This window comes from Hemiscyllium ocellatum, chromosome 18 (genome assembly GCF_020745735.1).
Source record: "Hemiscyllium ocellatum isolate sHemOce1 chromosome 18, sHemOce1.pat.X.cur, whole genome shotgun sequence".
In the NCBI taxonomy this organism is placed as follows: domain Eukaryota; kingdom Metazoa; phylum Chordata; class Chondrichthyes; order Orectolobiformes; family Hemiscylliidae; genus Hemiscyllium; species Hemiscyllium ocellatum.
The window spans coordinates 22,921,020-23,895,405 of record NC_083418.1 but is presented as its reverse complement, the minus strand read 5'-3'; the positions used below and the strand labels follow the sequence as shown (position 1 = coordinate 23,895,405).

Below are 974,386 nucleotides of genomic sequence, written 5' to 3'. Positions count from 1 at the left end.
ATAGGTTTAGGGTGAGAGGGAAAAGATATAAAAGAGACCGAAGGGTCATCTTTTTCATGCAAAATGTGGTATGTGTACGGAATGAGCTGCCAGGGAGCTTCGGAGGCTGAGGGGTGAATTTATAGATGTTGACAAAATTGAGTGGCATGGATAGGATAAATGGACAAAGTGTTTTTCCTGGGGTGTGGAAGTCCAGAACTAGAGGGCATAGGTTTAGGGTGAGTGGGGAAGATCTAAAAGGGACCTGAAGGGCAACATTTTCATGCAGAGTGTGATCTGTGTATGGAATGAGCTGCCAGAGGAAGTGGTGGAGGCTGGTACAATTGCAACATTTAAAAGACATTTGGATGGGTATATGAATAGCTGAAAATGTGTTGCTGGTTAAAGCGCAGCAGGTCAGGCAGCATCCAAGGAACAGGAAACTCGACGTTTCGGGCACAAGCCCTTCATCAGGAACCATTCCTGATGAAGGGCTTGTGCCCAAACGTCAAATATCCTGTTCCTTGGATGCTGCCTGACTTGCTGCACTTTAACCAGCAACACATTTTCAGCTCTGATCTCCAGCATTTGCAGACCTCACTTTTTACTTGGGTAAAGGAATAGGAAGGGTTTGGAGGGTTATGGCCAGGTGCTGGCAGGTGGGTCTAGATTGGGTTGGGGTATCTGGCCGGCATGGACAGTTTGGACCATAGGGTCCATTTCCATACTGTACACCTCTGTGACTCTAAGTTAAACTAGAATTTTGACACTGTAGCAGTGAAGGAAGTGATATGGTCCCAAAGCAGAATGGTTTGTTATTCAAAGGTAAACTGTTAGTTGGTGCTGCTCCAGGTGATAGAGGTTGCAAGTGTTGTTGAAAGAGCCTTGGTGAGTTGTTACAGTGCATCTCACAGAGTGTACGCACTTCTGTGCCATCCACTCAAGGCAAGAAAAAACGTTTAAAGTGTATGAGGTGTCAATCAAGCAGGCTGCTCTATCTTGGCTGGTGTAGAGCTTCAAGCTGCCCTTACCCAGGTCAGTGGGGAGTATTGCATCTCACTCCTGACTTGTGCATTATAAGTGGTGGACAGAGTTTGAGGTGTGAGGGGATGGGCTACGAGGATATTGTCTGAAAAGAATGAATAGTGGTTATCCTGTTGAATGACAAAGGGAGATTATTAAATTTTCTCTTGTTGGAGATGGTTAATGCTTGATATTTGATGTGGATGTAACTTGCTATTGATCAGTCCAAGCCTGAATATTGTCCAGTTTTTGCTGCGTAGGGGGCACAGTCTGCTTCATTATCTGGGGAAGTGTGAATGGGATAGAACACTGGAAATAGCAGTAAGCATCCTCACCCCTGATCTTTATGATAGAGGAAAGGCCAATGAAGCAATTAAAGATGGTTGGTTCTGGACACTGCATCAAGGAACTCTTGAAGTTATGAGATTGAGACTATTGCCTTCGAATCTTATCACCTTCCTTTTGATCAGGTAAGTGTGGAGCTTTTCTGCTCTTGGTGCACATGACATACCTGGCCAATCTTCCACATTGTTGGGCAGATGCTAAATGCCAGGCTGACACAGCTAGACCTGGGAGCAGCTGTTACAGCTGAGATCTTATTGATGCTTAAACTCTTTGCTGTAGTCTCATGCAATCAGACATTTCTTGGTATCACATGGCTGATGACTGATATCTGTGTGATTTGGGCACCTTAGGAGGTAATTATGGTTGAAGAAATGAGAAAACACTTCAGCTTTGTCTTCCAGGGTAACAATGTTATCCAGGGCTTCCCCATTACTATAAATGGAATGAACATGGACATACTCCTTGATTAGTTGGTAAATTGATCACTGCCATTCATAACTAGATACATCAGGATGGCAAAGATTTGATCTGATTCATTGCTTGCAGGATTGCTTGACTTTGATATTGTATGTTTGTAATTCCATATTGAAACTTCACTAAGTCTGTATTTTATTTTAAGGTATGCCTTGTCGTTCTTGTGCTATCTCCTCCAACACAGTTTACTGAGCAATGGTTGATCCTATTACCGTGGGTTATGCTAGATTATAAAGTTACAGATTGTGATCGAATATTACTCTGCTGGTGATGATGATCCATTGCTCCTCAAGAGTGCCTTGTTTTGAGCTACAAAATCAGTTCTGAATCTAGCCCATTTTACACAATGGTAGTGTTACACAAGTTGATGGTTGGTTTCCTCAATACGAAGATGGGATTTCATCAAAATCATGGCAGTGTGACATGACAATGTTTCTTCACTTCTGTGGGTTTGGATGGTGCTGTAAATTGTTGACAATAATTGCTCTGAGTAATGACTTCAGTTTTGTCCTTAGGACTTTCTAGAATCTATCTTTGATTTAAGTGACGAGCCATTTGGAACTTGCCAAATCATAGTCTGCCAAGTATTACATATACATTTACGTTTTAATACTGCTGCAATCACTCTTCATCTACTTGGACTAGAAATATTGATGTTCTCACTCAATGAATATTATACATGTGCTCCTATCTTATCTGCCATCATGACTTGCACCAAATGTTGTTCATCCATCACTCCTCTGGTGACCTATAAGGGTTCCTGGTCTGCCAATGCCTCAAAAATCATATTCTCAGCCGAGTTCTCAAACTCCTCATCCAGTTCCACAACTCCTGAGATCTCTGATCCTCAATTCTAGCCTCATGCAAATTCTCAATTTTTAATTCCATTAGAGGAGTTTGAGCCTGTAACTGCATACTCCCTAACCCTCTATCCCTCTCTGTAAACGTCTGGCCCTCTCTCTACAAGACCATAAGAAATACAAACAAGAATCAGCCATTTTGCCCCACCATTCAACAGGATTGTGGTTGATCCAACATTCCTCGTGTCACTTTCTTGCATTTTCCCCATAACCCTTAATTTCTAACTGATCATGAAACTGTCTATCTCAGTTTTAAATATATTTAAGCACTCAGCTCTCAATGGCAAGGAGTTCCAAAGACACACAACCCTCCAAGAGAAGAAATTCCTCTTCATTTTAGTCTTAAATTGCCATTTTATTCTGAGGCGATGCCCTCTGGTCCTAGACTCTCCCATGAGGGGAAACATCCTCTCAGTCATTAACCTGTCAAGCCCATTACGAATTCAATATGTTTTAATGAGATCACCTCTCATTCTTCTAAACCCCAATGAGTAGAGTCCTAACTTGTTTAGATTTTGCTCACAAGACAATCCACTGAAACCAAGGAACATTCTAGAGAGCTTTTCAGAACTGCCTCCAATGAAATCATAGATAATTTCCTCAACAAGGGGACCAGAATTGCTCAGAGTACTTCAGATGTGGTCTCACCAGCACCTTGTGCAGTAAGACTTCCCTACTTTTATATTCCAAACCCCTTGAAATAAACACCAATATTCCGTTAACCTTCCTGATTACCTGCTGCACCTGCATGCTAGCTTTGTGTTTTGTGCGCAAGTCCCTTTGTGTTGCAGCTTTCTGTAGTGTTTGTTCATTTAAATAATAGTTTGTTCTCCCTTCCAAAATACACATCCTTGCATTTTACCACGTTATATTCCATTTGCCAATTTTGTGCCCATTTACTTTACCCATCAATGTCTCTCTCTAATTTGGTTGTATCCCTTTTGCCAATTGCCTCTCCACCTCTTTTTGTGTCATCTGCAAATTTGGCTACAGTACATTCACTTCCTTCCTCCAAGTCATTAACATATATTGTAACCAGTTGCAATCCCAACACTTTGCTCTGTGGAGCCCCATTGGTGATCGGTTGCCAAACTGAAAAAGGACCCTTTACCTCCACTCGCTGTTTCCTTCCCGATGAGCCAATTCTCTATCCACACTAATGTACTATCTCCAGCAGCATAGGCTCTTACATTATGACTTAGTCTTTTGTGAGGGATCTTGTCAAAAGCCTTCTGGAAGTCCAAATGCAATACATCTACTGGTTCTTCTTTATTCACTCTGGTTGAGATTTGCTTGAAAAACTCTAATATATTAGTCCGATGCAATTTCTTTTTCATGAAGCCATGCTGACTCTGCTTGGTTAGCTTATAATTTCCCAAATGTGTTTCATTAATAATTGGTTCAAACATTTATCCAACAATAGGTGTTAGGCTAATTGGCCAAGAGTTACCTGCTTTTTGCCTCCCTCCCTTTTTGAATAGGGATGTCACATTAGTTTTCCAATCCTATGATACCTCTCCCAAATCGAATGATTTTTGGTAAATTGCAACCAATCTATCTCTATATCTACTTAGTTTACGATCCCAAGATGCAAGCCATCAGGGCCAGGGGTCTTACCTGCCTTTAGCTCTATTAGTTGTCCAATATTACCTCTCTAGTAATGGCGATGGTATTTAATTCCCCCCAATATTCTTTAAGGTTAAATGGGATATTTGAAGTATCTTCTAATCTAAAGAGTGATGCAAAATATCTTTTGATCTCCCCTGATATTACCTTATTCCCATAACTATCCTCCTCGATCTATTTCCTAAGAGACTGATGTTCTCTTTGGCCTCTTCCTTCCTTTTTAAATATATTTAAAGGAGCTCTAATTGTTGGTTTGTTTGTATCTTCCTTACTAGTTTGCCCTTGCAGTTATTTCGCCCTGTTAAGTTTTTATTCCTCATTTGTTGAATTTTGAATTTATATCAGTTTGAGGTTATCACTGACTTTTTACCATCCTTATGTGGTTTTTCTTTCAACTTTATATTCCCCTTAACTTCCTTGGCTAGCCATGGCTGGTTTATCCCTCTTTTAGAAACGTTCCATCTTACTGGAATGTATTTTTGCTGCCATGAATTACCTCCTTAAATGTCTACCACTGCTGGCTCACTGTCACTCCTGCTAATCTATCTGCCCAGTTCACTTCAGCCTACTCTATCCTCATTTCTTTGTAATTCTTTTTATACAGTCGTGGGTTGTAGGTTTCACTGGCTGGGCCAGCATTTATTGCCCATCCCTTGTTGACCATGAGGAGGTGCAGGTGAGCTGCCATCTTGAACCGCTGCAGTCCATGTGATGTGAGTAGATCCATCAGTGAGGAAATTTCAGGAGTTTGACCCAGCGACACTGAAAGAATGGGGATATGTTTGCAAGTCAGGATGACTTGGAGGGGAACTTGCAGGTGGTGGTGTCCCCATGTCCCTGTTGCACTTGTCTTTCTTGATGAAAGTAGTCGTTGATTTGGAAGATGCTGTCTGAAGATCGGGGATGGGAATGGGATGTGAACAGATGTGCTAGTCGAGCCAGCTGCTTTGTCCTGGATGGTGTCAAGCTTCTTAAATGTTGTTAGAGTTGAATCCATCCAGCCAGGTGGGGAGTATTCCACCAAACCTCTGACTTGTGCCTTGTCAATGGTGGACAGGCTTTGTGGAGTCAGGGGGTGAGTTTCTCATCGTATTATTCCTATTCCCTTTAAGTTAAACACAATCCATGTTTCTCACACAACTCAAATGTTCTATCATGTTATGTTCACTACTTCCCGGGGCATCTTTTACTCTGAGGTCATTTATTCAACTTGCCTCATTATCCGATACTGGATCCAGCAAACCCTGTTTCCTGGTTATCTCTCTGAATCTGTCTCGCGGTCTCTAAACCTCTGTCTTTGTCTGTTTGTTTCTCTCTTTCTCTCCCTCTAAACCTCTGTCTCTTTCTACCCATCTCTCCTTTAGGGCACCCCATAGAAACCTACCTCTGACCATGCTGTTAGCCATCTGCTCTAATATATCCTTACGTGAATTAATGTCAAGGTTTGTTTGACAATGTCCCTGTGAAGTGTCATAAAGATGTGGGTTATGGTGTACTGAAGAGTGCAGCACACTTTTATGACAGCATTCAGTGTCTACATATGCACATTACAATCGCAAGCACTAGTGCCTGGCTTCTCATTGCATTCAGTTCCCCTTATTCAGACAAATCTTGTTCCAGAACTGGTGCACATATTTTCAGCTACTTAATCCTCTCATTCTTACTTTGTTTTTGAGCAGATCATATTCCATAGATGACTAGCTTTTTAAGCTGCTTTTGTGTTTGCTCCTGAAGAATCCTTCCCCTGTCCTGCCAATATAGCTTGTTGCAATATAATCTATTTCAACTAGCACAAAAAAAAATCTGCTTTGCTCCAGGTGAATTCCAAGGGCTGAGGTTTCACTCCCAAGCACAAAGTTGGGCCAATTCCCAAACCTGACTGACCAGAACATGTCCTGACAGTCTTTTCTTTGATCAAAGGGGCTGGGTGTTAACTGGAGTTGGACTATCTTTGTAAACAGTCCTTAAACCTTCAACGTTCACTCTTCCTCACTCACCTACACACTCCCTACTTCCCAACTTATGCCAGCCACACACTTCCTGCCATATCTTTAATGCCAATACATGTACCTCTAGACACGTCTTGGTGCCTCATTTCTTCCATACCAACTTATGACCGTCCACTCATACCCATACATTTGTCCTTTATATCCCTTATGCAGCTTAGATATTTCTGGTATGTTGATATGACTTTACACTAAAACCAGATAGTTTTTCTGACAATCCATTATTAGTTTCATGATCACCATTACACCCTTAACTCCAGATTTGTTTTTTGAATTCAAATTCGACCATTTGGAACAAGGGGAGCATAGCCTCAAAATAAGGGGGAACAGATTTAGGAATGAGTTGAGGAGGAACTTCTTCACCCAAAGGTTTGTGAATCTGTAGAATTCCCCACCCAGTGAAGAAGATGAAGCTACCTTGTTGAATGTGTTTAAGGCAAAGATAGACAGTTTTTCGAACTGTAAAGGAATTAAGGGTTTTGATGAGCGGGCGGGTAAGTGGAGCTGAGTGCATGCAAAAGATAAACCAAGATTTTATTGAATGGCAGGGCAGGCTAAATGGGCCAAAGGGCCTATTTCTACTCCTATCTCATCTTCTTACGTTCATCTACCACGGATTCTGTAATAATAGATTAGCAATAATACACTGGGCTACTACCTCACCTCTGCTTTATCATTTACAGGCTTCCATGGAGTAAGCTTTAGTTTTATTGATTGTCCCACTCCTATCACCTTTTGCCTTGCTCTGGCACCTCTTCTGTTACTTAATTGGTCCTGTCCACCACAATCACTGAACTTCCCTTGTGTTCTTTCATCCTGTCCTCCTTGTCTAACACCGGCAAACCATGCTCCCAATCATTCCCTTCACTGACCCCATCCCCGGCTCTGTACTTGCTTAAAATTTGTTTAAATCTCTAGCTTATTCCAGTTCTGAGGAAGCATCATTTGCCTGAACCATCAACATTGTCAGCCTCATCACAGATGCTGCCAAGACCAGCTGAATATTTATAGCATTTTCTATTTTTAGTTTTGATTGCTTAACGTGTTTGATGAGCCAAGTTGCTCTATCTTATTTGGTACTACCTTATGTTCTTATTCCTGAATGATCTGAGGGTGGAAATATTTGCTGATTGGGACAGCCCCTGCCATTGCTTCTACAAGACTCTGAGGACAGTTCCTTTACATCAAAGGGAACCTTCTTTGGAGACAAACTTCAAGAAGCTCAATTTTAAAAGGAGCTCTGCATCCCACTCGGATATTTGATCAGGTTTTCCAACACAGCATAGCAGTGGATACGGTCGAGCATTCACAATGAATCGATTAGATAAATCAAGCGAAAGGACCAAATTTGTCTGTTGCCTCATACCACACAACGGTCGCAAGCAGCTCACAAATTGTGAATTCCAGCAGCCACCTAACCAACACATGCCAAGTTTTGCCCCTACATAAAAAACTGTGGGTGAAACAAAAGCAGAAATTACTGGTGAAACTCAGTAGGTCTGGCAGCATCTGTGGAGAGAAAGCAGTGTTAGCCTTTCTGAAAGAAGGGTCACTGGGCTTGAAATGTAAACTCTGATTTCTCCACATAAATGCTGGCAGACCTACTGAGTTTGGGGTTGAAAATGTGTTGCTGGTTAAAGCACAGCAGGTTAGGCAGCATCCAAGGAATAGGAAATTCGACGTTTCGGGCATAAGCCCTTCATCAGGATTCCTGATGTGCTTTAACCAGCAACACATTTTCAACTGTGATCTCCAGCATCTGCAGACCTCATTTTTTACCCAAAGACCTACTGAGTTTTTCTCCACCAATTTCTGTTTCTGCTTTCATTTTCACCCCTGTTGTTTCTGGAGCAGTGTGAGCAGGATCATAGTAAAGTGGTGTCACTTGACTTAAGGCAAGCAAGAACCAGGTTTTCCCTGTTTAATCCTAGGTATTGAGGTTGAGTAGTGACACAGTGGTACTACAGTGGAGGGCTGTGTTCAAGTGTCTTCTACTCCAGAGCTGAAATCACAATACAGCTTAACAGTCTGAATGGAAACAGATTTGGCCTCTCAAAGGTTATATGGATCAATCTCAATGATAAGATGTCGGAAATACAGAAAACTTGTGTCGTCTGTGGAAATTGTGAGAAAATGAAAATGTTTTGGAAAGAATTCAAAACCTCACCTGGGAAATAATTGGGAAGCCAGAACTCATGAGCTGCTCCCTTATAATGATAGGTAAATTGATATGACTCAGTTTGCCATACATCTGGGTCAACTGGATTATACTCTTGAGACTTTGAAACAAATTAGTCTTCAGGCACAATGATACCCACCCACTCCTAAGGAAGGTACTTCACCAATATCAAGATATATCAATTTAGGATAGTCATGGTTAATTCACAATCACGTTTTCTGATTCATTCATGGCTCGGGCAGCTTTTGTGGCCATCACTAACTGCCTTCAAGAAGGAGGTGGTGAGCTGTCTTCTTGAGATCTTACAGTTTACAGTACGTACACTCACAGTGCAGTTACAGAGGGAGTTGCAGGATGTAAACCCAGTGACAATGAAGGAATGGTAATACATTTCCAAGTCAGGACGATGTGAAGCTTGAAGGGGGAGCTTGCAGGAAGTGATGTCCCTAAACCACTTCTATCCTTCCAGGTGACAGACGTTACAGTTTGTAAACTGCTGTTGAAGGGGTTTATTGGTGAATTATTGATGAGGTGTTTTGGAGATGAGACACACTTAGAGTCTTAGAGTCATAGAAATGGGCATCACGGAAACAGATCCTTCAGGCCAACTTGTCCATGCTGACCAGATAGCCTAACCTAACCTAGTCCCATTGGCCAGCACTTGACCCATAGCCCTCTCAACCCTTCCTATTCATATACCCATCGAAATGCCTTTTAAATGCTGTAATTATACCAGCCTCCGCTACTTCCTCTGGCAGCTCATTTCATACACAGACCACCCTCTGTGTGAAAAAGCTGCCCTATAGGTCCCTTTTAAATTTTTCCCCCCTCACCCTTAACCTATGTCGTGTAGTTGAGGACTCCTCCACCCCATGGAAAGGACCTTGTCTATTTATCTGATCCATGCCCCTCATGATTTTATAAACCTCTATAAGGTTTATAAACACTCCAGGGAAAACAGCCCCAGCCTATTTAGTCTCTCCGCATAGCTCAAACCCTCCAATCCTGGCAACATCCTTGTAATTCGTTTCTGAACCCTTTCCAGTTTCACAACATCTTTCCAGTTGGAAGGAGACCAGAACCAATGTCCTGTACAGCTACAACATGACCTGCCAACTACTATACTCAATGTTCTGACCAATAAAGGAAAGCAAACCAAATGTCTTCTTCAATATCCTATCTACCTGCGACTTTACTTTCAAGGAGCTGAACCTGCACTCCAAGGTCTCTTTGTTCAGCAACTCTCCCCAGGACCTTACCATTCAGTAGATAAGTCTTGCTCTGATTTGTCTTCCCAAAATGCACCTCTGCCACCTGAGCTAGAAGTAGGGGGAACAGGAATTTGATGTGGTTGATGGGATGCCCATCAGGCTGATTACTTTGTCCTGGATAGTGTTGAGTTTCATGAATATTGTTGTCAGTGCAATCACCCAGGCACACAGCTGGCTTGTGCATTGGAGTTAGTGGTCAGGTTTTGGGAGTCAGTTGATTTTTTTTTGTGCAGAACTTCCAGATTTTGTTCTACTTTTAGAGGACCTATATTTATTTGACTGGCTGGCTTGCCTAGTACAGCTTCTGGAGAAAATGGTAATCCCCAAGAGGTTGATAGTGGAGGATTGGAGATGCTGTGGCCATAGAGAGTCAAACAAAGATGGATAGATTCACGTTTGTTGGAAATGTGTTCATTTCCTGGCACTTGTGTGACATAAATGTCACTTTCCACTTATCAGCCCAATCCTGAATGGCTGTCTTCCAACATTTAGACACAAGATGATAAGTTAGATGGATTTGCCATGGGAAATGCAGTGTTACAGGGAAAGGATCATGGGATGGGTCTGCGTTAAATGCTTTTCGGAGGGTTGGTTTGGACTCGATGGGTCGAATGGCCTGTTTCGTCACTACAGATTCTATGATTCCAAAAGTAGGAGCAGGATTCAAGCCCATTAGGTCTGCTCCAGATTGCTTCAGTATCTGAGGAGTCATGTATGGTGGTGAGCATCACCACTTCTGATCTTTTAATGGTGGATAGATCATTGATGAAGCGGCTGAATATTTATTGGCCTCAGAAACTATGCTGAGGAACTCATGCAGTGATAATGTGGAACTCAATTTATTGGCTTTCTACAATCGCAATGATCTTCCTTCGTGCTCACAATCAACAATCAGCAGATTTTTTGTCAGCAGATTTCTTTTCCCCACGATTCACACTGACTTCAATTTTTTTCAGTCTCCTTGGTGCTAGACCCAGTCGAATGTGCCTTGTGTAATGTTCAGCCATTATCATCTCTCCTGTTTGAGCTCTTATGTACATGTATTGAAGGATGCTATACCCAGGCCTGGAGCGCCACTGATCTTGGTGGAACAGTAAAGCAAACTTAGTGAGCAAGTAGTTGTTGAGCAAAGGTCACTAGATTGTACTGTCCATGACACTGTTCATCATTGTGCTAATGGCCCAGAGTAGCCTGACTATCTCATAATTACTATTTCTCAGAGGGCTTATGTTTTGAAGGTATGTGGACAATAAAAAAAACACCAGTTTTGTGGAAATATATTGAGTAGTTTCTTTAAGAAATGATGATTGAAATGTCACTGTGGAAATTATTTTTAATAAAGTCTCCTAGAAACCACATGACTGGTACAGTTAGTAAGTTTGCATATGACACTAAAATTGGAGGAGTTGTGGACAGCAAAGAGGGTTACCTCAGATTACGACATGATCTTGACCAGATGGGCCAATGGGCTGAGAAGTGACAAATGGAGTTTAATTCAGATAAATGCGAGATGCTGCATTTTGAGAAAGCAAATCTTAGCAGGACTTATACACTTAATAGTAAGGTCCTAGGGAGTGTTGCTGAACAAAGAGACCTTGGAGTGCAGGTTCATAGCTCCTTGAAAGTGGAGTCGCAGGTAGATAGGAGAGTGAAGAAGGCATTTGGTATGCTCTCTTTTATTGGTCAGAGCATTGGGTACTGGAGTTGGGAGTCATATTGCGGCCGTACAGAAAATTGGTTAGGCCACTGTTGGAATATTGTGTGCAATTCTGGTCTCATTCCTATCGGAAAGATGTTGTGAAACTCGAAAGGGTTCAGAAAGGAGTTACAAGGATTTTGCCAGGATTGGAGGATTTGAGTTTTAGGGAGAGATTGAACAGGCTGGGCTGTTTTCCCTGGAGCGTCGGAGGCTGAGGGGTGACCTTATAGAGATTTACAAAATTGTGAGGGGAAGAAATAGGGCAAATAGGCAAAGTCTTTTCCCTGGGGTCGGGGAGTCCAGAACTAGAGAGCATAGGTTTAGGGTGAGAGGGGAAAGATATAAAAGAGACCTAAGGGGCAACTTTTTCACACAGAGGGTGGAACATGTATGGAATGAGCTGCCAGAGGAAGTGGTGGAAGCTGGTACAATTGCAACATTTAAGAGGCATCTGGATGGGTATATGAATAGGAAGGGTTTGGAGGGATATGGGTCGGGTGCTGGCAGATGGGACTAGATTGGGTTAGGATATCTGGTTTGCATGGACAGGTTGGACTGAAGGGCCTGTTTCCATGCTGTACGTCTCTATGATTCTATGACTCTATGACTGCTTGCTTTGCTATTGACCCTGCTGAGGCTGTTTAAATAGTGTCTTGGTGGAAAGTTCTTATTTTTATCTAATGTTTAACTGAGGGGGCGGTGGTAGGTGGGGACAAGAAGTCTGCAATGAAGGCCAACCCAATTGATCTCTCCCATTTCTGAAAAGAAAATTCTCTTAGAGCCATAGAGTATGTACAGCACAGAAACAGACCCTTCAATCCAACTCGGCCATGTCGACCAGAAAACCCAGCCCATCACCTAGTCCCATCTGCCAGAACCTGGCCCATATCCCTCCAAACCCTTGAATTCATATACCCATCCAGATGCTTTTTAAATGTTGCAATTGAACCAGTCTCCACCACTTCCTCTGGCAACTCATTCCATACATGTACCACCCTCTGCATGAAAATGTTGCCCCTTAAATCTCTTTTATATCTTTCCCCTCTTGGTCTAAACCTATACATTCTAGTTCTGGACTCCCCCACCCCAGGAAAAGACCAGGGTAAAAGTCTAAACCCATGCCCCTCATGATTTTATAAACCTCTATAGGGTCAGCCCTCAGCCTCCAAAGATTGAGGGAAAACAGCCCCAGCCTGTTCAACCTTTCCCTATAGCTCAAATCCTCCAACTCTGGCAACATCCTTGTAAATCTTTTTTTGAACCTTTCCAGGTTTCACAACATCTTTCCAATAGGAAGGAGACCAGAATTGCATGCAATATTCCAACAGTGGTCTAACCAATGTTGTGTACAGCCACAAAATGACCTCCCAATTTCTGTACCCAATATTCCAACCAATAAAGGAAACACCTTCTTCACTATCCTATCTACCTGCAACTCTTCTTTCAAGGAGCTATGAACCTGCACTCACTTTGTTCAGCAACACTCCCTTGGACCTTCCCATTAAGTGTATAAGTCCTGCTAAGATTTGCTTTCTCAAAATGCAGCACCTCACATTTATCTGAATTAAACTCCATCTGCCACTTCTCAGCTCATTGGCCCCTCTGATCAAGAACTTGTTTATTCTGAGGTAACCTTCATTTTCAGTTCTGTGTGAAACCTTTATGTTCCTCTGAATTAATGAGTGCAGGAACTTCTCAATATTGAATATCTGAGCAAGCTGTGTCTGCAAAGATGGAAAAGGCATTCCTGTGCAATTAGTTGCTTGTCTATACCTGCCAGAATATCTCAGCAATAGACTCCACCACATTCTACACTTTATCCTTTTGCCTTCAAGAATACCCATTTGCCAAAACACTTTTATTGGAATGACATTCTTTATCATGGAATTCATTACTTTTCTCTATTTCACTGAAGAGAATGTGTGCGTGTGTGTTCTAGCGATATTAAGAGGGATACATTTTCACACTTCTATACTGCTTACTGTTGATAATAACCAATATTTATTGAATATGTTTTGTTTTGATAATAAACCCATAATTGTGCCTTTTTAAGAAACCTGGTTTCAATATAAATAAAATTTTAATTGGTCTTCTAACTGGAAGTACAATCTTTTTATGTTGTGACTAGCATTCTATCTAATTTTCTTTCTGGCTGCATGGACCACCAAAAGCCACATGTGACAGAGACTTCGGAACCAGATGTCAGGTGCTGCAATTGGTGTATCAATGCTGACTGCTATATGTGGAACATTTGAGTGGCTGTATCTGTACATACGATGCAGCTTAGAGGGAGTCTTGGCTGTTCCCTGAAGAATTGTGGGATTAGAATGATTGTGTACCCTTTGGGTGGTAACAGTGGTAATTGACCAGATTTGATCTGTCCTATTTTTTAGAGACGGAACGCACCGGGCAGTTCTCCACATTGTCAGGTTATAGTAACCCACCTCATTCCTCACTGGATCAATCCATTCAATTCAGTGTTTCATAGCATGAAATCATTCTAGAAACACATTTTTCTCTTTTTTAATGGATCAGGCAGGGTTTGGCATTTAATTTGAGCGAAATTACATTTCCTTGCCCTTTGTGTGTGATATCCTTCCATATATTACTCATGAAGCTGTTAATATGAATCGTTGCAATTTAGTTCCTGGAAGTGATCACCCCAAAGTACATCTTGCAGTCAGTCATCATTTAAAAGATCATTAAGATTTAAAGACCTGTCCTTTTACGCCATACAGCCTACATCCATGCTCTGTCCCTCACACAATACTATGTGCATCTTTAGTTTCATGAAAGGAATATAGCCCATTCTATACCACATGCTGTTCCCTGACTCATTAATCAATGTACTGTAACTCTGTACTTTCATTCAGAACTGATGCTTGTTTATACAGCTGACATCTGGCATCATTTTGTATCTAGTCTCATTAAAATCTATACCTCAGCACCATTTACCATCAACTCCTATGCATGGTAGCAGTACACAATTTTCACTGTTTGTTATTTGAATATATATGACAATAAATGATGCAGTTCAATCCAACTCCTCTGCTTCAGTCCTGCCTGGATCAATCTACCATTGAGCATTGTGTCTCTTCACACCTTACATTATTACACCTCACCACCATACACTGTCAATTATCATTTTATTGCCTATATTCCATTGGCAACCTGGCCCTCCAGTGCTGTCAGCCTACATCCAATCAACATTCAATGGATTGTTCTTTTAGAGGATGTGGAGGTGCCAGTATTGGACTGAGGTGGACAAAGTCACAAGTCATGCGACACCGGGTTGTAGTCCAACAGGTTTATTTGGAAGTACAAGCTTTCGGAGCGCTGCTCCTTCATCAGGTGGAATAAGATCATAGGACACAGAATCTATAGCAAAAATCATGGCGTCATACATTGATGCGATATATTGAGCAAACTGAGATTGCTGTTAAGTCTCTCATCTTTTAGAATGGATTGCAGGTTTTGATTCATTAATATGTAAATCCCAGAAGTTCTTTCAAGTCACATTCCTGAGTTAATTTAAGATTTAATTTAAGAAAGGTGAAATCTCAGCTCAAACAATGCATTAAAGGTGTGGGGTTAGAGTCTATATATATTCCAGTCTTGAGTCAGTCTAGATCTATTTCCAAAGTAGGGATTTCTACAACATCACATTGATTATAAAAAAGATTGTCTGCCTATAGGTTGTGTGCTTTTTGAACAAAATAGAATGTATCTGCAAATACAATTCTGAAAATGCAAATTCGCCCCATAGACTTATATGTGTGTATGCGGGCATGTGAGGGAGAGGGAGAGAGAGAGAGAGTGTGTCTTTGGGTGACCATGCTCCAAGGCAGACTTCAGGATATGTAACAACGCAGAGTGGCCAAACAGAGGTTGATAGCCAAGCTTGGTACCCATGAGGATGGCCTCAACTAGGACCTTGGATTCATGTCGCATTACAGATGACCCCACAATATATACACACACACACACACACACACACACACACACACACACACACACACACACACACACACACACACACACACACACACACACACACACCATACTCACATCCATGCGCACACCTTCTCACAGGCATATTCTCCATCACACTCACGCACACACACTCACACTCTCTCTATCCCTCACATGCACACACACGCACCTACATGTCTAGGGGGTGAATTTGCATTTGCAAAATTGTATTTGCATATGCATTCTATTTTGTTCAAAAAGCACACAATCTGTAGCAATCTTTTTTTTATAATCCGTGTGATATTTTAGAAATTACTACTTTGAAAATTTAATCAGTTTGACTTAAGATTGGAATACAGACAGACTAACCTCACACCTTTAATTCACTGTCTGAGTTGAGGTGTCACCTTTTTTTTATAAAACCTTAAATTATCTCGAGAATGTGACTTGAAGGAACTTCTGGGAATTACATATTAATGAATTGAAACTTGCAACTCAATCTAAAAGATGAAAGACTTAACAGCAATCTATGTTTGTTCTATATATCGCATCAGTGTATGACACAAGAAAATTCTGTAACCTATGATCCTGCTGCACTAGCTACCTGACGAAGGAGCAGCGCTCTGAAAGCTTGTACTCCAAATAAACCTGTTGGATTATGACATGGTGTTATGTAATTTTTATCTTTTAGAGGAGACAGTCTAAATCCGATATGTAATCATTTAGCTGTCATTTACATGGTATACGGAAGCTGGCCAAATCTTGTCAATGGTTTCCTGCAGCCTAACACTCCGCCCTCAATCTCATCATTGACTGTCTGACATCCCATTCATGTGGTGCCCTCCCCTTCTCACTGACTGGAAAGCAAACAGATTTTGTTTTGCAGGATTGCTTACTTGACAGTCACAAAATAGCGAATCCGTTCATTATCAGCTGTGGATCAGTACCAGCACTCTTGCTTCCATGTTAAATGACTGTTGATTTAAGTCCATCAGACGTTGCTCCAACACATGAGTGGACTATTGCTTTGGATGAGATCCTAACTACCCTTGCAGGTGGATGTAAAAGATCCATGTTATTACTTGAAAATTCTCCCTATGGTTAAACAGGTGATCTGGCCAGTCCTTTATTGTGAAAGCTGTGATACCTTGCTAGGCCCAAATTGTCCACTGTCTTTTTGACATTGAAAAGGCCCCAGGAAAATTACTCATTGTAACGGAGGCCACTTTTCAAATCACATAGGACCAGAGCACAGAGAAAAGACCCTTCAGCCCATCAAGTCTGCACCAGTCAACATGATCACCAAACTATTCTAATCTAACTTCTGGCACAAGGCCCGTAAGCATATATACCTTGGCATTATTTGTACTTTTGATTTCACTGAATAGCCAGGTATCTGCAGGCCTTTTGGTCACATTAACATGGACTGATCTGCCTTTCTCACCTTGATAGCAGCTGCTTACACCCATGATTAATTTAATCCATGATTCTGCCAGTGATGTGTGATCTGGATTAAGTAGTGCAAATCTAGATAGCTTTGGCAAATAGAATTAAGGAGAATCCAAAGGGTTTTCACAAATACATTAAGGACAAAAGGTTAACTAGGGAGAGAGTAGAGACCCTCAAAAATCAGCAAGATGGCCTTTGTGTGGAGCCACAGGAGATGAGAGATATACTAAACAAGTATTTTGCATTAGTACTTACAGTGGAAAAGGACATGGAAGATATAGAATGCAGGTAAATAGACAATGACATCTTGAAACATGTTCATATTACAGAGGAGGAGGTGCTAGATGTCTTGAAATGCATAAAAGTGGATAAATCTCTAGGACCTGATCAGGTGTACCCTAGACCTCTGTGGGAAGCTCAGGAAGTGATTACTGGGCCTCTTACTGCGATATTTGGATCATCAATAGTCACAGGTAAAGTGCTGGAAGACTAGAGGTTGGCTAACGTGGTGTCACTGTTTCAGAAGGGTGGTAATGACAAGCCAGGGAACTATAGACCAGTGAGCCTGACATCAGTGGTGAGCAAGTTGTTGGAGGGAATTCTGAGGGACAGGATGTACATGTATTTGGAAAGGCAAGGACTGATTAGGGATAGTTAACATGGTTTTGTGCGTGGGAATTCATGTCTCACAAACTTGATTGAGTTTTTTAAAGAAGTAGCAAAGAGGATTGATGAGGGCAGAGTGGTGGATGTGATCTATATGGACTTCAGTAAGGCATTTGACAAGGTTCCCCATGGGAGACTGGTTAGCAAGATTAGATCTCATGGGATACAAGGAGAATTAGCCATTTGGATACAGAACTGGCTCAAAGGTAAAAGACAGAGGGTGGTGGTGGAGGGTTGTTTTTCAGACTGGAGGCCTGTGACCAGTGGAGTGCCACAGGATTAGTGCTGGGTGCACTGCATTTCATCATTTATATAAATGATTTGGATGTGAGCATAGGAGGCATAGTTAGTAAGTTTGCAGATGACACCAAAATTGGAGGTGTTGTGGACAGCGAAGAAGGTTACCTCAGATTACAACGGGATCTTGATGAGGTGGGCCAATGGGCTGAGAAGTAGCAGATGAAGTTTAATTTAGATAAATGTGAGGTACTGCGTTTTGGGAAATTGGAAGTGTTGCTGAACAAAGAGACCTTGGAGTGCAGGTTCATAGCTCCTTGAAAGTGGAGTCACAGGTAGATAGGATAGTGAAGAAGGCGTTTAGTATGCTTTCCTTTATTGGTCAGAGTATTGAGTACAGGAGTTGGGAGGTCATGTTGCGGCTGTACAGGACATTGGTTAGGCCACTGTTGGAATATTGTGTGCAATTCTGATCTTCCTATTGGAAAGATATTGTGAAACTTGAAACAATTCAGAAAAGATTTATAAGGATATTGCTAGGGTTGGAAGATTTGAGCTATAGGGAGAGGGTGAACAGGCTGGGGCTGTTTTTCCTGGAGCGTCAGAGGCTGAGGGGTGACCTTATAGTGATTTATAAAATCATGAGCGGCATGGATAGGATAAATAGACAAAGTGGGGGAGTCCAGAACTGAAGGGTATAGGTTAAGGGTGAGAGGGAAAAGATATAAAAGAGACCTAAGGGTCATCTTTTTCACACAGAATGTGGTATGTGTAGGGAATGAGCTGCCAGAGGAAGTGGTGGAGGCTGGTACAATTGCAGCATTTAAGAGGCATTTGGATAGATATATGAATAGGAAGGGTTTGGAGGGATATGGGCCGGGTGCTGGCAGGTGAGACTAGATTGGGTTGGGATATCTGGTTGGCATGGATGAGTTGGACTATAGGGTCTGTTTCTCTATGACACTTATGACTCTATGAGGTTATGTTGCTCTTATTAATATGAGGCAAAAGAACATTAAAGTAATAGTAACAGAGGGGTTTGTTTGTGGGTTTTAGCTTAAAGGGGCACATTTCAAAAATGTTATAATTTGGAGGAGCCAGTGTTAGATTGTGGTGGATAAAGTTAAAAATTACACAATACCAGGTTATAGTCATAGAGAAATAGAGATGTACACCATGGAAACAGATCCAACCCTCCATGAGCCAGTACTGTATCCAAATGGCTAGTTCTCCCTGTATTCCATGAGATCTAACCTTGCTAATCAGTCTCCCATGGGGAACCATGTCGAATGCCTTACTGAAGTCCATATAGATCACATCTACTGCTCTGCCCTCATCAATCCTCTTTGTTACTTCTTCAGAAAGCTCAATCAAGTTTGTGAGACATGATTTTCCCATGCACAAAGCCATGTTAACTATCCCTAATCAATCCTTGCCTTTCCAAATACATGTACGTCCTGTCCCTCAGGATTCCCTCCAACAACTTACCCACCACTGAGGTCAGGTTCACTGGTCTATAGTTCCCTGGCTTGTCTTTACCGCCCTTCTTAAACAGTGGCACTATGTTTGCCAACCTCCAGTCTTCCAGCACCTCACCTGTGATTATCCATAATACGAATATCTCAGCCAGAGGCCCAGCAATCACTTCTGTAGCTTCCCACAGAGTTCTCGGGTACATCTGACCAGGACCTTTACCCGTTTCAAGACATCCAGCACTTCCTCCTCTGTAATCTGGACATTTTGCAAGATGTCACCATCTATTTCCCTACAGTCTATATCCTTTTCCACAGTCTATATCATTTTCCGGTATCCTTTTCCACAGTAAATACTGATGCAAAATACACATTTAGTATCTCCCCCATTTTCTGCAGCTCCACACAAAGGCCACCTTGCTGATCTTTGAGGGGCCCTATTCTCTCCCTAGTTACCTTTTTGTCCTTAATGTATTTGTAAAAACCTTTTGGATTCTCCTTAATTCTATTTGCCAAAGCTATCTCATGTCCCCGTTTTGCCCTCCTGATTTCCCTCTTCAGTATACTCCTACTTCCTTTATACTCTTCTAAGGATTCACTCGATCTATCCTGTCTATACCTGACATATGCTTCCTTCTTTTTCTTAACCAAACCCTCAATTCCTTTAGTCATCCAGCATTCCCTATACCTACCAGCCTTCCCTTTCACCCTAACAGGAATATACTTATTCTGGATTCTCATTACCTCATTTTCTGAAGGCTTCCCATTTTCCAGCCATCCCTTTATCTGCGAATATCTGCCCCCAATCAGCTTTCGAAAGTTCTTGCCTAATACCATCAAAATTAGCCTTTCTCCAATTTAGAACTTCAACTTTTAGAATTGATCTATCCTTTTCCATTACTATTTTAAATCTAATAGAATTATGGTCGCTAGACCCAAAGTGCTCCCCCACTGACACCTCAGTCACCTGCCCTGCCTTATTTCCCAAGAGTAGGTCAAATTTTGCATCGTCTCTAGTAGGTACATCCACATACTGAATCAAAAAATTGTCTTGTATGCACTTAACAAATTCCTCTCCATCTAAACCTTTAACACTATGGCAGTCTCAGTCTATGTTTGGAAAGTTAAAATCCCCTACCCTAACCACCCTATTATTCTTACAGATAGCTGAGATCTCCTTACAAGTTTGTTTCTCAATTTCCCTCTGACTATTGGGGGGTCTATAATACAATCCCAATAAGGTGATCTGACCTTTCTTATTTCTCAGTTCCAACAGGTTTATTTGGAAGCACTAGCTTTCAAAGCACTCCTTCTTCATCAGGTGGTTGTGAAGCAGGACCATAAGACACAGAACTTATAGCAAAAGATTACTGTGATACAATAATACATTGAACAAACCTGCATTGTTAAGTCTTTCATCTTTTGGAATGAATTTGCTGGTTTTGATTCTTTAATATGTAAATCCTAGAACTTCTTCTAGGTCACATTCTCAAGATAATTTAAGGTTTTATAACAAAAGGTGACATCTCAGCTCAGACAATGCCTTTAAGTGGGTTAGAGACTGTCTGTAGCTCAGTCTTGAGTCAGACTGGTTCTATTTCCAAAGTGGAATTTACAAATATTACATGGATTGACTGCCTGCAGATTCTGCATTTTTTGAGCAAAACAGAACGAATCTGCAAATATAATTCTGCAAATACAAATTCATCTCATAAATTTATCTGGGTGTGCAGGAGAGAGAGAGAGAGAGAGACACACACACACACAGAGTGAGTGTGTGTGTGTGTGTGTGTGAGTGTTAGTACACATGAGAGTGTGTGTTTGCGTGTGTGCAAGCTTGGTAATGTGTGTGTGTGTGTGTGTGTGAGATGGGGTATAAGCCTGTGAGGGGGGGCACGCGAGGAGGTGAGTGTGGGAGGTATATGTGTGTGCTTATGAGAGAAAGCTTGTGTATGAGAGGGTCTGCATGAGTGTGTGAGTACATAAGAGTGTGTGTATGTGTGGGAGAGAGTGTATAGTGCAGTGGAGTCAACTGTAGCATGACATAAACCCAAGCTCCCTGTTGAAGCCACGCCTATGGGTACTGAACTTGGCTATCAGCCTCTGCTTAGCCACTCTGCGTTGTTGCCTGTCCCAAAGTCTGCCTTTAAAGATGGTCACCCGAAGGTCCGACGTCGAATGTCCCTGACCACTGAAGTGTTTCCTGACTGAGAGGAAACACTCCTGCCTGGTGATTGTTGTGTGGTGTCCATTCATCTGTTGTCATAGCATCTGCTTGGTCTTGCCAATGTACCATGCTTCAGGGCATTCTTGCCTGAGATAGACAACATAGGCCAGGTCACATGAGCACATGTCACATACCACCCACAATGTCTGCAGCAGGTATTCATGTGACTCAGCCTATGTTGTCTATCTTATTCGCTGCAAGCAAGGATGCCCCAAGGCACAGTACATTGATGTGACCGAGCAGACGCTATGACAACAGACAAATGGACACTGCACAACAATCACCAGGCAGGAGTATTCCCTCCCAGTCAGATAACATTTCAGCAGCCCGGAACATTCAGCCTCGGACCTTCAGGTGACCATCCTCCAAGGTGGACTTCGGGACAGGCAACAACACAAAGTGGCCGAGCAGAGGCTGATAGCCAAGCTCAGTACCCATGCGGATGGCCTCAACTGGAACCTTGGGTACATGTCACCGTACAGGTGACCCTACTGCACTTTCCCCTCTCTCACACACACTCTTACATACTCACACTCACGCAGACCCTCTCTCATACACAAGCTCTCTCTCATATGCACACACATACACTTCCCACACTCACACCCTCTCACAGCTCTCTCTCATACTCACACACACACTTTAGCAAGCTTGCACACATGCAAACACATACTCTCTCATGTGTACTAACACTCACATGCAGACACTCACTCTGTCTCTCTCTCTCTCTCTCCTGCACATGTGCACACATATAAGTTTGTGGGTGAATTTGTATTTGTAGAATTATATTTGCAGATTCACTCTATTTTGCTCAAAAATGAAAAATCTGGAAGCAGTCAATGCAGGCAGTCAATCCATTTAGTACTTGTAAATTCCACTTTGGAAATAGATCCAGTGTGACTCAAGACTGAGGTACAGACAGTCTCTAACCCACGCCTTTAAGGCATTGTTTGAGTTGGGATGTCACCTTTTGTCATAACACCTTAAATTATCTCTAGAATGTGACGTGGAAGAAGTTCTGGGATTTACCTGATAAAGAACGCAAACAAGCAAATCCATTCTAAAAGATGAAAGACTCAATAATCTAGATCTTTGGCTATAAATTCTGTGTCTCATGATCCTGCTCCACAGCTACCTGATGAAGGAGCAGCGCTCTGAAAGGTAGTGCTTGCAAATAAATCTGTTGGGACTATAACCTGGTGTTGTGTGATTTTTTTTAACTAAAAAATGTTATATTGAGTTCCATCTCCAAATATTGAGCATCAAATCATTTGTAAAGAGTTATTGCAGGGGGATCCAAGATGGTGGCAACCCAGCAAGTCTGAGTCTATAGTGCCCCTCTCAAGACTTGGGCAAAGTGGATCACCCATCTCCACCACACTTACCAAATAATTCAAAATAGGTTTTACTTAATGAAATTAGTTGCTCAGTACTAAATTTAAACAGTCTAGTCTCCTGTAAAAATGACCAGGGGGAAAGGAGCCCGCAGTTCTCAGCAGGCAGGAGGCCCTCCCCCACCCTCTCCAGCTGCAGCAGAGGCATCCGCAGCTGCCCCGGGGGACTTACCTACGGTGGCGAGTCTTGTGGAAATAATCTCTAAACTCGGTGTGAAGATCGACGCCTTCATTGAAGAGTCCCGGAGCAGATGGGACTCACTCTCGGCCGCACTGCAAAAGCACGACCAAGACATTAAGGAAATTGAGTGCCGAGTCGGAGGGATGGAGCTAAAGGCCGCGACTTCTGACACTATAGCAGAATCGGCAGTGGATCGGGTCTGGACTCTTGAACAGCGAGTCCGGACCTTAGAGAATCACAGCGACGACCTCGATTCTCGAGGCCGTCGAAAAAATATTCGTTTGCTGGGCCTTCCCGAACAGGAAGAGGAAGGGCAGCTTACAGTGTTCCTTGAGCAGTGGCTTCCACAGCTGTTAAATCTGGAGGCTGGATCAGAATGGGTAAGGGTGGAATGGGCCTACCGGGTTGCAATACGCAGGCCTGGCTCGAACCAACGCCCACGCCCGGTCCTGTTCCGGCTGCAGAGCTATAAGGAGAGGCAGATGCTATTAGAAGCTTCCAGAAATCTTGGGAAAGATCCCCAAACCATGATTTATAAAGGATCCAAGATTATGTTATTCTTGGACTTTTCCCCAGCTTTGGTCCGAAAGAGGAAGGTGTTTCGATGAAGCGAAGAAGCGACCCAGCGACGCTATGCTTTAACCATGAAGGGTCCTTGTCTAACTTTGGATAGCCGGAAAAGGCCAAGGAATTTTTAGACTCTCTTAGATAAATTTTAAGAGTAAATTGATGTTGTTTTGCTCTCCCCCCAGTCCAGTTTACATCCCCCTCTTTTTTATATTAATCCCTTTTTTTAACCTTACTGTTTAATATTATCTTCAGGGGGTGGGGACAGGGATTTATTTATTTGTTCTCTACTTAGCGATTTTCTCCCCCTTTTTTATAGACGGAGGGGTCTAGTTAATGTAGGTGGGGGGATGTCGTTACCTTATCTTATTTTATTTCAGTCTTTAGGAGCGGGGTTGTATTCCCCTGTTATTTTGTATTATTATATTTAATTATTACTTGTTGAGCTGTAATTTTATAGTTATATATGTTTATACATGGTATTAACATTACTAAATATATCCAGGTATTGGTGTGGGTGGGTGGGGGTGGGGGGTAGGGTGCTCACTGTTAACTCTAGTTCTGTGGTATATTTGAATTTTCTCCATCCTATTGAGGGGTGCCTGGGTTAAGGGTGGGGCACTGGTTGGGAAAGGATATGATGGACTTTTGGAAAGGAAGTGATACCCCATGGGAACAAGGGGTAAAATCTCTACTTAAATACATTTTTTTAATTTAGAGCTAGTTTTTTTATTATATTTATGTGAGTGTATTAAAGAGCCTTTATTTTTGTGAATTTTATATGCTCTATGTTCAGGATGTCCTGGATAGGGTTTCCCCTCCTGAGGGGTCTCAGACTTGCCTGGACGATTATGGTTGATCAGTCGGTTAAGTGGTGCACCTGGAATGTCAAGGGGAGTAATTCGCCAGTCAAAAGGAAGAAAATATTATCAAACCTCAAGAAAGAAAGGGTTGATATAGCTCTCCTACAGGAGACACACTTATTAGATAAAGAACACTTGAAATTACAATAGGCCTTTTACTCTTCTTTCAGCTCAAAAAGCAGGGGAGTTGTTATTCTTATTCAGAAGAATTTCCCTTTCAAAATCCTAAATCAGATAAAAGATGAATATGGACAATATATTCCGATTAAAGCCCCTATAAATGGAGAGGAATATGGGATCTTAAATTTGTATTGCCCCCCAGCATATCCTTTTAAATTTATAATGGAAGCCTTCTCAAAATTGATGGCTCTTGGTGCCCGTCATACATTAATAGGGGGAGACTTTAATTGTATTATGGATCCGGAAATAGATAGGATTCCCAAGAGTACTGCAGGAGTATCTCCCAGATCTTGACAATTGGTGGATTTGAACAAAGAATTAGGATTAGTAGATGTGTGGAGATGCCTTCATCCACAGGGCAGAGATTTTTCTTTTTACTCCAATCCACATAAATGTCATACCCGAATCAATATGTTTTTTGCCCCCTCGATTTTTTAAAATTCCATATCATCCTGTAAAATAGGCAGTATAGCAATTTCCAATCATGCTGCTGTGTATATGGAAATCAAGGCGAGGAACAATGAGACATCCCCCCGATATTGGCGTCTTGACTCCTTCCTGATGAAAGACAGTAAATTTGTAAAGTACTTCTCTCAAGAATTTAAAACTTTTTTAGAAATTAATTCAGGTACGGCTAGCAACCCATCAATGATGTGGGAGACCTTCAAAGCTTACACGCAAGGTTTGATCATCTCATACTCAGCGACCCAGAAAAACTTAAAGGGAGAACACCACAGTCTGCTCGAAGCTCGCTTTAAAGCGGCTGAAACAGCATACGCTGACAGACCTTCTATTATCAAATTACAAAGGATTACGGCCCTTAGGACAGCTCTAAACACCACGCTTACCCAAACAGCTCAGAGGGAAATATTATTTGCAAAACAAAAGTTATATAAATTTGGCAATAAGCCTGGTAGATACTTAGTATTTCTCGCAAAGAAAAAGAAGGCCCCTCAAAATTTAACGTCTATCAAGGAAAGTGCAGGTATTCTGACTCATGATCATAAAAGGATTAACACAATCTTTAGAAAATTTTATTCTGATTTATATAAATCGCAGGATTGCAAAGACAGGACTAGGAGGATGCAGTCATTTTTTAAAAACCTGACCTTTCCAGACCTAACTCCGGAACAGGTATTGGTCTTGAATGTTCCCCTAACAATCTAAAAAATACTTGACGCAATCAGGCAACTTCAGAGCAGTAAGGCGTCTGGCCCAGATGGCTTTCAAGCTGAATTCTATAAAGAATTTACAGGAATATTGGCTGGTCCGCTTACGGACATGTATAACTATTCATACAGTCAGGGATGTCTCCCGTCTTTGCTGAAAGAGGCGAATATCTCTCTTATCCTCAAAAAAGGAAAGGACCCAGAAGATTGCGCTGGAAACCAGATTCTGGATTAGTGGTGCTGGAAGAGCACAGCAGTTCAGGCAGCTGCTCCTCGGATGCTGAGTGAAATGCAGCGCTCTTCCAGCACCACTAATCCAGAACCAGAAGATTGCGCGTCATACAGACCAATATCCTTACTAAATGCAGATTTTAAAATCCTTTCTAAAACGTTAGCGTTGAGGCTAGAAAGGGTATTGCCACATAAAGGAGGATCAGACAGGGTTGATTAAGGGCCATAGATCATCCAATAATGTTATAAGGGTTTTGAATGTGATTCAAACCTGCCATCAGGGAAAGATACCAGGAGTAGCAGTCTCATTAGATACGGAAAAGGCATTCAATGCGGTTGAATGGTCATATTTGTTTTACAGCTGCAAATGTGTTGCTGGTCAAAGCACAGCAGGTTAGGCAGCATCTCAGGAATAGAGAATTCAACGTTTCGAGCATAAGCCCTTCATCAGGAATAAGAGAGAGAGAGCCAAGCAGGCTGAGATAAAAGGTAGGGAGGAGGGACTAGGGGGAGGGGCGATGGAGGTGGGATAGGTGGAAGGAGGTCAAGGTGAGGGTGATCGGCCGGAGTGGGGTGGGGGCGGAGAGGTCAGGAAGAGGATTGCAGGTTAGGAGGGTGGTGCTGAGTTGAGGGAACCGACTGAGACAAGGTGGGGGGAGGGGAAATGAGGAAGCTGGAGAAATCTGAATTCATACCTTGTGGTTGGAGGGTTCCCAGGCGGAAGATGAGGCGCTCCTCCTCCAGCCGTCGTGTAGTTGTGTTCTGCCGGTGGAGGAGTCCAAGGACCTGCATGTCCTCGGTGGAGTGGGAGGGGGAGTTAAAGTGTTGAGCCACGGGGTGATTGGGTTGGTTGGTTCGGGCGGCCCAGAGGTGTTCTCTGAAGCGTTCCGCAAGTAAGCGGCCTGTCTCACCAATATAGAGGAGGCCACATCGGGTGCAGCGGATGCAATAGATGATGTGTGTGGAGGTACAGGTGAACTTGTGGCGGATATGGAAGGATCCCTTGGGGCCTTGGAGGGAAGTGAGTGTGGAGGTGTGGGCGCAAGTTTTACATTTCCTGCGGTTGCAGGGGAAGGTGCCGGGGGTGGAGGTTGGGTTGGTGGGGGGTGTGGATCTGACAAGGGAGTCACGAAGGGAGTGGTCCTTGCGGAACGCTGATAGGGGAGGGGAGGGAAATATATCCTTGGTGGTGGGGTCCGTTTGGAGGTGGCGGAAATGGCGGCGGATAATACGTTGTATGCGCAGGTTGGTGGGGTGGTAGGTGAGAACCAGTGGGGTTCTGTCTTGGTGGCGGTTGGAGGAGCGGGGCTCAAGGGCGGAGGAGCGGGAAGTGGAGGAGATGCGGTGGAGGGCATCGTCGATCACGTCTGGGGGGAATCTGCGGTCCTTGAAGAAGGAGGCCATCTGGGTTGTGCGGTGTTGGAATTGGTCCTCCTGGGAGCAGATGCGGCGGAGACGAAGGAATTGGGAATATGGGATGGCGTTTTTACAGGGGGCAGGGTGGGAGGAGGTGTAGACAGGGGGCAGGGTGGGAGGAGGTGTAGACAGGGGGCAGGGTGGGAGGAGGTGTAGTATAAATGCGAACACATTGGAAAGGTTTAGCGTTGGAAAGGTGTTTACCAAATGGGTCTCAACACTGTATAGTGATCCCAAAGCAGTTGTAATTACCAATGGATTAGACTCGGATAGCTTCAGTGTGGATAGGGGCTGCCGTCAGGGATGTCCTCTTTCGCCATTGCTATTTCCGCTAATAATTGAGCCACTAGCAGAAGCTATACGGACTGATCCTAATATAACGGCCCCGAGGATTGGTACAGGTAAACATAAAATGACCCTTTATGCAGATGATGTTCTTCTATTTCTCAGTAATCCTTTGATGTCCGTGCCTCATTTAATCCAAGTTATTAATACATTTAGTGTATTTTCAGGCTATAAAATTAATTTCTCAAAATCGGAGGCTATGCCAATGGGTGGCCTTGCTGGTATATCCCACTTAGTGGACAGATCTCACTTTCCCTTTTGGTGGTCCCTGGAGGGTTTCTTATATTTAGGCATTTTTATTACTCCAGTATTTGGTCACTTATTCAAGGCTAACTTTGTGCATTTACTGGAAAGGATAAGGCAGGACCTTCAGCGATGGGGAGACCTTCCAATTTCCTGGCTGGGTAGAATAGCACTAATTAAAATGAATGTCCTGCCCCGTCTCCTATACCCTGTGAGAATGCTTCTGGTGATGCTGCCGAGGGTGGCTCTACGTAAATTATATGGCTGGTTGGGTTCCTTTATCTGGAATCATAGACGGCCCTCATTAAGCTGAAGAAGCTACAGCTTCCACAGGCAAGGGAAGGATTGGATTTCCCAGATTTCAGGAAATATCAGTTAAGTTCCTTACTGGGTTACATAGTCGATTGGGTCTTGTCTGACCCGCAATCAATCTGGCTGGACATCGAGGCTTCTCAACTAAAATGCCCACTTATTAACCTCTTATTTTCAGACAAGAGGAAATCCATCACGGATCACTGTAAAAACCCTATAATACTAAACACAATTAAAGCTTGGAATATAATGCGGCAAAATGAGGGCAACTCACATAAAACATCCCCCTATGCTCCGATAGTGGGAGCATGGGGGTTTCAACCGGGGCTTACTGATGCCACTTTCAAACTCTGGAGATCCAGGGGTATCTCATGTTTAGGGGATCTGTTTAAAGAAAGGGTCCTGATGTCTTTTGAATAGCTGCATCAGAAATTTGGATTACCCAATGGGAGACTTCTTTCGATACTTCCAAATTCGAGATTACACACAGAAGAAGACTACGTTATTAGCTAGTCTTTATAAATCAGATAGGGAATGTAGAGTGCTATGGCCAATGGGGGTACCTTCAGTCAGCACTATTTATCATTTATTACATGATGAAGTATTGGGAGATATGGACAATCTGCTTAAAACATGGGATCAGGATTTGGGACTGGAAATCTCTATAGATTCGTGGAATGACATTTGGGAAAATGCCAGAAGAACCACCATCTGCAATAGGACTCAGGCCATTCAGTTGAAGATTCTTCATAGGGCCCATATAGCACTGGACCGATTGGCAAAATTTAAGGCAGGAGCATCTCCAATGTGTCCCAAATGTAAAATAGAGGTGGACACTTTTGTACATTGCCTATGGACCTGTCATAAAATCCGTAGATATTGGACTAAAGTTGCAAGTGCTCTGACAGAAATCTGAGGAACGGAAATTAGAGTGGGCCCTGTATGTCTCCTTTTGGGCTTTTCGAACTTACCCTCCCTGGTTATCACGGGAAGACATTATTTTCTATTCTCTCTTTCTGTGCAAAGAAAAATATTTTGGTGAACTGGGTGGCTGAGGGCCCCCCGGACTTTTGAATTGGCGCAGATTAATGATGGAATGTATTCCCCTTGACTTCCTTAAAAATATGGTGCAGCCAAAGACCACATTATTGCATAAAAAATGGCAGCCCTTCTTGAAATACATACGGATATTTCGGCCATCCTAACAAGGGCTTTTATTTAATTGAGATGGTGAACCTGGCTGTTCCGGGGCCCCTTGGGAGAGGAATCTCGCACGAGTAGGGATTTTATGATTTGATGTTAATACATTCCGAGCATGTATCTCACTACCCAAGTTCTGTGTTGTCCATCAGGTTTTTTTTCTCTCTTCTTTGAATAATGTAAGAGACTTAATTATACATTGCGGTTGGCTGTAGGTTAGATTAGTAGTTAGTTGAATTTTGCTTTTTTTCTCTATCTTTTTTTGTTTGATTAAATTTTGGTTATTATTTATTTAAGATTTAATTGTATATCAATGTTTATACTTGGTTTTTTAAAATTTGTAAACTTGTAAAAATGTTAAATTTTCAATAAAAATATCTATTTAAAAAGTTATTGCATAACACGGTAAAGCCTGACTTTTGTGACTGATCAGTGTTTATCAGTGTTGACTTCAGACATACCCAGACTTGCTCGATCGTGTAACACTGAATGTTGCCTGCCACTCCCACGGCTACTAGAATAACCCTGCATCTGTTTGCCATCAAGCTGACACTCCCTTTTCGTTGCCATGGTCTCCAACCCCATGCCCCGAGGGCTGAAATTCATACAAATTCTTCACGTTTTACGTGAAGGGAGTTTTGCAACTTACTCAGATTGAAAGAAAAGTGTTCACTCCCAGTCTCACAGCGGGAGCGGGGAAACATCTGTATATTGAACAGATTGTTCACTTTCATTTTGTGAAATAAACGATAAGGTGTATGCGCCTGGCTTTCATTATTCTCATTTCATTACATGATTCACACTTTGGAGGATGAACTTAAAATGCCTGTTCTATAGACTGATTGTTTCCTCAATGGTGAAGTTCAGTTCACTTCACTTATTTCTTGAAGAACTGATAATAGACAAAACTCTTGCCCACCCAGAGCAAGTCTTCACCGTTTCTGTGCCCTGTCCCCGTAAAATGATAATACTGAGGACAGAATTAAAATCCACACAGGAACATCTGTTTCGAGTTCAATTATTAACTATAACAGGAGCTCCACCCAATGAGAATGCAGATGTCCCAGGCTTTCGAAGGGAAAATGTTTGTTGTGTTTTAACTGGCTGTGTGAGCTCAGCATAGTTACCGTTGCCAACTTATGTTTCAAATTCAAGTAAATTCACGAACAAGTTGTCGCCAGGGTAACGCACTTTGTTCAGCAGTTTATTGTATTTGCATGTAGAGGGCACTGCAATTTCGCAACTGCTGATTCACCGATATCACAGCCTTGGGTGTAATGCAGAATAATTATTGTGGTTTTTCAATAAGTACCGAGGAAGCAAAGTGGAAACACGTTTGTAAAAGTGCCACTTGTACTTGTAAGTTCTCCCAGAAGCCACGTTTAGCAATCTCTCGTGATGTTCTGCTTTCCAATAAACCTGTAGACATCGAACGTGACAAACGACTGCCACTATACACTGCAACTCCACAACCCAGCTGGGCTCTGACTCCAATCTCATCTGCCCCATCTGCAGAAAATAAACAGGACTGAAATTCTACAGTCTTACAACCCTGTGTCCGTGAGTCTCAGCCATTGAGGCGCAGAGACCGAAGAACCACTGATAACATCTCCCACTACCACGTATTTCTGCTTGAAAACTAATAGAAAGTGAAAATAAAATGGGCAGTTTCAACTGCTAAAGGCAATTAAAAGCGAATTTGCCGCTAATTTAATTAGAATTATGAATTCGAAGAGGTTCCCTGCTCTTGTTGACATAATCAACTTTTTTTTATTGGAGATGCCGGTGTTGCACTGGGGTGGACAAAATTAAAAATCACAAAACACCAGGTTAAAGTCCAACAGGTTTATTTGGAGGCACCAATTTTCGGAGCATCGCTCCTTCATCAGGTGGTTGGCATATCTTGTACATCAGTGATTCTATTTCAAAAGCACTTTATTGAGTATGACGAACGATGTAATGTCTCGAGTATGTGAGAGGCGCTGAGGCAATTAATCTTTCTTAAATATCTGCTTTCTGAGTTTCACATTCACTTTGGGCATCATATATTTGAATCAGGTGTATTTTTGGTCTGTACGAGTCTATGTTTGGAATTTCTTATTACTATAAGATGTAGGAGAAGTAGACTATTCTGCCCATCAAATCTGTTTCACCATTTGTTGAGATTGTGGCTGATCTGATTACTGTTATTTGTAAACACATACTAGCTGTTAATGATAGTTTCTAAGGGCTTCCACTTGAAGGTGGAAAAGACAGATTTTGCTCAGGTTGACAATATCAATTAATGTGGCTTTTAGTTTGACTCTTAGTCATTGAATAATGACTCTATGACTGAGCATATGATATCTTAACTGGTTCAATGTTTAAACCTGCATTTTGAACCATAAAAGGATTTCAGGTCAGTTCTTCAAATATTGAAACAAAACGCTGGAAATACTCAACAGATCAGGCAGCATCTGTGGATGGAAAATCAAAAAGGTTTGGAACATTCAGGAGAGATGGTTAGATGCTCCTGCTCTGAGGCCTTTTGTACCTGCCTGAACGTTGCATGGATTTTGGTCAGATCTTGTTGCACATGGACACAGACTGCTTCAGTATCTGAGGAGTGGTGCTGAACATCCCCACTTCTGACCTTATGACAGGGGGAGGGTCAGTAATGAAGCAGCTGCAAATGACTGGGCCTAGAACACTTGCCTGAGGGTCTCCTGCAGAGATGTTCTGGGAATGAGTAGATTAACCTCCAACAACAATAACCTTCATCTTCTGCCTGGTAGGATGCCAAACAGTGAAGAGTTTCCCCCTGATTCCCATTGACACTAGTTTTGCAATGGGTTCCTTGACACCACATTCAATCAAATGATTTGACAAAGCCAGACACTCTAACCTTACCTCTGGCATTCAACTCTTTGTCCATGTTTGAACCAAGACTGTACTGAGGGCAGAAACTGAATGGCTGTAGCAGAACCCAAATTGAGCATCAGTGAGCTGTTTAATGCTGAAAAGCTGCCACTTAGTAACAACCCCTTCCTTCACTTTACTGAAGATTGAGTGTAGACTTGATAGGGTGATACTTGACCGAATTATATTTGTCCTGCTTTTTGTGCACAGGAGTTATCCTATTGTCAGGTAAACACCAGTATCATAACTGCACTGGGATGGTTTGTTTAAGGGTATGGCTTGTTCTGGAGCACAAATGCTGTCATTGGACCTGTAGTCTTTGCAATATCTAGAGCCTTTAGCTGCTTATGGATAAATCACATGGTATTTAATTGCCAGCCTTCAGCAAATTCAGTTGCGATGCTGGTGAACTCGGGAGGGGACTGAGATGGATTTCCACTTGACATTTCTAGTGGGAGAGAAATGCAAATGTTCCAGCTTTACCTTTTTGTATACTAATGTGCTGGTTCCCCTATTATTGAGCTTGCAGACATTTATGGAGCAGCCTCTTCCTGTTAGTTATTTAATTATCTTTCACCATTAATAACTGTGGCAGGATTGCCAACCTTAGGTCTGGTCCAATGGTTATGGGCTCATTAAGCTCGGTCTGTCCCATGCTGTTTTTATTGTTTGGTGTGCATGTAGGTTAAGCAGATTGAAATCCCATTTTTAATATACATGACACTGCTCTTGGCATCTTCACTGAACCGGCGCAGGTTTTGTGGCTTGATGGTAATGAGGGGGGAGGAGTGGTGTGGTGTGGGGGTTGGGGGAGTGTGGGAGGTGGTGGAGGATGTTTGCCATGCCATGAGTTTGCAAACTTTGGTTGAATACAATTCTGCTAATGGCCCGCAACACCTCATGTTGCATAGTTTTAAGTTGCTAGATCTGTTTGAAATCTGTGATTGAACCACACAACATGATGGATAATACTGTCAATGTCAAGATGGGATTTTGTCTCCACAAGGTGGTTACTCCTAATCATACTGCCATTGACAGCTACATGAATGAGGACAAGTCAAGTCAGCTCTTCCCTCTTGTAGGCCTAGTCTAGCAGCTATTTCCTTGAACACTCAGCCAACTCAGTCACTCTTGGTTACCAAGCTGCTCTTGACCATAAGTAATGAACAGTGAAGTGCCCCCTCAGGGTGCATTCTTCTCTTGCCACCCTTGGTGCATCTTCCACTTGGTATTCAACATGGAGCAGTGCTAATTCATCATCAGAAGGAGGGGGTAGATGGTAATCATCAGACCACAAGATGTAGGAGCAGAAGTAGTCTGTTCAGCTTTTCAAGTTCATTCCTCCATTCAGTGAGATTATGGCTGATCTAATTGTCCTTCACTGCATTTCTGTTTTATCCCCATACTCCGATTCCCTAAGCAATTAAAAATGTATTTTAGCCTCTGACTTGATGTAGTGAGACTTCATGGACTTTGCAATAATTATTGAGGACTCCCAGGGCAACTCCCTCCAGACTTTATATCACTGTATTGCCATCTCCCATGTCTGTGTACTGCTAGTAGAACAGGACATATCCAGAGATAGTGATGTATATTCATGTGTTATGTTACTTAACACTTAATGATTCTTGTACTAGATTGTTAAAGACCATTGGTTATTTATTATTTTTGAAATAAAGTTTACACTGACCTTTTTGGGGGCAACATTAACTATTCTGAAGTTTGCTCACTTCTACCTCCCCCCAGCCCAACCTCAGGTAAGAACATTGGAAATCTGCCCACTCCCCAGGCAAAATGGTTGAGCTCCACTAGTTTAGATTTGAGAAGAATTGGATGCCTAGTTTAAGGAGCTTAGTAATAGTTCCACAAAAGCATTGTTGATTAGATTAGATTCCCTGCAGTGTGGAAACAGGCCCTTCAGCTCAACAAGTCCACACCAACTCTCTGAAGAGTGACCCATCCAGACTCATTTCCCTACATTTACCCCTGACTAATGCACCTAACACTATGGGCAATTTAGCATGGTCAATTCACCTGGCCTGCACATCTTTTTGAAATGTGGTAGGAATCCAGAGCAAACACACTGGAGAAAGTGCAAAGTCCACACCGACAGACGTCCAAGGCTGGGATCGAACCCAGGTCCTTGGTGCAGTGAGACATCAGTGCTAACCACTGTGCCACTTTAAAACCTGGAAGAGGTTATTCAGGTCTGAGAAAACTTTGAGTTTCATTACAGAAAACCTGCAAATTCTCCAGACTGGGAGCTGAAATCCCAGTTAAGTCTGGTAATAGGGAAAGAGTTTCCCTGGTGTGTGTGTGTGTGTGTGTATATCATAAAAGGATGCTTTTGGCATTTTGTAAAGGGATGTATGGGATACATTTTTTTTACCATGTTTTAAATATAAATAATTTGGTTAATTCATTTTATCTTATTTTACTTCTGCATGATAAACTTCTGTTTTATTGCTAAAACCTTGTTGAGATCAAAAGGAAAATATGATCTATCAAGTCAGATTTCAGTCAGGGGTCTGACCTGTCGACTCTCTGTGTAATATTGTTGCTCCACAACGTCCACAGCCTCCAAGCCTTCTGTGGCAATGAATTCCATAAATTCACTACCCTCTGGCTTCTTACAGTTGCTGAACCCTCAAATGCACACTTTCCCTTTTTGGTAGCCTTCAACCCCAAGTCTCCACTAATCCAGCTACCTGAATCTTCATTTTCCCACTTTACCTCCTCAGCCCCAGGCACATGGAGTTAACATGCCAAATCAAGTTGTGCTCTGTACCCCATCAAAGGAGGGGTGCTACTCATTGTTGATGACCACCCGTCTCACATTTATTTGCTGACCTGCCTTAAACTTTGAATTGCCCCCTTCTCAATTACAATCCCCTCTGCATTGCAGTGTGCTGCCTCCAATCCCCATTATTAGCTTCCCCAGCTCCAGCAGAAATGGCCCCTAATAATCCCTTCTTGACTTTCAGTGGATGGACATGCAAGACTGATGATAGGCCACCCTCTTGAGAGAGTTTGGCCTGAACGATGAGTGAGCAGAGCCCTGATTGATCTCTGGTCTGTCTTCCCATGACTCCCTGCATTGGTTGCACTGAACCCACAGAACAGACTGTGACCCAGTCCTTGCACGGTCGAGGTATGGAACCCCTTACCACCTAAGCATTCAACTGACTGTGCCCAAACTGACATCCGATGCTGACTTTTACTTTCTCTGTTGGAAGCCTCTGACTGAAAGGTGTCCCCTTCAGATTGACTGAGGACTATCCATAGGCTTTGTGATGTGGCCACTATATCCCAATCTTGAACCATACTGATTCTATTTCCAAAGTAGAAATTTATAAAATGTTCCATGGATTAAATGCTTTCATTCACTGCCTGCAGATTGTGTACTTTTTGAACAAAATAGATACAGAGAGAGTCTAAGCTCACACCTTTAATGCATTGTTTGAGCTGAGATGTCACTTTTTTAATATAAAACCTTAAGTTATTTCGAGAATGTGACTTAAAAGAAGTTCTGGGATTTACATATTAATGAACCAAAACCTGCAACCCATTCTAAAAGATGAAAGACTTAACAGCAATCTTGATTTGTTCAATATATTGTTTCAGTTGCATCATACTGAGATCTTTTGTAATAAATTCTGTATTTTATTATCCTGCTGTACAGCTACCTGATGAAGGAGCAGTGGTCTGAAGGTTAGTACTTCCAAATAAACCTCTTGGACCATAACCTGGTGCTGTGTGATTTTTAACTGTTCATCAAATTTACTAACACCTTCCATCCCGACCTCAAATTCACCTGGACTGTCTCAGACTCCTCTCTCCCCTTCCTAGACCTTTCCATTTCTATCTCAGGCGACCGACTCAACACAGACATCTACTATAAACCGACTGACTCCCACAGCTATCTGGACTACACCTCCTCCCACCCTGCCCCCTGTAAAAACTCCATCCCATATTCCCAATTCCTTCGTCTCCGCCGCATCTGCTCCCAGGAGGACCAGTTCCAACACCGCACAGCCCAGATGGCCTCTTTCTTCAAGGACCGCAGATTCCCCCCAAACGTGATCGACGATGCCCTCCACCGCATCTCCTCCACTTCTCACTCCTCTGCCCTTGAGCCCCGCTCCTCCAACCGCCACCAAGACAGAACCCCACTGGTTCTCACCTACCACCCCACCAACCTCCGTATACAACGTATCATCCGCCGTCATTTCCGCCACCTCCAAACGGACCCCACCACCAAGGATATATTTCCCTCCCCTCCCCTATCAGCGTTCCGCAAAGACCACTCCCTTCGTGACTCCCTCGTCAGGTCCACACCCCCCACCAACCCAACCTCCACTCCCGGCACCTTCCCCTGCAACCGCAGGAAATGTAAAACTTGCGCCCACACCTCCTCTCTCACTTCCCTCCAAGGCCCCAAGGGATCCTTCCATATCCGCCACAAGTTCACCTGTACCTCCACACACATCATCTATTGCATCCGCTGCACCCGATGTGGCCTCCTCTACATTGGGGAGACGGGCCGCCTACTTGCGGAACGCTTCAGAGAACACCTCAGGGACGCCCGGACCAACCAACCCAACCACCCCGTGGCTCAACACTTTAACTCTCCCTCCCACTCCACCGAGGACATGCAGGTCCTTGGACTCCTCCACCGGCAAAACATAACAACACGACGGTTGGAGGAAGAGCGCCTCATCTTCCGCCTGGGAACCCTCCAACCACAAGGGATGAACTCAGATTTTTCCAGTTTCCTCAATTCCCCTCCCCCCACCTTGTCTCAGTCGGTTCCCTCAACTCAGCACCGCCCTCCTAACCTGCAATCTTCTTCCTAACCTCTCCGCCCCCACCCCACTCCGGCCTATCACCCTCACCTTGACCTCCTTCCACCTATCACATCTCCATCGCCCCTCCCCCAAGTCCCTCCTCCCTACCTTTTATCTTAGCCTGCCTGGCACCCTCTCCTCATTCCTGATGAAGGGCTTATGCCCGAAACGTCGAATTTCCTGTTCCTTGGATGCTGCCTGACCTGCTATGCTTTAACCAGCAACACATGTTCAACTGATTTTTAACGGTGTCCACCCCAGTCCGACACCGGCACCTCCAGATCATTTTATTCCATTATTTCAAACAACAGGCGTCCTTCATCACTTTAATCTTCAGACAACTGAATTTGACCTGAAATCTATTAAATACAGCAAATTTAAATGGATATTATTCTAACATGCTTTTTTAAAAAAGGAAGAAACTGCATTTATCTTTCTTAATGCATCAGCCATTCTAAAGGATATCACAACCAATGGATTAGATTAGATTAGGGAATGGTCACTCATCGTTCAGGCCAAACTCTCTCAAGAGGGTGGTCTATCATCAGTATGGAAACAGGCCCTTCGGCCTAACAAGTCCATACTGACCCTCCATAGAGCACCCCACCCAGACCCATTCTCCGACATTTACCCCTAACACTACGGGCAATTTAGCATGGCTAATTCACTTAACCTGCACATCTTTGGACTGTGGGAGGAAACCGGAGCACCCGGAGGAAACCAACGCAGACACGGGGACAATGTGCAAACGCCACACAGTCACCTGTGGCTGGAATTGAACCTGGGACCTTGGTGCTGTGAGGCAGCAGTGCTAACCACTGAGCCACCAAAAACATTGCGGGTGCTGGAAATAAGAACCAAAAAATGAAAATTACAGGAAAACGTCAGGTCTGACAGGTTACTTTTATAGTTTAATCCCACTGATTGTTTTATATGTTATTGTGCAAACAGTGACTGACCATATCATAGATTTTGGGTTGTTTGAAACTGTTGGTAGGCATAGAATCTTGTTATTTGCCTTTGAATAATTTCAGGAAAGTTTGTTGCCAAGAAATGTTCCTGGTTTAACATAACTTCTGACAATGCATGTGACTCTTGGTAGTTTAATGATTCTGATGAAGTATGGCCTCAGGCCTATTATGCAATCTAAACAAGCTAACCCCTGGTTTACAGGGGGAAAAAACCTGATATAACTTGATAAACTTGTTTCTCCTAAGTTGAAATGTTTGACTTGTTTCTGCTGTCTAAATTATCCTTTTTTCCTAAAAGAAAGGGTTTAAAATGGAAAGAAATCAATTAATAAAGCCTCACATGAGTAGGTGACATTCCGTGTGTTTTATGCCTCATAGAAGTTGCACAGTCAAATGTAATTGTGAGAGATGTACATTTGATTTGCATTATCCCTGGTTAAACCTATATGTCTGACAATCTTATTCCAGTGCATTAGTCCTTCTAAGGTCATTAAGATAGCAACTGAAGACACTGGAAGTGCATCAGAGCCTGTACGATTTATATTAAACCATAAAATACAGGAACAAGAGTAGGCCGTCAGTCCCTCAAGCATTCTCTGCCATTCGATAGGGCCATAGCTGATTTGGAGCTCTTCATATTCACTGCCCTGCATATGCCTCAAAACCCGTGAGTCTACAATTGATCGAGAATCTATCTCATTCTTAAGTCGGCCCCACAGCTCATTATGGTAAGGAGCTGCAAAGACTCTCAACCCTCTGAGAGAAGAAATTCCTTATGCTCATCTTAAATTAGCACCATTTTTATTCTGAGACTATGCCCTCTGGTCCTAGATTCTTCCACAAGGGGAAACATCCTCTCAGTATTTAACCCGTCAAACCCTTTAAGAATCCTATATATTTCAATGACATCATCACCTCTCATTCATCTAAATTCCACTGAGTAGAGTCCCAACCTGTTTACCCTTTGCTCATAAGGCAATCCCTCCATACCAGAGATCATCCTAATGAATCTTCTCTGAACTGCCTCCAATGAAATAATATCTTCCCTTAAATATGGAGACCAAAACTGCTCACAGTACTCCAGATGTGGTCTCACCAATACCTTGTACAGTTACAGTAAGACTTCCCTACTCTCTACTCCAACCCCCCTTGAAATAAGAGCCACCATTCCACTCATCTTCCTGACTACCTGCTACAACTGTATGCTCACTTTCTGTGTTTCATGTATAGATACCCTCAAGTCCCTTTGTATTGCAGCTTTCTGCAGTTTTTCTTCCATTATAAACAATCTGATTATAGTTCTTCCTTCCAAAATGAAAATTTTTGTGTTTTCCCATATTATACTCCATCTGCCAACTTTTTGTTGTAAACGATTTATAACCCCCTTGCATTACCGACTGTAAACGATTTATAACCCCCTTGCATTACCGACTCTTACCAGGTTTAACATTATTAAGACAGTCAGAAAATAGATATGGTGTCTCATAAAGCTTTTAGATTCTGCAAAATACTGTACACTGCTGTATTGGCTGCTGTTGCTGTTTTTTTTCTTCTAACAGATTTATTTTAGAGTAGGTCTTCTTTGAAAATCCAGGCATTTGCAGGCAAATTCTTGATATTTCCATGATTTGGAGATGAGGTGTTGGACTGGGGTGTACAAAGTTAAAAATCACACACCAGGTTATAGTCCAACAGGTTTAATTGGAAGCACACTAGCTTTTGGAGCGATGCTCCATCAGGTGATAGTCACCTGACTATCACCTGATGAAGGAGCGTCGCTCCAAAAGCTAGTGTGCTTCCAATTAAACCTGTTGGACTATAACCTGGTGTTGTGTGATTTTTAACTTTGATATTTCCAGCAAGTTATATATAGCCCAATGGGTTATCTTCAAAGTAAAATTGTTATTATACAGAGGGAGGACATCTTGGAACATATCAAATCAGGGCTCATTTCCTTCCATGAGAAGGAACACTAAAGAAATTTCTGAGTAATATCCAAAACCATGAACACCCTCATGACATTCCCTCACACAGCAATGATGACTCTTGCTCTGGTTGGATCCAGTGGTAACTGTTCCAGTCAACCAGTGAGGGGAATATCAGGATCAGAACAGGTTCTCAGTAATGTGAGCAGTTAGTATCCAAGTTATACTGAAAGGACAGTTTAGTGAAGTCCTCCATGCAATGGGATGAGGGGTGATCACTACATGTCCAATGTGTACAGTACAAATCATATTGTGCAAACGGGGTAGGAAATCACAAGTTAGTACAATCTTGTTTCCCCCACTCCTTCCGACACCCACATCACCTAATAAAGGCAGCATTACATATAAGAGCATGTTGGCAAAGACTTTCTGCTCAAGTTGAGAGGACATCAACATCCTGCCTTTGTGCAGCCTATGGGACTTTAGATTGTCATTGTGAATTGTGACCTGCAGCTGATGTTTTTCAAGCTGCCTGGGATCATCTCTGCTTCACAGAGATGACTGCCCTTCATCTGTAACGAGCAATCACATTAAGATTGCTTGTGACCAGGATTTAAGTTTCGCTGAGATGGATGCGGCATGCGTTTCACCTTTAGCGCAGTTCCCACCTCCATTGCACGTTTGCATTTTGGCTGAGAATCCAGTCAAAGTCAGGATGGGTGTGACCTTGGATAATATCCCCTCCTGAGTAGCCTGTGTCCCATTGGGCACTATCATCTCCCAGCCTTAAATATTGAGTGTATTCCTCTCTTCATGGACGTTCTCACCTCTGTATCCTAGCATGCTGCCTTCAAGCCCTACAGTTGACGTCCAAAGCTTCTCTACTATGGCGGTGGCTCCTTACTTTCACTGAACAGAACCTCAGTACAGAACAAGATCCACTCCACTCTCTGCCTTTTGAGTGACAGCCCTGAATGAGTGACTAGATTACTGATCCCTGTGCAGCTCTTTGACTGACTAACTTCAAATGCCCAGACTAGCAGCAATGGAATTGCAGGGCTGACTGTGGCCCACTGCCTGAACATGTAATGATGTAGACCCTCTGACCCCGAACACCTCAAGTTGCCAACTGACTGTGATGAGATTAGATGCTGCTCTTGACTGATTGTGTCAGGACCCCCATCCGATGATAGTCTTAATCAAGAATTACTTCACTTAGGCTTTGAGACATGGCTACTTGGTTGAAGCACATGCAGCGTGTTTACTGTGTAAGTGTCTGGCACATGCTGCAGGTGTGACATTAACATAGTATGGTGACGTATAACATTTTTATCCCTTTCACCAAAAGGCCAGGCAGGGTGGAGATGCTGTGAGCTTCCAAATAGGGGTAGAGTGAGTGCTCACTAAAAAAGCATGCTAAGAGCCCTGAGGTACACCTTGTTCTAATGATTGGTGGTGTCTGTCCCTGTACAAAACATGACCTGACAGTCAATTACAATACAAGGTGTCCACGCATTCTCAAGTGCAGTATGGAAGTGGCTATCTGTACTTGCTGTGAGTGAGTTGGAGATTAGATTAGATTCCCTACAGTGTGAAAACAGGCCCTTCGGCCCAACCAGTCCACACTGACGCTCTGAAGAGTAACCCACTCAGACCCACTTCCCTCTGATTAGTGCACCTAACACTATGGACAATTTAGCATGGTCAATTTATCTAACCTGCATATCTTTAGACTGTGGGAGGAAACCAGAGCACCCAGAAGAAACCTACATAGACACGGGGACAAGGTACAAACTCCGCACAGACAGTTGCCCAAGGCTGGAATTGAACCCAGGTCCCTGGTGTTGTGAGGCTGCAGTGCTAACCACTGAGCCACCATGCCACCCTGAGTCATGATAATGTAGTGAAGCTCAGGTGTGTGGACAGGGACTGCAGGCAGAAGCTCCCCATAGAGTGTGCCCTGAGATGTTGGGGAGAATGAAGACCTAGTAGAGCAAGCATCAGACTAGACTTTCCTCCTGGGAATCGTCTAGTTTCTGTAGGAAATTGCATATGCATGAGGTGAGATTAGATATCAGTGTAAGTTTCATGCAAATAGCCCTGGCACTGCCCATGAGCAAGATTCTCATTTGCAGAGGGTGGAAAAGTAGACTTTTCATTTCTCGATGTCGAGAATCTAATTTTTCCAACCTTGCCATATTCTTCCGATCGACTCACCATTCCCCTTGTCATTCAGGAGACATTTCACCCTTCCGTTTGTACTGTTTGTTTGTGGGCGATGAACCACTGTACATCTCTTCAGGCATGTTTAGGGTTTCTGGTCTGACCTTTCAGCTGGCTTCTGCTGAGGTGAATGTCCTTAGCGTTGTGTGTAATACCTGGAATTCCAATGCTGCAGTCTTACCATTGCATTGGGCTCTCAAACTGAACTGTCCTCTTAGAGTGACGATCATTCCATTGCAGAGATTCAGCTTTATCTTTGAAGATTTGACTTTTGGATAATTCTACACAGGTCTGCGAAGTTTATAATGCTGCAGGAAGCAGTGATGTAAAGTGCCAATTATACATTCTTCTAATGCTCTTGCTCAGTTGTCTTGCTTGCATAGTTACAAGCCATTTTAACTCCTTTAGACATTGACAACCTGCTCAAGCTTGTAGAAGATATCATCCAAATCTTCATCGGACACCTTTAGTACCACTGGTGCATTTATCAAGATTGGCAATTGTTTCTATAGACAGTATAGGCTTTTTATTCGCCTTCCATGTTAAACATAGTATGAAAAATCATTCAGCTTCTTACAGTTAAAACACTTTCTCCCCCATGTTAGAGTTGTTTTCTTTAGTTTTACGTGATAATTTTTAGCAATATTCGGAACTTATCCTTCAACGTGGATCTTTGCTCAGCCCAGAAATCAAAATGAATCATTAATTTCATTCAGAAGAGTGGGAAGTGAAAAACAAAGCCTTTATCCACTGTGTAGAGAGAATAGACAAATAAGGAACATGATAATATTGGTGCATTTTGCTAAAGGTCAACATTCTCACAAACATTACAAGGTAATTTTTGGTTGGTGGCAATATTCTAGGTCAACAGTGTTCAAAGGGACAAAGCCAACATTTGAGTATGTATCTCTACCTTTTGGTCTGCATCTGAAGGAAGATGCAATGCGAACAATCAAATGGCAGTCTGCTCTCTTGCCAATGGAAAGAAGAAAATGCATTTCAAGACAACAATTCTATAGAACAAAAGAATGTGTTAAGAAAGATCTTTGAGATGTTGGAGAGAAGGGTACATGATCAAATATTTGGACAATTTCTGGTACGATTCAGCCCAAAGTCTTGTCTTTGATGAGTTTCATGGAAGCTTTCAATCTGTGAGCAAATTAAGGACCAGTTCCACCACAGAACACACCAGATGGCCTCCTTCTTTAGAGACCGCAATTTCCCTTCCCACACATCTCGTCCACATCCCGCACCTCCGCCCTCAGACCCCACCCCTCCAACCGTAACAAGGACAGAATGTCCCTGGTGCTCACCTTCCACCCTGCCAACCTTCACATAAACCAAATCATCCGCTGACATTTCCGCCACCTCAAAAAGACCCCACCACCAGGGATATATTTCCCTCCCCACCCCTTTCCGCCTTCCGCAAAGACCGTCCCCTCCGTGACTACCGGGTCAGATCCACGCTCCACTACAACCTACCCTCCCATCCTGGCACCTTCCCCTGCCACCGCAGGAACTGCAAAACCTGCGCCCACACCTCCTTCCTCACCTCCATCCAAGGCCATAAAGGAGACTTCCACATCCATCAAAGTTTAACCTGCATGTCCACTAATATCATTTATTGTATCCGTTGCTCCCGATGCGGTCTCCACTACATTGGGGAGACTGGCCGCCTCCGAGCAGAGCGCTTTAGGGAAGTTCTCTGGGACACCCGCACCAATCAACCACACCGCCCTGTGGCCCAACATTTCAACTCCCCCTCCCACTCTGCCGAGGACATGGAGGTCCTGGGCCTCCTTCACCACCACTCCCTTACCACCAGATGCCTGGAGGAAGAAAGCCTCATCTTCTGCCTCAGAACACTTCAACCCCAGGGCATCAATGTGGACTTCCACAGTTTCCTCATTTCCCCTTCCCCCACCTCACCGCAGTTCCAAACTTCCAGCTCAGCACTGTCCCTATGACTTATCCTACCTGCCTATCTTCTTTTCCACCTATCCACTCCACCCTCCCCCCTACCTCCCTGACCTATCACCTCCATCCCCTCCCCCACTCACCTATTGAACTCTATGCTACTTTCTCCCCACACCCACTCTCCTCTAGCTTATCTATCCACACTTCAGGCTCTCTGCCTGTCTTCCTGATGAAGGGCTTTTGCCCGAAACGTCGATTTTACTGCTCCTCGGATGCTGCCTGAACTGCTGTGCTCTTCCAGCACCACTAATCCAACCACTGTCTGGTTTCTATCCAGTGAGTGAGAGATTGGGTAACTAGACATCAATGAAGTGAGATGATGTAATAATGATGATGTAAATGCAAAGAGGCCTCTCACTGCTCCCCAACATCTCAGCATCTCAACTCGCCATTCAATATTAGTTAGAAAATAGGACTTTGTGAAAGGACACTCCTCCCTGCTAACCTTACACAATTCTCCCAGCTTTCTTGCCAATACCTATCATCCAGTGCCTGGGAAAATGTATCAATGGTACTTTAAAATCTTCATTTTTATTACATGCTTTTAACACACTGCATTGCTTCTCCAGAGCTCTGTTGACTGAAAAATAGAGACCAATGATTATACATAATATATACATTATGTTGAAATATGTAGATATCGCAGCTTAATGGATAGTCACATTATTCATCTCTTTTCCTTGATCACAATAACAATTTGCAATTACTTATTGTCTTTCACATGAAGGAATGTCACAGAGTACTTCACAAAAATGTATTCAGACGAACACTGACCAGATATCAAAGAAAGTTGGAGGCAAAAATAGCACTTCAGGAGTATCTTAAAAAGGGTAAGAACAGGGAGATGAAGGGTTTAAGAACAATATTCCAGAATTGGAAGTCTGCGCAGCTGAAGTTGCCTTTGGATGAAAGAAGTTAAGGAGGGCAGATTTGGAGCAATGCACATTTCACATTGCAACTTGTGTTTCTACCATTATATCCTGGAGTCCCTATTAGTTACAGCCCTATCAGGGTGACATCAACAGCGTGGGTTCAATTCTGCCCGGCTAAGGTTATCATGAAAGACCTTCCTTTTGCCTAAGTCATGATGACCCTCAGGTTAAACCACCCCAGTTGTCTTTCTGTAATGAGAGAGCAGCCCTACAATCTGGTTGGATTAGGGTGATTTTACCCCTAAAGACCTGCACAGTCTTGTTTTCTATTTCTCTACCTCTGAACAGAATTTGGTGCCGTGACATACTTGATGTTTATCTATGTGACATTCCATGAATCTAAGTTAACGAATAGTTTTATAGAACTGCTGTGTTTCTGATACTTTCAAGATGTTATGCAAATGAAGATGAGCTCTGAGCCGGTGACAATATCCACAGGTTGATATATTCAGGTCTCAGGAATAGAAAATATCTTTGAGAGGACAGAAAATATTTCCTACTGCTTTTGAGGGATCCCCAACAGTAACCTGTGTCAAATTTAAGACTGTAAATTTGAGGTTAGTAATTTTGAAGATTGATGTCTGTTTTACAGCTGTATCACGGAGTCCAGACCTAGAAGACATAGATTTAGGGTGAGTGGGGAAAGATTTAAAAGGGACCTAAGGGGCAATCTTTTCACACAAAGCGTGCATGTATGGAATGAGTTGCCAGAGGAAGTGGTGAAAGTTGGTACAATTACAACATTTAAGAAGCATCTGGATTGGTATATGAATAGGAAGAATTTAGAGGGATATGGGCCAAGTGCTGGCAAAGGGACTAGATTAATTTAGGATATCTGGTCGGCATGGACGAGTTGGACCGAAGAGTTTGTTTCCGTTCTGTACATCTCGATGACTCGAAAGCTTGGCAATTAATTACCTTCTAAATAAACTAATTTCTCATGAGCAATTTATATAAAATGTATGTTTTTTTTTAAATCGTTGTTAGAATATAGACATTAGTAAAGACAGCATTTGTTGTCCCTTCCTTATTGCCCTTCAGAAAGTAGTCGTGAGCGTTCTCTTGAAGCCCTGGTGTTCTTGGGGTGATGTGTAAATAGTGCAAAGACTTAAATGAGAGAAGCAAATTATGTCCACATAGAATTTTTTAGATTAGACTTACAGTGTGGAAACAGGCCCTTCGGCCCAACAAGTCCACACCGACCCGCCGAAGCGAAACCCACCCATACCCCTACATTACCCCTTACCTAACACTATGGGCAATTTAGCATGGCCAATTCACCTGACCCGCACATCTTTGGACTGTGGGAGGAAACCGGAGCACCCGGAGGAAACCCACGCAGACACGGGGAGAACGTGCAAACTCCACACAGTCAGTCGCCTGAGTCGGGAATTGAACCCGGGTCTTCAGGCGCTGTGAGGCAGCAGTGCTAACCACTGTGCCACCGTGCCGCCCAAATGTGCAGCTTGGAGAGAAGGCAAGAGATAGTAATGTTCCCAAACATTTGCTGCTCTTGAGTTGAAGTTAGGAGTTTGCGAGGTATTTCACATTGCCACACTTTGAGGTCCTTTTCGTATCTGTGAAAGGCAATCTCTGGTTTGAACCATGATTCACCTTTAGTGAATTAATCTACACAAAGAAGCCATCATGAAAGCCACACCTACAAACTGTCACACAAGATCGTTTTACCTATGCCCTGTTTAAAGTTGTGACGATAGTGTTAGTCACTGCTAAACCCACCCTCGTGAGTCACTTATTCACAAATGCAATCATTTCTGGTGCAAAGTTTGGCTTCAAACTGTTAAATTTGCCAAACCATGTTGTATTCTATAACGCTTTTTGATAGGTCATCAACTGGGTCAAAAAGACAATTTTAACATGAAACTTTTAGAGGAAGCCTTCGTCTTTTTGGCTGCTTTTAAAAATCCAGTTGACCATGGAATCATAGAAAGATGTTGTGCAGAAGGAAAGCATTGAGCCCATCATGCAGTGCTCTTTGATAGAGCTATCTAATGAGTCCCAATCTCCTGATAGGACATATACTCTTCCCATCCCTCCACCCCCAAAAGATCCAAATTTAAAAGTTATTACTGAATCTGCTTCTACTGCCTTTCAGAAAGATTATTTCAAATCACCATAACTATTTGTGTGTAAAAAAAAGTTTCCTTGTATTGCCTCTGGTTCTATTGTCATATATCTGTCTCCTCTCTTGCCAACCTTTGTCACTTATTCACTCTATCAAGCTTTCACTGTTGTTATTGAGGCCCTGCACTTGTTTGAAATCCCTAATCACTGGCATCATTCTGGCAAGTCTCTTCTCCATTGTCTATAGTCTTGATGTCCTTTTTCAAATATAATCCCCACAAAATTAAACACACTGCTTCAGCTGAATCCTATTCCTATTTTAGAAAGGTTCACAATAACCGACCTTGCTCTTGCGCTTTATGCCTTTTTGTTTTCATCCCACAACAAGGATCACATTAATTTCTAACAGCCTTATCCTTGTCCTGCTGCCTTGGAAGATTCCTGCACACATACTCCCTCTCTGTTCTTTCCTTTAGAATTGTGTCATTTAGTTTCCATCTGATTTTCTTGCTTTGTTTTTAGCTGAGAAGATCACGTGGAGGGAATTGAACAAATATCAGCATATTCGCAGCTAATTAGCAAAAAAAAATTGTCTTTACTTGGACTGTCAGAACAAAACTAAGAACACATAGAACTGTCGAATTTAAACTCGGAAATATGTAGATAATTTTTTTGGGCATCATTAGCAGCTCCAGGGTTTGGAGTGGAAAATGTGTTTTTTGTAAAAAAAATAGAGTTCAAATGGAGAAAAATGTTTGACTTTGAAAAAACAGTTACTTAAACATTTATTTAATAACATAACAATAGAGGAAATGGAGGAGGCTATTTACTCTTTGGAGTCTGTTACACCATTCCACCCTTTGGTCAGATTGTTACTGATTTCTGACTGATATCCACATACCCATTTTTGTCCTAAATTCTCTTTGGACATCTTAAAGTCAACAATTGATCAAGTATCAATTTGCTATTTGAAGAAGGAAGTTCCGGCCTTGTGTGTGGAAGTGTGGTCTAATTTGACTCCTGATCCTAATCTTAATGGTCTGCTCCAGATCCTGAACAGATCGATAATTTGTCAATGAGTTTCAACTTTAGTTAGCAGACCGACATGGTGGACTTTGCCAAGTGCACTCTGAATAAAAATATTAATGGAAGGAGAAGAGCACCGGCTTCTAGGAACATCACCACCTGCAGTGTCCTCTCCAAGTCGCAAAGTCATCCTGATTTGGAACTGTATCACTAGTCCTTTGCTCTCGCAGTATAACATCCTGGAGCTCACTTCCTAAGAGTGCCCTTACACAGCAGCAGTTTTTAGGTTCTTCTCCCAAGGTTTCACACACGATATGCAATTCGCACTCACCAACTTCTGCAAACAGGTAACGTTTATTAAAGCTTGTACAAGCTAGGTGACCCCCTTTGACCCTCTTCTTTGACCCCGGCATGCGAAGTCGAGTCAAAGAGACATTGAACAAAGAGAACATCCCCTTTGTACAGATCAGTTGTTCATGCTCACAGATACTGAGCTGAAAATGTGTTGCTGGTTAAAGCACAGCAGGTTAGGCAGCATCCAAGGAACAGGAAATTCGACGTTTCGGGCCAGAGACCTTCATCAGGAATACTCACAGATACTCTGGCCACTTCCCCACAGTCACATGCCACTCAAGACAACTCCCAGCCACTCCCTCACATCACATGTTACCCCAGGTACAATGGTAGGATGAGATCATCCTCAGAGATAATGCAAATGTAAATGCCATAATCCTGGGGAATCGTTATGCAAACAACCCTGACTCAGTTATTCCCCAAGACAATGCAGGTGCGACATACCTAGCTTCAGTGGATGGCTAGGAAGCATTTCTGAATGGAAGAGATTGAATGATAGTTTGATTTGATAATAATACATATAATATAGAACAATAAAGCGCAGAACAGGCCCTTCAGCCCTCGATGTTGCACCAACCTGTGAACTAATCTAAGCCCATCCCCCTACACTATCCCATCATCATCCATATGCTTACCTAAGGATTGTTTAAATTTCACTAATGTGGCTGAGTTAACTACATTGGCAGGTAGGACATTCCACACCCTTACCACTCTCTGAGTAAAGAACCTGCCTCTGACACCTGTCTTAAATTTATCACCCCTCAATTTGTAGCTATGCCCCCTCGTACAAGCTGACGTCATCATCCTAGGAAAAAGACTTTCACCGTCTACCCTGTCTAATCCTCTGATCATCTTGTATGTCTCTATCAAATCCCCTCTTAGGCTTCTTCTTTCCAATGAGAACAGACCCAAATCACTGAGCCTTTCCTCATAAGACCTTCGGTCTAGACCAGGCAACATCCTGGTAAATCTCCTTTGCTACTTTTCCAATGCTTCCACATCCTTTCCTATAATGGGGCGACCAGAATTGTACACAATATTCCAAGTGTGACTGCACTAGCATTTTGTATAGTTGCAGTATGACATTACGGCTCCGGAACTCAATCCCTCTACTAATAAAACCGAACAGACTGTATGCCTTCTTAACAGCACTATCAACCTGGGTGGCAACTTTCAGGGATCTATGTATATGGACTCCAAGACCCCTCTGCACATCCACACTACAAAGAATCTTTCCATTGACCCAACATTCTGCCCTGTTATTCTTCCCAAAGTGAATCACCTCACATTTATCTGCATTGAACTCCATTTGCCACCTCTCAGCCCAATTCTGCAGTTTATCCAAATCCCTGGCAACCTGCAACATTCTTCCACACTGTCCACTACTCCACCGAATTTAGTGTCATTTGCAAACATACCAACCCATCCACCTATGTCTGCGTCTAAGTCATTCATAAAAATGATAAATAGCAGTGGTCCCAAAACAGACCCTTGTGGCACACTACTAGTAACTGGACTCCAGGCTGAATATTTTCCATCAACCACCACTTTCTGCCTTCTTTTGGAAAGCAGTTTCTAATCCAAACTGCTAAGTCACTCTCAATTCCATGCCTCTGCAATTTCTCCAACAGCCTACCATGTGGAACCTTATCAAAGGCCTTATGAAGTCCATGTACACTATGTCAACTGCCCTACCCACATCTACATGCTTGGTCAAATTCTCAAAACACTCAATGAGGTTTGTGAGATGTGACCTGCCCTTAACGAAACCATGTTGACTATCTGCAATCAAATTGTTGCTTGCTAGATGATCATAAATCCTATCTCTCATAATCATTTCCAAAACTTTTCATACAACAGACGTAAGGCTCACTGGTCTATAATTACCTGTGTCATCTCTATTCCCCTTCTTGGACAAGGGCACATTTGCAATCCTCCAGTCCTCTGGTACTAAACCTGTGGATAATGACGACTCAAGCATCAAAGCCAAACACCTCCCTGGCTTCCCTAGGAATTCTTGGATAAATTCCCTCTGGCCCAGGGCACTTGTCCACTTTCATTCCTCCTAGAATTGATAATACCTCTTCCTTACTAACCTCAATCCTTTCTGGTCTAATATCTCGTATCTCATTCTTCTCCTCTACAACATTTTCCTTTTCCTGAGTGAAAACCGATAAGAAATATTTGCTTAGTACCTGTCCGATCTCCACAGGGTCCATACACAACTTCCTACTTCTGTCTTTGACTGGCCCTATTCCTACCCATGTCATCCTTTTATTCCTCACATATCTATAGGAAGCTTTACGGTTCTGCTTTGTTCTACCTGCTAAAGACTGCTCATTTCCTCTCTTTGCTCTTCTTAAGTAGGATGGGTAGTAGCAAATGATTGTCTAAATGGGGTGGGAGTCATCCGCATTCCTGCATGAATGTCATCCCCACCCATTTCCAGAATGTTCACTCAGTGCAGTTTAACTCTTTAATATTATATTAATGTCCAGAGAGATATTTCCATTTCATCTTTTATCATTACAAGTTTATCACTACTCTCTCTGGGGCAATGCAGGTTGAGCATAAATTCAGGCTTAGCCAGTGATGCCTAAATTCATAGAAAGACAAAAACAAAATTGGCAATATCACCAGTTTGGAAAAACATCAAATTTGTTTTGACCAGTGGAGGAATGGGACCAGAACCAACCTTCTTTGTAACACTAGGGATGACACCTGTCAATGGAGTGGAGATTTTCCCTGGTTCCCATCGATTCCAGCATTGCTAGGGCTTCTTATTGTCACACTTTGTCAAATGTGGCCTTGATGTCAAGGGCCATTAGCTCTAACCTCACCTTTATAGTTCAGTTGCTTTGTCCATGCTTCATCCAATTTTGCATTAAATGCAGGAACTGATCAACCCTGGTGAAACACAAAGTGAGTGGCAGGGTATTGATGAGTGTATGCCATTTGATTGCTTTATTGATGACCCCTTCCATGAATTAGTTTTCTGCTGGTCGATAATAGACTGATGCTATGATAATTGGCTGAGTTGGATTTGCCCAGCTTCTTGTGATGAGGACATACTTGGAGAATTTTCCACATTGCTTGTGTAATGCCAGTGCTGTGGCTGTACTGGACTGGCTAGACTAGGAGGACTCTATGCTACTTTCGCCCCACCCCCACCCTCCTCTCACTTATCTCTCCACCCTTCAGGCTCTTTGCCTGTATTCCTAATGAAGGGCATTTGCCCGAAATGTCAATTTTACTGCTCCTTGAATGCCACCTGAACTGCTGTGCTTTTCCAGCATCACTCTAATCTAGACTCTGGTTTCCAGCATCTGCAGTCATTGTTTTTACCTAGACTAGGAGGACAGCTATTCCTGGAGAACAAATCATCAGTACAGTTGCCAGAGTGTTGTTGGAACCAAAAAAGTGCAGCTGCTGGAATCCAAGGTAGACAAGCAGGAGGCTGGAAGAGCACAGCAAGCCATGCAGCATCAGGAGGGGGTGAAGTCAACATTTCAAGTGTAATCCTTCTTCAGGACTGGGGGTGGGTGTAAGGGGGAGCTGAAGTTAAAGGGTGGTGTGGGTGGTAGAGGGGCAGGATTGAGGTGGGGATAGGTGAACACAAGTAGAAGGTACATCCTGATTGGTTGATGGGAGGAATGAATCCGGTTGGTAGTTGGAAGGAAGAGTCAGTAGGAAGAATGGAAGTGGGGGAGGGGCTGGGAAGGGAGTCGGCGATGAGAAGGGAGGTCATTTGAAATTGGAGAACTCAATGTTGAGTCCTCCGGACTGCAGGCTGCCCAGGCAGAAGATAAGGTGTTCCTCCAATTTGCGGTCTGATTCACTGTAGCATTGGAGAAGGCAAAGGATGGTCATATGAGAAAGGGAGTGGGAAGAGGAATTACAACGGGCGGTGACTGAGAGTTGGTCAGACCCTGTGGGCCCAGCTGGGATGCTCGGTGAAACGTGCCCTGAGTTTACGTTTGGTCTCATTGATGTAGAGAGAGGATGAAACCATACTTGGATAATTTTTCACATTGCCTGTATAATGCCAATGCTGTAGCTGTAACGGACTGGGTAGGTTAGGAGGATGGCTATTTCTGGGGCGTCAATGCGATCATCGGAATGTTGTCAGAGGCAAAAAAACACTGCCGATGCTGGAATCCAAGATCGACAAGTACGAGGCTAGAAGAATGCAGTAAGCCAGGCAGCATTAGGAGGTGGAGAAGTCGATGTTTCAGGTGTAACCCTTCTTCAGGACTGGGGGGTGAGTGTAAAGGATGTTGTCAGGGCCCGTTGCCTTCAATGTTTCTTGATATCACATGGAGTGAATCAAATTGGTTAAATGTTGGCATTTAGATGCTTGGTTTCTGAGGGGGAGGCCATGATGCTTCATCTACTCACCAGAGCTCAGGTGTGATCCATTGGCTATGGAATTGCTTTGCTCTGTCTATCACATTCTCCTTCCTCTACTTGACAGAGTCATAGAGTCATAGAGATGTACAGCATAGAAACAGACCCTTCGATCCAACCTGTCCATGCAGACCAGATATCCCAACCCAATGTAGTCCCACCTGCCAGCACCCGGCCCATATCCCTCCAAACCCCTTCCTATTCATATACCCATACAAATGCCTCTTAAATGTTGCAATTGTACCAGCCTCCACCACTTCCTCTGGCAGCTCATTCCATACACGTACCACCCTCTGCATGAAAAGGTTGCCCCTTAGATCTCTTTTATATCTTTTCCCTCTCACCCTAAACCTATGCCCTCTAGTTCTGGACTCCCTAACCCCAGGAAAAACACTTTGCCTATTTATCCTATCCATGCCCTCACAATTTTGTAAACCTCTATAAGGTCACCCCTCAGCCTCCGACACTCCAGGGAAAACAGCCCCAGCCTGTTCAGCCTCTCCCTGTAGCTCAAATCCTCCAACCCTGGCAACATCCTTGTAAACCTTTTCTAAACCCTCTCAGGTTTCACAACATCGTTCCGATAGGAAGGAGACCAGAATTGCACTCAATATTCCAACAGTGGCCTAACCAATGTCCTGTTCAGCTGCAACATGACCTCCCAACTCCTGCACTCAATATTCTGACCAATAAAGGAAAGCATACCAAACGCCTTCTTCACTATCCTATCTACCTGCGACTCCACTTTCAAGGAGCTATGAATCTGCACTCCAAGGTCTCTTTGTTCAGCAACACTCCCTAGGACCTTACCATTAATTGTATAAGTCCAGCTAAGATTTGTTTTCCCAAAATGCAGCCCCTCACATTTATCTGAATTAAACTCCATCTGCCACTTCTCAGCCCATTGGCCCATCTGGTACAGGTCCTGTTGTAATCTGAGGTAACCCTCTTCACTGTCCACTACACCTCCAATTTTGGTGTCATCTGCAAACTTACTAACTGCACCTCTTATGCTCACATCCAAATCGTTTATGTAAATGTCAAAAAGTAGAGGGCCCAGCACCGGTCCTTGTGGCACTCCACTGGTCACAGGTCTCCAATCTGAAAAACAACCTTCCAGCACCACCCTCTGTTTTGAGCCAGTTCAGCATCCTGCAATTAAATTGACAGTGCCATTATTTTCAGGGGCCCCACTTTATTGCTGACCATCCTCTCTAATATAACCTTAAAAATATTGTGTTGACTTTAATATTTCTTTTCTAGAATCCCTGCAGCATGGGAACAAGTCCACAGTCACTCATTCCCCATTTACCCACACAACACTATGGGCAAATTTGCATGGCCAATTCACCTAACCTAGACACATTTGGATTGTGCGAGGAACCCCATGCAGACATGGGGAAAACATACAAATTCCACACAGTTACCCAAGGCTGGAATTGAACCTGGGTCCCTGGTACCATGAGGCCACAGTGCTAACTACTGAGCCACCATGCTAGTAGTTCTGAATGTGGTTTGTCACCCTTTTGGTGATTCTAACTTTCCAATTTGCCTGGATCCATGCTTTATTTTGCACTTTTCTATTTTTCTTTGTGTTGAGTAATGTTTACTTCATATACCCATCCTATATGAACATAATGGTTAATTTTACTTTTTGTTTTAAAGAACTGTAGCAGAATGGGAATTGACAAAACTGTGTCCAGGGATCAGGTGACTTATTTTATGGATTCTACAAAGGTGGGGGCTGGCTCACATCTGCATTTATCTCTGGAAAGTAAACTAAACATAAATGACCTTTTGAAACATCTTCCAGTAAAGAAATATTAGGATCCAGCAGATGACTGGCAGAAAATATGATGTACTCAAATACAATGGTTACCACATATTTGCAAACTTGAAGTCCAAAGAAAGGGATATGAAGAAGCCTTTTTATTACAAGGAAGTGTGAATGGAGGTCATTAATTTCCATTGGGGGAATTTTGCTTTTGGACATAGATTATGTGGTCACATGACAGAGATGAAACCTGAAAATGTGTTGTTGGAAAAGCGCAGCAGGTCAGGCAGCATCCAAGGAGCAGGAGAGTCGACGTTTCGGGCATAAGCCCTTCTTCAGGAATGAGGAAAGTGTGTCCAGCAGGCTAAGATAAAAGGTAGGGAGGAGGGACTTGGGGAGGGGCATTGGAAATGCGATAGGTGGAAGGAGGTCAAGGTGAGGATGATAGGCCGGAGTGGGGGTGGGGACGGAGAGGTCAGGAAGAAGATTGCAGGTTAGGAGGGCGGTGCTGAGTTCGAGGGATTTGACTGAGACAAGGTGGGAGGAGGGGAATTGAGGAAACTGGAGAAATCTGAGTTCATCCCTTGTGATTGGAGGGTTCCTAGACAGAAGATGAGGCGCTCTTCCTCCAGCCCTCATGTTGCTATGGTCTGGCGATGGAGGAGTCTGAGAACTTGCATGTCCTTGGTGGAGTGGGAGGGGGAGTTGAAGTGTTGAGCTACGGGGTGGTTGGGTTGGTTGGTCCGGGTGTCCCAGAGGTGTTCTCTGAAACGTTCCGCAAGTAGGCGGTCTGTCTCCCCAATATAGAGGAGGCCACATCGAGTGCAGCGGATGCAGTAAATGATGTGTGTGGAGGTGCAGGTGAATTTGTGGTGGATATGGAAGGATCCCTTGGGGCCTTGGAGGGAAGTAAGGGGGGAGGTGTGGGCGCAAGTTTTGCATTTCTTGCGGTTGCAGGGGAAGGTGCCGGGAGTGGAGGTTGGGTTGGTGGGGGGTGTGGACCTGACGAGGGGGTCACGGAGGGAGTGGTCTTTTCGGAACCCTGATAGGGGAGGGGAAGGAAATATCTTTTCAGAACGCTGATAGGGGAGGGGAGGGAAATGACAGAGACCCCCACCTGTGAGAGCTGAGTTTCTTTATTCTAAGAACAGCCCAGAAAATTCAAAGTGTGCTGTGAAGATTGGCGGGAACATGAAATAGAAAAGAACTCTGTCCCAAAAAAATGTGAGGTAGGTGGAGGAGCATAGCTTGGCATGGTGAGTATGGGTAAAATCTTTTGTACTTGCCTTTCAAAAGCTTCTGTCACCCACACTATAGTTCATGATATACCTAAGGGGCAGCAATCATGATTCCCTGAAAAATCGGCCTGACTCCATGAAAATTACAGGCGACTAGGATGCGCTTAACCCCCACAGTGGAGTTAACGCAAGTCAGAAGTTCAGAACTCTTGGATTCAAGTCTTGGCTGTGGGCAGCACGATGGCGTAGTGGTGAGCACTGCTGTCTCACCTATGTAGAATCCATAAAGTAAGTCACCTGATCCCTGGACACAGTTTTGTCAATTTCCATTCTGCTACAGTTCTTTAAAACAAAAAGTTCGATTGGGTTCGATTCCAGCCTTGGGCCACTGTCTCAGCGGAGTTTGCACATTATTTTCTGTGCCTCTGAGTGCTCTGGTTTCCTCCCACATTCCAGAGCTGTGAAGATTAGGTGAATTGGCCATGCTCAATTGTCCTGGAGTGTCCAGGGATGTGCAGGCTAAATGGATTAGCCATGGGAAATGCAGAGTTATAGGGGTAGGGTAGTGGGGGGGGGGGGGCTTACGTCTCGGTGAGATGCTGCTCAAAAGTGTAGTGTGAACTCAATGGACTGAACGGCCTGCTTCCACACTTGTAGGGATTTTATGATTCTATGGAGTCTCTTCAACTTTGTGAAAATCTTGCATTGGATGGTCTTGTGTTGTTTCTCTGCTGTTTTTGCCATTGCTATGAGGATTTTAAAAAATCGCCATGGTGATTTTATCCCTGAATCTATACATTTAAAACAAATCATATTGATAAAACACAACAGAATTTGTCAGTATTTAGAAAACAAATACTTGTTAACAATTTTGGCTGAAGTTCCCTTGGGCTTCCAATAATTTTATTTAAATTGTCGATTTTCAGCATTTGTATGTTCTTTTCTGGTTTGAAACTCTTCCTTTTCAGCATTGTGCATAAGCCAAATCTCAGAAGGGCTCCAGTTGCTGAACCGAAGTGGAATTGCTAATTCTTGAGTTGATTTGAAGATAAGTTCACATTTCTGCTCTACATTTGGGGTAACTGTCTGATGTAAGATTCTGCACTCTGAGATAGCCCCTCCCTACATCACAGAGTAAATTGTTTTCCTCCACCTTGTCGCAAATTATTTTAAAGACATCATTCCCAGTACCTTCGTTCTGCGATTATCAAGAAGCATGAGAAGATCAAGTTGGCATTAAAATTAGTAGAGAATGCAAACAGGCTGTCACTAAAGGCTTAGAATATTGACAATCTGCATAACTCATAGGTAGTTGACGTTTGTTCAGTTTCTCCTATCTTGCTTAGCAAGCAATTATGTAAGTCAGAACAGTGACTGCATTTGTACATAATAGAAGCATGAGGAAGGCAATCCAGTTCTTTCCAGCCTGCTTGGTCATTTGATAAGAATGTGGCTGATCTGACTGAGGTTTCGACTCAACTTTCCCATCCGTGCCTTTAACACCCTTGTTTGTCAAGAACCTATCTGCTGCTGCTTTAAAAGTATTCATTGCTCCTGCCTTCATTACTCTCTTGTGAAGAGAGTTCAAAGTCTCAAGACTCTCTCAGAGAAAAGCGTTCTGCTGATTTCTGTCTTGAATGGATGAACCCTTCATTTTGATTGGTTCTAATCTCTCCCACTGGGTCTTTCAGGATCTGCCCTGTCAATACCTCTCAGGATCATATACATTTCAATAGGATCACTATTCATTTTTCTAAATATCAGATGGCTATTGGCCCAGCACTCAATTTTAAGTCCAGAAGGTTGCAAAGTGCTTAGTGTTTTGGCTCATCATATTTTCACCCGTTCCCTGAGCATTTCGACCTTGTGCTTTTTCCCTGTAACCCTGAATACTTTCTATTTAAATAACCACCTCACACTCTCTTGAATACTTCAGCTGAACCTGCCTCCACCACAAGCAGTGCATTCTGTATCGCAAAGGCTTGCTTTGTAAAAAGCTTCTACTCGCCTTGCATTTCCTTCTTTTGCAAAAAATTTAAAGTCTCTTCCCCCAAACCTTCACCTCTCCAAGGTAAATAGTTGTTAATTTCTCCAATCTATCCACAAACTCCAGTTTCTTATCCCTAGAACCATTCTTGTAAACCTCTTCTACACCGTCTTCAGTGTATTCACTTTGCTTTGCCTTCTGGTGCTCAGTAATGCATGCAAGGCTCCAGTTGAGGTTTAACTAATGCATCCTTAATAAGTTCAGCAAAACATGCAAGCTCTCATACCCAATTCCCCTACTGATGAAGCCTAGAACACCATATGCTATTTTAACAGATCTGTTTACGTATCCTCCTAGCTTTAATGAACTATGCACGTAGAACACCCAGGTCTCTGCTCCTGCTCACCTTTAAGAATAGTACCTTTTATTTATACCGACTGTCCATGTTCTTTGCATTGAAATGTCCTATATCTCTATTCTCTGCATAGAACTCTCTGCGTTTATCTCTCAGCCCCCTTGACACCAAACCCCTCCCCCCCAACACACACACACACACACACACACACACACACACACACACACACACACACACACACACACACACACACACACACACACTGATGAAGGGCTTTTGCCCAAAGCATTGACATTGCTCTCAATGTGGTCTCCTCTACATTGTCTACATTGGGGAGACAGGACACCAAATTGCGGAACATTTCAGAGAACATCTCTGGGACACACGCATCAAACAACCCAACTGCCCCGTGTGGCCTACCACTTCAACTCCCTCTCCCACTCCACCAAGGACATGCAAGTCCTGGGCCTCCTCCACCACTAAATCCTAGCCACCTGACGCCTGGAGGAAGAACGCCTCATCTTCCAACTTCGGAGCCTCCAACCACATGGCATCAATGTTGATGTCACCAGTTTACTCATCTCTCCTCCCCCCACTTCATCCCAGTTCCAACCCTCCAACTCAGCAGCGTCCTCTTGAACTGTCTTACCTGTCCATCTTCCTTCCTACATATCCATTGCATCTTCCGCTCTGACCTACCACCATCAACCCCCACCTTCACCTACCTATCGCCTTCCAAGCTACCTTGCCCACAGCCCCACCCTCCTATTTATCTCTCAGCCCCCTTTGGGCCTGTTTCCACACTGTAGGGTTTCTATACAATACCTTTTATTTATCAATTGAACAAAGAACCATACAGCACAGAAACAGACTATTCGGTCCGACAAGATTGCGTTGACACATGGAGACTTTCTAAACTTAAAAATCTTTCGCCTTTACACTGTCTATAACCCTCTACTTGTTGCCTGTTCGTGGATCTGTTAAGATGCCTCTTAAACATTGCTATTGATTCTGCTTCTATTGCCTCCTTTGGCAATGCATTCCAGGCACTTATACTCGCTATGTAAACAAAAAAAGCCTTGCCTCTTGCATCTCCTTTAAACTTTCCTCTTTTATCTTAAATCTCTGTCCCTCATAACTGACATTTCTACCCTGAAAAATGAATCCGACTATCTATGCCTCTCAAACTTAATGAACTTCTGTTGGGTCACCACTCAGCCTCTACTGTTCAAACGAAAACAAACCAAATTCTTCCCGTCTCTCCTTATAGCTAATATGTTGCAATCCAGGCAACATCCTAGTATACCTTTTCAGTACCCTCTCGGAAGCCTCCACATTCTTCTGGTAGTGTGGCGACTGGAACTGTACACAATATTCCAAATGTGTCCTAAATAAGGTTTTATACAGCTGCATGATGGCTTGCCATGTACCCCAATGATGAAGGCAAGTATACTATATGCCTTTTTGATCACCTCATTCACTTGTGTTAACACTTGGAATACTGTGAACCTATATGCCTAGATCCCTCTGTATGTTAATGCTTCTAAGGGTTCTGCCATTTACTGTATACTTCCCTTCAGCGTTAGACCTTCCAAAATCTAAAGACAAGTATACAGTTGCAAATCCTTCTAGTGACTGAGTTTCCCTCCCCTTCGCCCATGGACTGTGCGGTATCTGCCTCACAGATAAAGGCTTTCCTAATCACCTCATGCCAACTTTTAAATGATTCATTTACCAGGGAGCTCTGATTTATCTGCATCTCCGAGTTCTGCCATCGCTTTCCATTTAAATAACATGCTGATGTTTTTTATTCTTCCTGTCAATTTGGATAATTTCACATTTTCTGAATGTGAGCCTATCTTGACACATCCATAGTAAAGTGCTATATAATAACAAACTTTTTTATAAGAAGGATAAGATTTCACAATTTTCATACTGTGGAACGAGTGCATATATAGCTGAGTTGGAATCCCTCATTCATCTCTGTCAAGTTACCTGTCACTAAACACTGCAGGTTAATTCAGGAATAATTTTCACTTTTACCTCAGTTTTAAAGCCTCAGCAGTCACTACATCAGGAGAGATGGAAAGAAATTGTCTACGTAATGAATCTGAAACTTCAAGTAGGCAGTGGGCAATGTCCAAGAGTGAAGTGAATTACAGCCTTGCTAGTTTTAACCCTTTAATATTTTTTAAACTCGGGTTGATCTTTTCCCTGGAACTAGAAAGCCTGTCTTCCGAATATGTGCAGGGCGGATTAGGTTGGAATTTAACCAGACTGCAAAATTGCACAATGTGTCTTTCCCTACAATGCCTGTCTTCCTTTTGATATGAAGATAACATTTGAGTTAACTTGCTCTCTACACTGTTACTATGAGTGAAAGTGACCTCAAATGATGGTTTCCCTTGTCATTGTGTTGATGGGAAAAACATAAGCAGTAAAGCACATCTTCAAGTTGGTCTGAAGAGATTCAGAAACAATTTTCAGCTACACTGTAATGAGTAGACCCTTTTCATCTTGCCGAGATTGATCTCTGATCTGGGAACAGAAACCATCATGCCTGTACAGCACCTCTGAATATTTGATTTGGGTTTGGTGTCTGTTATGTAACAGAGGCTGTGAACCGTCACAAGCTTGGTGCTCCCTCTGTAAAGTAATTCAGCTCTTTCATCACTCTCAGAGCAGAAACAGAGTGTCTATTGCCATGCTCGCGATAATGGTCTGAGCAATCACTCATCAGGGTTTATTTAAACCATTACAAGTTATGATGTAGACATTACAGCAAAGCACCAGATTTCTATCTGTGCAGCTTGCAAACGCAAAGCAGAGTAACTGGTAGGCTCAACTGCAGCACTGTGTACACAATGCACAAAGAGCCCTTAGAAAGAGACCCTTAAAGGTGAGGTATGCATACATTATCTATTACACAGTTAAAAATCACACAGCACCAGGTTATAGTCCAACAGGTTTAATTGGAAGCACACTAGCTTTCGGAGCGACGCTCCTTCATCAGGTGATAGTGGAGGGCTCGATTGTAACACAGAATTTATAGCAAAAATTTGCCGTGTGATGTAACTGAAATTATACATTGAAAAATTGATTGCCTGTTAAGCCTTTCATCTGTTAGAATGCAGTCATAGTTTCACTTCTTTCATGTGTAAATCACAAAACCCTTCTTTTTAAAGATGCATTCTCGGGTTAGCTGTTAACAATGGTGATAGCTAGACAATATTTTGAAGGTGTTAGCCCCCTGTGTTCTCTGTCTATGACCTGATGTTTAGATTGATTCTAATCTAAAAAGTGAGATAACAGTGTTTTACATAAATTCACGTAGTTTTTGAGCTCAGAGTTCTACATGAATGTATGCAGTTTTTGAGCAAAGTGCAATGTAACTCTGCAATAAAAATTCACCACATAAAATATATGTATGCATGTGGGTCTTTGTCTGTCTGTGGGTCTTTGTCTGTCTGTCTGGGGTGGGGGATGTGAGTGTGAGAGTGTGTGTGTGTGTGTAGGAATATCTGTGTGTGTGTGTAGTGCAATGGTGATCACCTGTAATGTGACATGAATCCAACGTCCCGGTTGAGGCCCTCCTTATGGGTGTCAACATGGACGCCACCGGAGGGCCGCTGCCCTGGGCTTGACATGTATGCCAGCATCTCCAATTCTTATCTAATACAGAAAGAGACACGAAGTGAATTGCTTGTTGGGATAGCTGGTACAGCACTGATAGGACAAATGGACTCTTTTTCATTCTATGAATACACCACATACATCTGCACCATTATAGAAAAAAATCTTGTTGTAGTCTACAGATCACATATATTAACATTTCATGAAATTCAAGTCGTCACCATAGTCTTACCATGGCTACAGTCTCATTGGAGAGAGATGATGGGGGATGGTTTAGTCTGAGGGGCCACAGGCGAGGGGAGAGGTTGAGAAGGAGAGCCCTTTACGGTGACCTCAGCCACTGTGAGAATTGAACCTGCAATACCGGCATCACATTGCTCTGCAAACCAGCCCTCCAGCAATCAATTGAACTATTAGACCCCAATTAGTTTGGGAACAGGGGAAGGCAATTTCTGGGAAAATTAACTCCCATTGAAGTAATGCATGAAACAAGATTTTAATGCATAAGAAACCTCCAGTCCATCCCCTCTTGGACTAAATGGAATTGGCTTTTAATTCCTTCCAAACAAAATCTAAAAATGCAATGACCCAAATCTTCCAATCGATATCAAAACAATTTGTTTATTATTCATTCATGTGGGTGTTGTGAGCTGTGCCTGTATTTATTGTCCATTCCTAGTTCCCTTAAGAAGATGGTGGTGAGCTGCCATCTTGAACCATATTTGTTGTAGGTACACCTGGAAAGTCATTAGGGAGGGACTCGAGTCACTCTGGGTGGTGGACATGGAAATCCTCCACCCAGAGGATATTCTAGATGTTTGTCACCCTCTGTATTTTCTATAAGTGGTGCTCAACATGGAGGCATACTGACTTATTTAGCTGAGGGAGCATGGTATGTGGTAATCAGCAGGAGGTTTCCTTGCCTGTGTTTCACCTGATGACATCAAACCTCATGGGGATGAGAGGCAATGCTGAAGACTCTTGGGGCAACTCCCTCCTGACTGTATATCATTGTGTATAGTCAGTGGGACAGGACTTACTCAGAGATATGGATTGATGTTGTTTGCAAAATTTGAGTGTAAAGATGTGACTTGCTGAGGATGGACATGTCAGGCTGTTGCTTTGTAAAACAGCTGCAATTCTAGCACTCGCCCCCAGATGGCAGTAGGAGTACTTCACAAGGCCAAGGGGGCTGTTGTCATTCCCAGTGCCTTGGTCAGTGTCAGCTGTTCATCCGGCTTAAGTTTTATTTTGAGACTTTATAACAATTAATGCAACTGTGTGATTTGCTTGACCATCTCAGAGGGCAATTCAGCGTCACCTGTATTGCTGTATGTTTTCAGTCACATGTAGGTCAGAAAAACTAAAGACAGTGGGGGGAAGAGGGAGAAAGAGCAAATGGGCAGGTGTGGAGGAAGAGACACTGAGACAGCAGCATGGTTAGAACAGAGAGAATGGCTGGGAAACCAGAGCACGCAACAGAAATGGGAAGAAAGAGCAAACTCCACACAGACAGTTGCCTGAGGTTGGAATCAAACCCAGGTCCCTGGTGTTGTGAGGCAGCAATGCTAGCCACTGAACTACTGCACTGCCAGCCAAAAAGAATTAAAAGTGTTTGTTGTGACTGACCCAGGAGGTTGCAACAAGGGGAGGTGCAATTCACCTCTCCTCACCCGGTCATAACAAATTATTCAGAATAAACTGTCTGAGTGTTGTCGTAATTACGCGTAACCATGAATTTCACAACTCCTGACAAATCCATTTGGAACAGATGGATAAATATCTGCATTGGAAGCAGAACAAGAATGCTTTGATAGATCAGTACATTCATATGTCACAGCATACAAATCCACATTTTTGTATATCTGCTTAATATGGTTATGTTGCATGATTAATAATATGCAAAGCATAAACACTTGGGCAACCAGCAAGATTTTAGTCAATGGCATGAAGTTTATCGTGTAGAATGGGTGGAGCAGGAGGCTCATCTGATTGATCCTCTGCCAACAGTTCTGATTGTACATTTTCGGTTGCACGTCAGAGTGACAATTTCTGTGACTTCTTGCTTTTTGTGTCTCTCCTTCCTCCCAGCCATCCCTAGTGTGTCTATTACGAAACAACTGGATTGTTGCTGGCCACTCCCAGAAACTAGCTGGGAAGACTTGTCAATGTGCTGTTCTGTGCAATGCTGCCTTTCTTGCAGGTGTGGAGAGTAGGTGAGCAGGTAGCAGTGATCATTCATCACATATAATCTCCCGCTTGACTTGCATGACAGGGCTTGCACTGCATCCATCAGAGTAAGTTTCCCATGTCAGCAATTCACATAGAGGCATCTTGTCAGAGTTCTTCAAGTCTCATTGTTTGGAGGATTACACTGAACCTTCTGGGGCTGGATGCCTAATGAGGATGGGTTATGAGGAGACATTGGGGCCAGTTAGATCAGTTAGCTGGATGGCTGGTGTGCGATGCAGAGTTCAATTCTACTACTGGCTGAGATCAATTTGAGGGTCTTGTCTCCACTTGCCTGAGGTATGGCGACCCTCATGTTAAACCACCATCAGTCACCTTTCTTTCTAATGAGAGAGCAGCCCTATGGGACTATGGTGACTGCTTCATTGGGTCAACACAGTGGGTCAGTGTCTAGTTTTGAACTCCCCTACTGTGGGGAAAGGACCTTGTCTATTTACCCTAACCATGCCCTTCATGATTTTATAAACCTCTATAAGAGCACCCCTCAGCCTCCAATGCTCCAGGGAAAACAGCCCCAGCCTTATCAGCATCTCCCTTTTGCTCAAACCCTCCAACCCTGGCAACATCCTTGCAAATCTTTTCTGAACCCTTTCAAGTTTAACAACATCTTTCCTATAGAGGGAGAGCAGAATTGAATGCAGTATTTCAAAAGTGGCCTAACTCATGTCCTGTACATCCCAACTCCTGTACTCTGTGCACTGACCAATAAAGGCAAGCATGCCAAATGCTGCCTTCACCATCTGCGATGGAGCATTTTGTCTATGAGGAGAGAATTGATTAGCAGCCCAGTGGTCCTCTGGGAGTATGGTGTCTGTACTTACTAAGATGCAAGGACTACCTTCTGTGATCTTTGTTGATGAACTCCATTACACAATCCTCTGACTGAGGCTGAGTGTAGGGACATTGTGAGAGTGTTGGTTTAGCTCAGCTGGCTGGATTGTGATGCAGAGTGAAGCCAACAGTGTGGGCTCAATCTCTTCCTCTCCCGTTCACCTGAGGTTTGGTGACCTTCAGCTGAAACCACCAGCAGTTGTGTGTCTCTCTCTCTCTCTCTCTCTCTCCCCAGGAGAGAGCAGCACAATGAACTAGTTACTTTGCTTTAGACACATTGCTATCCATCCTTCCACCAGGGCCATTTGGAGCCAACAGTCAGAAGGTGAGGATAACGCTTGGATCTGGGGGAGCCTTGCAGTACACATAGAGTGCTACATAACTAGCATGTGGACCTGGAGCAGGCAACAAGAGGAGGTAATGGACAGGTAGAGCTGGGAGAGCAACAGCAGCCTTCTGAGGAGGAGATAAGGGCATTTATCAGCAGGAGAACCACCTTCTGCATGAGAAAGCATCACAGCATCAAGCCTGGCTGGATTTAACTGGCACACAGTAGATGAGAGCTGAGTGCAGTGGTCATTTGATAACATTAGATTTGTTGTTGTTTGAAAGATGGTCAGTTTCTGTCTCTTCCCAGAGGCAAAGCAAGTTCTTGTTGTTTGTCGTCCACTTTGGCTGAATAAAGGTGAGTATTTTCCAATGTTTGAAGGCTTCCCAAACTGCCATTGCTTCATTAAACAAGGCGAAAGTGTTGAGCACCACTGAGCACCATTGAGGAAGGAGCAGCACTCCCTTCAACACGGTTCTAAGCTGGAATGAGGTCACCTGTGTAGCTTGGTTCTCAAATAGTAATATATTTACAAATGTGCATTGTAATTGCAATAAAGTGTCTGCTGGACCACATCCAGACAGAAGATAGAGCTGGAATAAGCATGGTGCCACAGGGGTGTGGTGCATAAGGTTAGTTGAAAAATAGTGTGAGAAATCTCGTTCAGCCTCAAACAAAGAGGAAGCCCTCTCTGAACCCTGACAAAATTGGATACGTAGACAATTTCTGGGTGAAATCCAGCCTTGGTGGTCTTATCTTTTTGAGATGCAGTCATTCCTACAATGCAGGGAAATGGCACAGCAATGAACTTCCACACACATTTACCACTAACCATACAGTCTAACTTTAACTTTGTCGGTCCAGAGAGAAGTTTTGGTCAGGAAATTGAGAAAAACTTTTGCACACATTCATGGGAACTTTGGCCTGTACGCTCAAAGCAAACGGGGACATGACAAAATGTTTCTTTCAAAACCCGACACCTCTGGCAATGCAACAATTCCCTCGGCAGTAAGGTGTCAGCCCAATCCTGTGGTCAATATACACTGGAGTGTGATCACAGACCTGGAGTTACAGTTCTGTCACACACAGGGTCCGAAACATTGTCATGGAGCTACCTCAGGCATTGCAGTGTAACCACACCTTCCCTTCCCACTCTGCCATCATCTCAGTTGATGGGGCATAATTACTTCCCAAGTGTCCTATCACTCCGACAGATCCCGGGATCTAATTACCATCCTACGGACAGCTTGGATACCATGCCAGAACTGCAACCTGCCACCATCGTGGGTTCTGGATAATACTCCCTCAGATAATAGAGCATAACCACAGCTCCATTCCCTGCTAAGACATTGGGTCTAGGTCGAGGTTTAATTCTTCTACCGTGTAAAATAGCAGATCGAGTGTGCCAGCCCATCACCATGTAGGATTGTCATCTCCTCAAGGTGCTACTGCACAGAGCTTTGACAAAGACTCAGTTAGACTCGAAACATCAGCTCTTCTCTCTCCTTACAAATGCTGCCAGACCTGCTGAGATTTTCCAGCATTTTCTCTCTTGGGGGAAAAATACAACCTGTTTTCAAAAAAAGCAAGTAACAGCTAGAAATGATCATACTGATCCTTATTTTTGAAGTATACAAAACAAGTAGGTCCTTTGTGTCTCGTTCGCCAGTTTTACTGGGGGTTTTCAAACAGCCTTAGAAATCAACAGTGGTGTGAGCAATGACGATAACGTCATGACAGTATTGTTGTTGCTTCCTTTTAATGATACACATTCTATATATTCGGGCTGAGATTTGATCTTCTGACCAACACTAATCCCATAATAAATCACATTGTCTGATATTATCTCACTCCTGCTCGTGGGCGATTGTACAGTGCGAAGTGGCTGCTGCATTTACTTGGCGCCGCATGAAAGACCGCTTCATCAACTGTAAAGCATCTTGCGACTTCCTGAGCTTGTGAGAGCTGCTCTATAAACATAAATCAACTTCTGAAAAAAATTCCCTTCGCCACAAGTGCAAGAGTGAACTCTGCCTGGCAATCAGTCAGCTGCAGTTTTAGTTTGAGGTGGAGTTCCATCTCAGCAATTCAGTCAGCTTGAACCATTGCTGACAGAATTGACTCATTGTGCTCAATCATAATGGAAAAAGCATTGTATTTACCTGCGGGCTTATGCTAATCCTTGGGAGTGTCACATAGTGCAGCACAGTACTCAATTGTTGGATAATTGTATGCCTCTTAGATTCAGTGATCTGATATGTTAGTGTGAATCTGAGGAGCACAGTGCTTTAATGTAGAAACCAGAAGCACTCCCCTCCAACTCACTGAGAGCCCCTTTTCTTATCCAAACCATGTAAAGAAATTGCTTTTGCAGCAATTGTTTCTTCTTTTCTCAATAACTGGCAATTCTGGAGCCAACGGTGTTACAGCGGCAGCAACATTACAAAAATAGCAGCAGATTTTGTTAGAATCCTATTTCTGAGTCAGCAATAAATGACTACATTGTGAGAACAAATTTAAAAAGTACTTACACCATTTACTTCAGCAAGTTGATGTGTTTTTGACCCCCTTGACAATACTGATCCTCAAATGCCACACTCTCTGATACACCATCCTTCAAAAGCAACTTCTAGAGTATTCAACTATGGGGCACACCTGTACTGAGTCCCACGCTATCCTTGCCACTTACCAACAGATGGACAGCAGTCCAGCCAGAAATGTAATAAACTCAATTGGAGCATCAATTATTTCAGCACATCGTAGGAATTGAACAAAGAAAAGTACAAGCACAGGACCAGACCCTTTGGCCCATTGAGACCATGCTGATATGTAATGCCTCATCTGGCACAGTCACTTCATTTACCAGGGGCTGGTGGCAGTAGGAGGGAAATGGTGGAAAGGTACAGGATCATATAAATGGGTTGTCTGGGGATTCAGGGTGTTGTGAAGCCTGTGGGGGATTATTGGAAGAGCTATTCAGAAGAGAATCTGGCTATTTGGAGGCTCATCATTAAAACCCTCTTGTCGCTGCCCAGTCCATATCCCTCTATTCCCTGACTATTCATGGATCTGTCACAATGCCTCTAAAATGCTGCTATTGTATCTGCCAACACCTCTGGCAACCCATTCCAGGCACTCACTGCTTTCTGTGTCAACAAACAAACTTGCCTTGTCACATCTCCTTTAAACTTACCTCATTTCACTTTAAACCTATCTCCCCAGTAATTGACACCTGGGAAAAAGACTCCAACTATACATTCTATACCTGCCTCTCATCATTTTGTAAACTCTTTAAGTAAATTCCCCTATACTGTAGAAACAGGCCATTCGGCCCAACAAGTTCACACCAACCCTCTGAAGTGAAACCCATTCCCCCACCCTGTTACTCTACATTTATCCCTGACTAATACACCTAACCTGCACACCTTTGGACTGTGGGAGGAAACCCACCCAGATACAGTGAGAATGTGCAAACTCCACACAGGCGGGACTCAAAGCTGGATCCCTGGTACTGTGAGGTAGCAGTGCTAACCACTGAGCCACTGTGCCGCCCCAAACCAGGTCACCCTTCATCTGTCATTCAAGTGAAATCAAGTCAGGTTTGTCCAATCTTTCCTCCTAGTTTCCTCCCCCCTTCAATCCAGGCCACATCCTGGAAAACCTTTTCTGTACCCTCTCTGATGCCTCCGAATCCTTCTGATTGTGTAGTGACCAGAAATGTACACGATATTCCAAATGTGGCCTAACTAAAGTTCTATACGGCTGCAAAATGGCTTGCCAACTTTTATACTCTGTCCCAACAGAGGAAAGCAAGCATGCTGTACGCCATCTTGACCACCTTATCCACTTGTGTTGCCACAAGGTCCTTACTCACTTCCTCCAGCTCCATGCATAAATTCCCTCCATTGTCCTTGATTCAACCTACCCTTTACCTTAGCTACTGTCCTTATATAGATATGAAAAGCCTTAGCATTTTCCTTGATCCTATTTGCCAAAGATTCTTTCTGGCCCCTTTTAGCCTGCCTAATTCCTTGCTTGAGTTCCTTCCTGCTCTCTTTGTATTCTTCGATAGCTCTGTCTGTCATCAGTTTCCCAAGACTTACATATGCCTAATCTTCCTTTTTGACTGAGCTCTCAAATTCTCTTGTCTTGCTATCCTTATCCTTCATTTTGATAGGAACATGCTGGTTTTGAACTCCTTATCAACTGGCCTTTAGAAGATTCCCATGGGCCAGATGTGGATTTAGCCTCAAGCAGCTCCTTAATCTACATTCTCCAGTTCCTGCTTAATATTGTGGTGGGTATCCTTTCCCCAGTTTAGTGTTTTCACCCAAAAGCTACTCTTAACCTTATTCATAAGAAACTTAAAGCTCACAGGATTATGGTCACTGTTGCCGAGATGTTCCCCAACTGAAACTTCTAACGCCTGGCGGAGTTCATTCTCCAATACCAGGTCTAGTATGGCACCCATACTGAAGCTCAGTCTTCCTGCTCTGGAAGGTTCAGTAGCCAGTGTCTTTACTAACTGTGCCTTTGGTGAGCTGAACTTGTTTAAACAATGGTTGTGGAGTCAGACTTTAATTATTTCACTCTTATAAGTGTCACATTTTTCCACAGTCACAGAATTGTCATGCTGAGAAAAATTAATTGAAAATAAACCATTTGTGGAAGAGAAGGTTGATTGATTATGTAACAGTGGTCCATCAAGAGAAGAAACTGAACTGAACCTTAGCGATGCCAGGTTAAAATTGGAGGCAGTGGTGATGTGCTAAGGTTAGTGAACTCGCAATCTAGAGCCCCAGGTTAATGTTCTGAGCGTGTGGGTTCAAATCTTACCATGGCAGGTGGTGAACTTTGAAGTCAATTTATAAGCAAACTCTGTAATAAAAAGTTAGCTATTGACAAGCATGTAACCATTATCAATTGTTGAAATGAACCAAATGGGCTTCTCATGCTCTTCTCAGGGAGGGAAATCAGCCAATCTTACCTGGTCCAACCTCTATGTAACTATCCACAATGATGTTTGATTGACTCTTAACTATCCTTGGGCAATAAGGGTTGGGCAATAAATTCTGGTCTAGCCAGTGATACCCAAATCTTGTGAATGAACACAATAATTAGGTTCTCTCAGACTAAGCCCCACTCTCTGCAACTAGATCCTCAGTTTCCTGACCCACAGGCCACAATCAGTGAAGATTGGGGATAATATTTCATCATCACTAACACTCAACACTGGAGCACCTCAGGAGTGTGTACTCAGCCCCCTACTGTACTCATTGTCTACCCATGACTGCATCGCCAAATACCAGACTAACGCCATTTACACTTTTGCTGATGACACCACCATAGTCAGTCGAATCTCAGATGGTGAAGAAACAGACCATAGATGGAAGGTGGAGGATCTGGAAAAATGGTGCACTGAGAATAACCTAGCTCTCAATGCCAGCAAAACCAAGGAACAAATTATTGACTTCCGGCAGGATGTTACTCATGCTCCCCCTACACATTAACAGCACAGAGGTGGAACGAGTGGAGAATGTCAAGCTCCCAGGAGTGGTCATCTACAACAAGCTTTTTTGAACTCTTAATGTGGACGCACTGGTTACAAATGCCCAACCAGGTCTCTTCTTCCTCATGCAGCTGAGGAAATTTGGCATGACAGCAAATACCCTTGCCAACTTTTATAGGTGCGCCATCGAGAGTATTCTGTCTGGATATATCACTACCTGATATGGCAACTGTACTATTCAAGATCAAAGATGGTTACAGAGAGTGGTGAACTCAGCCCAGACAATCACATAAGCCAACCTCCCATCTATAGAATCCATCTTTCAGGCCCGCTGTCAAGGAAAGGCCGCCAGCATTCTCAAAGGTCCATCCCACCTGGGCAATGTTTTTCTACAACCTCTATCATCGGGGTACAGAAGCCTGAATGCTTTTTAAATGTTGCAATTGTACCAGCCTCCACCACTTCCTCTGGCAGCTCCTTCCATACATGTACTACCCTTTGCGTGAAAATGTTGCCACTTGGGTCCCTTTTATATCTTTCCCCTCTCACCCTAAACCTATGCCCTCTAGTTCTGGACTTCCCCACCCCAGGGAAAAGACTTGGTCTATTTACCCCATCCCTGCCCCTCATAATTTTGTAAACCTCTATAAGGTTAGCATCAGCCTCCGACGCTCCAGGGGAAACAGCCCCAGCCTGTTCAGTCTCTCCCTGCAGCTCAAATCCTCCAATCCTGGCAACATCCTTGTAAATTTTTTCTGAACCGTTTCAAGTTTCACAACATCTTTCCGATAGGAAGGAGACCAGAGTTGCACGCAATATTCCAACAGTGGCCTAACCAATGTCCTGTACAGCCGCAACATGACCTCCCAAGTCCTGTACTCAATACTCTGACCAACAAAAGTAAGCATGCCGAACGCCTTGTTCACTATCCTATCTACCTGCGACTCCAACTTTCAAGGAGCTATGAACATGCACTCCAACGTCTCTTTGTTCAGCAACACTCCCTAGGACCTTATCATTAAGTGTATAAGTCCTGCTAAGATTTGCTTTCCCAAAATGCAGCACCTCGCATTTATTTGACTTAAACTCCATCTGCCACTTCTCAGCCCATTGGCCCATCTGATCAAGAGCCTATAGTAATCTAAGGTAACCTTCTTCGCTATCCACTACGCCTCCAATTTTGGTGTCATCTGCAAACTTACTACATGGACCTCTTATGCTCACATCCAAATCATTTATGTAAATGACAAAAAGTAGAGGACCCAGCACCGATCCTTGTGGTACTCCACTCGTCTCAGGCCCTCAGTCTGAAAAACAACCCTCCACCATCACCACCCTCTGTCTTCTACCTTTGATCCAGTTCTGTATCCAAATAGCTAGTTCCCCTTTTATTCCATGAGATCTAACCTTGCTAACCAGTCTCCCGTAGGGAAACTTGTCGAACGCCTTATAGAAGTCCATATAGATCACATCTACCACTCTGCCCTCATCAATCCTCTTTGTTACTCCTTCAAAAAACTCAGTCAAGTTTGTGAGACATGATTTTCCCACCCACAAAGCCGTGTTGACTATCCCTAATCGATCTTTGCCTTTCCAAATACATGTGCATCCTGTCCCTCAGGATTCCCTCCAACAACTTGCCCACCACCGAGGTCAGGCTCACTGGTCTGTAGTTCCCTGGCTTGTCCTTACCACCCTTCTTCAACAGTGGCACCACGTTAACCAACCTCCAGTCTTCCAGTACCTCACCTGTGACTATTGATGATACAAATATCTCAGCAAGAGGCCCAGCAATCACTTCCCTATCTTCCAACAGTGCTCTAGGGTACACCGGATCAGGACCTGGGGATATATCCACCTTTGTGCATTTCAAGATGTCCAGCACTTCCTCTTCTGTAATCTGGACATTTTGCAAGATGTCACCATCTATTTTGCTTCTTTCTATATCTTCCATATCATTTGCCACAGTAAATACTGATGCAAAATACTTGTTTAGTATCTCCCCCATTTTCTCCACACAAAGGCCGCTTTGCGGATCTTTGAGGGATCCTTTTCTCTCTCTAGTTATCATTTTGTCCTTAATGTATTTGTAAAAACCCTTTGGATTCTCCTTAACTCTATTTGCCAAAGCTATTTCATGTCCCCTTTTTGCCCTCCTGATTTCCCTCTTACGTATACTCCTACTGCCTTTATACTCTTCTAAGGATTCACTTGATCTATCCTTTCTATATCTTACACATGCTTCCTTCTTTTTCTTAACTAAACCCTCAATTTCTTTAGTCATCCCGCATTCCCTATACCTACCAGCCTTTCCTTTCACCTGAACAGGAATATACCGTCTCTGGATTCTCATTGTCTCATTTCTGAAGGCTTCTCATTTTCCAGCCGTCCCTTTACCTGCGAACATCTGCCCCCAATTAGCTTTTGAAAGTTCTTGCCTAATACCATCAAAATTGGCCTTTCTCCAATTTAGAACTTCAACTTTTAGATCTGGTCTATCCTTTTCCATCACTATTTTAAACCTAACAGAATTATGGTGCTGGCCATAAAGTGCTCCCCCACTGACACCTCAGTCAGCTGCCCTGCCTTATTTCCCAAGAGTAGGTCAAGTTTTGCACCTTCTCTAGTAGATACATCCACATACTGGATCAGAAAATTTTCTTGTACACACTTAACAAATTCCTCTCCATCTAAACCCTTAACACCATGGCAGTCCCAGTCTATGTTTGTAATGTTAAAACCACCTACCATAACCACCCTATTATTCTTACAGGTAGCTGAGATCTCCTTACAAGTTTGTTTTTCAATTTCCTTCTGACTATTAGGAGGTCTATAATACAAGCCCAATAAGGTGATCATCCCTTTCTTATTTCTCAGTTTCACCCAAATAACTTCCCTGGATGTATTTCCAGGAATAACCTCCCGCAGCACAGCTATAATGCTATCCCTTATCAAAAATGCCACTCCCCCTCCTCTCTTGCCTCCCTTTCTATCCTTCCTTTAGCATTTGTATCCTGGAACATTAAGCTGCCAGTCCTGCCCATCCCTGAGCCATGTTTCTGTAATTGCTATGATATCCCAGCCTTGAGTTCATCTGTCTTCCCTATTAGGCCCCTTGCATTGAAATAAATGCAGTTTAATTTATTAGTCCTACCTTGTCCCTGCCTGCCCTGACTGTTTGACTCACTTCTGTTCTCATCTGTACCAATCTCTGATTGATCTCTTTCCTCACTATATCCTTGCTCCCCCACTCACCTCCACCTTACTAGTTTAAATCCTCCGAGTAGCTCTAGCAAATCTCCCTGCCAGTATATTAGTCCTTTTCTATTTTAGGTACAATCCATCCTTCTTGTACAGGTCACTCCTACCCCAAAAGACATTCCAATGATCCAGAAATGTGAATCCTTTTCCCATACACCAGCTCCTCAGCCATGCATTCATCTACTCTATCCCCTATTCCTGCCCTCACTAGCTTATAGCACCGGGAGTAATCCAGATATTACTACTCTCGAGAACCTCCTTTTTAAATTCCTGCGTAACTCTCTGTAATCTCCCTTCAGAATCTCAACCTTTTTCTTTCCTATGTCATTGGTTTTGATGTGGACAATGACCTCCTGCTGGCCCCTCTTCCCCGTGAGAACACTCTGCACCCTCTCTGAGACATCCTTGATCCTGGCACCAGGGAAGCCACACCATTCTGCTTTGTCGCTGCTGGCCACAGAAACATCTATCTGTACGTCGAACTAGACAGTCCCCTAACACAATTGATCTCTTGGAACCCGACGTACCCCTCATTCCATTAGAGCCAGTCTCAATACCAGAAATGTGGTTGTTTGTGTTACATTCCCCTGAGAATCCATCACCCCCTAAATTTTCCAAAACTGCATTCTTGTTTGAAATGAGTATAGCCACAGCAGGCTCCTGCACTAGCTGCCTACCTCTTTTACCTTTCCTGGAGTTAACCCATCTATGTGACTGTTTCTGAGATCTTCCCCTCTTCCTGTAACTGCCATCCATCACATACTGTTGCTGTTGCACATTCCTCATTGATTCTAACATCTCTCCAACTGATCCATTCAATCTGATAAGATTCGTAACCAACAGCATTTATTGCAGATATAATCCACAGTAACCTTAAACTCTCTTTAAACTCCCACACCTGACAAGGATCGCATATCACTCTGTTGAAGGCCATTTTCGCTCCTTCACAGTCTACAGATCCAGAAAATAACACTGTCTTATTCCTCTACAAAACACTGCCCCAGGTTAAATTAATAGTTATGACTTATATTTTAAGTGGTTGAGAAGGAGTATCCTTCATGGTAATTCAGATGGACTGAGGGTATGGTTGGTAATATGGGACTGGGATATCATAGCATTGGAGTATTGCATACAGTTCTGGTCACCACATTATAGGAAAGATGTGGAAGCTTTGGAAAGGGTTCAGAGTAGATTAACTAGGACATTGCCTGGTATGGAGACAAAGTCTGATCAGGAAAGTTTGAGGGACTTGAGGCTGTTTTTGTTAGAGAGAAGGAGGTTGGGAGGTACTGTAATTGAAACATATAAAATAATCAGATGGTTAGATCGGATGGACAGCGAGAGCCATTTTCCTAGGATGGTGATGGCTAGCACGAGGGGGCATAGCTTCAAATTGAGGGGTGAAAGATACAGGACTGATATCAGAGATAGTTTCTTTACTCAGAGAGTAATAGAGGCAGACTCGCAACTTTATGGGCATTTAAATGGTTATTAGGTAGGCATATGAACGAGAATGGAATAGTGTAGGTTAGTTGGGCTTCAGATTGGTTACACGGGGTGGCATAACATCAAGGGTTGAAGGGCCTGTACCGTGCTGTAATGTTCTATTTTCTATTTTTCAGCCAGTGTGGGGATGGAACCCATTCTGTTGACTTCACCCTTAAGTGTATAAGTCCTGCTCTGATTTGTTTTTCCAAAATACAGCATCTCACATTTATCTAAATTAATCTTGATGAGAAGGACTTTCCATGGTAGTGCAGCAGACTCTCTGTACCATATTGAGTGCCAACCTAATTATTGTGTTCATTCACAGGTTTTGGGCATCACTGGCTAGACCAGAATTTATTGCCTAACTCTTATTTCCCAAAGGACAGTTAAGAATCAATCAAACATTGATGTGGATAGTCACATAGAGGTTGCACCAGGTAAGAATGGCTGATTTCCCTCTCTGCAGTGCATGAGAAACCCTTTTGGCTTTGCAAACCAACTATCCAGCCAACTGAGCTAAACCCACCCCTGCTGCCAGGTATATCAAGCTGGTGTCCAAGTAAGTCCCTGGGGGTGGCGAGACTGGCATCCTTTATGTCCCCATCTCGGTCCAATGAAAGACCATCTGCCAATAATGGACTGCAGGAACATGAAGGGGACTCACCAGCTCCTTTTCAAGGGTAACTCAGGATGTGCAGTAGCTGCAGGTTCATAAGTAATGGCTGCATGTCACACAAAACGTGAAAGAAGATGGTGTTGTCTCTCAGAGGAGAGGTTAATCCTGCACTCTCAGGTGAATGCCTATATTCTCATGGTGCCATTTTGAGAAAGGAGCTGGAAATTGACCTGTTTGTTCCAATCTCAATTAGTTGGATGGCTGCTTTGCGATACACAGTTTTGTTAACAACACGGATTCAATTCCCATCCAGCCTTCTCAACGTTGTCCCTCATCTGAGGCATGGTGACCCCCAAGTTAAACTCCCAACCGGTTGTCTTTCTCAGATTACAGCAGCTTTTATGACTTTACCTTTAGCCCTTACTAAACACCAGATCATTTGTTGTTATTTGTTGCTGTTTACAGATTGGCTCATAATTGCCCTTCCATTGCAGAAGTGGCAAAACTTAATATCTTTAAAGAACAAGCCTGTTTGGAAAGTGCTTTGAGATTTAAGGTTGCGCAAGGTGCTGTTAGTCTTACTCTGTTAATATCTTGAGGTGTGTAGGTGTGTTCGTGGACTAGAGAGAGCATGGGTTTGTGAAGGGCAAGTCTTGCTTTTCCATGTGTAAATGAGCAGATAGATAAAGAGTCCATAAATGACATGGTGTCTGTGGATTTTCAGTCAGCATTTGATAAGGAGAAATGGTAGAAAATTTCAGGAATATGATAGAAGACGAGTGTAAAAGATATCCCGAGGATATAGATACATTATTAAAATGGGCTGATGGCTGGTGATTCAATTTCATTTGAGGTAATATATTTTATGAGTGAAATAAGTGATGGGAATTTATACTTAATGGAAAGACACTGAAGAGAATGAATGATTTGGAGATGCCAGTGTTGGACTAGGGTGTACAACGTTACACATCACACAACACCAGGTTATAGTCGAACAGGTTTAATTGGAAACACTAGCTTCCGGAGCGCCGCTCCTTCATCAGGTAGTTGTGGAGGACACAAATGTAAGACACCAAATTTAAAGCAAAAGTTTACAGTGTGATGTAACTGAAATCATACTTTGAAAAATACCTCGATTGTTTGTTAAATCTCTCAACTGTTAGAACGACCATGATAGTTTCACTTCTTTCATATGTAACTCACAAAACTTTTTTAAAAGGTTAACTGTAATAGATATAAATGTAACAATGATATCAATTTACAGTTAACCTGAGAATGTAACTTTTAAAAAAAGTTTTGTGATTTCCATACAAGAGAAGTGAAATTATCATGGTACAATTGTGTCCTCCACAACCACCCGATGAAGGAGTGGTGCTCCGAAAGCTAGAGCTTCCAATTAAAGCTGTTCAACTATAACCTGGTGTTGTGTGATTTGTAACTCCAAATATGTTGGTTGAGTATATTAGCAGCAAGAGGATAAATTGATTAAAGGTGAATGGCCAAAGTGGCAAATTATGTTTGGAGCTGGAAGGTGAGGATGATTTGAAGGATTTACATCTGTAATCATGATAAGGAAGAACAATGTAGATATAGAAATCAGGGAAAGGGACTGGTAATATGTTTGAGCCAATTATAATTGAGAGGAGGAGGAATAAGCAAGCTTAAAATTGGATAAGTCCCCAGGCCTTGCTCAGATGTATCCAAGCTATTGTAGGAGGCAAAGGAAGAGATTTCAGGGACCTGATGTTAATTTTCAAATCTTCACTGGATGCAGGAGAGGTGCCAGAGAACTGGAGACAGCTAAGGTGGTACCATTATTCAAGAAGGGTGGTTGGGATGAACCAGGGAACTACAGGCCAATAAGTCCACCATCAGTGGGAGGAAAATAATTGGAAAAAGTTCCACAGGGGTAACAGAATTAATTTCTGCTTCGAGAGGGAAGGATTAATCAAAGATAGTCAGCGTGATTTTTCCCAGGGGAGATCATGTTTGACAGGTTTGATGGAGTTTTTTGAGGATGGGTGAATTAGGGTGGTGTAGTGATTGTAGTCTATATGGACTTCAGTAAGACATTTGAAAAGGTTTTGCACGTGAGCCTGGTCAAGAAGGTAAGAAGCTGAAAATGTGTTGCTGGTTAAAGCACAGCAGGTTAGGCAGCATCTCAGGAATAGGGAATTCGACGTTTTGAGCATAAGCCCTTTATCAGGAATGATGAAGGGCTTATGCTCGAAACGTCGAATTCCCTATTCCTGAGATGCTGCCTAACTTGCTGTGCTTTAACCAGCAACACATTTTCAGCTGTGATCTCCAGCATCTGCAGACCTCATTTTTTACTCCAAGAAGGTAAGAACCCATGGGATGCAGGGCAATCTGGAAAATTGGATCCAAAATTGGCCTAGCAGCAGAGGGTGAAAGGTTTTTTTGTGTTTAGGAGCTTGCCTGGTGGTGTACCTCAGGGTTTGGTGCTGAGTTCATCACTGTTTGTCTTGTGCATTCAATGACCTCAGCCTGAATGTAGGAGGTCTGTTCAGTAATTTCACAGATGACATGAAAGCTGGTGATGTGTGCGAAGAGTTAAAAGGGAAGCATTGGACTACAATGCGATAATGACGGGCCGATCAAATGGCCAGAACTCTGGTGAGTAGAACTTAATCCTGAAAAGATCCATTTTGGGAAGACTAACAAGGCAACTGAGTGTACGATGAATGAACAAGAACAAAGAACAATCCAGTACCGGAACAGGCCCGTCGGCCCACCAAGCCTGCACCAACACCTTCTGTCTTTCCATACTAAAACTGTCTTTGCTTACAGGATCTGTATCCCTCTATTCTCATCCTGTTCATGTATTTGACCAGGTATTTGTTGAATGCTGCAATTGTGTCTGCTTCCACCATCTCCTCTGGCAGCCTGTTCCAGGCACTCACTGCTTTTTGTCAAAAAAAATGGCAGGACATTTGGAAGTATCCAAGAATCAGAGGGACCTTGGTCCATATGTTCATAAACCCTTGAAGGCAACAGAACAGATGGATAAGATGGGTAGGAAGGCATATGGGATTTGAGTTGAGACATTGACCATAGGAGAATATGATGAAGCTCTATAAGATGTTAGTTAGCCCAAAGCTGGAGTAGTATGTGCATGTCTGTTTGCCATGTGATAATAAGCATATAGAGAGGGTGCAGAGGAGGTTCATCAAGATGTTGCCTGGGCTGGAGCATTTCAGCTATGAAGACAGACTAGATGGACTGGGTCTAAAGGGCACTGAAGGCAAGTGTCACAGGTATACAAAATTCAAGGGCATAGGTAGGGTAGGTAGGAAGGAATGTTTCACTTCAGTAGAGGGACCAGGTCACACAGCTTTAAGATACATGGCAGGAGGTTCAGAGGGCATTTAAGACACTTTTTTTTCACCAGAGGGTGGTGGTCATCTGGAACTTGCTGCCTAATAGGGTAGTAAAGACAGGAACCATCACAACATTTGAGAAGTATTTAAACTGATCCCTTGCAGCACAATAGCTTGCAAGATAATGGACCACGTTCTGGAAAATGGGATGAGAGTAGACAGGTGCTTGATTATTGACTTGGAATAGATGGGCCAGAGCGCTCCTTTCTATACTGCAAAACGTGAAGACTGTACGTGCTCTGAGCTTGTAGAGAGTGAATAGTCTATGCCTGCTCCTACATCTAATGCTCTAATCAACAGTACGTAAATGAGAGGAAGAGATGTTTACGTCCACAGTGTTGGAGAGGTAGTGCGGACCTGTGCATTGTTTTGATAAGCTGCTCGGTCTGATCCACTGTGTCAAAAAGCAGCCTAAACCGTTCAAGCACATCAGGTGGAGAAAAATAACAGGAATCCACAGGAAGGCCAGTAAGATAAGTAAGGCCAAAGGGCAAGTTGCAAATATTTCAGAAGTCAGCAAATAAAACAAAAAAAACATATTCAGCATGGGGTAAGCAATGTTTTAGAAAGGATAAGAAAAATTATTTCTTGCAAATGTTTAGCCAGGATGAAGACAAACAAGCCTATAAAGGCTACCCAGATAATTGTTGATGCAAGGATATTGGACAGTGAATGTGACAAATCAAGCCTGGAACTTGGTAGATATGGGAAGATTCAGATAATTTACCGTGTAGCTGTTTGCAATATCAAATCTAAAGGAGAAAAGTGTTTGCAATGAAGGCTTCAGAAGATACCCGAACTAATTAGCCATGTGCCGATGTGTCCTGAAACATCAAGAGCTTTGCAGATCTTCAAGTTATACCAGACAGCAAAGCAAACTCTCAAAGGTACAGGTGAGGCTCTGGGATGGAAAGATTCTCATCCCAAGTTGAAAAAAGTACCCTGGAAGCCCACGGTTATGACAAGAAAGAAGACTTTATGAATCTAATCCCTTCTTACCTGGCCTGGCCTCAATGTGAGTATAAATGTTATACTCACATGACTTCATAAGTCATGAAGACTTAGAGTTTCAAATGTTACTCAAAGCCCAAAAGCATCTTGTCTCAGCAGAAACCAGTTGAAAGCTCAGGGTAGAAATTCTAAATGTGAATCTCTTCAGAAACAACATTCAGCATACCACATCGACTGACAAACAAAACAGCATCGGACAAAGAGAATCCGACTGCAGGACAGCAAAAGAAAACTTGACTAAAATAAAACCAAGGACTATGGATGCTGGGGATCTGAAACAGAAATAGAAGTTGCTGGAGAAATTCAACAGGTCTGGCAGCATTTGTGGGAAGAAAGTAGAGTGCATGTTTCAATTCGAGTGACTCTTTATCAGAGCACTTGATGTTGCAATCATGTACCAAAAATATTGTCTTGCCAGGCACACTTAATCCAGTGAAGGAAGTCAGCAGAGGGAAGACTTTGAAATGGAGCCAGAGAGCACATCATTCAAATCAGCATTCATGGACTAAAAAGCCAATAACCTATATGTGTACCATCACAAGGTACAAACACTAGTAAGGCAATCAGTGCAGAGGCTGATGAGAATAACAAACTGTGAATGTATGAAAACAGTGTGCACAGCAGGTAATCTGAGGAATTCTCAATGGAGATGATAATGCATGCAGTTTTCTTGTATAAAAACAGGAATGTCTGGTGTGGAAATGCAATACTGTATTCATCAGTAGTCATTGAGAGCTCTGCCGTGAGGCACACTCACTGCAGGCATGCATCTTACAAGCAGTTCAATAAAGACACAGTACAAGCAATATCACACCTAATTAAACTTGTAACAGCAGTTATTCTGCCCCCACTGAGGTGCCTTTAAGTAGAAATCCACTCATTGACAGGAGTGGCTTGCCACCATACCTGCATTCTGTACCTGGGAAACCCAGAAGCTAGATGGTATTGACATTAGTGATGATAAGCCAAACATCGAGGGAAGTCTGCATCTCTAACAATGGCTGCCTGCCAATTCAGGCTGTGAGCAGTTTGCTTTGGTCAAATCTCTGGTCTAGATTAAGTGTCATCATCTGTTGACTAAGAGAAGCAAGTTCAGGATCTGTTGTCTAACCTTAATTACCCTTGAGCTTAGTGGTTTCCAAGACAGCAGTTAAGAGTCATCTGCATTTGGATTAGATTAGATTCCCTATCGTGTGAAAACAGGTCCTTCAGCCCAATCAGTCCACACTGACCCTCTGGAGGGTAACCCACCCAGACCCACTTCCCTCTGACTAATGCACCTAACACTATGGGCAATTTAGCGTGGCTAATTCACCTGACCTGCACATCTTTGGACTGTGGGAGGAAACCGGAGTGCCCAGAGGAAACCCACGCAGACACGGGGAGAATGTGCAAACTCCACACAGACAGTCACCCGAGGCTGGAATCAAGCCAAGGACCCTGGCGCTGTGAGGCAGCAGTGCTAACCACTGAGCTACCATGCCACCCTGTGTGTTTATACTCACATTGAGGCCAGGCCAGGTAAGAAGGGATTAGATTCATAAAATCATTTCCTTCTTTAATGGATATCAGTGAATTAGATTGTTTACAATAATTGAAGATAGTCATCATAACTGAGACTAGCTTCACATTCCAGATTTATTTGTGAATTTATGTTTCATCATAAACCAAAGTCATCAGAGCTAGACATCTGGGTTATTAGTCCAGTTAAGTTACCATTATATCACTATCTCCCACATTAGATTTCAAAAACATTCTTTTAAGTCTGTAATATTTTAGTTAATATATATTCCACATTAATTGGTTGTACGAAGTGCCACAGTGCCTCAAAATAGGACAAGTACTTTCTTGCAAATAAAATCAGATTTATCCCTCAGAAACTTCCCAAAAGCCCTTTTCTTTCCCTTTCTCTGGTCTCGATAGCTGAATTGCTAACTGTGGCTGGCGATGTCCTTTTGACTCTCCTGAGAATTTCAAGAATTTCTACTATTTTTATTGGATGGGCAAGAGACATACTGAACTACATGGGCAATCTGTAAAATATCATGCGTAAAAGATAACTGTAGGGCCCTGTTCCAGAAGGGGATTAGTTGTGCTGTTGTGGTTAAGCTTATGGACAGACTGCACTGGCCCCTTAAGGAAGAAAATTATCTTGTGAATATTTCCTTTCATTGCTTTGTTATTAGATTTTAAGGCATCCATCTTATCCAAGTAGCAATAGTCGCTGATCAGTTAACTGATCGTCAGTGTGAAAAGCTCCTTTGCTGTAACATTCACATTTTGCAAAGGACGCTAAGGCTGAGTTATTCGCTTTTCTCTTGCCAGTGTGTTCTCAAGTGAGAATTTGTGGCAACTGTTCATCATGACCCCTGCGCCTTTGCAGTCTCCCGCTCTTCATCTCATTAATTTTGCAACAGTCCTCTTCAGCACTTCTCTCATGAAGTCACACGGCAGGAGAGGGAGAAATGTTCTCTGCTGCCGGATCTTTGTGACGTTCACACCGTGGGTACCATATTCGAACCCCTTCCGGCTCTGTGAGTCAGGAGCTAATCCTTCACACTATGGTCTGCATGCCATTCTGAAAGATGATGGCCCATTGGTTGCTCCTTGGTTTACTGGAGGTGCTGATGATTGGAGTGGTAGAGAAGAGGGCTGTGTTTTGTCCAGGTGACTTTCCAAGGAGGACTGGCTACCAAACTCATCCTGACTGGAATACCAGCTCAGGTCAGCGCAGTGTCCCAGTAAAATGCACCAGCATTGCGGAGAAAGGTTTAATGATCCTCTCAAGAGTAAAGGCCAGCATCTTTTCTTTGCGATCTCACCCACACAAGTTCAGCAATCACTCTATAACTCTGTCACTGTGCATATCTCTCACCAAGGCTCATGGACTACAACTGCATCACATCCATTCAACAGCGCTCTCTCTCTCTCTCTCTCACCTCGTCTGTCCAAATACTACTTGCCTTTTGCACTTCCTCAGGATGTTCATCAGCATAACCACAGCATCACAGTTAATCCCCTTCTGGAGCAGGGCCCTAGAGTTCTCTTTCATGCTTGATGTTTTACAGATTGCCCTTGTAATGCTTGACATCTCTTGTCCGCCCAATAAAAACAGTAGAAATTCTTCAAATTCTCATCAGAGTCAAAAGGATGTCACGCCACAGTTAGCCATTCTGTCACAGGGATTGAAGGAAAGGGAAGAAAATGGATTTTGGATAGTTTTTGAGGTACAGCTTATTACCTGACCTATTCCTACATCCCCCATCTACAGCCATCACACTCAGTCCCTACCTTTGTCTGAAGAAGTGACCCACCAGCCAGACGGGGGTCTCCACAGCATTCCGACTGACTTCCCTGTAATCCCCTGACAGGTTACACTTGACCTTCTGGACTAGAATTGGACAAGGCCTCTTCTTGGCTGTGGTGGTAACTCCTGGTTAACCATAGTCTCTCTTTGATGCCTCTAAGGACATGTCCTGATTGATGTTCCCACACGGCTGTTTGGCTGAAACACATGCGTGTGTTTTCTATACAAGTTGTTGGCACAAGTTGGTGTGATACAATAAGCTTCAATCTGCAATTTGAGAGGGAGAGGATACAATCGGAAGTGACAATTTTTCAGTTGAATAAAGGGAACTATGGAGCTATGGGGGAAGAGCTGGCCAAAGTTCAATGGTGCAATACTTTAGCAGGGATGACAGTGAAGGAACAATGGCGGATATTTCTGTGTATAATGCAGAAGTTGCAGGATCAGTTCATTCCAAAAAGGAAGAAAGATCCTAGGAGGAGGTGTAGGTGGCCATGGCTGATGAGGGAAGTTAAGAAACATATAAAGTTAAAAGAGAAAAAGTATAACATAGCAAAGATAAGTGGGAAAACGGAGGACTGGGAAGCTCTTAAAGAACAACAGAGGATTACAAAGAAGGAAATATGCAGAGAAAAAATGAGGTGCAAAGGTAAACTGGCCAATAATATAAAGGAGGATAGTAAAAGTTTTTTTAGGTATGTGAAAGGCAAAAAAATGGTTAAGACTAAAATTGGGCCCTTGAAGATTACGGAGAACAAAGAAATGGCAGAAGAACTGAATTGGTACTTCAGATCTGTGTTCACTGGGGAAGACACAAGCAATCTCCCTGAGGTAACAGTGGCTGAAGGACCTGAACTGAAGGGAATTTATATTTGCCAGGAATTGGTGTTGGAGAGACTGTTAGGTCTAAAGGTTGATAAGTCCCCGGGGCCTGATCATCTACATCCCAGGGTACTGAAGGAGGTGGCTCAAAAAATCGTGAATGCGTTGGTGATTATTTTCCAGAGTTCGATAGATTCGGGATCAGTTCCTGCAGATTGGTGGGTGGCTAATGTTATGCCACTTTTTAAGAAAGGTGGAGAGAGAAATCAGGAAATTATAGACCAGTTAGTCTGACCTCAGTGGTGAGAAAGATGCTGGAGTCTATTATAAAGGATGAAATTATGACACATCTGGATAGTAGTAACAGGATAGGTCAGAGTCAGCATGGATTTATGAAGGGGAAATCATGCTTGACTAATCTTCTGGAATTTTTTGAGGATGTAACTCTGAAGATGGATGAGGGAGATCCAGTAGATGTAGTGTACCTGGACTTTCAGAAAGCTTTTGATAAAGTCCCACATAGGAGGTTAGTGAGCAAAATTAGGTTGCATGGTATTGGGGGCAAAGTACTAACTTGGATTGAAAGTTGGTTGGCTGATAGGAAACAAAGAGTAGTGATAAATGGCTCCATTTCGGAATGGCAGGCAGTGACCAGTGGGGCACCGCAGGGATCAGTACCGCAACTGTAGCTTTTTACAATATATGTTAATGATATAGAAGATGGTATTAGTAATAACATTAGCAAATTTGCTGATGATACTAAGCTGGGTGGCAGGGTGAAATGTGATGAGGATGTTAGGAGATTACAGGGTGGCCTGGACAAGTTAGGTGAGTGGTCAGATGCATGGCAGATGCAGTTTAATGTGGATAAATGTATGGTTATCCACTTTGGTGGCAAGAACAGGAAGGCAGATTACTACCTAAATGGAATCAATTTAGGTAAAGGGGCAGTACAGAGAGATCTGGGTGTTCTTGCACACCAGTCAATGAAGGTAAGCATGCAGGTACAGCAGGTAGTGAAGAAGGCTAATAGCATGCTCGCCTTCATAACAAGAGGGATTGAGTATAGAAGCTGTACAGGGCCCTGCTGAGACCACACCTGGAGTACTGTGTGCAGTTCTGGACTCCAAATTTGAGGAAAGACATCTGGCTATTGAGGGAGTGCAGCGTATGTTCACGAGGTCAATTCCTGGAATGGCGGGATTACCTTATACTGAAAGACTGGAGCGACTGGGCTTGTGTTTAGAAGACTGAGAGGGGATCTGATTGAGACATATAAGATTATTAAAGGATTGGACACTCTGGAGGCAGGCAACATGTTTCCGCTGATGGGTGAGTGCTGAACCAGAGGACACAGCTTAAAAATACGGGGTAGACCATTTAGGACAGAGATGAGGAGAAACTTCTTCATCCAGAGAGTGGTGGCTGTGTGGAATGCTCTGTCCCAGAGGGCAGTGGAGGCCCAGTCTCTGGATTCATTTAAGAAAGAGTTGGATAGAGCTCTCAAGGATTGTGGAATCAAGGGTTATGGAGATAAGGCAGGAACAGGATACTGATTAAGGATAATCAGCCATGATCATATTGAATGGTGGTGCAGGCTCGAAGGGCAGAATGGCCTACTCCTGCACCTATTGTCTATTGTCTATTGATGTTGACAAATCACAATACCACAAAACAATTTGTCCACTCCCTTGACTGCTGAGTGCACTGAACTGTGGACTTTCTCAGTGTGCTTAAAAAAATGCATTAGCAGAGGCTGGAGGCCTACCAATGACCACAAAGTCAGTGAATGCTAAGAAACTAAGAGCCGTAAGAGCATCCTGTACAGATGCATAGGACACATGTATGGCCCAACCTTTAAAGCATTTAGGAGAGGTATGCAAGTTGTATGTGTCTCTGAGCTAAAACATCAAACCCTGAAGGTCTGAAATGGTGGGAATTGATGTGAGAGCAGGTGTAATGATCTGGCAAGCCTGGTGATTTGCCATTGCTGACTTGCCTGGACAGAGGGCCCACTGGGGAGGATGCAGTGTCTGGAGGATGCAGGGACATTGCAATGAGGACACAGTTCCTGAAGGCACAGAGAGGCAAGCAGCAAGCTGCAGCCACCCAGATAACCACTGACTATGAGATTTGGAACCAGCTTTGTCTGGGGAGGGAGGAGAATCACTGGACTGCATAGAAATGAAACAAGTTGAGCTACTGATGAGAATGCAAAAGCATGGTAGTTGCTGCTCAGTAGTGAAATTCTGAACTCACTGTTTCAACATTAAGGGGAAAATTGGAAACTTCTGTTTTGTGTCGAAATTCTTCATTTTTCATATTTGCCCACATTTCCAGCCATTGTCCATCCTTCTCAAGGGAGTGGAAAATTCCACGCAGTATGTGACCATGTAAGTCACTTTGCAACATCGGTGCATGCTGGTGAAAATGCTTCCCGCATTGTCTCATTCCCACGAAAAGATTCTCATACAAAGTCAGAGAAACCATTCTGGATGTTATTATTAACCATTTAACTAATTGGAGTGAAATTTGCCATAACACAATGTTATGAACCCATTTATTTTTAAGAAGTCCCTTCATGTGACAGCAATGATATAATGTAAGCACTCTTGTCCCTGAATCAAAAGGCTGAGGAATCCTTGTAAAAGAAACATCAATGAGAGGGCATAAGTGTGAAATGCAAGGGATGCGGGGGATAAAAATCTTTTTCACGAAATGGAATGCAATGCGTGGAAATATGGTGGAAGCAGGTTCAAGAAGATATTGGATAGTTACTTGGATTGGAATGGAATGCAAGGATAAGGGGAAAAGGCAGGAGACTGACAACCAGTAATAGAACCAGAACTAGCACAATGGGCTGAATCACCTAAATCTGCAGCATAATAATGAATAATAATTTCACTCCAGAGACTTATAATTGCTGCAAGGATTGAAGTGCTGTCAGTGGCTAAACCCAAAACCCATTTACTTGCTAAGGTATATGCAAAAAAAGTCTCAAGCAATATCAGAAGAAGGATATGGGACTTTGCCTGGTAGCCTGGACAATTGTTATTGACTGTCATGCTGTTCTGTAATATAGCAAAAGTTTCAAAAATAATTGGTGTACCAAGTCGATGCGATGGGCAAGTTTTTTTCCAATCATCAAGCAGGATCCTTTTCAATCCCAGCTACCTCACCAGGCTTTGAGCAACATTCAGCTAGTATTAAAGAATCTTTGCAAAGGGTCAAAGCTGACTGTTGGAAATCCCTGACTTGCGACTAACCAAAATGGCAAAGCTCATTTGAGAAAGCATCAGCACGTACAGAGACATAGGAAGGACAAGTATCGTCAGAGTCCAACCATCTAACAGAATGTGGAAGCCTCCAAATACTTCACCTACCCAACCCCCTCCAGCTCCATGTCCACATTTGGAAGAGTCTGGAATTCCAAACCCATCAACCCGGAGTGGTAGCAATTCATCTTGCATACTGACTGAAAAGACGAAGTTCTCTGGGAATTGACCACTTTCGAGAAATCTTTCTCAAAGTGAATTTTAAATTAGACTGTTAACAGCTGAATTACATGTTCACATTGGATACTACAGTTCAGAAGCTTATTATCTCACTCTGGCTGCCAACCTCACTCCTGGAATCTTCTCTGCATTTGGACGGTCAAAAATTGCACTTGGTGCACACTGGTAAATCTCAAGAGACCTTCTGTGGTCTATTATATCCCAGAACTTTGTGGGAAGTTAGGGAGGAAATTGTGGGGCTCCTTGTAGAAATATTTGTATTGTCTACAAATATGGGTGAGATGCTGAATGACTGGAAATTGGCTAATGTTGTGCCTTTTGGTTAAGAAGGGATGTAAGGAGTAGCCTGAGAACTATAGGCCTGTGAGTCTGACTTTGGTGGTGGCTAGGTTGTTGAAAGTGATTCTGAAAGGTAGAACTTATATGCATTTGGTGAGGCAAGGAATGATTAGGGATAGTTAGCATGGTTTTGTGTGCCGGAAAACAAACTTGATTGAGTTTTCTCAGAAAGTAGCCAAGGATTGATGAAAGTAGAATGGTAGACATTGTTTATTTGGCCTTTAGTGAAGCCTTTGACAAGGTTCCAAGTGGTGGACTAATAAGTAAAGTTAGATCATGTGCGATTTAAGGTTAGCTTGCCAATTTGATACTCAATTGGCTTAAAGGCAGGAAACGAAGGGTGATGGTGGAGAATTGTTTCTCAGATGGAGGCTTGTGATCAATGGTGTTCCACAGGGATTGGTGCTGACTCCACTCCATGGGAATATAGGAGGTATGGTTAGTAAGTTTGTGGATGACACCAAAATTGGTGGCATAGTGGACAGTGACGAAGGTTATCTGGGAATACAGTGAGATCTTGATCAATTGGGTCAATGAGCTGAGGAGTGGCAAATGGTGTTTCATTTGGATAAATGTGAAGTATTATATTTTGGTAAAACAAACAAAGACAAGACTCATACAATAAAAGGTGTTGTAGTGTTGGGCAGTGTTGTAGAACAGAGAGACCTAGGGGTTCAGGTACATAATTCTTTGACACTTGCAGCACATTTAAATAGGGTGTTTAAAAAGGTGTTTAGCATACTTGCCTTTATTACTCAGATCTTTGAGTATAGGAGTTGGGATGTTACGTTGAGGTAGTACAGCATGTTGGTGCAGCCTCTTCTGGAGTACCGTGTCCAGTTCTGGTCGCCCCATTATAGGAAAGATATTATTAAGCTGGAGAGTGTTCAGAAAAGATCTACCAGGATGTTGCCATAAACGCAAGGTTTGAATTATATGCAGAGGTGAGGAGTTTTTTTCCTGGAGCACAAGAGGTTGAGGGGTGATTTTATAGACTTTATAAAGTCATCAGGGGTACAGAAAGGTGACTGGCAGGTGTCTTTTCCCTAGGGTGGGGGATTTCAATACAAGGGGGAAAATTTGTAAGGTGAGAGGAGAAAGATTTAAAAAGACATGATGGGCATTTTGTTACAGAGTAGTTCATGTGTGGAATGAACCTCCTGAAGAAGTGATGGATACAGGTACAGTTACCACATTTAAAAGATGTTTAAGTAAGTACATGAATAGGAAAGGTTTGGAGTGATATGGGCCAGGAGCAGGCAGGTGGGACTAGTTTAGTTTGTGCTTATGTTCGACATGGTCTGTTTGAACTGAAGGGTGTATTTTTGTTCTGTATGACTCTGATGTTATGGCTCTATGCACAATGGACTAGACTGGGAAGTGGAGACAGAATAATATTTTTCAGTTTTATAAGTTTACTAAGCTCTGGTTTCTTATTTGGTGTGCTGTCTGGAAACGGGTGTTGTTTAGTTTTGATTTCTAAAAAAAGAAGGCACTCACTGCTCCCAAAACTGGGCTTGATTAAAACCACCGGACAACAGCTCACCGGTTATTAATTTGAACCTGCTGACATTGCACTGAGTTGCTTCAGAAGAAAACATGGTTGTGTTTGGCTTGGCAGCTGCTGTTGGTGAGCCTGCACTCTTTACACTACAACTTCCTGAACACACACAGTGAGACAAACTTGCTGTAACACTCTCTACAGATCAAACCCATACCTTCCAGTTTGCAACTATTGGGTTAAGATCAGCCGAGGCCGACAGTGGGGAGGTAGCAGTACTTTTGTTTTTACTTGAAAAGCTGGTTTACGTTCTCTCCTGGAGAGTCCTGCCACACAACCAGCAAACATCCCATGCCCAAAATATGGGGCACATTGTTTCAGGACACCATTGTTCACCGGACAGAGATTTTCAGTGCTTTTTTACTACCACATTTAGCTACAGTAGCTAATATTGCAGACTGTAGATTAATATTCCCCACCAATCTTTCAAATGTTCTGGTTCCTAATGCAGACACTGGCCACTGACATGTCCTCCCTTGAATGGTCATTCATGACAAGTAGAGCCATTTCATTAGCATTGAGACTGTCCCTGTGGACTGTTTAATTGTCTACTTCTCTCCTCACCCATGCATTTGTTGGGGATAGCAGTCCTCACTGGTAATTTCCCTGGAGAAGCCTATTTCCTATAGAGAACAGCTAATACCGCAGGGTCCAAATGCTGAATTTGTCATCATTATGCATACCGTATTAAACATGTACAGGGCTAATGTGGGGGGTTGGGAGAGGGAGATTGGCGAGGGAGGAAGGAAATGTGTCTTTAACACTAGCCACCCAGTTCAGCCACAGTGACTGACAAATGATATTGTTGCTTACAGTGGGCAGTGGCACCGGGCCAAGGGTCTAGCAGCATCAAGGAAGGCCACAGATGTTTTGACAGGAAGTGTGTCTGCCTAGAAACCCGTCAGGTTAAATAACAACATGCTTCAACTTTAACGCAGTGAAAGGAGGCAGTCGGGATAACGGCATTATTAAACATTTAAAGAAAATGAGAAAACTTTATGAGGATGCTCTCACAAGGCTCACTATGGGCTGCAGTGCCTCTGGGCCCCACGAATTGTTCAGTCTGACCTGGAGGCACGTTTCACACATTGCATTCCAATCAGAATCTGTGTATGTAAACATCAACAACATTGTGGCGTATTCTCCAATTCTACCCCAAATGCTGCCAAGTCTCTTCATTCACACTTCTACTAGGTTAGTACTCGAAAATGTCCTCCTTTTGACAGTCTCCCATAAACTCAAATATATCTAACCCCCAGCTGAGGCAACGGGCCAACAAAAGCACTCCCACTCCCTCCTCCACCCCATTCCCCTCCACAGAATGAAAGGCCAGAGAAGGTGAACAAAAAACTTGGAAATAAACATACTGGCTCTCCATTCTCAAATATGTGAGTGGGCAAGTCTATCAAATGGCTGGCACGGTGGCTCAGTGGCGAACACTGCTGCTGCACAGTGCTAGGGACCTGGGTTTGATTCCAGCCTCAGACGACAGTCTGTGTGGAGTTTGTACTTTCTCCTCGTGTCTGCGTGGATTCCCTCCCACAGTCCAAACATGTGCAGGTTAGGTGGAATGGCCATGCTAAAGTGTTCAGAGATGTGCAGGTTAGGGGTAAATTAGATTAGATTACTTACAGTGTGGAAACAGGCCCTTCGGCCCAACAAGTCCACAACGACCCTTTTAAGCGCACCCACCCAGACCCATTCCCCTACATTGATCCCTGCACCTAACAGTACAGGCAATTTAGCATGGCCAATTCACCTAACCTGCACATTTTTGGATTGTGGGAGGAAACCGGAGCACCCGGAGGAAACCCACGCAGACATGGGGAGAATGTGCAAACTCCACACAGTCAGTCACCTGACGTGGGAATTGAACCCGGGTCTCTGGCGCTGTGAGGCAGCAGTGCTAACCACTGTGCCACCGTGCCACCCACAAATGTAGGGGAATGGGTCTGGGTGGGTTATTCTTTGGAGAGTTTGTATGGACTTGTTGGGCCAATCATACTTGTTTCCACACTGTAGGTATTCTATGATCAAATGTTATACTTTGTTCTGTTCCTACTGGGCCATCACCTCTTTTTGAAAAGGTTAGTTACATTAAGTGGCACTTAGGCACTGAACTGGATGCTGGTCAGAGCGCCTCTGAATCAGTAAGCCCTGAGGCAGATATCCTGTCAATCGAGAGTTGGCAGAGGTCAGTCAAAGTCCAGCAGTTGTACTGGATGGCACTAACGTGGTGGCTGCAGCGAGGGTGATCCCACCTCTTCCCCTTATTCCTCTCACATCATTTCTCTCCTTCACCACAACCATGGTGTGGGAGAATCGAGAGAGAGAGAGAGAGAGAGAGAGAGGCAAAAGAGGAAACTGTGCGCTGAAAATATCTGAATCGAGAAAGTGAGGCCAGAACAAAGGAGGAAAATATGTAAATGTAGAGAGAGGGGGGAAAGAAAGAAACAAATGAACAGCAAAGGAAATGAACATAAATGAAGGAGTTTCTGTTTTTGAAATGGACTCTTTCAGTTCCTAACCTACAATGGCCAGAGGGACTAAATTTTTGAGAATGGAGCTCAGCTCAATATATTCCGCAAACACTGATCAGGATGATCCCAGAGGAGAGGTTGGGGTTTGGGAGAACTGGGGAAGTCTTCACATAGAAGACTCTTTTTTTACAGGTGGCCAACAGGCTTGATTAGGGATGTCTCTAGTGATATTGCCTGGAGGAGGCGCTGTAGAGTAGGCAGGTGGGGGTGGGGGAAGGTTGCTATGGGTGGGATTTCCACCCTTCCCTCAGAGGCCTGACTGTTTTGCAGCTTCAACAGCACCACAGAGGACAGTGGGCAACAGGGAAAACAGGAGCAGGAGGTTTGCATTTTGGGTCTGCATCATGGGGCGAGGTGACAGAGAGCTCTTCCCTTTGCTATGGTCAAGCAGATAGGTCCCGTCCAAAGAGTGACAGCCTTTGCCAAGGGGTTCAGGTTCCAATACTTCTGCCACTCCACAGGAGTCCACAAGGGGGTGCTGTCTCCCCACAGCTGACACCTGAGTCTGGGGCCTGTGGAGGCAGCTGGCAGGCCCAGGAAAATGGTCCTTCATTTGGTCTTTCCATTGCCTATCTTGGTCATCTATCTCCAGGAGATTTGTAAGTGGACCTCTACCATTCCCATCATTTGGAAACTTCCCTGGTGGAATGCAGTAGGGTCCAAATAGCTGACAATGCACCAGGTCATAGAGTCATACAGCATGGAATCAGACCAACCAGTCTGTGCCGTGCATACTCCCAAACTAAATTAGTCCCACTTGCCTGCTCTTGGCCCAAATCCCTCCAAACCTTCCTTATTCATGTACTTATCCAAATGTCTTTTAAACATTGTACCTGTACCCACATCCACCACTTCCTGAGGAAGTTCATTCCATATGTGAACCACCCTCTGTGGAAAAAGTTTACCCCTTGTCTTTTTTAAATCTGTCTCTGCTCACCTTTTAATTGTGTCCCATCCTAGGGAAAAGACAGCTACCATTATCTTTCCCCTTCATTATTTTATAAACTTCTATAAAGTTGTCTCTCAACCCCCTACACTCCAGTGAAAAAGGACGCAGCCTATCCCGCCTTTCTTTATAACTCAAACCTCCCATACCCAGCAATGTCCTGACAAACCTCTTCTGAACCCTCTCTAGCTTGATATCCTTCCTATAACTGGGCAACCAAAACTGGACACAATACTCCAGAGCAGGCCTCACCAATGTCCTGTATGACCTCAACATGACTTCTCAACTGCTATACTCAAAGGTCTGAGCAATGAAGGCAAGTGTGTGAAATGCTTTTTAACCACCCTGCCTATAAGAGGCCCAACCTTCAAGGAATTATGTACCTGAACCCCGAGGTCCCTCTGTTCTATAGCACTACCCAGGGCCCTACCGCTAATTATATAAGCACTGTCCCTGTTTCTTGTATCAAAATGCAATACCTCGCATTTATCCAGATTGAACTCCATCTGCTATTTTTCAGCTCATTGACCCATTTAACGAACATCCCTTTGAAATCTTGGAAAACCTTCTTCACTGTCTACTACACACACCAATTTTGCTGTCATCCGCCAACTTACTAACCATGCCTTCTATACTCTCATCCAAATAATTTCTATAAATGCCAAACGAAAGAGGACCCTGTGGAACACTGCTGGTCACAGGCCTTCAGTCTGAAAAACAACTCTCCACTACCTCTCTGTCGCCTTCCATTAAGCCAGTTATGCATCCAAATGGCAAGCTCACCCTGAATTCCTTGTGACCAAACTTTATTAATCAGTTTACTATGTGGAACCTTGTTGAAGGTCTTACTAAAGTCCTGGTATGGGTGGAACCCACAAAAAAAAAGCCTCCTGGACTAACAGGGAGACACTACATCATCCCTCTCTCCCCCTTCCTCCCTCCTCTCTTAAATAGTGGGGTTACATTTGCAGCTTTCAATCTGCAGAAACATTCTGTAGAATTTTGAGTGATTGCCTATTGTCTCTAGCTACTTTTTTACAACCCTCTGGGATGTGGATGAGTTCCTGGAGATTTGGCAGGAGGTGGGGTTTGCAGGGACTGTTGTTCAAGGTAAGAAAATGAGGGTCCCAGGGTTCTGTGTAAAGATGGGCCCATCTCAGAGAACCAGCTGGCAAATTGCTTACAGGGCTTGAGATCATCTACACCATTTGGATGGATCTCCACCGATCTCCAACAATGCCCGTTACAGTGCATAGGAGCAAGGAATTTCCTCATGGCATTGGGGGCCAACCTGCAGCACGTGGACTGTTGTGGTTTTAGGCAGAGCTCACTACCACCTTCTCAATGGCAACTAGGGACAGGCAGTAAATACTAGCCCAGCCACCAACACCTATGTTCCATGAATATAAAAACAAGGAAACAGGTTCAGCCATATCCCATAGGGTGGTGAACATTTTTATTCATTCACAGGATGTGGGCACCATAGAGCCATACAGCACGGAAACAGATCCTTCGGTCCAACTCGCCTGTGCCGATCAGACATCTTGAATTGGTCCAGTCCTATGTGCCAGCACTTGGCCCATATCCATCTCAACCCTTCCTATTCATGCACCCATTCAGTTGCCTTTTAAATGTAATTGTACTCACCTCTACCACTTCATCTTCCGTATACACACCACTCTCTGTGTGAAAAGGTTTCCCCTCAGGTCTCTTTTTTAAAACTTTCCCCTCTCACCTTAAACCTATTGCCCTCTAGTTTTGGACTCCCCTCCCCTGGGAAAATGACCTTGGTTATTCACCCTATTCATGCCCCTCATGATTTTATAAACCTCTCTGAGGTCATCCCTCAGCCTCTGACTATGAGAGTGAAACGATGTTTCATGAACCTGCTAGTGATTTTCCAGGATGTTACTAGATTAAGAGGAACCAGTGACACGGTGTATTTGGATTTTCTGAGTGCTTTCTATAGGGCCTGAACTTTGGAGATTGCTAAGTAAAATTTAGAATGCGTGGGACAGGTGGAAATACATTGGGATGGATTAGGGATTGGCTCATGGAAGAAAATTGAGAATCAAAATAAATGGATCGTTTTCAGGTTGGGGCACTGCAAGGCTGCTTCTGAGCTTGGCTCCTTGCCCATCTCTGACCTGGGCACAGTAGCTTGGGCAACCACCCCCTCCTCCCACAACCTAATCTGAACACTGGGGTCCTGCCCCTCACCTGATCACAATGGACATGCATCTGCCCTTTGACCTGAGCATTGTGGCACTTCCCCTGACCAAATGGGTCCTTTGAGCCCCAGGCCCTGATGTATAGCTCCCCCGTTCCTGGCCTTGTTTGGGGCCCAACTATTCTCCGTCCTCATGGGATTGATGTAAACAGACGTCCTGGGAGTTTGGATGGGCTGAATGCAGGGTCAAGAACAGTTGGCCTAGAATGTGGTTAACAGTGAGATTGACAACATTGGTCGGAGGAACTGAAGTACAGAGTGTTAAGAGATTAGGATTGACGTGCAAAAGCACTTGGGTGCCTTGTTCAAATCTTGCTAAAGCTAACATGCACAGTGCAGTCAGAAGTTAAGAAGGAAAACAGCATTTTGGCCTTTATGACAAGACTATTGGAGTTTAAGAGCAAAGACATCTCGCTTCAGTTGTACAGAGCCTTGATGAAACCACACCTGGAGCGTCGTGTGCAGTTTTCATCCCTTTATCCAAGAAAGGAAAGATTTTCTGTGGACAGGAGGGAGGTCAGAATGGTAATTTCGGGTATTTTGAAACTGTCTGATGAGAACAGATTGAGGAGACTCGGCCTGTATTCAATAAAGGCGAAAGTGAGGACTGCAGATGCCGGAGATCAGAGTCTAGATTAGAGTGGTGCTGGTAAAGCACAGCAGGTCAGGCAGCATCTGAGGAGCAGGAAAATCAACGTTTTGGGCAGAAGAATTCCTGATAAAGGGCTTTTGCCCAAAACGTCAATTTTCCTGCTCCTTGACCTGCAGTGCTTTACCAGCACCACTATAATCTAGACTGTATTCAATAAAGCCCAGAAGAAGAGGTGATTGCATTGTAACTTGCAAACTTCTTAAAAGGCTAGACTCAGGATGTTTCCCTGCACTCGAGAGGGAGTGGGGAGAAGGGGTGTTTTAAAGCCAGGGAACACAGTCTTAAGAAGCAAGTCATTTAGGAAGGGAGTGAAGAGAAATCTCTTCAAACAGAGATTACTGAATCAATGGATTCATTGGATTGAATCTTTATCTCAAAGAACTGTGGAAGTTGAGTCACGCAGTATGTTCAAGACAGAGATTGAGAGATCTTTAGCTATTAATGGTATCAAAGAATATGGGGTTAGCAGAAGATAGGATCTTTTGAGATAGATGGTCAACCATCATCATGGAGGGAATGTGAAGTCGTAGTGGTGTTATCACTGGACTGTTCATCCAGAGACTCAGGTTCATCCAGAGACCCATCATGGCAGATGGTAGAATTTGAATTCAGTAAAAAAAAAACCTGGCATTAAGTGTCTTATGATGACAATGCAACCATTGTTGGGAAAAAACCCCACCTGGTTCACTAATGCCCTTTATGGAAAGGAACTGCCAAGCTTACCTGGTCGGAGCTACATGTGACTCCAGACCGACAGCAATCTGGTTGATTCTCAAACTGCCCTCTGGGCAGTGAGGGATGGGCCATAGATGCTGGCTCAGCCAGTGACACCAACATCCCATGAACGAATAATAGCGGAGGTTGTTGAATAGTCAACTCTTGCTCCTATGGTCTTAGTTGCCTGGTTTTTCTTTAGATTAGACGACCTACAGTGTGGAAACAGGCCCTTAGGCCCAACAAGTCCACACCGACCCTCCGAAAGTAATCCACCCAGACCCATTTCCCTCTGACCTGTGTACCTAGCACTACGGGCAATTTAGCATTGCCAATTCGCCTAAGCTGCACACCTTTAGACTGTGGGAGGAAACCAGAGCACCCAGAGGAAACCCACGCAGACACGGGGAGAATGTGCAAACTCCACACAGACAGTCGCCTGAGGCTGGAATCAAACCTGGGTCCCCTGGTGCTGTGAGGCAGCAGTGCTAACCACTGAGCCACCGTGCCACCCCTGTCACCTTTTCGATATTATAAGTGTGAATCCATCGTGGGATAATCATGTCACAAAACAGCTGACTGAAATTCATCTCCTGCCTGATTAAGTTAGCCTAACTCCATAAAATTCCAACACCCACCCCCCTCCCTCCCCCACCCCCACACCTTTCCCCAAATGTGGCATTTTACTGTCCCTTCCCACCTCCTCACCATCTAACCACAAACCGGTAACATTTAAACTCATGACAATTTGTTCAAATGTATTATTTTAAATGTGAGTTGACTCAAGTGAGGCACAGACGTCTGGCCATGTTGTGAACTTTGCTGGTCTCTGCAGGGGACAGGACAGTGTGATTAGTGCACCTACCCTGGACTACGTACGTTACACCAACATCTCTGATATGAACACAGAGTGCTGGTGCCACATGCTGGCCAGGTCAGGTATGTGCAACTTTTAAAGAGAGATTCTGAGACTGCTCTACCAAATTGTCAAAGAATGTGATAATCGTGGCTAAGAATTTATATCATGTAGGAGTATAGTTACACTAATGTGATAGGTAAGTAAACAGACCAAAAATTCTGAGAATTTAAGTCAAATCACATCACAGGCCATTTGGTGTAAATAGCAAATATATTGAGGGGATTCTGACAGACAGGATCTACATGCATTTGGAAAGGCAAGGACTCCTTTGCAATAGTCAGCATAGCTTTGTGCATGGGAAAGCATGTCTTATGAATTTGATTGATCTTTTTGAAGGGTATCAAGAAAGTAAATGAGGACAGTGCAGTAGACATTGTCTACATAGACTTCAGCAAGGTCTTTGACAAGATATTGCAAAGTTAAATCTCATGGGATCCAGGGAGAGCTAGCCAATTGGAATCAGTGTGGAATCCACTATTATTCGTCATTTATATAAATGATTTGGATGAGAATTTGGGGGCTGTGGTTAGCAAGTTTGCAGATGGCACCAAGATTGACAGTGAAGAAGGCTATCTGGGAATACAACGAGATCTTGATCAACTGGGCCAGTGGGCTGAGGAATGGCAGACGGAGTTTAATTTAGATAAATGAGAGGTGTTGATTTTGGTAGGTCAGACCATGGCGGGACTTACACAGTCAATGGTAAGACTTGGGGAGTGTGAAAGATCAAAGAGATTTAGGAGTACAGGTTCATAGCTCCATGCAAATGGAGTCACAGGTAGACAGGGCGGTGAAGAAGGCTTTCAGCATGCTCGCTCTCATCAGTTGGAGCACTGAGTATGGGAGTTGGGATGTCTTGTACAAGACCTTGGTGAGGCCACATTTGGAGTACTGTGTGCAGTTCTGATCACAATATTATTAATCTAGAAAGAGAGCAGAAAAGCTTTGCTAGGATGCTACGTGGACTGGAAGGTTTGAGTTATAAGGAGAGGTTGGATAGACTGTGACTTATTTCCCTGGAGCATAAGAGACTGAGGGGAATACTTATAGAGATCTACAAAACCATGAGAGGCATAGATCATCAACAGCCTTTCACCATGGTAGGGAAGTCTCAAACTAGAGGGCACAGGGCAGAGAGGAGAGATACAAAAGGATCCAGAGGGCAAGTTTTTTCATGCAGAGCATGAGAATGGGCACCCAGAGGTAATGGTGGAGATGAATATAATTCCGTCATTTAAGAAACATTTGGGCAGGTACATGGATGGGATAGGTATGGAGGGATATGGACCAGTTTAATTGTGAAAACTGGGCACCATGGACAAGTTGGGCTGAAGGACCTGTTTCTGTATTGTAAACCTCTCTGATTCTAAGAACTATAAGTAATAAATGTTCCAGGAGCAGTTGAATTTAGCATAAAGTTTCAAAGGACGATAACATAACATCGTTATTCAGGTTAGTCCAAATGTGACTCAAATACAACATCGAAATCCCAACAGCACTTAACTGGTCTGGATTTTGTGGGGCTAGAGAGTTCTTGTTCACCATTTGGAGAATTGGCAGGGAGCCACTGCCACATCTATGGGAGAGAATCAAAAGGCACATAAGTGGTCACCTTTGACTCTTTCCCCTGCGATTGAGGACCCCTAAAGCAAATGCCCCAACCCCTGAGGGCTGGTGGCGATGCATTTAGTGTCACCATCAGTGGGGGTGGAAGCTGAGGGCAGCCCCTGTATCCATCAGCAATGTCATTCGCACTCAGAGCGAACGAGGACAGACCGGGATAATGATGAGAATGTCAGGGATCAGGGGGCACATGGGTAGGAGACCAGGGCAGGATTCAGCATTTGGCAATCCTCCCTCTCATTTTTGCTGGTTCCGCTGGTGAAGCACAGAATACCTAATAACAGTCCCACCCAGGAGGCATTTTGGTCAGACAGACCAGGACAGGACTTGCAGTTAATGGTAGGCCCAGAGGAGTGGTGTCGAACTGAGAGACCTAGGGGTGCAGGTACATAGTTGCTTGAAAGTGGTGTCACAGATAGACAGGGTGGATTAAGTTACATTTGGCACATCTACCTTTACTGATCAGATCAGTGAGTACAGGGGTTGGAATGTCATGTTACAGCCGTACTGGACACTGGTAAAACCACAGTTGCAGTACTGTATACAATTCTGGTCACCCTGCTACAGGAAGGATGTTATTAAACTGGACAGGGTTCAATAAAGATTTGCAAGGATATTACCGAGACGAGAAGGTTTGCGTTACAAGGAGAGAGTGGATAGGCTAGGATATTTTTTCCTGAAGCGTAGGAGGGTGAGAGATTACTTTACAGAGTTTTATAAAATCATGAGGGGCACACAAAAGCTGCATGGGAAAGGTCTTTTCCTCAGGGGAGTGGAGTACAAAACCAGAGGACATAAGTTTAAGGTGAGAGGGGAAAGATTGAAAAGGTTCTCAAGGGACAACTTTTTCATGCAGTGGGTGGTGCATGTATGGAAATGAGCTGCCAGAGGAAGTGGTGGAAGCGGGTACAATTACAGCATTTGGTCAGGTTCATGAATAGGAAAGGTTTAGCCGGATATGGGCCAAACACAGTCAAATGGCACTAGTTCAATTGAGGAATCCTGGTTGGCATGGAGAAGTTGGACCGAAGGGCCTGCTTCCATGCTGGATGACTCTGAGTTGTATTCAGAGAGCTGACTTTGGGTCTGAGTTTGCAACATATGTAGCTGTGCCATCTCAAAGCTCCCTTGACCCCATGGAGGATGGTCAACAATTGACTTTCTGAACGGGAATGAAGACAGACGGCAAGTTCGTAAAAGGCATGTTTACTTTTCAATTTTATTCAAAACTAGTTCCACATACACAGGCCAATTTTAGTGTCCTATCAACACCTGACTATAATCAGCACCTAGGAGCATCAAGCTCAACATCCAGATGCATGGGGAAGCCCAACAATCTTTCTTAAGACTAGCTGTCAGCCATTTAAAAACAAAGACTAAAAAGAGACTTCTTTCAAATTCAACATTGTCAATTATGTAATCCGATTACAATTTGTCACTGACTATTTGCCAGTGACAACAGACAGAGATATTTTACCAATTCAATTGGAGGACTGTTATCTGAATAAATAATGTTTTTAATAAAAAAATCCTTCATCCAGAATACTTAATAACAAAAGCAATTCTGCTGCCTGGAGTATTTTTGTAAACAATAAATCCTCCTGATGATGATGATGATATCAAACAGCAACATTCCTAACTAGCAGTGTGGATTAAAACTGATTTTCCATTTTATAAGTTCAGAACACATCATTCTAAGAACATCCTAAAAGGTACCATCAATTCTCAACGCAACTAGTGTAACATTTAGTCTCAACGATTCGGTTTAAATATTAATTAAGATTCAATTCCATAAATTAGTTCCGAAAACTTCAAATTCCCCTCAACACCCTGTACCTCTACTCCATGTTTGATTTTCAAGGTGTTTTTAAAAAAAAATGAGACAAAGTTGCTTTCTGTAAGATTGGTCATAATCAAGTGAGATGGTTTTTCACAGAAGAAGCTGTGATACTGTCTTTAAAATCACCGTGCAGAACTGATCTAGCTTTTGACACAAAAAGTCCTTGGCATCAGTCTTATGCTTGAGTTTACTCTTTCCTTGCATGTCATGGCAGATAACAGCTCAGTGGGTATAATTACCAATACATATGTTCAGTAACATGTATGTGTACCCTTGTTGGGGACTGATGATTCAGCTTGGCTTTTGTAATAACCAAAATGGGGATCCCTCTCCAGACCAGGGGCATCCCTCAGAATAAGGCTTCATTAGGTCAGACCTGAAGTGGCTAGCTTACTGAGTACATGCACTACCTTCTGAAGGTCAGATAAACCAACTGGCAATGCATCTGAATGGGATCCAGAAAGCCGAGGACAGTTTGTGTCACTGTTGCTTGAGTGAACATTCCCAACAAGCTTGGTCCAAGAAGTAATGATGTGTGAGAGTGAGCATGTGGCGTGTGTGTATTCTTTTTATGGTGAGCATGTGCTCAAAGGCCAGTGATGGTTCCCTTGAGCTGGAGAGGGATGTCATTTGCTCAGAGAAGGAACCAGCTGCATACACTTGTAATCCAATATATTATGCACCAAAAGGAAACCCTGGATAGACAAACCAATATTCTGGTGCTTGTGACCAATGGTAAAAAAACAGCAACAACTGACTGGATCACAGAGCTGGATCAAGAGGATCAAACTTGCAACAAGGAGGCATACCACGATGTCTAAGGATATGTCCCAATTCAAAAAGATTCCAATATACAAACTCCTAATCCTTGCCTCTATTCTTCCTGGCTTCTGTCCAGTTCTTTACTGGTTGTGGAATAACCAAAACACAAGACTTCTGGGAACGCCGAGAAGAGAAAACAAACAGCGGGGTTCGGAGAGAGAAATTCCATGTGGGATCAAAAAGGAGAAACACGGTCTTCAATAGGGAATGCTCCTACATGGCTCAGTAATTGGCTGGTTTGCCTATGGAGCATACGTCTGCTGGTTTATGTCCTTTTTCTTAAAGTGCATAGACAAAGTTTCAACCCTCGTTCAGTTCCTTTGTGGTTTTCTTGGCCTGAGAATCCCACATCCCTCGCTTGGAGTGAAAATAATGGTAGAAGTTCCTGAGGCGCAATCGTTCAACCTCCAGGCCGCTCTGAAGAACCCTGGGAGATGGAAACACAAAGGGTTTCATTATGTCTTTGGAATTAATCTGTCTCATTGTCGCCCATTTGCAGACAATGAATGATGGTGCCTAAGAATTCTTTTAAATCGCACTGCTCCCTAAAATGCTGTCACCATTGCCTCAGTTTTAAAATGTCCTATCTTAGTGCATTATCTTGAGATTATACTCTCTAGATTCCTTTCCTTTGGTGAAGGGTCTACTCACATGCTCCATCTTCTGCAGCCTCTGCTCATGCTCTCTCCTCCCATTGTTTGTAGTTTTACGCTCTTCTGCTGCCTTCCTCCCTGCCTTGGTCACTATTCTTCCCTCTTGTCTCATATTTGCTTTCAGTCTCAGAGTCAATCCTGACCCTCATACACACACACTCTCAGCCACATTTAAAACATATTCTCTCTTGCTGCACCAATGCTGATGCCCACTCTTGCTCACTGTTACTCTGGACCTTTGCTGGCCCACAATTCTTGACCTAGGCCAATGTCATTGGCTTCATTCTCTCCATGTGTGTCTCTTCCCAGATGCTGTTAGTTCTTTATCCCTCTGTGGACAGTACTGCCCCCTTTCCATGTTTTAATGCCAATACGTATCCTCCAAACAAAACACTTTCTCTCTAGGCACTACTTATCCACCCTCCCTCTCTCTTCCGATGCTGCTAGCATACACGCTCTCTTTCTCCCTCTGGAGAATGATGCTTCTCTTGTTGCTTCTGCCGACGGGCTCAAGTCGCCGAGTAACAAAACAAATCATCATAGGAACAGTGAGAAAGGAGATGACTATTTATCTCTTCAATGACGATGAGATCCTGGCTGACCTGTGAGCTCATTCCCTACACTTGCCTTGGCCCCATGGCCCTTTGAAATCTTTGAACAAAAATCTAGCCATCTCAGATATAAAATTACCTATCACTGCAAAATCAACTTCCACTTGCATATGAAAATTCCAATCTTATCCCAAAGTTTTCATGAGAAACAGCTTCTCGGTTTCAGACCTGAATGACTTGGCTCTCACCATACAGCTATGTACCATAATGCTCGAGTGCCCAATCAGTAGAAATAGGTTACTCTAAACTGTTTTATTAGTTTCTCTTAATATCTTGAAACACTGATCAGGTCACCTCTCTAATTCCCGATGAATGTAACCTGTTTTATACACTTGTTGTGAATTTGCAGTCCTCGTGACTTTGCCTCTGGTAAATCTATAGTACATTCCTTCTGATGCCAGTATATCCTTTTATAAGAGTTGCGCCCCAGAACTCAACACTGTGTTCTAGTTTAAGGGCTTTGCAGATCTGTAGTATTATATCTAACCTGTTGTGTTCTAATTTCTAGATTAAAAAAAGGTCAACATTCCATAATGTATCCCTAAATTTCTGCAGTTCTCCACTTTTACTAGCTCTTTGCCACTATAAATATCCCATTGGATCACTTGTTTAGGTCTGTATATGCCCTCCCACTTACTGTCATACAGTATAGAAACAGACCTTTTGTTTGTGCTGACCAGATGTCCCAATCTGACCTATTCCCATTTGCCAGCACTTGGCCCACGTCCCTTTCCTTTCCAAAATCCAAACCTTTTCTATTCATATACCCCTCCAGATGCCCTTTAAATGCTGTAATTGTACCAGCCTCCATCACTTCCTAAGGCAGCTCATTCCATACATGCACCACCCTCTGCATGAAAAAAATAACCCCTCAGGTTCCTTTTATGTCCTTTCCCCTCTCACCCTAAATCTATGCCCTCGAGTTCTGGAATCCCCCACCCCAGGGAAAAGACCTTGTCTTTTCACCCTATCACCCTCATGATTTTATAAACCTCTACAAGGTCACCCCTCAGCCTCTGATGCTCTGGGGTAAAAAAGTGCCAGTCTATTTGGCCTCTCCCTATAATTCAAGCCCTCCAATCCCAGAAACATCCTTGCAAATCTTTTCTGCCCCTGATAAGTTTCACAACATCTTTCCAGTAGAATGATGACCATAATTGTATGCAGTATTCTAAAGGTGGCCTCCCCAATGTCCAGTGCTGCCGCAACAAGACCTCCCACATTTGCCTGAGTTAAAAGTTTATTGCCATAAATTATCCCATTCACTTAATTTATCATTTTTTTTGTAATTGTAATACTTCCATCTACACTGTCACCATTTATTGCAATATTGCCAAACTTGGATATGTGGCTTTATCTAAGCAGTTAATAAATATTGTGAAAAGTTGAGACAGATGTTGTTGGACAGTTCTAATCACCCTCCAATCAGTTAGAGTGTCTGCCCATTATCCCAACTCTGGTTCCCGCCTCTCAGTTAGTTTCTTAATGAGGTCAATAATATTTCTTCAAATGAGAGTTTCACCTTTAGCAAACTTTATTGAATGCCCTCTGAAAGTCCACTTAATATCCACGTGCATTCTCCTGCCCACTACTTTATGACTGTGAAAATGCCTGTCTCAATCATGGTGAAGCTATGGAAGATTATTCTTGGCTTCCTTGGCTTTAGAGTTAGATCCCTAGAAAGGGACAATTTGTTCTATTGAATTCGAACAACAATGACACAAACCAATAAAAAGTGAAAAATATCAAATCTCAGCACAATATGGAAGAAGCAAACCCATTTTCTCCTCCAATGTTACCTGTCCAGTAGCTCCCAATCCTCTCCACCCCATCGATCTCGGAACTCCTCAGTGTTCATTCCTCCGATCTTGTCGAAATCACTTTTAAAGATACCAAACAGCCCAAATCCATTTACTTCCCAGTACCCTTGAGGATGTATTGGAAGAAAAGAAAGAGTCAGTGTATGGGACACTCACCTTTGTAAACACAAACTGCTCAAAGAAAACCCATGAACCCATAACTATAACTAGTACACTATCAGCAGAGGACTTCAGGCCTGGCTGATCCTAGTCCGCCAGTGCCCTCGGTCAACCAGGTGGCAACAAGTGAGCAATAAAAGCTCTTTCCTATATTCAATCATGGGACGTGGGTATCCCTGGATGGCCAGCATTTATTGCCCAACCTAGTTGTGCTAAAAGGTGGTGGCGAACTGCCTTCTTGTACCATTGCTGTTCCTGTTATCCCTATTTGTCAAGTAGACCTTCTATTTTTGTTTATTCCGTTGAAGGTTTAGACAACAATAAAGATTCTATAAATGCCTTTAGTCCCATGATGCCTCACTCATCCTGTGTGGAAACCAAGACCAAAGTGATCCTGCCCTACCCCAGTATCCACATAAGCATCTTTAAACAGAAGTCATTGGATGGCCATCAACACGGGTACCTTCAATCATCACCACCCGCCCCCCCCACCACCAATATAGATGAGGAAACCATAGTAGGATCCACTACATTTTGTTGGGCTGGCTGTCACATCAGGCCTTTCCCATTGGGTTACGGCTGGATAAACATTCTCAAAGCTCATTGCCGGAGACTTCATTTCAAGCTTTGAAAATAACTGAACTCATGCCATTCCCCCTTACATCTTTAGTCATTACCACAGGCATAAAGGTTAGATGATACCAAATGGAGATCACGAGGCAACACAGCAATGAAATCATTAAGTTAATTGGAAAAGTGCGTGAAGGCATTCTTCCCCACGACTGTGTCTAATCCTGTGACACTGAAAGAGCTTCAGAAAAGTGGGCCTTTTACTTTAGCAATGTCTTCTGCCAACCAGCAATTAAAGCCATGAGACCCCTGATCTGTCTATTAATTCGAGAGTTGCAGGGCGCAACAGGAAGGTGGGAAAGTGTAGGGCAATAATCAGTGATCCTGTAAAACTGTTGCCTCACTGTAATGTGTAATGTAACAATTCTGCAGCTGGAATAAACACTACGTTACAAAGTGGCAGATCAAAGGATCATCAATCAACTATATCAACTTCTGTCGCTGGTGAACAATACTCTTGCTTTAGCAGAAATATTCCAAATTTGAAACATTACACTCAATCTAATAGGTGGGCTTAATGTGTCCTTGGGCTAATTTCCAGCATCATCCCTCAATTGTGGCATGACCAGTAAGCTAGGCCAGCTCTGTTTTCCACACATTCAGTTCCTATGGAGACAAGATGTCTAATTACAGCAAGAACACAAACACATTCATGTATTATTATGGGTTGGTAAAAGGATGACCGTAAGGGCTGTTATGATCACTAGGCCATGTAATAAGTTGAGTCATGGAGGATTTCCACCAGCCAGGTCCTGATTGACTGTGAATGTGGTCACCACAATCAGTCTCAGAAAATATGGCATGGCTGGGATATTGTAAGAGTAAAACTAAGTCTCTTGATAGGAGCAAGTGGAAGACTGCAGCTGCTGGAGATCAGAGTTAAGAGTGTAGTACTGGAAAAGCACCGCAGGTTAGGCAGCATCCGAGGAGCAGGAGGATTGACGTTTCGTGCATAAGCTCTTCTTCAGGATGGTTGGAGTTTGATGAAGGGCTTTTGCCTGAAATGTTGACTCTCTTGCTTCTTGGATGCTGCCTGACCTGCTGTGCTTTTCCAGCACTACACTTTCAACTAAGTCTCTTGATAGGCCCTGAACTGGTCAAACTTTCTGCTAGGGAAACTGTTTTAAGAAATGTTCTCCAGTGTAATTCAAGTAGAGATCACAGGACCTTCCACACCTAATTGCTTCTTAAATAAGTCCAGAATTTTAATCTGTACTGGCCTACCCATGATTCTGAAGCAAAATATGCTCAGTGTCCAAATTAAAGGAAAATGTGTTCTCCAACCGTAACTTAATAACCACGTACTGCTTAAGATTGAAGGAGGGCTACTTGCCAGGTTATCACTTACCATCAGGCTCAACAGGGGAGCTGCCACAGCCCAGTCTCATCACAATAGGGGCATATGCCAGTTTCCCTTCTATACAATGCTTTCTAATATTGTCAATGATACTGATAGGGAAATGGATGTGCAGGTCACACAGGAAGAGAATTGTGTGGCTGTCCTGAAATTAGGAAACAGAAACAATGGTCACATTAATTATAAGAAAGTAGAAATAAGACGAAAGTATGAAATACCGTAAATTCTTCCTTGGCTAAAAGCAGTAATTTATCCCTAACACGGCTGACAAAATGACAGCTTCAGCAGCTTCTGGTATGTGGAATAAAGAGCAAAGCCACAGCTCAGTGGCTGGGACGCTCATTTTGGAGTTAAAGGATTGAGACCTGAGCACAAAATCCAGACTGAAACCACAGTGCAATTCTGGGGGAATTGATGCACTGTTGAAGGCTTGTCCCCATTACCCAATTCAACGTCTAGCCTTCACACCCTAAAACGGATGATCTGGTAGTTTATTGCATGGTTACTTGTGGGAGTTTGCTATGCAGAAACAGACTGCTGTGTTTCCAACACTACTTAACTTCACACTTAACTTAATTGGCTGAAAAGTGATTTGGAACACCCTTAAGTTATGAAGAGTGCTACAAAAATGCAGGTCTTTCCTTCTTTAAAGTAAGGCAAAAGATGAGGCATGTATTCAATTATGGTAAAAATGAAAACTGCTTTAGAAGATAAATCTTATTTCATGTCAGAATGAAATTATGAAACGTCTCCTGTTTTTTCTTAAAACCTCATATGTTGTGAACTCCTCGCTCACCAAAGACCTACAATTTTGTTTTGGCTCTGCCACCTTAAACCATAAAACCATAAGATTTAGGAGCAAAAGTAGGCCATTCAGCCCACTGAATGAGACTATACCTAATCTGATAATCCTCAACTCCATTTTCCTGCCTTTTGCCCAGAAACCCCTACTAATAAAAATCACTTTATCTCAACCTCTGATATTACTGAAGAATCCAGCCTTGACAGTCTTCTGCAGTAAAGATTCACTCCTCTCAAAGAAGAAATTCCTCTTCATTTCTGATTTAACTAGGTGACCCTCACTCTGTGACTATGCCCTCTGGACCTAGACTTTCCCAGAAAGGGAAACAACTTCTCTGCATCTACCCTGTCAAGCCCCTTGAGGGTCTTATCTTTCAATAAGTCTCTTCTCATTTTTCTAAGTACTCCAGTGAGTACAAGCCAAACCTACTCAACCTCTCCTCATTAGAAAATACCTCCAAACCAAGGTTAACATTGTGAACCTTCTCCAGACTGTCTCCAATGCCAGAATATCTTTCCTTTAAAAAGGTTATGAAAAGCTGTTCACAGTATTCCATATGTGGTCTAACTTGTGCCTAGTATAGTTTTTAGTAAGGCATCCCTATTTTTAGACTCCAATCCCTTTGAAATCATAGAGTCATACAGAACAGAAACAGACCCTTCAGCCAAACCAGTCCATGCCGACAATAATCACAAACTAAACTAGTCCCACTTAGCCCATATCCTTCCAAACATTTCTTATTGATATACTTATCTAAATGTCTTTTAAATGTTGTAACTGTATCCACATCCACCACTTCTTCTGGATGTTCCTCATAACTCCTTGAATGTGATGAGGGTGACTCCATAGGATGGTAATGCATTATTTACAAGTATACGTCAAAGCAGGTAGTCAACAGACTACTTAGCTGTACAGAAGGTCCTTGAAATATTGGACATATCCTCAGTGAACATTCACACATTTATTTTCTATCAGGGTCACTGGTGCACTAATCGAGGAGAGCAGACCAAATTGATCCTCTCTCCCCCTCCCTTCCATATCTAATTGTTTCTTAAATAAGTCCAGAGTTCTTCTAGCATGTACTGGCCTACCCAGTATTTTGAAGGAGTGCATCCTCAGTGTCCAAATTAAAGTAAAATATGATCTCCAACCATATGATGATAATCATTAACTGCTGTGAAGTCTTAAGATGGAAAGAGGGCTATCAGCCAGACTATCACTTCCCAGCAGAAGTCACACAGCATCAGGTTATAGTTCAACACGTCTATTGAAATGACAAACTTTCAGAGCGTTGCTCCTCCATTGTGATTTCAAATAAACCTGTTAGACTATAACCTGGGTGTTGTGTGACTTCTGACTTAGTCCACCCCAGTCCAACACCAGCACCTTCACACCAAGATTTCCCAACAGGTTCAAAAAGGGAGGTGCCACAGCACAGTCTGTTGCATAGCTGGTTTTAATACCCACTGCTAACTCATCATAATGCAGGAATTGAATGTGATAACGTTTGATATTATATGGTGCAGTTGATGCAATATTTTTGACTTTTATTAAACAAGTCCTATTGAGCTACAATGAATGATAAATATCAATTGGCTAATTCCAGCCCATCCATCTAGAGTTAATCTGCAGTGCTCCCATCACAACTTTCAACTTTTTCTTAACTACTTGTGTCCATCAACTTCAAAGTACATTTTACATACTTTCCAAAGTGAAGACTTCGGTGTCTGTCTTTTGTCCGAACCTGTCATTCGTAATCTGAAGTAGCTGTTCAGGTTTATGTTCTCTACTCTATGTATCTCTACAAGGTTATCTCCGCTCCAGACCAAAATAGAGAGCACACAAAGCTCCAACTATGCACAAAGGCTGCAGTATTATCAAAAGGCACCGTTTCCTGAAGGTTGAAATGGTAAAGAAGTTTGTGAAAACCATTGAGAATTGACATTTGCCCATCATTTTGCAGTGTGTATTTTCCCCTTTAAGAGAGAGAGAAAAGGCACATGGATGTAGAGAGTGGTATAGTTAACCTTTTTAGTTCATTTCCTGAATCACAGATTTTTGAAATATTTTTGCTGTTATAGACATTATAAATTAGAGATCACAAATGGATACGTGAATAAATGCACACTATTCTTTGCAGACTAAATCGATGGAAAGAGGATATTGAATAATTTTCCAGTGGTAACAGAAGAAGCAATGGTTTATAACACAATACAGGAGCATTTGTGCTCACTGTCATTGGATAGACACGCTCAGTTTATAACAATTATTACTCACAACTAAACAACACCTTGTGAACTGTAAAGGTCCGATAAAAACTTGTTAATCTAGTCAAATCAAAGCAAAAAAAATGAAAATAATGCATTTTAGTATTCTGAAAAGTCTCAAAGGTTTGATGTTGATTTTGTGCTTTAAGATAGAGAATATTACAGTGACTGCAATCCAGAAGTTTTATGTACTTATCAAAATGAAGATTTTAAAACTAAAGGAGAAAGTAGCAGAATAACAGGCAGCATAGTGGCTCAGTGGTTAGCACTGCTGCCTCACAGCACCAGGGCCACAGGTTTGATTCCAGCCTTGGGCAACTGTCTGTGTGGAGTTTGCACATTCTCCCCGTGTCTGCGTGGGTTTCCTCCGGGTACTCCGGTTTCCTCCCACAATCCAAAGAAGTGCAAGTCAGGTAAAAATTGGCCATGCTAAATTGCCCATAGTGTTAGGTGCATTAGTCAGAGGGAAATGGGACTAGGTGGGTTACTCTTTGGAGGGTGAGTGTGGACTTGTTGGGCCGAAGGGCCTATTTCCACCCTGTAGGGAATCTAATCTACAAAAATATGCATCTGCAATGCTATTCTGTGTGAGGACTCTGGTTGTACAGTTAGTCTACAACTGAAAGACTCAGTAGAGAATCAGTGCTGAGGTGTAGAAACTGTGTACAAAATCATCCCTGGTTGGGGAGACTAACTTCAGTTTTAGGTGAAGTAGATCTATAGAACTATTTGATAGTGATGACAGTTACAGTATTTTCCCAGATGACCACTTGTGACAACTTGTAGCTTTTACTGCCTCTCTTAAAACTTTGCAGTACTGGAAGAAGATAGTTTGAGGCAGTTCACTGTCATTAATCTTCCTTTGCCTTGGGCCATCTCATGACTGGTGGTAAAGGATATACCACCATAGAGTATCTAAAACAGAAACGGTATTCTTAAGACAACAAGTAGGTGTATTGCATGATAAAATAATATGGCTCCATTTAGTCAAATATAATTACTAGGACTCTTCAGAGCTGATGCAAATATATTGTTCTTTCTTAAAGGTAAGGTGGAACTCCTTAGGCAGAATCTTCCCAGGCCTGAAGGCTGTGGACATTGGTGAGAAAGTTGGGAAAATTGTGTGAGATGACCAGAGAGCAAAAGCTCTACTTTCCAACCAAGTGTTGAACAGCGAGATGAGAGTCTCACTGGTGAGTGACGAGTGGCCCATTTGCATGTATTAGCCTCTCACTATTGCCATGTCTCCCCTCATTACTCCCCGATTGCCCATTCTCCCATCTTCTGGATAGAAACATGATAGTGATAATTGCCAAAATGAAAAGCAGAGAGGTAATCTGGTGACTCCAGTCAGTCAGTTGGGGAGCTGCACAGAGATTAGTCAGGAGTCCAAATCACTCATCAATTGGGACTGTTTCTCCAAATTGGTCACAGAATAGGTCGTGGTCAGTTCTAGCTCATTGAAATTCAATGGGGGCTATCGAGGGACCTCTTGAAAATTTAAATTGGGAAATCAGTGGTAGCGAGCTGGGATGCAGAAGAGACCAAATTTATGAATAGGGGATGGCTGGCACATAATGTGTGGAAATGAGAGTGCATTGGAGAACATGGGTCATTGTGGGCAAGAGAGATGACTGATAGATACCACCACTCTGATCTGAATGGGAGACTCTGCAGTATGGCATTGGGCATGACTGAACTGCAAGGCTTCGACTCAGATAATGTTGAGATTTGAACACAAGTCCAAATGGCATGTGGGAACATGCCAAGAAATCATGGAGGCTCTGGCGGGAGGGGTGGGGGGTGGGGAGCTTCTTGAATACCAGGCTGACCCTGAGACTTACTGCACCTGGGACAACCTTTATCGGTTTGTGGTTATTTTCCTACTATGTGCATGAACAACTCTGGACTGCCAATGCTTGACCAGGGCACCAGAGTTTTTGGAATAATCCAGCAGCAGTGGGTATTTCATATGTGAATATGATAGGCAGGTGGCATGGGGTGTGGTTCTTAAGCAACTTTGGGACGATAGGCTTCACATTGAGAAAGCTTCCATTAAAATCACACCAAAAAAAAGTGGCCAGTTTCTGGAAAGATTCAGCCCCCTATCTCCATCCATAGACTGTGTATTATTTGGTGGAAACAATGTAACATAAACCCATTCAGAATACATTAGCTTGGGACTTGGAAGAATAGTAGTTTTCTGGCTTGACGAAAATTAACCTCAGCAGAGAGCTGGGAGTCATTTCTCTGCTGGAAGAGTTTTTATTCCTCAGACAGCCTTCAGAACGTACATCTTTTTTTTGTCGGTGTTGGTCCATTGACTCATCTGAAGGAACTGTAATTTCATCAGTTTCCTTCCTGGAAGGCAGCTGCTCTGTTGAATCAATGCTTTCTTCCTTGTAGTGACCTGAATTCCTAGACCAGGCAATTATTTCCTCATTGAAAGAGGTAGACTCTTATGGGGCAGTACCTTGGATGCCTAGACTAAGTATTCTCTTCTCCTTGACTCTGTTCTGGATCTGAGGATGGTGGACTAATTCCCATTGAGTCATATGCAGGTCATCTCTCTCAAGCTGTTGATCATATCACTTCTAAATTCTGGGAATAGAACTTGTTTTCTTACAATTTAACTTCTGAGAGTCGAAACATCAACTGTCGGATGTCAAGGCTGTATTAGTCCTCTTAGGCCTATATATTCTCCTCACAAGGCATGGTGGTGCCAGGAATACTTCAGGAATAGACAAACCTTCCAACACTCCTGATGCATTTTGATTGCCATACTCTGCACTAGGAATCAATGTTCAGGCATTGTCAGAAATTTGCAGGAACCCAACATGTTTCTCATTATCATAATTCTGCATGATCAATCATTTAGTTATCTCAGGTGACAAAATGTCAACTAAGAATAGAATGAACCACCAAACAGGAAAATCATAATATTTCTCATTGGACTTCTAAATGACAGCACACCCAACCACTGTTCCAAGTTTTTCCAGCACAATAGTTGTATTGTAATATGTCATTAAAGTTGAAGTATGAGATGGCATTCCCATGTTAAAAGTCATTGTCGATACTTAAAACTCCAATGGAAAAGTCGTCATCAATGGAATGTGATAATTCACCGCACAGCCATGGTAATGTGGGGAACAGATTATCTGTTCTGAACTCTGCCTGCTTTAATTTAGAGAATTATAGACAGACTACCTCAGGGGAATGGTGGGGTCTCTTGTGGCACAGAGGTAGAGTTCATACCTCTGGACCAGGAGGCCTGGATTAAAGTTGTACCTGCTCCAGAGGCATGTAATAAAATCGCTGAATAGGCTGATAAGAAAATATTTACTTCATGAGAATGGTCAGCTCACTGGCAAGCCTTTCAAAATAGTAGTTGTGATTCCAAATCTGGTCATTGAATCTGCTGAATTATTAATTAGTTACAACCATACCCACATCATTCCCAGTGATCTGCAAGAGAAGTCATAGAGTCATACAGCACAGAAAAAGACCCTTCAGTCCAACTGGTCCATGCCGAACATAATCCCAAACTAAACTAGTCCCATCTGCCTGCTCATGGCCCAAATCCCTCCAAATATTTCCTTTTCATGGACCTATCCAAGTGTATTTTAAATGTTGTAACTGTACCCACAGCCATCACTTTCTCTGGAAGTTCATTCCACCCATGAACCATTCTCTGTGTCAAGAATTTGCCCCCATGTCTTTTTTTAAATCGTTCTGCCCTCACCTTAAAAATATGCCCCCTAGTCTTGAAATCCCCCATCCTAGGGAAAAGACACCTGTCGTTAACCCCATCAAAACCCCTCTTCTATAAACTTCTATCAGGCCACTTCGCAATGTCCTCCACTCGAGTGAGAAAAGTCCCAGTCTATCAAATCGTTCTTTATAACTTAAACCTTCCATACCCTTCTGGTAAATCATTCCTGAACCCTCTCCAGCTTAATAATGTCCTTAATAGAACAGGGTGACCAGAATCTTTGCGAATAAAATGTTGTTGGACAGCCTTTTCATGAGAAGAACATCATGGGACATTTTGATGATGGTGCATCATAACTGCATCACCTTCAGAATGAAAACGTACTAATCACAGCTAAAGCAGAAGATTAAACAAAGAGCTAAACTTTGTAATATTTACCAGAAGTTATATTTATCTGAAACTGAAAAATCAAGAAAAAAGCCCAGGTTTGAATCTCGGATTAGCAGTATCGCAAAAATCAGAATCTTGCCAAATTGAGCTTTAAATGCTTTTAAATTGTAGAAAGATAATAACTAAGGGCGTTTTATGAGTCTGAGAGAGAAAGAATTACAATAGGAGGCTTGTTTCAATCACTTTTTCCATTTAAACATTTCTGATTAAAGCTCAAATGGTTTGGAAAAAAAATTCTGATTAATTAAGTACATCTTCAGTTGCTACCTCTCTGTCTAGATTAGATTAGATTACTTACAGTGTGGAAACAGGCCCTTTGGCCCAACAAGTCCACACTGACCCGCCGAAGCTCAACCCACCCAGACCCATTCCCCTACATTTACCCCTTCACCTACCACTATGGGCAATTTATCTATTTCTGTTAGGTTTTTTAAAGTATTTTTGTTTTAATTGATGTAATTAATCTCATTGGGAGCCTGATTCGAGTTACTCAGTCAAAGAAATATGTCGGAGTTGAATTAATATCAGTACTAATCGTCTGAGCCACTTCAGTTAGCAGAATTAGTAATCTTTATATAACAGGCCACTGACTGCATGTTAGCGCCCAGGGTAAACATTTATCAGTAGCAATGAGGGGCTTCTGATTTATTTTCACATCAATATTACATGCACATGATGAAACACTGCAATTTGGGAATTGTGCAATTTTTCACTAAGCTACCAGAGGAAGCACTTTTCAATGACTCAATTTCAAGTTTGAAAAACACATCAAGCTGGTCACCTTCTTCCTCTCCAGTTAAAGCTGATTTATATCTATCAACTTGTGATATCAAAATATGGAAAGGTAATGATATATTTCACTGTCTTTGAAGTTGTTTGCATACACTTTTCAAGGCTCTCTGTTCCTTTCTCTCAGTTTCATCCAATTTCATGCTCACACTGCCTCACGATTGAATCAAATTACTTTCCACCTTCTCTCAAGGTGAGATGGAATTTAGATTTATATTTGGCAGTGGAGCTTAATTCACCCTTGCCACCAGCGACAATAGCTGTGTAAGTTTGCGACACTTTCTAAAGCTGAACTAGACTGTTCCCATCTGGCCCTCAGCTGAGTTTGTGATCTCTTCTCCTGCCTCAACTCTTCCACACCTTTCTTCTCTCCACACTTGACTACTCTTCTGCTGGCCTCTGTGAACCTCAACATCTCCAAACTTCTGTGGCCTTTAACTTTGCCGACAAAAAGAAATGTACATTTCACTTTAAAATGCTCATCCTTATTTTCACATTCAATCTCTTTAATCTGTTCTAGCGCTAACCCTCCAAGTTGTCTCTCTGCATCTTTAATTATTCTTCTGGTGGCTTCTTCCAAGATGGCAGTGGAGTAGGACTCGTGAGCTATTTTGCTCTGTCTGTTTCTTCCTAGATCTTTCATTTCACTTTCCTTTCTTGTTTTATCTCCCATCCTCGAGCAGCATCGGAGATGTCTGGGGTGAAAACCAGCGTGGACCCAGACCCCCGGCCCCAGCGTGGACTCAGACCCACCACATCAGCGCGGACCCAGACCCCTGACATCAGTGTGGTCCCAGACCCCTGGCCTCAGTGCGGACCCAGACCACTGACAACAGTACGGACCCAGACCCCTGGTCTCAGCGTGGATCCGGACCCCAGACCTCAGTGCGGACCCAGACCCCCGGCCTCAGCGTGGACCCAGATCCCCGACAGCAGCGTGGACCCAGACCCCAACCTCAGTGTGGACCCGGACCCCGGCCTCAGTACGGACCCGGACCCCTGGCCTCAGCATGGTCCTGGACCCCAGCGACAGTGCGGACCTGGATCGCCAGCATCAGTGCGGACCCAGGCCTCCAGGCTCAGCATGGACCCAGACCCCCGGCCTCAGCGCGGACCCGGACCCCCATCCTCACTGCGGACCCAGACCCCTGGCCTCAGCGCGGACCCAGAACCCCGACCTTAGTGCAGACCCAGACCCCTGGCCTCAGTGCGGACCCAGACCCCCGAAATCAGCGTGGACCCAGACCCTGGCCTCAGTACGGACCCGGACCCTGGACTCAGCATGGACCCGGACCCCGGCCTCAGCATGGTCCCGGACCCCAGCGACAGTGCGGACCCAGATCCCCAGCATCAATGCAGACCCAGACCCCCGGCCTCAGCGCGGACCCAGAACCCCGGCCTCAGTGCGGACCCAGACCCCGGTCATCAGCAAGGACCCAGACCCCTGGCCACAGTGTGGACCCAGACCCCCAGCCTCAGTACGGACCCGGACCCTGGACTCAGCATGGACCCGGACCCCGCCCTCAGCGTGGTCCCGGACCCCAGCATCAGTGCAGACCCAGATCCCCAGCATCAATGCTGACCCAGATCCCCGGCCTCAGTGTGGTCCTGGACCCCAGTGTCAGTGGGGACCCGGACCCCCGGCCTCAGCGCGGACCCAGACCCCCGACATCAGCACGGACCCAGACCCCTGGCCACAGTGGGGACCCGGATCCCCAGGCCTCAGTGTGGTCCTGGACCCCAGTGTCAGTATGGTCCCAGACCCCAGCGTCAGTGCGGACCCGGACCCCCAGCCTCAATGCAGATGCAAACCCCTGGAGACAGTGTGGACCTAGACTCCCGGCCTCAGGGTAGACATTGACTCCTGGCCTCAGCATGGACCTGGACCCCGCGGCCTCAGCATGGACCCAGACTCCCAGCCTCAGCATGGACCCAGACTCCCGGTCTCAGCGTTGACCCAGACTCCCGGTCTCAGCGTTGACCCAGACTCCCCGGCCTCAGAGTGGACTCAGACCCCTGGCCTCAGCATGGCCCTGGAAGCTCAGTCTCAGGGTGGACCTGAACTTCTAGGCCTTGAGGCGGAGTATGGTGCATTCTGGGTTGGGAGGACTGTTGTTCTGAACTCTTATTCCTCTGTGTTTTCTAATATTTTGCTTGACTATTTTTTTTTCTACTTTTTTCTCCCTAAGAATTTGTACTTAATAATCTGTACCTCGATACCTAAGATGGTGCCGTAAGGGGCGACTTGTAAATATTTCATTGTACCTGTGAGTACATGTGACAAAAAAGCTCTTTCTAAATTCTGCCCTCTTGTGCATCTCCAGTTTTGATCAATCCATCTTGAGTTCACAATGGTTTATTCATGAAGCGATGTTGTCTCGTTGAGCGACTTTAGCAGTAACATAAAAACTACTGCACATACGCAACAAAAAAAGAGCAGTCCAGGCAGTTATAACCTCAGCATTTCAAACTCATGTCTTTCTCTATAATTTTTGTTACTCAGCAACATTGCTATATTTAGACAATGGTCACTAGTGTTTAACTGCAGCACTGGTTGACCTATAAAAACATCTTACTGGTTTAGAGCTAGGCAAGGAATGGGCTGATGAAAGAGCTTGTATTTGTACAGGAAGCTCAGGATAAAAATGTTGTAACTCACAAAGCACTTCTGAAATATATCTGCTGTTTAAATATTAGGCAATGCATTCACAGCAATGTGGTACTAGGGAAATAATCTGCTGTAATGACATAGGTTGAGAGGTAATCATTCAAAGATTCTCCTGCTCTGCAAATAGTGCTGCAGGATCTTTTACAGTCACTTGAGAAGACAAAATTCCCTTAGTACCTGCTTGGATTGTGTGCTGAAGGACTGGAATGGGATTAAACCCACAATCTGTTGGCTCAGAACTAACAACTGAGTCACAGCTCACACTGGAGCAATGTAAGACGTTTGCTCCTGCCCTGGGTTGGACTAAGTCCAGGGCAAACCAAACACACAGAAGCCTCTCTCTCTGCTGTGTGTGACAGGCTGGAAGTGGAATATGTTTGCGGGGTTTCAACTAAAATGCGAGTGCTCCATTCTCGTTACAGAAAACATTTTTCAATTCAGTGAAGAACATACACGTGTGCAAGTGCAGTGTGAAAGAGCATGTTTTAAAAAATTCTTTAATAGGATGTGGGCATTACCAGCAAGGTCACCATTTGCTGCCCACCACTAACTGCCCTCAGGCAGCCCGTCAGTGTAGGTATATTGAGAGCGCTGCAGGAAAAGGATTGCCAGGAACTTGTTCCTTCAAAAGAGACAGTGATGTATTTCTAATTTCAACTTCCACTCTCAGTCACTTGGATGGCAAGTGGCTTAGAGCGGAACTTGTAGGTGGTGGTCGTCTCACATATCTGCTGCTTTTGTTCCTTCCAGGTGTTGGATATTGCAGGTTTAGAATGCACTGTCGAACGAATCATGGTGAGCTGCAACGGTGTATCTTGTAGGTGTTACATATTTACATGCTAATCTAAGTTGGTGTTTATCAAATGCATTCTGAAAGTCCAAGTAAACCACATCCACTGGCTCCCCCTTATCAACTCTACCAGTTACATATTTGAAATAAATCTAGTAAAATTTATCAAGTAGTTTTTCCCCTTTTTATATTTTTGCTGACACTGACTTCCTTTGCATTAACTTCTCTCCCTCGCAGCTTCATGCTGTCTGTAAGTTTTGAAATGATGCTCCTGATTGCTGATTCCAACTGATTTTGAGTGAATGGTGAACAATTACGGTCCCAGCACTGAGTTTTGTTTTGCAACATCACCTCCTACCATTTTGGTTATCTCTATGACTTAGCCTTGTCATCTATATAACTCATTCCCTGATTCAACACACTCTGACCTTAATCATGATTCTACAATGTGGTGCCTTTATCAAAATCCTTTGAAAATCCAAGTACATTACATTGACTGTATCTCCTTTTTTACTGATTTATGCACAACACCATGATTCATGCACAACACCATGATTCTGCCAGCTATATCGCATGCTTCACCTGCACCACTAAGCTTCGGTAGTGGAGGAAGTAAATGTTTGTGGATGTGTGGCCAATCAAGTGCTTTGTGCTGGATGCTGCTGAGCCCCTTGAACCTTGTCGAAGTTGTACTCATCCATGCCAGTGCGGAGTATTCCAAGACTCTCCTGAATTGTGCGTTGTGGATGGCTTTGGGGAGTGAGGTGATAAGATAGTTGCTGCGAAATTCACACCTGTTGTTGTAGCCACTGTAGCTATATGGTCAGTCCAGTTCAGTTCCAGGTCAACGGTAACCCCAAGGATGTTGACAGTCAGGGATTCAGTGATAGTAATGCCACTGAACGTCAAAGGGCAATGGCTAGATTTCCTCTCTGAGATAGTCATTACCTGGCACTTTGTGGTTCGTATGTGACTAGCTGTTTATCAGTTCAGGCCTGATTACTAACCAGGAGGAAGTGAGGACTACAGATGCTGGTGATCAGAGTTGAGAGAGTGCTGCTGGAAAAGCACAGCAGTTCAGGCAGTATCCAAGGGCATAGAAGAATTGACGTTTCAGGCATAAGCCCTTCATCAGGAATGATGAAGGGCTTATGGCCGAAATGTTGATTCTTCTGCTCCTTGGATGCTGCCTGAACTGCTGTGCTTTTCCAGCAGCACTGTCTTGACTCTGAATATTATCCAGGGCTTGTTGCAAATGAATGCTGACTACTTTTGTATTTGAGGAGTTGATAGTTGTAGTGGTGGTGAACATCAAGGAATCATTAGTGAATTCTGTAGTGAGACTGAAGATAAACAGCTCAGTTGGAGAGTGGTGAATCCTAAAGATACCTTTCCACCCCACAAAAACAAATCTGTCTTTAAGAATCCATTAGCAACTACTCTGGGATCCATTACATAATGTCATCCAATTGGAGTATATCTGCTTAGATAACATAAGTGACAGGTTAATGAATGACCGAATGTCAGTGAGGTGAGAGTTGGAAGGTCTTGCATGTCAGTTAGAGATACTCTTTAGATTAGACTTACAGTGTGGAAACAGGCCCTTCGGCCCAACAAGTCCACACCGACCCGCCGAAGCGAAACCCACCCATACCCCTACATTTACCCCTTACCTAACACTGCGGGCAATTTAGCATGGCCAATTCACCTGACCCGCACATCTTTGGACTGTGGGAGGAAACCGGAGCACCCGGAGGAAACCCACGCAGACACGGGGAGAACGTGCAAACTCCACACAGTCAGTCACCTGAGTCGGGAATTGAACCCGGGTCTCAGGTGCTGTGAGGCAGCAGTGCTAACCACTGTGCCACCGTGCCGCCCATAGGGGTTTGAACACAAGAAGTAGGTGCAGCATTAGTCAGTTGGCAGAAACAGCATCACAATGGTGCAAATGAAGGCCTGAGATATAGCTGGCAGAATCATGGTGTAGTGCATAACTCAATAAAAAGGGAGATAAAGTCGATGTAATGTACTTGGATTTTCAAAGGCCTTTGATAAAGGCTCTACACTGTAGAATCATGATTAAGTTCAGAATGTATTGAATCAGGGAATGAGTTGTGTAGATGGCAAGGCCAAGTCATGGGGATAACCAATAGTGATGCAGACTAACAAAAACGATAGGGGAGGCGGTGTTGCAAAACAAAACTCAGTGCTGGGACCGTAATTGTTCACCATTCACTCAAAATCAGTTGGAATCAGCAATCAAGAGCATCATTACAAAACTTACAGACAGCATGAAGCTGAGAGGGCAAGTAGTTAATGCTAAGGAAGTCAGAGTCAGCAGAAATTTATGAAGGGGAAATACTGCCTAATAAATTTACTGGATTTCTTTCAAATATGTAACTGGTAGAATTGATAAGGGGGAGCCAGTGGATGTGGTTTACTTGGACTTTCAGAATGCATTTGATAAAGACCAACATAGATTAGCATGTAAATTGCATAGGATTGAGGGTAGTATACTAACATGGATGGAGAACTGGTTGACAGATAGGGAACAGACAGTAGGAATAAATGAGTTTGTTTCCAAGTCACAGGCAGTGACTAGTGGGGTACTGCTGGATCAGTGCTAAGTATTAATGATTTAATTGAGGGAACTACATGTAATATCTGTAAATTTGCATTCATTGGGTGGTAGGGTGAACTGCAAGGAGGATGCAGAGATGCTTCAGTGTTTGCGACTTTTAAGAAGATTCATAGCTCAGATTGAGGTTTAGGTTGTAAGTTTGCTCGCTGAGCAGGTAGGTTTGTTCTCAGACGTTTTGTCACCATATTAGCTAACATCATCAGTGAGCCTCCAGTGAAGCGCTGGTGTTCTGTCCCGCTTTCTATTTGTGTGTCTTTGTCTGTTAAGATGGGTGATATCATTTCCAGTTCTTTTTCTCAGAGGTTGGTAAATGGGGTCCAAATCAATGTGTTTATTGATGGAGTTCTGGTTTGGATGCCAGGCCTCTGGGAATTCCCGTGTGTGTCTCTGTTTAGCTTGTCCTAGGATGGATGTGTTGTCCCAGCCAAAGTGGTGTCTTTCTTTGTCTGTATGTACGGATACTAGTGATAGTAGGTCATGTCGTTTGGTGGCCAGTTGGTATTCGTGTATCCTGGTGGGACAGAACACCAACGCTTCACCAGAGGCTCACTGATGATGTTACTTAGCATGGTAATAAAACGTCTGAAAATGAATCTTCCAGTTCAGTGAGCAAACTTACAACTGTGCTTCAGTGTGATTTGGCGGCTGAGTGAGTAAGCAAGTGCATGAGAAATTAAATATTATGTGCATAAATGTAAGCACATCAGCAAAAACAGGAAGGCAGATTATTACCTGAATGGTGATAGATTGGGAAAGGGGGAGCTGCAATAAGATCCGAGAGTCCTTGTATACCAATTGCTGAAAGTAAGCATGCAGGTACAGCAGACACTGAAGAAAGCAAGCATATGACAGCCTTCCTCTTAAAAGGATTCATGTGCAAGACTGTGAATGTCTTTACTGCATTTGCACAGGGATTTGATGCCACCATACCTGGAATCATGTGTGCAGCTTTTGTGTCCTTATCTGAGGGAAGGTGTTCCGGCTATGGAGTGAGTGCAATAAACCTTTACCAGACTGATGTCGGAGCAAATTACTGCAGATGCTGGAATCTGCACTGAAAACAACAAATGCTGGAGATCACAGCGGGTCCATGGAAAAAGAGCAAGTTAATGTTTTGAGTTCAGATGGCTCTTCATCAGACCTTACCAGAATGATTCGTGGGATGCAGGACTGACACATGTAAAGTGATTGGATCAGGTAGAAACATATTTCATGAAGTTTAGAAGAATACAGAGAATCTTATAGAAACTAACTAATAATTCAAAGTTTGTGCGAAGATTTGTAGCTCGGGTGCTCGTTGTTGTGGTTCTGTTCGCCGAGCTGGAAGTTCTTGTTGCAAACGTTTCGTCCCCTGGCTAGGTGACATCATCAGTGCTCTGGAGCCTCCTGCGAAGCACTTCTTTGATGTTTCTTCCGGTATTTATAGTGGTCTGTCCTTGCCGCTTCCGGGTGTCAGTTTCAGCTGTCCGCTGTAGTGGTTGGTATATTGGGTCCAGGTCGATATGTTTGTTGATGGAGTTTGTGGATGAATGCCATGCCTCTAGGAATTCCCTGGCTGTTCTCTGTCTGGCTTGCCCTATGATAGTAGTGTTTTCCCAGTCGAATTCATGTTGCTTGTTGTCTGTGTGTGTGGCTACTAGGGATAGCTGGTCGTGTCGTTTCGTGGCTAGTTGATGTTCATGTATGCGGATTGTTAGCTGTCTTCCTGTTTGTCCTATAGAGTGTTTTGTGCAGTCCTTGCATGGTATTTTGTAAACTACGTTAGTTTTGCTCATGTTGAGTATCGGGTCCTTTGTTCTAGTGAGTTGTTGTCTGAGCGTGGCTGTTGGTTTGTGTGCCGTTATGAGTCCTAAGGGTCGCAGTAGTCTGGCTGTCAGTTCTGAAACGCTCCTGATGTATGGTAGTGTGGCTAGTCCTTTTGTGGCATGTCCTCGTTCCGTGGTCTGTCTCTTGGGCATCTGTTGATAAAGTTGCGCGGGTATCCGTTTTTGGCGAATATCTTGTATAGGTGTTCCTCTTCCTCTTTTTGCAGTTCTGGTGTACTGCAGTGTGTTGTGGCTCTTTTGAATAGTGTTCTGATGCAGCTTCGTTTGTGTGTGTTGGGTTGGTTACTTTCATAGTTTAGGACTTGGTCTGTGTGTGTTGTTTTCCTGTGTACCCTTGTGGTGAATTCTCCGTTCGGTGTTCTCTGTACTGTCACGTCTAGGAATGGGAGTTGGCTATCCTTTTCTTCTTCTCTTGTGAATTGGATTCCTGTGAGTGTGGCGTTGATGATCCGGTGTGTTTTTTCTATTTCCGTGTTTTTGATGATTACGAACGTGTCATCGACATATCTGACCCAGAGTTTGGGTTGAATTTGTGGTAGGGCTGTTTGTTCTAACCTTTGCATAACTGTCTCTGCTATGAGTCCCGAGATTGGTGATCCCATGGGTGTTCCATTGATTTGTTCGTATATCTGATTGTTGAATGTAAAGTGTGTAGTGAGGCACAAGTCCAGTAGTTTAAGTATGCCGTCTTTGTTGATAGGTTCCGCCTCCTGTTTTCTGTTCTGTATGTCCAGTAGGTTGGCTATTGTTTCTCTGGCTAGGGTTTTGTCAATCGAAGTGAACAGTGCCGACACGTCGAATGAGATCCTGGTTTCTTCTTTGTCTATGTGTGTATTCCTGATGACGTCCAAGAATTCCAAATGAAGGATTCTGACCCCACACCACAACTCACCAATAGAATAAATAACACACTAAGGAATCTACAAAAAAACGGACAGATAACCAAAGCTGACCTACAAAGAATGAAACCGGAAAGCAACAACACCCCCAGATTCTATGGACTACACAAAGTACACAAACCAGACATCCCACTCAGACCCATTGTATCACTACCAGGGACACCAGCATACAAACTGGCCAAAGAACTACAACAGAAACTGAAACACCTGGTCAGCGGATCCAAACACTCCATACAATCAACACAGGAATTCTTGGACATTTTGCAATGTTTCCGCACCACACCGGACCCCCATCCCCAACCCTGACCTCCAAACCTGGGTTATCCCAGCCCTCTGAAATAGTGCGCTGATGGAAGACAGGAAAGTATGACGAAGAAGCTGGAAGAATGAAAAAATAGGAAGGAAGCAAAGACTCCGAAAGGAAGCACTAATACCAAAAAAAGCAAGAGGCATTACTGTCAAGAGCACGTGCCATATACTAAAGAAATACAAATAAATGATCTAGAAAATACAAGGGAAACTGACAAATACAAGGACAGATGGATCACCATCTGTGAACACTTTTCCATTATTCATTGATGAACAAAGGAAATTTTCAGCCATTCAAGCTGTACAGCTAGTGCTGGGAACAAATCTACTATGCAGAAGGGAGTGATCTGCATTTCATTGAGTGTTTGATCTGGTTAGTTCTTTGTTTAAAGATCCTAATTTTGTAATCTTAAATATTTCTAGATGAATTGGATAAGATGGACTGAACGGCTGAGGTTACAACTTTAGTGGTAGACTTGATGGCTGAAGGGCCTCTTCTGTACTGTACTGAGTTTATGAACTTGCTGTTATAGATACATATCATACTGATTCTAGAATGTTTCTGATAGACTACAAATGGAAATTATGGTTTTGTCCTTGGCTCATGAGTATATCCAGCTCTTAATGCAAAGTAATAATAGAACACCCCATTTTCCCTCAAGTCAGATTACTAAGTGTTAAACCTATAAACAAGAATTTAAAATATTTGAGAGTTTAAGAGTCTGTATTATGTACTGGTGGTACCAGAATCCCTTCAGAACCTGTTATCTTCAGAGGTTTGGACTTCACACTCGGATGTTTTGAACTTGTAGATGTGATAGAATTTTTCCTGTTGTTAGCAGGTTGACTGTCTGTCTGGAGTTCTGTATCTTAATTTTCCAAGCTTCATTCAATGAATATTTTGTGCACAGTGGAAATATTGTACAATTCCTTGAGTTGGCTCCTATTTCTCCTCAATAATGTTCCATTGGATGTTGTGAATTCGTAGGATTTAGTCTCATTTTGGAAATGTGTAAGATATATTATTCTGACCTCCTGTCCTATAGACAGGGTTTGAGGAAAGGCAGGATAGGACGGGATGTTTTTCACTGGAGCATAGGAGATTGAGGGGTAACCTTACAGAGGTTTATACAATCACAAGGGGTATACATGAGGTGAATAGTAAAGGTCTTTTCCCTAAGGTAAGGAAGTTCAAAACAAAGGGACAAAATTTTAAAGTGAGAGGAGAAAGATTTAAAAAGGACATAAGGGGCAATTTTTTCACACAGACAGTGGTTTGTATGTGGAATGAACTTCCAAGGAAGTGGTAGATGGCAGGTACAGTTACAACATTTAAAAGATATTTGGACAGGTACATGAATGGGAAAGGTTTAGAGGGATATGAGCCAAAAGCAGACAAATGGGACTAGTTTAGTTTGTGAAAATTGGTCAGCACGGATGAGTTGGACTGCAGAATCTGTTCCCAAACTGTATGAATTACAACGAGGAACTTTGAAGCTGAACACAATAGGTGACTGAGCAGAATTTCCACATCCAGCCTGTTACGTGTAGACGACAGCAATCAGTCAAAGAAGTGATTCACTCAGTCATGGCTTGGGGCTGACGTGGCTGAGAGTGCAAGGAGCAAATCATCTTTAAGGGGCACAACCTTGATGAGAAATAGCTTTGGGGATGGAGAAGGAGCAGGTGAATCATACAGCACTCAGCACAAGAATAGCATGCGCAAGTGTCACATGGTGGCTCATGATGTTTTGTGTACACAACCTCATAAAGGCAAGTATCCCAAATGCTAAAATGTAAGTAGTTCCAAAAGGAGAACAAACTGTGGTAACTAGCCTCGATTCCCAAGTTCTCATGGTCTGCTTTGAATAAAACTCTTTACATCACTTTCTCTCTTACTCTTCAAATGGCAGCAAAGTTTTTAATTGCTCTCCCATGCTCACTGGATCAGCCCCTCATGTGACAGATCACCACCCTCCCTCCCTTGCTGCTTTTCCAAACTCAGATTCTCTCAGTGTAGAGGCTGGAGCAGTGAGCATGGGTGTGGTGAATCTGAACTGTTCAGTTCTGAAGACTCAAAACATTAACTCTACTTTCTCTCCACAGATGCTGCCAGACCTGCAGAGTTTTTCCAGCAACTTCTGTCTTTGGTTTAGACTTCCTGCATTCACAATTCTTTGCATTTGTTTTTGGTTAGAGGCAGTGAGTAGGGGACAGGTTGAATGTGATTGGAGGAGCAGAAAAAAAGAAAGAATGTGATTGGAGGAGCAGTAAAGAGAAAGAATATGATTGGAAGACCAATGAGCAGGGAGAGACAGAAGGTGATTGGAGGAGCAGTGAGCAGGGGAGAGACAGAAGTTGATTGGAGGAGCAGTGAGCAGGGGAGAGACAGAAGATGGTGGGAGGAGCAGTGAGTTGGGGGGGGAGGTGAGAGACAGAAGGTGATTGGAGGAGCAGTGAGTGGGGGAGAGACAGAAGATGGTGGGAGGAGCAGTGAGTTGGGGGGGAGGTGAGAGACAGAAGGTGATTGGAGGAGCAGTGAGTGGGGGAGAGACAGAAGGTGATTGGAGGAGCAGTGAGCAGGGGAGAGACAGAAGGTGATTGGAAGAGCAGTGAGCAGGGGAGAGACAGAAGGTGATTGAAGGAGCAGTGAGCTGGGGAGAGACAGAAGATGGTGGGAGGAGCAGTGAGTTGGGGGGGAGGGGGAAGAGACAGAAGGTGATTGGAGCAGCAGTGAGAGACAGAAGGTGATTGGAACACCAGTGAGTAGGGGGAAGAGACAGAAGGTGATTGGAGCAGCAGTGAGTATGGGATTCTATCTTGCTCATTCTTACCCAATCAAACTTTGCATTCCTCCTGTCCACAACATACGCAGCTGCATGTGTGCAGGCCTATTTGTGTCACGAAGGAGCTATGATGTAAAGTGATATTGTACGGTGAACTTTATTGAAATGTTGTCCCTTTGTCGTTTTGTGAGTCATTTGAAACATTTTCAGAGTGAGTTTGCCCATCGCCACTGTCTATTTTAACTCAGCTTGACATACTTACCTAATACCCGATTCCATGGAAGGCCCGCTGGCAGCCTACTGATTGCCTGATAAGCTCACTATTCCCCAAGGAGCTGGAGCTGATGGCCAAGATTCTCTCATTGCCTCCCTGAAACTCCACCTCAAATGCCACACGTTTATCTTCATGGGTTACCACCAGTTTTATCAGAAAGCCCACTTTGGTGCCACAACAATAAGGATCAATGATGTAACTGCTTGGCCTACCCATCAAATCCATCCTTGGTTATCATTATTTCCTCTGATCCAACTACCTCTTAAATGCACCTGATATTTTGCCTGTAAGACACATGAGCACTTTGGCTATCACTCAGTCTGGAGGTATAGTTGGTATCAGTCCTGAAGTCACAGTTTAACAGTTTGATAACTTGTCCCTTTCTCCTGATACATAGCTTACTGCTCAGATTCACTTTCTCTATTTGCTTCCGTATCCTTATGGAACTGACAGGTTCTTTCTTTCATGAGGAATCTCTGCATTGTACACAACACAATATGAAATTTTAGGTCTATCATATGTTTGACAGCTATATACCATTTTATCAGGTGACACATACTATGTAAGTTGAAGAAAAACCAACCTACATTTGCAAACAATATGTTAGATATCTAATGTAAACCGCAGTTTGTCAATGGGGAAAGAAACACTGACAACTGACAAGAGGCTTCTGATGGCCAGTGTATTTCCATTGAAGACTAGGATGCCTGGTCAAGATAATGCATGGAGAAGTGTAAGACATCTAGTTCATTGAATCTTGTTCTTAGTTAAATGTGTGCACTCACCTCGATAGCGTCTGCTCCTGCCTGAAGTCCCGCTGAGCGTTCAAAACTCCCTATTCGTTTCAAAAACTGATACCTAAAAAGTAGTTCAGAAACAAAGATTGTAAGGTAATTTATTTACATTAAGGGATCCCCTTCACTTGAAAACCCTCTTATGCCTTTCAACTTTACAGACTCACAGGTTGAATTTTACTTGGATTTATCTGGTAAACCTGATGAACCAAAGTAACTAACTTTAACTGAACAAACCGGGCTAAATATCACTTTTGTTTTGGCTGTGTGCCAGTTTCTCACCATGACATCTCATGAGATACTTACCAAACTGTCTTCACTAACTACCTACTCCATCCCTACCTTGTCCCTCGTGCCTAAGTCTAGCCCCGGCTTACCCATGTGCCATCCTGAGTACAGGTTATCACTGTTGGAATTGACTGACGTCCCTGTCACTGGCACAATCTTTCAAAGGCTGTTATATACCGTGCACTGTATGGTTCCTGACATTTGGCCTCCTCATGGGAAAGTTGGTGTTCTGCTTTGCGGACAGGGATCTGCAGGTCTTGATGGTTAGGATGGTGCAGACAAAGGACTTCTTCTCCACCCACACACAGATCCCCCTCAAAAAAACCAGCAATGGAGGCCATGACACTAGACCATGCCAATCTTGACTGGGTGTCCCACCCATGTAAGTGCCACCTGGGCTGATTGGAGGGATGCTGAACACCACACAACAAAGGTTAATGGCATTCTTCACTTCGCTAATGTAAGTGCAACCATCTTCCCTCTGATTATCGCACCTCCACTCTCTCTCTGCTCCTGCACCCACCTCACGTCCAACCCCACTCTCACTATTACCTGCAACATCTTTCCTCACATGCTTTCATGCACCCAAGCCCTGACAGCACCAACGCTGCATGCCCTTTGCACTGCCTACTCACTTGCTTGGGATACTTACCCACTTGCACCAACAGTCATAGCTGTACCACCCACTTTCATTGCTCTTGATACTTGCCTCTATAACATTGGAGTCAAGACAGCTGAGGGGCTGTCTGATACTTGGCTTCAAACCCGTCATGGGAATAGCATTCTGACTCTACCTGAACTGAGTGGCTGACTGACCATGTCCTTGCCCGTAGACTGGTATCAGAGGCTGCTCGTGACTTACTATGCCATCATCCTGAGTGGTAGCTATCCCACTTGATTGAGGTTTGTGTCTGTGCTAACCAGCACAGTAATGTGAGTCTAGTGTCTCTGGCAAATCTCTAAAAGCCAATGCAAGGAAGGGTTGCCATGACTATCTGGGTAGGCTCAGAGTGAGTCAGCATTTGTAAAAGCAAGCGAAGAGCCCAGAGATGCAGCCTGGCCCAGCCCATGAGCTGCGTGCATATCCCTGAGTTCACAGTGTCCTTGCTGCAGCATTCCAATGATAGTTGCTATTGGGTTTTCTCACCAATCAGCTCTGCAATATGGAAAGCTTTATTAATCTTTACTGTAACATATAAAAGCTCCAACTATTTGCTGACCGAGTTTTTCAGAGAAGGAAGCAGAGCCTACACGCTGCCTTACATAAATTGATTGCACCGTCAAACGGATCATGTAGTAATTAGACTCCAAAATATATAAAATGTTATAGCATAAACTATTTGCAGATTCTTCAAATAACTGAGGAGTTACTTCTATTCTTCCGATTACTTGGGCAGCATGGTGGCTCAGTGGTTGGCACTACTGCTTCCCAGCACCAGGGACCTGGGTTCCATTCCACCCTTGGGTGACTGTCTGTGTGGAGTTTGTACATTCTCCCTGTGTCTATGTGGGTTCGCTCTGGTCTCCTCCCACAGTCCAAAGATGTGCAGGTTCGGTGGCTTGACTGTGCTAAATTGCCCATGATGTGCAGGCTGGGTGGATTAGCAATGGGAAATGTGGGGTGGGTCTTTGGGAGGGATGCTTTTTGGAGGGTCAGTGTGAACTCAATGGGGTGAATGGCCTGCTTCCACCCTGTAGGGATTCTACCAAATTCACATTGTCAAATAGGGACACTGATTTAGTATTAGTTTTAGTGCAGTGGTCATGGGCAGTAGAGCATCACAAATTACATTGAGAGAGGGTTTAGCAGCATAAGTGGGGCAACATTGACAACAGACTGACAAACCAACTAGAAGCACATAGTGGATGAAAAGCTAGTAATCTGCTAGGTTGAGTGATTCTTTTTGATTCAATGATTGCACTCAAATGTAGAAGGTGTCAGAAATCCTGTTATCTGCCATTATTATGTGTAATTTGTGGCTATTATTCCCTTAGAAGCTGACAAGAGTTATTAAAATGTACTCAGGCATTTTTAGACTGCTGGGGAAAGAGATATAAACCAAAGAGGTAAAGTAATAATCAAGCCACCTCTCTTAGACTGATGTCAATGTTTTGGAGCTGAATTTCAGATAAAACCAATTCATCATGCTCTAGCACCACACCACATTTTCTCACTGCCATGCTAACCTCAGTAATGCTCGCTCCATCCCTCCTGCAACACTTCAATTTCTTACACATATTGTCAACTGGGATTGTTTCGCTCAGTTGGCTGGATTGTTGGTGCAGAGCAGTGTGACGTCCACAGCATGGGTTCAATTCCCATCGCTGGTTTGAGGTTATTGTAAAGTATTCTCCTTCTCAACTGAAATCACCACCAGATGCTTCTCTTTCTAATAAGAGAGCAGCCCCTATGTGCTGGTAAGACTAAGGCAACACAACAACTATGATACCAAGTCTCTCCTCAATTCCTCTCCAAATGGTCTTTAATCCTTGAAGTCCAGCTGTTTCAAGAACCAAGCTAGATCTGATTAAGGCCCGATGATTGTTTGAAATCTTTAGCAATAATCTAAGCTACATTTAATCTTCTTGGTTTTAGGTACACGAACGTAAAGGCTGTTCAGTTGGATTGTTCCATTTTCTACTGTTGAATTTTAATTCCTTAAACGAAATATTATACACTAAAACACAAAAAGCATAAATTGGGTATTTGTAATTTTTCTAAATTATTTTTGTTTGTATGCTTGGCCACAAAGTTTCAAGATGTTCAAATGTTCATGCTCAAGTTAGCCTGGTGTCAACAAAGCAAAACTACCAAGACATTAGTAATTGTTAAGGCAGTCTCAAGTTGGAGAGACTTTAAAGGTTTTCCAAGGCTAGATCTTCAAAAGGAAAGAACTGGTGACCCACATTGTTACTTGTTTAGAATTGTGGAGTCATACAGCATGGAAACAGACCATCCAGTCCAACCAGTCCATGCTGAACATAATCCCAAACAAAACTCGTCCTACCTGCCTGCTCCTGGCTCATATCCCTCCAAACTTTTCCTAGTCATGTACTTATCCAAATGTCTTTTAAATGTTGTAATTGTACCCACATCCACTACTTCCTCAGGAAGTTCAATCCACACATGAACCACCCTCTGTGTAAAAATACTGCCCCTTGTCTTTTAAAAATCTCTCTCCTCTCACCTTAAAAATGTGCCCCTTAGTTTTGAAATCTCTAGAATAATTACTTTGTCTGTTCAGTAAAACTATTTGGTTATTATTGCTAATTTGTGTTTTGATCAAGTTTACAGAGTCATTTCTTTTGGCATTTCAATTAATCTCTGGAGTACTGATGCTTATTTTCATTCTTGGTTCTTAAATTATATTCTTAATAATGATTTGGAGGTGCCGGTGTTGGATTGGGGTATATGAAGTTAAAAATCGCACAACACCAGATTATAGTTCAACAGATTTATTTGGAAGCACTAGCTTTCAGAGCGCTGCTCCTTCATCAGGTGGTTGATGAACCACCTGATGAAGGAGCAGCGCTCTGAAAGCTAATGCTTCCAAATAAACCTGTTGGACTATAATTTGGTGTCGTTTGATTTGTAACTTTATTCTTGACAAGATTGTCTAATAAACCAGATCTAATAAAGTTCTGACATGTCCAGCATTCTCATAACTGAATTTATAACAGGACAGATTTCAGTCTAACAACAGAGCAGAGGACAACTTTAACAGTATCAATACATTCTGCTCCAATGTGTTTACTAATCATTGGTACAACACAAAACTCTGCATGATGCTATGTCCAAAAGCTAAATACAAAGCTGGCTGCTATCCCTCTGTTTTCATATGCAAATAATCACTTGGGAGCTTGTGGGACAAAATTTGTTTCACAACAATTGACCCAACTTTATGAAAAGTGTGTTTTCATTTCGGCATAGAATGAATAACCAATTATGTCTGTTTAATTGTGGTGGAATTAAATGACCTTAGCTCGAACCTAATGAGTATGATTTTTAATTTCCATCAAAATGAATAGTTCTCCTCTTAGAAGGTGCATACACGTCATGCTCCAGATTAGGTCCATGACAGCAACATGCAATATATGGGGTCCTTCACAAGTTGTTGGGAATGTTTCTGAATTGAGAGAATGACGAGTTTAATTTCTGACTCAATGTTAGCACTTGGATTTGACGTTCCAACATGTGGCACCATATATTCGAATGTTCAATTTTTTACATGACTAATTCCCAATAGTAGCATGCAACTGATAAATGCCAAACAACCACACACTGATCCTCTTCCAGGACTCAAATTCTCGGAATTCTAACTCCTAGCATCTTGCCTTCCTCTGACAAACACTTAAAAGCCCACCTGATTACAATGGTTCAATTTAACTCATTGCCTTTACAGCTCAATGGGCTTTCCCTGGATTGGTCAAGGTAAACACGTAACTCAGCAGATGAAAAAGACCAGGGAATCTCCTTGGCTCCAGATGATTGTTGCACAAAATCAGCAGACCTTGACAGACCTTGAGAGATAACATTGGAAAAGAAATTATGTATTTATTCTTCCTTTCCGTTGACAAGTAGATTGAATATTGGACTTGATCCGACTGCCATCCCCAGTTGAATTGGCTGAAGATGATTACAGCTGAAAATGTGTTGCTGGAAAAGCGCAGCAGGTCAGGCAGCAACCAAAGAGCAGGAGAATCGACGTTTCGGGCATGAGCCCTTCTTCAGGAAAAAGGGCTTATGCCCGAAACGTCGATTCTCCTGCTCTTTGGATGCTGCCTGACCTGCTGCGCTTTTCCAGCAACACATTTTCAGCTCTGATCTCCAGCATCTGCAGTCCTCACTTTCTCCTTGAAAATGATTACAGTTTAGGCTGAGACAGAAAGATAAAACTTCAATGAGCTACCTGAACAGACAGCTGGTACTTGGGGATACTTGAGTATCTCGAGTGTAGGAGGCTGAGGCATCACCTTATAGAGGTTTATAAAATCACTAGGGAACATGGATAGGGTGAATAGCCAAGGCCTTTTTTTTCCCCAGTGTAGGCAGGTTCAAAACTAGAGGGCATAGATTTAGGGTGAGAGAGGAAAGAGATCAAAGGGACCTAAAAGGTAACTTTTTCACGCAGTAGATGGTGCATATATGGAATGAACTGCCAGAAGAGGTGGTGGAGGCTGGTACAATTACGACATGTAAAAGGCATCTGGATGGATATATAAATAGGAAGCGTTTAGAGGGACATGGAACAAATGTTTGCAAATGGTGCTAGGTCAGATTAGGAGGTCTGGTTGCCACAGACGTGTTGGACTAAAGGGTCTATCTCCGTGCTGTATGACTCTAGGAGAGGAAATTGGTAGTAGAGGAGAATAAACAGGCAATTCATAAATTACTTCAACCTCATCAAAGTTCCTGCTCCAACTTTATATTTTTCTCTCTCACTCACAATCGTGCAATAAATCGATATCCTCATTACAAGCATTTCTGTGGTGTATTCAACAATTAAGCGTAAATGATAACTAAAAATAAGGACACTGAGTGAAAAAGATAGAATCATAGAACCTCAACAGTGCAGAAAGAGGCCATTTGGCCCATGGAGTCTGCACTGACCTAGATATGGGGAGAACATGCAAGCCACACGGTCAGTTACCCAAGGCTGGAACTGAATCCCTGACATTGTCAGACAGCAGTGCTAACCACTGTACCACCTCTTATAGGTTATGTCTAATCTAGGCTTGAAGGCTGTGATGGCAACTAGAATGTCTTTATACAATTTTCTCCAGCAACACATAGCAAACTTGCTCATGTAAGCAAACTCCAAAAGCCTTACACAACACAAAATCAACTTCAGATTAATGACAACTGATAGATGCTGAATGTACAAACATGGCAGAGTAATCTGCCTGATATGTAAACTGTCGTTTCCATTTTAAATCACAGTTAGGATCACAAAGGCAGACAATAGCTAATGATTAAGGTGAGAGACATCATTCCACATTGGAGCCTCAATAATACAATCAAATCAAACTCATTATCTTTGATGCTACTGCAGGGGAGAAAATTGAATTGCACTGATGGAGTTCCAATCACCCAGGCTTTAGTAACAACCCTGTAAGAACCGCTGTGCAGTACAAACATCTAAACCCTCAGATACATCCTGCTGAAAGAGTGCTGAAAATGACCAGCAAAATGTATATCATATTTGAGAAGGCTAAAGCTGCACTAAGGAGGTCATTACACATCAAGTTCATTTGATGAGAGGAAAAGCAATAACAGAAGATGAATACAGCACAAAATACTTCACAATGAGGTAATCAGATAAAAAAGGTTATTGTAAATTCAGGAATGGATAGCTACCATTAAGCTGCCAGAAATGAAGTAGAAAGGAATTTGGTAAACTAAAAAGTAACATGTTAAGAGTTACATTTCAGTGGTGGTTCTTGATCAGTGAAATGCCCTTATAATTGTTTACTCCTCTGTGCAGTTAAATGTATTCCAGATATTGCATCACCTGAATCAGGGACATACATAGATCCAAAGATCACACCTCCTATATTAAGAACTTATAATAACTATATCCCCAAAACAGCTTCATCAGTGACTATATCGCCATTTTATTTATGCACATCAGATATTACATCTTCCCCTTTTGATTAATATAATGGCCAATCATTCAACATATTGCATACATTTCCTTTATGTAGCAATGTTATTTAACAATCTTTCAGTGAAACCTATATGTAAACATTCATAATGGGGAAATCCCATGTCAACAATTTTTGGTCACTGTTGTCCAGTTTGCATATTATTGTGTTTTTAAATCCAATTTTTCTATTTTTGTTTTGTCAGTTTTCACTTGTTTTGTACTTCAATGATATCTTTATATCAGAGTCCTCCCAACTCACCCTGAGCTTTCAAATTCTTATGTTGGATCTTCCATTATGCCCTCCTTTTTCCCATCCTTCTTCCTTCCATTTCAAGGTAACAATCATTGAATCCTCACTGTGTGTAAGCAGGCCATTCAGCCCATCAAGTTCACACCAACCCATCAAAGAGCATCCCACTCAGGCCCAACCCTATCCCCATAAATTGAGAGTGTGGTGCTGGGAAAGCACAGCAAGTCAGGCAGCATCAGAGGAACAGGATAATTGATATTTCGGGCATCAGCCCTTCCTGCCTGGAACATCGATTCTCCTGCTTCTCGGATGCTGCCTGACCTGCTGTGCTTTTCCAGCACCACACTTATGACTCTGATCTCCAGCACCTGAAGTCCTCACTTTCTACCCCCAAAGCCATAACCCGATACTTCCCACGGCTAGCCCACTTATAATACACATCTCTGAACATGACAGGCAGTTTAGCATGGCCCAATCCACCTAACCTGCACATCTTTGGACTGTGGGAGGAAACCCACGCTGACACCGGGAGAATGTGCAAACTCCATCCAGACAGTCACCTGAAGGTGGAATCAAACCTGGGTCCCTGACCCTGTGAGGGAGCAGTGCTAACCACCGTGCCACCATGCATCCAAGTCAGCTAAATGAATAATCAATCTTAGGCCCCTGTCTAATATCTGCCCAACAAAATGGCATTGAAGTCAACACTTTCTTACTCTGAGATGAGGGGCAGTTTTGGATTTCATATTTTTGTTTGTAGTGCCCAGGCCTAGATGTTGCCAGTTTTGGTCCCACATCCCACTATGTTGCAATGCAACACCACAACTTTCCACACACCTTTTTATTTTCTACAACCCTCCCGTTGCAGACTAAACCACCAACAATTCTCAAGTATTTTTTGTGATTGTATGATGCAAATAAATCATTAAAACCATTGGTGTCAAATACAAAACAGACATCTCTTTTCACTTCAAGGTCCTCTTGATTGTGCAATGAAATTCAGCACAAGGGTCTACACACCTAAAGTGATTCTACAAAATCAGGATCATAACAACTAAAACAAATGGCTACATGAATACGAAGGGTTTAGAGGGATATGGGCCAAGTGCTGGCAAATGGGACTGGATTAGTTTAGGATATTTAATATATGGACTTCAGCAAGGCATTTAAAAGGGTTTCCCATAGTAGGCTCATTCATAAAGTCAGGAAGTATGGGATACAGGGAGATTTGGTTATCTGGATTCAGAACTGGTTGGCTCACAGGAGGCAGAGAATGGTTGTAGATGGAAAGTATTCAGCCTGGAGGTCAGTGTTGAGTGGGATCCCGCAGGGCTCGGTTCTTGGGCCTCTGCTCTTTGTAGGTTTTATAAATGACTTGGACGAGGAAGTTGAGGAGTGGGTTAGTACATTTTGCAGATGACACAAAGGTTGGAGGGGTCATCGATAGTATCGAGGGCTACTGCAGGCTGCAGCGCGACATGGACAGGGTACAGAGCTAGGCTGAGAAAAGGCAGATGAAGTTCAACCTAGATAAATGCGAAGTGATGCATTTTGGAAGGTTGAACTCGAATGCTGAATATAGGATTAAAGACAGGATTCGTGATAGTGTGGATGAACAGAGGGATCTGGGTGTGCAAGTACAAAGATACCTCAAAGTTGCCACCAAGTGGATAAGGTTGTTAAGAAAGCATGTGGTATTTTGGCTTTCATTAACAGGGGGATCGAGTTTAAGAGCCGTGAGATTTTGCTACAGCTCTACAAGTCCCTGGTAAGACCACACGTGGAATATTGTGTCCAGTTCTGGTCGCCCACTATAGGAATGATACAGAGATTTTGGAGAGGGTACAAAGAAGGTTTACCAGGATGCTGCCTGGACTGGAGGGCTTGCCTTATGAAGAAAGGTTGAAAAGGCTCAGACTTTTCTCTCTGGAGAGAAGGAGGAAGAGAGGAGACCTGATCGAGGTATACAAGATATTGAGAGGAATAGATAGAGTCAATAGCCAGAGTCTTTTCCCCAGGGCAGGATTGACAGGTGCGAGGGGGTCATAGTTTTAAGATATTAGGGGAAAGGTATAGAGGAGACGTCAGAGGTAGGTTCTTTACGCAGAGAGTTGTGAATGCGTGGAATGAGTTGCCTGCTGTGGTGGTGGAAGCAGAGTCATTAGGGACATTTAAGTGATTGCTGGACATGCACATGGATAGCAGTGAGTTGAGGGGTGCGTAGATTAAGTTATTATATTTTACATTAGGATTAAACCTCGCCACAACATCGTGGGCCAAAGGGCCTGTTCTGTGTGTACGCCTGAAGCGTGGAGAGATAAGCTAGAGGAGGGTCGGGGTGGGGAGAGAGTAGCATAGAGTACAATGGGTGCATGACATGGTTGAAGAGCTTCAGGGCAGAGGAAATGACCTGGGAGTTGCAGTGGGAGAGGGACTCCCTGAAATTCTCGTAGAGAGAGGAGGAAAACTTCTTCAAGGCAGGCATCCTTGCAAGAGGATTCACAGTAGGGTTAAAATCAACGAGGTAAAAACAATGACTGCAGATGCTGGAAACCAGATTCTTACCTCGTTGATTTTAACCCTATTATGAATCCTCTTGCAAGGATGCCTGCCTTGAAGAAGTTTTCCTCCTCTCTCTACGAGAATTTCAGGGAGTCCCTCTCCCACTGCAACTCCCAGGTCATTTCCTCTGCCCTGAAACTCTTCAACCGACCTGCCTAGCTCCTTTTCCACCTATCCACTCCACCCTCTCCTCCCTGACCTATCACCTTCACCCCCTCCCCCACTCACCCATTGTACTCTATGCTATTCTCTCCCCACCCCAACCCTCCCCTAGCTTATCTCTCCATGCTTCCGGCTCACTGCCTTTATTCCTGATGAAGGGCTTTTACCCGAAACGTTGATTTCGCTGCTCCTTGGATGCTGCCTGAACTGCTGTGCTCTTCCAGCACCACTGTTCCAGAACCCTTCAACCCTGCTGATGCAAGATTCTGTGAAATGAATCATGAATAGAACTGGCATTTTAACTTGCCATTCAAGTTAACTCAGTTACATCTGCCAAACATCTCAAGGCACATGGAAGCAATTGAAGTTTTTGTTTTAAAATTTATTGTGTGTTACTGAAACAAGTTTAAGGGCTGGGTTGCTTCACAACTGACACTCATGTCATAAGGCTGCAGCAATTAGATGGTTTATTATTAATGTGAAAGCCATTACACATTAATAAGTTCAGATAAACGATCAGCCATAATTTAACATGAATGGCAGAGTACGTTCAAAGGGCCAAATACCTACTCCTGCTCCTATTTCTTAAAGTTTTATGTTAGCTACCGAAAGGAAAAGGTAATTATCATGATTTTTGGAAATAAAGTATTAAATAAAATTGTAATTTCAATGGTTAAGGTTCAATGGCTTGAGTCCACCAGTGGTATACAATCTCACAATTATTACGCTATTTATTTTGAGTCAGCCAACAGAAGGCCTATTTTCCAAATCATTGCAGCAATTAAACTGACTAAATCAATGAGTGTAGAAGAAAAGTCAACATAACATGCACCCCAACCAACCCCAGCATGGCCTTGCACTGGTCACATGGCCATAGCATGTGCCAATATGTATTTCATTGTTCACCCCCTTGGTCATCATTAAACTTAGGAAGGATAACAGACAAAGTCCACTTTAATTCATAGGGCTGATCACTGGTGACTAGAGCTAAAGCTTATTTTGATATGGGTGCATGATTATCTCACAAAGTATCAGGCATTCCTGTTTAAGAGGTGATGCGTGTTTAATTTGTACAATGACGGAAACTGCTTCTATCAAATGCATCAGCAAGCTAGTTATCCAGGCTATTACTAAGGTTGAAATGACCCATGATTCCTAAGTGAAAAACCAACAACCGAGACAGTCCCGGTTGAATTCGCCAACGTGAATCTTACTGTACCGAGGCAGTTTGCTGTTCTTCAAAGTTTGTTCCACATCCATGTCACTACTGTCAAAGTCAATGATGATAATGTTGAAGCTTTCATCCCTTGTTGCGTGGTAGAGGTCTTCCATATCCATAATGAACTGCTGCACCCACCGAGCCTGGTTCTTTACTGTACAGTCAAAAAATAAAGAAAGAATGATTGTTGATCACTTGCCCAATTGGCAGATAGGACCTTTTCACTCCTCTCCGAAATCGTAAGTTATATCAAGTAAGGAATAGGCCAATTTTACCTGATTATTCCCAAAAAAGAGCCCTCCTACCTAAGTTTTATTTATGTTAAACTTCCCAGTGGTTTATTTAATGTTCTGATTACTTCATATGATCTTCTTTCCTACACTAATTCAATCTAAGCATCCTATTCAAATTTCAGTCAGCGTAAGGATTTTCTTCTCAATATTGTTTTATATATCGCACCATCAGAATACATCTTTTCAAGGTTAAGAAGAACCAGTTTCCCCAGTCATTACTCAGTTTGGTCACACTGGAAATGATCTCAATTCTTTAATCTATATAATTTCCATGAATTCAATATCCCCCCTTGTGTCTTTCACTGATGTATAAAAGAACTGGGAAGTTTAACACAAACAAAACTGTTCGGTATACAGTTAAACAGGCACAACTAATTGAGGGTTAGTATTCGTTTCCACCTGACCCAAGGATTTCCCGTAGTAGAAGCACCTTCTTCTAAAGAGTATGTGACAAATACTTGGAGGCGATGGTATTGTCCAGAAACTCAGCTTATGCTCTGGAGACCCAGGTTCAAATTCTCCATGGCAAATGATGGAATTTGAATTGAGTAAAGAATCTGGAATTAGATGTCTAAGGTGACCATAACACCATTGTTAATTGTCAGGAAAAACCCATCTGGTTCACTCATGTCCTTTAGGGAAGGAAATCTGCCATCCTTACCTGGTCTGGCCTACATGCAACTCCAAACCCATAGCACTGTAGTTGACTCTTAACTGGGATAAGGTGAGGGGAGGGGAGATCAGGAAACAGGTGAAATCCACATTGATCCCGTGTGGTCGGAAAGTCCCAAAAGAGAAGAGGAGGTGTTCTTCGTCCAGATGTCAGGTGTCTAGAATTTGGCAGAGGACACTGTGATTGGAGAGGTGGGGTTCAAAGGTGGAGGTATGGGAAAAGGAGGAGATATGCTGGAGGGCATTGTTGATCATGTGGGAAGTGAGACTGTGATCCTCAACCTGGACCCATACAAATCCTGGGCCTCCTCCACCACCAAATTCTAGCCACCCAACGCCTGGAGGAAGAACGTCTCATCTTCCGGCTTGGGACCCTCCAACCAGATGGGATCAATGTCAATTTCATCTGTTTCCTCATCCCAGATCCAACCCTCCGACTTGGCACTACCATTTTAAATGGTCCTACCTGTCCATCTTCCTTCCCACCTATCTGCTCCACCCTCCACTCTGATCTATCACCATTATCCCCTGCCTTCATCTATGTATCGCATTCCCAGCTACCTTCCCCCGTCACACCCCCTTCCCATTTATCTCTCTGCCCCCTGGCACCCTAGCACCTCCACCCCACATTCCTGATGAAGAGCTTATGTTTATGCTTGAAACATCGACTCGCCTGCTCCTTGGATGCTACCTGACCTGCTGTGCTTTTCCAGCACCGCATGTTTTGACTCTGATCTCCAGCATCTGCAGTCCTCACCTTCTCATCCACTGAACCATAACCCTCAAGCCTGTTTCAATGGAGAGTGTAGGAGGACATGGCAGGCACAGTATCCATCATACTTAAAAACAAGGTGTTTACCTGGTGAAACTGCCAAACAAGGGCTATTTACGACCCAGTCAGTCTGAATAAGAAGTGATAAACATCGATGCTACAATCAACAGATCAGTTCTAAGCACTGCAATTCTATCACATCCAGTTGTGAATGGTGGTGGAAAATTAAACACACATCAACTGTGCCTGGAGGATCATCAACTCAGTGAAGGACGCTCTCTGGGTGGTCCGAAACCTGTTGATCTTCCAGCTGAAGGAGTTGACCCTGACTGAGTGTTGCAGACTGGCACATTCCAAGGTCCAGGACTACGTGTTGAGGGACGCGCTGAAGCTTGGGGCAACTGCCGCCAAGGTGTGGTGGGGAAAGACCACCATGTAACATCTGCCTGCCTAAAGAAGAACAGGGGGGCCATGCAGTCATTTGGGCTCTGCTGATGCCTCAGCTAAATATATGGGCATATGATTGAAAAAATGTACAGACCTGTATAAAAATGATAAATTCTGATCTCTGTATGTAAATGTTGACATATGTATGGCATGACCAACTGTACAGACCATCAAATTATTTTATGAATAAAGTATATTTTTGAAATAAAAAAAATTAAACACAACAGGAGGAAACTCCACAAATATCCCCATCCTCAACAATGGGGGAGCTCAGCACATCAAAGTAAAAGATAAGGCTGAAGCACTTGCAACAATCTTCAGCCAGAAGTGCCGTATGGATGATCCATTTCAGCCTCTTCCAGATATCTTCAGCATCACAGATACCAGTCTTCTGCCAATTCAATTCATTCAATGTAATATCAAGGAATGTTTGGAGGCACCGGATACTGGGCCCCGACAACAGTTCGGGAATATCACTGAAGACTTGTGCTCCAGAACTTGTTGAGACCTGACCAGATGTCAACCTGAAAGTATGGGAACTTGTCCAGTTATGTCCTTCATATTAAAAGGAGAACAGAACCAACTCAGTTAATTACAATCCCACCAGTCTATTCTCAATTGTCATTAAAGTGTTGAAAATGTCATCAACAGCACCATCAGGCAGCAACTGCTTAGCAATAAACTGCTCACAGACTTCCAGTTTGGGTTTCTCCCTGATGACCCGGTGCTGTCTAATTAATGCTGGCCCAGCCAGTAATGTCAACATTGCCATAAATGAAGAGCAGTAGAGATCCTGGTGGGACCATCAGCTTGGACTACCATTGAGCCCTTTCTGGCAAACAGCAAGTTTGGCTTCAATGTGACTGAGCTCCCAGAACCTTGCAATCCTTTTGCAGTCCTCAATGCATTGCAGGCATTCACTGCTGGAACAGAAAATCTGGGTCATTACTTTTACTACTGAAGCCTAAGTTTTTCAGCACTGTACTATTGATAACTTGGCATGTTGTTCACTCAGAACTAAATACTCCCAACATAAAGTAACTTTAATGAAAACATGTTTTGTATTTTTACTTTAATAGTGGAGTACAGGAGATGATTTGGATTTTTACCCATAGCCTGATATGACAGGTTGTCAGGGAGGTTCAGAACTGAATCTGTCCAAACAGGAGAGAGATCATTGAGGAAGGTAGAGAGATTAGGGGCTGTGTTCCTTGGAGGGACAGAGCACAGGCTGAGGGTGTAATGAAACAAATAAACAATAAAAGAATAATTTGGTATTGGTGTATAGGCTTAAGGAGGACGTCAATGGCACCAATGGCTTCAAGGCCCTTTTGAAGTTGGGGCAGGTGAAGATGAAAGGAATTTTGAAATATGACCGAGAGATGTTTAATAAGAGAGCCCTGTCTAAGGCTGAGAGAGGCCTACAGACTGCTAGGTAAACATGCCAGATTTAGGTTCACACCAAGAAGGGAACTATAACATAGATTGCGAACTCACTGCAAAGAAGATAATGTAGTTCACCATTTTGCATCAGTATACAAATCCAGCAACTGAAATGCAAATGACCGTCGTACAGTCTAAACTTCCTCAACTGAATATTAAAGGCAGCTGTACAATCTATTTTTATCAAATTTCATACTATGTTATTACAATTACTCTGAATATATGTTTTCATAGTTAGAGGGTTGTTGTGATTCACAATATAAATGAAAAGGTAAAAAGATGTAAATGATCTCCATTTGCCTCACTGATTTAACTTTGATCCACCATATTGACTCCTGTTCTTGTGAAGCAGTATACTGATAACCTTATTGTACGACAGTTACTTAATGGTATTTGCCATTCCTGCTGCTTTTCTCATTGTACGTCAGATGGTATGCCGTTTTAATAGGACAAAGTGTTAGAACATGTAAAATGCATGTTTTTTCTCAGCTGTGAAGATGGACCTATGATACTTTAAGGCCACACCACCTGCATGTTCAGTACAGTCAGATCCACATTAATTAACAGTTACCTGCTGTGAGCAGAATGGAAATTGTGTATAAATGCTAGGCTTCAAGAGCTGGTTCTCTATTTTATAAAGAGGTTGTTTTTCAAGCAATGTTATGTCAGCAGACCAGCAGATGTGTACTAAAGGAAGGACTAATGTGTATTTATAAAATATATACACACATTATTATGGTGTTCGTCCATTTTTATGATATATGAAATTTTAGAGTAATTTGAAAATTGGATTCTGCAATTCTGTTAATTTATTTTATGCAAAATTCTATGGATGTGCTATCTCATATATGCTGTGAGTAATATGTGCTTCACTTTCGTTCTTTACTGCTGACAAATGGAGGATACGCTGTGCCAGTTATAGATAGCTATGTGGAGTTAAGCTGTCCTAGGGAGGAATGGGAATAGGAATATGATGTTTTAATTTTGCACTATACCTTAATGACTTTGTCCCCCAGAGGCATTAACAAACCCACAAAAATTCATTGAGAAAAAGCAGACAGAGATTCTCTTAAGAAATGGTTTGAATAAAGGAAGTCGCAGTCGAGAGACAGCTGAGAACTTGCAGTTGAAACAGCATTTGCCAATGACCACTAGGTGCCTCAAGATTGTTTTACACACACACAAATTGAACAGATGTCCCTCAGCCTGTTTCGCCATTGAATAAGATCAAAGCTGATCTGACTGTCACTCTACCCTGATAACTTCCCATAAAAAATGCATCCATTTTTGCCTTAAAAATATTCAAAGATTTTGCTTCCACCACCTTTAAAAAAAAGTTCCAAAGACTCATAAGCCCCCTGAGAAAATTGTACCTCATCCCTGTTGTAAACGGACAATCGCTGATTCTCAAACAGCAAACCCTACCTCTAGATTCTGCCGAAAGAGGAAATATCCTCTCCACATCAACCCAGTCAAGCTCTCTCAGCGTCTTGCATGTTTCAATCAAGTTACCATTTACTCTTCTTAACACCAGTGGACACAAGTTGAGCTTGTCCAACCTTTCCACCTAGGCCAGGCCTCGCATTCCAGGTATTAGTCTCGGAAATCTTTCCTGATGTGCTGTCAACACATTTACATCCATCCCTAAGAAAGGAAGTCAATGCTGTACACAGTACTCCAGATATGGCCTCACCAATGCCCTGTATAATTCATGTATAACCTCCATGGTTTTGCAGTTGGTTCCTCTCACAAAATATTCTAACATTCTATTAGCTTTCCTAATTACAGGCTGCACCTGCATAGTAACCTTTTGCCATCCATGCACTAGGACACTTAGATCTCTTTGCATTCTCTTTGTTTCCAGGGAATAAAGTGCAACAACTGTCGTAATATAGGAAACATTATTCCTCACCTGGAACTACAAAATGTACCATGACATCTGGTCTCACATGTAGACCTACAGGTTGGCAGAGGAGAGGCTTGTGGTATGGAACATTCAGCTGAGTGGGCTCCTTATCTTGCAATTGTGCAGTCGCTTCAATTCCATCATCTTGTTTGGTTCTGTGCAGCAAGAGGTAGATGTAATCTGTCAAACGGACCACTTTTCTGCCTTTCTCCATCAGCTCCAGTTCAATGAGGTATCTGTTCCCACGCGCTGAATCCCTTCGCTTCTCCACATTAACAATCCGCAGAAGTGTGTAAACTCTGTTGAAAGAGGAAGGAAGACCACATGACACAAGAGATTGGGGTTGTACAGGACATTGGTGAGGCCTCTTCTGGAGTACGGTGTCCAGTTCTGGTGACCCAGTTATAGGAAGGATATTATTAAGCTAGAGAAGGTTCAGAAGAGATTTGCCAGAATGTTACCGGTATGGAAGGTTTAGGTTATAAAGAAAGGCCAGATTGGCTGGGCTCTTTTTGACTGGAGCATAAAAAGTTGAGATTGAGAAGGTTGAGGCTCATGATTTTATAAATGTTATAGAGGCTTATAAAATCATGAGCCATATAAATAGGATTAATGGAGGTGTCTGTTCTCTCAGATGGGGATTTCAAGACTAGGGGCCATATTTTTAAGATGAGGAAGTGGTGGCTGTGGGCACAGGTACAATGTTTAAAAGACATTTAGGTAAGTATATGAATAGGAAGTGTATGGAGGGATATGAATCAGGAGCAGGTAGATGGGACTACATTGGGTTGGGATTATGTTCCACATGGAGTGGTTGGACTAAAGAGTCTGCGTCTGTGCCAAATGAGTCTATGTACAGAACATGTGGTATCCAAATCTGGTGCTTGCAAATGTAGAACAGTCACCAGTATTTCCAATGGGGAATTCAGGAGAATCTCCTTCACTCAAAGTGATCAGAATGTGGAACTGAAGTGAGGAGCATAGATGCAGTTAAGGGAAAGTTATAGAATTATGTGACAAAGTAAAGAAGAGAAAGGCATGCTGATAGGGTTAGGTAAGGTTGGGTTGGTGAATCTTGAGTGCAGTGTAAATGCCAGTATCAACCAGTAGGGCTGAATGGCCTGATACTGCATGATAAGTTCAATGCAATTCCATGTTTCATTTCAAATGAATTCGCCAAATTTATCAAAATATTTGCATCCAATTAGCTTTCAACTAGTGCCCAGTAGGGTGGGGCTTAAAGTAATAAAGTGAACTTTAAAAAAATGTTCCTGTATGTATAGCAGGTTTCTCCTTTAAATAAGAAACCCAAGTGAAACTTCAAGGTCTACAATGTTAGAGACGAGCAAGACAGGAAATTAAATGTGTCAAGAAGCAGATGATACATTGAAAGTAAGCAAAGAGTAAAGAAGGTTATGATCTACATAGTTTTGTGGCTCAGGAAAAGAATGTCAGAATGGAAAACAATGGGAGTCAATTTAACCTGATGTGATAGTGTAGAATTGGTGTGACTGCATCAAGTCCCAGTGTTATATGTTAATTACATATATTATTGTATAATTATATATAATGTACATTACATATATTAAGAAGGCATTTAGCATGCTTGCCTTCATTGCTCAGACCTTTGAGTAAAGGAGTTGGGATGTCATGTTGAGGTTGTACAGGACATTGGTGAGGCATCTTCTGGAATACTGCATACAGTTCTGGTTGCCCTGTTACAGAAAGAATATTCCTAAGCTGGACAAGGTTCAGAAGTGATTTACCAAGCTGTTGCTGGGAATGGAGGGTTTGGGCTGGAAGGAAAGGCTTGATAGACTCAGACTTTTGCAGAGATTGAGGGGTGAACTTATAGAGGTTTATAAACTAATGAGGGGTATAGATAAGGTGATTAGCAGGCATTTTCTTCTTTAGGGTGGGGAAGTTTCAAGATAAGGGGCTATATTTTGTGGATGAGAGGAGAGAAATTCGAAAAAGAAGTAAGGGACAGCTTTTTTACAGAGTGGTTTGTGTGTGGAATGAACTTCCAAAGAAAGCGATGGCTGCGGATACAGGTAAAATGTTTAAAAGACATTTAGATAAGTACATGAATAAGAAATGTTTGGAGGGATATGGTTCAAGCGCAGGCTGGTGGGTCTAGTTTAATTTGGGATATGGTCGGCATGGACGGGTTGGACCGTAGGGTCAATTTCTGTGCTGCATGAATCTAAGTGTCTGCTTTACCTCCCTTCTGATTTTTTTTCCCACTGAAGTCAATTCGTATTCCATGATGTCTACTGGAGCCAGCATCTCCAAATTCCTCACCATTAACACCCAGGGCTTTGGGGATGCAAACGTGGTGGCGCCAACAACAGAGCAGGGATTGAATGCGCAGCAACACACAGTTCACCTTAAGAATGCTAAAAGCCCCTCCTCTATCTACCATGCTCAAGCAGGAATGCAAAGGAGCATGCACTTGATTGGGTGCAGCTACAATGTTTAAGAAGTTCAACAGCATATAGAGTATGCTATTTCATTGCTGCTCTCAGGCTCAATATGCAGCTCTTCACCACTAGGGCACTGTATGTGCAAATGAGAAACTGCAACAAATTATCAACGTTACTTTGCCAGTGTGACAAAAGCTAGTCTCAGAAGAGGTTATGTTTAAAATGGTGTCTTTTCATCCAAGCTAGCCTAGAGTGATGAGAGGGGTATGTGACCTCCGACCAGTTACAATAAGCCCATGTAAAATGACTATCATGTGGATGAAGCCCAGATCAAACCTTATAAAAAAACAAGCTTCCAATTATTAATGTATAAAGGAATGGGCATGTGGTCTTAATACTGCCAGAATTCCTGACACACAGATGCTAGAGAGAGAGAGGGTTGCAGTAATAGAGAGGAAAAGGAGGTGAATGCAGGGGTTAGGGAGAGGAGACAGGAACATAGCTTTTGCTTTGGGCAGCAGAAGGAAAGCTATTTTCTCTTTGCCATTGGGCATGAGGTTGGTGGGAGCTCATTCTCTGGTTGAAGAATGGGGATCTGTCCGAGATGAAAGGATACTGGAGAATTAGTCCAGATGTGGCCTGGAGGGGACCTTGCAGCTAGAAGTTAGTTCAGGAATTCATCAGAAGATCAATGGAAACCACTTTCAACAGCCACTAGATGTTAGAATTTGGTGAAATGAGGAGAAACAAGCCTATTGGAAATTGGATGCAACTTTGGACTGGTTCCTGTGAAGTCTGATTCTGTGGAAATTCCAGCGTAATGTATAAATGTGGTATTTTAAATTGTGTTAGCAAGTATAGGAGGATGTCTTTTCTGTAGTTTAGTCAATGTTAATTTTAGTTTGTTACTGTTAAAGTCTTAAAATGTGAAAATTTTGTAATATGATCCTTTGAGTTGGTCACTGGGAATTCAATCGCTTTTTTATAAAAAGAGATCACTTCTTTGGGGATTATAATAAATTAGCTACTTAAGAGTCATAAAGCATGGGAACAGACTCTTTGGTCCAATTAGTCCACACTGACCATGTTCCCAAACTAACCTAGTCCCACTTGCCTGCATTTGGCCCACATCCCCCCAAACGTTTCCAATTCATGTACTTATCCAAATGTTTTTTTAAACGTTATAACTGTACCTGCATCCAATACTTCCTCTGGTAGTTTATTCCACGTACTAACCACGCTGTGTAAAGAAAGTTGCCCCTTATGTCCTTTGCAAAACTTCCTTCTCTTACCTTAAAACTATGCCCCCTAGTTTTGAACTCCCTTACCCCAGTGAAAAAAAAACTCTTGCTAATCACCTTATTTATGCCACTCACGACACTTGCCTGGATTGAAGTTAAAAGGCTAAAAACTAGTTGCAGAATTTGAATAAATTCAGAAATTGCTCCTGTCATATAATTTGAAAATTTGCATGGCTACTGCTGATGCTTAAGTGCTTCTGGAAAGATGTAACCTTTTGACAGATGCTTTCCAACAGTGTCACAACAGTAGCAGAGCAGTTAGGAGTGGATTTAAAAGTAGGGATAAAAATGCAGTAACTGTCAAGTGTTGCCAAACACCCGAACCTTGACAAAGAACAGAGTGATCTTAATGTCATTTGTGTTGAACTGGCCAGAATTCAACTGTATATGAGGCAGCTTGAACTGAAAAGAGAACACTTGAATTTGACTTCCAAAGACCAAATGAACAGAAAAATCTTTGAAACAAAAACAGGAAGTGCTAGAAAAACACAGCAGATCTGGCATCACCTGTGGTGGGAAAGTAGAGTTTCGGGTCCAATGAGGAAGAGAAAGAGAGTTGAGCAAACAGAAGGACTTCAAAGGCTTCAGGACTCAATTTTGGGGACTGAACACCTTCTTCCATGTCTTTCCAACTCCAACCCCACCCCCCCCCCCCCCCCCCACCCCCACTAAATACCCCAGACCTCAATGTTACATGGAACTGTTTTCAGCATAGCCAACTGTGGTCCCAAGTAACAGCTTTCCTCCTTTCCGATTGTCCATCACAAACAGAAGCATATTTAAAACTGAGATAGATAGGTTCTTAAGTATCAAGGTGATGAAGGGTTACGGGGAGAAAGTGGGTAAATGGGAATGAGCAAATTTACTAGCTGTAAGGGTGGTAGAGAGTGAAACCTTCATAATATTTAAGAAGTATTTATATGTGCACTTGCGATGCCAATGCATTCAAGTCAATGGACCAATCGCTGAACAATGATATTAGAGTAGTCAGGCGTTTATTCATTGACTGCATAGACTTCATGGGCCAAAGAGCCTTTTTCTGTGCTGTAGACCTCTATGATTCCAAGTGTAATTGTCTCTTTCTAACCTACAATCTAGTGCTTACCATATAGTGAAAACTGCTGTTCCTAATTCATATGTGTTAGTGTCAGATGCATACAGACAAAGGTTAAAAAAATCTAATGAGGAATAAGAACCAGACTTCAATGGAAAAGGAAATGATATGTTTTAGGTGGTGTAGGTCTACAAATAATACCCAGAGAGAGGTAATGTTTAGGCAAAGATGTCAAACAAAACCTCTTCAGGAGTAAGGACCACCTGGAAAACTATAAGGCTTCTAAGATGAAAAGTGGTTGTGATAATGTCTGATGCTATTTTTGTTTGCAAACCCTCATGGACAGGCATTAATAGAATATTGGTAATGATGAGTAAGTGTGGCTCTGCAGGGGTTGTTGTGTATATGAGTGAAAGAATTTGGCAGGAAGTGTAAAGAAATGAAAGGTACCCTAACACTCTGCTGTGTGATTTCCAGCCATGCCAATACAATGCTGTGTCCCCCCTCTCTGCTGGTGGCTTCATCTATTGATATCAGAGTTTGTAACCTGGCAGAATCTCCTTGTGTTCTTACACTATTCCTTCCTTTGAGGCAGCATAGGACAGTGCATACGATGAGAAAAACAAGCAGGGGGTGTGGGCAGAAAAGGGGAACATTGATTTCAGGAAAGCAACTGATTCTGTGTGTGCACTTCGAGAGATGGAAATGTTGACTGTCCTGTTGGAGAAGTTTGGAAATTGGCAGAATGGAAGGATTGATCCTGCTGTAGTGAAAATGTGCCAAAGCTGTACAGGAAAAGAGAGAGTTGTGCAATTATGTCTCAACTTGGAAGCTATGGAGTTGCCGCCAACTTTGCCAAACTCATTGTGAGAACACGTGCCTCCAATGACTGCATTATATCAAATAGCATTTTTCAATGGTGTTCGCTATTTGGCTCAGCATTGCTGCCTCACAGGTTCAATTCCAGCCTCGGGTGACTCTGTGGAGTTTGCACGTTCTCCCCGTGTCTATGTGGGTTTCCTCTCAGTGCTCCAGTTTCCTTCCACAGTCCAAAGATGTGCAGGTCAGGAGAATTGGCCATGCCAAATTGACCATAGTGTTAGGTGCATGAGGCAGAGGGAAATGGATCTGGGTGGGTTACTCTTCGGAGAGTTGGTGTGGACTGGTTGGGCTGAAGGGTCTGTTTCCACAATGTAGGGAATCTAGTCTAATCTCAAAACAAACTGAAACTATTTTTGTGCCTCTCTGATGTTCCTTCTGCGTTACTCGCAACATTAATCTTTAAATTCTGAAGATTCTGAGACAACCCAGGAGGAGGTTGGAAAGGTGGGGGGGGAGGGGGGGGGATGTGGAGTGGTTAGCCACCCTAAATACTCATGAAGTTTATTGTTTCTTTAAGTTCTTGCAGTGCACCTTAGTCCTTAGAATAACAGGTCTGGCATTGACCTGCTTGGTAGGACTCTGGCCATTGGCTACTAACATGCTATTGGATGACAGGAGGTAAAACACAACCATCCTGTTTATGAGCACCTGCAAAAGGGCAGTAGTATGTGTGGGAGAAGGATCTAGGTAACGGCATTTTGCCTCTTGCTTCAATACTTTTCATAGTCTTTTGCCCTTTGGAGAATAGCTTGGAATATTGAAAGGATTCACAACCTAATAGGCCACATCCTGATTGCAGTCACCTTTCAAGTCCTGTGGTGGAACCTGGACACAGAACCTTCTGGCTCAGAGGCAGGAGTGCTACCAACCGACGGCCAAAGTTTTTCACTGTCTTTGAATGTGTGCCTCCCATTTAAAGGAGGTCTTTCAGTGTCAATCACATTGGTTGAGATGCCACCTTTGCAATTGCCAAGTTGCATTCAAATGAAGTTTGAATATGAAAATTAAATGAGCCTCTGACCAATGTCACCGAGCAAGCAGAGCAGGCACCCTATCGACAGTCAGTACATCCATTTCCAGACATTGGCCCTTCAGAGTCTCTGTGCATCAGGCAATCACCTCTCTAAAGGAGAACACTTGGAGAATTGAATTTTCTCCCATTTTATCCTCCCAACTAATTGAATGATTTTACTTTTAATTTAGAGATGATTGTTGATGATATTTTCACTGGGAAACTGTACAGGTATGATTTGAAGGTATTACTGCCATTGAGTATTAGGAAGCTGAACAAACATACGTGGTTGATGTTGAAGAAGTTTCAAGGTTATGTATATGTATTTTCTGTTGATGCTGAAAAGAAATGCTCCAACAATTGTCTTATAATTGTCTCAATATTTCCTTGCTAAACTTAGGTTAGCATCAATCCACTATTAAACAGTATGACGCCACATTGTTTAGCATAAGGTAAACACATAAATTGATTTAACAAAAAAAAGATGATGGAAGTCAGAAATCGAAACAGAAATTGCTGGAGAAACTCAGCAGGTCTGGCAGCATTTATGGAGAAAACTCAAGAGTTAGTGTCTCGGGTCACGTGACCCTTTTTCAATTCTGTTACAAACATTTGTTTTATTGTTTTGTGTCAGTTTCTACAAAGGGCATGGCTCCCTTTACAGAAGTTGACCTTTCACACCTTGTTGCTAAAATGAGCATCCAACACAAAGGCATGAGAGTGTGTTTTCCAGGAGCTTTTCACCCTCTTTCTCTCCAATTTCCTCCACATCATTAATCCTCCAACACTCATTTTACTAGTACTCCAGGAGGATGGTGTATCCCTTGGTGACAGAGGTGGGGGAACAATGTTCAAAAGGGGACAAGTACTGATCCAGTTGGGGAATTCAAAGACAGAAGTTCATTTGCATCACCCTCTTACAGTCTAAGCACCAGGACAAAGTGCAGATCCATTACACTCCTACACTCTCCCATCCAGCCCAACAATAAATTGCAAAAATGGCCTTTCATCACTCTGACATGTAAGTAATACCAATTCGATTCCTAGTGCCTAGAACATCAATCCATGGCATACAATTTTCCTCAGTAGTAAGACCATTTGCATTGCTGCACTTGGAGATCAGAGAAAGGCAGGAAAATAAATTCCATCAGGATTAAGGTACATTGGGGTGGCACGGTGGTTCAGTGGTAAGCACTGCTGCCTCAGGGACCTGGGTTCAATTCCAGCCTTGGGTGCCTGTGTGGAGTTAGCACATTCTCCCCGTGTCTGCATGGGTTTCCTCTGGGAGCACTGGTTTTCTCCCACAGTCCAAAGATGTTCAGGTTAGGTGGATTAGCATGGGAAATGCAGGGTTATGGGGATGGGATGGGTATGGGTGGGATGCTCTTCAGAGGGTCAGCGCAGACGTGATGACCTGCTTCCATACTTTAGGGATTCTATGATTCTACATTTTTAGCAACAGAACTAGGATTATTATTTGGCAACCTTTAAGGAGACCATGGCAAGAAAGAACAAGACTTTCTAATACATAAGATGTACATCGGAGCAGTCTGAAAATATTTACCCGCCATTTTTCTCATTCAGCTTCTCCATGTACTGGGCGAGAACGTCCACCACCTCACTCTCGCTCAGTTGCAGGTTGCCTGAAACGTTGCACCGTAGATCATTCCAGTCCGACCGCAGGAGCTCAAAATCCATGGCGCTGACGCTGAACGTCCGTTGCCAGTTTATGGTCTCCTCTGTCCAGCCTCTCTGTGGCTCAGGATCCTCATAACTGTAATCTGACATTCCATCGTCGGTCATCTCAAACTGGTCGGTATAGGTTTGTTGTGGCTCACTCAGATCGTCAGGCTTCCAGTAGGGCGTCTCTTCAGCGCCGTCGCCAACAGCAACGCCGGTTGATTTGGGATCCTTTCCTTCATCATGAAGCGTGGCCTCTTCCTTGCCCAAGATCTCCTCACTCAGAAGGTGGATTTCGGGTGTTGCCACTACGCTGTCTCTGTTCCTGTCACCCTGAGGCTGCTCCAGATTTTCTTGCAGTGCCTTCCAGTTTCTCTTTTGGGTGGCTGAACTGCGGAGTGCGCCATTATTGGTATCTGGCACCTCCCTCTCCTCCTGCGAGGTGTTGCTATTGAACCAAAAGATTTTATTCCTGAGGTACGGTGTTGTTTTCCTCCCCCTTGACATCGAGACCATTTTCCTCTCCGTAGCTGTGTCTGGCAGTCCCACGATCTTTGTGCTGGGAAGAACGTTCATTCCGGGGAACAACTCCTTGGTCTTCTCAGCCTGTAGTGTCCTTTTCTTTTTCTCCTGGGGCCTGGTCACGTAGATTTTGTTCTGCAGCTTCTTGGGCTCGCCAAATCTTTTTTTATGGAGACCAGCATGAGCCGAGTTACTCAAAAACTGCTTGGTTTTGCTGGGGACGAAAGGGATAGAAATCTGGGGCTGCAAGTTGAGCACGCTCCCTTTCCCCAGCTTGGACAGAGCTGACTGGTTGGCCGGCTTCTTACTCAACTCTTCCGGGGTGAACTTCGCCCAGGTCAGGGACCTGCTCCGCCTGCTGCTTAGCTTGTGAAAGATGCCCGTTTCCTGACTGTCGTAGGCAGCCGCAGATGGGGGCACATTATCTCCCTGAGGAATTGGATTGAAGGCCTTCTTTTGCAATTGGACAGTATGATGCTCTCTGGACGTCGACCTTTTCTTATGGCCGAACGCGTCATCATCAAGGCCATTCCTGTTTTCCGCCGCCAACGGCAAAAGTTTCCTCTCAGCAGTCACTTGGTCCTGAGCGAGGCTGCCATTTTCACGATCTTTCACATTACTCTTGCTCCATGTTACCTGACTATCACTGAGTATGGATTCAGTGTCTATGCCTTCTGATTCTTCTGGGAAATCTACAGAACCCAAATTACAGAGAGAAAAAGAAAATGACTGTTTGGAAGTGATTGAGCAGTACCACAATATAAAAGAACTGGATTCAAAATTACATTTACATCCATTTCCAGACATCCAAGTCATGGATTGCAATTGCGCTGTCTCCTAATTTGAACAGTTTAAGTGAACAGCTCAGGGCAGCCTATGTTATGGGTTGACCAGACTCTCGACATGAAGCCTATCAGTGTTCTAAGGCACTGTCCAGTAAGTCCTCAGCTCCAAAAGGCAGTCTTTCTTTTTAAAGGGAAGCTGCACTGAAGGAAAGCCAGTGCTACCATTGGAAAAGGAGTTAATGAAACAGGGAGAGAAAGAGAGAGAGAGAGAGAGTTCCCCATTTTTCTTTCTTCTGTTATTCATTCATGGGATGAGGGCATCACTGGTTGGGCAAGCATTTATTGCCCATCCCTGATTGCCCAGAGAAGGTCAGTGACTGTGCATAGTGTTTGGGTGGGATGTCTGCCAGTGGAGGCAGTGAAAGTGAGGTGTGGGAACAGTAGAGTCTCTGAAACGCGGGGGTTTAGGGAAGGGAACTGCCATCCATACCCAGTCTGGCCTACATGTGACTCCAGGCCCACAGCAACCTTTCACTGCCTCCACGTACCGCTAGCAGACAAACATCCAAACACTATGCACAGTCACTGACCTTTTGTGGGCCTGGAGTCACATGTAGGCCAGACTGGGTAAGGATGGCAGTTCCTTTCCCTAAATGGCATTAGTCAACCAGATGGGTTTTTTAGACAATTGACAATGGATTCACGGTCATCACTAGACTCTGAATTCCAGATACTTACTGAATTCAAACTCCCCCAGCTGGACATTGTTTGGGTCTCTAGATGTGATTTTGCTGGCTTTAGTCATGCAGGGTGATGGTAGAAGAGAGGTCATGTTCTTGGAGGAAGCCAAAAATCTACAAAGGGGAACACCTTTCAAAGGGAGTGGAAATTGGCGCCGAAAGTGTAGAACCCCAGAAGTATGGACATGAGGATTAGGCTGCAAGGCTGGAAGAAATTTAATGATCTCCCCATAGTCAATGAATGCACCTTCAAAGGAAATTTCAAATCCACCCCACGACTGACTACCAGCTTGCTTAATTCACCACCATCCCCATCTGTCATTCACCAGCAGTTCGAAGCATTCAGGACTCACCTCCACATTTCAGAGACTCTACTGGTCCCACACCCCACACCCACCTTTCACTGCCTCCACGTACCACTGGCAGACACCTCACCCAAACACCATGCACAGTCATTGACCTTCTGCCCTCGCATGCGAGGAGAGGTGTCATAAGAACAAAGGTGCAATAGGTGGAGGCCAGGGACACAGTCAGCTTGACAGGAGACAGGTTTCTCCGTATAGCAGCTATGCTGTGGCACAGCTCTGATCATCCAGCAACACTGATATAACCCAGTGTAAGTTCCTGCAACTCAGTTTCCAGCTCAATCTCCCTGTTACCTGACGTGATGGGCTAGCTGTGCTGTGCCTCAGATTCTCTTGCCTTTCCCTGACGTCAACGTTTCCTGTCTGATTTTCTATTTTCAGGTTCACAAGAACTGCCTTGTGTGCAGCAGCAGGAGGATGAGGACAGAGAGCAGCGGCCCCTGAATGATGAAGGCCTAGTCTCATCACTTGCAGCTCCCAGTTCAGACAGCGGCTTTGCTGAACCTTTAGAAACTTGCGCAGAGTCCGGCCCTGCACATGATGGGTCACTACACCTGTACGGAATGGATAGTGAGCACATCAGCTCCCCAGGGAGAGAGGTTAGGGACAGCTCTGACTGAGACAGAGCCCAGGTGAGGACTCTGGTGGGACGGCCTATGTGGAGAATGCACAGCGAAACATTTGAGGCAGAAGCAAGACTGCCAGGCAGCTTTCTGTCAGTACAAGGAAAATGGAGGCATCTGGATCCATTGTGGCACATGGAATAGCTAGAGCTTGGAACTCATCCTTTCCTGCATAGACGTGATAGCCAACTCTGTACATAACTGGGCACAATGCAACAGCCCTAATGTATAGTGCAGCACAGCCAGAGGCCACCCAATGGCTCAGCACTGCAGCAGAAGGGCAGACTGGGGCCTCAGCTTCCACACTTACTGTCACCCACACTCAGGTTACTGCCACCAGCAGCCCTTTCTCTGGAGGGGCAGCATTTCTGCCAATAACCCTCTTGTTAACCAGTCAGCCCTGGCTGCAAATGCTGTCTGACTTACTGCTTACCTACTGAGGCAAAGTCCTCAGCACCCAGAGCTGGTCAAGGGCTCCTGCAAGGACATCTCAGTGAAAGTCAGTGGTCACGCTGAGAGAGTACTGTTTGAAAGCACTAGGACAGGCAGGATTACTCACAAAACAGGCACTAGGGAAATGTACTAGGAGAGTCATTCACTTCATTTGAACAAACGAACATGTTTTTGGATGTTACAGAGAGTTTGCTGCTGCCTGTCTTCATTGATGGTCTTGGCCAAGGGAGAGTCCCAGATTAATGGTGAGGGGAAGTGTAGAGGAACAATGAGGCTAAAAGAATCTAGTTTAATGGAAGTGGAGGTTGAGCAAGAGCCCCTAGCACACTGAATACAGCATATGTCACCACCGCCTCTTCCTTCGCCCAAGGTTGCTTCTGTGCTCCTGTGGTGATGGTTGCCCCTTCATGATGCAATGGGGTGAAGGACTAAGCAGTCTACCAGACACTTGGAGATATTGTCAGACACGTACTGCAGGGCTCCCTCAGAGCCATCCTGGCACCAGAAGTTGCTCAACAGCATGCAAATCAGCTGCATTAAGGTGTTTCTGATGGGTCTCAGTTTTGCCCATTGCGATTGGCTAGTAGAGGGAAAACATGAGCACTGTGCAGAGTGGGTTGGGATGGGAGGATAGGTGGGGTGGGAGGGAGGTTCTTATTATTCATCCTCAAGCAACTTGTTCTTGGAGAAGCCATGAGAGTGAGAACTGCAGACTTCCTCAGATTGAAGATATATTAGATGCCACTATTGTAGCAGTTATTCAGGATGTGGTGTACTGTGCATGACTGCATACCAACTACACATTAGTAGAGTGATAACCATTGAAGTTTCTATACCTCTACCCAAAGGAGCATGTCCATGTAATCAATGGTTCAGTCCACCATCAGCAATGTGGTAAATTCACATACAGTCATAGAGATGTACAGCATGGAAGCAAACTCTTCTTCCAACTCATCCAAGCTGACCAGATATCCTAAACAAATCCAGTGCCATTTGCCAGCACTTGACCCATTTCGCTCTAAACCCTTCCTATCCAAATACCCATTAAGATGCCTTTTAGATGTTATAATTCTACCAGCCTCCACCAATTCCTCTGGCAGCTCATTCCATAAATGCACCATCCTCTGCGTGGAAACGTTGCCCTTTAGGCCCTTTAAATCTTTGCCCTCTCACCCTACTTACATTGTGTCTCTCCTGTTGGCTCCTGGATATGTCAATAGGTGGGATACTTGGAGATGTTGCCCACTTCTCATCGACATGAAAGTTGTGATGGGTAAAGCTTTCTGTGGAGGGCGCTGCTCCTCTGCCCGATTTGCAGAGTATTCCCACTCTGTTGCTGTCGTGTTTGTAATGAGGTCAGCCAGGTGGACCTCATAAAACAGGAGTTCTCTGATTGGGGTAGTTAATTCTGTCCAATCAGGGAGCCTGGACTGACAGATATAAACAGGAGGGTCAGAAGTTTGGCTCACTCTGAGAGCTGGCTCTGAGGAAGCTGGATCAGTATCAAGGACTCTCCATGTGTAAATAAAGGGTGACAGGTTATTTTAGCTGCATTAGTTGGTCATCTTATAGACCCTGATGCTGCAACAACAATTCCCAAACACCTTGCAGACTACAGATGACAAACCCCTCTCTCCTTCCTGAATGGATGCATAAACTCATCGGCAAATCTCTGAAAACAATCTCCAGGACTTCCACCCCAACTTTCCAAGACCATAATTAAGGAGAGGGCACCTTGCTTGCATCTGGATAACTGGCCCTATAAAGAACGCCAGTCACAGGGATTGCACTTAAATGCATGCTCAGCCTTTCTGGATCAGCACAGGTATCCTTCATGAGCTGTAGTAAAAGTGGCTGGAAATCCATATTATTTTGCGGTTTCTATAGTGCTGTAATCAGTGATGGTATGGTGCCCACTTTGGTGGGGCATCTCTCTTTTGCATCCAGTTGTATGTAAAAACAGTGGGCATGATTTTACCATGGGTTTTGGGACCCCAGTAATGGTGGTAGATGGGGGATAATTCAGCCATTTTTTTTCTTGCCCATTTCAATGGCTGATCATTCTGGCAGAATAAGAAATGCTCTTTAAACAAGAAAACACTTTGAAATTATGTGAGTTCTGTGAATAAGTTAAACCATTATAAGTTTAACAGACTGAGTCACAAGGATATCAAGTAAGTTTTAGCTGGTTTATAAATACTGAAATGCTTGCTAACAAATGTTATCGAGGTTGCGTTATCACAACAATGCCAATTTGCCTTTCAGTATTTGCTTTTACGTTTTTTTTTGTTTACTTTTTCTTTCTGGTGGAGTTTGGATTTATTTGATTTTTTTTATCACTCAAAATGAACCATTTTCCAATCAGTCATCAAATGAGAGAGCAGCTACAATGCAGAAGAAGCATCTCACCCCATCCTATGTCTCTCTCTCCCTTTTCTTTGTAGTTTTTCACTCTTTGGGTATTTATCCAAGTTTCTTTCAAAGGCTGTAAATGAATCTGCCCCCATACTAATTTTTCTAGATTTTCCACATGTTGTGATGGCTATTTTGCCAATTATTTTAATTCAGTATATTATGGTTCACGTTTTCCCACGAACAGCAACAGTTTCTTCCTACCTACTCTGTTTAGAACTCTCAGGATTTTAAATGCCTGGATTAAATTTCCACCCAACCTTCCATTACCTAAAAAGGACAACCCAGCTTGTCCAATCGATCCATGTAGAGCAAGTCCTCATTCTCAAAACTGCAAACCCTTCAAAACTGCAGTGCACAGAATGGGACACAATACTTCAGCTGAAGTACATTCATAATTCCATTTATATTTAAGATAACTTCCTTGCTTTTAATTACATTCTATCTCTATTTGTAAATCCGAGATCCTGTTTCTCCCATTTATCTTGACCAGCTGTGACTCCTGAAGTTTTATTTTGAGGTTCTTCACAGATGACTGCATTGGAATTTGCAGATATCTCTCTATTGAAAGCATTTAAACTTTATATATGAATTATGTTGGGGGCATTACAGAGAGACTTCTATTCTGTATTTGATCTAGGCTCTGTGTAGTTTCATGCAAATGGTATATGATGCCACCAACAATGGACACATGTCAATTAATTCAAGAGCAGACCAAAGAAGCATATCCAGTATTCCTTGTATTTACTTTGACGTTACTCAAGAAGTACATTGCAGGAGAAAGGAATCCAAGAATTTGTGGATAGGAATTGAAGTGGGAGAATACTCATGTGAAGCATAAACATCAGCATTGACCTGTTGGCTGCCATACATTCTACTCAGTTCTGAATAACCACTGGCTTACCCTCTGGATTGTCAAACATGAATGGCTTGTCTTCCTCTTCATCCATCTTCATGTACTTGTAAAATCCAAATCTATTGGGAGAGAAAGGACAGAAGCTTTCAATCAAAGCGTAGAGTCATAGAGATGTACAGCATGGAAACAGACCCTTCAGTCCAACCTGTCCATGCCGACCAGATATCCCAACCCAATCTAGTCCCACCTGCCAGCACCCGGTCCATATCCCTCCAAATCCTTCCTATCCATATATCCATCCAAATGCCTCTTAAATGTTGCAATTGTACCAGCTGCCACCACTTCCTCTGACAGCTCATTCCATACATGTTCCACCTCTGTATGAAAAAGTTGCCCCTTAGGTCTCTTTTATATCTTCCCCTCTCACCCTAAACCTATGCCCTCTAGTTCTGGACTCCCTGACCCCAGGGAAAAGACTTTGTCTATTTATCCTATCCATGCCCCTCTATAAGGTCACCTCTCAACCTCCGAGGCTCCAGGGAAAATAGCCCTAGCCTCTTCAGCCTCTCCCTATAGCTCAAATCCTCCAAACCTGGCAACATTCTTGTAAATCTTTTCTGACCCCTTTCAAGTTTCACAACATCTTTCAGATAGGAATGAAACCAGAATTGCATGCAATATTCCAACGGTGGCCTAACCAATGTCCTGCACAGCCGCAACATGACCTCCCAACTCCTGTACTCAATACTCTGACCAATAAAGGAAAGCATACTAAATGCCTTCTTCACTATCCTATCTACCTGTGACTCCACTTTCAAGGAGCTATGAACTTGCACTCCAAGGTCTGAGTTACAAAGCTTCAGTGGCTTGTGATGCATATTCAATTGTGAAAAGAAATATATTTAAGGGATTAATCTCAAAAATATCAATATAACTGTGATGTGATGGATAAGACTGAAGGAAGCTCTCTCTTGCAACATACCTACAGAACTTCATTTACACTTAGATCCTGCCACTATTTCATATCAAAGTTGCTACCATGTTGTTGAGACGATGACAGACAACGAAGAGGAAATATATTTATGTACAGTAAATAAATTAATCCAGTGTTTCAAAATATAAATCCATACATCCATAATCTAATTAGCTATCCTAGCGCTGCTGATTATTGATAAGAAATCTGTAATGCAAGTCACAGACCAGTGAGAAAGCGAGAGATGTGCAAACAAATTTAATCATCACTCTGTCCAAGTGAAAATCTTACACATTTATAGCTAATTATAAAATTTAATCTTCACTATTTTAATTTGCAGAAATGTTCAATTACGTTATGAGTTTGAGTGCTTTTGTTTGCATTTTTAGCTGTAGGATTTGAAGCAAAGATGAGGTTTTGATATTACTTTACTCAGGCAATTGTTTGATGGGAACTCCAGAATATACTTGTTTATTTAATATACGCCAGTTTTAGTATAACATAGGAAAAACAGGTTGCAAAGTCTGATGGGGATAGGAGCACTCAGTAGAATATGGCTTGTGTGGCAATATTTGCTGTTGACACATCGCTGACACCATTACTAACCTAACACCCATACATCATAATTCAGAAAGGTTTCTGGGGAATGAAATGAACTTTTTTTTTTATTTAAAGAGAAACAGACAGGCCTTGGCTTTCCAAAATGCCCTCCGTCCTCTTGTTGGGCTGTCAGGCAGAGGAATAGATCATGGAATTATAGAATCCCTCCAGTGTAGAAGCAGGCTATTCGGCCCATTGAATCCACACTGACCCCCTGAAGTGCATTCCACACAGACCCATCCTATCCGTGTAACCCTGCATTTCTCATGACTAATCCACCTGTCCTGCACATCCCTGGACACTATGGGCAATTTAATGTGGCCCAATCCACCGAACCTGCACAACCGCAGACTGTGAGAGGAGTCAGGAGCACTCGGAGCAAACCCACGCAGACACAGGACAGTATGCAAAATCCACATAGACAGTCGCCCAGGCTGGAATTGAACCCGGGCCCCTGGTGCTGTGAGGCAGCAATGCTAACCACTGAGCCGCTCCCAAAACTGACTTCACCCCAGATGAGTACTAGGAAGTGTGGTCCAAGGCATCCCAGCCTTCCTGCCAATTTCTGAGGGCCAGTTTAGTGGGTATTAACTGCATGCAAATAAAGGAACCATGGCTTCTACCATATCTATTCTATTGACTCTTGTTTGTAACAGGCATCAGGGGTAGCTGAAGGAGTGGTTGTGGCTATAAGTTCACAACGCAGCTGCAGTTCTTTTTATACTGGTTAGGAGGCATCTTTAAAGATGGAGCTGCTCAGGAGTCGACCAAAGAAGTAGAAAGCACTTAGGCTGTGAAGTCGAGGTTACATTGGTTATATTTTAGAATTTACTCACAGCCCAATTAAATACAAAAAACTACTCCAAAAGAGGACAGTTAGCAACTCAAATTATAAGGCCCTTGGTGATTTTATTAAAGAGTATCAGATTAATTGACACAAGCAGCACAAATGCAGCAAAGACAGAATATTTTATGCATTTAAAGCAAAATAGAATGGGCTTGCGAACAACCTGAATTCCAGTTCAATGGATTAATCCTCAACTTTGCCTCAAAGCTAAATCATTCTGCCTATTCAATGCTTTATAAAATAAATACATGCTTTTCTGTTGCACTGTTGTTTCAATCTAATGCCTCTTGCATTCTCTTTTTTAAACTTCACTAATGGGTCCTTACTTTTCCAAATACAAAGGGCTCTCCCGGTAGAAACACTTATTCTCTGTTTCCATATGAGTGAGCCTGGTGAAGTCATTTGGATAGACATAGGACAAGTAGACCTGCAAGAGAACACAAACAACATGGTGAGGACTGTATTCATCCCTGGGATCGGTCTGGAAAACAATGTCTTCCAACTGCACACAATGGGAAAACATTCTGGCTGTGAAGTTCTGTGAAGGTCTGACTGCAGTAACTCGGGTAGAATCTTCCCTGGAAATGGTGGTAGATTTGATTATGTCAAGGCTCTGGTCGCCTTTCACCATTTCTATTATAAGAAGACTAGAACAGCCTCTGGGAAAGTATTGTTATAAATGGAGGGCTTTTCTAATTGATGTCACTGTCAGAATTCAAAGACTTTATATTTCAACTTCCCTGCCTGTGTTCACTATGACAACTTGCCTTTACACTGAAGAACAGAATGAATTTCTGTGGCTCATATTGTTGCTTCAGAATGTCCCAAAGCAAATAACGTTAGTGTTGAAGCCATTGAAGTAGGATAGGGATTAAGTGGCCAATTTGCTCACACCAAGGTTATATAAATAGCAAGGAATATTGACTAAATCTGGTTTTAGAGATGAGGGTTGAGGGATAAGTATCAGCTGGGACTCTGGGGAGAAATGTTTGTTCTTTTTTAAATAGTGCCATAGGGTCTTGCAAGATGGGGCTCAGTCTCATTCAAAAGATAGCCCCTCCAGCAGTGCTGTCAGTATTGCACTCCTCAGTACTCTACTGGGATACCAACCGAGATTACATGTTTAATTGGAAGCACACTAGCTTTCGGAGCGACACTCCTTCATCAGGTGATTGTGACAATCACCTGATAAAGGAGCAGTGCTTCGAAAGCTAACGTGCTTCCAATTAAACCTGTTGGACTATAACCTGGTGTTGTGTGATTTTTAACTTTGTACACCCCAGTCCAACACCGGCATCTCCAAATCGAGATGACATGTGTTAGTCTCGGGAGTGCAGCTTGAACACAGCTCTCTCAGTTAGCTGCAGGAATGCTACCATCAAGCCACGGCTGGCATCTTCCATTAAACCAACTGTGGAGGCTCAGCTCCGATTCCCCGAATATTTCCCGCTTGCTACTACACATAGCTTTTGAACCTGAAGGGTCGAAGTTCAATTTTTCATCGTTTTCACACCGATTGCCATTATTCTCAGGATGTGAGGACACACAGCTATAAAACGGTTCATTGAGAATTTAAAGCTATTCATTTTCAAATGAGCGAGCAAAATTGAGCTCTTCGAAGCCATGAAGGGTTATGATCAAGATGAATAGTAGTAGCTTATTTCCATTGGTCTGCGAGTCAGTATCATAGAACCATACGGTGCAGAAGAGATCCTTTGGCCTAGTGAGTCTGTACTGCCAAAATTGCACTACTTCTTACACTAGTCCTACTTTCCTGTATTTGGCTGATAACCTTGGATGTGCTCTTGAAGTGTCATCACATTCAAGTACTTATTAAAGTTTGTGAGATTTTCTACCTCAACGAACTTCCCAGGCTGTGCATTGCAGATTCCCACCATCCTCTGACTGGAAAAGATTTTTCATCTTAACATTACGCCCACTTGTTTTGACCTTTCACCTAAAGTGATTAGCTGCTTTCTATCAACTCTGCCCATGCCCGTTATAATCTTATACACCTCACTCAAGTCCTCCCTCAACCTTCTCTGCTCCAAAGAAAACAACCTGAGCTTATCCAAGCCTCTATTCATGGCTGAAACACTACGTCCCAGGCAACATCCTGGTCAATCTTCTCTGCAAACAGTCCAGTGTAATCACATTCTTCCTCCAGTACAGTGGCCAGAACTGCACATAGTACTCCAGCTGGGGCCTAACCGAAGTTCAGTATAGCTCCAACATGATCTCAGAGATAGCAAGGACTGTAGGTGCTGGAAGTCAGAGTTGACAAAACGTGGAGCTGGCAAAACACAGCAGGTTGTACAGCATCAGAGGAGCAGGAAAATCAATATTTCGGGGTCAGGACCCTTCACCAGGTAGGGTTCTGATCAAAAACCTCAACTTTCCTGCTCCTCCAATGCTGTCTGACCTGCTGCGTTTTTTCAGCTCAACATTTTATTGACTCCAACATGATCTCCCTGCTTTTATAATCTATGCCACAACTGATAACGGCAAATGTCCTAGATGCCTTCTTTACTACCCTACTAACCTATCCTGTCATGTTCAGGGATCTTTCGATAAGCACCCCAAGATGACTGTGTTCCTCTTAGCTTCGTAGTGTCTTGCCATTCATTGAGTATTCCCTTGTTGTGTTCCTTCTTCCAAAGTATCTTGCCCCACATTGCTCAGGATTAAATTCCATTTGCCACTGATCTGCCCACCTGACCAAGCCGTTTATATCTTGCTGTTACCTAACAGCTTCCTCCTCACTGACCACCACCCAGACAATCTTTGTGTCATCTGCAAACCAACTCATCATCACCCCCCACCAACATTCTCATCCACGTCATTTATGAATATCACAAACAATGAGAAACTCAATATTGTTCCCTGTGGTATGCCACTGCACACCGGGCTCCAATTACACAAACAGGAGTAATGTCACCATGGTTTTAAGAGACATCTCTCATTGGACCTCGCATGTTTAACCTGAGGGTCACCGCGCCTCAGGCAAGATCCAAGGTTGAAAAGGAGAGTCTCCCATAGTAACTTCAGTTGGTGTGGGAATTGAACCTACGCTGTTGGCATCACTCTGCATCACAAACCAGCTATTCAGCCAGCTAACCAATATCCTAATCAATTGAATATTAGTACATAATAAGTTAAACAGTTAGAAAAATATTGTATAAAAGATGGCTATTGTATTGCATTCCATTTCATAAACTAATGTTGCAACGGGCTCCATAACAACAAATTTGATGTATTCTCAACAAAGAAAAGCATGGAGGTTAGCAGCAGACTGGAATTTAGTTCACAAGAAAAAAGCTATCAGCACTGACTTGATGGACCAAATGGTCTCAGTATAATGGTTTACAATTCTTACTCACAAGAGATGTCCATTATAAAACTCTGATTTGGGTTTTATGGGGCTTGTCTCCACCAGTTGTTGACACACTGAGGATAGCCTTAACAGGCTGAGGGTCAGTTCTGTGCACCTCCAGCTAGGTTTGTCAGCCACTCTTGCAGTCCCAGTGTTGGCAGAACTCAATAGTGCCTGCTGCTGGAGCTTCTCGTAGTTGGACAAAGAAGTGTCACAGATATGACAGTCCTGTGCCTTTTTCATTGGGAGGGATTGGGCAGTTGAGGGCATGGGGGTATGGTCAGGGGAAATGTGCTACTGTCACATGCAGTACACCCCCCTAAGAGAACGTATCACCACTTTCTTCCCAGCCTTTCATCAACTAGAATGAGAAAATGTTCTTCGCATTCCACTGCTTGGAGTATTATGGCAATAGAAGCAGATTAAGGGCATTAAGTGGAGGACAGCTGGCCGCTTAATGGGCTTGAGGTGACTGGGAGCCTTACTCATCAGCCGCGCCTCATGGGGATTGGGTCGAGGTTTGCGGGAAGGTGATGGGCTTGCTACCTGAGCAAAAACTCACCTGGCAGTATACCGTAAACTCGAAATCTTTTTTTATTCAATTAATTTGTAAAAATAATTATCTTCGATGAATGACACAAACCAATGAAATTTGTCCACAGTGCTACATGCTTCTTAGCTGTGTAGAAATTGCCAACAAATAGCAGTGTCTCTATTGGCACCAGTTTATCAACTAATGAGCTGGAGGTGAAGCAAGATTTATGGCAGGGCTGAAACAAAGTCTATTTACTCAGCAAATAGAATCTATTTAAAGCAGTGCAAGGCCAGTAAACTGTCTAGACTGTCTGTCTATTTTAGAAGAGTTCCTGCAAAATGCAGCCAACAGAATCATAGCCAAAACTGCAGCACCTCGTTCAGACTAAAGCAAGTGAATTCTCCAGCAAAATGTCACAAATGATGGATGGATACATACAAGTTGCGTAATATGAAGAATGCCTCGAAGCTCTATATCAGTCACTCACAGATGTGCAGGAATGAGTAATTAAATCATCTCATTCTGTTTGGGAATCGTGCTGTCAGTGTTCTAGCATCCTTCAAAATAGGAAGAAAGGACACCCCCTTAGACTGATAATTAGATTGGGATGAATAGGAATAATCAACTACCAATAGGCAAGGCCTCTGCTCAGAAGGCATTTAAAACAGCTCACTTTGGGAGGTGTTGGGTGGAGTCATTATACATAGAACAAAGCTGCTACAAAATCCTGAATCATTGCACCTAGACCTTCTTAAGTTGGTCACTGTACAACTGACAGGATATAGAGGCAACAATGATCATTTAAGGCACCCAGGGATTTAAATTATGAGGACAAGTTAACATCGGAGTTGTATCCTTTGAAAACGAGTTGAGCTGGAAGCGAGCTCACTGAACCTTTCCAGACAATGATGGCAAATGCACAAAGTCAAGGCAGGCAAAATGTCAATTATATTTTACATGAATTACGCATGAGGAGATCGGGATGAAAAGGAAAGTCAGGTAAAAAGAGAGTATTGAAATCAATTAACTAAAGGACATTGAAGCTACAGGTATAAATGGATTGAGCGGTTAATTAGTCACTGTTAGTGTCTGGAGAAAGACATTTAAAGGGTAATGTAAAATGTCTCAAGGGGCTCTACAGGAATATAATCAGATAAAAATTGACACAGAGATGAGGAAAAAGCCAATGAAGGATGATTGAATATTGGTCATTATCCAAACGACTGGAATACAAAGGGTAGAAGCTCTATTACTGTTGCAGAACTCTGGTTAAATTCCACCAGTAGGACTATATTTGTTTGTACAGAGCACACCTCATGAAGGATACTATTAGCTTCAGACTGGATTCACTGAGTGATACCTGGGCGAAAGGGATTAGATGATGAGGACAGGTTGCACAGGCTAAGTTCATTTTTCTTTAATACAGAAGATCTAAAGGAGGCATTTAAATCTTTTGAGAAGTTAGAGAGAAAGAAATTCCATTTTTTGGTGGGAGAGTCTAGAATAAAGCGGGATTATGGGAAGCACATCATCATACAAAAGCAAATGGAAATCTGAGTCTTTCATCTCCAAAAAGTTTTGAGATTGGGTCATTAAAAAAAATTAGATATATGCTTCAGTTTTTGTTAGATAAAAGCTTTATAAATTTGGGATGAAGTCGCTAGATTGAGTCACAATGAAGGGCTATCATGATTAACTGAATGGCAGAACAGGTTTGGATGATTAATGACTCTTGTCTAATGTTTCTTCCTAGGTTCTAGCGGGAGGAATTACAATATGAGACTCTTGCAACAAGTAGATTTTTACCTGAAAGAAATGCAAACAGGAACGTTGAGGGAGGAATCTGAGAGTTTAGGGTTTTAATGGCTGAAGGATTGTCTGCCCGTCACTCAGCAAAGAAAGTGATTGATGCCCAAGAGGATGGAACTAGAAGAAATTCAATACTAATGGGGAAGGATGAAGATGCCAAATAGTATCTTTGCAATTGGGTCAGTTGTAATTTTTGCGTATCAAATGTTGGAAATTATTATTCGAAGCACATCAGAAACAATAATGGAAGAGAATATTCCACAATGAAATTTAATGCTTTTCTGAATTTTCTTTCCTTATTTTTCCTATGCAGCCAAAACAGCCTCTATTCTTCTTGCAACATCATTCTAATGAGAAAAAATATAATTGTACCATCGCCTTCCTAAAATCATTCCTTTCCAGACCCTTGCAAATTTAGGATTTCATCAGTCTTCTTAGACAATGACTTGCTTTCACTCTGGTTCAATTGATCCTGACTTGACTGCTAAGTCCAATTCACCGATCTGCAGACTTGCTGCATGCAGGGCAGGTGATATCTGTAGGGCCAGGTAGATGATACATTTGCAGGTTTGTGTGCTTTTTCCAGTACCTTCAGCTTTGCCTTTACGTGTTCCAAATTCCATCTCTTGATGTGCTCAGTGTCTTACTCCTATATTTCAGATGGTCACATGCCAAGGCCTTCTGTTGGTCAGTGGGACATGATTGAGAAATTCCCAGACCATCCCTACTGTTCCACTCATCCTCTTTCAATGAACTGATTGGTAAAGACAACACAACTAAGAATTCCCTGATTGAATGTTTCATTTATTTTTGAAAGCATTTTGGTGTCTATTTTACACTGCTGACATGGAGGTGAGCAGCTACTGTCACACTACAGTGTTACAGCAATCACTGTAAGAATTCAAAAGCCCTGGTCCAATCACTTCTAATGATTCAGCATTGTCACAATCTCAAAAAGGTTACTTTGATTATGTGGGATCATTTAGGCTTTATTGTACTTTTAACAGCTCACTGCCAGAGGGGGGCAGTAATGACTGTAACATGGAGAATAAATTAGTTATGGCTTTAATAGCAATGAATACTACACCAACTGCAGTGATTATTCCTCTATGCCCTGCAGTAAAACTCCAGCGCTGTCACTATTTAAAGTACAATAAAATCGTTAGTTAAATGGATGGAAAGAAAAGTTTGAATATATAACAAAAAGGTAGGTTCTGTTGGGAGAGCTTAGTGTCAAAACTGTAGGAAGGACAGGGATGTAACAATTCAGTAGATTCTATTCTTCTGGCGCCTGTATTTATCCAAAGAAACTGGCGTGACCTATGAGTGAAACATTTCAGCAAGGTCTGTTCATACTGCAATAAATCCAGAACAGTTAGATAATGCTTCCATTTTGTGCCAAAACCCATTTAATAGAACAGTTTCACGTAGATTAAAATTACTATTGTGATACAGAGTACTAGTTTCTCCCTATGGCAGTAATTTTTAAAGGACACAAACTTATATTAAAAATAAAAATTGGTATGGTTGGACAGTTCAAACAAAGGAATCCCGATTATCCGAATGACACGAGCCGGGAGTATTTTGTTCAGATTATCAAATGTTTGTATAATCGAATGCCGGATAACACTGCTGAGCCGAGTATCGGGACCTTGTGATCTTGTTTGAATAATTCGAAATTCAAATAATCGAATGCTGGATAATCGAAGTCCCTCTGTATATGACAGAAACATGAGCTGCATAGAATTTTACACATATAAAACAGCGGCGTATACATTTGGCAACACAGATTTTTTTTTTACAAATATGGACCTTTCAAAGTCAAATCTCCAGTGAAGTATTGAAGGAGTGCAACAGTCTCAGAGGTGCATTCCTTCAATTCTGTGACTTGGATCTCCAATGAAAGAGTAAGCTTTATTTGAAATGTACACTGTTCAGGAAAACGCGAATGTGCTACTTTTGGGCCCAATGGGGAGGGGGAGTGATGTAGACACCATATTAGTGGGTGTTTGGAATTTCAGTTGAATGGGACACATAGGCAGCTAAATTGATCCTGAAATAGCACACACTTTTATTTGCTCTTGTCAAACTGACATAGCCTCTCATTGACTGTGACTTATCAGCTGGTACAGTTGCTTTTGATGGTAGCCTGTGACTTTTATGGTCATAACCTTCCCCTTACACACTGCAGGTAGAGAAATACATTGTCTAATTTCCCTCTTATATCACTGCATTAAATGTAAACAAGCCTATGCATGAAAACTTTTACATTTTCATTATGAACTGGATGCTTGATCCACCTTTTATGTCATTGTTTTCTTGTCCGTCTTACTATTTTTCTCAGTAAACATGCATCTTTCCTTCTCCCCCATTTACACACACATGTAATTATACACAGAAGTGGTTACAATATCCTCTTTAAAATATTTTCTTATTAGTCAGCTACAAGGGTGGTTTCATCAAAACAAAAACAACAAGCTGTTTAGAAAATAAGTATTTGCCGAGGAATAACAAGTCACAGCTAACAGTGTGAAAGTATACATTCATCTTATCCTTCTCGCATTAACTAAAATACATAGACCAAGTCCATTTTTAAACCAGCAGTTTTAAGGATGCAAAATACAGGGTTAAATGTTAATATTTGAGGCTTTTTTCATGGATATCTATTTAAAATGTAATGTTTTAATCAAAAGGACAAATTGCAATTTATTTCAAGACCAGCATCTTATCTACAATATCAAAACCTTTACCATCTGTTGAGGTCCAGATGTTTATAATGGTAATTAAGAAATATAGAGCTGAGGAAAATACTTAATTAATTTATATCTTTCTATCTTGCTTTTCCAATAACTGACACCATATTTAAAGTTTCATAAAGGTTTCATTTATCTAAATACTTTCAAATTCTGCTCATCTATTCAGAACCACCGTCTGCTCTAAACTTCCATAATACAGAAGAACTTCTGCAATTTGTCCCACAGCTACATTTGATAAAGAAGAAAATGTTTCTTAAATGTGGTAATTTACATCGATCCCTTGTAAAGATTAGGTCAAATAGTATATGTTGTGTCCTGTTCTGGTGATGTTATACAAAACAAACAGTGAAAATTACGCTAAATGATTCCAAGTGGCGATCACTGGAATATTATTGGTATCCTGAAAATGGTTTAAAAGTGTTAATCATTGGAAAATTCTCAATATCGACAAAATATTCATACAATCATATATTTTGAATGAACATTTATTAGATCTTGAACAGTAGTGTACCTTAACATTTTCATTTTAGTTAATAAATGTATCACTGTCTTTAAACAGATATGGACAAGTCCATATTATAACAATCAGTTTTATGGATGCAAAATGCATTTTGCTCAAGTTGAATAATACATTGGATGCAGATTGATGCAATTAGATTCAAGCAGCTGAAGTTTCCCAACATTGCCAGGTTCAAGGATTGGCATCAATTCTGGGTATCAACCTCATGCAATGTCACTGCACAATGCCTGGCAGAATTTAGCAGGAGGCAAGCAATTAGTGTCTTACCTTTGGGATGAATATTCAATTAAGGAGAGTCAAGGCGATCAGAAGGCAGGAGCTTGTCAGTCAACGTGTTTGCATGCAGAGTGTATCATTACCAAGAGTGGACTCGTGAAGATCAACATCAAGGGCAGGCAGTCTGACAATTCAGCGCACCACCCTCCCAGGTTCTGTTGGAGTAGGTGAGTACCTGGAAGGTGGTGTTATTTCCACATGGTGGCAGTAAGAGGCCTGCCATTCCCTTGCGATAAATTGCCAGTGTGCCCATCTCCGAGACCAAATCCTACACATCATCTTTTTGATCACCAGCAGATTTAACTCAGAAATAAACATGATTTTCTTACTGTCCCCTCAATAGCTTTAAGACAATGTTTGCTCTGACTTTTGCAAGACTTAAGAAGTTCAGAGGCGAGTGATTCGATGGATTACCAAATTTATGGAAGTTGTACTGAAACTGGTTTTTCACAAGCAGGGAAAACATTGAAATGGAAGTTAGAAGGCTAAGAAAGGTTAAGTGCTTATTTTAACTATAACTGCAATGTATATTGCGGCTGATGGATTAATAGCTTGAGTACAGAGAAAGAGAGGGCACAGTATAATTGTGCAGGGAAAAAAACACATTTCTACAGCTCCTTATCATGTCCTTAGGCTGTCCCAAATTGCATCACAGCCAGTTAATTGCTTTATAAAGTGCAGCCAGTATTGTAATGAAGCAAACCCAGGAGACAATGTGGATATAGCAAAGTTTCGCAAACAGAATCTGTTTCTGATGGTGTTGATGTGGGTGGATGTAAATGATCCCATGGGTCTATTCTGGAAGATGAACAGACTGCTTATTCCTGAGGTCCTGGCCAACGTCTATCCTTCAACTGATGTCACAGAAAAAAACCCAGATTATCACAGTGATATTTAAGGTTAGGATTTGGTGCAGTGCTAATATTTTGGATGCAAGTTTGCTCGCTGAGCTGGAAGGTTTGTTTTCAGATCTTTCACCACCATACTAGGCAACATCATCAGTGAGCCTCTTGTGAAGCACTGGTGGCATGGCTGGCTTTTTATTTATGTGTTTAGGTTTCCTTGGTTTTGTGATGACATTTCCTGTTCTTTTGTTAAGAACAGGAAATTATACTATCACTGGAAATGACGTCACCAAAGGAAATGACATCACTAATCCGAAGAAACCTAAACACCATCAGTGCTTCACTGGAGGCTCACTGATGACGTTCGCTGAAAAATGTGTTGCTGGAAAAGCACAGCAGGTCAGGCAGCATCCAAGGAGCAGGAGAATCAACGTTTCGGGCATAAGCCCTTCTTCAGGAATTCCTGAAGAAGGGCTTATGCCCAAAATGTTGATTCTCCTGCTCCTTGGATGCTGCCTGACCTGCTGTGCTTTTCCAGCAACACGTTTTTCAGCTCTGATCTCCAGCATCTGCAGTCCTCACTTTCTCCTCACAGGTGATGTTGCCAATAACGATGATGAAACGTCTAAAAACAGACCTTCCAGCTCAGTGAGCAAACTTACATCCAGAACCCCAACCTGAGCTACAAATCTTCTCAAATCTTGGTAGTGCTAATGCCACTGGATAAGTAATTCAGTCAGGAGAAAGTGAGGACTGCAGACGCTGGAAATCAGAGTCGCAAAGGATGGTGCTGGAAAAGCACAGCAGGTCAGGCAGCATCCGAGCAGCAGGAGTAATTCAGAACCCTTGGTTTATGGTATATAGACATAGATTCAAATCCCAACACGGCCGATGGTGAAATTTGACTTCAACAAAATTTGTAATTAAAAGCTAAGTTTAGTAGTTACTATGTAATCACTGTCAAGTGTTGTTAAAAAAAAACCCAATGGGTTCACTAATGTCCTTTACCTTTACTATTACTTGGTCTACATGTGACTCCAGTTCTCGAAAAGTGTTGACTCCAGCTGCTGCCCTTTGAAGTGGGCGAGACAGTAAATCAGCTCAAAGGCAATTTGGGATAAGTAACAAATGCTGACCTTGCCACTGATGCCCATGGCTCACGTAAAAACAAAAACGAGTTGCGGAGAATTCTTTGTTTAAACAGTATCATGGGTTCTTACAGGTTCATCTGAGAGGCGAATCTGTGAACTTTGATTGGAGAGGCTTTGTCAAGGAAAATACACCAGATAATAACAATTGACAGTTAACTGTCAGGTCCGATGATATTCACTGCTAACAGGATACTACCGTCAAGCCGAAATGCCATTCCGCTTAACGTACAAAGGTTAAAAGGTGAATGAATTTCAGTGCTGGTGTGATCCCAGGTATATAGGCTGGATATCCCAAAGATTAACAGATCATATCAAACAGCATATCCCTCTAATTGTGCATAACAAGAAAGTTATTGACCATACCCAACCAGCCAATGCTCGCAAAATTCACAAAACAGTATTCAGTGTTAGTTGTGTTTCCACAATTAGACAACATTTTTTGGTTAATCCTGAATGTGCAAGCTGACAACCAATTTAGGATTGTGGAGTGGTGCACTGGTACCTAATGAAAGCTACATGGATCAATCCACAGAGTGCAGCTCTATGCAGATGGGTGATAACAAAGAGCAGTTCCGCATTGGAAAAGGCCCTTCGAGCCTGCACTGATATGACACCTATCGAAACTAAAACCCTTTTGTCTCTATGTGGTCCATATCCCTCCATTCCCTGCCAAGTTATGAAGCCTCTTAAACATTGCTATTGTATCTGCTTCTACCACCTCCTCAAGTAGCCCACTCCAGACACTTATAACTCTCGGTGTAAAAAAACTTGCCTCTCTCACCTTCTTTAAACTCATCCCTTTTTACTTTAAACCTATATCCCCTACCCTGGGAAAAAGAGTCTGACTATCCATTCTATTCATGTCTCTCATAATTTTGTAAATTTCTATCAGGTCACCCCTCAGCCTATAACCTTCAAGAGAGAAAAAAAAAAATCAAAGTTTTCTAATCTCTCCTCATAGTTAATACCTTCCAAACCAGGCAACATCCTTTTCTGTACCCCCTCCAAAGCCTCCACAATGTTATGCTACTGTGGTGACCAGAACTGTATGCAATTTTCCAAATGTGGCCCAACTAACATTCTAGACAGCTGCAACACAATTTCCCAATATTTATATTCTATGCCAAAATGAGTAGTGCTGGAAAAGCACAGCAGGCCAGGCAGCATCTGAGGAGCAGGAAAATCAATGTTTCAGGCATAAACCCCAACCAAAGAAGGCAAGCATGCCATACATCTTCTTGACCATCTTATCCATTTGTGTTGCCATTTTCAGGGAATTGTGGACCTGTATGCTTGCTACTTTTTGTATGCTTCCTTCTGGCCGGAGTCCTTCCAAAGTGCCTCATCTCACACTTGTCCCGATTAAATTCCATCTGCCATTTCTCAGTCTGAGTTTCCAGTCTATTTATATCCTACTCTAGCCACTGGCAATCTTCCTCATGATATACAGCTTTCTTAATCATTGTGTCATCTGCAAATGTACTAATCAGGCACTTACGTTCTCCTGTAAATTTTTTGTATATATATTACAAACAACAGGGGCTCCAGCGGAACACCACCGCTCATGAAACTTCAGTCAAAAAAACGTCTTTCTCCTGCTATGATCTTCTGTGACCAAGCCAGCTCTGTATCCATCTTACCAGCTCACTGCAGATCTCATGTGACTTCTCCTTTTGTATCTGCCTACCATGAGGGAGCTTGTCAAAGACCTTGCTAAAGTCCATAAAGACATAATCTACTGCATTGTCCTCATCAATCATCTTTGTCATTTCCTCAAAAAACTCAAAGTTTGTGAATCACGATCTTTCCCACACAAATCCATGTGACCCATCGCTAATAAGTCCATTTTTTTTTCCAAAGGTAAGGAAAAGAAAGTGCACATATTGCACCTGTTTCAACTCAACAAAACTGGTGACAGCATTATGCTGTACCATTTCTTTGGGCAATTACTTTTAACAAATTGGGGTCAACCTGCCTAGTTTAAAATTTGAACAAAGTTTGGTAGTTAATTGACAATGATCATTAACTGGTGCATTCTCTATGACAAAGCTTCCACCAATCAGATTCTACTTGCCAACCAATCATCAGTATCCCCTTACACCATAAACTGATCATAGAATCCCTACAGTGTGGAAACAGGCCCTTTGGCCCTACAAGTCCACACTGATCCTCTGAAGAGTAACCCTACCAGTTCCATTTCCCTACCCTATTACTCTACATTTACCCCTGACTAATGCACCTAACCTACACATCCCAGAACACTATGGGCAATTTATTATGGCCAATCCGACTAACCTGCACATCTTTGGATTGTGGGAGGAAACCGGAGCACCCGGAGGAAGACACAGACATGGGGAGAATGTGCAAAGCCCACACAGACAGTCATCTGAGGCTGGAATCGAACTCGTGTCCCTGGTGGCTGTGAGACAGCAGTGCTAACTATTGACCCACCGTGCCACCCTACATTATATAGTATTTCCCTCAAACTGGCATTCTTGTGAATTGTCCTGATTACTGCAAGATGAAAATTTTTGATAAAATCGAATCCTTTCAGGAATTATTTCACTGAAGGTGTACACATTTCCATTTCACACTCCAGCACCCAAATGAAAGCAGAGGTTGGTTTGCATCTTTACATACAACTCCATTGTTGCATCAGGCAAGTGTGAGCTAGGTTTAACTTCTGCCTGTTCCAATGCAGCTAATTTGGCTTGGTAGCCAGCGATAGCATTTGGTTAGGCTATTGTGAGAAGTTCAAAGGTGAGCTAGAGGTAAATCAAGAAAACTTTAGCCATTATTGGCAGATCCCACATTAACTCTCTGATGTTGATTGACATTCATGTGTGAGCCATGGCTCCAGTTGGTAGCAATAACCTCTGAGTCACAAAGTCACAGGCTCAAGTGACCTGGGGTGGGTGGGGGAATACAGGGGTGAGGAGAGTGTTTATAGGAGCACTGCACTGCTCCTGCTGCCATATTTTGGAGGCCCCATTTTCCTGTTCGGGTGGATGCCAAAGATTCCACGGCACTATTGCAAAGAAAAGCACGGGAGTTCTTCCTGGTGTCCTGGCCAATGTTTCGTTTACATTCAATCACTATTTTTAGGGGAAAAATATGGATTATCTTGTCACTATGACATTGCTGTTCGTGGGAGGTTTCTTTGTGAAAATTGGCTGCCATTTTCCCACATTTTGAAATACCTACACTTCAAACATAGTTCATTGGCTAGAAAGTGCAAGATACTCAAGATCATGAAATTAGCAAGGCAGACCGACAACAATGATCTCATGTTGTCCTTTATGTAACCTTTATCCTTGCTTTAATTTTTAGTTTCATCGCTTGTTACTGAAGTGACTTTCAGTGGTAGTATTTAATTCATGTTTTAATTTGTGTAATGACTGAAGCTTTTATTTTAAAGCATAAAGCTGTGCTGCTGCCTGTTTTTAAGAGTGAAATACTCAAAACTAAAAGCAGGCTACAAAGGAGCTTGCACAAGGAATCCTCTCTGGAAATGCCCAGTGTGATTGTGTTACTTTGTTCATTAGAGATTTGCTGCATAGTCATCATACTCCCTTCTTTAGACCGTTGAATGCATATAGCAAACAAATTGAACTGGAATCAATCTGTCTACTATACTGTATTGAGATTTCATGCACAATTAATCTTTCCTCAAACTATTTCACTGAAGATGTACACATCTCCATTTCACACTCCAGCACCCAAATGAAAGCAGCTTATAAAACAAACTTAAATGTTTTTTGAAGAATTTTCAGATATAAAGGATTCTTTATAGATGCCATTTATATTTATGATTTTTCTCTCCTTGCTCACTTGGTACCCTCTGCTCCACTTGCACTCCCCCATCTCCTTCAAAGTGTTTGACATTCGCCGCCTTCCCAAAACACTGTCAATAAAACCAGACAATGGAGTAGAAGTAGGCCATTCAACCCATCAAGTCTGCCACTTAATGATATCATGGCTGATCTGTTGATCCTCAACTCCATTTTCCTGCTTTTTCCCCATACTCTCCATTCCCTCACTGATTAAAAATGTGTCTGTCTCAGTCTTGAACATACTTAAAGCCTCAACCTTAACAGTCCTCTTCAATAAAGAATTCCAGAAATTCCGTACCCTCACAGAGAAGAAATTCCTCTTCATCTCTGTCCTAAATGTGCGACTCCTTATTGCTGGCATGAAATTGCAATTCGCACAATGCTTGGCCTCAGTATTGTTCAGGGTCTTCCAACCCATTCCTGCCATTTGGTAGCTGAAAATTTCAACCCCAGATGTCTACCTTAAACTGGCCTGGTCAAACTGGCTAGTTATTCTGAAGCTATCCCAGGTTAGGGACTCTGTCAATGGTCAACAGTAATGTGTTATTCAAGATTGAAAGCTTCCTTTAAGTTTGGTTTTACAGATTGCATCCTTTTCCATAAATTGAAGGGAATAATTAGGTCGATGTCTGTTGTAACTCAACAGTTTGCACATCCTATCATTCATTCAGTTACTGCTTAATAAATCAGCCCAATAGTTAACAATCTAATTGATCCTTTGATGGAGTGTTTACTTTATCTGTCAGTCCCAGTTAGCATCTGCATATTCACTATTCCAAAAGGCACAGGTTTGCTGGTTGATCTCTCAGCTCATTACAATCACAAAGAATTGGTGCAAACATGGATCTGCTCTGGTTCATTTTAAAAAAAAGCCTGAAACCAAGAAACAAATCTAGCCCAAAACTCCAAACATGGCATATGAGAAAAAAGAATGGGACATATAAATTTGACAATGTGGGTACAAGTAGGACAATCAGAGCCAAAAACCTGCAATTTCCTTTTTGCAAATAAATAGGAAGGATTGCAGAAATTGCTCCCAAAATCATAACACCACATACTATGTACTATAATAAAATGACTGATTCCATCATGATCAACATTCTGAGTGGTTATTTGTGAGCTCTTCCTATTCTGACATGATAGAGCCCTCAGAACCATTCTGAAAGAAGGGAAAAAATAATCCTCTGCGGGATTTTATGTCAGAGTTGACTTTGACTCCAACCTCTTGTCAGAACTAGTCTGAACCAATTGCATTTTTCACAACTGGATGTCTGTACCCAATTGCAGCAATGGCCTATATTTATATAGTAATATAAACTTTAAAACAAATCCCAAAGTAACTCATGGTATTGTAATAAGGCATCAATTCTATGCTTAGTAGATGAAGGAATGGCCAAAAGCCTCTTCTGAGACATGGACTTTTTGGAGCATCTTTGGGTGGCACTGTGGCTCAGTGGTTAGCACTGCTGCCTCACAGCACCAGGGACATGGGTTCAATTCCAGCCTTGGGCAACGGTCTGTTTGCAATTTGCACATTCTGTGTCTGTGTGGGTTTCCTCCAAGTGCTCCGGTTTCCAAAATATGCAGGTTAGGTGGATTGGCCCTGCTAAATTGCCCTATAGTACCGAGGGATGTGCAGGCTAGGTGGGTTAGCCATGCAGTGTTAAGGGGTAGGGTGGGGGTTCGGGATGCTTTAAGAGGGTTGGTATGCACTCAATGGACCGAATGGGATTCTATGAGTGTCTCTGAAGACAACAATATTTATGAGGAAATTCCAGAACATAGGCCCCAGAAGGCCGAAGACAAACCCATCAACTACAAAGGGAAGACCAGCATCGGAGGGAAACGGAGTTTTTCCAGAGTGGTGATTTGAAACAATTGGGAGGCAATCAGAAAAAGAGAAAAATATACCTGACAATGAAGTTATACTATCTTACTTCTGAGCTTCCCCAAGTGCCCTGGCCTAAATTCAGGATCAGCAGAGGGCCAGGAGAGCATCTGTCATCTTCCCCATAGTCCAGAACATGTGATGCTCAAGACAAATTTTAGATGGGCAGAGAGAAGTTGTTACAAAGATCTCAAAATCCAGTCTGTCACTCATGTCATACAACATGCTTTATTGTTTTGGCCATTTCTTGATTTCTGTGTATCGGCAAGTGAGTGTCAAAGGCTGTTCCTCATATTCACCATCACTCGCTTTTGCATTTGAAAGCAGCATTCTTATGGTATGACAGGTTACTTGAAATACACGAAGCAAACCTTTCCCGCTTGTCATTCACAAGACATACAGGTAAATCAATTACCTAAACAACTCATTAAATGATCCTGATTTTAAATTCACGTCATGTTATATTGTGCAAGTATTTATTCATCAGAATAATATAAATGCATTTCCTCCTGACAGCTCACACCACAGCGGCAGATCGATAAATGAAACAGGCATGGAGGTACTGGGTAGATAATGATTTAACATTTACAAATCAATACAGTGAGCACTGTAAGAAGAACCTGCAAATGGGCATTGATACCTTGAGATATCGTTAAACATTGTGGACAACTAGAGTATTTGGTCTGTTTTGTTACTGCTTGACCAAATCAAATTGTTCATCAGTCACAAGTTGACAAAATACTTTCATTTATCATTGCTTAACTGAGCAAAATTTATCCAAGTAAATAGCTATTAGACTGCCTGAATGTGCCTTTTAAGTGTTGACATTGTCATCAGCATTCTTGTGTCCTCACAGTTGTTATTAGTTTCCAGCCATCACTAACTTCAATAGAAACTAGAGAGATGTCAGTGCTGTGTATGTGTGACTAAAACAGTACATATATAAAATTGCCATCTTTGCACTAATGACCTTTGCTATAACCATTATTTACAGCACTGTTTCCATCCAGCTGAATGAAATTTATGGATCGCAGATCCCTGCTTTTCATGAAGGAACACTCTGAATGATCATCCTTGCCTCCGTTCAAGATCAAAGCCGCAAGATTTCAAGATAATAAACAGCAGTAACAGAAGCTAAATGGATGTGTTGTTGTTTCTGTATCATCATGCTCTTCCCTTAGGGAATAGTGTGAAGCAATAGAAGGGTTTGCAGGTTGATTAACAGTCTGATAGACTGTGACGTGCTCATTCTTCTTACAGGATTTGTGTGGTAGATAAGAAGTCATTCTTATCAACTGACAAACTATCGTGCCAGCCAAAGAGCGAAAAGATTCACAGCCTGATTAACAGACCATCACCTTCCATGGCCATAACCATCTTTATACCTGCTGATAGGTTAATCAGTCCTGTGTGGCAGCAACAGAGCATAAATCTCAGGAACGAATTCAAATTTTCCACACAGTCCTGGTCTAGCCCTGCTTACAGTTCCGTGCATAATCCTGTTCATTATGTTATGAGACCGAGTGAAAATGCAGCAAAAAGGCAACTAAGCTGAAAGTTGGGATTGGAAACCTAGGCACGGACAAGCTGTAGAAGTGGATATATTTAGTCCAAAGAAGAGAAACTTAGAGGATCACCTAATGGAAGTAGTCCTAAATGCTGATGATAAATGAAAGTATTTTGTCAACTTGTGACTGATGAACAATTTGATTTGGTCAAGCAGTAACAAAACAGACCAAATACTCTAATCGTCCACAATGTTTAATGATATCTCAAGGTATCAATGCCCATTTGCAGGTTCTTCTTACAGCGCTCACCTCTAAAGGGTGTCAATAAGATAAACACTGATAGGTTACTTATTATTAGAGATGCTACAGTAACACACTATAGGTTTCATATATAATTGAATGAATTTAATGACTTTGGAAATAAAATGATGAAGTATGGAATGGGCTAGCAGAAGAAGGCAGCCATTGTGTTAAATGATACGAAGTTGGATAAGTTCCTGGAGAAAAAATATTAGAGGGTTTGAGAGGCATCAAGAAATATGATGTTTTCTAGACACTGCGAGTGGCCTGATAAACTGTCACAAATGTTTCTGCCCTGCACATTCTTGAGAGAGAAATCTGAATATTTCTCAGGTATTATCTGAGAGATGGCTGCAATCACAAAATCAGGAGCAGCAGTTTGGAGAAACTGGAAGCTGGAGGGCATTGTGGCGATATCAGAATTAGTGTATTCAGAGAAACCAGGCAACAACATGGCATAAAGGAAGCAGGAACAGGAGGAGGCATGGACATGTGAAATAACAGAGTCTGTGGAAGGTTGTTTCATTATGAAAGATAATGGTGTCCAAGGAGAACACTGAAAATAAAATAAACTTTTCAAGTTGTTTCAGATTACAAGTTGTTTCAACCTCGGACGACTGTCTGTGTGGAGTTTGCACATCTGCCCTGTGTCTGCATGGGTTTCCTCCCATAATCCAAAGATGTGCAGGTTAAGTGAATTGGCCATGCTAAATTGCCCAGTGTTCAGGGATGTGCAGGTTAGGTGCCTGAGTCGGGGACAAATGTAGAGTAGTAGGGTAGGTGAATGGGTCTGGGTGGGTTACTTTTCAAAGGGTCAGTGTGGATTTGTTGGGCCAAATGGACTGTTTTCACACTGCACGGATTCTATGATGCTCCTAATATGGCTGATTCAACACCCCAGTGTTTACCTTTGACCAAAAATTCAAAGATCTAAAAGCCATAAGCATTAAAGCAGATCAGAGGCTTGATATTCTGTGGTCAGTGACTTCCAGTTTGTCTCCCCAAAGCCTCTTCAGCATCTACAAGGGACAAGTCAGTAGTGTGATAGAGTGTTCTACACGTGTACGGATAGTGCATTTGCAGCAATACTCAAAATAAAAGGGGCCGGTTATGGTTCTATGTTAATGCAAACTTACCAGTCTCACACTAGGACTGGTAAACTATTTGCAGGTTATACTTATTTGAAGAAATACTACAGAATTATTCAGCAGACAGATTCACTAAAAAGATTCAGCAAATACTATTACAGGAAATGAGGAGGAATTGCTTGCCCTGGGGTTAGGGAATCTGTGGAATTCTTCACCACAAAGGACTGTTGAGTTAGTGTCTTCAAGGTGAAGACAGATTTTCAATCAATAAGGGGATCAAGGGTTATAGAAACAAAGCAGGAAATTGGAGTTAAGGATTATCAGAGCAACTTTGATCTCACTGAATGGAAGGGCACACTTGATGGGCCAACTGGCTGACTTGTGTTCTGACATCTTAGGTTTCTTAGGTATCATACAGTCACAGAGATGTACAGCATGGAAACAGATCCTTCGGTCCAACCCATCCATGCCGACCAGATATCCCAACCCAAACTAGTCCCACCTGCCAGCACCCTGCCCATATCCCTCCAAACCTTTCCTATTCATACACCCATCTAAATGCCTCTTAAATGTTGCATCATGAGTCCTGTTTGCAGGAGGTACCCCTTACCTCCCAGCAGCCATCCCTATATGGCCCAAGAGCTGTGCACTTTGATGGAGTGGAAGGCTTCAGTGTTGACAAACACTGTGATGGGGCAGTCTCTAAGTAATATGGGTTGAGTTGAAAGTACTCTTGCCTATGAGGAAAGCCAATGATGGTGGAGAATCCCACTGCTCGATGTTCCTCCCGTGAGAGAAGGATATAAAAGAGCTGTGAGCTGGATAAAATGGCATTAGTTACATCCCAGAGTCAGTTATCTGTCAGGGATTGGGAGAAGCCATGCAAGTACCCAGTCTTTGTTCAATTCCATTTTTAAAAGTTATTTTTGAATAAATTAAAGACTTTTTTTTATTTTTGTGCTGTGAAATGGAAGAAAGAACTGTTTCAAAACAGGGTTGTAAAGGATTGCTGCCTGCTCTGAAAAGCAAGTAATCTGATCTTTGTGGCAAGTATCATGTGAACGAGGAATAATTAGAGTCATAGAGTCATATAGATGTACAGCACAGAAACAGACCATTCAGTCCAACTCGTCCATGCTGACCACATATCCTAATCTAATCTAGTCCCATTTGCCAGCACTTGGCTCATATCCCTCTAAACTCTTCCTATTCATATAATCACCCAGATACCTTTTAAATGCTATAATTGTACCAGCCTCCACCACTTCCTCTGGCAGCCCATTCCATACACGCACCACCCTCGGCGTGAGAAAGTTGCCCCTTAGGTCCCTTTTATATCTTTCCCCTCATCACTCTGAACCCATGCCCTCTAGTTCTGGATTCCCCACCCCAGGGAAAAGACTTCGTTCTTTCCATCCCCCTCATGATATTATAAACCTTGAATTGTGAAGAATTTCTTCTCTCATAAGGTCTTAAATGTTTGGAATTCTCTTCCACAGTGGATAATTGAAATGGTTCCAGATGAATTGGAGAGTTCTGTGTTTTGATGCAACTGGGTGGCAACAAGAAGTTCATTCTTCTATGGACTGCTGCAAGTTATCAATGACAAGAGTCTTTTGCCTGTCATAACGCATGATTAGTTCTCAAGTAACTGAAGAGCTTAGGTTAGGAACGTGATGGAGAAAAGTGTTTTGATCTCCATCACAGGAGCTGTCTCTTCATTTACTGCAGTCATAAACTATTTAAACCCAAAGAGAACTAGCTCACCTTTCCTTCATCACATGCTGTAAGCTAGAACTTTTAATTGATAAGTCAGTGACCTTATAGAACTGCCCAAACCACCCATGTCTCCTGCAAAGCACTGGAAGTTTCCAAAGAAAGATGACTGAGCAGCAACATACTAATCAGCCTAAGGATCACCTCAGCAACCTCTGAATAGGGACCAGTGAATTATCTTCCAAGTTTATCTTTGTTAATAACCTATTATTATGTGTGTATGTGTGTGTATTTATAAGGGAATTAGAGTTTTAATTTGAATGTCATATGCCAATGGTTTTTAATTGATTACCTGTAATAAATAGTAATTCTTGTAAGTATGGAAACCTGGTCTGTGCCTTCTATCAACCTGGATCTGGAAATCAGACTTGCCTCGTGTTCCCTGTGCCCTCCCATATGATATTAGCTCCTTATATTTGGTGTTGACCCCCTTCCCAGCTATTGTCCTCTTTGTGTCCCAACATACTGGCTCCAATCCCCTTACTTGAGTTTACCAATTATGCCAGCTCAGAATAGACTGTCTCCTAATAACCCCTCCCCATTCCACTCCCCACTGACATTTACAGACCAAAATCCCAGGATTGACTGTGGCCCACTCTTGGACTGATTTGTGAGGGCTGCCATGGCTGAGAACTGCCCAGCCTTGACCGATATGTGTGCAACTCCCTGATTTATTGGTAATCCCTGGACTGATAATGAATCGAAGTGCACAACTGACTGAGTTCCAAGCACCAAAATGGAGGGGCACAAATCCCCAAACCATGACTGAGCGTGGCACCCCACTTTGACCGCCCGCAGTCCCCCTTGACTCTTTGAAGGACTACTTTCCTCAGCCTTTCATGCGTGGTCATTTGGTTGAGTAATGCGGTGTGTTGGGTACAGAACATGTCTGCCCCCATGACTGTTTGTTGTTGGCATGTTAGCCAAGCTGCCTGGCTTTCTGTCTGTGCTAAAGGGCAAGGCCAAGGCAGGACTGTTGTCAGCTGATAAGTTGTACACAAAACGGTAATGAGTTAAAAGGCAAGCTGTCGGCAAATTAAGCACAAAGTGAATCAGTATGAAGAAAGCAAGCTAAGGGCTCTGATTCCGATGCATGAGATGGGCTTGTGCCCCTACACTGGCATCAGCATTGAAATGTAGGATGTCTAAGTGCAATGGTGAAGGGTTAAACTGTACTTAAAGCGACATCAAGATATGCCACAATGACGTGGTGAGGCTGGTGCTTTGCCAATGCCAATAACTGTGGATGCTGTCTTTTGGTGGTGGTGTTGACTGCTCATGGAGTGTGCCCTGAGATGTTCGGGAATAATGACCAACATCAAGAAGTGGAGAAGGTACCAGTTAGCTGCAGCACTCTGACTTTCAGTTTTTCACTGGCACCTGGGGGAACAACCACCTCCATTTAATGAGGCAGGATTAGCCAGAAGGGATGTGCAAACAAAGAAATAGGCTCCTCGCCACTTTTTCATGAGAGTCTCATGCACTGCTGAAACCTTAAGGGGCAAGTCAGACTTCTCAACCTGGAGAATCTCAATTTCTCATTCTCACCATATTTTCCCAAATTTTTCGTGATTCAAATGGTGGGAAAATTTCTGCCAAGGAATTCCCAATTGCCGAGACTGCAATCTGTCATCAACTTGAAATTTTATTTTTTCAGCTTCCCTATGAGTTGAAATGATTTTAAATTGTTATCCATAATAATTTATGGGCCATGTCCTCAGAAACCCACCTCCTCCTCCTCATTCACATCCCCACACTCCCTTCCCCCCCTGCCTATTCCACTCCACTTTGCCCCACTTCCCCATAACCCCTTGCTCCCCCAACCCACCCCAACGTTTACATGTGGGTCTTCTCCTGATATTGTGGTTGATGCTTTATGTGTCATTGAATCCCTATTTGTCCCAGGCATTCACACGTGAGGATCCTTTGGGCCTATGTTGCACAGCGTTGATGATACTTGTGCACCCATGCTTTAATTCAAGGCAGGATGTTGGATCCTTTTGGATGCAGTCAATCACACTAAGTGAAGTCTTGTGTCTACGGCTCTGTTACAGTGGTGTGACTTCTCCAGTGCTATCTTGGCTGTGGCAATACACACGCTGTTTCTTTTTAATAGCAGGCAAAATTACATGGGCCTTTATGAGTCCAAAGGAATGTGTTAGGTTGATAAACATGCTCCTCGGATGCTGCCTGACCTGCTGTGCTTTTCCAGCACTACACTCTTGACTCTAATCCACAGTCCTCACTTTCACTTAATAAACATCCTGTGCAGTGGTTTTTCGTATCTCGAGAGTTTGAGACATCCAAGGTGTAACAAGTTGCAAGACTGTATGTTCACTTTAAGACATGATTTGGAGATGCCAGTGTTGGACTGGGGTGTATAAACCTAAAAGTCACACAACAACAGGTTATAGTCTAACAGGTTTAATTGGAAGCACTAGCTTTCAGAGCACTGCTCCTTCATCAGGTAGTTGTGTTGAAGATGCCAAACAGACCGGCTAAGAGATGGGTTGGTCCAACATTGATACACGTAACAATTAGCTGTTAAATGGATACCTAAATTTTAGTTGCTGTTTTGACAACAATTCAAATTTAACCAATTAATTTAAATTATACACAGGATACTAAAAGCTGGTTTGAATTTACTGTATTGACAACATCGGACCAGTGAGAGGGTACAATGTTGCGGGTATAACACCAGGGCATTTTGAAAATTTGGTCAGAGCAACTGCCACTAAACCGTAGAACAACTGCCTTCAAGCCTGAGAGCTAACTGCCCATCTAACATCTTGCTTTCAAAGAAATAAGAAGGAACTCTCTATTGAAAGGTATCTTTTCCTGTAAAAATATTCACAGTAAATAGAAAGAAGATGACCCAACGGGATTAGCAGATGGAAGATTGAAGACAGCAGAGAAGACAGAGACTGTGTGGACTTGAGATAATGTAATGTTTAACAATTGTGTTATTGAAGCAGCATTTTTGTAGAGTTGGGGTCAAATAGTAATTAATTAAGAAAAGGGCAGCTTGGATTTGTTAATAGTTTTTGTATAGTTTTCACTATTAAAGTTAGAAAAATAATTTGTTATTTTTCTTTAAACAGTAGAAATTCAGAGTGCTCTTTCACTCACTCAGACTTTTAGCAGATTATGATTTGGAGATGCCGGTGTTGGACTGGGGTGTACAAAGTTAAAAATCTCACAAGAATCACAGAGCGACGCTCTGAAAGCTAGTGTGCTTCCAATTAAACCTGTTGGACTATAACCTGGTGTTGTGTGATTTTTAACTTTTAGCAGGTTAGGAGCTTTTATTGGCATTTGGCTTTAATTAATAGATGGATTCGATGTTTGTGTTGTAACAAAGATCTTTGTGTTTGGACGTGAGGCCATCACAATAGGATGGAATTGTTGATGGGAGCCATTCCACCTTTATCTAATACCCATTGAATTTCCATGCTTCTTGTATCCTACTGAAACCTGGAGGAGACAATTGGTCTGTAAACTCCATTGCTGGAGACTTTGATTCATCCTTAAACAATGAGTTGTATGAATTTCACAAGCGGCTGTGAGGCTCCTTCATTCAGGCATTGGCTACAGATTCTATAGTTTACAGCTCAGATGCTGGAAGTCACAGAGTCCAAAGCAGAAACTACTTCAGTTCCTCAATACAGATAAATATCTCAAATCTGGAATAGTCTGACACTTCTATAATATTCCATGCATCAATTTTAATTGCGCAGAACTAAAAATAATCTTACCTGAATAATTCAGGTCGTGTTCACCCATACTTATGGGTTTCATTGCTTTGCACACAGATCTCTCCTGCACTCCAAGCGACCCGTGAACTGAACTAAATGTAGCTCAAACTGTCAGATCCAAATTTGGCATGGCCTCAGTCCAGTGGTTGCTGATTTTGAGACACTGCCTGCATGTCTTTCTGTATAAAATTCCCTAATATGGCTAGGATGTTACTCCATTTTGTGAAAAAAGGGAATATTCACTAGTGCCCAAAAAAGGGCTGTGCCTGTGGTGTGAAACTGTTGCACAGAGTTGTTGCACCTCTCAGAAACATTCATCACACTAAAACATCATATTACTCTAAAATCGCTACAGAGAAAAACTGACCACAATTACTTGTTTGAAGTCAGGTCTTTTCCAATCGATGATGTGCAGTCCAAAGACAAATGTTGACAGAAAGAAAGTTTCCTTTTGGAGACTAAAAATGATTATTTGAAAGGTGAAGGCCTTTTTCTCAGTGATATAATTGATCTTTGCAATTAGAATTTAGATTACATGAACATAATAAGCAAGGTTTCAGTCACAAATTCCAGCCTGCACTATGGTCCATTTCTGGAGTTTCTTACTTTCTCTATTACAGGAACTGGATGTTAGGACTGGCAATCACAATTTCAATCTAAATTGATGTAAATCAGGATAAAATCTTAGTTGAATGTTTATTTTCTAAATATTTGTGCTTAAAAATAGCAACTTAATTTCTCTGAAGCCAATGCTGGAAAGCATCAGCCCAGTTTCAAAATTTCTTGGATGGATATAGAGGTGAAGAAAATAAATGCGAGTACAGTAGCACCTCGACTTACGAATTTAACCCATTCCGGGACCCGGTTCGCGAACTGAAAAGTTTGCGAACTGAATCAATTTTCCCATTGTTCAGATATTCAAAGCGCGCGTAGCAAAGCAGAACAATTACAATGAAACCACGGGTTTTTTGCGTTCGTACCTCTTCGTTCGTACCTTGAATTTCGTACGTACATTGAAACAAAATTTTACGCATAATCCTGTTTGTAAACCGATTTGTTCGTGAACGGGGTCATTCGTATGTCGAGACGCTACTGTATTTAGGTTACTAACTCATAGCCTAGACTGGAGCTCATCAAAGTGAGGGCCTGGACTCTACGTCTGCTCATGTTGAAAGTTTGGGCTCATTTTGAAATTTCTGCATCAGCAATGGCGATCTGACAATACTTACTCTCTAACAGACCTCCATATCCATCCCAACAAACGTTCACCTTGCCATCCCCATTCACTCAGTTCAGAGGAGTCATGGCAATTTTCAAGCCTTGGAATGGAGTCCAGTGGATTAAATATTTGATAGCAATGGCTGACACTGACACTTTAATATAGGGTTGATGTTCTGCGCTTAATTAGAAATGCCATTACTCAAACTTTGGGTGTGACATTTATTTTTGGAGGCATTACAACATGGACAACAGCAAACTGGAAATATTTTACTTTTCACAACAGAAAGTAATATTGACTGCAAGGTAATATTGACTGCAAGGTAACATGCTCAATTTTACCCTTTGGCATTCCCAAAAGACAAATACCACCTCCATGAAATGGAAGCCCTATATCCCTCCTCCAGTGACAAAAAGTTTGGAAAAGTGTGTAAATTATATGACAGTTAATGCTAAAATTCAGGAGGACATTGGCTGGTGGAATGGACAGAGGCACTATGGAAGAATGAGATGTTTAAACTGACTAGATAAGGAGAAACTGTTCCTTTTGCCACGATCCACAGAATACCACCAGTTTCCTCCCACAGTCCAAACATGTGCAGGTTAAGTGGGTTGGTCATGCTAAATTGGCTGATAGTGTCCAAGGATATGCAGTCTAGATGGATTAGCCACAGTAAAAACTACATGCAAGGTTACAGCAATGGTGTGGATCTGGATGGCTTGCTCTTTGGAGGGTCGGTGGAGACCTGATGGGCTGAATGGCCTCTTTCTGCACTGGAGGGATTCCATGATTATTATGGTTCTGTTCGCCGAGCTGGGAATTTGGGTTGCATCACAAATTCCCAGCTCAGCGAACAGAACCACAACAACGAGCACCCGAGCTACAAATCTTCTCTCAAACTTTGGAATCCATGATTCTATATTATTTTGAGGTGACTGGCAAAAGAACCAAAAATGACATCATAATGCTATTTTTTAACGTAGAGAGTGATTAGGATTGGGAATGCATGTCTGAGGCGGTGGGGGAGGAATAGTCAAAATAACATATAGCGCGTTCGGAAAGGGTGGGGAGTGGGTTGAGTTCAATCACTCTTGGAAAGAGCCAATGTGGATTTGCGGAACTGACTGGCTTATGTCTATGCTGGGATTATTTTGTGATTCTTGTTGGGGCTTTAAGGTTCTTTGAGGTTGTCTGTAGAGAAAGTGAGTCCTCCTAGGCTAATAACCCTCCTAAAATCTCTTTAACACCACCAAAAATAGGCAGATAGCTCCATCATGCTGTTACTTGTTGAACCTTGCTGTCTCAAAATGGCAGCTTCTTTCATCAGCAAAACAAGAATTCATTGCAGTTGGAAGCACAGCGTAGAATCATACAGCACAGAAACAGGCCCTTCAGCCCAACCCTTCCATGCTGACCAGGTTTCCTGAACTGCACTAGTCCCATATCCCTCTAAACTTTACCGATCCATGTACCTGAAATCAATGCAACTGAAGTTATAGACTCATAGAATCCCCAGAGAGTGGAAAGCGGCCATTCAGCCCATCGAATTTTCACTGACCCTCTGGAAGGCATGCCACCCAGACCCAACACCCTACCCTATCCTTGCAGCCTTGCATTTACCATGGTTAATCTACTTAATCTGTGCATCATTGAACTGTGGGAGCACCCAGAGGAAACCCACACAAACACAGGGAGAATGTGCAAACTCCACACAGACAGTCCCCGAGGATGGAATCAAAACCAGGTCCCTGGAGCTGTGAGGCAGTAGTGCTAACCACTGAGCCACTGTACCACCCAAAGCAAGACAATCAATCCATCATACTGACATACCTTCCATAACTGTAAATAGATGTGTGCATGAAAGAAGTTATACCAGGAAAAGTAAATTATGAATTTATGTTTCTCTAAAGCTTCATAAAAGGATTAGACTTTAAACAATGAAATGTGTTCTAAAATGCTTTTAGTTCAATTCAGTAAAGGAAGGGGCTAATGCTCACATGAGCCAGGACAGAGAAACAGAAAATGGACAAAAGACTTACAAACTGCAGTCCTTGATATCGGGCGATGGGAAAATCCTTCACAATGTAAGTTGGTGAGTATGCACAGGGCGGAAGGACATGTTGCACCCTCGATGGATCAATCGGTGGAGCTAGAGAGGGAAAGAAAGCCCCACCTAGATTAGAAAGCTCCGTAAATGAATAAAGAACAGCAACTACACAGCAGTGACAATAAATACTGTCTGATGTTGCTAATTGCATTTCTGATCAACAAATAAAAGAATGACGGAGCATGTGTTCTCAATCCATACATCACATGAAACTGCATATTTACTTTGGCCTAGTCATATAGACTGAAATGAATTATAATGTAGTTGAAGATGTCAGATATATTTAACTGTGGAAACTGCAGTTAATTGCGCAGAGCAGGGAACTGGCACATTGATCAGTTCAATCATTTGGAATAATCAATCCAAGCCAGTCAAAGTAAACAAGATGACCAATAATGGGTATCTTTAACAAACCACACAAAGGTAAAGGTCAGACAGCATCCAAATGCAGACTGAATGGAGAGCAGGCACAGGGCTGACATGACTCATCTGTGTCAATAATCTCAGTAAGTTGTCAGATAAAGTACACAACTAACAGACAAAAACTGAAAAGCCACACTAAGCTGCGTTGTTGCTGATAAATTTGTGGTTTGTGTAAAAAATTCAGAAGAAAGACTGCAAAGTGTTGCGCTGACTGGTGCTACACGCTAAGCAAATGTACAACTGAAGCACATTGACCCATTGTCTTGTATAACAGCATTTCCTACTAAACTGAGTGCACATTGCCAAATTCACACCTTTGGCTTGTGGACAGTTCCCAATGATGCTTCGCTGTCTTGGATAAGTAGTCCCCGCTGAGGTTTAGTGAGTCAATAGTAGGTTTGCTTTCCTTCAATCATTGGTGTAGCAGCAGTATAAATAAATGAGTGAAAAATAGACCCATATTGTTGAAACAGTTCATCTTGCACTCACCAGAACATTTCACAAAAATACAAATTCAAGGGAAAAAACATTTATATTGCATGAGAGGAGAGTAAAGGTTGATTAGCAAAGTGGACTCTGATTGGCTGAAGTGTTGCTATGTGGATAGGCACCCATTAATGCTAATTGACAGTTAAAAGCTGGGCTTATTGAATTAAATTTAAGTTAACAAAGCCTGGCAAAAAATAAAGTTTAGACAAAATGTACCTTCTTACAGCGATATTCAAGTCCTGTATGACCAAATGACTCAGTCAGGTAGAGTTGCCTTAGAACATGGAACATTACAATGCAGTACAGGCCCTTTGGCCCCTAATATAAGAAACCAATCTAAAAACCATCTAACCTACACTTTTCCATTCTCATCCATATGTCTATCCAATGACCATTTAAATGCCCTTAAAGTTGACAAGTCTACTACTGTCGCAGGCAGTGCATTCCATGTCCCTACTACTCTCTGAGTAAAGAAACTACCTCTGACATCTGTGCTATATCTATCACCCCTCAATTTAAAGCCGCTTCCCCATATGCTCGCCATCACCGTCTGAGGAAAAAGGCTCTCACTGTCCACCCTATCTAACCCTCTGATTATCTTATTTGTCTCAATTAGGTCACCTCTCAACCTCCTCTAACGAAAACAGCCTCAAGTCCCTCAGCCTTTCCTCATAAGATCTTCCCTCCACACCAGGCAACATCCTAGTAAATCTCTGAATCCTTTACAAAGCTTCCACATCCTTCTTATAATGCGGTGACCAGAACTGTACGCAATAAGTTCGGACAGTCAGTTTAATTAGATCAATTAAGTTTGTAAAGGAAGTCAGGTCTCCCACTGTCCTGTTCACGGCATAAATGAAGACAAAATTAACGCTAGTCCTACCAATGCAGGAGGGTTCTTGTGGGGCAGCAGTAGCATCCCCATCTCTGAACCATGGGTCCTGAGTTCAAGTCCACCTGTTCTTGAGGTAGGTGTAACAAAATCTATGAACAGGTTGATGAGAAAGTATCAGAACATTGAAAAGCCTACCTGGTCCCTCCAGAGGGTACTGCTGAACAGGTGTCACATATTAGCTAGATAGCTAGGCTAATACCCTAAAATGTAATACCACTGCATCCAGACAATCAAAATTCACTTCATTAACACGTTTGTAGAAGAGTTGCAAATGTTACACCCCTCTGTTTTAAAGAGGGGAGATGGATAAATCCTGTGATTACAACTCAACAGGACCACTGGAAAAAACAACTACAAACAGATTCTTATTGTTATGTCAAATGCCCCCAAGAGCAGGGCAGGTAGTGCCTGGACCTCCATTTCAAAGTGGGATGGCTGGCTACATGCAGTCAAAAGTTGTCCAGAGGTAGATGGGGGTGGGAGAGCAAGAGATTCATGTCCCTGCTGATGCCTCACAGCATTTGAGCCGGGGCACCATGTTTAAATGGCAGCTGGACAGGCAGACAGACAGACAGACACTCCTGCTAATTCGGCAGCATCAGACTGGCAGTGCGACCGGATGTATTGAAAGTTGTACTGCTGCACCACACAGCTGAGCTGATCCCTGAAAACTGTGGCCGCAACTGTCTGCTTTTTGTGAGGCATGTTTCAGAGTAAAGAGGAAGTAGTCACCTCATTATTTATGTCTCCCTGAAGGTTACCCTCGATGTCGTGGTGCCCAGCAATAGCAGCAAAAGGTGCTTCTACGTGACTAACGTGTCCAGGAGAGATATTTAAAAATTCATTCAGGGTGTGTGGCCTGGGCCAGCATTTATTGCCAATCCTTAATTGCCCTTGAAAGGGTGATGGTGAGTTGATTTCTTGAACAGCTGCAGTCCATTTCATGCAGTTCCTCCATAAGTGCTGTCAAGGAGGCTGCTTTGACCCAGCGATACTGTGATGTATTTCCAAGTCAGTATGGTAAGTGGCTTGGGAGAAAACTTGCAATTCATGGTGTTCCCATGTATCTGCTGTCCTTGTCCTTCAAGAGAGAAGTGGTCATGGGTTTGGAAGGTGCTGTCTGATGAGCCTTGGTGAATTTCTGCAGTACATCTTGTAGATGGTGCACACCGCTGCTACTGAGTATCAGTGGTGGAGGGAGTGAATGTTGTGGATATGATGCTTTGTCCTGGATGGTGTTAAGTTTCTTGAGTGTTGTTGGAGTTGCACCCATTCAAACAAGTGGGAAATATTCCATCACACTCCTGACTTAAGACTTGTAGGTGACAGCTGGCTTTGAGGAGTCATGAGAAAAGTTACTTACTGCCTACCTCTCACCTGCTTTTGTAGCGATAGGACTTATAAAACTTATCCCATGTAGTTTCCGGTCAATGATAACCCCCAGGATGTTGATAGTGAGGAACTCAACTATGTTAATGCCATTGAATATCAAGGAGTGATTGGTAGATTCTCTTTCGTTGGAGGTGGTCATAGCCTGGCATTTGTGTGGCATGAAAATTACTTGCTACTTGTCAGCCGAAGTCTGGATATTGCTCAAGTCTTGCTGCATTTGGTCATACACTGCTTCAATGTCTGAAGAGTTGCAAATGGTGCTGAACATTGTACAATCATTGGTGAACATCCTCACTTCTGACCTTATGATGGAGTGAAGGATCATTGATGTAGCAGCTGCAGGTAGTTCAGCCTCGGGCACTCCCCTGAGGAACTCCTGCAGAGATGGCTGAAGTTTATCATAAGATAGAACCCCGACAGTGTGGAAGCAGCAACTTGGCCCAACAAGTCCACACCAACCCAATTCCCCGACCCTATTTCTCTACATTTCCCCTTACTAATACCCCTAACCTACACATCCTTGAACACTGTGCGCAATTTAGCATGGTCAATTCACTTTATCTGTGCGGGAGGTAACCTACGCAGATATGAGAAAAATATGCAAACTCCACACAAACTGTCACCCGAGGCTGGAATCGAACCCAGGTCCCTGGTGCTCCACCTCTTTGCACCTCTGACCTCCACCTAATCCCTTGCGCTCTCCACTACAGGACCTCTCGGTCAACTCATCTGCCGCAGGTCTGAACTCCACCTCTCAGCTTGATGACTCAACACTTAGAATCATAGAATTATACAGTGAAGAGGCCCTGCAGCCCATCAAGTGTGTCCTGCTAAAACTATAATAAATTGACACAAGTCCAACTTTCCAGCCATTGTGTTGAACGTTATGACATTTCAAGTGCAAATCCATGCACTTGTTTTAAAGGTTGTGAGGTTTGCTACCTGAGCAATGCATTCCTGCATTCCAGCCTTCCAGGACAAAAGGGTTTCTTTCTCAAATCCCCTTGAAACCACTTGCCTTTCACTTTAAAATTGCACCCCCTCATTCAACTGAGGGGAACAGCTGCTGTCTATCCACCCTGCCTATGCCCCTCCTAATCTTAGGCACCTCTAGCAGGACCACCCTAAACATTTTCTGCTCCAAAGAAAACAACTCGAGCTTATCCAGCCTCTCTTTGTAGCTGAAATGCTCCATCCCAGGCAACATCTCTGTGAATCTCTTCCGCATCCTCTCCAGTGCAATCATATCCTTGAAGGACACATTCTCTACACACAGATAGTCAACTTGGTGGGAATAGTTTCACGATTAGGCTTGGGGTGACTATGTGGTGAACACGTCACAGCACTAACAGAGGATGTGACAGCCACGGTCCCTGGCAGTCTGAGTTTCACACCGATAACATGCCTCTGGAACTGGCCACGAGAAAAGCGATAGAAAGGCAAAGAGGTGCAGTGGAACATCTGTCACAAGCTCTGTGCGGTCTTAAACAAATAGTGGAGGAATTCATCGAAACTATGGGGCGGCATGGTGGCTCAGTGATTAGCACCAGGGTCCCAGGTTCGATTCTGGCCTCAGGTGGCTGTCTGTGTGGAGTTTGCACATTCTCCCCATGTCTGTGCGGGTTTCCTCTGGGTGCTCCAGTTTCCTCCGAGTCCAAAGATGCGCAGGTCAGGTGAATTGGCCATGCTAAATTGCCCATAGTGTTAGGTGCATTAGTCAGAGGGAAATGGGTCTGGGTGGGTTACTCTTTGGAGGGTTGGTGTATACTTGTTGGGCCGAAGGGCCTGTTTCCACACTGTAGAGAATCTAAACTATGGGGTCTTCCATGATCAGGTTGGCAACCGTTGCGGAGACTGAGGTCCAGCAGAACTTAGAGTGGCTGCTGGATGTCACTTAGATCGGTATCTTGTCACTTTAGCCTTGGATATTGTATGCCATTGGTGAAAGAGGTATATTCTACTCCTCATGTAGGAGAGGCGAGATCATGCAGCAACAGGGAGGGAAAGCAATCCAGTACGTGAAGCCAACAGGAGTACAAATAAATATGCTCAGGACACCCTTAAGCCGGCCCCTTACCGGCAAAGGACGTACCTGGAAATGGGGCGTAAGAGGCCCACCTCAGTTTTTGGTTTTGAGGTGGATAGGAGAGGCACCAAAGATATAGGAATAAAAAAAACTCCTTCCAAAGGCACTAATGTGGCACAGGTGCCAAATCACTCTGTGATATCAAGTTTTGGGCACTTTATTATTCTGTGCTGAATGATCGTATTATTGGGACTTTTGAAACCACATGATGGCTCTTAAGGGCTTGGTACCTCTTTTAAATAATTAATGTCTGGCACGTGGGTTATCGAGATCTTACCAACTGTGGAGCCTCAGATGTTGTGGCAAACTTGAGCTGCTTGGAATATGATGGTCTCCAAGTTTGTTGGCCATTATAAGCCGGTAGAATTGGAACAGTTAAAACAAGCATCTCTTCTCTCAGTGAGTCAAGAGTCTTTGGAACATTCTTTGTGAAAAGTTGGTGGAAGTAGAGTCCTTGAGTATTTTAAATGGAGATGTAGATTAGGTCTTCATAAGCAAGTGGGTGACAGATTGTTTAGGTTAGACAAGATGGGTAAAGAATGACAGATTTCCTCCTACTGATAACACCTTGAACGTATCTCTTTGAGACGTACTAGTATACTGGCCATGAGGCATAACACAATTCAAAAAATCATTTAAAATACAGATGGAGAAGGTGGTGGTGCTTTGGTAATGTTACCAGACTGGCAATCTAGACGCCCAGGCCAATGTTCTGGGGACATGCATTCAAACCCCACCATGACAGATGGTGAAATTTGAGTTCAATAAAATCTTCAATTAAAAGCAACAGCAATCACTTAACCGCTGTCATATAACAAAACATCGGCTCACTAATTTCTTTCTTCTAAAGGAGGAAATCTGTCATTCTTACTTGGTCTGGCCTACATCTGATTGTCCTCTGGGCAGTTAGGAATGGGCAATAAAGACTGGCCTCCTCAACCTTCCCTACACTCCAAAAACGAAGGAAGAGAAATGGAGGATCTTTGGCCTAGCAAAACCAAGTTGTCTTCAATTTTACCCCACTGTAAAGGGCAAAATATATTCTACATTGGAGAAAAAAAATCTTCTTCACTGCAATTTGAAATATGAGATGGTTATTTTATATTTTGGAGCACCTGCTTAGAGAAACCTGCTAATTATTTTTGATCAAAATTTTAGACAGTGAATGGTTGAAAGCAGATGTTTTAATGACAATGAGTCAAAGTTGCAATTACATTTAAATTATATGGCTCACTGACAGCTTTTAGTTTAGATATGTTTTTATTTTGATTCCTATTAAGTTATCCTCTGATGGTTCTATTGCATTTGAGTGTTAAATTAGCAGTGTAGGAGTTATTCAAGAGTGTTATACTGATCAATGCAAGACATTGTAGAGATGATTTAATGAATAATGTGGGAAATATTACTGTACGCTACAATTGAAAAGCTTTGATGAAATATTAAATGTGGCTAAATCTTAACACCAACAGTACTGAAATGGTTCATGTCATTTGTCTGGATATGGCAGATAAGGGGAAATGAATGCCCTGCTTTATGGACAAGGACCTTCAGGTCCTGCTGGATAGGGGGATGGAGAGTGACTGGCAGAGGAGACTACAAGTCACTTCCAAGTCATTGCGGTCAGAGCTACCTGGAGGAATGCCCAGCAGTGTAGGAAGAAGGTCAATAACCTTCTCCACCTCACTAGCAGAGGTCCTACCATCTCTCTGCTATTTCAAACTCACTTTCTTTCTCTCTCTGTTGCTGCGTACACCTTCCACCAAGCCTAATGCTCTACCACTCCCACTTTCACATGCAACATCTTCCCTCACTCCCTCTCACCCACTGAACTGTCCCAAACTGTTAACTCTGCATGGTCTCTGTGCTGCCCACTCCCCATTCACCCGGGACTCCTCACAACCTTCTTCCCACCTGTACTAGCATTCATAACTGTGCTTCTCACTCAATCCCTCCCTTTCTCTCATTCTGGGAGAAAACAGCCCACAGTGAGATGGAAAGAGCCAAGGAGGGTGATGGGATGTCTGACCTTTGCCTGACACCTCACCCCAATAAGGAGGATATCCTGACCTTGTGATGGATTAAGTGGGAAGCAAGTAAGCCAAGGGAATATAATAAGGGAAGATGCAACATTATTAATTTTGGAGGGGAGAACAGAATTTTATTTAAATGGAGAAACACTGCAGAAAGCTGCAAGACAAAGAAAAACGCAGAAAGCCATTGCACAGGGCCAGTAGCTACTCAGGAAGGCTAATGGAATGTTGACCCTTATGTCAAGTGGATTGGAGTATAAGAGTAGGAAAGTCTTACAGCAACTGTACAAGATGCCACTGAGACCACATCTGGAGTACTATGTACAGATTTGGTCCCTTTATTTAAGGCAAGATTTCATTTCATAAGAGGCTGTTCAGAGAACGTTGACTAGAGTGGTCCCTGGTATTGATGGATTGTCTTATGAGCAAAGGCTAAACAGCCTGGGACTCTACTCACTGGAGTTTAGCAGAATGAGAGGTGATCTCACTGAAACATATAGGATTCTTCAGGGTTTTGACAAGGTAAATGCTGAGAGGATGCTTCCCCTCATGGGAGAGTCTAGGACCAGATGGCAGCCTCTCAGCATAAAGGGGTACCAATTTAAGACTGAAATGAGGAGGAATTTATTTTCTTAGAGGGTTGAGTGTCTTTGGAACTCCTTGCCATTGAGAGTTGTGGCAAGGCTGAGTCCTTGTGTACATTTAAAGCTGAGGTTGATTCTTGCTCAGTAGGGAAATGAAGTCTTATGGGGAAAGGGCAGGAAAGAGGACATGAGCAGTGTTGGATCAACCAGGATCCTACAAAACGGTGGAGCAGGCTCAAAGGGCAGAACGGCCTACTTGCATTCCTACTCACTATGGTCTTGACTGACCTGAGTAGCTGAATGATCATGCACCGACCAATGGGCTGATATTGCTTTGATTGATTTACTGTGTCTGGACCCCCTGTCTGAAGTGTATCTCTGGATCTGACTGAGGACTACTCTCCTTAAACATTGAAACATGGCTATTTGCTTGAAGCACCACAGATGCCACCAGCTGGTGGTACAGGTCTGAGACTGATATAGCAGAGTGCCATACAACAATATACCTACCTCTCTGACTGATGACTGCTGAAAACCATGACATGCCTCCTAGCTTTGTGTATGCACTAAAAGGCAAGTCCAAGTTGGCAGAACTTGCCCTTGCTAGCTCTGGATAAGCACTGAAAGGGAAGGAAAAGCAAGGCAAGGCAGGGGTGCCATGAGCATCCTGATATATGGTAAGGAAGCAAGGAAGCAGCTGTGAGATGCAGTTTGTTCCAGTCTGTGAGCTGGGCATCCGTCCCTGTGCACAAAATGCCCTTACATTTCAGTAATGGTTGTCCTTGCACTCCAAAGTGCAAAACTGTCCTGTAAGTGGATCAGCCGTGGGTCGTGAAGGTGTGGAAAGGCTTGCACATATCAGATGCCAGGGTCCATGGATGGAGTGTGGCTGTGGCCATTGCTCATGACATATACCCTGAGACATCGGTGCCCAGTGTCCAAGATGGTAGTCTGGAGAATTAGTGGTTAAATAGAGTCTTTCATGTTGAGAGTACCCAGCATCTAGTTTCTCTCCAATGGATGGCAACATGTGAACGTACGTGTTGATGAGATGTGATTGGATAATAATGAGGGTGATGATGAGCATTAATCCCTGTTAATATGGCACTTGCTGCTCTCTAGCAAGAATCTTACCTCAACTTCTGGAATTTAGTTGGAAATGTCACTTGTTGCTCCCAATGTTGAGAAATGCCCTCGCTCGACACCTCACTCAATTTGACGAAAGTGGGTGCTGCAGATGCTGGAGATTAGACAATAGACAATAGGTGCAGGAGTAGGCCATTCAGCCCTTCGAGCCAGCACCACCATTCATTATGATCATGGCTGATCATCCACAATCCTGCCTTACCCCATAACCCTTGATTCCACTATCTCTAAGAGCTCTACCCATCTCTTTCTTGAATGTATCCAGAGACTTGGCCTCCAGTGCCTTCTGGGGCAGAGCATTCCATACACCCACCACTCTCTGGGTGAAGAAATTTCTCCTCAACTCTGTTCTAAGTGGCCTACCCCTTATTTTTAAACTGTGTCCTCTAGTTCTGGACTCACCCATCAGCAGAAACAAGCTTCCTGTCTCCAGAGTGTCCAATCCATTAATAATTTTATACATCTCAATCAAATACCCTCTCATCCTTCTAAACTCAAGTGTATACAAGCCCAGTCACTCCAATCTTTCCCACTATTCTGGGAATTGACCTCGTGAACCTATGCAGCACTCCCTCATTAGCCAGAACTGCACACAATACTCCAGGTGTGGTCTCACCAGGGCCCTGTACAGCTGCAGAAGGACCTCTTTGCTCCTATATTCAATTCTTCTTGTTATGAAGGCCAGCATGCCATTAGCTTTCATTACTGCCTGCTGTACCTGCATGCTTGCTTTCATTGACTGATGTATAAGAACACCTGGACTGATGTACACCTAGAACACCTTTACCTAACTTGACTCCATTTGGATAGTAATCTGCCTTCCTATTCTTGCCACCAAAATGGATAATCACACATTTATCCACATTAAACTGCATCTGCCATGCATCAGTCTACTCATCTAGCCTGCCCAAGTGACCCTGTATTCTCATAACATCCTCCTCACAATTTACCCTGCCACCCAGCTTTGTGTCATCAGAAATTTGCTAATATCACTTTCAATGCCTTCATCTATATAATTGATGTGTATTGTAAACAGCTGCGGTCCCAGCACTGAACCTTGTGGTACCCCACTCGTCACCACCTGCCATTTGGAAAGGGACCCGTTTATCACTACTCTTTGCTTCCTGTCAGTCAGCTAATTTTCAATCCAAGTCAAAACCTTGGCCCCAATATCATGTGCTCTAATTTTGCTCACTAACAACACGGGCTATGAAGTGTGACTACTCTTTGCTTCCTGTCAGTCAGCTAATTTTCAATCCAAGTCAAAACCTTGGCCCCAATATCATGTGCTCTAATTTTGCTCACTAACAACACGGGCTATGAAGTGTGAAGTGTGACCAAATTGAGTCAAGATTAGAGTAGTGCTGGAAAAGCACAGCAGGTCAGGCAGCATCTGAGGAGCAGGGAAATCAACGTTTCAGGCAAAAGCCCTTCATCAGGGTTTTTATCCAAAACATCCTCAGATGCTGCCTGACCTGTGCTTTTCCAGCACTACTCTAATCTCACTCAATTTGGCCACACTTGACACTTCATTGCAAGTGTTGTTCAGGGCCTGGGAAGATTCCACCCTCTCTTCTTCTCTCCTCAAAAGCCAGACTTGCTGAGGTTTTCCAGCATTTTCAGTTTTTATTTCCAATTTTCATCATTCATAGTATTCTGCTCTTGCTTATCCATTTTAGCGTGTAAGATGTATGACAGCGTTTTACACTGAACACTGTAACACTGAGTATTTCAATCAATAATTTGGATGTTATTAGTGAGTATTACAGTGAGCAGTGTAAGATGCATTAGAGAATGTTGGATGAGTTGTGTAAGATCCATTAAAAAATGTTACAGTGAGTAATGTCGGATATATTAGAGAGTGCTACTGAAGTGTACAATAAATATATTGTAGATTTTATAGTGAGCATTGTAGTACATGAGAGCATGCAGTAATCAGTATACAGGACAATCTTGGTTATCCAAACGTCAATTATCCGAATTTCAGATTATCCGAACAAGATCTCAAGGTTCCTGTAAAAACGTTATCCGTGATCCGAACAAAATACTCCCCGCCTGTCACATTCAGATAATCGAGGTTGTTCTATATTAGAGATTTAAGTGGGCAGTGTAAGGCTTATTAGAGAAAACTACAGCAAGGATGCAAGATACACTAGGCTGTGTTACAATGAGCATCAGCAGTAATGCAAACATTTAGTGCCCCATCCATAATTGTCCTGTAGGTGGTGGCGGCTGCCTTTTAAACTGCCATAGTACCTGGGCTCTAGGCACAACCATTGTGTTGTTAATGGGAGTAAGTTTAGGTTTTTGACCCACTGGGTACTAAGAATCAGTGATATTACTCCAGGTCAGAAAGGTGTCTGTGTGAGAAGGAGATTTACAAGTGGCAATGCTCCTATGTATCCGCTGTCCCTGTCCTAAGCCTGACCCTTCAAGGTATAAAGATTAGGGAGATTGGAAAGTATTATCAAAGAACAAGTTGCTGCACTGCATGATTGTAGATGGTACACACTACTGCTACCATGCATCCAGTAGTGGAGGAAATTCACCCCATGGACTTATTTATATATATATATATATATATATATGGGAGAGGAAATGTGTGCGCGTGGAGGAGTGGTGGGGCGAAGTGAGTGTGCGCGAGAGGTTGTGTGCTTGTGTACTTGTGGGGTCAGCTGTCATGTGACATGAACCCATGATCCCGGATGGCCTCAACCAGGATCTTGGGTTCTTGTTACACTACAGGTGACCCCATAAGTACAAATACAGACACACTCTCACACATGATCACACTCACATACTCCCTCTCTCATACACATGCTCTCTCTCTCTCTCACACACACACACACACACACACACACACACACACACACACACACACACACACACACACACACACACACACACACACACACACACACACACACACCATCTCATAGGCATATACTCTCTCACTTGCCCACAAACTCTATCAAGGATACAGTCACACATGCTCACACACACTCTTTCCCTCTCCCTCACACGCATACACACATATGCACATAACACAAGCAAGTCTATGGGGCGAATGAGCATTTGTAGATTTGTATTTGCAGATACATTCTATTTTGTTCAAAAAGCACCCAATCTGGAGACAGTCAGTCAATGTGATATTTTATAAATTCCTACTTTGGAAATAGAACCAATCTGACTCAAGGTTGGGATACAGACAGATTCTAACCTCACACCTTTAATGCATTGTCTGAACTGAGCGTCACTTTTTTCTATATACTGATAAAACCTTAAGTTATCTTGGGCTGTGACTCGAAAGAAATTCTCTGATTTACATATTAATCAACTGAAACTTGCTTTCTCATTCTAAGTGATTAGAGACTAAACAACAATCTAGGTTTGTTCAATACATTGCATCAGTTGTATGGCACTTTGATTTTTACAATACCCTGCCCCACTAGCTACCTGATAAAGGAGCAATGTGCCGAAAGCTTGTACTTTTGAATAAACCTGTTGGACTATAATCTGGTGTTGTGTGATTTTTAACTTTGTCCACCCCAGTCCAACACCAACACCTCCACATCCTGATAACAGAAAGTTAAATGACTTTGGAGAAAGGTTTCAGGTGGATCAGAGATGTTGTTTATGGCCCTCTGTTGATGAAAATCTTCAATTTGAAAAGACAATGGGGCCTCTGCATTGATTGCTCTGTTTCTGGCCTTGATTTTCTGTATCCACAGATTTAGATGGTCAGAAGGAAGAAAAATTGTGAGCATGGTCTGAGAGTGTTACAAAGAAGGACAAGGGTCTTTCAGTATTAGAGTGATCAGCACAAGGTATATCAGAGAGTGTAGTAGTGATCTGGCAGGGTATGTCAGAGAGTGCTGCAGTAAGCATGTATGATGTCTAACAGTGTGTTGATGGGATGATTCAGATTACATCAGGCAGTAACACAGAGAGGGGTGTGTGACATTCAGTGAACTGAGCAGTTGGTGCATTTTTAAACAAAGCACTCTAGCTGGAAGTGGAGACTCTTGTGTTATGACTCCTGTGTTACAGATTTTATGAGTTCTGTCTAGATCTTTTAATATACCTCTACAAATATAATATCACTGATTATATATTATTCATGAACTATTTTTAGCACCAGAGGACTTAATAGCTCTTATTTGAGCTATTTATGGCTGTGCTTGGTGTCATTATGCACAATACAAAGGAAGTCTTCGCTTGGCAGCAGTTATTTACTGTAATATCTTGATTAGATCCTCTCAATCTGCCATTTCTCATTAGAAACATGCTCAGGTTTCGACATCTAACAGATGTAAAGTAGTTTGTGATTTTAGTGGGTTCAAAGGACAACAGGCTACTGACGTAAGTATTTATCCATGATCAACAAAGGTATAATTTTTAAGACGGTGATCTCCTTCACTCAAAAGCACTTTCAATATGAGAATTCATTTCTTAACAACGAATAATCGCAAGCCTGTCCAAAATGATTTCAACAAAGACAACCGAACCTGCAGAATGCATGTTCAGGACTGTTCGCAAAACTTTCTTTTGCAGTCGCAGGACTGGTTAGCTCAGTTGGCTGGATGGCTGATTTGTAACGCAGTGTGCGTTCTATTCCTGCACTGTTTGAGGTTACAATGAAGGACTCTCCTTCTCAATCTCTCCCCTCACCTGAGGCATATTGACACTCACGTTAAACCACCACCAGCGCCTCTCCCTCTCTAATGAGAGAGCAGCCCTCTGGTCTAGTAAGTGCATAACAAACTTATGCTTGCCTTTATTAGCTCTGGGAAAATTGAACAATTTCTACTTTGCTGACGCCAGGTTAATGTCACCACTTTTGTTTCTTTGCACTAGACATATCGTTCTGTTCCCTGTCATCGGTCATATCCAATAGGCAACCTCATTCATCATGCTCTGGAGTGTGCTTTCTGTGGTCCAATAAGCAATAGTATTCTTGAGTGATGTGGGCAGCCCACCTTTGTTTTGTAGACTGGCTACTGATGCCACCTCATCATTTCAATTTTAGAAGACTCACTAAAAGCATGGAATGGAGATGATACACAACTTCAGCGAGTAATTAACTCGACACAGAATAAAGAAATGTAGGTCTCACAGTGAGAAACGCTAAATTGTTAAACTCTCCTGCAGTGGAAAGCAATAAATATGCAGCTTATAAAACCTCTGACTCATCTCCCCTCACTAAGCTCCTCAAACTAGCTCTCACACACATTCAGAACATAACAAATACAGCGACACCAACAACTTCTATTTACGTAGCACCTTTCATGCACTTCACAGGAGCATTACAAAGTAAGTTTGACACCAAATCGCTTCAGGAGATATTAGTGTAGATGAACAAAGCTACGTTTAAGAAGCTCTGACAGAGGAAAGTGAGGATGAGGATTATTGCATTGAGTCTTATGTAGAGAATACTAGATGTAAGGGCCTCAGAAGGCAGGACAACATAAATTACATCAGGGATTCTTCAGAGGTCAATATTAGAGAGCATAAATATCTTGGAGGGTTGTGAAGTTGGAGGTGATAACAGAGATAAGAAGAGTCAAAAGTCACTGTGGTTTCTGAATGGAAAAATTTAAACCAAAGCATTGCTTAAATGGAAGTCAGTGTAGATCAATGAGAATGGGGTAATATCAGAATGGGTCAGAACTGAATTAGGACAAGGTCTGCAGAGTTTTAGATAGTCTCAAGATTAAAGCAGTGGATTTGGGAGGGAACAGTACATGGAAGGGCAGTGGTGAAGAATGGGAGTTTGGCTGGAGCTAGAGGTACCTCTTGTCACCCAGCAGCCATCCACTATGAAGGTGTGGAGGCGTTCAGAATTAAGGCAGCTGAGGATGGCAGAGGATAACAGCATCGTGACAGCTCCATGGAAACTTCGCAGGATCCTCTTATGGTGGTTGCATACCAGCTGCAAGTCAAAGCAATTAGCAAATAGACTTGGCCAGTCCACAGGGACCTTGATCAGCAAATGGATCCAGTCATTCAATGCCCTAAACCTGAGGCAATCCAGTCATTAAAACAAAGCCTCCAGATTTCCAGGCTTGACTGGCTGCATCCTTTTTGACTTGATGGGATGTTCTTCAGTACAAAGCATTTGTGGCCCGGCTAATACAGCTGTGGGCTCCAAATGTCCACCATTTGGAGTAGTACAGCAGGCAGCTCGCTAACACATTCTCCTGGACAATTAGGGATGGACAATAAATGATGCTCATATCCTGTGAATGAATTTAAAAATAAAAGTTGTCTTCCATGAGGGTGCACACATTAGCGAATATCTGACCAACAAAATCTCCAAGATAACTGCTGCAAGAAGTTGCTGTCCTCAGCATTCGCCTCACCCTGTGACTGGCCCATTTACTGTCAGCTCTCCCTTTATACTATTACACCTCTAATGCTTGTTGAAAATTCACCCACTTTTCTGAAATAGTCTGAATTACTATGGTCAGGAGTAATCATTTTTAAATTCAGTCTTTAGCTAGCAAAACAGAGAGAAGTGAGGAAAAAAATGACAACTAATCATCAAAACCTATCAGAAAAGCAGTTTTAAAATGTCTAAATGGGTTCCAATCCATATCTAACGACACAGAAAATATAAACAGAACTCACTCAGAAAGAAGGTGTCCCTGGGATCTGGTTTGAGCATATCAGCCGCATGCAACTCTCGGCGTACTATCTTGTTACCTCCAGCATGACTTGCACGGGTTTGTGGGATATGATCAACACTGTTCATCTTCCGTGACGATTCATCTATGATTAAAAAATGAATTTGCACACTCAGTACGCACAGCTGGAAAAACAATATAGTATTAAGGGCATGGGAGGCAAAACCTATCTGCAATTTTAGCAAACACATAATTGTGCTGCAGACTTGTCAATCATAAAGAAATACTTCATTTTGATTTGATGTGATTTATTATTGCCACATGTACCAAGATTCAGTGAAAAGTGTTGTACTGCATGCTAACCAGACAAATCATATCTTACATAAGTACATCAGGGCAATAGAACAGAATGCAGAACGTAACATTACAGCTACAGAGAAAGTGCAGAGAGAGGTCAACTCTAATATATGAGAGATCCAGTGAGGAAGGAGCTGTTCTTGAATCTGTTGGTATGTGTTTTCAAACTTTTGTCTCTTTTTATTGTGGAAGGTGGCTGAGAGAGTATAACCAGGGTGGGAGGGGTGTTTGATTATGTTGGTTGCTTTCCCAAAGCAGTGGGAGGTGTAGATGGAGTCAATGGAAGGAGGTTTGGTTTTTGTGATGGACTTGGCTGCATTCACAACTTTCTGTAGCTTCTTGTGGTCTTGGGCAGAGCAGTTGCCAGACCAAGCTGTGATGCACCCGGATATGATGCTTTCTATGGTGCATCTATAAAAATTGGTAAGAGTTTTTGCGGACATGCTGAATTTACTGAGCCTTCTGAGGAAATCGAGGGGTTGGTGTGCTTTCTTGACTATACCGTCGACATGGGTGGACCAGGACAGACCGTTGGTGATATTTACTTATAGGAGTTTGAAGCTCTTGACCATCTCCACCTCAGCACCATTGACACAGACAGGGATGTGTCCTGCCGTCCTTCCTGCTTCCTGAAGTCGATGACCAGCTCCTTTCGTTTGCTGATATTGAGGGAGAAATTGGTCTTTGCACCAGACCACAAAGCAGTCTAGCTCCTTCCTGTACTCGGGTCTCCTCGCTGCTTCAGATCTGACTCACGAGGGTAATTTGTAAATGGAGTTAGAATTGGATTTGCTCATACAGCTGTGAGTACATAAGGAGTACAGTAAACATAAATCTGTCCTTTTGAGTGGCTACCATACATAGAGAAAGATCAAAGCTGTTTGCTATCATTAAAGGGTCTCTGCCTAACTTGTGAATAGAAAGCAGAAATCATTAGCAGTATTTCGTTCAGAGGCTCAGTGAAGATGTTACCTAGTATGCTGATGAAACATCTGAAAATGAACCTTCCAGCTCAGCGAACAAACCTACATCCAGTTCTGATCAGTGCTTAATTCTCTTTTCTCTTCTTTCCTGCTGGCAAGGATAGTGAGGTACAGTTCCACAGGCTTCTGCAGTTCTTTGTGAAATGGGTCAACAGCATCATGACTTGCTCACTCACACCCAATACTAATGCAGGAGGGCACCCTAACACAATCGATTCTGTGATCATTCAAAGCAAAACTGAGAGTGACTGAGAAGTTGTCAGGTGAGGGAATGGTGACTTCTATTCTGGTCAAGAACTCAGGCATTCATTGGGGTGATTGGCTGTTGTTTGGTGATTGGGATGGGTAGGCTTTGGATGGTAAAGAAATTTTAATTTTTATTCACTCACCAAACAACCAATCTGGTTTACCGATGTACATTTCGAATTATGTCAATGTGTAGATTAGATTACTTACAGTGTGGAAACAGGCCCTTCGGCCCAACAAGTGCACACCGACCCGCCGAAGCGCAACCCACCCATACCACTACATATACCCCTTACCTAACACTACGGGCAACTTAGCATGGCCAATTCACCTGACCAGCACGTCTTTGGACCGTGGGAGGAAACCGGAGCACCCGGAGGAAACCCACGCAGACATGGGGAGAACGTGCAAACTCCACACAGTCAGTCGCCTGAGGCAGGAATTGAACCCAGGTCTCTGGCGCTGTGAGGCAGCAGTGCTAACCACTGTGCCACCGTGCCACCGTGTAGTAGTTGGACGTTCAGAGCAGGCTGAAGGAATGAGAGTGCTTCAAGGAGGATGGTGAACATGCTGCAGACATGCTGACTGCTGGTGGTAAAGCATGGTTTGGCAGGAGATGTGTTGGTGTAAGCTGTGATTGAGATGGTCAGGTTGAAGTAGTCGGTGATCCTGGAAAGCCAGAGATTGAGGAGCTGGGGAGTTCACTACATTACTGGGTGTCTTGCAGGATAGCTAGTTTGGACCAGAGCAAAGACTCTTGCTACATAAGGCTCACAAACAATGCTCTAAAAAAATTACCCTACTGATCCCATACTCCTCACATCCTTTTACCTGCTTGACTTCCCAATTAAGGCCAGGAAATTCTGGACAACATCAGTTAAATATAGATAGCATGCTGAAGTGAAGAAACACAGCCCTCTTCGGATTTTTTCTTCGTGATCAACACACCATATCATGATCAACTGATAAACTCAGTTAAAACTGGAGGTGGGCTGATTTAATTACCAATTTTTCATTTGATGTTTTAAAAATGTTAACTTATCACACAATCCAAACCCCTCTGTTTCTGTGGTAAAAATTACTTTCCTTGGTTTTACAGCCCATGGACTAAGTATATTGTCCCCCTGAGATTATCCAGCCCCAGTGTAGAATTGAGACTGAAAGTTGGTGTCTTAATGGCTGCGCATCACATCATGCCATTCATTTTTATTCAGTTTACCATTGATAGAGTTTGATTGGCTTTTAGTGACAGCAAAAAATGGGATGCAACAGGAAAACATCTATCAGGGCTTTTTACTGAATTAATTAACAGATTATATTATTAACAGATGTAATGATGGACGGCACTTGAAATGTAATCTTTGGACATACACTAAGGCGGGAAAATGGTTCTTTTATGCCGGAGTCGCATTAATAACTCTGTTGAAATGTCAGCCTAGCTGTTGCCTGAGCTGCAGCCAGAGAGACGCAATGTGAGAGATTATATTTCCTGTTGGGACTAACTCATTTCTAAAGCAGAAACAGAATCCTCTCACGTACCTCCAAAAGTCTTTAACTTGGATTTCCTGATTTACCAGTGATAGGCCCATTATTCAATCAAGTGCAATGATATAAAATTTGACACAAATAAAACACAATACATGGTTTTAACTGTACATCTTTGCATGCAGTCGAGAGTGTGGTGCTGGAAAAGCACAGCAGGTCAGGCAGCATCCGAGGAGCAGGAGAATCAGGATTCCTGATGAAGGGCTTATGCCTGAAACGTCAATTCTCCTGCTCCTTGGATGCTGCCTGACCTGCTGTGCTTTCCCAGCACCACTCTAATCTTGACTCTGATCTCCAGCATCTGCAGTCCTCACTTTCTCCATCTTTACATATACCATGATTTAACACAATATGTGCAGTCAAAACCATCAAAGAATAAAATTCCTGTTTCTGTAAGTATAAAATAATAGCAAAAACATCAACTAATCATCCGGTAGACAAAAAAAAACTGATTTGAAAAGATATAACACATATGCATAAGGCAGTAAAAAGTACTGACAACACACAATTCGTCCTATCCAATTAATGTGATCCAATAAAAAAAGCATATTGATGTCGGGGGTCGGTTAGCTCAGTTGGCTGGACAGCTGGTGTTACCATTAGTGTAAGAAACTCAGCTCAATGTGACTGATGTGTAAATTTTAAACAGAATTCAGAAAAGAGAGACACAGTGATATCTTCCAAAAAATCAGAAGGTGAAGGGGAGAACTAGCGCCAATCTTTACATTCTTTTATAAGCATTTTATTTGCAGAGATAAACACACACGTGCACTGCTGAACAAAACAACCACACTTACAGTCTGTTTGTATCTGTAGGAGCACTCTGGCATCTTCAGTGAATGCTCACCACTTGCACATAATGAAACAAAATTAACGCATAATAATCAGATTTTCTTGTCCATCTTTAGTTCAAGACAACAATATATTAAACCAGTTATCAAAACAAAGAGCTCCATATTAAGTCCAAAATATTCTTTGTGAGATGTCCTTCCTCTTGCAACAATTTCTTCATACATGCATTTCCTGTTGCAAAAGCCACCCGTCAGTGCATGACTTACACCCTCTCAGATCACATTAGAAATTTTGGGCAGAATCTTATAAGGGTCAGAGGAATGTGTAGCACATTAGGCTAGGCCCATTTTGGAGGAGATCATCTCACTCTGTCTTCTATACTTTTGACAAGTGGGGTGGTAAGATTCTCATTAGGCAGGGAATTAATGCTTGTTAAACACAACTCGCCTCATTGGTATTCACAATCCCATTTTTCCAAACTCACCAAACAAGGTGGATGGTGGGAGAATTCAAGTCACAGGTAAGTATAGAATCCCTAGTGTGTGGAAGCAGGCCATTTGGCTCATCATGTCCACAGTGACCTTCCAAAGAGCATCCCACACAGAACCACCCACCTACTCTATTCCTGTAACCCTGCATTTCCCATGGCTAATCCACCTAACCTACACATCACTGGACACAATGGGTAGTTTAGCATGGCCAATTCACCTAATCTGCACATCTTTGGACTGTGGGAAGAAACTGGAGCACCCAGAAAACATTGGTGGAATGTGCAAACTCCACATAGACAGTCACCCGGGAATTGAACCCAGGTCACTGGCAGCAGTGCGAACCACTGAGCAACTGTGCCAATCAATGAAGGAAACCACAACATGTACCTGGTGAATCCAGTTCACTGTTTGCTCCAAATATTTCCATGTTGCCTCTGACCAAACTGCAGCACAGGGCTCAACCCATGGGCGCCAACCATCCCCCATGAACATCAGCACACACCATCTGGCAGCCCATTCCCTGTACTCCTGCTATTCACTGACAGTGTGACATGGAAGCATACGCTTGCATTGCAGGGAGCATCAGCAGTCTGCACTGAAAGGGTGCAGCAGAAATACCTTGCGCACAAGAAGAAGCCCTCAGTTCACCCCCTGGACTTGGCTGCATTTCAGACATGCTCGCTTGCTCTTTCAGCGCTTGCTCATGGAGCACCTATCAGATTGCTCGCAGAATTCCTGCCTTGCCTTGACACGTCAATTAGCACAGTCACACAACCAGACAGGTAACCTTGTTGCAATCCTTGGCCTAGAGGGTTTGCATCCTGTTATGTGACAGTGTGCTAAGTCAACCTCACACGTCCTCCATTTGCCAACTACGTACACAGCAAAGACAGCTTGTGTAAATTGTAAAACAAAGGGAAAGGGGTGCAGTCAAAGATCAGGAGCAGGATCACCCTGGCTTCGAGCAGCAGGAGCAGGCAGCGAATGACCAACCCAGACATGGTCACCTTGTAAGGCAGAGTTTGGCTGGGAAGCCTAGGCAGGTGGAGGTGGATGTCAGCCTTGGTGGAAGTGTGAACCCTATGGGGTTGACAGGTACATCTGCTAGGAAGGGGAGTGTAGATATTTGGGGATCAGCTGGGAACTGGGGGTTGGTGGGAATCGCTGATTGTTGCCTTCCATCGTGCTAGAAATTGAAAGTGCGCAGTGAGCCGCGGGGGGGGGGGTTAAGAAAATGGCTGTGACAATTCTCAGAGTGGGTGGGGTGAGTATCTCGGTGGGAGGATGGCTGCAACATGCACCTTTCATTGGGCTTTTAAAGGGGTCATGCAGAGGTCACAGGCAATCCCCATAGGTTCCAATCCTACTCCCTGGCAGTGTGACACATTGGCACCTCCCTGGTACAGCCACTGCTGGTGAACTCTTTGGCCACTACACCCAAGCACATAGAGGGAGCCAGACATGATGGATCATTACCCAGGAGGGTCCAAAGTGTTAGCAGCACACGGTGTTGTGTGGATGCATTGTTTGTCACTGTTGTAATCTGCTCTCGGTGTAAACCTCAATCCCTGAAGTCTCTTTGCGGCCGTGAACTGCTGCTGGATGGGGTGAGAATGGAATTAAGTGCCTGGCCAGAGAGACTCACAAGCAGATCAATGGAAGTTGATCTGGCGTGGCATTGTGGCTCTGTGGTTAGCCCTGCTGCCTCACAGCGCCGGGTACCTGGGTTTGATTCCAGCCTCGACTGTCTGTATGAGTTTGCACATTCTCCCTGCATCTGCGTGGGTTTCCTCCGGTTTTCTCCCACAGTCCAGGGGTGTGGAGATTAGGTGGATTGGCCATGCTAAATTGCCCATAGTGGTCAGGGACATGCAAGTGAGGTGGGTTAATTGTGGGAAATGGAGCATGACGGGGGCGAGTCTGGGTGGGATGCTCTTCAGAGAGTTGGTATGGACTTGTTGGGCCAGATGGCCTGTTCCCGCACGGTAGGAAAAATCTACAATGTGCGCTGAACAAGAAAGCCTTCTTCACCCGTGTCACCAAACTGCCCTCAACGAGTTTTCTTTTCTCTCCCCCTTACACTACATCTAAGTGCACTCCTGGTTCTGCAGCTGGCATTGATAGAGGCTTCTCTGGTGCAGAGGCCATTGACCATGGAGGTTTGGTTTGGTGACCCTGGGAGGGGGTGGCTTCAGACTGGATGAGCCAGGCATCCCCTGAGTCTTCTTGCCAGAAGCAAGTTGACCTTCCTCATTTTGGATTTCCAAAGGTCAGAGGTGGGCAGGCAGGGTGGAGTGTCCCGGGTGGCCAAGGGCCTTGTGCGTGATTTCTCCTCTGACTGGGTTCCTCCTGGCACCATCCTGTCTCCTTGTGAGGAGGGAGGGGTGGGGGCGCATGCCTGGTCTAGGGTCAAGGGCTTCCGTTCCCTTGTTGACATGCCAGTGGGTAGGGCAGTGGAGTAGGGATGTTGGGTATCTCCAGCAGCTGAGGGTACTGGCCCAGGCTTCCAATGCCAGCCACCAACTTGTCAACGGAGCAGACAGACTGTTGTTTGACATGTTGTGTTGATTCTCAGGAAGGAGGGCTTTTGCATTCCAAAGCTCCTTGCCGCTCCTTCTCGGCATTTGCCTGAAAACACTCAGGGGTGAGAGCACAGGGGCATCACTTGCCCAGTGCCTGGTCTGTGGCAATCCTGTGAGTGCCAGCGGTCTGGACTGTTTCTGCATTGGTCAGCTGTAGGCGAGTGGCAATGAGGCAGCACACCAGCTGCATACCCACACTCTCTAACTCAATAATTCCCACCGAAGGGTCAGGGTTGGAGCTGATGGGAGCTGCAGGGGGATCCCCTGACACCTCGGTACTCTCGTCCTCAGTGGGCCAGGAGGGCAGTTCTTCCATGGCCTGCCATTTCTTCACAGGGTGTGATAGCAATGCTTACAGAACCTGCTGGACAAATTCTGGCAGCCAGGGGTTAGAAGTGGTGTGCAATACTTGAGAGTGACAACGGGGTTTTAAAGGGGCAGTGAAAGTGCCATGCAGGACAGTACTCACTCATTAGACATGAGTGTTTCTGCCTGCCCACAAGAACAGGCCCAGTCTGCTCCTGAGAGGACCTGGATTTTCCAGAGCCCAAGGCACAGGAAGCTGATGCCAGTAACCCCCACCACTTCCTGTGACCATACTGTGGCTTCACGATATATATTTTTTCCTTTTCTTTAATGAAGAGAGGTTGAAACAGAGGTCATGTGCGGTCTGTTCAAAGCCAATGAACTAAACAGGCCTTGGGTTTTTTATTAATTAAAAATGTTGAAACAATAAAAGCAGCATAAATGGGTGGAGTCAGGCTCCCACAGAACTAGGATTTTAGTTTAGCTTTCAGCAGTTACTGGGTTCTTCAGGCTGGTTATCGAAGCTGCTACATATTTATCTCTGTTACAGCTAAAAAAGCTGGGGTTCTCTTCCTGCTGCCAGAATCACACGTGAGACAAACTATTTTGCTGACATTGTCTTTGCCAAGGGTGTGTTTATGGGATGTTACTACATTGAAACAGTTGCTTTTTAACAGTTAAATAATCTATTGTTCTGTTAAGTTTTGCAGTAGGATTAAGTTATTCCAATGCTTCCATCTTTTGACTGCATTTTAACTGTAGAGTAAAATAAAGTGTGTTTTGCTTAAAGTGTAACCAATCAAAATACATCTGGATTATAACACCTCACACCTGTCAGTTAGTAAGAAAAAGTTAGGGTCGAGGTGATCTCGATTTACTGAAAGGGGGTTTGGTCTGGTCCAAATCCACAAACATACAGGGTATCTCTCTCTTGACACAGGTATACAATGAGAAAAGGGGGTACAGTGATGGTGAAGGGAGTAAGATGACAGGTGGGTGCCACATTGGTTAGCACAGCTGCATGTGGGGCAAGGTGGTAAGGTGAAGTGGAGGACTAAGGAGGCAGCATTGAGGGCATGCAGAGCTATTGGTGTGGGAGGCTGCGTGGGGAGAGGGGCTATTGGAAGGTGTCTCAGGCAACATTGCGAGGGTTAGGGACTGACTCTTGGTGGAAGGTAGCAAAGATAGAGAGAATGTGACATGGCAAAGAGCAAGTATGGCATTTAGCAGAATGGAGGTAGTCATGGTCATTGTTGCAGCATTGTTGGCCATTCCACTACACTCTTGTACTGGCACTGACTTGGGAAGTGACCTTAGTCCAGGCTGCAGGATCTGGTGCTGTGGCCTCCTGTAGCAGTTTTCCAGAAACAGAAATCCTCTTCTCTGTACCACACCATCAACCAGAACCTCAGGGTCCCTGTCAAAGAATCGCGATGTATCATGTTGCAACTCTGTCCGTGACTAACCGGGTAGTTTAGGAATGCCAGCGCATGTCCTAGTGTACTGTGGCATAGTAAAGATAGCATGGGTGCAAAGGTATTTCAGTGATGAATCACTGAGCGCCAAGCTGTTCCAGGAGTGATGTGTGATAAGATGGGGCAGAGAACGGACATGCGAGGTGCCATCAGACTGACCATTCACACTTATTTAAACAAGCTGTACACTTTCCTGCATGGCCCACAAGATGTCTCATCCTTCCAGGATACATTACCCAGGAAGACTCATGCTGGTGTGTGGATGTGTCAGCTTTACTATGTGTGTCATAATCACTCGCACAATTTCTACCCAGTCCTTGATTTACCATATTCTTATCCTTAGGGCTTTCATCACAAAACAGACTAGCATTTGAGGTAAAAGATGTCTTGTTTATTTCTATCAGCTGCTCAGAGGACAAGAATTTGAAATTAAGTCCGATGATAAGGCAATGATTCTGAATGGCTTGACTGCCCATGTTTGACAATTACTGTCTTACCATCAGAGCCTTTTGCCGGACTAGAATTTGGCTGCCTTTTTATGATGCTCTCTTCTATAACATTTGCTACATCTGTTAAATTGAAGTCTCCCTCAAATGGTCTTATATAATACCTCAGTGCTTTCAAACTTTTCTCCAACTCTTCGGTCCCGATAGAAGGTTGCCGAATTGCACGCAATGATCAAATCTACAGAAAAATTGCAACAACCTCGAAAGCAGAAGTACCACACAGCACAGAAGCTACCTCGGACTTTGCTGTTTCACCTATTAAAGGGGCCATTCACACTAACATTCTGGAGTGAATCATTAGCATGCAGCTCTGATGCCAGGGTTGGTAACTTGCAGTCTGAAGCTGCTCAACTGAAGTTTTATGCAGTCTTCCACTGGTCACATGATTTCTTCCACAGAGTCCACTGCAAGCAAAGAGCTTTCAGCAGCCGTGGTCATGACCATGATGTTTCCACAGATATCTCTGAACTAAAGCGTTGGACAATTCCCCTCCATAATCAACCACTAACTTAGTTGACATCCCACATTCAGTCACTATCCAGTTCTCTGTGAATTTTGAGATCCTTTTGAGCTTACTACATATTACAGTAGAAAAGCTAAATCTGTTGTCAGGTCTTTGAAATGTAGACAGAATATATTTCCACCTTTGTCCCATATTGTAAACTCATTAAAATCACTCAAATGCTTGCCGGAGAAGATGGTGGCATCATCAGACACTATTTTACAGATTGGACAATTCTCATTGATCTATTTTATAAGCCTCATATACTTTTCATCCACGAAAACTGCATCATTTATTTGCCATATTTGACCACTAACTATAAAGTTGAGTAAATTTTCCATGTAGCTTTAACAGAACTGTTTTTCTTTCTCTCACACACATTCTTATTATCTGTGAAACACATGAGATTTTGTTAAGTGGATGCAATACCATCCTGACTGAGTAAACTCCAGATGAAAATGCTCTAAATCACGTTTCATTTGTACCTGTTTATTGATTTACTCAACAGCATAGGCATCTCAGTGGAGACTACATCGATAAGTATTGTTAACACTTATAAAATGGCTTAGGTCAAGTGTCATATCTGTGTGTTGTCATTGCCAAATCTAAAGCAGACTAATATTTATTCCTGAACCTTGCAATGACCTACAATGCTTAGACAGTCAAGATAATATTGTAACTAATCAGTCCAATGTATGAAAGAAGTGGAAGCATTATTGAGTTGTGCACAATCCAAGGACTCTTTGATTAAAATAATCATCATAGCAATAAAACTTATTGTGATGAGTATAATAGTCATTGCTATCATCATCCTTTCCCTCAGACTGTCTTCAATATGAGATATTTGTAGGGGAGGATGAAATCAGTAAAATTTCTCTCCATCCCATTGAACCTAACTGAAGACACCATCCTCACAGGAAGATGATGTTTGAAATTTGTTATGTATCAGATTAACTTCTCTCAGCTGAGCAAATCTTTGCAGTCTGATTCAGAAGCAATCGGTGTATATGTTCAGCTGGTAATTTTAAAGAAATGTCAACAGAATGGCTATGTTAAATTATTTAATTATCGAATGAATCACCCCAAAATTTAAAGGCACAAACCTTGGTCGACTTGCAGCATGTTTGCCTCTGCAGTTGAAAACTGTAGCTTTAAGTCCCTCATTTGAGTCTAGAACGTGTGCAGCATTAAGGGCTTGACATAGTGCATTCGGACAAGTGATTGGCTGTAATGTTAAACTGAAGACCAGTTTGTCCTCTGGAGTGAACATAAAACTATTCCATGGTATTATGTGAAAAAGAGCAGGAGAGTTCTCCTGATGGTCTGGCACTATTTACTGTAAACAACCAAACCAAAAACATTCTGCTTCACGCACATTGGCAAATATTTTCAGTGTGACATGAGAACTTTTAGATTAGTGAAAATGAAATAGCTACAAGGCCTGATCCTTTCACTACACAATTAATCAGTGACTGGGAAGCATGTGGAGATCCACTGCTTTGATGGCTAACACATACTTATTCATGTGGAACCCTTTCCCATGAGAATTTATTGACTTCTTTTGATGTCTGCCCTATGACAGCTTAGGTGAAGGTCAGTCATCTAAATGATGTTATTAAATTTGCCACCAGATGGCAGCAACATGAAAAGCAAATAACATTTAAAAATAACCATTAAACTCATACATATCTAATAATTACTGTTTCAGGCATAATAGCCATTGCAAATTTGAGTCGACATCTCTTGCAATATGTATTTTGCTATTGTGCCAAGGGAAATTAAAAGCTTTGGTGAGGGGTTTGGTGGGCAGGAGCATCCAAAGGATATGCTTTACAAAGTAGTCAGTCGATCAAGTTAGGGTTAGCCTGGCAATGACACCAAAGGATAGCAAGCAACAGTACCCTCTGGTTAACGGCAGGACTAGAAAGATTGCTTTAACTCACTTCATTTCAGAAACATTGCCGGCTAGGTGATACAATGGCTCAGTGGTTAGCACTGCTACCTCACACCCTTGGATGTCTGTCTGTGTGAAGATTGCACATTCTCCCCCTGTCTGCGTGAGTTTCCTCCAGTTTCCTCCCACAATCCAAAGATGTCCAGATTAGGTGGACTGGCCATGCCAAACTGCCCATAGTGTCCAGGGATGTGCTGGCTAGGAAGGTCAGCCATGGGAAACGTGGGGTTATGGGGATGGGGTAGGGGGAAGGTCTGGGTGGGATGCTCTTTGGAGGATTAGTATGGTCACGATGGGCCAAATGGCCTGCTTCCACACTGTAGGAATTCTATGATTCTGATTTTCTGAACATGTTTGCAAGATACAATGAGAAAATCATCAGCAATAGCCAAGTCTTTTGCCCAAGACCCTTACATGGAGTGGGCAACAGGTGCAGAGTAAACCTGATACAAAGAATGGATTTGGATGTCTAGCATATCAAGACAGGTAGATGACATTACAAGCTATCTTGTGCAAGTTTTTCACTGCACTGAAAGCAGGTTGTGTCATATAGCTGATAGGAAACAGCCCATACTGTCCACCTAACTATAGTTTGGATCTGTGCGTAACCATTGTTTAATGGCTAACTCATGACAATCCTCCTTGTAGGCTGAGTATGATGGAGAATATTTTAGTTTTGTAAGAAGTGAAGAAATGTGTTGTTTTTCAAGGGGGTATATGAAAGGTCTAGGCAAGTATTAGGGAAATGCATCTTTATTTTTAATACAGATTAACAGTACTAACTTTAATGTAGAATTATTAAAGAAATGTTTAAAACAGTAATTTCAGCAATAACTAAGATTGCTGAAACGTATAAGCGAGGCACCAAAAAATACATTATTAAGATGTATGTTCAAGAATGGAATGTACCTATGAACAATGAAAGATGTTACAAAATAGAAGAAGGGAACATCAGGATCCTTATGTCAGTACGTACAAGGGGGAAAATTGCCAACTTGCAAAGAAGAGGCAATGGGTGTGGAGTATAGATGAGCAGAGATGGGATGGTAAGAAAGATTGGACAATGTAGGGATCGGAAGAGGTGACTTCACACAACTCAAAAAGTATAACTGTGTAGTACTTTGAAATCTCTTCACTTCAGTTGCTTTCTGAGCAATTGGAGTCCTTGCAAGTTCGTAATAAAATTGTCTTGTTTCTAGTTTTGGTGGTCTCATCTAAATTTTATTGAATTTTGTTTCTAACAGATTTGGGGGCTCGTTCCGGGATCCCAAGCTAAGGTCGCTCGGCATTCTTGGAGAAACGGAGAAGGTGCACCTCGCTGATTTCGGCGATCTCTAGTTTCCCCTCGTTGCCAAGGCGGCTTTGGGCGAGCGTGGTCCGGACTGGGAGACCCTGGAAACAAGACGGGCAGACGCGGTGGGTGCGGTCGGGTGACTCTTATGTGTACAAGACCTGGATAAGAAAGGTCTTAAAAGATTTATCCGGGCGACCGGGATAGGCAGCGGTATTTGCTGCCATTCAGATATATCCGGGGATCCGGGGAACCGGGGTGCTGGTGACTGGAATAGGCTAATCCAATCGGCCAGGGTGGGTAGCCTTTTACTGTTGCCAGGTGGATGTATCCAGGTGGTTGGCAGCGGTAGTTGCAGCTAGTTGGATATAGCCGGGGATCTGGGGAACCAGGGTTCCGGTCATTCGGGGTTGGTAGCGGTAGTTGCTGCCAGGTGGATACATCTGGGAGACTGGCAGCAGTATTTGCTGCCAGGTGTATGTGTCCACGTATCTGGGCGAGTGGGGTAGGTAGCGGTAGTTGCTGCCAGTTGGATATATCTGGGTAACTGGTGACCGGGGTAGGTAGCGGTGGTTGCTGCCAGGTTGATACATCCGGGAGACCGGCAGCGGTACTTGCTGCCAGGTGGATGTGTCCACTTATCCGGTGCCAGTTGGATATATCCAGGGATCCAGGAAACTGGGGTTCTGGGCGACTGGGTTAGGCGACCCGATTAACCAGGATGGGTAGCAGTTGTCACGGTTGCCAGGTGGATATATCCGGGATATTGCCACGGGATAAGGGCACACGAATTCGGCCAGGTAACTCTTGTGCACAGACCAAGGTAAGAAAAGGGACCTTTAAGTATTGTCTTGGTGGTCGGGGACATACGAGAAGTACAGGACGTACGAGAAATACGGGTAATTGGCAACTCTTAAATTAAAATGTTTAATTGGCTAATATTAATCTGATGAGTAAGGTGTCTACCTGATTCAATCACCCAGCCTTAGACTGGTTGTTAAGAGGGGAAATCCCCCACGTGAAGGTCAGGACCCTGAAGTGGGTGTGGAAGAAGGTGACACCAGACCTCAGTAAGGTTAACTAAATTACATAAAGAAATGGCTGATCATAGAAATGGGGAATAAAAATAGTGATTTAAGTTTAGAAGGAGACATGGGAGGGACGTCCGGGGACCACATCCCAACGGATAGTCCTTTAGGAAAAATGTTAAGAGATTGGAAGTACGTTTCTCAGACGCGAGGACAGGATAAAAAACAAATGATAAAATGTCAATGAAAAACAGCCTTACAGTCAGGAGGAATCAGATTATGCTTCGTGTCAGAAGGGCTAGTAGCTGAAGGGCTGCTGAGGGTGCACTTCGTAACTAACTTACGGCCAAACACCCAGAAAAATATTCAAAAGCTAGAGGAGTCTTTGCGGGAAACTCAACGTGTCTGTGAGACATTGTGTGTGTGTGTGTGTGTGTGTGTGTGTGTGTGTGTGTGTGTGTGTGTGTGTGTGTGTGTGTGTGTGTGTGAAAAAAGAGCTGTACAGTTAGTAGAAAGTTTAACCCTTTGTGACTCAGTCTGAATGCACATTTGTTTGTTGGTGATTGAATGTTCCCTGGAGCTTGAGATCCGGGACTGAATCTGATCTCTATTATGGAAATTTTAACATGATTTCTTTTAAGGTTAAGGATTTTGCAAGATTATGAAATAAAATGTTCTTTTTACAGGCCATGACTGCTTTACTCTCAGTTTCTAACTAATCTCTTTCATCCTTAATTAAAAGCGATTAATGGAGGACAGTTGAAGTTTTAACTTGAATAGACAAATCCTTTTAAGGCAGCTCTGGTTATTCACGAGCTGTAGCATTGTAATGGGGCAATGACTGGGCAGGACCACTTGGGAGGACTAGTTTTGGATTTGAATCAGGGGACTGGAACTGGGTGATTGTGGTGGATTTCAGAGTTGGGAACTGTGTGCATTTTGCATTTTGAATATTAAACACTGAATAAATTAATTTATAATATATATTTACAAGTAAGATTCCAAAATGTAGAGTTAGGAGCAGGTTTTAAAGAAAAGCAAGCATAAATTGATAAATTGTATTTGAGATTACAGGGAGCAAGAAATATTGCAATATTTCTTTAAAAATCAAGGTCTAAACAAAACATTGGGTGATGAGGAATGGCCATGAGGTTGCCCTAAAGCTGTTCAGTTGGTTAAATCAGCTCAGCAATCGATCTGGCAACGTAACATGAGAAGCAGGAACAGAAGGCAAAAATAATGATAGCCACGGTTAATGAGGTAATAAAGGAAAGGACAAAACTAAAAGGATAAGGAAACCGGAATGGTGGCGGGCAGCTTGTTGAAAATAAAGTGAGGAGAAAGGATTGGGGAGGAGATGTTAAGGGGTCTGGGAGACAGGAGCAAGGAGCAAAGTGGAAATCCCCACAGGCGGGATGTTATTACTGAGGGAAAGAAAGGACATTTTAAAAGACAATGTCCAAGGTTAAGACGACAAAGAGAAGCGGTATCATTGATGATTTCTGATGAAGATTAGGGGAGTCAGGGGTTCCCTCCTCCTGAGACCCACCAGGAACCCTTGATAAATTTAAAGGTGGGACCTGAAGGAGAGGAAACAGTGTTTTTAGTGGATACCGGAGCAGCACGATCATCCCTAAGCTTTAGACCTAGCGGTGTTACCTTAACTAACAAAGGTCTCAAGGTTTCTGGAGTAAAAGGCAAAGTATTCTTAAATCAGAAAGCAGGACAATGGCTCACAGACTTTAGGATCCTGAAATATGAGACAATCTTAATCGAACAGGATGACCTTGTGTTAGTCACAGACAGTTGTTTGAATCCAGCTGCATTTCTGTGGCAGAGAGAGGGGAGTGGCCTCTGGCAACCCAGAACATGGCTGTCTTGATATTACTGACTATCAGACTAAAGTGCGAATGAACTTAAGAGACATACCGTTGCATGCGAGAGCTCGGTTGTTTATCGACGGGTCCTTCCGGATGATTGAGGGTAAAAGGCACAATGAATATACTGTAGTAGATGGGATAGAGAGAAGGATTATCGAGGTTGAAAGACTGCCTAACGGCTGGTCAGAGTTCAATGATAAGTTTTTAAAGAACTATGTTGTGGCGCTCGGCTCTTCTTCGTCTATTCTTTGGAATAAAGGCCTGTTGGTACAGACACCACCACTCGAGTTTGCAGTAACACGAATACAACCGGGTGATTGAGTCCTGATCAAGACCTGGAAAGATATCAAACTGCACCCGAGCTGGGAGGGACCATCCCTAACCCTCCTAAGTAGTAAAACAGCTATTCGGACTGCTGAGAAAGGGTGGAGTCATCACACTCACGTTAAAGGTCCTGTGAACATCCCATTCGCGAAGTGGCATGCTCATCCTACAGACAACCCTCTGAAAGTTAAGCTGAGAAAAAATGAACTGAGACAGAAGACTCTTTGAACGTTTGCTGATATATATATATATATATGATATATATATAGTTATTGATTGTAAGGGCTGTGTGGACTCACCTCTCCCTGACATCTAAAAGGTTAAGACAGGACGGTAGGCAGGGTTCAGAGATGGGTAGATACTGGTATAGTATTGCAATGTTAGTAGTACTAACTATTCAAGGAAGCGGGAAAAATCACTTCACTACGCTGTGCCAGAATTATGCTTAACAAGAGGGACTTGCCGACTGTTGGGTGTGTGCAGAGGTCCCACACCATGGCGAATCTGGAATCCCCACCTCAGTAATACTGCTCACTAAAAAAGAAGGATACGATGTACAATAATTTGATGTGGGGTCAAATAATACAAAGTGGAGATCTGAAAGGAGCAAATATAACTTTGCGGGATGGTTCCCAAGGCCAGCCCCAAAAAATCAGGGTGCTATTGATAGCCTTAGAATTTCCCCACCGAAAGGAGCAGTGAATACCACCTGTTTCTGTAATCAGAATGACGCTGCACCTTTCCAACTAGGAAAGTCATCGTGTCCACACCAGTCAAGTCACTGCCACGACCACTCCCCGAATATTAAATGGAACACATTGGGTATGCGGATCTGAAGGCCTATCCATTTATTTCCGGAGAAAAATATGTTTGTGTGACCAGAAAGGTTGGAGTTGCTGCTGTTACCTCACTTATATAGTCCCTCATCTCTGAATAGAAAAGCAAGAGCCCAACCTGAGAAAGAAGGGGGGGATAAGACCTAAGACCTGAGAGGTCTCTGAAGGAGACCGTCTACTGTGGACACTACTCCCAAACTACGGCATTACAAGGGCAGGGGTGGAAATACAGAAACTGGCGGCCGCCCTTGAAAATTTAATTAATGATACCACCGGCGCAATGGGGGAGACTCAAACCCAAATATCGGCCATAACCACTGAAATGATTGCCACGAAACTAATAGCTTTACAAAATCAAATGGCTTTAGACTATCTTTTGGCCGAAAAAGGGGGAACCTGTGCTCTGATTGGTAAAGAATGTTGCACTTTCATCCCAGACACCTCTTCCAAAGTGGAAGATAAGGCAGAAATAGTAAAGCAAAAGATAAGCAATATAAGAGAAATTGGGGATGAACTCCGAAAAGATGAAGGATGGGGATGGGGCAACTGGGGACTGACTGGTTTGGGAAAATGGTTAGTGAATTTAGACATTTATGTGCTACTAATAATTGTAGGTTTACTGATAGGGTTTAATGTGTTAAAATGGATAATGACTAAGTTGGTAATGTCTTTGGGAGGACAACAACCAAAAATGGTCAATATAATAACTCAAGCGCAAGAAAGAGTGTGTGGTAGGCTACTCCAAGAGTTTGAGAAAAGGCAGACTTAGGAGGATAGAAATGACAAGATTGTGAACCTCGGCACTATAGGGTGAAAAGAGGGCAGAAAATAAAAATTTGAAAAGCAACAATTGTTTAAAAAAGAAATGAAGAAATGTGTTGTTTTTCAAGTGGGTATATGATAGATCTAGGCAAGTATTAGGGAAATGCATCTTTACTTTTAATGCGGATTAAAAGTACTAACTTTAATGTAGAATTATTAAAGAAATGTTTAAAACAGTAATTTCAGCAAAAAACTAAGATCGCTGAAACGTATAAGCGAGGCACTAAAAGATACACTGTTAAGATGTATGTTCAAGAATGGAATGTACCTATTAACAATGAAAGATGTTACAAAATAGAAGAAGGGAACATCAAAATCCTTATGCCAGCACGTACAAGGGGGAAAATTGCCAACTTGGAAAGAAGAGGCAATGGGTGTGGAGTATAGATGAGCAGAGATGGGATGGTAAGAAAGATTGGACAATGTAGGGATCGGAAGAGGTGACCTCATGTAACTCAAAAAGTATAACTGTGTAGTACTTTGAAATCTCTTCACTTCAGTTGCTTTCTGAGCAATTGGAGTCCTTACTTGCAAGTTCGTAATAAAATTGTCTTGTTTCCAGTTTTGATGGTTTCATCTAAATTTTATTGAATTTTGTTTCTAACAGATTTCAGGTGACTCCAGGAGGCCCATTTGGGAATGGAACTCTGGAACTGAATTGCAAATTCAATAGTAAACCACATTTGGTTTGCTGAACTCCAGCCAACATTCAAACTAATCTCCCATAGCAGCAGGATTTTGAAAGATAAAGCTGTCAGTGCACAGTATCAGAAAGTCAGAGAAGGCAATGCTGGAACACATTTAGCTTGTTAAACTCCAGCAGTATTAGGAAATTCCTAAATTATGATCCTGTCATCCCCATGTTTCTGTACATAGATAAGCAGAAGTGTCCTACTTGGCAGAATGTGTGTATTCCCTAACGTGAAAAAGAATGCTGTCATTTCACAATTATGTGGAATTCTCAATAGCTCAGTTTGTGGCAACTGACATCAGACAAAAAAATAAATCATGTCAAACTGTCTTTGTATAAACCAGTGCACTTCACCAATTTTGACATTGTTTCGCTTGGAGTTCAATTTTCTTTTGAGAGCACTGGAAAACCATCTGTAATATATCTTCACTTGTTTTCATTATTCATTCACAAAATGTGGGACTTGCTCACTGGGCCAGATTTATTGCCCACCCCTAATTGCCTTTAAGATTATGGTACTGAGCTGCCTGTTCCAGCTGTGATGTAGGGACACCCATAGTGCCATTACAGAGTGAGTTCCAAGATTTTGTTCAGCAACAATGAAGAAACGGTAATCCCTTTCCAGGTCAAGATGGTGAGTGACTTGTAACAAGTAGTGGTTTTCCCATGTATATGCTGCCCTTTTCCTTCGAGATAGTAAAAGTGAATCCCTGGTGAATTATTACTTCTGAGTGATAGGCCATTCTGCATCGGCGGTGGAAGGGGCAGATGCTGAAGGTGGCATTCCTGTTAAATGGCAGAATAGTCTTGGATGGTGTTGGACTTCTTGAGTGTTGTTGGAACTGTGCTTATCATGGAAAGTGGAGAGCATTCCTTCACACTTCTGACCTGAGCCTTGGAGATGGTGGAGAAGCACTGGTGGGGGGGGTCAGTCGGTGAGTCACCCATTACAGCATACCTGGCCTTTGACCTCCTCTTGTAGCCCCACAGTATTTATTTGTCTTGTCACAATTTACTTTCTGGTCCAAGACGTTAATAGTGGGGGATTCAGTGATGGCAGTGCTGTGTATGTTAAGGATTATCACTTGCTGAGGTAGTTAATGCCTACCATCTGTCTGGTACGAACATTAGCTGGCCTTATGATGGAGGATAGGTCAATGATGAAGCTGCTGAAGATAGATAGGTCTAAGACACTAGTAGTCTGAGGAACTCTAGCAGTAAGGTCCTGTGGCTGAGATGACTGACCTCCAACATGCAAAATCATTTTCCTTTGTGTCAGGTATGACTCCAACCAGCAGGGTTTTTCCCTGCCGTTCACAGTAGAGTTTCTAAGAGCAGTTGAAGTTGCAATTTGAAGGGGCCTGCGTTCGAGTGAGGTTGGGAACTTTGCTTTAGAAGTGGGCGGCACAGTGGCACAGTGGTTAGCATTGCTGCCTCACAACGCCAGAGACCCGGGTTCAATTCCCGCCTCAGGCGACTGACTGTGTGGAGTTTGCACATTCTCCCCGTGTCTATGTGGGTTTCCTCCAGGTGCTCCAGTTTCCTCCCACAGTCCAAAGATGTGCAGGTCAGGTGAATTGGCCATGCTAATTGCTCGTCGTGTTAGGTGACAATAGGATCCCTGCAGTGTGGAAACAGGCCCTTCAGCCCAACAAGTCCACACCAACCCTCCGAAGAGTAACCTACCCAGACCCATTCCCCTACTACTCTACCCCAGACTAATGCGCCTAACCGGCACATCTCTGAACACTACGGGCAATTTGGCATGGCCAATTCACCCAACCTGCACACCTTTGGATGGTGGGAAGAGAGCGGAGCTCCTGGAGGAAACCTACGCAGGCGCGGAGAGAATGTGCAAACCCCACACAGACAGTCGGCCAAGATTGGAATCAAGCCTGGGTCCCTGGCGCTGCGAGGCAGCAGTGCTCGCCACTCAACCACCATGTTGCTTGGTTCTGATTTGAATCCAATCCAAATTTATGGAGTGAAAGGCAACTCTCCATTACCTGATAGAATTGGACTTGAAATTAGATTGGGTCAGCATTAACTTGGTTTCAATGGTGTATGGCTCTATGGTATAGAACTGCCATAATTTAGGCCACAATTAGCAATCACTCTCAGTCACGTTATGAAGATGGATCATATAATGAATGTTATAAATGTCAGAGTGCTCTTTTAAGAATGCAGTGAATGATTCACTTTCCATCTGTGTGAGACCATATTTGCGTTTCATGCTAACCTGGCTACTGAGGTAAACAAAGCTTTTGATAATACTGAAGCCGATTCTCTTGGTGAGTGTAAAAATGAGGGGACAAAATGGCACAAAATACAATATAATGGCTCAATATTGGTGGAAGGTAATGCTTCTCTAATCAGAATGTTACCCCACAGAAGTCTCTCCATTAATAGTTCATCTTGAATTCGCCACACAGGAGCCATAAGAATGACCCAGATCACTAGAGAAAAGAACCAATAGGAACATTAGGAATTAGAAGAAAGAGACCATTTTGGGCCTGTTCCATCATTCAATTGTATTGTAACTGTTCTGTCTCATCACTATTTTCACACATTAGCCCTGTGATCTCATTAATATCCAGTAACCTATCAGTGTCAGCCTTGACCCATCCTTTCCGGTTGGATGTATTCCGGTTGCACCTCCCATCTTCAACAGCGCTACCCAATCAAATAGCATTTTTCCCACCCCCAGTACTTTAATAGCTAATAAGAAAGTATTTGATGAAAAGGAAACAACTGTTTGTTTTAGGTTCGTGTCTGTGTCCAATCTCTAATTTGAGCAAACTCCAATCCTGGAGGACTGATGACCCTAAGAATCCATGCCAAAAATTTCCAAGAAACATAGTGATCAATTTATCCAAAACTAACAAGACAGAAAGCTCTGCTCATTAATTTAAGCTCAATTACTATTTGAAAAAAAAGTCCAGCCTTAAGTATTCACTTGCATTGCTATTCCAGCATTGACTACATCTTCAGTTGTTTCTGTTTCGATTTTAGGTTTTGAACAATTGACATATTTTCTTCTAATCTGAAGGTTAATTGCTTCCACTCATCACCACAGCAACAGCTGTGATGTTGCATTGATTAAATAAGCAATTCTTGCATAACCCTCCAATATTGCTCCCAGGTTATCCCTCCCAAAGTTCATTAATTACAGAACAAGAATAGAGTCTAATCACAAAAGGTAATAAAAGACAGCCACCTTTCAAATAGCCACTAGGAGCTAACGGGTAGACTAGGCTTCCAAATCGTAAGGGTCCTCAATACAATGCTCTCACATATTTACCAGTAGGCAGCAAGTGTTTGTACTTAAATGTGTCTCCAGTGTTATTAGTCACAGGCTCCCTCTGGGATCAATAGCTTGCCCACTACATTTCTGCATGTACTTTCCCAGCCGTTATCAATAACGGACCGTGACACAAGGAGAGGATTGTTAATTACAAACATCTTGTCTATCGAGCGCCAATCTGAGAACTCGAAGTAAAACCTATTAATAATAACACCATCAGCTGCTGTGTTTAAGTTTTTGATCTATAATATCTATTAAAGCCTACAATATTAGAAAAGAGTGACATGTTAGACTGTCAAGATTCATAAGCCAACAATAAGTGGATGAAACATGATTTCCTACTTAGCAGTAAGTTCCTTCAACAAGGTCTCAATTCATCAAACATCACAACCACCTGATGAAGGAACAGCGTTCCGAAAGCTAGTGCTACCAAAAATACTTGTTGGACTATAACCTGGTTTTTAAATTCATCAAACATATAGCTTACATTTTTTTTTAATAAGTAAAGCTCTCCCAGTGTGCAATATATTTCCAACAGAGAGCCAACCCAGACAGATCAGCACAATTGCAAGTTCAGAACCAGGTCTGACTTCACTAATCTCAGGTGGGTTGTCAGTACAGGTACTTGTGTGAACCCCCATGGACAGATTTTCACGACAGACACAGGAAAAGAAATCTCCTGGCTCCTCTCAGACACAGCTCCGCAGAGATGGTTCCTGCATGGATGATTTTTGCTCCAAGGGGCCTGGGACATGATCGGGTCGGGCCTGTCACTTTAAGAGGAAAAAGTGAGGTCTGCAGATGCTGGGGATCAGAGCTGAAAATGTATTGCTGGAAAAGCGCAGCAGGTCAGGCAGCATCCAAGGAGCAAAAGAATTGACGTTTCGGGCATAAGCCCTTCTTCAGGAATGAGGAGGGTGTGCCAAGCAGGCTAAGATAAAAGGTAGGGAGGAGGAACTTGGGGGAGGGGCGTTGGGAATGCGATAGGTTAAAGGAGGTTAAGGTGAGGGTGATAGGCCGGAGAGGGGTTGGGGGCGGAGAGGTTGGGAAGAAGATTGCAGGTCAAGAAGGCGATGCTGAGTCCGAGGGTTGGGACTGAGATAAGGTGAGGGGAGGGGAAATGAGGAAGCTGGAGAAATCTGCATTCATCCCTTGTGGTTGGAGGGTTCCTAAGCGGAAGATGAGGCGCTCTTCCTCCAGGTGTCGTGTTGCCATGGTCTGGCAATGGAGGAGGCCAAGGACCTGCATGTCCTTGGCAGAGTGGGAGGGGGAGTTAAAGTCTTCAGCCATGGGGTGGTTGGGTTGGTTGGTGTGGGTGTCCCAGAGGGGTTATCTGAAACGTTCCGCAAGTAGGTGGCCTGTCTCCCCAATGTAGATGAGGCCACATCGGATGCAGCGGATGCAGTAAATAATGTGTGCGGAGGTGCAGGTGAATTTGTGATGGGATATGGAAGAATCCCTTGGGGCCTTAGAGGGAAGTGAGGCGGGAGGTGTGGGCGCAAGTTTTGCATTTCTTGCGGTTGCAGGGGAAGGTGCCGGGAGTGGAAGTTGGATTGGTGGGGGGTGTGGACCTGACGAGGGAGCCGCGGAGGGAGTGGTCTTTTCGGAATGCTGATAGGGGAGGGAAATATATCCTTGGTGGTGGGGTCTGTTTGGAGGTGGCGGAAATGACGAAGGATGATACGATGTATTGGGAGGTTGATGGGATGGTAGGTGAGGACCAGTGGGGTTCTGTCCTGGTGGCGATTGGTGTGGTGGGGTTCAAGGGCGGAGGAGCGGGAAGCAGAGGAGATGCGGTGGATAGCATCATCAATCATGTCTGAGGGGAAATTGCGGTCTTTGAAGAAGGAGGCCATCTCGGTTGTACGGTATTGGAATTGGTCCTCCTGGGAGCAGATACGGCAGAGGCGAAGGAATTGGGAATATTGGATGGTGTTTTTACTGGGGGCAGGGTGGGAGGAGGTGTAATCTAGGTAGCTGTGTGAATCAGTCGGTTTATGATAAACGTCCGTGTTGAGTCGGTCGTCCAAGATAGAAATGGAGGGGTGTAGGAAGGGGAGGGAGGAGTCTGAGATGGTCCAGGTAAATTTGAGGTCGGGATGGAAGGTGTTAGTAAAGTGGATGAACTGTTCAACCTCCTCATGGGAGCACGAGGTAGCGCTGATACAGTCATCGATGTAGCGGAGGAAAAGGTGGGGAGTGGTGCCAGTGTAGCTGCAGAAGATGGACTATTCCACACATCTGACGAAGAGGCAGGCATAGCTGGGGCCCATGCGGGTGCACATGGCTACTCCTTTGGTTTGGAGGAAGTGGGAGGATTGGAAAGAGAAGTTGTTCAGAGTGAGGACCAGTTTAGCCAGTCGAAGGAGGGTGTCAGTGGAAGGGTATTGGTTGGTTCGGCGGGAAAGGAAGAAGTGGAAGGACTTTGTGATGGGAGATGGAGGTGTACAGGGACTGGATGTCCATGGGTGAAAATAAGGCGTCGGGGGCTGGGGAAGAGAAAATCATGGAGGACGTGGAGGGCGTGGTTGATGTCCCGAACATAGATGGGGAGTTCTTGGAATAAGGGGGACAGGACTGTGTCGAGGTATGCAGAGATGAGTTCGGTGGGGCAGGAGCAGGCTGAGACAATGGGTCGGCTGGGGCAGTCGGGTTTGTGGATTTTAGGCAGGAGTAGAAACGGGCGGTGCGGGGTTGTGGGACTATGAGGTTGGAGATGGTGGATGGGAGATCCCCATAGGTGATGAGGTTATGGATGGTCTGGGACATGATGGTTTGGTGGTGGGAGGTGGGGTCATGGTTAAGGGGGCAGTAGGAGGAGGTAGCTGTGAGCTGGCGTTTAGCCTCAGCAATGTAAAGATCGGTGCGCCAAACTACCACTGCTCCTCCCTTGTCTGCCGGTTTGATAGTGAAGTTGGAGTTGGAGCGGAGGGAGTGGAGGGCTGCACGTTGTGAGGGTGAGGGTGAGAGGTTGGAGTGGGTGAGGGGGTGGACAGGTTGAGGCAGTCAATGTTGTGGTGGCAGTTGGCTATGAAGAGATCGAGGACAGGTAAGAGGCCAGCATGGGGTGTCCAGATGGAAGGGGTGTGTTAGAGGTGGGAGAAGGGGTCGTCAGAGGGTGGGCGTGAATCCTGGTTGGAGAAGTGCATGAAGGTGAAGGCGGCGGAAGAACTGTTCGATGGCTCGCCATGTATTGAACTCGTTAATCCGGGAGCATAGGGGGATGAAGATGAGGCCTCTGCTGAGGACTGATCTTTCATCCTCAGAGAGGGGGAGGTCTGGAGGGATGGTGAAAATACGGCAGGGGTGGGAGCTAGGACCTGGTGTGGGGCTGGAGCTGGGAGTGGGGGCAGGGTTAGGCACGGGGGCAGGGTTAGGTGTGGGACGGAGTTAGTCATGGGGGCTGAGATCGATGTGGGGGCGGGGTTAGGCGTGGGGGTGGAGATTGACGCAGGGGCGGGCATCGGCGTGGGGGCAGGGTTCGACGTGGGGACGGGGTTCGGCGCGGGGGCGGAGACGCATCTGGCGTCATCATTCTGCAGGTGAGTGATGTCACTGGGGGCGGAAGTAGATGCGGCGATGGCAACTCCGGGGGCAGAAGTGGCTGCGGCGAATGCAGAAATGGTGTTGATTCTGGTGGTTGTGGACCCCGCGGAGGCCGCAAATCTGTCGGCGATGGTCTTCCTGGCACTCGTGGACGCGTTTGTCTGAGCGGCGATCGCGGAGGCTGCATGTTCGGTGGGGGCTGAAGTAATGTCATCGTTCGCGGCGACGGTTGCTGCTGCGGCCGTGTGGTTAATGGCGCCCGAGCAGTTCCGGAGACTGATGGAAGATTCTGGAATGGTAGAGGAATTTGGAATGTGGGGGTAAGTACGTGAAAGTTTTTGGTACTTACTGTCTTTAACTTCCGATATGGCTAGGAATAACTGTTTGTTTAGTGTTAGGATTCTTCTGTGGATGAAGAACAGTTGAGGTCCTTTGCAAATCTGTGAGAGTGTTGTCCTGAGCTGGGGTAGGGCTGATTGCAGGGAATGTAGGTAGCGGTGCATGGCTGCAAGCGTGGATCGGAGGATCCGGAGGGAGGTCTGTTGTTGGAGGCTTTGGATTTGTTGTAACTACTGGTTGTCCTGGTTGGGTCCAAATTTTGTTGGTCTGAACATAGTCCGGAGTCCATGTGGGGTCAGTCGGTTCCGTAGGCAGGTGCTGAGGAAGGAGATGTGGCTGTGGGAGCGAGTCTGTTTGAGGATGTGGCTGAAGAGCTTCTGTGCAGAGGAGATGACCTGGGGGTGCAGTGAGAGAGGGACTCACTGAGATCCTTGTAGAGGGAGGAGGAGAGCTTCTTCAAGGAAGGTATCCTTGCAAAAGGATTCGCAGTAGGTTAAAATCAACTAGGAGAAAGTGAGGACTGCAGATGCTGGAGATCAGAGCTGAAAGACGTGTTGCTGGAAAAGCGCAGCAGGTCAGGCAGCATCAAAGGAGCAGGAGAATCGACGTTTCGGGCATAAGCCCTTCTTCAGGAATGACGAGGGTGTGCCAAGCAGGTTAAGATAAAAGGTAGGGAGGAGGGACTTGGGGGAGGGGCGTTGGGAATGCGATAGGTGGAAGGAGGTTAAGGTGAGGGTGATAGGCCGGAGAGGGGGTGGAGGCGGGGAGGTCGGGAAGAAGATTGCAGGTCAAGAAGGCAGTGCTAAGTCCGAGGGTTGGGACCGAGAAAAGGTGGAGGGAGGGGAAATGAGGAAGCTGGAGAAATCTGCAGCCTCTGCTATCGCCGCCCAGACAACCATCTCCAGGATCGGCAGGAAGACCATCGCCGACAGATTCGCGGCCTCTGCGGGGTCCACAACCACCGGGAACAACACTGTTTCTGCATTCGCTGCAGCCACTTCCACCCCCGGAGTTGCCATCGCCGCATCTATGTCCGCCCCCAGTGACATCACTCACCTGCACAACAACCACGCCACATGCGTCTCCACCCCTGTGCCGAACCCCGTCCCCACGCTGATCCCTGCCCACTTGCCGATCTCCGCCCTTGCGCCGATCTCCGCCCCCACGCCGAACCCTACCCCCACATCGATTCACCTGCTCCTTTGATGCTGCCTGACCTGTTGAGCATTTCCAGCAACACATTTTTCAGCTCTGTCACTTTAAGAGGCTGCCATAGAGATGGTTGCCAAGAGGAGCTGGTCAGAAGGCCTGCCTTGGTGGTCTGAGACCCTGGTGCAGTTTTAAAAAAAGCTGTCAGGCCCTCATTCCCCAGCTACACAACCTATTCTCTGTTTCTCCTCCACACCCACCCTCATATCCCCATGCTATCTGCATTTAATCTCCTACCACTTATACCATCTCTGTTGTCACTTAATTTGACCATGTCTTCTCCATTGTCACTCATCTGGTATCCACTGCAGGCAGACCACAGGAGACACATAGAGATGAAAAGAAACTAACCATCTAATAGAGATACACAACAAAAATAAATCACATTCATGAAACCCATTTTAGGTATTAAGAACCCTCAAGTTCTAAAACAAGCAAACCTCCAACTGATAACCGAATTAGTAACAGCTAATCCTTCAAAAACCTTTTAAGACTTTCAATTAGAAGGTGAATGAACTCAGCTTCCCCTGTCCCCCACCTTCATCCACGTTGTGAGATGTGCTTTGGAGATTTACTCAGTCAAATGGTCAAAAATCACTTAGCTTTAATAACAGCCATTGGTGCTGAAATTGTAGGAGCTGATGGTATTTTTAGAGTCATAGAGATGTACAGCGTGGAAACAGACCCCTTGCTCGAACTCGTCCATGCCGACCAGATATTCCAAACTAATCTAGCCCAAATACAGCTCAAGATTGTTGGAAGTAGTCACAGTCATGAAAATGTTAATAAGATTCTCACCTGATAAAATCCAGTTATTAACTAACACGTCAAGGCACTGCTCATTGGAGGGAGAGAATTTTTTTTCAATAATGTGTTAAGCTAAGTATGACATAAATGTAACACAAACCTTTCTTGAATGTGCTATAAACAGAGGCGGCAGGAGGTATTTGGCATTTCTTAAAAATTCAACTAACCTCATGGCATAAATTTGGTCACACAGATTTCAAAGATCGAGGAACAAGTCATCTAAATAATTTAGAAGTTCTGATGTATGCATTACTCAGAATTAATTTTCTTAGACTAATTCAATTACATATTACAAAAGAGACTTGATTTGGCAGGAAGATGCCTGGTTTTAGCACACTCGCAAGAAATGGGCAAATAGCCTTCTCCTTACATTCAAAATATAGAAGTATCAAATGCAAATAGATGATAAAATGAATGATAAATGTTATAAGTGGATTATTCTTTCATGCAGCCTATGCCTCACAACAGGTCTTTGGATCATTGTCTGCTAAGTTTGTCAGTGGTAGTTGGTCACTGCCTTTTTGATTCAGAGGCAGGGCAAGGAGGCAAGCATTCATTCACATCAGCCAGAATAGGAATCCAACCCATACCATTGGCACTATTCTAGACAACATGCTAGCCATGAAGCCAACTGAGTCAAGATTGTTGTGCTGGAAAAGCACAGCAGGTCAGACTGTGTCCGAGGAGCAGGGGAATCGATGTTTCGGGCAAAAGCCCTTCATCAGGAAAGAGGCTTGTGAGTCGAGGGGGTGGAGAGATAAATGGGAGGGGGTGGGGCTGGGGGGGAGGTAGCTGAGAGTGCGATAGGTAGAGGGAGGTAAGGGGAATGGTGACAGGTCGGAGGTGAGGGTGGAGCAAGCCAATTGAGCTTATTAGCCCCAGTATGAGGTAGGAGAAGAAAGATATTGACTTCAGATCCCTCCTCTCCGACCCCCCCCTCAAGCTCTGAATTATTTATATGGCTGTGGTGTTTACATTAGTCAACAGTGTCAGGTTTGCACCAATATGAGTCCAGCTGCATAGGCCAGAACTTGACACTGAAAAACATCTCATCGAACCAATACTTCAATAAATCAGGCATTCTCAAGCCATTAAAACTGTCAGAACACGCAGTTGAGAATCGCAATCGGGCATGCCCCAAGTAAAATTGTGGGAATTTTGGACACAGCTAGCCTCAGAAGAGGCAACATATTATTGAAAGCTGTAGTATTGAAGATTTTTGGGACATTAAGGGAAATACTGTACTCAAGTGCCAATTTTATTGTCTATATTAAAGTCTGTCATCAGAACATTACATAATGTAGTTTCAGAATATCCTTTAAAGAAATTCTGGCATATGAATTCTGACTGCATTGCAATGAGGCAATTGAAGCAGTGCCACTTTGCAAATCCGGGAGAGAAAAAATTATTTCACACATCTAAGGCAGCTCTACAGATTTGGTGCATGTTTCCAGTATCCTAGGATTCCTCAAACTGGGCGCAGAGCACAAGAGCAAGCAAGTTACACGTCTGTTTAAAAACTGATCCAGCCTCAACTGGACTACTGCATCGAATTCAAGGGGTCAATTCAAGAAAGACGTGAAAGCATTAGAGAGAATGCAATAAAGTTTTACCCGAAGGGTTTCAGAGATAAAGAAATTCAGTTACACTGAAATATTGGAGAAGTTATGAGTGCTTTTCTTGGAGAAAGTTGGAATGAATTTGTCAGAGGTATTCAAAATAACATGGCGTAGATGGGGGAGAACATCTGAAATATATTGCTTGCGTGCACAGTGGAAGCAGGTTGAGACATTCAAAATTAAATTATTAGCTAAAAAGTAAATATATGCAAATTTATAGGAGAAGGTGAGGGAATGGTACGAGATGAGCTGCTCATTTGGAGAGCCAGTGCAGCCAACATAGAAATGGCCTCCTTCAATGCTACAACAACTCTCTTATTCTGTTGCTTAAGATTCTGGAATTTCACATAAGTGCTGTTCATCTAATGTGAGACCCTCCTGCTTTACGATCTACACCAATTGATCAATACTAAGTCTTTAAAAACTCCAGATCATGATATTTAAGCTAATCTTATTCTGACCTTCAAGATTATTTATGTCTTCTCTACCAATTTTTGACTTGTGGTTCAAGGCCCTTGAAATTGCCAAAATTGAGTCTGTTTGAACTCACAACTTATTTCAAATGCTAACCTCTAGATCACACCTGATGTGATTCATACCTTGGCAGCCAAAATTTCATTTGCTAAAATGTGAAGGCAGGACTTCTGCACCTGCGATCTACCCCACTTCTTTCTTAATCTAAGGCCTCCGGAGTCAAATGGGCTTTACAAAAGCCCAGCCCATGCTTCCTGGACTGAGGAGGAAAGAAACATCAGGCAGGATTCATTACCATCAGCTAGTAGACCATCCTGCAAAGTACATGGGTAGACATCACATTCTAGGATGCGTGTCCTCTACAATTGATTACTATGCTAATATGCACTTCAACCAATATACTTGGCCTGAAGTGGGACTACCACAACTCCCCTATTGTTAAATCCACTTTCTAGAAACTTGGTTTCCCTTCTTAAGCCAATCACTTCCTTCTTTCACCCAGTAAGAAGCAATCTTTCAAAGTTCCCCTACTGCTCCTGATCTTTCTCATTACATTGTGATTTATCCATTTTAGCGAACAGTGCAATTCACTCATAAGATCTGCCTGAGCTGGAGACCTAAACATTACAACTGCATAGGAGAAAGTGAGGACTACAGATACTGGAGATCAGAGTCGAGAGGGTGGTGCTGGAAAAGAACAGCAGGTGCATCCAAGGAGCAGGAGAATCAACATCTCGGGCATAAGCCCTTCATCAGGAACAACTGACTAGTCCATTACATCATCTAGCCAACAACCTCCTTGACCCTTCTCAGTCATTAATTGTGATGGACAATTAAACAACTCACTGGAAGACGGTGCCACAAAACATTACATTCCTCAATGATGCAGGAGTCCAGAACATCAGCACAAATGTAAGGCTGAAGCACTTGCATAAATCTTCAGCCAGAAATGCAGAGTAAATGATTCAATTCAATCTCCCCCATAAGACCCATCACGAATGCCCATCTTCAGCCAATTCAATTCACTCCCTGTAATACCAATAATTGTCCAGAGGGACTGGATACTGCGATGGGTCTGACAACACTCCGGCAATACTGTGGGCGGCACGGTGGCTCAGAGGTTAGCACTGCTGCCTCACAGTGCCAGAGACCCGGGTTCAATTCCTGCCTCAGGCGACTGACTGTGTGGAGTTTGCACATTCTTCCCAGGTTTCCTCCAGGTGCTCTGGTTTCCTACCACAGTCCAAAAATGTGTAGGTGAGGTGAATTGGCCATGCTAAATTACCCGTAGTGTTAGGTGAATGGGTCTAGGTGGGTTGTGGGTCAGTGTGGACTTGTTGGGCCGAAGGGCCTGTTTCCCCACTATAAGCAATCTAATCTAATACTATTGGAGAAAAGCTCCACAACGGGTAGAATCTTATAGAGTCCCAAAAAATGTAGACTACAATGTGAAATTGCAGAATCACAGGAGAAGTGGGCACCAGAGTTCAGCAAAACTTGAGGTCCTCAGAAAGGGTATGGAGGAGTTTTATCTGGATGTTACAGCTGATGATGGATTCCAAACTGTGCCAAGAGGTTAAAAGTCTAGGTTTGATCTTTTTGCAATAGAGAGGATCGAGATGTAACCTAATAGAGATTTCACATTGAAAGATGTTGATAGAGTAAATGGAGATAAACCACCCCCACTTTCCAATGGTTAAAGATTAGAGAGTTAAAACAATAGCAAACTATTGAGCGGGGGAAATTATTTTAACTCAGACACTTGCTGAGGTCTGGTTTGAAAAGTGGTGGTAACTTGTTCCACGAGAACTTTCAGAAGGAAATTGTGTGGAGGTATTTAAGAAACAAAGTACGGATGAGTCAAGGCTAGACATGATGTTTCTTTCTAAGAGGTAGTTCAGACTTGTTGGGTTGAATGACCTCATCATTAGGGTGTAGGTTTGCTTGCTGAGCTGTAGGTTTGATATCCAGACGTTTCATTACCTGGCTAGGGAACATCATCAGTGGTGACCTCCAAGTGAAGCGAAGCTGTTGTCTCCTGCTTTCTATTTATATCTTTCTCCTGGATGGGGTTCCTGGGGTTTGTGGTGAGGTCATTTCCTGTTCATTTTCTGAGGGGTTGATAGATGGTTTCTAGATCAATGTGTTTGTTTATGACATTGTGGTTGGAGCGCCAGGCCTCTAGGAATTCTCTGGCATGTTTTTGCTTAGCCTGTCCCAGGATAGATGTGCTGCCCCAGTCGAATGGGTGGGTTTTTTTTCAGCCGTGTGTAGGGCTACGAGGGAGGGAGGGTCATGTCTTTTTGTGGCTAGCTGGTGTTCGTGTTTACTGGTGGCTAACATTCTTCCTGTTTTTGCTACGTAGTGTTTGTGGCAGTCCTTGCATGGAATTTTATAGATGACGTTGGTTTTGTCTATGGGTTGTACTGGGTCTTTTAAGTTTGTTAGTTTTTGTTTGAGAGTGTTGGTGGGTTTGTGTGCTACTAGGATTCCGAGGGGTCTTAGTAGTCTGGCTGTCATTTCTGAAACTTCTTTGATGTATGGTAAGGTGGTTAGGGTTTCTGGCTGTGTTTGGTCTGCTTGTTGTGGTTTGATCTTGAGGAATCTGCGCACTTTATTTTTTGAATATCGGTTCTTCTTGAATACGTTGTGTAGATGGTTCTCTTCTGTTTTCTGAAGTTCGTCTGTGCTGCAGTGTGTGGTGTCTCGTTGGAATAGTGTTCTGATACAGCTTTGTTTGTGTGTGTTGGGATGGTTGCTGGTGTAGTTAATTATTTGGTCAGTGTTTGTTGGTTTTCTGTATACGCAGGTTTGTAATTCTCTGTTGTTCCTTCTTTCATCATGTGCTTTAAGTTTCTATTTTTTAATGGTTCTATAGTATTGCATCTCCAGGAGTGTTTTATACAGATTTAGATGCCCCCTGAAGCTTTTTTTAAGAAAACAGCATATGACACACATAAACCCTTGCAGAGGGAACAGTCATATATCCACTCAGATGAGCCAACTCACAATGTGAGCAGCTAGGCAACATTCAGGCAAGGAAATCAAAATTAAATTGAATAAAGAAAATGTGAATAATTCAACAGGAGCAGTTTTTACCCCTGGGTTTAATTTGCCTCTACTACACACATATATCAACATATCTCAGTCATTTATGGCGCCTGCATTTGGTCTTTCATTCTGAAATTGCCCACTAGCCATTCAAATCAAATTCACCTGCACATTATTAAATTGTGCAAAATATGTATTTTGTTCTGGGAGAGAAGTGATGCGTGAAAACATTTCGTTTTTTTTTTAGTAATTTAGTTCAGGTTCACACTTCTGTGTAGGAGCCCTTGAGGCAGCAGTTACATTCACTCAAAGAGGTTTGTAAAGAGTTTAGGTTAAGGGTTCGCAAATTTACATTTCTCTCAAATTCTAGACAGCCATTTATCTTTTCAGTATGCAGGACCGTAAAGCTTCACAATAGCAATTAAGTGAAGCATTGACGCATTAATAAACTGATGGTCCCACTCCTGGAATGGACTGAAATTTGTACAGAATCCTTTAGAAATGCCAGTTGCTTTTATTTGCAGTGGTGGCTTTGAAATTATTTACATTTTCAAAGCCCCTTCAGATAGATGTCCTTTACACCAGCAATAAATACTGTACAGCCGAGCACTGCAATCCATTTGATAGAATTTTTAAAATTAAATAGAACCTGAGGTGAAAGAACTTCTTTTTTTAAAAAATGGTTAAATCTGAAGAACAAAGGCCGGTAGGTGGGGACGACATTATGGCTGAAAACAGCAGGCAAGAAGATTAAATAAATCCATCGATGCTAATTAGCTGATACCAAGCTTGGACCTTTGTTTTAAAAAGGGTACATGTAGAAACAAGGTAAGACTGGTGGAAATGCCATGAATTTCAGATTCTGGGGAGAACTGAGACATTCCTGAAACGTCAATTCTTCTGCTCCTTGGATGCTGCCTGGCCTGCTGTGCTTTTCCAGCACCACACCCTCAACTCCAGCATCTGCAGTGCTCACTTTCCCCAAGACTGAGATAGAGTCAATCCTCAGCTCGATACTGTCAGGAAGTGTGGAGAAGGATTTCGAAAGCAAACATCAATCCAGGAGACAATCATATTGCAAGGCATCCTCTGATATAACTTGACACTAGAATCTTCCATTGAGTATTCCAGTAAGTGACTCACACTGGTGTTCTGGACTGGGCAGTTATCAGCAAACAACAACTGAATGTATTTAAAATGAGGTGCCAAACTCTTCTTGTTGGCTGCAATGCAAAATTGCTTCCCAGGCTGCTCTGTGGATTAGGTGAGTGAGGAGGCTTGGTGGATGGCCCATTCCTGTTGAAGCTTTACTCCTCAACAGCATGAGCTGAGGATCCATACCTTGAGGTATGTCATCCGCTCAGCAACAGTCTCTGAATTAATGGTCCATTTGTAGACATTTTGAAAGCTTCCGTAAAATTTATTTTCCATCTTTTAATTAATTTATCATTAAACACACTTATCCTTGACTCCTTTCTCCCAAAGGAGAAGGTGTGACTGCAGGTTCTGGAAATCAGAGTGGAACAGGGTTGTGCTACAACAGGTCAGGCAGCATCTGAGGAGCAGGAGATTCGACATTTCAAGCATAAGCCCTTCATCAGGAATTAGCTTATTCCTGATGAATGGCTTTTGCCCGAAACACCGACTGCCCTGCTCCGCAGATGCTGCCTGACCTGCTGTGCTTTTCCAACATCACATTCTTGATTCCTTTCTCCCAAACCCTATTACCCTGGGCTTCCTCGCAACCCTCTCCTTCCCCTAACTCTGCACGCACCACCACAGTGTTAATCACAGCTTTACCCACAATCCTACCACCCCTGGCTCTCCACTTGAGATTGACCCCTCCCCTCCCACCCTGGCAAGCCAAACATCACACAATGTTCAGCATGATTTGCATCTCCTCAGATACTGAAGCACTCCATGTTCAAATGCAACAAGATCTGGATAATATCCAGGCTTGAGCTGACAAGAGGCAAATAACCTTCACACCACGCAAATGCCAGGCAATGAACATCTTTGGTAAGAGGCAATCTAACCACTGCCCTTTAACATTCAATGGTGTTATCATCACTGAATCATCCTCTATCAACATCCTGGAGTTTTCATTGACCAGAAACTCAACTGAATTCGCCAAATAATGTAGTGGCTGCAAAAGCAGGTTAGAGGCTAGACATACTGAGGCGAGTAACTCATCTCCTGAATCCTTAAAGCCTAATCATCATCTGCATGTCAGGAGTGTGATGGAATATTCCCCACTTGCCTGGATGAGTGCTTTTCCAACAAGAAGCTTAACACCATCCAGGACAAAGCAACCTGTTTGATTGACAACACATCCACAAGCAACCATTCCCTCCACCAGCTGCGCTCAGTAGTAGCAGTGTGTGCTATCTACAAAATGCACTGCAGAGATTCACCAAAGATCCTCAAACAGCACCTTCCAAACCCATGATCACTGCCATCTAGAAGGACAAGGGCAACGGAAACATGGGGACATCAGCTTCTACAAATTCCTCTCCAAGCCACTCACCATCCTGTCTTGGAGCCGTATCACTAGTCCTTCACTGTTGTTGGGTTAAAAACCTGAAATTCCCTCCCTAAAGGAATTGTGGGTCAACTTACAGCACATGGACTGCAGCAGTTCAAGAAGGCAGCTCAACACCACCGTCTCAAGGACAGCTAGGGATGGGCAATAAATGCTGGCCAGCCAGCAATACTAATGTCCAGGAGTTAAAAATAAATCTGATCAATTTGCAGCAAGTATCATGACTGAAAGCATTATTGATCTAATTTAGAAGTGCTTAGGATATATGCGTATAACACACTTATATACAGAGAGAAAGGTTTGGCAAACATGTTTTCTCAAAGGCAATATGGATAAATTTGATTCCTCACTGAAACAGGTGATGCTCAGGTCAGGTGGAAGTAAACATGTTAAATATTTAAGATGGAAGTAAACCAATCATTTCCAGTTTTGATGGAGAAAAGACAAGGGGCGAGTCACTATTCTACTCACAGGGGTAGGTTGGTTTATCGAGTTATTTTAAAGCGATTGCATGCCTTCATTTTATTAAAGTTTCCATGTTTGACAAGCAATGGCCAGTTTTTCTGGACCTCTGGAAAAGTGACATATATAAGGTGGAAAGAAATGTTGGATCAATGATGTGACTGCTTTCATAGCACTGCTTAGGGCCCAAAGGCAGCAGAGGAATTTTCTTCAGCCCAGGCAGCCTATCCTCACCATTACTATCTGGCTCCTCCAACCCTGGATCCCACATCACTAACTTTCTCTCCAAAAATCACCATCTCCTAAACCAAAGCTACCCGAACTAATCTACCTTCATGGCCTGTCACTTTTTTTTGACACTATCCATTTGCCCCCGGTTATTACCCCACTGCAAACCTTTCCTCTGCCATCTCTGTCCTGTGACTGCATTCTTTTGTGAAGTCTTCCCTATCCAACAGGCAGCCAAGCTTACAACTGAAGTTTCTGGGGAGCTAGAAAGAAAAGCATTGGGCACACGTCGGGGTTTAAACTTGACAACCTTCAGGGAAACGCACACTTCTGGGTTCCTCAAGCCTGATCCACACTGGATCCCAGCATCCGGCACTTTCTGAAACTCCTTAAAGAGGCCAAAGTTACATGTTTAAAAAAAAAGGGGCAAAACCAAAGGAAGGGGTGTTGGCAGCACACAACTTACATAGCAATGGAGTCACTGAGCGGATGATAATGGCAGTGTGGGCAGAGGTGAGCAGCAAGTGGAAACCTGCAGTGACAGTAAGAGATAGGCAGGGCAAGCAGGAAAGGGAAGGTTAACAAATACACTGCATCGAGCAAGGTGGAGACAATAGCACTGTATAAATATTTAGCATCTAGTCTATAAAAAGCTTTTAAATATGATCAATGCCAAATCCCTGACGAGTGATTATTTGTATTTGTAAAGCTATTTAGTTTCTTACAATGGAAAAACTGGCAACTTAAGAGAGTGTTCACCTCATCACAGCACCACATAACCGAAACTACCTTCAGCCTGCGTTGGAAGCCCCATAACCGAGGTCCTAACAATGCCAGAAAGGTAGGGCAAAGGAAGTTGCACTGACTTAGAATCATAGAGATGTACAGCATAGAGAAATAGACCCTTCAGTCCAATTTGTCCATGCTGACCAGATGTCCTAAAGTAATCTAGTCCCATTTGCCAGCATTTGGCCAATATCCCTCTAAACCCTTACTATTCATGTACCCATCAGATGCCTTTTAAATGTTGTAATTGTACCTTGTTCCACCACTTCCTCTGGCAGCTCATTCCATATTCATACCATCCTCTGCGTGAAAAGGCTGCCCTTTTATGTCCCATTTAAATTGAGCATATTTAAGACTGAGATAAAGAGGTTCTTGAGTATCAAGGGGATCAAGGCTTACAGGGAGAAAGGCGGGAGAATGGGATTGAGAAACTTATCAGCCATGATTGAATGGCAGAGCAGAATCAACGGGCTGAATGGTCTTACGGTCTAAATGTTTCTCCTCTCACCTTAAACCTATGCCCTCTAGTTCTGGACTCCCCTACCCTGAGGAAAAGACATTGACAATTCACCCTATCCATGCTCCTCATGATTTTATAAACATCGATAAGGCCATCCCTCAGCTTCCGAAATTCTGGGATAAGCAACCCCAGTGTATTCAGCCTCTCTCTATAGCTCAAATCCTCCAACCCCGACAATCCCATAAAAGCAAAATACCAGACGCTGAAAATCTGAAACAAACACAGAAAATGTTGGAGAAACTTAGCAACTTAGCATTTGTGGAGACAGAAACTGAGTTAACATTTTGAGTCTGCATGTCTTCTTCAGAACACTGATTACATACTTGGTTTTATATTAAGACCAATCAAAGCTGAAAATGATTCACATTCTGCGATGATTTGGATAGGCAGGAACAATAATTTTTCTTTCTGGTCTAATTGTTCATTGCCAGTATTTTGTGTGGCATTTACCAAATTTGCATAGTTACCTTTCAACCTTTCTCCATTGAATTTGGCTATATAACAGGAAGGAAAATACAACAGCCATGTTCCAGTAATCACCATGATAAGGATCTGAAAGCTTTTGGATGGAGCCATTGTTATTTAATAGCAACAAAAACAGAAACTGCTGGAAAAGCTCAGTAGGTCGGGCAGCATCTGTGAAGAGAAATCAGAGTTAACGTTTCGCATCTGGTGACCCTTCCTCAGAACCTTTCTCTCTTCACAGATCTGCTGAGCTTTTCCAGTAACTTCTGCTTTTGTTTCTGATTTACAACATCTGCAGTTCTTTTGGGTTGTATTTAGTACTTAGTTGCAATGTTGATGGTCACCAAAATCCACCTGGAATTCACGCACCAAGAATTTCAGGGAAATGAAACTGAATTGCAAAAGACTTACCGGTGTACAGTGAGATGTGTGGTGAACTGATAATCTCAAACTTCACGCCAGGGAAAAATGGCCGCCACTAGAACAGAAACATATAATCAGTGAGCAGGTATAGCTGGTGAGAGATTTTTTGCCAGTGAATCAATCCAAAGTGGGACCCCAGATGGTTACACAATTTATGATAGTGGAGGAAATTAATTCTCTCCGTAGAAGAAGTCAAAACACTTATTTTATAAGAAAAACTTTAATTGTTCTTTTATTTGTACTCTGCCATATAATTGACCTACTTTTTAAAAAGCATAATAAAGCCCCTTTGTCCCTTTCACCTGGACTCATCATGGGTTTAGAATAATTTCAGAAGTCCTCTGCTGTCTCATCCAGGAAGTTATTTTTCATGTGTGACCCTAGCCACTAGCGTGGCAACATTATTAATTTGTGGAGGACCCCAGGGTAATTCAACCCTTGTCTTTATCCAATATTCAGCTGCATGTGCTTTCTGTTAGGGGTTCAGAAGATAGTTAGCAGGAGTGGAACCCCTGCCTTAGAGCATGGAACCTGGCAGAAATGATTAACTCTGCCTACGTTCAGAGACCAAATGGTTAATCAAAACCTCAACACATTAGCCCATCAATCTCATCTACATACTACCAATCAGCCACAACTCAGATTAGCAATATTAGCAGGGTTAAAAATCAGATTTCTCACATCATACTTAGAGAGTAACTCTAGAAAATTGGCATGAGTCATTACAATTTGGAGAGATTATTTTGCAAATGTTATTACAAAATAGAATAAATAATTACATTTATACAGCATATCAACACATAAAATCCCAAGATGCTTCAAACACAATGAAGCACTTTCGAAGTGTATTAACTAGTGTTATGTGGGCAAACGCAGCAGTCTTTCACGTTAGTATCCCATTCACAAAAGTGAGATAAATTGATAGTTTTGGGGCTCTTTTGGTACACTGGTAGCATCCCTATCTCTGAGCTGGGAAGTCCAGGTTCAAGTCTCACGTGCTCCAGAGTCAGATATATTCTGGGGAGGGAGCTGACAGGGGTGGAATCTGGGGTAGGAAAGGCCAGAGATTGGGTAAGTGCCAAACTGGTAACACTTTGTTGTATGTCTTCAGTTGAGGTTCCTGATCCCAGCTTAAGCAACCATCAGCCCCTCTCAGTGAAACATGGAGGCTGGACACTTGGTGCTGACCTCTCACCATCAGAGAGAAGATCCCAAGAATGGTGGGAGGAATCCTTTAGAGTAGGCACCAATTTGCTCAAGGGTGGGCAGGCCAACCAATGCCATAAAAACGTAAGGTACAGGAGCACATTTAGACCATTCGGTCCACTGAGTTTGCTCCACGATTCAATCAGGCTGAAATGCCCGCACCAATACTGGATAGACTGTGCCAGGGAGGGCACAGGCATAACATCCATGTGTGCTGCAATTTTTAGAATCTTCCCCGCCTGCCAAACAGCTCCCCGAGACCATGACATTCAACCCATTGTCATGAAGCCATTAATGTTAATGGGTTATTTATACATGAGAGGTAATGTTGCAATGTATCCTTTAACCAGCACTGCTTTCAGTTTCTTTACACAGTCATGTCAAAAGAAATTAGTTGGTTCTACATTTCTTCGAAATATTATGTGGTCTTCAGAGGCATTTAATAATTGGGAAGTTTATATTCACCAATTTGCCTTCACTGGTGTTGCCAGAAACCAGAGAAATGTAAGTGGCTCAGTCTGGTAAACAAGCCCAGTTCAGCACACGGCCAATGTTTACCCATGACAGGAAACAGCCTGCCTGGCTCACCCACAATGGTGGGGCACTATCGATATTTGCTAAAACATGCCACCTTCCTTGGAATGTAGCACGCTGGTTTGCAATCAGCCTTCAGAACATCCTCTTTATAGCCGTAAACATATTCAAAGAGAAACAGAAGCTCAGTCCAACAGCAATAACAAATATTGCACCACTCATCCGACAGCCATTTCAATGAAGTCTCCCTTTGAAAGCCTGTTCATGCATTCCAACCAACAGTAAAGAAGTAGAGAACTTTACAAAGGCTTCCTTTGTGAAGAGAACGCAGTTTTGTAAACACTACAGTGCCAGACCTCATTTGATTTCCAAGTCCTTGCATTCTTCCTTCTGTATGATTTAAATGTGACAACTTTACTAGGGTACAACAGACTATCTGGAGCAGATTTCGAAGACAGTCTCTAGGGGCAATGCTATAAATCAACAGCAAACACACTGTATCACTGCCAAACAACCAGCTTTTAAAAGGTGCACTTGATTTCTGACAGGTAAACCTAAGAGCTGTATTGGAATTTGCCTTGACCCTTTATGGAAAAAGAAACATACTTTCAGGGGAGGAGCACAGCTGAATGCCCCAATGGGAGAATGTTGGTTTCAAATTAAATGTCTTCACCCTAGAGAGAATGAAGACATGTCTATGTGCTGTTTGTCTACAATTTTATTTCAGAAGATTTTCAGCAATTTTATTTGAAGCTTGTGCTTTTAATAATTTGGTTTGAACCATTTGAGATCAAAATACAGCAAGATCTAAGTACATGGAAAATGGCGCATATTTAGAATCCCTACAGAGTGACAGCAGGCCATTCAGCCTATCAAGTCCACGCCAACTCTCTGAAGAGCATCAAGGAAACTGGAGCACCTGGAGGAAACCCACGCAGACAGGGGGACAATCTACAAACTCCACACAGACAGTCGCCTGAGGATGGAATCGAACCTAGGCCCCTGGTGCTATAAGGCACCAGTGCTAACCACAGAGCCACCATGTCCTTAAATACTAAAAGGCAGTGAACTATTTCCTGCCGAATTTTGCAATCTTTTGCCAAACTTATTAAAGGCAGCACCCATTCAACTGGGTTATTATAAAATAATCCTGAGGTGTGTAAGTAGCAGGAGGGCCTCACAATATTTCCGAGAGATGATAGCAACACAATGGCCAGATTTTAACTCTGTAAGTAAATTAGTAAGTTAAATGTCTTAAGTTTTTTTAAAGTATCACACACGAGGTAAACCTGAGGTACAAAGTCAACTACTGCATTTACCTTACTCTACACACTAGCCTGATTTCTATAAAGACAGAAATGTTACATAGTTGCCATTTGAACACATTGCTAATTAAAGAGTGGATAGGAAACTAAACATTTATAACGTCAAACTGAGGCCCTCTCTTAATGTTTCAAGAGCAGAAGAAAAGCAAGGAAGCTACTGGTCAATTGGTCTTGACCAATCCCTCAACTAAGATTCACCAAAACAGATTATTTGGTGGTTTATCAAACTCCTCTTTGTGAAGCCTTGTGGCTACCACATTCTTTACATTATAGCAGTGGTACTGTGTAAGCACATAATTGTCTATGAAGTGCTTCTAGCTATCCTGTTCATCCTGATACATAATATAAACGCAAGTCTTTTTCAAAACTGTAGGTCAAAGGAATCAATTATGGAAAGCGGCAGGCAGGAAAAGCCACAAGCAGGTCAGCCATGAATGGTGGAATGGGCTTAATGAGTCCAATGGACTGTCCTGCTGCTTTTTCTTTTGTTGTATTTGCATGTGGAAATCAGGAAATGGCTACTGTGTGGCTTATTTTCTGAGTGAGCCTGTGCCAATCATATTGACATGAACATTGCCTTTGGTGGTGAAGGAACGTAGCTCGCTCTTCATTACCCTTACAGTTTCCTGGTCTTTGTATCAATTGTTGAGCGCACAGTCCATGATTATTACACACTCTGGAGTTCTGTGGTGTGCACGTATTAGAGTAAGTAGCTATGTATCTCTTCCAGCAGTCACATGGAAGAGTCCTCCCAGATACATTGTCCATTAAAATAGGCTCAGTACTTTGGATGATCTCAAATTTGTGCAGGTATGCACAAATTTTTATTGCAACTTACATTGTGTGTCATCCTGGTGCGGATGATGTCACTAACAATTGCCCTAAATGTGTTTCTCAAAATCCATGAATGTGATATATCAGCAAGGCAGATATATCCAAGTATACTCTCAATTAACCTGCTGGAATATGTCTTTGTGAACAGAAGGCCCAACTGATGACCATTGGACAGAATACTAACCGATGGCATCCTACATGTAATGAACAGACTAGTCTCCAAGCTTCAAAGTGAACTTGGAAAAGAATCTTGTGATAGAAAAAGGTAGTGTTTAATTCTTCTAGCAGTGATAATGTGCGTGTACATCTTTTAAAGGTTGAAGTGTCGTGGATGCAAGTATTCTCTTGTCGTAGTTACATTTCATATCAAGGTGAGATATAAACCAGTTCAGATTGCCCAAAGTACACAAAGGTCACAATATTCCTCTTGAAGTAAATTTGCATTTACTGAGGCCCACCACCTTTCACAAAGTCCAGAAATAAAGCAAACAGCCAGTATAATCTTTCCAGAAAAGCATTAGAATCCAATTCAGATAATCCAGCGATGTAATGCCTAATATCATCTGTAGAGTCCTGAAGCACTGGAGTGCTGGGCTTGCATTTTCGTCAGTGGGTTTTTGAAATCTATAAGTCCTGAATTTTATGAAGGCAAGGCAGGACTATATGATTACTGTTGGGCTCTAATGGATGATCCAGCACTCTGGGATTGCTGGTAGATTCTATCAATGAAGATCCAGCACTGGGATTAGTGCCGTCAGGATCCAGCACTGGGAATATTATTGCCCTGTGAATGACAGTCCAGCACTGGCACTATTGCTGGATTTTTCCAATAGAGAATTAACACTGACATTATTGCTGACTGCGATCAATAGAGACCCTGAATAGGAATACTGCTGGCCTTAAAGTGAGGACCTGGCGCTGGGAAGACTGCTTCCCTTTGAATGGGAAAAAAAGTACTCGGCATTGCTGGTCAGCTCTGTGCCATTAAAGCTACAAAGTTTCCCAGAACTTTGCCTTTAAGAAGTTGAGAATTCTGCATGCTGTTCCCATCCTGGCAGGCTGGACTTTGGATAAAGCTTAGACATTTCAGAAAGAGCTCATTCCATTCACACACATCATCAATCAAGAACAAAATCAGAACGGCCTTTTATTTCCTTCTACTGAGAATAAAAGTTCTGTAGTATATCACAGTGCAACACAACAAGGGTATGTGCAGGCTGAAAAGGAAAGAATCCCTGGTTGATTGTAAAATGCATTCTGCCTGAATACCTCACAGCATGGTTCAGTCTATAGATCATACTGAAAGGTGTAACAACTGCATGCAAAGTTCCTTTGCCAAATCCATATATCAAACATTTGTGCCTGCCATTCTCCAGGCACCAGAATTCAAACTCTGCACTTTAATGACACAGGGAAAAATTAGTCAATTTGCAATTACGTTCCTGACAACGATTTGCAGCAGCTTGTCAATTGAAAGAGAAACAGCACTGCCTCAACTGACCTCAGGATATCCTCATTGATAGAAATTGAATAGTCTGGTCTGAAACAGTCTCCTTTAGCAGCAGAGCATATTCTACATTATACTACACAATACTTTGATTCTCACAACACAGTGCACTCACTGATGAAAAAGACATGAGGGGCAACTATTTATTGCACAGAGAGTGGTTTGGGTATTGAATGAACTTCCAGAGGAAGTGGTGGAAGTGGGTACAGTTACAATGCTTAAAAGACATTTAGAAAAGTACATGATTAGAAGAAGGTTTAAAATCACACAACACCAGGTTACGGACCAACAGGTTTATTCAGAGGCAGCTAGCTTTTGAGGTGCAGCTTCTTCATCAGGTGGTTGTGCAGTGCTTTGAAAGCTCGTGCCTCCAATAAACCTGTTGGACTATAAGTTACTGTTGTGTGGTTTTTAACTTTGTCCACCCATCGGCACCTCCAAATCATGAATAGGAAAGGTTTGGAGGGATATGGGTCAAGCATAGGCAGGCGGCACTAATTTAGCTTGGCATTATGATTGACATGGACTGGTTGGACCGAAGGGTCTGTTTCCATACTGTATGAGTCACTGACTATGGTAATTTGCTAATGTATCTCCAAATTTTGTCATGTTCAGGGGAAGCTTTCAGAATGCATTTAATGGATTTGTTTCTCAAGCTCAGAAAAGGTCTCCAGCTTACTCAGAACAGCACAGAGTTGCAGTTCCAAAACTCCCACCCATGAACCCAGTGCCCACCATTTCTGTTAATGAGGTGGGGAGTGTGGTGAACAAACAAGGGTGCATCATAATTTACACATTTGATACTGACAGAGACAGCTGCAAATGTGAGAGTAGAGCTGCCTTCAAACTGAGTCAACTTTCATGACAGGATCCAAAACATGACATGGGTGGCTTCAGATATTTGACTAAACATATAAAGCTTCAAGAGAGTAGGGTAACCTTTAAGATAGGTCCAAGGCACCTTTTGGAGAACCAAGGTGCTCTCTGAGAATAATAAAGAGCCCTTTAGAAATCCTTTGATAAAAGTAGATATGAATGTATTTTTTTTAAGAAATGAATAGGCTATGTAGACCTGTCATGATTTTGAAGCATTTAAATCTCCTGCCATTTAAATCTAAAAAGACTATGGTTAAGAAAAAAAACATGCAATTTCACTGTCTGTTGCTATAAGTCTGAGTGTTATCATTGTATTAATTCTGCATGAGTTATCCAGTGGGGAATCTGTCACTGAACCTTTTGATTGTCAGCTGTAAGTAGTGATAAAGGTTATAATGTGTGGTATGATTACAAGACAGTGTCTTTCTAAAGTTTGTAGAGTTCTATAAAATGTTTGATCTTGTAAAGGATTAAAAGTAGTTGAAGGAATTTTCAGGCATTGAATGTGTCTTCGTGAATATTTAATTTACAAATATAATGTTTGCAATAGACACTTAGAACGTTGTTTCATTTCAAGCTCAGCTTGGCTCCTGAGATCCAGCCGTGAAGGAGTTGACATGCAAGATCTAAGGACAGTAAATTGTGGGTGTGGAACATGGGTTGGCATGAGTTGGCACTAATTTAGCATAGGGCTTATGAGGGTCATCGTTGGGTAGAGAAAAATTGGTTGGCACAGTGTGGATGAGGAACAATGAGGATTGAGTAAAGGAGTTTTGGTTGGCATGGAATATGTAGGGAAATGAGAGGAGTGTGGGTTGCATAACATGACAAGGATAGGGTATGGGCCGTAGACGTAGGGAAATGAGTGAGCTGAAATGATCTTAGTGTCGAAGAGTGAGTTTTTTGCTTTAGCTTTTTCTTATACATCCAGAGCATTGGGGTTGACATGTAGCTGCCTTCCACACTGTTTAGGGGTCTGGACAAACCAGATTCCTGGTCATAGAGTCATAGAGACGTACAGCATGGAAACAGACCCTTCGGTCCAACCTGTCCATGCTGACCAGATATCCCAACCCAATCTACTCAAACCTGCCAGCACTCAGCCCATATCCCTCCAAATCCTTCCTATTCATATACCCATCCAAATGCCTCTTAAATGTTGCAATTGTATCAGCCTCCACCACTTCCTCTGGCAGCTCATTCCATACACATACCACCTTCTGTGTGAAAAGGTTACCCTTAGGTCTCTTTTATATCTTTCCCTCTCATCCCAAACCTATGCCTTCTAGTTCTGGGCTCCCCAACCCCAGGGAAAAGACTTTGCTTATTTACCCTACATCCTCCTCAAATCAAAAATCAGATCACCCAGGTAGTTCCTCAGAAACAAGATTGGAGGAACCAGGAAAATACTGGACCCTGTGTTCTTCACTTGAGAGTAAAAATCTATGCCTTAATTCAATTTCTGCTCACACAAAAATTTCTACTACGGCTGCATCCAGTACACAAATGTCTGCCTGGTCATTTATCTAAGTTCCCAATGAGTTACCTGTCCTGTGTCCCCAATGATAATTGCTAGCTAAGTGCAACTACTGATCTGATTTAACAGACATTCTGTTATCATACAATTTGCCAGCCACATTTTATGATACTTTGCAAAACTGTGGAATCAGTAAGATAACTGAACAGACAAATGGTTTTCAAGAGAGGTTGAAGAGTATGAGAAACAGGAGCTGTGCTTGTGCTGTTAGGCTGGTGGCTAAGGATACAAACATTTACCTGACCTGCTGTGCTTTTCCAGCGCCACACTTTTTGACTATAAACATTCACCACCAACTCCCGAAAACTACCAACCTCCCATCTCAGGTACTTGGAGGCCAAGATATATGTTAGAATATTCAGAAGACATACAAATCATAAAGCATAGCTGCCCAAATCAGATCCACTGAATCCATAAATTAACAAGACCATATAGATGTGGCCATGCCTTCAAAATAAGGATGGCATTTGCTCTTGGCAAGAAACTGAGCAAGGAGTCTTTTATCATGTTGTTGCACTGCAGATACCACCTAGCTCTATCTGACCAGGAAGGTTTCTTACTTAATGCTCAGCACATTTAGTTGATTATCAACCTACTTGACCGAGATGTGACTCAAATTCTAATACCCCTCAAGCTGAAACCCAAGCTTTCAACCCAGAGGTAGGGCCATTACCACTGTAGCAAAGGACCTCCCTATTTGGTAAATGCATTCAATTGTTGGACTTACCTGATATCATCATAAAATCTTACACAACTCTTTGAAAGTGGTTGATTGTCACATCAAACTTCATTTAAATTACTGAATTGAATTGAATTTATTGTCACCTGAACTGAGGCATAGTGAAAAGCTTTGCCTTGCGAGCAATATAGGCAGATCACAGAGTTAAGTAGCATAGACAGTAAATAATAGGCAAATAATTGGCAAACAGTGGCAAAAACAAAAACACAGGTACAGGCGAATGCTAAGAGTTTGTGAGGCCATTCAGTATTCTAACAACAGTAGAGTAGAAACTGTTGCGTAACTGGCTGGTGCATGTGTTCAGGCTTCTGTACCTTCTCCCTGATGGTAGAGGTTGTGGAAAAACATTGCCAGGGTGGGATGGATCTTTGAGGCCTTTCCTTGACAACGGGCCTGATAGATGGATTCTATAGATGGAAGGTTGGCCTTTGTGATTGTCCGGGCAGAGTTCACCACTCTCTGTAACCGTCTCCGATCTTGAATGGGACAGTTGCCATACCAGGTAGTGATACATCCAGACAGAATGCTCTCAATGGCGCATCTATAAAGGTTGGCAAGGGTACTCACTGTCATGCCAAATTTCCTCAGCTCTCTGAGGAAGAAAAGATACTGTTGGGCCTTTGTAACCAGTGCATCCACATGAAGAGTCCAAGAAAGCTTGCTGTGGATGACCACTCCTTGGAGCTTGACGCTCTCCACTCGTTCCACCTCTGTGCTGTTAATGTGTGTGTGTGTGTGTGTGTGTGTATGTGGGGAGGGGGGGGGGGAGCGGAGTAACATCCCATCAGAAGTCAATAATGAGTTCCTTGTTTTGCTGGCATTGAGAGCTAGGTTGTTCTCAGTACACCATTTTTCCAGGTCTTCCACCTCCCATCTATATTCTGTTTTGTTGCCATCTGACATAGGACCGACTTTGTAAATGGCATTGGTCTGGTATTTGGCAATGCAGTTATGGATACATAGTGAGCACAGTAGGGAGCTGAGTATGCACCCCAGGGGAACTCCAGTGTTGAGTGTTAGTGACAATGAAATATTGTCCCCTATTTTCACTGATTGTGGCCTGTGAGTCAGGAAACTGAGGATCGAGTTGCAGAGAGTGAGGCTTAGTCCGAAATCACTAAGTTTAGTAATAAGCCTCGGGAGGATAATAATGTTAAAGGCTGAACTGTAGTCAATGAGTAGGATTATTATGTAGCTGTTCTAGGTGTCATGATGTTCCAAGGAGGAGTGAAGGGCAAGTGATATGGCATCTGACGTGGATTGGTTGGTCCAATAGGCAAATTGGAGGGGATCAAGAGTAATGGGGAGGCTGGAATTGCCTAATGCCATGACCAGCCTTTCAAAGTACTTCATGACCACTGGAGTTAGGGCCACTGGGCAGTAGCCATTGAGACAGGCTGCATGAGCCATCTTAAATACAGGGATGATGTTGGCCCTCTTGAAACAGGCAAGGACAGTGGCCTGCTGCAGGGAGAGGTTGAAGATGTCCGAGAAGATTTCTGCCAGTTGATCTGTGCATGCTCTGAGTACACGGCTTGGTACTCCGCCTGGTCCCATCGCTTTCCTTGGATTCACTCAAAGGAAAACTGATCTGACAGCTGATGCAGTGACTGTTGGGATAGGTTCGTCAGGACTTGTCTGAATAGGTGTTACCTCTCCGCTGAAATTGTGCTCAAAATGAGCAGAGAAGGCGTTGAGACAATCTGGGAGGGATATGTCATCGTCTGCTATCTTGCACTTTCTCTTTGTAGAACCCGTGATGTCATTCAGTCCTTGCCGGGAGTCTGTCTGGGTCTCTAGTTTGGATCGGTATTGGTCCTCGGCTGCCTTAATGGCTCTGCGAAGGTCATACTTGGATTCCTTCTATTTGAGTGCTTCTCCTGATCTGAAGGCCTCATGCCTGGTTTTTAGCAGGTTCTGTATGTCCTGATTCATCCAGGGTTTCCTGTTGGGGAACACACGGATTAGCTTGCTCGGTATGCAGTCCTCCACACACTTGCTGATAAAGTCTGTGATAGTGGAGGCGTACACATCCAAGGTACCTGAACCATGAATATGGCCCAATCAACCGATTCCAGACAGCACTGCAGTTGATCCTCTGCCTCTCCGACCAGCACTGGACTTGTATCCGCAAGGGGGTCTCCTGCTTGAGCTTTTGCTTGTAAGCTGGGAGAAGAAACATAGCATTGTGATCAGAGTTCCTGAAATGAGGGCAGGGGATGGAGCAGTAGGCATCCTTCACAGTGGTGTTGCAGTGGTCTATAATGTTTGAGCCCCTCGTGGGGCAGGTAATGTTCTGGTGGTACTTGGGCAACACCTTCTTAGATTGGCTCGATTGAAGTCACCAGTCACATTAAGCAGGACCTCGGGGTATTCCGTCTCCAGGGTGTTAGTGGTCAAGTACAGCACATCCAGAACTTCCTCGACATTTCCTTGTGGCGGTATGTACACAGCAGTTAGTATAGCAGTGGTAAATTCCCTTGGTAGATAGAAGGGGCATTTGATAGTGAGAAGTTCAAGGCTTGGGGAGCAATGACTGCCCAGGGTCACAATGACTGCCCAGAGTTGCAATGTCCGTGTGCCACAAGTTGTTGATTAAAAAGCAAACCCCTCCACCCTTTATCTTACCTGAGGACGCTGTACGGTCCATACGATGGATAGAAAAATCATCAGCCTGGTATTAAACAAATGTCAATGATAATACTATTGTATATTCATGGTAAAATGTTCATAACTTAATTCCTTCAGTTTAAATATTTCACCTTTCCATCTCAGCATTTCCAGAAAGAACAACAGCCTACTAGCATATTCCTGGGAGTTGAACCGCTTTGCAGACTGTGCACGACTTAGTCGGGTATAGGTATATGTCATATTTGAACAAACAGTCTTTATTTCTCTGCATCAGAGCAAGCAGAGTGTTGAAGATTAAATGCATTACCCCTCACCTCTCCCCTACTAATTCACCAAATAATCAATGCTCCTCTTGGTGTGAACACCATTATTTATTTAAAGGGCTGAGATCATCGATAAAGGTATTCCAACAGAGTCCTTGAAATATTCTGTTGAAGAAACATAATCTGCTTTGAATACCTTATCACAACTTAGACATATTAGATCCCATTAACCACTTCACTTTGCAGGAGTTCCTACACCTAATGGAACACAATGTTATTGAAACATTTCATCATTTGAAGACACAAGAAGAGTAAAATAATCTGAAAAAGACACCAGGTAGGCCAAAAGCTTAAAAATAAGAAATTGCTTTTGACTCTAGTTGCATATGATGCTTTTGAACGATACTATTGGAAAGAAAGAACTTGCATTCATGCAGCAAATTAGCATGTTCTCAGAATGACTGAAAAAAACAATGTGCAGCCAAAAATTAGTTTTTGAAAATTTGGCTTGGTAGGTAAATATAGCAGCTGTTTTACATGCAGCGGGACCCTGCCATCAATAAATAAGAACAAGTGACCAGCTCATTAATCTCAATGTTTTTGGTTGGGGGATGAATGTTGGTCGAGACACAATGTGAACTCCCTGCCATCTTTGAAAAATTCATTAAAACACAGATTAGGCCTCGGCTAAAGTGAAAAAAGGGAGTGTATTTATATTGTGCCTTTCATAATTTGAGGACAGCACAAGGAGAGAATTGCTTTGCCATGTTTTTACTGCTTTTTTTTCCCCTTTATTCATTCACAGGATAAGGGTGTCACTGGCTAGGCAGTGTCTTTCCCTAGTTGCCCAGAGAGAAAAGCTCAAGGCTGTGGGCCTGGAGTCGCACGTAGGCCGGATGAGGTAAGGATGGTAGCTTACTTCCCTGAAGGACATTAACGAACCAAAAGGTTTTTTTTTCTGACAAACAGCAATGGATTCATGGTCACTATTAAAGTCTTATTGCCAGATTTTTAAAACTTGAATTCTAATTCCATCATCTGTCATGGTGGCATTTGAATCTGGGTCCCCAGAACAATCATCTGGGTCTCTGGATTAACAATCCAGTGATAAAGCCACTAGACCTTCACGTTTCCTTTACGTTGCTGTATTGACAAACGGCAGTCACTTTGTGCACAGTGAACTGACACAAACAGCAAAGGAGATAAATGAGAAATTAATCTTGTTTGCTGGTTTCACTGAAACTTTCTGCTCTTCTTTAAACAGTGTCAAACATTCTTTTGCATGAAGCTGCACAGACAGGTGGTGCCTCCTCAACATACCGTGCAAAAGACAACGCTGATGCCAGCATTCCCTCTGATGTACTGAAAAACATTTGCCTGTAATTATCCAGCAAAATTAATAATTATATTACTTATAGTGTGGAAACAGGCCCTTCGGCCCAACAAGTCCATACCAACCCTCCGAAGAGCAACTCACCCACATCCATTCCCCTCCACCTAACACTACGGGCAATTTAGCATGGCCAATTCACCTAACCTACACATTTTTGGACTGTTGGAGGAAACCGGAGCAAACCCACGCAGACACTGGGAGAATGTGCAAACTCCACACAAACAGTTGCCTGAGGTGGGAATTGAACCCAGGTGCCTGGCGCTGTGAGGCAGCAGTGCTAACCACTGTGCCACCATGCCACCCAAATGAGAACATTTTCGATGGTATGGTTCCAATAAGTTTGTGATCAGACTGTGGGCTTGTTTCAGACATAAAGGAGGTAGTTTATATCCATGGAAGGTGTGAGGCAGGGAATGATGTAACTTGTGACATGAATTTTTTTAATGTAAGTTTGTAGCTTGATCGAAACACCCCAACATTATCTTTTGTAGCAATACCTCACACAACTGGCAGACAGTATGGTTAAAGACTGAGAAGGGTGGACCCCATACCAATATGGTTGGAGATGCCTGCTTTATAAGGCCACCACTTCTCTCGAGTGAAAAACCCAAACTTTCCCAGTGATACCTCAATCTCTTAAAATGTACAAAACCTCCACCTTAGAAAATACAGCTGCAGTGAATCATTTTCTGGAGTTCCTGTGAATTTTTTTCTTTCCACAGAATCAAAATCAACTTAACAATATGCTAATATATGATATGTTAACAACACCTTGAATGAGCTGCCTTGGGTGAAGTGCCACCATGTGATTGCAAAATACTTTGAGCCAATTAGTGCGAAATAAAGGTAAAAACGTTCCAAAAGCTGCTGATAAACTTAGCCACAAAGCAACACTTTACATAGTGACACACCAAAATAAAAAGCACAGGTTGACATTGCTTGGGGATAACTTACCACCACAGCAGCAACCTTGCTCATGATAATGAATTCTCAACCAAATTGCAAATCCTGAGACATATCAGGTGGTTTCCTAGCTGATTGACTGCAGTGACAAACACTAGACAAACAACCAAAATGTAACATCAGGTCAGTAGGGTGAGCTGCATGTAGCCTCTTACTGGACATGGTTGACAATGAGCCATACTGTCACTCAGTAGAAGTCCTACAGCCCATTAGCATAGAGTTATACAACAGAACCTTAGGACCAATTCATCCATGTCGACCAGATGTCCTAAGTTAATCTAGTCTCATTTGCCAGGATGTGGCTCATAACTCTCTGAATCCTTCCTGTTCCTATACCCATCTAAATGCCTTTTCAATATTGTAACTGTACCTGCCACGTCCTCTGGTAACTCATTCCAGACAAGCACCACCCTCTGCGTGAAATATTTTGCCACACAGGTCACTTTTAAATCTTTCCCCTCTCACCTTACAACCAATGCCCTCTAGTTTTGGACTCCTCTACCCTGGGAAAAATACTTTAGCTCTTCACCCTGTCCATGCAGTACCGTTCAAAGAATATTACAACTCAACTAAGCCAGACATTATCCGAGCTCATTCTGGGCAATTAGTGGGTAAGAAAGGTCAACCCTCTGACAACACCAAGTCTTCTACAGGGAAAAAATAAAATTGATATAATTTGCTGAGCACTTTGAGTTTTATACAGGCACACTGCAACACAGCCATAACACGCTGAGAATGGGTTGTATTGTCTAATTGTGACCCTTGCTGGGGAGGGACTCCCACATGCAGGAGCTGCATGGGCTCAGCAATGGGAACTGCCAGTACTGCAGGGAAGACAGCAGGTGTGAGGAAACTCCGGCTTTGGGTCTAGGGCGTTTGGAAAGTTCGGGAGCGGGAGAGGCAGGTCAGGGGATGGGTTTTTTGGAGCAGGTGGGTGGGAAGAAAGAGTGGGGGGATACCATTTTCAGAGCGGGTGCTCCTGACCCCTTTTATTCCTGCTATTTTATCAATTTTGTTACAAAAATAATCAGCTCGCTCTGACTCAGCTGCCAATGCCAACCGCAATTTGGCACGGGCAGTGTCTTTTTAGGGTCAATTGAGCTTTCAAACAAGATCTCGGTCATGAACCAGTTACATACATATGGAGTGCAGGCTGCCAATTTTGGCAGCCACCCATCTGTATTATTCGGATGAGCTAGAGGGTGTTGGGAAGATGGTGAGCTAGCCATCTTGTCTGGATTACATTATGTGTTCACCAACTGCAAACAGGCACATAATATCCAGCCCTATATTTTGTTAACTCTATAAGACTCTTCTCATCCAGTCAGAAGCTGGCTACTGTTGCACGCATTGGATCATATTAACCCCTAAGGAACCTACACACTTAAAAAACAATCTGATACACACCAAAAGGACTGCGGATGCTGGAAATCAGAAACAAGAACAGAATTTGCTGGAAAAGCTCAGCAACTCTGGCAGCATCTGCAGAGAGCCATCAGAGTTAACATTTTGAGTCCAGTGAAAAGTTCAGTCCGAGTTCGCTCAGCAGATGCTGTCAGACCTGCTGAATTTCTCCAGGAATTTCCATTTTTGTTTATACAAAAGCTCTCAGGCCAACTCCCACACACAACACTGGAGTGCTCCCTCATGCATCAAAAATGGCAGAGGCATCAAAGCACATGACTTCCTATTTTAACTGTAAATATCACAGAGAGATCATGTCAACACTAAAATATTATAAAAACTAGCATGAAATCCTATCAAATCTTATATCTCTTAGCACCATAAGTTTGGATTCTCTGTTTTTGAAACCCTCCATGGCCTTTCGCTATAAATGCTAGTATCTTCTTGTGAAGCAATGTACACCTCCTCTCTCGCTTCATTGTCCCACTGGTACCCATGTCACCAACTGCTTAGGGTTGCACTATTTGGGAATCCTTTTACTTCTCCATCACAACAGTAACTACATTTCAAAACATACTTCATTAGCTGTAGAGCCCCTTTGGGACATTTTGCGGCTGTGAAGAATACAATGTAAATGCAAGACGCCCTTGTTTTATTCTCACTTTGTTATCCCTGTTTAAAACGAATGCCTTCGAGTTGCATTCTGCTTCTGCAATGCTGGCAATTACTTTCCTTCTGCTTCTATGATGAGCTTTGTTACGGCAAAAACACAAGCCAGTGGACGTGAGAAATGTGCGATCAGCCACACTCCTTTTGATTGGCAGAATACACTTGAGGAGCCAAATGGTCTACTTCTGTTCCTATTTCTGACAGTATTATGGGACCCACTTAGTTGGAAAGGTGATACATAAGTGCAGTTTGTGGATTTTGTTAAAACCTGAAACAAACAACTGAGGAACAAACAAAGCAGTGGCAGTATGGTGGTGGAAAGGGTCTTGCAGACATCAGAAATCTTCCGTGCAACAGAGTGCAAATTTTCTGCATTAGTCAGCGATGCCCACTTATTCCATGAATAAATTTTAAAAAAACCAAGGTATGCCAATAAAAAAATTAAAATTGTGGATAGAGGCCCTTTGTAATTAAAATGTAAAAGACATCATATGAGAAATGGTACAGCTGTACAGAAAAGTGCAGAACTTTTGAAACCCAACTCTTTGGAATTTTTAATTGAAAGACCAATACTTCAATCTCCAGTTTCCAAGGATCAGGATGGATCTGGTTGCTTGATGAATGACTTAATATTCTAACTGAATCCTAAAAAAGTCTCCAAGGGATTGGATTTGAATTTTGAGTTTATTACAAAGTGAAATCAAACTGATTATTTGTTTCATTTTGCCTCCTCTGGTTGTGACTGTAATTGGTTGCCAGGAATGTTGCATTGCAAGCAGAAGTGAAACCTGCTGAAAATTCCACAATGAGGCTTTTGTGCATTTTTACTACCTACTGGTGAATACTTTAATTTCTGCCAAGACCTAGACTTAGCAGCCTAAAATATATCCTCATCTCAGACCACCAATTAAAAAGCAAGACAATGAGATCCTGAAGAAATTTGCTATGTGGACCTCTGCACACTCAAAATACTAGGTTAGATAAATTGGTCTTTTCAAATTTCCTTTCTTAAAAAAAGTCCTTATTTACGACTTATTCTTCTTTCAATATTTACTTCCTAAGCCCATCTTTCCAGAAACTTTTGACCTTGCAAATCTTACCCCCCAGGCCAGGATGCTGAAAAAGCCTATAAGAATTGCATTCAAAACAAAATATTTTAGGTTGATTGCTCAGGTCATCTCTATCCACTTTCCATTAAATCAGACAGGATGGCACTAATAGAATGTCTCAGAAATCAAGGCAAGAGTTGCAGCAAAGTCCAGCTCCCAGTGACATATCTGTTGATGCCAAATTGAAATGCTGTAAGGGAGAGTGATTGAAAGAACTGAACCAGCAAATGCAGTTGATAAAGCTATGTAAGAACACACATGTTTGGAATAGTAAAACAAACTCACATCACGAGTGCCTGGCATCCACCATGAGATTCCTTTGTGGCTTTATTTATCTGTCTTAAGAACCTGAGATTGCGCAGTTTTTGAGGTATCACAATATTCCTTTGGGCAAAAGATCTATAGCAGACAGGTTTGTTTGACCTGCCAGATATTAATATTTATTTTGTGGCTGCACATAGCACTCTTCTTAAATCATCAGGAACCTCAGCTAGGTGAAAGTAGGAATTACTGGCATTCAGTCAGACCCAAACACACGCCAAGTCCTTCACTGAGAAACAAATGCAATACTCAGAAACAAATAAGATTGCCTCGGCTTACAGATGGGCAGTAAATGCTAAGCTTGCCAATGATGCTCCTATTCCACAGATGAATAAAATACAAACATGCCAAATAGAATCTGCCTGCAATGGCAAAATTTGTCTTCAAAGTGAAAATGTCTTTGACAATGCTCCTTGATAGCAGCATGAAGGAATCATTTATTAATACATGACCACAGGGTAATATGTCACCACTGACACACAGTGGCAGCAGTGTTTACTATTTACAAGATGCATGGCAGTAATTCACCAAAGATTCTTCAACAGCATCTTCCAAGTCCGTCACCTCTATAACCTATCAGCTCAAGGACGGCAGATGCACAGGAGTGTTGCTACCGATAGGTTCCTCTCCAAACTGTACATGATCCTGACTGGGTCAAATCCTTAAACTCCCTTCCTAATGGTACAGTGGGTGTCCCTGCACCTCAAGGACTGCAGCAGTTCAACAGGTCAGCTCACCACCCCCTTCTCCAGAGTAGATGGGGATGGGCAATAAATGCTGTGGAGTCAATAATGCCCACATCTCATGACTAAATTTAAAAAAAGGGTACACCACCTATTACACTTAAAATGAATAGCTTTCAGAAAAATAAGTGAAGTTCCCAGATTTATAGTTCTCTACAGTGAGTACTCTCTTTTGTAACTAATGGGCGTCTGCTAGATTAAGACTTTAGCGGAATGACTTTAATGAGCAACATAGTCTTCGGGTTTGAGAATTGTAACATGTGTGATTTGAGGCAAACCAGTGAAGGAGGGTGCATTATTTGGGAAGGACTGGTCTCCTTAGAGTTCACTCTGCTATCTCATTAGAGATGCCTTCTGGGCATTACGATGAACAAACATTCTGAGTGTTGCATCTATTTTTAACTTAGAAATAATATAAAAAGACCCAGTGATCACCCTACAGCTGCATGCTGTTATTCCAACTATTTATTGTCACATTCAGTTTCCCCATCCAGCAACTGTTCCATTTTGATGATTAGATGACAAATGTAGCAGCTATTATTATTCAGGAGAATCTGAATGAGGAATATCAGAAAGAGAAAAGGCAAATTGGCCTCTCAAACCCTTCAACTGGCTCCAAATTAAAACACAATCTAACCATTATCTGTCTTTTTTTAAAATCCACGAACTAATGGTAATGATTTTTCATTATTTAGCTTTCAAGTTTTGATAATCTCCACCAAATTGTCCTTTAACTCTGCTCTGAAAACTTCAATTTTTCAGGTGTTTCTACAGGACTATGACATGACAATCCTGACAAAACTTGAGTGGATTCTCATTCCATCTAGTCAATGGCTTCCTTGTCATTCTGGCAGAAATTTGGGTCTTTTTGTCAAGGATTCTCTAATTATGACAGTCACCTCTGTGAGTGCATCTGATAGGATAAGTACACCTCTCATGATTCAACGACCCAGAGATGCAACAGCAAAACCTTGCTCCATCTGCCATATTCTGAATATCATACTGTGCCAAATGATGAAGACAACTTCTACCAAATGTTAGTCCAAGAGCTTGTTCATTTTACATAAATATTATGAATTATTTCACAATGTAAATGATTATTTCTTACTTTTATTTATGCAGCTAATAAAAGTAACAGCTCAAATATCTCTTCGAACACAGGTTAATCTTTTTCTGGATAAACTATTTTAAAGTGCAGAAGTCTTCTACGGGGTGCAGTGGATATCTCTGAGCCAAATGTTCTTGGATAAATGTATTTTGGAAAAATAAACAAGGGAGGTACTTACACAGTTAATGGTCAGGCCCATGGCAGTGTTGTAGATCACAGAGACCTAGGGGTTCAGGTGTATAGTTCTTTGAAAGTTTCATAATAGGCAGACAGAGTGGTTAAGAAGGCATTGAGCATGCTTGCCTTCATTGCTCAGACCACTGAGTCTGGGAGTCGAGAGTGTGGGGCTGGAAAAGCATCTAAGGAGCAGGAAAATCGATGTTGCAAGCTAAAGCTCTTCATCAGGAACCACTGAGTGTGGGAGTTGGGACTTGATGGTGAGAGTGTACAGGATGTTGGTGAGGCAACTTTTGGAGTACTGTGTCCAGTTCTGGTCACTCTGTTATAGGAAGGTAATATTAAATTGAAGAGAATTCAGAAGACATTTACCAGGATGTTGTTGGAACTGGGGGTTTTGAGGGCCATAGAAAGTATGGCCATGGTGCAGCCAAACAAGGTCTTTGTTAACCTGCAGATCTTTCTAACCGATCTACAGCAGGCAGTTAATGTAGCATAGACTTTGGTCAGCCACGCTTGATGCAGAGTGACGCCCTTCAAGCTATTGTCTCTGGCTTCACTCAACTGAGCTGCTCTAGGATAAGCAAGTTATGGAAACAGCTGTAGAGGCTTCTGCTATATGTGTCTCTATACGTGAGCAGTCTTCCAAGTCTATTCTAAACCTTTCTGGAGCCGAACAACTTGGATGCTGCTCATTGACTTTGTGAGTTACACGAGAGGCAGAGAGAATGTTTGTTCTTTATGTCACTGTGATGTGGTTTGGTCCACCAAATCAGCAATCCATGTCATCATTCTTATAAAATGCTTCCTCCTTTGTTCTGGGAATACAGAGCAACTAAATGGGTAGCACAGCTAAGGGTAGGGGACATGGGGGAGATAGCCAACAAGGAAAGATAACAGTGAAGGGGTATTTGGAAGTGGATTGGAAGGGAAGGGAGTGTGGAAGGCAGCTGATAAGAAGAGGGAAGGGAAAAGTATCAAGTACCTTAATGAGGAGAGACTTGGAAATGTATTGCCTCACAACCCTGATGGCTTTCATCAATGGAGTTGAAGGAGGAAGTAATTTGGTAGGGCAGACATTGAAGGAAGTACATCAGTGGAAGGGGCACTGCAAAATTATCTCTGGTCCTGAATGCCAAATTATATGCCACTTCTTCATATTTTGAGTAGTTAGGTAGATGCCCTCCCTTGGTAGATATCAACATAACTGAGAAGGAAGAGAAAGGCTTATCACAGCTCCATCTCTGGGTATATCGGGTAGTGCAGACAAAACCTTTTATAATAGAGTTTCCATAGAATCAGGTTGCTACTGTATCAGAGTTTTGAAAGCATTTTAAAATAGAATGCTATGGCCCACCTACGATTGATATAACATATAACAACTATTACCTTCTTTAATCTCTCTGCGGTTCATCAGTTTTGAGTACTTCATGGTCCATTGCTGATTAAGTTGTGCTTTTTAAATCCATGATTCCAATTGTCATTATATAACAGCTCAAAACATGGCAAAAGAAACTGTGTGGCCCATCTACTGACATAATAAATTGGTACTGAATAATGAGACATTGGAAAATCTAGCTCACTTATTAAATCTGGTATAAGCTCATTTTTCAACCCTCAGTTTGCTTGATTTATAATATAAATTTAATTGGTGCAGTCATAGTAATTTGACTTGAAATAGAAACTGCAGCTGAGATGATAACATTTAAGATATGATTAAATGTTCTTGGAGAGTTACCGTAAAGTCCATAATACAATTCAGAGAGAATGAACTTAAAGTGTGACTCACCACAAGTCAGACACCGTAAACCATTGCCCTCAGAGTAAATATTAATTAATATGAAGTTGTAGTTTCCGAAGATTTAATTAAATACAAGACATTTTACCTCTATTCATTTCACTTGAAGGTAGGTCATTGAATACTGATTAACTTCTGATCCACTCACTAGCATTGAGGTGATATTTTCATATTAAACATTAGACAATTTTCCTTGTATTTTTCTAGTAGAGACATGTGACTGGGTTTAGAAGCACATTATCCTGCCACCTCTATAAACTGGCATTAAATGCCCTCCTGATGGAATGGAAGTCTCTTCCCAGCAATGGACAGATTGTGCCCTGTCTGAATTGGGAAACTCCTGTGAAAACAAAGATGCACCAGGTCCAATATAAGTCTCTCCCACATTAATGAATGCAAACTTCACCTCCAAACATTAATTAAAAAATAAATGTCATCTTTTATGACATCATTTTCCAACAAAAAAAGTACTGCCTCTTAACAGAGAATAAGATGAAAATTGAACTTAGAGAAAGTAATTGCCACTGAATATGGATGGCTTCATACATTTTAATGAGATCACCTCTCATTCTACTGTGTTTAAAAAATATAGATCCAATTTATTCAGCGTCTATTCAGGAAACAGTGTGATGAATTCTTGCTGCAGTGCTTCCAATGCAAATTATGTTCTTCCTTAAATATGGACCAAAATTGCACATAGTACTCCAGATGTAGTCCCACTAAAGGTCCATATAATTATTATGTGATTTAATTTGTTCCTACTCCAATTGCCTTGCAACAATAGACAACAATCCATTTGCTTTCCTAACTGCTTGCTATACATGCATGCAAATCTCTCATGTTCCCAAGTACATCCATGTTTTCCAAACATCATTTAAAAGATTCATACCTTTTAAGATTATTTCATATTTGTATGGCCAAAGTGAATAAACTCACACACCTCCCCACATTATACTCCATCGGCATCCTTTTTGTCCACTCACTTAACCTGTCCATATCTCTTTCAACTCTTTGTGTCCTTCTCACAGCCTGCATTCCCACCCAGTTTTGTATCATCAGCAAATTTCAATAAATCTTTCTTCGTCTAAATCATGAAGCTAGATTGTAAATAGCTGAAAACCCAACACTGATCTTTGTGGTACTGCATTAATTATGGACAGCCAACTTTAAAGTACTCCAATTATCTCTACTGTCATGACTCTTGTCCACTAACAAATTCTCTAGCCAGCTCCTAAGATGCTGCCTGAACTGCTGTGCGCTTCCAGCACCACTAATCCAAAATCTGGTTTCCAGCATCTGCAGTCATTGTTTTTACTATACTAGTATATCACCCCTAATCTTACCTACTAACCTGTTGTGGTGTACGCAATTTGTTGAACGCAATTTGGAAATCCAGGTATACTTTAACTATTGGTTCAACTTTATCAACTCTACTAGCTATATGCTCAAAAATGGAAATAAATTTATCAAACACGTTTTTTTCTTTCATAAAATCGCATCAACTTGTTAAAATCATTCTGATATTTTCTTCTGAGTGCATTGTTAAGATTTCCTTAATAACAGATTTCCCAGCACCTTCCCAGCCCTGTTGTAAAACTAACTGACCTGTAGTTCTCTAAATTTTCTAACTTGTAAGCTATTGGATCAATTCAAGGATCAAGAGTATTCAAGAAAATCATAGGCAGCATCAAGTCTACATCCTTTAGGGTTCTAGCAAGTAGGGTATCAGATCCTAAACATTTGTTGGATTTACATCCCTTAGGTTTCTCCTGTTTGTCTTCACTGCTGATATTAATTACCTTAATTTCTTTAATCTTTAACAACCCCTAGTTGTCTCTATTTCTGATATGTACCTTGTTTTTCTACTGTGAAGACAGGAACAAAAAACTTGTTCAATTTATGCCTCATGTCCTTCACAATTTTCCAGTCTCTGCTTCAAAGCAATTGACACTTACTTTAGCTACTTTCTTCCTTTATATTTGTTTGTAAAAGCTCTTACAATCTATTTTCATATTCCTGACTACTCTCAAAGCATTTTTCCCCCTTTCTTTGGTGTTTGCAGGACCTTTATTGATTTCTAAAACATTGCCAATCCTTAGTCATACCACTGTTCTTTCCAACATTATACACCTCTTTGCTTAATCCAATACTTTTATTGTATTATAATATAGAATATTATATATTTTGTAAAGAAAGTCAATTTGTCTTTAAAATTGACATAGCCATAAAAATGGTTCCCAGAAGTCACATGACTAACTTTGTGGACCTCAGCTGCTGTCAAGAGCAGACAATGCTTATCTCAGGAAGAAATCACAAAAGACTATTTGAAATTCAATGAACACTTTTAAAATCACCTTCAAGTTCCCTTTCCAAGCCACACAGCATCCTGGCTCGGAAATATATCACCGTTCCTTGCAAAATATGGGAATTACCTTCCTCATGGTATTGTGGGTCAACCCACAGCAGGTGGACAGCAGCAGTTTGAGAAGGCAGCTCACCACCACCTTCTCAAGGGCAACTAGGGATGGGTAATAAATGTGGCCAACCAACGATGGCCCACATCCCACAAATGAAAACACTAAAAAATACCAGCAAGAGAAAACAGGAATTCTCTGTCAATAGTTCCCATGAATGTTTAATAACTCTCCCCAAGAGGGGTAGTGTGGTACAGGGGTTGTGTCTCTATCTCTCAGCCAGAAGATGCAGCTAGTGTTTTACCTCTGAACATGCTGCACTGAAAACATCTGCAGAAAAATAATGGCAAGTTAATGGAAAGGCACATACCACTCTCCTCATCACTGTAATGCAATGATGGAAGCCATCCAAGCTAATGGCTGAGATAGTTAAAAGTTAAACGTCCCATCTAAAAACAAGCCCTGCATGGGTCAACACCTGACTAGGAAGGATGATTTGTCAGTTTTAGCATAACAGACATTTTAAGTTGATCTGCATATCGTTGCCTACGAGTAATCATTTTACACAGCATTCCTGAAGACTGACTGACAGACATCCTCAAAGACAGAAATCTCAGATTAAGGTAGCAAAAGCAGAAGGGAGTTCAGAAAATCAACTCTTGGTCTGTTGAAAATGTCAACACAATCTGTATGACCAGAGAACAAAGCCTACTTTACCTACTGAAGCATGCTCCAACTATTCAGCTCCAAGGCCTTCACTGCTTCTGAAGTCCAGCTTCAAGTTTACAATCCCTTCATCTTTGCAAGAGAAATCAAGCAAATTAACCTTACACTGATGACAGAAGCTGATCCTATTTTCATTTCTACAATAATTTCTTTTTATCTATTTAATCTCTGTATGGATATTTTAGCGAACGACTGTAGTGTTTTCAATTAGAAACTCTTAGCCATAGTGTGTACCTAAACTAAACTTTATCGTGCTCAAAGTTATACTGCTAGTTCTTTTTAAAATGAAACACAAAAATGAAAAGGGAAAAAATGAGCTCTAAGATATTGTACTTAATGAACGACTCTGAAGAACAATCAGGTGTGCTCAGGACAATATACTTTACTTCGTTAGTAAGGCACCAATGGATCCTCCTGAATTTTGCCTGCATTTTCAAAATGTTATGGACCTTGGAATATATTTCGTTTACTCCACCTTGGTCACCTTGTAACTGTGTCTCTGTCATTGGCAGATAAACCTGAATCATTCATTTCTATTGGTGTTGCCAGTTTTTTTAATTATTGCAGATACTCCACACAGTCAGATAAATTGAGTTACATTTATAATTTTTAACGACTCTTCCCTACATGGGCTTTACTGTCTGATGCACTATTACCATTAAACCCCCTGTTCCTTTCTATTCCAGTTGACTTGTTGTTACCTACATCAGTGTAAAAAGTGAAGTAAATTTGCCATAATCGCAGGGAACACTGCAGCCAACTTAGAATAATAGACGTCCCTAAACATATTTCATCTTCATAATGAGATACATTTTCTAATATGCAAAGGCTCCTGGACTCAAAGGAAATCAGGTAAGACTCTAGGACAGGAGCAAATTACTGCAGATACTGGAATCTGCACTGAAAAAAACAAATGCCAGAGATCACAGTGGGTCAGGCAGCATCCATGGAGAAAGAACAAGCTAATGTTTCGAGTCCAGATGACTCATTTAGCAAAACGTTAGTTTGCAGTCTCTCCATGGATGCTGCCTGGCCTGCTGTGATCTCTGGCATTTGTTGCTTTCAAAACTCTGGGATATATCCTACTCTTAGTCTTAAAGTTTACTCTTCCAACTTATATGATGCAGTTCTGAACAACTTACAAATATTTTCGCAAACACTGCTAAATGAGAACTTAATGCTGAAGTATGTCTCCTACTTTACCCAGTACTGGTGCCACTATCCCATGAACCAAAACCCATTTCTCACACACCAATCTATTTGAGCTACATATTAAGGTCAAGTAATAATTCATAGATTGTTACCTCTGTGGGGATTCTGATCATTTACTTTATTTTCTAGTTGTTCACACTCCTTCAGCAGAATCTCTTTCTTAGTCCTACCCATACCTTAGGTATCTTGATAAATAGATCTTTCTGCTTACACTCCACCTTCCTCTCCAGCCTAGTGGAGATATCTGAAACCGTGGTAAAAGCCAGGCAACACAGCTTTCAGAGCCCATGTTCTTGACTCTAGAGAACTGTATACATCTCCTTTCAGGAACAGGTAACTTGAGGAAAATAAATCCAGACTTTGTAATAAGTGAAATAAAATCGGTCCATTGGATGCTATAGGGGATGCAAAGGATCTGCGTTTCAAACAAGCTACATTCAGTTCAAAGTAATCCCAGCAAACTTATTGCCCATTATTTATGCAAATGCTAATGCACAAAATTCAACTAAGGCTGAACCGCAAGACAAAACAAATGATAAGATTCAAAATTTCACAGAATGCTTTGACCTTTGGCACATGTGAGGAAAAAGAAACTATTCGTTAATGACTACTTAATGAAACTGAATCCAATTTTAGAAACCTAGGGAGAAATAAATAACTAATAATTTCATTCATCAAGCTTACATTAGGAATTTTTTGTATCCAATTTTAACGCATGAAAAGCTTTTCCAAAGCATTCCCTTTTTATGGCGTGCCGCAGTATGCTGCATTCATAAATTAATTTTCAGGCCTGTAATGTACATGTGCATTTTACTCAGGCCGTGGAGGCGAACTTTATCTGTGTAGTGACCTAGTATAAGTATTGGACGCTCTATTCAGTTAGAACACAAAGATACCTGGCAGATTGAAACTCTCCTTACAAAGGATTGTGTCCAATTTTGACTGATAGATATTCACTTCATAATTTTTAAAAATTCATTCAAGGATGAGGGCATCACTGGCCAGCATTTACTGCCCATCCATAATTGCCCAGAAGCAATGGGTGGCACAGTGGCACAATGGTTAGCACTGTTGCCTAACAGTGCCAGAGACCAGGGTTCAATTCCTGCCTCAGGCTACTGACTGTGTGGAGTTTGCACATCCTCCCTGTGTCTGCGTGGTTTCCTCCGGGTGCTTTGGTTTCCTCCCACAGTCCAAAGATGTGCAGGTTAGGTGGATTGGCCATGCTAAATTGCCTGTAGTGTTAGGTGAAGGGGTAAAAATGTTGGGAATGGGTTTGGGTGGGTTGCGCTTCAGTGGGTCGGTGTGGACTTGTTGCGCCTAAGGGCCTGTTTCCACACTAAGTAATCTAAACTAATCTATAAAGCAGTTACAAGTCAACCATATTGCTGTGGGTCTGATGTCATTTGTAGGCCAGAGCAGGTAAGGATGGCCACTTCCTTCCCTAAATGATATTAGTAAACCATAGGGGATTTTCCAACAATTGACAATGGGCTCATGGTAATCAGTAGACTCTAAATTCCAGATTTTTTATTGAATTCATATTCCATCATCTGCCATGATAGGACTCAAACTCAGGTGCCTAGAATGTTATTTGGGTCTCTGGATTAACAGTCCACTAGGCCATCTCCTCCCCCAGTGATGAAGCATCTAATCGAGTCATAGAGTCATAGAGATGTACAGCATGGAAACAGACTCTTTGGTCCGAACGCTTCCATGCCGACCAGATATGCCAACCTAATCTAGTCCCACCTGCCAGCACCCGGCCCATATCCCTCCAAATCCTTCCTATTCATACACCCATCAAAACGCTTCTTTACTGTTGCAATTGTGCCAGCCTCCACCACTTCCTCTGGCAGCTCATTCTATATATGTACCACCCTCTGTGTGAAAAAGTTGCCCCTTAGGTCTCTTTTATATCTTTCCCCTCTCACCCTAAACCTATGTCCTCTAATTCTGGACTCAGAAATCTAGGATCTATCCTACTCTTTACTCCTACAACTTATATCATGCAGTTTAGAACACCTGACAAAAATCTTTGCAAACACTGCTGAATGAGAATGCAATGCTGGAGTAAACGTCAGTTCAATGTCAAAAGTGACACACTCTGAACTTAGACTCACTCTTCACACCAGGGTAAAGCATTATAAGGTAGAATGTGGATGTTCATGCAGTACTGGACATCATTCATCCTTAAGTGAGTGTGCGCTTATGTGACACAAAGGTACAATGTACTTTTGCCCTCATAGAAATTCAGTCATGAATGACAACATAAAATGGCCATACATGTGGAATGTGAGTGAAGGAAAGGACTGATTAGAAGGTGCTCACATTAACTTTGATATTAGTAATCTCCTCCCAAGATACAAAGTCTTGGCTGCATCATGAACATAAAGTTTTGAACAATGTACAAAATTTGTTGCGATCCAGGATACGTCTCAGAGATGAGCATCTCTTGCTATTATAACTTTTACTCTCTTTGGCACGTGTCAACAGATTGCTTAACTCTGCACACATATTTTCAGATGCGCTATTTCATTTAACAATGCATTTATACCCAGGCCATCTACTGCCCCTCAAAGGACTTTCATTCTCTTTGCCTTCCCATTATGTCTAGGAGCATAGCACAAGTTGAAAGAGCATTATCAGCTGTGAATACTGGAAGATATTAATGGACGAGCCCTGGGTGTTTGTGGCTAGAGGGACCGGTCAGGCTGAGAGTCTCCTGCGCAGAGTCAGGCACACCCTTCCTGGCAGCAATGTCCCCAGGGTTGGGGCTTACAGGTAGTGGGGCCAGGCACCTCTGGTGTCTCCTGAGAATTCTGGAGGATCTTAATGTGGCTCATCCTCTACCTTGCTGACTAATAGCACCAGCCTGCTCTCTGGAGAAGAAAGGACAACTGCACTGAGGTCCGGGTCTCTTACCCTCTGATGCTGTTTCTCTGCAGCGTACTGCTGGACATAGCTCGCAATTACAACAGTTAATGGAGACAACCTTACACACGGACAATGGAGCCGACACTGGATTGGTAATGTTGGTGAACTCCTCAAACCTTCAATCCAGTTTGCTGAGTATCTCATTGCTGTCCCTGGACCTGACTGTACATTTACATGAGGTTATTAATCACCGGTGCCCACTGGGTCATCTTCTGCTGGGGCTTGAGCAGAGATGCCTGGTCTCCAGTCAAGTGGCCTTGGGTGCCTTTCAACCTTGGCCAGTTGCAGAGACTGGTCCAATCCAGAGAACGTTCCCATGGAGGTGAGTCTCAGAGCTGGTATAGGCCTACAAGAGAAAAACTTGCCAGTACACCCTTTGAGGGATCGTGACTTTCTCTCCAAAAGTCGCAGAGGAATTGATGACTGGGGAGGCAAGTCGCAGCAGGGTGGAGGCACTGTTGGTGCCTGCCTAATATAAGTGAGGGAATTAATTGTGCTACAGGGATAGAAGCTTGAAGAATAAGATCATGGTGGAGGTCATGGGAGAACAGCACAGTACAATGAGGCTTACTCGGTCACTTCAACATGGAGGTCTTAGCATCCCCACAGAAGCAGCCACAGCCGCTCCAATAAGTTCAAAAGTTCTCTCATTGAGGGGGATGAGGAAAAAAATGTCGACCACTCTAAACTCCACCCCTATATTTGCCTTCATGGCCTTCTTTTGGGCTTGTACTCCTGTAATGATACAAACAAAGATATTGAGTGAGATTCAAGCGGTTGGAAGAGCTTGTTGGTGGTAGCTCATGAGCAGGAGAGGCTGGGCAGTGCCCCAGTGAATGAGTCGGAAGGGCAGGAAGGCCTCATAGCTTGGAAAGGCAAGATAATGAAGGTCATTGATGTCTTATGGCAGCAGTTAAATTTCTTCCGTTCGTGGAAATAGCACTGACTCCTGGGTGGTTTCACTGACTAAGCTGGCAATGACTGGTACTGTGGTCTTATTGGTAGTTCTGAGGCCTTCCCCTCCGTCCATCAGAATCTCCACAGCTCCTTCAGTGAAACAGTGTGGTAGCTTTCCTTTCTCAACTCTTTTAGAATTGCATCAAGCAGCACACTTGCAATGGTATTTCCTGGCTGGCAGCATTTGAACTGGTCTGAAGCAGGAGTTTAGAAATGGTGGCAACACCTACAGCAAGGACGTCTGTCTCTGTGACAGGATGGCCAAACAATATGGGCATCACGGAGCCTGAATGCATGAATAATGAGGCGAGTTGTGGAGGTTTGCATGAGCAAAGTCTGGATTGCCCATTGTGGGAAACCCCTGCAAATCTCCACTTAGGCCAAAGTACAGCACAATTCAGCCCTCTGTTTGTTCAAGTATGAAATGAGGTCGGTGTGTTCACTAAGTCTTAACCTGTGCCCACTGTCCCTGTCAGAATCATCACCTGGTCAGTTGCTGAGCGAAGCTAGCAAGAGATCAGATGTCCTCCATCATGATGCACTTTCCTTTAAATTAAAATTAAAAGAGACAATCCAAACAATAATCTGTTTATAACAATGTTATGCTTCTAACATCTTTCCTTGAAAGATCTAAAATTATTAACTTTATTTTAAATTCACTCGTGAGATGTGGACATGGCTGCCTCACCAGTATTTATAGCCCGTCTGTGGTTGCCCTTCAGAAGGTGATGGTGAGCTGCTACCTAAAGCCATGTAGATGCACAATGTCCTTAGGGGGGACTTCTGGGATTTTGACCCAGAAACAGTGAATTAACAGCAATACATTTCCAAGACAGGATGGTGAGAGTGGCTTAGAGGGTAACTTGCAGATGGTGGTGCTCCCAAGTACCTGCTGCCCTTGTCCTTCTAGATGGAAGTGGTCATGGGTTTGGAAGGTTCTGTCTAAGGATCTTGGTAAAGTAGTGACTTCTACAACAATGTCTGAATGTAGCGCTGATAACATATTATGAACTAATTCACTCCATGTAGCACAAGTATCTCTCCCTTGTCATCACATTTCATCATTAAAAAGTCTGCCTTGACAGCATTATAAAACTCAATCCATGCAAATCTCAGTTGATAGTTAGAACTTGAAGTTCAATTTCTATGAATTTCAAGTTTCTCCCAAATTGAAGTGACTGAATTTTCCATTATTTTCATAGTTAGCACCCTTTCTTTCTCATTTACGGTGTATTTTACAGCTTTCCCACATTCTGGGTTAGAAAATTGGCTTGGTCAGGTTAACTTTGTCAAGAACTACATTTGCTGATCTTTGATAATGTCTTGGGTTTGGTGTGGCTGGCAGGTGTGAAGTGTAAACATAGAAGAAATTTTCTGAGATTGTATTTCTTACTCTCCGGATTCAGTCGCTTCCTTACTCCTCTTCAAAACCAGACACCATTTTATTATCAATCGTTATCTTTTAACATTAACTCTGAACAGGATGGTTCAATGACTAACTATGGATCTCTGTTCTCTTCCATGGCTGCGGGATTTTAATGACCAGGTCTGTGAAGGAACACTCACGTAGCCATGGGTTAGCCATGGGAATTATGTCCATAAACAGCAGAGGGTACTAACTGAGCTTTGTGTAGGACTAACAGCTGAGTTGTTCTCCACTTGTTTAAATGCAAGTTTACTGTTCTTCAGTAGTTAAAAATCACACAGCATCAGGTTATAGTTCAACAAGTTTATTTGGAAGCACTAACTTTCAGAGTGATGCTCCTTCATCAGGCAGTCTTCAGATGAAATGTGGTTGGGTTGCGGGGGGTGGTAATTTTTCTAAGACCATGTAATTAATTCCACTACAATGTTCCACACAAATAGTACAGTACTTTAAATAATATCCTGATTTATATTATTTCAAAATAAACCAGAAATCATAACAACTTGAGAAGAAGGTTTGTTTGGAGATTAGGCATGTTTCAGCACTGGTTCCTCAATTGCTGATACATGCCCTAGTGCACCACCATGGACAGGAGGCTTATAGGTATCATTTTACCGAATTTGGTTTATGTAGTTTCCACGATAAATGGTACAGAAAGTACAGTTTAGATCTCTGTGAGAAGTTCTGGGAATAGTGATAACACCACATCAGATGTATGACTTACTGATCCTAACGATTTTAGGTGTAAAATCTAAAGCCAGTTCAGAAACAACATAAACTAAGGAAATGTGTGGGCATTGCAAGAAGCTGGAATTATGTCCATAAACAGCAGAGGGTACTAACTGAGCTTTGTGTAGGACTAACAGAAATGATGGAGGAAATTTAGGCACCAGTCACTTATGTCTGAATTCCCTAAATTTTAAGACGAAAATTTGGTAGTTTTGACTTTAAGAATGTTCTGAACCATGAGGCTGAAGCCATTAAATAACCTTTTAAAATGGTGATCATGATCCAATTACAGGATTTCAGCCCCACTCCCAGCATTGGCAGTTTTGATGCTTCGAGCTGTTCTGACATCACCAGCCTCACTGCAAGACCCTGACCAATTGACATGAAGTGGGGCTAACCTTGTGATTTATGTCAGCTCAGTGGCATCATGAACCATTGGAGAAGTGCGCTCTTAAATCAGGAACCTTTTAATTTAGATAAATGTGAGGTTCTGCATTTTGCTAGGGCAGGACTTATACAGTTAATGATCACTCCTTGGAGAATGATGTTGAACAAAAGGACCTTGGGGAGTAGTTACTTGAAAGTGGAGTTGCAGGTAGACATGGTAGTGAAGATGACGTTTGGCACGCTTGCCTTCATTGGTCAGTGTATAAAGTATAGAAGTTGGGAGGTCATTTTGTGACTGTATGGACATTGGTGAGGCCACTTTCAGATTACTGTGTACAATTCTGGTCATCCATCAGTCGGAAGGATGTTGTTAAACTTGAGAAAAGAGTTACAAGGATGGTGCCAGGACTGGAGGGTTTGAGTTATAGGGAGAAGCTGAATAGGCTGGAATCTCTCTCCACCCCCATCCCGAGTGCCAGAGGCTGAGGGGGTGACCTTACAGAGGTTTCTCAAATCATGAGGGGCATGAATATGGTGTACATTCAAGGTCTTTTTCCATGCCTGAGGAATCCAAAACTGGAGGCCACAGTTTTAAGGTAAGAGGTAAAAGATATAAAAGGGACCTGAGGGGTAACTTTTTCATGCAGAACAAGCTGCCAGAGGAAATGGTAAAGGCTCATACAATTACAACATTTAAAAGACATCTGGATGGGCATATAAATAGCAAGGGATTAGAGGGATATGGGCCAAATGCTGACAAATGGGACTAAGTCAGATTGGGATGATTGGTTAGGACAGATGAGTTGGACAGAAGGATCTGTTTACAAGCTGTGTGACTCTATAGTTGTGATTTAGTAGCAAAATACAACTTTAAGGCATTGATGATAGTGCTTTTTTTTAGAACATAGCCCGTTAAATTAATGAGTATTTTGAAACCAGCGATGTTTTAAGATCGTATAGAGAACATTAATTCCTTGATACAGTGCTTCTTCACATTAAATGTTTGGCTGATCTCCACAACCACTAATGAATTCAGCTCAGCAGGGGTTATTGAAATAATTGTCAAGAAAACGATGAGTATATTCATATCAACAGCTTTATTAGTTTCTGAGAGTAATTTTTAAAAGGTAGTTTTTAATTCGCTATTATTTGAATGTTTTTTTAACTTCTTAATGAGGGTCTTTTGGCACACTGGTAGTGTCCATGCCTCCGGGTTAGAGCCTCTGGGTTCAAGTATCACCTTCCCCAGACATATATCATAATATGTCTGAATGAGTTGATCGGATTGGACATTCTGAAGTGAAATTAGAATTAATGTCTATTTTTTGACAGTTTCATGAGCATCTCAAACTTTTCAATGATGTATTAGGGCTCAGGAGCATGGAGATAAGGGGGGCATGGAGGACTTGGGTGAGCACAGGACTGAGGGAGACATGGGAGGATGGAGAGGGTATTGGGATTGGTGGCAACTGAGGAGTGTGAGGGAAGTGAGGACTGAGGGGTATGGGCCCTAACACTCATCACATTGAATGGAGCTAGGCCGTTGAGACAGCCATCTTTACTAACTGCCCAATCTTTTGGAGGCAGGACTCCTATCTCTGCCATCCCAACATGAAATCAGCCTGGGTTGACAGAGGGCAGCGTTATGACATTGGGGAATCTCCCAACTTCTGTTTCCTACCTCAAGGGGGACAAGCTGGCCTGGGACCTTACTGAGATTCAGTTATGTTGGGCCTTAAAGCAGCCCTCAATGTTTGATAGTCTTTTCAGCTGGATTAAAGTAAAATGTACACTGGCACAGAATCAGTTGTGGCAGCATAGTAAAACATACTGATCTGAAGGTGCCCAATAGACTATTAGCTCCTGCTAACACCAGCAGTGAGCAATCTCTCAATGAGCTGAAACTAAAAGGAATCTAAAATCTTGTCACAATAATTTTACTCGTTTCTTTAGCAGGTTTAACAATGATTCATGATTCAAAGTTATTCATAGAGATGCACAGCACAGAAAGAGACCCTTCGGTCCAACTTGCCCATGCCAACCAGAAATCTTAAAATAATCTAGTCCCATTTGCCAGCACCCAGCCCATATCCCCCTAAACCCTTCCTATTCATATACCCATCCAAAAGCCTTTTAAATGCTGTAATTGTACCAGCCTCCACCACTTCCTCTGGCAGCTCATTCCATACACGCAGCACCCTCTGTGTGTTAAAGTTGCCCCTAAAGTCTCTTTTAAATCTTTCCCCTCTCACTCTAAACCCATTCCCTCTAGTTCTTGGCTCCCCCACCCCAGAGAAATGACCTTCTCTATTTACCCTATCCATGCCCCTCATGATTTCATAAACTGCTATAAGGTCACCTCTCAGCCTCCAAAGCTCCAGAGAAAACAGCTCCAGCCTTTTCAACCTCTCCCTATTGCTTAAAGATGATAAATGAGCCCTGGTATGACACTGGGCTCTGAAAAGGTTAACAATGTCATAAACTCCAACCATTATCAGAAAATCATATGACTGTGGGCAGAAGAACTAAGGATGTTAAAGGAAGGAGACCTAACATCTGGTCTTCCTCAAAGACTCTGTAGAAGATCTGTCACATCAATGTAACCTGCAACTAGCTGCTGAAATGCAGCAAAATACATTTTGCTCACTACAAGAGACTAGTTAGGTCTGTTCAAACACACTAGACCAAATAAGTCTTGCAGTTTCTGCACTTAAAGAGGATAGTGCCGATAACTTGTGTGATGAATAGCTGCTCATACAGCATGGTGAGCTGACATATCCATACAACATCAGAGAGGGGGATAATCTTTAAGTGGATATTTTTGAACCAATGGAAGCGATAAAACAGGGGTTGCAGTTGAAAACTAATCAAGTTTTCAAAATATCAAAATAAATACAATGATGATAGAGACCAGGACAACTGGGATGACTGAGCTGAGAATTATACAAACTGCATGACAATAATAAAATGTATTAGAGGGTTTCAATTTGCCTGGTCACATTACAGCAACATCTTCAATGAACCATTAAGCTGTTCTCCTTGTTTATAAAACTAGAGTCAAATAGTGGTTTCCATATCTGCCAATTAATTAATTCTTGATGAGGCTTTTCTAAATGTTCTTTAAAGTTCTCATGCTTGCTTTTAGCTTCCACTATGGCCACCTTGTCTCTTGTAGATCTTTGTGCTATTGTCATGTACCTCTTGTATATTCCTGATTTTAATTGCTCCCCATTGGCAGTCATGGCCTCATCTGCCCAGAGACCAAATGCTGGGGTTCACTCTTTGCCTGCTAATCTCACTCTCTCCTCCTTTAAGATGTTGTTTGAAACATTTTCTTAATTTTAGTTCCTTGTGGCAATAACTCCTTATGTGACTTGCTGTCACATTTTGTTTGGCTTTCCTTCTGTGATGTACCATTTTACAACACTCAAGACAATATGTGAATGCAAACATCTGTTGTTTTAAAACAGTGGTCAACTGGAACTGAAATCCTTGGCTGAGGAAGCAAATTAGAAGTAGATATTTTACTTAATTTAATGTAAATTCTAATACATTTTCATTATCCAATTAAGTGCAAAGCTAATGCTACTTTCAAGTAATAATATAAGAATAAATGAGCAACGATATTGTAGTGGAGAAGTTAGGGCAGACAAATAGGGGCGGCACAGCACCAGGGTCCCAGGTTCGATTCCAGCCTCAGGTGACTATAAGACCATAAGACATAAGAGTGGAAGTAAGGCCATTCGGCCCATCGAGTCCACTCCGCCATTCAATCATGGCTGATGGGCATTTCAACTCTACTTACCCGCATTCTCCCCGTAGCCCTTAATTCCTCATGACATCAAGAATCTATCAATCTCTGCCTTGAAGACATTTTGCGTCCCGGCCTCCACTGCACTCTGCGGCAATGAATTCCACAGGCCCACCACTCGCTAGCTGAAGAAATGTCTCTGCATTTCTGTTCTGAATTGACCCCTTCTAATTTTAAGGCTGTGTCCACGGGTCCGAGTCTCCTCGCCTAACAGAAAAAATTCCTAGTGTCCACCTTTTCCAAGCCATGTATTATCTTGTAAGCTTCTATTAAGTCTCCCCTCAATCTTCTAAACTCCAACGAATACAATCCCAGGATCCTCAGCCGTTCCTCGTATGTTAGACCAACCATTCCAAGGATCATCCGTGTGAATCTCTGCTGGACACGTTCCAGTGCAGTATGTCCTTCCTGTGGTGTGGCGACCAAAACTGGACACAGTACTCCAAATGGGGCCTAACCAGAGCTTTATAAAGTCTCAGTAGCACAACGGTGCTTTTATATTCCAACTCTCTTGAGATAAGTGACAACATTGCATTCGCTTTCTTAATCACTGACTCAACCTGCATGTTTACCTTTAGAGAATCCTTGACTAACACTCCCAGATCCCTTTGTACTTTGGCTTTACGAATTTTCTCACCGTTTAGAAAGTAGTCTATGCTTTTATTCTTTTTGCCAAAGTGCAAGACCTCGCATTTGCTCACGTTGAATTCCATTAGCCATTTGCTGGACCACTTTCCCAAACTGTTTAGATCCTTCTGCAGCCTCCCCACTTCCTCAGTACTACCTGCCTGCCCACCTAACTTCATATCATCGACAAACTTCGCTAGAATGCCCCCAGTCCCTTCATCCAGATCATTAATATATAATGCGAACAGCTGTGGCCCCAACACTGAACCCTGCGGGACACCGCTTGTCACCGGCTGCCATTCCAAAAAAGAACCTTTTATCCCAACTCTCTGCCTTCTGTCAGACAGCCAATCCTCAATCCATCCCAGTAGCTCACCGCGAACACCATGGGCCCTCACCTTGCTCAGCAGCCTCCCGTGTGGCACCTTATCAAAGGCCTTTTGGAAGTCTAGATAGGCCACATCCACTGGGTTTCCCTGGTAACCTACTTGTCACCTCTTCAAAGAATTCCAACAGGTTTGTCAGGCATGACCTCCCCTTACTAAATCCATGTTGACTTGTTCTAATCAGACTCTGCTCTTCCAAGAATTTAGAAACCTCATCCTTAATGATGGATTCTAGAATTTTACCAACAACCAAGGTTAGGCTAATTGGCCTATAATTTTCCATCTTTTGTCTTGATCCTTTCTTGAACAAGGGAGTTATAACAGTGATCTTCCAATCATCCGGGACTTTCCCTGACTCCAGTGACTCCTGAAAGATGTCAATCAATGCCTCCACTATTTCCTCAGCCACCTCTCTCAGAACTCTAGGATGTATCCCATCGGGGCCAGGAGATTTATCAATTTTAAGACCTTTTAATTTTTCTAGCACTTTCTCTTTTGGAATGGCAACCATACTTAACTCAGCCCCCTGACTCCCTTTAATTGTTGGGATATTACTCATGTCTTTCACTGTGAAAACTGAAGCAAAGTACTTGTTAAGTTCTCCAGCTATTTCCTTATCTCCCATCACTAGGCTTCCAGCATCAGTTTGAAGTGGCCCAATGTCTACTTTTGCCTATCATTTGTTCCTTATATATTGAAAGAAACTTTTACTATCATTTCTAATATTACTGGCTAGCTTACCTTCATATTTGATCCTCTCCTTTCTTATTTCTCTCGTTGTTATCCTGTTTGTTTTTGTAGCCTTCCCAATCTTCTGATTTCCCACTGCTCTTGGCCATTTTATAGGATCTCTCTTAATACATTTCCTGACTTACTTTGTCAGCCATGGCTGTCTAATCCCTCCCCGGATAATCTTTCTTTTCTTGGGGATGAACCTCTGTACAGTGTCCTCAATTATACCCATAAACTCCTGCCATTTTTGCTCTACTGTCTTTCCCTCTAGGCTCTGCTTTCAGTCTATTTTCGTCAGTTCCTCTCTCATGCCCTCATAATTACCTTTATTTAACTGTAACACCATTAAATCCGATTTTGCCTTCTTCTTTCAAACTGCAGACTGAACTCTACCATATTATGATCGCTGCTTCCTAAGGGTTCCCTTACTTTATGATCTTTTATAAAGTCTGGTTCATTGCAAAGCACTAGGTCCAGAATAGCCTGCTCCCTTGTGGGCTCCATGACAAGCTGTTCCAAAAAGCCATCCTGTAAGCATTCCATGAATTCCTTTTCTTTGGATCCACTGGCAACATTATTTACCCGTAGTCCACCTGCATATTGAAGTCTCCCATGATCACCGTGACCTTGTCTTTCTGACATGCCTTCTCTATTTCCCGGTACATGTTGCGTCCCTGGTCCTGACTACTGTTAGGAGGTCTGTACACAACTCCAATTATGGTTTTTTTGCCTTTGTGGTTCCTTAATTCCACCCACACAGACTCCACATCATCCGACGCTATGTCATTTAGTGCCATAGGTTTAATTTTGTTCTTAACTAACAAGGCAACCCCACCCCCTCTGCTGACCTCCCTGTCTTTTCGATAAAGACTATCTGTGTAGCGTTTGTACACTCTCTCCGTATCTGCATGGGTTTCCAAAGATTGAATAGCCTCTTGTATCTTCGGCTCAGTGGTTAGCGCTGCTGCCTCAAATGCCAGGGACCTGGTTTTGATTCCTGCCAAGGGCAACTATCTGTGTGGAGTTTGCACATTCTCCCTGTGTCTGTGCAGGTTTCCTCTGGGTGCTTCAGTTTGCTCTCACAGTCCAAAGATGTGCAGGTCAGGTGAATTGGCCATGCTAAATTGCCCATAGTGTTAGGTGCATTAGTCGGAGGGAAAAGTGTCTGGGTGGGTCACTCTTCGGAGGGTCGGTGTGGACTAGTTGGGCCGAAGGGCCTGTTTCCACACTGTAGGGAATCTAATCTAATCTAAATAGAGCCCTTCATAATGCTGAGAGGAATAGTAGACACAGTAGCCTATGCGCCTCACTGAGCTTTCTCCAGCACTCAACAACATTATGACTGATCTAATTGTAGCCTGCCAGATCCCCATAACCTTTCACTCCATCGGTGGTCAAAATTCTGCCCCTTCCCACCCCTTGTGTAATTGTGTGAAACAGATAGTTGCATGATGGGAAAACTGGCCAACCCCTGATTGTAACATAACACAAGTTAAAACTATATCAAAGGTCAAAGCACTGCAGGACTTGAAGTAGGCTAAGTCCACATAAATTCTTTAACCTTGGTAGACCGCGGTGGAGCTTGATTTGGCTGGTTCCACATAAATTCGGGGATACTGACTAAGCCCAAATAAAGACATTCTGCAAAATTCTCTGAGCCCCCAACAAGGATGATATTGAGATTATGTATGTGGCACAAGGTTTTGGGAAGTCAATATGATAAACCTCGGAAGTAATAACACAGATCATAATTCAATGTCTAATGGATGACTAACCTCTCATGATAGCTATTGATTGCCATTGATAAGTTTCCTATTGCTAAGTATAAAGCTTCCTGCTATTCTCTCTGTAAGCATGAACTTTTGACAGAGACTCAGAGCTGCGATCAACTCTCTCTTTTCCAAGTTCAGCAACTCTGCCTGCCATTTCCTTGTTAATAAAGACAGATTGTTTTGTTGGACCAGGTTTTATTGAACTTTTGTTGAATTTGTTTAGCTCTCAGGGTCCTATAGTTATTTTTAATCCCTCCACCCCACTCTGACATTTCAAACTCAGTCTTGAATATGTCCCAATGACACGCCTCCACTGTAGAAGAGAATTCTAGACTAATGGTTCTCTGAAAGAACAAATTACTCCTCATCTTCATTTTAACAGACCCTATTTTAACCTGAGTGCCCTAGTTCTGAATTCCATTAGGAGGGGAAACATAATGTCAGCAATTACTCTAACAAACCCCATCAGAACTTTGTTTTCAATAAGGTCACATCTCATAATTCTAAACTCCCAGGGTAGGTGCTCAAATTTTCATCAAAGATACCCCTTTATCCCAGTAATCAGCAAAGTAAATCTGCTTTGAACTGCTTTCAAGACAAGTAAATCCCCAGCTAGGTAACGAGACAAAACAGTACAGAATACCAATGCCACATTTGTGGCAAGACACCTTTACTTGTACAGTCCACCCATCTTGTAGTAGAAACCAATATTCCTTGTGCCTTCTTAATTATTTACTGTGCCTTCATGTGAGCGTTTTGTGATTCATGTTCAACATACCCATATCTTTCTGCATTGCTACATTCTTGATATTAGAATTTAAATTGGATATGTATATTTTATACCTATTTGTTTTTTATGGTCCTCTAAACTACTCAAACCAATGACATTTTTGCTTTATTTTTTCTTATCTTCCTCCCCAGCTCCATCCCCAAATTGATACCTTTTGAAGATTACATTCCCTACAGTGTGGAAATAGGCCATTTGGCCTAACAAGTCCACACTGACCCATTTCCCTCTGACTAATGCACCTAACACTATAGGTAATTTTAGCATGGCCAATTCACCTGACACGCACATCTTTGGATTGTGGAAGGAAACTGGAGCACCCAGAAGAAACCCGCACAGACACGGGGAGAATGTGCAAACTCCACATCGATAGTTGCCCGTGGTGGGAATCAAAATGAGGTCCCTGGTGCTTGAGGCAGCAGTGCTAACCACTGAGCCATTGTGCCAAAGATACGAGAGGCTATGCAATCTTGTAGCTTTATTCTCTTAGTAAGTACTTGGGATCTCAACATTTGTCTACATTTAAAAAACTAACTGGTCCCTAGGCAAGCCATAAACATAAAGCCAGCGGCCTGGTCTGATATCATAATTAGGCTTCTGTAACTGCCATTATTTAAGTCCCTAGGTTTAGACTTACAATTCTCATCTGTGAAATACTACCTTGTTGTGAACTAAAACAGAAAGATAGAAATTGCGAGGGAAACTAAGCAGTTCTGGTGGCATCAGTGGAGAGACATCAGAGTCAAACTTTTGGGTTCAGTGACCCTTCTTCAGAACTGTAGCTAGACAAAGATCAGTTTATATATACTACTGAAGATGGGGTGGGCTAAGTAGAGGGTGCTAATGTAAAGGAGTAATTGTTGAATGGAACTAGAGCCCAGATGGAGAGAAAAAGTTAAGCAGACAAAGGGATTGTAAGCCAAGGAGAAAGAAGAGCTGATAGTGGACACAGTGAGTAGGGGAGAATTAATTCAGAATCTCACAGTCAATGGTCCTCTGGGTAAAAGTGATTATAACATGGAAATAAAACAAAGAACTGTGGATGCTGGAAATCTGAAGCAGTAACAGAAGTTGCTGGAGAAACTCAGCAGGCTTGACTGCATCTGAGTAGCATATGGTTGGCTGTGCTGAAAGCAAACCATACCATCATTGGGCCTGGTTTGTGAGGATGGGGAAAGGACTTGGAAGAAGCAGTCCAGGCCCAAAAATTATTGACCTTAATATTGAGTCCTGAAGGCTGCACGGTGCAAACAAGATTTAGTTCTTCCAGCCTGCATTGAACCTCGGTGCTGCAGGCCCGATATAGAAATGCTGGCATAGGAACACAGTGGTGCACTGACGGACAGGCAATTGGAAGCCAGGTCATTTTTATGGACAGAATGTAAATATTCTACAAAGCTGTCGCCCAGCCTCCCAAAGTAAAGAGCACATGGTGAGTGGCGAATCCAGAGGGCTAGATTGAGTTAAGAGCAGGTAAACAGCCTCCTCATCTGGAATGTGTGACAGGAGCCTTGGTGCCTGCTTTCTCTCCACAGATGCAGTCAGGCCTGCTGAGTTTCTCCAGCAACTTCTGTTACTGCTTCAGATTTCCAGCATCCACAGTTCTTTGTTTTATTTTCATGTTATAATCACTTTTACCTAGGGGGCCATTGACTGTGAGATTCTAAATTAATTCTTTACTGTTACACATTACTAACTGTTCCCTGGTTGGTTCAAGATGCGTTGTTCTGAGGAACTGTTCCAAATACACCTAAGAAAATTCTGCTTGAGGTTCTTTACTAATATTGCATAATCTATGAAGATGTAAATCACCATCAATCATTGCCATGCCTTTCATACAAATCCCAATTACTTCTTGATAGAAACAGCATCATGCAATGTAACTATCTATTGTTAGGGAATTTATAACCTACTTTCACAATTGACTTCTTTCATTTACAATTCCTTATCCATACCAAACTGATTCTATAACTTGGTTTTTTGTACCAAGATCAGATATCACTTATGGATTGATCTTATTTTTTTGTTCATAAAGTTAACCCAACACTCTTTCCTTCTTCCCTGTTGATCTAAAACATCAGATATCCATGAACAGTCAGGTCTCAGCCTTTTCTGAGACTTAGAATCCCTACAGTGTAGAAACGGGCCCTTCGGCCTAACAAGTGTGGACAAGTGTGTGGTGATACACTTTGGATGGAGTAATCGGAATGCAAAGTACTGGGCTAATGGTAAGATTCTTGGGAGTGCAGATGAGCAGAGAGATCTCGGTGTCCACGTACATAGATCCCTGAAAGTTGCCACCCAGATTGACAGGGTTGTTAAGAAGGCATACAGTGTTTTGGCCTTTATTAATAGAGGGATTGAGTTCCGGAACCAGGAGGTTATGCTGCAGCTGTACAAAGTTCTGGTATGGCCACACTTGGAGTATTGTGTACAGTTCTGGTCACCGCATTATAAGAAGGATGTGGAAGCTTTGGAATGGGTGCAGAGGAGAGTTACTAGGACATTGCCTGGTATGGAAGGAATGTCTTATGAGGAAAGGTTGAGGGCCTTGAGGCTGTCCTCGTTAGAGAGAAGAAGGTTGAGAGGTGACTTAATAGAGACATACAAGATAATCAGAGGGTTAGATAGGATGGACAGGGAGAGCCTTTTTCCAAGTATGGGGATGGCAAACACGAGGGGACACAACTTTAAAGTGAAGGGAGATAGGTATAAGACAGATGTCAGAGGTAGTTTCTTTACTCAGAGAGTAGGAAGGGTATGGAATGCTTTGCCTGCAACGGTAGTAGATTCGCCAAGTTTAAGTGCATTTAAGTTGTCATTGGACAGGCAAATGGACGTACATGAAATAGTGTAGGTGGGATGGGCTTCAGATTAGTATGACAGGGCGGTGCAACATCGAGGGCTGAAGGGCCTGTACTGCAGGGTAATATTCTATGTTCTATGTTCTAAGTCCACTGACCCTCCGAAGAGTAACCCACCCAGATCCATTCCCTTATTTCTCTACATTTCCTTTGACTAATGCCCCGAACACTATGGGCAATTTAGCATGGCCAACCCATTTAAGCTGCACATCTTTGGACTGTGGGAGGAAACCCACACAGACACAGGGAGAATATACAAACTTTACACAGCCAGTGGCCCGAGGCTGGAATCAAATCTGGGTCCCTGGTGCTGTGAGGCAGTAGTGCTGACCACTGAGCCACCATGTTGCCTGTCTCTGTGCCTGTGCCTGTCATGAATCACGTTGATGTCCTCAGTGCTGCCAGTGTGGCACTGTGTAGTTCTCAGAATTGACATTCCACTCTAACCTTCTTCTGGTTGACCCAGTATCTTGTTTCCATATTACTTTCTTTAAGTCAGCAAAAGTAAACTCTTCCTTCCACACCAGCCTTAAATTAGCAGAGCACTTTTCTTTGCTGCTACACAGTAATGTAGACAACAGATTGATAGTTACCATGTTGTCAAAAATATCCACAATGGAGTTGAAATGGGTGGTTAATCAGGCTATGATGAGCTGTGCGCTTGGTGAAAAGTCTGTATTTTTTTCATGTATGATGTCCCCTTTAAGGCTAAAGTGAAACAGGGGAGTATTCTGAAACAGGGTTAATTAGTTCCCTGATTATGACATTGCTAGTTTCCAACAAATGCACATTTTGTGAGAGTGAAAGATCATAAGAGTTAGAAACAGGAATAGGTCAACTGGCCCATTGAGCCTGAACTTGATCAAAATTTAAGCTACCAAAAGGTAATTAGCAAGGTAATTGCAAGATTGTCTGATCCCAGCTTGTCTGGTGACTGGCAGTTCAGAATTACATGTGAAAGGAAGTTCGTAACAAGATCATAAGATATATGAGTAAATGTGGGCCATTTCACTCATTGAGCCTGTTCTTTCATTCAGTAACATCATGGCTGATGCGGCTGTGGCCTTAACTCCTCTCCTGCACCTTCCCCATAACTTTTAACTTCTGTATCAATCAAAAATCTATCTAACCCAGTGCCTAGAGCTATTTGTGGAAGAGAGCTCAAAAGACTTAAACCGTTTGAGAGAAGATATTGCTCATCTAAATATTAAATGGAAGATTCTCTATTTTGATCTGTACTCCCCAGTTCTAGACTCCTCAAGATAGGAAGAATCCTTGAAGTTTCAACTCCGAGAAGCTTCCTTCCATGTTTCAAACAGATCACGTCTCACTTTTCCAACCCAATTAATCTTGCCTTATAAGTAAACCTCTTCAACCCAGGGTTAGGCCTCCTCTGAAATGCTTCCAAAGCAATTATATCATTCCTTATATAATGAGAACAAAACTGTACGCAATACTCAAAAATAAGTTGCAAAATTGCTCTGAACAGTTTCACAAAGCCTTCCTTACATTTATACTTCACCCTCCGCACAATTAAGGTCAACATTCTGCTTGCCTTCCTAACCACTGTAGAGTAACGAGACATCAGCAAAATGTATGAAATTAATTTAGTTTACTAATAATGTTAGTGCTCCATGTTGACATAGTTAGGACTGAAAGGCAACAAGTGTTTTACCAAAATATTAATAGAATATTTGTGTCAATTAAGCTGTAAATAAAGCTTTTTTTTAATGGAAAGCACTCAGGACTTAAAAGACCGCACTAGGAGTACTACCAATCCTATCACAGTTAAATCCTCTACACACAATAAAATGGCTGCTTGCTAACTTCCATGATTCAATAACTTCTATGAAGCAAGCAATGCTCGCCATGAATGGATCAGATAGGAGAAAGTGAGGACTGCAGATGCTAGAGATCAGAGTCGAACAGTATGGTGTTGGAAAAGCCCAGCCGGTCAGGCAGCATCCGAGGAGCAGGAGAGTCGACATTTCAGGTATAAGCCCTTCATCAGGAATAGATGTCTGTTTGATGACAAAGTTAAAAATCACACAAAATTAGGTTATAGTCCGACAGATTTAATTGGAAGCACTAGCTTTTGCAGTGCTGCTCCTTCATCAGGTAGTTGTGGTTGAAGAAGCAGAGCTCCGAAAGCTAGTACTTCCAATTAAACCTGTTGTACTATAGCCTGGTGTTGTGTGATTTTTAACTTTGTACACCCCAGTCCAACACCAGCATCTCCAAATCATTTTTGATGACAATATGACATGTCTCAGAATTGATCTCAGAATAGATCTTGGTACTGAAACAACTCTGGGTACTGTTGTTATGATCCCAGCTGATATTATTACCGGATAAATCAGATCCCAGACTGAAATCTGGTTTGATTGGCCATTTTTATTTCAGATTTACCAAGAGGATATCTCACTGAAACAAAGGCACACAGTACTATAGGTTAAATTCTGACGATAAAACTAAAAAAAATGAAATGAAGATAAAATAGAATAATCCAAACTATTTTCATATAACACAAACTTACAGATTTAGAAATGCAATAAGAAACAAGACAATTAATTCCAAAAAAAAGTACCTACAGAGATATGCACCTTCTCTGTCGCCTCTATGGGGCTTCAAAGGTGACTTCAACTTTTAGTCTCAAGAATCTGATAGCCTCTTCCTGGAGCCTTCCTACCTGGAGATTAAACTTTCTTAATTTCAGCGCTTTAGCCAATCACTTCTGGTTTGGAACTATTACTGTGCTCCTTATATTGAAGTAATGTATTGTTTAACAATTTTGAACAATCTTCTCCCTTTCTCATGACCAACTGCTTTGTACAATTTTTTTTCAGCCAAGAACCCTACAGAATTGCCTAAGCCAAAACAAAAACAGAAAGATTTCTCTCAAAGTTATGGATGTTCCCCCGAAACTAAACAAAAACTCCAAAATCTTTCACCTGAAAGCTTAATGTGCTTCACTGTACACTTTGTTTGCATGTAAACTCTCCCAATGTAAACAAAACTCCATTAGTTACTGGAGGCTGTTTTAAAATAAGTCACCTTGGCTGCAGAAATACTTCGAAGTTAATAGGCCCCTTCACTGAAAATAGGCCCCAATACACAGAAAATTCCATACGCTACTCATTCAAAACTTAAAAGTTCATCTGATAAATACACCACACTTCATACAACACTGTGCATATTATGAAGTTGGAAAGGACAGAGAGCTGAAGACAAGAAAACAGGGCTGTGGATTAGACAAGAACCACTTTGCTCTTCCAGTTTGTCCAGAGCCCATCAGGTCATTTAAAGGAATCAAAGAAATGGGACTCTGGGGTGAGTGGTATATGGCTCTTAGATGAACGCCTTTTTGGTGTGAACTGTGCCCGTGGACTTTGGATGGAATACGGTTACTGGTGAATGCAACTCAAGAGCTTAAACGATTGACTGAAAGTGAGAGATTCTACGTAGAGCAGGACAAGCGGAAAAATTGAGATTGCATTTCGTGCCATGTTTGTATGAGAAGGGATGCAATTGCTTGTGATAACATGAGGTGAACCTTTGATGTATCGCATGCTCAAAGTGAAAATACACATTCTTATTTGAAATAACTTTTGGCAGCTATTGAATGTTTGAATTATATTTTTTTTGTGTGGTTCATTTCAGTATAAGTTTTAAAATAAGAAAACTTGTCCATTGAATTTTATTTCATTGGTATCATGGGGATTGCTTTCTTATAAAGTTGTCAGTTTCTGTGAGGATCACATCATGAACTAATATCATTTCAAAACAAGTTATTAATACATTAGATTCTCCTGAAAAATGCTTCTCCATACATTTTATTTCAGTTCATTTGCCGCCGTTTTCGTTTAGTGTGCTGGTCTCATGTGCTTTGTTTGTATTCTCTTAGCAATATAGGAAGAATTCATGACTATACATCAATGCACTGTGTTATATCAATTGACATAGTTGCATAACACTACATGTTTTGAGAATAAAGTAGTTTGTCATTGGTGGGGGAAAGGAAACAAGTGATCAAAGTTATCTTTGATATTATATGTTTCCTTTGGACCTTTGAAACCAATATCCTTTATAAAATGCTAGTGCAGCCTCACTTGGAATATTGTGTACAGTTCTAGTCGCCCCATTACAGGAAGGATGTGGAAGCATTGGAAAAGGTGCAGAGGAGATTTACCAGGATGTTGCCTGGTCTGGAGGGAAGGTCTTATGAGGAAAGGCTGAGAGACTTGGATCTGTTCTCATTGGAAAGAAGAAGGCTAAGGCGGGATTTGATAGAGACATACAAGATGATCAGAGGCTTAGATAGGGTAGACAGTGAAAGGCTTTTTCCTAGGATGATGACATCAGCCTGTACGAGAGGGCATAACTACAAATTGAGGGGTGATAGATCTAAGACAGATGACAGAGGCAGGTTCTTCATGCAGAGAGTGGTAAGGGCTTGGAATGTCCGACCTGCTAATGTAGTCAACTCAGCCACATTAGGGAGATTGAAACAATCCTTAGATAAGCACATGGATGATTTTGGGATAGTGTAGGGGGACGAGCTGAGAACAGTTCACAGGTCAGCGCAGCATCGAGGGCCGAAGGGCCTGTTCTGCACTATATTATTCTATGTTCTATAACCTACTGATTCCTCAGTTGAATATGCTTCCACTCCCTTCATTTCTCATAAGAACTCTATTCAAATTTTCAAGTTGCTCCACCTCTACCTGTTCTAGAAATCCAATTTTCTAAACATGCAATGTTTTCCTTTGTCCTCAAACAAGAAACCTCCTCCACTATATATGGCAGGATCCTCAACTATATACATTCTATTTCCCATTCTCTGCTCTTAATCTTTCTTGCTTCTTCCAAGAATTACACTAGGGTTCCCCTTATCCTCACCTTTCACCCACCACATTCCATATTCAACAGATTACACTCTGCTATATCTGCCATCTCTAAAGTAATGCCACCGGCCCTTTGTTTTCCCTCTCCTCACTTTGGAGGTGTTAGCTTCTTCACAGTACTCTTGCAGAATCCTAAAGGACCACAACATCTCTCCCTTTGCATTGACATTTTCCCATAAATGTCCACCTCTCCCTTTGCAACACTCAAGGCTACTGCTTCAGATTCAACACTTATTGCAAACACAAGGCTTTATAAGTTGACGATGTTTTGGACTCATGGTATAGTGGAGGAATGAAGCACATCATGTGTTCTGCTTCCAACAACAAGCCCCTGTGGTTTGGTTACCGTGGGACAAATGGACTGAGGTGCGAGGCAATGAAAATTCATGCATCAGATCCTATATTGGAAAGAAATGGAATAGCAGCTGTTCTAATTGTAGCCATTCGGGTTATGAACAGAGAGAGAGATGGGAGGCTCTTACAGAGACAAAGACTGCAGTTGTTTGCCATAATGAGAAGGCCTGCAATCCTTTGCCAGCTATGAGGCTGAATGTGGGAGACAGGATGGTCCCTGATTGAAGAGATATCCTACGGCATTATAAAGACGAAGTTAGGAGAAGAAGGACCTTATTGCTGGGGGGTGATCAGTTTGAAAATCTTCCAAAAACAGAATGCGTTTTAGTGATCTCTTAACATTTTGACTTGTTAGACATGAACTATTTGGAAACTGGAGTGACTATGGATTATTTCCTATGATGACTTTAATCATAGGGAAGCATGCTGTAAAGCAAGTGTCAGTAGAATGGGTGCATTGGTCATATTAAAAAGGGTCACTTTTCTGTAATTTAAGTTGATAGCTGACTTTTGGGTGATGCTTAGTTGTTTTAGTCTATTTGCTATAGAATAATTCTTTACTTTGCAAATCACGTGCAGTTCTTTCAAGCTGATCATTGGGAATTCAAGTCTCTTTTTACAGGCCATTGGTTCCCACATGGACTGTAACTTACTGATCTGTGGGTACTACTTCCAATTTAATAAACCTGTGCTCCTCACTGAATGGTTTCTTCCATAATGGGGAGATAACACAGATTGTGGGACTGATGTGCGGACCACCTGCGTTTACACTGCAAGCTTCCAATCACTTGTCATTTTAATTCTCCGTCTCAGTCCAACATTGATGGCTCTATTATCAGTTTCCCAGTGTGTTCCAATGAATTTCAATATAAGTTTGAGGAACTGTCTCTTATCTTTCAGTTCAGACACCTTACTGCCTGACAGACTCAGAGCTGAGATTGACAATTCAGATCATAACATCTGCCTCCATTTGTGCAGGTGGCAACTGTTGGCATGGCCTCTGCTATTTCCCATTCATATTCCCTTTCAGTCATCTTTGTTACTTTATTTGTCCCATTACAATCACATTTTGTCTCACACCATCACCTCTTTCATCATTTAATCTCTCCTGCTTGCTACGCTGTTGTAGACCCTCCTTCTTTGTCCCGTATACCCAGCCATATTTTATCACTGTTTCTTTCCACTTATGGCAAATGATCACTGGTTAGCACTGCTGCCTCACAATGCCAGGGACTTGGGTTTGATTCCAGCCTCAGGCGACTATCTGTATGGAGTATGCACACTCTCTCTCCCCGCTCCCCCCCCCCCCCCCTCCCCCACCGTTTCTGCGTGGGTTTCCTCTGGGTGCTCCGTTTTCCTCCCACAGTCCAAAGATGTGCAGGTTAGGTGGATTGGCCATAGTGTTCAGGGATGTCATAGAGTCATAGAATCACAGAGATATACAGAATGGAAACACACCCTTTGGTCCAACCCGTCCATGCCGACCAGGTATCCCAGCCCAAGGGCAACTTTTTCACGCAGAGGGTGGTACGTGTATGGAATGATCTGCCAGAGGAAGTGGTGGAGGCAAGTACAATAGCAACATTTAAAAGGCATCTGGATGGGTATATTACTAGAGTCATAGAGATGTACAGCATGGAAACAGACTATCTGCATGGAGGTTGCACATTCTCCCCGTATCTGCCTGGGTTTCCTCTGGGTGCTCCGGTTTCCTCTCACAGTCCAAAGATGTTTGGTGAATTGGCCATTGTGTTCAGGGATGTCATAGAGTAATAGAATCAGAGAGACGTACAGCATGGAAACAGACCCTTCAGTCCAACCCGTCCATGCCGACCAGATATCCCAACCCTATCTAGTCCCACCTGCCAGCATCTGGCCCATATCCCTCCAAACCCTTCCTATTCATATACCCATCCAAATGCCTTTTAAATGTTGCAATTGTACCAGCCTCCACCACTTCCTCTGGCAACTCATTCCATACACATACCACCCTCTGTGTGAAAAAGTTGCCCCTTAGGTCTCTTATGTCTTTCCCTTCTCACCCTAAACCAATGCCCCCTAGTTCTGGACTCCAATACCCCAGGGAAAATACCTTGTCTATTTATTCTATCTATACCTCTCATCATTTTGTAAACCTCTATAAGGTCACCTCTCAGCCTCTGACACTCCAGGGAAAACAGCCCCAGCCTGTTCAGCTTCTCCCTACAGCTCAAATCCTCCAACCCTGGCAACATCCTTGTAAATTTTTTCTGAACCCTTTCAAGTTTCACAACATCTTTCCGATAGGAAGGAGACCAGAATTGCATGCAATATTTCAACAGAGGCTCAACCAATGTTCTGTACAGCCGTAACGTGACCTCCCAACTCCTGTACTCAATACTCTGACCAATAAAGGAAAGCATACCAAACGCCTTCTTCACGATCCTATCTACCTGCGACTCCACTTTCAAGGAGCTATGAACCTGCACTCCAAGGTATCTTTGTTCAGCAACATCTCCCTAAGACCTTACCATTAAGTGTATAAGCCTTGCAAAGATTTGCTTTTCCAAAATGCAGCACCTCACATTTATTTGAATTAAACTCCATCTGCCACTTCTCAGCCCATTGGCCAATCTGGTCCAGATCCTGTTGTAATCTGAGGTAATCTTCTTCACTGTCCACCACATCTCCAATTTTGGTGTCATCTGCAAACTTACTAACTATACATCATATGCTCACATCCAAATCATTTATATAAATGATGAAAGGTAGGGGACCCAGCACTGATCCTTGAGGCACTCCACTGGTCACAGACCTCCAGTCTGAAAAACAACCCTCTACCACCACTCTCTGTCATCTACCTTTGAGCCAGTACCTTGTCAAATACCTTACTGAAGTCCATACAGATCACATCTACTGCTCTGCCCTCATCAATCCTCTTCGTTACTTCTTCAAAAAACTCAATCAAGTTTGTGAGACATGATTTCCTTCTCTAGTAGGTACATCCATATACGGAATCAGAAAGTTTTCTTGTACACACTTAACAAATTCCTCTCCATCTAAACCTTTGACACTATGGCAGTCCCAGTCTATGTTTGGAAAGTTAAAATCCCCTACCATAACCACCCTACTATTCTTACAGATAGCTGAGATCTTCTTACAAGTTTGTTTCTCAAGTTCCCTCTGACTATTAGGGGGTCTACTATACAATCCCAATGAGTTGATCATCTCTTTCTTATTTCTCAGCTCCTCTCAAATAATTTCCCTGGACGTATTTCCAGGAATATTTTACATCAGCACAGCTGTAATGTTATCCTTTATCAAAAACGCCACTCCCCCTCCTCTCTTGCCTCCCTTTCTATCCTTCCTTTAGCATTTGTATCCTGGAACATTAAGCTGCCAGTCCTGCCCATTCCTGAGCCATGTTTCTGTAATTGCTATGATATCCCAGTCCCATGTTACTAACCATGCCCTGAGTTCATCTGCCTTCCCTGTTAGGCCCCTTGCATTGAAATAAATGCAGTTTAATTTATTAGTCCTACCTTGTCCCTGCCTGCCCTGACTGTTTGACTCCCTTCTGTTCTCAACTGTACCAGTCTCAAATTGATCTCTTTCCTCAGTATCTCCCTGGGTCCACCACCCCCCCCCCCAAACCTTACCAGTTTCAATCCTCCTGAGTAGCTCTTGCAAATCTCCCTGCCAGTATATTAGTCTCCTTCCATTTTAGGTGCAATCCGTCCTTCTTGTACAGGTCACTTCTAACCCAAAAGAGATTCCAATGATCCAAAAATGTGAACCCTTCTCCCATACACCAGCTCCTCAGCCATGCATTCATCTGCTATGTCCTCCTATTCCTGCCCTCACTAGCTTGTAGCACCAGGAGTAATCCAGACATTACTACTCTTGAGGACCTCCTTTTTAAATTCCTGCCTAACTCTCTAATCTCCCTTTAGGATCTCAACCTTTTCCCTTCCTAAGTCATTGTTTCCAATGTGGATAATGACCTCTTGCTGACCCCTTTCCCCCATGAGATCATTCTGCACCCTCTCTGAGACATCCTTGATCTTGATACCAGGGAAGCAACACCCTATTCTGATTTTCCGCTGCTGGCCACAGAAATGTCTGTCTGTACCTCGGACTAGAGAATCCCCTCACACAATTGATCTCTTGGAACCCAACGTACCCCTCGTTGCATTAGAGCCATGTGTAGGTTAAGTGCATTGGTCAGGGGAAATGTAAAGTAATAGGGTAGGGGAATGGGTTTGGATGGCGAATTCTTCAGAGGGTTGGTGGGACTTGTTGGGCCAAATGGCCTGTTTCCACACTGTAAGGATTCTATGATCAAGTTGAAATGCTGACTCTGACTCTGCGCAGAAGCCTGCTGAACATTTACTATTTTTTATTTCACGTTTCCAGCAACAGCAGTTATTTGTTTTTTCTCTTTTAATGATGTTGCAAATCAGTATTGCCCTTTGACCCACCTCAAGAAAGTGTGGATTTCTCTGAACATCTTCAGTTTGGCCATCTGTAGATGTGTTGTGATATGTATGTGAGGGCTGGCCACATTAAACCAGCTTCCAAGGATGAAGGTCCAGATTATTTTGTACTCTTCCAATCACAGAAGATGCTGTCACTTGTTCCAACTAGCAAATTAGATTAGATTACTTACAGTGTGGAAACAGGCCCTTCGGCCCAACAAGTCCACACTGACCTGTCGAAGCGCAACCCACCCATACCCCTACATTTACCCCTTACCTAACACTACGGGCAATTTAGCATGGCAAATTCACCTGACCCGCATATCTTTGGACTGTGGGAGGAAACCGGAGCACCCGGAGGAAACCCACGCAGACACAGGGATGGGACCCTTTATGGATATAACATGTGTTGTGGTAAATAGGACTTTGCCAAAAGAAGGCTCTCAGAAGCAAAGAAACCTGCATTTACTTCTTGACTCTTGAAAGTGACCCCAGTTGGCATAAGATCATAAGACCATAAGACATGGGGGTGGGAGTAGGGCCATCCGGCCCATCGAATCCACTCCGCCATTCAATCATGGCTGATGGGCATTTCAACTCCACTTACAGCATTCTCCCCGTAGCCCTTAATTTCTTGTGAATTAAGGGAATTACGGTAATGAAGTGTGGCCTGTGATGAAGTTACAATGATGTTAAGGTTGGTAGTGGCAATGGTTGACATCCTGGATGAGACATACCCAAATGCTCTAGCTTTATTCCCAGCCAGTCATGTCTTCTAACCTTGAAAGAAATCTGCAAATTCCAAACTTGGAACCAGTTCTGTGCTCAGCAATGGCTCTAACAACCTGTATTCTAACACTTGGTGATATGAACTGTTACCATGGCAATGCACTGAGCCATCTCACTTACTGATCTTCCTATCAATAATTGACTGGCAGTTCGCACATGTAAAGTAGTTAATGTATGAAGTGTGACACTAAAACCGCACAGAAAGATGAGACCATGTTAAAACAGGCATAAATTACTGACAAGCCTTGTCGCTCTCAGTTCTGTTTTAACTCATTCTAAAGGCCCTGCTCATTAGAACGAGTCACTCATTTCCAACATTGTCTTAAAAATCAATCTTAGCAATCCAACAATGAACTGACAATATTAATCTAAACAGATGCAATGAATTAATTTGGCTCATCACTAATTACCCTGCTGATGAGCTCCTCCTCAAGAGAGTTAGCAAGTTATTGCCACTTACCCCAACTTCAACATGGTCTGACCCCTTATCATCCTGCTTATGGAGTACCTCAAAGTAGTACCTTCTTGCAGAAATAACACTGTGGAGAAAGGAGAAGCATTGATGAGACAACATTTTAGAAGTATAAGCTGGATTTTCACTACTGAAGAGTAGCTAGCTCAGGTCACAGAAACTTCCTGATTGGGCTGTTCCAGCCCGGTTTAGAGACCTGACGAACTTTTCACTTGGGGGAAACTGGGCTGGGAAACCATCAGGCCTGCCAGAAGCAGAATATAAGCAACCACAGAGGTGGGCAAGTGCAGAGGCAGGGCTGTTTAGGAGGACTGCGTCAGTGTTCTCTCAGGTTCTTTAGACATCACCTCTCACAACGCCATATCTCCCACCCATCTCTAAGGCTGCTCCATACCCACACCCCACCCACGTGTTCCATCAGAATCCCTGGCCCCCTCATTTCGCTACACCACCTCCATATCCATGCATCCAGAATCTATTCTGGGCACAGCCATGTAGAAACAAAAGAAAACTTCTAATTTATGCACCTTTTACTCATGTGTGCCTGATAGTGAAAATCTCCCATTCATTAGACACATTCAAAGCTTTTCAGTTTCAGGTGGTTAACCTCTTATAAAAACAAATCCTTCTGAACCCCATACTGAGATAAGTGTAGCTTGTGAAACTTATTGAAGCATTCACAATGACATAATAACAGCCCTTTGGAAATGTCAATAAAGAATGTATCAAAACTGCATGAACAGATGGGAGTTTTTTTTTCCCTGACTGATACAACATGGCCAGTCATCATCCTCTGGCTCCTCCATTACCACCCAAACCCTGCTCCCCCGTCTTTATGTGCTGCTCCCCCTCCCCACAACCCCAATCCTGACGAAGGGTTACACCTGAAACGTTGACTTCTCCACCTCCTGATGCTGCCTGGCTTGCTGTGCTCTTCCAGCCTCCTGAGCACAGTGGTTAGCACTGCTGCCTCACAGCACCAGGGACCTGGGTTCAATTCCCGCCTCAGGCGACTGACTGTGTGGAGTTTGCACATTCTCCCCGTGTCTGCGTGAGTTTCCTCCGGGTGCTCCGGTTTCCTCCCACAGTCCAAAGATGTGCGGGTCAGGTGAATTGGCCATGCTAAATTGCCCATAGTGTTAGGTAAGGGGTATATGTAGGGGTATGGGTGGGTTGCGCTTCGGCAGGTCGGTGTGGACTTGTTGGGCCGAAGGGCCTGTTTCCACACTGTAAGTAATCTAATCTACAGCAACCCAGCAAAGGGTGTTTTTGTTTAAAACTCCGCTTGACAGTGTGAGCCCGTGTTAGTGGCCTGGATATTCTGAACAGTGACACTGTCATGCAGACTGCAACTCTGCCCTTCTTTAAACGAGAGGAGTGCACTCTGTATTTCCGACAGAAGATTCCACTCAGCGTTCCATAACTCCATTCTGATCATCCTTTGACAGAGCAGGACTGTCAGGGAAAGGCAAACCACACCCTGTTTTCACAACAACTCAGTTGTCGTATTTTGTAAACTTCCTGACTGCCACTTTGATAGCTGCTAGGAAAAGGGGAGTACATAAGTTAAAGTGTGACGTTAGGGTGCTAGAAGTGTGGGGTGCAGATGGGTAGGGGCTAGGGTACCAGGAAGTAGGATCCTAGCCAAGGTAGTGGTAGGGTAACAGAGGTAGCATGTCAGCTGGGTACGGGGCAGGGTGCTTGCTGAGAAGGGTGCCAGCTGGATAGTGAGGAAGAGGGCCAAAGGGGAAGGATACCACTTTGGTAGGATGTAGGGCACCAGGAGATAGGGTGTCAGCTGGTTAGGATGTCAAGTGGGAAGGGTTTAGTGAGCACCATGGGGAGCATGCTAGGATGTAAAGGTGGCCAGGGTGCTAAGTGTAGAATAGACTAGGTGCATGGAATAAATCAAGCAGTGGATGTTGTGTCCAGAAAGGCCAACTCTGGGGATGGGGAAAAGGTGATCAGGTGCAGAGCTGGGGCAGTGAAATTGTTGGGCATGTTTAGTGGCAGGGAAGTGGGGCAAGAGTGTCTAAGGGCAGGAGAAGGGGGTTGCGTACAGATCGGGGGTGGTCTAGTGCAGATTAGAGTAAGGCAAAGTGTGTCCATTGGTGGGGGAAGGAGGGTTAGGTAGGCAGTTAGTCAGGTGCTGAAAGGTGTCAGGTCATGGTCTGGGGTTGGGGGGGGGGGTGGGCAGCTGTAAATGGTCTGGGGGAGATGCATTTGGGCTGCGTATCGTCTAAGTACTGGGCAAGTTGAATAGTTACTGAGGAGTTTGTCTATGTATTCAATAGCTTAACTTTTACTGCAGCAGAAGCCTCCAAATTCTCCACTCAAAATGTAGACTTCCAGAAAGTTCCAGGCGTAGGAAAATTGCCCAGTTGAATTTTCACCTTGCTGGGCAATTTCTTCCGACCATGCTCTGATGGGAATTCCACAGGAATAACAAGTGTCAGGCCAACAGAAAACAAGGGCCATTAATATTTGAAGTGTGCAGGATATAACGTTAAAAATCACACAACACCAGGTTATAGTCTGACAGCTTTAATTGGAAGCACACTAGCTTTCGGAGTGTCGCTGCTTCATCAGGTGATTGTGTTGATGAAGGAGCAGCGCTTCGAAAGCTAGTGTGCTTCCAATTAAACCTGTTGGACTATAACCTGGTGTTGTGTGATTTTTAACTTTGTACTCCCCAGTCCAACACCGGCAGCTCCAAATCATGCAGGATATTAAATAGCTTCAGTCCAAGAAACTTAAACTATAAAGTGCTAACAACAACCCCATCTGTTGGTGACTTTTATACTGCGTGCCAAGGCCCTGGCAAAAGCTGAATGGTTTCAATGTCTCTGCAGGATTCGAGATTCCTCTCCTGTGAATCAGTCATCCTCCACCATCCTCCCATGCCAGCAAAACTAGACCTGTTCCAAAAAGACACACAACTTCCAGATCTGGGTTTGCTCAACCCCGTTTTAAAGGTTTGTAGAGTCAGGGAGACTCTGTGAAACTCCTGCCTTGCACCTCTGAGTTGCCTTTGAACACTGTGGTGCTGTTTCTTCAGGATGGTCTGATCCCAACTCTGATGGCTGCCCACTCATTACGTAGCAATGACTAGATTGTCTCTTCCTTCAACCTCGTGTGTTACTGCTGGGGTCTGTCACTGCTACTTTTACTGGCAACATGCCAAAAACAAAAAAAACCAAGAATAGCCCATTGAGGAAACTGGGAAGCAAGATTCTACTGAGTAGCCAGGCGTGGTTTCATGATCAAAACCATCGTCCACATGCTCACGGATCACTCTGTTTGAAAATGGATCTCTTCCACATTCCTTGCATGGCTCAGTGATCAATACATACCCCATGAAGGAAAAACAGGAGGAATTCTTACCCCGGGTCAGTTGTGCAGACACTGGGTGAGCTCAGCTATGTTATTAGCTGTATTTTCCTTCATGGCGGAGCAACCAGTTACAGGAAAAGCATTGCCACTTGGGTGAGGTACCAAATGAATGCCAGTAAGAGGTGTTATCATGATGGAGAGAAAACAACAAATCTACAGAACAAAGCATGGGACCGGTGAGGAGGAGAGGATTCATGAGCACAAGTAATTCCCAGAGCTTTTGAGTCAGATGTCACACAAGTTAACATCCCACACACAATAGCACAATATGTGTCTCGACCGCAATTCTGAAAACTTGAACTGCGAGCTTTGGTTTTACGCTGGAAAAATAACTTGAAATTTGAAAACCAATGGGACTGCTATGTGAATATAACCATAACCTTTAAGAACATGACATTTGAGACAAAATCGATTACAATTTGGATAACTGCAACAGCTGGCTGCACTGAAGTTTCTGCTGAGCTCTGATAATATTGGATTGTAGCTGTCAGCCAATCCATACTGCAATGTAGGCCTACCAGCGTCACGCGTTTAAACAGAAGGCCACTTTTGGAGCGGCAGCTTCTCGAAGACTAATCAACATCAAAGCAAGTTACTGATTGAAGTCTGAAGCCTACAGTCAATAAATCTGTTTCCCTAAGACGTCTAGCTGGCAGTGGGACAGGGCTGATTGCATCCGTGTTCTCTCTTTCATTCAGCTCTCTGCCAGTGCCTGCATCAACTTCAAGTTAAAAATTGCTTATTATGCGCATCAGTGCAAGTGAACTTGAATTAATAGCAGTGAGAGCCATTTGACTGGGAACATCTTAAAGTCCCTGGATGCTGTTCTTTAACTCTGGATTTAATTGCGTTTGATGGCGAGAGAAATTAAAGTGTAATAAACAGGTGTAGTTTAATCACTGCACAATGCCTCTTAAACCAGCCTTCCCATTAGAAAGAGACAAGACGTAAACGAACCAAGCTATAAAAACTATGCCCTGTGTCTTTTGGTGGAATTGTAACGCTGTGAAATAGCGTTCTATCTACCTTCTTCTGAAGCACAGACCAGGCTCATCGAAGAACGTAGGATACAAAATAACTTCAGTTCAGAAATTTAAATGGACCTTGTCTGCCCAAAAAGAGTGCTTTCATAAATAAAAGAAAGCTTGAAACTTGTGCTGGGAGACAATGACAGTTGTATAAAGTTTTTAAAACAAAAACACTGCTCTCAAATTGGGCTTTCCATAGTTCACTGGAGAAAAAGAAGGAGATTCGTTCTGTAGATGGGTTGTGAAATAATTGACCTGAACCTGAAAACTACCTGTTAAATTATGAGGACAGTTCGTGTAAAATTTGCTACTAATTGTTTAACTTTAGAAGGGCAATCTGATTGGTGATTTTAAAATATTAAATGGATTTGATAACATAGATACATGTCATATTCTTGTGCTCCTTAACACTCTTATACTGGATTAATAGTAGCATAGGTTCAATTTACTTGGAAATCATCATCATTTGGAGTTACAAAGTAATTTATGTGCATACCTTCTGTCTAGCCTGCTGCTTCCTGGAGTGTTCATGGATGCTGGTCAAGAGGTGTCATCCTAGTTCCTTGGTGACACAGTAACTCATTGGTTAGCCTGTGAATTTTGCATACTCTCCCTGTGTCTGCGTGGGTTTCCTCCCACAGTCCAAAGATGTGCATGTTAGGTGGAGTGGCTAGGTTAAAAGTTGCTGTGTAGTGCCTAGGGATGTGCAGGTTAGTTGGGCTTGCCATGGTAAAAACATCACGTGGGGTTGCTGGGTCTGAGTGAAATGCTCCTCGGAGAGTCGGTGCAGAATCAATGGGCTGAATGGCCTTTTTCTGCACTGTAGACATTCTATGATTATTAACATACTCCGCTCTTAATAGAGAACACATTTCCTCTGGTGGAGGAATCGAGAATGAGGGAACACGACATCCAAAATTACAGCTAGGCCATTGAGCAGGGAAATCACGTTCCCACGCAAGGAGTAGCAGTAATCTGGAAACCTCTCCCAAAAATGCCTGCTGAGACAACTAAAGTTCACGAGACTGAGATTGATGTATTTTTGGTAGATAAGGCGAACGTGAGGACTGCAGATGCTGAGATCAGAGTCAAGGTCAGAGTGCTGCTGGAAAAGCACAGCAGGTCAGGCAGCATCCGAGGAGCAGGAAAATCGACGTTTTGGGCTGGAGCCCTTCATCAGGAAGGTCTAATGAAGGGCTCCTGCCCAAAATGTTGACTTTCCTGCTCCTTGGATGCTGCCTGACCTGCTGTGCTTTTCCAGCACCACTCTAATCTTGATTTTTGGTAGATGTTGATATTCACTTTTTCTCCAAAAACGTACATCTGGTATTGTCCATGATAGTTGGCACAGATGTAAAACTCTCTCCTCAAAATGTGCCAAAGGTATCGAGCTGCACTCTTTATTACCAATCCCGATATATTTTATTAGGTGGAGGAAAGTGAAACTATTTTTTCAGCAATTTCTAAACTCAAGGATATAGAAAGTTAAAAGCTTCCCTGCACATTGAGACCCCCAAGCCTGAAGAATGCCGTACATCACAGTCTCACATAACCCTCCACATAAGAGTGTAAGAAACAGGAACATCTGGCCCCTGAAGCCCGCTCCACCATTAAAGAAGATCATGGCTAATCTTTCACTTGGACTCAGTTCCACTTACCCACCTGCTCACCAGAACCCTTAATTCCTTTACTGTTCAAAAATCTATCTTTTCCTTAAAAACATTCAACGAAGTAGCCTCAAGCACTTCACTGGGCAAGGGAATTCCACAGATTCACAACCCTTTGGGTGAAGCAGTTCCTCCTCAGCTCAGACCAAAATCTGCTCCCCCTTACTCTGAGGCTATGCCCCTAAGTTCTAGCTTCACCTGCCTGTGGAAACACACTCTATCATTTTGATTCTCTTCATAACTGTATATGTCTCTGTGTGATCCCCCCTCATTCTTCTAAATTCCAATTAGTATAGTCCCAGTCTGCTCAATCTCTCCACATAAGCCAACCCTCTCAACTCCGGCATCAGCGTAGTGAACCTCCTCTGCATCCCCTCCAGCGCCAGTGCATCCTTTCTCGAGTAAGGAGACCAAAACTGTATGCAGTACTACACTAAACATGGCTGTGATTGATTTAGCTCTATATTGTAGCAATATGTCGATGACAGAATTTATCACTGACACACTGTAGCTTTAAAAAGAATGAAGCTTTGCAAGTATCTTTCCTAATTGTTTTGAAGAAGGCACTTTAAGCACAAATAGTGTTTTTTTTAATGCTTTAAAACCTCTTATTCACAAGTTAATAACACTGCTGCTTTATACAACCACTGGGGGAGGGCTGTTTGTCGATGGGCTGGCAACAGGATCTGTTTACAAAGTGAGATTTTGCCCATAATAAGTTGCTGATTGGTTTGTGCAATTGTGACTAGTTGGGGATGCCAGTGGCCCTCAGCCTGATACTACTCTGATTAGCTTCTGAGTAAATTAGCTTCTGGGTGTGAATAACAGAGGCAGGATCCTTCAGACTGCTGTAAGGGTAGATGGCCTGTCTTTCTCTGCAGTGAAATACCTAAAGCCTGAAGAAAGCCAGTTTTTTCCCCCCCTCAGCATTTGCTGTAAGCAGTAGGAGAAAGTGAGGATTGTAGATACTGGAGATCAGTTGAGAGTGTAGTGCTGGAAAAGCACAGCAGGTCAGGCAGCATCTGAGGAGCAGGACAATCGACATTTCGGGCATAACCCCTTCCTGATGTGCTTTTCGAGCACCATATTGACTCCAATAGTGGTAGAGAAGAACTCCTTACATAGATATGGATCTGGGAATACTTTAGAATTCATCAGTCACATTCTTAATCCTGAAGCATTTTCCATCCTTCTTCTAGTTTAGTAACACAAAAGTGCAAAGGTCAATCACTGACTTCAAAATTTGGGAAAAGAGTTCACTCATAATTTGCCTGTGCCCAGAGATGAGCTCCATGTTATAGAAGCACTGACATTTATAAAGCTCTTTTGATACAATAAAACATCCCAAAGTGCTTGAACACTTGATCATTCTAAAGCAAAATTCGTCACGGAAGGTCATAACAAGTCGTTAGAACAGACAACCGAAAGCTTAATTAAACAGGAGGCTTCTAAGGGGCAACTTGATTGAAAAGAGAAACCGAGAAGCTCAGCCAAAAAAAAAATCTTGAGTTTAGGGCTCAGGAGGTGAAGGCGCGAGCATTAATAATGTTGAGTAAAACTGGGGTGCTCAAGAGACCAGAGGTCAATGGGGCGCAGATGTTTCCAATGACTGGACAGTACAGTGATAGAATGGAGTGAGATAATGGAGGAATTTGTAAACAAGCATGAGAATTTTAAAATTGAGGCATTGCCTAACAAGGGATCAGAGTTTCAGACGAGCTCAAGATTATGGACAGTGGGATATGAGAAACCAGCAGGAGTGCAATACAATGGTCCAATTAAGAGAGAACAAGGCCATGATTGAAAATGCTTGCAGCTATGAACTGAAGCAGGGGTGAAATTATGTAATGGGGCTCAATAATGGCATGAATGTGTGGGTGGAAGCTCATTTTTGATGGAGAAATTGAGGACTGCAGATGCTGGAGATCAGAGTTGAGAGCATGGCACTGGAAAAGCACAGCAGATCAGGAAGCATCCGAGGAGCAGGAGAATCAACGTTTTGAGTATAAGCTCTCCATTGCCAAACTCTTACCACCTGACGCCTGGAGGAAAAATGCCTCAGCTTTTGCCTAGGGATCCCCCAACCATGTGGGATCAATAAGGATTTCAGCAGTTTCCCCTCCCCTCTCCTTGTCCCAGATCCAACTTTCCAACTCAGCACCGCTTTCTTGAACTGTCCTAACTGTCCACCTTCCTTCTCGCCTATCCACTCCACCCTCCATCCGACCTATCACCATCATCCCCTTCATCTATCTATCGCATTGTCAGCGACCTTCCCCCCAGCCCCAGATCCCTTCCATTTATCTCTCAGCTCATTTATGAGGTCAAACATGACACCAAAGTTGTGAACAATTTGAATAGTTTTCTCCAGCTCTGAAGACAGTTTCCTGGAGTTGGGAGCTCAGACATGGAGTTTGCTGAAAAGGGTGGAAGGAAGTGGAAGAGTCTTCCCAGTTTTTTATTGGAGGAAATTTCTGCTCATCCAACATTGGATATTGGATAAACATTGGATAATTTTACAAAGTGGAAGAATTAAAGATGGGGGAAAGATTGAGTAGCTGTCCTGAGTGTGCGGGTAAATACTAATATTATACTTTCTTCTATCTATTGATCAGTGAGTGATTCAAGAAAGACATTTCATGTATACATTTTTTCTATACACGTTGGATAGAAATAACATTAAAACAATCAGTTCGGTGAAGTGGGTTGTGGAGAGGGCCACAGTGTTAACCAACTCAAACATACAAAACGTGTCACTTTCTCCTGTTAATTGTTTCAATCCAAAGTGAATTGGTTGTGGTGATCTTAACCCAATTTCATTGTGCAGTGGATAAAATGGAATTTGTTACTGAGTGCTCTCCTCCAACCTGTGGCTGTATCTTTGAAGTGAAAGGAACCTGGAGAAGAGAGCTTGGAGAATTGAAAATCCTAACAAGCAGAACTATTGTCTCAGAGAACCATTGAACTGCATTCCCTGTTGTCTACCTGTGGTTACAATCTGTTTATTTATTTGTAATAGAGAACTGTTCATGTTGAGTGCAGAAACCTGGTCCCAAGCGTTCTGTTAACCTGGATTGATCTGACCTGAAAATTGGGGGCTTTGCACACTTTGAGACTTTTTTTTTAATTTGTGTGATTTGCTTTCCAGTGCTTTACCCTGTGGCATAACAGCAAGCTGATGCCCATTCTATTTGGCTTTGTACACGACCTGTCTTTATTGCTGGTGCTCTATTCCTCCTGAATTTGGCCCCAAACCGTTTTCATCCATTCTATGCATCCAACCTGTCTGGTCACAATGTTGCTCAGTCACAACAGCCCCTGCACTCACTGTATGTAGCCCTGTGGCCCATTGACTGTCTTACACTGAATTCTCTCTATGCTCACAAAGTAGAATTGGAAACACATACACATTCACATTACAGTCCTGCTAAGTTCTGTTTCTGTGATTAGGATGGGAAGTCTTCATGCAAATTTATTTGTTTCAATGAGAATGCAATCTGGATGACATTTATCTGAAAGCATAGGATTCATGTGTAAATTTACAGGGATTATTTTTATTGACACGCTAATGGCTTTGGGAGTACACAATTTCTGCACCAGCATTCCAATATTTGTGGAAATGGATTTCAGTAATATTGATTTAATGAAATAGTTCTGGAGAAATTCAAATGCTTTCGAAACTAATAATCCATTTAAAGGAAGATATAATTTCTTGTAAGGGCTGATGGGAAATTACGTAATTTCCATGAAAAACGTGCATAATCTTGAGTGACATCTGTTGATGTTAAACTCTGAAAACATCTATCGGTCATTCACCTTGAGAGAAAGTCTAGGCAAACAGGAAACAGCAATAAAGCCAAGGTGTCAAGATCACTGAGAACACTTTTAAGAAAATGCGGACACAGTTTATAGAATCAGAGTTCATACAGCATGGAAAAGGACCCTTCAGTTCAGCCAGTCCACGCTGACCATGTTCCCAAGCTAAACTAGTCCCACCTTCCTGCGCTTGGCCCATATCCCTGCAAACCTTTCTTATCCATGTACTTACTCAAATGGCTTTTAAACATTGTAACTGTACCCACATCCACCACTCCGTCTGGAAGTTTATTCCACACATGAACCACTTGCTGTGTCAAAACGTTGCCCCTCATGTCCTTGTTAAATCTTTCACCTCTCACTTTAAATTTATGTCTCCCAGTCTTGAAATCCCCTACCTTAGGGAAAAGCCACCTGCCTTTCGCCTTATCTACACCACTCAGATTTTTATAAACCTCTGTAAGATTACGCTCCTACGCTCTAGTGAACAAAGTCCCAGCCTATCCAGCCTCTCCTAAGAAGTCAAACCCTTATAAGGCAACATTCTGGTAAATCTTTTCTGAACCCTCTCCAGCTTGATCATATCCTTCTTACAACAGGGCAACCAGAACTGGACACAGTACTCCAGGAGAGGCCTCACCAACATCCTCGGATAACCACAACATGATGTACCAACCTGTTTACTCAAAGGTCTGACCAATGAAGGCAAGCATGCCTGGTTCACCACTGCCCTTTAGGGAAGGAAATGTGCTGTGCTGACCTGATCTGGACTAGATCCACATATGAATCTTAACTGCCCTTTGAAATGATCCATCAAGCCATGCAGTTTGCCAAATGGAGTGAAAACCTCCAAGGAATATGACTGGACTAATCAGAAAAACAAACCCAGGCACCAGATTTGTACTTGGTTATACTTGCAGCAGTTCAATTATGCAACTATTCAAGTCCTTCTCAAAGGTAATTAACATGGGCAATAAATGATGGCCCAACTCTCAGTAAGGGATAAACAAAAGGTGTATATGACCACCTGACCCACTTCAATCCATCTGAGGAGTGAATGAATTGGTGACTGAAATAAAATAGCTCATATCCTGGAAATTGCTCATATTAGGAGCTGAATGGGAATGTCTGGGCAGGAAGTTGAAGTGCTAGTTCACTAAAGCTGGGAAGCATCAAGCTCACTGCATACAATGGAGAAACAATGGGGCATCAAGGCTTTAGGAGCAATAGGAGAACCAAGGGAGTACTGGTTAGGGTGGTAGGAAGGGAAATTGGCGAAGGCCAAACATATTTTCTTCAAGGAGAGGTAATTTCACACGACATCTGCCTATAAAGTGGGTGCAGGATAACACTGAGCACTGAGAGCTTGAATGGTTACCAACTCACACATTGATGAGCAGTAACACTTCCCGAAAGCAGCACAAGCCTGTTGAGCAAAACTCTTCTGAAACAAAAAATAAACTGATTTCTAGCACATATCAGCTAAAATCTAGAAATTTGAAATTTTATATTGAGTCCAGAGGGTGTAGAGTTCCCAAACGGAAAATCAGCTGCTGCTTCCCTCTCCCATCCAGAACTGGAAAAGTTTATCAATTTTGTTTCCAATTTTTATTCCAGCCTCACTTTCACCTGTTTCCATCTCTATTTCCATCTCTGGGGATAGGCTGGCTACCAATATCCATTAGAAACTCAACAACTCCCAGACTTACCTTGACTATACATCCTCACACCCTACTTCTTGTAAAGGCTCTATTCTATTCTCCCAGTTCCTCCATCTCCATTGCTTCAGTTCCCATGATGCCAACTTTGACAAGGGAACCTCCAAACTGTTCACTTTCTTCCTCAATCAAGGATTGCCCAGCACCATCGTTGACAGGGCCCTCAACCAGGTCTGACCCATCTCCCATACTCCAGCTCTCACCTCCTGTCTTCCCTCCCACAATAATGATAGGGTCCGCCTTGTCCTTACCTACCATCCCACCATCATGTACATCCAAATGATCGTTAGCTGCCAGTTCCGCCACCTCCAACTTATACACTTAATGGTAAGGTCCTAGCGAGTGCTGCTGAACAAAGAGACCTTTGAGTGCAGGATCATAGCTCCTTGAAAGTGAGGTCCCAGGTAGATAGGATAGTGAAGAAGGCTTTTGGCAATGCTTCTTTTTATTGGTCAGAGTATTGAGTACAGGAGTTGGGAGGACATGTTGCGGCTGTACAGGACATTGGTTAGGCCACTGTTGGAATATTGCATGCAATTCTGGTCTCCTTCCTATTGGAAAGATGCTGTGAAACTTGAAATGGTTCAGAAAAGATTTAGAAGGATGTTGCCAGGGTTGGAGGATTTGAGCTACAGGAAGAGGCTGAACAGGCTGGGGCTGTTTTCCCTGGAGTGTCGGAGGATGAGGAGTGACCTTATAGAGGTTTACAAAATTATGAGGGGCATGTATAGGGTAAATAGGCAAAGTCTTTTCCCTGGGATGGGGAAGTCCAGAACTAGAGGGCATAGGTTTAGGGTGAGAGGGGAAAGATATAAAAGAGACCTAAGGGGCAACGTTTTCACACAGAGGGTGGTACGCGTATGGAATGAGCTGCTAGAGGAAGTGGTGGAGGCTGGTACAATTGCAACATTTAAGAGGCATTTGGATGGGTGTGTGAATAGGAAGGGTTTGGAGGGATATGGGCCGGGTGCTGGCAGGTGGGAGTAGATCGGATTGGGATATCTGGTCAGCATGGACGGGTTGGACCGAAGGGTCTGTTTCCATGTTGTAGATCTCTATGACTCTAAGATGCTATGACCAGACCCATATTCCCCTCCTATCCCTTGTCTGCCTTCTGCAGGGACCATTCCCTCTGGGACATCCCACACCACTCCCACCACCAACCCGTGCACCACCCCCCCACCCCAACCCCCCCCACCCCCTCCACCCCGGCCCCCTGAAGCTGCAGGTGTAATATTGCCCGTTTACTTCCTCCCTTTTCAGTATCCGAGGGCCCAAACATACTTCCAGGTGAAGTAGCACTTTACCTGACATCACACAATCTAGTCCACCTTGTTCGCTGCTTACAATGTGGTCTCCTCCACATTGGGGAAATGAAATATAGACTGTGTAAGTACTTCACTGGACACCTACATCCTATCCGTGAAAAAAAAGACCCTGAGCTTCCTGTTGCCTACCAGTTTAACACTCCACCCTATTCCCTGGCCAACATCTCTATCTGAGGCTAGCTACAGTGCTCCAGTGAAGCTCAGCGCAGGCTGAAAGAACAGCACCTCATTTTCCATTGGGGATCCTGCAGCCCTCTGGTTTCAATCTTAAATTCAAACTTTAGGGCTTCAGCTCTCCCATGTCCTTACCCCAACCCTCACACCCCAGGCCTTATTATCACATGGTCTGCTATTACAAATAACCCATTGTTAGCCACCAACAGTCCCCATTAACAGCTATTCAACTTCCTAGCTGGATTGTTATCCACTCCTTTGTCTGTCCAACTGTTGTTCCCTCTCTTTGGGCTCTATCCCTACCTATTATTTACTCCTTACCCCCTCCTTTCACCTAATCTTCTGCATATAAACTGGCATTTTCCTAGCTACCATCAGTACTGAGGAAGAGTCACTTGACCTGAAACATTAACATTGATTTCTCTCCAGTTGCTGCCAGACCTATTGAGTTTTTTCAGCAATTGCAGTTTTTGTTTGTGTAAGGAATTAATAATGGTAATCCAGTGACAAGTAAAGCTGACTATGGGGACCTACTAATGGGCTGTGCTGAAAGCAAGCATTGCCATGGCAGGGCTTGGGGTGTGGGCGTGGGGAAAGCACATGGACGAAGCTGTTCAGGCCCAAAAAGTATTGAACTCTATATTGACTCCGGAAGACTGCAGCGTCCCCAGAACAGGAAACGTGTTGCTGTTCTTCCAGTCTCACTAAAGCACTGCAGCATGTCCCAGACAATGATGTTGGCAGGGAATATGGTGGCGTGTTGAAGTGACAGGGCGTTTTCTTGGACAGACATCAGTGTTCTGCAAAGAGGTTGTCCAGTCTGTGTTTTGGCTCCACAGTGTGGTTGAGACCACATTGTGATCAGTGGATGTAGCCAGCTAAATGGAGCGAGGTGCAGGTAAATTGCTGTATTGCCTGGAAAGTGTGCCTGGGACCTTGGAGAGTAAGGAGGGAGGACATAAATAGGCATGTATTGCACCTTCTGCCATTGCATGGGAAGGTGTCAAGGGGATGTGGGGAGGTATTGGGAATAGAGGAGTGGACCAGGATGTACTGGTGGGTATAGTCCCTGCTGAATGCTGTTGGTGGGCATCCCGCTGCAAGTGGCAGAAATGGTAACTAATCATCCTCTGGATGTTGGTACTGGTGGCATGATAAGTGAGGGCCAGGGAATACTATCACTGTTGTAGAAGGGATAGGAAGGGGTGATGGCCGAAGTGTGGGAGATGGGTCAGATATGGCTGGGGTCCCTGTCAACCACAGTGCAGGGGGTGGGGGGGGGGGATCCTCAGTTGAGGAGAAACATGTTCTGAGGCCCCCTCTGCAGAAGATAGCTGCAACAGAACAGGTGTGAAGGAGATGGAGAAACTGGGAGACGGGGATGAAGTCTGTACAGGAATCAGGGTGTCAGGATATATAGTCCAGGTAACCATGGGAGTCTGTAGGTTTGTAATGGATATTGGTGGCCAACCTATGGAATGGAATGGGAGATGTGGAGGAAGGGAAGGGAGGAGTGAGAGATGGACCAGGTGAAAGTGAGAGCAGGGTGGAAATTGGAAGCAAAATTGATAATCTTTTTTCAACTCTGAGTAAGAGAGGGAAACAGCACCGATGATGTCATTGATATACCAGAGAAAGAGCTGTGAGGAGTGGCCCTGTAAAGAAATGGAACAAGGAATGTTCCACGTACCTGACAAAGACAAGGCATAACTGAGGCCCACGTGGGTACCCATGGCCACACTTGATCTGACGAAAGTTAAAGGAGAAGTTGTTCACAATGGGGAAATGAAACACCGACTGGGTGACTGCTTTGATGAACACATATGATCTGCCCACAAAAATGACCCTGAGTTTGCAACTGCCTGCCACATCAACACACCACCCTGCTGCCTGGCCAACATCTCCGTCTCAGGTTTGCTGCAGTGCTCCGGTGAAGATCGGCGTAAGCTGGAAGAACAGCATCACATTTTCCGCTTGGGTATCCTGCAACTTTCTGAGCTCAATATCGAGTGCAATAACTTTAGAACCCGAACAGCTTCATCCATGTGCTTTCCCCATCCCATACCCCAGACCCTGTCATGGCATAGTTTGCTTTCAGCATTCCCACCTACTCCCCGTCCCTATTTCCAGCTCTTCTTTCTCCCTGGTTTACCATTATCAGTCCCTTTGACTGCCTAACTGCTGTTCTCTCCTTTAGGGCTCTGTCTGCACCTATCACTTACTCCTTTATCAGTCTCCGCCCCTTTCCTCAGCATCTTTTCATAGCTGCTATCAACTCTGAAGAAGGACCACTGGATCTGAAACGTTAACTCTGCTTTGTCTCCAAGGATGCTGCCAGACATGCTGAGTTTGTCCAACAATTTCTACTTTTCCTTCTGATTTTCAATATCTGCAGTTCTTTGTCTTTTATCATAAAGAAAATCAGTCTGACTGTTGCAGCAGTGCATATTGCATTATTCATGTCAATAAGGCAACAGCGAGAAATGAAACTGCAAACCTTTAGATAACATCAATACAACAGCAGTAGCTATAATTCTTGGGTACAGCAGCTGCTCCCAGGCACCAATAATGAAGTGAGGAATGCTACATGCCCTTTGTTGGTCTGAATGACAGCTGACATTAAAAGAAAGTTATTTTTCAAAAGAAAAGAAATTATATCAAGAGACAAGCGATGGCAGCTGCCACACTAGAAAGGCCAGTTTGCTCAGTCCTAGCTTTGAAATGCCGAAGATAGAGGAACAACTGATGAATACACCGCCTATTGAGAAATTAACTTTTGTTTCATTGAAGAATGTTAACCGCTGGCAGGGGAATTCAATTCTGTTTGAGGAGAAACACAAGAGTGAAGAAATTATCAACACCCAAACTGATTCTAGTGGATCAGGACAAAGGTCATTCAAACTTGCATGAATGGAAGAATATTGTGCAAGTTCTGCAAATGCGTCAACATTAAGGCTCTCCGTGAGCAGGTCTGATTGTGTCGGACAGAGACGCGTGTCATCAGCAATACGCAAAGGTCATGAACTGTCAAGCTAGTAAGCAGATTGGAATGAACTCTTGACTGGGACACATGGTCTCCGAGCTGTGCAAGCACAGATCAGACAGCCGATGGCTCCATTGTTAGTGATGACTCGAACAGCATGGTGCTCAAAGAAGGTGTATCAGTGGAGAGGCTAATGAATCTGCACACAGAGTTCAGCCGATTGCAACAAAATCTCTGCTGGCACTGCATCTCCTTCACTGAAACAATTCCTGATGAAGGACTCCTGCCCGAAAACGTCGATGTTCCGGCTCCTTGGAAGCTGCCTGATCTGCTGTGCATTTCCAACACCACTCCAATCTTGACTCTAATCTCCAGCATCTGCAGTCCTCACATTTGCCTCGAAATTGATACTTACAGAGGAAGAGTGATCTGAATGACTTGCTTGCTTACATAATGGACATGACACCTGCCATAAGTATAAAGGAGGTTATGGAGTCTGCTCTTGTAGGCAAAAGCAAAGCTGTCTGGTGTTCTTAGGAGGAGCAAGTGGCAACATGGAGATGATTGGCATCAGCAGGCATGTGAATCCTATTGAATAAAATCAAAACTTGGGCTCAGTGCCATATGGCTGCTTCATTAGGACATGACAGGATAGGCCGATGAGTTGTAGGTAATGTCTTTAAAAATACGGAGCTCTTCGTCATCTTATTTCCCTTACATGGCTCAGTGTTACATGGCTCGTTTTATATTGTTCCTAGAAAGGGTCTTGGCATGCTTCGTTACATTGAAGACCCTATACAACCGTAAACCGATCAAGTCTCGGTTCACAAAGAGGATATTGAACCATTCATTCATGAAAGTTCCCAATGGGCTTATAATGGGCACATTCATGTGGATGTTTTGGATGCTGAACTATTCACATCCTTACACTGAGTTCAGCTGGGAATGTTGGTGGTGGGAATGGAGTGGTGATTTTTGATGGGTGTCGTCTCTCTTCCTCTTCTCTCAGTGGAGTCCACGCTCCATAATATTTGACGATGCAATAATCCAGGATTCTGGATGGACTAAATGACGGGAACCACATTGTACGGCATTGCATAGATTTTAAAGCACAGAAAATACCATTCTGTTTGGCTGGTCCGTGCCAGTGGTTAGACTCCAAACAAGCCTCCCATTCTCTTTAAGTGAGTCCTATATACTAATCTATGTTAACAAAGAACAGTAGAGCACAGGAACAGGCCATTCAGCCCCATCATGACTGTACTGACACATGATGCCTTTCTAAACTAAAACATCTTTTGCCTCTGATTGGCCTGAATCCCTCTATTCGCTGCCTGTTCATATATCTACCAAGATGCCTCCACCACCTCCTCTAGCAGCACATTCCAATCACTTCCCACCCTCTATGTCAAAAAACCTGCCTCTCACATCTCCTTTAAATTTTCCTCCTTTTACTTGTCCCATAGTAATTGACATTTCTACACTGGGAAATCCATTCTATCCATGTCTTTCATAATTCTGTAAACTTCTATCAGGTTACCCCTTACTCTTTGATATTCAAGTGAAAACAAAGCAAGTTTGTCCAGTCTCTCCTCATGGGTTTTACCCTCCAAACCAGGCAATATCCTGTTTCTATACCCTCTCCAAATGTGGCTTAACTGAAGTTGACTACAGCTGCAGGATGACTTACAAATGTTTAAACTCCCTGCCCCAGCTGAAGAAGGCAAGCATGCTGTATGCCCTTTCTACCACTTTATCCACCTGTGTTGCCATTTTCAGGGAACTATGGACCTGTCAATGGAGATCCCTCTCTGTTAGAACTGCTAACAGTTCGGCCTTTGTCTGTATACCTCCCTCCTGTATTAGATCTTCCAAAATGCATCACCTCACATTTGTCTGGATTAAACTCTGTCTGTCATTTCTCAGCCCAAGTCTCGAGACTTTCTATAAACGCTGGCAAACCTTCACTCATTCTGTAGCTGCCCCAACCTTTTGTGTCATTCGCAAACTTACTAATCAGACCATTTGCATTCTCCTCCAAATCAATTATATATGTTCCAAACTACAGGGGTCCCAGCACTGCTCATAGATCTGCAGTCAGAAAACACCTTTCCACTGTTACTTTGTTTTTCTATGAGCAATCGAGTGTCATATCCATCCAAACAACTCATTGCGGATCCCATGTGACCTTCATCTTCTGAATCAGCCTGCCATGAAGTACCCCTGTCAAAGGCCTTGTTAAAGTCCATAAAGACAACATCTACCATCCTGTCCGGATCAATTAGTTTTGTTACTTCCTCAAAGAACATAAGGTTTGTGAGACATGACCTTCCCCGCACAATGCTGGGCTGCCTATCGCTATATTTTTCTAATTGTGAGTAAATCCTATCCCTAAGAATCTTCTCCAATAATTTACCTACCACTGACATAAGGCTCACTGGCCTGCCATTTCCCAAGATACCAAAGGAACAACACGGGCTGCCCTCCGGTCATCTCGGACTGCTTCTGTGACTAAAGAGGATTTAAAGATTTTGTACAAGGGCCCAGCAATTTCTTCGCTTGCTTCCCTCAGTATTCTGGGATAGATCTCATCAGGTCCTGAGGATTTGTCTACCTTAATGCTTTTCAAAACACCCAACACCACCTCCTTTCTTACATTGACATGCCCCAGAACATCAACATATCCCTGTTTAGACTCACCATTCGTCATATCCCTCTCCTTTGTGAACACAATGCAAAGAATCTGTTAATGATCCCATCCACTTCTCTGGCTCTATATATTAACTCCTTCCTTTATCCTTGAGTGGACCTACCCTTTCACCAGCCACCCTCTCGCTCCTTCTGTATAAAATGCTTTCGGATTTTCCTTAACCCGGTTTACCAAAGACATTTCATGGCTCCTTTAAACCCTCCTAATTCCTTGGAAGAGTTCTTTCCTGGTATCTTTGTATTAGTTGTGGACTCTGTCTGTCTTCAGTTTCCAAAACCTTGCTTCCTTTATCTTTCTGTCTGAGCTCTCAAATTCTCATCTTCTGAGGTTCCCGAATCTTGTCATCCTTATCTTTTATTTTCAAAGGAACACACTAGTACTGAACTCTAATCAACTGACCTTTAGAAGATTCCCATAGGCCAGATATGGATTTACCCTCGAACAGTTGCCCCCAATCTACATTCTCCAGTTCCTGTCTAATATTGTGGCAGGTAGCCTTCCCCCAATTTAGTGATTAACATTATAGATTAAAATTCATCTTCTAAGTATTTATGCGTGAAGGTGAGTCAACCAAAAGTGGAATATCACACGGTTAAACCTGTACTTTGCGAATATTTGATTGAGTCGGTCTGATATTGTGAGGCCAGGAAGGTGATGGCCTAGTGGTATTATCACTATACTATTAATTCAGAAACCAAGGTAATGTTCTGGGGACACAGGTTCAAATCCCATCACGGCAGCTGGAAACTGAAAAAGGGCTCATGCCCGAAACATTGATTATCCTGCTCCTTGGATGCTGCCTGACCTACTGCGCTTTCCCAGTAATGCATGTTCAGATGGAAACTGAATCCAATAAAAATCTGAAATTAAGAGGGTGATGATGACTGTGAAACAATTGTCAGGAACAACAAACTCACTCATGTCCTTTAGGGAAGGATATATGCCATCCTTATCTGGGCTGACCTACATGTGACTCCAGACCCAACCAACCTTTTTTGACACTTAGCCAGCCTCTGTGCCATTAGGGATGGACAATAAATGCTGGCAAGTCAGTGATGCCCTCATCACTTGAATGATTTTTTTAAAAAGTAGAGACTTTGGGCAACTTTCTAGGTCCTTGAAAACAGATAAAAGAGATAGACAGTGTTCAGAGGCATTACAACGGTCTGATAGGTAATTAAATGTCTTCTAATGAAGTTAAAAGTTGACCGAATTGCTCAGACTAGCTTGTCCACTTAATGTGCTATACATGACCCTGTTGGATTTGAATTGAGAAGTAATCAGGAATGATCTGTATCCTTCGTCTAATGATGGTCTGTACTAATGATAAACTGGGACATATTGTGGAAGTGATAGGATTGTAGTGGAACTAATTTTACCCATGAATTAAATCAAAATGTTTAAAGTTGAAACATTTTAAACTAATATGCCTCCATTCTCGGTTAATTAGCATTCACACTGACTTTGGCTGCATTAAAATCAAAGCACACAAGATTCATAGAGCACCATAAAGCCCATTATTTTTTAACCTCTCCACATAATTAATTTTTAATACGAGATATAAATGGAGTTCATTATAAAGAACTATGGGAACTGGCCTATACCCAAACCATAGTAATAATTCACAGATTACCGAGGTGTCAGGTCAAACCACTCTCAAGACAAAATACAGTTTATTGATCTTCACAATGTGGAGGCTATTAATTCCCCTACAATTGTAATCTATACTGTTAAATTATTTTCCTCATTTCACATTCCTGTGTATTAGACATTGTGGCATTGCATATTTCAGGAATTTAAAAGGAAACACTGCACACAAAAATGTAAATGGGACATCAGTTAAACAGCAAAATACTGGAACTATGTAATCTATGCTCTGTGTCCATCAGATTTCTACGAAACACACTCTGTTGTAAAGACCTTCACAGATAAATCACTAATTCCAGCATTTTGCTGTTTAACTGAAGTTCCATTTACATTTTTGTGTGCAGTGTTTCCTGTTAGATTCCAGAAATGTGACATTTCTTAAGAAACATAAGAAATAATCACAAAAGACTTTCCAATCCCTCAAGCCTGCTCCATTGTGTAATAAGATTGGACCTCAATCAGAAATCCATGGATTCCCAACATTCCCTCAGTTCTCTGAAAGTTCAAAAGTCTTAACCTTGGAAAGATTCAATGAGTGAGCACAGAATTTCAAAGATTCACAAGCCTTGAAATGAAGACATTTCATCCCATCTGACTCTGAAGTGGCTAGTCCCTGATAATCGTTCCTTCCAGACTCTTAAAACCAGAGGAAACAGCTTCCCAGCATTTATCCTGTCAAGGCCTCACAGAATCTGACATGTTTCAATGAAGTCCTCTTTATTTTTTTCAAACCAGGGTCTCATGGAGAACAAGCCTGGAAATCACTCTTGTTAGCCTTTGCTACATACTACCTTGAAGGAACATACATTCTCTGGTAGGTACAGATACTAGGTATTCCAATAACACCACACACAATTGCAGCAATAGGTTCTTACTCCAGTGTCCACACCATAAACTTTTATGTAGCACACACTTTCCTTTGGCAGCAATCCTTGTGGTGTAATGGTAGGGTCCCTACCTCTCAGCTGGAAGATCCAGGTTCAAGGCCCATCTGCCCTGTAGATGTTGGAATGTGCCCGAGCTGGTTGATTAAATGACAATTTGCTTTCTCAATTCTTCAACCTACCTACATGTTGAATTTCTCATGGATTGATTATCCCCAACAGCATTTAATGATGCCTCATCATCTCTAAACTAAAAACGCTTTGTTATTCTTCCTAACAAAGTGAATTATTTCCTATTTTCACACTTAATATTCTACCTAATGCCACTGTGCTGGCATTTGGGGTGGCGCGGTGGCTCAGCGGTTAGCTGCCTCACAGCGCCAGGGACTGGGCTTCAATTCCAGCCTCGGGTGACTGTCTGTGCAGAGTTTGCACATTCTCCCCGTGTCTGTGTGGGTTGCTTCTGGGTGCTCTGATTCTCTCCCACAGTCCAAAGATGTGCAGGTGAGGTGGATTGGCCATGCTAAATTGCCCATTGTGTTCAGGAATGTTATCCATGGGAAATGCAGGGTTGCAGGGACAGGGTGGGGTAGGTCTTGTGGGATGTACTTCAGAGGGTCGGTGTAGATTCAATGGGCTGAATGGCCTGCTTCCGCACTGTAGGGATTTTATGATGTTCTTGTTCTACCAAAATCTCTCTGCAATTCTTTGATCTGAATTTTTACCACTTGCCCACTACCTCCTATTACTCCCTCTTCTCATACCTTTTGCCCCCTACCATTATAGGTTGTCACTTTCCACACTTCACCCTCCTCAAGGCCCTCACCTCTTTGCAGAGTGAAGTGACAGAGACTGTAGCAGATCATGGAGACCTCGCACAGGAGGGAGATGCAGGGCAGCCCTTAATTGGTGCAGCCACCAGACATGTTACTCTGACCTGTGATGCCATGTCAGTTGTGAAACGGATGTGTCTGTCAAGCGCCTCAGTGAAGAGGCTGTCAAGGCAGGTCATGCATCTGTCGCCACCTTCTCTGGACACCTGGAAATTGAAGGCCTCGCTTGCCTCTGAATAGAAGACCCTCAGCATGTCTAGGCCGTCCAGACCAGACACCTCTTGGGGACACCCGACCAAATCTCCAGGACCAACGGGGTCCTCTGCCAAGCGAGCTCCTCTCACTTCCCAGTTACAGAACCAGGGACTACAGAGGAACCTCACTTATCCGAATGTCAATTATCCAAATTTCGGGTTATCCGAAGAAGATCTCAAGGTCCTGATGGAAACATTACATCAAAGAGGTGTTGCCAACTTTTTGTTTACAATTCGGCTTACTGCAGTGCTGCAAAGAACAGTCCTGGATATCGATGGGAGTCCAGGCACCATCTCCAAATGATTGATCTCCCGCTCTCTCTCTCTCTCTCTCTCCCCACACTTTCTCTGGAGTTCTACTCAGAGATGTACCCTAACCCTCTTCCTTCCCCAGATAATCTCTCCAACATTGTCCTGTACAGTGCAAAAGTGGAACCTGTCGAAAAAATGTGTGTGTGTGTCTGTGTGTGTGCGCGCGCATGTGTGTGTGTGCATGTCTGGATGTGTGTGTGGGTCTGTGCGTGTGGGTGTGGTGTGTCTGGGTGTGTGTGTGTACACGCACACATGTGCGCTATTTTGAGACTCACCCCCCTGAGGAAGCAGCAGTCTTGCTGTTGGTGTCCAGTCTGGCTGCCATCTCCATTCCAGGGGCGGGGGCATGCGGGTTGAGCAAGGAAAAAGGAAACTTCAGAGAACTCCGAGCCCCAGAGGAGAGGCATTGAATCAGTTATCCGAATAATCAATTATCCGAATGAAACACTGCCCGCCCATCTCATTCGGATAATCAAGGTTCCTCTGTACACTGAGACAGCATGGGAGGGAGGGAATGAAGAAAGCTATTGAGGGCATTTTGGGGATGCAGTGACAATGAACTATAAATGATTTCTCACGTTCGTATAAACATTGTTATTTTTCCCCAGTAACTGTTTGTTCAAGTCTCACTGTAACCCTGAATGTAAATGTGCCAGTGCAATGCCATGGGATTGTTGTCTGTGTTGAGATGCTGGTTCGTACGTTTGTAAATAACACCAAAATTGGAGGTGTGGTGGACAGAGAAGAAGGTTTCCTCAGAGTACAACAGGACTTTGATCAGTTGGACCAAGGAGTTTAATTTAGATAAGCTGCATTTTAGAAAGGCAAATCAACGCAGGACTTATACACTTAATGGTACCTGGGGAGTGTTGCCCAACAAAGAGACCTTGGAGTGTAGGTTCATAGTTCCTTGAAAGTGGAATCTAGATTGACAGAGTATTGATATATTTGGTACGCTTGGCTTTATTGGAGAGTGAATTGAGTAAAGGAGCTGGAAGGTCATGTTGCAGCTGTACAGGACATTGGTTTAGGGCGGCACGGTGGCACAGTGGTTAGCACTGCTGCCTCACAGCGCCAGGGACCTGGGTTCAATTCCCACCTCAGGTGACTGACTGTGTGGAGTTTGCACGTTCTCCCCGTGTCTGCGTGGGTTTCCTCCGGGTGCTCCGGTTTCCTCCCACAGTCCAAAGATGTGCGGGTCAGGTGAATTGGCCATGCTAAATTGCCCATAGTGTTAGGTAAGGGGTATATGTAGGGGTAGGGGTATGGGTGGGTTGCGCTTCGGCGGGTCAGTGTGGACTGGTTGGGCCGAAGGGCCTGTTTCCACACTGTAAGTAATCTAATCTCTGGTTGGCCACCAGGACAAAGTGAGGACTGCAGATGCTGGAGACCAGAGTCGAGAATGTGGTGCTGGGAAAGCTCATGCCCAAAATGTTGATTCTCCTGCTCCACAGACGCTGCCTGACCTGCTGTGCTTTTCCAGCACCACAATCTCGACATTGGTTAGGCCTCTAGCAGAATACTGTGTTCAATTCTGCTCTCCCTGCTATAGGAAGGATGTTGTAAAACTTGAAAGGGTTTAGAGAAGATTTACAAGGATGTTGCCAGGGTTGGAGGATTTAAGCTTAGGGAGAGGCTGAATAGGCTGGGGCTGTTTTCCCTGAAGCATTGGAGGCTGAGGGGGTGATCTTACAGAGGTTTACAAAATCACGGGGAGCATGTATAGGGTAAATAGACAAGGTCCTTTTTGCCTGGATTAAGGGAGTCCAAAACTAGACGGTATAGGTTTAAAATGAGGGGTGACTTAAAAGAGACCAAAGGAGGAACTTTTTTACGCAGAGGGTGGTACATGTGTAGAATGAGCTGCTAGAGGAGGTGGTGGAAGCTGATACAATAACAACATTTAAAAGGCATCTGAAAGGGTATATGAATAGGGAGAATTTATAGGGATATGGGCCAAGTGCTGGCAAATGGGACTAGATTGGGTTAGGATATCTGGTTGGCAAGGACATGTTGAACTGAAGGGTTTGTTTCCGTGCTTTACAGCTCTGTGACTCTGATTCTATGATGCAATGCTGCTGTAGCTTCTGGAAGCAAGAGGCCCAAGGTAATGTGTCTGACTAACACATCACCCCTCATCCCTTTACTTCCCTGGCTTTTCTATCCAAGAGTGCTGGTGTGAATGAATGAGTACTGATATCCAGAACAGGGAGGTGTACAGCACACAGTGAGTCAATGTATTAAGATCACCAGGGATTAGGGATCTGCAGGTCCATGTCCTGTACAATTCCCTGGTCTGTGTGTAATGTTGTATCCTTTTAACAGGCCTCACACTGTGGGTCGTGCAGTCCCATCCTTCACAGGTGAACACTTACCCCACCCACTCTGGGTGTGGACACAGCCATTTTCTTTCCCATTGCCTACTCTGACCTATCTGGACGATGGAAGGCAGCAGTGAGCATTGTTCTGGCAGTGAATTCCAGCCTCCACCAGTGTGTGTTAATAAGGCCCTGAACGTCCAGATTCCCTGTCCTGACTAATTTTCCCGTCAACCCAATTCCTTGCTCATTTCCCTGTCTTCCCAATCCTAGCATATGAGGTAACCCTTTCAGATGTGGTCATACCCTCAATTAAAGCCAGGGTGTTCCTGGCTGTGGATCCTGCCTGTACTTTACCCTATGGCCATTTACAAATACTGCCACTTCACTCACAACACACACACTCATGTACACACATGCACAGAAAGACACACTCACAGACACACACACACACACACACACACACACACACAGACGCACACTCTCGCACACACACAGAGACACTCGCACACACACAGAGACACTCATGCACGCATACACACACACTATTCCACTTGATATTGGCTTAATGCTTTGAGCAAACCAACTGGACAGCCCTGGAACTGACTTGCCCTGGCCCCTGACAGATGCTGATCCACCCTCCCACCATGTGATTCCTTCCTTTACCCAATCCCAACATCCTCCCCCTCCCCAACTCTGGACTGGCCACTTGGGGACACAGACCTGACTGTGACCCACTTCCTGGACTGCAGAGATGCAGAACCCCTGACAAAGATCACCCCCACCAGATGCCCGACCATGCCAATCCCAACTGGACTGATATCAGAAGCTGCCTTACTGGACTGCCGAGCAGCAAAACAAGCTCCCTCATCCACCCGATGCCTGGAGGAAGAACGTCTCACCTTCCGCCATGGGACCCTCCAAACACATGGGATCAATGTTGTTTTCACCAGTTTTCTCATCTCCCCTCCCCCCAACTGTATCCCAGATCCAACCCTCCAACTCGGCACAGCCCGCTTGAACTGTCCTACCTGTCCATCGTCCTTCCCACTATCCACTCCACTCTGACTTATCACTATCTCCCCCACCTTCATCTATCTATTTCCTTGCCAGCTACCTTCGCCCCCAGCCCCTTCAGCTCCTCCCAACATTCCTGATGAAAAGCTTATGCTTGAAATGTCGACTCTCCTGTTTCTTGGATGCTTCCTGACCAGTTGGGCTTTTCCAGCACCACCCTTTATGACTCAAGCTTCCTGGCTGTTTGAGTGTGCTACCTAGCGCAACACAGTAAAGCACTGATGGTGTGAGCAAGCCAGTAGGAGCTAAGTGAGTGAGGACGGAGGCAGCAAATGAGCAGCCCTGAGATGCAGCTAGGTTCATTCTGTGAGCTGGGGACCTGGCCGTCTAAGTAAAGTTTCCTCGCCCCAGCCTCCCAATAATAGTTGCTGGTGCACCCTTGCAGCCTGCAAGTAGATCAAGGAGGCGTCATAATGGTCATGAATGGTGGATGCCAATGTCTGTCGGTGAGGGGCATGCCCATGGATTGTGCCCTGAGATGCTACTTTCTGCTGAGCGACATGAAGGTTGGTCATAGTCGGCTGTAAGCTGAAGTCGACGGCACCTGTTCTGACTTTGTTATGGAGAATTCTTGACATCTAGCTTGTTCAAGACGCTTGACAAGATAGGAAACTGAGCATTAAAGAGACAAGTTGTTGTGTTAGTAAGGTCTTCAACAATCTCAATGGCAACTCACTGCTATCCAGCAAGAAACTCTCCTCATCACTTGGCAAAAGCATAAAAGATAATGAACTGCTCCAAATGTTGAGATAGACCTTGTTCAACTTCTTGTCCAATTTTACCACCAATCACTCAAGAGCTCACACCGGTCAACCTCCTATAAAGTTACACCCTCTGTTTTATGTCCTTTAAGAAATTTTCCATCCACATTATGATATTTTCACACTACAAGGGCCTTGGGCTTGTTCAAAAACATTCATGTGATCCCTGATCTAAAGTCTGTTGAAAATCCAAAAATGCACAACACCTCGTTGCTCCCTTTAATTACCCTTCCCAGTTATACCAAAAATGTTATAAGGAATTTCATAACAAAAATGCTGCTTTCACACATACATATGATGTGGACACTGCTGTAAATAATTTTGTCCAACCCTAATTTCCTTTGGCTAAATGGCAGTGGGCTGCCTTCGTGAACCACTGACCGGGGAGATGGTGGTGTAGTGGTAACATCACTGGACTATCCATCTAAAGTCCCAGGTTAGTGTTCTAAGGCATGCTTTCAAATCCCATCATGGCAGATGGTAAAACTTGAATTCAATTATCAAAAACTAATATTTAAAGCTAATGTAATAGTGACCATGTAACCATTGCTGATAGTTGTAAAGGGCTACTGGGCCCCTGAAAGCCCTTTAGGGTTAGGGAAGGAAATCTGCCTTTCCTATCAGCTCTGGCTTATATATGACTCCACACCCATAGCAATGTGGATAACTCTCAACTGTCCCCTGGGCAGTTAGGAAAAGGCAATAAATGCTGGCCAAGCTGATGATGCCTATACCCCATGAATGAGTGAGGAGTATATGCCTGTGTTGCCATTAGGGAGGGAATTCCAGGATTTTGATTCAGTAACAGCATTATAGTTCCAAGCTATGATGAGTGCATATTGAAGGGGAATTTACACATGGTGGTGTTCTCAAGTCTCCAACAACTTTGTGTTTTTTTAAAAGTGTTAGGGATCATGGGTTGGAAAGATACTGTCAAACAGCCTTAGTCAGTTGTTACAGTTTATGTCTTAGACACACTGCTGCCATTTTACACTAGTCATGAGGGATTGAATGTTGACTGCATTGTGTTCAGGTAATGCTTTATCCTGGATAGTTTTGGACATTGTGAGAACTGCATTCATCTATTCAAGTGCAGGGTATACCATCATACTATGACTTGTGCCTTGCACATGATTAACAGACTTTCTGTGAGCTGGGGGCCTGGCTGTCTAAGTAAAGTTTCCTTGCCCCAGCCTCCCAATAATAGTGTGATACCACAGGAGGTGTGATACCACAGAATTCTCAGTAGAATAGAACAAAATCCTTACAGTGTGGAAACAGGCCATTCAGCCCAAGAAGTACACACCGACTCTCCGAAGACCATCCTCCCCAGACTCACCCTCCCCCCCCTTAACCTATTCACCATGGCCAATCCACATAACCTCCACATCTTTGGTTTGTGGGAGGAAACGAGAGCACTCCTAAACAAACGCGGGAGGAATGCAAACTCCACACGGCCAGTCACCCGAGGCTGGAATCGAACCCGGGTCCCTGGCGCTGTCAGCAGTGAAGCCAAATCATTAATATGGCTGATCCAGTTTAATTTCTGGTCAACAACAACCTCCAGGATATTGATTTTGGGATAATCAGTGATGAAAATGCCAGTTGAAAGTTAAGGGCATAGTTAGAATTTCTCTTCTTGGAGGTGGTCATTGCCTTACATTTGTGTGATGTAAATATTACCCACTCAAGCTTGATAGTTCAGATCACACTGCATGTGGGCAAGGATCATTTCATTATCTGAGGAATTTAATCCATTTATAATTATCCAATTAATTTAACCTAAGGGCGGATTTAGAGTAATACACTGCCATCCAAACTGCACTCACAATTTGTTTCATATATTTAATCAAATATTTGTTTAACAGAAAGAAGGATTGACAAGCAATTTTTGGTATCAATTAAGATTGAGGGTAGTCTGTGAATTACAATATAGTAATATTTATAACGTACTGCCTCATGGTGAATATAAACATACAGACAAGGAATACTCAAGCTTATTCTGCCATTCCGTAAGATTGTGGTTGATCTGATTTTAACCTCAACTCTATATTCCTGCATATTCCTTTCATCCCCTTGATAATCAAGAATCTGTCCATCTCTGCTTGAAAAACATTTAACAATTCTGCATCTACTTCCTTTTGCAGAAGACAATTCCAAAGACATCAGATCCTTTAAGAGAAAAAGAACAATGTTCCTGCATCTCTGTCTTAAATGGGTGAGCCCTTATTTTTAAACTATGACCGCCAGTTCTAGGTTCTCCCACAAGAGGAAATCTTCTTTCCACATTCACCTGGTCTGTCCCCTCAGGATCTTATGTTACAAGTAAGTCATTTCGGATGCTTCAAGACTCCAGAGGATACAGTCCTAGCCTGGTCTTGCCTTTCCTTATAAGGCAATCTGCTCATTCCAGGTATTAGGAGGAAGTAAGGACTGCAGATGCTGGAGCATGTGGTGTTGGAAAAGCACAGCAGGTCAGGCAACATCCGAGGAGCAGTAGAATCAATGTTTCGGGCAAGGGCTTATGCCCGAAATTCTCTTATTCCAGGTATTAGTCGAGTAAAATTTTGTCTGAATGATTTCTAACATCCTTCCATAGATACAGTGACTAGCACTGTACACAGTGTTCCAGATGCAGTCTCACCAATGCCTTGTAGAACTGGCATATAATCTCCCTACACTTGTATTCAATTAAATAGATTATTTAACTGCTAAACAGCAACTGTTCCAATACAGTAACATCCACATAAACACACCCTTGGCAAAGGCAAATTCACCAAATAGATCATCACACTCTGTGTTATAGATTCCTCATTCACATGAAACTAAATACCGCAGAATCCTGCTGTCATAACTGTGCGCTTCACATTCAGTCTGCTTATTTGTTATTTAGTGGAAGGTATCACCTTGCACAAGGGTTGCTGTAACAAAAGTTTGCCTGATGATTACTGCAAGTATAATCCGCCTCTGAATAGCTTGATTTAGCAGACTGTAGGTTGCACGGAAAAATATGGTGCCCATTTTGATGATCTCATGCGATACATGCTTGCAAATTGTACAGGAAGCACTCTATTATTGGGCACTTTGTCAAACAAACTGCCTGAAAACAGCGATCATGCTGAGAAACAAATCACTTGTTAAACTGTCAATCCTGATCTAAAGGTGACATTTTACATTCAAAATAGGCACAGCCAAATCATACAGTTGAAATGAAAAGCTCCAGACAGAGGCCCTACAGTTGTATCACAAGAAACACTATGTGTCACTGCAAATAAAATCTTCCCAATGCCATTTAATAGATGAAATCAGTCTTAATGGTTTAACACCACAGCAAAACTCACTATGCTTGAAACTGTGATGGCGTTAACCATCGGACAAAAATCAGAGGATTTCCTGAATTTTAAAGAAGTATACAGAAAAAAAATCATTCAACAGTTACAAAACAGGAGCTGACCATTACATCATCTGTGTTGTGTTTGTTGATTTTTAACATTTACTAGCTAGTGTCATCAAATGCAATTTCAACCCGAAACAAGGTTTCTCAGCCTAATGCATTGTGAAGACTTTTTCCAGAGGTCAGTGAAATATGAGCCTGATCTATACGACAGCATTAAAACAATAACAGGACTGAGAAACTAACACAATGTGCTTATTGCATTTCTTCACACATATCCACCAGCCCAGATAGACAGCGAAATGGAACCTCCAGGCTCCAGAAAGTTTCTCTGCTATGCTACTCGAATGCCACAGGGAAATTTTAGATACCATATGTACTCATGTAAAAGTCAAATTTTTTAGACTATTTTTTAAGGTTAAATTTATGAGGTCGACTCAATTAGATTAGATTACCTACAACGTGAAAACAGACCATTCGGCCCAACAATGCCACACCGACCCTCCAAAGAGTAACCCATCCAGAACCATTCTCCACCCTACATTTACCCCTGACTAATGCACCTAACACAATGGGCAATTTAGCATGGCCAATTCACCTAACTTGCACATCTTTGGATTGTGGGAGGAAACCAGAGCATCCTGAGGAAACCCACACGGACATGGGGAGAATGTGCAAACTTCACAAAGACAGTCGCCTGAGGCTGGAATCAAACACTGGTCCCTGGCACTGTGAGGCAACAGTGCTAACCACTGAGCCACCGTGCTGACTATTACGTAGATACTACTTTTGAAGGGCTGGAATTCATGATACAGTCCGAAATACCATATTATTAGTAGAAACCTAATTGATTTCTAAACAAATCAAGAAATAAACCACAAAGGAAGGTTGTCTTCTGACTCTGACCTGATGTAATATAAACTTTCGCGCCAAATTCTTCCATTTCCCTCCATTTTCTCTCATTTACTGTTGTTTTAGTTTAACAAACCAACCAATTAACTGAAAAAATTAATTTCCATATCATAACATTTATGGACAGGATAATATCTTGACTCACAAATGTTGACCTGTTATCTGTGAAGACTTAGGGTCAACTTTTACACAAGGTATATGGAAAATTCCCAATTATTTTTATTGGAGTCTCAGGTCGAAGGATGGCTCACATCCCACCTGCTTCAGGCATGTATGATAACATTACTGACCAGATTGATTAAAAATATCTATTTCAAATCAATTTGGAGGGTGGGGAACAAACAGTTACTGTGTGCTTGACTGGAGAAACAAAAAAGGAATTATAGATCAGAATGAAAAGCACATTCAAAGGAGAAAGTTTTAAAGAAATGGAGAAAGGGGAATTAAGATGGCTAACAGTGAGCATAGTTCTCCCACCCTTTGTTGTGCTCCCAGAGGGAGTGGAAGGTGCAGGTACTGAAAAAAGGTAGAGGGTGCAGGTGCACAGCTGGGGGAGAGTGACATTTTAAAAAGGAATATAGATTCTTTAATGGAACATGGGCATCACTGTCAAGGTCAGAATCCATTGCCACCCCTAACTGCCACAGCTGAATAGTTTATTAAGCCGATTTCAGAAGGTCAGCTGTATTGGTGTGGACCTGGATTCACATGCAGGTCAGACCGACTAAGGATGGCAGATTGCGGTGATATGGTGGCTCAGTGGTTAGCACTGCCACCACACAGCACCAGGGACCTGGGTTCAATTCCACCCTCAAGCGACCGTCTGTGTGAAATTTGCACATTCACCCAGTGTCTGCGTGGGCTTCCTCCAGGTGCTCTGGATGTGCAGGTTAGGTGAATTTGCCATGCTAAATTGCTGATAGTGTGCAGGCTGGGTGGATTAGCCATGGTTAGTGCAGAGTTACAGGGACAGGTGTGGGTGGGATGCTCTTTGGATGGTCAGTGTGGATTCAATAGGCCAAATGGCCTGTTTCCACACTAGGGATTCTATGATTTCCTTCCCAACAACTGTATTCAGATTCCACCCCGCTGTGAAGGGATATGAACCTATGCTTCCACAGTATTGTTATCGACATCAGAATTTACAACACAATGTTATTACCAAAACAGAATTCCTGAAGAAGGGCTTATGCCCGAAACGTCGATTCTCCTGCTTCTTGGATGCTGCCTGACCTGCTGTGCTTTTCCAGCAACCCTTTTTTCAACTCTGATCTCCAGCATCTGCAGTCCTCACTTTCTCCTATTACCAAAACAGCACCACCTTGGCAAAATGGTGGGGGGAGCTTAGGAAGACTCAAAGCATGATGGGATATTGACAATATCCATGTTGGTAATGATACAGTGCGTACTGAATGGTAACGTTAAAGTGACCAGTCCTGATGCTGAAATCAGAACTGCGCATGTTTCCAACCGTTCAGTTTGTTGTGAGCAATGTGAGTTGTCAGTGAAATTAAGTATCTCTCACAAAAAGGTTGTTAATCTCAGCAATTTCAGTGGAAGAAACATTTTCAGTGAATACAACTCCAAGGAATTGCCTTCAGGTTGGGGCTTCCTGGGAAATACACATTAATCTCTGACTGCACTGTGTTAAATCAAAATTCAGGGATTATGTTCAAGCTAAACTATCAATCAGAGGGGATTTTACAGTACAGAGTAGTTTGTTTTTTCTGGGAGGACAAAATTGTGGCAGTGTACAAGAGCTGGGTAATCAGGGTTGGTTATGTCAACATAAAGTGAAAGAGCTGCAAATGTGTTGCTGGTCAAAGCACAGCAGGTTAGGCAGCATCTCAGGAATAGAGAATTCGACGTTTCGAGCATAAGCCCTTCATCAGGAATTTTTTACATAAAGTGAAAGAGTAAGGATAAAATGTTCACTGAAAGAGAAATGCGGTTTATGAAGAATTGGCTCTGGGAATAACAATAATCTGTCATTATTTATCAGGTTTATCCTTACTTTTAAACTACCATAGTTTTAGTGTTAAAGATCTAATTGCTTGAATATAGGTAGAGAATCTGTGGATTTTAATACTGGAACAATTGTATTTTACAGTCAAGATTAGAGTGGTGCTGGAAAAGCACAGTAGGTCAGGCCAAATCCGAAGAGCAGGAAATCGATGTTTTCCGGCAAGAGCCCTTCATCAGGAATGAGGCTGGGAGTCTCCAAAGTGGAGAGATATCTCTCCACCATGGGGGCTCCCAATCTCATTTCTGATGAAGTGCTCCTGCATGAAACATCGATTTTCCTGCTCCTCGGATGCTGCCTGACCTACTGTGCTTTTCCAGCACCTCTCTAATCTTGACTCTGATCTCCGGTATCTGCAATCCTCACTTTCGCCTAATTGTATTTTACAGCACATTCAGATAGCAACCTAAGCCTACCGTGCATACTCCAGCTGCAAGTATGATCTCATGTCTCTTTCTATTACTAAGATAGTTTGCACTGTTGAGAATGGAGCCCCATTGTTGATTATTTCATAGAAGTAACTGATTGAGTCTCCACACAATGAGTAGGAATTTAACAGAGCAATTAGGGAGCTCAGCACTATCTCTTTTTGAGAAGTTATATCTTTTGCCACTCAGGCATGAATAAGCTGGAAGTGAGCCTTCCTTGGGGATCAAGGACCCTCAGGGCAGAGGTCCTAGTTGGAAAAGGGACTGCAAGGTGAGGAACATGGACTGGAGAACAGGGAGGAGGACAAATTGGCAGTAAGATGAGGGGGAAAGCTTTCATCTCCCACTTCAGCCATATTTCTTGATGCCAAATCCCTCACTCAGGCACCGAATAACTTTGAACAAGGATCACCATTTAGGTGCCTATTAGCACTCAAGGGTCTGTTTATTATGCTCCATGTTTGAGCCCTATCCACCACCATATTAATACCATGGGCCTTCCTGCCACAAATCTGATTGGGTGGAGATGCCACCTTTCTAACTGATTGAATGCCTCCTTGGAGAGCATAAGTTCTGACCCAATAGCTCTGGAGATTGAGCTTGTCCTGAGTCTTAGTATTATCCTCAGGTCTCCATTTACAAATAAATGTGCTTTTATATATGGTTCTTTCACAGCTCTCAGTATAGAAGAGTGGCATCTGTTGCTGGTCTCCTGTGTTTTGAATATAAGATGTATTGCTGTACCCCAGCAATAGAATCATGTTCCCGCCAAAACCTGATTTTACAGATCCGTTGACAGGGTAAGGGAGATAGTTTCAGCAATGTGAACCTGTCAAGGCATTGCACAGAGTCACTCTCCAGTGACCAAAACTGTAGAACTAGCAAATATAAAAAGCATGGATTCAATTCTATCTCTTAATCAGCCTTAATTTGGCATGCCCACAAAAGAAGGTACACATTTTGGTCAATGTGTATAGCAACAGACAAATTGTGGGACAGAGTGTAACTTGTTAGGGATTAAATAAGATTAATTAATGAGGCTTATAAACCAGTTGTCAATCTCCATTGGTTTATATTTCAGAAAAAAATGCTCTTGAATTTTATTTTAAAAATACTTGCGTCTGAAGAGTTTCCTGATTTAGGAGATGCCTTGCTTAATGTGTCATTCAATGTATAGTCATAGGTAACAAGGTTAATTGAGTACTTGAGCAGGTTGGAAATTTGAGTCCATGTTAAAATGAGTTATTTTAACCCTGTATGAGACATTGACCAGGGCTGCCCATGCACAATGGTGTGCCTATAGTGACAGTCAGAGAAATTAATTGCAAGACTCAATACTGCAAGCCAAGAGAATAGGCTGACAGAATTGAACCTAGCTGCAGAAAATAACTCTGAGATTGCCCTTAAAAATGCTGAAATGTCACAGATGACATAGCCCCAGCTGCTTATTTGATTAAAATACATTTCTCGGTGTAGAAGTATGTAGTAAAAAATTAACAAGACTAAGATGAGACTAGAAATGAGAAAATTACCCTTCAGTGTGTCGCAGATATTTGGCAGAGATTCCCAGAAGAGCTCTGCATTACAAATAGACAGAAGGTCTTTGTATAGATCTGAACAAAATGCTCAGCAGTCACCCCACATACAGTTTTGAGAATTGCTTGCCATTAGCAGGCTGCTTCAAAGGGCCATTTAACTCAAGTTGAATAACTGCGACAATTCCTTTTATTGAATAGCAATATACAGATCTTCTTACAACCCGTCTAACAATGAATTACATAATTGCCTCTGCTTCCATATGCTTGCTTTTGCCATTCTTCGAATGACAATTTCTGTCTTGTGATGGAACTGCTTACCATTCCCTATCTGTTTACTCCAGCACTTAACTGCTCAGCTCTTGTCAATTTTTCTTCAGACTAAAGTAAAATATATACTTATCACCAACTCTTGTTTCACCTCCCAGAAATAGAAAACTTTGGCAATTACCCTAGAGGCATTGGTTCACTTCTCACCTGTATTACCATCTCACCTGGTTTGAGACCCACTTCCCAAAATCGAAGGGGTTTTCCAGTTAAAATGAGAAAGCTGACACCAAGTAGTTTGGTGTATCTGGGACACAGTGATCCTGGGATCCAGGGGTACTCCTGGGAAAGAGCAGGGCAGAGAAAATCGCCCAACATTTCTGCTTGGTCCTCAGTAACATGCTGATGTCAGACAACTAAACAAAACAGGCTGTCCATTGGTGAAAATCAGTTGTCCTGAAAGCTAGCTCTTTTAAAATTTTGGATTCAGACCTTCCACACAGAAGCAAACACAAAAATCAAAACTGATGCTCCAGTGCAGTGCTGAGAAACCTCTGTGGCATTCCAGTGAGATATTAAAGTGAAGACACTGTTGCTTGCATGAATTTAGGTTCACTAGATAACGGTGGGAGAGGAATGCACCCTCATTGCTGGTGCACATATTATGAGGCACTTATGGGCAACACAGAGGCTCAGTGGTTGGCACTGCTGCCTCACAGCACCAGGGGTCCACGTTTGATTCCAGCCTTGGGCAACTGCCTGTGTGGAGTTTGCACATTCTCTCCGTATCTATGTGGGTTTCCTCCTATAGTCCAAAGACATGCAGGTTAGGTAGACTGGCCATGCTAAATTAGTGTAAAGTGTCCAGGGAAGTATAGGTTAGATGAATTAATTGTGGTAAACGTTGGTCACAGGGAGATGCTTTTAGGAGGGTTGGTGAAGACTTGATGGACCGAATGGCCTCTCTCCACGCTGTAGGGATTCTATAACTATTGACAGCAGCCCTACCAATTGTACATTTTTATAATGTCTCAGCTTTTCAATAAATCGAAAACAGCATATAGATCGATTTCTGTTCTCCTCCATCTCCAATTGGCAGTTGGGTATGTAACTGATGCATTTGCCTATTTGTTGGCAACAAATGGTCCCATGCATTATTTCAAATAACAGAGAGTTATCCCAGGTCTCCTGACCAAAGTTAATCCCTCAATCAATGTGAGAAAGTGTAGACTCCCTGTCGTGATTGCATTGCTGCTTGCAAGTGTTTGCTCAGTGTTAGCCACTGTCTTTCCTGCATTAGAACAGTGACTACACTCTGAATTAAGTTAAAAATCACACAACGCCAAGTTATAATCCAACAGGTTTACTTGGAAGCACTGGCTTTTGGAGTGCTGCTCCTTCATCAGGTGGTTGTAGAGAATAAGACCATAAGACACAGAATTTATAGCAAAAGATTTCAGTGTATGTTGAAAGCATATGTTGAACAAACCTGGACTGTTGTTAAGTCTTTCATCTTTTAGAATAGGTTGCCGGTTTTGGATTATTCATATGCAAATCCCAGAACTTCTTTTAAGTCACCTTCCCGACATAATTTAAGGTTTTATAACAAAAGGTGACATCTCAGCTTAGACAATGCATTAAAGGTGGGAGGTTAGAGTCTGCCTGTATCGAATCTTGAGTCAGACTGGTGCTATTTCCAAAGTGGAATTTACAAAATATTCCAGGTTTTGACTGCCTGCAGATTGTGCATCTTTTGAGCAAAATATAATGTATCTGTATCATCCACTCTGAATATACTTCACTGGCTGAAAAGTGCATTGAGATATCCAGTGGCCATGTAAAGTGCTTATATAAATATTACTCTTTCTTTTCCTTTTTTTGCTGCTGGGAGCCAGGATAGTCAAAGTACGATTAAGGGGAAGATTCCCTGTTGAGCTCAGTGGGGGCATCCTGCTGCTGCCAAACCATAAGGAAACCCAGTTGGAAACAAAGTTCTTCTTGTAACTCTTGGTGTGGATCCTGAGAGTTCGACAGTGTTTATAAATAGCATCCAAGGCCAGATGATGTGATTGAAGCATTTTAAAGGTGGCTCTCTTCGCTTGCAAAACACTTTTAAAAAGCGATATTTTCTAAGCAAACTGTTCAGATATGTTCTGACATATCTTGGAACAGGTAGGACTTAAACCCAAGCTCCCTAGCTCAGAGGTAGGGACACTATCACTGCACCACATGAGGCCAAACAGAGCCATAAAGTTGCAGAGAGGTACAGCACAGAAACAGACCCTTCAGTCCCACTCATCCAAGCCGACCAGATATCCGAAATAAATCCAGTCCCATTTGCTATCACTTGGCCCATCACCCTCTAAACCTCTCCTATTCAAGTCCCCATCCAGATGCCATTTAAATGTTGTAATTGTACTAGCCCTCACCACTTCCACTGGCAGCTCATTCCACACACGCACGGCCCTCTGCGTGAAAATGTTGCCCTTTAGGTCCCTTTTAAATCTTTCCCCTCTCAACAACAGGGACTATGTTGCACACATGTTAACGCCATGACCCACATACAAACTAATTGCAATATACGGTCTAAACTTGTCCTGATCAGGGAAGAAATAAAGGTTGCGTTGCGCACCACCCCACCCACAACCAATATTGACTGCCTCTACTGCCTGATTTCTGTCAGGTGAACAGATGAGCATTCTGACATAGATTTTCTTTCAGAGAATAAAGAATTTCTAACTAATAGGTGAAGTAAGCCTTTCATGCTGCTACAACGCAAAAGTAACATGAGTGATATTGCCCTCTGACAGGATGCTACCATCAAGCCAATAAGAATTTCTGCTTATCACACATATGTACAATATGACCATCACTATTGGTGCATTGCCAAGTGGCACAGACCAATTGTAGGCAATGTCACATCCCTATTTCTGTTTGCAGAGGTAGTAGACTCATCATACTCGACAAACCCTCAACTCAGAACATTGCATCCGACATTAGATTTGATTCTGCCATTATACAGCATTTCCTGAAGAATCCCAAGTGTGCTAAAAATTGCAACAACAATCAATTTAAGATTCTCAGTTGGGGTGACTTCCGCTTGCTAGAAGTTGCATACACTGAAAATAGGGACCTGCCTTCTGTAGACAAAAACAACACAGATGTGCAGGATAGGTGGCCTGGCCATGGGAAATGCAAGGTTACAGGAATAGGGTGTTAATTGTTCTGGGTAGGATACTCTTCAGAGGGTCAGTGTGACTCGATGGGCTGATTAGCCTGCTTCCACATTGTAGGGATCTTATGATTCTATAACCTGTCCAGGCATTGTACCCTTATTGACTGTAACAAAAGTTTGGAGGCAATGCTTACCTAATTACTTGACTTGCCAACCAATTATTTAATATAAATTATAAATTATTCCTCCCTTTTAAATTTAGCATTTTGCATTTTTTTTTCCATGGGATTCCTTGGGTATCACTGGTCAGATCCTTGTTACGCGTTGCTAATTGCTCTTGAACTGAATGGCTTGCCAGGCCCATTTTGAAGGGCTTTTAAGAATCAATCACATGATGTAATAATGGAGTCACGTGTCAGCCAGATTAGGTAAGGATGGCAGAGCTCCCTCCCCGAAGGGCACAAGTGAACAAGATGGGCTTTTACAAACATCTATTATTGTTGTCATGGTCACCATTACTGAGATGGGCTTTACATTTCCAGACTTATTAAACTGATTTTAATTCCATCAACTGCTGCAGTGGGATTTGAACTCACAACCTCAAAGATGTAGCCAATGCCTATCAGATCATTAATTAAGTGATGCTACCGTTCTGCTATCACCTCCCTTAGTTAAGTGCAAGATGAAAAACTTTGCAGCAAGTCTGTCTTTTCAAAACTTTCAACACTTCTTTTTCATTCTAATTTTAACCTATTCTAATTATTTTTACAAGAACACAAAAGTGATAAAACATATTCTTGGGCCTGCCAAATCCTATTAGCAGAATCATTAACAGGGGAGCAGAAGGATTCCATTTTTCCCTCTGCTGGTTATAACCTTTACTCTTCACAGCTGAAGACAAAGCATAAACAATCCACTTCCAAAAGTCTTCTGCTCTTTGTCCCATCAAATGTCAGTGTATTACTGACAAGAAATTCTTTACACGCAGTTGCATAAATCGACACAAGCTCCATAAGTCACAGCCAAACAATGTCCTCAGGCTGAAGTTTGCGATTTCATTTTCTGATGTAGCAAAAGAACTTCCTGCAGCAATCCATTATCACATGTTTATGTCAGGCACCCAGTTAACACACAAGTCTGATGTTTTCAATAAACTCTTTTCCTTCTGGAAGACTGATTGCCCGTCAGCATGGAGATGAAGTGCTGAGAAAGCATTCAATACTGTCAGGTAATGTTTCGTCAGCTTAAACACAAGAACTTACCTGCTTGGACCAAATGATTTTCTCTTTACAAGCAACTTTTATATAGAATACTCCCATTGCTTGCAAATTATATACTGTACAGAGTTATTGTTGTTCTGTTGTCCGTTATTATATTCAAATCCCTTCAACAGAAATGTGACAATAAAATCTAAATCTCAACTTAAATCTAAACTCACAAATTCCAACCGCCTTCCAGCACATGAATTATAATTAATGACTTTGCATTCAATGACTGTTCCACCTTCAAGGAAAAAGACAGCCATTTGGTGCGTATGTAAGGTCCCATTACATCCATCTGAGTGTAAGTTTGGTGGGGGAATGTTGGCTTGTACACTGACTGCGCTCCTGCAATTGAGAAGCACCTTGGGATCTTTCAAATTCATCTCCCCAGCCCATGGAATCTTAATGAATGGCTCTTTGAAAGGACTAGACTTCAAGCAAAATACCAGCTTCTCTATACAGTCTTATACTAAAGTGCCTGGTTGATGGGTGCTTATGTCCTGGTGTGGGACCATGCCCCTATTATAACTCAATGGAATAATCCCTTGAGATCATCACTTGCTGTAACACTTGACATTTAAAAATACAATCCAGGCAAAAACACATTCCATGCCAATATGTAGATACTATAGAATTTTACACAACTAAAAGATGTGGAGCAGCCAATGTTGGATTGGGTTGGACAACGTTAAAAATCACACAACACCAGATTAGAGTCCAACAGATTTATTTGGAAGCACTAGCTTTCGGAACTGGACCATAAGACGTAAGTGAAAGAAATAATTCAGCTCATTGTGCTTTTGCCAGAGCCTGAAAGAGCTAAGCATTTATATTTACTCTGTCCCTGCTGTGATCCAAACCTTCCCTTTCCAAATCTATTTCCAATTCCCTCTTAAAATTAACTATTAATTTGCTTCTGGCACCCTTTCAGGAGAGGCATTCCAGATCATCACAATCCTTTGCATGCAATTAATGTTTTCCTCACCTCCCATCTGCTGCTGTGCCATTTACCTTAACTGTATGAGCCCGGATTGACAACTCACCTGTGAGTGTGAACAGTGTCTCCTGGCCTGCTCTATAAAAGCCCTGCTGTATGTTCAACTACCTCTATTAAATCTCACCTTAACTTTCTCTTCACAAAGGAGAACAACTCCAGCTTCTCGTCTTAACTGAACTTCTGCATTATGGGGCATGATTCTAGTCAATGCCCTCTACATTCCTTGGAGGATTTGTCTTTCTTTCCAAAACGGGCTTTGGATTTAATAAGATGCAGGGGGGTTGCCAAAGGAAATCACATGACCTCCCCAATGCCTAACACCAGTGTACACATCTAAAGCTGGCAGGATTCTGACATGGTGCAGGCAGCGATCAGGTAGGAGATCTTTGAGTGGTCATGTATTGGCCATTGGAGGGCTTCAGTTGTCCGAAGGTGGGAACAACCCATTGGCTCTATCAGCTCATGTATTATTGCAGGTTTAACGACGTAGACAGTGGATTCAGAGCCCACTTGATTTTTAAGTAGCCTCCCCACCTCCTCACTGGTGGGACAGTGAAACATCCAGCACCCAGGTTGGTGGGCACCTTCCAACAAGTAACCAACTGTAGTGCCCCATGAGAAATAACATTCTCCACTGACTACAACAACACCAGGCATTGAGAATCCACTCTAAGGCTAGAGATCAAGACTGGCAGATTTGTACCAGTGAGCCAACTATGGAACACATTCCATTTGAAAATAAATACGACTTCCTTCAGTCTGTTACAAAAGTGGTCCTGCAATTAAGACCTGGTATAAATGGGAACAGAATTTTGATGCTGGACTATGGAGACAAGGTGCTGGAGGACTTAAAAGCTTTGACACCACAGTGTCCTTGTTTTTTTCAGCAGTTTCCTCATCCATACACTGGCACATTGAGAGACTTTATGTGCTATCAACTAGAAAATAATCCCAAAGAAGAGACAGCCAGGAGGGGGAAATTAGGAAGTGGCTCACAACGAGTACAACATTTTTTGGAGGGTCAGTGGATGATTATTATGGCGACCAGATAGGGTGAGGGATAGAGTTAGGAAGGATACAGGGCAGCGATGGGAAGTGGTCATTGAAGCAGTCAAGAGTTCAGAGAAGAGGCATTGGTACCACTTTGAGTGAGGAACAGGTTTGACTGTAGGGAGCAAGGCTGGACAAAGCACTTTCCTGTCCATGTGTCTGAAGCGGTTCCCTTTCAATATTAAATTAAAGCTGGAAGGAAGTCATACCTGCCTCATTGAAATATTACATGATTCGTCTACTGGACTTTACTGAAGTTTGAAGTGGGTGGGTTGAAGCGGGCTGTATTTGAGTTGGAGATTTAAAAGATCCTGCCTAAATTTCAACAGAATTGAGGCTGGGGTGGTGGGTTGTACAGAAAGCACTTCCTGTTCTCAGCTCCTTTTCGTTCAATGAGGCTTCCTCACCCCAATGCATTACCAACGCAGCATTAATCATGGAATCTGGAAACTCACAAACAGACACCTTGCTGCAGAAACAGAATCCTCATTTGATTCGCTTCCAACTGAAATGGTCCGTGCAAATAGAACAAAGGAAAACTGCTAATGGGAGATGCTTGACAGACTGCCGCAAAGCGTGAAGAGACCCTCATTAGAACTCTTCGCTCAGACACAAGTGCATTTACCCCACAGCAGCTGACACATCAATCTAGGTTGTCCCTCTGCATCTCTACAGATGGTCGGTGCAATCTTCCTGTCACTGTAGCTATGGAAACAAGACTGATTTGGTGCCTCCCAAGGCTCTAGTGCCGCTTTGCTGCTGCTTCGGGGCTTAGTGAATATCCAAGTCATTTTAATTAGTACTGGAATTTGGAAAACTCGCAGTAAGTAATTCCTTCTGTGAACAAAGTAAGGAAAAGTTTTGCAGCAATGAAACATTTAAACCTTTAACAGTAACTAGTCATTCACTTAAAATGTACGCTGCTCAAACAAGAGAGGTGTTTTAGTCATCGTGCAGTCTATCCTAAGACATGGTGTCTTTTTTTTGACGACTGCCTGTCCCAAGGTTCTGCACTTCTGGACCAGCATCACATCATCCTGAGGCCATGTCTTTATTGGAGGGGTACCATCTCCATCTTGAGAACGGTATGTGTACACTCCATCTTTACACAGATTAATCTTACTAACTGAAGTAAGCTCTTTTCTGACAAATATCTAATCACATACTTGTTGCAAGTTTGAGGAAGAATGAAAAATTATCGTTAGTGCCCCTGCAATTGCCATTCACACTTCCATCAGTATTCTAGAAAGCTTCCCTCTTCGTGCCATTGTCTCCTCCTCAGCCTTTCCAATATTTCCTTCTTATCAAATTTAAACCTTCTAGCAACTCAATTCCCTCCTTTCTCACCAGGGCCTTATTACTTGGTAAAGACAGATACAACATATTGGCTTAATACCTCTGTCACACCTCGCCACGGTAGCCTTTCCTGGGGTTGTCACAGAAGTTAAAGACTTCATCAAAGCACGCAAAATTTCACAGTTTGCCTATCTTTTTAGACCCAGGTTGATACAAACCACGGGACAGTTTTCTGTCCTGAGGAAGAATGACCATTTACTAAGGGTTAAATAGATTCCAGCTTATAAATAAACGATTATGATTTGTCAAAATATAATTCTACTGGTTAAAATTCTAACCCCCTTATAAATTTTCCCTTACATACAGATAGACACAGACAAAAACATTGGTGTTATGGGTGGAGGTAAGAACTGGGAAGGCACTTCAATGGTCCCTGTCCACAAGGGTTCATTGAGATCATCCTCTTGGCTTGCCAGGACTTGCTACTCCTTGATCTCTCTTCCTCAGGGATTCATTTGCTTCCAGGAGGCACAGTGCTACTGATTCACAACTAATAAAGTCTCTCTATTTACTAACCAGAAACAACAAATCACATAGCACTGAGAACAAATATTCTAGTACCAAATTTGGAATAACTTTAAGTCTAGGGGCAGCTTTTGGCAAGTGGGTAATAGTGTGGTGAAACTTACTTGATGCTCAAAAGTTGGGACACATTGTATTCACTTCCTGTCTTTAGTGAAATCCCACTGCTCAATTTTACAGAAGACTGTAGCTAAGTGATACAATTGGCTGCACTGTTATCCATTGAAGCCTCTGCAAACAAATGGCAGATGAGGCTGGGGAATGATTATGGAGAATTAAGTATTCTTGCCTCACAAGAAAAAATTAACCAATTAAGAACATGCTTTCCAAGCTCCGTGTACCTCAATTCTTGTTTCAACAAAATGAGAGAGGAACTAACTCTCCTTCTGGCTCCCCACTCCCAAATTACCATAGGCTTGGAAGCATCCCCATTCCCACTCCTACAGGGTCAGCAGCTTCTCCCTGTGTCTGCTCTTACAGATATAGCAACAACTACTCATGCCATTAAGAGTTGCTGAATCAACTCTTAATTTAAGCCCTGAGAGTTGGTCACCCTTAGTACATGGCTAAGGTAACAACCACATGAAAATGGGAAAAGGGCTTTCCCCAAAAGTTTTCCAGTACAGGTGCACAATCCTTCCTCTGAACCAGCTGGTTTTCGGAATTCAGAATTTTTCAAATTTCAGAACAAGTGATAGTTTGATGGTGAAATTTTTAAAATTCTTACCGAGAAACAGACTTCCTGTGAGTAAAACGGGTCTTGATCAGAATTGAGGGCTGCCAGTGCTGGGCCACACGCACCAACGTCACATCTGAGTGACACACATGGAGTAGGTGTGGAGTTGCGTCAACTGTTTGCATGTTAAACAACCTTGTTAATAAGAAAAAAAACTTCACAAAAATCCTTTGAACTTTGGAACTTTTCGGATTTCGATAAAGGGTTGTCCACCTGTACTATGTTCAGCAGAAGGATGATCTCCTGGGAATCCACCATCAGGGAATTTTGCAGCTTATTGAGAATCCTTTGCTTTTCCAATACCTCTATTTCTAAAATATGAGTTCATCTAAGGAACTACAGGTCTACCAAAATACAACAGTTCTTACTTGTAGTCATGGTTTTTACTCTTCATCTGAGTCCAATCTTTGTGTATGTGATAATGCACATGAGATGTGGTTTAAACCTCTAGGCAAGTGAGTGATAATGAATAATCTTTATTTTTAAATTTAAAAAAAATACTGCTGCTAGCATAATTAAAATTGAGACAAACAATCATTTAGGGTGCACATTAATTTCACACATAAATCAACGTGTCAACAAAAACAATAAGGCACATGCCAAAAGTATCTTAGATATTTTATGATTCTGGAATAATATTGTTTCTGCTTTGATCTCTGCAGGTCTGCCACCAATATTAACCAATGCACATTATTTAACACAAGCGCACACATAAATACATTATGAAATAGCAGATGGTGACAGCATTATAGATACATATCTGCTCCAAGTCAGCTTGGACTAGACTATCAACAAAAGCTAGAGAAGTAGCCTCATATCTTGTACTTCATTGAAACTCCACAGTGTGGAAACAGGCTATTTGACCCATTGAGTCCACACTACCCTTCCAAAGAACATCCCACCCAGACCCACACCTCTACCCTATCACTGCACATCCCTGGACACTATGAAGCAATTTAATGTGGCCAGTCCACCTAACCTGCATCTGTCTGGATTGTGAGAGGAAACCAGAGCACCTGAAGGAAAACCATGCAGACACGGGGAGAATGTGCAAACTCCACACAGTCGTCCAAGGCTGGAGTCAAACCTGGGTCCATAGTGCTGTGAGGCAGTGGTGCTAACCATTGAACCACCATGCCTCCTAGCTGTACTTGCACACAAAAGATTTTGAGAGTGACCATACAAAGGTCACAATCTATCTACTGACTCAAACAATCCCATATTGAAAAACAATGAGAACACAAGCATTTTTTAATTCCAAAGAGTAATAAACTTCCAAGCGGTTGGTGGTGATGGCGGCAGAATTATCCACCAGAGTATGTTTGAGGTAGCCAAAGTGAAGTCTTAAATGGAAACAACAGTTTGTCTTAATATCATCTTGGTAAAGGAGTTGAAGCTTGTGCCAGGAACAGCTGACGAGGATCAAGGAGCAGCTCACTTATACTGAGTGTTTGAACTCATTAATGAGATTGTAGGTTTGACCTAACTAGTCCCTAAATTGACCCCAGTTAATACAGTGAGCAGCTGATGGGGAGTAAACTGTAACAGTGCCCACTGCATGATGATGTTTTCTCAGTGTGAGATGAGGTACCTCTGCCAGAACACCACCAACAAAAAAAAAGCAACTTCTGTTCTGTGAAGCCAATGCTTATTTTGAAACTTGTCTGAGGATTTCACCAAAAGGCACTAATTGCTGAAATATCCATCTTACCGGACACCTTATAGAAGTAACCAGAAGGAGAGAGAGTGATCAGAGGCAACTGGCTAATAGTCTCCAAACTGGAAGACTGAGAGGAGAACCAGGAAGAGGAGCATCAATGCTGCAGGAAAGAGGGACATCTACTTCCTGCTAATCCTGCCCTTATCATCCACTGTGGGCATAGGACATTACTCCGACACAGAATGTGCTCCTGAATGTCCTGTACTGCCTCTCACTCAGTCCCTGAGTCATCCCAAAACTGCCATTTTGCAACAGTTAATGCACAAACAACCTCAGTGCAAGTGGATGCGTGGATCCCATATACATTGCTCCGTAAAACTTGTGTCCAAACAGCACTGGAGTGCTGAAACTTTAGATGGCTGTTTCAGAGTGTGTGCAAAGACAAGTGATAGTAGCCTACAGTTCAGCTCCAATTTGTGTATTAAAATCAGACTTGCAAACAGACATGCCTCATTAGCACAGCGTAGCCAGCGACGGGATTTACTCTGCAGGCTTTTAACTCTGTTATCATGTTCAGAAGTATAGAAAATTTACAGCAGAGAAACAAGTCATTTGGCCCAACTGGTTAATGCTGATGTTTTAGTCTCCACACAAACCCCTCAGCACTTTACTTCATGTAAGCCTCTTAGTATTTCCTTTTATTCGTTTTTTCCCCTGGTACACCTACCTAGACTCCCCTTAAACACATCTCTACCATTCAATTGAAGCACTTGCTATAGTATCAGAAAGTGTTCAGAAAAGATTTACAAGGATGTTACCAGGGTTGGTGGGTTTGAGCATCACAGAGGTGAATAGGCTGGGGCTGCTTTCCCTGGAGCATCCCTGGAACATCAGAAACTGAGAGGTGACCTTAGTAGAAGTTTTTAAAATCATGAGGGGCATAGATAGGGTGAATAGCAAGGTCTTTTTCCCAGGGTAGCAGAGTCCAAAACTAGAGGGCGTAGGTTTAAGGTGAGAGGGGAAAGATTTAAAAGGGACCTAAGTGGCAATCTTTTCACACAGAGGGTGGTGCGTGTATGGAACGAGGTGCCAAAGGAAGTGGTGGAGGCTGGTGCAGTTACAACATTTAAAAGGGACCTGGATGGGTATGTGAATAGGAAAGGTTTAGAGGGATATGGGCCAAATGTTGTCAAATGGAACTAGATTAATTTAGGATATGTGGTTGGCATGGATGAGTTGGACTGGAGGGTTTGTTTTCGTGTTGTACATCTCTATGACTCTATAAGGAAAATTCTGAGATTGTTATTTGGATACATGCTGACTTCTCTGAGATTGACACAGAAACAGATAAAATCTCAGCAGATCTGGCGACATTTGTGGAGAGTAAGCAGAGTTAACTCTTTGGGTCTACTGACCCTTCTCCAGAAGGCTTTCAGGAACATTGATTCTCTCCCCACAGATGCTGCCAGACCAGCCGAAAGATTTCCAGCAATTTTTGATTTTATTTCGGATTTCCAGCATCTTTAGTTTCTCTGAGGGATCGTTGTTGAGGGAAAGCAAAATAAAGGCAGGAAAAAGTGAAGCACAGTCTATATATGCTGCACTGGCTATAATCTGAAGTGGCAAACTCGGATGACCGTGCTCTCTGATTTCTTGGTTAAAATGTTCAAGAATCTTCAATCTTTTTAAGATTTTTAAAAAAGTGAGTTCTGTTTGCTACAATCTGTTGACACCATCTGTCATCAAAAACGCTAGTACTTAAACATGTAAAATCACATGTAGTATCAAATGAATCTGAATCTCCTTTGTAAGGTAAGCCCCTGCCAACTGAATTTAACCATAAACTTTCCTGTAACTGTGCCAGCACAGTGTTACTGTTTGAATGTGATTCATTGCTATACTTTGGCTGCTAAGTCTACGGAGCTAACAAAGTGTGACCACCATCCTCAAATGTCTGAACAGTATATCAAACATTGTGAAACCAGAGCACTGTCCCTTTGACAAATCCAAAACCCTCGCTGCTACAAATTGTTTTGCAGAATGTGGCACACCGTGACCATTCTGGAGAGTTTGGTTAGTGCCACCTGAACAGCGCCTCCAGAGATGCCTCGGTATCTTAAGGATATCTTCCATGTGCCAGTGTTGGAATCTCACAACTGGTCAGATCGCATTCAGTGCAGTGCCGTTAAACATCATTGCCTGGCTAGTTTGACGTGGGTCTCTGTCATCTGCTAGCAGTCACCACTCAAGCATCCTTTTAGGTCTGAGAGTAACAAATAGGGAGTGTAGACTACCACTGGATGAATGCATTATGCCAACTCCCTGGCAATCTTGGGTACAGCACCAGAGCTTTGTTGATGTCTCCATATCAGATACAGATTAATGGATTGAGGAATGCTCTTGTGATTGAGGAATGCTTCTGGCTGAAAGGGGATGCATGGATAGCTGTATTAGTAAAAGCTGATGACACAGTGCACTGATGGATGCCTTCTACTTTTGCATTCCACTGACTGGGTGCTCTTGAACATATCTTTGACAGTGTTTTGAAGGATTCAGAGGCTAAGACATTGCTGGTAGTGGTCACTGCGTTGTCTCTGATGACAAGTGAGCACCATGCCTTGCAGCCTTCAGACGTCTGCCATCATCTAATGTTGTACAACCTGGAACCCTGGTCTTGCAATGTGCCAAGCAAATGCAGCCTCTGTACCCACATGCCCTCTTCTGAAAGCAGGACTTTTCTCCTGTTTAGCTCTATGTTGTCCAGTAACAGGTTTCTCATAAGTAGGCTGCTGCTGGTCCCCTCTCTGACTCACAGCTTTTGAACTGCAAGATACTCATGTTGTTTTTCATCCAAGGTCCAAAGTAAGACAGTCAAAATGTCTTGATGTTCATTGGAAAACCGACAAGGATAGAACTCTTTTGGCATAAGTACTGAGCCCATTGTCTCATAACAAGGAACAGACATAGACACTCACCCAGGTATATCCTGCACATCAAAATGCAGGACAAATCCAACCTGGCTAATTACTGCCTTGTCAGTCTCCTCTCAATCATCAGTAAAGTGATGGAAAGTGTCATCAACAGTGCTATCAAGCAGCACCTGCTCAGTGATGGCCAGTTTGGGTTCTATCAGGGCCACTCAGCTCCTGACCTCATTACAGCCTTAGTTCAAACATGGACAAAAGAGCTGAATTCCAGAGTGAGGTGAGAGTGGCAGCCCTTGACATCAAGGCAGCATCCGACCAAGCGTAGCTTCAGGGAGCCTGAGCAAAATTGAAATCAATGGGAATCGGAGGCAAACATTCTGCTGGTTGGAGTCATGCCTGGCACAAGGATAGATGGTTGTGGTTGCTGGAGGTCAGTCATCTCAGCTTCAGGACATCTCTACATCTCCACAGGACTTCTTAGGCCCAACCATCTTCAGCTGTTTCATCAATGACTCTCCCTCCAGCATAAGGTCAGAAGGGGGGATGTTCGCTGATGATTGCACAATGTTCAGCACCATTCACAACTCCTCAGGCACTCAAGCAGTTCATGTCCAAATGCAGCAAGGACTGGACAATGTCCAGGCTTGAGCTGAAGAGCTAAAAAGTGTGGTGCTGGAAACATATAGCAGGTCAGGTAACAGGAGTTGACTTTGAAGGGCTTATGCCCGAAGCGTTGACTCTCACATTCCTCGGATGCTGCCTGACCTGCTGTGCTTTTCCAGCGCCACACTTTTTGACCCTGACTCTCCAGCATCTGCAGTCCTTACTCTCTCTCCTTGTGTTAAAGAGTAACAAGTAATATTTGTGCCACACAAATGCCAGGCAATGACCATCACCAGTAGGAAACAAACTAGCCACCTGCCCTTTCACATTCATTAATGTCACCATCACTGAAACACCACAATCAACATCCTGAGGGTTACTATTGAACTGGAATTGTCATGTAAATACAGTAACTACAAAAGTAGGTCAAAGGCTAGGAATACCACAATGAGTAATACGCCTCCTGACACCTGTTCATCATCTTCAAGGCACAAGTCAGAAGTGTGATGAAATACTACTTCCCACTTGTCGGACGAGTGCAGATCTGACAACACTCAAAAAGCTTGACATCATCCAGGACAAAGTAGCCCACGTGACTGGCACCACATTCACAAACATTTACTCTCCAATTCTGACACTCATTGGCAACAGCATGTACCATCTGCAAGATGCACTGCAGAAATTCACTTGACATCCTTAGACAGCACCTTCTAAGCCCACTTCCACCTAGCTCACCAGCACCTTCTCAAGGACAATTAGGGACAAAAATTTTAAAAAAGAACTTAGTTAAAATCATTTCTGTCAGGGGGTTCAAATGTCTTTGGAACTTGCTTCATGAAAAGGTGTCAGAAAACAGAAACCTTGTATACTTTTAGGCAGAGGCACTTTGATACTTGATAAGAAAAGGGTTGATCAGGGCTAGGTGGGAATATGAATTTGGTGTTACAACCAATTCAGTCACTATCTTATTGAATGGTGGAGCAGGCTCAAGATTAAAAGAAATCTTCCTTCTAAACAAATTCAATTTTGGCAAATAAACTCTTTCAGTTTTCTCTGGAAATCTCAGGAAGGGAGCATGGTCAAAAATTCTTAAGCTTCATGACTGAGTCAAATTTTGAATAGAATTGGTAAAGATTGCCTGATTGGTTAAAAATGTATTTGTCCATGAAAAAGTCTTCCTTTTTTGGGATGAAAGTCATTCAACTCAAAACAACTGTATGTTTTTGATCCATTTTGTTGATATTTTGTGTCAATGGAAGCAAATAAGAAAGGTTAACTAAACTTTATTTAGGATCTAAGGGAGAAATAGAGGCATAGTGGTCACATCACTGGTCTTTTAGATAAACCAAAGGATAATGCTCTGTAACAAAGGTTCAGCTTCTACAATGGCAGTAACGGAATTTACGTTCGATCAAAAAAATGTGGAAATGAAAGCGAATTTTCTGTCACGATGAACATAAAGTTCTTTTTGTTTATCATCAAAACTCAACAACTGTCATATAGGGAAGTCTGTGTCATCCTTATATAGACTGCAGAGCAATATTGTTGAAACTTAACTGGCCTCTGAAATGGCCTTGCAAACTACCCAGTTCCAGGGCAATTAGGGTTGGACAATAAAAGGCAGGTATGCTCACATCATGCCATGAAAGAAATAAAAAGAACACTTCTTTCATTTGCACAATCTGAATAAAACAGATCATTAAATTTTACTACAGCCCTTTGGTGATTAAAGTATCATTTTGATTGATGACTGGGCCACTTGCCACACATGCGAACATCCCTCAAATAATGCCATGCAACTATCCGCAGTACTTTTTCAGATGAATTACATAATTCTCACCAGCGTGCCCTCTGAGAGCAAATCCAACTTTAATCTGGCTTATTTACAAACTGATTAGATTCAGTGTGGAAACAGGCCCTTCGGCCCAACAAGTCCACACTGACCCGAAACTCACCCATACCCCTACATTTGCCCCTTACCTAACACTACGGGCAATTTAGCATGGCCAATTCACCTGACCTGCACATCTTTGGATTGTGGGAGGAAACCGGAGCACCCGGAGGAAACCCACGCAGACACGGGGAGAACGTGCAAACTCCACACAGTCAGTCGCCTGAGGCGGGAATTGAACCCAGGTCTCTGGCGCTGTGAGGCAGCAGTGCTAACCACTGTGCCACCGTGCCACCCAGAAGAACTGCTCAGAAGATTAAACATACCCTTACAGGGTTACGCAGCCCACACCAGTGAGGACCTTCTGTTGGGTGTCAGAATTGTTTTCAAGCAGAACCTAATATGGGTATTCCACCTCCACAAATCCTCTTCCACCACCACATTCAGAATATGGCATTGCAAGAAGGTACTCCTAAACTGAGATCAGATTTATTTTGTCCCGCCACTGTGGATTTTTTTCCCCAAGTATCACTCGTGTTAGTCATTTCTCTGACCTTGTGGGATTTTGGTTTAATGCCCTCGACAAGTAAGCCTGCTGTTTCCTCATTTGTTTCTAAACAATCGTGTTCATAATCTGTCTTTACGTATTGGGTTGGTTAAATAACACAAGCACGCGGAGTTATCATGCTGAAGCTCAGAGGCTTCAGCTATCAATCTGTACGGAGAAATGCAAGCATTAAAAAATAATGTTTCTCCTGCATTTCCCAGGGACAATAACAGTGGCTTAAAGTATTGTTCCAAACTATAACACAAGAGAAAATCTTCCAATAATTAAATTCCACCATAAGTCTTAAAGATTCAAAATACCACATATATTTCAACTTTTGTCATCATTGTCTTTTTGGTTTTAATGAATCAAATTCCCTTAGCAATTTGAAATAAGATTTTCAGCACAAGCAGACCATAATCATTTTATTAATGCCCCTGACTCCCACATTATCTTTTAGTAGATGACATTAATGCATCTTAACTAGGCTGTGAATGCAGACAAAGGAATCTTCCTGAATGTGGCTTGAATATGTATATACACACACACACTCGTAAAGCTATTTTACATAGATGTATTGCAGTTCCATTACTGACAAAGAAAATAACAAAATCTTTTGTGAAGCCTATTAATCTATTGACATAATTGGCATATGAGTAAACATTGGGAAGGCTTAAACATTATCAAATTTACTCACTTAAGTCATAGAATCATAGAGAGGTACAGCACAGAAACAGATCCTTTGGTCTAACTTGTCCATGTTGACCAGATATCCCAACCCAATCAACTCCCATCTGCCAGCACCCGGCCCATATCCCCCAAAACCCTTCCCATTCATATACCCATCCAGATGCCTTTTAAATGTTGCAATTGTATGAGCCTCCACCACATCCTCTGACAGCTCATTCCATCCACATATCACCCTCTGTGTGAAAATGTTGCCCCTTAGGTCTCTTCTTTATCTTTCTCCTTTCACCCTAAACGTATGCCCTCTAGTTCTGAACTCCCCGACCCTAGGGAAAAGACTTTGTCTATTTACCTTATCCATGCCCCTCATGATTTTATAAACTTCTATAAGTTCACCCCTCAGCCTCCAACACTCCAGGGAAAAAAAGCCCCAGCCTTGCACAGTTACAATTGAGTCCATAAAGAACGTTAAAGATACACCATTTGTTTTTCCAGAATTCACACACACACCTAAATATCTATATATTATACACATACATTAAAAATACACAAACAAATTTTGTCCATGCTTTAGTTTTCACAATGCGATGGACTCTTTCTGATTATGTGACTATTAGCTATTCACTGAGTATAATATACCAGTCTTCAACTTGGTTTATGGAAGAAGACAGAAATATTACTGCATTAGTCATCCGGAAGCCAGGAATAATGCTTTGGGGGGGGGGGGGGGGGGGGGGGGGGTGCATAAGACCACTCAGCACCAATCCAGATACTACAAATATCAAAGATATTCCCTACCCAATCAACCCTGAAAACCTTTCCTCATTATTGTTTGATTTAACTTATACTTGATTGTCCATTCTGAAAATTCCATAAGAAAATTCATTTAGGGAATGTTGCATGTTTATTAAAGGATTTACACATAAGCAAATAATAACAAGAGAGGAAAAGTTACTCTCTCACAGAAATCTAACTTTAATTAAAATGTATATTAAATGTCTTTAGAGAAGGGCATAGAACTTTCCAGAACCAAATTGTTCTTCACCTAAGGGGTTATAGGCTTATCCCTGAACACATCCAGAAATAATTCTAACTCGAGGGGTGATCCATACTGTTTATGACTTCCTTCAAAACTCTTCAAGAATAGATACGAACAAGGGAAAGCAGCTCATCAATTTATTAAATACCTTTCTTGCCTGGTTTAGTAATCTCTGTACACTGAAAGAGTCTTGCTTTCCTAAGAACACCATACCAGGTAGGCTTCCTAAAATGATCATACTCTTCCTCAAGCTGCAGACAACAGTTTCGTTGTGCAGAATCAACCTGAAAAGAATTTTCTGAGACAGTATAATCATATATGGCCCTTGGCCATCACATCGATGATGCGCACTGTCCCTGACATTTGGGATTAATCTATCATCATCCCAGTTGCTAAAAAGATATAGCCTGCTGGACTGAATGATTAGTGACTAGTTGCTCTAACGCCAACAGTGGTGAAGTGCTTGCTGTGGATAGTAGAAGATACCATTTGGACTGCAACAATCTACGAATGCAGCTCACCACCGCCTTTTTAGGGGCAATTAGAGATAGTCAATAAATGCTGTCATTTTCAGTGGAGCCCATATCCACAGCTAAGCAGTAACAAATTTATTAATAAAGCAACTTTGATATAATAAAGCATCCTGAGGCAATTCTCTAAAACAAAGCATGATGCAAAACTACACAGGGAAATATTAGGTCAGGTGACCAAATATTTGGTCAAATGACATTGCTCTTAGGGAACGCCTTAAAGGGGGAAAGTGAGAGGGAGCAACATGACCTGGTGGCCTCCAGAATTTTAATTCTCTACTCTCACTCTGACATCTCTGTCCTTGATCTGCTGCACTGTTCCACTGAAGCTCAGTGTGAGCTTGAGGAACAAGAACTCCTCTTTCAATTGTGATGTGGAGGTGCCGGTGTTGGTTTGGAGTGGACAAAGTCAGAAGTCAGAAGTCATATCAATAGGATGAAAGAGTAGCTTTTCTCCAGCAGATTAACAGTTTGCAAAAACAAAATAAAATTGAACAGCAGGCCAACAATAGGAGATTTCTAAAGCAAGATCAATGAATGAAAAAGCTAATAGAGTGATTACACTGAATGCCAAAATGGACCGGTGAAACGCCCGAATGAAGCCCATGATGTCTGTGGCAATGACAGGCTCCCGAATTTGCCTGCAATTGCCCTGCTGATGGTACCACACTCTGTGTGCGGTGAACATCTGTACAATTAATCAATGATCGAATCAACTTGATGATCTCCAAGCCAGTTTATTGTTCTGACAGGGGTGGGCGCTACAAAACGTTTTAAGAATGGTTAAAATTTGCAGAAAAATTAGACACACATTTGGCAGACAAACACCAAATACTGGCAGTGTTTCACTCTGTTGCTGGGTAGTGGAGGTAATGCCAGGTATTGGAGTTCACAATAAATATAACCAAAAATTAAATGCTTTCCAATTAGAAGTACAATGCTTAATGGGTTGTACACAACAGACTTTTAAATATACTGTCACCACTTCCAGTAATCCTGAGATGTCGTGGCTGTGATGGGTTCTGACATTAGCGGAGGTTTGGAAAATAGGATGAGGGAGTGCCACAGGGGCAATTTAATGCTCATGGTGGCGAGTTTGGGACAATGGTGCAAGAAACACACTCGACCTCATGGAGAGAACACTCAATAAAACTCACTAATAATGACACTTAGATGATTTCTAGTTAAAAGCACTCCTTCATCTCTCTCTCTTTCTGACATTGATCACCCAGTTGCAGAATTTTTGGTTTTTATTTATGATTATGGAAGCAGTCAGCCAGAGGTTCACAGTAGTAAAGTCCCTGATAGTTAGCGTATGTTTAAACTCTTAACTCTGCTACCGGTGGTGAGAGTTGATGGAGATGAGGCAATAGCAAGAGGTAGTGCAGCCAGTGGAAAGGAATTTCCGGGGAAAGAACCAAGCGAGCGGTTAAAGTGTGTTTGCTTTAATGCAAGGAGTATCAGGAGAAAAAATGATGAGCTTAGAGCATGAATCAATACCTGGTGCTTTGATGTTGTAGCCATAACAGAGACATGGGTTTCTCAGGGGCAGGAATGATTGCTGGATGTTCCAGGGTTTAGAACATTTAAAAAGAATAAGGAGAAGGGAATAAAGAGGAGGGGGTGTAGCACTGCTAATCAGAGAGGGTATCACAGCTACAGAAGTTACAATTGTCGAGGAGGGTTTGCCTACTGAGTCAGTATGGGTGGAAATTAGGAACAGTAAGGGAGCAGTCACCTCATTAGGGGTTTACTGCAGGCCCCCCAACAGCAGCAGGGAGATTGAAGAAAGCATAGGTCGGCAGATTTTGGAAAAGTGTGAATGTAGTCGGGTTGTTGTAATGGATGACTTTAACTTTCCCAATATTGATTGGAACCTCCTTCGAGCAGATGGTTTGGAAGGAGCTGTTTTTGTAAGGTGTGTTCAGGAGGGTTTCCTAACTCGGTACGTTGACAAGCCAACGAGGGGAGAGGCCATTTTGGATTTGGTGCTCAGCAATGAGCCGGGGCAGGTGTCAGATCTTGCGGTGGGAGAGCATTTTGGTCACAGTGACCACGACTGCCTCACATTCTACATAGCTATGGAGAAGGAGAGAAGCAGGCACAATGGGAGGATATTTAATTGGGGAAAAGGAAACTATGATGCTATCAGACATGAGTTGGGAAGCATGGACTGGGAGCAATTGTTCCATGGAAAGGGCACTATAGACATGTGGAGACTGTTTAAGGAACAGTTGTTGCGAGTGATGCACAAATGTGTTCCTCTGAGACAGGCAAGAAGGGGTAAGATAAAGGAACCTTGGATGACGAGAGTGGAGGAGCTTCTTGTCAAAAGAAAGAAGGCAGCTTACGTAAGGTGGAGGAAGCAAGGGTCTTGCTCAGCTTTAGAGGATTACAGGCAGGTGAGGAAGGAGCTCAAAAATGGTCTGAGAAGAGCGAGTAGGGGGCACGAAAAGGCTTGGCAGGAAGGATTAGGGAGAATCCAAAGACATTTTACACGTATGGGAGGAATAAAAGAATGATCAAAGAAAGAGTAGGGCCAATCAAGGATAGCATAGGGAACTTGTGTATAGAGTCTGAGGAGGTAGGGGAAGCCCTAAATGAGTTTTTTGCTTCTGTCTTTACTAAAGAAAAGTGAATGAAACCATTGAGGAGCAGGTAAACATGCTGGAACGGACAGAGATTGAGGAAGGTGATGTGCTGAAAATTTTGACAATCATGAAGATTGACAAGTCCCCAGGGCCAGACCAGATTTGTCCTCGGCTGCTTTGGGAAATGTGATTGCTTCGCCCCTTGCGAAGATGTTTGCATCCTCGCTCTCCACTGGAGTCGTACCTGAGACTGGAGGGAGGCAAATGTAATTCCTCTCTTCAAGAAAGGAAATAGGGAAATCCCCAGCAATTACAGATCAGTCAGTCTCACGTCTGTCGTCTGCAAGGTGTTAGAAAGGATTCTGAGGGATAGGATTTATGACCATTTGGAAGAGCATGGCTTGATTAAATGCAGTCAACACGATTTTGTGAGGGGCAGGTCATGCCTTAAAAAGCTTATTAAGTTCTTTGAGGATGTTACTAGACAAGTAGATGAGGGTCGAGCGGTGGATGTGATGTATATGGACTTCAGCAAGGCATTTGATAAGGTTCCCCATGGTAGGCTCATTCAGAAGGTCAGGAGGAATGGGATATAGGGAAATTTAGCTGGATACAGAATTGGCTGGCCAACAGAAGATAGCGAGTGGTAGTAGAAGGAAAGTATTCTGCCTGGAAGTCAGTGATGAGTGTGTTCCACAGGGCTCTGTTCTTGGTAATCTACTCTTTGTAATTTTTATTAATGACTTGGATGAGGAGCTTGAAGGATGGGTTCGCAAGTTTGCAGATGACACAAAGGTTGGAGGTGTCGTTGATAGTATAGAGGACTGTTATAGGCTGCAGCGTGATATTGACAGGATGCAGAGATGGGCTGAGAGGTGGAAGATGGAGTTCAACCTGGATAAATGCGAAGTGATGCATTTTGGAAGGTCGAACTTGAAAGTTGAGTACGCGATTAAAGACAGGATTCTTGACAGTGTGGAAGAACAGCGGGATCTTGTTGTGCAGGTACCTAGATCCCTTAAAATGACCACCCAAGTGGAAGGATTGTTCAGAAAGCATATGGTGTTTTGGCTTTCATTAACAGGGGGATTGAGTTGAAGAGCCGTGAGATCTTATTGCAGCTCTATAAAACTTTGGTTAAACCGCACTTGGAATACTGTGTCCAGTTCTGGTCGCCCTATAATAGGAAAGATGTGGATCTTTGGAGAGGGTTCAGAGGAGGTTTACCAGGATGCTGCCTGAATTGGAGGGCTTATCTTATAAAGAGAGGTTGACTGAGCTCGGACTTTTTTCATTGGATAAAAGAAGGAAGAGAGGGGACCTAATTGAGGTGTGCAAGATAATGAGAGGCATAGATAGAATTGATAGCCAGAGACCTTTTCCCAGGGCAGAAATTGTTAACACGAGGGGTCATAGTTCTAAGCTGTTTGGCGGAAAGTATAGAGGGGATGTCAGAGGCGGGTTCTTTACACAGAGAGTTGTGAGAGCATGGAATGCATTGCCAGCAGCAGTTGTAGAAGCGAGGTCATTGGGAATATTTAAGAGACTGCTGGACATGCATATGGTCACAGAAATTTGAGGGTTCGTACATTAGGTTTACCTTACATGAGGATCAAATGTCGGCACAACATTGTGGGCTGAAGGGCCTGTTCTGTGCTGTACTGTTCTATGTTCTATGTCATGTTCTACCCACAATTCATAACCTCTGGCATGTTTCTGCCAGACAGAGTTGGATGACATTGTCACCACATAAAGCCTTCCATGATGCATGCTTTAACCTTACTCAGAGACAGAAGTCAAGGTCAGATGAGATTGAGCTGATCTGGATTAATTCACTTCACATAAGCTCTTCTTGCACTGATGACGCACTAGCTCAATCGTGGTTATTAGGTCAAACTCAAAGCAATCTGTAAACATATATGTTTGTGAAGAGAAGTAGTATTCCTTAAAATGAAACACTAATAAAAATGTAAACTGCAGACAATGAATCATACAGATATACAACGCAGGGAGCAGCACTCAGTCAGACGATAAGAAACGTGCAAATAGTTTCTGACAGATATACGTGGCTGACAATGCAATAGTAATCAGTAGAAACATATCACTGTTGATATGGTATTATTTTTACGTTTGTTAAAAAAATATTTTGCCAGGAGCTAAGGTTTGCTATGGTTCTCTCTCACTACGGAATTAATACGCTTACAAACCTATTGTACGACTCAAGCAAACTCGACTGAGCTGCTAAGGTGACGGGGTACTTAGAAACTGCTTGCGTTTGATCTCATATTTAAAGATGCTTTCCTCATCATCACTGAGTATGGCCTATTGTCACATTATGTGATCAATAGCCAATCCAGAAACTAAAAGACAGAGGTCAGCAACAGCACAAATAAATAAAAGAAGAATGAACCGAACTGGGACAGACACAGAAAAGCAGACCTAGTAATCTGGGGACACAAGTCCAAATCCCTAATCGCAGCTGAGGAATTTAAACTCGGTTAAACCGAGTACATCTACTAAAAGGGTATTTTGAGTAACAGCGCTTATAAAATGAAAAATAAACAATCTGGTTCACTAATACCTTTTGGTGAATTTAATCTGCTGTTCTTACCTAGTCAGATGTGAGACTCCAGACCCACAGCAATGTAGTTGACTCTAAACTGCCCTCTGGTATGGACCAATAAGCCATTCTGTTGTATGAAAATCACGACAGAGAACACTAATAAAACCAGACAGATAACCTACTATTGAGACAGGCATCAGTCTGGACATTACAAAGGCACAATTGGCCCAGTCTAAGAGTCCTCCTCACTAATGTCTGGACGCATATTCCAAAGTGAGGAGAGATATCCTCCAGACTAGTCAAGAAGCAGCCTGGCATATCGTACTATCAGGATTATATCTGTGAGCCAACATCCCAGCCTCCTCCATCACCATTCCTAGGTATATCCTGTCCCGCAGCAGGGCCCAGCAGAGTTTGCAGCACAGTTGCATACTGTCCCTACTGTTCAGGCGAGGGAATCAGTATTCCTCCAGGTTGAAGACCATTTGGATGAGGCATGGTGGGACAGCCAGGATAAGAATGCACTCTGGGTGTGTGGCTTGGTGGCACCTCCTACTGATCAATGTGGCTGAGCCTGAAAGAACACCATTGCCAGGAGCTGGGCCAGCAGCACCAAGTGGTGAGAGAATCAGACAAGGGAAACACCTACTTCACTTCATCCTCAACAAGCTACTGTCAAATGTGCAGTTAAATTCTGTCTTCACAGTAAAGCTATCTTCACTACCATTTACTGGTATAAACAGAAACAAAGATCCAGCAAAGCTTCTGGACCCTGACAGTACCTCAACTAGAGCGCTGACGATCTAGCAGATTTCTGGCCATTCTGTTCCAGTGCAACATTGCCCTGTCCCCAACAATGTGGAAGGTTGTCCAGGTAAATCCTGTCCACAAAGGGCAGAACAAATGCAATTCAATTGCTTCTTCAGTCAACTCTTAAACTTCAAGCAATCACTACTGTTTTCAAATAGCACTTGTAGAAACTCTTCCCCTTGCTCCTTCAGCCTGGCTGCTACCAGAAATACACACGTCAACAACTTAGATCAAATCAGAACAAAATCACTTAATTCTAGAGGTGCTGAGAGATAAAAGTGACTACATCTGAAATCAAGGTAGCACTTGGTCCAATGGAAACTGAAGTCCATGGCAATCAAATTCTCCACCAATTGGAGTCATAGTTAGCACAAAGGTAAATGGTTATGATGGAGAAGGCTAATCATTTCAGCTTCAGCTGGAGTGCCTCAACATAGTGTTCTCAGGCCTGCCAATCTCAGCTGCTTCCTTAAGTGCCTTTCCACCCTCATAAGGTTATAAGTGGGGAGGTTCACTAATTATTGCAGTGTTCAGTTGCATTCGCAACTCCTTAGATAATGAAGCACTACTTGACAACATTCAGACTTGGGATGATAAGTGCTAACTGATATTTATTCTGCACAAGGCAATGGCCATCTTCAACAAGACAGTGTCTATTTGCCTCCCCTTGACTTTCAACAACACTACCATTACAGAATTCTTCCATCATGATAGTCAACCTGTAATATAACTGGACCAGTGGTATATAAACTACATCTACAAGAGCTGGTCAAAAGTTAGGTGTTTTGTACAAGTAACTTGCCATCTCAGTCCTCAAAATCTTTCGGCTGCTTACAAGACAAGTCAGGATCCCGATGGAATACTCGCCACTTGTCTGCATCTCCAACAACACTCAATGAGCTCTATACCAATCAAGGTAAAGCAGTCCATTTGATTTCCATCCTATCCATCACCTTAAAATACAATCTTCAGCAGCACATAATGATGGCAATAATGTAAAATTCCCCAAGGATTCTTAGTGTTAAGACGGCATTTTTTATTTAGGGATTCTGTTCCCAAAAGGTAAAAATATACTATTACAAGCCAAGGAAAATGTGGAAGGAGTATCATACCATCGTATAGTACAGAAAAGGCCCTTTGGCCCATTGTGTCTACACTGATGAAAAAAGTGCTCTAGATCAACACCACGCCCTCTTTTGCTGAGCCCATAGCATTGAACATTACAGCTTTAATCAAGTGACTGAACAGACTGAATTATATTTACACTGTTCGCTTGTGGGATTCATTGCCTGTGTGCGTGTTCAATGTAGTTCTGCTCAGAGACAGCCTCTTGATGATTTTTCAATTGCATGGGTCAGGGGTCACCAGTATAACAATGACTCTCTGATTGGATCCCGGGTGGGTGGACAGCCTATGTGGGGGAAGACAGTCTTTAAAAAAAACAGCATCTCTCTCTATCTTTGCGGAGAAGTGAAGAAGAATTCAGGTAGCTAGCTGTTCAGTCACCATTTGCCGATTAGCTCGAGTCTCTAACCAGTGATTGACAGACTGAACAAGTTAGTGTGCCAACAGCCCAGTGTCTGCTGTAAGGAATTAAAAGGACTTGGAACAAAGAATGTCGGAGATCAGAAGGACTCAGAAGAAGCAAAAGGAAAATTCATTAAATCCTGTGGAATGGTCCTATTAAAATGTGTTTCCCTAATTCTTTTTTTCTCTACAACACTTGTCTGCATCTGCCTGTAAGTGCGTATAGGAGTTTAAGATGGGGTAGTGTTTAATTTAAAACTACAACTCGATAATTCAAATTTTGTCAGCCTGTAGTTATAATTGATTTACTGACAATTGTAGTTGTTTCTTGTCAAGTACAGACATCTTGTCAGTGTTTTCCCTTAATCTAAGCTCACCAGACTGGAAAATGGTGGACTTTAAGTAATTTGAATAAATCTTTGATTTCTGCAATGTCTCTGGGAGCAGTAGGTTCGAGCGTCTCTGCACTTCCCCAAGTGGGTGCCAATATTAACTTCTTAGAGAGCACTCTTTCAAATCCATGATCATGGTCACAGAGGGAAACAATGCCAGCCAGGAGATGGAAAGAGTGCGACCTGCAAGATCCCCATTCAAATCGTGCTTCATTCTGACTTCTCTTTTATTCACTCACGGAATGTGGGCGTCACTGGTAAGGCCAGCATTTATTACCCGTCTCTAATTGCCCAGAGGGCAGTTAAGAATCAACCAAATTGCAGTGGGTCTCGAGTCACATGTTGGCCAGACCAGGTAAGGACGACAGATTTCCTTCCCAACAGGACAGTAGTGAACCAGATGGGGTTTTCCAACAATTGGCAATGGTTTAATGGTCATCATTAGACTATTAATTCCAGATTCCTTATTGAATTTAAATTTCATTGTCTGCTGTGGCAAGTTTCAAATCTGGTTTCCCAGAACATCAGTTGAGTTTCTGGATTAATATTCTATTGATAATAGCACTAAGCCTTTGTCTTAGAAACATATCACCTGTATCCTCACTGCTGTTGGGATAAAATCTTGGAACCCGCTGCCTAACAATACTGTGGGTGCACATACCCCACATGGACTGCAGTGGGACAAAAAGGTGGTTACTCACATTCCTACCAGTAACCCCCCGAACCCCTCCTCACCCACCTGCGAGGACATTTAAAGATGGGCAGTGTTCAGGTCTTTCCAGCAATTATCTCATTCCATTAAGAAATTTAGTAAAACAGATATGATGTGCAGAGTACTGATACACCACAGAGCGTGTGTTTTGTATTGGTCCAGGCTGCTGTTTGGGAGAAAGGGCAGCTGATTCTGAATCGGTGCAGATGAGAATACCAGGGGGCTCAGCGGCGATGAGCCAATTAAATTTAAATTGACACTATTGAAAAGTGTTGAGTGATTTGCATATAACAAGTGCTCCACACTGAAAGTTTCAAGTTAAAAGAAAACTACCAATTATGCATCATATTTGGAACAGCAGTTCTTGGTTGGAAGCTGATCCCATTCATGCTGCTTTTCCATGAGCAGATTCTGGAATAAATACACTCAAACTTATTCATGGCTAAACCAATTTCAATTATCCTGGGAAATTAAAAGTTCCTTAAGCTGATATTTAGCCCCCAAAAACAACAAACATATAACATTTACTCCGCAAGATGGCTTTTTAACCACATGGAATGCTCTCCTGAGGCACTTAGGTATGGACACACATTCTTTGCTACGCCTTTTTAGCAGTTACAGGGGTTCCCCAATTTACAAACGTCCAGCATACAAATGCTTGTATTTACGAATGCAATCCATTACAGGGGTATAATTTTAAAGCTCAAACATACAACATTCTCATTTCTCACAAATGGCTATTTTAAAATATCCTGCATTGCGTTCCATTTTGTTTGTTTTACCAAAATACAATAGCTTGAATTTATCTTGGACAGATATGTTCTCCATCAATGTCAACAAAAACAGAAGTTGCTGGAAAAGCTCAGCAGGTCTGGCAGCATCTGTGGACAGAAATCAGAATTAACGTTTTGGGTCGAGTGACCATTCCCCAGAACGTGCTTCATCAAGCTGATGGTGTTTTGGAAGAATCACTCAATGTTCTAGAAAAAAATTACCAGGAGACGCAGAAAATTTTTCACGAACTTAAACTTTAATCTTGCAAAATCAGAGCTGTGACAGCCAGCAAAATGTCTTCCCTGACTGCCCCCAAGCTCTTCATCCTTCTGCAGTTTATACAGTTGTTGTTCCCACGCTTATCAGATAACATTAGCATAACCAATCATGCTGGCTTGCTTTGCCTTTCTAGACTAATCATTATCTGCCACACTGGTTCCCTCCATTACACTTAACCTATCACATTACAAAATCATCATCTTCAGTATTAGCTCATCTATCAGTGATTTAACTAGCCTATCACAGTGCATTACCATTATCTGTTACTGGAACGCTGGAATATGATCCCGGGCATGCATTACAACATTAAGTTAACTACATAACTGCCAGAATAACTTCCATAATGCCATTATCAATACAATACCAAAAGAAAATAGATATCTATTGTTGGGTATGGCATCATCACTTCTCCAAGTTTTAATTGTTTCGTCATTAGAAAAGCTAATAGAATGTGATAGTTTATTGTGAGTGGAACTGAATACCAAAGTGGGAAGGTTACACTTCAGTTATACAGGACACTGATGAAGCCATGTCTGGAGTACTGTGCACAGTATTGTCTACCTTATTTAAGGAAGAGTGTAAATGCATCAAAGGGATTTCAGAGAAAGTTTACTAAACTAATACTTGGAATGGGAAGGTTATCTTAAGAGGAAAGGCCAGACTAGGCTTCTAACCACTGAGGTTTAGAAGATTAAGATGCAGTATTATTAAAACATGTAAGATCTTGCAAGGTCTTGACAAGGCAGAGGGAGAGAGAATACTTCCTTTCATGAGAAAAGTCAGATCTAGCAGTCACTGTTTAAAAAGTCCGGCTTCAAAGCAGAGATGACACCATTTTTTACCCTCAGAATGTTGAATGTCTTTAGATTCCTATTGCTAAAAAGTTGTTGCAGCCTTAAACAGTTTTAAAGCAGAGGTAGATGGATTCTCACTGAGCAAGGAGTAAAAGGTCATCAGGGATTATTGGAAATGGAGACTGAGGTTGCAATTAGATCAGACATGATTCTATTGAAGAGCAGAGCAGAGCAAACTCAAGGGGCTGGATGGTCTACTCTTGCTCCTAATTTGTATTCTGCATGTTCTTGTTGCAAAATTTTGCCTTTCTCAAGCTTCAAGGTAATTAATTACTTAGCTACTGTACACCCCCTTCTTTAATACAATGACCGTTACAATCCATTAAATGTTCTTTAATGACAGGCAGAAAGAATCCATGTCTGGCTACCGTTGCTGTTACAGGCTTTCAACTCTAATATTTGAAAGGGGTACCTCCCACAGGTTTCAGCAGGAGGCCGTGACTTAACAGTGGAAGGGGAAAAGAAGACATCTACATCTGGGTTCAAACACATTAAATTCGAAGTGCTTTTATACCTGAGCAGTTCCGTGGAATATTTGATTCCAAAGGTGGACTTGCAAGTGATACTGACCCATATATCACTGTGGTAATGATGGCGAAATTGTCAACGGTTGCCATCATTATTCCAGCAACTGACAGCAACTTTGAAAGTGCAAGCATGGACAGAATATTGCAAAAACCTCTAAATTTCTGTCAGTGGAGTTATAACAGTCCTCTTGAAGAGTTGCAAAGATTCCCACATACTGCTATCTTCCCTCTATTCATGAAGTGACAAGAACTTCCATTCTAAAAACGGCTAGTCTCACTGCAAAATCCTGGAATAAGCTACAAGTTACAGATTTTTCAATGAGGTACAATCAAGTTTTTATCAAAAGACCATTATTGGTACACAGTTTGAATGAAACTGAAAAAACATTTCTTAGCAATGTTAAAACAACTCTACAAATATTAAATAACTTTCCTTTTTATTAATAAGTTTGTCTAGCTTTATTTCAGCTTCTACCTGATTACAGTCACACTGTCTGAAAACTTTAAGTTCTCCGTGAAGGATTGTAAGTACTTTAAACTTCTGGATTTACTGTCTGTGAACATTTAAATTTAACTGGTTGGCACATCTTTATTTGGCAGCAGAACGTAACTCCTCTAGGGAAAGGGAAATTTTCACCACAGAGATCACTAGATTTTTCTTCAAGATTGGCAGTGTCTAATATTGTTTTGTCATGAAATGCAAATAGGACATTAATTCCATAATTAGATTAGATTACCTACGGTATGGAAACAGGCCCTTCAGCCCAACAATCCACACCGACCCTCTGAAGAGCAACCCACCCAGACCCATTCCCCTATATTTACCCCTGACTAATCCACCTAACACTATGGGCAATTTAGCATGGCCTATTCACCTAACCTGCACATCTTTGGACTGTGGGAGGAAAACGGAGCACCCGGAGGAAACCCACGCAGACACAGAGAGAATGTGCAAACTCCACACAGACAGTCACCGGAGGTGGGAATTCAACCTGGGTCCCTGGCGCTGTAGGGCAGCAGTGCCAACCACTGAGCTACTGTGCCACCCATTATTAGAAACTAGTACAAAACTAAACTCGACTCACATTAACGTAAAAGTAAAAAGCCAGTAATTATACCAATAGCAAGATTTTCCCGCCAGCATAACACTGTCAACTTTGACCATCTCTATTTTCTCAGTTACAGAAATCTTCATTAAGCGCACCGGGAAAAAGCTATTCTCACATGCTAAAATGACAAAGTCGTTGATCTGAACCATTTTCCCAGCCCCGAATAATGTGCGGAACAGTGAGTCAGGTGGGAAAATATGGTGAGATTTAAAAAGAGAGGTTCTTGGATTTAAGAAAGCAGGTTGGATTTCACAATCAAGGTTTTAATGGTGAGGTGAGAATCACATTATTGAGCAACACAAGACCTATTTGCATGCATTATTCTTATTCATAATTTCCTGATCTTCCTGTAGATCTTATTTGCTATTGAACCAGGCAGTAGGGAGAATCTAGACAATTTCCGAAATGAAAATCTGAGCAGGTACCTGGCTGCTCCAGCCTGGACTGATCTGAATGAGTGCTTTTACTTTTGTCTGACCATACAGGCTCAATTGCAAGCGATGTAAAGTGCTTCAAAGGGCAAGTGCATTAATCAGGCACTTTTACAGTATGGGATGAAGGCATCTGTAATCACATTAGCCTGCATGTGGAATGCATGCAGTATCTCACTGTGTGGGACTTATATCTCGCCATAAGTAATATTGACCATGACCATTGGTCATGACATAGTGATCTCTATGAAGCAGAAGTAAACACAAGAGACTTTAAATATATCAACTGTGTGCCACAATCTGAGACAACTCAAGGATTCATAGAGTGCACATAGCGGCTGAATTCCTCTCACCTTACACTGTAAGCATTTGTCAATCAGCTCTAATACTGCTTTTCGTTGGGACTGGGAGAGAATGGGGCTGGACAGGAACAAGATTTCAGTAATCCTACCGAACTTACAATGCCTTGCTCTAGTAATATACGAGACTGTCATTTGGGGTGTCATCAGCCTGTGCAATCTTTCAGCGGACAATGCAGAACACTTTACAAGGTCTACCCTGGGTCGCTATTTATCTAGATGCCGTGCTAATAAGAAGCAAGACCAATAAGGAGCACTTAGAGAACTTGGACACAGTCCTTAAACATTTCTCCAATGTGGGCTTACACCTTACAGGGGAAAACCGTGTGTCCCAGGTACCCCAAGTGACCTACTTGGGTTACACAGTTGACATGGCTGGGTAACACCCATTGGAAGATAAAGTGAGGGCGATCAAAGGTGCCCCGGCTCCCACAACTGTATTGGAGCTTAGGTCTTTCCTTGGACTGGTGAATTATTATGCAAAGTTCATGCATAACCTGGCCTCCATCCTGGCACCTTTACGTCAACTCTTAAAACATGGTCAGCCTTGGAAATGGTCATGTAGCCAAGCCATAGCTTTCAGGGAATTGAAAAAGCAGCTATCATCCTCTAAAGTGTTAGCACACTATGATCCCAAGTGAGATCTGGTATTGACATGCAATGCTTCCCCGTTTGGCATCAGGGGAGTATTAGCTCATAGGTGGTCCAATGGAGAGGGATGCCCAATAACGTATGCATCCAGGACTTTTGCTAATACAGAGTGTAAATACACCCAGATAGAGAAGGAAAGTTTGGCAGTCATATTTGGAGGCAGGAAGCTCCACTAATATCTTTATGAATGTAAATATATAAAAATAATGGACCACAAACCTCTGCTAGGTCTACTTGAAGAGGACAAGGCTTCAGGCTGAATTCAGTGGTGGGCTCTCACACTAAGTGTGTATAAATCCTCGGGTAAAAATGAGGTCTGCAGATGCTGGAGATCACAGCTGAAAATGTGTTGCTGGTTAAAGCACAGCAGGTTAGGCAGCATCCAAGGAATAGGAAATTCAACGTTTCGGGCATAAGCCCTTCATGATGAAACGTCGAATTTCCTATTCCTTGGATGCTGCCTAACCTGCTGTGCTTTAACCAGCAACACATTTTCAGCTAAGTGTGTATAAATACAAGCTAGAACACCATCCAGGAGGTCAGGCAGCATCCAAGGAGCAGGGGAATTGACATTTCGAGCATAAGCCCTAAATCAGAAACAAGGCTTGTGGGCTGGAGGGGGTGCTGAGAGATAAAGGGGAAGGGGAGCTGGGGGAAAGGTAGCTGGGAATATGATAGTTTGATAGTTGGAGGGGAGGGTGGAGCTGATCAGTGGGAATGAAGGAAGATGAACAGATAGGACTGGTTAGGGGTTGGAGGCTTGGTTCTGGGATAAAGTTGGGAGGGGAAATAAGGAAACTGGTGAAGTCCACACTGATCCTGTGTGGTTGAGGGTCCCAAGGCGGAAGATGAGGTATTTTTCTTGTCAAGTGTTGGTGGTAAGGGTTTGGCGATGGAGGAGGCCCAGGACCTGCATGCCCTTGGTGGACTGGGAGGGGGAGTTAAAGTGATCAGCCATGGGGCGATGGGGTTGGTTGGTGCAGGTGTCCCAGAGATATTCTCCAAAACAATCCGCAAGTTGGCATCCAGTCTCCCCGATGTAGAGAAGACCACATCGGGTGCAACAGATATAGTAGATAACATATGTAGAAGTACAGGTACATTTCTGTAAATTTACCTGTACCTCCATACATGTTATCTGCTGTAATCATCCCAGGTTAAATCTGACCATCCTGGAGTGGGGGGAATGGGGGAAGCAAGTCAAATAGCATCAGGAAAACCAGTGACATATAAAGTTCGGATAAAAGCAAATTACTGCAGATGCTGGAATCTGAAACCAAAAGAGAAAATGCTGGAAAATCTCAGCAGGTCTGGCAGCATCTGTAAGGAGAGAAAAGAGCTTTGACAATGGGTCAGACACAAAATGTCAGCCCTTTTCTCTCCTTACAGATGCTGCCAGACCTGCTGAGATTTTCCGGCATTTTCTCTTTTGGTTACATATAAAGTTTGAGTAGGTGCAATGCTCCTGAAGATGTGGACCACATAAAAGCTGTAAACTTGCAAAATGCCTTTGCTGGCTGAAGATGGGAATTAATTTCATCTGAGACACACTAGGTGGAAGAGGCAATTTACTGTGGATTACACAGCTCCTGTATCTGAGGCAGAGTTGGTGGAACCCGACCCAGTGCTAAAATGCCCCAGGAGGAGCTACAACAAAAAAAAGCAACCTTCATCCCCCTCAGACACAAAGGGGGAGGGATGTAGTGATTGTAACAAGATCAACCAGATGTATCGCATAGAATTGGAGTTCCCTGATTGGGGCTGTTAATCTGGTGCAATCAGGGAGCCCTGGGTGAGCTATAAACGGAAATGTCAGACATCCTGCTCACTCTGAGGGACCTGGACTAGTGTCAAGGACTAACTAAATAAAGGGTGACTTAGTGACGGGATACCATTCTCTGTGGAGTTATTTCACTGCTGTGTTTGTGCAATGTGGCTAACCCTGCATTCATCGAAATAAGGACCACTATGTTGAAGGTGTAAGCACATGCATTCCAAAGCCCCCCTGGTGGAGTTATCCTTTCCTGCAGTAAGAAGTACTGGGCTATTCCATCATTTGGGTGTCATGTAAATACTGACTACTCCCATTACTAAGGAGCTGCTTTGCTTCTGACATTTCCCATGTACATTCAGAGGAAGCAAGAACAATGGGTCCAGCCAACAATAGGGTTACTTCCACTGCTACCACAATGCAATGAAGGTGCAGAGAAACAGAAGGGGAATGCATGCACCAGCAAAGCCAGGATCATCAGCGACCTCCAATGGCTGCTGAACAATCTCCACACAAAACACTCACCACTGAGGGGCCCCTCAGGAGAAGTCTATTGCCTGCTGCCACTTCCTTCAGATGACTGAGGCACAGCACTGCCACAGACTGGGATAGTGTCATAGAACTCTGTCATTTGCTGCAGCAGTTCTGGATCATTAAGGGATGGACAGCCATCTTATCCCCACTCACTGGTGTGACGATGCCATATTGTCCTGGTTTTACTTTTTGAAGAGTCTCTGTAAGGTAGACGCAACGAACTGTCTTTATGAGAGTAAACAATTTGTGAGGCCTCAGGGTTTTTTAAAAAAGTTGGAAGAATGGAAACAGTCTGAGTGCCAACCATCACATACCAGGCTTTCTAGTTTTATTTTTGTTTTTAGGTTTAGTTTTAAGCAAAAACCTTTGAGGTCTCAGAAGAGTTGGAAGCTTCAGTGAATAGCTCCTAACTGCTGCTGCTCTCTGAATTTCCTCTTGATTTTTTTTACTTCCTGGATTGGGGAGCTGCAGATAAGAACCATTGTCTGAATTTGCATTTTTGCCAAGGGGAGTGTTTATGGGATGTGAATATATCAGAACAGTTAATTAGTAATCGGCACTGTTATCTATTATTCGATTACGTTTTCCAATACAGTCATTTCTTCTGTAGTGCGGTAGCCGTGTTCCTGTGTGACCCCGTATACAAGAATCACACAATCCAAATAACACTTAAAGTGGTGGTGATGAGATTGTGCTATAACCAACACAAGTTTAAAAGTTAGTGCTTTAGAAACAGTGTCCCATATTCATCAATCATGTTACAACAAATTGGTGTTGACAGAATGTGCATTCTGGAAGAACGATCCATAGTTAAGTTATTCTAATTTCCTCTTTCTTTTAGAGTCATAGAGTCATAGAGATGTATAGCATGGAAACAGACCCTTCAGTCCAACCCGTCCATGCCGACCAGATATCCCAACCCAGTCTAGTCCCACCTGCCAGCACCCAGCCCATATCCCTCCAGACCCTTCCTATTCATATACCCATCCAAATGCCTCTGAAATGTTGCAATTGTACCAACCTCCACCACATCCTCTGGCAGCTCATTCCACACACGTACCACCCTCTGTGTGAAAAGTTGCCCCTTAAGTGTCTTTTATATCTTTCCCTTCTCACCCAAAACCTATGCCCTCTAGTTCTGGATTCCCCCACCTCAGGGCGAAGACTTTGCCTATTTACCCTATCCATGCCCCTCATAATTTTGTAAACCTTTATAAGGTCACCCTTCAACCTCCGACGCTCTAGGGAAAACAGCCCCAGCCTGTTCAGTCTCTCCCTGTAGCTCAGATCCTCCACCCCTAGCAACATCCTTGTAAATCTTTTCTGAACCCTTTCAAGTTTCACAACATCTTTCCGATAGGAAGAAGACCAGAATTGCACGCAATATTCCAAAAGTGGCCTAACCAATGTCCTGTACAGCCGCAACATGACCTTCCAACTCTTGTACTCAACACTCTGACCAATAAAGGAAAGCATACCAAACACCTTCTTCACTATCCTATCTACCTGTGACTCCACTTTCAAGGAGTTATGAACCTGCACTCCAAGGTCTCTTTGTTCAGCAACACTCCCTAAGATCTTACCACTAAGTGTATAAGTCCTGCTAAGATTTGATTTCCCAAAATGCAGCACCTCACATTATATGAATTAAACTACATCTGCCACTTCTCAGCCCATTGGCCCAAATCCTGTTGTAATCTGAGGTAACCCTCTTCACTGTCTACTACACCTCCAATTTTGGTGTCATCTCCAAACTCCAAATTCCACCATCTGTCCTGGTGCGATTCAAACCCAGGTCCCCAGAACATCACTTGGGCCTCTGGATTAACAGACTAGCAATAATACCATTAGACTATTGCCTTCTCTGGGTCATTGTGGAAGATGGCTTGGTTCATTCTTTGGTGGGATGCCTTGCAGTAAACCCCAGACAAGTGCGGCACATAATCCGCACCCTGTACAAGAGAAACAGGCAACGGAGGGATGTGATGGGTGCTGGAGAGCTGGGAGAATAGCAGCATTATCCCAAGGAGGAAGGTGAGGACATTGAATGGGAGACATACCAACTTCACCACAATACAGCAGTGCAATATCAGGCATTTTAAAAAAAGGCAGACAAGACTTATTTGACACCCAATTCCATCTGATGTAAGCTGGATGAGGTAATCCCTCACTGACTATAAATTTTGTAAATCTGTTGCCGCTCGAAAGGTGAGTGATCTCTGTCTATCCCCAGAGGCAACCTTTGTTTTCATAGAATCCCTATAACGTGGAAACAGGTCATTTGGCCCAATAACCCTCCAAAGTATATCCCACCCAGACCCATCCCCCTACGCTGTTACTCTACACTTACCCCTGACTAATACACCTAACCTACACATCCCTGAACACTATGGGCAATTTAGCATGGCCGATTCACCTAACCTGCACATCTTTGGATTGTGGGAGGAAACCTGAGCACCCGGAGAAAACCCACACAAATACAGGGAGAATGTGCAAACTCCACACAGATAGTCACCTGACGCTAGAATCGAACCCGGGTCCCTGGCACCATGAAGCAACAGCGCTAACCCTTGAGGCACTTTTGCTGTTCTTCAATAAAAGCTCATATTTTCAACTCCTTGAACACTGTGCAACAGGTAGTGCTCCCAACATTGCATAGTGATAAGATGTGATGCTACATTGGTTGCTAGGGAAAGAGCAACACTCCTTCAGACAAGTTTCTAATCTAAACTACGATTGAGGGTAGCTTCATTCTCTCAGCTGCAGTAACTATGACAGTCAATCAGACATGTGCGGATGTAAAGTGGCCATACATTTTTGACTGTGATCATCTATTTCCAATGAAGTATCACCTTTGACATCTATGTGCACTCAGAAGCTTTTCTTTTTCATTTCCCTCCCACTGTATGTACTTCAAAGGGCTATAACTAGCTGGCAGCATTTGATCGCTGGGTTTCAAATATGATGCTAGCATGGCTGGGACCTCTCAGCAACAAGTTCTGCCGCTGCTGGAGTGTGAAAGACAGTGACAGCATTGTGCTGTAGAGGTGCAGTGCATACGTAATGAGGTGAGCAGTGGGGTATTGTGCCAGATAGCTTGCCAGTGCTCACAGAATGCCACTCTCCAGGAAACGCCCCCATATTGACACGCAGCTAATGCTTGAATATTTCAGCCTATCAACTCATTTTCTCTCCACGGTTGCGAGTTTGTCGTAGTTTTTGTGCTTATTTCAGCCTTACAGAATCAGCAATATTTTGCTTTCTGAATAATGCAAGGCTTGTCTATTTGGGAGGGCACAGTGACTCAGTGGTTAGCACTGCTGCCTCACAATGCAAGGGACCTAGGTTCACTTCCATTGTCGGGAGACTGTGTGGAGTCTGCACGTTTTCCCCATGTCTGGGTGGGCTTCTTCCAGGTGCTCTGGTTTCTTCCCACAGTTCAAAGTTAGGTAGGTCGGCCATGCTAAATTGCCTATAGCGTTGGGTGATGTGTAGGTTAGGTGGATTGGCCATGGAAAATGCAGGGTAGAGTGGGATGCTCTTTGGAGGGTTGGTGCCAACTAGATGGGCTGAAAGGCCTTCTTCCCTGATGTCGAGATTTTATGATTTCTACGATCTCCAAGCCGACTCTTGTACATGCCCTCAGCACACGAGAATTTAATAGCAAGACAGTCTGACTTCAGCTGGCTGACAGAATATTTCCTCAAGTCAGCGAGCCCAATTTGGCTTTCTGTGCCTTAGTCAGGATTATTTGCGAGCAAGGTTTGCACACGAACAATCCGCATTGTTAAGAGCCAGGAGGAAAGGATTAACAGAGCTTGAAATAGCTTTGGAGTTCTTATTGCAGCAAGCAAATGTTTCCAAAGAAACCAGAGGTGAGAGAGAGAGAGAGAGAGAGGAGCTAGTCAGATTGGAAATGCACTGCAAGATTGTATGACTCCATGATCTATGAAAGTGAACCTGCCTCACATTCAGATACAAAATAACTCAAACTTCAAGACAAGGTCAAAAGGCTGACAGATAAATGATAAAAATGAATGAATGTGGTGCATACAGACTGAGGCATGCCGTGAGCGGCATATACTACAATGTACTGTCTAGCTAATAAACTCACAGCACACAACAGAATGCACCCTCTGCTATTAAAATATTGTAACTGTGTGAGTGGAAAAAGGTTTGTCACTAAACCAAAATGACGCCATTTCCTTTGGTTTCTGTAGCAGGTAGACATTTTGGAAACCCAGCTGAAAAATTTTTCCAAACTGATTGCTGATATGTTACTATATGCTACCTAAACTACTGTCACTGAGCGGATTACACACAAACGTCAGATTTTTTTTTTCCAAAATTTTAGCATTAGGAACCACAAATCTTAAATGTACCCACCCATAAATATTTCATTATTAACTAGATAATTCAAGTCTTTATTGCTTCATTCATGCATCTGCTGAATCAATAGTCGCATTGATTAAATCAAATTCTTAATGATTTCATCTTTATTAACAGAAAAATACCTCTGTCCCTTCAGGTTCCCATTCGGCTAACATTCATATTCTGTGTAAGTCCACCATCTTTCACTTGGACGCCATCAAAAATAATCACCTCACTGAGTAATAACGGATGGAATCTGCATCTCATGCTGATGGTGAGGTTGGAGGCAGGAGTTCACTTGGGATGGAGCTGGAGCATACCTGACCTGGCTTCCTGCCCATGTCCACTTTGCCACCAGTTAAGCAAGACTTAAAGACATACTTCCTGTTGTTCCTGATGTAAACCCAGCAGTGGGTGACCCTGTTGCCATGCAGTGTGCATCACAGCTGATATGCCACGGACAGCTTGTCACCTCTAGGGGTCTTGGCACTTTGATCAAAAGCACTCAAGGCTTCATCAAGGGACAGGAAACCCTCAGCCCTTACTGCTTAAATCCTTCACCTTTCAATGCATGAATCAATCTCGTAACCTTCCTGGCATTTCTGCGCTGTGGCCTGGCCCACATGGTGTTCTTTGCAAATGGGCTCCGCTTCCCCACACCACTGCTGAGCACAAGAGCTTTAAGCCTCTGCATGCTCCCAGGATCACTAATCCAAGGGAAAGCTTACCTTTGGTCTCACTACAGTCTGATTCGTGTTGTGAGATTGGGAGTCTGACCTGCAGCTGTAGAGTTCGACAGAGGCTGCTGCAAGACCCACAGAGCCATATGTCAATCAATGGCATGTGGCATAGAAACAATTTAACCAAGAGGTTGTATGTTACTAACCCCCCCCTCAATGCCCCTTCACAGGGCATGTTTCTGGCAGGCGAGCACATACAATATGATGTGTGCCCTGCCCACATCCTCCCCATCCGTCCACAACCTGGCAGCCATTTCATGGGTAAATCCCCCATCAGGCTGCCCGTTCTTAGTTCTACTGAGTTCTTTTAAATCAATTGACAATTAAACTACTGACATTGTCACAATATATTTGGCCAACTGCAGCTAGGCTAGATTACAAACATGATTTTTGAAGAGTTTTTTTTGTAGGAATTTTTCTAATCAACATGTTTAGAGATGTTATTACACACCTCTGGACTTGAACCCAAGGCCTCCTGGTTCAGAGGGAGGGACAGAGCTGAAAATGTGTTGCTGGTTAAAGCACAGCAGGTTAGGCAGCATCCAAGGAACAGGAAATTCGACGTTTCGGGCCAGAGCCCGAAGCCCTTCCTGACGAAGGGCTCTGGCCCGAAACGTCGAATTTCCTGTTCCTTGGATGCTGCCTAACCTGCTGTGCTTTAACCAGCAACACATTTTCAGCTCTGATCTCCAGCATCTGCAGACCTCACTTTTTACTCAGAGGGAGGGACACCACCACAAAGGAGGGGTAAAAAAGGGGGCACAACAATGAGATGTGGCAACACCCCAAAAAGTCACCTGAACCATCTCCCCACACTCCCCCACCCAACAAACTTCATTCCTTGCCATCTGCTCTCCGATACCTGGCCCCCACTATTTACCTTTCCCCAAGCTCTCCAATTTCTCCTCGTCATCAAATCAGAATCTAACTTTCTCTGGTCAAAATCACACTTTATGTGTGTCTTCCGACAGTCCCAGCAGTGCCCACCACAACGGTCTGACCTACTGGGACCACTGGCACTGTTGGTCAAACTCTTGAGGATAGGACATCTATTCACTGGGAGGCAGCGGACCCACCCTGTGTCAGTTTAGCCCTCCCTGCTAACACTGCAGGGGCGTTCTTTGAAAGCCTCTTAGGTTGGGACCAACTTGCCTTTGAAGGGGGGGTGCTAGGCCACGGGCAGATCTATCCCATTAAAATACAGTCATGGGCCGTGTTACAGGGCACCAGCAATTAACCTTTCGATCCTAAGCTTTGTTCATTGTGATTTAATTACAGTGTTCTTTAGGCTTTACAAATGGAATAAAGTGCTTACTGGACTGGATTGGAGACTTGGGATCTGAACTTGGTAAACTCGCCTGGAGCAGCCCATTCTGTTCCCAGCTGAAAGATAAGCATGGGAAGAGTTAGTCATTTTACTAACATGGTCCAGCTGTGATAGACTACAAATGATACATTTTAAAAAGAAGCCACATTAGCTTGCACAATTAAAAGAACACTTGCCAAACAATCCCAAGTGTGCTAGGAATTACACTACCCTCTAGTTTCAGTTCAACAGTCAGGTTTACAAAGAGGCTCAATTCTGTGGTTACATATCTTCACATGTAATTTCCTGTCCACAACAGGAAAGAGGAATGCGTGCAAATATTGTGTCTTTTATTGAATGAAACAAAGCATTGGTGTGTGGGGGGGATGGGAGCGAGAGTTTTCTGGTGCATTCCCCCTAGCAATACCTTGACCAATCAAATCAATTTGCAAACCAGATATTCCCATTTTCTTACTCGATAGAAATTGTTGCTCTCTAATATTTGACAGCCCTGTATCTCTCCCGGTGAGTGCAAGATGAAAAATGTCATTGGCAGGTAACTTTACAGCAACATGGATGGTCAGTACGGCCAATATGAATGGTTTTAAAATGGTACGATAAAGCTCATTAACACCTTACAGTAGATGTCTCCTAAGAGAAGAGTAATGAGTCAAGTGTTTTAAAAGAAACCTACATAACAGGATATGACATTGACTAGAATATGAAGGAATTCCGTTTTCATGCTTAAAATGCGGACACACAGATCACACCCATCAACAAAATAAAATTGGTCTGATCACTCAAGATGATGTTTCAGTGCCGCAGCAATGAAAAGCCCCAAATGTCTGTCAAACAAGATAAGTGAGACCCAATTAGAATTCTGTACCTTGCCTACGTGCATCAGGAGTCTGGCGTTTGCAGGACTTTCATCAGAACTGAGCCAAAACTCCGAATTATCATCTGATGCAATTGCAAACTGGAAATCACCTGGAGAAATAGAAATGAAGTAAATAAAGTTGGAAACGTATATAAATGATGATAATAATCTTCAGGACTATTCTGCCTTTAGACAGAGACTATACAATAACCAGGGAGAAAGGAAAGCAAATTTGGTAGTACTTTTAACACACGCCAGCCTGCAGTCAATCTACTGCCAAAATAATGCCAACATTCATGGTACATGGAAACCAAAACCTGCTGTCCGAGGTGAGTTTGAAAAATGATCAGCTTGTTAATCGATTCCCCTTTGAAAGGTATTGCAAGCTGTGTAATTGCCATGTTTGTTTGGTAGATGTGAATTACAGAAAGATAAGACTTTTCAGTCCGTGTATCTTCTTACTGACGTGGTAATTATAAATTATTGCAAAATAACCTCACTGGCGCAAAATATCAACAATTACAAACCTGAAACCTCATTCCTTTAGGTCTTTAATTGTAGTTGGAGATTTTAAGAATGTTAAAAACTAAGTTTTCTTTCTTTTCTCTTTTATAACCAAACCTTACTTTCCAATTCTTCATTCTCTTTCCCTACCTAATGTACCATTGAACACATTGACTTTAAACCAAAATTTCCTTTCAATCCTTGCTGCGTTAATTTCACAATCCTTCAGTCTGACTTGCTTCTCCTCTTCACGCAGGTCTCATCTACCTGGCTCCCTTTGCTACACCATTATCAGTTCACAACGTATCACTAAAGTTCCACACAACTTTCTTTTATTGCGCACTGCTAAATTGTGGGGGACATCAAATTCTCCCTGTGCAGTCACTTAAAAAGACCAAGGATGACCAAGAATTCCTGGGCCAAGCAACAACAACAAATGGAAAAACCTGTGCTATCAGGAGGCAGCTGGAGACAGTGGCAGTGAGCACCACAGGAAGAACGCTGAAAGAGAAATTTAACTGGAGAAAAACTGGATAGAAATTTTAAAGTGACTGACTCGTATTTGTGCTATGTGAGAACTTCAGGGCTGCCTAGAGGAAACCTTGCTTCTCATGCAACAAACAGAATCCAGCTTAAACTCGTCAAGGAAAATTCGCTAAATGATGGACAGAATTAGATACACTTTTGCTGGAAATTACAGTCTGTCATGTCAGATTACAAGGCCCATTTCAAGTACTTGCTGGATTACTTGTACAACACCTGAGAGAAAAGTGACAAGTAATAAAATTTTGCCCTGTGGTTTCTGAGCTTGGGGAAGATCTTTGACATGCTGCGCTCAAAGTTGAATCAAGTGCAAATTAAGACAAAATCTTCTACTGACCACCTGGGTAAAAATCCCAAAATTGTGAAACTCTGACAATTAATGGCCAGTGAAATGACAAAGTAAGCCACCCATTATGAACGGTATTATAGCTAAACAGTAAATGCAGCCTTGCCAATTTCACTCACATCCCCTGAATATATTCAAAATCACTATCCTTGATCATATCCTGCAGTTTGTCAGTCAACAGAGCTTTCAGTCTGGCTTTCATGGACAGAGTGGATAGTGCTCTTGGAAGGCAATTGAGATGGCAGCAGTCAGTACGCAAAAATGGTTCCAAGTTACAAATGTTACACCCCCATCACCAGCATATTTGAAGGTCGCCAGGTGTTCTTAAAATGCAAGTGTCTCCCATTTCGTGCACAGCAGAGGCACTGAGTGACCTTCCTGCTCTATTGGGGCCTTTGGTAAAAGGTCTTACCCCAAAGCCCAACCAGCATTCCCCAACCCCACCACTCCTTTTTATTTATCTATGGCAAGGCGATGCCCAAGTCAGGTAGGTAGCAAGGCTGGGCAAGCTGGTGTCAGGCAGGAGGATGCAGAGGGCAATGGCTTTGGAGGTCACCTGTGGCCTTCGGAGGCATCCATCCCATAATACCATATCTCCCCTTGACTTCTCCCCGTTCACACACCACCTACCTCCACCATTCCCGTTTCATTCACTCAGAGCTGTTAGTTAAGTTCCACTGATATCCCAAACATAGAAAAGAAGGCCATTGAGCTCTTTGAGCCTGTTCTGCCATTCAATGCAATCATGGCTGATCGTTCCAACACAGTATCCAGTTCCTGCATTCTCCCACTTGGATCCCTTTAGCTCCATGGACTATATCTAACTCCTTCGTGAAAACTTTCAACATTTTGGCCTCACCTGCTTTCTGTGGTGGAGAATTCCACAGGCTCACAACTCAATGGGTGAAGAAATGTCTCCTCACCTCAGTCCTAAATGGCCTTAGCATCTTTAGTCTGTGGCTGCATGGTTCTGGACTCCATGGTCATTGGGAACATCTTTTCTGCGTTTACCCTGCCTAGTCCTGTGAGAATTTGAGAGGTTTCTACACGATGTGCTTTCATTCTGCTCACCTCCAGTGAATATAATCCCAAATGATCCAGTGTCCCTTCGTAACCTTATTCAACACAGCATTGACAAAGCTGTCAGACAGGTTTGATGACCTGGCCAACTTTGCCTCACCTATATCATTGATTGCTCAAACCATGAGAAGCTCATCAAATATTGCAGTGATCTCAGAAACTCTCGAGATTCCAGCATTATTGTGATGGCTTCACAGGGCACCAGATTTAAAGCATCACAAAAATAAGTGACAACAAAATAAAAGTGCCCCAGTGACCTAATGGATAAGGTGCTGGCCCCCTAAGCCAGGGATTGTGGGTTCAAGTCCCATCTGGTGTGAAAGTTTACTTTAGGGTGGCTCAGTGGTTATCACTGCTGCCTCACAGTGCCAGGGACCCAGGTTCAATTCCTGCCTTGGGTAACTCTATGTGGAGTTTGCACATTCTCCCCGTGGCTGTGTGGGTTTCCTCCGGGTGCTTCGGTTTCCTCCCACAATCCAAAGATGTGCAGGTTAGGTGAATTTGCCATGGTAAAAAGCATGGTGCATTAGTTAGGAGTAAATACAAGGTAGGGAAATGGGTCTGGGTGAGTTACTGTTCAGAGGGTTGGTGTGGACTTGTTGGGCCGAAGGGTCTGTTTCATACTGTAGGGAATCTAATCTAAACTTGATATTCCACGAGACTTGGAATGCAATCTTGAACAAGGTCATGACTAATCTACACAATTCTCACAAAAGCAAATCCAATCTATTCTCATTATTCCGTCTGTCTCTAAGGTATCCAAAATGTGGCCAGCAACATTCCAATACAGCATCTTAATTACCCACTATCAAACTCAGACATAAAATAGTGAACTACTTCTTTCCTGATTATTTGAACAGATTTCGAAGGTGAGAGAAATCTAGCTGAGAGTTCACTTCAATTATTTTCACTGCAAAATATTCATTGTTTCACATTTCTTACAGAATATTACATATCTACTGTCATGATTGAAACCATCTCTGCAGGGAACTTTCAGGATTATCCATATATTTGGGCAGATCAGAAAGCAAAGCTCCTACCGAGTCGAATTTTGAATCTCTTTTTATACAATTTTCTGGTCCCTGCTGGATGCATCACAGTTCTGCATGTTATGTAGCTCCATCCCCTACCAACAAAATTGTCAAATGGTGATGAAAGACTTCAGCTCTGTTCACACCGTACTGTAGCTTCTCTATCATTGCTTGTCCCAAGCCATGGCTTGATCCGATAAAACCTTTGATGCATGCTGTGCAGTAACACTGCCACTTTACAGTGCCATAATCTCTTCGCTTCTACTTGCTTCTTCTGTGGGTCTGATTCATCGTAATTCTGACAACCAACTCTCACTTTGGCCCACATTGTCTACGTAACTTCTTTATGCACTTGTCCTTATGGTATGCTTAGTTCAACCCTGAAAGACATCTGCCTCCAATGTTTTCACTATTTGGACTGGGCTGTACAAAGTTAAAAACACACAATATCAGGTTATAGTCCAACAGGTTTATTTGGAAGCAGCGTTCTAAAAGCTAATGTTTCCAAATAAGCCCATTATACTATAACCTGGTGTTGTGTGATTTTTAACTCTGTTCTGACTATGATTGAAGCCATCACGCAACATTTAGAGGAATCGAATTGGATTACTGAGCGGTGTGGCAGCTGGAGTGGTGGCAGTGTGTGTGTGTGTGTGTGTGTGTGTGTGTGTGTGTGTGTGTGTGTGTGTGTGTGTGTGTGTGTGTGTGTGTGTGTGTGTGTGTGTGTGCATGTTGTGTCTCAGAGCATGGGGTCATTTCTGGTTCCTGGGTTGGTTAGGAGATTGGACAGGGTCCTGAGGGGATCAGGTCAAAGTCTGGGGAGGGTAAAAGATCTGGTATTAGGATTGTTTCGATGGAGACATAGAGTAATTGTCCAGGGTGCGCTAAGATGAGAATACCGTAGGTGCCCTTGTGCAACTCCAACTACGCTGGAATAATCACTACCTGGTAGCAGAAAATCTGCCCCAACAGGTGTATAGAACATACTGGACTAGAACCAAACTTGAAACCACACAACACGAGCTAGACATGGCAGGGAAAGAGTTGGTAATGTGATACAACCAGGTTGATGTTAAACAACATGATACAGGTGCTGCGATACAGGCATGGTGAGGTTGGTCAATGTGACACAAGCAGGGTGAGGTTGTGCAATATGTTACAGGTAGGGTGAGGTTGAAAGAAGTGATACAGCCAGGGTGAGGTTGGTCAATGTGATACACGCAGGGGGAGGTTGGCTAATGTGATATAGGTAGGGGAAGGTTGGTCAATGTAATTCAGGCAGGGTGAGGTTGTTCAATATGTTACAGGTAGGGTGAGGTTGAAAGAAGTGATACAGAAAGGGTGAGGTTGGTCAATGTGATACAGGTAGGAGGAGGTTGGTCAATGTGATACAGGCAGGGGGAGGTTGGTCAATGTGATATGGGCAGGGGGAGGTTGGTCGATGTGATACAGGCAGGGTGAGGTTGGTCAATGTGACATGGCTCACAATGAAGTAATGCAATCTGATTTGGGCAGTAGGGAGACTATGTAAAGTGGCACAGGCAGCAGAAATGTTTTATAAGCCAATAAAAGCAGGTACAAATTTATAGAGTTAGGAACAAGTCATTGGACCTGACTGGGTTAGGGGCTGTCGATAATACAGGCACATGAAGCATGTTAGGTCATTGAGTCATATAGCATGGAAACAGACCCTTCTATCCAACCAGTCCATGCCAACCATAATTCCAAACTAAATTATTCCCACCTGCCTGTGCTTGGCCCATATCCCTCCAAATGTTTCTTATTCATGGACTTATCAAAATGTCATTGAAACATTGTAACCCGCTCCCTTCAATGAATTGTGTACCTGAACCCTGAGGTCTCTCTGATCTATAATACTACCCCCAAGACCCTACTTTGAATTGTTTTAGTCCTGCCCTTGTTTGTTTTACCAAAATGCAATAACTTACATTTATCCAAATTAAACTCCATCAGCCACTCTTCAGCCCATGGACCCTCTGATCAAGATCTCTTTGTAATCTTAGATAGCCTTCTTCACTGTCCATTATACCACCGATTTCGGTGTCATATGCAAACTTACTAATCATGCCTTCTATATTCTGATCTAAATCATTTACATAAATGACAAACAAAAGTGAACCCAGGACCAATCCCTGTGGAACACTGCTGGGAGCAGGCCTCCAGTCCAGAGTCAACATCCCGCCACCACCCTCTGACTCTGACCATTAAGCCAATTTTGTATCCAATTGGCAAGGTCACTCTGAATCCCATGTAATCTGATACAAAAACAGAAACTGTTGGACAATCTCAGCAGGTCTGGCAGCATCTGTGGAATGAAATTAGAGTTAATGTTTTGAGTCACATGACCCTTCCTCAGAACTGATGGTAGCTCGGAGAATGTTGGTATTAATGCAGAGACTAGGGTGGAGCGAGAGGATAAGGAGTAAACAATAGGTGCGGCTAGAATCCAAAGAGAGAGAACAACAATTGGACAGACAAAGGAGTGGGTAACGATCCAGCTAGGAGGGTGAATAGCTGTTTATGGGGATGGTTAGTGGCTAACAATGGGTCGTGTGTAATAGCAGGCCATGTGATAACAAGGCCCGGGGTGTGGAGGCTGGGGTAAGGACATGGGAGAAACTCAAGCCCTAAAGTTATTGAACTCGATATGGAGTTCCAATTGTTGAATTCCCAAATGGAAAAAGAGCCGATCTTCCATGTTGTGCTAGTGCATGAGATAGATATGTTGGCCAGGGAACAAGGTGGCATGTTAAAGTGGCAGGAAACTGAAAACTCAGGGTCTTTCACCCCATATAATCTAACTTTACCAATTAGTCTACTGCTCTGGATATGATTCACGTCCCTGCTCTGGATCTAAGCCACTTCCCCATTCTGGATCCAATCTACTTGCCTGCTCTGGACCCAATCTATTTGCCTGCTCTGCACCCAATCTATTTGCCTGCTCTGGATTTGATCCTCTCGGCCCACTCTGCATCTGACCTGGCGTTCAACCCTGGAAGCCAATTCCTGCCCTTCCTCGAGTCCAGATAAGAGATCCCTTCATCCACGGGAGCCATTCCCTCCTTCACCTGCTCCTGACCCACTCCCCCATTCCCTCAGCCCCCCTCACACTTTCAGCTCCGAGCTGGCTCCTTCCGTCCCTGACAACCCCTCCCATTTATGCGCTCCAAACCCAATCGCTTCTACCCCCACATTGGACACACTCTTCATCCACCTAGGAATGAACTACCTCAGTCCCTGCCCATCCTTGAGACTCTAACCCCCGACTGCCACACTGTACCCAGTATGTAACTACCCATGACCTGATACCCACCCTCCTCTGTCCCACTGGAACGGATTTCTCCCATCCTCCCTGACCTACCCTAAACAATACATTGCTTCCTCAGCCCCTTCATGACATTGTACCTTTGAACCCTACCCTGCCCTCTGGCATCCAAACACACACAGACACACATAGAACTGCTTCCTTTCTTAAGAACAGAGAATGCCATAGAACAGAGTGGCATTCTGCATGGGACTGGTATGTATTAACTTATTCTGGGAAGGTTCTGTGCTCGTCAGAGGCTACGAAATGCACAACATCCCTGAATTTATCTGGATGAAGGAATCACCTGGAGTAGCCTATGAGCTCACTTGAATGCATCCCCAGTTTCATTCACTTCAGCCCACCACCATCTCGAATGAATGGAATATAAATGTTATGAATGCTAATTTTCATGCTTGAAAATTACCCTCCTGTAATATGAAAAGGCAAGTTGTGATTCCTCTCTTGAGATCCACCGAAAAGGTCGATGTGAGCAAAGTGATTAAACATGCAATCTGTTCTTTTATTTTATAGCTATGAAACTTGGTGCACATTCTGTCTTGTCTGGATAAACAGAACAGCTAGACTCCTCTTGTCTGTATAAGGTTACTTGCATTGGTGTGGCTGCAGCTTTGGCAGACATCTTATTTTTGTTTTTTAAAAAGAATCAGCTCTTGTTTGAGCATCTGGTGTCAGTAGTCTTCACCAGGATGATATGGCCTCACACTGCCCCTATCTGATTACATGACCTGTTCCTGTTGCATCAGAATACAAAACACAGGGAACAATGAATGAATAAAGGTATTGAGGTTCTAGTCAAGAATTAAGAAAAGAGTCATATATTAGATACAGGCAACTGTATATCTTGAACTACATAAAGACCGTAGGGGCATTCTTAAAGCAGAAGATCAGGAATGCAAAGAGGGAATATGAGATAGCCCTGGCAGATAAGGTAAAGGATAATCAAAAGAGATTCTGCCAGCACATTAAGAGCAAAGAAAGCAACTGGAGAGAGAGAGAGAGAGAGAGAGAGAGTAGGGCCCTTAAAGATCAAAGACTTCATCTTTGTGCTGAACCTCAGGAGATGGGAAGGGTACTAAGTGAATATTTTGTGTTAGTTTTTACTTGGGAGAAAGAAATGGGGGCTACAGAACATGGGGAGATAAATATTGATGTTTTGAAAACAGTTCACATTAAAGAAGAGGAATTGCTGGAAGTCTTAGAAAATATAAAAGCTGATACGACTTCTGGACCTGATCGAGTGTATCCCATGACACTGTGGGGCGTTAGGGTGGAAATTGTGGGACCCCTTGCAGAAATATTTGTATCATCTATAACTACAGGTGGGATGCCAAGTGAGTGGCTAATGATGTGTCTTTGCTTGGTAGGGATATAAAGAGAAGCCTGGGAACTGTAGGCCTCAGAGTCTGATTTCAGTGATGGGTAAGCTAAAGGAGGTGATTCAGAAAGGTAAGATTAATAAGCATTTGGAGAGGCAAGGAATGATTAGGGATAGTCAGCATGGCTTTGAGCAAGGGAAATCATGTTTCACAACTTTTAAGGAAGTAACTAAGAAGATTCAAGAGGACAGAGTGGTAGATGTCTGCGTGGATTTTAATAAAGCCTTTGACAATGTTCCACACGGTGGACTAGTTAGTAAAGTTAGATCACATGGGATTCAGGGTGAGCTTGCCAACTGGATACAAAATGGGCTTAATGGCAGGAGACAGAGAGTAATGATGGGGGGTTGTATTTTGGACTGAAGGCCTGTGACCAGTGTTCACACAGGGATTGGTTTTGGGTCCTCTTTTGTTTGCCATTTATATAAATGACTTGGATGAGAATATAGAAGGCACGGTTAGTAAGTTTGCAGATGACATTAAAACTGGTGGCATAGTGGACAGTAAAGGGGGTTATCTAAAATTACAAAGAGACCTTGATCAATTGGGTGAATGGGTTTAAGAGTGGCAGATGGAGTTTAATTTGGATAAATACGAGGTATTGCATTTTGGTAAACATGAAAAATGGCAGGACCTTTACAATGAAAAGAAGGGCTTTAGGTAGTATTGTAGAACAGAGAGACATTGGGATTCTTTGATGTTTGTATCACATACAGACCGAGTACTTAAGAAGGTATTTAGCATGCTTGTCTTCATTGGTCAGATGTCATGTTGAGGTTGTACAGGATGTTGGTGAGGCCTCTTCTACAGTGCTGTGTCCAGTTTGGGTCTCTCCGTTATTGGAAGTACATTATTAAGCTGGAGAACGTTCAGAAAGGATTTACCAGGCTGTTGCTGGGAAAGAAGGGTTTGAGTTATTAGGAGAGGCTGGATCTTTTTTCACTGAAGTGTACAAGGTGAGGGCTGACTTCAGAAGTTTATAAAATTACGAGGGGTATAGATAAGGTGAAAGGTAGGTGGGGAATTTCAAGACTAGGAGGTATATTTTTAAGACAAGAGAAGAGAAATTTAAAAAAAGACACGAGGGGCAATTTTTTTTTATAGAGTGTGTGGTTCATGTGTGGAATGAACTTCCTGAAGAAGTGATGGATGTCGGTACAGTTACAATGTTTAAATGACATTTAGATAAGTACGTGAATAAGAAACATTTGGAAGGATATGGGCCAAGCACAGATGAGTGGGACTATCTTAGTTTAGGATTCTGTAAGAGTTGAACCAAAGGATCTGTTTCCATGCTATAGGACTCTATGACTACCTACATCAGACCCAGAGTAGGGAAATAGATCAGATTCCAAACGAGGAAGTAGGTCAGATCCAGAGTGGAGAAATAGGTAAGATCTGGAGAGAGTGGTGAGGGAAGGGTTCCAAGCACATAGGAATTGCCCAGTGGAATCTTCAATTCCCAGGCGATTCCTATTGAGTGTGCTATGAAGGGGATACCACAAAGTCCCCATGTGCAACTCCCAACTGTGCTGAAATAATGGCTGTCTGACCAGTGGGTTGTTCCTTTGGCAGAATGAGGTCAATGGAAGGGTGGTGTTGTTGGGTTAGATGAGTAGATTGTGTGGGGTTAGGGCAGGCATCAAAACCTGCCCTGACTTTGCAAAATGACACTCAGGCAGGGATTTCCCTTTAGGTTTCAGAGCCTTAATATTTGCCTTAAAGGAATCTAGTATTGCATGTGGATCAGTCATTTCGCCGTGTTGGTCAATTAATAACCTCAGAGCAGGCTTGCTATCCAATTAGGGATGAAGGGCAGACTCTCAAAACTGGAGGACCAATTAGAAGCCCTCCAGAATCGAAGTGAAGTGCTTTCATGAGATATGGGTATTGATGGAAGGCTGGCATTTGCTGTCCATCCTACTAAAACTGATTCTCCATTTGTAGAGGGCAATTCAGAAACAACTTAACTGAAATGGGTCTGGAGTCACATGTAGGACAGACCAGGTAAGGTGGCAGATTTCTTTGCCAAAGGACATGAATGAACCAGATGGGTTTTTACAACAATCAACAATTGCTTATTATTCGACAAGATTTCAATTTCAAATTTCATTGAATTCAAAATTCACCACCTGCCATGCGATTTGAACCTGTGACTTCAGAACATTATTGAAAATGTGTTGCTGGAAAAGCGCAGCAGGTCAGGCAGCATCCAAGGATCAGGAGAATCGACGAATCGGGCATGAGTCCATTTTCAGGAATGAGGAAAGTGTGCCAAGCAGGCTAAGATAAAAGGTAAGGAGGAGGGACTTGGGGGACGGGCGTTGGAAATGCGATAGGTGGAAGGAGGTTAAGGTGAGGGTAATAGGCCGGAGTGGGGGTGGGAGCGGAGAGGTCATGAAGAAGATTGCAGGTTAGGAGGGCGGTGCTGAGTTCAAGGGTTGGGACTGAGACAAGGTGGGGGGAGGGGAAATGAGGAAACTGGAGAAATCTGAGTTCATCCCTTGTGGTTGGAGGGTTCCTAGGCGGAAGATGAGGCGCTCTTCCTCCAGCCATGGTGTTGCTGTGGTCTGGCGATGGAGGAGTCCAAGGACCTGCATGTCCTTGGTGGAGTGGGAGGGGGAGTTGAAGTGCTGAGCCACGGGGCGGTTGAGTTGGTTGGTCCGGGTGTCCCATAGGTGTTCTCTGAAATGTTCCGCAAGTAGGTGGCCTGTCTCCCCAATACAGAGGAGGCCACATCGGGTGCAGCGGATGCAGTAAATGATGTGTGTGGGGGTGCAGGTGAATTTGTGGCGGATATGGAAGGATCCCTTGGGACCTTGGAGGGGAGTAAGGGGGGGGGGGATGTGGACGCAAGATTTGCATTTCTTGTGGTTGCAGAAGAAGGTGCCGGGAGTGGAGGTTGGGTTGGTGGGGTTGTGGACCTGATGAGGGAGTCACGGAGGGAGTGGTCTTTTCAGAATGCTGATAGGAGAGGGGCGGGAAATATATCCCTGGTGGTGGGGTCTGTTTGGAGGTGGCGGAAATGTCGACGGATGATACGATGTATATGGAGGTTGGTGGGGTGGTAAGTGAGGACCAGTGGGGTTCTGTCCTGATGGCGATTGAATGGGTGGGGCTTAAAGGCGGATTTGAGGTCAAAGGTGGGGCTCAAAGGCTCAAATTGTGGTCTTTGAAGAAGGAGGCCATCTGGGTTGTTTGGTATTGGCACTGGCCCTCCTGGGAGCAGATGCGGCAGAGACGAAGGAATTGGGAATATGGGATGGTGTTTTAACAGGGGACAGGGTGGGAGGAGGTGTAGTCTAGATAGATGTGGGAGCCGGTTGGTTTATGGTAAATGTCCGTGTTGATTCGGTCGCCCAAGATAGAAATGGAGAGGTCTAGGAAGGGGAGGGAGGAGTCTGAGACTGTCCAGGTAAATTTGAGGTCGGGGTGGAAGGTGTTGGTAAAGTTGATGAACTGTTCAACCTCCTCATGGGAGCATGAGGCAGCACCGATACAGTCATCGATGTAGCGGAGGAAAAGATGAGGAGTGGTGCCAGTGTAGCTGCGGAAGATAGAGTGTTCCACATATCCTACGAAGGGGCAGGCATAGCTGGGGCCCATGCGGGTGCCCATGGCTCATCCTTTGGTTTGGAGGAAGTGGGAGGATTGCAAAGAGAAGTTGTTCAGGGTGAGGACCGGTTCAGTCAAATCTTCGATGATTGTATTGGCGCTGCATCGTGCTCCCATGAGGAGGTTGAACAGTTCATCCACTTTCCTAATACCTTCCTCCCCGACCTCAAATTCACCTGAACCGTCTCAGACTCCTCCCTCCCCTTCCTAGACCTCTCCATTTCTATCTTGGGCGACCAAATCAACACGGACATTTACTATAAACCGACCGACTCCCACAGCTCCCTAGACTACACATCCTCCCACCCCGCCCCCTGTAAAGACACCATCCCATATTCCCAATTCCTTTGTCTCCGCCACATCTGCTCCCAGGAGAACCAGTTCCAATAACAAACAACCCAGATGGCCTCCTTCTTCAAAGACCGCAATTTCCCCCCAGACATGGTCGACGAGACTCTCTACTGCATCTCCTCCACTTCCCGCTCCTCCGCCTTTGAGCCCCCCCCCCTCCAATTGCCACCAGGACAGAAGCCCATTGTTCCTCACCTACCACCCCACAATCTCCATATACATCGTATCATCCGCCGTCATTTCCGCCACCTCCAAACGGACTCCACCACCAGGGGTATATTTCCCTCCCCTCCCCTATCAGCATTTCGAAAAGACCATTCCCTCCGTGACTCCCTCGTCAGGTCCACAACCCCCACCAACCCAACCTCCACTCCCAGTACCTTCCCCTGCAACCGCAAGAAATGCAAATCTTGTGTCCACACCTCCCCCCTTACTTCCCTCCAAGGCCCCAAGGGATCCTTCCATATCCACCACAAATTCACCTGCACCTCCACACACATCATTTACTGCATCCGCTGCACCCAATGTAGTCTCATCTATATTGGGGAGACAGGCCGCCTACTTGCAGAATGTTTCAGAGAACACCTCTGGGACACCCGGACCAACCAAACCAACCACACCGTGCCTCAACACTTCAACTCCCCTTCCCACTCCACCAAGGACATGCAGGTCCTTGGACTCCTCCATCGCCAGACCACAGCAACACCATGGCTGGAGGAAGAGCGTCTCATCTTCCGCCTAGGAACCCTCCAACCACAAGGGATGAACTCAGATTTCTCCAGTTTCCTCATTTCCCCTCCCCCCACCTTGTCTCAGTCTCGACCCTCGAACTCAGCACCACCTTCCTAACCTGCAATCTTCTTCCTGACCTCTCCGCCCCCACCCCCACTCCGGCCTGTCACCCTCACCTTAACCTCCTTCCACCTATCGCATCTCCAACGCCCCTCCCCCAAGTCCCTCCTCCCTACCTTTTATCTTAGCCTGCTTGGCACACTTTCCTCATTCCTGAAGAAGGGCTCATGCCCGAAACGCCGAATTTCCTGTTCCTTGGATGCTGCCTGACCTGCTGTGCTTTTCCAGCAACACATTTTCAGCTCTGATCTCCAGCATCTGCAGTCCTCACTTTCTCCTACTTCAGAACATTAGCCTAGCATCCTATAATGAAAATGCAGTGACAAAGACACCAAAGTGATGGAGCAGATTCCCTAAAAGCAGAAAATTGATCCATGTGCAGCTTCTTTCAAGGTCAGTTAATGCCCGAGTCTGCATCCTGTCATCAAGCTTATTATTCAAGATTATATCAAGAAATTCAGCTTGTACACTCTGTTAACTGAGGAATTACCAAGCTGAAATTTGTTCATAACATGGATTAGTATTTAATGTCCAAAATTATTTGCGCCTAATTTCAGGCCACGGTTCTGCCTAATGCCCACAGTTTCAGTTGGAAATATCAGCCATACTTCCAGGGTATGTTCTCTATTAGATGTGTAGCATCTGCACTTCTTCACCCTGCACATGTAGCACTACACATGCAAAGAATGTTTTGCCTTCGCTTTGCAAATCAGATAATGAGGCAGAAAGGGACCAACGTAGTATAGCCTGTGTCTGCCGATTGGATTTTCATAATACCATACATAGCAGACTATTACACTGACATTCCACCGATGTACACACTGTGCAGAACTGATGAACCTAGCTAAGCATGTAAAATGAAGCTTGATTTAAACTTTTCACTGTACTCTTGTACTTCTGTACTTGAGTATATGTGACAATAAAGGATATTCTATTCAATTTGATAATCTGAGAGCCAACAGAATGTTGAAAGAACTGCACCCCAGAGACAAAATTGCTTGATTGACAACATTGGCTCTGCAATATATACCACAAATTGTATAGTGTATATTTACACATACAATGAGATATTAAGACCATAAGATATAGAAGCAGAAATTAGGCCAGTCAGCCCATCGAATCTGTTCTGCCATTCAATCATGGCGATAATGTTTTTCAACCCCATTCTCCCGCTTTCTCCCCATAATTTTTGATCCCTTTGATAATCAAGAATCTATCTCTAGCTTGAATATACTCAGTGACTTGGCCGCTACAGCCTTCTGTGGCAATGAATTCCACAGATTCATTATTCTCTGGCTGTAGGAGTTTCTTCTTATCTTCATTCTAAAGAGTCATCCCTTTACTCTGTACTGTAAACAGAAGAGCCTTGGGAAAAATTGATGAGCAGAGAGATCTGAAGGTGGCTGCACAGGTGGATATATTGGTCAAGAAGGCATTTGGTATGCTTGCCTTCATTGGACAGGTTATTGAGTATAAGAGCTGGCAGGTCATGTTAAAATTGTACAAGACTATGGTTCGACTGCATTTAAAATACCGTGTACAGTTCTGGTCGCCACATTATCATAAGGATGTGGACGCTTTGGAGAGAGTGCAAAAAAGGTTTACTTGGATGTTGCCTGGGATGGAAGGTGCTAGCTATGAAGAGAGGTTGAGTAGGTTAGGATTTTTCTCATTAGAGAAATGGATATTGAGGGGGAACCTGATTGAGGTCTACAAAATCGTGAAGGTTATAGACAGGCTGGATAGAGAGAACCTTTTTCCTAGGATGAGGGATTTAATAACAAGAGGTCACACGTTCAAGGTGAGGGGAGGAAAGTTTAAGGGGGATACAATTGGCAAGTACTTTACACAGAGGGTGGTAGGTGCCTGGAACGCATTGCCAACAGAGGTGGTAGAGGCAGACATGGTAGATTCATTTAAAGTGCATCTGGACAGATGTATGAGTAGGTGGGGAGCAGAGGGATACACATCCTTAGGAATTAAGCAATAGGTTTAGACAGTGGATTTGGATCAGCACAGGCTTGGAGGGCCGGAGGGCCTGTTCCTGGGCTGTAAAGTTTCTTTGTTCTTTGTGTTCCAAAGCTGTGCCCTCGGGTTTTAGTCTTTCCTACCAATGGAAATATCCACTCTGTCCAATCTTTTCAGTATTCTGTCAGTTTCAATCAGATCCCCCCTCATCCTTCTGAACTCCATCAAGTATAGTCCCAGAGTCCTTAAATATATTAAGTGCTTATAGTTTCTGCTATTATGACTTTAGAAGGTGCAGATGATCAAACCGTCAAAACAGCTGTATGGAATGCAGGTTTTTTTTAGGAAAATAGAAAGCTTCGAATGAATGACTTTTTCTAAAAACAAAAATCATTTACACACATTCTGTTGTTATCATAGCATTCAGGGTTCTCTACAGGATAGATGAATGGGAATTGAAATGTTAAAGCTTGACATGGAGGTTACAAGGGAATATGGGGAATTTCAAGAGGGCCTAGATAACAGCCCTTAACAATAGAGTGCCCCTACCTGCAATGGCTATGTGTTTATGGAGATGTAGGCTACAGTTTTCAACCTGCTCGCACACATTCTTTATGCACCTGTGAAAAGCAGCTTGAACAAGAAGTTAGAAGCAACTGATCTTGAAACAGGATATGGAAAAAGCCTTAATTTACTGTTGGACTCTCTTACACAGCTTATGATGTTAGTAAAGTAAGGTGGTGCTTACATTGGGAAGGACATTAAAAGGGACACATGAGTACGAGCCTTTGGTATTGTGGACACAGTCAGTCAGTTAGCCAGAGCTGAGGCGTTGAAAATGACAAGCTGATCAAGGACTGTAGATCCTGCAAAACTGTGGCAAGTCTCCAACATTAGCATCAAACTACAGCATAGGAAATCCACTGATAAGAACATTTCCTTTGGTCAAAGTGATTGACAAGCTTCGTACAGAGAAGATGTGGTTGATGAATCAAAGACATTTGATCAGTCAGGATGTCGGGGGAGTAAATGAAGTACAGATTGGTTGTGATCTAAATGAATTCCTGAAGAAGGGCTTATGCCCGAAACGTCGAATCTCCTGTTCCTTGGATGCTGCCTGACCTGCTGCGCCTTTCCAGCAACACATTTTCAGCTGTGATCTAAATGAACAAAGCATCAGGTTTGAAGGGCTGAACGATCTAGTCTGCCATTATATGTTCCTTTGCCTCCTTTATCGTTGACATGTGACTTGGCTATCCACTTCATAATAAATCGCCTTTCACGTTTGATACTGCCACTGTTCTGAAGAGTTCTGAACTGATCAATAAACGTTTATTGTTCATTGACTTCTAATTTATTTTTGTTCATTGTTTGCTCGTGTTTAGCTTTACTCAGAAGGCAGCTGTCATGTGTGATGGTGCATGAAAGTGGATTTGTACGGCATCACACAGAGAAATTAATTCTAGATTTATGCTCCATTAAGGGTGGGAAAGGTGTCAGTTGATTTAAGTGGCTGAATAATTCACCCTGAAGTAATTCCGATCTGATGAACTTCAGGCTCATTAGTTATAATGTCTAGAGTCAAGTCAGTGGACTATATTCCTTATCCCCGACGCATCAGTTTTGCAAGTGGACCGCCACTGAATGGAACTACAAAAGTGAAGCCAAAGTCATGAGTACCCATCTAGGTGTTCCAGTAAGACAGATTGCATCTGGATACAATTTCATCTGCATTCCCTGGACACAAATCATTGACTGGACAGATGTACAGGGAGAAAAATCAGAGGTAGTAACAGAGCCCACAGGACTGTTTGCTAATTGTACTCTGCTGTTGAAACAATATGAGGGCAAGTGGGAGAACTGAATTGAAAAACAGTGAGGTGGCAGTACATTAAAATTAAAATTCATTACAAGTTGCCAAGCAAATTAGTTTATGAAAACAAAAACAAAAGAAGACTATCTAACCTCTACAGCCTTTTCTACGCTTTAATAAAATGTGGCTGACCAATGCCGAAACCCTATTTATCCTTGCTCGATCCCCTTAACCAACACAAACCAATTGATTGCAGTCCTGAAAGCTTCAACTGACCCATCAACCGCAGGCTTTCTGAGGAGCGAAACAGCAATCCAAATCTGAAACTCTCGCAATCTCTGGCAGTTGCCACTGTTTGGTAACATGGCTGACATCATTTCGACTCTGGCTGTTAAAGAACAACTCAGGGAGACGTTGAGGAATCAGGCAAAGAAAAAGATGGACAGCTGTCCAATCAAATATCAATGCCACCGTCACACTCCTTCCTCCTCTCCCATTATATTTTCAGACAGACAGAATAAGTCCAGCGCAGTTAAGACAGAGAGGCTGGATACAATGGGCCAATGATGTCCCTGTCCACTACAATAGAAAGCGGCAGCCATTTTCACAGACTTCAACGGGATTGAATAGCAATTACTCATCTGTTGTTTGGGATTCGGTGACCTTAAAGTTGCAAAACCAACTCCACCACAATCCCCACCCCACACTCCCCCTCCCCAATACTCCTGCACTCCGTCAACCACCCCTCCCACCTTCCAACCCAAAGAGTTGCCAATCAGCCCCAGCCATTCCATGAGTTTACGTGTCCATAGCAGATACCACACCAGGCCCTGGAGATGCCACCACAGGAAAGACTCAGGGAGGTGAGGATCGTTCAACACAACCTGTTGAGCAGGAGCCAGCCCTACCCTGCACCCTCAGCCCAGCAGGTAGCAGAAGGGGGGTCGGGGTGATGTATGTACATCTCTGGCCCTTGGAGGACACCCTAGGAGAGGCTATCAGTTTTTGAGTGGGCAGCCTCCTAATCTGGTCAATGACAATCAGCATCCTCTCCTTCCCCCAGCTCACCCTGAATTTCCCATGGCTAACCCACCGAGCCTACACATCACTGGACATGATGGGCAGTTTAGCATGGCCAATCCACCTAACCTGCACATCTTTGGATTGTAGGAGGAAACCGGAGTACCTGGAAGAAACCCACGCATATTGGGGGGGAATGCGCAAACTCCACACAGACAGTAGCTTGAGACGGAATCGAACCTGGGTCCCTGGCGCTATGAGGCAGTAGTGTGAACCACTGAGTAAGCGTGCCACCCCAACTTTAACTTTAGAAGACTGAAAGTACAGGTTCTAACACTGGAAAAAGAACTGGGGAATACACTGTTAAAACTCAGGCCTGTTATTTCCCATTTCAACTTGCAATAAATCCCCACTCTATCCAGTTCTAACTCTTGCTGCGTTGGCCAGTGAGTCTGATCCACAGTTCACTCATGCACAAAAACAATGAACTGAATTTTCCGGTCGGTGTCAGAAATCTGGATAGTTTCCCAACCCTGATCCCATGATGCGAGCATGGGCAGGGGGAGGGGGTTTTGCTGGAGGTGGGCTTCTCGCCCAGTTTATGGCTCTGAGTGTCACCAGGAGATGGGAGCTCCCTGCCAGTGATAAAGCAGACAGCAGTTAAGAGGGGGCTCACTGTTGCCTTGCGAAGAAGAACAGGCAGCATCTTAGAGCATCAGCAGCCGCTCCGCATACACCATGGCCAAAATGCCAAATGTATTGCCATGCACAGGATCCTGCAGCCCCTGAAAACAGTCAACTCTTTTAAAAGAAAATAATTTAACAGCTTTGATAATTGCATCTTCACCCTCCCTGATCAGTTATAGGCAGGCAGGAGGCTGGAGGAACACAGCAAGCCAGGTAGCATCAGGATGTGGAGAAGTCGACATATCGACTGAGGACTGAGGGTGGGTATGGGGGAAGCTGCAGACAAAGGGGGAGGCGGAGACAGGGTGGTGAAGTGGGCATAGGTGAAGACAGTTAGAGGTTACGACCTGGTTGGTCAATGGGAGCAATGAATCCGGGTGGTGGCAGGGAGCAGTAGAAGGGAGGGGGAGGGGCTGGAAAGGGAGTCAGGGGATGAGAAGGGTGGTTATTTGAAATTGGAGGACACTATGTCGAGTCCTCTGGGCTGTAGGCTGCCCAGGCAGAAGAAGAGGTGTTCTTACTCCAATTTGGTGTGTGGTTCGTTGCAGCAATAGAGGAGGCTAAGGATGGTCAAGCTCCCAGACAGGTCGTTTACTTGGAGGTGAGTGGGTTGTAGTCCCACGGCATCAGGAGCTCCTTTAAGAACGCAGATCTTAAACTGTGCCTGAAAAACCACCCAGAGCCTGTTGGTAAATCCCAGCTCCCAACACTATCAGCAATTTATTTCACCAATATGAAAGAATCAATTTTTTTTTGTCACAAGTATTTTACAGTGGGAAAAACAGTAAAATACAGTGAAAAGCTTTTCCACTGCCATCAGGATCTGGCACCATCTTGAACAGCTTAAGAATCAGAGAAAAATTGAAAGATATAGCTTTAAGAGAATGCATCAGCCCTGAGCCAGTTTATCAGCAATGATGTCTGCACCATCATCCCTTTATTGATTCATTGATATTGCAATTCTATCACCAATGAGCAGGAACCAAAATGAAGCCAGTCCTTTCAGAACACTGAATACTGAGAATCTCCTCCAACCATACCATCTTTGTAGGGATGTATGTAGCCAAATATCCGCAGCCCATAATTCTTCCATTTTGGCGAAACAGCAATCTTATTCACTGAGGTACGCGTCTGAAAGAAAAAGACAACTTTTCAGTCCTCATATTTATCCACCGATCAGATGCAGGTACAGTAAAGCAAGACAACAGCCAATCATGCGACCCAAATTTCGAATGAACCTCAATGCCTTTATTCTTAAAACACAAAAATGTAGGAGATATATTTTGTTTACAATAGTGAGCGTTACTTAATTAACAAAAGACAAACAGCTATAATGTACATCCGTCCACCAACAAGCAAGACTGAAGCAAGAGAGCATGAGAAAATTCAGCAATTAGTCTTTGCATTGCCTACCCACATACTCCCAACATGGTTTATGGAGGGGGCCTGGAGACAATGGAGTGGCTTATTACTGTTCATTTTAGGGTTTCATCACACTGTTCTATAATAAGCTTTCAAATTCAATGATCAATTAACACATGAAGGCGGTGTTGTGGCTCATTGGTTAGAACTGATGCCTCATAGCACCAAGGACCCAGGTTTGATTCCTCTCATGCGACTGCCTGTGTCTGCATGGGTTTCCTCCCACAGTTGAAAGCTGTGCGTATTGGTCATGTTAAAATACCTAAAATGACCAGGGATCTGCAGGTTAGGTGGATTAACCATGGGAAATGCAAGGTTACAGGGATAAGGTATGGGATTTGGTAAGGGTAGGATGCTCTTCAGACAGTCAGTGTGGACTTGATGGGCTGAATGGTCTCCTCCCAGACTGTAGGGATTCTATGTATTCCAGCTCTGATGATGGGGAGGCCCATGGTCATTGGGACACTTGGCAACTTTAGGTGTCAGCACAAGGGAAGATGTGAATCTCCTTTGTGGATTTTCTGGATCCATCGGAGGCATGTATCTCTGAAGGTCATTTCTCCTCTTGGCCTCTCAAGCTCAGCTCTGCTCACTCACCTACCCACCACCGGCCCAACAGCCCCACTTCTCTCTCTGCACCCAGACATCTCAAGACTTAATCTGGGCTCCTTGACAGGAGGCGAACTTCCTGGAGTGCCAGGAATGGCCACCATGCCAAGTGATGCTCCTGGCACTACAGACCAGCTGGCATGTCTGAGAGATGGGCTTTCATGGAAGAGAAGGGCAAATCTTCGCCTCAAAACAACGAACACTGCTCGCAGTATTAAACCTCAGTGGCACTGTTGTCGCAACAGAGTGGGCACCCATAACCTTTCAGCCTGGCAGAGCTGGTAGGGATGTGGGATCCTGTGCCACCCTGTACATACCATCTGATTGCAATATAGGATTTTATGACAGACAAGTAGTTAATTTTGCCTATTGCACCAGTTCTCTAAAGAACTAATCTCTCAGTCCTGCACCTCTGGATGCTGCCTATATCCTTTATATTCTCATAAACATTCTTAAATGACTGATTTGCCCTTTGTGATCTTGGTTGAGAGATACATATTGGCTCACCTCTTTCTCTCCATAATAGTGGCACTGGACTTTTACAAGCCCCTTAAGATGGCTCTATTAGTGCTGTTTTTCAAAACGTCAATACCTCTGGCAGTGCAGAATTCTACTGCACTGGAACCTCAGGCTAAAGTCCAGGCCTTTCTGATCACTAGATAAGGTCACACCCAGTTACGAGGGGAACATGAGGAAAGTTGTGCCTTCTGCATAGAGTGGAAGGGAAAACGGAGCAAGTTACTCCGTGGTAATCCCGTCCACTTGCTGCAACCAGGCACAAACATCAGGTGCCGACAGAAACGTAGCAGTGAGTCAACTGCCTCCACTCGCGACTGGGGAATTGTACACAGTGCAGGAGATATTACAAGAGGACTAAAATAGCACAGCACATTGGAATGAGGTTGCCAAATCATTCAGAGAAGTTCAGTAATCCTCATGTTCTTACATTTTGAATTTTTGCCTCGAAACCATAAAGGAGATGGCATTGGTTGAAGGTCTGAATCTGCAGGTTACTTACATGAGGGTAAAGTGGAAAATGAATATTCTTCCGAAGCTGATAAATGGAAGAGCCACACCAATCCTCAAAAACATGAAGGTTCACTTTGCCTTTGTACTGCAAAATGAAAAGAAAGTCAACATTTATCATGGCATACCAGTCTGAATGATCAAACGTACATGAGCATAGACAGAACTACTACAGTACTGAGTTTTTTTTAATTCATTTGCGGGACTTGGGCGTTGCTGGCTCACCAGCATTGCTAGCCCGTCCTTATTTGCCCTTGAGATGGTGGTGGTGAGCTGCCTTCTTGAATTGCTGCAGTCCTCTTGCTGGGGGTTGACCCACAATTCTGGTAAGGAGGGAATTCCAGGATTTTGACCCAATGACTGTGAAAGAACGATGGTATATTTCCAAGTCAGGGTGGTGAATGGCTTGGAGGGGAACTTGCAGGTGGTGATGTTCCCAAGTACCCACTGCCCCAGTCCTTCGAGACAGAAGTGGTCGTAGGTTTGGAAGGTGCTGTCTAAGGATCTTTGGTGAATTTCCTTGTTGCTTTAGAGAATACCTAGGGAGCCACACTCTTTCTAAATTCGCTTTGCTGTGTGTGGCTGGGTTTCTTTTGAGATGGAAGGTGATGGTAATGTTACTGGCTGAGAAATACAGAGGCCCAGGTTCATGTTGTGCAGATAGATTCAAATTCAATCACAGTAGCTGGTAGAATGCAAATCAAATTGGAAGCTAGACTCAGGAATGCTGACTATGAAATCATTATCAATTATCATCAAAAAAAATCCCATCAGGTTCACAAATGTTCTTTGGCTAAGGAAATCTGCTGTCCACGTCACTTGAAATGGTGTGGAAACCAATCAGTTCAACAGCAATTAGGAGTAGGCAATTGGCATGCCATTTGATGGGGTTTCTTGAATCAACCACCAATGTACTACTGTCTGAGTATTTTCTTTGTGCTAGCTTATGTAATATATGTCACAAATGTAAGATTCTTGTTGAGTCAGATATCTTGAAGTTTATTAACAGCAGAGAGGTGGGAGCCTAGTAGTATCATCACTGAACTGTTCATCCAGGCAATGTTCTGGGGACCCAAGTTCAAACCCCATCATGGCAGATGGTGCAATTTGAATTCAATAAAAATACAAAATTAAAGGTCTAATGATGACCATGAATCCGTTGCTGATTGTCAAAAAAATCTATCTGGTTCACTAATGTCCTTCAGTGCCATCCTTACCTGGTTTGGCACACAAGTGACTCCAAACCCACTGCAATGTGGTTGACTCTTAATTGCCCTCTGAACAACTAGGGATGGGCAATAAATGCTGGCCTAGCTGGCCCATATCCTTCTAAACTTGTCCTATCCACATATTTGTCCAAATGCCTTTTAAATGTTGCTAATGTACTCACCTCAATCATTTCCGCTGGCAGCGTATTCCACATGCGTACCATCCTGTGTATAAAAATGTTGCCCCTCACGTTCCTTTTTATTCTTTCCCCTCTAACCTTAAGCTGGGAAAAAGACTGAGTGCATTCACCTGATCCATGTCTTTCATAATCTTACACACTTCTATAAGATCTCCCCTCAGTCTCCTATGCTCTAAAGCAAAAAGTCCTAGTTGGTCCAACCTCTCCCTATAACCCAAACCCTTGAGTCCTGGCAACATCCTTGTAAATTTCTTCTGCACTCTTTTCAATTTAGTAACATTCTTCCTCAAGCATGGTGACCAAAACTGAACACAATACTCTGAGAGCGGTCTCACCAACTTCCTGTATAACTGCAACATAACTTCCCAACTTCTATACTCAATGCCCTGACTGATGAAGACCAATGTGCCAAAAGCCTTCTTCACCTCCCTGTCTACCCGTGACTCTATTTTCAGAGAACCATGCACCTGAACTCCATGGTGCTTCTGTCCCATTACATTCCTTAAGGCCCTGCTATTCACCATGATTTGACCTTGAGTTGACTTTCCAAAATGCAAGAACTCACACTCACCTATATTAAACTCCATTTGCCATTTCTCGGCCCACTTCCCCAGCTGGTCAAAGTCCTGCTGCAGGTTCTGATAACCTTCTTCACTATCCACGATACCGCCTATTTTAGTGTCATCTGCAAACTTACTAATCATGCCTTGAACATTCTCATCCAAATCATTGATATAGATAACAAACGGCAATGGGCCCAGCAGCGACCCCTGAGGCACTCCACTAGTCACAGGCCTCCAGTTCGACAGACATCCTTCCACTATTACCCTCTGCTTCCTACATTAAGCCGAAGTGTATCTAATTTGCCAGCTCCCCCTAGATTCCATGCAGTCTAACCTTCCAGAGGAGCTTACCATCTGGAACCTTATCAAAGGCCTTACTGAAATCCATATAGACTACATCTACCACCATGTCCCCTTCAAGTTTCCTCATTATTTCATCAAAAAATGCTAACAAATTTGTGAGGCATGATCCCTCATGCACAAAGCCATGCTGACTATTCCTAATCAAATTCTGTATTTCCAAATGTATGTGTATATTGTTTCTAAGAATCTTCTCAAGTAACTTACCTATCACAGATGTTAAGCTTACTGGTCTATAGTTCCCAGGTTTTTCTTTATAGTCCTTCCTGTATAAGGGCACAATATTCTTTACCATCCAGTATTCCAGGACCTTACCCATGCCTAATGATGCTGCAAAAATATCAGCCAGGGCTCCACAATTTCTTCTCTAGCTTCTTGCAATGTTCTTGGATATATCTGGTCAGGACCAGGAGATTTATCCACCTTCATAATTCTAATACTTCCAACCCCTCCTCTCCTGTGATATGGACTGTCCCCAAGATATGACCACTAACTTCCCTAAGTTCCCAAGTTTTCATGTCTTTCTCCACAGTTAACATAGAGAAGAAATATTCATTGAGGACCTTGCCCATCTCCTGCGGTTTCACATACATACATATCCACTTTAGTCCTTGAAGGTTCCTATTGTCTCCCTAGTTGTTTTTTTTCCTTTAATATACTTAAAGAACCTCTTCGAATTCACCCTAATTTTCTCACCCAAGGCTATCTTGTGACCCCTTTTCTCCCTCCTGATTTCCTTCGTCAGTAAACTTCTTTATCCCTGATATATATAGAGGGATTCCCTTGATCCCAGCTGCCTGTACACGAACCATGCCTCCTTTTTATCTGGTCAAAGCTTCAATATCTCGTCATCCAGGGTTCCCTACTCCTGCCATCATTGCCTTTCACCTTCACAGGAACATACAGACCTTGAACTCTAGCTACCTCACCTATAAAGACCTCCCACTTGCCAGAGATCCCTATGCCTGCAGAAAAACTATTCCAATCAACCCTGAAAGCTCCTTACTAACTTCATCAAAATTCACCATGCCCCAGTTAAGAACTTGAACCTCTGGACCAGTTTTGTCCCTCTCCAGAACTATTTTAAAATTAATAGAACTATGATCACTGGTCCCAAAGCGCTCTCTCATTGTCACCTCAGTCACCTGTCCTGCCCTATTTCCTAAGAGTAGATCGGGTTTTGCCCCTGAGTAGGACCCTCTATATACTGCTTCAGGAAACTTTCCTGAAAACCCTTAACAAATTCCACCCCATCTAAACCCTAAGTCCCTGTCTATGGTAGGAAAATTAAAATACCCTACTATGACAACTCTATTGCTTCTGCATGTCTCCCCAGTCTCCCGTTTCTCTAATTCCCGTTGACTATTTGGGGGCCGATAGTACAAACCCAATAATCTCACCATCCCATTGTTATTGCTTAGCTCCACCCACAAAGCCTCACTAGATGATTCTTTAGTTATTTCATCTCTGATTACTACTGTGATATTTGCCTTAATTAAAAATACAACTCCCCTCCCTTTTTCCTATCACCTCTGTCCCACCTAAAGCACCTGTACCCTGGCACATTAAGCTGTCAGTCCTGTCCCTCCCTTCGCAATATTTCTATAATGGCTATAATATTCTAGTCCCATTTACCTATCCATGCCCTGAGTTGTTCGGCCTTACCTGAGAGCCCTCTTGCATTGAAATAGATGCAATTTAATCCGACACACATTCTTTGCTCCCTGTCGTGTTCCAGCCTGACCTATCTCTTCACCTTACTATTTCTGATTACCGTATCTCCTTTCAGCCTCACACTTGCCTCTCCACTGTTAAGGATCCCACCCTTGCCAATCTAGTTTAAATCCTCCCTTGTAGCACTAGCAAACCAGGCCACCAAGATATTGGTCCTCCTCCAGTTCAGATGTAACCCATCCCTTTTGAACAGGTCTCTTCTACCCCAGAAAAGATTCCAATGATCTAAAAATCTGAAGCCCTGCCCCCTGCACCTTTTCTTTAGCCATGCATTTATCTGCCATATCAGCCTGTTCTTACCCTCACTAGCACATGATACTGGATGTAATCCGGAAATTACCACCAATGAGGTCCTGGTTTTTAACTTTATTCCTACCTCTATATAATTACTCCACAGGACCCTATCCCATTTCTCTGAGTGAATAACAGAAAAACTATCACAGCTGTATGTATAGTCTGGTTTCTGTGTTCACTGTGTACAATGAATACACGTAATTGACGATTGAACACATCACACTGACTGAAAGAGTGTTTGTAAGCCTTTATACTGGAACCTGACAGAGCAGGATGCTATGTCATTGCCTTATTTGGAATCCATGCAGCAACACATTCCCCTTTTCCCTTTAAAGAATGGGACCACTTCTCCAATAAGCTGTACAAGGATATGTTTTGGTACACAGTCATTGCGTATTTAGATAACACTCTGTTGGAGCATGGAATGGCCAAATTTCACCCTTATACAGTTATCACACTTGATTGTGCAGATTCACTCTGCAGTGGGCCATCTGTCATAGGGGATGGGTGTATATCATAAGTCATGGACATGCTATTGTTTCCTGGCATGATATCTTCAGTACCTGAGTCATCATTTTGTGTGACAGGAAACTGATTATATGCAGTTCAGATATTTTGCCTATTTCTCCACTGGCCTTGACCATTGATCATTACAATGACATACAACTTCGGCTAGGTACAACAAAGCAAAACCATTCCATTAACCCTTGCTCTTGTTAAAATCTGAAACTCTAATATCTTGTCCCGATTCAAGCCTGGTTCTTTCCAACAGCATATCCTGTACATGTGGTGGGTGTGACAGTGTGGGAGGGAAGGACTGTGCGAATTTCTGCTCCACACTCTAGAGCTGCAAGGGTGAACCATTGTTTTAAGGAATACCCCTTGAATTTAACATAGTTTTCCAAAGGTTTTGACAAAACACTTTATAGTTGAGTATCAGGGGTTTGACTGTATGAATACTGCATTCTGTAAGATCACTCAACTGAAGGGAATGAGAAGAAGTGATAAATATACACCCCATTTATTATGCATGTATTGGAAGGGTGCACCAGAGTGCTGCAGACAGCTGTCAGCCACAATTTCTTGAGGAACATCAAACATTCCTAATATTGTTTGTTTATATATTTTTACTAATTCATGGGACACAGGTAATTATGGCTGGGCCAACATTTATTGCCTGTCCCCACATGCCCTTGAGAAGTGGTGGTGAGCTACCTTCCTGAACCACTGCAATCTACATGTTGTAGGTAGTCCCACAATGTCCTTAAGGTGGGAGTTCCAGGACTTTGACCCAGTGACATTGGATTCTGGGTAATCCAAGATGGAGGACTGGAAAAAAACTATGGCTGTGAGAGCTGCTGTTTTTTGAGGTATTTTAGATGTTGGAGGTGATTTCCTCGAATTCCAGGAGTGATAATTGCTGTTTTATATACTGTTGCATTGTTTTGGAACTTTGGGGGAGAAAAGATCAAAACAACGACACATTGAAAAGGAGGAAGAGAACAAAGACAGTGACCAAATGGTCAGGTAGAGAGAGGAAGAATCCTATTCTGCTGTCTGACGCAATAGTGGATCCCACTGCCTTTACTGTTTTGAGTTCAAGTATTTCAGGACATCAGAGTGTCTGGGAAAAGATTAACAAACAGTGAAATTCACAGCTGACCTTGGAGAAACCTGTGTAGGAGAGCTCACTGCACAGGAGCAGGTAAGTGCATGGTTTTTAATGTAACCTTGCTGTCTTCTTTTAATAGTGAGTAGAGTAAGTTGTTTTTGGTTATATATTTTATTGAGCTATGTCTCTTGATTAAAATTTAAAAATATAAAACATAGGTATTAAGTTAACCTGGAGCAGTGTCTTTTTTTTACAGCAATAAGACTGTGCTATTTTCTGTAGATTGTTAAGGTGCAAAGATGACCTTCAGGAAAGTGATATGCTCTTCCTGTCAGATGTGGGAGATTAGGGAGAATTTCCATGTTACTGATGATTATGTCTGCAGTGAGTATATTTGGTTGCAAATCTTATCGGATTGCATGGATTGGTTGGAGTGGCGGTCAGAGGCAATAAGGAATTTACAGGAGCTGAAGGGGATGGTTGATGGCAGTTATAGGGAGAGAGAACAACCATAGATACAGCCAGGTAGTTGGGACAGTGCCTGGAAAGGTAGGAGAGGGAGGCAGGAAGTGCAGGAGTCTCCTGTGGCTATCCCCATCTCAAACAAGTATGCTGTTTTGGAATATGTACGGGGTGATGGACTCTCAGGTAAATGTGCAGCACCAACAGCCAAGTTTCTGATGCCAAGACTGGCCCTAATGTAACGAGGGGTAGGTCAGGTTCCAAGTGATCGATTGCAATAGGGGACTCTCTGGTTAGAGGCACAGACACTCCTCTCTGTGGCAGACAGCGAGAAATCCGAATGGTGTGTTGCCTCCCTTGTATCAGGATCAAGGATAGCTCAGTGAGGGTGCAGAATGTTCTCAAAGGGGAGAGGGCCCAGCAGGAGGTCATTGTACACGTTGGAAAAAATGACGTAGGAAGAGAAAAGAAGGGAGAATATAGAAAGTTAGCAGGAATTTAAAAAGGAGGTCCTCAAGAGCAGTAATATCTGGATTATTCCCTGTGCTATGAGCCAGTGATGGTAGGAATAGGAGGATAGAGCAGATTTATGTGTGGCTGAGAAGGTGGTGCATGGGAGAAGGGTTCACCTTTCTGGATCACTGGAATGTCTTCTGGTGGTGAAGTAGCCTGTGTAAGGAGGAGAGATTGCACCTGAATTGGAAGGAAACTAATACACTGGCAGGGAGATTTGCTTGAGCTGCTCAGGAGGATTTAAACTAGTAAGGTGGGAGGGAAGTGGTGGGACTCAAGGCGTTAGTGAGGAAAGAGATCAATCTGAGACTGGTATAGTTGGGCAAAGAAGCGAGTCAAACAGTCAGGGCAGGCAGGAACAAAGCAGAGAATGAGGTAAGACTGATAAATTGAACTGCATTTATTTCAATGCAAGAGGCATAACAGAACAGGCAGATGAACTGAGGGCATGGTCAGGAACATGGGACTGGGATATCATAGCAATTACAGAAACATGGCTCAAAGATGGACAGGACTGGTTGTGTAATGTTCCAGGATACAAATGCTACAAGAAGGATAGAAAGCGGGGCAAGAGAGGAGGGTGAGGGGTGTTTTTGATAAGAGATAGCATTACAGCTGTACTGAGGGAGGATATTCCTGAGAATACATCCAGGGAATGTATTTGGGTGGAACTGAGAAATAACAAAGGGCTGATAACTTTATTTAGATTGTACTATAGACCACCACCCCTACCCCCCCAACCCATCCCCACCCCATCCCCTCACACACACAATAGCGGGAAACTGAGAAACAAATTTGTAAGGAGATCTCAGTTATTTGTAAGAATAATAGGGTGATTATGGTAGGGTATTTTAACATTCCAAACATAGACTGACACTGCCATATTGTTAAGATTTTAGATGGAGAGGAATTTGTTAAGTATGTACAAGAAAATGTCCTGATTCAGTATCTAATAGAGAAGGTGCAAGACTTGACCTACTCTTGGGAAATAAGGCAGCGCAAGTCACTGAGGTGACAGTGGGGGAGCACTTTGGGGTCAATAACCATAAGTTTATTAGTTTTAAAATACTGATGGAAAAGGATTAGCAGGATCTAAAAGTTGAAGTTCTAAATTGGGGAAAGGCCAATTCTGACAGTATTAGGTAAGAACTTTCAAAAGTTGATTGAGTACGGATGTTCACAGGTGAAAGGATGGCTGGAAAATGGGAAGCCTTAAAAATTGAGATAATGAGAGTTCAGAGACAGTATGATCCTGTCAGGGTGAAAGGAAAGTCTGGTAGGTGTAGAGAATGCCAGGTGATTAGAGAAATTGTGGTTTTGATCAAGAAAAAAAAGGAAGCATATGTCAGGTAAAGATAGCAGAGACTGTGTGAATCCATAGTAGAGTACAAAGGCAATAGGAGTATACTGAAGAGGGAAATCAGGAGGGCAAAAAAGGACATGAGTTAGCTTTGGCAAATAAGTTAAGGAAAATACAAAGGGATTTTATGAATACATTAAGGACAAAAGGGTAACTAGGGAGAGAATAGGTCCCCTCAAAGATCAGCAAGGCAGCCTATGTATGGACTTGCAGGAGATGGAGGAGATACTAAACAAGCACTTTGTATCAGTGTTCAATGTGGAGGAGGACATGGAAGGTACAGAATGTGGAGAACTAGATGATGACATCTTGAAAATGCCCATATTATAGAGGAGGAAGTGCTGGATGTCTTAAAACGGATAAAAGTGGATAAATCCCCAGGTCCTGATCAGGTGTACTGTAGAACTCTGTGGGAAACTAGGGAAGTGATTGCTGGGCACCTTGCTGAGATATTTAGATCACTGATAGTCATAGGCGAAGTGCTAGAAGACTGGAGGTTGACTAACGTGGTGCTACTATTTAAGAAAGGTGGTAAGAACATCCAGGGAACTATAGACCGGTGAGCCTGACATTGGTGGTGGGCAAGTCGTTGAAGGGAATCTTGAGGGACAGGATTTACATGTATTTGGAAAGGAAAGGCCTGAATAGGAATAGTCAACATGGCTTTGTGCGTGGGAAATCATGTCTCAGGAACTTAATTGAGGTTTTTGAAGAAGTAACAAAGAGGATTGATAAGGGCAGAGCAGTGAACGTGCTCTATATGGGCGTCAGTAAGACATTTGACAAGGTTTCTCATGGTAGACTGGTTAGCAAGAGTAGATCACATGGAATACAGGGAGAACTAGCCATTTGGATACAGAACTGGCTCAAAGGTAGAAGACAGAGGGTGGGAGTGGTGGTTATTTTTCAGATAGGAGGCCTGTGACCAGTGGAGTGCCACAAGGATCGGTGCTGCATCCACTGCTTTTCGTCATTTATATAAATCATTTGGATGTGAACATAGGAAGTATTATTAGTAAGTTTGCAGATGACACCAAAATTGGAGGTGTAGTGGACAGTGGAGAAGGTTACCTCTGATTACAATGGGATCTTGATCAGATGGGCCAATGAGCTGAGAAGTGGCAGATGGAGTTTAATTTAGATAAATGCGAGGTGCTGCATTTTGGAATTGCAAAGCAGTGCAGGACTTATACACTTAATGGTAAAGTCCTGGGGAGTGTTGCTAAAAAAAAGAGATCTTGGAGTGCAAATTCATAGCTCCTTGAAAATGGAGTCTCAGGTGGATAGGATAGTAAAAGTGACATTTAGTATGCTTTCCTTTGTTGGTTAGAGGACTGAGTATAGGAATTGGGAAGTCATGTTGCAGCTATACAGAACATTGGCTCAGCCACTTTTGGGATATTGTATGCAATTCCGGTCTCCCTCCTATAGGAAGGCTGTTGTGAAACTTGAAAGGGTTCAGAAAAGATTTACAAGGAGATTGACAGGGTTGGAGGGTTTGAGCTATAGGGAGAGGCTGAATAGGCTGGGGCTGTTTTCCTTGGAGCATCGGAGGCTGAGGGGTGACCTCATAGAGTTTTATAAAATCATGAGGGGCACAGATAGGGTAAGTATTCAAGGGTTTTTCCCTGGGGTGGGAATGTTCAGAGCTAGAGGGTATACGTTTAGGGTGAGAGGGGAAAGATTCAAAAGGAATGTAAGTGGCAACTTTTTCACACAGAGGGTGGTGCATGTCTGGAATGAGTTGCCAGAGAAAGTGGTGAAGGCTGGTACAAAAGACATCTGGATGGGTGCATGAATAAGAAAGGTTTGGAGGGATATGGGCCAAGTGCTGACAAATGGGATAAGATTACTTTAGGATATCTGGTCAGAATGGATGTGTTGGACGATCGGGTCTGTTTCAGAGCTGTACATCTCTATGACTCTATGACAGTGAAGGAATGGTGACACATTTCCAAGTCAGGATGGTGAGTGGCTGAGAGGGAAACTTGAAGTAGGTGGTGTTCCCATGTATCTGCTGCCATTGTCTTTCTAGATGGAAGTGGCCTTAAGTTTGGAAGGTGCTGTCTGAGGATCTTTTGGTGAATTTCTGCAGTGCATCTCGTAGATAATGCACACTGCTGCTATTGGCAGAGGGAGTGGATGCGTGTGGAAATGGTACCAATCAAGCAGGCTGTTTTGTCCTGGATGGTGTCAAACTTCTTGAGTGTGGTAGGGGAGGCACCCATCCAGGCAAATGGGAAGTATTCTGTCAAACTCCTGACTGGGCCTTTGTAAATGATGGACAGGCTCTGGGGAGGGAGGAGGTGAGTATTCCTAGCCTCTGACGTGCTGTTGTATACACTGTGTTTTTGTGGTAAGTCTAGTGGAGTTTATAGTTAATAATAATCCCTAGAATATTAATAGTGGGGAATTCCACATTGAATGTCAACAGGCGGTGGTTAGATTGTCTCTTATTGGAGATGATCATTGCCAGGCAATTATGTGGTGCGAATGTTACTTGCCACATGTCAGCTCAAGTCCGAATATTATCCAGATCTTGTTGCTTTTAATCATCGACTGCTTCAGTATCTGAGGAGTTGTGAATGGTGTTGAACATTGTCCAATCATTGTGAAAATACCTGGAGTACAGCTATCAAAGATCAGCAAGGCCTGGCAAGTAAAAAGGATCATCTGAGTGAACCCAGTGGACAAAGAACATTGAACTGCCTTTCCAGTCTTTCCCTCCCTCCAAAACACCAATTTTTTTGTGCATCTATGTCAGTTTGTGTATTAGTTCAGGGGAGTTTCACAAGAGGGTCAGAGTTATCTAGTAGAGGTACATGTTGACAGTCCCCGGTTGTTTATCTGAAGCAAGAATCTATTTACTTGTAATAAATAATAATTACTGTCATATGTAGAAGCCTGGTAAATGTTTTCTGTAACCAGAATCTAGACTGAAATGCACATTTGGGATTCTTTGGATAATTCATTAAAACCTTTAACATTTGTGACGGCTCCAGGAACAAGGAGGTTCAATTTCCAGTGCACTAACTCAGTTGGTTGGATTGTTAAAACATATTATTCTGGAATTCGAAGTCAGTTACTGTTTAACCTTTGGATTGAGAGCAGGCTTCAGGCTGCCTCAGGCACTCCATCTCTGCCTTCAAATTGCTGGATGGAATGCCTTTGATTGCAAACTCGGTATCTGCTATGCCCAGCTCACTGAGGAAGCTATTAATGGACAGTGACCATCCATTGACTCCATCTACACTTCTCAGAGGGCAGCCAACAAAGACTCCTCCCATTCCTGATATAATCTTGTCCAACCTCTTCTGTCGAGCAGAAGATACAAACGCTCAAACACATGCCCCAACAGCTTCTTCCTCACGATTATTAGACTGTTAATATTGATCTCGCTCTTTGTGCATCTTCTCTGTGGCCTTAACATGGTCTTCCTCACTCTGTTCTATCACCAGATGCAATTTGTTTGGTATTATCTGTCTATACTGCACACCAAACAAACCACTTCACAATAATAAATCTTATCAAAAAATCCAGGAACTCACTTGAACTCATATTTTACCAAAAACTGTAAGTTATAACCGATCACCTCTCTTTTCCGGTCTTCCTTAATTTCCTGAGTGCATGGATGCGTTCACATAGTAGGAAAGCAATGCCCTGCATTTTGACTGTTTTGTTAATAAACCCTATCTTTGAATTTATGTCAAAGATCTTTGAAATAACTCCCAATAAAGATTGGAATCCAAAAACGAGGGTTTGGGGAATATCTGTTGCACTCCGTCGGTGAACAAAGACTGAAGGGAGTAAATCAAACAATAAATAACTGTCTCACACCTAGGAGGGGAAAAGCAACTATTCTGTCCATCCCATTCCCACTTGGCCTGTGACATAAGGTACTTAAACATTCTGAACACCTTGGCTTGTTGCAATTCAATTTTAGTATGCATTATATTGCTGTGCTTTTATTGCCTTTAAATGAAACGTTACTATTTATGGTTCGCTTCAGCTTTTCTTCAGTTCTTCTGCAACACACTGATAAAGTTCTAACTTTCCCTGGCTTTCATCCCCCAAATCCCACCTTCAATTCAAAGACAATAAGTTTGGATCAGATATAAGTACAGTGGAATTCTTCCCAGTGACTGGGTCAATATTAAACTCTTTTCTGGCATCACTGAAAACTGAATTAGCTGGTCACTTATTACATTGCTGATTGTGAGATCTTGCTGTGTGCAAATTGGCTGTCACCTTTTTGACACATTATAACAGTGACTGCACTTCTAAGTGACTTTATGAGCTATGAAATGCTTGAATCACAGAATCCCCACAATGCGCAAGCAGACCTTTAGGCCTATCAAGACCTTCTGCAGAGCATCCCACTGAGACTCATCCACTAGCCCCCCACACACCATTCTATTCCTGTATATACCGTGCCTAACCCAGGTTGTCTCTACATCCCTGGTCACTATAGGGCAATTTAGCATGACCAATTCACCTGACCTGCACATGTTTGAATTGTGGGAGGAAACCCACGCAGACGTGGGAAGAATGTGCAAACTCTACACAGCCAATGGCTGGAGACTGGAATCAAACCTGGGTTTCTAGCACTGTGAGGCAGCTGTGCTAACCACTGAGCCACCATGCCCCCCCTTTGGATAGCCAAAGACACTGAATTGTGCTAATGTCGCCTCTCCATTTTGGGGTCCAGGTGGAAACAAACCAACTTTGTATAACCTGGGTTTATCTCGGAGGTTAGTGCAGATTTCTGAAGGTTTCACACCGACATATTATAAACAGCAACAAATACATGAGGTCAAAACACAAGAAATTTGAGAAACGTGCAGAACTGAGCCATTAAATGTCACCTGATGTAGCAGCAACATAACATGCATTAAAGAGAAGTGGATGAACAAGGGCCTATATCAGATGGCATTCAGTTCACCACTGAGCAGAAGGCAAACTAATAAATTAATGAGATTTGCAGAAGGCACAAGTCTTATACAGACGCTCTAGAGCATGTGCCTAATAATTTGAAGTCAATGGTGGCAGCACAGGCACAGCAGCATGGTGCACAGAGTGAGGTAATTACTATTAGAGCCCCAACTAAGAACACAGCAGCTATTATATTTGAATGCACCACCAAGAGCTAATTAATGTAGGCAGGCAAAGCAGAGAAGTGGACAATTCTATTTATATGAATAAGCAGGATGTGGCTCCAAATGAGTGAATCTGCTATTATATAAGATCCTTATGGTTTATTTTTGGTGACGGTTCAAGTTTTTCTTTGAAACAGTAAATGTCTACAGCTCCTGAAGTCACCTTAGTGGAGCCCACAAAACCTAGATATCATGTGTGGATGCCGGGATTAAATCTGCACCACCATGATTACTGGTCAGCCAGGTGGCTGATGTGCTTAGAAAGGCAACATAAGATGTTCCAAAGCAACCAACGCAGGAGTAGTAAAACCAGAAATTGCTGGAGTAACTCAAAAGGTCTGGCAGCATCTGTGGAGAGAGAGAGAGACAGAAAAGTTAATGTTGTGAGTTCAGTGACCCTTCTTCAGTACCCACAGTTCTTTGTTTTATTAATGCAGGAGTATCTTCTGTTCGCCTGCTATGCAGCACACTTTCTAACTTGGTGGATGGATTTTCCAAGGCGTGTCAGTCTACTCCACCTTTATGAAACAATTAAGCTCTGCATTTCTGACAGGAATTTCCAATCGGGGCTCCATCGGAAATGCACAGCCGAACTTCCACTCTGAGAGGCTCCTTATAGCAGGAACTCAGCAGGGTAGGGAAAGCCATTTCCCTCCTTCAAGCAGTCAGCTGCAGTATTCTGTAATTCAAAGGTCCAGCATCACAGAGAGTCACTGTGAGTGCTCCCGTGACAAGTGTGAAAGTAGAGTACTGGAAGGGATGGGTACCAGGTAAATAAGGAGGCAGAATGCCAGGGTGCCTGGTGGGCAAAGTACTAGGTAAGGATATAGTGCCAGCTAAATACATTTTCAGGTGGATCAGGTGGCAGGTACATAGGGTGATAAGTAGGTAGTATGGCAAGGTGGCAGCAGTAGGGTTCCAGGCCGCTCAATGGCAAAGAGGCCAGCTAAGTGATGGAGTAATTAGCAAGGATCGGAGTTGGTGGGAGATCCATGCTAATATGGATCCATTGGTGGGAGGATGCTGTTGAGTCCAGTCAGGGGTGCATCAAGTCCCACAGTTTGTGGGTGTTGGGGTGCGGGGAGCAAAAGGTAGTTGTCAGGTCCAGTGGCAGGGCATATTGGTACAGATTTGGCAGGTGGGGTCGTACTGGATCTGAAATAAAAAAAGCTGTCTTAAGGTGGCCACAGCCAATTGTGTTCAAAATCCATTTGGTTCCCTAATAGGCTTTAGGGAAGGTTATGTGCCATCCTTACCGGTCTGGCCTACATGTGAGTTCAGGGCCACAGTATTGCAATTAACTCTTAACTGCCCATTGGAATATTGGGGATGGCCATCTAGCCAGTGTTGCCCAGGTCCAAAAAAAAAACAATTTTTTTAAAAAAAGAAGCTGATGGAAAAGTCTAGTAGCATCTACAGAGAGAGAAATAGTTATTGTTTTAGGTCAACAACCTTTCTTCAGAACAGAGCAGACTAAGCTGACATCTGGGATAAAGCAGTTGCCTTAAAGGTTCAGCAGGTTGGACCTTTACTCACTGGAATTCAAATGAAAGGCAAGTGAGTTTATTGAAACAAAGAATTCTGAAGTAGTTTGTTAGGGTATTTGCTGTAAGATGATTTCCCTTCATGGCTACAGGTCTCCCATTTAAGAGCAGGATGAGAGGAATTCATTTTCTGAGGGCATCATATGTCTTTTGAATTTTCTATCCCAGAAAGCAGTGAAGGTTGGGTCATTTAAAATGTTCAAGGCTAAATGAGACAACATTTCAACCCACATGTTCATCAAGGGTTATGGGGAGCAAGTAGAAAAATTAAATTAAAGTTCCTCACAGATCAGCCATGATGAAGGACCAGGCTCAAGGGCCAAAGTTCTTCCTCCTATTGTTTAACTTTGCTACAAACTTATAGAAGACAGGAAACCCAACGAGAAAAGAGTTGGTGTTGCAGTATCAACATATATAAGAACACACCAGTTAGGAGCAGAAGGCAGCCATCGTGAATGGTAATGGGAAAGTCAAGAAGTATAAACTTGAGAAAGTGCAGAAATAGCAGGGTGATGGATGAAAAGCTGCAGTCTGAAAGCAAAACCACAAGAAAGAAAACCTGCAAATGGATGGGAAACAAAACAGAGGCAGAGGTTACGATCTGAAGTTGAACTGAAGACTGCGTCCAAAAGACTGTTAAGTGCCCAGTCAAAAGATATGGGACTATGCCTCAAGGTTACACAAACCTTCGCTGCTGTACGACAAGGCCAGAGAGGTAGTGTGAGGGTATGATGGAGAATTAAAATGACAGATGGTTGAAAGGTCAGGATGTCACTTGTGCTCTGAAAGACACTGTTTGCCAAATTATATTCTATCTCACCTTAGTACAGCAGACGTCATGAGAGCAGCTTACCAAACACAGAGTATCAAAGTAAACACTGCATGTAGAATATTGTTTCACATGGAAGGAGGCTTGTATTACCATTGAACATGGTGACTCTAATGTTAGGACTTTCCAGAGCTCCAGTAACAAGTTCACCTCTCCAAAATCTACAGGTCTGACCAAACAGTCCATCAGCCATATTACATACTGGGCCTCCTTTAACTCAGATAATGGGTAGGAAATTATCAACTGAAAAAGCTGGCAGGAATCAGGGCAGGCAGAATTTTGTATCAATGACCTTTCATTATCAGTACTGTTCTGGTCTAAGGTTATCGATTGGCCAGAATATTCTGTAGCTGGAGATGGCAGAAGCCCGAAGGTGGCATATCTAAAAACTAATGCCTTTGCACTTCCTCCAGAATTAAGTTCAGTTTGGAAAGGTCCACAGTTGTCCCTCCTGCCCACTTGGCACTCCATGGCATTGTCAAATGGTTCTGGTCTCCAGCTGAGGGCGGCTGTCACTGGGCGGAATCTCTGTTGATAGGGCCTTGATTCCAAGTGAGGGCCTTGCCACTGCCTGCTTGGAATTACATTTCATGCAAGGGTCAGTTTTAGTCTCTCATTGGCTCTCCAGCCAATGGGCAAGAACCCACTGCTTCAACAAGATTAACCTCGTCTTTCTTACCACAGATGCTGAACACCTGCAGCATTTTCGGCTTTTCACACACTTATAACTGACTGACTGTTACCTATTCACTACTACTGACCTACTTAAAGAGAACTTTTAAAGCAAGAAAAGAATGTTAAATTTCAGCTTAACAATACCCACTCTCACCAAATCCCAGATGCCTTTCTGCTCATAAGCCAATCTGATTAGTAGATACCGTCAGCTCCATGCAGAGATGACAGACTGAAAGCCTTGAAAAAAATCATGAAAGCCACCTAATTGACTTTCCCCTTAGCTTTACAATGTCTCAAAATTTCAGATAAAGCTACAATCAGTCCTATATATTTCACACAACCTTAAAATACATCTTGCTCCTTTTTGAATACTCCACCAGCAAGCATCCAATACGTGTACCTTAATAACTGAAAAAATCATGCACAGACTAATCAACGCCCCTCAACCTTAAAATCTGCATATACACCACCTTATGTAGGCATCTGTTCATAACAACAGTTCCAACACAACTTCCCCCAAATAATTACATTTTTATGACCAAGTCTAGATAATAAGTTCAATGAATAAACCCCATTTCTGTTCAACCCTACCACTGGTAAAAGAGGTTTTCAAACTTTTTAAAAGCTTGCAGGCCAGGTGCCTTTTGCAGCCATTTCATAACATAATGGATTGGATCATTTAAAGCTGTTTACTTTAAAAGAAAGTCCTAGGTTAACACTTTTTTCAATTTAATTAGAATCAACAACATCGAAAACTATGAAGAAACAAACAACGAGCCAGGTTTTTTTTGAGTGGAACAAAGTTAGTGTCATTGTAAGGAGTTCATGTCCAGTGAAGTATAAGACAAGCATATAAAATAAGCTGAAGGGTGAGGGGAGATGGAATGGGAACTAATTTACAGTTCTTAAGTAAAAGAATTATATTTTCAAGTTTTAGTTGCGCATGGAGTAGCTGGGAGCTGTGCATGGAGTCTCTGAGGAATCCCCATCCTGGAATATACTGAAGGAATAATCTGGGAAATTGAATTTTTCATCATGCAATTCTACTCTGCAAGCATTGCTTTGAAAATCTACAATTAAATCGGAGACTTTGTATGATACGGATGAAATTAAGAAAAATAATTACTCAGGGCAAATTAGACTATTACACATGTAGTTCAACTTCAGAGGAACTATTAAACAGGCCCCATACTTAGCTCACACACTCCAATTACAACTCTCCTACACTCTTGACACAATCCAGACACCAACCTGATCTCACCATCCACCCAGGGTTGAAATCCCTCCCCACCCAGACCCTGGACCTGACCATTCCTGTGACTTCCCTCACCTCAGACCTTCCCACTGAATCTCTGTCAAATACCCAGGACCTGATTCCATTTCTCCCCACAGGACCTGACTCCTCCCTCCCCTGTCCAAACCAAGACCTTCTTCACCCCCTGCTCCAATGCCTGATGAAGGGCTTTTGCCCGAAACATCGATTTTGCTGCTCCTCGGATGCTGCCTGAACTGCTGTGCACTTCCAGCACCACTGATCCAAAATCTGGTTTCCAGCATCTGCAGTCATTGTTTTTACCCAATGCCAATCCAAACCCACCGTTGGAACTGACTGCATCCCTGCCCTCCCTGTCTCTGGACTCAACCACCTGTCCACCACTGCCTCTCTGTCAGATCTGACTCAATCCCTGGCCCATCTCCTCGCCGCATCAGATCAGATCTATATACCTCTTGTCCCCACTCTCTTCACCTAACCAAATGTGACCTGATTCACACTCTCCACCCCCCATGACCTCACTTCCTAGGCCAGGCAGGACCTAAACCCAGCCCTTTGCCACGAGACCCTTCCCATTCCTCTCCCCCTCCACCCTCCAAAATTTAGCTGAAACCCCCCCCTCCTTCCTCACAACCAGAACCGAAACACCCCCAGAGACAACACCCACAGCCCCAGCCTCCTGCTGCCCATTCTGAAGGAATTCTGAATATTGCATCACTTACCAGGCCCCCTTGCCACCTGACCCCCCCCCCCCTTCCCATGTCACCCTACACAGCTCGCGCTCTGCCCACCCTACCCAGCTCGTGCTCTGTCCCTGTCAAGCTTGCAGGCCAGGTGCCTTTTGCAGCCATTTCATAGCAATTTGGCACCTTACTTATTTGGCAACTTACTTACCTAGCACAATACCCCTCACCAACCTGGCTATCTACCATGTGACACCCTATCCCTTTCCCAGCTAGCACCCTACTTACCTGGCATGCTAAAGCCCTAAGCACCTGGCACCCTATTCTCCCCGCACCCTAATGCCACACTTACCTTATATAGTCACCACTTGACAGCAGCTGTCAGGACTTAAAGGTGTCAGAACACATCAGCTGACTGCTGTGACAAGGGGATGCCTGGTTTACCTTCCCTGACAATTCCGTGCCACAATCAAGATGGGAGATTGGAATTGCAATTCCGCATTTCCCAGAGAGTCCCAAGCTGGATCACCCCTCAAACGCGGAGCACCCTTATTTCGCAAAAACAAAGTACCGAAGTGGCAAAGTGCCACTGCCCAGAAAATTCTCTCTGGACATCTCTTTTGTAATTCCCTGTACAGCTTACAGGTCAAAGTGGCTTTAGTAGCCATTTAAAAATCCAACGTACTAGACCATTTAACATTGTTAAAAGAAAGTCCCAAGTATTAAATCGGTCAATGGTACGAAAGGTGAGTAGTCTACATTATCATTTCATGACCACAGAAGTTATAAATGCGGGGTTTATGTACAAACCCAGAGCACTACAACTCATGGATAGGTTTATTCAAAACCTATAAAAGCCCAACATCTGTGTTGCTTTGCAGAGTGCCAGTCCCTGACACAGCAATGCTGCAGTGACCTATCTGCAGTTGCACTTGTGATGTCACACCAGCATAGTGTTACATTTTAAACTAATTGTAAGGTCCAGGAAAACACAGCGACAATTACAATCAGTCTATTTTCTGTAAATGTCTTTATGAATTACCACTTCAGATGATTGATGAACAACCTCTAGTTTACAATTTAACACTGTACTGCACCTGTGCAGAGATCAGATTATTTAACCACTCGGTTTAAAGTTGAGTTTAAGAAACAGATGCAGTCTGGAAACTTGTTTCCTGCTGGGAATGTATTTCGATGGAACAGACATGGTTGCTTTTGACAGTCAGAAGCACGTCTCAGCCTTCACACTCGGAGACCGTAAAACACTGAAATAGATGCAACCATCACTTTATGGTTTATATAATCTTAACATTGATTCCTCACTCTGTAACAAAACATTGCTATGACTTTAATGCATCTACTTAGCACCTGCAAACTTCTATGTTGTTCTTCAATGATACCATATACAGGTTCCCCAAACTACACATACAACTATATTCAGAAGCATACAGAATACAGAATGTATGTCTAATTTGTTGAAAAATTAATTCAATTTGCTGAACTAATTTGTAGGCATGAATTATTCACTGCATTACCCCTCTGGAAGTACTCTAGATGTATTGAGTCATACATTCCTATGGATTTCATCTGCTTTATCCAAAGTTTACTTTCTATTATTTCCTGAAGTGTCTCTCTCTCTCTCTCCCGTTTACGTTCACCAGCTTTATGACAGGTTCGGTTCTTTGATGAAAAACAAATGACTCTCTTCATTCAAATCAATCACTCAGATCCGTTCTGTTCCCTTCAATATTTTCACCTTTGAAGCATTAATTTGAATTACTTCATTTCAACTAGGACTGATGCTTTGAATGTGAATAACAGGGGTTTTATTGCTTCATCACTGTCGAGAGCTGTGGGTAAATTCCAACACATTCCTGACCAATCCTTTGACCTCTGATTCAGACAGCAAATTCGAATCCCCCCAAATCGATCCTTGAACCTGAACACTCATTTTATTAATACTGCCTCTTTAATCTGCAGTGGTTCTATCCATCAACTTCACTCATGTCATTCAATCTTGCAGCTGTCACACCCTGTTGAACGTGGGCCTTTCTTCGGTTGTAACAGCATAAGTTAACTCAACTGATTCCATACCCCAGACTTGTCCTCAATTCCAATTTGTTCCACAGCATACACTATGTATTAGCAGGCTTCAGCTCGCCAAATCAATTTACACTATTAATTCCTGATTTCTTTCCCAACTGCATTTGACAGGTTTAATTTATTATTTTTTGCGTGCAGTGTTTACCAATTACAGACGTTTAGCTTTGCGTAAACACCCCAACGGTTGTAGCTCACATATCTACTACTAATATTTAAGGAATGCGAGGGAGGCCATTTTGTACATTGCGGCCAGATCTCCATGGAGTTCAGCCAACTCCAAAGGCCTTTAAAAATGGCAGCCAGGACTTTCTCATTCCTAATGTTGGCTATTTTCACCAGTCTGGGATAAATATGCAAGCACGCAGTGTGTACTCCCAGTGTAGAAATATTCTATCTCTACGGTTTTGAAGCAGGCCACTCAGCCCATCGAGTCCATATCAACCCTCCAAAGAGCACCCCACCCAGACTCACCCCCACGCTATCCCTTTAACCCTGCATTTCCCATGGCTAATCCACCTAACCTGCACATCCCTGGACACTATGGGTAGTTGAGCATGGCCCAATCCACATAAGCTGCACACCTTTGGACTGTGGGAGAAAACTGGAGCACCGAGAGAATGTGTAAACTGCACACAGACAGTTGCCCGAGGGTGGAATTGAACCTGGGTTCCTGATGCTGTAAAGCAAAAATGCTAACCACTAAGCCACCATATATACTAGCATGGCTAGTTTTGTCATGGAAGTCAGCATCTCATACCCACTCACCCACAATATTAAGCAAGTCAACTCAATCTCTTGAGGATGTGTGGTTGAAGCTGTTGAGGGCACGTTTAAAAGGTCTCATCCCTGTCCCCTCCATTCTCCCTCTGTGTTCTCCAGACCAATTCACTACTGAACCAAATGAGCCATATAAATGATAGAATGTCTTGAATACTCTTATTAACAAAAAACTTATTCAAAAATCTTCAAAAAAAAGCACTGTTCTTACAACCCCATAAAAATGTCAGAGTCATTACTTCAATAATAAAAACTTTATTTTACTTGACAGTTTTTTAAACCTGGTCCATTCAAACACATACACATTAAAAGAAACCATTTATTATAAACTTATAATCATAGAGTCCTTACAGTGCAGAAAAAAGCCATTCGGCCTATCAAGTTGCACTGACCCTCCAAAGAGCATCCTTCCCAAACACAGCCACAACCCCAAAACCCTGAATTTCCCAAGCCGAACTCACCTAACCTGCATATCCCTGGACATTATGGACAATCTAGCATGGTCAGTCCACCTAACCTGCACATCTTTGGATTGTGGGAGGAAACCAGAGCAGCCAGAGGAAACCCACACTGACACGGGCACAATGTGCAAACTCCACATAGACTAAGGGTGGAATCGAATTTGAGTCCCTGGCTGTGAGGCAACAGTCAGATAAAGTAACAATAACAATAAATCAAATTAAACACTCCACTTCTGTGAATACTGTTCTCATGTTGAGCTAATCCATTAGTGAGTCTACTACATCAGCTAACTATTCATAATGATGCTATTTCGAGAAATAAATGTCTGCCATTGCTTCTGTTTATGAAGTTTACAAATGTCCTTGTTATGAATGCTTGGCTGAGCTCCAAGACTCACTTAGTGAATTAGCTCAGCAGTAGTTTGTTTTCACAAATTGGAGTAGACTGCTTACTTTGATGATAAAAATTACATAATCAATAAAATTATTTCCTGTGATAGAGTTCAAATCCAACTGTGGCAATCAGAATCCCATTCTAAAAAGTGGATATTAGTGCAAGTGTTGGATTTTCATGGGAAAACTAACTGGTTCACTTCTGACCTTTAAGTCTGGTGAGTTAGAAAGAAAAACAAAGTGCTTCTGACAGGTAAAAGACAGAAAATACAATTGAGAACCAAGGCAAATACTAAAGATTTAAAGGGGACGTGAAAAAGCAAATAGGAGAAACAAAAAGAATTGTGAGAAAATACTATCAGCTTACTAACAGAGAAAATACTAATATCTTCCAAAGACATATACAGAGTAGTTCAATAAGGAGTAGAGCCAGAGATCAAAAAGGGTATTTGCACATGGTGGTGGGGACCCATCTGAGATATTAATTGAACACTTTGCCACTCTTTTTACAGATGTGGAGGATGGTGCGAGGGTCAAGAGAAAACTAGCATTTGAAGGGTTCAAACTGAATAAAGGAAGCAATGTTTGCATTGACTGTTAATACTTAAAGCTGCCAAGGAACCAGTAACAGATGAGATAAATCCAAGGGTTCTGAAGGAAGTGAGAGTAGCAATTCACACACTGGCCTGAATCTATCAGTCCTTCCTGGAGTTGGGAGATGCCAGGGGATTGGAGAACTGGAAACATTACAGGCTTGGTCAAAGAAGATTTTCAGGACAAAACCAGCAATTACAGAGCTGTCAGTTTAACTGTGGCAGTGGCGAAGCACCTGGAAGCAATTATTTAGGATGAAATCAGTAGTCACATGAAAATATGCGGGTCAATGAGGAAATGTCGGCATGGATTTCTAAAAAAGGAAATTATGTTCATCTTACTGAATTGTTTTGATGAAATTATAAAGAGGCTCTATGAAGCTTATGCTGTTAATGTGATCTACATGGATTTGATAAAATGTTACAAAACACACATGTATAAAAGGGACAGGCGCGATGCGAATACAAAATTGGCTAAGTAACAGATAACAGTAAACTAATGGTCAATGGATATTTTTCGGGCTGGAGGGAGGTTTTGTAGTGGAATTCTCCAGAGATCAATGCTATGATCCTTGCTTTTCCTGAAACATATTAATGATTGAGATTTTGGCATGCGGGGACAACTTCAAAGCTTGCAGATGACACGAATTTTAGAAGACTGCAGCAGAGGAGGATGTGCAGAGCTCCATAAGAACATTGACAAGTTGGTGGAATTGTGGGTAGGTGGCAAATGAGGTAAGCCCAGCATAACAGACCTTGACATCAAGACTGCATTTAACCAAGGGTGGCATCAAGGAGCCCTCGCAAAACTGGAGTCAATAGAATCGGGGGGGAAGCTGCCCACTGGTTGGAGCTACACCTGGCATGCAGGAAGATGGCTGTTGGGGGTCTGTCATCTCAGTTCCAGGGCAACTCTGCAGGAGCTCCTCAGCCCAACCTAGGCCCAACCATCTTCATCAATGACCTTTCCTCCATCATGAAGTGTAAGTGGGAATGTTTGCTGATGATTTTACAATGTTCATCACTATTCATGATTCCTCAGATACTGAAGCAGTCCGTGTTCAACTGCAACAAGATCTGAACAATATCCAGGCTTGGGCTGACAAATGACAAGAAACATGCATGCAACACAAATGCCAGGCATGACCATCTCCAATAAGAGATGATCTAACCACCACTTCTTTTCATTGAATGGTGTCACCAGCACTAAAGTCCCCTACTATCAACATTCATCATATCCCAGGGGTAACCATTGACCAGATGCTCAAATGGACACACCATTTAAATGTTGTGGCTACAAGAGCAGGTCAGAGGCTAAGAATCCCGCAGCAAGTAGCTCACCTCCTGACTCCCCAAAGCCATTGACATTGCACAAGTTGGGCATGTGATGGAATACACCCCATTTGTCTGGATAAATCTCACAAGAAACTTGACACCAACCAGGACAAAGCAGCATGCTTAATTGGCACCACAGCCACAAGCATCACATGCTCCAGTACTCAGTATTTATAATAAGGCATACAGCACGGAAACAGGCCCTTCAGCCCAACTGACCGGGTTTCCTAAATTAAACTAGTCCCATTTGCCTGTGCTTGGCCCTATTCCCTCTAAACCCTGTCTATTCACGTATCCATCCAGATGCCTTTTAAATATTGCAATGGTACCTGTCTCTACCACTTCCTCTGAAACTTGTTCCACACATGCAACCCCCTCTTGCATGAGCAAGAAGCCCCTCAGGTCTCTTTTAAATCTTTCCCCTCTCATCTTAAACCTATACCTTCTAGTTTTGGACTCCCCTAGCCCAGGGAAAAGACCTTGGCTGTTCACCTTATCTATCTATGTCCCTCATGATTTTACAAACCTCTATAAAGTTACCCCTCAGCCTCCTACACTCCAGGGAAAAAAGTCCCAGCCTATCTAGCCTCTCCTTATAACTCAAATCATCCATTCTCAGAAGATACACTGCAGAAATTCACTAAGGATCCTCAGACAGCACCTTCCAAACCCACAACCACTTCCATCTAGCCAGACACAGTGATGCGGCGTAGTGGCTCAGTGGTTAGCACTGCTGCCTCACAGCACCTGGGACCTGGTTCAATTCTAATCTCAGGTGACTATCTGTGTGGACTTTGCACTTTCTCCCAATGTCAGCTTGGGTTTCCTCCAGGTGCTCTGGTTTCCTCCCACAGCACAAAGATGTGTTGGTTAGGTGAATTGGCCATGCTAAATTGCCCATTGTGTTCAAAGATGCATAGGTTGGGTGCATTAGTCAGGGCTAAATATACGATAATGGGGTAGGGGAGCAGGTCTGGGTGGATTACTCTTCAGAGTGTCGGTGTGGACTTGTTGGGCTGAAGGGCCTGTTTTCACACTGTAGGGATTTTATGACGAGCAGAGCAGATACATGGGAATACCATCAGCTGCAAGTTCCTCTCCAGGTCACTCACCATCCTGCCGTGGAAATATATTGCTGTTCCTTCACTGTCAGTGAGTCAAAATCCAATAATTCCCTCCCTAATAGCTTTGTGTGTCTACCTGGGGTACATGGACTGGAGTGGTTCAAAAAGACAGTTCATCACCACCTTTTCGGAGGTAACTAGGGATGGGCAATAACTGTTGGCCAGCCAGCGAAGCCCGCATCCAATGACAGAATAAATAAGATGCCAAGTGTGAGATGATACACTTTACTAGGAAGAACGTTGAATGACAATATAAAATAGGAAGTACAATTCGAAAGGGGTGCAGGAGTAGAGGGGCCAGCGTGGATATATGTATGCACAGATTATTGAAGGACTTATGGAGGGAGCAGTTAATAAAGCACCCAGTGTACTCAGTTTTAGTAAGAGGTATAGAGCACAAGAGCGAAGCAATGACATTTATCTTATAAAAGACACATGTTAGACCTCAGCTAGAGTTTTGTGTACAGCTGAATAGGAAAGATTTGTATGCCTTGGAGAGAGTGTGCAGAAATGATTTACAAAAACATCTCCATGACTGAGAAATGTCAGTTCTGAGGATAGATGGAAGAGGTTGGGACTGTTCTGCGTGGAGAGATGTAGACTGAAAGAAGATTTGGTAGTGGTGTTCAAAACCATGAGGGGGACTACATCGAAAAAGTCGGGAGGACCTGTTCCCATTCATAAAAGAAATGAGACTGAGAGGGCATAGAATTAAAATGAAGTGCAAAAGAGGCAAGGGCAATGTGAGAATAAACTATTAGTCGTTTAATTCGGAGATGGAATGCACTGCCTGGAAATGTTGTGGAGGCAGGTTCCAATGGGATGCTCAGGATGACACTGGATGATTATTTGGATGAAAGCGTCCAGGGAGAAAGCTGGAGATTGGCACTCGGTATGAGATTGGCTCGTTTGAAGAGGCAGAACAGGCACTATGATCCAAGTGGCCTCCCTCGGCGCCGTAACAATTCTGAGACTCTGTAATTCATTCAGTTTCATCCAATCCTCGGCAGTGGTTCAAGATGGCTCACCACAACCTTCTGATGTCAACTCAGAATACAGGCAAGAAATGCTTTGCCAGAGGCTGGAAGGACACAGCAAACGAGGCAGCATCAGGAGGTGGCGGCATCGACACTTCGGGTGTTTCTCTACCTCCTTATACTGCCCGGCTTGCTGTGTTCTTCCAGCCTCCTGCCTGTCTACTTTGGATTCCAGCATCCGCAGCTGTTTGGGTCTCTAACAAATGCCTCACTAGCAATGTCTGTAGTCTGATCATTATCTTTCATTTCCTAAATATACAAATCAAAACATGCTTCAAAAATAACTGCAATAAAATGAAAGCAGCTTAAACATTATTATTCTTCAAACACTGTTGCAACATTAGCCATGGTACAGAAGCTTTATTTCAGGTGCTAATCAAATTCTACCAGATAATAGATATGTCAGGCTTAGATAAGCAGCAAACAGATGCCTATGAAATGAGTCTATGAACTGGATGCATCATTCTTTCTTTGAGCAATCATTTCTGAAGCTTTTCAAACTATAACTATATAGGGCAAAGCAGCTTTGTCATAGCTGCAGTTCAGTATGGTTCAGTTAGTGCAACTGGCACGTAGACTCTGCGATTGAGGTTTATATCTTCAGTGCCTGAGCATAAAACCTTTCCCCACAGGGAGCACGGAGAGATAATTCAGGCATAAACTGACCACAATCTTCCACCCATTCAAATTAATGATGAAGAACTGTGCTCAATTTCTTTGTGACAGGTGCTCCGTTCAAATACCTGGATACTGAAGACAAAATTCTGGACCTCAGAGGTTGATTTGGATCAAAGGTTGATCACCAGCTTTGCATCAGGAAGTGTACAAACCGAATGTTTGCCCTAAGAGTACTGCAGATTCTTGAACTGTCTCAGAATTCAGACCATGAGATGGAGAAGAAGAAGCAAGGCGTTAATTCCATTTACTCTGCTCAGCCGCACAGTGGCCACAGTGGTTAGCACTTCTGCCTCACAGCGCCAGAGACCCGGGTTCAATTCCCGCCTCAGGCAACTGTCTGCGTGGAGTTTGCACATTCTCCCTGGATCTGTGTGGGTTTCCTCTGGGTGCTCCGGTTTCCTCCCACGGTCCAAAAAAAATGTGCAGGTTAGGTGAATTGGCCATGCTAAATTGCTCGTAGTTTTAGGTGAAGGGGTAAATGTAGGGGAATGGGTCTGGGTTGGTTGCCCTTCAGAGGGTTGGTGTGGACTTATTGGGCCGAAGGGCCTGCTTCCACACTGTAAGTAATCTAATCAGCCATTCAGTGAGATCATGGCTGATCTGACAATCCATGTTTTCCCCAGAACTCTTGATACCTTTACTGATGAAAAATCTGTCAATCTCAGCCAGGAATACCCTTGATGGCCTAGCCTCAATAGCTCTCTGTACTAAGGAATTTCACAAATAATTACCTCCTGAGACACAAGATTCCTCATCACTTCGTAACCTCTCACCCTGGAATTAAACGGTGTGGTCCGAGGCTCTCCCATAAGCGCCTGAGACCCGGCTTCAATTCCCGACTCAGGCAACTAACTGTGTGGAGTTTGCACGTTCTCCCCGTGTCTGCGTGGGTTTCCTCCCACAGTCCAAAGATGTGCGGGTCAGGTGAATTGGCCATGCTAAATTGCCCGTAGTGTTAGGTAAGGGGTAAATGTAGGGGTATGGGTGGGTTGCGCTTCAGCGAGTCGTTGTGGACTTGTTGGGCCGAAGGGCCTGTTTCCACACTGTAAGTAATCTGATCTAAGGGAAAACAATCGGTCCATATGTCAAATCCCCTAAGGATCTTACACGTTTCAATGAGCCTTCGTCTCATTCTTCTAAACTCCAATGAGTACAAGCCAAACCTACTCAACCTCTCCTCATAACAAAATCTCATCACACGATTTTAGAGAAAATTTGCAGTTCAGGTTGTGGATCAGGTTGTAAGTTTGCTCGCTGAGCTGTTGAGAAAGGCTCCCTCCCAGTTGTGATCAGTTATCCAGACTGTGTGCCCCGTTATCTCCCCTCAAATCTATGTGGTCCATTGTGTTTCTGGTATTTCCTTCTGAAAAAGTCAATTGGTTTCCCAATTGAGTCGGTGTGAATGAACTTACAACCTGAACAATCTCATCATTCCAGAATCAACTTAATGAACCTTCTCTGGATTGCCTCCAAAACCAGAATATCTTTCCTTAGATAAAGGGACCAAAATAGGTCACAACACTAAAGTTATGCTGTAACTAGTGCCTTTTGTGGTTTTAGCAAAACCTCCCTATTTTTAGACTCAAATCCTCTTTGAAGTAAAAGTCACCATTCCATTTGCTTGAATTGAATTGAATTGAATTTATTGTCACGTGCACCGAGGCACAGCAAAAATCTTTGTCTTGCGAGCAATACAGGCAGATCACATGACTTTCCCTGTTACCCACTGAACTTGGATACTGGTTTTTTTTATATTTGATTCATGCACAAATGCCTCTGTCCTGCAGCTCTCTGTAGTCTCTCCCCATTAAATAATATTCAGCTCCTCTATTCTTCCTGCCAAAGTGATTAATCGTCACTTTATATTTTCCCACATTATATTCCATCCACATTTTTTTGCCCACTCAGCTAACCTGCTCATATCCCTCTGTGGGCTCCTTATGTCATTTTCACTCCTCATCTTTCCACCTAGTTTTGTGTCATCTGCAAAACTGTTGATATTCCCTCCACTTCTGCCATCCATGTCATTAACATACATTCTAAATAATTATAGCCCCACCACTGATCTCCATGCACTCCACTAGTTACAGCTTGCAATTCTGAAAATGTCCCCATTATTCTAACTCTGACTTCCATTAATTCGTCAATTCTCCAACCATGCTAATAACAATCTCTAACATCATGAGTTCTTAGTTTCCTAGGTATTTTCATTTGCAGTGTTTTATCAACACCTTTTGGAAATCAAAATGTATTTCTTCTACAGGTTTCGCCTTTTCAATCTCACTTGTTACCTTAAAGAACTGTATTCAATTTGTCAGGCATGATTTTCCTTTCATGAAGCCATGCTGACCCTGCTTGTGTTATGAACTTTTGAAGAATCTGCTGTTAAACCCTTTGTAAATAAATTCTAACATTTTCCCAGAGACAAGCTGGCAGGATGGCTCAATGGTTAGCACTGATACCTCACAGTGCTGGGGACCTGGGTTCGATTCCAGCCTTGGGCGAGTGTCTATGTGGAGTTTGCACATTCTCCCATGTCTATGTGGGTTACCTCCACAGCCCAAAGATGGGCAGGTTAGGTGGATTGGTTGTATTAAATGGCCTGTAGTGTCTGAGTTAGCCATGGGAAATACAGGGATGGAGTGGAGTCTGGATGGGATCCTCTTTAGACAGTCTGTATGGACTTGTTGAGCCAAATGGCCTGTTTCCATGCTGTAATAATTCTATTCCATAAATGTTAACACTAATTGACCTACATTGCTTTTGGGCGTCACATGTAACTTGTGGAAAGTACACCACGAATGCTGGAATTATGTATGTTTTAATATTATCACTATTAAATAATGGTATAAATGGACTAGTTTGGAGAGGGCAATGTGACCTCGAGGCTAAACTTCAATCCCATGTGACTGGATTGTGATGGACCCAGAATCTCAAGTGAAAATGACTAGAAGGCACAAGTTCTAATACTTAAATAGGAGGTGGCTGGTCTTGTTATGTACAGACTCTCAAGACTCTACAGTCAGGTTGAAATATTTGAAATATGTGGCACTTTAACAACCAGAAGAAGCACGGTGGGTCAATGGTTAGGACTGCTGCCTCACAGTGCCAGGGACCCAGGTTCAATTCCCGCCCGCTCTGTGTGGAGCTTGCATATTCTCCCCGTGTCTGCGTGGGTTTCCTCCGGGTGCTCTGGTTTCCTCCCACAGTCCAAAGATGTGCAGGTTAGGTGAATTGGCCATGCTAAATTGCCCATAGTGTTAGGTGGATTAGTTAGGGGTAAATGTAGGGGAATGGGGTGGGTTGCTCTTTGGAGGGTCGGTGTGGACTTGTTGGGCCGAAGGACCTGTTTCCACACTGTAGGGAATCTAATCAAGAAAAGAACTGTTTATGGGTTAATCACCAAACAGAATGCTAGTGAGGAGAGATTGATCCCTTGTTTGAAGAAATGAAATTCAAGGAGAATTAATGACGAAGAAGTCACCAGAGTGTTCGTGGCCTTCATTTGAAAAGTACCCTGGAAGACTCACCCTGGTGGAGCAGGGAGAATGATCCTGTCAAAGTTGGGAAAAGCTTGACAATTTATACACAAGACTATATTTCTGTTGGGAGTATGGTGTGATTTATAAATGTGGCATTTACCTTGTATTAAAACTTTAATGGGATTATCTACTTTTTTTCTGCAGTGTAGTTTATTAGTTCTCTATTCTATTTAATAATATAATCAACAGTGATTTAAGTTTAGTCGTATTACTAAAATTTTTATAATGCAAAATCCTTTTGTATGTTGGTCACTTCAAAAGTTGTTTTTTTTATTGTCATCACGTTTTTGTGGAGATGGTAACAATATCATAGAATTCTTACAATATGGACACAGGCACTCAACCCATCAAGTTCACACCAACCCTCCGAAGAGCACCCCATCCAGATCACCCCCTATCCCATCCCGTAACCCTGCATTCCCCATGGCTAATCAACCTAGCCTGCCCATTATGGGCAATTTTACATGGCCAATCCACCTAACCTGCATGTTTTTGGACTGTGGGAGGAAAGCGGAGTACCCGGAGGAGAACGCGCAAACTCCACTCAGGCAATCGCCTGAGATTGGAATTGAACCAAGATCCCTAGCACTGTGAGGCAGCAGTGCTAACCACTGAACCACTGTGTTGCTGACATATGGTAGTTGATAATTGACTTTGAATAGCTTGCTGTAGAATAAACACCATAGAGACCTGCAGCACAGAAAAAGGCCCTTCTGCCCATCGTGATCACACCTATCTAAAACAACCACCTAAGTATTCTAATCCCATATTCCAGCATTCCATCCTGCCCAATATGTTAACATTGTGTGGCTCAATGCTGTTTGCACTTAGTAATGTGAATGTCCGCCTTGCTTTCTTTATATCTAACATCTTCAAAAAAAACCTGACTGATATTGTTTCATCCTTCAACACCTCCAGATTAATATCCTCAACTTCATTTTGAACAGTGTCACATCTTTTATCTACTCTGTATCCGAATCCTCCTGTACTTTGAACTTTCTTCTCCCCTGCCTTCAACTTCTCATGTAGCTGCCTCATTTTTTCTCCACTGTAAGCAACTGACTCTTGAGACATTGGGATGCTAGTTTCTGGAATTCCCTCAGTAATATCCTCTGCCAGCACATCCCCCTCCCTTTCATGAGCCCTCAGAATGTGTTGGTTCTTAACTAATTGTTCCTTCACTTGTTCACCTTTCAATGAAGTGCATTGAGTATTTTCTTTTGACACTAAGGCCTTTTCACTAGTCACACTTGTTCTGTAGGCATCATACATTTAATTACTTGTTAGGTTCAGCCTTAAGATAATGATCTGGTGTTTTGTAATTTACTCACTTTTAACTTTAACTCTTTGCTCTCCTTTAAGATGTCCTTTTGAATTTTGTTTGAAAATGCCCCTGAGATGCTATCTTATATTTCCCTACATTAAAGACACTGTATAAATATAAGTTGCTGCTATTGTTAAACAGCAGAGATTTGATTTTCATAGTCAAGTTCGTATAATTGCACAGAGAGTGGAAGGGCACAGTGGGCCTGTTTTCTATTCCATCTGCATCTTCTTAAGAAGATTTTGGAATGTCATCAACATCTGATGTAGGCTTCATTGATAGGGAATAATCCATACTCTCCATTGGATTATAATCCTTTCACATCTCCATGTAAACTTCTGCTCATTTATCCTAACCTTTCTCCTAACATACTGCAGGCTCCAATCTTCCATTACCTCTCTGCTCGCCAATCTACATTGACTCCAGCAACTACTCAAATTTAAAATTCTCATTCTGGTGTTCAAATGCTTCCCATTACCTTTTGTCTATAACCTCATGTAGTCCTGCAACCCTTTGAAATCTTTACAACCCTCTTAATGTGACCTTTACTCATCAACTTCCACCACCTAACCATCAGCAATCATGTCATCAGCTCCATAGATTCTTCAGTCCAGTGATCTTCAACACCTCTAATTCTTTGCTCTCCTTTAAGATGTCCTTTTGAATTTTGTTTGAAAATGCTCCTGAAATGCTATCATCCTATATTTCCCTACATTAAGGACACTGTATAAATATAAGTTGCTGCTATTGTTAAACAGCAGAGATTTTATATTCATAGCCAAGTTTGTGTGATTGCAAATTGAGTGGAGAGGCACAGTGGGCCAGTTTTCTATTCCATCTGCATTTTCTTAATGAAAATTTTGTTAATCTCATTAAATGTCTTTCATGCCATAATAATGAAGTCGAAGAGATCTTCTCCTATTTAATATGGCAGTGGAGAATGTTGTTGACGTGAGTGTCCTTTAGCTGAATACACTGATCCAGAAGCCTGGGCCAAACACAATGTGTTGTTCCATGGAAGGTTGGGTATTTAAACAAAGCCTTTTAGACCAGGGATCAGCAAACAATCAATAGGAGAAACATTGAGAATTCTGCATACTGCAATAGTGCATTCTAATTTCTAACACAGAATTAGAGAATTCAGTCACTATGTTGATGTTTATGTTCCATCTGAGCCTCCACCCATTCCGTTTACTTCATCTTATCTCATCAATGATTAACTTCTTTCTGCCTTACTCCTTTCTACCTGACATCCCCCTAGAATGCTAGTTATCACATTGTAGTCATCTCCACATTGCAACAACTCTCTAACTAAATAACAATCTCCTGAATTCCCTATTGGATTTACATTTATGACATTAGTTTTGGATTGTTGAGCAAAAATTATCTGCACATCCATAATGCCTTGCATTCCCAAGCACTTTCCAGCCAATATACTACATCTGGAGGGTATTCAATCTTGTGATGTACTGAATGTACCCAACTGAACGTATTAAGCACTAAAAAACAGCAATGTGATAATGGCCAGATACTCTGTTTCTCTGGTAATGAATAAGCAATAAATATTGGCCAAGGAATCAGAAATAATCATCCCTCTTCTTCATTGACATTATGTGATGAGATGCTTTACAACTAACTGAGAGAACAGACTGGGTATCGATTTAACATTTCATCTAAATGACTGTACCTTCAACTGTGCAGCAGCCTCTCAATACTACACTGGACTGCCATGTACCACGTTTGTGTTCAAGCCCAGAAGTCAGCTGTGAATTCATGGCCTTTTGACTCAAGGGCATAAGCGCTACAAAGTGACCCATGGTTTGCACAGTGGTTCTTTATGTCTCACAATCTCCTTCATAATTTTAAAAATGTCTACCATGTCAGTCCTCAGCCTTTTCGTTTGTGGCCTGCTTATAGGAATGGGTTTATTCATTCTACACAGCCTGCCACAAAGTTGTGGTAAATCACAAAGTTCCAAATGAGCAAGCTGGATCTTAGGGAGTCCCTCAGCATCTGGTGAAGGAGAAAACAGCAAGCTATAAATAGCATCGGTTTTATAGTTTTGAGACAGAATGAGAAAAGAGAAAATGGAAGAGAGATCAGAGTCTATAACTAATTAAAAGTTTATTTGATCCTTATGGTAGGCAAAACATAAACAGATTGAGAGAATAATTCCCCCAAACTACCAGCTATTGACTGGCTTCTATAATTCATGTACTAGTTGTTAGATACATTTAAACAGTGTCAGTAGCTTGCACACTTGCTTCTACTTCACAACTTTATGGAACAGCATTTACAACTACAGGCTGTAGATGATTGCAAGAGAAGATATGATATTAATTTCCAAGAAAAAAAATACTGCTTTGAATTTCACAGTTTATCTGACTGTACAAATTGTTGGAGGGTGGGACGGGGAGGCATTGAGGAAAATGTCTTATTTCAATTGAAGCGTCCCTTCAGAAGCAACTGAACTAGTCCTATGTGCTTTTCCTCTCTGATCCTCACCTCTGGTTTCCACAGCAAACACATCTGAGTCAAGTTCAAAGGCTGTCGGGATCCTCTTTGATAATCATCAGGCTCACCTTGCAAAGGTCCACCATATTTGTTTGGTGTGTCCAACTGTCAAACAAAACAGAATACAAGATTTACTACACCAGAGATCACAACAGAGCAAACATGCGACATGTTGTACTTTTGGACGCAATTTGGTAGTCATCATATTGTGCCACTCTTCTTTCATGCAAGTTAGGTGCTCCTGCCAATGCCAGTGTCTATCAACCATCCCAAACTGCCCAGAATACTTTTCTGGTTTTTAAAATCATCATTGCCTCCTCTTCTGGGTAATTTTGGATAGGCATCTGAAACTCAAAGTATGCAGATTACATAAGGTAAGAGTGTTTGGATTTATCCATGATTTGGGGGTGCCGGTGTTGGACCGGGATGTACAAAGTTAAAAATCACACAACACCAGTTTATAGTCCAACAGGTTTATTTGGAAGCACTAGCTTTCGGCGCGCCACTCCTTCATCAGGTGATTGTCATCAGGATTTATCCAAATAGCTGGGGTTGACTTTTAGACAGGTAAGGTCCCACTGTGAATCTGGACTGGAGATAAGCTGCCCCTTGGCGAAGATAAAGTACATTTTTTGGAAAGATCTGGCATCCTTTCTTATTGGTATAAGTAAACATGGTTGTGCGTAAAAATAGATAAATACATTGGGACTGTCAGCTATCAGAAAATTTTCAAAGCTGTCAAAGGGACCTGTCAATATGGTGAATGTATTCAAACCTCCAGCTGATTAATTGTTGGGGAACAGTATCTGAAGAGTTAAAAAAAAACCCTGCTTTCTATTTCCCTCCCTCTGTCGTGATGAGCCACCTCGTTATGAGAAGGAGACAGATGGCCGAACCAAATCAGCTTTTCTACTTCTGTATTCCCAACACAGTAAAATCCAAACCTTGGAAGACCCTCAATAGTTACCTCAATGGTTACTAACTAGACTTTTGAATAACCAACCCCAGACTTTGTGAACAATTAATTCAAGGCATTAGTCCTGTATCTTAATATAAAAGCCTTTAATACAAAATAACTTTAGCAGAAAAAAATTAAACAATGTGATATAATTAACGTCTATACTTTAAACTCAAAAGGTTTGTATCCAGCTCCCCTTCACACAAAAGACAGACAGACAGACAAACACGGTCATGGAATAAATAGAATAACGAAATTGGCCTGATTATTTAAATGGTTTTCACAATGTGTTGTTTCACAGGCATAGATAACAACCCCTTGGTTGCTTTTCTGAACACATCAATCATCTGGGTTACCTTTTCACTTCATTCAGGTACAGGTGATAATACTTCTGTTCTTTGAGCTTCTGAAAGCTGGTATGGAAGCTCGGCAAGGAACATTCAAAAACTTCATGCTGTGGCAGCAGCAGCCAAACTTATCTCCCAGAAAACACAATTCAGAAGAACAACTTCAACTCTGGTACTGCCTGGATGGACATTTCCTGAGGCCTTCCTTATCAGTTAACATCAGCTATCTGCTTGAACTAGGGTGCCTCCAAGATGTGCTGGAATCAATTCATAGATACTGACTTGGTTACTAGCCATGTTCGGCTGTCTGTTTAGAAAGAGTGCTCTTCCTGGGTTTGTAGTATCTGTAGCAACCTTTCTGATCAAGAATCAGCCTGCAATTAACCTCAAAACCAGTCTCACCAAATGATCTTTTCTCTGTACCCCTTTCCCAAAGGCCAAAGTCAGCTTCAGCTCCCAATTCTTAGTTCACAGCCTCAATTCAAAATTGATAATCAAAATAAGAATAATTAGCGAGTTTTCTTATACTCCTTTACTGGACTAGTGCTGCACAATTGACTTTATAACAGTCCATTATCATAGTGGTTGATATCCATTTCACAGTTTGATTATCAAGTGGTTTCTGATGCATACTATGAATTCCAAAACTTCTTGCATTTAAAATAAAATATATAGAGACAAAGAAACTCAAATATAAACATTGCTAATAAACAACATAAAGTTGAAACTTAACTCTATTTTCATCTTGAGCTCATTTGCATTGGCGCATAACAAATCGAATTTGGAAAGGGTTCACCAGATTCTCATACTGCATAATTTGGTGTTCCCTTTGCTAGTGCGATTTCTTTTGTGTCAGTCCCCATGAGGGCAAGAAGACAAAACTCAACATTGTGGCTCTTTTGAGCTTTTGATTCCTGTACTATTGGTCCCATGCTAAAAAGCAATTTAAACGTAATAAATATGATCTCATGAATGAGAATGATTTGTGTGTCTATGCCCCCTGCCAGCTGTGTTTTGGATAAACCGACACAATATTTGGAATACTGTGTGCAATTCTGGTCCCCTTCCTCTAGGAAGGATGTTGTGAAACTTGAAAAGGTTCAGAAAAGATTTACAAGCATGTTGCCAGGGTTGGAGGGTTTGAGTTATAGGGAGAGGCTGAATAGGCTGGGGTTGTTTTCCTGAGAGGTGACCTTATAGAGGTTTATATAATCATATGGGACATTTATAGGGTAAATGGACAAGGTCTTTCCTCTGGGATGGGGGAATCCAGAACTCGAGGGCATAGGTTTAAGGTGAAAGGGGAAAGATTTAAAAGGAACCTAAGGGACAATGTTTTCATGCAGAGGGTAGTGTGTGTATGGAATGAGCTGCCAGAGGAAGTGGTGGAGGCTTGGACAATTATAACATTTAAAAGGCATCTGGATGCTTTTATAAATAGGAAGGGTTTGGAGGGATATGGGCCATGAGCAGGCAAATGGGACAAAATTAATATTGGATATCTGGTTGGCATGGACGAGTTGGACTGAAGGGTCTGCTTCTGTGCTGTACATCTCTATGACTCTAATGTAGGAAAGGTGCCAAGCCGACAATGATCCCACTCATCTCAGGTCTCACAACCAAAATAGACAGGATTGGTAGCTGCCAAAACTGTCCATCATTTGTTGATAAATAACTAAATGACATTGGAGCTTGTTAAAAACCTAATTGACCAAATAGTATGCTGCCCAAAACATCAAGGTGGGCATTCAGGTGAAAGCAGAGCTGGCAGCATCCGAGGAGCAGGTAAATCGATGTTTCAGGCAAAAGCCCTTCATCAGAGAAGGGCTTTTGCCTGAAAAATTGCTTTGCCTGCTTCTCGGAATCTGCCTGACCTGCTATGCTTTTCCAGCACCACTCTAATCTCGACTCTGGTTTCCAGCATCTGCAGTCCTTGTTTTTACCTATTTAAGTGGGAGCAAGCAGACAACTGTTTTTAAGTGTAAGTAAAACAGAAGGAAGAAAGACGTAGGTGCTATCACTAGAACATGCCTCATGGTCATCAGGTTCACCCAACCCCACGCCGCTACATAAAAAAGCACCACCCCTTCCTTCCAGGTGTACTAGACCCTGCTTCCCAACCTCTCACATCTCTCTCCCACAGGTATAGAACCACCAGAACTGTTAGTCTTACCTTCCTCCAGCGTCACTAAGACTGGGCCAGGCAACAGTCCTGGCAGCACTCAATGCAGAACGCTGGCACTGCCAGGGCTGCTGGGGTTGCCAACTATTTAGATTAGTGGCTGCTTTCTCCAAGTGAGGGGCATATATCCCACAGGAGCTTTGTTTAGTCTGGCACAGCACTTAATGGCTGTGAGAGGATGACAACTGCCAACTTCTCTGTTGGATTGGAAGAGGGAGAGGCGATGGCCTAGTGGTATTATTGCTAGACTATTAATCTGGGAACCTGGGTTCAAATCTCATTAAAGATTTTGAATTCAATAAAAATCCGAACCAAAAATCTAACGACGACCATGAAACTATTGTCAATTGTCAGGGGATAACCTGATGCCTTTAGGGAAGGAAACTGCCATCCTTACTGGGTCTGGCCTACATGTGACTCCAGACAGACAGCTATGTGATCGACTCTCAACTGCCCTCTGGACAATTCATAGAATCCCTGCAGTGTGGAAACAGGCCATTTGGCCCATTGAGTCCACACTGATCCTCTGAAGAACTTCACACCCAGACCCACCCCACCCCATCCTGCATTTCCCACAGCTAATCTACCTAGCCTGGACACTATGGGCAATTTAGCATGGTCAACCCACCTAACCTGCACATCTTTGGACTGTGGGAGGAAACTGAATAATCCATGGGAAAAAAAAATTGACTGCATTTGCTATTTGATGTGCTCTGTGGGATGTTCAACTACAGTGAGTCTGTTACTGTTAGCTGATTTTTCATTTTGCTTTTATTTTTATCAGTTTTGGCTTGGAGCTGTGAATTGTGAGCTGAAGGTGACCCCTGGACTGTGAGCAGCAGCTTGCTTCAAAAAAAAAGAGAACAAACAAATGGATATTTGTTTATGAGGCCAGGTCTAGAAGTTAACTGCAGGTTGATTCCAAAATGCTGCAGATGTTTTGGTTTCAGAGATGCACTGTACTCCCACAGATGATGTATGGTATCAGAGGCCTCAGGGAGACAAACATTTGAACAAAGAGAAAGCAAAGTTTGAATTGACTTTTGAACTGTCAGAAGCCCATGAAAGCTACAGGATGGAGGTTTGAATGCTGCCTGGTCATCCTCTCATTGTCAACTGACTCAAAGTTCAGAGTGTAGCATTTTAGTTATAAGTGAATATTCCTCAGAGCCTACTGGAAGTGAGTTCCATTTATTGTTCATTTCAGAAACCAAGGGAGGTGCAAAATCTCATGTTGCTGTGATGTTACAGATCGTGGAGCAATGGCAAGCAGCAGAAAGGCTTGAAACTGCTCCTTCACTGATGCCCTCGGTTAGGTATATTTTGATCACTTGCTTCTTTTCAGGAGTTGTTGAAGGAACATGTGTACACTCCAGATTCAATCAAGAACTACAAATTACAATATTGTATCAGGCAGCTGTCAGCTCTTTTCTCCATTCCCAAAACACCCCACTCAAGGAAGAGCCTGTTGTTAGTTGTCGAATTTTGCAAAGGCTTTGGCTGTGTTCACAATAGGAATCCATACTCTCAATGAAATGTGCTTCCAAACACTCACTGTGCTTTTTTTATATTGTTGCAATGACTTTATCCTTCAAATTATTTAATTTCACTATTGCCCATTGTCTGAGCCTTGTAAAGAGCTTTCCTTTCTGCTCACTTGGCACTGACAGCCTTTGTGACTGAGAATTTGAAATGTTTGAGTCATCGAATACGGAAAAATGGAATGCAAATAACTTTTCATTTGAATCCTTGAAGTGATGCGATGCATTTGTGGTATCAATTCCTCCTAATAATTTGTCCTTGGTCCTGTATAATTCCCAGTTTACAGACTGATTCTTGTTTCAGAGCTTCCTCTGAGGAGATTTCTCTCTCTTTAAAGGCATCTATGTCTTTTCACTGTATTTGTATGATGAGAGTTTTTTTTTGCAAAGTCCAATCTGTGATAAACAATTGTTTCCTGCTCCAACATTTTAATGTTTTTTGGCTCATGTGCAAACTCTTGTCCAGCCGATGGTGACTCCATCTCGCCTGTCTGACCACTGCCTGTGGCTTAGTTAGACTGTTTTGTTAGTCGCTAAACTAAAGACCCAGTTGGTTACTCAAAAAACAGGGATTGTTCCTGGCTCCAAAGAGAAATAGCTGGGCACTGCCTTGTTACTGTATACGTTACTTAAAACACAAAAATTAACAGATGTAACATTCCTGCAGCCCTCACTCCTCACCCCCTTCACACTCAATGTCTCATCCTTACGAACCCATGCTACTGAATTCCCTATACAATAGTCCCTCCGTACCTGCGGGGCATACGTTCTAGAACCTACTGCAGATAGGAGCAATCCCATTCATTTCCATGGTAAACGTGCCTTCCCAGCAGCCTCCTGGTCCCTGCTTCTGAAATGTTCCTTTTGTATGTTCGGGCCATGGGCAAACGCGCAAAATGATTCCGCACATACGGCCATCACCCTGGTGTCCCAGGCTAGGGGAATCCAAACCTACAGGGCATAGGCTTAAGCTGAGGGAGAAAGATTTAAAAGGGACCTGAGGGGCAACTATTTCACGCAGAGAGTGGTGCGTGTGTGGAATGTGCTGCCAGAGGAAGTGGTGGAGGCTGGTACAATGACAGCATTTAAAAGGCATCTGGATGGGTATATGAGTAGAAAGGGTTTAGAAGGATATGGGCCAAATGCTGGCAAATGGGACGAGATTAATTTAGGATATGTGGTCGGCATGGACAAGTTGGACCGAACGCTCTGTTTCTCTGCTGTATGTTTCTATGACCTAGATCCAGCGTATATTCTGACACCCACCTTGACCCTTTGCATTCCCCATGTCAATTTAGTTGCAGTTCATGTTTCCCCCGACCCTAACGTTTCTCCTTTCACTTTCCAACCAACTCACCCTGTATCCTTAAATGGGCAGATGTCCTGATCCATACACTGATGATTCAAAACAAAGAGTAAAGACCCATTAAACAAAATAGATAAATTGCAAACAGAAATTTAACATTGGGATGGACACCTTTTTTTTTAATCCTTGAACTATTATGAATGACCCTGTTGAAAACCTTGCAACATGCCCCAACCCTGTTCCTAGGCAAAATTGAATGCAACAGATACTGGAGCGCCATACTCCCTGAATGTTACAATGTTCACAGATTGCTGGTTTCAGCAAAACAGATACAAAAAGAAATTGATTCCAACACAGAATTTAGAACCACGCGCTGTTCTCCTTTAATGAGTGAACTGTATAAAGTACTAATAATGGAGGCATAATCCTGAACATTTCAGTCGTACCAGAGTTGCCAGTGAATTAAATTGCCAGATGCATTGTCCCTCTTTTAAATTTCATGATATTCCCCGACACTGATTGATAAGGTCTGTAAGCAGGCAGTAGCAATGAATTGCTTCAATTAATTCCTGCTGATATAATCGTCAGGAGACTCACATATTTGTACGGGGAAGAAACTCTAAATTATTACCTGTGTTTCAAGGTTTCTATCAATCCTTCAATCATGTTATCTTTTCCATCAATGTTATGCAATGTTTTATCTCCGGTCCCTGAAACTCAGACATAATTTGTTTGGCTAAGGGTTGAGCCCAGTCAACAACGGCATTTCTTCGGCAATAGTAAGGCTCTGGGCAGAGAGCCAGATAACCAATGTTATTAAGCCTTTGAGACCAACAATGAACCGTACTTGCGACTAGATGCTGTTTTGCATACCAAATGCCTAACAGGCACAAAGCAAGTGTAAGAAAATAGTGTCAACAGAATTGAGAAAAGAAATGTTTTCCATTTATCAGCAACCTACAACTTAGACAAGGCTGCTACCAACAGACCAACCCAACTCACTTTCCACTTTCTGTCTCCAAATCACCTCGTCTACAGTCACAAGGAAGAGTCATCCAGAAATCTAAATACAACATTCAAGATAATTACTCAAAAAACACTTAAAATGTTGCACTGGCCACATGCTCCAACTCTGATATCAGGTAGATGTTAGACCTTGCCATAGAAACATGCAAAGTCAGAGCAAGAGTAGGCCATTCGACCCTTCAATCCCATTCAATATGTTCATGGCTGGTCATCCTACTCAGTACCCTGTTCCTGTTTTCTCCTTTTGTCTTCAGAAGTCTCTATCTAACTCTTTCTTGAACACAATCAATATTTTGCCCGCAACTGTTTTCTGTGGCACTGACTTCCATAGCCTCATCAGTCTCTGGGTGTGGAAATTTCTCATCCCAGATCTCTAAGTTGTGAAGTGATGAGATGAAACAGACGGTGGCACGGCGGTTAGCACTGCTGCCTCACAGCGCCAGAGACCCGGGTTCAATTCCTGCCTCAGGCAACTGACTGTGTGGAGTTTGCAAGTTCTCTGCGTGGGTTTCCTCCCACAGTCCAAACATATGCAGGTTAGGTGAATTGGCCATGCTAAATTGCTCATAGTGTTCAGTGTAGGGATATGGGTGGGTTGTGGGTCAATGTGGACTTGTTGGACCAAAGGGCCTGTTTCCACATTAAGTAATCTAAATACATGCAGCAGAGGACAACAGGCATTTACTATGCCTGCGCTGAGATATTTCTTCCCTGCACAGACAACATTGGAAAGCATCCTTGAATAAAATTCCAAGCGCACGTGCTAAGTTCGGAATTTCAACAACATAAACCTGTGATCCCATCATGATCCTCAATATTGGTTCCATCAGGAAACAACAGGAACCTCTGTTAGATGGGTGGTGGTGAGGTGATTTGGAAACTCAACTGTTGTTGAGGTCCAAGCTATTTTAAAACCCAGGCTTCACATAAATTCTACTGCCCAACTTGTGTGGTAATGAATTGGTCAAATCAAATGGAGCTTGCTGCTACAAAAGTGATTACAGTATTGAAATCTGCGTGTTTCTGTCATGGCCAGAGGGGGCTTTAAGCTTCTTACCTTCCTCTGAGGTAGATCTGGTTCACACTTGCTGCCTTCCTGATCACCATGAGAACAACATGTGGTGGTTCAGTGCCGTCTCACAGTGCCAGAGACCCAGGTTCAATCCCACCCTTGGGTAACTGCCAGTGTGGAGTTTGCACATTCTCCCTGTGTCTGTGTGGGTTTCCTCTGGGTGCTCCAGTTTCCTCCCATTGTCCAAAGATGTGCAGGCTAGGTGGATTGGCCGTGCCCAATTGCCCCATAGTGTCCAGGGATGTGTCTGCTCGATAGATTAGTCATGAGAAATATAGGGTAAGGGGGTGGGATGCCCTTTAGAGGGTCAGTGTGGGCCAAATGGCTTACTTCCACACTATAGGGATTCTATGTTTTATTAACCAAAACAAAATGACCGCTATGTTAATTTCAAATGGTTCCACCAGGCAAACTAGTTAATTATGTTGAAATGTCCTGGGGTGTTCTTCCAGTCTTCTGTCCCCTCAAGAGTTTTGAATTCTCAATCCTTTAAAAGAACCCATGTGTTGTCTCGGGGTTAATTACATTCTAAAAGCCTTCTTTGGTAAGTTCCTTGGGCTTTGATCTCCCCCAGTGGAACAGACAGTTGTCAGCTGTAACTTCCAACTTAAAAAGGACTTTTGAAACTTAATTTCGAGGAGATTCTTCAAGGCACAGATTTTCAAGCAGAAGTGTTCTTTGAACAGGTGATTTTTCGTATAAAAAAAAACCTGGCAATGTCAGAACTGCAGGGTCACGACAGGAGAACAACAAGCTGAAATAGTCTGTCTACTGGAGCCAGCAGTGTATTTTGGGATCAAGTTTGAAATACTCAATGAGAAGTAATGAAAGATCATCAGCCTGAAGCATTGCCCTGAATTTATGGTAAGACTGCAGGATTCTGGGTGCTCCTGTGCGAAACAGGACCTGACCCCATGAGCAACCCATTCGTCGAGCGCACCACTGTAAGGGATGTCTGTAGGCCCCACTTTTGATGACCTGATGCTGCTGGCCTTACGCTCTAAAGCCTCAGCAGTACGCTACTCCACCTCTAATCATACTCTTAAGCTATAAGACACACTCGATGGAGCAGGCAGCAGCTTTGAATCCACACTCCTAGGATCCCTACAGTATGGAAGCAGGCCATTCTGCCCATCGAGTCCACACCAATCCTCTGAAGGGTATTCCTAACCCTGTAACCTAGCATTTCCCAAGGCAAACCCACCTAACCTGCATATCCCTAGATACTATGGAAGGAATTTAGCATGGCCAATCCACCTAACATGCCTTTGGTAAATGTGTTTTTAATATATTTTTTCACAGGATATTGGTGCTGTTGCCCATTCATAACTGTTCTGCTGACCTATTTCAGAGGGCAGTTTAGAGTCAATCAAGAACCTGGTGGCTCAGAGGTTAGCACTGCTACCTCACAGCACCAGGGTCCCAGGTTCGATTCCAGCCTCGGGTGACTGTCTGTGTGGAGTTTGCACATTCTCTGTGGGTTTCCTCCTGCTGTCTAAAGATGTGCGGGTCAGGTGAATTGGCCATGCTAAATTGCCCGTAGTGTCAGGTACATTAGTCAGAGATTGGGATTGGGTGAATTACTCTTCAGAGGGTCAGTGTGGACTTGTTGGGCCGAAGGGCCTGTTTCCACACTGTAGGGAATCTAATCTAAAATTATAAAGCTTTTTAGACATGTCTCATGGCCATCATCACTGCAACCAGCGTTATATTCCAGATGTATTTGCCAAATTTAAATTTCCACCGGCAGCCATGGAGGGATTTGAACTCATGGCCCCAGACCATTAGACTGGACACCTGGATTATGAGCTCAGTGATGTTACCTATTGTCTTCATGAGACACTGGCCTTAGCTCCTTGTGTTTTTGGTGCTAAAAGTGATGAATGGATGGAAATGCAGCATTTTCTAGTCACTCCAAAGCCAGATCGAGCTGAACAAACCTTCTTCCTCAAAACAGGGGGTCTTCAAACCCAACCTCAACACTGTCCAACCATACCAGGAAGGTGCCATTTCTGTTTCCAATGCCAAACATCTGTTTCAATTCAATTCGGAGTAAATTTTGTGCCACTAGCAGCTGCATTCAGACAGCTCCAAGTTCACTTCCATCAGGTAACAGAGAGATCTTCATCACCAATCTGCAGTGGTTGGAAATTCATGTTCCTAATTAATAAAAGCCCAGTGTCTAACTGAATTGCCCCCTCCCCTTTACCTTACTGAATTGAAAAGTAGTCAAAGTCTGTTTGATACATTATTTACAGACAAGCAGATCCAAAATCACTTCTTATGTTTAGCTCAGTGCATTAATTGACAGGTCTCTCACTACATATATTTCAGAGTGCAAGTGTTATATAAATGCAGAAGGAAAGTCCTGCTCAAAATCACTCGTGCAACATGAATGTCACTGGCAAAGCCAACATTTTTCGCCGATCTTTGACCGACCTTGACAAAACACATCTCAGAGGACAGCCAGAGGAAGTTTGATGGACAAGGAATCATCGAGGTAGACCCACAATCATATTTAAAACATTAAGCTGTCACTCATTTTCGGGTGCTCACTGACTTGTAACTTTTATGGCTACACTTCTCTGGAAAAACATCATTATTCAGTGCAGAGGAAACATGTCCAATGCCTGCTCAAAATTAGATACATGTGGTGTTGAGACCAATTAATTGATTTCAGCAATTTCACCATTATTTGTAATTCCAGGTATGCAACGATTCCCGCCGCATACAACGGGATTCTCACACCAGGTCTCCGGATGACGATTAATCCACTTCTGGAATTTTGAATGAGGACTGGAGGAACATAACCTGGAGCAAAATTAAAATTTGGGATGTGAAGAATATTCCCTCATCCGCATACTGCTGTAGCTATTCACATCAGCTTGTCACTGCAATGTGAAATATGAGCATACTGGCCATACATTTGCAGATTACCATACACCCAGCCAAATCCATACTTTATAAGATGAGAAACGCCAATGTGACAGGAACGTCACACAGAAATAGGACTAAAAATGCAATTTAAAAATTCCTGGCTCTCCCAACAGATTTGCAACCAGACACTCCATCTCCTCTAGTCCAACTGTATATTTGCATCTCCACTGCAAAGTTATGAACGTGCTACACCTTTTTGACACTTCCGATCTGAATTTCCCTTGAATAGCCTTCAACCCACCAAAGGTTACAGCAAATCCAACTCAGAATTTTATGTGAACTTTTCTTCTATTGCTAGAATCCTCTTGAAATAAAACACTCCACACACCTTTCTCAGGAAATAAATAAGTTCTCATTAATAAGGAGCCATGGTGTGAAAAGCCTCTCAAATTCTTACATGATATTATAAGAATAGGTACCCAATGAACACAGTCCACCAATTTTTCAGTAGCAAACCCAAACAAAACATGTCCAGAAACCCTAGCCACTCTCCCCTACATCAAATACATCTCAGAAATGATTGCCAGACTACTCAGACCTCTTGGCATCATGGTAACCCACCAACACACTAAAACAGCAGCTAATGAACTTGAAAAACCCCATGCAGACAACAAGCAAAACTAATTCCAGTTATCAAATACCTTGCAAGGACTGTAACAAACACTACATTGGACAAACAGGCAGAAAACTATCCACCAGGATAAATGAACATCAACTAGTCACAAAAAGACATGACCCTCTCTCACTAGTACCCTCACATACAAATGAGGAAAGACACCACTTCGACCACATCCATCCTCGGACAAGCCAAACAGAGTCACACATGAGAATTCCTAGAAGTATGGCATATCAGCCAGAACTCTATCAATCAAACCCATTGACTTGGACCCCGTTTACCATCCCCTCAGAAAAAGAATAGGAAATGACATTACCACAGCAAATAACATCACCAACTCAAGGAAACCTAAAAATAATGAGAAAGCAAGTCACTAATACCAGTGCTTCAATGGAAGCTCACTGATTATGTTACCTAGTGTGGTGATGAAACGTCTGAAAATGAACCTTCCAGCTCAGCGAGCAAATCTACATTCTGACATTATAAGTTTATAATATGTGAACTTCAGTTCTTGCATAAGATGCATAGTGTCAAAGAGCTGAATCTTACCAAACATTGATTCAGTATCAACTTCAAAGAATTTCACAGAGGGTCTCTCTCTGGGAGCTCTAGGAAGTTTTCTCATGCTCTCTTTCCAAAGTGGTGACACTATCCATCTACCACAACTCCTATGGCACACCACTTGCTGCAGGTAGAAGTTACTAGGATATCCTGGCATCCCTGGCACGGGCATCACAGTTGAAAGAATTTGTTCACAGTCAGGATGAAACTGCCCTGTACAATTTGTGACAATTGCCGAACAAGAGAAAATCAGTGCACTGCTTTATGGACAGGGAACAAGAGGCCTTAGTCAATGGGGAAGTGCAGAGGAAGGATGTCCTCTTTCCCCAGGACTCCAGTTCAGAGCAGACTATATCCACCAGACTCTGCCAGAGCCTGGTTCGGACTTTGCCACCTGGGTCTGTGCTGTGTCCATGGTCTGAAGGAATACTTAAGTGTGCAGCCAAGAAAGGTCAATGACCTTCTCCACTTCACAAGGGTAAGTGCTCCTCCAAGCTACTCACCGTCCTGAAATACATCACCATTATTTCACTGTCACTGGGCTCAAAATCCTGGGATTCCCTCCCTAATGGCATTGTGGGTCAACCCACAGCAGGTGGACTGCAGCAGTTCAAGAAGGCAGCTCACCAACACCTCCTCAAGGGCAGCTAGGAATGGGCATTAAATGCTGGCCAGATAGCAATGCTCACAGCCCACAAATGAATAAAAAATAAGACTCATGGTCCTCCACGCTCAATATTGCATGCAACATCTTTGTGGGCTCGCTCTCTCCCACAAAGCCCATGACACAGGTTCTCTGCACTTGCTGCTCACTGACTGGGGACAGCTCACCCTTTTGCCCCACTTGCACCAGCACTAAGAGTCTTGCCAGCCACTCAGATCCCACTCAATCCCTCCCTTTGTCTCATTCCAGGAGGAAACAGCCCACAGTCGAGGTCAGATGGAGAGTGGTAAGACAGGTGATGCTCTACTCAACATTTGGCCCCTCACAGCCGACACTCACCAGAGAGGATCCTGGCCCTTGCCAATGAAGATGGAGGCCACTTATGGCAATGTTGATAAATTTATACACAGGCAACCAAGTGAGCAACTTTGACTCTCGCACTATTGCCACTGTGTACACATTCCAATACGCCAGAGCTTATCAACACTCGAACAAGGAAATTGAGGCGGCAACTCAATCCTCCCAGTATGCTATGGCTTGTAATAAGAGTATGGCTAATCGGATTTTAACGTCACCTCTACATGATGTGAATGCCTAGCCTGCAGTGCATTCTCTCTATTCTGCCTCCTACAGACACAAATGGCAACTGCATGGTCTTGGCATTCAAAAGGCCTGCACCACCATCTCTTCCTTCTCCCCCTCCAGCCCTCATGAAGAAGCCACAGATCCCTCAGAGGAAGCATTTGCAAAGCCCCCCCCCCCCCCCCCAGTATCCTCCACCAGTTCACATTCTGACCCCTCGGTGGGGATTTGCACTGCATTAGTGCAGGGAGTGAAAACATCACCACTACATAGTCACAGCTAATCGTGGGCAAGACACCCAAGTCACTGGCACTTGGAGGACTGCCAGGGACCTGGTACCACCTCAGCCTCAGGCAGGAGACCTCCGATGGTGTTGGCCATGAACAACTGTATTGAGCAGGCATTGGGGCAAATGGCAAGTTTGGCTGAGGCACTGGACAAATTGAATCAAAGGTCGCAGAATTGCACTAACGTTGATTGGACTATGTTGCTGAAATAATTGCACAGAGGCCAGTATCCTATCACCAAGTCACCCTTTATTTACATGTGCACTATATCCAGGCTTTGCCCAGCCAGCTTGGAGTCAGCCCCCGAAGTCAGGAGACTCTCTGAATCCCCAGTCTTTATTTGTCATCCAGGGCTCCTTGATTGACCCAGGTTAACAATCTCAATCAAGGATCTCACTGTCAATAAGATCCACCAGTTCCAATCACTACATCTGCCTTTGGAATGCGAGCATCTGGCTGTCATGGAGGGCCAGGTCTTACAAACTTGGTGTCTACTGGGTAACTGCAAGAACTAACACTGCATTGCTCCATCCATTGGGACTCAGCACCAACAGCAAGGTGACAGGTGGCATTGCCTTACACAATGACAGGCAGTGCCAGTAGGCACCCAGTTGGAGGGGAACCATATATGGGCACTGCCTCACTCCAGAACATTGCTCTGGGCATGCTCCAGAGGAAACTGGCCCTGCCAAAGTCCACCCCTCAGCCGCCCAGTGGAACTTCAGGTCCAGGAGGGTGCTCCTGCCTCTGGGCAGGACTTACTCAGCATCTGTGAGCCCTCTGCACACAAAGGCCACAGTGGTCACCCCATCAAAACTTTAAAGGTAACAGGTTCCACCGTACAGCAGGCTCACTGCACCCCAGCTGTGGAACCTAGGACTTACCCAGAACTATCAGGACGGTAAGGACGTAGCCTATGAGCGAACATAACTAGCACGGACAATTCATTCATTGTAAACACATTCTCACATTCACGTGTTCCCTTTCCATCATCAGCTGTGTGAGTGAATGGCCATCCAGCAGTAATCACAACATTCAAGATACAAAGCCTAGCCATCCTTAGGGCTACACAACATTTAACTTGAGGTGTGAAGCTTGAAGCTCCTGCCCAATAGCCAGGCTGTGGGAATTGGAAAGGTGACCGCTATTTTGGCAACCTGGGTCAAACTTTCCAGGCCACATTACATTATATGTGGATCACGGTCATGACTGGGAATGATCAGGAGATAATGTACTAGAGATGGTAGCGCGATGGCTGGTTTCCTGCATGAGTGATCCCAAGGCCCAGGATAATGCTCTGGGGAGATGGGTTCAAAGCCAAGGCAGCTGCTGGCATTTAGGGGAAGTGATGGCCAAGTGGTATTAATGCTGGACTATTAATTTAGAGATCTAGGTAATGTTCTGGGCACCTGAGTTCAAATCCTGCCATGGCAGATGGTGGAATTTGGATTTGATAAATGCCTGGAATTAAGAATCTAATGATGACCATAAGACATAGGAGCACAAATTAGGCCGTTCATCCCATCAAGTCTGCTCCATCATTCAATCATGGCTGATAAATTTCTCAACCCTATTCTCCCACTTTCTCCCCATAACCCTTGACACTCAAGAAACCATATATCTCAGTCTTAAATATACTCAATTATTGATCATCAGGAAAAACCCACTAAGGTCCTTTAGGGAAGGAAATGCCATCCTTTCCTGGACTGGACTGCATGTAACTCCACAATCACAGCAACACAGTTGACTCCTAACTGCCCTCTGGGGAATTAGGGGTGGGTAATAAATGCTGGCATAGCCAGTAATGCTCTCATCCCACGAAACAAAAAAAAATCCCTGCATGATATAGAAAGAAGTACTTTGAGCCAGGATTTATAGTCCACATAATATGCTGGCACCTTACAAGCGTGGTAGTTCAAAACCACCTTGCAAGTGAGTCACAGCAGAACTATGAAGATGTGGTAAGCCTGCTGCATGTTGGTTGCCAAGGTGATGCTGGAGGCCATTACCCGTGCAGTTTGAAAAAGGTGCGAATGAGGGGTGTCCAAGATGGAGGCCCAGTGGAGCGAGCAGAGAGCCGGAGCCACCAGGTACCTGCTCTGACTTTCATATCTAGAAATTGTCACCTTCCAGTTTCTATCTGACCGTTGGGAAACAGGGAAACTGCATATCAATGAGACATGCAGAGGTAATAATGAGATAGGAACTCACGTAATGCATGAAAATAGGCCTCTGACTGCTCAGTGGTGATAATTTCATCTCACTGCTCAACACTTGGTTAGAAAATGGGATTTTTTTTTACTCTCGATGTCATGAAAATCCTGACTGGACATCTCACATGATTTTCCCAAACTTTTCACCAATGTTCAGGTTGCTCAGTGCGTGGAGAAGGTTCAGCCCATATTTATGTATATTTCTAATACTGTAGTATATTCTGCATCAGTCACAGGGTATGATAACTCAATCTCAAGGGTCATCAGCAATTGGACAATGACAGCTACAATTCGAGTAGATGGTTCCATTGGCCAGAAAGCATCAGCAATAGAAAGTGGAATCCATTTAATTGCATCATATGGGATTATACAGGAGTCCCTTCATAACATTCAAGCCACACAAGTGCCAGGCAATGACCACCTCCAATAACACAGAATCTAACCATTGCCGTGATGTTCGATTGCATTACCATCATTAAATTTCCCGCAATCCACATCCTGGAGGATTACCATTGACCAGAAAGTAATTCACCTTCTGACTTTCCAGAGCCTGTCCATCATCTGCAAGGCACAAGTCAGAAGTGTGATAGAATGCCCTCCACTTCTCCGAAAGAGTGGAGTCCAACAACACTCAAGCATGTTGACACCATCCAGGACAAAGCAGCCACTTATTGGCACTACATCCAAAAACACCCACTCCCTCTACCACCAACACTCAGCAGCAGCTGTATATAGGCAAAAGTGAGGACTGCAGATGCTGGAAATCAGAGTCTAGATTAGAGTGGTGCTGGGAAAGCGCAGCAAGTCAGGCAGCATCTGAGGAGCAGGAAAATACCATCCTCAAAACATACTGCCAAAGTTCACCAGGGTTCCTTAGACACCTTCTTCCAAACCCACAACAACTATCATCTGGAAGGACAGGATAGCAGATAAATGGGAACATCTGAAAGTTCTCTTCTGAGTCATGCGCCATCCTAACTTGGAAATATAACACTGTGGTTGGGTCAAAATCTTGAAACTCACTCCCAACAGCATTGTGGATCTACCTTCACTAAATGTACTGCAGTGGTTCATGGAGGCAGCTCACAACCACCCTTGAGGGCAATGCAGCAGGCAGCGAGCCCAGCCGCTAGTGGCCACTTCTGAGGAGTGAATAAGATGGTTTTTGACCCCAAATTTCTGACAAGTGTGAAGCCTACTGCAGTCAGTAAAGAAACCAAAGAATTCTTCTCTCAAAGGGATTGAGGGAAAACAGCCTTTAAACATGGTGCAGCATCTTTAAACATCTACTCAAAATATTTCTGCTTATTGGGAACAAATTATTTACTTGGTCTCTCAACCAGAAAATAACCAAGATGTCACACAGGAGAGCACAAGAGAAAATAAAATGAAAATAGATTTTATGGTGAAATCATACGGAAAGCATTTTTATTAGGTACTACATGTGCTACACAGGCAAGTGATAACAGGAGGGGAGAAAGGATTTAAAGGATTAAGAGCATAATTGATCAGCTGGAGTCAGTAAGTCAAACAGTCGGGTGGACTGAAGTTTAGAAGGGTGCCGAGTGAGGATAATATGAGCAGACATAAGGGACTTGACTACAAACCCAACAACAAGAGAAGGGTTAAATATCTGCAATGTCACATCCAACGTAAGGATGACAATCAGAAGAAAATTGGAATTCAGCCGTGTTGCATTTTCCTTTTGACTGATGGACAGATGTTCACATATGACAAAGTGTAAAAGTCAAACACATTCTGAGCAATGTCTGATGACCAGATGTCACTTGAATATCAAGTCAATCAAAGATAAAGGTCACTCGCTGGGGATTGGATGGGAAAATGGAGGACAAAGGCTTTCGTCCTTTAAGTTAAAAAAATGTCACGCAGATACAGCTCCCTCCGAATCACTGTTCTGTAGTCACATATCAGCAAAAGCGCTGACCTTACAGATCAATTTACGAGAGATGAAAATAGATAAGCTCATTGCAACAGATTGCACTTTCATCTGTAAATATCAAATAAAATTGTCTACTTAGGTATTTTGCATCAATGCTTTGACTGTCTCCAATCTGCTTTCTTTTTGTTCCTAAGAATCTGTACATTGGTACCTTTGTACTTCAGTTGGCGCTATTACTGGCAACTGTTAAATGTTTCACTACACTCATGCGAGTACATATGACAATAAAGCTAATTAAATTTTCCATTTGTACTTCCTCTAGCAACGTGTCAGATCAAACTAAGTGCCACAGCCCTGAGTTGCTTACCTTCTCTCCAGGTGCACTGCTTCTACCCAGGCTAGACTTTTCCATTTTACCTTCCAAATACAGCTCTCTTCAAAAATTTCCAGCTTAAAACCACCCCACTCCAGCAACTGCCTGTTAATAATCCAGCAGCAGGAAGTCAACACACAATTGGAAGGGCTATGCCTCACACGAGTTATTAAACTGTCCATTCAAATGGACAAGAGAGAATATGTGGGACCATTCAAAGAAAATCAGGGAATTCTACTAATGCCCCAGTAAAACAGATTAAATAACCAGTTATATTCCTGGTGGACCTTGCTGTGTACAAACTCACTGCTGTGATTGCCTATATAACAAAGTTTCAATGTTATTCCTATGTTTCTGCATAGCTTCAGAACACGTCAAGGGTATTAAAGGTGCTAAATGAATGCAGGTTACTCCTTGTTATCTCAGTTCTTTGGTTTTGTCTATAAAGTGTGTTTGATTAAGGTTCCTGAATTTTTCAGTAAATTATTATTCACTTTTCAGGCCTCTGTTCCTCACCCAGGCAGACTTTAAGCGTACCATGTGAAGGACGTGAAAATGTCAGTGTTGTATATTAACATCTCCTTCTTTGAAGTTAAGAGCAAAAGCAATTTGTTGGATTTGAATGGAAAGAGCTTGCTGTCCATCCCAATCCCAAACAGAACTTGTGCACAGCATTTAAATTCAGTTAACTCTTCAGCACATTACTTCAGGACTGCTATGATGTCAGATGAGTTATTAAACCAGGGCACACCTGCTGGCAGTAATCAATGTTCTAGCCAATTTTTATTCCTCATAGGAAGAACATGGGAAAGTCAGGAGACCATTCAGCCCCTTGTGCCTGTTCCACCATCAATAAGATCATGGTTGATCTGTGATCTAACTCCATATACATGTCTTTGCCCCATACCTCTCAAATTTTTTTTGAGCAAAGGTATTATCTATCGGAGATTTAACATTAACAACTGATTCAGCATCTTCTGCTATTTGTGGAAGAGTATTCCAAATATCTACCACACTTTGTATCTAGTAGCAATGCTCGCTAACATCTCTCCTGAAGTCTGGTCCTAAATCTCAGACTATGCCTCCTAGTTCTGGAATCCCCAGCCAGTGGTAATAGTGCATCTTTATCTATCCTGTCTTTTCCTACTAGCACCTTGAAGGCTTTCATCAGATCACCCCTTGACCTTCTAATTTATACAGATAGCAGGTCTCATTTTTATAATCTCTCCTCATACACTCCCTCCAAGGACAACACATATTTCCTAAGGTATGGTGTCCAGATTTGCTCGCAGAACTCCAACTGGGGTCTAATCAGGGTTTTGCACTGCTCCAGTCTTCTAGAAATAAAAGCCAGCATTTCATTACCCTTCCTGATTAGTTTTTGCACCTGTTAGTGACACTTTAAAGAGCATTAGATTAGATTAGATTAGATTACTTACAGTGTGGAAACAGGCCCTTCGGCCCAACAAGTCCACACCGACCCGCCGAAGCGCAACCCACCCATACCCCTAAATATAGCCCTTACCTAACACTACGGGCAATTTAGCATGGCCAATTCACCTGACCCGCACATCTTTGGACTGTGGGAGGAAACCGGAGCACCCGGAGGAAACCCACGCAGACACGGGGAGAACGTGCAAACTCCACACAGTCTGGACATACACTATATTTTACTTCATGCCAAGTACAAACACTCCAATTTAACCTTTCTCAGTACAAAATGGATGACTTCACACTTGCTTGCGTAGAACTGCAGATGGAGTTTAATTTGGATAAATACGAGGTATTGCGTTTTGGTAAGACAAAGGAGGGCAGGACTTATACAATTAAAAGTAGGGCCTTGGGTAGTGTTGTAGAACAGAGAAACTTAGGGATTCGGGAACATAATTCTTTGAAGTTTTCACTGCATGTAAATGGAGCAGTTAAGAAGATGTTTAGCACGCTTGCCTTTATTGCTCCAGCTTTGAAGTACCTGTACAGGAGTTGGGCCATTATGTTGAGGTTGTACAGGATGTTGGTGAGGACTCTCCTGGTGGCCCTGTCATAGGAAAGCTGTTATTAAGCCTGGAGAGAATTCAGAAGAGATTTACCAGGATGTTGCCAGGAATGGAGGGTTTGAGTTATAAGGCGAGGCTGCATGTGCTGGGACTTTTTTTCACTGGTGCGTAGGAGGTTGAGAGGTGACCTTAGAACAGTTTATAAAACCATGAGGGGTCTAGATAAGGTGAATGGCAGGTGTCTTTTCTCTACGGTGGGGATTTAAAGACTAAGGGGCTTTTTTTTAGGTGAGAGGAGAAAGATTTAAAAAAGACATGAGGGGCAATTTTTTTTACACAAAGAGTGGTCCGAGTGTGGAATGAACTTCCTGAGGAGGTGGTGGATGCAAGTACAGTTGCGATATTTTAAAGACATAGGTACATGAATAGGAAAGGTTTGGAGGGATATGGGCCAAGCGCAGACAGGTGGGACTAGTTTAGTTTGGGATTATGGTTGGCATGGACTGGTTGGACCGAAGGGTCTGTTTCCAGGCTGTATGACTCTATCTGCCACAGTTTTGCCTGTTCAAGTAGTCTAGGAATTTCCCCTTGTAATTATATGCCCTCGATTAGCATTGCAGAATCAATTCAGATTATCTGGTCATGGTCACATTGATCATTTTGGGTGTTTGCTATTTTCCTCACTTACAACAATGTAAGTGAGGAAAAAAGCAAAAGAAATGTCTCAATGGCTAAAAAGCACTTTCGGATGACCAGAAAAGGCATGATAAAAATCTCTCTTTCTTTTGCCTTATTCTTTACCACGTTATATCTGAGAAGCAGTGATGCTCGGTTAAAACATAAAACAAAATGAGTCCTTTCCTTCTACTGGAGTGCACAAAATTTCTCAGAACACTCAAAATCAACATCACAGCAGAAAGCAGCTAATATGAGATGCTGGATTCAAGCAGACAATGTATGCAACAGCATGATGTGCTATTTGACAGAGGCAACCAAACAGAGTACTCAGGCATAGGATGAGAACCAATTTAACGCTGCCTCTATGTGTGTTCACAATCTGGAATTTATTAAATTTGCAGCATGGGAACACTGTTCAATTACTGTATTTATGAAACACATTGTTATCCGATGTGGGGTGATCAACAAGTGGGGTGGTGGAAGGGGAGATTAACCTCAACACTTCGAGGGAGAAATTCATTTCAAATATGGATAAGGTAATTCCAATGACAGGCACTAAAAGCATTTCAGTAGGCAGGATGCACCGCTGCGTGATAATCAGATATTCTATTGACCTGGCTTCTTTCTTAGCGAGGATTAGTACCTGCTGCACTGAAGGGACAAAAGAGGATCTAACAATGAAAATAGACAGGCAGGGCGATAATGTTCTGTGCTCAGCTTAAATTAGCAGTAATGAAGAGAAAGAATGAACTTCCATTTAATGTTGCTTGATATTCCATATTGTTCCTGTTCTACTCTTTCACTTCACATTGATATGATTATTTTGCAGCAAGCCACACCTCAGTTGGTTACACATTCAAAATAATTAGGAGTAGATCACTCAGTCCCTCGAGCTTGCATTCATTAGGATCTTACATGATCTGATTACTCCACCTTCCCACCTACCCCCAATTACTGTTCACCCCTTTGCTGGTCAACTATCTATCAATCTATCCATCCAGCACTTTAAAATACATAAAGTCTCAATGAGATCACCTCTCGCTCTTCACAGCTCTAAAGAATACAGACTCAGTTTGCTCAATATATCCTCACAGGACATTCTGACAGCATTCTTTTGATAGCAACAGCATCGTTGCTAAGATAAAGAGACCAAAAGTGCGCATGGTACATGAGTCCACATTTTCTGCAATAAGCTGTGATGTGGCACCTCATCAAATGCCATCTGGAAATGGAGGTACATCACATCCATCGGGGTCCCTTTTGTTCACAGCACATGTTGCTTCTTCAAAGAACTCCAATGAATTCGTCCTACATGATTTCCCTTTCACAAAGCATTTCTAAGTGGCCTGCAATAATGTCTTTCATAATAGCTTCCAACATCTTCCCAATGCTAACTGGCCTGTGATTTCCTGCTTTCTGTACCTTTCCTATTTGACTATCCATTCACTATCTTTCAATCTAATAGAACCATCTCAAATCTAAGGGATCTATATGGACTTCTATAAGGCGTTCGACGAGGTTCCCCATGGGAGACTGTTTAGCAAGGTTACATCTCATGGAATACAGGGAGAACTAGCCATTTGGATACAGAACTGGCTCAAAGGTAGAAGACAGAGGGTGGTTGTGGAGGGTTGTTTTTCAGGCTGGAGGCCTGTGACCAGTGGAGTGCCACAAGAATCGGTGCTGGGCCCTCTACTTTTTGTCATTTACACATATGATTTGGTTGCGAGCACAAGAGGTACAGTTAGTAAGTTTGCAGATGACACCAAAATTGGAGGTGTAGCGGATAGCGAAGAGGGTTACTTCAGATTACAACAGGATCTGGACCAGATGGGCCAATGGGCTGAGAAATGGCAGATGGAGTTTAATTTAGATAAATGCGAGGTGCTACATTTTGGAAAAGCAAATCTTAGCAGGACTTATACACTTAATGGTAAGGTCCAAGGGAGTATTGCTGAACAAAGACACCTTGCAGTGCAGGTTCATAGCTCCTTGAAAGTGGAGTTGCAGGTAGATAGGATAGGTGTTTGGTATGCTTTCCTTTATTGGTCAGACTATTGAGTATAGGAGGTGGGAGGTCATTATGCAGCTGTACAGGACATTGGTTAGGCCACTGTTGGAATGTTGCGTGCAATTCTGGTCTCCTTCTTATCGGAAAGATGTTGTGAAACTTGAAAGGGTTCAGAAAAGATTTGCAAGGATGTTGCCAGAGTTGGAGGATTTGAGCTATAGGGAGAGGCTGGTCAGACTGGGGCTGTTTTCCCTGGAGCGTCGGAGGCTGAGGGGTGACCATATAGAGGTTTACACAATTATGAGAAGCATGGATAGGATAAATAGGCAAAGTCTTTTCCCTGGGGTTGGGGAGTCCAGAATGAGAGGGCATAGGTTTAGGGTGAGAGAGGAAAGATATAAAAGAGACCTAAGGAGTAACATTTTCACTCAGAGGGTGGTACGTGTATGGAATGAGCTGCCAGATGAAGTGGTGGAGGCTGGTACAATTGCAACATTTAAGAGGCATTTGGATGGGTATATGAATAGGAAGGGTTTGGAGGGATATGGGCCAGGTGCTGGCAGGTGGGATTGATTGGGTTGGGGCATCTGGTCGGCATGGACGGGTTGGACTGAAGGGTCTGTTTTTATGTTGCATGTTTCTATGACTCTATGAGTGTGGAAAATTAAAACTATTGTATCAACTACCTCACAAGGCATGCCCTTTAAGACTCTAGGATGAAGTCTATCAGGATCTGGGCATTTATCAGCCTGCAACCCCAACAATTTATTGATTCCTACTTCTCCTGTGATGAGAATTTTCTGGAGTTTCTCCCTCCCTTCCAATTCCTGATTTACAGCAATTTCTGGGCTGTCACTTCATTACATCCATTACCACTCTCTTTCGCTGTTGCCTCTTCAGTTTTTTAAAATAATTTAATCTTCCCCAGTCTCCACAGATCACAGACTCCTGCGCCCTTCTGTTCTCTTCCCTTTCACTTCTGCTGTCTAAAAGAACACGTACATTTCTATTTTCTTTCAGTCCTGATGAAAGGCCATCGAGCTAAATCGTTAACTCTGCGCTGCCTGACCTGCTGAGATTTTCCAGCTCCTTTTGATCTCCTGTCAGGTTTTGAGCAGCCACGGTGGTTTTGTTTCATCTAATAGCATACCTTGAAGCATCTTAAGTTCTCAGCCAATTTTAAGATGCTGCCACTGTTGCTTGTGTCAGCATCAATTAGAAAGACATAAAAGAAACGTCGCATTTAACTGAGTCAATAAGAAAAAACAAGCATCAATACTGACAAAGGTCAATCGAGGTTGAAATGTTCTTAATGTGCTTCAGCTAATAATAACCATTAGCCATTATCATGAGTATTTAATGCCACATTGAAAGTAGGGTAAGTGTTTGGCACTGATGAATTCCCTCTGCCACCTCCATTATTGCATGAGTAACTGATGAATTATTAGTACAAATTGGTTTGTTAATTTAACCATATGGGTAATTGGGAACTTGCCTGCCAATTCTGCAGTGAGAAGCACCTCACCCTCGTTCCAAACTTCCAGCTCAGCACTGTCTCCATGACTTGTCCTACCTGCCTACCTTCTTTTCCACCTATCCACTCCACCCTCCTCCCCCGACCTATCACCTTCATCCCCTCCCCCACTCACCTATTGTACTCTATGCTACTTTCTCCCCACCCCCACCCTCCTCTAGCTTATCTCTCCACACTTCAGGGTCTCTCCCTTTATTCCTGATGAAGGGCTTTTGCCCGAAACGTCGATTTTAATGCTCCTCGGATGCTGCCTGAACTGCTGTGCTCTTTAGGAATTGGAAGGGAGGGAGAAACTCCAGAAAATTCTCATCACAGGAGAAGTAGGATTCAACAAATTGTTGGGGTTGCAGGCTGATAAGTGCCCAGGTCCTGATAGACTTCATCCTAGAGTCTTAAAGGGCATGCTTTGTGAGGTAGTTGATACAGTAATTTTAATTTTCCACACTCATAGAGCATAGAGATGTACAACATGGAAACAGACCATTCGGTCCATCCCGTCCATGCCAACCAGATACCCCAATCCAATCAATCCCACCTGCCAGCTAATCCAGACTAATCCAAAATCTGGTTTTCAGCATCTGTAGTCATTGTTTTTACCTCACACATTGGGAGAGTCCAGCTCTGCCAAACCTGAAAGGACTTAATATTGGCAAAGTAAACAAGGAAGGAAAAGAGTTGACACAAAATTGGTGCAGTAGGATATGCAATGATGATTGTGAGACTGATAATATTTGGAACTGGGAAAATAAGGGAGATGGAATTTCAGAGTGGCCCTAGCTACAACAGCACAGTAAGGAGACAGACAGTTCCCCGATGACTAAACTGGTTAAAGCAATGAGCTTGAGCCATTGGGTACTATGCAAAGAGTGAGTTTCAGTTGCTGGGCTGACCATAGTGGAGGTGCAGCAGAGGTGTTACAAAAAAACCTCGATTAAGAAGAGAGAAAGTGGAAAAAAAATACACAGGGTTTCTACTCTTTATCGACATATAGTGTGGGAGGTCATAATCAATTTGAAATGTCTATCAACACTAAAGACTGAATTTTCAGGACAACAGGGACAACACCAACGCCACGCCATCCCTCCAAAGCACCTTCCCATGTAACCGCAGAAGGTGCAACACCTGCACCTTCACCTTCTCCCTGCTCACCATCCAAGGGCTGAAACAGTCTTTCCAGGTGAAGCAGCATTTCACCTGTACCTCCCCCAATCCTGTGGATTGTATTCGCTGCATCCAATGTGGCCTACTGTACACTAGAGAAACCAAACGCAGACTGGGTGACCACTTTGAGGAACACCTCTGTTCTGCGTGCAAGAATGACACCGACCTTCCCATAGCCAGTCATTTTATCACAGCACCCTGCTCTCATGTCCATGTGTCTGTCCTCAGGACACTGCAGTGTTCCAGTGAATCACAATGCAAACTTCAGGAACAACATCTCAACTTCAGACTACACTTTACAGCCTTCTGGACTTAATATTGAATTCAATACCTTCAAACTGTGAAAACTTCTTTCCTTTCTGTTAGCTTGTTGTCATGTCACCTCCCCCCACCACTCCCCATCCCACTTACTGTGCATTCATATCTAGCAGGAGACACACACCATAGTTCTGCCATTCTCACATGCTGATCTCTTCATCTGAACTATCAACATCTTGCCTTCACTGCAACCCTACACCCACTAACACCAGCATCTCTCCCCTCCCCAAACTACTTTATAAATGCTGGCCCCTCTACACTTCAGCTCTAATGGAGAACTACTTAGACTCAAAATATTAGCTTGCTCTCTCTCCATGGATGCTGCCTGACCCATTGTGATACCAGCATTTGTTGTTTTCAGTGCAGATTTCACCAAGTGCAGGCATTTGCTCCTAGACATTGCTCCAGAAGTTGGGCAATTAGAGGTGTGAGAGAGCCAAAGCGTGAGAGAGCATGAGAGAGTGAGATCACGTCTCAAAACACCATATTTCTTGTATGATAGACAACTTGCAGAATTGGCTCCCAGAAGCCCACTTTCCTACTTTACTCCAATCACCTTTTAAGCCTGTCAGCTTGGTAGGGCTCTGTCAAAGTGCCTATATGTTGTCTGTCCTTCAAAAATATGAGCCCAGAAAGGACATTTAGCAGTGAACTTGTTGAACATTTAAAACATGAAATGTCATCATTTCAATAGCTTTTTCTCACAGGCAATGTCAGGGGTGTCCCCCATGTGGTCTGGGAACTGGTGTAAATATAGTCCCCTTTTGATGCTTCAAGTGTTTCAATTTAGCCAAAATATATCCCTTAAACAAAACAAAAGGTTAATCTACTTCCCAGCGATTGCTAAATATTGCTTAAATATGAAGTGACGAACATGTTAGCCAAAATACATTACAAATGTTTATCATAAGTAAGGATAAAAATTACAAAAGATGATTATGTGCTGCAGGCCTGGCTTGTTTGAAGATTTTCTTTCCAATAATAAAGAGCTTCACATCTGGAGACTAGTTCAGAGGGTGTGATGACATCTGTAGTCGAACAGTCAGCGTTTTCCTTTGAAGGTGGACTCAACAAGCAGAGCAGCTTTGGTAAGGTAAGGTCCATTTTCTTTATAGATTCTGCCAGCATGACACTTGAAAACTGCCTGGTCTTCAATGAAACATGAAGAAAGGAGTTATTTGCACTTTCCTCTGTAATTCAAGTATCAGAGGAAAAGAAAACAACTCTTTCATGCTCACAATTAGTACAACTGACAGTTATGGCTGCAGGAATCTTAACAGTTCTCTTGGGAATTCTGTACAAAATGGCTGCTCACAGCCAGACATTTATGCAGTTCAAAGCTTCAAAATGTCTGCTATCCTATACCATTGAAATATGCTTTCATATTATCTACCGGCTTAACCTAGGTCTGGACAATAGGCTTACCCATTGTACTTCAGCTGAAATAATTAACCTTTTGACTGTCTCAGCCATTGACGTGAATGGCTTTCATTCTTTCAGGCTTTTCAATAAGATGATATGAAGAGGTACTCACCCCTCTAAGGAAGCCATTGGCAATAAGATTGGGTTTACCATTGAAAATGTTCATCGAATGTCAAAGGTCTCTTATAGTCATACAGCACAGAAACAGACCTTGGGTCCAGCCAGTCAATGCCCTACATAATCCCAAACAAAGCCAGTCCCATCTACCTGCTCCTAACCTATATCCTTCCAAAGCTTTCCTGTTTAATCATCTATCCAAATGTCTTTTAAATGTTAGAATTTCACCTGCATCTACCACTTCCTCAGGAAGATTCTTCTCAAGATAAATATACTCTGGTTCTTAATGCAGTCAAATTCATAAGGGAAGACAAATGGCTTCTGGGAACCCTTTGTAAGACTGTTTCAACTTTAAAGATAGATTGACAGTCTTTACAAAATACATAACATCATAATTGCATATTAATTGCAGGTATAAACAACTAAACTGCTTTGTTCTGACAGCTTCCAGTCCCTCCTTCAAACTAATTTCATTGGTCACCAACACCCAATTATATAACAAAGAATTTTATTCTGTTACATGATGTAAACTGCTGTGGGTTGAAACAACCATTTCCATATGCAGCAAGACCTGGATAACATCTAGCTTTAGGTTGGCAACTGACAATATTCATTTGGGTCACACAAGTGTGAAGCAATTTCCAACAAGAGAGAATGTGATCATTGCCCTCAGACATTCAATGGCATTACCATCTCTGAATCCTCACTAACCATATCCTGAGGGTTATTATTGATTTGTAGCTGAACTAGACTGTCCCTATAAAAACCGGGGTTACAAGACTAAAGCAGAGACTAGAAATACTGCAGTGTGTAACTCACCTCCTGACTCCCCAAAGCCTAGCCACCATCTACAAGGCATAAATGATGAGTGTTATGTAACTCCCCATTTGCCTGGATGGGTGTAGCTCCAACAACACTCAAGAAGCTTGACACCATCCAAGACAAAGCAGCCCACTTGATTGAGACACTGTGCACCATCATCCAACATTCATTCTTTTTGTCCAGTGTACAGTGGCAAAAGTGTACCACCGTAAGATGAACTGCAGCATCTCATCAAGATTCTTGTGACAGTACCTTCCAAACCTGCAATTCCTAGAAGCAAAAGGGCAGCAGATGCATGGGAAAACCTCCAAATCACTCACTATCCTGACTTGGCAGCCACAGCTGCCAGTGAAAGGTCGGGCTGTTCCAATGTAACAATTGGCTATTAAAGGATACCTGAGTTTTGGTTGTTGTTTTGACAACAATTTGAGACTTAGACTTAGACTTAGACTTACAGTGTGGAAACAGGCCCTTCGGCCCAACAAGTCCACACCGACCCGCCGAAGCGAAACCCACCCATACCCCTACATTACCCCTTACCTAACACTACGGGCAATTTAGCATGGCCAATTCACCTGACCCGCACATCTTTGGACTGTGGGAGGAAACCGGAGCACCCGGAGGAAACCCACGCAGACTCAGGGAGAACGTGCAAACTCCACACAGTCAGTCGCCTGAGTCGGGAATTGAACCCGGGTCTTCAGGCGCTGTGAGGCAGCAGTGCTAACCACTGTGCCACCGTGCCGCCCAATTAGTTTAAATTATGTCCAGGATACCAGAAGCCAATGGAATTCGAATTTTATTGTTTTGACACCTGGAAACCAAAGAAATTATAAGAATTTGATGTGTCATAGGGGTATATAAACCCGGTATTTTGGAATGTTCGAGGGAGAGTAACTGCCATCGAACTACAGAGCAACTGCTGTAGAGCTGGAGAGCTAACTGCCCATCTAACATCTTGTTCTCAAAAAAATTAGAAAACACGCTATATCAAAGGTACCTTTTCATGTCAAACATACTCGCAGTAAAAGAAAGAGGACGACCCAGGCAGATCAGCAGACAGAAGACTGAAGACCTCAGAGAAGACAGAGACTGTGTAGTCTTGAGATTTAGTTGATAAGTGTGTTATTGGAAAAGCATATTTTTATAGAGCTTGAGACAGATAATAAGCAGTTAAGAAAAGAGGAGTTTAGAGTTGTGAATAGTTTTGTTTAGTGCTCATTGTTAGCGTTAGAAAAATAAATTGCTATTTTCTTTAAATAGTGGAAATTAGGAGTTCTCTGTCACTCACTCACAGTTTAACAGATTACAAGGCGAAGTGAGCTTTTCTGGGTGTTTGGTTTTATTTAACAGAGGGGTTCAACCTCCATGTCATAACAATTGCCATTTCTTCAGTCATTGGGTTAAAATCCTGAAACTCACTTCCTCAAGGCTTTGCAGATCCACCTTCACCCCAAAGACTGCAGCTCACCATCATCTTCTCTGCAGCAATTAGGGGTGGACAATAAATGCTGGTCTAGACAGCGGCACCCACAGGTGATGTGTGGACAAAAATAAAGTAACTCACTTTGAAAAACTGACAGGTATCTATGAGCCTGTTCACCCATTATGGGGAAAATATCATTAAAAGTAAAATCAAATACTACAACAGAAACAAAGCTATCGTTAAATTTATCCAAACAGTTTTCTTTTGAATTTGTGTTTGAAATATGTGCAATAATATTTTCTTTCAAAAAGCATGAAGCTGCAGTTCACAGATCCATTAGTTTAAATGAAGAGATAAAAAGAACCAGACAGCAGATTACAACCAGTGTACCAGAACCTCAGTTTGGACTGAGAGATCAGCATTGGGAGAAAAACACAAACTCAGAATTACTGCTTCAGCCTTACAAAAGACAAACCAATTAGAATTTATTTAATGCCTTCTCTTGAGGAGAGGTGAGGGCTAAGGGAGTATATAATCAGACCACATGGCACCCAGGAGGGACCATGCTGCCCTCTTGCCTCGATTGATCAAGATTAGGAACTACTGTGCATGGCCTGCCCACCCTGGTGCTAACTGAGTCTTCTCAGATCATGGCTTCAACCTATCATGCAGGTGAATTACCACACTGAGAAACCCAGGTGGCACAGTCACTCAGTGACTAACACTGCTGCCTCACAGCACCAGAGACCAAGGTTCGATTCCAACTTCAGCTGACCATCTGTGTGGAGTTTACACATTCTCCATGTGTCTGCGTGGGTTTCCTCCGGATGCTCCAGTTTCCTCCCACAATCCAAAGATGTGCGGGTTAGGGAGATTGGCTGTGCAACATTGCCGTAGTGTTCAGGGATGTGTCAGTGGGTGCATTAGCTACGGAAAATGCTGGGTTATAGGGATAGAGTAGGGGTGTAGTCTGAGTGGGATGCTCTTCAGAGAGTCGACGTGGAATTGTTGGACTGAATGGCCTGTTCCCACATTGTATGACTCAATGAGAAGCAAATGTAGTGCATGATCAAGGAGTCCAACAGGGTTCACAGAACCCCTCAACCTTTTGACCTGCATCCCTGCACCCCAACTGTCCTCACCACCCTCTATCTGCCCAACAATCAGTGGCCCCCTCCCCATGAATCCATCACAGCCTCACTCATCTCTAGCATGGGTTGTTCAATGATTCTGTATGCCTAGTGGATGCACTGTCAGCAATTAGCACCATTCCTTCCCAGAGACACTGGTGCCAATGAGGAGCTGTTGGCAGACCACTGCCTGCCAGCTTTGCAGGGAGTGATTCACAATGCTCATCACTTGAGTGCCCAAGAAGAACAGAAAATGGCAGACACCTCCACCCCACCAAATGACACAGGCTCTTGCCAACAAGCAAGATCTTCATTGCCTGTATTGAATTCTCCTCATTGCGTTGATGTACCAAAATGCATTCTAGAAAATGATCAGACTGCAAGATCCATGGGATTAGACAAATGGGCGGTGATTGTTCATTCTACAGCTGATACTGTGATAGATCCAGAGGAGTTTCAACTTGGACCCAAGGCCCCATGCTAATAAAATCTGGATTGTAATCATGATTATTTGTGAGTGAGTCCAAAGCTGGGCAGAGAAACATAAGATAGCTGTTAATAAATCAGAAAAAACATTCTCATGCAAAATGCAGTGGAAAACTGAAAGTCTCTCTTCAAAAGCGATAGACGCTATCTCACTTGAGTTTCAGAATGCATTAATCAACCTATACAGAGATGTTATGACACACCTCTGGAGCAAGGCTCCTGATTCCTGATGAAGGGCTTATGCTCGAAACGTCGAATTCTCTATTCCTGAGATGCTGCCTGGCCTGCTGTGCTTTGACCAGCAACACATTTGCAGCTCCTCAGCTGAGATGCAAGGACACTACCACTGGATCACAAGAGCCCTCCCAATGGAGTTTTAAACAATAATCAATGCATTTTGTTTCAGACAACAGTATGAAGAAAAATGGGGAGGTGGTTTCTGAAAGGATTTGATGAATAATCATGAAATAACTTGATGACAGCGCAACATTAAGGGACTGAATGACTTAAGAGTCGAAGAGATGTACAGCACAGAAACAGATCCTTCGGTCCAGCTCGGACAAGACAAACTAAATTAATTCAGTCCCATTTGCCAGCATTTGGCTCATATCCCTCCGAACCCTTCTTATTCCTGTTCAAGTGTCTTTTTTTTGTAGAAAAAGCTTGCCAATTAGAATGAACATCAGGATGACTAATTCTGTGTCTGTGTCTCCCCCTTTCCCCTTTCTCAAAAAGCTGGTCTAATACCCTTCAACTAAGCAATGATGTCTCTACTGTCACTTATGGTTCTAGGTCTGTCTATGCTTCAGCCCTAGAACATCAATTGTTCAAAGAATGCTCTACCTTATCTTTCCCACAACTTTACCACTTTCAGCTGCTCTCTATCAGATTACTGAGTTTGCTGCATTCCTACTTCAACTCAGCCTGTCCAACCCTCTCTCAATTTCAGCTCCAGCTTTTAAATGTTTTACTCCCTGATTCAACGTTTATTGTCCTCCTTGCTACAGTCTATTCCCTACCTTACAAATCCACTCCCCATCCTATCACTGGCTTCCTATTGTAATATGATAACAAAAACACTTTAATACCACTGTCTAATTTCTTTCCTGCCTCACAGCAGTCTCACAATCATCTGCCATATCCATTGATTGAGAAGGCATATTATCTATGAATTATTGCTATGCTACACCATGTAATATTATCAGTAGGAAAGGAGTGAGAAAAGACAATCAAAGGAACCTACTGGGCAAACTAAAGGGGATTAGTTTGGCTGGTAACTACAACGATGAAAAGACTTCTGTAAATGACAAAGAAAAGCCAATTATATTTGGACTACAGAAAGTCACAGAACAAATACCTATCTCACTGCGCAGCCTATAACTTATAGTGTCACATATTGATTGCTATTTGCTGACAAAGAAATGTGAACTGCCAAAAGGCTGTTAGTAATCAACAGGCCCACCTTACTTAATCCTCTCTGCAATTGGTAGTACACACTAGCTATACCATCTGCAAATAGTGCCTGATTGTTTACGAAGGAATGGGTGCAGATTTTGAAACAGGAGTTAATAATTGGCCCAGATTATGCTGAAGAAATAAACTGTGTGGCATCCTTAAGACTCAATTCTCCAGTAGCTATTGTAACAGCATCTCACCAAGTGACTGAGCACTGGAACACACTGAATGGTGGTATACCCAGCTAACATCATCAGGGCGGCACGGTGGCACAGTGGTTAGCACTGCTGCCTCACAGCGCCTGTAGACCCGGGTTCAATTCCCGACTCAGGCGACTGACTGTGTGGAGTTTGCACGTTCTCCCTGTGTCTGCGTGGGTTTCCTCCGGGTGCTCCGGTTTCCTCCCACAGTCACAAAGATGTGCGGGTCAGGTGAATTGGCCAAACTAAATTGCCCGTAGTGTTAGGTAAGGGGTAAATGTAGGGGTATGGGTGGGTTGCGCTTCGGCGGGTCGGTGTGGACTTGTTGGGCCGAAGGGCCTGTTTCCACACTGTAAGTCTAATCTAAAAAAAAACATTCGGGTGAGTCCAGTAAGAGTAAACTTGTAAGTCGTGATCACTGTTAAACTTTGGCACAAAAAATTAAAAGTATTCAATTGAATGTAGAGTCTAATTTCTTCAGATAAAAATTCTTGTTGGAGATCTAAAATAATAATTATTGCACTAACATACCTGATTTTACATTGAATTCGATATTGGCTGCATTGCTGATTAGCAATCTTCAAACTAACCTGCCAAAAAGACACAGCAAAACTTGTCCTACTCACAGTACCCTATCATGGGTACCACACTGGTTTTGACTTTGTAATTGACAGTGAAAAATGGTGTTTTCAGTCACTGCTGATGTGAGAGTCTGGCCCAATATTTCATATGACTGACCCAGCATTTTATTTTGTTTCCAAAAAAAGACTAGGATTGTTTTGGTTGAGAAGAGTATTGCAGAAGGGTGCGTTTCTGAGATAGCTTTACTACAAAGCATTCGTCACGCTCGCATGTTAACCCAGAAGACAGATGCTTTTTGCATTGCAGTGTTGATTTGTACTCTTTTGAGCATCATTTTGCAGCTGCACAGTCATGCAAGTATCCTCTTTGTACAGTAACACGGCAAAGAATCTTACAGGATACTTTACCGGAAAACTCTGCAGATACTGCCTGATTTACTTTGAGAAGTGCCCTTTCAATTCTGTTGAAAATTTACAATTCTTGATAACCTCAGCAAGCTATACTGTTCATCTTCACCCTGGGCACTCCCTCAGGATGGGGATGGCTTGCTTCCACACAGGTCCGATCGGTTCACAGACGACTGATCCATTCAATATATATAATCCGTGGATCTTGCCACATATGGATGCTTCGGGGTTCAGGTGGATGACTTGTCGGGAGGTTTATGTGCTGTCTCTGACAACGCAGAGTCACTTGCACGCAGTCTCAAAATGAAACTTCTTGTTCCCTTCCTAAATGAACTTTTTCCATTTCGATCGGCTATAAGCCGGGGACTCCCATAGTCAGTGGGGGATGTTTGACTCCGTCAGGGATGCATTGAGGCTGTCTATCTGCTCTTTCACATGGCAAAGCACTAAGTTCACAGAGTCTCAAGCTCTTTCAAGTCTCAAACTACCTTCAGGGTAGCCACTACAGCCAAGTGGAAATGAATCCAGTGAGGCTTCCACTTCAATCAGTAGATCTATCTTATGAGCTTGTCTTCCAGCCCCAGAGCTCATGCATGTTCAAAGTATCAATAACTCTTTGAGCACAAGGCCTGACATTTTAACAATAAAGCAGATAAACTTGTTCTTCAAGTTCCTTCCCTGGGCACCTCAATCCAATATTTTATCAGTGCAGCACAACACTGAAATACTTATTGCTACAAAGATCTGTTCTGCAAAGACTCTTCATCAAGACCTGCTGCCAGTCAGCTTAAACTCAAAACCTATGGAGGAAAACTTTCTTGACGACAGGCATTAATTGGACACGTCTAAGATAATTCATTACCTCCACAAAATCAAAAGACATGAGCAGATTTCCTGAAGATAGCCTCTTCATCTTGGCTCTTCTAGTTGATCATTATGCCTATTGCAAACGTAGAACTAAAAATACAATATTATCCACTAGTAAAGATGAAAACTACCATTTAACAAATGGCCAAATAGCTGCAAAAACATACAGTGCCATGCAGATATTCTTCCTTCTCTTCAACACAATCCAATCATCCAGTTTTGCACACACACAAGATACAGTCTGCATTTATACCGAGTGCTATTATATACCTACAATCTAATTTACATGTGAACATATCAAAACATTCTACAGCAGATCTATATACATCAGCATCATCAACAATAATATGTAACTTCCAGAGAAATGGATCAATATCATTTAGCATTCAAGGCAGTTGCTCACTCACTAAAATGAATCATATGTTCTTTCACTTTTTGATGAAATTAAACCTCTGCTTTTTAATGGCTCGTCTCCTCTCCTTGAACGATTGATTGCTGGCATTATTGCAGTCTCAGTCATGCAGTTATTCTTCAGACTTGGGTACCAGCAAGTTATGCCAACACAAGTTGAAAGCTATAGGTCAGTACTGTGATATCCAGGGTTAAATACTTTGGAAAGAAACAAAAACTTAGAGCTGAATCATCCCACATTTGAGCCAGGTGCCATTTCCTTTGAGCTCCATCAAGGGTTTTTCTCCATGAGGCATCTACACCAATGGAGCTGCGGTGGAGAGCGTCAAGTTCCTCGGGGTAATGATCACCAACAATCAGACCAGGACCACGCACATTGATGCGACGGTCAAGAAGGCACAAGGCGTCTTCCTCCGCAGGAGGCGAAGGAAATTCAGCGTACCCATAAGGATCCTGACCAACTTTTACACACGCACTCTAGAAAGCATTCTATCTGGGTGCATCACGGTTTGGTACAGCAACTGCTCTGCCCACGAATATATGAAACTACAGAGAGTCGTGAACACAGTTCAGACATCACACAGGCCAACCTTCCATCCATTGACTCCACCTCTACTTCCTGCTGCTGCCACAGAAAAGCAGCCAACATCAAAGACCCCTCCCATCCCAGTTATTATCTCTTCCAACATCTTCCGTCAGGCAGAAGACCCAAAAGCTTAAACATACGTATCAACAGATTCAAAACCAGCTTCTTCCCTGAAGTTAATTGACTTCTGAATGGACCTCTCAAATTTCAAGTCTAATGCTAATCTTGCTTTGTGTGCCCCTTCTTTGCAGCTGTAACTTTGTATTCCTCAATCTGTCCTATCACCCAATGATCTTTGTATGGTGTGGTCTGCCTGTACTGCATATAAAGCAAAAACCTTCTCACTGTACCTAAGCACATGTGACATAATAAATCAGATTGAAATGTTTTCTCATGAGATTGTCCCAAACTTATCTCAGTAACTACTTATCACATCCCTGTGGTGCCCTTCTCATCTGATTCCACATTCACACTGTCAGAATATCCTTGGTGCCATATCTAAAAGGCTATTGCACATGTGGAGAAGCACTGGCAATCCACAGCTGCCCTGCACGTGTGCAGACCAGGGATAACATTTTACGATAGGTCCTGATGGATGGGGTGGATGTACAAAAGGGGATGGCCTCATCCCTCGGGACTGACAGAAGAGGCCGTGACATCAAGCCTGGTCCAAACTCACTACCTTGATCATTGAGGCCTCCACAATGACCCACCCAGCAGCGAAGCAAGGAGGCAAATAAGCTTTTCTGCTCTATCGGGGGAAATACCAGCATCTGCTTTCTGCAATACCACTGCTTCTCCAATACCACAACCTCCTCCCACTCGGGCTCGGGTATTTCCATTCCCGTAACTGCATGCTACGCTGTCCTTTGTGTGCTCTTATACACACAAACCACCCCACCCCTCCTGTGTGCCCTCTGCACTGCCTACTCACTCAGGACAACTTGCCACCTTTCCCCAACCAGCACCAGCAAATGATACACATGCTTTAAGCTCACACAATCCCTCCCGTGACCAGAGAAAACAGCCCACAAAAATGGTCTAAAGAGCCAGGGTCGGTGGTAGAGTGCTGAGCATTCGCCTCCTGTATCCCACGAGAAGAACCTTTTGCCCTCAGTGGCAAGAATGTTAGCCTTAGAGGTTTCGAGTGCAGGAGCAGGGATGTGTTATACAGGGCCTTGGTGAGGCCACACCTTGATATTGTGTGCAGTTTAGGTCTTCTTTTCTGAGGAAGGTTCCTCTTGCTCTCGAGGGAGAGCAGTGAAGGTTTACCAGGCTGATTCTGGGGATTGCGGGACTGACTATGAGGAGAAATTGACTAGGTTAGGATTGTTTTCACTGGAGTTCAGATGAGTGAGGGGGATCTCATAAAGACTTATAAAATTCTGCCAGGACTAGACAGATTAGATGCAGGGAAGGTGTTCCCGATGGTGGGTGTGTCTAGAACCAGGGGTCACGGTCTGAGGATGCGGGTAGACTGTTTAGGATGGAGTCGCAGAGACATTTCTTCACCCAAAGAGCGGTGAGCCTGTGGAATTCATGACCACAGGAAGTAGTTGATGCTAAAACATTTAATTGCATTCGAGAGGCAGCTAGATATAGCCCTAGGGGCAAATGGGATCAAAGGTTATGGGGGAGAAAGCAGGATTAGGTTGTTGAGTTGAATGATCAACCATGATTGAGATGAATGGTGGAGTAGGCTCAAAGGGTCGAATGGCCTCCTCTTGTTTCTATGTTTCTATGAGAACCGAATTGGTCTCATGTGGTGATGAGGAAACCTTCGGTTGCCAGCCAATAAGAAAGAGCATTGCTCATCGTTGTGCTGCTCTCCCATTAGCCTGTGGTGAACTTGCTCACATGTCACAACCTCTAAACTTGGCTCACAATTCTCCCACCCTTTTGTCTTCTGCAGACACCAGAAGGATATCCACAGTGAATGTGGTCAAGATTGCTGAATCACAAGACATGCCCTCCGCCAACTCCATGATGGGCTGCATAGCTACCTCCTGTGTCCCTCACTAACTCAAGCACTGTACTTCATCTCGATTAGAGCTGGGAGCCCCTGGTGGTGAGCACATCACTGTCACAGACTCAGCGAACAACCTAGGCAGAAACAGCCCAGTGAAACCTGGAGGAATATTGCGTGCAGTTTTGGGCTCCATCACATAGGAAGGATGCTGTGAAACTTGAAAGAGTTCAGAAAAGATTTACAAGGAAGTTGCCAGGGTTGGAGGGTTTGAGCAATAAGGAGGGGCTGAATAGGCTGAGGTTATTTTCGCTGGATTGTCAGAGAATGAGGGGTGACCTTATAGTGGTTTATAAAATCATGAAGGGCATGGATAGAGTAAATAGGCAAGGACTTTTCACTGGGTTGGGGGAGTCCAGAACTAGAGGGCATAGGTTTAGGGTGTGAGGGGAAAGATAGAAAAGGGACCTAAGAGGCAACTTTTTCACGCAGTGAATGGTATATGTATGGAATGAGCTGCCAGAGGAAGTGGTGGAGAATGGTACAATTACAACATTTAAAAGGCATCTGGATGGGTATATGATTAGGAAGGGCTTAGAGGAATACAGGCCAAGTGCTGGCAAATGGGACTAGATTAGGTTGGGATATCTGGTCAGCATGGACGAGTTGGACCCAAGGGTCTGTTTCGCTGCTGTACATCTCAATGACTCTATGACTGACTGGAGACCAGGCACCAGCTGCCTTAGGCATATGACCAGCTGCCCATCTCCATAGCGTGGTGGCTGCCAGGCCCACAGCACCAATGGCACGGTGGCAGGTCAAGGAGACCTTGACCTCATTCCAACTGCCCTTTCCTCACCAGGAGACTGGGCGGTACCAGGAGGTTCCCAACCACACTCAGGCCCCCCATAAGTCCCCTGCAAGGTCACTCCACAGGTGTCTAACTTCCCACCTTCACTCTGCCTGTGACGCCCCTCGGCCCTGTGCGAGTTCAAGCCCAGGTGGGTGTGCCTCTTCTGGGCAGGAGACACTCCGCATGTTCGGATCTTCTAGACAGAAATGCCCCCGGGGTGGATTGATCAAACCTCTCAAATCAACAGGCACCATTGGAGGACAAGCTCCAGTGTAGGACAGGCTCCCTCCACCCTAACTGTGGAACTCAGGAATACAATTAGACAGAGTGAGTGGGAAATGCAGACTAAGATCTTCGAAGGCCACATGGTTGGAATGGGTGGTATATCAACGTAAATAAGTTTCCACTTTTAAAAATATATATTCACTTTTCACCATTAGCTGTATGTGCAAGTCTCTGTCTATCATAACTACCACAAAGATGTATAGCCCCCCTCCCCATCCTTAGCGTTACACAGTGGTCTGCAATGCAAAGTGAACTGCTCCTGCTCCTGTCAATGGGTATATCACACTTTATGATTGCTACTTTGGCGACTGGGCTCAATCTCTCTAAGTGCACAAACATAGCTACTGTATCACTGTAGTGGGATTCAGTCATTACTTTGCATGATGTGATCAGGAGCGACAAGGATATGGACTGCACACCATAGGTGAATGTCAAAGATTAAGAAAGCACTTATGGCTGGCTGCTCTGTTTCAGCTTCATAGTTCGAGTGTCTGGGTGATGCCATTACCCTCTGAGGGGCCTCACATGGTTTGAAATTGAAGTCCTCTCCCTCACAAAATGAAGCACTTCCCCCCCCCCCCCCCCCCCACACACACACACACACACACACACACACACACACACACACACACACACACACACCCCTCCACTCCAGCTGTGGTCACAACCATTTTCACTTCAATGGCGCCTTTGCCATTTCCAGTACGATGGAAGGCAACAGTGATAACTCCTTAAACAGCGAATCATAAGCTCAACCTCTTCAACTTGGTGAACCTTCAAACAAATATTCCCTTCCTGTCATTCCCCTTTAGCTTTTCACTTTCTCAAGTATTCACCCAACCCATCTAATTATATTGGATCATCTGGCCAACATGTCTGTCTCAGGCTTGCTGCAGTGCTCCAGCAAAGCTCAGTGCAAACTGGAAGAACAGCACCTCATTTTCTGCTTGGGGGTATGCAGCCTTCTTGCCTCAATATCGAGTTTAATAACTTTAAAGCCTGCACTCCACCATGTCCTAGCCTTTTATCACACACAGACTATCCTGTAGTCTGTCATTACATTTAGCCTATTGTTAGCCACTAACAGTCTCCATTAACAGCTATTCACCCTCCCAGCCAGATCATTATCCACTCTTTTGTCTGTCCAACTGTTCTTCTCTCTCTTTGGGCTCTATCCCGTTATTGTTTACTCCTTACCCCTTACTCCTCACCCTATCTTCTGTACATAAACTGACATTTTCCTAGCTATCATCAGTTCTGAGGAAGGGTCACCAGACCAGAAACATTACTTTGATTTCTCTTCACAGATGCTACCAGACCTGCTGAGCTTTTCCAGCATGCCCTGTTTTCCATTTAGTTATATCTTCACCTTCCCATTTTTACAACCCTCATCCAGGCACAGGCATATCAAGTAGACACAATTTCCTTTTCACTGAAACGCATCGCCTCTGTTAGATTCAGTGGAGCATTTGTCCAACGCTGGATGTTAGGCTAATTGGCCTACAGTTTCCTGCTTCCTGTCTCCCTCCCTTCTTCAACAGGGTGTCATATTAACAGTTTTCCAATCTGCAAGAAACCTCCTGGAACACAATGGAGTTCTGGAATATTTTGATCGATGCCTCCACCATCTCTGCAGCCACTTCCTTTAAAACCCTTGGATGCAGACCATCAGGTCCTGATGACACGCCTGCCTGAGGACTCATTAATTTGTCAAATACTTGGTGATGGAGACTTTACAAGAGCTTTCCAGCCACTTGCATCTGGCTTATCTGAAGAAGCTTCTCAAAATCTCTTAAATGTGCTTTTCGAGCAAATTTCATGTCTTCTTCAGTGTAATCACTGTGTGTTGTAGCAAATGTGGGAGTCAGTTTATGTACAACACAAGCAACTGAGATAGTGACCAGAAGTCTGGCTTTAGTGACGCTGGTCGAATGGTAAATATTGGACATAACAAGCATGCATTCTTATTGACTGTGGCCAGCTACAGCGCCTTGTGAATGCCTTCATTGAAAAGAAACTAATTTATGAAAGGAACAAGAAAATGTCTTCAAAATCAAAACATATACAGAAGTGAATAATTCAGATGAGAAAATAAACAATTCTTCAAAGAAAAAGGCAGGATTTATGCTCATTATTCTAACACTCACTGCTTATATGAGCAGCACAGGACAGGAAGAACAGTTGAGGACATTATTTTCAAACTGCAGAAGCAAGACTTGGCTGCATCAATCAGATCAGGGCAGAAATCCAATATCGGGATTCAGATAATATTAATAAAGCACTCGAGCATTGTGACTGGAGCTTATTTCCACAGAGTTACTTCCAACTGAATGACAGCTTAAAAGTTGACTGCCAGACATTTTTATCTGTGCTCAAATGAGAGTTTCACTGGTGAAGATACAGCCTAGGGGCTGGGCTGCATTGGATATTGTGCCCATTATTCTGAGACACTTGCCACTTGCTGGGAGCAAGGAATGTGGTTTTCAGCCCATCGTGCTGCTTTCAAGTCAGAAATAATCTGTTGCTCAAGATTATAAAAGAGCTGGGTAACAGGATCTCAGAAGCAGAAGTTTGAGTAATGCGAGAGAAGCAATTATCAGGGGACCACTCTGACGTGGGTTGGCTCAGGTTGGTCATGCATTATTCAGTTGCTATTAAAGTCTTTCCATCTCTCTTGCAGAGCTCTTCAAACCAATTCACTGCACAGGAAAACACATCTTTAGGATATTTTACAGGACAACAGTCTTTATTAAAAGGTTTTGTAAATATTCTGTTCGAAAGCCTTCCAGCGTTTACACTGTAGTAATACGCAGAACGGGAGATCAAAATGCTGCAGATGGTTTCCAAACAGTTACACTATTAACTGCAACTCTCCATTGTTCAGTTTGTACATAAATAAAACATAGCCTATTAATTTGGCACTCTACTCAGGGAATCAATTAAACCCATCACAGCACAGCATTACCTAACTATTTCTCATTCGGAATTGGCACTGGTTGAAATGTAAGCAGAACAGAAGAGAAAGATATGAATTTCTGAAAAACAGCTTCAATTCTAGTTGGGAACCTGATTCAATTATTGCAGAGCTTCCCAAAGTACAGGGCACGAATCCAAGTGGGGTCACTAGCGAAGATTTTAAGGTCACAAGCCAATAAGAGCAAGTTAGAGGCTAGGAATTCTGCAGCAAGTAGGCACTGTATTCATGTGGCTGGTTCAGTTCACTTTCTTGTGAATGGTAATCTCCAGGGATGTTGATAGGGGCGTATCAGCAATAGTGATGCCAACGAGGACAATGGTGATGTTCTCCTTTTTGTTTGGAAGTGGTCATTGCTGAGCATTTATCAGACAAAGCCTCAATGTTGCCCAGGTCTTGCTGTATATGCACACAGGGCAGCTTCATTCCCGTAGTATTGTGAATAGTGCTGAATATTGTGCAATCCTCAAACATCTCCAGTTTTGCCCACAAGATGGCAGGAAGGTCATTGATGAAATAACTGAAGATGGTTGTGTCCAGGACACTACCCTGAGGAATTCCTGCAGATATATCCTGGATGATTGATCTTCAACAATCACAACCCCTGATGTGTCAGCTCTAAATTGGAGAAAGGCTAGTTTTTGACAGTCTTAGGCAAGAACTTTTGAAAGCTGATTGGAGGTAGATGTTCGCAGGTAAAGGGATGGCTGGAAAATGGGAAGCCTTCAGAAATGAGATAACAAGAATCCAGAGAAAGTATATTCTTGTCAGGATGAAAGGGAAGGCTGGTAGGTATAGGGAATGTTGGATGACTAAAGAAATTGAGGGTTTGGTTAAGAAAAACAAGGAAGCACATAGACAGGATAGATCGAGTGAATCCTTAGAAGATTTTAAAGAAAGTAGGAGTATACCTAAGAGGGAAATCAGGAGGGCAAAACGGGGACATGAGGTAGCTTTGGCAAATAGAATTAAGGAGAATCCAAAGAGTTTTTACAAATATATTAAGGACAAAAGGGTAACTAGGGAGAGAAAAGGGCCCCTGAAAGATCAGCAAGGCAGCCTTTGTGTGGAACCACAGAAAATGGGGGAGATACTAAATGAATATTTTGCATCAATATTTACTGTGGAAAAGGATATGGAAGATATAGACTGCAGGGAAATAGATGGTGACATCTTGCAAAATGTTCAGATTACAGAGGAGGAAGTGATGGATGTCTTGAAATGGTTAAAGGTGGATAAATCCCCAGGACCTGATCAGGTGTACCCGAGAACTCTGTGGGAAGCTAGAGAAGTGATTGCTGGGCCTCTTGCTGAGATATTTGTATCATCTATAGTCAAAGATGAGGTGCCGGAAGACTGGAGGTTGGCAAATGTGGTGCCACTGTTTAAGAAGGGCGGTAAAGACAAGCCTGGGAACTATAGACCGGTCAGCCTAATCTCGGTGGTGGGCAAGTTGTTGAAGGGAATCCTGAGGGACAGGATGTAGATGTATTTGGAAAGGCAAGGACTGATTCAGGATAGTCAACATGGCTTTGTGCGTGGGAAATCATGTCTCACAAACTTGATTGAGTTTTTTGAAGAAGTAACAAAGAAGATTGATGAGGGCAGAGCAGTAGATGTGATTTATATGGACTTCAGCAAGACATTCGACAAAGTTCTCCATGGGAGACTGATTAGCAAGGTTAGACATCATGGAATACAAGGAGAACTAGCCATTTGGATACAGAACTGGTTCAAAGGTAGAAGACAGAGGATGGTAGTGGAGGGTTGTTTTTCAGACTGGAGGCCTGTGACCAGTGGAGTGCCACAAGGATCGGTACTGGGCCCTCTACTTTTTGTCATTTACATAAATGATTTGGATGCGAGCATAAGAGGTACAGTTAGTAAGTTTGCAGATGACACCAAAATTGGAGGTGTAGCGGACAGGTAAGAGGGTTACCTCAGATTACAACAGGATCTAGACCAAATGGGCCAATGGGGTGGCAAGTGGCAGATGGAGTTCAATTCAGATAAATGCGAGATGCTGCATTTTGGGAAAGCAAATCTTAGCAGGACTTATACACTTAATGGTAAGGTCCTAGGGAGTGTTGTTGAACAAAGAGACCTTGGAGTGCAGGTTCATAGCTCTTTGAAAGTGGAGTCACAGGTAGATAGGATAGTGAAGAAGGCGTTTGGTATGCTTTCCTTTATTGGTCAGAGTACTGAGTACAGGAGTTGGGAGGTCACGTTACGGCTATACAGGACATTGGTTAGGCCACTGTTGGAATATTGCGTGCAATTCTGTTCTCCTTCCTATCGGAAAGATGTTGTGAAACTTGAAAGGGTTCAGAAAAGATTTACAAGGATGTTGCCAGGGTTGGAGGATCTGAGCAACAGGGAGAGGCTGAACAGGCTGGGGCTGTTTTCCCTGGAGTGTCGGAGGCTGAGGGGTGACCTTATAGAGGTTTACAAAATTATGAGGGGCATGGATAGGATAAATAAGCAAACATCTTTTCCCTGGAGTCGGGAGTCCAGAACTAGAGGGCATAGGTTTAGGGTGAGAGGGGAAAGATATAAAAGAGACCTAAGGGGCAACTTTTTCATGTGTATGGAATGAACTGCCAGAGGATATGGTGGAGGCTAGTACAATTGCAACATTTAAGAGGCATTTGGATGTGTATATGAATAGGAAGGGTTTGGAGGGATATGGGCCAGGCGCTGGCAGGTGGGACTAGATTGAGTTGGGATATCTGGTCGGCATGGACAAGTTGGACCGAAGGGTCTGTTTCCATGCTGTACGTTTCTATGACTCTATGACTCCAACTAGTAGACAGACCACTGCCTTAACACATATGCAAGATGTCATTTGTTTTAGCTAGATCAGCAATAATTGATGGTAAGATATTCATTTGATAGCTTTTAAAATACAGGAATACAGAGTAAAACATGTTTCTGTCACTCCATGTAAAACTAACTTTTTTCCAAGACACCATAATTATTCACGAGGCTGATAACATTCGTACATTGGTAACAGATTTCAATCAGAAACAGTACAATGCAAATTTGGATTTTCCACATTTAATAGCAGAAGCATTCAGGCAGTAGAACTGAATCAGTGAGTGTGACATCAAGGAGCCCTGGCAAAACTGGAATTAATGCGTAGCAGGGAGCAAACTCTCTCCTGGTTAGAGTCATATCTGGCACATAGAAATATGATCAAGGTTGTTGAGGTCAGTCATCTCAGCTCCAAGACATCTCTGCAAAAGTCCCTCAGGTAGTGTCCTCGGCCCTATCATCTTCAGCTGCTTTATCAATGACCTTCCCTCTATCATGAGGTCAGAAGTGGGGATGTTCACTGATGATGGCACAATGGTCAGCACCATTTGTGATTCCTCAGATACTGAAGCAGTCCACGTTCAAATACAACAAGAACTAGAGAATCGCTGAAAAATGTGTTGCTGGAAAAGCGCAGCAGGTCAGGCAGCATCCAAGGAGCAGGAGAATTGATATTTCGGGCATAAGTCCTTCTTCAGGACTTATGCCCGAAACGTCGATTCTCCTGCTTAGATGCTGCCTGACCTGCTGCGCTTTTCCAGCAACACATTTTTCAGCTCTGATCTCCAGCATCTGCAGTCCTCACTTTCTCCAAGAACTGGAGATTATCCAGGATAGAGTAGACAAGTGGCAAGTAACAGTTGTACCACACAATGCCAGGTAGTGATCATCTCTAACAAGACACAATATAATCACCACTCCTTAACATTCAATAGTGTTACCAACACTGGATTCCCCCACTATCAACATCCTGAGAGTTATTATGGACCAGAAACTCAACTGGACTTGCCATATAAACACAGTGGCAATAAGAGCAGGTCAGAGGCTAGGAAAATTGTGGCAAGTAACTCACCTCCTGACCCCCCCAAGCCTGTCTACCATCTACAAGGCTTAAGTCAGGAGTGTGATGGAATACTCCCCACTTGCCTGAATAAGTATAGCTCCAACAACATTCAAGAAGCTTGACACCATTCAAGACAAAACAGCTCGCTTGATTGGCATGACATCCACAAACATCTGCTTTCTCCACCACTCAGTAGCAGCAGTGTGCACCATCTACAAGATGTACTGCAGAAATTGACCAAAAATCCTCAGGCAGCACCTTTCAACCCACGTCACTTCCAACTGGAAGGACAAGGGCAGCAGATAAATGGGAACACCACCACTTGCATGTTCCCCTCTAAGCCAATTATCATTGTGACTTGGAAATACATAAATCCTGCAATTTCCATGTCAAGGACATTGAGAGTCAGCCTACAGCATGTGGACTGCAGCCGTTCAAGAAGGCAGCTCACCACCACCTTTTCAAAGGCAGCTAGAGACAAGCAATAAATGCTGGCCCAGTCAGCGACACTCATGTCTGAGTGAATATCAAAACATCACCACACCAGAATTGCCCTGAGGGATGTTGTAACACTGATTCTCAAGCTAGTAGGTGTGACTAGAAACTACAACAGAAATCCAGAATGCTTGGAATTCAACATAGCAGAAATTTTGATTGTCCTGACAGGTTGTTGAATAAGGGTCAAGATTAGCATGGTGCTGGAAAAGCACAGCAGGTCAGGCAGCATACGAGGTGCAGGAAAATTGATGTTTTGGGCAGGAGCCTTTCATGGTGATGGGCTCCTGCCCAAAACGTCAACTCTCCTGTTCCTCAGATGCTGCCTGACCTGCTGTGCTTTTTCCAGCACCACGCTAATCTTGACTCTAATCTCTAGCATCTGCAGTCCTCACTTTCGCTAGGTTATTTAATAGGCAATGATAGGAAAGATGACCTGACTCCTCTCCTCAGTCCATCCCCAAGTTAGGGACAATAGAATTGGCATTGAAAAGAAAGACAATACTATGTATAACTCAAGAGAAAGAAATTAGCCAGCTAAGTCCCTTAAATTAACCAGTTAATTTATAAAACTCACTCAAAAAAATAAGTAGAAATGATCAGCTATAGAGGTTGAATAGGCTGGGGCTGTTTTCCCTGGAGTGTCGGAGTCTGAGGGTTAACCTTCTGGAGGTTTATAAAATCATGAGAGGCATGGATAGGATATGTTTGGAAATGCCGGTGTTGGACTGGAGTGTACAAAGTTAAAGATCACACAACACCAGGTTATAGTCCAACAGGTTTAATTGGAAGTACTAGCTTTTTGCAGCACTGCTCCTTCATTAGGTGATTGTGATAGGGTAAATAGACAAGGTCTTTTCCATGGAGTGTGGGAGTCCACCTTTAATGGCTCCATGTGCTGTGTGTAAACAATGTTGCGTCTCGGCCTGGCTGTGAGTCTGCCAGCTACAAGGTGGCTTGCTGTAATGTCCACTTCAAAACCTGTGATGGGTTTTCAGTTACCTAACCCACAAAGTTAATCAATTCCTGATGAGCAATTGTTCATTTGATCATTATCGTTAACATAACCAAAGTCAGGGAAGAAAATTGCTCTCAGGTTGTCCGAGAGCAATTTCCAACTGAAGGGCCATTTGCCTTACAGTAGCTGTTGGTACTGGAGTTTCTTATTGGAGGAGTTAGTCTGCAGTTTTGGCTGAAGTGGTTTATGTGTTCTTTCGGAGATAGCTAGAGTGGTTTCGGAATTCTCCTGAAAGAACTCCCTGCTTGCAACAATGAGAACTTCAAGTAGGCCTTATAAATCAGCAGTTCCGCTTTGGTGAGAGAGACTTTAAAGAGACTACGAGAGGGCACTCCCTTCCGTGCTGTGGCACTTTCTCTTTCTCTCTTGACGCATAGTTCAAACTCCTTTAGCCTTTATATTCTCCTCAGCCAGGTCATGTAACTCTCTGACAACTTCCCATCTCCCAAAAATCTATTAGTTTCCTTCACCAATGTGGAACATTCGTTACTGTCAGCAAGCGTCCCTTACTTTGAAAAATGATCCTTTCAAGAGTTTCACAATATCTAGATGTTGTCATTAAAATTCAATATTTCAGTTAACACATCTTCATAACAGCAACATGAACTTCTATAGTGTAATGGACCATGCTATGCAGAAAGGGAGCAACGACACACTTGAGAAATATCAGGACAACTATTAATTTTTAAGGTAGATGGTAGGGACGAGATAGAAGGGAAAGTGGTTGCCTGAGGTGAATCAATGAAAAGCAGGAAGGTATGGGAAAGGAGGGGTGTGTGCCACTAAGTTGGTACAAGTACAGTATTTCAGGAAGAAGAAACTGAGCTAACAGGAAGTAAAGATCAGAAGAGCAAATCTGTAATAGGATTGATATTTAAGTGCTAACAGAATAACTAATAAAAAACTAAGTTGGAGATCATTGTAGTTTCTTAATGTTACAACATAGTATGGAGATCAGAAACACAGCTAAAAGGCAGAAATATAGTACCAGAGGAGTATGGGTGGCATGGTGGCACAGTGGTTAGCACTGTTACCTCACAGCTCCAGAGACCCAGGTTCAATTCCTGCCTCAGGCAACTGTCTGTGTGGAGTTTGCACAGTGGCTAGCACTGTTACCTCATAGTGCCAGAGACCCAGGTTCAATTCCCACCTCAGGCAACTGTTTATGTGGAGTTTGCCCTGTGTACTCCGGTTTCCTCCCACAAATCCAAAAATGTGCAGATTCAGTGAATTTAGCATGCTAAATTGTCCATAGTGTTAGGTGGAGGGGTAAGTGTAGAGGAATGGGTCTGGGTGGGTTGTGCTTCGGCGGGTCGGTGTGGACTTGTTGGGCCGAAGGGCCTGTTTCTACACTGTAAGTAATCTAATCTTAAAAAAAAGTGCTGCTGTCTCATTAGAAAGAGAGATGACTAATGGGGATTTAACCTGAGGGTAATCGCACCTTAGCTGAGGGGAGAGGTTGAGAAGGAGAGTGCGTCATGGTAACCTCAGCTGGTGCAGGAATTGAACCCATGCCATCAAGTCAGTTGTCCAACTAACTGGATAGAATGAGCTGCCAGAGGTAGTGGTGGAGGCTGGTACAATTAAAATACAGCTGGATGGCTACAAGAATAGAAAGGGTTGAGAGGGATATGGGCCAAATGCTGGCTAATGGGAAGAGATTAATTTAGGATATCTGGTCAGCATGGACAAGTTAAACTCTGTTTCCGTGCTGTAACTGTAATAACGAATCACACAGCTGAAAGAACAAGGTACCAACAAATATACCAACGTTGAAGAGAGAGAGCTGACCAACAGTTTAAAAGTGGAAAGTTCCACCGACAGCAAGGTGATAAATGAACTGTCTGTTTTAGTATTGCTGCTTGGGATAAATATTGGCCAGGCACTGGAACACCACCCTCTTCTTCAAACACTGGTATAAGCTTTTATTGCCCTAGCAAAGAGGGTAGAATCACTGCTGGTTTATCATCTGACCTGAAAGATGGCAACTCTGACATTGCAGCGTTCTCTAAGTACTGAAATGTAACAACCTCGATTGTTCACTCAAATCTCTGGAATGAGACTTGAATCGACAACTCAAACCATTTCTGATGTGTGCATCCAGGCTCCCATCAGATTTATACAGGAGAACAGCAAAGCACCTGGACCTGATCTTCAAAAGCCTCACGATAATCAGAATGGATTGATCAGACAGTAGAGGTAAAGTTGATCAGACAGAACATATTGATCATGCCAAGGTACATCTATTGATTTAACAACATGATTTGTCAGTGATTGATGCTTCACTCTTGCTGGTTGCACTTTGCCATCAATCACCATCTTTTTTTCCTGTTTCACCACCTTCAGGCTACGCAGCCTTTCTGCAGAACTTCAAATTCCAGAAACTTCATCATCTTTGAAAAGTGAAACCACAGAACGAAAAGCAGCAACAGTTATTTATCAGCACCTTATTATAGAGGAGCACTTCCATGATTTGACGCCACATGCAAGTCTTAGCCCAGTCATGAGCACACTCGCTTCTGAATTAAAAAGCTTTGGATCCAAACCCTACTCCAAATACATCAGAGCATAGAATATAGGAACAGGATGCGGCCATTCAACCCTATGAGCCTATCCCAGTATTGATTAAGATAATGACTGATCTGTGGCCTAACTCCATATACCTGTCTTTAGCCCAAGTCCCTTAACTTGTCTGCTTAACAAAAAACGTTATATATCAGAGATTTAAAATTAACAACTGATCGAGCATCCACTGCCATTTTTGGGAGAGTTCCAAACCTCTACCACCCTTTATGTACCAGAGTGCTTCCTAACATCTCTCCTAAAAGATCTGTCCCTAATTCTCAGACTATAACCCCTAATTTTAGAATCCCCTATTAACATCTTGAAGACTTCCATCTGATCACCCTTTAAGCTTCTAAATTCCAGAGAAAACAGGCCTAATTTGTATAATCTAGTCTCAAAACATAACCCTGAAGAATCAGATATCATTCTTGTAAACCGATGTTGTACTCCCTCCAATGCCAATATATCCTTCCACAGGTGTTTTGCCCAGATCTTCTCACTGTACTCCAAGGGAGGTCCGAAGAACAATATTGACATCTTTCTTGAATGTCTTCAACGTTTTGGCCTCAACAGTTTCATATGGCAGAGAATTTCACAAGGTCACCACTCTCTAGCTGAAGAAATTTCTCCTCATCTGGGTCCTAAAAGTCCTTTACTATTTGCCTTCTTCACTGCCAGCTGCACCTGCCTGTTACTTTCAGGTATACAAGGACACTCAGGTCTCATTGCACCTTCTCTTTCCCCAATCAATTTCTGCTCAGAAACTGCTTTGACTATCAAAGTGGATAACCTCACATTTAGCCACATTATACTGCATCTGCCATGTATTTGCCCACTTACCTGACTGGTCCAAATTACATTGAAACTTCCTCACAGTATATCATCTGCAAACCTGGAGATATTACATTTAGTTCCTGCATCTAAATCATCGATATACACATTGTGAATAGGTGGGGTCTAAGCAATGAATTCTGCAGTACCCCACTGGTCACTGCCTGCCTCTTGGTAAAAGAACCTACAAGCAGTTCTCAAATCCACTTCAGTACACAATCCTCAATAACAGGTGCTTTAATTTTGCATGCTAGTCTTTTATGTGGGGCATTATCAAAATTATTTTGAAATTCCAAATAAACCACAGTCACCCACTGCATCCCATCCACTCTACTGGTTACATCCTCAAAAAATTCAGCAGATTTGTCAAGTTTGACTTCCCCTTCATAAATTCTTGCAGACTCTGAGAGATCCTGGCACTATCTTCGATCTACTTTGCCACAACATCTTTTCCCCCACTATTGATGTCAAACTAATCATTCTGTAATCCAATGTTACTCCTTGCCTTCCTTATTAAATAGTAGAATTATATTAGCTACCCTCCAGTCCATAGGAACGGTTCCAAAGTCTGCAGAATTTTAGAAAATGATGACTAGAATCTAAGTTAGACTGTGGGAATATTCTACGCCAAAGGTTTCATCCTATGAATGAGGCAGCAAACTGAAACACCCTCTAATCCATGGCTTTAATTGAGGATTTCCTCTGGCACCTTGCTCAACATTTATACACCAATCAGCATCACTAAGCAAAATATCTTATCACTTATTGCTGTTTGTAGGGCCTTGTTCTGGAAATTAGATTTTCTCCATATTACCTCATTGACTGTGGGGTATTTTCAGTATGCACAGAATGTATGAGATGCAAGTTCTTTATTTGTTTTCCCTTTCTGCCTCTTTCAGTCCTTCTATCTGTGTTCTGCTTCTGCTGCCATGTCACTCAGCACCACCACAAGTTACAGGTATTTCACTCCGTTGTTAGCCCTGGTTGTACATTTGTTGTACCAGTCGCTGGATATCACGAGTTTCTTTTCTTCCCATTATTCAAACAGCTTTTATAAAGGTCGAGGAATAAAGTATGCATGCACAACCTGTGTAAAAACTATCAATACGCTCATTTTCATTTATGGTAATTTTTCTCTTCCTGTTTGCCAAGCTCACAGCACCAAGTTCCATCTGGGGTAGCAGCTTACCCACACAATGTCAATGAAGCTACCCAATAGATTAAACTCATCTACAGGTTTGAGATTGCTGTACATGGAGAGTCTTCACTAATTAAAGTTGATTACTGGGGCCAAGAAAGAGAGAGAGAGCAATTTGGTCATGAGAAATCACCCACATAACAACAGCTTTGAACAATATTGATTCCAGATTTTTTTTAAAAACATGTTTGACGTAGAAACCGTGCAGTGAAGCTAGAGGCCATTCAGCCCACAGTGTCTGCGCCAACTCTTCGAAAAGCATCCCACCCAGGACCCCCCGCCCACCCTATCCCTGTAACCCTGCATTTCCTGTGGCCAATTCACCTGACCTGTACATCCCTGGACACTATGGAAAATTTGGAATGGCCAATCCACCTAACACGCACAATGTTTGGACTGTGAGGAAACCGGAGCATCTGGAGGAAACCCACACTGATACAGGGAGAATGTGCAATACAGACAGTCACCCAAGGATGGAATCGGACCAGAGTCCCTGCCGCTGTGAGGCAGCAATGCTAACCACTGAGTCACCATGTAGTCTGGTTCTTGAATATAAAATAACATTGGACATGAACCAGGATTCAGCATTGCTGTGAACTGATAGCCAGCGGCATGGGTTTGGAAAGGTCAACTGCAAGAGGACAAGTTGCATTATTTGGCAAATCAATTCCAGAGATTACATGACTAAGCCTTTGCTCAGCATTGAATTGAATGCCTTGGGCATATTTGCTGATGAGGTGCTAAGGTGTAATTGTTTTTCAGAGAAACAAAGACCAAATCAAAGTCGCAACCATACTTTCAGAACCAGATTCAATCTGACCCCATGAAATGTGAGGCAGGTAAGAGGCAGAAGGCTGGCCATTGACATGGGAGGACTGATGAGGACAAAGACCAAAATAATATTGTGAGATTCAGCCCAGATAGGTGACAAGTATGAAAGAACTTTATCGAGGAGGATAAGAGGATTGAAAATATTAATATGGAATGCTACTTTAAGGTAACCATGACAGTACGACGGTGTTTCAGCCTACAACCAGTGGGAAGCAGGTTTGGTAACAATACAAGCAGTTCTTCCCAACAGCGTGATTAAAACATAAATTTTACTCATGCCCTCCCAACCCCCCCCCCGCCCCCCACCGAAAATAAGTAAAGCCAACAAACAGTGTAACCCTTCTCCTCCCAAAGGGAAAAAAAGTGACATTGGTCCAAACACACTAAAATAAAAACAGCTTGAAAATAAGCTCACGACACGTTCAGAATGTATTAAATCAAACTTGGAATATTAACGAGTAGCACAACCTGTCGGAATTCCTTGATACAAATTGGGGCCATGGTAAATACACAGCGCTGGCATCATTCTTCCTGAGGGTAAAGAAGGACACCAACTTAAACAAAGCCGAGTTGACAATCAGAAAACAGTGTGAGTGTAAATCAGAGTTCAAGGGAAAACCAGACCATTTTTTTCACAACAACAGGACTCTTCAAATTATTTTACAATGAGGTATTCTTTCCATAATGGAAAAACAAACCCTGCAGCCAATAAGCACGCAGCAAGAGAAGTGATAATGACAATCAATCATTCCAACCATAGAATCATTGCAGTGTAGAAGTAGGCCATTCAGCCCCTGAACTCCACACCAACCCTCCAATGGGCATCCCACCCAGATCCACACCCCTCTCCTCTCTCTGTAACCCTGCATTTCCACCTAGCTTACTTGTCCCTGGACACTACGGGACAATTTAGCTTGGCCATTCCACCTAACCCACACATCATTAGACTGTGGGAGGAAACCAGTGTACCCGGAGGAAACCCACCCAGACACGGGGAGAATGTGCATAGTCCAGACAGACAGACACCTGAGGCTGGAATCGAACCCAGGTCCCTGGCGCTGTGAGGCAGCAGTGCTAATCACTGTGTTGCCCCAGTTTTTAGTAGTGTTGATTGAGAGATACCTGTTTGCCAGGATATCCAGGTTCACTTCCTGCTCATCTTCAAAATCGGGCACTGAAATATTTCACAGCCAACTGGCAGAGCAGACAGGGCCTAACTTTAAATCTCTTTCTGAAAGGCAGCACCTCTGGCAGTGCAGCACTCAATCGGTAGTGCATGAGACTGTCTGCTCAGATTCTTAGTGCCAGGTGCTAGGGTGGGATTTGGACCAACAGCCTTCCAACTTGGCGATGAGAGCAAGACGAACTGAGCTGTAGTTGGAACAATGACCTGGGCTACAGCAGAGAATTACGGCCATATAGGAGAAAGGAACAGTGGAGGGAAGAAGAGGGGTCAGCATGAACTTGATGGAGGGAGATAAAATTCAAAATTGACTGAACAGATAAAGATGCCAAACGTAAAGTAAGGAGGAGAGAAATGTAGCACAATAAATATAGAATAGACAAGAGGAGGAGAAAAAGATTACAATTGTGAAAATAGAAACAAATTGCTTCGCCAGTTTGGGGTTGGGTGACCAACACAGGACACATAAAATATCATCATTATCGGCAGTCTCTCACAGATGAGGATGACTCTCTCCAATCTCAGGCCGAGTCTGTAGTGGTTACACAGACAAACACAGCTATCACAGGCTCTGTTACAGTTGGAGCTGGCAGTGGTCATGGGAAAGGGTAGGTGGGGCATTGGTTAGCCGTACACTCCTCTTACTGCTTTCGCCTGGCTTTCATTTCTTTTCCACATGATGCCCTTCCCAGATTCTCCTCCTCCTTTAGGAAGGTGCTGTGGGAATGCTGCACTTCGCCAGTGAGGCCTTGAGGGAATCCCTGAATCAAATCCTCTGTCCACCTGGGGCTTGCCTGCCGTTTCGGAACTGGGAGTAGAGCTGCTGCTTGAGGAGTCTCATGTCGGTTATGTGGAAGATGTGTGCAGAATATTGCAGCCAATTAAGTGGGGGGGGGTGGGGGTGTCACCACCTCGATGCGAGGGATGTTGACCTGGTGGAGGATGCTGGTGTCTGTCTTTCCAGTGGATTCACAGGACCCTGAGCAGGCAGCATCGGTTGGACTGCTCTATAGCCTTGACTTGTCTGCTGCAGACAGCCCATGTCCCAGACCCATGTAGGAGGGCAGGAAATCATGATCCTGATATTAGATCTGATGCTGTTGTCCTCAAACCCCCAATATAAATCCACTGGCCAGCAAACTTTCTTCAAGATAAAAGGGAACGTTCCTAACATTTTACTTCCAGTTGTTTGGTATGGAAATTATTTTACCTCAGACTGACCTCCACTACACCACAAACCCTGCCTTTTTTTTATTGAGCAGCTAAAGATCTTTTCTTGGTTTTCCAACCTGGCATACAAAGGGCCAAATTATATAGATGTCTTTCTCCTTTTATCTCCCACTGTAACCTGTTGCATTTTATGTCAGCTATTCTGCCATTCTACGTCAAAGGAATACAGGCAGCTCTGAAGAAGCTCGAACAAAGGTTAAAAAAAAACTCGTCAAAAGAAAGAGCATAAATAAAATAAAGGCAGCAGGGAAAATAAATTTTAAATGTCTTGAATTCTCAAACATTATGTATAACACAAACTACATCAGCACCAGGTATGACACCAGAGAATCTGAACTCCATGAGAAGTCTGTGTGTGTTTCACAGAATGTAAAAAAAAATCAACTGACTGGTTACATTTTTTTTATTTTCTGCTTCAGATTCACAGAGATCCTGAATCTTTCTCCATAAGGCATGAACAGTCTGACTGCAGACTTTTAATTAATGGGGAAAACACGACAAAGCAGCAGTGGAAATTTACAATACGATTCACTTAAATGAAATGAAATTGCAATACTACCTCTCCACTGAGACCAATTCAGTTGCTTTTGCACTATGTTCTATTCTGATAAACATGTTCCAATCACCAGGAACGTTGCACACAGGAGGTGCGATGAATATAAATTTTTTAACAGCCCTGCCTCATGTAAGGAAATTTTGGGAAAACTGGCCGCATTACACTATCAGGGCAACGCTGGCAAATAATTCAAGAGCTTATAAAGTTATTTTAACTTTAATCGCTCAAGTAAAATCCAATTTTTCTTTCAACACACAATGTAGCTTTATTTGCAGAAATATATTTCAAACATTTCAGCGACAGATGAATAAAACAGCTAGGAAGCTGGAACAGCTTTTGAGTTACAAGACTCAAATTGAGGAGTGGATAAGAGGGAAATTGGGCTGAAGGGCAACTTTAAAATTTTCCCTAGCCTCCACTCTATCGTTGACCATTCATTTTATTCTTCCTACCTGTTTTTTCCTTTCACTTCATCAAAGCCTATTATATCTTTGTGCAGTGCCACCAGGCACATCCTATTATGCTGGAAAAGCCCAGCAGGTCAGGCAGCATCAGAGGAGCAGGAGAATCAGGATGCTGCCTGACCTGCTGGGCTTTTCCAGCACCGCACTCTTGACTCTGATCTCCAGCATCTGCAGTTCTCACTTTTCTCATTTCCTATGTATGCGTGGCATGGTGGCACAGTGGTTAGCCCTGCTGCCTCACAAGCACCAGAGACCTGGGTTCAATTCCCGACTCAGGCGACTGACTGAGTGGAGTTTGCACATTCTCCCCGTGTCTGCATGGGTTTCCTCCGGGTGCTCCGGTTTCCTCCCACAATCCAAAGATGTGCAGGTCAGGTGAATTAGCCATGCTAAATTGCCTGTAGTGTTAGGTAAAGGGGTAAATGTAGGGGAATGGGTGGGTGATGGGTCGGTGTGGACTTGTTGGGCCGAAGGGCCTGTTTCCACACTGTAAGTAATCTATTCATAGAATCCCTACAGTGTGGGAATAGGCCCTCTGGCCCAATAAGTCCACATTGACGCTCTGAAGAGAAACCCACCCACACCCATTCCCCTACTACCTTACATTTACCCCTGACTAATGCACCTAACCTACACATCTCTGAACACAATGAGCAATTTAGCGTGGCCAAACCACCTAACTTTCACAAGCTAAACCAGAACACCCGGAGGAATTCCACGCAGACACAGTGAGAATGCGCAAACTCTACTCAGACAGTTGTCCGAGGTGGGAATCAAACCCAGGCCCTGGCAATGTGAGGCAACAGTGCTAACCACTGAGCCACCGTGCCATCCCAAAGCCTATTCTTGGCTTCCATCTACTCAGTAGGTCAATAATTTACTCTTAATTCAATGAGCTCATTTCAGCACCAGTCTCTTATGAGAAATTTTAATCAAGTGCCATTTGGACGTCTAAATTACACCCATAGACATCCCACTGTGAACTGCATCTCACAAAAACATCTTTCAGGTTTGTCAACCATCCTTTAAACATTGATTTCTCTAATTGGCTGTCAATTTTCATGTTATTAAATCACGCTATCCATGATTGTAAATAAGCAATTTACTAATTTTATCTGCTAGGCTAATATGTTTATGAGTCCCTGGTTTGCCTCTGCTATTTTTCATAAGTAATGGAAGAATACCCACAGATTTCCAAAATGGAGGACCAGTTCCCAAATCAATTGGACTACGGAAGATTATAGATAAAGCAACTACAATTATTTCATAATCTAGAATAATTGGGGGATACTTTTGCAGTAGTTGTAGGCCATTTAGAAGCAAAATCAAGTACTTCCTCTCACAAACCTTGCAATCCAAGTTGTGGTTGGTAGAACAACGAGAGACCATTGGATTTTTGATAGGAATGTATATCAAGGTGTATGGGGCAATGGTGGAAAAATGGGGTTAAGGTATGATTAGATTACTCACAGTGTGGAAACAGGCCCTTCAGCCCAAACTGACCCTTTGAAGAACAACCCACCCATACCCATTCCCCTACATTTACCCCTTCACCTAACACTATGGGCAATTTAGCATGGCCAAGTCACCCAACCTGCACATTTTTTGGACTGCGGGAGGAAACCGGAGCACCCGGAGGAAACCCACACAGACACGGGGAGAAAGTGCAAACTCCACACAGACAGTTGCCTGAGGCTGGAATTGGACCTGGGTCCCTGGTGCTGTGAGGCAGCAGTGCTAACCACATCAGTTAAGATGTACATGAATTGTGGAACAAGGAACTGAATGGATACCCCCAATGCTTTCTTGAGTTGCTAATAGTCCAGTATAATCGCTGATATGCAATGAATTAGCTCAGTTCAGCCAGAGCAACAGCTGCAGTGGGAGCTTTTGTTTCCAGCATCTGGAAAATTGGGGGTTTTCAAGGAAGTGAAGGGGATGCCATTTGGAGGAAAGGTGGCTGCAATTCACAGTTGCTGCCCAGTGACTGTTGCTGAAGGAATGAGGACAGGATTCAACTTGGATGAAGCCTGCATTGAACATGACCTTCCAATCGAAGAGTGTGACCTGGGCCTCAACGCACGTGCAGACATTGCCCAGCAATCCCTTGAACAAATATGATACTTGGAAGATACATGATGGTGTGTGTGTGTGTGTGTGTGTGTGTGTGTGTGTGTGTGTGTGTGTGTGTATCGATTCATAAAATGACTCGTTAATCCTTTCATAATCTTCATACGCTATATCTAAATGCCATTTTTTTGATTATTCAGCTTAGAAAACTCAAAATCAAATGCAAATATAACAAGATGGATTAGCAAGGTTTGCAGGAAGGAATACTTAACACCACCAGTAATAACTGTTGTGGTTTTTAATGCCAACCATTTCAGAGTCAATAAAGCATCAATAGGTTAAGGGACACTTACAGCTCAATAAAGGAGACTGCAGGCTTCTATTTCTGAGTAGGTAAGTGGCATCCAATTTCCAAATCTGCTCAGAAGGGATGAAAATGATTTATGTGACGAGTTCCCTTACCTTGTTAGGATGCAACAGCATCAGCCAGTGAGAGCTTCTTGTCAGAATTAAATCAATTGTTTCTGAAACATATTTAGGCTAATAAACCATCTAGATTAAAACATCACAAACTCCAGTTGTCAAAAGGCCCTGGAGGTCTGCAAACGGCTGCACGCTCCAGCTCTCTTTCAATTTCCACCAGTTCAGGATTCTACTTCAGTACTGGAATCAGTGATATGGCTCCCTTTTCTCATGTGGTCTTTTATTTGACACTAAATAAATTTAATGTTCTTCATGATCCCTGCACGCTTTCACAAATGAACAATGAGCTAATCTTTCACAGCCACTGAGCGTCGTGGGGGATGGTGAGCCAGTCGGAAAAATGTGCTAAGTTTGGAAAAGGTAACATGCTTGACACGGAGAACAAATAGTCTGATTTTCCAACCTGGGTTTGAATGGGAAGGTGAGAAACTCTCTAATACAATGGGGAAAGGCCCATGTGTATGCATATACACCTCACCAGTCTCTGTTTCACCTCATTTATATTGAAGTTCTTCTTCACCGCCATGGCAGAGTGGGCCAGACAGCCACAATTCCTGATATGAAAGTCAGAGCAGACACCTGGTGGCTCCAGCTCACCACTTGGTTAGGCCTCCATTCTGCCCATCATTCCCCAACATCTCAGGGTAAACTGCCCCGTAGTGTCCCATGGATGTGTAGGCCGGGGGAATCGGCTATAATTAATGCCACATTACGGGGACAGGGTGGCGGAGTGGGCCTAGGTGGGATGCTCTACAGCGGGTCAACGCACACCCAGTGAGCCAAATAGCCTTGATTTAGGATCTGCAAGGATTCTACGGTACAGTTCATCAGCAGGAACCACCTGCACCTACCATCCACAGAGGTTGGCATCAGCAAAGCTCTGGCGTCACTCCGGCTTGTCACATGTTGCCCTTACTTGGAATAGTTTACACACACGGATGGGCACCCAGCTCATGCATTGGAGTAGGCTGCATCGCAGGGCTCTTTATTTCCTTTCTGAACAATCACTCCGGACGCTCACAGCATCTCTGTTTTGTCTCGTCTTTTTAACTCTCATTGAGAACTTAAAGACTCTCAGTATTTCTGTCTTGCTTTGCCATTTAGTGCAGGCACAAAGCCAGGCAGCTAGTCTTGGTTGTCATCAAAGATCAGTCACAAGAATGTATATGTTGCTGTACATCCCCTTCCCATGTCAACGTCACACCTACAGTATCTATTACCCAGTCAGCACACAGCATGGCCATGTCAGCCAAATGGCCATGTCTCACAGTCGAAGGGAAGTGCAGTCCTTGGTCAAATCAAGGGAGACTGTTGTCAGTCAGAGGCTGTCACCACAATCAGTCGAGGGCAGTGCCTGATCTCAGTCCAGCGGCTTGGACATCGTCAAGGACAGCTACATCAGACTCTAATTTATTGCCACAATTCAAACCAAACTCACCTCCAACTCCAAAACCTAGGTCTCTACTTGCATGTCTACAACTGGATCCTCGATCCCAATCCACAGAATGCATTCAGTAAGAACAGGCAACAACACCTCCTCCACAATAACCCTCAACACTGATGCCCTGCAAGGCACTGCGCTCAGCCCCTTACTATAATCCTTATACACTGTGTGGCCAAATTCTGCTCTAACTCCATTGCTGATGACACCACCGTAGCAAGTTGGATCTTAAACAGAAAGGAGATAGATTGCTGAGGGGTATCTCTCCCTCAATGTCAGCAAAGTGAAGGAGGTGGACACCAAGTAGAGGACAAGCCTCTGTGTGTATCACTGGTACTGAGGTGGAGATGGTTGAGGCCTTCCACCAATGCAAAGCACACCAATGTTTCTACTTCCTCAGAAGGGTAAGGAAATTCAGCATGTCCACAGAAGCTCTCACCAACTTTTATTGATGCATCACAGAAATCATCCTATTCGGATGCAACACAGTATGGTATGGCAACTGCTTTGTCCATGACTGCAAGAAATTACAGAAAACTGTGAACGCACCCCAGTCCATCACGCCAACCAGCCTTCCATGCATTGTCTCCATCTACACTTCCTGCTGCCTTGGGAAAGCATCCTAGATAATCAAAGACCCCTCCCCTTGATTGTACTCTTTACCACCCTCTTCCGTCAGTCATAAGATACAAATGTTTGAAAACATGTACCAACAGATTCAAGAACAGCTTCTTCCTCTATGTTATCAGATTTGTGAATGGACCTCTCATATATTAAAGTTGACCTTTCTCTGCACCTTCTCTGTAGCTGTAATACTATATTCTGCATTCTGTCCTATTACCTTGATGTACTTTGCATGGTATGATTTGTCTGGTTAGCACGTAATACAACGCTTTTCACAGTGACATTCCTGATGAAAAACTTATGCCCAAAACGTCGATTCTCCTGCTCCTCAGATGCTGCCTGACCTGCTGTGCTTTTCCAGCACCACACTGTCAACAGTGACATGTGACAATAATAAATCAAGTCAGTCAGCATTTGGGATGGTCAAGATCAGGGCTCTGCATCACTACAGGCAGGGGAGTGGACTACTGTCTGTCCACTGCAGCCAGTCGAGAGATTCATAGTTAGTCAGTTAGGATCTGCTCACTGAAAGGCAAGGGGGCAATCAGGGCTCATGAGCTAGTGACTCACTCTGTGCAGACCTCCAGTGCCTTCCCCCTGCTCATGGACCACTCCAATCCCTCATTCACAGCCATCTAATTCATCAGTGGCATTTCAACTGGGTGCTGCCTGGCCAAAGCCTTGGCATGGCTGTCTATGTTCTGCACCCTAGGACAAGGGGGAAGGAGCAGCCATTCAGGGGAGCAGTGAGTTGTTGCTTCCGGCAGTGGGGTGAGTGGAGTGTTTCACAGGGTAGTTGTCGCAGGGAAAAGACCCAGGAGGTTTTGAAGCCAGGACGCTCAGCTGACCTCTATGATGACAGTTTGGTGGCCATCGGATTCTGCTACCTCACCAAATCAATCAATCAATGCCTTCCCACCTCTTGGTCAGCCTTTGCCAGGTGAGGATTCAACCCACAGTCTCAATGTCATGAAACTATCATCATCACTGATGGTTGTCGTCAAAAGCCAACTTGTCCACTTTCCATCAGAAGGAGAAAATTTGCTGCTCTGCGTGACCCCAAGCCCACAACAACGTGGTTTGCTCTCAAGAACGGACCTAGCGAGCCACTCAGTTGTCCCAAACCATTACAGAATAGTCTTCCCTGAGCCTTCCAACAATGCTGCTTTCTCAGAGTGATGCGCTGAAGTGTCGGTCTAGCGGTCACATTCTGGTTGTACTGAAATATGCTGAGACCTAACGTGCTATTCTGCAAAGAAGGGCTCCAGTGACCTTTTTATTCATAGCTTTTTACAATTCTCCTAACATAATAATATATAATTACTTTGGTGCTTTTTATTGTGACTTTCTTCCAAATTCATGCAAACAGCAGAAAGCGATTTAACCCTCGGAGTGGGCAAACTGCCCCTTCTTCATTTCTTCTTCAATATTTTCAGATTAGTTCTGCAGCTGGTAATCAGTCAATCCCATGGGGGGGGGGGGGGGTTAAAGTTTTTTAAAAGTTTGTTTTGGGATGTGAGTGGCATTTATTGCCTTGTCCCTAAACATCTTTGAAAAGCTGGCGAAATGAGTGCAACTGAGTGGCTGGTTAGGCCTTTTCAGAGGGCAGGTAAGAGTCAGCCATATTGGTGTGAAACTGGAGTCGCATATAGGAAAGCCCAGGTTAAAAACAGTACAGCTTCTCCTCTGAAAGATATTCTTGATGGGCTCAGGACAACAATCCAGTGCTTTCCATGATCATTATTGACGAAACTAGCGTTGTGGTTCACATTTGTACATTCCTTTTCTAATTACGCCGACTGCTATGATGGGATTTGAACGCATATTTCTAAAGCACTGGTCCAGTTTCTGGCTTGCTAATCTAATTACACTACTGTTAGACTTTGCCAATATAATTCAGTGATAGCCTGGACAAATTAATTTATTTTTAGTCTGTGCTCTTACTGGCAATCACGTGCATTTAGTCATTGTTGACTAATACAATCACAGTGGTGTTTCCATCACTGCATACACCGGTGTGTGATGCTGCAAGATCACAGCCATGACATAACTGGGAACCACTGCTGTCACATCTGCAGATGTCAATGCAACGACCACAACCAAGTACCAGCAATCTCTTTCATGTACCCAGAACTGCTACCCTCTCCAAATGCCAAAACTGAAAGGAAAGGGACAATGAAGATTTACCCATGAAGGTGAGATGAGACTTTTGTCAATAAAGACATCTTGAAATTTTTCTCCCTTCCCTTTGTTTCCCAAAATCACTGGAAATGCATGGTCAAGTGCACTTCAGTGTTTGGCTCTCTCACACTCGAGCTGCACAGAAAGATTTCACATGTTCCTCTCAGCTTGGCTTCTTCCTGATCCAGAGTTCCATGTGTCCCACTTTCTCAAAAAGAATCTTTGTTTTGTCTAGATCAAGAATTGCCTAGCTCAAAGATGTTCCTACCTATTAAAGCATCATTAAGAAATCCTTTTCATTTTTCATAAAACTGAACTAGAGTTTTTACATTCCTAATGGCATCACTAAATAGGAATTGTTCAACATAAAGCTCAGAAACGATTTATAAGGATGTGGCCAGGGTTGGAGGAGTTGAGCTTTCAGGAGAGGTTGAACTTTTTCCCTATAGCTTCGGAGGCTGAGGCGTGACCTTATTGAGGTTTACAAAATCATGAGGGACATTACAAAGTATTTTCCCTGGGGTGTGGGAGTCCAGAACTGGAGGGCATCGGTTTAGGGTGAGAGTGGAAAAAGATATAAAAGAAACCTAAGGGACAACACTTTCACACGGAGGGTGGTACATGTAAGGAATGAGCTGCCAGAGGAAGTGGTGGAGGCTGATACAATTACAATAATTAAAATACATTTGGATGGGTATATGAATAGGAAGGGTTTGGAGGGATATGGGCCAGGTGCTGGCAAGTGGAACTAGATTGGGTTGGGATATCTAGTCGGCATGGACTAGTTGGACCAAAGGGTCTGTTTCCGTGCTGTCCATCTCCATGACTCTAAAGCATTTCCACCCTGTGATTGGACAAGTCAGAGACTCATAGGAAGTTCAGCAAACCCTGCACTGAATACATTGAATAACAAGATGCTTTAACTCTTGAGAAAGAAAAAAAAAATCTTGATTCTTCAGATTAAATTTCTTCTGACATCAGGGGAATTTGTAATTTTCTAAAAATACACTTGAACAAGCAGGAAGTATTTCAAGGTATCCATTATCTGTAACTTTAATAACTCTCCACAATGTTTGCACCAGGGGAAGCTAGAGTTTCAAAATTGTAAGCTCATAAATGATAACCTAGTCTCAAAACTCGATTAAATGTCATTCTTGGGAACACCTTCAAAGCAAATATTCTATCCTGTTTTTCTCCATAATTTTGCATCCGTCAAAGAGGTCTTAAAGGCCCTTTGGTCCATCGCATCTAGTGCTAGTCAAAAGAGATCACTTAACTAGTCTAATCCCATTTCCAGTACTTGGTCCATCACCTGGGCATCACAACTGCACATTTTAATACTTCTTCAATGTTATGAGGGTTTCTGCTTCACCTTTACATTGAGTTCCAGATTCCCACCACCCTCTGGGTGATGATATTTTCTTCACATCTCCTCTAAACCTCTAACCTTTACCTTAAATCTATAGCCATTGAAGTCTCCAAGGAGAAAAGTTCCTTCTTGTCCACCCTATCTATACTCCCCATAATTTTATACATCTCAATCATGTCCCCGCTCAATCTCCCCTGCTTGAAGGGAAACAAACCCCAGTCTGTCCAATCTCTCTTTATAACTGAAATTCTTCAGCCAAGGCAACATCCTGGCAAATCCCCTCTGTACCCTTTTCAGTGCTATGACATCCCTCCTCTTGCATTGTTTCCAGAACTGCATTCAATAATCTAGCTGTAGACTAACCAAAGTTTTATATGGTTTCAGCATAATCTCCCTGCTCTTAAACTCTGTGTGTCGACTAATAAAGGCAAATATCCCACATGCCACCTTAATGTATCCACCTGTCCCGATACCTTAAAGGACCAATGTCCTTCAAGCAAAGGCCCCTCTGATCCTCAGTGCTTTCCAGTGTCCTACCATTCATCATGTAGGAATGTGGCACAGTGGCTCAGTGGTTAGCACTGCTGCCTCACAGTATCAAGGACCCATGTTCGATTCCAACCTCGGTTGATGGTCAACATGGAGTTTGCACATTCTCTCAGTGTCTGCGTGGATTTCCTCCCACAGTCACAAAGATGTGTAGGTCAGGTGGACTGACCGTGATAAATCACCATGGCGTCCAGAGATATGCAGGCTAGGTGAGATTGGCCATGGGAAGTGCAGGGTTGATCGAGGTGAAATCCAAATGTGTGCAGGTTAAGTGAATTGGTCATGCTAAATTATCCATAGTGTTCAGGGATGTATAGGTAAGGTGCATTAGTCAGGGGTGAATATAGAATAATAGGGTAGGGGAATGGGTCGGGGTGAGTTACTCTTCAGAAGGTCACTGTGGCCTTGTTGGGCTGAAGGGCCTGTTTCCTCACAGTAGGGATTCTATAAATAAAAAAATAGTCCTTTTCCTCATTTGCCCTGCCCAAGTGTATCACATCACCTTTATCCAGATAGATGCGGATTAGCGAAGTGAGGAATGTCACTGCTAGGGATGGGAGGATGATATCAATTTTGCAATACAGTCAAGAACAGGTTCGGTAGAAAGGAAAGCTCTCTACCTCCACTCTTCCAAATGCTCACTAGCCAAACACTGGCAAAGCTATAATAAAAAGAAATGAGGTGAATTTTCTTTTGCAATGCCTCCAGCAGAGAACCCCCCCCCCCCCCCCCCCCCCACCCCCACCACCACCACTCCCGCCCCAGATTCGAAGCACAGATTAGAGATTAGGTCAGTTTAATGAGTTGAAAACTGGAGGGTTCATGCGTTTTACAAAACTGATTACAGTTCCCATAATTGCTGAAAGTTCCACTTTAAGAAGAAAATTGTTGAAGTAAAAGCTGCATGAAGGTGCAAGCTGGGGGTGGCCAGGATTAAAAAGAAAAGCATTAACCTGCTGCATTTCTATTAGCTATTCTTTGATAAAGCTAGTGCTAAATTTGAGAGTCAAATGAAACGAGGCATGGAAGAGGTTAGGAAGAGGTTTCAAAACAGGATTCAGAATCGCTTTTTTCACCAGTACAGACTCAAAGGTCTGGAGGGCTTCTTCTGTACTGTATGATTGTAGGTTTTTGAGGCAGACCTCAGCAATATTTAAGATAGAAATATCAAATTTTGTTCATTTTTCAAAGCCACATTGAACCCTTATTATTTTTCATAAAACTGAACTGGAATTTCTTCATTTCTGATGGCATCACTAAATAGGAATTGTTCAACAGAAAGCACTATGTTAATACCAGAATTAAAACTGAATTCTAAGCTGGAGCCACAGTCAGAGAGCTATATAGCATGGAAACAGGCCTTTTGGTTTAACTTGTCCATGCTGACCAGATAATCTAAATTAATCTAGTCTCACTTGCCAGCACTTGGCCCATATCCCTTGGAAACCTTCCTATTTATATATCTATCCAGATGCCTTTCACATGTTATAATTGTACTAGCCTCCACCACAGCTCATTCCATGCATGCACCACCCAGTGTGTGAAAATGTTGCCTCTAAGGTCCCTTTTAAACCGTTCTCTTGTCACCCTAAACCGATGGTCTCTAGTTTTGGACTCTCCTAACCTGGGGAAAGGACCTTGCCTATTTACTCTATCCAATACACTCATGATTTTCTAAACCTCTGTAAGGTCACCCCTCAGCCTCCGTTGCTCCATGGAAAGCAGCCCCAGCGTATTCAGCCTCTCCCTAGAGCTCAAACCCTCCAACCTTGGCAACATCCTTGTAAACCTTTTCAGAACCCATTCAAGTTTCACAACATCCTTCCTGTAGCAGGGAGACCGGAACTGAACGCAGTATTCCAAAAGTAGCCTAACCAATGTCCTGTACAGCCGCAACAGAATCTCCCAATTCCTGTACTCAATGCTCTTACAACTAATGGCAAGCATACAAAATCAAGGATGCCAAATCTTGTTTCTCCTCTCTTTGAAAATAAATTCTTAATTCCTTTTTACTCACATCCATATTCCAGGTGATTGAGGTTTAACCACTCACAACTTTGAATTTCGTTCCCTCTGTGCTTTACTTATTAATGGATTTCAATCCTTCAATAAGAAAGATTAAAGCCATCTTTCCACTTGATCACCTTGACTACTTCTGTTAGATCTACACAGTGCCTCACCTGAAATACAGGATAAAGGATGCTGAGTTAAAGTTATACGCAATGATACAACCTTTTGCCATGGCTTTCAAAGAATCCCTACAGTGTAGAAACAGGCCCTTTGGCCCAACAAGTCCACACTGACCCTCCGAAGAGTAACCAATCCAGAGGTATTCCCCTACCCTAATACTCTACATTTCCCTTGAATAATGCACCCAACCTACACATCTCTGAACACTATGGGCAATCTAGCATGACCTGCACATCTTTGGACTGTGGGAGGAAACCGGAACACCTGGAGGAAACCCACATAGACACAGGGAGAATGTACAAACTCCACACAGACAGTCGCCAGAGGCTGGAACTGAACCCAGGTCTGTAGCGCTGTCAGGCATCAGTGCTAACCACTGATCCACCAAGCCACCCACACCAGCAATGAACTCTGGATTGTTTATCTGTTGTCCTCTCCGCTCTTCCAGAAGTAGGATTCAAAAACCATTGGCAAAAACTGAACAATTATCAATCTCATAATCATACAATGCCAGAATGCTCAGTGATATAAGGGGTGGACAATCGTTTAAATAAACAATCAAGAAACCTGAAGTCAGTTTTCAATTGGGTATTTGTTGTCATTAACAAGTTCTGAGCTGACTACTTCGTAAACCTTCCATAGGTAGCTGACACTTTTATTTCAAAGCAAGGGGCACGTCTGCCTCACAACCAGCACCCAGAATGTAAATACATGAGGAGGGCAAGACTGTAGGTGAACATTGCAATGCTGACCGTACAGGAAATGCACAATACTTGGTGGGAGAGGTAAAAAGTGAGGTCTGCAGATGCTGGAGATCAGAGCTGAAAATGTGTTGCTGGTTAAAGCACAGCAGGTTAGGCAGCATCCAAGGAACAGGAAATTCGACGTTTCGGGCCAGAGCCCTTCGTCAGGAAGGGCTTCGGGCTCTGGCCCGAAACGTCGAATTTCCTGTTCCTTGGATGCTGCCTAACCTGCTGTGCTTTAACCAGCAACACATTTTCAGCTTGGTGGGAGAGGTACCATTTTTCCCCTGCTAGCCCTAAACATAACCTTGCTCAATACTCCCTATGGTAAATTTTATTTGATAGTAATCCTCAAGTTCCTTAGGAAATTTCACTAGTTGAAAGGCATAATAATAATGCAAATTAAGTTTAACCTTTCAGTTCCGTATGGATCAACATTCATCCCAGTGGATGCCAAGTGAACAACTGGACCAACTCAATTAGGGGTTGCAGGACTTTCATCACTGAAATTTGGTCTTGTTGCACTCGTCTTACAGGTGTAGTGAGGCTAAGTGTCAATCAAATAAACTACTAAAGCCAGTTTATAATCCATGGCAGTTCACACTCGCCAACATATAAGAGAGAGAGAGGGAATGTGTGTAAATGAATTTGAAAGAGTTTGAGTGTTTCTGTGCATATGCGTGTGTGTGTTTAAATGTGAAAGAGAGCATGTGTGCGTGTGAGAGACAGAGTGTGCGTGCAATAGAGAGCACGAGTATGAGAGACAGCACGTGTGTGTGTGTGTGTGTGTGTGTGAGTGAGCCTTAGAGTGAGTGTGCGTGTGAGATAGAATGTGACAGAGAGTGTGAGTGTATCTGTGTGAGAGAGAGAGAACGTGTAGGGGTGAGCTTGTGTGTGAGCGAGAGTGTGCATGAGAGACAGTGCATGAGAGAGTGTGTGCATGTGAGAGTGCATGAAAGAGAAAGTGAGAGAGTGAGTGAGTAAGTGTGTGGAAGTGAGTTTGTGTGAGAGAGACAGCATGTGAAAGAGAGTGTGTGTGAAAGTAGATGAGAAAGTAAGAGTGCGTGTGAGAGAGTGAGATTGTGCAAGAGAGAGATAATGTGAGATTATGTGTGAGAGAGAGTGGGAGTGAGTGTGTGTGAGATAATGAGAGCATGTGAGAGAGAGTGTGGGTCTGAGAGTGTGAGAGAGAGTGCATGATGAGACTAGGTTAGACTAGATTCCCTACAGTATGGAAACAGACCTTTCAGCCCAACAAGTCCACACCGACCCTCCGAAGAGTAATCCACCCAGACCCATTCCCCTACCCTATATTTACCCCTGACAAATGCATCTTATACTATGAGCAATTTAGCATAGTCAATTCACCTGACCTGCACATCTTTGGACTGTGGAAGGAAACCGGAGCACTGGGAGGAAATCAATGCAGACACAGAGAGAATGTGTAACCTCCACACAGACAGTTGCCCGAGGTTGGAATCAAAGCCGGGTCCCTGGCACCGTGAGGCAGCAGTGCTAACCACACAGCCTTTGTGCCACCTTAATGTTTGCTGATGGGGAAAAAAAATTTGCCCATGGAGTCTTGTCACGTGCTGCAACTATCACTTGTCTCAAGCTAATGAGGAGACACTCTTTTCTACACGTTTATGGCAGGCAGTAAGAGTCTGGAGATGGAAAACCAACCTGTTTCACTGCATTATGACATATCTGCCATGAACATCAAGTCCTGAACTAGAACTTGTGACAACCCAAGCAAAAAGAGAGTTGGTAATTGAGCCCCATTTTCCCCAAGCTGTCACATATGTGTAAATATCCAACTAAACCAACCAAATGATCAACTTCCCTGACTAACTGCTATTCAGGGAAAATGAACAATTCACACCAGGTTTCCTGCACAGCTAAAAATGAGCACCACCTGATTTTTCCAAATCACCCAACATTCTATAGTAGTCTGATCTCCATTCCAGATTTTATTCCAAAATGAAAAAAATATATGAAAAAATATATATACACTTGAAATGATCCCCATATCCCTCAGCGGTCAAAAATCTATTCATCTCAACAATTGAACTCCCTTGCTTTCTAAACCAAAATCCAACAATTCTCAACCCTCAGTGAAAAAATTCTCACTTCCATCTTAAATAGACTCCTACGACTGTGCCCCCTAGTGGTGGCCTCTCCAGCCAGTGAACCAGTCACTCAGCTTCAACCCTGTCAAGCTCTGTCGTAATTCTACAATTGTTTTTCTCTCAACTCCTGGAAATGTTGGCCATTCTGTTCAATCATTCCTTCCCAACAGCTCTCTCAGCTCAGTGTCCAATCGTTTGTTCCAGCTTTTCTGAGGCAAGCATATCCTTCCTTAGGTAATGGGACCAAAACATACAGATGGGCCACAGTTTCAGAAAACTGAAGTGTGTCTTCCAACCAGCCCACCTTAGCATTCCCCTGCCTCCGTGACTGCCTGCAGCTGAGGGTCTGTCAGTCAATCAATACACTTTGGTATCAAGTGTCTGTCCCTTTGTTAGAATTAACAACTTACCACTGGTTTTTTTTAGTTTTAAAGAGCTGGAGATTTGAATAACTTTACCTCATGACAATGAAACAAAACCATTCAATTGCTTTTATGTCTCCCTCATAAAGGTCTAACTCTTACTGCAGTTACTATCCTTGGAAAATCAAGAACAGGATCTTTTTTGAACTGAACACCAGTTTCAAATAGTGTAGGGTAACCAATAAGAGTCATGCTCTATCCACTTCCTCTGCCAGCAAAAGTTGACTCTGCCAGAAGGGGGAGTCTGACTTTAACATTTGTCTCCCACCTCTGTTTTGTGTTAAAATCCAGCCCGAGTAAAAAGATGCACCTGATGCAAACCATACACTATATAAAACAGTGCCTACGATGTGTGCTACCAATAAAGGCAGTGCTCTGTACACATGCTTGGAGGCCATTTAATTGCTTTAAATATTGGTTTCATGAAGGAAAAGGCAACATCTTGGTTAGGGAGAGAAAAGGTGAACCTTCAAATTCCTGTCTCTCTTTAAAGTGACAAGTTCACCTCTCCGAATTTTTTACATATTAACCTGAAGCTTGAGAGAAATGATTTACATTTGTCATTTGTACAGACCTGTACCCATGCACCATCTACATTTTAAGCTGGTGTGAACAACGTAATCAGGTTAACAGGCTCCAGTAAAACCACCCATTCGCAATTGAGTCCTAATCACATATTCTTAATAAATCAGGTCAGAGCCTCACATTTTTTAGATCCCCTACAATGTGGAAACAGGCCATTTGGCCCAACCAGTCCACACTGACCCTCCAAAGAGTAACCCACCCTGACCCATTTCCCTCTGACTAATGCACCTAACACTATAGGCAATTTAGCATAGCCAATTCACACTTAAAACTATTATCTGTAGCCAAGTCCAAATGGAGATTTAGAATAATTAGAAATTATTTTTATTTGACTTACTTTATGATGGCCTTACACTTTACCTAATGGTGTGTATCAAAGTGACAAACGCCTTCTTATTTAAGCACATATTAAAAGCATCAGACACTTAAGGTCAACCGCTGCATGGGCTGGTGGAATAATTAGTGGATGAACATAATGCAATTGTAGAATAATCTCCAATGATAACCATTTCAACAGTGGCATCTGATCATTTATTTCAGAAGCAGTAGAGGCAACTTTCTGTGTAGACACAACGTTATGGCACAATAGGTTTATTTTGTATGTGACTGGAACTGGGATGATGTGATGCTGACCACGTGATTACTTGTCATTGGAGACACCATGTTGTCAAGTGCACAAAAACAGAAATCACTGGAGAAACTTAGCAGGTCTGACAGCATCATTGGGTTTGAAAAATGGAGTTAGCACTGCAGGTCCAGGGACTTTTCTTTGGAATATTTTCAACAAGCGTTTTCACCTCTCTTTGCTGTAGGCCTCAATAAAGCTGGCCTGAGAGCTCTCCCCTAATTGGAAGGCCAAACAGGCCCTTCCCACCATGACCTCCCTGAGCCAAGCTGAATCTGTTCTCACATTGAACAAGTTTTCCTTTAATTCCAGTCATTTCCTCCAGATGTGAGCTATTGCTACGGGGACCTGTACACATTCTGTCTCTCCATTTTTGTGGGAAATGTGGAATATTATTTGTTCCAGTCTTACTCAGGCCCCCTCACTCACCCCTTTTACTGATATATTGATGACTGACGCTGCCTAGTTTTCTGCTCGTGTCCAAAGTGGGAAATTTCATCAACTTTGCTTCCAGCAGCAATCCTTCAATTGGGTGGCTCAGTGGTTAGCCCTGCTGCTTCACAGCGCCAAGGACTCGAGTTTAATTCCAGCTTCAAGTGACTGTCTGCGTGGAGTTTGTACATTCTCCCTGTCTGTATGCATTTCCTCCAGGTGCTCCAGTTTCCTCCCACTATCCAAAGATGTGCAGGTTTAGGTGTATTGGCCATGCTAAATTGCACATAGAGTTCAGAGATGTGTAGGTTGGTTGCATTAGTCAGGGGTAAATGTAGAGTAATAGGGTAGACAAATGAGTCTGGGTGGGATACTCTTTATAGGATCTGTATAGACTTGTCAGGCTGAAGGGCCTGTTTTGACACTGTAGGGATTCTGTGATTCTTCTTTTAGCTCTCAACGATACTTCCCAAGACCCTGCTTCCTGTAAGTACTCCATTCTGTTTTTCTGTCTCCTTCACTTTTTTCCTGATCTTCCATTCTAGACTTCTGATATGCCTTCAATTTTCTTCTGCATCATTCCTTCCATCATGATTGACCATGCCCTTGAGCATGCCTGTCCCATTTCTGGCACGTTTTCTGTTGCCCCTTCCCCTTTGTGCAGCATGAAAGAGTTCCCCTTATCAGCACTCCCCAACCCACGGGATATGGATTCAACCAATCATATGCTGCCATTTCTATCACTGCTATCTCCCACCAACATAGCCATATCTCGCCTTCCCCTCCTTCTTCAGCTTTCAGAAGGGATTGCTCCTTATGTGGCCACTCCTCCAGTCCACTCCTCAATCAAGCCCTCCCTTTTCCATTGCGCCTGTCCTTGCAAGCACAGAGGATTTAACACTGGGCCTTATTTTCGCTGCTCATAGAATAAATCCACAAACACCTCCTTCAGGGGAAGCAGTGAGTTCCATGTTCTTCTATCAATTTAATATATAGTTTTTCTCTCTACATTGGGGCGGCACGGTGACTCAGTGGTTAGCACTACTGCCTCACAGCACCAGGGTCCCTGGTTCGATTCTAGCCTTGGGTGACTGTCTTGTGGAGTTTGCATACTCTCCCCATGTCTGCGTGGGCTTCCTCCGCGTGCTCCAGTTTCCTCCCACAGTCCAAAGACCTGCAGGTCAGGTGAATTGGCCATGCTAAATTGCCCTGCATTAGTCAGAGGGAAATGGGTCTGGATGGGTTACTCTTTGGAGGGTCAGTGTGGACAGGTTGGGATGAAGGGCCTGTTTCCACACTGTAGGGAATCTAATCTAATCTAATCTAATCATTGGGAGGCTAACACAGATAGGTGACTGCTTGGTGGATCCGGTTCATAACTAAGATCCTAAGTTTGATGATATTTCTCTGCCTTCTCTATCCTCAAACTCTCGCAATGTTCGAAGTAAGCTCAAAGTGAGCTCTTCCCATGAGCCCTCAAGACGCAACATCAAATTCAACAACTTCTGACCATAATCCCTGACCCTTCTCTGTTCTCCTTCACTTTTGGCTTCACTCTCACTTTTCTATGGTTATTTTTGAATGGCAGCTGCCTGTACTGCACACAAACACAACATTTCACTGTACCTAGGTATATGTGACAATAGTAAATCAAATCGGCATTCAGATGAACCTTGCTGCACTTGTTGTCTGAATTCTGCTGCACATCTCACCGCAGCCCAACGTCGCTCAAACCCCGATAAGATTCGACCCATCGTTTTCTGCTTCTTTCTTGATCGTCATGACCACTCCCTCTGGCCCCACTCTGCAAATCTTTTTGTCAATTAATTTCTCACTGGCGTCAACTCTATTGCAGGCTCCATCTCTTCCCCCAAGTTCTTTTTCACGCTTGGCCCCTTTTCTCTTGTTTAAGGCCGACGATATTTGAAACTTTTCCCTGTTCACCAATCTGAAAATTTTAACTCTGTTTTTCTCTCTCTGTGGACTCTGCCTGATCTGCTAAGTATTTCCAACTTTCATTTCGTATTAGCTCCCCAAGTTCGTGGCAACTAGACATGGCCGAATGTAGCTACACTTACACTGTCATTCTATAAACCCTCTTGTTATCTAAGAGGAGAAAATGAGGACTGCAGATGCTGGAGATCAGAGCTGAAAATGTGTTGCTGGAAAAGCGCAGCAGGTCAGGCAGCATCTAAGAAACAGGAGAATCGACGTTTTGGGCGTAAGCCCTTCTTCGGAAACGTCGAATCTCCTGTTCCTTGGATGCTGCCTGACCTGCTGCACTTTTCCAGCAACACATTTTCAGCTCTTGTTATCTAAGAAGAGTATGATCTTCTAAGAAGAGGAGATACCAGAGCATATGGTCTCTCAAAGCCAGACTATACAATAGTTTCTTCGGCCAAGCCATTAGGCTTCTTAACATTGTCTAATCAGAATCTTTCCCATCTGAAACTATTTTGTATTGCTGCTAGAAAAGTGTCTATTATTCATCATTCTTCTGTTACTCTATAACTTGCATGTTTTGCATTTAATATGCACATTATGCCATTTATGATTGTGTAGTTTGTGCTGCCCATATTGCACCCTCAGTCCTGGAGGAACACCGTCTCGTTTTTACAGTATCAGTTGTATATGGTACAAATGACAAATAAAAAGCTTCTCTACTCTACTTCTTTGTGGATCTTGTGCAATAGACTATCCTCAGCCAGCCTCTGTAGTTTGTTTTTGTACGAACATTTCTGTTCTTGGCCAGAAAACTTCACAAAAGCAGAAATAAAACTAACTCAGTGGTTACCATCGCTGTCTCACAGCGCCAAGGGACCCAGGTTCAATTCCCGTCTCGGATCACTGTTTGTATGGAATTTGCACATTCTCCCCGTGTCTGCATGGGTTTCCTCTGGGCGCTTCGGTTTCCTCCTACAGTCCAAAGGATGTGAAGATCAGGTGAATTGGCCATGCTAAATTGTCCATAGTGTAAGGTGCATTGGTCAGGGGTAAATATAGGATAGGGGAATGGGTTTGGGTGGGTTACTCTTTGGACGGTCGGTGTACACTTGTTGGGCTGATGGGCCTGTTTCTATACTGTAGGGAATCTAATCTAATGAAACTGCAAACAATACAAGGCCTGGTATGCATTGCTCACCTTCCAATGTGAATCTAGTAAATGCAAATCTCTGTCTTGGTGTACACCTGTAACACTCCCCATCCCAGTCTCGATTACAGGGAACCTCCATGCTGCAACCATGACATTTATTTTATTTTCTAATAGCCTGATGGGTGTAATTTCTGCTCTGCTTGATAGTGAAGAAGTCAGCAGATGTCCCTGCTTTGTATTCATGTTTCCTCATGAATATTGACAAGGAGGAGTGAATAAAATTCTGAATCTGAAGGAAAGAGCATAAAGGAAAATCAAGGTGACTGTACAAAGTGACACTGGTTGATCAGTCACCGAGATTCCCATCAGATATGAACTCTGAAAACTGTTATTAGTAATACGAGCTGCATTTAAAATCATCTACTGCAGAACGCTAAAGCAAGTGTCTCATGTGTCCATTACAAATTCTTAAAGCACATTATACATTTCAGATGAAACACTAGACATAAGCAAGATATTGTTTTTTCAGTTATAACAGAGACGTCTATTGTGTTCATTGGATTTATCAGCAAACAGGAAGGCAAATGCAAAAATGTTCCTCCTCACTGTGATGACTTTGATCATTTCAGAGATAATGAACACATCAATAAACTCACATCCTGTTGACAATGTAAATGGTCTCCCTGTGAGATCTTTTCCCTGATAACCACTCCTGGTATCTCGCAGTATTTCTCACCTCCGACAATATGTGGTACTGGTCAAGAGCAGTTTAATGCCGCTAATCTTCCTAGGCTTGGGCCTTTTTGATAAACACCTATGGGACATGGGCATAACTGGCTGGGCCAGTATTTATTGCCAATCCCTAGTTGAACTTGAGAAGGTGGGAGAGAGCTGCCCGAACTCCTGCAGTCCATGCGATGAAGGCTGACCCATAACACTCTCAGGGAGGGAATTCCAGGTTTTTGACCCAGCGACAGAGAATGAATTCAACATATTTCCAAATCAAAATGGTGAGTGGCTTGGAGGAGAACTTGCAGGTGGTGGTGTTCCCATATATCTGCTGCCCCTGTCCAAGATCGAAGCGGTTGTGAGTTCAGAAGGCGTTGTCTCAGGATTCTTGGTGAATTTCTGCAATGCATGTGTGCATAGTACACACTGTGGATACTTGTGGATACAGTGCCAGTCAGGCAGCTGCTTTGTTCTGAATGGCTTCAGGCTTCTGGGGTGTTGTTAGGACTGCACTCGTCCAGGCAAGTGGGGAGTATTCCACCACACTCCTGACTTGTGATTTGTAGATGGTGGGCAGACTCTGGGGAATCAGGAGGTGAGTTACTCGCCACAGTATTCCTAGCCTCTGACCTGCCCTCGTAGCCGGTGTTTATGTGCCAAGTTCAGTTTAGTTTCCAGTCAGTAGTAACCTCTAGATGTTAATAGTGGGGGATTCAATGATGGCAACACCATTCAATGTCAAGGGGCAGTGGTGATGGTCTCTTGGTGATGGTCATAGCCTGGATTTGTGGGGCTGGAAGAGCACAGCAGTTCAGGCAGCATCCTGGCATCAGTGTGGCGTGAATGTTACTTGCTACTTGTCAGCCCAAGCCTGGATATTATCCAGATCTTGTTGCATTAAAACTTGAAATGCTTCAGTATCTGAGGAGTCATGAATGGTGCTGAAGATTGTGCCATCATCGGTGAACCTCCCCACTTCTGACCTTATGATGGAGGGAAGGTCATTGATGAAACAGCTGGAGATGATTGGGCCTAGGACACTACCCTGAGGAACTCCTGCAGAGATGTCCTGGAGCTGAGAAGACTGACATCCAACAACCACAGCTATCTTTCTATGTGTCAGGCATCACTTCAACCAGTGGAGAGTTGGCCCACTGATTCCCTTGGAATCTAGTTTTTATGGGCTCCTTGATGCTACACTCGGTTTAATGTAGCATTTATTGTACTGGAACAGCTTGGATAGGACAACAGTAAGTTCTGGAGCACAAGTCTTCAGTAATATTGCTAGAATTTTGTTAGGGCTCATAGCCTTTGCAATATCCAATGCCTCCAATCATATCTTGATATCACAAAGGGTGAATCAAATTGGCTGGAGACTGGAATCATCCACTTGATACATCTGGCTGAAGATTTCTGCAAGTGCTTCAGCCTGACCTTTTGCACTCATGTGCTGGGCTCCTCCAACATTGAGGATGGAGATATTTGTGGAGCCTCCTCCTCCAGTGAGTTGTTTGGTTGTCCACCACCTTTCATGAATGGGTACGACAGGATTGCAGAGCTTAGATCTGATCCATTGGTTGCAGCATTGCTTAGCTCTGTCTATTCCTTGCTAATGATTAATGATTAGTTGTTCAGGTTATACCATTGCACAATATTGTGATGATACTGTGGTTTTAATTATGCATTTTGCTCTTTTGTTTGAAGAAAGTTTGTAAGAGAGGTAATGAGCAGTCTGCTCAAAGCCAGTAAACAGTTTATGAGGCCTTAAAGGGTTTTTTAAATGTTAGAATGATAGAAGCAGCCTGAATGGGTGGGGTCAAGAGAACTGGGATTTTTAGTTTTAGCTTTCTGCAGTTGCTGGGCTCTTGAAGCTGGATGTGGAAGCTCTTATTCTCGTCTCTGTTTCAGCTAAAGACTGGGGTTCTCCTCCCACCCCTAGAATTATATGTGAGACAATCTATTTTACTGAATTTGCCTTTGCCAAGGGTATGTTCATGGGATATTACTATATTAGAACATTTAATTAGTACTAGTTAATATATATTTTATTTTGTTAAGCATTTCGATAGAGTTATAGTTAAGCCAATTCTTTTATTTTATTTTTATCTTGTCTGCATTTTCACTCTAATATAATAACGAAGTGTGTTTTGGTTAAGTTGAGTAGTTTGACCAATCAAATTGCATCTGGAATGCAACACCTTACATTTACCTTTAAAACAAGGAAAAGTTAGGGATCTTCTTCATATATTTTGTGGTGGGGTGGGGTTTGGTCTGGTCCAAAACAAATATCCACAGAAGCAGCACTGTTCTTGGATAAGAGGAAGGTTTTATTATATCATTTAAGTTCAAGTGCATTTGATAAGGCATAATCACGAGGCACCTGCTACTGATCCACACGTTCCCTCCATAATCTGGAGGGAACACACAAACATACGGATCCGAAGTAAGAGAAGCCACTGGCCCCTTAAGCCTGCTGTCCCATTCAATAACATTATGGCTGAACTAAAATCATGGCACACTCCCACTTACTCCTGATAACCTTCAAATCTCTTGCTTATCAAGAATCTTGTTGTCTATCTCTGCCTTAACAATACACAAGAACACTGTTTCCACTGCTTTCTGTGGAAAAGAATTCCAAAGACACTCAACTGCGGGAAAAAAAAACTCCACATCTCCTTCAGAAGTGAGTGATATTTTATTTTAAAGTGACCCCTAGTTTTAATTTCTCCCAAAAGAAACATCCTTTCCATATCTTTCTACCCCTCAAAATCTTTGATGTCTGAATTAGGTTGTCTATAACTTCCAGCTGACACATTGTAGCCTATCCAGCCTTTCCTCATCAAACAACATTCCCCTTCCTGGTGTTAGTCGAGTTTGCCTTCTCTGACCCGCTTTCTTCCAGACTGTTTTGTGACCTCAGTAGAAAGGGTTGAAGAAATGCAACATGAACATTAACCCCCTCAGAGCCTTAACCTTACACCATGCCCTGCTGATTTGGTGTCAACTATGTAAATATCTATTGTATTTCCCCCACAATCAATAATTGGCTATCCATATTTCAAAGAATCCAGACAACTAAAAGCCTCAGTGCAGGGGGTACCGAGACAAATACGACCATTGTCCTCTTCATAATTGAACATTGCACTCAAGAAGGAAACTTGTGCAAAATGAGTGACTCACAATTGAGCTCAGAGAGGGTAACCATCTCTCATAGGACCAATTCCCCCATTCTGTCAAATCCTTTGAGGGTGGTTGGCAGAAAGAAAGATCAGAGAAAACAAAACAATCGAGACCCAGAGAATTCAACTCTATTCAGTTCTGTTCTAAATTCCTTCTCAGGAGTGCATCAAAAATGATCGAGTTAGACACGCCACCTACAGTAACCCACTCATTTCATCCTGAATAATTTGACTTGAATGTGGTGGGAGTTACTACAGAGTCTAGTGACAAGCATGTCTACTTAATATTCCTATCAGCATTGAAAGCATTTCCAATAAAATTGAAAATATGGTTTGAGATGGGCTCATTTTTCTATTATTACAAATGAAGTCCATCTGTATTCCAATATCGAGTCTCATTACAATATCAGCCAAATGTTGATTCTAATTTACCTCTCAACAATGATTCTGACCACATGTTTGTCTCCCACAATAATCTGTCCCAGATCATTACATTAGCTTTGCGAGATAAATGAAAGGGCAAACCAGCTAGTGTTAGCTATGCCTTGACAGTGTCCTGTTTCTCAAAATATGCCAGCATATCATTTGGGAATGTATCTTCTTTTTGCTTTTTCATGTTACATTGTGATCAAACTGATGCCATGAAGTTACCTTTTAAAACAACAGTCACACAGTGTAGCTGTATGGATATCTTGTTTATTCACAAGGTACACATTGTAACAAGATTGTGTCAACCTTCTACTGTGGTGATTATCAACGTTAATACTAACAAGCCACTTCTTAAAAATATAAGTCAAAAAATGCAGTAATTTCAGAACTTCAATGCTGTTACAAATAAAAGTGATAAATTGAACAGAAACACATTTCTTCTTTGTCGCCATTTCAAACCCTCAAATTCTCAGTATTTTGCAAATGTAATTCATAAGTTGTCCTGTACAGAATTACTGATGTATGTCATAAATCTTTGCTCCTTATAACACAATTAAAAACGATGCAAAATAAGAGCCAGTATTAGTTCCTTCTTGAATGTACATGCTTGCGACAGCATATTAGTGATTTGAATGTCTAGCAGACGATACATAAGCTGTTGGCTTGTGATGACCAAACAGGGCTAACATACCTTGTTTTATCTTTCGATCCTAGCAAGTTTCCAGTAGCATTTCAATGTGTTGTGATTAAACATGACTCAAGTTGTTGCGATTATCTATTAAAATATCAAACAATGTTTTTAAGAGGTCTGATAGCATTAGGAACAAAAGCAGATAACGAATTTCTAATTATCAATAGTGAGGAAAAAAACTGAGCTTGACCAATCCAGGTTGGAACCTGCACAAGTCCTGAATGAGCTATGAATTGTTAATTCCTGTCCTTAAGCATGAACCTTTCCTTAGAGAAGCCGCACTTTGTTCATTCACCACCACTCGACCTTCTGAACTTGCAGCGTTTTCCGCAGAAATGTGAAAGGTTCCTTTGCATGCTTCATAAGCGGCTATGAGAAATTAAGATCTTTTACAAAACCAAATAAAAATCAAATGGAACTAGGTGCTTCAATTTGTTGTGAGTAACATATGTCCTACCAGTTTTTTTGAACCATTTTAAAACTTGGGAGATTTTGTTTAAGGAATCCTTGATATATCATAAAAATAATAAAGGATTTAAGTGAAACATGCATTTTCAAAATTACAGGGCTCCCATTAATGGCTGTCCACTACTCAATGTTTTTCAATCCTTTAGTCTATCACAGAACATACCCATTAAGTCATTATCCATTTTGATAGCCATTAAATACTCCTAATGTAATCTAGTGAAAAGTCTTCTGAAGTACAAGTATATACATTTAAACCTCTCATGTAACTGAGCTAAGAAATGGCGGATAGATTTTTAATGCAGACTGCTGTTGAGTAACACACAGAGCAAATAACAGTAAACAAGTGTCTAAGTTGGAACCAACACTGTTGGGAGAGGGCATAAGGAAGATGACTTAGAAATAATCATTAATCACACACTGAATGTAACCAGTCAGTGTTTGACAGTTATTAATATGGAAATCAGACACAAGGGTGAGTCTCAAGTGTGTTGAACTACAAGTCAGAATAAATCACTCAGACAGTATGCAGACTGATAGTGAGGCCAGTTCTGGAAGATAACCACCCTCGGGCGACTGTCTGTGTAAAGTTTACACATTCTCTCCATGGGTTTCTTCCAGATTCTCTGTTTCCCTCCTACAATCCAAAGATGTGCAGGTTAGATGGATTCTGGATTAGTGGTGCTGGAAGAGCACAGCAGTTCAGGCAGCATCCAAAGTGCAGCGAAATCGACGTTTCTGGCAAAAGCCCTTCATCAGGAATCCGAAACGTCGATTTCGCTGCTCCTTGGATGCTGCTTGAACTGCTGTGCTCTTCCAGCACCACTAATCCAGAATCTGGTTTCCAGCATCTGCAGTCATTGTTTTTACCAGGTTAGGTGGATTGGCCATGCTAAATTACCCATAACGTCCAGAGGTGTGAAGATTAGGTGTATTAGCCATACAAAGTGTGTGGTTACAGGGATGGGGATGAGGGGGTGGATATGGGTGGAATGCTGTTCGGATGGTTGGTGTGGACTCGATGGGCTGAATAGCCTACTTCCACACTGTAGGGATGCTATGATTCTATATTGTGCCATTTTGACCATCTTACCATAGAAGATGTAGAAAGACCTCAGAAAATGACAATGGAATTGTTGTAAAGAATAGCTCAACTAACAAAAATTATTTTCACCTAAGAAGTCATGATTTCAAAAAACAAATGAAGGGTCAAAGTAAACAGCCTGCTCGGCTTGCACAATAAGCATTCAATCCAAGGACACAAAAACAAGATTCATAACCTTCCAAGAAAATAAGGGATTAGAAGTAGCACTTCCCACAGTATAATGGATGTGTAGGTGTAAAGCTCCCAGAATGCAGCTAAGTTAGGATTAAATGTCATGTTTAAAAAGGAGACCATTTGTTCGCTTTGAGGTGTGCGTTTGAGGATTGTGGAGATATTTCAATAGCACTATTTGATGCATTCAGGAACATGTGAAGCAGACTAGGTGGTGTGTGAGGAACATTGGGAACACTGGTGAAGTAGACCCTGAGGAGTGTGTGTGTGTGTGTGTGTGTGTGTGTGTGTGTGTGTGTGTGTGTGTGTGTGTGTGTGTGTGTGTGTGAAGCAGACCTAGTGGAATGTGAAGCAAGACAGGATCACTGTGGAGCAGGTCAGGAGGAACATGAGGCAGGGTCTGGATCACTGGGAACCAGGCCAAGAGGAGCATTCAGGATGAAGCAGATGCAGAGCAGTGCTAAGCAGGTCAGGGTTACTGTGAAGCAGACTGGGAGGAGCGAGGGGCAGGTCAGCATCACTGTGAAGCAGACCAGGAGGAGCAGTGCGCAGCAAGTCAAGATCCTATGAAACAGACTGGGGAAATTTAGGGAATAATGCAGAGAGACAATACAAATTAAAGGGCACATTTCTAAAAAGGGTATGGGAACAGAAGTTCTTTGTGTGTATATATACAGAAATCATTAGGACAGGCAAGAAAGCAAATAATAAAGCTATTGTTCATCTCTATTACTCTATGTGCCATCCCGAGCATTATCAATAATGATGTAGAGTACAAAACAAGGAAGTTATGTTAAACCCATATAATGCACTGGTTTAGCCTCAACTATTGACATAAATAATAATAGAATCAAATTACATTTTCTTGCAAATAATGCTCTAGGTACCACACGAGAAAGGGTTTGAAGGCCATAGAGTAGGTCCGGTAAGATTCACAAAAACGATTCCAGGGATGTGGAAATTCAGCGATATAGAAAGATGGGAACTGTTCTCCTGGGGGAAGCTTGAACTGAGATTTGAAAATCATGAGAGGTCTAGATAGAGGAGAAATGGAGAAACTGTTGCAGCTGATAGAAGATCAGGAACTGTACAGTAGAGATTAAAATGAGTTGACAGCAGTGTGTCAGGAGGAAAAACGTTTTCAAGTAGCCAATGGCTAGGATCTGCGATGCACTGACCATGATCATGGTGCAAGCAGTCAAAATGGAATTATTTGCAAAGATAATGTAAGACTGCAGGGAAAAAGCAAGGGAGGACTACGAGGAGACTTGCTACTCCAGTAGGAGAGCACAAATACGACAGACAGCTGTGAAGTCACCAGTCAATGATTCTATGATAAACAAGGGAGGATGTAAGGAGAAAGTCAAGGTGCCTTTGATGATTATCTGAGACAAAACATACATATCAATGCCTGTTAACCAATTAAATCTCAGAAAAACCTGGAGAAAGAACCGTAAATCAGGAGGATAAAATTATCCCAAATTACATGAATCACAGTTTATACTTCAAAGATGCATTTGTTCAAAGACCCTTTTTTTAAAAAATACTTTCAAATGGGAAAACCATTTGAATACAGAAACACCAGCATTACTGCATCTAAAATTGATTTGCTGCTAGTGTCCTTGGCGCAGCAGCTCTAAGGGAATATAGATGCTCATTATCCCCTGAAAATCAGTTACAATGGATAAGGTTCAACTTTGTCAAACAGGCAATTAAATGGGAAGAAGTTACTGCCTGTCAATCAGCGCAGTCCTCTCTTCAAGTAAACGGCCATATTAATTATTTGCTAAATATGACTCTACATTCCACCAAGAAAATGTCACCTAGACAGATATTATAGTAGTGAGGAGGATGCAAATTATGAATCTATAAATCCGTAGTCAATGCCATCAGTTTGAGCCTTTTATTCTACCAGTTGTGGTCCAACAGGTATATTTGAAATCACAAGCTTGCGGAGTGCTGCTCCTTCATCAGCTAAAGTGAAGTCACTCTGAAAGCTTCTGATTTAAAATAAAGCTGTTTGACTATGACTTGGTGTCATGCGACTTTTGACTTTGTCCTCCCAAGTCCAACACCAGCAGCACCTTCACTTCATTTATTTTACCACCATCAGGTGTTAAAAACAAAATCGCCATCATGAGCTAGAAAGGTGGCTTGACAGTGGGCAATATCTCTGAAGGTGCTGAGGCAACGTAATAATACAAATTCAAAATGCCCCTTGCAGAATTTCCTTGAGCTGCCACAGCTCCGCACAATACCTTTGCTGGAATCGGAGCTGAAATCCCAAAACAGCAAAACCAGCCACTTGTCAGGAAAATATCTGAACTGCCTTAGATTAGAAACTCATATCACAAATTTTCTGCATATTGTACCATATAAGGCTAAAAACACCCCCAATGCTCAATAATGGATGCAAGGCTCACAATTAATCTGTGTCTATTAAAGGTAATGCAGGCAGTGAGCAAACATCATGACCCCTTCTTATTTCCATAATAGTGGTGTGCAACTCAGTGAGAAATGTACTGCTGATGGACTTTCGCCTCAAATGGGAACCTGTAGCTCAGCCTCATGGTTAGTAATATCAGTATGCCCTAGTATGTTGTAAGTAGGAAACCACTGAAGCCAGTCAACATCAATTGCATGCTGTACGTACAGCCAATATTATTGTTATGGTCAGCAAAGTGCACCAAGTCAAGCCATGGATTCAGTCCCGATCCAGGGAAGGTCAAAAATGTTAAGTAAATGCTGAGTGCAGAGAACAAAGGATTTGCGACGTCACCTCAGACCTTTTTTCTTAAAAGTCCTCACACTATATAGTTCCAAACTCATGGTAAAGTATCTCCACAGAGATTTGTGTGGCAACGTGATCATTAAAATGCCTTTGATTCTCTCAAGGAGATTCTGACAGCCTCCTGCGATACTACAACACCAAAGAAGACAGAGTTGTCCACGTGGACGCGTCACTAAAAGGCCGAGGTGTGTTTCTTTTGCAAGGTTAAAGACTGATTTCTGTTGGATTGAAAACGCTGTCATTTGCGCAAGCCAACTATTCCCAACAGAGTGCAAAACATTACCTCTGGTACTTGCCATCACTCGTTGTCACACATACTTAATTTGCAAGAAATACACTGTGGAAACAGAACATCAGCCACTGGAAATTATCTGCTTCAAACCACTAATGAATGCATTGCCACGTTGGTAGCATCGACTTGTAAGGGCGCGAGGGTGTGACTTTGAATTGAGATGTAAACCAGGGTGACTAGGTCTCACCACGCTAAGCAAATTACCAACCCATACAAAGACTAAGATGTTCTTCTTGATCTGCAAATTGATGCTTCAGACTATGAAAGTGAAGATATCTGTTACACTTTGGCCAGAGTCAATGTCAAAAGTTGCAATCGGCAGATGAAAGTGAGCAACTGCAAGAGTTGTAGAAGAGCATTACCCAGGGATAAAGTATTGAAGAAATACTTGAGAAAACCTGTTCATTTGGCCATGCAAAGATGATCTTGGCACATTGTAAGTTATCTTCAAGGGCAAACATACACCAAAAACACCACACCAAGGTTATGGGATGGACACAAGGGCATTGAATGCACAAGACAGCTAGCACATGCCTGCCAGCCAGGGATGGATCAACATAAGTCAACAAATTGTAGAGCCATGCCAAACACACTGACCGTGGCAGGAGATGGAGCATATACATTCAGATAATGCTCCATCCATTCCTTGCACAACAAAAGTAGAAACAGAGCAGATTCACAATACATGGAGAAATCTAACACCACTTAAAGCTCAATTGAACTTCTTTAAGCGAACCACAACTCTCAAAGGGGAGGTAATTAGGCTATTGCAGGCTGTATTCAAGGCCTTAAAGCTGGGCCTTGAAAAGAAGAGAGGAGTGTTCTATTTGCATTGACTCAGCTGACCCTCCAGACAAAATTCCTGAAGCCAATCGAAACAGTCAGAGAGGACAATGCCAGGAATCTGGCCCCATTGCCTTGGACACAGTGGTAGAAGAAGTTCAATGGCCTCACAAAGAGTGGTCAAAGTCAGCAAGGCCGTCTTCAAATTCCATATCCCAAGGAACTGCATCACCAACCTCGCTCAGTGTTCAATGCAACACCTCTCCAAATTTCACATGCTTCATGTTCAGGGCTCCAGCATAGAATTAATACATTCCAGCTCACCCTCATACCACTGCTGCCAGCTTCATCTCACAGCTCCCACATACCACTGACAGTTTCAGCTATGACTGGCATATAACCAAAACATACTAATCCATGCCCTCTTGCTTGAGGGCAAACTGGCACATATTCAACATCATCAACAGCAAAGTCTTAGGGAGCAGACTGACTGGATAGCTACAGGGACAGGCACATGCTGGATCACCAGGCACAAGTATGCTGCAGCCAGGGGAAGTGAAAACAAAAAGCATGTGTTGGCAAATTGCAGATCTGCCAATCAGCCCAAAGTCACTGTCAATGAACATGGTGGAAAGTGGTCTACTTTTGGCATGAGCTTCCTGCAGAGCACATTATCCATCCTTTCCAGTGTGAAATCCACTAGAAAGTTTGATGCACAGTTTGATGTTTAGAGTCATACCACACTGAAACAGGCCCTTCAATCCAACTCGTTCATGCTGACCAAGTTTCCCAAATCAAACTAGTACCATTTACCAGCTTTTGGCTCATAACCCCGTAAATCTGCCCCATTCATATATCATCCATATGTTTTTTAAATGTTGTAACTGTATCTGCATCTACCACTTCCCCTGGCAGTTCATTCCACATATGAACCATCCTCTGTATGAAAAGGTTGCCCCTCAAGTCCCTTTTAAATCTTTCTCCTCTCACCTTAAAACTATGCCCTCTAGTATTGAACTCTGTAACCCTAGGGAAAACACCTTTGTTATTCATCTTATCTATCCCCCTCATGATTTCAAGAACTTCTATGAGGTCACCCTTCAACCTCCTATGCTCCGGCAAAAAATGTCCCAGCCTGTCCTCATAACTCAAACCCTCAAGTCCCGGTAACATTCTGGTAAATCTTTTCTCCACCTTCTCCAATTTAGTAACATCTTCCTACAGCAGGGTGACCAGAACTGTACGCAGTACTCCAAAAAAATGGCCTCACCAACGTCCTGCAAGGTGACATCTCAACCTCAATGATCTGGCCAATGAAGGCAAGCTACTCAACCTCCCAAACTTGCTCTGCCATTGAATAAGATGGCGGCTGATCTGCTTGTGTTTTGAATTCCACATTCCCAGCGACCTCACAATCTTTGATTTGCTTTACAAACAACGATCCAAGTACCTGTGCCCTTATGAGTATTTAATAAACCTGCCTCCATTGCCTTCTGGATTGACAGCCCAATGACCTTATCACTACATCACTGCCTTGCCCAATTCTGAACTCTTTAATAGCTCACTCGGTCTTTAAGGAAACCATCCATACTTATATCTGTAAATTGTATTTCCTAATATACATAGGAGTCTTCTCTCTATTAGCTCTCCACGTGAACGCTCAGCCAAAAACTAAGAAGAAAACTGCAACTGATGCCCTTTGTATTAATTCCACCAGAAACTACAGAAGAAAAGTAGAATCCCTCGGGGAAACAGGCCATTAGACCCATCAAGTCCATGCCGACCCTCTGAAGAGAAAACCACCCAGACAGATTAGCCAACCGTATTTTTTTCCTCTGACTAATGGAAAATTGGTCTATTTACTGATTTCCTACAAGTATCTGGACCCTGCTCAAAGGTTTCCTTTCACCCAAAGGCAAGCAAGCAAGAACTTGTTGTTTGCAAAGTCCCTATCACCAATTTATCCTCCAGGACATGGTCAAATTCAAATGAAACGTTACAGAAGAAAGGACGATTTGAGCTTCCTTTATAAAAGCACATTAGTTTTACATGAAATTTACCCATTGTCTTACTTTGCCCATCTTTAGACTATGAAAGATGTCGTGATTAAAATCAATATTCAACAGTAACTGTCCTGTTGTGGTTCTGTTCGCTGAGCTGGGAATTTGTGTTGCAGACGTTTCGTCCCCTGTTTAGATGACATCTTCTGTGCTTGGGAGCCTCCTGTGAAGTGCTTCTGTGATATTTCCTCCAGTATTGCCGGAGGAAAGATGGCAGAAGTGCTTCACAGGAGGCTCCCAAGCACGGAGGATGTCACCTAGACAGGGGATGAAACGTCTGCAACACAAATTCCCAGCTCGGCGAACAGAACCACAACAACGAGCACCCGAGCTACAAACCTTCTCCCAAACTTTGAGTAACTCTCCTGCTATTTCACTGTACACATGGCAGAGCTATAATTGTTCTTCAGAAATTTTCCATGGGCATCTGACATCTAAACTATCTGGCACAGAAGTTCGTATTAGAAATTATTGTGCAAGGAAGAACCTCTGTTTATCTCATTCCTGACTGGCCTGAAGATAGGAAAGGTGGACAGCGAAAGTTATAACGGGGAACAAAGGGACTGCAGATCAATTAAATATATATTTTGGCTCGGTTTTCACAGAAATCAGTATTAGTAGGGAAGTACTGTTGGAAAAATTGATGGGATGAACAGCCAATAAATTCCCTGGGCCTGGTCACCTACACCCCAGGATTCTTAAAGAAGTAGCCCCAGAAATAATGGACTCATCTCAAGTGCCGAAAGACTCTGGAACAGTTTCTATGGATCGGAGGGCAACGTATTTAAAATGAGAGGAAAAGAGAAAACAGACAATTACAGACAGTGGTGGGGAAATGCTGCAGTCCACGATAAAAGACTTAATAGCAGAGCACTTGGAAAACAGTGGCAGGATCAACAGAGTCAGCATGGATTTAAAAGAAGAAAATCATGTTTGGCAAATCTGCTGGAATTTTATGGTGATGCAACTTGTAGAGTGGATAAGAGGGAGCCAGTGGATGTGGTCTTCATGGACCTTCTGAAGACTTTGGCTAAGATCCCATCTAAGAGATTAGCATGCAAAATTAAATCACATGACATTGAGGGTAATGCTCATGGATAGAGATCTAGTTGGCAGATAGAGAATAAAGTGTAGGAGTAAATGGGTCTGTTTCTGAGTGGCAGGCAGAGCCTAATGGGGTGCTACAGAGAGCAGTGTTTGAAGTCCAGCTATTCACAATTTATATTAACGATTTAGAGAAGGAAACTAAGTGTAATATCTCCAGGTTTGCAAATGACACAACGCTGGGTAGCAGGGTGACCTTTGAGGAGGACATAGAGATGCTACGGTATGATTTGGATGAGTTGAGTGAATGAGCAAGTGCATGGCAGATGCAGTGGTAATGTGAATAAATATGGGGTTATCAACTTTGGTAACAGAAACAACATGTCAGGTTATCTAAATGGCAATAGATTGGGAAAGGGGGAGACGCAGCAAGACCTGGGTGTCCAAGTACATCAGTCCCTGTAGGTAGCCAAGAGCCAAATGGTATGTTTGCCTTCATTGTGAGAGGGTTTGAGTTGGATATGAGTCATAGAGTCATAGAGAAGTACAGCACAGAAACAGACCCGTTGATCTAACTCATCCATGTCAACCAGATATCCTAATCTACTGTCATTTGCCAGCATTTGGCCCAATCCCTCCAAACCCTTCCTATTCATATACCCATCCCAATGCCTTTTAAATGCTGTTATTGCACCAGTCTCCACCAGATTTCATCCGGAATAGTTTGTGCAGTTTTAGTCTCTTCACCTGAGGAACAATTTTCTGGCAACACAGGAAATATAATGGAGATTTGTCAGACAGATTCCTGTGATGATTGGACTTACACATGAAGAGAGACTGGATTGGTTAGGACCATATTCACTGGAGTTGAGAAGAGTGGTTGAGTGGGGGGGGGGGGTTGAAATCTCATATAAACCTCTAAAATTCTAAAAGGACTAGATAGGGTAGATGCAGGAAGGATGTTCTCATTGATGAGGAGTCCAGAACCAGGGGTTACAGGTTAGGGTTTCGGGTGGGCCATTTAGGAATCACCCAGTGTTACGAACCTGTGGAATTCTCTATCACAGAAAGCAGTTGAAGCCAAAATATTGAAAGTTTTCAAGGACTTAGATCTTGTTCTAAGGGCTAAAAGAATCCAAGGGGATGGGAGAAAGTGGGAACAGTATATGGAGTTAAATAATCAGCTATGATCATACTGAATAGTGGAGCAGTTTGGCTGACTGGCCTAATCCTGCTTCTATTTTCTATGCTCCTATGACAGCAGAGCTGAGTCTGGCAGAATTTAAATTGTGTGTTCACTGTTCTACTTTTCAGATATCACAACACAACATATTAACATACCTAATTAAAAATGCATCTGTACTGCATCGCATATAGAATTACTTTAACACAGAAAAGAAAAAGAATGAAATTGATCATCTTTCTGCTTTCTCTCAAGTCATTACTCTGCCTTCTTCACTATTCTGTTCCGGAGAAATAAATTATCCAAATACTGAAGGGCAAATAAAGACAGTTTCAAATTAAGTACAATTATTGTCTTCAGATTTTGCTTTGAAAATGCATTTGTTTGTTCATGGATAACTGCTTCGCTGACAAAGCCAGGATCTTTTGTCCAGTGACGTTGAGATGATTTCTTCAACTGTTGCAGTTCTGTGTGGTTTAAGTGACAGCACTGTTGAATGGAGAGCTTAAAGACTTTGACCAGTGACAGATGTGCCAGTGAATACATTCAAGACTAAGTTCGACAGATTTTTGTTTGACAAGCAAGTCATTGGTTATAGGAAACACAACAAATTGCTGTACAAGTTACCATAAGAATGGAGAGGCGATGGCCTAATGGCCTTATCACTGGACTGCTAATCCAGAGACCTAGGTAATGTTCTAAGGATCCCAGGTTCAAATCCCGCCACGGCAGATGGGGGAATGTTTGAATTCAGTAAAAATCTGGAATTAAGAGTTTGGTGACGACCATGAATCCATTGTCGGAAAACTCCATCTGGTTCACAAATGTCCTTTAGTGAAGGAAGCTGCTAAACTTACTGGTTCGGCCTACATGCGAATCCAGACCCAGAGCAATGCAGTTGACTCTTCACCCTGCCCTCTGGGCAATTAAGGATGGGCAATGATTGCTGGCCTAGCCAGTGATGCCTTCATCCCGTGAAGGAATAACAAAAAAGATCAACAATAAGCTTGACTGAATGGAAGAGTAGAATCTATAAGCAAAATGGACTACTGCTGCTCCCATTCGTTAAGATTACTATCTCTGCTAAAAGCCTGATGAACACTGACTCAGGTTCAATTCTGTATGACCCTGTGGTTGAACCCCTCTTCAAAGTTCATTATTCAGTTTACACTTGATCATCAGCCGGGAAAGATCCAGAGAGAAACTCAGTATCTACTTAATGATATTCCAGTAAGGAATCAATGCCTTTGGGAGAGGAAGAAAGAACAGTGAGAAAATAAAGACTGCGCATCTAATTGGTGCCTTCCCTGAGCGAGAAGCAACTGATTTCAATAATTGATGGAAAGTGGAAAAACACCTCAATCAAGTAGACAAGCTGAAAGAGATTTGGATGTGTGTTAACAGTTAATTCTTAGTGGAATGGAATCTCGGACAAACCATTAAATACCCACTTTACATGACAGTTTGCAATCTAATAATTGCGCCTAATGTTACAATTGCTGGGTGGTGGAAAAACAATCAAATCTCAGTCCATTAGCATCGGGCTAACTCAGCATCTGCTCAGGATGAAAGTTCTCTCCCATCCCCTCCATGGTGAAGGGCTTCTGATTAAAAAAAAGTGGCAGAAAGGCAAACACACAGGATGTTTCTGGTAGTTTCATTGCTCCATTATATGAAGTGTTGGTGGGAGGCACAGGTATATCAAGCTCCTAGTCCACATCCTAGTGCTCATCGTGTGTTTCGTCTGTGCTAGAACAGGATCAACTCGTACTTTCCTTTGCTAGGTATGTAGCTCTGTGTATGAAAGAGTACCTGTTGCGTTCTTGGGTCTAGTGTAAACATCACAACCATTCAAGAGTTGACAGAACAATAACATGGCCTCTTAAATGAGAGGATATGTGGAACAATCAGGTCAATAAGAGCTGCTGCTTAGTTTTTTGTAGAGAGCATGTGAAACTGTACATTACATTCAATGGATAATAACGGACAGCAGTTTGATATACTGGGAGAAAGTGAGGACTGCAGATGCCATTTAAAAGGTAAATTAAGGCAGTGGCCACACTGAAAAGTCTAAAAATAGAAATGTGATTTTCACTTATTATATGTTACATTAAGAGAAGAGAAAACCATTTAATTAGATACTCTTAATAAAATTACATCAAATGAGTGATCACACAATAAATTAGAATGCAAAGAGGTTGGGGGGGTGATAGCCTAGTGGTATTATTGCCAGACTGTTAATCATGGTCATGATCTGGGGACCCAGGTTCAAATTCCATCATGACAGATGGTAGAATTTGAATTAAAAATGTGGAATTAAGAGGCTAATGACCACGAGTCATTGTCAATTGTCAGGAAAACCCCCATCTAGTTCACTAATGTCCTTTCAGCAAGGAAATCTGTCATCCTTACCTGGTCTGGCCAACCTGTGACTCCAGACCTCATAGCAATGTAGTGGACTCTTGACTGCCCTCTGGGCAATAAATGGCAGCCTCATTCCATGGATGAATAATAAAAAAGCAAAAACCCTTATTTATTGGCGTACAAGCCTTTTTTTAAAAAAAAAGCTTTCATTTTCAATAACCAATCATGAAATAGAGCTACATGATTCTGTATGTGCACAGAAATCTATAACACCATGCCTATTCCTTCATGTTGCGCATTCTGGAGCATTTCCAATGTGCCCAGTGAATGCAAGATTTGGAGCAGGAAGGGCAATTCTAATTGTCAACCGATAACAGGGTAGCTAGGGAGCAATGGGCAAATTGATGTCCTCTGGGTTCAGAAGCCAGTGGAAGAAAAACAACTGCCAAGGAAGGGGATGTCAGCCACATTATATTCAGAATCTCTGAATGCAAGAAAGGGAGAATTTCGGAGCTGCGTTGTCATACACACTGTCCATCCAAATTGTCTGAATGGGAAGCAAAGGTTTTGTTCCTTGGTTATGTAAATGCAGAGGAGGGAGGTGGACTGGGCTGTTGTTTGCTGGTTAGAAAAGTAAGTGATAATCCCAGAAAACCGATACACAGGAAATGTGGGTTTTCTTTCCCTTCACATTAGCTGTTCGTTGGGAATATATTATTCAGAGGAGTAATTTGCAAAGAGGTCTTCTGGCGAGGAAAAGATTAAAGAAAATAAATAAAACAGCCACATTATTAACGCTCCCAGCTGAAACTGAGTTTCCAGTTTTTATAATAATTGCTAATGGATTTTCATTTTCGGGTTTGAACACAACTTTTCTGTGCAGCTGCCTGGAAGCTTTTAAAGTCTGACTGGGTCATTATATTCCTAATACAGTCTGTAATTGTATGGCGTAAAGTATGAATAATTCTCCAAATTTGACAACGGAACGTCAACCAGCTCCAATTCTTCCCATGTACCCAGGAGGCTTGTGTACATTTGAGCGTATCCTTACCTTCTCATCAGTCTTCGCATACGATGTCAAACAAAAAGATTACTATTCATTAGGGAAACTATTTCCAAATGTTATTGAGCGAACTTTCAAATAGGACTCTACATTAGCTAAATAATGAAATCAAAATAAACACTCTCCTCAGTCTGCTTTGTGCACCTTCCTTACAGCCATAACTTCGCATTCCTTGCTCTGCTCAATCATTATTTGTATGTTATGATCTGCCTGTACTGTACACAAAACAAAAAAACTGTTCACAATACTTCAGTAAATGCGACAACAAGAAATCAAGTCAAACATGCTCAGTTCTGGCGAAGAGTCATGATGAATCTGCTGGGTTTCTCCAGCATTCTGTTTGATTTCCAGCCTTGGCAGTATTTTGCTTTTATCAAACATTCTCTTCTCTCTTTTTAAGTGTGTGAACACTATACAATGGGCACATGGACAGCGATGTGTGATTAACCTGCAACCAGTTGATTGCAATGTAAGTAGGGCGACCTGCTCACTTTCATCATTTCTCCAGCATTCTGGGTGCTTCACTGGCTTCACACATCAGTAGAAGGCCCAAAACTATGATTAAAGTTACCCTATGCTACTTAAAAGGGTGACGGTATCAAAGTTTCTGCTAATGTTGAGGTTATTCAGATGCTGTGCTTTGGAGGATTCAACTGTAGTTGACCATGCTGGTGTTGCGCACTGGCCTGAAAATCTAATGGCATATGTGGAAAGGAGATGGCCTGCATCCTCAGGGTGGCCAGAAGCAAGAAAACAGTGGCATGAAGTAATGGTGGGGTCAATGTGCAATCCCAAGAACCTAATACAGTGCAAAATCTCACACGAATTGGTAAAGTCTAAAATCCATCTTCAAGTGTTATAACTACACCACAGTGCTACTCTCCTGCTCAATTCATTGGACTCCATCATTTACCTAACAGCAATCTCTAACAGTCAGAACTCAATAGTTTCTTAGGTCCAGCCAAACAGAATCCAAATGTTAAAGGACTGTGGATGCTCTCCTGTTCTGACACAGAGTTCCTGAACCCGAAATGTTAACTGTTCCTCTCTCCACAAGTGCTGTTGCACCTGCTGAGTTTCTCCATCTTTTGCTGTGTTTGTTTCAGAGTCCACCCATTTTTCTTCCAATCTCAGATGCTCCCTTCCTTCCTGACTCCCTGAAATCTGCTTTCAAGCCCTTATCCTGCTTCCCCACCCCCCGATATCGTCTGTACCAATGTGGGCCGTGACTTTCAGCTGATCACCTTCCTGCAGCTGCTCTGTGAAATTCTCAACCCCAGCACCGAACAGCCACAGTGTCCTGGAGTAATAGTTAATGCAGTAAAAATGCCTGTCTGAATCCTTATCCATATTTCTCTTCCATTCACCTTCCTCCACCCAGCTAAACATGCCTCTGCTGCCAGGGACTTTGCCGTGGCTGCACTCTCCTGAAGAACCATTCCTCTGTCCAGTTTCCAAAACAGCACACCATTTTTGCAAGAGGGATTGACTTAGAGTGCTCCTGCGTGGCTCTCCCAAGCTCTCTCCTATGATCATCCCTTCACTTTCTGCCTGGACGTTTCTCGCCTGCAGCGTACCACCTTCTTACATGTGCTAGTAACATGGATTTATACCTCGTCAATGCACAATAGACACTTCAGACATGGGATCCATAGAATCCCTACAGTGTGGAAGCAGGCTACTTGGCACATCGATTCCATACTGCCCCTCTAAACAGCATTCCACCTAGACCCCCACCCCTATAACCCTAAATTTCCCACAGCTAATCCACCCAGCTTGCACCTCCCTGGACACAACGGGGCAATTTAGCATGACCAATACACCTAACCTACACATCTTTGGACTGTGGGAAGAAACCACAGCACCGAAGGAAACCCACACAGACACGGGGAAAATGTGCAAACTCCACACAGACAGTCACCCGAGGCTGGAATCGAACCTGAGTCCTTGGTGCTGTTAGTTAGTAGTGCTAACCACTGAGCCACCTTATAACCCAATTGAACAGCAGAACAGAGGTTGAGTGTATAATATTAAAAATCAGAAAAATGGAGCCTCTGCACAAAACAAAAACAGATGTTAAAGGCAACCAAAAGTCAATGCATAAAATGGCACAGCATGAAAGAAACCATTCTGACAAAGAAATCCCACAAGTTTTTAATTAACTTTAGGACTGGTAACTTAGCTTTAGGAATCCAATCAACAGACCAGCTAAGTGAATTAGTTCCGCAGGTTTGACAGAAATGTTTGTGCAGAGTTTACACAGTATCATGAAAACGGCTCCTACACAAACAAGCTGTTGTTAGCCAGCAACACAACCTCATTCGGGTGCATCATCTGCCTGAATGCAATCACAGCATGTGGTGAGGCAAGTACACCTCCCCAACCCCAATCAACACTTTCTGATATCCTCCCGAAAACCCTGTGCTAGAAGCCAGCACTTCAGAAGCTCCAGAATCCGCTCTGCCGTCTTTTGCAAATTCCTGGCAATTGACCATGTTTCCTGAAGCCGGACAGCAAGTGTACATTTGCCGTTCTTCACTGGAAACTGGGGTCCTCAGCGACAGTCATGAAATACGGCAGCAAAAGTTTAACTTGACACTCTTTCTTTTAAAAAAAAGTGATTATTTGTGAGGCCGATTGCTGTTTACAAACCCTTCTGGGCCTGAGCTCAAGGTGATCAGCTTCATCTCCTGAATTTTTGATGCTTTCATTCATGTGAATGCAGAACGTGAGCTCTTGATGTATTGTGCAAAGTAATCACAGACAGTTTTCTCATTATAGGTCATATCTCAAGAACAACTTTCAGCTTTTTGTAATTTCCAATATGGTATTGCATTCTGTCATCATGCATCATACTACAATGTTAAGCAAAGTCAGAGAAATAATAATAAAAAAAACTATCTTCACCACTTCTGTCCCAATTCTTTGTCCAATCTGAGCTATTTCTTCCATCCCACCACGCCGTGTAATGTGCTTATTAATTCCCCCCACTCATACCCCGCTCCCTCAAAAACAAACTCTACAGTCACCCAAGATGATTTGATCCTCTATTTAGCTCTATTGCAGACTCCTGCTCCCAAAATGCCTCTAATTAATATGGGTCACCTCTCAGTCGCAATGAGAATGGATGCAGCAGGGAGGTGCCTATATCAGAACATTATGCTAAGGGTACGGAGTACTGTAGAAGCAATAGTTGTGATTCAGTATTAGCATTGTCAACACTGAGTCAGAAGCTGTGGATTCAGATCTCCTCCCCGCAGAGTCTAGTGCAGTAATGTTGTGGGTGCACTCTCTCTGGATGAGATGTTCAGCCAAAACTCCGTCTGGCCTTCAAGTAGATCCAACATGGCTTGACAACATTGTGAAGCCAACCATGTGTCCTAGCCAATATTTATCCCTCGTACAAAGGGTCAATGCAAGGTTAAGGAGTCTGCTGAACTGTTCCAGTGAAGCTCAATGTGAACTGCAGGAGTGCAGCTCATCTTGTAATGAAGACACTTTCCAACTTGCTGGATTTAACATGGAGTTTAACAACTTCAGACCGGAACGTCTGCTCCATTTTCTTTCCCTTGTCTTGGCTACTTTTTTTAAATTTTGCCTTTCGGGCCATAGCTTTCATTTTGTTTCTTTGCTTATTTTGTTGTTCCATCACCATTCCCTTTGGTCTCGGAAAACAAGCTCTTCTGTCTTTTAATCTATCCCATCACAGACCCTCCTTAATCTCCTTAATCCCTGTGACACCTCTAACTTGCCCGGTCCTACTGAAAGGTCATCGACTCCAAATGTTAACTTCTGTTTCTCACAACAGAGACTTTCATAATCTACTGAGTATTTCTAGCTTTTTGTGTTTTTATCCCTAAAGGAAAATGATTTTGACATTATCACATTGGTATTGTTTAATACCTTACTGTGCTGAAATTACCTGCCGTAATTCCTATGTTACAACAGTTATAAAGGGTATAATTTAACCTACATAAGAGTGAATTACTGAAGATGCTGGAACCTGTGCCAAAAACACCAAATGCTGGAAAACACAGTGGGTCAGGCACCATTTTTGGGGAAGAGTGTCGAGAGTGTGGTGCTGGAAAAGCACAGCAGGTCAGGCAGCATCCGAGGGGCAGGAGAATTGACATTTCGGACATAAGTCTTTATCCATAAGGAAGCAAGCAGGCTAACATTTCACGTCTAGATGTCGCTTCGTCTGACTCATCATGTAGACTGGAAATGTTAACTTATTCTGTCTCCATGAATACTGCCTGACCAGTTGTGATTTCCAGCATTTTTTTTGTTATTTTCAGAGTGATTTACCACAGTTTATTGCAACAAAACGCATGATGGCCCAGCCCATTTAATCTTGCGGCAAGGCCATATGTTAAGCCTTCCAGTGGTGCAAAATGTCTCCCACAATTAAGGTGGGACGGGAATAAACCCAGCAATTCGAGTTGACAGTCCAACACAGGAGGGAGGGAATACTGCAATGTCAAGGTGCCATCTTTCAGACATATTAAAATCTGGCCTGGTCTAGCCTCTTGGGGGTTTTAACTTAAGTAATTGCAACAAGGTCAGCCAGTTGGACCTCATAGAATCTGAGTACCCAGATTGAATCAAATTAACAGTCCCAATCAGGGAGCCCTGGCTGACAGACATAAACAGGAGTGTCAGAGGTTCTGTACACTCAGAGCTGACTCTGATTAAGTGGGATCAGTATCAAGGACTTTCCACATGTGTTAAAGGGTGACTTAATGATAGGATACCAATCTCTGTGACATTATTTCACAAACAATCTTGCAGTAGCACTCAGAAGGGGGATGCATTACATCCTGTGAACTGGCCTATATTTTTCCAATTAATCAACATCACATAAAGCAAATATTTGCTCATTATCACAGTTTTTTGCGGGCTTTCTTGTGCATGAATTGGTTGTCTTTTTCCTACATTGCAACAATAACTATATTTCTAAAATATTTAATTGGTTGGGGACATCCTCTCGTCATGAAAGACGATGCACAGACATGAAACTTTTTAATTAGACGTTATGCATTTCTCCTCACTTAAGTTGTCGACATGGATTGTATCCAGTCAAGATTCAAACCATGGCCTCACTGATGACAAAAAAAACACCAGAGACCTTGAGCAATGCTGACTACACTGTCGGAAAGCCTAAAGAATATCACACAGCCGCAAGATTACCTTCGGATGGAAATCAATAGATTTGATAGAAAAGGTGAAGCATCCAGCAAGTTACGAGTGGCACAAATGCTTCGGAAAAAAATAAAAACCAAGTCGTTTGAAAAATCCAATTTAGAATTTATTTCTTGCACTGCTCAGTAAATTGCAGGACCTTGGGATTAAAGGGCAAAGCATTGAATTAAGCCTGTTGATGCGAGTGGGATTGAGTTGTGGCAGCAGCATACAAACCTCATGCTGCCTGTTCATCAACAGGATTATAGCCTGTTGTTCAGAGCAGAGCGTGTAGTTGACTGGCTGCATGCACAGCAGCAGGGGGGCAGCTATCAGATATACAACGAGTCTGCACTTCTTAGAAACATGACGTGAGGGCTACTCAGGCTGCAAAATCTGGTAGAAAGACTCTGCAGGAAGGAGGGCTTCCAATGGAGCATGGTAAAGAAGACCTCATGAAGGTGAAGCAGTTGTTGTATGCTCACTGTCAAAAGGTAATCCCTTATCTCTTAGCTGAATGGAAAAACAGCTGAGATCTGCCAAAGATACTGAACAAAAGCATTGGCACTACTGTTTCTTTGGTGACCTTGCATATCCTGAAATACATCCCCACTCAGGGGTGCGGTGCTCTGATTTTGCTGTAAAACATTTCACTTGGTTGAAAGAGCTGTAGGATTTACACTCTCTAACCTCTCCCAAAAGTATTCCACCTCTCTCTGCAATTAAGATCATCTGTAAAATCTCCCTGTACTATCTTGACTTCGCCTTACATGGTTCGGTGTCAAACTTTGCTTGATAATACTCCCATGAATTTCCTGGGAACATTTATGATGTTAAAGGCATGATATAAATGTAACTTGTCCGATTGCTACAGCAGCCTGCTGTCTTGGAGGCTTGCACTGATTTCTCAAATGGTAAGTTCACAAACTTGCTTTAAGATTGGTGGGAGATGCCTAGAACAGTGTCTCTTGATGTACATTGCTTGACAGATTAGCAATTGTTGAATCCAAGTTATTCCTCTGCAGGAGAAGGTTGTTCTGCCCCTCATGTCTGCACTGGCTATCTGACCATCTTAATTTAGGGCCAATCTCTGCCTTTTCATCATAAACCCTGAATATTCTTTCTATTTTAATAATCCTCCAACGCTTCTTGAATGCCACAATTTAACCCACTTCCACCATGTTTCCAAGCAGTGCATTCCACACCCTGTTGTGGACCAGACCAGAGCCCCTCAAAATATTAAGTAGGTTGCCTGGACTTTATTTTATTTTAAAAGTAAATGTGAGGTGCTGTGTTCCAGATGCAATTTGATTGGTCAAACTACCTGATGCTAAACGAAACACAATTTTTTTCAAATACTCTACTTAAAATACTACCAAAGAAAGAGCAACTTGGAATAACTTAGCTCCTTTGGAAAACTTTACAGAATAATAGATGAGTTTACCACTAAACAGTAATTGTCCCAATGTGGTAGTATCACCTCAATACCCCCTTGGCAAATGGCAAATTCAGAAAACGGAATTGTTGCACATGTGCCTTCTGCAGCCCAGGAGGGAAAAGGAATCCAGAGAAAACTCAGACAGGAAGTCTAGCAGCTGGGAGAGATTCACTGCCCTCCAACCCTGCTGAGACCCCAGCAATTATTGCTGAAAGCTAAATCTAAAAATTCTGATTCTGTGGGTGGTAGCTTGACCACACCCATTCAGGCTGCTTCTATTGTTCCAACTTCTTAAAAATGAAACACCCAAAGCTTCACAAGGTGTTTACCTTCTCATTGACTGATGCCCCAATCGTCTCAAAGAGAAACCAGAATAAAGTGCACCTCTCAAAGCCACAGCATCATCTCAACCCTAACTATTTGCTGAATGAAAAATGATTTCTCATTTTGCATTTGCTTCTTTTGCTGAACACTTTCAAGCCATGATTTATCATTTCTGATTTATAGTTTCGTGTTCTCCACTCTATTCCAGGCAGGGTCACTTGGGTATGACTGCTTCTCACTGGATTGTCTGCTCTGGCAGGAGCATGGAGCAGGCTGGAACTCAGTGAGGGCTGAAATTAGTAGAAAACATGGAGGCATTGTTAAGGGAGCGTGGGAGGGCAGCAGTATTAGAGAAGTACAGCACAGAGAGAGTCTGAACTTGAAGTAGTACAGATTTGGGGAAGACCAAAGTACAGACAAAGCAGGAAGCCAGAGAGACAGAGAGAGACCATGCAAGGAGCACAAAGAGACAAAACACCTCTCACTCTTGACCATATCACCCTGGCTAATTGCTGACCTTTGAAAGTGCGCCCTGCTTTGTGGATCTCTTCGAATGATCCTGAAGAGCCCAGATTGATCCTTTGGCCTACAGTAAACCCAGGCAGACTGAGTGAAGGTGCCTTGAATTAGACTATTCGGTCAACCCCTCTTCCCAAAGACCTCTGAACAGTTAGCTATGCAAGACACATTGGCAAAGCAGCTCACCTTACTAACTACCTCAGCAGGGTGGTTAAACACATTAATCTCATTTAATGTTCGTTTCCCCCATCTCCTGACACAAAAGTAACCAAACAAGAATGAAGATGTGGTTGTCAGGCTAAATTGATATAAATATTCTAGAGAAATTTAGCTGCCTGTCTTTGTTTTCATCAGAAAGCAAATACAATCTTGCTTCCATTGTGAGCAGCTAAATCGTACGCAGCAGTGAACACAGTGGAAGCTAACAGCATAAGGCAGCAATAAACAGCATTCCTCAAACGCAGCTTTAAGTGACAATAGAAAATGACTTCCAAACGCAGCCCTGTCAAATTGAAAATTTCTGCACTCAATGGAATAAGTTATAACTATAGAAAGAACCATTATGTTCATTCTATTTATCTGCCAATACTACACTCTGCACAGGCACCAGTTCACCTTTATTCTAAGTATTCTAAGCCCAACACCCAAGCATTTGAACCAAAGCTTTCAACTCAGCGCATGATCAAGGAATTCCAGGTTCAACTTTTTTTCTGACAGTTTAATCCATAAATTCATAACAGTGCTGGAATTTTAAAATATTGAATATTTTAAATCCCGTGCTGCTTAATGAGTCTATACTTAACTTTTGGTTTTTCGACTTATTGAACCCAGTCCAAAAAAAAGCCCTATGATTTACTTTTGAATGCTCCATAATTTAAAGAATCTTCAACCAGATTTGCCTTTGATCTCATTTTTTGCTCTGCAAACTAACGTGGGTCCTCTGAGCTCTGTGCACCAAAGTTCTATTTCTTTTTCTTCCCTTGCCTTTTATATTTTGTGTGAGTTCAACTGATCAAAACTAGATGCAGAAAGCCAAGCACAAATTCACAGATTCTTTGTTTCTCTGATAACATCAGTAACACTTCACTAGATATACACTCTTTGCACCTGGTAAGATCATGATGGATGGTCACTCACTCTTTTTCAGATTGAGTACAGGAGTTGATGGTGCATAGGACATTAGTGAGGCATCTTCTAGTGTACCGTGCCCAGTCCTGGTTGCCCAGTTATAGGAAGGATATTATTAAGCTAGAAAGGGTTCGGAAGTGATCTACCAGGATGTTGCCGGGTCAGGAAGACTTGACCTATAAGGACAGACTATATAGGCTGGGACTTTTTTCACTGGAGCATAGCAGGTTGAGAGGTAACCTGACAGAGGTTTATAAAATAATGAGGGGTATAGACAGTGTTAATGTTAGATGTCTTTTCCCTAGGATAGGGAATTTCAAGACAAGTTGACACATTTTTAAGGTTAGAGGAGAGAGATTTAAAAATGACATAAGGGGCAATTTTGTTTTACACAGAAGGTGGAATGATTTTCCTGCATCGCTGAACAAGCGTATCAACAAAAACAGAAGTAAATCTGTTAGCTTCAGAAAAGGGGATTCAAGCTTATATTGAAGAGGTGGATGTGGGCACAGCTGCAATGTTTAAAAAGACATATATATAAGTACATGACTAGGAAGATTTCGGAGGGATATGGGCCAGGAACCAGCAGTTGGAACTAGTTTCGTTTTGGATAAAGGTCGGCATGAACTGGTTGGACCAAGGGGATTGATTCTGTGATGTATGACTGTATAGCTAATTCCCCAAATTATTTACGCTTGCTAAATAGCAGAGATCCTAAATACTTCACTAGTCCCTGTTGCCCAGCTCAACCTAATTCCAAACGTAACTACCTTCCATTTTCTATTGCTAAACAAACTCCCTATTGAACCAAAAATGTCACTTTTCGAATTTCTGCCATTAAAAATCTCATCTAAAGCTTCCTGGGTGATACAGGATTCCGTGCACCTTCCTGGGTGATACAGGGCTCTGTGCATCTCCCTGAGTGATACAGGGCTCCATGCACCTTCCTGGGTGATACAGGGCTCCATGCACCTTCTTGGGTGATAGAGGGCTCCATGCACCTTCCTGGGTGATACAGGGCTCCATACACCTTCTTGGGTGATACAGGGCTCCATGCACCTTCCTGGGTGATACAGGGCTCCATACACCTTCTTGGGTGATAGAGGGTTCCATGCACCTTCCTGGGTGATACAGGGCTCCATGCACCTTCCTGGGTGATACAGGTCTCCATGCACCTTCCTGGGTGATACAGGTCTCCGTGCACCTTCCTGGGTGATAGAGGGCACCATGCACCTTCCTGGGTGATAGAGGGCACCATGCACCTTCCTGGGTGATAGAGGGCTCCATGCACCTTCCTGGGTGATACAGGTCTCCATGCACCTTCCTGGGTGATAGAGGGCACCATGCACCTTCCTGGGTGATAGAGGGCTCCATGCACCTTCCTGGGTGATACAGGTCTCCGTGCACCTTCCTGGGTGACAGAGGGCTCCATGCACCTTCCTGGGTGATACAGGTCTCCATGCACCTTCCTGGGTGACAGAGGTCTCCATGCACCTTACTTCACTGATCAAGTGTATCAACAAAAACAGAAGTAAATCTGTTAGCTTCAAAGAAAAGGGGATTGAAGCTTATATTGACATCTGCCTTAACCTTCAGTCCCAAATTAATCAGAGTGTCATCGTAACCTCCAATCAGCCTTGTTACTCTCCATCTCATTGATATAATGATGACTCTACAAAATTCCATAGCAAAATTTACAAAATGTAACCCAAGAATATAAGAAAGGAGTAGGCCACCCAGCCCTTACAATCTGCCCTGCCACTCTCAGGGCTTACTTGATTGAAAGTACATTAATTATTTCTTATCTTCTGATTTTATCTTCAAATCGCTTAAGAATTTCAGACCAAGTCGATCAATTTCTCACTAACATTATCAGTTCTTTTCTGTCCTACTCAATTTCGATCAGACAACTAAATAATTGCAATTCTTAACAGTAACATTTTTGATAAGCTCCTCAATACTAAACGGAGGTATCCCTGACTGACATGGTCCCAGGATGTGAGAGAGAAAACAATTACAATCTATTGATATGGATCCTGATGAGAAAAATATAAATGGCTACCAGTAACATTCTTATCTACAGTATTGTACACCCAACCTCGTATCCTGGAGGGCTCAATGTGCCACTTAATATCCAGTGAACCATTTTAATCACTCGAATGCCCCCAGTTGAACTTGCATTTTTACTTTTAATGTCCATTCATTAGTTCTTCATTAACATTTGGACTCTTTCCAAGGCACCTCGCCTTCATAAATCCCTAAAGCAGATAAAGCCAATGTGGGCAGTTAGCAAATGGACTCACCCATTTTATCCCATTTCAAATCTGTCATTCCAGTGAGAGATCATGCTAAAAGGACCAATTTGCTGTCACAAGGCTTCTTGCCTGGCTTCTTCTTGATACTGTTATGGCGACCAATGAGAAAATTCTCTGCTATCTGCCATGGACAGGAATTCCTGGACTTTCTGCCATGTCAGGAACTCTAACTTGTCAGGCTTGGAGGGAAGCAACAGCCCCAGGTAAGAGTGCCCATGCAGATAAGGAAACTGGAGGGGCAAAGTTGCCTCTGTGAAGCAGAGATTGGGTAAAGAATGATTTTACTGTTTGAGGTGTGTGATAGTGGTAGCGTGTATTAATTGCACATTCCAAACTGTTCTGAAATGGTAGTAGCAGAACCCTTGTACAAGACGATTACTGCATGGTGGACACCTCTTGCCTTCAGAAGTTGTCAGGCCCTTTTAAAGGGTGTTAATAGCACCAATGGAAATCACATGCATGTCAGCACTGGTGAAACAAGATAGAAAGTATTCTGATCTGAGGAATAATTGTGAACCAGTTGAGATTTCGCAACAACATGTTGACTTTCCTCAACATTTATTTTCACCAAGTCCCAGACGAGATATCAAAACATTTGTGATGATGGAACAAAAGCGGTGAAATAATTTTCAAATTAGGTGACTTGTTTGCCACACTCATCCAATCCTTAGAATCCCTACAGTGTGGAAACATGCCCTTTGACCCAACAAGTCCACACCAGCCCTCCAAAGAGCAACCCCACCCAGACCCATTTCCCTACCCTATTATCCTATATTTACCACTGACTAATGCACCTAACCTATACATCCCTGAACACTATGGGCAATTTAACATGACCAATCCACCGAACCTGGACATCTTTGGTTTGTGGGAGGAAACCAGAGCTCCCGGCGGAAAGCCCTGCAGACACGGGAGAATGTGCAAACTCCACACTGACCATTGCCCGAGGCTGGAATTGAACTGGGTCCCTGGTGCTGTGAGGCAGTAGTGCTAACCATGCTGCCCCAATCTGCCTGCAAATCCATCCAGCTTCTCTAACAGCTCCTCCCATTCACTTTCTGATGTCTGCCACTGGGCTCATGCACTGCCTATGAAGCTCAATGCAAGTCACAAGAAAAATACTGTATATCTCTCTCAGATACTCTAACTCTCTGGCTTTTGGTGCACTGACCTCAAATAACTTCAAACTTTAACTACAGCATCAATTTGAAACCTTTTCGATATCATTCTTGATTCACAATCTAGATTTTCCACTTCCTAACATTTATCCCAGCCTCCCAAATCCATAGATTCCCACTGATTTTGCAATATATTAAAGTATCTTTTACTCGACTGAGATCATAGTATTAAGAGATGGGGAAGAACTCAATGAAGTTAAAGAAAAACAAAAGTAATGGGCTGTGTGGGGGTTTGAGTGGTGGGACACAGACTGTGGGATTGTTCTTGTATTGGTAGTGGCTGGTCTTGTCTGCGTGAGGCACACTTGGAAGAGCTAAGCTCTAAGAATATTGGCAGCTAAAGCACTAGTTTTCACCTCCCAGCTTCTGCTCAGCAGCTCACCCCAGCTGCCAGGTTTTCAGGCAATAGGGTAAAACCTTATGCTTTATGCTGTTTCTGATGGAAAAATACTTCTCAAAATAGGCTGACTTTGCAATGGCGACCAGATTCGTGAGTCAGATTTGAGGGGTACAAAACGAAAGAACTGTGGTTGCTGTAAATCAGAAACAAAAATAGAAATTGCTGGAAAGCAGGTCTGGCAGCTTCCATGCGGAGAAATCACAATTAACATTTCAGGTTGAGTTTATTATTAAAGGATAAAACTCTTGCTTCCCATTATCCAGTGGAAGGAAGGCAGCTCAGTGGACTAGTGCATGATAAAGAAATGAAACAAGAACACTTACATTGCAACAGCACTTTTCATGATATCAGGAAACTGTGTAATATTTTGCACTTTTGCAGTGTCTCAATTGTTTGAAAATGCAGCAGTCAATTCACCCACTGCAAGGCCCCACACACACAGGAGTGACCATGTTGGTTGAAAGGTAAGTATGACCAGAAGACCAGCAGGAGTTAGTGAAAAAAGTATCATAGAATATGCACTGGAAGGGAGATATTAAAGCAAGACCCAAACTCAACCAAAACTTTCACTAACTTGCCCGTATATATAAAAAAAGACATTTACAGAAAATAGAAAAGGGAAAAAAAATGTCCCTACAGTGTGGAAACAGGCCATTCAGCCCATAACGTTCACACCCATTCTCCAAAAAGCATCCCACCTATCACCCCGCCTCCGCTATCCTATCCCTGTAAGTCTGCATTCCCAATGGCTAATCCACCTAACCTACACATCTCTGGAACTATGGGCAGTTTAGCATGGCCAGTCCACCCTAACCAGCACATCTTTGGATTGTGGGAGGAAACCAGAGCACTCACAGGAAACCCACATAGATTCATGGGGAGAGGGTGCAAACTCCACACAGACAGTCGCTCGAGGCTGGAACTGAACATGGGTCTCTGGTGCTGTGAGGCAGCAGTGCCAATCACTGAACCACTTCCAGCGATGAGGGACACGGATGTGCCAATAACAATTAGAAAGCTTGCATTCAACAGGCAACTCTTTCATTTTACCACTTGTCCCCTCTATGTGAGAGTTCAATGTGCTGTGTTGCTGAGCTACCCTGAACCTTTACTTGTCATACCCTCTTTTTTCTAATAACTATACTTGGTCTTAGACGAGATTTCAACTTGCACAACAGACTGTGGATCGATAGCCTGGGAATTTAACGGTGTTCTGTTAGCTTGTTCTGACAGTCAGGTCATTGCAAGGTTGATCGCAGCCGACTGCTGTGCCAGTTAATTAGGCTGAGTATAAATGCACTCAAACCATGCAAGTGGTGCCTGACAACACCCCCCCCCCAATCCCCCACCCCGTTATAATCAGCACTCTCAGACAACCTGCACAATGGGAGTGTATATAATCCACATACCTGAAAACACTGTGCATGCTGAGGTTCAGTTAACTCCTGATCTGGTGCACTGCACCTTCTCAGTTATAAACCCTCAGCTACCAGAGAGGTTGTGACAAGTTCAATTATTTGCTCGTGGGAACTTGCTGAGCACTTGGAACACGATAAGTTAGACAGTAAAGCAGTCAGTAACTCAGAACTGCAGGACAGCGCATTACAAGACTTAACTTGCCTGATTTTACAAAGCTGCAAGATAAGTTTTACCCACCCTCACCCCTTCATAGAGGACTCTTCAATATTTTGTCACACACTTAGGGAAAACTCAAAAAGAGATATGGGCAGCACTCACTCAATTTCCCAGCCCCTTTATTGCCTGTGGGTTATAAACAGTGCCAGAAATGAACAAGCCCTGTCATTGACTGACTGCGAAATCAAGTTCAAGTACAGGTGGTGAAGAGAATGTGTGGTAACACTTCCTCCCATCCACTCACAGGAAGAATTAAAACAGCTCTGCTGAGATACAAAATCTGCATTTAATTATAAGAGATATCATATATCATAGCCTGTAGATATTAATTAGCTTCTCTCAATAACTAAACACAGTTGCCTTACATCCTTCCAAATTCACTGCTGTTTCTAGTGATCCTCCTAGGAGCACCAGTCAATTTGTCCCTTTGTCAGTATATTCTCCAAAACATCGAGATTAATTGGCAACTAATCTTATCTTTGAATCTCCGGTGGTTGCAATTCCTTCCAGTAACACATTGGCTGAAGGGTCATGTAGGTCGTATAAAAGCAATTGTTTGAATGTGTTCATGTTCCTGTTACATTGGTTCAACCCATTATGCTAATGTCACAGAACACAGCATGTGGACACAGACAAAAACCTGTACTTTAAATTGCAGAGGGAACAGACAGATCTGTACTTGCTCTTATATAATGCCAAATCAAATCCTTATTGTAATCACGTGATAAACCTTCTTGTTTTCAAGAACAGTCCCTCTTCAGTAGATACTCTACGGTGATGGGTCTTCTGTCGCTAACATGAGATACACCCAACACAAAGCAAAAGGAACAGCTAATGATCTATCATATATAGTTAGTGGTGAAAAGTCTCACCAGGGACTACGAGCAGTCATCTGGGAATATGCCACACGGCAACAGTGGCACAGATCTGACACTGACCATGATTAGATTACTTACAGTGTGGAAACAGGCCCTTCGGCCCTACAAGTCCACACCAACCCGCCGAAGCGCAACCCAACCATACCCCTACATTTACCCCTTACCTAACACTACGGGCAATTTAGCATGGCCAATTCACCTTACCCGCACATCTTTAGACTGTGGGAGGAAACCGGAGCACCCAGTGGAAACCCACGCAGACACGGGGAGAACGTGCAAACTCCACACAGACAGTCACCTGAGGTGGGAATTGAACCCGGGTCTCTGGCGCTGTGAGCCAGCAGTGCTAACCACTGTGCCACCGTGCCGCCCACAAGATGACGTCAAGATGACGTCAAGAGAAATAAGCAAAAAATGTAATTCATTATCACTTTAAGAAAACTAGCACTTTAAGAAACAGCAGCTGAAATATGATTATTAAAGACAAACAACCATGGACACATCAAAACAGCAAGCTCACCACGACAAAGGCTAAACTTTATTCAGAAGCTGGTAAGAAGATCTGATGCAAGAGTATGGGCTCGGAAGAGAGAGAAAAAACTAGACACGTTTTGAACCTACAAAGAGCTTCGTGAAAGCGGCTCTGAAGAAAGTTGAAGTGTCAAGGGGTAAGATTAGAAATCTCTATGCGAAAAGGAATAATATTATGAAAAATGATGCAAAGATCAGAAAGGGAAGACAAAGGATTATCAAACAGAATTCCCACCTCTCCCAATAAGCTTTCCTACCATTGATATTAGGCCAGGAAGGAAATTCTACAGAATTGGTACAGCATCAGAAGTTATTTATATTGAAACTGAGCAAATTCAAAGAAACCTAGTGAAAAAGTCTAACAGAAGAAAAAGGTCCGAACAAGTTAAAGATCCGAACAAATTAAAGATTCATAAGGACCGATACCCAGTTATTAAGCTGCAATTCCAACAGGAACATTTAAAATGGCTGCAGCCAGAGATCTTTTCTCTACATGGTTTTTTTAAATAAATGGTTTGGGTTTTAAATTTGTGAAAAGAGGGTAAAGCATTCTTTTCACATGGGAAGAAGTTGGAAAACGTTATCCTGTACAAATCAAGTGACATTACTGCACACCAGGCTGTTTATATTGGCTGCTCATGTGACCTATGGCAGTCTCAAAGCAGATCTCTACTATCCCTTTTTAGCATTGCAACATCATCCCAGCAACCCCTGAAGCACTTGCACATGGCAGGGCTGTTGACATCCGACTCTGAGAAAGAGAAACATTTTGAGCAAAGGTTGCCCAGGGGCAGATTGGTCATCGAGAAAAAAGGGCAATTTCCTGAATGCCCAATCCCAAGCTTCCAAACAAACAAAAAAAGACTTGCATCTTTCCTAACCTGAAGAGGCCCCAAAATACTTTGAGCAACGGAGCACTGTGTGACCAATGGCCAACCCTACTTTCCCAATAATCCACAGCCCTTTCTAGGCAGCCAATCCATGCCACTTGCACTTGTCAACAGATGTAGATTTTGAATACATTATGTGGAATCTTTAACAGAAGATACACACAAGTAGTAAGGAGGTTGGTAATGGATTAGATTCTGGACAGGTCCCAGAAGGTTTGGAAGACCAATGTAACATCCTTAATCAAAGAAGGGATAAAAATAATAAAACAAGTAACTATAGGCCAGTTAGCTTTATGTCTGTCATTGAGGAGATGTTAAAAGTCTATTTCAAAGAATGCAAGAGCAGAGCATTTAGAAATATGCATGGCTCCACAAATGGGAAACCGAGCCAGACAGATTTAAATTCTTTGAGGTGGTAACAAGCAGGCTAGACATAAGGGAAGCAGTGGAGTTGGGTGTAATAATTTGCATGGATAGAGGATGAACTAACAAATACTGGGATAAATGGCCACTTTCAGGGTGAGAACCTGCAGCAATTGGAGTACTACAGGGATCAATGCTCAGGCCACAATTATTTAAAATACATATAAATATTAATGAATTGGATGAGGTACTTTAGTCAAGTTTGAAGATGACGCAGAAATAGATGAGAAGGCAAGTGGAGAGTGTGACTTAAAGAGGTTACAGATAGATGTGGACAGTTTGAATGATTAGGCAAAAATTTGGCAGATAGAATGTTATGTGCTAACATGTGAGTATGTGGTAGGAAGCATAGAAGAGCAGGATATTATTTAAATGAAGAAAACTTCATTAAGGTGCAGCACAGAGGGGTTTGCAAGCTCTCATACATATATCACAAAAAGTTAGTGAATAAATTCAGCAGATAATTAGGAAGTTTTATAAAAATAGGGACATTTTGGCAAAATCATATAGGGCACAGGCTAAAGCACAGCTGCAATACAGTGAACACATTTGGTCCCTTAATTAAGAAAAAATATATTGATATAGGAAGCAGACCAGAGAAGGTTCACCAGGCTGATAGTGAACAGCCGAGGGAGGGACTGTCTGAGGAGAAGTGGTGGAGTAGGTTGGGCCTGTACTTGTTGGAGATTAGAAAAGTGAAAGGTGACCTTATCAAAACATAAGCACCAAACAATCCCACCATCCTGTGGCTGACCACTTCAACTCCTCTTCCCACTCTGCCAAGGACATACAAGTCCTGGGCCTCCTCCGCCACCAAATCCTAGCCACCCAGCGCCTACAGGAAGAACATCTCATCTTCTAACTTCAGACCCTCCAACCACACGGCATCAATGTCAAAGTCACCAGTTTCCTTATAGACACTCCCCCCACCTCATCCCAGATCTAACTCGGTACAGCCCTCCAGAACTGTCCTATCCCTGTTCATCTTCCTTCCAACGTATCCACTTCACCCTCCCCTCCAAGATCACCCCAACCTGTATCTACCTATTGCCCTCCAACTACCAGCCCCACCCCCACTGTCACCCTCCTATTTATCTCTGAGCCCCCTTCCCATCCACCTCCACCCCACAACATTCTTGATGAAGGGCTTCTGCCTGAAACGTCAACTCTCCTGCTCCTCAGATGCTGCCTGACCTGCTGTGTTTTTCCAGCGCCACGCTTTTCGACCCCGACCTGACTGCAATGAGAGCAGGTTACACAAATCCACCTTGGACCTCTGACAAGGAACAGGCAGAACAGCAACAATAATGTCAGGAGTATCAGAAGAGACAGGAACAGGCCTGTCCAAAGGATACAAACAGACCACTGGGCATTCTGTAAAGCATAGAAATAGTGAGTGGCACAGTTGGTTACAACAGCCCAGCTGTGTACACGCCATACTTCCCCAGTTGCTTATAATACCTTCTAAATTGTTCAGCATGGTTCTTGGGCCTGTCTCATTAAGATTGCTTCATTTGAAAAGGTTTCAGGAGCTGACCCCCCTCTGCTACGCCAAATACATATAAACATGGATGGAAACTATATGGAAGATGCCCGAAAGATTGGGGTCTTCCTGATCCTATGCAGAAGTTGGCTTGAAGACAGAGTAAGTGGAGATTTCAAATCAGAACCCAGGAGGCTTGCCAGTGCCCGGCTGAACGAACCCCACTGGCATGGTGGTAGTGTCCCTACCTCTGTACCAATAGCCCTGGCATGGTGGTAGTGTCCCTACCTCTGTACCAATAGCCCTGTATTCACCAGGAGTTATTGGCAGTGCAAATTAGATTCGTGGTGCAGTTCATCGGGCAGATAGTCAGCCCTGGAGTACATCCACCCTTTGCTCTCTAATCTCCAAAGTGGAAAATAAAAGCATGTTAGTAAAGATACAGTTAATAAAAAAGGATATAGCACAAATTAGGGGGTCCCAGTGGTGACGTCGGGCCAACATGTGAACCGGGTAACTGTTCACTTTTTGTCTTTTTCACTCTTTTTCAGACAGTGCGAGATAGAAGCATGAAGGCCTTCCCTGATCATCCATCTCTGACTATAGCTTTACGGCACCGGAAGAAGGGCTTATGCCCGAAACATCGAGTTTCCTGTTCCTTGGATGCTGCCTGACCTGCTGCGCTTTTCCAGCAACACATTTTCGGCACCGGAAAGCTGCCCATCATCTTGAACTGAGCCACGGAGCCTGAGATAGCCCCTGAAATCAAAACGGAAAGTACGGGAGAAACTTCACAGGCCTGGCACCATCTGTGGAGTGAGAGTCAGAGTTATTGTGGACTCTTCATTGAATGCCTGCAGTGCAGAAAGAAGCCATTTGGCCCGTTGAGTCTGCAACCACTCTCCGAAAAACTTCCCATTCAGACTCACCCTGTCCCTGTAATCCTGCATTTCCTAGGGCTAATCCACATGGCCTGCAAATCCCTGGCCACTACAGGGCAATTTAGCATGGCCAATCTACCTTAACTGCACAGAGTCACAGGGACGAGCAGCATTGGTCTTTGGTCCAACTAGTCCATGCTGACCAGATATCCTAAATTAATCTAGTCCCACCCATGTGCCAGCACTTGGGCCCATATCCCTCTAAATCTTCCTATTCATACACCCGTCCATTTAGATGCTGCAATTGTACCAGCCTCCACTACTTCCTCTGGCAGCAAATTCCACACATGCACCACCGTCTGCGTGAAAGAATTGTCCCTTAAATCTTCCCCTTCACCTTAAACCTATGTCCTCTAGTTCAGGACCCCTCTCCCCTTCAATCCTCGCCCAGGAAAAAGAACTTGTCTCTTTCCGCTATTCATGTCCCTCATGGTTTGATAAACCTCTATAAGGCCACCCCTGATTATTGCCTGTCGGCCGACCAGTCTGCCACACCTACCCAAACTAGTTCCTTATTTCTCCTGTCTCGCATCCGATGAGTTTGAGATTAGCTTGTGGCCTGGACTGTAGCTCTTCCCGCTGAACCGCTGCTGTCTATACAAAAAGGAATACAGCTTAAATGAATGCTTTCCAGGTTCTGCACTCAGCGTGTCAGATGTAACCACGAAGGGTTTTGTTCTCTCTCTCTCTCCTCCCCACCCCGACAATATAAATTTCTGTAATTAAAACCCACATCTTGTTAATAAACAAGTAATTATGAAGGCCAACATAAAACTCATTATCGTTTCCAGTGATCAGCAGATATAAATTCTCCAACTGCCTGTTCGGAGAGGCCTCTCCTCCGAGGCGAGATGAGAGGAGGGGGACAATTTTCTGACTCATTAATTCCGATTTGCATTGTCCGACTCCTGGAGGAGAAAGACGGACTGGGAAATTACTGAAAACACCAGTGGCCCCAGCGCGACGCTACGCTGTAATTAACACATCTGCGAAAACTCTTTCAGGCAAGAGAGCAAATGGGACAGAATAAATGACATGGTAGGAGAGGCAGAACTGAAACTGCAATCAATGCTAATAAATTATTCCAGTTCACAGGAGTCCTTTGTTAGTGAGGCATTTGAACAGAGATGAGAGAATGATTCACAGCAGGGACAGCCCCATGTAATAGGTTCGGAATTATTTGATCGAGGGTTACAAATGCTTCCTGATTGTTCTGCAGTCATGAAATATCAGTCTTTCGGACACTGTTGGTACATTTGCCCAATATGCCCAGGGACCCCTGGTCCCATTGGGTGAAAACATTTCTCTTAATTAGCTTGGTTGTACTTAGTAAATCTAAGTACAAGAGCTAGTAATCTGCTTTTGCATTGAAATGTTACAGAAACCTACTGTAAAGCTTTTGCCTACAAAGAAAGGACTCAACTCTTGCCTGCTCAGCCGGGGAGTTAATACCCTCCCCAATGGAGGGTGAGGTGTCCATCAATACTTTTGAGTCCCACACACTCCGATTCCCATGACCCTGACCAAAATTACGAGGCATGTTTTCTTCAATTCTGCTCACTCGCAGGAGACCATCCTTCAGAATCACTGTAATTCATAAAACCGAACAGAATTCGGCTCCCACTCTGGTAACTGGTGCATGCACGGTTTCTCCCCTTCAATCTGCATCACTGTCGTCACCAAAGAGCAGCCACAGGTTATCATCTGCTATCTGTGTCACAAGTGTGGCGCTGGAAAAGCGCAGCAGATCAAGCAGCATCCGAGGAGCAGGAGAGCCGACATTTTGGCCATAAGCCCTTCATCAGTCCTCACTTTCTCCATCATCTGTGATCTATCCTCTCCCGCTCACAAATACACATTCCTTACTCTTCCCCTACTGTCTACTCCTTCTCTCACTGTAGCTTGCTCTCCATTACTCTGCTTCCTACTTCCCTGTCTGCTCCTTAATGCTCCCTCTGCAGCCTACTCCCTACCATTCAATTTCCCACTCTGTTTCCTGTTTCTCTCCCCCCACCTGCTCCCTGCTGTTACATTTCCTGTTTCACCCCCCCCACCTGCTCCCTGCTGTTACATTTCCTGTTTCACCCCCCCCCACCTGCTCCCTGCTGTTACATTTCCTGTTTATCCCCTCCACCTGCTCCCTGCTGTTACATTTCCTGTTTCACCCCCCCCCACCTGCTCCTCGCTGTTACATTTCCTGTTTATCCCCTCCACCTGCTCCTCGCGGTTATATTTCCTGTTTCTCTCCCCCCCCACCTGCTCCCCCTGTTATATTTCCTATTCCCCCACCTGCTCCCCGCTGTTACATTTCCTGTGCCCCTGCCTGCTCCCCCCTGTTATATTTCCTGTGCCCCTGCCTGCTCCCCCCATTATATTTCCTGTTCCCCCGCCTGCTCCCCCATTATATTTCCTGTTCGCCCTGCCTGCTTGGCCTGTTATATTTCCTGTTCCCCCTGCCTGCTCCCCCTTGTTATATTTCCTTTTCCCCTGCCTGCTCCACCGTTATATTTCCTGTTCCCACTGTTATATTTCATGTTCCCCTAGTCTGCTCCCACTGTTATATTTCCTGTTCCCTGTGCCTGTTCCACCCGTTATGTTTCTTGTTCCCCCTGCCTGCTCCCCACTGTTATATTTCCTGTTCGCCCTGCCTGCTCCCCACTATTAAATTTCCTGATCCTCTGCCTGCACCCCCATTATATTTCCTGTTCCCCCGTTATATTTCCTGTTTCACCTGCCTGCTCCTCCCGTTACATTTCCTGTTCACACTGCCTGCTCCCCACTATTATTTTTCCTGTTTCCCCCGCCTGCTCCCACAGTTATATTTCCTGTTCCCCCCTGCCTGCTCCCCCCTGTTATATTTCCTGTTCCCCCTGCCTGCTCCACCATGTTATATTTCCTGTTCCCCCACCTGCTCCCCCCTGTTATATTTTGTGTTCCCCCTGCCTGCTCTCCCCTGTTATATTTCCTGCTCCCCCTGCCTGATCCCCAGTGTTATATTTCCTGTTCCCCCGCCTGCTCCCCCTGTTATATTTCCTGTTTCCCTGTCTGCTCCCCACTGTTATATTTCCTGTTCCCCCCCACTCCCCCCTGTTATATTTCCCATTGCCCATGCTTGCTCCCCACTGTTATATTTCCCGTTCACCCGCCTGCTCCCCACTGTTACATTTCTTGTTTCCCCTGCTGCTCCCCACTGTTATATTTCCTGTTCCCCCTGCCTGCTCCCCCTGTTATAATCCCTGTTCCCCCTGCCTGCTCCCCCATGTTATATTTCCTTTTCCCCTGCCTGCTCCACTGTTATATTTCCTGTTCCCCCTGCCTGCTCCCACTGTTATATTTCCTGTTTGCCCTGCTTGCTCCCTACTGTTACATTTCCTGTTCTCCCTGCCTGCTACCCCTATTATATTTCCTGTTCCCCTGCCTACTCCCACTGTTATATTTCCTGTTCCCCTGCCTGCTCCCTCTGTTATATTTCCTGTTCCCTGTGCCTGTTCCCCCCATTATGATTCCTGTTCCCCCTGCCTGCTCCCCACTGTTACATTTCTTGTTTCCCCTGCTGCTCCCCACTGTTATATTTCCAGTTCCCCCTGCCTGCTCCCCACTGTTATATTTCCTGTTCCCTGTGCCTGTTCCCCCCATTATGATTCCTGTTCCCCCTGCCTGCTCCCCACTGTTACATTTCTTGTTTCCCCTGCTGCTCCCCACTGTTATATTTCCAGTTCCCCCTGCCTGCTCCCCACTGTTATATTTCCTGTTCCCCCTGCCTGCTCCCCCTGTTATAATCCCTGTTCCCTCTGCCTGCTCCCCCATGTTATATTTCCTTTTCCCCTGCCTGCTCCACTGTTATATTTCCTGTTCCCCCTGCCTGCTCCCACTGTTATATTTCCTGTTTGCCCTGCCTGCTCCCTACTGTTACATTTCCTGTTTGCCCTGCCTGCTCCCTACTGTTACATTTCCGGTTCTCCCTGCCTGCTCCCCCATTATATTTCCTGTTCCCCTGCTTGCTCCCACTGTTATATTTCCTGTTCCCCTGCCTGCTCCCTCTGTTATATTTCCTGTTCCCTGTGCCTGTTCCCCCGTTATGCTTCCTGTTCCCCCTGCCTGCTCGCCCATGTTATATTTCCTGTTCCCCCTGCCTGCTCCCCACTATTAAATTTCCTGATCCTCTGCCTGCACCCCCATTATATTTCCTGTTCGCCCTTCCTGTTCCCCCGTTACATTTCCTGTTCACACTGCCTGCTCCATACTTTTATATTTCCTGTACCCCCTGTCTGCTCCTCACTGTTATATTTCCTGTTTCACCTGCCTGCTCCTCCCGTTACATTTCCTGTTCACACTGCCTGCTCCCCACTATTATTTTTCCTGTTTCCCCCGCCTGCTCCCACAGTTATATTTCCTGCTCCCCCTGCCTGCTCCCCCCTGTTATATTTCCTGTTCCCCCTGCCTGCTCCACCATGTTATATTTCCTGTTCCCCCACCTGCTCCCCCCTGTTATATTTTGTGTTCCCCCTGCCTGCTCTCCCCTGTTATATTTCCTGCTCCCCCTGCCTGATCCCCAGTGTTATATTTCCTGTTCCCCCTGCCTGCTCCCCCGTTATATTTCCTGTTCCCCCCTCTGCTCCACCATGTTATATTTCCTGTTCCCCCCCGCTCCCCCCTGTTATATTTCCCATTCCCCCTGCTTGCTCCCCACTGTTATATTTCCTGTTCCCCCTGCCTGCTCCCACCTGTTATATTTCCCGTTCCCCCGCCTCCTCCCCACTGTTACATTTATTGTTTCCCCTGCTGCTCCCCACTGTTATATTTCCTGTCCCCCTGCCTGCTCCCCCCGTTATATTTTCTGTTTCCCCTGCTGCTCCCACTGTTATATTTCCTGTTCCCCTGCCTGCTCCCCCCGTTATATTTCCTCTTTCCCCTGCTTGTTCCCCTGTTATATTTCCTGTTTCCCTGCCTGCTCCCCCCTGTTATATTTCAGGTTCCTCTGCCTGCTCCCCACTGTTATATTTCCTGTTCCCCTGCCTGCTCCCCCATGTTATATTTCCTGTTCCCCCTGCCTGCTCCCCCCGTTATATTTCCTGTTTCCCCTGCCTGCTCCTCACTGCTGAGGTCTCCCACAGAGCGAGCTAAGCCAGGGACTCAAAGGTTGCTGAACTTTTAACTTTATTCTTTTATTTTCCTGCTTTATATTAAGGAAGACCTTATTGTTAACAATTACCTTATAAATCTATTCATTCTATGATGATAATGCTTAACTTTTTAAAACTCTATTTCTTTGTACTGCTTTGCACCTGAGTTTTTTTGTAACCAGGAACCTTTGTACCGAAGATGGTGCCATATGTAGTGACATTGTACTCTGTTCACTGTACTCCTGGACTCAAGTACATACCTCAATAAAATCTAAATCTAATATAAAATCCCACCCCTGATCGCCATTATTCCCTATAATCAGGCTGAGCAAAACCTTGTTTCTTGTGATATACCTATAAAGAAAACTCTCCTCAACCTACAGGGTTTTAAAAACTCTTCCTTTTCCCTGCCCTTTACATTATCTCAGTTTACATTAGGATTATTAAAGTTCAGGATGGGGAATGCATATAACCAGTGGGTGAGCATGTTCACAGATTTTCAAGTTAACTCTTGTTCTGTGCCCCAGTGATGGGTAGATATAGCTGGCTGCAGATTATTTGGCAAAACTCAGTAAATGGAATCGCAGTGGTTGATAAAGTGACTGTTTTTAGGTCCCAAAGTGAGACTAAGAGGATGAGAATTGTTTGATCCCATTGGCCGTGGAATGCTGGACATTTTCAGATGGAAGGCTTCACTAAATACTGGAGAGCCCCAGGTTGGCTGCATCAACAGTGTTTCACCTCAAAATGACACATATTTGCCATGAGATTGCCAGCAGAAAAGAAATTTCAATTCACCAAAACAATTTTGAACTGGAAGAGACAGAAGTTTTATTTGGAAAGGTAATTTAGTTTTGAGACACAAATCCAAACACTCAATGTGGTCCAAATCGGGTTAGTTGGATTAATCCACCCTATTTTGGGGGTTAAGGAATGATGTTATTTATAACACCTATAATATGTAGCATGTTATTTGTAACGTAGGTTTAGAATGCAGTGAGGACATCACACAATGCAAGTTCTACTGCATTGTGAATTTCTGGTGAAAGTAAAAGCCCTGCAAACCATACAGTGAATAGAAATAACGCATTTAATAAAAAGCAATGGTCATATTCCATGACCTAATAATGCTGCTGTCTCAACCTGGTCTTTTCCTTCAAACTCAATGTCAGCAGTTAATATCCATGCCGTGATTATTTGTCTGCAACATCCCAATCTTCACCACAGGAACAAGTGGAATGAATATTAATAAGGTTTCACCTGAATTAATCTGAACATCATTTGTACTTTATTTGCTTTCAGCATCTAATAAGGTTTATGCATCTAATAGGATATTAACTGTTCCATCAAAATAACATGCATTTGGTTCCCCTCCAAGCAATATCTCTGCAGAAGTCATTCAGAAAAATCTCCAATCAATGTCAAAACTCCTGAAAGAAGTTTACACTTAAGATATATTAAAGCAAAGTTAACAATAAAAGTCGCTGTGATACAGGAGTAATACTATTGCCTTTGAATCTATGGCTTCAAGCCACACTCAGAAAGGGTAAAGGGCAAATTTTGTTGCTTCAATATCGGGTATGCAGTGTATCGATTCCCAGGCGGGTTGGGCTGTCATTTTGGTGCAAGTGCTAACATGGGGTCAGTAAGCAGCCACTCCCCAAAAACCAGAAGTGCAGAGGCAGTGACAGGGACTGCTATGACGGAGGTTGGCTGAATAAAGGGCCCACTTTGGTGCTCTGGGACTGGATCCAAATTTTAATTTTTAAAAAACTAAGGCCCTCTAGCCCCCAGCCATTGCCCATCCTCACATCCAAACACTGATCATGCCTCATAGCTGCCAACTCATGTCATCACCTCCTCTCCATTGTTCATAACCTCCATAAATCTCCCCGTTGGCTTTCCATACTCTCCATACCAAACTATGCACCTTGCCTCACTTCTCAATGGCCCCTCACACTGTCCATGCCAATATATGTCCTTCACTCAACCCCCATAGCCCTTTATAGCCCCATGCTACCAATTCCCATATATTCTAACAATCTTTTAAATTCCCTATGCCAACTTATTAGGAATCCATGGTTCCTAGCCACCATCTTTTCTCTTGCACCTCCCATCCATCCAAGTGCAGACTCAGAAGCCATGAAACAAAATAAAGTTCTATTTATCTACTGCAGCCATCACTATATTGTCTAAAACATGCTCATTGAAAAAAGCCCATCCAAAACGTTTAAACTGCTTCACATACTTAAGCCCTAATAATAACAAACTTGTATTCAAATCCACTTACTGCCACTTAATGCTATCAACTAAATCACGAATTTACAATTAAACTGGCCACTGTGATAATGATAGGTTGTGGAAGCAGTCAAACAGCACAAATTCTATAATGATAACTCGCAGATTGTGTCAATAAGTACCCACTAAAATTGCAAAAACATTTTTTTTAAACTGAAAGCTTTTCATTTAGAATTTAAGCTTGGGGCATTTAAATATTATGGCATTTTGACAGACCCTATTCAATTTTATACACATTCATGTCTACTTGAAAAAAAAATCCCAAAGAGGCAGCTGACCTCTTGGAAAAGGTACTACATGAATATGTCAAAACTGGCAAATAATTGTCAGCTATGTAGAATGCAACTGTTTTCAAAACTGTTGAGCTAAAGGAATTTCAATGTTATGATTCTTTTTTAAACCAGTGTTTCTTTTAAAAACAAAGTAATATCATCAAGAGAATTTTTTATTAATGTCAGCATGGCTCGTGACATGCTGACATTATCCCCCGATTGTGACTCGGTGAGGTGGAGGGCAATGTGTGGGAGTGGGGAACATGGTTGCCCCGAGTTGGCACTAAATTAGCATCAGGGCATAAACAATCTGGTTAATGAATACAGGAGCAGAGGTTAGCATAGGGGCTATAAAGGTTCAGAACCAAAGACTGGTAAAGGAGGGATGAGGGGCAATGTGGGGTGGGTAGAGAGATATAGCCTGGCTTGAGATTCTAAATGACCATGGGTATGAGGGTTCATTATGGAACATGTACATGGACATAGAATAGAATGGAAGATATGAGGTGGCATAGGTCAAACATAGATGGATCATGGGGATATGTGGGGCTTGTGGATGAGTGGGGGCAGGTTGGAGGGAGAATGATGGTTTTAATTATTAAACTGCAATACCGTGCCAGTGCACAGAGGTATGTTTCTATGTGACCAGCAACTGCAGCCTCCAGCCTCCTCTCAGTGTGTTAGCCTAGTATCCTGCCATCCCAGAATGAAAATCCCACCTTCAGGGCACTTTTGACCCGGTCAGGTTTCTGACGGTCACAACATGGGAGTGTAAAATGGGGCTGCCACCCAGTTGATGTGATGTAAGATCAACGTTCAGTTCTGTATTTTGAGATGGACATAAAAAATCCTACGGCATTAGGAAAGCAGCAGCTCCCTGGAGCTTAAAACAGCATTTGTCCCTCAATTGCCAACACCGAAGCAAAAAAATCCTCGTTGTTATTTTGTTGAAATGGCATTTGTGGGATTTTTTAATCATTTTAATTATTCATTATCTGGGATTCAGCTTATTTCTTTAGATACATAGTTGTCCTGTCCAATTATCCAGTTTAGTCAATATATTTCTTCAAGACAAAAATAGCTCACTTTTAGGAAGGGGACCAAGAACTGAACCGCAGTCTGAGTGTAAGGATCGAAAGGGTTCAATAAGATCAAGAATGAGTCTGATCAAAATGCTTCTCTAAAAGGTCAGCATTCAGCTAATCTAGGATTTCACTGCATTGCAATCAAGATTCTGTTGAAATGCAGTCAAATCTTGCTGCATCTACTGAGGGGTCGGTTAGCTCGGTTGGATGGATGGCTGGCTTGCGATTCAGAATGACCCCAACAGGGTGGGTTCAATTCACTGAATGACGTTATTGCAAAGGACCCTCCTTCTCAGATTCTCTCATGTTGCCCCTCAGGTTAGTCCATCTTCTCTAATGAGAGCAACCCGGGACAATGGGGACATTGCTTACTTAGTGTCATAGAGATGTATAACACAGAAACAGACCCTTCGGTCCTACTCATCCATGCCAACCAGATATTTTAACCTAATCTAGTCCTATTTTTCAGCACTTGGCCCATATCCCTCTAAAATCTTCTTATTCATATACCCAGCCAAATGCCTTTTAAATGTAATTGGGAGGGAGACCAGAATTGCACACAGTATTCCAAAAGTGGCCTAATCAATGTGCTGTACAGCTGCAACATGACCTCCCAACTCCTACAGTCAGTGCTCTGTTCAACAAAGGAAAGCATACCAAATACCTTCTTCACTATACTATCTACCTGTGACTCCACTTTCAAGGAGCTATGAACCTGCACTTACTGAGATACGAGGCTTTCAAACACACAGAGCTATAGAAATTTGATCGAAACTTTCATTTACATTGTGGATGAAAAGCAGAGGATTCAGTTATAGCATAAGGCTTACTAGGTTTGCTGAGATGATTTGGAGATGTCAGTGTTGGACTGGGGTGTACAAAGTTAAAAATCACACAACACCAGGTTATAGTCCAACAGGTTTAAGTGGAAGCACTAGCCTTCGAGAGCGCTGCTCCTTCATCAGGTGGTTGTCATCAGAAGGACTGTTGCTCCGAAAGCTAGTGCTTCCAATTAAACCTGTTGGACTATAACCTGGTGTTTTGTGATTTTTAACTTTAGGTTTGCTGAGAGTAAGGATTTATCATTTTTCTTTTTGTCCTGTCGGGTCAGTTTTCCTGTGTTTGACATTACATTTGTGCTGTATTCAATTATGAATTCAAGAAAAATATGTATCACTTACAAATGAATCCCCAAAAGACAGACAGTGGTGTTTAGAAAGACAGCTAAGGAAATAGAGGTTAAAATCTCAAGCAGTGTTATAACTTATTCATAACAAGTAGCATTCAGTACTCAAAAGACACTCAATTAGGACTGCTTTTTGCTTGCTTGCCTCAAGACAGTGAGGTACAACACTCACTTTTATTCAAATACAAATTTCTTCGTTAAGGTACAATTGCATCAAACCTCATCTGGAGCATTCTCTCTATTCTCAACCAAACCAATCACTAGAAAGGTTCAGAAAAATCCAAATGTTCTCACGTAGGAGGAACGGTTAACATACACTGTATTACTGGATTTGTGCCCTCTGGCTGTGAAATTTAGAGATGAATTAAGTGCATTTCAAACATAAAACCCACTTTGCATTGTGCAGTCTCTTCTATCTGTTTGAAACAAAATTAGCAGCCATGTTTTATTTAAACCATCACAGAGTGAAATTCACTTCCTGTGGAGCTATTTATGATTGCAAAATGTTTGCAACAAAAAAACCAATAGAAGCCTGTCAGTTCTTTAGTCCTAAAGAGTTACTTAATAAGATCATCTCCAACATGTGTTTAAGGCAGCACAGTGGCTCAGTGCTTAGCACTGTTGCCTCACAGCGCCAGGGACCTGGGTTCAATTCCCGCCTCAGGTTCGATTCCAGCCTCGAGTGTGGAGTTTGCACATTCTCCCTGTGTCTGCATGGGTTTCCTCTGGGTGTTCCAGTTTCCACCCACAATCCAAAGATGTGCAGGTCAGGTAAATTGTCCATAGTGTTAGGTGCAGTGGTCGGGGGTAAATATAGGGGCATTCTCGGTGGGTTGCTTTTCAGAGGGTCAGTGTGGACTTGTTGGGCCAAAGGGCTAGTTTCCACACGAGGGAATCTAATCAAGTTCTACAAGCACATAGTAGAATTAACAGATAATAATAGGTTTCTAAAATTGGTGAGAAGTGGGAACTACAGATCACCAAAACTGAATAAGAGGGGTTGCAGGAGTGAGTGAGAGTATAAGCTTTAATGAAAGTTTCAATATTGGTGCAAGTCATTCCCTGTTTATAATCACCAATTCAACCCCAAGGTTAATTAATTTATTGCTGTGCTTTATATGAAACATGCACACTATTGCTATTTTATATTGGCAAGGCAAGGGCTGGCCCTACTCTTAGATACAGTTTTATAATTGTCAACACTTTGCGGTATAGTTTTGTTATGGTTGCTTACATCATTGCTGGACTTAGTCCCAAGTACCAGGTTTTACATTATTTGGAGACTCCAGATTACTGAGTTTGTCGGGAGAAATGGCCTTTAAGCAGCTGAGAAAAAGTAATGAACACACACTGTCACTAAAATGTGTGGTCTATATTTCAATCTAAATCCTTGAGGTCAGCCATAAAATGGAAATTAGCATCTTTAATGCCATCGATAAGTATTCGCGAGTATTACTATTATGTGACTTGAATCGTGTACCTTGATTGTCATATACGTTTTGCGAAGTGCACTAGGTGGGTTTTTTTTCTCCCCCATACATTTCAGGGGATATGAGGTATGCCAGCATTTATTGTCCATTCTTTAACTGCCCTTGAGAAGTGGTAGTGAGCTGAACCATTCAAGCCTCCATGATGGCAGTGGGGGGTATACCTACAGTATTGTTAGTGAGAGAATTCTAGGATTTTGACCCAGTGACAGTGAAGGAACAGTGATGTACGTCCAGTCAGGATGGTGTGTAGCTAGGCGAGGAATTTACAGATGATTAAGTTTCCAAAGCTAAAAATTACACAACACCAGGTTATAGTCCAATAGGTTTAATTGGAAGCACTAGCTTTCAGAGCGCCGCTCCTTCATCAGGTGGTTGTCATCAGAAGGACCGGCGCTCCGAAAGCTAGTGTGCTTCCAATTAAACCTGTTGGACCATAACCTGGTGTTGTGTAATTTTTTTTAACTTTGTACACCCCAGTCCCAACATCGGCATATCCAAATCATGATTTCCAAAAACTGACAGCCTTATCCTTCTAAATGGTAAAGGCCACAGGTTTGCAAGGTGCTGCCAAAAGACACCAAATGAATTACTGCATTTTGCAGATGGGACACGACCATAATTGTGTGGAGGATTGAATATTTAAAGTGATGGAACCAATGCCAATTAAGTGGGCTGCCTTGCATTGGTTTGTGTGGAGAGGTTTGCTCAACTCATCCAGGCAAGCAGACTATATTCTATTACACATTTGACCTGTGCCTTGTAGAGTGCAGACATGCTTTGAGGAGGCAGGAGCTAAGTTATTCACGTCAGAATTCACAGCCTCTGATCTCTGACTTGTAGCCACAGCGTTTATTTGGCTGGTCCAGGTAATATTCTGCTCAACGGCAACCTCCCCAGGATGTTAAAAGGTGAGAGATTCATCAATGATAATGCCATTGAGTGTCAAGGAGAGATGATTATAGTTGGAGGTGGTCATTATCTGACACTTGTCTGGTGTGAAAGTTACTCACCACTGATGAGCCATGACCAAATGTTGGCTTGCTGCATTTGTACGTGATTGCTTCACTATCTGAGATGTTATGAATGGACTTAGTACTGTGCTAAGATTTTAAGCTCGTGTTAGAAAATGTAAGGAATGCACAATAATTTGACCATCATTTTGTGTAAAAATATAAGCAAATGTTTTGGGTTCAATCTTTAGAAACTGTCTACTCCCATCCTGATCAAGTCCCTGCATTTTGTGTATTTACATTCAGATTTATCTCATTTTGTTAAAAGAAAGGCTGGTTATTACTCGTGTGGCAGATCTTATTTAATAATCAAGATGGAACAAACAAACAGACCAACATCCTTGAGGGAAACAAGACCTTCTGTTTATTATTATTCATATTTGGCATTCAATCAGCCTTATTAATATGAAAACTATGACATGTGACGATGGGATAAGTACAAACAAGTTACTCTTCATGCTTTATTGTACATTAAACAGTTGAGAGATTCGTATAAGAGGAGGAAGATGTCCTACATTATCTTTCCTGTTCCTACCTTGAATCACAGTAGGCAACTAAATACCACAGTACATAAGAAGCTGTCATTCCCACATTCTTATTGGAAATGCTTTCAATCATACAGTGTTCCAAACGCATTATGGAAACCAGGACAAGCAACAAGGGAGTGATCAGACGAAAGGCAACCTCACCAAGGGCAGAAGACTTAATCAAATAAAAAGTCAACTCACAACTTGCGTGCTTTTGTTTTCTGGCTAAACAGCCTTATAAAAATATATTTAAACAGCAGAATTTATGTAAGTCCATGAGGGCATGAACCTGCTGGTTATTTGCGGAGATTTTGAATCGCACCAGCCAAGGGTTTAACTTACTTTAAAACTGCATTTGATTTTCAGAAATGCAATGTATAACAACATGTTCAGTCACAAACAATAATGAACGAATCAGCCTTTGGGTTTAACACTTTTCTAAATTCAATAAAAGAAATACTTAAGGTGTGAGGAAATTTTAGGTTGGAAAGGAAATAGTTCACAATCAGCCCACCGATGTGCAAAATCATGTTCACCAAATTCTGAGGAGATAACGAATGGGTCTTTTTTTTATTTTTGTGCTTTTTAGGAACTGTGGACTCACATAAAAAAGAAACACAGGGATTCAGAATGATAGCTGCATGCTTTGTGAATCCCATTTGTGTAGCTATGGGTTCCAGCAAAGTGAACACAAACTGGAGATGAGGGTTTGTTTACAAGTGAAGCTGATTGGATTGTGGATTAGGGACCAATTACCTACGACAATGATCCTCTGCTTGAAAATAATTGGATTGGCTGTCAGTTAGCTGGACAGCTCGGGCTGGGATCAAGACAGAGAAACAGTAGTCAAAGCAAACCAGTAGTTCTCAGCAAATAAAAACTCTCAGTTCACTGCAGTAAGCCACTTTAAACCAGAAAAAGAAACACCTCATCTTTCCTTCAGCCGATGCTGCATGTTGTGACTTTGGATTAGAAAAATCAGAAGCGTTCCCACTCTGGGCTTCTTGGAAACATTTGGAAAGAGGAAATTCGAGGAGAAGCCTTTGGATCAGCAGGAAACAACCCATCAGACTTTGTGATTAGACAGTTTTCTTCCGTATTTTTATTTTTTTCTCGATTGTGTTTGTCATTATGTATGTGACACAAAGCTTATAAGGGATTTAGAGATTTAATTTGTAGAGTTTAATGAAATTAGTTTAACCTTTTACTGGTAGCTACAATTTATAAGAATTAGTGATTCTTATTGAATACAGAAACGCAGTCAGTGCTTTCTGTCTTTGAAAAACCTTAACTTGTGTGACGATCGAAAGTAGTGAAGCTTGATTCCCAGGGCACTATCCCAGTGGGTTGTGACCCTGCAGAGATAGGGCAGATTGCAAAAGTCTTTTCTCCTTAATACAGGGTCGATAATCAGGAGATTTGGACTGAAGGGAAAGTACAGGAGACTTAGAAGGGGATTTACAGAGGATTATTTCACACAAAGTGCAGTGGGTATCTAGAACTCACTGCCCGAGAGCCAGGAATCATCAGAACATTTACAGGAAACTGGTCAGTATAACCTGAAAAAGGTGGTCAGCTTCAGATTACTCCGTGCCATATGCTAATGAATATAAGAATGGAAGGGTACAGCAAGTGAATGCATAGTTGGAAAGATGGTGCAGGCGGGAGGGCTTTAAATTCCTAAGACATTGGGCCAGTTCGGAGGCAGACTGAGCATATCGAGGTCGGATAGGTGGCACTAAAGCAGAGACAGGAACAATGTCCTGCTGTTGTGGAGGATTTAACCTAACTTGACAGCAGAATGATGCTAGAATGACGCATTAGACATTAGGACAAGAAAAAAACAAAGGAATTGGTGAGACAAATAATGGTAGAGCAAGAAATAGAAACCATGGAATCTCTTTTGTGCAGACAGAGGTCATCTGGTCCATCACGCCTGCACCGATCCTCTGAAGAGCATCCCATCCTAAGCCCATAACCCCTCATTTACCATGGCTTACCCACCTAGCCTGCACATCCTGGACACTGTGGGCAATCCACCTAACCTACACATCTGTGAGAGGAAACTGGAGCACTCACACAGACACAGGGAGTATGTGCAAATTCCACACTGAGTGTCAACCGAGGCTGGAATCGAACCTGGGTGCTGTGAGGTAGCAGTGCTAATCACTGAGCCACGGTGGTATATTAGATAGACTCAGAGTAAGACAGAATGCACCAAGAGCTAAGATAGGTTTAGCATAGTGGAGGTGGCAGTAGTGAAGTACTCGATGGGTTAAAAATTGATAATGAGGTATATTATAAAGGCTAGTAGAAAGTGAGGACTGCAGATGCTGGAGATCAAAGTCAAGAGTGTGGTGCTGGAAAAGGACAGCAGGTCAGGCAGAATACGAGGACAGGAGAATCAACGTTTCGGGCATAAGCCCTTCATGAGGAATGAGACTTGTGAGCTGGGTGTTGAGAGATAAATGAAAGGAGTGGGGTGCGAGGAGGGGTGGGAGGGAAGGTAGCTTAGAATGCAATAGGCAGATGAAGGTGGGGGAGAAGGTCATAGGTCAGAGAGGAAGGTGGAGCCGATAGATGGGAAAGATGATGGACTGGTCAGGGGGACGGTGCCGAGTTGGAGGCTTGGGACAGGGATATTGTGGGGGAGGGGAAATGAGAAAACTGTTGAAATCCATTAAGGCTATTATAAAGGCTGTCTGTGCTTAAAGATACTTAGTCTACAGAACACAAAAGGAATGTGGATCTGAGGGTGCTGAGGGCAGGAAGAGTGAAAGTTGCAGAAGCCTGGACCACAATCTTCTAATCCACTGTAGATACAGAGTTGATGCCAGAGGTCTGGAAAATTGATAACACTGTCACAAAACTTTACAAAAATGTTATAGCACAATGTTAATCCAAAAACCTATCAAGATAACCCCAACAACAGTAAGCCAGTCAGTTTGTCTAGGTGGTGGAGGAGCTTTGAAAAACAGGATAAATTAACAGTCACTGGGGCAAATGTAGGTTAATTGTGGAAAGCCAGTGTTAATTTGTTATTTTTTGACAAGGTAACAGAGAATGTGACCAAGGCTTAAGGTTAATGTGGGTAAAGTCGCTATCATCATACCAGACCATGGGGTTGCTTTGGTGGTGGTTTAACCTGAGGGTCACCACATCTTCGGTGAGGGGAGAGGTTGAGAAGGAGAGACCCTCATGGTAACCTCAGTCAGTGCAGGAATTGAACCCACACTGTTGGCATCACACTGCATTGCGAACCTGCCATCTGACCTAACTGACACATTGGCGTGATGTGTAATGAACTTGGAAAAAAAGACATTTGATAAAGTGCCACACAAAAGACCTGCCAACAACATTGAAGTCAATGTAATAAAGGGTCATAAAATGGCAGCGTGGATTCAAAGATGGCCGAATGATAGGAAATAAATAATAGGGGTCAAAACTTTGGCTGCTTCTCGAATGGGAAGGTTTCCGGTGTTCCATTTTAGCATCTGTTCTTTCTTGTTATATATCAAGTGACTTGCTTCAAGAAGAACATGGAGATGCAACATTAACTAACAGATGTAATTCTAAAAGGGTATAGGAATAGAGAGACATGAGATGCATGTGCATGTATAAAATCAGCAAAGGTGACCGAGCAGGTTGAAAAAAAGATATACAGGATTCCGGGCTTTATGAACAGAGGCCTACGGCAGAATTCTCTCTGTGAAAATGGAGCATCAGGAGTGAAGCCTGCAAGTCACTCACTGCACTGTGTCCCATTTCATGTAATTTCTGTCCAGGCTGACTGGGTTTGCTGAGTGTGGCCTCCTGTGGCAGTTATCAGGGAAGGAGGTTGATCCCCTCTCCTTCATCAGCACCTCCAGATCCATGAAACAGGGAACGAGCATCATTTTCTCCTGTGCCTTCTCCTCGATGGTTAGGCTCAAGTACCACACACAGTGTCATTCCTGGATTGCAGGGGCTGAGGCGCTCCCCAACGGGGCAAAAAATATGGTGCCAGTGGGGGCTCCCTGCAACCCAATATCTCTCAATAAAGGTGGTAAAAAACACAAGATGGTGAGAGAAAACTCACATCACCCAGTCCGTGGTGGAATTGACACTTGCCACCATACCGCCTGCAAAAGGGAAGATTTATCCAACAGACTATGGACACAATGAATCTATACCAAACCTTTGGTCTTAATGGAGTATGTGGCCATTTTGGGCATTGAACTTTAGAAAAGATGTGTAGGCAATCGCAAAGATGCAAAAAAAAAACCGACTTGATGGAATGATACAAGGGTCGAGTGCCTTCAGGTTTGTGATTAGATTGGACAAACTGGGAAGATTTGGCATTCAGAATAGAAGCTTGAGATGAGATCCAGCGGCACGGTGGCTCAGCGGTTAGCACTGCTGCCTCGCAGCGCCAGGGACCTGGGTTCAATCTCAGCTTCAGGTGACTGTCTGCATGGGGTTTGCACATTCTCCCCGTGTCTGCGTGGGTTTCCTCCGGGTGCTCTGGTTTTCTCCCACAATCCAAAGATGTACGGATCAGGTGAATTGACCATGCTAAATTGCCCATAGTGATAGGTGCATTAGTGGGGAGTAGGGGAATGGGTCTGGATGGATGACTCTTTGGAGGGTCAGTGTGGACTTGTTGGGCCGAAGGATCTGTTTCCGCACTGTAGGGAATCTAAGCTAAATGCATGACAAGTTAGAGGGAAATCGTTCTCACTGGCAGAAGCATTGGGAACCAGAAGCTCTTGATTTAAGATAACTAGCAAACAAACCAATGGCTACATGAATGTACACCTTTTAAGAGAGTGAGTACTTTGAATCTTGGATGGAATGCATGCCCCTCTCTACATCAGTGGTGCTGAGATGGAGATGGTCAAGAACATCAAGCCCCGAGGAGTGACGGTCACCAACAATCTGTCCTGGCCCACCCATGTTGGTGGGATGGTCAAGGCACAAAAATGCCTCTTCTTCTTCAGGAGGCTTAGAAAATCAGCATGCCCATAAGGACCCTTACCAATTTTTACAGATGCACTATAGAAAGCATTCTATTTGTACGGCAACTGCAATGCCCAGGAGTGTGAGAAACTACAGCAAGTTGGGAACACAGCCCAGACTATTATCGAAGCCAACCTTCCATTCGTTAACTCCATCCATACTTCACATTGCCATGGAAAGACAGCCAACATTAAAGACCCTTCCCACCCCAGTTATAATCTCTTTCAACAGATAGAAGATACAAAAGCTTAAATATACACACTAACAGGTTCAAGAACATCTTCTTCCTTGCTGTTATTAGACTTCTGAAAGGACATCTCAAATTTCAAATCTAATGTTGACCTTGCTTGTTGTGCACCTTCTCTGCAGCTGTAACTTTGTATTCCTCGCTCTGCTCTACCCTGTGACCTTTACATGGTACGATCTGCCTGTACTGAAGGCAAAACAGAACTTTTCACTGTACCTAGCTACATGTGAAAATAATAAATAATAAATCAAATCAAGGGTGCTGGAGACAGGCACAATTGTGATTTTCAAAAGGGAATTGCAAAAGCACTGATAGAGTCTTAGAGTCATAGAGATGTACAGCATGGAAACAGACCCTTTGGTCCAACCCGTCCATGCCAACCAGATATCCCAACCCAATCTAGTCCCACCTGCCAGCACCCGGACCATATCCCTCCAAACCCTTCCTATTCATATACCTATCCAAATGCCTCTTAAATGTTGTAATTGTACCAGCCTCCACCACATTCTCTAGCAGATCATTCCAAACACGTACCACCCTCTGCTCCTTAGGTCTCTTTTATGTCTTGCCCCTCTCACCCGAAACCTATGCCCTCTAGTTCTGGACTCCCCCAGCCCAGGGAAAAGACTTTGTCTACTTATCCTATCCGTGCACCTCATAATTTTGTAAACCTCATTAAGGTCAACCCTCTGCCTCCAACGATCCAGGGAAAACAGCCCCAGCCTGTTCTGCCTCTCCCTATAGCTCAAATCCTCCAACCTTGGCAACATCCTTGTAAGTCTTTTCTGAACCCTTTCAAGTTTCACAACATCTTTCTGATGGGAAGGAGACCAGAATTGCATGCAATATTCCAACAGTGACCTGACCAATGTCCTGTTCAGCGTAACATGTCTTCCCAACTCCTATACTCAACACTCTGACCAATAAAGGAAAGCATACCAAACACCTTCTTCACTATCCAATCTACCTGCAACTCCACTTTCAAGGAGCTATGAACCTGCACTCCAAGGTCTCTTTGTTCAGCAATACTCCCTAGGACTTTACCATTAAGTGTATAAGTCCTGCTAAGATTTGCTTTCCCAAAATGCAGCACCTCACATTTATCTGAATTAAACTCCATCTGCCACTTCTCAGCCCATTGGCCCATTTGGTCCAGATCCTGTTGTAATCTGAGGTAACCCTCTTCTTTGTCCACTACACCTCCAATTTTGGTGTCATCTGCAAACTTACTAACTGTACCTCTTATGCTCGCATCCAAATCATTTATGTAAATGACAAAAAGTCGAGTGCCCAGCACCAATCCTTGTGGCACTCCATTGGTCACAGGATTCCAGTCTGAAAAACAACCCTCCACCACCATCCTCTGTCTTCCACCTTTCAGCCAGTTCTGTCTCCAAATGGCTGGTTCTCCCTGTATTCCATGAGATCTAACCTTGCTAATCAGTCTCCCTTGAGGAACCTTGTCGAACGCCTTACTGAAGTCCATATAGATCACATCTACTGCTCTGCCCTCATCAATCTTCTTTGTTACTTCTTCAAAAAACTCAATCAAGTTTGTGAGACATGATTTCCCACGCACAATGCCATGTTGACTATCCCGAATCAGTCCTTGCCTTTCCAAATACATGCACATCCTGTCCGTCAGGATTCCCTCCAACAACTTGCCCACCACCGAGGTCAGGCTCACCGGTCTATAGTTCCCTGGCTTGTCTTTCCCGCCCTTCTTAAACAGTGGCACCATGTTTGCCAACCTCCAGTCTTCCGCCACCTCACCTGTGACAATCGATGATACAAATATCTCAGCAAGAGGCCCAGCAATCACTTCTCTAGCTTCCCACAGAGTGCTTGGGTACACCTGATCAGGTCCTGAGGATTTATCCAATTTTAACCATTTCAAGACATCCAGCACTTCCTCCTCTGTAATCACTCATAGAGAAAACAACTGCAAGGTTATGGAAAATGACAGGGAAGTGGAACTAGCTAAATCATTCTTTGAGTCAGCATGGAAACAAAAAGCCAAATATCCTCCTCGTATGCCAAAACCAATTTATAACTCAGTAATTCAACCAAATCTTTTAGGCATGTCTCTGCCTCACTGGAGATGTCAGATATGGAGGCCTCCAGTCAATCAATACATCAGCTTTAGTTTTGTAAGGAATACCACAGTTGCCCTAAAATCTTAAAGCACACTTGCTTTTATAAAGTTAGAAGTATTTCAATTCAAACCTTAGTTTGCTCTTTTTGAACACTGATTATTAAATTGCATTATTATACACTAACTGCTTCTGAACTGGATTCAATACGGTCATTCTGAGGTGATTTTTTTTTCCCCTGTACCCCTCAATCTCATTTAATGCTGTGATTGAATTGTATTGGAATCAAAAGGAAGTTACAATGTGATTATTTATAGACCAAACGTAACATGACAGGAGCTGGGACATGAATCTCAAAATGGAATATGCACAAGACAGACGAAGAGAGATAAATAAAGTCCATGCAAAGAAGCTCCAAGCTAAACTTGATATATTGTATTCCCTATAAAATGACTGGTTAGGGAAATATTGCTGTTTTCTTAAAACTAAATGGCAATTGTATTTCATTTCTGCAGACAAGTGGACCATATGATAAGGAGCCAACACTCCTTTGTGTTCTTGCAAGCAGTCAGCATTTTGTCAATGTCATCTGTGCATCAGTGGATGAAGGAAATCACCACTTTAGTTGCCTCCAGCATTTCAGGTAAAGATGCGTCCCAAAAGGAAGTCTATTTGCATACCTGACTTGATGCATGTAAAGGGGGTTCAAGAGCTGCCAATGCTTCCTGTCAAACAGCATGATTTTTATTTGCACTGATAGAAGAGATGGCTAATTGACTTTATTGATTTTTGTTGGAAAACTTAGACTTGCTTGAAAAGTAGCCAAAGTGATACAAGTACTGCAGCTGAAGGGAGCATGGACTCAATTGTAATAATGGAAATTGTGGACTTCTACATAAGTCAGCCAAACAAAATGTAATGCAATATCGAAGGGGCCGTGATTTCCATCAAACAATATAGTTAGTCTGAATGAAATGCAATAACATAACCATAAAATCCAGCTGCAGTGCTACCACATATATTGCAAAGCCAACAACATCATAAAACCGCAATATAAACAAACCATTATTTTACCGAAGAAATACTTCAAAGCAAAAAAAATCCAACAGCAATTTTGTAAGAGCACAGTATAAACATATCAATACCATTACCTTAGAGTAAAGCACCAATACTACATCGCAATAATACCATCAAATTGCTATAAAAACTAAAAGTAAAATCTAACATCAGAGCCATAAACTGCGCTGTAAAACCCAATACTGAACAGAAAAGTGGACTCTAATATCCACCTGAATAGATGCCAACTGTCAACACATCAAGCTGACAGCATATCTGTCATACTTACATAGGCAAGCATTTACTGATGAAGACCTGCTTTCTTGTTGTCAGAAGCAAATTAATCTGAGCCACTCCAGAATGCCCCAATGATCATTGTGTGTGCATGAGCGTCGAGTCACATTCAATTATGATCAAAATTGTGGCTCAATTCTTTTCCTCTTTGATACAAGTGATAATAATACGGGGCTTGCTAGCAGCTTTATTCACAATGAACCCACTGCACTCCCATTGTAATTATGTATTTCATTTTATGCCATGAATGAGACTTCATTGGTCGCAAAAACAAAAATGAACTGCAACTCCCACATACCATGTGAATCCTGAAATCCACTGTCATAAAAAGGAATTTCATTTATTCCAATACCTTGACGCAATATCAATTTCTCAGGGGTTTGTCACAGCAGAAGCACTGTACATCAGCATTTCTGGACTTCAGTCGTTTAACCCAGACTTTAGAACTCATGATTAGGATTAATTAATGAATTCCATGTCGCTGGAGGATGGATAGAAAGCTTGGAAGTAAATGGATGCTTCTCAGATGAGTACCCTGCCAGGTGGGGTTATGGGGATTGGGTAGGGGTCAGGTTGAGATGCTTTTTAGAGAATCAGTGCAGACTTAATGGGCCAAACGGCCTCTTTTTGCACTGCAGGGATTCTATGTTTCTGTAAGTGAGCTTGCTCATTCTTCATTTTGACCATCGATTGGGAACAGACATCAGAATTTGGGGCCAAAATCAAATTAGCGAGATGTAGTAAATTGTGAGGCAGAGAATAGATGTGTGGCAATTGCTGTCTGATGTATAAATGTGAAGCAGTATAAAATAGCTCATGGAATTAGATCAAACAAGACAAATCATTAAATGGAGTATAGTAAATGAACGACATACAAGACATTAGTTAGACCATTGAAGAAAAAACATTGGAGACATTGACAGATGCTGTTATGGATGTAAAGACTGCATCATTTTATTTTCTCTTGTTTTTGATTGTGGATTGAAAATGTAAGAAGAGTTTAAAAACCATGGATTGTGGAAGAAATAGTTGCACTTTTAAAAAGTTACTGAAACTCATTGAGTGCAATGTTTACACTGTTACTGTGTTGAACAAAGTAAGGGGAGTGGTTTGCAGACAACCTGGCTCAGGGTGTGTTTGAAGAGTGAGATTTGGCTCATAACAAGTTGCTGATTGGCTTCTGCAATTTCAGCTGGTTGTGAATGTCACATGTCATCAGCCTGACAATCTGATTCGTTCTTGGGTAGCTGAACAGCTTCTGAAAAATGCAGTGGAAAGGCCTTTGGACTCATGGAAGGAGTCTCTCTCACTCACAATTAAAATACACAGAGTCTGATGAAAGCCCGTTTCTTTTTTTACCGCCCATTGCTGTAAGATATTGCCCTTAGCAAGTAACGAAAGAGAATCTATTGTCAGAGTACCAATCACTCCGTGCCTCCCACTCAGAAATGAAGGAAGCTGAAGAAAAAGAGACTGAAGAATGGTAATCCTGACAAGGCAATCTCTAGTGTGGAAGCAGGTCATTGGCCCATCAAGTCCACATCAATCCTTCACAGAGCATCCCACAACCCTGCATCTCCCATGACTAATTCACCAATCCTGCACACCCACGGACACTGTGGGGCAATTTAGCATGGCCAATCCACCTAACCAGCATATCTTTAGACTGTGGGAGGAAACCACAGCACCCAAGCATGGGAAGAAAGTGCAAACTCTGCACAGAGAGTTGTCCAAGGGTGGAATCGAACCCGGATGCATGCCACTGATGTGAACCTTGGAGACTGTGGTTCCCAGTTTAATCTCTCCACCCATAAAAACAATGCTTCATTTGTTTGGCTCTGCCTTTCTGTATGTATGTGCGTGTTGGGAATTTAAAAAGGGCTACAGCTTTAACGAGGAAAGCCAGATGGTGATAGTTTGCAGTGGCTTATTTGTTATAGAATTTACTTGTTTGTAATAAACAGTAGTTCTTGTTAAGTACCAGAACCTGGTCAGTGTTTCCTGTTACCTTGATTCCAATAGACAGGTAAATTGGGGATTATAGTATGCACTGACTAAATCATTAACTCATGTGACAACTTGGGAATAATGGGCTTTGCCAGTCAATCTGATTTCCTAACTGGGTGATAGCATCTCGCATATGAACTACAATTATAATCCAAGATCTGAAAACTGGGGCATTATTCACTGGAGCAGAGAACTTTACCTGAGAGAAAATTTCAAAATTTTGAGAGTTTAAAAGGGCAGATTATTAAAATTGACTATACACTAATGATGAATATTTAGATTAGGGTGGTGCTGGAAAAGCACAGCAGGTCAGGCAGCATCCGAGGAGCAGGAAAATCGACGTTTCAGGCAAAAGCCCTTTATCAGGAATGAAGGCAGGGACCTCCTGGGTGGAGAGATAAGTGTGTGGGGGCGTGGGAAGCTGGGGAAAGGGTAGCAAAGAGTACAATAGGTGAATGGGGGTGAGGATGGAGGTGATAGGTCAGAGGGGAGGGGAGGGTGGAGCGGAGAGGTGGACAGGGAGATTTGCAGGTAGGACAGGTCATAAGGATGGTGCTGAGCTAGAAGGTTAGAACTGGGGTAAGGTGGGGGGAGGGGAAATGAGGAAACTGGTAAAGTCCACATTGATGCCCTGGGGTTGAAGTGTTCCGAGGCGGAAGATAAGGTGTTCTTCCTCCAGGCATCGGGTGGTGAGGGAGCACCGGTGGAGGAGGACCAGGACCTGCATGTCCTCGGCAGAGTGGGAGAGGGAGTTGAAATGTTGAGCCACAGGGCGGTGGGGTTGATTGGTGCGGGTGTCTCAGAAATGTTCCCTAAAGCGCTCTGCGAGGAGGTATCCAGTCTCCCCAATGTAGAGGAGACCGCATCGGGAGCAATGGATACAATAAATGATATTGGTGGATGTGCAGGTGCAACTTTGATAGATGTGGAAGGCTCCTTTGGGGCCTTGAATGGAGGTGAGGGAGGAGGTGTGGGCGCAGGTTTTGCAATTCCTGCGGTGGCGGGGAAGGTGCCAGGATGGGAGGGTGGGTTGTGGGGGGGGGAGCGTGGACCTGACCAGGTAGTCACGGAGGGAACCGTCTTTGCGGAAAGCGGAAAAGGGTGGGGAGAGAAATGTATCCCTGGTGGTGGGGTCCGTTTGAAGATGGTGGAAATGTTGGCGGATGATGCAAGTGAGCCTGCATTGTTTCATAAGCAGACTCTACTGAAACACCTACAATTATGAGACAAATTCTAGGAATTACACATTTTAACCAACATTATACAATTTTTTTGAAACTGAACATCCCTTTTCAATAGAAAATGAGAGTTTTGAATCAATGATTGTTTTTAAAACCATTTTTTGATGTTGAGTAGGTGGACGTATGAACAAATTTCTCAGTAACCTCACTTAACACATTATAATTGAATATAATGTGTTCTAAATGCTATGTTCCAAAATATTTAACATTCATAGACCACTGTGGTTAATGCTGCTTCTCACAACATAACTGTAATGAAATGAGCACTACATGGTCAACACAGTGATACTGCTGAGCCATCACTGATCTGCCTTTTCTTTCTAGAAGTCATCAAACACATAACTTCAACTCAACTGCATTCTACAAGCCTCCCCTCTTAAAATAAATAAAAAACAAATTTTGAAAAACCAAATTTAAAGTGGATCTCTCAGTGCATTGTTCATATTACAGAAAGCATGAAGACTGTTGTCACAATGACTACTCAGTGCAATGATATTTCCTCTCTGTCCTTCCTTAATATCTTCATTATCCTTGACACCATTCTTGGATGTTCATCTCTTCTCTCTTTTTTTAACCTCAGAGCACTGAGTTCTCATTATTCAAACATTCTCTCTTTTTTTTAATCTTCTGGTATCTGACAATGTACCCAAGCAGGAGAAAGGGAGAACTGCAGATGCTGGAGATCAGAGCTTAAAATGTGTTGCTGGTAAAGCTGATTCCTGAAGAAGGGCTTTTGCCCGAAACGTCGATTCTCCTGTTCCTTTGAGGCTGCCTGACTTGCTGCGCTTTTCCAGCAACATATTTTTAAGCAATGTACCCAAGCAGCACACTACAGGCATCCCTCACTATCCGAAAGTACAGCGCTCCTATGAAACCTCGCGTAAGCCAAAGTGGCATGAAGCAAAGAAGCATTAATTTATATGGGGAAAATATCACCTGTTTTCATAAAAACGAAAATCCTCTTTAGATCTTTTTTGGTTAGCGAAAACAGGTACTAAGGTAGGTCTTTCGTAAAAGCAAAGTGGCGTAAAGTGAACTTTTAAGAAGCAGAGGAAACTTGTATTTTTGATCCCTTGGCTTACACCCCTGGAGTGATATCATTGGCAACCACAAGGTCAATCAAATCATGGATACTCACAAAACCTGGCATCATCTCTCAACTCCGTTGATTGCAAGGTGATTAAGCCGACCTTTTTTTAAATAATGGTGAAGTCACCATAGTCCTACCAGACCACAGGGTGCTGTACAATTGTGGGGGAGAAAGAGTTTGAAAAGGAAGAGTCCTTCATGGTAACCTCAAACAGGAACTGAACCCACACTGTTGGCATCAGGCTGTATCAAAAACTGACTATCCAGCCTACAGAATGAACCGACTCCCTATAAATTAACAGCTCCCTCGACTCAGGCAATTTTGGCCGTCTGAAAACCGAAATGTGCAGATTAGACTTAGTAAAAGCAGGGCAAATCTTATGGATGTATTTGCGTAGCTAAGGTACTCTGTCAAAGACATAAAGGGGAAGCAATGGCCTAATGGTATTATCACTAGACTGTTCATCTACAAACTCAGCCAATGTTCTGGAGATCTGAGTTCAAATCCTGCCCACGGCTGATGGTGGAATTTGAATTCAATGAAAGGATCCTGGAATTAGGGATTTAATCGTGACCAGAAAACCAGCACTTATTGTCAGAAAAAAAACCCATCTGGTTAAATAATGCTCTTTAGGGAAGGAAATCTGTCATCTTTACCTGGTGTCCTACATGTGGCTCCACAATCATAGCAATGTAGTTAGCTCTTAACTGTCTTCTGGGCAATTAGAGATGGGCGATAAACACTGGCCTAGCTAGATGCATTCACATCCTGTTTGTGAATTAAAAAAAAACAAACCCTTTGGATACAGACCCAGTACATCTTTAAGATTTGGCAGCTAGACTCTGGGGTAAGTTGCCTATTGGGAGAGGCCAAGTATCTTGTCAGAGAGATGCCCTCTTTCTTGTTAAAAGTAGACATGCATGTGTGCAAAAAACACATGACCTCATCAAAGCAGTCAAAGAACTGTCAAGAGATTTAGCTCAGCCAAGTTTTAATTCTTAAACAAATTATGGAGTTCTAAAAAATATGCTTTCTTTCCAGTGTGTTGTCAGAAACCTGAGGGCTAATCATTATAAGTAGGTCAAGATTACAATGGTGCTGGAAAAGCACAGCAGGTCAGGCAGCATCCGAGGAGCAGGAAAATCGATGCTTCGGCAGTAGCCCTTCATTAGGAATGACGAAGGGCTTCTGCCTGAAACATCAATTTTCCTGCTTCTCAGATGCTGCCTGACCTGCTGTGCTTTTCCAGCACCATGCTAATCTTGACTCTGATCTCCAGCATCTGCAGTCCTCACTTTAACCCCATTATAAGGAGGTGCTGATTTTACTCCTTGACATAGTAGCATACAGTATATGTTAAGTAAAATCTGTTTGACACGTCCAAGAGTTTGAAGAGTGGAAATGTTTGGTTACATAAAGGAAATGCTTAAGCAAAAGATAGGTTTTCTTAAGACATTAGTTGAAGAAATTCCAATGTAATTAATGCTTATTTTATCAGTTAGATTTTTATTGAAATAGTGGAATCATTTATTTTACTTTCTGCCAGGATGGACAGTGGGTGAGTTGGTATGAAGGAGATAAGGCCAAAGATGCTGAATAGGGGCATGGGTTGACATGGTTTGATACAAGAGCTATATGGGGGTGGGGGGCATGGAGAGGAATTGTGGGCATTGGGTAGCATGATGGGCTGTGAGTGGTTCATTTGAAGCATGGCAAGGAAGTATGGGGATCACAGGAGAGCTGAATGTAGACAAAATTGGGATATAGATGTTTATGTAATGTAGCCTGTAAAATCTGTCTCCACTGGTCAATAATTCAGTTATTTGGATCCCTAAATTTATAATTGTTGGAATAACAAAGAACAAGAAGGTTAATACACTATAAAATGAATTGTCAGAAATGGTGATTAGAGCCAAACTTGCAATAACTTTTAAAGAGTATATAAATATTTTTTAAAATGGATGGAGAGAGGATAGAGCCTGCACAAGTGCATGAGGCAACATGGTCTCCTTCTGCACTGAACAGGTATACTGCCGGCTTGCTGCTTCTCAATGCATCTGAAATACCTGAATTTTGATTCAAGTTGAGATTCATAAAGTTAAGAGAGTCCTTAAAATCCACTGAATAAAGCTAAGATTTAATCTCGAATTGCACAGATGAAAGGCAGTGCTGTGATACACTGCAGTCCAAAGTTCCCTGTTTTGACAAATCCTTTAACAAAGGGAAGTTAGGTTAGACAGGACTTTGGATTTTCCTTCAGAGATTCAGATCCGTGAAAGAAAAGCGTTATGGTTGAGCCTTTACAAAATTAACAAATTATTACTTACTGACTCGTATTTACAAACATATTTTTAAACTTGCAATCATCCCTATTTTCTGAAGCATAAAAATCCAGAAAAGCCACATACTACATATCACATTCATTCAAGATTTATTGTACAAGTTACATTGCTGCATCCTGTCCTTAAAAAAATTGCAAGAAGAAAACAAAGCTATCTGTGCTTTTCAAAAACAGATATTAGATTTAGCAGTCAGTAGCAATGGTCTTGGGAAGATTAACTTCAGATTTATGACAGGACTCAATGTAAAGGAGTGTTGCAAGAGACACTACAATCACTTTTAATTTAGGTCAATACTATCTCAAGGCCTATTACTGCCTAAATGATTGACATAGCTTGCCTGCATAAACTTTCAATGTATGCCTCTTGTTGTTACATTCATTCCACTTATTGCAGAATGTTTAACAAAATGCTGACAAGTTAACGCTATACATTCGTGTGTGCATGAAGAATCAAACAAAAACGAACTTGCAACCCTCCACATAGGAAATGAGCAAGCCAATCTCAAATCCATCCAGATGGGGTGCCACGCTGGCTCAGTGGTTAGCACTGTTGCCTCACAGTGCCAGGGACCCTCAGGTTCGATTCCCAACTTGAGTGACTGTCTGTGAGGAGTTTGCACATTTACCATGTGTCTGTGTGCTCCAGTTTTCTCCCACATCCAAAGATGTGCAGGTCAGGTGAATTGACCATAGTGTTAGGTGTATTAGTCAGGGATAAATATAGGGTAGGGGAATGGGTCTTGGTGCATTACTCTTCAGAGGGTTGGTGTGGACTTATTGGGTCAAATAGCCTGTTTCCATACTGTAGGGAACCTAATCTAATCTCTTGGTACTATGATAGATATTATCCTCTGTGCTTGGTTCCAAGCACTCTATTTCATTCTATTTGCATTGCATCATCGGCAAACAAAGCTGAAAAAGTTTAATTTCTGCTTGTCTTCTACACACCAATCCTTCTTGCTGCCATCTTTTGTGCTGTCTAACACAGGAATATCACAAGTACACATCACAGTTGTATATTGATCCAAAGAAGATAGTAGGAGCATTTTAACAGGTGTCTGAAAAGGAGAGGAAATAAAAAGACAAGAACATTTTAGAAGATAAGTATCAGAGTGTAACATCGAGAAGGCTGCACGTACAACCATGAATGGCTTGACAAAGTGAAAGGCTCTTCAATAAATGGCCAGTGTCAAAGGAATATAAGAGATAGGATTTATAATCATCTAGAAAGTTGATTAGGGATAGTCAGCACAGTTTCATGAAAGGTAGGCCGTGCCTCACAAACCTTATTGAGTTCTTTGAGAAGGTGACCATACAGGTGGACGAGGGTAAAGTGGTTGATGTGGTGTATATGGATTTCAGTAAAGTGATAAGGTTCCCCATGGTAGCCTATTGCACAAATACAGAGGTATGGTATTGAGGGTGATTTAGCAGTTTGGATCAGAAATTGGCTAGCTAAAAGAAGACAGAGGGTGGTGGTTGATGGGAAATATTCATCCTGGAATTCAGTTATGAGTGGTGTACTGCAAGGATCTGCTTTGGGTCCACTGCTGTTTGCCATTTATATAAATAACCTGGATGAGAGCACAGAAGCATGGGTTAGTAAATTTGTGGATGACACTAAGGTCGGTGGAGTTGTGGATAGTGACGAAGGATGTTGTAGGTTACAGAGGGACATAGATAAGCTGCAGGCTGGGCTGTGAGGTGGAAAATGGAGTTTAATGCTGAAAAGTGTGAGGTGATTCACTTTGGAAGGAGTAACAGGAATACAGAATATTGGGCCAATGGTAAGATTCTTGGTAGTGTAGATGAGCAGAGAGATCTCTGTGTCCTGGGACATAGATCCCTGAAAGTTGCCACCAAGGTTAATAAGGTTGTTAAGAAGGCATATGGTGTGTTAGCTTTTATTGGTAGAGAGATTGAGTTTCGGAACTGTGAGGTCATGCCGCAGTTGTACAAAATTCTGGTGTGGCTGCACTTGGAATATTGCGTACTGTTCTGGTCACCGTATTATAGGAAGGATGTGGAAGCTTTGGAAAGTGTTCAGAGGAGGTTTAGTAGGATGTTGCCTGGTATGGAGGGAAGGTCTTCTGAGGAAAGGCTGAGGGACTTGAGGCTGTTTTCATTAGAGAGAAGGAGTTTGAGATGTGAATTAATTGTGACATATAAGATGACCAGAGGATTAGATAGGGTGGACAGTGAGAGCCTTTTTCCTCGGAAGGTGATGGTTAGCACGAGAGGACATAGCTTTAAATTGATATTGGACAGATGTCAGAGGTAGGTTCTTTACTCAGAGAGTAGTAGGAGTGTGGAAAGCACTGACTGCAACAGGAGTAGACTTGTCAACTTTAAGGGCATTTAAATGGTCATTGGATAGGAATATGAACGAGAATGGAATAGTGTATGTTAGATGGGCTTCAGATTGGTTTCACAGGTCGGTGCAACATCGAGGGCCGAAGGCCCTGTACTGCGCTGTAATGTTCTATGAATAGAAATTTCAGGCGAAAATTGCAGTCCAGGAGGATATCACAGAGAGGGTTGAGTCCACAGAGGAAGTTAAACATAGTGAATGTTTGAGGCATTATATGAGCATTACAAAAAGGGGACAAAGGATAGATCCCTGTGGATATCCAAGGTAACAGTGCAGTGGCAGGAAGTGAAATCTGGTTGGAGATGCTCTGGCTATGATTGTACTGTTAAAGAACAGAAGCAAGCAATGTCAGTGCTAACAACCTAGGCAATGTAGGAAGGGTCTGATCGGAGGAAGGATCTCTCAACATGAAATGTTAACTCTGATTTCAATCCATAGACACTGCTAGGCCTGCCGAGCTTTTCCAGCAATTTCTGTTTTTGTTTCAATGTAGGAGATTGTCTGTTTCCTGGCGCTGAGCTAACTCTGCATTCATACTGTCAACTATTTTCCCTTAAATTAAGGATTTCTAAAAAGCTAGGCCTTTAAGGAAGAAGGTATTTGCAATGGTCTTTCCAATTTTTTTTTTACAAATTTCTGAGAACATTCCTTTAATTACATTTCCTGCATACTTATCACATATTTTATGTCTCTCTCTCTCAGAGTTTCTGTTTATCTATTTTGGCACGTCCCTGTCTTGCTTTCTTTCTTTGTCTCTCCCATTTTCTTCTCACCTCACCCAATAATAACTGTTGCCAGAATCAGGGTTCCAAACTTGTCATAGCTACAGAAATTATCCACGTGCCCTTTTTGTTGAGAAGGTAAGAGATAGGCTCTCAAAACAGCCATCCCCAAGGACCAAACAAACACAAACTGATACACGCAAGTAATTCAAAACTCAAGTCAACTGTTAATAATGCAGATGGAATGTCAGCTCAATACCGAATGTTGGATAGAACAACCCAAAGGATTGTCAATGTCAGATGCCAAAAGGCAGTTGAAATTAGCTGATGCTAAGGCACAATTCAGATGGCAATAAAGGATGATTTCACATTGGTAAGGATGAGCTGTCAGCCACATGGTTAGAAATTGAGAAACAGTTCAATATTAGCAAAGGGATCAGCTTAGAAGTAGGAGCAGAAAGGTTAATGCTTCACAGTCACCAGCATCCATGAAACATGGGTTATTATGGCCCTAAAAAAAAAGTTAATAATAAAAAAATTGTGACTCTTGTATTTACAGTAAAGGCAACCCAGATAGGTAAATAAATAAGAGAAAAAGAAAAATACAATTATATTTTCCTGCATTTCTTTTTAATTTCTTCATAGATTACTAGCATTTCTTATTTCTTTATATATTTTCATTTACATACAAGGCCAGTGACATGCAGAAGCTGTTCTAGCTATCAGAACACTTAGAAAACGAAATATTCCGTAGGGAGATGTCTTAGAATAATGGAAGTTTAGAAGAGAGGAGGCTATTTCATCCATCATAGTTATGCCAGAGTTAACTACCCTGCTGTAATCCCATTTCCTTGCTTACATCCCAGACTGTAATGCTTTTCTTTAAGTGCTTACCTGATTACTGATAAATGTAGGTAGCTCAGTTTCATTAACCATTTGCCAACTGAATTCCAATTATATTTTGAATGGAAACAGGTGCTGAATTTACTCAGGGTATCGTGATACCCTCCCTCGAGTTAGAAGTCACAACCACAGAAAAACAGTTTAACTGGAAACTGTTCCAACTGAGAACTGAGATTCAATGGATATAAGAGTGGGTCTGGCACTCACCCTCCACAAAAGTTCACAGAGGTCAATGAGTGGGCAATTGTGCATCGGGTCAGGGTGTAGGGGTGTGAGGGGGTAAGTGGGTCACTTTCAGCATTTTATGTGATCCCCTCCTTCCTTCAAACACACCATCAGCAGGGTGGTGTAAACTCCAGGCCCCATTTTTTACAGTTCTGATCCCCATTTTGTTTCCTTTTCATTGCTTATTCCTTTGTTTTTGAGAAAACTTGGAAAGCGCTCTAATAGGGGCTTTGGTAATTTGCTGCAAATGCATCTTGAAGATAGTACACACGGCAGTCACAGTGGTGAAAAGAACTGAAACAGATTGTGCATGCTGCTTTCTGCTGGATGGAGATGAGTTTTCTTGTGTTGTTGTCGGAACTACACTGAACCAGGCAAGTGAAGAGTATTCCATCACACTTTGCCTTGTTGATGGTGGAAAGCATTAGATCATCAGGAAGTGAATTACTTGCTACAGAATACCCATTTGCTCTTTAGGCCACAGAATTTATGCAGCAACTGCAGTTAAGTACTTGTGTAATGGTGTCCCCTAGCATGTTGGCGGTGGGAGGTTTCAGCAGCAAGTCAAAAGAAAAATTAGATTCGCTCCTGTTGTCGACAGTCATTGCCTGGCACCTATGTGGCACAAGTCTTATTTGGTCTACCCAAACTTGAACATTGTCCAGATTTTGTTACATATGGAAACAAATTATTTTCAAACACAAGTTGCTAATAGCATTGAACATTACGCAATGTTCAGCGAATTAGGGATGAGCCCAATCAGCAATGCACTCATCCAGTGAAAGAATAAAAGAAAAATTCCACTGAATTAGTCACCTGGATACAAGATTAGCTCAAAAAAGTAGAAGACAGAGGGTGGTGGTGGAGGGTTGCTTTTCAGACTGGAGGCCTGTGGCCAGCAGTATGCTACAAGGATCAGCGCAGAGTCTACTGCTTTTTGTCATTTACATAAATGTTTCGATGTGATCATGGGATGTACATTTATTAAATTTGCAGAGGATACCAAAATTGGGGGAATAGTGGAATGCGAAGGAGGTTACCTCAGAGTACAACAGGATCTTGATCAGATGGGCCAATGGGCCAAGGAGTGGCAGACGGAGTTTAACTTAGATAAGTGTGAGGGGCTGCATTTTGGAAAAACAAATCAGGGCAGGACTTACAAACCTTAATGGTAAGGTAGTGGGGAATGTTGCCGAACAAAGAGACCTTGGGGTGTAAGTTCCTTCATAGTTTCTTCGAAAGTGAAGTCACAGGTAGGGTAATGGTGGTGGTGATTGAACACTTGCCTTTATTGGTCAGTGCACTGAGTATAGGAGTTGAGATGTCATGGTATGGCTGGACAGGGCAATGGCGAGGCCACTTTTGGAATACTGTGTACAATTCCTGTCTCCCTGCCATAGGAAAGATGTTGCAAAACTTGAAAGGGTGTGGAAAAGATTTACAGTGCAGGAAGAATCCAATTGGTTCATTGTCGCTGCACCAGCTCTTTGAACGATGATGGAGGGAATGGCATCGATAATTCAGCTGAAGAAACTTGGGCCGAGAACACTGCCCTCAGGACCGCAGGCAGTGATGTCTAGGACTGAGATGATTGATCTCCGACAATCACAACTATCTTCTTTTGTGTTCCCTTTGACCCCAGCCAGGAAAGATATTTCCTCCAACGTTAACAGACCAAATTTTACTGGTGGCCCCTGATGCTACACTCAGTCAAAGATTACCTCAATGTCGGGGCAGTAACCCTCACTTTACCACTGGAATTCAACTCTTTTGTCTATGCTTGGACCAAGTCTGCAGTGAAATCAGGATGCTGAGTATCAGTGAACAGGTTATTGCAGGGCAAAAGTGGTTTAGCAGCACTGTTGACGACAGCTTCCATCAGTTTGCTGATGATTGAGAGTAGACTGATGGGGCAATAACTGGTCATATTGGAAATGTCCTGCTTTTTGCGGTCAGGATATCACAAGTCAGCTTTCCTCTTTGTTGGATCGAGGCCATTCGTTGTCCTGGAACAGCTTGGCTCAAGGAGGCATGGAAAGCACTTGAATTCACGTCTTCAGCTAGATTAGTGTTGGGGCCCTTTAGCTTTGCTATGCCCCATGTGAACAGCCATTTGGGGCAGCATGGTGGCTCAGGGGTTAGCATTGCTGCCTCACAGCACCGGGTTCGATTCCAGCCTTGGGCGACTGTCTGTGTGGAGTTTGCACATTCTCCCCGTGTCTGCGTGGGTTTCCTCTGGGTGCTCTGGTTTCTCCCCACAGTCCAAAGATGTGCAGGTCAGGTGAATTGACCATGCTATAGTGTCCATAGTGTTAGGTGCATCAATCAGTGGGAAATGGGTCTGGGTGGGTTACTCTTCAGAGGGTTGGTGTGGACTTGTTGGGCCAAGGGGTCTGTTTCCACACTGTAGGGAATCTAATCTAATCATTCTGGATAACACGTGAAACAAATCAGATTAACGTCTGTAATGCTGGGGGCCTTGCCATGAGGCCAAGATGGATGGACCACACACTTGGCTAAAAGGATGGTTGCAAATGCTTCCGCCTGGTCTTTTGCTCATACTTGTTGGGCTCCGCCATTGCTGAAGATGGCAGGGGAACCTCTTTTTCCCATTACTGGCTCGATTGTTTACCACCATTCACAACTGGGCATGGCTGGACTGTAGAGCTTTCGTCTACTGGTTCTGGCATCACTTAGCTCGCTCTCTTTCTCTCTCTCTCTCCACAGAACGCTGCTTCCACCATTTAGCATGTACGCTGTCTTCTTGCAAATTATATACATCGCGAAAAGAGCACGAAAACTCACAAACAAGAAATCTCCAGTCTTAGTAAACCAGTCTTTATTTAAATAGATATCTCAATCTCACCTCCTCAGCTTATTCCTCAATTCTCTCGACAGATTCTTGCAGCATTTAAATCACTAGCTTTAAATCTGAGAGGCTGAAAAAAGGATGCAAATGTTGACTCTGCTCGGTGGCCTAATCTGAAATATTGCTGTCAATGGAATTAAAGCTGGGTTGCGATATGGCATCGAGTATAAAAATACATGTTAATGGGGCAGAAAACAGAAATCTTCACTTCTAAGCTCAGTCATGTGGGGTTTTGGTGGGCACTAGAATCTGACCTGTTAGGTATTCTAATAAGGCGAGGGACTTCCCTTATGATTATGCTAATGTAGGAGAGGAAGCAATCAATGTCCTTGTTTAATTCACTCGTAATGGAACCAAAGACTGATAAATTTCCCCCTTGTGGTCTTCAGTCAGTAGTTAATGGGACTACCTGCCTGGCAGTAGCATAACGGATGCAGCTCCAGCATCATATTAATGAAACGTGGGGAGTGAATCCAAATGCGAATAATTAACAGCATCGAGGAGAGGGGGAACCTGCAGACTCCTGGCACACAGCCCAAAAAGTAACTGAGCAACAACAGACTCAGGAGCTGCAGAATCCATCCAATAGCGTTCACTGGAATATTCTACCGATGAGGAAGGATAGGAAACTGTACATCGCATCACTTAAAATGAGCAGGTCCTTGTTTCAAGCATAATTCAGATTGCATCTCATCCAGGAACGTGCAACAGTGCCATCACGTTAAACACTAGCAAGCAGGAGAAACGGATTGCTGTAAAACCTGTGATAAAATTTCACTAAGAAAATAACAACACTCAGGCCAAGAGCCATCTCTTAGGTTAATGTATTTGTCTTTACATGTCACAAAAATTATAAGGCATGACGATGATTTCTGACAGAGTCAATACACTGCTGCCATGGACAGACATTAATTCATATTTTAACAGGATGCTGAGGAATGCCCAGAGATTGGTCTGAGCAAAATAAACCTATTCTTTCCTTGACGTGAAAGGGAGATAGATGTTACAAAAGCTTTTTCAATGGTTGGTTATGACTTGTCAAACCTCACAAGCTATACACTTTGTTAAAAGACCTGCAGCAGCTAGCAATTGTGATGATTCCTGCCCAATGTCACTTTTACTTCAAGAGCAATGCATATAATCTGCCCGGAATGGAATATCGTATGGCCTTCATTATTCAATGTTTTAACTGTGCCTGGAGATGTGGTTTAGCTAATTAAAATGGTGAGTGACAGAATTTTATGAGAACACTGCAGTTTATTGGATTTGGTTCAACTACAAAGTGAATTTGGCTGATTAGGTTGACAGCCTGGATTCATGGATAGGCCAATCCCAGGCTATATTGACAGCACAGCATAAGCCATTTGTCCCAGAATGAGCTCAATACATCTTACAGATTCATGGGAGTGAGCAGTCACACACGTTATGGCTGTACATGTACTATCTCTCTATAAAGGCCCAAAATATTGAGCTTCATGTTAAACCATCTGGGCAAAAATCTATGCACATCTTTTCATTTTTCTTTCAGATTTTCATCATATTTGCCCCCCATCTCCCCCCGACTTAATGCGTGTATCAATTGATAAACGTCTTGAAACTCAAGTCCAAGATCCCAGCCGGTGCAAAATGCTCTTACCCACAAACACAAAACAGGTGTTATGAAAATGCAATGTTCCTGAATTAATCCTGCACTGAAAACAGAGACCGGCTCCATCTTCGTTTACCTTGGGCTGACACCAGTTTAGGTTTGACTCCAAATTCAGGCTGCAGTTACACTATTGTGTGGCTTTTCCACAACCCGGCTGGTGCCAAAAAGGCAGAGTGCCGCACCCAGGGGAAGACACTGTCTGCCTTTGCTGAGCTGTTCACCAGAAATCAAGTCGTAAGTCCTGTAGGTCATAACGCCATTCTGGTGTGGCTCATTGCAAATCTTCCCTATTCCTCAATGGTTTGCTTCCTCCCTCCATTACAGGACTCCTGCAAAACCTCGGCTTTCTGGGAATCTGGGATTGACTATCTCACCAGAATCGACGTTTCGAGCATAAGCCCTTCAAAAGGAAGCCCGCCCTGATGTAGGGCTTATGCTCGAAATGCCGATTCTCCTGCTCCAGCACCAAACTCTTGACTCTGATCTCCAGCATCTGCAGTCCTCACTTTCTCCTATCTCACCAGACGTTCCAGTGGCAGTAGAGATCTGAAACGTGAGCAGATGGCCATGACTGCCTGCTCCCAGTTAAGCCGCTGTCCACTACAGAAGGTGGCCAAATGGAGTTGCTGAAAAAAATGCAGCATCGCGGAAGTGAATACTTCACATGGTTTCTGTTAGCGGATTTCCCTCTTCGCAGCTGCTGGGAAACACTGGTAGCCCTGGTGTAACAAAGAGGGAAATCACCCTTTGTAAAAATTCACTGTTGGTCCTCAACAGAAACCACTTCACTTCAATTCTACTTTTGAATTGCAAGCACATCCTTATTCCAAGGTTCGTAAGCTTGATTATTAGAGCTTTGGGCACATAGTTCCAAGATGGCGGCAGAGTAGGACACTTTGGCTGGGCACATCCGCTCCATATGTTCCTTTTTCAGTTTTGTTTCCCACATTTTTGCTCTTTTGTGCATTTCCACGCTTCTCTACTTTCTTCTCAGTGATGCCCTGACAGAAGGAGACCTCAGCACTGACCAGGATTCCAGGTCTCAGCTCAGACCCAGTGAGACGTCCCCTCAACCTGTCACGGCAGCCTCTTGGCCTGGCATGCCGACCTCTCACCCTGGTATTGTGGTCTCATGGCCCAGCATAGCATCCACCCGGCATGGCAGCCTCTAGCCCTGGCATGGTGGTCTCCTGGCATGGCAGCCTCTCGCCCTGGCATGGTGGTCTCCCGGCATAGCAGCCTCTCGCCCTGGCATGGTGGTCTCCCGGCATGGCAGCCTCTCGCCCTGGCATGGTGGTCTCCCGGCGTGGCAGCCTCTAGCCCTGGCATGGTGGTCTCCCGGCGTGGCAGCCTCTAGCCTTTGGCATGGTGGTCTCCCAGCATGGCAGCCTCTCACCCTGGCATGGTGGTCTCCCAGCATGGCAGCCTCTCGCCCTGGCATGGTGGTCTCCTGGCCTGACATGGGAAACTCTCAGCCCAGCCATTGGTGTCTTGGCAGCATGTAGCCATCTCAGCGTGAACCTTTTGCTTCGAGGTGATTCCAGAGGGGTCTCCCAGCCTCAAGGTGAAGGCTGCGTGGTCTGGTGTCCAGACCCAGTACAGACCGGAGGTTAGGTGCTAGCAAGGAGTGACTTTTGTTCTGAACTTTTTAAATTTCTCTGTTTTCTACTTTATTCCCACAATCTATAATGCTGGACTTCTTATTTCTTTATTTTTCTAATTTTGCTTTTCCTAAAAACTCGTATTGAAGAAGCTGTACCTAGGTACCTTGTACCTAAGATGGCAGCAAAGTGGTGATTTGTAAATGTTTCATGTACTCATTTGAATAAATGTGACAATGAAGCCAATTTAATTCAGTTCAATTCATCTGTTACCTTCATCTGCAGTTACCTTCATTTGCCCCAACTCTACTTTTCTCGCACTGGCAACGCTTACAGTATGCAGCCTTCCCTTGTCAATCACAAAACAAACTGGATGATTCTTTTCAGTCAAAACAACCTAGTTTCCCCATTTTGAATATTCAAAGGAACATTTAAGAAATCCCATCTTTTGGAATACCCCGGTCCATTTCCATCTGGGATGCTTACAACAGTAGTGCTTAATCAAGAACAAACCAGATCAGGTCTACAAGGTTAGCAGCTCAACCTAAGCAATTTGTTAACTTCCAAAGAGAAGATCAATGTTGCAACAGCTCCACTGAAGTGTGATTTTGGCAAGACTTTTTCCTGTATTGACTTCACCATGAAACCAGTAGCTGGCAGCAATAACTGCTTGGGAAGGTATCACTAGATTTTCACACGGAAGAGTAGGAAACAGTTTCATTAAGGAGGCTATGTCAGTCTCCAGTTAGCAAAAGCAGTGAATTACTGTGTAATGCAGACTAGATATTCCTGGATTCCAGACACATGCTGAGCTAACTCATTTCAGCTTGTACAGCAGACATTTGAAATCCAGGCTCGATTGACATAAAACAATTGAAAACTGGTCACTTTGACCAATTACTGAAAATAGTTTTCATGCAATAAGTTGTCATGCTTTAGATTGCACGACTTGAAACTTGAGAGCAAATTTAGCAATGTTGAGAAGGGAATTGAATAAATATTTCAAGGGAAAATTTACAGCAGTACTGGGAAAAAGCAAGAGCTGGAACTAATGAGCAAGCTCTATCAAAGCGCCTGAGACAAAATGGGTGTAATTTTCTGCTCCCGTCAGTGGCAAATTTGGAGGCAGAAAGTGTACTTAATACGCAAAGAGATTAATGAATAACATGAAAGGAACCCAAAAATCTGACTGTAACATATGAAAAGTGAAAAGAAAACTATTTGCAGAGTGCCTTTAAGCAATAACTGACATTTCTAATTGCAAGATAACCATTAGTTTAATAAGCAATGAACTAGGGTGGCATGGTGACACAGCAGGTAGCATTGCTGCCTCACAGCGCCAGGGACTCAGGTTCAATTCCACCCTCTGGTGACTGGACGGCCTTTGCATATGGGTTTCTTCCAGTTTCCTTCCACAGTCCAAAGGTGTGCAGGTTAAGTGGGTTGGCCATGCTAAATTGTCCATAGTGTTCAGGGATGTGTAGGCTAGTTAGGTTAGCCATGGGAAATGCAGGGTCACAGGGATAGGGGTAGGATGCTTGTCAGAGGGTCAGTGTGGACCCAATGTGTTTCCACACAGTAGGGATTCTATGATTCTTGCCCTGAATCTTCCAATCTGGGCCAGAATCCCCATTCTAACCCCGTGAGACAATAATTCATCTAGTTACCTCCCCAGGGCATTTCCAGTGGAACCAGCAAGTAAGTGGGTCAGGACGAAAGTGTTCAAGTGGGTGTGGGTTGAGTGCCAGGATGTAAGATGCTATGTGGGTAGATGAGGGTGTAAAGGTGGCTTGATTGACAAGACATCCACAAGCAACCACTCCCTCCAGCACTGATGCACAGTAGCAGCAGTCTGTGCTATCCACAAGATGTATTGCAGAAATTCACCTAAAATCCTTCGGCAGCATCTTCCAAACCCAAACCACTTCCAAACCCAAACCACTTCCATCTGGAAGGACAAAGGCAGCAAACACATGGGAATGCCACCACCTGCAAGTTCTCCTCCAAGCTATATATTGGTGTTCCCTCACTGTCATTCAGTCAAAATCCTGAAATTCCCTCTCTAATGTCATTGTGTGTCTACCTATAGCACATGGATTGGAACAGCTTACCACTACTTGCTCAAGGGCAACTAGGGGCAGACAATATACACTGGGGGGTGTTTTATTCAGATAATTGAGAGTTCAGATCATGGATTGCTCAGATAATTGATAGCGTTTTTACAGGACCTTGAGATCTTGTTTGGACAATCCAAAATTCGGATAATTGCTGTTCGGATAATCGAGGTTGTTCTGTACAAGATTTTAAAACTAGCGCTATCACTTAAGTTTTCTGTCACTGTGACCAATGGAGCAGTGGAACAAGTAAGTAATCTGGTCACCCCTCCCAACTTGGTCATAAAATATGTCGGTACTTTAGCCGCAACTTTACAGGCACGTAGTTTCCACTTCATATAATCTACCAACATGTGTTTTATTAAAGTCTCCCACCCAGCAAGACTGGGTCATGTTTCCAAATACAAAACAGGCAAAGTTTGTTCTGTGAATCAATCTTATGATCATCAAAAACCTAAAAAAAATCACTATTCACTGAATAGTAGGAATTGCCAAAAAAAAAATCCACAAGCAACCAGCAGATATGAAATAAATCACTCACCGCCACAGGAAGTAACTACAAAGCAAACAACTAGCAAAGTGAAAGGAGCAAACCAGTAGCAGCAACTGACAGTTTTGTTGGGTTGCCAATTTCCTCCTTCAGTCAGGTATGTAACCAACATACTTAACCTCAAAACTCAACCTCAATAAAAACACTTCCTTTTAAAAATACCTAAAAATGGCATCTGCACCCACCCAACCCAATGCTCTCACTGTCCTCACCAAAGTTCTGATTTAGTCCATGAGTGTGATGTTTCATGTGGGTTTTGACCGCAATTTCTAATCGTTATGAAGAATCTGTGCATGCTTGAGATGCTGTGTGGAAGTCATAATAGAACATTGTCCAGACCATGTACTGGATGTACTGGAATGGAAAAATTGAGTTACATTATGCTAGATCAGCTCCCTTCAGTTTTTCCATGGTCAAGTGGTAGGAATATCACTTTCCCAAAAAGCAGTCCCACGCTATGGCCTGGGTCAGGACGCAGTCAAGACATTTCTCATTCCAACCATAACTCCTTCGTCCTTCCTGCTCTGTGATGCCACTCCAGTGAATACGAGTGCCAAACTTATCAAGCAACCCCCAATGCCTGATGCACAATAACACCACAAGACACACTGACCTAAGGACAAGAAGATCATCAGAGGGAGAAAAAGATGCCATTTTAATCTATCTCCGCCTCTGCGAAGAATACACCATCAAATTGACATCCCATTGACATCAACAGGAAGTAAAATCGGGCAATGTTTAATGCTGGTAACCAATCTATTCTCTGTTAGCCGGTCGGTTCAAACTCCCCCCTCAAATTATTTATTCAGTGGAAGGTCCTTTGGGTAGCGAAAAGGCAAAAGGTTGACCTTATGTTTTGGAAATGTAAAGCCAACTTTCAGTGCAATGATATATAAAATCCACTCCTCTGTTGACAGAGGTGTCTCACTGCCTGGTGGTTTGCATGAATCTAACCAGGAGGATTCTATCATTCAGATCAGCTTGCCAGCCTCACTCAGGGACACTTTAAGGAGGCCATTGCAGGAAAAGATGCAATAGGGCAGCACAGGGCGCTATCTTAACATAGCAGAGCTTAAAGAGCATTACAGTATATATGACCTGTATTATATCAAAACTGTTAGTGTCCAAGGCTAATAGATGAAAACTAGATCTTTCTCCCATCTTTCAACTTCACAAACACAAGGTTCACTATAATGAAAACCAAAGTCAGCTAAACTTTAAATGAAACAACTTGGCCGTACCCAATTGCAGGGACAACTTTCTGTTTCTTACGCAGCTGAGATCATTTTCTGCATTTGCATTTATGGCACTAACGCCACTGTTCATTATGCTACAGTCCTGACTCAACACTTGTGGCCAAATGAGCTAGGAATGCTGTGATAGTGAATGCCACTGAGAAAGAGAGAGTTTTGTTATTACTGAATACATTGTAAGCTACTGCAGACTGATGACCTGTCACTGTAACTTGGCTTTGAGCATGTATCTTGCTAACACTATAAAGATGCAACACCACCACCAATCCCTCCCTCCATTCCCAGCCCCCCGGCCACTGACATTCGTCTGTGCACTGAAAAGTATTATGATCAGTAACAGATAGAAAGTTCCAAACGGTAGAAAAGGTATGGTTTCTGTCCGCTTACTACAGCTTAGTATTTTAAGTTGGTACAGTTAAGTGGAAATATTTATCTTTGATATTAATAGGAGTGTTTCAATTAATGGGCAGCATCTTCCCAGATACTGAACAACATGGATATTGGTGAGAAATTTGCATCAGGTGGGCAATGTGGGGCTTCTTGATGTCAAGACCAAAAAGACCAATTTTCCAACTGTAGTGATTGGAATCAGGGCTGAAAATGTGTTGCTGGAAAAGCGCAGCAGGTCAGGCAGCATCCAAGGAGCAGGAGAATCGACATTTTGGGCATGAGCCCTTCTTCAGGAATCATCAGGGCCTGGTGAATCTCATCATCTATAAAATCCTGATTGGGACTGTTAACCTGTGCCAATCAGAGAGCCCTCACAGTTTTGTTAGGTTGCCAATTTCCTCCTTCAGTCAGGTATGCAACCAACATACTTAACCTCAAAACTCAACCTTGATAAAAACACTTCCTTTTACACAGGGGGCACCATGCTACATCAACATTACACCTACAGGATGCGCCAGCAACCCACATGCAGCAAACACAATGCATGTGCATCAAACAAACAGACGCATCTCAAATCTAATTGTCGTAGTATACATTCAGCCCAATATATAATTGACCCTGCTGGTCATTCAGTTGTCATTCCATCTCACTTGTTATATTACAAATGTACATTAAGTATATTTAATTGGCTGGAAAGCATTTTGGAACACCCTCGATTTGTGGAGCACAAAATGGAAATGCAAATTCTTCTTTTAAAGTGGTCACCTTGGAATTGGTAGGACAAATGTACCTTTTAATAGGTGTTATGAACCTCAAATACACAAGAGCCTTCACCCCACAAGCACCAGTTATCACTTATAACCTACATTAAAAAACAAAGGATTCAGAAAATCTCCTCGGTTGAGGGACAGGTTTTGACTGATTGGTCAGAACCCGTATACTGTGCACTTATTAATAATGGATGACTTGGTGATACTTGCCTCTGTGCAGCTATTTCACTAACCAAATGTTGAGTAGAGAAATAGGCCTCTCATCCTTCACTGGCAAGAACCTTATTTGCAAGAAGTAAAATCCCTTTATGACTAATATGCAGTTTTCCATTCACCCACCCAGCCAAGATGGAAAGTAGATGGTGATAATTTTCAGCATGAACGTCAGTGTGGGCACCTATTGACTTCAGCTCATTTGCTTGCTCCTCTGTATTTGTACCTTGGGCTTCAGACCTCCAACATGTCAGGGCACACGCCATGGACAGTGACCGCATGTGACTCCCTTTTCATGAACATTGGCATCCAACAAATACCAGCCTCACCACATCCTCATGGCACCACTCAGACCTACTTACACGATGGTTCTCCACTTCACTGCTGCTTTTTGGAGCACACTGGCACCTATCATTAGAATGGTGCTGCCAGCTCACTTTCCCCACAGGGAAAAGCAACAATCTCAATGGATCCTAGAGCTTCTCACACGCTGTCTTAGCACCTACTCGCTTTGTACCTACTTTGTTGCTCAGTGTCTTGGCATTGCCTTGTTGCACTTTGTTTCCTCAGCCAGAGGTCAAAGGTTGTCTTGCCTTGCTGCATCGCGCAAACATAAAGCTTTTTGTGGTAGGCAATGCAGGTATCCCCTACTTTTCAAAAGTTCACTTTACACCACTTCGCTTTTACGAAAGACCTACTTTAGTTCCTGTTTTCGCTAACCGAAAGAAATCCAAACAGGATTTTGGTTTTTACGAAGAAATTTTTCCCATATTAATTATTGCTTCTTTGCTTTACACCATTTCGGTTTATGAATGGTTTCATAGGAACGCTCCACTTTCGGACAGTGGGGGACACCTGTGGTCATACGAGTTGCTGCATGACACCATGCTACATCAAATTACATCTACAGGATGCGCCAGCAACCCACATGCAGCAAACACAATGCATGTGCATTAAACAAACAGACGCATCTCAAATCTAATAGTAGTAGTATACATTCAGCCCAATATATAATTGACCCTGCTGGTCATTCAGTTGTCATTCCATCTCACTTGTTATATTACAAATGTACATTAAGTATATTTAATTGGCTGGAAAGCATTTTGGAACACCCTCGATTTGTGGAGCACAAAATGAAAACGCAAATTCTTCTTTTAACCTTGGAATTGGTAGGACAAATGTACCTTTTAATAGGTGTTATGAACCTCAAATACACAGGAGCCCCACAAGCACCAGTTATCACTTATAACCTACATTAAAAATCAAAACTTGTGGTTACAATCCTTTGAGGAGTGCAGGAGGGCCTTTTCTCTGGCGCAATAATAAACAAGAAGATAACAGGTGGATTTTATTCAGAGAGCACAGTCAGACAAAAGAATCAATGTCTCCCTCTTTCCAGAACTGGCCTCCTCCCTTGGAGGTTATTGTGCTTGCCTGTCTACTTTGTCAGCATTAATCAGTCACGCTGGAGGTTATTGCATTTGCTCGACTGCCTCCCTTCTCCCCCTCCATACACTGAGGTTTCCAACCTCGAAGTGACAGCTCTGACTGCAACAATCACTTCCACTCAGGCTGAAGATGAGCCAATTACACTTCAGGCAGCAATCAATGATTAGTGTTAAAGACACAGCAATTTTATGTTTAAAAATACCAACATGACGGAGACAAAACTTTCTCAGTTCCCAAGTATTTGCAAACATGTGTGAATGTGGTCTCAGAGAGCACAGATACAATAAAATGAAATAGTGTGTAGAGACCAGATTCCCGGCCACAGCCTGGATCACCCAATCGGAATAAGATACCCTTTTACAAAAATCATTGGTGACAGGCACAGGACAAACAGTTAAATATAACGGTTCAACTTTTGGAATACTGCGTTCAATTCTGGTCTCCTTCCTATAGGAAGGATGTTGCGAAACTTTAAAGGGTTCAGACAAGATTTACGAGGATGTTGCCAAGATTCGAAGACTTGAGCTATAAGGAGAGGCTGAATAGAGTGGTGCTGTTTCCCCTGGAGTGTCGGAGGCTGAGAGGTATTTTAAAATCATGAGGGGCATGGGTAGAGTGAACAGTCAAGATCTTTCCTCTGGGTGGGGGAGTCCAAAGCTGGAGGGCATAGGTTTAAGGTGAGAGGGAAAAGATTTAAAAGGGACCTAATTGGAAACTTCTTCATGCAGGAGGGTGATGCATGTATGGAATGAGCTGCCAGAGAAGTGAAGTGCAGAGCTGGTGCGATTACAATGTTTCAAAGGCACCTGGATGGGTAGAGGAATAGGAAGGGTTTAGAGGGATGTGGGCTAAATGCTGGCAAATGGAATTAAATTAATTTAGGATGTTTGGTTGGTGTGGACGGTTTGGACCGCAGGGTCTGGTTCTGTGCTGTAGATCTCTACGACTCCTCCCACCTCACCAATGCAATCTTTGTTGTTTTTACCATTTCTTCGATATTATTTGATACAAGCTGCTTTTACTCATCTCCAACGTTTTACACTTTAAGGAAGCTGTTGTGGTTCTGTTCGCTGAGCTGGGAGTTTTTGTTGCAAACATTTCGTCCCCTGTCTAGGTGACATCCTCAGTGCTTGGGAGCCTCCTGTGAAGTGCTTCTGTGCTGATTCCTCCGGCATTTATAGTGGTTTGAATCTGCCGCTTCCGGTTGTCAGTTGCTGTCCGCTGCAGTGGCCGGTATATAGGGTCTAGGTTGATGTGTCTATTGATAGAATTTGTGGATGAGTGCCCTATATACCGGCCACTGCAGCAGACAGCAACTGACAACCGGAAACGGCAGATTCAAACCACTATAAATGCTGGAGGAATCAGCACAGAAGCGCTTCACAGGAGGCTCCCAAGCACTGAGGAAGTCACCTAGAAAGGGGACGAAACGTTTGCAACAAAAACTCCCAGCTCGGCGAACAGAACCACAACAACGAGCACCCGAGCTACAAATCTTCTCACAAACTTTGAACTTTAAGGAAGCCTCTAAGTTCCTTTGGCCTGCACTTTCTCTATTTTGAAATGAGGAGTCACCACCCATTCCCTCACAGCTATACTGCCCTCAGAATCACGATTCTGACCTTTGACTTCCACGTTTCCTTTCTTCCGACAGATTACAAGGTGAACATCAGAAGAGGTCTGTTTTGGGGCATGAGGATTGCTATGGATACTATACCAATCCTATGGAGGTTAGGCAGCGCATACCATTTGAAATCATCATTAAAATTAAAATTGAGTCTGAAGGGCACATCTCCAAAACATTACAGAGAATTGTACAGATAATGAAATACTCTATAATTTAGTCACTTGCTTTGGAAGTCGACAAATTGCACTTAGCAGGATTCCATAAATGGTAGCTAGATTAATAATTAGGTAATTATTATATTAATTATTATTAAATGATTCTTTACTAATTACACCCCAAAGATTGCAGCAGCTCAAGAACGCAGCTCATCACTTTCTGCAGTGCAATTAGAATCGAGCAGTATATACAGGCCCAGAGACAGAGACAACCCATATCCTCAGAACCAATCAAATAAAAGTTATATATTAATCAAAATTTCTGGTGATTTCATTAAACTTGTCATTGAGTCATACAACTTTTTTTGTCAAAGTCAAGCCAACTCCCAATCAACACTTACCAGAGTCTCATAAAGGGAACTGGTCAAACATGATTATCCTTTCACAAAAGCATGTTGCCTCTGCCAGATCATCTTGAACTTATTTAATAGTAGTTTCTAACATTTTCCCAATGACAGATGTTAGTTTAACACATCTGCAGTTTCCTGCTTTTTCTCTTCCTCTCTTTTTGAATAAAGCGTCTTTGTTTAATATTTTCCAAACTAAAGGGACAATTCTTAATCAAAGGAGCTTCGAGAAATCAACCGTCTCAGTCATTGCCATTTTCCTGAGTTCCTCTCACCCTTTCAATTCTTGAGGTATCGATGCAACTTGTCCACTCTATAGTGAAGATTGAAGCTAAATATCTGTTGAATTCATCAAGGCAATCTTGAGGACTGCAGATGCTGTAGATCAGAGTCAAGATTAGAGGAGTGCTGAAAAGCACAGCAGGTCAGGCAGCATTTGAGGAGCAGGAAAATTAACATTTCGGGCAGGAGCCCTTCCTGATGAAGGGCTTTTGCCTGAAACATCAGTTTTCCTGCTCCTTGGATGCTGCCTGACCTCCTGTGCTTTTCCAGCACCACTCGTATCTTGACTGTTAAATTCATCTGTCTGTCCCTTATTTTCAATTATTCATTCTCTTGTCTCCCTTTCTTATAGGACCAAGCTCACTTTGTTAACTATTTTCTTCTTTAAATATTCCCCACAAGTTTTTTTTTAAATAGAATCCCTACAGTATGGAACCAGACCCATCCCCAACCCTGCATTTTCATGGCTAACCAACCTAAGCCTGCACATCCCTGAACCCTATGAGCAATCTAGCATGGGCAATTCACCTAATCTTCACACTGTGGAAGGAAAACGGACCACCCAGAAGAAACCAACGCAACACGGGGAGAATGTGCAAACTCCACACAGTCGCTCAAGGCTGAGATCGAACCAGGGTCTCTGGTACTATGAGGCAGCACTGCTAACCACTGAGTCACTCTTTATATATTTCCAGTTAGCTTTCTCTCGCACTCTAATTTGTCCTTGTTTCATTTTTTCCACGTTTAGTTTTTTTAAAAAACTTTTAATCTTTCAAACTTACTTGGAGACGAATGCAGAAGGTGAGGCGTGGGCCAGAGGCTAGAGGCCAGCGTAGGGAAGGGCAGGCCCTGACAGGAGGCCGGTTCAGGGGGATTGATCCTGGAACAGAAGTCGGCGCGCAGTGATGAGAGGCCCGGACAGGAGGCTGGTGCAGGAGGAGGTGAGGCCCAGGTGCAATCTGCAGGTGGACGCAGGATGTGGTGAGGTGAGGCCCAGGCTGCAGGCTAGCGTGGGGGTGAGGCGAGGGCCAGACAGATGGCCAGCACGGGGTGGGGAGGTGGCAATGGCCAGGCTGGCGCAGTGGATGGGGGGGAGGCAAGGTGAGGCCCAGGCTAGAGGCCAGCGAGTGGAGGAGAGGCCTGGACAGGAGGCAAGCATGGGGGGAGTGATCCTGGACCAGAGGCCAGAACGGAGTGATGCAAGGCCTGGACCGGAGGCTGGCATGGGGGAGGACAGGGTGGATAGGAGGAAGAAGCAGGGGGAGGGGAGGCCCAGACTAGAGGCCGGCATGGGAGGAGGCGAGGCCCAGACGAGAGGCCAGCGCAATGGGAGGCCAGTCACTTCCAGACAGGTGGCAAGGTCTAGTGTTTTGAAGTCCGGTATGGTCTATTTGCCTGGCCCGGTGCAGTCTGGAGGCAATGTGCTGGCTGGTGCTTTCATTGGGGTGAAACGACTGTAAATAGATTACCTTTCCTTCCTTTTATTCTTATACTGGACTATTAATTTATTACTCTTCCAATTTTGTGCCAAATACTTAAATGTCTGTCCAAGGCATCTTGTGCCTAAGATGGCGGCATAAGCAGTGACATCACAAACTTTTCAATGCACTCTGATGCACATGACAATAAAGCAAATTCAATTCAATTCAAAGGTTTTGGCCCACCTTTGCTGTATTTTACTTTTCTGACCTACCATCTGTCCTTGCACAATTATACATTAATCTATCAGTTTGGTACTACCTTTAACATTTCTCATTAATCAGGATAGGTGGATCCATATCTTTGAATTTTTCATATGCATACAGGCTGTAAAAGGTCAGCTTGTGGGAGGCCGAGAGACTCGGGACACTGTTGGGACACTGTGCTGGTGTTTCATGAACAGGGTTGGGGTACTGCCTATCCATCACCAGTCAAACCAAATGGTCTGAATGGTATGCACACTGATCTATGACAGACTGCTTTCTTTTATTTCACCGCTCACATGGATTTTGAGCTGTGACAATATGTTTAAGGCTCAGCAACAACATGACTAATTCTCTGTCTCCTAAACGTTTCACACACTGTCCCCCCAACCACCCCCCCAACACACACACACACATTCATTATGAGCTGCAAGAACTGAAACAGCTACGTATCAGAGACATGGCCGAAGGTTTGAAGCAGAAACCCCATGCATCAGCTGAATTTGTGAAGAAACGTTACAGTTGATGTTCATTTTGTCAATAATTCTTGAAATAGTGGTTACAGTAATCCCTGCACATAAATTGCGTTTTGTGTTTTGGAGCTTTTTTTCTTCTCCTGAGTTGCTCAATACAAGTTTAACTTTAAGTGATTGTCTTTGCCTCATCAGGATCTTATGGCTGAGATCCTTCATTTTTCACCAAGTTCACTCTCCAATAAAGTGTTAAATTCACCACATCAACATTAAAAGACACATATGCTTCAAATCTGCACATTGGGAAAGCAATCACATTGAAACCAAAGGCTGCGCGCACTCAGTGACAGCAGGAAGGGCAAGCAGAAATCACCAGTATGAGCAGATCATCACAATCTGCCATCCAAGCGACATACATTTCCAACTGCTGGAAGCAAGGAGATTGCTACCAGCAACTACATCCCACCCCCTTCGTCAAAACCAGGGACAGATCTACCAATAGCTAACTAGGATTTACCATTCTCTGATGATCCCAGTTACCGGTAAGTTACCAGCTCCGTAAAACTGTTTCTTCCCCTCTGACTAGGTATCATTCCTGTCCTAACTCCAGTGAATGGGTTAATTTCTATTGTCTCCAGGGCAACTCAGATGAACAATAAATGTTGTACTGTCTGTGAGTACAACTTTATATTCTAACAGACAATAAAATGAGAAAATGATATGAAAATTATAATCACAAAGATCAATTCCAGTTGCATAGCTTACACTCCCATGTTACTAACCATTGCTGTTTCATTCATTTTCCACCCTTGCCATGTTCTCAAATTAATTGGAACCCAGGAGGGAAGAGCACACTTATCTGTCAATAGACCTCTGCTAGAAAAAGCTCAATACCACTCTGATAAATGGGAGGGTTCGACTTCAGAAACTGCTTGTAATTCTCTACTTCCTATCTATGCATCTGGGAGCTGGAGAGGCAGTTTACCTGACTCTGGATAGGGAAATGATTTGTAATGACTTTGGGCCACTTTAGACACAGAGATAAAGAAGCATAGTTCAACCTTGATTTCTTTCTCTCTAAAGAAACTGTTCGAAAGTCATTTACCATCTGTTCATCTTCCTGACTGTCACTGGAGTCATCAATCTTCCTTTTGTTGGACGCAGCGTGGATAGAGCCAGCTTTCCTTCCAGTGTCAGTAGCTTCACTCAGTTTCTCTGCATCTGCAAGGCAATCAGTGATGGAGATAATTAGCAGCCTTACACAGAAACCCGGGCTTCAATGAACTTCAGACTGGTCAATTCTTCTGTTGTATGAATTAAAAAACATTAGAACTTTTCTTCCAAATTTTCTTGTAATTAAACACACCAAGATACCATTTGACCTATCATTCACTCCAACTACCGGGAAGCAAATATCAAAAAAAAGCTGTAAGACAAAACCTGGTTGATTTCAAGAAAACATCAACTCACTGAGGAAATCATTAAAGCTCGTCATTTCCACAATCACCAGCGACGCATCCCAAGGATTTATAACTATAAATGGGTGGGAGAGGTCAAGAGTAGGGGTGTATGGGTGTGAACAGAACACTGAAAGTGGTGGGACAGGTAGAGAGACCAGCATACAGATAAAGCGAACAAGATCCTCAGTTTAATTAACACAGGCGTAACGTACAAGAGCAAGGAATTGATGTTAACCAGGGACATTGCTGAAAACATATGTAGAACTTGACGCATAACTTCTGACCTCACCATAGAAGTTGACCGCTGACATTCTGCACTGCCATGGTATTTTTGATATTTCTTAATAAAACAAAATCCCTTCAGTCCAATGTTAAAGAATAATTAGCTCTGCACAGCTTTGTTATTAAAATGTATTGGTGAATAACTGGGAAGGTGCAAACAAGGAAATTAATTCTTATTTAAAAATAATAAAGCAATGTTACCTTGAAGAGAAAACTGCACAAATTGATTCCTTTGCCTTCATCATAGTATTTAAATAATGCCATTGTTGTTGTGCAATTCAATGAAAACACTTGCTGAAGAATCTCTGCGAATAGTGCAGGACACAGAGTCAGAAACAGGAGCAGAAAACTTAAAGGAGATCAACAAGGGATGATTAGATGGTGCTAAACCTGAGTTTTAAAAGCTTCTGGGTTATGAGAAGAACAAAAAAATGAAGGAAGCAAGGAGATCTGAAATCCTGAGAGACAGAACTCTTTTCCCTTATTGCAGGAAACTGCTAATAGGATGTAATTAAGGCTTCAGTTGCCTAATGAGGCTAGTTCTTCCACACTGTATATATAATTCACATAGTCCTAGGTTCAATGTAGCCACTGTCAGATTAAGTGATCAGAGAAATCTTCCTGGAACAGAAATCTCTGAATTTTATACCTTATTATTTGAAAGAAATTGACCCTCCACAGGCAGAAGCATGTGATACCAGACTTGCTAAGACAGGAGGCGGAGAGACATTCAGCTGGGTGGGATGGTGACACACCCATTCCCCCGCTGCTTTCCAGCTTCCACTAGAATTAAGCTCATGGCTGGAAGTGCCCCACCATGAGCTGAGACCACTGTGGGATTTGGTAGACCCCAGTGTGATCCGCAGTGACCACATCTACAGCTCGTGTTGGTTGGGTGAGGAATTTCAACCTGGGGTCGACAAGTTGGAGTCAGAACTGCGGAACATGCGGCTGCAGGAGAGTTCCCAGGTCTCTGTGTTTCAGGAGATAATCATCGCCTTTAGATTAATTGCATCAAACCTGGTCAGTGGTCAGGGCAGAAGGGTGCCAGGCAAATGCAGAGAACACTGAGTCAGTGCTCTTGTCCAAAGGTATGAGGTTCGTGCTCCCAGTGTGGACAAGCACACAGATTGCAGGGTGGAATTTTTTAAAAATTCAATCAGATGTTACTGAATGGACCAGCATTTATTGCCATCACTGGCACGCTTATGAAGTCTGTGGTGATGTTCAGAAGGGAATTTCAGGATTTTGACTGAGTTACAGTGAAGGAATGGAGATGCACTTCCAAGTCAGGATGGTGTGTGATGTGGAGGGAAACTTGTAGGTAAGTGGTTTCCATGTATCTACAGCCTTTGTTGTTTGGATGGAAGCAGTTGTGGGTTTGAAAGGTGCGACGGATTGTTGGGTAATTTCTGCAGTTAATCTTGTAGATAGTACACACTGCTGTCACAGAGTGTTGGTGATGGAGGGAGTGAATGTTTGAGTGAACTGACCACACAGCACAGTGTTACAGAATGCCATTCAAGTCAGGGGGTGGTGGATATTGTCGTAATGGGAAATTGTGCAATTAGGAGAAGAGATACCATTATCGACAGCAAAGACAGACAACCTCTAAGGCTCTGTTTTCTACATAGTGACAAGGTTAGGGGTTCCTCTTCTGGGCTGGAGAGGAACTTGGAATTTGGGGGGTGGGTGGGAATTCACTTGCTGCAGTCCACACAGTTATCAATGATATAAGACAGACAAGGAAAGAGGTTCTGGTGAAGGATTACGAGGAGAAATTTAAAAACATACAAAGGTAACACTCTCAGAATTATCACCGGAGACATATGGTAAGGTTAGAGAGTTAAACGTATGGCTCAAAGAGTGACAGGGAAGAAATGGGTTACAATGGGCACTGGGAGTAGAGGAAAACAGAGAATGCTATTCTACTGGTGCTAGGCTTCATTTGAACCAGGTGTTGATGAACTGTAAACTACGGTTGCAGATATAAATTGATGCTTGGATCAGGTTCAATTGAAGGGAAATTCAAAAAGGAAACAAGACTGCTGATGTTGCTGATTAGTGAAGACATGAACAATAACCGAAAAGAGAATCTTGAAGGGGCAGGTGTTGCGAACATGTTGCAAAGGATGGGCGTGGCCTCATTGCCCCAGTACGCTCCAAGTCATTGGACCGCTCCGTACCACCTTTATTCATGGAGAAATTTGCAAAGAAAAACACCTTTAACCACAAGTTCATCAGGAAGTGGTCAGCACATTGCGTCCTGGAGACCTTGAGGGAAAAGGAGAGAGAGTGGATCCTGTCAAATCGTACCCTGAGCAGACTGTCAAAGGCATTTGGCAGAACGCCTCATTGCCAGAACTTTCTAACAAGCTTCACTTGGCTGGTGATGAGAAGGGCACTACCTGGGAGATCCTTCATGGATGCCCAGTCTGTCTATGGCCCCGCACGCTGCCCTCGAAGCAGCTGTGAGGGGGGTTGGAGCCTGTCACATAGCTCCTGTTGGAATGTGCCTTGTGAAGGAAGCTTGGAGAGAGATGCAGTGGTTTTAGTGGAAGTTCGCCCTGAGCTGCTCCGTGACACAGGACTCTGTGCTCTATGGTCTGTTCCGGGGAGGCACACTAAGACAAACATCAACTGTGCCTGGAAGGCCACCAACTGAATGAAAGATGCTCTTTGGTCTTCCAGAGCAAAGAGTGGACCTCGACTGAGTATTACAAGCTGGCATCTTCCAGACCTTTCTCAGCACCAGCCGGGCTACATCTTGTTAACAGCTTGTTTGAAACTTCTCGCAATGAAGAACTCTGCCAATTAACTTTGACAGCCTGCTCAAGTAACCATCTGAAAGGATCACGTTGGGCTGTACAAGACATTGGTAAGGCCACTGTTGGAGTATTGCATACAATTCTGGTCACCCTGCCACTGGAAGGGTGTTAGTTAACAGCAATGGGTGCAAAAAAGGATGTTACCAGCACTGGAAGGTTGGAGTTTTAAGGAGAGGCTGGATAGGCTGGGAGTTTCTTTTCCCTGGAGCCTTACAGAGGTTTATAAATTCATGAGGAGCATAGATAAGGTGACTAGCCCAGTTCTTTTCCCCAGGGAATTCAAAACTAGGGAGCGTAGGTTTAAGGTGAGAGGAGAAGATTTAAAAGGGACCTAAAAGAGGTAACCCCTTCATTCAGAGGATGATAGGTATATGGAATAAGCTGGTAGAGGTGGGCACAGTTACAACATTTATAAGACATCTGGACAGGTGACATCAAATAGGAAAGGGAGGTGGACTAAATGCAGGCAAGCGTGACAAGTTCAGTTTGGGAAACCTGGATGGCATGGACAAGTTGGGCCGAAGGGGCTGTTTACGTGCTGTACGACTATGATCCACTATCTCTGTCACCCCCGGGGACCTTGATAACGTGATAGGTGAACAACTGCCTTACTGACATGTGGTCAAAGGGGTTTCTCTGCATACACTTTGCTGCTAGAGGCAGTTAATACAGCTTGACTGAAACATTCAGTGTCAACGTGGCCAGACTTAACCTTAGCAAATGAGAAGCTGCGTGCCAGGAACCTATTTTTGTCTCTCATTGTCAGAATCAAACAGTTCCAGGCCAAGTACACCACATTTTGGTTACAAACACTTCCTCTATAAACATCCAAAGCTATGAATAATTTAAGACACTTCTGGTCATTTTATATCAATACTTAGACTTTTAGTCCAAATAGATTACAGAATATACACGGTGCAAATATGTTTTAAATGGGCATTGCCATTTTGAAGTCTTCCAATTTATTCTGCATGTTTTTAAAATTAGCTGAAAAGGCTTGGCCGACCCTGTTTTTGATTTTGTAAAGCAATTGGATCTTTCTGAAGTTTTCACGCACACAATGTACCGTCTGTTCCCTAAGGGCTTTCAAAGTCTTTGAGTGGTCTTTCATTTCTCCTGCCAGGCTGAACAAACATGAAACAGCAGCCCCTGGACTAAAGCCGAGTCAACTTCTTTTCTTTTCCCTCCTATATTCTTAACCATGATAATGAGTTGTTTGCACCAAACCTCAAGAGTAACATTGGCGGATTATAATGTATTACAACAGAGAGAGCCCCATTTTCTAATGCATTGCAACAAAACCTTTCATCTGGTTTATCAGCGTGCGTCATGAACTGAAGGTGCAATGCAACACCTCACATTCATCGAAATAATCAGCCGGGGGGCGGGGTGGAAACACAACTGATTCACAATGATTAGAATGCAATGCAAATCTATTACTTTTCACTGGGACAGGAAGTGAATTCATCAGCACTATCCAGCTACTGTTAACAGTAACACAAGAGTCCTTCAGCTACTCCATAGACCAGTTTAGTGTAAGGTGGTTTGGAGAGTTAAAATTAATTAACGTTGGCAAGTCTCACTGTGCTCCAATCTTCAGAGCAGTGAGCCAGTAGATAGGGAACGTTTCTGAGGAATAAATGTCACCCAGGCAGATCTCTATTTTAAACTGGCAGAAGGAAATCAGGCAACGAGGTAATTAAAAGAGGTGTTATAAAAAGGGGTAGTTAAAAATTGTCGGAAAAATATTGGAATCAATTATTAAACAAATAACAGCAGGACATTTTGAAAATCATAATCAAGCAGAGTCAGAAAGGGAAATTTTGTCAAACTAATTTATTTAAACTTTAAACAAGTCTCCACTAGAATGGATAGAGGGGAACTAGGAGATGTGGTATATTTGGGCTTCCAGAAGGCATTCAACAAGATATCTCACAAAAGTCATAAGATAAGACTCTGTGGTGTTGGAGGTAGTAATTTGGCATGTGTAGAGAATTGGTTAATGGGCAGAAAACAGTACATGGTGACAAGGTTTTTTTCAGGTTGATGACCAATGGGGTTCCACAGGGATCAGTGATGGGAACACAACTGTTTACAATATATATTAATGACTTGGAGGAAGGAAGCAAATTGTACTGTAGCCAAAATTTCAAACGTTACAAAAATATAGCTGGAAAGGCTAGCTGTGAGAGGGATACCGACTGTTTACAAAGAGACATTGAAAGGTTGAATAAGTGGGCAAATGGAGTATATCGTGGGAAAATTGCTCACTTTGAAAGGGAGAACAAAATAATATGACTTAAATGGAGAAAAACTGCAGAAAGTTGCAACACAAAGGGACTTAGGCAGACTTGAAACACAGAAGGCAAGCACACTGGGGCCGCAGGTAATCAGGAAGACTAATATTTCATGGCCCTTATTTCAAGGGGATTGGAGTCTGAAAGTAGGGAAGTCCGACTGCATCTGTACAACGTGCTGATGAGACGACACTGAAGTACAGTGAGCAGTCTTGGTCCCCTTATTTAAGGATATATATTATTTCATTTGAGGCAGTTCAGAGAAGCTTCACTGGGATGATCCCTGGTATAGTGGGACTGTCTTATGAGCAAAGGCTAAACAGGTTGGGAATCTACTCACTGGGGTTCAGAAGAATGAGGTGATCACATTGGAACACAGAAGATTCTTAAGGGGTATGGAAGGGTAATTACTGAGAGGATGTTTTCCCTCATGGGAGAGTCAAAGACCAGAGGGCATAGTCTAAGAATAAAGAGATGCCAAATTCTTTCTGAGGTGAAGAGGGATATCATCTGAGGGTTCACCTTCTTGGAAACACCTTGCCACAGAAGCTAGGGGAGCACAGTTCTTGTTTATATTTAAGGCTGAGATTGATTCCCCAAGTATACGAGAGACTAAATGAATATTTTGCATCAGAGTTTACTGTGGAGAAAGACATAGAAGATATAGAATGTAGGGAAATAGATGGGGACACCTTGAAAAATGTCCATGTTACAGAGGAGGAAGTGCTGGATGTCTTGAAACGCATTGAAGTGGATACATCCCTAGGACCTTATCAGGTATACTCCAGAACTCTGTGGGAAGCTAGCAAAGTGATTGCAGGACCCCTCACAGAGATATTTGCATCATCAATAGTCACAGGTGACGTGCCGGAAGACTGGAGGTTGGCTAACATGGTACCACTACTTAAGAAAGCTGTTAAGGACAAGCCAGGGAACTATAAACTGGTGAGCCCGACATCAATGGTGGGCAAGTTGGGCCAGCGACCATAATCCTATTAGATTTAAAATAATGATGAAAAAAGATAGACCAGATCTAAAAGTTGAAGTTCTAAATTGGAGAAAAGCCAATTTTGACGGTATTAGGCAAGAACTTTCAAAAGCTGATTGGGAGCAGTTGTTCGCAGGTAAAGGGACGGCTGGAAAATGGGAAGCCTTCAGAAATGAGATAACGAGAATCCAGAGAAAGTATATTCCTGTCAGGGTGAAAGGGAAGGCTGGTAGGTATAGGGAATGCGGGATGACTAAAGAAATTGACGATTTGGTTAAGAAACAGAAGGAAGCATATGTCAGGTATAGACAGGATAGATCGAGGGAATCCTTAGAAGAGTATAAAGGAAGTAGGAGTATACTTAAGAGGGAAATCAGGAGGGCAAAACGGGGACATGAGATAGCTTTGGCAAGTAGAATTAAGGAGAATCCAAAGAGTTTTTACAAATACATTAAGGAAAAAAGGGTAACCAAGGAGAGAATAGGGCCCCTCAAAGATCAGCAAGGCGGCCTTTGTGTGGAGCCGCAGAAAATGGGGTAGATACTAAATGAATATTTTGCATCAGTATTTACTGTGGAAAAGGATATGGAAGATATGGACTGTACGGAAATAGATAGTGACATCTTGCAAAATGTCCAGATTACAGAGGAGGAAGTGCTGGATGTCTTGAAACTGTTAAAGGTGGATAAATCCCCAGGACCTGATCAAGTGTACCTGAGAACTCTGTGGGAAGCTAGAGAAGTGATTGCTGGGCCTCTTGCTGAGATATTGTATCATCAATAGTCACAGATGAGGTGCCGGAAGACTGGAGGTTGGTTAACATGGTGCCACTGTTTAAGAAAGGTGGTAAGGGCAAACCAGGGAATTATAGACAAGTTGCGGGAGGGAATCCTGATGGACAGGATGTACATGTATTTGGAAAGGCAAGGACTGATTCGGGATAGCCAACATGGCTTTGTGCGTGGGAAATCATGTCTCACAAACTTAATTGAGTTTTTTGCGGAAGTAACAAAGAGGATTGATGAGGGCAGAGCAGTAGATGTGATCTATATGGACTTCAGTAAGGTGTTCGACAAGGTTTCCCAATGGGAGACTGATTAGCAAGGTTAGACCTCACGGAATATAGGGAGAATTAGCCATTTGGATACAGAATTGGCTCAACGGTAGAAGACAGAGGGTGGTAGTGGAGGGTTGTTTTTCAGACAGGAGGCCTGTGACCAGTGGAGTGCCACAAGGATCGGTGCTGGGTCATCTACTTCTTTTCATTTACATAAATAATTTGGATGCGAGCATAAGAGGTATAGTTAGTAAGTTTGCAGATGACACCAAAATTGGAGGTGTAGTGGACAGTGAAGAGGGTTACCTCAGATGGCAACAGGATCTTGACCAGATGGACCAATGGGCTGAGAAGTGGCAGATGGAGTTTAATTTAGATAAATGTGAGGTGCTGCATTTTGGGAAAGCAAATCTTAGCAGGACTTACACATTTAATGGTAAGGTCCAAGGGAGTATTGCTGAATAAAGAGACTTTGGAGTGTAGGTTCATAGCTCCTCGAAAGTGAAGTCACAGGTAGATAGGATAGTGAAGAAGGTGTTTGGTATGCTTTCCTTTATTGGTCAGAGTATTGAGTACAGGAGTTGGGAGGTTATGTTGCGGCTGTCCAGGACATTGGTTAGGCCACTGTTGGAATATTGCGTACAATTCTGGTCTCCTTCCTATCGGAAAGATGTTGCAAAACTTGAAAGAGTTCATAAAAGACTTACAAAGATATTGCCAGGTTTGGAGGATTTGAGCTATAGGGAGAAGCTGAACAGGCTGGGGCTACTTTCCTTGGAGTGTCAGAGGCTGAGGGTTGACCTTATGGAGGTTTACAAAATTATGAGGGGCATAGATATGATAAATGGACAAAGTCTTTTCCCTGGGGTCAGGGAGTCCAGAACTAGAGGGCATAGGTTTAGGGTGAGAGAGGAAAGGTATGAAAGGGACCTAAGGGGCAACTTTTTCATGCAGAGGATGGTATGAGTATGAAACGAGCTGCCAGAGGAAGTGGTGGAGACTGGTACAATTGCAACATTTAAAAGACATCCGGATGAATAGGAAGTGTTTGGAGGGATATGGGCTGCATGCTGGCAAATGTCAGATCATCCTGTTGAACAGCGGAGCAAGTTCAAGGGGTCAAATGGCTTACTCCTGTTCCTAGTTTGTACGATCGTATGGTCTTACAGTGCAAGTCACATCTCCATTGATTCCACATCCTTTCTGCTGTGTCCCAATAGCAACCTGAGCTCAGATCCCATAGGTGCTCAGTTGCTGCCTCCAGTTGACAGGACACTGCATGTTTTCACTTTAATTTGCGCATGTACTTTCAGAGCACAGTGCCTCTACCTCCCGGGCATTGCCAGGATATTTGCCCACTACTGGCCTCCCGTACACTCAGTTCATCTCCTTGTTAACATTGGGACCACAGAAACTGTGCTGGGGTAAAGGATGACATATTAAGCGAGTGGGTAAAGAAAACATGGCAGATGGATTGTAAAGTGGGGAAATGTGAGGTTATGCAGTTTGGCGGGAAGAATCACCTCAGAAATGAGTCTGTTTCGTTTGGTTTGCCTTTTTGCTTCTCTGACTATACTGACTCCTTGGAGCTTTGAGCTGCACAGGCAAAGGTTAGCATCTCATGCCTTTCTGTATTCACAAGACTCAACTGCATATTGTCAATGCGAAACTTTGCCTCATATGGCATTACATTAGAATCTTTAAGTTTCAGAAGCATGCCTTTCTGCCAGTTGGCAGCAAATTATGGGAAGAAGCAGGAATTACTGAATTTCTTCTCCTTAATGGGCTGCAATACTCCTACAGTGTGAACAGTGTAAGCCTGAATTTGGCCATGGCTAAACCAATGACTTTTGTAGATAAAGACCTTTTGGTATTTTTGACCTGGAGAGATAGTGTGAAATGGGTGTTAGATTATCTGCAGCTTGTTAAATAGTTATCTTTGATCGTCATTAAATTCTATACACCATGATGGGCACAAGTCATTTGATTGATAAAAAAAGAGTTGTAGAAGAATGGTCACATGTTCTGTGAGACACTCAGTAGGCCTTTGGTACCTTTAACTTCTCAGACTGCTCCAAGGAATGTCATGAGATTGCCTCTAAATCAATGACAGGGACATTGGAAAGCTGACCCAAAAAAAGACAAAGTTTTATGAGACTCTGTGAAAGAGCGAGCAGGAGCGTGAGAGAGCGAGGGGGAGCGTGAAAGAGAGAGGGGGAGGTGAAAGACCTAGGAGAGGATTTCAGAGTTTCAAACCAAGCTGGCAGGAGATGTCAATGTTGGGTAAAAGGAATGGGATGTTGGTAGGGGTTTGATATTTAGAACACAGCAGAACTGGAAGAACGCGGAGCTCAGAGAAAGTGTGGGGCTGAGGACATCAAGAGGTAATAAGGGAGGATTTATGGTCGTGGAGGGATTGAAACATAAAAATGAGAATTCTGCAAGACATTCAAGTCTTCCCTTCAACTCTAGAGTTAATGAATCAGTGCTGGTCCAGATTAGGTCAGCAGGGTCATATTCCATTTCACCTCCTGAATAGCATTGGTGTTGGGACTGTTGCTCACAATTGGCAAATATTGGGCACAGAGAAAAGAGATTTGGAAACAGAAACAAAAGAGAGAGGTTACAAAACCAAAAATTGCTGGAAAAGTTCAGCAGGTCTGGCAGCATCTGTGGACAGAAATCAGAGTTAATGCTTCTGGCCCAGTGACCCTTCCTCAGAACCAAGAGGTTTGCTCTTAAATACATTTATAACACTTGAATGAGCAGAGTAAATTTCTCTCGAGAAGAAACAGAGATCTTAAAAGTTCCAGGTTGGCTGGAATAATGAAACACTTATTCGTTTTAGCTGGAGATTTGTCCAGCTCTCAAGCAGTCTGAAACTCACAGGTCAGCACCTGAGAAGGGTCTGTGTCAGAGGCTCCACTGTGTTGACGGCACAGAAATGATAAGTAAACTGAAATATTTGCATGTGCGCTCACAAGCACTTCACATCCAATGAAGTGGCCTTGCATTGTAAACTAAAAGAGTTACCCCAGAGTTTCTGCATGTATTGCATGTTTGTTGGAACATGGGGTGGGAAACCAGCTGTATCAAAATAACAATATTTCCCACTTGCGTCAGAATTATACACCTGCCACTGGGGTTTTCTGCCAACACGTACTATTCCAGTACCATCTGCAAGGTGTGATGAATAAAGTGAACTGGATATGGCATTTAAATGAAAATATTTAAATAGTGGATTTATCATTTTATCAAGTGCGAGATATTGGGATCCTTTCCAAGCTGAGTTTTCCATGTATATACCTGTACCATGTGATTTTTTTTGAGAGCAGTTACAGCAGTCATTAGTTTTCCAAAGTTCCAGCCGAATTAAAACAGAGGAATGAATTACAGAACAAAAATAAAGGTCACAACGCTTCATGAATAAGCATCAACAACATACTTACAATACGGTGGCAAACAAAATCTATTATCAATACGTTGTTTTTGAAAATAAGGTTTGTACTGAGAAAGAACGGAAAATAAAACCTTTGATGAAAAGGTGGCGAAGAGGATATCAGTCACTGACGTCATGAGGAGCTGTCCCATTTCCCCTAGAAATATGATACAAGCAGAAGTGCTTGGGCAGAGGACTGAAAAACCCTCAGTGAGGGTTGTTAGGAGGTGGATCTTGTAGGCAGCAGCTCCCATCGGTGGTCCCCCGAGAACAGTCCACATCAGGCAGGTGGAAGATAGACCAGCTGAAGGGGACTGCATTGACATGTGATGCCTTTCTCAACTACAAAAAGTTTTGCCCAGGAGCATCACTCAACCACTGCTCAGCACCTCTACATAGCCCAGGAAGATGTCAGAGCCCAGGCAAAAGGCGATGCTGTGCTTTGGTGATGTGATACCAGAGGATCGACTGAGGCCATCCAGGAGATGAGGGACTTTCTTTGCCCTGTGGATGGCAACAAGAGGCCATGCCAACTGATTGGTGCTTCAAGAGATCATTTCCCCATGGATACCTCATGAGAATGCAGTTCCAATGCTACAAGTGGACTAATGATCTCATGCAATCCACCATTGTCTACTTAATGCTTCAAGCTGCCATGAGAAAGAGTTAGCATTGCAAGGTTGCCATTGTGGAAGACTGTCCCACACAAGACATCTCTACCAGATGCCACATGTGAAATCATTGCCTGATGCTTCACTGCAGCTCCCAACGTACCACGAGTGGCACCATTTCTCTCTCTCTCCCACTGCAAGGGTTCATACTTTAAGCATAAATGAAACCGCATGACTCAGCGCCATCAGCTCACTGACCTTTCATCACAATGGGGGGAACATACAAACAAAAACTTAGTACTGCGGTACTGGAGATCTGAAACCAATTCAGACAGTGTGGTGGTACCAGTGGAAAGTGAAATGGGTGAAAAATGATTGTTCAATTGGACTCTTCTTTGGAACTTAACAGCAGTCAAATTTTTTTGCAGGACAGCATTCACATCTGCTTTTCACCAGAGACTTGCACGGCCAGAAGAGATGGCCATTCAGGTATTTGAGCCATATAATAAGCATAAGTCTGCTCACCTGCCTGCCCTGGTAAGTTTTGCTGGTGCCACCCAGTGCCACCCTGTTCCCTGGCCAACATATGTCTCAGGCTTGCTGCAGTGCTCCAGTGAAGATCAGCGCAAGCTGGAAAAACAGCACCTCATTTTCCGTTTGGGGAACCTGCAGCCCTCTGGCCTCAATATCGAGTTCAATAAATTTAGGGCTTGAGCTCTCCTGTGCCCTTATCCCAACCCACCCACCCCATACATAGTCTGCTATTACACACAACCCCATTGTTAGCCACCAACAGTCCCCACTGACAGCTATTCACCCTCCCAACCAGATCGTTATCCACTACTTTGTCAGTCTAAGTGTTCTCTTTCTTTGGATTGTAACGCACCTATCATCTACTCTTTACACCCTCACCCCCACCCTATCTTCTGCGTCTAAACTATAATTTCCTAGCTACCGTTCACTTAACCCAAAACGTTAGCTCTGATTTCTCCCCACAGATGCTGCCAGATCTGCTGAGCTTTTCCAGCAATTTCTGTTTTTGTGTCTGATTTACAGCATCCGCAGTTCTTTCAGTTTTTAATTAATGTAACAAGTTTTGATAGTCTTGTTGGACAAGTCAATATTCAGCACTGACACCAAAAGCCTCAAACAGGAACAAGGCCGACTGCATGTGACTGAGCTTCTGAAGAATAGAACAACATGGGGAGGCTTCAACGCTGACACTAAGTGTAGGAGAGAAAACAAAGTGCTTTCTGAAGGTGACACATTAGTGAAGACATTTGTAGGCACCAGATCATAGAATCCCTACAGTGTGGAAGCAGGCCATTCGGCCCATTGAGTCCACATCGTCTCTCACAGACCCATTGCCTCTGCCCTATCCCTGTAACCCTGCATTTCCCAATGGCTAATCCATGCCTGCACAACTCTGGACACTATGGACAATCTAGCATGGTCAACCTACCCAAACTGCACTGTGGGAGGAAACTGGATTACCCAGAGGATACCCAAAGAGACAGGTAGAATGTGCAAACTCCACACAGTTACACAAGTATGGAATTGAACACGGGTCACTGGCGCTGTGAGACAGCAGCATTAACCACTGAGCTTCCTCCAAGTTCAAGTCTACTCCACCAGGTTCATACCTCCTATATATAGTTAGACTTGCGATCATATTTCTAAACTTTTGATAACAATATTGAGCCCTTGAATGAAACTGCAGCAGGCCAAGGCTTTAATGAATATTCATGACAGATTGATAAATGAGGAGGGTTGACTCGGTTAGGAGCATTTTCGCTGGAGTTCAGAAAAATAAGGGGGAGGAATCTCACAGTGACTTATAAAATTCTAACAGGATCAGACAGGGTAGGCATAGGGAGCATGTTCCTGATGGTGAATGCATCCAGAATTAGGGGTCATGGTCTGAGGATTTGGGCTACACCATTTAGGGTGGAGATGAGGAGATACTTCTTCACCCAAACAGCAGTGAGGCTGTAGAATTCATTACCACAGGAGTAGGTGATGCCAAATCATTTAATGTATTCAAGAGGCAGCTAGATATAGCACTTGGGGTGAATGAGATCAAAGGTTATGGGAAGAAAGCAGGATTAGGCTGTTGATTGGAAAATCAGCCATGATGGTGGTGAATAGCAGACATGACTCGAAAGGCCAAATGGCCTCCTCCTGCTCCTATGTTCTAAACCAAGGCTCATTGAGTGTGGCTGGGTAACAAGACCCAGCTGACAGGTTCTGAGAACTTAATACTCAAAGTTTAACTCAAGGGCTCTCCTGTGGCGCAGCAGTACTGTCCCTAATTCCAGACCCAGAGGCCCAGGTTCCAGGTCCACTTGCTCCAGAAGTGTTTAACAACATCCTTGAACAAGCTGTTTAGAAAAATAGGATAAGTGAAACAAAACCTATAAGTTTAGCCCATTATCCGGAAATCCCAGTTTTGTCTGCCACCCTACTAAGTCTGAAAATGTGCTGCTGGAAAAGTGCAGCAGGTCAGGCAGCATCCAAGGAGCAGGAGAATCCCTTCTTCAGGAATGAGGAATGTGTGCCAAGCAGGCTAAGATAAAAGGTAGGGAGGAGGGACTTGGGGGAGGGGCGTTGGAAATGCAATAGGTAGAAGAAGGTAAAGGTGAGGGTGATAGGCCGGAGTGGGGATGGGGGTGGGGCCGGAGAGGTCAGGAACAAGATTGCAGGTTAGGAAGGTGGTGCTGAGTTCAAGGGTTGGGACTGAGACAAGGTGGGGGGAGGGGAAATGAGGAAACTGGAGAAATCTGAGTTCATCCCTTGTGGTTGGAGGGTTCCTAGGCGGAAGATGAGGCGCTCTTCCTCCAGCCATGGTGTTGCTATGATCTGGCGATGGAGGAGTCCAAGGACTTGGATGTCCTTGGTGGAGTGGGAGGGGGAGTTGAAGTGTTGAGCCACAGGGTGGTTGGGTTGGTTGGTCCGGGTGTCCCAGAGGTGTTCTCTGAAACGTTCAGCAAGTAGGCGGCCTGTCTCCCCAGTATAGAGGAGGCCACATCGGGTGCAGCGGATGCAGTAAATGATGTGTGTGGAGGTGCAGGTGAATTTGTGGCAAATATGGAAGGATCCCTTGGGGCCTTGAAGGGAAGTAAGGGGGGAGATGTGGGCGCAAGATTTGGATTTCTTGCAGAAGTGGAGAAGATGCGGTGGAGAGCATCGTCGATCACGTCTGGGGAGAAATTGTGGTCTTTGAAGGAGGCCATCTGGGTTGTATGGTATTGGAACTGGTCCTCCTGAGAGCACATATGGCAGAGACGAAGAAATTGGGTATATGGGATTTTTACAGGGGGCAGGGTGGGAGGAGGTGTAGTCTGGGTAGCTATGGGAGTCGGTCGGTTTATAGAAAATGACCGTGTTGATTCGGTCGCCCGAGATAGAAATGGAGACGTGTAGGAAGGGAAGGGAGGAGTCTGAGATGGTCCAGGTAAATTTGAGGTCGGGGTGGAAGGTGTTGGTAAAGTGGATGAACTGTTCAACCCCCTCTTGGGAGCACGAGGCAGCGCCGATACAGTCATTGATGTAGTGTAGGAAAAGGTGGAGGGTGGTGCCAGTGTAGCTGCGGAAGATGGACTGTTCCACATATCCTACGAAGAGGCAGGCATAGCTGGGGCCCATGCGGGTGCCCATGGCTACTCCTTTGGTTTGGAGGAAGTGGGAGGATTGGAAAGAGAAGTTGTTCAGAGTGAGGACCAGTTCAGTCAGTCGAAGGAGGGTGTCAGTGGAAGGGTACTGGTTGGTATGGTGGGAAAGGAAGAAGCGGAGGGCTTTGAGTCCTTCGTGATGGGGGATGGAGGTGTACAGGGACTAGATGTCCATGGTGAAGATAAGGCTTTGAGGATCGGGGAAGCGAAAATCATGGAGGATGTGGAGGGTGTGGATGGTGTCCCAAACATAGGTGGGGAGTTCTTGGACTTAGGGGGACAGGACCGTGTAGAAGTATGCAGAGATGAGTTCGGTGGGGCAGGAGCAGGCTGAGACAATGGGTTAGCCGGGGCAATCAGGTTTGTGGATTTTGGGCAGTGAGTCCATCTCTCACTGCACACCCCAGGTCATCTCCTCTGCCGATTCTCCTGCTTCTTGGATGCTGCCTGACCTGCTGTGCTTTGCCAGCAACACATTTTCAGCTCTGATCTCCAGCATCTGCAGTCCTCACTTTCTCCTAGAAGATTTTTACCCTACTAAGTCTCGCAGTTTGGCCTCCTAAAGGTCCAGACAGACTCTGAAAATTCCACCTATAACAGATCATTATAAAGTGTGTATATTCCAGATTCAAAACAAACAGCCCTAAAAGACAAAAATGACTGGATTGAACTGGCCTTAGATGACTGAACGTAGTTAGAAACAACAAAATACTGCAGATGCTAGAATCCAAAACAGACAAACAGGAGGCTGGAAGAACACAGCAAGCCAGCCAGCATCAGGGGGTGGAGAAGTCAATGTTTTTGGTACACCCCTTCTTCAGGAATGGTTACACCCAAAACGTTGACTTCTCCACCTCCTGATGCTGCCTGGCTTGCTGTGTCCTTCCAACCTCCTGCTTGTCTACTTTGGACGATTGAACAATGGTCAAAAGACAGACAATGTGGAAAACCCTTTTATGTTTGGTTTCTCTTTGCCTTCTTAGGGTGACCTTATGGCATACAACTTACCCTGGTCGACAGCAGGGAATTAACCGATTCTGTGGCTTCTTCAAAAGGATCCAGTCAACCAAGAAGGAAAAAAACCTGGGACTTCTGATTTCATACACAACGTTGTTTAACCTTCCAGATATTTGAAAGAATGGAAACACCTGTGTTTATATGGCACTTTTGAGAACCATAACACTAAAAGACTTCACAATTAACGAAACACTTTTAAAGTAATCACTGTTGAAATATTTACAGCTTATTGTTCATCTTAATTCCATAGTTTCAACACTTGAAGTGTCATTTTATTTAAATTAATTATTAATATAAAACAAAGAACTGCGGAGGCTGGAGACCTGAAACAAAAACAGAAATTGCTGGAGAAACTTAGGTCTAGCAGAGCATTCTGATGAAGAGTCATCAGACTCAGAGTACTGCTTTCTTCCCACAGGTGCTGACAGACCTGCAGAATTCCTCCAGCAAATTCTATTTTTGTAAAATTAATAATTGTTCAGTGATTAAAGGAATTCGAAGAACAAATTTTTCACTTTGCTATCGTTTCCATGGTAGCCCATCTTGTTAAATGAGTGCAACATTTAACAACACCGTGGGCGGCATGGTGGCACAGTGGTTAGCACTGCTGCCTCACACCACCAGAGACCCGGGTTCAATTCCCGCCTCAGGCGACTGACTGTGTGGAGTTTGCACGTTCTCCCCGTGTCTGTGTGGGTTTCCTCCGGGTGCTCTGGTTTCCTCCCACAGTCCAAAGATGTGTGGGTCATGTGAATTGACCATGCTAAATTGCCTGTAGTGTTAGATAAGGGGTAAATGTAGGGGTATGGGTGGGTTATGTGTTGGTGTGGACTTGTTGGGCCAAAGGGCCTGGCTCCACACTGTAAGTAATCTAAACAAAAAGTAGCGTTTATTGGAATTTTATTTATTTATTTAATTCTTGTGTAGCCTCTTCAAAGGCACGGTGTCAGGCCCTTTCCTCCAGTTACGAAGCGAAACATTTTTCCCTCAGCTGTTTTCCTCTACATGTCAAAGCCAACCAATAACCATTTCAGCGATGGCTCGGAGTCTTGCTCACTTCATCAAGTGCTCATGTACTTCAGGCAATGAAAGTGAAAAATGCTGCTGTTTATATGTGGAAAACCACCTCATCAGGTGATAATGTTCAAACTCTGAGATGTTGACTTTCAATTTACCTCCATTCGAATGCCTTGGTGACAAAATACAATTTACCGCAGAATTTCGGTTGTAACGATTTGTACCAGAGCCGGAAGTTTCTGGAAAAGCTCAGCAGGTCTGGCAGCATCTGTGAAGAGAAATGGGAGTTAATGTTTCAGGTCCGGTGGCCCTTCCTCAGAAGTGTAATGATTGTATATTGGTGCCTGTTGCATTGCCTCCAGTTTACATTTCAAATAGTAACACTGCCTTGTTTAATCACGATTTGGAGATGCCGGTGTTGGACTGGGGTGTACAAAATTAAAAATCACACAACACCAGGTTATAGTCCAACAGCTTTAATTGGAAGCACACTAGCTTTCAGAGCATCCTCCTTCATCAGGCGGTAGGGCTCAATCCTAACACACACAATTAATAGCAAAAATTTACAGTATGATGTAACTGAAATTATACATTGAAAAATTGATTGTTAAGTCTTTCATCTGTTAGAATACCATGATAGTTTCACTTCTTTCATGTGTAAATCACAAAACCTTTTTTTAAAAAGTTGCATTCTCGGGTTAGCTGTTAACAATGGTGATAACTAGACAATATGTTGAAGGTGTTAGCCCCTTGTGTTCTCTGTCTATGCCATGATGTTTAGATTGTTATCTAACTTTTTAGATTAGAATCAGAGTTTTACATGAATTCAGGCAGTTTTTGAGCTCAGAGTTCCACATGAATGCATGCAGTTTTTGAGCAAAGTACAATGTAGCCCTGCAAGTACAAATTCACCCCACAAAATATGTGTGCATGTGGGTCTCTGTCTGTCTGTGTGTGTGTTTGTCTGGGTTGGGGATTGTGAGTGTGAGAAAGCGTATGTGTGTGTGTGTGTAGTGAGTACAGAGTGTCTTAAGTCTGTGAGGGGGTGCTTATGTGAGTGTGGAGGATGGTCACACGAAGGTCTGAGGTCAAATGTCCTGGACCACTGAAGTGTTCCCCAACTGGGAGGGAACCCTCCTGTCTGTTGATTGTTGTGCGGTGCCCATTTATCCATTGTCATAGCCTTTGCTCAGTTTCTCCAATGTATCATGCCTCCGGGCATCCTTGCTTGCAACGTATAAGATAGACAACGTTGGCTTAGTCACATGAGTACCTGCCATGTACAAGGTGGGAGGTGTCCCCACGCGTAACGGTGGTGTCTATGTCCACACTCTGACACGTCTTGCAGCGCCTACAGTGACAGGGTTGGATGGAGTTATCCTGAGAGCTGGGCAGCTTGCTATGAACAACGGTCTGTTTAAGGTTTGGCAGTTGTTTAAAATCCACAGATTTTATCAACAAACACATCGACCTGGACCCAATATACTGGCCATTGCAGCGGACAGCTGGAACTGACAACCGGAAGCGGCAGAGACAAACCACTATGAATGCCGAAGGAAACAACACAGAAGCGCTTCACAGGAGGCTCCCAAGCACTGAGGATGTCACCTAGACAGGGGACGAAACGTCTGCAACACAAATTCCCAGTTCGGCGAACAGAGCCACAACAACTAACAGACGTTTTTGGTTCCAAAATTCTGAAGGAAGTGCCAAAACTATAAAGTATGGCTCATCTAGTTGAAACGAGTCTGAACTGTTGCCATTCAACATACTGAACAATACAAGCTTACTTTATTTATTTTTTTATTTGATGAATAAAAACATTGTAACACTATTTACTGTGAAGCAGCGATGCACTTTCCATTTCTTTGCCTTATCACTGCTAAGGAAATGGCAAAAAGAAATCTTGTAAATTTGCTCCAAATGTAATGATTATGCAGTTGCGACTGTGACAAGAAGTCAACACATGTCTGGCTGAGATAACATTAATAAACCACTTGTTTCACTCCCCCACTTCACAATGTGGTATTGTCTTCTAACAGCGCGGAATCCAATTGAGGTAAGCGTTCAGCGCGTTTCTGTGTCACCTCAACACCCTGAGGTGTTGTCGTCTTGTCAAGCAGACAATGTGCACAAGATTGACTGAAGAAAGGTTACTATTGTTACTGTTACTTCATTGAGATAGTGGCTTATTATTTTCCTGTAAAATCGGTTTCCTGTCAGTTGACCCCATCATTGACAATGCCAAACAAAGTGGCAAAGCAACAAGCAATCAACTTCCATCAGGAAATTCTAGTTCATCCTCGTTCTCCTTCCCTTTGTTTCTGTACAGAATCTGCAAAGGGTTCTTTAAACAGCAACGGAGTAAATCAAGTTGAGGAAAGGTAGATAGAAATGGTAGCTAGCTATTTTCTCATCAAACTGCTCTGAGAGATATTATTACACACCTCTGCAGCAGGTGGGATTTGAACGCAGGCCTCCTGGCTCAGAGATCAGGACACTACCGCTGCACTACAAGAATACCAGCTTATGAATTTTTATATTCACTAAAGCAAATAGTGCTGCAAGTAACAGAATCAGGGGATTCCGATTGTATTCCTTCCAATTACAGGCATCGCAAATCCCTGGATTGTTGGAAGGACCTCAGGCTTTTCACACATCTACTAACCTGCCTCAGTAGATGCTGACATTATCTCAGGATGTTGTCTGCCCATCTCCCTCCAGCTTGTGGTTTTGTGGTCCAGGGTATTATTGCAGCGACAGTGATTCTCATTGCCCAGATTGCCACAGCCGCTAAATACTGACAAACATAAAATTTGCAAATCCCAAGCATTAGCAGCAACGAGGGACTCAATTTCTTCCCTCTGCCCAAACCGCTTCCTGCAACAGTGAAAAATATGCTGAAGTGCACCAATCTGCTACAGGTACTTGAGAACAGGATTATCCAAATGCTCTTCTGAGCAGCCTCCACATTTCCCGAACCAATGATCAGTCAGGCCATTGCTGTCTGCGTCCTAACACGATAATTAATGCGATAGTGAGGAAGAATATTAGTTCTGACAATGTGGAATCTGCATGAGTAGAGCTGGGAAACATGAAGTGACCAAAAACATTAGTGCGAGTTGTATCTAGACCCTCCAAACTGTAAGGGTGATGTTGGGAATGGCATTAAACAGAAAATTAGAGACACATGGAATCTGTAATAATGGGCGACTTTAATCTGCATATAGATTGGGCAAATCAAACTAGCAACATACTGCAGAGAATTCCTGGTTATCCTAGACCTAGTATTGTTTAATGATAAATAATTGGCAATCTAGCGGCACAAATTATTCCCGAGAGAATAATTCTTCGTCAAAATGGAATGTGATGCAGTTGATTGTGTGATTAGAGTCCTGAATCTAAATAGAGGAAACTATGGAGCCAAAAAGAGACCTTGGAGTGCAGGTTCATAGCTCCTTGAAAGTGGAGTCGCAGGTAGTTAGGATAGTGAAGAAAGCATTTGGTATGCTTTCCTTTATTGGTCAGAGTATTGAGTACAGGAGTTGGGAAGTCATGATGCGGCTGCACAGGACATTGGTTAGGCCACTGTTGGAATATAGCGTGCAATTCTGGTCTCCTTCCTATCAGAAAGATGTTGTGAAACTTGAAAGGGTTCAGAAAAGATTTACAAGGATGTTGCCAGGGTTGGAGGATTTGATCTATAGGAAGAGGCTGAACAAGCTGGGGCTGTTTTCCCTGGAGCATCGGAGGCTGAGGGGTGACCTTATAGAGGTTTACAAAATTATGAGGGGCATGGATAGGATAAATAGATGAAGTCTTTTCCTCCACCGCATCTCCTCCACTTCCCGCTCCTCCGCCCTTGAGCCCCGCTCCTCCAACCGCCACCAAGACAGAACCCCACTGGTTCTCACCTACCACCCCACCAACCTGCGCATACAACGTATTATCCGCCGCCATTTCCGCCACCTCCAAACGGACCCCACCACCAAGGATATATTTCCCTCCCCTCCCCTATCAGCGTTCCGCAAGGACCACTCCCTTCGTGACTCCCTTGTCAGATCCACACCCCCCACCAACCCAACCTCCACCCCCGGCACCTTCCCCTGCAACCGCAGGAAATGTAAAACTTGCGCCCACACCTCCACACTCACTTCCCTCCAAGGCCCCAAGGGATCCTTCCATATCCGCCACAAGTTCACCTGTACCTCCACACACATCATCTATTGCATCCGCTGCACCCGATGTGGCCTCCTCTATATTGGTGAGACAGGCCGCTTACTTGCGGAACGCTTCAGAGAACACCTCTGGGCCGTCCGAACCAACCAACCCAATCACCCCGTGGCTCAACACTTTAACTCCCCCTCCCACTCCACCGAGGACATGCAGGTCCTTGGACTCCTCCACCGGCAGAACACAACTACACGACGGCTGGAGGAGGAGCGCCTCATCTTCCGCCTGGGAACCCTCCAACCACAAGGTATGAATTCAGATTTCTCCAGCTTCCTCATTTCCCCTCCCCCCACCTTGTCTCAGTCGGTTCCCTCAACTCAGCACCGCCCTCCTAACCTGCAATCCTCTTCCTGACCTCTCCGCCCCCACCCCACTCCGGCCTATCACCCTCACCTTGACCTCCTTCCACCTATCCCACCTCCATCGCCCCTCCCCCTAGTCCCTCCTCCCTACCTTTTATCTCAGCCGGCTTGGCTCTCTCTCTCTTATTCCTGATGAAGGGCTTATGCTCGAAACGTCGAATTCTCTATTCCTGAGATGCTGCCTAACCTGCTGTGCTTTGACCAGCAACACATTTGCAGCTGTGATCTCCAGCATCTGCAGACCTCATTTTTTACTCCAGGACTCGAGGGCATAGATTTAGGGTGAGAGGGGAAAGATATAAAAGAGACCTAAGAGGCAACCTTTTCATGCAGAGGGTAGTACGTTTATAGAATGAGATGCTAGAGGAAGTGGTGGAGGCTGGTACAATTGCAACATTTAAGAAGCATTTGGATGGGTATATGAATAGGAAGGGTTTGGAGGGATATGGGCTGGGTGCTGGCAGGTGGGACTAGATTGGTTTGGGATATCTGGTCAGTATGGATGGGTTGGACCAAAGAGTCTGTTTCTATGCTGTACATCTCTGACTCTGACACTCTGACTCTAAGTTGACCATGGGTGGGTTGGGGAAAGTAGAAGGGATGACAGCGGAAAAGCTAAAATTCAAAAACCACATAGGTAACCTGCAAAAATTGTTCATTCCTGCCTAAAGTAAAACAATAAAGATAGCTAAACCGTAGCTCGCAAGGCAAGTTAGAGATCATACTAGATCCAAGGATGAGGCCTACAAATTAGCCAGATATGACAGGTCTGAGGAGCAGGAGCAGCTTAGAATTCAAGAAAGGGACTGATTAAGAATGGGAAAATAGTTTAGATTACGAGAGCAAGCTTGCAGGAAACAAAATCCCACTGTAACTATTTCTATGTAAAGAGAAAAAAGATTGCCGAAAACCAATATAGGTCCCCTATGGTCAGAAATGGGGAAATGTGTGGTGGGGAACAGAGAGATGGCTGACCAACTAAATACATGCATTGGTTCATGTTCACAAGAATAACAAATGTTGGAGAACACAAGGTTTACTGAGAGGGAGGAGCTGAAGTACTAGTAATCAGTACTTGTAGGGGAATGTTATTGGGAATTGGATGAGACTGAAGGCTAATAAATCCCCAAGGATTGATTGTCTACATCCCAGACCACTTCTTAGGGAAGTGATCCTCAAAATAATGAATACATTGGCAGACATCTTCAAAGGTTGGAAGAGTTTCTAAGATTGGAGAGTGGCTAGAGCAATCCTTCTATTTAAAAAGGGAGTTCTAGACCAGTCAGTCTGATGTCTGTAATGGGGAAAATGCTGGAGTCCAATATTTAACAGCAGAGCACTTGAAAACAGTGACAGGAGCAGACAGAGTCAGCGCTGCTTTATAAAAGGGACATCATGCTTACCAACCTACTGGAATTCTTTGAAAATGTAACAGATGGAGTTATGAAGGAAAGCCAGTGGATATGGCTTACTTGGACTTTCAGAAGGCTTCTGCCAAAGTCCCACATAAAAGATTAGCATAACGTTACCAAGCATGGGACTGGGGTTAGAGTATTGAGATGGACAGATCACTGGTTGACAAAGTGTATGAATAAACATGTCTTTTTCTGAAAGGCAGTGAATAGTGGGGTACCGCAGGGGTCAGTGCTGGGACCCCAGCTATTTACATAGTATATCAATGATTTAGATAAGAGAACAAAACAGAATACCACCAAATTTTCAGATGGCACAAAGCTGGGTGAGCCGAGAGGACGATACGGAAATGTCTCGGTGTGACTTGGACGAGTTGAATCAATGGGCAAATTCATGGCAGATATAGTATAGTGTGATTAAACGTGATGTTGTCCATTTTGGTAGCAAAAACAGGAAGGGCAGATTATTATCTGAATGGGGATAATTAGAGGAAAGGGAATTTACAATGAGACCTGGGTATCCTCATAAAACAGCCACTTAAGGTAAGCATACAGGTGCAGCAGGCAATGAGAAAGGCTAAAGGCACATTGGCCTTCATAGCGAAAGGATTACAGTATGGTGCAGGGGTGTCTTGCTGCAATTATACAGAACCTTGTTGAGACCATACCTGGAATATGGTGCACAGTTTTAGTCTCTTTATTTGAGAAAAGGTATTCTTGCGATAAAGGTTTACTAGTCAGATTTCTGGGATGGTGGGACTGACATATGAGGAGAGGTTGAATCAGTTAGAATTACATTCATTGGAGTTAGGAATGAGGGAGATCTCCCAGAAATGTATAAAACTCTAACATGACTAGTCAGGGCAAATGTAGGAAATATGTTCCAAATGGTGAGGAGTTCAGAAACTGGGATCACATTTAAGACTGAGATGAGAAGACCTTTTTCCCCTCACAGTGGTGAGCCTGTGAAATTCATTACTGCAGAGGCCACAATACTGTACGACTTCAAGAAGGATATGGCACCTGGGGGCTAAAGGGATCAAAGGATATGGGGGGAAAGCAGGAACAGGCTATTGCATTAGATAATCAGTGATGACCATATTGATTCTGAAGCAGGCTCAAAAAAGGCCAAATGGCCTACTCCTGCTTTTGTGCGTTTCTAACTCTCACCAAATCCACTCACTGATCCATCGTCATCATCCTTTGGTTCACTATACGACATCAGCTTCCAGTCCAACAAATGAGTTGATTTTTTAGGATTCCCATTCTCACGTTCAGATCACTCATTAATTCACCTCTGTCTAGCTCAGCAGCCTCTGCTGGCCTTAGCAAATCACAAGGAGTTCCTCATTTCCCCAGCTCCGTCTTTCTGTGCATTGCCCACATTCTTCATGCTACCTCTAGCAGCTATGTGTTTACGCTTATAGTATTTACATTCTGGAATTCAAGTCCCGAACCTCTTCCCCTACGAGAGTGACCAACCGTCCCATATTTTCTGGGACCATCACATAATTTGAGCATGTGTTCCAAGTCACAGGTCAGATCTTCCAGTGCTGCGGTTGAGCCTGGATCTGTTTGATTAGATTAGACTTACAGTGTGGAAACAGGCCCTTCGGCCCAACAAGTCCACACCGACCCGCCAAAGCGCAACCCACCCATACCCCTACCCCTAACACTATGGGCAATTTAGCATGGCCAATTCACCTGACCCGCACATCTTTGGACTGTGGGAGGAAACCGGAGCACCCGGAGGAAACCCACGCAGACACGGGGAGAATGTGCAAACTCCACACAGTCAGTTGCCTGAGGTAGGAATTGAACCCAGGTCTCTGGCGCTGTGAGGCAGCAGTGCTAACCACTGTGCCACCGTGCCGCCCTAAGGAGACTCCTATCCTCTGCTTGCATCGAAAGTGCCTTTTACATTATTTGCCAAGAGCTGGTCTCTGCCTTTACAAATCTACACCCTACTTTAAGACTCTATTCCCAATCTTGTGATCATTGGTCTCAATCAAAAACAGCAACACCAGATGCAAGCTCCCGTCCATGCCTCTCAGATACCTCATTCAGAACAATATTCTGTTATTGGGTTAAAATCCTGGAATTGCATCCCTAGCAGCACTCCAAATGTTCATACACCACATGGACTGCAGGGGTTCAAGGAGGTTGCTCATCCCCACCTCTTGATGACACCCATATCATAGAATCCCTACAATGCGGAAGCAGGCCATTCAATCCATCAAGTCCTCACCGACCCTCTAAAGAGCATCCCACCCAGACTCATCTCCCCGACCCTATCCCTGTAATCCTACATTTCCCATGGCTAACCCACTTAGCCTGCACATCCTAGACAATATGGGCAATTTGGCATGGCCAATTCACCTAAACTGCACATCTTCGAACAATGGAATGAAACCGGAGCATCCGAAGGAAACCCAAGCAGACACGTGGGAGAATGTGCAAACTCTACAAAGACAGAGTTGCCCAGCTGTGGAATTTAATCCACGTTCCTGGTGCTGTGAGGCAGCAGTGCTAACCACTGAGCCATCATGCTGCCCCTCAAGTAAGTGAATCAATTTTTAAAACAACAGCTCAGGCTGCAGATTTTTAAAATCAGACTTTCACGAAGGGTGACTGTGAAGGATAATAGAACAAGAGCCAGCAACAAACTCTGAATCATTTTGCATCATTCCACCACACAAACTACCAACACAAAGTAACTGGAAGCAACAGAGATCAGAGCCTGAAGTGTGTGCCATATACTCTGCCCGTGTAGTGTCACAACATGTTGCAGAAGGTGGACGATATGGCACCATCCCCAGGACTTGCCATGTAATAATTAGCAAGTGCAAGTGACATCTCCGGGGATTTAAAAAAAAAGGGTAGTTTCTTTCTTCCTCCCCTCCCTGCTCGACAGCAACAATCAGGCAGTTTCCATCCTTTAACCTACATAAAAGAAAAGCATGCCTCTATCTTGATAGATTATCCACGGTAAAGACACAAGCTCCCAGGTGATTAATTAATCCTGTCAGACTGTGGCACTGATCACTGGCTGCCTCCCAGCAGCTCGAGATTCTCTCCTGAAAATGCCAATTGCTCCTCTTGCACTAACCCAGAGAACTCAATTGGAAATTATCTTTGCACAGATAAGCTTGGCAGCTTGGCCATTATTCTTTGCCATTAATACTCTAGCAGTCTCCCCTTTTTAATTACAAACAGAAAGGTTGCATCTCATGAAAACAGGGCCACTTATCGACTCACTCCCTACCCAGTCCTGAGCCATTTCAAAGGGGGAATTGAGGTCAGGTTAATTTTCTCCCTGAATCCAGTCATCTTTTACTCCAGTACGGTGGGTCTGGCAGAAATGGATACTTGACAATGATGCAATGTGGCCAGACCTTGGTTGAGGAAAGAAATAAACACATCATTAGATCCAATGAAACCTTCACTTTTAATGCCAGCAGTCAGTGAAGCGTGGTAATAGCTGGTTCTTTGTGGAAAAAAATAACCAGGTCATAAAACATTTTACTTAACAGCGTGAAGAACCTCCCACTGATTTTGCAGAAAGCTGACCTTTCAATTCGCACAGAACGGCAGTACAACATGCAACACTACCCAGACAGCAGTCATTTCATAACCCTCCCCACTCCACTAGATTGCAGTTTGAAAGACTCGAGTATAATTTCACGTGTGAATAATTCAAAAGCGAGCAAGGCAGGTGTCACTGGTAGCACTTCCGTCTCTGAATCAGCTTGTTGCAGGCTAAAGTCCCACTACAGAGATTTCCAGTGCATAATAAAACAATGGCAGCCAGTGCAGCACTTTAGGTTGTGCAGAAATTTGGAGGTGCCGTTGCAGGACAGTTCAGTTACATGATTGTGAAAGCAAGCTTGCCCTGGTGTCCAGATTAATATTTGCCCTTCAAACAAGACCAATGAAACACATTGAGGAGAAAGTGAGGTCTGCAGATGCTGGAGATCAGAGCTGAAAATGTGTTGCTGGAAAAGCGCAGCAGGTCAGACAGCATCCAAGGAACAGGAAATTCGACGTTTCGGGCATAAGCCCTTCATCAGGATTCCTGATGAAGGGCTTATGCCCGAAACGTCGAATTTCCTGTTCCTTGGATGCTGTCTGACCTGCTGCGCTTTTCCAGCAACACATTTTCAGCAATGAAACATATTGCCCGTTATTTTTCCTCGCTGTTGAGCGTGTCCACTAATATTAAATCACAACACTTCAAACATTTTCCTGAGATCACAAAATTATTACAGTATAGATGGAAGCCGTTTGGTCCAATTTAGCGCCGATTTCCTGATTTTTACTCCTATCTAAATAACCATCCAATTGCACTCTTGAATGCTTTTATCAAATTTGCCTTTCTTACATTTCCAGACAATGCATTCCATATCTTAACAGTTCCTTGTGCAAAAAATTTCCATTTCACATAGCTTTAAAATGACATGCAAGGGTTACGTCCTTGCAAGCAGAAACAGCTTCACTCAATCCTCGAGTCCAGGCATGATTTTGAATCATGAAACATGTTATACAAATGCGATTTCTGACTTCAATTTCAAATACACTGAGGACATAATAACCTAAAGGAGATAACAGAAGGAGTTAGAATAAATGCAAATCGGCAGAATAATCCTGGGTGACACAAATGCAGACAGATGCAACGTACCACACATAAGATGGTAAAACAAACAACGCGCGTCTAATCTGAGGTATCTTAATAGACTCACTGTTCAAATGGCCAACCAACATGGAGCAGTAATTGACCAAGTCTATAAAATGTAAACTGACATAGCTAAAGAGTTGAACAAAAGTCAAACAAAATGGTGTTGAATTTGGATGACTCATCTGGCAGAGCTCAACTTCCATGCTGGAGAAGATCAGAAATCACACAACACCAGGTTACAGTCTACCAGGTTTATTCAAAATCACAAACTTTGGGAGCACTGCTCGATCATCACGTGACAAATGCGCAGTGCTCCGAAATTTTGTGATTTCAAATAATGGACTATAACCTGGTGTTGTGTGACTTTTGACCTTGTCCACCCCAGTCCAACACTGCCATTTCCACATCCAAGCTGGAGAAACTAAGAAAGGATATTGTAAGGAGACCTTCAAGGTACATGACAGTTCAGGGAATTTAGAACAACTTTCAATTAAAGTACAAGAAAATGGAAAGGGGCAGAGTTAAATTAATATACTTAAGACTGGTATATGAAAGTCCATCTTTACAAAATAAAAGGTGATAAACAGATGGAATGGTCTTCCAGGTTTAACCTTGAAATAACAGCAGCATAATGAATTGATTCTGAAATGCGTGAACTGTAAGATCGCTCTGGATAGATGAAATAAGGTGGGCCAAATGGACTTCTCCATCCCGTACTCTTCTGATTGACAGTCTCAGACAAAAGAAACGGGAGATGAAAGCTCTCACAGTATCTTTCAGGAAGTTCTTGGAAGCCTGTTTTCTAACAGTGAGTACTAAATCCTGATAAAACAAATAGAAAGTCAAGACCTCAGATTGATCTAAAATGTCTTGAGTTTTTTTATCTTCTGATACAGAAACAGAGGTTTAAGGAACACTCTGAAAACAATGTGGCTGTGCAGGATATTGGTTAGGCCATTTTCGGAATATTGCATTCAATTCTGATCTCCTTGCTGTGAAACTTGAACGGGTGCAGAAAAGACTTAAGGAATTTTGGAAGATTTGAACTATAGGGAGAGGCTAAACAGGCTGGGACTATTTTCCTTGGAACATCAGAAGCTGAGGGATGGCTTTACAGAGCTTTATAAAATCATTAGGGGCGTGGATAGGGCGAACACCTAAAATCTTTTTCCCAGGGTAGGGGAGTCCTAAACTAGAGGGTATAGGTTTAAGGTCAAAGGGGCAAGACTTAAAAAGGGACCTAAGGGACAACTTTTTCATACAGAAGGTGGTGCACATATGGAATGAGCTGCCAGAGAAGGTGGTGGAGGTTGGTACAATTACAGCATTTAGAAGGCATTTAGATGAGTACATGAATAGGAAGGGTTTAGAGAGATATAGTTCAAATGCTGACATGAGACTAGATTTATTTAGGATATATGGTTGGAATGGATGAGTTGGACCAAAGGGTCTGTGTTCATGCTGTACATCAATGACTCTATAAATCAAAAGGTGATGGAAAATGAATTCTGGAACTAGAAATGTTGAACTGACAGAGGTTGATACACCTTGGAAGAATTCATGTTCTGTCACTGTATAAAGAGCCTATTGTAGAGAAAAGAAAATGGTTGTATTTAAGCAATGGCAGGTGTGGGTTGAAAGAAAATTAAAACTTCAGTTATGAATAAGTTGACATGATTAAGTTGGAATAGAGCCAACCTTACGTATCAGCTACAAACCTGTTAATTTTAAACCAGAACAAAGGCAATCTTGTATAAAAATGCGGACACACAACTGACAGAAGTAATTTTTACTGGACAGTTGTCCATATAAAAATCACCCTGAAATTGCATCATACTTACCCTAATCCTCCAAAATGTAAGGGTCCAAAAAACATTGGCTGAATGAGATGATAAGTACTATTTCTCTGGAGGTTCCCATAGAATTAGGACGAGAAAATCCAGCATTTTTCTCACCACAAACCTTTCAATGTCTCTGAATCTCACGTATTACGTGGAGGTTTGCACCTCTGATTAGCACAGAGTAGACAAAAAGAACAATTTAAGATTGATGCCTATATGATGAAGTATAGACATGGTGAAATTTGGCAATGCAGGCATTGATGTTACAATCTCTATGTCCAACGTTAGCCATCAGTTGACCACAAAAATATAGCGCATACTTAAAGTATCGAATGACCGAAAGTGCTGCAAAAAGTACAATCTGCAAAATCTGATGCCTAAACAAAGGGGAATATCAGATATCAAGACTTAGAGTCTTGGTCAAAAGCCAAATTGTAAGCAGCATCTCAAAAGGAGGAGAATGGAGAGGCAGAGAGATTTAGGGAGGGGATTTCAGATATTAGGGCAATGAAACTGGAGATACAGACACCACAGGGCAGCAGAAAAATCTTGAACACAAGCTGCCAGAATTAAGCACAGAGATTTCAAAGGCTAATGGAGCTGGAGGTGGTTACAGGGATTGGAAAAAATGTGGCAATGAAATAATTTGGAAACCCCAGTTTAAAAAAAGCTATGCACTAAATGATTTGTCTAAAATAAATGAAGTATCAATAATGTTTTATCATTGACACGATCATACTGTTGAGTTGAAATTAGTTTGGACCAGGATTGATTATTAGCTCCAACATACGTATGCTGAGTAAATTCATAGAATCCTTACTGTGTGGAAACAGACCCTTCAGGCCAACAAGTCCACACCGACACTCCAAATAGTAATCCACCGAGACCCATTCTATATTTACCCCTAACTAATGTACCTAACCTACACATTGCTGAATGCGACGGGCAATTTAACATGGCCAATTCAGCTAACCTGTACATCTTTGGCTGTGGGAGGAAATTGGAACACCAGAGGAAACCCGTGCAGACATGGGGAGAATGTGCAAAATCCATGCAGACAGTTGCCTGGAGGCTGGGATCAAATCCGTGTCCCTGGCACAGTGAGGCAGCAGTGCCAACCACTGAGCCATCGATTCCTCTCACAATCACTTCTTTAAAACAGATGCAGTGCAGCCAATGTGGGATGTATTTGTCATTTTGCTTTGTAATATCATACATCTGATTGGATAACATAAAAGCTGTAAAGAAATAGCCCCTATGCGCAGTCTGGACAAGCTGGGCGGAGGTTATGGTTCAGTAAAACACAGAGATAAGCATCTTTCCATTGAAAACAAGCAATTGTCTTAATGAGAGAAAGATGAATTGGACAAGGTTAGAAATGACATGACCATTGCGATGTTTGCCAGCGGTCAAACCGATCAATAGCTGGAGACCGGACGGGGTCAAGCTTTGATAACACAGTCTGCTTGCATGCAAAAGGAGTATAAGAAAGTGTGCCCCAGACCAATGACCAGAGAATAATAGTTAGCTAGCTCGTGGGTAGTGTTGTGGAAGAATCACTCAATGTTCTATAAGAAAATTACCAGGAGACACAGAAAATCCTTCACAAACTTAAATTTTAATCTTGCAAAATCAAAGCTGTGGGAGCCAGCAAAATGTCTTCCTTGACTCCCCCCACCCCGCCGCACAAGCTTTGTTCTTCTGCAATTTATATAGTTGTTGTTCCCGCGTTTATCAGATAACATTAGCATAACCAATCATACTGGCTTGCTTTGTCTTTCTAAACTAATCATCGTCTGTCACACTTGGTCTCTCCATCACACTTAACCTATTACATTACAACACCATCATCTTCAGCATTAGCTCATCTCCCAGTGATTTAATTAATCTATCACAATACACTACCATTATCGGTTACTGATGCCCTGTAACATGATCCTGGGCATACATTGCAATGCTAAGTTAACTACATAACTGCCATAATAACTTCCATAGTAGACATGATTTGGAGATGCCGGTGTTGGACTGGGGTGTACAAAGTTAAAAATCACACAACACCAGGTTATAGTCCAACCGGTTTAATTGGAAGCACTAGCTTTTGGAGCGTCGCTCCTTCATCAGGTGGTAGTGGGCCACTACCACCTGATGAAGGAGCAGCGCTCTGAAAGCTAGTGCTTCCAATTAAACCGGTTGGACTATAACCTGGTGTTGTCTGATTTTTAACTTCCATAGTAGAAGTTGTCTGATCAATGACTGGAGGTTGATATGGAGCAGGCTATCACCTATTTCGGTCCGAGCGCCGGTCAAGTCCACAAATCTAGGGCACTTGCAAACGTAAGCACTATATGTGTAAGCTTGTGATATTACCGTATTTGCAGTATTTTGTAGGATCCACGAAAGAACAATTGGGTATCCCAAATTGTTAGGACTGCCTCCAGTTACTGATAAGCAGAGTAAACCTGAAGGACTAGGGAAAGTAGGAATAATAGCCTCCAGGGCAAAGCAGAGAGCATTGTCATTAGTGGAGACAGATGCCGAGGCAATCTGTTACTCTGCAAAGGATTATCTAGGCTGGATCTAATGGAGGTGACAGGCTTGCACCCTGTCTGGATGGTGGAAGTGCCACAACGTCTGTTTTAGCAAAGGCTGATTGATCAAGCGCCAGTTGGGCATCACACTGGACAGCGGCAGTATCAAGAACCTCCGGTGAGATACTGGCAGCCAATTAGTGGCTGGCAGTTCTGTTAAATAGCAACATAAACTGGGTAAAGTAAAGCATCTGCAGTTTAGATCTCTGAACAAAATAACAATGATGCTTCCGCTATGCAGTTAGTCAGATTGAGATTTTGAACTGCTGACTTGAGAGGAGAAAGTCGATTTTATGCATAACAGACCCAATTAAGAGGTTCAGTTAAAGTGAATACATGCCAATTATTTTGAATCTGATTGTTAGTTACAAAAAAAAATCCAAGGAAATGGTGGACGGGTAAATCAAGTGGCTGGTCTGATGATTAAATTAAGACATCAGACGATAATCAAAAATTAATCTTGGGATGTTGATACCACTGGTAACGTGTGGCATTTACTTCCAATCCCTCATTACCCTTGAGAAGGGGATGATGAGCTTCCATTTGAACCATGACAGTCTTTACGGTGAATGTCTTCACACATACCAATAAAGTAGGAAATCCCATGATACTGACCTGGTATTTTCTCTCAAGAAAAGATGGACACTAAAAACAGGAAACTTCAGATCAGTTAATGTAACAATCGGTCATTGCGAAAATTCATTATTGAGGTAGTAGCGGCTAGTCATTTAGAAAATCATAATGGAACCAGAGAAAAAAACTGCATTTGCCAAATTGATCAGGATTCTTGAAGGATGTGACAAGCAGAATGGATAAGAAATCAGTAGATGTTGTAGATTTGGATTTCTGAAAGACATGCCACATAAAAGGCAGTGAGACAAGATAAGAGCTAATTGTTTGAGAGTGATATTATTGGCAATGGATAGGTTACTTAATGCAGAGAGCCAGGAAAATGGGTGTTTTTCAGGTTGGCAAACTGTATCTATATGGAGCACCAGAGGGAACAACGCTGGGACCTCAACAGTTTAGAACGATCTGGATGAAGTGACAGAACGTGTTGTACCCAAACGATGATGGAAAAATAGGTAGAAAGCACATTTCGTGGAGCACACCGAGTCTGGAAAGGAACATACAGAGCTAAGTGGCAGAATGGACAGAGATCTGGAGCGTAATGTGAGAAAATTGAAGTTGTCCACCCAAGTGGACCGAAAAGATAAGCAGAACATTATCGAAATCATGAGACTGTAGAATGTATCCTTATACATATATCATAAAAAATTTAGCATACAAGTGTTGGAAGTGATTAGGGAAGGAAAATGGAAGGTTCATCTTTATGTAAGAGAAAATAAATAGGGAAGTATTGCTCTAACTAAATAGAACATTAGTGAGACTAAGCCTACATCACAGAAAGCGCTTCACAGGAGGCTCCCAAGCACTGAGGATGTCACCTAGAAAGGGGACGAAACGTTTGCAACAAAAACTCCCAGCTCGGTGAACAGAACCACAACAACGAGCACCCGAGCTACAAATCTTCTCACAAACTTTGAATGCCTACAGTACTGCAGAGCGCTCTGATCTCCTTATTTGAAGGATAAGGAATCGTACTGGAGCTCATCCAGAGAGGTTCATTAGATTGATTCCAGGGATCAATGTGTTGTCACACAAAAATGTATAGGGTAGAGTGTACATGCTGGAGAGTTTCACAGGAGGAGATATGGCCTTATGGAAACACGTAGGGTGCTGATGGGAGTTGAGAGAGTGGTAGCTGAGAAAATATTTCCATTCAAGGAGGAATCTAGAAGTAAGGGGTAGAGTGTAAACAGCAGTAGGCATCTCCCATTTAAGATGGAGATGAAGAGGAATTTCTTCTCGGAAGGATCGCTCACTTTTGGAGTTCTATTCCCCATAGAGCAGTGATGGTCAGTGAACAAACTCATCACCAAGTTAGATCAAAGAAAACCTAAAAGTAGTTAAAGGTAATGGAGAGTAGATGGAAAAATGGAACTGAGGCCACAATCAGGCCTTTATGAATGACTAAACAGGTCCCGAATGCTAAATGGCCAACTTAATTCTTAAATTCAATTGGTGATACATGGCCAAGTTGGGGTGGTGACAGACTTGGAGGTGATGGTGTTCCCATGCAGTTGTTTATTTATGTCCTTGCTCATGGTAGCAATCATGGGTTTGGAAGGTTCTGCAAGATACCTGAAAATCAGTCTTATTGTACAGAAGAACCTCGAATATCCAAACATCGGATTATTCGAAGGAGATCTCAATGTCCCAAGAGAGACATTACATCAAAGATATATTTCCAACACTGATCGTGTCTTCTGTTTACAATGATTAGAAGTGAACTCCGCTTTCTGAAATGCTGCCAAGAACAGTCCTAGACTGATGGGAGCCCAGGCACTGTCCCCAAATGACTGACCTCCCACCCTCTCCCTCTCTCACACCACACTTTCCCTGGAGTTCTACACAGGGTTATACCCTAAACCACTCTTTCCCAGATAATCTTTCCAATATTGTCCTGGACAGGGCAAAGCTGGAATCTGTCAAAAAGTTATAGTAAAAAGTTTTTTGTGTGTGTGTGTGTGTGTGCGCGCGCACTCACGCACATGGTATTTGGAGACTCAGCCCCCAAAAGGCAGCAGCAGTCTTGTTGTTGGTTTCCAGTCCGGCTGTCCCGGAGAGGGGGTGAGGGGGCGGGGACTCACACACAATGTACTGCTGTCTCGTCTCCTGAATGGGGAGTGGAATTATCAGCAAACTCTGAGCCCCAGAGGAAAGGCATTTAATCAATTAACTGAATAATCAATTATCCGAACGAAATAGTGCCTACCCATCTCATTCAGATAATCAAGGTTCCTCTGTATATCCTGTAGATTGTATGCACTATAGCCAATTGAAACCCTCACAGGAAAAGATACTGAAGGCCAGTTCACTCCCATAGTCATATAAGATTACAGAAAAGAAAATTTTTATTGGTATCTATAAAAGAATTATTTTTTAACTGTACTTTGATGATTGAGTTCTTTTTCTGCTTGATGAGGTTGATAAAAAGACTTGATTGCTCTTCAATTTTCTATGCACATTAACAAAAACATACCTAAATACTGAAGCAAGAACAAAGTTTCACAATTGCCTAAAGCTGAAACTTTGACTTTCATGTTCAGTCACTCTGAAGGCAAAGTTATCTCGAGAAAAGAGGTGTAAAAGGACTAGAAATGAAGCAATTGTCAGCAAACCATGGGAATAAGTAATTGGATGTGGTGTCAGCCAATACAAGAATGAATTTCTATTGTTATTAATAGTCAAAGTATTAGACTATTATCCCTTTATATCGGAGTGATGCAGAGGTCAGTGTGGTTGTGAGATAGGGAGAGGGACAGGTGATGGCTCTGAAGAGAATTGATTGCCACCAATTAATCATGACACGTTCGATCAGTGAGCATTTTTAGGGAGCAATTCAAATGTTAGTTAATGCAGAAGCAAGAATGGATTATCATCAGTCCTTGAAAACATATACCTTTGTGGGAGATTGCATATGAGAGCAAGAGCAGAGTCAGGGCAACCATTTCCCTTAATGGATTGACAACAACATCATTTCACCACATATTGCCCCAACAAGTTTATTCAAGCTTCATTGCAATGTGACACTTAAAACTCAGTACCACACCATCAAAATTGGACAAAGGTATCTGGGATTGAAATACAACCTGTGCCTCCTGGCTTGCTGTAGTCTTATGATTTCTAGCATGGGGCACTGACTGGAGCTTGCCACCTTGCAGCCACTTTCAATAAAGTCACAGTACTGTTTTTGGCTTCAGAGCTCAGCTGAAAAATAATCCTAGTTTTGACTATTTGACTCGGATGAGCTTCAATAAGTCTTTTGTTCTTTTTTAAAATTTATTTTTGCAGCATCCACTGACTTGGATGGTTTGTGTTTTATGGATGAGCCCATGTTGTTGACATTACAATGACTCCATAGTGGAGCCATATAATTTTCAGCCTTCTAAACAAGGCCAAATGCATAAAGTAATCATGTATTAACAAGAGTGTCAAACAATACCAGCTACAACAAATACCACCTTCAATCATTGTGGTTAGAATAAAAGCTTATGTCTTCAAAATAGCACTGGTAGATTTTCTACTAAGGAGGGGATTCCCAGCTACTTAATTTTACATGTCCTTAAATACATTTTTGTAATGGGCTCTTTTTACTTAAGGGTTGGAAATAAATTGATTAAAGCTTTTAAACAACATTAGCTGGTTTTATGAGTAATATAGGAGAATAATGTTTTTCTTGGCCTAAATCACAAGATGATTTTAACTCCGCAAGGCTCTCAATGTTTTATGAGGCAGCAAGAATTCAGTATTCCATCACTAGGCAGTCAGGGCTTTGTCAAACACTTACGTAGTCCTTTGCCTCAAAATTACAGTAGTATACAAATTCACAATGAACTGTCACTTTGTAGTCCAAATCTTCAATACAGAAAAGAGGAAAAAGAGGCTTATGCCCAAAACGTCGAATTTCCTGTTGCTTGGATGCTGCCTGACCTGGTGCGCTTTAACCAGCAACACATTTTCAGCTTCAATACAGATATTCTCTGCTATCCAAAAGTACAGCATACCCAGGAAATCTTTCGTAAGCTGAAAATTGCGTAAAGCAAAGATGCATGATTTATACGGGAAAAATATTGCCGCTTTTCGTCAAAGCGAAAATCCTCTTTGGATTTGCAAAAACAAGTACAAATGTAGGTAAAAGCGAAGTGGCGAAACGCAGACGTTCGAAAAGTGTGGGATACCTGTCCTGCTGAAAGAAGAGACTTATTGCTGGAGTACTCCACCTTGCAATGATCAGGACAAATGCAAGAATGAGTGATTTTAAATGATCACATCAATGTATGCTACATGAGAAAAGGGTGCTCTCATTGGTTGGCAAGTTAAAACTGATCAGCATAAACTTGCCAGAACAGTTCTATTTGAATTGTCAGACTCCCAAAGTTTGAGGCACAAACCGGGGGGGGGGGGGTACTTGCATGGATAAGTACAGCCCCAACAATGATCAAGCAACTTGACTCGCACATCCACAAACACTGGCCCCTTCACCACTGGCATAGTGGTAGTAGTGTGTACCATTTACAAGATGCACTTCAAAAATTCACCAGGTTTCTTCATACAGCACTTTCAAAACCCATGACCACAACCATTTAGAAAGACAAGGAACATGACCATTTGCAAGTTCCTCTCCAAGACACACATCATTGCCATGCCTTCGGCATCTCCAACAGGGAGAATTTCCAGCCTCGAGAGACAGTGCATGGAGTTGGCACATTTTCCCCCTGTCTGTGTGGGTTTCCTCCGGGTGCTCCGGTTTCCTCCCACAGTCCAAAAGATAGGCAGTTTAGGTTGATTGGCTGTGCTAAATTGCTCATGGTGTCAAGGTATGTGTTGGCTAGGGTGGGATAGAAACAGAAATGGGATCGAAACTGAAAAACTTCTGAGGGAGGAAAGTGGTCACACTGTCAGCAAATAGTAGGATACTCTTTGGAAGGTCAATGCAGACTCAATAGACCCAATGATCTGCTTTTGCACTGTAGGCAATCTATGATTCTACGAAGACTGCTCTCCACCACTTTCCCGAGGGCAATTAGAGGTGGACATTCAATCCTGATCCAGCTAGCAAAGAGCACATCCCCGAATGAATTTAGAAAATGCCAAACCATGTACAGAAAATTCACTTGAGAGAGGCAGGAAACTTAGCTCATACATTGGAAGAAAGTTAGAAATTAAAAAGTTAAGATGTGTAAATATCTAAATTTCTAACAGCGAAAATCTGAAACCAAATGATTTCAGAGGAAAAAGATTAATCTCAGACCCTTTAAAATCTTTTAGCAAGACCAATAGTATCCTCACTACAAAATGAGCTTTACTCATTGACAAAATATACATAAATCTCCATAAGTAGAAATAAGTAGAAATGGAATAAAAATTGTTTTCCCTTGAGCAATTTTGTAATGAAGACTGACAGATGAGCTACATAAAAGAGGTCAGGTCCCCGATTTTGAAATTAGGGATGATACATGGCCTTTGTTATAGCTGCTAATTTAAAAAAATACATGGACAAGGTATTAACTGATACTCAAAACCAAGACTGCATATCAGCATCTGCTTATTAAAGTTCAGTGCAATAATTGCTGCCTTTGTCTTTAATCACAAGTGAACGCTATCCGAGACCTTGGAATTGAAGGAGGGCTGGGGGTAAGACTTGCAGTCTGGAATTCTACAAAATGAGTAAGTCAGACTGACTTGTTTTTATGTCATTATATTTCTCAAATCATTTCCTGCATTATTTTGAAGCAAAGACAATTGTTACCTCTGAATTCCCTGAATAGCATGAGATTTGCACTGTCCCACTGACAGTAGTGCATGTGAAAGGTTAGAAGCCCAAATCCAAACTCAATGGCTTCATACAACACCTCACTTAAGTAAACTTCAGAAATACATTCCAAAAAGCCGTTCAACCCTCTTAGAAACCGATTCTAACTGGTTTCATATCATTTGCTTTCTCTATTATCACCAAATAGATCCCATTTCTCCTGGTCTAACCATACTCTAGTTAACTAATTTTCAGACAGGCAAGAGAATGCTTTGTGCATCCCACAAGATCTTCAGCAAACTATAAATCGCTATATTACACAAACTAGAAGAATAGATTAATTGAGGCACCCTGGAAACAATGACAATGACAACTTCAACAAGAACCCAAATGACCAACCACCTTAATGCTTCAATACCAATTTCAACGAGAGCATCAATTATGACTACATCAACAATACCGCCAATATCAATCACAGCTCCAGGAGAAACAAGTATCTTTAAGTACAAATAAAAGCAAAGTGCTTGACTGGAAATCTGAAATTAAAAAGAGAAGTAACTGAAAACACCCAGCACATCTGTGGAGATACCAAAAACACATGAGGGAGAAGGCACAACAATTATTATATTGCCTGCAAATGGTTCCTCTGAACTTAGATTTAATGCTGAAAGGGATAAACCTCCCAGTTCATCGTGAACTAGAAGGCAGGTATAATGTGACTTTTGTGGGAGGAGTGTTGGGAGGTCCATTGTAGATCGTGGGTGAAAACACTGAACTATTACAAAAGGTTATAAATCTTATCTGATAGCATATTTGGGGTGGCATGGCGACACAGTGGTTAGCACCGCTGCCTCACAGTGCCAGGCACCTGGGCTCAATTTCACCCTCCAGCAACTGTCTGTGTGGCATGTGCACATTCTCTCCGTGTCTGCGTGTGTTTCCTCTTAGTGCTCCAGTTTCCTCCCACAGTATAAAGATGCGCAGGTTAGATGGATTGGCCATGCCAAATTGCCCAGGGACATGTTAGTTAGGTGAACTAGCCATGGGAAATGCAGGGTTACAGGGATAGGATAGGGAGGGTGAGTTCTGGGTGGGATGCCCTTCTGAGGGTCAGTGTACATTCAATGGGCTGAATGGCCTGCTTCCAACACTGTGGAAATTCTATGATTGAAAAGTGAAGAGCTTGGATCACTGGGTATTTGCCCAGCTTATGGAGGATTTCTGTAACGTCATGAACAGTGAAGGCTCGGGGGCAAGTCTGAATCTCAAGCAACTGAGGGCTTCACCCTGCAGCTTCTAGCTTTACATTACAGATGGGAATGGGATTAAAGACAGGAGTGATAGCACCAAATTGCTCTTGTAGCCTACAAAAACTACAAGGGTATTAACCACTAAAAGATGTATTAAAAGCCCTCATAAAAAAAACATAAACTGCGTTCACAAACAACAACAAGTTTATTTTCTTCAGCACACTATAAAAGTGTCACCATAAACCTACTGCTGGCACATTGCAAAATTTGAATATAGCCAAATTAAATGTGACATATTTTTGCCTTTTACAATTTATTCACTCCACATTAAACCTGCTGCAGTATATTACATTTCATTAGGGGAGAGAGTTGCAAAAATAGCATTAGTTGACTGGTGAGCCTGGACACTAATCCCAAGGCAGTCCAACAATCTGAGAACTTCATCTGCCATCCAGAAAAATAATGGCAAAGGAATCTATGCACACTCTGAGTCTGCGTGCGTGGAATTGCTAATAGCTTCTTTGGAAATCTGCCCCAGCTAACTAGTCACACAAGATTCCGAGTCCTCACTTCATCCGTTACATTTCAAACGAAGCTCTCACACTAACAGGGTGGAGGGGGGTGTTGAAATTGGAAACAAAACTAGAAAATGTCAGAAAACACTCGGCAGGTTGCATAGCATTCATGGAGAGAGAAAAGCAGAGCCTCAGGCTGGTGACCTTTGAGTCAGATTGGAACAAATTAGAAACACAACAGTCATGAAGAAGCTAGAAATTGGGGAGGCAATGGTCTAGTGGGATGATCACTGGACTGTTAATCCAGAGACCCAGGCTCAAAACCCACCACGGCAGATGGTGGAAATTTGAACTCAATAAATATCTGGAATTAAGAGTCTAATGATGACCATGGATCCATCGTCAATTGTCCAGAGGGGAAAAAAAATCTACTGCCCTTTAAGGAAGGAAACTGCCATCCTTACCTGGTCTGGCCTACATTTAACTCTAGCAATGTAGTTGCCTTTCAACTGCCCTCTGGGCAATTAGGGATGGGCAATAAATGCTGGGCTCGCCAGCAACACCCCCGTCCTGTGAATGAATTTTAAAAACAGGCAAGATACCAACGGAGAAGGAAGAAATGCACAGAGGGAAAGATCCAATAGAGGATTAAAAGGAAGAATTATTAAATGATTAAGCAAGATAAGACAGGGTGGCAATAAGGCAAGAAATTTTAAAATGGTGTGAATGCTGATAAGGCTCGCTTACCATAAAGACAAACCCAACATCTTTACAGGGATGTTGCAAGCAGAATTTGAGTGTTCATTGCTGCTTTCCAGGTGCTGATAATCTAGAATGGTTGCACCAGAGATACTGGGAGTATCTCCACACATGATATCACTTTTCAATCCATAACTGGGTTGTCTTCTATATTTCTTGAGGTTTATCTGCTTTCATTTGAGGCTGTGAAAACATTTTTGATCAGATTTGCAATCCTCCATCTCACCTTTGCTATTTCATGGGAGCAAGTTATGCCTCTGCTGGACTAACCTTCTATCCCTACACTTTGACTCAATACCAGCCCCCCCTTGTCTTATTACGTCTGTCATCTATTCCAGATCTGTCTCTTTTCCCTTATTCACCCATTAACTTCACTCCCGACATCATCACCTCTCCCACTTCTCAATGGCTCAGTACTGCATTAAAAACTGTTACTCTCTAATGACTTCCAGTCCTGTTAAAAGGTCATCAATCTGAAACATGAGCTCTGTTTCTCATTCCAACAACACTGCCTCTGTTTTCAAGCCTTTTCTGTTTTGATTTCATGCTAAGCTGGTGCTGTAGTCCCTGCGGCAGCATGGAATCACTTATGCCCTGTCCATTCTGTACAAATACAAGAACCCAGAAGTGGCAGGGCAAAGCGAGGTGTTAGGGAGTGTGGTTGTAGAGAAATTTCTCTCCAACACCAACACTCTGAAAAGAAGTCTGTGTGAAATATGAATCCATTTTAATGTCCGAGATGTCCTTAGAGTCATACAGCATGGAAACAGACCCTTTGGTTCAACTCAACCATGCTGGTCAGGTTTCCCAAACTAAACTAAGCCCACTTGTCTGCATTTGGCCCATATCCCTCTAAACCTTTCCCATTCATGTACCTGTCCAAATGTCTGTTAAATGTTCTAACTGTACCTGCAGCTACCACTTCCTCTGGCACTCTCTGTGAGAAAAAAATTGACCCATGGGTCCCTTTTAAATCCTTCTCCTCTCCCTTAAAATAACCTCCTAGTTATGAACTCACCCGCCCTAGGAAGAAGATCTCTGCTATTTACCTTATCTATATCCCTCATGATTTTGATTTTATAAATCTCTGTAAGGTCACCCTACAACCTCCTATGCTCCAGTGTTCCTGGTAGACTACTGAGTAAAGTTAGATTACATGGGATTGAGGGAGGACTTGCCAATTTGTTACAAAATTAGCTTGACAGTAGGAGACGGAGGAGGGTGGTGGAGGGTTGTTTTATTGACTAGAAGCCTATGGCCAATGGTCTTCCGCAGGGATAGATGCTGAGTCTACTTTTGCATGTTATTTATATAAACAGTTTGCATGAGAAGTTGGGAGGCACAGTTATCAAGTTTGTGGATGACATCAAAAGTGATGGTATAGTTGACAGTAAAGAAGATTATCTAAGATTACAAAGGGATCTTGATAAATGGGCTGAGGAGTGGCAGATGGAGTTTAATTTGCATAAATGGAGGTATTGCATTTTGATAAAGCAAACAAGGGCAGGTCTTATACAATTAATGGTAGTCCCCTGTGTAGTATTGTTGAATCTAGGGGTTCGGGTATACAGTTCCTTGAAAGTTGCATCACAGATAGAATGGGTGGTTAAGAATGTTGTTAGCATGCTTGCTTTTATTGCTCAGACCAATGTGTACAGGAGTTGAGACGTCATGTTGAGATTGTACTGTGTACAGTTCTGGGTCGCCCTGTTATAAGAAGGATATTAGGCTAAAGTGAAGGCTGCAGATGCTGGAGAATCAGAGTCAAAAAAGGTGGAGCTGGAAAAGCACAGCAGGTCACACAGCATCCAAGCAGCAGGAGAGTCGATGTTTCAGGCATTAGCCCTTCATCAGAAATATAGCGGGGGAGGGGTGTGATAGATAAATGGTAGATAGGGGTAGGATTAGAGGGAAGGCAATAGGTCAATGCAGGCAGGAGGTGATTGTGGTAGGTCAGGAGGGAGAGTGGACTGGAAAGATGGGAAGTAAGATGGTCAGGTAGGGCAGGTCAAGAGGATGACGCCAAGTTGGAGAGTTTGATCTGCGATGAGGTGGGGGAGGGGAGATTTGGAAACTGATGACGTTGATATTGATGCCGCATGGTTGGAGGGTCCCAAGGTGGAAGATGAGACGTTCTTCCTCCAGTTGGCAGGTGGCTCGGATTTGGCTGTGGAGGCAACCCAGGACTTGCATGTGCCTCGGGGGAGTGGGGCGGCGGGGGGAGTTGAACTGGTCGGCTACAGGGTGATGGGGTAATTTGGTGCCTGTATCCCAGAGATGTTCCCTGATTTGCTCTGCAAATTAGCACCCTGTCTCCCTGATGTAGAGGAGACCACATAGAGAACAACGGACTCAGTGGATGAGGTGGGAAGATGTGCAGGATCCCATACAGATCTCTCCTCCAACTCGACCCCACCCTCTTGACCTGTCCATTTTCCTTCCCAAATACCGATCACAATTAGCCTCCACCTATATCCACCTACTGCCTTCCCAGCTATCTTCACCACTCTCCCAACCCCCTACATTCCTGATCAAGGGCTTAGGCCTGAAACGTCAACTCTCCTGCTCCTCAGATGCTGCCTGACCTGCTGTGCTTTTCCAATGCCACGGTTTTTGACAATAGGCAGGATATTATGAATTTGGAGTGGGTTAAAAAGAGATTTACCAGTATGTTGTTGGGACTGGAAGATTTGAATTATAAGGAGAGGCAGTACAGCCTTGGACATTAATTGCCTTCATGGTACAAATTATCCAATTCTGATATGGAGCTATTGCAACTACAATAACTTAGTTATATGTGCCATTAATAGAGTAAAGTACTGCACAGCACTAGATAAGAATAATTACAGGCAACCTGGATATATCACATATATTTTCTGAGATCTAAGCATTTAAATAACATTTGAAACATTCTTCAGTGCTTCTACAGGTCACTGGTCACAATTCTGGCACTGAACCTTGAGGCCACCATCTCCAATTGGTATAGACGTGATCGATATGTACAGTATTGCCCTTAAATTTCGATATCACTTCCAAAATTCGGTTAGGTTTTTCAGGCAACACTTGACAAGACAAAACAACACAAGTCAAAGCTGTCAAAATACAAGCAGGATTTTCAAAGCAGGTTATTGTATGTGAGTCAACTTCAAGATTCCAAAGAAATGGAAGCTCAAGAGTTCTCTCTCAACATTTTAGTCACAGAGCATTAACCAGATAGCAAAAAGACTCAAGGAAGAATAATAATGTTGAGTTAACACAGTTAACTGTGCCCTCTTCTCCTTTTCTGTTAAAATGTTTTCAATTTAGTGTCCCCCATCCATGTTATTCAATTACTTGTGCACCAGGTTTTTAATTTATTGTAATTCATTTCATTATATGATGGTGTCCCTACATAATTAATTTTGTTTTTATTGTAATATATTTTATTAAGAAAAAATAGATTTTCAAATATTACAACAAATACAAAACAATGCAATTCAAAACAGTACAAAAATAGTACAAAACTAAACCCAAATAATAAAACAAAATTCCCCAACCCACCCTCCTACACGAATGTATAAACATATGTAGAAAAGTATAAAAATTTTTAAAACCCTAAACTAGCTACTTAACTAACTAAATAAATACCTAACAACAAACAAATAAATAGTAATAACTCAGCCCAGCCAAACAAAACACTCATACGTTCACAGTTCCTCCTCCCTGGATATTGGACTCATGAAACACAATCGTTACGGCGATATAAAAGACCTTGTTAGTGTGGCAGATAAATCTGTGTCCAAGTATTTCAAAAAGGGTTGCCATGTCTTGTAAAAATTCTCAGTTTTGTGGTGTACCGTATTTGTGAGAAAATCCAGGGGAATATACTCCATAACAATCTTTCCACCAACCCGACAGGCCTGGGGGGTTTTCTGATATCCAACCTAGCAAGATATTCTTCCTTGCACAGAACATAAGAACATTGAAAAGTTTTGCCTTATGCGAGTCTGCAGGAAATACAATGGGTCGGCCCAAAAGGAGCGAAATAGGGTCCTCCTCCCCCCTACACCTAAACTCCTCTCCATTGCAGCCACCACACGCTCCGATCTGTTTGAAGCCTGTCACAAGACCAAAGACAATGGGTAAGAGTGCCCGTGCAGACCTTGCACTTGGGACATGCTGAAGATACCCCTGGTTTAAATTTTGACAAAGGGTCTGGGGCTAAGTGGACCCTGTGGAGAATCTTCAACTGTAAAGCATGGGTCCTATTGCAAATGGATATTTTCCTTGCATTCTCCCAAATATCCTCCCATGCCTCTGAAGAAACTTCAACACCCAGCTCTCTTTCCCACATCTTGCAGAGTCGATCAGACTCATCGGAGGTGGAACCCCCCAATTGGTGATATAAAGTACTGACAGAGAGTGTACTCTTAGCCCTTAGTACCCCTTTTTCTGTGTCAGATTTGTAGGGATCAGTCAAAAGTGTGGTCCTTTTTTGAATAAAATCCCTAACTTGAAAAAAACGAAAGAGCTCTCAATTAGATAACTCGTACTTCCGTACTAACTGATCGAAGGACATCATTACATCTCCCTCAAATAAATCACCCATGCAAGATATACCCGTAGCTGCGCAAAGTTTAAATCCTGAATCTACCATACCTGGTTGAAAACTCGGCATACCCACTAAAGATGTAAACAAAGATGTTTTGCCAATATTACCTTCCCTCTGCCGGATTGCCCTCCATGCTTTAACAGTATTGATGACTATTGGGTTATGGCAATATTCCCTAACTGCCCTCACTTTGTCCAAAAACGGCAAACTGGTAAGGGGGCACCTTGCCTGGGAGACTTCGATATCTAGCCATATTGAAAGAGGGTCCCCACAAACCCAATTACTTACGTAGGTCAAAAATGAGCTTAATTAGTAATTTTTAACGTCCGGAAGGTCTACTCTCCCCAATCTGTGAGGCAACTGCAGTTTGGCTAATTTAAATGAGGGGCCGTTCATGGTGCCAGATAAAGGAGCTGAACAGGGAGAATCCGTATAGGGTATAGCAAACGAGGGAGAATATTCATCTTAAATAAGCACTATCCGATCCAACCATGAGACTGGAAGTGTCTCCCATCTTTGGAGATCTTGTTTAACTTTTTCAAATAATTGAGTAAAATTGGCTTTGAACAGCCAATCCAGAACTGGAGTAATGAATATGCCCAAATACACAAAACCCCCCTGTGACCACCTAAATGGGAATCTATAGTCACTCTCAAGAGCCAACTCTTTCGTAAGACCACCCATAGGCATAGCCTCTGATTTAGCAAAATTAATCTCATACCCTGAAAAAAATGCCAAACGTGTGAATGCATTGTATCAGGCAAGGCACTGAAATTGCTGGATTTGTCAAGAAAATTAGAACATCATCTGCATACAGCGAGATCTTATATAATTTTGACCCCATGTCTGGAGCTGATATATTGAGATCCCCACGAATGGCCTCTGCCAACGGTTCAATCACCAACGCAAAAAGTAATGGTGAAAGGGGACAGCCCTGCCGGCTCCCCCTAGAAATATTAAAACTGCTTGATCGTACCCCGTTGGTAATGACCGCAGCGAGAGGTACATTGTAGAGAACCTTTACCCATCTTATGAAAACTTCACCCAGACCAAACCGGTCTAGAGTATAGAAAAGGTACGGCCACTCAACTCGGTCAAATGCCTTCTCTGCATCTAAAGAAATCACCAATCCCTGTATTGACTGCTGTCGGCATGCTTGAATTACATTAAGCAGCCTCCTAACGTTATTGGAGGATCTGCGACCCTTTATGAAGCCCATCTGATCCTCTTTAATAATAGAAGGTAACACAGTCTCCAGCCTTAACGCAAGAGCCTCAGAAAGGATCTTAAAGTTCACATTTAAGAGCGAGATGGGCTTGTATGAAGCACAGTCTTCTGGATCCTTCCTCAATCCTCGTGTGACATCTATGCAGATTGGAGAAAAATGTGAAATCCCTACCTGTAGGGTGGAGATACCTCCAGACATCCACCAATCCTAATTCCCCACACAAACACAATAACTGTTTAGTTTGTGCAGAGGGTATTGAGGGACCTTTAGGCAACCTGTCTACTGTGGGTTCCATGAGGCAGTTAAAATCTCCCCCTATAATGATGTGCCGAGACTTGAGACTTATCAGTTTAGAAAAAGCATCTACTAAGAAGTTAAGAGGATGAGCTGGGGGACAATAAACATTTAAAATGCCATATTCATCCCCATTTATCAAAGCTTTAAGAATTACAAACCTCCCATATGTGTCTTTAACACATTCCAACAATTTAAATGAGAGATTTTTCCTAACCAATATAGTCACTCCACTAATTCTGGTATTAAATGATGAAAAATAAACTCAGTCAAAGCCAATCTGCTATAATTTCAGATGCTCCTCGTCATCCAAATGTGTCTCCATAACAAAGCAATATCCACCTTCTCCTTTCTAAGACTCAAGAGTACCTTCTTCCTCTTAACTGGTGAGTGACTTCCCTTGATATTCCAGGTACACCATTTAATCGAATCATGAGCCATAATCTTCTGTAATTAAATTTAAATTCCAGAGAGGAGGAACCCCGAACCACAAATTGCTGAGCCTTAGTGTCATATGATCCACCAAATATAAAAACTACATAAACTAAAACTACTACATTTAACAAACATACAAAATTATTAAAAATAAAAAACAACAAAAACCAGAAAACAAACCAACATATAAAGCGCCAATAGCGCTGAGTAGGGGAACTCACCCCCTGCCCAGAGGGGGCAACTACCCATCCCAAACTGCCCATAAATAGGCATCTAACCATCTCAACCACCTTCACTTCTCCCAGCTAGAGCCGCATCACAAGCACAAGCTAAAAAGAATAAACACCCCATAGAATATCAATATGAATAAAAAAAATCATTCTTTTATAAAAAAAAAGGGGAATAAATACCCCACTCATCCTTTGGTATGTCCAAACTTAGAAATTTAAAATGTACATCTTAACCACCGCTAGACATAGTTTGAACCAAATTATTATCAATATAGATAAAAAAAAGGGGGAAAAACAAAGCTCCAACCAGACTTCCTCCATTTCTTTTACAGAATGATAAATGCATACCCAAGCAATGACATTTATACATACTACAATTGTTTAACTTAGGTTAGTTTGTCCACAAAGTCTCTTGCCTTCTCCGATGTGTCAAAGAGATGCATGGATCCATCTAAGGTGATCCGAAGTACTGCCAGATATCTCCGGGAGTACTGAATCCCAAGCTCCTTCAACCTTCTCTTGACACCATCATACGATTTTCGTTTCTGGATCACCGCTGCTGAAAAGTCCTGAAAAAAACATGATCTTAGACCCCTCGTAAATTAGGGCCTTTGGATCCTTCCCCTGGAGTCTGGAAGCCTCCATGACTCTCACCTTATCCCGGTAATGATGGAACCGCACCAGGAAAGGACGAGGGCGTTGACCCAGACCCGACCTCCGTACTGCGACCCGGTGAGCCCTCTCTATCTTCAATCCTCTCAGGCCAGTCTCCAAGTCAAGGAATTTCGGAAGCCAATCTTCAACAAATTCCGCAGGCCGCTCACCTTCCTTACCCTCGGGCAGACCGATGATCCGAATGTTTTTTTTCCTGCCCCTGTTTTCAAGATCATCCACTTGGTCACGCAAATTACGAACCTGCGTCTTCAGGGCTTGGATCTCTTCCTTGAATGAACTGGCATCAGCTTCCACCACTGTGACCCTGTGCTCCACCTCATCTGTCCTCTTCACCAGGTCTCCCAGCTGCTGCTCATGCATCTGCAGCATGAAAGAGACCGGAGCCAGCTTCTCTTCAATCTGTTTCCCCAACATCTCGCGTGCTTTTAATGTCTTCACTTTTATACAATTCGAGAGCTGGTTCACCAGGTCCTGGAGAGTAATCTGCTCTGAGGCTGCTGCAGGCTGAGCTGCAGGCCCGGCCTCAGATGCTCCTCCTCCCTTTTTAGGCATTTCTGAACAGCTGAAAATACAGGTAAGTCAATTTTTAAATGTTTCTTGGGGCTCCACAATCTTTCCAACACCCCAAGAAATCCTGATGACCCGGGTTGGGTGGGTTAAAGGACTGTCCTGCTCCTGCTGCGATGTGAAGCTCTGCAGTGTGATCTTCTCAGATCGCCGCCATCTTAGATCCCCCCATTTTGTTTTATCCACTTAGGTGCTTTGATGATGTGCTGTTGTCTCTTGGTTTATATTATCTAGTATCCCTTTCCCCACGCCCCGTACAGTTTCACTCTCTATATAATTTACATCATCACTGCATAGCAAAGTCACCCAGCCCTGTTCACAGAGCTGGATGTGTCAGATCCCTTTTAAAATGTATATATTTTAGAAATACATTAGTTACAATTAGTCAGTCAACCACAGTAATTAACATTTAGTCAGGGACCTACTTTTGGTTGACTGAGAGTTAACTGTCACTGACTCAGTTTTCATACTAACATTTTCACGAGGCAAAAAACCTAGGTTACATTTTATTTTGATAACAATACACCCATTTACCAGTGAATTTTTATGTGCTGAAAATTCCCCTTGAACGGTATTTTGATTTACCCAGATATGTGCATATCGCTCACGTGGAGATAAGTTATAATCTAGAATTGCACATTAAAGTTGACTAATTGTATAAAAGTGAAGACATTAAAAGACTTTAACAAGATAATCAGTTTGGTCTCATGGTAGATATATATCAGCTGAAATTTAATGTTGAGAAATGAGAGAAAATGCATCTTGAAGCTTGATTGAATGTGGGTAAAATTAATTCACTCTGCTCTGTGGAAGCAGAGACTACAATTCACAGCAGCTGCTTGCTAGAGAACCTTCCGATCAAACACAAAAACAAACTGGTAGGTCTGGCAGTATCTGTGGAGGGAACTCAGAATTAATGTTTCAGGTTGAGTGACCCTTCCTCAGAACTGTCCCCTGAGGAACTTATCCCTTCAGATCAAGGTGGGCAAGACAAAACTCTTCTGGCAGATTTCAGCACAGGCTCAATGCACTACGAGGAACTTTGGTCACCTTCTCAATGCTGCCAGTGAGCTCTGCACACAGCAGGAGGGGTCAGTCTGCAGTGCCACAGACAATAGGTTGGGTTACTCGATGGGAAGTAACTCACCACCTGACTCCCCAAAGCCTGTCAGCTATCTACAAGGGAAAAGTCAGGAGTATGATGGAATACTCCCTATTTATTCCATTCCAACAACACTGGACAAGCTGGGCACCATCCAAGGCTCCAATGGCACACCCCTCCAGCACCAATGTTTACTCCTGCCATTTTTTGATTCGATTTGGTTATTGTCATGTGTTCCTAAGTGCAGTGAAAAGGTTTATTTTGCTTAGAGTACAGGCAGATCATACCATACAAAAAGGCAATTGAACAGAGCAAGGAATATGATGTTGCAGCTGCACAGAAGGGACACAAAGAGCGAGATCAACGTTATATTTGAAATTTGAGAGGTCCTTTCAGAAGTCTAATAACAGCAGGGAAGAAGCTGTTCTTGAATGACCAATGCACAGCGGTAGCAGTGTGCACTAACAAGACAAACTGCAATAGCTCACCAGGATCCTTACTGAGCATCTTTCCCATCCATAACTACTCCTATCTTGAAGGACAAAATGGATGGGAACACCATTATCTGCAAGTTCTCCCCCAAGCCATTCACCATCCTAATTTGGAAATATATTGCTGTTCCTTCACTGTCGCTGGATTATGATCCTGGAATTCCCTTCCAAACAGCATTGTGGGTATTCCCATCACCCAATGTCTGCAGCAATTCAAGGCTAGCAGCTCACAACCACCATCTCATAAATACTAGTCCAGTCAGTGGTGCCCACATCCCAGGACAGAGTTTAAGAAAAGGCCACCTGCTCTTTAATAAATTAGTGGGGATGCAGGTGGCCATGAAGGTCAATTCTCAACATTTGGATCGGAGGCCTTGGCTGGAGAGCATAAGAAGTCAAATGACCTTTTCTCATGATAATCCACAGCCACCATAACACCAGTTCCTCATGCTACTCAAAGTACCCATTATTCATTCCTGTAGCACTCCCTAACACTCAAGGCAATTGTCTAACAACCAGGTATTCCACACTATGCTTAAGCATCTACCAACATTGTTATACTACATTCACCTCCAAGAATATAATAGTCCTCTTCACACAAGCAGCAGCACAGAAAACATTCAGGAGGGATCACAGTCTCTATGGACCTGCATACTGAGATATGGGTGCATTACCACTTTCACAGGACAAGGTGGCACAGAACAGACAGAACCTGTGGAGAGCTGACAGGGGACAAGAAAGACTACAGAGAAGCTAACTCCCAGCATTGTCAGTTGCAACAGGTTAGGCATCGCTGAGACCATGGAGAAGTTGTTCTTTCAAACCCAGCTCTCCTCCATCCCATCATCTGACATGGTGAACAAGCTGCAGATGGAGCTCTGGTTTCCTACACCATTCCCAAGTCCCTGATTTTAACCTTTCCACTCAGCCGGTTTTCAGTTACCAAGAACCACAGCGTGCACAGTTTTGAAAAATACTGCTACAGGGTCCACCTTGCTGCTTCCTGCTCCTGTTTTCAGAGAGATAATCAACTTAAGTAATTCTCAAACTCGCATTGTCCCAGTTTGAAATCTTAGAGTCACATTTTGCCTCTAAAGAGAGAAGGCTGTGGATTCAAGCTCTATTCCAGAGGCCTTAGCACGATAATCTAGACTGACAAGTGAGTGCAGTACTGAGGGAGTGATGCATTTTCTAAGGTGTCAGCTTTTGGATGTGATCTTAAACCTAGCCCTCTCTCTGATGAACATTACAAGTCCTTGGATGCTTTTTGAATCGAGTAGAGGAGGTTGCCCCAAAATGCTGTCCAATATTTATCCATTGAAGAACATAAAAGGTTAACTGGTCACTTTCACACTGTTATCTGTGGTACCTTGCACTGATTAGTAGTCTGACTACTGTGCTACATGACAATAGTAACCACATTTCAAAGCTACAATTTTGAATGTCAAGTAATTGAGTATATCCAATAATTTTGAAAAGCACTATATAAAAGCAAGTTTTTGTTTCGCCGTAATAACTATACTCCCACCCCAAGTGGTTTTACAAGCTCTCAGTTCTAATGAAGCTAATTCAGAGCTTTCATCCTGACATGCCCTCTAATTATTGTGTAATACGTGGAGGATTTCTTTAAGTGTGTGGACCCTTTAAATCTTACATCCACTGCCGTACATATGCAACATCTTGATGGTGCAACTTGTGTGAAATCTTCATGGGAAATTTCAGGGGTTTCTGACAAACTGTAGAGTTCACAGGGGCCATTGCTCGCAAGCCCATATCATCTGCATCACCAATGTCACCTACTTCCATCTTTTTAGATTAGATTACTTAGAGTGTGGAAACAGGCCCTTCAGTCCAACAAGTCCACACCGACCCGCCAAAGCGCAACACACCCAGACCCATTCCCCAACATTTATCCCATCACCTAACACTACGGGCAATTTAGCATGGCCAATTCACCTAACCTGCACATTTTCGGACTGTGGGAGGAAACCGGAGCACCCGGAGGAGACCCACGCAGACACGGGGAGAATGTGCAAACTCCACACAGTCAATCGCCTGAGACGGGAATTGAACCCCAGTCTCTGGTGCTTGAGGCAGCAGTGCTAACCACTGAGTCACCGTGCCGCCCTCATATTGCATCGTTCAGCCCATGTATCAGTGAAACTCTTTCATGCCTTTGACACCTCTAATCTTGTGACCAATTAGGATTCATGGTCTGTAATTCCCTTCTGCTACTTTTGCCAGCTAGTCTTATTAACAGACAAGCCAGACCCCAAGACAGAAATCCGATCGATCATATCTTGTACATTTGTGCTATAATGAGATGGTCTTTCATGGAGACACAAGCTCACAATGCTGTAGATCTCTGTTTAACAATAAAACTGAAGTGGATTATAACAAAAGAAAAATAGAATAAACCAAATGTTTTACGCAACAAATTTAAAAGATTTCAAATCTCACATTAAATATGAGCCCAGTAATTCCAACAGCACTCATTTACAGTACTCATAAAAGAAAGACTTCCTTTCCCTTTCATATCTATAGGGCTTAACCTGTCATTTCAAATTCTGTTTTTGGAATCTGATTACCACTTTCTTGAGTCTTGATGCAAGTGAGCCTAGACTTCCTAGTTTCAAATAACCTCTTCAGGATTTTAACCAAACACATCGGAAACTAAACTGCCTACATTTCGTTAGTGTCCTAAACTATCTCCCCTTTTTCAGGGACAACTTTTTTACACACCCACTTTCAGCCAAGACTTCTGCAAAAAAAAAACAAAAAAATGTTTACTATGCAATGAATGTTTTTCCCAAGCCAAAACAATTCCAAACTCTTCTACCTGAAGTCTACTGGGCAACTATTTACTCCATTATTTCAGAAAACTCACCCAAAAAGACCCTATTAATATTCATGAAGTTCCATGAATCTCTTACTATGTTTTAAAAGAAATCACCATGGTTACAGAAACACTTACAAGTTAATCATTAAACCCTTTCATAGATACAGGCCAAACCACGTCACTAGTTTAAAATCCAACGGTAAAATAAATCAAATAAATGTGATACAAATCACATCTTATATCGCACTTCATAAACCTCTCTGCCACTTTTTCCTCTGTTAAAACACCCCTAAACCTCTCTTATGATTAACATTGTTGGTCATTTTTATCAATAGGGAGAATGATTTCTTTATGTAAGTGACCCCTTTAAATTTTGTTATCCAATTACACACAATAACTTAAGGTGGCCAACTTGTTCACAGCCTGCAGAGGGGCTTTTACGACACCATATCATCATATGGTCATGTAATCTAGAAGAAATATTGCCTATGATCAACCATTCTAATCTGTCTTCCTTTGTTAGATCTCTGCTTTTGCCTGAATATAGTTCTGAGAAGCACTTTGGAACATTCATCAATATTACATGTTACAAAAAATGCAACATATTATTGTTATCATTTAGATATCCTCAACAGTGAGATAGTTCACAGTCAAAGAGCAGAAGCATTGAATTGTGTATCTTTGTTTTGCTACTTTTTAAATAACAACCACAATGTTTTAACTTTTTAAACTTTGTTTTCTTATTTTTCTGCTTTGTACCAAGATTCTGTACTGAGGTACCTTTGTACCTAAAATGGTGCAGTAAGTGGCTACATGTAAACTTTTCACGATACTCAGGTGAGTATATATGACAATAAACTTACATAGCTCCAGATTCTTCTTAATGTCTCTGACATAAAACCATTCCAATTGTAAAGAACTTCAGCTCCTTGATAGGCTTAACAACCTTGGTTTATATATATAGCAACATAGATTTAGAGGTGACATAACATTGTTCAAGCTCCTGCCTAATCTTTTTTGACCACCCAAATTTCCTCTTGTAATCAGGCTTAATCACTGACAAAAATGCTCCTAATCACACCCTTAACCATCAAAATATGAATATGCAAACAATTTACCTCACAGGAGATATTTTTGCAAGTTATATAAACAAAGAACAGAGTTGATAATTTCAATTAAATCATCTTTAATGAACATTTCTGCACAGCATCCTCAGAATCTGTAGCAGTGTTGCTATTTATTGTTCTACATGTGAGTAACACATCACTGATAAACACAAATATCTCTTACTGCTTCCTAGAAAATAAATAACTGAGCTCGACTTATAGAGGAGTATAGAAGGGGTCCAAATTTATTTTCCATCTCTTTATTAAAACATTTGTCAAAATAAAAAAAAACACAATAATCAATACCTTGAAGGTGATTGATTAATCAGCTCAAAAGGATCGAACTTTTCAGCAAACACACTGTAGACTACCTCACTTAATGTTGCTGGTACTCTGTTTTCCCTTACTGGAAAATCTTAGTCATGAACCAAGGCACATCATTAAGGCATCCAAAAGGCTTAAAAGAACAGTCAGAGTTAGATCAAAGACAAATTAATAAATGACAAGCATTGGCCTTGGAGAGCTTGTAAAACAAAGCCTGTTGCAGAAAGTGAATATTGTCTGGTGCAACACTGCAGGGTTCAAATGATTAATAAAAGGTTGTAAAGTTGGATTGATAACCTGGAGTTCCACTTTGCCCTCAGCATAGGTCAGAATAAATGACACAAAGCATTATCATTTTGGAAATGTCAGCTTCGGGTCTTACAATTTGGACGTGCACCGTATATCACTCCTGTTTTTCTCTGTTGTCCTTTTAACCATGCAGGTCAGCCTCCGACACAACAATGTTAACAAAATATTTATGAAGTAGGATTAATAAACAAGTAATATTTCAAAGTAAGCAATCCGAGACATAAGTAATCAGAGGAGTAGGCCATCTGGCCCCTCAAGCCTAATCCGCCATTCCATAAGATGAAGGCTGATCTTTTCGTTGACTCAGCTCCACTCACCTGTCCACTCACCGTATCCCTTAATTCTTTTACTGCTCAAAAACATTCAACGAGGTAGCCTCACTGGGCGGGGAATTCCACAGATTCAAAACCCTTTGGATGAAGAAGTTCCTCCTCAATTCAGTCCTAAATCTGCGCCCCCTTATTTTGAGGCTACGCCCCCTAGTTCTAGATTCACCACCCCCCCGCCGGTGGTAACAATCTCTGTTTCTATTTTATCTATTCCCTTCGTCATATTATATTTCTATAAGATCCTCCCTCAATCTTCTAAGTTCCCAGCCCACTCAATCTTTCCTCATAAGCCAATCCTTCAATTCCAGAAACAACCTAGTGACCCCTTCCAGTACCACCACCCACTCACAAGTCAGGTTCACTGGCATGCCTGAAGGTACAACAGAAGTAAATGAACTTTTAGTAGGGTGATCTGTGGGAGTTGCAATTTGTGCATTTCAAATAAAAATAGATGGATGCAAGACAGTTCAAAGTTTTCAGGTCGAAAAGGAAACTAAATTTTGGGAAGCGAGTGCTGTCAGAACAGAGAATGTGTTACACCAACCACTGGGAGCAGATGGGGGTGGTTGTTCAAGTTCTAAATCAACAGCAGCTTGAGCTGAATTTTGGTTAGCGGATGCTGCTGGCTCAGTGGGAAATTTTGAGAGTTGTCCAATACTCTTTGGTAAAAAACATACTGGAGAGAGTGTGGCTTTTGTTCTGGATGCCACGTACACAGGAGAGAGAGTTGGGCATGTCAACCTTAGAAGCAGATGTGGACTGTCATAGAGGCAGGAAGTTGTCAAGATGGGCACCACCAGATCATCCTCCCCTTAGCCCCCTCACACCTGCCATGGCAAATTGTGCCCCCAGCCAACCTCATGCCCTGTCGAACCCTCCATGCCAATTCAATGCCAATTCCTCTCTCCCTAGCCGTTATAATCCCTCATACCTTACATGTACTTTCATACCCCACATCCACTCACCATGGGGAGGCCTTAAGTGCCATGTAGAAATGGAAGTTAACTTCTATCAATCTAATACTGTTCTCACTCCTGCATCTCAATAGCGAGAAGACCATAAAACCATTTATAGAGCTTTTAAGTCTTAAACAATTATTTAATTTTCACAAAAATAACCAGCAAATTTCTGTTCAAAAGCCACATCAAGGGGAAATAATCATTTGATGGACTCGTTAAACTGTCAATTGAGTGCCACTGTAACACTAGGGGGAGCACATGCTTAGCTGCAGTTCTAGATATCAAAGCCAATTAAAGAGAGTACACTGGCTAGAGCTGCACTTATACAAGGTCAGGAGGTGATTTGTTTGAAATTATCAAGACACTGAGATGAACAAATCAGGCTTTAAACTATTGCCTCTGATTGGAGAGTTTAGAAGCAGGAACCTAATTTAGAAGCAGATATTTCAGAGTATTTTGAGGAAACATTTCTGCACACAAAGGGTGAAAGATGTTTCAAACTCTTTCCCATAAAAGGCAATTGATGCTAGATCAATTGCAACTTTTAAATCTGACATTTTTACTTTTAGGTGCAAAGATAGGTTCTTGAAACAGAATTTAGTAATAGATTAGCCATGACTTCATTTAACAGAACCATCTCAAGCAGCTGAATGGTTGACTCTAAGTGTCAACAATCTAATGACCAGTTATTGTTCCCATGCTGGTGAAACATCTTTAAATTCACTGAAACTCTTCAAATACTAGATCAAAGATTAGATTTGATTCCAACCATATTATTGCAACTCTCATTTAGGCACTGTGTAAATTGTATTAGAAATGACAACTAAATTAAGACAAATGGAAGTGTACTTTTTGATTTATAATTCCTAAATTGTGACATGAGTATGCCAGCTCAGGATTAATTCTTTTTTCAAAAAAATGAATGTTCCAGGATCTCTGCGAAATGAATCCAATGACAATTTGCAAGCTCAGTATATATGCTGGACATCATTGGCAGGATCACTGATCTGTTGTGAAGGGAGTGCTGTGACTTTGAGAAAGCAGACATTAACTTTCTAATCTAGTTTAAATGAATCTGTACCTCCCTAACCACATGTGTATGAAGCAATGAGACAACACAAGAACCATGGCTACTTTTTCAATATTCAGTCAGCCACATTTATCCTTGATCTCCCTTATATGTTTTTAGAGGTGGCCACAAGCCAATTGTTAAACTTCATAAATAGCACATAATGATTATCTGAGATTGAAGGGAGAGGCAGAGTGATGGGGGTTGGGAGGGAATGGGTGGAGGTGTACTGGGGAGAGAAACCTCTTGATTTTTCAATGTTTCTCAATTCTACAGAAAAACAATTGAGGATATTAAAAAGAGTCAAATACACTTAACAAAAGCATGGGCGGCATGGTGGCACAGCAGTTAGCACTGCTGCCTCACAGCGCCAGAGACCCGGGTTCAATTCTCGCCTCAGGCGACTGGTGTGGAGTTTGCACATTCTCCCAGTGTCTGCGTGGGTTTCCTCTGGAAGCTCCAGTTTCCTCCCACAATCCAAAGATGTGCAGGTCAGGTGAATTGGTCATGCTAAATTGCCCATAGTGTTAGGTGCATTAGTCAGAGGGAAATGAATCTGGGTGGGTTATTCTTCGGAGGGTCACTGTGGACGGGTCGGGCCAAAGTGCCTGTTTCCACACTATAGGGAATCTAATCTAGGTTAGGTGGACTAGCCATGCTAAATTGCGCCATAGTGTCCAGGGATGTGTAGGTTAGTTGTATTAGTATTTGGAAATGCAGAATTATAATGATGGGGTAGGGGGATGGGATGCTCTTCAGACTCTATGGGCTTGAATAGTCTGCTTCCACACTGTAGGGATTCTATGAACCCTATGTGGAAATTACAATTGAGAACTAAGCTGAATACAAAAGGTTCAGAAAGGAGGTGGAAAAGCAAACAGGAAAAGCAAGGAGAGTTTATGGAGAAGGACTGGCAGTGAACAAAGGGAAATCCTAAAGTCTTCTATAGACATGTCAATAGACAAAAGAGGAGCAGGGTCAATTAGGAACCAAAAACGGTATTTACAAATGCAGGCAAGAGCATGACAGATGTGTTAATTAAAAGCTTTATATCTGTCTTTACCAAGGAGGCAGATGCTGCCTAGAATAAGGTGACAAAAGAAGAAACTCGAGTCACGCGAGGGAGATAGATTTGAAAAGGAAGATGTATTGGATAAGCTGTTGATAATAAACGATCAAGTTAATAAATATACCACAACTATAGGATAAATGTTCAAGGATATGAAAGGAACTGATTTAAGTTTCCAAAACCAGGAGGAGACTATGAGACGATATTGGCTTTAAAAGGTGTATTTTGTTCTTTTTTTTTGGAGAGATACTGAGCAGCCTACCAGAGTAAACAACTTGAGGTGCCTTGGGGTTTTTTCTACACAAGTTGGAACAATAGAAGCAGCCTGAATGGGGGTGGTCAAGCTCCCATTGATCCAGGATTTTTAATTTTACCTTTCAACAGATGATGTCTTGAAGTGGATGCTATTTTTCCCCTCTCTGTTACAGCTCTAAGTTGGGGTTCTCTTCCACTATGGGAGTTGCATGTGAGATAAGTGTGTATCTAAATTTGCCTTTTGCTAAGGGGAGTGTTTATGGGATGTTACTATATTGGAACGGTTGATTAGTAATAATTACTGCATCTATTATTCTGTTAAGTTTTCCAATAGAATTAAGTTATTCCAATTCCTTCTTTTCTTTCTTGTATTTAACTGTAGTGGATGAATAAAGTGCATTTTTCTTTAAATCCAGTGGTTTAACCAATCTAATTGCATCAGTAATGCAACACCTTAGAATAAAAATAGTAAAAAATTAGGGTCTAACTTCTGACTATTTTGAGGGAGTTTGGTCTGGTCAATAACACCTGTACAGAGTACATAGGGAGAAACTGTTCTTGCTTGTAAGAAGATCAAGAAGCGAAGGACACAGTTTCAAAGCATTCTGCGTGAGTAAAGCTTTTCTCTCACAATGCAAGTGTTTAGAGTTTGAATTGCACCACCTACAAATGTGATGGAGGCAGGTTCAAGAGGGCACTGATTCCATGTAAGGAATCACCCACTGCACAGAGTTAGGAGGAAAAGGCAGGTAATTGGTTCTAGTTAAAATGCTCAGAGAGACCGTACAGTCACAATGGGCTGAATTGCCTACTTCTATGCTGTTGCAATTTTGATTGTTTGATTACTTTCTTTTAAAATTAATTGGGTTCTACAGGGATTGTGACACAACATCTTGGCTTGGCTTTGAAATCACTTGGCCACATGCTACTAGTAATGGATGAAACCAGAGATCACTCCCTCCCATTGCCCTCTTAAAATACAATAAAATTAAAAGAATTGAATTGTCGGGAGATTTCAACTTTTAAGCAGTAGTGAATTACGTAACTAGTCTTCCATCCATTCTGTCTGTGTTAGAGAAGGCTGAGAGGTGATTTTCTACACTGGTAGTTTATTTAAGTCTTGTCCAATTTTAAGTCAGTCATCATATTCACTTTCTTGTTGTTTAGTCTGCCCAGGGCCTTGCTGGAGTGTGGGGATATTAAACTCCTTTGAAGTGACCCTGTTTATCACACTCTCATTAAATGGTTGACAAGTGGCACTGTGTTCTGGGCAGGCCTGGCAGGGGCAGCCAACTTTGCCACACAGCCTGTTGCAGCACCCACGACAGAGATAGAGGACAGGGTTTGGCTTCCATTCACCTTCGAACGCTACAGAAACTTCATGCTATGTCTTTGAACGCGACATCAAAGCGTCTGCTGCCAGTGAAATCATTGCAGACAGAACGTGTCAACAGCTTAAAACTTCCACAGCAGCCGAATAAGATCCTTTGCACAAAGAAAATGCATGATATAGCCTTCGCTGCCAGCCCCGACAGTGATACATGCGCTTGGCATGGAGTTCATGTGTTGGCTGCAGCCATAGCCAAACAAAAAAGTGCAGACTTCACTCAATTGATGTCAAGCCCAATAGAGCCAGCGTCCACAACCGAGATCAATTGAAATCCACCCAAAAACAAAACCAAAAGACTTGCAACTCAGACTAAATGGTTGTCACACCCTTGATTTTAGTCACAAATCCTCAAAGCAACTAAATACCCAGCAAACTCCTGTGATTTAATCAAACAGCTCCTCTGCCCTTTCATCCTGTTCAGCAATAAGGTGTCCTTTAAAGAAGCATAAAAGCATAGTCTTGAAAAGGTGGGGCAGCATTAAAATAGAATGGGCTGAGTATCACATCTCTCTTCAATTAGGAGCTAAAAGAGTGGTTTTGATGCAACTAATATTCGATGACAAATATCTCTCTGAGCTCTTGGTTTCAACAACAAGTACTCCCATTACTGAAACTGTAGCAGCTCAAAGTTATTAGGAAATTGATCTGCTTGTACTCAAACACTAGATTCACCCTTATTCATATTCCCATCAAATGCAATTGTCCACATGTTGGACAAACTTTGTAAAGGAACGAAAAGATGTCCCGAGAGGCTGCTAAATAAATGGTAAGGCATTGTGAACAAAAGTATCTAATAAATTCATGCATAACCTCCATTCTTCCATCTATTCATTCTCGCACATTGCAATAATATACTATTAGAAATGAAGGCTTTGTCTAAATATCATCAATGGCTGACCATGTATATCCAAAGAACAGCTCTCAAGGTTGATCTCAGTGTCTCCAATTTGGGAATGAAAAAGAATTGGTCCCCATCTTTGCACAGAGCCCAGAGAACACACCTGCACCCTCTCCCCCTCATCTAACTGACCTTAAGGATAAAAAGGTTTTAAGGTTGGGATCCATGATTGAGATCTCATAGTCAAGTAATTTGCCAGAGTCTGCTGTGAGGTTTATTACGAAGAGTGAAAATTTGAAGAACCTAAGTATCTGATAAAGATGGATGAATAACAAACAAATTCTTTCTCCCACATTAAAACTCCATTACACAATCGCTTTTTCACAGCTGAGGTTTTCAGCCATTTTATTGATTTGATCACCAAATTCATGATAAACTGCTGAAAATTACATTGCTTTATTAAATTGTGGAACCATGTGACGTATGCACTGTTTGGTTGTGACAAAATTGCTTTACCTTCCTAGATCCACATGCGGACATAGTTAGAGAATAAGAGATACTAAGACGCAAAAGGATTTTTTTCCCTCCCAGAGGGTAGTGAATGTTTGGAATTCTCTACTACAAGATGTTGTGCAAGTTAGGTCAGTGAAAGTATTTACAGAGGACATAGGTAGATGTTTGAAATATCGGCGGGTTGAGGGTAATGAGGAGCTGACACAAGACAGGAGTTGAGACCTGAGGCAGATCAGCCATGATTTTATTGCATGATGGAGGGGCCAAATGACTTCCTCCTGATTTTTGTGTTCTTATGAAATCTCCTCATATGTAGGTACCAGGGGATTGGAAAAGTTCAAACATGAACAAATAAGTGAACAGGGGACAAGGGTGGCCATTCCACCTGCGCCTCCATTCGATAGAATCATGCTGATCTGGTTGTGGCCTCACCTCAACCGTCCTGTCGACCTCAATAACCTCCGACGTCCTTGTTAGTCAAGAATCTACCTCCCTCTACCTTGAAAATATTCAATGACGCTGCTTCCACCACTTTTCACAAACTCATGAAGCATTCAGAAAAATCTCATCGTCTTAAGTGAGAGACTCCTTATTTTTAAACTGTATCTTCCTAAACCTGGTCCCTTCTACAAGGGCAAAACTCCCTTCAACATCCATTGTATCAAGTTCCCTCAGCAACCTGTGTGTTTCAATAAGATTGACCCTCAGTCTTCCATAACAATGGATACTGACCCAACCTTTTCTCATAACTTAAAGCCCTCAGTTGAAGATTGACCAATAAAAATGAATCCAATAGCACATGAGACTGAAGGGATCCCAATGCACCTATTGACTAGTGAAGGTAGGTTTGCAGCAGGAAGTAATACTGGACCCTTTGCCAAATTTCTAAATGAGGACAAAAGAAAAGGAACTCTTTTTACTGTTCTGTTTCTAGCATAAGTTCCATCACAGGATGGTTCTCTAAGACATGCAAGAAAATTCTTACATCAGCTGTGATTTAAATATAGCAAACATATCATGTATATATTGGAACTATGAAATGATAAGTGGATAGGGCTCATTCTTTTGGCGACATTTCACTTGGAATCCAAAGATATTTGCAAAAGCTGGGCCTGGCAGGCATTGCGTAGCAACACCATCTATCAGGCCAGACATGGCACTGTTCCAACTGCTCCAAGCAAAATACTGCAGGAAAACTCAAATGAAAACAGAAAGTGCTGGAGAAACTCAACAGGTCTGACACCTGTAGACAGAGAAAAACAGAGTTACCTTTTCAAGTCCACGATCACCAGTTTCAGGATCAGAACCGAAGGGAGCTAGAACACTGAGGTGTTCACACTGTTGACAGCGAACAAGCAGCAGCAGCAAGTGTAACAGATGGTGAGGGCACCCAGAACAAAAGACAAAGGCAGTATGAAATGGCAGGGAAAAGAATGCAACTTTAAAAAAAAGGTTTTGTGATTTACACATGAAAGAAGTGAAACTATCACTGTATTCTAACAGATGAAAGGCTTAACAGACAATCAATTTTTCAATGTATAATTTCAGTTACATCACACTAAATGTTTGCTATAAATTCTGTGTTATGATCGAGCCCTCCACAATCACCTGATGAAGGAGCGTCGCTCCGAAAGCTAGTGTGCTTCCAATTAAACCTGTTGGACTATAACCTGGCGTTGTGTGATTTTTAACTTTGTACACCCCAGTCCAACACCGGCATCTCCAAATAGTGGCAGGGAAGGAATAGAAACGGGTGAAAAATGAAGGTGGTGGGAAACAAAAAAAACACACCTGTATTGAGAATGAGTTCAACAAGACAACTGGAGGAGGGTGGAGATACAAGAATAGAGGACAGGGGTCATACTCTGCAGTTGTGGAACTCAAATATTGAATCTTACACACTAAAGTTCCTAAGCACAAAACAAGGTATTGTTCATCCAGCTTGCCTTGAGCTTCAATGAAATATATACAGAAATGAGAGTGTGTGGATCTGAGGTGGTTTATTGAAACAGCAAGCTGCTGGAAGGTCAGGTCATTCATATAGACACATTCCACAAAACAGTCAGCTAGTTAGTGTTAAAACAGAACTTAACTACGCGAGTCATTGAGTTCAAGAAGTTCGATGAATACTGATTCACACATGGTTGCAGATCAAGGTCTTCTCTGGCTTCCTGATTGGTACATTGATGAATAGACTACCAATGTGAAATGAACACAGACACATTACAGTTATCGATGTACAGGTGGTGTTTTCACAAATGGGAAGCAATCCTTCACCGTATAAGTGGAAAACATGCTCAAATCTAGTTATAGCAAATCACCCAATCATCGGGCTAGTGCATGTCATGCAGAACAGGCTGCAGAAAAGACAGGGCTGGTTAATATACACGTCGGGATCCCTACATTCTTACAGCCCCTTACAGCTGTAAGATTGACCTTATTTGCAACCTGATAAATAGCAGCCTGAGTTCTCCGTTTATTGTGAAACATTGAGTTGAAAAATGCCACAAGGTGATGGCTAACCTGGTCAGGTCATTTCTCACCATATATTGCACTAACTCATGAAAGAACATAAGGCAATTGATTCTGATCCTGAAAAAAAAGTGTCCAATCTACCTTGGATTATTGGTAAGATATCCTGAAACTCACTGAGCAAGCGTACAATAGCAACATGAGTGGTGCTCATGACTAACAGAATATTGAAGTGAAGCCAAAATGATGTTCTGTCTATTACTCAAATGAGTCATGTATTACATGAATTTCAGTGCCAGTATGATGTCAACTGTAAATCCCCAAAGACGGAGATTCAAACAACATATCCTTCAGCTGTTCACAATAGGCAAGTCCTGACTGTAATCAATCAATCAATCAATCAGTTTACAAAGCTTGCAACATAGTGGCCAGTATTTGATGTAATTTTGCAATTGGCCATTTATCAGATAATCCTGAGTGTGCATAGAATTATACCGACAACCAATTTTGTCTTGTCCATTGGGCCTGCAGTGTAGTACACTTGCTTGCCGAATACGTTAACACATATTAACCCTGAGCCCTGATTTTGAGAGGCAAAAAAAACCACTGTGCCTATTCCAACTCAATAAAATAGGTAACGCCCACTCTCTGCTTAATTTCTCAGGGCAATGTCTTGACCACAGTCAACCCATTACATTTAAAATTTGAGGAAAGCCTGACAGTTAACTGTCAATTATCATTAAGTGATGAATTTCTCCTTGGCAATACCTCTCCCAGACTCAATTTGCCAACCAAACAGCACTCTGCTCTCAAACAATATAAAATGCTGGCACTCCCCCGAAAGTGATATCCTTATGAATTGTTCCGATCAATACAAGATACACAAAATGCTATTTTTTCACCGTTCCTGAAACATTGCAATCTTTTTCGTACATGGCGCAAGAAGAAGCCCTGCGGTTTTGGGTCCATCCATTTAGCATCAACAGTGGCAACTGGGAAAAGTTTTTCAAACGGTAATCCGGGACAAAGAGTTATCAGTCACCCGGCACAAGTGAACGACTTCAGGAATCCCCAAATGGATTTGTTAACTGGAATCATGTTTAACTGATCAGACGAACTTTGATGCGCATGGATTTCCAAATTTGCTGAGTGTCACTTAAGTAACTTATCAACAAAGATGAAACCTTTGGATGTAAGTGTCCCTTGAACCCAAACTTTGGGCTTAGAACAAGTCCTACCTGTTCCAGAAGCATTACAGACCACCCGAACCAGATTGATTAAAAACATTCATAATGTCAGCGTGATAAATCGAACAGCTTTTTTTTAGTATTCATTCACAGGACGAGGATGTCCCTGGCTACTCCAAATCCCAAATTGCCTAGAGGGCAATTGAGAGTCAACCACATGGCTGAGGGTCACATGTAGGCCAGACCGGGTGAGGACAGCAGTTTTCTTTCGGAAAGGATATTAGTGAACCAAGTAGGTTTTACTGACAATCGACAATGGATTCATGGTCACCAGACTCTGAATTCTAGTTTTTTAAATGGGATTCAAATTCAACCATCTGCCGTGGCACACTTCAAACCCAAGTCCCCAGGACGTGAGCTAGATTGCTGGATTATCAGATTAACAGTGATAATATCACTCGGCCATCATCTCCCCTATGACAGAAAACAACTTGCTTGTCTCTCCAGCCTGGAAAGGTGGTATATAGTGGGTTTCCCAGGTCAATATTAGGACTTGTTTTGCTTAATTATCTGGACACAAGTACAAAATTTACATGACACCAACTCAGAAATCCATGAACAATTAAGAACACAGTGATTGACCAAGAAAAGAGAGAAGCTGGTGGAATTGGTAGGTATATGACAGATTACATTTAAGAGTCATACAGATGTACAGCATGAAAACAGACCCTTCCGTGCTGACCAGATATCCTTACCTAATCTAGTCCCATTTGCCAGTACTTGGGCCATAAACCCTTCCTATTCATATACCCCTCCTATTCATTTAAAAGATGCCTTTTAAATGCTGTAATTGTACCAGCCTCCACCACTTCCTCTGGCAGCTCATTCCATACACATACCACCCTCTGCGTGAAAAAGTTGCCCCTTAGGTCTCTTTTAAATCTTTCCCTTCTCACCCTAAACCTATGTCCTCTAGTTCTGGAATCCCCCATCCCAGCGGAAATACCTTGTCTATTTACCCTATCCATGAGCCTCATGAGTTTTATAAACCTGTATTAAAGCGGAGCAGCATAAAGTGACATATTTTGTTGAAGAATGTTGAAAGACAGTATAAAAATGATCTATAAAATTCAAATAGGGATGCAGAAGCAGAGAGCTCTGGAGGCATATGTGATAGCAGGGGACATCGAGAAAGCATTATTATAGCATAAAGAACAGTGGGGTTTATAAATAGAGACATGGAGTAAAAGAACAAGGAAGCTGTGGTGAACCTTTATGCTATTTCAGCCTCATCTGGGGATTGTCCTCAATACTGGGCTTCATCCTTTAAAGGAAGATATAAAGACATTGAAGAAAGTGCAGTAAAGATTTATGAGAATAGCTCCAGATATGAAAGACTGCACTTACAAGAATAACTTGACAAAGCTAGAGCTGTTCTCTTTAGGAAATAGAATGTTCGGAGGAGGTTTGATTGAAGTGTTCAAAATTTTGATAGATACGGACAATATACATGGAATGTAACTGTTCCTTTTAGAAAGTATGATGACTAGAGGAAACCAACTGAAGTGGCTGAAGTGAAGCAACAGTGAGATGAGGAGAAGGCTTTTCACTCAGCCAATGGAGTAAAATGTGGAAATATCTGCCCGAGATTTCCTAAGCAGTGTTCCATACAGTGCAATATCTCCAACACTTGTATTCTTACATATCGGTCTGAGAAACAGTTGCAAATCAGTATCTCTCACTGAAAATGTAGGCGATAGAGCTTTAGTGAAGGTGATTCAAATGCTCAAGATGCTCAAATGGTGAGTCAGCATTCGGCATCAAATTGTGAAACAGAAACTATGATGGCACAGAAGTGGCCATTGAGCCTGTACCATCTCAATAAAAGGAGCTATTTAAATTTTGCCCACCCCTCTTGCTCTATGAAAACAATAACATCTCCTTTGCATGTAGCTATCTACTTCCCCATTACTAATGTTGCCGTCCCATTCTCTTGGGCACTGCATTATATGAAGTAATTCTCAGCCACTCCATGGTTTTAGATTAGATTAGATTACTTAGTGTGGAAACTGGCCCTTCGGCCCAACAAGTCCACACCGACCCGCTGAAGCGCAACCCACCCAGACCCATTCCCCAACATTTACCCCTTCACCTAACACTACAGGCAATTTAGCACAGCCAATTCACCTAATCTGCACATTTTTGGACTGTGGGAGGAAACCGGAGCACCCGGAGGAAACCCACGCAGACACGGGGAGAATGTGCAAACTCCACTCAGTCAGTCGACTGAGGCGGGAAATGAACCCGGGTCTCTGGCGCTATGAGACAGTAGTGCTAACCACTGTATCACCGTGCCACCCGTTTTGTTGCCAATTAGTTTAAATCAGTGTTTGCCTTCCTGCCAGTGGAAAAAGTTTCTCCTCATTAACTTTCCAAAACCCTCTGGAAGCTTCTCTTCTTCAAGGAGAACAATTCCAGCTTCTCTCGTCTCTCCCCTTCAAACAAAGCTTTCCTCCGGAGAGGGGAACTGGATCCCAAAGAGGAATCTCTTCAGCAGATAAGATGAGAGGAAAATTAACACAAAATAATAAAACGAGTCATACAGCACCGAAACAGACCTTTCGGGCCAACCTGTCCATGCTGACCATAATGCCAAACTAAACTAGTCCCACCTAAATGCACTTGACCCATATCCCTCCAAACCTTTTTTTTCCATGAACTTACCCAAAGGTTTTAAAAATATTATAACTACACCCACATCCATCTTTTCCTCTGGAAGTTATTTCCACACTGTAAAAGAATTGTGGTTTTTAAAAATCTTTCTCCTCTCACCCCAATCCTGAAATGCCCTATCATAGGAAAAAGACACCTGATCTGTACACCTCATGATTATATAAACCTCGATAAGGCCACCTCTCAACCTTCTATGCTCTAGGGAGAAAAAATCCCAGCCCATCCAGCCCCCCTTCCTACCTCAACCTCTCCATTCCTGACAACATCATGGTAAATCTCTTTTAAACCCCCAGCTTAATAATATCCTTCCAATAAAAGTCATTAACTTAAATAAAGAAAAGTCCCCTATGACCATGCAAATATCTTTTTCGCCCCCAATCACTAGACTGACAGTAAAAGAAAGACGGAGAAAGTGAGGGCTGCAGATGCTGGAGATCAGAGCTGAAAATGTCTTGCTGGAAAAGCACAACAGGTCAGGCAACATCCAAGGAACAGGAGATTCGACGTTTCAGGCATAAGCCCTTCTTCAGGAAGAAGGGCTTATGCCCGAAACGTCGAATCTCCTGTTCCTTGGATGCTGCCTGACCTGCTGCGCTTTTCCAGCAACACATTTTCAGCAAAAGAAAGAACTCAAGCAGTTATTTATTGTAAGCAACTGGTGCACCTAAACCTTTTCAGTTTTTTAAATAGATTAAACGTTTGCAAGACAGAACATTATGTCTTGCTATTAATGGTCTCATTTCAGATACTTTATCTCAGATTTGAAAACAACATAATAGACCATTCTAGGAGAATTTAAACAATGGTCTGGAAAGGTCACCAGTGCTTTTCACAAGAAAGGAGCTAATCATCAGTGTCCTAACTGAATGAAGCTAAAAATCACACAACACCAGGTTATAGTCCATGCTTCCAATTAAACCTGTTGGACTATAACCTGGTGTTGTGTGATTTTTAACCATAGTCCAACAGGTTTAATTGGAAGCACACTAGCTTTTGGAGCGACGCTCCTTCATCAGGTGATAATAGAGGGCTCGATCGTAACGATCGAGCCCTCCACTATCACCTGATGAAGGAGCGTCGCTCCAAAAGCTAGTGTGCTTCCAATTAAACCTGTTGGACTATAACCTGGTGTTGTGTGATTTTTAACTTTGTACACCCCAGTCCAACACCGACATCTCCAAATCATGACTAACTGAATGAAACTGCACAGTTTATATGAAAATCCTCATTCAGAGCCTGTCAAACAGAACATTACCTGATCTTCATCTTGCACAAATTTGTCCTGCTTGCACAAATCCAATACACTTTTTGTAAAAAAAAGTGTTAAAACAGAGCAATAAGCTTAATGATGCCAGACAGACTGGCTCTCACTTATCTAAGAGTGGTTCAGTTTCAAAGGGAGAGGAATGAGAGTTAATTGAGCTTCATAGCAAGAGAGATATGGAATCAGTATGCACAGGGATATCAATGCATGTAATACACCAAACCACATGCAAGCTAAAATGACAGGGTTCTGCAGCATCTCACATTTAGCTCCATTAGTTCACATTTCCAATAGAAGCAAAAAAAAAGCAGCATTTGCCATAAGATCGATTACTGATTGGAATATCCTCAATTGCAATGTCAAATCAAACCTCAATTAACTAAATGTTTAAAATGTTATTCTTTCTTGACAATTATGCGCAGTACTGTTCACATTTTAAAAGATTGTTCTTTGTATAACGAGTGCATTTGAGCAATACCTCAAATTAAAATACCCATCTTGGTTTTCAAATTTTCCCATGGCTTTAGTTCACACTGCTAATGGTGTTAGATAATTGCAAGTTGCTGTTATTTCCTATAGTTCTGATCTTCTGAACCAAGCAATAGGTAGCAGTGCAGGTCAGCTACCACTCTTGCCTGTGTTGCAGTGGCTAAGGAAAACCATTAGTGAGTCTCATCTTAACCAATATATAGTTAATTACAACAATAGCAATAAGCACAAGCTACATTAAGTATGTCAATATTGCTAAGACTGTTGGGAAGCTGCTGGAGAAAAATCTCCACTGAACATGAGCCTAAAATGTTCTGCCTTCTCCCAAAGTCCTGATTTAATCATCTACTTAGCTGATGCTTGATACAACCTCCAGCATTGACCATCTTACGAACATTACCAAAGGAACAAACAATATCGAACCTCCAATGCCATGGCGTGTTGATGCAGTGTCCATTTGCAGATCATTTTGCTTTGCCGTGGAATTTGAATGCAAAACATTTAGCAATTAAAAATCTTATAATGACCACAAATTCATTGTCAATTGTCAGGAAAAGCCCATCTGGTTCACTAATGTCATTGAGGGAAAGTAACTGCCACCTTTACCTGGGCTGACCTGCATATGATTCCAGACTCCCGGTAATGTGGATGATTCTCAACTGCCCTCTGGCTAGGCTAACATTTATTGCCCAGTGATGCCCACATCCTGTGAATGCATTTTAAAAGTTCGAAAGGACTAGAAAGGCTTCCATTTAATAACCAAAAAAAACTGCGAACTCCCTTCCAGTGTTGCACTGGAGCATTTTCATAGATTTTGTTGGCAAGAATCGCACACAACTTGCAAGCAATTAGCATCTTTACTCATTCAATCCAAGGACTGGCAATATGCTTCAATATTGTACAATTAATAGCAGCAACTTCTTAAATCCCTACAGTATAGAAGTCCACCCAACCCTCCAAACAGCATCTCACCCAGACCCCTACCCTATAAACCTGCATTTCCCATGGCTAACCCACCTAGCCTGCACCTCCCTGGACACTAGGGCAATTTAGCATGGCCAAACCACCTAACCTGCACATCTTTGGATGCTGGGAGGAAACTGAAGCATCTGGAAGAAACCCACACAGACACAGGGAGACTGTCAGTGTAGAAGTTGTACAGTCTCCTGAGGGTGGAATCTAAAGTGGGTCTCTGGACTTGTGAGGCAGCAGTGCTCACCATCGAGCACCATCTCACCCCATGCCTTCTTCTAATAAAACTTGCTTATAATATATCAAACACTGTGTTCTATATTATTAACACTGGGTTAAATTAATTGAAACGATAAACATTTTGCAAGCCCAGACAATTCAGCAACATTGGTGCAAGACTGTTCCAACACTTCTAGCAGATGCTCACTGCTGAGTCATCCATCAAAAGCTGACGATGCTTCAAGCAGTCCTTCCAGATATACATACACACACACACACACACACACACACACACACACACACACACACACACACACGATATTACTAAGTTAAACACAACTGCTAAGGACATTTTGAGTCACAGATTATTGGCATCAAATAGTAGTTCCATTGTGAGCCCATTAGCTCTTAATGAATGCATCCATTACCCCCTTACTGTTGGAAAATATTAGGAATCATTTACTCCAACAAATTGGAACCACACAGACAAGTTTTGATTCAAAGTTCAGTCTTCCCAACCTCCACTGACAAACAATATTGCACATCCAGTTAGTGCCCTGCATCATTGTACCAGGAAGATCAGAACAGTCCTAGTGTTTTGGAACAACATTGCAATCTACACAGTGAAAGCACTTTCCATTGTCATTGGATGAGAAGGGCTCCTCGAGCACAACAGCCAAAGAATGGCTCATTGGGCAAAGTACATAAGAGTCATCAATGCCAATGGAGCATGACTGCAGCATTCAAATAATGCATTTCTGAAAAGTTTAGTACAAGCATCTACTTTTAAAATTACTGCTCGTGCATAATTCGGCAAAGCAAAACATATTCCTGATCCGAGGAGCAACGGTGTATAGTCTCAGTTGTCCAATATATAGCATATGCACGCCAAGGAGAACAGCATTTCAAGCAACAGTTTACCACCACCTTCAAGGATAATTAGGGAGACACAATAATGCCAGTAATGCTCACACCCCATGAACAAATTTTCAAAATGGCAGCCCCGAACGATGACCATAACAGCCAGGAACAGAAAAAGGCCATTCAGCCCCATGAGCCTGCTCTACCATTCAATAGATCATGGCTGATCCGACATTCCTCATTAACACCTTTTTCTGCTCCATAACCCTTGATTTCCCTACAGATTAAGGATCTATCTCACACAGTCTTAAATATACACAAAGACTCTGCCCCCATGATTCCTGATGAAGGGCTTATGCTCGAATCGTCGATTTTCCTGCTCCTCGGATGCTGCCTGATCTGCTGTGCTTTTCCAGCACCACTCTAATCTCGACTCTGACCCCATAGCTTTCTGTGGCAAGGAACTCCAATGACACTGAACCCTCAGAGAAGAAATTTCTCCACATTTCAGTCTTAAATTGGTGCCATTTATTCTGAGATGATGCCGTCTGGTCACGGACTCTCCCATCAGGGAAAAACATCCTCTCAGTATTTTGTCAAGTCCCAAACGAATTCTATATGTTTCAGCGAGATCACCTCTCATTCTTCTTAACTCCATGATAATGCTTCCCGAGCGTTGCCACCTTACTGAGGGTGACAGGACCTGAGCATTTCCTCAATCCTGAGAGAGAGGCCATTGGGAGTTCGCATCTCCTGGCAGGGTCACCCATGATGGTGAGGTCAGTGGGGAGGAACCGCAGAAAAAGGGCATTCCAAAACAAGGCTTCAATAGTGATTAGGCAGAAGATACACGTGTGATACCAACGCCAGCGAATCCAGGCTTCAGCATTATGGAGATCCCCAGGTGTCGAGGTTTCCTTGCCACTGGAACTGGATCTACTTCTATCAAGTACCATGCACCTGCTGATGTGCAGCACATTCTATTGTTAGACAATGTCTCACACAGGGCACCTACTGACAGACAGGATCATAAAAGCTCAGGAGAGGGTGGGAAGTTGGACGGAGTAACAAATTGTATGGGATACAAAGACTTGAACTTCATTGGCATAATATTTTATTTAGCAGTGTCTCCCACTGTTACAATATCTACAATGGGAAATGCCCCCGTAACTCTGCAATGTTCACTTAATCATTTAGCAAATTTGTTCATAAATTGACTCAATATTCAATACATAGGGATTCTGCAACGCTGAAAAGATTTACAAATTCTTCAGAGAGGTCACTAGTGTTTCAGATGCAATCAAGCCATACATGTTGTGTAAGATGCTAATTAAAAGTTTTTTTTAAAAATTGGCACATTTACTTGCTAGATTGCTTTCGGTGAACATGCTTCACTATGTTTAGCTGTTCACCCTGCCTGGTGAGGTTATTGTGGCTCAATCCTCTAGAGTGAACTCCACAATCAAACTGTTGTTGAAAAGGGAAGACCAAAATCACAGAGATCACTAGATTGGTCAGGGGAGCTTTCACTGAGATCATGACAAACACTATTACTTTATCCATGACTATGTAATCAAGGCCACTGTCCAATTAGTTTTAGCCAACAAAATATATGGCCTAGATTAATTTCCTTGACAGACAGACCCCCTTCAAGTTACTAAAGATTCCACTTGACACGGTTTCACACTTCCAATATATAGTACATTCAGGTGGTTTGCATTATTTTTACTTTGTTCATGGGATGTGGGGATCACTGGCTAGGTCAGCATTTATTGTCAATGTTTAATAACCTTAAAAATGGTAGTGAGCCACCTTCTTTATACGCTGCAGTCCTTAGGGCATATGGACACTCACAGTATCAATGAAAGACGGCAGTGTGTTTCCAAGTCAGGACGGACATATGGCTTGGAGGGAAAATGTCAGGTGATCTATCTACGGTCCTTGTCCTTTTAATTGGTGGAGGTCATGGGTTTGGAAGGTGCTGTGGAAGGAGCCCTGGTGAATTGCTGCAGTCAACCCAGTACTCAGTTCATGCCCTCCAGTAGCAGCGTGCATGTTTTTACTGTATCAGTTGTATATGGTAGAAGTGACAAATGAAAGCTACTCTGCTGTTGAAGATGGTGGATAGAGTGTTAATCAAGCGAGATGCTTTGTCGTGGACAGTGTCAAGTTTCTTGAGTGTGTTGTTGGACAGTGGACAGACCCAGGGAGTCAGATGGTGAGAGTTACTCACTGCATAATTCTTGGCTTCGGATTTGCTTTTGTAACTACAGTATTTATGGTCAGTCCAGTTCAGTTTCCAAATAGCTAGCGCCCCTGGGGTGCTCATAATTGGGGAATCAACAATGGGTTATGCCATTGAATGTCAAAGGGGGTGGGAGGGGGCAATTTGATTCTCTTTTATTGGAGACAGCCATAGTCTGACACGTATGTGGCACAAAATTTACTTGACACTTAGCAACACAAAGCTGAATGTGGTCCAGGCTTTTCTGCATACGGACATAGATTTGTTTTCATAATTCTAAAAGCATAGCAAGTGGCAAATAAGCTACATCCAGCACTGCTGCAAAGTATCAATCAATTTGTGCCAGGAAACATGATATTTACTGCTGATCTTCCAGTAATCCAGCTCCCTCATTGCAACAGGGTAAATATTCCAAAATATTTTGTCTGGCAAGTTATTTCAATTTTTGAAAAAAATGCTCACAAAACTTTAAATTGGACTTTTTTTTCGTTAATAAATGGCAACCACATATTGTTACCTACGGCGTTACATTTATAGCTCATTTATGTAGGGCGTTGGTGAGAGAGGCCACATCTCGAACACTGGGTAGTTTCAGTCTGTTTATTTAGCGGAGGATATAAATGCATTGGAGGCAGTTCAGAGGAGTGCTACACGGAATGGTCACTTTGTCTACTGAAGAAAAGTTGGACAGACTGGACTTGCTGTCACTGAAGTTTAGTTGAAGGAGGGCTCACTTGATTGAAGTGAACAAGCTCCTGAAAAAGTGTCTCGACAAGGTGGATGGTGAAACTGTTTCCTCAATGGGGTGAGTCCAGACATAGAGGGCACAGTTCAAAAATTGGAAGTCAACTTTTTAAACACAGAATTTCATCTGAGGATTTGGAATTTGGAATTCTGCCACAGAAGGTAGCAGAGCAGAATCGCTGCATGGTTTTAAGATGGGCGAGATAGACTCTTGTAAGGCAGGGTTTTGAAAAAATAATACCATTAGATGCGAACCTGAAATTCAATATACAAACCAAATCTACCTTATTGAATGGTAGAAGAGGCAGGAGGATTCAGATGGCCTACTAAATGATTCACATCCTCGTGATGGACAGAATTTCCTTTCACAGTAACTGGGTAACTCTGAGATATGACCCACACGGTTTGATCTGGTAATGCCACAATAAAGGTAGGGGGCAGGGGGACTTTCTATGGTTGAGCTTGAAACGAGATGCTAATGATGTCCTGTGATTCACTGTTTGCAAAGTTTAAACTGCCCAGTACTTGTGTCCTCCTTGAGGTAAAATATCGCAAAGAGAAGAGGCCGCTGATTAAGTTTTGAAGGCACAACTGTAATCAAGCTGCAAAGAGCTTCTCAGCATGGAGTAACAGCAAAAATGCAAAGCGCTCAATAAAGCCCCCTTTGCCTTCACAGCGCGGTTCTGATTTATAAATTTTGCCTTTTAAAATTCTGTGAAGAATAGAAGTCTCAAAGTGCCCTTGACATATGAGAAGGGGGATATTGCCTTGGTGCTTGTTTTTATGAAATCAATTTTATGGAAATGTATCGCACACCAATTCTTTTTTTTTGTCAGAAAAGCAACAGCCTTCTCAGAGAGCAGTGAGGAAACAGAGGTTAAAACAGACTCATGCTGAGAATATTCTGCCAGCATTTCTTGCACAGCTGAATTGTCAAATAACCCATGGAAATTCTGCAGGAGACTCTCTGTGGGATTGCAATGCTCTAGATACCTCTTTAACTTTGGCAAATAAAATTTCTTCGGCTCACTAAAGACCTTTCCCTTTGTGATTGCCAACATAATACTCTTCGCTCCACTTCTCCTTCAAGATGTCCCACAAAACTTGGATCTTTGGTCAAAATTTTCATCAGTTACTCTAGGATCATCTTATTCACTCATGGGATGAAGGCATTGCTGACTAAGCCGGTACTTATTTCCTGTTCCCAATTGTTTACTAGTAGACAGTAGTGAGCTGCCTCTTCAAACATGGGATGTAGGAACACCCACACAGGGCTGTGAGGAATGTGGCTCCAGGATTTTAATCCAGCAATAATGAAAGTACAGTGGTGCAGCCAGGATGGGGAGTGGCTTGGAGGGGAACTTGAAGCAGCTTTGGTCATATGCATATACTGCCCTTGCCCTTCTTTCTAGTTGGTAGGGGTCGCAGACTTGAAAGGCATTGTCAAAAGGAGCTTTAGCCTGTTGTTACAGTGCATTTTGTAGATAGTACCCACTGCTGCTACTCAGTGAATGGTGAAGGTTTGGAATGCTCTGTCAACCAAGCTGTTTTGTCCTGGATGGAAAATCTTCCGAGTATTGTGGGAGCTACACTCATCCGGGCAAGTGAAGGGTATTGCATCTCTCTCCAGATTTGTGCTTTGTAGTTAGCACTTGTGAGAGACGAAATAAATTGTTTGCTGCAGTATTCCTCGCCTCTAACCTGCTCTGGTAGACAAAGTATTTATATGCTTTATTCCTGATGAAGGGCTTTTGCCCGAAACATCAATTTCGCTGCTCGTTGGATGCTGCCTGAACTGCTGTGCTCTTCCAGCACCACTGATCCAGAATCTGGTTTCCAGCATCTGCAGTCATTGTTTTTACCTCTTTAAAGCATTTATATGGCTGATCCAGTCAGGTCCTCGTGAATGATGACCCCAGGCTGTTAATCATGGAGGATTCAACAATAGTAATGTTGTTGCATGCCAAGGTGTCAATAGTTAACTTCCCCTTAAAGCAGAAGGTCATTGACTGGCCGTTGAGTAAAGCAAGTGTTACTTGCAACGTACCCCAAGCTGAGAGATCATGTTTCTGTAACCACGTGAAGGGTGTTATGTAATGCAACCTTATATAATCGTTGAATTCTGTAGACAGTTTGGAAAGTGCACTGAGATGGGACAGGCAAAAACATGATATCCATTAACTGGATAACATTGTGTGTATTACTAGCACCATGCCCTTGTCTCACTAGCCGCTCTTAATCTCTGAAGAGTATTATTAACTGGGCACTATATTGCCCAGCGCATTGAAATTTACAGAGCACCGAGAAAGCCATGGCCTCATAGCATTATCGTTGGACTATTAATTGAGAGACTCAAGTAATGTTCTGGGAACCTGGATTCAAATCGCACCATTGCAGATGGAATTTGAATTCAATTAAAACAAATCCTGGAGTTAAGAGTCTAATGATGACCATGAATCCATTGTTGGAAAAACCAATCTGGATCACTAATGTCCTTTAGGGAAGGAAATTGCCAACCTTACTTGGGTCTGGTCTCCATGCAACTCTCAGCCCATACTAATGTGATTGTCTCAAATGCTGTCTGGGCAAGTAGGGACGGACCATAAATGCTGCCTAACAGCAACGCCCTCATCCCGTGAATAATTTTAAAAAGAAATTAAGCTGACCAAGAGAATAATCACAGAGAGAATTCAGGTTTAATTAATCTCTTTAGTTGGACAGGACATCCACAAGGCTTGGCTCTGCTCAAGTCACTTTGCTTTCCCCCAGAGAAATTGTGAAAGAGTTGTGCAGATGTCACAGCACACTCTCTAGTGCTGAATCTATGTTCTTAGTTTGAGTTTGAATGTATTCAAGTTTTCAGCACATTCTACCTCCATCTGTCCCAATGAATTTAAATAGCCTTTTCTCCATTGCCAATATTTTGAACCCACCAGCTGTTTGGCTTTAAAAACAAGGAAATAAAAGCTATTCTCAGAGAATGTCTTCCACCATTTTTCTCCTGGGTTGCTCTCTAAAGTATGCTCATACTAATTCCCAAACCCTGGAGATCCTAGGACAGGCTCGGAGGGTTGGCAATGACTGTGGGGTAGCCTTCAAGGTTTATAAAATCATGAGAGGTGGGGCAAATCATTTACATAGAGGATGGTTCACATGTGGAATGTACTTCCTGAGGAAGTGGTGGATACAGTCACAACATTTAAAAAGACATTTGGATAAGTACATGAATAGGAACAATTCGAAGAGATATGGGCCAGGAGCAGGCAGATAGGACTAGTTTAGCTTGGGATTATGTTCAACATGGACTGGTTGGACCGAATGCTCTGTTTCGTGCTAGATGACTCAGAGGATTGTGGATAGAGTGAATAGCCAAGGCTCTCTCTCCCAGGAGAAGGGAGTCCAAAAGTTTAAAAAAAGTGAGAGGTGAAAAATTTAAAAGGAACCTGAGGGGCAACATTTTCATGCAGAGCATGATGTGTATATGGAATGAGCTACCAGAGGAAGGAAGTGAAGGCAGGTACAATTACAACATTTAAAAGGCATCTGAATGGGTGTATGAATAGGAAGGGGTGGAGGGATATGGGCCAGGAGCTGGCAGGTGGGACTAGATTGGGTTGGGATATCTGGTCAGCATGGACGAGTAGGACCAAAAGGTCTGTTTCCCTGCTGTGCATCTCTATGAATCTATGACTCTGCCCATTGACAACTAAGCCTAATAGAAAACCTAACCCAAATATTGAGAATCCAGAGCTAGCCACAATTTAGTACCCTTCCATCTTTTACCACCCTTCCTCATTAGGATGCATAGGCAAGGCCCAAAATTGCTGCCATCTAAACACCACTTTTTCCTTTGCTTCATATTCTCTACTTCCCACTCTTTTGAATTTGGTTGGTATCACTTAACTTTAGGACATGGCTTGGCTTTGCATCAGATTTTTTTTTAAAGCCTCTGGTTTATTTTATGATGCATATTAGTCATTTGGCAAAAGGAGGGAAAAAAAATCTGTCTCCTCACGAAATCTACGGCAAAGGTCATGTGGCTCATGTCATTAGGCTGACATTACATCAAAGAGGTCACAATGGACTTCTTTGCTTGCCCAGCATCAGCCAAAGAAAACAAGAAAATTGACATACTTCCGGCTGAATAAATTACTTCACTCAAATGGGTTACAAATGCTCGCAAAAAAAAACCATAATATTTTAAAATAATCCGCATTGGTCATTTTTTTTGCAATTTTGTTTTGATCAAACACACTAAGTAGTACAGAGCTCACATAAAATTAGCTTCACAAATGAATAACTAATTCAACTTCTTCTGGTAAAAATCCCCTTGTGTGTTCTACACTCAGCTCTCATGTCATGTATGCAACAACACAATTACCATGCACAAAGCTCACAGTCTATCACTGGAAACAAGAGGAGAGAGGCAAGGTTAAAATAAACCAGCCGCATAATGAATATATACTAGCTGCTCCTGAGTGGAAGTGAAATTACCCAATACTTATAAATCATTTAACTCTCTCAAGGGTTGCTGCATTAAAATATTTACCTTAACAAACAGTTTAGTGATTATTCTTTCAAATCTAAGTTTAACACAAGGCATCCATAGTTATGCACAGAATTACTCCCACCAGATGCAAAAATAGTTGGCTTGTCATCAGAGAGCAAGTAGCAAGTCGAAGCAAGGGGAATGTCGCACTAGGAGTAACTTGAGCTGCCCACAGTTAACAGGCAATTGAAAAGCTTCACTAATACATGACCCAACTACGTCTTTAAATGTAACGAAAGCAGACTCTATTCAATAAATAAGTGGAAATGGGCATCAAGCTTTTACCATTTCAATGCAACCAAGTGTAACTTGTGCCTGTTTTCCCAATGAATGGAGCAGTTCAGTGTCATTTCCCATCCCTTCAGCCTCCGGTACACAGACACAGAGCTCGTTCTAGCTACCTTTCAAGAGGTTACACATCCAGCAGCTTATCCAAGCAACGTCCATTCCATTATTTCCTGCCCAGGGAATCATCATCTTTTGTCAACAGCATTCCAGAGCAGCACTGGCTCCAATAACCACAATGTCACCCATCTCAGGTGCCAAGTTCAATCCTCAACTGCAAACTCCTTGCCAGAAATCAATGGGGCAAGAGGAAAACAAACAACACATTTGGTGGCAAACGGGAGAGATTTCAAACCAGTCTGCATTCTGAAACTGGGCATTTTAGATTGATCTGCATATATACAAGTTCATTTCACAAATATTGAATTTTGCAATTAGCCTTTACTTCTTTGCATGGTTATGACTGGCATGAGAACAATGGCAGGATAAATATATTTAAGTATCATTCTTTTGGTGATAAATGAAACCAAGATGTTAGCATTCTGATTGAAAGCAGGGATGGTTAAACACAGAGCTACACTTTCAGCAACCATCCTGCCTGCTTTAACTACTCGCTCCCAGCTTTTAAAAGGTACTCCTTGATACCGACCACTTTAACCAAACATTTGGTCATGAGTCCTAAGATATCCCTACATTGCTTGGTGTGAAATATTGTTTGACATTCACTTGTCAAGTACCTCAGAACATTTTACTATGATAACGGTATTGTGAAAACATCACCAAGATAGTTGTACATTGCTGAAATTGATGCACACTTCTGGTTTCATCACCTGAATAAAAAATGCAAAGCATTGCTAAGCTTGGTGAGGGTTTTCTTCAAGCTGGTCTATGCAAGCAGTCTCAACACACTATCGTGAATATTTTCTTGCATACACCACACTGCACATGTTACTGCAATGTCGACATGGAGTGACACTCAACTGAGTGCTAGGACAAGCTTGTTTTACTGTGAGGAGCTTCATTGTTGCCGTGCATTGTTGTCGAATTCCTGCTTTCAGCACTCAATGTGACAGCTGTTTTTCTCTGGAGAACTGGTGAAATAGTAGCTTTCATACCAGTGTGCTCGCCGCAGAGTTAGGAGAGAATAAAAGGCTTAAATAAAAAGGGAGAAAAACAAAGATAGGCAGAATCTGCACGTGACTACAAAAAGGGAACAAGATAATAAATGGAGGAAAGGAGAGCAAGATAATGAGTGGAGGTGCAAGTTTGAGCAGATTATAAATTTAGACCTGAATGTAACAAATACACACAGAAAAAGGACAATAAAATTGAAAATTTTTCTCTTTCCATGTCATGAAAAAAACAATCGATGGGCTACAGTAGAAATTAGTTCTGGGAACAAAAAGGAATAAGCTGTCACAAATGAACAATGTGTGATGTTTTACACATCTCACATCCACATAGCACGAATGGTCTCAGCCCTGTTACTCTCTTATTCATTTGTGAACACAAGTTTGGATCCATGTCCTCTATTTCTCTTTATCCAGGCTAGAAAATGCCTAGCAATGTGCTTTGTAACAAACTTAGACATCCATGGAGACCAGGCTGGAGTTTTGAACATAAATTATTTTCAAATGGTGACCAATTACCACTGTACATAACTAATCTCGACCACCTTACCCCACTACAAAATTAATCTGTATTTGTGCAGCATCTTTACAGTAGCAGTTAAGTTTCTAGAGGAAAGAGAAACCAAGAGGCAGAGGAGGTCATCGGGGGAATTGCAGTGTCATAGAGTCATAGAGATGTACAGCATGGAAACAGACCCTTCAGTCCAACCCGTCCATGCCGACCAGATATCCCAACCCAATCTAGTCCCACCTGACAGCACCCAGCCCATATCCCTCCAAACCCTTCCTATTCATATACCCATCCAAATGCTTCTTAAATGTTGCAATTGTACCAGCCTCCACCACTTCCTCTGGCAGCTCATTCCATACACATACCACCCTCTGTGTGAAAGGGTTGCCCCTTAGGTCTCTTTTATATCTTTCCCCTCTCACCCTAAACCTATGCCCTCTAGTTCTGGACTCCCCACCCCAGGGAAAAGACTTTTCTATTTATCCTATCCATGCCCCTCGTAATTTTGTAAACCTCTATAAGGTCGCCCCTCAGCCTCCGATGCTCCAGGGAAAACAGCCCCAGCCTGTTCAGCCTCTCCCTGTAGCTCAGATCCTCCAACCCTGGCAACATTCTTGTAAATCTCTTCTGAATCCTTTCAAGTTTGACAACATCTTTCCGATAGGAACGAGACCAGAATTGCACACAATATTCCAACAGTGGCCTAACCAATGTCCTGTATAGTTGCAGCATGACCTCTCAACTCCTGTACTCAGTACTCTGACCAATAAAGGAAAGCATACCAAACACCTTCTTCATTATCCTATCTACCGGCGATTCCATTTTCAAAGAGCTATGAACCTGCACTCCAAGGTCTCTTTGTTCAGCAACACTCCCTAGGACCTTACCATTAAGTGTATAAGTCCTACTAAGATTTGCTTTCCAAAAATGCAGCACCTCGCATTTATCTCAATTAAACTCCATCTGCCACTTCTCAGCCCATTGACCCATCTGGTCAAGATCCTGTTGTAATCTGAGGTAACCTTCTTCACTGTCCATTACACCTCCAATTTTGGTGTCATCTACAAACTTACTAACTGTACCTCTTATCCTCGCATCCAAATCATCTATGTAAATGGCAAAAAAGTAGAGGGCCCAGCACCGATCCTTGTGGCATTCCACTGGTCACAGGCCTCCAGTCTGAAAAACAACCCTCCACCATCACCCTCTGTCTTCTACCTTTGAGCCACTTCTGTATCCAAATGGCTAGTTCTCTCTGTATTCCATGAGGTCTAACCTTGCTAATCATTCTCCCGTGGGGAACCTTGTCGAATGCCTTACTGAAGTCCATATAAATCACATCTACTACTCTGCCCTCATCAATCTTCTTTGTTACTTCTTCAAAAAACTCAATCAAGTTTGTGAGACATGATTTCCCATGCACAAAGCCATGCTGACTATCCCTAATCCGTCCTTGCCTTTCCAAATACATGTACATCCTGTCCGTCAGGATTCCCTCCAACAACTTGCCCACCACCGAGGTCAGGCTCACTGGTCTATAGTTTCCTTGCTTGTCTTTACCACCCTTCTTAAACAGTGGCACCATGTTTGCCAACCTCCAGTCTTCCGGCACCTCACCTGTGACTATCGATGATACAAATATCTCAGCAAGAGGCCCAGCAATCACTTCTCTAGCTTCCCACAGAGTTCTCGGGTACACCTGATCAGGTCCTGGGGGATTATCCACCTTTATACATTTCAAGACATCCAGCACTTCCTCCTCTGTTATCTGGACATTTTGCAAGATGTCACCATCTATTTCCCTACAGTCTATATCTTCCATTTCCTTTCCCACAGTAAATACTGATGCAAAATATTCATTTAGTATCTCCCCCATTTTCTGTGGCTCCACACAAAGGCCACCGAGCTGATTTTTGAGCGGCCCTATTTTCTCCATAGTTACCCTTTTGTCCTTAATATATTTGTAAAAGCCCTTTAGATTCTCCTTAATTCTATTTGCCAAAGCTATCTCATGCCCCCATTTTGCCCTCCAGATTTCCCTCTTAAGTACACTCCTACTTTCTTTATACTCTAAGGATTCACTCGATCTATCCTGTCTATACCTTTCATCTGCTTCCTTCTTTTTCTTAACCAAACCCTCAATTTCTTTAGTCATCCAGCATTCCCTATACCTACCAGTCTTCCCTTAGGGCCGAGGCAGCTGTATGGCTTCCAAATCTTCAACAATGTAGACTTGGTTTCATAATTGCCTCAAAAGCTGTTCTGCCACAGACTGCCAAACAAATGCTCATGAACCTCATCATTCACTACTCTCCCAACTGGGACAGTGCAACCCTGGATTCTGGAAACTACACTCTAGCACCTATTTACAGACAGCTACCTTCACCAAGCTGATACCACTCCTGTAGCATCTCCACAGCTCTGAGCTTGCTCAGCCACACAATGATCAAGGACATACTGTACTTTCACTCACAGTTGCACTGAACTATTAATGGCTTTTTTTTTCAAGCCCCCAACTTTCGCAAGGATTTTCTCCTGTGCCCCCATCTCACCGTTAGGTTTTTTTCTAATTGTCCGAATATCTTCTGAGTCCTGATAGATTGAAGCCTGCTATAGCAAATACCTTCTCAGGATTAATCTTTTTTCCTGTCTGACGGGTAGCCCAAAGGTGACAACTTTCACATTGGACTGCCTCCGTTCACCTAATTGAATGGACTGCTCAGCAACCCTTGCTCGGATTAAGCAAACCTGCTGTAAAACATGCAACAAGTCCCAACCTTGTTCAAAAGCAGTAGCGAAGCTCAAAAATCAGAAAGTTGTTGTTGGAGGAGGCTGAAGATACAAGAATTGATAAGAGACTTTACAATGAATTGCTGTGCAAACTAAAATCATCTGGGTTGGTTGAGAGCTAAAGGAGAAAGGGATTGTGGAAAATCACTAACCAGGCAAGCGGTGCAAGGATACGGGTCTGACCAAGTCAAGACAAAACATTCGGGATCAGCCAAGACAGAATTTGGTGCGGTTGGGGCGTGGATCCAGCTGGGTTAACAAACAATTCCGAATGAGGCAAATGGATGAGGTCACATGTTTGGCACAGAGGCCCCTGTGTATAAGCAGCCCAGGAAGTTCCCAGTCTCGGTGATGACTCCGGACACTAACCATCGCAAAGAAGTGATGGAATCCCACGTCAAGAGGCATGGTGAAGACATAAAAGAGCATGAGCCTGGCCAGTGAAAGATTCTCCCAGGTAATAATGTTATAGTCATAGTGTTGCAATTTATTGTAGGTTCAGGGAATACATTGAGATCTCTCAGTATTATAATTATAGTAGTGTACATACCAGTATTTGTTAATAAAATTGAATTTTTGTTAAAGAGTTCCAATAACTTCATCGTTCACTGTCCACCAACTATCGTCTTTTCAGAGACAGGCAACAGTGTTGCAAGTGGATTGAAACCATTTGGCCCATTGTTTTGCATCAGCTCTTCAAATCAGTAACATTACTTAGGCTCATTCTCCTGCTCTTCCCAACATGCTTGTACACTGTTTCTGTTCAATGAATCATCCAATGGCCTCACAAATGTCTCAACTGAATCCATTTCCACCAGATTTGCAGGCAATGCATTCCGGATACATTTTGCAAACATTTTTTTCATATTAGACTTGCTTCTTTTTCAAACCAGTTCAACACCTAACACTTCCAAGAGCAGGCAATGACCAAGTCGCATTATCACTGGACCTGAGTTTGAATCCTGCCATGGCAGATGGTGGAATTTGAATTCAATAAAAGCATGGAAATCAGAGTCTAATGATGGCCATGAATCCACTGTCCATTTGGTTCACTAGTGCCCTTTAAGGTCTTTACCTGGTCTGGCCTACATGTGACTCCAGACACACAGCGATATGGTTGACTCCTAATTGCCATTTGAGATGGGCAATAAATGCTCGCCTAGCCAATGATGCCCTCATCCCATGAATAAATTTAAAAAACGCTAAATTGTAAAATCGCGACAGTGCAAATAGAGGTCAATCTTCCACAGAGTCTGTACTGATTCGCCAAAGAGCATTCCAAGCCATCACCACCCCTATTTGAACTGCTCAAGATATTTAAAGAAGTTGAAAAGGATAGATAAAGAGAAACTATTTCCTCTGTTCGAGAGAGTGATCTCAGGAAGCCCTTCCTTCATGAAGGGTCGTGAAATCTAGAGCTCTTTCCCTCCCCCAAGCCATTCTCCCCCTAATGATGAGTGATTGCTAATTTGTGTTAGGTAAGGATATTAAGAGAGTTAAGGAACCAAAAGTAGGGAGAGATAGAGTTAGAATACAGCTCAGACATGATCTGTACCAACAGCAAAATAGCTTTCTGAGCCTCAATAGTCTATTCCTGTGACTAGGTCACTCCCAACACTGTCAGGTCCAGCCACTGCTCCAAGCACCCTAGATAAAACGAATGTGAAAGAACATTTGAGAAGTTTAAATATTAAAAAGTTAATCATAAAAAGTCGATTGAAACAAACTGAACCTTAAGGACACTTTTTGTATTTTAAACTTGGTTGGTCTAACTCATGAGTTCCATTTCCTTAGAATCCCTACAGTATGGAAACAGGCCCTTCGAAGAGTTTCCCTCTGGAACCCATTCCCCTATATTTACCCCTGGCGAATGCCTACACATCCCTGAACACTATGGGCAATTTTTGCATGGCCAATCCACCTGACCTGCTCTTCTTTGGACTGTGGGAAGAAACCAGTGCACCTGGAGGAAACGCACACAGACACTGGGAGAATGTGCAAACTCCACACAGATAGTCGCCCAAGGCTGGAATCGAATCCAGGATTTCTGCTCCTAAACAAATATTTGGCAAGACCAAGATGGGTGCAAAAGCTGAAACTACTGCTCTCTGAAATTATATCTACTTTGGAGAGGACATAGCTAGTATTCAGTTTTAGGTAAAAACAATGACTGCAGATGCTGGAAACCAGATTCTGGATTCATGGTGCTGGAAGAGCACAGAAGTTCAGGCAACATCCGAGGAGCAATAAAAATCGACGTTTCGGGCAAAAGCCTGATTTTCTGATGAAGGACTTTTGCTGAAACATCGATTTTACTGCTCCTCGGATTCTGTCTGAACTGCTATGATCTTCCAGCACCACTAATCCAGAATCTAGCATTCAGTTTTAGCCTAGCCACAGTTCTGGCAATATAAAGTACTCCCCATTATTTTACTGACAACACACAGTTCTCCAAGAGTTAGATTAGATTACTTACAGTGTGGAAACAGGCCCTTCGGCCCAACAAGTCCACACCGACCCGTCGAAGCGCAACCCACCCATACCCCTACATTTACCCCTTACCTAACACTACGGGCAATTTAGCATGGCCAATTCACCTGACCCGCACATCTTTGGAGCACCCGGAGGAAACCCACGCAGACACGGGGAGAACGTGCAAACTCCACACAGTCAGTCGCCTGAGTCGGGAACTGAACCCGGGTCTCAGGCGCTGTGAGACAGCAGTGCTAACCACTGTGCCACCGTGCCACCCACTAGTTTTTGCACCATGCAACACCATCTCTACTCATTGCGGCTGTTTTGATTTTGATGTTATCACTGTAGCAGCCTGCTCTCCTTTCACACCAGTGACCATTAAGCAATAACTGCTTTGTGTAAAAAATTACTAAATTGCCTCAGTTATCAACTGACAAAGCATGAGGTAACTGGAAGAGGAGAAAGGACTAATCACATTTACATCAAGTCTTTGTAGGCAGATGATGTTTAGCAGTGCTTATCTGTCACATCAATATTAGAATATAAAACTTCAAAATACTAGTTTTATTTAGTTTGCATTCTACAAATGCCAGGTCGAAATTGTTATCAAAGGATTCCAAATGGCTTTAAAAAAGAATTAAAGCCAAAACAGTGATGTTTGCTACACCATATGATGAGGTGGCCCACTACCGTGGATCTATGGTTCGTATTTGTACTGCGACTTGTGACAACACCACTCCAACAATTGCACACACCATTATTGACTACTTAAGTTAATACTGCGCTGAAAAGGATTTTCACTGCAGCAGACCTTTCGTATACATTAGAATCAACTTGTAAGAGCAGGGACACTGCAGGAGCTTACACGGTAGGTCATTTTGTTGTTATTTCAGGGAAGCCGCCTGTCTGACAGGGTCTGATTATTCTGATACCATACAAGGACCAAACCCAAATTACTCACTGTTCTTTCCATTCAATTATTGCAAATCATTTTTATCGCTTTATGTTTATGTTCACAGCAGATTGCAATCAATTGTTTGTCCTGTCAAACTTTGTAAACACTGCAGTTTTATTGCAAACCTACCAACCTTGATCTTTTTCAGCTTTGCCCTTCATTATAAAAATGTATTAGCTTCAGACTTGCGAGATCTGTGACTTGTATCATTCCTTGCTCAAGTAGCACTTTAGCAAGTAGGTTATCTATTACTTTGACCTCACCATTGGGCAGGTTTCCGCATTGTATTTAATGCCTCCTTCATTGACAACTCCAGGCTTGCTCACTGAACGGAAAGACAATGTGCACTAAAAACAGATTTTGTACAGCCATTGCAAGGCTGCAAGCGTGTATCCAGCAACTGAGGCGATCATATGCATTTTGTGTTATGCAGTAACATGAATTAAAGGTGGAAACCACTTTTCCTTAAACAAAGAACGGTGGAGAAACCTAGCAAATCTAGCAGTATCTGTGGAGAGAGAAATACATAGATAATGATTGGAGACCAATATGGCTCTTCAGATGGTGTAGTCATACCAGACTCAAAGTGTTAACTTAGCTTCTTTGTCCAGAAATAATACCAGACCTGTTACGTTTTGCCAGCACTGTGTGCTTGTTTCAGATTTCCCAGCATCTGCAGCATTTTGCCTTGAACTGGTTCCTCTTGTCCAGTTTCATGGCTGAAACCTGTAAATGAACTGGCCATCGGAGAAGAGATACTTGAACTGTAGGTTAGTTGTCATACTGAAGTCCTATGTACTAACTGACATTAAAAAAATTCAAATGGTAAGGGGGGACTTGAACTGTGCAAGGACACTTCTTGTCAAGAGATGTTAATAAGGCAATGCAGTCATCTGCCATGGTGGAATTTGAACTTGCATCCCCAGAATGTCACTTGGGCCTCTGTTAAATAGCAGAATGATAATACCACAAGGCCGTTGCTTCACCAGCATGGCTAATAGAAGACTGTGTTATCTAGATGAAGAGCCCAAATTAAGTCATACGTATGGAGTGAGAAACTTCTAAGCAAAACCCAGTCATAACATAGCTAAATGAGCAATGGTGGACCATTATTTTGAGGTTTAAACCCTCCACCTCTTCTAAAATGATAGCACTCCATAAATTCAAAGCTCACATCCAAGATATGATACATATAAAGTTATTCAGAATTCACACACACTCATTTTATATAGACATGTGTCATGTGTGCAAAATCACAGGAAAGCCCAATGTTTTTATTTATTAGCCATTCTGATTCTGTGAAGATCATTTTGCTACTTGTTAGAACACAATCAAACTTTCTGCTAAAGTTTCATGGTCACATAACTTTTGTACCAAGTGCTACTGACAGAGTGAGGAAAGAGGTGAGTCAAGGTCAGAGGTGTGCATGTGGTCTGGGGAGGCTTCGATAATAAGGGGCTCTGTTCAATAGTTTGTCATGAGTTAGACTGCATCACAAATCATCCAGCGTTTATTGAGTAATTAGATTAGATTACTTACAGTGTGGAAACAGGCCCTTCGGCCCAACAAGTCCACACCGACCCTCCGAAGAGCAACACACCCAGACCCATTCCCCTACATTTACCCCTTCACCTAACACTACAGGCAATTTAGTATGCCCAATTCCACGTTTTGTTTTGGACTGTAGGAGGAAACCGGAGCATCTGGAGGAAATCCACACAGACACGGGGAGAATGTGCAAACTCCACACAGACAGATGCCTGAGGTGGGAATTGAACCCGGGTCTCTGGAGCTGTGAGGCAGCAGTGCTGACCACTGTGCCACCGTGAAATTGCTTACTGTCCTTTATCTGAACCCTCCCAATTGTCCACTTGGAATGGAGACGTTCCGAGGGTCCAAGGTACAGCGGAATTGCCCCAATGGAAAATTTAATCTCCCAGACAATTTCTTTAGAGAGTGTGCTACAATGAGGATTCCGCAGGGTAGCCATGCGTAACTCCCATCCATGTTGAAATAATGACCATCAGGGCCTTTTCCTCACCCCAAAAAAGAAATGCCGATCATTTTATGAATGTCAGCAAGAGAACGACAACAAGGGAAACTGTTCAAAATTCAGCTGATGCTCAACACAGGATATTAGAGGGTAGGACATATGGCAATAAACTGAAACCTCAAAGTGGAGAGACAGCATGTCGTTTAAATGAATAATTCAGCTAAAGGCTACGGAGAGTTCAGGTTCAGTAGCAGCACATACTGGGTACTCCCACCTATGAGCACCCAACCAAGTTAGAAAGAACATTGTGCACCATCTGGACATGGTCTTTATCCTCAGCACAGCAGCTTAACATTCTTGCAAGTTTGCAGCGTATGTCATCAGCAGCTGGGCTCTCAGAGGGCGTGGAGGGGGGGGAATTCTCATGAAATATGACCGCAGCAGCCAAATGCAGACTGCCCTCTCTCACTCTCTCGGCTAAACAAAAGCGAGGGGAAGACTTGCATTTCCACAGGGACTTGAACAACTTAGAACATCTTAAAGCACTTTGAAGTCTGTTTAAGTCGATTTTTCTGAAGGGTGTTGGATAATTCAGGAAAGACTAGTGACGTTTGCAGATCTAGTTCCCACAAACGACAATACGACCTTTGTCAGTGCACCCGGTCCCAGAATATCAGCCTAGGTTTTGTGCTCAGTCCTCAAGAGGGGGGGACTCAAGCCTGCTGACTCAAGGGTGACCAGTGAACCACCGCAAACAATGGAGCTGCTAATATCCAGGGTCTCGTGATGCAGCGGTTCAAGTCTCACTACAGCGTATAAGGGCCATTGAGGTGTTGTCATATCATGTCCAAACAGGTTGTTTAATCACAAAGAACAAAGGAGTATCCTGTTCTGTAACATACTCCGCACTCAAAACCAGATGTTTTCGGAGCAAAGACAGTGAGAACCACCTTAAGCCAGCCAGCCCAGATCTAGTTGGTCATGGTCAGGTGCCTATGACCAAGCTGTGCTATCAAGTGAGACTCATGGTTCGCCATAGCTTGCAGTGGCTTTTCTCTCTCAATCTTTCAGTCTCAGGCACCCTTCTTGGGAAATCATGTGGTAGGAGATGTGAAAGCATTTAGCAATACTGAGATCCACCAACTGCATCTGTTTGGCACCATTTTTCCAAGTCCATCCACTGCTCCAAGCCAGGAACTGGCCCTCACTGTGGTGGTCTGTCTGTCTGTCGGGTCCAGAGCACATCAGTGTTGGACCAGTTAGGTCACACCCCTGAGAGAGAGAGAAAGATGAGGAATCACCTCCTTGATTACAAATAGTTTAAGATGTCAAGGCATACTACAGTCAAGATACGCAGCAATGCAATTTAATACAAACGACACTGCGGCCGAACACAGTGTGCATAGATTGTGCTACGGCCTGGCCTACATATTATTCTACACTCGTGCCCAGCTTTTCTGTCGGAGTTCATGGTTCAATGATGATATGTCTGTAGAGAAAAGTACAATCTATGTATCTGATTTTCCAGGGTGCGCACTGCCATTCAAGGCTAGGAAATGTACAACTGGCAGTTCACACGTCCAATCTCCCTCAACGCAGTGAGCGGCTGAGAAAAGCAGCATGAAGCATTACCCTTGAGCACGTTCAATAAAGTATCAGTGCAACCTTCCAGTCCACATGGACTCTGAAACCGGAAGGATTACTGATGCTAGAAAATGTCTAAAGGAAGATTCTTCAGTATTCCATTCAAGCAGAAGGGACTTCACTGCACAACACTAACGATCTGACTTACTCTACTGACTTTAACAATCACTGGGAGAATGTAATGTTTCAGTACTTGTAAGTGGGATCACCAGAAGATATCAATCATACATTCAGATGGATAACAATAAATTTATTCACAACAGAGAAAGGAAGTAACAGTAGTGAGGTCATTGCTTGTTGCAATAAACAGAAGCTGCTTGCCATATTGCCAACAGAATGTTAAATAATTAAAAGTCATCCAAACACAGCTCATTCATCTCAGAGTCAGGATTCAACGAGCTTCTTTCTGGACTCTAGGGCTCGATGACACATTCTCTGACAGCCTTCCTAGTCAATGCCACAATCCTCATTCTCAGCATGAGCTTTCAGTCTTCCATTTTATCTCCATCCAGGACATCGTCTCCCCCCGCCCACCTCTTGATTGCTTGTGAGCAAGTTGCAGGCTCCACCCAGTGTAAGATAGAACACAGAACAGTACAGCACAAGAACGGGCCCTTCCTGTTTACCTCCACCATCACCCAAACAGTGCATTCCAGACTCCTCCCACATATGTAAACGAAAACTTGTCCCTCACATCTCCTTTGAACTTTTCCCCCTATCACCTTAAATGCATGCCTATTATTAGTCTTACTCTCACCTTGTATTAGATATTTCAACTCTCGGAAAAAGATTCCCGATCTATGCACCTAATAATTGTATAGATTTGTTTCAAGTCTCCCCTCAGCCTCCCACTGCTCCACAGAAAACAAGCAGACATTTTTCAGCCTCTCCTTGTAATGTATCCAGGCTGCATCCTGGTAAACCTCTTCTGCACCCTCTCCAAAGTCGCCACATCCTTCCTGTAATGCAGCAACCAGAAATTAAAGCAATGCTCCAAAGCGTGGCCTAACCGAAGTCTTAGAAAGAAGAGTTGTCTCTTTTACCCCACCTCATTGCCACCACTCCGCAGCCCCCCCCCCCCCCCCCACCACCCATAGCAGAGTGCAATATAGTGACATATCCATCCTCTCCTCCTTAACTGTTCACTTCTCCCCACCATGAAACTACCCAGCCTTTGCACTAAAAAGCATCACAAGCCAGAGAGGCTGGCAAATTCCTGCTAACCACAATGCACACAAGCGTGTGGACAGCAATCTAAGAGCTGCAAGAATCAGCATGTGCAGAGGCGCAAGATGGCTGTGGGTCTTTGTGAGCAAAGTGACTTGGCAGAAGCATACAAATCATAGCTGCCCCTAAGCTCCAATGCAAAGTGTAAGTAAAATGAGAAGGAGAGAATTGGAAGTGGCAGAAAGGGGAGTTGGGCTAATATTGTTTGGAACTGAGAGAGTCACTGTTCAACAATGAGATTTTGAAGCTGCCATTCAAAGCTTAAGGGGAAAAATCAAAGCATTTTCTTGACATGGAGATCCTGATCTTTCCATTCACATCTTATTTTACCAACTTCCTCACCACAGAAAGGAGGTGGAACTTCCACACACACTGCCCCAAATTCCCCTGTAAGGTTACATTTTCTTGGCTTTTTCTTTTCAGTGCTGCAGTCAAGGAAACAGTATTGCCTTTCACTCAGAAATGTATCTTATACGCAGGCAAATTATTCTGTTGGATGTTCACATCACGGAGAATTTTATGGTGAACAACATGTTCTAAAATTGTACCCTATCAGTTGTTGGAAGTAAAACAATTATTGACTACCTTTTAGCTACTGTACTACAGGATACCAGTGTAACCTCCTGTTCAGAGTTTCCTTTTTTGTTAACAGTTTTATAAACCAGGATGCTTGCATTCATTCATGTGAAGTCTTATTTTAGTGCATGGGGTCATATTTAAGTGCACCAGCATACAAAGCAACACAATAAGCAACTGAAGACCTATATTAGCTCTAGCTGTCACATCTAATTAGATGCAATATCGAGCCAAGAGGAAAGGCAGCAACTGCCTTTAAAACTAGGCAGTACTTAGTTAGATCCACTGCGGAAAGCAATAGTGCTGTTTCCTCTATTGTTAAGCCTTAGTTTCCACACTTTAATTGGATCATCACAAGCCATCTCTCCCCTCTCCCCTCTCCCAGCCAGCTCACCTGAAAATAAACCTCTTCCAACAAAGCAGTACTTCCTCAAAGCTGCACTGGAGTGTGAGCTCAAATTTTCTAAACCGTTTGCCACAACCCTGACACTCCAAAGACAAGAATGCGACTAACGGACCCCCCTTGGGCTGATGGAATGACTGGCCTTCTACTCCATGATTCAATAATTCTGTGATTTTTACAAAGACGAAACACAAACATACCATGAGCAACAAACAGAAAATAAGACTAGAGAAAAAAAAACTGACCTCTAGGAAGAGGCTGAATAGGCTGGGGCTATTTTCCCTGGAGGGTCAGAGACTGAAGTGTGACCTTATAGACTCATGAGAGGCATGAATAAGATAAATAGACATGGGAGTCGAGGAGTCCAGAACCAGATGGCATAAGTTTAGGGTGAGAGGGGAAAGATATAAAAAGGACCTAAGGGGCAACGTTTTCATGTTGTGTGTATGGAATGAGCTGCCAGAGGAAGTGATAGAGGCTGGTACAATTGCAACATTGAAAAAAGTTATCTGGATGGGTATATGAATTGTAAGGGTTCAGAGGGTTATGGGCCAACTGCTGGCAAATAGGACCAGATGAGGTTTGGATATCTGGTGTCCATGTGGACTGAAGAGTCTGTTTCATGCTGTATGTTGCTATGACTCTAAATGAAACAAAGCAGGTTGTTAATCAGTTGCCATTTCACGTGCAGTTATCAAACACAGCCCTTCCCTGCAATCTCACAGGACAAACTGAATGAGCGAAACCATAAAACATCACATAATTTTTGCGTGATATCATGACAACACATACTCAGCTCACATCTTACATTCACACTTATTAGCCTTCCCTGTTAACATCCAGCTTTCTCATCGCTCTAATGTTTGGAGCCATGAGCTGTCTGAATGAGATACGCTCAAGCACAGGCAATCGTACCGATCGAAAGTTCAGCTTAATTAGATTTTCTGGAAGAATAGCTCAATATGCCTGGCTGTGCTACATTATAACATTACTTAAGATACATTTTTATTTCCTTGTGTTAACATTTAATGCCACTAATCTGAAAACAGTCCTCTCCTGAGTCACCCTATTCTTTCTTGTTTAAAATGAAGTTAAAATCACCCAAACTAAATTAAAGGTCACTTGGCAATTCAGCTATTAGCTCTCTATGCTAGCCATAATGGAGGAGGTTGAACCACCTTCGCTTTGATTGCTGCACACTGTCACTCTCCATAGACTTCCTCATTAAATGATGTTACAGGTGGCTCAGCAACACTCCCAGCAAACGACGGCAGCTTCCTCGGGAACATGAGCTTTCTGCATATGCAGTGCACGCTCACACAAAAAAAAAACATTCACACTCGGGATTAAAGAGGGCTCATTTGCTTCTTGGATTTTGTACAAAGAGAAAAAAAAGCGCTGCTAGCTTGGGAAAATGCTTTCTTTTTATTTGAAAACCAATCAGCGACTACTCCATATGGTGTTGCTGCTACTAAGTGCAGGGAAAGCTGGATGGGATGGAAATTGGTTTTGCAAGTCTTGATCGAAACATGCTGAAGCAAGTCCAAATTCAGTCCCTGTTTCAGAGCAACCAAAATTAGCTTGGAGATGAAAGTGAAGCTAAACATTGTACTGATGTAATAGGAATCTTCCTTACCGTTATGCTTAGTACTCCTGTAGTGCACGCTCTATATAATACTTGATCGGAGTTTGAACCGGAGACAGCATCCTTCACATTATAAAGAAAACACTTAAAAGTACTGCATAGAAGGTTTTTAGGTTTAAAAAAAATCATAATGGATTAAAGGGCAAGCTCTAGTAATGTGAATACTTACCATTCACCTGATTGAATGCAGTGGTCACCATCCACAATAGAGCAATTCACTTGGTCAGTACTTAGTTACTCAATTCAGTATCAAGCCCTGTTGCACTGCAGTAACTTTCCAAGGCCTTCTGAAAGAAAATTGTGATCCTCAACCTGAACATGAATGCAATAAAAAGTCAAGGGCACACCATCACCTCCAGATGCATATGAATATATAAGAAGTGTAATGGACAGGAAAAGACTAAATGGTTCATTCATGCTGTGGATTCCATTAGCTCAACAAACTAAGTGCTACCCAGCTACACATGGACAGATATCATATCCCCTGGAAAATCATGCAGTGTAGACGAGTCCCTTTGGCCCATCGAGTCCATATTGTGCCTGGGTCCATAGTCAGGAATTTCTTCCCTACACAAGTGCCACAAAAAATGCACTGATCTCAGAGAAGGCACACCACTATCCTCCCAGTTCACATTGGGAAATACCTTTGATGTGACCTTGTCAGCATTGGGTATAAATTAAGATTATAGGAAAAGAAATGGAAGCAGAGGGTCATCATCAAATGATAGGGATCGAGTTTGGGCCTGTAGAATTGTGGATATTTGTATTAGGACCATCATACTCCTAAATGGGTCTATTTGAACAGCTTCAGATCAGTTTGAACTTTGAAGATACTACAAGAATTTATATGAAATGCATAGCAATGGTTTATGAATAAATGGAGAAGTTAGGAAAATGGCCTTCAAATGTTGATGCGCGGGATATAAGAAACTTCAGAAATGCCTACACCAGGAATGAGTGCCCTTTATAGTTAATGGATCAAGAAAACTGTAGCCTTCAGGCTTGCTACCATTCGGAAACACTTTGTCAATAGCTAGAGGCACCTATAGAGGAAAAGGAAGAAAAAGGCTTAGATACTGTTGTTAGCTCAATTAGTTTCAAAGTGTATTTTGAAGCAGAGTTTCAGGCACAAAGGCACTATCTGGCCAAGCTGTAGATGTTTAAATCATCCTTCATAGTCAGTCCCCATATTTCCATACAAACAAACTCTAGAAGTTCAAATATAAAATTTGCCATTTAAAAATCCATTGTAACAGTCTCGATAATGAGAAGTAAAGCATTTGACAGAATAATAAATCTAAAGACAGAAACCTGATGGCTTGCTTCTAAAGATTTCCAAGAAAGTAGCTGCAGAGATACTGGGAGCATTGGTCAAAAGATTGCAGAATTCACAGGATTCCATGTGAGTTTCAGAAGATTGGAAAACCACTAACATATTGCCCTTGTTCAAGAAGGGAAGGAGTTGGAATGCAGTGGACTACAGGCCAGTTAGCCGAACATTTGTTGTTGAGAAATTATTAGAGTCGATTAAGGAAAAATGGCAGGATATTTAGAAAGGTTTCATGCAATCAGAGTCAACATGGTTTTATGAAAGGGCAATTATGTTTAATGAATTTGCTAGAGTTCTTTATGGCTATCACAAATAGGGTTGGTAAAGGCGAACTGGTAAATGTTGCACATTCAGACTTTAAAAGGCATTCAATAAGGTGTTATGTAAGTGGTTATCATACAAAATAGAGGTCACAGTCTTGAATACAATGCATTACTATCAATTAAGGATTGGTTATCACACAAGACAGAGCCGGGATTAACAAATTTATTCAGGTTGGAAAGATGCAAGTGATGGAGTCCCACAAGGATCAATCTTAGGATGTCAATTATTTACAATCCACATTAAAGATTTGGCAGAGGGTAGATAGGTTAAGTGAATGGGCAAAAGCGTAGTATGTGGAGGTTAAAATAAGGATGAATGAGGTCATGAACGTTGGTCGGAAGAATAAAAAAAAAGACCACCATCTAAACAGTTAAAGACTCCAGAAAAGTGCAACAGCAAGGGATCTGGGTGATCCTGTGCCTGAAACACAAAACATCAGTATGCAGGTGCAACAAATAGTTCAGGTGGCAAATGGAATTTTGGTTTTTATTGCTAGGTTGGAGTTTAAAATAGGGAAGTCTTGTTACAACTGTAAAGGGGGTTGGTGAGTGTTTACCAGAAGATGGGCACCACTGAACTGCTTCCCCAACTTCCCCTCCATCCATATCCCTCCCACCTCCCACCCCGTCACTCCCCCGACCAACAACATGAAGCACTAATCACACCAATATCAGGAAAGCTGCACTAAAATATCGTGCCTTATTTAGAAGGAGCTGCAGGTTACTTGGTTTACATCTGCACTTGATTACTGAGCCTAGATTTTCCTGCCTTTTGCTGAAGGATATTGAGGCTTTTAAACTGGTGCGGGGGTGTAACCAGGTTGATAACAAATCTTAGAACTCTGTTAATAGGATAAATCCTAAGAGTTGGAGGTGTCTCATGTTTAAAACTAGAGCTTATATCAAAAGATACTCAAATAGTCAGGTGGATTATTTAAAATCATTCAGTATAATTGGACTAAGTACTAAATTAGAACCAGAGAAGTGCATCACAGTTCTCTGTAGTGAACTGTTGAGACTGGATAGTCTAAGGAATAATCAGCGTCTTGGCCACCACAGTCTCAACATCAGTTTGATAGCCAGTGTATGTCACACAATGTTCCCCACTTGCAGGAAGTGGCGTGCTTAACTTGCATTTGTGACTCCTCCTCATATCTTTACATAGTCCAAAGGCAAAGGCAGAGAATAAAAGCAATTTGGGCCTTTCCCCAACTTGTGTCACTTTCCAGACATGGGGTTTATCCCATCCACTTCATCTACAATAATACTCCTTGAACCCCAGAGATATTGAAGCAAACCTCATGATGTCCCATGGGTTTATTATAGAAGTATGTGGAAAATGATTAAGTTTTTCCATCTGCCTAAATGAAGAAACAATTGTGATCAGCTCAGCCTACATTGATCCACTTAATTTTCAATACCACTCCTCACCAGATCATTATCCAATTGTATATAGCAGTTACATCAATACAACATTAACTGCCTGCATTGCAAATATATTCCATATATCCAGTCATCCATTGTCAAATCCAATCTTTGAATCACTTGAAGCACTTAATTTTCAATTTCTGTCCTCTACTCTAGCTGTGTGTAGCCACTCAATGTACAATTCCTCTCAGGATCTTTCTTTGATTCCAGCTCAAATCCCCAAGGCTGTTTTTATATCTAGCTACTGCTTAAAACCTTCCAGATATATTAAATATCCCTTTGAAGTCAAAAGCACACAATGGGCTAAGTTTTCAGCTTAATGAGCGGCCGACATCAGTGATGGCTTGTCCAATTTGAAAGCGGCCCATTTTACAGCAGTACTGCCTTCCCTGCTGCTTCTAACCCCACCATCCCTCCCTCCCTCACTCAGCAATAGATCACACAGTGCCGGGAGTCTACCAACAAAACTGCAATGGAGTTAACACAAGTAAATTTGATCGGCCAAGCAGAGGAGCAGTGTTGAAACACTGCTGTCAGGAAACTTACCACGGACGTAAGCTTAGGCCCAAACCCCTCCAAGTTCAATTTTCTTTTTGATCCAAGTTATCCAATCCCCTGTGTCATTCTGAATTTTTTGTGATATTTAATCATTGAATTGGGCCTGATAAGACTTCCGAAACTTGAAGCAAACTGGGACATCCCCACACCAGCTCCAACAACTTCCTTTTCCCCAGTCAGTTTTGTCTCACCAATGGGATCAAGTGCAGGCATTTCAGCAGTCTCCTCTTCAGACTTCAATGTGAACAGGTACTCAATAGTGGTCTCTTACCTCTGAATCAGCAGGTTAGGAGTTCAAGCCACATGACAGAGACTTTGGCGTGTTATCTATGCTAACACTACAGTGGAGTGCTTAGAGTGCTGCATTATTGGAGGTGCTGTCACCGAGATGGCACTGTGAGTGTTCCTATACCCCAAGGACTGCAACAGTTCAAGAAGGTAATGCATCCAAGACCATTAGGAATGAGTAATAAATAATGGCCTAGCCAGTGATACCCACATCCCATGTACGAATTTTAAAAAATCAAGGCACAGTTCAAAGAAAAGTAAAAGAAAGAGAGTCCTCCCCAGTGTACTCATCCATATTAATCCTTCAATCAACATCCCTGAAACAAATTATATCGTTATTTACCACATTATTCTTGCAATGTGCAAATTAGCTGCCAGTTTAGCAACAGTGAAAGACTTCATTTACTGTGAAGCATTTTAGGATTGGCCTGAGGCCACAGAAATACATTAAAGAAATGCAACTTTTTTTCGAATGGCTTCTACTATAAATGGGAGGTTAATGAGACTGCCACAGCCTGACAGATTCTTCTTGTCAAACACTGTTGAAGCACTCAGTTTGCCCTTTGCATTTAGTTCTCAATGATTCCTTCCGGTTCCCAACGCTGTTACTTATCTTGGAACTGAACTCCATATCTAGCACAGGAAGATCACTTTGCATGGTTTGCAGTAACTAAAGCTTACAGAAGTGCCATGGCAACTCCATTAAATCCAGTGAATGCTGAGATCCAAAGGGGTTGGATTTTATTTAGCATTCAGGACAGAGCAAGATGCCACAATCCCATCAAACACCATCACTTCTTGGATTTTCCCTCAGGGAGTAACAGGCTAAAATATCTATACCCAAATATTTAAAATACATGGTACCAATCCTTTTATTATTACTAAGCAGCAATAGAGCATAAAGTTGCCAGTACGTAAATGGTGCCCAGTATTTCAAAGGAGATTGGGGTAAGGTGAACGTTTACAATACGAATCCATCCCAAAGCAAATGGAATTGCCCAAATTTAAATTCCAGTCTTTAAAAAAATGTGTCTTTCTCATCTCTCTCAAACGAAAACAGCACGTTTCCAATAAGTCCAAATTCAGCCGAAATCCCACCGGAATGAGTTAATATAGCTGATCTCAAGCAACCTACCAGAACCTACCACTACTGATTCAACAGTAAATCAGGACTGGGCAGCAAATGTTAGCCCTGCCCACAATCCCAGAATCAAAATTATGTGCCAATTATGTGCCAATGATTTGGGATTCTTGAACTATTTTGTGGTGCAAGGGCTCCTCAAGAAGCCAGCAGGGTCAATAGAGTCAAAGTGTCCATACTTCAGCTAGAATCTCATTGCAAAAATCAAAATCCTGAATCCTACACAATGGCATTATGGAAGTACTTCCACCTCAGACTATAGCAGATGAAGACAATTTCTGACTAGCAGTTTCTCATGGTTGACTGCAAAGTGCAATAAAGGCCAGCTTTATAGCAGGTCCTACATCTCAGTGAAAGCGTCAGAAAGTGAAAAATTCACACAAAAGCAACCGGTATGCTCCTTAAATTGGCCTGGTCAGTAGCTTAAAAAGTGTAAAACAGGTGGAGATTCTTAACAGCTCGATGAATCCATAGCACTACTGATGTTAGAAAGTTCAATCCAGACGTTGGGAGTTGAGAGTTAATGCTGATGTACTGAACTTAATTCACCAAAAAATAAATGAGAAGTAATGTAGGCTTGACAGACCTTCATGTAAGCCATGTGAAATAGCCTAATAGGTTTTAAAATAAACAAACAAGGATTTCTTCAAAACCAATGGTGACTTCCTACTCAAAGTCTAATCAGTCAGCTTCAGCCTGAGAAGGAGCTGTTGCTGCAGTCAAAGCTGTGACCATAAGGTAAGAATTTTAAAGTTATATTTCATAATAGAATCTAATCAACCATCCAGACAAAAGGTTAATGTGGATAAATAAGTATGCAATCATCTTCAAGGGGACAAATGATTGTCATACAAAATCCTTTGCAACCATTTACAGAAAACTTTCTCTCTCCAAGAGACACACAGACAAGTCATAAAAAAGCAAAAGGGAGGCCACTATCTCTTCAGGAAGGGAAATGCTATTTGTTTCCCCTGTGACAACAGTAAATGTTGTCATCACAGGATAATCATTTATTCTCTGACTAAATTTCGGGATCAGAACAGAAACATCTGATTGATAACCAAAACACGATATAACTCATTAGATTGACTCCAACACATATTCATGACCAATTGACTCACTGCACATCCATAAGTGCAACATGCTGTTGAAGGGGCCTTGCTGCATTGCTGCAGTTCACTTTGCATCATAAAATACCCAATGCACACTAGATAGTGCTGAACTTTGAGTGTTATTGGAACGCACTCATGCAGACAAGTGGAAACTTGTCATCACTCTTGATTGGTGCCCGGTAGAAGGAGGACAGATTTCGGTGTGTCAGAAGGTGAGTTACTGGCTACAGAATTCCCAGCCTCTGATCTGCTCTTGCAACCACAATATTGATGTAGCTGAATCAGTTCAGGTCAAATGGTAACCCCAAGTCTTTTGATGGTGGGCAAGTTGTTCCCTTTTTTGCTGTACGCTGGGACTTACAGTCTAGTCACAGTCTAGCTTTACAAGCTGTGAAATCACTCCCAACTGTGACTTTTCTACCTCTGCCACTTCTTATTCTATCCTCTTCTTTATCTTGATCTTTAAAACCAAAATGATTTCATTTTTGTACGAGCATCATTGTTAATTAATAGGCTGAGCCCAATACAACACAGTGGCTTGCTCAACCATTTCGGGGGCAGTTAAGGGTCATCCACCATGTTGTGGATCTGGAGTCTGTTGTAGGCTAGTCTGAGTAGGTTTTAAATGACAATTTATTGAGTAGTTTTTAAAATTAATTTTGGATAATTAATAAACCTATAAAGTCGCCCAGCTGCTGTTTCTAGAGTGAAATCATGCCTTTGGAAGACTGCTTGAGATTCCAGAGTACCAGTCCAGCAAAAATGTCATTCCCAAAATTCTTTCAAAGCAAGATCAGCACATATACATGTTCACCTTCAAAAGTAGATCTTGAGTTGAAACAAGAATACCATTCTTTCACTTCTCCTGGACTAAAGGCTTGGATCTCCCTCCCTAAAAAAAGATGGTTGATATACCCACATTATGTACGCATCAGTGGATGCCTCGCCACCAATTTCAAGGACAATTAGAGATTAGCAACCGGAGCTGGCCTGGTCACTGTTGGCCAGGGCTGGAATGGGTTAAATCTTGAATGGAGAGGCAGAGTCGCTCAAGCTGAACAAGTGGTCATGCCAACAGTCCGTTAAACAATGGTGGCTATTTGGACTAATCAGGGAAAAGGAGCACAGTTCTGGTACCTAAGTGGAAGGATCGGTGCTTCAAAGCATGATATGGACATTGGATTGGACAGAAGCTGAAAAGAGGATCGGGATAAAACCCAACATGGAGGCAAGGCAAAAAGTGAACACAGGAACCATGCAGCCTGGGCACGAAGCATTCTGGATAACATGTTTCGATTTAAGTGCAGTATTGTGTTAGCAGGAGGATGACTAGTGAGGTTATCTTTGACTGTTTACAGTTTGTATTTGGCTATTTTTGACACTGTTGAGACTTTTGATAATAAAAGGGTGAATTAAGTTAAGGAATATACTGTTGCCTTCTAAACTCATTTTCACAGAGACCGTTAACAATGTCTACACCACATGAATGAAAAAGTATCACCCTAACTGTTAAAGTCCCAGCATAGATTTTTTAAATACATTAATCTTATACTGTATCCCCAATATAACTTTACTGTATAAGCACATTCCGATGTGCTGTTAGTACATGCATAACTTGGTCTGATGTGACCAGGCCTCATGACATTACTGCTCTCAAATGGCAAGAACAATATCCTTCGCCTCTGGTCAATTGTGCTGCAATATAGCTATTCATGGTTATTTGGCATTTAATGACTTATCAACCTATTTTTTTTTGTTTAAGGTAGCTATTCATCACTCACTTTCTTCCTACATCCTGATTAGTTGGCATAACTCCTGCTCGTGAAAATTTCTCACATGGCTGGTTAATGTCTATACATTTTTGTACAAGTTCAATATGTTCTTACCTCTGAAAGAAGATATATGAATATGTTAGTCCAACAACCCAATGAAACCTGGAAGAGTTAGTGGAGGAAATGGTGTTAAAGTGATCATTTATAGCCTATCAAAAACATGGTATGTCTTGCTGAGTTTAGAGATTCTTTCCATATCTAAATTTTAGAATTATGTAACTCAAATGGTTTATTTGGAATTACTTTTGTAGCGCACTTTGTGATACAACTCCGTGTTGATCACTGCACTGCAACACATTTCGGCCGAACAACTTTGCTCTCACGGCCATCCGTAGTTTTCGCAATTCTCAACAGTACTTTTCCATTGTACGTTTCTATTTATTTGTGCCAGTCCTCAACTGTAATTCTCTACAAGACAGAACAGCAAAATACAAAGTCCTCTTGGATTTCAAACGAGCTTATGTATTGACCCATTACTGCGCTGTATTACCAGAGTCAGCATTTTGGTCAGCCGTACAGGATGAGAGTGTGTCATCTCCTATTGCTTGAAATAGCTACTCCTGAATGTCTCCTACCATATCAACAATCCTGCCGTTATGCAGGCTGGCAATGATGGAACAAAGCTTAACTGGTCAGCGACTTCCCTTCCAATGCACTATTGATGCCATGTCAATTGCTATTGGCAGTACAAGACTTTCACCGATCATGGAACACTTCATTGCTTTCTGATACCAGTCAGCATGGGATGTTTCAATACTTTTGGCATGGTCACACACAACATTCTTTGATTAATCTATCCTTTCCATGGAAACAGCCTTCAAAGAAAAACCATCTTGTGATTTCCCTTTGAAGAAAAAGTAGTGGATCTCCAAGTGTCAGCTTACTTTCCTAGTTTCATGCTACCCTGAACAAGATCCTCAGCACAAACAATGTATTATGTTTTTTTCTGATTTTCTTTGGAATTGTAAACAAAAGGAAACTCTATGCAGTATCTTTTTGCCCATTTCTACTTGGTCCATACAAGAGGTCAATATCCTGAAGTTTCACTTTGAAATTCACAGCACTTTTTCAAAATTAAGACAAGGTCCATCTTAAATAATAAATTTTTAAAAACTGAACTATACCTTCAGTTATTCATATCGAACACATAAAAATACAGCACAGAACAGGCCTTTTGGCCCATATTGTGCCAAGGATTAATCCGATTGCAAAATAACTTAACCTACGCACCCCTCAATTCACTGCTGTCCATGTGCATGTCCAGCAGTTGCTTAAATGTCCCTAATGACTCTGCTTCCACCACCACCACCACTGGAAACTAATTCCATGCATTCACAACTCTCTGTGTAAAGAACCTTCCTCTGACGTCCTCTCTATACCCTCCTCCTAATATCTTAAAGCTATGACTCCCTCATGCCAGTTAATCCTGCCTTGGGGAAACGTCTCTGGCTATTGATTCCATCCATGTCTCTCATTACCTTGTATACCTTGATTAGGTCACCTCTCTTCCTCCTTCTCTCCAGAGAGAAAGGTCCGAGCTTTGCTAACCTCTCTTCATAAGGTAATCCCTCCAGTCCAGGTAGCATCCTGGTAAACCTGCTTTGCACCCTCTCCAAAGCCTCTGTATCTTTCCTACAGTAGGGCGACCAAAACTGCACACAATATTCCAAGGGTGGTCTCACCAAGGACTTGTACAAGTGTAGAAAAACCTGGCAGCTCTTAAACTCGATCCCCCTATTAATGAAAACCAAAACACCATATGCTTTCTTAACAACCATATCCACTTGGGTGGCAATTTTGAGGGATCTACGTACTTGATGCCTCTGTTCCTCCACACTGCCAAGAATCCTGTCTTTAATCCTACATTCAAGTTCAACCTTCCAAAATGCATCACTTTGCAATTATCCAGGTTGAACTCCATCTGCCATTTCTTAGCCCAGCTCTGCACCCTGTCTATGTCACGCTGCTGCCTGCAATACCCTCGATACTGTCAACGACACCTCCAAACTTTGTCATCTGCAAATTTACTAACCCACCACCCAACCTCCTCATCAAGTCATTTATAAAAACTACAAAAAACAGAGGCCCAAGAGCAGAGTCCTGTGGGACCTCACTGAACACTGACCTCCAGGCAGAATACTTTCTATCTACAACCACTCTCTGCCTTCTGTCAATGAAATAATTCTGAATCTAGATAGCCAAATATCCCTGTATCCCACACTTTATGAATGACCCTACTATGGGGAACCTTATCAAATGCCTTGCTGAAGTCCATATACACCACATCCACTGCTCGATCTTCATCTATCTGTCTTATCACCTCCTCAAAGAAGTCAATAAGATTTGTGAGGCATGACCTGCCCATCACAAAGCGATGCTGACTGCTCTTATCACGTTATGCTTTTCCAAATAGTCATAAATCCTATCCCACAGAATTATTTTCAAAATCTTGTTGACCACAGACATAATCCCTGTAATTGCCAGGGATTTCCCTATTCCCCTTCTTGAAAAGAGGATCAACATTCGTCTCCTTCCAATCCTCCAGTACAACTCCCGTGGAAAGTGAGGAAGCAAAGATCTTCGCCAGCGGCTTAGCAACTTCCTTTCTCGCTTCCCGGAGTGATTTAGGATAAGTCTGGTCTGACCCTGGGGACTTGATTAATCATAATGTTTTCCAAAAATTTCTGGCACATTAACTGCATCAATCTTGGTCTGTTCCAGCTCCTCAAAATTCTCATTCACAACAAGGTCCCTTTTCTCAGTGAAAACTGAAGCAAAAAACTCATTTAGAGCTTCCCTTTTCTGCTCAGGTTCCACACGCAAGTTCCCTATGCCATCCCTGATTGGTCCTACGTTCTCCTTGAATCATTTTCTTATTCCTCACATGAGTAAAATGTCCTTGAGTTCTCCCTAATCCTTTCTGCCAAGCCTTTCTCATGCTCCCTCCTGGCTCTCCTTAGTCCATTTCTGAGCTCCTTTCTAGCAAGCCTGTAATCCTCTAAAGCTGTGCTAGATCCTTGCTTCCCCCACCTTACGTAAGCTGCCTCCTTCCTTTTGATGAGAATCTCCTCTGTTTTCGTCATCCGAGGCTCGTTAATATTACCCCTTCTTACCTGTCTCAGAGGAACAAATTTGTGCATTACTTTCAACAACAGCTCCTTAAACAGCCTCCACATGTCTGCTGTGCCCTTTCTGTGGAATAATTGCTCCCAGTCTGTACTTCCCAACTCCTGTCTGATAGAGTCATAATTTCCTTTCCCCCAATTAAATATCTTCCCTTGCTAACTGCTCCTTTCCCTCTCTTAGGCTATGTTGCAATGATATAGTGACAAATATTTTTCACTATATTTTCTAATGTTTAAAAATAAGCAAGTGATGATAAACTACTCTACATTATCTAATTAAAAACTACACAGTCATTTGTATATGAATTGCAAGGACTGATATATTCAGAACTCTAACTTGAGTTGGCAGATCAATGCAGTTATTGGATGTTTGTAATGAATATACCAAATCAGATTAGGTTAAAAAAAATCACAACACTAGGTTATAGTCCAACAGGTTTATTTGGAAGTACTAGCTTTAAAAGTGCTGCTTCTGAATGAGATGGTTATGGAACAGGACCATAAGACACAGAAGTTATAGCAAAGGTTACAGTGTCATGTGGCTGAAATATATTAAACAAACTTAAATTAAGTCTTTCATCTTATAGAATGGTTTTGCTAGTTTTGTTTCGGTCCTGCTCCACAACCATCTGGTGAAGGAGCAGCACTCCAAAAACTAGTGCTTCCAAATAAACCTGTTGGACTATAACCTGGTGTTGTGTGATTTTTAAACTTTGGACACCCCAGTCCAACACCGGCATCTCCAAATCAGTTCAGAAAAAGGTTATCCGTACTGGGAGAAAACAGCAACATGGTCAGAAGACACTGTTTATCTGATGTACACCTCTCAGCTAGCACTCACGCAGCCATTCCCCACTTTATTTACTATTTTAGTCAAAAATCTGCATTTCTTTACATCTGAAGAAATTGGGACAATTTAACTTTGAAAATCTATACAACAATACAGCAAACAAAGGAAGATCTCAGTGCAGCTGATGGAATTTCCACTGACTAATACAAAGGGACATTAGACCAACTCAAGATGTCTCTTTGTGGGTGGCACAGTGGCACAGTGGTTAGCACTGCTGCCCCACAGCGCCAGAGACCCGGGTTCAATTCCTGCCTCAGGCAACTGACTGTGTGGAGTTTGCACCACTCCAGTTTCCTCCCTTTCTTGTGTGGGTCAGGTGAATTGGCCATGCTAAATTGCCTGTAGTATTAGGTAAGGGGTATGGGTGGGTTGCGCTTCGGTGGGTCGGTGTGGACTTGTTGGGCCGAAGGGCCTGTTTCCACACTGTAAGTAATCTAATCTAATACATGCAGCATAATGAAACTTCAATCAACCTGATAGAAATTGACTCTGAACCATTTGCATTTTCCCCGGTGTTGAGAGGTATAGGATTTTTGACAGAATAGTTCAGAGGTCTCATGCCACAACACTAACCTTAATCTGGTACATTAGGTGACCCAGAACTGAACAAACGATAGGAGATGCAGCCCCCGAGGGGAGAGCCACCACAAAAAGTGGCAAAGGTGGAAAATTGATGAAAAGCTGGCAGTGTAGGAAACAGCAGTATTCCTGAGAAGAGTATCAAGTGGAAAAACATCAAGGTTCAGTGCTGCCCTGGATGTTAATTCACGGAAAATATGAACTTACCCCTAAGCAATTCTCATTCTCTGCTGGTTTAAATGTAAACTTTGAGCATGGAACTCGGAAGTGTTTGGGAGCTCTGGGGTACTTGCCTGGTTTTAATGCCCCCAAATTTCTAGTACTGCTCCTGATTGTAGATTTGTCCCCCTTGGCATTGTAGGTCCACCTTCCCACATGCATCCATCTCCTCACCATCAAGGAGTATCCTATTTTAAATTGTGATGCTTCAAAACGAGCTGAATTGCCCTTGCTGAACCAAATGATTTTCTTATTGTCTTGTGAGTGTAGAAGCATCCTTCATATAATTTGGAAGCCACAGAATACAGAGTCAATCAGTTGCATTCCCCCCAGCTTTCTCTGGTTTGTAGAGATAGAGTCATTTCATGGGGTGGCAAGTTAGATGAAATGGAATTTAGGTGTTTTGCATTGCAATATAATGGAAGCATGACCATAATTCTCCCATAACAATAACTTAAGACTGCAGAATTTATTCAGTCCATCAACGGAGAGAAGACTAATTTTTTTTTGTTTATGTTAAAGAAAGAAAGAGGCAGACATTATGACAGGCAATTTAACATGTCATTGGGGAGGCAGGGTTTCAGGCACAGAAGATGGCAGAAGAAAAGTCCCAAGGATGACTCATACGGGAAATTAAGAAGTCACTCCGTGCAGTTGGGTGTACATTTGATTTGAAAGCAATATTGAAACAACAGAGTAAGCTTTTTCCAGTAGCAGTCTTCACTCGATGGTGACAGCCGATGCCCAAAGTAGAGTGCTCCTTTCGCCTGGGGTGACATATTTCATCTTAATGAGGAGAAAATTCAGAAAAATTATTTCACAATTAGATCCTGGAGTGGCATAAATGGGAACAGTCTGAAATTTGCGAGAAATTGATTTGGTGTCATGAAGGGATCATTCATTAGTGAACGCCTGGGTATCTCATTGTGTTTAAGATAAACGTTTGTCAAGTGTAGGAACGGTTGCTTAGTAACAGATGCGATGTGGAGTTGTATGGGTGCTGGCTTTATTTGAATTGTGCAATCATAACCATTGAAAAATGAATCTATTCGATTGCCTGTGTATATTTATAATGCATGACTCAAAAGGGTGCCTCACAGTAACCCTCTTCTCTATAGGCAGCAGGAAGTGGGCCAAAGTAGGGACCTCAGCATCCTTTGATTTGTGTTGCTGCATTATACCAACAGTCCTGACAACAAGCAACAGTAACAAGCTGTACCACAAAACATCTTCAACAGACCCTGATTTTAGACTTTTGGGAGTGTCATACATGCATCAAACTCGATGGGAATAACCAGTTTTATCACTGGACCATCAGTTAGTCACTTAATTGGAAGGTCCCAATACAAAGAACCCACCCAACCTGGAAAGGAAGGTTGTGTTTTTAAATAATGCAAAACATGTTAAGATTTGTCTTATATGCATTGTTTTCGAAACAACACAGTCTTTTTTCATTAAAATCTGTTCCCAGAATTTGGATGACTCTGGTAAGATAGACCATTATTACTTACCCCTGATGGTTTTGAGAAGGCAATGGCCAGCCACATTTTTTAAAAAAAATAGAATTCTCTCAGGAGATGGTGGTCTCACTGGCTAGGCCAACATTTGTTGCCTGCCCTTAATTGCCCAGAGGCAGTTAAGAGTCAACCACATTGCTGTGGGTCTGGAGTCATACAGAGGCCAGACCAGGTAAGGATGGCAGTTTCCTTCCATAAAAGGGCATTACTGAACCAGATGGATTTTCCTGAAAATTGACATGGTCATGATTAGACACTTACTTCCAGATTTTCTATTGAAGTCAAATTCCAACAGCTACCGTGGCAGGATTTGAACCCCAATGTCCAGAATATTACCTAGGTCTCTGGATTAACAGTCCAGCAATAATACCATAGGCCATTGCCTCCCCTATAGTTGAACATTGCTGAACTACTGCTGTCTGTTTGTTCGTATTTGGTCTGAGAATTTTGGCTGTTCATTTTGATAGGAAGCAGAACATTGCTTTGGGTTTGAGAACAGCATCCTGTTAGTCAAATGTACAACTCATATGATTATTCCGTACCAGAAACATAAAATGACTAACATGACCAGCTGTTTGAATGGAGATTCCTGTTACACTTTGAGGGAAATTGGATATTTTTCACATCCAATATGGAACCCATAGACCTATTTGTGAGTACATGTGAAACACAGAAGTAGTTATCTACTCAGGGTAGGCATTATCCTAGAGTGTAGTATTGATGCATCCTAATCCAGCATCAAGTATTCATCATGGATAAGTAACTCAGGTCTAAATGTATGAAGTGAGGAATGGAGACTAATCTGATAGTGAATGAAACAGCAAAAATCCCAACAGCTATAGTGAAGCTAAGCTTGCAACAAACAGTAACAAGAGATAAATTTCATGCCAGTTATGTAAGCCACAATCCCAAAAGATTAGTTGATCATAAACTGCATCTTTTCCTCTTTTTGCAACAGATGGTAGCTGAATCAATTATCCTCCACTTATAGAACATAAAGCCTACTATTAGATGTAACTCTGTTACTGGACAGCACTTTCTAAACAATCTAGAGAGTGTTGAGAATTATGCTAACTAATTTAAAATGATCAGTCAGCTTTGCAACGCGGGTCACTTATGCTTCATAAGCAGGATCTTGTTATATGCAAGAGGAAGGAACATGACCAGACATTATGCATTTTCCTTCATCTAAAAATGGTGTAAAGAATAATAGTCGCTGACATTTTCTTCATGACAAGATCTCAGAGTAGGCTTACCAATCAATCATTCTCTTCTTCTACAATAAATTGCTGTCCCCTTTGACATTCTTACATCTGTCCTGACAAGTACACAACAGAAAATGACAACAGCAGATCTCTCTTGTTCAGCAATTTGAAAATTCAGTGGGAACATTAACCTAATTTTCCCTTGCACTGCTCATTTACCCAGCATTTCTAACGTTTTCCACTTGTGCCAGTGAAACATAATTAATACTTCTGGGGAATTGTTAGCAAACATTAAAAAAAAATGCATTCTGATTTATTTTAACCAATATTTAGTTACTGTAATCAATTACATGCTGAATAGAGAATGCTTAGACCACTCTTCCTCGGACTATCCTATTGGCCACCCAATCTCTCCATCCTCAATTGTCAATTCAGCCCAGTCCTGGGCTTACAACGCTCACAAACAAGCCGTCTTTTACAGCAGTTCAATAATAGATTAACAACAATGTGCATAGGATGGGGCATTAGAAGGAGCCTAATTAAAATGGAAAGCCTTCTTTGGACACTGCTTTATACAGGAAATGAAATTAAACTGGTCTGCAACATGATGGGTAATTGGGCATGTTAGCTAATCAGATACAAAGCAGGACAGTTTGCATGCAGATATTACTTGAATTTATAGGCATGCTAACTGGTGCAGTCACAGAGGTAATGATTAATTCATCACATTTATACACAAATTGAGAGGTGGATTTTTGATCTCTGGAAAACTCACTGGGGGATCTACATCCACTTTTTTCCTGCATTAATGTGGCCACCACTCCCTGCACTCATGCCCTGTCGCAAGGCTTTGCATCGTAGCATCTTCCACTCCACATACTGTAAATAATATTGGACAAGAAGTAAAGTTTCCTTTCACATTCTTTATTGACTGCGATTCCATAAGATTGAAAGGAATGTCATTTGATATATCACACTGGAATTCTGTGGCACAATGTCAAATAGATTTGTCACAAAATACTTAGGACTCAACATTGGTCTCCATTTGAAACCAGGGTGTTTGGTTGAAGATATAGGATAAGGACAGTCATTCAAAATATTCAGGAGAGGTGGACACATTCCATTTCTCAGTCACTGCTCAACTGCATGTGATATAGCCACTGCTGGCTCCAATCAATATTGCCATAAGGACTTTGCTGATAAAGCAGCAAGAAATCACTGGTTGTCTCACCGGGGTAAAAAAAAGGATTGGTAGGATTGGAAAGACACTTTCCAAAACTATTGCAAACACTAAATTTTTCTGAAGCATCCCCAGCAATATTCTTGTTGTAGCTCACCATTTAAATACGAAGCAGATTATCACACAAACAGCTCATCTGCCTGACCACTCACTGACACTGGATGTAAAGTATACCCAAGCATTTTGGTGAGCCCAGTGGCTTATTTAAATAATTCTGCTCTTTTTCAAGGAAAGGTTAGAGATGCATATGACTCCTGATATGGCCAAATTACAGTATAATCAGATGACAAAAAATGCTCTGAGTGGTTAGTCCCTCAGTTTGCCTTTCCTTCACCAAACTCAAAACAGTTAAAGAAATGGCACTGTAAGAAAGGAATACAAGGCATGGACCTCTAGATAAAAGAGAGCGAGACCCAAGATAGTCAGCAGATTTCATTTTTTTGCTTATTCTATGTAACAAATAAAAACCCTGCCGTAAACCAAAAGGGAAACGTGAAATATGATGACAAAAAAATAGAGAATGCAGTCTGGCTTTGAGAATATAGAAAGACCCGGAGTCCTCTAGATCCGTGGACCAATGAATAGCTGCCTCAGAAGCTAACAACAGTGAGAATGCTGCTCATCAAGGCAAAAAGGTGACAGTATTTTGGATTAATAAGCTCAGGAGATGGTGGTTACTCACAGTTGTGCTGCACCTAAATCAAAGGCCAAGGATGAAGTGGAGAAATCAAGATCAAATACTAGTTGGATGATAAAAAGAAACTATGAATGAATAACCCTCAGACTGGAAATAACAGCTCGCAACAAAATGCATGACTGGGAAGCATAGTGACATGATACATGATATTTGCATTCATTGTTCTTACAGGCAGAAACCCAAGTAATTACAACAACCTTTATTTATACAGTGACTTAACCATAGTAAATCACACAACACCACGTTATAGTCCAACAGGTTTATTTGGAAGCACTAGCTTTTGGAGTACGGCTCTTTCATCAGGTGGTTGTGGAGGTTGAAGGAGGAGTGGTTCTCCAAAAACTAGCAATAACCTCCACAACCACCTAATGAAGGAGCAACACTAGTGCTTCCAAATAAACCTGTTGGACTATAACCTGGTGTTGTGAGATTTTTAAACTTTGTCCACCCCAATCCAACACTGGCTCCTCCAAATCATAGTAAAGCATTGCCAAGATGCATCACAGGGCTTTAAATCGAACAAAATTCAAAGGTTTTGCCATGTATTTTAATCCCTCTACCTTTGGCAGCATCAACACAAGTGAACCAATAGAAGAGGGGCTTAAAATTGGTGATGCACAAGAGGTCAGAATGGGAGGAATATAAATACCTCAATGTTGTGGAGATGATTCCAGAATTAGGCAGGGTGGGGAGATGTGAAGAAGAGAATTTTAAAGTGATGGCTTTGTTTCATTAAGGAGCCAAAGCAGGTCACCAAACAGGGCTAAATGGCTCAACTGGACTTGACAGAACTTAGGACATGGGAACAGAATTTGAAGATGGCATTTTAGGGGAGATGATGGTGTAGCAGTATTGTCACTGGCCTAGCAATCCAGAGAACAAGCTCATGTTCTGAGGAACCAATTTTGAATCCCATCAAGTTTGAAAGGGAATCCAAATTTAATAAAAATCTGGAATGAGAAATGGTCTAACAATGGCCATGAAACATTTGTCTCTGATCATAACATTACATCCGATTCATTAAGTGACCTTTAAAAGTACAAAAACTTGTCATTCTCAACTTGTTAGGCCAAATTGTGACTCTAGACCCAAGTAATTGGTTGATTCTTAACAGCCCTCTGAAACGGCCTAGAGAGCCAGGTATATGAAATTACTAGAAAGTCCAAAAGCATTGAAAACAGGCCAAGGCAACAGAAACATCAATGGTAAATAAAATTTCATTGACCCTCCAAGCTCACCTTCTTAACATTTGGGAGTAGTGCCAAAATTAAAGAGAGGTGTCTCACAGACTAGTCAAGCAACAGACCTACGCAGTCATACTCACTGAATTATATGTTGCCAGACACAGAGACATCGACAAGGTCCCTTAAAAGGTTAAGTCATAAGCACCCACGGTGTTGGAAGCAGTATATTGGCATGGGTAGAGAATTGGCTCCTGAGCAGAAAACTCCAAGTGGGGATAAGGGGATACTTTTTTAGGGTGCCGACCCACAACCAGTGGGGTTCCATCGGGATCAGTGCTGGGACTGCAGCAGTTTATAATATTTATTAAGGACTTAGAGGAAGGAAATGAATGTATAGCAGCCACATTCATAGAGAACACAAAAACAGGTGGAAAGACAGGTTGCAAGAAGGATACCAACAGTTTACTGAGAGACGTTGATAGGTTAAGTGAGTGGGAAAAAGTTTGATAAATGCAGTATAATGTAGGAAAATGTGAAGTTGTTCATTTGAGGGGAGAACAAAAGAACAGGTGAATTACTCAGGGTAGAAAAGATTTACAAGGATGTTGCCAGGGTTGGAAGATCTGAGCTACAGGGAGAGGCTGAACAGGCTGGAGCTGTTTTCCCTGGAGGGCCGGAGGCTGAGGGGTGACCTTATAGAGGTTTACAAAATTATGAGGGGCATGGATAGGATAAATAGACAAAGTCTTTTCCCTGGGGTCGGGGAGTCCAGAACTAGAGGGCATAGGTTTAGAGTGAGAGGGAAAAAGATATAAAAGAGACCTAAAGGGCAACTTTTTCACACAGAGGGTGGTATGTGTATGGAATGAGCTGCCAGAGAATGTGGTGGAGGCTGATACAATTGCAACATTTGAAAGGCATTTGGATGGGTATATGAATAGGAAGGGTTTGGAGGGATATGGGCTGGGTGCTGGCAGGTGGGACTAGATTGGGTTGGGATATCTGGTTGGCATGGACGGGTTGGACCGAAGGGTCCGTTTCTATGCTGTACATCTCTATGACTCTAAATATAGGGTAGTAGAAATGGATCTCGATTGATTACTTTTCGGAGGGTCAGTGTGCACTTGTTGGGCTGAAGGGCCTGTTTCCACTCTGTAGGGATTCTATTCTGAGTCTATGATGAAATCTAGAATCCCTTATCTTATTGTATCTCCAGAGCTCTGATTTAATATCAAGGCCAGTGCTGTTTTGTATTTAAGCCAAATTTGACCAGCTTAGCATAAGGTGCAGTCTAATTTCTGCAAAACCATTAGTGGGCAGTGGAAAGTTTCCTCTTCCCCAGCCTCAATTCTGCTGTCCGCAAACATCCTGAAACACGTTCTCAACTCAGCACTCTTCGTTTGTCTAATTCTTACCCATCCCATTCTTTGAGTTACTCTGCTGTTGTCTCCAATCGATAAAAAGGTACGTGAATAATCTTATTGTGCAAAAGAAATTCACTTAAAAATCAGTTGTTTAAAAATAATCCTTTTTTTCAGATTTCATCGAGCATGATAATATTATTTGGGGTTTAAATTCTATTTTCATTCTGGTTATTTGTTGCGATCTGTGAATTTCTCATTGAACTAAATGCAAGATAGCAAGACAACCATTAACTAGAAACCTCTGCAGAATAATCTGATAAAAAACCTATGTATGAGCTGCTATCAGATGGCCCCATCTCCTAGAGTTCTCGTTTCTCAGAAAAACAAAACAAAAGGTAATAATTCAGTTTTGGATCTTGTCTGGTTCTTACCACCACAAATCCTGTGCTAATTTCGATGCAAGCAGTGAATAATGGACACACAGAGATAATTAAGTGTTCCAAATGGCAATTTATATTGATCTGCAAAGCATGTCAATGTAGCTACACTGTTGTACATTCAAATGCTAACACCATGGAGCATCTTTGTTTAGGAAGACAGCTTGATTAACATTGTTTGCATCAATACATGGCAAATAGCTTACACCCTCGTTCAAAATCAGGAGAAGGAACCAGTGTATAGCTGCCAGAGGAACTTCATTGATATAGCACACTCATGCTGAACACCATCCTCTCCTGATTTTTCTGTTCAGAAAGATGAGATGAGGCAGTAGAGTAACTAGTAACCCAGAAGAAATGTTCTGGGGACATGGATTCGAATCACTCCTTACCAGGTAGTGAAATTCAAAATTCATAGAAGTCTGGACCAAAAACCTGGCCTAAAATGGTGACCATACCACCATTGTCAATGGTCATTGAAAACATCCGGTTCACTCCTGTCCTTTAGGGACAGAAAGCTGCTGTCTTTATGTTTTTTGACTTACATCTGACTGCAGTCCCAATGCAATGTGATTAACTATGAACCACCCTCTGGGCCATTAGGTAAGGGCGATAAATGTTGGTCAACCCCATGAGTAAAAATCCATGAAATGAGCAGAAAAGTAGTGTTCAAGGGACTGCTAGTCTTCCAAAAGACTGCCTTTAGAAAACACACAGTTAAAAATCACACAACACCAGGTTATAGTCCAACTGTTTTAATTGGAAGCACACTAGCTTTCAGAGCGACGCTCCTTCATCAGGTGATTGTGGAGGGCTCGATCGAGCCCTCCACAATCACCTGATGAAGGAGCGTCGCTCCGAAAGCTAGTGTGCTTCCAATTAAACCTGTTGGACTATAACCTGGTGTTGTGTGATTTTTAACTTTGTACACCCCAGTCCAACACCGGCATCTCCAAATCATGATTACTTTAGAAAACACAAGTATGGCCCAACACAAAGAAATAGAAATTGACACAACAGAGGTGCAGAATGTTTCATAAAACTTGGGTACAGATGGGCAGCAGAGAAAACAAAAAGATATGAGAAATAAACTAAAAGTGAGTGGAGTCAACGACACTTGAAGTGATTGAAACTGGCCATTCTGTAATGCAATTCACATCTGAGGCATGAAACAGCCAAAACAAAGTGGAGGGGACAGCATTTCCGCTAATAATTTAGGGGGAGCTGGTTGGAGTGCTGGGAGAGAAAGGATGTTGATAGTTCAGATTAAGTGATTGGAATGTGAGAATGGCAGAACAATGGTGTGTCTAACTGCCAAACTGAAAACAGACAGTCCTACAGGGGAGAGGATATGGTGACAGAGAATGTAAAGCTAGGAGATAGGGAATGAATGGGTTCTCCACCTGAAGGTGTTGAACTCCATATTGAACCCAGAAGGCTGTAAAGTGCCTGGTCTGAAGATGAGATTTGTTCCTCCAGTTTGTGCTGTGATTCAGTGGAACATTGCAGCATGCCGAGGCCAGGCAGGAGGCATACAAGCAGGACACGGTGTTAAAATGACCAGCATTTTCTTGCTTTCAGTCATGAACTGAGTAAGACTCTGTTCAGATCCAGGCAGTCCCAGAACTGCAAATGTGTTTGAATCTTGAATCAGTTCACAATTCGATTTGTACACAAGTCGAAGCACATTGCTGGGACAGTAATAAACAGCCGCTAATAAATTTCAAACGACAACATTTAAGAGACAATTACAACATTTAAAAGGTATCTGGATGGGTATATGAATAGGAAGGGTTTAGAGGAATATAGGTTGAGTGCATGTTGCTGGAAAAGCACAGGTCAGGCAGCATCTGAAGAGCAGGAAAATGGAGGTTACAGGCTGGTACTCTTCATCAGGAATCAGGAATCAGGGATATGGGTCAAGTGCTGACAAATGAAACTAGATTAGGTTAGGATATCTGGTCAGCAAGAATGAGTTGGACCTTGGTGCCTTTTTCCGTGCTGCACATCTCTATGACTCTATAGGAAATGTTCCTGTTGGATATTTAAAATGACCATCCCTGTCCAGCATCGCATTAAGCTGTAAATCATAAATTAAGGACCCCTTATACAGGGATTACATTCTAATCTGGTACCAGTATGCCACAGATTAAAAAAAGACATGTAAAAGACTAAAAAAGGTAAAGGTGGCACTCACAGGACAAAACATAGCAATCTTCATGGATCTTTTCACAAGCGAAGTGGAGATCTGCTGGTGACAATGTTTAAAAATGAAAGCGTGTTATACCACATATTATTGCGCTACTAAGGCTAAATTTGCATCCATTTAAGTTTAGTTGCAACTATCATGAAGTAGGCTGCTCTTGATTTAAACTTGACAAAATTGATCAACCATTTTAAAACCACTATTGTTTCACAGCAAATATATTTCTGTTAAGTGAGAAACAAGGAGAGGAAGATTATAATTGAAATGCAAACTTCTGAAAGGTTTGTGTAAACATTAACCACAGGAACTAAATGTACAATGGTCAGAGCCCAAGAAAAGCAGGAGTGTGTGTGGGTCAGATTTAACAAGAACATGATAGCTAAAGTTCAAGTGGAGCACAAAATCAGAGTTAGGACTGAAAAAGTGAGGTGGATATTATTTTAGTCAGATGAGTTGTTTTGTATTTTCTTTAAAAAAAAGTTAAGAGGCGTTAAAGTCAAAGTCCAGATATTGTGAACTAGAACTTCTTTCTCAAACAACATTGTTAAAGCAGATCATCTGGTAATTTATCTTCTTTCTTTTTGAAAGACATTACTGTGTGCAAATTAGCTTCATATTTCCTACAATACAAAACTACCTTGCACTTATTTATGTCAGAGCTATGTAAATCAGAATTGGAAAGCAGCCAATGGTAGATTCGGAGTCCATTCAAAGTATTGCGCAGCATGAGAAGAGAGGCTTAAGTGAGTCATTCTCTGACTAGAGGATAGAAAATAATAGCAACAGCAGACTTCAGGCCCACCCTGCTGGATTAGAAGGGGAAAATGGGGGAGGAGGAAGGCACATAATAATTAATTATTTCCTAGTATTCACCTTCACCCTCAGCAAAAAGAGGGTAGAATGGGCCAGTTGGCAGTGCTGCCCAGAGGGAGGCAGAGATAGGTGATTCATGCCCTTTTGAGGATATCAAAAATAGCACAAAGGGAAACTTCTGCTTTATCAATGAGGAACTCAAGCCCAGGATGACAAGAGAAAATAGAAAGGCTTTGGAGTGCTGAGGGATTGAGCTAAGGATTTAGAAGTAAAACAATGACTGCAGATGCTGGAAACCACATTCTGGATCAGTGGTGCTGGAAGAGCACAGCAGTTCAGGCAGCATCCAAGGAGCAGTGAAATGATTCAGAGGGCAGTTCATCCAAGAGTTGAGAAATTCGAGGAAGCATGAAGAATAGGAGAGAGCAGTATTTCAGTGACAGAAGGGAAGAAAGGGGAAATCGGAAGTCCAGAGCAGCAGCCAAGTGCACAGACAATTTGCCACAGGGTCACTAATGTTAATTATTGAGGTTACACAAGGTTGGAATAGATACTCCCAGGCTTTACAACAGAGAGTGCATTTCAAAATGCATTATATTGGCGATAAGCATGTTGGCATGTCTTGGAAGTCAGAAGTGCAAGCGCAGCATGGGTAAGCACTTGAGGAGGACTGCAATGTTGAACTTTCAACTATATTTCATTATCTTTCTACTTTGTATTCCTTGTACTTGAGTACAAGTGACAATAAAATCTCATTCCAATGAGATTTTTGATTTTTTTTTGTTTCTTAGTGTTGCTAAAGATACAAACATTATCCTAGTTCTCACATTGTAATCGCCACATGGTATTGCGTGCAGAGAACCCTACTGCTATCTGCTTAATGTTCCATGCACTTGTGTCGGTTGAGTTTAAACCTTCCTGATTAAATCAATTTATCCTTCTGACTGAACCAATAGGTGAAGGTATGTATTGCTTCCAATCTGAATTTATCTAAATATTTTACAAAATGCAAAAGGGGTAAAACTGTTTTTTGATAGCAATGTGTAAAAAAACTAGGCAAGGTGCCTCAGGGCAGCTGATGTTTGATGTCAGCAACCACCCAGTGAATTATGGAATAATGTAAATGTTAGTGATGTGGCTGAGGGATAATTAAAAAGGCCAGGATAATAGGGCGAGCTCCCTGCTCATCTTTGACAATGATACCATGGGACCTTTACATTTCCACCTGAGAAAGTTAAGTGTTTCAAATTCAACATCTCATGAGAAAGGTCAGCATCTCCAATAATCCAGCACTTCACTAGTGTCTCAGATTAAATGTTTCTGCTCAATTTACAACCTAACTCAGATGACAGTGCTACCATTCAAACAATTCACACATTCTTGATGGATTTCAATAATGTCTTAAACGGGTGCAAATTTTGAGAACATGTTTACCTTGTTTTCTATGTTACACACTGCAAACGAATTGCTATCTTCCTTGACACGGTATTTTTGGAATATCACATCGAGAACCAGCAATCTCATTCTATTTCAGAACTAAAGGAAGTAGGAGTATACTTAAGAGGGAAATCATGATGGCAAAAAGGGGACATGAGATACCTTTGGCAAATAGAATTAAGGAGAATCCAAAGGGTTTTTACAAATATATTAAGACAAAAGGGTAACTTGGAAGAGAATAGAACCCCTCAAAGATCAGCAAGGTGGCTTTTGTGTGGAGTCACAGAAAATGGGGGAGATACTAAATGAATATTTTGTATCAGTATTTACTGTGGAAAAGGATATGGAAGATATAGACTGTAGGGAAATAGATGGTGACATCTTGCAAAATGTCCAGATTACAGAGGAGGAAGTGCTGGATGTCTTGAAATGCTTAAAGGTGGATAAATCCCCAGGACCTGATCAGGTGTGCCTGAAAACTCTGTGGGAAGCTAGAGAAGTGATTGCTGGGCCTCTTGCTGAGATATTTGTATCATTGATAGTCACAGGTGAGGTGCTGGAAGACTGGAGGTTGGCAAACTTGGTGCCACTGTTTAAGAAGGGCGGTAAAGACAAGCCAGGGAACTATAGACCGGTGAACCTGACCTTGGTGGTGGGCAAGTTGTTGGAGGGAATCCTGACGGACAGGATGTACATGTATTTGGAAAGGCAAGGACTGATTAGGGATAGTCAACATGGCTTTGTGCGTGGGAAATCATGTCTCATAAACTTGATTGAGTTTTTTGAAGAAGTAACAAAGAGGATTGATGAGGGCAGAGCAGTAGATGTGATCTATATGGACTTCAGTAAGGCATTCGACAAGGATACCCATGGGAGACTGGCTAGCAAGGTTAGATCTCATGGAATACAAGGAGAACTAGCCATTTGGATACAGAAGTGGCTCAAACTAGAAGACAGAGGGTGGTGGTGGAGGGTTGTTTTTCAGACAGGAGGCCAATGCCACAAGGATCGGTGCTGGGTCCTCTACTTTTTGTCATTTACATAAATGATTTGGATAAGAGCATAAGAAGTACAGTTAGTAAGTTTGCAGATGACACCAAAATTGGAGGTGTAGTGGACAGTGAAGAAGGTTACCTCAGATTACAACAGGATCTTGACCAGGTGGGCCAATGGGTTGACAAGTGAGATGGAGTTTAATTCAGATAAATGTGAGGTGCTGCATTTGGGGAAAGCAAATCTTAGCAGGACTTATACACTTAATGGTAAGGTCCTAGGGAGTGTTGCTGAACAAAGAGACCTTGGGAGTGCAGGTTCATAGCTCCTTGAAAGTGGAGTCGCAGGTAAATAGGATAGTGAAGGTGGCATTCGGTATGCTTTCCTTTATTGGTCAGAGTATTGAGTACAGGACATTGGTTAGGCCACTGTTGGAATATTGTGTGCAATTCTGGTCTCCTTCCTATCTGAAAGATGTTGTGAAACTTGAAAGGGTTCAGAAAAGGTTTACAAGAATGTTGCCAGGGTTGGAGGATTTGACTATAGGGAGAGGCTGAACAGGCTGAGGCTGTTTTCCCTGGAGCGTCAGAGGCTGGGGGGGTGATCTTATAGAGGTGCACAAAATTATGTGGGACATGGATAAGATAAATAGACAAAGGCTTTTCCCTGGGGTCAGGGAGTCCAGAACTAGAGGGCATAGCTTTAAGGTGAGGGGGAAAGATATAAAAAGGACCTAAGGGGCAACTTTTTCACAGAGGGTGGTACGTGTATGGAATGAGCTGCCAGAGGAAGTGGTGGAGGCTGGTACAACTACAACATTTAAGAGGCATTTGGATGGGTATATGAATAGGATGGGTGCTGGCAGGTGGGACTAGATTGGGTTGGGATATCTGGTCGGCATGGACAGGTTAGACTGAAGGGTCTGTTTCCGTGCTGTACATCTCTATGACTCTATGATAACTTCAACCTTTTCTTTGTACAAAACATATCCAGTGATAGACTATTAACTGCTACACACACACACACATTTATTTTTAAGAAAAGCAAGAACATGGTCTGCATATAAACAGAAAAGGAGGATTCATTGCAAAAATAAATTCATAGCGAGGATGTTCAGCAGCCAGCCTCAGTGTCCTGAGTCTCTGACCTGCTCTTGCAGACACTGCTCATGTGGTGAGTCCAGTTTAATTTCTGGCCAATGGTAACCCCAAGGATGTTGTTAATGGGGGATTTAGTGATAGTAACACTGCTGAATTTTAAGGGGTGGCGGTTACCTCTTTTTTTGGAAATAGTCATTGCCTGGCATTTATGTAGTGTGAAAGTTACCTGTCAGCTCAAGTCTGGATATCGTCCAATCTTGTTCCAGTTGAACAATGACTGCTTCAGTATCCGAGGTGTCACAAATTGCACTGAACATTCTGCAATCATTGGTGAACTCCTGTAGCAATATCCTGGAGCTAAGGTTACTGACTTCAGCAACCATCTTCCTATGTGCCAGGTATGACTCTGACCAGTGGAAAGTTTGCCTCCAATTCCTATTGATCCCAGTTTTGCCAGGGATCCTTGATGCCACACTCCGTTGATTGCAGCCTTGAGTTCAAAGACTCACTCTCACCTCACCTCTGGAATTCATCTTTTGTCCATGTTTGAGCCAAGGCTGTCGTTAGGTCAGGAGCTGAGTGACCCTGGCGGAATCCAAAGTGGGCATCACTGAACAGGTTATTGCTGAGCAGGTGCTGCTTGACAGCACCATTGATGACACCTTCCATCATGTTACTGATAATCGAGAGTAGACTAACAGGGCAGTAATTAGCTGGGTTGGATTTTTGTACAATTTTCCATGTGGTTGGGAAGATGCAGTGTTGGAATTGTATTGGCAGCGATCAAAAAAATCAGAGTTCCTTTTGGCCTTTCAAGGGAGTTGCTTCACATCACAGTAATCTGATTGTTCAATCAGAAAAAAAACAATACTGTCGGCTTTTCACTTCAGCATCAAATGCTATGATTAAAGCCAAAAACAAAAAGAAACGGACAGTGTTCTGGAGAGACTCTTTAACACTAGCTCAGTTTTTCCAAAGTGTGCAAAGATTTTAGTGGCAAACACTTGAAATGGCCAAACAGCTCTCATGGAATCCATGTCATAAAGTTGAAGCAGCTTTAAAAAGCTTTCGATTTACTAGAGGGAGTTTGTTTTTAGTAATTCTCAAAAGGGTTGTGCTGGACAATGGAAATATTTTTTTCAGTGCAGTCAATGAGCTCTCCACTATCCATGCCCGGGTCAAAGAAAGGGAAATGGGTTGCAGATTGCCTCTGCAACTCTGACCCAAGTGGCAACAATCACTGTAGATTTCAATCCCATTTCTTGGAAAATGCACATATTCAAGTACACTTTTCAGTATGTTGCATGGATACTTTTTCAACAATCTACAATCCCTGTGCCCTCAAGTAACATGACCTTCTGTCTGCATGTGGAAACACTACCTAGCAGATTGAAAATGCATTTACACTTTCAATGATTTACGCAACACTTTCAAAGACCAATTTAGTTTATTAATTGTTTTTCTTTTTTAAAAAAATATAGGCAGCAGTTGTTCATAATACTTCCGCTATTCCCATTTACATCTCCACTAGGCCGGTTTGGTCCAACCAGATTTTGACGTTAGCTCAACTTATGGCGATCAGGTCACCATATTCTCCACATAATACAAAATAAGCAAAAACACTAGCACTGTATTTATCTGTAATCTTTTGAAAACAAGTTTAGGATTTTAACCTATCTACAGTCAAGATTACTACCAAAAGCTTGAAGAGTTTTGCATCCCACTGGTTCTGTAAAATATTTCTGCAGCATATGCACACTGGGAGGGAAGCAACAATCTGTTAGCTGAAGTTTTCTGTTTCTGATCACACTCTCCAGTTAATTTCAAAATAAGATTACTTTGTTTAAACATATAATTTATTTGTAAAGAAATTATTTTCAAAATTGATACATCAAGAGGCGGAGTAGGGCAGGTGGAAAGAACCAGTCTCTATTTATTGTTGAAAGGACATTTTGTCAAATCGTAACGCAGGACTCTGAATAACTAATCTGATCTTCATAAGTAAGATGAATACATGGCAGCTTTACGATGTCTCAAGGCCAGCCCTTACAATATAAATCAAACAGACTGGAGAAGTCATCCTTAATAAACATGATTGCGGCAATATAATACATGCCATTCTTAATGATGGGTCCAACAATTCCCATCTCTTGGATAAGCCACTCAGCATAACCGAACAGTCTGGTTTGAAACCAAAACAGAAAAAAAACCCACACACACTTGCTGGACTTTTGTTTGAGCAATGAGCCACTGGGTTGTAGAACAGCTTTGCACCAACAGCCAGGTCTAAGTCAGACAAAACTGGGAGTTCAGTCACATCACTATCCTTCTGAAGACTGGTCCCGTTTTCACAATGTTGCACCAAGCAGTCCCACAAACATAAATATCTCATTCTTTTAAGGCACCCACAAGGGAATAGGAAAAGAGAACAAATGATGACTTGTTTAATTGAGCATGCTACCCTCCAACTTTCAAGTGACCAGGTAATAACATCCTGATAAACATAGTCATGCTCTGACCAACGTGCTGCTCCTGCCTAATTGCAATGCCATTCTTTCACCCTCATTTAAGGGAAAATTGATAAATAGTGGTCAGTTACAACATTAACAGAATTCAGTATTATTAGAGCCTAAATATGAACAACTCCAATTCACCATAGGTCAGTGACCAATTCGCCATGTGGCAAATGATGAGTATTTTACCCAGCCCTGCTCTGGGCCCAGCTTTTTTATTTATGGTCTTGCCTCACTAACCCGTACGAACATCTTTTGTCTCACTTAATCCCTGTCTCAAACCTTCCCTTGTTTTTCTAGACCCCTCTCCCTAGCTCTGTACTCACTTAATACCTGTTACACATCATATCTTTTTTCCAGTTATGATGAAAGATTATTGACCTGAAACATTATCTCGGTTGCTCTTTCAGCAGACATTACCTGACCTGCTGACTATTTGCAGCATTTTCTACTTCCATATTCGGTGAGCACTGTTCAATTTTCTATTTGGTCAGTCATCATGCAACTATCAAACAAAGCTGGGAGCAGTTGGAATGCCATTAGCCTAACAAAACAACACAGAATTTTTAGATTGCATCCATATTGGGTTTTCCATGAACAAAGACAGCTATAAATGCAGTGAGTTTATTGTTAGTGTAATTACAAACAGCTACAAAATACATATTGGAGAGATTGACTGAGTAGCAACACATAACACGTTCACAAGCTCAGTAAGCAAACTAGGCTTCCTCTAAGGCATGGTGGTCCAGTGGTTAGCACTGCTGCCTCGCAGCGCCAGGGAATAGGGTTTGATTCCAGCCTTGAAAATGTGTTGCTGGAAAAGCGCACCTGGTCAGGCAGCATCCAACGAGCAGGAGAGTCGACGTTTCGGGCATGAGCCCTTCTTCAGGAATCCAATAAAGAGCGGAGGATCCGGAGAGAGGTCTGTTGCTGGAGGCTTCGGATTTGTTGTAGGCACTGGTTGTCCTGGTTGGGTCCAAATTTTGTTGGTCTGAACGTAGTCCGGAACCTTGGGCAACTGTCTGTGTGGAGTTTGCACATTCTCCCTGTGTCTGCATGGGTCTGCTCCCAAAATCCAAAGACATTAGGTGAAGTGGCCATGCGAAATTGTCCACTGTTCAAGGATGTGTAGGTTGGGTGCATTAGTCAGTGGTTAAACCTAGGGGAATGGGTCTGGATGGGCTGCTCTTCAGAGAATCTGTGGACTTGTTGGGCCAAAGGGCCTATTTCCACACTGTCAGGATTCTAATTCTAATTTTAAACCAAAGACAGAAATTGCTGAAAATATCCAACAATTCTGGCAGCATCTGTGGAGACGGAGAATTAACACCTTGGTTCTGATCTTTCCGTACGAAAATGTTGCCTCACTGAAACCTGAAGTCTCAGTCTTGAAAGTTCCAACAGTCGGCACATTAATGCTTTCGATAAACTGAATGTGAAACAAAGGTTACTGTACAAAGATGTCACCTCACGTGACTGCATATGAAACTACAAAAAGAGGTAGTGAACATCAATACGACATGCACAACAAAGAATTGTTAAGGTGATTACAAACAGCCACAAAATACATATTGCAACAGAGATTGACTAAGCAGCAACACATAACACGTTTACAAGCTCAGTCAGCACTTACAAAGAATGGTGCACAGAACTTTTGAAAAGTTCCATGCTTTGACTTTGAGCAGTCAAATCCATCTTGATATACTTTGTGCTGTTAAGCAAAATGATCTACCATTAATCTATGCTGCGAAAGACCAACTTATTGCTTCAGGTCATGTATGTAGTCAGATCTTGTCTTACACAGATAATGAAAAATATGCTGAAACACAATAGCATGCATAAAGGACAGTATTTAGTTAGTGAAGGTATTCATGGGAAAAAAACCTACAATTACAGAGCACTGTGAAAAGATACATTATGTAATTTGAGGCTGGAAGTGTTACATTTTCCAGAGAGAGGTCTGTACTCAGCTGCCTAGCAGCTAATGAATCAATCATCATAATTAACTGGCACCAACAGTAATTTTGTTCTGTGATTAGATTTATTTTTTAGCTGTGATATTTCTGAAAGTTGCGTAATGGGCAAGAATAAACCATGCATTAAAAGTAAGCTTGCCTGTAACGCACATAAAGAGCTGTTGAAGTGTTACAATTAATTCCATACCACATTTGACTTCATTTCAAGGGGAAATGAAGTGTAAATAAAGGTTACGTGCAAGAGTCACGACACAAAATTATTTTCTCTCCCTTCCTCCTGCTGGGTCAGATTCCAGAGTAATGCTCAATGAGGAGTTTTGGCAAGTCCTGCCTGTCTTGTTGCACTCTTGGTGTTGAACGCATAACATGTGGATGTTAGAGCCAGTGTTATTAACTCGCTACGATTTCAGATGGCGTTCAGGAATGGGCAATTGGTTAACCCGGCACTACTGTTAACAACCAGGTGGAAACATATCAGGTCACACTACTGGCGCTGGTAATAGAGGGACAAAACTGCAGATGCTTGAATCCAAGGTAGACAAGCAGAAGGCTGGAAGAACCCAGCAAACCAGGCAGCATCAGGAGGTGGAGAAGTCAACATTTTGGGTATAACCATTCCTGTAGAAGAGGTATACCAAAATCATCTTCCAGCCTCCTCCTTGTCTACCTTGGATTCCACATCTGTAGTTTTTTTGTCCATCTATGACCAGCGCCAGTAGTGTGACCTAATATGTTTCCACATGGCTGTCAACAGTAGTGGTAATAAAGGGAGCAGCTTAGAGTGTGGGGATAACTTAGTGTGGGGGGGAGCGAGAAACGCTTGACAGGAACTGGTTAAAGATTTGTGCAAACCCGAATTCTCCCCTTTATTACATTTGGTAAGTGAGATGTCAGCCTTCCCACCTGGCCTCAGGGCCATATCGACCCTTGGAGGCCACTTAAGGTCCTCTTTCCAACTCTACTCCCATAATGTACACAACTGGCAAAGCTGGAAGGAAAGTGGTCATCCCACAATGTTCCCAACTTTAGCAGCGAGGCAGGAAACAAGGGGCTATACCCCATCTTGTGACCTCCCTGCGCTCACCGAAAACAACCTTCCCCTCTCAAAATAATGGAACCCCCGACCCCACCCCCATCCTTGTACCTCCCCCATTGCATCAAGACTCTCAGACCTATCTCCTACCCCCATGTATTTCCAAGCTGGGGTCCACAGCCCTTCCTGGAACAAAAGTTCAGCGTTTCCCCAAATTCAGTGACTATATTCTCTTCTGGTTGGGACTCTCTTGTACTCCAGCAGTGGCCACTACTACATGCTAGCACTGGCCAGCATCTGAGTTGCTCCAGTTAATCAGATCAACCTTCTGAAGGGTGAATGGAGACCCGCAATAAATGCTGGCCCAGCCAGCAATGCTGACATAAGGACAAGGAGCAGGAGTAGGCATTTCAGCCCTCAAACCTGCTCTGTCATTTAACACTATCATGGTTGATCTCATCTTGGTCTTAACTACACATTCCTGACCACTCCCATAACCCTTTACTCATTTAAAATCTACCTCCTCCTTTACTCAATATTGCAGCATCTGCCACACTCTGGAGGTAGTGAATTCCACAGATTCATGACCAAGTGATGTTAATTTCTCATCCGTTTTAAATCTGCTCGCCCTTATCCTATAGCTTTGACCTCTCATTCTAAATTACCCCACAAGGGGAAACATTCTCCCTGTATCTACTTTCTCAAACCCATTTAGCATCATATATACCTCAACTATATCTCCTCAAAGCCCACACTCTCTCTAGAGTTTAGAATAATTGAACAGGTCAATCTCTCTTCCTAAGACAACCCCTTCATCTCTGGAATCGATCTAATGAACTTCCTCTGAATGGCCCCTGATGCACTGCATTCCTCCTCCGTGACAGGGATCAAACCCTACAGTATACTCTGGGTACAGTCTCATTAATGCCTTGCACAGCTGCACCAACGCTTTGCTACTTTTACACTCTACTGCTTCAGCAATAAATGCCAAAATTTTTATGGCTCTCCCTTATTACATGCTGTACCTGCTTACTACTGCTCTACAATTCATGCACGAGGACTCCCAGATCCACTGCACTGAAGTACACTCCATTTCCATTCCACAAGTTTCTCTGCAGTTAAATAAGAAGTTGCCTTTCTGATCAAAATGGATAACCTCACATGTTAAACTCCATCTGCCAAATTTTGACCCATTCACATAACCTATCCATTTGTATGTTTCTTATTTCTTTATTGCAACTTGCTTTCTCACCTACTTGAGTGTCATTTGCAAAAGTAGCTCTATCCCTACATCTAAGGCATTAGATTGTAAGTAATTGGTACCTGGAACCAAAAGCTGTGGCGTCCCTCTAGTTATCTCTCGTCAACCAGAAAAAGACCCATTTATCCAGGCTCTCAGCTTTCTGTTGATTAGCCAGTCCTCTACCTAAGCTAATAAATTATTCCTGACTCCATGTGATCTTACCTAGTGGGTTAACCTTTTATGCAGCACCGTATCAAATGCCTTCTGGAAGTACATCGCACGAATAAATTTTTAAAAACTTTGTCAAATGCTTTCCTCTGGCATATCCCCTATACCTAGGAAAACCTGGAAAGATCATGACAAGGCCTTCAACCATCTCAAGCTGCATATCCCTCAACAATGTGAGGTTCAAGCCATTGGAACCTGGTGACTGATCCATTGTAAGCCGAGGCAACCTTTCCAGTGCCTGCTGCCTCTCAATTTTCACCCCAACCAGTACCATGACCATCTGTACTTCGACCAATATTTGTCAGCTTTCTCTTCTTGAGCATTTGTTAAATATTTTCAGTGCATTCCAAAACATTGGCCATTGGGAATAAGATCAACACTTGAATTGATGAGGAGAATGCAAATGTTTCCTTTCAGTGTGAGCTGGTATCCAGGGACTGAAGATAAAAGAGAAGCCATCAACTGCAGCCCTTTGACACACCAACCTAGCCACCAGGAGCAAAACAACTTATGTTGGCTTCAGCAGCAGGCCATTGAGTCCATTGATTCAATACAGGAATCGTGCCGGTTGACGGCCTGGCAAGATAATGGCAGGAGTCCAGGCCTCAGTGATGTGAAGACAGGATGGGGTGGTGTCAGAGACAAAGACAACATAGCATCTTTCAGCAGCTATCCCCTTCCTGATTGAGGGACCAGGCAAAGTGCTCAATAGAGACAGGATATCATCCTGGGAAGCCATTGACAAGCCCAACAGGCCCTTCCAAGGTCTGCAAGACCTGTGCCACCTCCATTTAATCCCTGCTAAATTGTGGTAGGGTCAGGAATAATGGGTGTGTCACTTGGCCATAAATCACGAGGTTATCCCTTCCAGTCTCTCACTTACTTGGGTATGCTTTCCCAGTCACCAGGGAGATTGTAGTGGGGCCTATACCATGGTTAGGTGGGCATGGTACCATGGTTTCTATATCAGTCCCATAACCTCTCAATTGTACATTGCCAGATTTGCTGAGGATTTCCAGCATTCTGTGAAATGCTGTATCATGTATCTTTTTAAGGTAGTTTCTAATCAACCTAGATTAGATTAAGTTTCCTACAGCGTGGAAACAGGCCCTTGGCCCAACTAGTCCACACCGACTCTGAGTAACCCATTTCCCTCTGACTAATGCACCTAACACTATGGGCAATTTAACATGGCCAATTCACCTGGCCTGTACATCTTTGGCCTGTGGGAGGAAAGCGGAACACCCGGAGGAAGCCCATGCAGACACAAGGAGAATGTGCAAACTCCACATAGACAGTCGCCCGAGTCCACACAGACAGTCACCCAAGGCTGGAATTGAACCTGGGACCCTGGCACTGTGAGGCAGCAGTGCTGACCACTGTGCTGACCTGACTTCTTTCAGATTGCAAACATCCACAGTGTAGTATGCATTTTAGCTTTTATTTTTACAACTCTTTTAGAAGATATATTGTGTTTTGTCAAATCAGTGCAATGTACTAGGTACTTATCTTTCAGGACAATATTGGAGAAATACTGTTTGAAATTAAGCCATGCCATTTTCTTTACCCTTACATCTTGCTACTTCTTTAGCTGTTGCTTTGATTTCTAAATGAAATGTGTTGAATGAATTGCACAAATTTGTGCTCCACAAAAGGCAATTATATTCAGCACATGGCTTTATTCAGACATGCAGCAAAACTATTTGCAGCAACCGGTAGTACATTGTCACAGGATTAAAGGTACATAAGGAGGCCTGTGGCATAGTGTTAGTGTTCCTCACCTAGGAAGCCTGGGTTCAAGTCCCATCTGTTTCAAATGTCTAATGTCAGATGTTGATCAGAAACTACCTTAAAAAGATACATGATCAGCTTTCCAGAAATATATCCAACCAGAGATATCCAACACTGCTGGTTAGAGCCTCAAGTCAGTTGAGCACAATTTAAATTGACACCTCAGTGCTATCCTTTAGATGAGAGATTTTAAAGCCAGATTCTACGTCCTCTCTGGAGGTTGACGTAAAAAGATGCAAGGCACTAATCAAGGAAGAGCAGGAAAGAGTTCTGTGCATTCCTGCGTAGACTTTGATCCCTCAAACATCATTAAAAACAAACTCTCAAGCATTGTTTAAAGGAGACTTGAAGTTGAAGATTTTCATCTTGCTTTCATCAGAATTACGACACAAGACAGATGATTGGAAAGAGACATAATCTTAGAGAGAATGAGAAGAAGCAGCTGATTGGTTAGGCAATCATTGGCAGGGAGGTGCAGCAACAGTTAACTGGCAATCTGAATTCTCAGACTAGAGACTTAGATTCTGATTGGTCAGGTTATGGTCACAGAGGTGTGTGCATCTGTGTGTAGCTTCAAGCATGTACAAATTGCACTGAGAGTCCAGCTGATTATCTTAAATTGATAACACTTACCACTACCCAAGTTATTTAATACGTTGCTCCCAATAGCAGAATTATATACAATAGTGGATACACCGGAGACTGAAGCATTGTCTAGTTGGGCATCAATGGCCTCCTGCCTTCTGCAAAGTCATCAGGCATGTTTGATGTTGGCTTGATCCTGTTAGTGGAGACACCTCACCCCGTTATCGATTTACTGCATAGCAGAAAGCTTAAGACAGCCAGCTTCACTTTGTTCAAAGAGAGATAGCTTCCACCTTCCAGGGTAATCTAAAAAGGTAGACCTGGCACTACTCAGGGCCAAAAGAGTGGTAGGCCCAGGGCTTTTCATGCATTTTCCAAACTAAAAGCTTCACCTTCTCATCTCCTTCTGGCAATGTTTAAGTTTGGTATTACCAAACAAATTATCTGGTAATGTATCTAATTGATGCTTGTGAGATCATATTGTGCACAAGCCAACTACCACAGATGTTAACATGACAAGTGGCTACACTTCAAAAATACTTACTGCCTGTGATGCACTTTGTCGAAATGAAGAAGACTGGTGTGAATATGAGTGACTTCTATAAAATGTGGGAACACTGTAGCTCAGAGAATGTCACGACTCCCTGCACAAAATTTCCACTGAGGGTCATCAGATAGCAATAAGATGCAGGTTGATCCTTCCCTGGTTAATCTAGTCAATGTGAAGTAAAAACAAACTGTCCAAGGAAAGAAGTTGGTGTCCTCACTGACGACATAGCTCAGATGTTCATTGTTGTATAAATATCCATGTGTAACAAGTGGGTTTCCCATTCGACTGGTGGATCCCAATCAGTGCTGTTTGAGATTCAGAACAATATCCACATACTATCAACGGCACACGAGTTGAATATCAAACTTGCATACTATGGGTATACTCAAAACACTCTTTCCACTTTGTAAATTCCAAAATAAAAGAACACAACGTTTACATTATGCATTACAGCATGCTTCATTTGAGGTCCAATGCTTCTCAGATGTTGCTGTGACCTTTCATCATAGCTTGTCTTTTGTTTTTCCCTGATCACACTGTTCAGCATTTCTATGACCTACCTCTGGACTTGAAACTAGACTTCTCTCTCAGGAGGTAGAGACACTGCCACTGCACCACAATAACTCTTTGATTATGGTGTCCCACATTACTGCCCGCTATAGAATTGATCTGATGTTCAATCCATTGAAGTCAATGAGGATGAAAATCTGTCCCAAATGGCCAACTTGAAAACCAGTGTTTATTTTTTCTTTTGTCATTGCGCCATATCTCAAAGTGACACCATTTTCCTTGATCCTTCCCTGCTGCAACAATGTTTATTGATACTCAATCGAATAAATATGCAAGTCAGGGCGTGTCAAATCCATTACTGCGTTTTGATAGCACACCATCTGCTTAGCTGTTACGTCTCTGTCGATCTCTCAGGATTACATTCTTCTTAGAACACCTAACTCAAAACCCTAGTCAGATATTGTATTGATAACACTCAAATTATAAATAAACATTACAAACTGCTGTGATCCCAGAACTGATCATGGGGAATTTGGTAATAGCAACCATCCAATTAGCACCATTGCCAATTGTAACCTTCCTCCCATAACTGTTGGGTGTAAATACTGCAATTAACAATCTGATTTGCCACTGTCTACTGGAACCCAGGAGATTTCACTTTAGATAAGTCTTTTGTGAAGGATATCATCAGACGCATTGAGAGGAAAGTTAGGTCAACCAGCTACTGATTAAATCCTGAGTCCGATCAATTATCATGATGTATAGATTGCAGTGAGCAACATACTCCACCAATTTACATCTGCAAAACAAATTTAATTAGGCCAAATTAAAAACATTTCCACTATTTTCAGTATATAATACACAACATAAATTAGCCGATAACTCAGTACTAATTGGCACAAATTGCCAGTCTCACTCAGAGATCATAAGGATCATTGGTGTGAGAAATAGAAGTGTCATACTTTCACAGTAGGAGAGGCTTCACTTTGGTTGGCATTAAAGAACACTGCTAGATAGCATTAAGTTTTATACTGCGCGTGTTGGAGCACTGGGTATGCAAAAGTGGAAAGATGTCCCACTTCTGCAGTGAGCATCACTCTCATGATATAACAAAAATATAGAAAACTTGCGAGATCTGTATCTTCACAACTTCAAGACCATGGCAACTTGACAATGCAACTAATTTTCCATTCAGAGAAAACATATACAGGCCATATGCTAGGAGAAAAGAAAACACATGCCCAGTCCAATTGTCATGCTCTCTCTCTGTAGGGGGAGTGATTCTTACTGGGACGTATCTCACATGCAACACAAGCTTGTACAGTCAGTCAGTTTCCAAGCTGAGAATTGCTGTTGGTGGACCTGTCTGCTATTTGTCCTTACCCATGCCAAATCCATACCCCACGCTGGGCTCACTTCTGCATTACCCACTGAATAGTAATCAGGAATCAACAGCTCCTTCAGAACACATAGACAGTGAGGTCAAGTACACTGATTCCACAATGACCACGATGGAGTTAAACTAAATTTGAGTTCAAACTTGGCATCTTGTCCGGGATAGAGACAAAAAAAAACTGCAGATGCTGGAATCCAAGGGAGACAATGAGGCTGGAAAAGCACAGCAAGCCAGGCAGCATCAGGAGGTGGAGAAGTCAACGCTTCAGGTGTAACCTCAAAACATTGATGTCTCCACCTCCTGATGCTACCTGGCTTGCTGTGTTCTTCCAGCCTCCTGTTTATCTAATTTGTCCTGGATGGCTTAGCATTTGCTGACAGCATAATTCCCCACTGGCCTATATACAAACACATGAATTAATATCAGGAGTAGGCCATTCAGCCTCTCTGCAGAGATTCTAATCACCTACCTCTGGAGTAGGTGGGACTTAAAACTAGCCCCCTTGCTCCACTATTGGATCTTAGTTCATTACTTCAAACCCACATTCCTACCTAACCCTGATAAGCTTTCTCACCAAGCATCTATCGATATCTGCCTTAAAAATATTCAAGGACGCTCTTTCCATTACTTTTCAGGAAAAATAGTTCCAAAGACTCATTACTCTCAGAAAATACATTGCCTAATCTCTATTTGAAACAGCTATTCCCTGATGTTTAAACAGTGATCCCTGTTCTAGATTCTCCCACGACAGGGAATTTCCTCTCCACATCTACCCTGTCAGGACTTCTCAGGATCACATGCTTAAATCAAGCCAACGCTTACTCTTCAAAACTCTAGGGGATAGAAAAGGATGATTTTCCTCATCAGAGGACACATTAGTTCAGAGGAGGGTTACTCGACTAATATCTGGACCTGCCTCCAATGCATTTACATCCTTCCTCCAATAAAGGAACCAATACTGTGTACAGTACTCCAAACGTTAAACTGAAGTCCATTAGGGCCTCAGCATTTGTTAGCCTACAGTTCTAATTTACTCAGCAGGACTTTTCTGGTTACTGTAATGTTCCAGAGTTCCGTACTCCATTTCATTTGCTGATTTATCACTGCCTCAGAGATATTACGTATATCCTCTATGGTGAAAGGGGATGCAAAACACTTATTCAGTTTATCTGCCCTTTTTTTATATTCCATCATTAGAGAATCAACCTCACTTTGTTCACTCTCTTTTAAAGAGATGAACGGAAACTTTTTACTATTTTTATATTTCTGGCCAGTTTTCACTCATTTTTTTCCACTTAATCTTTTGGCAATTCTTTCCTTTTTGTAAAAAAAAACCAATCTTCTGACCTGCCACATCTCTTTCAAGAATGATATGTCTTTTTATTTAGTTTGACACTTTAACAAAGATCAACATTAGTTAATCAAAAGGGGTGCATCCATCTCTTGGAATTTTTCTTACTCATTGGATGGTCTTTATTCAGTTCTGAAATACCTCTTTAAATATCTGCCACTGCATTACTATTGGCCTGTCCTTTAATCTAATTTGCCACTTCATGTCAGCCAGCCCTCATAATTCAACTTACTAAATAAAAAATAATTTCAGACCACTCTGTTCTACCTCCAACTGAAATAAAATTTAACCATATTATGGTGGCTGCTTCCTGGGAGGTCTTCACCAAGATCAGTAATTAGTTCCCTCTCATCATACTAACGTTGGTTTTGTGCAGTGTGCTTGCTGGGCAGCTCCAAGATGTGCTTTTCTATGAAACTATCCGGAAAGCATTCGCTGAATTCCTCAGCCCATCTGACTATGCCCATCCATTTGTAAATGAAAGTTTCCCATGATTACTGCCATGCTTTTCCGACAAACTTGCATTACTGCTTCTTCATACGCAGCCCAGTATGATTATTGTTAGGGGATCTGTACATCACTCCCGCAACTGACTTCTGCCCAATGTTTCCACATCTACTGTCCCTTGTTCCCACTATCTTTTTCTTGCCTGTCCCTTGATTGGATCCCAGTCCCACAGTACCATGCTCAGTTCACTTATCTACCCTGCAGTCCACACTTCATCTTAAAAAGAATCTCTGCTGAAATGTTGCAAAGGCTGAAGCTCCTGCCATTGGGTTTCCTTATCTGTGTCACTCACAGTCACACACTCCTGTCTCTGAATGCTGATACATCGGGAAATCCAACTTTAAGAGAAGAGATTGCCATGAGTACAAAGAACCCAAATAACTTTGCCAGTCTCTGACTGGTCACAGATTCTGCGGTTCAGTGTCTAAGCTGAAGCTGCTTGAACTTCGAACTCTTGTCACGTGTGTTTGCTCTGGACTAACATGGCATCTGGAACTCCCACATGCTACAACTGTGACATGCCACCTGTCCCACCATCCTTAAGTAGTTCCTTAGAACACATCTTAACTATGTTGATCAATTACATTTTCAGTGATCGTATAGATCTTAGTAACCTTCCCATCAGCTACTATATTATGGTGAACCTTAGGAAAAGAATACATTCTGGTCAATTACCAGATCCTCACTAAATAGCCAGCTTCTTCTCCTAAAGCAGAGTAAAAAATTAAAAATCTTTTCTCAGTCTCAGGAATTACGTAAAGCAAAACTAACGAAAACCCATTTCCTTTCTCCTCCTCCACACCCATAATCTTCAACTCCAGCACTCTGTCATACACAACTGCCAAGTTGCACTACATTGTCCAGTTTTAAACGCTCAGACAGAGGCCTAGCTGATGCAATTAACGAGGACCTAATCTGAGCTGGCACTTTATTTAGCTGCCCTGCGACTAGATTCTTTGAGGGGAAGAAAAACAACTTAAGGCTGGCAACGATAGAATATAAACTGTAGCTTTCAGTTTAATGCCAACTACAACCTAATTAGGTTTGCACAAAATGAACATGTAGACTTTTGTACCCAACAGCTGCATGCATTCAGTCCACTCAGACGAACTGGTACAGAGATGGTGCAGGGGAAACAGTACCTTTATTAATATTAAAGCACAGCTCAGTCAGCTCTCAAATAAACAAACCTTGTTCTTCCATCGAGATCTCTGTTCTGACTTGAGCCTCTTGGGACTCTGGATTCAGTCAGCACAGCAAGTAAGCAATGAATTAAAGAATGCAGCAGCTGTTCTGTTCTCAAATTAATCTCAAACCTTTATATGTATAATGTGTCTCTATAATGGCCCAAGTCCTCTTAGAATTCAGCTAACACAGGAAACAAAACAACAAGTAAATGAAATTCAGAGACATATGATTTGTGTATTATAATGAAAGGGACAACTATTACTGTGCAACCTTCTGCAAGGTCCATCTTGTGAATACAATTATTTTTAGTGCATAGGACTGAAAACCTATTAAGAAATAATAATCCATTTTCATGCCTCTCTCATAACACTTTCATTAACTTGGAACAGGCATGAAGTACTTTTCACTGTAATCACATGGTCCTGCAAATCACAGGTTGTTGTCCAAGGCTAATATAACCACCACATGGAACACAATTCAGTGGTAAACACCATTGTTAGACAGTGTTAAATATTAAGGGAGAGAGGTTAAAAGAACAGTCAATTTAAACACTCACAACATAAAACGACAGGAAGGAGTTGCTTCAATTCTTGTTTGCGCTGTGGTTAAGGTTTGTTTTTAAAAAAAACTCTTTGGGGTCTACATTTTCCTGGACCTAACTCAGTTGTGAACAAGGGTACCAAATTCTTTTCATACCAAAGCTTTGCAGATGTAAGTCATAAGTAACCTAATTTACCAACAAATGGCAATATGAGACATAGCAAATAGCGAATGCCAAAGCCTACATAGGTATTAGGAAGCATCACAATTCTCATCAACCCCTCTCAATGCCTCCACCACCACCTCCCTTCCCCCCTCTCCCCACTCCACCGCCACCTCATACCACTGGAATGGCTAAACCATTGGCAGGGAGCCTGCTCAGGTGAAGAATGGCCAATTTGTCTCATTTCAGAGAGCAGACCACAGTCTGACAGCCCTTATGTAGCACTGGTCACTGCCAGTACTGCCTTTAGGCTTTGGAATGCTAAGGCTGGATCACGTTCTAAGTAAAGAGTGAGGTCTGCAGATGCTGGAGATCAGAGCTGAAAATGTGTTGCTGGTTAAAGCACAGCAGGTCTTAGCCTGCCTGGCCCCTTTCCTCATTCCTGATGAAGGGCTCTGGCCCGAAACGTCGAATTTCCCGTTCCTTGGATGCTGCCTGACCTGCTGCACTTTAACCAGCAACACATTTTCAGCTCACGTTCTAAGTGTTTGGGTGTCTCACCAGATGCCCAGCTGGGTGTCATGGAAAGGAGGGAACCAGGGTTTGGGTCAGAGGTGGGGGGAGGGGTTGAGGAAGAGTTTCATGTCAAGGATGTTTCCTCAAACAGGCTTAAAGAGCCTATATATTAAAAAAAAGAGCCTTGACTAACATATTGTATGCTCACTGAATTTCCTACCCACTTTAACTTCAAGCCCACCAGCTGGCAGGGGAAGGCCAATGAGATGCCTGTAATAAAAAAGCTATACGTTTAGACATGAAATCTCAGGTCCCATCTCTGAAGAAGAACCTGTTAACCTGTCCTTCAAAAGATATGACCAAACATCCTCTGCCTTGCTCACAATGTAAAATTATATAAATTTAGCTTGTATGGTCTCTACTCATCTTTCCTGTCAAAATGTAACCACCTCAATTCTCTGCATTGAATTTTATCTGCCATGTGTCACTGATCCCAGTAGCTTTTGCCTTCCTGAATTGTATTACTATGTGTTTCATGCTTACCACCTGCAGACATCAAAGTTATGCTCTATACCCTATGTTACAAATTGATAACATAGCCAAAAAAAAAGTGACTGTGTTCTGATACTACACCTTGAGCACTCACCTTCTACCTTGCTGTATCTTCGCTTTTTCTCCCTTTGCTGACTTGGTATCCATTTGGCTGTTTTATTCCAAGCACCTCAATAGTCTAGTATGTGCTAGTTTATCAAGTGCCCTTCGAAAATCCACATGCACCACCTCAATTCTGCTGTCTTCGTCCACCCTCTGTGTGACCTCATTAACAATCACAATCAAGCTATTAGCTCTGTACTCAATGCATTTTTGCCTGTGGACTTCACAGACCAAGATTTGTTTTAATAGATTCTTTCATACGTTTGTTAAATGAAAATCACAGAAATTCCCGATATGGAAGGTTATGGTTGGCATCTAACTTTTCTTCTCTGCTTTTCAATCAATAATGCTTCCTAAGTCTCGATAGGGAAATGTTTTTGGTCATTTCTATTCATAACCTCTTTCAGATCTTTCATGAACAAAAAAAAAATCAGTAATTAAAATCATGCCAAAAATTCAAATCTGCATCTTCTATTAGATTAGATTACTTACAATGTGGAAACAGGCCCTTCGGCCCAACAAGTCCACGCTGACCTGCCAAAGCGCAACCTATCCAGACGCATTCCCCTACACCTAACACTACAGGCAATTTAGCATGGCTAATTCAACTAACCTGCACATCTTTTGACTGTGGGAGGAAACCAAAGCACCCAGAGGATACTTGTGCAAACTCCACACAATTCCTGAGGCAGGAATTGAACCTAAGTCTCTGGCTCTGTGAGGCAGCAGTGCTAACCACTGAGCCACCATGCCACCACTTTAAAGGTAGTTGAACTACAGATCTTGCTATTTTTCCCCAAAGTGAGATCAGATTCTCTAAATACCTTCCTTTAACTATATTTCATTTTCCAGGTATGTAGAACTTCATGCACTTACAGCTGTAGGCTCAAAAATTACGTGAGTGTCTTTTCAGCAGTACATATCCTACTATCATTTGTCTTCCTTCTGTTAAATTAATCCAGGCTTCTTGCTGTCATGTTCAATGAAATACATCTTTCTTCCTGTCGATGCACAGATTACCAAAATCATCTATAGCGTGTAGTTTTGGTTTATAATCCAGATAGCTAAAAATACATTTTATTACATAGAAAGGAAACGCTTAATTCTCTGTTGAAATATGAGCAACACTGCATATATGATTCAGAGAGTTTGGTACTTAATTGGATCAGTCTTTGCAGTGAAATGATGCAGCTCATTATGTCACTGAAACTTCCTGGCTTTGGAAAAAAAAAGCCTATCTGCCTTAGAATCAAAACAACATTAAAGTCTTGTATACAAATAATACAGTAGAGACTATTCAGCATATTGTTTAGTTTAATTGTGAGAAATGGGATCCAGAACTAGCATCATCTCTTTACATCAGTGGATACATACTGTGTTTTCCTACGTTTAGAGAATTTTTATTTACCTGTGGCAGATTGAGCTCCTTTCTGCTGACTTCAAATCTGGACAAGACACCTTGCTATGTTATACACAGAGCAAGCAATTCTGACACTTTGTCACCCATCACACTGTGCACTACAGACAGTTTAGTAAAGATCACATTTGGAGAAAATAATTCGATGGGAACACAATTTGAACGGATGTCTCAAACAAAAACTGTGATTCAAAATCCTCAAGATAGTACACTGACTCTTGAACACTTCACCCTGTCTTCAGCTTACCCAAGGTAAGCCTTCCTGTCGTGTTATTCTGAAGTTTAGCTTCTCATTCTGACTCCCTTCAGTTCAATACCTTATCCCCTGGAAACCTGAAAAAAAATGTCCACCCTAATTAGTCCAACAAAGCAGAGATGGTCTCACAAGAACAAAACTTAGCAACTTGTGATAACAGTGCACTTGGTTGTTTTAAGTGATTAGAAATCTTTCATTCATATGACCAGAGATGTATTTACTCCATGATGGAGACCATACACAATCTGAGAAAAGCTCAAGCATTTGTGTTTGGTTTAGCAGGGGGCGAGTTGATATTTCCATTTCAGTTACTGGTATATCTCGAGCTTTGCCACTCAATACCAACTGAAGTGAGCCAGCACTGATATGGAGAGCTCGACTCTGACCTAGAAATGACAACATGAATTTGTCCAAAGTAGGATCTTTATGACAATAGCCTGGATTGACATGACAATTAGCATTCTTGCTACACAATTGATAAGACCTATTTGGAAACAGAATGCACCTATAAAACTGGAGAAAAGACTCATTCTTTTCTTTCGGGAGTGCCGGGGCGGGGGGGAAGCTTTGTCTGAATTCAACAGCTACAAACAGCCTTTCAGAGGAAATCAAACTGTTATAATGATGCAACTGCTACTCTTTTATAGATTCCTAATGCTACTGTGTATCATGGTGACACTAATGTCAAATGCAGATCAGCCATAATCTGAATACTATTTGCCTCATCTAATAGGGAGAATACTTAAATGAACAATAAATGTTTTAAAACATTCAGACATTGCAGACATTTACAAATGGCGCTTATATAGCACAGTGTGTGTATAAATTTCTTCTTTCTTTGCTAGGTGATAATATAGGAAGCTATTTCGTATAGTTTCGGCATTTCGTATTTTACAAACCAGTTTAGAAGCTGGTATAAGATTGTAAATGACAAATAGAATTACACACCGCATCAATCAGCCACCAAGTGAAAAATTGGACTTGGATCAACAAGTCCCAGCATAACAGCATAAAGGATGTGCTCTTCATACAACTGCACCAATTGCCCATTCCTGACAACTCCCAGGTTTCCACATTGTTTTTCTTCCTTCAGATCCATGCAAAGTTTTATAGCAATCATTTTCTCCAAATAAAAAAAGGACAATAGCAGTGACATGAATTTATATAGCACCTTTAACTTTGTAAAGTCAGAAGTCACATGACAGCAGGCTATAGGCGAACAGGTTTATTTGAAATCACAAGCTTTCGGAGTGCTGCTCCTTCATCAGATGAAATCTAGTGAAGACTTCACCTGAGAAGGAACAGTGCTCTGAAAGCCTGTGATTTCAAACAAACCTGTCAGACTATAGTCGGCTGTCGCATGACTTCGGATTTTGCCCACCCCAGTCCAACATCAGCATTAACTTTGTAAGATACAGTAAAGTTCCAAGGCCTTTCACAGGAGCACTGTCAACCCATATCTGACACTGAACGATAGAACGAGTTGGAAAGAAGATGGCCAAAAACTTGATGAATCTTGGAGGTTTGAAGAATGATCTTAAAAAGAATGGAGGCAGAAAGAGACACAAGGAGGAAATTTCAGAGCTAAAGGCCTATGGAGCTGAAAGCACAGAAGGGAATGGTTCAGAAATGGAATCGCAGCATGTGAAGAGTCCAGCAGGTGGAGAGTACTGCGATCTCAGGGTGTTGTGGAGCTAGAGGAAGTTATGGAGATAGGAAATGGTGGAGGGACTTTTAAATAGGCCTCAGAATTTTTAAAAAAATATTTCTACAACCAGCAACTAATACAGTCAGTGAGCCCAGCAATGATGGGTGAACAGTGACATTGTACTGGTTGAATAAAGGGAGCAATTTTGGGTCAGGTCAAGTTTATAAGAGATACAAGAATGAAAGGCCATGCAGTCAGGAGTACACTGGAATAGCCACGTCTACAGGCAACAAAACATTGGATAAGGGTTCATATTCAACCTCTCTCTCCACAGCTGGTGCCTGATCTGATATATTTCTCCTGCATTTTCAGGTTTTGAATCTTTAAAAAAGGAGTGGCAGGTATCAGAAATTTAAAAGCAAAAATAACTTTAATGTTTTCCTGTTGTTCAACCATAAAGAGGGGAACTTGCAATGGAATGTGTGCTTCTTTTATTGCTTACTGGAATTGCTAGTTACAAGGCCAGGAGAGAATGTTTATTACATGCCTACTCAGTATTGCACCTGGTGTATGAGCTAGTCACTGCAACCTCAACGTCTGAAGGTCCCTGGAGCAAGGCTACAGCAAGGACAGCATCAGTACAAACTATTAATTCACCCTGGGAATTAAGTGAGAGGAAAATATGCCCTTTAAAATCATGTAGCAAACCAAGATGACAGGTTTGAGAGATGAAAGGAATAACAAATATATATGTATATATGTGTAAATGGATGGGATTGTGTGTTGGTGGCAAACATAGGATACTAGGCATTCATTATGCAGCAACCTACAATCCTTGAGCTCTCAAATAGCAAGCTGCTCCCTACATGAAATATATCAGAGCCAGCATCTGAGTATCTCCTTAAACAATCAGGCTTAAACTACTCACTGAAATATGCAGAGTTTAGACTAAGACATGTTGGTTCAAATATTTATTGCAGTGTAAAATCACATACAGAAAGTAAAATAAAGAGGAAAAGATGGAACTAAGAAAGTGAGAGAAAAGAAAGCAAAAAGAGGAGAAAGCTTAATTTTGTTTTTAAGTTTAAATAAATCAAACTAATTAAAACCTGACAGAAGACAACTCTGCACAGTGCCTCAGCAGTTCGCACTGTTGCCTCACAGCACCAGCAACCCAGATTTCATTCCACCTTGGGTGGCTGTGCAAACTCCAAGCACATTCTCCCAGTGCCTGCGTGGGTTTCCTTCGGGTGCACCGGTTTCCTCCCACAGTCCAAAGGCATATAGGTTCGGTGGATTGGTCATGCCAAATTGCCTGGGTAAAAACAATGACTGCAGATGTTGGAAACCAGATTCTAGATTAGTGTGGTGCTGGAAAAGCACAGCAGTTCAGGCAGCATCCGAGGAGCAGGAAAATCAACGTTTCGGGCAAAGGCCCTTCATCAGGAATAGAGGCAGAGTGCCTCCAGGGTGGAGAGATAAATGAGAGGAGGTTGGAGGTGGGGAGAAAGTACACATACACTTGGCACTGACACCAGCAAGTACCCAAACGTCAGACTTTGTCCGAGATTGGGAATGCCAAGTCGCTGGACTGTAGCAGTGAAATTTTTGGAAAAGCAGACAACTACCTGATTTGTGTTTAAATACTGACAACAGAATTCACTGTCTGCTTCTTTCCTAACAATGGTGAACAGTGGCAACTTTGCTGTTATTCTGAAGACAAAAAATTTGACCAATATAATTAATTGTTGGGTTTTTTAAAAAAATGCAGGGTTTACCAAAACTGTTTGCAAATTTAAAAATGTTTTAAGTGATCGGTAGGCTCTATGTATCTTACATCTTTCTATATCTGCAACACGTATAATGATTTTAACCTCGTGACAGCCAAAGTGGGGAAGAAATTTCTTTTGCATCAGGAACCATTGCATACTCAGCACCAAGAGTGAAGAAGACAGTGGATTGTAGGCTCTTGCCATTTGCAGTTCACCGGTATTATGGACACCTAGCTCCTTCGTTGAGCTCAGACTGTGCCCTGCCTGCATAAAAGTCAGTGTTAAGAGTCAGGAGGTGAATAAGAAGGCCAAGGTAGGTTAGCATCAGTTCCAGCACATGCCATTTCAAGCCTGTTTGTCACGCTGAAATCTGAGCCAACGTTATCCACTTCCAACCTTTCCCATATTCATAAAACTCTGGACTTCAAATATTGCACTTTTAATTTTTAAAGTAGCATAAAATGTTTAGCTCATTGCCTTGTTTACTTTTTAATACAGATCCTTCCCTGCAATATTTCCCCCGCCTGCTCTCTTCACAGCAGCCTGTGCCATCTTGTCCTCTCTGGATAGAGGCTTCCATTGTTCTGAGGGAGAGCAATCAGCAAAAGGTACCAGAAAGGATGAGTTCATCCAACTCTGAACAGATCTATTCTCCTGTACAGAGTCAGATGCATTGCCTTAAGGTCCAAATCTCAGTTTTGAAAAAGTCAAACTGGCGGCAAAACCTTAAATCAGTGTCTCTCTCCACACTGATGTGGCCAAATCTGTGGAGTTTCTCTATGCTTGTTTCCATTTCCTGGCATTATACAGAACAAGAGGATCTCAATCTAGTTTGATGGCATAGTTGAAATATTGATGTAGGATTTTCACCTCTCTCAAAAAAACAGATATTCTGCCCTTCGACAGAATATTTTAAAACAAAACAGAAATGTAGTAATCCAAACCAAAACACTCTTACAAGGGATAGCTGCAATGGAACACAACAATACAATTGTTTTATCACAGATGATGGACAGTATAAATAGAACTGGTTTCTGCTTTTACTAACTGATCAATGGTATTTAGATGCTGTATGAGATATCAATCTTTTCCTGTTTAGTTGCACGTTTGTGATTTATATAAAAAATAAGTTCAGAAATTTCAGCTGACATAGTTGAGGTATTTCTAACCTTTTAATTGCAATTCACAATTTTGCTGAAAGACAACTCTTATCGCGAAATTATCCAGGATTTTCATTTCCCTGCTGACTTGTACCAAAATAGATTGCGTAAAAAGTGTGTTTAAGGCACATCTCCACCCTCACTTTCTGCCACATAGAACATTTCAACACAGTAACTGGATACAAAAAAAGTGCATGCTGTTCACAACTTTAATCTCAATAATATTGTGGCAAATCCAATTTGCTACCCATCTTAGATCTACATGTCTAATTAGTCAGCAGTTCAACATGCATAAGGCAGAGAAAGCTGCACTACCCAAAAAAAAATTAAGAAATGTTGGACTCATTTTAACTTAAATAGTCCAGTGGGACACTGGCTAAGATCAAACCAGACATCCATTTTATATGTCACTTTGTTATTCTGCATTAAAATCAATGAAAAGGCAAAATGGCTTTGAACAGTTTACCTCCCCAACAGTTGGCCTCATTTCAACTGGTGTATGGAAGCAGAACCTGAATAACTAACTGGACTGAGATTTGGGATGCTTTATAAATTCAAAGAGAAAAAAAATCAGGAAAAGGAATGTGATGAGGTATAGAGTTGCAGTCAACATCCAAATTTAGATCACATCGTACCTGTAACTTGTCTGGAAGTAAAGTTTGAATAACTAAATAATAAGCTAGAATATTAAGCTCCAGTTAGTCAAAGTTGCCATTCTGGTAGCACGGCTGGGATTTGGTTAGAGCAGACAGGTGACTGAGGAGAAAGTTGCAGAATTCTAAAGCAAGGATCTTATCCACAGCTTAACAAGCCTGTCCAACATCCGCATGGCACAAGTTAGGTGCATGACAAAATCTTTGTTATTTAGCTCAATGCTGTCCAGGTCTGCATCACACTCATCCTCCCCAACACTCAAGCACAATAGCAGTGTCTACCATCTACAAGATACTCTATAAAAGTTCAGAGTTGCTGAGACAACTCTTCCAAAACCATGACCACTTTAAAAGGACAAGGACAGCAGGCACATGGGAATACCACCACCTGCAAGTTCCCCTCCTGGCCACTCACCATCCGGACTTGGAAGTATATCATTGTTCCTGGACTGTCACTGGAATTGCACCTCTCTGGGCATTGTGGGTCTACCTATAGCAAGTAGGCCGTTACAGTTTGAGGCAGCTCACCACCACCTCAATAGCAATGAAGGGTGTGCAATAAATGTTGGCCACGTCCTATGAGTGGGTAAAATAAAAAGCAGAGAGCTCTACCATCTAGAAGGACAAGGACAGCAAATGCTTCAGCAGGAAGTTCCCTTCCAGGTCTCTCGCTGTTGGAACTACAGCACTATTCTTTGATTAAAAAAAAATTGGAGGGCCCCCTGCAGTATTTTACTTTCCATTACACCTCAATACTTGAAAAGGCCCTGGTGCAAAGCTTGATGCGAGACGTTATACAAGTCTAGTGAAGCAAGCTAACACTCTCCAGTCATAGTTTAGGACACAATTGGTAAAGTCTCTGGCTTCCTAGTTCTGAATGGTGTTTTAAAATCTAACCTTAGATTAATGGTCCCACTTGAGGTAAATAAGTATCTTTAAGCTTTGACATGCAATATCCATCCGCGCAATGAACTGATTTAAGGTTAAATGTCAGACTGCACACTTTAAAGTGGTGCTTAATGATTTATTAGCAACAGACTGAGGTGTCCCCAAGGTGTCAGTACTGATAGGTAGTTCCAAGAAATATAATGAAATCAAAGCCTGTGTTCACTTGCCAAAATCATGTTTTATCAATGTTTCTGTAGCCAAAGGATCGATAGAATGATCAGTATCTCACAGCAGCTAGGATTTGGACAGTGAAAAGGGACAAAATGGTGGCTGGCTCGCTCACTCCTCGAAAGGAAGGAGAAATATGAAATTCAAATCATTTGTCTCCATCATCATCTCCCTCGTCAGCATAGCTTTAATAACAACATTAGAAGTAGACTTCATGGAACCACACGACTCTTAAAAGCAAAACAATATTTTAAAGTACGCACTAGTGATAAAAACAAATCCAGAAAAATATCAAAGGTCACACATTTAATCCTATAGTACCTCTCGTGGGAAGTTCATTTCCCGCAGAAGGTTTGGGACCAATAAGAGTCAGGCTTGGGTTGGTAGGTAAGGTTACACTCTAGAGATGCGAGTGCACAGTTGAGACTAACACTCCATTGCAATGCTGATGGAGCACTGTACTGTCAGAGATGCTGTCGTTTGGTTGAACATTAAACTGGTGACTCATCAGTTCCCTCATCTCTGAAGATCTACTACAAACAGAAACGCAGAGAGGATAATTATATTTAACCCCCAGTATTTATCATGCAAGCAACGTGAAATTATTGACTTTAGAGCTACACTCAACACTTCATACTTGTGCATTACAGGCAAAACCTTGAGGAGTCAGGTAGTAAATACTCGCCGTAAAATTCCCAGCCTTTGATCTGCTCTGATAGCCACAGCATTTACATGATTGATCCAGTTAAGTTTCTGGTCCATGGACATACCCAGGATATTGATGGTGAGGCATTCAAAATTAATGCCATTGAATGTTAAAGGTAGTGTTTAGGTTCTCACTACCTAGAACCCAAGCAGCAAGTAACGTTTGGTTAGTTATCTGATTACTGGTGTTGGCAACTTGCTGTGTACAAGTTAGCCACTATTTCCCTACATTGCAACAACAACTTCAAAAGTACTCTGTAAAACAATGAGTCAAAAAAGGGACTACATAAATGCAATTGACGTTTTAAACAGAATGCAAACATTCAATCTATTTTCTGGTCTGGCATCTAAATCCTAGCAAAGTAATGCATGAAACTCAAGACAACTGTTCACATTTCTTTTCTACGGCTTTCTTCAGTTCAAGTTTCATGCACCTGTATTTTTGAAAAGGTTTTCATTCATGATGATAACTTGTTGGTGGCTAAAATTATAAAGTATGGCTAAATTATTTGATTGAACAAGAAGCAATATGCATGCAAGTGAATGGGAATGCGGAGTTAAACTTTCTACAGTATCCAGAGAGGCTCTGCTGTTTACATCAGTGCATCTTAAGGTAATGGGATTTTAACACAAATCTATAACATAAGACAATGAAAAGGACCTCTTTCTGATTGGCTTCACACCCCAAATAGGTGAACTTGAAAACGAATCTTGTACAAATGCTCTCAGGTTCATTTCAAGCCATTTATCACGAACAACATGATCCTTTTTCAAATTTACTAAGAAGATGTGAGCATCACTGACATTTATTTCCCCATCCCAAATTGCCCCTCAGAAGGTGGTAGTGAGACCTCCCTCTTCAAATGCTTTAGACCAGATGCTGGAGATAGACCCACCAAGCCATTCAGGATGGAGTTACAAGATTTCGATCCAGCAGTGAAGCAACAATGTTATATGTTCCCAAGTCAAGATGGTGTGTGGCTTTGCTAGAAACTGACATCTGCTACCCATGTCACTCTATACTGTCAAAGTCAGTGGCTTAGAGGGGGCTCCAAGCAGTTTTGATACAAAATGCATTGCAGCATTTTAAATAGGCGCATGTGACCAGTAATGGAGAGATGAAGTTTAAATTTGAACAATGGGATGTCAATTGAGCTTGCTATTTTGTCCTGCATAGTGTCAAGTTTCTCAGGTGTCTTTAGGGCTACATTCAACACTTCATACTTGTGCATAATAGGCAAAGCCTCGAGGAGTCAGGTAGTAAATACTTGCCATAAAATTCCCAGCCTTTGATTTGCTCTGATAGCCACAGTATTTACATGATTGGTCCAATTAAGTTTCTGGTCCATGGACCTACCCAGGATATTGATGGTGAGGCATTCAAAGTTAACCCCATTGAATGTTACAGCTAGTGCTTTGATTCTCACTGCCAGGAACCCAAGCAGCAAGTAACATTAGGTTAATGGCCAAGTCTTGCTGTATACATGTGTGGATTGCTTTAGCAGTTCAGAAATCAAACAATTCTGAACACTGTATAATTGTGAAAATTCACAATATATTATTTGAAAACTTGGGTTCTGTAATGGAGAGAATCATAGTCATCGAGGTGTAAAGCACAGAAACAGACCTTTCAGTCCAATTCATCCGTCCCAACCAGATCTCTAAATATCACACATAGCTTTGACATAGATTATAGATTTGTGCTTGCATATGGTGTATGAAGGAAAATCATTTAATTTACTTTTAGATTTATTCTGAGTGTGGTATTAGGACTAGAGATATATGCATTTTAATGAAGAGTTTACAGCCTAGGAATAGAACTTGAGGTGAACAATTCAGTACATTAGAACCAAGGCTAGAAATAAAAGCTGTTACCCAGCAACAGAAGTCTATTGTATTAAAGACAGAACCATCCAGAGGCTCAGGCAGTGTGTATGTGTGTGTAAAGAACGTCAGGACTACTAGTTTGAAAAAAAACAAAGAAAGTGTGTCAGGGAAGGGAACAATTGAGTAGTTCTGAAGTGAACGTCAGAAGCATAAAACTGCTGGAAGTTGAGTATAGAAAATCTCTCATTGCTCTGAAAAAGTATTTAGAAATCAGTAAGAAGCGCTAGAGACCAATCACAGCTATGCCAACTCATCAAGAGCCTTCACAAATTGAGACAATGTAACTTTTACTGAGGTTTGAGTATCCACTAGGTTATTGTTTAAAGGTAGCAAGAAAACAAATTGAATTTGCATTTCTAATGTAGTTGCAAATGAATCTTTCAGAGTAATCTTTCAGGCTCTTTTATCATAAAGTGCATTGGTAGCCTTTTATGAAAATGTTCAGCGACTAAACATCACAGTAAACAAATGGAAAGGAAATATTAAACTTGGATCTGTCAAGTCAGGTTTCACTCTGACTTATCTAATATTAGCAAAAATGGTATCACCTGCTTTTGTAAACTGAAGGCACTTGGCAATTACCCAAATTATTAGCTGGTCATTGCTGCATTGGATCAGCTTAGTTAGGGAACAAATTACAGGTGGAGCATAAGTCTTCAACACTACTGCTGGGAGGTTGTCAGGGTCCTTCATGTTTATTGTGTCCAGGGTCTTGCACCATTTGATATCGTAGAACGATCTGAATTGGCTGAAGACTGGCATATGTGATGTAGAGACCCTGAAGAACTGGCAATGATGGAATGGCTACAGGTGATGATGGCTGCAAATGTTGCAACCTTGTATTTGTACTGAGACGTAAAGTTTTGGAAAGCCTCTCGTTGGTCACTTTATTGCTTGCTGCTAGTCACAGGTGGGTATGGTGGAACTGCAGAGCCCTGGTTGGATCTGTTTGTTTTGAGGTTACTTCGATAACTAAAGCATGCTTATCCTGCTGTTTAGAATGAATGCTACATCCATGTTGTAGCTGAGCAGGCTGAACTTTCATTTTTAAAGTATGCCATTGTACTTACATTTCTCATTGGCATCAAGGTGGGAAATCAACCTCTGTTCAGCGGCAGAGTGAGTTAATATTCTGGCGCATGAAGTTATAGATTGTGATGATGCTACTGATAACTTAAAGTGTCTTGTTGGTGCCCAGTTTTGAGTTACTAGATTTATTTTGTATCTATCCCATTTATTATAGTGTTTTAAAGTGATCTGGAAACTAGTGCCACTCTTCATAAGCATCCCAACAGCCTGTCTTGAGGCATCACATGGCATCTGGATAGTTCCAGTTCAAGCCAACTGGAAAATTGCAGGCAGGTATCCACTCAGTGCCCAATCTAGCTTTCAGGAAAAGATTTTGGAGCTGCTCCTTTGACAGAGAACTCACAAGCCCGTCAACACAGGGCAATTCCACACCAGTCCGCCTCTGTTCCTGCCTCCTATGGTAGTACCAAATTCCTGTTTCTACCATTGGATCGCCAATCCAGCAAGTACATCAGTGTGTAACCAGTTCCATGAGTGAATAAAAGCACACCCTTCGCTGAACATACAAGGTCATTTTGCTATTTTCCATAGTTACATTTGATGGGACTAGATTCATTTAGGATATCTGGTCAGTATGGATTAGTTGGACTGAAGGGTCTGTTTCCGTGCTGTACATCTCTATGACCACATTGCTGATGGTAGTGATACTAAACACTGTTTTCAAAGTCAGCTGAGGCACAGCTATTCCGTAACAGATGGATTTCAAACTTATCCAATTGGCCATTTTTCATTCATCAAGCTGATTGATCTGATGATTGTGGTGATGTTTATTGAATTCCACCACGAGAATAATTGTGAAACTGAATGGAGTTCTTGTTCAGTTACCAGACAGAAGATGAGTATAAAGTGCTCCCACCTTTCTATCACCTATGTCGATTGAAAGCTGTTTGGAAAATAGGGACTTCCTCTCCATAGGCTGTCGTGCAGTTTGTAAATGTATCTGTGAGTAACAGTACTGATTGGACCGAGGGCCAGGTGGATCTTATTGAGTACAAGATCCCTGATTGGGATTGTTAACCTGGGCCAATTAGGGAGCCGACAGATATAAACCAAAGATTCAGAGGGTCTCCACACTTTAGGGACTGGCTCTGTGCCAGCTGGTCAGAGTCCAGATATCGTGCACATGTAAATAAAATGATGACTTGGTGATGGGATACTACCCTCTGTGCAGTTATTTCAGTAACTCATTCCAAAACACAAGGAGCTCACTTGCTAACTGTGTATGTGAATGCATGGAATACAGAGCCTCACCCACATGCACTGAAGTGTCATTATTGCTGGTTTCATTGAGCTTGCAGTACAACTACACCCCAAGCATCCCGAAGCTACAGTAGTGGAGTTGAAAATAAAACTGAATTTACTCAGGATTTATACTTGTAAACAGCACCTAGTGCACCACTAAAGGCTGTGACAATAAGACAAATCATCCAGGATCTATGCTTGTAAGGGGAGATGGTAATGTGGTGGCAATGTTGCTGGACTCAATCCAAAGGCCCAGGGTTAATGCTGTGGAAGCACAGATTCAAAACCAAACATGGCAGCTGGTGTGGACTTCAAATTCACTTAATTACATCTAGGATACAAAGCTAGTATCAGGTAGAAACAACCATCGATTGTGTTTAAAAACTCACCTGGAAAGGAAAAATAAGTTAAATTTTTAAAAATAAAATCTCATCTGGTTTTTCTGGTCATGCTTAATAGATGGGGGAAAAAAACATGGGCGATTTGGTGATAGGGATAAAAGCACATTCAAAACACAATGTAGTAAAACAAAACTCATCTGGAAGTGTCTCTTGCGGTGCATTGGTAATATACTTATCTCTGAGCCTAGCGATCCATTTCCCATCTGCTCCAAATTTTCCATCATGGTATTTTGCTGAGTTCAATAAACTGAGCTTTTGTGAAATTTCTCTTTCTAGATGATTTTGGTTTTTATGAAATTGTAAATGCAACATAGCTTATAGCTTTGGTGTTATAATCAATGTCATTAAATGATAGGATATGAATATCAGATTCCCAGTGTGCTAAAATATGGAGTGATGTGGGTTTCTGCAACACTGTTGTGGTATGGAATAATGGGGTGTGGGTATCTGTGTACTATATTGAAAAATGTTCTCTGTAGGTTCAAGTCCCATCTGCTCCAGAGGTATGCAAGGGCGCCTTTGAAGAGATTGATTAGCAATTATCATAAACCCATCTGGTTCACAAATATCCCTTTGAGAAAGAAATCTGCCATCCTTACCCGAGCTTGCCTACAACTTATTCCAGACCTGCATCAATGTGGTTGACTCTTAACTGCCTTCTGAAGCAGGCCAGTCAGTTCAAGGATAATTAGCAACAGGCAATAAATGCTGACCTTGCCAGCGACACCCACGTCCCAAGAAAGACTACGGTTATAAAAATCCTTGACACTGATCAGGTAACCATCTAGAAGCACAAAGGCAGTAGATACATGCAACCACCACCACTTTCAAGTTCCCCTCCAAGCCACTCACCATCCTGACTTGGAAATATATCGCCGTTCCTTCACAGTTACTGGGTCAAATCCTGGAATTCCCTCTGCAAGGGCATTGTGGGTCAACCCACAGCAGGTGCACTGCAGTGAGCCAAGAAGGCACCTCACCACCACCTTCTTAAAGGCAACCAGAGACCGGCAATAAATGCTGGCCAACCAGCAATGCTCACATCCCACAAACAAGCAAATCAAAACCGCAAAGAGGAAGCGGACATCAGAGGATGGACCCAGGTCCTTTATTTCTTTTCAATGCTCCCACATCAAATAGATCACAATATTCATTAGCTGGTATTATGGATGAAGAATACACTGAAGTAACAAAGATCCAAAGGTAACCGTGGAACATCATCTTAGCACGTCATTCAATTCTTTGAGATTGCTGGGTTTGATTGTATGCTAACAGAATTAAAACTGGAAAAAGCAGCCTGTGACGTGGGGAGACGGATTATAGCATCCAGCATTCGAAAAGTAATTAATTCAGGTTCAATATCTTTGTTCATCTTCTGCACATATTTAGCTACTTAGTGAGGATTAGCAAATGATTTAACACGGTTTTATTCAATTAAAAATATATAAAATGATAACCTGATTTCAATAGATGCAATCAGACAAAATCTCCTTATTAAGCAAACCTGAAAGATAGCAAGTATCCAATTAAACACCGCGACTGAGATAAGCAGCCAGAACTGGTCCATAAACACACTTCACCAGAGATTACACGCGGATGCCATTGTATGTCCCTCTCTGTTCTCTGCTCCAATGATTTCCTCACTCTTCTGATTACAACATATATAACTACATCAGTTCAAAACTGGTCACATGGGCATGGAGTGAAATCGAGTTCTCCCTCCTTATAACCAAAATCAATGCTTGGATTGGGAACCCAATCAATGGTCGATATTTACAAGGATTCACATCCTATCATTCAAGCACAAAGTGAAATGTGTATACCATACTTCCTATTTTTCATACAGCACATCACAAACGTCATTACCTTACTGTTATACAGCACACAAAGCTACAGAGAACATTATGCAATACACATGTCTCATTGTTCACCACATTACAGAAACTCACGTAAATCCACATTATCATAGAATCCCTATGGTGCAGAATCAGGCCATCCAACCTATCAAGTCCATACCAGGCCTCCAAAGAGCATGTCACACAGATCACACACCCCTATCCTATCCCCGTAACTCTGCATGGCCACTGGCTCACCCACCTAACCTACAGATCGATGGATACTAAAGGGTAAGTTAGCGTAGCCAATCCAACAATGCACAGGTTTGGACTATGGGAGGGAACCCACGCAGACACGGGGAGAATGTGCAAATGCCACACAATCGTCTAAAAGTGGGATTGAACCTAGGTTCCTTGCGCTGCGAGGCAGCAGTGCTAACCACTGAGCCACTATGCCACCCACTATAGCAAGCCAGGAATCAAATATACATATCCTATCATTTGATGACATATTATGTAACCAGACTATGTGCCTGTGCTGCATTCACAATTTCATTTCATGAAAACCAACATCATTTAGATGAGGAATTTCACAAAAGCTTACAATCAGCTTGTCGCACACAGCTGAATGTTGAGTTTAACTCAGTAAAACTCAGGAAAAGACTTTAGTAATGCTTTTATGTAATAAATCTACTGAATATTCCAAGTTACATATTTATGGGTAACTTGATCATTGGTACTGGCCAGAGACCCTGGAAAATTTAATGCCTCCAGACCTTCTTTCATCCAACATGTTTCTGACAACAGAAGAAGCCACTCCTGCACTTAATCACAAAACCAAGCTACTGAGAAATTTGAACTGATAATGATTTTGTGGCATACTGTGGAACACATGCCCAAATCCTATTGGGAAACATATGCTTGTTCTAAACTCCTATGATATAGGTGCAAGCCAGTGATTCAAATTAGATGTGGGAGTCTCCACAGAAATACAACTCCCAACGGATTCACCAATAATAAATTGTTGTAGACAGAAAGATTTGCTCACTTTCACTGAGAAAAATTGTTAATACTCATTCAGGTTACAACAAAGTGCTGGTAATTTATTGGTTTCAATAACAATATTCTGGTTGAAAACAAGCACATAATTAAAATTTTTGACTGTAATTATGTCATACAGGAAAAAATATGGTTTATTATGTATGGATCAACCATAGATTTGCAATGTTAGTATTATTAAGTCTCTAACAAAATGGAATACATTGAAAATTACTTATGGACTTTCTTTCCTCTTGGCTTAATAATAGATTCTCTGAAGCAAACTGCATGATGGGAGAATTATTCCTATTCTTTTGACTCAGCTTGAAATATATTTTAAGAAGCTGTTCAAGACAATACCATTGATTAGCAACAGATCCATGCGTGGGGACACCGGTATTAGTGCAAGGAGACTGTTTAACTGCTCAGGTTTATTCTGTTCCATCTCCTACACCTGCCTTTGCCTTGCATCCCTTACTACTGTGGGTTAACCAAAATCTATCAGTCTCAAATTCAAAGTTGAAAAACTAATCAGTGCCAGTTGTCTTTCATGGTAGAGCTTTTAACTTTGACTTCTCTCCAATATGCAAATGTGTTCCCTACCTTCACTCAAAGGTCTGGCTCATTTCATTTTACATCAGAGATTTACAGCATTGTTTGTATTTGTTAGTGCTGTGCTCCCTCCCAGTCAAATGCATCCTTCCCAAGGAGTGCCCCCTGAAATAATCAACCCACTAACTGAACAGGATGTGGGCATTGATTGCAAGGCCAGACCCAAGTTAAAATCCCACTGTGACAGAATTTGAATTGAAACGAAAACGTGGAATGAAGAGTGTAACGGTAACCATGAAACCCTGGTCAGGAAAAAACCCTTCTGGTTCACTAACATCCTTTCATGAAGAAAACTGCTGTCCTTACCTGGTCTGGCCTACTTGTAACTCCAGACCCACAGCAATGTGGTTGACTTTTAACTGCCCTCTTGGCAAATTGGGATAGGCAATAAATGCTTGCCTCGCCAGTGACGTCCTCATCCCATGAGTGCATTTAAATAACAATGATGGATTTCTTTCCCTAAGGGACACGAATGAACCAGATGGAGTTCCTGACAATTGATAGTAGGGAGACAAGCTTTCAATTCCAGATTTATAAATAGAGTTTGAACTCCACAACTACCATGGTGGGATTTGAACCCATCTGCCCTGGATATTAGCCTGAGTTTCTGGATTACTAGTCCAGTGACATAACCCGATATCAGCATCACCCATCAAAAACATGGATCCCTTAGGATTGAGGATAAGCTTATGCAGGATGTATTTATCTAACAACAGACAGGCAAACAAGAAGCTGCTCAGCTGTCTTTGGAAAACAGTTTGCTGTCTAATATTTGAGTTAAGTTCATTGGATTCACACAATGAGTACAAGAATCTAACACTGTTAAACCAATGCTTTTTGCTATTAGACCACACAGCAACTGGAAAAGAGACAAAATGCAGGTCTATAGATGGCCTACATGATTGAGAAAACTTGGAGCGAGCACAGATCGGGTGGGTAGCTTCATTCCACAAAAACATGCATTTTCTTATCTGAGTAACTGACAGGGTTATCCGAAGAAACATTGAGAAAAGTTCAACGTGCTGCCTAATTTGTTACTATTTGCTTCTCCAAATTGCTCTGTGATTACAGTTGGCTAATAGTCTAGTGTGGTAAAATTATTGTGTACCAAATTCATAATAGTTGGGTCACGGAACTCAACGCTCAATTCAGAGACAATGGTCAGGTCTGGTATTCATTCTGCCAGACTTGCCTGAGCTCAAAAGATCCTAAAGTACTTTGCATTGAGTTTCTTAGCTCCAAGGAATCGCACAGAGTTTCAATGGCCTTTCATGCTATGTACAAGAACCGTAGAGTGTCAGATGTAAAGTAAGTAGGAGTTGGGGCAGTGTAGCATACAGTCAAAGATAAGAGACAAGGGCTAGGCCTTGAGCAATACCAAAGTGAGGTTTGTCCAGATGGAAAGACAGAGGAATCTGATCATATGGTCTCGATCATCAATGACAAAAGTGCTCAGGAGTTCCTCACACTCCTCACTTGGACGTGGAGGGTCAAGGGAATAGTTGCAGTGGAGAAATTAAGCTATCTCTGTGAAATCTGCATTCTCCATTGATCCTAGAGAGCAGTTTTCGCAAAAGAGAATGTGTCTTAATATGTTTTAAGCAGCCCAACCAATGTTGTGATTAGATGGCACAGCAGCTCAGCGGTTAGCACTGCTGCCTCACAGCGCCAAGGACCCAGATTCAATCCTGGCTTCAGGAGACTGTGTAGAGTGTTGTCTGCGTGGCTTTCCTCCAGGTTCCTCCCACAGTCCAAAGATGTGCACATTAGGTGGGTTGACCATGCTAAATTGCCCATAGTGTTTAGGAATGTAGAGGCTACGTGGGTTAGCCATAGGAAATGCAGGGATTGGGGATATTTTTCTGAGGATCAGTGTGGACTCCATGGGCTGAATGGTCTGTTTCCAGGAATTCTCAGCTTGCTTGGAATTAAGGGAGTGGAGAACTATATCAGGCAAACAGCCAATGTGAAAGTGTAATGGTTTTATTGGGAACTACAATAACTGGGAGGCAAGGGAGAGTAAATCACTATTTGCAGAAAAGAATGTGCATTGATATCTCAAACATACTGAGTAGGCATGTGCAAATGCACATGGGCAGTAATGTCAACTCAACCTGTTTGCTCATATTTTTGGTGCTTATTTGAGTATCACCAAGTTTATGTCTAAACAGGACAGCATTTTGAAGTGTGCATCACAGAACTTCCCACATGCAACACAAACACTTTCGGGTTGTCAGGAGACACGCCTTTGCAGAAATAATAACCTGAGTATTGCTGAGATAAATAGAGACATGCTGTTGAGGCTTTTCATTCTGTATCCATCAGCTCAGATAAAAAATGCCAGTTCATAAAGGGAACAACAAACTAAACTGAATGAAGAGAGTGCTGATTGGTCAGCAAATCAACACTGATTGGGGTGTTGCTAGGGAGATTATACCAGGGTGCTAACACTCCTTTACACAGTACATGTATACAGAAAGGTACAACACTTTTGCCTGTAGGGGGCAGGACCCTGCTTTTGAACATTTTGTGAAAGGGACTTTCCTTTAGCTGTTTGAATATAGTGTGATGCCTACTGCAATCAGCCATGCTTGGAAAACTAAAATTACAGTAGGAGACTGATTCTGCAAATTGGATAGCAGTGGTGAACTAGCAACAGGATGTGAAGAATTTTACTTTTGTGCCCCAGTAGAATGTTGTGGAAAAGGGTAAGACAAACAGTATAAAGTTGAAAGTACAAGGAGTGAGTTCAGTATAATTTATTTTTCCCCAAAGGATGGATACAGAAATGGTATAGTAGGCATGTGGATGGGGATATGGGTAGAGAATGATAGAACAAAGTGATCAATCTGAGCAAGATGGCGGAGCCAGAACTCACCCACTCCAACCACTTCTTTTTAAATTTTTCTCTCTTTTCTTTAGCTTAGCTGCTGTCCTGAGCTCAGATGGCACTGGAGACGGCGACAGCCCAGCACGTGGACCTTGAGTGGGTCGAGTAAATGAACAAAATCGGGTGCAGCACAGACCTCAAGTGACCCCTGGCTTACCTCTCCAGGGCCAACACAGGACCTGACATTGGAATTTGTGGAAGTGAGGTCGGCCCAACAGCAGGAAAGCATTGGAGGAGAGGTGGTGGTGCAGACATCGTTGATGCTAAGCGGGCTCAGGACTGACGGACGCTCTTTAAGCTATATTTTTACTTGCCATTATTCTTAAATTATTCAAAATAGCACCAAATCATGGCAACAAATGAAAGCCTTTCACTGCATTTTATTGTCTTCTTACTGTAAAATACACACAACAATAAATCATTCATTCAATGATGGTTTCATCAGTGAGAGTAGACCATGAGACAACGGGCCGACGGGGGAGCCATTACTCATGGTTGGGAAGTGAAGCATGAAGGGAGGATAGAGGGCAGTGAACTCAGAAGATATTGAGTTGAAATGGAGTGGAATTCACAGAGGACAAGTAGTATTTCAGTTCAGAGGCTAAAAGATGAAATCAAAGAAGACATCTGTGTCAGAATTGCTTCATTGTTTTTGGAAGCACAGTACAGAATGATGATTTGCAAAACAAAAAAGGGAGAAGGATAGAGCAAGGCAATGCACTCAAATGTGGAGGAAGTGCCTGTGGAAAAGCAGTCAGGCTAAAGTGTGATTGGGTGGTAAGTGCCACTCCCTCATTGGGACAGTGCCCACGAGAGAGGATCTACTTGCACAAAAGAGAAGAGGATATGTCAACGGGAAGAGCATAAGTGAGAAAACATTGAGGGACTTGGGTCTGGAGCAGAAGATAAAAATACAAGTGAACAGATGCACAACCAAATACAAAGGTACAATTAATTGTACCATTGTGTTCTTCTGGTCCCATCTCAGTCCTTTTGCCACTAAAACTCTCATCCATTCATTTCTCACCTATACACTAGTCAAGAAATAGTTCAGAAACTGGTTGACCTCAATATGGAAGTCTGATATAAGCATGAAAAAAGATTCATGTCCATCGGTTCACGGACTTTTCCCCTCTCGGTTTTCATAAATTCTAAAAAGTTCAAAACTCTTCCACCTATAATTGTGCCCAACATCAAAACCTACACCTCCATCACTGCCACCCAACCAACTTACATTAAATTAAAAATCCTCACAATGGCCTAAGTCCTCTAAGCTTACATTCTTTCCTATACCTTTCTGGCCTCTCACCTCTACTGGACATCCTTCCATCCTTTGTTCCCATCAAATGGCGAATTGGCCTACATTATTATCCAAATTTCTCTTTACAAAGCTCTCTCTACTTCCCACCTGCTTTAGAAACTTATTCAAAACCACCATTTTCAAACCTCCCCATTGGAGCACATCCATCATTCTATCCAACATCATAGACTATCTCGGACGATGTCTTACACTGAAAACGTAACATAGATACAAGATGTTTTTGAGGGGCACAAAGATGCGTTAGTGCAACCTTCTCTCACACAGGGGGTGTGACACTGTTTTTGAAAGAACATTGGCTTTTGAAAGGCATGACCTTTAAAGGGACTCATGCACTTTCTCTTTCATGTCTATTTATATTCTCATCAGAGTGGTGTATGCATTGTGGTTAGAAATGTTCCCAAACTGTAATAAAACAGATGCAAATTTTCATTAAGCTTACTTTTTGCAGCATATTATGTAATTAGATTCCCTACAGTGTGGAAACAGGTCCCTCGGCCCAACAAGTCCACACCCACCCAGACCCATTTCCCTCTGAATGATGTACCTAACATGATGGGCAATTTACCTGATCTGCAAATCTTTGGAAAGAAACCAGAGCACCCGGAGAAAACCCATGCAGACATAGGGAGAATGTGCAAACTCCACACAGACATTTGCCCGAGGTTGGAATTGAACCTAAGATCCTGGTACTGTGAGGCAGCAGTGCTAACCACTGAGCCACCGTAATCCAAGTGGATGATATAAAAGTCCTATGAAAAGCAGCCATAAGAATCTGACTCATCAGCAAAATAGGTTTTCAAATCCGTCTTCAAAATACTGGCAATGTTATTCCAGTCAGTTCAATTCAGATTGAAAGCAAAATGTTCCAGAATCCCTCACCGTTCAAACTTGCCTGCATTTGGGACCCAGCATGGAAATGCATACTGGATTTCTTTTCTTATTATTAAACACATTGCAACACTCAGTATTTCAATTGCTTTTAACTGCAGCTTTCAACAGATCTTGCAATTGAGTTCATTATTTCATTGTCATCCAGCATGAAAATCAATGATAGGTCGAGTTGTTGAACAGCCAATTTAAAGATTTCGAAATCCATTTGTGCATACAGCTTTTCAAAATTATTTTCCAGTAGTAATGTCATCAAAACCATCAGATCAATGCACAAAGCTCCAAATGAATCATAAAAATTCCTCACAAAATGAAGTTCTTGGAGCCAAATTAACACATTTTCTGGCTATGAAGGAAAATTGACACACAACACTCTTGAAACATTGAACGCATTTCTGATTCATAAGATTTCAATCTTTCTACCATGGAGTATCATGTCCACGTACAGCTACATACCAAGTAAGATGTTAATGGGAGGGAGGAAAAAGAAAAGCAAATATTACCAAAAACTGGCTGTCAATTTTGGGAATTGTCATGAAGAATTTTTGCGAGTTCAGTCAAGTTATCTCAAGGTATCATGTCTCTATAGTACCACAATATCTTGTTCCTGACTGGTAGGTGTACTCAGAACTGCCAGGATCCCCATCACAGGAACCATACTTATAGTCAATTCCACTAGGTCGATCACTGCTAGCCAGAAATAGACCTTCACTGTACATATAGTGGGAGGGAAACTAAAAAGAAAAGCTTCTGAAGGCATAGCTTCCACAGGTGACAATTCATTGCAAATAGAAGCTCACTTTCATAATTCCTAACTGCCGGTTTACATCATTATCTGCCTGATTGAATGTGATTGGAAATGCAGCTCCAAGGATCAAGCTACACATCCCAAAAACCATACTACATCTGAACACGATCAGTAGATGCTGTGTATCTAGAGTTTCAAAGTTTTGACAAGGTTCCAGGCAAGAGATTAGTAACGAACGTTACAGCTCATGGAATCGGAAGTAATGCATTGACATGGATAGACAACTGGTTGGCAGACAGGAAGTAGACAGTTGGAATAAATGAGTACTTTTCAGAGTGGGGTACCTCAGGGCTCAGTGCTGGGACCCCAGCCGTTCACAATAAACGTTGACGTTTTGGACGAAAAAATTGAATGAAATATATCCAAATTTGCAGATGACACGAAGCTGGGTGGCAGTGCGTGCTGTGAGGAGGATGCTAAAGGGCTTCAGGGTGACTTGGACAGATTGGCTGAGTGGGCAAATACTTGGCAAATGCAATATAATGTGGATAAATATGAACTTATCCTCTTTGGTCACAAAAACAGGAAGGCAGTTTGTTATCAGAATGGTGGCAGTTCAAGAAAAGGTGACTTGCAACAAGACCTTGGTGTCATGTTGGAACACTTGCTGAAGATTGCCCTGCTGCACCTGCATGCCAGTGAGGGAAGCTAATGGTGTGCTGGCCTTCAAAGTGAGAGGACTTGAGTATAGGAGTAAGGATATCTTCCTGCAGGGTCTTGGTGAGGCCACACCTTGAGTACTGTGTGCAATTTTAGTCTCCTAATCCGAGGAAGGACATGCTTGCTATTCAGAGAGTCCAGCAAAGGTTCACCAGACTGATTCCTGGGATGGTAGGACTGACATATGAGGAAAGACTGGATCGACTGAGCTTGTACTCACTTTGGAAGGATAAGGGAGGAATCTCATGAAAACATATAAAATCCTGATGGGACTGGACAGGCTAGATGCAGGAAGAATGTTCATAATATTGGGGAAGTCCAGAACTGGGATCATAAAATAAAATAAGGGATAGGCCAGGACTGAGATGAGGAAGGATTTCTTCACTCAGAGTTGTGAACATGCAGAATTCTCTCCCACAAGAAGCTGTTATATTCCGGAGAGAGCTGGACGTGGCCCTTGCAGCTAAAGGGATCAAGAGGCACAGGGAGAAAGCGGGAATGGGATACTGAGATTGCAAGATCAGCCATAACCATATTGAATGGCAGTGCAGGCTCGCAGGGCCGAATGGCCTACCCCTGCAGCTGTTTTCTACATTTCTATGTTTGTAACACTGTCTAACATCTGGCAGAACATAACATCCAGTCAGTTTAGGACTTACTATGACCCAATCGATGACCGACATGGAAGATAGCCCTAACTTGTGACTGATGAGACTGCCAATTCATCTCAATGCACCTCCCCAAAATGACTTGCCACTAAATAGCCTGTTCTATTGCATTCGACCTGCAGGACAGACTGTGTAATGAATTGGAACACCTATTCCTAACCACCACACATGCCCCAACTGTTTACATCCAAGCTTCTGGACCGATATCAGACAACGCCCTTTACTGACTGCTGCATTAATATTTCCTAACCGACAACAGTTGCCTGCACTTAGATTAGGGACTACTCTTGACTTTCAGCCATGGCCTCAGGTTTAAAGCACAGAGTGGATTTGGTGTGCAGGCTATTGGTACATGCATGAATTACACTGATGTAGTATACCATCTCGTGACTGGTCATTGGTGGCAAACAGGTTAATCCACCTAGCTTTGCCTCTGCACAAAGAGGCAAGGCAAGACAATGTACAAATGGACAGGGGAGAGATGTTGTCAGCATGCAGGTAGGCTCAGAGAGTGAGTGTATGCTATAAGAGCAAGCTAAGAGCAGAGACGTTCACCCTGCTCCGGTGCATTCTTCCTGTGTCCAAAGTGGCCTGACATCAGCTTTACAACGAAAGGGGTTGGTGCACACAAAAGTGCAGCATTGAGGTGTAGAGCTCAATTTTGAGCTGTATTCAAAAGGAGCACAATGATAGTGTGGTGACCTGTGCCACATATCAGATGCCAGCCTCCATGGACAGGGGTACAGCCGGTGGCTACCCATGCAGTCTACCACAAGACCAACAGTATGGGATCAATTGCTGCACTGTCTGAGATTACCAATGGAAATGCTGTGTTCAGTTCAGGTCTCCCTTCTATAGAAAAGGTGTGAAACTGGAGAAGGTGCAGAAAAGATTTAGAAGGATGTTGGTAGGATTGTAGGATTTGAGCTTCAGAGAGAGGCTGAATAGGCTGGGGCTGTTTACCCTGGAAGATCAGAGGCTGAGGGGTGACCTTTTACAGGTTTATAAAATCAGGAGGGGTGTGGATAGGATGAACAACCATGGTCTTTTTCCCACTGTAGGGGAGTCCAAAACTAGAGGGCATCGGTTTAAGGTGAGACGGGAAAGATCCAAAAGGGACCTAAGAGGTAACATTTTCACACATATATAGAATAAGCTTCTAGAGAAAATGGAGGAGGCTGGTCCAATTAGAGTATTTAAAATGCTCTCTGATGAAGGTGCAGAATGGTTAGCACACAATTTATACAATGCAATGGGTACATGAATATGAAGTGTTTAGAGGGATATCAGCAAAGTGCTGGCAAATGAGACTAAATCAGTTTAGGATATCTGGTTGACATTGCCAAGTTAGACCGAAGAATCTATTTCCGTGCTGCATGTCTGACTATATTGAAAACTACTGACCAAGATGGAGGCCTCAAGGATCAAGCAGAGAGTCTGTTCCACCAGCTAACCACTCTAACTTTCATTTTGAGAATTGTTACCCTCTAGTTTCTTTGTGCCATTTGAGAGAAAAGGTATTTGCCTTCAATTGACGTAGATTAGATACCAATGAGAAGTAAGTGCATGTAAACAGACCTCTCAAGTCACTAGCAAACTTCTCATCATCTTGTTAAAACCTTGTGTGTCCAACTTGGGTTTTGGTTGTTCCCTAGAGCAGGAATCCCATTCTTCTATATTGCCGTATATTCCCAGCTGACTCACTAAACCCCACACCTTTCAGGGTGTGAGAAAATTTAGCTCAGAAACTGTTTCCACTGCCAGGAAGGTTGGTAACTAGAGGGTACGGATTCAACATTATTCTCAGAATGGCTGGGAAAAGATTCTGTGGGTTGTATAGCCCGGAATCCAAGGCCAGAAAGGATGATGGAGGTTGATTCAAAAGCTTTCAGAAAGGAATTGAAACCATACATGGAAAGTAAAGATCAAGAGTGCTGTACGGAACAAGAGGGATTTGGTTTAATTGGTAACATTCTCCAAGAGTCTGAGTGTACGTTGCCACTCCATGTTAATTATTTACTAGTACTGATTTTTGAGACATCTTGATGTAATTAAAGACATTATATAAATGGAATCCCTTTTTTTTCCTGACTCGATTCATACTTTAAGAAAGTGAAACATACCAAACAAAGCTGGTTAGAGAATTCCAAAAGACCTACTCTCACATGTCCTCGCACGAGGTCAGACTAGGTCAACATGGCAGATTACTTTCCCTAAAGGTTTTCAAATGGCAATTGTCATGAAGCTGCTTTTCAGTGGATTTTTTTTAATTTGAAGTTTGAAGGATTGTGAAATGCTTGGATTTTCCTCTTATATTAAAAAAAACAAAAAACATTGAATTTTGTTTTAAAAAAACAAAATCTTTTTAGAAATCACGACTTGAAAGACGGCTATTGGCCTGAAGTACTATTATTGTACTTCCTCAGCAAGCTATGTCTGCCAAGAATCCAGAGATGTCTGTGTGTAATTAGTGACTTGACCATGGGTACAGGCTGACTAGATCAACAGATTTCAGAATATTCTCTACCTTACCCTCTTTGCCTGCAAGAATAATCACACTTGGCCAGCAAGTGTTTTGTTTCTGAAGTGCAGCACTGTAGAGAGAAATCCATTCTGAGAGGGGTGAAGAGGGGAATTGTACAATTGCATTGTACAAATTGTGTGCTCACCATTCTGCACCTTCATCAGAGAGTATTTAACAAAAAGACCATAAAATCAATATTTGGGTATTTTCTAAAGGAACCTGGTTCATGGATCTTTTCATTCTAAAGATTAATAGATAGAAAGAATGTACTTAGCTGTATCAGGAACTGAAATAAAACATGATTAGATTTAGGTTGTGACCAGTGGGACTAATGACAGTGCACTCCTCCCAGTGGCTCATAACAATGGATGATAGTTGTCCTGGTCACTATGACTGATACTAGCTTTGTTTATTAATTGAATTTAAATCCCACGAGTTGCCACAAGAGGATTATAGCCCATTTTCCCCAAACATTATCTTAGACCAGTCAGTAATTAGTCCAGTGACATTAACACTAAACTATCGTTCTCCTTCTGGATCTTACTAGAATAAGCAAGTTGAACAAATGCATCCTATCTTGGCAGATTCGGACTAATGTAATCTTCCATTCTCCTAGTTGTCCATTTGTTTGTTTTCTCTGTTTTCTCAGGACTGTTTAGAAGACACTAAACATGCACTTTCTGCCATTTATCAGAGCTCCTTGTGCCCAGGAAAGTGCCCAGGAAAATGCCCACAGGCAATGCCAAAGTCAGGTACCCTGAAGAACGTCTACCCGCTGCAGACAAACAGCCTTCAATTCAGAGTCAGTTCAAAGGTGTGAAATTAAGGTTAGCTAATGGTACTTTATCATGATGACTGATAAGAGGAGATCAGTTGTAGGAAGAAAGCATTTATTCCCCCTGTGGTGGAGGTGATGGCCTAGTGGTATTATCACTGGACTGTTAATGCAGAGACTCAGATAACATTCTGGAGACCTGGGTTCAAATCCTGTCATAGCATACAGTAGAATTAAGAAGCTAATGGAAACCATTGTTGGTTGTGGAAAAACCCATCTGGTTCACTAATGTCCATTAGGGAAGGAAATTGCTGTCCTTTCCTGGTCTGGCCTACTCGTGACTCCTGACCCACAGTTAGGTGACTGATTCTTAACTGGCAATAAATGCTGCCTAGCCAGTGATACCCACATCCCATGAATAAAGGAAAAGTTCAGGTACAGATTAAAGTTCAAGTATTCTAACAATACACTTCAACAGAGAGAGAATATCCTCAAAATATCCCAATTTGAAGTGTAGTCACTGTTTTAATGTAGACAAATGCCAACCTCAGAAGTCAACACTTCACTGCGCATGATATTTCCATTTCCCAGGCATTCCTATGACAATACCAAACTGCCGCTAAATGCTGAATTAGGAACAACATATGGTGTGGAAGCACAGTGACTGGGAGCAGGGCGTAGTCAGTCCAAAATTGTTTAATATAGGAGGCGGTCTTGCTTGATCTGTTGGGAAGAAATTAAACCCAGAAGTCCCAATGGTGAAGCTTCAGTCGTTACTAACACCAATTCAGCACCCATCCTCATCAGCATTACAGAACAAATTGCTAGTTATACTTCCAACAAAACTATCCCACAATGTCAAACAGCAGTAAAACTCGTTTACGAACCCCTTGCCTTTTAAGCTTTAATGTCCTTCCTATCTATTACTGCTGTATAACATTAGCCATTCTAAGGCAGGGATTTTAATTAAGGCTTTAGTCACTTCTGCTGCAGCTAATTCATCAAAGCATCCCTCAGACTCATTGTGGTTTCATAATTAATACAGCACATTGCCTAGCTAGCATTGTGCTACAATATTAACATTCTAGTTTAGATTCAGTAACTATCCAACTTACACACTGTGAATGCCAGTCACACACTTGCCCACTACTTTACAGCTCACTAATTGGGCTTTTATCCTCTTTGCACTGGGCGGAGGTGGAGAATGAAAGAGAGTGGAGCTTCATGCTCAGACAGGCGATTAAGAATGGAGTTGACTCACACCCTCGGCGAGGGATAGCAACATTGTTCCAGAGCAGAAGTGTGAGTGACCAAACTCGTGTCTGTTCTCCCCTCCCTTCTACACTGTCCAGGCTTTCAAAACTCAAGTCTGACAACATTTGGCCCCTGGTTAATTTCTCATCCTCATTGCTACTCCTTTTTACCCATTAGTATCTCGTATGACAACTGCCAACCTTTCCCTTTCCATTTTACCAAGGGATAAGGATGTAGTGATTGTAATGAGATCAGCCAGGAGTACCTCAGAATATGAGTTCCCTGATTGGGGCTGTTAATCTGGGCAAATCAGGGAGCCCTGGCTGACAGACATAAACAGGAATAAAGAGTACTAGGCTAATGGTTAAGATTCTTGGTAGTGCAGATGAGCAGAGATATCTCGGTGACCATGTACATAGATCCGGCAAAGTTGCCACCTAGGTTGATAGGGTTGTTAAGAAGGTATACAGTGTGTAAGCTTTCATTAGAAGAGGGATTGAGTTTCAGACCCACGAGGTCATGCTGCAGCTGTACAAAACTCTGGTGTGGCTACACTTGGAGTATTGCATAGAGTTCTGATCACAGCATTACAGGAAGGACGTGGAAGCTTTGGCAAGGGTGCAAAGGAGATTTACGAGGATGTTGCTTGGTACGGAGGGAGGTTCTTATGAGGAAAAGCTGAAGAATGTGAGGCTGTTTTTGTTAGGGAAGGTTGAGAGGTGACTTAATTGAGACATAAGATAATCAGAGGGGTAGATAGGGTGGACAGTGAGAACCTTTTTCCTCAGATGCTGACGGCTAGCACGAAGGGACATAGCTTTAAATTGAGGGGTGATAGATATAGGACAGATGTCAGAGACAGTTTCCTTATGTAGAGAGTAGTAGGGGCATGGAACACACTGCCTGCAACAGTAGTAGACTTGTCAACATATGGATGAAAATGGAATAGCGTAGGTTAGATGGGCTTCAGATTGGTTCCACAGGTTGGTGCAACATCTAGGGCCAAAGGGCCTGTACTGCGCTGTAATGTTCTATGATCTAAATAGGAGTGTCAGACATCCTGTTCACTCTGAGAGCTGGCTCTGAGGGAGCTGGATCACTGTCAAGGACTCTCCACATGTAAATGAAGGGAGACTTGGAGACAGGATACCAGCCTCTGTGGAAGTATTTCAGAGGACAATAAAGGAGTAACATTTTGGCACCTCTCATATTCGTTAGTAAGAGAGGGAGCAGCAGACTCCTAATGTGTGACAGAGACCAAGCAAGACAGCAAGCAGAGAGAGGGGGAGACAGAGAGAGGGCACATGAAGTAAGTGAGTGCAAACTGGGAGAGGAAGAAAGAAAGAGAGCAACACACATAACATTAGAGAATGAAAAACAGTCAGAGAGACACACAAGGTCATCATTGGCAAGCGAGCATGACAGCGAATGTAGGAGAGGGAGAAGAGTGTTTGCGAGTGAAAGAGAGAGCATGACAGTGGGGAGTGAGCAAGCGAGAGACAGTGATGATAGGGGAGAGAGCGAGTGCACAACTGGAGGGAAGTGAGCAAGAGAGAGAGAGAGACAGACAGACAGACAGAGCAGGACTGTAGGGGAGCTAGCAAGAGTGCGAGGGAGACTGTAGTGAACAGTCTGTAGGGGAGAGAGAGGGACTGTAGAACAGTGGCAAAGTTAGAGAAAGGAAGGGACAGCATCGGAGAGACAGTCCCCCTCTCTTGCTCTCCCTCTCTCTTGACAACGAGAGAGCCTGTGAGTGCACTTGCGAGGGAGGCAAAGCTCGATAGAGGGAACACAAGGGAGAGCACAACAGAGGCAGTGACAGAACAAATAGCAAGGGGTGCTTGGAGGATCTGCAAACATTGCATTCAAAACATGGGGACAGCAGCATGTCAGCGTGATGGCGAATAGGAGCTTGGATAGGTCAGCGGGATGGACAAGAGATTCAGTTACAATGCAGTCAGAAGGGAAGCAGCAATGCTGTTAGGTGAGAGCAGGCAGCGCAGACATCAAATGTGAAAAGCAGTTCCAACTTCTACTTGGTCTCACATCAATGCTCCTGGTCATTTGGTTCTGCCTGAGTAAACAGCTAAGACTGGAGGGAGCCAAAGTGCTGAATAGTTTGATTTTGATCTTCCCAATGTTCTACTATGGACTTGAGATTGGATATCCATACTGACAGCACAGAGTAATGAAAGACCGGTATATAAACAGCATAATAGAAATAGTTCATAGACCTGATAGCATCCTAAAGCAGCACATTCTGAAAGAATGGTCATTACTGCGTAATATGAACTCCCTTATTATACACACACAAAAATATGTATAGGTCTCTCCATAGACACATGCTCCCACAATGACTTGGCAATTCCATTTTTTAATTTCAGATTTCCAGCATCAGTAGGTACTTTGCTCTTGTGCAGTAAAGTAAACGTTGGGTGTTGTTAGCGTTAACATGGGAACAACTGCATGCAGGGAAATAATTATGTTGAGGGGGAAGCACTCAAACAATGAAAAAGAAGAGAAACAAACAGATGGGGTCTTCAGTTGAGTCCTAGAAGACAGTAAGAAGTCATCACAGAAATGTGCTGATCGCCTTGCCACATGCAGGATCAAAACCATACGATGTAAGGTCAGTGGCTGGAGGGCAGATGACAGTGAGGAATAAATGGTCTAATGCATTTGGAACTAAAGGGTAAGGAAGTATTGTGAATGAAACCAGGTGGATCTTGTTGACTACGAGATCCTTGATTAGGGTTGTTAAACTGGGCATATCAGGGAGCCCTGACAACCAATATAACCAGGGGACTTAGACCCCGGGTGTCTCTGGAGAAGGAGCACGCACTGTCCACCAACACACTCGAGATTTTCAGGGAGAGGTGGGCACCGCAGGGAGTGGAGTATATTATTTCCCCCTCCAACTCTATTTTGATTTAATCCTTGCCCTCCCCTTCACACAGCATTGCCCTTTGAGAAAGGCACTGCTTGTCATTGGCCACTTGGATGTTTCCTTTCTTCCTGGTGGTGGAATATAAATAAAGATGGACACACTTGTTATTTTTCACTCTGTCTGTCACCTGCACACACACACGACATGGGTGCTGGAGACTGGAGTGTTCTGTTTCCCCCTGCAACTCGATTTTGGTTTAATCCCTGCCGTCCCCTTCACTTTTTGATCATTCTGCATTGCCCTTTGTCAAGAAGGGCATTGCTTGTCACTGGCCACGCGGGGTAAAAAAAAACAACAAAAAAGCCAGGGGACTTGTCACTGGCCACCTGAATGTTTTTTTCTTCCTGGTGGTGGAATATGAATAAAGTTTTCTGCACTCGATATTTCTTCACTGTGTCCTACACCTACACGCACATGACATGGGTGCTGGGGAGAAATAAGCACTACTACTGTTTGGCAGTAGAGTGGGCATATATATATATATAGACACACACACACACACACACACACACACACACACACACACACACACACACCAGTAGAAAAAGAAATATATAACCAGGGGATTCAGAATCTCCTCTGTTCAGGGACTGACTCTAAGCTAGCTGGCCATTGTCAGTGTACTGTGCAAGGGCGACTTGGTGATGGAACAGTAGCCTCTGTGCAGTTATTTCAGGAAGGAAGCCAATCACATGGCTGTAATCACAAAGAAAGCTGGTGATATCTTTCACTGTTACAGTCTACCGTGACATGACCAGGATGGGGGACAGAAACCATAATGTCGAGATTTTAATGGAGTTGCAATCTGGGAATGCACAAAGAGGTATGCATTAATGGTTTTAGCATTTCTTTTCATTCATTCATGGAACATGAGTGACGCTGACTGAGTCAGCATTAATGCCCATCCTTTATTGCCTTTGAAAAGGCAGTTGGTCATCTCTAGGATATCCTTAGTAAACAATTTCACTATTTTTACTCCTTAATTTGATTTATGATTGTAACAGGCACCTAGATACAGTGAAAGGTTTTGTTGTATGTGCAGTACAGGCAGATTGTGCCATACGAAGATCATTAGGATTAGATTAGATTAGATTCCCTACAGTGTGGAAACAGGCCCTTCAGCCCAACCAGTCCACATCGACCCTCCGCAGAGTAGCCCACCCAGACCCATTTCCCTCTGACTAATGCACCGAGCACTATGGGTAATTTAGCATGGCCAATTCACCTGACCTGCACATCTTTGGAGTGTGGGAGGAAACCAGAGCACCCAGAGGAAACCCACGCACTCACGGGGAGAATGAGCAAACTCCACACAGGCAGTCACCCCAGGCTGGAATCAAACCTGGGACCTTGCTGGTGTGAGGCAGCACCACTAACCACTGAGCCACCATGCCGCCCTATAATAGAACAAAGTGGTCACGGAGAAGGTGCATAACGAGTGAGATCAACACTAAATTTAAAATTTGAGAGGTCTATTCAGAGTCTATTAACAGCGGAGGAGAAGCTGTTCTTGAATCTATTCATCTGTGTATACAAACTTTTACATCCTCTGCCCCTTGGAAGAGAGTAGAACTGAGTGAGGGGGCCTTTGATTATGTTAGTTGCTTCTCGGAGGCACCAGGAAGTATAGACCGGGTCAATGAATGGAAGGCTGGTTTGTATGAAGGACTGGGCTGTGTTCACAGCGCAGTTGCCATATCATGCTGTGATGCATACAGATAGGATGCTTCCCATTGTGCACCTATATAAATTGGTCAGAGAATTTTTATAATAAAAAAATTGGTAAAACCTCTCTCTTCGACAGAACTCTACTTATCTGGCTTTAATATCTTCTCACATGACCTGGTGTCAAACATTGAGTAATAACGCTCCTGTGAAGCAAGCTGGATCTGTTAAAGGAGCCTTGCAAATGCAAATTACATTCAATAGAAAAGAAACTTCCCAAGGCACTTGTTAGAAAGGGGAATCAGGTTGAAGAACAAAAAAAATTGCAGTAAAAGGCTAAGAGAGAAGCAGAGCGGTGAGTGCATATGAGGGAAAGTTAAGACAGATGAAGGTTGTCTCACCAATGGTGTGGCAGAATTTACTCAATGTCATGAACATCATATTCTTAAGTTTGATGCAAAAATCGTCTTCATGATGTAATCTCGCTTCTAGCCGGCGGTGCCAGCCAGCAATATTTTCAGCCGAAAAAGCAGGAGGAGCCTGGAGCCCTGAGTCAGAAATTGAGATGGGTCAGTGTGGAGACAGCCAGAGCCAAAGGACTTGCCTTCATTTGCTTACATGTCAATCTCTGGCTTCAATCTCTCCCAGTGCTGGAGATGATTGAAACATCTCTCATACTCATCTCCTACTCCGCTCTTGTGACCACTGCCCCTCCTTCCTTATCATTTCCCTCACCCTTTGTTCATTCATTATATCCCCTTCCAATGCTCATAAACCCCCACTTCTTTCAATGCTCCAATCCCACTCGTCCTGATAAACATCCTCATCCTCCAATCATCCAACTCACTCACCAATTGTCCACTAATAACTGAAACCACATGTCCTAGCGTGGCACTTGGTAGCCTGGAAGAGGTTTTGCATCTATCACAATGAATCAACATGACTTAAATGCTGCTTAAAATGTCTTGGGAACTTTGTCAGGTTAACCAAGCAATTCTTGAATTCCACTTCATAAGACATTTGACATGGGACAGCTCAGAGATCTGTCAAAGTTGCATCGTCGCCTGTGAGCAGCTGTGTCAACAATCCATGCTGAGCAGAACCACTTAGTGGTTAAAAGGCAGTCAAATATTCCTAATGATATTTTACTGAACCAGGATGTCAATAAATCCCCCTGAGAGGATTCCATTAAAGCTCTGGAACACAGTCAGGGGCTCAGTCATCTGTCAAAGCCTTTGAAGCACCTGAATGGACATGCATTGGGATGTCAAAACATTTCTCCAATGGAAGCATTAAATAATTGCCTGTACAATTAAAGTGTGATGACCTCTTTAGTTGAATAGCCTAGCAAAAATAAATAATTACAGCATGCCCAGTGAATTTCCACTGCAAATGTACATACTACAATTATTCTGGAAATATTAATTTACTCCAGCAGTATAAAAACAACAAAAAATGCAATCTCTGTCCTTAAAATGGAACCAAGGTTATGTTTACATGGCCTGATGCTCATCACCGCTCCTGACACTAACCTGCATTCTTCACAAGACTACAAGGGATATGGTGCCATGCTAGATTCACAATCTGCATATGTAGAATCATAGAAAGCTTACAGTATGGAAGGACCACTGTGTTTGCATTGAGCCACAGAAAAGCATCCCAAACTATCCCTGTAACTGAGCATTTACCATGGCTAATCCATCTAGTCTGCACATCCCTGGACATTACAGGGCAAAATAGCATGGCTAACCCACCTAACCTGCACGTCATTAGATATTTTGGGCAATTTTACCATGGCTAATCCATCTAACCTGTACATCTTTGGATATGATGGGCAACTTACCATGGGCAGTCCATCTAACCTGTACAGCTTTGGACACTATGGGACAATGTACCATTGCCAATCCACCTAGCTTGTACAGGTTTAGACTCACCTACGTTCAATGCTGTTTGGCAGGACTAGCTTTGGGACTCAATGACATGAGCAAATTTGGTGGTTGAATATATTTGCTTACATAGTACTGCCTTTTGAGAAATAACTTGTATGGGCATATCAGGCATATATTTTAGCTACAGTAGCGCCTACCTTCTTGCCTGAAGTGTTCAGAATCAAAATAATTGGATGAAATCACTACCTTGAAATCATGTTCTTGGCAGTGAATGTGTAAAAAACAAACAACCAGGGATAAACTAACATGTGATCAGAATACAATATTTTTGCCAAGTCTGATTTCATGGTTGGCCACAAGGCAGATGTAACCTAAACAATCTGTTACTCAAAAGCATTTTTAATTGGTTATCCATGTTCAATTAATATTTTATTGTCGAGCCTAGATTATTCCACAAATCTAGCAATGCTGCTGAGGGATCCTTTTAAAACAACAGATTTACAAGGATGTTGCCAGGTTTGGAGGGTTTGAGCGATAAGGAGAGGCTGAGTAGGCTGGGGCTGTTTTCCCTGGAGTGTTGGAAGCTGTGGGATGACCTTATAGAGGTTTGTAAAATCATGAGGGGCATGTGTAGGGTAAATAGACAAAGTGGAGAAAGTGAGGACTACAGATGCTGGATGATGAATAGCTTATACTCGAAATGTTGATCCTCCTGCTCTATGGATGCTGCCTGACCAGCTGTGCTTTTCCAGCACCACACTCTCAACTCTAAATAGATAAGATCTTTATTCCCAGGATAGGGGAGTCCAAACCGAGAGGGCATAGATTCAAGCTGAGAGGGGAAAGATTTAAAAGGGACCTAAGGAGCAACTTTCTCACACAGAGGGTGGTGCGTGTATGGAATGAGCTTCCAGAGGAAGTGGGGGAAGCTGCTACCATGATGACATTTAAAAGGCATCTGGATGGGCATATGAATAGGAAGGGTTTAGAGGGATATGGGCCAAGTGCTGGCAAACGGGACTCAATAAATTTAGGATATCCAGTCGACATGGACGAGTTAGGCCAAAGGGTCTGTTTGTGGGCTGCACAGCTCTATGACTATGTTCCAGTTAGGTTTTGCAATGAAACGTGACAGAGGTAATTAAATACCCCAATCCAGTGATTGCAAAAGTGCCAGATACCAGTGAACCTGAGATAGTGCCTGCCAAAGAAATAAAAACGTAGCAACAACAGAACAGTGTGAATGCTGGAAATTTGAACTTTAAGGTAAAAAAGAACAGGAAAGGCTGAATAAACTCAACAGGAGTAGCAACCTCTGTGGAGAGAGAAACTGAGTTAATGTTTTCAACTTGGTCTGACTCTAGTTCAGAGCTGCTCTTTGTTTCTGAAGGCGTGCAGCTTTGGACTCGCATCATAAACTCGCGCTCTCTCCAAAGGTGCTGTCAAACCTGCTGAGTTTCTCCAGCGTTTTCTGTTTTTGAAAACGAGACGGAAAACGGTGCGTCATGTGTGAGCGCAGAATGAAAGTTTAAAAAGGGAGTGAGGCGGTTTAGGACCAGACACTCCACACATTCAAAGAGTCAGGAGCAAATTACTGTGGATGCTGGAATCTGTACTGAAAACAACAAATGCTGGAGATCTGGGCGGCACGGTGGCACGGTGGTTAGCACTGCTGCCTCACAGCGCCTGTAGACCCGGGTTCAATTCCCAACTCAGGCGACTGACTGTGTGGAGTTTGCACGTTCTCCCCGTGTCTGCGTGGGTTTCCTCCGGGTGCTCTGGTTTCCTCCCACAGTCCAAAGATGTGCGGGTCAGGTGAATTGGCCAAGCTAAAATTGCCCGTAGTGTTAGGTAAGGGGTAAATGTAGGGGTATGGGTGGGTTGCGCTTCGGCGGATCGGTGTGGACTTGTTGGGCCGAAGGGCCTGTTTCCACACTGTAAGTCTAATCTAATCTCAGCGGGTCAGAGAGCTCTCTCTTCATGGATGCTGCCTGACCCACTGTGATCTCCAGCATATGTTGCTTTTAAAGCAGAAAGACAGCACAGTAACAAAGCAGCAACAACATTGTTATACATGGGGAAGCAGGATCGAAGGTGAACATCAAAGAAATTACGCATAAGGTCCGCTGTAAATAGCAGATGGGATGAGAAAGTTAGCAAACAGAAAAGAGAAATCAAAATAACAGTAAGATCAACGATGGGATCCTGACAGTGGGAGCTAAAAACAGTGAAATTGCTTAAAGGGGAAATTACCACAGGAAAGAATGGAAATATTCATGAAGAACTTGAATCAGACAGGCATTAATCCATTTGAGGACCCAGACTTGGTGGGATTTGTAAATAAAATGTATACACAAGCGAAAAGCATTTAGGTTAAAAGAATGCAAATCACACAACAGTGATTTTAAAAAAAGCAAGGGGATGCTGAGAAGGTAGCAGGGAGTTTATAAAGCTGAGAAGAGAGGACATTTTGTTGCACACACGAGGGGAATAATGTTGAGAGTAAAGTAGCCACTAATTCTTGGTGGGTGGGGGAGGGGCATTAAAACCTGAAAGCCAGGATATCATGGCCATGGTGTCAGTTTGTTGTAAAACACCATCAAATTTAGTACTATTCCTCAGAGAAGTAACTCTGCCTCTCACAGTCTGGAATGAGAAAGCACGAGAGAGAGAGCATGTGGGTGAGTCAGAGGAGAGACTGTGTGAGAGTATGAGTGTGTGCGTGTGTTGGACAGACAGTGTAAGTGGAGAGAGAGATTGCATATACTTATGAGAGAGAGTGAGGGGTGTGAGAGAGACAGAGAGAGGGTGTGTGTGTGTGTCAGAGAGAGAAAGGGTGCATGTGGAGGGGGTGAGAGAGAGGGTGCATGTGTGTGTGAGACAGGATGTGTGTGCGTGATTGAGAGAGTGCACGCGTGTGTGAGAGAGAGATGGTGTATGTGTGTGCAAGGGAGATGGTGTGTGTGCAAGGGAGAGAGATGGTGTGTATGTGTGTGAGAGGGGATGCGTGTGTGAGAGAGGGGGTGCGTGTGTGTTTGTGTATGTGTGCGTGTGAGAGAGAGATGGAGTGCGTGTGAGAGAGATGGGGTATGTGCATGTGTGAGAGAGGGAGTGTGTGTGTGTGTGCGTGTGTGTGAGAGAGAGAGAGAAAGGGGCAGTGTGAAAGTGAGACAGACAAAGGGTGTGTGTGTGTGAGAGAGAGAGAGTGTGTGTGTGCATGTAAGAGAGAAAGTGTGTGCATATGTGAGGGAGAGAAAGTGAGAGAATGTGTGTGAGAGAGGGTGGGTGTGTGTGTGAGAGAGGGATGTGTGTGTCAGAGAGAAGGTGTGTGAGAGAGAGGGGATGTGTGTGTGTGTGTGTCAGAGGGGAGTGTGTGAGTGAGACAGACAGAGAGTGTGTGTGTGCGTGTGTGTGTGTGTCAGAGGGGGGTGTGTGAGTGAGACAGACAGGGTGTGTGCGTGTGTGTGAGAGAGAGAGAAAAAGGGTGAATGTGTGTGTGTGAGTGAGTGACAGAGAGGGTGTGTGTTTGTGAATGAGAGAGAGGGTGTGTGTTTGTTAATGAGAGAGGGTGTGTGTGTGAGAGAGAGAGTGAGGGAGTGTGAGAGAGAGAGGGAGTGTGTGTGAGAGAGAGGGAGTCTGAGAGAGAGAGAGATGGGGTGTGTGTGTGTGAGAGAGAGAGGGGCATGTGTGGGGGGGGGCGTGAGTGTGAGAGGTGGGGGGCGTGTGTGTGAGAGGTGGGGGGACGTGTGTGTGAGAGAGAGGGGGGCGTGTGTGTGAGAGAGAGGGTGGGGTGTGTGTGAGAGAGAGGGGGCCATGTGTGAGAGAGAGGAGGCGTGTGTGGGAGAGGGAGGGGCGCGTGTGGGAGAGAGGGGGGCGCGTGTGGGAGAGAGGGGGGTCATGTGGGAGAGAGGGGGTTCGTGTGGGGGGGGTCGTGTGGGAGAGAGGGGGGGTGTGTGTGTGTGAGAGAGAGGGGGAGTCTGTGAGAGAGAGAGGTGGTGTGTGTATGTGTGAGAGAGGGGGCACGTGTGTGTGAGGGGGAGGACGTGTGTGTGAGAAAGAGGGGGGCGTGTGTGTAAGAGAGGGGGGGAACGTGTGTGTGAGAGGGTTGTGTGTGTAAGAGAGAGGGAGTCTGTGAGAGAGAGAGGTGGGTGTGTGTGTGAGAGAGGGGGAGGCGTGTGTGAGAGAGGGGGAGGCGTGTGTGAGAGAGGGGGAGGCGTGTGTGGGGGGGGGCGTGTGTGTGAGAGACGAGGGGGCGTGTGTGTGAGAGAGGGGGCATGTGTGTGAGAGAGGGGGCGTGTGTGTGTTTGAGAGAGAGGCGGAGTCTGTGAGAGAGTGAGAGGTGGTGTCAGTTTGAGAGAGGGGCGTGTGTGAGAGGTGGGCACGTGTGTGTGAGAGAGGGGGGGATATGTGTGTGAGAGAGGGGGAGGCGTGTGTGGGGGGGGTCGTGTGTGAGGGGGGCACGTGTGAGAGAGGGAGAGAGGGGGCGTGTGTGAGAGAGGGAGAGGGGGGTGTGTGTGAGAGAGGGAGGGGGCGTGTGTGAGAGAGAGAGAGGGAGTCTGTGAGAGAGAGAGATGGGGTGTGTGTGTGAGAGAGAGGGGGGGAGGGGTGTGTGATAGAGGGGGGGCGTGTGTGAGAGGTGGGGTGTGTGTGAGAGAGGGGGCGTGTGTGAGAGAGAGAGGAGGCGTGTGTGAGAGAGAGAGAAAGGGGGCGTGTGTGAGAGAGAGAGAGGGGGCGTGTGTGAGTGAGAGGGGGCGTGTGTGAGAGAGAGGGGGGCGTGTGTGTGAGAGAGAGGGGGTGTGTGTCAGAGAGAGGGGGGGTGCGTATGTGAGAGAGGGGCGTGCGTGTGTGAGAGGGGGGTGCGTGTGTGAGAGAGGGGGGGTGCGTGTGTGAGAGAGAGGGGGTGCGTGTGAGAGAGAGGGGGTGTGTGTGTGTGTGAGAGAGAGGGGGCGTGTGTGAGGGGGGGCGTGTTTGGGGGGAGCGTGTGTGAGGGGGGGCGTGTGTGAAGGGTGGCGTGTGTGGGCGGTGCGTGTGTGAGGGGGGGCGTGTGTGAGGGAGGGCGTGTGTGAGGGGGCGTGTGTGGGGGGGGGCGTGTGTGAAGGGGGTGTGAGAGAGAGAGAGGGGGCGTGTGTGAGAGAGAGAGAGGGGGCGTGTGTGAGAGAGAGGGGGCGTGTGTGAGAGAGAGGGGACGTGTGTGAGAGAGAGGGGACGTGTGTGAGAGAGAGGGGGTGTGTGTGAGAGCGAGAGGGGGGCGTGTGAGAGAGCGAGAGGGGGGCGTGTGAGAGAGCGAGGGGGGGCGTGTGTGTGAGAGAGGGGGGGCGTGTGTGTGAGGGGGGCGTGTGTGAGAGAGGAGGGTGCGTGTGTGAGAGAGGGAGAGAGGGGGCGTTGTGAGAGAGAGGGCGTGTGTGAGAGAGAGAGAGGGGGCATGTGAGAGAGAGAGGCGACGTGTGTGAGGGGGGGGCGTGTGAGAGAGAGAGGGAGTCTGTGAGAGAGAGAGATGGGTGTGTGTGTGTGAGAGAGGGGGGCGTGTGCGAGAGAGAGGGGGAGGCGTGTGTGAGAGAGGGGGAGGCGTGTGTGAGGGGGGGGCGTATGTGTGAGAGACGAGGGGGCGTGTGTGTGAGAGAGGGGGCGTGTGTGTGAGAGAGGGGGCGTGTGTGTGAGAGAGAGGGGGCGTGTGTGGGAGAGAGGGGGCGTGTGTGTGAGAGAGGGGGCGTGTGTGTGTTTGAGAGAGAGGCGGAGTCTGTGAGAGAGTGAGAGGTGGTGTCAGTTTGAGAGAGGGGCGTGTGTGAGAGGTGGGCACGTGTGTGTGAGAGAGGGGGGGATATGTGTGTGAGAGAGGGGGAGGCGTGTGTGAGGGGGGGCGTGTGTGAGGGGGGGCGTGTGTGAGAGAGGGAGAGAGGGGGTGTGTGTGAGAGAGGGAGGGGGCGTGTGTGAGAGAGGGAGGGGGCGTGTGTGAGAGAGGGAGGGGGCGTGTGTGAGAGAGAGAGAGGGAGTCTGTGAGAGAGAGAGATGGGGTGTGTGTGTGTGAGAGAGAGGGGGGAGGGGTGTGTGATAGAGGGGGGGACGTGTGTGAGAGGGGGGGGCGTGTGTGAGAGAGGGAGAGAGGGGGCGTGTGTGAGAGAGAGAGGAGGCGTGTGTGAGAGAGAGAGAAAGGGGGCGTGTGTGAGAGAGAGAGAGAGGGGGCGTGTGTGAGAGAGGGGGCATGTGTGAGAGAGAGGGGGGTGTGTGTCAGAGGGGTGGTGCGTATGTGAGAGAGGGGCGTGGGTGTGTGAGAGGGGGGTGCGTGTGTGAGAGAGAGGGGGTGCGTGTGAGAGAGAGGGAGTGTGTGTGTGTGTGAGAGAGAGGGGGCGTGTGTGAGGGGGGCGTGTTTGGGGGGGCGTGTGTGGGGGGGCGTGTTTGGGGGGCGTGTGTGGGGGGGACGTGTGGGGGGGGTGTGTGGGGGGGGCGTGTGAGAGAGAGAGGGCATGTGTGAGAGAGAGAGAGAGAGGGGGCGTGTGTGAGAGAGGGGGGCGTGTGTGAGAGAGAGGGGGGGGTGTGTCAGAGAGAGGGGGGTGCGTATGTGAGAGAGGGGCGTGCGTGTGTGAGAGGGGGGTGCGTGTGTGAGAGAGGGTGTGTGTGTGTGTGAGAGAGAGGGGGCATGTGTGAGGGGGGCGTGTTTGGGGGGGCGTGTGTGAGGGGGGACGTGTGTGAGGGGGGACGTGTGTGAGGGGGGGTGTGTGTGAGGGGGGCGTGTGTGAGGGGGGGCGTGTGAGAGAGAGGGGACGTGTGTGAGAGAGAGGGGACGTGTGTGAGAGAGAGGGGGTGTGAGTGAGGGGGGCGTGTGAGAGAGGGGGCGTGTGTGGGGGGGGGGCGTGTGAGAGAGCGAGAGGGGGGCGTGTGTGAGAGGGGGGCGTGTGTGAGAGGGGGGCGTGTGTGTGAGGGGGGGGCGTGTGTGTGAGAGAGGGGGGGCGTGTGTGAGAGAGGGAGAGGGGGGCGTGTGTGAGAGAGAGAGAGGGCGTGTGTGAGAGAGAGAGAGGGGACATGTGAGAGAGAGAGGCGACGTGTGTGAGAGAGAGAGGGGGCATGTGAGAGAGAGAGGCGACGTGTGTGAGAGAGGGGCGTGTGTGTGAGAGAGAGAGAGAGAGAGAGGGGTGTGTGTGTGAAAGAGGAGGGGGCGTGTGAGGGGGGCGTGTGTGAGGGGGGAGTGTGTGTGTGAGGGTGGGCGTGTGTGAGGGTGGCGTGTGTGAGAGAGGGGGCGTGTGTGTGAGGGGGGGCGTGTGAGAGAGAGAGAGAGGGGGCATGTGTGAGAGAGGCGGGTGCGTGTGTGAGGGGGAGGCGTGTGAGAGAGGGGGCGTGTGAGGGGGTGTGTGTGTGAGGGGGGCGTGTGTGGGGGGGTGGCGTGTGTGAGAGAGGGGTGTGTGTGTGTGAGGGGGGGGTGCGTGAGAGAGAGGGGCGTGCGTGTGTGAGAGGGGGGGTGCGTGTGAGAGAGAGAGGGTGTGTGTGTGTTAGAGAGAGGGGGGCTTGTGTGGGGGGGCATGTGAGAGAGGGGGCGTGTGTGAGAGAGAGAGAGGGGCGTGTGAGAGAGGGGGGTGTGTGAGAGGGGGGTGTGTGAGGGGGAGTGTGAGGGGGGGCGTGTGAGAGGGGGGCGTGTGAGAGGGGGGCGGCATGTGAGAGAGGGGGGCGTGTGAGGGGGACGTGTGAGGGGGTTGAGAGAGGGGGCGTGTGTTTGGCGGGGGCGTGTGTGTGTGAGAGAGAGAGAGAGGCGGGGTGTGTGTGAGAGAGAGAGAGAGAGAGAGGGGGCGTGTGAGAGAGAGAGAGAGAGGGGTGTGTGTGAGAGAGAGGGGCGTGTGTGAGAGAGAGAGGGGGGGCGTGTGAGAGAGAGAGGAGGGGGCGTGTGAGAGAGAGAGGAGGGGGCGTGTGAGAGAGAGGGGGGCGTGTGAGAGTGAGAGGGTGTGTGTGAGGGGGGGCGTGTGGGGGGGGCGCGCGTGTGAGAGAGAGAGAGAGAGGGGACGTGTGTGAGAGAAGGGGGCATGTGAGGGTGGGGGCGTGTGAGGGGGCGCATGTGAGAGAGTGAGGGTGTGAGGGGGGTGTGAGAGAGAGGGGCATGTGTGAGAGAGGGACAGAGGGGCGTGTGTGAGAGAGAGAGAGGGGATGTGTGTGAGAGAGAAGGGGTGTGAAAGAGGGAGGGGGGCGCGTGGGAGAGAGGGGGATATGTGTGTAAGAGAGAGGGGTGCGTGTGTGAGAGAGAGAGGGTGCGTGTATGAGTGAGCGAGGGTGCGTGTATGAGAGAGAGAGGGTGTGTGTGTGTGAGAGAGAGGGGGCGTGTGTGTGAGAGAGAGAGGGGTTTGTGATCGTGTGTGTGAGAGAGAGAGGCGTGTGTGTGTTTGAGAGAGAGGGGGAGTCTGTGAGAGAGAGACAGGTGGTGCGTGTGTGAGAGAGAGGGTGCATGTATGAGAGAGAGAGGGTGTGTGTGTGTGAGAGAGGGGGGGCGTGTGCGTGTGAGAGAGAGGGGGCGTGTGTGTGAGAGAGAGGGGGCGTGTGTGAGAGAGAGAGAGGCGGTTTGAGAGAGAGAGGCGGGTGTGTGAGAGAGAGGGGGTGTATGTGTGAGAGCGACGGGGGGTGTGAGAGCGAGGGGGGGTGTGAGAGCGAGGGGGGGTGTGAGAGCGAGGGGGGGATGTGAGAGAGAGGGAGGGCCTCTGTGAGAGAGAGAGAGGGGCATGTGTGTTTGAGGGGGGGGGCATATATATCTGAAAGAGAGAGGGGGGCTTGTATGTCTGAGAGAGAGAGAAGGACTTGTATGTCTAAGAGAGAGGGGGGCGTGTGTGTGAGGGAGAGAGGGGGCCGTGTGTGTGAGGGAGGGAGGGGGGTGCATGTGTGAGAGAGAGGATGTGTGTGTGAGAGAGATGGGAAAGTGTGTATGAGAGAGAGGGGCGTGTGTGAGGGGGGCGTGTGTGAGGGGGGCGTGTGTGAGGGGGGCGTGTGTGAGGGGGGGCGTGTGTGAGGGGGGGCGTGTGTGAGGGGGGGGGTGTGTGGGGGGGGCGTGTGTGGGGGGGCGTGTGTGGGGGGCGTGTGTGGGGGGGAGCGTGTGTGGGGGGCGTGTGGGGGGGCGTGTGTGAGGGGGGCGTGTGTGAGGGGGGCGTGTGTGAGGGGGGCATGTGTGAAGGGGGGCATGTGTGAGGGGGGCTGTGTGTGAGGGGGTGTGTGTGTGAGAGGGGGGCATGTGAGAGAGAGGGGCGTGTGAGAGAGAGAGGCGTGTGAGAGAGAGGGCGTGTGAGAGAGAGGGTGCACGTGAGAGAGAAAGGAGTGTGCGTCAGAGAGAGGGGGGAGCATGCGTGAGAGAGAGGGGGCGCGTGTGTGGGGGGGGCGTGTGTGGGGGGGGGCCTGTGTGGGGGGGGTGTGGGGGGGCCTGTGTGAGAGGTAGAGGGGGGCGTGAGAGAGCGAGGGGGGAGTGTGTGAGAGGGGGTCGTGTGAGAGAGAGAGCGAGGGAGGCGTGTGTGAGAGAGAGGGGGCGTGTGAGTGAGGGGGGGGCGTGTGAGTGAGAGGGGGGAACGTGTGTGAGTGAGAGGGAGGGCGTGTGAGTGAGAGAAAGGAGGTGTGTGGGGGGGGCTTGTGTGAGAGGGGGGTGGCTAATGTGAGAGAGAGGGGGGTGGCGAGGGTGAGAGAGAGGGGGGCAGCGTGTGTTGAGAGAGAGGGGGCGTGTGAGTGAGGGGGGGCGTGTGTGAGGGGGGCGTGTGAGAGAGGGGGGCGTGTGAGAGAGAGGGGCGTGTGAGAGAGAGGGGCGTGTGAGGGAGAGGGCGTGTGAGGGAGAGGGTGCACGTGAGAGAGAAAGGAGTGTGCGTCAGAGAGAGAGGGGAGCATGCGTGAGAGAGAGGGGGCGCGTGTGTGGGGGGGGCGTGTGTGGGGGGGGCCTGTGTGAGAGGTAGAGGGGGGCGTGAGAGAGAGAGGGGAGAGTGTGTGAGAGGGGGTCGTGTGAGAGAGAGAGCGAGGGGGGCGTGTGTGAGAGAGAGGGGGCGTGTGAGTGAGAGGGAGGCGTGTGAGTGAGAGGGGGGAATGTGTGTGTGAGAGAGAGGGAGGGCGTGTGTGAGAGAGAGGGGGGGCGTGTGTGAGTGAGAGGGAGGGCGTGTGAGTGAGAGAAAGGAGGCGTGTGGGGGGGGCATGTGTGAGGGGGGGTGGCTAGTGTGAGAGAGAGCGGGGTGGCGAGGGTGAGAGAGAGGGGGGCAGCGTGTGTTGAGAGGGGGGGGGCGTGTGAGTGGGGGGGCATGTGAGTGGGGGGGGAACGTGTGAGGGGGGCATGTGTGAGGGGGGGCGTGTGCGAGAGAGAGGGGGGTGGCAAGTGTGAGAGAGAGAGGGGGTGGCGTGTGTGTGAGAGAGAGGGGGGCATGTGTGTGAGAGAGAGAGAGACAGGGCGTGTGTGTGAGAGAGAGAGAGAGAGGGGGGTGTGAGAGAGGGGGGGGTGTGAGAGAGAGAGGGGGTTGTGTGTCTGAAAGGGGGGTATGTGTCTGAGAAGGGAGGGGTATGTGTATGTGAGAGAGAGAGGGGTGTGTGAGAGAGAGAGAGAGAGAGAGAGAGGTCTGTGAGAGTGAGAGGGGTCTGTGAGAGAGAGAGAGGGGGTCTGTGAGAGAGAGAGGGGGGATCTGTGAGAGTGAGAGAGGGGGGATCTGTGTGAGTGAGAGAGGGGCGTGTGTGTCTGAGAGATAGAGAGTGGGACATGTGTGTCTGAGAGAGAGAGACAAGGGCATGTGTGTCTGAGAGAGGGAGGCGCATGTGAGAGAGAGGGGTGTGTGAGAGAGGTGTGTGTGAGAGGGAGAGGTGTGTGTGAGAGAGAGCGATGTGTGTGTGTGTGAGAGAGAGAGAGAGAAAGAGGGAGCGATGTGTGTGTGAGAGAAAGAGAAAGAGGGAGAGGTGTGTGTGTGGGAGAGCAACAGAGGTGCGTGAGAGAGAGAGAGGGGTGTGTGAGAGAGAGAGGGGAGTGTGCGTGAGAGAGAGGGGAGTGTGCGTGAGAGAGAGGGGAGTGTGCGTGAGAGAGAGGGGGGAGTGTGCGTGAAAGAGAGGGGGGAGTGTGCGTGAGAGGGGGGGGGAGTGTGTGCGTGAGAGAGAGGGGGGAGTGTGTGTGTGAGAGAGAGGGGGGAGTGTGTGTGTGAGAGAGAGGAGTGTGTGTGTGAGAGAGAGGAGTGTGTGTGTGAGAGAGAGGAGTGTGTGTGAGAGAGAGGGGGGAGTGTGTGTGAGAGAGAGAGGGGGAGTGTGTGTGTGTGAGAGAGAGGGGGGAGTGTGTGTGTATGAGAGAGAGGGGGGAGTGTGTGTGTATGAGAGAGAGGGGGGAGTGTGTGTGTGAGAGAGAGGGGAGTGTGTGTGAGAGAGAGGGGAGTGTGTGTGAGAGAGAGAGAGGGGTGCGTGTGTGAGAGAGAGAGGGTGCGTGTATGAGTGAGCGAGGGTGCGTGTATGAGAGAGAGAGGGTGTGTGTGTGAGAGAGAGAGGGGGCGTGTGTGTGAGAGAGAGAGGGGTTAGTGATCGTGTGTGTGAGAGAGAGAGGCGTGTGTGTGTTTGAGAGCGAGGGGGAGTCTGTGAGAGAGAGACAGGTGGTGCGTGTGTGAGAGAGAGGGTGCATGTATGAGAGAGAGAGGGTGTGTGTGTGTGAGAGAGGGGGGGCGTGTGTGTGAGAGAGAGGGGGCGTGTGTGTGAGAGAGAGGGGGCGTGTGTGAGAGAGAGGGGGTGTATGTGTAAGAGCGGGGGGGGTGAGAACGAGGGGGGGTGAGAGCGAGGGGGGGTGTGAGAGCGAGGGGGGTGTGAGAGTGATGGGGGGTGTGAGAGCGAGGGGGGGGTGTGAGAGAGAAGGAAGGCCTCTGCGAGAGAGAGAGAGGGGCATGTGTGTTTGAGAGGGGGGGGCATATCTATCGGAGAGAGACAGGGGGGCTTGTATGTCTGAGAGAGAGAGAGGGACTTGTATGTCTAAGAGAGAGAGGGACGTGTGTGTGAGGGAGGGAGGGGGGTGCATGTGTGAGAGAGAGGATGTGTGTGTGAGAGAGATGGGGAAGTGTGTATGACAGAGAGGGGCGTGTATGAGAGAGAGGGGCGTGTGTGAGGGGGGCGTGTGTGAGGGGGGCGTGTGTGAGGGGGGCGTGTGTGAGGGGGGGCGTGTGTGAGGGGGGGCGTGTGTGAGGGGGGAGCGTGTGTGAGGGGGGCGTGTGTGGGGGGGGGCGTGTGTGAGGGGGGCGTGTGTGAGGGGGGCGTGTGTGAGGGGGAGCGTGTGAGAGGGGGGCGTGTGTGAGAGGGGGGCGTGTGTGAGAGGGGGGCGTGTGAGAGAGAGGGGCGTGTGAGAGAGAGGGGCGTGTGAGAGAGAGGGGCGTGTGAGAGAGAGGGGCGTGTGAGAGAGAGGGTGCACGTGAGAGAGAAAGGAGTGTGCGTCAGAGAGAGAGGGGAGCATGCGTGAGAGAGGGGGGCGCGTGTGTGGGGGGGCGTGTGTGGGGGGGGCGTGTGTGGGGGGGGGCGTGTGTGGGGGGCGTGTGTGGGGGGGCCTGTGTGAGAGGTAGAGGGGGGCGTGAGAGAGAGAGGGGGGAGTGTGTGAGAGGGGGTCGTGTGAGAGAGAGAGCGAGGGAGGCGTGTGTGAGAGAGAGGGGGCGTGTGAGTGAGAGGGGGGAACGTGTGTGAGAGAGAGAGGGGGGCGTGTGTGAGAGAGAGGGGGGCGTGTGTGAGAGAGAGGGGGGCTGTGTGTGAGTGAGAGGGAGGGCGTGTGAGTGAGAGAAAGGAGGTGTGTGGGGGGGGCTTGTGTGAGAGGGGGGTGGCTAATGTGAGAGAGAGGGGGGTGGCGAGGGTGAGAGAGAGGGGGGCAGCGTGTGTTGAGAGAGAGGGGGCGTGTGAGTGAGGGGGGCGTGTGTGGGGGGGGCGTGTGTGGGGGGGGGCGTGTGTGAGAGGGGGGCGTGTTAGAGAGAGGGGCGTGTGAGAGAGAGGGGCGTGTGAGAGAGAGGGTGCACGTGAGAGAGAAAGGAGTGTGCGTCAGAGAGAGATGGGAGCATGCGTGAGAGAGTGGGGGCGCGTGTGTGGGGGGGGCGTGTGTGGGGGGGGCGTGTGTGGGGGGGCGTGTGTGGGGGGCCTGTGTGAGAGGTAGAGGGGGGCGTGAGAGAGAGAGGGGGAGTGTGTGAGAGGGGGTCGTGTGAGAGAGAGAGAGCGAGGGGGGCGTGTGTGAGAGAGAGGGGGCGTGTGAGTGAGAGGGGGGCGTGTGAGTGAGAGGGGGGAACGTGTGTGTGAGAGAGAGGGAGGGCGTGTGTGAGAGAGAGGGGGGGCGTGTGTGAGTGAGAGGGAGGGCGTGTGAGTGAGAGAAATAAGGCGTGTGGGGGGGGCTTGTGTGAGAGGGGGGTGGCTAGTGTGAGAGAGAGCGGCGTGGCGAGGGTGAGAGAGAGGGGGGCAGCGTGTGTTGAGAGAGAGGGGGGCGTGTGAGTGAGGGGGGGCGTGTGAGTGGGGGGGCATGTGTGTGAGGGGGGGGCCTGTGAGTGAGGGGGGGAACGTGTGAGGGGGGGCATGTGTGAGGGGGGGCGTGTGCGAGAGAGAGGGGGGTGGCAAGTGTGAGAGAGAGAGGGGGCGGCATGTGTGTGAGAGAGAGGGGGCATGTGTGTGAGAGAGAGAGAGACAGGGCATGTGTGTGTGTGAGAGAGAGAGAGGGGGGGTGTGAGAGAGAGGGGGGGTGTGAGAGATAGAGGGGGTTGTGTGTCTGAAAGGGGGGTGTGTGTCTGAGAAGGGAGGGGTATGTGTATGTGAGAGAGGGGTCTGTGAGAGAGAGAGAGGGTCTGTGAGAGAGAGAGGGGGTCTGTGAGAGAGAGGGGGGGGATCTGTGAGAGTGAGAGAGGGGGGATCTGTGAGAGTGAGAGAGGGGCGTGTGTGTCTGAGAGATAGAGAGTGGGACATGTGTGTCTGAGAGAGAGAGACAAGGGCATGTGTGTCTGAGAGAGAGGGGGGGCGTGTGTGAGTGAGAGGGAGGGCGTGTGAGTGAGAGAAAGGAGGCGCGTGGGGGGGGCTTGTGTGAGAGGGGGTGTGGCTAGTGTGAGAGAGAGCGGCGTGGCGAGGGTGAGAGAGGGGGGGCAGCGTGTGTTGAGAGAGAGGGGGCGTGTGAGTGAGGGGGGGCGTGTGAGTGGGGGGGCATGTGTGTGAGAGGGGGGCGTGTGAGTGAGGGGGGAACGTGTGAGGGGGGGCATGTGTGAGGGGGGCGTGTGCGAGAGAGATGGGGGTGGCAAGTGTGAGAGAGAGAGGGGGCGGCGTGTGTGTGAGAGAGAGGGGGCATGTGTGTGAGAGAGAGAGACAGGGCGTGTGTGTGTGTGAGAGAGAGAGGGGGGGGTGTGAGAGAGAGAGGGGGGGTGTGAGAGATAGAGGGGGTTGTGTGTCTGAAAGGGGGGTGTGTGTCTGAGAAGGGAGGGGTATGTGTATGTGAGAGAGAGAGGGGTGTGTGAGAGAGAGAGAGAGAGAGGGGTCTGTGAGAGAGAGAGGGGGGTCTGTGAGAGAGAGAGAGGGGGTCTGTGAGACGGGGGGGGATCTGTGAGAGTGAGAGAGGGGGGATCTGTGAGAGTGAGAGAGGGGCGTGTGTGTCTGAGAGATAGAGAGTGGGACATGTGTGTCTGAGAGAGAGAGAGACGTGTGAGAGAGGGGAGGGTGAGAGAGGGAGAGGGGGGGAGAGAGAGAGAGGGGGTGAGAGAGAGACGGGAGTGTGCGTGAGAGAGAGAGGGAGTGTGTGTGTGAGAGAGAGAGGGATTGTGTGTGAGAGAGAGAGGGGGGAGTGTGTGAGAGAGAGAGGGGGGAGTGTGTGAAAGAGAGAGAGGGAGGGAGTGTGTGAGAGAGAGGGGGGAGTGTGTGAGAGAGAGGGGGGAGTGTGTGTGAGAGGGGGAGTGTGTGTGTGAGAGATAGAGGGGGGAGTGTGTGTGTGAGAGAGAGGGGAGTGTGTGTGTGAGAGAGAGAGGGGAGTGTGTGAGAGAGGGAGGGGAGTGTGTGTGTGAGAGAGAGGTGTGTATGAGAGAGAGAGGTGTGAGTGAGAGAGAGCGATGTGTGTGTGAGAGAGAGAGAAAGAGGGAGAGGTGTGTGTGTGGGAGAGCAAGAGAGGTGCGTGAGAGAGAGAGGGGTGTGTGAGAGAGAGAGGGATTGTGTGTGAGAGAGAGAGGGGGGAGTGTGTGAGAGAGAGGGGGGAGTGTGTGAGAGAGAGGGGGGAGTGTGCGTGAGAGAGAGGGGGGAGTGTGTGTGAGAGAGAGAGGAGTGTGTGTGTGAGAGAGGAGTGTGTGTGAGAGAGAGAGAGGAGTGTGTGTGAAAGAGAGAGGAGTGTGTGTGAGAGAGGGGGGAATTGTGTGTGTGTGAGAGAGGGGTGTGTGCGTGTGAGAGAGAGGAGTGTATGTGTGAGAGAGGGGGGAGTGTGTGTGAGAGAGGGGGGGAGTGTGTGTGTGAGAGAGAGGGGGTGTGTGTGTGAGAGAGAGAGGAGTGTGTGTGAGAGAGAGAGGGGAGTGTGTGTGTGAGAGAGAGGGAGTGTGTGTGTGAGAGGGAGAGGAGTGTGTGTGTGAGAGAGAGGGGAGTGTGTGTGAGAGAGAGGGGGGAGTGTGTGTGAGAGAGAGAGGGGGGAGTGTGTGTGTGTGAGAGAGAGGGGGGAGTGTGTGTGTGTGAGAGACAGGGGTGAGTGTGTGTGAGAGAGAGGGGAGTGTGTGTGAGAGAGAGGGGAGTGTGTGTGAGAGAGAGAGAGGGGTGCGTGTGTGAGAGAGAGAGGGTACGTGTATGAGTGAGCGAGGGTGCGTGTATGAGAGAGAGAGGGTGTGTGTGTGAGAGAGAGAGGGGGCGTGTGTGTGAGAGAGAGAGGGGTTTGTGATCGTGTGTGTGAGAGAGAGAGGCGTGTGTGTGTTTGAGAGCGAGGGGGAGTCTGTGAGAGAGAGACAGGTGGTGCGTGTGTGAGAGAGGGTGCATGTATGAGAGAGAGAGGGTGTGTGTGTGTGTGAGAGAGGGGGGGCGTGTGTGTGAGAGAGAGGGGGCGTGTGTGTGAGAGAGAGGGGGCGTGTGTGAGAGAGAGGGGGTGTATGTGTGAGAGCGGGGGGGTGTGAGAACGAGGGGGGTGTGAGAGCGAGGGAGGGTGTGAGAGCGAGGGGGGTGTGAGAGTGATGGGGGTGTGAGAGCGAGGGGGGGGTGTGAGAGAGAAGGAGGGCCTCTGTGAGAGAGAGAGAGGGGCATGTGTGTTTGAGAGGGGGGGCATATATATCTGAGAGAGACAGGGGGGCTTGTATGTCTGAGAGAGAGAGAGGGACTTGTATGTCTAAGAGAGAGAGGGACGTGTGTGTGAGGGAGGGAGGGGTGTGCATGTGTGAGAGAGAGGAGTGTATGTGTGAGAGAAGGGGGAGTGTGTGTGAGAGAGAGGGGGAGTGTGTGTGTGAGAGAGAGGGGGTGTGTGTGAGAGAGAGAGAGGAGTGTGTGTGAGAGAGAGAGGGGAGTGTGTGTGTGAGAGAGAGGGAGTGTGTGTGTGAGAGAGAGAGGAGTGTGTGTGAGAGAGAGAGGGGAGTGTGTGTGAGAGAGAGGGGGGTTTTGTGTGTGTGATAGAGAGAGTGTGTGTGAGAGAGAGAGGAGTGTGTGTGAGAGAGAGAGGAGTGTGCGTGAGAGAGAGGGGAATGTGTGTGAGAGAGGGGAGTGTGTGTGTGAGAGAGGGGAGTGTGCGTGAGAGAGAGGGGAGTGTGTGTGAGAGAGAGGGAGGGGAGTGTGTGTGTGTGAGAATGAGGGGTGTGTGTGAGTGAGAGCGATGTGTGTGTGAGTGAGAGCGATGTGTGTGTGAGAGAGGGGAGTGTGTGTGAGAGAGAGGGGAATGTGCGTGAGAGAGGTGCGTGAGAGAGAGAGGGGTGTGTGAGAGAGAGAGGGGAGTGTGTGTGTGAGAGAGGGGGGAATTGTGTGTGTGTGAGAGAGGGGGGTGTGCGTGTGAGAGAGAGGAGTGTATGTGTGAGAGAGGGGGGAGTGTGTGTGAGAGAGAGGGGGAGTGTGTGTGTGAGAGAGAGGGAGTGTGTGTGTGAGAGAGAGAGGAGTGTGTGTGTGAGAGAGAGGGGAGTGTGTGTGAGAGAGAGGGGGGAGTGTGAGTGTGTGAGAGAGGGGGGGTGTGTGTGAGAGAGGGGTGTGTGTGTGAGAGAGAGAGAGGAGTGTGTGTGAGAGAGAGGGGGGAGTGTGTGTGTGTGAGAGGGGTGTGTGTGTGTGAGAGAGAGAGGAGTGTGTGTGAGAGAGGGGAATGTGTGTGAGAGAGGGGAGTGTGTGTGTGAGAGAGAGAGGAGTGTGTGTGAGAGAGGGGGGAGTGTGCGTGAGAGAGGGGAATGTGTGTGAGAGAGGGGAATGTGTGTGAGAGAGGGGAGTGTGTGTGTGAGAGAGAGGAGTGTGTGTAAGAGAGAGGGGGGAGTGTGCGTGAGAGAGAGGGGAGTGTGTGTGAGAGAGAGAGGGGAGTGTGTGTGAGAGAGAGGGAGGGGAGTGTGTGTGTGTGTGAGAATGAGGGGTGTGTGTGAGTGAGAGCGATGTGTGTGTGAGTGAGAGCGATGTGTGTGTGAGTGAGAGCGATGTGTGTGTGTGAGAGAGAGGAGTGTGTGTGAGAGAGAGGAGCGTGTGTGAGAGATAGAGGTGTGTAAGAGAGAGAGAGGGGTGTGCGTGAGAGAGAGGGGTGTGCATGAGAGATAGAGATAGAGGTGTGTGTGAGAGAGAGAGAGGGGAGTGTGCCTGAGAGAGAGAGAGGGGTCTGTGTGGGAGAGAGAGGGGGGTGTGCGTGGGAGAGAGGTGTGTGAGAGAGACAGAGGAGTGTGAGAGAGACAGAGGAGTGTGAGAGAGAGAGAGGGTGTGTGAGAGAGAGGAGTGTGTGTGTGAGAGATAGAGGTATGTATGAGAGAGAGGGGGTGTGCGTGGGAGAGAGGGAGGGGAATGTGCGTGAGAGAGGGAGACGGAGCATGTGTGGTAGAGAGGTGTGTGACAGAGACAGAGAGGGTATGGGTGTGTATGAGAGAAAGAGAGAGACAGATGGTGTGTGTGTGAGTTTGTGTGAGAAAGAGGAGGGGCATGTGTGAAAGAGAGGATCTGTGTGTAAGAAAGAAAGAGGGAGAGGGTATACATGTGTGAGGGAGACGTAGAGAGGACATGTGTGTGTGGGAGAGAAAGGGGGTGTGTGTAAGAGAAAGGGAGGGGAGTGGCGTGTGTGAGAGAGGGAGAGTGGGCATGTGTGAGAGAGAGAGGAGGGGGGTGTGTGTAAGAGAAAGGGGGGGTGCATGTGTGTGAGAGGGGGAGAGGGGGCCTGTGCATAAGGGACAGGGGTGTTTGTGTGAGAGACAGAGAGGGAGAGGGTGCGTGTGTGAGAGAGAGGGAGAGCGGGCCTGTGGAAATGGGACAGGAGTGTGTGTGAGAGAGAGAGGGCGCGTGTGTAAGTGTGGAGGAGTGGGGGCATGTGTGTGAGAGAGGGAGAGGGGATTTGTGTGTGAGGGAGGGGTGTGTGTGAGAGAGAGCGCGTGATAGAAAGAGTGAATGAGTGTTTCTAAGAAGGGCTGTGTGCGTGTGTGTCTGTGTGAGAGAGGGAGAGATGCGAGATGAGAGAAGGAGGTGACTACCCTTCCCTATCCCTTGGCTGTCTCTGACCCTTCCCTTGCAGTGGCCCAGCAGGTAACCAGGCTGGGAATGGGGAATCCCGGATGTCCTTACCACTCACACCCACATCCCAGTGAGGAATCAAACATTCAGTTAAGAACCTGAACGAAAATATGATGTCAGAGCAAAACTGGAAGTGTCACCAACCAGCCCAAACCTGGGAGAGGCCTGTGTGAGGCTAGAGGGAAACTGGGAAGTGAGGGTGGAGGTGGGAATGGGGCAGGAACCTAACTGTACCAAATGGTAGGCTGCTGCCTCAGAAATCTCAGCCCAGAATTAAATACAATCCTCTGACTCCCACCCACCCAGACACTTCCAAGCTGCACTTCCCCACACACAAGCATGCATCGCCATCAGCCGTAGCCAATGCCAAAGACGGGGAGTGGGTTGACAGAGAGAGAAGCTGTTCCCACTTTGTCAATGATCCAGAGATAAGGTGATCTGGACAGGTCTTCAATGGGCGGGCATACAGAGCGCGCACTGTGTTAGGGCACTGGCTGGCACACATATCCGGGAGGGTCTGTCCCAGCGTGGGGGTGGGAGTTCCCAGGTTGGATCCACTGTGGGTGTTGTTCAAGAACCTGTTTGAATTCAGGACCTCCGCTTGTTGTCCGTCCTCCCCTGGTGCTGCCAACAGTGTGTGTTTGTTTACCAGTCTCGGCATTCACTGGGGTGGTCTCACTGTCACCCACAGAGTTGGCCTCTGCACCTTTGTTGGAAGGGGAAACTGATGAGCGCGGCAGGGTCCCCTGATGAACGTGGAGTGAGCCCTCCTTTCTGAGGGGAGTCAGTCCAGAGTGAGGAGAGATCTGGTGTTCTATGCTCCCACCTTCCCCGGCCCCTGCAGAATAGCGACCACTCCCCTCCTGGGGCTTCACATATCTTACTCACAGCGGCTTGCTTATCCAGAGAGCGCCTGGAGCCGGCCGTGAGGAGGGGGTGGGTCAAACTCCGACCGACACCACCCTACCCACTCTTCAATAAGAAGCGTTTGGAAACCCGGGCATTTAAAACAAAACTCGCAACGTGACACTCTGTAGCATTCCCCTATATCAAGTTGATGATCTTCAATGTTTTGTTGTAAACTTCCAATCACCGACAGCTCAAACCAAACCTCCCCATTACCTTAAAAAAAATTACCCACTTCTTCCCATATCTCGGTTCCAACGGTCACACACTCAAAAAGGCGAGTTTTGTGTCTCATATAAACTTGGCTGCAAATATTATTCTGCATTCTAGTGTGAGTTACTCTCCAAACCCTGACATTCTGCAGGGTTTCAAACTGAACCTGAGTTCCCTGAGTTGCTAATCGAGCTCTCTACAGAGTTGCTTCTGTCACGCTGAAGTTCTTTGGCTTGAACACTATCTTTCCCGATAGGTCTATTCGATGCACAACTATGTGCGTGTGATACTACTGACGGTACAATTCATAGGAAGCATCTCAACCATTCCCAAACACACACATATACGCAAATTTACACACCCTCCTGTTATCAAATCGCATCTGCCCAAATACGCAATTCCAACGGCCCTTTAAATGTTCATTTTTTTCCCAAAAGGGGTACTTCAGAAACAAAAAAAATCAAAAGAACTACTGGGAATCAGATATAAATTGCTGGAAAAGAACTGTCCTGAGTAAGGGTCGCTGGACCTGACACGTTAGTTTTGATTTCCCGCCCCTTACATCTTGCCAGATCTGCAACATTTCCAGCAATTTCCGTCTTTGTAACATCAAATAAGAAACAAATTCGTTTTATATTCAAGCAATATTCTGTGAGGGGCTTACACTTAATTACAGTGAAAAAGTGACCTGCCTCAGATTTCTCAGCCAGTTGTTTTGATAGACATCTCCGAGCCACTAAAACAAACAAACAAACAGCAACAGAAATTGCTGGAAAAGCTCAGAAGGTCTGGCAGCATCCGTGGAGAGAAAATCAAGAGTTAACGTTTCGGGTCGAGTGGACCTTCCTCAGACTTCTCCGCACAGATTGCTGAGCTTTTCCAGCAATTCCCATCTTTGTAACTTCAGAAAACAACACTCGTTCGCCCGTACTCCAGTCAAGAAATAACCTGGGAGAGGCGCTTAATTACAATGAGGAGAAGCCTGTCCCAGATTTGTAGCCAGCTGTTCGACAGAACGGTCCATTTCAGAGTAACTTAAAACAAACAAACAACTTTTATTTTCATGACCAGCTTTTGGTGGTGAAGTTTACTTCCAGACAGCGCTGCTGGTTCAAGAGGTTTCAGCCCAGCGAAGGCTGAGGAGTTGTGTGAATGAATGAATGAACGTCTCCAGGCAATGCACGGACAGCTCAGAGTAAGGGGAAACTCACCGCGTCCATAGGCGATGTGCAGCTTAAGCGCCCGGCCACTCTTGAGCACGGCGACGTGCAGGTACGTGAACCAGATGCCGAAGGTGAGCAGGACCAGCACCAGCAGCAGTTTGAACTGTTTGCGGATCTTCTTGACGGGAAAGCGCCACATCCTCTTCTTTTTCAGTGGGGGTGCAGCAGCAGCAGCCGCCGCCGGGAGCCCATCTCCCTCTGCACTGCCGGTGGAGGGAGAAAGACACACACACACACACTCACAAGAGAGACCAAGAGAAGGGAAGACAGCGGCGGAGCTTCCAACCCCCTCTGCTCTCTCTCTCTGGCAGCAGCCGCCCTTCTGTATTCAAACACACACACCCCCTCCCCACCCCCCTGCTCACTTTGCTCACGGCCGCCACCACATCTTTCAAAGCGGTGCCCGCCCTGTCATTCACTCGGAGAAGGCGGATGGGTAAGTCATTGGTCTGCCAGGCGGGGCTGTGTGTGCATCCCTCTCTCCACTAGCCCCCTGCTCTAACCTCTTACTGTGCGGATGTGTGTCTCCGCCCGGCGCCCCTCTACCAAACCCTGCCGAAATAAAAAAAATGCTACATCTTCGGCTCCTCGCGCTCACCCCTCCCCCGCCCACCAACCGCGCGTCACCGCCCGCTCGCGGCCAATAGAACGCCAGAGACGACCCAACAGGCAGCGGCCCGCACCAATCGGAGTGAGGGGGAAGGCGGGACCTGAGGGTGCCATCAGGTTAGGTTGCATCCTCCCACTTTCAGCACGGTGACAGCTACTAGCGGACTGGACCATTACAGCGGGTAGGGGGAAATCAACCGCAGAACGTGAACTCAGTGGTCCCTGTTGGAAAAGAACGAAGGTTTAATTTCAAAATTACCTATTCGTACTTTTTACCGTTTATGTCTTTAGGAATAGGGTTCATTTTTTAAAATGACAGTTGCAGTTTCTTTTGTTTTCCTGCAATCGACTCCCCCAAAACGCACTGTTTAAAGTACCAGATAAATCCGAGGACAATGCAGCATTCATCAGGCAGGACGTTTACTTGAAAGTAAACTTCAGTTTCTTTTGCAAAAAAGTTAAAAAGAAAACCCAAAATATGAAAGTGCGCAAGTCAACAAAATAAAACTCTAACGTTCTTCCCTCCCTATTACTTTTATCTATTCGTTCTTTGTGGAACGCGAATATACCATTTGCTTTTTAACTTTTGGGACAAAATTTTCAAGAAAACGGACTTGTGTTTATGTAGCCCCCTTCACCATCGCAGGATGGCTCCTGCCAGTCGAAGAAGTACTTTTGAAGTGTTCTAATGTGCTAGTTTTGCACACAACAGCAATGTCATAATGAGCAAGACGCATATTCAAATCAGAATAGGACAGAAATTGCTGGAGGAGCAATATTTTAGTCACGTTGAAAGAAATGGAGACAACACACTTGTTCTTCAAAATCCTTCCACGGTACATTTGAAGACCATCTGAGAGAAAAGTCGGAGCCTGAGGGTTACATTTAGAAGAGGATATTTGTGACAGTGTGTTTTTGTAGATGGACGTGCTCACCTCCTGAGCCGACCCGGTTTGACTGGAAGAGGCAATGAGCCATGGCTGATATTTAAACTATTTCAGTCTTTAAAAGAAAAGCAGAGCTTTGGATTTGTGGGAGTGGGTGCTAGGAATGAGAGGTGTGTTATCACCTTCATGAAAGGTGAAAGAGGGTGAAGAAAGGAGGAAGGCCTGGGGGCAGCTGTTCCAGGACACCTCTTCCTACTACCCCTCGACCATGACCCCACTCCCATCACCAAACCATCATCTCCCAGACCATACAGAACCTCATCACCTCAGGGGATCTCCCACCCACAGCTTCCAACTTCATAGTCCGGGAACCCTGCACTGCCCGGTTCTACCTCCTTCCCAAGATCCACAAACCTGACCACCCTGGCCGACCCTTTGCAAGGTGGGCTAGGATAAATATAAAATAACTTCATCAAAGAACTGCACAATTAAAGTGCCACCATCTATTACTTTTAAAAAAACGCAGCAGCCTGGTGTTAGTCAGCCTTTGGAAACTACAAGTCAGTCTCTGCAGTGAGAAAGGAGCTGCAACTCATACTTCAAATCAAATGCTCACAGGCCTATAACCTACCAAGAACAGCATGAATGCTGCAATTCAGACGTTAGAACCCAAAATGTTCATCTTAAAAGACCCAGGATAGCCTCCTTCTGAGCTGCACGCCGTTGGAATTTTTTTTGGTGAGGAATACTTGCGTGAATTCTGCTTCATTATTGATTCTGTCTTCCGCCTACAAATAAAACAATGTGTGATATTTAAGAGTTGCAAACGTAGTTTCTGGTATAGTTGCTTATTGTTAAAAAAAATCTGGCCTATTTCCTCCAAGGTAACATGCTGGTCCGGATGTAACAAGCTTATTAACCCCCAGAGTAACCTTTCCTCAGATTGAAGCGGATCTCTCACCTATTTTGAGGTTAAAATGTAAAAGAATATAGGAAACCTGTCGCGTGTCTTAGCGCACACAGCAGCTGTATATTTAGGAATCTCATTCCCACAAAGTCCGCATGGTTAATGACCCAGAATGGACTCTTTATTTCCTCTTGGCTGACCGGCAGAAAGTGAAATCCAATTCTAGAGAAAACGTGTTGCTGACTGAAGGGGAATCAGGATTCAGCGTTGAGAAAGTGGCTTGTTTTCTTATTACAAAACGCGGCGTACAAACTGCACACCTCCGCTGGTATAAAACAACAAGGTTAATGTAACCAGCGGCTCCAACTCGCCGCCGGTTCAGTTCTCAACGCCTCCCCGCTTAGAACATGCCTGCATTGGAGTGGCGCCTCACAAAATCATTTCAAGCTATTGAGTTCTGAGGAAGGGTCATGTTAACTCTGCTTCCTCTCTGTAGATGCTTCCAAGACCTGCTGAGCTTTTCCAGTAATTGCTGTCTCTGTTTCTGATTTCCAACACCCGCAGTTCTTTCGCAGAAATTCTCTGGCGTTTTTCTCTAGTTGCTGTGGGACTGGCCAGCTTTCGGAGCTGGACGGAAGTGAGTACTGCAGATGCTGGAGACCAGAGTCAAGATTAAAGTGGCGCTGGAAAAGCGCAGCAGGTCAGGCAGCATCCGAGGAGCAGGAAAATCGATGCTTTGGGCAAAGGCCCTTCATCAGGAACTAGCTTTCGGAGCTAGTGAAGGAGCTCCTGATGAAGGAGCAGCGCTCCGAAAACCTTTGCTTCCAAATAAAGCCGTTGGACTATAACCTAGTGTTGTGTGATGGTTGAGATAGACAAATTTACGAAGGGAACAACTAGAGTAGACAGGAGAGTTGGCAGAGAGTTTAAAACCCAGAGGCTAAGTGTCATAGAGTCATAGAGATGTACAGCATGGAAACAGACCCTTCGGTCCAACCCGTCAATACTGACCGGATATCCCAACCCAATCTAGTCCCACCTGCCAGCACCCGGCCCATATCCCTCCAAACCTTTCATATTCATATACCCATCCAAATGCCTCTTAAATGTTGCAATTGTACCAGCCTCCACCACTTCCTCTGGTAGCTCATTCCATTCACATATCACCCACTGTGTGAAAAAGTTGCCTTTAGGTCTCTTTTATATCTTTCCCCTCTCACCCTAAACCTCCATTCAGTCCACTCTGCCTCTCAATCATGGCTAATGGGTATTTCAACTCCACTTACCCGCACTTTCCCCAGCCCTTAATTCCTTGTGACATCAAGAATTTATCAATCTCTGCCTTGAAGACATTTGGCGTCCCGGCCTCCACTGCGCTCTGCGGCAATGAATTCCACAGGCCCACCACTCTCTCTGGCTGAAGAAATATCTCCTCATTTCTATTCTAAATTGACCCGTCTCTAATTCTAAGGGTATTAGTCTCCCCGTCTGACGGAAACAACTTCCCAGCCTCCACTCTTTCTCAGCCATGTAACATTGGAAGGGAGATTGCATTTGGGTTAGCACGGACAAGATGGAGCGAATAGCCACCGCGTGTGCTGTTACTGTTTCTATGGTTCTGTCTACAGGTCCTGAAGTGTGCATTAAAAGAAGCTGCGGACTATGTACCCGCGTTGATAAGACCCTCGTCAGCTTGTCTTATTCTCCCTCCTGTACTGACCGCCTACCTACAAAAAACAATACAAGCCCCTACTACTGTCACCAAGTGGGGCCAGAGAGGGGTTGCAACTTGTGTTTTCTATCCACACGATTTCCAACCTCCCAGGCCACCCCCGTTATATCTGAACAAAAAAGACCAAGGCGCAACAGGCAGAGAGAAGCGGAGCAGAACTCGGCAGTAAAGGGGTTGCTGTCAATGCTTGTGTGACACCTGCCGGCGATCCCGCTCTGAGCTGAAGTGAATTATTTGCACCAGGCCACACTTGCCCCCTCCCCACTCCAGCTCAGCTCCCTCCTTCTGGGGCACGCGTTTGAAAAGTTCGCCTTTTCCGTTAAAATAAAGATCTACACGGTGAATAAAGTTGGGGTGAGCTGTCACGTCCTTGCAGAAAGGTGAGCAAACTCAAAGCTGTTTCCATCTCTAACCTCTTCCTGACACACTGCCCCGCTCTGCCCACAGACGCCCGCGGAGTATTTCCAGCTTCTCCCTTCACACTTTGGGAACCCAGCGGTAATAAAATCAGAATGTTCCGGGCTCTGCTGAAACCGCAGATCCAAACTAGCCCTCCCCGCCCGAGGATTTGCCCCAAATACCTTCCCTCCCTGCCCTCTGCCATCCAAATTATTCCGAAAACCTCCAATATTCTCGAAATGTAAAGGATTCCGTCTGTTTGTGAACGTGAAGCAAACAGAAATGAATGAGTGGACAGCACACGCTGTTCCGGATGCAGTCTCTGTGCAGTTTTCCTTGTCAAATTAAAAGCGACGCTGCACAGTGACACGGGGAGATTGCAATGGCTGGGTTTGAGCTTATCCAAAAGCAACATCGTCCAGCTCCCATTATCAACATTTTCCAGCTTCCTCCTGTATATGTAATATCTTCCGGATGAAAGGCATTTCAGAAACCGGGCAGTGTAAGTTTTGAGAGGGTTAATTTTGCGAGTTTGGTGATTGTGATTGGAAGAGTGCCTGAGTGCATCTTATCCCCCACATCATTGGGGTGAACAAAACAACCCTCCAGAAACTCGAGGATTTAAAGCAATTAAAGCAACGCTCACCTATGTGATCGGAAGACTCATTTTAATTGATGATAAACGAAAGGAAAAGCCCTCTTTATGACTCTAAACACAATTTGAGGTAATATTGGGGCGGCATGGAGCTCTGGTTAGCACTGCTGCTTCTCTAGCACCAGTGTTCCGGGTTCGATTCCAGCGTCTGATCCGGGTCCTCCCACGGTCACAAAAGATGTGCTAAATTGCCCCTAGTGATAGTCAGAAGGAAGTGGGTCTGGGTGGGTTACTCTTTGGAGGGGTGGTGTGGACTGGTTGGGCTGAAGGGCCTGTTTCCACACTGTAGGGAATCTAATCTAAAGGCCTTGGAGTCTCCTCCATTTACTGATTCTAGAATGACCTATTCCTGCATCTATTGACTCAGACTATGCCCTCTTATTCTTGAATCTCCCATGAGGGGAGAATCCAATATGTTTCTTTGAGATCAGCTCTCTCGTAAGATTATATTAAATTCCCTCCAGTATGGAAACGGGTCCTTCAGCCCAACAAGTTCACACCGACTCTCCAAAAAGCATCCCACCCAGACCCATTCCCCTACCTATATTTACCTCTGACTAATGTACCTAACACGACAGGTAATTGAGCACAGCCAATTCACCTGACCTGCACATCTTTTGGATTGTGGGAGGAAACCCACACAGACACGGGGAGAATGTGTTAACTCCACACAGCCAGTCGCCCGAGGCTGGAATTGAACCTGGGTCCCTGGTGTTGTGAGGCAACAATGCTAACCACTGAGCCACTCTAAAAGACAGTCCTCCAGGGATCTCTGAAATCACCCTATTCAGCCATGTTATTCCACACCTTTGGAGCAGGTTGGAGTTGAACCCAGACCTTCTGGTCCAGAGGAAGGGACACTAGCATTGCATCACAAGGTCCAACTGTTGTCAATGAATCTATCTGCCTTTTGATTGCATCCTGACATATATTGGACATAGTCAAAGTTATAGACTCATATAGCACGGAAACAGACGCTTCGATCCAACTATTCCATATCGAACATAATCCCAAACTAAGATAATTACACGTGCCTGCCCCTGCAATATATCCCTCCAACTCTTTCCTATTCATGAACTTATCCAAATGCCTTTTAAACATTGTAACTTTGCCTGCATCCAGCACTGCCTCAGGAAGTTCATTCCACACTGTCACTTCCAGTGGATTTGGTTAGTATGTGGTACACACCTGGGGTCAAAATTCTAATGAGATTCAAGATGCACAAAATCACCCTTTCTTGTCTGCCTCTTTCAGCTTTTCATGGCAATCTTCCAGTCAGTGTATCCTTGCTTTTCAGAACTCTTGCCGAACCATTTACCTCATTACCTTTTGTCCTTCCATCAAAAACTACTTAAAAGCTGTCTCTTTGACCAAGTGCAACCCCTCCAATTTTCCCAAGTTTGACGCAATCTTGCACAAAGTAGACCACTTGTGAAGATAACAAAGGGACCTTGATCAAATGGGCCAGTGGGTTGAAAAGTAGCAGACGGAGTTCAATTTGGATAAATGTGAGGTATTGCATTTTGGTGCAATAAACAGGGGCAGGGTTTATACAATTAATGGTATGGCCCTGGGAAATGTTGTGTAACAGAGGGACCTAAGGGTTCAGGTACATAATTCTTTGGAGTTTGTGTCACATACAGACAGGAAGGAGAAAGTGAGGAGGTTAAAAAAAGCATTTGGCATGCTTGCTTTCATTGCTCAGTCCTTTGAGTATAGCAGTTGGGAAGTCATGTTGAGGTTGTACAGAACATTAGTGAGGCCTCTTCTGGAGTACTGTGTTCAGTTCTGGTCACCCTGTTATAAGAAGGATATCATTAAGTGAGAGAGGGTTCAGAAGAGATTGACAAGGATATTCCCAGGTATCTGGATTAGAGGTGCTGGAAAAACACAGCAGTTCAGACAGCATCCAAGGAGCAGTGAAATTATTGTTTTGGGCAAAAGCCCTTCATCAGGAATACATTGCCAGGTATTGAAGGTTTGAGTTATAAAGAAAAGTAGGATGGGCTGAGATGTCTTTCACCGGAGTGTAGGAGATTGAGAGATGACCTTATGGAGATTTATAAAATCATGAAGGGTATAGGTAGGGTTAATGGTAGATGTCTGTTCCCTTGGATGGGGGTTTCAAGATCTGGACGGGCATTTTTTAAGGTGAAAGGAGAGAGATTTTAAAAAGGGCGTGAGAGGCATTTTATTTACACAGAGGGTGGTGCGCATGTGGAATGTACTTCTTGAGGAAGTGGGTAGATACAGGTATAGTTCTAACATTTGATAGACAAGTATAAGATAAGTTAATGAATAGGAAAGATTCAGAGGGATTTGGGCCAGGAGGGGGCAGGTGGGATGAGTTTAGTTTGGAATTATATTCGGCATGGACTGGTTGAACCAAAGCATCTGTTTCAGTGCTATATGACTGTATGACATTATGACAGCACATCCATTCCTTCCACCTCTGACGCATAGTAGCAGCAGAGTGTACCATCTACAAGATGCACTGCAGAAATCCACAAAGCATCTTAGAATCAATCTTCCCAACCCACAACCACTACATGCCAGAAGGACAAGGCCACAGATATTTGGGAACACAACCACCTGCAAGTTCCTTTCTAAGCCAATCACCACCCTGACTTGGAAATATATCCTTCAGTGTCATTGGATCAAAATCCACTGTAATAGTATTGTACGTGTACCTACACCAAATGGACTGCAACAGTTCAAGACGATAGTTCATCACCACCTTCTCAGGGTAACTAGAGCCAGGAAATAAATGCTCACCCCAATGCCCTGAATGAATTTTTCAAAATGAGGATTAAAAGAAATAAGTAGTCTAGAATTCTGACTCATGACTTTGCAGTTTTGTGATCAAACAAAAGATTTAAATCTTGCTTGATGTGTCATAAAAAGAATCAACCAAAATTTTTATCTGTTCCCTTCATTCCATTTTCAAGATCTTCTATCACAAATACACTTTATCCAAGATGTGCTTTAGATATATGTAATGCAATCTCCAACAGTACTGAATACGATTTGGATTCCTAGTATTTCCTGTATTGCAACTGACTTCCCACTTTAAAATCCTTCTTTGGCTATACAGTGCTTTGAGATTACTCACATTTCTAAATGATGCTATATGAAAGCAAGTTTTACTTTTTGCATAAAATAAATCAGTAATGTTTATTGCTGCCTGAGGGTTATTGGTAAACGTAATAATAAAAAAATCAAAATAAATTATTAAAATGTAGCCTGAAAAATGCATAATTCCTCCTCTAAGAAATACTAAAGTTCAGTCGGGAATATGCTTTCATTAGACATTCTGTAAATTGAAGAATTAAATAGTGATATGATTTAAATAAAAGTAGAAAATGTCAAATATACACAACATTTCAATCAACATTTGAAGAGAAGTGGGATAGACATTTCTTTTCCCCATTGAAATTCTATCCACTAAATTTCCAATGTTGCTATTTTAAATGGTTCACAACTTGTACTGACCTTTCACCCAAATCTCTACATTAATTTGATTGCCTGTTGCCAACTTGCAAACATGATTCCAACACGGAAACTCCTTTCACTATCTGCTTCCTGAAAGAGCCATTACCTTTTCAAATGGTCAATCACCGTTTAATCGCTTCTACTATCAGATGTTCTTCCCTAACAATTGTATCAAGTAATTGCCCAAGCATTTTCTCCCCCATACTATTATCTGGGCTTTCTAAAGGTTGTTTCTATGTACTAGAGCAGTTTAAATGTATTCCTTCTAATCTAATGCAGTCACAGTGATGTCTCCTCAATGTAAAATAGGAATACAAATTGGATGATCACTTTTCTAAACATCTAATTTCCCTCTCTCAAAACCATTTCAATTCACCCGCATGCTCAGTTGTTTCATATTTCGTCTACTGAACAGTTCCAGTCAATTCAATGCAAAGTTCTACAACAGCATCTAGTCTTTCTCCCAGCCACATTGCAACACACCAGCCAAAACAGATTTTAGCAACTTAACAGCATTCTCAATTCTCCTGTCAGATTCTCCCACTCTCCTGTAACCATGTTCCCTTCCATTTTAGACCTCTTCCATGCTTCAGTTATCAAGTGAAAACAATCCAAATAAATATGGAAAACTGTTCCCTCCAGGGCACAAAAGATACGTGTGGTATGGCAACCAGTCAACTGATTTAATCTTTTATTGTTTGGGACTACAGAATGTAACTCTTTTCACCCCAGAACCATGATGCAAAAAGGAATGACCCCCTTAGGCAGGGCCAACTGTTTGAGATCTCCACCACTGACAACCTGGATGTAAAGGTCTGTCTTGAAATGGTAAGGGATACACCACCCATGCATCTTATTAGAAAGGGACATTTGACTTAATCAAGATAGTAGTAGGTGCAACTTAGATTGGCTAGTTATACATAATTTCTAAATGAAACAGGAGATGGACATGACATATCTAATGAAATCCAGAGTTGGACTCTTTGATTCTCACCCAGGACTGCAAGATGTTAACAGAATTAGTTGGAGCCTAATACAGTATCCAACATCAGTCCTTATACAATACTGAAAGTGAGTAAACATCAACCAAACCCCCAAGGGACTGCTTTCTTGTTTGAGAGACACAATTGGTGGCAAGTTTAATCTGTGCATCACCATGCCTCCGGAGAGGGGTGAGGGTAATAGGATGGAACCTTCATATACAACACCAGAAGCCTAATTAGTCCTTTGACACCAGATATGTTTTTAGAACCTCCTGATACATAGAGTCAAAGAGCAAGGAAACAGACCTTTGATCCAACCAGTCTATGCTGAACATAATCTCAAACTTAGTCCCACCTGCCTGCACTTAGCCCACATCCCTCCAAACTGTTCCTGTTCATACACTTGTCCAAATGTCTTTTAAACATTGTAATTATGTCCAAATCCACCACTTTCTCAGGAACTTCATTCCACGGGCGAACCATCCTCTGTGTAAAAAAAAATTGCCCCTTATGTCTTTTTAAAATCTCTGTCCTCTCACCTTAAAAATATTCCCCTTTGTCTTGAAATCCTCCATCCTAGGGAAAAGACACCTACCATTAACTCTATCTATATCTCTCGTGATTTTATACACTTCTATAAGGTCACCTCTCAACCCCTTAAGCTCCATTGAAAAATAAATTACTGGCTAAGCAACTAAATGTGCCTTCACGTTCCTTACAACGTGCAAAAGGATCTACTTTCCAACCTTCACCACCCTGAACATCCCCATTGACTGAGCTGCCTATTTTGAACACTTAATCCTGTTTCCCATCACAAAATAGAAACGGATAGGTGAATCCAGATGATTGTCCAGTTTACTTATGGGCCAGAGAGAAATAGGCAAGTGTTATTCCAAACATCCAGCATCTGTTACAAACCTGAGGACCAGATTTGGCCCCTCAGTTGTTCATTTTTATTTCCTGCCGCTTGTATTCTCAATCTCTCCTGACTTGGATTTTTGAACTAATCTTCTCTTTTCAAATGCTGATAGATCTGATCTGATTTTCTCCCAATTTCTTCTCTTTATTTCTGATTTTCAGTATTTGTGAGTTTTTTCACAATCTCTCAAGACAAGCATACATTTCTACACAAAAGCATCTTTATCTTCAAGTGTTAATTTCCAGCAGTTTACTCTGAATAATGTACCTACCTTTAAAACTTGCAGAACTGCTATCATTTAATGTGTCAAGATTGTGCAATTAAGGTTTCGCTTTGACAATCAGTTTTATAGAGCGGAAAGCAGTTCAATGTCATTGTACTGTCATACAATGAGTCTGAATACAAAGGGTTTGATTCATTGAAATTCTGTATTATGGGAAATTCTCTATCAAGGTCCATTTTATTGGAGTGATGTGGAGATGCCTTTTTGCCGGGGTGGACAAAGTCAGATGTCACACAACACCAGATTATGTTGGACTAGATCCTAGTGTCATGTGACTTTAATTCATTGGAATTCCATACAATGCAAATAATTGGACAAAATAATGTCACTAATGTTCCCTTCATTGGAATGAATGGGAAGGAATTGCCATTGGAACATGAGCTGAATGTGCATCATGCAGAAACTAAGTACCATATATTTAAATAGGCATATAAACAATTAGTGTTGCATTTTATAGAGGTAAACTCAACATGCAAGTTCATCAAAACATATTTTATTCTTTTTAACGTTTAGAGCCTGCTTCTTTGTCAAGTGAGCAATGGTCTTTTGTTCAAAATGTTAAAAATGGCCCAATGGAAATTAATGGCGGTGAGTCTGTGGATCAGGTCTGGGAAAAGAGGCCATTGGCCGGGGCTGCAAAGGGTTAAAGCTTGAAGACAACCACCTGATGAAGGAGCGGCGTTCTGAAAGCTAGTGCTTGCAATTAAACCTTTTGGACTATAACCTGGTGTTGTGTGATTTTTAACTTTGGACACCCCAGTCCAACACCGGCACCTCCAAATCAAAGCTTGAAGAGGGAGACTGAGAGTTGGTCAAGTTGCACGAGTGGACACTTTACAGTCATGTAGGCAATGGGTACTGCTCAGACCGATCAAGCAGAAGGGAAGCAATTCTGGTACCTGATTGGAAGGACCGGTGCTTCAAAACACGACATGGATGTCTCTGAATCAATGTACAACCAATAAGAGATCAAGGATAAAACCCAATGTCATCTAAGATCTCTAGCATAACTCCCTGAACGAAACAGCACATGAACAACCTGAACTTGTCCTGAGGTGGGGTGAGGTAAGGTGAGGTGAGGGAACTGTGCAACCTGGTCAGTCAAGCATTCTTGGGTAATATGTTTTGATATAAATGCAACATTAGGTTACCAGAAGGGTGACTTAGTGTGGTTTCTTTTGACTGTTTACAATTTGTATTTGGGAACAATTTGATTTTGGATATTTTTGAGACTTTTGAGAATAAAAGAGTGAATTGGTTAAGTTAAAGACTACTTTGTGGTCTTCTAAACTCACTTACATTGAGCTTAACTGTTGTCTGAGATAGGGACAGTCAACAAGACTTTCAGGAAGACTTTGACTTGGGGAGGTGGTATCGCATACCCGGAGATGATAATGAGAATCAAATGGCAGACAGAGACTGCAAGATGGGTGTGATGATCAGGGGATGAACAATAATCAGACTGTCAGTTTACTTCTAATTTTTCATTCATTTCATTTATTAAAAAAACAAATTGCCTTTTAACATTTAAGTCCCTTCAGAAAAGAAATTGTTTTGATGTGAAATGTTTGTTGCTGAGGTAATGGTGGGGACAAATTCAGAGTGGATTTTGATTTTGTAATTAGACAGAGGGGCAGTGAAAGACGGGAGGGTGGGTGGAGTTCAAGGGGTGGGAGATGAGAAAGTGGGAATGGAATAAGAGTGGAAGAGGGGGAGAAAGGAAAAGCATGCTGTGAGAGGTGGAAACCCCAGGCTGAAAGTTAGGCTCAAGTTCAATCCACACTTTCATGTCAAGCTCAGTGTAGTGTGCTCAACCACAGGCAACATTAGTTGAAATTGACTCCTTAGCTCAAGCCTCATTGTGACCCACATTTCCGGTGATCAGCAACTGGGGCTGCTTGGTTTTTTTCCTTTCTCTAGTTCTGCATTTTAACCAAAAAAGACAACCTCTGTCTCTATTATTAAACTTTACGCTTATCAGTTTTAATGGTCACAAGTCTTCATTACTGTAGATGGAATATTGTCGGGGCCATAGCCTTTGCACTATCCCGTACTTCCAACTGTTTCGATATCATGTGGACTGAATCAAATTGGCTGAAGACTGGTATCTGTGATGCTGAGGGCCTCTGGCGGAGGGTGAGACGGATCATAGAGTCAACACACCTGGCTCAAGCATGTTGCGAAAACCAAAGCCTTATCTTTTGCACTGATGTACTTGGTTTCGAGGATGGGGAAATTTGTGGAACCTCCTCCTCCAGTGTGTTATTTTACTGTCCACCACTCTTCATGACTGGATGTGGCAGGACCGCAGATCTTAGATCTGAATCTATTAGTTGTGGAATCACTTGGCTCTGTATATCACTTGCTGCTTATTCTGTTTGACATGTAAGTATTCCTATTTGGAAACTTCAGGCTGCCACCTTAATTTTAGGTATGCCTGGTGTTCCTGTCATGCCCTTCTGTGGTCTCCATTGAACCAGGGTTGATCCCCTGGCTTGATGGTAATGGTTGAGTGGGAGATATACCAGTCAAGAGGTTACAGATGGTGCTCGAGTACAATTCTGTTGCTGCTGATGACCCAGAGTGGATGCCCAGTCTTGAGTTGCTCAGTTTGTTCGAAGTCTGTCGCATTTAGCAGTGATAGTGCCACACAACGCAAATGGATGTTCTTCTCAATGTGAAGATGGGACTTTATCTCCATAAGAACTGTTTGGTGGTCACTCATACCAACACTGAGATACACCTGCAGAAGGCAGATTGGTGAAGATGAGGTTAAGTATTCTCTTCCTCTTCTTGATTCCTTGACCAGCTGCTGCAGACCCAGTTTAGCAGCTATCTCCTTTCGGACCCAACCAGTTCGGTCAAGAGTGCTGCTACTGAGTCATGTTTGGTAATAGGCATTGAAGTCTCCCAGCTAGAGTACATTCTTTGCCCTTGCCACCCTCAATGCATCCTCCAAGTGTTATCTTATCTGGAGGAATTCTGATTCATCAACCAGTGTGTGGTAATCAGCAGGAGATTTCCTTCTTCATATTTGACCTGGTGCCATGAAACCTCATGGTGTCCGGAGTTAATGCTGAGGCTTCCCTTCCAACTGTCCACTATGGTGTTGCCACCTCTACAAGGCCTTTCCTACCAGAGAGTGGACATATCCAGGGATGGCGATGGTGGTGTCTAGGACATTGCTTCTGTGTATAGTGGCTGTGGATCAGGTTATGTGCTTGTCCTTTCAACTGGGTATTGTGTTGGAGGCAAGTTTAGAAAGGAAGAAGAAAATATCCTGAAAAGCGGTTTTCTTGATGAACCAACTTCTCGCTTGTATATCTACAAAAAAATTCAGCCAGCATTTCATTTGGTCACAGAACAGTACACTACCAAAGAAGATAATTCAACCTATTATGCTTGTGCTGGCTGTTGAAAAAGAACTACCTATTCAGTCATAATCCTACCTTTTCTTTACAGTACTGAAAATTTCTTACTCTTCAATTCATTGTCAAATTGCCTTTTGAATATTACCATTGAATTTTCTTCCATGGGTCTTTCAGTGAGACAGGTTGCATTTCAAACAAAATTCTTCATAGAATCCCAGCAGTGGGGAAACAGGCCATTTGGCCCAACAAGTCCACATCGACTCTCCAAGGAGTATCCCACCCAGACCCATTCCTCTACTACTTTACATTTACCCATGACTAATGCACCCAGCCTACATAACCCTTAATAATTTGGGCAACTCAGCATGGCCAATTCACCTAACCTGCACATCTTTTGACTGTGGGAGGAAGCCAATGCACCCAGAGGAAACCCACGCAGACACCGAGAGAATGTGCAAACTCCACACAGTCACCCAATGTTGGAATTGAACCCAGGTCCCTGGCGCTGTGAAGCAGCAGTGCTGACCACTGAGCCATCATGCCACCTGTCTTCACAGCTCTCCCCTGGTTATTTTGTTACTTACCTTAAAATTGCACTGTCTGATTAATGACCTTCTATCAGAAGCTCCCGTAATTTTGCAAAATTCTAATGAATTACACGTTGACCCTCTTTGCTCTGAAAACAGCCCTGATTTCTCCAATCCCAGTTGATAACAAATCTCTCATCGCACGTCTTCAAAGTGAATCTCCTTGGGGTACACTCCAGAGTTAATACATCCTTCTGATAATGTGATACCAGCAATTGAGCACATTTCAGCTGAGACCGAGCCAGGGATTTATGAAATTTGAACATCAACATCTTCATGTCTCCGAAACTTACAGGGAGGCAATGAGGGAGAGTAGTGGTTGAGCAGCCCAGAAGTGTGGGGAACATGGATACATTGGCATGATTGCCTTTGTACTTTTTCTTCACAGTCATGGGTTGAATCTTGCATTTTCTTCGACTAATGTCAGTTTTGTTTCAGGGGTAGTTTTCTCTCCATGAAACCGAGCTAACTGTCTCACCCTGTCATCCCAAACTCACCCCGCCTCCTTGGTGACTATTTGTCCAATGCCAGCCCAATTCGGATGTCCAGAAGGATAGACCACTCCTGGAATTGACTGCATACCGGACACCCTGCCTTTTCTAAAAGGCTGTGTGCACCCAGATGCACATCAGTACAGAGTTGCTCTGCACTGTTTATGGCTTTTGCCCCGCACTTGGAAAAAGAAAAGAAAATTGCTGCCTACTTTGTGGGTAGGCACCTGGCAGTCTAGTGCAAAGGAAGGATGTCCTCCTCCCCCAGGATTGGCAGAGGGGTTCACTCCATCCAATCCTGTCAGCCTGCTCCAAGGATGCCAACTGGGTCATTGTGATGTCAGCTGTCTTGAGGAATGCCCAGCAGTGAAGGAAGACAGTTAATGCCCCTCTTCACTCAGTCATATTAAGTGTCACCCTCTTCTCTCTACTACCTCACACTTACTCTATCCCTGCTTCGGGGCCCACCTCTTCCCAAAGCTTATGCTCTACCATTCAATGTTGCATACAATGTCCTTCCTCACTCACTCTCACCCATCCAAACACTCTACCTTCTGCACTTTGCAAGGCATCTGTGCTATGTGGTCACTTGCTTGGGATGCCTTGCCAACATTCTCTCACCAGAACAAATAGCTGTGTCACCTACTTTCATTTCACTCGAAGCCTCCCTTTCTCTCATTCCAGGAGAAAACAACCAGAGGCCAGAGGCTAGACTGTGGTAGCCTGCCTCTTATTTGACTGTTCACCTCATTATAAGAAATGGATCTTGATCCTGAACACCCTGGGTGTCTGACTGACTGACTGTGCTCAGGCCTCTGGACGGTTATTGGAATTTGCCCTTCACACATTGGACCAGGATCTCCCACCTGAAAGCTGTCTCCCTGAGGACTTGATTGAGGACTACTGACAACCAGGCCAATTTCTTGGCTTTGTGTCAGGATTTATTGGTGTTTATTTGGTGGTAATGACAGAGGAAGCTACGTATTAATGAGGTGAGATGTGCACTTCGTGATACCGATAACAAGAATGATCCCAGTTAATAGGCACCTCGCCACTGCCTATCGAGAATCCCATCTTAATGTCTGACACTTTGTTAGAAAATGAGGTTAATTATGTTGAGAAAGGTCCTCCCTGAACTGTCACCCACATGGTTCAGCGTTCTATAAGACTCTGCCCATTACTTTCCTCTCAGATGGATGTAAAAGCTCCCAGAGTATTATTGCATGAAGAAATATTGCGTTCTCCCTGCAGCCTTGGTCAAGATTTATTCCTCAACCAACTTCACTGAGAAAGATTATTAGGTCAATTATCTCATAACTGCTGTGGGGTTTTGGTGTGTGCATTTCCTTACAACAGCGACTCTTCTTTACTAATACCTCATTGACTGAAAACTCTTCCGGGTCATCCTCAGGACATGAAACAAGAAATGTAATTTCCTTGTCCCAGCTCTTCTGACTCTGTTCAACAGTGGCAATAAAATCCCTACAGTGTGGAAGCAGGCCATTTAGCCCATCAAGTACAGACTTACTCTCCAAAGAACATTGAACCCAGACCCATCCCCTACCCCCATAACCCTGCATTTCCTATGGCTAATCCATGCCTGCACATCACTGGACACTATCGGCAATTTAGCATGGCAAAGTCATCCAAATTGCACATTTTTGGTTGTGGGAGGAAACCCATACAGACATGGAGAGAATGTGCATCTTCACACAGACAGATGCCCAAGGGTGACATCGAATCTGGGTCCTGGGATGCTGTGGGGCAGCAATGCTAATCACTGTGCCACCTTAATAATTGGCTTAGTAAGATCCAACTGCAGTTGGATTGATGTTTCTGGACCTGGATTTTTACATATAATTGACACTCATGCCTGACTGGAGCAAGGATCCTCCAAAAACCCCAGAGTTAAAATTGGAGCTCTGTATTGTAGTGGTAATCGAAAGGCAGGATGCTGATGTGTTCCCATCGCAAAGTGCTCTCATCAGGGAGAAGAAGTAGGATCTATCAGGCCAGAAAGAAATATTTTCCCTCAGCTTTTAAACGTAAGAAAAGTCATTAAAACTATAGTTGCAAATTTCCTAATACCATCTTCCCTACAAAAGGCTCTCTGATGAAAGACACATAAGTGACAAGCTAAAATTCACTAGGAAAGTAGACAGAGCAATTTCTTTCACTGGGAGTACATTCCGAGCAAGACGTTTTCCGTAGTGTGCCCCTGGCAATGCTGATAGGCATTAAAGACAGGGTTTGAACATAAGTGTAAAGAAAGAATTGATCAATGATGAATTCTACTCAGAAATGTCATTCAGATTACTGTTTCCAAGTAGGAACTGTTGCAACTGTTGTAAGAATTTGTGAAGTTGTGGTTACTGGTCATATTGAACAGAAAATGTAAAAATGTAATCATGTTCCAGCCCATTACCCTGAAGGCATTGTGTATTCATTTCAGTTCTTTGGCATTCTGGAGCTGTTGAGGTACGTCTGCACAGGGTGAACAAGGAGAAACGATTCGCAACTCTGAGGTTACTGTGCATCCGTCAAAACCACTCGCTGATGACCATCCGACAACTGTTTTGGAAACATTGGACAAAAGGGAAATAATTTTCTCTTAGATCTGTGTTTATACTACAAAAGGGTTTGTGATACATAAAGTGGAACACTTGAAAGTTGATTCAATTAAAATTCATATTATTATATCTTGGCAAGGAAGAACATACAGAAATTATATGGCAAAAAATGTAAAAGCTCTGCATTTCATACATATAGCCATTTAATTTAGTGATGATTTCTGCCTCGACCACTTTTATCATGCCATGAATTCAAGACCTCAACCACTCTGACTGAATAAGGTTCTCAATTCTTCTCTCATCCTTCTACCATTTAGTTGAAATGTAACTCTCTGCTTAATGAGTTTCCCCTATATGAAATAGGCCCTTCCTATCCACTCTATCTAAAGGGGGAATGTGTGTGGATGTCAGAAGAGGCCAGGGTAATGGCTAGTGGAGAACAAGTATAAATAAAGGTCAAACGGCCTTCGTCTGGACTGTCATGATGCAGACTTCTAATTTTATGTACCACAATTAAATCCTCCTGCAATCTTTGCTATTCTAAAGAAAACAACCTCTGCCTACTATAAGGGAATGGAATTAATGTTCTTTGTTTTAAGATTAGATTCCCTACAGCATGGAAACAGGCCTTTCAGCCCAACCAGTCCACACCGACCCTCCGAAGAGTAACCCACCCAGACTCATTTCCCTCTGACTAATGCACCTAACACTATGGGCAATTTAGCATGGTCAATTCACCTGATCTGCACATCTTTGGACTGTGGGAGGAAACCCACACAGACACGGGGAGAATGTGCAACCTCCACACAGACAGTCACCCAAGGCTGGAATCAAACCTGGGACCCTGGTGCTGTGAAGCAGCAGTGCTAACCACTGAGCCACCATGCCATCCCAATTAGCTTTACTCTTAACATATAGCAGGAAGATATATAAAAATACACAGTGGTTTGCGATTATCATGCAAATGAAAGAGGATGTGTCTTGTACCTAAACAAATAAAGGTATCCAAGGATAGCAGAGCTAAAGAACAAACTTTAGAAATTTAACACAAACATTGTTGGAGAATAACTAACAAGGGAGCTTGACCCATTAGGGTCAATAGAGCTAATCGCTATGTGGACTCAAAAGACATAGGCACAGCTCTCAATGAATACTTTACATCTGCCTTAACAATGGAAAAGCACAACATAGATATTGACTTCACAATGGAGACTGTGAAATAGTAGAAAACATTAACACAGAGAGAGAGGAGGTACTAGAGGGTTTGGAAGTTTTGAAAGTGCCACAGGGCTAGATGAGATGTATCGCAGGCTGTTGAGGAAGGCAAGGAAGGAGACAACAGAGATCCTATCAGTAATTTTCAAGTCCTCTCTGGCTGGAGGAGAGCCAAAGTTGTCCCATTGCTTGAAAAAGGATGATGGGATAGACCAGGAAATTACAAGCCAGTCAGTCTAACCTGAGGACATTATTAGAAAGAATTCTGAGGGACGGAATTGTTAAGGGACAGTCATTTTTGACAAATTTGATTGAATGTTTTGTGGAAGTAACCAGGAGTGTTGATGAGGGACATGCATCTGATGTGGACTATATGGATTTAGCAAAGCTTTTGATAAGGTTCTTTGTGGCAGACTGGTCAAGAAAATAAGAGCCGTGGGATCTAAGTGTAAACTAGGTTGAAGGTTTGATGAGGCAAGAGGCAGAGGGTAATGGCAGAGGGATGCAAGTCTGTTACCATTGGGGTTATGGTGTACATTAATGACTTGAAGTTAAATGTAAGGGGTATGATCATGAAGTTCATGGATGAAAATTGTTAGGGCAGTAAATAGTGAGGAGGATAGCTGTAAAATACAGGAGGATATCAATGGACTTGGTCAGGTCAACAAAATGGTGGCAAATAGAATTGAAATCCAGCAAGGCATTGGTATGTGGTTGGGAAGTGCTAACAAGGCAGGCACTATACAAAAATGGTAGGACCCAAGAAAGCACAGAAGGTCAGAAGTATCTTGATATGCATAGGCACAGATTCCTGAAGCTGGCAGGACAAGTAGATAAAGTGGTTAAAAAGTTACCTGGGGGATACTTGCCTTTATTAGCCAAGGCATAATATACAATAGCAAGGAGCATGTTTAATATATAAAATGGCCACTTGAAAGTATTGCATGCAGTTCTGGTCACCACATTATAGGTAGGATGTGATCGCACTCGACAGGGTGCAGAGGAATTTCATGCTGCTGTGAGGAACGCGTGGATAGGCTTGACTTGCTTTCTTTAGAGCAAGGGTTAGGAGGGATCTAATAAAGATGTATAAGGTTTTGAGAGACATAGATGGGGTGGATAAGAAAGCACATCTTCCATTCATAGAGTGATCAATGACCAGGGGCATAGAATTAAGTTAAGAAGTGGAAAGCAAAATGGAGAGTTGGAGAGAAATCGTTCCACTCAGAGTGGCAGTCTCACTGCCTGAAAGGGTGGCTGAGTCAGAAACGCTAGCAACGTTTAAGCAATATTTAGATATCGACTTCCGTTGCCATAGCCTCTAAATCTATGGTGCAAGCACTGGAAAATAGGATTTGTGTAGTCAGGTTTTGTTGAGCAGTGCAGAACTGATGAGCCAAATGGCCATACTGTGTGCTGTAAACTGTGTGTTACGAATCTACAATGCATTAATCACAAAATGAATACTTCATTCATTCGGAGTTGCGTTTTCCTTTAATATATATAATGGAAAGCCATAAATATGATTATAAAAATGGACTTCTATTTTCAATTCTTATCATCCGATTTTAAATGGATTTTAAAAAGATACAATGTTAACCTAAAATGGTCATAGCAATCACCTGACAACATGAGTTAGCCAAAGTATATCAAATCAATGTGGACTAACAAAAACATTTGAACTAAAATTGACCTTAACAGCAAACTGATATCTAGTGTGGCATTAAAAAACCTCATTTCCAATACACTGTACTCCTGCATGATAAGTATCTATATTCAAGATGAACAACATTGCCTACAATTATCATGCTTAGAAACAAGAAACTCAGACATTGGAATACAAAGAAACAGTTTGTATTTCAGGTAGCAGCTGTTGACAGAGCAGGTGAGATGGATTTGGGACTGGAGGAAATGCTCTCTCAGCCACTTCAGAAGGAAAAGTGCTCAATGACAGAACTGAATAACAGAGAATGTCAGAACATCAAGAACTCAAAGGACAATTGAAATATTTCCATCACTGAAGATACAAGACATCGATTCAATGATTGCCATCTCAGATTGAAATACCTTAAGGACACACTAAGTACTTTAAACCATATATTCTATCCATCTTTTCAAGTGGACACATTTTCAGTTTTGCACTTGTCATGCTGGACATCATAGCTCTACTTTTTGCCTTGGGATTAATAAATAATAAATTTCTTCTATTCAAGGAAATCTTGTAAAAGACTCCTTATGGTTTCTGGTGAACTAATTAAAGACATCTTAATTGGAAAGAGGTATATAATTGTACTAAAAAGGATGCATACCTTTGCAGCTAACTGAGGAGATTGAAAAGAGGAGAGCTGATTCACCCTCTTCACCTGGTCATAAGAATAATTATCTTGGATTAATTTACTAATAATAGTTCACTTTTCATTAATGTAATGTCATAACATTATTAATTTTGCTTTTGATGATCTGCGTAAATTTTAAAAATACCTGATTTTTAAAAATATTTTAGAAGCACAGTGGTTTGAGTAACTCTAAAATGTAAAGTTATGCATCTCAGCAGACCCTCCCATTGGAACAGGGCCAGGTCTCAGTAAAAGTAGTTGACAACTGAAACTTGCCAGCAAAGTAATCTTTTCTGTTGTTTTGTAAAGAAAAGAACAGTAACAAAAATAGCAATAGTGGCTTTTCTTTCAATCTGGAGAGGGCCTGGAAAAACAGCTTGTATTTGCAAAATGTTGAATAGGAGAGGGAACTATCTATATAATATCAAACTCATGGTGCAGTAAGGTCTATATATAAACTGAGCACAAGGAGAAAGAGCTTAAGCTTGTGTGGACGAAAGTGATCAGTCTTCCTGAGTAAGACGATGAGCAACTTTGACAATAAAAGAAAAGTTGAGGTTGACACCTTAACTTATGTGCGTGGATTTTGATGCTGGCTGAAATCTAATGTCTATTTTGTTCAAGAAATTGATCAAACTCATGATACTCTGTCCATTAATCTCATAGATGATAAATGATCAGTTTGGAACATTGAATACATTGTAATATGTTCAGACTTTGACATATATCGATATCTATTGTGTGCCAATGTAACAGTGGAAGAGTTGAAGAAAGGTCAGCAGACCTGGCAGCATCTGTGAGGAGAAATCAGAGTCAATGTTTCGGGTCTGGGGACCCTTCCTTAGACCTGCTCAGCTTTTCCAGCAAACTCTGCTTTTGTTTTGGATTTACAGCGTCAGCAATTCTTTCAGTTTTCAGTCAGATACAGCCTTCCCTTAACAAATCCATGCTGACTGTCCTTAATTAATTTTTTTCTTTGTAACTGATGGTTTATAAAATTACTATTTTCCATTAATTTATCCACCACTGAAGTTTTGGTGACTGGCCTGCACTTACTCAGTCTCTCCCTTTCCCACCTTTCAAACACTGGTGCAAATTGATAGATGTCTGTAGCTAGAGAACGAGAATATGATGATCAGAACCTTCAATATTTCTCCCTTTGCTTCTATTTCCAATCTAGTGATATATCTGCCTTCAATGATGCTAAACTCCTTAATATTTTCTCCCTTATTATGTCTAGTTTGCCCAGTATTTCATATGTTTCCTTCTTAACTACAATTTCCACTTCAAACTTCATTTGTGAAATGCAAATACTTCGTTAAGAATCCAAACCAATTCTTCTCCTTCCCCCGTTAAGGTACTACTTGATCCCCAATCAGCCCTATTCTCTTGTTATTTATGGAACAAGGTGGATTTTCTTTTGTGATTTTACTTGCATTTTTATGCCCCCACTTTGTTTTCCTAATTTCCTTTTCATGTTCCTTTTCACTTCTGCACTTTCTATACACCCCTAAATTTTCTAATTTATTGAGCACTTGGTATCTAACATAAGCTGCCTCTTTTTGTTTTACCCATTTTACTCTTTTATGTGTAAGTGGTTGGTTGGAAGGGGAGAGTTTAGTTTTTGTTTCCTTTCATAACAGCATAGAAATATAGGAACAAGAATAGATTATTCAGTCTGCCAAGCTGGCTCTTCTATTTATCACAGTCATGGCTAATCAAACACTTCAATGCCACCAAGATTCTATTGGGCTATGCCTCTACGCTTGTAACCTTCCGAAGGTCTCCACTGAATTGGAGAAATAAATAAATAATTTCTGAGGAAATGTCGGACAATTAAATACATGGTCTGACTCCTGGCTAACAATTAAACTGATCATACTATTACTCCCACACCATAACTACACTTCCACCTGACTGTGGACACTGCGTTCTGTCAGATACTTATCTTACACACTCCTCTCTTCCCACAGAACCTGATGCTCCAGATAATCTAATGTCTTCCCCATTTCATTATTGGCTTCTCTTTACCTCCGCCCCCACTCTGGACTTGTTGCCCCGTCCCTTCTCTGTTTCAGTCCTGATCTCCCTCAGTTTTCTCCATTTTCCTCATACCAGACCCACTTTTAGATCTGACCACCTCTTCATCAAACCCCCCGCCTCCACCCACCTTCTGGACACAATCTGCCGGACCTGGCTCCCCCCTTCCCCTCAGCAGGCTGCCCGTTGCCTATTCTAGACCCTGAACATCTTCCCCTGTGCCAGAGATCTGACACCTTTGCAACCCCAATCCCCGAGTCTGGTCCACAGCCATCTGCCGTCCCATTCTCCAGACGTCCAACCCTTCCCCCACGCCCGATAGATCTGCCTCTGCCTCCATTCAAGATCCAGCCTATCTGTCTCTGAGAGTCATAGATTCATACAGTATGGAAACAGACCATTCAGTCCAACCAGTCCATGCTGAACATAATCCCAAACTAATCCCTCCAAACCTCTCCTATTCATGTACTTATCCAAATGTATTTTAAACCTTGTAATTGTGCCCACATCCACTACTTCTTCAGGAAGTTCATTCCACACACAAACCACCATCCATGTAAAGAATTTGCCCCTCGTGTCTTTTTTAAATCTCTCTCCTCTCACCTTAAAAATATGTACCCGAGTTTTGAAATCCCCCATTCTAAGGAAAAGACAACTACCATTCGCTGGACATGGCACCATCCAGCTGACCAGGCATCCACCCTGTACGATAAATGTCCTGGAGTTTCTACATGGCCTATAGCTGGATTGAGATGCCCTCCTGTGCCTCCAGCTACTGGACTACTTAGCAGAGATAGATTTAGAGCTCGTTTGGACTTGATTGTGTTTAAAATTAACTGAATGCAAAATCTTTTAGACCACTGACTAATTATCTTAGCTTAACCCACTGTCCTTGTTTTATATAAAGATAACACTAACAACATCACTTCACTACTGTCCTGTCAACTTCTGGTGAAATTAAAGCTGCCACCAGCCCTCTTCCTGTCTTTGTTCAGGTCCATGCTATCAGTCTTAAAAGGATATATCCTACTTTCTAATATTCTATTGATTAACCAACTTTCCTTCTTTCAATATTCTTTTCCCCACCTCCTCCATTTTAGGTACAGATCCTTGCATGTAGCCTTCGTGTATAAGTTTGACACATTTACTCACAAACTGATGGCTGTTGTTCCCAGACCAATGATGACAGTTTCTGGCCTTGGGTCACTGGTTGTACACTCTGATTCACAGATCATATGTTTAGAGATCTCAACACATAAACCGAGGTAAGCATTTCAGATCAGACTGAGAAAGCTAGAGATGAATGAACAATTCAGCTAAGATTCCATCTGTCTTTTCATGTTCCTCAACATAGCTTTTGAACCGCAATAAAGGAATTCCATTGTTTTCTGACAGTATTTGCTTTTTAACCAAGAACACTAAATTCTGATTATCAATACATTATCCCATTGTTGCTTATTGAATTTTGCTGTGCACAATTTGTCTGTCACATGTCCTTCCTCACACTAGTGACTGTACTTCAGAAGTATTCCATTGGCTGTAAGATGCACTTGGAAATCCTGCTGTATAAATCAAACCACCAACTTTGAAAATTATACAACTTCTGGGCACTAACAACATTGTGGACACACATGAATGATTAGAGACTTAACAATTTTTCGAAGTTATGTGTTTCTGAGTCACAATATGGCACATGAACTACTGAGCTATTAGGAAGTTCCAAGCAAGGATGGAAATTTTAATTTGATTTCTACAATTCCAGAACTCCAAGCATTGTAAGAATTCTATTTCAATTTGTAACCTTATTTCCTTTCTGCCTTGCCTTATTAAATTTTATGTTTCATCTGGTGTATTGAAAGCAATTTGTTTCAGTGTGAAGTCTCCTTTAGGGTTGATTTGACCTACAGGTACTAAGGAAATGCTTGCAATTATGTGGTGATTGAATGAAAATTTCAGCATGCAAGACCCAAAATTACAGCATTACACAAATGTTGATGGATGAGCTGGTGTGCACATTACTTAAATTTTTGTTGTGTTATTTGATATGTTTTTCCCTAAAGTGTTGCTACTTGTTCTGTACACACAGAGAGTAACTTACTGAAATGTTATCATTGCTGTACTATAGGAGATGCAGAAGGCAATTTACACACAGGAACCTCTCACAAACAGCAGAAAGTTATCTTAGTGATATTCATTGAAGTATACACATATAGGACACGAGGGATAATTCACCATCCTTCTTCAAATTAGTGCCAGAGAATGTAACACTCACGCTTAAAAGGGAATGAGATCTCACCTTATCAAAAGACAGACACCTCTAACAATGCAGCTCTCATTAAACACCGCACTGTAGTGTCAGCCTTGAATTTTGTGCTTAAGTCCTGGAGTGAGAATTGGACTTGCAATGCCAAGGCCAGAATGCTACCAACTGAGCCACAACTGTCATAGGAAGTTTAATTTGAAGTTATGATTGTGATTTTAAGAAATGAAACTACTTCAAAGGAAGTCAAAATGATGGATTTATATGGCTTGCAATCTATTTTCCAACAAATGACAGTCATGCTTATTATTGCACACCAACAAGATGGTGTTCTAGGTTGATGTTGAATAATAAAGGAGTAAGGGTTTGAAAGGGCTAACACTGAAGAGTGCCTTCAGCACTACTCACGATGGTGATGCCAAATGGACTCAAAATCAATGGTGTGTAGGAACAGTCCTGAGCCAGAGTTCAGCCAAACAGCAAAAGAACATTGGAAACTACCTAAGGTTGAAATCCCTGGGGGAATACAGAAAACATTAAGAAATGGAGCAAGCTTGGAAAACTCAAAGTAAACAAAGTAGTTATAGCTCATACAGAGCGTCACCATCATAATGAGTAGGCGCTGTGAGGCACTGCTACAGTAAGGGAAATAAGGGTCTTCGGAAGCAATTTAAAATGAAGTTGCAGACCCTGGAACATTGAAAATCTTGAAATAAAATGATAAAGAGGCAATTTAGAAGCCTAAGCAAAGTCTAATGGAAGAAGTAAGTTAGGAGACTATAGAGGCTGCAGAAAAGGCAGGAGAGCCATTATTTACAGATGGCAGGTATTTGTTTAAGATTAAAGGAAAAGGATTGATCTAGAAAAAAAACTGATAAAGGACCGGATTCTTCTTCTAGATTGGCAGAGAGTGGGATTCAATCAGTAAAACCCTCCAACACAGCAATCCAAAGTAGCATCATTGCTATATCACAGAATTAAAAACCTTCAAAGCAAAAATGAATCAATTATCATATTGAGAAGACATAACAGCAGAAATTATATTGCTCAAGAAGATTTAAATTCATACATGAGTCAAATACTGGAGAAAATAATTCTTAATTTTCATATTGGCTTTCAGAGGCAACGTAGACGAGAGATGAATGCCAATGTTGGTGGATTTATGTTGCAAAACAGGAAACAGTTATTTTCTGAATACATCCATCATTCAATAAACTTAGTTCCTTTTAAAATAATTATTTTCTGAAGGTTTTAATGGATGTAGAGGCAATGGCCAATTCCATAAAACTAATACATCAAGGGGCAAGATTATTTTTATGCTTTTTCTTATAATATAAATAGCAAAGAGAGGAAATCTCCCACAAGCTGAGTAAAACTTGCTCGGAAGAAAGGGATGGCAGTAAGTAAATGAATGGTTTAAGTATACATGTATCTACAAGTGCTGTAAAGAATGTTATGTTGCTGCCTAACTTTCTTGAATACTAGCTATTGCAACAGTCTAGATCCCCTAAGTTCTGCTCTTACTGATGTTATTGCACATTATGTGCACAGAACTACCTGACTGAACACACTACACTGACTGACTCCATAGCACTGAGAGTGTGATTGAAGGCAAGGCAGATACTGTATACCAGAATGATCACTTGTTGTGATACAAATACTATTTTAAGACACAGCTGTATGATCTGAAATCTGTGCAACAACCCAAATTCAAACGAGAACAGTGAAAAGTTTGTACATCACCACTTACTGCACTATCTTCGGTCCAATGATACCTCGGTACAATCCTTAGTTACAAAATAGAGAAATGAAGAAAACAATGCCCTCTTTCCCTTTAAAGTTTGGCATTCTCTTTCTGATACCATGTGCAACAATGAATTTCAAGCACTGTCTCTACTTACTTTGTGGATATGCAACTCAACCATTTCTAGTCATAGAGTCATAGAGATGTACAGCATGGAAACAGACCCTTCGGTCCAACCCGTCCATGCTGACCAGATATCCCAATCCAATCTAGTTCCACTTGTCAACATGGGCCCATATCCCTCTAAACCCTTCCTGTTCATATACCCATCCAAATGCCTGTTAAATGTTGCAGTTGTACCAGCCTCCACCACTTCCTCCAGCAGCTCATTCTATAGTGTGCCACCCTCTGCATGAAAAAGTTGCCCCTTAGGTCTCTTTTATGTCTCTCCCCTCTCACCCTAACCCTATGCCCTCTAGTTCTGGACTCCCCGACGTTAGGGAAAAGACTTTGCCAGTTTGCCCTATCCATGCCCCTCATAATTTTGTAAACCTCTCTAAGATCACCCCTTAGCCTCTGACGTTCCAGAGAAAACAGCCCCAGCCTGTTCAGCCTCTCCCTGTAGCTCAGATCCTCCAATTCTGGCAACATCCTTGTAAATCTTTTCTGAAGCCTTTCAAGTTTCACAACATCTTTCTGATAGAAAGGAGACCAGAATTGCACGCAATATTCCAACAGTGGGCTAACCAATGTCCTGTACAGCCACAACATAACCTCCCAACTCCTGCAGTCAATACTCTGGCCAATAAAGGAAAGCATACCAAACGCCTTCTTCACTATCCTATCTAGCTGCGACTCCATTTTCAAGGAGTTATGAACCTGCACTTCAAGGTCTCTTTGTTCAGCAACACTCCCTAGGACCTTACCATTTAGTGTGTAAGTCCTGCTAAGATTTGCTTTCCCAAAATGCAGCACCTCGCATTTGTCTGAATTAAACTCCATCTGCCACTTCTCAGCCCATTGGCCCATCTGATCAAAATCCCGTTGTAATCTGAGGTAACCTTCGCTATTCACTATACCTCCAATTTTGATGTCATCTGCAAACATACTAACTGTCCCTCTTATGCTCGCATCCAAATCATTTATGTAAATGACAAAAAATAGAGGACCCAGCATCGATCCTTGTGGCACTCCACTGGTCACAGGCCTCCAGTAGAGAACTCAGCTCTTCTATAGTCATTAAGACTTGGCTATGTTGCTTCACTAGTAGTTTGCTATCAGTCATAGAGTCATAGAGATGTACAGCACAGAAACAGACCCTTCGGTCCAACTCACCCATACCATTGTGAACAAACGTGTATCACTTATTGTGGATGTGTGACTATTATCCGGCAGAATTCTCTCAGTATCCAAGGCATTATCCTTTGCGATGAGCCGTTGATTATACATCTTTTTCTTTTTCTTTGTTTGTGTCTGCCCAGGTGCAAGATACAGTGAAAATGCCAAGTGAAAATAACTTTATTAACATTCCACTACCAAAAAGTCACCGGTGCGGCCAATGACAAGCAAAGTCCAGAGCGAACAATGCTCACCTGAAAAAGGTGAAGGGTGGGTAGGGACTAAATCAAAATAGAATTGGAGGGGGAAATAAAGCACTCCATTCCTCATGTGGGGTCGATTATATACAGTTTATATATATCATCTATGTCTTTGCAGGCTTGACCATTTCTCATTACAACATCATATGATCTCAGGTGGGCACACATTTATGGGCACATATCTTTACATGTACCCATGTGTTTGAATGAAAACCTCAAACTCTTATGTTGTGTCATGGCTCAAGTCTGGATACTGACCATGCCTCTGGATCCATTTCGGTTGGGAGGTGGGAATGTTTGAGGGAAGAACTGAGTTGGTTTAACTTTCAAACAGGAGGACTGCCAGTGAGGTTAAGTCACTGCTTTAAGGAGCAAACCAGGAATTTGGCATAGCTACACAAAAATCTTGGCCAGTTTCTTCAATATCCTGAATTTGACTGAGCAGTGGATTCTGTGGGACCATTCAACTGAGGGGAGGAAGAGAAGAGTCAAAAATGTTGAACACTCCCTTCCTAAATGTCTTACAAGGGTGCACTAGAATGTTTCAGACTGCTATCTGACAGTTTGTTAATGCCCATTGAATACATTGATTATGGTGATCAATGCAACAATGGTTGCATTAGGGATATCATTGATTTGTTGCACAAAAATTACCTTAAATCAGTCAGCAGGGTGAAAGCATGTCCTTGGAGATGGAAAATATCAGTGGAAATCTTGTACAGAGTCTCAAAAGCACTCTCGTGTCGGAGAAGTTCCCTCTATTGTTGATGGATAAACTCCCAACAATTTGGAGTGGCACAGTGGCTCCGTAGTTAGCACTACTACCTCACAGTGCCAGAGGCCTGGGTTCAATTCCAGCCTCAGGTGGCTGTTTGTGTGGAGTTTGCCCATTCTCCCTGTGTCTGCATGTGTTTCCTCCTACAGTCCAAAGATGTGCAGGTTAAGTATATTGGCTGTGCTAAATTGCCCATAGTTGGGGATCCAAGATGGTTGCTGTCTGAGTGGTCTGCTGTGCTTGGCTCTGTGCCATACCCCTGGGCAAGGTGAACCTTTACCAAGCTCATCAACCACCTCAGGACATAAAAGTATTAATTTAAACTTGCTAACTATTGGAGCTGCTGAAATCGTGTGGGACAGCTTTAAGGCCAGGATGAAGTTGAATAAGGAAAGGGGTCTAAAGGAGCACAGCAGACACAGCACTCCCCTACAGCATCAGGGGTGCCTGCAAACAGTGTTCAAACTCCCAAAGCAGCCCCTTTGGATCCAGCAGGACAGCAGCATTTCCTCTCAGAGTTTGCCAAGCTCCGAGAGTGGATTCAAGCTGCAGTTGAGTCACTATCTGCCATGCTGAAAATACATGAACAGTAAATCCAGCTGCTGGATCGAAGAATGGAGGCAGTGGAGGAGGAGAGGAACGTGGCATCGGAGACCGTGACGGAGGTCTCGGAAGGAAGGATCTGAACCCTTCAGGGTCAAGTCGATAGCCTGGAAAATAAAAGGAAAAGGAAAACCTTATGGATTGTGGGTCTTCTGCAATTCGAGGAGCTCATCAGCTTTTTGCAGGGGTGGCTCCCGAAGTTCCTGGGGCTGGCGTTGGAGTCGGGCCTAGCAAGCATGGAATGGGCCCACTGGATCGCAATGCCCAGGTCCGGGCTGGACCCATTTCCCCACGCGGTCCTCGTGGGGCTCCTATATTATAAAGAAAAACCATTAGTGGGCAGCACGGTGGCACTGCTGCCTCACAGCACCTGAGACCCGGGTTCAATTCCCGACTCAGGTGACTGACTGTGTGGAGTTTGCATGTTCTCCCCGTGTCTGCGTGGGTTTCCTCCGGGTGCTCCGGTTTCCTCCCACAGTCTAAAGATGTGCAGGTCAGGTGACTTGGCCACGCTAAATTGCCCGTAGTGTTAGGTAAGGGGTAAATGTAGGGGTATGGGTGGGTTGCGCTTCGGCGGGTCGGTGTGGACTTGTTGGGCCGAAGGGCCTGTTTCCACACTGTAAGTAATCTAAAAAAAAGTTGAAACAGCAAGAAGATTGGGAAGGAATTCACGAGCTTTACTGTACAAAGGCTCAAAGATAATGCTTTCTCATGACTTTTCAGGAGCCCTAATTAAGAAGAGAAGGACATTTGATGATGTTGAGAAAGAATTAAGGGACCTGAACATTCAGTATTCCTTGAGGTACTCAGCCGTGTTGCATTTCACATGGCCTCAGCTAGAGGAAGTTAAGATGGTCGTAAGGATTGGGAGGGGTGCCCCCCATGGGCAAGGAGAAAGATCTCAAGCGAATTGGAGGTTTGCTTCAGTTAAATGCAGTTTTTTTAGTTGTAGTTGTTTTTATAGGAATAGTTTTTGGATCTCATAGAGTTAATATCTTTGTAGCTCATCACGCCTCAGATAAGCTCCCTCCTCCTGGGAAACCACGGGCTGTCCTGGATGACCATGGCTAGTGATTTGTTCAGGTGGTGCACCTGGAATATAAAAGGGAGCCATTTGCCTACTAAAAGAAAGAAGGTGTTATCAAGCCTTCGAAAGAAAAGGGTGGACATCGCAGGAGAAGCATCTAACTGATAAGGAACTTCAGAAACTGCAGCAGGGGGGTTATGGCAGGTATTTTTCTCATCCTTCAGCTCTAAGAGTAAAGGAGTGGCGAGACTGATAAGAAGGAACCTCCCTTTCCAGGTAACAGAGCAGATTAAGGATGAACATGGTCAGTTTACCATTCTTAAAGCCCTAATACATGGAGATGACTATGGCATTTTGAATGTACATTGTCCCTCGGGCGCACCCTCTTAAATTTCTAATTGATTCAGTGACTAAATTAATTAATCTTAGGGTACGCCGTACAATTATAGGGGGAGGGGGTTTAATTGCCTCATAGACCCAGAGATTGACAGGGTGCCAAAAGGTCTGGCAGGTACGCCCACGCAATCTAAACAATTGGTGGACATGTGCGATGAGTTGGGATTAGTGGAAGTTTGGAGGTACCTCCACGCTAATGGAATAGACTTCATGTTCTATTCCAACCCACACAAGGGTCATATGCGAATTGGCATGTTTTTTATGCCAACTGACGGTTTAGACAGAACATTGGCATGCAAAATTGGAAATATAGCTGTTTCGGATCATGTGCCAGTGTACTTAGATGCTAAAATCAAGGGTAGTGGAATGGATGCACGTCACTGGTGCATTTTTGTTAGGGGATAGCAAATTTATTGAGTATATTAGAAGAGAGTTCAGGGCCTTTTGGGATATTAACTCAGGTCTGGGCGGTAATCCGGCAATACTTTGGGAGGCAACTAAGGCATATTTACGAGGCCTGATCATCTCGTATTTGACGACTAGAAGGAGGCAAAGAGTGGAGTGGCAATGGATGCTGGAGGCCCGGCTGAAGGTAGCTGAGAAAACATTATAATAGGCCATCATTGGTTAAGCTGCAGCGGGTCACTGCTCTCTGGGCTGCTCTTGACTAATTGCACACACAAGCGGCTAAAAAAAGAGGTCTCCTTTGCCAAACAAAGATTGTTTGAATTTGGAAATAAGATTAGATTAGATTCCCTACAGTGTGGAAACAGACCCTTCGGCCCAACAAGTACACACTGACCCTCCAAAGCGTAACCCACCCAGACCCATTTCCTTCTGACTAAAGCACCTAACATGATGGACAATTTAGCATGGCTAATTCATCTAACCTACACATCTTTGTGACTGTGGGAGGAAACCAGAGTACCCAGAGGCAACCTACGCAGACATGGGGAAAATGTGCAAACTCCACACAGACAGTCACCCAAGGCTGGGATCAAACCTGGGACGCTGGTGCTGTGAGGTAGCAGTGCTAGCCACTGAGCCACCATGTCACCCCGAAAAGCCATGTAGATATCTGGCTTATTTGACTAGGAGGAAAGAACCTTCCCAATCTATTACGTCTGTTAGGGAGAAGGCTGATATGATTACCTGTGAAATGAAGAAGATCAATGTTAAGTTTAGGGAATACTTTGAACAGCTATATCAGTCAGAGGGGGTTGAACACGGTATAATGGGAATGCAGTCTTTTTTTGAAAATCTGGACCTCTCCAGTATAAACACGGAACAGGCTTCCCTTTTTATCGTGGAAGTGCAGGAAGCAATAAGGCATCTCCAGGGTGGCAAAGCACCGGAGCCAGATGGATTCCCAACTGAATTCTAGAAGGAACGCATAAACATGTTAGTGGAGCCACGTCTGGGGATGTACAACTATCGTTATACACAGGATTGTCTGCCGCTTTCCCTTAGGGAGGCTAATATATCCCTCATTTTAAAGAAAGGGAAAGACCCTGAAGAATGTGCTTCGTATACACTAATTTCACTGTTGAATGTAGATTTTAAAATTCTATCCAAATGCTGGCTCTAAGGTTTGAGAAGGTCCCGCCCCATATTGTAAAAGAATATCAGACGGGTTTTGTTAAGGGCCGTAGCTCCTCCAACAGTATCAGGAGAGTACTGAACACAGTGCAGGTATGCCAGCAAAGATTGATTCTGGGTTTAGCGGCCTCCCTAGATGCAGAAAAGGCATTTGATTGGATAGAATGGCCGTATCTATTTGAAGTCCTAGAGCGCTTTGGTCTGGGGGGATCCTTTGCCAGATGGGTAGCAGTACTGTATAATGATCCCAAGGCAGCAATCATTACAAACAGGATTAAGTCAAATAACTTTAATATTAGAAGTAGTAGTCAACAGGGTGTCCTTTATCACTGCTGTTATTTACCTTGGAGATTGAACCGTTAGCCAAAGCTATTAGGAGAGATCCTGAAATAGTAGCGCCAAAGGGGGAATAGGGATTGGGGGAGCATGAGATCACCCAATATGCTAATGACATCCTTTTATTTTTGGCCAATCCGGAAAAGACTGTTCCTCGACTAATCCAAACAATCAATTTATTTGGTGGTTTCTCGTGTTACAGGATCAATTTTATAAAATTGGAAGCCGTGCCGATAGGGGGATTAGTGGAAGTGCCTAATCTGAAGGATGGAACGCAGTATCCGTTTAGATGATCATTAAAGGGCTTTTTGTATTTGGGCATTTTTATTACCCCTTCCTTCCACCAGCTGGATAAAGCTAACTATGTACAACTACTAAAGAGGATAAAACAGGATTTGCAGCGGTGGGAGGGGTTACCATTAACATGGTTGGGCCGAATAGCCCTGATTAAAATGAATGTTCTTCCTCAACTGCTGTACCCCATAAGAATGCTCCCATTGTTGTTACCTAGACAGGTGTTATAGAGGTTCATTGGTTGGCTAGGGTCCTTTATTTAGTGCCACAGGCACCCGCTCATTAAATTCACTAAATTGCAGCTTTAGGATGAGGGAGGAATGGATCTACCAGATTTGAAGAAATACCACATAAGCACCCTCTTAACATAAGTTGGTGAATGGGTACGGGGCACTTGGTAGTTGATACTGAAACGTCGTGATCGAGATGTCCTTTAATTAATTTATTATTCATGGACAAGATAAAATCAGTGACCCAGCAGTGTAAAAGTCAAATTATTTTAAATACGGTGAAAGCCTAGAGAATAATGAGGCAAACCGAGGGCAATTGGTTTAAGACTTCACCATTTATCCCGTTGGTGGGAGCCCAATGATTCAAACCTGGGGCAATGGACTCCAGCTTTAAGGAATGGGAGAATAAGGGAATTTCCTATCTGGGAAATTAGAAAGGGGGAGGGGGGAGGTCCTGATGTCATTTAGTCAACTAAGACCTTTCCCCATACCTCCAGATAAGGGACTATATACAGAGGAAAACCATGCTCTTGGTCCAGTGTTGCAAATCAGACATGGAGAAAAGAATAGAGCTGAAAATGTGTTGCTGGAAAAGCACAGCAGGTCAGGCAGCATCCAAGGAACAGGAAATTCGACGTTTCGGGCATAAGCCCTTCATCAGGAATCCTGATGAAGGGCTTATGTCCGAAACGTCGAATTTCCTGTTCCTTGGTTGCTGCCTGACCTGCTGTGCTTTTCCAGCAACACATTTTCAGCTCTGATCTCCAGCATCTGCAGACCTCACTTTCTCCATGGAGAAAAGAATACTCCAGTGTACTGGTACTCTTTCACTCAGTACTTTATATCACTTACAGAAAGGTCACGCTCTGGGGTACATGGAAGGACTCTGTAGGACGTCAAATCGAGAGTTAGGAGAGGATATTTCATCGGAGGTATGGGAAGACATTTGGGGGAATGTCAAGAAAATCTCAGTCGGAAACAGGCCATGCAATTGCAGATCTTACACAGGCTCATATGGTGCCGGAGAGGCGAGCTAAGTTGAAGAAAGGAGTGTCATCAGGGTATCCCAAATGTAACATTAATATAGGTACTCTCACACACTGCTACTGGTCATGTAAGATCCAGAGATACTGGAGTGCTATAGTAAGGGAGCTAAATGACATCCTGGGGATTTAAATTAATGTGGATCCGGTAATTCTTCTTTTGGGGTTGCCAAATTTGCCCTCTCTGGGGGAACACATGAAGAGATTGTGTAACATTCTTACCCATTGTGCAAGGAAGAACATTCTGCTGAATTGGACACCAGAAAAACCACCAGGTCTTATGGGGTTGCGTAGGCTGGTGATGGAGCATCTCCCCCAAGACGACCTCACAAATATGGTGCACCACAAAATGGAATGGTTTTACAAGATGTGGCATCCCTTTTTAAATTATATTGAAGCTGACTTATCAGCAATATTAATTAGGGCCGTGGTATAGCCATGGGAATCTATATGGGTGCCTGTAGGGCCCCAGGAGGGGGAGACGGGGGAGAAAGTATATTGGTACTGTAGATAGTGCTCCCTGGGATCGGAGCCTCAGTGGAGGTGTGATGAGTGAGATAGAATAAAGTAGTGAGATATTATTTAATTTAAGTTATTTGAATTTAGTTTAAATTAGTATTTATTTAATATGTTTGTAGCTTAGTTTAAGTAGATACGTTTCTTTTGGTAGAATAGTAGATCATTCATTAACAATAGTACTGTGTAATGGCTTTGTTGTACTATCTTTTTTCTGTTTAGATGGTGTTATTCTTTTTTGTATATAAATATTTTGCAGAAGATTTAAAAAGGTTTTGAATAAAAATATTTATTTTAAAAGTTGCCCAAGTTTAGATCTCATGGAATTCAGGGAGACCTAGCCATTTGGACACAGAACTGGTTCAAAGGTAGAAGACAGAGGATGGTGGTGGAGGATTGTTTTTCAGACTGGAGGCCTGTGACCAGTGGAGAGCCACAAGGATCGGTGCTGGGTCCTCTACTTTTCGTCATTTATATAAATGATTTGGATGTGAGCATTAGCAGTATCATTAGTAAGTTTGCAGATGACACCAAAATGGGACAGCGAAGAGGGTTACCTCAGATTACAACAGGATCTGGACCAGATAGGCCAATGGGCTGAGAAGTGGCAGATGGGAGTTTAATTCAGATAAATGTGGGATGCTGCATTTTGGGAAAGCAAATCTTAGCAGGACTTATACATTTAACACTTAATGGTAAGGTCTTAGGGAGTGTTGCTGAACAAAGAGACCTTGGAGTGCAGGTTCATAGCTCCTTGAAAGTGGAGTCGCAGGTAGCTAGGATAGTGAAGAAGGCATTTGGTATGCTTTCCTTTGTTGGTCAGAGTATTGAGTACAGGAGTTGGGAGGTTATGTTGCAGCTGTACAGGACATTGGTTAGGCCACTGTTTGAAATTGCGTGCAATTCTGGTCTCCTTCCTAAATGAAAGATGTTGTGAAACTTGAAAGGCTTCAGAAAAGATTTACAAGGATATTGCCAGGGTTGGAGGATTTGAGCTATAGGGAGAGGCTGAATAGGCTGGGGCTGTTTTCCCTGGAGCATTGGAGGCTGAGGGGTGGCCTTATAGAGGTTTACAAAATTATGAGGGGCATGGATAGGATAAACATACAAAATCTTTTCCCTGGGTTGACGAAGTCCAGAACTAGAGGGCATAGGTTTAGGGTGAGAGGGGGAAGATATAAAGGAGACCTAAGGGGCAACATTTTCATGCAGAGGGTGGTACATATATGGAATGAGCTACCAGAGGAAGTGGTGGAGGCTGGTACAATTGCAACATTTAAAAGGCATTTGGATGGGTGTATGAATAGGAATGGTTTGGAGGGATATGGGCCGGGTGCTGGCAAGTGGGACTAGAGTGGGTTGGGACATCTGGTCTATGACTCTATGGGTCTAGTGTTCAGGGATATGTGACTTAGGTGTATTAGTCAAGGGTAAATATAGGGTAGGGGGAATGGGTCTGAGTGGGTTACTCTTCTGAGGGTAGGGGTGGACTTGTTGGGCCAAAGGGCCTAGTTCTACACTGTAGGGATTCTAAAAAGATTATTCTGAAAAAACTGAATGTAACTCTTCAATGTTGCAACTGATGGATTTGTTACCTTGCGCATGCTTGTAGACCAATACTGATAGATCCTGCTGTATCAATGGTGTAAAAGGTTTCAGGTATCAATCCTGAGGAGCTATACTTACAGGAATTGCAAGGAATACCAAATGCCTTGCAAGCTGTTCACGGGTTGTGTGGGAACGCACCACATTGCACCAGTTTCCTGAGCATATTTCTTGTAAGATGCATATAGAGGTGTCACTTGCACTTTCACGAGAGTCAATCTTGAAGTTTCATGTATATTGTCCATTCCTTTTGGTGGATGGAGGTAAAAGAATTCTTATTTTCCAATGGCACTTATATGATGTGTCATATTGGCCATACATTCTAGCTGTCTGGGGTCTGTAAATTGTGACTTTGTAGATAACTTATGGACTTTATTGACATGCTTACGTACAATAGATGGAACTTGGAGACAGGTTCCTTGTACTTTCTTTGACACTCCTTCACATGTTGCAGTGAAACACAGAAACACTGTTGCATATGAATGAATGAGATGGACTTCTCCAGTCACTTACAATATTCAAGTATTGATAACTTCTTGATTCTAAGGATTAGTTATCATCTTTTCTTCAAAGCATATCCATACATAGTGCATCCAAGACTGTGACCTCAAAAGGAGGAACCCTGGACAGGTTTAATGTGAAGTAACAGCTCTTTAACATCAGGCTTAAGCCCTTCGTGATGAAGGGCTTATGCCCAAAACATCGATTCTCCTGGTCTTCGGAAGCTGCCTGACCTGCTGTGCTTTTCCAGCACTCCACTCTTGACTTTAAGATCTGCTGACTCATCAAATATCCCTGCCTGTTGGACTGTGACATTTCCTGCATATCTAACCAAACTGTATTAACCCAAAAGAATATCTGCTGTAAGCATCCCTACAGTGGAGAAACCGACCATTTGGTCCATTAAGTCCACACTGACCCTCTGAAGAGCATCCCACCCAGTCCAGCCGCCCTACCCTATCCCTGTAAACCTGTATTTCCCATGGTTTATCCATTTAGCCCACACCTCCCTGGACACTATGGGCAATTTAACATGGCCAGTCCACCTAACCTGCACATCTTTGGACTGTGGGAAGAAACCAGAGCACCCAGAGGAACCCCACACAAACACAGGGAGAACATTCAAATTCCACAGAGTCACCCATAGGTGGAATTGAGTCCAGGTCTCTGGTGCTATGAGCAGCAGTGTTCACTAGTGAGCCAGCTTTCCACCCATTGTATCCGCAATGTGTAATGGTTTCACCCCTACTTCAATAGGCATGTTATATCATCTCCCACCTGACTGAATTACCTGGAGCTAAAATAGCTACAGAGATTGCATGAATTCTGCCATGATAATTATTATCCATGAGTTCACTAAATTTCATTATTGGATAAGAATAATCCAGGTTACATCGGTTGGTTATTCTAGTCACATCTATGAAAGTAAAAGCAGCATTACCTATCTTTGTTATGATTCTATTTTAAAAGGCAATGTTAGACAAACTACAAGCTAATCTGTCCTACTTTTAGTCGTACTATCTTATAATTGACTACCTTTTTATACGAATCCTGCAGGAAATCAATGAATTGAATCATTATCTTGTTAGAATTTGTTCTGCAGCTCTTGAACTATGAGGATTTCCAGGGATTTCTGGTTCTGCCCCAGCAACTTCATTCTTCAAATAGATAATGCTGATCATGCTGTACTGTCAGGATCCCAGAGACTGCAGCTTTCTGATATTTATACACCCCGTTACACAGGAAGAGCTGAATTGGTCAACATAGCTTGTTTTGGAAGGGAGTTTAACACAGCAACGAGAATTCATTCAGATCAAGTGAGAGCTTTTGTCTCTGGGACCAATATAAATTCATTACATGCTCACCAATATATCTGTTTATTTTAAATACCTCTTTATTTTATGTATATCTCTTCTTACTCTCTCTCTCTCTTTGCCTCTCTCTCTCTCTCTCTCTGTCAACTCAGTTTTAGTTTTAGTTCAGAACATTTAATTTAAGACATTTAATGGAATAATTCAGAATACATGAAATGCAAAAAAGTACATTCCAAAAAGAAATAAAAAAAATTCAAAGGTTCCTTCCATCTACAACTAACTAAAAAAATTAAATATAATATCAAAGTTAAAAGCAAAAAACACATAATTATAGAAAGCTGGATGGCAGATCAGGAGCTTTTCAAAATCTAAAACAGTGAAAAATGATTAAAATATTAATAAGGGGGAAACTATGGTATCAGAGAAAGCTAGCTAGAAATATACAAATAGATAGTAAAAGTTTCTATTGATTTTTTTTAAAAAAGAGTGATGGCTTTATAGGCAGTTGGTCTGGGGAATTAATCATGGAAAATAAGAAGATGGCAGATAGATTGATCTATTTTCCATTGGTCTTAACTTTTGAGGAAGCAAGTAAATCGCAGAAATACCTGTAAATCAGTAAATGGAAGGAAGCAAGTTATCTGAGGGAGTAATGTGTGCAATGGATAAAGGAGAACTGGTGAGTGATATTTCCAGAAAACATTGGGTAAGGCAACACACCAAAAGATTATTATGGAAAATAAATGCTCATGATGAAAGGAAGAGTGTATAGACATAGATAGGTGATTGGTTGGTTGACAGGAAGCAGACGTTAGGTATAAAGTGGTCTTTTTCTGCTTGCCTTGATGTAACAAGTGGGGTTCCACAGAAATTAGTACTGGCAATCTACATGAATGACTTGGATGAAGGGTTGGAAAGAATGGTTGCCAAATTTGCCAATGATACAAAGATAGGTCAGAAAATAACTTCTGAAGAGGACTTAGAAGGCCATAAAATTATACAGGGAGTGGGTAAAGATCTGGAAAATGGAGTCTAATGTGGAAACATGTGAAATTGTCAATTTGGCAGGAAGAATAAGAAAGAAACATGTTGTCTAAGTGGTCATAGTTTGCAGACCTCTGAGATATAAAGAAAAATGGGTATCCTAGTGCACGTATCAGAAAAGGCTAGCATGCAGGCACAACAAGTAATAAGCAAAGCCAATAGAATGTTCTTGTTTATTGTGATGGGAATGAACACAAAAACAGAAAGGTTATACTTCAGTTATACAGGTGCAGGTGAGACCATTCCAGAATTATTGTGTCCAGTTCTGATCACCATTATTTAGTGAATAAGGAAATGGGTTAGAAGCAATTCAGAGAACATTTACCAGACTGATACCAGGGATGTATTGGTTTCCGATGGGGAAAAGTTAGTCAGGCCAGACTTGTGTTTCTTGACGTTTAGGAGAGTTAGAGGTGACTTGATTGAAACGTTTAAGATCCTGAAGGGTCTTGGTGGGGGTAAATGTGGAGAGAATATTTCCTCTTATGGAAGAACCTAGAACTAGAGATCACTGTTTAAGAATAAGAGTTCATCCTTTTAAGACAGAGATGAGAAGTCTTTTTTCTAAAAGGGTTGTCAAACTATGAAACTCTCTTTCTGAACAGACAGTGGATGCAGAATATTTCCATGTTTTTAAGGTACAGTTGGATCGATACTTTTGAGTTGTAAGGTTATCAGGATTTGACAGGAATGTGGAACAATCAGATCAGCCATGATCTTATTGAATGGCAGAGCAGGTTCGAGGGGCTGAATGGCCTACTCCTGCTCTTCGTTTATATGTAAAGGTGGCATGGTGGCTCAGTGGTTAGTGATGCTGCCTCACTGCACCAGAGACCCAGGTTTGACAGTCTCGGGTGACTGTCTGTGTGGAGTTTGCACATTCTCCCTATGTCTTGCAAGGGTTTCCTCTGTGTGTTCCGCTTTTCTCTCACAGTCCAAAGGTGTGCCAGTTAGGTGGATTGACCATGCTAAATTGCCTGTAGTGTCCAGGGATGTGCAGGCTAGGTGGGTTAGTCGTGGGAACTGCAGGGTTACAGGGATAAGATGGGTCTGGGTGAGATGCTATTGAGAGGGCTGATGTGGACTCAATGGCATGTTTCCACACTGTGGATTCTATATGTGTGTATGTACATAAATCAGGTCTTAAATGGCAGTATGGTAGTGAGAAATACTACACTGTCAAACTTTCAGATGAAATATTAAATTGATGCCCTCTCTATTGTCTGCAACGTAAAGGATTTCATGGCAATAGTTCAATTGAGTGCAGTGATGATGTACTGCCAATATTTACTCCTTAAGCAACATATCAAATGTACAGGTTATCTGACTGTTACCATACATTATCTAGTACTGTAATTATCACATTCCTATATATGTTTCCTACATTACAATAGTGATTACACTTCAAAAGTACTTCAATGGATGTAAAGTGCTGGGAGACATCCAGTAGTCAGGCAAAATGTTGTGTAAATATAAACTTGTGTTTCTTCTTTACATCAATCTCTCTCTGATCTTATTTTCATTAAATTGTTTCCAGCCCACCATTCACCATGTATGTGAGTTTTCCCCAGTCGCATACAGTAATTTAGATGGATCAAACTGATGCAGTGGAGAAATGGTTCTAATCCCACTGTGACATCTGGTGGAATCTAAATTCAATTAATAAGTCTGGAATATCGCAGTACAGGTGACTAGAACAACTATCATTTATTTTCCCTAAAAGGCCATCTGCTTTACTAATGAATTTCCTGGGAAGAATCTGCTATCCTAACAGAGCCTGGCCTACATGTGACTCCAGACCCTCAGTAGTTGACTGTTAACTGCCCTCCAAAATGGCCTAGCAAGCTACTCAATTCAAGGGCAATTAGGAATAGGCAACAAACACTGGCCTTGCCAAGGCTGCCCACATCCCATGCAAGAAGAAATAAAAACCAGCACCAAGTCAGAGTAACTTGCAATTCAAAGTCAGAAATTGCTGGAAAATCTCAGCAGGTCTGGCAACTTCTGCAGAGAGAAATCAGAGTTAACGTTTCAAGTCCAGTGACCCTGCTACAGAACTGATAGTAGTTCAGAAAAATCAGAAAATATGCTGAAGACAGGGGAAGAGCAAACAAGTGGATAGGAGAAGATAAAGCCTACAGAGAGAGAATGACACTTAGGCAGACAAAGGGATGGATAATGGTAAACCAGAGAGGAAGAAAAGCTGATAATGGGGACTGTGAGTAGGTGAGAATGGGTTGGCTGTGTAGGAAGCAACCATGTGATGACAGGCTCGGGTAGAGCACATGGAAGGGGTTCTAAAGTGATTGAACTAAGTTTTTTGCTTGTAGCATCCTATCCATAATCAGAAAGTCATAAATCAGGAATGTGGAGAAACATTGCCTAGTTGCCTGGAAGAGTTCAGCTCCAAAAACACTCTAGAAGCTTTGTAACATCCAGAACAAAGCAGCCAGCTTAACTGGGGTCCTATCCAGCAGCAGAAACATTCACAACTCCAGATGTATGTAAAGTATTAATTTCATTTCCATGAATATAACATTTGTTTTATTGGTGCCATACAAAACTTATACAAAAATTATAACAAATTCCTTCACTCAACACGCAAATTCTTCCTCAACCTCTGTACTTAACCCACACTGCATCATCTCAGTTTACCCTGGAACGGAATAATCTCTGACTCACGAGAAATTCCATGAGGATCTGTGGTATATGTTCTAAAAGTGTTTGTGAATTGGAAATAATTATTCACATTTTTTTCTTAGTCACGTTATGAAAGGGCAAAATGATTTCAGAAAACTGTAAAGATGTGAAATTCTTCATGAATATTTAAATCCTATCAGGAAAGCTATGAGCTAAATTAATATTTATGGCCTGTACAACACATAGGGCAACGCAGAAGAAGAAAAGACCAGTACAGCCATCAAGCTTTTTTTTTGTGAACTCTGTTCCTATTGTATATCATAAATTATTGAGATAATTTTCATTGAAAAATCTTAAAAATTGAAATTCCAGGGGTACATCAGCAGTCCATATCTTAACTGTTTAATCTCAGGCACATCATGTTGAGGTTGTGCAGGACGTTAGTGAGTCCTCTGCTGAAGTACTGAGTGCAGTTCTCATTGCCCAGTTATAGGAAGGATGTTATTAAACTGGTGAGGGTTCAGAAAAGATTCACAAAGATTGTGGGGAATGGAGAGTTTCAGATATAAAAATGGACCGGAAAGCCTGGAATATTTCACTGGAGCAATAAAGGTTGAGGGGTGACCTTATTGAGGTTTATGAAATCATGGGGGACACAGATAAGGTGAATAACAAGGGTGTTTTCCCAAGGGTGGGGTTTTCAAAACAAGGGACGGATGATTTTAAGGTGAGAGGAGAAAGATTTAAAAAGGACGTGAGGGGCAACCTTTTTACACAGAGAATGGTTCATGTGTGGAATGAACTGCTAGAGGGAGTAGTGGATGCAGATGCAGTTACAATGTTTATACAATGTCGTATAAGTTCATAAATAGGAAAGGTTTGGAGGAATATATGGGCCAAATGCAGGCAGGTGGGACTAGTTTAGTTTGGGAATATGTTTGGCATGGACTGAAAGCCTATTTTCATGCTGTATGACTCTATGACTCAGCATGTATGATTTTTGTAAAAGAACCATTAAGCATCTTAATCATAAGCATGTTCCCAATGTATCCAGCCCTCCACTCCCATACCCTGCACCCGAATCCAAAAACCTATCCTGTGGTAGAGGTACCATTGTGTTTTCTGGGATATTAAGTCACCTTTTTCAATTCAATTCCCAAAAGCAAATGTTTTCAAACAATGGAACTCTTACTACTTTTGTTGAGAAGCCATTCATCTTGACTACTGCTATTTTAAAATTTCTAACAGTGTTTTATCATTTTTTACCTGTTGGCCTTCAACCTGTATCCACCAGAAAGTCTGTTCGCTGGGCTATGGTGAGTGGGCTAACCTCAGCAGGGGCAACCATTAACCTGGAGGGGAAGGGGTTTTGAGGGAAACATTCAAAATGATCACTCTTGATGGACATCCAATAGTCTGGAAATGAAGTAAGTTAACTTTGAGTGAGAACAGACTTGAGTGCGATGTGCACAGGGGTTAAATAGCTTCTCACGCTCTAAGGTCATGTGTGAAGGCTATGATGATGGTACATGATATTCTATTATTTGGAAACTTGGGTCCTAACATGGATAGAGCCACTTGTGGCTTTAAGCTCCATAGACAGTCCAGGCTGGGGAAAGATTGCTTGGAAAAAAATGACAGAACGTGAAAACTGCCACAAGGTAGGTGCATGAAAAACCCATGCGTTTGCTCTGACATCTTTTAGAAATCAGTAAGAACAAAGCTGCAGGGATCGGGGTGGCATGGTGGTTCAGTGGTTAGCACTGCTGCCTCACAGCACCAGGGACCCGGGTTTTATTTCAGTGAAACTAATGATCTGCTTTAGGAGCTCGTTGAGAAACATTAGTTGGCACACGGGAAGAATTCTCCAGCCCTTCTTCAACTAATTGCATTGGGTCTTTTAGATCCATCTGAGAGGGCAGTCAATGTTTAGCATTTCATTTGAAGTGCAACATTCCATCAGGAATCACCCAAGTTCCATAATCAATTCTCTGGAGGTGGTTTTGAACCTGAAGTCTCCTGCAGTGTTCTTAGCCAGTGATGGCATCCTTTACGTTACACATTTGAATGGTGTTGCCATGAGTAGGGTCAGTGTCTCTGAGCCACAAGCTGGGGATTCAAACCCAACAACAGAAATTCTCAGCCAAGGAAAGTGTATTCAAATCACAGCCAAACAGGTTGAGCACTCATTTGTAAATGCTTCCAATATACATCACTGGAAATCAGTAAGGGGTGGGGGGAGATTCCAAATCAGACGCCTCAGTTGCCCACTTGATTGGATGGACGATGTGGCTGGTGCCAACAGCATGGGGTTTGATCCTCATTTCAACAGGAGAGCAAACTGTCACTCGCCCTAGTGGAGGTTGTGGTGACGTGGGTTCAACCTGCCTTTTAGCAGTGAACAGAAGATAATTCTGATTCACGTTGCCTTGCCTACGTTAATATCCATTTACTATTCCAAAGCCCATCGTGTGAATTGATCCAAATCCTTCACACACTATTAGCATTGCTTATATTTAACATCTACTGACCTAGCATTACCAACTTTGCAATCCCTAAAGGATTTCCAACAGTATTACTGAGAGTAAATTCAAGCTGCTTTGTAATGCAGGTCAATGCAGGCTGATCTCAACGCTGTCATGTATATCTGAGGTGAGCACTATTAAGGATATCTCTCATCCAGTAATAGCATAACTATGAATATCCTAACTTTGCTAAGACATAAGGAGTGAGCATTATCTAGCTGATATTCTCTCCATTCCCAACAAAGCAATTTGTAGGTGAGAAATCACAACAAAGGAAAATAGCCCACAGATTTCAACTTGCTGTCTGAGTGGTTGAGCTGGAATGGAAAGAAAAGAAACTGTGTCTGATGCTCTGGCATTGTCTCATGGAATAAAACAGAAATTACTGGAGAAGTTCAGCAGGTGGGGAGAGATAAATTGAGTTAATGTTTCGAGTCCAGTAATCCTTTTTCAAAACTGACAGCACCCAGGAAAAAAGTGGGATTTGTCTTGATGACAGAGGGTTGGGGAGAAAGGAGTGATAGATGGAGACACAGCCCAGTAAGAGAGAGAAAGTGCAAATGTTAGACCTACAAAGGGATTGAGATAATAAGCCAGGAAAGAAGAAAATCTAGATAGGGGACAATGGGGACTATGAGAGGGTGGTCATGGGTTGGCTGTGCTGAAAGCACCTATGTCAAGAGTGTGGCACTGGAAAAGCACAACAGGCCAGGCAGCATCCGAGGAGCAGAAGAATCGACATTTCAGGCATAAACTTTTCATCAGGCTAATACTCGAAACATTGATTCTCCTGCGCCTCGGATGATGCCTGATCTGCTGTGCTTTTCCAGTGCCACTCTTTTTGACTCTGATCTTCAGCATCTGCAGTCCTCAATTTCTCCTGAAAACACCCATGTCATGACCAGTCCCTAGGTGAGTAATAGATACGGAAGGAGGTGTTTGGCCTCCAAAATATTGACAGGAGGATGCTCATAGAGCGTGCCCCAAGATGTTGATGACTGGACTCCAAGATGGAGGGTTTTCAAAGTTTAGGAGAAGATTTGTAGCTCGGGTGCTCGTTGATATGGTTCTGTTCGCCGAGCTGGGAATTTGTGTTGCAAACGTTTTGTCCCCTGTCTAGATGACATCCTCAGTGCTTGGGAGCCTCCTGTGAAGCGCTTCTGTGTTGTTTCCTCCAGCATTTATAATGGCTTGTCTCTGCCGCTTACGGTTGTCAGTTCTTGCTGTCCGCTGCAGTGGCCGGTATATTGGGTCCAGGTCGATGTGTTTGTTGATAGAATCTGTGGATGAGTGCCATGCCTCTAGGAATTCCCTGGCTGTTCTCTGTCTGGCTTGCCCTATAATGGTAGTGTTGTCCCAGTCGAATTCATGTTGCTTGTCATCTGCGTGTGTGGCTACTAAGGATAGCTGGTCGTGTCGTTTCGTGGCTAATTGGTGTTCATGGATACGGATCGTTAGCTGTCTTTCTGTTTGTCCTATGTAGTGTTTTGTGCAGTCCTTGCATGGGATTTTGTACACTACATTGGTTTTGCTCATGCTGGGTATCGGGTCCTTCGTCCTGGTGAGTTGTTGTCTGAGAGTGGCTGTTGGTTTGTGTGCTGTTATGAGTCCTAGTGGTCGCAGTAGTCTGGCTGTCAGTTCGGAAATGCCCCTGATGTACGGTAGTGTGGCTAGTCCTTTGGGTTGCAGCATGTCCTCGTTCTGTTGTCTTTCTCTTAGGCATCTGTTGATGAAATTGCGTGGGTATCCGTTTTTGGCGAATACATTGTATAGGTGTTCTTCTTCCTCTTTTTGCGGTTCTGGTGTGCTGCAGTGTGTTGTGGTCCTTTTAAATAGTGTCTTGATGCAACTTCGTTTGTGTGAGTTGGGGTGGTTGCTTTCGTAGTTCAGGACTTGGTCTGTCTGTGTGGCTTTCCTGTATACCTTTGTGGTGAATTCTCCGTTCGGTGTACTCTGTACCATCATGTTTAGGAATGGGAATTGGTTGTCCTTTTCTTCCTCCCTCATGATATGGAGGGTTATCAGAGCATGTGGTGAGCTGAATCCATCCACTGCTTGCTCTGGTTCTCTTGTTGAGCTTTCCTGGCATCTAACTGGTTTGGTAAGGTGAGAGGCTCAAAGTTAATGAGGTTTCATGCAGGCAATAAGGCATCAAATGAGTATTAATCACCATCATAGAGTCATACAGCATGGAGACAACCCTCTACCCTGACCTTAGGTTTACCTGGACCATCTCTGACACCTCCCTTCCCTTCCTGGACCTCTCCATCTCCATTAATGACGACCGACTTGACACTGACATTTTTTACAAACCCACCGACACCCACAGCTACATGGATTACACCTCTTCCCACCCTACCTCTTGCAAAAATGCCATCCCGTATTCCCAATTCCTCCACCTCCGCTGTTTCTGCTCTCAGGAGGACCAGTTCCACCATAGAAAACACCAGATGTTAGAGACCTCAATTTCCCTTCTCACATGGTTAAAGATGCCCTCCAACGCATCTCGTCCACATCCCGCACCTCAGCCCTCAGACCCCACCCCTCCAACCGTAACAAGGACAGAACGCCCCTGGTGCTCACCTTCCACCATACCAACCTTCGCATTAACCAAATCATCCGCCAACATTTCCGCCACCTCCAAAAAGACTCCACCACCAGAGATATATTTCCCTCCCCACTCCTTTCCGCCTTCCGCAAAGACTGTTCCCTCCATGACTACCTGGTCAGGTCCACGCCCCCCCCCACAACCCACCCTCCCATCCTGGCACCTTCCCCTGCCACCGCAGGAACTGCAAAACCTGCGCCCACACCTCCTCCCTCACCTCCACCCAAGGCCCTAAAGGAGCCTTCCACATCCATCAAAGTTTTTTCTGCACATCCACTAATATCATTTATTGCATCCGTTGCTCCCGATGCGGTCTCCTCTACACTTGGGAGACTGCACACCTCCTAGCAGAGCACTTTAGGGAACATTTCCGGGACACCCGCACCAATCAACCACACCGCCCTGTGGGCCAACATTTCAACTGCCCTTCCCACTCTGCCGAGGACAGAGTCCTCTGTCCTGCACTCTGTCCTGGGCCTCCTTCACCGCTGTTCCCTCACCACCAGATGCCTGGAGGAAAACACCTCATCTTCCGCCTCGGAACACTTCAACCCCAGGGCATCAATGTGGACCTCAACAATTTCCTCATTTCCCCTTCCCCCACCTTATCCTAGTTCCAAATTTCAGCTCAGCACTGTCCTCATGATTTGTCCTACCTGCCTATCTTCTTTTCTACCTATCCACTCCACCCTCCTCCCTGACCTATCACCTTCATCCCCTCCCCCACTCACCTATTGTACTCCATGCTACTTTCTCCCCACCCCCACTTTCCTCTAGCTTATCTCTCCGCCCTTCAGGCTCTCTGCCTGTATTCCTGATGAAGGGCTTTTGCCCGAAACGTCGATTTTGCTGCTCCTCGGATGCTGCCTGAACTGCTGCGCTCTTCCAGCACCACTGATCCAAAATCTGGTTTCCAGCATCTGCAGTCATTGTTTTTACCCAACCAGTCCATGCCAAACATAATCCCAAACTAAACTAGTCCCACCTGCCTGCTTCTAGCCCACATCTCTCCAAACCTTTTCTATTCATGTACTTATCCAAATATCTTTCAAACATTGTAATTGTTCCCACATCCACCAATGCCCCAGGAAGTTCATTTCATATGCGAACCACCCTCAATGTGAAAACATTGCCCCCCATGCCTTTTTAAAATCTTTCTCCCCTCACCTTAAAAAGTGCCCTCTCGTCTTAAAATAGGGAAAAGACACCTACATCAACTCTCTCTGTGCCCCTCATATTTTATAAACTTCAATAAGGTCATCTATCAACCTCCTACGCTCTGGTGGGAAAAGTCCCAGCCTGTCCAGCCTTTCTTAACAACTCAAACCCTCCACACTCGGCAAGATCCTGGGAAATATCTTCTGAACCTTCTCCGGCTTAATAATATCCTTGCTATTAATGGGCAACCAGACTTGCCCTCACTGCTGAGCAAGGCATTCACCATTCTGCTAGTGAAATGCACAACCAAGATCTACTGTTGCCCTGTGTGACCTCCAACTGTGCCGACCAGGAACATCCATGAAACAAATCCAGATATCCCACTCAACCTGGAGAATTCCAGTAATGTTATAAGCTGTGCCTGCTCAGAGGAGAGGCGTCTTATTGAAGTGGAGTTTAGTTGGGGGACAGAGGGAGTGAGGGAGGGGTTGAGTGAGGACAGGAATTAAGATAGGGCGGTGGGGGGAAAGGTGGAATTGAACCTGTTTAAATGCACATGCACTGGTTCCTATAAATACACATGTGAATTTAAGCAGTGTGCATGTGCGGGTGGTATCAATGTGTGTCTTTCAGAGGTTATTTGTCCTTTTTTGTTTGAAGAGAGATTTTAAGGCAGAGGCACTGAGCAGTCTATCAAAATCACTCGGTTAAATCACTTGGGTCTATGTTTAACAGCATCAATGGGTGTGCCTAGCCCTCTCAGATCCAGATCTCTGGATTTGGGTTTTTCAGCAGCACCAGAAGCTATTGGGATCTCAACAGGTTTGGAAGATTTAGTAAATGTCTCCCACCTTCTACTCTGTCTGAATTTTCTCTTGATGATTCTTCCTCCTGGATTGAAGAACTGCATGTAAGAATCTATGTTTGAATTTGCCTTTTTGCCAAGGGGTGCGTTTATGGGATGTTACTGTATTGGAACAATTAATTAATAATAGTACTGTATCTATTATTCTTTGGATTTTCCAACAGAGTTAAGATATTCTAAGTTCTTTTTTCTTTTGCTGGTATTTTAACTGTAGTTAAAAATCACACAACACCAGGTTATAGTCCAACAAGTTTACTTGGAAGCACTAGCTTTTGGAGTGCTGCTCCTTCATCAGGTGGTTATCAAATTTTAACTATAGCTGGCTCAAATTTTAATGATAGTATTTACATAAGTGGTAATTTTGCTTACCATTGACTGGTTTGACCAGTTACATTGCATCTGGAACACAGCACTTCACATCTGCCTTCAAAAATGCGAAAAGGTTAAGGTCTAGGTTACCATCTTAAAATATTTTGAGGGGTTACAGTCTGGTCCATAACACAAGAGACATGGTCAACAGCATAAAAGATGGCACATGTTGTCTCTGAAGTTGATATGGTCCTCACTGGACTTCTCATCAGATTCTGCCATGACTATTGCCCTCTAGAAGATTCTGCCTCATGGCTTGTCTATTCAAATGCCAGCAACAGGGAGAGACTTTGGGAGAGAACAAATGAAACAAATGTAGGTCTTCATTACTCCCAAACAACCTCTCTCGCAATTTGAGAGTGTTGTACATCATACCTTCAGATTTCATTTATCATTGCAAAATTAAAAAAAATCTTAAAACTGTAAATGTATAAAATTTGTGAAAAAGAAAACAGACTGTTGAAGCTTTTTATCTTGCATTCATTCAGGAAGGTGCAAGTATGTCAAGGACAACATAAATTTCTATTGCAAAATGAGAGAGTGGACTGGGCAACTAGCAAGTCAGGGAACTATTTTCCTCCAAGTCAAAGTCACAATTTTAAGTCAAAAAGTCACAATTCTTTTGTCCTGTAGAAAACTCGTCCCTCTTTGTGAATATATATAAATATTAGTAAATGCAAATGAGTCACTTTGCAAATCTGACTAATAATCTTAAATTGGTTGTTAGTGTCATCTTTTTACACTCGCAAGATTGGATAGCACTTGCTGAACAATCACACTATATTCTGCCAACAGGGCTGTAAGTGCACCTACACCAAATGGACTTCAGTGATTCAAGGAGGTGATGACATGAGCTGGAATTCTGGAATTGTCAGTGATGTCCTTATTCCATAGCAAAATATAAAGAAAAATCTACACCGCCACAGAAGGTATTTAAGAAATAAATAGATTTCCAAAGGCTAAATTGAGGGATTTGGGAGAGAAAGTGAGAGCATGGTGTTGATGGACAGAGTCATACAGCCTGGAAACAGACCCTTCAGTCCAACCAATCCATTGCCAAACATAACCCCAATCTAAACTAATCCCACCTGTTTATGTTGAATGGTGAATGGCTTGATGGGCCAAATTGCCTACTACTGCCTTTTTAAAAAATATTTCAATGTTTCATAGCATAGATATGTTTATAAACATGAAATACTTTGGCAAGCAGAAGCTGATGGATCATTTATTGTAATAAATATTTGGATTTTGCAGCTTGTAGTTTCTCTAATCCTGGAAAATACACAACAAATGGGCACTGGAACAACATAAATCATGATAGATTATACTATTATTGAGATAGATATTCCAACATTCACTGTAATAGGAGTTCCAATTATCTTACCGACTCTCCATCTATCTTATGACTGCTAGAAAACTGTACTGGTAAGAAAAGATTGTCATTGTGATCTTCAGTTGTAATAGATATCCATTAGACAGTAAATTGATCTCTCTGTCTGTTGTCTGATATACACATTACAGAGGATCAGCTATCTGATTGTGAAACTATTTCAGGCCAACAATAAGCATCTCTCCTCTCACCCCCATTTTGCTTTTCTTCAACTCATGGAGACTCCTCTCATCACATACCATTACCTGGGTCAAACGTACAGCCAAGGAAGCTGTTCCTCATCTTCTGTTTTCTTGGTCTGTTCATGTAAGACACCCAAGAGCAGGCAATGCTAATTTGCAATGATTTCATGTCCCTCTCTTTGCGAATGGAAGCATCCTGATCCATTCTGCATCTCTTATACCATAGCTGGGTCTGGGACCCTATTCCTGGTGAGTAAAGTAGGTGAACATCAATATATGGAGCCGTTAGTACAAGAACACAGTGTGTGACCAGTAGGTCAGAGGTTAGGAAGACTGCAGTGAGTAACTCCTTGCTTGACTCCCCAGAGCCTGTCCACCATCTACAAGGCACAAGTCAGAAGTGTGATAGAATATTCCCCACTTGCCACTTGCTTGGATGGGTGTAGTGCCAACAACTCTCAAGAAGCTTAACACTATCCAGGACAAAGCAGCCTGCTTGACTGGCATTGCATCCATACACATCCACTCCCTCTATCATAGTCGGTCAGTAGCAGCAGTGTGTATTATTTAAAAGATGCACTGCAGAAATTCACCGAAGATCCACAGACAGCACGTTCCAAACCCATGGCTATTTCCACCTAGAAGGAACAAGAGCAACAGACATATGGAAACACCACCATCTTTAAGTTCCTTCCAAGCCACTCACCATCCTGACTTGGAAATATATCGCCATTCCCTCACTGTCGCTGGGTCAAAATCATGGAATTCCCTCCCTAATGGCATTGTGGGCCAACCCACAGCAGGTGGACTGTAGTAGTTCGAGAAGCCAGCTCACCAACACCTTCTCAAGGGCAACGAGAGATGGGCAATAAATGCTGGCCAACCAGTGATGTCCACATCCTATAAATAAATGAATTTAAAAAGAAAATCAATTTATTCACCACTTTGTGTAGAGGATATGTGACTGAATATGGATATAAAAATATGAATATTAAAATTGTTCCAAATTTGACACAAGTATAACATCCAACAATCATGCACAGAACTTTGGGTAGGCAACAAGTTGAATCTTTTTCACGGTCAATAATCTTTCAAAAAATGTACTTCAGTGCCATACCTTTCAAGAGTATTTTCTCTGCAAGACTGAATGTAACAGAGAAGTGGATGATAAAAAGAAAACTTTTTTGATAGTTTGCTAAATATCTGAGTGGGGTTCTCTCTGTGTCTCTTTAGAGAGTCTGATGTGATTTTTTTTCTAATCTCTCTCCATGGCTGACACATCCAGTTTACATTTGGGAATGGGACTATTTTATACTTTTCACCCTCTACAATGCACACAGCTGTCGTTTCTAAATACTTCAAGTGTGGTCTGTTCAGTATAACGCAAATCTTAGCCTAATCTCTGTGCACTTAAACATCGAATGGATTGACATTCTTCAACCTCAGTGTTACTGAGCAGTAATTTCAGCACTGCCATGTAAAGCACATTTCTTGCAAATCACCAAACTCCTGTTCGGGAAAGTAGATATGCCATACAAGATGAAACTGCATGTTCAAGTAAATTAATCTCATTGTTTCTGTCATGATAACCAGTAAATAGATAAGTGCACAGACAGTGTGTTTTCAGTCTCGTATCCAATTGATATTTAGAACATAAGAACTAAACAATTCAGCCTTCCCCTCCCTGGGTGTGCTCTGTCATTCAATACAATCATGGCTGATCTCATCTCCTGCATGCTCTCCTTAACCCTTCAATCCCACTACTAATTAAGCATTTGTCTATCTCCTTCTTTACTCAATGTCCTCGCATCCACCACACTCTGGGTTAGTAAATTCCACACATTCACAAACCTTTGAGAGATGTAATTTCTCCTCATCTCTGTTTTAAATTTGCAGCCTCTTGTTCTAAAACCATCAACTCTCATTCTACATTGTCCTACATGGGACCACATCCATTTTACATCTACTTCGTCAATCCCCTTTAGCATCTTTGAAAACTCAATTAGATTGTTGTGGGGAAAATCACCAGCCTCAGAGTCAGAGTTGGGTTCAATGACAGAGTTTATTGTACAAGGAAATACCGGAGCTCCGGGGAGAGAAAGACACCAACAGCACAGAAGTCAGCTGCAACTTCTTGGCCCAGAGCACATGTCGAGAAATTTTTGTACATCTTGTGATACAATAGGTCAGTGATGAGATTATTGTCATTGTACATGGTTGTTTATAGTAATTGTTACAGTATCATTGATAGTTTCGATGCAGTCTTTGTCAGTCCTAGCGTAGCCTTTGTTAATTTCCGTGCGGTCATTGTCAGTTGCAGTGTAAACAATGTCAGGTTCAATGCTTGCATGGAAATCCATTGCTGTAGTAGTGGGCGCTAATCGCTCTTCCTGAGAAGGATAATTACTTCAGACCTGACTATTAATGTTTCGTATTGAGTCTGTATCAAGTTGTTGGTGTTTCTGTAAAAGGTGCTGGCTGAACACAGACACTTCGGCTGGCAGTGTTCGTTACTCACGTATATTCTCTCCCCCACCCGCCTTAAACTAATCAATTGCATTGTGCTGGTATTCTGGTGGCCTCAGGCTGTGTCTATATCTGCTCTGCTGTTTCGGTCCATGTTGTGATCTGGCGGCCATTTTATGTGTCAAGTTGGCCAACTGATGGCGCAGTGGCCATCTTGTGTGTCTGTGGGCCTAGTGTCACCCTGCCCCATGCCATCTCCCTCTTCAAGATCTCCTCTCATTGTTCTAAACTCTGGACAGTATAGGCCTAAACTGTTCAATCTCTCTCAATAAGGCAAAGTCCTCATCTCTGGAAGCAAACCAGTGAACCACCTCCAATGCAACTATATTCATCTCAAGAAAGAGGACCAATACTGTGTGCTATACTCCAGGTATGGTCTCACTAATACCTTGTTCAGTTGTAACAGCATTTCCCTACTTTTACACACTATTCCATTTGCAATAAATGCTTAAATTTCATTTGTCTTTCTTATTTTCTGCTGTCCCTGCGTGCTAATTTTCTGCAATTCATTCACCCAGATCTCTCTGCACCAAAGTGCTCTGACATTTCTCTGCATTTAGATAATAAGATGACAATAATGTTCCAGAGGCAGCTATAATTGCCTGTTAACTGAAAGATGCACTGCTGATTCTTGAAATGTTAGTATGCGTGTCACTGGATTCAACACTCTGCTAGCATTACAATTGGCTGAGATGACCAGCAAGTGGAGATGTGTTAGCAAGTCTCACAAATACGCTCTCAGTTTTCATGTATCTGGCTCCTGGTACCACTGGGGCCTCTTACATTATCAGCTGGTTTGCTGTACACAGATATACCATCCTGCATTATTCAGCAGCAGAGGCAAAAGTTTCATATTCGCCATTGACAATCGACAGCAAAATTCTACAGTCTACTTGATTTAACAGAGTCCAAATAATCATTGACTGCTTTCATATTATTATTATTCAATCCATTTATTAAATCCTATAGGACCTGGAAAGAATTTTATTCCCTAGACCCAGGTGATATGCCAGTAATAAAGAGAAAGCAAAAGGCTTCCTTTTATCTTGGATTTTTCAAGTCCTCAGGACATCCTAAAGCACTCTTCAGCCAATGTGCATTTTTAAAGTGGAGTAAATATTGTAATGTAGGAAATATAGCAGCCAATCTGCACAAGGCAAGTTCCCACAAACTTAAGATAATAATAATTGGTTTTTGATATCGATTGAAGATAAATATTGAACATATGAGGAGACAATGGTCTGGTAGTATTATCACTGCAAATTTAATTCAGAGACCCAAGCAGTTTTCTGGGGACCCAGGTTTGTCAGATTTGACAGACGGTAGAACTTGAATCCAATAAAAATCTGGAATTAAGAGTTTAATGATGACCATGGTCGATCGTCAGAGAAAACTGTCTGGTTTGCTAATGTCCTTTAGGAAAGGAAACTGTCATTCTTACCCAGTCTGACCTACATGTGACCCCAGACCCATAGCAAAGTGGTTAAAATCTTTACTGCCTTCTGGGTAATTAAGGATGGGCAATAAATGTTGACCTAGCCAGTGACACTCTCATCTTGTAAATGAATAAAGAAAATTGAACTGCACCAGCTTTTCTGCAGAATAGTACCAAGAATAATGTCATGTGACAGTACGTAGACCCCAAGGACAGCAACGGTTCAAGAAGGCAACTCATCCCTGCTTTCTCAAGGGCAATTGGGGATGGGCAATAAATGCTGGCTTTGCCACTGCCGACTTCATCTTGTAAATGATGAACGACAGCACATAAGACATTGCAGCACTTTGTAAAGCTGTACTGCACTAAATGTCAGCGTGCCCAGCTTCCTGGAGTACCAGTTTGAAAAAAATGCAAGGAAATGGCAATAATGTTTTGACTTCAAAGGCACCTTTTATGAGAAGGAGACGTGGGAGAATGTCTGCTGGAAGATTCCACCTACAGCCAATGTCTCATGTCATCTGCATACCAGACGTAGACAAAGGCAGAGGAAAAATGTGACAAAGTTCGCATTAAAGCTATAATGATCATCAAATGCATCATTGGAAGCTGGAGTCAGTTTTTCCAATGAGTACATTCACATTTCTTCAAGCTGAAATTGACATCTGCAAAGTAACTGTGCCCAAACTGACTTCTCCTTGCTTTCCTAACCAGTTCCTCAAAGACCATCTGTTCCTGTCATTTGTCGATTTCTTTCTTCGTTCCAACCAATGAAAGCGTGAAGTTCAAATTGAGCACGGTATACTTGCTGCATCCAATGCACAGGGTGTGAATGTTGTGAGCCTAATTTGTTACAGTGCTTCCTCTTCCTGCTGGTGCTTTGTATCAATGTGTGAAACATAACTTACCATCTCTCCTGAGCAATCCTCTTCTCGAATGATTAATTGTGCTGCCTGGCTGCAAGAGCCTGCTGGAAAGCTGGTTGCATCAGAAGACCCTGGATAATTTTCTAATGTCCATTGTAAGGATGCTGCATGTGAGTGGTCCATGCAATTATGTTTGGACCTACTTTTTTATTTAAGCATGCCTTCTTGTCGCTAACACAAATGAACTGCCCATGACACAATTGCTTCTGTCCTGGGAGTTTCCATGCACTCCGTGATAGCCTGCAGTGTAAAGAATGATTCACCATGATGACTCAGAAGTTGCTAGTTCTCCAACGTTGCCTTGTATTTAGTATGGGCACAAAGAACTCAAGTAGATGACCATTTGTGAGAATGGTCCTTTGGAGGACATATCTTATACATCCTGCATCAGAGATGTGATCCAATAATAATGGGGGTGATTTTTTTTTGCTCTCACTGAAGCCTTCTGTCCTTCATCTTAGTGCTGGAACAATAGTTTTATTTTAGTTATAGATAAATGATTTGGGTCTTCAGACCGTAGAGTAAAGTTTCGAAACTTGCCAATGACACCAGGAGTGGCAAATAACAAAGATGAAACAAATCACATGCAACAGAACCTAGATAGGATAGCAGAATGAGCAGGCAAGTGGTTGATCGAATTTAAAACAACGAGGAGTGAGGTGAAACTTGAGAAACACCACAATCTACCGCCCTCCAAGTAAAAAATGACCAGCTACCACAACTCGCTTTTTTAGGCCTCAATTCTATCATTCAATTCTCATATATTTGAGTTGATCTTTCTCTGCACTTTCTCTGTTGCTGTAACCATGGACGGCACTGCTGCCTCAGAGACTCAGGTTCAATTCCCGCCTCAGGCGACTCTCTGTGTGGAGTTTGCACATTCTCACTATGTCTGCATGGGTTTCCTTCGGGTGCTCCGGTTTCCTCCCACAATCCAAAAAAAAATGTGCAGGTTAGGTGAATTGGTCATGCTAAATTGCCCGTAGTGTTAGATGAAGGAGTAAATATAGGGGAATGGGTCTGGGTGGTTGGCGGGTTGGTGTGGACTTGTTGGGCCGAAGGGCCTCTTTCCACACTGTAAGTAATCTAATCTAAACACTATATTCTGCATTCTGTTCTATTACCTTGATGTACTTTCGTACGCTATGATTTGTTTCGTTAGCACGCAACACTTTTCTCAATGCATGTGGCAATAATAAATCAAATCCAATCAATTGAACACTGACCCTCTTCTCCCCTTCAACAGCTTTCTCTGTTACACCATCAAACAATTCACTCGATCAGTTAAACATGATTTTTCCTTTTGTGAATCCAGGCTCGCTCTACTTAATGAACTCGAACTTCTTCAAATATCTGTGGATGCTTTTCTCTGATACCAAAGTTTTACCCAGGACAGACATTAAACCAATTTCGTTGTGTTTGTTGGGGATGTCTTTACACCCTTTCTTGAATAATAATGTTAGTTATGGCATTTTGCCTATGTCAATGGAAGGCTGGAAGATTATGCAAATCTTTCTCCTAACGCTGCCCCCACTTCCCTTAGCAACCTGGAATTCAAGCCATTCAGAACAGTGAACTCACTACCAGAATATCACTGTTTCTTCAGTGTCTCTTAGGCAAAATCCTAGATATCTCATCCTAACAGCACTTTTGGTGTCCCTGCACCCAAGGACTGCAGTGATCAAGAACTCCCTCTCTGCGGGGCAATTAGAGTTGGATAGTAAATGTTATCCCAGCCAATGACGTACACATCGCATGAATGAATTAAAATATAATCGGAACAGGTTGATGGATATTCTCTACCTTTCAAAGTTTGTGAGAAGATTTGTAGCTCGGGTGCTCGTTGTTGTGGCTCTGTTCACCGAGCTGGGAATTTGTGTTGCAGATGTTTCATCCCCTGTCTAGGTGACATCACAGGAGGCTTCCAAGCACTGAGGATGTCACCTAGACAGGGGACAAAATGTCTGCAACACAAATTCCCAGCTCGGCGAACAGAACCACAACATTCTCTACCTTTCCATACAAGGTGAGTTCTGGAAATTCTCAAATGACTGTGTATTATGCTGATTCATAATATTTGCAGCTCCTGTCAAGTATTAATTTTTCAACCTGGCTTTAGCTGCCCATCCTGGCCTAACAGGAGTGGTGTGGGGAGAACCGAGCTAGGATGCCGCATACTTGAGAATGCCTCGGAGTGGGTATACTCAGAGGAGCGTCCTTCAGGAGGGCCCAGGTATGTATGTTGGGGTGGGACAAGGGGAAAGACCAGTGTTTGAGCTGAAAAAGGAAGAGGCAATGATTCAGCAGTGGTAGCTTTAAGGAGTTGCTATCTGATCACGGTTCCAGTGGGTACCAGGGGCTCAAGACTTTGTTTCCCCCAGATAGACTCACCTGCTCATAACCATGCTGCTGGGATTTCATGATGTCAAGGTCTCCCTGAATATATCCAGCTGGAGCTGCCAACTTTATCCACTCCATCTCTCTCTTTGGGTGTTCACCAGGTCATGCCTTTTACCAGTCAGACCTACAAACTTGACATCTTATCCATCATCAACACTGCTTATTTCCATCTTTACAGTACTGCACTCACCTGCTCCAATCATGTCTTAACTCCTCCACTGACACCCTTTCATTCTTTAATTGTGTTCAAAGAAGATTATTGCAAAGTTGGCATCTCACATTCCACCATTTACAAATGTCAACTTGCCCAAAATGCAGCTGTTTGTGTTCAATCGCTCCCAGACTAAATCTTTCTACCCACCAGTGTCTATGCTCACCAACTGTGACTGGCTTCCTGTACCTCACCACATCAAATTTATAATTCTCATTCTCCTATTCTAGACTTAAGTTCACCCTATCTCTGTCATCTTCTCTGATTTGTGACTCGATCTGGCCCACTGTGTGGTCTACTCGATGTCATTTCTCTGACATGATAGAATCTTCAGTCATCTTGACACCACTGTCTAACATTACCTTTCTCCTACAACCAAAATGCTTTCACCCTTGACTCTTTCCACCCTTAAAATGCTTCTCATAACACATCTTTCCAACCAAATGTTTGGTCCCTCTTTTCTGTTATGTCCCCCAATGGCTTGCCATCTTTTTCCCTACTCATTTCCATTTGTGACACTTTTAAATTCAAGGAATCAAGTAAATGCAATTATTGCAGCAAGAAGGAGAGGAGATAGGAAGTGCTTTCCAGGCTGTTTTGCTGATCTGTAAACTCTGCGTATGATTCACGATTAAAATGGACCTTTCTGTTCCATACCTGGGCACAACAGATGAATCAATCCCCTCTGGCTTGGATTGAATGCTAGACCCTACTCCGACCAGAAAGTAAAGGGCCAATGCAAATGGAGCAGACTCCCAGTGCAAACAGGTTTTGTTTTAATTCATTAGTGGGATATGGGCTTCACTGGCTGGGTCAGCATTTATTACGTGTCCCTAGTTGCCCCCTTGAGAAGGTGGTGGTGATCTGCTTTCTTGAACTGCTATGTCTAATTGCTGTAGGTTGACCCCCAATACCAATAGGGAGGAAATTCCAGGAATTTGACCCAGCGGCCATGAAGGAACAGCAATATATTTCTAAATCAGGATAGTGCATGGATTAGAGAGGGAAGTGCAAGTGATGGTGTACCCACGTATAGCATGATCTTGTCCTTCTAGATGGAATTGGTCATGGGTTTGAAAGATGCTGTCTAAGGATCTTTGGTGAAATTCTGCAGGGCATCTGGCAGATGTCTGACAATACTGTTATTGAGAATCAGTGATGGAGGGAGTGGATACTTGTGGATGTGATGCCAATAATTTGGGTTGCTTTGTCCTGGATGGTGTCAAGTTTCTTCAGGGCTGTTGGAGCTACAACCATCCAGGCACTGGGGAATATCACATCACCCTCCTGATTTGTGTCTTGCAGATGATGGACAGACTTTGGGAAGTCAGGAGGTGAGTTACTCACTGAAGAATTCCTAGGCTCTGGCCTGGTTTTGTAGCTAGTGCTTATGTGCCGAGTCCACTTGAGTTATTGATCAATGGTAACCCCCGGAGTTTTGACAGCAGGGCATTCAGTGATGGTAACATCATTGAATGTCAAGAAACTGTGGTTAGATGATCTTTTATTGGTGATGGCCTTAGCTAGGAAATTTGTGTGGTGCATTATTGCATCCCAATTCCTGGATCTGGATACACAGAATTGAGACATTCTCTCTTGTTCCTGGAATTTGGGGCAATGGCTCGACTGTCAGTGCAAACATGATCAATCATTCAATGCAAACAGTGAAACTGAAGCCTACCTGGAGAGAAAAGAATATAAAACACAAGAAGCAATTGGTTTCCTAAATAACAGTCTCTCTGCATCAGTTTAAAATGTTCACATTAAAGATTAGTGCATGTTTGTCTAATGAAATATCCTGCCTTGCTGTGTTTACATTGCTTTTTTAGATTGCATATGCAGTAGGCATAGTATTAAAGTTGACACTCTGTATATTAAATGTAAATTAATGGGGACAGTGAAATTTGTACAGGAGAAATAGATTATCCAAGATTGTGTATAAATAAATATCTGGCATTCAATCAATCTATGGTACTATTACCTAATTAATCAATGGCACAATGTAACCCACTCCTTTGCATTGTACTAATAAAATGAACATAAGTAAGAAGCATAAAGTTTTGCAGCATCTAACAGCCCTTGCTCTTCTGTTTTGGTAGAGGCACACGAGGTTCTATACATGGGGGACTGGGTCAAGGCCAGGCAAGCAATCTGGACCGCCTGAGAAAATTGCAATATACTTGTGAAATTTCAAAAGGAACAAGGTTGTGGTTAAGACAGCAGCCCTCCCTCCAGCCAACATCCCACTGCCATGACTCCCACCCCTACAACTCGCATGCCCCTGGTGCAGATGGATGCTACCTTACAGCTGAGTGAAGCAGGCAGGCATTGGAGATACACCCATTGTGGTGTTTGGACATAACTGCCCTATGAAAATCAGTTGCCTTCCTACTGAACCCATGAGCCCCAGCATATCAACATTTGAAGGAACCAACAGGGCTCTAGGACCTTGAGGAACAGTATCCATTTGGCTAGCTATGTTTCTTTATGCGTGAGGATGTAGGAAGTCAAAATACAGATAGAAATTGCAGAGTGAAATCAGATGTTAAAAGATCTTTGATCTAGCAACACCACCATAGTCCCCAATATAAAAGTGCAACATTCCAATGAGATGGAGGCCCTTTTCCTGTCATTTTCTGTACATCAAATTGGTTTTAATACCACAATCTTTCAGAGATCTACAAAGCACCTGCTGAAGGTTTCAGAACAAAGGTCACTCATGGAAAACAATGACTTTGAAAATTAACCTTATGTGCACAAGCATGCATGTGCAAAGGTTGTAAGTCAATTCAGCCACTACAGAAACAAGTGTGATAGAAATTGATGTATTCAATAGCACTGGGACTGATGATCAATATTGGAATCATATCTCTAATGCCTGTGGGTTTGATGGTAGTTTGGTGGTAATATTATTGAATAAATAATCCATAGGGCCAAGCTAAAGAAAGGGGCGGCATGGTTCCTCAGTGGTTAGCACTGCTGTCTCACAGTGCCAGGGACACCCTTGGGCAACTGTCTGTGTGGAGTTTGCATATTCTCTCCATGTCTGCACAGGCTTCCTCTGGGTGCTCTGGTTTCCTCTCACAGTCCAAAGATGTGCAGGTTAGTTGAATTGGTCATGCTAAATTGCCTGTAGTGTTCAGAGATGTTGAGGTCAGATGCATTAGTCAGGGGAAGTGTACAGTCATAGGGTAGGGGAATAGGTCAGGGTGGGTTACTCTTCAGAGAGTTGGTGTGGATTTGATGGGTCAAATGGCCTGTTTTTCTATGATCTGGAGATGAGGCTGCAAATCTATCATAGCAGCTGATGGATTTGAAATGTGAGTCAGAAATCTGGAATATAAAGATAGTTTCAGTATTATTTTTGCTTTTTAATTAATTTGTGGGATGTGAACATTGTATGGCTGGGTTGACATTTATTGCCAATCCCTAATTGTCCTTGAGAAGGGAATTTGTGAGTCATTTTCTTGAACGACTACAGACAATTTGATACAGGCTCTACACCATCAGAGGAGAGTTTCAGGATTTTGACCCAGCCCATTGCCCAGACCTTGTTGTATTTGGACATGGACTGGTTGACCACCTAAGGAGTCACGAATTGTGCTGAACATTATGCAATGATTGGCGAAGATCCCCACTTCTGACCTTATGATGGAGGGAAGGTCATTGATGAAACAACTGAAGATGGTTGGGCTGAGGGCACTACCCTGAGGAACTCCTGCTGGGGCATCCGGGAGCTGAGATGACTGACCTCCAACAACCACAACCATCTCCCTTTGGCTCAGATATTATTCCAACCAGCAGGGGTTTTTTTTCCTAATTCCCATTGACTCCAATTTTGCTCGGGCTCCTTGATGCTACACCCAATCAGGTGAAGCCTTGACATTAAGGGCGGTTACTCTCACCCCACCTCTGGAATTCAGCTCTTTTATCCATGCTTGACGCAAGGTCATAATGAGGTCAGGAGCTAAGTGGCACTGATGGAACTCAAATTGAGCATTAACGAGCAGGTTATTGTGAAGCAAGTGCTGTTTGAAAGCATCATTAATTACACCTTCTCCCATTGGTTTGGTGACCACCATCAATCAGTGTAAAGTCCTACTTGATTCGTAGTGGTCTTTAGGGAAGGTAATCAGTTATCCTTACTAGACGGGCTTACATGTGACTTCATAATATCTTTGACTCTTAACTGCTCTCTGAAATAGCCTGGCACATTACTCAGATGAAGGGGAATTAAGAATGAACAACAACTGCTAGTCTTGCCAGTGACACCCACATTTCATTATGATGATAATGTTCCCTAATTTGTTGTAGTGATGGGAAATGGGAACCCTGAATTGATAAGTTCCCAGTGAGGACAGGGAAACTGGCTTCCTTTGGTCATTCACCCTCCTATTCACAAGATTATTTTAAAAAGGATCTCTTCCCTTGCGGATACATTTCTCCCAGTCAAAATGAATTTAAGTTTTAAAAAGAAACCAATGTGTCAAGAATTTTTTGAACTAACAAAAGGAGTATTTTAATAATTACTAAAAATGAGAACACACAAGAGTGGATGTAAGAGATCAGTCCTAACAGATAAATGTTAAGAAAAGATATATCAATGAATCTCCAAATAGTTTGTGAAGATCAGGTAAGGTGAGGTTGTGGTCATTATGGAATGGCATTGGTAGCCTTGATACTGGCAGCTAAGCAATTGGTTTTGAGATTCTTGATTTTTCTGGTGTCAGAAATGCTGTTGTTTTGATTCCTTTTGAACGTAACTAAATTCCAGCATTCAGAGTGAGAGAAAGCTCCTTTCCTGTTATTTTACCTGCAGTGCAGAATTGCTTAAAATGGCTCTGCTGCACCTCACAGTTCTCTAATTTGCTCAGTAGAATGTCCAGCCAATAACACATACAGACTAGTACTGCAGTTAGCTTTTTACCCCTTTCTTTCAAATACTTGGGCAGCATGGTGGCTCAGTGGTTAACACTGCTGTTTCACAGCACCAGGGACCTGGATTTAATTCCAGTCTCAGGCGACTGTCTGTGTGGAGTTTGCACATTCTCCCCGTGTCTGTGTGGATTTCCTCCCACAGTCCAAAGATGTGCAGCTTAGGTGAATTGGCCGTGCTAAATTGCCCATAGAATTCAGGGATGTGTAGATTAGGTGCATTAATCAGAGGTAAATGTAGGATACTAGGGTAGGGGAATGGGTCTGGGTGGGTTACTCTCTGGAAGGTCGGTGTGGACTTGTTGGGCTGAAGGGCCTGTTTCCACATTGTAGAGATTCCATGAATTTATGGAGGTTAATACAGAAACATCAACAAAAGCTGGTTTTCTGCTAAGTGGGTAGTGTGGGAGGATTGTCAGCCCTCTCAATATCCCTTTTGTTCAGACTATCTCTGCTTGAAGTTTGCCTGGCAGTGTACAGGTGCAATTTTCCATGGATCCCACCCAAGACCTTGCCAGTGAAAACACTGAATTTACATCTGTGGTTTTCCTTGTTTCCATAGTGGTCCTTAAAACACATTTGGAATTAAAAGTAAAAAATGTCTATGAATGCTTTGAGATTTTGATCTATTGTTATAACATCATAAATTAATTTTTTTTTAAAAAATGGTAATCTTCTTTAGATACACAACAACAATTGATGACTGCTCCTGAAACAATCAGGAAAAGTGCTTGCAAGTGACATAAGCCGGAGAAATCCAAAAAAGTTTTGTCTGAATGTCTTTCAATAGTTGCAAATAACACCGGTTAAGGTGAGCAGATAAAGCAACAGTTACTCCAGACTCGGGACAATAATATACATACATCATTCTTTATGTCTTGTACTGGGTACTCGTCCCAGTTGGCTAGATTCTACATTTATACAAAAACCTAAAAGATCAAAACAAAGACATGGGACCAGTTCTTAATATTTACGTTACTAAAATCATCTCCTTTATCCTTACTGCTGACTGAAATTTGGTGTGGGTCTGCGCTGCACCCACGGTAGATGGAGAAATATCAGTGTGGACCAGATGGGTCAAAATGACCCATTTTTTGCACTGTGGATCCTGATTTATTTAATAATTTGTTCAATAATTGCATGTCAGATAGAACAATAAGGCCCATACTTTGAACACAGTCTGTGCAATTGTCAAATATCAACTGGAGCTCTGCCATGGGAATCAGTGGAGGAGCACTACAGGAGGGGTCCCTGTGTCAAACACTAAGGTAGCAAGCGCGTTCACATGGAGAAGACAAGGTCAGGCTGAGGTGTGATGCACTCCATTGTCCACAATCACCGTTTCAGTGTCACACATGAAGGAAAACAACTTGAGACGCCTTTTGCCTGTGTAGATTCATATTCCATGCAAGACATGATCTCTTCAAGGGAGAAGGAGTAAAATCTTTCAGCGCCCCATATCTCAACTGCCAAATTCTGGATGTGCCTTCCCAGCTCTCAATGTACTGTGTCGGAACGATAAATTATTATAGTCTGGCCCCTCAGTTATATCTAAACATAACGAGAAGAACAGGAACCGACTTGAGTAGACTGCCTCAGACATGCTCCACTAACTCCTTCAGTGTTTGCAATATCTCCCTCAGTGGAGATTAGCTGTTGCCAAGCTTTTTGTTTGCATCATGCAACCTGAACAATCTTTTGGTATATAGGGTGGGGGGGAAGGGGGTGCACTGGGAAGAGTGCGGAACTGCTGCTTTGAAGGTTCATGTTGTGCTGTAACACATGAGCAGTTCACTAATGGGAGTGTAAAATGACATCTCAGCAGTTGTACTGGAAAATTCCGTCTCCTGAGATTTGCAACACCCAAGCATTCTCAACCACGATCCTTTTAGCAAGCTCTTTATATTTAGCATGCTGAAGAATAGCAAGATTGCATTTTTCAGTATCAGATTCCAGATTTGTGATGGACAGTTAAAGAGCGCAGTCACATCACCATTGAAAGGACAAGCCCTCAGAGGAACCTTCTTTGGTTTATTATTCATGTCACAATCCTTTTGTTTACTGCTAGCTAAACAGGACACCACCTCTAAGCAAGTAGAACCTAATAGTGCTTTTCTGTTTTTTTCAGACAGTGTACTGTGACATTTCCATTTGGGGACAAAAGGTCCTTTCCCTGCTTAATGGCAGGCTGCTCAACTCCACGTCAACAATTCATTCTCAATTCTGCTGTAGGAATGTTTTATTTAAGCACTGTGTTGTGGTGTTACTCCCTCTGTATGTGTGTCTTCCATCGCTGAAAAATTGGATTCTTTGACTTTCATCTCATTTTCTGTTTATGGGATCTTGCTGCGCAAAAATTAGCTCCCCAAGTTTCCTTCGGTTACCACATTGCTACACGTCAGAAGAACCTCATTGATAGTAGACAGCTCTGGGACACTTTGAGGTTGTGAAAGTAGCTACAAGAATATAGACTCCTCAAGTTTTTGACTTTCCTGTCACAGTGACACCATCCTGTAAGCAGCTGCCAACATTGCCCACTGTACGTCTTTCTAAGTTCCACCATCTGCTCTCCCGAATGTGAGATTTACATGATGATATGGGCCAATAGTTGTCAGTCACCTTTACCAAATGATTGCTTGTAGATTTAAACAGAAGAGTGGGAACATATAGTCAACTGTATACAAGAGCAGGAAGCTTGGCTATTTCCCATGTTGCCTGGACTAGAGTTATTTTAATTCCTCCCACAACACCCCACATCTCCTTCTGATATTAAAGTTAGAGCAACAGAAATAACAAAAACAGCTGGGAGCCTGACCTGATCAACTGATGCAGTGGCACAGTGGTTAGCATTGCTGCCTTGTAGCACCAGGGATCTTGGTTTGATCCCAGTCTTGGGTGACTAGACAGTGGAATTGGCACATTCTCCCTGTGTCTACATGGGTTTTCTCCAGGAGCTCTAGTTTCCTCCCACAGTCCAAAGATGTTCAGGTTAGGTGGATTGGCCATGCTAAATTGCCCATACTGTCTATGGGTTAGCCATGGGAAATGGAGGGTTACAGGGATAGGGTGGGTTTGGGTAAGATGCTCTTTCGAGGGTCAGTGTGGACTTGTTGGGGTGAATGGCCTGCGTCCACATTATAAAGATTCTAAGATCAGCTGCCTGTTGTACACCTTGTGTGACTGTCTTCTCCATTGGTTTTCAATAGGCACCCTCTGTTATTAAACAAATAAATAATCATGGCAGGTATACCCTACATCACTGACATATGTTTTACATCTGTTCCGCACCACTCCCAACACAGCACACATGCAAACCACAGCACAGACACGAATACTGCACATATGCAAATACATACCACACAATGTACACACATTACAGATATACACACACACACGCAACTACACACACAAACTAAGATATGGATTCCAAACGTTTTGTTATATAAAGTACAAAGGTCAGGGATTTCACATGATGAGTTGATAACTTCACTTCTCCATATCCTGTCTGAACTGCTGAGTCTCCTTTCTGCTCTTTGCTTTTCAGATTTCCACTGTATTTGCAGCGATAGCTCCAAAGTCAATAGATATATACAGACTCTTAATCGAACCAGCATAATAAAAATCTTTCATACTATCGCATTTCTCACTGCAAAGGTCAATAAATAATTTATGTCATTTTGCCATCCCTTTGTCTCACTCAATCCCCTTAAATGTTGTTCATATGAAGTAATGGCTAATTCTTCATTTAACTGTTAGCTAATTTGAGGATATCAACTTTTTTTATTCATTCATGAAATGGATGTCACTGTCTAGTCCAGCACTTCTTGCCCATACCTAATTGTTCTTGAGAAGGTGGTGGTGGTCTTCTCGAACAGCTTTGTCCATTTCATATGGGCAGACCTCCAATTCTGTTTTAGGTAGGGAATTCCAGGATTTTGACCCAGTGATAGTGAAGGAACGGCGTTATAGTTCCAAGTCAGGATGGTGAGTGACTTGGAGGGGGAGGTGCAGCTGGTGGTGTTTCCATGTATCTGTTGCCCTTGTACTTCTAGATGGAAATGGTCAGATATTTAGAAGGTGCTGTCTCAGGATTTTATGTGACCTTCTACAGTGCATCTTGTAGGTGTTACACACTGGTACAACTGAGTGTCAGTATTGGAGGCAGTGGATGCTTGTGGATGTGGCACCAATAAATTGGGCTGCTTTATCCTAGATGGCGTCAAGCTTCTCAAGTATTGTTTAAACTGCACCAATCCAGTCAAGTGGAGAATATTCCATCACATTCCTGACGTGTGCCTGATAGATGGTTGACAGGCACTAGGGAGTCAGTTACTTGTTATAAAATCCCTCAACTCAGACCTACTCTTGTAGCCAGAGTATGCATCTGGCTAGACTGCATCAGTTTGTGGTCGATGGTAATCCACGGGATGTTGATAGTGAGGGATTCACTGATAGCAATTTTAAAACCAAGGGGTAATGGGTGGATTCTGTCGTATTGGAGATGGTCATTGACTGGCTTGAGTGTATCTTGCCATCTGTCAGCCCAAATTTAAATATAGCCTAAGTCTTGCTGATTCTGGATATGGACTTTCCTGTTTCAGTATGTGAGGAGTCATAAATGGTGATGAACATTGTGCAGACATTGGCAAACATCCCACTTCTGACCTTATGATGGAGGGAGGGTCATTAATGAAGCAGCTGAAGATGGTTGGGCCTAGAACACTATCCTGAGGAACTCCTGCAGAAATGTCCTGGACCTGAGATGACTGACTTTCAACAATCACAACCATCTTTCTATGTGTCAGGTGTGATTCCAACCAGTAGGGTTTTACCCCATGAATCTCATTGACTCTGGATTTGCTAGGGGCTCTTTGACGCCACACTGAGTTGAAGGGAGCTTTGATGCTAAGGACTATTATTTTCAACTCACCTGTGCAATTCAGCTTTTTCCCAGGTTTGAACCAGGTTATAATGAAGTCATGAGCTTGGGTGGCTCTGACAGAATTCAAACTGGTTATCACTGAGCAGCTTATTGCTGAGCAAGTGCTGCTGGATAGCACTGTTGGTGGCACCTTCCATCCCCTTACTGATGCTGAAGAGTAAATTGATGGAACACTATTTGGCCAGGTTGGGTTTCCACACAAACATAACTGGGCAATTTTTCATGCTGTTAGGTAAATGCCAGTGTTGTTGCTTGTGCTGAAACTGTCTCTTTAAAAGATGTTCTCTCCTGTTTCTCTTGAGATGGGGTGTTGACAACATGATGATGACATGTCTGTTTCAGAAACAATTAGTAAACAGCTTTGAGCTCCCTAAGAGTTTTCTTTAGGTGAGGCAAAAGAAGCATGAGTGAGTGAAGTCAGGTTCACACAGACCCAGGGTTTTAGTTTTGCTTTCATTTGAGGTTTGGCATTGGCTGTTGAAGCAGATAGACATATATCTCTCTCTACTCCAGCAAAGTGCTTGAGCTGTCTCTCTAATGTGAGATTGTTTCTTTCAGTGTTCCTTTCTCCTGGACCGGAAGGAAGATAGCGCATGAGGAAAATCTGTTTTGCTGAATTTGCCTTTGCCTAGGATAGGCTTATGGGATGCTGCTATAATGGAACAGTTGATGATTAATAGTTAAATAATATATTATTGTATTAAGCATTTCAAGAGAGTTAAAGTGATGGTAATTCTTCTCTTTTTTAATTTATATTTTAGCTGTTAGACCAAGTTAGGTTCCCTACAGTTTGGAAACAGACTCTTTGTCCCAACAAGTCCACATCGACCGTCTGAAGAGTAACTCACTCAGACCCATTTCCCTCTGACTAACGCATTGAACACTATGGGGCAATTTAGCATGGCCAATTCACCTGACCTGGTCATCTCTGGATTGTGGGTGGAAACCGGAGTACCCGGAGGAAACCAACGCAGACACAGAGAGAATGTGCAAACACCACACAGACAGTCACCCGAGGCTGGAATCAAACCCCAGTTCTTGGTACTATGAGGCAGCAGTGCTAACCACTAAGCAACTGTGCCACCCAGTGTTGCTTAAAACCAAGTAGTGGATTAATCAAATCTCATCTGGAACTCAGCCTTTGACACTTACCTATAAATAAAATAAGAAATTACAGTCAAGGCTATCTCCTTGATACATGTTGAGGGGGTTTGGTCTGGTCCATAACACGTACTGCAAGAGCTTAGCTAGGGGAGCAGCAAGTTCTGGAGCACAACTCTTTCATACTATTGTCAGAGGGTTGTGACAGTCCATAGACGTTGCTGTATCCAGTGACTCTGACCATTTCTTGATATTACACAGAATGGATCGAATTGACTTAAGATTGGCAGGTGGATCATCAGCTCAATGTTTCTGGCTGAAGATTGTTGCAAGTCCTTCAGCCTTACGTTTTTGTACTGATATGGTATGGTCTCCCATCATGGGGATATCAATGGAGCTCCATGCTTCAGTAATCATTTAATTGTCCAATGGCCCTATCAAAGAAAAACACAACGACCCTTCAAAGCAAAAAGAAGGCACTGAGTTCCTGCCAATGTGAACATTGAATCAGGGAGTGATATCAGTAGAAACACAGATCTGTAAATAACTCCTCAGATTGTGAAGCAGTCTGTGTTCATGTGCAGCAAGAGCTTGGCAACATTCAGGCTTGGGCTTACAAGCATTAAGTAATTCACACCACAAGCGTACCACCTTAAAGTACCATCTCAAACAGGAGAATCAATCTATCCCTCCTTGGCATTCAATGGCATTACCAATACTGAATCCCTCATTATCATAGAATCCCTGTAGTGTGAAACCAGATCAATTCACCCATCAAGTCCACACTGATCATCCAAAGAGCATTCCACCCAGACCCAACACCTTCCAATCTTAACCCTCTAACCTCACATTTACCATGCTAATCCACGTTACCTACAATTCCCTGGACACTGTATGGCAATTTAACATGGCCAATCCACCTAACCTGCACATCTTTAGACTGTGGGACGAAGCCAGAGCATCTGGAGGAAACCCAAGCAGACATGGGGTGAACATGCAAACTCTACAGTGACCCAAGGGTGGAATTGATTAGATTAGATTAGATTAGATTCCCTACAGTGTGGAAGCAGGCCTTTTGGTCCCAGCAGTCCACACCGACGCTCCGAAGAGTAACCCACCCAGACCCATTTCCCTCTGACTAATACACCTAACTCTATGGGGCAATTTAGTATGGCCAATTCACTTAACCTTCACATCTTTGGATTGTGGAGGAAACCCAGAGGAAACCCACACAGACATGGGGAGAATGTGTAAACTCCACACAGACAGTCATCCGCAGCTAGAATTGAACCCAGGTCCCTCGCGATGTGAGGCAGCAGTGCTAATCACTGAGCCACCATGCTGCCCCAAACATCCTATAAGCTACTACTGCCCAGAAACTGAACTGGACAAGCATCATTTATACACTGTGTCTACAAGAGCAGGCCAGAATTTGGGAATTTGGAAGCAAGTAAGTCACCTTCTGTCTCCCTAATGCTTGTTCACCATCACAAGGCACAAATAAGGAGTAAGAGGAAATACTCGCTATTTGCTTGTAACTCCAACTGTACTCAAAAATCTCAGCACCCTCCAGGCCAAAGCAGCCTGCTTGAACGACACCTTATCCACCACTTTCAATATTCACTCCCTCATTTCCAATGCACACTGGCATAAGTGTATATCATGTACAGGGTGCAATGCAACACCATTACTCATCAAGGGTTCTTCAACAACATCTTCCTATATCACCTACTGCAGTGGAAGCATGTAGAAGTAAACCACCACCTGAAAATTTCCCTATAAACCACACACCATCCACAGTTGGAATTGTATCCTTGTTCCTTCAATGTTTCTCTGTCAACATCTTGTAGCTCGTTCCCAAATAGCACTGTGGGTGTCCCTACATCTTATGGTCTGTAGCAGTTCAAGAAGGCTGCTCACTATCGACAGTGAGGGATGGGCAATAAACATCAAACTTGACAGCATTGCCCACATTCCCATGAAAGAATTTTTAAAATGTACAGTACAAAAGCAAAATACTGTGGGTGCTGTCAATCTGAAATAAAACCAAAGTAGTAACCTGATGTTTTTTTCACATTACATGTGAACACGTTACTGTGTTCTTTCACAATCATTAAGGCTGTCCAAATTCTCCTGAAAATGTTTAATATCTTTTCCCACATAAGCATTCCTATTTAGCTTTGTATTGGCTGCAAATTTGGAAATTTTGCATTGGTCCAAGTCAATTATATATATTGTGAACAGCTAGGTCCCAAGTACTAATCCCTGCAGTGACCCACTAGTCTACCAACACAAAATGACTCATTTATTCCTACTCTGTTGTCTGTCTTTTAGCCAATTTCTATGTATGCCAGTATATCACCTCATGTACCATGAGCTAAGGGTAACCTTACCAAAAGCCTTCTAAAAATCCAAATATACACATCCACCAATTCCTTATCAATTTTGTTGATAATATACGCAAAAGAACTTTAACATAGTCATCAGACATGGTTTCCCATTCACAAATCCATGCTGATTATGCCCAATCAGATCATTGGTATGAAAATGTTCATTTATCAGGTCCTTTATGGTAGCTTCTAGCATTTTCCCGACTACTGGAGTAAAACATATTTTGCTTTCTTTTCCACTGTGACTTTCTTAAACATGGGATGATATGCTTCCAATCTGCAGGAATCATTCTAGACCCTGTGGAATTTTGGACGATGTTGACTAATGCGTTGATTAGCTCTGTAGCCACCTCATTCCGAGATGTAGACAAGCAAGTGTAGGGACTTAATCAACCATCAGACCTGTTGGATAAGGATGAAGATGAGAAGTCTGATAAGATGCTTTTGTGACTGGAATTACACTGAGTCATTCAGGTCTGCAAAGAGTTAAAATTACAGGAAATCAGTAACTGCTGTCTCTACCAAATAAGGCATCCATTTGGACAAAACATCCCGAATCGGTCATGCTTACAGATAATTCTAAATAAGTCATATACTTGGCATAGAGATCTCTTGGTTTTTCAGCAGAACTTCGAAGATTAACACTACCAGAGGTACCCTACGTCAGGAGGCGTGGTGAAGACATAGGGAAGAGGTTCAGCTTAGCCAGCTACCAGCTCTCTCGGTAATAATGTTTGGATTTAGTTACAGAAATCAGTCTCTAGAAAGACTGTGATTGAGATATCTCTAGTAGTTCAAAGTGTATGTTATTCATTTAAGTACTTAATAAATTAATTGAGTTTTATAGAGCTCTAAGTATCTCTAATGTATCTTCGTCTACGTATGTACTGTTATCTCTCAGAGATGGGCAACAGACACATTAATTTCTACAGTTCAACCTTCTGACTAATAGTAACTTCCTTCAACTCCTCATTCTTCCGAGTCAATTGGATCTCTATTTTTGAGAGAGCTCTGATACTTTCTTCATGGAAACACACACAAAGCAATCATTTAACTTCTCTGTCGTTTCTCTATTCACCATTATAAACTCTCCTGGCTCTACTTTAAGTGGGCCTTTATTTGTCTTGGCCAAACATTTCCTTTATTCGTGCCTTTCAAAGGTTTCACAGTCCAGTCTTTATGTTTTTCCTTGATTACTGCATCCTTTGTGTGTTCTGTTCTTTTCTGATCAGTTTCTTCTTTGCTGATTCTAAACCACACCACCCCCCGTTCCCCCCCCCCCCCATCCTCAGATTTATCAGGGCACTTTATAAGTCTTTTAAAAACCTTGTACAACCCTTAACCTCTTTTCTCCCCCACAGTTGACTGACCTTGGTTCAGTTTTCACAGAGGAAGGACTGTTTAGTTATTGTAAGTGATGTAATAGTTCTTGAAAGACTGTTAATTGCCTACATACAGTCACGCCTTTTAATATATTTTCCCATTCCACTTTAGGCAGCCTCTGCCTTACGCTTTCAGGATTTTCCTTCATCAAATCTAACACCTTTGCTTCAAATTGAACTATCTCATTTTCAAACAATGTCAAACTCTATCATATTATGGTCACTCATCCATAAAGGTTGCTTCATAGTAAAATTATTAATCAGCTCTTTCTCATTACACACATAAGATCCAAAATAACCCAGCCTCTAGCTGGGTCCTCAATATGCTACTCTAAGACACTCCGGAAACCTGTCCTCCACAGGTTTAATTTTCATTTGTGTAATCCATCTACATGCAGACTGAAGTCACCCATGATTAGTGTGGCGTGCACGCTACAAGCTTCTCTCATCTATTGCTTTGCACCATGCACCACACCATTACTGCTATTTACAGGACCATAAGTAACTCCAACCTTCTTCTTCAGATCCCCATTTGTTCCTTGAAAATAGCCACTGGCTATTCAGGTCAACTCTGAACTTGACGGCCATTGGAAATGGGGTTCGATGAAGAACAAGTCGCGATAAGATAATTAGATTAGATTAGACTTACAGTGTGGAAACAGGCCCTTCGGCCCAACAAGTCCACACCGACCCGCCGAAGCGCAACCCACCCATACCCCTACATTTACCCCTTACCTAACACTACGGGCAATTTAGCTTGGCCAATTCACCTGACCCGCACATCTTTGGACTGTGGGAGGAAACCGGAGCACCCGGAGGAAACCCACGCAGACACGGGGAGAACGTGCAAACTCCACACAGTCAGTCGCCTGAGTTGGGAATTGAACCCGTGTCTACAGGCGCTGTGAGGCAGCAGTGCTAACCACTGTGCCACCGTGCCGCCCAGAAGTCTGAGGCAAAAGGGGAAAAGTGACAAAAAAAGAATCAGCTTCCTATAAAACATGGCAAACAGTAGAGAGTAGGGCCAAGAGCAAAATATATCCACATGTGGATAGAGTAGGTGTAGTTTCGACAGTATACTCACATAACTGCAGCAGAAGAGAAATCAGCATGTTCACAAAGTTCAGAGGCCATGAAGCAAATACAGTTACTCACATAGTATCACCCTGCCCAAAGAAACCTAGGATTCAGGTCAGAGATAGTGCAAACTGGATAACTGCATCATACTCCTACTCATCAACTACAGCTCTGCCTTCAACACCACTACCCTCTCCAGACAGTTCTTAAAACTCCAAGGCCTGGGTCACAGCTCTACACTCTACAACTGGATCATCAGCTTCCTGACCCACAGTTTACAATTAATGAAGGTAGACCTCCTCCATGATAACCCTCAACACTGGAGCCACCAAAGATGTGTTCTCAGGCTATGATTGTACTCCCTGTAGACCCATGACTGTGTAACCAAATTCTGGACAAACAGCATCTACAGGTTTGCTGACAACACCACCATGGTAGGATGGATATCTAACAACGATGAGTCAGAATACAGAAAGGAGATAGAGGGCTTGATGCAATGATAACAATCTCTCTTAATGTCAGCAAAACAAAAGGACTGATCATTGACTTCAGGAAGAAAGGAGGAGGAACACACCCCCATCCATACCACAGAGTGGAGTTTGACAGGGTTAAGAGCATCACTTTCATAGGAGTGACGATAACTGACAATCTGTCCTGGACTTCCCACTTAGATACAACAGTTGAGAAGCACAACAATGCCTCTTCTTCCTCAGAAGGCTCAGGAAATTCAGCATGTCCATAACCAACGTTAACAGAAGCATCACAGAAAGCATACTGTCTGGGTGCATAATGGCCTGGTATGGCAACTGCTCTGCTCAGAGCCGTAAGAAATTACAGAAGGTGGTGTGCACAGCCCAGACCATCACGAAAGCCAACCTCCCATCCACGGATCCATTTACATGGCTCGCTCCTGCAGAAAGGCTGCTAACATCATCAAAGACCTATCGCACCCTGATAATGCTCTTCTACAACCTCTTCTGTCAGACAGAGGATACAGAAGCTTGAACACACAGACCAACAGGTTCAATAACAGTGTCTTCTTTGCCGTTATTAGACTGATGAATGGACCCTCTAACATCAAATAATGTTGCTCTTGTTAATGTTGATCTTGCTTGGTGTCGGAGAAGTTAGCTCAATAAATTAGAGATCACAAAGCACAGTTCAAAGTGAAATTGACAAAGTTTATTAGTACGGCGATATCGCAAAAGAGAAATTGACAGCACAGACAATCCGTCCAGGTAGCCGAGAACTCTGTTCCTCGAGCTAAGGATGAAGCCAGGTTTTATAGGAATCTTATACAATAAGGTTAATTAAAATGGGGAAAGATACAATGTATTTGGGAATTAAGCTATCCAGTTACAATGATGATAATTGAAAAACAATTATCAGAAGAATGTCCTGATTGTCGATACAATGTAATATCCTGACAGTATCAATGAGTTTTTGATGGGATCAGGAGATTCCAGCTCTCTTTGCAGGTAGGTGAGAATGTCTCTTTTGAAACATGATTTGGAGATGCCGGTTTTGGACTGGGTTGTACAAAGTTAATAATCACACAACACCAGGTTATAGTCCAACAGGTTTAATTGGAAGCACACTAGCTTTCAGAGCGACGCTCCTTCATCAGGTGGTTGATGAAGAAGCGTCGCTCCGAAAGCTAGTGCTTCCAAATAAACCTGTTGGACTATAACCTGGTGTTGTGTGACTTTTTTTCTTTTGAAACAGTAAGGTGCTTCTATTTTTCCTGTCCTGGGAGTGAGGTCCTCTGGTGCCTCTCAGTCTGACCTGTCCTTTGTGTGGCTTTGGTATTGCTATGTCATGAGGTTGCCCTCAGGGCTTTGGGACAGCTGTGTTGACTGGTATTGTTAGCGTGTTTTGAGAAGTGTATTCCCTTGTCTGTGAGTGACTATAGTTCTGTCTGGTTTCACTTGTCAGCCTGTTTAGTCACGGCTGAGGCATTCTGGATGTTTCTGGTATAGTTTGGCCAAGTTTGCTTTCCTATGTTCTGTGTGGGCCTAATATGGGTAAGCAGGGTGGCAGATCTTTTCTCATACGTTGTGTATCTCCTGTGCAGTGTAGCCTTGTATACCCCACTCTGTCTAAGCACCCTATGATCTGTATGTCCTTGCTTGCTATGACTCGTACGTGACTACAATAAATCATATCAAATCAGATAACCATGTAAGAAGCACACAAAAGCAAGAGGTTCTGACTAAGTTGTAAGGAGTTTGCAAGAGCCACACGGATTGTGACATCCAAGACTTGCAATAATAATTGACAGGAGATGGGGGGGGATGTCAGGGAGGAATGACTCAACGGGCCGATTGGCCTCTAACCTGCAGTGTAGGGATTCTACAATTCTATGCTGGTATGGTGAGACTGTGGCTTTGCTGATGCCAACTTGAGTGTATAACTTGCAGAGGAGGATGTTTGGCCACGCAGCATGCAGGGACATCTGAAGGAAGCACTTGGCTGTTAGTCAGGACAAGCAGTCAGTGAGATACAGCCCCCTTGTTCCTGCTCTAATTTGCACAATTTGTGCAGCCCAGTTCCTTGGTGGAGGAGAGTAGAATTGGAAATTACGTATCTACAGAACATAGAACATAGAATTACGACACTAAGGTCGGTGGAGTACGACACTAAGGTCGGTGGAGTTGTGGATAGTGATGAAGGATGTAGTAGGTTGCAGAGAGACATAGATAGATGCAGAGCTGGGCTGAGAGGTGGCAAATGAAGTTTAATGTGGACAAGGTGATACACTTTGGACAGAGTAATAGGAATGCAAAGTACCGGGCTAATGGTAAGATTCTTGGGAGTGCAGATGAGCAGAGAGATCTCAGTGTCCATGTACACAGATCCCTGAAAGTCGCCACCCAGATTGACAGGGTTGTTAAGAAGGCATACAGTGTTTTGGCTTTATTAATAGAGGGTTTGAGTTCTGGAACCAGGAGGTTATGCTGCAGCTGTACAAAGCTCTGGTACGGCCACACTTGGAATATTGTGTACAGTTCTGGTCACCGCATTATAAGGAGGATGTGAAAGCTTTGGAAAGGGTGCAGAGGAGGTTTATTAGGATGTTGCTTGGTATGGAAGGAATGTCTTACAAGGAAAGGCTGAGGACCTTGAGACTGTTCTCGTCAGAGAGATGAAGGTTGAGAAGTAACTTAATAGAGATATACAAGATAATCGGAGGGTTAGATAGGGTGGACAGGGAGAGCCTTTTTCCAAGTATGGGGACGGCAAACACGAGGGGACATAACTTTAAAGTGAGGGGAGATAGGTATAAGACAGATGTCAGAGGTAGTTTCTTTACTCAGAGAGTAGTAAGGGTATGGAATGCTTTGTCTGCAATGGTAGTAGATTCGCCAAGTTTAAGTCGTCATTGGACAGGCAAATGGACATACATGAAATAGTACAGGTGGGATTGGCTTCAGATTAGTATGACAGGGCGGCGCAACATTGAGAGCCGAAGGGCCTGTACTGCGCTGTAATGTTCTATGTTCTGTGTTCTATAGGAAGAGCTGGGGGGTTTTACGGGGATGCAAATGCATGGAAATAAGGGAGTCAATGGACAGCAGTTTCAGGAAGGCGGAGACACTGCAGATAGACAGGAGCAGAATAGAGTCAGGTAGATAGTTGGTCACTAGGATTGCTAGGAGAGGTAGCCAGGTAGTGCAGGGTCTCCTGTTTAGGATACTGTAGAGGGAATGGCTCTCAGGGGAGTAGAGCACTGACAACAAAACTTCTGGAACGGTGACTGGCTCTACAGTAATGAGGGATATGTCAGGTTCCAAACAATCAACTGCAATAGGGAACTTTGTGGTCAGAGGCACAGACAGATGTTTCTGTGGTAATCAGCACAATATCAGAATGGTGTGTTACCTCCCTGCTTCCAAGATCAAGGATGTCTTGGAAAGGGTGTATGGAATCCAGGGTGAGTTAACCTATTGTATAAAAAAATTGGCTTGAAGATAAGAGACAGAGGGTGGTGGTGGAGTGTTGCTTTTTGGACTGGAGGCCTGTAACCAGTGGTGTGCCACAAGATCGGGGATGGATCTATTGCTTTTTGTCATTTGTATACATTATTTGGATGTGAACATAAGAGGTATGGTGAGTAAGTTTGCAGATGACACCAAAATAGGTAGTGCAGTGGACAGCGCAGATTATCGCAGAGTACAACTTGATCAGTTGGGCCGATGGGCCAAGGAATGGCACATGGAATTTGATTTAGATAAATGTGAGGTGCTGCATTTTGGTAAGGCAAACCAGGAGAGGACTTACGTAATTAATATAAGGGACCTGGGGAGGGTTACAAAACAAAGAGACCTAAGGTTGCAGGTGCATCATTCTCTGAAAGTGGAGTCACATGTAGTCACAGGGGGGTGAAGAAGGCATTTGACACACTTGCCTTCATCAGTCAGAACATTGAAAACAGGAGCTGAGACATCATGTTGTGGCTGTAACATTGGTCATTGGACATTGGTGAGGCTGTCTTTAGAATACTGTATACAATTCTGGTCATCCTTCTATTGGAAGGATGTTGTTAAATTTGAGAAGGTGCAGAAAAGATTTACAAGGATGTTGCCAGGATTGGAGGGTTTGAGTTATAGGGAGAGGCTGTACAGGCTGGGGCTTTTTTCCCTGGAGCATTGGAAGCTGAGGGGTGACTTTATAAATGTTTATAAAATCATGAGGGACCTGAATAGGGTGAATAGCCAAAGTCTTTTTCCTAAGTTGGGGGAGTCCAAAGCTATAGGGCGTAGGTTTAAATGCGAGGGGAAAGATTTTAAAAGGACCTGAGGGGTAACATTTTCACAGAGGGTGGTGCGTGCATGGAATGAGCTGCCAGAGGAAGTAGTGGAGGTTGGTACAATTACAACATCTAAAAGGCAGCTGGATGGGTATATGAATAGGAAGGGTTCCGAGGGATATAGGCCAAATGCTGGCAAATGGGACTCGGTCACATTGGGATGTCTGGTCAGCATGGTTGAATTGGATTGAAGGGTCTGTTTGTATACTGCATGATTCTATGAGTCACTAGTCAAGGGTGAAATTTTGAAGCTTAAGTCTTGAGGGGAAAATAGTGAGCATTTTTCTCAATGTTAAGAATCTTAATGCTTTTTCATTTTCATTGTATTTCTGACCTTTCTTGTTGTTCGTCTCACTGTATCAAGGAAAAGGAAATTTACACCACATCAAACAGTCCTTTCCTGCATGTCACTGATAGGTCCATGATTGTGTACATTAGTGCGGTGATTAATTAGTTCTTCCTCATCTACCTCTGATCGCAGAATATCTAATTTCCATTGAGCCATAACAATTTAAGAATGATTAGTGAGGCCATTAATTCACAGGCAGTCTTTAGTTGTCGGGGGTTCCAATGAATCATTCAGCTATCCATTTAACATTGCCTCGTGAGATGATTTATTGAAATACAGAAATTTCCTGAAGTCTTGAGTGCTCGTACTTTCTGAGGCAGCAATCCAAGATCCCATAGCTGAATGAATCATGCAAAGGAGGGGATAGCATCAATTTGCCGCCTGACAGCTCTTGTGAGACAGTTACATTAACACTGACTGGCATCCACAGCTATCACTGTAAACTACTAACATGTGGCTTTCACAACTGACTGAGACTGTGCTTTTCTTGAACTGGAGGCACTGAAAAAGCAGGGTCGTTTTTGCAGTAGCAGTCGGCTTTCCTGTTAGTACTGGGGTAATGTTTATTTCACAACAAAGCCAAGCTTAAATGTCGAGCAGGAGTGAACAGTCAACAGGTATCAGAGATGGAGAGGGAGGGAATGAGGGGGCAGGAGTGCTTCACTCCAGAATTACACTACACTTTCTAAAATAGCTTTGCCTCTGTTTAGTAAAAGAAGGGCATTTCAAACAGGGCCAAAACCCTTACTGTAAGCATCACCATTCGGAGAAGTTGCCACATACACAGGTTAAAGGTTGATGAGTCATAGAGTCATAGAGATGTACAGCATGGAAACAGGCCCTTCAGTCCAACCGTCCATGCAGACCAGATATCCCAAGCCAATCTAGTCCCACCTGCCAGCACCTGGCTAATATCCCTCCAAACCCTTCCTATTCATAGACTCATCCAAATGCCTCTTAAATGGGCAGCATGGTGGCTCAGTGGTTAGCACTGCAGCCTCACAGCACCAGGGTCCCAGGTTCGATTCCAGCCTCTGGCAACTGCCTGTGTGGAGTTTGCACATTCTCCCCGTGTCTGCGTGGGTTTCCTCTGGGTGCTCTGGTTTCCTGCCAATGTCCAAAGATGAGCAGGCCAGGTGAATTGGTGCATTAGTCAGAGGGAAAGTGGGTCTGGGTGGGTTACTCTTCGGAGGGTCGATGTGGACTTGTTGGGCTGAAGGTCCTGTTTCCACACTGTAGGTAATCTAATCAAAATGTTGCAATTGTACCACTTCCTCTGGCAGCTCATTCCATACCCGTACCACCCTTTGTGTAAAAACGTTGCCCCTTAGGTGTCTTTTATATCTTTTCCCCCTCACCCTAAACCTATGCCCTCTAGTTCTGGAATCCCCGACCCCAGGGGAAAGACTTTACCTATTTACCCTATCCATGCAGGCGACACTGTCTGATTAGATAGGATAGACAGTGAAAGTCTTTTTCCTAGGATGTTGACGTCAGCTTGTATGAGGGGGCATAGCTACAAATTGAGGGATGGTAGATTTAAGACAGATGTCAGAGGCAGGTTCTTTACTCGGAGAGTGGTAAGGGTGTGGAATGCCCTACCTGCCAATGTAGTTAACTCAGCCACATTAGGGAGATTTAAACAATCCCCTTAGGTAAGCACATGGATGATGATGGGATAGTATAGGGGGACGAGTTGAGAATATTTCACAGGTCGGCGCAACATTGAGGGCCTGTTCTGCGCTGTATTGTTCTATGTCCTATGTTCTATCCTTCATAATCTCTATATGTTTGGGTCTTGGACATTCTAGCCTGTATTTTGTGTGCCTTTGATGGACAAGTGTTTGGCAAGCATTACTTACATCCTCTCGTGGTTTATTGCTTCAGTTCTGTGGTTTTAAAGCCACAGTGCGTGAAGTCTCAGACTCAAAAATTGTTAATGTCATTATGAAGAAAACACCGTCCATTCAGCAGCACATTTCCTGATCCCAAGGTGGCCCAAAGCACTTGACAGCCAATTAAGGGTTTTTTTTAAGCATTCATACCAGTGAACCATGGGAAAGGCAGCGACAGTAATGTGATGGTGAGGATCATTAATATTTTGACGGTGTTGATGGAGGGATAAACATTGGCCTGAACACCCACCTACTCTACTCCAACCTCCAATTTCTCTGTCAAACAGTGATTGGGCCTTTTTACATTCACCCAAGAAAGCAGAGAGAGCCTCGGTTTAATGCCTTGTTCAAAAAGCAGCATGCCCAAAAGTGTGGCATTCTAAATTATATGCTACAGTGAGTCCTTGAACCCACAGCCTTCTCAGTCAGAGGCAAGAATGTTACCAATGAGCCAAAGCTGACACAGTATAGGTACTATAGACTCAAGTCCTCTGCAATACATTATGACTCACCAAAAGCTGGCTGGATGGAATGCAATGATTAAAATCTAACTAAATAAATATTTTGAGCAGAAAAATCTTTTAAAGTCTTGTAACACTCAGCTTTTCACCCTTTGAGAAGCAAGTAAATTGATTTGGGACAATGGATGCCTGTTTTTGCAGCCAAGACATGTGCATTTTCCAATGGCCACTGAACCACTCAAGAAGTTCTGAATTGGGGCTCACTGCATGTGAACAGAAGCCAAGCAGATTTAAACCAGACGAAAAGGCAAATAGCAAAGCCACTGCAAAACTGAATGAAAACCAGAAGGCGCCAGAAATGTGCAAACCCTTCCACAGCAAAAACAACTTAGATTTCTGTAATGCTCAGCAGCAGCAGCAGCAGCGTCACCAAACAAAATTCAACACGGAACCACATTGTGGGATTTGGTCGCACATGAGTGAGTGAGCGAGGAGTGGTTGAGAGACAGAGAGCTATAGACAATCATTCCAGAACTGAGGGCTGAAAGCATGCCCTCTGATAGTGGAGCAAAGCAACTCAGAATTGTAGGGTCAGAGGAGGAAACGCAGGGAAAAATATGGAGGAGTTTGAAAACATCCAATGTGGAACCATTCAAGTCTCTGCACCATTGATAATGCCTGCAATGTCCATTTCCTTCCACTACTTTGCCTTCCCCAGCCATATCACAGACCAATCTATTTTTAAAATAACACAATAATGTGTACACTATGCAAGTTTGCATTCAAGGTTATTAAGTAGGAGAAAGACCTGAGGGTCACAATGCATAAGTCAATGATGATCCATCAACAGTCTCACAAAGCTATTGTGAAAATTAGATCTTAGCGTGTATTGTATGTCAATTAAATATAAAATAAGAAAACCTATTCTGTCCCAGCATGTTGCCATTTCAAACGTTGTGTTCCCTTTTGGTCTCAACACTCACTGGGTGATATCGAGGCTCTGAAAAATAATTCAAAGGAGGGCAGCAAACTGATAAAACAGTTTAAGATACCTCAGTTACTGGAATAAGCAAAGAGATTTGGAGCTTTCTGACTTTAGAAAATAATAGACATATTTGATTAAGGTATTAAAAATAGTGAGAATATTAGGCATATTCGACATTGAATATGACCCACTAGGGTACTGCATCCTAAATCAAGACCCACTACTCCTGTAGTCATACCAAATATTACAGTCTTTTTTTTAAGATACACACAGTCCCTCAATTTGCTCAACTTGCAGACCAAGGTTGATAGGAAGTACGGGCTGGGTTCGTGTGGTAAATCACAATGTTTTTTTAAAAAACGTATACACACACACATGAAAAGTTTTTTCAATGCTTCTTCCTTCCTGATTCTGATGATGAGAAAGATCTTTCATCAGCCACTTAAGCCCATAGTATTCAGTTATCTTTGTCTGGAAACTTCCATCGGTTTTTAAGGAGTACAAAGCAAGGGATGTACTTGCAAAATGTCTCTGGTTTATCAATTCAAAAGTCACAACTGACAGCAACTACTACAGGAAGGATACGAACACAGTTATTTTAGAAAGTGTAATTCTGCAGTGAAACATCCCTGCCTTCTCATTCCCTCCCCATCGATCATTGATACCCCTTGATTGCTCACTCCTGCTAGACTTTAAGCTTGGCTTTGTTGTAAAATAGACATTGTTCTTCTACTAAGATAAAGGCTGACTACCATTGCAGGGCACCAAGCTGTTTGCGAAAGCGACCCTGCATTTTCAGTGGCTCCAATCAACAAAAGCACAGTTTCGGTCACTTCCGAAACTCACATGTTAGTAGTTTACTAACAGAGATTTAATCTTGCATCCAAGTAGCTAGCTTCCTCTGAATCCCATGTGATCTAACCAGTCTACCATGCAGTATCGAGTCAACCACCGTGCTGAAGTCCATACAGGAAATGTCCACTACTCTGCCTTCATCAACCTTCTTTGTCATCTTTTCAAAAAACTCAGTCAAGTTAGTGTGGTATGACTTCCCACACACAAAGCCAAGTTGACTATCCCAAATCAGTCCTTGCCCTTCCAAATACATGTAAATCTTGTCCCTCAGAATCCCCTCCAACAACTTACCCACCACTGACATCAGGCTCACCGGTCAGTAGTTTCCTGGCTTTTCCTTACCATCTTTCTTAAATAATGGCACCACATTAGCCACCTTCCAGTCTTTCAGCACCTTACCCATGGCTATCAATGATACAAATATCTCAGCAAAGGGCCCTGCAATCATTTCCCTAGCTTTCCACAAAGTTTTGGGATATATCTGATCAGGTCCCAGAGATTTGTCTATCTTTATGTATTTTAAGACGTTTAGCACCTCCTCCTCTCTAACATGGACACTTTGCAAGATTGAATTGATTTGAATTGAATTGAATTGAATTGAATTGAATTGAATTTATTGTCACCTGTACCGAGGCACAGTGAAAAGCTTTGTCTTGCGAGCAATACAGGCAGATCACAGAGTTCAATAGCATAGATAAGTAAATAATAGGTAAACAGCAGCAAAAACCAAAACACAGGTACAGGTAAATGTTAAGAGTTTGCGAGTCCGTGCAGTATTCTAACAACAGTAGAGTAGAAATCAGCTAGAGCGTGTGTTCGGGCTTCTGTACCTTCCCCCCCAATGGTAGAGGTTGTGGAAAAGCATTGGAATAATCTTTGAGAATGCTAACGGCTTTTCCTCGATGGCAGGCCTGATAGATGGATTGTTTTGACGGGAGGTTGGCTTTTGTGATTGTCCGGGCTGAATTCACCACTTTATGTAACCATCTCTGATCTTGAATGGTACAGTTACCATACCAGGTAGTGATACATCCAGACAGGCTTCACTATTTCACCAAGTTCTCTAGCTCCCATATCATTCTCCACAGTAAATGTAAATTCATAAAGCACCGTTCACAAACTCACCACACCCCAGTGGCCTTCTCAGCCAAAAAAGTACGTTAGACATGTTGACAAAACTGTGATAAAAGAAACACAACAGCAAGATGCCACGAACAGCAAATGATGATTGTTATGCCTCATTGCAGTAACACATTGAAAATCAAGCCCTGCTATTCTCAGAATCATCACAATAGTTAAATATTTTCAAAAGTGCTCAGAATTCCTTAATTTACTTGTCTTTTAATCTGAAGTTGACAGAAAGCCTGGACTGTGTTCCTGCACTTAACACAAATTAATGTTTATTACAGGCAAATATACTGTGACTGCAGGTAAGAGGGCACAGGTTTTGGGTGAGACAGGAAACGTATAAAAGAGACCTAAGGGGCAACTTTTTCACAAAGAGGATGGTATGTGTATGAAATGAGCTGCCAGAGGAAGTGGTGGAAGCTGGTACAATTGCAACATTTAAGAGGCATTTTGGATGGGTATATGAATAGGAAGGGTTTGGAGGGATGTAGGCCGGGTGCTGGCAGGTAGGACTAGATTGAGTTGGGATATCTGGTCGGCATGGATGGGTTGGAATGAAGGTCTATTTCCATGCTGCACACCTCCATGATTCTATCTATGACTCAACTGATAAAGCCATGATGTGGAGGTGCTGGTATTGGACTGCTGCAGACAAAGTCAGAAGCCACATGACACCAGGTGATAGTCCAACAGGTTTATTTGAAACTACAAGCTTTCAGAGCACTGCACCTTCATTAGGTGAAGTCACAGGTGGGATATCTGGTTGGCATAGACGGATTGTATCGAAGGGTCTGTTTCCATGCTGCACATCTCTATGACTCTAAGCATCAAAATATAACTTTACTAGTCAAAACTCTGACTTCTTTACAAACTATTCCTTACAAACATACACACAGAAAGAAAAAGACAAATGAATGTTACTGATGGAGGGAGAGACTGGTTCAGCGGGTCCTGTTCACAGACTTGCTGAGATGATTCTTATGACTTTTGTGTTGATGAGAATACTGCTTTTCAGTTGTCTTTCATTAGATGCTTCCACTGGTTTGTAAGAGGCATAGGGTGGCTCATTCATTTTTAGAAGGTCGCTTACTCTGATTAATGAAAAGTCACCACTTACAGCAACTGTTGAGGGGAAGGTAAATTGGTTTTCTTCAGGTTTATTGAGGCTTTTACTACAGAGGACAGAGAGAGAGCCGGAGGAGATACTTTTCCCTAGCTCGTTCACAGTCACCAGCTATTGAGTTACTCAAGAACCAATCAAAGAGTTACTGGCAAGCAGAAGGCCAGTGTCATAGTGACTAGTCCAAGACCAATTCAGTTGCTGGCTGAATCTTCATTTGTACACACTCTATGGTTCCAGTTTGTCTGCAAAACTTCAATGTCTGCTTATTAAAGCAGCTGTGCAATCAATGCCTGCAATGAGTGTTAGGTTACTTGCTTTCATAATGTACTTCATTCCTTGCAATCCTTGATTTTAAAACAGCTCTTTACATAATTCAGTTCGCAAGTAAAGAAACATAAAATAACAAACTCCTGAGTTTTATACAATGAACAGATTATCTGTAATGATTGGGGGACAGTAATTGCCCAGTAATTTCCCCCACATGGGAGAATTCTTTCTGTTCTTTTTTCTCCAGAACTATAGAACAGTATCTATTGAATCTGTATGTGAGGATGGATAAAAGCATGGTTTACCATCTTGTTTGGACGTTAATGCCTTCAACAGTGCAGCATTCCCTCGCCACTACATTATCAGCCTAGACGTTGTACTCAAATCTCTGAAGAGCCGAATAACTCAGAACCAAAACTGAACCATGACTGTCAGTTGGCTAGGAGTAAGGAATGGTAGGGGGGTTGGAAGTTGATGGATGTGGAACCCTTTGCTTATATTGTTTTACCCCCACATTACCGACTAACTGCAGTAGTGCTTATCTTTCCCCAGCACCCATGTCGTGTGTGTGCAGGCGTGAGACACAGTGACAGACACAAGGTGTACAAATCTTTATTCAACTTCCACCACCAGGAAGAAAGGAAAGACTCAAGTGGCCAGTGACAAGCAGTGCCCTTCACATCAAAGGGTAATGCTGTGTGATCAAACAGTGAAGAGGAGGGCAGGGATTAAATCAAAATAGAGTTGGAGAGGGAAATAATATACTCCCCTCTCTGCGGTGCTCACCTCTCCCTGAACAGCTCAAGGGTGAACCCTTTGCTTATATTCTGTGTTACTCTCTCTGTTTATTTGCATTGAAAACCATTAGCAGGAAGACTAATGGATCATCAGTTAGATGCTGCTACTCGTCTACTACTTTGTAAAAAATAACTTGTTAGGTCTTTGTTTTATAATTGCTTTGCTAAACATTTTGAGCCTGTGTGGTCTACAATGCTCCCTTTCCCGATAATACAGCTCTTCACACAGTGTCACTGACCTCTGTAAACGAAAGGTAGGATGGGAATGAATGGATGCAGAATGATAGAACAGAATTGGACAAAAAGCAGTAAAGGCATTGTTGGGGTAAAGATCAAGTTAACAACTCTGCTGAAAAATAAAAATTAGATTGATTTTGACGGACAAAAACTGGCTATTTAGCCCAACCAATCCATTCTGGTGTTTAACTGGAATGTGAGCAGCTGTTCTCAGTCCCACGTTCATCTCTTGTTCCTATAACCCTTTACTTCCATTTCCTCTACACATTCATCGAATGTTGCCCTGCCACCTCTTCTTTGTGATAACTTTTATTTCTTGCTTATCAAGGTTTTGGATGCCGATATTGTGGCAATGGAACCGGTATCCCCATGTCAGCTGCCCTCTATCACCATTGTGTAGTGGCATGCAGAGGACATTAGAGAGAAATAAAAAGTGCTTCAGTCTCCACATCAGGGCAATATCACCCCCTGTCTGAGCTATTCCATCTTCCATATTAACCAGCCAGCAATCTCTCTGAACTTCAATTTAGTGCTAATTACAGGAATTTAGCAACAGGAATAGGATGACCAGCCAATCCCACCATTCAATGGGATCATGCCTGATCTGTGGCCTAATTCCATATATCTACCATTGGTCCATATTAATACTTTTGTTTAACATAAATTTATCCATCTCTGATTTAAAATTAACAACTGTTCAGCATCCAATGTTATCTGTGGAAGAGAGTTCCAAATCTTCTTCCACCCTTTATGTGTAAAAGTGCTTCCTAACATCTCTTCTGAATAGTCTGACCCTAAGTCTTGAGCTATTCCCTTCAATTCTAGAATCCCTGATGGAAATAGTTTATCTTGATCTACCCCATCCTTTCCTGTTAATATCTTGAAGACTTCAATCAGATCATCTGTTAGTGTTCATGAGGAAACAGGTCTAATTTGTAATAATCTCTCCCAATAACTTAATTCCTGAATCAACACTGACGTCATTGAGGAGCTTCATTCTGTGGGCCTATTCTCACTATAGTGTCAATACAACACAAATGACATTGCCACCTCTAGCTGGTTGGATTCCAGGAATAAAGTGAGGCTCATGTTGTGACATTTTGCCACTCTCATTCAGCAAATCCTCCAGTGTATGAAAGGGATATGCGATCTGGGACTCTCTGACCATACTGTGCCAAATTGCTCACACTGCTGCCATTGACTTGTTTGTCTGGAGCTTAGAAACAGAAATCACCTTTCACACCAGCGAGTGAAATGAAACGGAAGGCAAAAGGGATGGATAAAGATGCAAACCTCTGCAAAAAGCAAAGTGTACAAAATCTGACTGAGGTGATTTAGATTTTAGATTTAAAGTTAGGTTTTATTGTCACATGCACTCGAGTACGGGCTACGAGAGTACAGTGAAAAGTGTTAAATGTTACAGCACACGGTGCCATCTTAGGTATAAAGTACCGAGTGACAAATCCTCAGTTGCAGAAATAGAAAAATAAATAAGTTGAAATGTTCAGCACTAGTCTCCTTGGAATAAAAGTGGAAAAAATAAAGAAGTAAAGTTAAAAAGTCAAGCATTACAGTCCTTTTTTAAGCCAGGGCCCATAGATGCTCCAAGCTGGACTTACCCCAAGAGGGCTTGCTCTCTCTTGCACTAGGCTTGCTTTCACCCACACAGGGGCTGGGAGCCGCCCATGCCCACCAGCCACCTTCACCACTGCTGTCCTCCACTGTGCATGCCAGGCTTCACTGCCACTCACAAGGCTTCAGCCCTGATCACCCGCTACCGCCATCATTCACCACCACTGACCACCGCTGCCACCATACTTCACTGCCAACTGATGCCACGCCATTGCTACCAGCCAGGCACGCTCTGGGACCCAGCCGTTGCAATGCTCCATAGCCGTGTCAGCTGCCTCACTGCAGAGCCCTGCCCCAGACATCAGTGAGGTGACGCCCACACCCACCGCCAGTCGTCTCATGGCTGTCCGTCAAAGTCCCCTGGCTGCTGCCTCCATGACAAAGCTCTCTTCACAAGGTAAGTAGGGCAAAGAAAAGAAATAATATGAAATAACTTCAAAAAAGAAGAAAATAAATGTGAGAAAAGCAGAAAGAAATGTGGTTGGAGCGGACAAGCTCTGGTGAGGAGCTCTACTCCACCGCCATCTTGCGTGTTCCCTGGCCATTGTAAGGGGAACAATAGCGTTTCTCCGAACTCCAAATCCAATTACTCCAGTCTGCAAACTTATTTTCCTGGGAATTTAAAATTGTAAGGAGCTTACTAAGTAAGCAGTCCATGAAGATGCCTACTTGGTAGTTGTACTAAGTGCGAGGTACAATGTTTTGTTACAAAATAAAAAAATCTCCCATTACTTGGAAATTAATTATCCAAATAGAGAAGAGGATCTAAGGGATCTGAGGGTGTAAACACAAAAAACAACTAAAAATAACAAAGCAGGTTGGTACAGTAATGAAATAGAAGCAACCGCAGGACTAGATTTTATTTCTAGATGGATTGAAATCAAAAGGGAAGAGTATTTCAAAGCTTGTATTGAACATTGGGGGGTGGAATCTTACAAAGACTTCATTGTAGGCTATTATGGGAAACCTAGCAGAATCAGAGGAAAGGTTCTATCTTGACATTGGGAGCAACTTGCTAAATTTTCTAAGCAAGTTCCAAGCATCAAAGTGAGATTCTCACTAGGGAGCGGTGAATTGCCTATTAAGGAGGATTGTTACTTGTTAAAGACCTTATTAATTGCACACCTCACCTCATTAATGCGCAGCTTCCATTCAAGCAACCAATGCGATTAAACTAGATGATGAGAATTTTCCACATAGAAGTCAAAGCAGGGACCTGAAGATTGAAGCTGAAGAGCCCCAACAGCCAGAAAGTGGGTTGGAGCCAGTCCTCAGTCAAGGGGAGGGGGCTGTCAGTCAGGGGGTTCCTGGTATGGTCAGTCATGGGCACAACCTGCACAAAGTTCAGGAACTTGGCCACATGGATTAGTCAAACTCGGGGAATTGAGCAATGGGTCATCCTGTCGGAACACCACAAGCAATTGTCAGTCGGAGAGATGCAATGACAATGTCTGGGGTCCGGCCAACCATAACCAGTAATTACTTGTCAAAGTCAATCAGAACTCTTAGACAAATACAGTGGGATCCTTACGTTGATCGTTGGTGCGGGTGCAAAGGGGTCTGTAGGGGGAAAAGAAGGCTGATTGCCAAAAAGCAGATGGGGCAGTCAAATTTTAGTGGGGAAAAAGCAGAGGCATGTGTTGAGGTAGGGAAAAGAGAGATGACTGAGAAAGGGATAAGGGAGTATGGGGAACAGGCTACAGGTTGGGGGGGCATTGATTATTAACAGTGGCCACCATCGGAGCCTGCACAATGGGTGCGTTGAGGACCAGGATGGATATCATTCAGGTGAAATGTCAGGGCTCAGAGGGGTTAAGGAGAACAGTTTGAGGCAAAGTTGACTCTGGTGGATCTCCACATGGCGGAATGGGTGAAAATTGTTTTTTTGGGGTATCGCAAGATAAAAGGGGTCATGGTTCAGGGGTATCCAGTGACCAAGCAGAGCCCAATGCTGTGTTCACTGCCACTATTTGTCATTTATAGTGTGCTCTTGCAACTGGAAAATAACTGGCATGATGCCCAGGGCAGAGTCAGTGTTGGTTTGATGGGCAAAAGAGCAGGATCCTCAAATGCTGGACTGTGGGACATTGAAGGAGCAAATATGTGAAACATTAGCTTGCAAACTGCAGCTATATTTAGTCATCTCATTACCCATTTGTAATGGATGTGGAGTAAACTCACTTAGGGTCCAAATGCTGGTCAAAGGCAATTGAGGCCTTCAAATTGTACATTGACATCTCAATGGTAGAGAAGTTAGCAGCATTGAGTTAAAGAGGCAGGAATGTTAGCCAAAAGTGACCCATCACATGTGAATCTTCCAAGGATGTTGTAGGAGGTGAAGACCACCACTTCACCCTTAGTCATGTTTTATGATGGATTCCATTGAATTCAATAAGTTTCATGGTTGATGTGGGTCTGCGATGGGAAGTCTAGCAGGCACTCCCTTATTCATGTGATGCATTGGTCACTCTACTGACATGGTCCCTTGCTCCCAATGCTGAGGCTGAAGGGGAACCAATGCTGAGGCTGATGGAGAGGTGGCCTTGTTCTCAGGGTGCCGCATGGATGAGTGAATGGGGCAATGTGTTCAGCGCTCATCTGCATGGTGTGCCACCACTGACTGTTCTTAGAGAGCTAAGAAGCGATTTTGCTCTTTATGTTCCCAACAAAGGTCTTTTCATGAAAGGAATTGGTGAGGGCTGGGAGAGTGAGTGAGAGTAATGCTATGGAGGTGATAATATTCACATGGTAATGTGGATGTGAGATCGGAAGCTTAGCTTGGATTTCTTTTTAATTCGCTTGTGGGGCTTGGGCGTTGGTGGCTGGGGAGCATTTATTGCCCGTCCCTAGTTGCCTCTGAGAAGGTGGTGGTGAACTGCCTTCTTAAAATATATCGATAATGAGGGAACACACTATTGCAATCAGCCTTGCTGCAACTAAATATGGAAACATGGTTTTAAAAGAAAGCAGTAAACTACATTTCAGATCAAATCATTCCATTGAATTGGACTGATAAATAGTGGTCTCTGGACTAAGCTTTCTGTTCTCATGTTACATAGGTTACCGTCCCTGCTAAAATAGAATTGGCAGGAATTTCATACAGGTATATTAAAGATTTATATCAGAGTATCGTGTGGCAAAATTTCAAAGTTCAGAGCTTTCCATCCCTTAACAATTCATAGACATTAATCCTGTTGACTCTCTCTTGACCTAATTATAATTGCTGTTTCACCTCAACATTCTTTTAAAAGGCCCACTGACATGCAAGTTTCATCTTGTGATAAACTCTTTACTAGCTGAAGGATAATAGACATGCTCTTTAAATTATTACATAATATAAATCCCACATGACACACATTTACTTGAATCCCTAGTTTATATGATATTTTCCATTCTCCAGCAATGTCACTGACTGACAACACCAGGTTATAGTCCAACAGGTTTATTTACGATGTGGAGATCCAGTATTGAACTGGCGTGGACAAAGTTAAAAATAACACACCAGGTTACATTTGGAAGGTTTATTTGGAAGTACTAGCTTTCAGAGCACTGCTACTTCATCAGGTAGCTGTGGAGCAGGATCATAAGACACAAAAATTCTATGTCTTATGATCCTGCTCCACAGCTATCTGACGAAGAAGCAACACTCTGAAAACTTGGGATTTTAAATGAACCTGTTGGACCACAACCTGGTGTCATGAGACTTTTGACTTTGCCCACCACAGTTCAACACTAGTCTCTCCACATCATGATTACTGACTGAACCGTCCTTACTTATCCTGTGACCTAGGAGAAAGTGAGGACTGCAGATGCTGTAGATCAGAGTCGAGAATGTGCTGGTGGAAAAGCACAGCAGGTCAGGCAGCATCCGAGGAGCAGGAGAAGCAATGTTTTGGGTATAAGCACTTTATCAGGAATGCGGATTGTGGGCTGGGAAGGCTGAGAGATAAATGGGAGGGGGTGGGGTTGAGGGGGGAGGTAGCTGAGAAGGCAATAAATAGATGTAGGTGAGGGAGAAGGTGATAGGGCAGAGAGGAGAGTGCAGCGGATAGATGGGAAAGGTGATGGACAGGTCAGGAGGGAGGTGTCGGGTTAGAGTCTTGGGACTGGGATGATGTGGGGTGCAAGGAAATGAGGAAAGGAAAATGCTGAAACTCCTTTAAAAAAACATAAAACCCTGAACTCGCACAGGCTTCTCATCTGCCATTGTAACTTTGACAGAAGATCAGTGGAAATCTTGAGGAATAGACCTTAAAAAAATCAATGCTAATTGACAGTTTTTGCTAAGTTTCTACCAAGACTCCAGGGGTGTACAAACATAAATTCCAGACAAAAAGGTAGATATTCGGAAAGTAATGACAAGTTTTATTTTTACCTGCCCCATTTTAAGAGCTGTTTTGATGCCAGCTTGGTTTAGGGGTAACACACTTGCCTCTGAATTGGGTAGACAGGTATATACAAGTCCTTCAGCGAGAAACTAAAGTCTACTGAAGGACCTCATCCTGCTGGCTCTGAGGTTTCTTGGGAGTGGTGTACACTGTGACAATAGTGTAGCTTCAAGAGGTGTGTTTTCTCCTGGTTTCTTTTAAAGAGAGACTAGGGAACAGGTGACCAGCAGTCTATGAGAGGATAACAACTTGTGAGATCAGAGAAACTGAAGTTCTGATCAAGAAGGAGGCATATGACAGGCACAGACAACTGGGATCAAGTGAATCCCTAGAGGAGTATAAGGGCCCTAGCAGTATACTTAGGGGTGACAGCTGGAGGACAAAACAGTTACATGAGATAGCTTTGGCAAATAGAACTAAGGAAAATGCAAAGAGATTCTAAAGTACGTTAAGGACAAATGAGTAACTAGGAAGAGAATAGCCCCCCAAAACATCAACGGCCAAGTATGTATGGAACCACAGGAGATACTAAATGAATAATTTGTATCAATGTTCACTGTGGAAAAGGCATGGAAGCTGGAGAACTTGGGAAATAAATAGTGATGTTTTGAAAAGAGTTCATATTACAGAAGACAAGGTGCTGGAGGTCTTATAACACATAAAGATAGACAAATCCCTGGGATCTGATCAGGTGATTCTCCGAATTTTGTGGAAAACTAGGGAAGAGATTGCTGGGACCCATAATGAGACAATTGTATCATTGATAGTCATGGGTGAGTTGTGGGAAGGCTGGAGGTTGGGTATCGTGGTGCCATTATTTCAGAACGGTTGTAAGAAAAGGTGAGGGAACCATAAACCAGTGAGCCTGACGTCAGTAGTGGGTAAGCTGTCGGAGGAGATTCTGAGGTATAAGATTTACATATATTTGGAAAGGCAAAGATTGATTAGAGATAGTCAACATTACGTCGTGTGTGGGAAATCATGTCTTGCTAACTTGATTGAGTTTTTTGAAGAGTTGACAAAGACACATGATTAAGATAGAGCGGTAGACATTGCCTGTATGGATTTCAGCAAAATGCTGACTGGGACAACACATCCATCCTAGAACAAGCCAAACAGAGACTCGCATGAGAATTCCTAAAAGTATCGCATTCCAATCAGAACTCTATCAACAAACACATTACTTTGGACCCCATTTACCACCCCATGAAAAAAAAGGGAAATGACATCACCATAGGAAATGACATCACCACAGGAGATGACACCACCAACCCAAGGAATCCCAAACATATATATAGAAAGCAGGAAACATCAGCAGGGCTTTGTCTAGAGGCTCACTGAAGAGGTTACCTAGTATGGTGATGAAATGGCTGAAAATGAATCTTCCAGCTCAGCGAGCACACCTACATCCAGGATTTTTGAAGTCTGGGGAGTTGAGGGCTATGAGGAGCTGACATGAAAGAGGAATTGTAACCTGGGGTGGATCAGCCATGATCTTACAGAATGGTGGGACAGACTTGTGGGGATGAATGTGCTCCATCCTTATGATCATATTCTCACCAAATAGCCACAACAATCAATGAGGATTACAAAGACATGTATCCTTTACAGCATGCTCTATTTCTAATGAAAGCAGCTGCTGATAACCCAGGCTTCAGGGAATTGAAGTGGGAAGAACTAAGGATAGGTTTCAAAATACTTAGTCATGTCATTCAAGTGTGCAGCACTTCAAAGAATCCTTCTTTGAATTAGTGTTTGTTCTTTTCAGGCTATTTTGATCAATAACGTACAAGCACTCCAACTGGATACTTTTCTGTGATTTGATGTGATGCAAAACACCAAGGAAAAGCAAAATCCAAAGGGGAGACCTGGGGAGTCATTGAATCATAGAGTCATATAGCACGGAAACAGACTCTTTGCCCCAACTCATCCGTGCTGACCACAAATCCCAACCTGACCTAATCCAATTTGCCAGCATTTGGCCAATATCCCTCTAAATTCTTCCCATTCATATACCCATCCAGATGACTTTTAAACATTGTATTTGTACCTGCCTCCACCATTTCCTCTGGCAGCTCGTTCCATATGCACACCACCCTTTACATGAAAAAGGACCCTTTTTTAAAATCTTTCCCCTCCCACCTAAACCCATGCCCTCTAGTTTTGGACTCCCACACCCCAGAGAGATGACCCTGGCTATTCACCCTATCTATACCCCTCATAATTTTGTAAACCTCTATAAGGTCACCCTTTAGCCTCCGACACTCCAGAGAAAACAGTCCCAGCCTATTCAACCTCTCCTTATAGCTCACATTCTCCAACCCTGGAAACACCCTTGTAAATCTTTTCTGAACCCTTTCAAGTTTAACAACATCCTTCCGATAGAAGGACAACCAGAACTGTATACAGTATTCCAAAAGTGGCCTAACCAATGTCCTCTACAGCTGCAACATGACCTCCGAACTCCTATACTCAATGTTCTGATTAATGAAAGCAAGCGTACCAAATGCCTTCTTCACCGCGCTGACTGCCCACAATTCCACTTTCAAGGAAATATGCACTGGAACCCCAAGGTGTCTTTGTTCAGCAAACACTCCCCAGGATCTTACCATTAGCTGTACAAGTCCTGCCCTGGTTTGCCTTTCCAAAATGCAGCACCTCACATTTGTCTAAATTAAACTCCATCTGCCCCTCCTTAGCCTTTTGGTCCATCCGATCAAGATCCCGTTGTAATCCGAGGTAACCTTCTTCACTGTCCACTACACCTCCAATTTTGGTGTCATCTGTTAACTGTATCTCCTATATTTGTATCCAAATCATTTATATAAATTACGAAAAGTACTGGACCCAGCACCAGTCAGATATCCTAGATTAGTCATCACCTTATTACTTATATGTCAGAGCTTAATAAATCAATGATTGTCATATGCGTATATATCATAGTTGACCCTTTATATTCTGATTTCTACTCAACGAGTCAGTAAAGAAATCAAACTCACAGCATGGCATCAAACCACATGCTAAAAGACACACTGAGGTTTCCATCTCAATTCTCCCTTGCTGGGATCTGTTTCCATAGTTTCCTAGATGTGGCCTCCTGCTGTGCTCATGTGACTCCCACTCCTTCGCTTGCTGTTGTTGATCTTGGATTGAGTTGAGAAGTTGGCTTTGGTCTCTTTAAATCAGGATAAATTTGACTTTTGTCCTGCCAGCCCAGAGCTTGGCTTAACGTCAGGATTGTTGCATTCCAAAGAACGTAGGTAATGTAATACATTTAATGTAAAGTTCTGACATCTAGTGGTTAGATTTGTCTTTACAACATTAGCTGGGAACGGCCATAGCTGCCACACACTGGTCAGATGTTAGCATTTCAGGACCTAGCAAATAAAAGCTTTCGATATTGCTGGTAAATCATGAAGTGATTTTCTCAATAATGCAATGGTCTTAAGGCAATGCTTCATTCCAACCATTAGGATTTCAACACTGTAATATTTAACATTTTTTCATCATTTATATACATAATTTGGATGTGAACATAAGAGGTATAGTTAGTACATTTGTGGATGACACCAAAATGGAGGTGTAGTGGACAGCAAAAGAGGTCACCTCAGATTACAATGGGATCTTCATCAAATGGGTCAATGGGCTGAGGAGGGGCAGATGGAGTTTAATTGGGATAACTATAAGGTGCTGCATTTTAGAAAAGCAAATCAGAGCAGGGCTTATACACTTAATGGTAAGGTCCTAGCGAGTGTTGCTGAACAAAGAGACCTTAGAGTGCAGGTTCATAGTTCCTTGAAAGTGGAGTCACGGGTAGATAGGATAATGAAGAATGCGTTTGGTATGCTTTCCCTTATTGGTCAGAGTATTGAGTATAGGCATTGAGAGGACATGTTGCAGCTGTACAGGACATTGGTTAGGCCACTTTTGGAATATTGCGTGCAATTCTGCTCTCCTTCCTATCGGAAAGATGTTGTGAAACTTGAAAGGCTTCAGAAAAGATTTACAAGGATGTTGCCAGGGTTGGAGGATCTGAGCTACAGGGAGGGGCTGAACAGGCTGGGGCTGTTTTCCCTGGAGCGTCAGAGGCTGAAGGGTGACCTTATAGAGGTTTACAAAATTGAGGGGCATGGATAGGGCAAATGGCAAAGTCTTTTCCCTGAGGTCGGGGAGTCCAGAACTAGAGGATATAGGTTTAGAGTGAGAGGGGAAAGATATAAAAGAGACCTAAGGGGCAACTTTTTCACGCAGAGGGTGGTATGCTATAGAATGAGCTGCTGGAGGAAGTGGTGGAGGCTGGTACAACTGCAACATTTAAAAGGCATTTGGATGGGTATATGAACAGGAAGGGTTTGGAGGAATATGGGCCTGTGTTGGCAAATGGGACTAGATTAGGTTAGAATATCTGGTCGGCATGGACAAGTTGGACCAAAGGGTCTGTTTCCATGCTGTACATCTCTATGACTCTACGTCTTCTTGAGTTCCTTAGGGAAGAAGGAAATTTGCCATATTTAGTGCTCTAAATACAAAATGTATCCTGGAACAGAAGACTACTCAAGAAAGAGAAAGACTTAAAACCCGACAAAAGGCAGATACCCTTGCTGAAAATCCTAGATATCTTCAAGGAGTCAGGCAGCATCTACTCAGAGAGGGAAAAGGCAATGATTTGGATTTTAGCTTCATGGATAGCAGCAGTTGTGAGGTTAGGAAATCCGAAGGAACAAGCTTCTAGTAGAACCTATATAATTTATTGCCTATCAGTTTCCTGTCTACAGCGTGCCCTGATTAACACACTAGAGTCAAACCTTGTTATGAGTCTGGATTCTACAATCCTTCTGAGGTGAGCACAAGATTCCGAGTGATGGGAATATTTCATGGAAGAGCTAGATTCCTTGGGATGATGAGGTTCTATGCACTATTCTGAGCACTGTGTTTGATTGAAGGAATCATCAAATAAATTTCTTGGAATTTCTCATCGCTTTCAGTGCCTTATACAACTAGGCAAGAGCCAATGTTGTAAATGTCTGCACCACAATTAGATAATTAAAAATCACACAACACCAGGTTATAGTCCAACAGGTTTAAATGGAGTAAAAAATGAGGTCTGCAGATGCTGGAGATCACAGCTGCAAATGCGTTGCTGGTCAAAGCACAGAAGGCCAGGCAGCATCTCAGGAATAGAGAATTCGACGTTTCGAGCATAAGCCCTTCATCAGGAATAAGAGAGAGAGAGCCAAGCAGGCTAAGATAAAAGGTAGGGAGGAGGGACTAGGGGGATGGGCGATGGAGGTGGGATAGGTGGAAGGAGGTCAAGGTGAGGGTGATAGGCCGGAGTGGGGTGGGGGCGGAGAGGTCAGGAAGAGGATTGCAGGTTAGGAGGGCGGTGCTGAGTTGAGGGAACCGACTGAGACAAGGTGGGGGGAGGGGAAATGAGGAAGCTGGAGAAATCTGAATTCATACCTTGTGGTTGGAGGGTTCCCAGGCGGAAGATGAGGCGCTCCTCCTCCAGCCGTCGTGTAGTTGTGTTCTGCCGGTGGAGGAGTCCAAGGACCTGCATGTCCTCGGTGGAGTGGGAGGGAGAGTTAAAGTGTTGAGCCACGGGGTGATTGGGTTGGTTGGTTCGGGCGGCCCGGAGGTGTTCCAACCGCCACCAAGACAGAACCCCACTGGTTCTCACCTACCACCCCACCAACCTCCGCATACAACGTATCATCCGCCGCCATTTCCGCCACCTCCAAACGGACCCCACCACAAAGGATATATTTCCCTCCCCTCCCCTATCAGCGTTCCGCAAGGACCACTCCCTTCGTGACTCCCTCGTCAGATCCACACCCCCCACCAACCCAACCTCCACCCCCGGCACCTTCCCCTGCAACCGCAGGAAAAGTAAAACTTGCGCCCACACCTCCACACTCACTTCCCTCCAAGGCCCCAAGGGATCCTTCCATATCCGCCACAAGTTCACCTGTACCTCCACACACATCATCTATTGCATCCGCTGCACCCGATGTGGCCTCCTCTATATTGGTGAGACAGGCCGCTTACTTGTGGAACACTTCAGAGAACACCTCCGGGCCGCCCGAACCAACCAACCCAATCACCCCGTGGCTCAACAATTTAACTCTCCCTCCCACTCCACCGAGGACATGCAGGTCCTTGGACTCCTCCACCGGCAGAACACAACTACACGACGGCTGGAGGAGGAGCGCCTCATCTTCCGCCTGGGAACCCTCCAACCACAAGGGATGAATTCAGATTTCTCCAGCTTCCTCATTTCCCCTCCCCCCACCTTGTCTCAGTCGGTTCCCTCAACTCAGCACTGCCCTCCTAACCTGCAATCCTCTTCCTGACCTCTTCGCCCCCACCCCACTCCGGCCTATCACCCTCACCTTGACCTCCTTCCACCTATCCCACCTCCATCGCCCCTCCCCCTAGTCCCTCCTCCCTACCTTTTATCTTAGCCTGCTTGGCTCTCTCTCTCTTATTCCTGATGAAGGGCTTATGCTCGAAACGTCGAATTCTCTATTCCTGAGATGCTGCCTGGCCTGCTGTGCTTTGACCAGCAACACATTTGCAGGTTTAAATGGAAGCACACTAGCTTTCAGAGCATCGCTCCTTCATCAGGTGGTTGTGGAATATAACCACCTGGTGAAGGAGCAGCACTCCGAAAGCTAGTGCTTTCAATTAAACCTATTGGACTATGACCTGGTGTTGTGTGATTTTTAACTTTGTACACCCCAGTCCAACACCGGCATCTCCAAATCATGACCACAATTCGATAGGGCAGCTCTCTGTTCTACCCAGTAAAGTTGTATTTCATTTGTAATAATAATGTGAATGCCAACAAAGGTATAATATTAATCAGTGAATGCATTAAATACTGTAGAAGACAAATGGAACAGATAGAAATCATAAGAAGTGTGCATGGTGTGGGTCATATCTTAGCAAGTTTGAAATGACAGGAGTTACATACAACTGGAGATGAATGTTAATACCTAATTAGTAAATGATAGTCTTGCTCCACTTTATCAATGCAACCTCCACCCAACAGATAATCCCTCCCTCCCAACTACTGCCCCACTAGAACTCTTCATTCCTTCACCTCTTGTCCATTGCTCCCCCTCCCTCCACCTCAGATAGCTATATCTTAAACCAAGGTTTGGAAGGCCTTCCTTAAAGCATTCTGCATGTCTACCCCTCCCTCTGGATTATGCTTTTCCTTGTCTAATCACAGAAAGGTATCCAATTGGAATGCTCATACATTATGAGCAAACACTAAGTCAAAACGGAATGCAGGGTCATTCAAGAACTGCAGAGTAATTTGTAACCCATTCTTAGCTTAGCCCACTGGCAGCTTTAGGTATCAATAACCCTGTTCAGTTACACATCTTGGGAGCAGGTAGGATTTGGGCATAGTCAACTGTAATCAGGTACGTGGTCCATTGGTCACAAAGTGACACATAAAGACCTTTTTCATATTCATTCATAGAATGTGGCATCAGTAGCTGGACCAGCATTTATTGCCCATCCCTACCTGAGAGCAGTTAAGAATCATCCACATTGCTGTAGGTCTGGAGTCACATGTATGCAAGGATAGCAGTTTCCTTCCCTGAAGGACATTGGTGAACCAAGCGGGTTTTTCCAATAATTTATAGTGATTATCATTAGATTCTTAATGCCCGAGATTTTCTTGAATTCAAATTCCACCATCTGCCATGGTGGGATTTGAACCCAGGTCCTCAGAACATTATCTGGGTCTCTGAATTAATAATTACAGAATATAATTCAGTACTTTCATCCCAGGGGGAGAAAACTGAGATAGTGGACACTTTAAAATGTTACTGGATATTTGACTTGATTTGATTTACTTTTCTTGCTTTCTCAACATAACATCTGATCTCATTGGACTGTTTTCCCACAGATCACTAGGTCATGACTGGTAACATAGAGCGCCTAGGAATTCTGTTCAACCTACTGTATCTTGAACCCAGTATATCTGTTTAACTCACTTGGGCACCTGTATGCCTGAAACATTGGAGCTATGACCCAGTGTCTAACCCATTGTGACTTATGTAAATCTGTATCACTATGGCAATGACAAAGTGTCTGACACATTATGACTCCTGTATACTCGTAACATTAGGGTGGCTCAGTGGTTAGCACTGCTGCCTCATAGCGCCAGGGACCCGGGTTCGATTCCAGCCTTGGGTGATTGTTTGTGTGGAGTTTGCACATTCTCCCCAAGCTTGCGTGAGTCCCCTCTGGGTGGTCTGGTCTCCTCCCACAATCCAAAGATGTGCGGGTTAGGTGAATTGGCCACGTTAAATTGCCCATAGTGTTCAGGCATGTGTGACTTAGGTGCATTAGTCAGGGGTAAATATAGGGGAGGGGAATGGGTCTGGGTGGGTTACTCTTCAGAGGGTTGGTGTGGACTTGTTGGGCCAAAGGGCCTGTTTCCACTCTGTAAGGATTCTAATTATAGCTATGGCCCAGTGTCTAGTGCACTTGGACTCCCATAAACCTGTAACATTGTAGCTTTGGCTCAGTGTATGATACACTGGGACTCTGGTATACCTGTATCATTGTAGTATCTAGTAAACTGGGAGGAGAAAGTGAGGTCTGCAGATGCTGGAGATCAGAGCTGAAAATGTGTTCCTGGAAAAGCGCAGCAGGTCAGGCAGCATCCAAAGAACAGGAAATTTGACGTTTTGGGCATAAGCCCTTCATCAGGAACCCGAAACGTCGAATTTCCTGTTCCTTGGATGCTGCCTGACCTGCTGCGCTTTTCCAGGAACACATTTTCAGCTCTAGTTAACTGGGACTCTTGTATACCTGTATCATTGTAGCGGTGACCTACTGTTTAACCAGGGTGTCTAGAAATCCTGCAAATCCCACTGTAACCAGGATTTTTGGGTCATCAATTCTAATCTGCAGTAAATATGCACAAGTCATCAATCGGTATTGGCATAGCTTTTGTTCATACCGTTCATAAAAGTAGTCTTTCCAGATAGTACCACTAAGGGGAGCTCCCAGCTAAGGTCAGAGAGATAAAAAGAAAGCTAATTGCCTGAGATGAAAAATAAAATCCAGCACAGAAAACCAGCAAGAGCTCAGTATGATGGACTTAATTTTATCAAGATGATTGAACTGTGAAAATTGAGAACAGTGACCTTACAGAAAGCTTCCTCAAGTTTGGCATTTCCTTTGCATTCAGGAAGTTGATAGAATAAACATGATATGTGCGATCTGAACATTCAGGGCATGGGACGGGAGAGGACAACCTTCAGTATGAAGATCACAAAGCCCCATACTTAAGGAAAGCAAGAACGATTTATATATAGCACCACTTGTTTACATGAGTGCTTTGAAGCCAACAAATTCTTTACAGGGCAGAATTTTACGCTCCATTGTGAGTGAATTGGTGGGCAGGCAGGGACATAGAATTGGGTATAACATCAAGGACGCTGTGCTTACCACTTACCCTATATTTCCTGACCACACTGCACTTTTACATACAGCAGAGGAGATACCAGGTGGCCCACCTACCAACTGAAACCTTTTAATGGGCAATTAATTTCCACTTAAGGGGCTTTTCCCAGCTTGCTGCAAGTTTTGCCATGGTGAAAAGACTTTGTATTTATTTATGTATGATGGTCTGTCACTTTAAAAGCCTGATGATGGGCTGTAATGATAATGCCATTGGCCATTTTGTGGCAAGAAACAGCCTAGTCTAACCTTGCTGCTTGTAGAGTGGACACCTCCTTCGTAAAACCCCTGCTGTTCAACACTTCAGCATCCTGGTCCTTCTTGGAACTTAACAGACAGGAGACTTGTTGAAGCATGTCGAGTTGCCTTCCTTGGACTATTTACAGGAGAGAACAGGGACCATCAACTGTACTACTCATTATTCCCCCTGCCCTCCACAGATTGCCTGCACCATGTTTCCAATCCCCTTGGATAATTTCCTTTCTCCATTGTTCCTTGCCAGGATTCCAAGCCTGGCCACCCCAAGATCTCCTGCCCACCCAGTCAACGTCCTTATCTGGCTCCAGTGACAAGTCTGTTGGGGATGGGTGCAATCCCTTCAGTGGCCACCAATCCTAGTGGCACTGCCGAAACCTAAGAGTGGCTGCCTCTTTGATTGGCCAGTAGCAATTGGAAGTGGGGCTTCCTCCCAAAATGGGTGCAGAAATCTTGACATTGACTTGGCACCTTCGAATGTCAGATGTCTGCAGTAAAGTCTAGAAGGGCATGGTCCAACTTGGCACTAGCCTATTCACCAGGAGGCAGGAAATGGCATAATGTGAAATGCTGCCATTGCTGAGTAGTTAGTATGTGACACAAAATTAAATTTTCTAAGTTCTTTAACCCCCTGCCAAGTCATCCAGACAGCCATCCACTATACCTCCTACATTCCCTGCTCCATTACTCTAAACACCTCCCCCACATCAGCCTCCGCATCCAAAATATTATCCTTAAACAGTTCCGCCAACTCCATATAGAGTCTACCCCTCTCCGCCTTTGCAAGGACTGTTCCCTTCTCCACTCCTTGGTTCACGCCACACTACCACCAACCCCCCTAAACCTTCAGGTACCTTCCACTGTAACCAAAAAAGATGCAACACCTGCCCATACACCACCTCCCTCATATCTGTCCAGGGCCCCAAACAGTCCTTCCGGTGAGACAGAGATTCATGTGCATCTCCTGCAATCTAGTTTACCGCATGAGGTGCTCCCAATCTGATCTTCCCTACATCGTTGAGACCCAACGTTGACTAGGTGACTGTTTCACCCAGCATCATTGTCAAGTCCTGAACAGCCAGGCCTGACCTTCCAGTCACCTCCCATTTCAATTCCCCCTCCCACTCCCTTTCCAATGTGACTATCATCATTCTCCGCTATTGCTACAGCGAATCAGACCATAAACTGGAGGAACAACACCTCACCTTCTGCCTGGGCAGCCTACAGCCCAGAGGACTCAACATTGATTTCTCCAATTTCAAGTAACCTTCCCACCCATCCCCCAACTCCCTTTCTAGACCTGCCTCCTCCCTTCCATTCCACCTCCTGCCTCACTAGCTTCACTATCTCCCCAACCTCAAGCTCATCCCAAGTCCAGCCCTTACTCTCCTCCCCACCTCCTTGACCTGACCTTACCTGTCCATCTTCCTTCCCACCTATCCGGTTCACCCTTCCCACTGACCTATCACAATAACCCCATCTGTATCCACCTATCGCCGTGCCACCTATCTTTCCCGCAGCCCTTCCCTCTCCCTCTATTTATTGCTGAGCTCCCTTCCCCCTCCCCCTTCCTGAAGAAGGGTTATACCTTAAACGTTGATCTCTCCACCTCCTGATGCTGCCTGGCTTGCTGTGTTCTCCCAGCCTCCTGCTTGTCTGCTAAGTTTTCACAGGGAGCAAGGACAGAAGTGATCCAAGCATTTCTTTTTAGCGTCAGTGGTTGAAAGACAAATATTGGCCAGAACACAATCCCCAAGCCTTCATCAGAAATGCTCTGGGATCTTTAATGTTTCCGCGATGAGTTGTTGGACGAGGAGCCAAAGCAAGAATTCTTGTTATTTCTCCTGCCTTGTGTCTCCCAGGGCTATGGAGGTTAATGTTTGCTATCCTCTCACAACATACTACACAACCATCAGCAGGTCTGAAAAGGAACAGCTCATTCAATATGTGTTTGAACATGGGGTCTTGCTGCTCATGTGCTGTGCCTAGATCAAGGTCATATGGTCCATCCAGTTTTGTATATCATAATTCTCTGTAATGATTTGATAGGCCATGAACTTCCTTCCATTATATAGAATGTTTGACATTGAAACAGGCAATTCAGCCCAATCAGTCCATTCTGTGTGATATACACTCAACCCTGCTACCATGGCCTATGAAATAAATCTATCTTCATAACATTCTGGTTCCTTTTTCCTCAAATGCTTACCCATCATTCTGTTAAATGTATCTATATTATTCACCTCAACCACTGCTTATCACAAGCTCCATGTTCATTCCACTTTTTAATTTAAAGAGATTCCTTTTGAATTCTCTGTAGTGTTTCTTGCGAATTGTTTTATACTGATGGTCTCTAAATATGGTCTTCCCCACAACTGGAAACACTCTCTAAATTCCACTCATAATACTATATGAATCTATTAATAATATTAAGAACACATCCTTTCATAATTCTAAAGCTGTCAAGGAAGTCCTCCCTCTTCTTAAAGGTGGTTAGGGCCGGGCAGAAAATGCTGGCTAGGCCAGCAATGCCCGTATACAATAAATAATAAAAAAAAACGTGCTGGGCAGGTGAGGAGCTAGTGTAGGAATCCCAACAGGCATAGACGATAAATTGATGTCAGTGAGGCAGCCATTAGCCTTCACTCTTCTCGCATCTAATTCCTACTGCTATTCCACTTGATTTCAGTCAGGATAACTGAAAGATATTCCCTTATTCTCAAGTGATTGTGAGTCAGCAACTCATCTCACTCACTCTTAAGTTAACTCTACTCTCCCGCCCTCAGTCTGTTCTCAATTTAGTATTTTTTTGCCTGTGATTGGGAAGAAGACAACTGACATTTTTACGTACAGTTGGACTTCTAATCACCGTTCCCTTGCTGTTGCTAGGTCAAATCCCAGGAATACCCTCCCCAACAACACTGTGGGTATCCTGCTTCTGGCCCAGAGGCAGGGCCACTGCCACTGCGCCATGCAGGTCTCAGCCAGCAGCATGTACACTCATGATTGTAGGAGCTGAAACTGTACCCCAGAAGCAGACATTAGCGCAAGTTTGGAAAGTTGACATCTGCCATGTCAAAGTCAGTTCAACTGCTAGTTACATGGTTTGGGAGTCTGCGTGGCTCACAGCTACTGGCCTCATTGAAACATCATTAACATGTAAATCATAATATTCCCACATCCCATTTACCAGAGGCACAAGTGTAGATTGATTCATTAAAATCCCTGTTGAGTCTGGACTTGCAGCCTAATCACTGAGAGGGTCCTTTAAAGCATTTACAGTCACAAAATTTGCCAGGGAGCTTTTCTCTCCTACTCAAATGGTGTCCTCTCTGTTTCATTGCCAATATTCTCTGCTGTGCCTCTTTTCTTGTCTTCTCCCCTGCTCTTACCTTTTTATTAATCTCCTTCTCTCATTTCAACCTGTCTCCCTCATCCTCCTGCTTTATTTCTCCCTCCTTCCTCTCTCCTCTCTGTCAACTGTGAATAAAATGGGAGGGACAGAGTACAAACTACTAGCGGGAATCAGATTGGAGAATTCAAGTGGTTATTGGTTATTAAGGACCAGTTTTATTTTTCTGGATGGTGGAAAATGGGAAAAGTTACCTCTTTGAAGCAAGGGAGTATGGAAAAAGATTAGATTCTGTACAGTATGGAAACAGGCCCTTTGACCCAATAAGTCCACACTGACCCTCTGAAGAGTAGCCCACCCAGACTCATTACCCTACCCTATATTTACTTCTGACTAATGCACCTAACACTATGGGCAATTTAACATGGCCAATTCACCCTCAGAGACGTTAAATGTGCAGGTCCTCAACTGGTGTATAGAATATTGTGAATCGCCTACAATCTCATGTCCTCAGCAAAGAGATTAAAGGGATCAGCAGGGAACTGACCCCGATACATATGCAATGTGTTACAACTCGGCTCAAGAGCACACTGTTAATTAAGCTGCCCTATTTTCAAAGCTGTAACAAACATGTTAATGCACAATTGATTTACGAAGAAAGATGGGATCGATTGGGCTTGTGCTCATTGGAATTTAAAAGAATGAGGCAGGACCTCAGAGAAGCATGTAAAATCCTGATGGGACTGGACAGGCGAGATGCGGGAAGAATGTTCTCGATGTTGGGAAAGTCTAGAACTAGGGGTCACAGTCTAAGAGTAAGGGGTAAGCCGTTCTGGACAGAGATGAGGAAGAATTTCTTCACTCACTGTTCTGAATCTGTGGAATTCTCTCTCACAGAAGGTGGTGGCGCCAGTTTGTTAGATATATTCAAGAGGGAGCTGGACTTGGCCATGTGACTAAAAGGATCAAGGGGTATAGAGAGAGAGAGTGGGAATAAGATACTGAATCAGCTATGATCATATTGAATCGTGACATAGGCTCAAAGGGACAAACAGCCTACTCCTACCACTATTTTCAATGTTTCTACTTAAACCACCAAGATGGTCCATTTGCCTGACTGACTAACTGCTATTCAAGACAAAAGAAATTCACATTAGATTTTATCATTAAAAAGAAAATAACTTTATTGTACACAAATATATCCTTGAATGAGCAAAAATAATGACTAATTCACACTTTGCAACTTAACTCTCCCCCTTTAAAATCATGAATAAGTCATCTCACCAGGTCTGCAATAATCCACACCAGGACCAATGTGAAGGCTGCTGCTAAATGGTCCTTTTCTTCTTGAATGACATCCAGTGCTCCAAAATCTATCCACCTTGCTGCTGAGAAAGTTCAAGCTAAAATATATGTTACACAATCCCATTCGATCATCAAAGTTGCAGGAAAATGTTTGTTTTAGCTGCACGACAAAGCCCAACTTCCATTTTCCACACTATAGTCCAAAGGGAAAATTATGTGATCCATTACATGCTTTCAACCTTAGAGCTAGAGTGGAGGGTAGCTGCCTGAATGTGGAAGGTTTGTTTGGATAATGCTTCACGTTTTTGTCTTGTTGGCCCAGAGATGCTGAGAGTCTTCTTAACAAAGGCAAGTAGGCTGTCTTCGGGTCATATTTCCAAAGATTGGATTTGGGCAGGCAAGGTGGAAATGGAGGGCTTGGCCATCTTTGGTGTGTCCTGAGAGAAGGGCGCTGTGTATTTGGGCACTGCCTGGCACTACCCTGTCTCCCTTGTGGGGAAGGGACACCTAGAGTGATTGCCAGTCTCCATGAGAACCTGCAGCTGAGGTGATGGAGTGCAGCATGCTGCAGAACCTGTAGATGCTGGAGCTGACTGTCCAAACTGTCCATGGAAGCAACTGCATGTATGGGGCATCTTCTCAGAGATCTTCATGATGACTGTCAGTCACCAAGAAGGGCAGCTTCAGAATTCATCAGCAAACAATCCCCTTTTCATGGTGGCACAGGCATGAGAGTTACTCAATGTCCAGCAGAGACCTGTTGCTTTAAAATTCATTTGCAGGGTGTGGACTTCACTAGCTAGGCCAGCATTCATCGCCCAGCCCAAATTGCCCAGAAGGCAGTTAAGAGTCAACCACAATGCTATAGGTGTGGAGTCACCTATAGGCCAGACCTGGTAAAGATGGCATTGGTGAACTAGTTGGAGTTTTCAATGCACTTGGCAATGGTCATCACTAGACTTTTAATTCCACAATTTTATTGAATTCAATTTCCACCACCTACTATAGTAGGATTCAAACCCAGGTCCACTGTGTAGTGATTGTAACAAGGTCAGGCAGGTGGACCTCATAGAATATGAGTTCCCTGTTTGGGCTGTTAACCTGGTCCAATCAGGGGAGCCCTAGCTGACAGATATAAACAGGAGGGTCAAAGGTTCTGTTCACTCTGAGTCTAGATTAGAGTGGTGCTGGAAAAGCACAGCAGTTCAGGCAGCATCTGGAGCAGTAAAATCAATGTTTCGGGCAAAAGCCCTTCATCAGGAATATGACATTTGCTGTCATTAATTCAGTTGGAGATGATTCAGGAGGTTCAGTAACTTAACCTGGTTGGGAACAGTAAACAGAGTTGATCATACTCCACACCATGCCTTGTCAAACTTACTCCAGCACATCACTCCTTGTGTCAATTTACTTTGCAATGCACCCACCTTGTCTGTCACATCCATATCTGTCCATTAACTGACTGTCACATTAACTTCTCAAATTGCTGAAGAGAGGTTGGAGCATGAGAGAGATGGAAATGATCTAGTAGCGACTTCCCAACTACTACCTTCATGAGAGGAATTGCTGGAGATTAGTGATATTTCAAAGTAGAGATATGAGGGCAGATTACATGGTAATGGTATTAAATATCAGAAACCCCATGTCATGTTAAATTTGGTTGTGCTGACTCGATTTCAACTCCAAGTGAACAATGATCTTCTGCATGTTGATCAGTTGAGTATCCTTACCTTGCCATTCCTGACTCATAGCATTTCTCCCTGACACCATATACAACTGGAGTCCACACTTGATCAAATCTTAAAGGAGCTGACTCTTTCTGAGGGTGCAGATGACTCATACTTTTCATACATCAGGGACGACACTTGCACTTCAGACCAAAGGTTGACTTTCAACCCAAAGACTCATTATTCACTACAACAATGTTGATGGTCAGGAGTGGAACATACTATATCAGAGGCGATTGGCTTCTCTGCCAAACATAGGCACTGAAACATTGGTGGCCATTAATAAAAAAAAAATTTGAGCATTAGCAGAGAATGTGCAACACACCGACAGACCTCCCAAACACATTGACAATGACTGCAGAAAGAATAGAGCAGTCTGTCTCAAACTTGAGCATCAGAGGACATTGCCACTCTGTCTGCTCACATGAACAGGGTGCCCAGCTTGGCGAAACATTAAACACATTGCTGCATGTTGGCTGTAGACCATATCAATCCCCTGCATCAAAATAATCTCTTTCAGAGTGGAGACAGTCAAGTGCGGCTGGTCCATGACAGAAGGGAGGTGCTGTAAGGGGAGAAATGGATGTTCAGATCAGAGAACAACCATTTCTCCCTTGTTGTACCCACTACCTTCACCTGCCCCTCCCCAATGCTAAATAGTAGCTGACCTGCCACCTTGTGCCCTAAAACATCTGTGATGATACTAATTACTTTAAGAGGTGTATTTTGTCCAATATTTTATGTGAAGAAAGGTTGAGACAGAATTGTAGACCAGTCTGCTCAAAGCCAATCAAGTAAACAGCATGCGAGGCTGTGGCATTTTTAAGCTGGAACAATAAGAGCAGCCTGGATGGGTGGGGTCAAGCTCCCACAGAACCAGGATGTTTAGCTTTGGCTTTTTGCAGTTGCTGGGGTCTTGAAGCTGGATATAAAAGCCTTCCGCCTCTCTCTCTGTTACAGCTAAAAGCTGGGGTTGTCCTCCCGCAACCAGAATTACATGTGAGACAATCTATTCTACTGAATTTGCCTTGGCCAAGGGTGTGTACATGGGATGTTACTTTATTGGAACAGTGATTGGTAGTTATATATTATTAAGAATTTCAATAGAGTTACAGTTGAACCAATTCTTTTATTTTTTTTCTGTATTTTAACTGCACTGTAAAAATAAGGTGCTTAAAGTCGAGTAGTTTGACCAATCAAACTGTATCTGGAATGCAATGCCTTACCTTTAAGATAAAAGAAAGTTGGTTTTAGGCTATCTTCTTGATATTTTGAGGGAATTTAGTCTGGTCTATAACAGTGCCCCAGTACATAAATCACAGAAGTATGCCGGCATAATATGTTGGAAAGCTAACAGCATGCTATCGCTTATTGTGAGGGGAGGGGAATTGAATTCAAAAGTAGGGAAGTTATACTTCAATTATATAGGACACTGGTGAGACTACATCTAGAGAGTACTGTGCACAATATTGATCTTCTTGCTTAAGGAAGGATGTAAATGTGTTGGAAATGGTGGAGATGGGTTGTCTTCTAAGGCAAGGTTGAAATAAGTCTTGATCCACTGAAGTTTAGTAGAGTAAGAATTGACCTGACTGAAACTTAACAAGATCCTAAGGGGGCATATTCAGTTTGAAAGTTTGTCTTCAAGTCATACACCATCCTGACGTGGACACATATTCCTGCTTCTTTATTAACTTTAAAATGCTGGAATTCTCCAGCAAGAAGTACCGCGGGAGCACTTCCACCACATCTCCTTCTGTGATTCCAGAAGGACGCTCAACACCTTTGCAGGGCAAGCAGGAGCGGACAATAAATGGTTGGCTCGCCAGCAACACTCATACGCTGGAAATGCATCTTACATAAAATTGAATCACTCTGAGTCTCAGTACAAACTCAGAATCAGTGCCTCATACAGATGGGTGTTGCATTCGATTTTCAAAGCTGACACTAACATTTCTCTTTCCTTCGCTCATGAACATCTAGACAGTGTGAAAGCAGTAAGTTCTCCAGGCCACCTGGTTTGCAACTTACTGCGTGACACCTGGTTTTCACTTCCAGATCCTGTCCAGTTTGCGCATTATTGGGGTGCTGATCCAGCAGCGGAGGCCCCGGGAGAAGGAAGAGAAGGCACCAACATTACATCACCTCTTGCATGACTTCATATAATCTCAATAATAGAACCAGCAGCAGGAGCACAGACGCCAGTGGGAGGCCCCCTAGTAGCAAAGTGATTTATAATTACCGAAAGAGCAGGCACATTGCAAACTCATTTAGAACAGTTCCCGAGCACTGTGTTAATTTACAAGTGAGATGTTTTGATAAAGGTCATTCTTTAAACTGTATTTTATAACTCAAGTGTACACGATTCTTACTCCATGAGAGAGTCTGGCTTGACTGGTTTCCAGCAGGGAAAGGAGGAGGCAGGCAGTCACCCTGAGGTTAAGTAATCTCAGGTGGACATTCAGCTGAATCTCTAGGGAAAGGCCTCTGTTAGAACCATTTGGTTCAATTATCAATGGAGAAAGTAAGTGCGCTTTAGTGTGTTCTGTCACTGGTAGCTTGAGGTTCAAGGTTCAGCTCTTCATTAAGGGAAGAACAGATGTGTTACAGCATCAAGAGGAATTTTTACAAAATGAGTCAATTCTTTACCAGTGAGATACTGCGGGGAGTATTAAAAGTAAAGAGCACACAAAGTTTAGATCCAAGTAGTTTGTTAAAATCAGCGAAAATCCCAGCCCCTCAGGAGAGGCAGCGTATGAAGGAGGTAATTTGAACGTGATTTTTATTGCGATTTCAATTAGCCACGACGCGTATAGGTTTTGCAGGCTCACCAGTGAGAGGGCTAACTGGCAAATTCATGGAGTTCATGAAAAGTTGACATCAGGAAATACTTAATGATTACAGCGTTTTTCCTCCGTGTGACTGGGAATGAAGCTGAGAATAAAGCTAAACGGTATCCTTTGGAGTCGATTTTGTGATTAAAGATCAGGACGGGTAACACAATTAGTACTTTAGATGAGACCTCAGTCCTGGAGCACCATCAGCTAGCAATGGAGTGACCAGCCGATGGTCAACAGTTGAAGGAAGGATGAGCAGGGTCAAGATTTAAAACAAACACATAAATTGCTGGAAAAGCTCAGCAGATCAAGCAACATCTGTGAAGAGAAATCTGAGTTAAGGTTTCAGGTCCAGTGATCCTTCCCCAGAACTGATGGCGGCTAGGAAACTGTTGGTTTTAAAGATTTGAGGAGCATAAATTTAGACAATTAAATAGCAAGTCCAAAGTCAAGCAGAGAGACATTGGCAAAACTACAAATCTAGGAAGGAGCAATGAGACAGGGGGGGGGGGGGGGGGGGGTTTAAACAGTGAGTTTGGGAGGAGGGAGTGAGACTGAGGGAAGAGTTTAAAGAGTGGATTGGAGGTGTCAGTGACACTGAGGGGGGAGTTTAAACAGTAGGTTAGAGGAGGCAGTGAGACTGGATGGAGAGTTTAAACAGTGAGTCTGGGAAGAAGCAGTGAGACAGAGGCGAGAGTGAATCTGGGAGGGGGCAGTGGTACTGAGGGGAGAGATTAAACAATGAGACTGTGAAGCAAAAGTGAGGTCGAGCAGGGAGTTTAAACAGTGAGTCTGGGAGGGAACAGTTAGACTGAGGGGGGAGTTTAAACACTGGGTCTGGGAGGGGGCAGTGATACTAGGAGGAGACAATGAGGGAACAGTGAGACTGAGGGAGGAGTTTAAACAGTGGGTTGGAGGATTCAATGAGACTGGAAGGAGAGTTTAAACAGTGAGTCTGGGAAGAAGCAGTGAGACTCAGGAGGGGATTTAAACAGTGAGTCTGGGAGGGAACAGTTAGACTGAGGGGGGAGTTCAAAAAGTGTATCTGGGAGGGGACAGTGATACTGAGGGGAGAGATTAAACAGTGAGACTGTGAAGGAACAGTGAGACCGAGGGGAGAGATTAAACAGTGTGTCTGGGAGGGGACAGTGAGACTGTGGCGGGAGATTAAACAGTGTGTCTGGGAGGAGACAGTGAGACTGTGGGGGAAGATTAAACAGTGTGTCTGGGAGGGGACAGTGAGACTGTGGGGGAAGATTAAACAGTGTGTCTGGGAGGGGACAGTGAGACTGTGAGGGGAGATTAAACAGTGTGTCTGGGAGGGGACAGTGAGACTGTGAGGGAAGATTAAACAGTGTGTCTGGGAGGGGACAGTGAGACTGTGAGGGGAGATTAAACAGTGTGTCTGGGAGGGGACAGTGAGACTGTGAGGGGAGATTAAACAGTGTGTCTGGGAGCGGACAGTGAGACTGTGGGGGGAGATTAAGCAGTGTGTCTGGGAGGGGACAGTGAGACTGTGGGGGGAGATTAAACTGTGTGTCTGGGAGGGGACAGTGAGACTGTAGGGGGAGATTAAACAGTGTGTCTGGGAGGGAACAGTGAGACTGTGAGGGGAGATTAACCAGTGTGCCTGGGAGGGGACAGTGAGACTGTGGCGGGAGATTAAACAGTGTTTCTGGGAGGGGACAGTGAGACTGTGGGGGGAGATTAAACTGTGTGTCTGGGAGGGGACAGTGAGACTGTGAGGGGAGATTAAACAGTGTGTCTGGGAGGGGACAGTGAGACTGTGGGGGGAGATTAAACAGTGTGTCTGGGAGGGGACAGTGAGACTGTTGGGGGGGGAGATTAAACAGTGTGTCTGGGAGGGAACAGTGAGACTGTGGGGGGAGATTAAACAGTGAGTCTGGGAGGGGACAGTGAGACTGTGGTGGGAGATTAAACAGTGTGTCTGGGAGGGGACAGTGAGGCTGTGGGGGGGAGATTAAACAGTGTGTCTGGGAGGGGACAGTGAGACTGTGGGGGGAGATTAAACAGTGTGTCTGGGAGGGAACAGTGAGACTGTGGGGGGAGATTAAACTGTGTGTCTGGGAGGGAACAGTGAGACTGTGAGGGGAGATTAAACAGTGTGTCTGGGAGGGGACAGTGAGACTGTGGGGGGGGGACTTTAAACAGCTTGAGGGTCAGTTTGTGTGTTTGGAGCAGACCGTTTACAGTCTGAAAAAAAAATCCATGTGTAAAGCCATGGGAACAAAGCTTAAATGATTGTTTGGTGATCACTTTCTGTGTGTTTTCTACCTCTAAGCACGTCAGCCATACATCCCAAAGAGTCGAAGGGAGTATTAAACAGCCCATCCCTTTGCTGTTTGCCACAAGCAAGCCCACATTTGCAAAACATGCAACACAGTTTCTGTCCTCTGGTGTGATTCTGCAATTAGAAAACATCTGCTGAAAAATCCTGAATGTATGAGGAATGATGCTGACAATTTAGAATTGTCAGTCAGTCGCACAATGTTTATTGTATTTGTATGTACTGGAAGCTGTGTATATTAATATACCAAACAGACAGAAAAAATATTCATACAAGGTGTAGTGATTGTAACGGGATCAGCCAAGTGGGCCTCATAGAATCTGAGTTCCCTGATTGGGCCTTTTAATTTGATCCGATCAGGGGGCCCTGGCTGACAGATATAAACAGGAGTGCTTACCTTGAACAGTACCTTTACAGAAATTTGAATATTTTCTGATTTTATGCTAGATATTCATGCACTATTAAACATTAGTTGCAAAATATATCCCTGAGAGTAGCAGACAGACAGCAATACAATTATAGATGCACATAAACACAAACAGCAAGTGCTGTAGAAACCTGGGCCAGACAACATCTGTGGAAAAAAAAAGATAAACTGGACTGTCCGAGTTTCTGCTCACTCTGGGAGCTGGTATTGAGGGAGCTGGATCAGTGTCGAAGAATGTGGTGCTGGAAAAGCACAACCGGTCAGGCAGCATCCGAGCAGCAGGAGGGTTGATGCTTCGAGAATGAACCCTTCATCAGGAATTCTGATCTCCAGCATCTGCAGTCCTCACTTTCTCAGAGTTGGATCAGTATCAAGGACTCTCCACGTGTTAATAAAGGGTAACTTGCCGATGGGTTACAAGTCTCTGTGGAGTTACTTCACAATGTGCCTGCTTCAACTCGACAAAATAGGTGACAGCTGATCTCTGAATCATTCCTCAGGGGAACTGGACAGCTGCTTGCTTTAAAATTTAACAAAACCTGGCTATTGATTGTCCAGTAGGTGAATTCTCCATGGCGAAGAGTAGGGTGCTGAAAAAAGCACGGCAGGTCAGGCAGCATCTGAGGAGCAGGAGTGTTGACATTTCGGACAAAAGCCCTTCATCAGGAATGAAGGTTGTGAGCCAAGGCGCTGGAGAGATAAATGGGAGGGGGGTAGGGCTGGCAAGAAGGTGGCTGAGATAGTGATAGGTAGATGGAGGTGGGGGTAATGGTAATAGGTTGGAGAGCAGGGTGGAACAGATAGGTGGGAAGGAAGATGGACAGGCAGGACAGGTCATGAGGGCGGTGCTGAGTTGGAAGGTTGGAACTGGGATAAAGTGGGGAGGGGAAATGAGGAAGCTGGTGAAGTCCACATTGGTGCATGTAGTTGCAGGGTCCCAAGGTAGAAGATGAGGCATTCTTCCTCCAGGCATGGGGTGGTTAGGGTGTGGTGATGGAGGAGGCCCATGACCTGCATGTTCTCGGCAGAGTGGGAGGGGGAGTTGACGTGTTCGGCCATGGGGCGGTGGGGTTGGTTGGTGCGGGTGGCCTGGAGATGTTCTCTGAAGCACTCTGCGAGGAGGCATTCTGTCTTCCCAGTGTAGAGGAGACGTATTGGAAGCAACAGATACAGTAAATGGCATGTGTGGAAGTGCAGGTGAAACTTTGATGGATGTGGAAAGCTCCTTTGGAGTCTTGGATGGAGGTTGAGAAGAATTGCAAAACTTGCGTTAATAACTTCCCCCCTCACCCTAACCCTTCACTAAATCACCCTTTATTAACATGCAGAGAGTCCTTTACACTGATCCAGCTCTGAAAAAGTGAGGACTGCAGATGCTGAAGATCAGAATTCCTGATGAAGGACTCGTGCCCGAAACGTCAGCTCTCCTGCTGCTTGGATGCTGCCTGACTGGCTGTGCTTTTCGAGCACCACACTCCCTTACCAACCGACGCCTGGAGGAAGAACGCCACATCTTCCGTCTCAGGATCCGCCAACCACAGCATCAATGTGAACTTCATCAGTTTCCTCATTTCCCCTCCCCTATCTTATCCCACTTCCAATCTTCCAACTTGGCGCTGCCCTCATGATCTGTCCTACCTGTCCATCTTCCTTCCCCCTCTCCGCTCCCATCCTCTTCTCCAACTTATCATCATTACCCCCACCTCCGTCTACATATCACCCTCTCAGCCCCACCTTCCCCCAGCCCCACCCCCCTCCCATTTATCTCTCCAGCCCCTTGGCTCACAACCCTCATTCCTGTTGAAGGGCTTTTGCCTGAAATGTCGAACTCCTGCTCCTCGGATGCTGCCTGACCTGCCGTGCTTTTCCAGAACCCCACTCTCGGCTCTGATCTCCAGCATCTGCAGTCCTCACTTTCTCCTAGTGAATTCTCCATGGTACTGCCTCTACCAATCAGAATCCACCTGCCTAGCAGTCTCCTACCATATCCTATCAGTGATAGCTTTCCCCTGGAGTTTGTTTTCTTGTGAAATGTCCTGATGTCTGAAAGATTAAAAGCTCTGACAACATGTGTCTTTTTTTCTAGCAATGTTAAAGAGAGAGAAAGGACGGTTGGGTAACTATGTTGATGAAGGATGAGATTAGTACCGTTATGAGAAATGTCCTTAGTTCAGAAGAGCAAGCTGTCGGCTGTTTGGGTGCTGATAAGTAAGCACTGGAAAATAGTGACCTGTGAGAGTACTTTATAGGTCCTTGATTGTAGCTACATTATAGCACAGAGAAGATATGAAAACATAATGGGGGCTTGTAGAAAAGATATAGTAGTAATCATGTGTGACTTTAATTTCCATATAAATTGAATGAATCAGTTTGCCAAAGGTACCTGAAAGATGAGTTTATTGAATTGATTTGGGATAATTTCTTGCAGAAACATATTCTACTGCCCCAGGGATCTGGCTATTTTAGACCTTGCATTGTGCAATGAGACAGGATTAATTAATGACTCAAAAGTCTCGAGGCAACAGAGCTCATAAGTTGATAGTGCTATGATCCCAGTTGATGTCCTCACCAGACAGGCAGGATCCCAGACTGAAATCTAGCTTGATGGATCATATTTATTTTGTTTCTACTTGCTGAAGTGGCCTTTCACAGAAACACAATTTATTTTATGATGACAGGTTTGGTTTCAATAGCAAATGCTACGCAAAAAAACGGTAAAATCACATTGACCAAGCTATTTACTATAATACAACTGGAAAGATTTCAAAACCTGGTAAAAATATAATAAGCCATCCATCCCAACAACATCCCTTCACAGTACTGGGACAGCAGAGAGAATTCCCTTCTCTATTATATTAAAGATTTGACTGAACTGCTGCTTTCTATTTCCTGCCTTGAGATTCTGATAGCCTCTTCCTTGATTCATCATACAACCGAGTTTAAGCTTTCTTAGCTCCAAATGACCCCTTAAAAGTTCTAATCAAAAATGTTCTGGTCTGGAACATTCAAATCAAATGCCTTACTTTGAGGTAAGATATCATCATCGGTGGTCCCTCGCAGATGAGGCTGACTGTCTCCACTCTCAGGGCGAGTCTGTAGATGACAGTGGCTACCACAGGTTCTATGGTCACAGGAAGGGGAGGCTGGAGCAATGGTGTGGCTGTCTGTTCCTTTCGTTGTTTGCCCCTGGCTTCCATTTTTTTCCTGATGGCAGGTCTCGAGGTGCTTCCAAATGCTCCTCCTCCACTTTGGACGGTGCTGGCCCAGTAATTCCCAGGTGTCTGTGGGAATGCCGCATTTCACCAGTGAGGCCTTGAGGGTATCTCTGAAGCACTTCCTCTGTCCTACCTGGGGCTCATCTGCCAGTTTGGAGCTGGGAATAGATCTCTTGCTTGAGGAATCTCGTGTTGATCATGTGGATGACATGTCCAGTCCATCGCAGCTGATCAAGGCGGGGGGGGGGGGGGGGGGGGGGGGGGTGGTTCTGTGTCTCGATGTTGGCCAGGTCAAGGAAGCGGATGTGGTGTGTCTTTCTTCCCAGCTGACTTGCAGGATCTTGCACAGGCAGCATTGGTGATGATGCTCCAGTGCCTTAAGGTTTGTGCCATTGACGGTCCAGGTCTCAGAGGCATATAGGAGGGCAGAATTCCCCCACAGCACTGTAATCTATGATCGTGATGTTGGATCTGATGTTGTTGTCCTCGAGCACCCTTTCCCTCAGGCAACTGAAGGCTGCATTAGCACACACTAGAGGACATGCGGGACCCCTTCATCAAGAGCTGCTTCGGCCGACAGGATATTCCAAGGTATTGGAAATGGTCAACTTTCTCTAAGGCCTCCTTGTGAACTTTAATGATTGGTGTTTTCTCCACAGTGCTGGGACAGGTTGATGGAGGACCTTCATCTTGCAGACATTCAAGCTAAGACCCATGTTCTGACATGCCTCCCTAAAGGTGCTGATGATGGTCTGGAGTACAGCCTCAGAGATTGTACATATGCAGGAATCATCTGCTTACTGCAGCTTGATGATAAAGGTTGGGGTAACTTTGGTTTTAGCTTGATGGCAGCAGAGGTTGAATAATGTCCTACAGGTTCCATACTCCAGCGGGGAGCTTGTTGGCGGTGAAGTGAAGCATTGCAGTGAGATAGATCAAGAACAGTGTTGGGGTGATAACACAGCCCTGCTCGTTGCTGATCTGAAAGGGGAATCAGTCATTTGTCATTACCATGACTTCCATGTCATCGTGCTGCAGGTGAAGTATGGTGAGGTAAGTTATAAAGTCATAGAGTCTTATAGCACGGAAGCAGACCCTTTGGTCCACCAGTCCATGCTGACCATAATCCCAAACTAAATTAGTCCCATCTGCCTGCGCTTAGCCCATTTTCCTCCATGTATTTCATGTACTTAACTAAATGCCTCTTAAATGTTGTAACTATATCCACATCTGCCACTTACTCTGGAATTTCAGACCATACACAAGCCATTCTCTACATAAAAAAAAAATTGCCCTCATGTCTTTTATAAATCTTTCTCCTCTCACCTTAAAATATGCCCCCTAATGTTGAAATCTCCTGCCCTATCGAAAAGACACCTGCCATTCATCTTATTTTTACCCCTTATGATGTTATAAACATTTATAATGTCACCGCTCAACCTCCCACACTCCAGTGCAAAACGTCCCAGCCTATCCAGCATCTCCTTATAACTCACACCTTCCTTTCCTGGCAATATCTTGTAAATCTCTTTTGAACCCTTGCCAGCTTAATAATATCCATCCTATAACAGGGCGACCAGAACTGGACACAGTACTCCAGACGAGGCCTCACCAACATCCTGTACAACCACAACATGACATCCCAATTCTTATATTCAAAGATCTCAGCAATGAAGGCAAGTGTTCTAGGTGCCTTCTTAACCAACCTATCTACACCCGATGCAAACTTCATAGAATTTTGTACCTGAACCCTTAGGTGTCTCTGTTAACACTACTCAAGACCCTAATACTAATTGCATAAGTCCTGCCCTTGTTTATTTTTACTAAAGTGCAATACCTCGCTTTTATCCAAATTAAACTCCATCTGACATTCTGCAGCCCAATGACCCAATTGGTCACGATCAAGTTATTTCCTAATTGCTTCGTTTAGGAGAAACTGTTTCAAACATTCAATTTGAACCAGAACTCTCAGGCACACACATAATCTGACACACAATAACACTCACAGACTCATGCAGACCCTCTCTCATACACACTCTCTCTCTCAGATACACACACTTCATGCGCATACCCTCTCACATATGCTCCATCACACTCGCGCCTACACTCTATCAAGCACACACACACACTCTCTCCCTCACACGCACGCACACATATAAGTCTATGGGATGAATTTGCATTTGCAAATGTATATTTGCAAATACATTCTATTTAGCTCCAAAAGCACACAATCTGTAGGCAGTCAGTCCATGTGACATTTTATAACTTCCTACTTTAGAAATAGAACCAGTCTGACTCAAGGTTGGAATGCATACAGACTCCAATCTCACATCTTTAATTCACTGTCTGAGCTAAGGTGTCACCTTTTTTTTTATAAAATCTTAAATTATCTCAAGAATGTGAGTTGAAAGAAGTTCTGGAATTTACATATTATTGAATTGAAACCTGCAAACAATTCTAAATGATTACAGACTTAACAGCAATCTCACTTTTTTCAATACATTGCATCTTTCACTATAAATTCTGTGTCCAATGATCCTGTCCCACTAGCTCCATGATGAAGGAGCAGTGCTCCGAAAGCTTGAACTTCCAAATAAACCTGTTGGATTATATTGTGCGATTTTTAACTTTGTCCTCACTCGTGGCTGACCAAGTAAGTTAAGGATATTTTTGAAAATTGGAAGAAAGCACATAAAATTGCCGTAATGATCAGTGGTAGCTCAGAATAGTGGGCAAATGTTACACATTAGCTAAGAATGTGTGAAAAAAGGAGGAATTGGCATATGAGAGAAATCTAACTAGAAATATTAAATCAAACAGTAAGAGTTTCCGCAAAGGAAAATGTAGCTAAATTGAACATTTGTCTCCTAAACGAAAAATAGGGTAACTAGTGATGGGAAAAAGGTATGAGCAGGCCATTTGGAAAATGATGTAACAAACAGGCAGAGGCAGAGTCAATGTGATTTTGCTAAACGAGTGTGAAATTTCAATAATATATTAAAGATTTTGAAATAATTAATAGAATGGAGAATGGGGACCAATAGATACAGTGTATTTAGAATTCCAAATTGGCTAACACAAAGCCAAAAATTGAGATGTTTGAATTATTTTTAGGGTGCTAAGTGTCACTAGTCCTACAGATATCAGTGCTGGGCTGCAACTATTTACAGTCAATATCAATGACTTTGATGAAAAGACCAAGTGTATGGTAGCTAGATTTACAGTTGATATAAAGAGAGGTAGGAAAGCATGTTGTGAAGAGGATGCACAGAGAGCTGAATTTAATGGAGGTTGGTAGGGATGGGGGAGCAGGATGTACTGGTTGGCCGCCCAGAACCAATTCGGTCCTGAACCAACAATTATTAAACAAGGCCACTCCACAGTGCTCGCACACTTCAGGGCAGCATTAAGGAGGTCTCTCCTCAATCTGATTGGCTGTTAGCATTAGACAAACCATAAGTATCAGAAATCCATAATGGAGTTTGCTGGGATTATAAGTAGGCATTGGATTGTGGATCACAGGGATGTCAGAGAGAGGTAAGTGAGAGATATTGGATGGGGAGAGAATTGGGAGTGTTCAAAGAGGAAGAGTAGGATGGGATTTGGTGGTTGTGCAAGAAGTGACAGGGGGCGCATGACAACTTGGGAAGTGTGCTCCCATGCACAAAAACTATTTTTATAGCAAGTTGGGTTCTGAAAAAAAAAGCCTTCCATTCATACCCACCTGCCCATACCAACCATATTACATGTGATATTTGTGCTAATTGGCTTTTCAACAAGCTGAATTGGTCTTTTTCCAAAAGAATGGCACTCTGGCTACTGATTTCAGCACTTCCCCACCTACTCTATTATGGAGAATGGGTCAGGGATGGGATGGAAAGGGGGAACATGCCCATCATAATTTTTGTTCCCTCTACAGCCCTGCCAGCACTATAAGTGATGAGAGAATCATAGTGCAGGATGACTTTAGGCTGCTCTCACTCCCTGAAGCTTAAGAAACACCCCAAGGTCTGTTACTGAGTGCCCCACAAGCATTAAAGACTACCCCCATCTCCCCAAAGCTGCCTGCTTCCTTGAAGAGTCCTTTGCAAGACCCTTAATGGCTGCCCATCCTTTGGTCCATCTCAGCAAAAGTGGCCAGCACTGGGAATGCGATCAGCGTAGTGGCTGGCTTTAGTGTTGTTGGACGTTGTCACCCACCATTTCCAACCACAACAAGGCCCAAGTATCCTGCCCCAATCCTAAATTTTAGTCCTAAGGAAAATAGTCGTGTGCAACTCAATGTTTCATCATTTGTCCTGTCCATTTGCCAGTTTTATTTAAATGAAAGTTCTTATTAATTTAAAGCGAATGTCTCGGTACAATATAAGTCATATACATTACATTTTTCAAAGAGGGGAGACTCTCAAGGCAGCTTGGGACATGGTCTAGTAGCTGATGAATAGAGTAAGGGTGCTCTGCTGTGATACTTGGGTCTCACTTCCATTTACCAAGATAGTGACGGTCATGGGGGATAATGGGCTACTTGCAAGTACTGATGAACGTGAAAATATAATTAGTGTAAAATCTCAAATACTGGACACTGATCAATACTTAGAATGGACCCCAGATAGGATCACATAGACTAAAGCTCCATAATTATTTGATAAGTGCTAGGATGATGTAATGGAAGTATTGAATGATCTACCATTCAATGGTTCCAATGGCCTTTCTCATCACTTTGTGAAATTTGCATATTCCAGACTTTAATTGCAACCTCAATAAGTTACCCATTCTTTGGTCGAAATGTTTGATGTACCCACATTCCCTGGGAACATAGGCTACATTACTCAAATTCCAGTTGCCTTAATACAGTAGAAAGTAGAAATGGTCCTTCAATCAGTGTGAAATGAAGTTTGCAACAAAGGCCTGTGTATTAATTAACTGCCGTACAATCCAACACAAGACTGCTGTCACTCACTGTTGGTTTCAACACTTACATATTTTGGACATTCCACAATGTTTATGAAAATATAAATCATAGTTGCTTGTTCAACACCATAATATCTGTCCTGGAATTAATGAATTGAACCTTATACTCACTTGAGCCTGTATATGTATGATCTGGAACTATCCTGTACACACTGAAATCTTACAGCTACTTACTACTTTGTTCACCCAGTACATCACTACAAGGTGTATTACTGATGACAGAATGGGTAAAGAATGCAACATAAGTTACACAAACACAACTAAGAATCACACAACACCAGGTAATAGTCCAACAGGTTTGATTGGAAGCACGAGCTTTCGGAACGCTGCTCCTTCATCAGGTGGTTGTCACCCCAGACCAACACCAGCGTCTCCAAATCGTGACAACGCAGAATGATTTGGAGACGCTGGTGTTGGACTGGAGTATATAAAGTTAAAAATCACACAACATCAGGTAATAGTCCAACAGGTTTAATTAGAAGCACTAGCTTTCGGAGCGCTGCTCCTTCATCAGATGGTTGTGGAGAATAAGGTTTCCAGTGTGCTGTCACTGAAATTATGTATTAAAAAGACCGAAATTATTTGTTAAGTCTCTCATCTTTTAGAATTACTATGCTGATATCAATTCTTTCATATGTAAATTGCAAAACTTTTTTAAAAAATTACATTCTCAAGTGCACGTTAACAATTGGTATCATGATGGCCCAGATAAGGTATTGAAGGTGTTAAATCCCTGTGAGGTTGTCTGTGCCACAGTGGTGAGATTGATTCTAATCTAAAAAACAGATTTACATAATCTTACATGGATTCATGCAGTTTTTGAGCAAAGTAAATGTAATTCTGCAAGTATAAATTCACCCCACAAACTTATATGTGTATGTGTGCATGTGGGTGGGTATGTGTGGGTTGGTGGGTGCTGGGGGGGATTATGAGTGTCTGTGAGAAGGTGTGTGTATGTGTGTGAGTCTAAGGGGGCTTATGTCTGTGAGAGGATGTTTGTGGGAGTGTGTGTGTGAGTGTATGAGACAGGGTCTGAATGTGTGTATGTCCCTCTGTGTGTACAATGCAATGGGGTCACCTGTAGTGTGACATGAACCCAAGGTCCTGGTTGAGGCCCTCCCTATGGGTACCGAACTTAGCTATCAGCCTCTGCTCGGCCACTTTTCGTTGTTGCCTATCCTGAAGTCCGCCTTGGAGGACGGTCACCCAAAGGTCCGACGTCGAATATCCCAGACCACTGAAGTGTTCTCCGATTGGGAGGGAACACCCCTGCCTGGTGATTGTTCTGTGGTGTCCATTCATCCATTGCCATAAGGCATGCCCTGAGGCATGGTACATTGGCGAGACCAAACAGAGGCTACAGCAACGGATGAATGGACACCACAGAACAATCACCAGGCAGGAGTGTTCCCTCCCAGTCAGAGAACGCTTCAGCGGTCAGGGATATTTGACCTCGGACCTTTGGGTGACCATCCTCCAAGGCGGACTTCGAAACAGGCAACAACGAAAAGTGGCCGAGCAGAGGCTAGTAATCAAGGTCAGTACCCATGGGGATGGCTTCAACTGGGACCTTGGGTTCATGTCACACTACAGGTGACCCCATTGCACTATACACACACACACACACACACACACACACACACACACACACACACACACACACACACACACACACACACACACACACACACACACACCCTCTCACAGACTTAAATCCCTTTACAGTCACACATGTACACACACCCTCTCACAGACACTCATAACAACCACCCACCCACTGCTACACACACACGCACATGCACACACACACACATACACACACACACCCCCTCTCACAGACTTAAATCCCTTTACAGTCACACATGTACACACACCCTCTCACAGACACTCATAACAACCACCCACCCACTGCTACACACACACGCACATGCACACATACACATATAAGTTTGTGGGGTGAACTTATACTTGCAAAATTACATTTACTTTGCTCAAAAACTGCATGAATCCATGTAAGATTCAGAAAATCCGTTTTTTAGATTAGAATCAGGTTGACCACTGTGGCACAGACAAAGTTAAAAATCATACAATAACAGGTTATACTCCAACAGGTTTAATTGGAAGCACATTAGCTATCGGAGCGACACTCCTTCATCAGGTGGTTGTGGAGGCACAATTGTAAGGCCCAGAATTTATAGCAAAAGTTTACAGTGTGATGTAACTGAAATTATACATCGAAAAATACCTTGATTGTCTGTTACAGCTAGAAGAGGCTTTTGTAACATGGCAAACCCAGAGTCCGGGGTGTTGTATGTTTTTATTCCCCAACTAGAAACAGGCAGGGAGCACAACAGAACAGGCCACAGCACCAAATAGGTGGAGTGGGGGACCCAAACATCTCATCTTGGGAAAGATTCTGACCCTGAGTCTTGGAGAGTTGTAATCTGAAAGAGAGCAATTGCCAACCAATCAGGCCATGTGGAAGTTAGATGTTTAAGGCAGGCTTATCTTTGGCCAGGGGCTATTTTAACTTTAGGGGTCTTAAGGGTGAGGAGGAGCGGGAGATACTTCTTTTCTGCCTGGCTCCTAATTAATGCTCGCAAGCACTTGCCTTATCAATAATGCTCTCTAACTTCTGTCTGTATTTCCAAGTTTGGGGAGAGCCAACCAGCCACCCTCAAAACTGTAATTAATATACCAATTCCTAACCTTAGGTTGACTGCAGGTTCTATTCAGAATTCAGTGGGTCAGAGCTGGATTCTAAGCATGCTTAGGATTTTTGACCAGTTCATTCCCAATGGTATCCATTCTCACCTACTTATACATGTTGAAATTCACTCCTTTCATTCACAAGTCACCACAATAGTGATCCATCTGGAATGCTGAATATATCTTCAGCAGCACAGCTGTATGTCTCATCCTTGTGTAGTGACACCCACCTGAAAGAGCAGACTAGACCTCAGTTTAACACCTCATGTGAATGATGCCACATCTATCATGCAGTACTGTCTTAGTATTGCACTGAATGTCAGCATAGAATTTTGTACCCACATCTCACAATTTTCTGACTTAAGATAGACTGAGGCACTATAAAATCAAAACTTTAATTGTACAGGGAGAAATAAACTTTACTTTTAAGTCAATGAATCTATCAACTTAGCAAGTTGCATGGTTGAATTCTACTTTCACAAGAGCAGGTGATGCCATGATTGCTGTACTGACTGTACTTAACTTTCCTGTACTTAGAAAAATCAGAATTCAGGGTCCAACATTAGGCTTGATTCCATTATTGGACAGACCTTACTGAAGAACCCAAATTGTGCAAAGAATTAGATGGACAACTAATTTAAGATTATTAGTCAGGTTTGCAATATGATACATTTTTGCTTTCCAGAAGCTATATCTTTTCATTACTGAGTGAAAGAAAATGTCCAGGCATTGCACCATTTTGAATTGACTAAAAGCTAAGGACACAGTTGTTCCTTGATGCATTCTCCAGAGCAACAACTTGATCAACCATTTTACTCATGCAGTATTAATGATGGTTCCCTTTGTATTCTTGGTGTCTGCTGTAATGATCACAAGAAGAAAACTTTAATAGCATATCTCCGTGGTTCTGAACAAAAACTCACCCAACTGAGAACCAGTGAAATACTGTATTTTATTACCAATACTTTACTATTGCACTCAACAATTATACCACACCCAATAGTTGAAGGAATTGATTTACAGTTGATGTTACATATCTGAATCGAGTCAGTCACATTCCAGTGACATTGAAAAAAACATTTATGGAATGCAGTCACTCAATGTTGAATAATGTTTATTGTACTGTTAAACGAGGAAGAAAGATATTGGATATGTGGATAACATTGAGGCAGGGGCTGACACAGGCATGAAGAAGGTCAGACAAGAAGGAAGATGATGTCAAAACAGCCCCATTCAGGTTACAATGTAGATGGACAAATGATTGTTACATTCAAATCCCAGGACTTTTAATCATTCAACATTAGGGTCAGGGGGCCAACTCTACCCCACCCACAGAAATTGCATTGGATGTTTCCAGAGATTTCTCACCTCTGGGGACAGGTCAATGACAATTCAACAGTATGTCGCCTGTTGTTAAGAATAGACTCAATTATCAGCATATCATTTTTGTCATTCCAGGACTGTGCGTCATTTAATCTATTCATCAGTCTCACTCAAGTTTGTGCTACTACGCAAATGTGATCAGAAATGAATTAACATCAAAGAAGGAGGCAGTTGTACAATAATTAGTAACTAGTTCCACTATCCAAGACTCTTTCATGCCAACATCGCTAGCATTAATGCACTCCATCAATCAGTTGGGTTGGGCAGGCCGCACTTGCCTGACACAAGACATTCCAAACACTTTGTTTACGCCAGACTTCATTACAACAAGCCATTATTAGGAGGGCAGAGAAAATGCTTTAAGGATGTCCTCAAAGTTTCTCCATTGAACCTTTGGAAACACTTGCCCTGTTGGTGAAGAACCACCTGCAATGGTGCCAGGCATCTTGAGTATCTATGACAGATTCACTTGGAGGTCAACAGTGGAAGGAGAGTGTGAAAACCCAAGGATCTCACCCAGCTAACTTTTTAAACATTGCCTGATGGACCTGGGCTAGTGTAAATGGATCCTTCATCGGACTGATTAGTCACCTCAGGACCACCAACTCTCAACTGGAAGGAAGCCATCCTCAGAAAGGACTGTCTAAGAAGAAAAGGAGTACATTGGCCCCAATTTTTTGTCAGAGGAGGTTTGAAAGAGCACAGGGTGAGGGTAGTGGAGTGGGTACTGCGGGTGGCAAGGAGATGCTGCATTTTGTTTTGTTGCCTCCATTAGTTGGTGAGGGTCTCTCATTTAAATGTTATGTTTCTTTCCGTTAAGTTAATTTATTTTGAACCCTTTGTGAGATGTGGGTGTTGCTGCCTAGGTCAGCATTTATTGTCCATCCCTAAATGCCTGGAGGGCAGTTAAGAGACAACCAGTTTGTTGTGAGCCTGGAGTTACATGTAGGCCAGATAGAATAGAGTTAATAGTCAGGTGGAAAAAGGTGGATTGATTTGGAAGACTTGGCTTGGATTTGTTAAAGGAAAATTGTGTCAAACTGACTTGCTAGAGCTTTTTGAAGAGGTAGCAGAGAGGATTGATGAGGGCAAAGTATTTGATGTAATGTACATAGAAGTTGTACAAACTTAAAAGGTAAATTACAGGTCATGTTATAAAAGGGATAGTAATGACCTGGATAAAGAAAATATGGTGGAAAGACAGGAAGCAGAGTAATAAGTAATGGGTATTTAACAAGCTGGTAGAAGGTTTTTGCAGTGAAATTCCTCAGGGGTCAGTATTGTTACCCTTGTTTTTCCTGATATATGTAAATGATCTAGATCTTGGCATGTAAGGGACAATTTCAAAGTTTGCAGATGACATAAAGCTTGAGAGAACTGTAGGCTGTGAAGAGGAAAGTGTAGAACTTCTAAAGGACATTGACAAGGTGGTGGAGTGGGCAGAGACTTGGCAGATGAAATTCCATGCAGAGAAGTATGAGGTAGTATACTCCAAGGACAGGTGGTTTGCTCCAAGGACAGACAGTATAAAATAAAGGATGCTACTCTGAAAGTTTACAGGAGCAGAGAGAACTCAGTGTATATGGACAGACATCAGTAAAGGTGGAAATACACTTTGAGACACCTGTCAATAAAGCATACAGTAGTTTAGGCTTCATCAATAGGAGTTGCAGTACATGAGTAGGAAGCTTATGGTGAAGTAGGATAAATATTGGTTAGCTCTCAGCTGGAGTATTGTATACAGTTCTGGACATTACACTATTTAAGGATATGAAGGCATTGGACAGAATGCTGAAGAGTTTGCAGGGATGAGACAGTGATTCAAGGCAACTTAGTTAGAATGAGCTCACACCAGTTACCTTGGGAAATCCAGGACACTTCCCATGTCCTGGGTTGAAAAGAGTGGTGCTGGAAAAACACAGCCATTCAGGCAGCATCTGAGGAGCAGGCAAACCAATGTTTCGAGCACAAGCTCTCCATTTCTGATGAAGAGCTTATGCTCGAAACATTGACTCTCTTGTTCCTTGGTTGCTGCCTGACCTGCTGTGCTTTTCCAGCAACACTCTTTGCGACTCTGATCTCTAGCATCTGCAGTCCTCACTTTCTCCTAGTTGATTACTTCCTGGGCTACCACACATTTAGGATCAACTGTAGGATTTAGTTCTGGGTTTCAGAGCTTGCACAGTAACCCATGTCACTGCTGTGCATCTGCAAGACTGACACCTATATGGATGACGCATTTCTCAAGGTGTTCACATTTCAGCTCAGGCCTGTACAAGCGGAGAAGAATGGGTGACCACCAGACAATCAAGGAGCAGGGATCCAGTGCATCCATTGTGCCCTCTCCTTTCTGCATACTAATGAGGGTGATAGTTCCTCAGGAAGCTTGCAACCAGAGTCAAGTGCACAGTACCATTAGTGACTTTGGCAGGAGAAAAACAACGAAACTATAATTGTGGGGGGGGGGGTTAATTAAGGGAACTGATAGACTTTTTTACATCAGCAATATGTCTCCAGGGTGCTCTGGATCCAGGATATTACTAAGCAACTAAAGAACATTCTAGGTGGAGAGGGAGGAAGGAAGAGTGCATGGCCAGAAGTAGTGCCAATATTACAGAGGTAGAAGGAGAAATATGACCCTAAAAGTAGTTATTAGGGATCTAGAAAAATGTTAACAAGCAGATGATCAAACCTCCAGATTATTCCCAGTGTCTGCACAGTAGTGAGTGTAGGAATGGGAAAAGAGAGCAGATGAATGCCAGAATGGAGAAATGTTACAGGAGTAAAGCTTTTCAGGTCATCAGAACTAGTCTGGGGAAGCTGTGACCTGCACTAGCCAGATATAGTGTGCCTTCTCTTGCATTCATCTTCCAGGATAAGTTTGATATCTTAGAGTGAACTCTGCAAGGTATTCTGGTAGCAGGGAGTCCTGACTCTATCCTATCACAATTTCTCCACTTGTCCACTTTCAAGCTAGGGCTATGATAAAAGTGTGACCCTTTTCTAACTCAAGGCAGTCAATTCAACTGAAAACACTCTTACAATACAGCTTTTAGCTCCTTTACTACTGCTCTTTTTAATAAAGTTTCCTCAGTGGTTTCTGATCATTTTTTCCCAGAGGCTTTGCTGCAGACATGCCCTTTGCATTAGTCATATAATGTGTCTTTAAGGTTAATGCTATGTGCCTTCATTTAATGACGGAGGTATACAAGCTTGGTGCCGTGTTGTTTGGTTGCCTTATGTCAAGCACTGTCTGAATGGCTGTATTAAGAAGTCAAAATTTTGTGGTGCACAGTAACTGCAGCCCAGGCTGCAACAGATTAGTCCCTTTGGCAGTACTTAGTGAAATTGATATCCAGGTCATTTTACGTCTTTACTATGCCCAGTGGAAGAATTGCCATTGCAGTCCTAGAGCACCAAAAAGCTGAGGAAGAATTTTTATTGTACTCTTAAACTGAGTAAATCCCTCAGAGGAGCCCTTGGAAAGAAAAAATGCAAACCAAGGAGCAAGACTGTAAATTGGCAAATTACTTTTTGAATCCTATAAGATGTTTCCTCAAACAGTTTCTTTACCTTGCCAAGAGAAACTGGCTTGGCATTGCCATGAAATAGATAGTGAGCATCAGCCCATCATTCCATCATATTCAACATCATATCTAAGTCAAGGTTTGTCTTTGGCTGTTAATAATTTAGGCTACCATTGCTGTAGCATTTCATTGAATGGTGATTAGGCTGAATTTCTTCCTCCATAGTCAAGGATTACTGAAGGTTAATAGTATTGACAGCCAGCTAAGATCAGCTAACTTGTTTCTTACTCTCAGTGCAGGTGGTAGTTAGAATAGAATGACTATTGAGGCATTGGCCACAATATCTTTTCAAAAAGAGAATTGGACAGATACATGATAGTATAGGAAGAATATGTGCAAAGGGAAAAGAAGTGGGATTAGATCTCAAGATCATGCTGGGAAATAGGTTATAATTATTTTCCCTTTTAACCGACACTGGGCACTAACTGCCTTAACAAATTTTCTTTGGAAAATACAATGTGTCTGTAAAAGTAACAAATGAAAGTCCCCTTTTCAAAACAAAAAAAAATGTTGTTAAATATCTACAAAAACAACAATTGAAGGTTTGGACATTAGGATAACTACGTCTCCAATTGGAAAACTCAAAGGGGTCAGCAGAGTAGGCTCCACAGATACCCCCATCCTCAATGATGGAGCACCCCATACTTTCATGCAAAAGATAATGCTGAGGCATTTGCAATCATTTCAAGCCAAAAAGGACATTTTAATGTAGCCAGGTTGGAGATATTGTCAGTTATGTAGATTTGTGTTAGGTTTAATACAAGTCAGTCAAGAAAGAAGTTTATTGGCAAAAACTAGTTTATTACAAATAATACTTACTCAACAAAGGTATGAAGATAATTGACAAACAGTTTGAAATTGCAAATAAATATAACATTACTTTCTCCAAAACTAACAAATAGAAGTCTGAGGATAAACAGCAAAACTGAAAACTCTGCAAAATGTTAACGTAAAAGCACTTTGGTCAGGTCACAGTTAAACTCAGGAGCAAGGGAGATTCGGAAGGATGATGTGAAACTTGAAAGGGTTCAGGAAAGATTTCCTATTCTTATACACATCCAGATGCCTTTTAAATGCTGTCATTGTGCCAGCCTCCACCACTTCCACTGGCAGCTCATTCCATACATGTACCACCTTCTGTGTGAAAAGTTGCCCCTTAGGGTCTCTTTTATATCTTTCCTCTCTCACCCTAAACCTAGGCCCTCTTGTTTTGGACTCGCACCCCAGGGAAAAGACTTTGTCTATTTACCCTATCCATACCCCTCATGATTTTATAAACCTCTATAAGATCACCCCTCCCTCTGCCTCTGATGCTCCAGGGAAAACAGCCCCAGCCTATTCAGCCTCTCCCTATGGCTCAACCCTAGTAACATCCTTGTAAATCTTCGAGGGATATGGACCGAGTGCTGGCAAATGGGACTGGATGAGGTTAGGATATCTGGTCAGCATGACGAGTTGGACCAAAGGATCTGTTCCCGTGCTGTACATCTTATGACTCTAAGAGTGCCAAGTGGATGAATCATATCAAATTTTTCCTTAGGTCCCCAGCATCATAGGCATCAGCCTTGAGCAATTTTAAACAGTCTACCTAATACCAAGTATAATTGATTGCAGTTGATACATAAAAGGCTATGAGCCCTGCTAGCATGCCTGTTGTGCTGAAGACCTGTGCTTCAGAATTAAATGCATACCCAGTCAAGCCATTCCAATACATGTACAGCAATGGCAGCTATCTAACAATGTGGAAAGTCTTCCACATATGTCTTATCCACAAAAAAAAGTACAAATCCATCCTGATCAATTGCCATTCCATTAGTCTACTCTCAATCGTCAGTCAAATAATGAAAGGTATCATTGACAATGCTGTCTAATTACATTTATACAGAAATAATCTGCTCACTGATGCTCAGTTTGGGTTCTGCCAGGACCAATTGCCTCCAGATCTCTTGGTCCAAACATGGACAAAATAGTTGAATTCAAGCTGTGATTTTCTATACACTCATCACAATGTCAAAGATCCCACAATTCTCAGTTCTATTCTCAACTCATGTTAATGATTCGTCTGTGTCCCTGTACAACAAGGTCTGGAAAGCATTCAGGTTTGATCTGATAAGGGGCAAGTAACATTTGCACTTTCACAAGTGATAGGCAATGACTATGCCTAATGAAAGAGCATCTAACCAACTATTCTCAGCATTCAACAGCATATACTTCCCACTCATAGGCAAAAGCTTAGATAAATGAGCCACATCAATACTGTCAGTATAAGAGTTAGTTGGAAATTATGCAGCGCTCAAATTTCACCATCTACATGGCACAAATCAGGAATTTGTTTGAATACACTCCATTTACCCGGATGTGTAAAAGTACAACAACACTCAAGAAGCTTGATACCATCTAGGAAAATCCATCCCTCCACAATAAGCATACTGTGGTTGAAGTGTACATGATGCAGCACAGCAACTTTGAGTCATAGGGTCAAAGAGATGTGCAGCATGGAAACAGATCCTTCAGTCCAACCCGTCCATACTAACCAGATATCCCAACCCAATCTACTCCCACTTGCCAGCACGCGGCCCATATCCCTCCAAACCCTTCCTATTCATATACCCATCCAAATGCCTCTTAAATGTTGCAATTGTACCAGCCTCCACCACTTTCTCTGGCAGCTCATTCCATACACATACCACCCTCTGTGTGAAAACGTTGCCCCTTAGGTCTCTTTTATATCTTTCCCCTCTCACCCTAAACCTATGCCCTCTAGTTCTGGACTCCCTGACCCCTATCCACGCCCCTCATAAATTTGGAAACCTCTATAAAGTCACCTCTCAGTCTGCGACACTTCAGAGAAAACAGCCCCAGCCTGTTCAGCCTCTCCCTGTAGCTCAGATCCTCCAACGCTGGCAACATCCTTGTAAATCTTTTCTGAACCCTTTCAAGTTTCACAACATCCTTCTGATAGGAAGGAGACCAGAATTTTACGCAATATTCCAACAGTGGCCTAACCAATGTCCTGTTCAGCTACAATATGACCTCCCAACTCCTGTACCCAATACTCTAACCAATAAAGGAAAGCATACCAAACACCTCCTTTACGATCCTATGTACCTGCGACTCCACTTTCAAGGAGCTATGAGCCTGCATTCTAAAAGTCTCTTTGTTCAGCAACACTCCCTAGGACCTTACCATTAAGTGTATAAGTCCTGCTAAGATTTGCTTTCCCCAAATGCAGCACCTCACATTTATCTGAATTAAACTCCATCTGCCACTTCTCAGCCCATTGGCCCATCTGGCCCAGATCCTGTTGTAATCTGAGGTAACCTTCTTCACTGTCCACTACACCTCCAATTTTTGTGTCATCTGCAAACTTACTAACTTTACCTCCTATGGTCGCATATGAATCATTTATGTAAATGACAAATGCAGCACTCCACTGTTCACAGGCCTCCAGTCTGAAAAACAACCCTCCAAGACCACACTCTGTCTTCTACCTTTGAGCCAGTTCTGTATCCAAATGGCTAGTTCCCCCTGTATTCCATGAGATATAACCTTGCTAATCAGTCTCCCATGGTATCCTTGTCGAACGCCTTACTGCAGTCCATATAGATCACATCTACTGCTCTGCCCTCATCAATCTGCTTTTTTATTTCTTCAAAAAAACTCAATCAAGTTTGTGAGACATGATTTCCCACGCACAAAGCCATGTTGACTATCCCTAATCAGTCCTTGCCTTTCCAAATACATGTACATCCTGTCCGTCAGGATTCCCTCCAACAACTTGACCACCACTAAGGTCAGGCTCACCGGTCTATAGTTCCCTGGATTGTCTTTACCACCCTTCTTAAACAGTGACACCGCGTTTGCCAACCTCCAGTCTTCCAGCACTCATCTGTGACAATCGATGATACAAATATCTCAGCAAGAGACCCAGCAATCACTTCTCTAGCTTTCCACAGAGTTCTCGGGTACACCTGGTCAGGTCCTGGGGATTTATCTACCTTTAACCGTCTCAAGACATCCAGCACTTCCTCCTCTGTAATCTGGACATTTTGCAAGATGTCACCATCTATTTCCCTATAGTCTATATCTTCCATATCCTTTTCCACAGTAAATACTGAACACAAATTATTCATTTAGTATCTCTCCCATTTCCTGTGACTCTACACAAAGGTCACATTGCTGATCTTTGAGGGGCCCTATTCTCTCCCTAGTTACCCTTTTGTCCTTAATATATTTGTAAAAACCCTTTGGATTCTCCTTAATTCTATTTGCCAAAGCTATCTCATGTCCCCGTTTTGCCTTCCTTATTTCCCTCTTAAGTATATTCCTACAAAGTTTATACTCTTCTAAGGATTCACTTGATCTATCCTGTCTATACCTGACATATGCTTCCTTCATTTTCTTAACCAAATCCTCAATTTCTTTAGTCATCCAGCATTCCCTATATCTACCAGCCTTCCCTTTCACCCTAACAGGAATATACTTTCTCTGGATTCTTGTTATCTCATTTCTGGAGGCTTCCCATTTTCCAGCCATCTGTTTACCTGCAAACATCTGCCTCCAATCAGCTTTCGAAAGTTCTTGCCTAATCCCGTCAAAATTGGCCTTTCTCCAATTTAGAACTTCAACTTTTAGATCTAGTCTATCCTTTTCCATCACTGTTTTAAATCGAATAGAATTCTGGTTGCTGGCCCCAAAGTGCTCCCCCACTGACACCTCAGTCAGCTGCCTTGCCTTATTTCCCAAGAGTAGGTCAAGTTTTGCACATTTTCTATTAGGTACATCCACATACTGAATCAGAAAATTGTCTTGTACATACTAAAGAAATTCCTCTCCATCTAAACCTTTAACACTATGGCAGTCCCAGTCGATTTTTGGAAAGTTAAAATCCCCTACCATAACTACCCTATTATTCTTACAGATAGCTGAGATTTCCTTACAAGTTTGTTTCTCAATTTCTCTCTGACAATTGGGGGATCTATAATACAATCCCAATAAGGTGATCATTCCTTTCTTATTTCTCAGTTCCACCCAAATAACTTCCCTGAATGTATTTCCGGGAATATCCTCCCTCAGCACAGCTGTAATGCTATCCCTTATCAAAAATGCCACTCCCCCTCCTCTCTTGCCTCCCTTTCTTTTCTTCCTGTAGCATTTGTATCCTGGAACATTTAGCTGCCAGTCCTGCCCATCCCTGAGCCATGTTTCTGTAATTGCTATGATATCCCAGTCCCATGTTCCTAACCATACCCTGAGTTCATCTGCCTTCCCAGTTAGGCCTCTTGCATCGAAATAAATGCAGTTTAATTTATTAGTCCTACCTTGTCCCTGCCTGCCCTGACTGTTTGACTCATTTCTGTTCTCAGCTGTACCCAACTCAGATCGATCTCTTTCCTCACTATGTCCCTGAGTCCCACCCCCCACTTTACTAGTTTAAATCCTCCCAAGCAGTTCTAGCAAATTTCCCTGCCAGTATATTAGTCCCCTTCCAATTTAGGTGCAATCCGTCCTTCTTGTACAGGTCACTTCTACCCCAAAAGAGATTCCAATTATCCAAAAATGAGAATCCTTCTCCCATATACCAGCTCCTCAGCCATGCATTCATCTGCTCTATCCTCCTATTCATGCCCTCACTAGCTCGTAGCACTGGGAGTAATCCAGATATTACTACCCTTGAGGACCTCCTTTTTAAATTTCTGCCCAACTCTCTGTAATCTCCCTTCAGAGTCTCAACCTTTTCCCTTCCAATATCGTTGGTTCCAATGTGGACAATGGCCTCCTGCTGGCCCCTCTCCCCCGTGAGAAAATTCTGCACCCTCTCTGAGACATCCTTGATCCTGGAAATGACACACCATTCTGCTTTTTCTCTGCTGGCCACAAAAACATCTGTCTGTACCTCTGACTGCAGAATCCCCTAACACAATTGATCTCTTGGAAGCTAACGTACCCCTTGTTGCATTAGAGCCAGTCTCAATACCAGAAACTTGGCTGTTCGTGCTACGTTCCCCAGAGAATCCACCACCCCTTACATTTTCCAAGACAGCATACCTGTTTGAAATGGGTATATCCATAAAAGACTCCTGTCCTAGGTGCTGACCTCTCTCACCCTTCCTGGAGTTAACCAATCTATGTGACTGTATTTGAGACTTTCCCCCCTTCCTATAACTGCCATCCATCACATACTGTTGCTGTTGCAAATTCCTCATCGCTTTCAAGGCTCCTTTGATAATTCCTTCCAAATCTGCAAACTCTATTATTCAGAAGAACAAGGGCAAGAGATACCATCACCTGCAAGTTTCACTCCAAGTCACACATCAACCTGAATTAGATATGCATTGCTACTCCTTCATATCACTTGAGCGAAATCCTGGAACTCCCTGTCAAACAATTACCCGTGAATGTGTATAGACCACCCATATGAATTCTATATTAATTGGTTTGATTACAGGAATGTTGTGGGTATTATTTGGGGAGTCACTTCTGTCTGTATAAATTAATATTGACTAAAGTTTTGGTGGTTGACTCAAGAAATATTTCTTTGTAATTTCTAACTGTGTAAATCAAACACTTATTAATTTGTGAAAAGATAGACTCCAGTTATGGCTTTTAACAATAAACGTTTGGCAATATAAAATGCTGTAAGAGGATAATTATCTGATCTTGAAAGTTGGAAGCTGTGAAAAATTTTCAGACATACAACTACTATCATTTGATTTGATTTGATTTATTGTTGTCACATGTACCTAAGTACAGTGAAATGTTTTGTTTTGTATGCAGCACAGGCAGGTCATAACATACAAGGACATACAGACCATAGGGTGAAGAGAGCAAGGCATACAAAGTTACAGTTGCACAGGAGGTATTGCAGTTTTTAAATCTTACTTTTGTCTATCTCTAGAATTATAATGCAAAAATGTTTGCAGGAGATGACTTCCTATGTGTGGATGGGGAGTTGGTGGACATGGGTAAACAACCTCTCATTAACTCTTCCTTTTTAATCTCTCTGCTTGTCATTTCTGTGACTCTGTACAGGTTGTTATTCCATAGCTGTACCCTGCCAGACAGTCACTGAATGTACATGCATGGTCACCTTTTAGCTGTGCATCACCTTTCTTGTAAATTTCAACCAAGAACTCCATTAGAACTCCCAGACTTTCTTCACGATCCTATCACTGACCATTGAGATCATGAAATACTTTATTTCTTATTCTATTTCCTGTAGGAAATAATGACACCAAAGCCATAGCTAGGAACATAATCTCTGCCTACGCAATTGTTTAATTCTTTATTTGTTATGTAGCTCAAATAATTCAAGCAGGTGGATTATCACTGCCCACTACAGGTAGCTCAGAATGAGTAAAAAATATTGACCTTGCTACTGATGCCCTATCTCATGAAACAAGTAAAAATGAAAACAGCCAGTTATTGAATAAAACTATTTCAAATAAAAGGAAATTCAGCAAAAGTTGTCCCACGTTGGGACTAACAACATACACAAGGCCAGGATGGAAGACCTGTTTGGGGATTATCAAGCACATAGGTCCTCGAGAATCATAATCCGGAGATTACTGCTTGAGCCATGGACAAATTGGCTTAGGGATGAGAAAATTAGGGAAGTAAACACGTGCCTAAGGAAGTGGTGTGGAAAAGAGGAGTTCCATTTCATGGGGCATTGACATCAGTTTTGGAAATGGGGGCTTCAGTACTGATGGGATGGTCTCCACCTGAACCAATCTGGAGCCAGTGTTCCAGTGAAAAGGATAAATAGGTTGGTAATTAGGACTTTAAACTAATGAGTCAGGGGAAGGGAAAGGTAAAACGATAGAGGGTATGGTGGTAAATAAAAAGGCAAGCAGCAGGTTAGCATGTGTATAGGAGGGTTAAAGTTCAAGGCAGACAATGACAGAAGCAAAAAAGAAGGATAAGTCAGGAGATATTATTTGAGATGTTGGAAATCATGAGGGTAAGAAAGCTAGCATAAAGGCACTTTATGAATGCTCATAGCATTCATAACAAGGTTGATGAGTTAATGGCACAAATCATCATGAATGAATATGATTTAATAGCCATTGTGGTGACATGGTTACAGGATGGTCATGACTGGGAGTAAATATTCAGGGATATCAGACTATTCGGAAGGACAGACAGGAAGGTAAGGGAGGTGATGTAGCTCTAATATTCAAGGACGACAACAGGCCGGTGCTGAGAGATGATATAGGTTCTATGGAGAATAAGGTTGAATCCATTTGGGAGGAAATTAATAAATCTAAGAGGAAAAGGTCAATGATAGGCATAGTCTATAGGCCACCAAATAATAGCATCGCATTGGGGCGAGCAATAAACACAGAAATAGCTAATGCCTATAAAAATGGTACAGCAATTATGAAGGGGGATTTTAGTCAACTTGTAGATTTGTTGAGCCAGCTCGGTCAGGGTAGCCTTGAGGAGGAGTTCATTGAATGTATCAGCGATGGTTTTCTTGGACAGTATGTAATGGAATCAATGTGAGAGCAAGCTATCTCAGATATGGTCCTGCGTAATGAGACAGGAATAATTAATGATGTCATAGTTATGGATCCTCTTGGAAGGAGCAATCACAGTATAGTTGAATTTAGAATACAGATGGGACATATGAAGATGAAATCTAATACCAGGGTCCTGTGCTTAAACAAGGGAGACTACAATAGGATGAGGGAGGACTTAGGTAAAGTAGACTGGAAGCAAAGATGTTATGGTGGGACAGTTGACGAGCAGTGGAGGAGCAATTTTTCAAAGTGCTCAGCAAAAGTATATTCCAGTGAAAAGGAAGGACTGTAAGAAAAGGGGTAATCTGCCATGGGTGTCTGAAGGAAATAAGGGAGGCTATCAAATTGAAAGAGAAGGCATACAAAGTGGCCAAAAACAGCAGGGAACTAGAAGATTAGGAAAACTTCAAAGGTCAATAGAAAGCCACAAAAAGAGCTATGAAGAAAAGTAAGACAAAACATGAGAAAAAAACTAACACTGAATATAAAGACAAATAGCAAAAGTTTCTTTAAATATATAAAACAAAAAAAGAGTGGCTAAGGTAAATTTTGGCCCTTTAGAGGATGAGAAGGGGAATTTAGTTGTGGGTCATGATGAAATAGCCGAGGCATTGAACAGGTATTTTGTATCGATCTTCACAGTGGAGGACACTAATAACATAGGCAAAAAGTGAGGACTGCAGATGCTGGAGATTAGAGTCAAAAGTGTGCTGCTGGAAAAGCATAGCAGGTCAGGCAGCAGGACAATCGATGTTTTGGGCAAAAGCCCCTCTTGATGAAGGGCTTTTGCCCAAAACATCGATTGTCCTGTTCCTCGGATGCTGCCTGACCTGCTGTGCTTTTCCAGCACCATACTCTCAACTCTGCCAACAATTAACAAAGAGACGAAGGTAGGTGAGGACCTTGCAAAAATCATTATTATGAAAGAAGTGGTGTTGGGCAAGCTAATGGAGCTAAGGATTGATAAGCTTCCTGGCCCTCATGGAATGCATCTCAGGGTACTAAAAGAGATGATGGGAGAAATAACAGGTACACTTTGTGGTAATTTTCCAAAATTCGCTGGACTCTGGGGCAATCCCAGAAGAATGCATAAAGCAAATGTGACGCCACTGTTTAAAAAGGAAGGTAGACGAAAGATGGGGAATTATAGACTAGTTAGCTTAATCTCTGTAGTGGGGAAGATGCTTGAGTCTATTATCAAGGAAGAAATAGCAGGGCATCTTGATAGAAATTGTCACGTTGGGAAGGTGCAGTATGGATTCAAGGAGGGCAGGTCATACTTGACAAATCTTTTGGAATTCGATGAAGACATTACAAGCAAGGTAGGCAATGGGGACCCAGTAGATGTGGTGTATCTGGACTTCCAAAAGGCTTTGGCAAGGTGCTACAGGAGAGGTTGCTGCATAAGATAAAGATGCATGTCATTATGGGTAATGTGTTAGCATGGATAGTGGATTGGTTGACTGACAGGAAGCAAAGAGTGGGGATAAATGAGTACTATTCTGGCTGGCAATCAGTGACTAGTGCTGTGCCTCAGGCACCAATGTTGGGACCACAAGTGCTTACAATTTATATAGATGATTTGCAGTTGGGGACCATGTGTAAGGTGTCAAAGTTTGCAGATATCATTGAAATGAGTGGCAGACCAAATTGTGCAGTGGACTGTGAAACTTTGCAAAGAGACATTGATACATTGAGTGAGTAGGCAAAGGTCTGGCAGATGGAATACAATATTGATAAATGTGAAGTCATCCATTTTGGTAGGAGTTACAAAAAAAAAATGATCATTACTTGAATGTTGCTCTACAGAGTGTCTTGGGTGACCTTGTGCATGAATCACAGAGGGTTGGTCTGCAGGTAAAACAAGTAATTAGGAAGGCAAATGGAATTTTGTCCTTCATTGCTAAAGGGATTGAGTTTAAAAGCAGAGAGCTTATGTTGCAGCTGTACAAAGTGCTGGTGAGGCCACACCTGCAGTACTGTATGCAGATTTGGTCTCGCTACTTGAGAAAGAATGTACTGGCACTGGGGAGGGGGTGCAGAGGAGGTTCACTGGGTTGATTCCAGAGTTGAGGGGGTTGGTTTATGAGGACAGACTGAATAGATTTGGATTATATTCATTAGAATTCAGAAAAATGAGAGGGAATCTTATAGAAACACATAAAATTATGAAGGGGATAGATCAGATAGAAGTAGAGAGGATGTTTCCTGTGGCAGGTGAAGCTAGGACAAGAGGGCATAGTATCAATATTAGAGGGAGCAGATTTAGGACGGAATTGAGAAGGAACTTCTTCACCCAAATGGTTGTTAATCTATGGGATTCCTTGCCCAGTGAAGCAGTTGATGCTACTTCAGCAAGTGGTAAATGTTTTTAAAGCTAAGGTAGATTTTGAACAATATAGGAATTAAGGGATACGGTGTGAGGGTGGGTAAATGGAGCTGAGGCCATGAAAAGATCAGCCATGATCTTATTGAATGGTGGAGTGGGCTCGAAGGCCAGATGGTCAACTCCTGCTCCCATGTTCTTCTGTTCTTATGTAAAAGGAGCCATAACTATGTATCAGACCACTTGAAAATTTCAAAGTTAAAGTAGATAGATCTTTGTTCAAAAACGACAATAAGGGTTAGTTAAGGAAATAAAATTGCACATAAGTGACGATCTAATAGATGACAGAATATGCTCATAGGCTTGAATATCCCACACAACAGTGTATAGGAACATACTGCTAAGGTGAGAATGAAATAAATTTGTAACATGTATCACACTCGTGTTTGTGTTTTTAATTTCCATTTCTTTTCTCGATATCAGTTGTTGTTTAACTTTAGAATTGGTCTAACAATTTCATAAAATTTGCAAGGACATCCATTGTCCTGGTATAACTTCCCTCTATGACTTAAATCAACTTGCATCCTCTCTGAGTCTGGCCTCAACTTTTCCAGCATTATCAGTGGCATCACCATCATCCTTTTTTTTATGATTTGGAGGTGCCTTTGTTGGACTGGGGTGTACAAAGTTAAAAATCACACAACACCAGGTTATATTCCAACAGATTTATTTTGAAGCACTAGATTAGATTCCCTCCAGCATGGAAACAGGCCCTTCGGCCCACCAAGTCAACACCCACCCTCCAAAGAGTAACTCACCCAGACCCATCCTCCTACATTTACCCTGACTAATGTACCTAAAACTAGGGGCAATTTAGCATAGCCAATTCAGTTGACCTGCACATCTTTGGATTGTGGGAGGAAACCGGAACAAACCCACATAGATAGGGGGAGAATGTGCAAACTCCGCACAGACAGTCGTCCAAGGCTGGGCTCAAACCCAGGTCTCTGGCACTGTGAGGCAGCAATGCTAACCACTGAGCCACCATGCCACCCTAATGACAACAACCTGATGAAGGAGCAGTGCTCCGAAAGCTAGTGCTTCTAAATAAGCTTGTTGGACGATAATCGGGTGTTGTGTGATTTTTAGCCATTTTTTGCAACCTGCATACCAGGTTATTAGAATATGTTTATATGTGGATAAATATGTTTTATTCACCAGGCATGTAACAATAATTTATCATATTGAATGTAAAAATTAAAACAGCAAACCTACATGTTTGAATTGGGCCAGAATTTTCTCAAGTCTGTGTTACATATTAACCAAGTAGCTTGCTATAACCCAGCCACGATGTATGGTTTATTTCAGTAACTCCCCTAAGAGGGACTGTTAATCACAGACCTCTCACTCTCACTGAATAATCGGTGTATCCCTGCTGTCACTATGAGTTATTTTTTATTTCCCCAATATCCAAGGGTAAATACACTGCTAAGTAAATGGAATGCAAATGGGACTTTAATGCTGTCCAAAGACAGGCCAAGTTGAATCCCTGGAGAATTTTCAGAATCATTTCTCCACCTGGCATTTGTTCAAAGTGCACACTTCATGGAGAATGATAGATTACCCAATGAAAGGCAGTTCTAAACTGTACAACAAATGTGAGTGCCTGAGTGAATTCCCAAACTCTGAGCGCTGTACTCCTGGGATTAGATCTTCTGCCCCCTGTTCGCCTTCCTTTTCCTTGTTCATGAAGTGCCATTCGCTTGAGATCACAGAGGTTGTCATATCCCAGATCACTGCTGCTGCCTTAGCATTTCGCTTTAACTTATTATTCTGTTTTACTTTGTTTGTAAGATTGAAAATTCAATGCTGCTTCTAACCCAGTAATATATCGCGAGGAGAAACTAATTATCCCTGCACTGCACATCGGTGGAGATTTAACATTTCAAGATGGGCAAATGTTTTGCCATTTCTTGGCATCAGTTCAGAGTCATAGTGAAAGAATTATCTAATGCTATTACTGAAATGTTTAACAAATTTCACACAGTGCCAAGGGTCAGGCTTATGGCCGAAATATTGATTCTCCTGCTCCTTGGATACTGCCTGACCTGCTGTGCTTTTCCAGCAACACACTCTTGATCTTGAAAGAATCTATCACCAGATATGCCCACTGATGACATGTGATATTAATTTTAGTGTATCTTGCATCAGAACTTCATTATAATTAGAAAGAATAACAATAATAATGAATTGTCTCATGGCTCCATTATCATAAACCCTACATTTTTATCATACAAAAGACAGCAAATTCATTTTCCAGCCCAGAGGGTCTCCATAAGGGGGTATGTGACGTATGACAAAAGGCATTGTGTGTGCAACATCACAGTATGGAAACAGTATGGAACGGAAACAGTACATGAAGGAAGATTTGTAAATTTAAGGTCTGCGAAATAACTGTTTTAAAAAAGATTAAAAGGATCTTTAAGAATTGACATCTATTTTAGAAGGATCAATTGTAATTTTCTTAGATAATAAAAATAATGTCTGGACAACCATTAACTCAGAAGTAGTATTAATCAGAATGAAGTTCAGAAAGTTGCCACAGGCGAAAAAAAGAAAGTTATCATGTTGCTGTGGAAGTTACAAGCAGAGGAGCTAGAGACTATAGGAAATCAATTCACAGATAAAAACACAAAGAGAAAGTAGACAGAGACAAAAAACCACCATACACATAATTTTTGAGAGAAGCAGAGGAAATAACTCTCAGAAAGAGGGCAATTTTTCTGTTTAGCGTTAAAGGAGAAATAGCTCTTGGATGTACAGTCTGATCTGGCAAAAATAACCCAAAATCTGGCAAGTTATGTGAATAACTCAGATGCTAAAGAGCTAAGAAGTGGGTGCTATCAGTTGCTGAATTGAACAAAATTCCTGGGAAGCTATACTGTAAGACTGTCATGAGCCACTTTGAGAGAACTCACAGAAATGTTCCTTCCTGATGGTCATCACACCTGTGAAACTGAAATTGAAAGCTGCTGTCATTATAGAACTCTTGATCCACCCTGTGTGAATAACTAACAGCCATGTAGCTGAATAGAGCCATAGTTTTGCAGGTGTTGATGTGGATGCACATGTTTGAATATGATGTGTGTTTACTACAATGCCAATTTAAAATGAGGTCAGACATCACACGACACCAGGTTATGATCCAACAAGTTTATTTGAAATCACAAGCTTTCAGAGCTCCTACACCTGACAAAGCAGCAGCACTCTGAAAGCTTGTGATTTCAAATAAATCTGTTGGAACCATAACCTGGTTTTGTGTGACTTCTGACCTTGCCCACCCCAGTCCAACACCAGAACATGCACATCATACTTAAAATGAAATCTATACTTTTGCTTGAAGTATCATATGTCTGTCAATTCATATGCAATTTGCATTTGTTCTATTTTATATTAAAGTAAAAGTGAAGTCTTGTTTGTAATTCCTTCTTTTCAGCATCATTTGGAAAATCTGCGTAGTTTTGTTTAAGGTTCACCCACAGGGATTATAACAATTGGAATCTCACTGCATGACACCCGTACAACCAAGTCAATGAGATGAAGGCCACTTGGATGTTGAGTTGTGTAAAAAGCATTCTTATGTTAGACCATCAATCTCATGTTCTTCCTGGTTTCTTCTTTAACCTTGCATTTAGATGGCTGTTAACCAGCTCATCATTCTTCTTTGAAATCCGGTTTCTTTACCCATTTTCATTCCCTTAGCTCTTTGCACCAGGAAACCTTTCATCATTTAATCTCTCTTTTCCACCCGAACACAAAATGTTCCCTTTGTTCTTTCTTCCCCTTTTAACTTGCACAAAAGTTATTATAGTTTGGTCTTTCCTCAATTCTTAAAATGGTAACATTAACTTTGCTTCTCTCCACAGATGTCACCTTAGCTGCTGATCAAATGTATGGATAATAAATTTCCAGTATTTTGCTTTTTGCTGAAAAAAGGGAAAGGACTTGCATTTACATAGCACCTGTTGGGGAGAATCTGCTATCGGGGTACCTACATTGGGGCTAGGGAGGGGAGCACCATTATTAAAGCAGACACTGTCGGATACCAGCTAAAACACAGCCATGTAAAGTAAACCCAGCCACTGCAGGACTGTCTGCCTGGGACCACATTCCTGGGGGATTAGAACATGTCCGTCAGTTTCAGATCATCCTATTACACTCTCATTGTTAATAAAGGAAACCGGTAACTATCGGATAGTGTAAATCGCACCGATACTACACTTGATTGATAAAGTACTTGCTAATGCCTCCGCTGACGTCAAACTCATTCGGGTCCTATGTTAAATGATAATATCTGTATATTCAACTATGGAGAACTATTGTGAACGCCCAGACAGCCAGACGCATGGCAATGAGGAAACCCTTCCAACAATAAACTTTTAATTTACAAGATCGGAAACTGCCGAACCCAGGATGTCTACCCATTGTTCGGCACAGCAGGAGTGAGACAGGTATCTCGGGGCAGCCAATAGAGACACTAATCCATTCACAGACAGGTGAACCGACCAATGAAAGAGCCGAACAAGGGGAACCTGACCGGGAACTCGAGGAAGCGCGAAGTATAACTGCACCAGATCCGAAGGGAGAGACAGAACGCCTTCTCCAACGAATTTGCATGCTTTTGACTTAGTTGTATAGTTTGCCAGTCTTGATTCTGTAATAAACGGTGTTTTTGCTCCAAACTCTAGCCGGTTTGATCTCTCCTTCCAACGAACACGTAGAGACGAGACCATTCGGTTTCCGTCTCAACACACCTTTTGTGAATTCAGGACATTCCAAAGCACTTTACAATTAATAAAAAAAATACTCTTGTAATGCAGGAATCACACAGTCAATTTGTACATAACAAGGTGTGACAAACCCAGTTTTTAAAAAATGGAACAAAACATGTTTTAATTGATGTTTGTTGAGGCATTCAATGATGACTAGGACTCAAAAGCTCATCTCCCATTTCTCAATATAATGTCACTGGATCTTTTATATCTATCTGAAAAGATGGACCGCAAACTTACAAACAAATAAGTTGCCTTTTTATCCGTCTAATTTTCCCAAGTTGCTACCTATGACATTACAAAATGCCATGAGTATGCTGAATCATTTGGGAGGTTTCTATGCATATGGAACTGATGTTTGGTTACAAGAGTTCTGTAATATACACACTATAAGAAGAAAATTCAAAGAAAGAACCTTGTAAACCATGGGAATAAAGTGTGAGCATTCACTATACATTATAGGAACTTTGAAATCATAAGTTCATGGATTTTTTCTTCATAAATGTAATCATGGTACAGAGTCAAAAAAGTGTGGAGCTGGAAAAGCACAGCTGGTCAGGCAGCATCCATGGGCGGCACGGTGGCACAGTGGTTAGCACTGCTGCCTCACAGCGCCTGAGACCCGGGTTCAATTCCCGACTCAGGCGACTGATTGTGTGGAGTTTGCACGTTCTCCCCGTGGCTGCGTGGGTTTCCTCCGGGTGCTCCGGTTTCCTCCCACAGTCCAAAGATGTGCGGGTCAGGTGAATTGGCCATGCTAAATTGCCCGTAGTGTTAGGTATGGGGTAAATGTAGGGGTATGGGTGGGTTGCGCTTCGGCGGGTCGGTGTGGACTTGTTGGGCCGAAGGGCCTGTTTCCACACTGTAAGTAATCTAATCTAATCCAAGGAGCAGGAGAGTTGACATTTCGAGCATAGGTTCTTCATCAGGAATGGGGTGGCTGGGGGTTGGTGAACTGAAGGGGGCTGAGAGACAAATGGGAGGGGGATAGTCTGGGGGGAAGGTAGCTGGGAATGCAATAGGTAGATGAAGATGGGAGTATGAAGGTGATAGTTGGGGAGGAGGTTGGACCAGATAGGTGGGAAGAAAAATGGACAGGTAGGGCAGTTCAAGAAGGCGATGCCGAGTTAGATGGTTGGATCGAGGAGAAGGTAGGGGGAAGGGAAATGAAGAAATTGGTGGAATTTACATTGATCCCGTGTGATCTTTTCCTGGCTGTCAGACAGACAATAGCACCAACACTAAGCAGGAAGAAAGAAGGGAACAACCTCAACACACAGGAAAGGAAACTCCTAGAAGGACTCCTTGAAAGTGGAGTCACAGGCAGATAGGATAGTGAAGAAGGCATTTGGTATGCTTTCCTTTATTAGTCAGAGTATTGAGTACAGGAGTTGGGAGGTCATGTTGCGGCTGTACAGGACATTGATTAGGCCACTTTTGGAATATTGCATGCAACTCTGGTCTCCTTCCTATCCAAAAGATGTTGTGAAACTTGACAGGGTTCAGAAAAGATTTACAAGGATGTTACTAGGGTTGGAGGATTTGAACTATAGGGAGAGGCTGAACAGGCTGGGGCTAATTTCTCTGGAGCGTTGGTGAGGAGTGACCTTATACAGGTTTACAAAATTATGAGGGGCATAGATAGGGTAAATAGACAAAGTCTTTTCCCTGGGGTGGGGAAGTCCAGAACTAGAGGGCATAGGTTTAGGATGAGAGGGGAAAGATATAAAAGAGACCTTATGGGGCAACCTTTTCACACAGAGGGTGGTACGTGTATGGAATGAGCTGCCAGAGGAAGTGGTGGAGGCTGGTACAATTGCAACATTTAAGAGGCATTTGGATAGGTATATGAATAGGAATGGCTTCGAGAGATATGGACCGGGTGCTGGCAGGTGGGAGTAGATTGGGTTGGGATATCTGGTTGGCATGGACAGGTTGGACCGAAGGGTCTGATTCCATGCTGTACATCTCTATGACTCAGAAAGATGGAAATATTGTAATCCTACTGGCAGATAAAGGGCACATGACTGTCATCTTGAACAGAACACAATACATTGAAAAGACAAACTCGCTACTCGCAGACACTGACACCTACTAACATATTATGATGGACCCAACTCCACAGCTAGAAAACCGCATCATAGCATAACTGAAGACACTCCATAAAACAGCCAAAATTAACAAGACGGCTCTCCAAAAATGAAACCTGATGGATCCAACACTCTATGTTTCTACAGATTAATTACACAAGCCAAAAGCCCTCCTCAGACCAATAGTCTCACTTCCTGGTACAATGACATGATTTGGAGATGCTGGTGTTGGACTGGGGTGTACAAAGTTAAAAATCACACAACACCAGGTTATAGTCCAACAGGTTTAATTGGAAGCACACTAGCTTTTGGAGCGACACTTCGAAACCTAGTGTGCTTCCAATTAAACCTGTTGGACTATAACTTGGTGTTGTGTGATTTTTAACTTGGTACAATGACATATAGACTAGCAAAGGAATGTCACCATAAACTGAAAAACCAGTAGGAAACTCATGCTACTCCATCCACTCCAGCCAGGAATTCCTTAACATTATCAAAGGCACCAAGGTAGGTTTCCTGAGACATGACAGCCCTATTCATATCAATAAACATCAACTTGGCCAAAGGAACACTGGCCTCACTGCAAGACAAACCAAGGACACAAACACCAGACAGCGCCAACTCCATCAGCAAGGACAACATCCTCAAACTAGTAGATTTGTGCCTCACTACCAACTTCACCTTCAATGACAAGACCAACAAACAAATCAATGGGACAGCCATGGGATCACCAATAGCAGGATCCTTTCAGAAGCTGTGATACAGAACAAATAGCCCGCCTCATGATCTAACTCAAGCATTGGGTCCGCTCTGTGGATGACATTTTTGTCATCACCAAATGGAACAAATTAGAAAAAACCTACAATATCATAAACAGCATCCTTACTGGCATATATTTCACCAAAGGGGAAGAGAACAACTAACTCCTCTTCCTAGATGCCACAGTGGAATGAACAGTCAATGGAGAGCTGCACACTAGCATTTACAGGAAAGCAACACACACAGACCTGATACTAAAATACAAGAGCAATCATCCCAACATCCACAAACAGGGCTGCATCAGGTCATTATTTAAATTGGCCACAACACACTGCAGCACCAAGGAACTATGAGCAGCAGAAGAAAAATACCTATACAGCATATTCAAGAACAATGGGTACTGGATAAGCACAGTCCGCCAATTATTAAACAACAAACTCACGCAAGAAAACACAACACGCCACACTACCATACATCAAAAACATCTCGGAGATGATGACCAGACTACTCTGACCCCTTAGCACCATGGTAGCCCACAAACCTACCAACACACTGAAACAGCTACTGATGAACCTAAAAGCCCCTGTACCAACAGCCAGCAAAGCAAATGTCATATGTAAAATATCCTGCAAGGACTGCAAAAAACACAACATCAGACAGGCTGAAAACTAGCTACCAGGATACACGAGCACCAACTAGTCACCAGAAGACATGGCCAACTATCACTAGTTTCCTTACACACAGATGAAGAGGGACACCACTTCAACTGAGACAATGCATCCATTCTGGGACAAAGACAGGCACGGGAATTCCTAGAGGCCTGAAATTCAAACCAGAACTCTATCAAAAAACACATCGGTTTGGACCCATTCTGAGAAAAAGAACTGGAAATGATATCACCCACCTAACAGACCAAGACACACAAATAGAAAGTGGGACAGAACATCAGTACTTCACCAGAGGCTCATTGATGATGTTATCTAGCATGGTGATGAAACATCTGAGAACAAACCTACCGGCTTAGTGAGCAAACTTACAACCTGATCCACAACCTAAGCTACAAATCTTCTCAAAAATCACAAACACCTTAGCCACTAAGCCACAGCCTAGAGCCATGTATGGATGAGTTAGTTTATTGGAATGACAGTCTTCAATTGCATCAATGGCTGTTTCTCAATCTTGACTTACATTATGTTCCTGTTTAATTCATAAGTTCATCCATTCAGTTTGCTCCACCATTCGATCGTGATTCATTTGCTCCTCTCCCCCATTTTCCTACCTTCTTTCCATATCCCTTCAACACATGACAAATTTAAAAATTGTCTAACTCCTCCTCAAGTTTACTCACTGTCCCAGCATCCACCAGAACTTGGGGTAGCAAATTCCACAGAATCACATCCCTTTGGGAGACGTAGTTTCTCCTGAACTTGGTTTTAAATTTGTTACCCCTTATTGTAAGACTATGACCTCTAGTCCCAGAATGCCCCACAAGAGGAAGCATCCACTCCACATCTATTTTATCCATACCCTTTATTATCTTGAATACCTCAATTTGATCTCTCTTCATTCTACTAAATTCCGAAGAGAATAGGCCTAAACTGTTCAATCTGTCTTCAAATGACAAACCCCTCACCGATGGGATCATTCTAGTGAACCTTCTCTGAACTGCTTCCAATGCCACTACATCTTTCTTCAGATAAGGGGACCAAAACTGTGCAAATTATTCCAGGTGCTGTCTGACCATTGCCTTATATAGTTGCAACAATGCTTCCTTACCTTTGTGTCCTATTCCTTTAGCTATCAAAGCCAACATATCATTCACATTCTTTATTATCTGCTGTACCTGCATGCCGGTTTTCTGTGAATTACTGTTTAAAATTGTTCTTCTTCATGCGTTAAGGTGTGACCATTGTGAAGTACTAATAATATTTCACATCTGATGTTGAAAAAGTTTCTCTCTTGGCAAAAATATGGGAAATGTTCATTCCCACGGGTTAAACCTGGAGATATTGCATATTGAACATCATATACTGCTTACAAAGCCCAGCATATTTTCATAGAATCCCTCCAGTATGGAAACAGGCCATTTGGCCCAACATGTCCACACCAACCCTCTGAAGAATAATACCCCCCCAGACCCATTCCCCATCCTATTACTCTACACTTACCCCATCTAATGCCCCTAACCTATTTTTATTTATTCATGGGATGAGCATGTTACTGACTAGGCCAGCATTTATTGCCCAGGGGGCAGTTAAGAGTTAATCACATTGCTGTGGATCTGGAGTCACATATGGGCCAGACCAGGTTCCTTCCCTAAAGGGCATTAGCAAACCAGAAGGGTTTTTCCAACAATTGATTCATGGTCATTAGACTCTTAATTCCAGATTCTTGCCGAATTCAAAGCTCACCATCTACCATGGCAGGATTTGAACCAGGTCCCCGGAACATATCCTGGATCTCTGGGTTAACAGTACAGAGATAACACCATAAGACCACTAACTTCCACAAGTTACACAGCACTGGCCAGTATGGGCAATCTAGCATGGCCAATTCATCTAACCTGCACATCTCTGGGCTGTGAGAGGAAACCAGAGCACCCAGAGGAAACTCACACAGACACAGGGAGAACATGCAAACGCCACACAGATAGTCGCCCGAGGCTAGAATCGAACCCGGGTCCTTGATGCTCTGAGACAGCAGAGCTAATCACTGAGCAACCATGCTGTGAAGTATCAAATGAAAGGTCCAGAGAGAAATTGCAAGGAAGCATGAAAAAGCTTCAGAAGCTGAAAATCTGAAAGAAGAAATAAACCTCTCATAATGTTCAGCCAGTAAAAAATGAGGTCTGCAGATGCTGGAGATCACAGCTGCAAATGTGTTGCTGGTTAAAGCACAGCAGGCCAGGCAGCATCTCAGGAATAGAGAATTCGACGTTTCGAGCATAAGCCCTTCATCAGGAATAATTTATTCGACGTTTCGAGCATAAGCCCTTCATCAGCCTGATGAAGGGCTTATGCTCGAAACGTCGAATTCTCTATTCCTGAGATGCTGCCTGGCCTGCTGTGCTTTAACCAGCAACACATTTGCAGCAGTAATGTTCAGCCAGTCAGGATGCATCTGCAACGACAGGTAAAGTATGAATGTATTAAATATAACCTTCTGTCAGAACTGATGAAGAGTTCTGCTTGAAATATTTATAAATCTCCTGCCTTTGCAGATACCTGACCCGCTGAATGTTTCCAGCATTTTCTGCTTTTGTTTTTGTAATGTGAGCAGAGTATTATCATTCTTCCTCCTAGTGGTGCTGTGAAGTATGTTAGAATTGCTCTACACTGCCACCTATACGGATGTGGTGGGTATTGTAATTTGGGAACATAGGAATTGGCCATTTAGCTCCTTCAGACAGATCAGTTGTCCTCTTAGAGTCATTAAGTCATAGAGATGTACAGCACGGAAACAGACCCTTTGGTCCAACTCGTCCATGCCAACCCGAAATCCCAACCTAATCTAGTCCCATTTACCACTACATGGCACATATCCCTTTAAATCCTTCCTATTCATGTACCCATCCAGATGCCTTTTAAATGCTGTAATTGTACCAGTCTCCACCATTTCCTCTGGCATCTCATTCCATACACACACCACCCTCTGCGTGAAAAATTTGCCCCTTGGCTCCCTTTTATATCTTTTCCCTCTCACCATAAACCTAGGCCCTCTAGCTCTGGACTCCCCCACCTCAGGGAAAAGGCATTGTTTATTTATTCTATCCATGCCCCTTATGATTTTACAAACCTCTATAAGGTCAGCCCTCAGCCTCCAGTGTTAAGGGATATGGGGCAAAGGTTAATATATGGAGTTGGGCCACAGATCAGAAATCTATTGCTCTCAGCTAAAAAAAAAACAATTCATCCAACAGCATCTGCATTTTAAGGTAAAGTGTTCCAAACATTTACCACTCTTTGTAGAAAAGTTTCATAACTTCACCTGAAAAGCTTTGCATGGATTTTAGGAAATGCCCTTCAGTCCTAGATTTCCCAATCAGTGGAATTTTTTTCCCCAAATTACGTTATCTGTTCCCTTAATATTTTGAATATGTCAATCAAAGCACCATTTAATTCTCATTTTCCCTCTTACACCTCTTTATAACTTTTTCAATATCTAGTTGTCATTTTGTCTTAGCTCTCCTAGTCCACTGGGTTTTCACCTTTTCTTCCATATGTGTAATCATGTTATTAGTTTGATACAGCCTATTACATCATTTGTTGATAACTGTTGCTTGACTGCACAAGTGAACTGTTTTAATGTATGAAGACATGGAGTTTCCCCTAGAGACTGTCATAAGGTAAGCTACCAATGTAGCCTTGTGACATGAATCAATGTCATTGCAGTTTGGAGCAAACAGCAAGAGCAGTTGAGTTAATTGCAGGCCATTGCTAATTCTGCTCTTAACCTCCAGATATGGAATCATGAGAGAGTCCGATCTCACTGATGTTCACTGTGAAACAGCAGCCTGTTGAATGGCGTTGGTCATAGTCCAGTGAATCGCAAATGTTACCCTACAGTCCACTGTGGGATGCATTTGCATGATTCAATCCTACTGCTTTAGCACCATGAAACTGCAACAAAGTGCTCCACAGGTTCCCTCAGAAACACAGAATCCCTTCACAAAACCTCGGTTGCTACACCTGAAAACAGAGATTAAACATGTCGACCCATTTTGCACTCATCGAGACTCACTACACTTATTTGGAAATTAATGGAGGAAGGTTGCTGCAAGTGGTGATAGCATGAGTTGTGTGTTATGGAGAAGAATCTGAGAGCATCGCAGACCAAACATGAATGAGTATTGGTAATAACTTAGAACATACTCTGCCACTTTTGTATCCATCATTGTTCTGAGCTTAGATCTCCAAGTAATTCCATTTTACATCCCAAATCTGACAGTTCTGTAAGGCTCATAAATAATGGCTGACCACTTGGCAATGGCCATTCAATATGTTGCTCTCATGCAGCTGGAGGTCTGAATCAATCAGCAAACTATCAGCAAGAAAAGCATGGTAAATGGTGATGGACATGTTCCTCAATAGCTTTATTCCCATTGGACTCATCATCCCAACTTCAAGTGAGGAATGCTACTGGTGCTTCAATATAGTCACTTGTGTCATACCCTGATGTACTAATTGTACTGTAAAGTGAAAGCGCATGGATTTATGGTCAATATTCTATTTTCATTTCAGACCAGATCTCAACAATCAATAGGACTAACACTAATAAGATAGGGTAAACAGCCAAGGTCATTTTCCCTGACTAGGGGAGTCCAAAACTAGAGGGCAAAGATTTAAAGTGAGAGGAGAAAGATTTAACAGGAACCTAAAGGACATCTTCTTACACAGAGGATGATGTGGAGGAATGAATTGCCAGAGGCAGTGGCGGAAGCTGGTATATTTGCAACATTTAAAAGCCATCTGAACAGGTATATGAATAGGAAGAATTCAGAGGGATATGGGCCAAATGCTGGCAAATGAAACTATTTTAGTTTAGGCCCAGGTTCAGTAATCCAGCAATCTGTCCAGGATGGAGCACTATGCAGACCAGGCCCAGGTTAACACAACAATCTGTCCAGGATGGAATACTGTTCAGAGCAGGCACAGTAGAACCCATTAATCCACTCTGGATGGACCACTGTACAGTTAGATTGAAAGGTCTGTTTCTGTGCTGTACATTTTTCTGACTCCATGTCTCTAAGTGATCAATTTTTTTTTAGTGCGGGACAGTGATAACTTAGACAGACATCATTGCTTTCAGCTTTTTTTCTACAGCCATAGGATGTGAGCATTATTGGTTAAGCCAGCATTTATTGCCTATCTATAATTCCTCTGAGAAGATGGTGGTGATTGCCTTCTTGAACTGTGAATGTTCTTAGATATGTGTACACCCCAAAGCTTTACAACAAGTGTTCCAGGACCTTTATCTAGCAGCAGTGAGCCAATGGTGGATGCTAAACTGGCATCCAACTCAGGGTGGTATGCTATTTCAAGGATGATGGTATCCCTATGCATCTGCTGCTTCTAAAGAGTGGAGGTCACCAGTTGTTGAAGGACCCATGGTGTGTTACTGCATAATAGCTACAGTACCAAAAAAGCAGACTGCTTTATCCTGGAGGTGTCAAGCTTCTTGAGTGTTGTTGATGCTGTACCCATCCAGGTAAATGGAAAATATTCCATCGCACACCTGGCAAGTGTTGTGTGGATGCTAGACAGGCATTAATAAGATGTAATGTGGTACTCACCACAGAATTCCAAACCTCTGCCTTGCTCTTGTAGCCACAGAACTTACATGACTGGTTCAGTTGAGTTTCTGGTCAATGGTAATCCCCAGAATGTTGATTGTGGGGGATTCAGTAAAGGTAATGCCAATGAATGTCAAAGGATGATGGTTGGACTCTTTCTTCCTGGGATGGGCATTGCCGGTCATGAATGTTATTTGCCAGTTATCAGCCTAAACCCCTGGAAACTGCATAGGGCTTGCTGCATTTGGATGCAGACTGTTTCAATATCTGAGGAGTTTGTGAATAGTGCTGAACATTGTGCAATCATAGCGAATGTCCCCACTTACGACCTTATGATGGAGGTCATTGATAACGCAGCTAAAGATGGTTGGGGCTAGAACATTCCCTGCTGAAAATGTGTTGCTGGTTAAAGCACAGCAGGTCAGGCAGCATCTAAGGAATAGGAAATTCGACGTTTCGGGCATAAGCCCTTCATCAGGAATGAGGAGAGTGTGCCAAGCAGGCTAAGATAAAAGGTAGGGAGGAGGGACTTGGGGGAGGGGCGATGGAGATGTGATAGGTGGAAGGAGGTCAAGGTGAGGGTGATAGGCCGGAGTGGGGTGGGGGCGGAGAGGTCAGGAAGAGGATTGCAGGTTAGGAGGGCGGTGCTGAGTTGAGGGAACCGACTGAGACAAGGTGGGGGGAGGGGAAATGAGGAAACTGGAGAAATCGGAGTTCATTCCTTGTGGTTGGAGGGTTCCCAGGCGGAAGATGAGGCGCTCCTCCTCCAGCCGTCGTGTTGTTATGTTCTGCCAGTGGAGGAGTCCAAGGACCTGCATGTCCCCGGTGGAGTGGGAGGGAGAGTTAAAGTGTTGAGCCACGGGGCGGTTGGGTTGGTTGGTCCGGGCATCCCAGAGGTGTTCTCTGAAGCGTTCCGCAAGTAAGTGGCCCGTCTTACTAGAACATTCCCTCACTGATAAAGAGAAGGTATAGAAAGTGACAGATGCTAATCTGCCAGAAGAAAAGAAGGATAACTCAAAAATAATTTAAAATTAGCATAAAATGATTCAACACCAGGTTATAATCCAACAGGTTTATTTGGAAGCACTAGCTTTCAGAGGACTGCTCCTTTATCAGAAGGAGCAGCGCTGTGAAAGCTGGTGCTTCCAAATAAACCTGTTGGATTATAACCTGGTGTTGTGTGATTTTTAACTTTGTACACTCCAGTCCAACCCTGGCATCTCCAAGTCATAAAATAATTGATCTTCAGAAGATTAGAGTTAAAATTCTGCCTTGGCAAACTTGCTTATTAATGAGCATAAAGGTTGTTGCAATAATCAGCTCTTCCCTCCATTAGTAATCCATGCTCTGGGAATGCAGGTTCAAATCCCATTACAGCCAGGCAGGAGGCTTGAAGAACACAGCAAGCCAGGTCGCATCAGGAGGTGGACAAGTCGACATAGCAGGTGTAACTGTGTTATTCCAGCCTCCTGCCTGTCTATTTTGCATTCCAGCATCTGCAGTTTTTTTTTGTCTCAAATCCCATTACAGCAGCTTTATATTATTAAATCTAGAATGTAGGATAATAGTGACCATGACGACTACCTTTAATTGTTGTAAACAACCACTTGGTTCACTCATGCAGATTTGGGAAGGAAATCTACTATCCTTACCCGACATGAGACTTTAGACCCAGAATAATGTGGTTTGTGGTTAACCATTTACTGAATTGACCTAGCAAGCCATTCAATTTAAGGCAATTGAGATTGGCAACAAATGGGGGCCTTACTGCTCACGCCCTCATCCAATGTTATAATAAAAAAAGTGATGATTTTTTAAAAATCCAGACATCTCACAAATAACTTATAACTTGAAATCCCCACTTCAGATGTGAGGGGTTTTTTTTCGGATTCACTTCCCTTTATGTGCCCAAACTATCTGGCTAAGACAGAACTGCATTCCCCATAGGTGTTCCATGGCAGAGTTTCATTTGAATGGATCTCTATGAGCTCTTGATGAAATAACCAGTTTGTGAGTCTCTGTAAGGCCAGCATTGAATTTTTCAACAATCAAAACAAGAATGACAACAGAAAATAGATATAGGGAAACAGTAATCGGGGACGATGTGTTTCTGTTGCTGTGTGTCGAGAAATAATAAATCTGTTTACAACAAATACGTTTTGAAAGCCCAAAATATATCCTGTTGTCTCCACACCAGTGATTTATTTTTCAAAAACATGTTGGGCTTCAAGTTGAATTGACATAGGGCAAATCATATGTATTGTGTAATCAGCTAGGAATGGATTTGTCCTCTGGCCTGAAATTCTCTCCACTACAGCGAATGCTAAAGGATTTATTGCATCATGATTCAATACACTGATTATGAATTTGAAATTATTTGCTTCAAACTATTTTATGCATTGGCAGTAAATGGGAATGAGGATCCCTCAACTGGAATTCAACAAATTGATTGTGAATATAATGTGACAAAAACCAAAACTTCCAGGCATGCCCACCGCTCTCTGATGGGATCTCCGTTCCAATCTTTCATCTTGTCCACTGACGTTAATTTCACTGTCACTCCTGGTGTTTGACCAGGTATTTGCTAAATTTTTCACGGATGCTGCCAGAACTGAGCTTTTCCAGCAAGGTTTGTTTTTGTTTTGTATGTAATAAGATTTGATCCATTGCAATTTTTTGCTCAATGGTAAGAAGTTTGTTCACCTTGTTTAGATGAGGGTAGAATGCATGAGCTAAATATTCAGACACCATGGTACAGGAGGTCATTCAACTGACGGGAACAAATAAATAATAGATAGTAAAACATACCATTGTCGAGGATAGACACTGTGTGGATAGACTTCGGTTCTGAAGAAGGGACACTGGACTCGAAACATTAACTTTACTTTCTGTCCACAGATGCTGCCAGATCTGCTATGTTTCTCCAACAATTCATCATTGTTTCCAATCCTCATCCACAGTTCTTTGTTTTATTTTACAATAGACACAGTTGTCTACAGTCAAGAACAAGAGTCCAGATGGCTGCGATGACCGCCCAGTGCTAATGCTCAGAACATCTGCTCTGATCTGGCATGGAGCTTGTAATGGGAGGGAGAGAATCCAGCCTCATGTTCCATTAAGTGCCAACAACAGAGATAGGGTGAGGAAAGAGGTTTCTTCTGAGGGAATATGAGCCACTGGGGTCTAATAATAATCTCAGAATAACTACTTGAACCGTATGTTAATTGGTGTAGAGCAAATCAAATTGGAGAGATGAATGCCTGGATATTTTCAGTTGTGGAGAGATTAAACTGGGAGACACCGTTTAACCACAGGAAGTCTCCCTTTTAAGGTGGAGATGAAGAAAATGTGTTTTGTCTCAATATAGATAGTCTGTGGAATTCTGTTCCCCAGAAATTATTGGAAGCTGGTGCTTATTTTATTTTAAGACTGAGTTAACTAAAGTTTTCATAAGCAAGGGGGTCAAGGTGAACACTGGATAGACAGGAAAGTGGTAACCAAAATGGCCATGTTGTTATTATCTAGAGGTACGTTCTTGAAGGGCTGGATGACCTAATCCTGCCCCTAAATCTTATGTTCCAATCAATTCAAGGGGTTTGGTTCACTAATGATTTAGACAGTCAGAATGAATGTGTTTGTATCATTTACTCTAATTCCTTCACTTGACTGGAGAACACTGTGTTGTAACAGGCTTATCAGGAAAAGTGGAATAACCCTTTAAAAATAATGTTTATAATAAAATAAAAACAAGGACAAGACAGTGCCATTTCACCTAATCAGTTGTGCAAACCACTGTGAAACATCAGACCACTTTTAGTCCTCCCCACCACACTGTTACATCCATGTCCCATTTTAACATATTGATTAATAAATCTGCCCAGAGAGTACTTGGGAAACTTCAATTCTGCAGTGTTTGATTTCACATCCACTGACATTAATTCACATGAAACTCACAGGATGTCCAATCACAATTCCCAACAATGCATTTCCATCAACTGCTGGTTTCCAATTCTCATACTCCATGACTTTATAAGCATCGAACCTTTTTCATTGGAGAAAAGGAGGAGGAGAGGGGACCTAATTGAGATATAGAAGATAACGAGAGGCATAGATAGAGTCGATAGCCAGAGACTATTTCCCAGGGCAGAAATGACTAACACATGGGGTCATAGTTTTAAGCTGGCTGGAGGAAAGTATAGAGGGGATGTCAGAGGTGGGTTCTTTACACAGAGAGTTGTGAGAGCATGGAATGCGTTGCCAGCATCAGTTGTGGAAGCAAGGTCATTGGGGATATTTAAGAGACGACTGGACATGCATATGGTCACAGAAATTTGAGGGTGCATGCATGTGGATCAGTGGTCAGCACAACATCGTGGGCTGAAGGGCCTGTTCTGTGCTGTACTGTTCTATGTTCTATGTTCTAAATACTGCACAAACTCTTAATTATCTATCTTTCTTTCTTCACTGATCCTTATTGTCTCTGACTTCAACAACATTCCCATTTCAAAATGTCTCCTTCTTTGTATTCTAAACCATCCATGGTGAGCAGTCCCCCATATATCTGTTGCCGTCTCTGACCTTGCAATCTTCGGAGATCTCTGCAAACCTCCAACTCTGTCCTCTTGAAAATCCTTCACTTACTTTAACACACCATTGCAGACCCTCTCCTCTTAACTCTTAATTCTTTAATTCTTTCCCTGAACCTCTTTATCTCTTCTTGGCCCTCTTTCAGAAGATCCAGAAAACACAACTCTGTGTCCAAGCTTTTGGTTACTTAGCCTCTTTCTTTGATTGAGTTTTGTTTTAATTGTCATTCTATAAACTCTTTAATTTCAAATTGTCGTTCTGCTTTGAAAGTGGAACTTGTGGAATTACCCTTCCACTGATTCATTTTCATTTACTAACTCAATTACATCTTAGTTGCGATCTTCCTCTCACAATCTGACAGTGACTTAAAAGTTGTTACAGAAGTTATGCCTCTTCATAACGAGATTAGATAAATCCCCCTTTAAAGATGACCAGATTAACAAATGAAATGTTAGTTGCTTGGGTTTGAGCTCTGATGTACACTTCCATTCAGTGCATGACTGGGGAGGGCTGCATCATCTTACAAGTAACTTTATTGAATTGAGGCTGCATTTTTGATCATTTTGGTTTGAAACAACATTTTATTTTGATTTTCTATCAAATCGTTTCCAATATACCTATCTCCCATTGCATTTAATAACTTAAGTTTTTTTTAATGGATGAAACCATTGCAGAAAAGGTTTTTAACCAGAGGTGACAATTGCTGGAAGGTTTCTGGTAAGATGACGGTGGAGTAGGGCTTCTGAGAATGGATACCAGCTCCTTCCCTTTTTTATTCTTATTTTTTTTGTCCCTCTCTCTTAGGTCATTTATTTTTCCCTTTCATTCTTCTTACCGCTAGGGAAGAACTCGGTCGCGGTGATGGTATCCATCAGCAGTGAGTGGGCCCAGCAGTACGGACTCCAGTACACCCAACAGCATGAACCCATGGCAGCATTGAAGGCAGGCTTGGGCTCCCAGAGACGTCTGCGTCCAGCACAGATTCAGGGAAGCAGCGGCAGAGGCAGGTTTGGGCCCAGTATGAGTCCCATTGACATCGGCAGGGGCTGCATCGGTGTGCTCGAAGCAGACTCAGGGTGGTGGGGAGAGTCAATTCTGGGCCAATGCAGTAGCTGGTGACCTCTGCGTTGGCAAGGGCCATTGAGGTCTCTTAGTGCCAAGGGCTTTGATGGAGGAGGGATGGTGCTGAAGAGTGACGACTTTAGTTCCAGTGACAGCAGTGTGGTGAAGGGGATTCAAGCCAGGCCATCAGGCCCACAGCCCACAGTGGAGCACTTAACAAGAAGGACTGTAAACTTGGACATTTTCTTCATTTCTTCATTTCTCGTCCTTTTTTTCCTATGTTGCGGTTTGTTTCTTTGTGTTTTAAGATGGTGCTGGGGAGTGGCGACACTACACAATATTTTTCACTGTATTTTGTATCAAAATGCACAGGACAATAAAAAAATCAAAACCTACATTCCACAGTGAGTGGTTAGGATCTAAAGTGTATGGCTTGGTTGGGTGGTAGCAGCAAATTCAATCATGTGATTCATAATTGGATTGAATAATTATCTGAAAAGAAAGACTATTTTTATGGCAATCATAGAATCCCTACAGTGTGGAAACAGACCCTTCAGCCCAACAAGTTAAACACCAATCCTCCAAAGAGTATCCTGCCCATACCCATTCTCCATTACTCTACCTATACCCCTGACTAATTCATCTAACCTACACATCTCTGAACACTATGGGCAATTTAGCATGGCCAATTCACCTCACCTGCACAGATTTGGACAGGAGGAGGAAACACATGCAGACATGAGGAGAATGTACAAATTCCACACAGACAGTTGCTGAAGGCTGGAATCGAACCCAGGTTCCTGGCACTGTGAGGCAGCAGTGCTAACCACAGAGCCACCATGCCATGATGAGGGAAAGACAGGAGAGTGAAACCAGCTGAGTAGTTTTTACAGAGAATCAGGATGCTAGGGGCTGAGTGGCCTCCTATAATTCTCTGATTTTAGGAAGCTTTAGATAGGAAACTTTGAGCAAAACTAAAAATGTATTCCATTCTTTCCTCCTTGCTCACAATGCTTTAATGCAGCATTATATTTTTAACGTCTCCTTCTCATTTATATTCATCCCAATTAAAGGTACAAAATTGCTTATTTGGCTGGGTATTTTTTCCAAACCCTCTCATTCCTGCACCCCATTGTATCCATGATCTTTTCCTAGTGCTGTCAACACCCTGCTGTTGAAATCTGCTCATTCCCTTCATTTCCTTTTCCTCTGTCTTGCTTCATGGGTGTCTGCTTTAATGGTATTTTGATAACTGGTGCATAAAAGGTTTCCAATGAGCACCGTCTCACACTCATTGCTATTAAAACACACGGCTTGTTTCCGTGTTGCTTTACAACCAAAACAGTTGTCCACTAAACCGTAAATTGTTCCTTTTGAAAAATCTTAATTGTCATTTTCATTTAATTTCTGGGCAATTAAAGCTAACCATAATTAGTGCATTCATTTTTTTTGTTCAACTTGATTCGGTTTCTTCCGTTGTGCTGCCTGGGAATGCAACAGTTCTCAGTTACTAATACAGAATCCCTATAGCGTGGAAGCAGGCTAATCAGCCCATCAAGTCCACACCGAACCCCTGAAGAGAAGTCGCCTGTTTCCTTGGAGTCGAAAAGTGTGGTGGTGGAAAAGCACAGCTAAGTGGGCCACCTCCCTCATTCCTGATGAAGAGCTCATGCTCGAAACATCAACTACTGCTCCACGGATGCAGCCGGTCTGGCTGTGCTTTTCCACTGCCGCACTTTTCGAGTCTGATCTCCTGCATCTGCAGTTCTCACTCTCTCCACCCTATCCTTGTAACTCACATTCCTCACAGCTAATTCACCTCACGTGCACATCCCTGGAACTATGAGCAATTTAGCATGGCCCAATCCACCTAACCTACACATCTTTGGACTGGGAGTGGAAACCCGAGCACCCAGAGGAAACCCACACGGACACATTGGGAATGTGCAAACTCCACAGAGGGTGTCCCCGAAGGGTGGAATCAAACCCGGGTACCTGGTGCTAACAGGCAGCAGTGCTAACCCTGAGACATTGTGCCACGCTGTGGTACTAATATGGTACACTCGCTGTCACAAATTCCCACTCAAATGGATTGTAACCTCAGCTAAAGTGCAACGGTCTCTTTATATTACCATCAGATCCTCTCTTATTAGCAACACTACCTATCCCTGATTTACTTTTGTATAGTCCATGCCTTTATATTTTCTCTGTATTTTTAATATGGACTGAGATTGGAAAATAGCTGTTTAAAGCATGTATTGCTGGAGGATTACTGAATGTTTTCGGAAGTAAATAATCTGATGCTCATTGTAAGCATTGTTTATACAGCTACTGGCTCCAGTTGTAGCAGATAGGCTGGAACTGAAGAGTTGTGGCAACAGATGCTGATTGGTCTGTAAACTAGTGACCAGTTATGGATACCAATTCCTGCCAATCACTGTGTGATGGCTTCTTAGGGAGCTGAAAGGCCTGACTGTGAACAAAACACAAAGGAGTCATCATCAGCTCAGGAACTGAATCTATTCGTTGCAGCACAGCCCAATTTAAGCCTAAGGAAATTCAGTTCACGCTTCCTTCAGCAATTACTGTATATTGTGACCTTTAACTAAGCAAGTCAGATACCTTTTCATAAACCTGAATTGGTCCCCCATGCTTCCTATAAGCCACTGAAAGACTCCAGAGAAGAAGGACCATTAGGCAGCATCCTGAACAGCACAAGAAACATTTAAAAAATCCTATCAACAGTAACCTCCGAGCTACCATCCCATAAAACCTGTTATTTTTATTTCCTGCCTTTATTTGTGTGTGTTTTTGAGAGAGAGAGAGTAAGTCTATTAGATTAGATTACTTACAGTGTGGAAACAGACCCTTCTGCCCAACAAGTCCACACCGACCCTCTGAAGAGCAACCCACCCAGACCCATTCCCCTACACCTAACACTACAGGCAATTTAGCATGGCCAATTCACCTATCACTATGGGCAATTTAGCATGGTTGATTCACCTGACCTGCACATCTTTGGTCTATGGGAGGAAACCGGAGCACCAAGAGGAAACCCACACAGACATGGGGAGAATGTGCAAACTCCACACAGACAGATGCCCAAGGTGGGAATTGAACCCAGGTCTCTGGCACTGTAAGGAAGCAGTGCTAACCACTGTGCCACCGTGCATAAATGTTTATTTGCTGCTAAAATTTATTTAATTGTAATAAATTATTATTGGGCACAGAACCCCTTTTTCCTCTTTCCATCAACCTGGGTTTGAAATGCAGGTAGACTGGGGAATTTGCATACTTTGATAAAATATTTAACTTTTGTGACAACTCCAGGAATAAGGGACTTTATTTCCCACATACTACCTCAGCAAGGTGTAACACTTTCCCAAAGAATTTGAAAACTTGTGATAGACAATCACAAGTGAGTCATCTGAGCCAGATCCTGTTTGCCCCTGATATCTGCACTAGTGCCCTTTCTCCTGCCTAGAACAAAGCACCTTGGATTTGTCTGGCACCTGCAGTGTTGCAAAATGTCCTGAAGAGCTTCGTAGAAATCATAACCTGTGAAGAATGAACGCCAAGCTAAGGGAAATAATTTGAGAACTGTTAACAAAGTGATCAAAGGGATGGGTTCAAAAGGAGAACAAACCTGAGCTAATCTTTTTCTTTCTTTTCCTTTCATTTTTATTGTGGAAGGACTGTTATTTTGAACTTTATATTTCTTTATCTTTCAAATTTATTCCCGTGATTATGTACTTTTGAAGGTTTGTAATGCAGGACTTTTTAATTGCCTCATTTTTCTTTTTTTTCCCCCCTTACGAATCTGTACTCAGGAATCTGTACCTAGGTACCTTGTACCTAAGATGGTGCTCTAAGTGGGGACCCATGTGACAATCAAGCTAATTCAATTCAATACTAACTGTGGGCAAAGGAAGAGGGAGCTTAAGAGGAACCTAAGGATGCAGAATGATAGAGTTCACTAAGAAGTGTCAAAACATCCTCACCAACCTGAGGAAAATGTCCAAAATGCATAAGGGAATATTTATCAACAATAATAGCACAAAATATTGGGAAAATGTCCATTGAACGTGGGAATTGTCCATCAACAATAGGTACAATGCCCTCCTTTGCACAAGGAACAATATCAATTACACATGGAACAAATGTCAAAAATATAATGGAGGTGGGCGAGCTGCATGAAAAAGAAGTTGTAATTCAGTTCAGATTGCAAACAGACCGATTCAGCATGAAATACTGGGCCCGAAGACATCAAAGAAAGATCTGAGTTCATGATGGCATCAACCACGATGGCTGCAGTGCTCCCAAAACTGAGCTGGAGAAAGTGGTCAAATTGCTGAGGATTTATGATCTGATCAGCAACTGGAAAGCTTATGCCAGCTCCAATGGCTGGAAACCATCCAGGCGACTCATGATAAGTTATGGAGAGTTATGGCTGCTTATTATGACATGGAATTATGACCTGTACTTGCAGCCAATAGTCACAATGGGGTACCAATTAGCTAAGGATGAGGAGAGGGGTATCGACATTTCCTGTGTAAAAGATGTACGCATTGCCTTTACTGCAGAAATACTGGCTGTAGTCAGAAAGTTGGGAATAAGACCCTGCCAGAGAACTGTACATGGATAAGAATTTGTGGTCAACTATGTCAAATTATGCAGAGGATCAAGGGAGGCTGAGGATGTGTATTGATCACAACTATAAAGGATACCATATGTGACTTTGACCATAAACTAAAATTAGAGTTGGAATCAAATTGACAACTGCATCGGGAATGAAAGCTAATTATGGCATAGCAGTAACATAATTGGTGGTTATGGCACAACTTTTAAACATTAAGTAAGTACGAAACAGAAATGGAATGTGCATTACGTAAACAGAATAGTTACTGACAACGTGAACCTAATAATCAGATTAAAAGGAGTGGAGAATACTTACAATCAAGATCTGGCAATGATAAAAATTAGGATGTATCCAAAATCAGTTCTGTAATGTTTGTTGCATGATTCATTCTGCTGCAGTTCCAGTGTACCCAGAACACCATCCCGCCCACAAACCAGCCCTGCCCCACCCGAAAACTCTGTGCTGCCATGCACTTTCAAACTGCCAATGGTCTCATTGTTCAAAGACCTCACACACAAACCCAGCAAACCCCAACATGACACCAGAATAATCTAGCCCATCCTGTCACTTCCAATATCCACCTGTCTGAGCTGTTTAAACGATTTAACTGAATAATCCTGGGGCATAGCTCCTTGCAATTCCCATCCTTCCCAAATACAAATTCCTTGTTCCTTTCATATGCCTTAGGCACACACTATCTGGCTCCTTTTTTCCAGGCTCCACTTCCCTGCAGGCCCAATAGCTCAACCCATCTGCACTTTGAATCTCCAAGTGTTCAGAGAGTCATAGAAATGTACTGCACGGAAACAGACCTTGACGTCCAATCGTCCATGACAATCAGACATCTAAATTAATCTAGTCCCATTTGCCAGCACTTAGCCCATATCTTTCCTATTCATATACCCATCCAGATGCCTTTTAAATGCTGTAATTGTACCAGCCTTGAACACTTGCTTTGGCAGCTCATTCCATACACTTACCACCTTCTGTGTGAAAAAGTCACCCATTAGGTTTCTTTATATCTTGCCCTCTCACATTAAATCTATGCGCTCTAATTTTGGATTCCCCTACCCTGGGAGTCAACCTATCCATGCCTCTCATAATTTTATAAACCTCTATAAGGTCACCCCTCAGTTTCCAATGCTCCATGGAACAGAGCCTCAGCCTATTCAACCTTTCCCTATAGCTCAAACCCTCCAACTCTAGCAACATGCACCCTGTCAAATTTAACAATATCTTTCCCAAATCAGGAGACCAGAATTGGATGCAGTATTCCAAAAGTGGCCTCACTAATGTCCTGTACGACCACAACATAACCTTCCAACTCTTGTACTCAATGCGCTCACCAATAAAGACAAGAATACTAAAACCTTTTTCACGATCCTGTCTACCTGTGATTCCATCGTCAATGAACTATGAACCTGCACCCCAAGGTCTCTTTGTTCAGCAACAACTCCCAGGATCCTACCATTAAGTGTATGAGTCCTACTTTGATCTACCTTGGCAAAATTCAACACCTCACTTTCCCTTCCACCCTCTCTCTTTCTCTGGGCTTTGGGTGCATTCTACCTGTATCTTGCCAGCTCCTCAGATCCCAATACCCTGGAACATATTAGATGCCATGCTACCTTATAACTGAATTCTTAGAACTAAAGTGAAAGACAGATAATTGAGTAGATGTTGGAAGGAACATGATGCCATGACACAGAGATTAAGAAACAGAAGAGGAACAGAAAGAGGGGTAGATTTACACAAAGAATGAAAATAAAAAAAAAATGAAGGAAAGGCATAATTTTAAAAAAAAAGAATCAGAAAAAGATAGGTAGAAAAGACAAACAAGGAAAGGGACTCTGAAAGAACCAATTTTGGGAATAGCAGTAAAAAGGGAGGACATATGCTTTTGGAGATCAATTATTTATGAGATTCAAACACATAGCAAGCAAAAGGAGAACCAGAGACAGTCAGGATTAGTTGGAAGATTGAGTGAAGTGAGCACCCAGAGACAGGTTCAGAGTCAGTTTGGAATTGACCCTTACTCTACTACAAAGAAAGAAGCTAACTTTTTGGTGAGTATGAGGTAAGTCATGAAGATCTGTTCTATTTCTAAGGTTTAAAACAGTGCAGAAACTTAATGGTGGGCTTAATAAATATGCTTAAAAAGGGAAACAAATAGCTAAATAAATAATTTAAGTAATTATTTAAAAAAACACACGTCCAGGATGGCAGGACAGTGATGCGTCACAGCTGCAGCACGTGACAGCTCCTGGATGCCAATGTGATCCAGGACAAATGCATGCTGCAGTAAGTGTTTTCAGCTCCAGCAGATGGCTTAGAATTTCTGAGCTCAAGGCAGTAATCCTGACACATGAAGAAAGGGGAAAGTTATCTGAATATTATGCAACAAGAGCCAGTAACACCCCCTTGGGATAGTGTTTTCTAATTTGGTCATTGGCCGGGGAAAGGAAAGTGCACCTGTGAGAGAGGCAGGTGAGGGGACCCATAGGAGTTCAGAAACCGTAGTCTTTACATTTGTCCAACAGGTTTGAGTTCTTTCAGCTTGTTTGGACATGATTGAGGGCTGGATTGTGGGTGAGCTAATATCACTGTTGCACAGAAAGCCATTCAAATAGAAAAACACACCATTCTGTGCAGTGATGAACATAAATCCAGGTGGCTGTGCTGCTTAACTGGTGCCAAGCATCAGGTTGCAGGCTTAGGTCGGAGTAGGAACTTGGAGTGAGAGGGAAGGATCCCAGTTGTCATGATCCATGCGAGTACCCATAATACAGGCAGGACAAAGAAGGATTGAGTTGAATTGAATTTATTGTCATGTGTACCGAGGCACAGTGAAAAGCTTTGTCTTGTGGTCAATACAGGCAAATCACAGAGTTAAGTAGCATAGGTAAGTAAATAAGAGGTAAACAGCAGCTAAGTCAGCATGAGAAGCTAGGTATCAAGCCACATGCCAATTGGCAGAGGGCATATGACATTGGTGGCTCAAAGACCGGTGTGGGAGAATTGAACTCCGGTTGGTTCTTTGTCCCTGAACCATGCAAGAGCCAGTGTTCTGGCAAATCCTATAACAAGGGAAGTAGAGAGGGCTGCAAGCTCGACAATGATAGTGAACAATATTCCCTGTAAGTGGCTGCACAGCTACTGGGAAGCTCCACACACATTGATCAATGTGCTTATGCATCACTTTACAGGAGGCACTGCCATGCAGCAAACAATATTATCTGAAGATTGATGGTGAGGAATCAAATGAGGTCGATGTAACAAATTAAGAGATAGAGTCAAAGCAGGAGAGCAAAATATTAATGTGGGGACTGCAGGGCAGGGAATGATAGGAAATGACAGAAAGAATAAACCTAAGACTAGACCATCAGTCAAAACTAGACGTTACAAAGATGACAAAAAGTCAAAACTAAAAGTTATTTATCTGAATGCTGTGTGTAACATTCTTAACAAAGTAAATCATTTGAAAACCACATTGAAGTAAACACGTCTGGTCTGATAACCATTATGGAGATGTGATGACATGATAGCAAGGATTGGCTTCTGAATATTGAGGGGTATATGACCTCTAAGAAGAATAGAAAGCTAGGTTAAGGTAGAAGGGGAGCACTGATAATTAATAATGCCATTGATGCAATTGTTAGAGGTGACCTTGGATCAGGAGATCAGGATGTAGCACCCTTTTCAGTGGAGATGAGGAACAGCAGGGCAAAGCAGGAACCATTAGGGATGGTTGAGATCCCGTACCAGCAATTGCAAAGTAGAACAAAACATACAAAATGAAATATTGGAAACTAATGACAGAAGGATGACAATAATGAGATGGGCGATTTTCATCTGCATTTAGACTGGAAAAATAAAATTGGCAATAGCAGCCTGGGTGAAGAATTCATAGAATGCTTTTCAGATAGCTTCTTAGAGCAACATGTTCGAGAACCAACCAGAGGGCAGGTTATACAAGATGATGTAACAAGAGGATGAATGAATGAATTTAGAGTAAAGATAACCCTAAGAAGCTACATCCACAATATGACTGAATTTTTAAATGCCATTTGACAGGGAGAAGAGTGGGTCTTTGGTTAGTATTGTAAACTTGAATATGGACAACTATGTGGGCATGTTACTGAGAAAAAAATAAGAGCCTGAAATCTGGATCTGTGACACCTAGCCACATCCATTCTGCTGCTGAAAAATCCCAAGACCTCCCAAGCTGTATACTCAAGTCATGTTCAGTAGCTAGTTCAGCCCCTCTGCCTTACTATCTCTCTTGAAAAAAAAAACCAGGACAAAATAACTTCTTAAAATGACAGCATCATCACAAGGTACAAATAAAATTCCAGTAACTACTATTCATCCCGAGGTGGAAGGTGAACAGAACTTAGTGAAATTACGAAGTAATTACAAAGTTAATGAATTAACAGCAGAATTTGAAGCTAATTGGTCTGATCTTAAAGCCATGGACCTTCTGCAGACATGGTTACAAGGAGCCGAAAATGTGTTGCTGGAAAAGCGCAGCAGGTCAGGCAGTATCCAAGGAACAGGAGATTCGACGTTTCGGGCATAAACCCTTCTTCAGGCATGAGGAAAGTGTGTCCAGCAGGCTAAGATAAAAGGTAGGGAGGAGGGACTTGGGGGAGGGGCAATGGAGATGCAATAGGTTCCCCCAACCTATCGCATCTCCATCGCCCCTCCCCCACCTATCGCATCTTTTTAAAAGGGCTTGCAGTAAAGGAAGGTTGGTGGAGTAACTTTGGTAGTATAAAATGGAATAAATTTAAAGCATCAAATGATAATGATTGGTTGGTATAGAATTCAAAATTGTGGGAGTAACAAATAACAACAAGAAGAGATTGGTGAAGTAATCCATAGATGCAGATAGAAAATAAATCAGTAAGTAATAAAGGCATGTGAAAAAGATGGTACATTGATAAAATTAATTTTCATATCGTTAAAAATAACACAACACCAGGTTATAGTCCAACAGATTTAATTGGAAGCACTAGCTTTCGGAGTGCTGCTCCTTCATCAGGTGGTTGTGGAGTACACAATTGTAAGACAGAATTTATAACAAAAGTTTACAGTGTGATGTAATTGAAATTATACGAAAAATACCTTGATTGTTTGTTAAGTCTCTCATCTGTTAGAATGACCATGCTAGTTTCACTTCTTTCATATGTAAATCACAAAACTTTTTTTAAAAGTTACATTCTCAGGTTAACTATAACAATTAGTGTCAGCCCAGATAAGATGTTAAGATGTTGAAGGTGTTAGCTCCCTGAGTTCCCTATCTGTGCCATAATGTTTAGACTGATTCTAATCTAAAAAGTGAGTTAACAGAATCTCACATGGATTCATGCAGTTTTTGAGCAAAGTACAATCTAACTCTGCAAGTACAAACTCACCCCACCAACATATATGTGTATGTGTGCATGTGGGTTTTTTATGTGTGTGTCTGGGGTGAGTGTCTATGAGAGAGAGTGTATATGTGTGTGCGAGTGTAAAGTGTCTAAGCCTGTGAGAGGGTGCATGTATGTGTATGTGTGCATGTGTGTGTGTGTGTATGGGGTGGGGAGTTGTGAATGTCTGTGAGAGTGCATATGTGTGTGTGTTAGTGTAAAGTGATCTCAGTCTGTGAGAGGGTGCATATGTGAGTATGGGAGTGTGGGAGTGTATGTGTCTGTAGTAGGAGTGTGTGCGAGTGTCTGTGTGCATGTCTGTGTATAGGTGTATAGGACCAAGTCGAACCGGGAACATTCCTCTTCACAATGGATGTTTCAGCACTCTACCCCAGCATACCCCACAATCACAGCATCGCAGCAACAGCCTCATTACTCAACACCAACAACTGCCAATCTCCGAGCACCGTCCTACAGCTCATCCGCTTTGTCCTCGATCACAACATCTTCAGCTTTGACAACCATTTCTTCATCCAGACACATGGAACAGCCATGGGGGCCACATTTGCACTCCAATATGGCAACATCTTCATGCACAGGTTTGAACCAGATTTCTTCTCTATGCAGGACCTCCAACCAACATTATACACCAGGTACATTGACGACATTTTCTTCCTCTGGACCCATGGCGAGGAATCACTGATAAAACTACACAGTGATATCAACAAGTTTCATCCCACCATCAAACTCACCATGGACTACTCTCTACTATCTGTCTCATTCTTGGACACATGCATCTCCATCAAGGATGGACACCTCAGCACCACACACTACCGCAAACTCACAGACAACCTCACAATGCTACACTTCTCCAGCTTCCACCCAAAACATATTAAAACAGCCATCCCCTATGGACAAGCCCTACACGTACACTGGATCTGCTCAGATGAGGAGGAACATGATGGACACCTAGATGTATTCAGGGATGCCCTCATAAGAACGGGGTATGATGCTCAACTCATCGATCGCCTCTTCCAACAAGTCACAGCAAGGAACCGTAATGACCTCCTCAGGAGACAGAAATGTGCTGCAACTGACAGGGTACCCTTCATTGTCCAGTGCTTTCCAGGAGCTGAAAAGCTATGGCATGTTCTTTGTGACCTGCAACACATTATCAATGAGAATGAGCACCTCGCCAAGATGTTCCCCCATACCCCCACTGCTCACCTTTAAACAACTGCCAAACCTCAAACAGATCATTGTTCGTAGTAAACTGCCCAGCTTTCAGGACAACTCCATACAACCCTGTCATGGTAGGTGCTGCTAGACGTGTCAGAGTGTGGGCATGGGTATCAACATTACACGTGGAGACACCTCCCACCATGTACATGGCAGGTACTCATGTGACTCAGCCAACATTGTCTATCTTATACGCTGCAGGCAAGGATGCCCTGAGGCATGGTACATTGGGGAAACCGAGCAGAGGCTACAGCTACGGATGAATGGGCACCGCACAACAATCAATAGAAGTGTTCCCTCCCAATTGGGGAACACTTCAGTGGTCCAGGTCATTTGACCTCGGACCTTTGGGTGACCATCCTCCAAGGTGGACTTCGGGACAGGTAGCAGCGAAAAGTGGCCGAGCAGAGGCTGATAGCTAAGTTCGGTACCCATAGGGAGGGCCTCAAATGGTACCTTGGGTTCATGTCACATTACAGGTGACCACCATTACACTATACACACACACACACACACACACACACACACACACACACACACACACACACACACACACACCCTTTACACAGCCACACACACACACTCCTACAGACACACACCCTCCCACACTCACACATGCACGCTCTCACAGACTTAGACCCCTTTACACTCTCACACACACATATACACTCTCTCTCATAAACACTCACAATTCCCCACCCCAGACACACACACATACACACTCCTACAGACACACACACGCACACATGCACCCTCTCACAGACTTAGACCCCTTTACACTCTCACACACGCATATATACAGTCTCCCTTACAGACACTCACAACCTCCCACTCCAGACACACACACACACACACACACGCACACATACACATATACGTGAATTTGTACTTGCAGAGTTACATTGCACTTTGCTCAAAATTGGCATGAATCCATGTAAGACTCTGCTAACTCACCTTTTAGATTAGAATCAGTCTAAACATTATGGCACAGATAGGGAACACAGAGGGTCTAACACCTTTAACATCTTAACATCTTATCTGGGCTGACACTAATTGTTATAGTTAACCTGAGAATGTAACTTTTGAAAAAGGTTTTATGAATTACATATGAAAGAAGTGAAACTATGGTCATTCTAACAGATGAGAGACTTAACAAACAATCAAGGTATTTTTCAATGTATAATTTCAGCTACATCACGACTGTAAACTTTTGTTATAAATTCTGTGTCTTACAATTGCGTACTCCACAACCACCTGATGAAGGAGCAGCACTCCGAAAGCTAGTGCTTCCAATTAAACCTGTTGGACTATAACCTGGTGTTGTGTTATTTTTAACTTTGTACACCCCAGTCCAACACCGGTATCTCCAAATTTTCATGTAGAATGAGAAAATCAAATTTGCAAAAGTAATGAGAAAATATTCATAGGGTGTATATCAGACAGCTTTCTATGACAATACGTTATGGATTCAAATAGGGATCAGGCTATCATTGATCTGGTATTGTGTAATGGTGCAGGTTTTTAATAAATAATCTGTGTGAAAGATCCCCTAGGGAACAGTGACCATAACATGATAGAATGGAACACTCCATTTGTGAATTAGAAACTTGGGTTAGAAACAAATGTGCTAAGCGTGAATAAAGGTAATTACATATGGATGAGGACAGAGTTGGGTGGAGTAAAGAGTTTAGTGGAAAATGTGGTTGAGAAACAATGGCAGACATTTTTTAAAAAGTTCATGACTCACGACAAAGATATATCTCAGTAAGGAAGAAGGATTTGTTGGAGGGGGATAAGGTGACTATAATTAACCAAGGAAGTGAAAGGTAATATCAAACTGAATGAAAAAAATACAAAGGTTAAAGGTAAACTGGAGAGTTGAGAATGTTTTAAAAGACAATAAAGGATGACTAAACTAATAGGAGGGAGAAAATAAATTATGAGGGCAAATTAGCAAATAATATAAAAACAGACAGTAACAGCTCCGTTAAATATATAATAAGGGAGCAGTGAATGTAGGACCCTTAGAGGGTGAGGCTGAGAAATAACAATGGGGAGCCAGGAAATGGTTGAGTGGTTGAATAAATGCTTCCTCACAGTCTTCAAGGTGTAGGGCATGAATAACATTCCATAATTATTAAACAATCAAGAGAATAAAGTAGGAAAGGGAATAAACAGGATAACTATCATTACAAAAAAAAAGTCTGAGGGAGACAAATGGAGCTCAAGGCAGGTAAATCCCCTGATGAACTGTGACCTGGAATTTTAAAACATCTAGCTCCAGATATTGGATGTACTAGTAAAAATCTTCCAAGAACCCTGCAATTCAGGAAGTCCCAAGGATTTCAGAACTGCCAGTCATTGTCTCATTCAAAAAGGGAGGGACGCGGTCAAATTGGTAATTATAGACCGGTTAGCTGCCATTGAGAAAATGTTAGATTCCATTATAAAGAATAACACAGTAGAGCATTTAGAAATGCAGAATAAGGTCAAACAGAGTCTTCACACTTCATACTATCAAGCCGGATGAAATTAATAGGGTGCTTTGACAAAGTAACAAGCAGAGTAGATAAAGGGAAACTAATACTAATATTTGGATTTTCAAAAGATAGGTTACCATCTATAAGGCTACTTAGTAAGATTAGAACCCATGGTGTTAGAGAAGTTCTGAGGAAGGGTCGTTGAACCCAAAACGTTAACTCTGATTTCTCTTCACAGATATTGCCAGACCTGCTGAGCCTTTCCTGCAATTTGGATTTTTATTGTTGTTCTTGAACATGGATGGAGGATCGGCTAATTAATAGATGATAGAAAGTTGGGAGAAAGGGACCTTTTTCAGCATGGCATCCTATGTCTAGGCATAATGTCAGAGCGCATTTAAGGCAAATAAGGAGGATTTTTCTCTCTCGGAGCATAGTGGATTTTTGGAATGTTTTCACTTGCAGCACCGTCAAGACTGGTTCATTATTTGCATTCAAGGCGGACATAGATACATTTTTACTAGTGAGGGGATTGAGGGTTATGAGCATAAGGCAGGAAAACAGAGTTGAGGATTATCAGGTAAGTGATGATATCATTCAATGGTGAATCAGTCTCAGTGGACCTAATGCCCTACTTTTGCTCCTACATCTTACGGTTCTGGTCTTTTTAAGTTCAATTTAAGTTCAAGAATGCACTTGGATGGTAGGTCACTGGAGCAGGTCTGCTCCAGTCTGGGTCAATCATTTTCACCACATGCTGATTGTCTGTTCCTCTTTCTGTTTGTCCTTTTTTCTACATCTGTGAGGTTGGAGTGCTGTCGGTGAAATAATGGCTGTGGTATGAATCTGGCACTGGTGACGGTAGGCCTGGAGCCTGGACTCTTTGCAGTGGAAGGCCTGGAGCCTGGACTTTTGGCAAGAGTGGTACCTGGAGTGGGGAATCCTGCAGAGGGCTTGGAGCCTGGCATCTTGGTGGGTGGCAGTAGGCCCGGAGCCTTGACTCTTGATGGCGGTCAGCCCGAAATTTGGATTCTTGGCAGCAGCGGTGCCTGGAGTGGAGAATCCTAGCAGCAGTGGGCCCAGAGCCTGGATTCTTGGCAGTGGTGGCGATGCAACAATGGCAGTACCAGAGCTAGGGTCTCCTGGGGCATCAGCATCATCGCTGCTGTTCCCAGAGTGGGACTTCTTGAGGATCAGAACACCTTACAGATATCTCGCAGAAGCCCTGAAGCCATGCTTGACACAACAAGTTGAACAGAAGATGAACTCTTATTTAAGTAATTTCCTTTTATCCTTATTGTAACTCAAAATGGTGCCAGATTGTGGTGACAAAATACGTTTTACTATATCTTCAGGATATATGTGACAATAAATCATTCATTCATTCATTATGGTACAATTATTAGAAATCTGGTACCAACTGATGGAGCTGTGGGCGAATACATCTCCAGGCCCGAAACTGCTATCAGACTGTAAAATAGAAAATGTAAACCTTCTATTCAAGAAAGAAGGGAAGGAGAAAACTTGAGGTCAGTTGGCTTGACACCTGCTGTGGAGAGTGTGTTAATCAGTGGAAAAACCCAAAGTCAGAAAGAGTCAGCATAGTTTTATCAAAGAGAAATCATTTTGCCTGATGACAGAGTAACATTCACTGTGGATATAGGAGAGCCTGTAGTCAAACTGCACTTAGATTTCCAAAAGTCATTTGACAAAGTGTCACATAAAATATTATTCCACAAAGTAGGAACTCATTGTGTAGAAGGTAACATATGAACATGGGTAGAGGATTGGCTGGCTGGTCGAAAACATCTGTGGATCTTTTTCTGATTAGCAGAATATGATGAGTGGCATCCCACAGAGGTCTTTGCTGGAGCATTAATAGGTACAGTTTACATCAATGACTGAAGGGAGAGGGGAAAAGGCATAATAGCTAAATTTGCAGATGACTCAAAGATAGATAGGAAATTATGACTTGGAGAGCACACAAAGAGGATGAAGGTGGATATAGATAGGTTGAGTGAAAGGATAAAAATTGAGCATGAATGTCTCTGACAGGAACAAATAAAAGCAATGTCTTATTTAAACAGAGGACTGCAGAATACTGAGATCCAGAGAGGTACATGTGTTTGAGTGTGTGAGTCATTTGTGGCAGGTACTAAAAGTAAGTATGGAAGTAATTGAATACTATATTTTATAAAAAAAGAAAATGAACATAAAAGTAAGGATATTACGCTTAAGTTATTTTGAACATTGGTGAGACCAAATGTTAAATACTGAATATAATTTTAGCTTTCTTAAGTAGGAAACGTGTTGGAGATAGTTCAGTTGAGGTTTACTAAACTACTACCTGGAATAATCATGGGGTCTTAGGAGAAAATGTTGGACATACTGGGCTTGCTTCCACTGAAATTTAGAAGAGTGACAGGTGACTTTGATGTTACCATACCTCGTAAGAAGTCCCAAAGTACTTCACATCTAACGAATGTTCTTTTGAAGTGCAGACAATATTATCAAGTTGGTTAATGAAATGCAGAAAGTCATATATGGCACTCGTGGTCTGCTCTGATTTTGGGAGTGGTGGGGAGTCAGAACTAAAACACACTGCTTAGCAATTAAGTGTCACCCTTTTAGGACAGAGATGAGGAGAATGTTTTTCTCTCAGCTGGTTGTGAGACTATCTCCAAAGGCTGTTGAAATAACTGCAGAGGAGCAGGGATCCCATCACCAAGTCACCTTTTATTTACATGTGAACAGTAGGTGACCAGCTAGCTCAAAGCCAGTCCCTAGACTGAGGAGACTATCTGAATCTCCTACTTATATTTGTCAGCTAGGGCTCCCTGATTGATTCCCCAATTAGGGAACTCATAGTCAATGAGATTCACCCATCCCAAGCACTTCATTGGTGGACTTTGGGTCATTGAACATTTTAAGTGACTGTAAATAGATTCCTGCTGGGCAGGGGAATCAAAGATTATCAAGCAAACTTGAATACAACACACAAACAGATCAGCCATTATCTTTCTGAAGGTGGAGCAAACTCGAGGGACTGAATAGTTGACCTCTGTTCCTAATTCATGCATCTGTATATATAACCACTTCTTGCCTATAAAATCTTAGATCTTGCTGTCACATTGTTGTGTCAAAACTTTCTATTCTAAATTCTTGCGTCTATATTTCTAATGGGTACAGCCTCTGTAAATCGGTTGGATTGTAATTCCAGCCTCCTGCCATTGGGGGTGCCAAACTCCTCCCTCTTGGCTCTCTCAGCTGCGTGGAAGAGAAACGCCTCTGTTTTAATAAATTCATCTGTTTGCAAAATTGCAGCCAGTTATCCCGTTTGCCACATCACAACAGTGACTCCACTTCCTTAGTTGAGAAGTACTTTGGGCTGTCCTCAGAATGTGAAAGAGGCTACAGAAATGCAAATTATTTCTTAACAACGAATCATAACTAAAATCAGACTATAAAATAAGGACATGATGTATGATCTTAAAATGCAAAAGAGAGTCCAGGTTTGATATTATGTACCCTACTGAAACTTTACGTTTGCAGCCTGGACCAATTATGCTCCACCATTGAACCATGTTTCTCTTCAGAGGGAGGCTTGGTCTCAACTCCCCAAATATAGTACAGCATCATGGTAGTTCACTAGACGTGCTGCATTTCATTAGCCCAATTAATAATAATGTCTACATTTCAAAACGTCATTCATTGATATTAAGTATTTTGGGACATCCTACAAGGTACGATCAAGTGGTGTATAAAACTGAGTTCTTTCTTCATATGGTTTGGAGTTTCCATCACAGACAAACACCATATCCTTTAACATACTGTAAGATCACAGGAAATGTACTTGCATAAATAGCATCTAGAAAACCACCCAGCAATGCATTATGTTTACTTTAGACCTGAAAGGCCTCTGGAGTCTTAAAATATGATGCATTTGGGAGGCAGCAACCAAAGTTAGTCCCTGCACCCCCGCCCCCATGGTCTTCTGGATGGCAACGTCACAGGCTGACTCAGGCGAGGATTGTACCTCAGGTCAGTCCCCATGGAGCCTTAACTGGGAAACGACTAATGACGACATCGTCTGTCCTTTCCATCACGCTGAACTGAAGGCTTTGTCTGGGATCAGGGCAGATTCAGCAATCTGGTAAGATCTCTTGGTTAAGGGGTGAAGGAACTATATCTGCGCTTGTGCAACAAGGCTGATCAGGCAAGATTATCCCTGAGGAATCACCCAAAAGCTGAAGCATCTCTTTTCGGAGGAAGAAGTTAAAAATCACACAACACCAGGTTATAGTCCAACAGGTTTAATTGGAAGCACACTAGCTTTCGGAGCGACGCTCCTTCATCAGATGATTGTGGAGGGCTCGATCGTAACACAGAATTTATAGCAAAAAATTAGTGTGATGTAACTGAAATTATACACTGAAAAATTGATTGTTAGAATACTGTATTCTAACAGATGAAAGGCTTAACAGGCAATCAATTTTTCAATGTATAATTTCAGTTACAACACACTGTAAATGTTTGCTATAAATTCTGTGTTACGATCGAGCCCTCTACAATCACCTGATGAAGGAGCGTCGCTCCGAAAGCTAGTGTGTTTCCAATTAAACCTGTTGGACTATAACCTGGTGTTGTGTGATTTTTAACTTTGTACACCCCAGTCCAACACCGGCATCTCCAACTCATGACTACTTTTCGGAGTAAGCATTTGATAAAATGGGGAAATAGCATTTTAAAACGTGGAACAACAAAATGTGTATTGCGCTTTCCTTTTGAAAAAGTGATATAACATTCGCACTATAGAAATCCCGAACAAATGTCCATCTCCACCTCAATAAATCCTGCCCCTATTTAAATAAAAAAATATAGCGTATACATTTAGTAAAGTTAATTGCGCTTTGAAAGTTCAGATTTCTGCAGAATGTCAGGAAATATGATAACAATATATTCAGGTTTCTATTTGATTTTGAATTTAAAAGCATAAATTGGGTAGATTCGATTTGCTGAACCCAGACTACAAAATCTGTGACAGCTTGACCGATTTCCTTTATATCCGCCACACAGTTGCAACGGGAACACAGCCCTGTATTAGTCAGCCTTACCTCCACATCAACCAAAAAGGTTACACTCAAACTGAGTATTTATTACAAATGCCCTGTTGAGACCTGCGTGTGACACGTACATATATTGGGGCAAGATTGGCCTGTGTTCGTGTTGCTGTAAATGCGGGTGGCAAAAAGTGATCCATATCAGAATGTGAAGAGTGTGCA

At 43.0% G+C, this 974,386-nt stretch overlaps 1 protein-coding gene across 4 annotated transcripts; it reads right to left on the bottom strand.

Moving 5' to 3' along the window:
• Positions 1-101,661: 101,661 nt before the first annotated feature.
• Positions 101,662-793,251, bottom strand: b4galnt4a (beta-1,4-N-acetyl-galactosaminyl transferase 4a). Of its 4 annotated transcripts, XM_060838421.1 has the most exons (21): positions 792,940-793,251; positions 715,812-715,862; positions 597,628-597,743; positions 433,401-433,514; positions 399,055-399,150; positions 397,046-397,136; positions 377,480-377,580; positions 376,603-376,670; positions 299,837-299,915; positions 245,957-246,023; positions 207,587-207,727; positions 191,844-191,953; positions 163,499-163,599; positions 160,801-160,871; positions 153,881-155,210; positions 145,648-145,940; positions 140,109-140,262; positions 128,972-129,044; positions 107,962-108,115; positions 105,804-105,930; positions 101,662-103,167 (listed from the first exon to the last, which is right to left on the bottom strand). In XM_060838421.1, the coding sequence occupies exons 1-21, from the start codon at positions 793,088-793,090 to the stop codon at positions 103,041-103,043; spliced, it is 3,615 nt and encodes a 1,204-aa protein (XP_060694404.1). In that variant the 5' UTR covers positions 793,091-793,251; the 3' UTR covers positions 101,662-103,040. The 4 variants fall into 4 exon arrangements, with proteins under 4 accessions (XP_060694404.1, XP_060694405.1, XP_060694406.1 ...); XM_060838422.1 differs by lacking the exon at positions 715,812-715,862; XM_060838423.1 differs by lacking the exons at positions 597,628-597,743; positions 715,812-715,862 and having other exon boundaries at positions 792,940-793,023.
• Between the last annotated feature and the right edge of the window lie 181,135 nt (positions 793,252-974,386).

Excerpts from the sequence above, each read along its gene's own strand:
- b4galnt4a (XM_060838421.1), bottom strand. The coding sequence starts at position 793,090 with ATGTGGCGCTTTCCCGTCAAGAAGATCCGCAAACAGTTCAAACTGCTG. Across the intron at positions 433,515-597,627 it reads GTCAGGAAGATGAACAGATG|TTGGACACACCAAACAAATA; the intron begins GTAAATGACTTT and ends TTTGTTTGACAG. Across the intron at positions 160,872-163,498 it reads AGCCCTTTGTATTTGGAAAA|ATTTGGATTTTACAAGTACA; the intron begins GTAAGGACCCAT and ends CTCTCCCAATAG.